At 45.3% G+C, this 1123549-nt stretch overlaps 1 protein-coding gene and 1 pseudogene across 5 annotated transcripts; one reads left to right on the top strand and one right to left on the bottom strand.

Annotated features, from left to right (window-relative positions):
* Window positions 1-67736: 67736 nt before the first annotated feature.
* On the bottom strand, window positions 67737-74916 carry LOC138528776 (G1/S-specific cyclin-D1-like; annotated as a pseudogene).
* A 356130-nt stretch (window positions 74917-431046) lies between these two features.
* On the top strand, window positions 431047-1119159 carry DEUP1 (deuterosome assembly protein 1). 5 transcript variants are annotated; one of them, XM_069639298.1, is made up of 18 exons: window positions 431047-431382; window positions 678424-678492; window positions 692784-692934; window positions 714714-714788; window positions 773399-773506; window positions 790756-790869; window positions 800195-800449; window positions 841875-842020; window positions 848305-848416; window positions 849057-849239; window positions 874183-874269; window positions 874809-874895; window positions 896081-896167; window positions 918251-918337; window positions 920593-920679; window positions 958225-958424; window positions 1036061-1036352; window positions 1118824-1119159. In XM_069639298.1, exons 1-18 carry the CDS (start codon window positions 431279-431281, stop codon window positions 1118992-1118994), a joined length of 2415 nt encoding a protein of 804 aa, XP_069495399.1. In that variant the 5' UTR covers window positions 431047-431278; the 3' UTR covers window positions 1118995-1119159. The 5 variants fall into 5 exon arrangements, with proteins under 5 accessions (XP_069495399.1, XP_069495401.1, XP_069495400.1 ...); XM_069639301.1 differs by lacking the exon at window positions 431047-431382 and adding an exon at window positions 673638-673725; XM_069639300.1 differs by lacking the exon at window positions 874183-874269 and having other exon boundaries at window positions 431104-431382.
* The last annotated feature ends 4390 nt before the right edge of the window (window positions 1119160-1123549 follow it).

The raw sequence follows: 1123549 nt of genomic DNA, 5'->3' as shown, positions 1-1123549 counted from the left end.
TATTTTGATTGGTAATGCAATGTGAACTGAGTAGGGCTCTATACATTGTTAGTAGGTACATATGTAACTGCCAGTAATCATCTGCTGCAGTTACTTCAGTTGAATCCACACATTCGCAAAGACAACAGATTTGCTTTTGTGTAGGCATGGGATAGGCACTGTCATAATGATACTGTCTGACAATAAGATGCAACAGCTAGAACATTGTGTGTTTTATATAATCTAGGCATGTGAGTATTTATTTATTTATCTGGACATTTGTCTAGTGCACCTAACCCTGGGGCATCTGGGCACATGTTTTTGACAGATACAGTGGGATTTAACAGTGGTTAGGTAAATGCAGTTACACCATAGAAGCAGTATAATTGTACAATTGTAATAGGAGTGGGTTAAGTATCTTGTATGTGCCTAATACCTATACACAAGCCAAACCTGTTGATGTTGGCAATGTTTGTTTAAGCAGGACCTCCGTGCAAGGAACATATATAAATCAAGTGGTTGAAGGCACACTTGTTTAAGCCATTTGTATTTAACCTGTAGCACGTTTGCAGCTGCAATTAGGCCAGGACATAGCAAAGAGTTTCACTCATTCTCCTGCGGGGTAGTACTCTGCATGGCCCAAGCAACTTGTATGACTGGCAGCAACAGGTTAGCTCTGTCACAGTTAGTGTACCAAAGATTCTAGTGTAGCAGCTGACTGGCTGCTGAGACTATCTACGTGCCTGTCAAATCAAGTGATATAGGACTGAAATGGGGGTGGGGGGAAGTGCAATAATACTTAAATTCTAGGTGACGGCTTTGGGGCCCAATAACAAGAGCACAAGTGTACACTAGGTTATTCCTACTCATTAAATCTGTTCCATTGTAAGGGTGTCATTTTTTCAAATAGTGTGATTAAGTTCATACTATTTGAAATAAGGATTCCAATGTTTGCAGTTGAGTCAGTGTGGGATTAAATCATTGACTAGGATCGCGCACTCTGGCAAACCAGTGAAGCAGGGATTTAACCCACTCTGCACATTTGACCACATACCTTCCAAGATTTACTTGTTACACATATTTATGTTTTGGAGTTCAAGGCTTACAATAATACTGTTTTATAGAGTTTACTTACAAAACGCACAAATTGCATAGTAACATGTACATCCTTAATGCAAAATGTTAAGCCAAAAGAATGTCATTGTGGCTTTAATTTGCAAATTCTAAATGGTGAATTATATGTCCCAAAATGCAAGAGAATGCAAACCTGACGAAATTAACCCCAATTTACTTTGAGTGATTTAAGACATGCACTAAAAGAAGTGTAATAAACTGTGATAGATATGGATATTCTTTGTTACAAACCTCCAGCTCGTTACGTTATTCATGATGTTTAGAACATTAGATTGGTGACATAAAGCAACTTATTTTTTTTTGCATGTCAGGCTAGTAGAAATTATGGATAAAAACGTCTTTAAAAGGGTGGTTTGTGTTGCTCACGTTAACTATCATAGATTAGAAAGGTAACTGCTGCTTTGCCAGATCTTTCAGCTGGAAATGTGCTGTTAGGCATTTTAAAGACTCTTCCACTGATATAAGAAATGTGTTTGCAGAGCGTTAAGCTACTCAGTGTGCAGAGCCACGAACCGACGCTGTGTGTATGTCTATGGCCACGAGTTGGGGAAATTGGCAGTGGCTTGAATGTCGGTGCGATCAGATTCTACGTTTGTCTCAGGAGAAAGAAAAAGCATCCGGGACACTTTTTGTGAGCCTTTTACTTTGAGCCTTTGAACTAAAGGTGCACTCTGTCAAAAGAAAACAAATTAGTTGTATGATGTACCAATGATTTATATTACACTTCCATCTCTGCTTATACTGCACGTTTTCTGCGCTTGTGGGGGCCCTTGTTGATATAGAGAAGAGGGCTCTACGATTGTGTGTATCATGTCTGATTAGATGTTTCTTTGCTGCTTTTTAAAATGAGACGCAGATTGCTATGGATTCATGCATTTGTTAGAATGTAATACAATGTGTCATACCCTGTGGCAGAAACTAGCCTTTCATCTTCCTCTTTGGAGGGTCATCTCGCATGCTTTGGACACATTCTTACCCTTCCAACAAGCCTTATTTGTTCTTTAGACTTCAATGAGATCACCATATCCCTAGCTTTTGTTCATCACCCACCAGAGAAGCCTGGGTAAAGCCAATAATTGTGTCTTTTGCAGCATGCATTTTACATTTTGAGCATGAATTTATGTCTGCCGCTTAATAATTGGGCCCGGCGCAAAGCACATGCCAACTGAAACAGTCATCACATAACAATTATGGCATGAGCTGTTTGCCTCTGTATTGTACGATTTGACCGACTATAAAAGCCCGACCCCACCAAAAGACTTAAAACAAACACCAAGAAAAGTTCAAACTACCAAAAGTCTGAACTTTTCGTGCTGTGTGTTTAGGTGTTTCGGTGGGGTCCGACTTGGGACTGGGATGTTGTCTCCCGCAACCCCGCAGCCCCCTACCAAATGAAGAAAAAAAAAAGCTGGGGACTGCGGGGGTGTCCGCCGCAATATCCTGCTCACTGTGCTGTACAGTATAGTGAGCGGGGTGTTGCGGGGGACACCCCCACAGCACACCAGAGGGGGGAAAAAACAGGGGCTGCGGGGGTATCCCCCGCAACACCCCGCTCACTATACTTTATAGTATAGTGAGCCGGGGAGTTCGGGGGAAACCCCTGCAGCTTCTGAAAAAAAAGAATAAGAAAAGGACCCTGCGGCGCAAGTTCCCGATCACAGAAGTGAAAGGGAACTGGCGCCGCAGGGCCACAGCGTGAAGGAAAGGTAAGTAGGGTTTGGTTATGTTGGGGGTGTGGGCGGGGATGTGTCGTGGGGGTGTTGTGGGTGTGGGTGAGGGTTTGTAGGGGTTTTAAATGCGTGTTTGCATGGGAAATGTACAAACCTTTTGTGGTTCGCACATTTCTCATGCAAACTTTTCCATCGCAGACTTTTCCGTGACAGAAAAATCACACAGATCCGTTTGCGTCTGCTGGCTGACACAATACTTTACTACAGCAGCTGGGGCACAAAACCTTCAGCTTGCACATCCTGTGACAAGTCCCATAAACTGCTTTTGATAGCTTTGCCATCTGACCTGTTATCTGTAATAATGTTAAAACACACCTTCAAACCTCCATTTCCAGGACTGAAAACAATGTCCAACAGATTAGTATAACCCATCTTTTTTCTACAGGGCTAGAAAATAGGACTATACCACTCCCAGACTGAGCACAGACATATAATATATGAGACCACATGGAGGAGTGTAAAAATATTGTGCCGTACGAATACCCGAACCAGGTTGCCAGCCAGTGCAAAGAGGGTATCAACGGTTCTACGTTATTTAATCACGGCACTTTTCATCGCAGGGTTTTTTACCACGAATTTTATTTTCGAAAAAAAAAAACATCGATTTTTTTTATTTTTTTAGGGGGGGTTACTACCCAAACCCCCTGTTCACTTTATTTTTTATTCCCTTACACAAATTCTTTTAATTTTTTAACCCCCCCCAAAAACGCTGAGTTTTTTTTTCGAAAATAAATTCGCAGTAAAAAACCCTGCGATGAAAAGTCCTGCGATCAAAGGACGGTATACCGTATCAACATTACTGTTTAACCCGAGGATGTAGCAGCTGGTAAGTGCAGTCTTTCCCTGCAACTTTCATGTTTAATACCAGAGCTTAGGTCCCATCAGTATCTCAAACTATGCAAGGAAGAAAGGTCCTCCTTTGCAAAATGTAGAATTAGCGCACACACAGATCCAAATGCAAGCTTGCCAGATGGTCTTTTTAGCACAAATCAAAATTTTTGTAAATGAAATCATATGTTATGCTTTCAGCCCCAGTCCCCTTACAAACCTCTCCATGCAGCCTTTACGTTATTTTCACCTCTTGTGCTATTTTTACCCCAACTGGCCCCACACTCACCAGAGAGGAAAGGAGGAAGGAGAGCTCAAGCAAAAAGAGAGAGGGATAGAGGAACATATGTATTATGCGAGAAAGGCATGGTGCTCAGAGGTAGACACAGACACAAGGAAACACGTTTTGAAAACCTTTATTCATAAACATTGGGTTTGAAGAATGCCTAACTTGCCCTATTTCTAAATGAGAGTAGTCTTGACCATTAAAATGCAGAAGAAAGAATCGTCCAAAAGTCTGTCTGTCACAAGTAAAGACTCTGTCTGTGTCAAACCTTTGCTTGCCCTCACGTTCTAACTTAACAATGTGTAGGGTATTGGATAAAACATATGTGTCTCAAAAGAATATCAGGATGGTCATGAAGTTTCTTCTCAACTCCCTTCCCCAAGCTTAGGTCACTTAGGACCTCCAAACGTTCAGTTTGTTCCAAACAGTTCACAAAAAGGCAGTTCAATAGTTTTCCTATTCGGCACAGTATAGGTACTTCTCTCAGGCTTCCCTTTACTGATTCAATGCTCTCTAGAATAGCACAGTTCTGCTTTAACAATGTTCTCTTTCTCAGGCTTCCCTCGCCTGATTCAATGCTTTCTAGCATAACACAGTTCTACTTTAACAAAGTTTCTGGGGTGGTGTGAGAAACCTGAAGGTGTCTCACCCGCTAGTCCCTGGGTATCTGTCATCCAGGTGGCCAGGACACGGCCATTTCTATTGGAACCAGTGCAGGAGGATCACCTGGATGAGCGGTCTTCGGGGAGTGGAAGTGGGACACCGAAGGGTGAGACGCGGTATCCCCTTCACAGTAAGACCTTTTCCCCATCCTACCAGATAGGATACCTTGAAGCTCAACCCCCACCCCCTTTTCCGACACAAAGATTCTGTATACCTGACATGTCCCAACACACGGGTCAGGCAGATTCAGGCAATTACTGATAATTACACGCACCTGACTTCTATTACCCTTCCCCACACAGATAAAAGACAGAGCACGAAAGCACACTCTGAGCAAGGCAAAACACACAAGGAAGCAGCAGTTCCAAGATGGCGGTTTAATACAAGGAGAAAGACGGCGAGACCAGAAGGGGTTACAAGGAGGGAATTGCCCATGGCCTTTTCAGAGGAAGAAAACCATTACTTTCACGAGCCCTCGAGGATAAGAAACATAAGACCGGGAATTAAAGCTGAAAGGTGCATTGTGTGTCGAAGGTACCCAGGGCTTTCCCGCATCGACAGCCGAGGCGGGGAGGAGCTATTACCGCAGTGGTACTATTCTTGGCTCCCACAACAACGCCACTCCCATAAAGTCAACACAGCCGGTGAGTCGGAGAGACTGATAGAATACTGGTCTGTGTTAGAACCAAGGTTATGATATGATATAGAATTCATAAAGCGCCTATACACAAGTGTTTCAAGGCGCGATGAGGGTATCGGGTAATATTATCCCCACCAAAAATATCCCCATATATATGGTCGTTGGGACCGGCCATAGGCAATATTTTTAGTGAGGATAATATTAGGGTTTTTTGGGAGCACGGGTTGCGGGGGTGTCCCCCGCAGGTTCCATGCCTTAATATCCCCACAAAAATATGGCGATATTTTTGTATGGCGATATCTTTGCGGGGATATTAACACATGGAACTGCGTTGAGGTAAGGGAGGGGAACAGAGGGAAGACAGAGACAATGATCTTACTAGGCCAGGTGACATTGAGATCGCGCAAGTGCAAGGGTGGGGGGAAGTTCGAGGGGGAGACGAAGTGCAGTATATAGGATAACAGTAAATAAATAAAAATGATAAATAAGAATAATAATAAGTGCAGCCAGCTGGAGACAGGTGCAAGGTAAGTAGAGACATCAGGTGTAGAGTGCTGGTAGGGGGCTATAGGGATACAGAAATAGCCCCAGAGTGCAAGGGATACCAGGGGGGCGGTGCATGTGTGCAACTGGAGGGGAGGGGACCTGGGCCCAAGAACAAAGGGAAGCCAGGTGACCAGTGCAGTTTCAGTTTCAGCCAGGAATTCAGCAGGTGAGAGGAGGAGAGAAAGCAGAAGCAAAGAGGAAGGTCTTGAGGTGAATCTGCCCCCCAAGACTCTCCTGGAGTCAGTCCTGGTGCTTTTGGCGCCAGGCTCATAAGGCAGAAGAAGGAGCTGGAGCTCTCAATGGGAAATGGAACAACATGGCTGCCCCCACGTGGTTCAGTTCAGAACTGAACCATGCGGTCTAGCATCTAGGGTGTGGTCAGGCCTGAAGGCACCTGGGATACCTGCAGACTATTTAAGCCATGCCCGAGCTGCAGCACGCGCTTTGCGTTGCTCTGCACTCGCAGCGTGACGTTCACCGCAATCTGTCCTCAGCATTCCTGGCCTGCACCTGCAAGGAAGAGTAGAAGAACACCATTAGCCATCCTTACCTGCTTCAATGCAGCTCCTGTCGACCGCTCCAGTGTTGCCTCGGAAGCTCGACCTTGCTGAAAAGCAGCAACCTGGAGGAGGAAAGAGAAAGACAATATTAGTAAGCATTCGCATCCCTCATTCAAGCATCATTCGGAAGCACGCTTACCTGAGCGGAACTCGCTGTCGGTTTATTCCGCTCCGGACAACATCCACTCATCGCTCAGCATCTACCCGGCCGCTCCCCATCCAGAACATCTCGGCGGCCTGCAAGAGAAGAATAACACAGGTTAGCAAACTGCAAAAGGGCACATAGCGCTGCGCTCTGCGCATTCACTTACCATCTCGAGCACCGCCCTCTCAACCAGCTCGACGTCTTCATCATCCCTTCTACACCTATAAGAGAAGGAGGACATTCATAAGGGCAATTACCTTTACGGACAAATAATTAAGAACAATAGACTTACCTGAAGAACAGAGTCGCAGCAGGTCTGGACGCTCGGACCCGCGCCAGTGAAGCAACTTAGCAGTGAAGCGCCCCACTCACGACGCACCCCTGCACAGAATGGCAGGACAGAGAGTGCACCTTAATGAAATCCAAGGTGAGAAAATCTCTAAAAGGGTTGTTGGGGTTCACAAGGGAGGTGGGCCCAAAGAGAAAGAGATTGTGGACTAAACCAGAACTCCTGTATTCCAGACTAGATCCTCGGCAGAACGAGAACCCGGAGGAGGCGAGTCCAGGTTGGGAGCGGTTGAACCAAGTCGGAAGGTGTCCCTGTGGATACCAGGTGAGCGTTACAGAACGCGAAGCCTCATAACTATAATCCACCCGGGCGCCTAAGCATGGAAACCTCAGAAACCGACTAGTTAGCTCAGATGCTGGGGCAATTACGCACTGAGGTACATTCAGCCAGACAGGAAACCAATGCCTTGTGGAGAGAACTAATAGTGGCCAAAGAACGTACAGATGATCTAAGTAGACAACTCCTTAAATCACAGGCCGGATAAGCCCCGTTGCCTGGGACCCTTCCATCGATGCCAACTCCATCGAGTAACCCGGTGCAGATTACCCTCCTGGTGCAGTTCCTTTAGCTCCACTGGAGCGTTTCTCGGGGGACCCTAGGAAGTAAGCAACCTTTATGAATCAGTGTCGCCTCCATTTTCTTTGCAGACCCGGGGCGTTCCCTAATGACCAGTCATGAGTGGCCTTTATATTGTCTTATCTGAGTGGTAGTGCTGCAGGTTGGTCCGTGCCTTTATTAGCCGGTATGACCCACTGCTGCGCGATTTTGGGGCCGTTCAGCAGGAGTTGGAAAAGCTCTTCGCCCGTCGTTCTCATGGACAAGCCTTAGACAATGAACTCTTGTCCCTTCGCCAAGGAAACCAAGATCTAGTGACTTACATAGCGACCTTCAACAGGCTTGTGGTCGAAGCAGAGTGGCCGGAGGATAAAAGGACCACGCTATTCCACCGGGGCTTAAGAGGGGAGCTAAAAGATGTACTTGCCCAAGTAATAGATCCACCCAAGGACTGTGCCGAGTTTATTAACCTGGTGGTTCAACTCGACCATAGATTACAAGATTGAAGAACGGATCGATGTAGACCAGACACATGCCCCATGCTCGTGCGCTCGATGGACCATGTTCAGCGAGGGACAGACAGTTCCGTGGAACCAATGCAACTAGGCGGGGTAAGACCCCCTTTAACCAAAGCAGAAAGGGACAAGAGGAGGGAACAGCAGTTATGCTTATACTGCGGAAAGGCGGGTCACTCTCTCAAAGAGTGCTCAGTAAAGCCACCAAGAAAGACCGTAAGAGCCACAGATAAGGAGAAAACAAGTGAGGAGTCGGAAAACGACCAAGCCCGGCAAATGTAGGGGTCCATTTGTCGAGCGAAGAAACCCAACTACAGACCTCCCATTTTGCGTTGCCTGTGATCCTAATCAACCACCAACAGCCGTCAAGGATGCATTCGGTAGATGCGTACATCAACAGCGGAACCATGGGGAATTACATGGACCAGGATCTTGCAGTAAAGATGGAGCTCCCACTCTGCCCTAAGCCCACCACTGAGACTGTAACCACCGTAGACAGCACTGAAATTGCTTATGGCCCTGTGTCTGAATGAACCACTGTTCTAACCCTCTTATTCCAGGATGGCCATCAGGAATCAATCGCTTTTGATCTTATCAAGGCACCTCAGTTCCGATTGATCCTAGGGATGCCGTGCCTGGTCGCACACAATCCACAAATCGACTGACATACTCGAGAACTGGATTTTTCCCAAGATTGTACACGCACTTGTTATCATAAGGGGAGGAAGACAACGAACACTGGCTCGTCCGTCCGGGAACTTATGTGTGGTTGGTATCCTGCCAAGCCAATATCAGGACTTTCAAGACGTGTTTCAAAAGGACCAAGCTAATACCTTGCCACCCCACAGACCCTACGATTGCCAGATCGATCTGGTACCTTGTGCACAAATCCCTTGTGGTCGAATCTGCGCGCTCACAGAACCTGAAAACCAACATTTGAAGTCAAACTTGGAACAGTAGCTGGCCACCGGTTTCATCCGGTTCTCAATGTCACCTGCAGCGTCTCCCTTATTCTTCGTGCCGAAGAAGGAGGGAGATTTGAGGACTTGCATCGACTATCGCGCGCTGAACCAAGTCACCCTTAAGAATTGTTACCCCTCGCCCCTGATCCCGGAATTGTTAGACCAAGTCAAAGATGCCCAAATCTACACGAAATTGGACCTTAGAGGGCCTTACCATCTCGTTCGCATTAAAAAGGGGCACAAATGGAAAACAGCGTTTTGTACCAAATACAGCTTATATGAATACCAGGTGATGCCATTCGGCCTTTGCAACGCCCCTGCCGCATTTCAGTATTTCATGAACAATGTCTTGAGAGAGCTGATCGACGTCTGTGCCCTAGTCTATATAGACGACATCCTAGTATATTCGGCCTCAAAACAGGACCATTTCAGGCATGTACGTTCCGTCCTTACCAAGCTTCGCCAACATCATCTCTATGCCAAACTTGAAAAATGCTCATTTCGCGTTACTGAGGTAGAGTTCCTGGGGTTTATCCAAACTCCAAAGGGAATACGAATTGATGTGCACAAGGTCTTCTGAATTGGCCAGCCCCAAGTTCATTCAAAGGAGTCCAGAGCATGTTGGGCTTTGCAAACTTTTACCGTTGATTCATTCCAGGATTCTCTCAAATAGTACATCCAATCACGTCGTTATTAAGAAAGTGCAATAAGGAATTCCAGTGGACGGAAGAGGCTGAAAAGGCTTTTCAGGAACTCAAGGTGAGATTCACTTCTGCTCCAATCTTACGACACCCTCGCCCAGATCTTCCGTATGTGGTAGAAACAGATGCCTCCAGTATGGGTATGGGTGCTGTTCTATCGCAAAGGGACCCGCACACCGGCCAGTTACATCCAGTAGCCTTCCGGTCGCGTAACTTTTCCCCGCCTGAGCTCAATTATGCCATCACAGACAAGGAGCTCCTGGCCATAAAATCAGCCTTCAAGGCCTGGTGACATTATTTGCTAGGGGCCAGGCACACTATGACCGTGATAACCGACCATCGAAATCTACAATACTTGAAGAGTGCAAAGGCTCAATCCTCTCAGCAACTACGCTGGGCCCTTTTCTTTGCGGAATACGACTACGTAATCACGTTCCGACCTGGAGTCAGAAATGGCAAAGCTGATGCCCTTTCGCGCATGGGCACAGATGAACTGGTGTACACAACCCCTGATCCAGTGGCCATCATCCCGAGCAACAAACTCCTAGGCAGTACAACCACCATGACTCAAGACGAATTGCTGCAGGGAATCCGACAAGTAATGACTCCTGAATTATTACGAGAATGGAATTCACGGGGGGGGGGCTATGCAGTTAAGAGCCAACTACCATACTACAGGAATCGTTTATTCTTACCCAAGAAAGAGCTCCAAGAACAGGTAATTTCAGAATATCATGACTCCCTCATGGAAGGCCACCCTGGAATAGCCAAGACTCTGGCCAAGGTGAAGCAGAGCTACTGGTGGCCAATGTGGCACAAAGACGTCATTTAGTTCATCATCTCTTGTGGTATTTGTGCACAAAATAAGTCATCGAAACAGACCAGCTGGGCTCCTGAGACCATTGAACATTCCACCGGCTCCATGGCATACCTTATCTTTCGACTTTATCACCAACCTCCGCTCTTGTCAAGGATATAATACCATCCTAGTGGTCGTAGACCTGTTCTCTAACATGGCCCATTTCTTGCCGTTTAAAGAACTCCCAAATGCATCCAGCCTGGCTAAGACATACCTAGAACACATTGTACGGCTCCATGGGTTCCCGTCAGTACTGGTCTCGTATCGGGGTACCCAATTTGTATCCAATTTCTGGAGGAAATGTTGTTCAATGGCCCAAATCGACATTAGGCTATCCACTAGCCACCACCACCAAACGGATGGACAAACGGAAAGGACGAACCAGACGCTCGAACAATACTTGTGCTGCATGCTCCACCAAGTGGAAGGGGATTGGGAAGACTTGTTGTGGATCGCCGAGTATGCCTATAACAATTCTCTACACAGCTGCACGGGACAGACTCCATTTTACACTGTGTACGGCAGACATTCACGCACGTCTGAACTGGACGTTCCTACGACTTTGGAAATGCCGGCCATAAAAACCCTACACACCACCATCTCTCAGGCCTTAACAAATGCCATTGAGCACTTGCGTCATGCCAAGGTTCGCCAAAAGAAATATGCAGACCTGCATCGTGAAAAAGCCCCCAAATACCAAATAGGAGACATAGTGTGGCTAGCATCCAAGCATGTACCTCTAAAAGGGACCCGGACATTCCGCCCACGATACCTAGGACCTTTTACCATTGAATCCATCATAAACCCAGCTGTAGTTAAATTGACCCTGCAGACCAACATGCATATCCACCCTGTGTTCCATGTGTCTCTCTTGAAACCAGTTCAGCCTGAAACAAGGGTAACCACACCACCCGAACCTGCAATGGTCCATGGAGAACTGGAATTCGAGGTCAAGGACATCTTAGACTCGAAGTACGTCAGACCAAAACTATACTACCTAGTAGACTGGAGGGGATATGGTCCACAGTACAGAACATGGGAACCTAAGGATTACATCCATGCACCACGTTTAATACATCGTTTCCATCATGAGTATCCCACCAAGCCAGGACCAGGCAGAATAACCACCTTGAGAGGGGCTTTGGGGGTAAGTGCTGTCATGGCATAGCCCCAGGCCCTGGTACTCAGGTCCTCTGGGCCACATCACAGTGTCCCTGCATGGCCTCAAAGGCCCAATCATGCCCCCCAAGACTCTCCTGGAGTCAGTCCTGGCACCTTTGGCGCCAGGCTCGTTAGGCAGAAGAAGGAGTTGTAGCTCTCAATGGGAAATGGAACAACATGGCTGCCCCCACATGGTTCAGTTCAGAACTGAACTATACGGTCTAGCATCTACAGTGTGGTCAGGCCTGAAGGCACCTGGGATAACTGCAGACTATTTAAGCTACGCCCGAGCTGCAGCACACGCTTCGCGTTGCTCTGCACTCGCAGCGTGACGTTCACCGTGATCTGTCCTCAGCATTCCTAGCCTGCACCTGCAAGGAAGAGAAGAAGAACACCATTAGCCATCCTTACCTGCTTCAATCCAGCTCCTATCGACCGCTCCAGTGTCGCCTCGGAAGCTCGTCCTCGCTGAAAAGCAGCAACCTGGAGGAGGAAAGAGAAAGACAATATTAGTAAGCATTAGCATCCCTCATTCAAGCATCATTCGGAAGCACGCTTACCTGAGCGGAATTCGCTATCGGTTTATTCCGCGCCGGCTTCCATCAACCTGCAAGAGACAGGCAAGGCGGGTAGCTCCCATACTTACTCGTTGGCGGTTCAGACAAAATCCACTCATCGCTCAGCATCCGCCCGGCCGCTCCCCATCCAGAACATCTCGGCGGCCTGCAAGAGAAGAATAACACAGGTTAGCAAACTTGCAACACACAAAAGTGGTCCTGCAACGGGTTAAGCTAAACCCTGTGCACATTTGAAAGTCTTCGATAGCTAATACAAACTGTAACTGTGAAGAGGGGATCTGAGCTAGGATGAGGCGGATCCAGGGTGAACCGTGAGTCACCCGAGAAAAGGTATTATTGTGGCTGATGTGTGAACCCGACTGAGGAATGCCAACGTATTGAATTGAGACTTGTCCAAGGCCGGCTGAGGGACCCTAGTTGTATACAAGGCGATATGAGCCCAGAAGAGGGGGATCCAGGGCGAAGAGTGACTCACCTTACTTGAACTTGCGTATCTTTGAAAGAACATTTAGTTTGTTTTTGGTACATCATGCCCTCTGAATCAAGAGACTTTGATAACATAAGAAACTTGGGCACAGAAGGCACTGATGTTGGTAATGGAACTGTGTCCTCGTGTCGAAGAAGCCCAAGAGTTTGCAATGCTCGAATGAACCTCCTTGTCCCATGCTGAAAATGTGGGGAAGGTACGCCAACAACCGGAACATCCTGACTTATCATTTTGTGAACACTTCTTTCTTATTCATGAACATTTCCTTACACTATTTGTAAATTAGTGGGAAGGATTGGCAATAGGTTTTTTAGTATAGACCCTTTTTTATTTTGACGAGACTTCACTAGGACTGTATTATTATTATTTCATGGTTGTGGCTTGCTCCCATCTTAGATTTATGTTTAGATAGGTGTTTATCAAACACTTGATAAGGTTCAGTAAACACCCTTAAACTGTGGTCACTTGTGTCTGTCTTACTTTGATACCATGCCTTCCTTATCCTGGCTGGATCTTTCTGGCTTTCCTTATCGGCGCTTAGACCCTCTTTACTCCTTAGTTTCATCTCTTTTGTATTTTACATTACAATATTTCATCATCTTGATACGCAGGGTACCCTTCCCAATCCTCCTGCTTCCCTCATGCAGGTTATGTCGAAAACGTTCAAAATGTCACAGCTTTACTTATTCCCATGCCTGACCACTCTGATACTGTTGCATACTGGTTATCGTATTTCTTATACTCTGTTAGTCTTCCCTCAAGCGTGCCTTCGAGCACCACGACAAGTTCTACTTCCTTGTCTCTGTCTCAAATGTGCTCCTTAGCGCCACAACAAGTTCCATTTTCTTGTCAATTAATTTAATCACTCAGTACTGTTTAATCCGATCCCCATCGGGATCTTGCTTCACTCAATATTCTCTTCCTTCAGCCATGTCCACTGAACATTTTAAAACAATACTAAGCCACTAGTCATGGCAACCGTGCCCATTGTATATTTTACAACATTACCAGATCACTAGCCATGGCCTTTGCCATGCCCACTGTATAATTTACAACATTACCAAGCCACCAGTCATGGCCTTTGCGCTTCTCCTTTGCCTTTGGCCGTGTCCACTGTATATTTTACAACACTACCAGTCTTCGCCCGTACCACCCATACCGCACTGTAGCTGTAAAAAGAATATTTATTTTTTTGTAACTTTTTTCCAATAACCGTGGGTATATTAACAATGTACTACAGATAGCTGCGGTTATTTGTAGTTGTTAGATACCCGCTGTTATCAAGAAAAACAATGGAAAATAAATTCTTCTGTGCCATCCAAGGCACTCACCAAGTGCCCCCTCATACTCCCCATCTGTGCCTGCTCTCCAAACCCTCTGAAGGCCTCCTCAGCCCCCAGCCCGCTCCCATTCTCCCCCAACACTTGTTGTTTCCGTGTGACACACTTTCATTCACAGTCACGTTTTCTTATGCAGCCGAGGTTATCCTTCCCTATAACCGTGGCTGGCTATGGGAAATCATTCATGCTCTTAAATTGGTCCCTATCCCACAGCCAACTCTCAACTTTGATATGGTGTTTCCCTGATAGGCTGTATCTAGCCTGATACCATTTAATCGTTTTACCACCTCCCAATGCTGTTTTTCTGCTTTTTCATTTTCCGGTAGCTGCCAGTATACCCGTAGTTATCTCTTGCTTCGGGAAAAATAATATGACAGCTTTTTCATTTCTGAAAGGCTTCTCTGCTGCAATGGACTATGGGAGATATGTATGGGAGATGCAATAATCCCATACCCACAAAGGATTGTGAGTCAATGCTTTGAGCCAAAGTTGTTTCCTATCTGGTCAAATTCCGTTCAGCAGTTTTCTCTGTGCGTGCAAGCAAAAATGTACCTTTTTTGTCTATGGTGTGATGAATTTGATGTTGCTATCACTCCTTTCCAGAGATAGTCCCTCCTCCTGTGGCCAGAGGGTGGCAGCTGCTACCTGACCCTGGGGCAGCTATTTGAGGGAGGACCACCTGAGGGGAGATTGGCATCATCAGGTGAGACATGGTAACCATCTGCCCCCTTTAGGGACGTCCCATCCATTCCCCATGCCTTAATGGCATATTATAGTAACCCCCCCAACATACCACAAGACTTGATGATGACATCCTACAATATCCTGTAATGGCAAAGACTGACTGTCAATCTCATGTGTATGAGTCCTTTAAAGATACTTGGATGAAGAGGAACAATGGAGTTCTAAAGATCACTAGAGCATGGAATACCACTCCACGATCTAGCTGTTGGAACTTGTGGCCTCGTGGCGGAAGCTTTAAATCCCCAACAGCTGATGAAGCCAAGAAGCCGACAGGAGCAGGCGGCCCCCGTTGGAAGGAGGAATGACTTAGCGAGAGCCCTGCTGGATGCTAGGCCTGCAGAGGAGAGAGGAGCATACTGAGCGCTGCGCAACATGGAAGGTCTGTTGGCCCCATTGAGAAGGTGAAGCGGAAGAACCAGATTCCTCGCACTGCACAAGCTGTGACAGCGAGACAGAACCTCTGGACTGTGGAAGTAGCTGAAGAGTGGAAAAAGGACGGGGCGCTCTCCCGACCTACCAGAGAGATACAGCAACCACAGAAGCACGCAAAGGATGCCAAAGCAGCCGCACATAACTGGTGAGGCCAGCTGGGGCGGGATGCTGGTGTGCTTCACAGCAAATGCTGCACACCATGGGAGAGGGCGGCAAGCCTAAGAAAGGTAATTAAGAAAGGGTCGCTGACTAACTGGATATCAAAAGCATGGCAAAGGCTGAAGCCTGCAGTTTAATATGAGTCTAAGACCCGCACTCGAAATTAAGAGACTTTTGAACCTTTTAAAAGAAAGTCCTGCAGGGGAGTATATAAGGCAAAGCCAATTGTGTGAAAAGAATCATGAGGAAGAACCATGCCCTTAGGATTGTTAATTAAGGGAACTGCATAAAAAAAGTCCAGGCACGGGAGTATAGCAGGCAAAGCCAATTGTCTGAAAACAATCCTGAGGAAGGCCCATACCCTTGGGATTGTGAACTGAATGAACTATATAAGAAAGTCCTGCCGGGAGAATATACCAGGCGGAGTCAAGTCTGTGAATTGAATTGCACATAACAGGAACGGGAAGTTATCTTCTTAAGTTACAAAGAACTTGGTTGTATTTTGGAACTTTTGTTTTGCTGGAAATAAACCTGGAGAGACATACCCAGGAATTGTGAATACCATTTAATTGGAAGGCTTTTTGTTGGAGTTGAGCGTTTTGTTGGACTTGGACATTTGTGCACTTCCCAAGCCAAAGAAATTGCCTGTAGCACCTTAGAGTTACTTTTAGAATGTGAGAGCCAGAATAGTACTTCAGATACAGGACATTTTGGTTTTGACATCTTAACATCGGGCACACCCGTAGTTTTGGTTAAGGTAGGGAAATACCTCTTAGAGCAGGGACAGCGAGGAATTTTCCAACCCTCTTATTATTTGAATAAAAGTCTATAACAATCCACATGACTACTCTGTGTCCGTGTCTCATTCCTGGTTCAGCACAGTGGAAAAATGAATGGGCACTAGGCCGAAACTGCGTTTTTTGTTTTCTTAATAACTTTCTTATTTTTTAACGGATCCTTCCCAAACTGTCCAGACCTTGTGCACGTGCGTACAATTTTGTCTGAAACATGTCAGCCAAATTCATCATGCGAGTCAAAAGTTATTAGTAATTCATTTATTTTATTTCCTATGGTAATCAACATGCAACTTAACTATAGTGCGGCGGCCACCGCACAATAATGTATTTTAATTACCAAAGTAAGCATGTCATTTTAAAAGCAGTTAATATAGTCTATATTTACTGAGAATTATTGCATTTGAAAACCTCATGACATTTCTGTTGTCCTAGACCGGGGTTTGCAAACCTCTCCATTTGCTTTGGACTGCATCTCCCATCAGCCATCGCCAGCATAGTCAAGTTGGAGGGATCATGGGAGTTGTAGTCCAAAACATTTGGTGACCCACAGGGTGCATATCCCTTTATTAGATTATAAAAGCACTAATCCGCTTATTCCAGAAGATTATTGGAAAACATTTCCATGTTTCAGAATTCTTTTGTGGTGCTTTTCTATTAATAAAAATCTATTTTGTTTCCTGTGCATAATCTTAAATTAGCCTTTAGAGCCAGCATATCATACATCGATACAAATATGACCAAATAGTACACCAAGATGCATACTCGGAAACCTGCTTCATCAGTGTTAGGGAGAATTCTCATTTCTGGGCTAATTTCTTTCAACCTTAGAGACCACCAGCTCTGTTGCTGGACTTTAGGACTTTTTAATTTTAACCCTGCAGTGAATGAGACCATTTTCTCACTCTCCCATGTGTTTTGACCTAATTTGGATTATGTGTTTCCACTGTTTTTGGAATCTGACAAACTCCATAGGCATTTACTTTTTGTATGGTGACACACAGCACCTTCAGTGCAGTGTCACAAAGAAATTCTTTTGATTTCTCATAAGGTTTAAATACCTTTTCTTGTGTGAACTACTGTTCCCAAGAATAGTAAAGTGAAATTGACTTTACTTACCTTTTCTCTTTGTTGGTCCAGCACACACCATCTTATGTGGAGTGTTGGGGTTTACCTAGTAGCCTACTTTCTCATGTAACATTTTTTATATTACCCTCTCTACTTTAAATGGCTGATTACAGTGATTTGATTTTCCTACCATTGTGCTTTTCTACCGCAGGCTGAATCCTCAGTTGCAGTATAGCACCCACGTGTGACCATATTGTTAAAATGGCCTTGGTCCTCTTTTTTCACCATTTTCTGTTTGTGAGGTCTTTCTTGGGTTTTAGTCTGTGCGTTGAGCCAGGTTTGAGCCCTTTGTTCATTTTGCCTTTGGAGGGCTTAAGCCCTGAAGCCCACCTCTGGCTCCAATTTGTCTGGCAAGGCAGGATGTGAGGGAGGTTCTCAAAAATTCCCCCGCCCTTTGTCTCTAGAAATGCATGAATGCAAACAGTTCTGGTTGGCAGGCTGGCGGTCACCCTGCGGTGTAATTGACAAACTAGGCTGTGTATGAATGGGAGAAACCTGCTTAAAAGGCGAGGGTTTTGGGACTAGAGGCAGAGTCGACCACTGGGAGAAACACCCAGACGAAGAAACCGTGAACAAAGTTTACTGCATCCTCCTGGACCTTTGAATTTCCTGGTGCAGCCCTGCTGCTGTGCTGAAACTCCTTTTTCAAATCGACAGGAGAAGCTCCGGAAGGGAAGACATCTTCCCTTGGGTTAGTGGGACCAACTACGAACTCCACTGGACCATCTTCCCTGATTGGCTGTACTTCTTCACTGCTGCAAGAACGAGTGCCAGGAGTCGAGAAATCCCTAGTGGAGTGCAACATCTGAAATCCAGCCAGAAGCTCAAGGAGTCTCCTAAGGACCCTCCCGAAGTAGGACGACCAGAGCTCGAGTCCGCTCACCAGAGTGCAGGACCCAAAGATTTAAGGAAGCCCAACCGGAATCCGAGATCCACGACGGTGCTGTTTACTGAGTGCTGAAACTGCGAAGTGCCGCTGAACCGAAAAGAGCCTGTAGTTCCTCAAGGATCCTTTAAGGCAGCACAGATGTTCTGAACATTCTCACCCTGACTTCTTTTACGACAGCTGCACTGTCCACTGCCCTCAGCTTGAGGTTAAGAAGGAGCCGTCCAAGACAGATGGAAGATCTATCCCCTAACCACTCCCAGTGAGCATCGGGAGTGACCAGTGCTGTGGACCAGGACCAAACATTCTGCAACAGATCTTCTATGCCAGAAGAGCAAACTCTGAACTTGGGTATCCTGTCCTCGAGTCCTTTGCGAAAGCTTCCCAGCTGCCAGAGGGCCAGACCAGCCTGATATCCCTGTTCTCTCACACCAAACCGGTTGCTTCGTGTTCCCCGCATGCAAAATGTGTGACATGCAATTCTTCTACCCCCATTGTGAATGCTATTGTGCCAAATGTGATCTCACCTGTGCCCACCACCACTGAAACTGCGCCCCCCCAGTGCAAAATGTGTGACATGCAATTCTTCTACCCCCATTGTGAATGTTATTGTGCCAAATGTGATCTCACCTGTGCCCACCACCACTGAAACTGCGCCCCCCAGTGCAAAATGTGTGCCATGCAATTCTTCTACCCCCATTGTGAATGCTATTGTGCCAAATGTGATCTCACCTGTGCCCACCACCACTGAAACTGCGCCCCCCAGTGCAAAATGTGTGATATGCAATTCTTCTACCCCCATTGTGAATGCTATTGTGCCAAATGTGATCTCACATGTGCCCACCACTTCTAAAACTGCGCCCCCCAGTGCTAAATGTATGATATGCAATTCCTCTACTGCCCCCCACCACAACACCACCGGAGCCCCCAGCTCCATACCGACCGTGCCCATCACCTCACCCTCTCCTCCCACAGACCCCTCCCTAGTCGTCTCAGAACCCCACCTCAAATGCGCCATAATCAATGCTAGATCCATCAGCGCCCACGCTCTAGACATCCACGACCTCATAACCACCCATGACCTTGACCTGCTCATGATATCAGAAACCTGGCTACACGAGGCCTCTGGCCCTGCGCTCTCCCTGGCACTCCCTTCTGGCTACTCCATCACCAGACAAGATCGCCCCTCTAAAGGTGGAGGTGTCGCAATCATCGCTAAGGACTGCTATAGTATTAGAAAGGTAGAAAAATCCCTACACAGCAACAACGACTACCTCCAAGTCAAAATTATCCTCTCCCCCAACTGTACCATTACTGCTCATACTGTCTATCCCCCTCCTGGCCCAATAGGAGACTTCCAAGCCTCCCTCATCCATCTTCTATCTGACAACCTCAAAAAACATTCGAAAGCCATTCTCCTTGGGGACGTCAACCTAGGCCTCCAGGATAAAAAGGACCCAGCAGCCAAATCCTTTGACTCAGCCCTAACAACACTAGGCTATAAGAACACCATCTTTAGCCCAACGCACACTCAGGGCAGAACACTCGACTGGATTGCTCAGCACAACTGCCCACTCATCATCACTGGAAACACTCCTACCCCATGGTCTGACCACCATATCATCACATTTAGCATCCTCACCACCAGCTCCTCTACCCCGCCACCCCAACCCCTACCACCTTGCCTCACAAGAAGCTCCCGCCAGCTCACTAAGGAAAGACTACTGCCCTTCCTCCAAGGCCCAGCCTTCAGACCACCTTTTTCCACAGACCCAGAAACTCTTGCATCAACCTACGATGCTGCCATCAAAGCAGCTATCAACTCCATTGCCCCACTAAAACCCCGTAAATACAAACCCACCACCCACTCTAACTCCTGGTTCACCCCAGACTTGCTCGCACTCCGAAACGAGAAAAAGGCAGCACTTACTCAGTGGCAAACGTCCCACACTGACAAAGACAAGCTGATCTTTAAAGCCTGCTCTACGGAGTACAAAAAAGCTATCACCCGGGCAAAATCCAAATCTTTTGAATCCAGAATTTCGGAAGCCCAATCCAGCACAAAAGAAATCTTTGCAATTTTTAGGGAGCTAGAGACTCCTACTCCCACCCCCAGAACTTCACCAAAGACAAAGCCTGGTGCGGCGAAATTCAAACGGCAATGCTAACAAAACTGAGCCGCCTCCAAAGCAAAATACTAGCTACCAAACAAGCCCTACCCAATACTCATATCCCTGTCCCACCACCAGCCCAAGACCCTCCCCAACCCTTCTCATTCAAATCCGTACAGGAAAAGGACATCATTAACATAATGAAGAACATCAAAGCATCCAACTGTAAAGGTGATGCCTGCCCATCCACTCTCATCAAGGACTGCACTGAAGCGCTTGCTCCCTTCCTGACAGCATTTGTTAATGCCTCCTTCGCAACAGGGAAAGTCCCCACCTCCCTCAAGGAAGCATGGGTCCGCCCCCTCTTAAAAAAACCAACTCTCGATCCCACCTCCCCCAACAACTATAGACCCATCACCACTGTCCCTTTCCTCCTCAAAATACTGGACAAAGCAGCCTATCTGCAGGTTCAGCACTTCATCGAAGAAAACAAACTCCTGGGACTCCGCCAATCTGGCTTCCGCCCTAGACATGGGACTGAAACCGCCCTACTTGACCTGAAAAACCAAATGGACGATGCCAGAGACATGGGCAAACCAGCTCTTCTCCTACTCCTTGACTTATCTGCAGCGTTCGATCTCGTAGATCATGACGTCCTTTGCCATCATCTCTCCTCCACTGCCAAGTTCTCCCCTGACGCCACAGCATGGATCACATCCTTCCTACAAGACAGAACCATGCAAGTATTCTCCGACCTAGCCTCTGCCTCACCCACTATCATACTCTTTGGCGTGCCCCAAGGCTCATGCCTCTCCCCCACACTCTACAACATCTTCACACGACCCCTCTTCCTCATCCTCGACGCTATGGGTATATCCTACACTAACTACGCGGACGATACCCAGATCCTCCTTACCCTCACAGGCAACTACGACACTGACTCCATGACCCTTAACAACCTCTACAACACCATCCAAGCCTGGATGGCAGACAATGGACTATGCCTCAACTCTGACAAGACAGAACTCCTACTGGTAGGTTCCCCCGAAACGCTAAAAAAACTTGACTCCCAATTCAGTCACTTCACCATCGACACCATCAAAATACCTGTTTCAGACTCAGTCAAAACTCTTGGAGTCTATCTAGACTCTAACCTTTCCATGGACAGACAAGTCAACGCCATTGCCTCCTCAGCCGCATATCATGCTAAACTGATCAACGCAGTCAGGCCTTTCCTCTCCAAAGAGAACTGCACAAACATAGCCAGAGCCATCACCGGCTCCAGGCTAGACTACTGCAACATACTCTTCCTAGGAACCTCAAAAAGAAACTTGGAGAGGCTACAAGTCATCCAGAATAGTGCTCTCCGAGCAGCCCAAGGTATTGCCAAAAGGGACCACATCTCGGAAGCCAGAAAACTAGCCCACTGGCTCCCAATAAAGGAGAGAATAATTTTCAAAGCGCTCACACTGACACACAAATGCATCCATCTCACTGCCCCCGACTACCTCTCACAAAGAATCCACTCCGTCGCCTCTACAAGACCAACAAGATCACCCTACACCAACATGCTCTCTGTGCCACTAGTAAAAAGATCCAGAGCAGGTGGATCCAGCTTCCCTTATCTCGTACCCACTCACTGGAATGCCCTACCTCCCACCATCCGCAGTGAGCCCTCCCTCCTAGCCTTCCTCAAAGCATTGAAAACCACCCTCTTCTCATAAGGTCCCTCGCAGCAGCATGAATACCAACCATAGGACCCACTGCTTAAGTTGTATTGACCAACCGCATAAGCTGTAATGATAACCTTGCTTGTTCCTTTCTGTAATATGCCTCTTACTGATACCATGCCTGTAACTAAGCTCATGCAAGTAACAGCGCCTCAATGCCCCTGGGCTGCTTGCGCGCTATACAAATTTAAATAAAAAAAAAAAAAAAATCCTGAACAATAGGGAAGGCGCTGGTGCTGGTGTCTGCGTTCCTCCAACTAGCTGAACTATTGCACTGGATCTAGAGCAGCTCGATACTGCATCGTGTCCTAGTGAAGCACATCACCTGTTAGCCCCGAAGCGTCTACTCAGCGCCGGAAACCAGACTGAATCTCTGGAGGGTCACTCGTCAACACTAATTGGTGGTTACAAACATGGCTCGGCCCAACTAGTCTGAGAACCGCTGCCTCATTGACTGCACATTGACGCACTCTCGATCACCACTTTACGGCTGTCCCGTGAACTCGAACAATTGGAGCGTCACTCGCCGACCTCTTCCAGAGGCCCAAGCCCGACTGTGCTTGGCCAGTTGTAAAAATAAATTTGACCATCCCGACGTGCCTCATTGAACTGTCCCTGTTCGACCTCACAGAGCGCCTGCATCCCTCCCTGCTCGACACCCGCTTGCTGCCAGGGCCTCCAGGATACTGCATGCCCAACTAAGCCTGATCAGCTCACATCAATGTTTGAATGCAGGTCTGATGCATCAGCCCACCAAGAACGAAATCCAGGTACTGTGACACTGAACTGCCCCCCACAGTCCACTGGGACCCTAGAGACCGATTTGGTCACAATAACTCCTGTTTGCAACCCAATATCCTTTTATGGTAGTACCTTACCTACCAGCCCTGGAACTACGCTCGGAGTGCTACTTTCTGGGGTGGGTTTTTGTATAATAATGTCTTTTCGTTCTACTTGCAGATGGTGTGTTTTATTGAAGTGTTTATATTTTTATAGCACCTTGATTAGACATTCCATTTATTTTGGACTGTTATACTGTGTCTTTTGGGCCACTACTGGTTCACCTTCACACCCCTCTTAAGGGTATAGCCATCGCTCGGACCATGTTACCCCAAAAGTCAAAAGAGGCATATCTCTTGATTGTCCTTGTTTTACCATTAAGATTGCATTGTGTTTTGGTTTGTAAAAGTGTGAGGGCCAAGTTGGTCATTTTACCCCTAGACATCCTTGTACTCCTGCGAGGCAGAATCCAATTGGTCACACTGGTGGCAGAGGTGGGATTTGAAACAGACTGTGCCTACAGCTCAGCCAGCCAAAACAAGTGTGGGCAGTTAATGTTAGTTTTTACTACCAAAGTATTTTTACAACTATGGAGTTGATATGAGTACGGTGCAGACCTTGACAGCAAGTGTCTTGCGCAATCTCTGTCGGGAGAGGGGTCTCCCTCATAGCGGTAAGGTCAAAATAGCCTAACTGCTCAAAAGCCTCCAAGCTTTCGGGGAAGCTAGGGGCATCAAGGGCTGCCCAGTGACCAACTGAATCCCCTAGCCCTGTTGCCTATGCACTTGGAGGTGTGGAACCTGCTGGGGAGAGTGACGGTAATAGCGCTTCTCAGCATTCCTCGCACCAGGTGGGCACTGTGGTCTCCCACCGGTCACATCCCTCCTGTAAGTTGCACTCATCTGTGGGTCCCCGCGCTTCGGTCAAGCTGACCGGGCATCTTGCTGTGCTCAACCCTGACAGGCTATACCTCCTGGAGGAAAGGAGATGAGCCCTGGAGGAACAGAAACAGCAGGCTGCCAAGGCGCTGGCAGAGAAAAAGCAAAGTGACTTTGTGATGCTGTGCATGATGGAGCTTGAAGTCCAAAAAGAGGCCACTAGAACATGCAATGGACAAGGAAGTATCTCCAGCGGTGGCTCCCAAGGAAAGCCTAGCCGCCACCTCCCCAACCATATGAGGAGGGGAAGTATATTTTCAACTGGTTTGAAAAGCTGGAGTTAGTGCTTCGCCTCCTGGAGGTGGAAGAGGAGTTGTGGCATACAGCCCTGATGAACCATGGAACTGATGTTATTATTCAGTTGACTCCAGATGAGAAGCCTATCTATGCCAAGATGAAGGTAGCGGTCCTCTGGAAGTTTGGCAAGATCCCAGAACTTTAGACTCAAGAGCTTTATAGGTGAGTCAAACCTTTGAGGCATTTATGCACCAGTCCCTAAAATTTCAGAGTGGTTGGGTCACGGGTGACAATGTTGACACATTTATGGGCATGTTTAATCTGATTGCATGTGAGAGTGTGCTTAAACAATGCAAGATGGAGTTATACAATCATTTAGTGGACAAGAATATCACAGACCCTTGTGAGGTTGCAAAGGCGGCCGTTGGGTTTGTGGCTACTGTTAGGAAAGTTTTCTCTTTATAGCAACTTTCCCTCCATTTGTGTGGACTCCCACACCTTTTGCTTTTGAACTCTGTCCTGACCTTTTCCAGTGAAGTGAAGCCTCCAGCTTCACTCCACTGCACATTTTCTCATTGTTATGGGGAAACTGACCAGTCCTTAAAGCTGTCAGTACTCGGAAAATATGTTTCCCTTTCCTTGTTACATGTTATACATTTTTCGGGTAATTTTGATCATTTTACAATGCAGTGCAATGGGGTTTCTTTTGTATGACCCTAGACTGCACTCAAATGGATTTTGTGGTTAATTTAGATGTGCCTAAAGACAAGCTGGTGGCAGCAGTTGCATTTTGACTACTTTTGCAATACCTTTTGTTAACCTTTGTTATCTTGGCCATCCTGTCCTGTGTCCTTCTTCCTGCCTTGCCAGGTTGCTAATTCCTTTTATGGTCATGCACTGCCACGGGAAAGCCTTGGTTTTCGTGTGTGTTCCCAGGAAGTGGGCTGGGACTGTCGGGTCCCAATCCACAAACTGATTTCTGTATGTATAGAGAGCATGCATGCGTTTCACCATCAGTGGTCCATATTGCAAAACAAGGGGGGGTCTGGGAATCTCTCTACCAGCACGAACACAGCACAATGACTTGTTCGTGGGTGAATAACCCCTGGGAGAGACTCTACCAAGTCTTGAGCTCACTGTCCCTTTCACAGAGAAGACATTTCCCTGCATATCTGTCTTTGTCCTGCCCACGGGCAGTCCAGCACCGAATTACTAGTCAATTCACCTCTGAACAAGAGTACCAACACCAACCCCATACACGAGTTTCAGCCTTGTTGGGCATCATCAGTGAGGTGAAGCTGTGCATCTCTAAGAACAGTGAGCAAGGGGTCCACGTCTCGATTGCCCTGGTAATTTAGGGTGGGACCCAAAGTTAATTTATGCAAAACAAGGGGGGGTCTGGGAATCCCTCTACCAGCACGAACACAGCCTAACTTTTTCCTGACTCACAAAACTACCGGAACCTTTGTGAACTTTCAGGGCACAAGGCCCCAGTCAACTTAGGGCTGGACATCTAAAGTTAGGGTTGAATTCTTATGCACTGCATTGCTAATCTAACCATTACTTTTTCTTTCAGTATTGTGGGGTGGGGTATTGTGGTTTTATTGCACTGACTACAGGAGACTCATTGTGGACCCTCGACAAGGCTCACCCCTTCCTGGGACTTAGCTTTGGCCACTCTCCATGCTACCTTATTTATTTATTTTTACATTTGTAAAGCGCCCAAACCCTGGGGAACCAGGGCGCTGTTGCAACCAGTTACATGAAGCAAAGCTTGAGTGAGGCAATACCCAGAGTGCTGTGGACATGAGATAACTACAGAGGTGAAGTTAATACAGACCAAGAGTCAATTTGTCCTGCAACGAGAAGTGTGTGTTAGGCGAAGAACCATGTTTGCAGCACCTTTCGGAAGGTGCAGGATGAACTTTCTGCTCTCAAGGCTGTGGGAAGGGCGTTTGAGTGGTTAAATGCTACCGAGGGGAAGCTTGTCCCACCTCCTTTACCTCTTTTGATTTTGGGTAGGGTGAGTCTGTGAGTGTAGAATGACCTAATTGGTCTGTTGGATGTTGCTCTCTCAATTTTCTGAGCCAGATAACGCGGGGCGGTGTTGCTCAGACATCTATGAGTAATGGATAAAGTTTTGAAGATCATCCTTTCCCTGACTGGGAGCCCGTGCACCTTTTTTCTTGCGGCTGAGATGTCGTCTCTCCTCGGGATGTTTAATGTGGCTCCGAAGATGTTATTTTGAATTAACTGGAGTTTGTTAATGTTATTTTTGAAGGTTCCAGCGAACAACACATTGCAATAATCAAATTGTGTACCCGTGGTGGCTCTTGCTATGGTCTGGCAGCTTTCTGGTGTCAAAAAATGTCTTGCTGCAGTGATGAGTTTTGCTGTCTATGCTGCTGAAGAGGCAACAGCGCTGACTTGTTTGGTGAGGGATAATGCAGAGTCAAGGTGGACGCCAAAGGTTTTTACAATAGCAGAAACGGGGATCTGGAAGCCATCTATCCTGAAGGATGAGTATTGTGGGCTGAGTTTCTGAATCAGAGAGGGTGTGCCTGCCAAGAGGATCTCTGTTTTTACGTCATAAAGATAGAGGTAGTTTGTGACCATCCATGTTTGAATAGTCAAGTAGATGTGGTCGAGGGTGAAGGAGTCTTTTTCATAGGTGTCTGACAGGGGAGAAGGATTTGGGTGTCGTCGGCATAGTTGGTTTAAGATATGCCGTTGTCATCCAGGATGTCGAAGAGAGCTTTGGTGAATATATTGATAATGTAAAGGGAGGGGGAGAAGCAGGCACCTTGAGGGACGCCACAGGGAATGGGGATAGGAGGGGCATTGGCAATGTCGGAGAAGACTCTCATAGTTCTACCTTCTAGGAAGGAGGCTATCCAGGAGGTGGCATTGGTGGAGAAATTTGCTGATGTAGTGAGGTGGTGGCATAGGGTGGTGTGGTCAACGAGTCTCTCCTTTGTGGGGGTTCCCTCCCCACATTTTATGTAAAGTATCTTTTCACTGTTGAAGACTTTCAAAACTGCAAAGATTTCAGATAGACCTCTGCATGACCACTTCGATCTTTCTTTCAACAATCCTTTAATTCACAATCAACGTTCATCTTGTGGTACCAATACTTCTTGGTACCTGTAGTTCACGCTCTCCTTATTCTGCCCTTTTGGCCTTTTCCACGGTTCATGCATAACACCAATACCTCTTGGTATTTGTTTTTCCCCCAATGCCTCTTGGTACTTGTAGTTCTTATTCTCTTTAGCCTGCTTTCTTGGCTTTTTCAACGTTCATATGCAACACCAATACTTCTTGGTATTTATTTCCCGCCAATGCCTCTTTAGTAGTTTGTATTCTCTTTAGTTTGTTGGCATATTCACAGTTCACATATTTCATTTTCCTCGTATTCATCTTCCTTTCTTTATCGCTGTCACTTTCTTTCCTTTGATCTCCGCTGCAATATCTTTCAATATCACTTCACCTCGCAGGACCTGGAATATTGTATCCTTTTCTTTCAACAGTTTTCTTCATTCACGTTTATTCGGCTCATGCGCAACTTTCAATTTACAGTCACTTTCCCTCTAACATCAACCAGACTTTTGTTGCCTCCGATAACTCACCGGCCATGTTAATTGGATTTCTTTCATCTTTTTCCTGCAGCCGAAGGCATTTACCAATGCCTTCTCTGCTCCTCCTTAACTCCACCGTTCACCCGGAAGCGTTGTGGTTCACTCTCTGGCACCTTGAAGGTTTCTTTCCTCCGCTCACTCAGCTTTGCTCTTCAAATTCTCACAGCTTCCTCAAATCTTGGAAATCTTGCCTGGCTTTCTCTTGATCCTTTCAACTGCCGATCAGCCTGTTGGCCTTCCAACTTCCACAGCATGGTTCGCATCAGCTTCGGAAGAGCTGTTTCTTCTGGAACCCAGCCCCGCTCAAAGTGTGCTTGTGTGCCTCACCTTTTATGTTCATAGGGAGTGTTAATAAGTGGCAGGTGTACATTGTTAAAGCTACGTGCCTGACTCTGCCTGGCCTCATTATAGGGACAAGGCCAACGCAAGTCAGGGGAGGTAATCTTTCTGACCTTATCCCTCATCTTCCTCAGGGCAGTACTGTTGTGAAGCTGAAGTGGTGAGGAATTAAGGGAGTTGTAGTTTCCCATAAAATAAGCAGGGATAGGGGTTAGATTTGTTGTAGATGAAGGGGAATACAGTGTCTCACCATTGGGTGCTTATCCCTCACTCCCCAAGGTACCCCCTACCCATGTGATCCTCCCTCGCTTGTCCACCTCCAAAGGGTCAGGATCCAGAAGCGATGGCCTTCCCCTGGCCACCTGAGTATGGGAACCCCGAGACTAGGTTGTGAAACACCCTCTGGTTTTTCACACCACCCCCTCCCATATTTTTCAATGTGTTTTTTCGGTCAGAAATAAACTCCACAAAAAAAACACTGGCGATGAATGAAGGTCGTACCCATTTAAAACAGAAAAGGGCACACAAACCATTAGGTTGTTCTACTTGACCGTTTCCACTGTGGATGGCATGAAGCTAGACAAGCATACACTGGTTTTCTGATTCATAAAGAGCAACAGACTATGCTCTTTCCCTTATGCTCCCAAATGCTCCTGGATGTGGGTTGTAGCCTCACCTGGTGCCATGCTCATTCTCCAACGCTTGCTGGTTAAAAGTACGACACTTCTGTGTCTCGTTTGCTTTTGGTGTGTTTTGGCTGTGTGGGCCTTCGATTTGTCTGGTTGGATTTTCTGCCCCGATAGCCACATCTATTTTTTGTCTCATTTTTCCAGGCATTCCCAAGGTGTCTAGCATTTGATGACAGGATGGCCATGCTCCTCCTGGGATAGATCAGCTCCTCCTTTCCTACAGGGAGCCTCACATCCCCATTCCATCTCTGCCTCGGCACTTCTACAGTAAGCAGTGGATCATGCAGTATCCTCTGTGCTCCACAATCTTTGAACATGCAAATAACATGCATTTTCCGTCTTGTCATGTCAGAAATGTGTGTTTTTACTATTAAAATACTTCCAGAAATTTAAGATTATTAACCACCTTGGTTCACACTGAATCAACTCAGGTGGTATATTTACCTGTTCTTGCCATATACATTGATGATTTTGCTTCTAAGTTGTTGATCTGTATTTGCCAACGCAACGCTTATCTCTGCGCTTACTAAACCAAGAAACCAACCAGAACACACAGGTACATATCGAACTCCATGTCCATGGAAGATAGCCGCAGGCACGGCCTCCCACCCACACGCATTTGCTATCATACACCATTTGAAGACACATCGCACCACACCTATGACATTAGAATCCAGCTATTTCCCACGACATAAAAGTGGTCTAGGTGGACTCCCCAGCACTCTCGTACTCTCCTAACAACCTCACAGCATCCATGCACAAGCCAGCTCGACATGGGTCGCTAGTAGGGACATGGCCACCCCTACCTACCTTCGTATTGGCTAAAATGCACACACGCATTCTAAACTCTTGGACTTCGGTCCCTTGAGGGCGTTCACCTACAGTGCTTTGATGCCATACCAAAGTGTAAAGTAGCTATACAAATGACACATTACATTACACTACTTGTCTTGCTGGCCCTCATCAACCTGATTGCTGCTATTCTCTCCTTTGTTGCAGTTTAGTCTTGACTTTCGCCTGCTCGTCCCCGCTCAGCTATGTCTGCTTCAGTCGAAGAAAAGAGGCGCACAAGGGTTTCTCCTGGAGGAAGTAGACATATTGGTTGTTACTGCTTTATGGCCTCATCTGGTTATCTATGTGGCCTCTGCTAAAGTGTGGTGAAATATATATGCAAGTAATATATTACTAGTAAAATCCCCATTACATGCATTGTTATGCTTTTTCTCTATTAGTGATCATAAGATATGGTGATACCTATATAATGGGTGGTAGTAATGCACAACCACCCTAAGCATCGTTGGTCTATGTGCACTGGCGTTAATGCGACTGCGCACGCACAGACAGCATTTTCGAAAGCGTGCATGTACCATAACATGGACCTTACTGAGGAGAAATCACGTTATTTAGCACTGTTTTACTGTTATGTAAATCTATGTATCGCCGATGTGCACCCACTGTTTGACCATTAAACTTTCCCAGATGGATGTGAGCAGCTAGTCCTAGAAAGTTAACTCAAGAAAGACACGTACATTGTGTGTCAGAATGTTCCTTCACAATGCGGCCCTGCATTCTTTTTGTCATGTTGCCTTCATGGATGACTGAAGCATGAGGCGTCAGTGTAGAGTGTAGTGTGGTGGAATGATGCTTCTCGCAGGCTCACTTCCGCCACTCGACTTCACATCATGCCCCACAAGACACCTGAGGCTTTGTGTTAAACTTGCATAACAGCCCATCTGTCTGTCAAATCGCATCACTTAAGGATTCTGACAATGTCCATTCAGAAAATGTCAATGTGTTCTGAAGGGTTACACACTTTCAGCAGGGGCTGATTGCTTAGGGTACCGGAAGGGCGCCCACTCTTCACATAAGCTCTGGGTAGTCTCTGTCTCATTAAACAATCCTAATACGGACATTGATCCTTAACGACCGCTACAATACACCTCGGTAATTGGAAAGTGCAAGGATGGCCATACCAAATATGTCAAAAATCAGTCATCTTTAGCATAATTACTCATTGACACATTTCTATAACGAGGTAACGCCTGTAACAAGCTTGTGCTACACCCCCCTGGGTTCATGGGTGAACCCAGGTGGCTCCAATACATTAAACAGTCTGAGCTCAAACTTTGACCAAAGCAGAACACCCTACAGAAACTTAAATATACGTATGCGTTGCCTGCCTAAATGCAGAAGTAACATATAGTTTTACAGAAATTCAATACAAAGAAGGTGCTTTTTTCTCACCTTTTTGACCCAACGATCCAAATTGATTTGGATAAACCCCATAACTTTGTCAGAACTGCTGAAGAAGAACGACTTCATTTTAGTTGCCCGGTGAGTTCGCGGGAGCAGACTACAGGGGACCACTGAAAATGCCATGGGGATCCACACGGTCACTTCACTCCATGCCAACATCCACCCTAGGTGGAAAATGCCCTAGAATTGCTGTGCAATGCCCAGTAATGGCTGACCACCATGACCACACATGGCAGCAGCTCTCATCAGAAGCGATACGTACTGATTCCACATGTTCTTGTCTGGCGTAAAATAGCTAGCAAAGGTCATAGAGATCCCAGCCTTACTAACCACATCAGAATATGATGCAGAAAGAGAAGCCGTCGGGTTCACTGCATGGGGGCTCCGTGCCCGACTCCCTCTGGGACACCAATCCAAAAGTGACCAACAGAAGTTAAGCATGTGGGGAGATTCTCTCCACATTCTTCTTGGCCTCTGTGCCATTTTCTGCCATAAACAAATCGAGCCTATAAGGGTTGAGGGGGAATCGTTATGCAATGACTTTAAAATCAGTGCTATGTGTGGCATTTAAAAAGGAAACGCTGTCATTCACATCACTACCACCTACACACCATAGAGTACAAGTTATCAAAGACAGTTGGTAAAGAACTGTAATGCATAAAAACATCGGCCCTCAATACACGTAACATTTCCACCACTCATTGCGAGTTGTGGAGTGGTGGTGTTACTCCCCATTATGGAGAACTCTCTGGAGGGCTTTGGAGAACATATCCAGCAGTCATTCTACTGGTGCCAATTCCTCCATTTATTGGATGTGATGTACAGGAAAATCCCCCAGCCAAGTGCAAACTTCTAACAGTAAAGGTAGTGATGAATCTGTTATTGCCTCTTTTCATTTATTTATTTTATTTATTGTTTGCTTGTTAGGCACTTATACAGGAAGTATATACTGTTTCGAAGCACCCACAGGGCAACAGGGAGGGGACATGGGGAAGTAACAACTATCGAAATGCATAAAAATACAGTGGGAGGGTGTGTGAGTGAGAGACGAGTGTGCAGAACATGGAAGTGTGGGAGGGGGAATGGGATAGGTGCTGTGGTGCTCAAAGGTGAGCAGCTAGTGAGGTGCAATGTAAAGTAAGTGCGAGCCTCCAGGGTGGAGGGTGAGCCGAGGCGAGTGCTGAGGATAGACAGAACCTTGGGGGGGGGGGGAGCGGGATTCAGTATCGGAGGCCAGGACCATAATTCTGAATCAAATGGATAGTTGTCATGTCAACCACACGGTTCCAAATGGAGTGGTGCAATTACCAAAGGTTTTATAGCCCAAAATGTGCTTTTAAAAAAGAAAATGGCAGCAGATTGTGCATTTCTGATATTACATTCTACCACAAGCATGGGTGCAGAAGGCTAGGTGTAGAAACAATGTTGGTAGTTCCACGTAGCACGCCAGTCTTAATAGCTTCATAATGTGCTCTTGGTGAGATATTAATGTACTGCTCAGGAAATTTTTCGCTGACTGCCTGAAGCAGATGTATGTCCCACTGGTGCGCTGAGAAGCAGAGAGATGCTTTCCATGGCACGGACGACCCTGCTCCCAAACGAAGAGGAGTCTGTGTCATGAACAAGACAGTCATGTGCCCAACATCGGAAATATGCATGGCCAACAGTCCAGACATTTGTGTGTGTTTGTCAAGTGTCATGGGTCCCTGGCACACCGTTCCTTATCCCCTGCTGAATTGCACTGCACTTGCTGGACAAGGGACAGTGATGGAATTACACTTCCCTGGTTCCTTGAGGTTCTCTGATATATATATATATATATATTCGAAAAAAGGGGGAAAAACAATTTCCCAGAACCAGTATGGAACCGGGAAAAGCTTAACCAGTGGAGTGCACTCCCAAGAACAGCAGAGAAAGTCGTTGGTGACTCTCTGCACAGAGGTAAAACACAGTCCAAAGTTTTTACCAGACTAACAGTGCTTTATTAAATGTCAGCATGGCAAGGAAAGAATCCAGAAACGACGCGTTTCACGGTGCACAGACCGCTTGATCACGTTTAAAAGTGCAAACATAAACAAGGTGACTTTAAAAAGGGTTCTTAGTCTCTATGATCTCTGTATAGGATAGAATGTATCCATTTCACACACGGTGCTTTTACCACATTTCAAAGGCAGACATCTTTAAATGTATAAAAAGCTTTGTAATTACTGCTACATTTGTGCACATTGAAGATGCTTCTTAGTATATAAGTCTCCTTTATCAGCGATATTTACATGCATTTTTAGCACTTGCTCAATCGTTAAACTGAAATAATAAATAGTTTAACAACTCACATATTATAAATAACATAACCTCATGAATAATTAGCGCTTAATGCGTTTCATGCCAAATGGGAAAGTAAACATATTCAGAGTATGATAAAACTCTTAATGCATATAATGGTTCTCGTTTTGCTTCCGTGACTTTTAGTAGCAGCCTCAAAAATATTTTTATATACACATTGATAAACACTGTGTGTGTGTGACCTTTTCCTGCCGTGACCAAGTGTATTGCTAGATCAAACATGCGCCTGTTTGAATCAGATGCAGAATTCTGATATTCACACAGAACCCATTATTAGATTTAATTATGAGCAGAGAAATAAACAAAGGATGTTGCTGGCATTCCTCAATTAGACATATGCTGTGAGGTTTAATGGAACATAAGAATTAGATGTACTGCTCTGTGCAAAATTACAAGACTGCACCAGCCCAAATACATAGTTCCAAGTGAACTGGTCCTGGTTTCTAAAGTGCTAGTTGCCTTTTTGATATAAGGTGCCAAGCGCATGTCTTACATAAAGTGCAATATTTATATATATATATATATATATATATAGATATATATATAGAAGATAGATTTCATCATGGTTTGCAAGTAGTTCCATGAGTGATTTTGAATGTAAGGCATACATCTCCTCTTTCCTTCGTGGATCTATTCAGATTCTTACCCCAGGTTTGACATCTGAGAGTTTCAAGGGCAGATCGCTCCCGTCAATGCAGATTTCCAGAGTATTTCTCAGTACAATCGTCAGATCAGACCCTGAGTCGGCTTCATCTTATGATCATTCACTTTCACTTCACAGTATGGTTTAGTCTTCGGGTTTATCGGCTAATTGTGTACCTCCAACACTATTGTTTCATCGGATGAATTGGTATCACTGGAAGAGGCCAAACTGTGCTCACTGTGTGCCCTATTCTGAAAGTGCATTTTTTGCACAATGCATCATTTTTTACAATTTCAGCATTTTGTTTCTCTTGCTAGAAATTTCAGATCGTTGGGCAAAAGTTATTTTTCTCCACAATGGTAGCATTTGCTGGATTAATCTTTTCTTGTGAATGTTTTTGCATGGGATGGACTGTATTTTTGATCTCTTTCTTAGTGTTGACTCTTCTTCTGTGAAATGGCTTTGAGTTCGGCATGGTCTTTATTGTCCATGTGTTTATGAATTGTAGCTTTTGCTTTGGCTGCAGGTGCATTTGCTAGTGCCTTTTCTAGCGTGGGATTCTTTGCACTGATCAACTTCTCTTGAATTGTGTGGTCTCTTCAATTGACTATCATGTTATCCCTTTTCCCGGGATCACTGGTGATTCCACAATTGCATGCGATAGACATTTTACATAGGGTAACTGTGAAATTGTATATAGATTCAATGCTGCTTGCCTTCTGGTGCAAAAAACGTCAGTCTTTACAGCATTATGTTCAGTGTGTTGCCAATCCTCGTTTGCATGCGTAGTTTAGCTTCAGTAAATACATAAAGGCCTGTATCTTGTGACGAATTGAGTGAATTTGTGCCTTTTCTCCAAGGGGGAGGCCTCGCCCGGTGTGAGGCTAGGGAGGTGAGCCAGCTCATCAATACCCCCCGTAGTTGTGGTGGCACGTGGGACCTCACTGGGAGAGACTCCCCCTCTGGGGACAAGGAATCCCATTCCTATGAGGAACTACCTCTTGCTATTCATACTGTGGCCTACGTGGGATGTTTCCAAATTCCAGACACCATAAAGTATCAGAACTGGGATTAAGAAACTCCTACTGGATATTGTTATCTTATGCAAAAGGATCATGTCCATTTAATTCCGAACACCCCATTCACTAGGACGAGGACGTTATAGGGTGTGAGTCCAAAGGAAGGAGAGCAAAAACAGAAATGAAGAGAGAAACGGTTGAATACGCAAGCTGGGGTAACACCAGGAGACGACGGGAACCAGGAATCATGCATGTTTCGAACTCGCTAGAGACTGCCGGATGGAACGCCATACTTGTGGCAGAGCCGCAACACAAGAACCCGACAAAGCAGAAGCCCAGTATGAGGTGGTGGTGGTGAGAAAATGGAGGGAAGTACGTGGTGGACAGCTGGTAAGCATATTGTCATTGATGCCACTGGCAGGAGAAGGTCACAGTGTGTGCAGGCGAGCAGCTGAACAGAGCAGCACTGTAACGAAATGGAAGAACAAGAGAAGATGGATACCAGAGAAAAGAAGGCATCAGCGACTCAAGAGCAGAGTGAGAGCTTCCAAGGAAGAAGGCTTCTGAATACGTTCCCCTTCAAGAACTAAGGTAATGGGGAGAACGGGAAGCCCAGGAGGATTAAAGGGAATCCTTATATCACGCAGTTTACTCTTCACAGTCTAGGCTATAAAACAAAGTTGACTTTGAAACAAAGTAGCTACAAAGGTTGAAAACCAAGAAAAAGGATTTTTGAGAAGCTGAACAGTGTGAGAGAAAACCAATGCATAAAAATACCCTCGGAAAAAGGGGAAATAACTTGTCATCCTTTACAAGACAAAGATAATAGTAGAAAGAAAGAAAGAGATAACCAGAGTTCAGAGGAACTAAGCAATTGAGCCAGACACAAAGGCAAATTGACCAAGAAAAGTGGAACTGTTATTACCCAAGTGAGAAAGCATATCAAAGTTATATCACCTGCCAAGAATACGCTGAGGCCCAGGGCCAAGCCAGTAGAATTAATAAGGAAACTTCAAAAGGGAACTACAGAGGCCAGGGAAAACTCAATAAGCCAACTGAGGAACTTCAGTTACTGATTGAGACTTATCAGAGAAGTCACAAGAGTCTATTTGCGGATTGTATTTGAAAGACTGGTACTAGAGGTACCATTGGGAGAAGAGTCATTCTCCTGACCTAAGTAAGTTTCCATAATTGGTAGGGCCAGTTAGGATAGTTTTTGGACAGCAGTCTCATTTCTTTTGGACACTCATGACTGACAAATGAGCACCTTAGTTAGTAACGTAGGTTTGGACCACCCACAGCAATAGTGCAAGTTAGGCTTCATTGTTTTACTTGAATAAAATATCATACAACATGTCATTTGAGAGTCTGTGTCCTTCTTCTGGTGAAGAGTGGGATCTATATCAGCTGATAGAAGTTGGGGACCCAACAGTTGACCTACAGTTCATACAATTGAGCTCCAAGGCTAGAAACACCACCATAGCCAGAGCTGAATCCATAGGTTCTGACCTTCGAAACACTGAAGACATTGAAATACCCCCGGGTGAGAGGCATTTGATCCCCATGTGAGTTAACACTAACCCTCCCAAAGGAACCTATATTATGCTCACCTTCAAATCTGGTCTGGCTTGGAGACATGGGTTAGATGTTATGGCCGGAGTCATAGACCCTGATTTCCGGGGAGATGTTAGTACTTTTACATAATAATGAAAAGAATCCCTATACTGTGAGAGAAGGAGAAAAGATATATGATATGATATGGCATTTATAATGTGCATATACACAAGTGTTTCAAGGTGCGAGGTATTTTAGAGAAGGCATTATTCCCAATTCCCCAAGAAGTAGCAGAATGTGAAGTGACGGAAGAGGGTTCAAAAAGGTTTGGCGAAGCAGACGTCCCTGTTGCAAAGAGAAACCATGAAGAACTAGAGGAAGTTGCTCCCTTACCCGACTTGGCCTTTGCCCAGAGAAGCAATCCCATTCTCACAGAAGCCTTTAACAAGGTAATTTCCAAAGAAGCTGGACTTAGTGAAGCCAGTCCATTCTTTTTCTTAAAAAAAGTTTGCTATAAAGAGGTGATATCCCTCCCAAGGGAATACACCAAACACAACTGGTGGTACCCCTGAGTCCTATTTACACTGCTCCCAGTGTTTCATGCATTGAATAAAATTAAGTTCTTTCATGCAAAGATGTCTGTAACTACGCCATGACACCCAAGGCTTTGTGTGTATTATAAATGCAATAAAGAAATAAAATAAAGAAATAAAATAGGCGAACTGTGTTAGCGTCAGCACACTCCCATGTAACTAAAGCTCACCAATGAGTCTGGAAAACTCAGAACCAAATAATACCTAGGTTCTGTTTGCCAGGTGCCTTTGCTGACGTAAACATTTTTATATTAACTTGTGATATCTGTCAGAAATGACCTTTACTCCCGTACCACCTGCCCCTTTAGAACCTTTACCAATAATTCAAGTCCCATTTTCTAGGATTGCTATAGATATCGTGGGTCCCCTAGAGACCTCCAGGCTGCAAAACTGCTTTATTTTTGTAATCCTTGATTACAACACTAGATGTCTAGTAGCCTTCCTTCTGCGTAATAATACTGTGCAACCCATTTTAAAACATCTCTTACCGTTCCTCTCCAGAGTGGGGTTCCCACAAGAAATCCTTACGGATCAAGGTACGACATTTATGTCCCACTTGATGCAAGAGGTGAAAGAAATATTAAGAATTAATACCTTGAGAACGTCAGTATTTAATCCCCAGACTGACGGCCTTGTAGAATATTTCAGCCAAATCTTGAAACAAATATTAAGAAAACTGGTTGAGACAGACAGAAAGAATTGGGATGTGATGGTACCTTGGGTCCTCTTTGCATTCAGAAAAAACACAAGTCTCGCTATGACATTCTCCATTTGAACATTTGTGTGGAAGGAAACCCGACAGTGTCTTAGACATGCTGAAGGAGACCTAGCAAGAGAAAGAAGAAGCCCTATTACCAATCTCTCAAACTGCTCAACGATTAAAGGCACATATGCAAGCTATTGAGAAATCATAAAAAAGCATCTATTACAGGCCCTGGAACAACATCAGGCTTTCTATAATAGGTGTGCAGTCATCCGCACCTTTGCGGTTGGATCGTCAGTATTGGTCCTCTGACCCACATCAGAAAATAAAACGATTTCACGATGGTACAGGCCATATACATTTTTGGAACAGAAGGGTCCATTAAACTATCTCATAGACCAACCAGATAGATGCTAGAAAACGCAGGTATGTCATGTTAACTTGCTTAAAGAGTGGAAAGTAGACCCTAGTGAGAAAACCACTGTTAACATGACATTAGGCATTAGGCATTCTCAGACCACCCAGGGGGAGTTACCCATTGTTTTCATTTTGTTAGGACACCAGGAGGGAGAACCACCATAAATCTCAATCCTTAGAGAACCCAGAGACCTAAAAAAAAAGGGTATAGAACAAGAAATAGAAGACATGCTTAGGGCAGACATAATCAAACTTTCAGAAAGCCCCTTGTGCTCTCGATAATCTTAGTCGCTAAGCCCGATCAGTCTTGGTGCTTTTGCATTGACTTCAGGAAACTGAATTGTATGTAATTATTCGATAAGTACCTGATGCCTAGAATCAATGAACTTATCAAGAAATTGGGCTCAACGAAATATACATGAACACTGGATCTAGATATCACAATCCTGCAGACTGAGAAAAAACAGCCTTTTCGACACCACAGGGTCTGTTTCAATTCAAGGTCCTGACTTTTGGCCTTCATGGAGCCCCAGCCACATTTCAGCGGTTAATGGACTGAATACTAAAACCCTATTCAACCGTCTTTGGAGCTTACCCAGATGACATTCTAGTGCATAGTGACAGTTGGCCTCAGCACCTTCACCACCTATATGAGCTCACCTGGGCACTACGAAATTCCAGCGTCAGCGCAAACCCACGACAGTGCCATCTTGGCCAGTCCGCAGTAAAATATCTGGGTTTCTTTGTTGCAATGGACTACTTCAACCGCAAACTAAGAAGGTAAAGGCGGTCTTAAAACACCAACTCCTAAAACCAACAGAGAACTCTGCACCTTTTTAGGGTTGACAGGCTACAACAGGAGGCTTCTCCCCAACTATTCAAGCATTGGCCCCAACCTAACAGATACAGTGAAAAATATCCAACCGCAGAAACTGATCTGGACGTTTCAAGGCCCTGAAAACCATCATTTGCAGTGAGCCCATCCTTAAGATGCTGGACTTTACCAAAGAGCTATACACAAGCTGGAAACATTTTCCCACAAAGCAGTCCTATGCTACCTTGAAATTGATGCCTTGGCCATAAAATGGGCTGTCACCTATTTCCGATATTACCTAACTGGCTGGAAATTTAGATTAACTACTGATCACTCTCTCCTGTTTTGGATGAGTTTGAAAAAAGACACTGATGCCAGAGTAATGAGATGGTTCCTGCAGAGACGTTTTTATGGGAGGGCAAAAGGGGCACTTGCCCAAGCCCCCCACCTTGGAGGGGGCCCCACAAGGTTGCCTGATCTAAAGAAGTATGATTCCTTTGTTCACCAGACTTAAATAGCACACATCAGGACATTTTATGGCATGGTGCTGAGGCTCTAAACCCATTGCCTGTCTGTTTGGCAAGTACATTCTGCCTCAATCAATTCATCAAGTAATGCTTTCTGTGTTCACTGTGGTACATAAAGTTTGTGTGTTCCTTTTGTCACAATTTATGTAGCATTCCTTCCTTCCTGTGGAAATTATATTGATCATGTGCAATAACGACATTTGAAATGCATATTGGTAAATTGAGTGCCACAATAGTTCAGACGTTAGCTCAGTATGTTAAGCACTCATTGCAGAGATATGTGTTCCTATGCTAGATTAGAGTAGCACATTCATGTAAGGCTGGCTGAGCCTTTCCTATGTCTGAAGTTTATATATACATATACTTGGTCTTGCAGCACAACAGGTGCTATTATCAGCAATGTACCATCACCAGATAGGGTTTGCTATGAAAATTAACATGTCATGCTTATGGTGAAGGTCTAGAAAATGGTTTGTTCAGATGGGGTGTTGTAAAACCTAGGAAATCACCTCTAATGATTAGCATAAACTGTTAGTCCAAGAGATGAATAAGTATCCAAATTTGGAACCAAAGTATTCATGCTTGTATCCTGGCTTTGCCAGCAGGCAATTCAGTGATCAGTGTCAAATCATCGAATATATTGTACATTACTGTACTGGCTTCTGTAAAGTGTGCCTCCTCGCATGCTGGTGGCATTGTTTAGCCCATTACTTGATCTTTCTTCTTATGTAGGCTATTTGAGTGGAAGGGCGGTATACAGAAGGGAGCGGACCAGATTGTGCAGGAAGTCAAAGGTTTTTTTGCACGTTTATGAATGACAATTTCACAAGCCAGTGTTTTGGAACTATGTAAAGCTTCAAAATACAAAAGACCAACCCAGATTAAACCTGTTAAATCACACTGATTGCTATGCTAGTACTTATATACGTCTCTTGATGATGGAGAGAATGAATCTAGAATCATTCTGTGTTGCACCCTTCTATAATATTTTGTTATTTATGGTCATGTTTGGTAATGTGATTGGTGTACTTTCCAAGTTAGTTTTATAAAATGAGATTATTTTAGTTCATGGTAAGAACTGGTAATGAAAGTGTTGAAATGCAGAAATTGCAGAGTTGGCACAAATCCAAGATTCACCCTTAACCAGTGTGTGTAATGCTGGGCATCTAATTTGATCTTCTTGCATTGCCTAGCCTCTCGAAATTGCCAGTCCTTAAACCTTTCAAAATTGCCAGCCCTTCAGAGAGATTTCCTTCTCAGGGTATGATCTTCAAAACAGCCTCACTCATGGTTTCAATGGCTATAGTGTTGCTTCTACTATAATAGTGTGCATTGATATACTGAACACCACAGGCACTTTATTCTTTTGAGGTCTAATGGAAATACTATTTGAAAACCATGACCCATTTACAATCTCAATCTGGCAAGATACAGATACCTTCCTGGTAGCTTCTAATCTCCATCCACTATCCATGCTATGGTATGTGTAGCTTTCTCCTGCCTACCAATTGGTCTCCTCTATTCATGCTTGAGAACGTTTGCGTTCTGTGAGGCAGCAAATGTGAGTTCTCTGTCTATTCTGGGTTACATGTACCTTTTACATACAGTCCTTAATTAATACTACAGGCTGCATACCTTCCTGGATTCTATTGATAAAAAAGTCTCCTGAATCTGTACTAGAACAGAGGTAACCTCTTCATAGACTGATAATGTTGCCCTTCAAATGGTACCTCTTTATCATTCTGATTAGAGCAAGAATGAGTAGGGTAAGGGTACTTAAAGGGAGTAAGCATCCTTATTTTTAATGCTTGAGGCAGCATATCAACCTATGGGTTGTGATTGCCGTGTGGAGGGGGGTGTTCAGATATTCTTGATCACTTTATTCCTTTGGTTTGGCGGAGGGGGGCACCAAAGATGTCCGTTTCAAGGGCCCCAAAATTGCTTAAAATGGCCCTGGTTTTCCTGGACTTACAATCTTTCTGTTTTTCAGTGGAACATCGAAAAGGACAAGAACAGGGGAATGCCAATTTCATGAGGTAGATTCCCATCAATCAAGAAGGGGAAGCCACAGAGATAAGGGCAAGCGTATGTGACAAATTGAGGGAATTTGTCACCACTGTGGTAATTGGTGTTTCAACACTGCCAAATAAATAATATCACACACTTTTTGGTTTCTTTCATGTACTCTTACTTATTTAGTTACATGAAGCCCTTACTAATGTCTTCAGTGTGTGCGCTTTTCTTTTACAGAGGAGCTACTAATCTTGCGACCGATCACGCTTCCTCAGTCCGGTAATCAATTGTTCATTGACACTGGAACTGCCGTGCCCTAGGGGTGAAAAGAATAAACTTAAAATTATCCTGAATGTTTGCGATAGTGGAAGGTCAAGGGGACTGCATAGAACCATGCTCATTCTGTTTCATAAAATGATAGCTGTTGTTGAAGTGGAAGGACATACAGAGGTGCACGTTGCCATTTGGACAGCAAAGGGTATCCTAACACTCATGAATTGCATCAGCTGAGTACAGAAACTTACCTAAGCTTTTTATATATATAGATACACAGCATATAATTGAGCGTAATTATAGAAATATTCAAGTATAAAAATATATATACATTCTGTAATATATCACATAATTCACACTTCTATATTCCCAAGAACCATTTTCTTAGCCAAATTGCAACTATGAAGTTCTTTGCAACTTTTTCTCACTAAGCGTGTTAGGTGAAGAATCAAATTGAAATCATTACCTTTCATAACATCACCATATTTCCTCTTCAGATCCATATGTGAAACCATAATTTCCATAGGCTCGTAAATGCTGCTTTCTCAATATGCTCAGTTTATTACATTGAATTAACAAATGCCTAACAAATACTACCATAGGACCTAAGCACAGGCAGCAGCCTCTCATACTTCTGTCAATGTTAACCCTTGCTCCAATAATTTCCACTGCGCCAAACACATTAACTTTTATTTGCATATAGTCAGGCCTTACGGGTAGGTTGGGGAACTCTGTAACACACTCCGGCCTCGTATATGTATCAGGCATAATCATCAGTGCATCTGTGGCATTTAGAGCCTAAGTGTAAAAGAAGTGTATGTTGTCACATAGACACTGTTATGTGGTCATCAGTGATAATGAGGTACGAAGTGAAGTTAGTTATGTTAATACATTTTAGTTTGCACTCACAGCTACATGCCCATCAAAGTAATTTACACGTAGAGAAAAGAAACATTCATATGTGCCACATAAGGACAACTATGTGCCTAAATTTTACAGCTAAATACGCATCAGCAATGAAGCCAAGCACCAAAAGGGATCATGTGCATTCAAAGACAGTCATTGTGCCCAGAAGGAGCAGGTACCCCGCCATTAGATGACCTGGTGGACCTCACCAGTGCATACTGATTAACACCTTTTTTCAATGCTGTATCTGCCTGCAGAAGTTGCGGATGAGGTTGCAATATAATGTCGAGAAACCAATTACAGACTCCATGCCACATCCTTTGCATGCATGTCTACTGGGAATAGAACTTGTAAACTTGTAGAACATACGCGCATATGACAATTAAGGTTTCGTATATAGATCTGAAGAGGAAATATGGCAATGATATGACAGGTAATGATTTCAATTTGATTTATGATTCATGCCTACTGTTATACACAGAGGGAAAGTGATGGCAGGCATCTGTGTAAACTTGTAAAATTGCACTATGTTTACGGATTGAACAATAATCTTTCCTGAAAGAGACTTTGAAAGTGTTTCAAAAGTTGTAATTGTTCTATGGGGGTAATTCTGAGCACCACAGTAGGCTCATGGGGGAGAGACCGACAGACACTGGCTCTGACAGTTGGGCTCCTCCCCTCTCAAATAGTCTCTCCCTGAGTGATTCGAATGGACCTCCACACTTGACAAAGACAAATAATTGATTCGCTCTTTGCATCAGAATTCCCAGTTACCAGCACTTGATTGCATGAACGCAGTGGCAGTGTTTCAGAGTAGTGCTTTGCCTTAAACACGTGAATACTTCAGAAGCGGCCAGCGGCGGCTCTCTTTGTTCCAATGTGAAGAGAAGGCTGAACGCTGTGACGTCTTGGTGGGGATTCCCGCTCACCACCTCCCCTGTGCTGTTGTTTTCTGTGCAGGAGGCACCTATACACAAGTAGGTGGAATTGGTGGTGGCATTGTTTGGTAGTAACATTGATTGATCAATTTAACATGCTTTCCATGTAAGTAAATGCAAAACAATGATATCAGTATGACATTGGTGGTGACATTGCTTGTTGATGACATTGCTTGATCAATGTATCATGCTTTTCCAACATGCAAGGCAATGGTAAGGTTATAAGTCGTTGGTGGTGACATTAATTATGACATTGTTTGGTGGTGACATTGCTAGAGCTAGTTATCATGTGTCTGCTTAAAGAAATAAGAAACACATAGTGCATGTTGGATTTTGTAGTGTTACTAGGGTTAGGGCTGTTATGATGGTGGTGTAATGAGCCATCACGGCTTTAGTTGGATCCTCTGCGTTTGTCCTATATATCTATATTCTTGGTTTGCTTACGCTGGGTTGCTTAAGCTATGTCTTCTTTGATGGATTGCTTGTGTGTGAACATCTGTGAATCGGAAGGACTTATAGATTAGTGAGCATGTGCAGCTTGTCTCTTGATAGGTTTTCATATTATGAAGTTGTACTGGTGAACATGATACATGGGGCACAGTTTAAAGGATGTGTCTGAAACATATCCCTGTTGAATTGTTTTCTAGGTTTTCCATAGTTTTTACTTTTGAGGCAATTGTTGCAGATGAAAGAGCTCCTTCGCTCGTAGTAGTTAGATCTACTACATTACATTCTCAACAGCAAAGAAGTGCAAGAAGGAAAGAAAACAAGGATGTACAGGAATTATGTCTCTTTATCCCTCACCCTAAACATATATTGGTCTAATAAACAAACAATCTTAGAAATTCTAGACACAGTGAAAGAGGATTTGGAGGGTTTGTGAAATGTGCTTCATCGTATTTCTCCATTGAAACATTTTTTGGTAGTCCTGCATTTTTTTGCAACTTGCGTTGTGTCAAGGAACCTTTGTTGTCTGAGCAACAGGCATTTCTCAAACAACTTTCTGAACAATTCTCTGTACCTTCATTGACAGTTAATGGAGTATGGTTTTTTTTGCAAAGACAGCCTCTATTTTGTTCAGTGAAAATAAAATAATGGATGTCTTCTACAGGATTGCTTTGTTTCCCAATGTTGTCGGTGCAATTGATTGAATGCATGTGCCCCTTGTTTGCTCCGAAGCACAGTATCAAATGTGTAGGAACAGAAAGCTACACTGTTGAAGATGTCATGTTGTGGGGATCTTTCTGCCCATTGTAATGTCAACTTCACTGGATCTTCTCTTGATTACTTTATATTACATAGCAGTACTATTCAGGACACCCTGGGAAATCTACCGCTGTAGAGGATATGCCTGTTGGGCAAGTGTCTTTTGTGAATACTTCACTGAAGGTTTCTCCCAGAAAATGAACGTTTGGAACGTAGTCTATATACACAGGTTGAAGTATATCAACTATGCTCTAAACTCTTCAGGATTTCTATCCATTCATCTGGCACTTCATGGCCCCTAAATCCCTTTAATTGTTTCTCTTCTCCCAGGACTACTCTTCTACACTTCTTTATGTATTCGGTGCAGCCCCCCTAAACCCCTATATACTGCTGCTACTCACTCGTAACAGTTAGAGGTTTATGATTTATATTAGTTGTGTCAGTAATTAGACAGCAAGCCAAGGGTTTGATGTCACATTATGTTCCTACCATTAACTACTAATAACCTGAAGCTTTTGAATAGGCACATGGACTAGTTTCCCAATGTGAAATTGTATTTGCCAAAAGTCCATATTTGTGTGGTTCATAGGTAAGCAATTGTTCATCGGTCCACAGGTAACAGTGTGTAACCACTTAAACATTGGCATCTGACTCCAATTCTGCACCCAGCTAACCAGTATGAAGACAAGTACAATAGTGCACATTTTACAGGGGCGACTTATTGTATGTCCTGACAAAGTCTATAAAATAGAGGCTGCCTGCTGCATGTTAGATAATCTTGCCATCAGACTCCAGGCTCCGTATACCTATTCCAGATGAGCCTAACCTTTTAATTAACAATGAAACAGTGTTTAAGCTTAACCATACCATCGTTGTGGTGGAGTAGGATGACTGCAAGACACGTCCTAAGTTAATGCCATGATTATTTGAGTGCCATTTTTAGGCTTTGGCTATTTTCTATGAAGCTGAAACTGTTGATATGGTTGTAGAATATATAGGGAGGATGGCCTGTGAGGAGGGACACACAGCCTTCAGATGTTGTTTGGTTATTTGTCCTCCCCACCAATGCCCATGGCTATTCTAAGATGTTTCCTCTCCATCCTTGCGCCACTCCACCCACGCCACACCAATTGCGGACTATTTTATCCTATTGTCAGCCAGCCGCATGTCTAACATGCTCATCAGCAAGCATGTGATGTGCAGCTGATTGACATTAGGGGAAAGAGGAAACTGAAACATGACCTCACAGGGGAGGTTCATCGTTGATTCTCCTCTGTGAGGTCCCTGTACATCAAAATGCGTACCTGAAACCCTGCACTGGCAGGGGGACAACCCGTTGTTCCTTTGTTGTTTTTGTTTTGCCTATTTGCTTTGTTTTGTGGTGCTGGGCTAGTTTGGACTCTTTTGTAAACTGATTGAGAATTTTGTTTAAGCATGGGACATTGTAGGAGATATAGGGAGTTGTGAGCTGATCGGATTTCTATCACATGCATACACACTGCACGCACAGGCACAGACACACACTGGATCCCATACACACATGCACAGGAACACAATGTCACCATTATCAGTGCCCCTTCACACACTGCCACTCCCCCACACATGCTTTGCCACTCACCCGTCAGTTTTGAATTTGTTTGGGGTGGGACCTTTAATTCATGCTGTAGCCCTTTGTAAATCTACATAGTACTCTGTTGTGGCTTTTGCAGTAGTACATTTTATGGTAAAGGTATGGTTTAGACAAGTAAGATTCTTCAGCTCGCGACTCCTTATCACTATGCACATAGCACTTTAATTAAGCAATAAGCCTTGTGCCGCTGGCGCATTACAGAGTCAGGGAATGCCCTGGGGCCCATAGTTACAGGCATGAGCGAAGTGAGGGCCTTAAGGAAGGCCCTGGGGCATTGCAGCGAGGGGCTTATTGCTATTAGTACCCCGGCTCGCAAGACTGGGGTACTAATAACATTGTTTTTGTGTTCCGAAATGCTGCAGCGTTTTGGAACAGAAAGAATAACAAACAAAAAATGCCAAAGAAAATGGCAGCCGGGGAAGGGAAAACAGAGTCCGTTTTCCCTGCCATGGCGGCCATTGGGAGCAGACGCACTGGGGGCAGAAGTGTTCCCAGCATGTTCGCTCTCGAAAAAGAACAAATAAGGTAAGTGGGGTTGGGAGGGCAGGGAGGAGATTGTTTGGAGGGGGAGGAGGGAGGGAGAAAACACTTACCTGAATCCCCAACGGGGAGGATGGCAGCCTCCAGCTGTGTGGTGGCTCGTAGTGGGGATTACCCTGTTCCCAGCCTCCTCATTCTGATTGTCTCTGGCCGGGTACTAATGTGTTTTACGAAGATGACTGGATTGATTGCCTTTGTAATACCCTGTAAATGACTGTTAAACAGATGTTATTCTTTTATATCTGTATTTATGTATTGCTGTTTGTAAGACAAATGTCAAATAAAGAAAATCATTCAATATGTAATAATCTGATTGCCTCTTGACGGGTACTAATAGGCATTAAAGTGTTCACTGTGAATAGGAAAATTGCATAAAGTGTCACTGAATCCACTTGGTGGTCTCTAGTGTTCCAGATTAGAATGCTATAACGCATGCATTCCCACTTACAGCACTCCACCTACGTTATACAACAATCAGTGTGGCAATTTGGTGTTTATTTGTAGAGATTCATGCCCCTCGGAAGAATCTTAGGGCTTGGAATGGATGAATAACAAAGTAAACGCTTATATGATTCATCCCCATGACAAAAATACAATTTGCTCCGACTGAGATGATGTAATGCCCACTGTCAGGACCCTAGCATCTGATAATATTCTTAATGTACACCTCTATAGCCTTTAGACCTCTAGGCTGCATTTAACTACTTACTACTGCACATATGTTACTGGTTGGAAGAAGCAAGCACCCTGTGTCGAAACATGCAAGAACCATGAAACTATATTGTAAGTGTTGGTAATTTAGTGTGGATTGTGTAGATTGTCGTTCTCTATATATTCTGCAATTTGTGTACCTTCTTATGTTTAACTCCCTCATCACCCTCCCTTCTTTCTCTGTGTATTTGTGCTTCTAGTACTTCCAGTTCAGCGTAATGCTGTTTGCACTACTTCACTTGTATTTTTCACCATGCTTTGTATTTATGATACATGCCACCCTAACAGGCCTGGTTTGTATGTTAGTAATCAAGTGTATACACCTACGTAATTCTTACCATATAGGCTGAGCAGTGAAGTTATTATTTTTTGCCTATGCCCTCCTCTTTTTGTTTCTTATATTAAGAAAAACAAATTAAATGTTGATTAAAATAATAAACAAAGTGAGTGTTATTTATTGTGCTAAGGCTCAGTTTGGCATGGGGATTAAAAAGAGATGCGTTCTGAGTCATCTATGTTTTTCTCCCCATTTTTTATACTTTTACATATTCTAGTGGTTTTTATTCACTGAAAAGTGTGCTGTCAGGAGGGATCAGGACACATCACTGATATAGACATGTTCAACCCCTGCCGAGTGCCTGAAACCGCCTCTGGTCTCTTGCAAGGTTTTCACACCTCTTCAGTCTTCACATTGGCAATTTCTGTCTACCTGGAATAAAACATGTCAAAAATCACTGATAAAAGCAGCAACATCGGTGCCTCTACTTAATACAATTAAATTGCAGACTTGTATGCACCTTGGAAACACTGCCACTTCTTGTCCTATCAAGTTCAAAGGACCCCATTTTAAAGATGATGATGCAGGTATTCACTGCGAGCTGCTTCATTTTCTGTACCTGCTATACCTGCAGTGCCTAAAGTCATCAGCCCAGAAATCAGCACCAAGCTGAGAGAACGTTTTGGTGTTACATGAATGCAGAAATGGCTCATCATTCATGGAATTCCCTTCATGCAGTCTGAAATATACTACCACACCAATGAGAAAGCTCACACACAGAAGTAGAGAATTAAGCATGAGGATGATTAAGTGTTAACACTAGTACTATACAATGGTTCCTGTGTAGGTATTTTGGGACTTTTGTGGAGTGTATTACTGCATACTGTAGGAGGTCGGGGCGCCCCACACATGCCGACCGTCCATATTCAGGAGGGTAGACTCTCGATATTTTACTTGGAAATGTTGCTATTTTTCGTAGGTTTGTGCATTCACCCTTCTTTCTCTCTTCTAAAGCATCACTCATACCAATAACATAAATTTGGTGCAGTTGCTTTTCCCAGTATCCCTCTCAAAACCTTAAAAATATTTTCTTGCTTATGAACACTTAAATTCCTGTAGATTGTACTTTGAGCTCCTGTGTGAGAGACCGTTGACTTCTTGATTAAGAATGATGATGGGTAAAGTATGACCCAGAACAACTTTCTGCTGTCCTCTTGTCAAAGGATCAAAGTTAAAAACAGAATCATCTATGACGTCGTCGGATGAAAATTGCAAACTGTGACATGAGTCAGACTTCATAGTTGCCCTGGACTGAGGGTGGAGGTGAGGGCGATTTGTGCTGTGTTTATGTCATGTTTCTACAGCACATACCATGCTTGCTGACATGATCCATCCCATTCTAATCTGGAGGTTATAATCTAGTGCTGGTTTTGCTTTGCATTCTGGGAATTGTAGTCCTGGTTTTATAATTATTTTTTATTTTTTTATTTGTGTTTATCAAATAAATGATTTTTACAAAACTTTTCCATGACTACTAAAGATTTCATTTAAATTTCTTTAAATTAACTGTTTTTTCAGCCGAAAATCAGCCCCTTCTCACTACTCCTCTTTCAGCCACGTTGATTTGTCACCACTGATCATCCTGGACCACCAGCAATTTTCAGTCTCCAGCGACTGGTCTGACACAAAGTATTGCATCTATGTTGACCTAATTACCTAATTTTTTCAGTTTCTGAGCATTTTAGGAGGAGGTGACAAACTGTTTCTTTTTCGTTTGTCTTTCGACAGAGTCTACAATGGCTTGTGTCTGATAGTCCTCTGATGGCTTTTATTTCATTAGTTGGTAAAAGATTGAGCCTCGCTCTTAAAAGGCAATTTCTGGCTTGCCTGCTGGCGAATTGTTTAATGTAGCCCTGAAGTTCATTCAATTTCTTTATGTTTGAAGGCAAATGAAGAGTTAGTTTATTTTCAGAGGCTTTTGCAAGAGTCTGAATCCAATCTAGTTCTTTGATTTTTCTCAGAATCTTTGTCAGATTTTGGACCAGTTCCTCCTCGTCGCTCTCGATTGATTTCAGAAGGGTTAAGATGTCTTTCCTCCAGGATTGTAGCGTCTTGTTTGTTTCAGCTGCCATCTCTGATTTTATTAGTCTGTAAGGCAATGGGCTCGTGGGTAACAGGCATTTTCTGAATAGTCTCAGAGAATTGCAGTTCAGTGTCCCTTGTAAAGACAGGAGGCTCAGCTCTCTTCGGATTGACGCTACTGGTGTAGAAGTAGGTAAACCAAGTACTGTCCTCCAATAGTATGCTTCCAGTTTTGGCCATATTTCACTCGGTAGCAATAACATTGCTTCCGCTCCGTAAGTTATTGATGGTACTACTTTCATTTTATAAAAGTCGATGGCTGGATTTGTTGAGAAGCGACCACATTTTTGGTCGATTGCTTTTCTTTGGGTTGCCAGTTTCCTGTTTTTTGATCGAAGGGAATCTTGCATGGCTAATTATTTCTTGGAACTGTCCAATATCATGCCCAGGTATTTGAAGCTTTGTACCTTTTCGATCTCAGACGATTGGTAGTACCATTTGGTCTTATCTGGTTTCTTGGTTGTTCTTTCTAGGATTACTATTGTTGTTTTTTCCTTGCTTACTTCCAAGTTGTTAGTGGTTACGTCTGACAAAAGATTGTCAAGTTGGCGTTGTAATCCTACTGGCATCTGGTCAATTAAAATTAGATCGTCAGCGTAGAGTAGCCTGCAGATTTTTGGTTGGCCTAGCTTTGGAGGAAATTATCTGACTGAAGCTTCTGATAACTGATAGTCTCCAAGATAGGCCAAGAAGATTGAGGGGGCCAGCGGGCATCCCCGTTTGACTCCTCTGTGGGTCGCAATTGTAGATGACAGAGATCCTTTGCAGTTTAGCCGGCTCTAACAGTAGTGTTGGTTTAGAGGGCTCTGATGGGATCCAAGATTTCTTTAGGACAGGACCAAGCTTCTAGTTTGTTCCATAGGAGGGTCCTGTCGACTCTGTCAAAAGCTTGCGTGAAGTCTATGAAGGCCATGTATAGCCTAGGGCCTCCTTCAATCATTTTGCTTTTCAGAGCACTTGTTATCAGGATGTTGGCAGTAGTTCCCATGCATTTCTTGAACCCAGATTGAAATTGATCATTACACGGTGCTTCACTGGCCCAGGCTTGAAACCTTCTCAACAGTAATGAGCCATATACCTTTCCAATTGGATCGAGCAACGCAATTGGACGGTAATTAGAAGGGTTATTGGTGTCGCCTTTCTTATATATTGGGATTATGATGGCTGAAGTCCATGAAGCTGATATCGATTTAGACTCTGAACATCTTGTGAAGACTTGACTGATAAATGTTGACCAGGCTTCGGGATGTGCTTTTAAGTCAATGTTTGTAATACCCTCAGGGCTTGGGGCTCTTGAGTTTTTCAGTTTACTTATTAGTTCAAAAATGTCTTCTTGATCATCAAGTTTCTCCCAGGGGGTCTGGTTTTTCATAGGTATTGGAGTAAGCCGGTCTAGAGGAAGTTTGAAAGTTTCCTTGATGGAATTTGTCCTGGTAGTTTCGCCAATGACGTTCTGGATATTGTCACTCTTGTTCGATGTAGTGGAATTTAATAATGACCAAAATTCCCTCGGGTTCTTTGTGCAGATGGACCTAATTATTGCTTCTGCTTCTTGTTGATGTAATTTCACTCGGTGTGCTCTTAACCAGGTGTGATATGTAGTTTTTGCTTCTTGCCTGGCCGTTCCAGCTTGCACTATGTCCAGCTTGGCTGCATTTCTCAGTGCTTTTCAGTATTCTCGTTGTTTGTCGACTAGCAGCGTATCGTAGGTGTGTTTTTTAAGGGTGGCAGACAAACGCATCTTTGAGCAGGGCTTTTTATATGCTGTTAACAAAGGGACATAGTCGGTCATGTTGTTCTGTTCGTCGGTTTTGATCTTTTTGTATTTGCTGGTCAAGTCGTTAATATCCTTGGCCGAAAGCCGAAGTCTGTTGCCTTGCGTGTTTGGATCGAGCTGGTAGGCCAGTATTTCCACAGGATCGTTTATACACTTCCAGGTGGTAGTTAGGAGGTTGTGGTTGCTAGACTTGGTTTGAGTCACCTCGAAAGACGTGATCAGGTCCAAGAATGATCTTGAGATAAAGATGTGATCGATTGTAGATTTGGTCATCCTGTTAGTCCATGTCGGTAAACGAGCCAGATTGGGGAAAACTGTATCTAGGCTTTGCAGTTTTCTGGAATTCATTAGATTTAGCCACAGGACACCTCAGTGATCTGTTGGGGTAACATTTCTTTTGGGTTTGTGCGGGGTACATGTTGCATTTAAGTCCCCACATATTAACAAGTGTGGTACTTGGTGGATCGCCAAGATCTCATCAATTGCGATTTCTATTTGCATGAGAAAGGCTGTAGCTTCAGTTTTGGCCGGATTCCAGTATGTATTTAGAATGGCTATTGGCGTATCTTGTGCGTTCTTGTCAAGGTCGCTTTTATGGGTCCATGTTAGAAGGGCAGCTAGAAGATGTTGGTTTGCCGTTAGAACTTTATTCAACTTTAACCCATGACCAATGCGATTTGCCATAAGTAATCCTGACGATGGACGGTCCATAGTACTCTTTTTCGCCGGTGCCAGGATGATTTTGTACCCGTCCAAAGTGGGTGTTTTCATAAGCCATGTTTCCTGTAAGCACAAGATATCGAAATCGCCGAGGTTAACATCACCGGTGGTTGTTAAGTGCTGGAAGCCCCTTGTGTTCCAGGAACAAAGTCTTAAATTGTATGTGGCAGTAGCTTGTTTTCGTGGCTCTCCGGAAGTAATGGACTGATACTTGAGTTGCTATTTGGTCTTCTTTGCTGTCAGAGCTTTAGGGAGCCAGGCCCATAGGCCAGAAATAGTCGGCTTGTTCACGTTGGTATCTCCATTGGCTGACACAGTTTGAACTTCTTGTCTGATTGTTTTTTCCAAGACAAGGGAAGTTATATTACTTTTACTAGTCTGTTGGTTAATGCTCTTGTTTATTGGCGAATCGTAGGGTTGTTTTCGATTAATTAGGATCTTTCCTTTCAGGTGGGAGCTTTCTGGTTCGTGTTCGGATGTTTAAGACACATTGGTAGGGTTTAGCTGCCGATAATCCGTTTTTTGGGACAGTACCTCAGTTCCTCTGAAGTGTTTCTTGTGGTTTCTATCTTCACTAGTTACTGGTTGATTTATTGGTCTTTCTGGGTTCGTTGAGGATCGAGCCTTGCTTTGTGAGGTTTGTCTATTTTCTTTCAGTTCAGTAAGGTCATATCCTAGTCTGATCAATTATTTTGCCTCTTTCCTTAACAGGTCTTTGGCCGTTTTTGATGAAATATGTAAGTAAATTAACGCTCTGCCTTTCCTGTGGCTAGGGTCAATGATCTTTAGGTCTTCGGTTGTTATCCTCCTTAGTTTGGGAACATAATGAAACAAGGTTAACACAGAACTTCTGTTGAGGATCACGTCGTCGTGATTTCCTTGTATTTGTTCTAGTTTAAATAGCCACCACCACTCTGGTTTGAGGTTTGGAACTTTTTGGTATTTTTCTGTTCTAAAATGGTATTGCTGCTCAGAGGTGGTCGGTTTTCGGGTGCGGGAGTCTATTGTGGGTCTCCTTGTCTCTTTCTCCCGTGCAAATCTTTCGTGTTCAATGCTGTTGTTTCTGGTCATTTGTCTGGCCGATGGAACTCTTTTCCTTGGTTTTTCTAAGATTGGAGTTGGAGGTGCCACTTCTATAGAGTTTTGCTGACGTTTGCCAAGAGAATGCTTGATATTACCCCTTTTCTTTTCGTTTTCAGATTGTATTATGCTTTTGCGACGCTCTTCTAACGTAAAGAAGGGGGAGTTTTGATCAAAATTGTCGTCTTTTGTATTGCAAGGTGGACTGTGAGGTAGGGAGACAATGGTGACTTTTTGCTCTGGGGAAGAACAAGACTTCCTTGTAGTACATTGCAAGGTGTTTTCTTCTAAATGTTGACTGATGTTCAGAAGAGTCTTGTTTTCCATAAAATCCTTTATTGTTTTTAGTGATTGGGGGTCCCTACTTTGTTCAGTTGTTTTTTTTTTGTCGCTTATCTGGGAGTCTTGAAATTGTCCTTAGTTTCGTAGGCTGATCTTCACTTGATTTTGTTTTAGAATGAGTTGAAGCGAGTACTCTTTTCAGTGGGTGTAGCTCTTTCTGTTCCTGATTTTTTTTTGTGAAGATCAGGAATGGTTGATCAGTGTTTTGTGAAGTGGCGTGGTTTACGGATTGAGGGTGGATGGTATTGTCTACGATAAGTAGCACTTCCCTTTTCCCTCTATTTTCACTGCTAGTTGGATTTGTTTTTGTTGTTTGTGGTTCCGTTTGGCTTTGGGTATTACTCTGAGCGATAGGTATGGTCAGGTCGATGACTGGAGATGTTTGCTCGGCCACGTCTCTCGTGGTTCTGTCCTCGGTCAGCCCATCTTTCTTTGGGCTATTTTTTCTGGCTGGGCTTTGTGTTGAAGTAATATATTGAGTGTGGTCTTTGGCAAGTTTTAAGTGATCCTCCTGTGCCATTACATAGCCTTCTAAGTAAGTCAGCTTTGTGTGAATCATTGCCTGAAGTGTAGTGTGGTCCTTTAAAGTATCGTTCATAGATTCATAAAGTTTTGTGAATGGTGCTAGTGCTATTGTAATGGCCGACATAATTGCAAAAATGTCGGGTTTTTTCAAAGGAGTCCCTTTTGTTGGTGGGGACCCTTGAGCACTCTGCTTCCTGGGTGTGTGTAGTGGCAAAAGTGGCGCGCATGATGGTCTTCGATGGTAGTTAGTTGATGGCTAGTCTAAGGAAAGTCTTCTGTGCGGGTCACAAGACGGGGAAGGGATAGGCATCTCTTCAACTCTGCCCAAACTATTCCTGCCAACTCCGCTAGTCGTATCCGGTGGGCGAGCACTGCCCGGGGCTGCTATAAGAGTGTTCTTCCCCATGGGTAGTGCTCCTGTCTTGTCGTTTTCTGTTGGTTTCTTTAGTTTCAATGCGGAGGTAGATGGCGTGGTCATACTGGCCTTTTAGAATGATCCGTCCTCTGTACTGATCAAGGAAACATTCTGTGCTTCGAACACTGAAAGGTTTGTTTGTGGAACCGTGCTGCTATGATTTTCGTCGCCTTCTCCCAGATCTTCAGCGATGACTGGCCTTAGTTGGGGCAGGACCAGTATCTCTATGATTTCGCCGGGGTCCGATTGAGATACAGGCTCAACCTCCCCCAGGTACTGTGGATCGAGGTTGATCGAGAGGTCGGAAGGCTTGTTGCTTTCCAAGGAGTTTGTCTTTTGGGGGGGCTGGGCCAGGATTTTCGGCAGAGGTGCATTCAATATTGGAGTAAACACTGTCTGGTGTTCAAACCTTCTGTGTTTGGACATAGGTTGGCAATCCTGAATAGCTTTCAGGATTTCCAAGTCTGTTAGCTCTGCTCCACGGGCTGCTTGTAGGATGTTACTGCTATTAAAAAAGCTTGTTAGTAGATTCTGCAAGGTGTTTTGTTTCTTGGATTTTCCCAACTTCGTGGATAGAGGGGTGTCACCTTTGAGATTTCTTTTACTAACTGCACGCTTGTAAAGGTGCAAACCTCTCTTTTTTGGTTCTTTCAGCTCTGTTCGGCAATTTCTCCTTTTCTGCTGAGCAGAAGGGGAGTGTCTTGTACGCTTTCTTGGATTTGGTTCTGCCGATAGTTCTATTGTGTTCGGCTCGTCTTACGCGGTGATCAGCTGTTGGTGGTCTTCACAACCACTGACGTCTAGGGCCTTTCCCCGGCAAGGTTGCTCGGAGGCGGTTCCTAGTGAGGGCGTCGGGAGCCCTCACCGCTGCTGCCGCATTAGAATATTGCCCGCGTTACAATGGACGAGGACTTGAACTGAGATGAGAGTGCAGGGTTCGGCCTCTCCTGACCCCGCCCCTGCCCCCGCTGCTCCTTCTCCGCTCTCCAGAACTGGCTGCTCACGGTCTCCGACGCCTGCACTAGGCGTGTTACATGCTGCGTACTCCTGTGTCAAGGCCGCTCCAGGCGGGGTCCCGGGAACCTCTCCACGAGGCAAAGCCGTCCCGATATCTCCTCCGGGATTATCAGGTAGGCGGGCCATTGGGGGAGTATTCACTGGGTTCGCCGGATTTGCAATGAGATTTCCATCGTTGTGGTTGTTTCCCGCGGTCAGTGACGCAGGCTGTTTCTTAGCTTTGGCAGCTAGTTGAGATGGTGTAACTTGGGGGTTATGCGGTTTCTTGTGCTTTAGTATTTGACATGACTCGTTTTTAGTTATTTTCCCTTTGTTGCCTCTAGGGCTTCTATCTGCGAGGAGTCTTAGGTCTTGCAGGGGCTCCGTTGACATGGCTCCATCCGAATCCAGGTGGGGGCGTGAACTGCGCATCCAGCGCCTTTCTTCACTCGGGGGGGGAGGAGTTAACAGCGGTGGCAGTCCTCGCAGCTTCGACTGCCATGACTGCAGGACTGCCACTCGCCGCCAGTCTGCGTCCGCTCCGCGGACTGTAGTAGTTTTTGTAGTTTAGGCTGCAGGTGCTCCTCCTCCAAAAGTGAAGGACAGGGAAGACAGACACTGCTCAGTAGAAAACCCTGCAGGACTGTCACTCGCCGCCACTCCGTGTCCGCTCCGCGGACTGTCGTAGTTCTTGTAGTTTAGGCTGCAGGTGCTCCTCCTCCAAAAGTGAAGGACAGGGAAGACAGACACTGCTCAGTAGAAAACCCTGCAGGACTGCCACTCGCCGCCACTCCGCGTCCGCTCTGCGGACTGTAGTAGTTCTTGTAGTTTAGGCTGCAGGTGCTCCTTCTCCAAAAGTGAAGGACAGGGAAGACAGACACTGCTCAGTAGAAAACCCTGCAGGACTGCCACTCGCCGCCACTCCGCCTGGTTTTATAATATGAAAACGGAGAACCACAGAATGCAACAAATATACAAGGACTGGACCTGACCTTTATGGCATTACGTTCCAAAAATATTTAGCCTGGTGGTAAATAAATGCAGGTAGTTAAATAGCAGGAGAGGCTGTTAACAGAAGGGTAGCCAAAGGTGCATATATTAATACCCGACACATTGGATTAAATAAAACCTCTTCTTAACAATGAGTCTTTGTGGCAAAACATAAAAGTCATACAAGTCACATTTAAACGTGACATATTGATTCTTGCTCAACAGTTCATTGAAAATCTGTCTGTAGCAGGGCAGTGCAAAGTGCCTTTGTTGGATGACTTGAAGGGGAAGGGTGGATTTAAGGTGTGCTCCCAGCTGTGGGGAAGTTCATCAAGAAGGGCAGCTAGGTCACCAGTCATCCTCTACTTCCTGGAGCTGTGCTCTAAATTCACTTTTTATAGTAACACTGGGAATAGAGTACACCATTTTACATTGTATCCTATAGAGGTGCTTAGAACAGGTGGTGAAGATTTTGATCCGTATCCGCACCCTCCACCAGTGGCAAAAATGGAATTCAATTCATAATGCTTTATTCGACAAAAATGTCCTGAGCATGCTGTGAGAAACCTGAAGGTGTCTCTCCCGCTAGTCTCCGAAGATCTGTCATCCAGGTGGCCAGAACACGGCCATTGCTATTGGATATAGTTCCTGGGGGTGGACCAGTGGGGGAGGATCACCTGGATGGGGGGTCTACAGGGAGTGGAAGTGGGTCACCGACGGGTGAGCCGCGGTACCCCCTTCCTTATGATACCTTTTCCCCATCCTACCCCGTAGGATACTTAGAAGCTCTACCTCTCCCCACTTTCCGACACAAACACTTTCTTACACCGTGAAAGACAATGGACTAACACCAGAGCCGTTCACCTGACGTGTCCCAACACAAGGGTCAGGCAGAGTCAGGCAATTGACAGTAACTACACATATCTGACAGCCATTTCCCTTCCCCACAGGGATAAAAGGCGGAGCACGAGAGCACACTGGGAGTAAGGACAAACGCACAAGGACGCAGCTATTCTAGAATGGCAGTTGAAATGGAGAAGAAAGGCGGGAAAACCGGAAAGGAAAACAAGGAGGGAAGTGCCCTTGCCCTTTTCAACCCAGAACCGCAAAGCCTTAGTGAAAGGAATCATAAGACCGGAACTACAGCTGACGTGTGGTGTAACAGATGCCAACGTGCACAGGACCCTCCTGCACTGATAACCGATGTGGGGAGGTGTGCTTGCTACCGTGGTATCGTCCTTGACTCCAAAGACAAGAAACGGCAAGGAGGTCAGCACAGCCGGTGAGCCGGAGGGAGGACCGGTGGTGAGAGAAGGTTGCAAATGGCAACTTGTTATGAACAAAGAACATGTGTGCTAGTGAACTTTTAAAGCTCAGGGAAAGACCAGCTGCACAGTGGTACAGCGCCACTTGGCCGTCCATTCAAAAGGCTCTGGCTGATCCCTTTTCCTTGTGAATCATTATAGTAACAAGAAGTTGTAGAAAAGGCCGGAATAACGTTAATGTGGTCATACAAGAGTCGAGCCAAAATCCCTTGTGCAATCGAAAGTCTTTAACCCATTACCACATTTTTGACATTGTGAAACAGGCGTTTGCGTCTGGCTGAGGGAAATGCTGTTTGAACGGTGAATAGGTGAATCCTGACTGGGCGCTAAGGTGAAACCTGACTGAGGGCTTAAGAGAAAGCCTGACCAGAGGCTGGGAAAAAGATAAGGGAAGTGAATCCTGCAAGGTGTTACAACTAAATGAAATATGTTAAACTGGCAAATGTGAACCCGCGAATGAGAGCAAAACGTAACACCCCGTAAACATTGTGTCGACAAGTGTGAACCCGGCTGAGGGATGTCTACAATGAACAGTTGTTTAAAAAGACATTAAGACTCTTGAATGTTCCAAGTTGCTGATATCTTGAACGAAAGGCTGTAGTGAACCCGACTGAGGGAGGCTGACGTTGCAAAGGATCAGAGCCTGGTTGAGAGGGATCCACAGGTGAAGGGAAATCACAGACGGGAAGATTACTGAAAGGACATTTTTGTTTGTTGTTTATAGTATATCAGGCCCTCTGAGACAACAGACTTGGTGTAAAAGAGACTTGGCCGCAGAAGGCCCTGATATTTTGGAAGCAAACTGTAAGCTCGTGCTGCAGAAGCCCAGGAGTGTGCTGTGCTTGAGAGTCTCTCCTTGTCCCGTGCTAAAAACGTAGGGAAAGGTGACCCCAGTTATACCATCCTGATTTATCATTTTGTGAACACTTCTTTATTTTCTGGTGAACATTATCCCACACCATTTTGTAATTTAGCAGTAAGGATTGACAATATTTTCTTTTAGTATAGGCCCTTTTTATTTGACAAGATGCCACTAGGACTGCCTTATTATTATTTGATGGTCGTAGCTTGCTCCCATTTTAGATAGAGGTTTAGATTAGGCAAAACACCCTCGAACTGTGATCACTTGTGTCTGTCTTTACTGTTGCCACCATGAGTTCCTCACAATGCACACAATACCACAGCACAACCCAATACATATAATACATAACCAGAAGATACAAATAATGTAAAGCAAGAACATTTGAGGTCCCACTAAAAATTTGATTCATCATGTACTATCAACTATTGTTGAAAAGACATATAAAGGTAACTAAAAAAATGCATTAAAATGAAAAATATATAGAAGGCGATCTGTACAATTAAGACCTATCGGTCTGTTTTCTTATCAAATGGTTCCTACGAGCCCATGCCCAGTGAATAAACCTTGCCACAAAATACATAGCTTCAGAATTGTCAGTTGTTTGGCACAACAACAAAGCTTCTGCTGCTCATTGCACATGAGCCTTCTTAAGTAGTGCTAGCAGATACAGTCTCCTTAAGTCTTTACACGAGTCACAGAAAAGCAGAACATGCTAAATCGTTTCCACTGCGGTTTCACATAGAGGGTATAGTTCAGAGTTGTGGTCCTTTAAGCTGTGGGTAAACATAGAGACCTCGAGGGTACCAATCCTGAACTCCACAAAGCGTGTTCTTGCATATGCTGGGGATATAGAATCAAGGTATTCCTCAAATCCCTGATCACTTTTCAGATTCAAATAGTTCAGCCCTATTTTTGGACGTAGAGAAGAGTTTACCAGATGTTTCCACATAACCAAGTGGACTGCCAATTTCACTGCATTCTTACGATTTTTAGTTACGCTCATTGGGTTTAACCACAAACTACTCATGTCCAGAGCACTCAACTGCTGTTTAACATGTTTGATTCTGTGAATTCTGATAGGGTCAGACCTAACACTTAAACCACGCATTTCTTTGGTAGTATACAACTGTTTTTAACATCTAAAGAAATTAAAACATGTCCTAGCATACCTGTCCTCCCCACATCAAGTTATGTTCTGTTCAGCCACATTAAATAACAAAAAAAACTGAAAAATAGTTATGGCAATGAAAGCTTTCATATCAGCAAGATTGGTTTCTGGGAATAATGTCTACACTGATTGTTCATTTGCAGTGGGTTCATAACGCTCGTGCCCATTGTATAGTAAACCTGGACACATTTCACCATATCTCACCAGGACTCCCAGTCAGTGGCGGTTGGTTGCTTAGAGCAGAGGGGCGCTGTTGGTCTGTTGTGGGTGTGCGGGCCCAGTGACTTCTCCTGATCAACAGGAAGGTAGGAGCCGAACAGCGTGGTGCTGAGCTTCCAGCGTCGAGGTAAGATCACTTTATGATATTTGAAACATGGTAGAACTCCTCCACTCTCCCTAGTCTCTTGACGCTGTCTATTTCCAGTCTCTATGGCCCTCTCATCGTGCCTTGTCCTTGCCCTCCCTACACTCTGACTATCTATGCCCTCTGTCTCCTCCTTATGCCTCTGACTGTTTAGTGCTCAGCCTGACCCTCCTCACTCTATTCCTACATCCATCTAAAAAGTTAACATAACTGCACAGCATCGTTTAAGGCCACGAAGTTGGGGTTAGTGCACCCATCAAAAGAATGTTGTAATAATTTTAAACAGGAAGGCGAGGGCGCAACGATTGAGTAGCAACCATGAACTAAAAACACCAATAAAATAAAAATGAAAAAGAGCTGTGTACATGTAGTTGCAATGGTGTAATATAGCTTAAAGAACTGTCCACATGGTATACACTGTTGGGCACAAAAGGCAGGCAAGATGTGCTGAGACGCAGGCAGTTATTTGTATCGCGTTGTAACGTTCAAAGAAACTACGAGAAACTCACATATTAAAATTGTAGTGCGTCACAGTTGATGTCAAGCGGCCCTGTGCAGGTGTAGCCAGCCCAGCCTTTTGCAGCCAACTGTTGTTTGCATTCTGGATTTTGTAGCTGCTGGTTAAATGCTACCTGTCTTCAGGTGTAGCCATGACACACGGCATTATGGAAAAGAGATAGCACTTTGCATGGTAGAACCACATATATATGTCATCATTCTGTATTTGATATCAAATAGTATGGAATGGTCTGCTTTTCAACTCTTATTTCTGTAGCTGCATGCACGTTTTCCTACATATAGTTTCTAATGACATAAGGATCACTGGTGGAACAGGAAGCAGAACCCTTTTTTTCTTAACGTATCCCATTAAAATGCGTTGTCACCATTTATGTCGATTGGACTCGATTATAGTGTATAATGGCAGTATTTCCAAATGGCTCCCCTGCCTGCCTAGCAGTAAACACTTGTTTAAGAGATCTGTATTTTGTTGATTCAAACTCAGGCTCAGCCTTTCATGCTTCCAAATCCAAGGGCAATAACAAAAGTTGCAAATACAGCTCTATGAAACTGGGAAATCTATTGCAGATCAAATGTTATGTAAACCATGGCTACCGTATTGAACTGAAAGTGTCTATCCACAAGGACAACTGGCGATTAATGAAAAGGATCGGAACTATGTGCTTGAAACAATAGGATGAACCTATAGTATAATCACAGGTTATTCACATTACAGTCAGAGATGCATGTACTTGGTGTATATAGCACCCACCTAGCTAGGAAGCGCTCTACACTGCACCAGGGGATGGATAGTGGCCTTAGCAACACAGCTACATATTGTGGAAGGGGACGTGTAATCCATATTGATTGACTCAAACAACATTAAAAAAAACAGCAATGGCCTTTCCATCTAGTAGCACAGGCGCTAGCCTGCGTGAAGTGTTCTGCAAAAGCCAGCAAGGTTGCACATTGCACTTACAGCTCTGAGAGGAGCTGGGGTTGAGGCTGCCATGGCGGGAGAAGGAAGTTGCTTGGGTCTGGAACAGCAAGCTCTTGGTCTCTTCAGGATAATAATAATAGTAATAGATGGTCCTCCGCCTTCAACGTGATAGAGCCACTGCCATGGCAGATCACCTTTCACCCTATTCCTGTCCTCCAGAGAGAACTCCTGTGAACTGTGAGTGCTTACTGAAGCCTGGCGGGAGAGGTGACCTGTGTGCAAAGGTAGAGCACAGGTTTCATGCACTTCACCAACATGTACGGACTCTTGTCCTCAGTGCAATCACACTGCTCTCAGTTCAACCTGCGCACAGTTGCCAGACTCCTCTAATGCGTGCGCTAGCATTGCACCCACATCAGCCTGCGGGTGGCTAGCTGTTGCTTATGAGTTTACAAGGTGACTGGGTGGGTTGAACATTTGCAGTATGCTTAGCTATGTTATGGTCCACTGCATTTATAAAGTACAAAGTATGCCATTTTATTGACTCTTGTTGTCGTGGGCTGCCTGCCTGTGCCTGGAAGTATATGTGTGTGAGCAAGGACTTCCAAGACTTCTACTCTGCGTTGTATACCTACGCAGGTCTCTCAACTGACGAAAGCCTAACGAATTACCTGGATGGATGTGGCTTGAGGAAATTGCCGGACATGATAAAAACTTCATTAGACGTAGCTCTTTCAGTGAAAAAATTGATGGGCGGCGTTGCACTTGAACAGTGGGAACTGCCCTGATCTGGATGGGCTCCCTGCAGGATTTTACTGAATCATGCCGAGGGTAGTCTTTGAGCTCCTATTGGAGGTATTCATTGAGTCAAGACGGAAAGGTGTACTACCAACAATGACTATGCATGCTTCAATTTCAGTATTGTTAAAGAATGGGAAACCACTGACTTCTGTAGGGAGTTATAGGCCAATCAATCTGATCCATACTGATAATAAGATCCCGGCCTAAGCTCTTTCCATGTGGGTTGTGAACACTTTAGAACACCTAATTGACCCTAACCAGTCCGGCTTTGTTAGAGGAAGGAGCCCTTCGACCAACATGCGGAAATTGATACTGAGGTTGCAGGAATTCAATAAATTGTGACTCTGTCATGGCCGTATTTTCTTTGGATGCCGAGATGACCGAATCAAGTGGAGTTTCGTGTTTGTACTACTAAGGAGCTATGTATTTGGTACGGATATCATAGAATACATATCGTTTCTGTATTCGAAACCAACGGCTGCTCTAAATACTAATGGATGATCATCCGAAGCATTCTAACTGGGTCGTGAGACAAGAGAGGGCTGCCCGCCATCGCCACTGCTCTTTGTGTTGACAATGGAGCCGCTGGTGGTGAGGATCCGGTGTGATGAAGAGATCGAAGGAGTTCAATAAGGAGATGTGTTGCAGAAGGTCTGCTTATATGTCGATGACATGCTGTTGGCGCTACGGACCCTGGACTCCTTATTGGTGGCTGTGATGTGGTAAATTGAACATTTTCTTTCTTTTTCAGGGTATTAATTCAATTGGGCAAAGTCTGAAGCAATGCCGGCTTCGTCTGCCTGCTCCAGCACTGGTGTCACAAGGCTCGGATTTCCTTGGTGTCCAGAGAAAATTGAAATATCACAGTGTTTGGCTAACAAATGAGGTACGTTGAATGGTGGATGTTAACATGAAGAGCATAAAATCAAAATTGAAGTTGGAGCTGGCAAGATGGACTGAATTGAAGTTATCACTTTGGGGAAAAGTTAATGCCATCAAAATGTCCTCTCCACCATGCTTCAATTACCTGATGAGCATGCTGCCGCTACATGTTAAGAAGAAAAGCTTCAACGAAGTCAACAGCTGCTTTGCAGTAGTCAACAGATTGCTGCTAAATTTCCTGTGAGAAAACAAAGAGCCACAACTAAAACTGTGGAAATTACAACTCTCTTGCGAAAGAGGTGGTCTTGGGGTTCTTGAATTTTGCATTATACCATCTATTGTTCTCCGATGTCCACCTGTTCCTAGAGAAATCCACATTCGAGTGGGCGAGGGTACCTTGTCATCCATAAACAGAAAGGATAATACAGCGTTGGCAGCAAAGGATTTTTTGAAGAAAACGTGGGGGAAGTTGGAGGAATTGACTGGGGAGGAAGACACACTTCTGGCAAGGTTATCTGTTTGGCTGAATACAAGTGTACGATTCGATGGAAAAATGCTTTTCTGGCCAGTACAGTTCTTAGGCACCTAGGCAGGAAGGTGACAGCTGGGAAATTGGAAAGAATGTGTGGAAATGTTGCCTTGACTTCCCTGAATCTAGGGGAGAGAGTCTGTCAGGCAAAAACACTGAACAATGTATACTCGACTCTAGTCAAGATGTTTGCAAGAGGTTGATGTACTGCAGATGTTTGCTGGGGCTTTGGCCACATGGAGGAATCCTTCAAGCACATGCTCTGGGAGTGTTCAAAGGTGCGGTTGTTTTGGTTGGAAGTGACTAGAACCATGAATAGAGTTTTAATAAAAGATATTGATTTTGACTTCCAGACTGTAATTATGGGGGATGATACCCTCTTGGAGGGTTTGAGCTACCCACAGAGGTTTTCTTTTTTTTAGGGCAGCCCTTTCAGCAAGAAAGATCATTCTGAGGAACTAGAAAAATGTCACTGTTCCTTGCGGGTCTGCCAGGATTGATGATTTATGTAAAATGTCTCTGATGGAGAGGGTAATTTTGGGCAAACAGAAGAAACCTGTATGAAGGAATATGGGGGAGGTTCTTGGAGATGATGTGATTACTGGACTTCTGCTTGGCCGTCCCGGCCTGTGTTTGTGTAAACTTCGATGTATTGTTTTACTATAGTAAAACTAACGAAGATGTGAATATAAAAAGAAAAGTGTAAGTGTGTGAGTCTGAAAGTCAGTTTACCTCATTGTCAAATAAAGTATATGTTAGCAACTGGATCCAGTAGAAGCCAATTAAAATATCCGCTATTGCTGTAATTAGCCTCTACTGTCTCATGATTTTCATCTGAATAAAGAATGCCCATGTATACATTTTTGATGACTGTTTTCAAATGGTTTCTACTGCATCCAATTGATCACAGATGTATGTCAATACATTGACTGAAATTGCCATCAGTGAACGTCCAGAGTTGATTTGATTTTATCAGATGGATGTCAGTATATGTTACAACTGGATCTAGTAGAAAGCATTCCTTAGATGTCAAATGCAAATTTCACTAGGATGAGCTCCTCACAAGTGACACTGATATGGCTGGATGGAGAGGTGATTCACATTGTAGGTGTCCACTGTGCACAGCACTGGATTACTTACATCTGCACTGGCACATTAAGTAAGGTGTTTTAAGTAGTTACAGTGCCATTGGAACTAGCACAATACTATGCTCCTGGTTCAGTGTAAGGCTGAGGAACAGTTTACATTCCAAAGACGTGTCCTAACGTGTATTATACTGAGGCATGGAGTATGAGAGGATTTCATTTTGTTTTAAATTGGGAAGCATTGTGGCCCCGTCACTTTATGATACATGGCAGGCCTGCATTATGGGGTTCAGAGTCACTTGCTGTGCTCACTCACTTGCAACCAACTTTGGGTCAACCATGTATGCCCGTCTCTTTATGAAGTCACCAGCTGTCACTGCTTTAGAATCCTAACCCCTCATTCCATAATTCTTGCCAACAGAATTGACACTTTGACACTATTTATAATTAGCTAGATGATTGGTACTGAACACTTTGTCACAGTTTTGTTCTTGAAATATGCATGGTTGAACTCCTATATTGGTTACCTTGGTTTTTAGAGGTTGAAGCATCTAAGTTTGCCACACTCATAGCATCCCCTTTTCATGTCGTTATTTAGTGATTTCCTTAACACATATCATAGACAAATCTCAGTTTTTATGCTGGCGTTAACACTTCAAACATAGTGAGATCTTCAAGTAACCAGATGTATTCTCTAATCCTGCTATTCCTATAAGCATTAACTAGTCCTGTTTGTGAGCAGACCCACAATCACTCACAAGTAGCAGCCAAGGCATATTGATGCAGCAACAAACTCCTCAACAGATTCCCCATCTTGTTGCTTTATAAATCCCAAATAATATCTTTCCAAAATCACACTCACTTGTGGCATTAATGCATATCAATTTTTCTTATAGCCACATTGTGGGGAGAATCAAAGGAAAATGAAGACTGCCTAAATTCAAAGTGAGAGTCTGAATTCAACAAGAGAGGTGCTGGAATAATACCTTTAATCTGCTTCACTTGCATCACATTTCATCTATTATTCGACACCATGTGTCTAGTGCTGTCTTTCAGGTGCGCAGGTAATCCTCTGCACACCTGAGAGACAGCACTAGACACATGGATCGGACTGTGCCACACATTAAACCATCTCAGCAACAATATTGGGCCTTGAGTACATTTTGCACTAAAGACTGAGGTTGAATACCTTTAAATTGACAGCAGGAAATGCTGAAATGCTCCAAGCTAAAACTACTCTCTGTATTCATAGAGACCTGCGCTTGTTGCACTGGAGCTGTATACCTGAAAATAACAAGGCACAAATGTGTCAAAAGTATAATTCTGCTAACCCCAGAACATGGCCTGTTTTACAGAAATATCTTTTAAAATGGCAAAGTGTAAACAATATTACAATGCAGCAGGTTTGGGTTCACCCCGTCTGGAAATAATACAACACGAGAGATATCTGAGACTCCAACACAGAGATTACAAAGTTTGCCTTGTGGCAAAACCACATTTATTTACACTTAAGTGGGCCAGAAAAACCACGATAGCAGAAAGCCATCGCAGTCTCTGACAAATGGCAATACAAAATGGTCTTGTATATATACTTAAATTTCAGACATTACGTGCGCAAATCTCTAGACATCCCGTGGTCAATTCATCATCTCATCATGCCAACTCTGCATAATTATTGTACGTGTCAAGACTTTATGTACGGTAATGCATGTCAGCAGACATATCATAAGTTAATGACAGCGGCTTCATCAAAAAATAGCATATGCTTATACCTGCTTCTTTGTGAGAGTTCAACTTTTAAACCACAAGTAGCTTTTCTTTATGAAAAGTGAAGTTCGTGTCAGGCGCTTTATTTCTGCATAGGCTTTGCAATTTGCAGTTACTTTAAGGAAACATCTTGATCAAAGTCAGCAGAACCACATTACATCTGTGATGACATAATAAAAAACACGTCCAAAAGCTGTGTAAAGTTCATGCCTTGAACTTTACTCGTTTAGCTAAAGCAAGCAGGTTGTATGCATCGTGTGCAGTAAATCTATTTCGCAGTGAGGCCTATTCATTTCAGTTTCATAAAGGGCTTTTAGCAGTTTATATTATAATGGCAGGTTACATTGTAATGGCTTTGGCAGGTTACATTTTATGAACTAATGGGCAAATAAAATACGTTTTCCACGAACGACCCTACATTAGTTTTACAATAAGAGTTTTAGACCACAGTTACGGAACAATTTCATATATTTCTTCTTCCTGGACAATAGCTTGTGACACATAGTCAGTGTCACCACTAGTGGTGCACAAGTCCCTTTAAACATTCAAATGTTCACATCTCGTACATCAGTTGGAGTGCAAGGTAGATCTGTCCTCGTCGTCAATACTTTTGTATTCAGAAACATTGGGCCTCATTAAAAGATTGCCGGTCCGGTAATAACGATACCGGTAAGGGAATACCAGCATCTTTTACCAGACTGGTGCATTACGACCCACGATGCCCGTGCTACCAGCATCTGCAGGGACCCGTTGTGACCAGATAGCACCATCCTGGAATGGGTGCGGGCACGTGGCAACCGTGCCAGTAATACCGGCTTGCCGTAAGGAAGTGCACATTACAAGGTTCACGGACATGCACATAACGGCATCCAGATGCCGGTAAGAACAGATACCATGATGCCGTTAACACCGGCATCGCGGGGGAGCCGTTAATAGCAATCTGCTGTGTTCAAACCTGCCACAGGTGCACACAATCAGCACAGGTAGAGACAATGGAGTCTGGCACAGCACAAAAGGAGCACACCTACACACCACACCCCTTCCAATCCCACAATGCTACCATTAGCAGTTGCAATACTGGAGCTGGAGGACATGCCTGCACTGCTACTACTCCAGCAGGCATTGAACCAGGGAATACAGCCAAGGCGCAGGAGGAGGGTGAGACAGGGCCAGCACATACCACCAGGACAGGCAGTTGTACCCTGCAGGCCGCCACCAATCCCTCACGTAAGGACCAGTCCATTTGACCTAACCCCTGCACAGATCCACACCCTGTACCGCCTGGACAGGGAAACCATATGCACAATAGTGGACCTCATCCATGACGACCCGGTAAGCCTCATCAACATCCAGCCAGGCATCCCCCCCCCTTTCTGAAGGTACTGTCTGTGCTGCACTTCCTTGCCACACGCCCCTACCAGCAGACAGTGGGACAGCTGCATGGCATCTCACAACCATTTTTCTCCCGTGTGCTCAACCAGGTGCTAGATGCCCTCCTGAAACATGGAAAGGACCACATATATTTACCACGGACTGTGGAGGAGGTGGATGCACCCAAAATTGCATTTTATGCACTGGCAGGCATGCCAAACTTAATCGGTGCCATCGACTGCAGCCATGTGGAGCTGGCATGGCGAGGAGGTAGTGTACCGCAACAGGAAGTTCTATCATTCCCTGAATGTCCAGATGGTGTGCGATGCAAGCCAATTGATTACGCATTGCTGTGCAAGATACCCGGGATCCACATATGATGCCATGGTGCTGCACAACTCCACGCTTCCCCGCTACATGGCACGATGCGCTGCGCAACGTACCTGGCTGGGGTTTAAGGGGTGTTGCTTGGGGGGGAACACAAGCACAGGCAAACTGTCTGCTTGCTGGGGTATTAGGGGTGTTGCCTGGGTGGGGGAACACAAGCATAGGCAACCTGTCTGCTGGCTAGGGTATGAGGGGTGTTGCCGGGGGGGGGACACAGCGACCTAGGTGGCATAACTGTTAGCCCAATCACCTCGACAGAATGTTCGACACAGCCAATGGATGCAGGTGGCATGCCTACACAGCTGTGCGTTGATGTAAGCAACATACACAGCACCCACCCCAGCACATACACGTTGAACATCATCAGTCATGAACCACAGGTACCACGATGCACCAACTTGCAGGCACAATGCCTGAAATACATGAGCGGAGCAAAGTCCATCACTGGACATGCAGCTATGCCTAGGGCAAATCCAACTGCCACACTTGGAAATCTCTGTCACTGCATCCACCCCACAGGTACACCGCAGACCAGTATACCAGCCCAGGCACCTCAAGGGGCACTTACAATTGCAATGCTGAAAGCATGGAAACAAATGTAATCACTGATCAGTCACCACCACCAACATATGAGCGAGTGGCGCAGGACCCATCCACAGTACCTCAGCTCCACCATGCCAGTACACACCCAGCCCCAACACAGAAATGTTTGCCGTCACTGGCAGACCATACCACCATTGCCATTGGGCCCTGGTCACATGGGGGAAGGCAGTGATGGACAACTACATGGTAACATCAAGTAGTTGGAAACATGATTAGCAAACCACTGTGTGCCATGAAGCACATCAGGCATATATGTGATGATGCACTCCACAAGTATAGTACACATTCAAACGCAACACACCCATCAAATGTCAGCAGATCATGGTCATCATCAACTCAAATGTGTGAGTTCTGTACCTGATGGAAAGGTCCCTAATACGTGATCGGCACACATACCCCCCAGGCGTGGACCATCCCTATGTACACTTACCTGGGTCTTACTATAAGGAAATGTCAAGTGCAGTCATGATGAATCTGTGGCATGTGACCATTAACACTGTACAGGCATTGCACACAAGGAATGACAACAATGTTCACGGATACACTTTCCATTGCTCCCATGCAGGTAATACCGGGTATCCCCTGAAGCCGTGGCTCCTGACCCCCATCAGGCAACCAGTCAGCAGGCACGAAGAGGACTACAACCGTGCACATGCATGCACTCGTGTCACGATTGAGCAGACTTTTGGCCTGTTGAAGGCCCATTTCCGCTGCCTCAGCAGGTTGGGTGGGGCACTCATATACAGGCCTTAGAAGGTGAGCAAGATAGTGTTGGCATGTGCCATGCTCCACAACATGTGCATCCGGCGCAATGGTCCCCTGCCCACTGACCTGGACCACATTCCACCAGAAGAAGAATAGGATGATGGTGGAGAAGATGCATATCGACCATGGCACAATGTGAATGAAGGACGTGTAGTTTGATTGCACATTACTTTTGATGGACTAGGTTACACAAGGCACTTGGAATGGGGGACACTGAGCACTGGGCACAGTTAAGAAATAAATTGACACGCACTCAAAAAGCAATGTCCAGTCCTTTGTTTTTCTTATGCACACCAAGTGTATTAAATGAATCATAACTATGTACAGTGAACAGGAACCAACGTGGACCTCCAACCCTCAATATGCAACAAACTACCCCCCAACACCCCCACACACCCACGCCCCCACCCTCCAACACCCCCAACACCCTGACACATCCACGCCTCTCACCTCCACCCCCCAAAACCCCCACACACCCACCCTTCCCATCCCCTACCCCCCACACACCCATGCCCCCACCTCCAACACACCCACGCCCAGCACCCCCCAACACCCTGTCATATCCACGCCTCTCACCCCACCCCCCAACGCCCCCACACACCCACCCCTCCCATCCCCCACCCCCTACACCCACACACACCCACGCCTCTCACCCCCCAACACCCCTACACACCCATGCCCCCCAACCCCCTACACCCAGCACCCCCCAACACCCTGACACATCCACGCCTCTCACCCCTACCCCCAAAAGCCCCATAAACCCACCCCTCCCATCCCCCACCCCCCTACACCCACACACACCCACGCCCCTGCACCCACTTCAAGTTCAACTTGATCCCCAATGTGTGTCAGGCTACTGACGCCCCCTTTTAGGTGGTGGGGGTTGTTCGTTTGGCCAGCGCAGACAGCGCTGTGACTTACGCAGCAGGCTCGTCTGGGTCGAACTCGCCAGTGTTGAGCTGGTCGATGGGTGGGCTTGTGGGTTGGCCTCTGCAGCATGCTGTTGGGGCATGGTGGCCACCAACTGGGTGACAGCCTGTGTCATTGCTGACATGCCCTCACGCATGCGCCGGGCCTCACGGTAGACTGCACAGCCTATTGTCCTGGTGTTTTCTTGCATGTCCAGGCATGTGGCTTCCCCTTCCGCTACATATTGTTTGACCATATCATGCATGGCCTGCTGGCGCTCCTCTATGCGGGTCAAACGGCCCTCCAAGTCCCGGATGGATTGCGCAGCCGGTGGTTGCACGGGAGGTGGTGGTGGGTGCATGGTTGCTGGGCTGCGTGGTAGTACGGGAATGTCATCCACGGAGGCATCTCCACCGGAGCCAGGCTTGGGTGAGAACTGTGAGTTGTCCAGCATGGTTGGGTGTCTGGCATGTCCTCTGGCAAGCTGTAGACTGCAGTGTCCTCTTCCTCCACCTCCTCCACGCTATGTTGCGCAAATTGCGCTGCCTCTTCAAGGTCACTGGTGGCCGTCGACTGTGGCCCCTCCACATCACTGGCCGCAGGTGATCCCTCCTCCTCCACCTGAGGTGTGTCCTGTGTAGCTGATGTTTTTCTGATGGGGAGATTTATGGGAGGTGTGCCTTTTACCATGGGTGCCTTCATGGCAGCAGTGCCTCCTTGCAAGGTTCTGCAGCCTGTGCGCCCTGTTGGCTGGGGGGCTGTGGCTTGGCAGCAGTGGTTTTCTTATAGCCTGCCCTTGATGTGGAGGCCCAGGAGGCATTTTTGCGGCCTCGGCTCAGGTGTGCAGCTGTCTTTGTTGGTGTTGCAGTGTCTTCTGCCTCGCTGTCTGATCGCGTGCCTGTGGGGGGTAGAGAGGCAGGGCATCAGTCATGGGTCAACGTACATCCTACATACATCGATGCTACTTCATTTTGAGTCCTGTGCATTCTCGTGTACATGTTGGAGGGGTGGCGATGGTGCTTACAGGAGTTGGGGGCATGGGAGTGCAGTGTTTGGGCATCCTTCTGGTGCAGCCATGATGGGCATGGCGTCTGTTGGGTGGCTGACAGCTGTATCATGGCTTGCATGTTCTGGCCATGCTTCAGGGGCTGTGTGCCATGTGGTGTCTAGATGTGGGTCCGCGTGCTTGCACAATGTGCGTTGTTACATTGGTGTTTACACTTCGTGCATGGTTATGGTGGGTGTGTCAAGTGTGCAATCGGCAGTGGTGATGTGTGCACCATGCAATGGGATGGCACAGTGGTCAGGCCTGTATCTTTGCGGTGATGTATATGTGTGTGTGTGTATGCAGATGGTGCTTGTGTTTGCTAATGGGGACTTGTGGTTTGTGTCAGTGGGGTTAGTTGTGTGTTTTAATGGCAGGGATGTTGCGCTTTTGTAGGGGCTGACTTTAGGTGGGAGGTGATGGCCCATGTATTTGCTCACACCTACTTGCCATTTGGACTCCAACATTGTACTTGGGGTATTGGGTGTGTGTGGTGACTTTTGTGTTAGGCTAAGGGTCACTCACCGTCATCCACCGATGATGGGACTCCCATCTCGGAATGGCCAACACCCTCAATGGCCTCCATATCTATTACAGAGCTGCAGGTTTCCTCCCGCTGTACCAGCTTTATAGGCGATGATGCTCCACAACCTGTTGCCTGGGCCTGGCTGCGGTTTGCCAAAAGGATGTAGCAGACACGCAGCCGTAGATCGTCCCAACGTTTCCTGCAGTCTTTAACTGTGCCTGGGGTTGTCCCCACTGCAGAGACCTTCTGCGCCACCTCCTCCCAGAAGTTCAATTTCCTTATTTGTGCTGCAAGGCACTGGTCAACACAGAACACGACATCTGCATGCTCGACCAGAGTGTCGGGCAGCAGTTCCTAATCTGAAAAACGTGGCTTTCATTCTACACTGCGCCTTTTCGGGTTGCCTTGGTCATGTCCTTGCTAACACTGTCCACAGTTTCCAAATCCAGGTGCTGAAGGCAGAGGATTACAATGGATTGTGTTTTTAAAGATGGTGGCCAGAGCATTTCCCGTTCCGGCATGATGACGCTGCTTCCGGTATCGGCACTTTCGGTGCCGGTATTTACGATATCAGTATCAACGGTACCGTTCTTTACGGCATCTAGGATGGCGGTGCCTGTGTCTGCGGCAAGGGGGAATTGTACGATCGGACCGAAAAAAGGTCTGACTGTACAAAAAGACCGAAAAATGCTACCACGAAAGGTTCGAACACCAAAAGTTTGAACCTTTCGTGGTAGCATTGTAGGTAAGTATAAAAAAATAAAAAAGACTGCAGGGGCTGCGGGGGTCTCCCCCGCAACACCCCACTCACTATAATGTAAAAAAACAAGGAACCCTGCGGCATCGGTTCCCGATCACGGAAGTGAAAGGGAACTGTCGCTGCAAGGACTCAGCGTGAAGAAAAAGTTAAGTAGAGTTTGTTTATGTTGGGGGTGTGGGTGGGGGTGTGTTGAGGGTGTGGGTGGGGGGCTGTCTTGGGTGTGTTATGGGTGTGGGTGGTGGTGTGGGTACGTAGGGGTTTTATACGTGTGTTTGCATGGGAAATGCGCAAAAATGTTGTGGTTTGCACATTTCTAATGCAAACTTTCCGGCTGCGGGAAAATCAGCCACAGTCGGATCACGTAGATCCGGCATGGATGATGCCGCTATCAGAGGTTTGGAGGGCCACCGGCATGCTGGTGCAGCCGTTACCGGCATGCTGGTATGCACGTGCCTGCTGACTCGGAATCATCTGTTGATTTTGGCAGCAGAGCAACACGGACTAGGTTGCACCGGCATGCCAGTAATTTGTTTTTTTTACCGGCCAACTCGTAATGAGGCCCATTGTGTTGTTTGGCATGGCGTAAACTGGATTCTAGCAGCAATTCAATTTGCTCCTGACAAGCTGTAAACAATCTGGGTCACACTTGATGATTTGTGAAAGGAAGGGTGTGAGACACCTCTGGGAGAGGAAACTGTGAGTGTCGTCGAGGTGGAGGCCTTGCACAGCTGCAGCAACGCTGCCTGCAGCAAGCATGAATGTAGGGTTTGCAATAAACCTGATGTCTGTAGCGCAGAGGGCCAGGAAAGACTGTGCGTGCTTGCGGATGATCTGTTTGGTGTACTCTCTCAGAGGTATTTTGTAAAGAACATGTTCAATGATGTCATGAGGGGTGACGGAGGCCAAGTCCCATTTTAGTTTGTTCGGTGTCAACAGCTCCATTTGCACTAATTCATAGGGTCTGATAGAATTAGCTGTGTAGATGCAGAGCTTTTTCACGGTTAATGGGATGGTTTCTTTCATTTTCGATGCCAAAAACATGCAAGTGGCCCCCAGGAGTGGCACTTGGTTTTCTTTAAGCTGTTCCACAGACAAGAATCTGTCCAGATAAGTCATTGCCAAAGGGAACACCTCTTTTTCGCACCTCTGCTCGTCACATATGTCCAGCATCCAGGTGGCCACAATCTTGCGCATGTAGGACTGCACCTCCTTCTGCACGCACTTGAAGTATGAGGTTGAGCGGGAGCAGCTCTCCTTGGCCTTCAACATGGCCTGCAGCATGTTGTCGTTCAGGAGGTTGGTGTCCAGGTAGGCCCTCTGGATGCTCTCCACCTCGCAACACAATAGCAGGTTTTCCATGTCTACCCTTCCCCTTAGTGTCCTGTGCTTGGCTCTGGAGCAAAAGTCAGTGTTTATTTAAGTTCTTGGTGGTAGTGAGATAGCTTTTCACTGGAAATGTCCTAACAGAATGAGGTAAAACAAGGGTTATAGGAGTTTCAGGAGTGTTCATATGCCTCACCCAAAGACAGTTTGTTAAAGATGCCGGTATTCACCGCCCTGGACAATCCGTTGTAGAGAAGGAAACAATGTCAATCAGGAAAAGAAGCAATGTCAATCAGCATAGTCACTTCAGCTTTTGTGTCCTGAGGTTATATCATGGTCCCTCTGTCACTCCTGTGATGTTTCTGGGAGGCATGATACCTGGGAAAACATTGCACATAGATAGTCTTTGGGAATTATCAGTCCCTTTCAGCACAGATTCTTCCCATAGTAGCTCGGTAGGTGTATTCCCAGCCAGGAATTGAGGAGTCTGCTTCATGCGGCTCACATGTATCCTGTTATGATGTCCTTCACACCTTACAGCAAGTCTGGGTGGCCAATAGAACTTTCACAGGGCCTTTCCACCTTGGCTGTAGGCTGGATGATCACTGGAAATTCTTGGTGAAGATCCAGTCGCCAGGCTGGATATAGTGGCCTGGTCCTTCCAGAGGTCTAGGAAAAGAGTCTTTGACTTGTTTATGGATAATAGACAACCTCTTAGTAAGCTCCAAACAGTAATCGCTCAACAAAGGATAAGGGACATTAGACAGTTTTCTTGGACTTGGGATTCCCTATATATTTGCAGGTCATCCCATTACTATCTCTTAAGTGATAAACCTACTCCTGAGTGCGGGACAGTATGTATGGACATTAGGGCTAGGGGCAAAGCATCTACCCACTTGAGAGGTCTACTAGCACAGATCTTTGCCAATTTGCCGCTAATGGTGGAATTGAATCTCTCCACAAGACCTGCTGCTTGTGCGTGATAAATTGAATGGAATCATTGGCGTATTCCCAACACATGACATACTAGTTCCATTGTCTTATTTACAAAGTGAACACCATTGTCACTCCAGATTGTATGGGGCATTCCGTATCTTGGAAAATACGCTTCCACCAAAGTCTTGGCAGTACTCAAAGCAGTATTATCCACCATAGGGGATGCTTCTGTCCATTTGCTAATCATACATACTACAACTAAAACATATTTGAATCTTTCACATTGTGGCATTTCTGTGTAATCCATTTGAAGGCATTCAAAAAGTAGTTCTGGGGGTCTGAAATGACCTCTAGGGGTAGGTGTAGGTGTACCGTTTCCTATATTGTGTGTTAGGCAAGTAATATAATTTTGACATGTAGCTATAGCTGTCTTTTGAATGTTGGTATTATACCATACTTCTTCCAATAAGGCTACAATTGCATCTGCACCTATATGGGAGTGTCCATGTTCCATTGTGACCATCATAGGCACATACTTGTTAGGTAACATCCATAATCTCTTATCAGATTTGTATACATAACAACCATCATAAGGGTAGCATTGCTATTCCATTTCTCAATTTCCTCTTTGGATGCATCTGCTTGTATTTGTCTGACACATTCGAGAGAATTATCAAATTCAGTAGTCACTGGTGGACTCACTGATACATAGGCTAAAGTGGCAGGTGCTTGGGCAGTCAATCTAGCTGTTCTATCAGCAAAAGCATTACCTATTCCCACTTCATTTTTCACATTCTTGTGAGTGCTACATTTTATGATAGCTAGTTGTCTAGGCACTACTAGCGAATTGAACAACCTTGTGATTAGCATTCCATGCTGGATTATAGTACCGTGAGATGTAAGAAAACCTCTCTCAGCCCATAGTCTTCCAAAATTATGCGCCACACCAAATGCATACTGGCTATCACTATACATATTCACTCTCAAATCAAGGCTGAGCTCATATGCTCGAATTAATGCAATGATCTCTGTGGTCTGGGCAGAGTGCTGTGGTATTTTGCAACTTTCAACCACAGTTTTCAATGTGGTTATAGCATTGGCAGCTGTGGAGCTACCACATGGCAGTTGAAAACATGATCCTTCCACATACAAAGTTCCATCAGGATCAATTAAAGGTACATCAGTCAAGTCTATCCGTCCCTTTGTTTCCTCATCTGTTGTTAACATACAGTCATGCAATACAGTGAGGTTATCAGAAGGGAGGGGTAGCACTGTGGCAGGGTTCAATGAATTACACCTTTTTATCGTTATGTGTGGTGCAAGTAAAATTAATTTGTATCTAATCAATCTGGCATTTTTCATATGCTGTGTTTGGGTCTTATTCATCAGAATATCAATAGCATGAGGTACCATCACAAACAGTGGATGTCATGTCCATGAACTATACTTTCAGATTGTTTGACAGAAAGGGCAGCTGCTGCAATTGCCCTTAGACATCTTGGTAACCCTTTAGCCACTGTATCTAAGGTGGAGGAGTTGTGTTAATACAGATAAAGCGCATCCCGATTTTTCATGCACAAACAAGGAAAAACACTTAGTATAATTGGGGTCCCTAAAGTAGGCGAATTACACAAAGCTTGTTTCAGCATATCAAAGCTTTCTTCGTGTTCCGGTAACCATGGCATTGGGGTTGGTGTCTCTTTTGTAGTGAGATTGAGTAAGGGTTTTGCTAAGAGAGAAAAATTGGGGATCCATTGGCGGCAAAAGACGTCATACCCAAAAAACATCTCACTTCTTGCTGTGTGGTTGGAGCTACTGTACTAAATACAGCTTGTATTCTCTGTGGATGTAATCTCATTTCTCCTTTTGGCAGGAGATGGCCTAAATAGGTAACTTGCTGTTGGCAAAACTGTAGCTTATTCTGAGAAGCCTTGTGACCCAAGTGTGCTAAAGAATTCAATAATTGGACTGTACAGTTGATGCATTGCTATTTGGTGTCAGCAGCTATAAGTAAATCATCTACATATTGTAAAAGGGCTGCACCACTAGGAAGTGAAAAGCAATCTAGCTGTGCTTTTAAAGTTTGATTGTACATACTTGGGCTCTCTCTGTAACCTTGTGGAGCTCTACAGAATGTTTAAGCCCTTCCTTTAATATATTTTAAAAGCAAACAAATACTGGCTATCCTCATGGATTGGAACACTAAAGAACGCATTCTTAAGGTCAATAACTGTAAAATACTGGGCAGTAGGTGAGAGCATGGTAAGAAAAAAAACATGTCTATCACAACTGGAAATTGGGGCAGCACTATTTTGTTAATAGCACACAAATCAATTTTTAGTCTCCATTCGGGTGTTGCATTTTCACTAACCTTCTTCCGAATAGGAAGTATAGGACAGTTATAGGGGCTGCCGGCAATCTATTTGATAATGCCTTTAGTTAAAATACCCTGTATCACTGGACAGATTCCTTCTAGTGCTTGTTGTGTCATTTTGTACTGGGGTATTCTTGGTTAGATAGCACTATCTCTTAATGTAATGCAAACAGGTTCTACCTGGAGACATCCTACATCATTTTTACCTTTGGCCCACACTCTTTAATCAACAATTAGTGATTCATGAGGAACGTAAACTAGACATACATACCTTCTCCATCTGATTCCCAGATTTTTCAGACTGCTTATTACTATAGACATAGGGTTTTACTCTACTAACACTGAATATCAAATTCTAAAGTTCTTCCTTCTACACTCCATTCTTGTAAAAGCCTTAATTTGGCTATAAACAAGTAAATAAAAAATAATTCATGAGGAAGTACACCCGTGGTAGTAGCAGTGTATGCACAGCCTTTTTGTAAGTAATCAGACATGCAAGTGAGGTAGACACCATCAGGCATACAATAAATAGTGGCATGCAATTTTTTAAGCAGATCTATTCCCAATAGATTCAAAGCACATTTGTCAGTAAGCACAACAGGAGCAAGACATGAAATAGGTCCTATAGAAAATTGGATAGGCTCTGAAATAGGGCTATGAACAGGCATATTAGAAAAACCTTCTGATGTGTTTACCTTCCCAGAGAGGGGCACAGTAGGTACCAATTTATGGGAGACAGTGTTACGCTCACCTGGTCTCTGCAGAGGCGTTGGGGCATTGTTGCAGCCCTCCCGGGGGTGAGGTAGCTCAGGTTCCGACTTCACCCTCTGTGCTTATATGGTGACTGGTTATAATAGGTGATGCTGCTCGGGACGGCTCCTGCGTGGGTAATAGGGGACGTGAGTATGCCAGCTTGTGTGCCTGATCCCCTTCCAGACCCCTTCTCCCAAACTGTGGTACCCGTGGGATGCGCTGTCCCTGAAAAGCTCACCTGTTGATTAGTTTTGGCGAGCACTCCATCCTGCTGCTTCTGGCCGGGGTGCTTGTAGTATCTGGACCGAGTTCCTTCACTGGTCCCTTGCACGTGGTAATCCAGTCCTGCTGCAACTAAGCCACTATACTTCAGGTAAGTGTTCCTGTTTGCCTTTGTCTTTCCTCGCCTGTTTTTGTTGTATTGTAAAGTTTGTTGTCTTGTATTGCTGTCCGTTCCACTTTTTGCTCTTTTGCTTTCTTCCCTTGCAGGTGATGTTGTTTATTTTTTATTTACTTGTTTATAGCCAAATTAAGGCTTTTACAAGAATGGAGTGTAGAAGCTGCGGAGCTCGAGGCGACAGCCGGAGGGAATAAGGAATGAAGCTGCAGCGGTACAGTAGCTGGTACGTTTTTAACTAGGGGGCACGCCGGGTTCAAATGTGGCGCGGCCCTAGGACGGATGTTCTAACCTTGTGTTTCTTCTTCTTCACAGGGTCCGAGTTCATGGATGCGGAGTGAGGTGCTGCGGCGTCGGGATCAAGATCACTGGATGTCAGGAGATGAGTCTGCAGATGAAGCGATGAAGCACCAGTTTCCTGGAGGTGAGTATGCAGGAAAACGCCTGGTTTCAAGGTAAGTAAACTGGTCCAAACAGCGGTGAGCATCACGTTGCACGCGAGTGCACAGTAACGTGAAGCACCGGCCTTAAGGATGGAGCAGCTTATATAGCTGAGCTTCTGAAGCCACGCCCACCAGTTTCAGCCTGCCTGCCACACCCTGCCACACCGGATGAGTCAGCACATGAAGACCAGGCCTAGGGAGCCATACCCGATGAGTCAGCACATGAGGATGTTCTCTGGAATAAATGCTTTCAGCTCCTGGAAAGTTCTTGCAAAATAAAAGCACTCCTGCACTGAAATAAAGTAAAAACACTCCAGCACTGAAATAAAGTATTCCTGCTCACATCTCTATATGAGCCTGGTGCCAAAGGCACCAAGACTGAGTCCAGCCAGGGCCCATGTGTTTATAGATCCCAAACGGACATAGGTGAGTCAAGTGACCCATTGCCCCATCACTAGATGGTGTGGTTGTTGTGTTCTGGGGCCTGTGGCCATGACAGAACTCCCCCTCAAGGCCCCTCTCATGGGTGGTTCTCCCCCTGGCCCTGGTTTAGTGGGGTCATTGCGGTGGAACTGCCTGATTAATCGTGGAGCGTGGACATGCTCACTGGGATCCCAGATCCAATCTTGGGGTCCATAACCTTTCCAGTCGAGGAGCGTGGCCTGGAGCTCATGGTGGATAGAGGCTGAGGCGCTGAGCTCTGGCCGAGACACCGCATCTCAATCCTTTTCCGCGGAACGCAGACGTCCCTTCGTAGTGGCAATCGACTACAACGGTGTATGAACCGAATCCCAGTTAAGGGCACTGACTCTGAATCGGAGCCGCGCTGAGCCTGCAGTCTTGCCCGGACTCCCCCGACCCCCTCCCTCCCTGCACCCAAGATGGCGCCCATTAAGTGAAACCGCTGCAACCCGAGCAGTAACACCCAGCTTCCCCTGCTGCAGCGCCCGCGGAGGGAGAGACGAGCCTCGACCGGGACCACAGAGAGCGGGGACCCATATGGAGGCACAGAGGATCGCTGGGTTCCCCTAGCTCCAGAGGACGCTCACCGCACGGTAGCCAGCGGCCGCCCCCGAGGAAAGTGGGAACCCTGCTTGTGGCACGCCGGACACCCAGAGGGGCACAGCCGGAGAGTCCTGAAGCAACTTAACCGCCCCTCCAGCTGACCGCCGCCTGGTGTGTGTGGGAGCACGCACCGGGCCACAGAAAGGCCCGTGTTTAAGAGCGACGCAGGGGAGAATGAGGAGAGGCGCTGCTTAGGCTCTCCACTTCCATACCAGTGGCCGCACTCCTGAATCCGGATAGGACTCCGACTAAAGACCCAGAGGTGAGGAGGCCTGGGGGCATACAGCTCAGGCTGCAAGAACCACCACCTTGCTTGGTGCCTCGTCGCATCCCCACTGCGGACCCACTGTGCCCCCCCTCCTGGACATCACTAGGGTAAAGGAGACACTGATCCCACATGGCGGTGGGGAACGCTAGCCCCCCTACAGCGGGCACTCCTTGATTCACGCAGTGACAATAAAGAGCCACCCAAACATGAGCAGATCACAGCTCGCAGCAGTTCTACCCCCACGCATCTGTCTGACCCTACGATCCTCCACCTGGGCCAGCAGTGGGAGTCAAAGTGCGATCCTCTCCAGGCAGGCTTAGTGCCATAACGTTATGACCCTGATATGGCCACCAGAGGCAAATCGAAACCCCCAACAATGGACAATTATGTCACCATCAAGCCGAAGAATATACCCAATTCGCATCCCTCTTCCCCCGAACCTGCGCAAACAAAAGGAGCCGACTCCAATCAGAGCCAATCCCAAGTACTAGAGGCCATAGCATCGCTGCGCACGTTTATAGACTCAAAGATAGACGAATTCAGGTCAGACATCCAGTTGGATCGCCAAGACGCCAGGAACTTAACAGAGAGAGTGATAACCTCCGAAGCAACCATAAAGGAAATGGCAGAAGACACTGCCGAATTTAAAGCTAAGGTAATGGACCTCGAAAGGAAGGTCGCCATCCTCGAGGCGAGGGCCGAGGAGGCGGAGGGACGGGCTAGAAGGGGGAACATCAGGATACTAGGAATACCGGAGGGCGATGAGGGCCCGAACCCAACAGCATACGTAGAGTTCCTACTGCAATAAGAAATAGGTGCAGAAAAACTCACACAAGGCTTTGCAGTTGAAAGGGCACACAGGTCCCTCCAAATGAAACCCCCCACAGGCTCACACCCTCGCCCTATCATCGCCAAAATTCTTAATTTCCAGGACCGAGAAACCATCCTGAGGCACTCCCGGGAAGAAGGCCCCATTGAACGTGGCAACGCCAAAATATCTGTCTACCCAGACTATACCCCAAAGGTACAAAGGGAGAGAAACTCATTTGTGCCGATCATAGCCAGGCTTCGCCAATTAAACCTAAAATATATGCTACTTTACCCATCAAGGCTAAAGGTCATCTTCAAGGGTCGAGCGATCTTCCTGGAGACCCCAGCAGCCGCCAATATGTGGTTGGAGGACAACAACCTCACAGATGGCGGGGACGCCCACCACTAAGACACACTGGGAAACTCACTTACCGGCACGCATGAAACACAAAAATATGCCACACCGCAACCCCCATACAAACATGAGCAATCTGCAACCAAGGAGGTAACTTACACTACAATTAGCTGTACAGATGCGGCTCTCACTTGGCCTCGCACCAGGCACAGGGCTCGACCCCCACAAACAGACCAGGACAGGCCAGTTGCCTGACCAACCCTGCTCGAGCCCGATACCCGGATGGGTCCTGACGGCGCGAGAGCGCATGAGCACCGCGAGAAAAACGCAGTCGCTGGGCGCACCAGTTCCAGTTTTGTTAAATGTTTCACTGGTTACACAGTCTTCATACCACCAATATCAGCAAAGCAGAGGGCGGGGCTAACACAGACCCTAAACAAGATCAGAATTATGAACCGAGAACCAGGAATCTCCAAGGAAAATCAGCGACCACTGAGAACCAACAGCTTGGGTAGACACGAACGATACACCACTTTATCCAAATGGCAACACAACTGAAAGTGATGACGTGGAATGTACGTGGGGTGGGCTCGTACTTGAGAAGGAATCGGATACAATCCTATCTCCGCAGGAAAAAGGTCTCGATCGCAATGCTTCAAGAGACCCACGTGTCGAGCGAGGCCTCATCCAAGTTGGCAGAACGGTGGGGAGGCACCGCAAAAGGAGCATCCTACTCAAGCTACGCTCGAGGAGTCTTCACATGGGTGAACCCGAATGTACCATTCCAGCTACTGGGTTTTGAGGCAGACAAGGAAGGCAGGTACCTAATAATGTGGGGAATCATCGAGCACACCGTGATCTGCCTTGTGAACTCCTACTTCCCACAACACGGAATCCCCTCGCATCTCAAAGCACTATGTGCCAAAATGGCACAACACAGGGAAGGGACCTTCGTATGGGGTGGCGACTTCAACTGCGTCAGGAATAGAAACCTGGACAGATCTGCACCCTCTCAACAACCACATAACGCTGCCACCCAAGCGCTTAACGATATGCTGGAACACCTTGACCTAATAGACATTTGGAGAGAACAGCACCCCACCGAGAGAAGTTACTAATACTACTCGGCCCCACACAAGATCCACACAAGGATTGACTATCTGTTTCTCAATAAAGAGCAAACCTCGAGGGTAGACACAACAACCTACCTAGGCAGATCGATCTCCGACCACTCCCCGCTAATTATGCATTGGAAATTAAGGGGTCCCAGACCACCGATCCCGACATGGAAAATGCCCACTGTAGCACTCACAGATCATGAGTTCAGGGAAACCCTCGGCACCAAACTCGAGGACTTATGTAGACATCAATAAGGGATCCGTATCAAGTTGGAGCACACTGTGGGAGGCCATGAAGGTAGTGACCCGAGGAGAGGTGATATCGGGGGCTGGAGGAATCCGGAGGCACTTGATGGCAGCGCTTGAGGAACGAGAAGCCGAAATATCACGTCTCGAGACCTGCTTGGACGCCACCCCGGAATTAGAAATAACTCTGCAAGCACTCTGCGACGAATGTCGCTCAGCCTGGGACAGATTAGCCAAGTTCGACTTTACGACAAATACCACTAAGGCCCACAAAGAAGCCAATAAACCAGGCAGATTACTGGCCTGGTTGTGCAAACGCGAACAGCCAAGACACCTTCCGACAGAGATCATAGACGAGAGAGGGACTTCACACAGGTCCCAACAAGATATCAATAACGCTTTCGCTGAGTTTTACTCCAAACTATATTCCCACAATGCACAAATATCCAGGGAAGAAATCAAGGCTACCCTAGAAGAGACTGGGCTCCCGAAACTGTCTGAGGAACAGAGAGAGATGTTACGCCCGAATTCTACAAAGCTTATGAACCCATTATCACCCCAATATTGCATGAGGTCTTCATGGAATCATACGAGAATGGAATACTTCCCAACACCATGAAGGAGACAATCATAGTTCCTATGCTCAAGCCCAGCAAACCACCCACGGATTGTGAGTCGTATCGTCCTTTGGCAATGCTGAACTACGACTGTAAGATCCTGACCACTATTCTAGCTAACAGACTCGCAAAGGTGGTCGGAACCCTAATTCACGACAATCAGAACGGCTTTGTCCCGGGACGTAATACCACAGCAAATTTGAGAATACTCCAACACACCATGGCCGAAACCCACACGAGAGACGAAGATCTGCGGTGCTTTCACTCGATGCCATCAAGGCCTTCGATTCCATATTCTGGGAGTGGCTGGTTGAAGTGCTAAGAGAGTTTGGATTTGGCGAAGGATTTGTGAGATGGATCAATGTACTCTACAACTCGCCGGTGGCTATAGTGAAAACTGGAGGAAGAATCTCAAAACCCTGGGAGATACGGCGAGGCACCAGGCAGGGATGCCCGTTATCGCCGATGTTATACATTCTAGGCTTGGAACCAATCACTATCTATTTCAGAAGCCAGTTCTTTGACGCAGGTATCAAACTGGGCAACCAACACTCTATAATATCCCTGTACGCGGATGATGTTCTCTTGTACGTGAAAGATCCACACGTAAACGCACAAGTCATGCTAGATGTCCTCGACAACTATGCACTTTACTCAGGGATCAAGTTTAGTAGATCGAAATCCTGTGCATTCCGTTGGCCCGACTCAGAGGCCTAGCAGAATCCGACCTACCTGGCGTGGGGTTAAAATGGCGGCAAGAAACATTCTGATACCTAGGAATCAACATCCACCATACTCCTGAACTCACACACGACCACAACACCAAGATAGCGATGAAAGGACTCCGTAATTCCAAGAAATTCTGGTCGCAATTACCACTTGCAATGCTGGGTCGAGCATCCATTACAAAAATGATAATTCTCCCCCGTTTCCTTTATTTCTTCACAAACATTTGCTACTATATTCACCCATCCTTTTTCAGGAAGCTAGAAACGATAATCAGAGACTTCTTATGGGGCCCATCCAGGCACAAACTAGCCCTATCCATTCTCACGCTACGCCACAAAGAGGGCGGAGTGCAGCTCCCTGACTTCCAAATGTACTATTTAGCCACGCAACTCAGCCACGTGACCAAGTGGCTCCAAGATGAGCAGAATAGTGAGTCGGGCCTACTAAGACGGACTCCTTCCGATATATTCCCTAAGGAGGCACTCTGGAGCCCACTGAAACAGACACATGAAGTCCCCATGATAGCGAAACTGAGCAGACAGATCTGGACCAGAACCCGCTCCATCTTACAGTCGAGTCATCCATACTCACCCAACACCCCCATCCTGGTGGACGCATGCACAACCATAGCAGACCTCAAGGTGGCGAGAAGCCGGGATCTACGCATGGGGGGACATGTTTGAAGAGGACAAATTCAGAGACTTTGAATCACTGCAGACGGTGGAAGGACTCTCCAGCGGTCAATTCCTGTGGTACCACTGACTAAAACAGATCGGCAAAAAAAAATGGGACACCTGGCCCGAGGAGCCCACTCCAGACCCTCTACTACAGGAAATGTACGACCTGGCAGATGGCTGGAAACCTGTGACCCGGCTTTACAGCCGATTGATAGACAGACCCAATCCCAAAAGCACAGCACTTAAAGAAAGATGGGAGATCGACCTGGCCACTATACTAACGGACGCAGAATGGGAAAGAATACTAATATTCCCCAAGGAGGTATCTCACAATGCCAGATTCAGGCAAATACAAATGAATGTCCTATACAGCTTCAACAAGAAAGCTTCACCGAATTGCCCCTGGTGCGGCAACGACTCAGCCAACCTGATTCACATGTTCTGGACCTGCAACAAGACAGAGAGATTCTGGTCCAAGGTCAGGCAGACCTGCACGACCGCAGGCATCACCAGATACAAATGGGACCCGAAGGACTGCTTATTAGGAGCTCACCCTAGAATAAGCAAATACAAACACATAGTCAAGCTGATGGATTTATCATGCATCCTTGCGAAAAGAACCATAGCAATGGCCTGGAAGTCCCCGGGGGACCAAGATACAAACGTTGGATTAAGGAGCTGGAGAGGTGGACCGAGGCGGAGACTAGAGCATGGCAGGACAGGGCTAACTCCGGAGCAGACGAAGCAAACAACACCCTTGAAGCGTGGAAAGCCCTTCTGAGAGACATACCCTTTACCGCGGACCACAAACCCCCCTAAAGGGAACCCCTGGACTAGCACAATGATACAATGAAAAGCATCCAAACTTCCGATGAGGGACGACAAGGTTCATCCTCGGTACTCGACATTGGAACCTCAGATACCCCTATTCAAGAACAGACGCTGTAAACATGATAGCACCAAATGAAGACTGTTTTTGTTTAGTTGTTAATTTATGTTGTTTCTCTCTTCTTTTTCTCTTCTTTTCATTTTGTTTGGTTAAATGTTACAATGCATAAATTGGACGAACTGCCGAAATCCTACTTTGTCGCACGACAATCTAAACTTGTATGTCTAAATGCTAATAAAATACGTTTAAATAAATAAATAAATAAATAAATAACCTTTCCAGTCTATAAGGTAGTGTAACTTGGACCGGACCATCTTAGAGTCTGGGATCTTAACTTCGTATTCTGGTTCTTCTTCAACTATTTCAGAATCCAGTGGAGCATCGATCTGTGTACCTGGTCTCAATAGTTTTAGGAGGGAGACATGAAACACTGGGTGGATCTGCATGTGGGCCGGTAATTCTAATATCATGGCCGCAGGGTTGATCACAGACTTGATAGTGTAGGGTCCCAGATATCTGGGATGGAACGCCCGGGGTCCTTTCAGGGGGATGTTTTTGGATGCAAACCAAACCTTGTCTCCGACTTGGTAGTTGAGAGCGTCCCTTCGGTGTCGATCCACAAACTGCTTCTGTTTCTTTTTGGCTCTGGCAAGATGCTCTGCTGCTGCCTTAAAAACCTGGGTGATGGTTTTGTGTAAGGTCGTTACAGCGGGCATTTCTAATGATTCGAGTGGGTCGAAAATGGATGCCCGTGGATGTCGACCGTACACTATGTAGAATGGGCTTTGTCCCGTACTGGTGTCAATGGAGTTGTTATATGTGTATACTGCTAACCAAACTATGTCCTTCCAGGTATCCTCGGTTTGTTGCAGCATACACCTTATGTATTGCTCAAGGGTCTGGTTAGTCCGTTCGGTCTGGCCATCAGTTTGGGGGTGATGGCTTGTAGATAACCGGAGGTCGATTTTGTCAATTTTACAACACCTTTTCAAGAATGGAGAGACAAACTGAGTTCCCCAGTCTGATATCAATATTGATGGGAACCCGTGTAGCTAGAAAATCTGTTCCATAAACACAGTAGCCACAGTAGAAGCAGTGGGAGACCTTTCAGGTGTCATGGCCACTGGTCAAGGGCCATCACCTTCATGCCCTGCAGGGTCCCAATGGACCCAGTCCTGGCGCCTTTGGCGGCAAGCTCATTTAGAAATGTGCTCTGCACACAGTGTGCCTAAGGCACGTGCATCCAGGCTGGCAGCGGCCCACCAAAGACATTGCAAGCACATGCAGAAGTCAGAGGGAGTGGTAAGGTGGGGCCACAAGGCAGGGCCTAAAGGGAGTGGCTCGGGCCAGGCTATATAAGCCCGCCCCACCCACGTGCTGGGGCTTTGCGTTAATCTGCTGGAGCAGCGTAACACTTACCGCCGTCTACAGTTCCTTACCTGTTTCCAGTTCATCACACTTGTCTTCTGTCTCCGGAACTCCATCCTGCAGCTACCGCATGCATTTTACCTGAGACCAGCCACGCCATTGCTCAAGGCACTGCTACCCGATCCAACTCTGCAGCTACCGCACGCATCTTACCTGAGACCAGCCACGCCATCACTCGAAGCACTGCTACCTGATCCAACTCTGCAGCTACCACGCAAATCTTACCTGGGACCAGCCACGCCATTGCTCAGAGCACAGTTACCCGATTCCAACTCTGCAGTTACCGCGCGCACTTTACCTGTCTCCGCTGAACCAACTCTTGCAGCTCCTTGCATCCTTACCTGTTCCGAACGTCCGACAACACGGGAGTTATCTTCCGGCTCAGCATCCTCGCGGCTCTCTCCATCTGGCAGCCGACAGGTGTCGGAACATCGCTCGCCTTCAAGCACCATCTGGTTAAACCTGCAAGGGAGACAGAAAGCACAAGGTTAGCAACTGCATAAACTTTTAACTCCTTGGTCACGCAACTCACAAACTTGCGCACCGGCCGGAAACCCAATTTACCTAGTAGTGGGCTCTTCTGGATCCTCTTTGGCATCGTTTAGAACCATCTTCCATCACCATGACTCCGCAGGCCATCGTCATACCTAAAGGGGAAAGAAAGGAGATTATAACGTTACGGACAATAATCATTGGGGAAAAATCCACACAAAAGATTACGGACAATAATCATTGTTACAAAAACTTACCTCCAAGGCAGAATTGGTCGCAGCCAGTCTGGGCCACCACGCATAAGGACCAGTGACACAACTTGGTCCATCCACAGTGCCTCTGCTGAGAGAAAGCAGGACGGAGAGCTCATCCCTAAAAAACAACAAGTGAGGACATATGGGAAAACGCATGCTCACATCATTCTGGCACGGAGGGTCCGAGGGGGATTATACGCCCACCTCAGCATTCTCATTGCCTCTTACCTTCTTCCAGGGGTTTAACCAGCAAATCGAGCAGTCTATACTACCGCAGTTGAGGGAAGACCCCGAACCTGAGGAGTCCAGTCCACGGAGAGTTCCAACCGTGCCCCAACGCCCCCGCAGATACCAGGTGCTGTCACGACTATATCCCCACCGTGTGTTAACGGAGCCCTAAAGACCCTATTTGGCCCCCCTCGGATCCCTTGGAGCCAGTCTTGGCACTGTTGGCATCGGAGGCACATACTAGGATGGAGTTTCAATGGACAATGGACGAGTATGGCCGCCCCCATGAGGACTAATGGGGAACGCTACTCTGCGGTCTAGCATCCAGGGCGGGGCTGCCCGAAGGCACCTGGGATACCTGCTGGCTATTTAAACCACACCCGAATCGAGGCACGTGCTTCGCATTATTCTGCACTTGCAGCGTGACGCTCACCGGGTCCTGCTCAGCATCCTGGCCTGCACAGGCGAGAAAAGGCAAGAACCATTGTCATCCTTACCTGCTCCTCCGTCAACCGAAGTAATCCAACGATCATCGTCCTCCTCCAGCATCTTCTCTGGAAAAGGCAGCATGAACAAACATCGAATAAGCTACTTACCAGTTCATCAGGAAGGCCATTGTCTCCAGTACATCTTCCGCCTGCTTGGGTTCCAGCGAATCTTTCCTCCTGGATTCTTCTCAACCTACAAGACAAACAATATCACAGGTTAGCCATTGGCAAGGACGCTTGCAGCGCCGCTTGGTGCACCCATCTTACCTTCTCGAACACAGCCTCAACATCCATCCACAGCTTTCAATATCTGCAAGAAAAAGGGGAGAAGGTTATTGGGTGTTTAAACCAACATAGACTTGTTCTCATCTTAAAGACTTACCTGGAAGTGGAGTTGCAGCTGGTCTGAACTCCGCCCTCGCCAGTGAAGAAACTCGGCGGTACGGTGCCATCGACAACGCGCCCCTGCTCAGCGCGGCAGGATGGAGAGTGCATCTTAACAAGCATCAAGGTGAGAGACGACCCCAGGGTAACCGCAAAGGGAACCCGGGAGGTGGGTCGCAAGCGGAGAAACAGCAATTAAACTTTGCCTCCTGTCTCCTAGAACCGATCCTCGACCGCACAAATTCCAGAGAAAGTGAGGTGTCCTGGCGAGCATCCCGACCAGCCGAGGGGGGTCCCCGTGGATACAAGGTGAGCGTTACAGAAGACAAAGCCCTAAACTTAATAATCCACACGGACGCCTAGTATGGAAACTTTGGAAACAGACCAGTTAGCCCAGTTGTTGGGGCAGTTGCGTGCTGAGGTCCACTCTGCACGGCAGGAAACTAATGCTTTGCGGAGAGAACTAATTGTGGCCAAGGAAAGAACTGACGACCTCGGTAGGCAGCTCCTTCAGTCACAAGCAGGACAAGCTCCGTTGCCTGGAATCATCAAGAAACACCAGCTCCAGCAAGCACTCCGGTCCAGATCAATCTCCCTGGGGCAGTACCTCTGGCTCCTCCGGAGCGATTCTCAGGAGACCCCCGACGATATGCTACCTTCATGAACCAGTGTCGTCTCCATTTTCTGTGCAGATCTGGGGCGTTCCCCACTGACCAATCATGTGTGGCCTTTGTGTTGTCTTACCTGAGTGGGAGTGCAGCAGATTGGTCAGTACCGTTCATCAGCCGGAATGACCCTCTGTTACAAGATTTCAACGGGTTTCAGCAGGAGTTGGAAAAACTCTTCGCCCAACGCCACCATGGACAGGCTCTAGATAATGAACTCTTGTCCCTTTGTCAAGGGAGCCAGGATCTGCTAACATACATCACGACTTTCAATAGACTCGTAGTTGAGGCGGGTTGGCCTGAGGATAAACGGACTACCTTGTTTCACCGGGGTCTTCGAGGGGAACTAAAAGATATTTTGGCCCAGGTAGTGGACCCACCCCGGGATTGTGCCGAGTTCATCAGTTTGGTAGTTCAGTTGGATCGCAGACTGCAAGATAGAAAGAACTACTGTGGGAAGCCGGATTCATGCCCCTTATTCCTGCGATCCAAAGATCAAACCCTGCGGGGACCAGACGGGAATAGTGAACCTATGCAGATAGGAGGAGTAAGGCCTCTTCTAACCCAAGCCGAATAAGATAAAAGGAGGGAATTGCAGTTATGCCTGTATTGTGGAAGAGCTGGTCACTTCTTAAAGGAGTGTCCGGACAAGCCACCCAGAAGAACAGTGGGAGCCACAGATAAAAAAAACCCTGATGAGGAGTCGGGAAACGACCAAGCCCGGCAATTGTAGGGATCCAATTGTCGAGCGAAGAAATCCAGTTACAGACCTCCCATTTTGCGCTACCTGTGATCTTAATCACCCATCAGCAGCCGTCTAACATGCACTCATTGGAGGCCTATATCGACAGCGGAGCGGTGGGATATTACATAGATCAAGATCTTGCAGCAAAGATGGGGCTAGTCCTCTGCCCTAAACCAACCACTGAGACTGTAACCACCATTGATGGTACTGAGATTGCCTTGGGCCCTGTGTCTGAATGCACCACCGAACTCACTCTCCTGTGCGAAGATGGACATCGTGAAATCATCACCTTCGATCTGATTAAAGCGCCCCAATTTCAGCTGATCATGGGAATGCCATGGTTGGTGGCACATAATCCATGGATCAATTGGTGAGCTCGCGAATTGGTTTTGCCCACAGTTGCACACACACCTGTAACCCAAAAGGTCGGAAGGCAAAGCACGCTAGCTCTCCTGTTCGGGAGGGAGTCACCCAAGTCCTCGGAGGGGTCGCTACTCTGCCGGCTCATTACCAAGACTTCCAAGACGTTTTCCAAAAGGAGCAAGCCAATATGTTGCCCCCCCACAGACCCTATGATTGCCAAATCGATCTGCTACCTGGAGCCCCAATTCCATGTGGGCACATTTACACGCTCACTGAACCTGAGAATCAACACCTGAAGACGTACCTGAAGCAGTACCTGGCCAATGGTTTCATCCGTCCGTCCAAGTCATCGGCCGTGGCGCCGTTATTCTTCGTACCGAAGAAAGAAGGCGATTTGAGAACGTGTATTGACTATCGTGCATTGAACCAAATAACCATCAAGAACCGCTACCCTCTGCCTTTGATCCCGGAGTTACTGGACCAAGTAAAGGAGGCCCAGATTCATACTTAGCTGGATCTGAGAGGGGCCTATCACCTGGTGCGTATCAAAGAAGGGGACAAGTGGAAGACGGCATTCCGTACCAGGTATGGCCTGTTTGAATACCAAGTAATGCCGTTCGCCCTATTCAACGCCCCCGCGGCCTTCCAGTATTTCATGAACGATGTCCTTCGAGAACTCATTGATGTTTGCGCCCTAGTATACATCGACGACATCCTGGTGTATTCAACGTCTGAGCAAGAACACTTTGGGCATGTATGGGCAGTCCTGGCCAAACTCCGAGAGCACCGTCTTTACGCCAAGTTGGACAAGTGTTCATTCCATGTTACGGAGGTGGAGTTCCTGGGCTTTACCCTCTCCCCTAAGGGTATACGAATGGACACCCACAAGGTGGACGGCGTCCACAATTGGCCAGCACCCAGTTCAATCAAGGGGGTCCAGAGTATGTTGGGTTTCGTGAACTTCTATCGTCAGTTTATTCCCGGATTTTCCCAAATAGTACACCCGATTACTTCATTGCTAAGAAAATTCAACAAGACATTTAATTGGACAAAGGAAGCTGAAAAGGCCTTCCAGGAACTCAAGACACAGTTTACCACCACTCCCATCTTGCGGCTCCCGCGTCCAGACCTTCCTTATGTTGTAGAAACAGATGCGTCCAGTCTGGAAATGGGGGCGGGTCTGTCCCAAAGAGACCCACAAACGAACCAACTACATCCAGTGGCCTTTTGGTCACAAAAATTCACACCAGCGGAACTCCCCGCGTCCAGACCTTCCTTAGGTTGTAGAAATAGATGAGTCCAGTCTGGCAATGGGGGCAGTTCTGTCCCTAAGAGACGCACAAATGAACCAACTACATCCAGTGGCCTTTTGGTCACGAAAATTCACACCAGCGGAACTCAATTACGCCATTACAGACAAAGAGTTATTGGCCATTAAAGCCGCCTTCAAGGCCTGGCGACACTATCTGCTGGGGGCCAAGCACACTGTCACCGTAATAACGGACCATCGAAACCTCCAGTATCTAAAGGGAGCAAAGGCTCAATCGTCACGTCAGCTGCGCTGGGCCCTTTCCTTTGCGGAGTATGACTTTGTAATTACGTACCAACCCAGAGTTAAAAACAGCAAGGCGGACACCCTCTCACGCATGGGCACTGACCAAATGGCGCACACGCCTCCGAATCCGGTGGCCATCATTCCAGAGAACAGAATCCTAGGGATCACAACCACCATGACCCATGATGAGCTCTTGTACAAGATTCGGCAGGTTTTCACCCAGGAGCAATTACAAGAGTGGGGTTCCAGAGGGGAGCACTATTGTATTAAGAGCCAACTGCCGTACTACAGAAACTGACTCCCTGATTGAAGGCCACCCGGGAATTGCCAAAACTTTGGCCAAGGTAAAAAGAAACTACTGGTGGCCAACTTGGCGCAAAGATGTCATTGAGTTTGTTTCTTCTTGTGGTATCTGTGCCCAAAATAAGTCCACCAAACAAAGACCAGCCGGACTCCTACAGCCCTTGGACATTCCGCAGGCCCCATGGCACACGTTATCTTTAGACTTCATCACCGATCTTCCTCCGTGTCAAGGATATAATACCATCCTGGTAATCGTGGACCTATTTTCTAAAATGGCCCATTTCTTCCCATTCAAGGGCCTACCAACTGCATCCGGCCTCGCCAAAACCTTCTTAGAACACGTAGTGTGCCTGCATGGATTCCCTTCAGTCTTAATATCAGACCGAGGAACCCAGTTTGTATCGAGCTTCTGGAAGAAGTGCTGCTCATTGGCCCAGATAGACATCTGCCTGTCCACTAGTCACCACCCTCAAACCGATGGTCAAATGGAAAGAACAAATCAGACTCTCGAGCAGTACCTACGCTGCATGCTCCACCAGGTAGAAGGGGATTGTAAAGAACTTTTATGGATCGCTGAGTACGCCTATAATAATTTGCTGCACAGTAGTACGAGGCAAACGCCGTTCTTTACCGTCTTGGAAGACACCCCTGCACTTCTGAATTTGATGCCCCCGCAGCCCTGGAAATGCCGGCTGTTAAGACCCTGCATGCAACCATCGCTCAGGCTTTCACAAAAGCTCAAGAACACCTGCAACAGGCTAAGGCACGCCAGAAACGGTGCGCTAACCAGCGTCGCATGGAGGCCCCTGTCTACCAGGTGGGAAATATGGTATGGTTGGCCTCCAAGCATATACCAATAAAAGGAACGCAAACGTTTCGCCCGCCGTTCTTGGGACCATACCCAGTGGAGGCCATAATTAACCCAGCAGCTTTAAAGCTGACACTGCCAGCCCATATGAGAATACACCCAGTGTTCCATGTGTCTCTCCTGAAACCAGTCAAGCCAGGTACCCGAATAACTACCCCACCTGAGCCTGTCATCGTTCAGGGGGAACCTGAATATGAGGTAAAGGACATCCTGGACTCTAAGTATGTGAGGACTAAACTCTACTACCTAGTGGATTGGAAAGGGTATGGACCGCAGGACAGGACATGGGAACCCACCAAGCACATCCATGCCCCAAGTTTGCTTCAGCACTTTCATCGAACATTTCCCTCCAAACCAGGACCAGGCCGGAGTGCCACTTTGATAGGGGCCTTGGGGGGAGTGCTGTCACGACTTTATTGCCACTGTGTGTTAACGGGGCCCTAAAGACCCTATTTGGCCCCCCTCGGATCCCTTGGAGCCAGTCCTGGCACTGTTGGCATCGGAGGCACATACTAGTATGGAGTTTCAATGGACAATGGGCAAGCATGGCCGCCCCCATGAGGACTAATGGGGAACGGCACTCTGCGGTCTAGCATCCAGGGCAGGGCTGCCCCGAAGGCACCTGGGATAACTGCTGGCTATTTAAACAATTCCCGAATCGAGGCACACGCTTCGCGTTATTCTGCTCTTACAGCGTGATGCTCACCGGGTCCTGCTCAGCATCCTGGCCTGCACGGGCGAGAAAAGGCAAGAACCATTGTCTTCCTTACCTGCTCAGCGATATCCTCCGTCAACCGAAGTAATCCAACGATCATCGTCCTCCTCCAGCATCTTCTCTGGAAAAGGCAGCGTGAACAAACATTGAATAAGCTACTTACCAGTTCGTCAGGAAGGCCATCGTCTCCAGTACATCTTCGCCTGCTTGGGTTCCAGCAAACCTTTCCTCCTGGATTCTTCTCGACCTACAAGACAAACAATATCACAGGTTAGCCATTGGCAAGGACGCTCGCAGCACCACTTGGCGCACCCATCTTACCTTCTCGAACACAGCCTCAACATCCATCCTCTGCAAGAAAAAGGGGAGAAGGTTATTGGGTGTTTAAACCAATTTAGACTTGTTCTCATCTTAAAGCCTTACCTGGAAGTGGAGTTTCAGCCGGTCTGGACTCCGGCCCTCGCCAGTGTAGAAACTCAGCGGTACGGTGCCATCGACAACACGCCCCTGCTCAGCGTGGCAGGATGGGGAGTGCATCTTAACAAGCATTAAGGTGAGAGACGACCCCAGGGGAACCGCGAAGGGAACCCGGGAGGTGGGTCGCAAGGGGAGAAACAGCAATTAAACTTTGCCTCCTGTCTCCTAGAACCGATCCTTGACCGCACGAATTCCAGAGAAACTGAGGGGTCCCAGAGAGCATCCCGACCAGCTGAGGGGCATCCCCGTGTATACAAGTTGAGTGTTACAGGTGAGTGTAACATCAGGGGAAAGTGGGCCATTTTGGAAAACAGATCTACGACGACTAAGATGGTATTGTATCCGTTCCAGGAGGGAAGGTCTGGAATAAAATCCATTGATAGCGTATGCCAAGGTGCAGGGGGTACTTCTGAAGGACATTGCAGACCTGCAGGACTTTGTTTTTGGGACTTGTGTTGTGCACAGGTGCCACAGGTCACGATGAACTGGACAATGTTCATTTGCCAAGTTGGCCACCAGTAACTTTTCTTTATTTTAGCTTGGGTTTTGGCTATTCCCGGATGCCCTTCTACTAATGAATCGTGATAGTTTGCGATGATTTGATTCTGTAATTTCTTATCCTGGATGTACAATCATCCTTGGTAGTATAACGGTCTCCCTTCCCTAGCCATTCCCCCTATTAGACTCATCAAGTGTTGCAGGTCAGATTTTAAGTTGTCTAGAGTGGTGGTTGCAGCAATCATGCCTTGGATTCGTTCTTCAGGGATGATGGCCACAGGGTCTGGTGTAGTGAATGCCTCTTCTCCCTCACTCATGCGAGACAGGGCGTCCGCTTTTCCATTGCATACTCCGGGTCTATAGGTGATGACAAAGTCGTATTCCGCAAAGAGAGCCCAGCGCAGTTGGTGTGATGGTTGCACTTTAGCGGTCTTCAGATATTGTAGATTGCTATGATCCGTGACGACGGTGACTGTATGTCTAGCTCCAAGAAGATAATGTCTCCAGGCTTTGAACACTGTCTTAATTGCTAGCAGTTCTTTATCAGTGATTGCATAATTCAATTCAGGGGCTGAAAACTTGTGAGACCAGAATGCTACGGGATGCAACTGACCTGTTTTGGGGTCTCGTTGTGACAGGACTGCTCCCATTGCTATGTTGGAAGCATCAGTTTCGACCACGTATGGTAGTTCTGGTCGAGGATACCGTAGAATTGGTGCTGTGGTAAATGCTTGTTTTAGTTCCTGGAAGGCTTTCTCTGCATTTATTTTTCCGTAGTAAAGAGGTGATTGGGTGGAAAATCTTCGAGAACACGGGAATGAACTGGTGATAAAAGTTGGCAAACCCGAGTACACTCCGTACTCCCTTTATGGATGTTGGTGAGGGCCAGTTAAGGATAGCGTCTACCTTGCGCGTGTACATGCGTACGCCCCGTGGTGTGAGAATAAAGCCGCAGAATTCTACCTCTGTCACATGAAAGCATTTCTCCAAATTGGCATATAGCCGGTGTTGCCGCAGTTTCTCCAAAACTACCCGAACATGGTTGACGTGGTCCTCCTTGGTGGTCGAATAGATAAGAATGTCATCAATATAGACAAGAGCGCAGACGTCCAACAGTTCGCGGAGCACGTCATTCATGAAAAATTGGAACACCGCTGGAGCATTACATAGTCCAAAGGACATAACCTGCTATTCATAAAGGCCATATTTCGTGCGAAAGCCAGTCTTACACTCATCTCCTTTTTTGACTCTTCCTAGATAGTAGGCCCCTTGTAAGTCTAGTTTTGTATATACCTGAGCGTTTTTGACTTGATCCAAGAGCTCTGGGATAAGTGGTAACGGGTACCGTTTTTTTACCATGATCTGGTTAAGTGCTCTGTATTCAATGCAAGTTCTCAGGTCTCCCTCCGTTTTAGGCACAAAAAATAGGGGTGAGGATGCAGGGCACTTGGACGGATGAATGAAGCCATCTGCCAGATACTGATTGAGGTAGGTTTTTAGAAGCTGGTTTTCCTGTTCTGTTAGGGCGTAAATCAGGCTGCAGGCAACTTGAGCTCCAGGTACCAGATCAATTTGGCAGTCATAAGGTCTGTGCGGAGGTAGGGTGTTCGCTTGCTCTTTTTGAAAGACATCTTGGTAATCCAGGTATTCAGGTGGTAGTGAACTGGTGAGGCCCAGTATGGTTTCTTTCTTCAAAGAACCTGGGTCGATAAGACCTTTTAATGAGAATCCCTTGCTATAACAGGTGTCGGCACAGTCTTGGGGAAAGGTCAGAACTTGTTTACGCCAGTCAATCCTGGGATTGTGGGTCTCCAGCCAGGGCATTCCCAATATCATCTGGAACTGAGGAGCGCCAATGAGATCGAAGGTGATGCCCTCTAGGTGACCGTCCTGACACAGAAGCGTGACCTTCTCAGTGTAATACGTCACTGGGCCGGATGATAGCTGAGATCCATCAACTGCTGTGACGTTTTCAGAAACCTGCTTCTGTCAGAGAGAAAGGCCTATCAGGTAAGCCAGATCTTGGTCCATGTAATTTCCCACAGCCCCACTGTCAATGTATGCCTCCAATGCATGTATTTTTGAACGGTTGCTTGTGGTTTACCAGGAGCACAGGGATGACTAGATGTGAGGTCTGTATAGGTTCCTTTTCACCGCTCGACAAGTGGACCCCTACACTTGCCGGGCGTTGGCGTTTCCCAGGTCCTGTTCTTCTTCTTCACCCTCGTCAGTTGCTCCAACTGCTTTCCTGGGTGGTTTCACCAGGCATTCTCAGAGATAGTGACCTGCCTTACCACAGTACAAACAAAGCTGCTGCTGTCTCCTTTTCTCCCTTTCTGCCTTGGTGAGTGGGCTCCGCAAGCCTCCGATTTGCAGTGGCTCAGACTGATCGTGTGATTTGGTTTGATTCTCACGGGGTCGCACGTAGACCGACCGCTCCTCTGCCTTGGCCCGATCCATCTTCCAATCATGCAATCTGTGAGCGAGCTGCACTGTCAGGTCGATGTATTCAGCACTGGGGGATTTACTACTTGGGCTAATACGTCTTTAAGTCCCCCTCACAAGCCTTGGTAAAAGAGTGTAGTTCTTTTCTCCTCTGGCCAGTTAGTTTGTGCTATCAGACGATTGAAGGAAGAGATATATGTTAGTAGGTGTTTATTACCCTGCCGTAGTGATAACAGTTCATTGTCCAGAGCCCGCCCTTGAGTATGCCATGCGAATAGTTTCTCCATTTCACGCTGGACACCTCCAAGTCTCGAAGCAAAGGATCATCCTGGTTTACCAAGGGTATTGACCAGTCCGCTGCACTACCTCCCAAATATGAGAGTACAAATGCCACTCTTGCTTGATCATTGAGGAATGCCCCAGGTATGCACAAGATATGTAGGTGACATTGATTCATAAAGATGGCGTACTTATTCGGACCACCTGTGAAGCGTTCTGGGGGGCCAGGGGAACCCCCCCTGGAAGAACTACCTGTACTGGCGTGGGCTGTGGTGGCACGGCAGGAGGCGCATTCCCTGGCAGTGGGAGCTGGCCTGCCTGTGCCTGGAGCATTTGCCATCAGCTCCCGATTCACAATTAGATCCCTCCTTAGGGCATTGGTTTCCTGTCTTGAGGCATGAACTTCAGCCCATAACTCTCCCAGTAATCGGGCCAACTGGTCCGTTTCAGAAGTTTCCATAACGCCCAGGCAGAGTCTTTGCATTCTGTTACGCTCACCTGGTCTCTGCGGAGGCGTTGGGGCACGGTTGCAGCCCTACCGGGGGTGAGGTAGCTCGGGTCTGAATTCCCCCTCTGCGCTTATATGGTGACTGGTGATAATAGGTGATGCTGCTCGGGACTGCTCCTGCGTGGAGAATAGGGGGCGTGAGTATGCCAGCTTGTGCACCTGATCCCCTGCCAGACCCCTTCTCCCAAACCGTGGTACCTGTGGGATGCGCTGTCCCTGGAAAGCTCACCTGTTGATTAGTTTTGGCGAGCACTCCGTCCTGCTGCTTCTGGCAGGGGCGCTTGTATGACCTGGACCGAGTTCCTTCACTGGTCCCTTGCACATGGTAGTCCAGTCCTGCTGCGACTAAGCCACTGTACTTCAGGTAAGTGTTCCTGTTTGCCTTTGTCTTTCCTCATCTGTTTTTGTTGCATTGTAAAGTTTGTTGTCTTGTATTGCTGTCCGTTCCACTTTTGATGTTTGCTCTTTTGCTTTCTTCCCTTGCAGGTGATGTTGCTGGCCCAGCAGAAGCTGAGGAGCTCGAGGCAAGAGCCAGAGGTAATGAGGAACGAAGCTGCTGCGGTACAGTAACTGGTAAGTTGTTAACTAGGGGGCGCGCTGGGTTCAAATGCGGTGCAGGCCCTAGGACGGATGTTCTAACCTTGTCTTTCTTCTTCTTCACAGGGTCCGAGTTCGTGGTTGAGGAGTGAATTGCCGTGGCGTCGGGATCAAGATTACTGGATGTCAGGAGATGAGTCTGCAGATGAAGCGATGAAGCACCGGTTTCCTGGAGGTGAGTATACAGGGGAACGCCTGGATTCAAAGGTAAGTAAACTGGTCCAAGCGGTGAGTGCACAGTAACGCAAAGCACCAGCCTTAAGGATAGAGCAGCTTATATAGCTGAGCTTCTGAAGCCACGCCCACCAGGTTCAGCCTGCCTGCCACACCCTGCCACACCCGATGAGTCAGCACATGAAGACCAGGCCTAGGCAGTCACACCCGATGAGTCAGCACATGAGGATGTTCTCTGGAATAAAGGCTTTCAGCTCCTGGAAAGTTCTTGTAAAATAAAAGCACTCCTGCACTGAAATAAAGTAAAATCTCTCCTGCACTGAAATAAAGTGTTCCTGCTCACATCTCTATATGAGCCTGGCGTCAAAGGCACCAGGACTGAGTCCAGCTAGGGCCCCTGTATGTATAGGTCCCAAAGGGACATAAGTGAGTCAAGTGACCATTGCCCCCATCACTAGATGGTGTGGTTTTTGTTTTCTGGGGCCTGTGGCCATGACAGCTGGATGTATGGGTAGCCAAGTAAGAACTTCATCTTTCCTGGTTTTGCATCTTTAAGTGATAACTCAACATATGGTCCTTCAGGGTGTACTGGAATCTGTACTCTCCCTTTGCCCTCTCTTTCCCATCCCTATTCTACAAAATCATTGGAATATGTATCATCCTCATCGTAATCTCTTGCTGAATATTGTTGACCTTGTATGGGATCAAAATAATTCTGCTTCTCTTGGATAGTTTTAACTTCTTCACCATTACTTTGTCTCATCTGTCCTCTGGCAAAAACTCACCCTACTGACCTTCTTCTTCCTCTAGGCCTTACCAGGCAGTCACGGATCCAATGGTCCTGACTTTTGCAATAATGGCAACCTTCATCTGAACCACTCATTCCATTGAAAGGTGGTGCACTTACTCCTCGTCCCCTTCCTCTATACATACCTCTTTTCCTCTGCATACTTGTTCCTCGTCCTCTCTCTGGAAATGCTTGTTGCATTAATGCTCTAATTTTTAAACTATTCAGCTTTCTTTCATTCTCAGTCTTTTCCTTACTGTGTCTATCTGCATAATACCTGGCCATAGTTAATATCTGAGCAGCATTTTGGGTTGGCCATGTGGACTCATAGATTTGAATGTCATGTTTAAGGTAAGGAAGCAATCTTTCTACAAAATGTGAACAGAAAGCCTTTTCCTCTTCTGTAGTACTTAGGTCCATTCTGCAAAAAGAGCTAAAAGGCTGACCTTTTCTTGCAAAATATTTCTCTTCTCAACTGGTTCTCCTTCATCCTACTTGCAGGTAGTTAGCTTATCCCAGTTCATCTGATTTCTAGGTACTATCTGTTTTATTCTTCTCATTATGTGCTCAGGCAAGGCAAGAATAGTTTTGTCCGAACAACCCTGCTCATTTCTTGAATTTGGTCACTGTCTCGTCTTCTAAGGCAGTCTTTTTAATGGGTGGTTCTTCACTATCCAGTTTCCTACACTGTCTCCAAATGCCTGGAGGTAATATACACGAAATTAGCTGGTAAATATCACTCATTGTTAGAGGTCCAGTCTTTAGCACACAGTTAGTTTGGCTATACCATTGCTCTGGATTCTGCCTAATATCTGGATACTGATATTGAATACGATTCCAAGGTACCTGTACATGATGTGTGGCGTTGTTACTATCAAAGCCTGACACTTCTCTCATAGAGTTCTGGTGTGATACTGGAGTGGGTAAGGGAATTTTTTTCAAGCCACCTCAGTAGTGTCACTATGATATCTGAGCGGTTTTCTGTAGAAATAGTCCCTTCTTGGCTATTCTTATCCATTTTCTTGTAGTGGTCTGGAAGATCATATTCATTTTCTTAGTGGAGTGAAGGCATTGTAATACAAGATCAGCTTCTTCTTCTGTGTATGTCATGAGTGCTGAAGCTGCAGTACGTGATTTAGATACATATGCTTCTACTGTTTGTATCACCCACTCTCTATTATCCTGTTCACATCCTTCTTTCAGTTTCTGGAGCTCATAGGCTCTAGCTTTATCTTTTCCTGACTGCAGCTTTTTATTCTTTAGCCGTGCTTCTCTCATTGATTTCTGTCAGGCATAATCTTCCCATATTTTATAAGTCTCCCATTGCAGTGGCCTTAACTCTTTATCTCCTTTGGCTGACAACGTCTCTCTAAGATACGCTATTTTGTCTGAATCAATAGGAAATAGGAAAACAAAGGGTAGGGTGACTGGCTTTGGGGTATACCTATGCCATTCATGCAAAAACAGGACTACACCTAGTCCCTCCTTAATCAACAATTCCCAACCTGGGGTTCCTGCTGGTGGTGTAGGCACATGCTGTTCTAAGGTACTTAAACACTTTCGGGAACAACATTTCAAATCACAACAGTTCACCTTAGTACATGCACTTCCCATAATTACTCTCAATTACCTATCTCAGATTTTCTAGCCTTGTGTTACCTTGTGATCACAAGATTATAACCCAATAGGAAATACTTAAAAGCAGTACCTTTCCCATGGTATTATAATGATAAATGCATGTTCAACCAATTAATCAATAACTAGAAACAGTCTCACCAGATTTCTCAGATGTCTCTCATCAGCCCACGCTCAACCTGTCTGTGTTGGAGCCTCTCAGTCAGCGAACATCGCGCTGGTCTCAGACTGGGAACTTTGGTCAAATCGAGTCAACGTGTTGATAAGTATGGCGGATGTGGTCTGAGGTTTTGTGGCTGCTGGTAAACCCTGAGCTTCTTACTTGAGTTCCTATCATAGCAGTGGCCTCCACGAATCCTCAGCCATCGGCCTGTGTGATGTTTCAGCCCACTAGTCCAGGCCCTGCAACATTCCTGTGTGCATCTTGCATCAGGAATATCAGAATGGCCGCCGGAGAGCATTCTGCTCGCTAAAAATCATCCAGAAGGGCGCAGTAAAAATCTGAAAAATAGGCCGCCTGTGTTACCACTTTTGCCTATGTCAGTGGTAACACAGGAGACCACTGCCAAAATCCATCATTTGGCTGCCCACAGAGCAAGGCTGATTGCAAAAGAAACACAGAGTTGTGTGAAAATCTGTTTTTTCTTGGTTGTTAAATTTGCAAAAATCATGGCTCACAAACCACCCAAAAGATCCAACCTCCTGTTGGGTGTTGAACATCATTCTACTTCAAGAATCCACATAAATATAATGTCAGCAGAAGTATATGTTATCTGAACAAAGTCCACTTTTGAAGATGGTTGCTGGAAAGAAATCTGTCAAAAATGGGTGCAATACTGTTACTAGCCTCTGTCAGACGCTGACGATTTCTAAATCTGACAGGAGAAACAGTGTCTCAAAAGCTAAATATGCCAAAGAAGGGATTTCCATCAAATGCAATATCGGGTGCCACACATTGATTTTCATGTTGAAAAAGACTTGAATTGAAGATATGTTTGCTTATTTTAAATTTGTAACTGTAATTTTGCACAAGGGACAATGTTACAATGGACTATAAGGTAACCTGATTCAGCTAAACTTCCAAGAGGTTTCCCACACTGAGCTTCAAACACATTCCACACCTCCGCCCTAAACAAAGGAATATTTTCTCCTGTGCTCTGCTGATGATCTAACAGGCAAGTGTGAAAGGAAATGGGAGGGGCACTCTGGCTGTGACTGACATCAACTGCCCTGGCAGGAAGACAAGCCATGTGACTCTCTGACTCAGCCAAGCTTTGGAGGCAGCCAGATTGAAAATGTGGATTTCGAAATTGGACTAAATACATGTTTAAGGAAAAGACTTATAAAATATTGTACTGAATTGACAAAAATATGAAACTTAGAGATTATTAAAATGAAAAATGTGCTCACAGTTTAAAACTAATCTGGAATCTGGGAGACATTCAGAGACTAAACCACAAAACGTTTAATATTGTAGCTATTGTGATTATGTGAGGAACATGAAAAATTACAGGAATATGCCCAGAGGGGATGTGTATGTATGTATAAAAAACTGCACAGATTCAAAAATGTTTAACCAACCAAAAGCGTGAAAAATTGTCATTTATGAACCAAAACTCGTAGGAAGATAAGATTTTGACAGAAACGTACCTTAGGCCATCTGTGATGTGTATATGTATTATTAAAAAGTTGTGCATATTGAAAATATGTTTTTTGGGAAAAATAGATTTTTGGGTAAAAGCAAAGGGGAGGTTCTTCCCTAGATTGTAAATGGCAGCATCACTCTGACACATGATGACTCCTCATGACACACTGTTCCTTTCTCAAATCAGGGGACAGTGAAGTCTCTGACCTATCAGATCCTTAGAGGGTTGGGCATAGACAATCAGCCTCCCCACCCACTTTGGAAAATGGATAAATAGGGACTGCTGAGGACAGGCAAGACACACTTTCACTCATCAACTGATCCACTCGCGAAGCACCCTGCAGGAAGATCCAGACTCCAGAACCTAGATCCAGACTCTGGAACCTAGATCCACACTCCAGAACTCTGAAGCAGAGAGGCCTAATCCAAAAAGCTGAACCCTTTTCAGCAGGCCTTTAGAATCTTTTGCAACCTGATTCTAAACCCAAACTTCCACGGGGCCTAACTAAACCATTCAACAGCCTGGCTGAGCTGTTTTGCTTCTGACCAAGAACCCGTGCTAGAACCCAAGATCCAGACCAGTCCAGCAGAGCTGTAACCCAGAACCCATCAGATCCAGTCCAAGAGGTCGCGCAGACCAGAGTGCCTTGTTGAGAGCAGAGTCCAGGTGCGCTGATCCTGTCCAGTGGCGAGCGAAGTGCATTCCAAACCTTTGACCAGATCTTTGACGGGTCCATTCCATGTTAAACCAGAGTTGTGAGTATTTAGCGTAGAACTGGCCATAGTCATCTCGTAGTTTAAAGTAATCCATCCAACCCATTCCAACATATCCAGACTGCATTGTAGAATCTCTTTTGTCCATTCTGAATCTGTTCTCATCCATCTAATCCTGTGAGAATTGTTAGTGTAAGCCAACCTGTTTGCAATTCAAAGCGCAATTTAATTTGAAATCTTGACCCATTTTGAGAAAATTCGACCTTCACTAAAACCTATGTAACTTTTGAACCGTATGTGCTAGGAACGAAATTTAAATGTCATTTCGAAGCTAACATCCTTGGCTTTCAAACCAAAATTCCTTGTAGTTTTTCCATAATCGCATTTCCCGCACGCAGAAAAGTTGTGGCGATTTTGCATTTGGATAAAGTTCACCACCTGGAAAAACAGCTATTTCTTGTTTTCAACTTCTGAATTTCGTTTTCCATCTGCTAACCATTCAAAAATCATTGCTAGTGTTGATATGAACCAATCCAAAGCAACTCTCACTAGTTCTTAATCTCGTTTAGTGAATTAAAATCATTTTAGCATTTTACCATCCAATTCAAACCACATCTAAAAGCAATTGACATGTTTTAAAATCATTACTGTTCTCTCTAAGCCTGCTCAGGGGGAATTGGGATTGAAACTACAATTGTTGATTGTTATCCTGAAACCTGTGTGCCCTCATTCCATATCTTCATATTGCATATTGGGGTGAGTGAGTAGTGACAGGGGGAAAGAGTGATCACCTTGTCTTTGGTTAAATTCATATCAAGTTTATTTCTGTGTTGCATTCTTTCATATCACTGCATTTCATTCAACCCACACAAAGTTATTTTTGGCTACATTATTCTTCATATTTAGACTCCTAATTGATTAAAGAGATTGTTGATATTGTGATATTACCCATTGCTGATCATTGTTCATATTCATAATAGTGTGATACTTAGATATTGTTCATATTCATAATAGTGTGATATTTAGATATTGTTCGCATTCATAAAAGTGTAATCTATCTATTGTTTGATTCTTCAAATAAATCTTTTAATTTGCAAAACAAACCTATTTCTTGGTTCAGTGAGACCGGGGGATTCAAAGAGAGGGGCATTATATAAGGGTACATCATCCAGAATTAAAATAACTTTTGACATAAAAATATATAAATAAGGGTTTCCATTGGGCATCCCATACTAGGCATTGATTTAGTTGAAGTGCTGGATTGAAATCACTTACAGATTGGGGGCTCGTAGAGGGATTTCTGGATTAGACATACCACTTGTGCATCTTAATACAGTGTGCTAACTTACTGGATACTTAAATCCTGTTGGGCTACCATGCTGTGTTACACTGTAAAAGCACCCCTCAATAGGGAACACCCTAAGGAAACATTCTGTTTCGCAAAGATAAAATAAGCTTCTGTAAGTCAGGAAGGAAATTAATATTTCCAAAATGGCGACATTGGTAGACATCAAGATGGCTAGAGAACACCTAAGTTATTTGTGAGAGGTGAATGGACTGAGCAGGACCAGAATGTGTGGTTGCAGGCAATCACACAACAGATCACTGCAACATGGTTAGATATCTGGAGGTATCAGGGTCCCTTACATGTGGCCCTGAGTGAGCTATATATGGCCCCTGAGGCCAAGGATGAGCAAAATAAGATTGCCAAGATAGCGGCATATCTATATTTATCTATGGGAGCCATACAGGATAAATATGCTGAAGGCCAAGATCTGGCAAGTAGGCAACTGATGGCATTAGGAAATGCCCAATCTGATCTGGACTCTTTCAAGGAGAGACTGCAGAAGAGCTAGGAGTTAGAAAATGAAAGCAGGCAGTATATAGTTAAAATAAAAGAGGATATGGGTATCCTGCAACAGGAAAAGGCAGAACAGGATACTAGAATTCTGGCCTTGCAGAAGGAGTACCAAGAAAGTGTGGACTCTCTACCGCAGAGCCAGAAAAAGCTGGAGCAACAACTGGACTTCAACAGCGTATGCGCAGAGCAGGTAGTCACCCTGCAAAGCCACCTAGATAGAGAGAAGGCAGAGAGCAACAAATTGATTCTGAAAGACCTGGACACCCAGGCAGAGTTTGATGAAGAGCGCCAGAAAGCTGGTGCCCTTCAAAGACAGAGGGAAGACCTAGAGGCAGGCTCTTGCGCAGGAAAGGGACACAATAGGCCAGGAAGTCTGTCACTTAAAAGGGAAACTGGAAGAAAATCAGCTGGCCCTTCAGGGACTGGGTGACCTCCAAAAAGAGCATGATAGATTGTTAGAGCACACTAGGAGGGTGGAAGATGCTCTGGCCAGGAAGGAGCAGGCCAGTATGGAAAGGACTCAGTAGGTAACCCTCCTGCAGCAAAGACGGGCCCAGTACTCAAAGACAAACCAGGATGCACAGAGAGAAAATGAGGCTCTCCGTCAGAACAATGATAGGCTCCACAGGAAGGTAGCCATGCAAGAGAGATTGATAGAGACTAGTAAGGCCTTGATTGAGGAACAGAAAGCTCAGGTTATTGCATGGCAACAGGGAGCAGGGGCTGATAGAGATGAGGTCCTCTGGGAAAGGGAAATACCTGAGCATAACCTCAGGAACCCTAGTACCAGAGGCCTTCATCTCTCCCAGTCCCTGGACTCTGCCACTGGTGCACATGAGCCCAGGGCCACGGGGATGGAAGATTACTATCTAGTCAGAAGTATGGAGCTCATAGACCAGCACCTCACAGGAATGGATGGGCGGGCATCTGGGTATGGGTACCCAAGCACTGTGAAGTTTAGTGGGGAACCCCATGAGAGTAGGCCCAATAAGGGCATCTTGAAAACCTCTGCCCAGCTAGGACAGTGGGGGGTACCCATCAAATCCTGGGAGCAAGGAGGAATCAGAAGACTCCTCTGAGCGCCCCATGACACAGGAGACTAGGTCTCCACATTCTGCCAGCCATTCCCAGGCTTGCAGAATCCGGGAAAACCTGGAAGACCAGACAGGCACCTCTGGCAGCAGTGCCTCTGAGTCAGAGGAGGATTGGACCAGGGTTACCCGAACCAAGAAGGCCAATAAGGCAAAAGGGGCCTTGCTTAAGGACCCCTTAAAACAGATTAAGGCAATAAGGAGCGTCATCACGCCTTATCATAAGAACGCTAAGTATTCTGTTTGGGAACACTTAGAGCTCTTTGAGCAGATGATGGAAACTTTCCATCTGAAAGACAGCAGTAGCTGCATTCAGTATGTGAAATGGACATTTTCACCAGAATACTCCAGTTTCTTTGTGGGGCTGGAGGACCAAAATCATTCAAGATGGTCCACATATAGGGCGGCCATCTGAAGCATTTTTCTGTTCACAGAAATCCCCAAGAGGCTTGCAAGGCAGCCTAAAACTTGCAATGTGGGGAGGATCAGGCCCCACAAGAATTTGTGCAGGAGTTAAAGCGTGCCTTTGCGCAGACTACCAGAAGGGTGCACACAGACAGCAAAGAATTTGTCAATACTTTTTTCCATGCTCTACCAAAATACATCATGACCCAGCTAGTGAGAAATTTTCATGAGAAAAGATCACTAGACTGGGTCATTGAACAGGCCACCCGGATCTATGAGGTGCAAAGCCCACAGAAAACAAGAATGCTCAGAAAAACCCAAACCAGCCAACACACCTGCTGCTGCTAAGGTGGCAGAGGTAAAGGTTGCCCCCATTTTAGATTTGGAGATGGGGGGGCCTAAAAACCCGCCTGCACAGCAGAATAATTCCAAGCCCAGAAGGCTCTCGGGCCAGTCACAGACAGGGAGACAAGGAGGTAGTCCCACAAATGGGATCCCTCACTCCCCTGACTATGTAAGTCCCCGCTACAAGGGGAACAGACCCATCCTGGGTTATGTGTGGACTCCTCCAGCCCAAGGGGGGAATCGAACCAAGCAGCCCCTAACCCAGGGAACTTCCCTCCTCACTTCCCCCAGGAGGGCAGAAATTCCCAAAATCCTGGGCAGAACATTTTCCCCAGGTATCCAAGAAATTTTCAACCCCAGAATAATCCATCCTTCTTTCCCCAATTTTGTGAGCCCAGACAACCTAATCCGGGAGAGGGGAGGCCAAGGGTGGAGGGGTACCCAAATCTTCCCAACCCGGGGTATTACCAGAGAAGGGATAGCTACCCTTCCCGGGATCAGCCCAGGGGAGAAATGAGAACCCCGTATCAGCCTGAGCGGGTGTCACAGCTAGAGTGCCAGGTCCAAAACATGGCACAGGATCTGGGACGCATGCTGAGGGCTCAGCAGAACTCTCAGATGAGCATGCCGGCACAGAATGCCTCAAACTCCAGACCTGGTGCTCCAGAACAATGACGGGGGCAGCACCCCGACAACCCACCGATTCCCAGGGAGGAGGCACAAGGGGAAGGGGGGTGTAAAGCCTTGGAGGAAGCTTCCTTCCCCACTTGTGAAGAGCCACTGGAAACCCAGGAACCGGAAATCTCCTGCCCCTGAAAGTCTGCCACCCAAGGAGCAGAGAGGGGGTAGGAGAAACAAAGGACCCAAACAGACCCATTTTGAGGAGGAGGTACAAATCTTTCAATTTGAAGGAGAGGGATCCTCATAGGATCCTGGGAAAAGGATCTTCTCCTTCAGAGATGGGGGAACTCCTCCCAAGGAAAAATGGGTCCCAAAGGATTCAAATCCAGACTGGGAAGATGTGGGGACAGAGCTAGCGCCGCCCATCATCCCACCCCAGAACCAATGACATGAAAATCCCCTGGTTCAAACCCATCCTGGTGACTGCCTCCAAAAAGGGGGGGGCGGCCCAGAACCGGAACCAGGGGAACTCAAAACTTCTCCCATCTCTAGTTGCCACCTTTTCTTTTCAGATTCCCAAGATTCCCCACCGAATTCTGCCCAAATCTCTTCTCTCTCAATGTCCAAAACTAAAAAAACTAGCCCACCAGTTGTCCACAAATGTGCATTATCTGTGCCCCCTTGTGGAGAAGGAGGGAAGATACTATGCCCTGTTTCAAGTACAGGGGCAGGGTACCATTTTGGCACTAGTGGACACTGGATTCCAAGGCCTTTGATAAACTAAATTCAGGAAGGGGGGAAAATTACCAAATTCCTCTCACCTCTCTTCCTGGACAACTTCAGAACTTTGACGGGAAGCAAATTTCCGTCGAGGGGACTGCGGATTTGGACATTAAAATTGGGTGACACAAGGTGAAGTATCCGGTCATAGTTGTGACCCAGAGGGCACCCCTTGTTTACTAGGGAATGACCTCCTGCGAAGGCTGTCACCCCTAATAGACTGTGTAAACAAGGTCCTCTGGACCCAGACTAGCCGACCAATAAAATAAAAAACAGAGTGTCAACCATGTTAGTTTAAACAGCACATGCCACATGGTTGAACAACAATCTGACCGAGTAGAATTTCACTTCCAGAACAACCAAATTCCAGACGTGACAGTAATAGCAGTAGGACAACAAACTGGTGATGAGGGGTCCTCTCTGTTTCTGAAAATCAACCTTCCTTCCAGTCTAAGGTGGTATTCCACACTGGAAGGTAACACTCTGAAATTCTTTACCAATCCACAATCAGACATTCCCACTCCTATAGTTCAGAAAGATGTGAAATCAGCTCAGAGCCTGGCTGATATTCAGCAAATTGGAGAGCAGTTGTTCATCCCTGTTCAGTTAAATGAAGGGAAGGACTCTGTTCTCGCCCGAGTGTATGTGAACAACGGTAAGAGCTTCATTAGCGAAGCCATGTTCCGTCAACTCCCAAAATATCCAGCCATTCCCACATTCAAACTGATAGACAAATGGGAAATGGATCTGGAAACACCCAATTCCAAACATCTCCTGTCAAGCAGGTGTATGCTCAAAATCTTCAGAGGAAACAAGAGCATAGTCCATAATTGTTGGGTCGTGCGAGACATCACTGCCGCCTTTTACTTAGGCAGTGACATTCTTAATCGCTTTGCCATTAGTTTGGACGTAATAACTTCAAAGCTTGGTCTCGATTTGCAGCTAATCCCATGGGCTTTGATGACCCAGAGAAAGCATTTAGGTCTGCTCAACTGCTGCCTTATGCAGTTGAAATTCAGATTGAAGAGGAAGTCACCATCCCAGAAAGGACCCGACAATTCTCTCTGGAAAAGAAAGTTAAAAGAGGACAGAAATTGAAAAACCCTGATACCTATATTCATCTAAATGCTTCTCTCCAACAGCAAGGGTTGGGGGTAAACCAATACCACTAGTCAATAAAGAACATGACACCGTTCCAATAGAGGTGGATAACAGCGACTTAAAGAGTATCATTCTAGCCGCAGGCACCATTATTGGAATGGCGGTTGATGACCGACATTTCTCCATAGATCTAGGAAATGAACTTTTAGGACCAATCCCAAAGGACTGTTTTGACAGTGACCGTGATGAAAACACAGCACCAGACAGGATCTTTACCCGGCATGGGGAGATCTTCCTGGTGTACACTTCCTGCCCTTATGGTAAGGAAGATGTGACCTGTGACTTCAGAAGGGATGAGGTGATTTTCCAGGATCATGAGGGCTGCCTTTCCCACCTGAAGCCACCAGTCCAAATCAGCACTGACCAGGGACTTCTCCACCCAGCTGGATGAGGCCACTGAGATAGCAAAACCAGAAGTCTTTCCAGGCTTCAGGCAGATGGTTGAAGAAAGAGTCAACCTAGCTGATGCCTGTGAGACTCTGGAGCAAAGGCAAAAGTTGAAACAAGTTTTCTTGGATTTTCAAGATCTCTTTGCGGTGGGCTCATATGACTGTGGTCGCACCAACATCCACACAACAACAATTCCCACGGACCCTGGCATGACTCCAGTGTTTGTGAAGAAATATCGCTTGCCTCTCGCATCAATGGAGTCCCTTACTGAAATAATTAAGAAGCTTGAGTCCCGTGGGATAATCCGTCCAGTCCACAGCACCTTCAATAATCCGGTGCTGGGGATATGGAAGCCAAACGGCCAGTGGAGACTCTGCGCTGACCTTAGGGAGGTCAACAAATGGGTCCATACTTCCCGATGGCCTCTTCCCTACATTGACCAAGGGCTGGCCCAGATCCAGGGGTCACAGGTATTCACTGCAATAAACCTGACCAATGGATACTGAATTGTACCTGTCAGTAGGGAGGACCAATACAAGCTGGCTTTTACCTTTGGGGGCCAGCAGTACACATGGACCCGGACTCCCTTCGGATACATCAACTCAGGCAATGAATTCAACATTTTTCTACATAAGGCCATGCCGACCTGCGTAAAAGGGGTAACCTGGCTTATGTAGATGATGTCCTCATCAAAAGCTCAACTGTGGAGGAACCCATAGCAGAGATCCCTTATGTTCTGACACAGTTGAGGGCAGCCGGAGCAAAACTTTCCTTTCAAAAGGCACAGTGGTGTAGAACATGTGTCAATTTCTTGGGGCATGAAATTACTCCTCAGGGTCTCTGTCCCCAGGAAAAGAAAGTGGAAGCACTCCAGAAATTGAAAGACCCCATAACTCTGCGGGAACTAAGGAGCCTCCTTGGACTGACTAATTACAGTAGAATGTTCATTGAGGGCTACGCAGAGATCACAAGACCCCTGATTCATCTTTTGCAGGGGGGGTCAAGTGGGAGTGGGGTCCAGAACAAGCCGAGGCAGTAAGACAACTCAAAAGAAGCCTCTCACAAGCGCCTTGCCTAGCTTACCCTGTCAGAAACAAGGAGTTCTTCTTGGAGACAGGGTTCTCTAATACATGCTTGACTGCAGTATTATACCAAAAGCATGACAAGGTCAATAAAGTAATCTCCTTTGCAGTAAAACTTTATCCTCTGTGGAGGAAAAATTCAACAACTGTGAGAAGGCACTCCTGGCAACGGTGTGGGCAATGAAAAATTACCGCCCGTTTATCCAGGGGGAACACATCATAGTGGAGACTCCACACCAGCCTGAGCAATATCTCCAAAGTGACAGAATCCGGGCTGGAAATGTGAGTAATTCCTGAATTACGTCATGGATTCTGTCAATGCAAGGCTTTCCTGTAGAGGTCAGATATGGCCAAAACAAGAAGAGTCCCCTCATGCAAGGTCTGGCTGACTTGCATGATTGTGCCAAAGAAAACTGTCTCGAGGACGAAAGTCTAAAAATCAAGGACAACATGGGGGCATACCTCAATTCCCCACACAAACTCTTTGAAGAAGACAAGTGTGAGGGAATGCCCACTGTCTATGAGGATGGATGCTCTTACCATGTTGACAACAACGGGGAAAAAGAACTTGTGGCCGGCGTAGGGAATGCACGGGTGAATGAGTCCCCATAACCCTCTGCTGGGTACAAGATTGGTCCTCGAAGTAGTCAAGTGGCAGAGTTGATGGCTGTGCATCAAGCCATCCTCACTGCTGTCCAACATCAACTCCACAAACTGGTCATAATCACTGATTAGGATTATGTACGGAACGGGTTCGTCGAGCACCTGGTTAACTGGAAAACCAGAGGCATGTTATGCGCTAACAACAAACCATTGAAAAATGGGAAACTAATTCAAAATATTGATGATCTGGTCACCTCAAATGGGATGACCATCTACTGGAAAAAGATCAAGGGTCATTCCAAAATAGAGGGACCAGACTAAACTGAAATGACTTAGCTGATCAGCTGGCCAAAACCAGAGCCATCCAAGGGGATCTAATAGAGATTGAGTCCCTGTTGGGGGAAATCCAGGTCAGTGCTATCACTAGGTCCCAGACAATTGCTCATAATGATCTCTCAAATGCACAATGGAGTAAGGAGACCACAGATGCTGATTTGATTACGGGGGATCCAATAATTGGTAAGTTTTATCAACACATTGAGGACCCTGAGAACTTTCCCCTGACGGATACCGATTACATTGGGAAAGAGGACCTCAGAGTGTTGATGAAATGTCCAAAAATGTTCTGAATCCAAGACGGTTTATTGGTAAGGAAATCCCTGGCTGGCCATGATCAGTGGGTGGTTCCTACCTCATTCCGAAGCCTGATGTTAAGTCAGGCCCATGATGTGGCCACAGCCGGTCATAGGGGGTTTCATACAACACTTGAAATCTTAAGAGAGGTTGCATACTGGCCACACATGGGGCAGGACCTCGACCAATACTTGAAGGGGTGTCTTGTATGTGCACAATTTCAGCCAACATCCCTCACACACCGTGCACCTTTCCAAAAGAGGGGGATGACACTGCCATGGTCAGATTTACAAGTCGATTTCATTGGGCCCGTGATTCGCTCCTCTAGGGTGAACAAGTACATGTTGACCGTGACATGCTTGTTTACTAAATGGGTGGAATGTCTCCCAGCCCCAAACTGCAAAGCAGAAACAGCAGCTGCCCTGATATTCAATCACATCTTTTCGCGTTTTGGACTACCCCAAAGGATCGAGTCAGACAGAGGTAGCCATTTCACCAGCGAAGTAATGACAAAGATGTGGGAGATACTTCGGGTCAAAAGGAAGCTACATATTGCTTACCGGCTAGCCTCTAGTGGTGTAGTCGAAAGATACAAGAGAACAATTGTGAGCATATTAAAAAAGTTTGTGGCAGATTCTGGGCCAAGTTGGGATATTCAATTACCTCTTGTCCTAATGGCCACCAGATCTACCCCTTCATCTGCAACTAAAATGTCACCATTTGAGCTGATGACTGGACGCAGGATGGTGCATTCCCAGCATCTGCTCTACAGGACCCAAGAGCAGACATTGATCAATGCCTCCACAACTCATGAGTATGTTGTAAATCTAAGAAAACACCTTCAACATGCTTTTGCCTATGCTCAACGAAATCTAGATAATCAGCCGACAGCATGAAGACCCACTATGACTTGAAGACTACCAGAAAAGAATACAATGTAGGAGACCGGGTCTACTTATACAATTTCCAAAGGAACCAGGCCAAACAGCGAAAATGTTTGCCTGCCTGGAGGGGTCCTTTTGAAATTGTAGACAAAATCTCACCAGTCGCCTACAAAATCTGAATCCTCAAAGGCAGTTTGGCAGAAGGGGAAGACAAATGGCTCCATATTATTCAACTAAAGTGTTGCCATCCTAGGCACACTCTACAGCAACTGCAGGAGCCTTCTGGAACCCCAGAGGGGGTCACTCCAGATCCATAAAATTCCAACTCTAAAATATTCCATATATAGTCTATAAAATACAATAATACAAATCTGTCCTGATTTATCAAATGTATGTGTCCGCCCCACAAGATCCGAGGGGCCCGGAGTATCGCTCAAAACTCACATCAGGACTGGCGAGGAGAACCGATCGATCCACCCCTGATGGAGGAAAAGATGAGGAACTTTGCCATTTGTGGAATCAGGAGAGATGAAACTGACATCCCAGTCTTGCGAATTCCCATTAATGGACGATCAACGACAAATCGCAAGAGGGGAGCTTGTGGGATGTTTCAACCCACCAGTCCAGGCCCTGCAACACTCCTGTGCGCTGCTTGCATCAGGAACATCAGAAAGGCTGCCGGAGAGCATTTTGCTTGCTAAAAATCATCCAGAAGGGCGCAGTAAAAATCTGAAAAATAGGCCGCCTTCCACTTTTGCCTATGTCAGTGGTAACACAGGAGACCAATGCCAAAACCCATCATTTGGCTGCCCACAGAGCCAGGCTGATTGCAAAAGAAACAGAGCTGTGTGAAAATCCGTTTTTTCTTGGTTGTCAAATTTGCAAAAATCATGGCTCACAAACCACCCAAAAGATCCAAACCTCCTGTTGGGTGTTGAATATCATTCTACTTCAAGAATCCACATAAATATAATGTCAGCAGAAGTATATGTTATCTGAACAAAGTCCACTTTTGAAGATGGTTGCTGGAAAAAAATCTGTCAAAAATGGGTGCAATACCATTACTCGCCTCTGTCAGACGCTGGCGATTTCTAAATCTGACAGGAGAAACAGTGTCTCAAAAGCTAAATATGCCAAAGAAGGGATTTCCATCAAATGCAATATAGGGTGCCACACATAGATTTTCATGTTGAAAAAGACTTGAATTGAAGATATGTTTGCTTATTTTAAATTTGTAACTGTAATTTTGCACAAGGGACAATGTTAAAATGGACTATAAGGTAACCTGATTCAGCTAAACTTCCAAGAGGTTTCCCACACTGAGCTTGAAACACATTCCACACATCCTCCCTAAACAAAGGAATCTTTTCTCCTGTGCTCTGCTGAGGATCTGTCAGGCAAGTGTGAAAGGGAATGGGAGGGGCACTCTGGCATGTGGCTCTGGGAAAGAGACAATGGAGTCCTTCAGCTGAATAAAAATGTTAATTTGGGTGTGACTGACATCAACTGCCCTGGCAGGAAGACAAGCCATGTGACTCTCTGACTCAACCAAGCTTTGGAGGCGGGCCAGACTGAAAATGTGGATTTGAAATTGAACTAAATACATGTTTAAGGAAAAGACTTATAAAATATTGTACCGAACTGACAAAAATATGAAACTTAGAGATTATTAAAATGAAAAATGTGCTCACATTTTAAAACTAATCTGGAATCTGTGAGACATTCAGAGACTGAACCACAGAATTTTTAATATTGTAGCTATTGTGATTCTGTTAGGAACATGAAAAATTACAGGAATATGCCCAGAGGGGATTTGCATGTATGTATAAAGAATTGTACAGATCCGAAAATGTTTAACCAACCGAAAGCGTGAAAAATGGTCATTTATGAACCAAAACTCATAGGAAGATAAGATTTTGACAGAAACGTACCAAGTTGTGCATATTTAAAATATGTTTTTTTGGGAAAAATAGATTTTCTGGGTAAAAGCAAAGGGGAGGTTCTCCCCTAGATTGTAAATGGCAGCATCACTCTGACACATGATGTCACCTCATGACACACTGTTCCTTTCTCAAATCAGGGGACAGGGAAGTCTCTGACCTATCAGATCCTTAGAGGGTTGGGCATAGACAATCAGCCTCCCCACCCACTTTGGAAAAAGGATAAATAGGGACTGCTGAGGACAGGCAAGACACACTTTCACTCATCAACTGATCCACTGGCGAAGCACCCTGCAGGAAGATCCAGACTCCAGAACCTAGATCCAGACTCTAGAACCTAGATCCAGACTCCAGAACTCTAAATCAGAGAGGCCTAATCCAAAAAGCTGAAGCCTTTTCAGCAGGCCTTTAGAATCATTTGCAACCTGATTCTAACCCCAAACTTCCATGGGGGCCTAACTAAACCATTCAACAGCCTGGCTGAGCTGTTTTGCTTCTGGCCAAGAACCCATGCTAGAACCCAAGATCCAGACCAGTCCAGCAGAGCTGTAACCCAGAACCCGTCAGATCCAGTCCAAGAGGCCGCGCAGACCAGAGTGCTTTGCTGAGAGCAGAGCCCAGGTGCTATGATCCTGTCCGGTGGCAAGCAAAGTCCATTCCAAACCTTTGACCAGATCTTTGACGGGTCCATTCCATTTTAAACTAGAGTTGTGAGTATTTAGAGTAAAACTGTCCATAGTCATCTCTTTGTTTAAAGTAATCCATCCAACCCATTCCAACATATCCAGACTGCATTGTAGAATCTCTTTTGTCCATTCTGAATCCGTTCTCATCCATCTAATCCTGTGAGAATTGTTAGTGTAAGCCAACCTGTTTGCAATTCAAAGCGCAATTTCATTTGAAATCTTGACCCTTTTTGAGAAAAATCGACCTTCACTGAAACCTGTGTAACTTATAGTTTTTCCGTAATCGCATTTCCCGCACACGGAAAAGTTGCTGCGAATTTGCATTTGGCTCAATTTCACCACCTGTAAAAACAGCTATTTCTTGTTTTCAACTTCTGAATTTCGTTTCCCGTCTCCTAACCATTCAACAATCATTGCTAGTGTTGACCTGAACCAATCCAAAGCAACTCTCACTAGTTCTGAAGCTCATTTAGCGAATTAAAATCATTTTAGCATTTTTCCCATCCAATTCAAACCACATCTAAAAGCAATTGACCTGTTTTAAAATCATTACTGTTCTCTCTAAGCTTGCTGGGGTGGAATCGGGATTGAAACTGCAATTGTTGATTGTTATTCCTGAAACCTGTGCGCCCTCATTCCATATCTTCATATTGCATATTGGGGGGAGTGAGTAGTGACAGGGGGGAAAGAGTGATCACCTTGTCTTTGCTTAAATTCATATCAAGTTTATTTCTGTGTTGCATTCTTTCATATCACTGCATTTCATTCAACCCACACAAAGTTATTCTCTGCTACATTATTCTTCATATTTCTACTCCTAATTGATTGAAGAGATTGTTGATATTGTGATATTACCCATTGCTGATCATTGTTCATATTCATAATAGTCTGATATTTAGATATTGTTCATATTCATAAAAGTGTAATTTATCTATTGTTTAATTCTTCAAATAAATCTTTTAATTTGCAAAACAAACCTATTTCTTGGTTCAGTGGGACCGGGGGGTTTCAAATAGAGGGGCGTTATATAAGGGTACATCATCCAGAATTAAAAGAACTTTTGACATAAAAATATATAAATAAGGGTTTCCGTTGGGCATCCCATACTGGGCATTGACTTAGTTGGAGTGCTGGATTGAAATCACTTACAGGCCGCACCTTGTTAACTGTGGTCCAAAGCCCATCTGGAACCGTCCGTGATGAAGTCGTTCTACCAGAGTCGCCAAATTGGAAACAATAGTACAATGCTGCAGGTTTGGGTTCACCCCGTCTAGAAGTAATAAAACACAAGAGATATCTGAGACTCCAACACAGAGATTACAAAGTTTGCCTTGCGCAGAAACCACATTTATTTACACTTAATTGGGACAAAAAACCACAATAGCAGAAAGCCTTTGCCACATTCAGCCCCTGTTTTCACCTGTTTGCCCTTGGTCGTCTTCTTCTTTGGAGGCCTTTGAGCATTCCGGGACATCCGGGATTTATACAAGTAAGGGCGGTGGTCTTCCATATCCAGTGTGGGGACCGTAGGCAGTCTCGGAAGGAGACAGGAGTTCAGGATTCCAGGAATGGTAATAGTCGGGTAGTCTATGTCCGGGATGATGCGCGGAACCAGGAAGGGAACAGTAAAGCTCGCAGGGGACAGGGGAAGACAGCAAGTGTGGAAAAAATGGGTTGGTGTCCAGGAAGGACGGAATTAGCGGCCTCAGCAGAGGCGAAGGTCGCACTTGCACTTCAGGGAGAAAGAGGAAGGGAGGATATCGGATGGTAGGTTCTCAGGAAAGGAAGGAAAGAGCGAGTACACTAGAAGCAAACTCGAAAGGGAGCATTGAGACGCGCAGCGCAGCGGGGGCGTGCCGTTTTCTAGGAAGCCAGAGTTCCTGCGTAAACACTGAACCGCTACGTGTCTGAGCCGACGGCCATGTTGGGAGTATAGTGGCTCCAATGTTACGGTGCGCCATGGACCAGGAAGCCCAAAATGGGTGTAAATGGCGAATCATGACAGCATGCCCCCTCTTGAACCTTGTTCCTCCGGGTTTGCCTGGATGAGTCAGATGGAATCTCTGCACTAAACTGGGGGCATTCTTGTGGGAGACAGGTTCCCATGTTCTTTCGCTGGGTGGATATCCCTTCCATTCCACTAAGTACTGAAACAAACCTCTCCTATATCTAGAGTCACAGATTCTGGAGACTTTGAACTCTATCTGGTTGTCGACAATCACAGGGTTAGGACAATGAGCTGATGTGGTGGATTGAATATAGGGTTTGAGCAAAGAAGTATGAAAAACGGGATGAATCTTGTTCCAGGAGTCCGGTAACTGGAGTCGATATGCCACGGGGTTGATAACCTCTTTGATAGAAAAAGGTCCATTGAATTTGGGGGCCAGTTTATTGGGTCATAGATGTCGAGGCAAGAGTTTGGAGGATAGACAGACCTTGTCACCAATTCCATACATGGGGCCAGGTCTCCGTTTGGCATCAGCATGTCTTTTGACATCCATCCTGGCCTTTTTTAAATGTTCTTTCACATCCTTATGTATAGTGACCAGCCTGTCAATCCAAGAATCAACCGACGGAACCAGGGTGGAATGAGGTAGGATTGTTGGCAGGACAGATGGAGTGAATCCCTGATTGCAGAAGAAAGGGCTAGTCTTGATGGCAGAGTGCTCAGAATTGTTACAGGCAAATTCAGCAACTGGAATCAAGAGCGACCAATCATCCTGGACCTTGGCTGAAAAACACAGCAAATATTGTTCTAGGGTCTGATTCACACGCTCTGTTATTCCATTAGTTTGGGGGTGGTATCCAGAGGACAAGGCACATTGAATACCTAGTATGTGACATAGGTGTTTCTAGAACTGGGAAATGTATTGAGGACCACGGTCTGAAATGATCTTGGAAGGAAGACCATGTAGCCTAAAGTTGTGATTCAAAAATATGCCTGCCATTTCTTGAGCTGTTGGCAATTTGTATAAAGGTGTGAAGTGAGCCATGTGGGTGAATAGAGCGATAGTAACCATGATGGTTGTGAACCCCTTGGAAGGGGGAAGTTCCACGATGAAGTCGGTAGCAATTACTTCGCAAGGACATTCTGGCAGGGTAGGTTGGTGGAGAAGACCTGCTGGCTTTCTATTATCACACTTATTCTGGCTGCAGATAGGGCAGGCCTGGACATATGCCCTTACAGTGTGGATCATGTTAGTCCACCAGAACGGAACTGTCTCTGAATGAGGCGAAGAGTGGCAGTAACGCCTCAATGTCCGGAATGGAAGGTATCATGGCAGAGGTTTATAACCTTGGTTCTCAGTTCTTGTGTGGGTACCGCCAATCTCTTATCTTTGAAGAGGAAGCCGTCTTTAGCAACTAAAGTCCATCGGTTTGCCTTGCTGTACTCCTTCCAGAGATCAGAAGGTGGTGTTGCCGAACGGATATCTTCCAATAAGGAGTTGGCTTGGGCCACAAAAACCGTGTCAGGAAACATCTTCGGGAAGGCACGGGTCTCGAGTTGCTCGTAATCAGGGCGCCTGGATAGAGCATCGGCGATTACATTGTTAGTGCCAGGAACATGGTGTATGCGAAACTGATGCTGGGCAAAAAAAAAATGCCCAACAAGCTTGGCGACTGTTCCTGCACTCTAAGGATTGCAGGATCTGCAGGTTTCTGTGATCGGTTCGCAGTTGGACGGGAAATTTGGCACCCAGAAGTAAATGGCGCCACTCAGTAAAAGCTTACCGATTGCGAGCAACTCCTTCTCCAGGACTGAATTGTGGGTTTTGCTAGGAGTCAGTTTTCGGGACAGGTAAGCAATGGGATGTTCTGTCTTATCCTCAGATTCTTGTTTTAGCACAGCCCCAATTGCTTGTTCTGAGGCATCAGTTTCTACCAGGGAGGGTTTATTAATATCTGGTTGTGCCATCATGGGACCTTGTGTAAATCTTCATTTTAGCTCTTGGAAGGCTGTTTCTTGAGCATCTGACCAAATGAAAGGAACGTCTTTCTTTAATAACGTTACTATCGGGTGTACAATATCTGAGAAGGTTGGAATGAATTTCCGGTAAAAATTGGCAAGTTCGAGGAAGGATTAGATCTGTTTCACTGTTGTGGGGGCTGGCCATGAGAGAATGGAGTCGACCTTGGCGGGATCCATTTCTATTCCCTGGGAACTCAGAACGAAACCTAAATAATAAACAGTTTGAGTATGGAATATGCATTTTTCTGGTTTGACCAGGAGTTTGTTCTCTTGGAGACGTTGTAAGACTGATGTCATGTGTTCCTGATGTAACTGGGAATCATTGGAATAGATCAGTATGTCATCCAGGTATACTATGACAAAAAGAAACAGCATGTCTGACAAAACTCTGTCCATGAAGCGTTGAAAAACCGCAGGGGCATTGGCAAGACCAAACGGCATTACCAGGTATTCAAAATGTCCAAAGGGCGTCCTGAAGGCGGTTTTCCACTCATTGCCCTCCTTTATTCGGATGAGATGGTAGGCGCCCCGTAAATCGAGTTTAGTGAAGACTACAGCACCCCGGACAGCCTCCAGTATGTCGGAAATAAGTGGCAGGGGGTAACGATCTTTAAGTGTGCATTGGTTAAGGTCCCGATAGTCCAGGCAGGTTCAAAGTTCCTTGGTATCCTTCTTGGGCACGAAGAACAAGCAGGCTCCTGCTGGAGATTTAGAAGGTCAAATGGTTCCATTGGCAAGATTGGTATCCAAGTATTCTCGTAATGCCTTTTTCTCAGGTTCAGAAAGGATGAACATTCTTCCAAATGGTATCACTGCAGAATCTTCTGTATCGATTGCACAATCGTCTCGTCGATGAGGTGGTAGAGATTGGACAATGGCTGTGGAAAACACATCTGAGTATTGTTGTTAGATCTCGGGTACTTGGTTATTGTTTGAAATATGAATGGATGGTTGTTCGAGGGTCTGGGGTTCTACAGATAAGGTCGGCACCATGTTTTGGGATAAGCAATGGGACAAGCAGAATTCAGAGCCCAGAAAGAGAGATCAGGCAGCCCAATTGATATAAGGGTTATGTTTTTGTAGCCAAGGTATTCCCAAAACCATGGGGTAGTGTGCTGCTTTGATGATATCAAAACAAAGTATTTCCTGATGGTCGTTTATTGAGAGCGTCAACTACGAGGTTTGCTGAGTTATGGGTCCTGAAGACAATGGTTTTCCATCAATTCCTTCAACAGCTTGGATAGTTTCTTTGGATTCTCGAGGAATGTTATGCTTTAAGGCCCATTCATGGTCCAAGAACAATCCTATGGCACCGCAGTCTACTAGGGCCAGGATAGAATGAGTTTCTTTATTGGTGGTTGTTAAGGATGTTTGCAGGACCACCAAAGTGTTCAATCGAGGAGAATTCAAGGAAGGAACAGACGCAGAGCAAGTATGTATCTCCCGAAGCTGGGCTCCGCTCAAGATCGGGAGCTGGTATTTCCCAAACGCCGGGGTGGAGCTATAGGACAGTTCCTTACGAGATGTTTGTCCGAGGCACAATACATGCAGAGTCCAGTATTAATCCTACGCATCCTTTCCTGTCAAGATATCGGACCCCGCAAGGAGCCCAATTGCATGGGCTCTGGATCAGGTGAGTGCTGTGCAGTCATTTCCTTTGGGCAAGGCAAGTCCATGGAAACTTTGGGAGAAGCAGTCTTAGTTTTTCTCTTTTCTGCCTTTGTTTCCTGGATACGAAAGTCGATTTGGAGGGACAAATCTATTAGAGCCTGGAAAGAACTTGGACGTGCTACTCTGGCTAGTTCATCCTTGATATCGTCATTTAACCCTTTCCGAAACAAGGTAAAACTTGCCTCTTGGGACCAATCGGCTTCTTTAGCCAGTTGCTTGAAACGGGTTACATAAGACAACATGTCTTGGTTCTCTTGTTGAAACTCCAGGAGTCTTTATTGAGCACTGTAGACTTGTTCAGGACGGTCAAACATGGTTTAAAGGCTTCTACAAATCCATCATAATTGTCTAGGAGTGGGTCTCCTACATTTACCAGGGAAGTTGCCCAGGCCAAAGCATTACCGGCGAGATGTGATATTATGAATCCCACCTTGGCCCGGGGTGCAGAGAAATAGTAGGGTTTAAATGTAAAATGCACCAAACAAGAATCAAGGAAGGATCACAGAGTTTTAGAGGAACTGTCGTATTTGTCCAATATGCCCCCTACAAGGGCACTTTCCTGGAGCGCTGAATCTCTGGAGAGCACAAGTTGTTTTAGCGCAGCATTCTCGGCCTTGAGGTTTTGCACTTCTGTGGTCAGTTCTTGCATTCCTCTCATGAGGTTCTGGATAGCAGCCTCCATATTGAACTCTGTATCAGGTCTCTGGCGTCCCAAACTGTCACACTCAGCCCCTGTTCTCACCTGTTTGCCCTTGGTCGTCTTCTTCTTTGGAGGCCTTTCAGCGTTCCGGGACGTCCCGGATTTATACAAGTAAGGGCAGTGGTCTTCTGTATCTAGTGTGGGTGACCGTAGGCAGTCTCAGCAGTCTCGGAAGGAGTTCAGGATTCCAGGAATGGTATTAGTCGGGTAGTCTATGTCTGGGATGATGCGCAGAACCAGGAAGGGAACAGTAAAGCTTGCAGGGGACAGGGGAAGACAGCGAGCGTGGAAAAAAACAGGTTGGGTCCAGGAAGGATGGAATTAGCGGCCTCAGCGGAGGCAAAGGTCGCACTTACACTTCAGGGAGAAAGAGGAAGGGAGGATATCGGATGGTAGGTTCTCAGAGAAGGAAAGAAACAGCGAGTACACTATACGCAAACTCGAAAGGGAGCGTTGAGACGCGCAGCGCTGCGGGGGCGCGCACGTTTTCTAGGAAGCCAGAGTTCCTGCGTAAACACTGAACCACTACGTGTCTGAGCCGGCGGCCATGTTGGTAGTATAGCGGCTCCAATGTTACGGTGCACCATGGACCAGGAAGCCCAAAATGGGTGTAAATGGCGAATCAGGACAGCATGCCCCCGCCTGAACCTTGTTCCACCGGGTTTGCCTGGATGAGTCAGATGGAATCTCTGCACTAAACTGGGGGCATTCTTGTGGGAGACAGGTTCCCATGTTCTTTCGCTGGGAGGATATCCCTTCCATTCCACTAAGTACTGTAGCAAACCTCTCCTATATCTAGAGTCACAGATTCTGGAGACTTTGAACTCTATCTGGTTGTCGACAATCACAGGGTTAAGACAATGAGCTGATGTGGTGGATTGAATATAGGGTTTGAGCAAAGAATTATGAAAAACGGGATGAATCTTGTTCCAGGAGTCCGGTAACTGGAGTCGATATGCCACAGGGTTGATAACCTCTTTGATAGAAAAAGGTCCAGAGAATTTGGGGGCCAGTTTATTGGGTCATAGATGTCGAGGCAAGAGTTTGGAGGATAGCCAGACCTTGTCACCAATTCCATACATGGGGCCAGGTCTCCGTTTGGCATCAGCATGTCTTTTGACATCCATCCTGGCCTTTTTTAAATGATCTTTCACATCCTTATGTATAGTGACCAGCCTGTCAATCCAAGAATCAACCGACGGAACCAGGGTGGAATGAGGTAGGATTTTTGGCAGGACAGATGGATTGAATCCCTGACTGCAGAAGAAAGGGCTAGTCTTGATGGCAGAGTGCTCAGAATTGTTACAGGCAAATTCAGCAACTGGAATCAAGAGCGACCAATCATCCTGGACCTTGGCTGAAAAACACAGCAAATATTGTTCTACGGTCTGATTCACACGCTCTGTTATTCCATTACTTTGGGGGTGGTATCCAGAGGACAAGGCACGTTGAATACCTAGTATGTGACATAGGTGTTTCTAGAACTGGGAAATGTATTGAGGACCACGGTCTGTAATGATCTTGGAAGGAAGACCATGTAGCCTGAAGATATGATTCAAAAATATACCTGCCATTTCTTGAGCTGTTGGCAATTTGTATAAAGGGGTGAAGTGAGCAATGTGGGTGAATAGAGCGATAGTAACCATGATGGTTGTGAACACCTTGGAAGGGGGCCGTTCCACGATGAAGTCGGTAGCAATTACTTCCCAAGGACATTCTGGCAGGGTAGGTTGGTGGAGAAGACCTGCTGGCTTTCTATTATCACACTTATTCTGGCTGCAGATAGGGCAGGCCTGGACATATGCCCTTACAGTGTGGATCATGTTAGGCCACCAGAACGGAACTGTCCCTGAATGAGGCGAAGAGTGGCAGTAACGCCTCAATGTCCGGAATGGAAGGTATCATGGCAGAGGTTTATAACCTTGGTTCTCAGTTCTTGCTTGGGTACCGCCAATCTCTTATCTTTGAAGAGGTAGCCGTCTTTAGCAACTAAAGTCCATCGGTTTGCCTTGCTGTACTCCTTCCAGAGATCAGAAGGTGGTGTTGCCGAACGGATATCTTCCAATAAGGAGTTGGTTTGGGCCACAAAAACCGTGTCAGGAAACATCTTCGGGAAGATCGTAATCAGGGCGCCTGGATAGAGCATCAGCGATTACATTGTTAGTGCCAGGAACATGGTGTATGCAAAACTGATGCTGGGCAAAAGAAAATGCCCAATGAGCTTGGCGACTGTTCCTGCACTCTAAGGATTGCAGGATCTGCAGGTTTCTGTGATCGGTTCGCAGTTGGACGGGAAATTTGGCACCCAGAAGTAAATGGCGCCACTCAGTAAAAGCTTGCCTATTGCGAGCAACTCCTTCTCCAGGACTGAATAGTGGGTTTTGCTAGGAGTCAGTTTTCGGGACAGGTAAGCGATGGGGTGTTCTGTCTTATCCTCAGATCCTTTTTTTAGCACTGCCCCAATTGCTTGTTCTGAGGCATCAGTTTCTACCAGGAAGGATTTATTAATATCTGGTTGTGCCAGGATGGGACCTTGTGTAAATCTTCATTTTAGCTCTGATGCTACGATTTGGCTTGAGAGAATGCTGAATAGTGTTCCAGGGAAATCACGGATGACATCACTGCTTTACTTCAGCCTTGCATGCAGGTTCCCATATAGGGGAGGTTAAGACTTCCATGGGACTAGCCTGGACCTTTAAGTGTGGAAAGATTTATTGTCTGCTTAAATCATGAATAACCCATTGAATTCCTAGGACAAAAGACCCAGTAAACAGGCCTTCTGAGTAATGAGCACTTTGCACCTTTGGAAACTCCTTTGGAGAGAAGAATGTTAGAAAAATACCTTAAATGTTTTGAAACTGAATGAAATCTATGATCCTACATAAAATGAATCTGTTTGTTTTATTACAGAACCTCAAAGCGAAAATCCTCCAGCTAAACCGCCACCATGTGAACTCTGCATAGCAGTAACACTGGCAAACTGTTAGGCTAATGCAGGAGAACAAAGCAGGCCTGTCATCTCATTTTTAATAAAGCTTTCACTGAACCTATTATATAGGTTTGTTTATATGAGTCATGTGCTGAAGCATGATATGTTGTTCATAGGGCAAATGCAGGGCATGATTCAAATAGTAAATTATACATTTTGGCTCACAACCTTTAAACCATACTAGTTACAGTCATGTGACTGGGTGTGATTCAAAGCCCATAGTGCTTTCCCCATGATTATTGAACATTATTAACATTATTAATACTGTAAGGCAAGTCCCACACCAAGTACAAAAATCAATCCAAAAGAGGCAAAAAGTAATGCAGGAGATACGACAAAACAAAAATGTATTATAACAGCCCAGGAAGGGAATTATCTAAAAGACATTAAAACATAAGATGGCCAGTTTTATAGCAAATTGCAGTGGAGAAAAGACAACAAATGTTATGACTTATATTTTCCAGGCTTCTGATTTGACATCATCAGTGCTTCCATGCATTGCCTAACTCTATTGGTTTATTCTAACCTCATGACTAAATTAAACATATCAAACCATTGCATTAGCATTGAGTTCATCTTCTTTCCCAGGGTGCTGATTGGGTAATGCTCTTTCAAACTTGCATCATTTAAGTTTGCCTTGTAATTGGTTGCTCCAAGAGGAGTAAGTGTGGAGTGAATGAATATTTAAATTTCAACCAATCCCTATACGAGATATGACAGTGTGACATTGAAATTATAACCTAACATCTTTTCTCATTGACCTAATTGGTTGGCAATGTCTTACCGTACTCACCATTGTGAACTATTCATCACCAGTCAACTTTGCAACTCATGGTTGGAAACATTACTTGCTTGTCCTTCCTTTCTCATGATTTCATCTATCCTGCCTTTGACCTTATGTGCTGGGGCACAGCTGCTTGCAAACTTCATTCTCTTACATTGACATGTATACTTGTATAATATGTGCTTATGTAACGCTCACCTGGTTCCCTCGGAGGCGCAGGTCTTGACTGGGCGGTGAAAACGTCTTCAACGTTAGGCGTAGGATTCGTCTGGCTCCCGGGTTTGGCCCCTTCCTTACCGAAAGCTTGACCTGCAGAGTGAGGTGTCTGCAAGTGGAAAATCAAGGATTAGTGACTGGAAGGTTGGGAGTAGTTCTTAGCCCCTCTCTCCCTCTCTTCCCGTGGTACTCGGGTGATTGTTGTGCTCACCTTAAGTAAGTGAATGCTGAGCTCTCCATCCTGCGTCTTGTGCAGGGGCGCTGGGTCCAGTTACTTCACTGGATGTGAGTTCCGCCTCTTGATTGCAGAGGGTAGATGAGAGCGAAGCCTCCGTTTGCAGCACGAGCGTGACTTGTAAGTATTAAAGTTTTCAGATTGCTCTCTTCAAATGTTTTTTCCTTAAGTCTATGTCTTTTATCTTTTCAGATGCTGTCGATGCCAAAGAAGCTGCTCTCCCCGATTCGTGGCAGAGAGCGTGACAAGAAGATGATGAATTCGAAGGCACGTAAGTAGGAAGGCTGCCTTAGGGCCGTAGAATGCACCTTAATGTCCCCTTTTGTCTTTACAGGTGCCGGAATGCAGTGCGAGCAAGTTGGAGCTAGCGCAACACAGGTAAGCAGTATTGTAACTAAGCGTTACTAACCAATGTTCTTTGTCTTTGCAGGCCCGATGCCGGACGAGAAATGCTGAAAAAACGTCTTGGATGCTGCCGATGGATCGGGTGAGTTGAAGCGCTAACTTTGCCTTTGTTTAATCTGTGCCGTTTGTTTTGCAGGAGCCGCTGAAGATTGAAGACTGGTCCCCAACAGGTAATTTTCGTAATTACAGGATCCGGAGCTGAAGATTCGCTGGAGCTGACACGGTGAGCGTCCTGCTGCAGATGCAGAATAACGCGAAGCACGTGGTACCAATCGGGTGTGGTTTAAATAGCCCATAGGAGTGCTTAGGTGTCTTCTTCCACAGCAGCCTCGCCCAGGTAAAAGAGTTCCTGCTTCCAGAAGGGTTCCAGCATCCATGATCCAGGGAGTGGTGCCTGCCCCACCCAGAAGGAAAAGTAGTCCCTGCCAGAAGAGAGTAAAGCATCATCTTGCTGGTAAGTAAGCAGCATGGTCTGCTCCAGGTAGGTTCACCCAAGCACTTTCACACTTGATATGAGCCCGGCGCTTCCTGTGCCGGGACGGGTCCTTACTATGAGCCTTGCACCACCGGTGCCAGGACAAGGTCCAAAAGGTCCCAATTGGGACTTGCTGGTGCCGATAAGACATGTTATGAGCCTGCTTCCAAGGATGTTGGGTAGGTCCTGACTCCTTGAAAGCAGTGGTCATGACAGCACCCCCCCTCAAGGCCCCTCCCAAATTTGTTTTCTCCGGGGGTTTTGGTTTATCAGGAAAAGTTCGATGAAACTTCTTAACCAGACGAGGTGCATGAACATGTTCCGACGGTTCCCAAGATCGTTCCTGGGGGCCATAACCTTTCCAGTCAATCAGATAGTATAATTTAGATTTGGAAATCTTGGAGTCTAATATGTCCTGTATTTCGAATTCTAGTTCTCCGTCCACAAGAATAGGGTCTGGAGATTTTGTCAAACGGGTTCCAGGTTGCATGGGTTTTAGTAGTGAAACATGGAAAACTGGATATATTTTCATATGGGCAGGAAGGCCCAATTTAACTGCCACTGGGTTGATTATGGCAGTGATTGGGTAAGGTCCCAGGTATCGTGGATTGAAAGTACGCGGTCCTTTTAGGGGTAAATGTTTGGTGGATAGCCAGACCAGATCTCCCACAAGATATTGAGGAGCTTCCTTTCGATGTAGATCCGCACACTTCTTGTATTGCTCCTTGGCCTGCTTAGGGTGAGATGTGGCCTCTTTAAAGGCTTGAGTGATTGTTGAATGCAGATGATCTACAGCGGGTGTTCCAAGAGTCTGAGGTGGGTCAAGATTTGAGGTGCGAGGGTGGATTCCATATGAAAGGAAAAACTGAGTTTTTCCGGTTCCGGCGTGGACTGAATTATTATAAGCGTACTCCGCAATCCAGAGAATGTCTTTCCAAGTGCTCTCTGATTGTTGTAACATGCAGCGTAGATACTGTTCTAAGGTTTGGTTGGTCCTCTCGGTCTGCCCGTCGGTCTGGGGATGGTGGCTGGTCGAAAGCCTTATGTCAATTTGGGCTAGGCGACAACAACTCCGCCAGAAGTGGGAAATAAATTGACTCCCTCTATCTGAGATTAAAGCTGAAGGAAAGCCGTGTAACCGAACGATGTTTTCAAGGAATTCTCGGGCCAAAATTGGAGCTGTAGGTAACCCTTTCAATGGGATGAAATGAGCCATTTTCGAGAATAGGTCCACAATCACTAAGATTGTATTAAATCCGGAGCATGGTGGTAGATCCGTGATGAAGTCCATGGAGAGAGTATGCCATGGGTGTGGAGGAATGTCTATTGGACGTAGGAGGCCTGCTGGTTTCTCCTTCTGGCTTTTGCTTTGAGCGCACACACCACAGGAATTTATGAAATCCTTGATGACCTTTCTCCAAGACGGCCACCAGAAATGTCTTTTTATCTTTTCCAACGTTTTGGTAATGCCAGGATGTCCTTCCATTAAGGAGTCATGGTAACAAGAGATCACCTGTCTTTGTAAATCAGTACATGGTAAATATAATCTTCCTCGAAAGTATAGTAGGTTCTTATCCATTGTGAAATCGTTTCCCTTGAGTTGCCAGTCTTGCACTTCTGCTGGAGTCAGAAGATCTTTAACTTTAGCTTCAATGTCTTAAATGGATTGTGCATCTATCAATCCCAGGATTCTCTGTTCCGGAATTATGGGGACTGGTTCAGGGTTGGTCGTGAGTTCATCTACTCCAATTCGGGAGAGAGCGTCTGCTTTACCATTCTTGTTGCCTGGTCGGTAAGTTATCACAAAGTCGAATTCGGCGAAAAACAATGCCCAGCGAAGTTGTCTGGAGGATTGAGCTTTGGCTGATTTAAGGTACTGTAAATTACGATGATCCGTGATGACGGTGACGGTGTGTCGGGCTCCCAAGAGATAATGCCGCCAAGCTTTAAAAGCGGACTTGATAGCCAAAAGTTCCTTATCTGTAATAGTATAGTTGATCTCAGGGGCTGAAAATTTGCGGGACCAAAATGCCACTGGGTGTAACTGATTTGTTTCCGGGTCTCTTTGCGAAAGCACTGCTCCCATTGCGAGACTGGAAGCATCAGTCTCTACGATATAGGGAAGTTCCGGGCGAGGATGTTTTAGAACTGGAGCCGAGGTGAATTTTGTTTTCAGTTCCTGAAAAGCTTGTTCAGCCTCTGTAGACCACTCGAAACGTTTATTCTTTCTGAGGAGGGCTGTAATGGGTTGGACTACTCGAGAAAAATCTGGGATAAATCTTCGATAAAAGTTGGCGAAGCCCAACATGCTTTGTACTCCTTTCACTGACGTTGGTGAGGGACACTTAATGATAGCGTCCACTTTTCTTGAGTCCATGTGGACTCCATAGGGTGACAAAATAAATCCCAAAAATTCGACCTCCGTGACGTGAAAAACGCATTTTTCCAATTTTGCAAAGAGTCTGTGTTTTCGGAGCCGCTCCAGTACTGCGGTGACATGTTTTCGATGTTCCGCCTCAGAGGACGAATAGACCAGAATGTCATCAATATAGACAACTACACATACGTCAATGAGCTCTCTGAGGACGTCATTCATAAAATATTGAAAGGCTGCCGGAGCGTTGCAAAGCCCAAAGGGCATTACTTGATACTCGAACAGTCCATATTTAGTACGAAAGGCCATCTTCCATTCATCGCCCTCTTTTACTCGTACTAAATGGTAAGCTCCTCTGAGGTCCAGTTTTGTGTAGATACAGGCACTTTTAACCTGGTCAAGAATTTCAGGGATCAATGGTAATGGATATCTGTACTTAATCGTAATCTGGTTCAGGGCACGGTAATCTATACATGTTCTTAGGTCTCCCTCTTTTTTCGGCACGAAGAACAAAGCTGAAGAGGCTGGGGACTTCGAGGGACGGATAAATCCATTAGCCATGTACTGGTCCAAATACTGCCTCAGGTGAAGATTTTCAGGTTCTGTGAGGGCATAAATTCGACTGCATGGAGGAGTGGATCCTGGAACCAAGTCTATTTGGCAGTCGTATGATCTGTGAGGAGGAAGCGAATTAGCTTGATCTTTCCGAAAGACATCCTGAAATTCCCGGTATTCAGGAGGCAAGTGAGGACTCTCAGAAGCAGTTGCAGCTAGCTTCGTGGGGGGCTGCGGATAACAGGTAGGTGCACATTCTGGAAACCGGATTGTCTTTGCTCGCCAATCAATGTGAGGATTGTGTTTCTCCAGCCAAGGGATTCCCTGGATAACTTGAAACTGTGGAGCCTTGATCACGTCAAACACGATCTTCTCTTGATGTCCATCTTGGCTTACCAACTTTACTTTCAGGGTGGTGTGAGTAACTGGTCCGGAAGCTATTTCCGTACCATCCACGGTGGTGATGACGTCTTTCACAGACTTAGGAACAAGAGATAGATTCATCCTGGCGGCCAATTCACAGTCCACGTAATTGCCGATTGCGCCACTATCAATGTATGCTTTAATGGCATGCATACGATTGGGTTGTTCCGGACTCACGAGGACCATGGGCATGGTAAAATGCGAGGTCAAAGAACTGGTTTTTACGCTCGGCAAGCGGACCGCTACACTTGTCGGGCGAGGTCGTTTTCCGACTCCGAACCTTTGGCACCCTTATCGGAAGCTCCTACTGTCTTCTTCTTTGGTTTCACTGGGCAATCTTGGAGGAAGTGTCCTGAGTTCCCGCAATAGAGGCACAATTGCAGTTGTCTTCTCCTTTCTCTTTCCTTTTGGGTTAGAGGCCCTTTCACCACCCCAATCTGCATGGGTTCCACGGTATCATTTCCTTTTACGGAGCTCTGTGGTCTTGAAAAAACTCGATTCTCAAACCTAGAACGATCGGCTTTCTGATTTTGTATTCTATGGTCCAATTACACCACCAGATCAATGTATTCGGAACAGTCTTGAGGAGGATTCACCACCTGGGCCAGAACGTCTTTAAGTTCTCCACGAAGGCCTCTATAGAAAAGGGTGATTCTCTTATCCTCAGGCCATCCGGTTTCAACCACTAGTCTGTTAAATGATGCAATGTAGGCCAGAAGATCTTGACTGCCCTGTCGTAGTGAAAGAAGTTCATTGTCCAGGGTCTGTCCCTGAGAATGTCTTGCGAACAATCTTTCCATACTAGCTTGGAAGTCCTGGAAATTGTAAAGAATAGGGTTATCTTGAGTCACTAAAGGAATAGACCAATCTGCGGCACTGCCACTAAGATATGAAAGCACGAAGGCCACCTTAGCCTGGTCCGTTGGAAAAGCGGCAGGTCTACACAGAAAGTGCAAACGACACTGATTAATGAACACAGCAAATCTTTTCGGATCACCTGAAAAGCGTTCGGGCGGAGCCAAAGGTACATTTCCTGGTAGATTAATTTGCACCGGATTTGGGGAAGCCGTTGGGGCATGGCTTCCACCAGGGGTAGGCAGAGGAGTCTGTCCCGCTTGGGCTTGTAACAATTGTCTAGCCAAGTCGTCTGTTCGCTCCTTAGAAACCACTAGCTCTCTCCTTAGGGCGTTTGTTTCCTGGCGTGCTGCGTGTACTTCTGCTCTCAACTCCCCGAGCAACTGGGCCAATTGGTCTGTGTCTGAAGTCTCCATTGCGCCTGGGCGGGAAATGTATGATGAGGCTTCGCGTTCTGTAACGCTCACCTGGTTCCCTCAGAGGCGCAGGTCTTGACTGGGCAGTGAAAACGTCTTCAACGTTAGGCGTAGGATTCGTCTGGCTCCCGGGTTTGGCCCCTTCCTTACCGAAAGCTTGACCTGCAGAGTGAGGTGTCTGCAAGTGGAAAATCAAGGATTAGTGACTGGAAGGTTGGGAGTAGTTCTTAGCCCCTCTCTCCCTCTCTTCCCGTGGTACTCGGGTGATTGTTGTGCTCACCTTAAGTAAGTGAATGCTGAGCTCTCCATCCTGCGTCTTGTGCAGGGGCGCTGGGTCCAGTTACTTCACTGGATGTGAGTTCCGCCTCTTGATTGCAGAGGGTAGATGAGAGCGAAGCCGCCGTTTGCAGCACGAGCGTGACTTGTAAGTATTAAAGTTTTCAGATTGCTCTCTTCAAATGTTTTTTCCTTAAGTCTATGTCTTTTATCTTTTCAGATGCTGTCGATGCCAAAGAAGCTGCTCTCCCCGATTCGTGGCAGAGAGCGTGACAAGAAGATGATGAATTCGAAGGCACGTAAGTAGGAAGGCTGCCTTAGGGCCGTCGAATGCACCTTAATGTCCCCTTTTGTCTTTACAAGTGCCGGAATGCAGTGCGAGCAAGTTGGAGCTAGCGCAACACAGGTAAGCAGTATTGTAACTAAGCGTTACTAACCAATGTTCTTTGTCTTTGCAGGCCCGATGCCGGACGAGAAATGCTGAAAAAACGTCTTGGATGCTGCCGATGGATCGGGTGAGTTGAAGCGCTAACTTTGCCTTTGTTTAATCTGTGCAGTTTGTTTTGCAGGAGCCGCTGAAGATTGAAGACTGGTCCCCAACAGGTAATTTTCGTAATTACAGGATCCGGAGCTGAAGATTCGCGGGAGCTGACACGGTGAGCGTCCTGCTGCAGATGCAGAATAACGCGAAGCACGTGGTACCAATCGGGTGTGGTTTAAATAGCCCATAGGAGTGCTTAGGTGTCTTCCTCCACAGCAGCCTCGCCCAGGTAAAAGAGTTCCTGCTTCCAGAAGGGTTCCAGCATCCATGATCCAGGGAGTGGTGCCTGCCCCACCCAGAAGGAAAAGTAGTCCCTGCCAGAAGAGAGTAAAGCATCATCTTGCTGGTAAGTAAGCAGCATGGTCTGCTTCAGGTAGGTTCACCCAAGCACTTTCACACTTGATATGAGCCCGGCGCTTCCTGTGCCGGGACGGGTCCTTACTATGAGCCTGGCACCACCGGTGCCAGGACAAGGTCCAAAAGGTCCCAATTGGGACTTGCTGGTGCCGATAAGACATGTTATGAGCCTGCTTCCAAGGATGTTGGGTAGGTCCTGACTCCTTGAAAGCAGTGGTCATGACACTTATATAACTTGTGATTTCATAAAGTTGTCCTTACTACTATTGTGTACATGCTGTGAGGGTTAAGTGTGGTCTTCCATAAAATCATTGACCCTAATTGATTCTACTTCATGTGTAATGATGCTTTGCGTCATTTCTTTCTTAGCAATTGGAGCTCTGTTAGGGCGATTTATCCTACAGAGGTCAATGTTGTACCTTAGTCATTCTATCTTGACATGCACACTCTTCACTGCTCGACGTTCAGTTCGTGCCAATTTGTGACCTTCATTATAATACATTTGGGTGTACTGCCTAGGAACATGAATTGTTATATCTCTTTTAAACAGAGGCTTGGGAACTCAGTTAAGCTGTTGTGTTTTGACCAATCGGTGTGAAGTGTCTTGTCCTTTAGCTCCGTGGTCTGATATCTTTTTTTGTTGCTCTTTTATGACCTCACTACTGCAACTCAGGCCTGGGAAGATGTTTCCTCTCCCCCTTGCCTTAACCAATCACTTTGCAGCATTTAGTCTTGCTTTGGGAAGTTGCAACTTGGTATATGTGCATCTCTCTGGAAGGCCTTGGCTAATATTTTCCACTGAGGCGTAGGGGAAGTTTCATGCTTCAGGGATAGATACCTAGATCTCAAGGCCTACATGTACTATGTATTCAGCTAATGTAAAGCACTGCGGTCATTTATTATCATTATGAGTGCTTCTCTATGTTTCCGTAGCTAATATTATTAGTCATTAGTGTGACATAAGCATGGGAACATTTAAAAAGTGGGAGCATATGGGGATAGGATTCTGGCTCTGAAAAAAACTGTTCCTATTGGATGGATTATTGAGAGAGAGAGCAATTTAAGGGCTGCAGACTGTATGATTCCTGACCTAGGGGAATAACTCCTGTCTGCAAGGTAACCGGAAGAGAAGGGAACCAAAGGCAGCCCAAACTTCATGGAAGAAGGGTCTTCTGAATAAGACTTTCATGGGAACACTTGAGGATTTCTGCTGGCTCGATGCTTTTAAAGAACAATTCCAAGTGAGTATGAGAATTCCCCAATAGATATGATAGATGCTCTCTAGCCACCATTTTTTATTTTTATTTTAAGTCCCAGAACAGTGGTGGTTTGAGAAGGTAATACCAAAATACATTGATTACATGTGAAATATACAGTGCATTCTCACTGCAATTGTCAAATCATAATTTTTCTGTTTTCCATTTCTTCTGGCTTCCGACCACCCTATGGCGGTGGATGCCTGATTAATTCTCAAATTGATTCTGAAAATGCATTGTTTGTGGGTCTGCCACAGTTTCTACTGCACCATCTTCAGAAAGTTCAGAACTCTGTAGTACGGCTTATCTACAGGTTTCATAGAAATACTTCTATTTTAGAATCTCAAAGATTCCAATCACTCAACATATCACATTTAAAATTCTTTGTCTGGTTTTAAATCCCTTCAAGGTCAGACCTGCCGGCCGAGTGTGGCGGTCCAGGAATGGTGCCAGTATGGTGCGACCGGCACCCTTATTTCTGGACTGCCGCACTCAGAATAAGGCCACATGTTTGTGGAACTCTTTACCCCCTCACATTTGGAATTCAAACTCTCTTATTGCTTACTGCTCATGAGATGTTTCAATATGTGTTGGGTTGTATTGTCCATGAAAGGGAATGCTTCAATGTAGTGGGGAGCGTGATCTAAATGACGAGAATGTATTTATTACCCAAATTAGAGGGCTCAATGAGTCCCACTATTTCCATGGCTATACCAAGAAAAATGGACCTCAATGACAGGGAGAGAGTGCAATGGAGCTCGGGGCATCAGATTGTTGGTGTCTTCTGGCAGATTTCATAGGTGACAATGTATTCCTTGACATCAGCATATACGCTGGGCCAGTAAAACGTGTTAAGGACTTGGTCTTGTGCTTTCCCGATCCCCTGATGGGCTACTGCTAAATGGGAATGGGCCAATGCCATATCTATTGTCCTGTGGTTCAGGGGGTTGACCAGTTGGCTCCTCCGGGCTCCCTCTCTCTCCACATTCCCTCGGTGCATTAAGTCTCTTTCTATGAAAATGAAAGGACTTTTTCCTCAGGGACAGCTCTTTCAAATGCTTCTGTCAGGTTCCGGGCATTCCTTTGGGCAAAGGCCGATCTGGGAGGGTGGTGGTATCTTCTCAATCAGTCTGGGGAAGTGGAGTTAAGGTTTTCACAGCCTTCCCATCTCTTTGGGTGTTATAAAGGTTTTCAACTTCACATAAAAGCAGGGTTAGAGCTTGCTTGAGGACCCCTTTGGCTTTGAAGTGTCCACTCTTTATGGTGTAGTTGTGGGGTCCAGAATTGCGTAATAGTATCTTTCTCTCTCCCTGATAGTATGGGTCTATGACTCTGAATGCTACAGCTAAGTGTTTCCATGATGCCTGGACTTAGCAGCTAACCTATGGTAGCTGCCATGGCGGGCGAATGGCTAAGCCCGTAGAAATCAGCCTCTTTTCTTTGCTGGGAATTTCAACTATGGCTACACTAAATAGGTCAAACCCAATAGACTGCGGAGTAGCGCTTTGAGGAAGCCTTCTATTGTAGGTGTGTTTTGCCTAGGTATGTGTGCAGTGTGTGTTGGATGTGATGTTTTTGGGAAAGAGCAGAGATGTGTTGTATATGTGCTTTTGTGTTATATATTAGAGATGTAGGACTGATGTCAGAGTGTATGATCTCATGAGTGGAATGGCTGCATGGATGCGGAATGTTAATGTTTGTGCTGACCCTAAGGTTCCACCCAGGGCAGTTGGAAGAAGGGAACCTTGGCGATGGGCACCGGTGGGACCAGCTGATGTAATTTGGACTTAACATGTAACTTACATAAACAACTTATTCAAGTAACCTAAGCAAATTTACTTCTTGGGTCAGGAGAGAACTTACTTTATTACACTGGTGACGAAGATGAAATTTGAAGCCGGGACAACTTATTTTTATTTCAACTAGATGTTGCAACACAGCGCTTCACTAACATAGGGCCCAACCTTGTATCCGGTTGCTCGAATACCACTTCTGACAGCACTTGTGGTAGAACAGAATCAGGAGATGGATAATGTGGCATTGTGTTTGAATCTTATTTTATTGGAGATCAAAGAAAGAAACCGATGCTAACCCTAAATCTTGAGATCTTGGTCCTACTCTGTAATGAAAAAGTATAAAAAGGGTGTTCATCAGGAAGTCTCTTACAACACAAAAATCCCTATGCTTACCTCAGTTCTGACCCTACCACTATAAAAGAAACAGGGCCTCATTACACGGAAGGCGGTAAGGGTTAACGGTCACCGGTAATGGTACAGGTGACCGTTAACACTTACCTCCTTACTACGAGGTCCCTTTGCGGGTTGGTACTTTAACGCCTGCTTTTTAGCATGAAACAAAGTCAATTCATATTTCACATGTTGTCATCTGCATTACACATAGCGCAATAAAAGCAAAAGTATTCTGAAACCCTTTCCCGCAAGAAGTTTGCTAGGCGAACACAGAATGACATGTGGATCTTGCACCTACTTTCAGTGCTTTCAGCAGCTTGCAACTGAATACTCAGGGTCGGATTGGCCCTGCGGCCTTTCAGCCCGTAGCCGGGCCGAAACTGTCCCTGGGGTTGGGAATGGAAGAAGAAAAAAAATGTAAAAAAAATATTTTTTATTTTCACTTTTTTTTTTCTTTTTCTAAAAGCCTTTCATCCTTCTTATATGTAGATAAATGAGTACCAACACAGGTTGGGTGATATTGTATGCATATTTGTTCTATAAAAAAGAGCTTAAGCGTAAGTGCTATACAATAACATCATTTGGCCTTGGACGTTTGCCTGGATTCACAGTAATTTAGTGTACTTGGTAACAATGCTATTTGATGCCACTTCCTGTTTTGTTAAGGGGTGAAAGGTCGTGTTTCATCGCTTCCCGGGATGTCACTTCTGGTGATGTCATCAGAGGTCAAGGGTCGTGAGGCGAGGGCTGGGCCACTTTTTTTGTCCCAGTCCGACCCTGTGAATACCCACACCAAACACTCACTCCACAGGATTCTATTGCACACAAACAGGATCTAATGTCCTCACTTGGTTACTTATATGCTTACCCAGGTGCCTGAAGGATCTGCGCTTCCAGATCCAGCCAAGGACAGACTTTGTGTGTTTGGTCTCAGCACAGCTTTGAATTCTCCCTCTTTCTCCCTCCTTTTCTCTTCTGCAGAAAATGCCTCTTTATCACGGTCAGCCCTCGTCTGTCTGCCTCAGTTCATGCTTTATTCGCCTCCTCTTTCTGCAACTTTCCTTCACCCTCTTTTGGCAGCCAAAAGCAAAAGCTCCTCCCTTTCTCTTTATCTTCTTTTAAAAGCCTCCTTTCCACCAGCCCACTTCATGTATACTGCCCTACACAAAGTGTAAGATCTGCCTGCCCCTGACTGTGATGTAATGTGTCAATCAAACACCTCCTCTGGATAGTCAAACCTCCTGGAAACTTCCAGATGTCCCTATTCTTTTCCACCCCACCTCTGAGTTAGTTTTAGTTGAATGACTGCCGGAAGTGATGAGTTACATTTCTTATTCTGGCTTCCTGCACTAGAACACGGACAATGGGCCTACTCTGAGCAACATGATTTTGCACATTCCACATTGCAAGAGCAGCTTTAATTCCTGCTTTTAATTTCTAAGAAGCATTTCAGAGCCTGTGCCTGAAGTTCCATTTACACCCCCAGTTTGCACCCTACGTTTGCACCACTGATGTGTACAAAGCGCTATGGACTACGCTGATGCATACTAAACACTAATTATATTAGTTTGATACATATTAGGAGTTAGTAGTTAATCATGTGAGAAGTTAGAAATGTGTCCCTACACTACCTGAAGATTTGCACCACCCTAAGTCCCAATATACTCCTCCACGCTGGTTTGTATGAATTCTCATGATGTTTTACATCAGTGTCTCACATATACCCTATCATATCACTTCCACAGGAGTCTAAGTTATGATTCCTGGCCTAGTTGAAATGTGCACCATGCGGAAATGTGCATTACCTAATTTTCACCTACACATCTCCCCCTTTTTGTTTCTGTTGAGCCTTTAAGCACCTCTGAAGGAACCAACAAAACAATCCTCGCTACGCCATTCCATCAACCATGTGATCTTGGGTGCATTTGTAAATACATCAACATTTTCATTTTTTAACTTAAAAATCATCAGTTATTGTTAACAAAATCTATCATCTACAGGTTCTGAATTCATTGAATATCGCGTGATCTGCAATTATGTTTTTTTAAAGTATGATTTGATTTTGAATTATTTTTTCTTGTTTTTGATTTTTATCTTTCTTTTTTAAAACCACTTTGATCATGTACATGTTGTTTTTATCTTTTCCTTCTTTTTCTGTTTAAAAGAATCTTTTATATGAAATAAATGATCAAAAACACAACTACATCAAGTCCTTTTGCTGAAAAGAAAAATCGAAGTAATACAATCTTGTGATGTTTGTCCATGTTGTTAATGATTGCTGTATTTCTTTAGGACTGAATGACCGTAGCAATAGTCCAAATTTAGAGCTACTACGTTGAAACCAGTGTTTGTGTTGAAAATGACTTGCTCCAGAGGTTGTAAAAAACAGCCAGATTAGGACAAAGACAAGATAAGATGCATACAAATGTTTGCGAGATGATAACTCCCTTAAATTGGTGGTGGCATATCCATCACAAGGCCTAAAAGATGCCTGTGTCCATGCCACAGATTTCCTTGACATGGAAGTAAGTCTTCATCCACTTCACTTGGGGTTTCCTCAAGCTCGCCAGTTGCTAATTTTTCCCTCTTTCTTTGGTCCAGGGGCTTTGGTCCAGGGGACTCCAGTTCATCCAGGGGCCTCTTCCAGCGGTATCCAGCTCCAAGAGCGCTGGTGAGGCAAGTAGTTAGTATCTAGATTAAAAGAGAAATAGACAGATTAAGTATCAAGTACACCCAACTCATTCATTTCCTTTCTTTTTGGGGTTCACCCGAAAGAAAAATGTGGATTATGCAATATAATTACACAATATTTCCAACACTTGTACTATTCATGAAGATTTTAGAACAAACTGGAAATAAACCCATCGATTAAACACTGCAATATACAACCAAAGCCTTTCTATTTACAATTTATTTAGCGTGACTATGCAAATTTAACAACAATTTGGAACCCCTATCAATCCGGTTCTACTTCTACTCTTTGTTTTGTCTCCTATTCACATATCTTACACTCATATTTCCATGCATCTATACTCACCTATTTTATCCCCCCTTTTTCCACTTGTATCTTAAATTTTCCATTCACAATTACTTACCTGCTACAGAAAATCCCTCCAGAACAAATGTCATCTATTTTCCTGCTTTGACTTCAACGTAACTAATACACCCTTCATCCCCTATTGGTTTCTTCAGCTTGCTTCAGCCAGTTCACCTCGTGCTTTGGGCGAAGTGGCTTGATTTTGTTAACGTAGACAAATTGCTCCACAGCCACATCTCCTTCCTTCATGATGATTCTATATACCACAAGTGAGACTTTGTTCAAATTTAAAAACCTGGTCACCTACTTCATACTACCTCACAGATGTCTTCTTATCATAGTATGATTTTGCACTGACATTGGCTTTTTCAAGATTTCGCTGTGCAAACACAAATGCATTCTGCAAGTGCTTTTTCAGTTCTTCCACATATTTGTGAAGCATGGCTGCATTTACCAGGACCTGTTTGTTGGTCCTAGTGTAGCAAATGTGGCAAAACCGTCTTCCTGCCTGTTAAAATCTCATGCGGACTGAGTTTTGTGGGTTTGGACAATGTGGACATAATAGCCATCAGCACCAGAGGGAGTCGCAAATCCCACCTGGGTCCTGCCTCAGCTACAAACCTTTTCAAAATATCAATGATTGATCTGTTGCAAAGTTCCACACCTCCAGAAGAAGAGGGCCAATAGGAAATGTGCAGTATCCTTTTCACGGCCACAATTTTCCACATCCTTGGCATCACTGCACATGTGAAATGACTTCCATGATCTGATTCGATCCTTTGAGGTTAACCAAACCTAGAAAAAATATGATTTACCAACAAGGCTGCTTTATCGGCACTGCAGTCTGGTGCTGGAATGGATACACAAATTGGATCAAGTGCAATTAATTTGTCCTATTGTGTCTTTGTATGATGTTTTCTTAGGAGTTTATTGTGAGTAATGTGTATATGTATCCTATGTTCTGATCTTTGTATTTTGTTAATAAGTTATGGGTGTTTTTAGATTAATGTTTTTATAGAAATGTTTTTATAGAAATGTTTTAGATTTGTAATACGTTGAATTTTGATATGAAAATGTAATAAAATTGATGATGAGATTTTGTGCTTTGACTATTAGGTCCATTTATTCAGGAGTGGGCAGTAGGAAGGAATAGGAGATAGTCACTGAAAGTGTTTAAATTTGTTGTCCCTATCCCTTCTTGTTATAAGTGACCATTCCTCTCAATTGCCACCCGGGTAAGTATTCCACAAAACTATTTCGGGCATAGTCAGAATCAGTGACTAAAACTATTTTTTTTATTTTTTTTCTACCGCTGTGGATATTGCTTTATAAATGGCAGCCAGTTCTGCAACTTAACTGCTTTTGGGGCCCAATATCATGCTTACTCTTGGAATGCCATTACACTTAACAAACACATTTCCTATTCCTGCCACTAATTCTTTTTCAGAATCACCTTCCACGTGGTATGCACATCCGTCCATGTACACAGTTGGGAGAACCCTGCATGTTTCTTCATTGAATACCTTATGTGGTGATTTTTCAAATTCAGTTAAATTTGTTTCTAGCTTTGTGTCATGAGAGACACAGGCAGCTGCAAAGTCATGTAAATCTGCCAGCCCCTGAGCAACTGGGCTCTTTGTATTCTGTCCATATCTCACTTCCAAGGGACTCCCTGCAATGCTAATGTCCATGAGGTGATTCTTGACTGGGCCAAATTCCCAGATCTGATCCTTTTACTCTGTTAAAATTGTAGAGACTAATGACTTGTTTCAACAATCACCTGCTCTCCTTGGTAATGGGGCGGAAATGTTGTAATGCCCAGACAGTGTTCAAAAGTGCTTTTTCACATTCGCTAAATTTAGTTTCTACCTGTCACAATGCTTTACTGGCACATCCAATGGTTTTGTTATTTGCGTCATGTTTTTGTTACAGGACCGCTGACATGCATGGATCTGTTAATCCTATCCCTATGAAGAAAGCTGGATTCTTTATTGGATAAGCTAAACATTGGGCATTTATAAAATAGTCCTTTAATTTTTCCACCACTTCACTTTGTTTCTTTCCCCATATCCAGGGTACCCTTTGCATGAGTCATTTAGTCAAAGTGCGTGTGATTTCTGCATAATCTTTAATTAATTTCCTGTTCTAACTCGTCATTCCTAAAAAACTCAACAGCCCTTTTAGGTTGGTTGATCTTTTCATTTCTGAAAAGCTTCCACCTTTTTCTTTTGTGGATTTAATCCATGCCCTAGAAAGTTTATCTTTTTTCTACACCACTGCGCTTTCTGTAAAGATACTTTTGCCCCAGCCTTTTGTAACTGACAGAGCACATGTCTTATTTCATTAAAGTGACCTTTTAAGTTTTCATTCTTGAGTAGCGCATCATCCACATAAATCACAATTCCTCTCTCTGCGGCATCTGGGAGCGCTTCACTTAGGAATATCCCAAACTCACTCCCATTATTGATATACCCAAAGGGGATCCTATTCCAGACATACTGAAATTGATTAAAGGAGAAGGCATATAGATGTTGTATGCCTTCAGCAAGTGGCACACACCAGTACCCTGCTGTAAGATCCAGATTGGTAAATATCTTTGACCCTTGAACCAGTGCAAGGCCTTGATCAATAAAGGGAAGAGGCTACCTTGAAACAGGCCCTCTTGTCTAGTTCTCTTAAGTCTGCAAACAAGCGCTATTGGCCATTGGGCTTTAACACACCTAATATGGGAGTATTTGAAGTACTGTGGATAGGCCTAATGATTCCTCTGGACTCTACATTTTTAATTATTTCTGCTAGAGACTCCAGATAGGCCAAGGGTAACCTATATTGTTGCACAAATACTGGCTCCTTTAGGTAGTGTGGCAACATGCAAATCAGTAAGCCCTCAGTCATAGGCCTCTTTAGAAATTACCTCCTTGAACTCCATAAAAGGTTTTCTTAATTGGTCTTTTTCCCCTTCATTTGTGCAAGCATCTGCAGCTTGAATGTGCTCCTCTACCATTTTACAGAATTCTGGGAAGTTCTCCAAAGAAGGGACTTCTGTACAGTCCTCTAACTGTGTGGCAGTGTTTCTTTGGAGAGGCACCACCCTCAAGTATCTCGGCACATTCGCCTCCATTTCAACTTGCTGTATTTCACCCTGCTGCTCTTCTCTTTCAGATTCATCAGTTTTGAATAGGATGCAATTGTCCTGATGACAGCATATTACATATTTTGGTGTGTAGGGGTAAACAGACTGTATCCTGAAAAACCCCTTTGGTTTAGAATCCAAGGACTCAGGCAATTTACCCTGTGAAATTCCATAGCTTTCAGGGATGTTCCCGAACACTGGGGCGTTTACATCAGCAGTGTAGTGCGATTCCTGTATTGCCATTGCTAAGGCTGTATTTTCTTCCAAATGAATGTTCTGGTACACCTTGTTATTCTCTAGTATTCAAATGGGGCCATCCCCAATCTCTACCAGCGTTGTATATTCACATTATAACCCTTGCTGTCTCGTGGATTCAGTGAGGCACACAAATGCATCAGGCCCTTTCATCTGTTGTCCCTTTCTGTACTTTAATGCTATTGCAAATTGTCTGGTGAAAGCAAGAATAGTGACATCCTTCTTTATCTGAAGCTCAACTGGATATGGCATCTTTTGAGCACAATAATAAGCTTGTCTTGTTTTCAAATGCAGGTGCTGCTCCATCCAGCCTAGACCAAATATTTTAATTCAAGAAATCTAAAACCATACACATTCTGTGCATGATGTTTCCCAAATAGAATGTATTTGTGGTTCCATTTACAATCCAAACATCGTAGTAATGCTTTTGGAGCCAATTGTGATGACATATGAGGATGGAGTAACACCAAGTAAGCCATTCACTGAACACTGCACCAGTAGCACCGAGTGATTTTAAAGAGTTAAACAAGTATGGGGCTACACCCCCATCGAGCAAAGGGCAACCAATATAGACAATTCATTATTATTATCTAACTGATTTTGTGTATAAAAAGTGTATTTGAGTCTGCAGTGGCCACACCAGGGGACACAAGCCCAAGGGTCACCTAAAGAAATCAAACCTTCTACGACGTGTGTCCAAAGCGCTATTCCCATATAGAATAATAATAATAATAATAATAATAATAATAATAATAATAATAATAATAATAATAATAACAATAATAATAATTAATAGCATAATAATAATAATAATAATAATAATAATAATAATACTAAAAGCATAGTCTGCTGTCACCAATAATTAGACTTATTCATTATACATAAGTTTTCATAATTGAAAATGTTTAAAATAAACTAATGTAGACTTGTTGCATGTATAGTGCACATTCTTTTTATGGGTAGCCGGATAGCCAATGGGCGTTTCAACCTGAAACCACATGTCTTCTTCAGGGCTAGAGGAACCCAATCAAATTCCAACCAAGTAGTTACAATGGTACCAGGTGAACATATACAAATAATAAACATCCATACATTAACCAACATTGGTATGTTCACATTTCACAATGATTGTTGCATTCATGAGTAGATTCATTAGACAGCACATCAGAGGACCAACAAAGGATTTGAGAGGTTGTGGAAGAAAACAAATAATGCAAAAAAGGCTAACATTAATGCGTGCAATCCCAAATCCACATTGATTAATTTATTGATTGATAGGTTATTTATAATGTGCCTATACACAAGTGTTTCAAGGCGCAACCAGGCAGGGAGGGTAAACGGGCGAGAATAAGAGAAACAATCTCACTAGCCCTAGTATCATTTATATCGTTCAAGTGCGCAGACAAGAAGGGCAGTGGAGAGGAAGGGGGAGAAGTGCACCCAGTGAAACAGTGCCCTGGGTGAAGTGCAAGGAAGGCAGGAACTCCAAGGGGAACAAGCCTTGGAAGTGCAAGGAAGGCCAGGTGGTAGTGCAGTCGGGCCCAAAAGCAAGTACTAGGGACTGGATGGGGGGAGGTAGCTAACCTATATGACTCAGAGGAGCACCAGGCTGCCAGTCAACATAACTGAGCAGAAGGAAGGGAATGATAGCAGAGGGAAGACAGAGAGAAAGGGAGGAGGGGAAAGGTTAGCAGGGGAGAGGCAGAGAGGAGGAGGAGAAAAGGAAGGTCTTTAGGAGCTTCTGGAACTTAACAAGGTTCTGGTCAAGGCAGAGAGTGGCAGGGAGGCCATTCCAGAGGGAGGAAAATGCAGAGGAAAGTGACCTACCACCCAGTCTATGCTTGGAGAAGTGGCTCACTCGCAGAGAATTAGAGAATTGGAAGTAGACGAGCGTAGGGCTCTACAAGGAAGGTACCTAGGAACACAGCATTGGAGATATTATGGTCCCCGGCCCCAGAAAGCCTTTTGGGTGATGCAGGGGGTCTTGAACTTGATCCTTGAAGCCACTGTGAGCCAGTGAGAGATTTCAGAGCCATTTCAATGTGGTCCATGGGCTTGAGGCCAAGGATAAGTCTTGCGGAGGGTAGTTAGGTAGATTGGGAAAGAGGCTTTTGCAATAGTCAAGCCTAGAGAGAACCAGGGCTCTGGAGACAATGAGCTTCTGGGGGAAGGTGAGAAAAGGTAGAATACCTCTCAGGAGGTGCAGTTAGAAATGGGACTTTTTGGAGATGTCCGTGATGTGTGGAAAGAAGGAGAGAGTGCCGTCGAAGATGACCCAGAGGTTTTTTGCCTCACAAGAGGGTGAGGGCACAGGGCCAAGGGAGGCTGATCCACTAATCTGCTAATTAAACCAAGTGTACCTGTGTGAATGTGTCCACCACCTCTACAACCTTCAGGGAGACGATCAATGAGTGTCCTCATTTCTGAGGACCCACCCAAAAGTGGGGCAAGTGGGCATATCTTAAGTCCTAACATGTATTTATTATATACCAACTCTTGCTCAGTTCCCACTTGTTAAGTCAAACATTACACCCCAAAGTGTGTATAACTATTTCACCATTCGAAAAGTCTACTGTTGCGTTCTCTATCGTCAAAATGAGCAATTGCTCCAATCCTCTTTTGCCAATTCTGATTAATCGTTCAAAACCCCAATGATCAATGAAGGAATAGCATCTTGCAATTATTCTCGAAATCATATAACACAAAGAGATGTGAATGCTGGGCACCCCATACACCCCATACCGATCTAGCACTATATCAATTCCAAAAAGGGCTATTGATACTGTCCCCTCATTTACATTACCTTTGGCAAGAAGCCCACTTGCCCCACTTTTGGGTGTGCCCTCAGAAATGAGTACGCTCATTGATAGTCTCCCTGAAGGCTTTAGTGGTAGTGTACACATTCACACATGTACACTTGGTTTAATTAGAAGATTAGTGGATTACTAGACACATGAATGAGCACCAGCTGGTGGTGGTGCAGTTTAGTGTCTAATGTGGTTTTGGGATTGAACCCACTAATGTTAGCCTTTTTTTGTGTATATTTGTTTTCATCCACAAACTCTCAAATCCTTCATTGGGCCTCCGATGTGCTGTCTGTGTTACAGGGTCAGCGGGGGGCCGCTGCCTACCGGCAATGAGGCCCAATGACCGGACTTCTTAAAGAACCTTTTTACATGCATGGTTGAATGAGCGGATGGCAGTGTTGCCAGTTAGTGAATTACACACTACAGTGTTATTCTGGGAAAGTTCCCTTTGCAACAATCCATCGAGAAAATACATGACACCAGAGAATGTTTGAGTGGTATGGGGTAATATATAGTGCTCTGATTTTATTCCACTGGGGGTGAAGACACTGTAAGTCGCCTGCATTCCCAATTAAATGACGAGACTCGTCATAACAGAGGGTTGTTAGATGACATTATGGCCCTCAAACAACAAATTAGGGAATTGGAAAGAGAAAATAGTCTGTTCCTTAAATAGATGGACTTAGAAAAGGAGTTTGGTAAAATGCGGCAGAATGTAAATATTCTGAAACAACAGAATTTACAACTGTTCAAAGACCAAGATGCAGTCAGGCTGAAAGTGGATGCAGAAAAGGAACCATCAGTTCCTCAGGAACTGACCAGAATTAGAGAAGAAAGGAATCAGCTAGGAGAATGTGTGGGCCAAATAGAAGCTGAACTATCAGAGGCAGCGAATTGTAGGGATGAGCACGAGAACGATATTAGTCTCCTGAAGGAAATGTGCCTTGAAAATGCACGCAGCATACAAGCCTAACAGAGGGAGAATACTTCAGGATGAGGTGCAGCAAACAAAAGGTTGGCTGGTAGCTCACAGCATGGTGTTTGACAGTAATCAGGCCTTAGTGTCAGAATTAAAAAGCCAGCTCTCTGACTACCATCAGGAAATAAGTAAAGAGAGACACAGGTGTGAGAGTCTCACAATCGAAATTTAAAATTATAAACAGGCCCTGAGGCACCCTGACCAATCAGGATATGGCACAAAGCGCACTGATCAAGGTGAGATGCATCTCCCACCTGGGGGCCTCTGGCCAGTCATTTACAACCTCTCGTGTAAAATGGGAACCAACCTCATGTATGCCACCTATCAAGAACAGAGTAACATGAGGCAGTTAGGCTTACCAAGGCATATCCCAACCAATCTAGAAGGTCAGTCCTTATTTGATCCTGATGAGTATTCACCTCTACCATACAGAAGGGTAGGGGGCCAGACAAGTGTGTCCTGGGAAACAAAATAGACTACTGGAAATACTCCAGACCATAAAAACTCCTATGATAAGAACATCAGGGAGTTAGATTGGCTAAAGATGAGACTACAAAGAGACCACCTCGCCCACTTCACTGAAGGAGAAATTTCAGACCTTCAGCCTACGAAGGGCATTCTAAAACCCTCTGTACATTCAGGGGAAGGGGGGAATTCCACAGACTCACTGGAAGGAGGGATGATGAAACTGGGTTCCATCCTGGGCCTAAAAGTAACTACAGGGAGAGTGACCCTGAGAGATCACCTTGGTCCAGGTGAGAGGAGTCCAGATCCTATGACTCTGCGAGATATACACAATCTCACAGAGATAGGGAGTGCCTAGAGGACAGGGAATGAGTACACAGAGTAGCTCTGAGTCAGAAAATGTATGGAATCAGGTGCAGAGGAAGACAAAGACAGGGAAACAGAGAAAGGGTTTTGTGAAAGACCCAATAAGACCTATCAAGGCCATAATGAGCTTCCTTATCCCATACCACAAGAATGGCAAGTATTCGGTATGGAAGCACCTGAAATTTTATGAGCAGATAATAGAATAATTCCAGAATTGTATAGAATTTGCTAACTGGACTTTCTCACCTGAGTACTCCAGTTTCTTTGCAGGACTGGAGGACCTTGCTCATTATAAATGGTCCACTTATAAGGCAGACATTTAACAATAATTCTCTTCACACAGAAACCCACAGGAGGCCAGTAGGCTGTATATAATTTGCAATGTGGGGAGGATCAGGCACCAAAAGCGTGCATTTGCTCAAACTTCCTGGTAAGTGAACACGCATAGTAGGGAGTTTGTGACCACCTATTTCCATGCGTTTGCTAAATACTTAATTACGCAGCTGGTGTGCAACTTTCACAACGACAGGACCCTGGATTGGGTAACTGAACAAGCCACCAGGATTTATGAGATCAGAAGCCCACTTAGAATAAAACTAAAGCCCCTAACCCGTCTAACACACCTGCTGCTACGAAGGTTGCAGAGGTGAGAACTACCCCTCCTTTGGACCTGGAGACGGGGGGGCCTAAAGTAACCCTCCTGCCAACAAGCAAAACTGAAGGCAGAAGGGACATCCCACCCTGGCCAATTGAATGGTAGTCAGGCAGGGGCCCAGAACAACACCTATGTAAGCCCTTGGTACAAGGGTACAAGGATATCAAGCCAATCTTGCGGTATGTATACACTCCCCTGGCCCAGGAAGGGGACCAATCAGGCAAGTACTGCCCGGGAAACTTCCCTTCGAACTTCCATCAGGAGAGAAGTATCACTGCACCCCCAAATCTGAACTTTTTCACCAGATACCCATGAACCAGAACTTCCAAAATAATCCTCCTGTCTCATGCCAATTCCAGGACAATAGATCCCTGAACCCAGAAGAAGGGAGATTCAGGAGGGAAAATTATGGGGGAAATTTCCAGTACCTGAGCTACTCAGGGAGAAGGGACAGTTTCCCTTTTTGGGAGCAGCAGAGGTATGACTCGAGACCCCCCCTACAAACCAGACAAAGTCATGCAGCTGGAGCGACAGGTCCACTAACTGACTGATGATCTGTGGTGTGTTGGAGAAGTAGTTGTGGGCTCTGAATAGCTGGGGATCTGAATAAATGGGGGCTCTGAATAGTAGGGGATTATTAGTGTAGTAGTGCACATGTAGCTGTAATGTGAGTCTTTTGACAGAGATGCATAAATGCAGAAATGCGCAAGGCATATTGTTGCAAATGCACAGGGCGCGGATCTGAATTGACTGAATTGCACTGATTACTAAAACTTCTATATTAATATACTACTCCAATCCCAGTAACATGAAACATGTCCCCTTAATAATATATAGTGCAAATTAGTCTGGGAAGTTTTGGAAAATCCATGATGCTTTGTAAAATGAAGTTTTGTGCAGACTGAGCTTGGTGCAATAAGTTAAACAAATATGAAATTCTGCTCTGCTGTGGCAAACCATTTTTGAGTCAGAAAGCATAGGAAGAAATGTAACATTTGTTTTTCAGAAAGGCAGTTACTTCAATGGGAAAAATACACAGGGCAGATCGCGTGATTTGGGTGGATCTAGATGATGAGGTGTTGCGTCGATTGACAGAAGAACCTATTAAAAAGGCTGTGAGTGAATGTAGTCAGATCAGAAATCCTCAGACACTACACTGAGAGAGACAGTGAATTGTAAAGGACTGGCTTGAGAACAGTGTCCAGTGCTGGTAAGCTGCCCAGTGCCGCATCTGAAGGGGATTCCCATTTCAGCTGAGCCAGAAATATCACCAGCATATCTGGGTAAATATAAGTCTAAAGTGTGAGGTGTTGTATTGCCTGTCGGTCAGTTAGTCAGGGAAATAGGTCATTTCATGTTTGGGGCTGTCGATGTTAAACGTGCATGCAATATTGAAATTATATGAGTGTGTTTGCTGTTTTGTTCACTCTCTCTTCAAAGTGCATCTATTGACACTTTTCTTGCTTTCAAGGATGAATGGTAAGACTGGTCACAGCTTATTCTATTTTTGAAATGTGGCGTTGCTCATTGTAATACACTCGCACCGTAAAACCTGATGTATGCCTAATTGTTGCCATGTGTAAATGGTCTCAACACTTTATAAAGTCACTTGGTGTTCTGGTGCATTTTTGCGGCAGACAGTCATGTTATGTGACTCACACAAAGAAACGGGTGCGCAACTAGAAATATCCCAAAGGGAAATAACTGCCTTGAACTATCTAGCCAGAAAGTTAATGAATGTACAGTATTTCAATTTGTTTGTTTTATGATTTTGAAACTCAGTCACAAGGGCATATTGCAGTATTGTACATAAAATACTGCGAGAAGGTAAAGTATAAGTTACCCACCCCGAGTGTATTAAGTGCAGTTGTGTGGTATGGTGTGGCCCTGGTAAAAACAATTGTTAGGCAATATTCTGAAGATAGTCTCACCACTATAAAAGGAAATACCCCCACGAATTACCACAATAGATCCTACCAGCATAAAATACCACTTTTTACCACCATAATAAACAATACCACAAAGTTAGCTATAACCCCAACATATATCCCAAAGGTGCATGCTGAGGGCTCAGTCCAACCCTCAACCTAACCCTGCTTCCCAGAATTCCCCAACACCCAGGGCTGATGCCTCATGGGGAAAATACAGGAGGAAACCTCCGACAACTGACAGGTTACTGAGCAGGTGGCCTGGGAGGAGAGGGGATGCCAAGCTCTAGGGGAAGCTTCCTTTCTTACCCAGACAGAACCCCTAGAAACCTCTCAGCCTGAAAGTGACTCTTTTACCCTCAGAGAGTTAGGACCCAAAGAACAAAGGGTAAGTAGGAGAGGCCAAAGAAGAATCCACTTTGAGAGAGAAGAGTACCCGGAGCAGTCAGGCAAGCAGACTTTCTCTTTCAGAAATGGGGGGATCCCTCCCAAAGTAAAATGGGTCCCAAAAGACTCTGAGTGGGACAGGGTAAGTATGGAGACTGCCTCAGCTCAGGAAGCTATTCTATCCCAAAAACATGAGCCAGACAGAATAGAGACAGAGGTGTCTTTCCCTCAAACAGGTTCTGAGAACTTCCTCCACGTAAAGGGAGACAACAAAGAATCAGGGGAGAAAGAGGATTCCCAAAATCTGCCCATTGTTAGTTGTGCAATTTTCCTTACAGATTCCTGAACTCCAGCATGAAAAATTGCCCAAGATCGCATGGTGTCGGAGTTACATATTAAGAAAATTACCACAGGGCTGTAAAATAACTCACACTTTCTTTGCCCCATTGAGGAGAAAGAAGGAAGACTGTATGCAACGGTCAGTGTGCAGGGTCAATGTGAATTATCAGCCCTGGTGGATACTGGATCCCAAGCTTTCCTCCTGTCCAAAAAGGCCTCTGACCAACTAAACTCAGGACAGGGAAGGTTCACCAAATTTCCCTCACACCACTCCTCGGACAACTCAAAATTGCGACGGGAATGATATTTACATTGAAGGGACTGTAGGTCTGGAAATATAAATTGGACAACATTGATTAAAACATTCAGTGATAGTCCTGACTCCAGAGGCACACCTTGTTTACAGGGGAACAATCTCCTGAAGAGGTTATTCCCTCTGATCGAATGTGTAAACAAGGTCCTCTGGACCCAGACTAACCAGCCTATAAAATAGAAAATGAGTGCCAAGTATGTAAGCATGAATGTATCTGCCATTTCATTGATCGACGGCAAACAGTTGTTTTTCCCCATTCAGATGAATGAGGTGGAGGAGCCTGTGCTCAACAGAGTATGCCATAACAATGGAAGGAGCATCATCAGTGAAGGATTATTCCAGAAACTCCCAAAAGATCAACTATTCCCACATTAAAATTGATGGACAAGTGGGAAGTAGGTCTGGAAATTCTAAACTCCAAATATCTCCTGCCTAGCAAGTATATGCTAAAAATGTCCATTGGCAACAAAAGCACAGAGCATAATTGTTGGTTTGTGAGAGATTCCCCTTCCGCTGTTTATTTGGGCAGTGACATTCTCAACCGATTGGCAATACATTTGGACCTAATTAATGATAAAACCTGGTCACGACTGGGGGTAACCCCATGGGTTTTGACAACATTGAAAAGGCATTCCGGTTAGCTCAATTGCTGCCTTATGCCATTGAAGTTCAAGTGCAAAAAGAGGTTACCATCACAGGACAGGTGCGAAAATGTAATATCCCCCTCAAAATTAATCAAGGACAGACCCCAAATATCAGGACACCTATATAAATTTGACTTCCCATCTCCAACAAAAAGGTTTATATTTAAATTCGACACCTCTAGTAGACCTCGAACACAACACCATTCGAATATTGGTGGATAACAGTGACTTCTTGAAGTATCTCTTTGGGCGCAGAGACCTTTATTAGAATGGTGGTTGATGCCCAACATTACTCTATTGATTTAGGTAATGAAATCATGGGACCAATCCCAAATGACTATTTCAACATGCATGGCGGTGTTCCTCCAGAGAAGATTTTTACAAGGCATGGGGGAAATTCCTTGGTGTACTCTTCCTGCCCCTGTGGGGTAGAAGAGGTGACCTATAACATCAGGAGGGAGGAGGTAATGTTCAGAGTCCACTACCTTGAATCCCGGGAAGCTCCTGTCCAGGTCAGTACCATCAAATGAGATCTCTCCACCCAACTGGAGGATACCGCTGAAATTGCCAAGACCGAGGTCTTTCCAGGTTTCAAGAAGATGGTCGAGGAGAGGATCAATCTTGCTGATGCCTTTGAAACCGAGGAGATAAGACAAAAGCTGAAACAGGTCTTCCTGGAATTTCAAGATATCTTTTCAGTGATTCATATGACTGTGGACGCACATCTATTCATTCACCATTCCTATGGACCCAAGATGGCTCCAGTATTTGTGAAACAATACCGGTTACCTCTCGTGTCCATGGAGTCACTCAAATAGATTATTAAGAATTTAGAATCCCGTGGGATAATTTGTTTGATCCACAGTACCTTCAACAACCCGGTACTGGGGATCCTCAAACCAAACGACCAATGGAGACTATGTACAGGCCTGAGGGATTTGAACAAATGGGTCCACATGCCACGATGGCCACTTCCCTACATCAATCAGGGGCTGGCACCGATCCAAGGGTCAAAGGTGTACACCGCCAATGACCTGACCAAAGGCCACTGGACAGTACCCGTGAAAAGGGAAGACCAGTACAAGCTTGCCTTTACCTTCAGGCAATGAGTTCAACATCTGTCTACATAAGGCCATGCCCGACTTGGATCAAAGGGGAAACCTGCCTATGTAGCTGATGTTCCGATCAAGAGCTCAATTGTGGAGGTACATATAGCAGAAATCTGCATTGGTAAAACAAAGTTGCAGAAATGGGAGTGGGATCTGGAACAGTCCGAGGCAGTTAAACAACTGAAAAGAAACCTTTCCCAAGCCCTTTGTTTGGCTTAACCCACAAAGAAAGAGAAGTTCTTCTTGGAGACAGGGTTCTCAGATACTTGCCTAACAGCAGTGTTGTATCAAAAGCATGACCAGGTCAACAAAGTCATCTCGTATGCGAGCAACATTTGCACTATGTGAAGGAAAAATTCAATGACTGCGAGAAGGCACTCCTGGCAGCGGTTTGGGCTTTGAAAAATTAACACCGATTCATCAAGGGGGAGCACATCATTGTCAAGATTCGTCACCAACCCTTGTAATATCTACAAAGTGACAGAATCTGAGTGGGGAACATCAGTAATTCCAGAATTACTTCCTGGATTCTGTCAATGCAAGGCCTTCCAGTGGAGGTCAGATATGACCAAAATAAGAAGAGTCCTCTAGCTCAAGGGTTGGCGGACTTACATGATTGTGCTCAAGAAAACTGTCTCAAGGAGAATGTCTAATAACCAACAACAACCTGGAGGCATACTTAACTTCCCCACACACGGTCTATGAAGAAGACACATGTCAGGGGATACCCACAGTTTTTGTGGTTGGTTGCTCGTACCATGTTGATAGCAACAGGGAAGATAACTAGTGGCTGGCAATGGGAATGCCTGTGTGAACGATACCCCAGAACCCTATGCTGGTTACAAAATAGTTGATGGCCTTTCATCAAGCCAACCTCACTGCAGTGCACCACCAACTCAAAGAGCTGATCGAGGCATGCTTTGTGCCAACAATAAACCCTTAAAACATGCCAAACTGATCCAGTCAATTGATAATCAAGTGACTTCCAATGAGAAGACCATCTATTGGATGAAGATAAGAGGTCATTCCAAAACAGAAGGGCCAGATAAGACTGGGAATTACCTGGCTGACCAGCTGGCTAAAACCGGAGCTGTGCAGGGGGAATTCATAGAAATGGAATCCCTGCTGGGTGAAATCCAAGTGGCTGCTCTCCCCAGGTCACAAATGCGGTAAATAGTGTACTCTTGACTGCCCACAGGAGCAAAGATACCCCCGATGGAGATTTGATCACTGCCAGAAAGAGTTGATAGATGACTTTGTTACCACGGTTAAGGAGCTAGCGAGCACATTTGCTTTTGGGAACATGGCTGATTAGCTCTTAAGGTATCAGCTTGTAGTGCATTGTCGAGACACAAAGACCAAAGAAGTCCTATGGATGAGCAGAGATCCCATTCTAGAGCAAGTGATTATTATCGCAAACACTGTATAACGATCCCTCTGCTCCATGAAAGAAGTGAACCAAGTAAATATAAAAAAAGATTTGTGCATAGTAAGAAGAAGACCTGAGCAGCTAGACCGCGAAAGAACTTCTGCTGAGCAAACAACATGGAAAGAACCTCCAAGAGGACATCCTCTGGACATGAGACAGATGTAAAGAAATCGAGAATGCTTCAGATGTGAAAATCTGAACCACATAGCCAGTGAGAGGTTGTGTCCAGAGACAGGAAAGGAGTGTACAGAAACCCAAAAAATAGGGCATTTCGTGCCATGTGCAATTCTAGGAGTGGCATCAGTACAAGAAAATGCAGATAAAGAGCCAGTGAGCAATTCAAACAGTATCGAAAGGCAAAGGGAACACATGTAAAAAAAAAACCTTCTTTGAAATACAAATTAACTAAAACAGCAACAATGTGATGGCAGAATCCAGTTCCGAGTGCACAATCTTACCTAAAGAAATCTAATTCAGGCTGTTTCCCAAGCAAAACGGATACCTTGAATTGCACGATGTCAATCCATGAGCCTACATAGGCAACAAAATTAACTTAATTGGATATAGGAGAAACACAGTATCCTTCAAGGAGCGCACAGCTATCATTAAAGTATATGCATCTTAAATAGGCACAGATGTGCTGAGTTGGGATGATCAGAGACTTCTTGAGATCAAGTAGGACCCGTGCTCCCTGGAGTAAGTGTTCACTGTCCAACAGCGGCTAATACTGGATCTACTAAACTCTCAGAGGGACATATTTTGCAACGTACTTGGAATGCTGAAAAAGTATATCCACAAAATCACTTGCGCACCAACGCCAAACCTGTGAAACATAAGGGGAGGCCAGTTTCCAGAACTAAAGCAATCACTTGATGAAATGCGTCATCAAGCCAGTGGAAGCCACATAATGGCTCATACTCATGAAAAAGCAAGTTAGATTAAAAATGCGTATGTGCGTGGACCTGCGCAGTCTGAATAGGAACATTGTTTCAGGCTCCTATCCCTTATCGAATATCACCAAACTACTGCAATTAGTCCAAGATGCAAGGTTATTTACAAAACTTGATTTGAAAAGATCTTATTGTCAAATGTGTCTTTTCCCGGAGTCCACGCACCTCACAGCATTCGTGACACCAGAGGGCACATTTCAATATACTCTTTTGTAATTTGACCTCTCCTACTTGGCTGCAGTCTTTCAAGGACTAATCACCAACTTACATAAAGACATTCCCCACATTTCATTCTTCCAAGATGACATCCTGGTGTATGGGAGTGATGAAGAATCGCAACAATGCCACCCTCATCTTGGTTTTGTGCACACTCGAAGAGAGTGGACTCACACTGTGAAAAGAAAAGTACATGTTCAAACAGACTCAAGTGGAATACCTGGGGTTCACAATTTCTGTTGCCGATCGTCCCAAAGTCTCATTGGTTGAAGCCATCACGAACGCTCCCAGACCGACTGCAAAGGAGCAACTGCGATCATTCATAGGTTAGTTGGAGTACTACACGAAACTTGTCGAAGCTTTCTCTGAAAAAAAAGAAACAACCAGTCTGATACTGAAAAGAGGGACCCTACAAGTGGACACAAACATGCCAAAATGCATATGAAACGATATATTCTAGTATCCTAGAGCTCCTACTCCATGGCCCTTTTTTATCTGACAAAGACACAGTCATCATGACAGATGCCAGTGCCTATGGTGCAGGAGCGACCATGATGCAAAAAGGGAAAGATGGACATTCGATTGTGGTTTTCACATCTCGAGCACTCACAGACTCTGAGAAAAAAAGGACTCTATCATTGAGAAAGAGATGCTTTCATGTGCGTGGGAAATTGAACATTTCAGGAACTAAATATGGGGGGAGGACTTTCATGCTCTTCACAGACCACAAACCACTCATTCACATATTGACATCAGGAAAAACAAATAAGGTTACATCGAGCCTGGCCAGGTTTTCTGAAAGTTCCAGGAATACACGTCCACCATCGACTATGTACCAAGCTGACAAAATTCACAAGCCAACTGACTATCCAGACGTCCACTGCCACACATGCCAGGAGATGGATGGGATGCATGCACATGTGTGGCATCAATCCAGGCTGGGGAGGAATATAATGTTCAATGGCTACAACACACTTCAGCTTCTAGGAGGATTGACCAAATGAGGGTGGCCATCTGAAAAGAATCTCCCGCTTCAATACAGACTGAAATCACTGAAGAGGAAGGACATCATTGCAGAGCTGACAAGCTAATACCCACAGCAGAACTCATTCATACCTTACTGACTTTAGCTCGCAAAGGTCACCCAGGCTGCATATTATCAAAGCGTAGGTTTCGAGAACACTGCTGGTGGCCATGCATGGACAGTTAAATGTAGAGACACCTTCCCTCTTGTGAAGCAAGCAAGCATGCCCATGAGCATCTTGTTACTCGCAACACGCCCATGACATCCGTAGAATGGCCTGGGCAACCCTAGTAGAAGATAGCAATAGATTATATTCCGCCAATGGACCACGTGACCACCAAACAGAAATATGAGCTTGTGTTGGTACACTACACTTCCAAATGGGTTTGAGCGGAATTCATGAAAGAAATAACACCGGATCGACCATACAATAACTCACTACTGTTTTCAGGAGAGAAGGATATCCCGAAGAAATTGTCTCAAACAATGGAGTTCAATTTGTCTCAGGTGAAACAGTAAATTTGCGTAGCACTCTATGAAGAGAGGGGGAAACGGACAGGTGGAAAGAGCAAATGGCTTGATCAAAGAAGCGACCCAGCAAGCTCATGTGTGAGGTACTAATTGCCATGAGGCTATCCAGAAAACAATATCAGCTCAAATTGTAACAACTAATTGTAGCACCAGAGTTACCCAGTTCCAATTGATGAGAGGCCACCATGAAACCGAATCCAGCTGGAGCACATCCCAAACTCAATGATCAATTAATAGACATGCCATGAATCATGAGAGCAGGAGCGAACAGTCAACAACACCAAAGAGAAACCTTTAATGTACAATGTGTGACATCAGTTAGAGACATCAGCGTTGGGGATATAGTGAAGCTACAAATGACACAGGAGGACAAGAACACCTCTTTGAAATACAGTCGACCTGCAGCAGTCACAGAGGTACACAACTGAAAGCACCAGGAAATGGAACATGGCCTGGGAAGCGATCTGCCATAGAAGGAAAAAGGTTGAAGCAGGTAATGAGTGTGAACAAACAAGAAACTACAATCACCCTGCACCTGAAACAACCGAACACAAGGTACCCACCGAAGAAGATACATCTGTGCATGGTGGTGGAGAAGATTCCAGGCGGACTGCAGGGAACATTGAACTAGACTTGAAAGATACATACACCCAAGCAGAAGAAGATTTTGATGAATGGAGACCACTTAGGGGACGCCCTACACTGCCTTCTATTAATCACACGGTTATTCTTTCTAGTCTAAAGGAAGAAAAGCCATTGGAGTCCATCTCGAAATATGTGCTTTGCTAAAACACTTTCACTTAGGTAGTACATTTTTTCTACCTAATTCAGTGGAGATTTCAGAGTATTTCATTGTTTTGAGTTAAGAGAAAGCAGATTGATTTTGGGCTTTTAGTAAGCGAGTCGCAAACACTTATCTAAAAAATGCAAAATGCCGACTTGCATCGATAACGAGAACGAGTAAAAGGAACTCGATTAAATGTATGTTTCAAACATTGACGTTTGAAATGCATGGCATTTTGTTAATTGAGTTTCAGTTTTCTTTCAGGTGTCTGCGCCGAGGGCGTTTGCCTGAGGCTAGTACTTTTGGGGAGATTGGTGCCGTTGCCACTGGATCAGTGCCAATGCCTCTTTGAATTAATGCACATGAAGGCTCTTTAGCAGACGGTGCCCTTGGCATTGGTGCTGTGAAAGAACACAGACAGAACACTTCTTAGAGAGAAGTGCCTGCAGCGTGAGTTCTTTCAGAGAGTTTTTTTTTCAGAATACTTTCACATGAGTTTTCCTCGAATGTGCTTTGCTATTTCTGACCTTTGCAACTGTTTGGAAACTCTTAATGATGAACAGCTGCTAACTTGTCTGTAATGTATTTTTTTTAAATGCAGTCTTCACCCAAAATGAATACCAACTACATACACATACGATTTTTTGTGAGAATCCGGAATACAAACATTTTGAACCACAACTTGGAAGTGATCCGGTAGGCGCGGTGGATTTTGTTTTGTAGGAGGTGATCTGGTAGGCGAGGTGGATTTTGTTCTGTAAGAGGTGATCTGGTAGGCGAGGTGGATTCTGTTCTGTAGGAAGTGATCTAGTAAGCGAGGTGGATTTTGTTCTGTAGGAGGTGATCTGGTAGGCGAGGTGGATTTTGTTCTGTAAGAGGTGATCTGGTAGGCGGGGTGGATTCTGTTCTGTAGGAAGTGATCTAGTAGGCGAGGTGGATTTTGTTCTGTAGGAAGTGATTTGGTAGGCGAGGTGGATTTTGTTCTGTAGGAGGTGATCTGGTAGGCGAGGTGGATTTTGTTCTGTAAGAGGTGATCTGGTAGGCGAGGTGGATTTTGTTCTGTAGGAGGTGATCTGGTAGGCGAGGTGGATTTTGTTCTGTAGGAAGTGATCTGGTAGGCGAGGTGGATTTTGTTCTGTAGGAAGTGATCTGGTAGGCGAGGTGGATTTTGTTCTGTAGGTAGTGATCTGGTAGGCGAGGTGGATTTTGTTCTGTAGGTAGTGATCTGGTAGGCGAGGTGGATTTTGTTCTGTAGGAAGTGATCTGGTAGGCGAGGTGGATTTTGTTCTGTAGGAGGTGATCTGGTAAGCGAGGTGGATTTTGTTCTGTAGGAGGTGATCTGGTAGGCGAGGTGGATTTTGTTCTGTAGGTAGTGATCTGGTAAGCGAGGTGGATTTTGTTCTGTAGGACGTGATCTGGTAGGCGAGGTGGATTTTGTTCTGTAGGAAGTGATCTGGTAGGCGAGGTGGATTTTGTTCTGTAGGAAGTGATTTGGTAGACAAGGTGGATTTTGTTCTGTAGGAGGTGATCTGGTAGGCGAGGTGGATTTTGTTCTGTAGGAGGTGATCTGGTAGGCGAGGTGGATTTTGTTCTGTAGGATGTGATCTGGTAGTCGAGGTGGATTTTGTTCTGTAGGAAGTGATCTGGTAGGCGAGGTGGATTTGGTTCTGTATTATGCACTTTTTCCAAGCAAATGATTTACGAATGAGATGAGCATTCTGTTGCAAATGAAGAAAGGCGGGGGCTCTATGGGTCAGAACGCAGGCATCAGGTGAGGCTCAAGCCATGTTATTATTGCAGAGCTCACACGTTTCCCCTGACCATGTGTGAGAAGCCCATCCTCTGCTATTTTTCCTGAAATTCTGGTACTTGTAGTTTTCTTTAAAGTCAATTTAAAATGGGAATGATCACAATATGATTCTCAGAATTCAAAAGGCAAAACACAGGACGGGATGGACTTTTCCCACATGGCAACCAGGTACTTGAGAGCGTTGCTATGGTAGTGGAACAAGTAATCGTTAAGTATTCATGTTCTTCAGGTATGTATATTGGCAGGGGCCCACTGGCACATCCAAACTCTAGCAGGCCATCCCTCAACTCTCAACAGTAGAGCATCACTCAGGCATCCACATGTCATCCAATCAACATTCCACCAACATGCGTGCCATCACCAGCTACAGTCATGCAGGCCCACACATACTGTATAAATCAGCTCAAGTTGTACAAGCCCACACATATTATACACCACACACAGAATGCCACACACAGACTCCCACACATTTCCTCCAAAAGGAATACATTGTAATTCGTGATTGCTGAGAGGAGTGTGTTTAGATTTTCACTTGTATCTTTTAGTGGTTTACACACTGCGATCATTATTTGAAATCAAGTTGTTGATTTTGTTTGGTATCCCTCTACAAACATCGCCGGGTGGGAAAATGGCATCTCCCAGCAGCCCAGTGCCCTATTAATTAGTTATCTGGAGCCCCTGCACCGGCGCACCTGAGGCAAGCCGGTCTTTGCCGGTATTTATACAGCGTCCCCTCCTACCCTGACATTCATAGATTGTAATTCGTGATTGCTGAGAGGAGTGTGTTTAGATTTTCACTTGTATCTTTTAGTGGTTTACACACTGCGATCATTATTTGAAATCAAGTTGTTGATTTTGTTTGGTATCCCTCTACAAACATCGCCGGGTGGGAAAATGGCATCTCCCAGCAGCCCAGTGCCCTATTAATTAGTTATCTGGAGCCCCTGCACCGGCGCACCTGAGGCAAGCCGGTCTTTGCCGGTATTTATACAGCGTCCCCTCCTACCCTGACATTCATAGATTGTAATTCGTGATTGCTGAGAGGAGTGTGTTTAGATTTTCACTTGTATCTTTTAGTGGTTTACACACTGCGATCATTATTTGAAATCAAGTTGTTGATTTTGTTTGGTATCCCTCTACAAACATCGCCGGGTGGGAAAATGGCATCTCCCAGCAGCCCAGTGCCCTATTAATTAGTTATCTGGAGCCCCTGCACCGGCGCACCTGAGGCAAGCCGGTCTTTGCCGGTATTTATACAGCGTCCCCTCCTACCCTGACATTCATAGATTGTAATTCGTGATTGCTGAGAGAAGTGTGTTGTTGATTATGTTTGGTATCTATCTCACGCTGCATGCAAGATTCCAGGAACATGCTTTTGAAGCAGCTTCTAGATTTGAAAGCCCGGTGTTAGATGAACATCGTCAGGTGGTAAAAATACATCTCCCAGCAGCCCCAGTGCCCTACTAACTGGGTGACCAGGGGCAGCTGCGCCAGCACACCTGAGGCAAGCCTGGTCTTTGCCGGTCATCGGACACAGCGGATGCTGCTCCCAAGGTACTGTACCTGCTTGCTCTGATGGACTGCTTCCCCAACAGGTCTGGGAGCCATCAGACACTGCATCTCCACTGCACTTGGTATACAACTTTATAATGATCATTTTTACCTGCTCAGTGCGAGCAACCTGTCTTTACAGCAGGAGCAAATCTGTGTACCTGAATTGTCCTTGTGTGTATCATGGGCTACCTTAACGACTGTCACTTACTTCTCTTGGCTCAAAAGGCTAATCCCTTAGCCATTGAAATTAAGTATTTGCAAACCAAAACCTTCAAAGCCCCTGACCCCATAGCTGCCAGCAATTTGCCATCTCCTACCCCGGTGTCAGCACTGGACTCCTCACAGCCTTACTTGGCCTCAGAGCTAGCCCCCATCACTCAACTGTGTCCGGATGCACTGGAAACTACTCCAGACTCATTGGCTGTGACAGCCACAGCTGAAGTAGCAGTCCACCCATTGATCAGACTGGGTCAAGAGATCTAGAGTGATGTGGGTTCCAAAACTGAGATCCTTAATGGTTCCCATCAGACAAGTCTCTGCGAGGCAAAAGTCTCTACTAACAACTCCCCAGCCAGGTCCTCTTCTCTTCCGAAATAACTGGTGAAAAATGACCTACTAACTAACCTGACGAATGCCATAAAAATAATTCTGCTAAATACTAGGTCACTCAGAAGACATGCAACTGACATTCATGACCTGATTCTTTAAAGGGACCTGGATATGTTATGCCTCTCCGAAACCTGGATCATGGAGGCCAGTGGCCCCATGATTGCACTGACAGTTCCGGACGGCTATTCCATATATTGTAAAAACTGCGCACTAGGTCACGGAGGTGGAGAGGCTTTCATTGCGAAAAGAAAATGTAGCCTCTTTTCCGCCTCCTGCATCTGCCAAGACTGAAATTCTGCATTTAAAAATTACCTTAACGGATCACTGCTGCACTAATTTCATTCTCGTTTATCACCCCCTGGGGACATGCCGGGCTTAAATGAAGAGATCTCCCAGATTATGAGTAATTCTCTCGGCCCAAACTGCTCTATACTTTTTTGTTCAGCTTAAATTGCTGGCAAGGCAATACGACAGACAAAGAGGCCATAGATCTGGAATGCTCTCTCAAACCCATGGATTTCCAAGTCTGTAATAATGAACCTACCACAGCCAAGAATAACATTCTGCACTGGGTGGTTGCACAGATTCTAACAGTGCATATGGGCCGCACTTCCCCTTGTATCTGGTCGGACCATTATATGATTGAGTTTCAAGTTTGCATCCAAGAACCTCTTCCCAAAATCAGTAACGTACCTGAAGAAATCGTTTGCCATCACTTTGAAAGGCTAAAGCATGCTGACTTGGAAGAGTGTCTATGGACCTCATTACGACCCTTGCGGAAGACCATGGTGCTACTAGCACCATGGTCCATGCCGGTAAGTTACCGACTCCGCCATGGAGAAAGGGGGAATTACCACCCCATTACAAGGTTGGCGAGGCGGTAATTCCCCCTTCCTCCATGGCCCTTCCCCAATCCCATTTTTGCCCCATAGGGCTCAATGGGAATGGGGAAGGTGCTAAGTACGGTGCCGCAAATTGCGTTGCACCGTAATTAGCACCAAGGTCCCTTTGGGGGTCCCTACTTTAACAGCTGGTCTACACCAGCCATTAAGGTTGGGTCCCACAAAGGGACCTCGTAATTAGGCGCTAATAGGTTAACGGCGCTGCAGCCTTTTACGGCGCCGTTAACCCATTAGCGCCTGGGTCGCAATGAGGCCCATTATGTCCAGTACATCTGACGTGGATATGGCTGAGAAATTAGTATCCACCTATAACAGCTCATTTACAAGACTACTTGATAGAAATGCCCCCTTGAAAACAAAGTCAGTAAGGGAGAATGTAGGCCACCAAAACTGGTTCTCTCCGGAACTGGAAAACTTAAAAAAGACTAAAAGGAAACTGGAATCAAAATGGTTGAAAAATCCTTCAGAGGCTAACAAAACCGCTTGGAAAACTCATGAAAAACACAATAAAAATACCATCATCTCTACAAAAAAGAGCTTTTTGGATAAAGAAATCAAGGAAGCTTCTAATAATTCTAGGAAGTTGTTCGAGATTTTAAAAATCATGGCATTGTCCAGCTACCAACCACTTTCTTTCTCACTGTCACCCCAGGACGGTATCAATGAACAAACAGCCTTCGCTTTTAAAGTGAAAACACACCTCATAACATCACAATCGACCTAGCTATGGCCACTGTCAATACGGATGTGGCTAATCCCCCTTCCATAATATCGGACCTTCCCAAATTTAGCTTCTCCTCCACTTCTCCAACTGACATGGAAAGAACACTTGAGTTTTTGCGCCGAGCTTCTTGCCTGGGAAACATTCTTCCCCCAAAACTCATTTTGGAACACAAAAAGGCCTTCGCCCCAATCCTGACCCACTTAGTTAATCCATCATTTCGAGATAATCATGAACCTCTGTTTATCAAATCTGTTTCTGTCACCCCCTTGATAAAAAAAACAGGCCTGGACCCAAAGATGGCCTCTAATTTACTACCTATCACTAACTCCAAATTTCTTCTGAAGATTCTTGATAAAGTGGTTGTAAAGACTGGATGGGGGTTTCTGTACTCCTGCCATCTATATGGCAGAGTAGAAGCACAGAGCACCCCAGTCAAGATTCTCTATGTGATATGATATGATATGGCATTTATAAAGCGCCAATACACAAGTGTTTCGAGGCGCGACAAGGCAAGGGAGGGGAGCAAAGGGAGGAAGGACAGAGATCCTAAAAGGCAAGGTGTCATTCAGATCCCGCAAATGCGTGGGACGGGGGCAGGGACAATGCAGTACATGGGAATAGATAATAACAATAAGTAAGTGACAGCCAGCAGGTGGCAAGTGCATGGGTAAGTGCAGACATCCGGTGTCAAGAGCTGGTAGGGGGACTGTAAGGATACAGAAACAGTTCCCAAGTGCGGGGGTTGCCAGGTGGGCGGTGCAGGTGTGATGCCGACGGTGGAGGACCTGGGCCCGAGATCAGAGGGTGTCCAGGTAGCCAGTCCAGTTCCGGTTACAGACAGGAGGTCAGCAGGGGAGAGGAGAAAAAGCAGAAGCAAAGAGAAAGGTTTTGATGTGCTCCCGGAACCGGAGATGGTTCTCCTCAAGTTTAAGGGAGGCAGGGAGGCTGTTCCAGAGGAAGACACCAGCCGAAGAAAGAGATCTACCACCAACTCGCTTGGAGAAGCGACTGACCCTGAGGGAGTTGGAGGCGGATGAACGAAGTGCTCGAAAAGGAAGATATTTAGGAAGAGAGAGTTGAAGGTATTGAGGCCCCAGACCCCAGAAGGCCTTGTGGATGATGCAGAAGGTTTTGAACTTAATCCTCGCAGCCAGTGGGAGCCAATGCAGAGATTTCAGTCCTGGAGATATACGATCCCTGGGCTTGAGGCCAAGGAAAAGTGTCGCAGTCCTGTTCTGGATAAGTTGCAGAAGGTGTAGAGTAGAAGCAGGCAGATTTAGAAAGAGGCTGTTGCAATAGTCCAGCATAGAGAGAACCAGAGCTCTGGAGACAGTGAGCTTCTGGGGGAAGGAGAGGAAAGGAAGAATACCTCTATGGAGGTGCAGCTGGTAGTGTGACTTCTTAGAGACGTCAGAGATATCAGGAGAGAAGGACAGTGTGGAGTCGAAGATGACAGGTGGCAGCAGGAAGAGGGCCAAGAGAAGCCAGTTACAGAGCTACAGGAAAGGAGGGAACGGGTGTGCCGATGAGGGGAATCTCCGTTTTACTGGCATTAAGGCAGAGATCATTGGCGGCACACCACTCCTGGATAGCAGAGAGACAGTCAGAGATGAGAGAAGGAGAGGAGGGGGCCGAGGGTAGCCTGAAGATGAGCTGGGTGTCATCCGCATAGCACTGAAAGTTGGGGCAGAGAGCGGCAATGCGGTGGGCAAGGAGTGCCAGGTATTGGTTGAACAGCCAGGGAGAGAGGTTAGACCCCTGGGGGACACCACAGGTAGAGAAAAAGATAGCGGCGAGGAAGGACCCAAGTTGGACCTGGGAGGGTTGGTTAGAGAGGAAAGAAGTCAGCCATGCCAGGGCCTGACCAGTGATACCCAGGTTATTACAGAGACCGTTGAGCAGGATGGCATGGTTGACAGTGTCAAAGGCAGAAGAGATATCAAGCAGGATGAGGGCGCAGGGGGTGTTAGAGTCACGATGGTCAAGCAATCAAGGCTTAATCTCTCAGGAGGTGATGCAGGCTGGTTCTTGAGTACAGTGTAGTCCCCAAGCCCCCACAAAGGAATGTCCACACACTATGTTATGTGGTACCACAGTTCTTTATAAAAAATAAGGTTCAATATATATATATATATATATAATCAATAACACACTTTGTACTCTGGCAATTCTAATATGGTAAATATCTACAATGTCTATGTGGTACCACAGTTCACTCTTGACTCCATTAAAATGCTGACAGTCTCAATGGCATACAAATCAAACAGTAATGTGAATCAACAATAGACATAGGAAGGAAGACAAGTTGGGTTAAACAAATAGCAGAATACTGGGTCCCTACTAACATACACAGTTCTGTGTGAGGATCCCCCCACCTGGGCAACCTGTAAATAAAGTGCATTAACAAGCCCAGTCCATATACCCCAATGTACCTGAGTTTAGTAGAGTTCTTTTGAGGGTTCGTCAATGGGCCCTTCTTGAGTAGACTCCCTTTGAAGCAGGAGCCATGGGTCGTCGAGATTCCGATGAAGAAATGTGAACACTGTTGTCGAGGGAGCACCTTCAACCTTCGCGGTGCTCGTCGACGACCAGTCATGGACATCCTGTGAAGATGAGGCGTGCGGTACACCTGGATGACAAGAGTTTGTTGCCGCAAAGCAGATTGATGAAGAACGTAGGCCCAGCAAGGGAGTCCGGTGGTTGGCGTCGACGATTGGGACTCGACCACGGCTGGCTCTCGGATCTTCGTCAGCGTCTTTGTGGACTTCAGGTGGCGGGAAAACCACTGGCAGATTCTCCTCGGTTCGTCGACAACCTCGACTTTCTCTGGCGGGACAAAGCAGTCGACGGTGATGGCAAGGGAGTCCTTGATTTCATAGTGTCTTAGGCAATGGAGCGTTGCGGCAAGATTACAGCGGACCTCTGAACCTCAGTCAACGGTGACGGTCATCGACTGCCTCGATGTCCTGGTGCTTTACTTCAGTGTTTCTCTGCGAACCCCGTCTCTGGTCAACAGCTGTTTGGGGCTGACCTCCAGGACGACGAAGATCAGCTTTTGCATGATGTTTCCTGGTACCTCGGGAAGAGGTCTCCTAGCCAGTCCTTCTCTTGGATCGGTTTTTGGAGACACGACAGCTTTCAGATTAGAAAAGGAGAGCAGCAGCAATTCTTCTTCTTCCAGCGGGCTTCAAGCATAAGCAGCTTCAAGCTTCTGAGCAATTCTGGTAAGTGAGAGTTCCCCAGATATACTGTTGTGTCTCTCATTCACACTTCTGAGCCAGGCCCAGGCAGCCAATCATTCAGAAGGGCATTCAGCAGGCAGGCAGCCAATCAGGCTCACAATGCATCCAGGACATTCTTCTCCATCCAGACACTCACAACAAGGAATGTGGATTGGGGCAAGCACCCAGCCATTCTTCACACCACACTGCATTCACACCAGTTTCAGTTAGGGCTGTGTCATTCATTGTGTCAGACACCAGAAACCAGACACCCATAACATGACATGCATATTAGTAATATACTCCATTCACCCAGGTCCCACCCCAAGGGTGTACCCGCAACATACAGTCATTGGGAAGGCTCCAGCCAGTCTGTCCTGGACTTCCCCACAATACCATACATGGAACTTCCACCCAACAGCCAGTCAGGGGAAGGGACGGAGTCAGGGCTTCCCAGGACTTTGGGTACACAAAGTAATAGGTAATAGAAACCAAGAGACCACAGGGGCCATCTTGTACCCCATCAGGAATCCACTTATTTCCAAAATGGTGGATACTCAGAGCACCTGTCAAATGCTGCCACCAGCCCATACCCTGCTCTCTGGGCCACACACAGGTGTCAAAAACATACAATAGGGGTACTGGGTTGTACCACCACCCATGGGTGCCATAAGGGTATCCCAAGGGTTTTTTCACCACAACCAAAAAGAGGAAGAGCTGCACTGCCAGGAGTCCCACATGGACTCCTGTGCAGAAAATAACACAGACCACACATGATAAGGGAGTACAGGACAAAGACATGGAAGCCCTGTCCCTCCAATGAATTTCCAGCATCACAGTGGCCGGTTTACAGTTTCATCTCTTCATAGAGTCAAGTATGCTCCTCCACAGCCTTCAATCAGGGTTTAGACCAGTTCATAGTACTAAAGCCACTCTTATTGACTTACAAAGTCACATGCTAAGTATCCTAGACAAAGGGGAGACTGGCCTCCTCATCTTACTCGACGTTTCAGCTGTGTTTGATCTACTAGATCACAAACGCTTGATCAACACCCTGGGAGGTCTGGACAACTGCAGTGATTATACAATGTCCTGGATTGAATCCTTTATGTCCCCTCTGCGAGACTAAGAACCTCAGGGTCATCTTTGACTCCACACTTTCCTTCTCTGCCCACATCTCTGATGTCTCTAAAAATAAAACTTCCTACTGCACCTCCCCAGAGGTACTCTGCCTTTCCTATCCTTCCCCAGAAGCTCATGGTTTACCAAGCTCTGGTTCTCTCTAGGATGGACTATTGTAACAACCTCTTTCTAAATCTACCTGCCTCTACTCTCCGCCCTCTGCAACTAATCCAGAACAGGACTGCGACACTTGTCCTTGGCCTCAAGCCCTGGGATCGTATCTCTCCAGCTCTGAAACTCTCCATTGGCTCCGAGTGGATGCAAGGATTACATTCAAAACCCTCTGCATTGTCCACGAGGCTTTCTAGGGGCTGGGTCCAAAATACCTTCAGCTATCCCTCCGCATATACCTCCTCTCTCAAGCTCTTCACTCCTCTATCTCTAACTCCCTCAGGGTCAGTTGTTTTTCAAAGAAACAAGCTGGGGGTAGATCTCTCTCTTTGGCTGGTGCCTCCCTCTGGAACAGCCTCCCTGCCACTCTAAAACTTGAGGAGAACCATCTCTGGTTCCGGAAGCACCTCAAGACCTTCCTCTTTGCTTCTGCTGTCACTCCCCCTCTCCCCTGCTGGCAGGCACCTCTTATTTCCTAAATATCTACACTGCCCCTGAGATGTCTTCTGCTATTAGGCCTTATCCGATCAGGGGCCCAAGGCAAGGTGGTCTTCTCTAGGCAGCACTAGGTGAGGTTGTATTCTTTCTCTGCTGCCCTGCATTCATCAAAGTGGTCACCAGGTATACAAAAATATGGGAGCGCCTTGCCTGCCAATGGACACAGCCAAATATACTGTTATATGGGATGGTTACCACCTTGGCGGGTCTGAAACCATGTTGTAGTGCACTCTACCTTCATTTGCACATCAATCTTCTTCCAAACACAAGGATAGTCCAGCGCCGAAATGCTTGGAAAATCTCCTATGAACAAGAACCATCAGCAACTCCTGTTTCTACCTCAGTGCGGTGAAGCTTTCCCTCTCTCAACACAGTTAGCAAGGGTTCCCTGCATCACCAGTAATGTAGCAATGGAGAAAAGTGAGGAATGCATGGACCAGACCACAGGCATCAGGTAAGACTCAAGTCATGTCTTTATTGTAGTATAACAGGTTACCGATAAGCAGATATCTTCTTTGGTTAAGTACATTGGCAGAGACCCACCAACACATCCATACCCTAGCAGCCTATCTCTCAACAGCCACTCCTAGAGCATTTACTCAGGGATGTACGCATCATCAACTCAACATGACATCACCAGCCCCAGTCATATAGGTCCAGACATGGTATGTGCAAGACCCCATTCTCAGAGACACTCATACACCAGATATAGACTCCCACATATGCACTTGAGGATGTCGGAGGAGGCATGGTCCTCTTCATACTGAATTTCTAGCCCAACATTTCTACTTTGAAATCAATGTTTTATGTAAGCCATTTGCACATTCACAATGGTACGCTGAACTCCTGTAGGAACGTATACCATCCCTCAACGCTAAATATTCTGATACCGCAGCCATCTAATCAGGACTACTACCATTAAGGGGCTTCGAGTGATAATAATTTTGCTGGTTTTCCACATTCCTGTGTTTAGGGGGTGAGAATTACTGACCCACAGCTAAGTTAGAGGGTTTCCTGCAACCTTTAACTGGCTCACCTAGCACGGGTGATGCTAAGTGGTCAAGGTCAATTGGTAGGAGAGTAGCAAAGTGGTTTTAAAATACAGGGAAACACATATAGCATTGAGTAGCCACATCGGGATAGTCATAAAATAATGTTTATCTTCTGCCAAGGTAAGTAAAAGATGATTAGGAACCAAGTAGCCTTTGCTTATAAACAGCCCTTTTAGATGTGTGGCCATCCCTGCTAGAGGCACAGTCAATGTCCAAAGTCAGAAGGGTTCTTTAGTTATCAAGTTTTGTTGGAGGTATCTAAGGGCACTTGGGAACTGGTATCCGCTCAACTGGGAGTTTTGTAGAGGCAGAATGTTAAATGTAGGGCTGGAGTTCCATATTATCTGGATCCCTCATTGGAAAAATCCAAATCCAGAGGAACCTATTGGATGGCAATTATTTAGGTGTTTCTGTTGGCTCCTGTCAAAGGTTCCAGCCCTCTCAAAGTTGGAGGTCAGTGGCGCCAATTCCTTGTCTCCACTGGTGCATCGCGAATGCCAGTGGCAACGAAGATCTGCAGGCAAGCTGGTCTACCAAAGGGCATCAGGAAAAGGTGCTGGATCAAAGTACTGAGGAACTTCTCGAGCTGCGGAGAGGTGGAGTTTGTACAGAGGCAGAAGTAGCAGTTATGGTTGTTGGAAAGTGAAGATTCCAACAATTACAGTTTAGTTCAGATTACGGCATTTTGGACCCTTCATTCACTGTTCTTTGCTTGTTTTTTGCTTTTTGTGCTAAAAGACCTAAGGTTCTATCCACTATTCTGGTTGCCTGCTGCTCTCATTGCTTTGTGTTTCATCTGTGCTGGAGCGACTATAAAAGCATTCATTGGAAGAGAGGGGCCTTGAGACTTGCGACTTGACTGTGCCTGATGGGAAGGGATCACTAGTTCCTCTGTACTCTCAGGTCATCTGACATGCCCGGTGTACAGATAATCTGATATCTAGATCTTGGTACAATGCTGTCAGGAAGATTTTCCATATGGTCCTGTGTCGTTCGATGTCTTCTTCTAACAAGGATCTGTTCCCAAGCTCAACTTTTTCATAGGACATTCAACCACGTATGGATGCAGACTCGCCGGTTGTATAGGGAATTTAGGAGCTCCCTCCAATACCAATCAAGAAAATGCACCCATTTAATATTTTGCCACATGGTAAACTTTCCCTTGCACCTTTCTGTCCTTTCCATCTGATGGAGAATCTGTTATATCAAAAAACAAATGAGCAAGGTCAGGTCAATCTCTGCTGAAGGTAACCGCTGCTAGACCCTGAGTGGGTGACCCCTTGTGTGGGTGGTCACATAATTCTCATGAAACTGTTCTTCTACACAAAAGGGTTTTATTTTGAAGTGCAGTGGTGTAGTAATACACTGGTATTTTTAAAAAAAACATTGGACATTCACATTTGAGGACATACAAGGTGTAGTACCTAAGTACGAATGATCAAGTAGTCAATATTTGAGACATCAACTTGTACAGTTTGTTCATTCTCTATAGGTTCCTTGGGAAGGAAGCTTAGAGAATTCAGTGTAATCATAAACAGGTGGGGGGCCCATAGAGTGTGGTCACAATCAAGAGTTGAACAACAACATATAATACATGTCAACACGACAGTGTTTCGGCAATTTTGCGTGGAGCTAGGTGAGCTCTAGTGGTGTAGGCCTTCATCAGGACAGGAGTGTCTTTATGAGTGGAGCGTCCTATGTGGTCTGTAGGAGTGAAACAGACAAAGAACGTGTCAGGATGTACGTGGTCAGCAAAGATCTAGCAGAGAAAAGTTATGAATACTATGTAGGGCGGATGCCGGTGCTTACCGAATCCGAGGAGCTTAGTGGCTCAGATTAAGAGGTGGAAGGATCCACTTCTTTAGGATGCAGTCGTCATCTTGTCAACAGGCGCGGTCACATCTGTAAGGGGAAAGGATTACTAAATGGCGCCCCAGGGATGCGGTTCCTCTCTAGCCCATTGTTAGTGTGTGACTAGGGAGGTGGTGCTGTAGGTTTTAGCAGATTTGGTGAGAGTAGACCTAGTGGTGGCCCCACTAAACGTGGAGTGCACTTAAATGGGATAAAAAGGGCTTCTGTGGAATAACAAAATGCCATTTATCAAGTGCACGGAAAACATAGTGCAAATCTGTATTTAATACAATGTGATTAAAAAGAGTGCCCCTTCTCATCGGTCCTGGGGGAAGGATGGACCGTGATCTATGTGGGCTGTGCAAGTTCTGGATTACGGTGCTACAATACGTGTCATGCAGCTTATGGTGTAGGTGGCATGAAGGGCTATGGGTGTTTAAATGTGCAGAGTCATGCTGTTTAGAGATTCCTTACAGTGAGGGTAGGCCTACCAGTTTTTGTGCATGAAGCCGCGTGCAGTAAAGCTTACCTATTGTCAGTGCATTCAGCTGCCAAGACCGTTGAAGCAGCAGTGGGACGTCTCAGATGTCGAGGATGCAAGTGTGTTAAGTGCAGGCCAGGGCCATGTTAAAGAACAGGGACCCTGTGGTGGGGTGACTACCTAAATGCCTGTTTGGAGTTGATGCAGGCAGTCAGTAGGGCCAAAATGCAAGTCATGCATGGTGACTACCTAAATGCCTGTTTAGAGTTGATGCAGGCAGTCAGTTGGGCCAAAATGCAAGTCATGCCAGGTGACTACCTAAATGCCTGTTGAGAGTTGATGCAGGCAGTCAGTTGGGCCAAAATGGAAGCAAACGAGCATCAAACACGGACCGTACTATCTGCCTCACCAAAAACACCAAAAAAGAACTGGACAGACTGGTATGCGTGACAACCTACAGTCCCCTCAGCAATTTGATAAAAAAGACAATCAAGCAGCACTGGCCACTGATCAAGTACACTGGATCTCTCCAAAAAGTGCCCCTTTTTGCCTTCAAGAAAAGAGTCACTTGTCCATACGTTTCTTGAAACTCCAAAACAACCCAATACTCTATGGAACTTACCACCTGTCCAAGGACAATACCGATGTGGCAAATGCATGGCCTGACAGTTCACCGAGACAACCAAAGTATTCACACACAAAGACTGGCCCAACTGACTGCCTGCATCAACTCTAAACAGGCATTTAGGTAGTCACCATGCATGACTTGCATTTTGGCCCTACTGACTGTCTGCATCAACTCCAAACAGGCATTTAGGTAGTCACCCCACCACAGGGCCCCTGTTCTTTAACATGGCCCTGGCCTGCACTAAACACACTTGCATCCTCGACATCTGAGACGTCACATTGCTGCTTCAACGATCTTGGCAGCTGAATGCACTGACAATAGGTAAGCTTTACTGCACGCGGCTTCATGCACAAAAACTGGTAGGCCTACCCTCACTATAAGGAATCTCTAAACAGCATGACTCTGCACATTTAAACACCCATAGCCCTTCATGCCACCTACACCATAGGCTGCATGACACGTGTTGTGGCACCGTAATCCAGATCTTGCACAGCCCACATAGATCACGGTCCACCCTTCCCCCAGGACCGATGAGAAGGGGCACTCTTTTTAATCACATTGTATTAAATAGAGATTTGCGCTAAGATTTCTGTGCACTTGATAAATGGCATTTTGTTATTCCACACAAGCCCTTTTTATCCCATTTAAGCGCACTCCACGTTTAGTGGGGCCACCACTAGGTCTACTCTCACCAAATCTGCTAAAACCTACACCACCACCTCCCCAGTCACAAACTAACTATGGGCAGAGAGGAACCGCACCCCTCGGGCGCCATTTAGTAATCCTACTCCCTCATCCCCTTACAGACGTGACCGCGCCTGTTGACAAGTTGACGACTGCATCCTAAAGAAGTGGATCCTTCCACCTCTTAATATGAGCCACTAAGCTCCTCGGATTCGGTAAGCACCGGCATCCGCCCTACATAGTATTCATAACTTTTCTCTGCTAGATCTTTGCTGACCACGTACATCCTGACACGTTCTTTGTCTTTTTCACTCCTACAGACCACATAGGACCCTCCACTCGTAAAGACACTCCTGTCCTGATGAAGGCCTACACCATTAGAGCTCACCTAGCTCCATGCAAAATGGCCGAAACACTGTCGTGTTGACATGTATTATATGTTGTTGTTCAACTCTTGATTGTGCCCGCACTCTATGGGCCCCCCACCTGATTATGATTACACTGAATTTTCTAAGCTTCCTTCCCAAGGAACCTATAGAGAATGAACGAACTGTACAAGTTGATGTCTCAAATATTGACTACTTGATCATTCATACTTAGGTACTACACTTTGAATGTCCTCAAATGTGAATGTCCTATGTTTTTTGAAAATACCAGTGTATTACTACACCACTGCACTTCAAAATAAAACCCTTTTGTGCAGAAGAACAGTTTCATGAGAATTCTGTGACCACCCACACAAGGGGTCACCCACTCAGGGTGTAGCAGTGGTTACTCTTCAGCAGAGATTGACCTGACCTTGCTCATTCGTTTTTGATATTATTGTACCAACCTGGGCAGAGCAAGGCAGTAACCAGGTACCCTTCAGAATACTGATGGAGAATCTGGTCAGGAAACAAGCTACTTCGCTTCTAAGGTAGGCAGATGCATTGGCCATATATGGTGACATCCACTTCCTATCGACTCTCATTTGAACTGTTGGAGTCTGTCCTGCATTTCACTCAGGGATTCCTGCTAGTGACACGCCTTGAGTACAGTCGGTTGTATCTCAATAAAGTTACACACATGCACTATACACTGCCACTAACCAGTGTAGGACACATAGTGAACCATGAGAAGTTACTCACACAGGAACCAGAGTACATTGGGGAACCCTTAAATGTAGTGGCTCAGGATCTCTCTGGGTGTGTTATAAAGTTGTGTCCCAAAAGAGGAAGAAGATTCTGACCCGTTGAGGAAAAAGTTAGTAATCTAGTGAGGAAAAACTGGAAAATAGCCGGGGTCTCTCTCTAGAAGTACCGTTAAGGATATCCAAATTCACTGCACCCTTCCCAGATTACAAGCAGAGGAAATAATCCTCAACAGGATGTTCTCCACGTTCAATTGGGAAATGCTACCCAGAAAGGTTTTCTGGATTCTTATGACTATTATAGTGAACGATGAAGTCAAGACTTTGCAGGTGAATGTTGCACATGTGCAGCTTCAAATGATCTCCCTTCATGTCAATAAGCCACCTTAAAGGTTTGTGGTCTAGCTCAATAGTGAAGATGGACCATGTCAGGTTGGGACTGAAATGCCTAACATCATATCCCATAGTGTAACATTAATTTCCACAGTTGCCAATCTCTGCTCTCTAAGCTGGTGACTGAAGAATGCTGCAGGATGTTTGCTACCCTCTTCAATCACTTGAAAAGACCATGCCTCTCTATATGTTGGATGGTTTGTTCTGGCAAGGAATGGTTTGCTGTAATCTGGTTCATTTAGCACTGGGCCTTCTCACATGACATACTTTTACCCTTGGAAAGCTGTCTGGTACTTGTTGGTTCATACATCCGTAGACATTTTTTAGATGTGAGGGTACTGAAGGGTGGTGTGCCGTGGAACCCATTCAAGAACCTCCGGCATCTTGCTTTGGATAAGCTGATCCTTAGCCCACCAACCGTGTGTGCAAGGAAAACCAACACCACTGAACTCTGACTTAGCCTGCTTTAATAGTAAGCTTGACCTTTTGCATGTTCTGCAACAATCATTTAAGGTGTTGAAGATGCTCTACCTTGAGATAAAGGCAGCTATGTTGTTTAAGTAATTGATACCAAAATACTTCAGGCCATTAGGGACATGGTTTACCAGCTTTTGAAAAGTGAAACGTGCAGCCCAAGGGCATGACCTTGAATTGGTAGAAGCCCTCAGAAGTCAAGAAGGCAATCTTCTCTTTAACAGAGTGGATTAAGGCAATCTGCCAATAACCAGAGTTCAAATCAACGCTTCTAAGAAGCATTGCAGGAAAGAACCAATCGACAAGCTCATAAGTTTGTAGAACAGGGTGAGCATTTGGCTTAGTCACTTTAGTCCATGTAGAAACTGATGTTTGTGATTTCTCATGCAAGAACATAATGACTGGACATAAAATGTCTGGATGGCATTATTCTTCATGTATTCACATAATGTTCTGCCATTGTGTAACATTTACTGTTTTCAGGCATACTGTCTCCTGTGTCTCTGTCGTAACTGCAACATGCCGTTAGAGCTTAAGTCTGGGAGAACAAATGGGAAAACTGTTTAAGCAAAGCTTGACATTCAGCTTGTTTCCTGATGTCAGCTGTGGAGACAACTTAACTGCCTTCACTTAGACATCTTTGGGTCTGGCTTGGAGGAGATGTGCAAGAGTCTCACTTTCTACCTCTTCATTCCCAGAGCATGCATTTGCTCACACTTGAGGTAAGGCTTCAATCAGTTTCATAGAACACCCTCTGGAGAACGTTAGGGGTACCAATGTTGACCAAGTTAGTAACTTCTGTTGTGCTTTTAATGACAGGGTATGGACCAATCTGCTCGTTTATAAAAGACCCGGGCATTGTAGGATCCATCGCAAGGACCTATTGAATTTCCTGATAACCAACCAGTCCTTTTTCTCCTGATACCTTTCATTCACCAAGGTCTGGTTTGTCTGCATGTTGTCCTTTGTCTTACTCATTTTTATGGGCATTAATTTCCAGAGCCCAGCACATAGTCATGGGTTGGACTGCTGGTGTTTCCTTCAAATCGTTTCTCCACTAAGTTGGCAAGACCCCTTACATGGGAACAAAAAGGAGCCTAACGGGACAGATGCCCCTTTCTTTCGACTGTTTATCACACTAGGCAAACAAATACGTGGTAGTAGGAGACCCCACTTTCTTGATGGAGGCTTTTTTAAAGCACCCATCATGCTCTTCACATTTTATTGAAGCACTTCACCAGCCCATTGGTTAGGGGTGGTGATTGCTGGTGAATCCACATCCATCCACATCGCATTCATGTAAGATTACATGAGGTTGGATCCAAAAACCCAAACAACCTTTTGGGAAAAACCCAGGCTTATTGACATCCCTATGAGGGCTTTCTCCTCCACTGGAGAAGTGAAGTCAATAGGCCCAACAATGTAAATTCCAACCCTCTCAAATGGTACCACTGGTAGTGGAACTAAGGGCCCATTCGCTTGCCTGCCAGACTGCCCAGACAGCTAACAAGTGTTGCAGTTCTTGCACTGATCATTTATAAGGACCTGGATGCAAGGCCAGTACAAGCGCAGAGTTAACTTCCCCAAAATATTCTGCACTCAGCAATTTCCTACCAAAGCATAATAAAGAGTGAGGGGTATTGGTTTTAGGGCACCACAAGCCTCCGGTGGGCACTAGGATAAGACTCCGACTCACTGAATAGAAGCCAATCCTCCCACTTTATCCAGTATTTCCCAGGGGTTTCACTTTTAGACTGGGAGATGATCTGCTTGCACATAATGAAAATGGGATATGCAGTCTTTCCTTGATATAAGTCTTCCCTAATACAACACTGAATAAAAAACAACATTGTTTGGTTTAGCTTTTTCCAAATAGGGCATTCAGTAAGATGGTTTGACATGGAACCCTTAGATCAGACTTTGCAGCACCCACAGGTACCTCAGCGTCTTCTCCCAAAAGTGGAGAGCAGTCTGAAGCTTGTTTCACGCTGCTGGGTGGCAAGCAAACCTGTCCTTCTTCAGAAGACACCTGGATTGGATCCGGAGTGCACTTTGAAGCAGGCCACTCCTAATAGGCTTGTGATTTATTGAGTACAACCCTATCAGTTATCTAAGTCTGCAGCAACCATTTCAATTGCAACCAATTTGTTTTTCAGCAAAACCCCTGCAGGGATATTGCCATAGAGACTAACTGGGATAGAGGATATTTTGTCACCTATCTATGAAGTCACTATGGCAGTAGAAAAACATTTCAGAGGTCCAGTAGAGAGCTTAACATGCATCGATGGACCCTTTACCAGATCCTCAGACCTGAACTGTGTCCAGTCTACAAATATTGTACTAGCTCTATTGATTCTCTGCTTCAAAGTTCTTGTGTCATTGACAAAGACATTTATCAGGCAGAATCTCCATCTAAGACTTTCTGAGGATGTTCCAGGAGCCAGGAGCTCTACGAATACCTCTGAAGGAATGTCTCTGGGCCCCTCTTGAGGATGGAAAGCCAGGCTGGCTGCCTGCACCTCCCAGGCTTTACCTTTATAATTAGATACTCCCTTCAGTGTGTTTCATCCCCAGAGCCTCAACACACTTTCAGACTGTGCTAGCCATCAGTGCTACAGCCTCCTTCACTGGCTGGGGTTTGCTGCCTTCTATGTATTGCCCAGTCCTATCTTTGGGAGTCTGATGTGATAGATTGTATGGGGCACTTGCATGTGATGCTCCTCTGGGATCAAGGAAATTCCCTGTGCCTTGAGATTTACACAGTGGGTGTCCACTAGTGTGCAGCCACAGCTAACAACATCGGATCCATCACCCTGGAGTCAGAAGATGTTAATGCAGATGTATAGGAAAATGTGCTGCATTTTTCTCTCCTTCATCCGTTCCCTTCTGACTCAGTCTTCCTTTTCCATTCCCATGTCTACCGGTTGTTTCTCTCACCCTGCTCACACTGTGAAAATCCTAAACTGTGCTTACAGTGAGAGGTCCTAGCTGGTTATTTTTTTGTCATTATTAATTTCTTGTTATAAATTCATTCATTATAAATGAATTTGTTATAAAGACATGTAACTGGTTTCTCCCATTCATGAACAGCCTAGGCTGTCAATCACACAGCAGTGAAGGTAACATAAACATGATATGGTGCTACTATGTAACCCCCCCAGCACTCCACATAAGATGGTGTGTGCTGGACCTACAAAGAGAAAAGGTAAGTAAAGTCAATTTCACTTCACTATTCTTGGGAACAGTAGTTGACACAAGTGAACCCACCAACCTGGGTACTTTAAGACGAGGTAGCAGTACTTAGAGGGGGATGGGGATGCAGAAGTTACTCAAACATCAATAATCAAAACGACTCAGGAATTTGGCAAAACCTGGTTCTGTTTTAATATCAATTATCTAAAACAGGGAGTACAACAGACATCATCTGACGTCGCACAGCACGATCTCAACACAATTTAGAAAAAAGATAACATTTATAGCAAAACCTCATCATCACTGACATCATACTACGTGCAAACTACAAAAACTTATCTTGGAAATTGATAGGCTTTCAGTGAACATCTATGTATATGTTCTATATTGCCTGGGGTTTGTGATTGGGTGTCTAAGTCAGGTGGGCAACTAAGCCCACCCCAAGTGAACAGTCATCTTCATCATCACTAAATACACAATGATTGATTGGTTACATAAACCGTAAGGCTCTTTACTAGGTGGCCTTCTGCAATTGGTTGGCAATGTTGTACCCTTCTAGAATATTCTACACGCTAGCAGCACACAGGCTACCATCCCAGATGCATGGAGGGTCGGCATGGTCATCGCATCCCCATCAATTAGCCCAACATCTATCATCACTTCTACAGTCTGCCAGTCAATTAAGGCTTTGAACTTGGCCTTGCAGTAGCTGTCTGTGCCTGAGAAATAAAGAGAATGTGGCATTGTTCTATCTTCTGGTTTCGGTGTAGCTTGACCCAAGCCATTTCGATCTCGACCATGTGACTGGAGACCACTCCTTTGAGCCTTTTGCTGCAGTTAATTCTAATAATGATGAACTCTTGACGCCTTCAGTGTTTTTTCATTCTACTTCAAACAGAAGTTTGTTATTTCTCATGTTCATTGAAGCCTCTTTGACAGGCGCCCAACTCACTGTTATGTTATGGTTATTTATATAGCGCACGGTCACCTGGAGGCATCTTGGCGCTTAGGAGATAGAAGCTACAAGGACAAGAAGGCACAACAAAACCAATAGCTGGTAGCTGAGAAAAGATGAGTCTTCAGAGCTTTCCAGAAAGCCAGCTGATTAGACACAAGTTTTATAGCAGATGGAAGGCTGTTCTACAGCTGTGCCGCTGTGATAGAAAAGGCACGACCCCCCCAGCCGAGAACGGTGAGAGGAGGGTACGCACAGCATGCTGGCAGATGCTGATCACAGTAAGCGGTTACTCTGCGCGTAAACCATGTAGAGAATACAGAGGGCCTTAAACTGAATACGCTGTGCCACAGGAAGCCAGTGGAGGGAGCGTAGCACAGGAGATATATGGGACCCGTAAGGGGTACCCGTTGCCTCCCTCGCTGCCAGATTCTGGAGGCGCTGTAGTCTGCCGACCAGCCCCTTGGGTTGCTCCAGGTACAGGGAATTACAATAGACCAGCCTGCTCAGAATCATAGCTGCTACTACAGGTGGACGCAGTGTTGCTGGAATCAAATGGAGCACTTTCCTTAAGATTTTAAGCTGAAAGTGACCCTGCTGGCATACCGAGGACACATAGGCCATCAGAGAGAGAACAGCCGACATGATCACTCCAAGATTTTTAACCTTAGACGAAGGTAGCAGAAGAGGACCATGAGATGAAGGCCAAACAGAAGAAATCCACACTTAAGGGCCGGGAGGGGAACCCACCAGCAGCACGTCAGTTTTGTCCCCATTCAATTTAAGCCATTAATGACCCATCCACTCTTCAACGGCCACCAGCCACTTATGCAGGCACACAGACACCTTGGCCTGATCCAGATCTAACTGGATCAGCAGCTGGGTATCATCCGCGTACGAGTAGCACCTGATGCCGAGGGAGCGGATGAGGTGAACCAGCAGGAATATATAGATGTTAAACAGAATATGGAACCAAGCAGAGCCCTGGGGGACACCACAGCTAAGACGTGAGGATTTAGAAAAGAAAGGTGGCAAAGAGAGAGTTTGAGATCTGTCAGCCAAGAAGGAGCCGAACCAGATCAATACCTGGCCCGATACACCAATCAGGCACTGGTGGGTGAGCAGGGTGACATGATCCACGGCATCGAATGCCGCTGAGAGATCTAAAAGAATCAAGGTGCTGACACCACCCTGATCAACCAGCCTGACCATATCATCCTGCACAGACACAAGGACACTTTCTGTCCCCATGCCTGGATGAAAACCCAACTGGGCCGGGTCAAGCATTCTGGAAGACTCCACAAAGGAAGACAGTAGAGGAGAAACCAGTGATTCTAAGAATTTCATGCGACAGGGGAGAAGAGAGATAAGACAGAAATTAGACGGGAGGGAAGGGTCCAGGGATGGCTTCTTCAAGAGAGAAATAACAAGGGTGGACTTGAGCTCGGACGGGATAACTCCCGACTGGCATGAAAGGTTAAAAAAAGGTGTGGGCCAGAGAAGCAAGACTACCTGTAATATTTGTACAGATGGTTTTGACTTTAGTAATAAAAAAAAGTGGACTGGGAGTTATACAGCTCCTGAGTCGGTTTTATAGCCGGGGTACATTTGGTTGAGGAAGACAGAGACTTAATTACAGAAGACAGAGACTTAATTACTGTGGCCTCGTCTTCTTGATGCTGGGCCAGCCAAGCCTTTCTCGAATTTCCCCTTCGCCATCAGTTTAATTCTAACTGCGCCACACTGAAATCTTTTCCAACATGGGATTTCAAGCCTTGCTAAAGTGCATCATGGAATATCCAGGTTCTGTACATTTCTATATGTGTACATTGGCGCATCACCACAATCTAATTCACTATGTTGCCAGTTTTATGAATTCTTTCCCTACTTGCATTTCAGCATCTGTAAAGGTGTAAAAATGACTTTGCATTTTCTTCAGTGCCTCTTCGCACAAGCATCTTCATTTCGATCCCGACATGTTGCTCATCATTGATTCTTCATCTTCAGTTTCTATGGAGTGTCTATATCTTCTTATCTTGTGTGTCTTTTCAAGGTGCGTCAGTTCTTACTTCGCATGACGGCACCAGTCTCCTTTTTTGTTCAAATGCACACTTCTTCTGGACCCCCAGCCAGAAAGGCACTACTTCTTTGTGCATGCATGTGCGGTACAGGCATCCTTCTTGTGTAGCCATGTCCGGTTCCCAACATATAGGCAACATGGGGGCAGAGCTTTGATGGGGCTACTTGGCTCCGCCTCTACACAAGAAAATGTAGTTAAACCTTATGAGAAATCTAAAGAATTTCTATGTGACACTGCACTGAAGGTGCTGTGTGTCACCATACAACATTAACATGAACATTCTCCGTAACAACTCAATAGTGAGGGGAGCGCTGCAGGAGGAATTGGGTGTTCTGTGAGAAGTCTGAGTATCTTTCCACTCCCAAGACCTCTGGATCCCCTTCTCAGGTGGCCAGGGAAAGGCCATCGCTCTTGGATCCATACCCTGGGGGTGGAGAAGCGAGGGAGAATCACCTGGGTGGAGGGTCCCTGGGGCTTGGGGTGAGATGGCCTCAGGTGAGATGCGGTATTCCACACTCCCCTTTTATGAAGAGTCCTCTGTTCCAGAGGCAGTCATGGGCAGTCATGGGATATTGTTATCTCTGTCCTGTTGATAAAGAGAGTGACAAAATATATTTTCAACCCCGAAATGTCAGAAAGAGAATGAAAAGAAGAAGGGTTAAGAGTGAGGTACCTTAGGAGAGACATGGTATCCCACATGGTATCCCCCTTATCCTGTTGAGACTCAACCAAACCCTCTCCCGACCTTTATAGGATATTGCAAAGCTGTTCCCTTCATTTCTCTACATATTAATCTTAACAGTACAGAGATGAAGAAGAGGCAGCTAAGAGTAGTGAACACCACACACTTTCACCACTTTGCTACTGGGATGATATAGATGCCTTCAGGGGACTGTAAGGGTCAGGCATGTCCCTGTAATAATTGTCATGCAAGGCTCATTAGAGACCCACACCTGCTGCCTGTCAAGGGGCTGCAGGTGTATTCAAGTAGACTGGGAGAGCAGAGCAGGGAGCAAGAGGAGGGCCTGGATGGAAGAAGCCAGCAGCAGACCATTCTTCCGAGGAGGCAGCCATGGTGGGACCAGATGAAGAGCCAGGACGCCGGCAAACTGCCCAGAGGACTTACACAGCCCGTAGCAAGGGGGCCGTGTAAGCATTGCCAGTCTAGGAGCCTCTGTGACTTGTGGTCAGCAGCATGAGCTGCTGGAGAGCACGAAGTAAAGAGGACACTGTCCGCGTCCAGGAAGCAGCATTCCAGCTGCCAGCATGGAAAGAGAGACACAAAGCGGGTGAGCGCAGTGGGAAAGAGTGAGTTTGTCAATCTCCACAGTGCAGGAGAAGGAAAGGGAACCACCGAACGGAGAAGCCACAAGCCGGTGAGTGTCAGGGAAGACGCGTGAACGTTGAGGCCTCCTACAAGCATATTTTGAATATCGAATGAATGGGACTCTACAATTGCATGAAAATAATGTTTATGGCATACCGAATCAAATGGAACTTTAAAAATCAAGTGCAACAATGTTTCTTGAATACCAAATTGAATGAAGCTTTAAAAACCAAATGAAACAAATGTTTATCACATATCTAATTGAAGGGAACTTTAAAAACAGCAAAGCGAATGCAGTTTAAATGCTGCACTGAATTGAATTTTACAATTAAGCGCATGAAAGCTTATTGAACACTCAATTACCTGAAACCCTGAAATTAAGCATTTACCGGCACCTGGCAATGGGGAATTACTGGTGCATTAAAGCCCGGCAGACCCGGTAATTCGGTAAAAATGACTCCCCATTCCTATTGAGTCCTACATGAAAATAAATGATGGAGAAGATAATTGTGTTTCTCAACAGTGTCGGAAGCTTTGAGCGGATGTGAAGAAGCCTTCCTCACTAAGTGTTGCAGATATTGGTAGGCTGATTTAGGTTTTGAAAGATTTTTAGATTGTGTGGGTGGTAAGTGCACGTGTGGGAATAATATTTCGTAGGAGGTTTGCAGTACACAGCAAGCAAGGGCAAAGTCAATACATCTTGCTTTTCAAAAGCAAAAGACAAGTCTGTCTTTGTCCTGTGGGGCTTTTCAAAAATAATCGTATCCTATATGTTTGCAAGGCGAGACCAATTGGCTTTGCCATTGCTTGCTATAATGGCAGCCATGATGGTTTGGGAACATTGTAAATGTTTATATACGAGGCCCCCAATTTATCACAGTAACGTTCTCCAAATACAAAAACAGTCACATACATTAGAAATAGTAATAAAGATCACCACTAAAATAACAAACACAATGTAATTCAGCACAAAAATTAAAAACATCAATGTACCAAGCAGCATAGAAACGTAGCAAACTATTAAAACCAACATTGAACCATTGTCTCCCAAGTTAAAATGTTCCTCTCACTTCTACACAGTGCTTTAAGTGGGGTAAGAAATGGAGGGGGGGGGGCTCATTTGGGGGCGTGGCTTCCTTGATGGGCGTGGCCTGACCAGTTCACAATCCACAGTAAGGTACACAGACAAATATATAAATTTATATTTATATTTTTGTATGTGTACCTTACTATGGTTTGTGTACTTCTCAAGCCATCTTTTATAAACATAGAAATATATTAGAGATTTCTATGTGTATGAAAGATGGCTTGAAAAGTATACAAACCATAGTAAGGTACGCACAACAAATTATGTACAAGTTAATGCCTTGGCATTGCCACTAGTGTGCATGTCTCTTTTTGCAGCAGAGGGAACCCAACACCTTGGAGACACCTTGTCCTGCAACAGGTGCCACTGCTGGTGTTCCTGCTTGGGTGGGCAGTGCATGTGCAGTTGAATGTTCCGACCCAACACTCTTGTAGTGCTTTGGGTGTAGGTTGTCAACATTGTAGCGACATAGCTGGTTGCCAGTAGCAATGATCTCAGAGTGGTGGTACAGCAAGATACTAATCTCACTCTGGGCAGAATGCTCCTTTGAGTTGTGCAGTCTCCCATCTTCGTAGCAATATCTGTGACCTCAGACACCATTGCCTTCACAGGCACTGGCCCCATATTGTTGACCGCCTGCAACCAATTTAGCTGTATTGATGCATAAAGTGTGGCGTGTCTGGTCTGAGTTGGCCTGTGCAGGTGGCAGGCCTCCCTTCCTCACCGTCCAATGTCCTTCGTATGGTGTTATTATCTCAACAATTCTCTGGCCTTAGTCCCATAGTCCTCCTGAGAATGTTCAAGTATGTCCGCCTCAAAGGGTCCTCTTTTGCCTCCATTCTCTCAAACAAAAATATAGATATATTTTACATATTTCTATGTTTATAAAATATGGCTTGAAAAGTACACAATTCAAGCCATCTTTTATAAAGCTTTGCCGACTAACAAAGACGCCTCGGGGTCAGTGATCTGTGAGCTGCAGAGCAGATTAGATCACCAAGCCCGAGGCTTCTTTGACTCTCGGCGAAACCGGGTGCTCCGTGATCTAATCTGCTTAGATCACAGAGCCCCCACGTTTACAGAGGGTTAAAGGCACCTTGTTGACCAGAGGAGAAGTGGGTAAACAAAGGGACCGTAACTTTCGCTCGTGACCCCTCACCCAAGGGGTCACAAGAGGAAGTTACAGTGAGTAACAGAAGTGCCAGCCTGCCAGCCAGCCACAGCGTTGCTGAAACTGCAACTTCAAGTTTGAGAGACGCTGTGGCCGGCTGGCACTTCTGTCATTGAGAGCTTGCTCGACTTGAAAATGACAGGCACATCTCCCGTCGCGACTGCCACCTTTGTGGGATAATGTGTCCCACTGTGGTGTGGTGGGACCGGGGGGGCCCCAACAGGCTCCTGGCTAAGCCCCACTTTTTGAAGACTGCCGGGGCCCAGCTCGGCTGGCCCCCACCCACTCAAAGCAATGTTTCTACAAAATTGCTACCATTATAATAGGGCGTTCACACTTATGTACTCACTCTGTATCACAGAGCAGCAAATAGACATCAGAGAACTACTCATTTGTATTTTCAAGAGGTCTGGCAGAGAGCTGTAGATGTCTCTGTTGGGGGTGGTGGTGTTCTTGCCGGCCACTATTTCAATGGAAATGCATAAAACGAACAAGTTAGAAGAGCTATTCTAATCACATTTACATGTGAGGCACTGTAGATTTCAACCACGTCATAGATAGTTGGGCAACCTCAATAAAGTAACTTTAGTACTCGAAATAAATTACAAGTAAAGAAGAGACATTAGAAAAACGATATTGCAATAAATTTCCTTACATTGTTTATGGAAAATCGAAGTCAAATCTTATTGAGGCTTTTTATAAAAGGACAATGAAAATAATCTAAATGATAAGTTATTCACACCTAACAGGGGAAGAGATTTTAACAAGACAAAATGAGTGAATACAATATACTTGATGAACTTTACAGTACCAACTACTGGAAATGCATTTAAAAAATCAAAGCTGTTCAACTTTTCATTCAATTGTGAACTAATCATGAATCCGGAAAGTACAGTGGCTGAAGACGGGCCTGCAGCCTATTTATTTTGAAATCAAGCAAGTATAGCAAACACGCTGGTTGCATCACCGAGCGTTGAGTCTTTGGTTGGGGCGTCATTCTATTGCAGCTGCTTCTCCCCATTCAAGTCATTGGCTCCTACATCACCCCTTGACCGCATTCTAAAGACTTGTCGGCCCTAAAATACGCAATGGCAGTTGCACAAACTACTTTTCTCCCTCCGACATAAAGAGATTTGGAAATCGCAGTTATGACTTTGGTGGGAGCGAATTAATTATCCTAAATTACTCATCATTACAGCGAGAGATAACACATAACCTTCCCGCTGCTTTTGTTTCCACCTGCATAAGATCATAATTGGGAACAGTGAGCATGACGGGGATGAACTGCTCAGAATGGACGTCAGGGGGGCACAATGAATGCCCTTTCATAGCTTGCTCTACTTGTATAGGAGAGAGGTGGCAGCATTGTGTCGCCCACGTGATGCACATGCATCTTTTTTTTCTCACCATAGCTCAATTCATTCATTAACAAAGAGCATGATAATCTGTCCTCGGTGTCCTTGCCAAGACTAAGCAGTCCTAAAATCAAAACAAGTGTTGACAAATCCAATAGTTTCGACTTTTGTGTACGCATTTTCCAGGCCCTACTATAATGGTTACCTGTTCATAGGATTGAAACATCTGGCAAATGGTGTAATTACCTGGGTGTGTTTTGGCAGGTCCAGGCAAATGGATATCTAATGCCTAAACAAGAGCCAAAACTGACTTTTCCAATGCTTGGTTTAAAAGGGACACAGTGAAAGTAACAGATGCAAGGGCGCACATGATGCTTAGAAATCAAGTGGCTGAAGGCACACTTGGTTAAGACATTTGTACCACACCAAGAAATACTTAAACAATGCAACTAAGCCGTTCACTTTCAGATGGGTGCTGAGAGAGCACAGAGCCTTGCCAAAAGAGATCCTGTGTGATGTTTTGCATGGAGAGTGATAGGTAGTAGGTGTGAAAGGCCATACGGATTAGCATGTCAGGGTTGGACTGGGCCATACAATTGTCTCGGGCACCAATGAAAAAGTGGCCCACAGTTGTAAATGGCTATTCGTTCCCTATGAGACACTGTTTGAATAGTAACTAAGGGAGAGTTTTTTGATAAAGTGTGATGTAAATTGTGCATTTTAAAGACTATTTATTCAGCGACACTGATCAAAACTACTAGCTGCAGAGTGAATTAACTCATCAAACTGGCACAAATTGGCCAACAAAGTGGCCCCACTTTGACCAAAAAACTGGCCCAGACCAGCATTCTATGTTTTTGATTCGGTCATGGCCTTATTGCCCTATAGGCCAGTCCGAGCATGTCTACGTCCCCCCCTAATTGCCAGTAGCCCATGCTTTATGCTCAACCTACACTTCAAGTAAAAGTGGAGTCTACAAGTTCGCTGAAAAATATGCAGGTTCAAAACAGAAAACATAATTTAAAATGTTCTAAAAATGCATTCCAGCCGATATTGGGAAAAGGCAGTGGTGCAAAGAACTTTGCAAACTAAATATTATTTCGTTTTTCGACAGCAGGTAATGCAGGTTGGTTACAACACCTCTTGACGTCACACTGGCATTTCACAGTTGGTCAGCTCAGAGTGTGTTGTCTCTGACACAGATAAAACACCGAAGTAAGGAACCCATTGTGACAGAATGCCATCTGCTTGGGTAGCCAATCCCAAGCTTTTGTGATTTTTGTATCACCGAATAATGCTGGTAAATCTCTTTCAGAAAGAGAGCTCGTCCAATCAGGCTTCACTTTCCAAATGTTACGTGGTGAAAATCCCAGCAGCCGTTATGCCATTTGGCAACATGGCAGCCACAGAGTAACAAGTACATTCCTGACAAATAGCCTGCTGGAATCCAAGTTAATTCCAACAGCCAATGGCTGCCTTTAACTGTGGTCTCCCATGATCCAAAAGTATATAACTGTGAATCCCGAAGGACAGGTGGCAGTTTTGTTAACCTTAAATATGAAGCTATATCAGATTAAACAGCCTTTAACCCCAGGAGGGCTACCGGCACAGAACTCACAGTATTTGCAGGTTTAAATAACATTACCACATATTAGGCAATGGACCCGAACAGGCTATGTGATTCCTGCAGCACTAGATGCAAGATCTTTTAGTAATTAATTCTCGAAAAAAATATGTTTACTCACAAATGACAAACCATTGTTAAAATAATGCTGAAACAGCAAGAAGTACTCCCAGTGTTAACACATTGACTCCTCCCCCATACATAATGAAATCATTAACATTTCCCACAATAAATGATACAATTCTTGATAAGTCTGTGTTATTAGTGAACTACAACTCTCAAATCACTTATGTTTCACTAACAGGTGCATTCCTACTAGTCCACTAGAGATTATATGGCACAGTCCGTATATCCTTCTAAAGCCCTTAAATCGTTCAACTAATAAGAATCCTGTCTAAACCCTGCATGTTTCCGCCTGCACATCACTACCATTGACTAGACATTCAGCGAAGGCCATTTCAACTCTTTCCTTATCATCTTAAGGGAAAGTGCTTGCGCTGTACATTTCTGTTCCCAATCATTCCTGCTCATTTTGCTTTTAGGAACAAACTATCAGTTTCATCCGTCATTTTAAATGCATTTTAAAGAGATTGTAGCAAATTACTTACATTCAATATCTGTGTTTTCTTTTGGTATTTTTCTGTAATTGCTCTTATGTGATAATAATCTCATAGTTATCTATAAGCAAGAGAGCCAGTAACACTATCTAAATTATTCGCCCACATTGTGTTAAAAATAGATAGTTATTCACTCGCTGTTCTCAAAGTAATCGACACACTCATCTTTTGGAAACAGTTTTAACTGGAGGCTTACTTCTCAATTTTTGCTTAACCTATGTATCTTGTTAACATCATTTAAAGTTGGAAGAAAGAATTAATTCATCAAGAAGGAATTCTAAGATGTCAACGTATAATTAATGCAATATGTCTACTAATTACCTAGACTAGAAACCTGAGAGAAAAATAAAAAACGAGAAGAGCAAAGAGGCATGTAAGAAGTAAGGGCCTTCATACCAGAATATTCATGCAAAAACAATACTGTAATGCTAAAATAGGACACTTACTTCTGTATAATGGCCCTTCTCAACAGTTAAATCTAACTGTAAAGGACACAGGTTAGGAAGAAAAAATTGAGAAGTGGGCTTCTTATTACAGCTGTTTCCAAAAGGAGAGTGTATCAGTGTCTTGTTGAATCTTTCCACAAGCCCATTGGTTTGGAGATGGAAAGCTGTAGGTAACTTGTGTGACTCCACACCCCTCCTACTTTGCATTTCTGTACCTGGCACTCCCTTTGATATTCAATGCTTTCTGAAGTGCTTTGGTCTATTTCCGAGCCACTGACACAACCTCGCCTGCCTGCCCCACTGTATATTCAAACCAATTACTTCTGTCGACCTGCAACACAACCGCAACACGTTGTTGGATCCAGTCAAATTAACTCCAGCGTCACGGTGCCAACTCGACCAGCTTGAAAGCACTTGTAAACCTTGTTTCAAAACTGTGGAGCCTGAACAACAAGGCTAAAAGGTATCAGTAGTGGTTCTCTCCTCCTTGCCTGTTTTTTAGGCGCCCAGTGACATTTATGACTACACTCTTGACATTATTTAAAGACAACCTGAACCTGAACTTTGAGACAAAGTCAATTGCCTGGATACCCCTGTCTTCATACAGAGAGTGTTCCTTTCATCCAAATGTTGGTGTATTCTGTGTATTCCTTTACAGGGTTGAGCTGTTAGTATTTGTAATGATGTGTTTGTGCTTTGAGTTTAATTGACAACTGCTTCCTTGCTGGTCCGCACCCCCCTTGAAGAGCATAGCCTGGCCTTGACCCATGCATCCTTAAAGAGGCAAAGGGGTGCACTATTCATGCTGTGCCTGTTTCATCTTTATGATTGAAATCACTGCTGGTTTAGTAGTAATGTGGGACTGAGTACTAGTTTAAAAACCGCTACTCATTCCTGTACTTCTTCAGAGCAGTAGTAATTTTGACACACCCCCAAATGAACTTTTTAATCAATCCACGATTTCATAATGTGTACATGGGTCGGACCTCCATTCATGTGAAAATACATGTATTATTATTATTAAACAGCACCTGGTGACAGAATACATGTCCCCATTTATCCTCTTGCCCTTCCCAATATCTCTGAGCAAATTACATTCGGTAATCAAGGCCTAAATAATATCAACACTAATCTGTGTACAGGCACTTACCACTTAACAGCAGTGAAGAAATACAACTCACCTGCCCATAGCCTGACACCAAGACCTGGGTTGGGTGAAAAGTAAGTGACGAAAAGAACATTGTACCTCCACACAGTTTTCTGAGATAAAAATGTTATGTTAAGAGATAGATTCATGAAAATAGGAAATCTTCAAATGATAGAATAGCTATCTATTTAGTGAAATAAAATCAAACATTTCACATTGAATGGTTTCAAAAATCAAAATTAAGCTGCCATGCAACTATCTTTCAAAAACCTAATGCATCTATTCATTTAATGCTTGCTTGTAGTGCGTCCAATGGAAATGGCTGATCTCTTCTTTGTGAGATGGGTGGTTGCAAGCGGATGGTGACTAGATCCACATTAGCTGGGGAAAGGGGTAATGAGCAAGGGAATTGAAGATATGATTAAGAGGAAAGAGCGAAGAAGTTCTCAGGACCATGTTTACGCTGATGACACTCAAATCTTTCTTTCCTTTCCCACTTTCTACCACTCTATTCATCAATGTCTTTCTGCTTGTCTTCTGGCAGTGAAAATGTGTTTTTTCCTCGAGATTTCTATGCCTTAACGCTAACAGCACAGGAAGGTTATTCTTCATGGCTTCTCTCTCTGTTTCTTCACCATCCTATATTTGTTTTGCTCTTCTTTATCTTCTGGTAGCCCCACGTGCTCATAATTTTGATTTCATTTTTGACTGCCTTCTCTATTCAAAAACAGGTTTCTACAACACCTCAATCCTGGCCGTTGTACCGTTTTCAATATTGAGAGAATGCGTTATCTCCTAACTTTTTCTTCCAAAAAATTATTATTGCAAACCTTTGTCTTGTCTCATCTGAACTATTGCTTATATATTGGTATTCCAGCCTATGTCCTTCTTCCGTTACATTCTGTTCTTCACTCGGCAATCAGATTATTGTTAAAATGACAATAGTCTTCTAATATCTCCCCCTTTTTGACTCAACTTCGTTGGCTCCCTATTAAATCTAGTTTGAGTTTCATTTTCTTTGTCCAGTGTATACATGTGATCATGCCTTGGCTACAGACTATTTGGTATGTTTAGTCTCCTTATCTCATCCTCCTAGGGTTCTTTGTTCTTCCTCTTCGTTCTTCCTCTCAATTTCTTCTTTCTGTTCCTCAGCCTCGTCTCACTTTCGTTCTTTTCAATTACTTTCTCCTTACCTATGGAATTCTCTTCCTCTGGACATTTTTTCTTGTTCTATTCAAGACACGCCTTAAAACGCACCTTATAGAGTCTGCCTTTCCCCATTACGTTTTCCTATGACGTTTTGGTTGTGCAATGAGTACTTCCACCCTTTATGTCTGCATTGTCATACTTTATTTTGTTTGTACTTTGTAAGGTTTGTGCAGCACCTTTGGATAAAAGTGCCGTATAAATAACATAGATAAAATAAATGAAGTGTGTCTTCACTGCTTGATAGAAGAGTAAAGAACCGGCTAACCTTGGAGGAGAACATGTCAGCTTAGGACTTACTCTTAGGTCTGACGGTCTTGGACAGCAAGTGTTCTCTGGGAGCCAAGTAGAACATGCCAGCACGCACCCCATCCCCTTGAGGACGAGATTAGGATAACGATATCAGCACACCACCCTAATTCCGCCCGCCACGGCATATGCAGCATAATAATGAACCTCTAGCGTGAGACTTGATTACCGGACTGGGAACTGCTAGGGGTGAGAGGACACAGTTGTAATCATAGGGTGCAGTATGAGAAGGAAGAGGTTTCCCTAACCCCAAGTAACTGCCTTTTGTTATAGAGTCCTCACATAAACCATCACTAGGTTGCTAGCAACAATCCTTACATCATCACGCTTGGTCTCTTGAAAAATAAACATAACAGGAATCCTGCTAGAGTTTGATGGCGTTGGGGTTTTATTTGTCCTCATGCTTTATGTGTGGTGATGTTTACTAGATCTTCTCCACAATGACTTTAATTTTCAAATAAACCCTGCAAAATGACATGCATTCTGCTTGGGTTTTGATAACCACAGAGTTGTCATGACTCTACAATGAGGCATGTGCAGATATTCAGTGCATCTTTGCTTCAGCTAAGCATTTGGCAGTCCGCAGCACCTCAAATGAGAATGGGTCATGCGGGTTAGATTGACCAAGCAGATATAAGCATCCATGCACAAATGTCCCTCTCAAGAACAATCCCTCTACAGCCCATCTGTTGCAGCTCAGCAATCTGTGGGTTGTAAAGGGATAGTGCCTTCTATCTCTTTCAAATCCACACTGACCCTCAGCGAACTACACTCTGCGGTTGGTTCACAAATATTTCCATTGGTCCAAAAGAAGAGATGAGCCTCTTAGATTGTCTCCCACTACCATATGTTATGTTTTTTGGCAATTGTATAGTGCCTAATGACATTGGTATGGCCTTGAAGCGCTTTGAGGACGAACGCCCTTTGGGTGTCTGTTGTCTGAGTTGAGAAGTAGAGAGAGGAGTGCTAAAATGCATGTGTGCATTTATAGCCTGATCGAAGATAGGTAGGGAATGGCTTTGTGCCTAACAGCACCCCCTATTATAAGGTGTGGGACGGGTGCCTTGCCAAGTTGTGAGTTGAGTCGAGTTGGGTGAACAACTGGACCGAATTTTTCGTGGGTGATATATATCTGATTTACAAAGCCTATCAACGGAGCAAATCTTAAAATGCCTGGAGCGTGTATTAGAAGCTCACTCGCAGATGCTATTCCCAAATAATTCCACCAGGACATCTCAGAGGGGAATTTTAGGTTTCAAACTCCAACCAGAGGCGGGCTGGCCTTTGGAGAACTCTGGAGATTTCCCGGTGGGGCTCTGCACCCTGGGCCTCTTTTGTGGTATTTCCAAATTTTCACGTAGGAAAAGCATTGGGTTTGCTGAAAATATGTCAAATGGGGCCACTTTGAAAATTATTTTGAGGGCCTCTTTTGGTCCCCAGTAATAATTTCCAGGGCTTCCTTTAGTTCCCAGTCCACCCCTGACTCCACCGTCTGTCAAATACATCTTGCTTCTGGTCTTCTTAGTTGCCGGTTTTTCACAAGGATCGGTGTAAAGGAGAATTCTCAAAAATGGGCTAATTCCATCCACCTTGGAGACCCCCAGCAATTTGCTGGATTTTGAGGACTTGAATTTTTTACCTGGAGAGAGTGAGACCACTTTTTCACACTCTCTCGTGTATTTTAATGTGATTTCTGAACTTTGTGTTTCTTTTGGTTGTGGAGTCTGACAAACTCCATAGGCATCATCTTTTACATTGTGTCACACAGCACCTTCAGTGCAGTGGCACGGGGGAAGTCTTCCAGATTTCCCCAAGGTTTAAATACCTTCTCTGGGATAAACTACTGTTTTCCAGAGCAGTAAAGTTAAATTGACTTTACTTACATTTGCAACTTTCTAGGCCCAGGACACACTATCTTACAATAGTGTGCTGGAGGGGTTACACAGTATACCCTTTGTCTAGCTTCTCATGTAAAATTTTAAATGTTACCCTTTCCTCACTGAATGGCTGGTGGCAGAGGTTTACTTTTAACTACGGTGGTGTGCATTTACTGCAGGCTGCGTTCGCAGCTGCAGTAAAGCACCCAAGGGTGCCATTTTTTGTCAAAATGGCCAGTCGTCTTTATTTGCCATTTCTTTGTGGAAAGGTCCTTCTTGAGATTTACTCTGCGCGCCAAATCAGGTTTGGTCCATTTGTTCACTTTGCCTTTGGCGGTATTCACAAGTGAAGCCCGCCTCTGGCTCCAGGGTGTCTCGGGTGCTCAGGAAGTGAGGGAGGTGCCTGAAACTCCCTGTGCTTAGTCTCCTAGGAGACCCAAATGCATTCTGTAGTGATTGGCCGGCTGACTGTCCGGCAAGGACAGCCACCCTGCTGGGTGGCTGACAGCTAGGCTGGAATGAGTGGGAGACAACTGAATAAGAAGGCTAGACTTTTGGCTTGGAAGGCAGAGTCGACCACTGGATGAAGGAACCGAAGAAGAACTTGAAGAGGACACCTGCTGCAACTCCTGGACCGTTTGTTTGCCGGTGAAGCCCTGTTGCTGTGCTGAAACTCCAAATTCAGATCGACAGAGAAGCCCCTGCAAGGACGACTTCTCCCCTTGAGTTGGTGGGAACAATCAACTCCAAAGTAAGCCACCTGGACATTCTCTCTGAGCTGGTTGACTTTCCACAGACTTGCTGCTGGAAACCGAAACACCAGGGAGAGGAGCAACAGATTGTGTGTGTTGCTTTTAAGCTGGCCAAGAGCTCCAGGAAGATCCTCCGGACTTCCAGGAAGCAAGCCTGACCGAGCCTGAGCCCCCTCAACAGAGTGCAGGACCCAAGAAGCAAGGAAAGTCCATCTCGACAGCCAGGAACCTGCAGTGTTGCTATTTGCGGTAGACACAAGGAGCTGAAACACCAAACAGCCACTTGTTTGAAGATTGCTGGTTGTGAGGGGTGACCGTCCCATTGCAGTGCAGGAGTCCCCAGAAGTCCTCCATCTTGTCCCACGACTAAGGCCCAGGAACAGTGAAATCTGCAGAGCTGCTCAGGTACAGAAGTCACCTGCTGGACTTTTTCTTCAATACAAAGGTACTGTAAAAGTCTGAGAGAACTTACCTCTTGTTGTAGAGTTGCTTGCATCTTCTACTACTCACAAATCTAACAGCTTGTGGCCCTACATTGATTCTTATTTTTCTTCACACACTTCTGAAACTTTGTGCAAAGACTTTTCATACTTACCTGCAAAGAAGTGCTTCAGCTCATATAGACTTTTGCCCATTGACGTTGGCTTAGCCTGTTCCACTGAATGACTCTTATTGGGGGATCTGAAAGTATTTGCCTGCTTAACAATATTTGTGGTCTCTTGTTTGTTCTAATAACCTTTTCCTTTGACTTACTCCTAAATGATTCTAATTACAACAGTGATATATTAATAAATATTAATGTCCCCAGCATTCTAGCTATTGAAGTCACCTGAGGGTGTAGGTTGTATCTGTGGGCCATCCCAAAAGGGAACTCACTGATTTCGAGATTAAGAGTGTAGTTTTGTGAAGTATATTTAAGTCTAACTGATATATTACTCTCTTTTGAAGAAGGCTTACTTTAACAGACTGATAAATAAATTAATAAGTGTTTATTCAAGAAACCTTGTGTGTAAGAGTTTATTTGAATAATTGGCACTGTGAATCTCTGTGTAACTCCCCTACAGCTCACATTGACCTCTCTTGAGATAAACCTGGCTGCTCAATCACGCTACCAACCTGTGTAGTACAGACTTATACCAAAAGTTGGGTTCCTATTGCCAGGAGGTCAGGGTTGTTGTACTGCACCCAAATCGGGCAAGTTATTCTTTTTTGAAGGAACAACTTCAAGGTTCAACTGGGCCAGTCGCACTGTTATAGTCATCCAGTGGTTTCTTTTAAATGTTCCCAAAAGTAGCCAAACATGGATGTTTGGCCAGTACGCTATACAAACCCACAAATTGCCCCATGTGGCTATTTGGTTATCTGCTTGGCTATTTTGGCTTCAGGTCTAAAGAGTCTTTTCTCGGCTACCCCAACCTGGTTCTGAAGTGACAGTATACGCAACCAGATTCTCTCCCTGATAGAGAGATAATCTGGTTGGTAGTGGTTGGTGGTCAAGTAGGAAACATTTTCAAGAGTTTGGTCATCATTGTTCACCAACTTCTGTGGACTTCTGTGTATCCCGAAGCAAGACACACATAGACAACAGATTAAAATTTCAAACAAAATGACTTTATTATCTTAAATGTCAGGATGGTTAAAGGCCTAACTTGCCCTATGCTAAGGTGGCATTTCCCTACCTGAATGAAACTAAGCAAAGTCTGAGTCAATGCCTTCAACTTAAAAGTCTGTCTGTGTCCAAAACCACCTATCCTTGCCCTCACGACTCAAGCTAAACAATGTCTAAGGATGTCAATAATGAAAGAAATGGGTCTAAACCCAATGTTCTGAGCTTCCTCTAGCTCTTAGCTTCCCTTTCTGCTCCCCTTCCCCTAGTTCCAGAAAGTTCTACAAAAGTCTCAATATTACCTTTCCCCAGTTAAAGGTGATGCAGTTCCACACACTCCTCAGGGTTCCCTTCCACAAGTTCAGTGTAACACAATTCTCACAAAAGACGGAGTCTTGAGGCTCCATCCTCAAGACAGAATTTGTAGTGCCTCATATCTCAGGGTGCCCTTCCCCAAGATCTCAGTGCAACACTTGCACCGGTTTCAACCTTTCAATGTTCAACAATAAAATAGGTCCCCTCCTTCTGGTTCGCTCCACTAGTTCACTCACAGTGCTCATTGGCTTATTTCACAATGTCTTTTGGCTTCCATCATTTAGGGCTCACTGGTCTAGGCACAGTTGTCGACTACCCGGTGCACCCATCACAGGTCATGCAACCAGGAACCCTTTTAGGCTCTGTATGCCGTTTTACACTTTTCTGATTTCACATGGTTAGCCTCTTGGCTTTGTCAACATGCGTTATACACTTCTTGCAGCTGCTGGCTTTGCCGTATTGTCTCCATTTATAAAGTTCACTGTGTGGTGGTCTTTTCGCAGCCCCACCTTTCTGTGGTATTCTTTCACGCTTGTGCACTTTTCAGTAAATTACTTCCAAAAGAACACTTTCCCTTTTGGTTGTTATCCATTGTTAACTTTTCCCATAAACGTGTTATTCAGTTCAGTGTGCAATAAGCTGACTGTAGCTCAGTTTCAAGGTTTTCGTTAATTTCGGTGTTCAATATATGTGAATCAGCTGTGTTTCAATGTTTCATTTAATACAGCGTTCATTAAACTTATTTCAGCTTTGTTTTGAAAGTTTCAATCAATTTGGTATTTAATATCAACTTTCTTGTAAAGTTGCATTCAGTTTGGTATTCAATAAACATGTGCATCCCTTAATTGCTTAACCATAGCCGGTTAGGTGCGCCTCGGTGCTGAGTGACTTCCCCGACACTCACCGGTCCTGGTGTCCCTCTCTGGTGGCTCTTCTTCTCCTCTGTCTTGTAGACCGCTGGGCTGGCTTCTGTGAGCCCTGCTTGCATTCTGGAAGCCGGCATCCTTTCTTCCTCCTGCCTCGTTCGCAGCTCCGGCTGCATTCTGTGCCATACAGAGGCTTCCACACCTGTGTTAGCATCCCAGCTGAGCTGGTCTTGGGCTTCACAGGTCCTCTTGGTTCTCGCCCGGCTTTCTGGCTCTCTCTCAGGTCCCACCATGGCTACCTCTACGTGACACAGGTCCCCTGCTGGTCTCTGCCACCCAGGCTTCCCTGTTGCTCCCTGTGCTGTTCTCTGCCTCTCCATTTGTACACCTGCAACCACTTTACAGGTTGCTTGTGAGCATTTTCAATTGAGCTTGCCTGACCATTATTAAAGGGACATGCCTGACCCTTACAGTACTCTGCAGGCATCTTCCTCGTCCCAGTACTTAAGTGGTAAATGTATGTTTAGTGTTCATTACTCTCAGCCGCCTCTTCCTCATCTCAGTACTAGAGGGTTGAACTAGATTACTAGTGTTCACTACTCCTAGTTGCTTCTTCCTCGTCTCAGTACTGTCAGGTAAAAAAGGTGTGAAAATGATCAGAGAGGCTTTGCAGCGGAACATAAAGGTCGGGTGAGGGTTAGGTTGGTCAATAGGGAAAGGGGACACCATGCTTCACCTGTGGGCACCCCACACCCAATCCCGAGGACCCTCCACCAAGGTGATCCTCCATCGTGTATCCCCCCAAAGGTCGGGATCCAAGAGCGATGGCTTTCCCTGGCCACCCGAACAGAGGGATGTAGGAGTGAGGATACCCTTAGGTTTCGCACACTTCACACTGCGAAACCTTTAGAAATGGGCCTATTGGAGCCTGGTGGACTTCTCCTCAATGCTAGGCAAGGTCAGGAATGATTCACAAAGGACCGCAATATGCCCAAAAATGGTAAACACAATTCTTTTCTCTGGGCTTGTTGTTCTACTTTGCAGGTCCGTAGACTCACAAATTGGATTTGCGTGTCAACTCATTGGTCCATGGACCACCGACCTGAACCAAATATCCCAGGTTAGACCCATAGACTGGACCTGGGGCTAGTAGCAGTAGCTTGTGGACTGACCAGGCACATGTCCAGTGAACTGTGTAGCCGCAATGGGGGAAGCCGCAATGGGGAAAAGTTAGCCGTGCGACTGGCTAAAGGCCAGGTCTGTCCACCATTTTGGTGGAGCCTGGGGCATATCCAAAAGCCATACTGTGGGCAAAGTGGCAAATGGTCCTGACAAGTGTTCCATTAATCCATAATGGATGTAAAAGTGCCAATAGTCATTGTCACAGGTCAGGTGAACTCACCATTTCGGGTGGCTTGGCAAGGCCAGGTTTCTTGGTCGAAGGCCATGCACCTGGCAAGGTGGCCACTTCCCATGGCCCTTTTCCATGGCCAGTGGCCCATGGACCCACTACGGGGTAGCATAGCTCGTTGGGTTAACCACACTCCAGGCCAAATGACCGTTTCAGGTCTGGGGCATCCTTGAAGGCTATGCCCCAGCCAAAGTCGCCACTCCCACCATTCAAGGTGGCTCATGCACCCACAATAAGGTCACCGTGGCAGCTGGGCCAGGCCACAGGCCAGTTTTCTACTTTTGGTGGACTGGAATGCCTGAAGGTCATACACAGACACAGTGATAATGACCCATGGCTGCAATGGGGGCAAAGTGACCTCTGGGCCCTATCAAGTGGCACAGGGCTACCTGTGGGCTTCCTAAAACCCTGGACCACAGCCATGCTTAGTGAGCTCAATGGGTGTGTTGGTGTTCCTAGAGAAGGACCAAAGTGGCCACATGGTGGCTTGTAAGCGTCTGGGGTAGAGGGGTAGAGGCTAAGGCCCTTGCAGCAGCTTCTGCAGTAGCTTCTGGGCATATCCGCAAGCTAGGTGCATGTGGGCTTATTGGGCAGCTTGGAGGTTCCGTGGACAGGAAAAAAGAAAAGCCCTGCAGTGCCATGTCTGTAGCAGGCCTTTTACAATGCCATGGTCAAAGTAGCAACTTTGGGTTCTACTGAGTGGATTGGGGAGTTCCCGGGCGAGAGCGTAAGTCAATAGTGGGGTGAAAGTGTTGTGCTTGGGTAGGGCTTCAGATGGTGTGGGGGTTCCCAAAGGTTTAGGGGGTAGTGAAAAAGGCCCTACCTTGGTATAAGTTGTATGAGTGGAGTGTCTCGGCCTGCCTAAGTCAAATCAGACACTGGGCAGGGACAATTGGGGTATTCTAGGTTTACCAGGACAGGGTCAAAGCCCCTGCCTCAGTCAAAGTAGGTTGTTTAGAACATGGGCAAAGTCTCTGCCCCAGTCAAACAGGCACTGTGCCTATCCAGTGGTTTAGTAGTTACAGGGAGCCGGACTAAAGACCCTGTGCCATTCAAATTAACCACTGGGCATGGCCTGTGCCATCTCCAGTCGTCACAAGGGGAGGTTTGCTCAAAGTGTGGGGCCCAGGGCAAGATAGGTGCATGGCCACAGGACAATATGTGAATTGGGGGTTACAGAGAGGGGCCTTCAGCTCATACCTAGTCAGAGAAGGTAATGGGCATAGCCACATAGCTTACCCAGTGGGCCCACTAGTGGATTTTTAGGGTTTCCAATGGTTCCCTGCCCTGGTCAAAGTGGGGTCTTATTGCTAGACAGGTGTCCACACTAGTGAGTTGGGCGGCTCCCAGGGCGGGGCTGAAGGCCCTCTCCTGGTCAAAGGAGCCAACATGCAGAGCCCATAGTGCGGTTTGGGAGAGTCTGGGACAGGACCAAAGGGCTTTATAAGTCTATGAAGAAACGTCAGTAAAAGTGATATTGCACATATATAGATCATTGTCACTAAACAGAACTCCCAGGACACCCAGCAAAATATGTATTGTTAAATTAGTGCTATATTTGTTGCAGCATTTGTACTAATTACTAGGATCATAGGTAGCATAATCTGTGATATCATCAATGTTGTCATGGTGACACAGTTTGTGATACCATCTGTGATTTCATGGGTGATGTCATCACCAGAGCAGCACAATGTTTTTGAGATTATGTTGTTTTGCACTGAGTACAAAGTTGCCTTCTTAATAACATCGCTATACGGTCCAGAGCTGTGGAACAAGCTCCCAATCAAAATTTGAGCAACAAAAACACTCACCTCTTTCCGGAAAGCTCTGAAAATGTATTTATTCAGTTAACTTTGGGAAATTTGATAACATGATTGGCTAGTCTGCTCATTAGTGGCTTTGGAATCTAGTAGAATCTTCGTATCAGTGGATTGACCTCTTAAGTATATCCTTTTATTTGCTTCCGCTGCGCCCAGATATGATTGAGTTCATCAGGTGTGCAATATAATGTCAAGTATTTCAATCAGTCGATACACCCTGGTCTCAGCCTAGTATGTAGCGCACAGCTGAAATACTTATTGTATTATGTCTATAGGTTCAATATTCTGAGTGATATACCACTCATATCACACCCCTTCTCAAAATACCACAGGTCACGATGGACCAGGATCCAGGCTGGTTGGTAAAGGTAATATTTATTTATTTATTTAAAATTCAAATCAAACATATACTTTTTAATAGAGAGCAGCAATCACCAATGTGGTGACAATAACAGATAATAAGGTGTGTAAGGCAGTTAAATTCACTTTTAGCAACACAGAATATAAAACATCAGCGAAAAGAACACTTTTGGCTTGTTTGAAAGGATAGCACTTAGGTTAGGATTTCCCCCTGCAATATTCCTCAACCCCGCAATAATCAATTCTGAATAGATATCAGGAAGCATCAGGCATTCAGGAATAAAGAACAGTAAGCAGAATTTGAGTAAACCCTTCCGTCCCCAAACAAGAGAGAAAAACATGTTTGCAATCTTACACTTTAAAATGACATTCGAAATGGCTTAGCAAAACAATGAAAAGTGTGCAAAAATCCTTAATTTAGTATGCTAACAATCACGAGCTATAGGTTCAGTAGAATTAACCATTTTGAATCTGAATGGAAGGTCGGAAATAATTTTGAGTGAAAATCACACGTGTAACACATTGCAGAAATGCGGATTTCCGCCTAAAAATGACCAAACGGTTTTTAAGAAAAATGGGTGAAATATATAATTTAGGTTGGGGGGTAGCTATAGATCTTAGGTATACTCCAGAGTGGAAATTATGTATCTAGCTATTAAACTGACTGAGTTATGCAATGTTGAATGAGAGGCGTTTTGGGAAAATAAAGGCGCGAAAAAGAAAACCGAAATCAATTTTTACAAGAATAGTTATGCTCTACAGTAGGGTATTCAGGCTAGATTACCAGATTGAAACACAGTAAGTTCTAGAGTTGATCCGCGGAACCAACCCCAGCACCTCCGTGCCCACCCCGGCAGACTCAGTCCGATTACCTGAGGGAGGATTAAGGGTTTGGGATTTCACAAGACACATTATTTAAAGAATTAGCACAAGCGCAAAGAATCAAAGGCAAGGTTTCTGTCAGGTTCTGACAATGTTACAAGTTCTTAAGGTAAGGATAGGATGGTTTAGAGATTTGGATGGAACAAAACAGGGCAAGGTATGCTATGATTATCTATGCCTCCTATGAATTCTTACAGTCCACTTTAATTTAGTATTTTGGACCGTCAAGGGTTCTGGTCATCACACAGATCAGGTCTAACCAAGGACAGCTGGGCAACTCAGGCGGCAGAGGATCAGGTGGGCGGTTCTGGTCACTGGACTGCTCTGGACTGGAGACTGCACTAGACTGCACTGGTTACTGGAGACTGGAGATCAGTGGGATGGTGAGTTTGCAGCAGGCATGCATTTAGTAGTAGCAAGCCAGCTGGATCAGAATGCTTCACTTAGGTTGTTTGGATTTTTAGAGTTTAAGGCCTAGCTGAAAAAGGAGTTCAGCAATGCTGAGGCCTTAGCTTTGTAAGGAAAATCAGGAATCTGGAACAAGGATGGAGAGTTCAGCAACAGGGCGCCACACAGAAAATCAGGAAGAAGTCAGGAATCAGTGTCTGTGTGCTGTGAGGTTCCTTTATTTATCATGCCAAATGACATAACTAAAATATATGGCAGGGGCAGTTTTACTGTCCACACCCCTAATGCTAGGATTGGGCAAAAGCATAATCTCCAACCTTGCATTTTGCTGATTGGATGACAGAAAAGATGTCATGTTTATGGGATGATTTTTACAATGTCTGGAAACCTCCCATAGCTATTGGGACCAAAATCTAACTTTCCCACAAATACACATTTATGTAGTTATGACCTCTAAGAAAATCAAATGCACAGGTTACATATTTTGTGGGTTACGTTTCAATCCAACTCCCAAGTCTGTGGGACCTGGTTTAGTCTTTCTGCAACATTTTGGCAATTTTAACCATGCAAGATTTGGTCTAACATTTCCCAATTTTGTACATAGATGCGCAATTACCCATAACATATATGTGTATAAAATGTTATATTCGCCACATTAATACTTTTCGTACAAATGAATAGCATAACATTAGATTTAAAACTATCAACTTTCAAATTTTTCCTCATTCTTGTGGCAAAGTTACATGTCCTGAAAGTCCAGTTGCAAAATAGGCATTTTAAACACCAAATGTCACTTGTCAGATTTTTTTTCTTTTTCCCAAGTGTAAGCAGATTTCAATCCTTTGAAGTAGAATGAGGGGCCTGTCTTTTGTGAGTGAAGCTTCCTGCCCCTCCCGCTGGAAGTGTGAGTGTCTTAGCCTGCTATTGTGTTAGCCTGGGGCAAAGATGAATGTCTAATGTGACTTGAAAGGTCCCATTGTCCTGGGGATTCAAAGACTCAAATCTAGCAATTAGCCTTTTCCTGTTCCAGCAGTTGAGGTGTCACTCTTTCTCAGGGCTAGCAACTGGCAGGGCAGATTTTTTTCTTTTAAATATAGTTTACCAACTTATCCTGGGTTTAGCTTTGATTTTCACACTTTAAGTCTTGACTTTAAACCTATAGAATTAAAACAGTTTATAGGTGGATTTTTAACAGTAGCAAATCCTTATACATTTCTTAAATAATCAAACCTTTACACAATAATATACTTTATAAATAGGCAATTTTGCTCTTCATTCAGGAAAAAGCACATTTAACTTATTCTTTTAAATTTTGTTTTCATCCGCAGCAAATACACATTTTAGCCAGCTCTACTCTTTCTCTTAAGTGCTGGAATTGGTTGCAGCATGGATAAATATATCAAGCATTTGTTTGGTATCTTTCTCTGTACAGCTGATTCTTTAGATACTGTTGCAAAGAAATAGCCGCGTTTCCCGTGGAAAATGAAAAACGAAGTCCCTGGGTTGCTTTTTCACAGATAATTTTGGTATGAGCTGTCATTCAGATGAGGCCCTGGTTCCTCTGAGACTCTGATCCAGGGAATTGCAAGGCCCTTTTGGTCACAGTGAATCGGTAGAAATTATGTATTTAGCACCAAAACAGCACTTTCTAAGGTTGAAAAGCTGACATTTTGGGTTTATAGCAAAGTAATGCTGCTTCTTTCCTTTGCTCCATGTACAATGTTGTAGAGTACACTGGCATACTCCTGCAGTGAGTACTCTGTTCCACCCCACCTGAAATGTGCTTGGTAGGGTAGTGCAGCCATTTTCTGGTTGTTACAAAATGCAGTTTAGGGATTTTGGTGCGCACAGGGGTCAGCGCTGCCATTTTGTGCTGTTTCTTGCACCAATGCAGCAAAATGATGTACTAAGCACAGCTGAGTTGGTCAGAATATCCCACAATAAGTGACTCATAAAAGAAATTCAGAGTCACTTCAACAAGGCATTGTGGGTATGCAAATTAACCCAAATGCAAGGCTTGCAGGTAATTGTATATAGGGTGACGCTCACCACCTTTTATTTTTCCCAAAATCCTCTTGCTAACAACTTGTGACTTACTGGATGAAATTGGATTACATTTTCCAAAAACATTGTCTGGCACGCCCCCCTCTGTCAAACTGGATATGTCGGGGATAAGTAGTTAAAAGCTGTTTTTGGCCTACCCCCATTCAGTTTCCCATGCATAAACATGTGCTTTGAACACTTGTAACGTAAAAACCGATGGGCACATTTGCACAAAATAAGAAGCAAGTTGGGCACAAAGCATGGTGAATCCACTCTTGTATGGTGAAATACACTTTTTAAATGTTGCATCTCTCTTGCAGACGTGATCTGCTGTACTGTGATGTCATGAGTGTGGTTAGGGGCCACGCAATGGGGGCTTCATCGCTAAGGTGGCACAGCTTCAGCACCTGTCACAATTCAGGGGTTTTGTGGCATTAAATCGCTACCTTAATGTCACTTTAACTAAAGATTTTTCACTGAATTTCAAGAGTTTTGTTCAGTCTGGCTTTAGAGCACCCAGAGGCACGGAAACTGCCCTTCTGAAGACCTGTGAAGATCTGCTTCCAAACCTCGACACTAACACTCCGTCTGTCCTCATTCTCCTTGATCTTTCCTATGCATTCGACATGGTTAACCACAACATCCTGATTGCGTGGTTAACCTCTTTTCTCTCTGACCACCCATCCCAGGTGGAACTCAGAGCCTTTTACTCAACTATCACTCTCTCAACCTGTGGCGTTCCCCAGTGATCTAACCTATCCCCCTGGCTCATCAATGTCTATATGGCTGCCTTGGCACGTGTGATTTCCACTCTCTCCTCTAACCTCCAGTGTTATGCGGATGACAGACAACTCTCCTCCAGGCTACCCTCAGCTACCTCCTCTACCTCGCTCATATCTGACTGTCCGCAGTTCAGTCATGGTGTGCTGCAAACAACCTCTGCCTCAACGCCAGTAAGACTGAGATTATTTGCATTTGGGACTCCTGCTCTCGCATCCCACTCTCACTCTGGCCGGCCTTCCTTGGCCCTGCGCCCACACCCACCTGCAAAGAAAAAAACCTTGGGGTCATCTTCAACTCCACTCTCTGCTTCTCCTCTCACATTTCGGACATCCCTAAAAAGTCTATCAGCTACACCTTCTCCGAGATACTCTACCATTTTTCACTTCCCCCCAGCGGCTCACTGTCTCCAGAGCTCTGGTTCTCTCTAGGCTGGACTACTGCAACAGCCTCTTCCTTAGCGTCCCAGCTTCTGCCCTTCACCCTCTGCAACTAATACAGAACGGAACCACACAACTTATACTTGGCCTCAAGCCCAGGGACCGCATCTCTCTGGTGCTGAAATCCCTTCACTGGCTCCCCGTGGCTGCAAGGATCAAGTTCAAGACCCTCTGCATTGTCCACAAGGCTTTCTGGGGCCTCAATATTAAATTGAAATATTGTTTGATTGAATGTTACCACTTATACTCATCATTTATTACATATTACTGAGAATTTGAATTCACACATATATTACCAGCATCAATGAATTATAATTGATGGAAGTATTGCATTTTATTTGTGTTGCTTTTGGATTGTTTTCTTCCTTTAGGCCACTTCACTTTGAACAAGTGAAAAAGTTCGAATTTTAGAGGGAAAAAATGTTTTAAAAGAAATAAACTGTTTTTTGATTACACTGTTGTTAGTAGTATCATTGATATAGAGGAGCTCCTTTTCCTCCATGCCGCTGAGCCTTTAATGTTTGTTTATCATAAGTTTAGTGGGTGACCTTTCTCAGACCGATCATTCACAGATCTCCAAAATTAAGGAGGCTGTAAAATGGAAAACTAGATTAGACATTTACATTAGTCTAGATTGTTTGAACTTAGTATCTTCCTTTGAGATATTGGCTGGGGTACACATATTTGTTCACATTTCTGGGGCGAAAACCTACCTATCTGCAATGTTGCCTACCTAAATACTGTGCCTCCTGAGCCCTCCGCTCATCTATCTCCAACCTTCTGCATGTGACCCGGTTCTCCAAGCAGCGATTTGGTGGGAGATCCATAGGCACAGCAGGTGCCTCCCTCTGGAATAGCTTCCCTGCCGTCTTGAGCCTGATCTTCTTAAGCTACAGAAACTCCTCAAGACCTTCCTCTTCTCTTCCTTCTCTCTCCCTCTACCCTGCTAACCTACCTCTCTGCTCTTTCCCTCTCCCACTCCTTTTCCTCACAGTTGGCTCACTGGCTGCCTGGTGTACCTCAGAGTTTCACAGGACCCGGGCACCCCCGCTAGTCCTCTCTCGCACTTGCCTCAAGGACCTGCACTCGCACCACCCTCACTGAACTTGAGGAATGACCCATGAGAGTGGCTCTATCTGCACTTACCCCTGACTCCAGCGACTGGTTGCACTTGGACCTCCCCATCCCTGTATCCGTCTGTGCAATTGCCTGATCTGAATGCACTGTGCCGAAAGATCGTCTGTCACCCTTGTCCTCACCCCTTAAATGCACTTGGTAAAACTGCAGAGTCACCGCCTGGCCTATTTGCTGTGTCTCAACTGGAATTGTATTATATGCACTTACTCTGCCTGTGCAGACTGTTATCGTCTGTGGGATATTTTTACCCATACCGATGCACCCCACTGCACCCCTTTGCCAATGGGGAAAGAAACAGCCAAATATGGATGTGCTAACCCCTGTCCGCGCAGAAATCTGCAAAACTGTGCATGGTTCACCATCACAAAAGGCTGCACACCCCTGCCACACACAATCAAATTTGGGGAAAAACAGAACTCACTGCTGGAGAATGCCAGTGGGTGCTGTTACATTGAACATGAAGCAAGGCCACAGAATTGGGCTAAAACCGAAAATGCCTTTTAAAAATGCAACCAATTGCAACCTTCAAAGTGCTGTTTTGGCGCTAGATCCAGTCATTTTTCAGTGAACCTTTGAAATTTAAAGTGTACTGAAATCACAGATCCTACAGGGGCTAAGAGAAACCGGGCCTCACTGACTGACAGCAGCTAAGAAATGTAATTCATGAAATAGGCAACCAAGCAACATTTATTTCAAGTTCCACGGGAGAAATGCGGCTAAAGGTGGCAAAATATAACAATTTCAGCTGTGCAGAGAAAACACCAAGCAACGGCTGACTACTTACTTCCAGACTGCAAACGAATTCCAGCACTCAAGGACAGAAATGGTGCTGAATAGATGTGCATGCTGCAAAGGAAACTCTGATGTAAAAGACTCAGTTTAAATGTGCTTTTTCCATGAAGAAATTGCAGAATTCCCCTGTTTAAAAGCATGTTTTTGTGAAGGGCTTAATTCCTTTAATTGTCAAAATCCCCTATAAACTATGTTAATTTTATATATTTTAAATGAAAGATTTTAGGTGAATCTTAAAGTAACCCAGTTTGGAGTTAACTGGTTAATTCTGATTGGACAGTGTCTAGCCTGGAAAGATGACACTTCATGTTGACACTCTGCTGCTACCAGGAAGGCTTAATTGATGCTGGAGGTTCTCGCATATTTAGAAAAAAAACTTCATTAGACATTTGTCTCTGGCCCAGCCAAGGACAATGGCAGGGTGAACACTGATCCCTTCTGGGGAGGGGCAGGAAACTTCCCTCTACACCCCACCCTGATCAAAGGGATTTGACAGCTGTTGTCTGTTGAAAGGAGAGGAAAAAAATTGCTAAAAGAAATCTGTTGTTTAAAATGCCTATTTGTGATTACATTTTGAAAACCTTTAGCTTTGGAACCTGAAGGAGGACAGATCTAAAAATTGGTAATTGTAAATCTAATGTTATGCTCTTTCTGTGGAGATGTTAGTGAACCCTGTACTACATAAGGAACCAAAGTTACATAAAAATAATAATTGTGGCAAACCTATTGATGCAGCAAATATAATATTGAATACCTGCGTTTTTGGGCTAATCGCCCAGATATGTACTGAATTAGAAATTGTTAGGCCAAACTGTTATGATTAAAATTGACAAAATTCCACAGAACGACAAAGACAGCTCTCATAGAGATGGGAATTGGACGTAAGGATAACCCACAAAATATGGAAAGTATGTGTCCGATTTTATAAAAGGGCATAATTATGGAAATGTGCATTTTTGGGAAAGTTAAATTGTGGTTCAAATCAATGTGGGAGTTCCCAAATCCCATTGTAAAGATGACAGCTCTTTTCTGACTTCCAACCAGAACAAGGCAAGTGCCTTTGACCACTCGCAGCCGTGGGGCTGTGGTTTGAAATTCTGCCCCTACCATAAACTTTGTGATGTCACTTGGCATGATAGATATAGGAACTTCATCACACACAGTCACACACTGATTCCTGACTCCATCCTGATTGCCGCGTGACGCCCTGTTCCAGAATTCTTCATCTTGCAGCTGATTCCAGACTTCTTTGCAAAACCCAGGCCTCAATAATTGCTGAACTCTTTTCAGGTAGGCCCAAATCCAACCATCCCAAACTTCAGGGAAATAATTCTGATCCCATTTGGCTTGCTACCATTAAGGCTTGCCTACTGAACTCGCCATCCCGCTAATCTAGCGTGTCCAGTGACCAGAAGGGCCGATCCAATCCAAATCCAGTCTGATATGCCAGTCTAATTGACCAGAACCGCCCAGCTGACCATCCCGCCAGAGGTGTCCTGCTGCCTGTAGACCCGATCCGATAACCATAGCCAGAACCCTGACCGTTCAATCTTAATTTACAGTGGACTGTAAGTATAAACAGGAATCATAGTAACCCATAGTATATTGTCTAGTCCTATCCCAATCTTAACACATCCCATCTTTAACTCCAGAACGCTAATATTGTCAGAACCATTCTTGCACTGATTTTTGTCTCATTTGTGTTACAAAACCTTAACCCATTAGTGATTTGGGTTAAATAAAGTAATTCCCATACAGAACGGAAACCAGAGTATCATACGTGAAGAGTTACAAGCGGCCGTGCATAACTGTGGAGATTCATGGGTGGTATTTTCTTTTTCGTAGTCATTAATATAGTTTAAATAAACCCAATGTGTCATTTTCAAAACCGAATTTCTGCTTTTCTCTGTTCTATTTTTTCAAAAAAGCCTCTCACTAAAACTTACATAACTTCTTCAATTTTATAGCTGGAGACCTGATTTCAACTCTCAGTTAAACCTAAGATCGTTAGGTACATCCACAACTAAACACTGCAAAACAGTATATTTGACCCATTTTTATTATTTATTATTATTATAAAAATTAGGCAAGAATTCTCATTTTTGCAAAAGTTTTACACGTGTCTTTTCCCCATTCAAAGTGTTTCTTAATGTCATGCACCAGCCCTGGAGAATCGCTAGTCGTTGGAAGTACTACTAAGATGGCGGCCTGTTCCATTCTGTTGGTCTAGTCTATTCCAAGATGGCCGACGTACTCTATAAACTAGCGGCCATAGCAACGCTCTGCGCGTTGTATCGTTCCCGTTACGTGCCCAGCTAGTCGCTCTCAGCATCTAGTTATTCATCTTACCTTTGCTTTCAAGTCCGTTACTTACCCTCCTATGCTTACTTACCTCCTATTCTTTCCTTACACTGGAGGTGATTTCAGGTTTTCAGGTAAGGTGATTAGGGTCTTTGTCCTCTGTCCTTTCTTACACGACGCGCTCTATTCGGCGTCTTCCGTGTAAGTATTTTTCCCGCCTTTCTCTCTCAGCCGGCGATTCAGCGTTAGTGTTACTTCGCTGTGAGCGTATGCGACTGAGCTTACTTTTCTGTCCTTTTACTTACCTATTTCTTTTCCTCTTTCTTTCTTTTTGTTGTTCCGTTCGTAACGCCTCTCCGGTGTTCCGACGGACCGAACTCGAGTCCTCTCTCAACCACAGCTCAGCCGGCACGATAGTTGAGCAAGGTGTGGATATTCATACTATGTATCCGGAGCTCGGCTACTAACAGTTATCAAGATCTCCGAGTTATTTTCGGACATTGGTATTCCACGGACACCTGAATACCTGATAGGGGTTTTTTGCCAGGAGGCTTTTTCCCCATTCTTTAGGGCGCGCTCCTCAGGTATTCCCTTGGTCTGTTATCAGCTAGATCACGGAGGCTACCGAAGGAGCGCGTCCCTACCTTCGACAAAAAAAAGAGAGGAAACCCACCGAAGGAGAAAAGAATAAGAAGAAGAAAGCTGTAATAAAGACGGAAGAAGTACAGGAACAGACAGGTGAGGAGGAGTCTGAGAAGGCAGAGACTAATCGTGACAGTATACAACGCCCAGAAGACACGATGGCGTCACCAGAACAAATTCAAGACATGTATAATGCCATTCAGAGCCTCAGAGTTGACATGCAATCACTGCATGCAGAGAACCTTCTTCTACGCCAGCAAGCAGCCTCTAGGGAGGTGGGAAGAGATGATTTACCTCCAATGCCATTCACATTTGGTAAATATGATGGAAACCCGAAGTATATTAAAGAATTCCTCGATGCCTGTACCGTCTACTTTTCCTTCCGACCTCGGGCATTCGAGTCTGGAAGGGCCAGAGTTGGGTTCCTCATAGCCAACTTGACAGGAAGCGCCCTAGCCTGGGCTACCCCTTTGGTAACCAATCAAGACCCTTTGGTTAACGATTACACCCTGTTTATACAAGGCTTCAAGAACCGGTTTGAGCGTTCTGAAGTACAGTATTCCAAGTACGATGCCTATCTTGATATCAGACAAGGTAATCAAGATTTACAGTGTTATGTTGCACAATTCCAAACACTGGCGGTATCAGCTGGATGGCTGGAAACGGCACAACAAACCATCTTCCGGAGAGGGTTAAATGAGGAACTGAAGGACGAACTGGCTAGAACAGTACGTCCCAACACCTTTCAAGAGCTGGTTACGCTAGTTCTACAGATTGACTATCGTCTACAGGAAAGACGGGCAGAGAAGAGACGAGGAAGAGGATCAGCGCCAAGCTACAGCCCACCTTCAGGAAGGAGGGAAAGACCTATGTTGGAAGAGCCAATGCAGATAGGGGCAACTAGGGGACCGCTAACCAGGATGGAAAGGAGAAGAAGGCAGGAGCTCAACCTTTGCATGTATTGTGGTTCATCGACTCACATGCTTAAGGATTGCCCTAACATCCCTTCTAAGAGACAGGGAAACGCCAGACCCCAGGTTCTTGCAAGGGAAGCCGTGGGGACCACCGTACAAACCCTTGCAACCTCACAAGACCCATTAATGAAGGAATAGAAGACAATCGTCTAATGGTATTCCAGCTGTCCATTTCCTACAGTCTGAGACAGAACCTTTCGGTCTTGACAATGCTTGACTGCGGAGCAGCCGGAAATTTCATAGACGTAGCATGGGCTCAGGAAAACCAGATTCCACTAAGAAAGAAGGACAGACCGATACCGGTTGAGGGAGTAGACGGCCGTCCACTCTCATCTGGGCTCATTACCATGGAAACGGAACCTATAACTGTAAAGATGGAACATCATGTTGAAACCCTCACGTTTGATGTTATCAGAGCAGCTCATTTTCCATTGATATTGGGTATTTCATGGCTAAGAAGACACAACCCCAGGATCGACTGGACTGATAACAAGTTAAGCTTCGACGCCGAGTATTGCCGAGAACACTGCATGAAGGCTATGGAATTTCCAAAGGAGATACATTCCAGTCTCCCTACTACTCATTGCAATCTCTCAATATCCTCTATACCTAGGCAGTATCTGGCTTTCGCTAAGGTGTTTGAAGACATTAACCCCAGACTCCTCCCACCTCACCGCCAAGAGGACTGCAACATCGATCTAAAGGAAGAGACCTCCTTACCTTTCGGCCGGATGTATCCATTATCCTTATCTGAAAAGGAAGCTTTGAAGGAATACCTCAACTCCAACTTGATGAATGGGCTTATTCGATCATCAAAGTCCTCAGGAGGGGCATCATTGTTCTTCATATCAAAAAAAGACTCCAAGGAATTACGTCCCTGTATCGATTACAGGGGCTTGAACAGCATAACCGTCCGAGACAGGTACCCAATGCCACTTATCAGAGACATACTGGAGGCGGTCCGGGATTCAAGGGTATTCACCAAGCTCGATCTCCGTGGGGCATATCATCTGTTGAGAATAAGGAAAGGAGACGAGTGGAAGACCGCTTTCAGGACGCCGCTGGGGTTGTTTGAGTACTGTGTTATGCCATTCGGACTGGTAAACGCCCCAGCGGTATTTCAGAGATTTGTCGACAAGATCTTTGCCGATATGTTATACATATCGGTAGTCGTTTATCTTGATGACATTCTAATTTTCTCTCCATCCTTGGAAGAACACCGGCTACATGTGTGCGAAGTACTCCGTAGGTTATTGGAAAATCAACTTTTCGCCAAGCCCGAGAAGTGTCTCTTTGAGACCACAGAAGTACCTTACCTGGGATTTATATTGTCAGAAGGAGGTATTCGTATGGACCCCAAGAAGGTATCGGCCATAGATAGATGGCCAGAGCCCTCGTCAGTCAAGGAGATTCAACGGTTCCTAGGCCTGGCGAACTTTTACCGCCGGTTTATACCCAACTTCTCTGATCTGGTATTACCAATCACAGCACTCCTCAAAAAGGGTACAGTTTTTCAGTGGGGCTCGGCAGCACAAACAGCATTCGAGACACTAAAAAGACGATTCATCACTGCCCCGGTTTTGGTTCAGCCCGAGCAGAATAAACCATTCATTTTGGAGACCGATGCCTCGGGGGGTGCCTTAGGAGCTGTCTTGTTGCAAGAAGGAAGCAATGGAGAAGAACACCCTATTGCCTACTACTCTCGCACCCTAACCGGAAGCGAAAGGAACTACTCCGTTCTGGAAAGGGAATTATTAGCAATGCGGGCGGCTTGTCAAGAATGGAGACATTTGTTACAGGGAGCCTCTCATCAATTTGTGATTCGTACGGATCATAGGAATCTCAAGGTTCTCCAACAAATGGAATGCAGGAATTCCAGACATGCCCGTTGGGCTTATTATTTTTCAAGCTTTGACTTCCTGATCACCTATATACCAGGATCCCAGAACAGTGTGGCAGACGCGTTATCCCGAAGTTGGTTGGAGGAAGATCTATCGGAGGTTAAAAAGGAAAAGATTCTACTTGAGAACCACTTTTCTACAATTGCTAACCTATTCCTTGAGAAGGTTCAAGGTGAACTCAAGGATTATGCTCTGGAAGAGAAACAGTCAGGCAAATTACAGGAACGCGAAGGATTGTGGTTTCATCATTCAGCATTATTCCTACCCACCACTGATCTTCGCAGACAGGCCATCAGCTTTTGCCACGATCTACCATTGGCAGGACATAAAGGGGAGAAGGCTACGTTCGAGTTGGTGTCCCGGAGTTTCTGGTGGCCGTCGATGCGAAGAGACATCACCTCTTACGTGTCAACTTGTCCCATCTGTGCCATCAATAAGACCCCTCGCCACAGACCACTTGGACTCCTGCATCAAGCCAAGACTCCCACACGCCCCTGGGAAGACCTCTCAATGGACTTCATAGTAGAACTCCCAGTTTCCCAGGGAAAGAAGGTGATCCTAGTGACAATTGATTCTTTCACCAAGTTAGCACATTTCGTAGCTCTCACAGGAGTTCCTTCAGCCTCAGAGACCGCTACAGTCTTCCTTCGCGAGATTGTAAGGTTACACGGTTTACCACGGTCCATAGTCTCAGACAGAGGAACGCAATTTACTTCGAAATTTTGGAACTCACTATGTAACCAGTTGGCTATACAAAGAGCGTTATCCTCGGGATATCACCCCCAGTCCAATGGACAGACCGAAAGACTAAACGCTAGTCTAGAACAATACCTTCGCTGTTACTGTAACAGGGAACAAGACAATTGGGCAGCTCTGTTACCAATGGCAGAGTTCGCTTACAACAACACTTTTCATACGGCAATTAAGATGAGTCCTTTCAGGTGCACCTATGGTTATGACCCACATCATCTAGGAGCCTTATCTTTCAGTAGCCAGACTCCCACTCCCGCCTTGGAAAGGATGCTGATGGATCTCAAACGTACACACAAGGAAGCTCTACAAACCTTAGAGGAAAGCCGCAAGAGGTATAAGACCTATGCTGACACCAAACGTACTCCGGGTCCTCTTTGGAAGACCGGTGATTTGGTTTGGTTATCTACGCGATATTTACCGCGTTGGATTCATAAGGGGAAATTCGCAGCACGATACATAGGACCCTACCCAATCCTGGCCCAGATCAATCCCGTAGCCTTCAAACTAAAATTACCTCACTCTCTGCGGAGAGTACACCCGGTCTTTCACTCCTCTTTACTCAAGACCCATCAAAGAGATCTATACAGACCTTTGAGAAGGACGGTGATCACTCCACCCGAAGAACCTGAGGAATACGAGGTAGCCAGAATTGTAGATTCCCGCTACAGAAGAGGAACCCTTCAATATTTGATCCATTGGAAGGGATTTCCCATGGCCGAAAGAACTTGGGAACCAAGATCCCATATGCACGCTCCCAAACTTGTACAGCGATTTCATAGGCTGTACCCAGGGAAGCCTGGAGGAGGCAGGTATCGAAGGGGGCATACTGTCATGCACCAGCCCTGGAGAATCGCTAGTCGTTGGAAGTACTACTAAGATGGCGGCCTGTTCCATTCTGTTGGTCTAGTCTATTCCAAGATGGCCGACGTACTCTATAAACTAGCGGCCATAGCAACGCTCTGCGCGTTGTATCGTTCCCGTTACGTGCCCAGCTAGTCGCTCTCAGCATCTAGTTATTCATCTTACCTTTGCTTTCAAGTCCGTTACTTACCCTCCTATGCTTACATACCTCCTATTCTTTCCTTACACTGGAGGTGATTTCAGGTTTTCAGGTAAGGTGATTAGGGTCTTTGTCCTCTGTCCTTTCTTACACGACGCGCTCTATTCGGCGTCTTCCGTGTAAGTATTTTTCCCGCCTTTCTCTCTCAGCCGGCGATTCAGCGTTAGTGTTACTTCGCTGTGAGCGTATGCGACTGAGCTTACTTTTCTGTCCTTTTACTTACCTATTTCTTTTCCTCTTTCTTTCTTTTTGTTGTTCCGTTCGTAACGCCTCTCCGGTGTTCCGACGGACCGAACTCGAGTCCTCTCTCAACCACAGCTCAGCCGGCACGATAGTTGAGCAAGGTGTGGATATTCATACTATGTATCCGGAGCTCGGCTACTAACAGTTATCAAGATCTCCGAGTTATTTTCGGACATTGGTATTCCACGGACACCTGAATACCTGATAGGGGTTTTTTGCCAGGAGGCTTTTTCCCCATTCTTTAGGGCGCGCTCCTCAGGTATTCCCTTGGTCTGTTATCAGCTAGATCACGGAGGCTACCGAAGGAGCGCGTCCCTACCTTCGACAAAAAAAAGAGAGGAAACCCACCGAAGGAGAAAAGAATAAGAAGAAGAAAGCTGTAATAAAGACGGAAGAAGTACAGGAACAGACAGGTGAGGAGGAGTCTGAGAAGGCAGAGACTAATCGTGACACTTAACTTCCATTCTGATTTAAAGTGTATACTGTTGATCATATGGTAGCTCATGCTGGTCAGAATCTGTTTTGTATGGCTCCTATAGGAATAGCTGCAAGTGCGCTGTACAAATGCAAATAAATAAATAAATAAATATATTTACATAAATTTAAGCATTTTTGCACATTTTTCCTTTTTTCACAAAGCCATTATCAATGGTCATTTTTAAAAGTGTCAACGTGCCAAAAATGTTTTCTCTCTTGTTTGGGGAGGGAAGATTATATTCAAACTCTATATACTGTTATTTTATACCTGAATACCTGCTAATACCTGACCTCTGTGTAGAACTGCTCAGTTGTGAATTAAGAACTTTGAACTCTACCTGTTCACAAACCAAAACTGTCTTTTTCCTGTGTTTTCTATTCCGCATTACTATAAGTGAATTCAATTGCTTTACTTACTTTGTGAATTGTTTTGTCACCACATTGGTGATTGTTGCCCCATGTATATATATATATATATTAAAACTTCTGTGTGATTTGAAATTTAAATAAATAAATAAATGTTTACCTTTACAAACCAGCCTGATTCCTGGTCCACTGTGGCCTGGGGGGTATTTTGAGAAGGGTGTGATATCAGTGGTATATCACTCAGAATATTGAACCTACAGACATGATAAATAAGTATTTAATGTGTGCATTACATGCTAGGCGAGACCCGGGTGTGTGCCTGATTGAAATCCTTAACACCTCTCAGAATTTCAAGGGTTTTGATTCGACTGTTGTTTTTCCCATGTTCCCACCCTCCTTGAGCGCTTTGAAACACTTACCTTGTGTATAGGCACTTTATAAATAAACATTACCATTACCATTAGGTTTATCAAGTATAACTTTTTTGTCCACTAGATAAGAAGGGATAGTAATGGTGTTCTGTGATGGGACGAGCGAGGAAGGGTTATTGGGTGACTATGAGGAAGACTAAAGGTGTGTAGTTTTGACTGAGACGAAGAAGAGTGAGGTGGGGTAGTTAGGAACTATGACAACGAAGAGTGAGGTGGGACATTGGGGACTGTGATGAGGAATAGTGAGGCGTGGTTAGTGGGGGACTGTGACGAGGAAGAATGAGTTGGTACACAAATATACCTTGCATATTATAAACACAGAACTTCTTTTAAGGACTACCTATACATTTGAACTTTCTTTTAAAAAATAAAAATAATTTACGAAAGCACTGAGACACGGAAGAGGGACGTGCTAATATAAGATCTAGATTCATGAGCAGTATCTATAAAAATTAGTAAACACTGTATAACGTAAACATTTGTTATGTCCACTTTAGCCACACGTCACAAATCTAGATCTCATACCCATACAGTGCTCTTACTTGTCCCAGTAATTTATTGAATCGCAAATTTAATATAGAAACAAAAAATAGTTTGTCAGCATACATAGACATTTCAAAATATTAGTTATTTTCATTTCATTTCATGCTCATCTCCAATCACATGTGCATGTGTTTCTTACATTGTTTAGATTTTGTGCCTTTGATTATTGAGATCGAGAAGGTACAAAAAAGGAGAAATATGAAGACACAATGTCAATCGAGATCCAGTTAAAATAATATTTTCTATGTGTACCTTTTTTCTATTCCATACCCAAAACGAATCAAGAACTTAAAATGATACAAATTATTCGGACAATACTGAGACGAGGAAGAGTAGATTGAACAACAATGCAGTTCAAAAACCACGTATACACCCAATGAAATAATAATGGCATCTCAATCTTCCAATAACTTTATTTTATGTGAAGGGAGAATGTGAACGTTACAAAAAACATTTATAAGTGCATTCTCTTTTGGAAAAAGTTCAAGAATAAAGCAGAAAAAAACAATGTTTTGCTTAACCTCAATTTAAGCAGCACTAAAATTCAACATTTGATTCCTAAAACAAGTTCATCAGAATAGTCATATAAGGAAAAACATTCATATAACATTTGTAGAAATATTTACTTCCCACACTTGATATAATCAACAACCAAATTGCTAGTTAGTATATTAAAAAATCCTTAATATAAAAAATAAAAACAAACTCATTTTTTTTGGAATCGCGATTCTCACTTACGAAAAAATCTGCAAACGGATTGGCACAAGGGCACGCACATGGTATGAAATTCAAGAGCTAATTGGTTCATAGAGACACAGATCTCGAATCACATGTGTGTACTGCAGAAAATCATACACTTTTTCATTGCTTTAGATACAAATTCAGTTAGTCATAGTACAAACTTTGACTGGCCTATTTGCCCAAAGAGCACCTTTCCTACCCAAATCTTTTCCTTGTGTGTTCTCCCTTTGTTGTACTTTGTTTTCTGATGGTTTATTTTATATTCATTTTTGTTTTTCATTTCCTTTTTAAGGATTTTTGATCTTTTTTGTTTTAATTATTGTTTTTTTTCTTTTGATTTTTCTTTTTTGATTATTTTCTGGGGATGGAGGCAGAACATCCCGAGGCACCCTCCAGCGATGAAGAGATTGACCTCATCACTGTCTCTGAAGACCCGGTAGACGTTGAGTGGATAGAGCAGACAGCTCCACCCAAGAAGTACCATTGCAGGACTTTTACACCTTCCCTGTGTTGGCAATACTTCAAGGTTCCTAAAGAAACTCCACTGTCAGACTTTGATAAGGGACAGTGCACAATTTGTGGTGAGGTACGAAGAAGATGATTCTCTACGGTTGCTGCGCAGAGCCTGGACACCATGGCATTCATCAATCACCTGATTCGTTACCACTCGCAGCAAGTGATAAAAGTTCCAGGAACAGGATCCGGAAACAAGCAACCCACTTTGGTTGAAATGTCCTGCAGAACATCGCTGGACCTGCAACATCACAGGCCATAGAGGGAGCAGAACCACCACCACCAACTGCATCATCCTCAGGACCTCTCCCATCACCTTCATCTGGTGCCAATGATGAGAGTGTCTCTGGACCCACCATGCCAAAGCAGGTCTCCAGTAGGTGGTGTTTTCAACTGCAGAAAGTGCTGTATGCCCATAGCACTGAATGCAACCACTTCTGAGGCAATTGAGGATGCCTGTGTGGAGCATGGGTGAAATTGACAGTATTAGTTTTGTTTTTTGAGAGTTTTTTTTACTCTTTCAGGTTTGATGTTACCTGACTTGTTAATTAAAAAATATATACAACTTGTATAAAAGAAATGTGTCTACTTTCCACCTATCTTTCCTATTTCCACCTCATCCCCCTCCCATCTCCTTCTTAACCCCACAATGGTTAATTTCAGAGCCACCATAAATGCTTAAATAAAGATCTAAACACGGGAGAGGTGGGTTTATCATTAAGCACCATGGCAACAGGCTAACCCTACTGGTGGCCGCCCACCACCAAAGTTAAAGGCACAAATTAAACAAGGACCCCTTAATGCAGGCAGCGGTACCTTTACCTGCAGTCTCTGCCCACTGCCACTGCGGCGCCCTAGTTCTGAAGTCTGTTTCTCTGTTGATGAACATGACATCATCAGCAGAGAAACAGACTTCGGAAGGTACAGCACAGCACAGTGCAACACCACAAGGTATTTTATTTTCATTAAACACCCTTAGCAGCATGCAGGTGATAAGGGTGTTTAACTGGCAAAAATAACACACTTACCTTGTGGTACACCTCGATGCCATGCCCTAGTTCCTGAATATAAATATATATATATTCAGTGAAACAAAACTTTTTTAAAGGGATGTTATGGTTAAGTTGTGCTACTAAAAACCTATGTAAATTAGTAAAAAAAAGTTGTTAAATGGACGTTATGATTCGAAGTAAAAACGAACAACCCCTGAAATTCGCAAGTTATGGTAAACTAAGCAACCATAACTCACGCCGCCAGCTTGCACTGCTAAGACTAACACCCAGGACATCACAGATGACAACACAAATGTCATTGATTACATCACTGATGACATCACATGTCTGGCTCCCTCTTTTTTCCTTTACTGACATATCTAGGCCACATGGTTTTCTTCAGTAACAGTCAGGAAATAAAAATTCAAAAGGTACTGTATTTGTAGACTTATCCTTCAATTATGTTCTTACAGTAATTCCCTTAGGGTCCAGTCACATCATATGAAACATATACATAGAGGAAGACAAAGGCTTGAAAGACAGCAATCCTGTCTGTGCATGAAGATAAACAATAGGGTTATCAGCACTTTCTGATAGTTCTGTTTTTTTTTATTACTGTACTTTCTCTGTATATGCTCATATTTGTTTCCATTGTACTCACACTACTTTCCTTAAGGTCCAATCACATCATGTGATACATAATCATAGGGGAAGTAGCAGCTTTGAAGCAGAGCAATCATTTCTCTGCATAAAGATAATCAGTTAGGTTATGAACACTTTCTGGTACTACTGCTGCTTTTTTGCTTACTTCACTTTCCCTGTATATACTCATATTTATATGTGTTGGTGTGTCTTTGTGTTTTGTATGTAATAATGAAATTATGTGGTAAGTGGGTTTTATTAGCTACGTATAACATGTTGTACAGTACGCAAAACTCTAATAAGAAAGCATTTATCATTTCACTATTCAACATGGGAAGATTATGAATATTGCACCTCAATTTTGTATGCTGCACACAATGCTTATGTTTATACATGAGTAGCTTAGTATACTGGAAATAACTTCATAATAGAATGCTATTTATATCAATGCATTGCTTAATGCACTATGTAGCTCATGATATTTATTCCAATGATCCTTGACACTTTTTTGTCAACATTATAATAAGAATACCTTGTACAGACTTTTCATGAAAAGTAAATGCACATGTGATCTCATCAGTGATGTCATCAATGACATTTGTGATATCATCCTTGATGTCCTGGGTGTTAGTCTTAGCAGTGCATGGTGGTGGTGCGAGTTATGGTTGCGAATTTCAGGGGTTTTTCAGTTTTACTTCGAACCATAATGTACCTTTAACAAAGTTTTTTTTTACTGATTTTCATAGGTTTTTAGTAGCGCAACTTAACCATAATGTCCCTTTAACAAAGTTTGTTTCACTGAATTTCATAGGTTTTTAGTAGCGCAACTTAACCATTACGTCACTTTAACAAAGTTGTTTCACTGAATTTCATAGGTTTTTAGTAGCACAACTTAACCATAAAGTCCCTTTAACAAAGTTTTTTTCACTGAATATAAATATAGATAATGGAAATGTGACAAATGTTTACTAAGACTCTCTTACCTTACATTTATATAACATAGAAAATAGTAAACCTGCTTCCCCGCTAGTGATTTTGATGTCCGCAGACCGTGCGCATGTTCACGCGGTCACCTTCAGCAGTATCCAAAAACTTAGAGGGTATCTTCCATTATTGTATCATACAATAAAAACACATAAACGTATTCAAAAAGCACCACAGTGAAGAGAGTGATAATAATAGTGACACAACATAAGCCAATTAATAACCATTACTTTATATGCACTTAACACATTTCTTTTTTTTAACAGACCAGACAACCAATAAAACTAATATACCAAAAAAGATAATAGAAGATCCTCTCAAAGGAATGGAACTGAAATGGATTTATTACTACAACACTTCAATCAACTAAAAGAGTGTAAGGTGGACCACATTAAAGAAAACATTAAATACCACTGTCCCACATATACCTGTTCCCCCTCTCCATGTCCCAGCCAACTATCCCCAAACCTTCTGCACCAAGAAAAACGGTACGATGAAACTTCCATCCCTTCCTCCCCTCCCATACCCCTAATTCCCCTGTATTTGTTTCAGTTTCTGCTTCCCCCTCTCTTTCCTAATTTCTCTACTGTTAAACAATCTGCCTGTGTCTCATTATTATTTTTTTAAAGGCAGTCATAATGTCCATGGACAGCGTGGCTGTCCGGAGTGTTCTCAATTAACCAACATGGGGGTGTCCTAAGGACATAGTACCTGTTCGTACTGTCCGTATTTAAAATGAAGGTGTCCTTAGAACACAAAAGATGTCCGCCTGTCTGTAATTAACCAAACTGGGGGAGTCCTAAGGACAATATACCTGTTCGTACTGTTCATAATTGAAATGCCAATGTCCTCAGAACACACAAGATGTCCGCTTGTCTGCAATTAACCCAAATGAGGGTGTCCCAAGGACAACATTTCTGTTCGTACTGTTCTTGATTAAAATGGAGATGTCCTTAGAACACACAAGATGTCCGCCTGTCCGCAATCACCCAAAATAGGGGTGTCCTACTAACACCCCCGCTGTTTGTAATGTCCGCAACCAGAATGAATATATCCGTAGAACACATATCCCGTCCGCCTGTCCGCAAAGTTTTGACGCACATTTATTTTATCGGGGAGTTCAACATTGTTTGTAGAACACCTGCGCACATGCGCATCACACACTTGAGTCCTACGAACATCACGCCTCTGCGTAACTGTCCACCGCACGTGTGTCGCACTTTTAATTAGTTCGGGGACCCGAACACTGTCCGTAGAACACCTGCGGCATGCGCACAACCGTCACTGTGTCAGCTGTCCCATTTGCAAACATGTCCACGATGTCATCATTTGTCCGCACCCACACTGAGCGTGTGTCCTTATTTGTGGACACTGTCCGGGCCCCCGAACATTTAAAAACTGCTTTTTTGACCAATCCAAGATATTTTACAGTAAAGGTTCACCATTGCACATGTCCCAGACAATGTCCCTGTCGATCTACATACTTTTTGGAACTTTTTGAGCCTGTTCTTGGTGTTCAAAGTGTTCAGGGACGGCGCGGGTGTCCACGATATGCGCCCCAGCACCCCTATAAAAGGCCACACCCCAGAGCTGATCCTCATTCTGCTTTTGGATTTCCAAGATTTACAACAGGACAATTGTGCAGGTTGCTGTTCTTGGTTCCTCGTTCCTAGTTCCTGCTTATTAACCTTCCAGATGGCATCCCAAATTGCTTCTGCTACTACTGCCTCGGCATCAGCACCCCCACCCCTTCCACCACCACCACCACATCCCCAAGGGCCTGCAGAGGGGAACAGGCATGAGGATGCAGAGGAGACGGATGAAGAGGATGAAGAGGATGAGGTAGTGGAAGTCCCTACTACTAGCACTCATCGTGAGTCTTGGGTGTGACGGTTATTTACCACTATTGATGGAAAGTCAAAAGCTCAAGCGAACAAGGTGGTCTGCACTCAGTGGCAAGGCTGGTTCATATAGATTTAGTACTACATCAATGAAGCAACACCTAAAGTCATTCCATGATGGGGCTATTTGTAAGGATGTACCTTGCGATAAATGTAGTAGGTTGAGTTCCTCTGCAGCATCCTCCGTTTCCACTCCTGTCACCACAAAAGATACTCCTGTGGGACAGTGCATCCCTCCAGCTGCTTCACAGGCCATTCATGATGCTGCTGACCCTTACCTTTTGAGGGTCACAATATTGTGCATGTACTGCGATGCAGTACTCTGCAGGGGGTGAACCTTGGACTGCTTTCGAGACTACGGTCAAGGAGCATCAGAAGGTCTGCGACCTACCTGAATAAGGCCCACCCTACAACTACTATAAAACTTCCCAAGATCTCCACTTGCAGATTCAAGCACATCCACATGCAAGAACACAGACTACAGGTGTGAATATCTTCTACACAGTACATGTATACCTCTTCTAGAAATACAATGGGCCTCATTACGACCCAGGCGCTAATGGGTTAATGGTGCCGTAAAAGGCTGCGGCGCTGTTAACCTATTAACGCCTAATTACGAGGTCCCTTTGCGGGACCTGACCTTAATGGCTGGTGTAGACCGTTAAAGTAGGGACCCGCAAAGGGACCTACAGTGCCGCGATTTGCGGCACCATACTTAGCGCCTTCCCCATTCCCATTGAGCCCTATGGGGAAAAAATGGGAATGGGGAAGGGCCATGGAGGAAGGGGCAATTACTGCCCCGCCAACCTTGTAATGGGGTGGTAATTCCCCCTTTCTCCATGGCGGAGTCGGTAACTTACCGGCATGGACCATGGTGCTAATAGCAGCATGGTCTTATGCCAGGGTCGTAATGAGGCCCAATACATCCAGGGAGCATAGTTCAGGGGCAACGCGTGGGCTTTGAAAGCAAGACGACACGAAGCAACACAGATTCGATCCCCGGGTCCGCGCTTAGAAACCTTTGGGTGTTTAAGCACGTTATAAATACGCAAGTAAGACAAAATAATTACGCAACTAAAAAACAAACAATTCCTGTATCAGCTGTGTAAGAACTTTAAAAATATAAAACAAAATAAATCAAAATATGAACAGAGTAAATGCCACTGACCATGTATAAACTGTAAAATAAACTTACTGTCATTTCTCCCAACTGCTATGATGAAGTGTCACTTGCAAAGCGTTCAGCTCTCCAAATTTCTGTTTACACACACACCTATCTATACAAATATTGTTTCATATTATAGGATGTGAAAAATAACAGTATAAGTATGAAAAAGACTCTCCAGTGTATTATAAAATTACACACAGCCAGGATGAGTACATACATCTTCATTCAAGCACACACACAGACAATATCATTAGAAAGGCTCCCAGATTAAACAACACCACTGCCTCTATATCAAATCCTTCTGCTTTATTACCCACACCTTCACAAAGGCATACATTGGATGCTTTTATGTACAATCTCTGCCATTTAGCCTGTAAAAATAGCACAAAATGCATGTGATTATTTCTTCTATATCTTAACATCCATTAACATAACATTAAAAACACAAGTGTGCTCTATACGTTTACTATTATACTCATTCGAAAAACATATTCAACTAACAGATTCTAAATAAAATATACAGGGTGCACATAGGCAAAGAAAAGTGCAAAACAATGTCTACATTAACAACAGTGCTATAAACACACATGTGCACTAACTTCTTTCTTTTACAGTTTCAGTGAACACCAGTCTCCTGAAAAGCAGCAGCGTCTGAAGTACGAACAAGGACTTAGAAGAAACCTACTCTTTCCATAAAAAAAAGTAAGTACAAACTAACATAATGTTCTAACTGGTACTCAAACACACTAGAATTTTAGTGTTGTAGAAGAAACAAATATATTAACCCTTTACCATTAGATGTAGTATTAGTTCTTCCCCTTGCCAGCTACATACTTTATACTGTCCTCTGAAGCCCAGTATAGTAACACACAAATACAAAAATAGCCTTCCCAACATGATGTACCTGCCCATTGTACAATCACACACCTCCACAATCATACTTACCATCATACTCAGACACTCATGCACAAAGCACGCATCACTGCACAACAGCCCAACCCACACTTTCTTTTTTTTCTCCAACAGACCCCAAAGAATGCCTACCAAAAAGCAACTCTGTAGAAAGCAACGCAGAAGTAGAGCAAATCAAAATAAAAGTGTCCAAAATAAGCATCCATCTCTGGCAGATTTTGTACAAAAAGTTCAAACAAAACAGCTAATACAGTCATTAAGCGAAACAAAACAAGCTTCCAGTACAGAAACCTTCCCTCCTCTATCAAAATGTAAAACCAAACAGAAAGTGATTAAGACTTCAACTAACACTACTGCTAACACTGGACCTATAAATCTTGATGTAGTGGCAAGTAAGCATACCAAAAGAAATGTTTTACAAAAAATGTTCTGCCACTGAATCCTTCAGAACCTTTTAAAAACAGGAGATAAATCATGCACAACCCTTTAAACCTACTGTAGAAAATTAATACTAGAAGCTCTTGTAGACAGTGCAAGGAAGTTATTTAAGTTTTAAACAGAATGAAACCACTAACAAAACTAACTACTAAACTACAAAAAAGACTTCTCAAGAAACGGAATATCACCAAAAATAGCTTCTTAAACATTTGTGGAGGTGAATGGAGTCACACCACGACCACAGAACCATATTTTAATGAAGAAGCATATAAACAAAAGCAAACAAACCCAATTGCCATACATAGCAGTGGACGAGGGTATGAAAAACTTAATAACACCATTATGGAACAAGAAACTCTGCTCTCAAAAATCTCCCCAGAAAACTCAGTATCACCTCCCCAATCTACTGAATCAAAACGTCCAGTCTACAAATGGCTGTGCACATCAATGTGTAACATTGCCAAAAATTCTTTAAAATTTTTATGCCAGTTCCTCAATCAGTATGTAAAAAGCAAAGACAAATTCAAAATGAAACTACTACAAAATATGGATGCCTGTCCAGTGCGCAAATACACAGGACTACAAGGACATTCATTAATCTGCATTTTAGGACCTATTTGCAAAAGCACCTTCCATCATATCAAAATGATATCAACACATCATTCAACTATAAGAAATCTAGTCCAAAAACTACAAAAACAAAAACAAAACTACAAACCTATACTGCTATACGTGAGTGGTGAAGCTGGTTCAGGCAAAACAGTCACTTTTCACCGATTACTACTCCTTCCAGTAGAACACCAAAACAAATTAGACTATTAAAAACTTTCCACAGAAGCTACAATGGAACTATGCAGAGTTTTCAAACAAATGAAAACGCTGCTAATAGATGAGGTTAGCATGGTCTCCAACCTAATGTTGGCTTTGATTCACCTCAGATTACAAGAGGTCCTCAAAACAGACTATGACCAGCTCTCCAATTGACACCAGTGAAAGCTGAACCTATTTTTAAAACCTTAGGGCACAAACTGTGCCGTAAAACTCTTGGCAGCATAGGAAGTGTCAACCTTTGGCAACATTTCCAATCCAGAGAATTAACTGAAAACATGCGCCAGTCTGCAGACCTCACATATGCCAACATTTTAAAAATTATTAGAGTTGGTGTACTATCTCAAGAAGCACAATCAATATTAAAAACCAGGCACATCCATAAACTCTATGGGCCTCATTACGACCCAGGTGATAAGGGATTAATGGCGCCGTAAAAGGAGGTGGCACCGTTAACCCCTCACCACCTAATTATGATGTCCCTTTGTGGGTCCCTACCTTAACGGCTGGTTTAAAGATTGGACTCACAAAGGGACCCTGGAGGTAATTACGGTACCGCAATTTGTGGTACCGTAACTACTGCCTTCCCCATTTCCATTGAGCCCTATGGGAGCAAAAATGGGAATGGGGAAGGGCCAATGGTGAATGGGGAATTACCGCCCCGCCAACCTTGGAATGGGGTGGTAATTCCGCCATTCACCATGGCAGAATCGGTAAAATACCGGCGGCAACCATGGCGCTACTAGCTACTATGGTTACCGCCTGGGTCGTAATGAGGCCCTATGGCCATAACTCATGTGCTAATGATGTCATGCAACAATTAGCACACAAAAATGTCAATTGTATGTCTTTGATGCCAACTCCTGCAAGCTGTTCCAAATTCAATGAAACAATGTTGAAATAAGAAATGCAACCAATAATTGAAATTTGCTCCACAGATAAACTGGACGTACGTGGTATGACACTACCTATGTGTCAACAAGCCACAACCAGACTAAATACCCTAGAAAACTCTATCTCCAACACAGCTGGTTTGGAGAACATATTAAAATTATCTTTAAACTGTAGAGTAATGCTTAAAAGTAACCTTGACATGGAGCAAGGACTAATTAATGGAGCACTTGGTACAGTTGTTGGCTTTCAAACATACCCACGTGACAACAACATTCAATTTGTCAATATTGTCTTTGACAAACTATCAGAAGTTAAAAGGATAGGACGCTCAACAGCCCGCTTCCTTCTTTTCAAAGACATGTATGTACGCAGAGAACAATTTTCACTAACTCTAGCATACGCAGTGACCATTCACAAATCACGCGGTCTTACCCTAGATAAAGCATTAATAGATATTGGTAGCACAGTCTTTAAAGAAGGCATGAGCACCGTAGCACTATCACGCTTACGTACACTTGTCGGGCTATTTGTAATCGACTTTGATGCAAGTAAAGTAAATGCAGATATTCCTTGCATTCTAGAATACAATAGGCTGTGTTCACTCCACAACCCCATCTGAGAAACTATCCTGTTCCACAACAAGCACAACGTTGTAAAAGAAAACTACTTCAAACTGAAACGATACAGGATATCACTACAATTCCTCCAAAGAAAAAAGTGCATTCATTATGTCCGTGGACAGTCACTACGACCGCGGGCATGGCGAACAAATCAAGGGCACCTGCCACCTAAACAAATACAGTATTTGACCCATCTCTTTCTCCTCAACCCTCCCCGAGCACTCCTGCACACCAACACAATCCCCAAAATTGCATTTTGCCTCTGTTCACCGCCGCGCTGTCAGCGGATCCAAGATGGTGGGCGCATCAAAACATTGTGACGCACCTCACGCCTCAGCCCAGCCAATCGGCGAACACATTGCATGTCCGCGGACATGACGTAAGCCGACTAGCCAATCGGTGTCCTGTCCGTGAAGTGAACAGGGAAATGTGTCCACGGAGTGTACATAGATATCACTAATTTGTTTGCCTTATGTTTTGGCCATTTAAAAAAAAACTACTGGATGGATTTACACCAAATTAACAAAAGCGCGCTTTCGGGACTAAGCCACAGCTCCTGCCACAAATTTGGTGGAAATCTGTCCAGCAGTTTGAGCTGTAGGCGTGCGCAGTTTTTTCAAATTATGTCTATGGGAAAAAAAAATATTTGGGACGCCCCTATAACTTTGCCCCCCTGAACCAAACCTCACTAAAATTTGCAAAAAAATTCAGAGTTTGGTGAGGACTCGTCCAAGGGGGAGCGAAGTTATAAGCCGCCCAAAAAGTGCTCTTCCTATGGGATTAGCAACTTAAATATAACTACACAACCACTACTGTGGTTATATATATATATAATTATTTTTTTAAATTACATGCATGTGGTTAAACAACCTTTCACAAATTAAAAAACACAATAAAAACATAGCAAGTCAAAAAACATCAAATCACAATTAAATCTCATTATTTAAAAAAACAGATTATATGAAATTAAAAAAAATAAAAAGAATCCTACATAGCCAATTCCTCAATACATTTATGCTACCAACCCTAACCCCCATAATATTCTCACTAGCTTAGCTCCCAATCTAGGTTTTACCGACTGCCAAACGTGGAATGCCGCAGCCATGACCACCAGTGAGTCAGCAGCAAAACTCCTGCTCCAGCTCAGCTCTGATCCGATCGGTAGTAAATGAAGTCGGCATAAGCCCTACCATACATGTCAGTCAGTGCCATACATTTTGTAGGATGTGCGTAGATGTCTCAACATGGAGTTACACAACATGCACTAACGTGCTTCATGAGGAGTTCCCCTCCAGGCACCAGTATTGACCAAAACTGGTAGGACCGCCAGCCTTAAATAGAGGATGATGCATATAAGTGATGGGTAACAGAGGCTAGTAAAATATTTGCATGGATATTTTGCAAAATCACCTGATGAAAGTAGACTACATATTTCCGAGTACCAGCCAAATGCTAGAGATTGAAGTCTATCTAAATGCCTCATTTTCTCCACATAGCCAGACAGGTGAAAATCCAAGTCAGACCCAGGTAGTTTGGTCAGTCCAATCTCAGCAAAGTATCGGCCAACAACAGCCTCCATATCCTTACAACATACACTATGCGTGCACCTCCAAACATGTTCATCCATTTGTGAAATTAAGGAAGTGCATCCTGCTGCTCTATATTTGATCTTAGCCCAGAAACGACAAACCAACACCTTCCACAATGAAATTAAAGACTGGAGGCCCAACTCCAGTCTAATTGCATGGACAGGAACCACACCCGCTAAGCCCAGAATGGACCATAATATTGTTGCTTACAGCTTTGTGAGCCAGGACACAGCACTTTCCGGATGGATTTCCAAGGCATATAAAATAGCCAGTATTATAGAAAGCCTATACGCCGGAACTTAAGCTTCAATCGACCCACCCCCGGTTTATCAATGACCCGCTGAACTGTGAGCCATTTTGTCCAAGTCTTCAATTAAACTGTTTTAGGCAAGTGGGTTAAGGATATGGTATTCCTAATCATCATGCCCAGGTATTTGTATTCATTCACCTGTTCAAGGAGCAGGTCCCCGAGCCTCCAAGTAAAAGATGGCTGACCATATGCTTTTTTTCCAAAGGTCATTATTTTGGTTTTATTACCATCTATACGCAGCCCGTTTGCCCTAGCATACTGGCCCAAAGCATCCATGGACCGTTGTAAGCCTCTAGCTCTGCGGGCCAAAATAACAGTGTCATCAGCATATACCAGGTAGTGAATAGCCACATTACCAAAACAAGATGGAAAGTTATTTACTGTAGTAAGTGTGGGGTCACAATCCGACACATAGAGGTCATAAAGCATGCGGCAAGGACGCACCCCTGTTTCAGACCTCTATTTGTAGGGAAGGAGTCAAATAGATCTTCTTTTTGCGACACACGAACCCTAACATGGGTATCATTGTACAGTAGCTTCAGAAAATAAGAATCGAGGGGTCAATACCCCATCGACTCAATTTATCCCACAACTTGCTTCAATTAGCATTATCAAAAGCAAAACTGTAATATATGAAGCATCTATATATATATATTCAATTCAATGAAAAAACTTTGTTAAGGGGACATTATGGTTAAGTTGCACTAATAAAAGCCTATGAAATTCAGTAAAAAATGTTAAAAGGACGTTATGGTTACAAGTAAAATCGAAAAACCACTGAAACTCGCCAGTTATGGTAAGCTAAGCAACCATAACTCGCACCACCGCCGTGCACTGCTAAGACTAACACTAACATGTACTGAGAGTGTTTAACAGTAAATATGGAGTGGTGTACAGAAATGACAGTGTGCAATGCAGAGGTTTTCTATGTGATTGCTGCATGCATGTTTGCATGCATGTTTGAAAATTTGACGGCACCCAATAGGGGAGTGCTGCAAGAATGCCTGTGCAAAGGGAAGAAGTACTGTGTGTGCTTTACTGGGCCGTGCCCCTCAGTGTAGATGTCACATTTTGCCATTATGAGCATTGTGTACATGGAAATGGAATTGTGGGAAATAGGCAATTAGTTGTTTAGGTTGTGGTTGACCGGAAGGGGCGGTACCATTTTGTCCCAATACTGTGTTGTGAGGTTGGTGGAGATGGAGAGACACACTGTGCTTATCGTCGATGATAACTTTGTGCGCCATCTGCAAAGGTGTTGTGTGAAAAGAGGAGTTGCTGGTAATTTCGGGTTGGAAGGAGTGGACGCTTTCTGGGGCTGTCAGGGTGACTGCAGTTTCGGCAGGATGGTTCGCTTTTGCAGATATGTGGTGTCCGTCATGAAAGTTGACTTTGTCGTGGTGCACTATGGAAGTTTACATTTGGGTTACATGTCATGTGGACATTTAATCTGTCACCTGAAGAGTTTTCTGAATGCAGTGATGCAGAGTTTTCTTACTGCCGTCGTTTTCTAATGCATAACACCAAGAGGAGTATGGGCCCATGACGATGTAATTTGTCCCCAGCCAGAGGTCAGAAGGTGTGTTATAAACAGAATCATGCGTGAATTTATGCAGACTGCTAGCATGTTCTCCATCCACTATGAGATCATCAGGTCGCAAAATATGCAGTGGTTGCGCAGAGATGTATTTGAGTGCCATTGGCAATGCTGTTTTCTTTTACACTGTGCAAGAAGCATTGACCAGAATGTGGCAAAAATGTGAGGAGAGGCATACAAAACCATATATACAGAGAAAAACAAAATAAGTTGCCCGTAAGCACGTCAAAGAAAAGAAAAACTTTATATATCTACGATGGAAGACCCAATCCCCTACCCAGCTTGATATTGCTTACCCCGCCACCCCAACATACCCCCTTCAGTATCACGAAAAGGTAGCGGATTCCGCGATACTTTCAGGATTAAACGTGCCACAATGAGATTTGTGATGGCATCTTTGATGTCATGGGTGATAGTCCTTGTAGTGCACACTGGTGGCACGAGTTATGGTTGCTTAGCTTACCATAACTGGCGAATTTTGGTTTTTTTTTGGTTTTACCTGTAACCATAACGTCCCTGTAACAACGTTTTGCCAACGAATTTCATAGGTTTTTTTAGTAGTGCAACTTAACCATAACAGCCCTTTAACAATGTTTTTGTTAGTGAATATATATATATATATATAGTACTACTTGTCCTGTGATTCATGCATTTTTGGCAGAATCTCGACCCTTCCAGTGTGAAGTGAGTTCTCCGCATAGGTTACCTGACCAACTTCTTCCTCTGCTCGGCAGCTTGGCAGCTTGGCAGCGTAGCCCTCATCAGCCTGTGTGTTGATTCTGTGTAGACAGTTATTCACTGGAAAGAGAGTTCAGGCGGAGGAAACAGCCTGTATTGTAGCTCTAACCTTCGAAATAAAGAGTGTGACTGACGGATCCAGAGCCCTCTCTTCCCCTTTTTGCTTCATGGTGGCCAGAGGCACCATGTAAAATACGAATTAGCGCGAGCATAAGAAGCAGCCGCCCCTGCAGCGCAGGCTGGATCACACAGGGGGGCACGCAGCTGGAAGAACAAAACAAGTGCTATGAATTATTTACAAAAGCTTTTTCTTTTGTTCTCAGCAGAATGGCATTTGCATGGGGAGCTCGTTTCACGTGTCGGGGGTGATATTAGAGAGCGTCGCAGCACGTCCATTATAACAGATCGGTAGAAATATGTTACAGGTTTGAAAAGGAGGAAGCATGGGTTGGAGAATGTGAGGAACACTGGGTGGGATCTTTGCATAGATAATTACATTCAGAGCTGCATGTTCATTTTGGTAGGAATATTGTGCAGTTTCTACACATTAGCTGTGAAAGCCTTAGATTGATTTGAATTGCATTGATAGCCTGGTAAAGTGAGGCCAATTACATACAATTAAGAGAACACGTTTAAATGCAATCGTAATTCATATTCGTACTTTATTCCGGTCATGCTTTCACACTCACTTTGTTAGTTCCCATATAATCGTGCTATTTGTTTTTAAGGTTATGGTTTCAGTATCGAATTACATTTAATACTGAAGTAATACAGCCCAACACCTGTGGACCGTGGAGATATGTACACAGCTCCAGAAGTCCTGCAGGAGAGATGTTTAATTACCTGCTGATCTGTCTAACCCATCCTTACCTCACCCTTGCATTCACGTACCCACCCCTCCACGCCAGCCGAATGTATGTTGGCCATCGGGCAGCCTTTAAGTGGCCTGGAGTGGTGCATGGCAAGCTAATAAGGCTCACGCTTTTTATAGGAGGGACAGAAGTGCAGTGCAAGGTGTCTTCTTAAGCCGGATGTCAGGGCTTGTCATGGGAGTGGCGCTTCGCGCCTCGCCATGTTATGACTGGGATGGGGTATACAGATGTCAGAGTTCAGTTTAGCTTTCCTTCACTCCCTGTAAACTCGCCAGCAACGCGTTACCCATCACCATCCTCTCAGCCTTCTTTTTGGAGGCCCATTGCATTATAAAGCGCACAGTTACTGGCATTCCTAGTTTTCTCACTCCACCAATCAGCTTGGTAGTCCCTTCCCTATTTATTGGGTCAACAACTGGGGGTATTCTGAGTAGGCCTTGGCATGTCCGAAATGGCATGATGCTGTTCAGAGTTGACACCCACCGTGCTGCTGTGATCCTGAACCACGCGGCACACAGAATACCTGGGTCCAGATTATAAAAACTTTGCACCGGTGCAAGTGCAAAGTTTGCACGGTATTAGAACGTGGGCAAAGTTTGCCCTATTTTTAAAAACACTGGGACATATTAGAAAACTATTGCACCATGACAAGTGCAGTTTGGCATGGTATAAGCACCTGGGAAAAAATTGCCCTAGTGCAAGAAAGATACATTTTAGATGCATTTTTTCACCAGGGCAAAGTTTGCCCTAGTGCTAATACCATTCCATATTAGTACTAGGGCAAACTTTGCCCTGTTGCAATAATGCTGTGAAAATATATCTTTTTTGACTGAGGCCAATTTTTGCACTTGTGCTTATACCATGCCAAACTGCACTTGTCACGGTGCAATAATTTTGTAATGTGCCCCATTGTTTTTAAAAATAGGGCAAACTTTTCCCTAGTTCTAATACCAGGCAAACTTTGAACTTACATCGTGCAAGGTTTTTGTAATCTGGCCCCTGGGCTGCCACGAGGCTGATGTCAGACCCTGGAAAGTAGAATTCCTACCACCACACTTTAGTGGGAAACCGAGATGCACGTTGTACAATAATTCACCCAAAGTCCATTTATCCTGCGCCTCCGTTATGAACGTGATCAATGCGTTAACCCCTTAAATCATGTCTACCTCATGGATGGGTCACATAATAACTGACGATGAGAAGGTAAGTCGCACTTTACATTAAGGCACAGCATGCCCAACCTGATGCTGCACAGTCACAACACGCAGACAACATCCCTTCTTGTCAAACACAGAGCCAAATACCTGCGACTGGAACGGCCAGTCTGCACTCTTGGACATCTCATGTGCAGGTTAACTCAGACATTGAAAGGTTTAATCTCCGCCAGGATTGGCAAAAGACTTATGAAGCCATGTGAAGGCGCTGCACCTCATGAGTTATTGTGAGTTTCCATTCATGTAAGGCGAAATGTACTGCCAGGTTGCACTGTCGCATCTCTGAAAACACATCCTTCAGAAACCTAAGTTATCTCTTCTATCGAACGTAGAGATGGCATACAGCTCTGGGCTGGCAGGCTCCAAAGCCTCAACCATGGAGAAATACCTAAGATGGTCCACAGAAGGAAGAGGCCCACGCCACTGCCAGAACAGCGTGAAATCCCAGCCTTTGACTCAGACGGTGTTCCACACGAGAGAAAAGTCACCACCCATGGCCTTGGAGACCTGCAGGAAATGCTGAAACACTTCGAACCGGATCGCCTAGTTCCCTGATTGTGGCCACATATGGCACCATTGATTGGGTTTGGAGGCCTACAAGAAAGCTCAGAGCAGAATGCCACACATGGAACTGAGAAAGATTGCTATCTGGTAAGGGCGTAGAAGGCCTTTGATTTTTGTTAAAATTAAAATGATGCAGGTAATCCATTTCAGAAAGGATGGTCTGCTAAACAGGAAACTCCATGCCAAAAGCATATTGAACACATGTGCCCTGCTGCATCAGTCTTCCAATCTGCATCCCCTATTCTTCAGTGACACAGAGCAGGTTCAAAGGTCGCATGTGCCCTGTTTGACAGCTGCTGTGACACCAAGGTCACTGCAGACAGAGATTGCATTTAAATCTGCACCTTTGATCCAAAAACCTAATAATTGTTAACACTAGCCATCTGGTGGCAGGGTACATTCTAACAATAACCCATACCTGGGTTTTGTGATGGAACGTAATATAAGGGGTCTTGCATAGCACCTATTCACTAGTAGTGGTGAACTCATTGTGCTTGGCTCTATAAGAGAACAATGGGGGTGAGGTTCATTAGTGGGACAGTGGGAAAGGCAGATGCGAAACCTTTGGTGTTGATGGGTGCAGGTTGGAAGTACCCAGTCCATGAGTGGCAAACTTTGTTCTTTGGGTTTGGAAGAAGAAACTCAGGAGTTTGTTATGCATTGGGAAGATCCCAAGATCTGATACACTACAGTGCGTTGGGTGCGTTGGATCTGGTTTGCCGCTGATGTGGAAAGGTGCGACAGGGCTAAAGAGGAAAGCTTAGTCATTGCTCTGTTTGCATTGATGTGCTAACGGGTAGGCCTGTGGTGGCCTTCTGTGATGTGTTTGTGTGTAGTGTGAGGTGGGAGATCTTAGAAGGGAGTCGGTTAGTCAGAGGAAGGCAGGAGTATGACTTACAAGGCAGAAAGAACCTGCAACCCTGCCCTCCTACCCCTGGCCATTTTCAGACAGGTCCCATTTCTTTAGCTCCCAATGCGAGCACTCTCTTTCTCTCTCTCTCTCTCTCTCTCTCTCTCTCTCTCTCTCTCTCTCTCTCTGTCTTTATCTCAAAGAGATAAAGAGATACATTGTACCCCTTGAGGAACAATACTCTGCAAGTTGGCAGATGAGGGAATGGGACAGTGTGGAAACTCAGACATTACCGTAACCTGCTAAGGCTTATGGGAGGCAAAAACTTAAGGTTCAGTGTAAGGACAACTTTAAATTTGAGGACTGCAGTCAGCCATTTCACCTTCCTTAGTATGTTGGTTAGCAGGCTGAGAGATTTCTTGACTCATGCCGTAGATACATGAAGGGACCAGAGCGAATAACAGCCATGCTTTATTCGTACATATTTTAAAGGTAGTCCTTCGAAGGGTAGGGAGGGGTTGCCATGGATTTGCTTATGAACAAGGTGAGCTGTTTCACACAGAGGGTCTACTGGAGCAGGGGAAGGTACTGTCTCAACCATTAACAGCTATTTACACTTCAGAAGAGAGGAAGGGGGAGGGGGGCTGTTGGTCTATCTATCTGAAGTATATGGGTGTTCACCGAATTGTGCTCTTTCATGTACAACTTTTACACAAGTTACTAAGATGTCTTAGGAGAAGGCAGCAGAAAGTACTCCATGCTTGTTCCCAAACTGAGAAGCTGCACTGTGTGCCCTCTGTGACTAGAAAATCAATGGTACATTGCCCTCCCTCTGTCTCATGCTAAACCAGCATAGAAATGTAACCAGGGGATGTGCAACACAAAGAAGAAGGTGGCATCTCCCAGAAAGAAATTGAACAAAACAGCATTTTGTGGATAGGATCAGCCAATTTGTAAATGTGTGGGTTACTCTGTAAAATAGGGTTGTAGAAGGTTTTCTGTAAGGCTCCATGTGTCTAACCTGACCTATGTATAGACATATTTAGGCACAGACACACATACGAATATTATTTTTCTTACTATGCCATTCACCACCCAAGTGACATATGCAATGTGTGTTATGGTACAGAATCCATGGGCCGATAGACAGTGCAAATAATGTATTGGGACACCCTCAGATCTCTCACAGTGTGTCCCTATCCACACTTACAGCGTGTGATAATATGCCAATACTGAGGCACCCTTAGGGCTCTCCCAATGCATATAGCTGGGAGGATAGATCAGGGGCAACGCGCACACCTTGGAAGCAAGATGACACAGAGAAACACAGGTTTGATTCCCGGGTCCGTGCTTATAAACCTCTGGGTATTAAGCACATTATAAATAACCAATTACAATTACATTATCTGACACACTTATAACTTGTGCGAGTATGCGCACACAGTATTTAGACACTGTCAGAGTTACTACAGTACATCTCTATCTACTCTTTCAACATGTATTTATATACCCAGGCTCTCACAATGCACCTCTATCTGCACTTACAGCATTTAATAGTATATCCATGCTGAGGCCCACTCAAAGCTCTATTAATGTACCTCTACCACACTTACTTCTTCTACAAGTATGCTCATACAGTAATGTGATGAAAGGGGCCCTGTGTTGCAGCTGTCTGCCACTATTGGTTATCTCACTGTTCTTGGCTCTGTATGAGAAAAGGGGAGGGGCATTAGTGGGACAGTGGCAAAGGCAGAGGTGAAACCTGTGGTGTTGACGGGTGCAGGTCAGAAATGCCTGGCTCCTGAGTACAAATCTGCTTTCCATGGGTTTGATGTAAGAAAGTAAGCAGTATGTTTTCCATAGTGAACAGCCCAATATCTGATAGACTACTGCACGTTGGATCTGGTTAACAACTGAGGTGGGAATTTGAATTTGGTATGGTGATTGATAGTACACACAATAATTGAAGCAATATTAGATTGATATTATACTCATGTCAACCCTGTGAACTCAGGCCAGCTATGGAAATGCTATGTGGATTAGTAGCTTGATTGCCTGCAAGTAGGAAGGCTGTCTCTCTTTTATCCTTTGAGAGTTTGGATAATAACTCTCTCCAGCCAAGTAAACCCCCAACAGGAAGCTGCTGGGATCGATGCTACAAACAGGCACACATTTAACAAAAGGGCCAGCCTCACCCCAGGGTGTTACATACCAAAGGGTCTTTCAAGCTGAAAGTTTGGGAGGGGGGCAGAGTTCTTAGTCGTTTGTGGGTTTCTCTTTGCATCCTGTATCCTTCACTTCCTGCAAAGCACTTTAGATTTGTATTTTATTATGTATTTATTTGGCATTTATAGAGCACTTTACTCCAAAGACCTGAACAAAAAATTACAGTACTATAAAAATGAAGATTGATTCAATTTCAAAAATGTTCAAAGGAGAGAATTAAGACTGTAGAAAATAGTTCCTTAGGGATGTATGGAATGAAGAGTAAGAAGTAATAGAATGGAAGGGGAAAGGGAGAGAGTTCCGGTGGTGCGAGGTAAGAAGAGAAAACAAACAGAATCAGGATTGGGCACATGTAGGGCAAGGGACAAATAATAGAAATTGTGATTGAGAGCGAAGGCAGCGAGTGGGGGCATAAAAAGAGACCAAAGAAGACAAATAACTGCGACCAAGATCATAGAGGGATTTGAACACAATGCAAAGAAAATTAAATTTGAGCCGAGAGGCGCAGGAATGCCAGTCAAGGGACGACAGAGATTGAGAAATTGAATCACTGGAGGATAGCTGTTAGAGAAGGCAAATAGAAGCAATGAAGATGGACGTAAGTGTGGCCAAGTAAGAGAGAGGGAGACTAAAGAGAATAGTAGAACAGTAAAAAAGGTGAGAAGAAATAAGAGATGAGATCAGGAGTTTGGTAGCACAAAGGTCAGAAAAGAACAAACTTTGCAAATATTAAAGATATGGACGCGACAAGAACAAGAGATAGTAGAAATGTGATGTGAAAAGTATAGGCCCGTGTTTGGGCATGATGCAGCAAGGAAAAAGCCACTTGTCAGCCCGACAGAGGTTGGTCCCAGTGCATTAAAGCATGCTTTCTTTTATTCAGTTGTCTATGGTGTTTTACCTTTTCAATGAAGGGCTTTGCCACTCTTTCTCTGATTATTTTTGGACCTACAAGAAACAAAGAAATAATTTGGAACCTATTAGGAGAGCAGTCCTTCCAAATGTCCTCCAAGTGTGAGGTGCAAGTAGGTGTTCCAAGGAAGAGGCAAGCTCTATCCCCTAACCATCCCAGGAAACATTGGGGGTGACTTCTGAAGGACCAACATCTGCACTCTGTGCCAGCTGCTCCTGTACATAGGCGCCTCACTGGAAGCAAAGGACTCCTGCAGGCACCTTCTAGGCTCTCCAGACAAGGAGTGAAGAGGAAAAGGACTCATCTTGTGTCTGAGCCTCTGGAATGGGCATCACAGCACCAAAGAAGCCAAAGCAGATGGATTCCTATTTTCTATCTCTTTGAATTGCCCTCGAGCTGAGTTGATTGTGTTTGAATACATTCAAACCATTCAGGACCCAGGGTGCCACATTTGGCACTTTCTCTGACCCTTGAACCACAGTGTTGCTGCATCAAACCAGCTTGCACTACGTGCAACTGTAAAGTGCATCACCTGTCTGGCTTTAACACGAAGCTCACCACAGAGGAAGTCGTTGAACCGCAAGAAGCTCTGTATAAAGCTAACGGCCACCCCAGCTTAAATCGCTGGAAGCATCATTTTGCACAATGACTCGACCCAGTGGCACTCATTACATTGAACCAGCTTTACTGTTGAACCTAATGTAGTGGACACTTCGGACTGCATCATTCTGATACTGCACCGAACTGCACATCAAATCCGACTCGATGCTGACTTTTCCCTAGATCACCAAAACTTGCCGTATTCGCACTCCGTTTACCCATCACACAGGGGGTCTCATCAGAAGTTGGGCGGTGCAGTAAAAATGTGTCTGTAACGCTATTAACACACAGCTCAAACACGATTTTTGGGGGAAATTCATTGAGAATGTGCTGACTTCCCACCCATTTTCAGTGCAATTACTGCAGCGGTAAAAAGGCCCATTGAGTCCTATCGACAAAAAAAATGGGGACTTACACCGCCACTGCCACTTGTGTTCTGGTGGTAATACAGCTGGACCAAGTGGCGATAACAGTAATTGCAATGGGCAGCATTCTAGCAGATACTGCTGGGATACTGCCCAACTCCTGATGAGGCCCTGCTGAGAAACCCAGTTCAACAATGTCGAACCACCAAGAAGAGACTAGGGTACTTTTCATAGGCCCACCCCCCCCCACCCCCCCAGTGACTTCTAAGCCACACGTTCAGCCATTTTCATATCTTTTCAAAAGTGACAATTGTTTCAATTTCTTTCTCTTTATCCCTGTTACATCACCCAGAGTGCTTTCATCTTCATGTTCTACATTTTCTGTGTTCTTTCCACAGGATCAGATTTTTGCTAGTGTTTTATAGTCAGGTATTTGTGTGTTTCATTAAAGTATATATACATATATATTATAGTGCGGAGGTCCTCGCGCTGCGGTTAAGGTTAGTGACTTGAGTCATAGGAAATCTGAATATTCTATTGCTAATACCTTTTGACTTTAATGACAGGTTTCGCTGATATTTTCCAAACGTACAGTTTGTCACAGGCCCTCCCAGAGTGGAAATTGTGTGAAAGATCTGGTAATAAATAAAAAATTTATGAAGAAAGCAAAATAAATGCTGTTTTCGGCCTATTCCCATTTATTTTCCCATAGAGAAAAGGTCAAAATTCTATAATGCGAAAGTGCAGGGAATTGTACCAAATAAGAAACAACATGGGTACGAAGTGTTGACTTAATTTCCGAGACAGGTTTGGGGTTATTCCGTCCAGGAATTTTGAAAATATTTGATGGGGAAAGAGATAATCCCTTCTCCCAAAAATATAGCGATATCTCCCTTAGTGCTTTACAGCAGATAAGATTTTCAGAAATGTAAAGCTGCCATTTCTTTGCTTGATGGAAGAGATTGCCTCAGAGATACCAGGGGATGCCGAAAATGAAAAGTGCACAAAAGGCTATTTGGAGGAGGGAAAAGGATGAAATTGCATCAGGCTCAAGGTGGGGACGGGCGATGACCTAGTTTCAAGAAGCAGCAGATTGCTATAGAACAATGTGTTCATATGAGTACAGCTAAACAGGTACAAGTGTAGCAGGGTTGTGCTACATATAATTAATCAAAAGGGGCAGCGACTAGGGGTGAGGTGAGATTGGATGGTGGGATCAGGCAGTCTGTGGTGTGTGAAGAAGGAGCTCTTTGAAGAGGAAAATCTTGAGTTCTTTTCAGAATGGCATACAGATTGGGTGTGAGTCTAATGTTGATGATTATTAGGTCCCACAGCCTGGGGAAGAAGACTGAAAATGCCTGTTTCCTGTCTCTAATCTGGTTACCGGTTGCGCATGAGGTTTAATGATCTACTGTGTTGAAGGTTGTGGAAAGATCAAGGAGTAGCCATTGGCAACATTGGCCCTCATTGAGGATGCAGAGAGCATTGTCTACCACGTGGATGGTGGCAGTCTTTGTGCTGCATCTGGGCCTGAAGTTAGATTGGTAGGCCTGTAGGAGGATTTTGGTGTAGACCTGGGCTTGATGTTGAATGGCTATGGCTCTCTAAAGGTTCTCACCAAGGATAGGATGGTATGCGATGAGGCAATAGTTTCTGGGGTCATCAGAGCTCAGTGGTTTCTTTTCTGAGCGGGAGTATGTGTCTTGTTTTGGGGTGGTAGGAAATGTTTCTTGGGGTAAGAATGCATTCACAATAGGTAGGAATGGATGGAGTGCTTCTGTGCGGAGTGTCTTTGGAATGGAGGCTGACAGGTTTTCATCAGCGTACAAGGTAGATATGAGGGTTCATTGGGTGTTTTCAGGTCCCCGATAGGTAGAGTTTTGAAGTTACTTAACGTTATCATTCAATACAATGGAAAGAGTGGGGTGTAATGTGTAATGTAGTTGACAACTAGGTTTTTATGGATCTTGCTGATCTTTTAAATAAAAGAATTGTTAATGTTTGTAGATTTCTCATTGAAATGAGAGACTTCAGGATCGGGGAGAGGGTTGATGCACTGTATGACTGCTTTGAACAGAACTTTTCTTTTTTTGTTGGCTTTACCTATTGTCTTCCAGTTGTAGGTACCTTTCACTGTGATTATCAGTTGTCTGCAAGCAGCACAGAGTTAAGGCAAGTTAGATCAGATTAGGTTTTGGACTTGCGCCGTGTTTTCTCTTGTTTTTGGATGACTCCATTGCGGATATTGAATCCATGTGAGTAGTAGTGGTCTACTGGTTTATGGCTGGATAATATGTTGTCTTGTTGATGTGTTTCTTAATTAGACAGGCAGTGTGTCTGACCTCAGACTATTTGTTGACTGGTTGAAGAGTTGTATGGCGCACATACGATTCACCATGAACTCTAGCACTTTGGAACTTCCTTTTCTGTTCTTGACTAGTTATTGCGAGTATCGGTTATTAAAAACAAAGGCATACTCTAAGAACGCAGAAAGGAATAATTTATTTCATTGTTAAATTACCATCCTATGGGACTTAGAAATACACAGCCCTGTAGACCATTGCTTAGACACATAAATAACTGTTCGGACACTCAACATTTTGCAGCTGAATCTAGTAAACTAAAGTACAAATTAAAATAACAAGGTTATCCCAGACAGATTTTCAGCACAGATTTAAAGCAGGTAGAAAATATGTCTTGATCCATGATTTTGGAGATGTAGAACTGGCGTGAATCTAAAAAAGAAGGCATTCTACGTATTATTACTTTTAATCCATTTAGTGATTTAATTAATTAGAATAATTGGCAAATTATTCATGATCATCAACGGATACAAAATTCCTCTTTTTGCATACAAAAGGGGAAAACATATATACCAATATTTGGTTGAGACTTATTGAGACACTCCAAATAGCAACTCGCTGAGAGCTGGGAGTTACCACCAGTTTGGGACAATTTCCCATGCAGGCGCTGTATGCCATGCAATACTGCCCCTACTGCCCCTAAATCTGTGTAATGTACCTTCCACAATGTTAATTGCGTACACAGGTTCCACTCCAACTGTAATTGAACCAATGTGATTTAGTAACATTCCCTTTTAATTTGTTATATATAGAGCAGATATCACATCAAGTGTTAATGCACATAACAAAGCATCAATCAAGAATCTGTACTGTCACCATAGGCGTATTTGCAATAAGGCCTACTAGGCCCCTGCCTAGGGCAGCAGATTGCCAGAGCAGCATTTTATTTTCATTTTATTGGTTGTCATTTTTTAAATATAAAGCCAATTTTGTTTCTCCAAGTCTGGCTGATTCATAACACTGCAAGTCATTTTGAGCTGTTAGCAGTCATTCCACTCTGACAGAATTCAACAAAGGTAGCAGGCGCCCCTCTCTCAGAAGAACAAGGCATGATAACCTCATGCCTTCAGTGGTTGTTAACCACATTCAGAGTTCGCAGCCATCTGCTTTTTGCTCACTGTACCTTTCACAGATGGAAAATATCCATTTGCATATCAGTCTTTGTCCCGCCCACATGGGCAGTCCAGCACTGAAATGCTATGGCAATTCCTCTCTGAAGAAGAGTACCTACAGCAACCCCACACACGTGTTTCAGCCTTGTTGGGCATCATCAGTGAGGTGAAGCTGAGCCTCTCTAAGCACAGTGAGCAGGGAGTCCACGTCTGGTTGCCCCCAGGTAACCTAGTGTGACCAACCCCAAGTTCCTTCAAAGAATTCAACAAAGGTAGCAGGCGCCCCTCTCTCGGAAGAACGAGGCATGATAACCTGTTCAGTGGTTGTTAACCACATTGAGAGTTCACAGCCATCTGCTTTTTGCTCACTGTACCTTTCAGAGATGGAAAATATCCATTTGCATATCAATCTTTGTCCCGCCCACATGGGCAGTCCAGGACCGAAATGCTATGGCAATTCCTCTCTGAACAAGAGTACCTACAGCAACCCCATACACGTGTTTCAGCCTTGTTGGGCATCATCAGTGCGGTGAAGCTGAGCCTCTCTAAGCACAGTGAGCAGGGAGTCCACGTCTGGTTGCCCCCAGGTAACCTAGGGTGACCAACCCCAAGTTCCTTCAAAGAATTCAACAAACGTAGCAGGCGCCCCTCTCTCGGAAGAACAAGGCATGATAACATGTTCAGTGGTTGTTAACCACATTGAGAGTTCGCAGCCATCTGCTTTTTGCTCACTGTACTTTTCACAGATGGAAAATATCCATTTGCATATCAGTCTTTGTCCCGCCCACATGGGCAGCCCAGCACCGAAATGCTATGGCAATTCCTCTCTGAACAAGAGTACCTACAGATGCCCAATACATGTGTTTCAGCCTTGTTGGGCATCATCAGTGAGGTGAAGCTGAGCCTCTCTAAGCACAGTGAGCAGGGAGTCCACGTCTGGTTGCCCCCAGGTAACCTAGGGTGACCAACCCCAAGTTCCTTCAAAGAATTCAACAAAGGTAGCAGGCGCCCCTCTCTCGGAAGAACAAGGCATGATAACCTGTTCAGTGGTTGTTAACCACATTGAGAGTTCGCAGCCATCTGCAGAGAGGAATTGCCATAGCATTTCGGTGCTGGACTGCCCTTGTCGGCGGGACAAAGACTGATATGCAAATGGGTATTTCCCATCTGTGAAGGTACAGTGAGCAAAAAGCAATGGCTGCGAACTCTCAATGTGGTTAATAACCACTGAACAGGTTATCATGCCTTGTTCTTTCGAGAGAGGGGCGCCTGCTACCTTTGATGAATTCTTTGAAGGAACTTGGGGTTGGTCCTGTACAAGTACCATGCCTTATTTCCATTTTGCCCCCTGCAAACACCAGAGCTGTAACAATTAGAAGGAGGTTGAGTTATTTTCATTCAACATTTTTATAAGATGTGCCTGAACCACATATATTTCAAATGTAAACTTTACCATTTGATAAGACTGGAAGTAGAAATTTAGTTATGTTGTATTAATATTACAGACCTGTCTAGGTGCTTCTCATAGAGTGACAGCAGGAAATGTGTGAAAGAAACCAGATATTAGCATTGAAATCAGAATTCCTCAATCTAACCTTCTCTCGAGTGCGTCCAGTTGGCAGACAGCTTATGTTCTTATCACTTCCTCTAAAAGATTGTTTTCAGACTTAAGCGTAAGTAGACAATTAGCCGCAACAATTATTTCTCGTGCACTCAACTGTAGAATACACTGCGTTCTCCAAATCTTTTGCAGCAAAGATCTGAAAACACTCTTTCAACTAACGTAACATAGAACACGAAAGGCTTGAATTATTAGAGAGGAAAAAAATAACCTGTGAATGAGAAGAAAGGCAGGATGCCTGCCTCTGTTGACTCTCTGGGAGGATGGACAATTCCTCCTCACCAGGCCCATGAGGAGATTTCCTGAGAGCCTGGCTTTAAAGAGTCAATTCCATATCAAAGGCCTGCCTCACAGTAGGAGGTGGCCCAGCAGAGAGTCATTGAAGCTGCAGGCTTAGGAGTGGAGTTAGGGCATTCGGGGAAGAGAGGGGGCTTGAGGAAGAGACCCTCCATCTTGCTTTTCTGTGGGATTTTCGTTCCATCGCCCCTCCACTTCCTGCAGAACAAGGCACTTTGGGTATGACATCACGAGGCAAGGCTCACTTATCTCAGGGACAGAGATTGTACCCCTAAAAGCAGACTTGCTCTCATCCAATCCCCAGTCACCTTTTACCTTTAACAGAGGGGGTCGCCACCCCTTCTTTGATTCACTTTCAAACCATCAAAGTCATGTTGATATACTCAAATTCGCTATTCTATTTAGGGATAGAAATGCAGGTGTGAAAATCAACTGACAAAACATCAGCATTTATTATCAGTCCTGAAAGAGGCAGTGGTTGGGACAGGGACCTGTCACAAGACTACTCACCTCCTGTTGTCAAAAGATATACTGGCAAAAATTCATGATGATGCCTAATTGGGCTGAATGTGTAGTGTAACATGCTTCATTGTTAAGCCCTTACAACATGTGTTAAGTTTGTAAAGTTGATAACATTTTTTGGTTTTGCTCTTACTTGTTAGAGGGTGTGCTTTCATAACATTAATTTAGAATAACATGGACAGGTGTATTTTTGCTTGGACTGTTTTTGTTTCATATACAAATGTGCCATATTTGTCTCCATCTGTTTAAGCCTTCCTGTTTGTTTGACGCAAATCATTGTTTCCCTGGGGCATGTACATTGATGTTGTTGAGTGCTGCTAGTATGTCATTGTAGTCCTTGTACTCGATGTGAAGTAGTGCCATCTGGCAATTTTGTAGAAGCCCTGTTTTTAAAAAAATGACTATTATTAATAAAATGATGCAGGTCAGTCTACCTCAGAGAGGATGGCCTGTTAACTGGAACCCTCTATCACCAAACTCCATGCCAAAAGCATAGGGACACATGTGCCCTGTTAAATCAGTCTCCTGATCTGCAGCACCTGCTTTCCAGTGGCACAGAGCAGGTTCAAAGGTCATAGGTGCCCAGCGTGACTTTGCCTTGACAGCAAAGTCACAGCAGCTCACCCCTGTTCTAAAACGACATAATTCTGATGAGCTCTCTTACTGGTGGCAGTATAAGCAATACCTGAGTCAGCGTATGGTGGTTGAAGGTTCATATAATTATTTAAGCCACATCTGATTTATAGCATACCAATGTCCACCGCTTGAACTCATAGAGCTCTCGGGGGCAGCATGGATTCCAGACTCCTGTCTGTCTGCATGCCATTGAATTAGGCAAAAGGGCAGGATGCCTGCCCCATTTGACTCTCTTGGGGGAAAGGTAATACTCCCTTGCAAGGACTGTAATCTCTGAGCAGTGGTCAAAGTGTACGAAAAGAAGTAGTGGAACTATGTTCCTTGCTGGCTTGCTCCAGCTCCCGACAAACACTATTGCTGCGCTGCTCCTACGTGCAAGTCAAACCCCCAAACAAACACACCTGCTATTTAAGGGAATGTTCAGTGCAGAGCAAGTTTCAACTTCTTCCTACAGTCTAATTTTAAAATGAAGCCATCACGGAACGATTTCTTTTTAAAAATAAAAGTATAGGAACAGTGAAACTTAATTTTGAAAAGTAGTGTAGCACTGCTCCCATCTGCTCGCACCAACTATGACCACTGTTTTTGAGCAGGAGAGAAAGGAGAGCCTTGTATCAAAGACCTAAGTACATGAGAAAATACTGCCTCACACTAGGGGGTTGCAAAACAGAGTGCCTTTGAAGCTGCAGGCTGATAAGGGGGAGGAGGGTGGACCACCAGGGAACACAGGTAATCTGGGAAAAGGCCTCCTCCATCTTACTTTCTGTTGATTGTTCTCTCTTTCCTGTCCCACCACTTCGTGTGTAAAAAGACACGATGGTTATGACCTCAGAAAGCAGGGGACACATTTCTCAAGGTCTCAAGAATAGAGATTGGACTTCTTGCTTTCCACCAATCCCTTGTGACCCTTTGCCTATAAAAGAGGGGAGTCTCCTACAAATTCTTTGATTTCACTTTTGAACCATTCAGGACATAAACAATAATTATTTATAATCTCTTTTAAGAGAGTTGTTCTTTCCAAAGCCCTAAGCCATTGAGGTGAAGAAGTGTTCCAAGGCAAAGGTAGTCTCTCCTCTGTACCCACGCCAAGGGCACTTTGAAGGTGGCTCTTGCTCTGGACTATAGCCTGCCACTCTGCTCCAAAACTTTGGAGTTTGGGTGGGCAGAACCTAAAAGGACTCACCCTGTGCTAGAGTCCCAACCAACATTGGATTCATGTCTAACTCAGTCTGAGTACCCAGTTGATATGAAATGGCAGTGGTACTAGCCTTGGCCAGTTTCACAGTCATCATGGCAGCTGCTTTCGGTATCTTAGCAGAACAGCATTGTAAGTGCATTTCACAGCTACAAAAGAAAATAAACAAAAAGTCAAAAATCAGCATGAGCATCTTCACACCCAAGAGAAAAGAGAGTCCAAACAAGGGCAATTTGTAATTCCAGCTTCCTTCCCCATGACCCCCTTAGGTTATGCAATGCAGCAATTGTCTTTGTCAGAGTCCCAAAGGTGCAGCAGGCACTCCCTATTTTTTGGTAAACATCCCCCTCGATTGCTGTCAGGAAGTCAAGGGTGTACATATTTTGCAGGGCCATTAGCCTCAAGGCCAGCAGTTCTTCTTTTATTGTACTGAAACCTCCCAAATTCAACTGTACTCTTTGGGTACAGCATGCATTCTTCTGCTCTTTACAATCTTTGCTTGAAAACTCTTTGTTAATAGATAGGACCGAAGATTGTGACTGATTGCCCTTGAAACTGCCATCAAATCTGTCACAAGTCTAGGTGCATCATATACAGTACTTCTGTTACCTCTATCTCATCAGGAATAAACAGTCTAGGGAACCCAGATGTGTGGGGGTTCAGATAGCATATGTAGCAAGACCCTATAGATCTCTCTCTCCCCACCTTCCTCATATGCCAATATAAAACATTTTCAGCTACTAAACCATGTTAATCCACTATTTGATCCAAATTTACATTGTTATAATCTTTCATGATTTCCAAATCGATAATCCTTTTTGTCTAAATAACACTTTGACAAATCTTCCAAAACTAGACCACTGGAATGAACTGCGAATCTTAGGGCATACTTAACTTTTAACCCGCTCTTGCTCCTGTGCCATTGAGGAGGCGCCAGTATCCCTCTGCATGTCACAAATATGGATCAAGCTCTTGTTGCCCCCCACCTTCACAGCAGATACAAGACTGACACTTTTGTTTAAAGCCCTAAGGTATTCTCTAAACTCCTCACCAAATGATTTTGCTGGCTTGTGGGCATCTGATACTGTGCATTAAGGTGAAAGTGGTATGTGTTATCTGTTCCCTGTCACTATCTCATGAGGACTGAGATAGTGCTCCTTTGCTGGCTGATTTCTTTAATAAAACAATGCTAGTGGCAGACAGTACATCAAATTATTCCTTAAATCATTACAAAGATTGGATAATCAAACTTTAGGAATTCGGTTTAAACGCTGTGTGATCCCATTGGCCTGAGGGTGGTGCACTGAACACAACCTGTGCTTGATTCCCAAAAGCAAAGTAATCTCTGAAAACAAGGCAATAAAGAAGTGGGTCCAATTATCAAACTTCAGGACCCCACAAATAAATTCCCCACCATGGAAATACCTCCCTTACCAAACATTTTGCATCAGACTTAGCATCGGGGTCAGACTTAGCATCAGGGTGTACACTGGGTCCAGCCTCAAGTCATCTGAAAAATGGGCAAACCACCACAATGAGATACCAAAAATGATTACATCTTTGTATTATGTCCACAAAGTCTCTAGAGAACTCCTGGAAGGGTCACAAAGGTCTAGGCATAATTCCTCTGTGTGATGGTTAATATAGTTGCTCTAGAACCCTAAGAAGCAGCTCTATGGGCATTACTACCTTTCTCATAACCTCCTGCCTCCACAACAAATCAGTGGGTGATAAGGCACATCCACTCTTTGACCAGAGTGCCTTCTCCTGTTTTAATGGTCTTGCATCTCTACAATTTGGAGCACTGGGAGCAGGTATACGAGGCTTGCAACTGTACCTGCTGGGACAGGGTTTCCATTTTCGGGGGATCTGTGAATGGCAAATATGGCATATATGCTGCATCTTTTCCTGCTCAGTCAGCAGCATCATTTCCAAGCATTATTGGGTCAGTATGGTTAGTATCTACAGCGCATTTAACTATTCCAACCTCTGTTGACAGTATTATTGATTTGATTAGTCTGGATAACAGCACAGCATGTTGGACAGGGGTCCCGACAGATCTCCTAAACCCTCTTCTATGGAGGTTACATATGCAAAGTCAGAATAAATAGTGACTGCCTTCCCCTTGCTCATTTCCAGCACCTCAATTAGTGTCACTAATTCCACTGCTTACGCAGAGTAATGTGAACGCAACCGTTTCTTCATCCTACCCTGGTATTCCCCATCCACAAGGCCCACAATGGCTGCAACCATATGCCTCTCACCAGTGTCTTGATTGATTGTCAAAGAACCATCAACAAAGTGTACGTCACCTCCCTCCATAGCATCCTCCTTAATATTTGTCCTTCCTTCCACTTCTCCTTCGTAAACTGCACAGTCAAGGCAAATATCATCAGGTTTCACTAGTTTGGCTACAAATGTTGCAGGATTGACTAGGTAACACCTTACTGGATGTATGGAAGCATTTGATAGAAGAACGTCATGCACACAGACTCTTTGTGTCATCAAAGTTGATTTAGACTTCTCCAAGATTGAAAAAACCACATGCTCCACATACAATGTCACCAGGCAACCCATAGTAATGGTTGAAGACTTTTGTATTGCAAAAGCTGCTGCTGCTAGAGCTAGTAATCAGCTGTAGTAAGTCAAAGGATTATGGCCTAGTAATGGTGTCTGGGTCAGGACCACTGTCATCATCTGCCCATCCGAATGTGAGAATAATGAAAAAGGCTTTTGGTAATCCGGGGTCGCCAAGACTGGAACATTGCTCATCGCAGCCTTGAGCTCCTGAAAACAAGTCACCATCTCTTCTGACCACTCAATTACACCTTTCACCTTCTGCTCTATCTTAAGTCCTTTTTGTAAGGGCCTTGGGTAACTAGAGTAATCAAAGATCTATGAGTTACAGAGTCCCAAGAACTGCTGCATTTGTTTCACAGTAACTGGCTGGAGAGTATTCTGTACTGCAGTGGGTCTATCAGGCATTATCTTTCTTCCTGTGGGTGATATCACTTGTCCCAAATATACTATCTCTGCCTGGCAGTACTGCAATTTTCTTTGTCCACTTTGAAACCCTTTTCCACAAGCAGAGTGAGGAGTGTTATTAAATCTCCTAGAGACACTGCTCTTCTGAAATGCTACAGACTAGTAAATTGTCCATATACTGGATTACTGTACTGGACACATGTACATTCCCCAAATCCATTTGAACTATCCTATTGAAGATACTCAGAGATTCACAGTACCTCTGGGCAAACGTGTGTGCTCAAACCTTTGACCACGATATGAAAACACCATAAGGTACAGAGAATCAGGGTTTAAGGGGACCGGGAAAAATGCATAATATATAATGTTACAGAAAATAGTAGTGGGATTTGGCACTACCGGAAGCCCTACCTCAACAATGTTATTCAAAAAGCGCAAAATCTGAACCATTCTCCAACTAGACCCCTTCTGGTCTCATAAATCCCTTCCTTTGTCAACCTCTCTATACATGGATATTACCTCACACATGGCAATATTGCACCAGGTTTCAATTGTATATGTACTGCTTAACAACCCCACATAATGAGGATTACTGGTCCACAAATGGTCCGGCACCTTCTCCAAATCCTCCTTCGAATATGTATGATAAACATAGTCTGTGGTATCGCCCTTTGCTCTATCGTTATCTGGATAAAACGTACCCCAATCTCAAAAGCCATCTCACCTGTCTCCTCAGCATCATCAAACAATAAAAGAACAAAGCTAAATGCACAGGCTCACCTCTTATTGTTCTGTCACTTTAACATGCACTCATAAGTGCTGTCTCTCTCACCGGATACAAACCTGGAGACGAGCATACTATATCTTTCTCTGTGAAAGCGATCGTCATGTTTCACTTGCTTAAGAGATCTCTGCCTAAGAGAAACATACTGGAGTATCTGTGCAATGCAACAAAGGAGCAGATACCTTTTGTGTACCTACCTTAAAACGTGGATCCTCGGTGTAAGGAACTGTGAAGAATCCAGCAGGTGCCTCACTGAAACCCTTGCTAAAGTCTCCTCCCAGGTGGCCATAGGAAGGCAGACGCTTACTGATCCCAGCCCTGGGGGTGGTGTACTGCGGGAGGATCAACTAGGTGGCAACAGGGCCCAAGGTAGTGAGGAGAATCTGTGGGATGAGACACAGTATGTTTTCTTTAACAGGGAGATTCTTACCACTGTGCCAAAAGAGGTTATAGCTTATTGTCATTTTAATGTCTCTCAACCTTTAATTAAATCTAGGGTTGTGAACCCTAAGGTTGTAATATAAAAGCGCATTATACCAAAAGAAAGACACGTTTTGGTAGTAAATACGAAATGCCCTCCTCAATTGCAAAGGGGTACTACAAAGGATTGTGGAAATGTTGTCTTCTCTAAACTATCTTCCTCTATACAAGTTAAAATCCACAGCCCTTCTGTTAGAATTATGAAGGGAATTAACTATACCTAAACAAGCAATCAAAAAGTGGAAAACCCTAACCCACCAATTGTGTTTCCCGAGGGAAGTTAGAAGTTACCTCCTTGATACTATGCGGGAATACAATTTTAGTCAATACTTAGTTTAAAATCTATGTTAAAGAGTGGTCGCGTGTGCCTAATTATGCTTTCACTTTGAAGACTGAACCTTGTATAATACAAAATTGACATTCTTTATTTCAAGAAGTCATTATACTGAAGAGGAAAACAAGCAATACCCAGGTCAAGAGGAGATCCCTTTGCATAGTGAAACAAAATCTGTTTAAACCCCTCCACCTAATCTGTGAAGTTGTCTACTGTCCAGAGGCCTCAGTGTGGCATTGTTACTGGAAGCTGAAAGGGTAGCACTACAGTTTCTGGGTAATTACCTAGACATATGAGGTGTGAGAAACTAGGGAACGGGAGCTAGGTGCTTTTAAAGGATTACTAGAAGATAACCTGTAATGCTAAAAGACTGTTTGAGTTGAAAGGAAGAAAGTCTAGTGAGCAGAGGCAGGTTCTCCTTGCAGCAGTTAGACAAACTGAAGAGGCAAACAGGCTGCCCCCATTTAGGAAGTCATTAAAGGGAAGAGGGCCTTGCCTACCTGAAGAGATCAAAGTGTCTAGTCAGACTCTGCTGATAATTCTGAAATATAAAGTAGTGTCAGAAATAATTGAGCTTTGGTGGTATACAAAGTTGTCAGTGGATGTCACATTGGAGTGGTTTTGAAGTAGTGGCATACTGTGAAACAAAAGTAACTATTCATAGTAACAGCAGAAGAAGAGTGGTTGTTAAAAGGAAGTATCAACCCAAAGAAGAGGCATCCTGGCAAATATACCAAATGTACTGCAGAAGTCTGAACCCATTGTAAAGTTGTAGTTGAAGAACTCATATACCTATTCTTTTTAACTGTGACAAACACATCTTGAAGAGAAGATAACCAGGATTACCATTGGTGCTATTTTCTTTGATGAAGATTGGGAGGGGTTCTTCTCAACCAAACCAGACAATTGTTCCCAGTGGATTGTTGTTTGATGAACTGTTGTTTTGACTCAGTTTTGATAATTGGTTGAAGACTTTTCTTTCCCTCTGAAAAATCTTTTGAAGCTGACTTTAAGAATCTGGGGAAAGGATTTTAACCAGGACAGTTAACGGTCATCCACATATTGTTTAATTATTGTTTATTGTCTTGTGTTGCTTTATTGTTTGCTTTGGATGTTTGTTGTTTAGAGTGAAAGCCATTTTACCCATGATAGAGAATGTTTCCTTAGCCTTTAGAATAGGCAGGAAATTCCTCGATAGAGTAGGGCAAGCAAGGCTTTATTTGCAAACTTTTACTTTAATAAAATGTCTTACTTTAAGAAAACTACAAGTAGTTGGCTGCCTCGCATTACTGACCCCTCACAGAACTGACAGGATAGCCCCGGAGAATCCCTGTGTGTCCATAGTTTTGCATGAAAAGGGAAACATACCTTACTTGATGCAAGATTGTGTAGCCCCTGTATCAACCATAGATGAAAAGATTTGATTACCTACCTTTACACCTATCCAGGGTTCCTCTTCTAGACTGGCAGTAACAGAAAGGACAGGACACATTAGAGATCTCTGTGGGCAGTCCTAATCTGTATACACGTTAGCACCTGTAAGCGGGAAAGGATTCCCTCCAAAAACGCACACCCTGGTGTAATAAGTAACCGTTCCTTGGGTAAAGGGTTCTTTTCCCATACCTGTACCGGTGCCTGTGGTGGCAAAGTTGACTGAAACATGTAGTTCTGTCTAGCCACAGGTGCCAGGTTATGTCCAAACCATACCTGCTGTGAGTGCACAGAGCCTGGGGAATACAGTATGGTCGGGGGCTGCATTTGCTGAGATGGACTGTATAGGAACCAGATACTGGCTCACCTAGGTTAAAATACTGTGGCCTACTCTGACAATCCTGTGACACATATCCTATTCTCCTGCATGGCCAACACTGGTTCCCGTACAGTCCTCCATAATTATCTCCCATTTTCCTGTTGAACCGTTACCTTATTCCTACGAACCTGCCAAATGACCCACCTCCTTCTCGAAATCCTCCCTTTCCCCTGGGAAACCCTCTCTTTGCCATTGATCAGGAGCATACCCGTCCAACCAACCCTGTGCCATACTTGATTCAATGTGTGAAAAAGTTTGTTTGTGCCCAAACCTAATTGCGCCAAACTTCTTATGTAGCAAATTAAATTCACAAAAGTCAAATTGCTTGATATGAATAATCTTTGGTTTATTTGGTACGGTTTCTGCCCTTTTTGGATGACACGTGTTTCGGCGTTTAACTAGCGCCTTTTTTCAAATCCGGGCTGTTCTCATATAAAAACATAAACACAAAAAAATAGAAATAAAATAACATTTTGAGTAGCATATGACTTGATTGCTATCTTTTGATTAATTACATGTTGTGTACACGAGATAGCGAGCCTGGTTGTTATTGTGAGCCTTATGAAAAACATCCCTCAATGTGACAGACACCTGAAACGTGACAAGCAATTGATACCGCGTGTAATAGTGAAGCAAAAGAAAAAGTCAAACCATTAAATGTGTCGCAGAAAAAGTAGGTTAGACCCTTAAATATCCAAAATGGAACACATTCAAAATTGATCTCTTACCCTTGCTTATCTAGGTTGAAGTCCCCCTTCCGGGAAATATTTTTTTAAGTCGAATTACGTAACTGTAGTTCTAGGGTTTGATCCCTCCTAAATAGAAAAAACCAAATGTTCCATTTATACTGATGTTAGCTGGGATAAGACCATTTATCTCATCATAATCCATCTCTTGTTGTAAATATGTTTCTCACGGTTACATGGCTACAGTTGAATTTTGTACTTGCATTGCACCCTATGTTCTAATAATAGTGCGGTATCCCATTACTGAGGAAAATCCAAATCAGCGCTATTTATTTCATACTTGATTTAACCCGTGATGGCAATAATATGGGACGTGTGTCTTTCCCTTCGGCTCCTGGAGAAAGGCACACCTACTCCATCGATTTCACACTTTTTGGAATGTTAATTATAAAATTGGTGGCAATGACCATGAAAGTTATAGTCCTCCCTCCTCTTAAAGGAGTGAAAGCGCAAACAATTGATTATATTGTCATGTTTTACGGTTGTGCCCACTTCCGCAAGTTTGTTTACCCAAAAACAAACGTGATTGTTTAAATCCCATGATGGGAAGCATGCTCGCCTCTGTAGGAGGCGTGTTTGTTCTATTAATCCGGGTGGTTTTAGGGCTTACCTGCAAATTATCTCTATCACGCCTCACACGTCGGGGGTCCCGTCTTTGCCTTAACCAGCTCCTTGTTCATATGGAGCCTTGGACCTGTGGTCCTTCTTCGCTTTCTGTATTTTACTATTCGGCGGCCATATTTTGGGCTAATCCCCAGATTTTGCTATGTAAACGCGTCAGCTCAAGATTACGTACATTTATTTGTAATATACAAGCTCATAGTGGTTGCCGATTCTTATAACTTAATTGAAAGGCTATGATATCTCTTCTATTTGTATCAAAATTGATTCGGTAAGGAGGGTGGGAAGCGGTGTTACAAGTTTGATCCCTCTCTAGGATCTGTTTGTATTAGCCAACCTTCGTGTTGGGAGTGGTGCATTGTGGTTACGGTAGTTTTCTTTATCGGGGAGATCTCTAGAATTAACAAGAGATCAATTTTACAATTACCCTCTCCATGCCTTTTGAGTCTGAATTGAATTATTGGTCTGGGGGGATCTCTACATGAGCCAAAGGATCAATATATTTGTGTAATCTAAATCTTTAATTGTTTATCGATAATTTAGACTGTCCTCTGTCTGATTGTACCTTGATGAAAACATTCAGAATTCATCTGCATAAAACCATCTCGCTTGAGAGATTGCAACAACAATGTAATAGATAAAACAGTTTCAATGTAATATTGGTCTTCATAGACAACATCTCACTTGAGAAATTACAACAACAATATGATGAAGAAAACAATTTCCGTACAGATAGTCTATGTTAAATGCAGTTGTTGTTCTGATTTTTGTTAGTCTTTTCTGTTTCATCACAAAAAATGAATCATTTAATTGTCCGAATTTAGTCCTCCTTCCACTGTTTTGAAATGACAGATTAATCTGGCTTCTTGCTGGCGTAAGCATAATTCTTGATTCCCTCCACGTTTGCCCATCTTCACTTTTTTCAGCCCAATAAACCTAATGTCTTTTTTATTTTGCATTTGATGCTGTTTCTGCCAATGGACGGACAGTGGGAGGTTTTTATCTTGACTTCCAATAGCCGAAATGTGTTCCCTGATTCTGGTTCGAAGCTCTCGAATGGTGCTCCCAATGTACACCAGATTACACACACATATCAATGCATAGATCACATGTTTGGATCTACAATTTATTTGCTCTTTAATTTTGATTTTAACACCTTCTTGGTTTGTAAAAACATCAGTTCCCTGTACCGCATATTGGCACATTGAACAAAAGCCGCATTTCCTAAAGCCTGACTGTGGTTGTTCCAGCCAAGCCTGTGGTCTCAAAGTTTCTTTGTCCATTTCTGGTAGCATGAATGGACTCAACATGCTCTTCAAAGTTTTTGCTTTCCTGTAGATTATCGTTGGGTGATCTTGTATATATTTACATACATGTGGGTCTAATTTTAGTAAATACCAATTTCTCTTTAAGACTTTCTTGATTTCTTTGTTGTTTGCACAAAACGCAGTAATGAAGTGAATGGTATTGTCTGGATGTGTAGTCTTGTTTTCTTGAGACAATGTTGATTGTCTTGTCATACTTCTAGCCTTTTTTCTTGCAGTACTGATTGATTTTTTTGAATATCCTCTAATTTTGAATCTATCTGATAGTAGTTGACATTCGCTCTCAAAATTGGATGCATCCGTGCAGTTTAGTCTTGCTCTAATGAATTCCCATTTGGGAATGTTGTGAATAACTGGTTTGTGGTGGCAGCTTGTTGCATAGAGTTTCAAATTCACTTCCGTTTCTTTTCTGAAGGTTTTAGTGTGTAGTTGTTTATTGGATACATAGATGGTTAGATCCAAAAAATTGATTTCTGACCTGCTACTTTGTCCAATGAACTCCAGACCAAATTGGTTGTCATTTACTAGGTGTAATAAAGATTCTGATTCATCTGTTGCTCTATCCCAAATAATCAGTACATCATCAATGGATCTTAGCCATTTGATTACCTTGTTCTGAAAGCCCGGTAGTTGGTATATGAATAAATCTTCAAACATTCCCATCACGATGTTTGCGAGGGCCGGGGCATATTTAACACCCATTGCAACCCCCATAATTTGGCGAAAGAATTGATTGTCAAAAATGAAGATATTATTCTCTAATGTTGCCATAAGCATTTCCTTAAGCATACATGTATAGTTAAAGAAGGACGCAGATCTGTTCTTGAACGTGTGGTCAATTGCCTCATCATTGCATGCTTCCCCTCGTGGGATTTAAACAAACACGTTTGTTTTTGGGTAAACAAACTCGCGGAAGTGGGCACAACCGTAAAACATGACAATATAATCAATTGTTTGCGCTTTCACTCCCTTAAGAGGAGGGAGGACTATAACTTTCATGGTCATTGCCACCAATTTTATAATTAACATTCCAAAAAGTGTGAAATCGATGGAGTAGGTGTGCCTTTCTCCAGGAGCCAAAGGGAAAGACACACGTTCCATATTATTGCCATCACGGGTTAAATCAAGTATGAAATAAATAGCGCTGATTTGGATTTTCCTCAGTAATGGGATACCGCACTATTATTAGAACATAGGGTGCAATGCAAGTACTAAATTCAAATGTAGGCATGTAACCGTGAGAAACATATTTACAACAAGAGATGGATTATGATGAGATAAATGGTCTTATCCCAGCTAACAACAGTATAAATGGAACATTTGTTTTTTTCTATTTAGGAGGGATCAAACCCTAGGACTACAGTTACGTAATTCGACTTAAAAAAATATTTCCCGGAAGGGGGACTTCAACCTAGATAAGCAAGGGTAAGAGATCAATTTTGAATGTGTTCCATTTTGGATATTTAAGCCAATACGGGTCTAACCTACTTTTTCTGCGACGCATTTAATGGTTTGACTTTTTCTTTTGCTTCACTATTACATCAATTGCTTGTCACGTTTCAGGTGTCTGTCACATTGAGGGATGTTTTTCATAAGGCTCACAATAACAACCAGGCGCCAACAGGTATCTAACTACTTCCATAATACTAAAATTGTACTTTTCAAAGTCAATCTAGATAGAATACGGCAACAGGTATCTAACTACTTGAAGAATACCCTTCATTCCAAACACTTCAAATACACCATTGCAATTCTTATACGACAAAACATCTTCTAACCTCTAATGTAGTTAGAATATGGCAACAGGTATCTAACTCCTTCAAGCATTCCCTTAATCACAACATACTTCAACCAAACCTATTATCACCCTTACACTTGATGTAGTTAAAATACTCCAACAGGTATCTAACTACTTCAAGCATTCCCTTAAACACAACATACCTCAAAGAAACATAATATTACCCTTACACTCACATAATTGTAATCAGAATATTTTAATCCAGTATGGATTTTTTTTCCCAATGACTCAATGATTATTTAATGTCAAAACAACAGCAGTGTGTCATACACTAATGTTGTACCAAACACAGTAATTACAATGTACTGTTTATGTGGGTCTTAAAAAATGTACATGTAAAGTTGTATACAACTAAAGCTTTTAAACTATATTGCTTAACAAATTGTACTGTTTTTTCCACAGAAAATAAACCAGAGATTCCAGCATCAGAACACTGTGAAACTAAGTAACCATAGCAAGTATAATCAAATATTCTATGAGCAATATCCTCAATTGTACTACCATCATAAGTACCATACACACTTACATAATTTCTTCATATTACAAACACTTTGTGCTCCCACTACATTAGCTAAAATTACTATATACATATTACTATTGTGGTGATTTTGGCCATACTCCTGCTACACTACATATAATTACTATACACACATTACAACTGTGGTGACCATGGCCAGTGGCCAGATTCTGGGGGGCATGTGGCCATGCCCCCAGATTCTTGCCACTGGCCACAACCACCACAATACAATTAACTATATAACAAGTATGTACCATACACCATCAACTAATAAAACTCACCCTGACCCGGCTGCAATCGAAATGATATCTGCGGACAAATTGACCACAGACTCGGCGTCATTTCCAAACCCTGTTTCCAGCTCCACATTACCTTGAGTCCACTTCCCTACCATTTCTACACCCGCTCTCAGCCATCAAACAACCCCAAATGTATTTTCCAAGCTGTCCGTTCATGGTGCTGTCCATGAACTACTGTGGGGTCCGCAGACTGCTTCGACGCCTGTCCGACCTTTTTCAACTTACAAAAATAGCCCCATATCATCTTTAGTCCACTTCCCCACCCTTCCCAGCCACTCTTTCAGCCATCAAATAACCCAAAATGTGTTTTCCAGACTTTTCCCACAGCGCACTGTCCGCGGATCCAACACGGCAGGCATTTCCAAAAATCTGACGCACCTCATACTTTTCACCATCCAATCAGTGAAAATGTCCGATGTATGTGCACATCACGCCGCCCTCTGAGCCAATTGGAGGCCTGTGCACAGACTGAACAGGGAAGTGAGTCCATGGACCGAAAACCCAAAAATCACACATTCTTTTTTACCTCCTTTTGGTTGTTTTTTTAAAAGATCACTGACGGATTTACACCAAATTTACAAAAGCATGCTTTTGGGACCAAGCCACCACTCCTGCTGCAAATTTTGTGAAAATCCAGCAGTTTGGCCAATAGGCGTGAGCAAAATTTCATAACCATTGCATCTATGGGAAAAAAACACATATTTGGACCCCCCCTCTACAACTTTCACCCCACTTAACAAAACCTCACAGAATAAGTCTGACAGGCCATATACATTCTTTTGCAGTTTCATGAGGATTCATCCAGTGGGCCAAAGTTGTAAACTGCCCAAAAAGTGTGCTTCCTATGTGTTAAGCAACTTAACCACAACTATAGAACCGCTACTGCAGGCCCTGTGAAATAAATAAATATATATATATATATATATATATATATATATATATATATATATATATATATATATATCTTTCTCTCTATCTCACTCATAGCCCAATCAAATAACACAATATGTGTCACTCTCTTAGTCCCAACACTTTACCTTTACTCTTACTACACCCAAATGTCTCCATCAAATCCTCCTCTACTTGCAATACCCCGCTATCTGTTCTCTTGGCCTTCCTCCAGCTACTCCGAACCCACCCAAACACCTCTTACTGCCAAATGACTCTGCTGGCTTTTTATAGCTCTCCACTTCCTGTCTGCAAGTTTCTCTTAGCTCAATGAGTCCTTGGTTCAAATAATACCCTGGGCCAATCACTCTTTCCTCTATCTTAAGCTCCTCCCATCTCCTCCCCTTTTGGGCAGAGAATTCCTTTGGAAATCTGTATAAGGGTATTTAATCCCACTCCCTTTTCAGTCTCCATTTTCCTCCAGCCAGCCATGCAGTCTCTGTGGTCATTTGTCTTTGATACCCTCCTGCATAAAGTAAGTCACCGTCAAAACAGAGTTTGGGGAGTATTGCCAGATCTCGCCTAGTACTGGGCATCTCAGTGCTGGTTCCAACTCTGCCACCTGTTCCCCGGTAGACAGCCTGCGGTTTGTGGAGTAGGTGTTGGTTTTCCCATTTGTCTCCTGGATGGGGAAGGATGGTTAATTTCCATTAGAGCTATCAGTTTCTCCCTCCTATTTCAGGCTGGGCGCTGCCTGATGGGCCCAGGTGCATTGTGGTACTTGTCATTATCCATTCCAGAGGTCTGAGGAGTCTTGTGTATGCTGGTAGCTGTAGTATCTTTGAAACCACCTGAAACAGTTCCACCTCACCGATGAGGCCCAACAAGGCTGAAACACGTGTATGGGGTTGCTGTTCCTACTCTTGTTCAGAAGGAAATTGCCATAGCATTTCGGTGCTGGACTGCCCATGTGGCAGGACAAACACTGATATGCAAATGGATACTTCCCATCTGTGAAAAGTACAGTGAGCTAAAGTGTGGCTGCAGACACTAGAGTGGGTATCTTCCCAAAGAACAGGCCATTTCTGCCGTTTCCGTGCTCATAGAGGAGCGCCCATTACTAATTTTTGATGAATGCATTGAAAGCTGCCAGTTTGTGTTTATAATGGTCAACAGAGAACGTTTGCTGTGATTTCATCATTTTTAATTGACTTCTTCAAAAATACAATTGTAATATCTTTCTAAAAATGTAGATCGTTTTGGTTCTTTTGTCTGTGGCTTAACATATATTTACTGGTTATTGTTTAATTTGCATTTTAGGAAAATCCCTAGTTTTTGAGAACATTATTGATCCATTTCTAACAAAGGGAATGTGTTTTAGACCCACTTACTGTTCACAACGCGTGTTATTGTATAGTTGTCAATAAATTGAATTCCCATTGCTTGCGCTTCATAATATCTGCCAAATTTCAAAGCTCTCTGTTTGCTTTGCAACTTTATTCTTGTTTTAATTTCTTTGTCTGGCACCTCTCATGAATGCTTTGATGTCAGGCAGTTCCCATTTGGAAACCCATTGAGCTCTGTTGTGTAGATTAGACACTGCTGCTTTCTTCCTAACAAGAAATATCACAAGCTGCATAAGCAAAAGCGAAACACAGGCTTACCCGCTTTTCCTCATAGCAGCTATCTAAGTCACCAGGGAAACAAACACTATATTGCAAACACAATTATCTGTAACCAACAATGTTTCCTGTAATGTAGTACACAGATGCATTCACTCTAAAATATGTGAACATAAATGCCACTGCTCGAAGCTATCACACGCAAATAAAACCATCACTGAATGGAAACATTATAAATGAGCTGACACAAACAAGTAAAAAATAACATTAGGAGGCTTGCCCTACCATTCCAAGATGGTACCCCTGAAAATGCTGCTTTACTCAAGTAGCAGTTGGCCAATGAGCAACATTCTCTAAATCACAAATCAGTTGACAGTTAGGGATAGGGAACCTCAATATGACATGCGTCAGCCGCAGTAACAATGGCAGCCATAAACAACCAAAAGACAAGTTCTAATAGCAAAAAACAATAAAAACATCAATGGACCAAGCAGAATAAATAACAACAGGAATAGCAACAACATTAATGCAGCCTAAGAGTGGAACAATATGAATGTACAAAGCAGCATGGAAATAAAAGAAGCTCAGAAAAGCAGCATTCCACAGCTCTCCAACATGCACTGTTGCACTAACCTTCATGAAATGGGCAGTAATGCAACTTCCACCAGAATGCACTCTATCTGCAGGCTTTTGTCGGCAGAATGATCCCCTACATTCCACAGACTGCATTTTACATGGTCAGGTTTAGATAACAGAGCCATATCTGAAGGGGGCTTGCGTGGCACAAGAAAAAATAGCATATACAGACAAAAGGGAGAAATGGCACTGAAGTGGCAAAGTTAAAGTGAAGAGCTCTTAAGGCTTCTGTGTCAAGGATAGGGAGGAAACATGCAGATGGCATGCGCCTGCAAAATGCAATCAAGGGCAAAGCTGGAGACCATCAATGGCCTATCTGTCAGATAGTGAACAGGCATGCATAAGCAAACCACCTGGCCAAAAGACATGTATTTATGTATCTTCTAGAACTAGCTTTTGAAATGCGAAACATCATTTTTAACAGTCATCCCAGAAATCCTACCAAATTTTGTTAAAAATAATATTAGGATGCAAATATGTGAACACATATTTGCATCCAAACTCACCCTCTTTCATTGTCACCATGGCTCTCCTCACCTTCAAGTAGTCACAGTGCCACTGCAAGGCCAAAAGATGGTACACCCCGCTTCATTGGGCACTTTGAGGAAGTCACACATATATATTATATTTGCTGCTCCTCGTGTCATCGTGAAGAATCACATCCAGGGTTAAAGCATTCTCCTGAAGGCAAAATTAGGGAGTGGCCTCAACACCAGGTGAATGGTAACAGGCGGGGGGCAGGGGACAACTACATTTTGGATTACGACTGTGTGAGACGAGTTTTAGACGTGTAGAACATACTGGGGTACATTTCTGGGAGAAATAACTAGGGTTTCTGGCCCCCTGTCCTGATCACCTGACGATTGCCTGACAAGCATATTTTGAATCTCGGATGGGCAAAAGTCCCACTTGGGTACTGAGCACAGCACATCAGCACGTTTGAGTGAGTTTGGAGACAGCTCTCAGCCTGCCAACTAAGATACAAAGCAAGGTGAAATGGGCACTTGGAGTCCTCATATTTCAGGCAGCCCTTTCTCTGAACGAGACGTTTCTGCCTACCATAACTATTATCACTTAGCTCATAATAATATGGTAATGAGTGGAGTCTCCAGCCCCCTTATCTTATCTGCAATTCCCAGATCATTGCTGGACATGGGGAATAGTGTATCTATTTTAGAGAGAGAGAAAGAGAGAGAGAGAGAGAGAGAGAGAGATAGAGAGAGAGAGAGAGAGAGAGAGAGAGAGAGAGAGAGAGAGAGAGAGAGAGAGAGAAAGAGAGGGAGAGAGAGAGAGAGAGAGGGGGAGGGAGGGAGAGAGAGAGAGGGAGGGAGAGGGAGAAAGTTAAATGGGAGCTGTCTGCAGAGGCCAGTGGTAGGGCCAGTTGGAGGACCGCCGGGAGAACACCAGTTGGTTCTGCTTTTTTAGGCATTTTTCATGTGTTGCTATGTATTTAATACTCTGTAATGACTACCATGCCTTGCTATGCCATGTTATGATTTGCTGTATGTGGTTTCGGGATTGTCTGCACCCTTCACCAATCTATTTGCCCTTCAAGGTCTCTAACTGCACCCGAAACCAACATGGTCAAATTCTATTTTACAATGCCAATACCCATACCAACTAAGCCACCTCCAAAGCATGGTTAATACATGGATTTTCGCAGCCCTAGGGAAAAAGGTAATTTGCCATTCCCCACTACCACCCCCATGTGTCTTCACTATTCCATCCCCTGCTGCCAGATGAGTCATCACCTCTTCACATGCTTGTCGTGCCCACCATGTTCACAAGCTGCCATTTCACCATTTATACCTTCCTCTATGTTAAGGTAACATTTATCGACTCTCCTTTTGCACACACAATCGAGGCAGAATTAGAAGCAATGCCCAGAGGAGGCAATATTAGAAATGCAAATATCAAGCTGCTGAAGTAGTACACATATATGAAAGCAGGTACAATTAGAAATAATGACCATCAGGCATCCACATCCCACAAGCTAACCCCACACACAAACACACCTGCCTGTCTGGTCGCTAGTTAATGGCATATACTACATGTAATGTTATTACAGTCTGTCAGAAGGAGGGTATCGCTTGCTTCCACGAACCTTGTTGACTCTCCGCCAAGACTCTCTGCCTGGAATTGGAGCTGAAGCTAACTTTGGTTGCCGTCTCTCTTCCTCTGCCCGGCTTTCACCCGCATGCATTCCGCCATCAGTACAGTGAGAACAAAAACCTTATGCTTGTGCCACTAAAAGTCAGCGTGTTTTGGGTGGCAGTCAGTAGCTTTACTACCACCACCTCTAGATTGGCATTGTGGTATTCCCTCACACCCTCCTTCCAGTCATCAGAGATGGCAAAGAAATACCTTTTTACTCAACTGTGCATTTGTGGCCATAAAAGAAAGAATTTCTTTAGATTTCAGACACAATTTCTTAGATGTCTTGACTGGTTACCGGTAAAGCAAATAATTACATTCGAAGCCAAGTTTTAAAAGTATTAATGGATTCGCTCCAAAAACGCAACTGTGCCATCCAGTCCACTCCCTACGATCATCAAACTAACACCTGTTATTTGTACCTACATCCATCTGTGTTCACAGAGGTGACCAGTGATTCTCTCTCCTGGGTCTTCATCTCTGGAACTCACTTCCCACTGATCTTAGAATGATTGACTACTACTTGCTGTTCCAGAAAAATCTTAAAACCCATCTTTTTCAATAATGATGGTCTTTCCTTTTCTTTTTCCTACACCCTGCAGTACCCGGTTGAACAACAGTAACATCGGCGCTCAGGTGCAGTTTAGTCTGCTTGCTTCCTCTATTCTAGCGGATCTGCTCCTGATAAATCAAATCTGGGAAAATAATAGGAATGCGACTGCACCTGAGAGCCCTGAGCAGCTGGTGCACTACCCAAGGCACCATCTGGCGTTGGGAGGAATCCATCTGCTGAAAGTATTTTGGCCCGGCTGTAAGGCAGTGGCTCTCCTTCCTGGCCTGGCTGGCAGGAGCTGGAGCGAAGATGTGACAAAAGCTCCACTTCCACCACTTTTCCTAAGTAGGGCTTTAGTGCACTGGCCGAAACAACGTACAGCACTGGCAAAAACAGCGCTAACTTCATTCACACACAGAAAAGACAACACATGAAGTTGAAGTTCCAACTTCCCTGGAAGAAAGATATAATATGGGTAAAAACAAAGCAAGTACCTCCCCGCGCCCCCACACATATACACACAAACGGGTGCGGCATTGAAAGCTTCCATCAAACTCTGGACAAGTACATCCTCGACAGACAAACTGCAAGCTGCTACCACACACTGCACAGAAGCAGCACAGGCAGCACTGGTGCCAGCTTCCATTGCATGGTCCAGTAACAGTCAAAGCTTAGGCAATAGTGGTGCAACGTTTTCAAAAGTATGGGCATTCCTCACAGATACAGAACATAAAGCTATTACATGGGCAGGACCAGCACCGGCTACCCTTCCAAATAGAAGAGCTTTATGCCAGCACAATCCTTCCTCAGACAGGTGCAACATAGACCAGGCTAGTACACATTTCTCTCAGAACTGCAACATGGACCGGGCTACTGCAAGCATCCCTCAAAATTCATAAAGTACATAAAGATTCTAAAGTACTGCGTGGGTAGTGCCTGTGGAAGCTTGCTTGACAAACATGTGCATTGTGCACATGGTCAGTGCAAGCATCCCTAACCACCAAGTACATGTTGTGGGGCACATTGACCAGCCCAGCAGAACTCCCCTACCTCACCAAACTGCATCTCAGCAGTCACCAGCAGAATGGCTGTGCTGGCTCTGTTGAACACTATCGCCTTGCATTAAAACTGCACTTTGCAGTCTCCAAAATGATGGCTGTGCCGTTTTACCAGCCACACATGGCCAAGATGAAACACGGAACACTTCGAGAATTGCTGCCAGAATTTTCTTCAATTGCAACAAAGAAAATAATTCAAAGGCAGCACTGCTATGCTGCCAGCTCAAAACATTTTCACTGAGAAAGAAAATATTCTGCCTTTTAAAATGACTGCGCCGTGCTGCTCTTTTTCATCTGTTCAACAGTACACAGTTCTGGTCCAGTGAGACCCAGCTAGGCCCCTCCATATTCTGGGTATGCTCCAGCAAAAAGGGGGCATTTCTCGTTGAATGACAGGCTGTGCCAGGCAAGATCTGTGAAATAACAAAGAACTTCACTTCAGCAGTACCAAAAACACTTTACCTTTGCAACAAAATTACACAGATAAACCCACCATTAGAAGCTTTCTCTCTCTTTGCTCATGTCAGTTTCACTGCACCCTTGCTTTGAACAGATTCCTGTGTAGTAGAAATTGACTATGGCCATGGAAATGCTCAGAATAAAGATACCAGGAAAAACCGCATTTGAAAGTGACAGCCAAGGAAAATGAAAAATCTGAAAAGGGCAGGGAAACTCTAGCCTCTGGACCAGAGTATTATAATTACATAGAACAACAGGAAAAGATTGTCCAGAGAAACAAATCAATTTGAAAAAATGTGTATCAAAATTTATTGAAAGTGATACCAACAATTTAAACAATGGTGAGTCAATCACAAATAATTAAACACTGATCACTTTAATACAGCAAAACAGCAGCAACCATATGCCTAAAGTCGGCTAAAACATTGTCACACATACTTGCCATTCATAGTGCACACATTCAAACCCAACTCAACATACCGTGACATACATCCAAAAGCTTAAAAGACAAAAGAATCATGCTAAATACCTGTGGGGAGAAGGAATTCATGACTGGTCCCCATCAAACAGACATCATTTTTATATTCATAATCAATAGAACTAATTAATAAATAATCTATTGTCAGGGTGGATCGGAAGGAAAAGTGCAAAAGATCACATCTCTGTAGCGTTTATCTCTCGACCGGTTTCGACGTGTAGTGGTAGTAAACACAACGTCTTCCTCAGGAGGTGGATGTAACCATTCTGTAAAACACAAAAACATGGCTATGGACTACTGCATAGAACATATGAGTCATAGCTGACTGTCTGCAGAATACAATTAAAAAGAGGGGGCAACTACAAAAGAGCAGCCCAATTTTCTTTGTGAAACAACTCAGGGATCTTATATGCCGTATAAAAATTAAGCAAAATAGGAATCCCAATCTAACAGCTATATATGACAGAGCGGAAGGGTTAGTGACTCACAAAAGAAGACCGTGCAGGATGGTGGGGAACCTTCAGGACCATGGTTAATCTGCAACAAGTGTATAAATGCACAATGCAGATTATATATGAACATGTGATTGTTAGTCAGGTCCGGGATGGAACCGTGCCCCCTGAAGAAGACCAATACTGGACCAACCTGATGAAAGCCAAATTGCTATGGTGGCCATAACGAAGAGGTATGGTCAGTCACACTGGGGGAAGCCAGGACCAAATCCTAACCTAAAGCAAGACCGACATGCACAAAATGAAATAAAACAAGACAAAAGGTGCTATATCAAGTGCTTGAAACTGGAGCAAAAAATGGTGGCTCACCTGAAAAGGCACCCTATTGAATTAGGGAAAGCCAAGGTGGCAGATGTTGGAAGTTGGGAAAGCAGCACAGCTTAACCCGAAACACCAGTATCGTCTGTAGATCACTACAACAAACCAGTAGGGAAGCCCATTATAACGATGAAATAGCAGAAAATGGCAAAAAATGCCTAGACAGAATGCAGGCGCTGCTTTGGTAAAATTACAAACAGAGCTGTGCTGTAAGAGTCCTCAGCGGACGTGCCCATCCCTAAAGGGGGCCAAGAGTATTATGCCAGTACAGAATTACATGTGCAGCATTAACGTGGATGTTCAAAAATGAATTAGCAGAAAATGGCAAAAATTGCCAAAGCAGAAAGCAGACGCTGCTTTGGAATGTCAAGCTGTAAGAGTCCACTGCAGACTTGCCTATCCCTCAAGGGGGCCAAGAATGTTGTTATACACGTTTAAAATTGCAAGCACTGCATTCACGTGAATGCTCGAATGACTGCCCTGTTAAAGAATGTGCATGGCGGCACTGCACTGCCATCCGAAATGCAGCCCCTCTTAAAAGTGCTCAGAATTCCCACACCCAAGGTGTATAAAACAGAAAAACTAGCCACTCGCTTACCTCCATCAGACGATTATCCATCTCTGTCAAGTGGATAATAGAGGTCAAAAAGGTTGACTCTGCGAACCGAAATAGATTTCCTCACTCGAAATGCCACGCATGCGTGTAGGCAGTCTGCACAAAAGAGGCTGGCTGACGGAAACCGCAAGTCGAGCTCTATTTAAGCTAACTGTGCATGCCTGTGTTGATAAGAATCAAGAATCCAGAACCCAGGGGCGTATCCTTGCTCGTATACTGCCGCCCGAAATGAAATTAACACAAGCAGTGATTACTTCCTCAGCTGGAAAGAGAATGTTGCCTAGAATTAAAGGCTGATGCCTGAAGGCCACCTAAGAGAATTGAAAGCTGCTAGTTGACGCCCAGAGGGATTCTGGGAGTGGTAGTGCAGCTAGGTGAGTTATAAAGAAAAATGAAATAAAAATTAAATAAAATTAAATTAACTGACAATTCGATCTATAAATTACAAAGATGTCAACTAAGCGCCAATTAAATGCTGGGAATAATAGTGACACAAAGTAAGTAAAACCTCGTAGAATAGGTAAATACTACTATTATTGCCTAGAAAAAATAGGCAGGAAAATAAAGAGACTGCTGACCAAATGCCAGATGAACACTTGGAGTTGACATCCAACTAAAGTGTGATATACGATCTACCAGTATCTAAATGGGTCAAAACTGAGCTAAGGGTGTAAGCGTCACCAAGTCTCTAAAAATGCACCCAGGCTGCCACAAGATGGTCCGGAATGGGCTGGTGTGTTGTGGACAGTGTCTGTAAATGTTAGAAGAACGACACCAAGATTAGCAACAACTGGAAAACAAGAAAAAATGAATGAATTACATACGTGCATAGGGCGGTCCTAGAATCAGGAAAAGCTCACAAAAACAGCGGCCAATTAACAGCAACTAGTAAACAAAGGAATAAAGAATGGGGTGATTCATTGCCCACTCATGATGGCATAGGCCCTTAGGGACTCGCGGTAAGAAACTCATTAACGGATATTAAAGTCCCACGACTCTAGCGTATTAAGGCCTTTGTGGAGTGTTTTTAAATTAAAAATCCACATTTGTTCCTTATAGGACAATTTGTTGCCCAATTGTACTGTATTATTGGCAAAACCAATTCTAAGCAGAACCAGGTTAAAGAGTCCGGATTGTGTCCCATTTCTACACAGTGAATCACTAGTGGAGCCGATAAGTTGCGAGTTCTGATTTTTGATCGGTGCTCATTAATACATAGGTTAACTTCCCTAGAAGTTTTTCCTACATACAAAAGCTGGCACGGACACTGAATGGCGTAAATAACATTCTTGCTTCTGTAAAAGTACGTAGTGCCCAACACCTGCTGTTATAGGTAAAGTCTGTCGTTTTTTTTGAAAATGTATAGGCTGCGCACGAAGTGCACGGACAGTGGCCTTTCACTTGGTTGAGCTTAACATCCCTAACATGGTTAGTACGAACCGGGAGTCTTGTAGCCCGAGTGAGCTTCTTTCCTAAATTTTTGCTTTTTTTAAAAGCAAAAAGAGGTTTCTCTAAATTGAGATTCGTAGAATTAAGGATCCTCCAGTTTTTCAGAACAATAGCTTTAATAGTCTCACTGTGTTGACAAAAAGTGGACACGCAAACTAACTGTTCTTTCCCGACAGTTTTGTTTTTTGGTCCAAGAAGGGCATCCCTGTTGGTATAGCGCGCTCTTTTTCTTGAGTGTTTTATGAGTTTGCGCGAGTAACCCGTTCTAACAGTCTAGCCTGTAAAACATCTGCATGAGTATTGAATTGTGTGAGATTGGAACAATTGCGGCGCAGCCGTAGAAACATCCCATAAGGAAGATTGCGTAAAAGACTTTTGGGATGTTGACTTTTGAACTGTAACATCATGTTCCTTTCTGTGGGTTCTCTGTATAGCTCAGTCTGCAGGAACCCATCCTCATTATAAATGGATAGATCGAGGAAAGCAATGCGAGAGGTGGAGTATTCCAAAGTGAATTTGATGTTAATATCAACTTGATTGCGCCATCGAACGAAAAGTTCCAATGTGGCAATGTCACCCTCCCACAGTACTAAGATGTCATCAATATACCGACGGTATAACTTAATGTTGGTAATATAAGGATTGCCGTCATTCAGGACAAAATTCTCTTCAAACAAGGCCATAAAAATAATAGCCAAATTCGGGGCAAACGCACAGCCCATGGCCGTCCCTTTAGTTTGCAGAAAGAACTCATCTTTGAACTTAAAGAAACTTTTGGAGAGGACTAATTCCACGCATGTAGTCAAAGAATTAGTAGGAACCTCGTGTACAGGAGATCGGCGATCCATCATAATTTGCAGACACTGAATAGCCTTTTCTTGGGGGATGTTTGTGTAGAGAGCCTCTATATCTAGGCCACCAAGATCTGCAAAGGAAAATGAACCATGTGTAAATTGGTGCTTTTACAAACAAGAAAATATCTGTTTAAAAGTGAAATGATGAATTAAGGCCCTGTGCATGCATAGAAATACAATGGGATTTGTTTTAAAATATATATAGGAGGTTTAATACCAACAGTCTTGCTTTCTGGTTCAGGAAAGACAAAACTATAATAAATAAATAAATAAATAAAGTTACTGTGAAACCAGCAGGACAGGTTTTTAGGCCCTGGCTTCAAAGGACTGACTAAAGGATCTACCTTCTCCAAAGTGTACCAGTATCTGGTGCATATGAATAGGCAAGGGTGATGCACCTCACACCCTCATCAGACTCTGTGGCAGTGCTCCAATCGGGTACAATGGATTACTAGGACACATGGTGTGACTTTTTTAGCAGCACCTCCCCTCCACTGAAACTGAGCAGCTTCAAAGACAAATCCATGACAACAGGGCTAGTGCCTGACAGTTGGCTGCGGGTTGAAAAAAGTGCCCTTATTTAGAAGACAATGCTGGTCCATTTGGGGCAAAAGACTGTTCTGAAATAATAAACTTTAAGACTTTATTTCTGCAACCAGAGAACGCAGGAATGCAAAGGTTTAACAGTTTAAATGTAATTTTTGTGGCATTAAAACAATATGTTGTGGTTTCCCTAGCATGCAGGAGATGCAAACAGCAGAATAATGTAAATCGTGGTAAAAGTAAACTTGGTGCAGCTTTAACATTTTATGCAAACATGCTCTGTGACAATAGGGACACACATATAAAATTGTAGAATTTTAGGTGAAATATTTCCCACTGTAAAGTGCTAAAGATTATTAAGAGGGTGAAATGACAGACTTGGGAGTCGGAATGCCATGCTCTGTATGAAATGTGTCTTTTGCCTATGTGATTTTCAAAAATACCACCACTGTAAAAAAAAATTGCAATTTATCTCATAACTGATTTTTGGCAAAAATGACTGTGGGAGAGCATGGCCTATTTAAGCTCACACCATAAAACTGATGTCATGTCCTTGAAGCCCACCGGTTGACAGAAAGGCAGTAACAGTAAAATCTGACCAATCCAGTTGTTAGAGGCATGTCAAGCCAAAGGCCTGCCCCCATGCTAAATCCTGTGATGGCACCCACCTTATAAAAGGGGGAGACTCGGAGAGACAAAGGACACTCTCTTCTGTACTTTCCAGCTCCTGCGCATCCAGATATTCCATCTTCACTCTGCAAGATTCCAGATTCCACTGCCAGGCCAGAGCGTAGCTGACTCAATCCAGGTAGGACCATTGATCCAGAAAAACCCCACTAAAAATCCAAAGAGATTTAGGCAGAAAGGGGAAAGGTGGCTGAATCCTCAGTGGGATTAGCCAGTGCTGCCTAATTGCCCTGCAATCTGCTCTATCCAGCTGTGGTGCCGCTGTGCCGTGACCAGACCTTTGCCCAGCTGTTTTCCTATGGGAGAGCTTGCCGCTGTGACCAGTGACCAGATATTGCGTTGCTGTCCACATATCCCATTCAAGTGCTTGTTGTATGTCCCTTCCCAACACCCACAAACTGTTTCCCTTGCTCTGTACCTTGTATTAGGTTCCACCCTATAGAAATCCCATAACTGCCTTAGCAGAAATCCTTAAAACTATCAGAATCCTCTGTGCATCCTGTCCGTGATCTCCAAATGTTAGCATCATTTTTCCACTCATTTCTATCTTGTGAAAGTCCTTAGCACTATTTTGATTAAACTAATTAATTCCCACATAAAGAGCCACACGGCGCGAAGGGGTTACACTTGCAAAGTAACCTGTGTCGCGGGCGGCTTCTCTCTTTTCTAGCCACTAAAATATAATTTCTGTAAAACTTGACCTTTCCTTTCCAAACCGATTTTCTCTGTCAGCTGCTTTTATTTTTAAAACCGAATTTCCTTTCCCATTGAGAATCTCATCCTGTCATTAATTTAGAGTAACTCTTTCACTTGCATATTATCCCTGTGATGTGCATCTGTCATTCAGCATAAAAACCGCATTGTGATTCTGTCTATTTCACAGGTTTTTCAAACCGTTTTGACATTAAAACGTGTTTAAATTAGCAAATGCAATTTCTATGTGTGTGATTTGGCTGCACTGTGTTGTCACTTCAAAGTTAAATTTTGAACGGTATACCCGTTGTTGGTACCTTGCCTTGTAGAGCTAGCGTTCTTACATCCCTGATGCTGTTATAACTCATATATACCTCATTCATTTAACTGAAAATTTAAATTAAATATTTAGTAATTCCGAGTGTTATTTTATGCAATTGCAAAGGTTTTAAAATCTGATTGTACCTCCCATTTTGTGGGGGGAAGGTCGGATTTTAATTCTGTTTGCTGCCTAGTATACCTGACTACGTGCTGCTCCTTCCTATCTACTCAAAATCCAATTAATAGGGGTTTGAGGGAGCATTGCAGGGGGAAATCGAAACGCGGGTGCAATCTACCCGAAAAGTAAAATTGCTCCCATTAATTTGTGCTTTGTGTATGCTATATTAGAAGGTCAAAGTAAGCGTATTGTATCATTGTACAATGTTATTATCACCCCACTAGTGATTGCTGTCCAATATTAAATTGTGTGATTTCATTTGGATTTTCAAAATAAATTAATATTGCATTACTATCCACCGTCCTGGTTCATAGTCTATTCTGACCCGGGGTATTTGTAAAAGGTGTTGTTCGACATGTTGGGTGCCATCTCAATCTGAATCATTAGTAAAATTAGGTAAAAGTGTTTTAATTGTGCGCTGCATCCTAGGCTAGTGGAAGAGTCCTGGGCTGGTTTGTGATGCCTGATTAGAATTTTTAACAATGTACTGCATAGAGAGGACTAGCGCATGTTTCACTCTCAAACAGACAAAGCATCAGTAGGATGAGAGCAAGCTTCTCCTATGAACGGTTTAGCATGGGTAAGTGAACGTTTTCTCAAAAGAGTGGATGCAAGCTTCCCTCACACACAGGTACGGGTGTGTAATACACCAGACCAGTGTGCGTTTTCCTCAAAAGCGGGCAAAGAACGGCATGTAAAAGGCTAGTACATGTTTTCCTAAATGACGGCTACACAGGCAGCATGGGGGCGGGGAGCTCAGGCCAAGCTTCCCTAACAAATGGGTGCATGTTCCTCACAGGAAGGGCCAGTACAAGCTTCGCTCACAAACAGATACAGCATGTGATGGCCAACTGCAAACTCCTCTCACATACAAGTAGAACCTGGGGAGGGCCAATACAAGTAGCATGCAAACATGTACTGGTATAGCATGCTGGAACCAGTGTATGTTTCCCATATGTACATGCACATGTATTGGTGGGGTAACTGTGTGTAAGAGTCTGTACACATTTCTCTCGTAAATGGGTACATTTATAGCACAAAGAGGACCAGTGCAAGCTTCTCTCACACAATGATAAAGGCATAGCATGTGCAAGGGCAGTGCAGGTTTCTGTACTGAAATGGTATAGGTACATCATGGTCCAAGCAGGGACAAGCACCCCTCACAGACAACACCACTGCCACAGCATTGGCAGTGCCAGTGCATGTTTCATTTGCAACTAACATGTGCAGCATGAGCCCTGCCAACTCCCATGCACGAGTGGAGCTCTGCTTTCAGATCCTCTCCGGCAGTCACCAGCTCTTGCCAGTGACCGTGTGCTGCCTGGGACGTGGGGCAGGTACAGGCGGTGCACTATGCAAACTTGCTTGCTTTCTGTGCCCCCTCCCTCGTCAATATCTCTCTGACGTCTTATTTCTCGTATGGGAGTGGAAGGGCCAGGTGAAGAGGATGGGGTGGCAAGCACAACATCTGTTGCACTGTGGATGTACACACACACACACACACACACACTGTCCTGCTAACATGCTCACTCACTAAACGGTGCAGTGGCCATTTCCCACTGTGTAAAGGCTCCACTCCCAAGTCAGCCTAGTATGCCGGCAGCCAATATCTGGCTGTCTTAGGAAGGCAGTCATCCAGGGGCAAGCCCAAACCCTGCAGGGCAGTGCAGCCTGGCTGGAGCAGACATGTCCCTTTGCAGTGCAAGCGCACTGCTTGCAATGCCATACGTGTCCCCTCTGTTCATTGTTACCCCAAATGGTGAATTAGTTGGTCCAGCTTGTCTTTTAAGGGACCTCAATTCGGAGGGTCAGACTTTTTTTCATCATCAAATTATCAGTGTTCTGTAATGACCTTCAAGAATGTTACATTACTTTTATTCCTTTCACTCTAAGGCTAATGTTTAAGTAGCATCAAACAAACCACATACAACTTGGTCAGGTTGAGGATGCATTTAACCTCAACATGTATAGCCAACATGTATAGCCAACATGCCTATCTTAGTTGTATACCGTGCACTGGATTAATCTACACCGGCAAACAGGGGTAATGCATACATCGTGTGGTTCAGTATTGGTTCGAAAGTTAACACAGAAAATGTCCATTGGGCCCAACAGACATCAATCAACAAATCCTGTTGTTTCAAGGTGGAAGTTTGGTAATACTTAAAGAACAATGCAGCCCGAGTAAATCTCAGACTTCAGCAGAACTAAAATATGCAAATAAGTACATTATACGCAGCTGTTATCAATGTAAAGTGTAGCCACTTATAACACAATTCATATCCCGTCAAAAGTTTACAGGGTTTTTATGTTTTTTCCCGTAAAATATGGCAAAGCTCCTGCGATTTCATTTAATGTAAGAATACCATTTGGGCTCCGGTTGTCTATGGTACTCTGGAAAATGTCACTCTCGAGTAACAATGATGGCGCTGTCCAATTCTGCAGGTATTTCTTTTGTACTCTGGAAAATGCCTCTCTCGAGTAACAATGATGGCGCTGTCCAATTCTACAGCTACTTCTTTTGAACATGAACGACTGCTTTTGCGTACACGGTATTATTATCTGAATGTTATCTATCTTCTCGCCATGGACTTTACTGTTAAAAACGTGGACCCTGCTGCCACCTGGTGCTCAAAGAGCTACCCGCAGAGGCAGTTATTAAATCATGTGAATTGAAAAATGCCTTATCCGAAAAGAACAGGAAATTAATTTACGTGTTAAACTTCGAATACAAAACACATTCCAATAGCGCCTCATCATTGCGCTAATAATATGAGGAAAGATTACACCCATGGTCCTCCATTCCTTCGCCCAATCTCAGGGCCCGATTCTAAGGTGCGTGCAAACGTAGGAAAGTGTTCTTCCATGAAGGAGGAACCCTTTCCTTACAGACACTATATTCTGATAAAGAAAGAATGTGATGCATGCAAATGAAAGCCTCGGCTAGAAATATATTTTTTTCACAAAGAGATAGGTGCTGATGCAAAAAGTCCTCACCAGTACACGATGATCAGCATTCTGAAACCGACATAGACAAGCGAATACTAGCTGACTATTTCTTTTTTTGTGTTTAACGGGTTTTTAATGGAAGCAAATCAAACAAGGCGAAGGACAAACAAGTTATATCTTACATCAATCTTAAGCAGAAAGGAGTAACAATATGAAACTTTACCAATGAAGTATGAAAAATCCTTGCATGAATACTCAGTCATTAATCATTTAAAAAAATAATAATTTTAAGGGGGAAAGACAAATAAATACAGTTAAGGACAAGACTACAACATGACAGAAACACAGCGCAAACAAGAGGTATGATGAATTCAGGAAGGGGGAGGGGAAGTGTGCAACAAGTCCCAGATGGGTAATTATTGGACCATCTGTGAATGTGCAAGAAATTCAATAAAAGGTTTCCATTTTAATTCATGTTTACATAGTAAAGATACATTGGAAGCATTACACATTTCTAGTCTATGAGTATTTCATAACGAATTCCACCACATTTTGAAATGAAGTTTATCTAGGTTTTTTAAGTCGGATGACATTACTCTAATAGCTAGCATAATAAACGGATCAAACAAAGAACGTTCATGTGTACATGTGATATCCTGAACAATAGAGCTTCCTGCAAAGAGTACTCGGGGACAGAAGGAGGCTGAGAAGTTGAAAACATTTTTGATGATTTTCCAAAATGAAGCAAGAAGGCCGAGACAAATGAGCATTTAAGGACCATATGTTTAAAGGATCCAGGAGATTGATGGCAGCTCCAGCAATTGTCATTCTGTACAAGGCCACACCCAAAAGGAAGTGAAGGTGTGATAAATATTCTGTGATGAAAAAAATACATAGTTTGTAGTATATTAGCCAAAGTAGTGTCCTTAGAAATATGGTTTAAACTCCAGGCCATTCCTGCTGATTATTCACTAGCATACAGTCTCAATGCCAAACTGAAAGACAATCCTGCAAGCTGCATGTAGAAAAACTTTTCTGAAGAGTTTTATAATATGAAGAGACAGATATGGATAACTTGTAGAGGGATTGTAGTCTCTCAGTGTTAGGACCAATAGTTTTGTTAAGAAGAGAGTCATAATTCTCAACAATTGCATCAATAATAGACAGAAATTGTTACAGGAATGAAAGTGGGATACTGAATCTATGAACAAGTTCATTAAAATTAACTGGAATACCTTGAACAAAAAGTTGATCGAGATATTTGATACCCAGAGAGAGCCATGATCTCCAAAAAATTGATTTTTTCCTGATTTTGATTAAATAGTTGAACCAAATATATGATGAGATATAATAATGAGATTTGGGAATAGGGGGAATAAGTACCTTCTGAGGTAGCGGGCAGACAAAATTATACTTATATACTTAATAAATAGTCTTAGCTACCTTGGTTACCTACCTTGGTCAATTCATTCATGGTCACACCTACTGTAGTGTTGAACATGTCATTGTCCATCTCCAATCCAGGCAGTGTACTCCTCTATGTAGCATTTCCTTGGACTTCCCTCTCAGTGTCACTCTCTCTCCCTCTCTCTGTTGTGGTATGCTGCACTCCTGGGCAGATCACAATCTATGTCCTGTCGCTCATTTGCACCCTGTTGTGCTGCTGCAGTGGGTGATCTCTGCATATTTTCTGTATCAAATCATGTGTTGTCATGGAAGTGCATGTTGTTTCTGTTGTTACTATGCATGTGATTGCATTTAGGGGAAGCGTTTTCTGATGATGTGCATTGCATGCAAGGCAGGCGGGTACCCTGTACAGGTGAGTGAAGGCCATTAGCAGATGCTTGTGTGGTGTTCGCATGGGAGTCTTGCGATGTGTGTGATCACTTAGTAGTGACTTGTCTTGTGGGGTACCAGTACTTAGTGGGTGCATGTTTCACAGGGTGTGCTTCTGGTGATGGTCTGGGCATGTTTTTTCGATGGATTGGTGGGACCACTGGTTTCATATTCTAAATTGTTGGCATTCAAACTGTGTGGTCCTTTCATGGGTGTTTGAGAGTGGGTTGTATGGCCAGCTGTTTGTGGCCTGTGACAGGTGTTGATGGTCGTGCTGGTGTATCTCTCATGGCACGTTGAAACATTTTGGGTAATTGTATAAGTGCCTAGCAAGTGACCAATACATACGTTTATAAAAAAGCTGTGCTCCCATGACTGTTCAGTGCACTGTCCGAATACTACGCAGGTGATGGCATGCCTTATCATGCCATTGGTAGTCTTCCAGGGGTGTTGCTGTTTTTTTGTGGGATCAATTATCTGCATATGTGATATCTTCTCATTTTCATGCTGCATTTTGACAGACGCATGCATTGTGTATGTGCCATCGTCTAGTGAATGAGGATATGTGACATGCACATTTGCTGCATGTAATTGAGGGAGACAGCGAATGTGTGGGATGCTGTTTGCCAGTGTGTGTGTTTTGTGTGTTTGATTTGCATGCAATGTGCAGGTGTTTCTGCATGTGGGCTGCGATACATGTTCATGATTGTCTTGTGAGTTGTTGTTCGCATGTGTTGTATTTCACTGAGGGATGCCCGTGGTTCTTATTTGGTGCATGGATGTGTTAGCTGTACTATGTTTCATTTTGTTCATTGTCTGCAGATCCTTCCATCAGGGAATGATGGTGATTTCATGAGATGAAATTTGATTGTCAACTGCATGCCAAGGGGACAGGTAAGATGTTCATTTATATTGATCGTTATGCAATGATGAGGAACTTGTGGGTCAATACTGCACTGCTTTTCTACACCCCAAAATAGGGTCATATTTGTGGGCTTCATGTACAATCGAGGAAATGTGTACAGATATTTGCTATTCTGCTTGTTGAATTTTGTGTCCATGTAATAGTTGAGGCCATGTATGGCTTGCACCTCAGACATGATGGTTCAGAATTTATCGATGATTACACAATTGACCGGTAGGTTAGCTACTCAGATCCACCAAAGCAAAAGGGGACCACTAGTGTGTATGGTGCGCAGTATAAATATACTTTTACATTACATATGGGATGGTTTTGGTGACGCACAGGTGATTCAATTGAACGGTTGGCATGGTGATAGTGGTTTACTCCCTCTTCAATGTGTTTCTTTTGGAAACACAAGATTAAATGTATTTTAGTTCTAAGGGATGCACACAATTTAGCACTTCCAAGGGCACTTTCTCAGGGTGGTTTTGTGGGCACAGTGAATTGGCCCATTGTCATCATTGTATGGCACCTGGGATGTAGCGGGATCATGTTCACTCCACAGGGGATGGATTTTAGGTGAAATACGATTGCACAAGCTGAGTATGTGCAGCCTCTCCACATGAACTTTACCCAGCCATACGCAAGCAGTGGGCCTGTGAGAGTGGATGGGGTGCCGCCACCATGTCCACGCTGTGTTGCAACATTGCTCAGGACACATTCTGCCACAATGATCCTGCAAACTACTGCTGGGGGTCAAGGGAGCAGAAACCTGACTTGAGCACTCCCAATGTGCACTCCACTATGGCCCGAGTTGTAATATGGGCAGTGTTCTATCTTACCTTGGCAGGTGTGTTGGAGTTGCGTATGGGCGTCATCATGTATGTGCTCAGAGTGTAGGCACTGTCCACTGTAGAGGTGAAATTGCCATTTGTTGACAGTTTGTCTGTGTGCAACATGCATGCATGTGCATGGCCATTCATACTCACCAAGGAGCCATGTGTCACCATGCTTCCCAGCTTCCAGGGCCCAGTGTAGAGGGGACATCCTGAAGATGTAACTATCATGGGTGCTGCCAGGATAGTTGGCATATACTTCAGTAATGATGCCCTTGGCATTGCTAACAACCTGAACATTGATGGAGTGCCAGTGTTTCCCGTTGCAGTAGATGTGCTCTGTTGCTCACGGTGGACGTAGAGCAACATGTGTGCAATCAAAGGCACCTAGCACTTTTGGGAAGTGCGCCAACCCATAAAAATCCTGGACCACTACCTGCCTTTCTGCAGGTGTTCTGGGCATATAGATAGACGTGCAGTTATTATTGGCAACACCTGGTGTAGGCAGTGTGACTGTGTGGCCTGTGAGATGCCACTGACTATGGTAGTGGTCCGCTGGAATGAGCCAGTGGCCAGAAAATGCAGCACAGTGAACACCTTTTGCAAGGGGCTCAGTGCTTGGGAGCACATGGTGGGTGATGTGAGGTCATCCTCCCACTCCGTGACCAGGTCTAGGATGATATGGGGGAAACCTATACCTGGCGTAGACCTAGTCGTCAGGCATCCCAAAAAGGCTAGTCCTTGGGTGGAAGATCTGGGCCATGGTCATCCTCATCCTACTGGAATGTATCACCTGTGTTTTCTTCTGTGATGTCTTGCTGTGGGTCTTCCTTGTACAAGTCTTTTGCTTGGGGCGGCTTTCACTTAGATAAGGGTGGGCCTTCCCAGCTGCCATCCTGCCTGCAAGATGTTACTCAGGCCAGGTAACCTCTGGAGAGACCGAATTATACAGATGAAAAAACCTTCCCCGGGGAAGTAAAAAACCTGAGAGTAAGTTGGAGAAGTCGACCCCTGCAGATCCGGGATCCGACTCAGAAGTACCAATCCAATTCCAAGGGAGCGTAGTAAAGTAGATAACAAGAAGCCCAGCAATTTGGAGCGGAGATCAATGGATTAGGAAGGTAGGCACCAGGAACAAGAAGTAGCAAGAGGAAGGGTAAGCTAAGAGAGGCCGGGAAAGGTAAGGAAAATTCAAGAAGTAGCGCTGAGCTAGGCAAAAGATTTATTGAGCATTGCAACGCAAGTTCTCCATGCCGGCGTTCTGTTTAAGTAAACGCAAGCCGCCATCGGCAGCCAGCGTGTGTTTTTCCAGAACACTAGAATGCTGTGACAGCTTCTGTATGGACCAGTCACGTGCCATGTTGGAAGGAAAAATGGCTCACGCTATACAGGGTGATAGCTTCCAGGATGACCATAATGACTGTGCCTAATTTTCATGACATCGCCTCCACCCCTTTATGTCACTACTTCCTTCCTGGAACTCCTCCATTCTCCTCCATGCTACAAATCCCTCCTCTAGGCTACAACTTCCTCCTCCACACCACAGCCCCCTCCTCCATGCTACAACTCCCTCCTCCACATTACAACTCCCTCCTCCACACTATACCTCCCTCCTCCACACTGGAATTCCCTCCTCCACACTACAACTCCCCATCCACACTACAACTTCATCCTCCACATTACACATACTACTCCACCCACATTTCCACTCAAACATCCCCTTTCACTCACCAAGCACTTCACATACATTCCTTATACTTTTCTCCCCTCCCCACAATAGTTACCATCTCACACACATTCAAGACGCTGTACCACTCGCTAACCAACACCTCACCTGCTCCAGAAATCACTTCCACATTCAGATTCTCCTTCTGTCCTCCAGCTAGTCTGTTGATCCGCCACCTTCTCCTCCTCTGATCTTACTCCAACAAACCACAACTTCTTGCTTCCCTACCCTTGCCATTGGATCACTTTCCCTGACCAATCTGGCCCTTCCTTGCCAGGCAGGTGTTACAGTAGCAAAGATGTTAAATAGCTGGCTGACCCATATTTCTCCACATAGGTCCGCAATGTCCAAGTTTGAATTAGGGGTGCCTTGGTCTGGGCTCCCCTAAGGTAAGTACAGTCTGTGTAGGTGTTGGCACCCCTTGGTTTATTTTATTATATTTGTATTAGTATTGATGGGGTATTTATAATGTGCCTATACAGCAATGGTAGTCTATGAAGCTTGCTGTAGGCATGTGAATGTTTGTTGCACAGGCTGACCCACATATGCGTAGGAGTAGCAGCCCCTTCCCTGCCATCTCCCTCTTTTTCCTGGCGCTTCGGGCATGGGAGCACGATCAGTCTGTGACGATGGAGTGTTGCTCTTACTCGGGTGGGTCGTAGCGCAAGCTGTAGGGCTGTTCCTTCTTTGTTGGTTCTTCCTTTTACACTGGTCTGGTAAATTGGCTCTAAAAAAGATAGAAAAAATCTGGTGAGAAAATTGTCTCAAAGGCATGGTGTTAGACAAAGGGGTACTGCACATAAACAGACTGGTGCAAGTGGGGGGTCAATAATTGGGGCCCTCTCCACTGCCACTGTCCTCCTCTGGGGTAGGAATGACTCTGGATTTTTCCATGGTAGGGATCCCACCCCAGGCTGAGAGGGGTTCCAATCCCTTCCTGTCGAGAACAGGGTATTGGCCTTGCCACACCCTATGTTTGTAATATGATTTGCATTTGGCTCCTAGTCAGGAACACGTTTGGAGCTTCCTGCATGCACTGATCCCCGACTCCAGCTCTGCATCTGGCCCTGTACACCAAACAAAAAATATAATTTTTATGTATGAAAAACACTGATTGTAGAATGGATTTTCATGGGGCTTCCTCTGAGCTGACCATGGGCTGTGGTCTGGAATTAGAGATACAACCTTGGCCTCTACACCCATTAAACACATTTCCCTATGGTAGCCCTGGGGTTATTGCATTACTTTAGGCAGTGCCTGTATTCCGGGTCAGTCACAGAAGGGCTGAGGACTGGCTGGTGGCCTGGTCACACAATAAAATAGAACATTACAATTGATTTCCAAGGACTTCCATTTAATAGCAAGTTATATTTTCGTTTCTATGCCAATCCCAGATGAATTGCTCATCCTTCATCATTGTCCCAGTACTCAACTTAGTGCTATGTCTTTAGCAGTGAGACATATATACCATCAGCCGCATCCCCTCCCCCCCATTTTCTTCTAAAAAAAAAAAGCTTGCTTGAAAGCACTTCCTCCAGATTATCTGCAAGAACCTGTCAAAGAACCATTGCTGTTTCATTAGTTGTGCAGATGGGTTGTCGGGGTTTGTACAAAACATCATCACATGTCTCCCTTCTTCAGACTGCTAGCTCCTACATGGTGAGTGGCGCTATTGACAGCCACAGCTTCCTTTTTTAAATATGCGTGCAAACCTCCCTTCACATCTTGTGTGCACATGCTCCGTCATATGAGGTTCTGGGAGGTTGGCATTTTATCCCAAGGCAAAGTCTGTTGGTTGCCGAGGATATTAGATTGATCACCACCTGCGCAACCTTTGCGGGTATTCACTGGCAATGCAACACTGAAAGAAACACTGCTCTTCAAATGATGTCACTCAACATTTTGATCTAGACTTCATGTTCCTTTCCTGTCACTCTTGTCCTTGTCTCTGTGTTCACGCCCTGATGCCTGCAGGCTTTCGGCGCGTAACAAAAATAAGTACAAATACAAATACAAATGATAAATTAATTTCTCTCCTTCTTTACAGCTGATTGCAACATTTTTGGAAATCTTCATTGCAACATAAGGCCGACATTCTCAGGACAGTTCTCCAGACCAGGTGCAGGGATATATCGTATATGTCGCCCCTGTGCTGCATGGACTTTGCTGTCACGGTAGTGGTCAAGTGGGCATCTTGTGACCTTTGAACCGGCTCTGTGCCATGAACATAGTGGGTGCGGTGGATCAAGCTACTGATGCAGTAGGGCACAAATGCACTATGCTTTTGGCATGGAGTTAGGACAAAGGGGGATCTGGTTAGCAGATTACCCTCTTGGAGAAGGATTCAGAGCATCATTTTAGGTACTAAAAATCAAAAAAAGCCAGGGCTTTGCACCCTTGCAAGATGGCAATTCCTCACACTTTGGCGACTGATGTTAGTTTTTTTCCTCCTGCCCTATGGTAATTTTTATGAATGAATAGTTAGTAGGATTGGTGTCAGTACTGCATCCCTACAATTCAAGGAAGGTGGTCTCAGAGAGACATTCTAATGTCCTTCAACAGGAGACAGTTGCGTGATATTCATAGCCCTTCTTTACTTCCATTCTCAGTTGAAGAATAAGTCATTATTAATTCAAAAAAGAGAACTCCCTTGCATGTTTGGGGCCTCTGGCAGATGTACCAAATCAGATTAGACTCTGGGCAGAGATAAACCTTCTCATTATGTCAGCTCGCTTCCCTCGAATATATAGACTATTGGAGAAGATTGTCTCAGGAGAGACTCCTCATTGTTGAGAGAGTATGCCCTGCATCCAGAGAATATTTCAGGAGTGCTATTTTGCCTGGAATCCTCATGACTGGACCTCTTTGTGATTCCCCTAGTGTTCTACTCGAGATACTCATCAGTCTTGGACATCAGGTGCAATGTCATTTAGTTGGCCCAGGGATATAATGTATACCTTCCCTCCTTTTCACCTCAGCTCTAAGGTGTTAGCCAAAATCAGGATGGAGATACGAACAGTACTTTTCAGCATCCTCCACAGGACAAGTATTTGTATTTGTATTTATTTTATTTGTATAGCATTTTAATCCAAAGCGCTTTACAGATAAACAACAAGAATACATCAACATAAAACTGTAGAAGCAAACAACAATATGTATGAATTAAACCTATAAAGCAGTAAGTAGGACAATTTACAAATAAGGATGAAGAAGAAAGGAGGAAATGGGGAAGGAAGGGAAGAGGGTGAGAGAGTAAGGAGAAAAGTGGGTCAGTGGGAGGAGAGAAGGACTTAGGAGAGAAAGGGAAGGTAAGGAGAACTATGAGGGGGTACTAGAGAGAGAGGGAGAGAGGTGAAAGGGAAGAAGTTGTCAGGGTGAGGAATAAAGAAGGAGTGATTTCAAGGAGGCACGGAAGGAGGAATAGATGGGGATGGAGAGGATAGAAAGAGGTAGAGAGTTCCAATGTATGGGGGCAAGGAGTTGAAAGGAGCCGAAGTGAGAAGAGGCACAAGGAGGAGGGGGAACAGAAAGTAAGAAGAGGTCCGCAGAACGAAGGGAGCGAGAGGGGGTATAGAATGAGAGAAGAGAGGAGAGATAGGGGGGGCAAGGTGATGAAGAGATTTAAAGACAAAGCAAAGAAAGTGAAATTTAAGTTGAGAGTGGAAGGGGAGCCAGCCTAAGTAAGAGAGTGAGATGGAGATGAAGTCATGAGGAGAGAGAAGACAAAGGGTGCGGATGGCAGAGTGGTAGATTGATTTGAGGGGGGTGAGATGGGAAGCAGGGAGACCGAAGAAGAGTGAAGAACAATAAAAAAGGCGAGAAAAGATGAGGGAGGAGATTAAAAGTTTGGTGCCATGGAAGGTGAGAGAAAAGCGGACTTTATGGATATTGAAGAGATGGTAGCGAAATGCGCGAGAGGTAAGGGAAATATGATGGGTAAAGGAGAGGGAAGAGTCAAAGTGAACGCCTAGATTACAAGCATGGGTGGAGAAGGGAAGATTAGAAGGGGGAAATGAATAGAAGGAGGGGGAGAGAGAGGAGGAAGAGTGTTAGAAGGAAAGAATAAGACTTCAGTCTTGTCAGTATTGAAAGAGAGATAGTGAGATGGCATCCAGTTTTTAATGGCAGTAAGACAGGCAGAGAGATTTAGATGTAAGTCAGGGGAGAAGGAAGAAAAGGAAAGGAACAGTTGGGTGTCATCAGCATAGAAATGATGAGAAATCCCAAAGGAAGAGATGATGGGGCGAGGGGTGTAGTGTAGAGAGAGAATAGGAAGGGCCCAAGGACAGAGCCTTGGGGAACGCCGTAGTCCAGAGGGAGAGTAGGGGAGGTTTGACCACCCCAAGAAACACCAAAAGAGTAGTAGGAGAGGTAAGAGGAAAGACAGTTGAGGACAGAACCTTTAAAACCAAAGGAAGAAATAGTATTAAAAAGTAAGGGGTGATCGACAGTATCAAAGGCAGCTGAGAGGTCAAGGAGGATGAGGATTGAGGATTGCTTAAGCAGCAGTAAGGAGGGAGTTAAGAACATAAGTGAGAGCAGTCTCAGAGGATTGTTTCAGACGGAAACCAGAATGAGAAGGTGGAAGGAGAGAGAGATTAGTGACAAAGCTGAGAATAGACTAATCGTTCAAGAATTTTGGAGAGAAAAGGTAGAAGTGAGATTGGACGAAAGTTAGAAGCAAGGAGGGGATTGGCAGAAGGCTTCTTCAGGATAGGAATAATAGTGGCATGTTTGAAGGCAGAAGGGAAGGTGGCAACGGAGAGACAAGTGTTAAAGAAGGAGGTTAGGTAGGGAATGAGAGGGGGGTAAACCATAGGAATAAAAAGGATTGAGATGGTATCAGAAGGGGTGGCAGTAGGGTGGGATTTGGTTAAGAGGAGAGAGACATCGGAGGGAGTGATCGGGGAGAATTCAGACATGCAGGTCGAAGGAGGGGGAGGGGGAAAATAGGAAGGAGAACAGCACATTTTTTGGCGAAGAGAAAGGATTTTAGCAGAGAAGAAGTCAGCAAAGTCAGAAGGAGAGAGAGGAGATGTAGAAGAGAGGTCAGGAGTGGGGGGGAGAGGAGACGAGAAAGGGTTTGAAAGATACGACGAGGATGAGAGGCTTGGTAGTGAAGGGGGTTAGAGAATTAGGAGCACTTCGCGGATTTGAGGCAGGAGTAATAGAGAGAGTGATAAGAAAAGTAGGAGGTTTGGTTATAAAGAGTGGGGGATTTGAGCCAGCAACACTCAAGGTGACGGAGAAGGCGACGAATGGATAGGAGGTGAGGGGAGAGCCAGGGTTGGGAAGGTCTACGGGTAGGACGGAAAGATGAGAGAGGCTAAAGTTGATTGAGACTGGTATAGAGAGAGGAGGATAGAGAGGAAAGGGCAAGGTCAGCTGGAAGAGAGGAGAAATCAGAGAGAAGTGGAAGAGAAGAGGAGGAAGTATCAAGGAAGAGAGAAGGGCTAAAGTTACGGAGGTCACGTCGAGTTAAAGATTTGGAGGGGGAGTGGTGGGAGGGAGACAGGGAGTAAGGGAGAAGAAAAGCAGAGTATGGTCAGATAGATAGTTGGGTAAGGAGGAGACAGGGGAGGAGCCGTAGGTTGAGTTAAAGATGAGATCAAGAGTGGAACCCGATGAGTGAGTAGGAGGAGAGGAGAGAGAAGGTAAGAGTCGAGAATGGAGAGAAGAGGTGAGGATTGAGGAGGAGTCGGAAGGTGAAGGTTGAAATCGCAGAGTAGGGTGAGGGGAAAGGGGGAAGGGGAGATAAGAGATAGGAGGTGGTCAAGGTCATCATAAAAAGAGCAGAGGGGGCCAGGGGGACTATAGATAACAAGGAAGGAAATGGGGTGTGGGAAGGTAAAGGATTTATATAAGTATTCAAAAGAAGGGAAAGTAGGAAGGGACAAAGAAGAGGTAGATGAAAGGTATTTAGGGTGCAATAGGAGACCAACACCTCCGCCATGACCAGAGGAGCAAGAAACATGAGAGAAGGAGGAGGAAGGGGTGGTGAGAGAGGCAGAGACAGTAGAATTGTGAGGAGGGATCCAGGTTTCGGTTAGACAGAGGAAATGAAGGTTGAGACGGAGGAACATGTCTAGGACAGCTGCAGTCTTTTGCAGAGGGATCTAACATTCCAAAGAGCAATGTTGATTAGGCCAGAGGGTTGGATTGGGGGGTAGATGAGGTTAAGATGATGAGGAAGGGGAGAGAAGGAAGGGGATGTATGAGGGAAGGGGATTGAGCAAGGGAATGTACATGAGGATTAGTGGAAGGGCGAAGAGAAGAGGAAGGGGGCAAGAGGGGAGATGAAGGGGAGGGGGCGAGGAGTAAGGTGGAAGAGAAGGGAGATATTTGGTGATGCGCATGACAGGAAGGGTGAGAGAATGTTATAGGTAGGAGACTGGAGGGGAGAAGGTATGCTGCGACAAGGTGCGATAAAGAGAGATAGGGCGGGAGAGGAGGAGAATGAGTGATTGGGAGTGCTAGAAGGAAAGGGGAGTGAGAGGAGGTGGAGGCAATCGGTCGCAGACCAGAAGGCTCAGATGGAAGGAGCAGGAACTTGAGTAGGGTGTGCCCTCAGAGGGCAAATGGCAGTACAGTAGTACAGGGAGGGGAGGGGTAGTTGGGGAGAAGGAACCGAAGAAGAGACAAAAGGATTGGATCGGGAGAGTTCAGGAAGCAGTAGGTGGTAGGTAGATCTGTAGGTCTTGGATGTTGCAGAGAGGATAGACGAGGGGGTGATCAGCAGATGGGTTGCGTATAAGAGGCAGTGGAGGCAGGTGGGTAGTGGAAGAATAGTTAGGAGGTGGTAATGGGCAGGGCGATGGGGACCTGGTAGAGGCAGAGAGAATGGAGTACAAAGGGGGCTAAGCTTTCAAAGGGGCTGAGTAGAGACAATGGGTGATCAGCAGATGGGTTGAGTATAAAGTACCAAGGAAGTAAAAAGGGGCTGAAGAGAGACAAGGGTGTAATCAGTCGGTAGGTTGAGTATAAGAGGCAGGTGGAGGCAGGTAGGTAGTGGTAATAGATAGGCGGTGGTAATGGGCAAGGCGATAGGGATCTGGTAAAGGCAGAGGGAATGTAGTAGAAAGGGGCTAAGCTATGAAAGGTGGCTGCGAGGGGGAGGGTACAGTAGGATAGAAGGGTCGTGGACAGTAGTTGACCGATTGGGAAATGAAGGTGAAAGGGGAACCAGGACGGTAAAGGTGGTTGTAAGGAGGAGGGCTACAAAAGGGGTAGATGGGTCGTGGACAGTAACTGGGTGAGTGGGAAAATGAGGAAGGGTGGAGATAACAGCACAGTGTCCGTTTTCAGAGGCTTGCAGTCAAGAACCGGGGTAAAAGCTGTCACTGTGTCCTGATATAGGAAAAAATCCAATGGAGGAGGGACGGCCTACAGAGCCCAGACAACCGAGAAGGGCTAGCAAGATAGGGCAGTCCACTGGAGAATGGATGACTCGCCGAGGGAAGGGAGTTGGCTGAGTTGTAGAGGGTACTATTTAGAGACACCCGCAAAATCAACAGATCACAAGGCGCAGATAGCAGAAGCCGAGGGAGGAGCAGCAGCAGGGCCCTTGCTAATGGGGAGGATGCCTAGGTGTCCGGGAGCTGTCTCAGCAGGGCAGGAGAAGGCCGGGCAGGAACCACGAAGGTACCGGCTGGAGGAGATGCAGCAAGCCAATGGTGATGAACCGGCCAAAGTAGGAGGAGCAGGAGGCAGACGACAACAGCAGGCGAAGAATCCACACCCGCACACCAGAGCCACCACAGCTGGGAAAAAGAAGAACAGGTCGGAACCCGCACAGGAGCCGCTACAGCAGGGCGAAAGAGGATCAGGCCAGCACCATGAAGAGACCCTGTCAGAAGAGGGCCAGTGAGCCGGCGAGGAAGAGCCAGCCAGTGTAGGAGGAGCAAAGGATCCACACTCTGGTCAGCAGCAACGTCCCCGCCAACGAGGAGGAGTCCATGAGCCGTCACCGCCTGACGAAAGAAGAGCAGGCCGGGACCATGAACAGACCTCACCGGAGGAGAGGCAGCAGGCCGACAGGTGAGAGCCCACCCACGCTGGAGGAGCAGGAGACAGACGATATCGGCTGAGGAAGGATCCCACACCCACACTGGGTAAAAGCCAGCCGATGACCCAGGGCCAGAGCCAACCGATGCAGGAGGAGAAGCAGGCAGAAGGCAGCAACAGGCGAAGAATCCACACAACCGGCCAGGGCCAGAGCGGGAGGCTACACCGATGTTGAAGAGCCCGGGGCCGAAACGAGCGGACACGGCTAAGAGGCCTGCAGAGCACCCAGAGCAGATGTCGGAAGAGGAGGGCAGGAGGAGGCGGCCACAGCAAATGGCAACACGGAGCACACACCAAGGAAGGCACAAGCAAGTCTTTGGCAAGCAAAGACAAAGACTGGCAAAGACTTGGCAAGCAAGTCTGTTGGTTCCTTTTTTGTTACGTCTCCTGGCTGTGAGGCAAGAGAGGGGAATTCCAAAATTTCTCACTCCTCTCAGGACTCCCCCTCTGGGGTCTCTCTGCCGCCCCATTAGGTTCTAAGTCTAATAGTTGAATGGAATAATCTCCAGCATTAAGGACTTTATGGAGGCCTATCCTTTTCCAACCAGCAATATAGGCACACCATTACCCTTTATTCCTATGTTGGATATCAGTCTTCTTTCTAATGGTTCATTGTTGGATCATTTGAGCATAGGGGTAAGTAGGAGTTTCAGAACCTGTCATTGTATTGTAAATATGCAAGTCCAACATCCTAAACGTGTGCACAAGTATAAGTTGAGAAACTATTTTAGTACGGTATATGACCCCTTATAGTGACGTGCCTTTTGTGGCATGATATTGTTTTTAGGGTCGACCACGGAGCTCTCCTGCTGTCTGCTGCATAGTAAAACACTTGTGTAACAAAGTATTTCTTTTTATTCTTTTCACCACACATATATTATTAGATAAGATTATGTACCTTAGATTTATTTTGAATATGTAGATTGAGTTTTATTAAGTATAATTGTTAGTTGTAATGAGCAAGAGGTCCACCATGTTAAAGGCTGTAGATGTTGTTATTTCAGTGTGCTAGGCCGCATTTCTGAACTATGGTCATTTAATTGAATTTTATTTTTGCTGTTGGGCAGAAAGCTCCAAGTAGCCACGGTCAGGAGGTGAAATTATGTTTAACAGGTTTGTAAAGCTCACCTGATGTCTTGCGGGGGTGTCTGGATCCCTTATGGACTGTTCCACACCTCTTCCTATCGCAATCACGTGTGGCGCTTCTACAATGGTGCACAGACATGTTTGGGGTAAAAGGGGTAGGGTTTAAATGTGCAGATGGCTATCTTCCAAGGTGGCTTGACGGCAGCGATGTCCCCTACACACAAGAAGGATTGGGCATTACTACAGAGCCGGGACACCCCTCCTAATATCCAGGTCGTAACCCTTTAGGCCTGCTGTGACCAGTTGAGGGTCTTCACAATTGTGGATATGGTTTTGTCTCTAGTCTTGCCTCTTTCCTTGTCTAGGAACGCTGTTCAGATTTGTTTAATGTATTTCTCCTTCTTTTCCATATGCAGGTGTTATATTGCTGCCCATGCCCCTAATGGGTAAGTAGATGTGCATGGGGCTCAGTTGGTTAGAAACGCTTCTTCTTGCGGGCGCAGCGCTGACTATGCTGCTGCCACTTAATGACTGGTTTCCTTTGCCTTTCAGGAGCTGTAGGGTGACCGCAGTGATTTTCAGGGAGATAGAGAGCCTTAGGGAATGGTCTTCAAGGAGCTACAGAGTGAAGGCAGTGGTTTTCAGGGAGCTAGAAACCAAAGGCAGTGATTTTCAGTGATCTGGCAGAAGATCTGTAGATCCAGAAAAGTGTTGCTTCTGTCTGCTAGGAGACTTTGGGAGGGTCAGAGCGGATGCGCAGTCAGCGCTCTTGCTGCTGATGCATGCAAAGCACATGCGTGGACCCAGGGCTGGGTTTATAAAGACCTTGGTTCACATGCTCCTGCTGGCTAGAGCATTCATAAGGGCTTAGGAACTGTGGAACTAGCGGTGGCCATCTTGGGGGAACAGCTAGTTTGTTTCTTGACGGAGGTCTTGTGGAATGGACTGTTTGGAGCCTGTCATGAATTAAGCCGGTCCAGCCTCTCTTTACCTGCGGTGTTAGTGAGGTCTCGGGCCCTGTGCTCATGACAAGGTTCTAGCTAATTGATGAAAGGAAGGATGTTCTCAGGGTCCTCAAATGAGACCCGAGATGGCACGTGCCTTCCCAGATGATAGACAAATGAATACATAATGGTGGCGAAGGACACAGTGAGATGCACAAGAAGGCCCAGCCCGCAGCCTTGCCAGAATGAAGAACTAGGTTGTGAGCACAGTGCCATCACTGGAAGCAGGGCACTTGGGTTAGTAAGGAAGTGCCTTGGTAAAACAAATACATAGAAGGAATTAATTTCCAAAAGCAGGGCTTTAGACATGTTTTTTCATGCATTGTGAGAAGATAGCTAGGAGGCTGCTTCCAGAGTTGGCAACATGTATGGAGATTGGACTCGCAGAGTGAGCAGGTGCAATGGGCAAGAAGCCAAAAGGCTCAATTATGGGGAAGGAATTGTGGTGTTCCATGGCTTGCAACAAAGTTTTGACTTCTCTGATTTCCACTCATGGTATGATTGGTCCGTCTCAGTGGGATGCTACAGCCCAGTCTCAGGTATCATTGTCCAATGGGGACAGAGCTTTTCATCAATTGCACCCTGAAGAATGCCAGCCAATCAAAAAGATGTACTTTGTGCAATGAAATGATGTTTTGTCTAAGTGGTGGTACTTTGATGGGCACGACAAAGGAACATTCCAATTATATTGTTTAATGTCTAGTGTTCTTTAGGGGCTCAATGACGATTAGAATTAGAATGGATGTTGCATTTGTAGAACATGTTAATTTTTTAGTTTCTTGCTTTAAATAGTGTAGCCCCAATTGGGCGTGCTGAGGTGTTTTTCAGTTCAGTTCCACAGAGCTGTCTGCTCCTCCCGGCTGTATTTGCAGATAAAAAGCAGTTTTTTCTTGCAAGTTGTGCACTCTATTTTCGATCATTGCTTTAATGACTTTTGGACTGTTTTGGGGAACTTTACCTTTACAATATGATTATTACAGAAACATATGACCCCATGTAACTCTTTTTTGTGTACCCCCACATTTCCTATGTCTCCACAGGCTGGTTGTTTTATAAATACATTTTGTATAGAAACCACTTACCACTTGCTTCTGACTAAGGTCCCATGCTTCTAAGTGACTGAAATGTTTAGGCCTTTGTATACTACACTGTGGAACACGTGATGAGTTCGGTGGTACTCTGCCGGTGCTACTGGTGGGTTGGCACCGAACTGATAACACCGTACCACCACCACCTGATATCCCAGTGCCACCGGGACATCACAACTCCCGGCAGCTGGGATATCAGGCCGCGGAAAGTGTAAATCCCCATTCCCCTGGAGACACGGATGCACTGGCACGGTGTCGGTGCTTCAGTGACCTGCCGGGCACAACGGCCCTGGAAGACAGAGTTGGAATGTGGCAGTCCGGAAGGGTGCCGGTATGGTGCGACCGGCCACCTTATTTCCGGACAGTCACACTTCTAATGAAGCCCTGTATCTTTTACAAGTGTGTTTTGGCATTTTGGTTTGTTACGCAACCTGCACTTATTTGCTTTTTGTGGTCTGGTTGTGTTTTGTACAATTTTCTGGTAATATGAACACAATATTACAGTTATTGTTTATTGTGTGTGGATTCTCTGATTATTTTTCTGCAATTGGATGATTTGAGAAAAGTTTATTTTTGTTCTCAAGGGTTTTGGTGACCTGGAGGATGGCATCAATATGGGCTTAAGAATGTGAGACCATGTCCCAAATAGTGAACTCGGCTGTGACTTAGCTGAACATTCTCGTTTTAGGCTTAATGTCCTTTCAAAGCAAGAGCTGTTAACAAATCAAGGGAATCTTGCTGGCAGGCTTCTAGCAATGTGGATTCCAGTAGTAAATAAACAATGTATTATAGACCCACCTTTAAACTCCACAGAGTCCACAGACTCTTGTAGTTTGGCTGTGTTTTGTCCAATGTCCTGGTAATATAAGCACAATATTAAAGTGATTAGACTCCACAGAGTCTAAATCTATTTTTAAAATCCCGGAAAAGAGGTCTGGGCTTTCAAGAAAACCCCCTGTGGGAGCCTGGTGAACTTGTACATCAAATGTTATAAGCAAAGGCAAACAAATATTGACTAATGGGATGTACAAGTATAGGAAAAAAATGGTAACATAGATCTACAATTGTGAAATGGGTTGTAGTTGCAGGAATACAAGATAAAATGGTTGCAGGGTTGGGAACACTGGGAAATGAGAGTAAAATGGCATCATTAACAGCAGCTCTTGTACAAATGGATGTCGCCTTACTCTGTTTCTTCACAAGTAAAATAGGCATATCGCAGGGACTGCTTGTTAATTAAATTGCTGAAGTTAGAAATCTGATGATGGACTTCATGCCTTCCTCTGCTTCCTGCAAAACAGGATATTGCAAGACGCATGGTAGAGGTCTGGCTGGGCTAGGAGTTATAGGTATAGTTTCTGCATTCAATATGCGTCCAACCTCCTTATCATGAGTGGACCATAATTGCAGAGAAACCTTGTCCAACTGCCCCTGTTGCAACTAGGGAGTTGAGCTGGTGACACACAGCCAGAATTCCCAGGTCCCTATGCATGAGGACATCCAAATAAATGCCATCACGAGAACATTAAATAGTGCAATCCATTTTACATAGAAGGTATAGTCATAAAAGTGTCACTCGTGTTGATGGACTAAGTGAGAGAGCATGATGCTCAGAAATTGGTCCCAAACTAACAGTCAAGGGACATGCAACAGTATAGGATAGAGGCTGGCCAGCAATACCCTCAACAATTAAAACTTCATCTGAACTTGTGAGACACTAAAGTGTCAACTAAGCAAGCAACAGCTGACGTAAAGGACAGCGGGCTCAAGCAGAATTACTGATGCAATAATGTTGCTGGTCCTTTGGTTGCCCTATTGTGGGCTGAATGGAATAGAAGGTGGAGGGGGGGAGTGGAAGTGATCAGGAAAAAGTCTGAGGGAGCGATAAGGCAGTCTGTTGGGCTGCACAGTTTGGCCACTTAGACTTCCAGTGCTCGAACTCCTTGCAATAGTTACACAGATTATTGTACAGGTTTGGCAGTTGTCAATCCTAGACTCCAATAGGTCCTGGGTTGGTAGCTACTCATCTTCCCCTAACCCTCTCCCTCCCTGGCCCCATGTCAGACCTGCTCTTTGAGAAGGCTGGAGTTGCGGATGGGCCTCATTACAAGTTGGGCGGTCCGAAATAAGGGTACAGGTAGCAAGGTACCGGCACCCTTAATGGACCGCCACACTACAATTCTGCATGCAGGGGCTGTTGCACCCGGTAGGTCTGACCTCTTGGGCCAACGGTCCCAGTTGGCGGACTTGTCACGGAATCACCAGCACTGTTAGCAACAGTGCCAGCGCTTCTGTCTCCCCACTTCCATGGAGTCATATGGGGCTCCACTGGAATGGGGAACAACATTTTCCGGCGTTTGACCTACAGATACGCTGAGACTTGTAATGTCCTGGTGGCACAGGGATATCAGGCTCCGGGAAAAAGTGTTACGAGTCCAGCGGCACCATGCTGATACCACCAGCAGGTTACCGGACTCGTAATGAGGCCCATTGATTTTGATACTTTTTTCTGCCTCTCTGCTTTCTTGTGAAAGAACTGCACGGTTAACAATACCTTTGTTAGACTCTTGCCTTCCCAACCTATGAGTGCTTCTTTAATCCCATCTGCAATCTTGGACTGCAGCCGCGTCACCAATGCAGACACAACAGCTTGTTGAGCTGTTTACACTGCATTTGGGATCCCTGAATATTGAGTCTGGCTAAGCTTACTTACAAACTTATATGACACCCTGACACTTATTGAATTCTTATAAAGTCTTTCTAAATAATCAGCAGGATTTTCATTTTACATTCCTTACCTGAACTCATCTTCATCCAATCGCTGTTCTTGGGAAAGATTTCTATAATTATGCAGAGAAGTGTATCTGTACAGCTCTTCAGATTTTCTCAGGGGCTTCCTGGAAGAGCCAATTTCATCTTTGTCAGAGTAAGGTAAATGTTCATAGATTTTTGGCAAACCGTCACAGTTGCATCAACTGAAACCTTTGGCAGCGAACCAATCACTGGGAGTTACCACATTGAAACTGTCAAAGGCATCTTCCAAGCTTTCATTCTAAGGTGTTTTTGAGGTTAAATGCAGATACTGTTCAAGCATCCGACCATATTTTGCTCTATGACTCCAGCCCTTGTTCTGCTCAGGCGAGGCTTGGACTCCACTAAAATTCACAAAAGGATGCCACCAACTAGCAGAGACCATAGAGTTATTTGTATGAGGAGGCTTGGGTGGGCAACATTTTTCTTTTGGGTGAACCCAGCCATAAAAGCATTAGGATCTCCAGACTTAAATATGGTCTCATCAGGTACAGTTTAGGACTGTAAACCTCTCTCACTATAGCTAAAGTGAAGACACTACCTGTTTATGGTTAGGGGAAATTCACTTTGCACGCTGCGATTAAAAATTGTTTCTTTTTTCAATCTCTAATGGGACTTAGTGCAATAAACGAATTTCCCGAAGTTGAAAACTACAATTTTTCTCTTGAACTTTCCTTTTTTAGCTACAGATGACGCAATAAAGCAATACTCTAGTAAACATGAAAGATTAAAAATGCAGTGAAAACATTGATACCCACTAGAGAGCATTACAAAATAAGTTGTTCGCTACAAATTGACTTCATGTTCAATATCAAATGTGTTGAGGATAATTCAGAGTTTGCAACTCACTTTCCCTTTTTGTGTGTCCACTAAATAATTAATAGTACATGTAGAGGATGTTTTGTTTTGATGGAGGAGACAAAGAAAGTGAAGGGTTGGAAGCAATATAGAAGGACATCATTCTGAAAAAAGACTACAAACTCAAGGTTAAGCTACTCTCAAGCTGTCAACTGGTGGGGCACCTGATGTGGAACTATTGGAAAAGATCACAGAAGGGGAAGTTTGTTTTGATTTTCAGGAATCTGAAAGTTAGCCTTCTGATCTGCATAAGGCAGTGGTTCTTAAAACAAGCAGATACGAGTCACTGAAGAGGGACAACAAAACAAACAATATATACTTTGAGTAGTATAGTGGTGAATAGTAAAGTGTTTTTTCAGGTAGTGATCAAGTTCTAAAAACGAGAGTGGCATCCTGGAATTTGTAGACTTGGTGAAAACAGTTTGATAGAAAATTGCACTAGAATTATAGGTCCCATAATGAAGCAGATTACTGGCAAACAGCATGCCGGTGTCCTTCTGACTTAAAAGGACCGAATTGTATTTCAAGGGTGTAACAAATGCATTTATCTTCAAGGATGTGTTAAGATGAAAAGGGTGTTAGATATAGTGATGTGCTGTTCCAGTCTAAGGAAAACTGAGGTTTAAGCTTTATAGTCCTAGCTTGAGAGCTTCCTGAGAGATGTGGGCCCTGAAGATCGAAGTAAAGACCTAAGCGCACCAAGGTTGTTTAATGAGGTATATGGGCCCCAAACTACTGGTACGACCTCAGAGCAAGGTCTATAAAGCTTATATAACTGTCATTGCTCTTCAAATGATGTGGTGTATACCCAAGAATATAGAACTTGTAAGTACAAAAGTCGCCCTGAGTGGTCACAGGGAATTGGTTGTGAGTACTCTTGCACTGCTGGTAACCTTGGAATGTAGCATTCAGAACACTCTTCAGGCTATACCGGTCCATATAGCCTGGACATTGTCCAATGAGCTTTATAGCTCCAGCCTGAGTCGTACCAGAGGTTATGGGCCATGAAGACCGGGTTAAAGGCCTGAGTGCAGCGACAGGGTTTAACAAAATATAAAGGCCCATAACTCCTGGTATGGACTGAGGGCCAGGTCTATAAAGCTTTTATAACCTGCATTGCTCTTCAAAATATATGATGTATTAAACGGTTTATAGGATTTGTCATTACAAAAGTCCACCTGGGTGGCGGCAAGGAATTGGCTACTGGTTCTCTCCGAGCTGCTGGTAGCTTAGGAATGTAGCATTCAAACCAATGTGCAGGCTGTACCGGTTCTTACAGCCTGAAGATTGTCCAATGAAAATGCTTTTTCAGCATTGCAAGTGTTATGATTTGATTTTATATTTATATTGCACAAATCCCTAAGGAACCAAGCAGAAAACTGCATCTAGGCACAGATTTTATCTATAGATCATAGAAAGAACACAGTGCGTCAACTATTCAATTTACACAAAAATGTATGTTTTAAGTTTCCTAAACACAGCCAAAGATTTGATTTCCCGCATGTGTAATGGAAGTGAATTCCAGGCTCTAGAGCCGGCCACCGAGAAATGTCTGTCCCCCCAACAAGTAGTTTTAGACAGGGGGATAACTAGAAGGTCTTGATCCATGGATCATAGTCAGGGTGTAGTATTATAGGTCTTGATCTTTTAGATTAAATGTGGTGGAGCTAAGCCACGCATACATCTAAAGACAAGACACAGTAGCTTGACCATAATCTGCTGCTGGACCGGCAACCAGTGAAGTTTTCTGCGAATTATGAAACTGATGTTTTCCAAGATAGCGATAAAATTAAGCAAACTGCTGAGTTTTGGGCTACTGCAAGGCGCTGCAACTGATATTATGGACTACCTACCAGCAGCACATTGCAGTTGTCCAGTCTGGACTTAACAAGAGTACCTACCACTGTCGATCGATCTCCCTCCGGTAAGAGAGGGAGAAGGGGTTTTAGCATCTTCAGTTGAAAATATATAGATTTAATTATCTAATTCACATGCAGATTACACCTCAAATTAGATTGCCAAATGCATCCTAGAGTTTTTACGGAATATATGTATCTGGAGGCAATTGCAAACAATGTAGGACATGGGATTATTGGAAAAAGAGTTGCCAATTCGTTTTTTGATCTCAATACAATGATTCCATTTTGGTTGGATTCAGCTGGAGTTTGTTCTCAAGCATCCACAAACAGATTTTTTCCGCACACTTCAGAATACGCTGTGCTGCCACCACGGGTTGAGTTAAACTGGCATACATTTGCATATCATCGGCATAAGAGTGATACTGAAGATGAAACTGGGCAAAGATTTTTAACAATGAACAGATACAGAGAAAGAACAATACGCGCAATAGGGATGAACCCTGTTGCACTCCACAAGGTATTGTCAACATCTCGGACAGAAATTGACCTATTTTCACTTGTTGAGTTCCGTTGGTTGAAAATGAGTCAAACCATCTCAATGCTTTTTCAGAAACCTGTGCCAAAGAAGTTAATCTAGAACTGAGTATGTTAAAATCCACTGTGTCAAAAACTGTTGACAAGTCAAGCATGACAAGCATACTGATGTCCCCCTTGTCGACATTTTCGAGTAGGTCATCCCAGATCTTTAGTAACGCAGTCTCAGTCCCATGGCCTGGCCTAAAGCCAGACTGTTATGGATCTAAGATATTATTAGCTTCTGGATGGCCTTGGAGTTGCATGGTTACTACTTTCTCAAGGATTTTAGTTGGCCATAATAACCCTGCAATAGGGCAATAGTTGGCGAGAATTTTATGGTCCAGGGTATTTCCTTTTAGCAGTGGTGTGAGATGTGTGATTTCTTTAGTTCCTCTGGCACAAACTTTGATCAAGTGAGGCATTTAGAAACATCTTAATGGGTTCACTCAGTGCCTGTGCATGTTGTTTTGCCAAGTATGCTGGAATTCGGTCATACGTGAGGTTGGTGGGATTAAGGAGAGAAAGAAGTTTCTTAATGGTTTCTTTCCCCACCAGTGAGAAATTAAACTCTGAAAAAGGGAAGTTTATCCCAACTGCGTGGTCAGGCTCAATTAAAAGAGGAGTTGAAATCAGTTGAGCATCAATATTTACTCTGATCTGCTTCATTTTGTTAAGGAAAAAGGTGTTAAATTCATTAGCCATCTTCTGGGTAGGAGGTAGGCAGGTATTTATACAATCAGGGTTTGATAAATTCCTGATAGTCATAAAAAGTTCCTTTGGCCTATTTTCTGCCGAGTTTATTTGTTTTTGTAGGTTTCACGCTTTTGCCTGTGTGATCTCAACTTTCTATGTTTTTAGGGGTGATTTAGCTATTATATGACCTTCAGCACCATTTCTTTTCCATTTTCCGATATTGGCTCCGACAATATTTCAGTTTGTCGTTAAACCACTGGTTCCCGATTGTTATTTTAGTGTTTTTTACAGGTGCAATAGAATCACAGTTTGTTTGTAATTGTCTTATCAAACTTGTGCTGACCTCTGCACCCATCGTTATGTCATATGTTGTTGATATATGACTCACCAGTCAGTATCCGAGATACGATCCAAGTCTTTTTTTTTCGATTTCTGGGTTCTGAGATAGAAGTTTTCTTACTTCCATTTATATTTGGCTCTACGGTCCAGCTAAACCGGATCATGAAATGATCAGACTAACTCACTTGTTCGATATCTACATCCTGCAGGTTAAGCCCTCTGAACAGTATAGGGTCTAAACAATGTCCACTTATATGTGTAGAGAGATCCGAGAGAATACACAGATTGTGTAAGTACAAAATGTCATTTATATGTTTACAGTTGCTATTGTCTGGCTCATTACACCATAGATAGGTGTCCATATTATCAAGGAATACTTTGACTGATCCAGGGGGTCTGTAACATACAATTATTTTAAGGGAATTATTAGGAGTAAATTGGTAAGAGCATGCTAGAACCTGAGAGGCACTATCCAATCTCAAGGTACAAATACTTTGAATATCTATGTTGTCTTTGTAAATAATAGCAACTCCGCCTCCTCATTGTTGTTCTCTATTGAGCCATTTTATTAGGTACTTATCTGGTACCAAGGAGCGAAGGTACGACTGACATGTTGCATTAAACCAAGACTCTGTAATAATTAAAATGTCAATGTTATGTGCTTCAATATAGCCATTAATTACAACAGCATTCTAAATTGCTGACCTGGCATTTATTTAGGCCAGTTTGTGGGTCAGACCAGCTGAGACCGTAGTTAATGTTGGTGGTTTCTGCATGATATTTGCACCATTTTATTCAGGGTGCGAAGCAACAAGGTGCAGTGACTCGTATTCCTAAGGAAGAGTAAAATATCTCTGGAGTATGAGCAACTGATTCTAGATTCAGCAAGTGTTGCATGATTCCAAGCACAGTGTATAAATTACAATGCAATGCAAGTAGCACTACTGATTTACCAGTCTAGAATTTATTTGATTTAGATTTTGAGGATTTCTAACGCACACCAAGCAGACTGAACTGCATTCGTGCGCAGATGATTACTAAGATTTTTATCAATCAGGGTGACCAAAGTATTCACGATGTAGCGGCTGGTGTATAGATTTCTTAGGTTTACTTAAAGAGGAAGTTTTTTAGTGCCTTTCTGAAGCTTTCCAGCGATGAGCATGAGCGAATGGTAAGTGTAGATGATGCCATACCTTTGGGCCAAAGGCCGAGAACCTCCTATCCCCCTTTGGTTTAGTCCGGGGTATGGACATTAGCATTTTATCTCCCGATCTGAGATCTCTGGATGGCTCAAGATGGTGAATCTTAGCACTCAGATATTTTGGTGCATTCTCGTAGTAGTGCATCAGACAGGCCATCTTGAACTTTACCCGATCTTCCACCATCAGCCAATGAAGAGATCTCTGTGAGGCCGACACATTATCTCTTTTATCGCAGATGTGCTATCAGCCTAACTGCTGCATTCTGTGCCCTTTGAAGTCTCATCATCTGTTTGGTGGGAATCCCTGTCAATAAGCTATTACAGTAGTCGAGATGGGAGTTAGTCAACGCCCCTACGACCACTGCACGGTCTTCCGCTGCCACAAACGGAAGCACATTCCTAAGCATACGTGCGAATAATACACGGCCCTCACCTTGGTGCCTACCTGGGCTTCGCTGCCTAGGTTTTCCTCCCATATACATCACAGATTCTTTACTTTCTTTGAGAACTGAATATCTTCTCCTTTGATCCGTGGGGTTATCTCTTGTTTTTCAGCCCTCAGCTTACTTCCTGCACTGAATAGAATTACCTCTTGTTTGGCCGCATTAAGTTGCAGCTGATTGCATGCCATCCATTTTTTTATTTCCTGCATGCACTGATACATTTTTCCAAAGGCCTCCTCTATATTCTCTGTTTCCACATAAATCTGGATGTCATCGGCATAAGAATGGAATCTCAATCCATACCTCCGTAGGATGTCAAATAGTGGCCGGATGTATAGATTGAAAATCAATGGTGACAGTGCTGATCCCTGTGGGACTCCACATTTTAACCATAATAGTTCTGATAGAAACCCTCCCAGTGTTACCCACTGGGTCCTATCCTTCAGAAATGCGGTGAACCATTTTACCACTACTTCTGAAGCTCTTCCCACCATCCCAATCTGTTGGAGAATGATTTTATGATCGAACGTATCGAACGCCGCAGATAAATCCAACATTAACAAAATCGTCGATCTTCCTCTATCCGCGGCTTCCAGTAGATCGTCCTGAACTGCTCATAGAGCGGTTTCAGTACCATGATTGGGCCGAAACCCTGACTGACATTCATCCAGGATATTCTTGTTATCCACAAAGTCCTGAAATTGGCCACAGACCATAAGAATGGAATCTCAATCCATACCTCCGTAGGATGTCAAATAGTGGCCGGATGTATAGATTGAAAATCAATGGTGACAGTGCTGATCCCTGTGGGACTCCACATTTTAACCATAATAGTTCTGATAGAAACCCTCCCAGTGTTACCCACTGGGTCCTATCCTTCAGAAATGCGGTGAACCATTTTACCACTACTTCTGAAGCTCTTCCCACCATCCCAATCTGTTGGAGAATGATTTTATGATCGAACGTATCGAACGCCGCAGATAAATCCAACATTAACAAAATCGTCGATCTTCCTCTATCCGCGGCTTCCAGTAGATCGTCCTGAACTGCTCATAGAGCGGTTTCAGTACCATGATTGGGCCGAAACCCTGACTGACATTCATCCAGGATATTCTTGTTATCCACAAAGTCCTGAAATTGGCCACAGACCAGTTTTTCCAGGATCTTAGTCGGCCAGCATAAATTGGACACTGGGTGGTAGTTTTTAAAAACTGTTGGATCTAAATTTGGCTTTTTCAGTAAAGGTTTTACCAATGCTCCCTTCAGGGCATTTGGAACATAACCCTCCGTTAAAGATTTATTTATACATTTTGTTAAGAATGGCGCAAGATTTGCTGCCAACCGGAAAGCTGTGCACGCCAGTATAGGGAATGCCAGATCCTTGGCAGGTTTCAATTGGAGTTTCTGGGCCAGCACAGTTTCCTTATCAATGCTTGTAAAATAGAAGCTCTCATCTTCGCCCCTTAGATCTTTTAACTCTTCTGGGGGCTCCTCCCAGTTTTCTCCCATTTTCACTTTGGAGATATTTTTCTGGATATCCAGAATCTTTTCTTCAAAAAAATGGTTACATTTGTTAGCCTGTTCCTGGGAAGCAATGGTAGGGGCTGCCATACACATAGGATTCCTGAACTTTGCTACTATGTCAAATAGTGCTCTGGCTTGATTTCCTGCCAGTTTAATTTTGTCTTTGGAGGAACTCTTTTTTTGCTGTGAAGAGAGATAGTTTGTATTCCTTAGACAGGACTTTCACCTTCACTGCATCTCTATCCTGTTTGGAGGTCCGCCACCTTTTGTTTGCCTGACGTAATTGTTTACGCATCTGAATTAGTGCAGGTCCAAACCATGATTTAGATTTTTTTATCACTTTTAATTTTAGAGGTGCATATTTATCACAGATCTCCTCCAAAATCTCTGTCCCCATCTTGAAAAACTCTTCAAAGTGAAGCTCCGAATCTAGCTTTTCCAACCTTGATTCTACTTCCTCTCCTGGGATTTTATCCAGATTCTCCGACTTTCTACTCCATACTGGAGTGGTTTCCCGTCCTCTCCCCTCAAGTAATTCCCTTCCCCCTTGTTCAAATACTTGTACATACTGGTCTAACCACAAAAGTGGCATAGATTCAAGAAATTGAGCCGCATCTCCCCTTCCTGCTAATAAATCTAAACAATGATCCTTCTTATGTGAGGATTCTTTGGTGATAATCTCTAAACTATGATTGTCCAAGATTTCGCTTAAGGCGACAGAGTTAGGATGTATGTCATTATCCATCCAGATGTTCCAGTCCCCCACAAAGAGGACCTCTTCATATTTGCTTCCTGTTAGGGTGAGATGAGCATCTAGTTTGTCCAGGAAATCTCCCAGTGGCCCTGGTGGTCTATATCCCAAAACCACTTTTATAGCCCTAGTGTGGGATATTAGAATTGGAAATTCTCCAAATTGTAGATTGTCATTCCAATCTACGGGCCGATTCATGGAATAAATGTTCGCCGAAAAGGGGAGCGCAAGCGTGAAAATCTTAGCGCAAGCGTGAAAATTGCAGCGCACGTGTGCCAAAGCTGCGCACTTCGATTCATGGAATTCAGTGCGCGTGTAAATCCTGGGATGTGCGCTAAAATCGTGGGTGGTGCGCGCAGGTGCACACGTCATTAAACAGCATGCACTACGCACACATAGCGCAGCGCACACAACAAAAGTGGGCGGAACACGGGGCGTAACACGCGGAATGGGGAACAACGCGTGAAAATGTGGGCGTTATGGGGGAAGTACAGGAGGTAAATGCTCGCAACGCCCACACGCGTGCCAACAACACGTATTCATGGAATCGAACAAGGGAAAGGCGTACACTAAAAAAGACGCGCTAATCCGGAAACACGTACGCCAGCAGGAAGCAGGCGTAAGCGGCCCCACGCAGCATAAAAGTGCGCGCAAGCAACAAACAAGCTCAGACGCTACGATGAATATACCGTTCCTCGCAGCAGTGGTCGTGGGACACTGCAGGAGGAGGAGGATAGCCAGGCCCCACATTTTGTTTCCCAGGACCAGCCATTTTGGGATGCCTGATGACCAGGTGTATGGGAGGTACAGGATTCCACCACACATAATCCTAGACCTGGTGAGGGAGTGGGAGGATGACCTCACATCACCCACCCTGTGCTTGCAAGCACTGAGCCCCTTGGAAAAGGTGCTCAATGTGCTGCACGTCTTGGCTACAGGTTCATTTAAGCGGACATGTGCCATAGTGGGGGGGGTCTCACAGGCCACGCAGTCACACTGCCTACACCAGGTGTTGGCCATCATGACTGGACACCCCTCAGTCTGCAGGCACATATACATGCCCAGAACACCTGCAGAAAGGCAGGCTGTTGTCCAGCAATTTTACAGGGTGGCACACTTCCCCAAAGTCCTAGGTGCCATTGATTGCATCCATGTGGCTTTACGTCCACCCAGGGCCACTGAGCACAGGACATGCACTGTCAGTGAATTGGAAGGGGAGGCAAAAAGCACACACTGAGGACTCCAAGATGGAAAAGCAACACATGTGCAGCATGCTGGATCGTACTGGCAGCACACATTAGCCTGTGAGTGGCATGTCCAATACACATACATGACACATGGCATCACACAGATGTCACGTAGCATATCCATGGTACATTTGACAACTACAGCCATATGGTAGGAAATTAGTACTGTCACCCATCCATGTGTGATGGACATGATGAGATGAAACATGCAAAATAGTGTGACAAAATACGCATGTGCCACACGCTGCAACACATCCAGTGTTCACTGATAAAGTGATGTCTGGCAGATGAATACATCAATGGTTGGTCACTTCAACATGACAGAACACAACAGTAAACATTCAAACAGGGCCCAAAAATGATTGTGTGCAGCCTATTACTCAATTAGCCTGAATGGTTAAATCATTCCCATAACAAGGTAATACATGTGGGCCATTGTGGGGTGTAATCTATGACAGAAGTATGTCACATATGTGGCAGTACGTCAATAAAATGTGTCCTAAAAATGGCACGGATTGAAACAATCAGGCTGAATGAACAGGAAAACATTTTCAACAATGTAGTTGCAAGATGACAGTTGAAGGGCAACTGCAGTAATCTGGTGGAAATTGGCAGCTGTGGTCAGAAGGGATACTGTCATACCCAAACCCAAGGCTGGGGAATGGTTTTGAGGGACCACATGGGTTGCCCATACCAGTCATGACTACACAGCCTCACCTGGCACTCAATCAGAACACATCACCGAAGCAACATACACATCGATTGCAAACACATGCATGGACACTCACCGGACAATGCTTCAAAACCTCGTAGGTCTCCCACGCCTCGGATCTGTTCCTCTGTGACGAAGGCTCCAGCGACAGACTCATGTTCAGTCAGTTGGTCGTCCTCTGGTGGAGACCCACCGCCAGTCACCAGAGTAGAGGCATGATTGGAAGCCAGCTTGTTCTTTGCTCTGCGTTTCAGGTCATTCCACCGCTTATAGCAATCATCAGCTGTGCGCCTCACAAATCCAAGGGCACTAATGTGGTCCGCGATGGTCTGCCAGTGGGCCCTACGTTGAGCAGGCGTAGTCTTGCACCCTGCAGTCACCACCATTTCGCGGCTATGTGCCAGCACATAGGCCACAAGTGCATCTAGTTCGGCGTCATTGAAGCTAGGCTTCCTTGACGTGCCGGAGTGTGTAGCCGTGTCTGAGGTCCCAGCCTGTAGTGCAAGAGCACCCTTCTTCTTCGTGGAAGGTGGTGCGGATCCTCAGTGGCTTACGCCGCTCTGGTTGGTAGGGGCAGAAGCGCAGGTGGACTGGGTACTTGAAGTTTGCAAAGGCACAATGACCAAAGGTCTCAATGCAGGCATTGGCTGTAGGGTGATGTTGGCAGGACCAACCTCGGTGTGAAGGACTTGGACCGACACTGTCCCGGCTGGGAGTCTCAGAGCTGGGGTGGATTGAGCTGCAGCTGCCCCTGCAGCCTCCTCACCCTGGCTACTTGGGGCAGCAGATGAAATTGCTGCCCCAGATCCACGTGGCCTGGTGACAGCAACTTTCACCGCCACACGTGGCTTAGACTTGGTGACACGGAAGTCAGCCTGGGAGTCATCCTGTGCCGGTTCAGTTGACAATATGGGCCGGTTTAACAAGGGCTGAGCTGGGATGGTGTCAGCTACATTTCCCACAACCATTAGGGGAGGGGGACAAAGGTGGCCTCGATTGGTCCTCCACACACTGGCCTCTTGGGGCACCCTGCACATCCTGGCTACGACCCCTACCGCGCCCACCTTTTGGAGGTCGGCCACCTTTGTCTCCCTTACTGCTTGGTCGCCTCCCAACCATGCCACTGATGTTGTTGTGCGTATGGGAGTTGCAGTAAACAATTGTCCTGGGCAATTGGGGTGAAAGGGGTAGGGTACTAGATGGAATTCGTACCCTAGGGCTCTAGCAAGGCTGTCTGTGACCCCTGGGGGAAGATGACGGGTCACTCAACGCACAGGCTCCCCAAAAACAAAATTAAACGTGCACGCAACCCCTGGTAGACACGTGCGTGGAAAAATGAACCCGCACTAGGCTGTGGCACCCAGAAATACAAAAATAAGTATGTGTGATACACGCAGCCTACAATGACCTCTGAAGGGGTACGCGACACACGGGGGCAACCACAGTTGGAAAATACGTGCGCGACCCAGCCCCGGACCCAGTTGTCCACCCATACCTGCCTCAGGGGTCTCCATGTCGGGGCAAACACCATCCAAGACCACTGGCGACCCCCAGCCAGAGAGGCGGAGGGCCACCAGCTTCAGTGAGAAGGAAGTTGGTGTCCAGGTGGAGAAAGTTCTGGGGCATTATGATGCCCTCTTCACACCATCGCACGCCGACAAGGAAGGACGGGACAGGATCTGGGAGGACGTAGTGGTTGCCATCAACGCGGAGGGGGTGGCAACCCGCGACATCAAGCACATCCAGAAGCGCTACGAGGACTTTGGGTCCAGGACCCTCAACAAGGCCCGGCGCCTCATGAAGGCAGAGGATGCAGAGGGGTGCCGGGTCAGCCTGACTAACATCCAGATGAGGGTCCTGGAACGCATAAGCACGCTCCACGCCCAGATCCTTCGGAGGAAGACCCGTCTGGAGTCGAGTGGTAAGTGGCCATGCATTGCTGTGTGAAACAGGGCATGTTGCAGTGTGCTGGTAGTCAGCTACTTGCCTGTATGTGTAACATAGGCCATGCATGGATGTGTGTGTGCAGGGACATCATGGTAATGCATTTGAGACCAGTAATGCGTGAACAACATGGATGGTGCATGTGATCCAATGCAACATGGGGAACAGCATGCAGAATGCTCACATGACTGCATGCCTGTCCATGTTCTTGGACATGGATGGGGGGTGACAGATGGGTGCTACTCTCATGTATATGTATGGTGTACATGTCTGTGTGTCTGAGAAGCAGGTGTGTGACTTTGAAACGCCATGGATGCATGACACATGTCCGTGACGATGTGTAGATTCACTTATGCAGTCTAGTCACCCTTGTATCCACTGTGTCTGTGGTGTACGAGCCATGATGCATGACCCTACGGTGATGTGTGTGCATGGGATCAGTATGAGCCATGATGCATGTGAGTTTTAAGGCAACATTTATGTCAATAGAGGCCCTTGTACATGGATGCTGATGTTGATTGCATGCGCCGTGCCCGTTTCTGCATGTGTGTTGCCTGCATTGACCCATGTGTTGTGGACGGACAGGATGGAAGTGATGTTTCACAGTGCCACTCATGTGTTATTGCTTCTTGTATAGGGGACTATTGTACAGTACCCTGATGCTTGTGTTCTATGTCTCCCTCTACGCAGCGTCGAGTGAAGAAGAGGGCGTAGACAGCGTTGTGGTGCACAGCAGCGGGTGATGCCTCTACCGGGCGGCGACGCAAGGCCCAGCCACCCTCCCAGGAATTGCCATCATCCGGGAGCGAGGGGACTGGTGGCGCGTCTGCCACTACGGCTGTAGCAGAAGTGCCGGGTGAGCCCCCATAGGGGCTTGCAATGGCGGAAGACGGTGCGGAGACATCCAGGTTGGTGGTCTCCACAGAGGAGGAGGAGCCCGCTACTGAGCCGCACATGGGGCCTGGTAGGGGTAGTACCACTGGTGCAAGTGGTGCAGTCCAGGGCCAGGGTCAGGAGGCAGCACAGCTCGCCGCGGAGGGGCCTGTGCATGTCACTGTCCCTGACCCTGTGACTGCACCACCATGCACCAGCAGGGCTGCCCCGTCCCAGGCCCGTCTGCAGGTAGGGGGGAGGCCCACGTCATCTGGCTCTCCACTACCTGCGGACGAGGAGTCCCATGACCGTATGGGCTCCGTCCTGATTGGTGTCACGTTGCGCACGCGTGTCATTCGTGATGACGTGCGTGCTTCCTGAGGGGACCATGCACGCCATCACGAAGAGCTGCGTGGCAACGTGGCACAGTTGGGAGGGGCCATGGTCGGAGGGTTCCTACATGTTTCACGCACACTGGCAGACCTCTCCTCCTCTGTGGAGACTATGCGCCAGTCGTTCTCCCTACCGTCTTCCGGCCCAGATTCCACCAGGGCCCCCTGTGGACCTGGCCTGTCCAACACAGCCAGCTTGGTGGAGATCCCATCCCTGCCACAGTTGGGAGTCGGCAGTCCAGCAGGGGTGGACACCCCACCAACTGGAGACCAGCAGATGGAGGATGTGCAGGCATCATCGGACAGGGCACATGGACAGCAGCAGCAGCAGGCTGAAGGTGGGAGCGATGATGGCTCGGGGCCATCAACATCAGAGGGGCAGGCATCGGCCAGAGGGCAGGAGGACCCTGGAATGGGAGTGTCTTCCGTGTGGCTGCGGTTGGGCCAGCGGATAGGTGCGGAGCGGCGGCGGGCGGAAGAGGCGTGGCTCACCATGGTCAGGGCGGAGTTCTCCATGCGCCTGGTGTTGAGGCGGGATGAGTGCATCGAGGCAACTTGCAGGGAGTTGGAACAGGCCATGACTGCATCCCTGAGAGACCTCGGGGCAATTGACATGGAGTTCGATGATGCCCTGGGCCACGACATCACAGAGTGAGCAGTAGGACTTGCCCGCTGCCATTGTATATAGTTAGTTAGTGTTAGGTTTCCTTTCTGTTTTTATTTCTTTTGGGACGCTTGGACAATGCCCCACGTTTTTGTATATAGTGCTTCATTAGGTAGGTTTTTTTTTATAGGTTTCATTTAAAAGATTGTGCACATGGACCCTGGATTTGTACTTTGTAAATAGTTCGACATTGGATTTGGCTTCTTATTGTTTTTTTTCATGGATCAATGTTTTTTTCTTGTTTTTCCACTTTGGATTTGTTTTGCCGGACTGACACTTTGGACACTTGCTTTTGGATTGATTTGGATTTTGTTTTCATGCTTTTTTGGTTTATATTTTGAACATGCAGGTTTTCATTATTTATTTCCATTTTTTTGTGTTTCATTTAATTCCCTTGCTTTTGTGTTCAATACATTTTTATTTCCTACTTCATTGTCTGGTATTCTCTCTTTGGTTTCATGCATGTCACTATGTGTGTTTTCTCAATCACATGGAACCATTGTGTGGGTGTGACAGAAATGTGTTGATGTCCATACTTTCCATTTGGGATGTGTCATGTAATGGGGATTTCATTGTGGGCTGGATGTAATACCTGGTTGTGTGTTTGGACTGGGGTGGCATGGGGTGTGATTTGGGTGGCCATAAGGGCCATGCTTGTGGATCATCATGACATGTGGGGGGGATATGAGTCGGGGCCTGCTGGCAGGTGCCTGTCAATGATGGGTGGGTGGGGGTGCAGGGACATGAGTCAGGGCCTGCTGGCAGGTGGCCGTCAATGATGAATGGGTGGGAGTGCAGGGGGACATGAGTCGGTGCTCACTGGTGCATGGTGACATGTGGGCTGGCTGGAGGGCATGGCCAGGGAGGATGGGCTGCCTACGGGACCATGGTTGGGTGAGGGGGTGCAGGAGGACATGAGTTGGGGCCTGCTGGCAGGTGCCCGTCACTGCAGGGTGGGTGAGTGGGTGGGGGGACATGAGTCGGGACCTGCTGGCAGGTGCCCATCACTGCTGGGTGGGTGAGTGGGTGGGGGGACATGAGTCGGGGCCTGCTGGCAGGTGCCTGTCACTGCTGGGTGGGTGAGTAGGTGGGGGGACATGAGTCGGGGCCTGCTGACAGGTGCCCGTCAATGATGGGTGGGTGAGGGGGTGCAGGAGGACATGAGTCGGGGCCTGCTGGCAGGTGTCCGTCAATGATGGGTGGGTGGGGGTTCAGGGGGACATGAGTCGGGGCCTGCTGGGAGGTGCCCGTCAATGATGGATGGGTGGGAGTGCAGGGGGACATGAGTCGGTGCTCACTGGAGCATGGTGACATGTGGGCTGGCTGGAGGGCATGGCCAGGGAGGATGGGCTGCCTACGGGACATGACCAGGGGTGCAGGGTAGTCCCCTGTGGTGTGGCCTTCCTGCAGAGGCTGAGGAGGGGGTAGAGGGCACACCTGGGAGGACTCACACTGCCAATTCACGTGTGAAACTCCCCGCGCACCCCTCAGAATACACGTACCCCACTCGCACAAGGCCTATCGCGTGTGGTTCTCCACACGCACCCCCGAAATACACGTACCCCGCTCGCACAGGGCCTATCGCGTGTGATTCTCCATGCGCACCCCCAAAATAGATGTACCCCGCTCGCACAGGGCCTATCGCGTGTGAAACTTCCCGCGCACCCCATAAATACACATACCCCGCTCGCACAGGGCCTATCACGTGTGAAACTTCCCGCACACCCCAGAAATACACGTACCCCACTCGCACAAGCCATTTCGCGTGTGATTCTCCCCGCGCACCCCTCAGAGTACACGTACCCTGCTCGCACAAGGCCTATCATGTGTGGTTCTCCATGCGCACCCCCGAAATACACGTACCCCACTCATACAGGGCCTATCACGTGTGATTCTCCACGCACACCCCGGAAATACATGTACCCCACTCGCACAGGGCCTATCGTGTGTGATTCTCCACGCGCACCCCCAAAATACACGTACCCCCCTCACACAAGGCCTATGGCGTGTGATTCTCCACATGCACCCCGAAATACACATACTCCGCTCGCACAGGGCCTATCGTGTGTGATTCTCCATGCGCACCCCCGAAATACACGTACCCTGCTCGCACAGGGCATATCGCGTGTGTTTCTCCACGCGCTCCCCTCAGAATACACGTACCCTGCTCGCACAAGGCGTGTGATTCTCCACATGCACCCCGAAATACACATACCCCGCTCGCACAGGGCCTATGGCATGTGATTCTCCACATGCACCCCAAAATACACATACCCCGCTCGCACAGGGCCTATCGCGTGTGATTCTCCACGCGCACCCCCGAAATACACATACCCCGCTCGCACAGGGCCTATGGTGTGTGGTGCTCCACGCGCACCCCCGAAATACACGTACCCCGCTCGCACAGGGCATATCGCGTGTGATTCTCCACGCGCTCCCCTCAGAATACACGTACCCTGCTCTCACAAGGCCTTTCGCGTGTGATTCTCCCCACGCACCCCTCAGAATACATGTACCCCGCTCGCACAAGGCCTATCGCGTGTGATTCTCCACGCGCACCCCCAGAAATACACGTACCCCACTCGCACTAGCCCTGTCGCATGTGTTAATTCCAACGCACCCCAGAAATGCACGTTCCCCGCTCGCGTGATTGCAGTGTAGCGGACCTGTAAACTGGTACAGGATTAGCGCGGGCCTTTGCGCTGCATTGGGGATTTCAATGGCTTTTCCTTGCGCAAGGGGAGTTCTTGGGGGGGGAACTGGCGCTGCGGGATGTTCTCTGCACCAGCGCTCATTATAGCTTGGAAATTCCATGAATATGCAGTGCGCCAGAATGCTGTTTAGCGTACACGGCTGGTGCACGCTGGCGCACGATCCCTCTCTGCGCTGCTCGCGTGCTCTGACTCTGCGCTGAAATCTATGAATTACCCCGCTAATGTTTCCATGTGTGAGATATTCGTTGATGCTTTATAGGTTATGGGTATACCCCCTCCTCTCCTGTCCTCCCTGTTAATCCCTTGAATAATATAATTCTCAGGTACAAGCTTATGGAACATAGTTTGAGACCCATATGTAAACCATGTTTCTGTCAAGAAGTGCCCAATAGTTTCTGCATACATACGTACGCCAGGGACCCGTTGGAAGATAAATACCCGCAGGAACTACAACTCACGTGGGAGATGTAGTGCAATAATGGTCACCTAATGTTTTCAAGAGGAACAAGTGCGTTGTTCAAGCTACACGTTCCAGCAACAGAATCAAGTAAATCAGGGAGTAGGAGAGAAAGTTTCAAATCTACGTGCACATTTTATTAAAGGACAATTTCTGAAGCTTTTTTTAAAAAAAAAATTAATAAGTAATCTAGAATCAAAACAATTTAAAAGAGTAAATCTCTAATCTAATCTGTGTCAATCGTATAGCACTGCAGAATGTTCAAACAATAAAAAGCTTGTAAAGGGAGACCACGCTACTTATATACGCCACAGACTGGCTTGACATTGTCGCGCTGGCGCTTTCGTGCCCGTTGGAAGATCGATACATGCGGGAACTACAACTCACATGGGAGTTGTAGCGCAATAATGGTCACCTAATATTTTCAAGAGGAACAAGTGCGTTGTTCAAGCTACACGTTCCAGCAACAGAATCAAGTAAATCAGGGAGTAGGAGAGAAAGTTTCAAATCTACGTGCACATTTTATTAAAGGACAATTTCTGAAGCTTTTTTTAAAAAAAAAATTAATAAGTAATCTAGAATCAAAACAATTTGAAATAGTAAATCTCTAATCTAATCGGTGTCAATCGTAAAGCATTGCACAATGTTCCGAAAATTCAAAAAAAATCCCGTTAGCTTAGTTATAAATTAGCTTGAAACGTGAGTGGATGTCTTTCTATCAGACTCAATTGATAGATTAGTTTAAAGACAACTTTGTGTTGAAAGGGTTCATACAACTCAATGGTTGGTCTTTGGAGGAAGATGTGCTAAAACCAGTCTTGGTGTTCGCAGTCTGTGGAGCATAAGACTACTAGGTTGCCCCAGTTTAAAGTAATTTGATGTAGAACGGTGAGAAAATCTTTGTGTTTGTAGTGTTTACAAAAATAGTGTAGAAACGAAGGACCAGTAAGAAAGGTCACCAAAAACTGTACTTTGATGATATGCATGATGTTTGTAGGGATGGCTTGAATGGGGGTACTAGTCAAAGTAGTAAGGTTGGCTGGTTTTGGTAAATTAGCCAATGGTTTGATGGATTATAGGAGCTTCGGGATGGTAAAAGCAAAAGGCATGTTAGTGATCACAAAGGATGGGAAAGATGAAAGGGGACCAGGATTACAAGGTGCCCAAAGGGTTTGGAAGATGGAAACAACACAGGAAAGGAAGAAATATTCAATGATTGTGATGTTGATGTAGGTATGGGTGTTACTGTTATGGGACAGAATCCCCCATAAAAGGCCACATAAGATTCCTATATGTAGCTTATAAGAACTTGTGAGAAACTGGTGGGATTTGGGGAATAATGCTGAGATCTTTATAAGACACCCTAACACATATTGTATTCGTATAACGTCTTATGAGATTTTTTATAAGATCTCATAAGATTCTGATATGATCTTTAGAAGAAAATCCATAAGAAATGTTCAATGGGGTATGTGTATCACTTTTAACAGAACGAATGATCGACCTTGCTTGACTGAAGATTAAACGCATTGCAGGTTCTGACTCATATAACTCTATTGAACAAAAGGACAGACTGTTACAGTTTGATGTAGGCTGTTTGCCTAATTGGCTGACTTTTGAAATAAGACATGGCTGTCTTTTGTTCCTGCATCTCTGTGCAAAGTCTTTCATTTCAATCTTTGTTGTCATGCTTTCTCCTGAGCCTCTTTTGTAAGTTATTTCCAAATTATCCCATAGGAAAAGGGTTGGGATTGTTGAAATTGTGTAAAATGGGGCCACTTTGAAAATTATTTCCAGGGCCTCTTTTGGTTACCAGTCCACCCTTGCCCACTGCATTATAAAATCCTTTTGTCTTAGCATGTTTTTCAGTGCCACAATCAAGGTTTATTTTGCCTCAAGGTGCGAGCGGAATAGGTCTGCAAAGTGATGTCAAGTATGTTGATACCCATAATGTACCTTAAAGGGTTATATGTTCCATTGATTAAATCTCTGTCACGCTTGGACTAGCCTAAAGAGCAATAGGAGCAGTAGGACAATGCCCAAAGTGCTGACACAACATGCTACTGTGGGACAGTATTTTGGTCAAAATGGGCATGTTTTTCTGGCCCGAGAGGTTGACAAGTTACAGTTTAATGTGTACTGTGTACTCTGAATATGCTTTAAAATACACTACTTGCAGGGTGGGCCTCAGGGTAGCAACGGTAGCAAGCCCAGTCAAGATGGCCGAGGGCCTATAACCTCTCGAGCACCCTGGCCACTCCGGAACAGATCCGGCCGTTCCTGAATCAACCACCACAATATTTCGGACAACACCATTGCATGAATACTTCAGGCGCGCTACCAAGAAGTAAGAAGTTCTCTACCTGTCTTTTGGCAAAGTGAGAGCAGAAACTTGGCAGCAGAACTCCACATGCAGTGTCTGCGAGGGGGACAGTGAGTGATCCGAATAGGAGGCTCTGACGGGACAGTTGGGGGAGAAACTGAATATTCAAGCCTCTGTACCCGCTTGCGGCATGAGGTGCTCAGGGTGCGAGCCTTCAAGGATTGAGCATTGCAGCAACGAAGGAAAGGAGCTGCCGTCGGAGGCAGTGTGATTCTATGTCAAGACGGAGGCGAGTATTATGCTTCATCTTCATTTACTTCCTCTCTCCGGTAGTTTCAACAAATAACACTAATTCAAATTTTTTATTTGAAATACACTCTTATTTTTTTTTCAAAACTACTTGTCCCATCAGTCTTAGGCCCACTGTAGTCTCAGTGTCCTTGTCACGTGATCTAGTCCATCTACTTCCTGTGCTCTTCCTAATCTTTCCTCCTGCTCTCCAGAGATAAGTACCTCTATTTTGTAGCTGCATTATGAAATCCAGATAAGGTTAGATGCCATAAGCTTTGTTACCAGTCAATGTCTATAACCCATAACACAAAAGGTAGGAAACGTGCAGCGTATTAGAAGCTCTAGTTAGGGCAGTAAGAGGAACCGGCGGCCCCGTGCCGCACTATCAGCACCTCGGGGATTTGCCAACTCCTTCTCACACTAGTCGATCAGCGCGCTTGGTGCAATGAGGATCGAACAGCCCCCACCTTTGTGGGGGCAGAGCTAGCCCTCACAAGCGGGAAGTTGTGCTCCTGCGAGGCGGGGAAAGCAGCTACCACCTTCGTGGGGGCATCTTCCAGCGTGAGGCCAAAGAAGCACAGTAAAGAGCCTAGAGCTCATTGGAAGGAGGAGGAGCCCCCAGCTTCGGGTAGGAGGGGCCTGAGCGGGCAGCGAGCTTAACCATCCACTCGTAACACTCAATCATTTAAAAAAATTATGTCAAGTCAATTACAGTCTGCCTCACAATCACGGAGCAGATTCTAACATCAAATGCCACTCTTAGCAGGAAAAGAACGCTGTTAGCACAGCTGGAAGTCCACACATTGCAGTTTCTTATATTCAGAAATCTGCTTAGCAGTCCAGGGTGCAGCCTCAGCCACACAGGCAACTGGGTCAGTGGACGTGCCACTACACCTGGAAAGGTATTTATAAGGCACTTACCAGCACAGAATCATGGCAGATTTTGAGTGGAGCGAAGAAGAACAGGAGGCAGTCTATTCAGAAGACCTGGCCTTTAGTTTTAAGGAGGTGCTGGGGGACTCACTTATTGAGGCAATGGCTCAACAGGTCAGGCCCCTACAAGACAGGTTGGAAACGATCGAATTGTTTCTGAGCCAGAAAGACAAAATTACCCTTACAAAAGCAAGCACGTCCACAAGGGTAACGCCAGAGGACCCACAGGGGTGTATGAAGGCCCGGAAGAGCAAGAACTCTTCTGACCCCCCCGGGCCAGACAGACAGAGAAGATCTAAGGGCCCCAGAGGCTACCGACGTATTTAATAGATTGCGAGAAGCTTTCATGAGTAAGTGGGGTGTGCCAAGCCTCAATACCCTCCTACCCAGAGGAGGATAATATGGGCGATGTGGAAGAAGGATTCCCTGAAGAGGAACCTATAGAGTCTCCGACTTCCTTGCAGGAGGAGGCCGACAAAGAAGGAGATGAGGAGAGTCTACCTCCACCGAAGAAAAGGTTAAGGAAGCGCAACAATCTAGAGGACAAAGAGACATCAGATATGTTCAACCCAGAGGACATCCGTAATCCCAAGTCTTCGGAATGTGTACCATCCCCGAGGGTCTCTACATTGCCCAGAGACTGGGTAAGGCACTAGAAAAAGAAGTGAGACAAAGGATGAGTGCCCAAAGCCGGAACTGCCAGGGAAAGTGGCAGAGGCACCGGAGCTAGACCCGGAGATGTTAGCCTTTGTGTCCGAGTCCAACAGAGATCCCAGGAAAGCGATTGATCGCTCATGGTGAAGTTGCCAGGAAAAGGTCCTAGATCTAGCGGGCCCACTAGAAAAAATCATGGATTTGGCCGAGCGAGCAAAAGACACAGGAGAAGAAGTAGACCCAGGGATACTGGCAAACTGGGCGCAGAGGACTTTATGCCTCTTAAGAAACTCTAACTGCACCATCTCATCCGAGCGCAGAAGAGGACCTCTCCTCAAGATAGACCCGAAACTAAGGGACTTGTCATCCTACGAATCAGGCGAAGCAGCTCAGTGACTATTATTCAGAGAGACCTCCGGGAAGGAAATTGGAAGGTTTGTGGGTACCTATACTTCCCTGAAGAAGGTACAGGCCTCCATAAATAAATTTTCCCTGGAAGAGTTTTTGGCGGGACCGGTCGGTACAAAGGCCGAGCGACCGGTCGCTACCAAACCTCCAGAAGGCCTCAGTCCAACAGAGCCCATTATTGGGAGAACAAATAGCCAGACAGCTTTTTTTCCGCCAAGAGGCCGTTTCTCTAGAGGAAGGCGAGGCAGAGGCCAGGGGGGAAGAGGACCGAATTTCCCCACAGGTGACAGTTTTTGCATATCCGCGGTAGGTGGGAGGACAGCGGGATTCTGGGGAAATTGGTGTACGCTTTCCAGCAACGCTTGGGTACTGCAGACAGCCAAAGGCTTGCGCATAGAGTTTACAGAGAACCTAACCCAATCCCAAGCCCCCCGTCCACTATTCTCGGCTCAAGCGGAGAGGGACTCATTACACGCAGAGCTGAGGAGTCTAGCGGAGAAGCGAGCAATAGAACCTTGCAAAGCAAATCCGAAATTTCTAAGCAGTATGTTCCTGGTTCACAGGAAGGACAAAGTGAGGCCAGTGATAAATTTGGAGGATATGAACAGCTGGGTAGTCTACCACCATTTCAAGATGGAAGGGACTCATCAGCTCAGAGATATGCCCAAGCAGGGCGACTGGCTCTCGAGAATAGATCTGAAGGATGTCTACCTTACGATACCAGTGCAAGAGGATTACTGTCCCTTTCTGGCATTCGACTGGGATGGGCAATTATGGCAATTTGCGACTATGCCATTTGGGCTAGCATCGGCGCCATGGGCGTTCACGAAACTCATGAAGCCCGTAGCCACAGTGATCAGAGAGAAAGAGATAAGAATAATAATTTACTTAGACGACATTCTGCTCATGGCGAACAGCAGAGATACGCTCCGGTACCAGACAAACTGGGTGGCGAGCCTCCTGGCCTCTCTCGGGTTCCTAGTGAATCGAGAGAAGTAAGAGATGAGTCCAGCAAAGAGGATAGAATTCCTAGGGTTCGTCATAGACACCAGGACAGCTACCCTGGAGCTGCCGAACAGGAAGATAAGCGATATAAAAAGAGAGATAAGAAGCTGTCTCAGCAAACCAGTAATCTTGCTTCGGATGATAGCGCGAGTAGTAGGCTTACTAGCAGCGTCAATCCAATCGATATTCCCAGGGCCCCTGCATTATCGAGCTCTTCAGTGCCTGAAGATAAAACATCTGCAGCATGGCTTGCGGTACCGCCAACTAGTACCCCTAGATCTAGAGTCCAGAACGGAACTGGAGTGGTGGTTACAGAACATGGACGCGTGGAACGGAAGAGCCATTTTTGGCGACTGGCCCGACATAGTGATAGAGTCGGACGCCAGCAGAGCAGTCTGGGGAGCTCGCTCTGGTGAACTGCAGAGAGGGGGGAAGTGGAGTTCGGAAGAACTCACGCTACACATCAACTGTCTAGAGCTGTTAGCCTGATCGTTTGCGATCAAGGCTTTCACGAAAGACAAAGTGAATTCATGTATTCTGCTGAAAATCAACAACATATCAGCAGTCAGGTACATCAATCATTTAGGAGGGACGAAGTGCAGATTATTAGCGGAAACAGCCAAGGACTTCTAGCATTCCTTCCTAGAGTTAGGGACTTCAGTAGTTGCAGAAAATCTTCCAGGTTCGCTGAATGTGTTAGTGGACTGGAACTCCAGACACTTAGCAGACTCCAGCGACTGGATGCTGGACAAGGAGATATGTCAGCAAATAGAAGAGATCTTGGGACCAGCAAACATAAATCTGTTTACGGCCAGAATGAACGCTCAGAAGAAAAAAAAAATTCAGGTGGAGGCTGGACCCAGCAGTAGCAGGGGTAGATGCTTTTCAAGACTGGAGAAGAGAGATGCACTACGCATTCCCACCTTTCATGATGATGAGCAGAGTGCTGACAAAGGTGCACAGAGAAGCAGAAAATCTGATAGTAGTAGCCCCTATATGGAAATCGCAAGCATGGTTTCCTGCACTCATGGAGCTAGTGACAGATTACCCGAGAATCCTACCACCAGGAGAGAATCTTCTCGCGGACCCAGCTGGGTCCTTTCAGCCTCTGAGAGTGAGGGGGATTCTCCCGCTGATGGTGTGCAGGATAGCAGGAGACGTTAGAACCTCCCAGGAATTTCTGCACAGGCTGCAAGCCTCATCGCAGAGTCGTGGGCTCCATCGACTAGAAGGAGCTACGACACTGCTTGGAACACATGGTCGCGTGGTGCAAAAGGAGAGGTGTTCATCCCGTTTCAGCCCCTTTAGTGGAGATACTAAACTTGTTAGCAGAACTTCTGCAGGATGGGAAGGCCTATAGAATGATAGGGGTGTACAGATCTGCAATATCAGCGGGTCGCACACCTATAGATGGGGCAGCAGCAGGAGAGAATATAGCTGTTATCCGGCTGCTGAAAGGAATAAGATTTAGAAAACCGCCACAACCGAAGTACGATTCATTATGGGACGTGGCAGTTGTGCTGAAGTTGCTAGCGAATTGGCCCAGTAACAAGTACCTGTCATTAGAACAACTGTCAGGAAAACTGGTGGTGCTGTTATGTGTGGTAGGAGAGTAGCAGATGTCAGAGTGCTAGATGTGGAAAGGAAAATATATGCACCTGAAGGAGTGATTTATAATCTGGTCAGGAGAATGAAGACAGACTCTTCCACGATAATTTATCCATATATGCAGGAGCATCTGAAGTGATGCATAGCAGTGTGCATAAAGGAATATGAGAGTAGAACAGCAGAACTGAGATCGATGGGGACAAACCAATTGCTTATAGCATGTAGGAATCCACACAAGATGTAGCAACAGCCAACATAGCGAGGTGGGTCCGAGAGATTAGGGGCCTAACAGGAATAGATATGACTAAATTTGGAGCACATTCTCTTAGGGGTGCAATGTCTTCAAAGGCGCTCGTAAAAGGCGCGACTTTGCAAGATATTCTAAGAGCGGCCGATTGGGCTAGTGATACCACCTTTAGAAAATTTAACTTTAAACCTGTGCATGCAGTGGCTTATTCAGTGGTAAGAAGCTTTGAACAAGCATAATGCTCGCCTCCGTCTTGACATAGAATGAAGATTCCCCCTGCTAATAGCGCAAGGAGCTCTTGATTCTATTACAGACAAGGAGGCAAGCATTACTTTCCCGCCCTAAATACATGGGAGAGTTAATGTTGAAGTATGACAAGGTTGTGTGATGTATATCAATGTGTTTACATTAATTCCTTCCAAGAATAGGATGTGTATCCGCCTCCCTAAAATGCACTGTTGTTTCTGTCATTAGGAGATGATCAAAAGAACAGTTGAGATGGCTCTGGAAGTAAGCGAGTTGGAATGCGGGAGATCAGCTCAACAGAGAGATCAAAGTTCAGTGACTATGTTGGCCTAGTTGCCAGTTCAGTTTTCGGTTGGATTGCAGTTGGGAAGCAGTCAAGAAGAAGAAGAGCACAGGAAGTAGATGGACTAGGTCACGTGACTAGGACACTGGGCCTAAAACTGATGGGACAAGTAGTTTTGAAATAAAAAAGTTTATTTCACATAAAAAATCTGAATTAGTTTTATTTATTGAAAATGCTGGCGAGAGGAAATAAATGAAGATGAAGCATAAAGCTCGCAACCTTGTCTTTAATAGAATCAAGAGTTCCCTGCGCTACTAGCAGGGGTAGAATTTTGATTAGCACTGGTGGGTGTAGCTGATATCGGATTGGTGCGTTCCTGCAGCAGCGACGGCACTGAGCAGTGGAGCGAGCGTAGGCTCCGGGCCACAGTGAGTCGGTGCAGAAAGCTGGGAGGACCTGTATATATACTTGGAGTCCCCAAGGAGCGGCACAGTGATGAGGCTGGCGGGGACAGAGCTGCCGAGCATGCACCCTTTGGCTTGTGCAAGCCTGGTGGCTGGCCTAGGAGGCTGGCGGCGTCGCTGCGGAAGGGAGCAGAGCAGCAGAAAAATGCTCTGAGAGTGAGCAGTGTTTTAGGCAGTACAGCATACCCCTTGACGAAAGACAGCCCTGTGGAGCCTTGGTTGGAGCGATATCACTAAGCTCCGAACAGTTTTGAGCTCAAGGTGATCAGGTGGGGCACAATACTCTGATTCACACTGGACTTCATACCCCTGCCCTTAGTTTCACAGCCAGTGCAGTGAAGGCTTCAACTTGCAGACACATTGGGGCTTTTGCTCCCCACGTTTTGAAGAAGTTAGTGACCACATTGGTGGAGGCACTGTGCCACATGCAGAAAATAATTGGAGGCACTGGAGAGTCAGCTGGTGGTTAACTGTAGGCCTTCAGTTAATTTCCCCCTGAGATGCTGAGGCCAGCAGTTGAGGGCTGCTACATGGTGCATTGATGGTGGCTACTCATCACTGCACCTTTGATGTCTGTGAAATGTGTTGCTGCCTACATAAGCAGAGACATTAGTGGATTCACGCGGTGACTGGAGGTGTAAAACACTTCACTGTATGCTGACACCCACACATTGGAGGCGTGGCTGTGTTGATCTCAGTGGGTACCATTGCTGATAGAGCAGTGAATGCACTACTTTCATGTGCACAGCAGGGCAGTGGCTGAGTGAGCCGGACTAAGTGCTGCACTGAATTCACAGTTTGTGGGGTGTGAAGTGGGGCAAATTGACTGGCTGTGAGCAGCATTTAGGAGTGGGAGGAGAAAATATCTACACCTCCAACCATAGGGGAAGTGGAGGTACAACTGCCAAGAGGCGAGACATGGTGGAGACCCTGACCAGTAGATGAAACATTGGCTGCTGGGGAGTCCTTGACCCTACCCCACCCCTATTGTTCTGAGGGGAGTGCAATTGGCTGCAGGTTAGGGGTCGACCTGGATCAGCGGAAGGGCAGACGCAGGTAACATGGCAGGTTTGGACAAAAAGATTGTATCTAAAATGCAGAATGTACGTATAGTGCGCATTCAGCATGGTAGATAAGATCTAAGCGCATAATACCAAACAGTGGTGCAGGGGTTGCGGGGGTGTCCCCTGCACCTCCAGTTTGGTATTATGGGCTGCACGGGTGTCCTCTGCATACATTATAGGCAGTGCAGGGGACAAACGGCCAAAATCCCAAAAGACCGAATTACAAAATGCGGGCTAGTGCCTCTGTGATTTTGAAATTCGGTATTTTTAAGTACATCCTAACACGATACATCTTGCCTTACCTCAGTGACATTAGTGCTACAGTGGGATCAGTGGGAAGTGGTGGTACAGAGTCAACATAGGGGTCTAACGTGCAGCTCTATGTCTACGTCGAATAAGGCAGGGAAGCAGCAGTCGAAGGTACAGTTTGAGACCCCCAACTTATCAGTTATAAGCTGGTAACAGTCACTGAATGGGCAGATGGGCACTCTAATGTGTAAAGTAGACCACGTGCTTGGACAAGCATAGAGTCAAATTGGATGAGGTTGAAGTGCTTGTGTCTACAGTCGAAGATGAATACTCAGCCGAATCACTGAAACTGGTCCAAGTCGGGAAGGCTCTTAAAGAACTGACTGACAAACAGGAGCACCTTGAGTCATGGTCCAGAAGGAATAATCTGAGGATAGTAGGTGTCCCTGAATCAGTGGACCAAGGTTTTATGGAGCCCTTGGTAGAATCCATCCTGCGAGAGATGCTCGGCGGTAAGGACTTTGCAGCAGTTTTCATTGTGTAAAGAGCACATCGAATTCCTGGCAGGAAGAAACTGATTCCTGGTGCGCCGGTTCAACCGTTTATAGCTTGTATGTTGAACTACCGAGACAGAGATCTCGCCGTTCGAAAGGCCAGGGAAAAAGGTTCATTATAAGGGGACTCCATCAGACTTTTTCAAGATTTCTGGGATAAGGTACAGGCGCAGTTATAACCCAAAGGGCACTGGAGGTGCAGTGTGCAGGGTGAAGCCCTAACAGGCTAATGTTTTAACACAAAGGAGGAGGGCAACACACAACTGAAAGTAGTTCAAGAAGGGCAGTGGGGAAATCCCATAAACGCAAGAGAAGAGCGCTAAAGGACAGTGACCAAGGAGGTACAGGGTCAGGGTAGAAGACAGAAGGATAGCTGGAAAACAACTTCCTGTCCCTGTCGAGTCCCAAAACCTGGGAAAACTTTCCTTAGAGAGCGCTGGTGTGACGCTTACAAAAAAGGGGACAGTATAAGAAGGCAAAGAGAAGCCATTTTTGAAAAACCGTAGCAACTTTTAGGTTGTTAGACTCCTGTATGTCCAAGGTTACTGAGAACCTCACAGAGGAATAAGGGCAAAAAACAACAACAGCAAACAGGTATAGAAATAGAGTTTACATCATGGACTGAGAAAACAACAGGTCCGAACTGTCTACTATGGGTACATAATACTTTACTATCCCGTAGACAGGTCGAGACGTCCCAGGGTAGCTCTAGAGTTAAGAGCTGAAAAAGAGGCTCAAGGGGATGTTATAGTGCTGTAACTCAAATGTTTACAACACGTACTCCCTAGTGGGGATAAGCCAGATTTCAACTGAAGACAAACAGACAGCCCACCTAACCCGTCCTAGAAGGATATTAAGTGATAGGACGGGACGTGAGGCCATAATAAAAGACATATAATAGGTTGTTCATGGTAAAAATAGAGTAGATTTTTGTTCTCCACCATGTAACAACCGCTGTCTACCGGTTTCAGTGGTGTATATTTTGGTATAACCACTTTCGTCAGGCCAGTCTTCTAAAAAGGGGGAGAATACTTTGGTAATTCTCTATAATCAGTCACCGTGTTTCTGCCACAGAGTTCATACTTTACCCTGCTTCATAGCGCCAATGCAGGGAAGTTCAAGAGGAGAACCTATGGAAAAACAAAAGAATAAACCATAGTCACGCCCCAGACACTGCCATGCGCTCTGATGCTAGGGGACAACAGACCAAGTATCTGTGTCTCCTTTACAGGTCGAGGGAACTCAGACCGATCCATTTTGCACATTTAGAGATACATGAAAGTACAGCGGCACTAAGTACTGCATCGTAAAACCATAAATGATGTCTTAGGTTATGTTTATATTCACAGGTGATTATACACTGTTTTCCAGACAGGAGACACATCTCCACCCAGTAGGAAAGACACACACAGATAGCCAAACAGGGGCACCACACACAAGGACTTGAAAAGGCTGCCAGCCGTATACTAACCTTCCGGCTACAGTGGGTGTGTTCCGTAGTTAAAGTGATAGTAGACAGAATACCAATGATATGTTCGAAAATCCATGTCAGTAACGGTGTTACGAGTGATTAGCTGTAAGGATAGAGGAAGCCAGAGCGCGGTCACTCATATGGCCACCTATCCGTAGTCCCTCCTACCCTCTGTTTCATCAGTTTCAAAGGGACAGATGGAAAGAATGGAAATAATTGCCAGCCGGCAATTTGTGCTTTTAACACTTTAGAGATTGTCATGATGCATACCCCCGGGCATCCAGACCACGTCCATCAGCCCCGGGAGCAGGCATCATGTTGCCTTGAGAAAACCCAGCAACCCCTGCTAGGGGCTGTCTGGGTTCAGTCCTGGCGCCAATGGCGCCAGGCTCATATGGGACATCAGTCCTGGCGCCATAGGCGCCAGGCTCATAAGTGCACACTTACCTGATGCAGACCATGCTGCAAGAAGATCCAAGCCCATGTGAGGCCTGGAAGGGACAACTTTACCTTAGGGACTATTTTGTTACTCGGGTGTGGTCGGGGAGGAATACCTACCTGGGACTACTTTGGTGGCTATTTAAACCACGCCCGAAGAGCAGCACACGCTTCGCGTTATTCTGCATCCAGCAGTGTAACGTTCACTGTGCCAGCAGCAGCATGCAGCCTTCTGCCACGCCCGCCTCGAACCTGGAACACCTAGAAAGAAGGAAAGAAGCAAAGGTTAGAGCAAGAGTATTACCTGATTTCTTACCTGATCCCGGATTCATCGCATCTTCAAACCTGAGGAAAGACTTTGTTTTAAACGCGTCGCATCGCCAGCAGCAGCGCCGCGCCATACTCACCGTTCCACGCAGCATCTCTTCGATCCGGCGCTGTCTCCATCTTTACATCGCCGAATTCCGGCACCTAAGGGGGACAAGAAACAACAAGGTGAGCAGAGAGAACAGACAGAGACAATCTCTTTAGCCGCCATATGCTTACCCGATTTTACCACCGGAGGTATTATTCATCAGCACGCCACATCTTCTTATGCCGCACCTGTGAGAAAAGGAGAAAGCAGCAAGTTTAACCCTTGGCATTATTTACCGGACAGTGTTGGGTAACACAGACTTTTCCCGGAGCGCTTTCAGCTGTCAATCTTCTTATTGGGTCAAAGCCGCAAGATAAAAGAAGAATTGGACAGGAGTGAATTCCAGACATTTTGAACTCTTACGAACTATATACTTACGCTCTTCGCCAGGACCTTTTGGAGTCAGGATTCGTCTACAACTCTTCCAATATCTTCAGGCCAGTGAAGTAACTGGTCATCAACGCGCCCCTGTGTACTTCGCAGGATGGAGGGCTCATCCTTCAAGAATATAAGGTGAGATTGCTGATAGGGCACTTCAGAGGTGATTAGAGGGGAGGACAGTGGGGTGCTATCACTTGAATCCACAAGTGGCTAAATCCATCTCTCCACTTGTAGGAGAATATTTCTACGGGTCAAGCGGACAAGAATTGGAGGGCAGATCCAGTCAGTCATCGCTGCACTACGCATCACGTGGGTGGAGGCCGCAGCAGTCCAGGTTCGACCGACGCCCCTGTGGGAGCCAGGTGAGCGTAACAGAATGCGAAGCCTATCTACAAATCCCCACCCGGGCTTTATGGAAACTTCAGAAACCGACCAACTGGCCCAACTATTGGGGGAATTTAGGGCAGAAGTGCACGCCGCTCGCCAAGAGACTAATGTCCTCAGAAGAGAACTAATTGTATCGAAGGAGCGCACGGATGATCTCGCCAGACAACTGCTGCAAAACCAAGCTGGACAAACACCCCTACCTGGGTTTGGGGGGAATCCAGCCCCAGTTTCATCAAGCAATCCTGTGCAAGTGATTTTACCAGGAAATATTCCGTTAGCTCCACCCGAACACTTTGCTGGGGACCCCAAGAGGTTTGCCGTGTTCATGAACCAATGCCGCTTGCACTTTTTATGCAGACCGGGAGCCTTTCCAAACGACCAAGCTAAAGTAGCCTTTGTATTATCATATTTTAGTGGCAGCGCAGCGGATTGGTCCATTCCGCTAGTCAAGCAGGATGACCCTCTTCTCCGGGATTTTCAGGGTTTTCAAATGAGCATGGAAAGACTATTCGCCAGACATTCACAGGGACAAAATCTGGATAACAAACTCTTATCCTTATGACAGGGTAACCAGGATCTTCTAACCTATATCGCAACCTTCAATAGATTGGTGGTGGAAACCGGATGGCCTGAAGAAAAACAAATCACATTATTTCATCGATGGCTTTGAGGAGAACTCAAAGATGTCTTGGCTCAAGTCGTGAACCTACCTCAAGACTGCGCTGAATGTATAGACTTAGTGGTCCAGTTAGATCACAGACTTCAGAACAGAAAGGCTGATCGAACCAAGTTTGAGAATCGGGTGTTGGTCAAAACCCACGCTAACCCCAAAGGAGCAGATGCTTCAGAACCCATGCAAATCGGAGGGGCTAAAGGACCCCCAACCCAGAAGGAAAGAGAAAGGAGACAGCAAATGCAATTGTGTCTATATTGTGGAACTTCTGGAAATTTTCTACGGGATTGCCCTGTAAAACCACCCAAGAAGGTGGTAGAGCTGCTGATAAAAGCCATATGGAGTCAGACTCGGGAAACTACCACGCCCGACAAGCGTAGAGGTCCGCTTGCCGAGCTTGAAGAAGGATACTCAGACCTCGCATTTCATCATACCAATGGTCCTCGTAGATCATGGGCAGCCATCGCGTGTGCACGCAGTAAGGGCATACATTGATAGCGGGGCCATAGGAAACTATGTGGACTATGAATTGGCTTCCAGGATGAATCTACCTCTCTGCCGAAAAACCACCTCAGATGTCATCACCACAGTTGATGGAACTGAAATTGCCTCTGGACCTGTAACTCACTCCACCGCAGAGATGACACTATTGGGTCAGGATGGGCATCGAGAGACTATTGTGTTTGATCTAATCAAAGCCCCACAGTTCCAAATAATACTGGGGATACCTTGGTTGGAAATACATAATCCTTGTATTGATTGGTGAGAGAAGAGAATAACCTTCCCGGATTGTGCACAAACCTGTTACCCAAAGAAAAATCAGAACGCAGGCCTGGCCACAGTAACCACAGCAGTCATGCAACTACCTCCAGAATACCAAGAATTCCAGGATGTCTTCCAAAAGGAACAGACAAACACCTTACCTCCTCACAGATCGTACGATTGTCAAATCGATCTCATACCCGGTGCACAACCCCCTTGTAGCAGGATCTATGCCCTTACGGAACCTGAGAACCTTCACCTACGACAATACTTAGACCAGTACCTTGCCAATGGCTTTATTCGCCCATCCAAGTCCCCTGCATCTTCAGCTTTGTTTTTCGTACCCAAAAAGGAAGGTGACCTCAGAACATGCATAGACTACCGCGCATTGAACCAGATAACTGTTAAGAACCGATACCCGTTGCCTCTGATCCCTGAACTACTAGACCGAGTGAAGGATGCTTGTATCTACACTAAGTTAGATCTCCGAGGGGCATATCATCTGGTATGTGTAAAGAAAGGTGACGAATGGAAGACGGCCTTTCGCGCCAAGTACGGATTATTCGAGTATCAGGTGATGCCCTTCGGGTTGTGCAATGCACCAGCAGCCTTCCAGTATTTTATGAACGATGTCCTTCGTGAACTCATTGACGTCTGTGTTGTCGTATACATAGACAATATTCTAGTGTACTCCTCCTCAGAATCAGATCATGTTAAGCACGTACGTGCAGTCCTTGAGAAACTACGCCAGCACAAGTTATATGCAAAATTGGAAAAATGTGTTTTTCATGTTACGGAAGTTGAATTCCTTGGTTTTATCCTGACTCCAAAAGGAGTCCGAATGGACTCACGAAAGGTGGACGCAATTCTCAAGTGGCCATCACCTAGTTCAGTTAAAGGGGTACAAAGCATGCTCGGATTTGCCAATTTCTACCGCAGATTCATTCCGGACTTCTCACATGTTGTACATCCCATCACAGCACTTTTGCGAAAGAACAAACGCTTCTTGTGGATCGAAGAGGCTGAAAAGGCCTTCCAAGAGCTGAAAGCGAAATTCACGTCTGCGCCTGTCTTAAGACATCCACGCCCAGAGCTTCCATACATAGTGGAAACGGATGCATCCAGTTTAGCCATGGGAGCTGTCCTGTCCCAGAAGGATCCTGAAACTGGTCAACTTCACCCAGTGGCATTTTGGTCCAGAAAGTTCTCGGCACCCGAGTTAAACTATGCGGTTAGCGATAAAGAGTTATTAGCCATCAAATCCGCCTTTAAGGCTTGGCGACACTATCTTCTCGGTGCCAGGCATACCATTACTGTAATCACCGATCACCGGAACTTGCAGTATCTAAAAACAGCCAAAGCCCAATCATCGCGCCAACTTTGATGGGCATTGTTCTTTGCAGAATTCGATTTTGTGATCACTTATCGACCAGGCTGTAAAAATGGCAAGGCAGATGCCTTATCCCGAATAGGAATGGAAGAAGCATATGTAAACCCGGAGCCGGTGCCTATAATTTCTGAACAAAGAATTCTTGGCATAACTACTTTACAGACACTAGAAGAAATTCATTTAAAAATCCAACAACTCTTTGATCCAGCAGCCCTGCAGGACTGGGTAAAGAAAGGCCCTGATTACTCAGTCATCAATGATCTACCCTACTATCAAGGACGACTATTTCTACCACACAGGGAATTACAGGAACTTGTCATCTCCAATTATCATGATACCTTGATGGAAGGTCACCCAGGTATCGCAAAAACCGAAGCTAAAATTAAGAGACAATTCTAGTGGCCCACCTGGCGAAAAGATATAAAGTCATTTGTGATGTCTTGCGGCATTTGCGCCCAAAACAAAAGTCAGAAGAAAAAACCAGCTGGCCTTTTACAACCTTTGGATATTCCACCTACACCATGGCACACCTTGTCTTTAGACTTTATTACTGATTTACGTCCATGTAATGGATTTAACACCATTCTAGTTATCGTGGATCTTTGTTCCAAGATGGCCCACTTTATTCCTTTGAAGGGATTACCTTCTGCTTCAATTCTGGCCAAGGAGTTCCTCGAAAACATCGTTCGAATACATGGGTTTCCTTCAGTATTGGTCTCTGACCAAGGTAGTCAATTCATTTCACATTTTTGGAAGAAATGTTGCCAATTGGCGCAAATCGACGTAAGGTTATCAACCAGTCACCATCCCCAGACCGATGGTCAGACGGAGAGGACCAACCAGACCCTTGAACAGTACCTACGTTGCATGCTTCACCAGACCGAAAGTAATTGGAAAGATATTTTATGGATTTCCGAATATGCATACAATAACTCTGTACATTCAGGAACCGGACAAAGCCCCTTTTATACCAAATATGGACACCACCCTCCAACCTCAGAACTCGATTCGCCTCAGCACTTAGAAATGCCTGCAGTTAGTCATTTGCATTCTACTATTACACAAGCCTTCAAGGAAGCAACTGAACATTTTCAAGCAAGCAAAAGAGAAATACAAGAAAAATGCTGATCTACATAGAAGTGAAACTCCACAGTACTGTAACGTTCACCTGATTCCCGTAGAGGCGCCGGTCTTGACTGGGCGTATACCGTATCTTCAAAGGTGATGTGTAACACACGGCTGGCTCTTTGGGCTGGACCTCTGTGTACTGTATGTCTGACTCGAAGGGTAAGATGTCTGCAGATAGAAAATATGGGATTAAGGAACTGGGTTATTGAATGTCTCTCTCTTCTTCCCTTTCTCTTCTCCTGTAGAACCCCAAAGGTTAACGCTCTCACCTTAGGTAAGTGAACGCCGTGCTCTCCATCTGCCTCGGGGCAGGGTGCTGTAACCAGTTTCTTCACTGGATAAGGGGAGCAGGCCTCTTGACTTCAGAGGACTGCTGTCCGTCGTTTACTGCACGAGCGGTAAGTTTCGAGTAATTCTAATGTCTTTAAAGTCTTTAGTAATGATGTTTCTTGTTTTGCAGGGTTCCGGCGATGGCAGATGACGGGCTGAAGTGAGTTGAAGATGGAGCCCGTGTGTTGAATAGAAGCGCCTGGAAGCACGTAAGTAAGCGCTTGTTGTCTGCTTCACGATGCGCTCTAACTGTCTTTTTATTTTGCAGGTACAAGTTCGGAGCGGCTGCAGGGTGCCGGAATACCCACTGGGTTAGATGTGGAAAGGAGTAATGGCACGTGAGTATTAAAGTTCCCCAATGTCTTTAAACGCACCTTGTTTTGTCTTTCAGATGCGGGATGCAGCGCCGAAGGCCTCCGGAGCGTGCAAAGAGTTGGTAAGCTTTTGTCTTTCAGATGCCGGAATGCAGTGTGAAGACCTCCGGAGCGCACGAAGAGTAGGTAAGCCTTTGTCTTTCAGATGCCGGAATGCAGCGCGAGGCGTTGCTGACAGCCGATAGACCAGGTAAGTGAAGAGCTGTCACTGAAGACCGTAATGCTAACCTGTTCTTTCTTGTCTTTATAGGTGTTGCTGAAGACTGGATTCAGGATGGTAAGCCTTTTTCCTTAGGCCCAGGATCAGATTCAGAAGACACGATGAGCGTTCTGCTGCAGAGGATGCAGAATAACGCAAAGCAAGATTCATCCATCGGGTGTGGTTTAAATAGCCTCCTGTAGTGCTTAGGTGTCTCCTTCCACAGCCACGCCTAGGTAAGAAAAGAGTTCCTGCTTTCCAGAAGAGTTCCAGTGTTCTGAATCTAGGGAGTGGCTCCTGCCCCACCCAACAGGAAAAGTAGTTCCAAACAGAAGAGGATCAGAGGCTCAACTGGCAGGCAAGTAAGCAGCATGGTCTGCTGCAGGTAAGTCCACCCAAGCATTATGAGCCCGGCGCTTCCAGCGCTGGGACTGGGCATATTTACGAGCCTGGTGCCACTGGCGCCAGGACTGGGTCCAAAAGGTCCCAATTGGGACTGGTTGGCACTCGGAACCTGGGTTATGGATCTGCTTCCAAGGGAGTTGGGAAAACCCTGACCTTTTGGAAGCAGAGATCATGACAAGTACCAAATTGGAGATCAGGTTTGGCTAGCTACAAAACACATACCTCTGAAAGGAACTCAGACTTTTAATCCTAGATATTTAGGACCTTACACCATTAAGGCCATTATCAACCTGGTGGCCGTCAAACTGGAATTACCCTCCAATATGCAAATTCATCCTGTCTTTCATGTTTCACTTTTAAAACCAGTTCAACCAGGTACAAGATTAACCAAACCACCAGATCCTATCTTGATAGATGGAGAACCTGAATTCGAGGTGAAAAACATCCTGGACTCCAAGGTGGTTAAATCAAAACTTTTTTACTTAATCGATTAGAAAGGTTACGGGCCACAGGAAAGGTCATGGGAGCCTAGTGACCACGTTCATGCACCTCGATTAGTGAAGAGATTCCATCGGGACTTCCCAGACAAACCAGGACCAAGGGGAAGAACGACTTTCGGAGGGGCCTTGAGGGGGAGTGCTGTCATGATGCATACCCCCGGGCATCCAGACCACGTCCATCAGCCCCTGGAGCAGGCATCATGTTGCCTTGAGAAAACCCAGCAACCCCTGCTAGGGGCTGTCTGGGTTCAGTCCTGGCGCCAATGGCGCCAGGCTCATAAGGGACATCAGTCCTGGCGCCATAGGCACCAGGCTCATAAGTGCACACTTACCTGATGCAGACCATGCTGCAAGAAGATCCAAGCCCATGTGAGGCCTGGAAGGGACTACTTTACCTTAGGGACTATTTTGTTACTCGGGTGTGGTCGGGGAGGAATACCTACCTGGGACTACTTTGGAGGCTATTTAAACCACGCCCAAAGAGCAGCACACGCTTCGCGTTATTCTGCATCCAGCAGCGTAATGTTCACCGTGCCAGCAGCAGCATCCAGCCTTCTGCCATGCCCGCCTCGAACCTGGAGCACCTAGAAAGAAGGAAAGAAGCAAAGGTTAGAACAAGAATATTACCTGATTTCTTACCTGTTCCCGGATTCATCGCATCTTCAAAACTGAGGAAAGACTTTGTTTTAAACGCGTCGCATCGCCAGCAGCAGCGCCGCGCCATACTCACCGTTCCACGCAACATCTCTTCGATCCGGCGCTGTCTCCATCTTTAGATCGCCGAATTCCAGCACCTAAGGGGGACAAGAAACAACAAGGTGAGCAGAGAGAACAGACAGAGACAATCTCTTTAGCTGCCATATGCTTACCCGATTTTACCGCCGGATGTATGATTCATCAGCACGCCACATCTTCTTATGCCGCACCTGCGAGAAAAGGAGAAAGCAGCAAGTTTAACCCTTGGCATTATTTACCGGACAGTGTTGGGTAACACAGACTTTTACTGGAGCGCTTTCAGCTGTCAATCTTCTTATTGGGTCAAAGCTGCAAGATAAAAGAGGAATTGGACAGGAGTGAATTCCAGACATTTTGAACTCTTATGAACTATATACTTACGGATCTTCACCAGGACCTTTTGGAGTCAGGATTCATCTACAACTCTTCGAATATCTTCAGGCCAGTGAAGTAACTGGTCATCAACGCGCCCCTGCGTACTTTGCAGGATGGAGGGCTCATCCTTCAAGAATATAAGGTGAGATTGCTGAGAGGGCACTTCAGAGGTGATTAGAGGGGAGGACAGTGGGGTGCTATCACTTGAATCCACAAGTGGCTAAATCCATCTCTCCACTTGTAAGAGAATATTTCTACGGGTCAAGCAGACGAGAATTGAAGGGCAGATCCAGTCAGTCATCGATGCACTACGCATCACATGGGTGGAGGTCGCAGCAGTCTGGGTCCGACCGACGCCCCTGTGGGAGCCAGGTGAGCGTAACAGAGATGTATGTATATATTCAAGGAGGGGGGCGCGGGCTAGTGGGCATATGATGTGACTCCGCACACGACCCCTTAGTTTTCAAAGGTAAGTCATAAATGCCGACTCGCGGCGTTTGGTAGTACTTACATTCCTCACATCTGAGAGCGGCGGCTGTAAACCCTGATGGTCTGAGGTAGCTGTGGCCGAACCAGACGACACATAGGGCAGTCGCAGCATCACGTGTGAGAGTCACGTGTGCGCTACTTGCGTCGCGTTGAGCGTGCCGGGACCGGAAATGCGTGTCCGAGAACTGTGCAGCCCAGAGGGGGACCTGCCGGTCAGGCAAGGTCAGGCTAAACGCAAAAGGGACCATTTCAGCCACATGTTGTATTGGCGTGAACTTCCTCTCATATGAGGGTGCAATGATAAGGAATTGCCCTGTATTTTCTGCCAAAAACACTAAGGTATCTAGGGTTAGTCAGGTAGACACTCACAATCTATGGTGCCTGTGATGTTACCCCCATCCAGATACAGGTAAGGCAGAGTCAGGTTAAATATTAAATATTCAGGGGGTGTCTTCAGCCACATGTTGTATTGGCAAATAAAATGGCTGATGCGCTGATACAGAGGGGGGGGATCTTCCCATATTGTCTGCCACACTGGCAGTAAGTAAATGCAAATTCTGCTACATTAAAGTGTCTAACGTTAGTGTAATAGACACTTGTAGTCTATGGTGTCTGTGGTGTTGCACCGATCGATTCTCGGGGGGAAATCACATGTGTGCTGTCTTACTTAGATGGGCAAGTTGGGCCTAAAATGTGCAGTGTGTACCTAGAGAAATGGTACAGAGGCAGGTCTAGCCCACAGACAAAATTCCAAACCCAGAGTGCCAGGGTCCTAGATAGTGATCCAGTTATGGGAAAATAGAATGTTCATATCATGACAGAGAGAGCTTGCCACGGGATAGATTCATTGAGGCCCCCTGTGTCAGTTTTGAGGCGAAAAATCCATTTTTGCTCTCTTTGTAAAGTACAGGCGTCCAGGAGGACATATATTGGTGTTAAGAAGAGGCTCAGGAAGAAGGGCATGAAGTATGCCATGATATTTCGGTCTAAGCTCAAGGAAAAACATGCAGGGCGAGTGCTGTTCTTCCAGATGCTGGATGAGGCTAATACTTTTCACGAGATGCTGCCCAGGTCTCCGAGGCGCAGAGGGAATAATGAGCAAGGGGGTAATTCCCCGAGAATTAAGTGTATATGTTGATGGCTGGTGACATTCAAAATGTGTTCTATTCGAGGTTGTGAGAGGGGAGCAATAATCGTTGTTGGGGTGCTGTGGTGACTGGGGGGTAGAATGGCCCTCGAGCAGAAGCACATAACAGTCACTGTTTTTGGGTTGAGAGTGCATAACTGGCATGTTGGGGTTGTCAATGGAGGCAGAGGAAGGAACGCTGGGTGTTGGGTGAATTTGGGGTGGGGCAGTGGTTTAGGGGATCATCCTCATCTGATCTCTGATTTTCCCTTGCAGTGTGCTGTGGTTGCGCTGGGGACATAGGTGCAGAGGGATATAGTTGGGAATTGGTGTCAATGAGTTGTACAAGCATGGCCAAGGCAATCCAATGTATGACATGGAACGTTAGGGGTTTGAACTGCCCATCTAAATCGCGCAGGGTGATATTATAGATGAAGCGCCACCGGACTGATATAGCGTTTGTTCAGGAGACGCATTTAACCCTGACAGGGGAAGCACGGTTTGGGCATGGATGGGGTTGTCATGGTTATTTTTCTTCTTACTCTTCTTACTCCAGGGGGCTCTGTATACTGGTACGCAGCTCGGTTGATTTTCACCTGACCGGGGTGGTTAAAGACCAAGAGGGAAGGGCACCTTTGGTGATGGGGATTATGCATGGCCAGGCAGTTACCCTCATTAACTATCATGGTCCTAATCAGGATACGGTGGACACGATGGAATGGCTAGCTTGACAGCTTGAGAAAAACACCATGATAGTGATCCTTTGGGCAGGGGACTTTAATGTTGTGGAACCCAGAACTAGATAGAACTGCAGGGTTCCATAGGCCACATTTGAAGTCGCCTTGTAAGTTACAAGAGCTGGGTTGGACATATGGGCTGAATAATATTTGGAGGACCAGATATGGGGGGAAAGATGCTTCACATTCAGCTCGGTGGTTCACCAATCAGCATCTCGACTGGATTATTTCTTGATCTCGGACTGGATAACAGGGTTGGTAGCCAAGGTCACAATTTTGGATACACATTATCAGTTCATGCACCAGTGGTGATGAGCCTGGAGGTACTGTGGCTGTTGTGGGGAAGGCCTCGGTATTTAATAATAAGGGGCTGTCTGATGATAGGTTCCATACTGGGAAAGCACAAGTTACTGATTATTTATTTGATGATAATGTGGGCCCTGTTACCTCCTATTCAGTACTGTGGGAAACCTTCAAATGTGTGGTGAGGGAGGAATGCATTTAGAAGGAGTCTGGGTTATTGAAGCAAATATGGAGAGAACTGGTGGATAGTGAGGGGAGCATCCAGCATTTACAGGCAGCCGTAGAAGTTATGAGGGAGTTCACTAGGCCAAAGGAGCTTAGGGAGGACATAAACAGATTTAAGGAGGTAGCTCAGAGAGAAGTGAAGTTTCTGCTGGGGAAAGTGGTGGTCAGGTTATACTGGGAAGGTCAACATCCTCGGAGAGTGCTTTCAAGGGCTATTAAGGCCGACGTACTGAAAGTACATATTTTGTCGGTTAAAAATGAGCAAGGGGAGCTGCAGTATGCAGACAGGGATATTTTCCAGCAATGTAGTGCATTTTACACTTGCTTGTTTTCTACACACGTTCAGGTTTCGCGACCTGAGCTTCACAGGTTCCTCGATCAGGTGGCCTTCTATTGGTGTGCTGAGGGGGAGAGGGAGTGTTTAGGTCGACCCATTACAGAACAAGAAGTCCTTCAAGCGATGCAAGTGTTGTCGTCTGGGAAGTCCCCTGGGCCTGGCGACTTTACGGACACATTTTATCAGCATTTTGCACCCAGTTTAGCTCTGCCCCTATTGGCGGTGTACCAACAGGCTTTACAAGATGGCCAGTTAACAGAGTCTGTGCGAGAAACAGTGGTTGCTGTATTGTTAAAACCAGGGAAAGAGGCAGATGAATGTTCCACTCTATCTCACTTATTAATTTGGACAAGATCCTGGCCAAATTACTGGCAATGAGAGTGGCGCCCCTGGTGCACAAATGTGTACAATCAGACCAAATCAGGGTTTATTCCGGAGCGTTCTACTGCTTATGGATTATAGATTATAGATGATGTTTGGTTTAATGTCAGCAGTTCGGCAAGAGGACCCTATTGTAGCGGCATTAATGGATGCTGAAAAATCATTTGATTCAGTTGAATGGCCCTCCCTTTTTTATGGTACTAGGTACAATGGGGATGGGAGAGGAATTTGTTTCCATGGTCTCATTGCTGTATATCTTACCCACCGCAAGAATCAGGGGGAATGGGCAGCTTACCTTGGTCATTCCGTTGGAACGAGGCAAAAGGCAGGGGTGTCCACCTTCGCCGTTGTTCTTTGTCTTAGCGATTGAGCTACTGGCAGGAATGATTGGAGACTGGAATATACACAGGGGAACAGCTGTACAAGCATAGAGTGGTGGTTTCACTTTATACGAATGATATTGTGCTGTATGTTAAGGACCCGCAGACTAATCTAAGACCGATCATGACGGATGCTTCGGGGATTTCTGGGGTTTGAAAGTTAATGTGACCAAGTCTGTGCTGTTTCCACTCACTGCTTGCATTGGGCAGTTTAACAATGGTTTTGGCTTTCAGTGGCAAATAGCTTACACCCAATATTTGTGGATAAATATGGTAAGGTCCCCAAAGGTATTGTATCAACTAACTATGAAAAGGTGCTGCAGCACACACACATAGTGGTGGGTAGGTGGGTAGGACTGCATCTTAACCTTTATGGGAGGGTTTTGTTGGTAAAATGGTCCTGCTATCTAGATTGAATGTGCCATTAGCATTGCCTAAGTCGTATTTTCGGAAAGTAAAATCAGAGAATTCTTGATTCATTTGGGCGGGCAAACAGCCATGCATGCCATGAGGGAAACTAGTCACACCATTAGCTAAGGGGGGATTAGCGCTACCTGATTTTAAAGTGTAGTATGAGGCAGTTCAGGGCGGGTTTCTGATATATTGGTTTGGGGAAGGGAAGGATGGGAGGCACGTGGCGATTGAAAGGGCTCTTGCCGCGCCATACTTGCTACGTGCGGTCATATTGACAGCTTACGATAGGTCATCCAAAGTAGATAATATGATGGACTTAACCTGCAGATCGTGGGTTTGTATTGAGAAGAAAAAGAATGGAGAGGTCCTTTATGCTCCTACACTCCTGATCATCTACGTTCCGGGTTTACCATAGACTAGCGAACAGAGATTTGTTCACTGTATCCAATGGTTGGACATTTCTTGCTTTCGGGACCTCTTTCCGGAGGGGCAATTTCTGACTGTGGAGGGATTATGAGATTGGAGATGTTACGCCTGTGGAGTTGTTTTTATACTTTCGGTTGAAGGAGTCTCTGAAGAGTCTATTCACTAACTTTCCAAATAAACCAGAGGCGGCCCCTATTCTGGATGGAATATTAGAGGGGGCAGGTACCAGTAGGATTGTGTCCAATCTCTATAGTAAAATACAGGAAAACTGAGTGGGATGGGCAGAGTCCTCTCGAAGGAGGTGGGAGGTCTCGCTGGGGAATGCTCTGACTGATGACTTGTTGCGATACTGCTGTGCACAAACGAGGAGTATAGCCCTTAATAGTAACTTTAAGTTGATTCATTTTAAATACCTCCATCAATTTTATTACCCCCCTGCACTGTTGCATAGATTTTCTTTTTTTTTTAAACACCAGGTGAATGTGTCCGATCTGCAACTATGCCGGAAGATTTTATCCATGTTGCCTGGAGTTGCCCGCATGTTTTGTGTTTCTGGGAGAGGTACTCTAAGGTATTGAGCAGCATCACAGGGGGAAGGGTGGAGCCTGACCCACCGGTAGAGCTATTAGGTTGTACCAACCAGACTGCAGGACATGTGAGGTAACTGATGGGCTGTTATTACTCTGCCAAAAAAGGAGGGTGGCGGTGCTGTGGGGGGGAGCGCAATGTCCCACAGTAGAACAATGGAAGAATGATGTTATTTATTGCAATGAAATGGAAACAGAATATGGCAGAATTGTTCATCCTAGTGCCAGGCCCAAGGATATAAACGATACCATATTGCGCAGGCCCAGGAGACTGTGTTAAGCTCCAAAGAGGAGACGCCTTGAGGGATTAACAATACAAGAGTGTGCGTGGCCGTATGATATGATATGACATGCCATTTATAATGCACCTATACACAAGTGTTTCAAGGCGTGACGAGGCAAGGAAGGGGGAACAGAGGGAAGACAGAAACAACGATCTTACTAGGCCAGGTGACATTGAGATTGCGCAAGTGCAGGGGAGGGGGGAAGGGGAAAAGTGCTAGGGGAAGGGAGGGGGCAGTGAGTACATAGGATAAACAGTAAAATAAATAAAAACAATAAATAAATAAATAAATAAATAAATAGGAAGTGCGGCCAGCAGGTGGCAAGTGCAGGGATAAGTGCAGACATCAGGTGTGAAGTGCTGGTAGGGGGCTGTATGGATACAGAAACAGCCCCAGAGTGCCAGAGTTGCCAGGGGGCAGTGCAGGTGTGCAACTGGTGGGGAGAGGACCTGGGCCCGAGAACAGAGGGTAGCCAGGTGGCCAGTGCAGTTTCAGTTTCGGCCAGGTGTTCAGCAGGGGAGAGGAGGAGAGAAAGCAGAAGCAAAGAGGAAGGTCTTGAGGTGCTTTCGGAAACCGGAGATGGTTCTCCTGAAGTTTCAGAGAGGCAGGGAGGCTGTTCCAGAGGGAGGCCCCAGCCGAAGAAAGAGATCTACCACCAACTCGTTGCTTGGAGAAGCGGCTGACCTTGAGGAGTTGGAGGCGGATGAGCAAAGAGCTTGAGAAGGAAGATATTTAGAAAGAGAGAGTTGAAGGTATTGAGGCCTCAGGACCCAGAAGGCCTTGTCGACAATGCAGAGGGTTTTGAAATTAATCCTCGCAGCCACTGGGAGCCAGTGCAGAGATTTCAGTCCTGGAGAGATACGATCCCTGGGCTTGAGGGCAACGACAAGTCTCGCAGTCCTGTTTTGGATGAGTTGCAGAGGGTGGAGAGTAGAGGCAGGCAGATTAAGAAAGGGGCTGTTGCAGTAGTCCAGCCTAGAGAGAACTAGAGCTCTGGAGACAGTGAGCTTCTGGGGGAAGGAGAGGAAAGGAAGAATACCTCTGAGGAGGTACAGCTGGTAGTGTGACTTCTTATAGACGTCAGAGATGTGAGGAGATAAGGAGAGTGTGGAGTCGAAGATGACCCTGAGGTTTTTAGCCTCACAGGTGGGAGAAGGAAGAGGGCTAAGAGAGGCTGGCCAGAGAGTGACAAGTTGAAAATGAGCTAAGTGTCATCCACATAGCACTGAAAGTTGGGGCAGAGAGCAGCAATGCGTTGGGCAAGAAGTGCCAGGTACTGGTTATACAGCCAGGGAGAGAGGTTAGACCCGTGGGGAACACCACAGGTAAAGATAGAGATAGAGGAGAGGAAGGACACAAATTGGACCTGGAATAATCGATCGGAGAGAAAAGAAGTCAGCCAAGCCAGAGCCTGATCAGTGATATGCAGGTTTTCACAGAGACGGTTCAGCATGATGACATGGTTGCCCGTATCAAAGGCAGAAGAGAGATCACGTAAGATGAGGACATTGGGGGTATTGGAATCGAGGCTGGAGAGCAGGTCTTCACGGATTTTCAGGAGAGCAGTTTCCGTGCTTCTGGCAGCTCTGAAGCCAGACTGATGGTCATGGAGACAACCAACAGATTCAGTGTGAAGATTAAGCTGGGAGATGTCCAGCTTTTTCAGGAGTTTGCCCAGGAAAGGAGTGATGGAGATTGGGCGATAGTTAGCTGGGCAGGACGGTCGGCAGAGGGTTTCTGAAGAAGATGGTTCACAAGGGAGTGCTTTAGGGGAGAAGGGAAGACTCCAGTGGCAAAGGAGTGCTTGCAGAAGTCAGCCAGAGCAGGAGCCAGAGTGTTGATGTGCTCCTTGATGGTTTTGGAGGAACAGGGGTGAACCTGTTTTGGCGAGACTTTCATAGATCGGACTTGTCTAGAAACCTTGTTTGGGGAGAACAGGAGAAAGGCAGAGAAGGAGGGAAGAGAGGTGGCTGAAGAAAGGGCCAGAGGAAGAGCAGGGAGTAGAGGGAGGAGGGGGAGAGGAAGAGAGAGAGGACAGGATGTCCTGAGGTTTAGAGATTAAATGAGAAGGCAGAGCCGTGCAGAGGGCCTGGGAGGGGACAGGAGAGGTAGAAACTGCAGCAGGATAGGCCAGCTCTGTGCAGATTTTAAAGAGTTTGGCTGAGTTGTTAGATGCCGCAGATACACGGTCTTGGATGTGGGCCCCCTTCTTGGCATGGACAGAGTGCCGGTATTGCCTTTGGAGCAGGCGGCAGGCCAGTTTATCAGAGGATGTTCTGGAAGCACGCAATTTCCTCTCAGCCACCCTGCACTTGCGTTTAAGGTTGACGAGGTCTGGATCATACCAGGAGTTGCACTTGGCTTTGGGCTTCAAGCGGATCCTCACGACAGGGCAAGAACATCAGAGTATCAGATATAGCAGAGTGGAGCATGGAAAGAGCTGTGTCAGGGTGTGAGTCTGCCAAATGAGGGAGGGGGGCTGAGAAAGTGGCAGTGAAAGCCTCAACTGACACACGCTTAATGGGTTGGATAATGGAGAAGGTAGGTGGCAGTGCTGGAGGTGGCTTGGCCTCAGGGGTACAGAGAGTGATCTGGGAGGGAAGGAGAAAGGGATCACTCCAGGAGAGAGGAGTGGTGAGAGGGATGGAAAGAGGAAGGTCTGAAGAGATCAGAACATCCAGAATGTGCCCTGCAGAGTGAGTTGGGCCAGAGGGGAGAATAGAGAGTGAGAGAGAGTCACAGAGGTCGCGAAAGAGTCCAGAGGAAGGACAGAAAGCATCCAGATGGATGTTAAAGTCTCCAAGAAAGAGGAGTTGAGACCAGGAGGGAAGAGGAGAGGTCCGCCCACTCAGAGATGAAGGAGGAGACCTGACCAGGTGGCCGATAGATGGTAGCTACAGTAAGGGAATGGCCAGGAGAGAGAGAGAGCCTGCAGATGAGGCATTCGAAAGAGGAGTAGGCCTGCGTAGGAATGACAGGACAGGAATCCACTCAGGGGAGATAAGGGCTACACCCCCTCCGGAATGGTTGGATCTGGGCAGCAGGAGGAGAGTGTCAAAGAGAGGGGACAGCAGGAGAGGAAAGGAAATTGATGAGGCTCTGGAAGCGTCTATCAAAGAGGAGAAGGTTGGCCTGAGGGCCTTGGACCAGGACGATACCATTCAGTTAAACATTAAATATGATCTTATAGGAGTGGAAGGGGGTCAGGAGGGCCTCCTACCGGGTGCCACCATTAATGGGAGAAGAAGAGAAATGAGAAAGCACAGAGACCATATGAATAGTCCATAGATCTGGCGAGGGAACGACAAAAAGGATGTCGATGAGGGTTTGTCTGGAGGAGACACTGTAGGTGTCAGTGATAGGGAGGCCTGGGTTGGAGACCAGGATGTCCTTTTTAAACTTCTTCCTACCAGATTTAGTGAGGAGAGCAGGATAGTCGATAGAGAAGCAGTTAGAAAAGATAGGAGAACAGAGAGCACCATGGAGTAGGAAGAGTAGAGAAGAAGAAGAAAGGGGGTGGGGGAAGCTGGGGGACACTAGGAAAGGACACAGGGAGGGGTGCAAGCAGACGATACAAAAGGGCATGACAATCGTAGACAATTGAACAATATGAAAAAAAGCTAAGACAATAGTGGAGCAGTTTGCTAAATGAACGATTTGCTGAGAAGACAAACCAAAACAACAAGGACAACTTAGTTGGCCTATGAGAACCTAGAGGAAGGAAAATTCAACAGTACACACAGCAGTACAGACTAGGACAGGGCAGTTAGTGAGGTGAATACAAAAACCACGAAAAAAAACAACAAAGGAGAAATAGGCGGCTGCGGACCTAGATGAGGGATGAATATAAGGAAAGATACAGGCAGTGTAAGCAGAACAGCGAAAGCAGATCTAGATGAGGGAAGAATAAGGAGAAATACAGGCAATGTAAGCAAAACAGGGCAGTCAGTGAGGAGAAACAACAGCAATGAAGAGAGATGACCCAAGTAGATAAGGATACGGCAGAAACAAGACCGTAGATGTAGATGTAGTGTAGTGTAGTGTAGTGTAGTGTAGTGTAGTGTAAAGTTCGTAGATATGGATGGATCAAGGTTCTGGGTAAGAAGAGGTGTAGCTGCTGGTGTTGCAATGTGGAAGCACAACAACATGACGTTGGCGTATCACTGTTGGGACAAATTATTGGCAGGGAGGGGGTTTCATTCACTAAACCACTGTCTTTTTTTCTTTTCGTATTGCTGTTTGTTGGAAATAATAAAAAAGAGTTTTAAAAAAATAGACTATTTGCAAAACATTTCACGAAAAACTCCCCCCTTGATGTGTACTGTCCCGAAATGGAACAAATTGCAGTTTGCGATTTTGGGCGACTTCTTCATTGGCGCCTGGACTGATTTATGCCCCAGTCTGACCCTGATCGCTGTAGATTGATTTAATAACAAATGAGACTTGGGGTGGGCATAACCATCGCGGACCACCCCAGCATTGCCTGCGACCGGTTACTCTTTGCACTTACAAAAGTCCCCTGCTTCTGAGATTTAATTTACCTAGATTGAAACCTTTAACTATTAACCTATCTACAAGCCATGAATGTTTTCCTGGTCTTAAATTAGAAAATGAGGCGCTGGTGCACTAACATGAACTAAGGGCATTTGTTTTATAAATATTCCATCCAATTCTCCTTGTATCACTGTGCTTCATTTCATGCAAGGCAAATTGGTACACGATAAACTATACATGCTTCCAATCAAAGCATATCCTGGAAAGCTCATGAAACTCAGTTTAATCTGCATGTAAAAATCAATTACATTTAATTAGCTCATTTGCCCTGCCTGGTTGAACAGCAAATTACTATTTGCGCTTGAAAATACATGAATGACAAATTCCTCGACACTCGCGTCTTATTATGGAGAAAAAAAAAACAAGTGAGTGCTTCAACTTTAATCCTATGAAAAGAAAGGGATTAGCTGGAAACAACTTTTATTGAAAGTGAAATTAATTATTACATTAGAATGGCTTACTATATTATCAGGAGGCAAGAAGCATTCTTCCCACAGCAAAGTCCTATTTTCCTGAACTTAACTATGCTCACTACACCTAAGTGCGGTGCACTTTTTCGCAGGCAGGCTGTTATACTCAATAGGTTGGCATATGTAATGTAATTCAGGTGGTCACATCTGATGTTTTGGCGACCTTGTTGCATGTTAGTGGGACAGAGGGGGAGTCGGATGCGAAACTGGAGGTGTTGGTTAGTGTAGGCAGAAGTGCCTGAGAGCCCGTATGGTGGTGGTGACACTTTTGTATGCGCGGGAGGACCCCACCCAACATCGATCACATTGCAATGCTTTGAGATCAGGTTAGTGGATGGTGTGACAGGGCTTGGGATGTGAGAGAGCTGCACAGGAGAGCTCCGGCATTACTATTGTTCATTCACAAGAACACCAACTACATATACCAGTCGAAACACCTCTTCCCTGCAATAGGTGAAGCATGGCAAAAAGAACATGCAGCAGTGGACAATGCATTTCATGAAAGAGGGGACTGTGATGGTCAATGCGACAGCCAGGCTTTAGCACAAAATATTGCACTTATCATTTTCATGATTTGGACATGCATTTGGACATGCAAAAAATTCAAAGCTCTGTGGTTGTCCAGATTACAGAATGCATTTATTTATTTATTTACATTTATTGAGCGCACTAAACTGGAGGCATCAAGGCGCTGGCTACATAGCTGAAGGTCATGGCTGAAGGATACTTACATTCGATACATAGGAACTGGTTGCGAACAGACAAAGCAGGCGGTATTACAAAGAACAATACATGGTGCATGAGGGTGTATCGTGTCTGGAGTTCAAAATGCTGTTCAGATGCTCATTACTGATGACTGTAGCAGATATATTGGGTGCCATAGTTCAAGAGGCCAACGTGGCTCAGAGTGGCAGGTTTGTGGAGAAGAGTAATGTTTTGAGCTGTTTTCGGAACACCCAGTAATATTGTTCAGATCTTAAGGACAAGGGTAGAGAATTCCAGTTCTTGGTGGCATTCACCAGGAAGCTGGTCCCATCAGATCTGGTTTTCCTGAATCTAAAGATGGTGAGCAGGTGATAGTGAAAGGATCAGGTTGGTCTGGAGGAGTGTGCTTTGCAGAATCCTTCCAAGAGGTACCCAAGTGCCATCTTAGAGAGACATTTATGTGTAATAGCTAGCGATTTTAAGGTAATCCACTCCCAGATGGGTAGCCAGTGTACTCTTCTTCTGGCAGCTGAGATGTAGTCACACTTAGAAATCATAAGTGCTGCTCTATGCATATTGTTTTGGATAACTTGCAGTTTATTGATAGTTCACACAGAGGTCCCTGGGCGTTGCAGTAGTCTAATCTTGATTCTATGAGTTCTCTGGCAATGGAGATGTAACTTTCAGAGCAAAGGAAGGGTCTGCATGCATTCAGTAGATTTGAGGTGTGGGCTGCAGAGAAGGCAATTGCATTGTTGTGCCTTGAAAGAGACAGGGTGGCGTCCAGGTAGATGCCCAAGGTTTTGACATTGCTGGACACTTGGATGGTGATGCCATCAATGATGAAAGATGTGTACTCTTGGTTGAGCTTACCTAGAGAGGTGTGCGATCCGACTATTAGAATGTCCATCTTTTCATCATTGAGAAGGTTGGAGCCCATCCCTACCTGAATCATATGGGGGCGGGTGGATGAGGGTGTGTGTGTGTGTGTGTGTGTACAACTAACTGCATGCTATTTGGAAAGAAGAGACCACATTTAATTTGGTAGACAGATCAAAGGCATCTTAAGTTAACAGCATGATTTTAGAAAGATATTTGGCATATGTCAACATCTGCAGAACAAGAACCTATAATATCAAATGTATAACAGAATTCAAACATGCATGATTCAGGAGCACACATTTGACATAAATCACAATGCCAAAGCCAATGCCAAAGCACAATGACAAAGTGGTCTTCAGCTGTTTTCTGGCCTTCAGAAAACAGCTGAAGACGACCTTGTTCGTGTAACAAGAACACACTGTTGCCCACCTTTTCTGCCCAGGGCGCCTTTCGAGCTTTGGCGCGTTGTAAATGTGTTAACATGACAAAGCCAAGAACGTCAAAATATTTGGCAAACAATACGAAATTGATGCATTCAAAATGTCTTCGTGAAAATACCCCCTTTTATAGTAATACCCCAATAACAGTGGAAACAGAAGCGAATTTACTGTAGCACTGTAGATGGTATTTCAGTGAATCTACTTCCTTTGTGGGGATTGAAATAGATGCTGTACAGCAGTGGATTATGCCGCTACTGGTGTAATATTTGTTAATGTACATCTTTCAAATCCTACCCTTTTATGCAGTAATTGAGATATGCCCACTTTTCCGCCCACTTACAATGTCCCATCCAATGCTTGTGCATTCCTCCTGTGCAGGCAAACAGGTTCAGAGTACATTTTAAAATGTTTACCACCGCCTCTGGGGTGGGGAAGAAATTGGCATATTTTTTAGGTGATTTGACACCTCCTATTCTGTAGCCAATAACCCCATAAATATACTTTTGGGCTATCACCAACAGTATGCTGTGAAAGGGTGTTAAAACAGGTTGTATGTGTGAAACAGCTGCAATGATACCCTTAGTTGTGTAACAGTCTCGTCTGTTATTAGCAATGCATTGACAATACCCTATAAAATACTTATGCCTAGTCCGTGGATGCTTGGTAAACTCAGATAAAATAGTTCTCTTAGTTTACACTGGGGAACCTTACCATGGGCCCTCGTGTTTGCAGTGCAGGCCCACCCTGTCCAGAAGTCCTAGATCCAACACTGCCTTGTACACAGACACATTGGGAATGAGTTCCAAAGCTTAGTCAACAGAAATGAGAAGGAAGATCCTCTGTGTCCTTTCCGGATTAAACAAAGGTTCCATTGATGGATCAACACATTCTGATCAACTTGTAGCAGATGAAGGCCTCGATCATAAAGCGAAAGTGCACTGGGCAATACAGAGGGCTTTACATTGTATCCTATGTTTGACCTCTACTTTATTGACTGTTTAAGAGGGTCAGTGTAATGTGTTCCCCCTTTGGATACTCAACATTATGTTTGGCTTCTTGTAGTATCTTCAGTAACTATTCAATGAGCCCCAGTCGGTTGCGCTGTGGGAGCTGGTGATTTATTTTACTGAAGGGGTGTAAATATTTCTCAACAAATCTGTGCAAGTGACAGAGCATAGCGAAGTAGCCTGAACCAACCAAGAGTATTCGTAGGGGTTCTCCCCAGTGACATTCTGTAAATTAAATTAATATCAGTACACAGAAGAATTTCCCAATTAATTTTCATGAGGTTGCTGCCCAAAATATATGTAGTATTTTGAAGTTGTAAGAAGGCATTTTCATGCTGGCTGCGCCCCAGAATGCCAGTATTGCCATTGTAAGAAAACATGCCCATGTTGGCCTGAGACACTATGTTCAAATGTTACAACATATTCTTGTCAGTTTACCCATAGTGCCAGTGATGCCATTCTAAGAAAACCTGCCCATGCACGCTATGCCAATGTACATCAGTGTCCCAATGTAATTATTTGCCCATACAATCAGTAATGCCATTGTAAGAAAACATATCCATGTTGGCTGCAACAATAGGTTCCAATATCCCATTTCATTACACCCTCATGTTTACTTTTCAAATATGGTTATAAATGCTATTGTAAGAAAACATGTCTATGCTGGAATCACACATGTGTGCCAGAATGCACATGCACCTTCCACAAATAACACACTTGTGTTTGTTTTGCCCATATTAATAGTGATAGCACTGTAAGAAAATGTGTCCATGCTGGCTATGCCAATATGTTCCATCAGCCCTACGTAAGAGCAGCCTCAAATTTGCTTTGCCAATATAGCCAGTAACACAGTTGAAATAAAACATGTGCATGCTGTCTTGCGCCAATATGTGTAAATTTCCACATACACCCCCCACAAATAACAACTTCATGTTGGCTTTGCCCATATAGCCAGTAATGCAATTGGAAGGAAACATGTCCATGCTGGTGGCTACAATATTGTCCCTATGCAGCAACACACCCATGTTTGGAGTTGGAGTCCAGAGATGCAAGAAGTTCTTCAAAGGTGTTCAGAAGAGCAGTTTCCGTGCCTCCGGATGCCCGGAATCCAGAGTGATGGTTGTGGAGACCACCAACAAGTTTGGTGTGCGTGTAGAAGGAAATAAACACCCACAGAGACTCCACTTTTGCGCTCCAAATATAAATTGTATTCAAGAAAAAGAGTTTTTCAGAATTACCTCACTCCTTTTTTACACTTTTTTCCATTTGCGGATTCTTGTAAATTAAAGATTCATTTTCATTCTCATTTTTTTGCTCTTAGAGTAGACGATACATAGGCTTTGTTTGCATACAATTCTGTTGCTGATAAAGTAGAAAGAGATACATAGGTTTTGTTTGCATGCAATTTTCTTGCTGATTGTTTGAACTAGCACCCTCTAGACGTGTTTCCCCATACTTTATTTAGCATGGTTCTTCAGGAGGGAATTGCTTATGTCTGTAAAAGACAGTGTTTGTATTGCAAATTCTGTAGTTAAGTTGTGCTATGCATCCTTATATATTTGTTCTTCTTGAATTAATTTCTTGGATGTCTGCATAGCCAGGTGTCACTGCTTTAGCGGTGTACCCTAGGGTCTCTGATTTGTAATGTGCTTGTTTATTCCTCGTTTGCGGCTCGATTTTTGAGAGATGCATCGGATACGATTTGGTGTGCAAATTGAGTTGGGGCAAGGCCAGCTTCTCCAGCAGTTTCTCCAGGAAGGGGTGATGGAAATAGGGCGGTAGTTGGCAGGACAGGTAGGGTCTGCTGAAGGTTTTTTCAGGTGGGGGTGCACAACGGAGTGCTTGAGGGAGGAGGGGAAATATCTAGTTGCAAAAGAGTGATTGCAGAAATAAGTGAGCGCGGGTGCAAGAGAGCCAATGTTGTACTTGATGGTTCTGGATGAGCAAGATGAAACCTCTTTAAAAGAGACCTCATGGAGCGGACAACTCTGGTAACTTCTTCAGGTGTGACAGGAAAAAGGAGGAGAGGGAGGAAGGAGGAGGGTGAGGGGCCAAGGGAGCAAGGGGGTGTAGGATGGGTTGGGAGGGTGAGTAACAAGGGTATTCAGGATGTCCTGAGTTTTGGTGGTGAAGTGAGTGGCCAGTGTGTCTTAGGGGGCCTGGGAAGGAGACAGGGAGGAGTAGACTAAGGAAGGGTTGGCTAGTTCCCTGCAGATCTTGAAAAGTTCACCTGTGTTGTTGGATGCACCAGAAACCTGTGCCTGTATGTGGGCTCTTTTCCTGGCACAGGTGGAGAGTTTGTATTGCCTTTGGAGCAGGCGGCAGGCCAGTTTGTCAGAGGATGAGCACTTTAATTTCAGAGCCGCAAGATCAGAGTCGTACCAGTGTTACGCTAATAGGCAGGTTTCAGGCGGATCCTCATAACTGGGGCAAGATTGTAGAGAGTATTGGTGATGGCCAAGTGGAGGTTGCTGAGAGCAGAGTCTGTGGTAGAATCTGCACTAGGGAGGCAAGGGAGGATGAAGGTGGAAGCGAAGATAGCTGCTGACACTCGTTTCATCGAGCAGATGTTAGGGAATAAGGGTGGCAGGGCTTTTGGGGGTGGGCGGTCAGAGGGCCCAAGGGACCCAGGTGGGAGGAGAGGAGAGAATGGTCTGACCAAGAGAGAGGGGTGATCAGTGGAGAGGAGAGAGAGAGAGGTCAGAGAGGACGAGGCCATCCTGAGTATGTCCAGCCGAGTGGGTTGAGCCAGAAAGGAGAATGGAGAGGGATAGATATGATATGATATTTTATTTTTAGCACGCCTATACACAAGTGAGAGAGAGGACCAACTTGCACACCAGGCACTCAAAGGAAGAGTAGAGCTTGTGAGTAAGAAGGAAGAAGGAACCCACTCAGGGAAGATTAAGGCAACCCCACCGCCAGCACAGTGAGGTCGAGGTTTGGAAATTATCTTGAAGCCATCAGGGAGGAGGGAGTCAAAAGCAGTGACTGAGCTGGCATTGAACCATGTTTCGGTTAGAGCCAGAATGTCGAGACCAGTGTCTTCTAGAAGGCGGCAGATGTCGGCAGATTGTTTGTTGGCTGAGCGGGCGTTAAGAGTCGCCAGATGAAGGAGGTATCTGCCTTAGAAGGTTTTCTGAGGTAGTGCTGGGGCGTGGTACACCAGTCAGAGGGGGAGGGATAGTGAGAGTAGTGTGGGGAGAGGCAGGAGAAGGAAGGAAGTTAATGAGAGACAGCAGGATCCGATCAAAGAGAAGGAGGTTTGGTTGAGGACCCTGGATCAGGATAGTGCCTGTGTGGTAGACATTAATGAAGCAACGTGAAGATGAGAAGGCGGCCAAGAGGACTTCCCACTTGGTGACACCGTTAATGGGAGAGGATGTGGAAGGAGAGAGAGTAGAAATGAGATGGATCTAGCGAAGGGACAGAGAAGAGAATATCAGTGAAGACCTCTCTGAAGGAAGCGCTGACATAGGTGGCTTCGATTGGAAGGCCTGGGTTTGCACTTAGCATGTCTTTTTTGTGCTTTGTCCTTCTGATCTTCGTGAGAGGGGAGTGGTAGGTGATAGTGTAGCAGTTAGAGAATATGGATGAGATGCTGAGAGCCAGAGGGGCGGAAGAGGTTAGTAGAGAAATGAAAGAAGAGTGACTGCACAGCACAGTTCTAGCTAAACTCACCAGGTGAACTAGTAGTCACAAAAGGCACGCTTGCAATCCGAAAAGTAATTCGAATTTCAAGAAACAGGGGCACAAAAGCAAAGCAAAGAGGTGCACAGATGGGAAGGCACACACACACCTAAATTCAATTTTCAAAAATAGTGGCACAAATGCAAGGCAAAGAGGTGAACAAAAATAGTGGCACATGTAAGAGGATTCAATTCAACACTACAGCTAAGTCAATGCCTAGTCTGGGATACTGAATGGAAACCCTTATTGATATATCTTTATGTCCAGTTCATGCGTTCTGGATGACTACCCCTATATAACACCCCTCTCTTGGAATCCCCCTGACCCCACTGAGCCAAGAAGTAGTTCTGTTTTGCAAGTTAAAAGGTTTATTGGAGAATTTAAACAATATATATATATATATATATATATATATATATATATATATATATATATATATATATATATATCACACTTTATGATAAATTAATACTTGGATATCACACTTAATCTGATATGATAAAGATTAACAACGGAGAATCTGGCACTAGCACACTTCTTTATAATCACTAAGGAGTTGACATGAAATGGATAAGGTAGCACACTGGTAAATAGGGACAGAAGAATAAGGTGGTAGAGAATGCTTTATATAAGTTCAGATGGATGCAATGTTGAATGAAAATGCTGTACAGAAAATACTCAATATGATTTCAACAAAACAATGTAATCACTTTTCTCTGGCAATCCCCTCCCCCCCTTTATGCAATGCAAGGAAATGGAAGGAAAGCACACAGTTCTCAGAAATGCAGTCAAATGTAATTCAGTTCACCCCAGCAAGCTTAGACTACAGAAGTTTGAAACACAGGCCCAAAATGCTTTTATATGTGCTGGCAATGAAGTGAAAAATATGCTAAAATGCTTTTAATTCCCTTCCGGAGGTTCAGGTTGAGGATTAGTTGGTTTAAATTAGTTCAGGCTTACTTTAGCAATGTTCTAGGAATGATTGGCAGGTTAAACGAATTTTTGGCAAATGAAAGCAAGGAAGCTGCTGTTTTCACACGTGGAGAAATTTGCAAATCGCGGCAAAATTCGCGAGTGCGTTTCTCGCGATTGCGGCAAAAGTATAGGGAATAGGAATGTGGTTCTAGGTTCGTTGAAAAGCCAAGATTCCCAGCTTTCAGAGGAAAGTTACTGCAAGTCTCTAAGACAAACGGTCACGGAGATATGAGCGATATGGTAAAGGTCGTTTTTCAGATTTGAAATTTTAAAAGTTCAAAGTGACAAGTTACAGCTAGCAACTAGAAATGACAGGTGACAGCTTTGCAAATGACAGGCGACAGTTAGGAGACAGTTCTGGTTAGATTAAAATAGATTGCATTATATTATTTTAACTAAGAGATTGGTTCTGCACAGTTCTGCTAGGTACTCACAATATATTTAGAAATAGAATGGGCCTCGCCACGGATCTGGTCAGGTTTTCTTCACTCGCCACGGACGGTTTCTGTGCACAGCGGTCTGGGTCAGCTCTCTGGTTCTGCAAACAGCGGTCTGGGTCAGCTCTGCTCTGCCTCTGGTTCTGGATACTGCTCTGCTTTCTCTGGGTACAGCACTGCTTCTGGATCTTTCTGCACAGCTTTCTCTGGACCCAGCGCTGATCTGCACGGCTCCTGGATGCTGCTATCGCTGTTAGGTTTGCTGGATGCTGAGGCCCACTGAGAAGAGTTCTCAGTTTGTGGGTTTAGGCCCTTGCTTTGAGTTCTGAATCAAGTTCTTTGGAGTTTTAAAGTCTAAGCGTTGAATCTAGTATCTTCTGGATGTTGTGTGCTCCGGCAGAGCGCGTTGCAGCAAATGGAATTGAATGTCCCTATCTGTCCTGACTGTCTGCTTTTATGTGTTTTGAAAGTGGGTGGAGAGGCTAGCTTTCTAGACCCTACCCCTCTCCACTTGCCATTGGCCACTTCATCCTCTTCCACTTGATTGGGGGAATGAAATGAAGTGTCATAATGATGCGGTCTGTTTATGATACAGAGAACCCATCCCTGTCAAATTACACACAATCTATATTTTGACCCAAAAGACATATCTGCACAGGTAAACATTTGTTTAAAATTACATGCACCCATCACATATCACAGGAGGTATACCCTGTCCAAATCTGCTCTTCCTGGGGGCTTGCATTCAGAAATGGCAACATTTGCACTTTTTAACTGGTTTTGCAATATCGGACATTAACCCAAATTTACACACATGTGCGCAAGGAGTATGGACATTAATTGATGAAGTGTCAGATTTTTAACATGCATACATTTTAAGTAATACCCTCTTAACTGCTAGCTTGCCCCCAGATCATACCACCGGTTCTAAAAACCTCTTAAAATGTGGGCAGAAAAATCACAAGAATTATGGTATCATTTATAAAATGTTCACAAGTCCGCTCTATGAATGATCCATCTTTTTAGAGTTATGTTCTGGCCCCAAAGGGGTGTGGTTTCCCCCCAGCACAAGGTTGAATTTCTGGTTTTTCCAGTTCTGCCAAGCCAGCTTGCTCTCACAGGCAGAGCTCCTCCCCTTTCCTTCCAGGAGGAAGCCACATTTACGACTCCCACCAATAAAACATTTTCCTGAGTCAGGACAGGGCTTTGTTCAATTTCCTGCAGAGCCCAGGTAATTCAATCAGAGAAGTGTCATATGTAACGCTCACCTGATTCTCGCAGAGGCGCCGGTCTTGACTGGGCGACTACCGTATCTTCAAAGGTGATGTGTAGCACCCGGTTGGCTCTTTGGGCTGGACCTCTGTGCACTGTATGCCTGACGTGTAGAGTAAGATGTCTTAGGTAAGTGAATGCCGAGCTCTCCATCTGCCTCGGGGCAGGGTGCTGTAGCCAGTTTCTTCACTGGATAGGTAGCGCAGGCCTCTTGACTTCAGAGGACTGCTGTCCGTCGTTTACTGCACGAACGGTAAGTTTCGAGTCATTCAAATGTCTTTAAAGTCTTTAGTAATGATGTCTCTTGTTTTGCAGGGTTCCGGCGATGGCGGATGACGGGCTGAAGTGAGTTGAAGATGGAGCCCGTGTGATGAATAGAAGCGCCTGGAAGCACGTAAGTAAGCGCTTGTTGCCTGCTTCACTATGCGCTCTAACTGTCTTTTTATTTTGCAGATACGAGTTCTGAGCGGCTGCAGGGTGCCGGAATACCCACTGGATTAGATGTGGAAAGGAGTAATGGCACGTGAGTATTAAAGTTCCCCAATGTCTTTAAATGCACCTTGTTTTGTCTTTCAGATGCGGGATGCAGCGCCGAAGGCCTCCGGAGCGTGCAAAGAGTTGGTAAACTTTTGTCTTTCAGATGCCGGAATGCAGTGTGAAGACCTCCGGAGCGCACGAAGAGTAGGTAAGCCTTTGCCTTTCAGATGCCGGAATGCTAACCTGTTCTTTCTTGTCTTTATAGGTGTTGCTGAAGACTGGATTCAGGATGGTAAGCCTTTGCCTTTCAGATGCCGGAATGCTAACCTGTTCTTTCTTGTCTTTATAGGTGTTGCTGAAGACTGGATTCAGGATGGTAAGCCTTTTTCCTTAGGCCCAGGACCGGATGCAGAAGACACGATGAGCGTTCTGCTGCAGAGGTTGCAGAATAACGCAAAGCAAGATTCATCCACCGGGTGTGGTTTAAATAGCCTCCTGTAGTGCTTAGGTGTCTCCTTCCACAGCCACGCCTAAGTAAGAAAAGAGTTCCTGGTAAGAAAAGAGTTCCTGCCTTCCAGAAGAGTTCCAGTGTTCTGAATCTAGGGAGTGGCTCCAGCCCCACCCAACAGGAAAAGTAGTTCGAAACAGAAGAGGATCAGAGGCTCAACTGGCAGGCAAGTAAGCAGCATGGTCTGCTGAAGGTGAGTCCACCCAAGCATTATGAGCCCGGCGCTTCCAGCGCTGGGACTGGGCATATTTATGAGCCTGGTGCCACTGGCGCAAGGACTGGGTCCAAAAGGTCCCAATTGGGACTGGTTGGCACTCGGAACCTGGGTTATGGATCTGCTTCCAAGGGAGTTGGGAAAACCCTGACCTTTTGGAAGCAGAGATCATGACAGTACCCCCCCCTCAAGGCCCCTCCCAAACCGGGCTTCTCCGGGGGTTTTGGCTTGTCAGGAAATGTTCGGTGAAATCTTTTGATTAGGCGAGGAGCGTGGACATATTCAGCAGGTTCCCAGGATCTCTCTTGGGGGCCGCAGCCTTTCCAGTCAATTAGGTAGAATAGTTTAGATTTGGAGATCTTGGAGTCCAGAATGCTTTTGACTTCAAACTCGAGTTCTCCATCCACTAGGATAGGTTTTGGAGATTTGGTTAGTCGGGTTTGAGGTTGCACGGGTTTTAATAGAGAGACGTGGAAGACCGGATGTATCTTCATGTGCGGGGGCAAGTCCAACTTGACCGCTACTGGGTTTACTATGGTAGTGATGGAATAGGGACCAAGGTATCTTGGGTTGAATGTGTGTGGCCCTTTTAGAGATAGATATTTGGTGGATAACCAGACTTGATCCCCTACTTGATAGTGAGGGGCTTCCTTCCGATGTTGATCTGCTCCTTTCTTGTATTGTTCTTTAGCCCTTTGAAGGTGAGAAACAGCTTCCTTAAAGGCTTGGGTGATTGTAGAATGCAGGTAGTCTACTGCTGGTGTTTCAAGATCTTGGAGGGGATCCAACTCCGAGGTTCGAGGGTGACTGCCGTACAAAAGAAAAAACGGGGTTTTCCCAGTTCCCGAATGGACAGAGTTATTGTAGGCATACTCGGCTATCCAAAGGATATCTTTCCAAGTTTTTTCAGTTTGTTGCAGCATGCACCGTAAATACTGTTCCAGAGTTTGATTGGTCCTCTCGGTTTGTCCGTCGGTCTGAGGGTGGTGACTGGTCGATAGTCTCACATCAATTTGAGCCGACCGACAGCAACTTTGCCAAAAATGAGAAATAAATTGACTTCCTCGATCCGAAATTAGAACCGAAGGAAAACCGTGCAGTCGGACGATGTTTTCGAGAAATTCTCGGGCCAGAGTTGCTGCTGTTGGCAAGCCTTTGAGCGGAATGAAATGCGCCATCTTGGAGAATAAGTCCACGATTACTAGAATCGTATTGTATCCGGAGCATGGAGGTAGATCGGTGATGAAGTCCATAGAAAGCGTATGCCAAGGGCGAGGTGGGATGTCAATAGGGCGTAAGAGGCCTGCTGGTCTTTCCTTTTGACTCTTGTTTTGGGCGCATACTCCACAGGACATTATAAAGTCTCTGATATCTTTTTTCCAAGACGGCCACCAGAAGTAGCGCTTGATCTTTTCAGAGGTCTTGGCTATACCGGGATGACCTTCCATTAAAGAGTCGTGATAACAAGAGATTACTTTTTTCTGTAAATCTGTGCTGGGTAGGTATAATCGTTCTTGGAAATACAATAAGTTGTCCTTTACTGCAAAGTCCTTTCCCTGCAGATGCCAATTCTGTATGTCTGCTGGAGTTACAAGTTGCCTGGCTTTATCCTTAACTTCCTCTATGGATTCTGTGGCGATTACACCCAGAATTCTTTGTTCGGGAATGATTGGTACAGGTTTAGGGTTGACCAAGTGTTCTTCCACTCCCATCCGAGAAAGGGCATCGGCTTTACCGGTCTTTGTACCAGGTCGATAGGTAATTATGAAGTCAAACTCGGCAAAGAATAATGCCCAACAGAGTTGTCTAGAGGATTGGGCTTTTGCGGTCTTCAAATATTGCAGGTTTCGGTGATCCGTAATCACAGTAACGGTGTGTCGGGCCCCCAGCAGATAATGCCGCCAAGCCTTAAAGGCAGACTTGATAGCCAGAAGTTCCTTGTCAGTAATCATGTAATTGATTTCAGGAGGCGAGAATTTGCGGGACCAAAATGCCACGGGATGCAACTGATTGGTTACCGGGTCCTTTTGTGATAGAACTGCCCCCATGGCAAGGCTTGAAGCATCAGTTTCCACGATGTAGGGGAGTTCGGGGCGAGGGTGTTTTAAGATTGGTGCAGAGATAAATTTAGTCTTCAAATCCTGGAAAGCTTGTTCCGCCTCGGTAGACCATTCAAAACGTTTGTTTTTCTTTAACAAGGCAGTGATGGGCTGGACTATTCGAGAGAATTCGGGGATAAACCTGCGGTAAAAGTTAGCGAAGCCTAACATGCTTTGCACACCTTTTACGGAGGATGGTGATGGCCATTTGAGAACTGCATCGACCTTCTTTGAATCCATGCGCACTCCGCCAGGTGATAATATGAATCCCAAGAATTCAACTTCAGTCACGTTGAAAACACATTTTTCCAACTTAGCGAAAAGTTTGTGTTGACGCAATCTTTCGAGGACCATTTTCACGTGTTTCCGATGTTCAGATTCCGATGAAGAATAAACGAGGATGTCGTCAATGTAAACAACAACACATACATCTATGAGCTCTCTGAGGACATCGTTCATAAAATATTGAAAGGCGGCCGGGGCATTGCAAAGTCCGAAGGGCATGACCTGATATTCAAATAGCCCATACTTGGTGCGGAAGGCCGTCTTCCATTCATCGCCCTCTTTTACTCGTACCAAGTGGTAAGCTCCTCTAAGATCCAGCTTTGTATATATGCATGCTTTTCTGACTTGGTCCAGGAGTTCAGGGATCAAAGGTAACGGATATCTATTCTTAACGGTGATCTGGTTCAGGGAGCGATAATCAATACAAGTTCTAAGATCTCCTTCCTTTTTTGGAACGAAGAACAAAGCTGAAGAAGCAGGGGACTTGGAAGGACGAATAAACCCATTTGCCAGGTATTGATCCAGGTATTGTCGAAGGTGAAGGTTCTCAGGCTCGGTGAGGGGCATAAATTCTACTACAAGGAGGAGTAGATCCAGGTATCAGGTCTATCTGGCAGTCATAAGACCTATGAGGAGGTAGAGAGTTAGCCTGATCCTTCCGGAAAACATCTTGGTATTCTAGGTATTCGGGAGGTAACTGGGGAGTCTCTGAAGAAATTGCGGCCAGTGCAACACCAGGTGGAGGGTGACAAGTAGAGACACATTCTGGAAACTGGACCGTTCTTGCTCGCCAATCGATCAGAGGATTGTGTTTCTCTAACCAAGGTATTCCTAGAATAATCTGAAACTGAGGGGCCTTGATCACATCGAACACGATCTTCTCATGGTGTCCATCTTGACTTACTAGCGTCACCTCTTGAGTGGTATGCGTTACTGGCCCGGAGGCTATCTCCGTACCATCCACCGTAGTAATGACGTCCTTTACAGCCTTGGGACAAAGAGTTAGATTCATCCTCAAAACCATTTCATGATCCACATAATTGCCGATGGCACCGCTGTCGACGTAAGCTTCAATTGCATGTAATCGATCCGGATTATCAGGGCTAATGAGGACCATAGGTATCACGAAATGCGAGGTCACGGAACTGGTTTTCACGCTCGGCAAGAGGACCTCTATTCTTGTCGGGCGAGGTCGTTTCCCTGCTCAGAGTTTGTAACTTTGGTAACTGCAGCTCCTACTGCCTTCTTGGCAGGTTTCACCGGACAGTCTCGAAGAAAGTGCCCTGAGTTTCCGCAATATAGGCATAATTGCAACTGTTTCCTCCTTTCCCGCTCCCTTTGTGTTAGAGGACCTTTCAGACCCCCTATTTGCATGGGTTCCCCGGAGTCTACTGCTTTGGAAGGAGTTGGCGGTTTGGAAAATACTCGAGCATCAAACTTTGTACGATCGGCCTTCCTGTTCTGCAGCCCGTGATCTATTTGAACGACCAAGTCTATATAATCCGAACAGTCTTGTGGGGGATTTACTACTTGGGCTAAAACGTCTTTGAGCTCTCCACGTAGACCTCTATAAAACAGCGTAATCCTTTTGTCCTCAGGCCATTGAGTTTCCACTATTAGCCTATTGAAAGATGCAATATAAGCCAAAAGGTCTTGATTACCCTGTCGCAACGAAAGAAGCTCATTGTCCAAGGCCTGCCCCTGTGAATGTCTTGCGAACAGTTTTTCCATACTAAGCTGAAAGGCTTGAAAATCATGGAGAACCGGATCATCTTGATTAACTAGAGGGATCGACCAGTCTGCCGCATTGCCACTAAGGTACGAAAGTACAAAAGCTACTTTTGCTTGATCAGTTGGAAAGGCTGCTGGCCGGCATAAGAAGTGCAACCGGCACTGATTGATAAATACTGCAAACCTCTTTGGGTCACCAGAAAATCGTTCGGGCGGAGCCAGAGGTACATTCCCAGGTAGGTTGATCTGCACTGGATTCATAGAGGATGTTGAAGGAAGATTTGCCCCTGATGCGGGTAACGGGGTCTGTCCGGCTTGTGACTGTAGCACTTGTCTAGCAAGATTGTCTGTTCTCTCCTTGGAAATAATTAGTTCCCTTCTTAGAGCATTCGTTTCCTGACGAGCTGCATGCACTTCTGCCCTTAGTTCCCCAAGTAACTGGGCTAGGGGGTCAGTGTCCGAGGTTTCCATAGCGCCTGGGCGAGAGTTTTGCGGTAGGCTTTGCGTTCTGTAACGCTCACCTGATTCTCGCAGAGGCGCCGGTCTTGACTGGGCGACTACCGTATCTTCAAAGGTGATGTGTAGCACCCGGTTGGCTCTTTGGGCTGGACCTCTGTGCACTGTATGCCTGACGTGTAGAGTAAGATGTCTTAGGTAAGTGAATGCCGAGCTCTCCATCTGCCTCGGGGCAGGGTGCTGTAACCAGTTTCTTCACTGGATAGGTAGCGCAGGCCTCTTGACTTCAGAGGACTGCTGTCCGTCGTTTACTGCACGAACGGTAAGTTTCGAGTCATTCAAATGTCTTTAAAGTCTTTAGTAATGATGTCTCTTGTTTTGCAGGGTTCCGGCGATGGCGGATGACAGGCTGAAGTGAGTTGAAGATGGAGCCCGTGTGATGAATAGAAGCGCCTGGAAGCACGTAAGTAAGCGCTTGTTGCCTGCTTCACTATGCGCTCTAACTGTCTTTTTATTTTGCAGGTACGAGTTCGGAGCGGCTGCAGGGTGCCGGAATACCCACTGGATTAGATGTGGAAAGGAGTAATGGCACGTGAGTATTAAAGTTCCCCAATGTCTTTAAATGCACCTTGTTTTGTCTTTCAGATGCGGGATGCAGCGCCGAAGGCCTCCGGAGCGTGCGAAGAGTTGGTAAACTTTTGTCTTTCAGATGCCGGAATGCAGTGTGAAGACCTCCGGAGCGCACGAAGAGTAGGTAAGCCTTTGCCTTTCAGATGCCGGAATGCTAACCTGTTCTTTCTTGTCTTTATAGGTGTTGCTGAAGACTGGATTCAGGATGGTAAGCCTTTGCCTTTCAGATGCCGGAATGCTAACCTGTTCTTTCTTGTCTTTATAGGTGTTGCTGAAGACTGGATTCAGGATGGTAAGCCTTTTTCCTTAGGCCCAGGACCGGATGCAGAAGACACGATGAGCGTTCTGCTGCAGAGGTTGCAGAATAACGCAAAGCAAGATTCATCCACCGGGTGTGGTTTAAATAGCCTCCTGTAGTGCTTAGGTGTCTCCTTCCACAGCCACGCCTAAGTAAGAAAAGAGTTCCTGGTAAGAAAAGAGTTCCTGCCTTCCAGAAGAGTTCCAGTGTTCTGAATCTAGGGAGTGGCTCCAGCCCCACCCAACAGGAAAAGTAGTTCCAAACAGAAGAGGATCAGAGGCTCAACTGGCAGGCAAGTAAGCAGCATGGTCTGCTGAAGGTGAGTCCACCCAAGCATTATGAGCCCGGCGCTTCCAGCGCTGGGACTGGGCATATTTATGAGCCTGGTGCCACTGGCGCCAGGACTGGGTCCAAAAGGTCCCAATTGGGACTGGTTGGCACTCGGAACCTGGGTTATGGATCTGCTTCCAAGGGAGTTGGGAAAACCCTGACCTTTTGGAAGCAGAGATCATGACATCATATCCCTTTTGGTGGGAACAGCAAAAGGCAGCTAGGCCTGGGAACACAGCTGTTGTGCAAGTCTCAACTCCTGTCGGGGGTAGCTGGTGGGCAGAATTCAGTTCCTTAAGCCAGGCCCCAGCTAATGTCACTTTTAGTTACCCAGTTTTCTGCATTCAAATAAAACTAACCATTTTTACATATGCAGCTAGAATGCTGATTCTAAGTTTAAAACTATGACATTTAAACAATTGAAACCTATGTGACACTCAAAAGTAGGTCACAAATTTCTTTTAAACATTTAGATTTTCAGTGTCTTTCAGTCCAAATTTACTTAAACTGCTGAAATCCACAGCTCAGCCAGTCTTGTTATAAACCTTCAAGTCACTTCAGAATATAACTTAACATTGGATCCACCTCTCAGTAAGTCTTTCTTTGGCCTGCTTTGGGTTCATTTATTCAGTTTTACACACAAAAGAAAAAGTCTGGTGTTGTTTTAAAACGCCGGCTTTCTGATAGTGGTGAGTACTGGTAATGCACCCATTTTTGGGATTTAAGAAAATGAATTCCCCACAATTCTAGGTTGCTTTTGGCAATCAGCATTGCCATTCCCAATGGTTTCAGGCTACTGTGTGGGTAGTCCAATGGTGGTTTTAGGCAGTGCCCTTCTGTGCCCATAACATCGGCAAAAATGGGTGGCAGCCTATTCTTCATGCCTTTCCCTGGGCATTTTCTGGGAAGCTCTGGCCATCATGATGTTTTCAATGCCAGTACTGCACAGTTTTTGAGGTAGGGCTCGGATGCATGGGTAAAAACATCCCACAAGCCCCCCTCTTGCGATGCCCATTCAGTTTCACTGATGGGACTCGCAAGACCTGGGATGTTTCCTCATCTTCTTCAAATAGATGGCACAGTTCAGCATCTTTTCCTCCATCCGGTCGGATCGATCGGTTCTCCTCGCCGGTCCTGATGGGAATATTGGGCGGTACCCTGGGCCCCCCGCGTCTCTGCTCCCGGTCTCCGGATCGTCCTGCTTGGCCAGCCTGCAGGTTTTCCTTCTCCTAGGACGACAAAGGAAGAGCGGCAATACCTATTCATGGACATTTCTCCCCAACCATTGATATAGTGGGGTGGCATATAAATTTATAGTCAAAACATATGAACATGCACATTTCTTTTTGCATTCAAAAACCAAAACACCCACATTGAGAAACTCAGAATTTGATAGGCGATATGTAGGATATTTTAAGTTAGAACTGAATTAATCTGAGACAGCACCCTCTAGGATTCCAGAGGATTCCTCCAGTTGTTGCAGAGTGTGCCTGGGATGGCAACACTTCAACTGGTTAATGTGGACCCACTTGTCTTCCCCCTCTGCCAAACCGCCTTTGGGGATGCGGATCTTGTAGGCCACAGGGGAGATTTTGTCTATAATCTCAAAGGGTCCCTTCCATGTCGGCAAGAATTTTCGCTGTTTTGCCTGGTTTCTTTGGAAGTTGTATAGATAGACCCGGTCCCCCACCTGATATTCCTTCCTGGAAGTCTTCAGGTCATAGTGGGTCTTCATGCTATCAGCTGATCTTTCTAGATTCCGCTGAACATAAGCAAAAGCATGTTGAAGGTGTTTCCTTAAATTCTCCACATACTCATGAGTTGTGGAGGCATTTATCAGTGTCTGCTCTTGGGTCCTGTAGAGCAAATGCTGAGGAAGCACCATCTTGCGCCCAGTCATCCTCTCAAATGGTGACATTTTGGTTGCTGATGAAGGGGTAGATCTGATGGCCATTAGGACCAGAGGTAATCGGATATCCCAACTTGGCCCAGAATCTGCCACAAACTTCTTTAATATGCTCACAATGGTTCGGTTATATCTCTCTACTGCCCCAGAAGAAGCTGGCCGGTAAGCAATATGCAACTTCCTTTTGACCCCCAGTATCTCCCACATCTTTGTCATTACTTCACTGGTGAAGTGGCTACCCCTGTCTGACTCAATCCTTTGAGGTAGACCGAAACGGGAAAAGATGTGGTTAATCATCAGGGCAGCTGCAGTTTCTGCCTTGCAATTTGGGGCTGGGAGACATTCCACCCACTTGGTAAACAAGCATGTCACAGTCAACATGTACTTATTCCCCCTAGCAGAGCGAATCACGGGGCCTACAAAGTCGATTTGTAAATCTGACCATGGCAGTGTCATCCCCCGCTTTGGAGAGGCGCGCGTTGTGTGAGGGACGTCGGCTGAAATTGCGCACACACAAGACACCCCTTCAAGTATTGGTCAAGGTCCTGCCCCATGTGTGGCCAGTATGCAACCTCTCTTAAGATTTCCAATGTTGTGTGAAACCCCCTATGACCGGCGGTGGCCGCATCATGGGCGTGACTTAACATCAGGCTTCGGAATGAGGTAGGAACCACCCACTAATCGTGGCCAGCTTTGGATTTCCTTACCAGCAAACCGTCTTGGATCCGGAACATTTTTGGACATTTCATCAACACTCTTAGGTCCTCTTTCCCAGTGCAATCGGTATCCGTCAGGGAAAGTTCTCAGGGTCCTCAAGGTGCTGGTAAAATTTACCAATTATTGGATCCCCCTTCTGAGCGGTAATCAAATCAGCATCAGGGGTCTCCTTACTCCATTGTGCAATTGAAAGGTCGTTGTGAGCATTTGTCTGGGACCTAGTGATAGCAGTGACCTGGATTTCCCCCAACAGGGACTCAATCTCAATTAGATCCCCTTGGATGGCCCCGGTTTTGGCCAGCTGATCAGCTAAGTAATTTCCAGTTTTGTCTGGTCCCTCTACTTTGGAATGACCCTTGATCTTTTTCCAATAGATGGTCATCCCATTCGAGGTGACCAGATCATCAATGTTTTGGATCAACTTCCCATGTTTCAAGGGTTTGTTGTTAGCACATAACATACCTCTGGCTTTCCAATTAACCAGGTGCTCCACGAACCCGTTCCGTACATAATCCGAATCTGTGATTATGACCAGTTCGTGGAGTTGATGCTGGACAGCAGTGAGGATGGCCTGATGCACAGCCATCAATTCTGCCACCTGACTACTTCGGGGACCAATTTTGTATCCAGCGGAGGGTTCTGGGAACTCCTTCGCCCATGCATTCCCTACGCCGGCCGCCAGTTCTTTCTCCCCGTTGTTGTCAACATGGTAAGAGCATCCATCCACATAGACAGTGGGCATTCCCTCACACTTGTCCTCTTCAAAGACTTTGTGGGGGGAATTAAGGTATGCCTCCATGTTGTCCTTTATTTTTAGACTTTCGTCCTCGAGACAGTTTTCTCTGGCACAATCATGCAAGTCAGCCAGAACTTGCGCGAGGGGACTCTTCTTGTTTTGGCCATATCTGACCTCCACAGGAAAGCCTTGCATTGACAGAATCCAGGAAGTAATTCGGGAATTACTCACATTTCCGGCCAGGATTCTGTCACTTTGGAGATATTGCAGAGGCTGGTGTGGAGTCTCCACTATGATGTGTTCCCCCTGGATAAACGGACGGTAATTCTTCAATGCCCACACCGTTGCCAGGAGTGCCATCTCACAATCGTTGAATTTTTCCTCCATAGAGGATAAAGTTTTGCTCGCATAGGAGATTACTTTATTGGCCTTGTCATGCTTTTGGTATAATACTGCCGTCAAGCACGTATTAGAGAAACCCGTCTCCAGGAAGAACTCCTTGTTTCTGACAGGGTAAGCTAGGCAATGACGCTTGTGAGAGGCTTCTCTTGAGTTGTTTTACTGCCTCGGCTTGTTCTGGACCCCATTCCCACTTGACCCCCCCCTTCACGAGATGAATCAGGGGTCTGGTGATCTCTGCGTAGCCCTCAATGAACTTTCTGCTGTAATTAGTCAGTCCAAGGAGGCTCCTTAGTTCCCGCAGAGTTGTGGGGTCTTTCAGTTTCTGAAGTGCTTCCACTTTCTTTTCCTGGGGACAGAGACCCTGAGGAGTAATCTCATGCCCCAAGAAATTAACACGGGTTCTACACCACTGTGCTTTCTGAAAGGAAAGTTTTGCTCCGGCGGCCCTCAACTGCGTCAGAACATAACGGATCTCCGCTATGTGTTCCTCCACAGATGAACTTTTGATGAGGACATCATCTACATAAGCCAGGTTACCCCTCGCACCCAGGTCGGGCATGGCCTTATGTAGGAAAATATTGAACTCATTACCGGAGTTAAGGTATCCGAAGGGAGTCCGGGTCCATGTATACTGCTGGCCCCCAAAGGTAAAAGCCAGCTTGTATTGGTCCTCCCTACTGACCGGCACGGTCCAGTATCCATTGGTCAGGTCTATTGCAGTGAATACCTGTGACCCCCGGATCTGGGCCAGCCCTTGGTCAATGTAGGGCAGAGGCCATCGGGAAGTATGGACCCGTTTGTTGAGCTCCCTGAGGTCGGCGAAGAGTCTCCACTGGCCGTTTGGCTTCAATATTCCCAGCACCGGATTATTGAAGGTGCTGTGGACTGGACGGATTATTCCCCGGGACTCAAGGTTCTTAATTATTTCAGTAAGGGACTCCATTGATGCGAGAGGCAAGCGATATTGCTTCACAAACACAGGAGTCATGCCAGGGTCCGTGGGGATTGTTGTTGTGTGGATGTCAGTGCGACCACAGTCATATGAGTCTACCGCAAAGAGATCTTGGAAATCCAAGAAAACTTGTTTCAACTTTTGCTTTTGTTCCAGAGTCACACAGGCATCAGCTAGGTTGACTCTCTCTTCCACCATCTGCCTGAAGCCTGGAAAGACTTCTGGTTTGGCTATCTCCGCGGCCTCCTCCAGCTGGGTGGAGAAGTCCCTGGTCAGAGTGCTGATTTGGACTGGAGGCTTCAGGTGGGAAAGGCAGCCCTCATGGACCTGGAAAATCACCTCATCCCTCCTGAAGTCACAAGTCACATCTTCCTTACCATAGGGGCAGGAAGTGTACACCAGGAAGTTCCCCCCATGCCGGGTAAAAATCCTGTCTGGTGTTGTATTGTCATCACTGTCACTGTCAAAGCAGTCCTTGGGGATTGGCCCTAACAGTTCATTACCTAAATCAATGGAAAAATGTCGGTCATCAACCGCCATTCCAATAATGGTGCCTGCGGCTAGAGTAATACTCTTTAAGTCGCTGTTATCCACCTCTATTAGAATGGTGTCATCTTCTATGTTGACTAATGGTGTTGGGTTTACCCCTAACCCTTGCTGTTGGAGAGAAGCATTTAGATGTATGTAAGCATCAGGGTTTTGCAAATATTGTCCTCTTTTAGCTTTCACTTCCAGGGAGAATTGGCGGGGACTTTCTGGGATGGTGACTTCCTCTTTGATCTGAATTTCAACTGCATAAGGTAGCAATTGAGCTGACCTAAATGCTTTTTCTGGATCATCAAAGCCCATGGGATTATCCGCTAATCGGGACCAAGCTTTGAAGTTTATTAGGTCCAAACTAATGGCAAAGCGATTGAGAATGTCACTGCCTAAGTAAAAGGCGGCAGGGACGTCTCGCATGACCCAACAATTGTGGACTATGCTCTTGTTGCCAATGGAGATTTTGAGCATACACCTGCTTGGCAGGAGATGTTTGGAATTAGGTGCTTCCAGGTCCATTTCCCATTTGTCTATCAGTTTGAAGGTGGGAATGGCTGGATCTTTTGGGAGTTGGCAGAACATGGCTTCGCTGATGAAGCTCTTACCGTTGTTCACACACACTCGAGCGAGAACAGAGTCCTTCCCATCATTTAACTGGACAGGTATGAACAACTGCTCTCCAATTTGCTGAATATCAGCCAGGCTCTGAGCTGATTTCACATCTTTCTGGACTATAGGAGTAGGAGTTTCTGATTGTGGATTATTATAGAATTTCAGAGTGTTTCCTTCCAGCGTGGAATACCACTTTAGGCTGGAAGGAAGGTTGATTTTCAGAAATAGAGAGGACCCCCCATCACCAGTCTGTTGTCCTACTGCTATTACTGTCACGTCTGGAATTTGGTTGTTCTGGAAGTGAAATTCTACTTGGTCAGATTTTTGTTCAACCATGTGGCAGGTGCCGTTTAAACTAACATGGTTGACACTCTGTTTTAATTTTATTGGTCGGCTAGTCTGGGTCCAGAGGACCTTGTTTACACAATCTATTAAGGGTGACAACCTCCTCAGGAGGTCATTCCCCAGTAAACAAGGGGTGCCCTCTGGAGTCACAACTATGACCGGGTGTTTCAACTTGTGTCGCCCGATCTTAATGTCCAAGTCTGCAGTCCCCTCAACGGGAATTTCCTTCCCGTCAAAGTTCTGCAGTTGTCCAGGAAGAGAGGTGAGAGGAATTTGGTAATTCTCTCCCCTTCCTGCATTCAGTTCGTCAAAGGCCCTTCTGGACAGAAGGGTAGCTTGAGATCCAGTGTCCACCAGTGCCAAAATTGTACCCTGCCCCTGTACTTGTACCGGGGCATAGTATCTTCCCTCCTTCTCCTCAAGGGGGCACAGATAATGCACATTTTTGGACAACTGGTGGGCTAACTTTCTGGTTTTGGACATTGCTAGCGAAGAGATTTGGGCAGAATTCTGTGGAGAACCTTGGGAATCTGAAAGAAAAAGTTGGCAACTGGAGATCAGAGCCATTGGGGGTTCCCCTGGTTCCGGTTCTGGGCCGCCCCGCCCTTTTTGGGGGCAGTCATCAGGACGGGTTTGAACCAGGGGATTTTCTTGCTGTTGGTTCTGGGATGAGATGATGGGCGGCGGTAGCTCATTCTCCATATCTCCCCAGTCTGAATTGACATCACTTGGGACCCATTTTTCTTTGGGAGGAGCTCCCCCATCTCTGAAGGAGAAGATCCTTTTCCCAGGATCTTCTGAGGATCCCTCTCCCTCAAATTGGAAGACCTGTACCTCCTCCACAAAGTGGGTCTGTTTGGGTCCTTTGTTTCTCCTACCCCCCCTCTGCTCCTTAGGAGGCAGACTTTCAGGGGCAAGAGATTTTGTTTCCGGTTCCTGGGTTTCCAGGGGCTGTTTACAAGTGAGGAAGGAAGCTTCCTCCAAGGCTTTACACCCCCCTTCCCTTTGTGCCTCCTCTCTGGGAACCGGTGAGTTATCGGGGTGCTGCCCCCGTCATTGTTCTGGAGCACCAGGTCCAGAGTTGGGTGCGTTCTGCGCCGGCATGCCGATCTGAGGGTTCTGTTGAGCCCTCAGTATGTGACCCAGATCCCGTGCCATATTTTGGACCTGGCGCTCTAACTGGGAGACCCGCTCAGGCTGATACGGGGCCCTGTTTTCTCCCCTGGGCCGATCCCGGGAAGGGTAGCTATCCCTTCTCTGGTAGTGCCCCTGGTTGGGAAGATTTTGGTACCCCTCCACCCTTGGCCTCCCCTCTCCCGGATTAGGTTGTCTGGGCTCAGGGAATTGGGGAAAGAAGGATGGATGATTTTGGGGCTGGAAATTGGGTGGATACCTGGGGAAAAAGTTCTGCCCAGGATTTGGAGAATTTCTGCCCTCCTGTGGGAAGTTGGGAGGGAAGTTCCCTGGGTTAGGTGCTTGGCTGGATCCCCCCCCCTTGGGCTGGAGGAGTCCACACATAACCCAGGATGGGTCGATTTCCCTTGTAACGGGGACTTACATAGTCAGGAGAGCGAGGGACCCCATTTGTGGGACTACCTCCTTGACTCCCTGTTTGTGACTGGCCCGAGGACCTTCTGGGCCTAGCATTATTAGGTGCAGGTAGGTTTTTAGGCCCCCCCATCTCCAAATCCAAAACGGGGGCAACCTTTACCTCTGCCACCTTGGCAGCAGCAGGGGTGCTGTTAGTTTAGGGGTTTTTGGGCTGGTTTTTGTTTTCCACCGGTTTCTGCACCTCGTAGATGCGGGTGGCTTGTTCAATGACCCATTCTAAAGATCTTTTCTCGTGAAAATCCCTCACGAGCTGGGTCATTATGTATTTGGGCAAGGCATGGAAAAACGTATTAATAAATTCTCTGCTATCCGTGCGCACCCTTCTTGTGGTCTGTGCAAAAGCACGCTTTAACTCCTGCACAAATTCTTGTGGGGCCTGATCCTCCCCACATTGTAAATTGTCGACTGCCTTGCGAGCCTCTTGAGGATTTCTATGAGTAGAAAAATGTTTCAAGATGGCCGCCTTATAGGTGGACCATCTTAAATGATTTTGGTCCTCCAGCCCCGCAAAGAAACTGGAGTATTCCAGGGAGAAGGTCCACTTTACATATTGGATACAGCTTTGGCTGTCCTTCAAATGAAAAGTCTCCATCATTTGCTCATAGAGCTCCAAGTGTTCCCAAACAGAGTACTTGGCGTTCTTATGATAAGGCGTGATGACACTCCTGATTGCCTTAATCTGTTTCAATGGGTCCTTAAGCAAGGCCCTTTTTGCCTTATTGGCCTTTTTGGTTCGGGTAACCCTTGTCCATTCCTCCTCTGACTCAGAGGCACTGCTCCCAGAGGTTCCTGTCTGATCTTCCAGGTTTTCCCGGATTCTGCGAGCCTGGGAATGGCTGGCAGAATGTGGGGACCTGGTCTCCTGTGTCCTGTACCGTTCAGAGGAGTCTTCAGATTCCTCTTTGCTGCCAGGATTTGATGGGTACCCCCCCACTGACCTAACTGGGCAGAGATTTTCAGGATGCCCTTAATGGGCCTACTCTCCTGGGGTTCCCCATTAAATTGCACTGTGCTTGGGTGCCCATACCCGGATGCCCGCCCCTCCATTCCTGGGTGGTACTGGCCTATGAGCCCCATGCTTCTGGCTGGATAGTAATCTGCCATCCCTGTGGCCCTGTGCTCATGTGCGCCAGGGGACATGGGGGTGGCAGAGTCCAGGGACTGAGAGAGATAAAGGCCTCTGGTACTAGGGCTCCTGGGGTTATGCTCAGGAGTTTCTCTTTCCCAGCGAACTTGGTCTCTATCCGCCCCTGCTCCCTGTTGCAATGCAAGAGCCTGTGCCTTCAGTTCCTCAGTTAAGGCCTTACTAGACTCTATCAGTCTCTCCTGCATCGCTACCTGTTGTTGGAGCCTATCATTGTGCTGGCAGAGAGCCTCATTCTCTCTCTGTGCCTCCTGATTGGTCCTGGAGCACTGGGCCAGTTTTTGCTGCAGGAGGGTTACCTCCTGAGCTGTGTCCCTATTGGCCTGCTCCTTTCTTGCCAGAGCATCCTCCACCCTCCTGGTGTGTTCTAACAAGTTCTGGTGTTCTTTTTGGAGGTCACCCAGCCCCTTGAGGGCCAAGTGATTTTCTTCTGTTTTTCTTTTTAAATGGCAGACTTCCTGGCCTAAGGCGTCTCTTTCCTGACTAAGAGCCTGCATTTGTGCCGCCAGGTCGTCCCTCTGCCTTTGAAAGGCACCAGCTTTCTGGCGTTCTTCATCAAACTCTGCCTGGGTATCCAGGTCTTTCAAAATCAGCTTGTTGCTCTCTGCCTTCACTCTATCTAGATGACTTTGCAGGGTGGCTACCTGCTCCGTGCATGCCCTGTTAAAGTCTAATTGTTGCTCCAGCTTTTTCTGGCTCTGCAGTAGGGAGTCCAAACCTTCTTGGTACTCCTTCTGCAAGGCCAGAAATCTGTTATCCTGGACGAGCCCCCAATTTGTAAGAGGATTCAATTCAACACTACAGCTAAGTCAATGCCTAGTCTGGGATACTGAATGGAAACCCTTATTGATATATCTTTATGTCCAGTTCATGCGTTCTGGATGACTACCCCTATATAACACCCCTCTCTTGGAATCCCCCTGACCCCACTGAGCCAAGAAGTAGTTCTGTTTTGCAAGTTAAAAGGTTTATTGGAGAATTTAAACAATATATATATATATATATATATCACACTTTATGATAAATTAATACTTGGATATCACACTTAATCTGATATGATAAAGATTAACAACGGAGAATCTGGCACTAGCACACTTCTTTATAATCACTAAGGAGTTGACATGAAATGGATAAGGTAGCACACTGGTAAATAGGGACAGAAGAATAAGGTGGTAGAGAATGCTTTATATAAGTTCAGATGGATGCAATGTTGAATGAAAATGCAATACAGAAAATACTCAATATGATTTCAACAAAACAATGTTATCACTTTTCTCTGGCAATCCCCTCCCCCCTTTATGCAATGCAAGGAAATGGAAGGAAAGCACACAGTTCTCAGAAATGCAGTCAAATGTAATTCAGTTCACCCCAGCAAGCTTAGACTACAGAAGTTCGAAACACAGGCCCAAAATGCTTTTATATGCTTTTATATGTGCTGGCAATGAAGTGAAAAATATGCTAAAATGCTTTTAATTCCCTTCCGGAGGTTCAGGTTGAGGATTAGTTGGTTTAAATTAGTTCAGGCTTACTTTAGCAATGTTCTAGGAATGATTGGCAGGTTAAACGAATTTTTGGCAAATGAAAGCAAGGAAGCTGCTGTTTTCACACGTGGAGAAATTTGCAAATCGCGGCAAAATTGGCGAGTGCGTTTTTCGCGATTGCGGCAAAAGTATAGGGAATGCGGTTCTAGGTTCGTTGAAAAGCCAAGATTCCCAGCTTTCAGAGGAAAGTTACTGCAAGTCTCTAAGACAAACGGTCACGGAGATATGAGCGATATGGTAAAGGTCGTTTTTCAGATTTGAAATTTTAAAAGTTCAAAGTGACAAGTTACAGCTAGCAACTAGAAATGACAGCTGACAGCTTTGAAAATGACAGGCGACAGTTAGGAGACAGTTCTGGTTAGATTAAAATAGATTGAATTATATTATTTTAACTAAGAGATTGGTTCTGCACAGTTCTGCTAGGTACTCACAATATATTTAGAAATAGAATGGGCCTCGCCACGGATCTGGTCAGGTTTTCTTCACTCGCCACGGACGGTTTCTGCGCACAGCGGTCTGGGTCAGCTCTCTGGTTCTGCAAACAGCGGTCTGGGTCAGCTCTGCTCTGCCTCTGGTTCTGGATACTGCTCTGCTTTCTCTGGGTACAGCACTGCTTCTGGATCTTTCTGCACAGCTTTCTCTGGACCCAGCGCTGATCTGCACGGCTCCTGGATGCTGCTATCGCTGTTAGGTTTGCTGGATGCTGAGGCCCACTGAGAAGAGTTCTCAGTTTGTGGGTTTAGGCCCTTGCTTTGAGTTCTGAATCAAGTTCTTTGGAGTTTTAAAGTCTAAGTGTTGAATCTAGTATCTTCTGGATGTTGTGTGGTCCGGCAGAGCGCGTTGCAGCAAATGGAATTGAATGTCCCTATCTGTCCTGACTGTCTGCTTTTATGTGTTTTAAAGTGGGTGGAGAGGCTAGCTTTCTAGACCCTACCCCTCTCCACTTGCCATTGGCCACTTCATCCTCTTCCCCTTGATTGGGGGAATGAAATGAAGTGTCATCATGATGAGGTCTGTTTATGATACAGAGAACCCACCCCTGTCAAATTACACACAATCTATATTTTGACCCAAAAGACATATTTGCACAGGTACACATTTGTTTAAAATTACATGCACCCATCACATATCACAGGAGGTATACCCTGTCCAAATCTGCTCTTCCTGGGGGCTTGCATTCAGAAATGGCAACATTTGCACTTTTTAACTGGTTTTGCAATATCGGACATTAACCCAAATTTACACACATGTGCGCAAGGAGTATGGACATTAATTGATGAAGTGTCAGATTTTTAACATGCATACATTTTAAGTAATACCCTCTTAACTGCTAGCTTGCCCCCAGATCATACCACCGGTTCTAAAAACCTCTTAAAATGTGGGCAGAAAAATCACAAGAATTATGGTATCATTTATAAAATTTTCACAAGTCCGCTCTATGAATGATCCATCTTTTTAGAGTTATGTTCTGGCCCCAAAGGGGTGTGGTTTCCCCCCAGCACAAGGTTGAATTTCTGGTTTTTCCAGTTCTGCCAAGCCAGCTTGCTCTCACAGGCAGTGCTCCTCCCCTTTCCTTCCAGGAGGAAGCCACATTTACGACTCCCACCAATAAAACATTTGCCTGGGTCAGTACAGGGCTTTGTTCAATTTCCTGCAGAGCCCAGGTAATTCAATCAGAGAAGTGTCATATCCCTTTTGTTGGGAACAGCAAAAGGCAGCTAGGCCTGGGAACACAGCTGTTGTGCAAGTTTCAACTCCTGTCGGGGGTAGCTGGTGGGCAGAATTCAGTTCCTTAAGCCAGGGCCCAGCTAATGTCACTTTTAGTTAGCCAGTTTTCTGCATTCAAATAAAACTAACCATTTTTACATATGCAGCTAGAATGCTGATTCTAAGTTTAAAACTATGACATTTAAACAATTGAAACCTATGTGACACTCAAAAGTAGGTCACTCATTTCTTTTAAACATTTAGATTTTTAGTGTCTTTCAGTCCAAATTTACTTAAACTGCTGAAATCCACAGCTCAGCCAGTCTTGTTATAAACCTTCAAGTCACTTCAGAATATAACTTTACATTGGATCCACCTCTCAGTAAGTCTTTCTTTGGCCTGCTTTGGGTTCATTTATTCAGTTTTACACAAAAAAAGAAAAAGTCTGGTGTTGTTTTAAAACGCCGGCTTTCTGATAGTGGTGAGTACTGGTAATGCACCCATTTTTGGGATTTAAGAAAATGAATTCCCCACAATTCTAGGTTGCTTTTGGCAATCAGCATTGCTATTCCCAATGGTTTCAGGCTACTGTGTGGGTAGTCCAATGGTGGTTTTAGGCAGTGCCCTTCTGTGCCCATAACATCGGCAAAAATGGGTGGCAGCCTATTCTTCATGCCTTTCCCTGGGCATTTTCTGGGAAGCTATGGCCATCATGATGTTTTCAATGCCAGTACTGCACAGTTTTTGAGGTAGGGCTCGGATGCATGGGTAAAAACATCCCACACACAGATGCAGTGAGAGAACAGGTTGCTTAGTTGAGGCAAGGAAGGCAGAGTACATAGGCACAGTAAAATTGGTTCACACAGTTAGTGGAGGAGGCAATGGGAGAGTTCAGCCATCACTCAATGGTAGATCTGAAGGGAGAGTAGAGGTCCATGGGTCCAAGTCCATGAGGTGACAGTATATATCTGGAGGCCTCATAGTTTGAGGAGGAGAGGCAAGAAGGAGAAGGACCTCCAGCCTCTCCTCAGTCCTCAGCTCAGACTGGCCCAGACAGGAACCTTAAAGAAGGGTCTTGAAGAGGGTGTCGGCTTTTGCCTGCCGGTGACCGGGATTGGACCTTTTACTGGAGATTGGACCAATCAGAGAGGAGGCGGCTGTGTGAGCAGGGCAGTCAGTCTGATTCCTCTAAATGCGACGGCCATGGTGAAGCTTCAAAAAAGGCACTGGTTTCAGAGGAGCCCAAAAAGTGCCTTGTGTTGCTGTGGGCACACCCATTAGTAAATGGGCATGACAGGATGCTGCATTCAATACGAGTGAAGGCACACTAATATGGAACTATGGGGGGTGCTCGATGGTAAGATTGTGAAAAATAGCACAACCCCATAGAATACCAATTAGGCCTTACTTCACTCCAAGGTTGTGCATGTGCTGCTCCAGCAGCCTCGTGGCCCGAGCGAACAGGCTGAAGTGGATCCTCGTTGCTGGTTGTCGGCAGAAGGTTGTGTCAATATGTGCCATTATCCTCATGTAACAACACACTCATGTTTGCTTTGCCCATATATATGTAGTAATTCCATGGAAATAAAACATGTCCATGTCGGCTGCACTAATATGTGCCAGTATCCCCATTTAACCACACATAAATATTTGCTTTACAGCTATTGCCAGTAATGCCATTGTAAGAAAGCATGGCCATGCTGGATATGCCAATACGTGCCAGTGTCTCCACATAACAACACCTTCATTTTGACTTTGCCCATATATCCAGTAATGCTTTTTTAAGGAAGCATGTGTATACTGGTTGCACCAATATTTGTAAGACCCACCACACGAGAACACCCTCATATTTGCTTAGTACCTGTAGCCATTAATCCAATTGTAAGAAAGCATGCCCATGCTAACTTTGCCAATGTATGCCAAAAACACACTCAATTTGCTTCGCCCAAATAGCCAATAATGTAATTGCAAGAAAGGATGTCCATGCTGGCTGCACCAATATGTGCTATTTTCTCCACATAGCAACACACGTTGCCCACATAGCCAGTAGTCACATTGTAAGAAATCATATTGATGCCAGCATCGCTCCTTAGTGCTGGCACTTTGATTAATCTCTAACTCACCAATCCCCAGCATAAAGATGAACGTGCATTCATCCACTTAATCGCATTCATTGACTCACTAGAATTCAATGACTACACTCCTACAGCCCACATACAGTCTACACATGTCCCGAAAGGCACCTATTCAATGCCCTCACGGAAATGCAAACACATTCACGTGAACACATATTCATAACACACACGACTCCAACACGCACACACACACATACCCACACTTGGAAGAAAGTACACACCGTACAACAAGACAAATACACACACACACACACATACAGACTACAGGATCAAGCAGATTCAGGCCCTTACGTAAATCTCCATGAACATTGGCTAATTATGTAGTCATACACAAAATGGACACTTGTGCTTCTGTGATTGTCAATTACTCAGTAAAGAGACAGACAAAGCACAGTGACACAGATGGAGCTATTGAATACATATAAAACAGGTGTTTTGGCTTGAGATCACCTAACGCCACCTAACGCCACCAGAGCCAAGGGAGGTGTCCGGAGTGCGCCTTGATAAACCTGGATGTACGGGGCCTGAACAACGTTATAAAGGCTTGCAATTTTAAATCATATCTTGAGCATCAGGATGTCAAGATTACTCTGCTTGAGGAATCCCATTTATTGGGTGAAGGGAATAAGTCCTTTGTTGAAGCCTGGGGCTCTCTCCGCTAGTTAACCTTATTTTCCACTGGCTCTTAGGGGTGATAACACTAGTCCGCAAATCGCATACCTTCATTGCCTCCAGTCATACAGTAGACCATAATGGTTGTTATGTGATTGTCGCGAGGAGTCAGGCGGGTCTGAGGTTAATTCTGGTCAACGTGTATGCCCCTAATGTAGATGACCCCAAGTTCTTCTGCTCCCTCTGAGAGGTTTGTCAGAGGTATGTAGGGTCCCATTTTATATGGGCCGAGGAATTTTACACAACTCTAGATACTGCCATGGATAGGTCCAGAACGACCCCTAGGTCAGTGCACGGGGCAGCCCGAGAGATTGGTAATAGTATGCAATATCTGTCATTAATAGATCTCTGTCACACATTGAACCCAGGCACACGAACATTCTCCTTGTATTCCTGGGTGCATGATATGCACTCAAGGATGGACTTAATCTTGACCTCTATCACCCTTGTTCAAAGGACAATCGATTGCAAATTTCTCCCTAGAACATTTTGGGATCAATCTCCATCGAAGTGGTCCCTCTCCCTGGAGCCAGGATCCATCCCCCGCACACCCTGGCGCTTTAAGTGCACAAGCCTGCAAGATGTTGCTTACAAGAACAAGCTAGGAAAAGCCATAACCATTTTCTTTGAGACTAACCTGGGTTCAGTTCCCAGTAAGGCCACGATCTGGGAATGCTTTAAGGCCTATATGAGAGGTATCGCTATTGATCTCGGGGATGGCATCCTTAGAGCCATCAGAGAGGAATTGTCAGCTGTGGAACTCGAAATTAAAGCTCTGGAGGTCGTTTTGGGGAGCTCGGATGACAAGTCGTTGCTCGCTCCCTTGAAGTCCAAATTGGATCAGTTCAGATGCACGGCCAGAAGAGAGATTAGGCTCCTGGGCACCTTTTATACTTTTCCAGAATATTTATTGGAAGATTTCCTCTCTCTCAGGTTATTGTTCTGGTGTTCATTACTTAGTTTAAAAGTCCAATGCTATTTTGTCTTGCACACTTTTCTCTAATGAGAAGGTCAATTGAACTACATTTGTATATTTCACAAATATATATTTACTTACTGTGCGTATATTCATGATTTTCGCTATGGGGGCAAAAGTACCTGGGCATATGTTATTCTTGCAGCCGGTCATTTATTTACCTTTTCACTGGTGCTTAAATGTGGTTAGTTGGGGTTGTGCGATGTATCACAACAGTCACCAAGAGACCGGCCATAAAACAAGGGGCTTGTAGCATGTTGCTTAACCAAAGTGAGAGATCTTCAGCAAATGATGTAATCTGACTGCGCATTGCATAAAAACATTGTGAGTTCTCAAAGCCTGCAACGTTTTATACATAACAATATCACTGTCGAAGCAGGTCAAAATCATTTTATGATTGATGAACATCTTTGAGTGATGGGTTGTAAGTGTTTTAAAATATAGAGTGGTCATGCCCACTGGCCATGGCCGGTAAGTGGTCTGGTAGTCGGTCGTACCCACTGGCCATGGTCATTGTGGTCTTAGGCTGTACAACAGGGGGCGCGAAGTTAGGGTGGCTTTAGCTGAATTTCAGGGGTTTTGTTGCATTAAGTTCTCACCTTAACATCCCTGCAACTAAAGTTTTTTCCTTGAATATATGTATAGCTTTCTAAAGTGCTTAGAAAATGCTTGCGTATTGAAAATATTAGTTAGATACATATACTATGTTTGATATATGGTTTAAGGCAGTTAACATTGAACCAATGAGAAGCCTACAATCATTTCTAAATGTTATGTTATGTTACTTTGCATTTATATAGCGCCTTATGTACCATTGGTATGGTCTGAAGGCGCTGGTAGGTTGAACGCCCTTGGGAACCGAAGTTCAAGTCAGTAGAGAGAGTAGAGAGAGTCAAAGGTGCGTGTGAGCACCGGATATGTGTGCAGCTGGTGTGGCATTCGTGTAATAGCTGCTTCTTAGCGGTAGGTGTGGCGGTTGAGAGATCAAGAGTATGTGTTCGTTCTGGCAGGATTTATCCAGACCGATTGTGGCTGCGTTAGGCCTGAGGAGAACGCCTGGCTGGGGGGTGTGTAACCAGCAGTGTTTAGTTAGAGTGATGGGGAGTATGCGGCAGATGTTGGTATGAGAACAGCTATACCGAATGGTGTCATAGTATCTCTGTGTTCTAGTTGAATGGTGGTGTAAAGAAGAGGGTAAGCGTGGTGATGTGATTTGATGGGTTACATGCTCTTTCAAACGTTCCATGCACTCCAAATCATTCCATGTAAGTCACGCAATTCTATGCACTCCAATCCGTTCCATGCACTCCAGTCCGCTCCATGCACTCCAGTCCGCTCCATGCACTCCAGTCTGCTCCTTGCAGTCCAGTCCGCTCCATGCACTCCAGTCCGGTCCATGCACTCCAGTCCGCTCCATGCACTCCAGTCTGCTCCTTGCAGTCCAGTCCACTCCATGCAGTCCAGTCCGCTCCATGCACTCCAGTCCGCTCCACGCACTCCAGTGTGCTCCACGCACTTCAGTCCGCTCCATGCACTCCAGTCCGCTCCACGCACTCCAGTCCGCTCCACACACTCCAGTCCACTCCACGCATTCCAGTCCGCTCCACGCACTCCAATCCATTCCACGCCATCCAATCCATTCCACGCACTCAATCCGTTCCACGCACTTGAATCCGTTCCATGCATTCGAATCTGTTCTATGTACTCCGATCCGTTCCGTGTATTCTAAGTTGTTTTATGCACTCCATCCACGTATTTCACCCGTGCCATCCACATACTTCTCGGTACCTTTCACATATTACACCAATACCTTCCACATACTTCATCCGTTCCATCCACATATTTCACCCGTTCCATCCACATACGTCACCCGTTCCATCCACATACGTCACCTGTTCCATTGACATACGTCACCCGTTCTATTCACATTACCTCACTCATTCTATCCACATACGTCTCCCATTCCATCCACCTACTTCACCCGTTCTGTCCGCTCTGTGCTCAACGGCTCTGCACTCATCCGCTCTATGCACTCATTCACTCTAGGCACTCATCCGCTCTAGGCACTCATTTGCTCTACATGCTCTACGCACTCATCTGCTCTACGCACTCATCCGCTCTATGCACTCATCCGCTCTATGCACTCATCCGCTCTACGCACTCATCCGCTCTAGGCACTCATCCGCTCTACGCACTCATCCTCTATATGCATTCATCCGCACTTGTCTGCTCTAGGCACTCGTCCGCTCTAGGCATTCGTCAGCTCAAGGCACACGTTTGCTTTATGCCCACGCACGCTCTATGCATTCACCCGCTCTACTCACTCACCCGCTCTACGCACTCACCCGCGCAACGCACTCACCCGCTCTTACGCACCCCTCCGCTCTTATGCCCCCTCTGTTCTTACGCACTCATTCACTCTTACGCACTGGTCTACTCCATACACTCGTCCACTCTACCCACTAGTCTGTTCTACTCATTCATCTACTCTACACACTCCTCCGTTCTTACACACTCCTCTGCTCTACACACTCCTCCGCTCTGCGCACTCTTCCGCTCTGCGCAATCTTCCGCTCTGCACACTCTTCTGCTCTGTGCACTCTTCCTCTCTGTGCTCTGTTCCGCTCTGCACACTCTTCCACTCTGCGCACTCTTCCGCTCTGGGCACCCATCACGCTCTGCACACCCATCCGCTCCACGCACTCATCCACTACCCTCAATCATCCACTCTATGCGCTCGTTCTTTCCACGCACTCATCTGCTATATGCACTCATTTGCTCTACAGAGTCGTTCGCTCCTAGGCACTCATCCGCTCAATACACTCATCCGCTCCATACACTCATCCGCTCTAAACACTCATCCGCTCTATACACTCCTCCGCTCTATACACTCATCCGCTCTGCACATTCATCTGCTCTATGCACTCCTGTGTTCTGCACACTCCTCCGCACTTACGCACTCATTCGCTCAACACACTCGTCCGCTCTACACACTCATCCGCTCTACACTCATCTGCTCTGCACATTCATCTGCTCTATGCGCTCCTGCGTTCTACACACTCCTCCGTACTTACGTACTCATCCGCTCTACACACTCGTCCGCTCTATGCACTCATCCGCTCTACACCCCATCCGCTCTACACACTCATCCGCTCAACATACTCACCCCTTCTATACACTCATCCGATCTATACACTCATCTGTTCAACGCATTCATCTGCTCAGCGCACTCATCCGTTCCACGCGCTTCATCCATTCTAATGATTTCATCCGCTCCATTCACTTTGTTCATTCATCATGCATTATCGATTCAGGCCATGTCACTTGTCATACGCACTGGATCAGTTCCGTGCTCTCTATCTGTTTCATGCACTACACCCGTCTCATGTACTTGAATCGTCTATTCTGTACTTTCCATTTATGCCATGCACTCATACAGTCAGTGTCATCTGTCTGTGTACTCATCAGTCTCTTGTATTCATCTTTCCATCCTCTTCTCTTTATTCATTTCACCCATTTTGTTCATTTTGTCCATTGCACTCATTACATCCATTTCATTAATTTAAACCTCATTACTGTTTTCGTACGATTTATTCTTTTTTTCCACTTCACTGCTTTGATCTACTTGTTCTATTCTGTTTGTCCTTTTAGTTTACATTAGCGGTTATTAGTTGTCGATTTCCCGCATGGATCTTGATGTTGTATTGTTATTTGTCTTATTGTTATTCAAGATCTAGTAGTATGTTGGGTTGGTGTCATTGAGATGCTGTTATTCAGTTTGGGATAGTTTGCGTACGGGTTGGTTTTAGGGGAAGAGCCAAGTTTTCAGTAGTTTGCGGAAAGACATTAGATCTTCAGTTAGGCGGATGTGGGGTGGGAGTGCGTTCCACAGCATGGGGGCCAAGGCTGAGAATGATGATCCGCCTAACCTGATTGAGTTTGTTTTAGGTATGACAAGGAGGCCGGCTGATCTTGATCTTAGAGTATGTGGAGGGTGATAGGGTTTTAGCTTGTCTTGAAGATATTGAGTTTCGGTTTTATGTAATGCTCGATGAGAAATGCATAAGGTTTTGAAAGTCACCCTTCGAGCTACTGGAAGCCAGTGCAGAGTTTTAAGGGCTGGGGAGATGTGGTCTCTCAGGCCGAGCGCTAGTAGCAGTTTGGCTGCGGCGTTTTGTGCTCTTTGAAGTTTATTCAGTTGGTAAGCGTGGATTCCGAGGTAGAGGGGGTTAGCGTAGTCAAATCTTGATATAACAATTGATTGGACCGCGGAGAGTCTGTTGGGAAAGGAGAGATATGGAAAGATGCGCCTAAGAGTTTTGAGGTGGTAGTGTGCGATACCTTAAAGCCAAGAAAATCCCTTAAAAAAAACAGACTTTTCTAAATTCAAGAAGCAATCAGACCAAGCAGCCCAGCAGATTGAACATAGATAAGAACCTGATTAGATAAAGGGATTTCTTTTTAATGAATTAGGTAATCAATCACATACAGGCCCTAAAGCAAAATGCACCCTGGAACAATGTAAGCGTCCGGTGACCTAATGCAAGTCTCGGCAATTCACACTTGAGATTACATTTAATTAGCCCTCAAAAGAGTATGTAAGGGGCATAGTATTAGCTTCAGATAGGCGCCTCATAACAACCAAAGAGGGACAAGGTCCAGTGCCGTACTACACAGCGGTTGTGATGAATCTGATGATGTCATCACTCCTTTCCCAGGGGTGGCCTCTCCTCATGTGGCCAGGGGTGGCAGCCACTACCTGATCCTGACCCTGGGTGTGGCTATGCGAGGTAGTATCACATGGGGAGAGGTGACCCTAAGGGAGGGAGGGAGACATTGTCAGATGAGAAATGGTATCCGCCTTTCCCATTCAGGGATGTCCCCTCTATTCCTCATGCCTTCATGACATATTGTTATGTAGAAAAGGAAACAGCCAACTCGACTGATAATTCCCTACATGTTCACAACCCAAGCTACACAACTCGGACGAGGAAGAGGGATAGAGGAATGAAGTTCAAAACCAACAACACGCTCTAGTTGTTGGAAGGAGTGGCGCCATGGCGGGATCTTTAAAATCCCAACAGCTGTTGCAGAGAGGAGAGAAACTGACAGGAGCTGTCAGCTCCTGTTGGAAGAAGGAACGGCCCTGCGAGAGCCCAGCTCCATGCAAGGCCCGCGGATGAGGGAGGAGCAGACGGAGTGCTTCCCAATGCTGAAGGGCTGCCGATACTGCCGAGAAGGAGAAGCAGGAGAGTCAAAGCTCTCACGTTGCATGGGCAGTGACAGCGGAACGCTACCCCCAGACCTCGGAAGACAGGCGAAGAGCAGAGAAAGAACGGGACGATTCTCTGACCTGCCAGCAAATTGTAGCAACCACAGAAGCTCACGAAGGACGCCAAAGCAGCCATACATAATCAGTGATCTCAGCTGGGGAAAGTGGGACACTGGGGCACTTCACAGCAAGTGCTGCGCACTGTCGGAGAGGGCGGAAAGCCCTGTAGAGGTGACAAAAGTAAAAAACGGTTAAGAGGAGTTTTGCTGACCCATTTGGCATTAAAAGCATGGTAAAGGCTGAGGTTTGATGTGTGTCTAAGACCCACACCCCAAATTGAGAAACCTGTCAACCTTTTGTGAGAAGCCCGGCAGGATAGTAAACCAGGCACTTGTGAACTTTTGTGAATAGCCCTGGCAGGACAGTGAACCAGGCACTTGTGAAGGTGTTGTGTGAGTCTGAGCCCCACACACAAGTAGTGGAACTTTGCAAAGAGAATCCCAAGGAAGAAATATGCCCTGAGGATTTTGAATTGCATTTGTGACATTTTAAAAGAGGGTCCAGAGGAAGATTCACACCCTTAGTTTTTTTAACTGCATTACATGTGGAAAGGACCTGGGAAGTGAGTCATTTCCCCGGGAGTGAATTGCAATGCCAAGAGGAATGGGCTATCCTCTTGGGCAACAAAGAACTTGATTATTCTTTTGAACTTTTTGTTTTGCTGGAAATAAACCAGGGCAAGTGAGCCATTCCCAGCAATTGTGAATACCATCGAAATGGAAGTCTTTTTTTTTGGAGTTGTACCTTTTGTTGAATTTGAACATTTGTGTACTTTTCAAGCCAGGAAAATACTCTTAACAACTTAGAGCTAGTTTTAGAATGCGAGGGGTAGGATAGGTTTCAGAGACAGGGCATTTTTGCTTTGGACATCTTGACCCTTCGTTTTTGGTTGAGGTAGGGAAATACCTCCTACAGTAAGAACAGTAAGGCATTTCCCAACCCACTTTATTATTTGAAGAAGTGTTTGTAACCACAAACATGAGTCCTCTGTGTCTGTGTCTCATTCCTGGTTCCTCCCACCATGCAGATGGAAGGAAAGAGTAGCTAATTATCTCACAAAAAGAGGGTACAGAGCCCCAGGCAGAAGGGAGAGAGTGTCAAGCAGATAGAAATGCCAACAAGATGGCAGCTACTTGCAACTGCCGATACGAGTATGACAAATCAAAATAAAGCCAAAAAACAATGCCTAGAGCCGACACATTTACATTATTCAAAGGAAGAAAGGAAACATTTTGGAATCTCTATTTGATTACAAGGTATACCATGATTACTACAGAGACAAAAGGATACATTTTTAGCATTTTCTTGGAGGTCCCATAACTTAGGTTAAAGGCACACAAACAGAGGCCTCCATTTCATTTTTTGATTGAAACCAATACCATAAATTATTTGAGAGCCCTTTGGCAGCATGTCTTCAGGTTAAACCTGCCTGTTAAAAAAAATAGCACAAGGCAGCATACTTTTGTCAACGCTACCAATTCACTCTCCATCAGATACTGTACAGAAGACAGACATTTATTAAAAGAATAATTTATTAGAATAATAAAATGGAAACACTATTGTATATTATTTTATTTTGAAGAATGGATTTTTGAAAGGTGGAAGTCTTTTGTTAAGAAAGGTGAATCCTCCTGGATGCGTTTTGTTTTATTTGAGAAGATTAATAGAACATGGAGGCTATTTGTTTTTTTTTGTTTTTTTAACTTTGTTTTTATTGACATAATACATATAAGGTAGGGTGCGCGAGCAATCCCTGCCAGCAATACACTAAGCAAACATAACTGACGGTATTTTTTACTTTTTAGTCCCATCCCGCCTCCCCCCTCCCGCCCCACCCCCCCCAACTTTTTCAACATAATCCCCTTCCCCCACCCTCCACCCTCCCCTCCCCCCAACTTTGCAACATACCAAGTTTTGAGGTTTTTGCAGGTTACAGAAGCAGCAGTGAGAACTTTCGAACATTGTTATATGCACTTGTTATACAATTTGACATCGTGGGAGCAGCGCGGTTCAGAGCAAAATGATGGACAGTCCCCAGTTCTAGGGCCGGCGCTGGGGTAAGCCCGGGGGATACATATTGGGAGCCATCATTACAGTCGCATAGAGACACATTCATCGTGGAGGAGAACTGCTGTCCATTCCTGTGAGAACTCCGAGACTTTATCGTTTTTCACTGCCGTAAGTTTTTCATAAGTAAATATAACCCTTAATTTACAGAGCCATTCCTCCTTGGTTGGTGCTAAGGCGCTTTTCCACTTTTGGGCCAATGCTAGCCTCCCCGCCCTCAGCATGGCCCCGATGACCCTCGGGAATGCACTCTGTTCCGTGTCCGGCATGGGAGTACCCAGGAGGATTTCTAAGGGGAGAAGCGATGGACAGAATCCCTCTATATCCTTAATCCAGCTGAGAAGCTCCGACCAGTACACCTGAATAACCGGGCATCCCCACCACATATGGAACCATGTGCCTCTTTGGTGACATAGCCTAGGACAGTAGGGGGATACTTCTGCGAACATTTTGGAGAGGGTGGCTGGGGGGCGATGCCAGGAGTGGAGAATCTTGAAACTATGCTCCATGGCTGCGGTGTACAGAGTACCGGTAAATATGGTTTGAAAATTGCCCTCCATGTATGGTCATCCAACGCCATGCCCAGCCTTTCTTCCCATATACGTTTGAAGGGTTGCCTACCCTCCAGATTAGCTGTTATCAAGGTACTATAGAACTTGGACAGGGAGCCCTTTCGAGAGACACTTTTAGCTATTACTTCTTCAAAGGGGGTGAGGGGGCGGGTTAGGTTGTCAGCCCACCGAGGGCGAGTCAGAATTCCCTTCAAACACAAGTACTCAAAGATCGATGGTGGTTTGTCACCCAGTGCTTCGGTCAATTGTTCGTAGTCTATAAAGCCCTCCTCACGGGAGAGCTGGGAAACTCTCTCCAACCCCATGTCTGACCAAGCTTGCGTGTCGCGGAAGCCTCTGGTGTCTAGGTTGATAGGGGGACCCCATAGCGATGTTAAAGGGGCCGGCCAGGACGACAGCATTTTGTTATCTTTATTCGGCTTCCAGAGTGCCCATAGGACTGCCAGTGTGGGGTGTTCTCTAAGATAGGAGGGGATGGTTTTAGGGGAGGCCCATAGTAGATCTCTAACTTTTTTAGGGTGGGTGTGGATATCTTCTATATATGTCCAGTACGTCCTCATATCCTCTCGCATGTGCTCCATCATCACCCGAAGCTGAGCTGCTTTATAGTATAATCTGAAGTCGGGGAGGGCGAATCCACCGTGAGACTTCGGCAGGGTCAAGGTGGAGAATTTGACTCTCAATCTCCTCCCGTCCCATATAAACTGGAGGACTCGGGCCTGTAGAACCTCGAAGAAGGATTCAGGAATGACCACAGGGAGGGCCGCGAAGAGATACAGGAGGCAAGGTAATATATTCATTTTAACCGCCACCATACGGCCAAACCAGGAGAGTGTAAGGGGAGCCCAGCGTTTGAGATCGCTGCTGATTTTGGCCAAGATCTCTGGGAAGTTAAACTGATATAGTAGCGAGAGGTTCCTAGGAATGCTGGTGCCCAGATACCTGGTGGACACACGTTCTATCCTCACTCCCAAGAATTCCGAGCGATCCCCAATGTCTTTGTCCCCGGGACCCATTGGCATAATACTAGACTTGGGGGCGTTTATCTTAAGCCCCGAGAAGGCCCCGTAGAGGTTTATAAGATCAAATACTCTAGGTAGTGAGACCTGGAGGTTGGTTAGGTACCCCAAGATATCGTCGGCAAATAGTGAGAGTTTAAAATCGCAGTCGCCACACCGTATCCCCGTAATTTCACAGTCCGCTCTGATCGCTATGGCCAGAGGCTCCATTGCCAGAGCGTATAGAAGGGGGGAAAGGGGACAGCCCTGCCGGGTTCCTCTAGATAGAGCCAACGGTTCCGACGTGCCGCCGTTAACCAAAACTCTTGCCGTGGGAGTATTATATAGTGTCGAGACCCATCTACAAAAATTCTCCATGAGGCCCATTTTCTGGAGAACTTTGCCCATATAAGGCCACTCGACATGGTCGAAGGCCTTTTCTGAATCTAAAGCTAGCAGGTAGCCCTCTTTCCCCTGCCTCGAGGCCTCGTACATGAGGCCTAGGGTCTTTCGTATGTTATCGGACCCCTGGCGTCCTGGGATGAACCCTACCTGATCTCCATGTATAAGTGAGGGGAGGAGTTTCGACAGTCTGTTCGCCAGAAGTTTGGCCAGGATCTTGACATCCACGTTAAGAAGGGAAATGGGGCGATATGATTGACACTGGGAAGGGTCCTTCCCCTCTTTGGGGATTACTACTATCAGTGCTGACATCATCGAAGGTGGGAGGGTGCCCTGGTCAAGTGCCGAGTTGAACATTTTGGCCATAAACGGGGCTAGCGTAGACCGGTAAGTCTTATAGAATTTGACTGTGAACCCATCGTCGCCTGGGGCTGTTCCACTCTTCAGGGAGGATATGGTATCTATTATCTCCTCTGGAGATACGGGGAGATCCAGTATGTCTGCTTTTTCAGGTGAGAGGCCGGGAATCGGGAGAGAGTCCAAGAAATTGTCGATCTCGGTTCCGTCCCCTACGTATTCCGAGCTGTAGAAGCGTTCATAATAGTGCCGAAAGTGTTCAGCTATTTTGCTATCTCTTACAGTTGGCTCCCCTCCCGGTGGCCGGATGGAGTTAACCCTCCTACTATTTCTGAGCTCCCGGAGCCTCCAAGCAAGTATTTTATCAGCCTTTTCCCCCTTTTCCATGTACTTCTGTTTCAGGAAGGACAGCTTTTTTTCTGTTTGTCCCACCTGGAGGTCTGCCAGGCTTGAGCGCAACCTTTGGAGTTCCTCCCACTTCCCGGGGAACATTTGTGTTTTTAGTTTCCCACCAGGTTGGATAGCCTCTATCTTTTTCCTCAACCGTGTCTCCTCCTGTCCCCTCTCCCTCTTTTTTCTTGAACCTGTCTCGATGAGAATGCCTCTAATGGTCGCCTTGAATGCCTCCCAAACACCCATAACTCCGACCTCCCCGTTGTCGTTGATAGAGAAGAATTCGGTGATGGCTGTAAGGAGGGATCGTCGCACCTCTTTATCATGTAGAAGGAGGTCGTCACACCTCCATAAGGACCCAGGTGGCGGGGCCGGGGGCACACCCATTTTTATTCTAACCATGTCGTGGTCTGTCCAGGGAACCACCTCTACCCCTGATTCCGTGACCTCGCCCCGGATCGTGGCGTCAACCAAGATATAATCAATACGGGAGAAAGTAGCATGGGGTTTCGAGAAAAAAGTGAAGTCGGGGTCTCGATCTTTTTCTGTGTGGTGTGTGTCGCTCAAGCCCAGATCGTCGTTAACTGATTGAAATGCCTCGGCCAGTTTTTTTTGGAGGCGTTGGGTAGGGCATGGATTGGGCGAGCTCCTGTCTCTATCAGGGCAAAGAACCATATTAAAATCCCCCCCGACCAGTAAAGTACCCTTGGAAAAAGCTACGATTTTCTCTCTCATCCCCATCCAGAAGCCATCTTGCGCCTCATTCGGAGCATAAATACCAACCAGGGTGAACAGCCGACCCCTCACCTCCCCTTTAACCATGATATATCGTCCTTCCGGGTCTGACCTCTGGGCTTTGAGAACGAAGTGAGCCCCGGGGGAGACCAATAGGGCCACTCCCCGTTTCTTGGCCTGGAAGGACGCTGCATAGACTTGTTCAATAGCTTTAGCTCTCAGCTTTGGTTCCCTGTCCCGAACCCAATGTGTTTCTTGTACAAATAAGAAATGGAGCCAGAGCCTTGTGAATTCCCTCCCCAGCAACGACCTTTTGGTGGGAGAGTTGAGTCCCCGCACATTTAGCGAACCCACTGTCAAATATTGCAAGGAATCATCCATCATAGCAATGGTAAAAGCTCATGCCTCCCTTCTCGGGACGAATAATTCCAGCGCTCCCGCAGTGCTTCCACCCCCCGCTATAGTCCAATAACAAAACCACAGTTACGAAACAGACCAGAAAACTTGGCTTGGCCCCATTAGAATCCTCTCGAACTAACCCCAACCTTTCCCTCCCCCCTCCCACCTCCCCCTGAACGCCTGGTAGACCAGCGGCTTCATCCTGTCGCTGAGCCCGGCCACCATTGTCTCCCTCCTCCGGGCTCTTAAACTCTCCAACAACCACAACCTGAGCCCCCCCCCTATCATGTTCAGAATACACAGTGCTTCCCCCAATGACATGAAAATCAAACTAGACCGTGAAGCTTCCTGGGGTTCCTCAGGTGTCAAGTTGCCCAGGGGATGCCAGAGCCACTCTTCTGAACTTCCTGTGGCCTCGGACTTTACGTCTCTCCTGAGAAGCCTTAATTATCCCGGGTCCGACGGGCTCTCTTCCACGTTCTCGGTCTTCCCCCTCCACGTTTGGTTCTCCGAGAAGTTCGCCCGACACCCTGCGAATGTCATCCTCCGTGACCAGGGCATATTTGTACCCTTCCAGTTCAAAGGAAAGCGAAAAAGGGTATCCCCACCTGTATCGGACTCCCTTGGTTTGGAGCATTTTCGTCAGCGGGGAACAGAGACGACGTCTTGCCAGGGTGAAGGCGGACAGATCCTGGTACACCGAAATCCGGGCTCCCTCCCAGTCCACCGGGCCCCTCTTACGTGCCAGTTCCAGAATTTTGTTCTTCTCCGTGAAGTAGTGGAAACGCACGAGAATGGACCTGGGGCCTCTGTTGATCGCTCCCGCCCTGTGAGCTCTGTCAATTGTGGGTTCATTCGTGTTCGCCCCATCGAAGAGAGATCCCACTACTGCGTTCACAGCTTTGATTATGTCCATTTGCGTTTCACCTTCCCGCTCCGGGAATCCCAAAAAGCGAAGATTACAGCGTCGTTCCCTATTTTCCAGGTCATCCAGTTTTAGGGAGCATTTCACTTCTCTCCTCTCGAGTTCCGATAGGCGCATGTCGAATTGCGTCTCGAAAATGTCATTCGAGGCTGTGTTGTTTTCAAGCGCCTGGACCCTGTCGTCTATGTTGTCCACTTTTTTATCCAGGGTATCCAGCCGTAGCGTTATGTCTGCTCTGAAGCCTCTTATTTCCTCCAGGAGGGCCGCCATGCCTTTGGTGACCGTGCTAGTGTCAGACATGTCCAGGGGTGCCGGGGCCGGCATCTCCGGGCGGGTTGGCGAGCCTGAGGGTTTACGTCGAAATCTCTGCAGGTATTCCTTCCAGTTCATAGGCCTCCCCTGACCATCTCCACGGGATCCTCTGCCTAATGCCCTAGGCCCTATGGGCAGTACCGTCGGGTCACCAGACTGCGCCAGGGGGAGGGCAGCGGGGGGTCTTCCCTGTATACGGCCTCGGCGTTGTACTCACTGTTGGGGCGGGAGGTTGCTCAGGCCAAGTCTCCAAGGCACAGCCGATACGGGCCTATCACTCCTCGTCCCGGGTTTGATTCAAGTCGCCACTGTACTGGCGGTCTTTGTGGTCACTATTTTGGGGTCATTCAATAAACGCTGTGGTTGGCCCGGGGGGGTACCCCTTTCTCCGTGATGCTGGTTGCAGGTTGTTGATTTGGGGCACCCTTGCCCCTGAGCTCCCGTCGCGCGGCTCCCAAGCTGTGTGGGAAGGCCCGCCTGGGGAGGGGTTGTCGTGGGCACCTTTGCGGGGGCCTCCGCCTCTGGGGGTCCCCGATGAAGACTGGCCCCACGGCCGTCGATGGGGTTGAAGATCTTGGGGGGCAGGCTGTGCCTCCTGAGTGCACTCCTGCGCCAGCTCCACAGTCCAGCGGTGGGCTCGGGGGGGGCTCAATCCGCCGGGCCCAGCACGCAGCTCCCCAGTGAAACGGGGAGCAGCCCGTAGCACTGCGTGATCTCGTCCGGATTCAGGAGGACTCGTAAGCCCCCGCTACGAGGTCCAGGGGGAAGCGGGGGGGCGCTCTTCCGCGCCGACCGGCTGTGTTGTAGGCCTCACATAGGCCGCGGCTTACCGGCGCCCCACGCAAGGGGTCGCGGTGCTGGGGAAGGCTGGGCTCACTCCCTCTCCCGGTTCTGAGCCGCGTACTGCTCGAGGCCTTATGTGGCCCCGCTCGGGGCCCTGGGGAGGCGGGATCCGCCCCAGAGAACTTCGGTGTGGAGGGGGGCAGCACCCTCGGGGCCTACCCGAGCCGCGGCTCTCCGTTACTTCCTGCGGAGCCGCGGCGCGGGGGAAGGCGGAGCTCCTTCTCCTTCCTCTTTCCGAGGGTCCGATCTCGGCGAAATCTCCACGCCGGGAGATTGGAGTTGGGGTCCGCGGGGGCTCCGCTGAGTCAGTGATCCGCGGGGGGGGTCAACACTGCACTCCTAGGGGTCTGGGGGGGGCTCAGGTCCCTCTTACGGCGCCCTTTGGAGGAGACCAGTGCGGATGCGTCAGTGCATCTCAGCGCCCCCTGGTGGATCGCTATTTGTTTTTTAATAAATATCTTTTACAATTTACCAACTTGATATCCTTGTGAATCTTTCAGAAAAGACCAGTGTCTGAGCTAAAATAGATATATTGTGCTACCCATGAAATTTGCAAACGTGAAATATTCACGAACATGCTACTTCCTTCTATCCATTGCAGGCAAACCCTAAGAAAGCATGGTATAAGATGTATAGGAAGAATAGACACAATCGAATTATGGACACACGTAAATCTGTCTATTTTCTTTACAGCTGGATAGCTATCTTTTGTATTTTTTCTGGACAGACTATTCTCTGAGCAGAGCTCTCAGATATGGTAAACAGAGTGAGTGGAAAAATAGGAAGCATCTTTGGTAAAATTAAAAGGATTTTGTAAGGGTGTTACTTTCTTTCAGGGCCAGCAATCAAAGTCTCCAGAGGTACATTCATGATATGGTGCCCTCTGTAATGTGTGTGAATCAGTCCCGCTGAGAATTGAATTCATGCCAAATAGAGCCCTATGGACCTATGGATTTGACCCATTAGTTTCCATTGGTTTGACCCAATTACACCTTGGTGGTTGATAAAGTGTGACCCTATAGATGTATAGGAGGGTCTACCTCCTCAAATATATACTCCCTCCAGGAGTACCCGAAGACGTCTACTTAAAGGTGACTCATTTGGCCTTTGCTTAGCGCACAATGGCCCTCATTACGCCCCTGGCGTTGGACCATGGTGCTAATAGCACATTGGTCCATGCCGGTAACTTACCGACTCCGCCATGGCGGAATGGGGAATTACCGCCCCATTCCGAGGTTGGCAGGGCGGTAATTCCCCATGCCGCCATGGCCCTTCCCCATTCCCATTTTTGCCCCATAGGGTTCAATGGGAATGGGGAAGGCGCTAAGTACGGTGCCGCAAATTGCGGCACCGTACTTAGCACCAAGGTCCCTTTGCGGGTTGGTTTTAAACGCCTGCAAAAAGCAGGCGTTAAAATCTCCAACCCGCAAAGGGACCTCGTAATCAGGTGTTAAGGGGTTAATGGCGCCGCCACCTTTTACGGCGCCGTTAACCCCTTAACGCCAGGGTTGTAATGAGGGCCACTGGCTTTGGTCGAGCACTGTGAAACCCTTCAGGTGGTAGTGCCTCTTATTCCTACTACAATTACAATGGTTAATCGCTCTTACTAATGTGAGAGAGGGTTTAGATTCTATTAAAGACAAGGAAGCGAGTATTATGCAAACTTCTTTACTTCTGACACCGGAGCAGCAAAGAAAAAACGTTTACAAATAAATAGTTTTGTTCCACAGAAACTGAAACAGTACTTAAAGTAAACCAAGGGAAGAATCCCCAATCCAATATGGAGGCCAGGTCATGCCCTGTAGGTAACCAACTGGCAGATACCCACCCCATATAAGTCCTTTCCTCAAATCCCAACTCATCTTCTGCAGCTGCTTCACACCAGACGCCAATCCTGAATATTAAATGTTGTAGCGCAGAGACACAATCCAGTACCAATTCTAAGGATCTCAAACCCCCACAGCTTCTCGGAACGGTGAAGGCATCTTCTTGACTGGACCACCTCAACCTAAAGCTGTTTGCAAAACAAAAGACAAAGGGTGGGTGGGATAAGACTCACCTCCTTGTCTTTAATAGAATCTAAACCCCTCTCACGTTAGTGAGGGGCTTAACCATTCTATGTCAAGACAGGAGGCTTCATATTAAGCACGTTTAAAGGCCTTGCATCACATTAATTGCAACATGATCAATACGTTTGTGGGAAAATGTTTTGAATTTTGATTCCCTTAACCAATCAGCTGCCTTCAAATTTTGTTCCAGACTAACCCCCAGAAAAAGCGGCTTTAGAGGCCATAGTGCTCCTAACCGAATGGGAACCGAAAGAGGAAGTGTCAACCCCGGCTTCCTTCATAACCCACTTAATACACCTGGTTAACGTGGCAGGGGATACTGGTTTGTGGGGTTTTCTATAAGAAATGAGCAGCTGAGAGGTATTAGGAGGCCGAAGCCCCTCTGTCTTCAACCCAAAACATTTTAAGCATTGTATCACACACAGCTTTGGATCTTCTGGAAAAGCTTGGTAAGAAATGTAGGATATCAAACACTTAGTTCTCCTGGAAACAAAGAAAGAAACCCTTTGCAGGGTGAACACCTTGTTATCCACATCCAACGCTCTAATGTCAGAAACCCCCTTAATGGAAATAAAGCATAACAACATGGCTAGTTTGGAGAAAAGTTGTTGCAATGACAAATCCTCATTACAAGGCCAAGAGTGAAACAAATCCAGCACCATATTAACATCCCATAAAACAGAATACTTAGCCTTAGGCGGAACCTTGATGCAAATAGATTTGAGGGCCTTGCGCACCAAGAAGTGTCTACCCACTGGTTTCCCTTTTACTAACACATGTCCAGCTGAAATGGCTGACCTAAACCCATTGATAGTTCTGTATGCCCTGCCCTCCTTAAATAACTCAACTAAAAAATTAACCACTTCGACTGGAGGGGCAGAAACAGGATCAAAGTGTCGAGCCACACACCAGCCAACTCAGCGGTTCCATGCTGAAGAGTAACCTGACTTGGTAGAAGCTGCCCAAGAGTCCTCAATAATACAGATAGAGTCCTGTAAAAGTCCCTGGAAGCACTAGAAGAGCTTAAATCTTCCAAACCATAAGGGAGATATGCACCTGAAGGACCCCCTCGTGAGGGAGACCCGACAGGTCCATCAGGGGTGGAGAGGGAGAAGATTAGGAATATCCACCGCTAACTCAAACAGGACTGGAAACCACACCTGGGAGGGCCAAAAGAGAGTTACCAGCACCAGCGTGGCCGCCTGTTAGTGCTCTTGAACTAGGACCCTGGCTATCATGGCAAAGGGGGGAAAGGAGTAGGAAAGGGGAACAGACCAATCCTGGTGGAAAGTGTGGGTTGCTAATGCACTGGGATCTGGTCTCCAACTGTAGAACTGGGCAACCTGACAGTTGAGTCTCGAGGCAAAGAGATCCACTTGAATCAGACACCAGAGGGACAAGATCTTGGCAAATAGAGCTTTGTCCAACATCCAGTCACTCCCATCTTGGAGATGTCTGGAATTACAGTCTGCAACAACATTGTTGACCCCTGGAAGATACTCTGCTTTCACAAAATGTCTCGTTCCAGGCAAAAATGGCAGAACTCCCTTGCCAAATCTGTTAGGGCCTTGGACCAAGTTCCCCCGAGATGGTTTATATATCGAACTGCTGAAATATTGTCCAGCCGAAGAAGGACACAGCAATTCCCATATCCCTGAGAAGACTGTTGACTGCAAAGGAGCCTGCTAACAACTCCAGACAGTTGATATGCAGCCTCTTCTTTAAACTGGACCATTTTCCGCCCGTGGTCACCTGCCCTATCCTGGCACCTCCAGAATGACATCCGGAGTGGGACCATAAATCGCTCTGCCATTCCAGGCATCTATGTGCCTGAGCCACCAAAGGAGTTCCAACCTGGCCTCGGGAGACAGAACCACTAACTGAGAGTAAGACAGACTTCTGTGAAGATGTATGGCCTTGAGGCGTTGTAATGCCCTGTAATAGAGGGGGGCTGGGAAAATGACTTGAATAGAGGCTGACAACATCCCCACAACCCTGGCTAGCTGTCCAAGAGAGATCCTCCCTCTCTTGAGGAGGAGCCGGATTTCCTTCCGTATTTTTGAGAGTCTGCAGTCTCTAAGAGGAAGGATGCACTGCTTGGAATCCATATTGAAGCCCAGAAATTGGATACATTGCATAGGCTGGAATATGGACTTATTTGCATGTATAACAAAGCCTAATGCATGTAACAGAGAAACCGTTAAATTTAAACCCTGATGAGTCTGAAGAATCTGAAAACTCTGAGCTAGAAGAAGCATGTTGTCTAGGTAAATTATTATACAAATACCTTTGGACATGAGGGGAGCAATCACCAGCTTTATTAGCTTGGTGAAGCACCAGGGGGCTGACGAGAGGCCAAACGGAAGGGAGGCAAACTGCCAAGTGCAAGACCCCCATTGGAATTGTAGAAACTAGGTCTATCTAAACCATCCAATTTTCTGGGAGATGGCTGTCCCTGAGGAGATGAATTCCCTCCATCTTGAAGTGATTATACACTACAAATGTGTTGAGGGCTCGCAAGTTTATGATTGGGTGAAAACCCTCCTCGGGCTTCCGGACTAGAAATATTGTGCTTAGGAACTGGGAGGCTCTGAAGGAAGCTGGAACTACTGCCCCCTCTAAAAGGAGGTCCCTGACATCGCATCTATTAATTACTGCTTGTCCTTGTTGAACACGAGGGAAAGGGGCATGGAGAGCTGATGAGGGGGTGAGTAAAACTCTATTTGAAACCCCCTCACCATCTGCAACACCAAGGAATCTGAGATGAGTGCCTCCTATTGCAGAAAGAACCTGGTCAACCTGCCCCTAAACCTTTATGGGATCAACATTTAAAATGTGGCATTACCTGGAGCTGCTCTCACTCTCCCAGTATCCCTGCCGCTATGACCTCTCCAGTGGAACCCCCTCTGGGGGTAGAACTCAGCCTGGGCTCCTCGAGCAGAGAAGGAATTGTGTACACCTCTTGATGCATATTGTCGGGGGCACGTACAGCCGTGGGGGAAATTGCCAGAGGAGAGGCCTCTACCTCTTCTGGCCTTGTCAAAAATGTAGGGGCCAAAAACCATCTTTATGTTGAACTGAGCCTTATCCAAGGCAGTGAACGTGTGTACATAGGCAGACAGAACCTTGATAAATGGATCACCAAACAAATTACTTTGGGCCTTAGGACCCGCTTCCCCTTCCTTCATACCTGCTAACTTGGAGTCAAGGTGCATCAGGCGAGACTTACGCCGTTCCCTAGAAATGGCGGCGTTGGCATTGCCGAATAGGCAAACCGTTCTCTGTATCCAGCCCCGGAGGGCTTGCACAACTACAGGGGAATTGGAAAGTGCTGCCTCTTCTGCCAACTCCAAAATCTGCGTCACAGGCCCCAACACATCCAACAGCTTGTACTGGCAGCTCCTCCAGGCAGGCTTTATCAACCCCCTTCTTGGGGTCTTTCCCCTTCTGGGAAAAAAAAGAGACCATAGACTGGTCAATGTCTGGGGAAAGGGCCACTTTGTCTGGGACCACTGGTCTGGAACACTCAGAACGTAGCTTGTTCCTGTCTTCTTTGGGTAAAGGGTGTCTAACCCAATGGTTCAAAAAGGCAGACAAAGCACTGACCTTGGAGGTTGAATAAGGGAAGGGTCGAAGAACAGAACCCCAATAAAATTCAACAATGGCCCTTGGGGTGGAACAACGAGGTCCCCCTTTGTTTTACGTCTTTTCGGAGGAGAGTCTGAATCCTCTAAACTGTCCTCAGATGATATGGCGGCTGAAATGGCACTTGCAGGAAGCTGTGAGATACTTGGCCAGGCAGAAACTGACTGTGACTGATGGGAAACCTCCAATTTATGCTTTTGACCTGACTTGGAGAGCTCGACTGACTGAGTTGTCCTTGCAAATGCTTAGACTTTTTGGCACACTTACGGGTAACATGTACATGCATCTCAGAAACCTCCTCAGACGAAGGGTGATAATCAGAAATCTTATTTATAAGCCTATCAAAGGCTCAGGCCAATGTAGAATTGAGAACCTGAAGGGCAGAGTCTTAGGGAAGTCTGAATCACCTAAGCCACAGAAGGATGGGTAGGAAGGGATGGCTCCCCCGAAGCCCTGTTAACTGTATCCTTTCCCAACCTCTCACTTTTCTTGGAAGGTCTAACTTGTGTGTTGGCGTCGGCTGAAGAGGGCCCCTCACACCCTCTGTTAGCCATGACAGCACAAGCACACAAATATGGAAAAAGATAAGAAACAAAAACAAAAAGAAAAAAGGAAGAAACCACTAAAAATCACTTTTGACAGACAAAATATATATTTAAACCTGGCCCAGCAGGCAAGGTTTAATAATAATAATATGTGAACCACGGTCCACACACAGCGTAGTTGCTGACAGGAAAAAACATGCTGAGCAGGCAAACGTATTACAGCTGCTCCCCTAGCACGGTGTATTCACAAAGCTAACAAACTGAAGGGCACAGCACTTTAAATGGACAAGGTATTTCCCTAACTCATCAGTAATTTAACACAAAAATAGGCACAACACATCTGTGTGGGATTTATCTGCAACAACAACTTCTCAGTCACTAAGTGGCCTTCGGAGGTTTAGGTTATCAGAAAGACACAAGGATAGAGCGATTTTCTCAGTAAAACTGCCTACTTGGTGACTAATACTAGAAAGCGCTAGTGTGTCGCTTATCTAAAAGAAGACAGTGTAAGAAAGGTATGAGATCTTTAAACAAAAATGTATCCAGTGCTTTTACAAATGGTGAAAGCTCTATGCAAATATTCAACCTTGTCCGTCCTAGCCCACTATCTTGCATATATATGAATACATGAAGAAAACATGTTAAAAAAGACATTATAGGACATTAGATAGCCAGAAAGAGTACTGTGTGGGATATACATTACCACACTTCTAGTGCAATAGACTGGAGAAAGCTCGGGAAAGAGACCTGTAAGCAAAAAAAGCATAATCCAGAATCACTAATCTGCTGCAGCCCCCAAGTGAATTTGCTAAAGGATTTGCACTTGATTTTATGCATTCCCTGCGTGTACAATAGCTTTGTTAAAAACACACAATTCTCAAAAACAGCCCAGCACGTAGTGGCTATCCAAGATATACGGATATGTCCGTTCATGCGTGAACGCTGTGATGTCTTTGTTGAATTTTTGTATTTTCTTGTTAAGGTTTATTTTTTTTTCATTATTTGATGATTATGTCTAGATCTTCAAATATTTTCTTAAAGGTATCAAGAATTGCTGTAGATTTGAGTTAGTCAATCTTCTGTTCTATTTCAGCCATACGTTTTGTTGACACTGTCTTGGCTGTATTAATGATCAGAATTAACCAATCTCTGGTACATTTGTTGGCGATAAAGCTCCAATCCTTACGGAATTGGATTTGATGAAGGAAGATCTGCGGTTCTATTCGGATCATTAAGCCAGCTGGGGCTGCTTGAGCTTGCAGGTATTCAGTCACCAAAAGACCATGTAGTTCTGTCCTTATCAATCTCTTTTTCAGTCCTTCTAACTCATTCCTGTCATCACTATTGATATCATATCGATACCAATGTCTGTCATCTTAAAAGTGGATTAGATATATACATGTGTGTTATGATATATGATTTAACAAAGGGGTCGTACTGGTTTTGTGTATTGAGTCCACAAACCAGAATGTGGGAATAAATCACCCAAAAGGGCCCACGGCTGTCACCGTTAGAAGAATACTAACAAACTGAAGGGCACAGAACTTTAAATGGAGAGGGTTTTGCACTAACTCATCAGTGATTTAACACAAAAATAGGCAAAACACATCTGTGTGTGATTTATCAGTGTGTGGTATTGTAGCAAATACATTGAAAAACAAAGAAATTGACAACACACCAGCCTTGTTTCCTCTCTAGCTGTGCCCTACAGGAATTCTAAAACATGTCCCAACACTTCTGCCTGATCCATCCTCAGGCACAAGCCTAATACGGCGTTGTAACCTTCCATACTTCCGTATGCATCACAGCGTCACGCAAAGTCTTGTTGGTCGTGTCACGTGATCTCGATCACATGAACGGGTTACCTTGACAACCATGCAATGAATACTAACAGAGATAACCGGCTAGCGCAAAAGTACGAACGGAGCTACACGGACCACTTGGGGCATCCACCAAACTCTGAACAAATAAGTCAATATTACATCAAGGCGTTCATTGTTTAAGATGAACTATTACGGCGCTGCTGAGTACGTGTAGGCGAACGGCTATGGCGATCTGATCATAATAGACACTCGCCGCCGTGGCCACGTAGCCATGAAAAATGAGACAGACAATCCCACATGCGCCCACTAACCTTAACGCGCACTCGGACACTGGTGTCTGGCGTTTGTCCCATGACTCAGTGTTTTACAAGGCAGCGTACTTGACCATGCAGTACCAATGCTTTAAAATAGGCATCCACGACATTGCCTGTTTCCAATTGACACCAGGTACCCACCAATGTCGTTATGAGAAAATGAGATATAAAGTCCTGCCCGCTCGTACTTAAAATCAAAAGCGCATTTTTTAACACTGCTGCCCGGTTCTTTGTCTCTTCACCTAGTGCCAATTAGATGGTGAACCTGACTACATCAGATAATACGCGTGAGGGAGAGAGTGCTCTCTTGTGAAACCACACCTTTTCGATCTTACCTCCACAAGAGATAACTAAAGGTCAGTGTTCAAAACATTTTTCACAAATATGGACATAAAAATGTCATTTTATTAACGGATCCACAACCGTCATGCTGGGCTGTTTTTGAGAATTGTGTGTTTTTAACAACGATATTGTTCACGCAGGGAATGCATAAAATCAAGTGAAAATCCTTTAGCCAACTCACTTTGTGAGCAGATTAGTGACTCTGGATTATGCTTTTTTTTACTTACAGGTCTCTTTCTCGAGCCTCTCCAGTCTATGGCACTAGAAGTGTGGTAACGCATATCCCAAACAGTACTCTTTCTGGCTGTCTAATGTCCTATAGCACCAGATATTAGTGAAGACTGTCCTGAAGAAAGTGGCTATATCAACACTATCACCACGGAAACGGGTAGACAGTGGTTGCTACATTTAGGAGGCCAAAATTCACCTACCCCTACTTTGAGCAACTTAAAACTCTTCACACTCCCTGTTAAGAAACAGTACCTAAGAACAGAGAGTGAGGAGTGTTTGTCGTCTTTCTCTTCCAAATAGGTGTTGCTAACCCTAAGTAACATTGTTCTATATTGGGTTTTCTCTTTTAATCTAAGTAACCCTAGGTCAACTCCGTAAATCTATTAAATTGCTATGTACCCATAATAGATTACTGATTATATGCCATTTGTGTTCTTTTAAAAAAAATGTTCTTCATGTATTCATATACATGCAATATAGTGGGCTAGGACGGACCAGGATGAATATTTGCCTAGTGCTTTGACCATTTGGAAAAGCACTGGACAAATTGTTGTTTAAAAATCTCTTTCCTTTCTTATAGTGTCCACTTTTAGATAAGCGGCACACCAGCGCTTTCTAGTATTAGTCACAATGTAGGCAGTTTCTGTGAGAAAATCGCTTTATCCTTGTGTCTTTCTGATAACCTAAGCCTCCGAAGGCCACTTAGTGACTGAGAAGTTGTTGTTGCAGATAAATCACACACAGATGTGTTTTGCCTATTTTTATGTATTCACAAAGCAACACGCAAGGGAAATGCCTCGCAAAGACAGACAGACAAGGCATGAAGCCGAGCAGGCAGAAGGCACGTGTGCAGCGTATGCGAGCAGCCGATGCTGGGAAGCTTCCCTGAGGCGAGGGATAGCCCAGCCTCCCTACGCACACTCTAAACAGGCACGCGTGCGTCTGGCCTGAAACAGCAGGAGTCCCCGCTTGGAGGCAGAGCTCACACCGTGTGTGCGACCGCTGCCACTGAGGGAAAAATAAAGCGGCGGTTGCACAGGGCCAAATATTAAAAAGGGGGCTACTTATAATCAAATAAACGTGGAAAACCCAATTGAGGAAATAAAGAAATGGCCTGTAATCCAATGTCAACCGTAAAAGGGACCGCGTCACTTACAATACACCAATAAGCTACACTAAACAGTGCTACAAAGCAGCCAAAGCACTGACGACACTACTGACTGGCAACAAAGTACACAACTAAATGGAGTGACTTAGCTTGTGGCGTCAGCAGAAAAGAAAGAGGAGCTGGGATTTGAGGAAAGGACTTATATGGGGGTGGGTCTCTGCCCATTGGTTACCTACAGGGCATGACCTGGCCTTCTTGTTGGATTGGGGAGTCTTCCCTTGATTTACTTTAAGTACTGTTTCAGTTTCTGTTGAACAAACGTATTTATTTTTAAATGTTTTTTCTTTGCTGCTGTGGTGTTAGAAGTCAAGAAGTTTGCATCATTCTTGGAGGGCGTGGCTAGCCAGCCCTGTGAGAGGCTGGAAGATCTGGGAGCTCCCGCGGATCCGTATGCACATTGAAAATGCCAGCCGGCAAAACACATCAAAATGTAATCTAAACGACGGCTCAGAAACAGGAAGACAAGCGGCACATAATGGGACAAGCCGTGTTGAAAACCGACCTCTAGAGGAGTAGAAAATTGCGAACCTGAAGACATGGGACCCCGGAGACAGCCTACCCAAAATGGCCGCTCAGAAGAACAAAGGAGGCAGTGAGAACGAAACTTTGAGGACCACCGGTTAAGAAGGGAAACGGGGAGAACTCCCCCGCAGCGGAGAAGGACAGCAGTGGATGCCTATGCATGGAACCTGACTACACAGAAGCGATCCGCGCGGCCGTGAAAGAGGAGCAACATGGACTTCTGTGCTGCAGCTCGGGCTGCGAAGGAAGGAAGGACCGGGTGACCGCCTCTGGATTTGCCCAAGTGCTGCTGGCCAGGACGCCGGGGAACCACACGCGGCGGGGAGCAAGAACAGCAACCGCCACCTATCCACCAATGGTGCACGGCAAGAGATAAACGGCCCCTACAAAGACCGGGGCAAGCAATCGTGTTGGCAGAGGATGGCGGCAGGAACAGTAAGAGAAACGTAGAAGCACGGAGCGCTGGGCACCAACCAAACTTTGCCACAAGCAATACATATCTGGCGTGGGACATAGCGCGGAAAGGACTTGACGGGACAATCCAGGTAGCCACGGAGCGGCGTAACCGAACCAGGGGTCCCAGTAGCCAGCAATAGAAACTGCAGCAAACTCATTAAACAGTAAATAGCAGCCAACGTGAGCTCAGGAGGGGCAAGAAGCGCTATGCAGGCAAATGAAGTAGAGTGGCCCCAAAGACAATACAACGCATGGCCTGAGGTAGAAAGGAATACAGCCAGCAAACTAGGGAGAGGGCCCTAAAAGGGGAAAAGCAGATAAATAGAACCATACCTCCACGGAAAGGAATTAGACCAAGCTCTAGAACCCAGACTTGGGCCACCCATTCAGTGCATTCAGGCAACACCACATAGCCTAGCCCGTGTACCGGCACTGCAGTCACCGAAGGGCCACCAGGCTGTCGCGGGGCCTCGCGACAGCAGGGAGGTCCCGCACTCAGAGATGGGCACACAAAACAACACAAAGAGGAGTAATAAACCTCAAACGAAGAGGAAACAACGGCTCAGGCAATGTACAGGGGACCTGCCAGAAGAAGAAACGGCACTCTGCTTCCGAACCTCGAACGCCAGACCGAGAGACAAAACACCCCCTTGGCGCTGCGTTGCCCGGGCTGGTGAGCTGCAGGCTTGCCGGCAAGTGAAGGACCTGCCGCCCCAATGGGAGGGGGACAATAAAAATAACATGACAAATAAGGTGGCACCCAGGACTGGATGTTACCCACCCTGAGTGAGAGCGCAGAAGCAAACTGGTTGACTAACATAAAGTCCGACAGTGCCAGCGCTGAAATAGCAAGAAGATAACAACAGTTGGTTAAGCACTGGACCCCGACCAACCGAAGCAACATAGCAGACAACCGGATGCCAAGCATAACAAACAACGGCAGATACGTCTGGGACACAGAGCGAAAAGCCCAGAAGGTACTGCAAAATTGAAGTAGAAAGACAGCACTGCAGATCCCAGGGCCCTTGGCACCTGGGGGACACACTCCAACGAACGCGGAAATGGCATCAAAGGCCCCTAAATCGAAAGGGAAGCAGCCCATCATAGAGGAATATACTAGGACGCCACAACCAACAGAAGGAGCAAGAATGAAGGAGAAAAACCCACCGGCGGACACAGAAGCAGCAAGCAGCGAAAGACACATGCTAGAAGCGATAGCAGACCTAAAGGTCACATGGGAGACCAAACTGGAAACAGCCATGGCGAACCTCAAAACGTCACTTGAATTTAAAATCGACGCAGTGCAAGTAGATGTCACACTCCTATAACAAGACGTCAGAGCGATAGCAGAAAGCACGATTGTGTTGGAAAAAGAGGTCCAAACAAATACTACCACATGCAAAGCCAATGCCGCTGAGATCCACACACTCCACCAGCAGGTGAATAACTTGGAAAACAGGGCAGAAGAGGCGAAGGACGTGCCCGAAGAAATAATGTACGCATTGTAGGTCTTTCAGAGAGGGAAGAAGGTACAAACCCCACTGAATACATTGAAACAATGTTGTTGCAAGAAATTGAGGGAGGGGTGCTTACCCAAGGATTCGCGGTGGAGAGAGCCCACCGAGCACTGGCACGCAGACCAGCACCAGGCGCCCGTCCAAGGCCTATCCTCGCCAAAATACTAAACTACCGGGACAGGGAGAGAATCCTGGAATATTTCCGCAAAGGGGGCACAATCAAAAGAGCAACTGCAACAATAACGGCATACCCGGATTATACGCTTCAGGTACAAAGACGCCGACTAAACTTTGGAACAGTAAAGAGAAGACTACGAGAGGCAAACTACAAATACATGGTCATGTACCCAGCGAAGCTGAAAGTCTTCCACAAGAATAAGGCACTGTTCTTTGAAACTCCGGAAGAAGCAATGGACTGGCTGGACATGCAGAATGGCCCAGAAGAAACAGGAGGTAGCGGAGAGGGCAGAGACGGAAAATGAAGCATCGATCCCTGACTCTGAGGTGCTGTATACACTATGACATTGGGACTTGAATATAGTGGTGCAATGAAGGGCCAATGGCAAGACAAGCAAGAGGCGGGCAAATAACACGATAAACTTGATGCGGGGGGATGCAGAGACCCCAACTCGTACCCTATTAGGTAGACAATTAGGATGGCAGTAGTGAGGCAATCACCGGCTGGGTTTTAGCTCCGAGCATATCGGGGCAGGACTAGATGCGGGAAGGACTTCGATCCAGGGATGGAGCTTGGCTACAGTTGGGGACAGGGAGGGATGTGGGAGGGGGGACCGTTGGGGAGTTTGTGGGGAGGCAACCATTGGGGATGGGTAGTGAGGGGCGAGGGAGGGGAGTTGGGGGATTAGCAGTGGGTGTAGTTGGGGAACGAGCTTATACACATATGCGCTGTAGGTTGAAACAGGAGGAGGAGGGGGGATGGGAGAGATCGGGCGGGACAACCGGCCGGGGAGCCTGGGGTGCAACCAGACGGGACAAGGGGAGACCTTAGAATCATAACCTGGAACGTCAGGGGACTTAATAGCTATCTAAAGAGGAATAAGGTGATGATGTACCTTAGACGGCAAAAAGTGGACATAGCCTTACTGCAAGAGATGCACTTCACCAAAGAAAGACAAGAGGTGGTGGGGAAAAAGTGGAGAGGGACCACCGTTGGGGCAACGTAGTCGGCGTATGCCAGAGAAGTAATTATCTGGGTGGCACCACATGTGCCCTTCCAGATATTGCAGGTTACGGGTGCAACCAGACGGGACAATGGGAGACCTTAGAATCATAACCTGGAACGTCAGGGGACTTAATAGCTATCTAAAGAGGAATAAGGTGATGATGTCCCTTAGACGGCAAAAAGTGGACATAGTCTTAATGTAAGAGACCCACTTCACCAAAGAAAGACAAGAGGTGGTGGGGAAAAAGTGGAGGGGGACCACCGTTGGGGCAACGTACTCGGCGTATGCCAGAGGAGTAATTATCTGGGTGGCACCACATGTGCCCTTCCAGATATTGCAGGTTACCGTGGAGCCAGACGGGAGGATGGTTGCAGCCCGAGGGTTGCTTGAAAATAGGGAATTGTGCATTATAAACACATACGCCCCTAACCTAGACACAGTGGCCTATTTCAGGACGCTATATATAGCAAAATCAGCCCCCATATAGGAGGCGCGGTTATATGGGGAGGGGACTTCAACTCCACGCTGGATCCCAAATTGGACGGATTGGACACGAAACTAGATAAGCCCAAACCCTGTTGAGAGGCTTCAGGTTGGAGGATGCATGGAGACAGCAACACCCGAAGGATAGGCAGTACTCGCACTATGCCACCCCACAGACCCTGTACACAAGGCTGGATTATATGTTCGTCGCCCAGGAACTTGTGGCACATAATACAAGGTGAGGATATTATCAGACCATTCCCCCCTGGTCCTGGAATGGCGACACCAGCCGCCTAGAGCCAGGATCCCAACATGGAGGCTTAGGGCGGAGGCACTGAAGGATACCATATTCCGAGAGGACCGAAGGGAGGAGATAATTGGATATTTCGAAAATAACACAGGTAGCGTGAAGTCAGAGGGAACCCTGTGGGAAGCCTTTAAGGTGGTGGTGAGAGGGGCGGCCATATCCAAATCCAAAGGGCTCCAAGGTGGAATAGGGTGAGAGCTACAGGAGACAGAAAAGAAACTAGAAACAATCATGAAAGGTGGGGCACTTCACAGGAGGACGCTGAGTGGGTGAGCCAACTACAACAGGAGTGCTGTGGGCTCTGGGATAGATTATATAACTTGAACTATAAAAAAAACATCGAAAGGCAACACGCAGGGGAGACAAACCAGGAAGGCTGCTTGCATGGCTGTACAAGAACGAGACACCGAGATCAACAATTAGGTAGATAACCAGAGAAGCGGGGCAAGTCTGGAACACCCAGGAATGAGAGAATGAGGGATTCCTTAGATTTTACAAATGCCTCTATGAGGATGTAGGGGAGTCCGCAGAGCAGGAGACTCAGGAGATGCTGGAAGATATAGGATTACCTAAACTGAATGAGGAAGACAGGGAGGACCTGGATCCCCAATCACTATAGAGGAATTAGAGACAGTGGTACTACACCTGCCCACGAGCAAAGACAGACGGGCTCCCCAGCAAATTCTATAAAACGTATAGATAAGAAGTGTTCCCCCAGCTATTGGCAATGCTAAATGAGGCTTTTGAAAGAGGGAGACTTTGGAATCTCTAAGGGAGGTGGTGATTATCCCACTGCTCAAACCAGACAAGCCAAACACAGAGTCTGGGTCGTACAGACCCCTATCCGTGCTAAATCAGGATAACAAAATTGTCACGGCTGTGCTGGCAAATAGACTGAAGAGGGTAATAAAAAACTAATACACCCAGACCAAACTGGATACGTCCCAGGGATGAGCATATCCGATATCCACAGGCGGCTTCACCATGTCATGTAACAGGTAGAGGGCGACCCAAGTGAGATAGCAATAGTCACGCTAGACGCAGTAAAAGCCTTTGACTCCGTAAGATGGCCTTGGATGATCGTGGCTTTGAAAGAATATGGGATGGCCCAGGGTATCTGCGGTGGGTGAAAATGGTGTACAGCGCCCCAACTGCCAGAGTCAAAACGGGAGCGTTAATCTCAGATAAATGGCAACTGAGCAGAGGCACGAGACAGGGCTGCCCATGGTCCACAATCCTATACATCCTTGCACTAGAGCCACTAGCGATCTGCTTGAGACAGCAATATGGAGAAATAGGGGCCCATACCAAAGGGGGACCGCAATTGATATCACTGTATGCGGATGATATGCTGTTATACTTGCGGTACCCAGAGGAAAACCTGCATATGTCTTGGAGGTGATGGAGCGCTATGCAACTCTCTCGGGAATAGTGGTGAACCCCAAGAAATGATGTATGTTCACCCTGGGGAGGTACAGAGGAGTCCCACAGGAGAATTTACCTACTTTACAGATAGCTTGGCAAACCAGAAAATTTAGATATCTGGGGATTAACATATTTCATACGCCCCTAGATGAGCATAAACACAACACGGAAAGGGCAGTGGAAGGGATCAAGAACAGTATGGGGTTCTGGTTAAATCTCCCCCTAGCCATGGTGAGTAGGGTGGCCTTACTTAAGATGGTGGTTTTGCCTAGGCTATTACATATCTTCGCCAATATACCATACATGGCACCTAAGCACTTTCTCACTAAGCTCCAGAGTCTATGCAGGGGATTCCTGTGGAACAATTCCAGAAACAGAGTAGCCCTATGGAAGCTACAGAACACTTACGACAAGGGTGGCATAAATGTACCGAACTTTGAGATTTACAACCTAGCGGGACAGCTACAATATGTCGCTAGGTGGCTGTCAGAGGACGAGACAGCAGAATCTAGATTGCTAAGGGGAGAAAGCGCCCCGTATTTTCTAAAAGAAATGATATGGCTACCTAAATCCGAACTGCATGGGCGATCAAGATTGCTGGAGTTGGGCTGGAGGACATGGCACAAGGCGTGCCGAGTGATGGGAAACCAGACCCCATGCTCTCCACAGGCGCCACTCGTGGCACTTAGCAGGGGGGATGAGCAACTGAGGAAAGGGATCCGGAAACACTGGGAGCCGATAGGCTAAGCGACCCTGGGAGAAATATGGCGGGAGGGAGGGGCACCGGACTTCCAAACGATAGTGGATGAAACTGGGGTACACTTGGGGCAATATATTACATATACCAGAATAATTAAACGGGTGAAGGAAACCTGGTCTGAAATAGCATTAGCAGAATAACCTGACACCGCCATAGAATCGATGTATGATATCTCGGAAGGAGGGCACAAAATATCCCAAATTTATGAGCTGGTGATGTCCAGAGTGGGAAGGGAGTTGCTCCAACTTAGACAGGGATGGGAGGGGGAAGCGGGAGGGCAGTGGGAAAAGGGCCCAGAGATATCACAAAAAGGTGTCTAGGAATGCAAGGCTGCAACAGATCCAGTTGTATGTCACCCACAGGGCGTACATCACCCCCCAAAGGATTGCCAGATTCGGGATCAGAGTAGCACAAAAATGCACCAAATGTGGAGAGGTGAACGCCGGGATGATTCACACGTTCTGGGCGTGCCCGGGGGTGGGGAAATTCTGGGAGGAAATCAGGCTATGCTTATCTGAGAAGGGGATCAAGATGGAGATCGAATCAGTATGGGCATGCATGTTGGGGGGATTCACCAGACCACGCAACCTAAAACATATTTGTAAACTCAAGGACCTGGTCTATATTTTGGCCAAAAAGAGAATAGCCATAGGCTGGAAATCAGCGCGTAAACCTAGAATGGATGTATGGTGCAATGATCTTCTGAAGTGGGCGGATGCTGAGGGAGTCGAATGGTACGAGGCAGCCAGTAGAGGGGGGGAGGCGGAAGTGGGATCATTGATAGCATGGAGATAAATGGTGGTCACACTGTCGGGAGCACCCCAGACTAATTCCAGTGAACAAGATACGTCTGAGGACGGAGCAGGGGATTAACCCCAGGTAAAAGGATACCCAGGAATCAAAGCAGAAGCTCGAGTTATAGCGCGGGGAGGGGGGAGACAGAATTGAATAATATACAAATGTATACTAAAAAGCTTGTAATTGGAAAGGTTGGGCGTGACGTTCATGTTTTGTGTGTTGTAAAAATTAATAAAAAGTGTTTTAAAAACAAAAAAAGTTTGCATAATTCTGGACATAGAATAACATTGGCTGGCATTAATGGACATTTGAGGATGCACTTGTCATATGGTAGAAGCAACTGAATAAATAATGCTGTGAATAATATATTTTGATTGTGCCTAGGTTCTAAGGCTATAACAGACATAAGATGGCAGTATCCTCAAATAGAGGCTATATTTGGCAAACTGTATTGCAGCAGCAACTGGAATGTGGGGCTTTACTTGGCACACGATTACTAGATCCGACATGCACACCTATAACAGGTGTTAGTAAGTGGCCGTATGAGGCTGCAGGGGCTTACGCACAGGTCTATTTGGTTCTACTGGGTCTACACCCATAATAACATGACCACGTTGGCATATCAAGGCAGCACTCTGGTTAAAAATGCGTGGTTTGTAAAAATAAGTCTTATGACCGCTTTAGTATCGGTTTCGTATTTCATGAAATGTAAGTTTATGTACGTCTTTGACACAGTCAGTCACCTCCAGTGATGTCATTGGGGTTTAATGTCATAAAATGTTATTTTATGTGATGCCAATAGGGTCAAAGTTCATATAACTTCACTTTCTTTGATGTCATCAGGGGTGTGATGTCACTTTCGCTACCCAAGGCATTTTGGAGAATTGACTTCCCTGGATTTTGGATGAGCTAAACCATTCTATCCACCAAAATATTGCATGCATTCAAAACTCTGTTCAAACAGATCTTGAAACACAAAGTGCATTTGTTACAGTGGTTTATCTGGAAGAAGAAATTGAGGGATGGTACTAAAGAGTTGCAAAATAATATTTGGGGCAATACCGATGAAGTATACCGTGAGGCCTAAGAAATTGCCAGTAACTAAGGAACCTTAGAAGATATGTGGCCTATCTAAATATCAATTGGTCTAAAAGAAGCAGATAAGTTTTACGCACCTAGCATGAATGGGTATAAAATCAATTTTAAAATGTGTGTTAAATATAACTAATCAGCAGAGCATGAACTGTGTGGTGTAATTAACCAGGGCATGATCAAGTGGGCGAAGAGAAACCCGAGTAACGTGAGATGCGCGGGGAATAAAGTTGGGCGCGGAAGCCAGGCATTTCGGCCCGAGCAGTAGAAAAAGTGAGTCCTGCATATTTTCTTGTCCTGAGTGTGCTGAGGCCCGTGCGGGCGTATGAATGCTCCCTGACCTCCCAAGGCACACTAGAGGTCAGGAGAGGCTATATCACACTGGGGATGAGGATCCGAAACCACGCACGTGGTTTAAAAAAAAAAGAAATACAAATGAACATTTGAAACATTTTTCACACCGATCTGCCGCCTGCATGACACTCGGCAATGCGCACCAACGAAAAGCCCAGAACGGCTAAAGAGACACACTCAATGCTCGCACGGCGCTCTGCCGCCTGCAGGGAAAAAAAAGAGTTCCTCACACAACACACTACTGCAGGCCCAACACGCCACAATGCACATGCAGTTAGGCCCAGAACAGGCCAAGAACACGCCCTGGACCCAGAAAAGCCGACCCTATGGTGCCCAGACACCAAGGAGACACAGGTGAAGCCCAGTAACCGCCTCCACCATAACTCTCATGTGACTATAAAGGAGTCACATTGAAGTCTATGTGGGTGCACGTACTGACAGTAGCACAGCCAGTGCAAGGAAGAGTGCTGTTGGGTATTTTGTGTAGATTTGGGGCCTAGAGTATTTTCTTACCGCCAAAAAAAAAATAATTCAGTAATAATCACTCATTGCATTCAGATTGTGTTTGGTATTATAGAAATATAGTGGATATGCATTATTTCAGTACACAGATATATTTAGTTAGTATACCTTTTGTTGGTGGTATGCGTTGTTGGTGGTATTTCTGGTGAGCATAATTCCTTTGTTTTATATGTGACCCCAATATCCAGAACCCCTTATTTTTGTTTAGATTGTTCGTGTGATCACTAGAGAGACCTCAGGCCTACATTTCAGAAACACCACATTTTCATATGGAGTGCCACCTTGGGCTGTTCTCACTGATGTATTTACACCAGCAAGCTAACATGTGGTATATCACTAATTTACATTAGTGAACTATATCCAGAAGTCTCTCTTTCTGCTGACTCATTTACCTCCAGCAGACTATGTTGTTATGTTCCATTCAAAAGCCACACACACACTTATACACTGAATGGAACTGTGCACACAGCTACCGCCAAGTCTTATTTTTTATTTGGCTATCTTATTCTTTCTGTTGTTTTATCGACATGAAAAGTGACAAATGCACTGCTTAAAACTCTTCCCCATATTACCAGTGCTATAATGGTAGATGCACTAAGCAAAGAGAAAAACAAAAATACACTACACATCTGATTTCATATATTTTTGTGTATGATAAACAATTGCATTTCAATACCATCTTACCCTTTTTACAGAAATAAATGGAAATTGCACTGCAACAGCATTATCTGTAACAAAATGAGAAGAGATGCGGCAAGAGAATATTCAATTTGCAACATTAAACATGTTGATTAAATCCAGGAATTTCCTCTTCTACTCTGCCTGAATAGGTTTCGCACACACACACACCGCCGCTGCACTCTGCAAGATAATTACCAAGCTTGTTCTACATGCAAATTCTTCAGGCTGGTCGCCTTCTGGAAATGGTCAGTGCTCCCTCTTAAAGCACCCCAGCGAGGACGTGCATCTGCCGTCACTCAAGCCAGGGCTTATTGACTGGAATTTCCCAGCCTGTGCAGCAGTGCACTGGGACCTTCTTCTCAATCAGGAAACTCCCCAGCCACACCAGCCAAGTCTTTCTCCGAGCTGTGCAAAATGTCTTCTAACTTTCTTTCCCCCCGAGATTCTTTAGGAAAACTCTGTTACAGCCTACAAAACGAGTTCAACCAATAAAATGCTATCATGTCCTACCCTCCTTCTCTTGAACAATGGCTTGGCTTATACAGTTTAGAAACTGTATCTACTCATTTCCTGGCACATATTTTGCATCCTGCAAATACTGTGGAAAGAGCACAGAGAGAGAAAAAAAAAATCTGCACACAGTCTAGTGTGAGTTTCAGCCTGCCTCATTTTGCACTGGAGAACACATTACAATATTTAAAGTTAGTGTTAATTCATTAATTCTCTAATGTGTCTCCTGCAACAGAGGCATTTCAGATGAGAAAAAAAAATGTGCATTTTACATGTAAAAAAATTGTTTGCATTTTAGATGTAGAAATCGTTTTTGACTGAATAGCCTGTCTTCATATACATATCCATGTCACACTGGCAACACATGCCTTGCTGTACCACATTATAGCAATGCATTAAACCCATGCAGTGGCGCTGCATAAAAATGTTAAATAAAATAGTCTTACATATTCCCTCCTTTCTTTTTTTGAAAATTCGGCTATAATCCAAACCAATTGGAAAAAAAAACAATTTGCTCTTTTTCTTCTTTTAAACTGTATCAATCCAACAAAATCAATATTCACATGTAAAAATGAAAATTGAAAAAGTCACTGCTCAATCATCATAATGTTAAAATTCATCTGAGTCCATCAGTTCTTATGACATTCTCTACATTTTTCTTCCCAATGGAAGTGTCCATAGTTCAGTGTCTTATTTTTACACTTGAGTCCAATCACAAAACAATAAAATAAAACAAATAACTAAAACAAAGAATTAACATAACAGATTAAAATAATTAATTAAAACAATAAACACGTGGAACTCCACACTCCAGGACACTTGTCTGCCTCTGATATGTCCCGACCGGCGATGTCACACCATTTAGTTCATTCGGGTGCTCTTCCATCTTGGTACTCTTGGATCCTTTTCTATAGAAGTCATCTTTTCTTTGGCATTCTGGTTATTTTGTCTTCATCTCCACCCGGAGGCAGGCATCATTCGATCTTCCTCCAGGGGACTCCAGGACTCCATCGTCTCTCGTGACCTCCGGTACAAATATGTTAATATTCTAAATCAAATAGAAAAGAAACAAATTAAGTATATAGCACAATACTAATTTCACCCTTTTGCCAAAAATAAAACATGCTTTGTAAAACATTTCGCCCTTTTTCTTTCGCCTTCTGAAATTAAGCACAGGTTAAAAAGAAAACAATCATACATAAAACAGCATTCAATATTTAATACATTTTCATTCTGCACACAAACTCCATAAACTTCAGCTTCCTATATTTTTTTTATATATATATATATATATATATATATATATATATATATATATATATATATATATATATATATACATACACATATTACAGTGTTTATGTGCCATTATAATAATCAACCATCTTTATTTAACTTCTGTGTCGCTACCTTCTGTCTGGACCCACTTATTCCACTTTTTATGTTCAAGGGACTTTATCTGTTTCTACATGCTCAAGGCGTTTAACTTCAAGTCTGGGATGGCATGGCTTAATCTGGTTCACATGCACAAATTGTTCTGTTGCTGTTTTACCTTCAGTCTTTAAAATTTTATAAATTACAGGAGAGATTTTATCTATAATTCGGAATGGCCCCTGCCAGGCTGCTAGGAATTTGGAATTTTTCTGTTTACTTTTTCCAAAATGAAATTTATACACCTGATCCCCAACACTGTATTCCTTTACTGTTGACTTTTTATCATAATATGATTTGGCACTGTCAGCAGCTCTTTCTAGATTTCTCTGTACAAAAGCAAATGCATGTTGTAAATGCTTCCTCAGTTCATCAATGTATTCATGAACTGTGGATGCACTCACAAGTGTCTGGTCATGTGTTCTGTATCGCAGGTGTTGTGGCAACACCATTTTCCTACCTGTCAAGACCTCATGGGGGCTAATATCTGTTGCTTTGGCAGGAGTTGATCTGATTGCCATCAAAACCAAAGGTAAACGTAAATCCCAGCTGGAATCTGCTTCTGCCACAAATTTCTTTGATATGTCCATAACAGACCTATTGCCCCATTCAACTCCACCTGAATAAGCCGTCCGATATGCAAAATGTAGTTTTCTTTTCACACCCAGTATTTACGTACTCATTAGAGCACTAGTGAAATGACTTCCTCTGTCTGATTCAATCCTTTGTGGCAACCCGAACCTTGAAAACACATGATTCACTAGCAATGTGCCTGCGGTTTGCGCACTACAATCTAGTGCAGGAATACACTCAATCCATTTCGACATCAAACACACCACACTTAAAATGTAACGGTTCCCTCTGCTCGACCTCTTCACAGGCCCTACATAGTCTATTTGCAAATCTGACCATGGAAGAGTTAGGCCTCTTTTCATTAATGGGGCTCTATGCATTGGTGAAGCAGGTTTAAATTGGGCGCATATTAGACATCCTCTAGTATATAATTCTACATCTTGGGACATATGTGGCCAATAAGCATAATCTTTTAGTATTTCCAATGTTTTCTGTGAACCTCTGTGGCCTGCAGTTATAGCATCATGTGCATGGTGTAGCATTAACCCTCTGAATGAAAGTGTTACCACCCATTGTATCTGTCCTGTTATGGACTCTCTAACCATGAGTCCATCCTGTAATCTAATTTGTTTTTTATTTTTTAATAGCACCCTCAATTCTTCTTTTCCCACAAAGTCATTTTCTGTTAAAGGATTTTGTTCAGGATCAAGCAAATGATTATAATAGATTCCCAAAATTCGATCATTCTTTTGTGCCTCAATCAAATCTTGGTCTGGTGTATTGTAACTCCATTGTACCACAGGTTGCTCTGTCTCCTTTGGTGCTTTAGAACGTGTTACTGCATCAATCTGTATTTCACCCAGTAAATGTTTACTAGGTAGTAATTCTCCCATCACAGCCTCAATTTTAGCCAGGTGATCTGCCTTATCATTTCCCTCCTTATCCTCTCCTGAAGTTTTTAAATGCCCACAAATTTTTCTCCAGTATATTGTCAAATCATTTTCTGACACCAATTTATCTATGGCTTGTATCATTTTCTCATGTTTAAGTGGCTTTTTGTTGTATGTAATCATGCCTCTCACTTTCGAGCCAGGTAAATATTCCACAAAACCATTTTTGTGCATAGTCAGAATCAGTCACTAGGACAATTTCACTGAATTTATTATGAACTGCAGTAGCAATTGCTTTATAAATGGCTGTCAATTCCGCTACTTGACTGCTCCTAGCTCCAATTCTCATCCCTATGTTGGGGATGCCTTCACATTTCAACCAGACATTTCCTATTCCTGAGACTAATTGTTTATTACTGTCATTTTCAATGTGAAAAGCACAACCATCAACATATACAGTTGGCAACTCCTTGCATGTCTTTTCATCAAAAGCTTTGTGTGATGATTGTTCAAATTCCTGTAAATTAGGTTCCACTTCTAGTTCGTTTGATACTTGTTCAGCTGCACAGTCATGTAAATCTGCTAAACCTTGAGCGATTGGGCTCTTTTTATTTTGTCCATATCTCACTTCTACAGGAAAACCCTGTAATGCCAGCGTCCATGAAGTGATTCTGGACTGTGCTAGATTACCTGACCTAATTCGTTTACTCTCTAAAAATTGCAAAGGTTGATAATTTGTTTCAATAATCACCTGTTCTCCCTGAACAATGGGGCGGAAATGCTGTAGCGCCCACACAGTGGTTAATAGGGCCTTTTCACATTCATTAAATTTCATTTCAACTTGGGAAAATGCCTTACTTGCATAGGCAATGGTTTTGTGATTCAAATCATGTTTTTGCGATAATACTGCTGACATACAATGTTCAGAGAAACCTATTTCTATAAAGAAATCCATATCCTTTTTGGGGTATGCTAAACATGGTGCCTTTACAAGACATTCCTTCAGTTTGGCTACTGCCTCAGACTGCTCTTTTTCCCATTTCCAAGGGTGTATTCAGTTTTAGCAGTTTAGTTAATGGTTGAGTGATTTCAGCATAATTTTCAATGAACTTTCTGTTATAGCCTGTCATTCCTAATAAACTTTTTAACCCTTTCACATTTTTAGGGTCTTTTAGTTTTTGTATGGCCTCTATTTTCTTCTTTTGTGGATTTAGTCCATGTTCAGTTACTTGATGGCCTAGAAAATTCACTTTTTTCTTGCACCATTGTGCTTTTTGTAAAGATACTTTGGCACCTGCTTTCTGCAATTGGCCAAGAACATGTCTTATTTCATCAAAATGGCTTCTCAAGCTTTCATTTTTTATCAGGACATCATCTACATAAATCATGGTTCCTCTTTCTGCTGCATCGGGCATGGCCTTCCTCAAAAATATTCCAAATTCACTCCCAGTATTAACGTACCCGAACGGAGTTCTAACACATGCGTATTGAGTCCTGTCAAATGTAAAGGAAAATAAATTCTGTATCTCCTCTGACAATGGCACGCACCAATATCCAGAGGTGAGATCTAATGTGGTAAACACTTTTGAACCATGTACCTGAGCTAGGCCCTGATCAATGAATGGCAGTGGCCATCTGGACACTGGTACTCTTTTATTTAACTCCCTCAAATCTGCACATATCCACCATCGACCATTTGGCTTTAACACACCTAAAATGGGCGTGTTGGATGTGCCATGGATAGGCCTGATGATTCCCCGCGATTCTAAGTTTTTAATAATCTCTGCCAATGATTCTAAACATGCCAGCGGTAGTCTATACTGGCGTACAAATACTGGACTTTTGCTACACCCTTCCGGAAGTGTGGCCACATGTAAATTCGTTAGCCCGCAATCATAAGCGTCTTTTGCAAATACATCTTTAAATTCCATAAATATCTTCCTCAATTCATTTCTATCCTCATCGTTGTCACACGCATCCACTAATAAGATCTGCTCCTCTACCATTTTGGAAAATTCTGGAAAATGTTCTGGTAGGGGAATCTCTGCGCTTTCCTCTAGCTGTGTGGCTGTGTCTCTTTGTAAAGCTGCCACTTTTACATGTTTTGGCATGTCAGCTTCCATTTCAATGGGCTGATTTTCTATTTCATGTTCACTTAAGTCAAATGTTATACAATTCTCTTGATAACAGCACACTGTCTCACTTGAATCATAAGGGTACACAGAATTAATTTTAAATATTCCTTTGGGCTGAGAGTCCAGGTATTCTGGCAACTCACCCTTGGCATCTACATACTTTTCAGGGATAATTCCAATCACCATGTTATTCCGATCTGCAGTATAATGTGATTTTTGTATGGCCATTCCTAATGGGGAATTTTCCTCTAAATGAATATCTTGGCAACTTTTATTATTAATCATAATTTCTACAGACCCTTCACCAATATCTACCAATGGAATGTATTCATAATCCAGGCCTTGCTGTTTTATGGATTCATTCAGGCACACAAATGCATCAGAATCTTTCATCTGCTGTCCATTTTTGCATTTTAGTGTTATTGCAAACTGTTTGGTAAATGCAGGGATAATAGTATCTTTCCTCATTTGTAATTCAATTGCATAAGGGACCAGTTGTGCACAGTGATAAGCCCTTCTTTTGTCTTCAAATTCAGGTACCGGCCCACCTAGGCGTGACCATATTTTTTGATTAAGAAATTCTAACACCATACACATTCTGTGCATGATATCATTGCCCATGTAAAAGTCATTTTGTGCTCCACTCACTATCCATACATTATGGTAAATTGTTTTCTGCCCAATACTAATTTTCAGCATGCATCTTCCTGCAATTTGGTTTTCAAAGTCTGGACTGTCCAACCCAGCAACATACTGGTTTTTAATCCTAAATTTCGGGATCTCCTCCCTCTCCATTATTTTTTGCAACAATTTCTCATTAAGGAAGCTCCTTTCCTGTTCAAGCGCTAAAGTGGCTTTTATTATTTTTAAAACAGTCATTTATACCAACATGAACCCATGGTTGCTCATCTTCCATGTGTATTTCAGCAAGAATGGTAATGTGTTTTTCTGAACCTGCTTTAGGAGCAGTATCCTGTTTGCATGTCTTTTCCTTTAAATAAAAACGTAAGGTGTGCTCATCTATGGCAGTCTGCCATTTTTTCCTTGGGTCCAAGTATATTTGTACAGGTAATTTTTCATTGTCGCTCTGCATTTTGTCTTGACACATTAATATAACAGTGACACTAGGTATGCAACTATTCTGGAGATATACCTCCACTGCATCATTTGTTTTGGCAACGGTGTGACATTCATTTATGTTGCTGTTTTGTGATTTTAGTTTCTTAGGTCTCAATGGTTTTTTGGTTAAGGACCACAGCACTCCATTTACCCCATCTATGAGAGGAGACAATCTTTTCAGGCAATCTGGCCCCATCAGAAATGGAATTTCACAAAGAGATGTGATCAATACCTCTTGTTTCATTCTGTGCTTTCCTATTTTTATGTCAACCTCAGTTATACCTATAATAGGCACCTCCTCCCCGTTAAAGTTATGCACTGGACCTTGATTTTCCTTCACCGTGATCTGATTCTGTGGGGATCTCCCTTCATTGATACTCTTTACCAGCTCCTTAGACATAATTGTGGCCTGTGCGCCAGTATCAATCATTGCAAATGTTTGGCATTTTTCTTCTACAGTGATGGGTGCATAATACCTGTCTTCAACTTCCTCTAACACACATAAGAAGTGTGAATTCTTACTGATTTCGGGGCTCATCTTTCTCAGGCCTTTTTCACTTTGGGCTAAACACTCCTTTTTGTCCATTTCTGCGTGATAGACTTTATTCATTTCTCCATGTTCAGAGGTTTTTTGGAGTGTGGCCACTGTTCGCCTATCCATCCAGGTATCATCAGGGGCCACATTAGAACCTTCCAACTGAACATGTGTAACAACCTCATTCAGCAATCTGTCATTGTTTAATTCTGTGCATTTGTGATCATTTAGTATGGTACCAGCCCTTTCAGCCTCTTCAAAAATATGTGGCTCAAAGAATTCTTCAGGTGATTGACCTGTACCCTCCTTTTGAGTATTTCCTTTTTCTGCCTGTGTTTGGTCATTGTTCTGAGTGTCCAGGGAAGAAATCATAGCATCCCCACTTACTCCCTGTTTACTGGTATTCCCCATGCATGAGTCATTTTTCTTAAATCTGTCTCTTTGTTCTTTTGGAGTTTCAGGTTTTCTTACTTCATTTGTACAAATCTTCAATGTTTGATTTAGCTCTAGGTTAAACCGTACCTCTCTTTCAGAAGTATTTGGACTTTCTGTTACATGTTCACTTACTGGCATTTTCATTTTTAAATCATTAGACATCTCAGAGTCATTATGCGAAATTACATCAGAGCAATCTGTCTTTTCGGCGCTGTAGGTATCCTGAGTACTTAGTCACTTTTCAGAGGCTCCCCGGTCATTGCTATGGCCATCTGCCCCCTCCTTTGATGGATGTTTTTGTACTGTACAGAGCCTTCCTATTTGTTCAGCCAACATCTTCACTTGGGCCTCGAGACACTGGAATCTTTCCATCTCTCTAGAATCCTCTCTCTGTGGCCTAGATCGATATTGGTTGTTTTCTCCCTTATTGGATCTATTCTGATATCTCTCAGGTGAGTGATTTCTATTGGGATGGTTTCTGAACTCTTGATTCATTTGTGGAGGGGAGCGGGGTGCGCCCATCCTTTGATTATAGTCTCCTGGTGGGGAATCATTGTACTGCCATGGGGTGTAATTCATGTTCTGTCTCATGTCCTGTCTCTCATGTTGTGGGTACTGGCTCCTATGTTGATTCCCATTATCAGCAAATCGATCCACATATCGGGGTCTTTCCTGATTACCATATATCATGGTGTTGGGATCAAATTTGCTCTGTGTCCTCAATGTCTAGTAGGGATCATCATTTCTTTGATCTTGATTTTGTCTCTGGTTATTGTTCATATTGGACATATCAGGCCAATAGCCTGCCCGGGGCCTATCTCCTAAATACCTAGGGCTGATGTAGCTCTCCCTATTACTAGGATCATGTGATTGAAACATTGATGCAGAGTGTGATGACCTTTGTTGATTAATCCTTTGTTCAGGTGCCGAATTATTTTTACCTAGACTTTGAGCAGACTCAAGGGACATTTTGGCTGACCTGATTTCCATCACTGTTGCTGAGGGTTCTTTAGATTTAGGTCTAATATCTTTCATTTTATCACTTTCTCTACCCTGATACTAGAGTACCTCATATAATTTTGTGCGTTGGTGCTTTGATGCATATAAATATCCATGTCTGTTATATATAGTATTGTACTTTGTCACTGGCCTGGAGTGATTGCCAATAGAATGTGATGTATGATGCAGCCAGGAGAATGTTGAGTGCAAGAGTGTATAAATGTTCTGAGTGAGCCAGTTGGGGGCCTGAGCTGGAGTGAGTGGATGGCCGGTGGGTCTTCTCCTTCATGTGTACTGTACTACTTATCCCTGTCCTTGTCCTGTCATCCAGACTACTGTAAATACCTGAGGGTAACTGGAACTGTACATATTGTACTAATAAAGCATACCTGGAACAACATCAGTCTCCACAGCTGGTCTGTGTGTCCCTTGTGACTAATAAGAGACTTTATTACATTGGCGACGAGAGTTAAAGAACCCAGGAATATGGACAAATACAACTTAAAAGGACAGAGTGCAACTGAGGAGCTGCAGCTACAAAAATGTACAGTAAGGAGAGCTGTGGGGGGGAAGCAGCCTAAGAGTGACCCACCGTTCCCCCATAGACTCAAAAATAAACATCCTGCCAGCTCCAGGGTTGAAAATGTATAATGTGCCACTGGACTCTGGGAGGGAGGTCCCCAGCAAACAAAAATCATTTCCCCAGACGCCCTACTCCAAAAGTGCTTCAGACAGCAGGAGCTGTCCATCTATCAGGTCAGAGGAGGGGGGAGGACGAAGTGAAACTTACACTTTCCTTTCATTTGGCATTTTATGTGTAAAACGGACAAAATGAAACGTACGCTTTCCTTTTATTGGCATTTTTTTTTGTGTAAAACCCTCACTGCTGTCCTGAGCAGAACCCTGCATCATTTTCAAAAGCTGCTAGCTGTTGCCCAGCAACACACACACAGCATTAGCAGTCTTCATTCTCTCAATGGCTACTCTGACTTTCCGGGACTAATCACTCACTATCTTGGTCCATTGTGACATCACAACTGAACATTCCATCAGGTCTTCCCTGAACTTTTTGAGCCCCGTTCAAATTAATAAGCAAAAAGATAACTCTCAGCAGGAGCTGGGGGCAGTGTGTGTGTCAATGAAATGCAATAACTTCAAGGGAGCATTTTACAGTTTCATTGACCACCCTGTACATTCTGCAAACCACTGGGTGGCGCCAGAGCTCCATGCACTCAGAATATTAACTGTGAAAATGAATACATAAAGGCAGTGTGCAACCCGTAATGAAAGACATTTTTGTTGTGCCAAGTTTTTCTTTGTGTATTAAACAATGTCTCCCATGTGGAATGAACATGGATAAAGTTTGTAGTTTGATTTTATCAAAGATCCTGCCTGAATTTCAAAAAATGCTCCGTGTAATACAGTTACATCAGAGGCCCGGCGAGGTCTGTTCTCCTCCAGCCCTTCCAATGAATGATGACGTGTGTCAACATTCAGTGGGTGATGGTGATCCATGGAATGAGGAAAGCACAATGAAAGGAAGTGATACGTGTCAGTTTCGTTTCTTCATGTTAGATGGATTGATGGAGAAAACACTTGCTGCCGTGTGCGTACCTTAAGGAAGCTTTAGTTGGGGCACTGAAAGGAACATTTTGCAAGACATTTTCTTTATTATTATATACATCAATGGAACTAAAGGCACAACGTGAGCAAGCAGCATACTTGTGAAATAAGTTACGAGAAACCCCTTCTCTTGGCATCATTATTTTGGATTGAATTATGTTTGGCAATAATGCAAACGTGACAATTTACATTTTTTCTTTATTTTGATTTTTTTTTCTTAATGAATGAGGAAAAGCCACCATGGACTTTTGCAACACTTATCAATATAAATGAAAAACTAATTTAATTTTTTTTTTAAGAACAAAGTAATAACATTTTTTTGTTTTTTTTTTCTGAAATTTCCACCATCATCAAAAAATGTTTATATACTGAATAATGTATGTTATGGTTATGGTGTTAAGGGTCTGATTTACCCTTTGGAGAGTTGTTGAACAAAACATTAGTTACATTGGAAAACCCTGCAATTGACTTTGGGCCATTCTCTTGCTCAGTTTGTGTGATGTTGTGGCCCACTGTTATGTGTTCCATCCCGGCCATGACACACGTGTTGTAGTTCATGGTCGCGGTGCAGGGTAGTGCTGTTAATGTGAAATAATTAATGGGTATTACTGTTAATGTGTACTAATGAAATAGTTTTGGAGATATTTGAAGCCAGGTGAGAATTTTAAATTTCCACCAGAGCCACAAAGAAAAATGTGGCGGTATGTATACTCTTTTTTGAGGTATATGTTATATGCATACGCTCTAATGTGAGATGCTTAAGTGGCCAACCGACTGCATAAGGGTTGCGTCATGAAAGAGTTTGGGCAACTGACTGAATAAGGGTTGCACCATAAAGAGTTTGGGCAGCTGACTGAATAAGGGTTGCACCATAAAGCGTTTGGCCAACTGACTGAACAAGGGTTGTGCCTAAAAAAAAAGAAAAAATGTTTTATTGCCAGCAAATGTACATTCTGTATATATATAGTGCGCACTTTTGCATTAGTTACTGTTAAGGATTCACTATTGTTCCTTTAGTAATAGTTTTAAGCTTAAGACCTCCGGTGCTGCCAGGAGCACCTCATCTGTTACATGTAGATCATCTGTGTGAGATTCTGGTTGTGTTCAGATTTATGAGTGGGCGAGTGATGTGCATTTGGCTGACCTCCCTCCACCCGAATGAAAGGATGATGTTTGTGTGTATGAACCTGATATGAAAGGGAGATGTCACGCGTGGGTACTTCCGGCATGAAAGGGAGATGTTATGTTGTGGTTGAATCTGGTAAGAAAGGGAGATGTTATATATAGTATTGTACTTTGTCACTGGCCTGGAGTGATTGCCAATAGAATGTGATGTATGATGCAGCCAGGAGAATGTTGAGTGCAAGAGTGTATAAATGTTCTGAGTGAGCCAGTTGGGGGCCTGAGCTGGAGTGAGTGGATGGCCGGTGGGTCTTCTCCTTCATGTGTACTGTACTACCTATCCCTGTCCTTGTCCTGTCATCCAGACTACTGTAAATACCTGAGGGTAACTGGAACTGTACATATTGTACTAATAAAGCATACCTGGAACAACATCAGTCTCCACAGCTGGTCTGTGTGTCCCTTGTGACTAATAAGAGACTTTATTACAATGTCACACTGGCAACACATGCCTTGCTGTACCACATTAAGGGACTTGTCACGATCAAATTCACGGACCAATTGTGATATGATGTCTTTCTGTAGCCCATAGAAGTAGGCAGTTTTAAATTCATTAGAATTGGGGTCAAAAGATACATCAAAGCGAGAAAATGCTCTTTTTAAGTCTTGTAAAAACTGGCGAGGGGATGTATTAGGCCCAGCAGTGATTGTGTAAGCAACTTTCTTTGCCTCCTGTAATGACTGGAAAGGAGAAAAATGATGCCTAATTTCTTTTTCAAACTCTGCCCGTGTTATATTCTGCTGTTCATTTAATCCCCTTATGATACTGGCTGTCGGAGCGTCTAAAGTTAAATGAAAATACTGCCTGTACTGTTCCTTAGGGATCTGGAGGGCTTTAAAGATGTAATGAACCGCTTCTAAGTGATCCTCAATGCAGCACTCCCCTCCTTTTTTAAATGGTTTGATCAGGGCTTTAATAGATTTCATTGTCTTTATGGGGCTACTGGTTGCAATGCATGGAATTGCACTACCTGGTGACTCAACCCTGGTTCCAGGTGTATGGGATTGGTGGCGGCCCCCAATGGGAGTATCAAATCCCCCAAGGGCGCTGCAACCAAGTTCAGTCACCGGCCCAGTCACAGGAGCACTAGCTCTTTGGGTAGAAATAGAATTCACCTCCACTCCATTGAATGTAGTACCCTGCCGCCTCTCCTGGGACCCGGGAATGCACATTTGCTGTTCTAAGTCCTTACACTTTTTAAGGAGCCTGTCTGCTTCGTTTTGCAAATAGTTGTTTTCATCACTCATTTTATTAATTACCTCCTGCATGTCGCACATTTGCATTTGGCATTCATTAAATTCCGTATTTCGCTTGTCTCTTTCTTGAAGCATTTTAATCACCTGTTGTTCTACATTTTGGAGGCCACTTTCTTTTTCAAAATGTTCTTTTTGTAAAACTTGCATCTCTGAAACCACCTCATCTTTATCTTGTCTAATGTGGTCCACTAATGCTTTTAAGTGTACCAATTCTTGCTCACTGTCCTCAAACTGTTTCTTGCTTTTGGACAATTGAGCATCAAAATCTCTGCATTTTAACTGCATGTCTTTTTGGCATACATCCAACTCTGTTCTTAACATTTCCTCTTTCTTATTTGCCCCATCTAAGTTAGCCTTTAACCTGTTAATTAGCTGGTTATCATTTTCCTGCATTCGCAGGGACCTATTCAAAATAAACCAGATCTTGGCGCATAGCCGTATTAGACAATCTTTCTCTGCATTTTTATCGGCTGCATTCAATAACCTTGTAAGACAGACCTGAATTATGCTGCCTTCTGCAAAAATATTGTCTAGTTTTTCTTTCTGCACCTCACCCTGAATGCGGTCATGCCATTCTGAGGTACTATTCAACGACCAGGTCCCATGTGCAAATAACTTTGCCTCTAAATATTGCACTAGGTCTGAGAATGTGGTTTCCCTTTGTGACATTCTGAAATTTGTTTTTAGTGACACACTGCTATTTTGAAATGGATTGCCTTTTATGTAAAAATGGCAGTGTGAGGCACACTTGCCACGCCCAGTAGGTGCTCTGTGATCACATTCCCGGCCTGCAACGCACCATAAATATGTTGGGTATTTTGTGTATATTTGGGGCTTAGCAGTATTTTCTTACCGCCAAAAATAAAATAATTCAGTAATAATCACTCATTGCATTCAGATTGTGTTTGGTATTATAGAAATATAGTGGATATGCATTATTTCAGTACACAGATATATTTAGTTAGTATACCTTTTTTTGGTCGTATGCGTTGTTGGTGGTATTTCTGGTGAGCATAATTCCTTTGTTTTATATGTGGCCCCAATATCCAGAACCCCTTATTTTTGTTTAGATTGTTCGTGTGATCACTAGAGAGACCTCAGGCCTAGATTTCAGAAAAAACACATTTTCATATGGAGTGCCACCTTGGGCTGTTCTCACTGATTTATTTACACCAGCAAGCTAACATGTGGTATATCATTAATGTATTTACATTAGTGAACTATATTCAGAAGTCTCTCTTTCTGCTGACTCATTTACCTCCAGCAGACTATGTTGTTATGTTCCATTCAAAAGCCACACACACACTTATACACCGAATGGAACTGTGCACACAGCTACCGCCAAGTCTTATTTTTTTTTTAGATACCTTATTCTTTCTGTTGTTTTATCGACATGAAAAGTGACAAATGCACTGCTTAAAACTCTTCCCCATATTACCAGTGCTATAATGGTAGATGCACTAAGAAAAGAGAAAAACAAAAATGCACTACACATCTGATTTCATATATTTTTGTGTATTATAAACAATTGCATTTCAACACCATCTTACCCTTTTTACAGAAATAAATGGAAATTGCACAGCAACAGCATTATCTGTAACAAAATGAGAAGAGATGCGGCAAGACAATATTCAATTTGCAACATTAAACATGTTGATTAAATCCAGGAATTTCCTCTTTTACTCTGTATGAATAGGTTTCGCACACACACACACCGCCCCCGCACTCTGCAAGATAATTACCTAGCTTGTTCTGCATGCGAATTATTCAGGCTGGTCGCCTTCTGGAAATGGCTCAGTGCTCCCTCTTAAAGCACCCCAGCGAGGACGTGCATCTGCCGTTACTTAAACCAGGGCTTATTGACTGGAATTTCCCAGCCTGTGCAGCAGTGCACTGGGACCTTCTTCTCAATCAGGAAACTCTCCAGCCACACCAGCCAAGTTTTTCTCCGAGCTGTGCAAAATGTCTTCTAACTTTCTTTCCCCCCGAGATTCTTCAGGACAACTCTGTTACAGCCTACAAAACGAGTTCAACCAATAAAATTCTATCATGTCCTACCCTCCTTATCTTGAACAATGGCTTGGCTTATACAGTTTAGAAACTGTATCTACTCATTTCCTGGCGCATATTTTGCATCCTGCAAATACTGTGGACAGAGCACAGAGAGAGAAAAAAAAAATCTGCACACAGTCTAGTGTGAGTTTCAGCCTGCCTCATTTTGCACTGGAGAACACATTACAATATTAAAAGTTAGAATTATGTTAGTACTGTTAATGGTGTTAATTCATTAATTCTCTAATGTGTCTCCTGCAACAGAGGCATTTCAGATGAGAAAAAAGAATGTGTATTTTACATGTAAAAAAATTGTTTGCATTTTAGATGTAGAAATCGTTTTTGACTGAATAGCCTGTCTTCATATAAATATCCATGTCACACTGGCAACACATGCCTTGCTGTACCACATTATAGCAATGCATTAAACCCATGCAGTGGCGCTGCATAAAAATGCTAAATAAAATAGTCTTACAGTGCGCCGCAGGCCAACAGCAGGCCCACGCCAACACAGATGGCAATCCATCATGAAAAGCCCACAAGCCAGCCCGCCCAGAGGAAGCGCAGCAGCACTGTGGGAAGAGATAGCATATTCAGGTCAGAGAGCCAGGAAACAACACAGACCACCCTCATGAGGCCATTCGACCCCTACACCACAGGAGCAGCACTCAGATGGGCATATGGCTCCAGCAATTTGAGCTCCATATACAAGCCAGAGACATTAATGAGGAGAAGAAAAAACACATGCTGTTGCTACTAAACATTGGCGCTGCAGCATTACGCCTGTGTAACACGCTCCCCAACAGAGGGAAAGCAGATGAATATGACCTGGCTAAATCAGTGCTAACCAACAAATTCAAGCCCGAGATAAACCCAAACTATGAAAGGTTTCACTTCTGCATGACCAGCCAGAGGGAGGAGACAATCAACGACTTTCACGCCCGGCTGAGTGAACTGGGAATTCACAATCGGTCTGCAGGTCATCAATGGACTATCGTCTGAGAAGCTACGACATGCAGTACTGTCAGAGAAAAACATACCACTGGATCGCATACTCCCAATGGGAAGACTCCGAGAACGAACGGATGACCAAGTAGCAGTCATGGGAGCCGTGATGCAGCCCGGCCCCTAGACAACCCGCCCAAGGAAGAAGAAATAGCAGCAATCCGGGGTCGACAAGACGCACATAGACAGGATAAAAAGCACCTCAACAACATGAGACCCGGATGCCCACAAGGTCGAAGTGACACCTGCAAGTCATGTGGTGGCCCCTGGCACAAAGGCGAACCGTGCCCTGCATGTGGAGTAACATGACAGAAGTGCAAATGGCTGAAACATTTTGCAGCTGTATGCCTGAACTCCACGGCCAGAGAGACTCAACTCAACAACACACCTCCAACCAACAACAGAAAGGGAGAGGAAAGCCAGAGCAGTGGATACTTCCCAGAAATCGCCCAGCAGCAGGACAGAAGAGTCATCCGATGAAAGCGCGTCCCCAGATGGAAGGGGATAGAAGGGGATAAGAAAGTCAAAGAAAAGAACATCAAGTACAAACAAAGCACGGCAGGAAGAAGTAGAAGTGGCCATCATGCACCATCATGTCAGATGGAAACCCCACCAAAGTGGTCATCGACACGGGGGCGATGGTGAACCTCATGCCCATCCATACGAACAATAATCTTGCCCAGAAGCCGACGCTCCATAACAAGCGAGTAAAGCTATTTGCATACGGGGGCAAGAAGCCCTTACCTGTGTATGGGTCATTCCGATCAAACTTAGTGTACAATGGAGCCACGTGCAGAACAAGAATATACGTAGTGGATGCACGGCTGGAAACGCAGCTAAGCTGTCGCACAGCAGAGAAACTGCACCTAATACAGTTTGCATTCAGCATCAACCTGACGGAAATAGATGACCTTCTAGCAAAACACCATAAGGTATTTCGGGGGATTGGGTGCCTCTGTGGAAGAACAATCAAGCTACACATCAACCTGGCCATAGAGCCCAAGGCCATACGACACTGCCGAGTCCCTTTTCATATGAGAGAGGCAGTTGAAAAGTAATTGGAGAAGCTGGAAAACCAAGGGATAATTGAGAAAACATCCGGCCCCACCCCCTGGGTCTCCCCGATGGTCGTCACACAAAAACCACGACAACCTAATGCGGTAAGAATATGCATTGACATGAGGCTGCCCAATGTGGCCATTGGACCAGAACGCCATGTCACCCCCACCATCGATGAACTGATCGTAGACCTAACAGGAGCCAAAGTCTTCATCAAGCTGGATCTAAGGTCAGGCTATCACCAGCTACGACTCGCCAAGGAATCCAGGTACATAACAAACTTTCCCATCTCACCTGGGGCTCCGGAGATACAAAAGGCTGAATTTTGGTATTTCCTCAGCGACTGAGGTCTTCCAGAATGAGATCAGAAGAGTGCTGCATGGCCTTGCTGGAACCACTAACATCAGTGATGACATCCTGGTATATGGCACCACAACAAGCGAACACCACGAACGACTAGCGGCAGTCCTCAAACAACTGGAGGAAGCAAACCTCACTCTACACGCAGAAAAATGCAAATTTAACAAAGTGAACTGAATTTCTTTGGCTACATATTCAACTCCGATGGAGTGTCGCCGGACCCGGACAAATTTAGCGACATCAAATGCGCCAAAGCCCCCACATCAGCGTTCGAGGTGAGGAGCTTCATGAGTATGGCCACATACTGCGCAAGATTTATACCCGACCTGGCCACCCTTGCAGCACCACTGAGGGAGCTTACGAAGAAAGAGATGCAGTGGGAATGGACAGAACAACACCAGCAGGCATTCCAACGTATAAAAGACTCGCTATCCAGCACCACAAAAATGGCGTTCTTCAACACAGACAGGGCCACAGAACTTCTGGTAGATGCCAGCCCGGTGCGGCTAGGAGCAGAGCTCTCACAAATCAACAGAGACAGCAGTGTGTACCCAATCACATTCGCCAGCCGAACGCTAACGAAGATGGAACAAAACTATGCGCACATTGAGAAGGAAGCGTTAACGATCCTGTGGGGCTATTGCCACTATCTATTAGGGCAAGCAGCAAAAGTGTTCATGGATCATAAACCCCTAAAACCAATCTTCAGAGGGTTAGCACCGCACCCCCCAGCACGGCTGGAAAAGTGGATGCTCCAACTGCAGCCTTTCAACATAGACGTTGCGTACAGAGCCGGAGCGGACAACCCAGCAGATTATTTGTCCCGCCACCAAGCACAAGGAACCACATGCAGCTGAGACGGAGGAGCATGTATGCCACATGATCGCCTGCGCTCGCCCACGACCCCTCACGCTGCAAGAAATAACAGATGAAACAAGGACAGACACCTGCCTACAACTAACCATCCAAGCCATCCAATCAGGCGACTGGAGGAACTACCTGGCTGCAGTAGCACAACGCACCACAACAGCCGAAGAAAAGCTACAGGTGGTATTTGGCATCCACCACGAGCTCACACCGTCGGAAGAAGGCATTGTGCTGAAGGGACACAGAATTGTCCTATTAGAGTCACTGGAAGCGAAGGCCCTAAAACGAGCACACGGGGGCCATCAAGGCATAGTGAAGACCCAAGCATACTTAAAGTCGAGAATGTGGATGCCACGGATGCAACACCGTGTGACTGAACTGGTAGAATCCTGCGCAGCATGCCAGTCATCATGGGTACTATCAATGCCTGAACCCATCACCAGCGCACCCAGGAGTCACACAAGGTGGGAGTCAGTGAGTATGGACTTTTGTACCATTGCAGGAGAGGGGTACCTCCCTGTCCTAGTCGACAAGTTTAGCATATACCCGGAAGTGGAGCACATCAAGTCCACGAACGCAGAGTCAGTCGTCACAGCCCTCGAGAAGGCATTTGCAGTACACGTAATACCCAGGAAACTGAAGAGTGTCAATGGCCTGCCGTTTACCAGCCAAGAACTCAAGCAGTTCCTCACCAGCCTGAGTGTCAAACATAGGAAGATCCCCCTGCTAGCCACAGGCAAACAGGGACACAGAACGCTTCATGGGGTCTCTAAACAAGACCATACGAATCACAAAAGACCACAACCAACCGTGACTGATGGCAGTGTGCAGGTTCCTGCGAGCCCATCGACAGACCCCTCCCACACCTCAACCGGTGTGAGCCCAGCAGCACTGATGTTCGGGATGCCGATACAAGCTGAACTACCACTTCACCAGAGCTGGGTGAACCCTGACCCGGACATACCCCTCATCGAAGAGAGGAGAGCCAGACGGAATGAAAGAGAAAGCCAAGCCCACCATGCACAACACAGGGAACTACAACCAGGGGATACCGTGCTGGTGAAGAACAGAACACCCCAAAAGAAAATGACACTGACGTACGAATCCCACCCCTGGACAGTGCAAGACACCAACCACAGCATGGTGACAGCCGCACAAGCGACAGAAGTAGTGACGTGAAATGTGTCCCACTTTCGAAAGGTTCCAGAGACAATGTGGAGAGAACAAACAGGAACAGAGACCATGAGCAGGAATCCCCCGGCAGACCCTGAGAAGCAAACCAGAGCGAGTGAGGACACGTCCGTACAGATTGGCCCAGACCCAGGTCCAACTCCAGGACACGATTCAAAGCCCCCAACCATCCCGGAGGCCGAGCCGCCAGAGAGAACGCACCCAGGATACCAGCTTTGAGAGAGACCTCAGCCATCATCCCGACTGCACACATATGTACTTCAAGGGATCTTCCATCGAAGTGCAGCGACAGATAGAAACCAGTAAGAGACTTTGATGCATGATGTTATGTTGATTCAGCATTCTAAGTTTGGGAGGAATGTGGTGTAACCAACCAGGGCCCGATCACGTGGGCGAGGGGAAACCCGAGTCACGTGAGATGGGCGGGGAATAAAGTTGGGCATGGAAGCCAGGCATTCCGGTGCGAGCAGTAGGACAAGTGAGTCCTACGTATTTATTTGTCCTGAGAGGTTGTGAGGCCCGTGTGGGCGTATGAATGTTCCCTGACCTCATGAGGCACACCGGAGATCAGGAGAGGCCATATCACACACTAAAAGAAAATATTGAAATATTAAAGAGAAATCAAGTCAAAATAGGCTAATGCAGCGTCAGATCGTGCAGTACTTTTAAGGTATGATGACTAGTTGTAAAAATAAAACAATTCTCTATATTTTCCCTACAGATTTTTAAACAAATGTAATTCCAAATGTCAGAAACTGAACATGTGATTTTCAAAAGAAGGTATAACGACGTCTACTGAGCCAGAGCCACGGCCGACCGCACTTTATCCAACTAGAGGTCCACTTCAAGCCCTACACATTAATTATTTAACATTTAAATGTAACCGCAATAAGTCAATGGACAATGCGTGTTGCTGTTTCTCATGCTAGAAGTTTATGAGGAGTAGGTGTGTTTTCTGTCATAAGAAACACACATGGGCACGCATTGTTCCCGGAAATGACGTGACTCATAATTCATGCGACGTTGCTTGAAGTAAGTTTCCCGAAATCCTGAGCCATGAGACAAAATCATGAACGTTGACATTACTGTGCTCACCCCAGGCAAGTCGGAGTTTTCTCGCACAGCATGTCACAGTGGGCGGAGCCGATGTCATACGGTTCTCTGTTCTACTGTGTCGCACGTGTTTAAAAAGGTGTACTCCGCCGGGCACTTAGGTTTCCTGAACATCTAACAAGAATGGCTGATCCCAGTTTTGGCTTCTCGCCTTATGGCGTTCCCGAGGGAAAGAACATGGACTTGGCGCAAGAAATGGCGAGTTTAGGGGATTTTTTTCGTATGGGGTAAGTGTTTGGATGCAGTGAAATAATGCTTACATTTGATTTATTTACATGGTTTTCTAAAGGCAGATTGGGCTTCTAAAAGGCCTGAGCGATTTCATTGAAGTCAGGGGCCTTCCAGGGAAATTCACTTGGCATAAACACATAGATACGATGTGGACCCATAAGGCTTCCCAGTCTAACCCATTGAAACAACAGTAGTCTGTAGAGATCCTGAACATTTCTGAGATACACATATGATAACATTGTTTATGGTTATTTATTAAACATTTGTGTACAGCGCTTCATGTCAGAACTCATACTCTTCTACGTGATGTGTTAATTGGTGATATTGTTTCTCACTTCGATGGTAATCAATTTATTGACAGAAGCAGGATGTAGGGCTGAGTTGTGATTCAAACCTGCTGAGATTCAAAGCTGTGACGGCAGGTTGCACACAGATGTGTGATGGAAGCGTTTAACCAGTTAGCATCTTATTGCTAACACTAAACGTAATATACAGTTAACATTGCAGGGCAGCAGGTTGAAACAAAAATAGTGTTCTAATTTGCTGACTTCTGTTAGCTTAGCCTTAGGCATCTGTTCTTAGCCATGTGTTGTAGTGTAAACATCCCTGGTATTCTCAGTAAGTGGAATGTTGGTGATGCAGGTTGACCAGCACCAGCAGTCCTAGGTACCCTGTGAAGACATGCCCAGGGCCAGTTGGTGGCTGTTGCAGTAGGTTGTGGAGTGCTGCCATTTAAAGATCCTTTGTTAACTGTTCTGCTATATCTCTGTGGTATCTTCAATGTTGACAAGGTGGTTGTGACGAAATGACTACTGCTGCGCAGGAGTACAAGGATTGGTAGTGGCTAAATTGCCCACTCACCCCTCACACTCCTATGAAACCACAGTGATCCCAAACATAAATGTGAAGCAGGCACAGGTGAGAGATATACATCCTTTGCCTTTTGTAGTAACGTGGACCAAGGGCAGACTATACAGTCAAGAGGGTGAGAATTTGAAACAGTAGCAGCCTAAACAGCAATAGAACAACAGTCCAAAAATAAAGGAACGTTCAGTTAAGTTCTATAAAAATATGTATACTTTAATTATACCAATATGCAATGTAACTGCGCTAGAAAAACAGTAACAAGAACCCACCCATGCAAAGGAAGGCAGAGGCATGCAGAATGTGATAATGCAAGGCCTTTGGATACTTAGCAGGGTGAAAAAGACAATAAATCACCACAATGTCCAAAAGGAGCAAGCAAAAGTGGCTTAATCAGTATCTGGGGTCCCAACACATGGAACGAGAGTTGTGAGAGTTCTCAATGTACCCAATTCCAATGTACCTGATTCCAATGCTCTGAAACCAGTCGTCGAAATGTGATGCTTGCAAGCCGAACCTGGAAAGATGTTGCCTTAATCTCAGCCGCAACTCTGCACTGAATTGGATTCTAACGGTGTTCTGTGTGATTTGAACGTGGTGTTGGACAATGCATTTTGAGAGGTCACCAGGAGTGGTTCCACAATCGAGTATGGTTTGAAATGATGGGTACCGCTGGTATGGGACCACAAAAGACGGGATGATCCACCGGTAGGAGTCGAGCTGTGATGCAAAGTCGTGACAGTTCGATGATTTATCGGGTGATGCAGCAGTTTGAAGTTGTGTACATGGTGAGTGCTCTGCTGAGGTGCTGAATGCAGTTTGATCGATGAAAAACAGGAGCCCTTGTTGCTTTGGCTCTCTCGACTTTGTGAGTGATAATCCAGGGGCTCAAGTATAAGGTGAGTTCTTGTTCACATTCTCCCAACCCAGGGAGAGGCTGGCTTAAACCTGCATGAGTCCTACATCTCCAGTGAGGTCATGGGTACCAGTGGAGATGAAAGAGAGGCAGGCCTTCCTCCAGCAGCACTTCACCGCATGTGTGCATTGAGGATGGATAGGGAGCAGAGCTAGCTTGTCCTTGCCTTGGAACACTCCTTCACCTCACTGGTGGAGGACTTTGGAAAGGTCTGATGCCCAAAAGATGTCCAAATGAATTCTTCTTGAATTAAGAAATGGGGAGGTCCTTTCCTTATGAAGGCAGCAAGCCACAGGGGTTTGGTTAAAAACTAGCCTGCTTTAAAGGGACCAAACCTTTTTAAATTAAGACATGACTTGTGCCTTTTTGCATCATACCCAAAGTGCTTTTCTGCACCGAAAGTGCCTACAAGAAGGAAAGAAAAGCCAGTTGAAAAACAAGATGGCGGAATCCTTCCTCCCTTTGGTGCTGCTCTGCCTGCCTGTCTGAACCCACCCCCTTCTCTAGCCCTGCACATGAAAGTCCCTTTGGTTATACCCCCAGGAGTGATGTGCAAACGCCTCAAAGGTTTGACTCCCCTTCTTGGTGGTCTCTTTCAAGCTCCTGAACACACACACCCAACAATGCACATAATATCCAATAGACCAAACAATGAGGACGCTCGCCGTCAGGGGATTGAAGCTCTGAGATAAATTGCAAGTATAACAGACTTCATATAAGAATGATAGCTAACAAAGAACTCTGCTGCCCGAGAGCGCTCTGCCAAACAATACACAGGCAGCACATTATAAGTGTGAAAAGCGTCATAGTGACGTGAGGCTATAGGTACACAATTCTACAATACAATTGGAGAAATGGAATGATACATTATGCTTCTATGAGGGCTGACCACGTTGGATTGGCTGCTGCTTGGGTGTCGCTCTGGTGGCACGTGGGTCGGCTGGGCTCATCTTCGCGGTGAAGGTCAGGGTACAACAAGACACATTTCTATCCGACTAAACTAAATGACAGGAACTGATAATGAGAGACTAATGGCACACATACATTTCTACATGAATAGGTGTGCTTGGGTGGGTCACATGAGCTAGTTTATATGCATTCCAACCCTTACCCTCCACAATGCTTTTGATGTTGCATGCCCCACACCCAGCTGTCCACCTCAATGGTTTGATCTCCCATCTGTCTTCCTGATACCTGGGTTGATTAGAGAAAATATACTGCTGTGCAGGCATGGAATTTCACTGGGGGTTCCGGTGTGGCCATGGTAAGGTCAGGTCAGATAGGTATCTGTATGAAAAGGAGTTGGAGGGTTTGTTTGTTTGTTTTCTTATTTGTATTGCTCACCTGACCCGTGGGTATCAGGGCGCATGGCATGAGATAACTTACAGCTTAGTTACACATCAGAGTAATACAGTACATATGATTTATACATAAGAAGCACAATGTACATACCATAAGATACATTACAGCTTAGTTACACATCAGAGTAATACAGTACATATGATTATACATAAGAAGCACAATATACAAACAGAGATCAAAGGCAGCAGGGGCCTTACTTGGTTAGAGGTACCGACATATACACTTGTTAAGAGTATACCTAGTGATATAGATATCATGGTACTAACTAATTTATTTACTAAATTATTTACAAAGAGATAGAGAGGGTCAGCTCTCAGAGTCGAGGAGCTGGCCTTACTTGTCAGAATCTTTGAACCATCTTATAAGGTTCTGGCAGAAGTTTTGGTAGGATTGAACTAGTTGGTTAGTGTGAGTTGGCTGTGGTCTGGCTGGGTGGGGGCCTAGGGTGCCCAGGCAGTTTAGTAGAGATGGGTGGGCCCTAGTGCAGAGGCCAGCTCTGATCTCATGCTCTGCGGAATGGACACTGTGAGTTTGCAACAAATGAATCGCTGGGCTTCCGTGGTAACTGGGCTTGAGCGGAGCTGGCAGGACAGGAGGGAGTGGCGGAGCTCTGGGCTGTCTGTGCTGGCGCTCAAGATAGGAGAGCTGCTCTCTCTCCAGGGGGATGAATCTGGGCCTAGGAAAAGATCTATCGTTGTACAAGATGGAGTCTTAGGACAAGTCTAGGAGTTGTGTTATGTGTGCATGTGTCTATGTTATATTGCGCTGCAGGGCACTTCTACATGATATATTTGCTCAGGAATGGTGAGGGGGTGGAAATGGACCATCCCCTTCCCAACATTCCCCCCTTTTGTCAAACCTAAAGTAATGAATACCCCCCACCATTAGGTCTGCGTTCTTCTGCTTGTTTTACTGCTTCATCCCAGGCATAAGTACCTTTTATGATCATACATGCTCTACAAACATTTCTCAAACTCTCACCACGTCTAGCATATTCTTCAGGAGTAGAGGTCATGCAAATACAATCTCCATCCCCATCCAGAGCTACCCACACCTCCTTATAGTTTTCAAGGTCTAATGGTTATTTAATCGTTTTTTGTTATAATAATTGTCTACTTCATCCCCTGGATTGTAAATTATGACCATACAATATTTGTGCTCATTTTTTTCACTGGTTTGCACCTGTGCCTCCTTAGTGTTTGGGTTTTTCATTTTAGTTAAGTTGCAGATTGTCACCATCATCATTGCACTGTTGGGTAGTGCTTTTTAGCAGCACCTCAACCCTTATTGGCACACACACAGAAAAACCGCAGGAAGAAGACGATAATGAGACCCAGCATCTTGACAGCCATTTAAAGCCACAAAGGTACCCAACTGAACGCCATGGTGAACCAGCTGTTTTCCTCAATACCACCTTCTTTCTTCATCTTTACTCCTAGCTCATGTACTGCCGCTATCATGTGATAAGGTCCGTTTTCAGCATCAGAAGAAGGTACGAGTGTACAATTTTCTTACAAACACCTCCTTCCATTGCAGTTAGAAGGTCAAGAACATATCGGTTCTGCATAGTCATTAGACGGAGAGCTTGAAGTTCTACTTTGATAACATTGAATCCTTCCTCAGTGTCATTTTCCAGCTGGATGAGCTCCCACCTCACGATCTGGAGCCATTTGGCATTTACTCTTGTCTAGATGCTGGGTACGAGTGATGCAATAAATGTCTCTGCTGAGCTAAAGAGTTTGTATTGATCCGGTATTTGTGCAAAGAGGTCAGAGGATTCTAGTGATATGTAGTTGGAGTGTCTCTTTTTTCGGTGCACACTACCTGGCTGTCCTTCTTCAGGGAATATTTGGTAGATGGAGGGTTGCTATTCTGTGGGATGCAGGTCCTGTGGTTGCTTTTGGTGTCCACTCCCCCCCTTACATGGTCTTCAGGTATTACCAACAGTGCAGAATGTAGCGTTGTCAGGGTACAGTAGCCTCTCCAAGATGGTGGGAGATGCAGGTATGCCTGATTGCCACATACCCAATAAAAGTCCATTAAAGCCGCTGTGCCCTTTCGAAGGTCAGGAATAGCGAGTGTCGTGTTGCTGTGTCTGTTGGACCCAATAGGAGTTTTTCCTTCACCATAGAAGCATAGTTCATAATTGTCCTCTTGTCAGACCTTGATGGGTTTTTCGAAGACTGTGGCCCATGTCAGCTTTGAGACGTGTTTTGTCCATGTTTCAGCACAGGTTTGATCCATCCAGTTTAGTTGATGATCGGACCATCCTCGTAGTGCTTCTGCCTTGCACATGTAAGTTGATTGCAGTCTCTTGTCAGCGAAACTTGTGCCTTCTATTGCCAGGACCGGTTACTTCAGACAGTCTGGACCTTTACATATTTTTTCATCTAGTGGCTGGAGTTGTAATTTTACTGTGCGTGCCTGAAATCAACTCTTACTGCGACATAGTGCCAGATGAAGGAGACATTGGGCTTCAACTATAGGGACTTCTTGAAGTACTAGAATTTTCGGTGTACCCGAGGCATTGGGGATTAAGGAACACACATAACTACTATTAGTTGTTCTTTTACCAGTTAAACTCATGTCAGAATACCAGCTATTAGATTGGGCAGGGTGGCGAAGATCATCAATGGTATCTAGTTACTCTGCTGGTAATACAGCACTTGTCTCTTGCCATTGGCTGGCATTGTCATTGCTCATGGGTATTTCAGAAAAAGGGCTCAATATAGTAACATTTTTTTGCAGCGTTGTTATGTTAGGGGGTACCTTGTTTCTATTTTCCCAGATTACCCGACGGACCCCCTTCTTTTTTATATGGGCACCCCAGGTAAAAGACACCGCCAATATGCTCCCAAAATTTAAATCATCAAGGTAAATAACATAGCAATGAAATTCAGTGCACACTGGAAGCTATAGGTAGGCATGCTACTGTTTCTATTTCTACTGCTAACTGACTCATCATCTGCATTTGCTGTTTGTTCCATCATCATGGCACCTAAGAGATAAATAAAAAACGGCATGGGGTTAATATATGCAGGTGGGACAAGTTGGAAGTATAGCAAACTTGTGAGTGAGGTATAGTCAGAGGTAAAGATGTGAGAGATAGGTAGGAGCGGGGAGTGCTATAATATTCTGTTTATCATTCTATTTACATGTTATATGTTCCCTTCTTTTTTTGTTCTTTTGTGAAGGTGATTGGACGAGAGAGAAAGAGAAAGAGTGAGAGAGAGAGAGAGAGAGAGAGAGAGAAAGAGAGAAGAGCAGTATTGAACGTGCGAAAACATATATATATATATATATATAAAATCATTTGCTTCAATTAATTTACCCTATTTATTTCCCGTTTAATTTTCACTCACTTATTACTTTCTCATTTATTTTAGGGTGCTGCAATGTTTGTTTGCTCCTCATTCATTGTTTCGGGCATTACACTGTCATGTGCCTTTCTTATATCAGACAGGTAAATCCAGTAGCGCAGTCCCTTAGCTTTTACTGCTGAAGGCGTACAATAGATCCCCTCATATTGGCCATGGAACCTTGGAGAGTTCCATTCGCTTACCAAGTTTCTTACATACACCAATTGGCCAGGCATTAGAGGCTGTTCTGGGCTGTCTACTGTGGGGGTGGTTGTGTCATTTCCTGTTCTCTGGTGAATGGGGGTGCCATTTGTTTGGCTATGCTCCGGACAGCTTGTGTTAATTGGGTAAGGTATTCTTTGAACTCTTCTCCTAATACTGTTGCTGTACTGTGTGCATCTGACATTCTCCGCTGTGTTGACAAAGGCATTTGCATGCGTCGACCAGTTACCATCTCGTGGGGGGACAAATGGTGGTCCTTACTTGCTTGCGTTTGGAGCTGAAACAGGGCCAAAGGCAAGTAATAGACCCAATTGTTCTTTAGTGAGTGAGACAGTTTAGAAAATCCACTCCTCAATAAACCGTTTATTTTCTCAACCGCTCTGTTTGATTACAGATGGTAAATGGAGCATATTTTGTGTTTTATTCCTAATAAGAGAGTCACTTCTTTGAATGAATCATTTACGAAGTGTGTTCCATTGACAGAGCTTATTAAATCACATATTCCCCATCGAGGAAACACTTCCCGGACAAGGAATTATGCCGCACACTTCGTGTCTGGGTGGGCACATGGTTCTGCTTCTACCCACCTTGAAAAAGGGCACACTATTACAATCATTTATTTATTTATTTATTCAGATGTGTAAAGCGGTCAAAAGACCGGGGCATCCTGGCGCTTGTTACAGACATATTTCTTACTTACGTATGATTAGACAGTTGCAAATTACAATACAGGCATGTGAGAAGGCATGGAAGAACAGTGCATTAGGTTAAGAGAGAGGTTTTCAGTTTCCTTCGGAAGGCAAGAAACAAGTTTTCTGCTCTGATATCTGTGGGTAGTGCTTTCCATAATTTGGCGGCAATGTGGGGGAAGCGTATCCCACCAGCGTTGGCCCTGTTGATGCGTGGGATGTGAAGTTGGTTAGTGTAGTGAATCCTAGTAGGTCGTGTTGAGGTGGGTTTAGCTATAGTCTCTGATAGGTATGATGGCGCTGTGAGAGTGAGGCATTTGTGGGTGAGGGTGAGGATTTTGAAAGTGATGCGCTCTTTAACCGGGAGCCAGTGAGCTGCCTTTCTGGCTTGGGAGATATGCTCTCTTTTGGGGATGCTTAATGCTGCTCGTAGCGCGTTCTGTGTGATTTGGAGTCGGTTTAGGCTTTTTTCAGATGTACCTGCAAGAAGGGCATAGCATTAGTCTAACTTGGCCCAATTGTTGCTCTGGCTATTGATAGGCAGTTAGGCTTGGGTAGATATGGTTTTATGGCATTTATGAGCTTTGTGGTGTGTGCTGCTGCAGAGGTGATGGCGCTGACCTGCCTAGTCATGGATAGGGGATAGTCTATGTATACCCCTAAGGTCTTTACGTAATCATATATCTGTCTCTGTTACATCTCTCTCCCATGTCTGCATAATCAATGTGCAGTTCACGGAAGGGCCCTACAGGGCGGTCAGTGTTCTTCGCAGTGTTCTCAGAGTAATTCCTGAATTGTATGTTTGACATGTCGTGCATTCTATGACCATTTTGTTGAGATGCTCCTGAAGGGGTTTGGGATAAACCAATCCTCCTGGAGATCAGCAGGGATGTGTTGTTTGGATGTATGAGCTGGGAAGTGCAATTGCTCGAAGGCCAGTATTAGTAATTCAAGAGGCATTACCCCTTTGCCTGTGTTATTTTGTCTGCACAGCAAATCTGTTGGATACTGTGTGCATCCTCTTTTAATCCATAGCTCTTGTTCTGCGGGCGGTGCTTTCTTTTGTAGCTCAATTATTTGAGCTATTGGTAAGGAGCTGTAACTTTCCTCTTTGGGCGTTTCCTGTTTATTTATTAATACATATTCTATGATAGGTGCTAGTGGTAGGTATGGTACCTCCTTGGCAGCTGTGTCTGCTGCTGTGTTTCCTAATGATATTTCATCATTGTTCTAAGTGTGCTCTTGGCATTTCACCAGGGCTACTACAGAAGGTTCTGCAAGAGCTTCAATCAATTTGTTTAGTAACTCTGCATGCTGTACTGGAGACCCATCTGCCCTCCTAAATCCCCTTCTTCTCCACCTGGACAATCCAGCATGTACCGTGGTAGTCACGTAAGCTGAATAAAAGTAAATTCGTCACTGCACACCTTTTCGCTGCATGTAGCACCTCAATCTGAGCAACTAGCTCTGCGGCTTGTGCAGAGAAATGCATTGGTAATCTTTTTTTGCTAGCACTTCGTATTCTCCGTCTTCCAACCTTACTACTGCTGCCCCAACACGTTTTTCTCCTGTTTCCGGACAAATTGACGCTGTACCATCTACAAAGTATATCTCTCCTTCGTCTAACCCGTTTTCCCTAGCCTTTGGTATGTCATCTCCTTCTCCCTCGTATGTTGCGCAGTTGTGTTCTTGCATGTCTTGTACTGTGCATTGCTCAGTAATGAAGGTAGGTGGGTTTACTGTTTTGCAGCGCACTAAGTGTACATAAGCACTGGAAATTATTATCTCATATGCTGATGCTCTTTGGGTAGTGAGGGTGGATTTGGACCTTTCGAGGATGGAAAACAGGGAGTGCGCTACATATAAAGTGACAGATGAACCCATGACAATGGTGGAGCTTTTTTCAATCGCGAAGGTGGCATTTGCAAGGGCTTGTTCGCACGCAAAATGGCCTTGCATTACTGAATCAAGGCTGCTGCTGTAATATGCCAGTGGTTTGTGGCCCAGGGATATTTTCATGCGTTAACACTGCTGTCATTAGTGTCCCATTAGAATGTGACAATAAGTAAAACTTCCGATCATAGTCAGGGGTTGCTAAAACTGGTTCAGTGCTTATTAATTCCTTGAGATTTTGAAAAGCTGTTTGCAGCTCTGTCATCCATTTTAAGTGTGTTTTCTCTTTCTGTGCCTCTTTAAGCCCTTCTAACAGTGGTTTGGTATAGGCTGCATAGTCAAGCTCTACAATAATTGCATATTCTGAGAAAATGTTTGCATGTCTTTCATAGTATGTGGTCTGGCTGAGGCATAAGTGGGGGGCACTTGTTGCATGCCTGTGTCGTAGTAGGAACGTGGTGCACTGAGGGGGCTTGGTACCTTTCTATATTATACCATCACTTCACATGGGATACTTACTTCCAAAATGATTTCCCCGTCTTGGTTGTCAGTGAACAGCTCCTCCTCTGTTAACTCTCTTAACGGTATATAAGGATCAGTGAACAGCAATGTGCTCCACTCGCAACCTTGCGTTTCCGTTCCTATGGCAACTATTCTTTTTGCAGACACCTGTACTCCTTCTAAGTATAGGGTCAGTATTGTGCCAGCTTATATCTCAGGTGCCGCTACAGGGCGAAACACAAAATCTGATGGTAATCTCCATTCTTTTCTAGTGAGCTCAGGTACTGCCTCAGCCAACACTCGGATCCCATAAATAAACATGTCAGCGTTCTCGGGTACTCCTCTCACCTTTATTTCATTTGCTATTGCATTTATTTAGAGCACTGCTCTAATAGCACACATGCCTGGAGTAGAACAAACAATTCCTCGGTCAGTGAATGATATCGTCCTGTTCAACTTACTGAGCAAATCTCACCCTAACAAATTGACTGGTGAGCTTTCATAATATAGTATATTTTGACATCCAGCTCTTTTGTGAAAGGAACCGTTACTAAGCCCCAGAGAATCGTTGCGTCTCAAGATTTTTGTCTGATAGCAGGAAATCACCTTCACAAACACATGAATTTTCCGCCCTAAAGATGAACTGTTTGTCTCCCTCTCTCCACCCCTACCAGTAGTTCCTCTTCTGGTCTTAAGATAGTGGATAGGACTGGACACGCAAGTTCTCTCTATGGACTGTCCTAATCAGGGTGAGTGTCTGTCCCGGGGCAAGAGAAAATATTGTCATTCAGCACACAAGTTCCTTGATATGTTCCGTTTTCAGTGATGGCGAATGGGTTGTTATGCTGATGGGCAATTTGGTTTGGGGCATTTTACTGTGATTGTCGGCATGTGGGGGGAGTCAGAGGGTGTTATAACCCAGTATGGATCTGCTATTTGGCTGATTGTCTTGTTCGTTAGTCCCTTGGGGAAGGCCGTATGGGCTTTGTGGTGCCCGCATTGTGGTTGATTGTTGTATCCCTGGTTGTACTGATAATTGCCCCCTGGCCTGCTGCGGTATTCCCTGGCAAAATGGCCCCACCTCCCGCACGACCAACATTGTCCAGACCCACCCCCCTTGTTCCTTGCCCTCCGTATCCCCTTCCCCTTTGTCCCTGGAACCCACCTCGTCCTCTTACCGGTCTTCCATGCCACTGAGGTCTCATGTACTGTTGTTCCCCTCACCACTGCTCCTGTCCGTTGTCTGACCACATTACAGCCATTGTAGCCTGTGCCGCCACTGAGATGCCTCCCTCTTCTCATGTTGGGTCTGCTGAGGTGCTACTGTTACCACTGCAACCTTCACCAGTTTACTTTGTACTAGTTTCGCTTCGTCGTTAATTTCCTCTGTGCAATTTCTTTCTCCCTTTCTCTGATCTTCCTACAATGATGTATTATGATGCTCTGTATGTCAGGCCATCTCTTGGCTTCTATCCCAGCTATTTTATCAAGGGCCTTCTGTACTTCCTTTGGTAGGCCTCGCTTAATTATGAAGTAAAATAGGGAGGTGTTTTGATCCCACGCCGTACCCGTCTCTGCCCTCCACATTTCCTGCAGCCGAAGGATATATTCCGCAGCACCCTCCTTGTCCCCATCATACACTGCATGATAGATTGTAAATCGGGTGTGTAGGGGAAAGTTCTCCGGAGAACATCCCATACTCGTGTCCTGATGTTATTAAATGATGTCTGTCGTGTATATCATTCCCTATGGTCACCCCTGGGAACCCTGCCTTCACCCACACTGAGTCTGCTTGATCTCCTACTGTGGAAACCAAAAGGATTTTAATATCCCGATATCCCCTCAGTGGTTTTCTTTTCAAAGGCATAGATCCATTTTCCTGCACCCGCCGTAAGTGGGGGATAGATTTAAGGAGGTTGTTTTTGTCCATCTGTGCCCAGGGCACATAATGAGGTCTCCCTGTTCCCTTGTAGATCAATGGCATTTGCAATGTTGATTTTGTCTTTCCTGTACTTCCCTTCACTGCTTTCTTCTTTGCAAAGGCCATCCTCCCAATTCTGTTTCTGAGCCTCCCTTCCCATTTCTCGCTCCTCCTGGGGGATGCCCACTGCACCTGCTGTATCTCTCCCTCTCCTACTACTCTGTCCTCTACTTCGTCAAAATCACTCCAGTACTCCTCATCCCTTACCGAAGCTAGTGTGTCATATCCCACACTTTCTGTCTCCACCTCCCTTTCCACTTGTACCGCTCGTATGGGTGCATGTCAATCTGGAACAAAATGTCTCCCGCCTTTCATTCACCCTCAGGGACTGGTGATGACAATCCCTCCCCCTTTTTTTCATTCACCCATTGCTCATGGTAATGTTTAATTCGCTCACTGTACAAGGGGAGCTGCTTACAAATATGGGACAGAGGAGTATCCGTCCCCATCTCCCCAGATATTTCCCCTTCTTGTGGTCACTCGCTTTGCCAACGAACGACAACTCCGTTATTCCATGCCCTTCTTAATATGCTTTTATCTTTCTTCTAAGGACACTTAACAAACCTTGATCTTTCCCTCTTAAACGTTGCAACACAAATACAAATGTACGATAGAAAACATTTAACATGACACATACATTGACTCACTCCTGATGACAATACATAAAAAAGATAGACAAGGAACATATATTCCCCTCCCCTCTTAGAGCCAACTCTTGTTCACGTTCTCTCAACACTAACATCACTTCGCCCCTCTTGGGCCTACCTCCACAGTTGTAAGAAAAGATGCTAAGATAATAAACTAAAACAACAACCGCTATTTGTTTTCGAGCCGTCTACATATATGGGCTCCGACTGTATCACCTCTTCACTTCTTTAACCGCACTGGTCGGGACAGTGCACTACGACGTCGCCTTCCACCCCCTTTCACAGCTAGGTTCCCGTATTTCCTCTATTCCACTTCTTTTACTCATTTAATCTCAATAAAAAACCTAATGGCCATGAAAAAGAAAAAGCACTTTGTTCAAAGGAAGATAATCACTCAAAAACATCCAATCATTGCATGTTCCTATCAGTCACACTGCTCTATATTCCCCTTAGGCTGTTAACATTGCAATTTATACTCACGTGCTCGTGTTCTTCCAAGATCCTACGTTCACGGTCTATCCAGAACCTCTGGGCCTCCCCCTCCTTGCGGCACCCTGCTCAGGCGAGCAGTGGGGTATTCACAAAGCCGGAAACCCACGGAAAACCTTCGCTTTTTAGCATACGCGTTTTCAGGACTGGTCAGCCGTAGGTGGGGGCGGCTTACAGGAGAGGCCCTGCATCTCGCCGCGGAGGTGCAGGGACTCGAGGACAATCACGTGAAAGGGGTCACCAAGTGAAGGCACACACCCAACAATGCACATACTATCCAATAGACCAAACAATGGGGACGCTTCCCGTCAGGGGCATGAAGCTCTGAGATAAATTGCAAGTATAACAGACTTTATATACGAATGATAGCTAGCAAAGAACTCTGCTGCCCGAGAGCGCTCTGCCAAACAAATACGGGCAGCACATTATAATTGCGAAACGCGTCTTTAGTGACGTATGGCTATAAGTAGAAAATTCTACAATACAATCGGAAAAATGGAATGATACATTATGCTTCTATACGGGCTGACCACGTTGGATTGGCTGCTGCTCAGGTGTCGCTCCTGTGGCACGTGGGTCAGCTGGGCTTATCTTCGCAGTGAAGGTCAGGGTACGACAAGACACATTTTTATCTGACTAAACTAAACGACAGGAACTGATAATGAGAGAGTAATAGCACACAAAAAATCTTACATGAATAGGGGTGCTTGGGTCACATGAGATAGTTTATAGGCATTCCAACCCTTACCCTTCACAGTGCTTTTGATGTTGCATGCCCCACACACAGGTGTCTGCCTCAATGGTTTGATCTCCCATCTGTCTTCCTGATACCTGCGTGCTTGTGTTCATTACAGAAAATATACTCCTGTGCAGGGATGGAATTTCACTGGGGGTTCTGGTTTGGTCAGGGTAAGGTCAGGTCAGATAGGTATCTGTATGAAGAGGAGTTGGAGGGTTAGTGTGAGTTGGCTGTGGTCTGGCAGGGTGGGGGTCAGGGGGGCACAAGCAGTTTAGTAGAGATGGATGGGTCCTAGTGCAGAGGCCTGCTCTGATCTCATGCTCTGCGGAATGGACACTGTGAGTTTGCAACAAATGAATTGCCGGGTTTCCGTGGGAAAAGGGCTTGAGCAGAGCTGGCAGGACAGGAGGGGGTGGCGGAGCTCTGGGCTGCCTGTGCTGGCGCTGGGGATGGGAGAGCTGCTCTCTGCAGGGGGATGATTTCTGGTCTTAGGAAAAGATGGCATCTATCGTGGTACAAGATGGTGTCTTAGGACAGGTCTAGGGGTTGCGTTATGCGTGCATGTGTATAGGGCACTTCTACATAATATATTTGCTTGGGATTGGTGAGGGGGCGGAAATGGACCATCCCCTTCCCAACAAGGGGATTTTTCAGAACTTCCCGAAGACCACACCTTCAGTTTGGTATAAATAGGCCACTCAGGAGTCAACTGAATGAAAACACCAGTCCCAGCCATTGGTAGGTGGCTCATAAGGGCTCCTTTTCCACAACTCCTCTTATATCTACTGTAGGCAGAAAGCTGACTCAAGTGTTTTGAACCAGTTGAAAATAGCCTTCCCGACCTCATATTGTTGGACTAAGTCCTTGGGGATGTGCACCTAGGCTATCCTTGGGAGCTATCACTGGAAACACTTCCCTCCCCTTGGAGTCTGCTTGCAGGATTCTATCTGACCCGTTAGCTCAAGTTTCAGTGAGTAGCATCACAAAATCCCTTTGTTTCTTTTCCTCTTAGGCCACTTTCTGTCCCTCTAAGCAGATCTGCCAAGAGGGACCACCCTGGCACTATGCTGAGACACAGGGCTTGACAGAACCCTGGGCCATAGCCGGGTACCTGTGAGAGGCTACACATCCCGCCCTTTTAGGGGTATTGTGGGAACTGCTATCTACATCGCTGTCCTCCACCACTCCTACTCCCCCCAGAGAAAGGGATACTTGAGATGGGTGCACCAGATCGCTGCTGGCCCCCTGGATAAATAATAATAATAATAATAATAATAATTTGGCATTTATATAGCGCTACGAACCCTGGGGTATCTGAGCACTGCTTATTATTACCCACGGTGTGTGGTGCTCATTTATCGACCTTGGAAGGATGAAAGGCTGAGTTTGGCCTTGCCGGGATTCGAACCTGTGTTAGCAGGCTCTGCACGTGTGTCAAAGCGAGCGCTCTACTCGCTGTGCCACTTGACTTGACCGGCTGGTTCTCTTCTACCCCCCCAAGATTCTTCAAAAGCATGGAGGTACTTAAGCAGTTCGGCTTTCTTGGTCTTACTGCCATGAGGGAGTCCCCAGTCTTGACAGACCTTGTGGAGGGCACTGAGGAGGGCACTGACTTTTAATCCATCCATGGTGCTCCTGTCAAGTTCCATAGTAGCAGAAATGCTTGTCAATGTTTCGAATATTAATTGCGCAAACAGTAGGACTCAGTACATGCGGTTCAAGATGTACTTGTACCCCACTCACCAGATCTTGTCAATCTGTAACCAGCACCGAAGTCCAGAAGACTGCAGGTTTTGTGAAAAGTGGGGGCACAGACACCTTGAAGCATCTTATTCTTTTTTGTACAGGCCTAAGAGAACAGCATTTTTGGGCTCCATGTTAGCAGAAAGGCATACAGATGACGTGCACTTGTGAAGTTTCTAAAAGAGGTTCTTCGTGATGATGCCGGTAATCCACTGGAGAGAAACATGTCATAAAGTGCGGACACACGAGGGCAGAAAACCAGGCTTCCATTTCCCTTAAAGAATCAAGAAATCCGGACCATAAACAAACTTAGTTATTTTAGGATGGACTCTGATATGACAAAAGGTTTGAAATAAACCAAATGTTAAATAAATGAAATAAATAAAATGCACAAACTTATTTGAAAGACTAAGCTATAAGCACATCCATACCGCTGACACCAGTGTGACAAAATGACTATTTCCCTGAAGGAGTACAAGGATGAGTAGTGGCTAAACGACTGTCTCAGCCCTCACACTTCTATGAAACAGTGATCCCACTCATAAAGGTTAACAAGGCAAAGTTAAGCAATATGCTTCCTTTGTCTTTTATGGTAACCTTACCTGAGAGCAGGCTGTACTCTTAAGAGAGGTTTGAATGTGAGATAGCAGCAAACAAAACAGCAATAGTACAACAGTACTAAATAAAGTAATTTCCAATCAAGGTTCTATAAATATACATACTTTAATTGGTACAGGCTATGTAAATCAGGGGGAAAAGTATTACTACTGTATAATCTGTAATATATTCATTTATTCTTATTCGTGGAATTATTTTTGGCTGAAAATGTGTTGTATTTTACTGTAATGAGTTTTATGAATTGTGGTATTCAAAGTAAACTTGATTTGATTGATTGATACTTTCATTAAATACAACAATATGCAAAAAAATGGTACTACGAAACACTAAAAAGAAACCACACCTATAAAGGAAGACAGAGAGATGTGCAGACTGTAAATATGAAATAACTCTGGATACTTAACAGGCAGGAAAAGGCAATAAACCACAATGTCGATTAAGGATATGTTTCTTTAGGAGAATGGAGCAAGAGGTACTTAATCAGTCTCTCGGGCCCCACAAATGGACCAAGGGGGACGGGGTTCTCAGTGTACCTCATTATGTCATTTTATGTTATGTTAAGCCAATTTCTTTGCGCCCGATCACCCTGAAGTATCTTGGCGCTAGAGAGAGGAATCCGCTGCCAGGACCAGATCAGAACTCAGCTTAAAATAAGAATGTTTTAACAGCCTTTCTAAAGGCCAGATAGTTGTACATTTTCTTAATGGCCAGAGGGAGTTCATTCCACAGCACCGCAGCTGCTTTGGAAAAGGCTTGTCCTCCAATCCATACCCGTTGGTAGGTAGAAACTACCAGTAGGTCAGCCGAAGCAGAGAGCAAACTATGACTGGGATGATAGCGGGTAAACTTAGCCTGAAGGTATTCTGCACCTTATAGTGCCTTAGGCAGTTCAACAATGTTGAACTCAGCTTCTAGATGTGGTTTCTGCATGTCGAAACTGGTTTCAAGTTGTCACGTTGCGTGGATCTCAGCACCAACTCTGATTTGAGTCTGATTCAAGTGGTGATCCATGTGGTTTGAAGGCGGCATCCGACAATGCGGTTCGAGAGGTCACCCGGAGCAGTTCAATGATTGAGCATGGTTCACAACTATATGTATCGCTGGACCAAGTCTGCAAGTGATGCAATGCTCCAGTGGTTCGAGTCAAGATGCAATGCAAAGTCCTAGCTGTTGGATGCTTTGTTTGGTAACGCAGCATTTCAAAGTCATCGACAAGGTGCACTGATGCTCCAGCTGGACAAATGACAGGCTCTGCTGATGCGAGGTGGTGTTGAACTGGTTCAAAGTAGCTAGCATGGGCCTGAAAAATGACAATAAGATCCTACTGATTTGAAAGTAGCAAACGCGGTTCAAATGTGGTTCAAGCAATGAAAAACAGGACCTGTATTGCTTTGGCTGTTTGGATGCTGTGAGTCTCAGCCCAGGGGCTCAGGGACAAGAAATGTCCTTGCTTTCACTCTCCCAACCCAGGGTAGGCTGGCTAACACCTGCAAGAGTCCTTCACCTTCAGTGAGGTCCTGAGTACCAGTGTAGCTATCAGAGAGGCAGGTCTTGCTCCAGCAGCAGTTTGCCTCTTATGTGCGATGGGGATGGGTAGGGAGCAGAGCTTTCCTATGCCTTGGAGCACTATTTGTTCAGCTCACTGGTGTAGGAATTTGGAAATGCCTGCTCTCCCAAAAGATGTCCAAATTAATTGTTCTTGAAGTCCAGGAATGAATCATAGAAGGAGGGGAAGACACCTTCTGTGTAATGGCAGTAAGCCACAAGGCATTGTTTAAAAGCAAGCCTGCTTTAAGGATCCAATCCTGGTTAAGGTAACAGGTGATTTGTGCCTTTTTGCATCATACCCAAAGTGCTTTATTATGCAGGACGGGTAGAAGACAGAAAGGAAAGAGAAGCCCACAGAAATACAAGATGGCCGAATTCTTCCTCCCTTTGGTACTGCTCTGTCTGCCTGTCTAAACCTGACCTCTTCTTTAGCCCTACACTTCAAAGGCCCTTTGGTGTATAGCCCGCTAACGTGAGCCAGGCTTTGTTATGAAACTGCCTCTTTGATGACAGGCCCCCAGTAGATGCCCTGCTGTGAGTCACTGTGCATAGAATGTCAACAGAGGAGAGGCAGGCATATTGCCCTTTGTTCCATTCACTTTAACTCAGATAGACAGGTGCCAGGAATCCACATTGCCTCTCATAGCTGGTCTGAGCTCATATGGTTATCACTGCTATGCTATAAATCAGATGCAGCTTTAATAATTATGTGAACTATCAGCCACAGTACTAAAGCCTAAAAATGGCCTATATTTCCTGATTTCCCTGCTACCAGGTGATAGTTAAGTACATTTAGGGCCTCATTAAGAGTGTGGCGGCCCGTAAATAAGGGTGCCGGTAAGAGGTAGGCAGAGTTGTCAGGGAAGCACTTGCACTGGTAGCAATGCTGCCAGTGCTTCCGAGTCCCCAGTCCCGTGGAGTCCTATGGGCCACCACGGGAATGGGGACTTACCAAATCTGACGCCTGACTTTCCATGCTGCCGGGACTTGTAATGTCCCGGTGGCACCGGGAAGCCAGGCGCCGGAAACAGTATTTTGGGGTCGGCGGCAAATCACTGGTGGCACCAGCGGGTCACTGCCAACCTTGTAATGAGGCTCTTAGTATTGTTCTGGAACAGAGGTGCAGATTTAAATACAGCCTCTGTGATGTAGTGAACTTGCTGCCACAGCAGCTGTGACCTTTGAACCTGCTTCATGCCACTGGAGAGCAGGGGCTGGGATCAGGGAGACTGATGCAGCTGGGCACAGGTGTACACTTTGCTTTTGGCTTGGAGTTGGGTGAAAGGGAGTCTTATTAGCAGACCACCCTTTCTGAGATGGAATTACCTGTATCATGGTATGTTCAATATAAAACAAAACAGGGCTAATATACTCTTGCCATATGGCAATTCCTTACACACACCCTCAAAAAAGGTTACAACTGTGATGAATCGAGGGAATTCATCCCTTCTCCCCAAAGGGGAGCCCCACCCATGTGAGGCTAGGGAGGTGAGCCCGCTACGCAGTACCCTCCATAGAGGTAGAGGCAAGCAGGACTTCACTGGGAGAGACTTCCCCTTAGGGGACAAGGACTCCCGTTCCCAGCAGGAACTCCCACCAGCTGGACATACCGTGGCCTACGTGGGATGTTTTACAACACAAGAAAATATGAACTGTCAGGAGTGGGATGAAGAAACTCCTAAGGGATATCGTTATCGTGTGAGAAAATGTTGTTTCCCTTTAAATCCACACGTTCACTTTACTAGGACGAGTATGTTAAAAAGCATGCGTCTGAGGACTTCCAAGATGGCCGCCGTGAGGAGGTGGCCTCTGTCACCCAGAGGCCAAAAGAAAAACTTGAACACTGAAGCACTCCCCTCCCCGGGCATTACAACGGCTAAAACAAGCCCGTGCATCAAGCAGAACTGAAAATGGCAAAGAAATAAGGCGTCCTGCCCGCCTCTGCATCGCCAAGCTGAGGCAAGCAGGAGAGGACGGAGAGCTGCACCTCTTAGCAGCAACGCAGCAAGCTGGCGAGACGCAGTTCCGGCAGGCAAGCTGCTTTGGAGGGAGGAAGAAATAGAGAGGGACCCGGCTGGTGACTGCCCCAGCAACCTCGCTGAGCAGCCGGTCCAGACCCCCCCGAGTTGCGCTGGACTGGATTGTCCTCAAACGGGTTCCTCGGTCTTTGGAGTACCCCTCAGAGCATTGCTAGGAGGAGTTTGGTGTGGGAGAGAGAGAGGACCAGGCCACCGTCTGATCAACCCGAGGAGCATACATAACAGCGACGGTAAGACCTGCTCTCCCCCCCTCCTTCTCCCGCCAACACAATAACTGGTCTTCCATTGAGACTGTTAATAACTCCGGCACTCCGAGTTCTTAATTCAGAAAACAGAAGAGATCCGCAGTGGTATTGCGGGGGAGGGTCCGGCTCTAGGCATCTCAACTCCCAGAATATCATTTAAGCAACAGTGTCATATAGAGACACCTTGGGGGATAGGAGGAAGGCAACATAATCACCAAGGGGCGCCCAACTAAGCAATCACAGCCCCCCTGGAAAAAAAGCACTGCAAGCTTGCAGCGCAGGGAGGGTCAAGCCCACCCAGGGAAAGGAGGGCTGGCCACCTGTCGAGAGCGCCTACCACCTTCATCAGGGGGAATTACAATCATCACCAAAGCAAAACCTGACACAAGGCCGCCCCAAGAAATTGGACTGGCAAGACTAGAACAAGTACCTAAAAGCCATACCAAACCAGGCAGGCCAAGGACCCCAACCAAGGGGCTCAGGCCGAGAATTGAATGGTTGCCTCTGAGGAGACAGATACCCTCACAAGAGCAGGAGGGAGGATGGGCTCGAGAAGGCGGTTGTGGGGTTCACACCCTGCCCAACTGAAGGAAGCCATGCGCTTGAAAGAATCTCCAAGGGTAATGCAGATTGATCAGCGCAATGTCTAAAACAGAGGGAAAGACCCTGAACATACCCCGTCGAAGGGGGGAAGAAAAAGAGCATGATCCAGAAGTTGTGGAGGATGGAAAGGGGAACCCAATCAGACACTGAGCAATGGGGGACAGGGAGGAAGGAATTCTCCCACAAGCCCAGTTACCGGAGGGACCAGCGGATCAAACGGTCACTCGAAAGGTCCTTGAGCGATGCCTCCAATCCTTTGGGGAAAGAATGATTGATTGATTGAAACATTTATAAACGTGCCCACAACGAACCAAATCGAATCCTGGTGCAGATGAAGTGTGTCATCAAAGAGAAGGTGAGGATCAGTCACATGGCAATAGTATCAATGAGGTCATGGCAGGAGAGCACATTATTTGAAAAGATGGGTTTTTAAACCTGCTCGGAAGGGAGTTGGTTCTCCTTAGGTCCGGAGGAAGACTGTTCCACAATCTACACTCTCCCCTTGAAACACATTTAATCCTGGGAGTGATAAGTAGCAATTATTTTCTGACGTTAGGGCACGAGCAGGATGGAAAAAAAATTCAGCTTATCTCTCTAATAGCTTGGTGCCAACCAATTAATACATTTAAACACCAGACAGCTGATCTTAAACTTTATGCGATCCTCCACCACTAATCAGTGAACGGGGCGGCAGAGGCCTGAGTTTGGATTGTTTTTAGGTGCACCAAACACTAGTCTGACTACTGCATTTTGTGCCCTTTGTAGGCAGTGGATCTGTTTAGCCGGAACTCCGGCAAGGAGTCTGTTGCAGTAGTCTAGTTTCGTATTAACTAAGGCTCCCACAACCAGGCCGCGTGAATGGTTTCAACCATACAATTTCAAATGCACAGGATGAGGGAGGAACTAACGGGAGCACTAAGAGAAGTGAAAGGGGATTTGTGCTCCCTGGAACTGATATTGGATACGAACGAGCGAGCGCTGCAGGACATGGCCGATGACACACACAAAATGGAGGACTTGATGGAGCACCTGACCAGGGCCACCCACAATTTGGAAATTCAGACAGAGGATCTGGAAAACAGCTTGAGGAGAGTGAACATTAGGATCAAGTCACTTCCAAAGGCAGCGGGAGACGCCGACCTACCCGACAAAATTCAACAATTATTTGCTGACCTAGTCTCCTCCTCTGATCCCGCTGAGATCCGAGTGGACAGAGTGCACAGAGGGGGACCGAAAAGGAACGAACCAGGGGTGCGGCCATGGGATGTACTGGTGGCCATGCATGACTATGCTCAGAAAGAACAAAATCCTTGGGATGGCGAGACAGGAAAAAGACCTAATCTGCAAAAGGGTTCCCGTGCAGCTATACCAGGACATTTCCCAGGCCACCCTCACGAAAAGGAGAATGATGCATCCAGTCACAGAGGAACTGACGAAAAGGAGCCAGATACAGATGGATGTTCCCTTTTGGGATAATTTTGGAGCACAAAGTAGAATAACATCAGTGGAGGAAGGAACAGCCCTTCTGGGCCTTCAGTCTGAGGCAGTCAACAACGAAGACCATGGTCCAACCAATCCCAACCCAAGCAGAAAGTCATGGAATGGTCCACCCATGGAGCAAAGAAAAAACCGAGACAGCCTTGAGGGCCAATGGAGAGAGCAGAAACTCCTGGGAGAATCCCGGGCGGGGGTGTCTTCACAAGAATAATCTGGAACATCAAAGCTTCCTTTGGGGAATATAACAATAACCGTTTAGGGGGGAGACACGGAAGGGGAATTCTTGGGAGTAAGGTATGGGTAAAGGGGGACCCGCATAGGGATGCGCTGGGAGTCGTAGTGAACCCAATCCCAGAGGAGGCGCATCGGGGTGGGGGGCATAGGCCGGTTGGGTCACACCAGCTCTGGGGGGAAGGGGAGAGGATGGAGGCTGGGGGAGGGAGGGGAACCTGGTCCACAACAGCACAAACACCTTGACACATGATACAGAGGCCATATACACCTCATATAAGATGGCCAGGCTGAATACACTAAGCGTTCTAACGTTGAACATTAAGGGCCTCAATTACCCAATAAAAAGAAAGAAGCTAGACCATTTCCTAAAGAGAGAAAGCCCTGATGTAGTCACCCTTCAGGAGACACACAATACACAGCAGGGACAAATTTAAGCTGAGAATCCAGGGATACAGTAAAGTGAAACAGTCCAACAAGGCGGCAAAGAAGGGGGAGTCCTTGTAGCAATAAAAAATGACTTGGACCTCAAAGAGATAGACCAAATTAGAGATTGCAGGGGGCGATTCCTAGCATTGAATCTCCAGGGAAGAGGGGACATCTTCACACTGGCCACCCTCTACGCCCCAAACGTGGCCCAGGACTGGTTTATACAATCCTCACTATAGAAACTGGAGGGGTTCGCAAAAGGGAAAATAATCCTCACGGGTGATTTCAACCTAGGCTGGGATCCAGACAGGGAAAGGAGAGCAAGAGTCTCGTACGCCCACAACAAACCCTTGAAGGTGCTTAAAGGGACATTTGAGCACCTGGCCCTTGTGGATGCATGGAGAGAGAAAATGGGGGACACGAGGGGATCACATTCTACTCCCACGTGCACAAAACTGCCTTGAGAATAGATTATATGTGGGTTTCACGCACCTAGCGGGGCAAATAGCAGAGATCAAGGTAGGGGCAATAACACTGTCAGATCACTCTCCTATCACGTTAAAGGTCAGAAGGAGTAGGGTCCCACAGGACTTTGGAGGTGGCGATTCCCAGCATATATCTTTAGGGATGATCAGCTGAGAGAGAAGCTAGGGGAGGAAATAGAGGAATTTTTCCAAAATAACGAAAGCCCTGACATCAAGCCCTGCATGGTTTGGGACGCCTTCAAAGCTACATTAAGAGGTAAAATAATGGCGATCAAGGCCAGGACAGATGGGGAGCTTAGATGCTTGGAAGAGGAGCTAGAAACCAAATTGAAGAGGGTGATGCTTAAAATGGCTTTGGGGACGAGCAGTGAAATTAGAAGAGAGTATAGGGCAATTAGGGGCCAACTAGAGCACATGCAGACCAGAGGTGCAGAGTGTTTGCTTGCCTACCTCAGACAAAGGTACTATGTGAAAGCAAACAAAACTGATAAACGAATGGCTAGAATTCTAAGAAAGAAAGAAAAGGAGAAGACTATTCTAAAACTAAAAAAAGCAGAAGGGGGCGAATGCTCCGATACACTGGAGATTATGAGGGAACTTGCAGCTTTCTACTCTACCCTATACAAGTCTGAAGTCCCGTCCTCTAGGGCCCAAAAGGAATATCTGAGGGGCTGCGACCTACCCAAACTAATACCCCAGGAGAGGGCGGATCTGGGGAAACACATCACACTTGACGAGGTAAAGAAAGCTATCACTTCACTACTAACCAATCAAGACCCAGGCCCTGATGGCTTTACAACTGAGTTGTTTAAAACCCTCAAAGACCAGCTAGCTCCTCGCTTAGCGACCTGCTTTAACTAGTTTGGGGAAGAGGGAGGGATATCTTCCACCATGGAACCAGGAAAAGATCCCACCACGTGTGGCTCATATAGTCTGATAGCGCTAATCAACACTGATGCGAAAATCTACACCAAGATTTTGGCAAACAGAATAGAGCACTTACTACCACAGCTAGTGGACCCCGACCAGTCGGGGTTTATCAAAGGCAGGCAGACACATGACAACATCCGAAGAATAACCAATCTGATCGAAAAAAACTAACAAAACCCACACTCCTGCTCTGTTAAGTGTCAGGGAAGCATCGTCAGAGAGCTAACCTCCTTCTAGAAAAAAGAGGTGGGAACTAGACATTTCATGGCCAACTCAGAGAGGGAGGGGAACAGGCCATAGAGGTAGACCAATTGAGGGGTCTATGGGCCAACATCCCCAGACTGGTTAAATCAATACAAATAAAGGTAATCTGTAGCAGTGGCATATTACCCCGGCTAGGATGGCAACATTCTCCCGCTCGAACTCTACACAATGCTGGAAGGAATGTGGGGGGGAGGGGACTTGGAGACATGTGGTGGCAATGCCCAAGGGTTAAACAATTCTGAGACACAATACAGGGCGCAGTGACAGACTTGGAGTGACCCCAGGGGCTAATAGAGGCCTGTTTATCCTGGGGCTGGTGGGAGAGCTGGAAACGCTACTCACAAGGGCCCAGCGCAAAGTGTATGTAACTCTGGTTTTGGCAGGGCCCTGGTAATAGCTCAAAACTGGAAGTCCAAGGCCGCTCCCACGGACCACGAATAGATAAAGGGCCTCATTACGGCCCTGGCGCTAAGGGGTTAACGGCGCCGTAAAAGGCTGCGGCGCCGTTAACCCCTTAGCGCCTAATTACGAGGTCCCTTTGCGGCTCCTGACCTTAACGGCTGGTTTGGACCAGCCGTTAAATTAGGGACCCGCAAAGGGGCCTTGAAGGTAATTACGGTACTGCAATTTGCGGTACCGTAATTACGCCTTCCCCATTCCCATTGAGCCCTATGGGGCAAAAATGGGAATGGGGAAGGGCCAATGGTTCTTGGGGAATTACCGCTCGCCAACCTTGGAATGGGGTGGTAATTCACCATTGCACCATGGCGGACTTGTTACAATACCGGCAGCAACCATGGTGCTAATAGCGCCATTGGTTACCGCCAGTGTTGTAATGAGGGCCAAAGTGTGGTGATTTTTGACTATGGAGTGGGTCTCCTACTCGCTCTCCGGAGACCATCAGAAATTCTGCATGGATTGGGACCTCATGATGAAATTCCTCATGCAGGATGCCAGGGGAGCTTGGTGCCGAAAAAGGGTACAACTTTTGGGCTTGATATAAAAACTTGACCACCCCATGGCCAGGCAAGGAAAGGCAAGGATCAAACACATGCCCCCCCCCCGGAGGTCTACGGACAAGAAGGGGGAAAAGAAGAAGGCCCACTGGAAAAGAGGATTCTAAGACTCAACAATCACAAAAGAGTGAGAAGCCGGCGGGTGCAGGACCAGGGAGGGGGGAAGGTGGGGTTGTGTTATTCATAAGTTGTCATACTGTGTTTTGTTTCAATCAAATGCTAATAAAAAGTTAAATGGAAAAAGTGTGCCTCCAAACAGGGAGCAGAGAAAAGCCAAGGAAAAGAGAGAGGTCCATATATGCAGGCTGTGGGAGGCCCCAGGCTGCGCAACACCAGATGAGAACCAAAATCAGGAAACCTGGAAGTTCAAACTGGTTTTTGATATAGTCTGAAAGCAGAGAAAAAGTTAAAAGAAATCTCCCATATACGTTCCATCATGTTGTGGTTGGAGAGACGGAGCTCTTGTCTTTGCGTATGTTGGTGATGTGGACCCTTCCTTGCCTCCCGTCCATCTTCACGGCTCTGGGTGTCGAACTGATCACGGTATGTGGGCTGCTGAAGCGCTCCTCCTTTAATTTGCGGACATGATTCTTGACAAATATCTTCTCCCCACGGGTAAAGAGGTGCTGCTTGTGGAAATTGGCCTGATTGTCTGGTTTGAGTTTTGCCCTCGTCTGCAAAGATATGTAGCAAAGGGATTTTGTAAGTTCTTTGAGATACGTATCAAATTCCGCCCCTCTCTCCCGAAAATGCAAGAAGAAGAATGTGCATCAGCGATTTTACTTGACGGCGGAATAGGCACTTGCATTCTCCACCATGTAACAATCTCATGAAGAGTGAAGTGGTGATCTCCTACAGGCATATTGCGCAGTGCAAACAAAGCAAGAGGCACGCAGTGCACCCAGGATTTTCCAAGCATTTGCGTAAGCTTTGCCAAGTGCATTTTAAGCAGTACATTCATCTTCTCTACCAAACCATTGGATTGTGGATGATAAGCCATGCATAGTTTATGCTTTATCTCCAGGAGTGTTGTTATCTCCTTTATTAAATCATTAGCAAAATGCTGACCATTGTCAGAACTAATTTCATCTGGAATTACCCACCTTGGGAACACCTCCGTCACAGGGAATTTAGCCGCACAGTGGAAGTCATTATGGGCACAGGGACCAGCCTCAAGCCTTCGTGAGAATGGGCACACCACTACAAGCAGGTAGGTACATCTCTCTTGAGTATCAACATAGTCAATATGCAAGTGCTGGAAGGGGCCTTCCGGTCGCAGCAATGTTCCCTGCACAAGTCTCGATGTGTGACCTGGAAAATACTTTTGGCATATCACGTAGTTATTCAGAACATTCTCATGCAAATTTGGCACAAACCAGTCTTCACTTATCCCTGCAGCCATATGCTTTTTTGATACATGGGCAAGGCAGTTAAGCTGTTCCAATGCCACCCACAATAATTTATTTGGCATACCCACTTTTCCTGTGCTACCATGCCTCCATACCAAATCAGTCGGAGATACAGAGCATCCTCTCCTCTTCCACAACTCTTTCTCCTCATCTGATGCGTCTCCCTACAACTCTATTATCTGCATGATTGGGGTTGCATTACCTCCCACCACTTTAGCACTGCCAGTAGGGGTATTTTGTCATGTTTGCCAGGGAACAGCACATGTTTTCCTTCTTGTAGATATGCTGCTTCTTTTGCTGCTCTGTCTGCTCTTTCCTTTCCTAATGAAATAAACTCTTGCCCTCTGCTGGGAGTGGTAACATTGCCAAGAATCCTGCTTGCTGAACAGGTGTACCATCACTTCTTTTGAACCTTCTCCTTTCCCATCTTGCTAGACCTGAGTGCACTGTGGAAGTAATATAGGCTGAATCAGAAAAATGATTTGCTATCTGGCCATCAGGCATATTCAGTGCCTCAATCAAGGCCACCAGTTCTGCTGCCTATGCAGAGTAGTGGTCCGGAAGTCGTGTCTGTGAGTACACTATCAACTCCTTTCCTGTGTGTACTCCATGTCTGTGCCCCACCACTGCAGAACCTGATGACTTTGTCTGATCAATACTGGGGCTTCCGTCAATGAAAATCATGCCCCCTTCAATCACCTCTTCCTTAAACGGGATTACCTTTGCTCCTGTCTATGCACGTAATACAGTCATGTATGTAATCTCCCTCCTCAGTTCTTTCTGCAATGAACTCTGCTGGATTCATAGTTCTTCATCTCACCACTTCTATTGCTGGGTTTGTCAGTATTACCTCATGCCCTAAAGAGCTCTGATTTGTCAATGTTGATTTTGTTTTTTCCAGTATTGCGAATAGTGCATGTTCCACATATAGAGTTATGGGGCACCCCATATTTATTGTGGAAGGCTTCTCAATTGCAATTGCAAATTCAGCAGCAGCAAGTACCTGCTCACATGGGAAATGTCCCTTCGTCACTGCATCTAGGTATCCACTGTAATATGTAAGTGGTTTGTGTCCCTGTCCTTTTTTTCTGTGTCAGCATAGCTGTCATTACGTTTCCATCTAAATGGAAAAATAGATTAAACTTCTCTTTGTAATTGGGTGTATCGAGTACTGGGGCATGTGCTAACTCATGTTTTAGTTCATCAAAGCTCTCGCTCATTTCAATTGTCCATTTTATGTTAGTTTTGTGTTTCTGAGCTCCTGTTAATGCTTTTAGTAACGGTCTGGTGTAAGTGGAGTAATCAAAAACCCATGCCCTACAGTAGTTGCATAGGCCCAAGAACTGCTGCATCTCTTTCACTGTTTTTGGTTGTGGACTTTTATGTAGGGCCTCTGCTCTTTCTGGTGTTATTTTTCTTCAGTCTGCTGTCACAATCTGACCCAGGTACACTGCTTCCTCTTGACAGTACTGCAATTTCTCTTTGTCCACTTTGTATCCTTTGTCAGCTAGCAAAGTTAGTATTGTCACTGAGTCCTTTCTACACTCCTCTTCTGTCGTGCAACATACCAATAAGTCGGCAACATACTGTATCACTGTGCTTGCAACCTGTATGTTTCTCAAATCCATTTGTGTAACTCTGTTGAAGATGCTAGGTCCCTCACAGTACCCTTCTGGCATTCTACAGTGTTTGAATCTGGTCCTGTGATAAGCAAATGCAGTGAGATACCTTAAGTCTGGGTTTAGGGCAATAGAGAAAAATGCGCTCTTCAAATCTACCACAGTAAACAAGTGTGCCTCCACTGAAATGCTACAAACATTTGTAGCATGATTTGGGACCAATGCATACTCTGCCTCAATAATATTGCTAAGAGGGCGTAAATCCTATATAAAATGCCATGCCCCTCTTTTGCTTTCTTGATCAGATACATAGCGTGTTGCAAGGTGATGTGCTCTCCTGTATTATGCCTTGGTGCCAAAAGGCATGAAAAGCCTCACAAATCCCTTCATCTGCTGCCCGAGAAAGAGGGTACTGCTTTACTCGTGGCAATAGTGCTTCTTTTAATTTGCTGTGGACTGCTCTGGCCAGTTTTCGTATCCCTACATCATGGGGTCCATAAGCTTTTTGCCTCTTTTTCCAAATCTTCCTGCAAATATTTTGCATTCTTTTTTGTTATCTGGGTCATCTGGGAAACTGCCCTTTCTTTTATGTGTACTGGACAAGGTATACTCAATTCAAACACTACCTCTGCTTCCTCATTGAACTTTGTTGCAAACAACTCTGTGTCACTTGCTCTTTTTAATGTCAGTGCAGGCTCAATACATAATATTGAATGCCATTCCATTTTGTCTTCATCAGTGGCAACCAATATGATCATGTTCTTCCGTACCACTACGTCCTCCAGATAGAGCTGTGTGTGTGTGTGCCTGAACTAACAGAGGGGTACTGTGGCCTATACAAAAACTCATTGGACAGCCGAAACACCATTTCTCCTATCCCTGGTAACCATCCCTACAAGACATGTACCCCATACAAAAACAACTCCATGTGTGTGGGTATCCCTCTCATTGTGCTCTGTGCATAGTAAGCCTGAATCAACACTGCCACCCAAGCTGGATACATTCCGGGTGGGGAGCCCACCATCCCTTTCTCTGAAAATGAGATTGCAGTGTTCAATTTGCTGAGTAAGTCCCTTCCCAGAATGTTGATGGGAGTATCTTTTGAATACAATAGTGGTGCTACAATATTCTGTGTCTCTTTTGTCAGAGGGACTTTCAAAGTTGTCCCTGAAAAGCCTTGCGTGTCCAGACGTTGGTTAGATAATGGAAATCCTTCTTTCGTTATGCATGCTCTGGTTAGTCCAGTATCTATACGAAAGGAAAATCCCCTCTGTCCTATCTGAACTTTTACCTCCGATTCCTCCTCAGGGCCCTCAGTTACTGCTAGAACAGGACATTCTCACACTCCCCGTGGACACCCCTATTGGAAAAATGTATTTGCGGATGATGTAAATGTATTACCTCCCACCACTGTCACTCCGGTGTATTGGGGCACAGTGTTCTGTCCCAGTAATGTGACCCCTTCTTGTACTTGTGCCTGTACTGGTGCCTGCAGAATGCTTGTAGTACCTAAGGTTCCTGTCTCCATTCCACCTTGCACTTGTACTTGTCCCTGGGTGGATATATTGTGTGGTTGTGTGGTCTGTATCTGTAATTGCTGCTGTGGCATCACCTGTATTTGCTGTGGTGCTGGTGTATAAGGTTACTGTTGTTGCCCTGATTGGGTTATTAGTGGGCATGTCCGTACAAAATGACCAACATTTCCACATGCAAAACACTGGGGGATATTACGAGGTTGGAGGTAAATAACTGTCCTTACCGGCATGGAGCAAATACTGTGTCCGTGCAGTAAAGAGCCCGCTAATAGAGGGCCATTATGAGTATGCATGCACGAGCTTTGCGCCACGCCGGTAACAACATTACCGGCATGCCGTTAAAGTCCAAAAAATGGCCCTTAGCGGCATCATGGAAAGCGCAGACATCAATGCCGGCATCAATTGATGCGGGTTAGCGGTGACGACTATTAGCGGTCACCGTAAATAGGCGGAACCGGAAGTAGCGTCATTGCACAGGAACGGGAAAGAGCAGGGCGGCCATCTTTAAAAATACAATCCATTGCCATCCTCAGCACTCCGGACCTGGAGCATATTGCTGAGTACATACATCCACCTCCAACAACTATATCATGCCCAAGCCAGTTAAAAAAGGCGCCTCACGCCAGCGAAAGGAGCGCTTTAATGAGCTCACCATGCTGGCTGAGACCCTGGCTGACAATGCCGAGGTCGTATTCGCAAACAGCCTCAAGAGGGAGGCAGTGATCAAGAAAAAGGAAATCTGGGAACTTGTCGCCCAAAGAGTCCGCGCGATAGGCAACACCCCCGCACCACAAAGGATGTCCGGAAGAGATGGAATGACCTGCGCCTGCGAGTCAGGAACATCCTGTCCGCAAACAGGAGCCAGGCCATGGTTACTGGTGGAGGAGCAAGCTCACCAATAAAGCTGAGCCGGTGGGAGGAGATCTGTGCCAGCACGATTGGCATAGAGGACATCGAAGGCGTGGCCGATATGGATCGTGGCGCCACCTCATCGGCGGAAGAAGGTGAGTGTCCAAAGAAAACACTGTAATGCAAAGTCTGATGATAGTCCACCAATTTGTCTGTCTAAAGAGGCAAGGCATGGCCCAATACATACACATTCCCAGCCTAGTTGTCGTCCGCAGCACAGCCACATGCACATGCCTGCAGCATGGCAATGCCATACCTGACACACCACACAAATATGAAAATGGCATAAGTGCCACTGCACGCAGGCCACAACAGGAATGCATGTCACATAGCATATGCCCCCCAACATGAGTGACCCCGACAGATGCCTGCATGATCCACCCATATAGCAAGCAACATGATCATCAAAACTCCACTGCCTATTCCCCTCTAATGTGTAGATGAGCAATAATACAAATGTATGCATGATGCTTGTCAAACCATGACTCATGCCGTCCCTCTCTTCATCCCCCACAGGCTCAGATCCTGACAGCGAGGACGGGGACTCACCGCCACAGGCGAATACACCCCGGAAGAGGGCCAGGGATGAAGGCAATAGGCCTTCCACTTCCAAATCCCCACACAAGCCATGACAGGCACCGAAAACCAAACCAGCATAGAATGCCACGGCACTGGTGCCGTCAAGGCCCATCACCACAGTACCCAGAACACCTGTGACACCTGCACAGGAGACAGCCAAAGGGCCACAATCTGCAGAGAACAGCTCTGTTGGCGAGGGGGCAGCTACAGCACCACTCACAGATGACGACGTGCAGGGACAGGTGTGTGTGCCTGTTGAGGACAAGTCCTCCAACCTACCTGCTACACCAAGTCCGGCCCCATCCCCCCAGCTCACACCTGTCGAATCATACCACGATACCACCCAGGAGCAGTCTGGGGGGGACTCCATCCAAGGGAGCATGAGTCCCATAGAGGACTCAAATGCATTAGCCCATGTCACACATGCACCCTCCACCTCCACTGGTGTACCGGCGGGGATGCAGCAAGCAGGACAAGCTGCGCAACGGCAGGAGAAACTCACTGCCCTGGTGAGACAGTTCATCACAGACAGTGCCCAAGCAAGGCAGAAGGGGCGCGACAACACCGCCTCCCTGAGGCAGATCATCGTGGAAAGCACCTTTAGATTGTGTGAGGCGGTGTCTGCCCTGAGGCAGGTCCTCACCCTTATTGCAGATTCAATGGAGGCTGAGCGTCTAGCCCCCAGAATGGAGCAGGCAGCCACCTCTTCTTCCTCAAGCTCCACGCAAACCAGCCCCCTACGCAGGTCTGCGCGCACCCTGTGCTGCTCGGACATGCCGTCACCAGGTGCAGGGTGCGGCAGGATGTAGACGGGGCAGCCTGATGAAGGCAATAGACAGTTTCTTGGACACCATGTGTGGGGGAGTTGTGGGGGAAGGTGGAGGGGGGTAAGGGTGTGTGGGGGAGTTGTGGGGGGCGGGGGTTAGGGTGTGGGGGAGTTGTGGGGGGAGGGGGGAGAGGGAGGGGGATGAGGGTGTGTGGGGGAGTTGTGGGGGGAGAGGGAGAGGGGCGAGGGTGTGTGGGGGAGTTGTGGGGGAGGGGGACGGAGGATGAGGGTGTGTGGGATGGAGGGTTTCAGCACTTTAATCTTTTTTGGACAGTTAAATACACCCGTTGAGTGAAAAAAAAATTGAGTGGACATTCCTTATTGCATATGTGTCATTTATTGATATACAGTGCATATTGTACATGTACTCCCACACCCAGTGCCCTCTGTCCGACTTTCATGTCAGCCTCTGCACCCATGTGTGTCAGACATATTGTGCAATCACTGACTGACGCACAGCACGTCCCTCCTGTGACAAGCTGTGGATTCCCTTGGTTATTTTATAGGTGTCCAGCCAACTTCATTGCTACGGGATTTGGTTGTCATGTTCAGTTAGGGATGCTTTGGGGCACAGTGTTTTGTGATGTGCACATCGTGCTGTCACATCAACAATGACACCATGGTGGTGTGTGCATCTATCCCCCCATTTCACTGCCATGTGCCTGTCATGCAACTTACCAAGCAGCCAGGCACGTCGTCCTGCATGTCGCTCCATGTAGCGTGGTAGCGTGGAGTTCCGCAGGACCATTGAGTCATGAGTTGATCCAGGATACTGGGCACAACAATGTGTGATGATCTTGCTGGCGTCACATACCATCTGCACATTGATGGAGTGGTATTGCTTGCGGTTGCGGTACACTGCCTCTAAGGCATGCGGGACCACCAACTCCACGTGGGTGCAGTCGAGGGCACCTATGCAATTCGGCATGCCTGCCAGTGCATGGAAGCCAACTTTTGTATAAAAAATCTCCTGGGGATTCCATGGTAGGGATATGTAGTCCCTTGTGTGCTTCAGGAGGGAATCCAGTACTTGGCTCAGCATGCGAGAAAATAAGGGTTGTGATATGCCATGCAGGTGCCCCACTGTGTGCTGGTAGGTGCCTGTGGCAAGGAAGTGGAGCACCGACACTACCTTGAGTAGAGGGGGGATGGCGGTGTGTATTTCAATGAGGCTGACAATGTCGTTGTGTATCATGTCCACAATAGTGGTGATAGTGTCCCTGTCCAGACGTTACAGGGTGTGGATCTGCTCAGGGCTTAAGTTGAATGGACTGGCTTTGATGCAAGGGATTGGGGCCTGCCTGCGTGGTACCACTGGCTGCACTGCTGGGGCATGGTGGGCCTGTCTCACCCTCCTTCTCCTTCTGCGTCTCCTCTGTGGTGCCTGCTGTTGTTGTTGTTGCTGGTGTAGCAATGCAAGCATGTCCTCCATCCCCAGTAATGCTACTAGTGGAATCATTTTGGTGTGGGAAGGGGTGTGGTGTGTGGGTGTGCTCATTTTGTGCTGGCCCAGACTCCATTGCCTCCACCTGTGCTGATTGTGTGCACCTGTGGCAGTTGGGAACACTGCACATAGCAGTTTACGGGTGTGTAATATCCTCTCCCTGTCTGATACGATCCTGTGTAACCGTTTACTCCAGCTGGCTGTTGCTGCACATTTAAAAATGTATGCTGTTGCTGCATCTGCACCATTCTGCACTGCTGATTCGGTGGTACTAGAGTGTATCCTCCTGGTTGCATTACCGTTGACACTGGGAACCCCCTCTGCTGCGCCTGTGGAAGGATTACTGGCCCTGTGAGCACTGCTCCTACTACGTTTATTTTAGCCAGTTTTTTCTAAACTAATTTGTTTTCAGCTTTTGTTGCATTGTCAGCTGTCTCCTTATTCTTCTCCTGCTTTCTTTTGCAATAATGTATGATTGTCACCTGTATCTCAGGCCACCCTTTTGCCTCAATTCCCACTATCTTCTCTAAGCTTGTCTGCAAATCTGCGGGGAGCCCTCTCACTAATATGTGATAAAACAAAGGTATTTTGTCATCCCAAGACTGTCTATTTTCCTGCGCCCACATTTCATGTATGGATAGTATATATTCTGCGGGGTCCTCATTAGCCCTCATTTTACAAGCCAATATTGAACCCGTGTTTGACGTATCTGGATACAGCTCCCTTAGAGCCTCCCAAACATGTGCTCAATAGTTATTAAAGAGTGCTCCATTATGTATGTTGGAGCTTAATTTTACCTCAGCCTGTTGCCATATTATGTCCCTTCTCTTCCCAACCAACACTGCCAATAAACCTTTTATAACTCCTATAGCCAACGGGATTCCTGCTGTCTCTTTCTCAAAAACATAAATCCACTTCCTCGCTTCTGCCATTAATGTAGGTAAACTGCAAACCAAATTGTCCCTTTCCATTGTCTGCCATGGTATGTAGTGAACCTCGCCCCTCGCTTTCTGCAAAAGGGGCATCTGTGTGACAGCTCTGCGTTTATTGCCACGTTGTGGTCATGTTGCGATTGCTATTCTGTTTTTTCTACTCCGAAGCCTATTTCCCCAATCTCCCAATGTCTCCTCTCTATCCTCCTCTACTCTCTCCTTTCATTTCCTTCCCCCGCTCACGTCCGTCAAATTGCACGTCTCTAACTTATCATCCCCATGATCGTTGTCGCCACTGTCCTACCAATCGGATGCCGTGTGCACACCTTCTGTCATGTCATCTTCACCATTGTCCGAGTTGTGTCCCCAGTTGTCAATTTTAAATTGTTTGCATCCCGCTGTCCACCCCTGTTCTCCGTTCCCATGGCTTTCTCAGCCTCCCTGAACACAGCATCAGTTTGCTGCTGGGTGCTCTTTTTGATGTCTTTTAAATATTTCTGCCTCCCCTTCTCATCCTTACAACTGGCCCTCCCTTTAGCCTCATCTTTCCTTTTATGTGTTCTTTCCCTATCTTGAGACATTCGTTTAGGATTTGTATATCCTGCAGCTGGTTTTAGTAATGGGTAGATCATACATGGAGGGGGTGGGGCACTACCCTGTTCCGCCTCCTCCTTCCCCTTCACCGTCTCTTTATCCTTTTCTTCGTACAACATCCAAAGTCCTAAACTGTCCTGCCTCTTTTTAAGCTTTGCACTTTGTGGGTGGCCGACAAATATGAATACATACTGTTGATAATATTTTTGTCGAAAGTTACCTCTCCAGGCCATGTCTTGTAACATTTTGTCCTGACTGCAGGTGTCCGCCAACTCCCGTTCCTCCCCACTCTCCTCACCTGATTCCAAGTCCTCCAGGTGCAGTTGTCTGTGTGAGAGGTAGTCCTTCTCCTTCTTGTGTGCAGTGTATCTGTCTCGAGAGGAAGCCACAGTGAGCGCTAATAAATTGCAAACCTGGGACTTTCTTCCCGCGAACAGACAATAGCGAAGGGAAAAAACCTGAACAGGCAGAAAAAACCCTCCGATGAGAAGGGCAGCTGAAGATGGTCCGGAGCAAGCAGCTGGAAGCGGAGTCCTTGAGGGAAGTAGCAGATGGGAGCAGGCGCAGCCGAAATCCAATGTAGAGGAGGAACCGGAGAAAAGGCAGCGCTACTGGAAGGGGAACCAGCGAACGCCTCCTCCGGAAAACAACAGAGAACCGAAGCGGCTGGGGAGAGAAACGCAGCCGGGAGAGAAGCAGCAAGAGGCGGGCGTGGAAAGGGAGCCGCAGCCGGCAAGGAAAGGCGGAAGTCAAAGGAAAAGAGCGAGCGGAGAAAGAAAGCAGTGCAGAGAAAGGAGAGAATCAAAAGGGTAAGGTGGCCCGGAGAGGAAGTGGACCGAAGACCAGAAAAGTGGCCCAAAAGGCCAAAGCAGGAAAACTAGCGTTAAGACCCAAAGTTGCGAGGAAGCGCAGTAAGGAAGGTTGCAACGCGGCGATCGCTGGGAGAGGAGGAAAGAAGTACTTCCCAGCGGGCGCCATGTTGGAAAACCTCTAGACCGTCAAGTGCGCTGGGAAAACAACGTAGTGGCACATCCGTTCGACCTCCTACCATGTAGCCGCCAACGCGGAAACAAACGCCAAACAGGGCGGCGGATGACAGTATGCCCCCCTCCAGAGCGCAGAACCCCCGGCTTATAGGGGAAGCGAGCATGAAACCGAGCCAACAACCGAGGGGCATGAATGTTGGAAGCCGGTTCCCACGAGTCCTCCGACCTGGGGTACCCCTTCCAGGATACTAAGTACTCCAGCCTCCCACGGTAGTGGCGGGAGTTACGCAAAGTGGAGACCTCATATTCAACCGAGGAATCCCCCTGAGGGAAAGGCTGGTCGGGAACAGCTCTCTGGTGGAGATCCGGGAAGAAAGGCTTGAGAAGAGAAACATGGAAGACAGGATGAATGCGGCTAAGGTAAGACGGTAGTTTAAGCCGGAAAGCAACAGGATTGACCTTGAAAAGAAAGGGAAAAGGACCCAAAAAACGAGGAGAAAGTTTTAGAAGGGTGAACCCATTGTGGCAAGAATCTGGTGGATAGCTAAACCTTGTCCCCCTCCTTCCAATCAGGGCAAGGTCTACGATGTTTACCCGCTTGAGACTTGTTATATCTGCGACTCTCCTCCAAGCACCATCTGGCAGTGATGTGCGCATCAGATATTGACTGCAGGACCTCTTCAGCCGTCGGAGAGTTGGTTGGCGACGGTATGAATGGAAGGAGGGATCTAGGGTGCACTCCGTAAGTACAAAAGAAAGGAGAGAGACCAATGGCAGCATGTGATGAGTGATTATAGGTAAACTCCGCTGTGGGAAGCAACAAGACCCAATTGTCTTGAAGTCGATTGCTGTAGCATCTTAAGTACTGCTCCAGAGTGGCATTAAGGCACTCAGTTTGACCGTCAGTCTGTGGGTGAAAACCAGAAGATAGGGCACGTTCCATACCCAAGCAGGAGCAAAGAGCCTTCCAAAACTTTGAGATGAATTGGCTGCCACGATCAGAGATGATCTTATCAGGAAGACCATGGAGACGGAAAATGTCCTGGGCAAACACCTCGGCCATCTCGGTAGCGGTAGGTAGACCAGGTAGAGGGGAAAAATGAGCCAATTTAGTCCTGGTGTCGACTGTCACCATGATACATGTGCAGGAGTTGGATATGGGAAGCTCAATAATAAAATCCGTAGAAATCAATCCCCATGGACGAGTAGGTACTTCTGGTTGGGTAAGAAGACCCTAGGGTTTGCCGGCGAGGGGTTTCGCCATGGCACAAACAGGACAACTGAGTATGTATTCCTCCACATCCCTCTTGAGTTCCGACCAAAAAAAAGATTGAGCGATCAATTCAGTAGTGTTAAACTTCCCACGATGACCTGCAGTGAGTGAATCATGGCACCAACTAATGATCTTCGGACGTAATGGTCCGGAAGGTATGTAAAGCCGATGGTTAAGATATAATAAACCCTCCTTTTCGGTATAGGGTGTCTCTCCTCTGGGCTGTGGAATAGTTCCTTCCGAAGCTACACCAGCTCGAACCTCTTGCAGAAAAGTATTGACCAAACTCAGGATCTTATTCCTGCGGAACATCGATTCAGGGGTGTGTATCTTCTCTTCATGACAGAACATCCGATGACCCTTGTCGGATATCTAGTAGATCCTCACTGGCGGTATAAGTCAACTCCGGCCTCTCAAAGGTCTGTTTCAACAAAGTCTGAAACCCATCAAAATCGTGCAAAATGGGATTAGACCCAGTAACCAGCGGAGTAACCCATGCCAGGGCATTGCCGGTCATATTAGAAATCATGAACCCAATCTTTGTCTGATCGGTAGCAAACAACCGGGGCCTGAAAGTAAAATATACTATGCAGGCCTCCAAAAACTCTTTAACCTTTTTAGGAGTTCCATCAAACTTTCCTGCCGAGAGAGCCATCACAGGAAGATCAGGAGATGGAGGTTCGCGGGTAGTAATCATTTGTTTCAAGACAACGTTTTCTGCTTTTACAGTTTGTAGCTCTTGGGACATTCCTTGAATGGCCTTCCAGAGTTCTTGTATTTGCTCTTCTGCCGACATCTTTTCTGAATGGTGTTGCAAACTGTCCTGACTGCAGTTGTCCGCCAACTCCCGTTCCTCCCCACTCTCCTCACCTGATTCCAAGTCCTCCAGGTGCAGTTGTCTGTGTGAGAGGTAGTCCTTCTCCTTCTTGTGTGCAGCGCATCTATCTCGAGAGGAAGCCACAGTGAGCGCTAATAAATAGCAAACCTGGGACTTCCTTCTCGCGAACAGACAATAGCGAAGGGAAAAAGCCTGAACAGGCAGAAAAACCCTTCGATGAGAAAGGCAGCTGAAGATGGTCTGGAGCAAGCAGCTGGAAGCGGAGTCCTTGAGGCAAGTAGCAGATGAGAGCAGACGAAGCCGAAATCCAATGTAGAGGAGGAACCGGAGAAAAGGCAGCGCTACTGGAAGGGGAACCAGCAAACGCCTCCTCCGGAAAACAACAGAGAACCGAAGCGGCTGGGGAGAGAAACGCAGCCGGGAGAGAAGCAGCAAGAGGCAGGCGTGGAAAGGGAGCTGCAGCCGGCAAGGAAAGGCGGAAGTCAAAGGAAAGGAGCGAGCGGAGAAAGAAAGCGGGACAGAGAGAGGAGAGAATCGAAAGGGTAAGACGGCCCGGAGAGAAAGCGGACCGAAGACCAGAAAAGTGGCCCGAAAGGCCAAAGCAGGAAAACTAGCGTTAAGACCCAAAGTTGCGAGGAAGCGCAGTAAAGAAGGTTGCAACGCGGCGATCGCTGGGAGAGGAGGAAAGAAGTACTTCCGAGCGGGCGGCATGTTGGAAAACCTCTAGACCGTCAAGTGCGCTGGGAAAACAACGTAGTGGCACATCGGCTCAACCTCCTACCACGTAGCCGCCAACGCGGATACAAACGCCAAACAGGGTGGCGGATGACACATTTCTTCACTCTGTCATGTACCCACTCAAAATGGTATTTTGTTATGTTGTCACGATATTGGGGCAGTTTCCTACACATGTGACTAAGTGGTGCGTCCATCCAATAGGATGTCATTATCGCACCTTAATCCTTATTGTCGCAATACTCTTCCCTTCCTTCTTCCTCTTCTCCTTTATAATTTAAACCTCTAAACCCTCAACCCTTATTCAATCAGTCCCACTCGCTCAATGTTATACTTTCCACTTACTCGTTCGCCCTATTTTCATTCACTCTGGTCCTCTCCACAGGCCCGCCCTTCCGTATCTCGCACTCCACAGTTGAATACACTGGCCTTCTCCACATGCCTGCGTTCTGAGGTTGTATTAGTACACAAATGGCCTTCTACCCAGGCCCAACACCTTAAAAAATGCCCTATGTTTGTATGTTAAAAGAACTGTTACTCCTCCCTTCACTCGACTGCACCTTTAACTCGCGCTACACAGCTCTGTAAATATTTGCACGTTATTACAGCTTTGGCCCTTAAGTCATCTCTATAGCCACATTAAATTAATACTATGACCACTTGCCTCAACACTAAAGGTAAACTGACGCTACTCACAACACGTGCACGCATGTCCCTCAAAGAATTCTACCCCCAAAGAAAATAAAAGGACGCAACCATACCAATTGCTTGTACTACACGCAACTCTTGTCTAACAAGGTCTGCCACTAACTACGCAATCCTCTGCTCTAGCGCAGATGTGACACTGTCCACCTGCTTTCTATCGGATCAGTGAGTCACCCTCCATCACTCTGACGGTGCGTCGCTCTACACCAAAAAATAGTCTCTCCAGCCCCTTGCACTTTTCATGCACAAGTACACTTACGTATCCTTCTAGGAGATTTGTCACTTCTCTGAACCTTGGAGTCTCCCTTTAAATGCCTGCACTTCAGTCGGAGTGAAGGCTGTGCCAGACCAGGCGGACCTTTGGGACATTGACCTGCGCAGACCTCCTCTTGCTCTTAGTACTGGCCAACGGACGCTGTCTCACACTCCTCCGGGAGCACGGCTGAAATTCCCACGCCTCGGTCGAAAGGCTGAGATATCTCGCTGGGGCATCCAAAAATGTGTCGGGGTCACCAATAAAAAATTACAAAAGTAGTCATAAAAGGAGTGTACGCAGGCAAGAAGTAATGCAGGTTTATTCAGGGCCCAGACACAGCTGCGACAGCCATAATCAAACAGATCGCAGAACCGAACTGCATGAAAAGGTGCTGTCAAAGAAACGCCCCTAAATCTACGACTTTTATAATAATCTAAATGTACAGTCAATCACCCAATGTTATTATTATACGGTCCCATTCGATTACGATAATATGTGCACAGCTAGAACATTGTCCACTAAATGGCCACTGTATTTTTTTGGGGTTAAAATTGTTATTGTTACGAATACTATAACGATTCGAGGGACTGGTTTGTACCACAGCACATGGCATGTGGCTGGTTACTCTGTGATAAAAAAGTCTACTAAAGTATTAAAATAAAAAGCTTGTGGTACCTTTTTGTAGATATCTTAACATTGTTTAGAGTGTACAACACTCGAGGAAGCATCTTCATCTTAATTGCACTCAGTATGGCCTAAAGAATTAGATAAAGGCCTTCCCACCTACAAATTTCTTCTTTTAAGGATCAGACAGGTGATTCAGTGCTGGGTTTATTTGTCCGATGTTAAGTCATTTGAATTCTTGCATAGGGGCCAGTCAGTGTCATCAGGATGGTATTAGCATAATTGACCTAAAACCCTTTGTCCTAAAACATTTGCTAGAATTTTTTTGACCTTTTTTTCGGTCAAATGTAATTAAATATATTTATATATGGGGTGGGTAAGGACATAGATTCGGTTGAGGGCAAGCGGAGGGTTGCGGGGGGTCTCCCCCCGTATTTTAGACCGAATGATTATGCTCTGTATGTTTTATTTTTGTCTTGACTCATTCCCTGCTTCTCCCTGCTTTCTCTGCTAGTGTATGCCAGGAATCAAAACTAACATTGAAAAATGCAGTGAACTGTGGGCACCCTTTCTCGACTATGAATTCATTTAGCAGGCAGTTATTTACTGTAATCGTTGCTCTTAGCCCTTCCTATAACAATGAGAAGTTAAAAACTTGTCTGGTTGGTTTCGCAATGATAGGAGAGAGGTCAGGCAGGCCTAGTAGATGTGAGTACCTTCCCTGTACCCCGACCCAGTACCAGTACTTCCCCCCCCTTCACCATCTGCATGATTTCTTGATTTTCTTGTGTTGTGTGTTCCTAGCCTGTTTTCTGCAAAGCCTAATTGTTCCAGATAGATCATTGTGGGTAGTACACCTTTCAAACAAGACGTTAGTGTCTTTGAAGGTATGTTGTACTTCATATTCAAGCTTGAAATAGGTCTGTAGTTTTTGCATCTCTCAGGTTCTCTACCTTCATTGTGGATCAAACTCACTGCAAATTTGTTCATATTTTCAGAGGAAAGTGCCGGGCACTCACCAATGACGTTAGTGTAAAGTTGCACTAACTCGTCCAGCATTGACCCGTCTGCATTTGCATCGTCACTCTGGATGATTTCTCTGCACTAACCCCCACTCAGAAACTCAGCCTCACTTTATGTAGCATGAGATTTTCAAGAGGCTGAAAGGAAGCGCCCCCAATTCAGCACGATCCTCCCCGCAATGAGAGACAATAAGGGACTCTCCCGTAGTGGGAATAAGACCAAGACAGAGTGCGGGTGAGCGTAAGTGGGAGTTTATCCAAGAATAAGGCGTGCAAAGAACTCTGCAACCTACGAGAGCGCTCTGTCTGACAATAGCAAAGACAGGCGTATTTCTAATACAAAAAACGTCATCAACACCTAAACACTATAGGGGGCACAAGTCAATTGGGATTGGGTGGCGTCGACTAACTATAGGTGTTGCTGCCGCGGGGTTGGTCTTGGCGGGACGACGTCACTGGTCAGCCTCGTGGGTTGGGTTGGGCCTGGCAGGCCGGCTTGAGGTCATCTGTACGGTGTTGATGTGCTGGGGCAGCCTGTGACAATGACGAATACCTTTCCTGTCTCATTTGCCCTAGGCCATGCACACTGCAGTTATTCAGAAAATGACATTTAAGTTCATTAATAAATCGCTTCAACAGCTTATCTTATAAAATAAACACGACACATGAGGAATGCACCTCGTGAGAGGTCTGGTGGTTGTCGGTTGGGGTGAGATTTACCTGTGTCCTATTGACCGGTATTTTAGGTCGCGGGACGGGGCTCTGGGGCCTGGGCCGAGTGATACATGTCTGTCTGCTGCGTTAGAAGTTATTATATCGATGGGTCTCTGTGTCTTGTCCCAATGATGGGGGTCGTCCTTACACGGGGTCAGGATTCTTGGGGGGTTCGTGGGATTTATGAGAGGGTGCTGGTAGATCAGTGGGTTCATCCGTGGGTTTATTACCGTGCTGTAAATAACACAGGTGGCGGGCTGTGGCCTTGGTTGCGGCGCCGGGGCCTCTGACTCTCTGAAGTAACGCCAGCTTGGTTGGGGGAGGTGAGGGAGCGCGGCACAAGTCTTAGCTTTTTTTATCTGGCAGGCTTGGTGGGGTGGGAGAGGGAATGGCCTTGCATATATCCACAAAGGTATTTTCCTCGTGCGTTGCTGATCAGTGAATGCAGAAGTTCTATACTGTTCTGCCTTATTTTGACGTTATTTAGACACATATATATATATACTTCAATTTCGTTACACATTTCTTTAATACAGTCGGTTCCAGTACCTTTTCATTACCTAACATTATATTCACTACATTGTGTGCGTATTGTATGTACATTAGGGATATCTAGGTTATGGCCTACAGAGATTGATGCTCGCCGCTTTGGGTGAATTAAAAAACATATATGAGTTCAAGTTTCTACATACTATTGAAAAACACTTTTACCGATAGAGGTTACACGTTTGGTCAACATCTTTCTCCGTGGTTATAGCAGCATTAGTCCAGACCTGGAGGGATATCATATAACGTTACATTTTTATGGCTTATTCACATTTTAAACAGAGGTAGTTCATTAATACCAATACTTTAATTGTTTTCTACCTTCTTCAGATAGTGATGCTTCAGCTTTTTCCCTCGCTACCCCGGCCTTGCGGTCCGGGTCATACGGGGTGCAATATCACATTGTTACTAATATAATGTTGCCGTGTTGGCATCTCGGGTTTAGCTCATCTCCGACTTTCTCATGGGAACGCACTCGCAGCGGATCTGTCAGGGCTGCTGAGGCGACAGAGATGCATGAAAGGCCCTCCAAAGGTGGGGGCCTCGTTACAGTGTGCTGAACTCACACCATGTTTGCTAGGCAAGATGGCGTCTAGGCCTAACTTAATTTTTGGTAAATGCAAAGACAGGGTGCGTGTGGGCAATGTCGTCGGCGGGTGAACCCTCCTCCACCTGGGCCCGGGTGGCATGAGGGTGCGCCCACCGAGCCATGGTCCTCACCTGGGGAGGGAGCTGTAGGTGAGGAGGGCCTCGTGGCCATTCCTCCCCTACATTTCCCCCCTTTCGTTACTTAAAGTAACGAATTTCTTTAGCTCTTCTAATCTTCTACATTCTTGTTCCTCTAACACTGCACCATCCCATGCAGGGGTTCCTTTTATAGGCATCCATGCTCTGCACACCCCCCTTAAGCTCTCACCTCTCCTAGCATACTCGTCTGGTGTACATGTCAAATATATACAGTCGCCAGTTTCTTCCAGATCTACCCAGACCTCCTCATACCATTCCAGTTCTACGTCTCGTGGTTCTTTAATCGTGGTGTGCCATAGCTTATCTACTATGTACTTGTCACGGCACATAGGCACTAACTGGTACCTGGGGGTGTTGTCTGTTCCTGTCTGCACATGTACTTCTTGTGTTGCTTTAATTGTACCACCGGAGTTGCCCATTGTCACCATCATCATTGCACCGTTAGGAACTGCATTAGCACAACATCGGAGGCCCACCTGGCACAGGCAGAACATCACAAGGATGATCACCACTATTGGTATCAGGAACTTCATTGTCACTCCAAGCCATGAGGGAACCCAAGAGAAGATATTGTCGAACCACGAGCTATCCTCAGCTCCACCTTCCATTTTCATCTTCTCGCCCAGGTTATGTACTGCTTCAATAACGTGGGACAGGGACCCATTTTCTGCGTCTTCGGAAGGTACGAACGTGCAGCACGCACTTCCTATTTTTCGGCAAACACCTCCATCGATTGCTGTTAACAGGTCTAGAACATACCTGTTCTGCATGGTCATTAATCGCAGAGCTCGTAGTTCCACCTTTATTATGTTAAACCCTTCTTCAGTGTCATTGGCCAACTGGATCAGTTCCCACCGTGTGATCTGGAGCCATTTTGCATTTGCTCTTGCTTGGACACTTGATACTAGCGAAGCAAAGAATGTTTCCACGGAGCTGAACAGGCGATACTTGTCTGGGATCTGTGCCAATAAATCAGATGATGCTTGTGATATGTAGTTCGAGGCTCGCTTGTTCCTTGAGAGCTCTTCTCCTTTCCCTCCGGAGGACAGGACATAAAGGTGCGCTTGTGTAGTTGGAGACGCTGCATTCTGGTTCAAGCCTCCGTTCATCATGTTACTTCTGTCAATATGGCTTTCGGGAATCACCATTAGTGTTGAATGCAAAGTGGCCATTGAGCAGCTACCACTCCATGATTGGGGAAGGTGCAGGTACGCCTTGTTTCCGCATACCCAGTAGGTGTCCATTAGTGCTGCTGTTCCTTTTTTCATATCTGGGATGGTGAGAGTTTTGTTACAGTTCTTGTTCGTTCCTATTGCCATTTTTCCTTCTCCCTTGAAACATAGTTCGTTTTGTATTTCACTTTGTAGCTTGAAGGGTTTCTCCATCGCTGTTACCCATGTTAATTTAGGGATGTGTTCTTTCCATATTGGCAAGCACGTTCTTTCCATCCACCGCAACTTTTCCGGTTGGACACCCTTCAGTGCTTCTGCCTTGCACAGCACTTCTTCGTCTTTCCATTTGTTTTCGGAAAACAGTGTCCCTTGTATTGCAAAGAAAGGTTCTTTAAGGCAGATCACTCCAGACGCTTGCGAATAGCACGTTTTGTTGTTCTGTAACATTCTGAAAGAGACATCGTGTGCTTGGAAAGTGTTCTTTATTCTACACAGCGTGAGATGAAGGAGACATTGGGCATCCACAATGGGCAATTCTCGTGGCAACAATACTTTAGGTGTGCCTGATGCATGGGGGATAAGTGAGCAGACATAACAGCTCTCATTGGTTGTTTGTTTGGCTGTTGTGCTCATATCTGCATACCATTTATTTGCTTGGTGAGGGTGTCGTGGGTCTTCCATTTTGTCTAACCCTAGCCCATAATACTCATCATACCCTTTTCCACCAGTCTCTCTTCTCCGCCTACTTTTCTCCCTTCTTCTGTACCTTCTCGTTATAGGAGGTGAAGAACCAGGCCCCCCTTTCTCCCTCCCACCCCCCTTTTCTAATTCTTCATATAGGGACTTGTGTTCTGTCATCATAATCACTTTTCCATCCTCCTTAATAAACAAGAGATCGTTGTTTGAAATTGGGGCGGGAGGGATCGTGTGGTTGTTGTATGTTCCAGGTTGGGACATTGTGTCATTATTTACATTTTTGGTTCTCCATTGTGAGAGGACAGCAGTGGGTGGTGTAGTATAGTATCCCCACACAAAGTGTGATCCATCCCAGATCAAGAAATCACCTTCTTTGATACCTACAGTCGGAATTGTTTTCGTTCCAGGGGCAAGGGTGGTGTTGTTCCCCCCTCCCCCCTCGTTCATCTCGGTAGAGATGAACGCTATAATCCAGTGTAACACCAGACAAAACATTGAGATGAAAAACACGATAGCACATATTGATAAACCACATTCAAATGAATATGTTAATCTAGCCACTAACATTTCTCTAAATCTAACATATCTATTAGTTGCAGGCTGCCCATTCGATGCCATGATAAATCCTGTTTGAGACACAAAAGTTCATTAAATACAAACATGTAAGCATTTCCACGTTGTAACGTTTCGGTGATAAAATATAGGGTTGGGTGAGGGAGGGGGTTTGTTGACAGACAAGGTAGCTTTCAATCATCATTATTCGTACCTTACTATATATATATAAATAATAAAAAAACATGACATTTTAAAAACAACAATAATAAAAAACATCTTAAAGAGCGCAGGAGGGGAAAAAAGAACCCCACGCAAAACTTTCAAAAATTGTAAAAAAGAAAATTTACATATACATGTGTACATGTTTTAGTCCAGGACATTTGTTGCGCGCTAATTGTGTTCACTGTTCATCTCATGAAGCACACAAAATTCCAATCATTCATTCCGCACAACTTCATCGTCCGCTGTTGCCTGTGCCTCATCCTGCACCTCATTCTCTGCAGCGCTGTAAGCTTTACGTACGTCTGTCAAATGCACCCAATATCGCAGGCCCTTAACCTTTACTGCTGTAGGCGTGCAAAACACTACCTCATAGGGGCCATGGAAGCGTGGTGCGTTCCACCTCCGCACAAAACTTCTAACATATATAAGGTCACCAGGCATTAGCTGTAGTGGTTTTTCAGGCAAACCGTTTGGTTCAGTCGCGTTCCCCTCCTCTCTTGTCGAGGGGGGGGCTAGTTGCTTTGCAATTACGCGCGCTGCCCGTGTCAATTTTCGCAGGTATTCTGTGAACTCCTCCCCCAATATAGCTGCGCTTCTGTGTGCATCAGAACGTTCACGGAGAGGCGAATGCGCTGTGTGCATTCTTCTTCCCGTGACGATCTCGTGCGGGGACAAATGGTGATCCTTACTTGGCTGGTTTCGTAGTTCAAACAAGGCCAAAGGCAGGCAGTACATCCAAGTCTTTTTAAGGGAAAAACAAAGTTTTGATAATCTGCTTTTTAACAGGCCATTTATCTTTTCCACGACGCCATTACTTTGAGGATGATAAATCGAACATAATTTGTGCTTTATACCCAATAATGTAGTCACTTCTTTAAATAATTCATTAACAAAATGCGTCCCGTTATCTGAGCGAATAACGTCGCAAATTCCCCAGCGCGGAAACACTTCCCGCACTAGGAACTTCGCGGCGCCCTTCGCGTCAGGGCGGGCACATGGGCCTGCCTCCACCCACCTCAAAAATGGACATACAACCACAATCATGTATCGAGCCCCGTTACACCTTTCTCCCATGTCTACATAATCAATGTGGAGCTCTCTGAATGGGCCACTTGGTTTTAGTATCGTACCCCTTAGTGTACGCAATGTCATACCTGAGTTGTAAATTTGACATGTCGTGCATTCTAGAGCTAACCTTGTGACGTGTTCCTGGAGGCAAGGTGCAAACCAATCTTCTTGTATCTCTGCCATTATGTGTTTCTTTGTGTTGTGTGCAGGAAAGTGTAGTTGTTGAAATGCTATTTCTAACAGCGTAATTGGCATTACCACTTTTCCTGAACTCTCTTGTCGCCACAATAAATCAGTCGGTGATTTGCTGCATCCTCTCTTAGTCCACAGCAATTTTTCCTCTGCACTAGCTCCCTCTTGCAGCTCTATTATCTCCTGTGTGGACATCATGTTGTATCCTGGGGGGACCTCTTGGCTTGCTGTGTGGTGCAACATGTACTCTCCTATTTCACCTTTTTGTAGATATGAAGCTGCTTTGGCAGCGGCGTCTGCTGCCGCGTTCCCCAAAGATACAAAATCTGTATTGGTGGTATGAGCTTGACATTTTACGATGGCCACTGCCGTGGGGTCTTGCAGGGCCTCAATCAGTTCTTTCAATAATTCTGCATGCTGGACTGGCGTTCCGTCTGCTCGTCGGAACCCTCTCCGCCCCCACCGGGCCAACCCACCGTGAACTGTTGTTGTCATGTATGCTGAGTCTGTATATATGGTCACTGCGCACCCCTTGGCGGCATGCAATGCTTCTATTAGCGCTATTAGTTCTGCTGCTTGCGCTGAATAGTGTGATGGGAGGCGGTGTTGTACTAGTATCTCATATTCATCTTCCTCTAATCGTACCACTGCCATACCCACATGCTTTTCTCCTGTCTCCAGGTCGATTGATGCTGACCCGTCCACAAAATACACCTCACCCTCGGTCAGGGCGTTTTCAAAAATCACTGGATCCTTACTTTCGTCACCTGTGTACGTGGCGCAGTTGTGGTTTTCCATGTCCTCTATGGTGCATGCCTCTGTGATGAATGTGGCTGGGTTCACTGTTTTACATCTCACTATATGGATGTTAGCGCTGGACAGTATTATCTCATATGCTGTGGCGCGTTGTGTTGTCAATGTGCTCTTTGTTCGCTCTAATATTGCAAAAAGTGAGTGTTCCACAAACAGTGTCACCGGGCAGCCCATTACTATAGTGGCACTTTTTTCAATTGCGAACGCGGCTGCAGCTAGGGATTGCTCGCAGGCGAAATGACCTTGCATTACTGCGTCTAGGGTGCCGCTATAGTAAGCGAGTGGTTTGTGCCCTAAGGATGTTTTCTGTGTCAGTACTGCTGTCATCAATGTTCCTTTGCAGTGTGAAAATAAGAAGAATTCGCGCCCATAATCTGGGTTTGCTAGTACTGGAGCGCTTGATATCAGCTCTTTTAGTGAGTTAAATGCTGTGTTCATCACCTCTGTCCATTCTATGTGTTTGTGTTCTTGTTGTGCTTCTTTCAGTGCCTGTAGCAGGGGCCTTGTGTACGCCGCATAGTCCAATATCCATGCTCGGCAATAGTTACACATACCCAGAAATTTCTGCATCTCTTTTACTGTTTTGGGCTCCCCAATTGTTCTAATCGCCTGTGCCCTGTCTGGTATAATTCGCTTGCCATCCTTTGATATCAACTGACCCAAGTATAGGACCTCCGTCAGACAGTATTGTAACTTCCCCTTGTCCACCTTGTACCCCTTATTTGCCAATAATGTCAAGAGTGTTATCGAGTCCTGTCTGCATTCTTCCTCAGCCTGTGCACAAACCAATAAATCATCAACGTACTGAATCACTGTGCTTTCTACAGACAAATTCCCCAGATCTTCATGTAGTACCCTGTTAAATATGCTTGGGCTCTCGCAATATCCTTGTGGTAGTCTGCAGTGTTCGAACCTCCTTCCTCCCAATGTAAATGCTGTCAAGTACCTGCTCTCTTCTGCCAAGGGAATCGAAAAGAATGCATTTTTTAAGTCAATTACTGTGAAGTGTGATGCTATTTTTGGAATGTTGCACAGTATTGTCGCCGGGTTCGGGACTAAAGGGAACTCCTTCATTACCACATCGTTCAATGGGCGTAAATCTTGTATCATCCTCCATGAACCCCCCTTCGCTTTTTTGATTGGGTAAATGCATGTGTTGCATGGGGAGTTTGAGGGCACTATTATACCCTGTGCTAGCAGTGCTTCGATTGTCTCTCTGATCCCTTCTTCTGCTTCTCGCGACAGTGGATATTGTTTCACCCGGGGTAGTATTGCTCCCTGTTTTATTTTTATCACCACAGGCTGAACTTCATGTAGCAACCCTACATCGTGGGGGCCATTAGTCCATAAGTTAGTGGGTACTGACCTCATGTCTTCATCAAAAAATGTGTGCGGTGCTCCTACTACCGCCATTAGTTCAACCTTAGTTTGTCTGGCTGTAACTACAATGTCGCAGGGCATTGCCAGTTCCATCACTACTTCACCATCTCCCTCGGTGTCAGAAAATAGCTCCTCGTCCGAGAGCTCTCTCAGCGGGATATTTGCATTTGTACACAATACTGTCCGCCACTCACACCCTTCCATGTCAATACCAATCACACATATCCTGTTTGCTGATACATGTATTGCATGCAAATCCAACGATAGTACTGCCCCAAGAGCAGTGTCAGGGCTTGCTATGGGACGAAAAAGGAATTCTGCTGGGATCCTCCACTCCACCCTTTTTAGTTCTGGTACTATGAGAGCCAATGTTCTCATGCCTTCAACAAACATCTCCTCATTTCTTGGTACCCCTCTGATCTCTTTTATTATTGTGTGGCCGTGTATTACTGCTAATATACGGAGGGGGCATATGCCTGGCGTTGAACATACGATGCCGCTCCCTGTGAATGATATGGTCATGTTTAGTTTGCTCAAGAGATCTCTCCCCAGTAAGTTGATGGGAGAGTTTTCATAGTACAGTAAGGGTGCTTTCACTGTTTTACCCCCCACTGTCACATCCAATACCTCTGTGTAAGGAACTTCAATTACAGCCCCAGAGAACCCCTGCGTCTCTAACGTTCTATTAGATAACGGGAACCGGCCCTCTCTAATGCATGATTTCTCCGCTCCCGAATCCACCATGAATATGAATTGCTTGTCTCCTATCTGCGCTCCTATCAATGGTTCCTCTGATGCATTGTGGGTCGTAGACAGTACTGGACACGCAAGTGCTCTCTGTGGGCTGTCCTATGCGGGGTGTCTCATTGCCCCCCCTTGATCGAAAATGTTCCCCGAAACTACTGACACTCCACTGTAAGGTGCGGGGGCTGGTGCCCCATTAGCTCCTGTGGCGAAAGTATTACCAGGCGTGTAGTGCACATTGTCATTATTCTGTGGGCTGGTTTGTGTTCGGTATTGATGTCCGTGTAGTTGTGCGTTACTCCTTTGTACTACATTGTCTGGTTGCTGGTATTGTCCCATGGGGAGGCCGTAGGGGCTTCCTGGATGGGGGTGTCCGTACTGTTCTATCTCTTGGAAACCGTTGTTTTGTCTGCTCCTACATTCCCTTGAGTAATGCCCCCATCTCCCACAATTCCAACAGCTCCCCTGTGGACCTCTGGGACCCTGCCACCCATTTCCTCCCATTCCTCCATACCCTTGTCCTCCTCTTCGCCCCCTGTACCCACCTCTTCCTCCTCTTGGGGCCCACTCTTGCCACGTTGGACCTCCGTTCTGCTCCTGCTCTGTCCACTGTCGTTGCCCTTGTCCTGCCCAATTCGCTGCTATTCTTCCTTGTATTGCTATTTGCCCCTCCTCTCCTTCCTCTCCCTCCCGTATGAGTGGGAGTCCCGCTACCGCTGCTGCGACCTTCACCAATTTTGATTGCACCAACTTCGCCTCGTCCGCCAACCTTTTCTGTGCTACTTCCCTCTCTCTTTCTTTGATCCGTTTACAATGGTGTACTATTATGCTTTGGATCTCCGGCCAGCCTTTTGCCTCAACACCTGCTATTTTATCTAGTGCCTTTTGCACTTCCTTTGGGAGCCCTCTCTTAATGATGAAGTAAAATAGAGACGTGGATTGGTGCCAGGGCGTACCCGTTTCCGCTCTCCACATCTCCTGCACCCGGAGAATGTAATCCATAGCGTCCTCCCCATCATTCATGGTACATTGCATTACTGACTGCAAATCAGGGGTATCTGGGAAGGTTTCCCGCAGTGCGTCCCACACCCTTGCTCGCACGGTGTTAAAAGAAGCCCCATCATGGCGATCACACTCTAAAGTTACAGCTGGAAAACCCGCTTTAGCCCACACTCTGTCTGCCTGATCCCCTACTGCGGACACTAGTAGGCTTTTCACATCGCCTACTGCCAGCGGTATACCCGCGGTATGTTTCTCAAATGCATATATCCACTTGCTTGCCCCTCCTGACAGCTGTGGTAGTAATTTCATTAAATTAGCCTTGTCCATCTGAGCCCACGGTATATAGTTTGGCCTCCCGCCCCCCCTATGGAGTAATGGGAGTTGTAATTTCCCTTTTGCCGTTGCAGCTTCCTTTCCCTTAGTCACTGCTGACTCTAATGACGCCATCTTCCCCACCCTATTTCTTAGTCGTCCCATCCATTCATCTTCTATAGTCCCCAGTGAACATGCACCATCTAGCTCCTCGCCGTCTCCTCCTACTGCCATGCTCAATCTATCACTCTCATCCCCCCCTCCTCTGACATCACATAACAAATCCTCTCTGATCCCTCTCTCTCGCGAGACATCACCAATGCTTCCTTCTGCTGTCCCTACTTCTATTATCCTGGTCGGTTCTTCCTCAATTCTGAACAGTATTTCCCCCTTTTTCCATCCTTCCTCAATTTGTCTACTTTCGCTCGACGCTCTAGACGTGCGTCCAGATTGTGTGGGGGCGCATGCTGTGCGTTCACATATGTCTTTTATTCTTGAGAGTTCATCTCGTGCCACTGTAAGCCTCGACTCTAAGTCACTCGTTAACTTCTCTATGTCCACTCTCTGTGTGCCTCCCTGGGCGCGCTCTCTGGTGTTTTCGTATGGTGGGGGTGCAGTTGGTCTTTGTGGCGTGCTGGTCGAAGGGGGAGGTACATAAATCGGGTCGCTGTATCCTGCTGCAGGGGCTGGTTTAGGTAATATTGGGTACAACATAACCACTTCAGTAGGTTGTTCTGTACTTAACTGTTCCTTTTCCTCTCGCGGGATCATTAGTGGATTGTCTGTGGTGGAAGGTAAATCAATATTTGGAGCTGGAGCTTTGGGTGGGGGTACTTCCTCAAACAATCTCCACAGATCCAATATCTCCTTCCTATTCTGCCATTGTTTTCCCTTATACTTGAGGCGAATACATGTACATACCATATCAAGAACGCTTTTGTCAAAAGACCCTCCTTCTGGCCAAATCTGGGGCAACCCCTCCCCTTTCAATTCTGTTAACCATTGATCATGATATTTATTTATGCGTTCAGCATATCCCGGCAAGCTCTTGCAAATGTGTGACAAGGGAGTTTCAGCCCCCATCCTTTAAATCGCTAGCGCTACCACGTTCGCTTTCGTTACTTTTTATTAGGTGTAAATATGCGTATGTATTCCTTTATGGCACAGACAAGAGCGGACCTCTTAAAATTATCACCCACCGTTATTCACTGCACAAATCTCTTCTCACTCACCATATCTCATCTCCTTCCCATTCCCAGGCACTCTTATGTGATCTCACTTGTAATTGATCAAGTACTGGTTATGGCCACACTCTCTGACACCACCTCGCGGCCACCCGTTCGTCTCTAACACTCGTACGGTGCGCGCACCCTTCACAATTCTTTCCACTCACACTCTTTGTCTTTCTCCTCCCTTTCCTCCCTAGCCAGCTGTCCCTGTTTTCCTGCTAAGGTTACTGTGTTCACGTCTGTACGTGCCACTACTGAGTCCCCACTTTTTAAGATGTTCTAACTTCTTTATACCCTTCTCATTTTCGCCCCCTACCCCGTGGAAATGGAAAAAGAAGAAATAGAGAGAGAGAGAGCACAATCACTAAAAAATATTCCCGGTGTCTCCTTTTGCTAGACACCAATAACTTATTTCTCACTTCTTCATATATTCCCAGTACTAGTCTAGATAGCACTATGCGGCGCCGCCTTCCACCCCCTCTCGGAGCTAGGTTTCCGTCACTTCTACCACGTCACTTATTTCTTACTCCTAATGGCCATATGCAAAAAGAAAGAATAAAGAAAGTTTCAAGACCCGTCTGTAGTAGACCCCCGATATTCTTCACCTCTACCTGTCCCCGTTCTGTTATTCCCAATTCCCTTTCTTTTCCCCTTGACGATCACTCGCACTCGGTACTCACGTGCCCGTCTTGAACCGATACTCTCCGAAACTGGGTCCGTCCAGGCGGCGTCACCGGTAACTCAACGGTCAGCCCCTGGCTCCGGCGAGCGGCACTCAAAGGGGATTTTTTTCCAATCGGGATCCCGTACCCTTTCTCATTGAGTGCGCACTTCTTATTGTGCCGGTCGCCGTTGGCGGGCGGCCTCCCGGAGACGGCTCACCGTGCGTATCCCTTCTCGACCGGAGATTCTCGTGCCACAAGGGGGTCGTTTAAGAAGGAGTTAGGAACAATAGTTTGGAGATATCACGCTATCGGGGTCACCACTGAAAGGAAGCGCCCCCAATTCAGCACGATCCTCCCCGCAATGAGAGACAATAAGGGACTCTCCCGTAGTGGGAATAAGACCAAGACAGAGTGCGGGTGAGCGTAAGTGGGAGTTTATCCAAGAATAAGGCGTGCAAAGAACTCTGCAACCTACGAGAGCGCTCTGTCTGACAATAGCAAAGACAGGCGTATTTCTAATACAAAAAACGTCATCAACACCTAAACACTATAGGGGGCACAAGTCAATTGGGATTGGGTGGCGTCGACTAACTATAGGTGTTGCTGCCGCGGGGTTGGTCTTGGCGGGACGACGTCACTGGTCAGCCTCGTGGGTTGGGTTGGGCCTGGCAGGCCGGCTTGAGGTCATCTGTACGGTGTTGATGTGCTGGGGCAGCCTGTGACAATGACGAATACCTTTCCTGTCTCATTTGCCCTAGGCCATGCACACTGCAGTTATTCAGAAAATGACATTTAAGTTCATTAATAAATCGCTTCAACAGCTTATCTTATAAAATAAACACGACACATGAGGAATGCACCTCGTGAGAGGTCTGGTGGTTGTCGGTTGGGGTGAGATTTACCTGTGTCCTATTGACCGGTATTTTAGGTCGCGGGACGGGGCTCTGGGGCCTGGGCCGAGTGATACATGTCTGTCTGCTGCGTTAGAAGTTATTATATCGATGGGTCTCTGTGTCTTGTCCCAATGATGGGGGTCGTCCTTACACGGGGTCAGGATTCTTGGGGGGTTCGTGGGATTTATGAGAGGGTGCTGGTAGATCAGTGGGTTCATCCGTGGGTTTATTACCGTGCTGTAAATAACACAGGTGGCGGGCTGTGGCCTTGGTTGCGGCGCCGGGGCCTCTGACTCTCTGAAGTAACGCCAGCTTGGTTGGGGGAGGTGAGGGAGCGCGGCACAAGTCTTAGCTTTTTTTATCTGGCAGGCTTGGTGGGGTGGGAGAGGGAATGGCCTTGCATATATCCACAAAGGTATTTTCCTCGTGCGTTGCTGATCAGTGAATGCAGAAGTTCTATACTGTTCTGCCTTATTTTGACGTTATTTAGACACATATATATATATACTTCAATTTCGTTACACATTTCTTTAATACAGTCGGTTCCAGTACCTTTTCATTACCTAACATTATATTCACTACATTGTGTGCGTATTGTATGTACATTAGGGATATCTAGGTTATGGCCTACAGAGATTGATGCTCGCCGCTTTGGGTGAATTAAAAAACATATATGAGTTCAAGTTTCTACATACTATTGAAAAACACTTTTACCGATAGAGGTTACACGTTTGGTCAACATCTTTCTCCGTGGTTATAGCAGCATTAGTCCAGACCTGGAGGGATATCATATAACGTTACATTTTTATGGCTTATTCACATTTTAAACAGAGGTAGTTCATTAATACCAATACTTTAATTGTTTTCTACCTTCTTCAGATAGTGATGCTTCAGCTTTTTCCCTCGCTACCCCGGCCTTGCGGTCCGGGTCATACGGGGTGCAATATCACATTGTTACTAATATAATGTTGCCGTGTTGGCATCTCGGGTTTAGCTCATCTCCGACTTTCTCATGGGAACGCACTCGCAGCGGATCTGTCAGGGCTGCTGAGGCGACAGAGATGCATGAAAGGCCCTCCAAAGGTGGGGGCCTCGTTACAGTGTGCTGAACTCACACCATGTTTGCTAGGCAAGATGGCGTCTAGGCCTAACTTAATTTTTGGTAAATGCAAAGACAGGGTGCGTGTGGGCAATGTCGTCGGCGGGTGAACCCTCCTCCACCTGGGCCCGGGTGGCATGAGGGTGCGCCCACCGAGCCATGGTCCTCACCTGGGGAGGGAGCTGTAGGTGAGGAGGGCCTCGTGGCCATTCCTCCCCTACAAGGCTAACCATTGTTGTTCTGTCCCCTTTCTACTTTTAGTACAACTCTTTATGAAAGCTTTCACACCATGAGATTGCCTTTGTCTCTCCAAATTCCGTTTATACACAGAGCCTGATTTCACAATCTTTAGGTAATGTGCCATCAGCATCTGCATTTTTCACAAGAGTCCAAATACCTTTGTTTGGAGTGAAATATTGCCTATTCCACCTTTGAGGTGTATAATATGTTCAGCTCATATCTGTAGCTTTCTATTGTACATGTGAGATTGATTCACTCAATGGGACTCATTCTAACACACAGGTTCACCCCTCACATATTCCATTCTCTACACTCGCATAGAAACAAAATCCCTCATTGCCTTTGATAGCAGCGTAACCTTCAATACAGCCCTTTCAGAAATATAAACATGTTCTTCACTCATCACCATTCATGTCCACGTACACTGTCACATATATAGCCCACAGCACTGCAGCCATTATTGCCATTCTATACTCACACACCCAACTGCTTTGCTTCACAGCACATTCACCACTTGTATCTATCATTCCCAAAATACAACAACAAGGGGTTTAACATCTGGCCAAACCAATAAAAGTTATTTAGGGAGCAGTGAGGGTGACAATGAGACTTAACACAAGCAGAACACGTTGCTTTAATTTAAGTGATTCAAAGATGCAAGATGTCACAAACAGTTCTGTGCTCTTAAAGGTAATTAAAAAATAGAGGCATGTTATTCCAACAATGCATTCAGCAATGTGATAATCCATTTGTAAGGCAAATCCCTTTTGTGCCAATAATAATAATCCAAAGACCCAAATAATGAGATGCACGAGATATGAGAAAAACCAAAATGTATTGTAACTGCCAGGGCAGGGAAATATCTAACAGACATTCAAAATCCAAAAATTAGTCATGGGCAAAAATGGCCTGTTCTATGGGATGTTACCCACTCTAGAGTCCGCAGCCACATTTTAGCTGGTTTATAGTCAAAAAGTCGAAAACATAATGTCGAATAGCAAAAATGTCGAAAAAAAAATGTCGAATGTAAAAAAGTCGAAAACACATACATATAATAGGAAAAGTCATAATTTCGAAAAAAAAATGTCGAAAAAAAAATCGAAAACCCAAAACACTTTTTTTTTTTTTTTTAACCCAGATAGTAACATTTATTATGGGGGGGGGGTCCCCCCCAACCCCCCCATCCCAAACCCCTACCCCAACCCCTACCCCAACCCCCCCCTCCTCCCCATCCCCCCCACCCCCCATAGATATACCTTTAATTATTTTAAAAAAATCTTTAATATAATATTAAATAATTAATTAATTATTAAAAAAAAACATCCCAAACCCCTATCCCCATCCTCCCCATCACCCCCACCCCCCATGGAAATACCTTTAATTAATTTAAAAAAAAAGTTTAATAAAATATTTATTATCAACACATAAAATCGAAAAAAATCGAAAAAAAGTCGACATTTTTGTTTTTCGACATTTTTGTTTTTCGACTAAATATTTTCGACATTTTTACTTTCGAAAATATTGTATTCGACATTATGACTGGATACCATTTTAGCTCACTGTACCTTTCACAGATGGGATATTCCCATTTGCATATCAGTCTTTGTCCCACTCAGATGGTCAGTCCAGCACAGAAATGCTTTGGCAATTCCCCTTTGTACAAGAGTACCAACAGCAACCCCATACCCGTGTTTCAGTCTTGTTGGGCATCATCAGTGAGGTGGAGCTGTACCTCTCTGAGCACAGTGAGCAAGTGGTCCACGTCTGGATGACCCTAGGACATTCAGGGTGACTAAACCTAAGACCCTTGAAAAAATCAAAAAATGTGTCATGGGCGCCCCTCTGTGAGAACGAACACAGCATAAATTGGGGGTTCTATGGGCTGGTATCCACTCTAGAGTCTGCATCCACATTTTAGCTCACTGTACCTTTCATAGATGGGAAATATCCATTTGCATATCAGTCTTTGTCTCCCACCCACATGAGCAGTCCAGCACCGAAATGCTAAGGCAATTCCCCTGTGAACTAAAGTACCAACAGCAACCCCATACACGTGTTTCAGCCTTGTTGGGCATTATCAGTGAGGTGCAGCTGTGCCTCTCTGAGCACAGTGAGCAAGGGGTCCATGTCTGGATGATCCTGGCTCGAACTATTAATGCACCCCAGCAGGCCCTCATTGAGCTTTCTAACAAGTTTTACGCTATTGCCGTCACAAGTGCAACTACAGAATGGGAAACATTGTTGCCCCCTCCCATGAGAAATGGTCAGGAGGCTATATGGAAAATGGTGACTCATCATGGAAGGGGCAAGGGAAAGAAACCTAGGGCAACCCTATTGGACAAGCAGTCCTTGAAGAGGGGGCAACGGTCCTCCAGTTTCAGGGATATGAGTAGCCAAAAGACTTCCATGACCCATTCCTGGATTCCCCTAACCAACCCCATGTCCATAGTTTTTTTCTGACACTTTAGTGACTGATTTGGCTAAACAGTGTGTCCCTATTCTGGAGGAAACCTTATCCGCAACGTTCGGCAAATAACTGAACTCCATTGTAGAATAAATAAGGGTGCTCAGGGGAGTGATTGCAACCTCTGGTGACAACGTGGAGGGCGCCAGGCCTACCAAGGTGGACAGTCCACTTCCCACCAAGGGGTTTAACAAGAGGGGTCCTGCTGGAAGGGGCCAGGAGCAACCAAATATAGGGACCACCCTTGGTAAAGCAGGAGGCATTCTCTTGGACTGTCCCAAAGGCCCGACAGGACCTCTCGCCTGGGGCAGGGACAAGGCCGTTAATGACCGCTGGAAACCACCCCCCGGAAAGGGGGGCATGTGGCAGTCATGGGTGCATGAGCCCTGTGCCCCCCCCAGGATGTTTCCTTGCCTCATGTGGCCCGTCTATCTAGTACCCCAACTTGTAGGCCTGCCCCCCGCTGCCTCAAACTCACTCCCCCTGGGGGCCTCTGGAGGGCAGGTCAATTATTACCTGGGGACCAGTAAGCCGAAAGGTGTGCGAATCCCTGAGATCTACCTGACCAATATCCCACAGTTGAGAAGAGGGGCGTTTGAGAATGCTGAATCACTCATAAACAAATGCCTATACTGGTTCAGGGAGACTAGGGAGTGTCTCTCGGTAATTGGGCGGGACCTCCTAAATTGTGGTAGGGGTTCCTTGCCGATCCCCTACATGGATTATATTGAGGTCCAGTTGGCCTCTTGGGATCTAGCCCAGGGCATCCTAAGCATTGACTTGCGTACCATCCCTCCTATGGGGATAAACATCTTGGTACGCTCACAGCAATTCTTTGAATCCAGTCTCTGGCACAAGCGTCCTTTCTCACAGCCCCTACCCGTTTGGCTCGTCCGATAGGCGAGGTGGCTGGAGTAGGAGCCCCGCTAGTCCACCCAGGCGGCGCAATTCCCATTTCTGATTCTATCCTCATTCAGACATGTTGGATTGACTACCGGTGGGTGACCCAGGGAAGTCACCAGCAGCACCTCTAAAAATCCTTTTATGGAATGTAGCTGGTCTTAATCGAATGTCTATTGACCCGGCATGGTGCAACTTTATTAGAGAGCATCAGGTCATTCTGTTCCAGGAAACATGGGCGTTAGAGACAGTCACCTTCGAGGGTTATGTGACTACCATAATCCCTGCAATTTAAGGCCCCTGAGGGAGAACAATGGGTGAGCTTCAGATTTGGCATGATGTTAGGCTTGCCTGGGAAGTGGTATCTGTTGAAACAGGCTCTTCCGATCTACAATTGTTAGCTGTGACTGCAGAGGGGCGGGGCGCGATAGTTGCTCCTTAACTTTTATAATCGGCTGAATGTGAAGTCTGCCTTGGAGACCCTATTGAAGTTACAAGATCTGTGCAACCTTAAGAGTCCTCTGAATTTCGAAAAGCCAGTTTATACTGGTAGCAGGGGATTTTAACTTCCAGGTGAAATACCTGGGGAGAATAAAAGATCTTTGGGAAGACCAGGATCTTGCATGGTCGATTCCACCAATATCATCTGCCCCACCTAAAAGAGTCCATAAAGGCGCAGATGAGTCAGCATGCATAATTGCTAGTCTGAACTTTAGAGCATGCAACGGCAGATTGCCAGGTGACCAACCAGCAGCTGTGACATTTAGTGGTCCAAGCGGAGCCTTGTGCATTGACTATATATTTATCTCGGCCAGTCATTGGCCCGCAACCTGGAACCTGTCTATTATTGACAGGATGGAGGGGGACCACAAACCCCAGTCCCTTTCCTGTTGCATCAGGATTGGTGGAACTACGGGTGCAGGGCCAAGCCAACATCTGGTGGTCGAGGGCCACGCCAGAAAATCTATGAAATGGCCATGCTTGATCGAGAGAGCGCTAAAACTTGAGGCTTACGCAGCGATAGTGGTTAACTTGGGTGAAATTTGTAATCCCAGTGCCTCAGCATCAATCATAATCACAGAGTTTGAAATCTTGGGTAAAATCTTGGTACCCTTTGTGTCCACAATAAATACAAAGACCAAAAGTATGGCTGCGGGATGAAAAAACTGGCATAACGCTGAATGCTAAAGATATAAAAAGAATCTGGTGCTGCATGCCAGATCGACGGATCCTGTAGATAAAGGGGCTCTGCAACAATTGAGGGCAAACCACAAAGCCCTCTTGGGCGCATCAAAGAATGCAAATGCAAAAGCTTCTTGAGGAAGGGGCTATGGTGCGGTTTTGTAAGCTGGTCTCTCCCTGCAAGTTGTGTGGCGAACAGTCCCTGCAATGCTGTATTTCGGGCAAGGCCTGGAGAAGGCACTTTTCTATACTTTATACAAGTATGGGAAGGCAGGCTGCACAGCACTGCAGGGAGGAGCCAGCCACAAATTTCCTAGAGGCAGTTTTGGTTGTAACACACAAGGAGGTGGAAGAAGCCTTGGGTTCCCAAAAACAGGTGCAAAGCAGCAGAGCCCAATCTTATTCCGCTCGATTTCTACTGTGATGAAATGGCTATCTGGGTGCCAATTTTATGCAGAGTATTCAACGCTACCATTGGTGCCAAAGAAGTACTGTGAACTTGGTTTAAAGGCGACAATAGTACCGATACATAAAAAAGGGCATAAAGACCAGCCTGAAAATTATCGGGCAATCTCCCTACTTGATTGTGCCGGAAAAACATTTGGCAAAGTGTTGCTGGGAAAACTTCAAAAATGTATAGTTGACACAGGGCCTCTAAGTAATGGCCAAGATGGGTTTTGAACTTCCGGGGCACAGTGGATCATTGTTTTCTATTGTTCCTGTTAATCCAGAAATATATAAAATTGCAAAACATGAAGCTATATGTTATCTTTTTGGACCTTAAAACGGTGTTCAATTCCATGCCAAGAGCACTATTGTGGCATACCTTGAAAAAACGTACAATTCCAAAAGAGCTGCTTGATGCACATTTCCATAATCAGGCTAGTGGTGGGGGGACTTGACCGATCAGTTTGCCTTAGGCCAACCCTGTATTGGGTGAGGCTTTGGTCCTCCACGAGCTTGGCCCCCTATAAAGATGCTGTGAGAGACTTCCTGCCATTGCAAGGTGAATAAATCAGGGCTGAGTCCTACATGTGAAAAATATATTGTGTGGGTTAGGTGCTAGACACTTCTGAGAAAACCCAGTGAGTGTCGCCCTTTACTCAAAGCTGAGCTCAAGTTAACCGCCAAACGAAATCCATTTAGGAATTTAGAGACCCAAATGTATGCTTTCAAAAATGGCCCTGCATTCCTCCAACTTAATTATATGGGAAAAAGCAAACCGTTGTTGGACGGCATTCATCCCCCCTATGAGCGATCTCTATATGTTTGTTTCAGACTGGGTATTTTGCATACTGCCTGGTATATGCGAGGTTGGTAGCCTCAAAATACCTGTACATGCCCACTTTGTAAAAAGGCTAAAGAAACCTTGACGCATTTTACATTGTTATGTCCATTCTTTATGGGGCTTAGGTGAAGATAATTACTGCCACTCCTACTTGACATGGGGCTAAGAACCACGGGGGAATCAATGCAATTCCTCACTAATGCACTAGAGTGGAATGTGGTATTTGCCTCTGTAAGGTATGTCCATCGTGTCTGGCTTTTAAGAAGCAGGTTGACAGGCATTGATTTAAACCACTCATAGGCTACATTGAGGTTGTGAGCCCTGCTCTCCTCCTAAGGTTGAAATCCAACGCATAGTTGTTCATTTTGACCTGCGTTTTATCCTTCTTCACTAATTGTATGGTTTTACTTTCTTGTGGATTTACTGTTTGTGGTGTTATATATTAATTGTTGTTTTTTTTCAAATACTTTTTATTAACATGTTTTCCAACAATACAAGAGCAAATAGACATAAATCGTTTTTGCATATCAATAAGTAAGACTGTAAAGAAGGTAAGCAAGTCTGGTACGGGAAGGGCACCCCGATGGTCTCATCTCAAAGGGGGCGTATGTGGGCTCATCCAGGAATCGGTTGCATGGGTGGGCCGAATATTATTTGGATTAAACATAGTCCTCTAGAGTCTCCCAGAATCTGGTTGCGCGATTCGGGTCCAGTCTGGATTGTCTCTTATAGGCTGCCCTTTTTTAGCCTGCATGTTCTGGAAAGTGAGTCTGACCATTCGGTGATCTTGGGTGGTGCTGCTGATTTACAGTGTATCAGTAGTAATTTCCACGCTGTGAAGGCCATGGTGGAAATTAGTTTGCGCTTGAGTAGGTCATTGTGCCAGTCTACCCTGTCTTAGCCGAGGATCAGCGTTGCTGGGGTGAACGGAATATCAGTGCCCTCTATATTTGTGAGGTTGCAGTGGATCCCCTGCCAGTAGGAGGTGATAGCAGGGCATGACCAGAGCATGTGGCCCAGTGTATCGATGGCGTTGCACCCTCCCCAGCAAAGTCCAGTCGGTATGAGGCACCTGCTGTGGAGTTTGGCTGGCGTATAGTATAGCCTTTGAAGGATTTTAAACTGGATTTCCCTGTTTCTGAGGATTAGGGAGACCGAGGGGATGGAGGTGAAGCCCTGCTGCAGGTCGGTGTCATTGATTGGTGTCCCCAGATCTTCTGTCCAGGTCGTTGCAAGTGCTTGTTGCCTGTTCTTATTGTCGGGTATCGCCATTAGCTAAAATATGCGGATGCGTGAGAATGCGTTGATGTTGCATTCCATTTCGGTTTCACATTGGGCGGGGGGTTGTATTCGTGTGTCCTGGGTGGTGTGCTTGGTGATCGCGGCCTAGATGGTGCGGTAAGCGAGCCAGTCTCCTGGCCCAAGACCCAAGATTCTGCTCGCTTCTTGGAATCCCAGCAGGTCCCCCTCCTCCGCGATGTCCATTATCCGTACCTTGGCCCGAATGTCTGATTGGTTCTGGTGGATCATCTGCTTCATTTGGTACTGTAAGACCGAGCGGATGTTGGCCCAGGCCGGTGCCATCCTAGTTTGGACCCCTTGTGTGGCACGTATTTTGTGCCATTGATTCAAGGTGGGGCCGATGATCGGGTGCCTCTTGATATCCGGCGGTATGTGCTGTGGCAGGGTTCCCATGAGTTCTATGGGTGAGAGTGGGGCTATGGCGGCTATTAATTGTGACTGTGATTGTGCTGTTTTGTGCTAAAGGCTCAGTCCGAATAAAGCTTGTTGATACACTATAGGTACTTGTATGCATTGTGTACATTATTGGCCTATTCTAATCAGGTTGTAAAGTGATGTACTTGCTGGTTACAATAAAATAATCTCCCTTCTCACGTGCTATGATTGGACAGAAGCATTAGACACATGCATAAGTCAGGACTACTTTTACCATTGGTTGCTCCTGGAGGAGTAGAAGTGGAGTGAATGATTACAGACATTTTGACCAATCATTGTTGTGAGATGTGACAGTGTGACAAATAAAATATAACTCTTTATTCAACTTCCTATTTACCATCAAACTGCTCCCACCATTACGAACTGCTTAGTATCAGTTCATTTTGCAAGTCCATTGTTGGAAGAACTACTTGCATGTCCTTCCTGTTCTCATGAGCTCATCTGATCTGTCTCTGACTTTACGTGCTGGGGACTAGCTGCTTGCAGACTTTGTTCTTTCGCAATGGCGCAGCTGTTGTTTTTGGTGTTGTGTTTATTGGTTAAAACAAACCTTATACACAATTGAACAATACATCTAAAATGCATGCAAAGAAAAGAAAAAAGGGAGAACAAGAAAAAGAGAAAAGAAATAAAGATAAAAAAGAACAAGACATTCAAATTTACAACATGATACTAAAATAACACAATACCTTAAAAAAACAGGCCATACAATTTGCATACTTTGATACTAACAAGTATCCTTAAATTATTAAATAATATTGAATAATAATATTTAAAAGTAACAGATTTAAAAAGAAAACACTGAGTTAAATAGTTGCAAGGTTAAAGTAATTGGAAAACTAAGCAGAATTTAGGGAATATCTGGAGAAGACTATATGTCCCTGATTAACTCATAGGCTTTCTTCCACATAATATGCTGGGGTGTGATAACGACAGATTCTGCTCCCGGGATAGTTCTCCAGAATTGTTCACCTTCACAACTAATTTGACTGGTAATTAAAATTAGCATATCATTTTGTATAGGAGTTAGACATTACAGGGCATTATGTAAAAATGTGACAGGCTGACTCGTTTTCTAGGTTAGAAAGGCAGCATTTTCGTTGGTCCCTCAGCAATTTCTTCAATCTACCCGTATGCTCAAGCGTTGGTAAAATATTCTTACGAAGACAGATGATAAATCTTCGAATAGGGGTAGAATAGAATTTCTTTAGCTATGTAAATTGTGCTTGTCCTGCGCACTATAGTCGGCATATAGTGTCATCAAACACAATTGGTCGACATCCTTACAATGATCGGCATTTCTGACTTTCTTCTTTGCAATACAAGCCCAATTAGGAAGGGCTGTTAATTCGTCCAAAGAGATATTAAGGTCTGCTAATTGAGCAATTGTGTCCATGCGCAATTGCAGCAAAAACTAATTTTTGCTGGCCTGCTTGTTTGCAACTGCTAAATAATTAAGCAGGGTATTGGGAGTTTCAATCACAAGTAAGATTGTAATATAGAGGTTACTATGCTGTGTAAGCCAGTGATTGTAGACCCAGTTTGCACTGAAGTGCTTCTGCTGGTACTGACTACGGGACCCCCAAGATGGATCTCAGTATTTTCCCTTCCAATCTGTCAACCCAGCCCATCAAATACCCAGGGATTGCAGACAATCCATACAAGACTCCAGGGGCAATACTCTGTCAATAAGGAGCTAACTGCCCTTTAATATTATTCCCTCCCTTGAGACAGATATATTTATTTAAAGAAAACCTTTTCTCCAGTATTTTTGAATGTATGAAATGAATGAAAACATTCTGATGTGGGGGAGCTGCAAACAGGAAATTCTAAATAGATACATTGATCAGCGGCTTCCAAGCTGGCTCCATTCATTGGGCAGACAAACAATGCCCTACTGGATTGCACACCAATTACTAAAATTGTAGCTTTGCATGAATTGATACTTTATTTCCATGTTCATATATGGACAGGGCATTGATAGATCGCTGCAGCCCAATTGGTGTGCGATCCAGTAGGATTGTGTCATCCGCATAGCCAAGCCACAAGGATGTATGTTAAAAGATTGAGTAATAAAATATTGTAGACCAACAGTCCGCATTATAAATGCACACACTCAAGAAAATCGAAGCTCTGAAAAATGGGTTAAATATAAATGTGTAAAACTAGGAAAACATTAGATTTGAGCTTCTGGCCGGGTTGCAGATGTTGCACTTGACTATGGATTTCTTGACCCCTGACACTCGGTTCCTGCAGCAGCAAAGAAATGCAGCCAGTTGGGGAGGATGTTCCAGTGGAGTTTGTCTCAGGGTTAGTTGGTCCCACTAACCCAAGGGAAGAAGTCATCCCTTCGGGAGCTTCTCTTGTCGATTAGAAAAAGGAGTTTCAGCACAGCAGCGGGGCTTCATCGGGCAATTCAAAGGTCAAGGAGGATGCAGCAAGCTTCCTTCATGGTTTCTTCATCAGTTGTTCTTCCCAGTGGTCGACTCTGACTCTAGTCCCAAAACCTTCGCCTTTTAAACAGGTTTTTCCCATTCATGCACAGCCTAGGGTGTGACTGAAACAGCAGGGTTGCTGTCCTGAATGGACAGCCAGCCAGCCATTCAGGAATGGGTGCATTTAGGCATTCCTAAAGACAAAGGACAGGGGAGTTTCGAGAACCTCCCTCACTTCCTGCCCTTCCAGACATAGGCGGGTTTCAGTACTGAAGCCCGTCAAAGGCAAAACAAACAAAGGGCTCAGACAGGGCTTGGCTCCTAGAGTAAAACACATGAAAGACCTCACAAACAAGAAAATGGCAAGAAAAGAAGACTGGGACATTTTTACAAAATGGTCACCCATTGGTGCTATACTGCAGCTGAGGATTCAGCCTGCGGTAGAAAAGCACAATGATAGGAACATTTAACCACTGCCACCAGCCATTTAAATTAGTGAGGTTAACATTAAAAATGTTACATGGTTAGGTAGGATAAGGGGCTACTAAGTAACCCCCCAGCACTCCACATAGGATGGTGTGTGCTGTGCTAGACCTACAAAGAGAAAGGGTAAGTAAAGTCAATTTCACTTTACTATTCTTGGGAACAGTAGTTCACACAAGAAAAGGCATTTACACCTTATGAGGAATCTAAAGGAATTCTCTGTGACACTGCATTGAAAGTGCTGTGTGTCACCATACAAAAAGTAGATGCCTATGGAGTTTGACAGACTCCAAAAACAAAGGAAACACATAATCCAAATCAGGTCAAAACACATGAGAGAGTGAGAAAAAGGGCTCACTCACTACAGGGTTCAAAGTAAAAGGTCCTTAAGTCCAGCAAAAGAGCTGGGGGTCTCTAAGGTTGAAGGGAATTAGCACAGAAATGAGAATTCTCCCTACAAAGGGCCCATGCCACTCACATAGAGGTTATATAACACAGGCGCAAGGACAGACCCCTGTTTGACTCCAATGTTAACCACTATTTCTGATGTGACATGCTCCTCCACTACTGAATTATCAAAGTGTAGCAAAATGATGAAATATAGTAATGAGTGATCTATGCCCCATTGATGCAATTTACATCAAAGCAATGGGTGGGACACAGTATCAAAGGGGCGGGTAAAATCAATAAAACAGGAATAGCGTATCTTTTGGCGTCTGTTTACATGGCGCAATTACATGCACTGATGTTATGCAGGGTGTTATACCCCTTACGAAAGCCTGTCTGACATGGCAACAGCAATCTCACATCTGATGTCCATTTTACCAAAGATCTTCTGAGAAGCATCGAGCATTGCCAGAAGGTGATACTTCGCCAGGCCATTTCGATCCCCCCTCTTGTGCACTGAGATCAATATAGATCACCCCCAACTACAAGGGATAATGCCATTGTTTAATATTTTCCTGAATACCTTTTCAAGACCAAATTCCCAAAATTCTGGGTTCATCTTGAGCACCGCGTTCGACAGTGTGTCTGGTCCAGGTGCGCAGGAGTTGTTTACGGAATTAATTACAAGCATATCTTGCTGAAATCCTTTCCCAAATCCCTGGAAAGGCAAATAGTTAAAATCCATCAAATACTGATGGTCTAGATTATGAAAAAGATTCCTAATTGTTTCATGCCATGCACTTTCATTAATAGGATTACATTTCCTACCCACATTATTGGTAAGGGAACCTCTAGACAGAGCCCAGAATTCTTTCTCATCATGGTTCCTTGGGATCTCCAAAAAGATAACCAATTTGTGGATCCCAGCGAAATTCTATGGGTTTTCAACCAGTATCTGTTGGTAGCCAATGTCTGTAATTTACTCTTTCTCAAGTCATCGAATTAGACGATTTTATTTATATTCCTAAATTTTTATGTAGGCACTTCGTTGCCTGGTGGACTAAGGGATCATAACAATAGGCATGCGGCACACAGGTGTTATGCTCCCTGCCTTGTATTTCAAGAACAATATTGAACCAGGCCATTAAGTTCTGTATGCTCCAGTCATTTATCCTAAGCCAATTAATCATAGAGATACCATTTGTGTTTATATGGGTACTAATTCTAGAGCTATACCTAGATCCCCACACTATATGGTTCTCCTGGCAATTTATACCAACTTGGTTTTGAAGCCTACTGATCCTATACAGTCTAGAGAGTGCATATGACCAAGTCAATATTGCATGATCGCTAATAGGGGTAAAGACAGCAGCAAAATTCTTACGTTCTTCCCTCATTAAATTATCTATAAATTCAAAATCCAGATAGGAAAAGCTGTTGCCATTCGTCCAAGTATACAGCAACCGCCCTTTACATCCCTACCCACAATTTAGACAGGTCATGTCAAACCTAGTCATGAAGGATAGCCATATAGAATCTTTGCAATGTTCATATCCCGGACTGTCTTCCATCCACCCACTTTCTATCTCACCCATATCAAATAAATTACAATCAACAAGGCATGGTGCGTTCAAGTCACCAGCAATTACCACTTTCCCACTAGAGTATTCACCATACCATGCACCCAATATTTTCTCTATCATAATTAGAATTTCCTTGACCTTGTGAAAACCTGGTGGGGAGTATATATTTATGATTTACATCTGGAAATCAATTGGATGTATATGAATCATTGCCACTAATACAAACGGCGAAATAATGTCCTCCATAGAGGGGGATACTTTAATGGACGTTTTAGCACCAATGATGAGTCTGCCAGACGTGCGGCCAAGAGTCCCACACTCTGCGTGCCTGAAAATCAAATTATATCCATCAATGAATAGATCCTTTACTGCCCAGGTTTCTTGTAATATATCTATGTCAATGTTTCTAATGATTTGGATTCCAAGCGGATGCTTCAAAAATGAACTATGGCCGCGTGTGTTCCAGCAAAGCATTTTCAGCATCTTCAAAGGGTCAGAATATCAACATGCATCAAAATCACCATGATCCTTGCGAGGTTTGCAATTGCCTTTCCAGTTCATCAGAATTAATTCCTCCTCCTGAAGTCCTGCATGCAAAGCCGAATCAATCAGATGTTGTGTAAAAGGCAACTGCCCCTGCTTCCAACATGAAGGGTAAAACACCCTTCCCTTGCTGGCCAGCTCACATTAGTGTGTGATGGAACACAACAAATCATTCATTTGAATCCCAAAGTCTCAAGAGCAGACTCACCTATGCAAAGTGAAGTCAAGTCCCTCTACGCACACTCCAGCCATTTTGCCCCCTATCGCCCTTCTTTTATATGGTCACCCCAGATAAAATATGCTCCCCAATAAATGCCCAATGCAAACATTAAAACAGTAAACAATATGCCTGAAAAATGCAACCCACAGTTAAAACTATATGCTCTTGTAAAACTAATTCTACTCCTACTGCTATCTACATTTGATGCTTCGTTCAGCGGTGTCATTTCCATAGTCATTGCACCTGCGGAAAGGGAGAGAATGGGGAGGGTAAATGAAGGTGGGAGAGAAAGAGAAACAGAGATGAAACAAGATAGAGCTATATATATATATAGAGAGAGATTTAATTTGTAGCCCATGCTCTAGCAGCAATGCATGTTCTTTCTTACATTCCACATGCACAGGTACAACTGGCATAGAGCTACTTATGTTGAGGTAGTTGTGGTTTCCCCAGTTGGTGTGCTCAGTGGGGCGTTGCTTGATGCTTTACGAATATCTGAGAGGTGTATCAATATCTTAACCCTTTCACTTTTACTGCAAGAGGCGTGAAAAACACAACTTGATATGGTCTGTGGAATCTGGGTGTGTTCCACTTTCGGACGAAACTCCTGACATAGATCCATTCCCCTGGCAACAAAGGTTGGGTTGGGGACCCTGTTGTAGTTTCCCTCTCTTCTGTGTGCGGGTGTGTGATTTGTTTTGAGAAGTATCTTATTGTATGTGTGAGTTGTATAAGGTACTGTTTGAATTCTTCTCCTAAAACAGTGGCTGCTCTGTGTGCAACAGATGCTCTCCTTATTGGCGACAGTGGTGTCTGTATGTGTCGACCAGTCACTATTTTGTGGGGGATAGGTGGTGATCCTTGCTGGGCTGTGTGTGTAATTGAAACAATGCCAGGAGTAGGCAATACACCCAATTCTTGTTCAGGGTGTTATATTTAGATTCCTGAGTAGGTCCCTTCCCAGTAAGTTGACAGGGGAGCTTTCATAGAAGAGGAGTGGCACCCACACAACCGTCCCCCCCAATTTTGACATCTAAATCTTCTGTGTATGGAACCGTTACTACAGCCCCAGAGAATCCCTACGTATTTTTCCTGATAGCGGGAAGTTACCTTCACTTATGCATGACTTTTCCACACTTGAGTCCACAATGAAGATGAATTGCTTATTTCCTATCTCTGCCCCCACCAGTGGTTCCTCTTGTGGGTGCAAGGTCATGGATAGTACTGGACACACAAGTGCTCCCTGTGGGCTGTCCTAGTCGGGATCGGTGTCTGTCCCTGGAAACGAGAAGGGGTTCCCTCCCTTGATATGGGACTGCAGCACCATCAGGTGCAGTGGCGAAAGAGTGTCTGTTTCCCTCGACCTATGAATTAGGGCCGGTCTGGTGTTGTTGTATGGCTTGTTGTTGTGGTGGATGGCGATAGGTGCCGGGTATCTGGGGAGGTAACTGGCTGTACGCTTCGTGTATTTCATTTGGAATCATGGTCGATCCTTGGGGTGGGCCCCTGTGAGCTACCGGGGTGGGGGGGTTTCCATATGGTTGGTGATTATAGTGGTAGTTTCCTCCCGGCCTGCTACAACATTCCCTGGAGAAGTGCCCCCACCTCCTGCATGACCAACACTGCCCTTGCCCACTTCCTCTCGGCCTTTGCCCCCGGAACCCACCTCGTCTTCTTGGTGGCCCGTCTTGCCATTGGGGTCCGGCATATTGCTGGTTTCCTCCCCACTGTCCTTGCCAGTTGTCTGCCATCCTTGCCTGTGTGGCGACGGAGGCACACCCTTCTTCTTCCATCAACTCTGTGGGTGGTACCACTGATACTGCTGCCACTTTCATTAGGTTGTTTTGAACTAGTTTCGCTTCCTGTGCATGTCTTCTTTAAATAGTTTCATTTTCACGCTCTTTGATCCTCCTACAATGGTGCACTATGATACTTTGAATTTCGGGCCAGCCTTTTGCTTCCACCCTGCTATTTTATCTAGGGCCTTCTGTACACAAAAGAAAATAAAACAAGGACGGTGATTGGTCCCACGTGTGGCCCGTTTCCGCCATCCACATCTTTTGAACCCAAAGAATGTACTGCGCAGTATCTTCCTCTTCCCTCATAGTGCATTGCATTATTGATTGTAAATCTGGAGTATCGGGGAAGGCCCTCCGCAGTGCATCCCAGACACGTGCCCTAATATTGTTGAATGAAGCCCCCTTGTGGGACTCGTTGCTTAGTATTACTCTGGGTACCCTACCTTCACCCACACTGGTTCTGCCTGATCTCCCACTGCTGATACTAACAGGCTTTTGGTGTCTCCTATTGCGAGGGGCACCCCTGAAGTGTGTTTTTCAAATGCATACATCCATTTCCGCCTAAGTGTTTGGCCGAGTGTTTGGCCTGATTCTACTGTGCTGTGCATCATTTGCAGTCTGTCTACACTGCAAGTCGATTTGGAGGCACAGTTGCTGTCCTTAAATTATCCGCCTAAAGCGGAGCAGCAGCGGAGTATTTGGCGAGTGTTTGGCTGGATTCTACTGTGCTCTGCATCATTTGCAGTCTGTCTACACTGAAAGTCGATTTGGAGGAAGAGCTGCTGTCCTTGAATTACCCACCTAAAGCGAAGCACCGGCAGAGTGTTTAGCCGAGTGTTTGGCCTGATTCTATTGTGCTGTGCATCATTTGCAGTCTGCCTACACTGCAAGTCGATTTGGAGGCAGAGCTGCTGTCCTTAAATTACCCGCCTAAAGCAGAGCGGCGGCATATTATTTGGCTGAGTGTTTGGCCTGATTCTATTGTTCTGTGCATCATTTGCAGTCTGTCTACACTGCAAGTCGATTTGGAGGCAGAGCTGCTGTCCTTAAATTACCCGCCTAAAGCAGAGCGGCGGCGTAGTATTTGGCTGAGTGTTTGGCCTGATTCTATTGTTCTGTGCATCATTTGCAGTCTGCCTACACTGCAAGTCGATTTGGAGGCAGAGCTGCTGTCCTTAAATTACCCGCCTAAAGCAGAGCGGCGGCGTAGTATTTGGCTGAGTGTTTGGCCTGATTCTATTGTTCTGTGCATCATTTGCAGTCTGTCTACACTGCAAGTCGATTTGGAGGCAGAGCTGCTGTCCTTAAATTACCCCCCTAAAGCGCAGCGTCGGCGGAGTGTTTGGCTGAGTGTTTGGCCTTATTCTACTGTGTTGTGTGCATCATTTGCAGTCTGTCTACACTGCAAGCCCATTTGGAGGCGCAGCTGCTGTCCTTAAATTACCAGCCTAAAGCGGAGCGTCAGTGGATTGTTTGGCCGAGTGTTTGGCCTGATTCTACTGTGCTGTGCATCATTTGCAGTCTGTCTACACTGCAAGTCGATTTGAAGGCGGAGCTGCTTTCCTTAAATTACCTGCCTAAAGCGGAGCGTTGACAGAGTGTTTGGCCAAGAGTTCAGCCAGAGTGAAGGACTCTAATACTACTTTGGTCCCGGCTTTTCAAGGTCCCTGGTTTTGGCTCTGCAAGGTGCTGTTCTGCTGGTAGAAACCAAGGGACGTGGACGAACGCTGTAGCCGGTAAGCCAACAATTATTGTCCGTATCTGTTAGCTTGAACGGGAGACTGCTGGGGGAATGCCTCTTTGATCCTGTTCGCGAGATTGCCAGAGGTATTATGAACAGAATTAGAATAAGCAATTGGGAACTAACCTTGGTATCCAGAGGGTTCAGCAACGAAAGACCAGCGCCCCTCCCCCCCAAAATCTGTAACTGACTGAAAGTGGAGGAGAAGTGGAGGAGCCCGGTATGGCAGGATCTGCCTGCCACTTTACTCTAACAAACGCAATCTACAACCTTGCTTTCTTCTCTTTAGAGAAAGTCAGCGACTAGAGTTGTGACTAGCAGCCCAGATAATTTGATACTCTATTGTCATTTCTTGCAACATGCCGGCACGCTGTAAAGACCCGAAACCTCACTATAACCTTGGGAGGGGAGGGGGCGAGGCCTTGACACATGCTCAGGGGCCTGGCATCGAAGAAACAAACAAAAATAAATGTAGCAAGAAATTGAAGGTGCCCAATGAGAGGGGTACAATACCAGCTTTCTTCCAAACTGGCGCACTCAGTGAAAAAAGTGTGACATCAATAGAAGAGGACTCTGCCCACAGTCGAAATGGCAGCCATCCTCAGGACATCATCAATTACGATGACATTGACAGCAATTCACTCTTAGACCTTTGTCTATCAGTACAAAGATCTACGACACCAGCTGTAATTAAGGCCCCGAAAATGGGCGGGTTGTAGTTACCATTGATGCACAAGTAATATATGCTGAAGAGAGTTTACCATCAGTGGCGTGCTCAGGTCAAATATCTGCATTGCTTAATCTAGTTATAGACACTGAAGGTGCAGTACAGATTGAGGCTTCTGGACCAATAGAAGCCTCCCTCAGTAACTCAACAGCAATTGCGGTACTCCAGTCCTCTATGGCATCACAGCAATTTGCAATGACGATACTACTGAAATGATGTGGCTGTATTTATGTGAACACTACACCACACATGACCCTGCTAAATTTACCTGTTGAAAATGAACAAGAAGAAATGAGTAATACGCCACAAGATATAGTATAAGATCCGCCTGATCCCTTGTCCAATGTAGAAATGAATCAAGATAACATCGACAACTCTGCGACTTTTTTCTCTAGGAAACAACTTCAGCTGGCAAGAAGGGAAGCCTCAAGGAAAGTACCTTGTGAGGGGGTTTCCCCCCTTCCGGACACTGCTATACCAGGAAAGAAAAACAAGAAAGCACGCAAGAGGGCTGTTGGAGCCAAGAAGCACCACTGCAAAGGTGTGTATAGCCTGACTAGCTGGATAATCCCGGAAAAAGACAATGAGATCTCCATTGCAAGCAATGGTCACCAGGATTCAGTGCTTTCCCAGAGTATGGGACACTCGGAGAACAACTTCTCTACGCCCTGAAGGAAGGTGAATCCTCGGGCACAGGAACAAAGCCCCTCTGCAGATGAATCTGTAGGCATATCCTTAAACAGCAGTCCCGCGGAAAGTAAAATATGCATTATTCAGAAGCTTAATCAGAAAGCAAATGGCCGTCTAGATCGTCATTCCTGGCTAAACTGCATTCTATCCCTCAACTATGTGTTTTACTATCATAAAAGTTTGCCTTTGTTGAACCTTTAAAAGTTAGTAATCCTAACGTCATGGTATTGCATTGTAAGTTTCTTGCCATGGCTCAACTGATCCGTAAATATAGGAAGTGTTTGTTGCAAGTGGTTGTGGAAATTGATGAAGATCCAGAACAGGAAGACTCTAAGTTACGAGTAATGGACAAACTGGGAAAAGGGTCAGCAAGCCTGAACTTCCTGTGGGAAAGGACGTTCAGATGACCGACATACAACACATGTTATAATGGCTGGCAGAATCTCTACCAGTAGTGTTCCAAAAACATTGAGATTGCTCTTTATTATTGTGACTAGAACAAAAATGAATGGGTTGGAAGACAATCTTACTATGTATCCTCCTCCTTTCTATTCTCAGTCCCAAAACAGCAAATATAAGTGTATAGAATCACACTCAAAGTATTCCAAACCAAAATGTTTATATTTGAAAAGATTTTTGAATTTCTATTTTTACATAATGAACATCGCATCAAAGACAAAACACATAAGCAAACATAATTTGCATGGTCAGAACAAAACAGAAGCCTGTATTTACAGGACGGTATAGTAAGACAAACGTTAATGCAGTTACTACTGTCGCTACTGTATACGACAGGCATCAAACACAGGGTCAACAGATAAACTAGAACAGATCAATCGTACAAATCTCTAAGAACACAAACAATTGACAGTGATAGTGTTGTGTATTTGGTACAAAAGCGTCTACACCCGGTGTTTCAGCCCTATAACGGGGCTAGGTGAGCCATTTCTTCCTAGGGCCTTCATCAGGACAAAGGGGAAAACTGTGTGGTCAGGATGTTCAGGGAATGCTGTAACAGGAATGGAGAAATTTGATAAGGGGAGGCTCAAAACTAATGAGGTTTAAGACGTGACATTAATCACTACATGTCTAACTGAGAAATAGAAAAGACATGGCTTACCTGTGGGGACAGTAGTCTAACCACAGGTGAAGGTGACATAGGTAACCTAGTAGAAAAATAGACAATACCCAGTGAATACATCTGGTATTGTGAGGCTCAATCATAGAGAAAAGAATAGAACGTGAGGTCCACGTGCCTGCTGAATGGATCTTACCTATTAATGGTGGCTGTACGTCCAAAAGTCAGCACGCTATGGCATCTATCTTTTCACATATAGTGCTAAAAACACAGATATATATATATAATCATTCTAAATGTGAGATCTATGTAGTGCAGTGTGCACTCAGAGAAATTGAATTAAAAAATTAGAAAAGCTGAGATGTCGTGCTTACCCAATGAAAAGGGTGGGGGGGGTCTCTCACAAGCATCGGCTTTGTCTCGGAAAATTACCCATCTCAAGGAGTCCCAGGCGCAGTTTCTAAACAGATTGGTTGGAAAACGGGATGTCACAATTTTCTACTAAAAAAATGGGATGGAAAATGCAATGCGCTTTATAAAGACTTGAGCGTCTGTTAGTTACCTGTGTCCGTGCTCTATGAATGTGAGCAGTGGGCAGCCGGCTGATGCGCGATCGATACTAGCGCGCTGCTGCTGACGGGGGAGCTCTCAGGGAAGCGCCCTCTGCAGTGTCTGTTCGGGTCTGGTGAACACACGCTTGCGGCGAAAGACGCTGTTGCTAAGCGCCGTGTAGTCGTTTGGCGGGCGCCATCTTGGATCGGGAATGGATAATTAATGGGGCGAAATGTTCAAAATACTCAAACCGAAAGTGCTCAAAAGGCACATATTAATAAGAGAAGTTGGACAGTACAGGCTGCCTGGGTGTAATTAAAAAAGGGCGCCGGATCTATAGACGTTGCCATGGCAACCGGAACTTTGTTTACAGGAGAGGATAGGGGAGGGGTGGCCCTCAACGCAGTCCCATATGGTCCCAGAACCGACACAATCTTGTGGGACAGTCAATTGGATAGTGTCCAGTTAAAGGAGTACAAATGGGTAAAAACTGAATCGGACATCGAGATGGTGATACAACATCTTGAGCTGAAAATTATAAGTAAAATGATTTACAGTATATCACAAAACCTGGATCAACAAACCAAGGTAAACAACAAATTTGTGTACATTTGTTTTCAATGCATAATGTCATCATACATCACTTGCTTTGAAATAAGCTAAAGGGTCTTCAAAAACAGATCTTGGTGACTACCAAGGAGCAAAATCATGATCTAGTTGGTAAGACCCGAGCCCCCATTAACAACACAAATTTGAGTTGGAGTCACTCACATATTCATTGATAGTCGTGTGCCTAAATCTATATTGAGGACACAATAGGAGGTTATCTGCAAGGATAAACACGGTTAGAGGGTGCATCCTACAGGAAGGATTTCCATTCGTCAGAAATATTTAGACCTGTTTTTACTGTGTCTAATCTGTGCACCCACCTCTGCTCAAGTTGTGTAAGAGCTCGATTAAGGTCACCCCCTCTAATCGTGGGTTCAGGTTTCTGGATGATGAACCATCTGAGGTCCACATCCTTATGTTTGAAGAGTCCAAAATGCTCGACTAGAGGTTTGTCCGGAGCATTGTTCTGGATGCAGGAGCGATATTCAGAGATGCGTATTTTTATGGGGCGAATGGTTTTGCCGACATACAAAAGGCTACAGGGGCACTGGATGACTGAACCCATTAAACAAAATAGGGGAGTAAAGCAGGGATGTGTTACTCCTCCCCTGCTTTACAACCTGTTTGTATCTGACCTCCCAATTTCACTCAAGGTGGTACATAACTGCCCCCGTAAAATTGGCTCCACACACTGTCCTATACTAGCATACGCGGATGACTTAGTCATCCTAGACCACACCTTCCTGGGCTTCATAGATCTTCTGAAGCGCTTTGGCTATATGCTGACATTAATGGCCTGGTCATAAACCGCAATAAAACTCTTCTGATGGTATATACAGGCAGAAAGATAGCTCGCCCTGGTGTCTATGTGAGGGCCTTTAAGATACTTTATACTCCATCTTATAAATATCTGGGGGTCAAGCTTGATGTGAAAGGGGATTATTGCTCCTGTATACAGTTGCGCATTGGTAAATCGGCGCAGCTAACTGCATTAATACACCAATTCAGGTGTAAACAGAGTGGGTATTTTGTATGGGGTGCACGCCAACTTTAACATACAGTGTGTGATGCCAATGGTAATCTAAGGTCTAAAAGCCATCAGAAGAATTGATCTGAAGTGGCTTCAAACTATCGAAGAAAAGTTCTGGAGGAAGTTATTGGGGCTTCCCCAGTGTGCTCCTATGGCCATCATAAGGCTGGAGTTGGGTCTCCTCTCATTAAAATCACTGGTTTTGAAGAAGAGGGTGGAAGCATATGTAAAAGCGCTCAATGCCCCAGCCTATCTGCTCCTTGATAGTATGGGAGAGGACATTTGAAAAGAAAGGGAGTGTTCTCTGTTTAAGAAAAGCATGGACACATTGTTTGTGGACATTGGTTGGACCCCTAAATGGGGGGAGTTTGCCAACATGAAATACAATTTGGGAAAAAGCTTAGACTATTGGGACTGGCATGAAAATTGTGTTCATCTTGGCAGTTTGAAAGTTATAAATGTATTCAGAATGTTTTGTACACTTTTAAGAGGTCTCATAAATACTTGAACCTATGTCCATCGGCCAACCTTAGAAGATTTATATTACTGCTTAGAATCAACCATTTTCCAATATTGGCTGTTGTTGGTGTTGAGCGCCAGATCCCCAAAGAGGAACTTTCCTGTCATGATCTCTGCTTCCAAAAGGTCAGGGTTTTCCCAACTCCCTTGGAAGCAGATCCATAACCCAGGTTCCGAGTGCCAACCAGTCCCAATTGGGACCTTTTGGACCCAGTCCTGGCGCCAGTGGCACCAGGCTCATAAATATGCCTAGTCCCAGCGCTGGAAGCGCCGGGCTCATAATGCTTGGGTGGACTTACCTTCAGCAGACCATGCTGCTTACTTGCCTGCCAGTTGAGCCTCTGATCCTCTTCTGTTTGGAACTACTTTTCCTGTTGGGTGGGGCTGGAGCCACTCCCTAGATTCAGAACACTGGAACTCTTCTGGAAGGCAGGAACTCTTTTCTTACCAGGAACTCTTTTCTTACTTAGGCGTGGCTGTGGAAGGAGATACCTAAGCACTACAGGAGGCTATTTAAACCACACCCGGTGGATGAATCTTGCTTTGCGTTATTCTGCAACCTCTGCAGCAGAACGCTCATCGTGTCTTCTGCATCCGGTCCTGGGCCTAAGGAAAAAGGCTTACCATCCTGAATCCAGTCTTCAGCAACACCTATAAAGACAAGAAAGAACAGGTTAGCATTCTGGCATCTGAAAGGCAAAGGCTTACCATCCTGAATCCAGTCTTCAGCAACACCTATAAAGACAAGAAAGAACAGGTTAGCATTCCGGCATCTGAAAGACAAAAGTTTACCAACTCTTCGCACGCTCCGGAGGCCTTCGGCGCTGCATCCCGCATCTGAAAGACAAAACAAGGTGCGTTTAAAGACATTGGGGAACTTTAATACTCACGTGCCATTACTCCTTTCCACATCTAATCCAGTGGGTATTCCGGCACCCTGCAGCCGCTCCGAACTCGTACCTGCAAAATAAAAAGACAGTTAGAGCGCATAGTGAAGCAGGCAACAAGCGCTTACTTACGTGCTTCCAGGCGCTTCTATTCATCACACGGGCTCCATCTTCAACTCACTTCAGCCCGTCATCCGCCATCGCTGGAACCCTGCAAAACAAGAGACATCATTACTAAAGACTTTAAAGACATTTGAATGACTCGAAACTTACCGTTCGTGCTGTAAACGACGGACAGCAGTCCTCTGAAGTCAAGAGGCCTGCGCTACCTATCCAGTGAAGAAACTGGTTACAGCACCCTGCCCCGAGGCAGATGGAGAGCTCGGCATTCACTTACCTAAGGTGAGAGCGTTAACCTTTGGGGGTCTACAGGAGAGGAGAAGAGGAAAGAGATAGGGACACCCCAATAACCCCAGTTCATTAACCCCATATTTTCTATCTGCAGACATCTTACTCTACACGTCAGGCATACAGTGCACAGAGGTCCAGCCCAAAGAGCCAACCGGGTGCTACACATCACCTTTGAAGATACGGTAGTCGCCCAGTCAAGACCGGCGCCTCTGCGAGAATCAGGTGAGCGTTACAGAACGCAAAGCCTACCGCAAAACTCTCGCCCAGGCGCTATGGAAACCTCGGATACTGACCCCCTAGCCTGGTTACTTGGGGAACTAAGGGCAGAAGTGCATGCAGCTCGTCAGGAAACTAATGCTCTAAGAAGGGAACTAATTATTTCCAAGGAGAGAACAGACAATCTTGCTAGACAAGTGCTACAGTCACAAGCCGGACAGACCCAGTGACCCGCATCAGGGGCAAATCTTCCTTCAACATCCTCTATGAATCCAGTGCAGATCAACCTACCTGGGAATGTACCTCTGGCTCCGCCCGAACGATTTTCTGGTGACCCAAAGAGGTTTGCAGTATTTATCAATCAGTGCCGGTTGCACTTCTTATGCCGGCCAGCAGCCTTTCCAACTGATCAAGCAAAAGTAGCTTTTGTACTTTCGTACCTTAGTGGCAATGCGGCAGACTGGTCGATCCCTCTAGTTAATCAAGATGATCCGGTTCTCCATGATTTTCAAGCCTTTCAGCTTAGTATGGAAAAACTGTTCGCAAGACATTCACAGGGGCAGGCCTTGGACAATGAGCTTCTTTCGTTGCGACAGGGTAATCAAGACCTTTTGGCTTATATTGCATCTTTCAATAGACTAATAGTGGAAACTCAATGGCCTGAGGACAAAAGGATTACGCTGTTTTATAGAGGTCTACGTGGAGAGCTCAAAGACGTTTTAGCCCAAGTAGTGAATCCCCCACAAGACTGTTCGGATTATATAGACTTGGTCGTTCAAATAGATCACAGGCTGCAGAACAGGAAGGCCGATCGTTCCAAGTTTGATGCTCGAGTATTTTCCAAACCGCCAACTCCTTCCAAAGGAGTAGACTCCGGGGAACCCATGCAAATAGGGGGTCTGAGAGGTCCTCTAACACAAAGGGAGCGGGAAAGGAGGAAACAGTTGCAATTATGCCTATATTGCGGAAACTCAGGGCACTTTCTTCGAGACTGTCCGGTGAAACCTGCCAAGAAGGCAGTAGGAGCTGCAGTTACCAAAGTTACAAACTCTGAGCAGGGAAACGACCTCGCCCGACAAGAATAGAGGTCCTCTTGCCGAGCGTGAAAACCAGTTCCGTGACCTCGCATTTCGTGATACCTATGGTCCTCATTAGCCCTGATAATCCGGATCGATTACATGCAATTGAAGCTTACGTCGACAGCGGTGCCATCGGCAATTATGTGGATCATGAAATGGTTTTGAGGATGAATCTAACTCTTTGTCCCAAGGCTGTAAAGGACGTCATTACTACGGTGGATGGTACGGAGATAGCCTCCGGGCCAGTAACGCATACCACTCAAGAGGTGACGCTAGTAAGTCAAGATGGACACCATGAGAAGATCGTGTTCGATGTGATCAAGGCCCCTCAGTTTCAGATTATTCTAGGAATACCTTGGTTAGAGAAACACAATCCTCTGATCGATTGGCGAGCAAGAACGGTCCAGTTTCCAGAATGTGTCTCTACTTGTCACCCTCCACCTGGTGTTGCACTGGCCGCAATTTCTTCATAGACTCCCCAGTTACCTCCCGAATACCTAGAATACCAAGATGTTTTCCGGAAGGATCAGGCTAACTCTCTACCTCCTCATAGGTCTTATGACTGCCAGATAGACCTGATACCTGGATCTACTCCTCCTTGTAGTAGAATTTATGCCCTCACCGAGCCTGAGAACCTTCACCTTCGACAATACCTGGATCAATACCTGGCAAATGGGTTTATTCGTCCTTCCAAGTCCCCTGCGTCTTCAGCTTTGTTCTTCGTTCCAAAAAAGGAAGGAGACCTTAGAACTTGTATCGATTATCGCTCCCTGAACCAGATCACCGTTAAGAATAGATATCCGTTACCTTTGATACCTGAACTCCTGGACCAAGTCAGAAAAGCATGCATATATACAAAGCTGGATCTTAGAGGAGCTTACCACTTGGTACGAGTAAAAGAGGGCGATGAATGGAAGACGGCCTTCCGCACCAAGTATGGGCTATTTGAATATCAGGTCATGCCCTTCGGACTTTGCAATGCCCCGGCCGCCTTTCAATATTTTATGAACGATGTCCTCAGAGAGCTCATAGATGTATGTGTTGTTGTTTACATTGACGACATCCTCGTTTATTCTTCATCGGAATCTGAACATCGGAAACACGTGAAAATGGTCCTCGAAAGATTGCGTCAACACAAACTTTTCGCTAAGTTGGAAAAATGTGTTTTCAACGTGACTGAAGTTGAATTCTTGGGATTCATATTATCACCTGGCGGAGTGCGTATGGATTCAAAGAAGGTCGATGCAGTTCTCAAATGGCCATCACCATCCTCCGTAAAAGGTGTGCAAAGCATGTTAGGCTTCGCTAACTTTTACCGCAGGTTTATCCCCGAATTCTCTCGAATAGTCCAGCCCATCACTGCCTTGTTAAAGAAAAACAAACGTTTTGAATGGTCTACCGAGGCGGAACAAGCTTTCCAGGATTTGAAGACTAAATTTATCTCTGCACCAATCTTAAAACACCCTCGCCCCGAACTCCCCTACATCGTGGAAACTGATGCTTCAAGCCTTGCCATGGGGGCAGTTCTATCACAAAAGGACCCGGTAACCAATCAGTTGCATCCCGTGGCATTTTGGTCCCGCAAATTCTCGCCTCCTGAAATCAATTACACGATTACTGACAAGGAACTTCTGGCTATCAAGTCTGCCTTTAAGGCTTGGCGGCATTATCTGCTGGGGGCCCGACACACCGTTACTGTGATTACGGATCACCGAAACCTGCAATATTTGAAGACCGCAAAAGCCCAATCCTCTAGACAACTCCGTTGGGCATTATTCTTTGCCGAGTTTGACTTCATAATTACCTATCGACCTGGTACAAAGAACGGTAAAGCCGATGCCCTTTCTCGGATGGGAGTGGAAGAACACTTGGTCAACCCTAAACCTGTACCAATCATTCCCGAACAAAGAATTCTGGGTGTAATCGCCACAGAATCCATAGAGGAAGTTAAGGATAAAGCCAGGCAACTTGTAACTCCAGCAGACATACAGAATTGGCATCTGCAGGGAAAGGACTTTGCAGTAAAGGACAACTTATTGTATTTCCAAGAACGATTATACCTACCCAGCACAGATTTACAGAAAAAAGTAATCTCTTGTTATCACGACTCTTTAATGGAAGGTCATCCCGGTATAGCCAAGACCTCAGAAAAGATCAAGCGCTACTTCTGGTGGCCGTCTTGGAAAAAAGATATCAGAGACTTTATAATGTCCTGTGGAGTATGCGCCCAAAACAAGAGTCAAAAGGAAAGACCAGCAGGCCTCTTACGCCCTATTGACATCCCACCTCGCCCTTGGCATACGCTTTCTATGGACTTCATCACCGATCTACCTCCATGCTCCGGATACAATACGATTCTAGTAATCGTGGACTTATTCTCCAAGATGGCGCATTTCATTCCGCTCAAAGGCTTGCCAACAGCAGCAACTCTGGCCCGAGAATTTCTCGAAAACATCGTCCGACTGCACGGTTTTCCTTCGGTTCTAATTTCTGATCGAGGTAGTCAATTTATTTCTCATTTTTGGCGAAGTTGCTGTCGGTCGGCTCAAATTGATGTGAGACTATCGACCAGTCACCACCCTCAGACCGACGGACAAACCGAGAGGACCAATCAAACTCTGGAACAGTATTTACGCTGCATGCTGCAACAAACTGAAAAAACTTGGAAAGATATCCTTTGGATAGCCGAGTATGCCTACAATAACTCTGTCCATTCGGGAACTGGGAAAACCCCGTTTTTTCTTTTGTACGGCAGTCACCCTCGAACCTCGGAGTTGGATCCCCTCCAAGATCTTGAAACACCAGCAGTAGACTACCTGCATTCTACAATCACCCAAGCCTTTAAGGAAGCTGTTTCTCACCTTCAAAGGGCTAAAGAACAATACAAGAAAGGAGCAGATCAACATCGGAAGGAAGCCCCTCACTATCAAGTAGGGGATCAAGTCTGGTTATCCACCAAATATCTATCTCTAAAAGGGCCACGCACATTCAACCCAAGATACCTTGGTCCCTATTCCATCACTACCATAGTAAACCCAGTAGCGGTCAAGTTGGACTTGCCCCCGCACATGAAGATACATCCGGTCTTCCACGTCTCTCTATTAAAACCCGTGCAACCTCAAACCCGACTAACCAAATCTCCAAAACCTATCCTAGTGGATGGAGAACTCGAGTTTGAAGTCAAAAGCATTCTGGACTCCAAGATCTCCAAATCTAAACTATTCTACCTAATTGACTGGAAAGGCTACGGCCCCCAAGAGAGATCCTGGGAACCTGCTGAATATGTCCACGCTCCTCGCCTAATCAAAAGATTTCACCGAACATTTCCTGACAAGCCAAAACCCCCGGAGAAGCCCGGTTTGGGAGGGGCCTTGAGGGGGGGTACTGTCATGATCTCTGCTTCCAAAAGGTCAGGGTTTTCCCAACTCCCTTGGAAGCAGATCCATAACCCAGGTTCCGAGTGCCAACCAGTCCCAATTGGGACCTTTTGGACCCAGTCCTGGCGCCAGTGGCACCAGGCTCATAAATATGCCTAGTCCCAGCGCTGGAAGCGCTGGGCTCATAATGCTTGGGTGGACTTACCTTCAGCAGACCATGCTGCTTACTTGCCTGCCAGTTGAGCCTCTGATCCTCTTCTGTTTGGAACTACTTTTCCTGTTGGGTGGGGCTGGAGCCACTCCCTAGATTCAGAACACTGGAACTCTTCTGGAAGGCAGGAACTCTTTTCTTACCAGGAACTCTTTTCTTACTTAGGCGTGGCTGTGGAAGGAGACACCTAAGCACTACAGGAGGCTATTTAAACCACACCCGGTGGATGAATCTTGCTTTGCGTTATTCTGCAACCTCTGCAGCAGAACGCTCATCGTGTCTTCTGCATCCGGTCCTGGGCCTAAGGAAAAAGGTTACCATCCTGAATCCAGTCTTCAGCAACACCTTTAAAGACAAGAAAGAACAGGTTAGCATTCTGGCATCTGAAAGGCAAAGGCTTACCATCCTGAATCCAGTCTTCAGCAACACCTATAAAGACAAGAAAGAACAGGTTAGCATTCCGGCATCTGAAAGACAAAAGTTTACCAACTCTTCGCACGCTCCGGAGGCCTTCGGCGCTGCATCCCGCATCTGAAAGACAAAACAAGGTGCGTTTAAAGACATTGGGGAACTTTAATACTCACGTGCCATTACTCCTTTCCACATCTAATCCAGTGGGTATTCCGGCACCCTGCAGCCGCTCCGAACTCGTACCTGCAAAATAAAAAGACAGTTAGAGCGCATAGTGAAGCAGGCAACAAGCGCTTACTTACGTGCTTCCAGGCGCTTCTATTCATCACACGGGCTCCATCTTCAACTCACTTCAGCCCGTCATCCGCCATCGCTGGAACCCTGCAAAACAAGAGACATCATTACTAAAGACTTTAAAGACATTTGAATGACTCGAAACTTACCGTTCGTGCAGTAAACGACGGACAGCAGTCCTCTGAGGTCAAGAGGCCTGCGCTACCTATCCAGTGAAGAAACTGGTTACAGCACCCTGCCCCGAGGCAGATGGAGAGCTCGGCATTCACTTACCTAAGGTGAGAGCGTTAACCTTTGGGGGTCTACAGGAGAGGAGAAGAGGAAAGAGATAGGGACACCCCAATAACCCCAGTTCATTAACCCCATATTTTCTATCTGCAGACATCTTACTCTACACGTCAGGCATACAGTGCACAGAGGTCCAGCCCAAAGAGCCAACCGGGTGCTACACATCACCTTTGAAGATACGGTAGTCGCCCAGTCAAGACCGGCGCCTCTGCGAGAATCAGGTGAGCGTTACATTTCCTGTAGAATATGTAGGAACAAAGCAGTCAGCGAATCTGCCAAACATGTATTAACTGAATGTCCAAATTTGGGAAAGACCTACATAAAACATTATGGCAGATTCATACACCATTTGGAGTCGATCAAAGAATCCACCTTTTGGCACCAGTGCATCAATACGCAAAATATAAGTTTGCATATGTCCTTATTCAGAGTGTGGTCTGTTGCTCAAAAGCAGTGTGGCACTAATAAAGTGACTTCACAAGGACTTAGACTTGAATGAAAATGTTTCCCAACTCGTTTTGACTTGGTGGTAATATCTCAATTGAGACATGTAAGTGAAGCTAGTCTAATTGGTCAATTAACTAACCAACTATACCATGAACTAGAACCCGATAATGAATTTTGTAAAGGTGCATTGATTAACTGCCTGCCTAACTATGAGACTGTGCGATCGTCTGAACTTTTGAATTGTTCATATGGATCCTTGTATATGTTAGTGTTGGAATGAATGTATGATTATTAGTTGACCATATGAATGTATTTTCCTTTCTATGTGGATTTTCTTATTTTATCTGTCAATTTGAATAGGTAATTCTGATCATAATTATGGAAATCAATCCTATGTAAATTCTGTTTTAGTTCTTTTTTATTACGATTTATTATGTGCAAAGTTTTCTTTGTAAAACTGTATCACATTAAATAAATATATATCCATTTCCCTGCGCCTGCCGTGAGGGGAGGGAGGGATTTAAGAAGGTTATTCTTGTAGATCTGTGCCCAAGGAACATAATGAGGGCGGCCTGTGCCTTTATGGATTAAGGGCATTTGCATTGTCGTCTTTACTTTCCCAGTTTTCAGGCCACTTCCTTTTTTCTTTGCTAAAGCTATTCTCCCAAACTGCTCTTTTAGCCTCCCATCCCACAAACGTTCTACTCTCTTTGTTGTTGGGGGTGTTCTCTCTGCCCTTCCCGCTTCCCTGTCCTCTGTATCAAAATCGTTCCAATATTCCTCATCACCCCTTGCAGACCCCACGTTCTCGTACCCCAAGCTGTCCATTTTCCCTTCCCTTTCTACACATACAGCTCTTATAGGTGCACTGTCAATTCTGAACACAAAGTCCCTTAATTTCCATTCGTCCCCCACTGGGAGTGGAGGGGTGACTGGGGGTAACATCTGAGCCTCTAGTTCTCTAGCTGCCTCTAGCTGCCTCACATGCTGCTCGTAGTCTAGCTAATTCTGTGCGGGTTGTGGACAACGCTACTATGATGTCCCTAATGCTTACTCCTGTATGCGTGGATACTGTAGGTGATGGGACGTATGGAGGGGGCAGTGCTGTACCTCGGCCTGTTAAAGCTGTTCCCCCAGACACATAGTTTGGGTTTGTGTACCCCTCTGCTGGTCTGGTTAATAATGGGTAAAGTTTCTTTGTTTGTTCTTCCCCCTTCTCACTCTCCCCTGTATTAGTCGCTGTCACATTTTCTGGCGCTATTTCTCCCTTCTCTGGGGCCTTTGTTTCTTCAAACATCTGCCTCAAATCCAATATTTCTCGTCTGTTCTGCAGTGGCCTCCCCTTGTATTTGCAGGATGGTATGGTCTAAGGCACACTTATCAAAGTACCCACCCTCTAGCCAGGAGTGCGGCATTCCTTCTCCTTTAGTTTCTGTCACCTATTGACTGTGATATTTCTTGATTATGTCACTGTATAGGGTTTTACAAATGTGGGTTAGGGGCGTGTCGGTCCACATGGTCGTCCTCTTTCTAAAGTGTGTGTCACCAAGGTGTTCGTTTAGTATTCTCCCCTTCTGTCTAAACCGTCACGGCACACAGTGTCAGTCAATCTATTTTCGTCACATACATGTTACAATTGTCTCTATACTGTCAGACAATGCGGTCGTAATCCTTTTTATACCAAAAAACATATATCTTTTAACTATTTTCTCCCCCCTAGAGCATCCTCACTCACTCTCTACACACTTTCTCTACTCACTTCTCATTCACACCATACATGCCCCTCCTGGGCCTTCTCCATACATGTGAAAAAATACACTGAAAATAATAAGCTAAAATAACAGGCTAAAACCACAACCAGTACTTTCTACCGAGCCCTCTACTTATATGGGGCTCCTAAATTTCTTCTTATTTTTATTTCCCTGCACTGATCGGGACAGTGGACTCAGGCTGCCACCTTCTCTCCTCAGATGGAGAGGCTCCCTTTCCTTTCTCTTTTATATTCCCTGTATAGCATAGAACTAAATAAAATGATAACAAAATTGCCATACAAACTTCAACAATCAAAAAGGGGGTGCTGTTGAGCAGCCTGGAAAATGGCCACCTAGCTTCTCTGCTCTGCACCACAGGCAAACACAATCCAAGAAAAAAGGTGGATTTCTTCCTGATCCAGACTCTATAATTCTCCACTGGGCTTCTGAAGCACTGGAGCACCGGCAACCCAACTTTCATCCTGCTGAGTGCCCTGCGGGCCGAGTGCGGACCTGTCCTTGGCTGGGCCGCGTCAGAGTTTTACACCGGGCTCCCCCCGAGCCGAACACTGAAGATCCCGCCTCTCCTGCCGACTACATGGCGGCCTTACGCCACCTCCGGAGGACCAGCACCTACGATCTGCTGGGACTAAAGCCTCATGGCATCCCTGCCTTCTTGCCCCCCCGTGGGGTGGGGGCGGTGTGCCTTGAGACCCGCGGCTCTGCAGGGTGGCGGAGGGGCCATTGCCACGACTCTGCCTGTCCCCGGGCCTCCCGCTGCAACATACTCCTGGTGGGGGAGGCTGTGTTACTGTGGCCGCTGGTCTGTGCCCTTGACCGGGCGAACATTGATCCTGCGGTGCAGGGCCCTTCTTGCTGTCTGCAGGAGGGTCAAACCCCTCACCGGCGTTGTTCGCCTTGCCCCTGGTTCTGTCTGGCGGTGGTCCTCCCAGTCAGTCCGCTTGTCCTCCTCTCCCTCATGCCCAGCTACACCTGTCTGGCCCACCCCACTGCAACTGCTTATAACATCTCTTCCTACTGGGATCAGTGCCTTACGCCCCCCGGCTGGAGCTGTGGTCTTTATTACGTTTCTGTTATGGACTGTCTGGCTGGGTACTTCTGGACCTGTACGGCTTGGGAGCGGCCCCCATATTTGAAGTCCAACTGTCTCCCTCCCTCGTCACCCTGCAGGGTCCCCTCCCTTTCTTTTGTGGGGTTCCCCCTCGATGGCCCTATCTAAACTACCTAACCCCCGAGAGGGGCTACTTTCTATTTCGTTTCGTGGTGAACTCGGGGCACCCAGTGAGGGCCGTTCTACTTTGGCTGGCTTGCGGCGAGACGACAGCCTAGTGTTGTCGACTTTCAAACCTGAGTGCTGCACATTGTATCCACGGTTATCATCAAGGGGGTGTTGGCGCACACAAGTACTCATTTACGGATGCCACAATAGCAACTCCACATCCTGGAGTTCTCCCTCAGTGGGCTACACCTGATACCATCCGCTCGGGCTTGCACTCCTTCACCACTCTGTTCCTCCAGACACCCGTTGGCAGGGGAGGGTTGATAGGTTGGGTCTCCACACCATGACTAAGAGAGCCAAGGGGGGAAGGAAAACTGGTGCCATGGACAAGTTCAACATGTCGACCCGAGGTCTGAACAGGGCACCTCGACACTCGCTATGGGGGAGCCATCCATGATGTCCTCTGCTCTACCCCCAGATCTCACCAGCATGATGGAGGCAATTGCCAAAAACATCACGGCCATTCATGAAAAACCAGATGATATTAACGCTAATGTGGCATCACTAAACTGGCTCACGAGCGAGCACGCATCACTGAGGCGGAGACCAGGATTGGGCCTAACGAAGACGGTCTACATGCCCTTCAAGAGACGGTGGCGAACCTGATCAGAGACATGAAGTTCGTTAAGCATAAGTGCGATGACCTAGAGTCCCGCTCACGACAGATCAATGTTTGCATTATCAGTGTCCCCGAGGACACCCTCAAAGGGAAGATGGAGGTGGCCACCGAGAACCTACTTAAAGAGCTTCTGGGGGATCATGCCCTCTCTCCCTTTTTTGCAATAGAGCGCGCCCCGGACCAGGCGACTACCCCAGACCCATTATAGCGACAATTCTGAGCTTTTTGGACAGATATCAGCTTCTTAGACTGGCTCGTGAGAAGAGGGAACTAAGGCTAGGATCTCAGATCATCAGGATCTTCCCAGACTTTTCCACTGGTGTGCAACAAGAACAGCATCAATTCAGCGTGGTCAAGAAGATGCTCAGAGAGAGAAATATCCCTTATGCCATGCTTTTTCCAGCTTGTCTAAAACTCACTTTTCGCAACAAACTCTATTTCTTCACTGTGCCGAGCGAAGCTGGGAAATTTATTGAGGCACAGATTCCTATGCCTTGCCCTGTAGCTAACCTGATGGAGGATATCTGACATAACGGAGGAGGTCTGGTTCACGCGTAACAATTTCAGCTGTCTGATTTTTCATCTCTATGGGCCGATAGAGGCAAACTAAAGTAACCACCGCCGGTATATGCTACAGCTGGGGGTATCCACCCCTTAGTATTGTTGTCTGTGGTTGCGGCAATGGTGCACCCCCTTGCAGTTGCAATGGTTACGTTCAGGGGTAAGCGGTCTCCTGGTTCTGTTTGGACCGCTATTGGGGGTAGCGGGGACTGGGAGATGGGGGGTGACACTGCCAGGTTGGGGTTAGCAGTGGGGTTACGGGGAGGAGGGTTTCTGTTCTGGCACCACGAGTGAGCAGCCAGGGAGCTGCATTGGTGTCCCTGGCTGGCCTCCTGGAAGCTCTTAGGGGAAAACTTTAAATCTGTTGGTAATTGGGTGCTCTGAGAAGGAGGTCTCAATACTCATAGCTTGGAAGGTCGGTACGGCTTATCTGTCACATGTCGAAAGGGCCCACAGAATATGGCACAGCAAATGAGATTTCAAAGTTGGAACGTCAGCGTGCTTGGGAATGTGGTCAAGTCTTGCAAGATTATTTTATATGTGGTGTGGCACAAAACTAATGTACTACTCCTCCAGGAAACCCATGCCAAGGAAGCAATTTGCAGGAGCATGGCCCCCGGCTGGGGCCCTAACAGATATTTCCCATTTTTCTCTTCCTAATCTCGGGGACTTGCAACCTTAGTGCACAAAAACCTAAGGTTTGTTGAAAAAAAGGCCCACGTTGATCCAGAGGGGAGATTTATTGTATTGCATTGTGTATTGGAGGGCATGGAAATGGTGCTAGTCAACACTTACTGCCTTAATATCGACTCTCCTGAGATGCTGGAGCGACTCTTGTCCTTATATGTGGGGGTGCCTGTACTATGGGGAGGGTATATGAATCTGATATTGAATCGCACACTTGACAGAACTAACACAGCCCCTCGCTTGCAGTCCAGGGACGCCCGCAGGCTACGCTCTCTGATGCTTTCACTAGACCTTTGCAACCCATGGTGTATTATGCACCCAAATACCCCAGACTATACTTTCTACTCCACTGTACACGATATGACCTCCTGTATCAATATGTTCCTAATTTCCAGCTCAATAATGGTGAGAGTTACTGATTCAGATATTAGACCTTGCACGCTCTCTGACCACTCCCCGATATTCCTGACGCTGCGTATGGAGGGTATTCAGGGCAACTGTCCCTGGAGGTTTAAATCGGCTGCACTTGCAGATATTGTGTTCCGCGCAGATACCAAGGCTGAGATAGATACCTTTTTTGCCAACAACAAATGCAGGGGATACCTCACACGGAATTAGATGGCAGGCCTTTAAAGTGTGCATTGGGGGTATGACGATATCCAGGGAAGCTGGGGTCCTCAAGTGCATATGCAGAGACCTAGAAAAATCTGAAAATTCCCTCAAGAAACTGGAAATCGAGTGCTCACACGAAGCTTATGTAGAAATGTTCAATGCACGTGTGCCGTACATTTAAGTAGTCCGGGGATGGCAAGAGTATCCGTAGGAGAGCTAAGCACGTGGCCACAAAGTATTATGGCCACTATATATCCCGCACACATGTGTCCAAATGGAGAACAATGGTGACATCACCATGGTAACGCGTGGTGCCTTATTTGGCGGACACTAGCCAGATCCGTGCACATCGAAAGAGGAGAATTTTCTGCAATGTATGGAGTGTTACAGTGAGAGTGCACCCTTACAGAGATCCTACACTCTTCCTTCTGCATGAAGGTATTGTAGGGAAAGACTTAGGCCCACTTTGCAGTGGCACGTGCTCCACAACACTCCTATAAAAGGGCACACCCCACAAGTGCGCTGCAATCCCGGTTTGGCTTTCCAGAGAAGAGCACCGGTGCACATTGGCTCGTGCAGAAATTGCTTTCTGACCAATTGTGTGCCTGCAAAGTACCTCTCCAAGTAATGGCCACCAGAGCTTCTGCTACTACCTCTGACTCAGGAGCACCCACACCCTCACCATCAACACCTCCTTCTGAAGGTCCTGAGCAAGGGAACAGGCGTCATAATGTGGAGGGCCATTGAAAAGTAAACGAGAATAAAGTAGAAGGAATCCCCATTGCCTGCAGTCGTGGGTGTGGAAACTATTTAGGACCATTGGAGATGTGCCAAAATCTCATGCAAACCAGGTACAATGCACTGAGTGAAACTCAGTCGTGGAAAACCTGGCTTGTACAGCTACGGCACCACCTCCATGTGGCGGCACTTGAAAGCGAACCACCATGCAGCTGTTCGGAGGGTTGTCCCCTTCCAAGCAGGCAGTAGGTTATTTTCCTCTACAGCTGTTAGGGAGAATTCTCTGGTAAGGCTAATTTCCCAAACCTAGTGAGTCCCCCAGCAACTTTGCTGGATTTTTGGGGTTTATTTTTTTCTCCTGCTAAGAGTGAGACTCTTTTTCTCCCACTCTTAGGCATGATTTGAGAATGTCCTTTGACTTTGTAATGTGTTTTATGGGCTATGGGGTCTTTTACTCCATAGGGCTTCATGTGTTTTTAGGATGTGTGTTACACAGCACCCTCAGTGCAGTAACACAGGGGTGTCATAGTGACCCCCAAACATAGACTCCATACCCTGGGACTGACTACTGTCTCCCAGGGCATGTAAAGTCACCATTGACTTTACTAGTCTTAAATTGTGAACAGAACCCGTACAAACCATCATATTGTGGAAGTACTGGTAGGGGTAATTAGTTTGCCCCTGAGTCTGTTTTTCGAGGGGGCACTGTGCAGTCCCCTCTCGTCGAGTTTCTGGCTGGTGGCAGTGGTTACCATGCGAAATATTCCACTGGAATATTTCCTATGGGATTTTCCCATTCATTTTAAACGCACCACTTTTTTGGTGCAATGTTAAAAATACCGCTGGGTTATTTATTTAATATTCATTCCCCGGTTGGGTCTTTTTGCCAGGACTCGGTTTTAAAACAGCGTTTGTGTTCGCCTCTGTAACTCCAACCCAAGTCGAGCCCTTTGTTCCACTTTTGGCGGGCTTCTGCACAGAAGCCTCCAAAAGTGGTGCCACTCTGTCTGGGTCTACAGGATGTGTGGGGGGGGGAGTAGGCACCCTGGACTCGGCAACTCAAGTTGCAACTCAAGTCGCACTCTTGTGTGATTGGCCCAGTGGTGAGCCGCCCGGCTCACCACTTAACATGTTTGAGTAACAGCCAGGACTGGTGAATGGGGGTTTTCTGCATAAAAGCAGGGCTTTGGGGACTGGAACTTCAGAGGTCGCCACAGGACCTAAAGAATCCGAAGAGGGAGAAGCTGAGCCGACCTGCAACAATGACACCAACGGTGGAGCCCTGCTGAACCGACTCACCACTTCCCAACAACAGAGAAGATCTTCATCCTGGAGAGTCTTCTTCCTTTAAACTGGTGGGGTTAACCAGTTCGCCCTCTTTTCGCCTTCCTGGATCGTCTCGTTGTCGAATCGCCCATGCCAAGCACCCCAGCGGCCGGATAGCCACGCTTCACCACTACCGCGAATAAAAGGGTAGTACCTTTTAACCGGGAAATTCCGCGGCTGGTTTCTTCCCTGGCAGCAAACGACCTCCAGCTTTCCTCCACTTCAAGATCTTCTCTTCCCCTGGACGGAGCACTGACTTGCACCCGCTGCCAGGAACAACTGCCCCCGCTGGAGCTTTCTCACCATTTCAGGCACTGTGTCCCGCCTGGTCTCCCTTGCAACAGACTGTTCAAGATGTCCTGTAAATCCTTGACTCTCTATCCTGGGGTGACCTGGGACCTGTTAACTAACTTTTCTGAACTGATCCAACTCCTTTTGAACTATCTGCAAAGACTTTTAAAGTGTACTTCAACTGTGTGATATTGGGCACATTCCGCCTTGCTCTCTCCAAGAGTGGGCCTGGCCTATGAACTTTCTTTCTCTACAGTAGACTCTGCCTTTCTTGACTTGCTGTGGTTCTTTTAAAAGTGTTGGTATTGTGTGCTTTTCTAATTCTTCCTTTTCCCTCCCTTTTTAAATAATTATTGGAGTGCCATCTTGGTTAAGCGCTCACCTCTATATTTGATGATAAGTGGTGTTCTTTTCCTAAGACGTGTCGAATAATTAATCAGGGAGGTGTATATATTTCTAATGACTGTGTTTGAACTTGCTTGACATATTAGTGCCAGTGTATTTTTACAAGGGTGTTTTTAAATAAATAATTATATACTTTTATACCAAAGCTCTGGTCAGTGTTTGCTTGTGCTACTGTATTTGTACCTAATGTGTATACTCTATATACTGCCTAACTCTTCTTGAGAGAAGTCTGACTGCTCAGCCACAGCTACCAGGTAAATCTGGGTGGTACAGACTGCTACCAATTGGGTTTACTGCCAACACCTGTAGTCTTAAGCCTTTTGCAGTGGTCCCTAAGGGAACTGCACAGGTTTCTGCCTAACAACAGCATCCTCCGCATCTGCTCCTGCCACCACTAGGGACACTCCAGTGGGCCACCGCGTCCCGCAAGCAGCCTTGGCGGACATACGCACTGCAACAGACCCGTACCTTTCAAAGGTCACTGTATTGTGCATATACTGTGACGCGGTACTGTGTAGGGGGGAACATTTTCGAAGTGCTTTTGAGGCTTCGGTCCGGGAGCATGACAAAGAGTGCCCCGTACCCAAGTGAGGTGCACCCCACATCTTCTACTGGTACCCTTTGCCAAATCTCCCTTCCATTGCTGGCTTTTGTGGCGTGTCTTATAACAACAGGAAAAATGCTACAGAACCAGAAAGGAGGCACGGGGGGTAAAAAGGCTCTTTTCAGAGCCACCTTGCACCGTTGAAAAATAGAAGTTGAACGAAGAAAGCATGCAAGCGGTGGCGCAGCCTATGAGCGCTCTGTATAGAGATGGCAACAGTGGGCGGTGGGACTCCGGCAAAAGCATTGTACGCATTTGCAAAACGAAGTTGTGACTCTGAAAAGAGCATTTTTGTGCTGTTGGTGTTTGCAACGTTGGAAGTGGTGAACAACCACAGGGAAAATGCTTGCTAGACTTGCAGGAAGCGCTGCACTGCATTTTGGATATTATGCAGAACAACTCATTGCCAGCATCATTCAGATGAACTCATCTACGAACCGTAATGTTTTTATTGTGGAAGGAGAACATGCCAAACGTCGCCCAAAAAAGCGCAAACAGCCTTGTTCACATTGCGCCACGCTTTCTCCATTTGTGGCCCACACAAGTAAGAACGCAGCCACATCTGTGTCTGGGCAATGTGAGAAAAAATTATGTGTGATTTTGGAAACATTTCCATGAGTTTCCGAAATGTCTCCTTCGTTGCAAACTGCAGTGAAATGCTGTTAACATGCCCTAAACTATTCCCTCCACAATGAACAATAATAATGTCTGGATGAGCGAGCGTCACCAAACTGGCACAAAGAGGACCCACATGGACCCACTTCATCCCACGGATTCTGTGCCAGTGCATGTCGACATTATGGAACCCAAGGTGTGCTGCCAGTGTACAGCGTTCTGAGTAAACTTGCACCCAATGTATCCAGGAGTCGCCCAAAAGCCATATAGTCCACCTACTGAACGGCACAACCATACCCATAGCCATCTCCACTCCTATTTGCAAACACACATTCTGGCACAATCTGTTGCTACACACCACACCCAGGAAATCATATTGACCAATCCCAACTCTTGCACAGTCCCATTTCCATTGCAGCCACCCTGACAAGACCCAGATGTAGCATGTGCGCACCTCCAAATGGTGCAGCTTTCGCGAACATATTGCCCTGTGTGGGGGGCGGCACAAACACATTTTAAGCGTCATAGCGTCATAGAAAATGGGCGTCTTGGTGGAAGTTGTGAAAAGTGTTTTTTTTCTAATTTTGCTAAAGCGACGTGTAAAGAAACACCTTTTTGTGTGCTCCTTGTTAGGGATTTTTCTCTGCTTTTCCTCCTTACATTACTACATGAGTGTCTGCTGCGTACATTGTACATAGTGCAACAGATAACTAATTTCAAGAGGGAGAAAAAATATCAACGCCACTGACAAACGTTACAGTCGAAGCACTACAGTTTTCATGGGCACAAAAGAACATCCTAGCATGGAACAGAAAAGCATACATATATCGGAATCGATAATGCGTAGTCCCATTTCCATGACAAGCACATTAAAAAGGACAGTATGCAGCACATGGGCTTTGCCCAACTACCGTGAGGGCTGCGCCCCAGGAAAGCAGGGCCAGTCCTTCCCTTTCCAGTACTCTTTTACCAGCACTCCCAGATTGGCTACTGTTAAACGATTATTTACGCATCCACCAATTCCATCCAAGAATTGTGCATGTAACACTATCACTATCTATTGAACAGTCCATACCAACCGCTAAACACGCAGAGGTGAAATGTCTTGTAAATCAGAAGCACCTACCTGGGAAAGTACTGTAAAATGATCTACGTGTTCTGCACCCACATACATCAGTATCGCTACCCATCATCATGCCTAGTAGGTATTATTATTACTTTTTTGTACAGTACAGTGGCAACTCTATTATAAATTCGTAGAAACAGGGTACCTAGCAGTGAGTCTCCATAACGTACTCAAAATTCGTACTGGTATTTCGCCCATCACCTATCATTAGCTCTTACAATGGTAGGTGGTGGCAAAGTTGCCATTTGCCCATAACAGCCATTGTTATATGGAAACGGTTACTCTGTTCTTTTGTTCTGTCAATTTTACAATGCTTTGCCAGATTAACGCACCTCCTATCAAATTTGTAAAGATCGCACACAAAATGATCAGGCAGCCTTTCCCACCAAACCAAGCCAAGTGCATACATTGCAAGCATAACAACTGTTTCCTGCCGCACGTCATACATAACTACAATAGTTAATTAATAACAAAATGTATGTGTGCATTCACAACAGTAACATTTATAAATATGCATAAGGAAATTAAAGCCCAAAAGCAATGCCTGCAGTCATATGGCAGGCATACATGTGCAGAGAAGTACATGCAAATGCACACACAATAACATTCTGCTTTTCACTCTGTACATCTTTCCGCACCTTTTTGTCATCCTTCCACAATGCGAAGTACTGCATTTTGAAAGTAAATAGGCCTACACTAATACACATGTGTTTCATAACAAGTCATTCAATGTACTCCCAAATAACCCACCTACCCCTTAACAAACATGCTTATGCTCCCAAGTGCCCATTCATATCGTAAGCCTTCCATTTATACACACACACTTTCTCTTCCTGCCAATACATCCCCCTACACTTTTAAAGAATGTATTGTACAAATGCAATCACTATGCCATTAGCCAACATATTTTGTTATCCTCTTCTTATACAGTTGCAGTACCCACCTCTCTCCGGAATGCCACTGGAGTGTGCACTTCAAAATACAGCCGGCAATAAACCTTCTCTCAGCAAGCAACAAAGTAAGTACAATACCATCATACTATTGTATGTCTTACTAGAAGAGTACACTGTGTATTGTAGGTCAGTGCTTGTTATGTCACCACCATTATATTAATCCCCACATAGTAAGATACTGTCCTCAACCGAAAGTTAGACCCCATTCACAGTGACACACTTCCAGGTAAATGCCTCCCCTCCTATTGACCCACTCATGCACATTGCACACATATACATTTCAAATGTAGCACACCCACACTTCCCTTTCTTTGCCAACAGCTACTACACAATGCTTACCAAACTGCTACTCTGTACAAAGCAATGCAGAAAGAGAGCCACACAACCTAAAAACACAGAAAGTAGCCATGCACTGCAAGCTGAACGTGAACAGAAAGTTGAAGGAGAAGAGGTAATTCAGTCATCAAGGAAAACGGATGCATCTACCAGTAAAGACAGTGTAATCTGTCAAAATGTGAGAATGAAAAGAAAACCTTTAAGTACAGTGCAACACACACTACTGCTAAGGGAGCATGTACAAATGGTAATGTAACCACAATCAAGCATTCTGAAAAAGTAATTTTGCAAAACATTTTCCACTACAGAGTCCTTCAGAACCTTATAAATAGAGGGCAGAAATCACGCTCAACCCCCAAAACCTACTGCAGAAAAGTCACCCTAGAAGCTCTTGTCAGTGCAATGAGCGTGAAATGGAAATTGTTTATAGTAATTTTGAACAGAATGAAACCACTAACAAGATTAATTTGTAAATTGCAATCACTACTTCGAAACAAACGCAATGTCAGCATAGATATCTTTGGGCACATCTGTACAGGTGAGTGGAGACACACCACCAACACAGAGCCATACTTCAATGAAGAATCATACAAACAAGAACAAACAAACCGAATTGCCTTACGTAGGAGTGGATGAGAGTATGAAAAGATACACAATACCATAATGGAAGAGGAAACACTGCTTTCAGAAATATCCCCATCAAACTTAGATGTCACTCTCCATTCCACCAAAGCAACACGCCTCACCTACAAATGGCCTTGCACATCAATGTGTAACGTTCGCCAATGCCTAATCAAATCTTTGCAGCAATTCCTCAATCAGTATGTCAAAGGCAACGACAAAAGAAAAAGAAAAATACTACAAACTATGGACTCCTGTCCAGTGCGCAACTACACTAGAATACAAGGACATTCCTTAGCCTGTATTCCTGGACCTGCTTGCAAAAGCACCTTCTACCGTATCAAAATGTTAGCAACTCACCATTCAACAGTCAGAAATCTCGTTTACAAACTGTACTATGCAAAAGGTCCAACTTTAGCACTCCAACATTTAAGTGATATTCTCCTACATGGTGCAGCCAAAAAAGTGCTCGATGAAATAGAGCACATCCAAAGGAAATATTGTGGAACTGAAGAGCACTTCCAAACTGCAGCATTTTCAGACAACAGTACTGACAACAGTGCAGCTATCAACTTTTTATATCACACATACAGAAAGGAAATACAAAAGTTCAAAAACACATCTGCTGAAATGCCAAACCAAGTATATGTGTGTTGTCGTAGAACTTTCTATAGAAAGAGCACCAAAACTATAGATATAATGCAGAAAATAGAAGGCAATGAGGAATACCAATGGTTTCAATTAGCTCTGTACCTTATAGCGGAAAACAAATACGAAATTACAAACACCTCCATACTGTGCACATACTGCACTGTAAAACTTGACAATAACCAAAGGCATTCACAGGCAATTAGTAATAATTTGGAACTATTTCCACTGCCAAACGTACTGCAGCAGCTTAATTTGTATGAGAACATTATAATCCAAACAGTGCACCCATTTCAAGCAATAATACGACTTTAACAGAAAACTGCAAAATTTCCTCCCACCGAATTACTGAGAGGAATTTGTAGTAAAGTATTTTATTTACCATTAGATCTCAAAGAAAATATAGACAGTCTACGAGTGTGAAGGAAAATACAAGAATCTTTGATTATCCTAGTAAATGGTGTACCTACAGAAGACAAAAGAAATTGGCAGCAACTAGTGGATTTAACCAAAGTTAGGGAAGCGTTGCAATACCTTAAAGAAAGCAATGAATACTACAAGGAAATAAACGTTCAAGAAAACCTGAGAGAAACAACCAAAACAATTCAGGACTCCTCAACAACTGGCCAATTTGAACGTCTAGATCCTAGTGCAGCCTCCAGTATTTTAGACAACTATACAATTCACCCACTGCACTCCAAAGACACCATAGACGATGCACTAGAAACATATAAAATGTGGCAAGCCAAAGGAGTGCCAATCAGTATAAGGGAAAAAAGTGTGGAAGCACAAGCCTAGCCTCTAGGCTGGAAAAGGTGGAAGATATGATGAAAGAGGCACACAAATAACAACATCAGAATACCACTGTTTATGAATGCATTCTGAAGACCCTAGATTTAGACAGAACATGGATTACATATTCCACCTGCTCTTTGAAAGTGGACTGGCAACGCTATGTTATGGAGTTGCCCACCCATTAAAAACAGGTTCCCATTTACAAAACATGTCTGCTGCACAGCTTCTTCAATAGGTGCAAGAGAAGGACGAAGTTTTACAGTCAAATATTACAAATCCCTTGGCAAACATGTGTGGTACGAAAGAGTACTGGTTCCAATGGCATGCATATGTATGGTGTATGCTATGCAACCTTGGGCCGCCCACATGGTTTGTCACTTTAAGTTGTGCAGAGTATGCATGGGAAGACTTGCACACTTTCCTACGCATAGCAAACTAAAACAAAACAGGTGTAGACATGAAAACATCCGGAGAGATATGCTCTCTCGATCCAGTAAATGTTTCACGCTACTTTCATCATCGCTTCCTTGCCATGCTGCACTTCATTTGCAACAAAGCACTTCCTCCCCTTGGAGAAGTGGAACACTTCTTTTGGAGAAAAGAATATCAAGCCAGAGGAGTACCACACATCGACATGGTTTTGTGGATTAGAAATGCTCCTAAATTTGGTGAGGAGAGTGATGAAACTGTTTTGCAGTTCATTCACAAATATGTCACTTGCGAAATCCCTTCAGAAAGCACACATAGTGACCTACGAGCACACATTTTGCAATTCCAAAGACACAAGTAAGCCAAGTATTGTCGACACAAATATAAGAACAGAGGCAAATACTACACCAAATGCTGCTTTGGTTTCCCTAGACCAGTTTCAACAACAGGCCAAGTAAACAGCTGTATGTCTTCAGTTCGACACAGTGTAAAAGGAAAATCTCCTAAGAACACACACTGCATAAAAAGGAATGAAGCATCAAGGTACTTCAATGATTACAATGCAATTATTGCCATCCTGTGAAATGCCAATGTTGATGCATTGCAGACAATTCCACTGCAGTTGCACGATATGTCACCACCTACTTAACTTAAGCAGAGAAAACAGAGCTCAAAAACCTCTGGGATGACATATCCTCTGACAAAACACTGGCACAGAAATTGTACAGCTTTGGCATTAAAATTCTGTCCCATAGAGAATGTGGCAGCTACGAAGCCGCTGACCGTTTAACCAGTATGACCACTGTGCAGAAGAGTTGGCAGTACTGAAATCCCAACTAAACAATGAACAGCGTACCATTTTTGTCGAAGTAAGTGAAACCATTGAACATGGTATACAGCACGAAAGTAAAACATGCATCTGTGACAACTACAAACCTGTACTGCTGTATGTAAGTGGTGAAGCTGGGTCAGATAAAACATTCTTAATACAAATTATCAGTAAATACCAACAACAATTAACAAACAACAACCTTTCTTCTGTTGTAACCGCCCCTACTGGTTTGGCTACCTACAACATAGGTGCAGTCACTCTACACCGATTGCTACTCCTTCTAGTAGAACATCAAAACAAATTGGAGTACTATAAACTTTCAGCAGAATCTGCTATGGAGCTAGGCAGAGATCTAGAACAAATGAAAATGCTCCTAATAGAGGAGGTGAGCATGTTCTCCAACCTAATGCTGACTTTGATTCACCTCAGATTGCAAGAGGTCCTCAAAGCAGACTACGAAAAACTCTTTGGAGGAAAACATGTGATTGTTTTCAGAGATCTCCTTCAATTAACACCAGTCAAAGGTGAACATATCTTCAAAACCTTAGGACAAAAAGAGTACCGTAAAAGTCTTGGAAGCATCGGAAATGTAAATCTCTGGCAACATTTCCAATACAGAGAACTTACTCAAAACATGCGTCAGTCTGCAGACCTTACCTACGCTAACATTTAAAGAAACATACGGATTGGTGTACTATCAAAGGATGCGCAGTCTACCCTCAATACTAGACCCATCCATGAGCTGTACGGGCGTAACACATGTGCTACTGATGTCATGGAACAATTAGCTCAGAAAAATAGCTGTATGTCCTTAATGCCAACTCTAGCAAGCTGTGCACAATTTAATGCAACAATGCTACAAAAACAACCACTAGTGGAAATTCATGTCACAGACAAACTGGATGTACACGGTATGACAATACCTATGTGTCAACAAGGCATAGCATGACTACAAAGCTTAGAGAACTCTATCTCCAACACAGCTGGTTTGGAGAAAATGTTAACATTATGTGTCAACTGTAGAGTTATGTTAAAGCGTAACATTGACGTAGAGCAAGGTTTAGTTAATGGAGCACTTGGTACAGTTGTTGGCTTCCAGACATACCCACAGCAACAGCATTCAGTTTGTAAACATCAAATTTGATAAACTTTCAGAAGTAAAAAATATAGGACGCACAACAGCGTGATTTCTTCTTTTCAAAGACATGTATGTACGCAGAGAACAGTTTTCTCTGTCGCTAGCTTATGCAGTAACTATTCATAAATCGCAAGGTCTAACCTTAGATCAAGGATTGATTGACATTGGCACCCCAGTCTTTAAAGAAGGTATGAGTTACATAGCACTGTCACAGCTACGTACACTGGAAGGACTGTATCCAGTGAATTTTGATGTAACTGCAGTCAGTGCAGACATTCCTTGCATCATAGAGTGTAATAGACTACGTGCACTGTACACACCCCATCTGAAAATGTACCCTATTTCTCAGAAACCGAAAGGTTTGAAAAGAAGGCTCATTCAATCAGAAGTTGTAAATGATTTGGCAACAGTACCATCATGAAATTGAAAGCAACTCATACTACATCAACTACCAAAAGCACACACAAAAGGAGTCAAAATGACAAACCATACCCAACTACACCCACAAAAAAAAGTCTCTGGGGGGGTGTGGCCTGCCGAGGACCCAGACGGATGGCTTCTTGGTGAGCTCTGTGGTCCCTTCTGGCCTAACTCCCCAAATCCCCCTTCTTGGGACACTGAAATCCCTGAAAAAGGATGCACTCAGCCATGAACATCTGAGGCGGAATATTAACCAAAAACGAAGCAGTGAAGTTGGGAGACGAAGTTGCTCGAGGAACGGGATCCCAGCCAAGATGGCGGCCACCATGCACCCCGAGAGGCAACACCGTAGCAGAGGAGGTCCGCCCGACAACAGGGAGAAGCACCACGAAAGCTCCCCGACAAGGAATGGCGAGCTAAAGTGAGCGGCCAAGGCGCATAACAACTTTCTCGGAGAATCGGAGACCGAGAGCAACGTACGGCTTACTCCCCCTAACTCCCTCATCCAAGTCAGAGATAGCCCAGAGGAAGAGCGAGCGCAGCAAGAGGAAGACTAACGCTGCTGAAAGACACAGAGACACGGACAGCGGCACCCGAGGAACGCTGGGATCCCCAGTGGAAGAATAGGACGGCAGCAGGGAAGTGGAACAGTGCAGCCACGATTACAGCAAGGCGGGGTTTCTGCAGCTAAAAGGCACCATAGGCGCCTCGGGACCTCCCCTGAGGGAGAAGACAATGGAGCACAGCTCGTGAGGTCGGCGGCGCCCCATTGACAAGCGCAATAACAACACGGAGGGGGGCGGACCACACTGTAACGTGCCACGCATAAAAGCGCTGATAAGGACCATATAAAAATTAAAAGTAAAAAAAAAACACCAGAGCGCGGTGCACCGAAAAGAGAGGAAGTAAGAACCTACTAACTGGGTGGTTGGTAAGAGGCCACATGACACAAGTGTTCCTTAGGGGAATCCAAGAAAGGAGTGCCCATTAAAGTAACAAGTGGGGCAAAGAAATACAGAGCATATACAGAGAGTGACAGTGCCTAAAGTCCCACACCAACGTAAACACGACCAGCATACCCCCGATAGCGACAGAGCACTAGGCTACGGAGTGACAGCCCTCACTCCTGGGAAACACTTGGTCATCCTTGGAGCTCCGAAGGACAGGGGTTTAAGGGAGACTCGAAGAACCAAATTAAAGACAACTTCCAGAGCCGGCGCAAGTCCCAGACCCCCGAACTATAAGTACATCGTACAGCATGACTAAACAAGGGCAGAAGCAGAAAGGATCGTCATCTGGGGACATCAAGACACTCATGCATGCTGCAGACACTCAAAAACGCAGTCTGCAGCAAATGACTGCCCAGATACACTCTCCCACCCCAAAGGACACACTGGCACATGAGGATCCACCCCTGCACAAATCTGACCTGCTGGAGATGCTGCAAGAAATGAAAAAGGACATTAGAGATAGCGCCGCTGACCTAGCTAAGTCAATAAAAGACCTTAACAAAGGAATTACAGCAGTAGAGAAGCAGATGGACGAAGCCGAGACAACACTAGCAGAGCAGGGACATGAGCACGATGTACTAGCATGAAGAGTACAAGAACTGGAGCAACAGATGGACTGAGTCCAGAGCAAGCAAGAAGATGCCGAAAACAGATCGAGGCGTAATACTATAAGGATTTGAGGCATCCCTAAATCGATACCGGACTCAGAGCTCCAACAAACAGTAACAGAGCTCTTTCGACAAATATTAGGTCAGGAGGATGAAAGTGACATAATACTGGACAGAACTCACCGGGTCTACTCTACCTACCAAATAAATAGAAACCTAGTCCCTGATGTGCTAACTAGAGTGCATCTGTACCAGCTAAAAGAAGATATCATGCGTGCGACACGCAGAGCAGGTCCCTTTCGATATCAAACGGCACCCATACAGCTCTACCAGGACTTAGCGCAAGCCACCTTGCAAAAGAGGAAATGCCTGAGGGTGGTAACGGACTGGTTGAGGAACAAGAAAATCCAATATCGATGGATCTTCCCAAATGGACTCCGATTTGAATCGAAGGAGCAGAGATACACCATCACCAAAGAAGAAGACCTGGAAGAACTTATGAGAGTATGCCAAGGAGCCAGTGGAATATCCAGTGGTTGTAGGAGGCCAGCTGGTTTGTGTGTTTGTGATTTATTCTGTGCACATATCCCACAGGATAGAACGAATAGAGCAATGTCCTTATGCCAGGTTGGCCACCAAACCAGACTTGACCAATTCTTGCAGATCTTTACTTGGTAGATATAGTCATTCCCTGAAGTAGGCTAATCCATCCAGAACCTTGTGATGTTCATTTTGGGAATTCAATTTCTGCATGATCTCGGGGTTCATTAAGGTTCAAATCTTATCTTGAATTTCACTCAGAGTCAATGTGGTGGTGAGTCCCAGTAGTTTATCACTTGGGACAATGGCAACAGGATCCAGGGTACTGTTCGTTTTCTCTTCAACACCCATACGAGACAAGGCATCGGCCTTCCCATTTCAAACTCTCGGTCGGTATGTTATTACGTAATCGTATTCTGCGAAGAATAGAGCCCACCGCAACTGTCGTGCCGATTGGGCTTTTGCTGACTTTAAGTATTGAAGGTTTCGGTGATCTGGGATTACTGTGATGGTATGTCTGACACCTAATAGATACTGCCAACAGGCTTTGAAGGCCGATTTTATTGCGAACAATTCTTTGTCTGTAATTGCATAGTTAAGTTCTGGTGGTGAGAATTTACGTGACCAAAAGGCCACAGGGTGTAATTGGCCTGCCTCTGGATCTCTTTGAGAGAGGACTGCTCCCATAGCTACGCTGGAAGCATCAGTTTCCACTACATAGGGGAGATCAGGGCGAGGATGTCGTAAAATTGGCGCAGAGGTGAATCTTTTCTTGAATTCTTGAAAAGCCTGTTCCGCCTCGTCAGTCCATTGGAATTTTTTGTTGATTTTTCTCAGTAACGATGTGATTGGGTGGACTATCCGTGAGAAATCTGGAATAAATCAGTGATAAAAATTTGCAACGCCGAGCATGCTTTGGGTTCCTTTAAGTGAAGACGGTGACATCTTGACTCCCTTTGGCGAGAGAACAAAACCGAGGAACTCAACTTGGGTGACATGGAAGGAGCATTTCTCGAGTTTAGCGTACAGTTTGTGCTGGCAATGTTTTGCAAGGACTGAGCGAACATGTTCCACATGCTCTCTTTCAGAGGGGGAATACACCAGGATGTCGTCAATATAGACCAGGGCACAGACATCGATTAATTCCCGTAATATATCATTCATGAACTATTTGAATGCTGCGGGAGCGTTGCACAGCCCGAAAGGCATTACCTGATATTCATACAGGCCATACTTGGTGCGAAACGCTGTTTTCCATTCATCCCCTTTCTTAACACGTACAAGGTGGTATGCTCCTCTGAGGTCTAGTTTGGTGTAGATTCGGGCATCCTTGACTTGGTCTAACAGTTCCCCGATAAGGGGCAAAGGGTAGCGTTTTTTTACTGTGATTTGATTAAGTGCGCCGTAATTGATGCAAGTCCTCAAATCTCCTTCCTTCTTGGGTATGAAGAATAAGGGAGAGGCTGCTGGTGACTTTGACGGGCGGATAAATCCATTAGCCAGGTATTGATCCAGATAGGACTTCAAGTGGAGATTTTCCGTTTCCGTAAGTGCATAAATTCAGCCACAAGGAACCTGTGCACCAGGTATCAGGTCAATCTGACAGTCATAGGGCCTATGTGGCGGTAATGTGTTAGCCTGTTCCTTCTGAAAAACATCTTGATAATCCTGATATTCTTTTGGTAAGGTGTCCATTAGTTCCGCGATCCCCAATGCTATTCCTTGAACAGATTTCAGGTTTGGCTGTGGTATAGATTTCGGGTATTGAGCGTGGGTGCATTCGTCGGAAAAGGTCAGTCTCTTTGCACGCCAGTCTATGTGGGGATTGTGAGTTACTAACCATGGCATCCCTAAGATCAACCGGAACTGAGGAGTTTTGATGAGGTGAAACGTGATTGCTTCTTGATGTCCATCCTGACAAAGAATGGTTAATTCTGTTGTGCATTGGGTTACTGGTCCCGAAGCAATTTCTGTACCGTCAGTAGTAGTTACCATTTCAGTTGTTGGTTTTGTGCATAAGGGAAGTCCAATTTCAGTTGCCAGATCTCGATCTATCTAATCACCAACTGCTCCGCTGTCTCTATATGCCTCTATGGCATGTATCCGTGACGGTCGTTGGTGATTGATCAAGGTTACTGGTAGGGCGAAATGTGAGGTCTGTGACTCATCCTTCTCGCTCGACAAGCGGCCGCTATGCTTGCCGGGCCTGGTAGTTTTCCAATTCCTTTCCATCATCTTCTTTCTCTGTAGCGCCTACCACCTTCCTTGGAGGTTTCACTGGGCATTCTTTGAGGTAGTGACCCGATTTACCGTAGTATAGGCATAACTGTAGCTGTCTCCTCTTGTCTCTTTCAACCTTATGGCTTGGTTCTTAGAACTAGTCTGTGTGGGTGCTTCCATGTTGGATTTAACGGCCCATGTACACAAATGGGACCTAACAGCCCTTCCTTCCTACATATGAGCCTGGTGCCAAAGGCGCCTGGACTGGCTCCAGGAGCCCTTTTGCAGTGGTAATAATGCCCTCAGGGTTCTGGTGGGAGCCTGCTTGTGGCACAACTTGTGCCCCCTCACAGTGGTCATGACACCAACGTATGGCTGATCTAAAGTTTGTCACACTTAACATTCAGGGGCTGAACTCCCTAATAAAAAGGAGATCGATCATGAGACGACTAGGAGAACTGCAGGCCTCGGTAGTATGGATGCAGGAAACCCACCTGCTCCCAGAAGATGAACAAAGACTAAGACATAGGGAATTCCCAATGCAATTCATGGCTTTGAGCAGGATAAAAAGAAGACGCGCGGGAATCCTTATCGCCGAAGAGGTCAGTTTCGAGAAGCAGTATATAAAAAAAGACCCAGAAAGTAGATACCTAATCCTGGGGGGAACCCTAATGAACCAACTGGTGACTATGGTGGCGATCTTTGCTCCCAACGAAAAGCAAGATAGATTCCTGCTGGAGCTACTCCCGGAAATCACAGAATGGGCAACGGGGCAGTTCCTAATAGGGGGAGATTTCAATTGCATAATGGACAACCCAATGGACAATACTCTTCCAGCAATATCCAGCGATGACGTGAACAGGAAACCCTTGGCCCAATTTCTCAGAGACTTACAGCTAATAGAAACTTGGCGCTTTTTTCACAGGAGAAGGCCTACACCTTTTATTCCGCAGTACATAAAGGGTTCTCCCGGATTGACATGATCCTGGTCTCGGATGCAGCCATCCCACAGGCCACAGGGCTGGAGATAGGAGTTCGGTGTATATCAGACCACGCACCGGTCTCCATGACCATGGAAATGCCGTGCCCAAAGCCGCAAACCCGTAGACCATGGCGCCTAAACGAGTTGCTACTGAAGGACTTAGCACTTAGATCAGATATAGAACAGGCGCTAAAGAACTACTTTTCAGAAAACACCACACCAGGGATTAATTGGGAGACAATATGGGATGCCAGCAAAACTGTAATTCGAGGTGAATTTATAGCACATACAACAAACTTCCTAAAGAGAAATGAGAAGGAGAGGCAAGAATTAGAAAATAAAGTAAAAACGGCCAAAGCTCAATACAAAGATAAGAAATCCCAGAAGGCCTGTCGAGAACTCAGGCAAACCAAAGCTGCATTAGATGCCCACTGTGCGGATGAATCCGCACAACTCCTACTCAAAACGAAACAAACGTACTATATAAAAGGGACAAAGCCAATCGATTATTGGCTGCCAAACTGAAAAAACAAAAGAACCGTAACTGCATCAATCAACTAAAATGCCCAAAAGGGGGAATGACAAAGGAAGAAGGAGGGATAGCAGGAATCATGCATGCATTTTATGTCAGACACCTCTCGGGATAACCTACAATGGAAGTCACAAATGAAATTCTTGGCACAAATAGAACTGCCGCAGTTCACTGATAGTGACAGACAAGAGTTAGAAGCGCCTATTACAGAAGAAGAAGTGAGGGGAGTCATTAACACACTGAAAGGTAATAAATCCCCAGGCCCGGACGGACTCTGTAACGCTTATTATAAAACATTCCAAAACATTCTAGTCGGCCCATTAATGTCAGGTCCTGATTCTTTTCTCCACAGAAGCTGCTGGCCCCACAGGTCCCCCAAAGATGTGCAGTCAACTACTGAAGGTCACAGCAGAAGTCTCCACACCCCAGAGGGAAAAGCGGAAGTGGGAGAAAATAAAAACAGAACACAGGTCGCTCTCTCGCTCTCGAAACAGCTGAGCACCTGCAGAGGGCGAGAAAATTATAGAGTTACTTTCTCTCTAAATATCTCTCTCCCACCTAGTTCCCCTAGAAAATATTTATACCTGTTTAGCCTTCCTGAGATCTGAAAGGCTTGTATTTAAGAAGTTTCCTTGATAGTTCTTAAACTTTTAGAACCGATGAAAGAAAAACTTCTTTAACTCATAAACAATAATTTTTGCAAATTCTTTAAATTCATTGTCTTTTTGAGTTAACTGGTAGAAGATGCTTTATGAGTTGAATTCTTCCAGAATAAATAGTTCCACATGTATATTCACCTTATATCATGGAAGCTAGGAAAGCAGATTGCAAGTTCAAACTGTCAGACACCTAATAGTTCACTTCCAAAATGACTTATGTCCTTTTCTTCCTTTGAGAAAAGTAAACTGTGACTGTATTCCTATGAGAAGCATTAATAAAGTCTCTTTTTAGAACTCATAAGAGTTCTAAAATTGCTGGTTTGAATTGATAGATAAATCTTTAGATTAAACCTTCTTTTCAAATGAACCTTTTCTTTTCTTTAGTGAAAATGGTTAAATGTCTTTTCTTTCAAAGAATAGTTTCAATATTACATAGAATTCATAATACTATGCTCATAGTGTTGTTCAAATCTAAAGAACATCATGTTCCTGAATTACATTGCTAAATTAGACATGAATATATTTAACACTTCTTCCTTGCAGTTAACACGCACAAGGAAATAAAGAACAGTGGCTCTCCTACGCACATAATGAAAGAAGTGTTTGATCAAGACACCTAGTCAAGTAAGCAGATAGCGCATTATATCCAAACTGCAATATTAAACAGAACAAAATGGCAAGCAAATGTAAAGCGCTTCAGAAAATTGTAAAGAAACCACATTAACTTCCAATCTGCAGAATCTCTACATAACAACAGTCTCTGAAGAATTTGATTCCTAAACCTAGCTAAATACCTAAACTATATTTTAGAACTTGTTCATTAACCTTCTGGTTCAACTTCTTCTTGAAACTACTTGAAAACATATGAGTTGCAAATAGTCTTTTTTCCTAAAGTTCTAGAGCGCAGCGCTCCAACCAAAATGACCGCTTGTCTTGTCCCACGAAGGTTAAATTCGAAAGCTGACTCATATCCAAGATATTTTATCTTCTGGAAACTTATACTGGGCCAAAACTTAGATTAAATAAGAAACAGGACCTTCCTGCTTCAGGTGTGACAATGAAAGGCAGTTTAGAATCCTGCTGATGCTCCCTTGTCCCAATCACCTTACTGTTTACTAATGACCAATCAAACCCCTGCTTCCTTACCACCATGTTGAACAGGGATACTCTCCCTTTGTTATAATGAAAGTTAAGGATTAAAAGGGCACTTAGGAGGATTACTTTGGAATTAATTACAAAATAAAATACAAAACATAGGAAACCTGACAATTAACACACCTGTTCAACCATATACGAGGCAATGGCCAAGTCACCAAAGATATGAGTCTAGCCACTACGATCCTCCTACTAAAACCCGAGAGGGACCCAACAAACGGTTATCGGCCTATCTCACTACTGAATGGAGACGCAAAAATCTATTCCACTATCTTAGCACAAAGACTAGCGAGAGTCCTCCTGAAAATAATCCACCCAAACCAGACAGGCTTTATAAGGGGATGCCACACATACAATAACATCCGTAGAGCATAAATACCATTGAAAGGGCGCAGAGAACAGGCCAACCAATGTCAGTAATAGCATTGGATGCCTCCAGGGCCTTCGATAGTCTAGACTGGAGCTTCCTGCAACTGGTCCTGGAAAGATCTGGATGCGGCCCGACTTTCCCCCGTATGCTGTTAGCTAATTTTGTACATCCCTCCACAAGACTAATGATTAATGGTCAGCTAACCAAATGCATTCCAATCCGCAAAGGAACCAGACAAGGGTGTCCTCTATCGCTGTTAATTTTTGCAATGGTCATGGAGCCTCTGGCACAGGGGAGACGAGCGGAGCAGAGTATCCAGGGAGTGGAGACCGACACTTGTGGGCCCCAGAAAATGGCTCTATATGCGGATGACATCCTCCTATTCTTGAGAAACACAGAATCATCACTTCCCCATCTCATTACAATACTAGAGAAATTCGCAGAAGCCTCAGGGTTGCACATAAACTACCCCAAATTCAAGCCACTTAACATTAATATTCACTAAAATGGAGCCAAGGACATATAGCCTACTTAGGCATTAACCTAACACCTACCTACAGGAAACTTTATGGCGCCAATATCCCGAAGCTCCTGACGACCCTGACAGAAGATTTGAAAAGATGGGATATGCAAGAGCTGTCCTGGTCAGTGCGGATAGCAGCAGTTAAAATGTCCCTTCTCCCCAGGTTCCTATATGTAGTGGGCGCTCTGAAAATCCCCCCCCCCAGCAATCCAAAACCTACAAAAGAAGACGATGGCCTTCATCTGGAAAAGGAAGAAGCCTAGAATCCCAAAGAAAGTCCTATTCCGAACCCCGACAATGGGGGTGCTAGGAGTGCCAGAACTCCGAAGATATCTGTGGGCAGCGCAGGTAGCACCGATGCTGCAGTGGGCCCCAAGGGAGAACCAAAACAGATGGGTGAACCTAGAGAAAGAAGCAACAAAAACCCCACTGGAGTGTTTGGGATTCCTGCACCCAAGAAATAGAGGAAATGGAGGCACACTACTGGAAACAACAAAAACCACTCTGTGGTATTGGGAAAAAGCCCTACGCAGTAAGAAACTAAAATTAGGAGGGGGCCCACTCACACCTATGCCCGATAATCGAGACTTTACACCCGATTCACAACCTCACTTCTGGTCATGCTGGGAAGGAGGGAGAAATCTTACGCTGAAAGAATTCTACACGGATGGGGTCCCCCTAACATTCGAAGGATGTAAAGAAAGGTTTTCGATCCCAGAAAGCGAACGATTCCACTACACTCAGATTAGACACTGGGTCACCAATATGAAGGTGAAGGAAGGAGCAGCTAGGCAACCAATAGGGCTGGAACTCACTATACAGGAAAAAGGTGTATCACGAATATACAGACTACTCTGTGGGGCGAACCCAGAAGAAAAACTTTCATATATGAAGAATTGGGAGGAGGACGTAGACAAACCTATCTCTATAGAGACGTGGGGGCAAATATGGCTGCGAGCGGCAAAGTGCTCCAAATGTGCATTAACCAAAGAAGCAGCATTTAACCTATGCCTTAGGTGGTACATGACCCCTCAGCGAATACACTCGATCAACTCCAGTTATTCCTCACTATGTTGGCGAGGCTGTGGTGAGGTGTCTTGATTCATATGTGGTGGACCTGTCCGCAAACAAAGACATATTGGAAAGAGATCCTGAGCCACATCAAAGAAATAACGAAAGTGCAGCTACCCATGGATCCAACAGTGATACTGCTATGACAGGCAGTCGAAGGTGTCTATGCAAATACTGGGAATACTGCTGCGCTCATAACCCATATGTTAAGCGCAGCGAGAATCAACCTAGCACACATGTGGAAAAACAAACAAGGACCATTAGAAGCCATGTGGTGGGTTAAACTATGGGGAGTCATGACCTTGGAAAAAGTGACTGCTCTGACACAAGGCTCATACAAGAAATACCTAAACACATGGATGTCGCTACATGAATTCACTAGAGACAATGAACAAAGGTATTTTAAACCCAGAGTATTACGTAAAGTTTCCATTCTATAACCAAGAGAGCAGAGATGAACTACTTCAAAAACCACATTGATTTGTAAATGAAATGCAATATGAACTCAACCGAATACTATAGAATTGAAGATAAGCAGGGAAGGGTGGGGGGAGGGAAGGTTAGTTAAAGGTTTAACTTACACTCAAGGACTCAATGGAGGAAGGTAATGAGAATCGCAAGACATATGAGATTGAATGTCTTTAAATGTACCGTTTATAAATAAGTTTGTAACCTGAGCTCTTGAGAAAAATATAAAATAAAGTTTGTAAAAAAGAAAAAAGCCTTTGCAAAGAAACCACGTACCCTTCTATCAAAGGGCTCAGACACAGAAGTACCTGGCCCACTCACATTTTCCAATAGAACAGGTGTTAATTGCTATGCGAATGTAACAATGAATCTATTATTCCAAATGCCAGCAATTGTGGAAAACCTTTATTTAAATGGCACAGACCAGTTGTGTTTGCAAATGCTCTTCCTTCACAGAAATGCAGTAAGTAATCCTGACACCATTTACAGTGTCTCGGGAATAAGGCAAGAATTGGACTACAGTGCTGGAATGGTGAAATTCACTTTAAACCGACCAGAAGATCCACAGGAATTTCTAATGTACTTACTACAAATACTGGAAAGGAAAAACATACTCATGAATGAAATCTTTCACATTTCCTACATGTGGAAACATACATGCACTCTGTGCAACCATGTCATTCAGGAACAAGTCCCTAACGAATGCTTCATCTATGTATCATTACCTAATTGTGACTACATTCAATTTTTCAACAACTGGTGCAAAATGCAAACCATAGCATGTTGTGTATGTTGTGCAATTCTGATAATCGTTTGACGCTACATATATACTCACATACTCAATATGTAATATTAATGCTCCTAAGATACAATGCAGATGGAACCAAAATCAAGTGCAAACGTACTGCCTTCACACACGGACAGGCAAGAAAACCTTCACAACAGTAGCCATAATCTACCACACAGGCGACTCAACCAATGGAGGCCACTATACTGCATACATTAGAAAGCAATGATGATGGTGGGAATGCAATATTTCCATCAGTCCAAAGCAGAGATTACCTGAAAATTACCTGAATGCCTACTTAATATTCTTGAAGCCAAAATTTACTCATTGATGTACAAACCTACTATACCTTACTCCCCAGCACCAACCAGTACCTTCGTAAGTGGACAAACAAATGTTTTCCTTCCACACTGTCGACCTTAAGTCATACTTATAGCATTGACGGAATGCACTAAAGTGTGTGTTGGACATATCTATCCCCAAAGAACCCAATGAATACACTCACACAAACAATGCGTGTACACAAATCACAGTTGCAGTATTTTCCACAGGATACGTGGAAAGGAAAGTACTAAATATGATGGTTCAAAACTATCCTCAGTGACCTCTGAAACCACCAAGTACGCAAATCAGTCACCAGCTCACCAAGAATAGTCATACAACTCAAAGACATATGAACCTATCATCACGTAATTCCATAATGGCACACTACTACTTCAGAATGTACACAGATGTCCAAGTAGCAACAGGAATGCACAACCTTCTAAACGTACCCTTTACGAATGGGACACTGTAAACAGTTAGAATACCTAACTAGCTGGTATACCTGGTATCTAACTGCAACCAGAATACAACAATGTTATTTGCAGCATTCAAACAACCCAACTCAACCTTCAACAACTACTGTGCTACAAATATATTGTAAAACACTTCCAAAGTATGAGCAGTTACAGTACGCCAACAGGTACGTAACTACCTTCAGAATTCTGCACTAGCCAAGTACAATGCCACAATACTTGCAAACCACCAACAGCAACCAAACGCATAAAGAAACAGTGGTACAAAAAGGAAGCAGGTAAACATTTACAAAATACCACCTGCTATACAACGCCACCCATCTAACCAACATGTATAGGCCACAAATCGTAAACCCTTACATTTCCTCCTACTTCAAGAGTATACTTTAAAAAGTGCTGTACCCACTCCAAACATGACTATCATTCATTGTGCACCATAGTAGCAATGAAATGTGGATGTTTTTTAATCCAGCATGGATTTTATTTTCCCACAGACCCAATGATTATGCAAAGGAACACAGGAACTGCGCTCATTGCACAGTACACTGGTTCAAAGGATAGTACTTTGGAAGTACTAGTTATGAGGGTCCACAAAGCAAAAAATGTATGCTATGTAGTGGACTGCAAACTAGTGAAATACCTGCTCTAACATGTTCTGTTCCCTTTTTCCACAAATAATGCAGCAACCAGGACCACAACATTCACACTCGATACACAAAACACAGTACAGACCCTCCTCAATCCAAACAGTAAGTCTGCAACGATTGCTATTATACTTCTCTACAGTGCAATATGTGCACTTATTTCTGTTATACACATAGCAATGCCACCATTTGCAATGCACACCTATACTACACTATGCAACTTGTGCCTACACCCTACACGCTTCACTAAACCCTGTACAGTGTAGGGCCTCCAGCCATGCACTCAACATTCTACACACTGCCCACAATTTCCACTGCACTGTACAACAATTGCCCAGATTCATGGAATTATTTGTGTGAAAAATGCAGATTTGTGGGCTTTCTGCCCGAAAATCCCCATACTTCAAACAGGGATTTTTGGGCAGAAAGGCACGTTAATCTGCGTTTCTCACGCAAATAATTCAATGAATCAGGCTGTATGTTTACAAACATCTATCTATGTACCACTAACCCCACACATAAAACAGCCACCTACCCCTTAGCCACTGCAGTTGACCTTGGCTGCCATTTCTTCCACACAATACATAACCTGTTTCCTACGTACACTGGTCACCTAAGCCTATAATAAGTGAACACACTGAATGCACAATACTACAGTAACCTACCCGACAATCTGCACAATCACAACCATACAACTTGATGAATGCATCCATGCATCTTACGTAACTGTTGTAACTGCTGCAACATTTGGCTCCTTGCTTTCCACTGGCACTGTGTAGGCCATTAGGTCATTTTCATTGTTATGTACACCATTTTAAAAAAAAAGGTATCCAACACATATTTCAGTGCAGTGCATGGGTCATAGCTCGGCAGCCATATTGCAACCACTGCGTTACTGCTTACGTTTTTAAACTTCTGTTTCCTTTTCTTATTATATAAAGGAAACACCATTTGAACACCATAACCCCTTACACTGTTTGACGACCGTACACACTAACTTCTTTTCTTTGCTGAACGGCAGCCCCAAACAGGTTCATGCTGCACGACACCAAACTGCGTACGATGGGTCACCCATCCACGTATTCTGAGGCAGTGAACACACAGTCTGCCATCGTCCACCATTGCCTCGTAACACACTGCACATATAACTGGTCCTTAGGCACTGTAAAAGCACATTTAATGTATGTTGCCATCTGTGCATTCACGGCACCATGTGTACGGCAAAATCATCTCTGCTTGTACCTCGTACTATCTTCACCGTAGTGACACTGCCAACATTCGTAAATGCATGCTACAATCGAAACACGTTTTTCCCAGCATCATCTCCGGAAAGCTAAACCTAACATACCTCTCTTTGAACAGGACACACGCTCATTGTAAGACAGCATTGAGGGGAAAGCATGTTTAGCTCCAAGGTCAGACATTGTATGGAAGTATAGCAAAAAAGGATACATAACTTACACTGCAGTGCTCTTCCCATGTGCCCCAAAGGTAGTCTGCAACGATCCCATACGCCGTGCATAGCCATTTCTCGCCCACCCAATACAAGCATGGAATTTGCTGAAGTTATGTAAGTACAGCTTTACATCAAATGTGTATTACGAATAAAAAGTATTAAGCTGCTCGTCTGTATGCATATTTATGAATTTAATCTACCGCAAACTTTCTCTCTGTGCATTGTACGGAGCTTTGTGACGGCAGTAAGGGCGCGCCATTACCGTGCCATGTGTCCACCATTCCTCGTAAATTGCAACTGTAATTGTACTTCCTTTTGCTGCCATTCTTCCCCACCCTCTGCAAATGCACACGTAAAGGGCAAGACGAAAAGGGAATGCAAGTCATGCACTAAAACATCATACCTGCTGCTCACTCGTGCAGTGCTACATTCCCAGTTTTGCCCTTTCTATGCTCTTTCACACAATTACTAGGTCTACGCACCCTCAATGTACTGAACGTTATAACGGCCACAGGTGCACGCAGCGGTCAACCGGCACACAAACATTGACAGCTCACATTTCATTGCCGCACTTCTTAGCAAAGCAGCTCCGAGGAGACCCCCATGAGAGTTCTTGTTTTCTTACTTTCTTTGCAGGCAGACACATTGTGCTGTGGGTCAAACCACACTTGCTACCACTGTCATGTTTTGTATAAAGGAAACACAGCAAAAGAGCGTCTGGTGGCAACGTTTCCAAGACATTTTGCTTGTGTGGAGCCTTACAGAGTATCACCTACAAAACAGAGAGCAAGACAGTGGGGTAACATATGACGCTACTCACTAACTCACAGTACATCGTCCATAAGGCAGCCAGCTATCACAACGCTTCCACTAATACCATCTACTTACAGCTACTCTTATTCCTCTTTCTTCTCAGATATCTTGCATCTTACTGCACATGCCACACCTTCCACTTCAAATAGATGGGTGGTGGACTAAGCATTGGAAGATTACCATAAGTGATTTCTTTCCGTCGTTATTATCTGGGCCGACGGATATAGGCATGTCCATTTACGGTTCTGGCAATACAAACCAACTTTATGCTATAAGGCATCCCAGAGGCACCAGCAGCTACCTTGTCTACCTTTCAAAGAAAATGTGTTGTTCCACATGGACCACTAAGCACCAGTAAGTACTACTTTTCCCACTTTGCTAAATGAGAACAGAAGTACAGAAGTGCACATATGGCATTGGTCACTGAATTTTGTTTGCGAAATAAAAAAGGGGTGAATGCTTCCAACGTACACGTTAACATTCTGTAGCAAAATAAAGCACTTACAACAATTCATTGTGGTGTTACTAAACTATGGGATAGTTCTGGAACCGTATGCTCTGTGTGCGCATGTCTGCTTTTGCTTTTGTTTATGTTGTTCCTTTCCGGAGCTGGGTGCTCACATGACAGAGTGAGAAAATACCTGGAGTGCACGCCGTGAAGATTGACTGTCCACAAGTAAGGTCAGTGACTCCAGTGACTGCTGCGATGGTGTATGACGCACACACGTATAGGTAATGGAAGCGATGCACACATTACCATTTCACACAGTAGAAGCGCCAACTGTGTTTGTTGGTCATCTCAACAAGTACGCAAAACAAAGCTAACAGTCAGATGGGCTGCCGTCCTGTATTTGGCTGCACTTAACGGCGTTGAAAATGTTGTCGGCTGCAAATGTATGTGGATTGGTCTGTACATTATCCATACTTTACATGTGTAATGCTCATTAACTCGTGTCATGTCACAATATCTTCCTTCACTCTCAAAGCACAGGGTATTATGAGAGGCACAACATACGAAACATAAATGGTGGCATCTCAGTCCCTGAATGGCTACAAGGCCAATGACGCACACCATATGCAACTGCAGGCACTTCACGGTACCTCCACTGGTGTACTAACTGCAAAATGTCCTCCACAACCATTCTGTAATAGTGAGCACCCACAGGAAACATACATATTTCCAAGAGTGTACGCTGGAGTTACATATCGGTATAAGAACGGACCCAAAGAAGGCAACATTCTGAAACCTACTTCCAACTAGTAGCCAGCCTGTTAGGTCCAACGGCCCCAGCCATGCTCACAAGCCAGTAGGGGTTTTGCAGGCACAACACAACATAGCGCACCGACTGGAAATATCCTCATATTGTATGCAATGCACTCCCCATCCCCAATGGAGTCTGCCTGCATTCACCAAAAAAGGATAGTCGCCTCTACAGCTGCCCGCCAATGAAGTACATGTGAGGACCTGCGTAAAAAGTCCATATCGCAAGACTGTGATGGTATAACATTCCTTCCATGTGCCAATGTCTGCCTGGCCTCCCTGAAGCAAGGCTGTGGCCAAATCCAAAGCTCCAGGGTATATGCGGCGGCCTATGGCCTCCGCCCATGCACCCACGAGCCTACTCCTTCAACACACCCACTAGAAGGCAATGGAGGCGTGCATGCTACCATGTGGCCACATAGCTTTCCTGACTACCAGTACGTATGGGTACACTAACGGACTCAAACAAGGCTACATTCTCCAACCTACTTCCAAACAATGGGCAGACTGTTAGGTGTAAGGGCCCTAGCCATGCACACAAGCCAGTACGCCTTTGCAGGCACAACACAGCATAAAACATTGACTGAAAATACCCTCATATTGCCTCCAATGCACTCCCCATCCCCAGTGGAGTCTACCTGCACTCACCAGAAAATGATAGTGCCCTATGCAGCTACCCCCAATGAAGTATAAGTGAGTAGCTGCGTAAAAGATCCATATCGCAAAACTGTGATGGTAAAAAATCCTTCCATGTGCCAATGTCTTACTGCCCTCCCTGAAGCAAGGCTGTGGCCAAGCCTTAGCCTCTTGGGTACATGCAGCGGCCTACGGCCTCCGCCCATGCACCCAAAAGCCTAGGCCTTGCCCACAACCACTCCAAGGCAATGGAGGCATGCATGGGACCATGGTACCTCACACCATACTTCATAAACGTACCACAGCCACGACACCTGTACCCACCGCCACAACACAATGGTAACCCACAACGGCAACATTACCACATGCACCCCTAGCCAACAGCTGGATGTCAGAAGGTATGGATATAATACCTTCTGCAAATGAGCAAAGGCAAAAGGAATGCACTCTTTGTACATATGTGTGCAATTCACACACCATTATCGCAGTGGTCCGATACATGCCACATGACGTTTCAGATGTTGTGCCGAAGACCTACGCTCTTGTGTACATGTGGAGGCCTATGGCCTCCGCCCATGCCCCCAAGAGCCTAGTCCTAGTACACAGCCATTGCAAGGCAATAGAGGCATGCATTGGAACATGTGGCCACCAAACTTTACTGACTACAGGTACGTATGGGTATACTAACGGACCCAAACAAGACAACATTCACACACCTACTTCCAACCAGTGCCCACACTGTTAGGGCCAAGGGCCGTAGCCATGCACACTAGGCAGTAGGGGCTTTGCAGGCACAACACAGCATAATACATTGACTGCAAATATCCTCATATTGCCTCCAATGCACTCCCCATCCCCAATGGAGTCTACCTGCTCTCACCAAAAAATGATAGCCGCCTGTGCAGCTACCCCCCAATGAAGTATAAGTGAGTAGCTGCGTAAAAGGTCCATATCGCAAAACTGTGATGGTAAAAAATCCTTCCATGTGCCAATGTCTTACTGCCCTCCCTGAAGCAAGACTGTGGCCAAGCCCTAGCCTCTTTTGCATACATGCAGCAGCCCACGGCCTCCGCCTATGCACCCAAAAGCCTAGGCCTTGCCCACAACCACTCCAAGGCAATGGAGGCATGCATGGGACCATGGCACCCCACACCATACTTCACAAACATACCACAGCCATCGACACCTGTACCCTCTGCCACAACACAATGGTAACCCACAATGGCAACATAACCATCGGCACCCCTAGCCAACAGCGGGATGACAGAAGGTTTGGATATAATAACTTCTGCAAATGACCAAAGGAAAAAGGAATGCACTCTTTGTACGTATGTGTGCAATTCACACACCATTATCAGAGTAGTCCCATACATGCCTACATGGCATTGTGGATGTTGTGCCAAAGACCTACACTCTTATGCACATGCGGAGGCCTACAGCTTCCGCCCATGCCCCCAAGAACCTAGTCCTAGTACACACCCACTGTATTCACAATAGGTCAAAAGAACACAGTAGAACAAGTAAACACTGACCAGAGCTTGGTGTAAAAGAGATATAATTATTTATTAAAACCACATCTAGAAAAACACACAGGCACTAATAGTAAGCAATTCAAAAACACGGTCACTAAAAGATATACACTCCCTTAGACGAATTTTAGACAAGTCTTAAGTAAAGCCCCACTTATTTTCAGACAGCGGTGAGCGCTTAACGCAGATGGCACTCTAATAATTTGTTTTAAAAGGGAGAGAAAAGCAGAGTATAATATGAAACAGATCCCAACACTTTCATAAGAACACAACAAGAGAGGAAGGCAAAGTAAAACTGTGAAGTTAGAGTGCAGAAGGCTGGATCCACTTTAAGAGGATCAGAACAAAATGTCTCCAAGGTCACACGGTTGAAGTGCACAAGAGTCTTGCAAAGGTTAAAAAAAGTGTTGGACCAAAAGAAAGGGACAAGTTAGAAGGTCAAGGCGGCCAGCCCAGTCCAGAAGGTTAAGGGATTATTATTACCTTGTAGCAATCTTTAGAAAGGGAGGCCTGGTGGACACGGTACCTTAAAGTGGTGAGAATACTCCAGCGGGGGCAGTTGTTCCTGGCAGCGGATGCAAGTCGGTGCTTCGTCCGGCGGAAGAGAGGATCTCGTTGGGGAGGAAGACAGGAGTCCGTTGCCCTGCCAGGGAAGAAACCAGCCGCGGAGTTCTCAGGTAAAAGGAGCGGTCCTTTTATTTGCGGTCCAGTGGTAAGTGGCTATCCGGTTGCCGGGGTGCTTGGCACAGGCAATTCGACCACAAGACGGCCTGGGATGCGAAGACAAGAAGGTAAACTGGTTGTGCCCACCAGTCAGGGGAAGAAGCCTCTCCAGCCGGGAGATCTTCTCTGTCGTCGGGAAGTGGTGAGTCGGTTCCGCAGGGCTCCACCGGTGTTGTCGTCGTGGTAGGTCGGCTCAGCTTCTCCCTCGTCGGATTCTCAGGTCCTGTGGCGACTTCTGAAGTTCCAGTCCCCAAAGCCCTGCTTTTATGCAGCACACCCCCATTCAACCAGCCTAGCTGTCAATCAAACATGCTAAGTGGTGAGCCGGCCGGCTCACCACTTGGGCCAATCACACAAGAGTGCGGCTTGAGTTACCCAGGTAACTCAGTCCACGGTGCCTAAACCCCCTCCCACACCCCTTGTGGTACCCAGACAGAGTGGCACCACTTTTGGAGGCTTCTGTGGAGTAGCCCACCAAAACGTGGAACAAAGGGCTCGACTTGGGTTGGAGTCACAGAAGAGAACACAAACGCCATTTTAGAATCGAGTCCTGGCAAAAAATACCAACCGGAGAAATAAATAAACCGGCGGTATGTTCGAGGCTATGAGAATTAAATAATTAAAGTTGGTAGCCTCGAACAATGGGAAAATCCCATAGGGATATATTCGCGGTCGAATATAAAAAGTAGTATCCACTGCCACCAGCCAAAACTCGATCAGGGGGGACGGAGACGTGCCCCCTCGACTAACAGACCCCGGGGCAATTGAATTGTCCCGACCAGTACGTCCACAATATGATGGTTTGTACTGGTTTGTGTTCATAATTTGGGACTAGTAAAGCCAATGGTGACTTTACATGCCCTGGGAGACAGTAGTCAGTCCCAGGGTATGGAGTCTATGGTGTGGTGTCACTATGACACCCCTGTGTTACTGCACGGAGGGTGCTGTGTAACACACATAGGAAAAACACATGAGACCCTATGGAGTAAAGGACCCCATAGCCCATAAAATACATTAACAGTCAAAGGAACACCATAAATCATGTCCAAGAGTGGGAGAAAAAGAGTCTCACTCTTGGCAGGAGAAAAAAATAAACTCCAGAAATCCAGCAAAGCTGCTGGGGGACTCACTAGGTTAGGAAATTCAGCCTAAAGAGAGAATTCTCCCTAACAATGAGCTAGCCCAGTGGTGTTAGTACCAAAGGCAGGAACTCAGGAACATAGATTCTGTGTGTACTATAGGGCATTAAATGCAGTTACCAAGACGGATGCCCATTCCTTGCCAACAACAGACGAACTGGTGGATAAGCTGAGCTTAGCCAAATTCCTCAGTACTTTTGCCATGACGGACCAGTCCAAGGAGAAGACAGCATTCTCAAATCCAGAAGGCTTGTACCAGTTTAATGTCATGCCCTTTGGCTTAAAGAATGCACCTGCCACATTCCAGAGAATGGTGAACCATGTTCTGAATGGGTTACAGAACTTCTGCATGGCATACTTGGATGACATTGCAGTTTTCAGCCCAACCAGGGAAGAACATCTTGACCACCTAGGACATGTGTTTCAGGCCCTTCAACCAGCCAATCTGACCAACAAAGCAAGTAAGTGCCAAGTTGGTCAGAGTAAAGTGGTCTATCGTGGTCATGAGGAAGGAGGAGGGGAGATCAAGCCCTTACCCAGCAAAGTAGAAGCTGTACAAGACTGGGCCACTCCAACTACTCAAGCTCATATAAGAGCCTTCTCAGGTCTTACTGGTTATGGCAGGAACTTCATTGAGAACTATCGTACCAAGGTTTCTCCTCTGAATACCATATCCTCTCCCAGGTACCCTAAAATGGTCAAGTGGAATGAGGACTGTGAAAAAGCCTTCCACTGGATGGAAGATACCCTCTGTAAAGCTTCAGTGCTGAGAGCTCCAGATTATACCCAGTACTTCTTAGTCCAAATTGATGCTTCCAGCAGAGGCATAGGAGCAGTCTTGAGCCAATTTGATAGCAAATGCAGGGAGTACCCATCTGCTTTATTAGTAGAAAATTAAAAGATAGGAAAACCAGGTGAGCCACAATTGAAGATGAATGTTTTTCAATTGTGTGGGCCCTGAACAAATTCAAACCATACCTCTATGGAACTACTTTCAAGATTCAAACTGACCACAACCCTTAAAATGGCTGATGAAGATTAAAGGAGAAAACACCAAAATTGCTGAGGAGGTCCATAAGCCTACAATGGTTTGACTTCACTATTGAGCACAGGTCAGGTACCCAACATAAACTGCTGATGGTCTCTCCAGAAGGTATGACAGACTGGATAAAGATAGCATCCAGGAGTGGATTGGATCTTCCTGTCCGTAGGCTGGGGGGAGGGGTTGGGGGCAGGGATGAGTGTTAGGGAGATTTCAGTCTGTTAAGGATTTCAATCAGGCAACACACACTTTGGTCTCGGCCTAGTATGTAGCGCACAACTGAGATACTTTTCTCCTTATTTTATGCAGATTCAATTTGAGATGGTACACCACTGGTATCACACCCCCTTTTCAAATACCCGGGTCACAATTGACCATTAGCCAGGCTGGTTGGTAAAATGCAATATTTATTTATTTATTTTAAAATTCAAAAGAAATCATACCATTTTTAATATGGGGCAGCAATCACCAATGGGATGATAATCACAATGCAAATGGAATCAAGACACTTGGTTACCCTTCTCCTAGAAAATATAAACCGAACAATTGAATAGGAACACTTTTTTGATTTAGGAAAAATAGCACCCAAGCTAAGGTTTCCCCCCGCAATGTTCCCTCAGCCCACAGATAATCGAATTCTGAGTGGATAGAAAGAAACAGCAGGTAATCAGGAATAAGAGGCAGAAGACAGAATACAAATCTGACCTTCCCTTACAGAATAAGAGCCACAAACGGACGTTAACAACGGCCTAAATTAGAAATCGGAAATGGCAAATAATGAATTAATGTGTGGTTAAATTATAATATACAGATGTTTTATCACAATAGCATGTAGGTTATATCAGTGGTAATCACAACGCAATGGATCAGCAAAAGGCATACAAATTGAAATGAGTGAACATTTTATAACAGATTGCAGCCAAAGGACAAGTGTAAAAGTTGTATTTCCTTTCAATTCCCGCTTTAAATTACCCAAACAGTTTTTAATAAAAAACTGGTGAAATACTCTGATTTCTGATTCTGGGATAGATATATATCACAGGGACACTCTAGAGTTGGAAATAGATCTCTAGCTATGAAACTGGATGAGTTATGCAAGAGTAGTTATGCAAAGGTACGCTTTGAGCAAAATGAAGCTGTGAAATAGGAAAGGAAATCAGTTGTGACAAGAACAGTTTTACTCTATTCAGACTAGACCACCAAAGATGGAAACAATAAGATCCAAGGTTGATTCGCAAGTTCAACCCTGTTAGCCCAGCGCCCAACCCTGGCGGAAACCAGTCTCACCACTCGAAATATGACTAATAGTTTAGGATTACACAAGACAAAATTGAAAAGAGATGGCTCTAGCACTTTAGAAAGTCACGGGCAGGGTGCACAGATAATTCTAACAGTTTTAACAAGTTATCAGGATAAGGATAGGACGGCTTAGATAGTGGGATAAGGACAAAGGCAAGGCAAGATAGGTTAAGGGTTTCTATGGGGTAGGGATTATACTCACAGTCCACTTTTAGTTTTGGGATTTTTGGACCGTCAACAGGTTCTGGTCACCACACGGCTGTGCGCCTGGCGAAAGAAAACAGCTGGGCCATTCTGGTCACCGGATGGCAAGGACAGCGGAATGGCAATTCTGGTCACTGGATACTCAAGGTCAGCTGGATGGCAAGATTGCAGTGGGCATGCAGTTAGTGGGCAGCAAGCCAGTCTGATATGCTTCCCAAAAGAATACCACAGCTTTCCCCTTTTTTTTCAAATATATTTTTATTGGTAAATTTGCATTGTAACAACATACTCAATATTCCAAACAGACATTCCCCATATAGGTTTTCTGGTTTTCTCCTCCCCCCACCAACAAAAAACTAAAAAACCCCTCCCCCCTCCGACCCGCCTCCCTCCTTCCATGCCATGTCCCTATTTGAAATATTTATTTGTTGTGACCATCAAGCACAACAACCTCAAACATTATGGCATCAGCCTAACGAACATTAAGATCACAAGTGTATAATTTTAACATTCTAGATCGTAGTGTTCGATGAAGAAAGGACAGAAATTGAAAGAAAGAAGAAAAGGGACAGTGGAGAAGCAATGAGAGTATCTCAACAAAGCCCCCTAAGCCCCCCCTCCATTCCCCTGGGGTTCCAATTGCTAAGGAGAAATTAGATCTGTAGATGCTCTTTACTTCAGGCAGTTGAGAACCTAAAGTCCAGCAGAGGGGACCCTTTATAGTCCAGGTAGAGGCGAACTGAGCACGGCAAAGCCAGAGACAAACTACCTCCCTGAGGTCCTCCTGTTTAGGGAGCTACTTGTCAGTTGTGTGGAAGGGAGAGTGCTCCGTTATTGCTTGTGTATCCCGGTTGTAGTTGCCTTCCGAGCATGTCTGTTTCTCTCTAAAATATTGCAAGAAGGGGAGCCACTGCTTATCGATATGCGTATGTGTTTCCATCAGCTGGGCCGTTAAACTTTCCCTTTCATATATGCTTTCCCCTTTTTATTGAGAGATTAGTGGGTTTTCAGAATTGAGACCTTGCAGAGAATAGGATCAGCAATGCTTGGATTTTACAGTGGGCTCTGGAGTAGGGTCAGCAATGCTTTGGCCTTGTAGTGGGGTCTGGAATGTGGATGAAGCAGATCAGGAACACAGTGCAGGAACTTCAGGAAAAGTGTGTGTCTCGAGTCTTGTCTCGGCTCTTATTTATAATGCATAGTGACATCATCAAAGTATATGGCTGAGCAGGTTTAGCTAAGCACACCTCTAACTGATGGGATTGGTCAGGGGTGCTAGTCCCCGCCTCGCTCTCAGCTGGTTGGATTTCAAGAGATTGATGTCAGGTTTATGATGTGAGTTTTACAATGTCTAAAACCTCCCACAATTACTTTAACTAAAATTCAGTGTTGCCCTAAACTAAACCTTTATACAGTGGAAACATCTAAACAAATTACAAAAACAGGTTGCATATCTTATGCAGCACATGGCAGTCGAATCCTCCAGTTTGTGAGACATTGTTTCGCCCTTCTACCAGTTTTTCACGCTTTTCAGTATGAAATGTTCGGCCTAAAATTCCATAACTTTTTACATATGTGTGGATCATCATAAGGGATGTAAATATGATAATTCGCCTTAGCATCATGGATACTTTCCTTGTAATCCCTGATTCTTTGCCATTTCTATTCCCAAGGGGTCAGTGAATTCTACCATGTCTTAAATGAAAGCCCATAAAAATCATTTTTAAACTGAGAAATGTTTACATTTTTTACAAAGTCTTGCTGCTGAGATACAAATCTTTACATATTTATTCATAAATAGTCTTTGGAAACAAATGCAGTCCTTTGTCCCCCATATTTGGGAATAGCTTCCAAGCTATCCCCCTGAAGGGCAGGGCCATCACAGAGCACTCCTCTGAAGCCTCCTGTAGAAATCACTAAGACGTGTGACTTTCTTTTTGCATATCCTTGTCCTGGAAATTCCATTGTCAGTGGGTTTAGCCTAGACTAGATTCTGTCCAACCTAGTAATTATCACAGAGGTGTTAGTATCTACTGAGAGGCCCTTTTGTTTCTGTCATCTTCTCAGCAGAAACCTATCTTATCCCCAGCTGCTACTGAAGTTTGAATTAATTGTATTTATTTTGGCTCTGAATTATAAGAAAATCTGCTAAATAGAACCATTTCCTTCATTGTATTTTCACATAACAATCCCCTTCACATTTCAGGGCAGGGTCTTATCCAACGTGCCTTTTAAAACAGATATTTTCCTTTATTTTGCAAAAGTACATTTCCCATGTGGTGACTGAAAGTTGCATTTTTCTTGCAAATCTGTTTTTTCTATCTAGATTCTCACATTGTTTTGCAGCCATAGTTAGTTTCTCTTGTAGGCAAGAGTTTTGTTTGAAGCACAGAAGCATTGAAATTGACATGTGCACAGAGCTATGATTTCTTTTGCAGGGTTCATTCCTTTGACTCTTTGTAGCACAAAATAAAGCGTTTCCCGTGCACGGCAGAAAGTGAAGTTTCTTGGGTCTTTTTTTTTTCTTTCAGATTTGGCTTAACAGAGCCTGTCAATCAGGGGCCATGCTTGGTTTTGCTGAAGTACAATGGGGATATGAATGGGCATGGTCGGGACCTTATTAATCACAGTGGTTTAAGGAAGAACAGATGAAAATAGCGTCAGAGCAGCATTTTTTTTAAAGGTGAAAAATACCCCCTTTTCAATGGGGACTTTGGTATACCCCCTTTTCAATGGGGACTTTGGTATGGCAGCAAAACAGCACTGCTTTTTCACTCTGTTTCCGTTTATATATGTAAGAACACACTGGCAAGCTTCCTTAGTGTGCCTCCTTGTTCCATCCTGCCCAATATGTGCTTGGCAAGATGGTGCAGGCATCTTTTTGTTGCTGCACAATGCAGTTTTGAGGCCATGGTGCTCACTGGAACCAGTGCAACCATTTTGCTGTTTCTGTTGAAGCGCAGCTTGGTTTTGGAGAAATTCTTTTCAGTGGGTCAATGTAGCCCAGTCTTTCGGAACTCTATTCTTTGTATTCTACCTGTACTATGGAGTCTATTTTTCTCCATAACTCTTAAAAACATCTACATTTTACTACGGCAGCACACAGCTCCTTCTGGGCAGTGTTGCTGGGGACCCTTAGGGTCTTCCTTTGAGATTCTATGCGTTATCCTCGAGTAACTACAGGTCTTAAGGAGAGATTGGCACACACTACCCATAGTGGAGTGCCAAAGATATACCTAGTACCCCCCTGCTCTCTGCTCCTGTGACTTTTTAGTCACAACATATCTGCTAGATTTCGCTGGTGGCAGTGGACGTGTTCTACCAACACATTTTTTTTTAAACAATTGTTATTTATTTTTGCAACAACCAATCAACAACAAAAAACACAAACCCAACAGTGCATGTCATATAAAGGCAAGCATCATATGAAACATTGTGAAATGTCCACTGTCTCCACATTTCCCTCCTCCCCAACTCGAGCTTACCCCACTTCGCCATCTGCCATTGTTTCCTCTATCGGTGCCTCCCCTTCTGTATCCCCGGTGGAATCATGTTCACTTAGGCAAGCCTGGGTGTCTCCAAGCCATCAAAGTTTCCGCTTCCTCACCCCCCCCTCTATTGACGGCTTCATTCCATACTGCCCTTTCCGCTTCTGCCCATTTCTGGAGATCGTGCCACCAAACATCCACCTTTGCTCTATTATTCGCTTTCCACCCCATGGCAATTCTGCGCTTGGCCAGTATATAGGCCAAGTCCTTGAGTTTACTCACATCTTTCAGTTTGCGCTGCCTAGAAACCCCCCCCCCACCATGCATGCCCACACAGATTCCACATTTAGTATGATCCCTTTCTCGATTAAGCGGTGGGCTACTTCTGCCCAGAATTTTCCAATTTTCAGGCATGCCCAGAACATATGTATCATCCCTGCGTTCACTTCCCCACATTTGGGACATGTTTGTATTCCTGCCTTCTTGAATTGAGCAATCCTCTGGGGGTCATGCATGCTCTGTGAGTAACGTATAGCTGGATCTGTTGCAACCTCGCATTCCTGGACACTTTTTTGTGGTATCTCCGAACTCTCTCCCACATCCCATCATTCATGGGTTCCCCTGCTTCCTCTTCCCAGTCCCCTCTCAGCTGGGTCACCTTCTTTCCCACCCCTGACATCAGCAGTTCATAGATTCTAGAGACCTCGTGCCCCCCCTCTGAGATATCGTAAATTGTTTCTATGGCCGTGTCGGGTTGACCTTCCAGCACTATTTCTGACCATCTCTCTTTCATCAGCCGCACCAATCTGGTTTAAGAAATATACTGCACTGAGTAAAGACCAGTATCCTCTACAAGTGCGTTAAATTCCAATATCTTCCCATCTTGCCATATGTCTCCGAGCGTTGCAATGCCTACCGGTTCCCAATATTTACGAATCGTCTTCCTCAGTTGCTCGTCCACTCCGGTCAATGCCACTAGCGGCATTTGCAGAGAGCACAGGGTCGGGTTCTCCATGACCTGGCAAGCCTTGCACCACATCTTCCATCCCTGTTCTAACATTCTTGTGCCCTCTTTTAACTCTGGTTTTGGCAGCCATATTCATTCTTTTAAAAAAAAGGAACAACTTCAGACCTCAACAATCTGGACTCCGATGTTGAGTCTTCTGTCAACTACTTAGCCACATATTGTAGTTGACTGGCCAAATAATAAACCTCGAAGTTGGGCAATTTTATGCCCCCCCTTGTCATACATATTCTGCCGTTTCCATAGGGCTATTCTATTCCTGGTATTATGCCATATGAACCCTCTACATATGCTTTGGAGTTTAACAAAGAACCGCTTGTGTATCATATATGGTATATTCCCAAAAAAGTGTAACAACCTCGGCAATACAACCATCTTCAGCAGTGCCACCCTCCCTACCATGGCCAGAGGGAGCCTAGCCCAGAATCTCATGCTGTTTTCAATGTTTGCCATTGCCTTCTCTGTGTTATATTTGTATTCGTCCTCTATCGTGTGATAAATATCGATCCCCAGGTATCTAAAGGTTTGAGTCTCCCACTGTATTTGCAATACTGGTAGACTTTATCGCAGAATCCCCCTATATCTCCCCAAGGGCAATATGCATGATTTCTTAGGCATGACTGTAATGCCAGAGAGCAACACAAATCGCTCCATTACTTCTAAGATAAATTGCAGGTTTTCCACAGGATACCTCAAGTATAACAGCATATCATGAGCATACATTGATATTAAATGTGGCCCTTCTTTCGTGTAGATCCCCACCTCCTCATATTGTTGCCTCAGATATATTGCTAACGGTTCCAGTGCGAGAATAAACAGTATCAGGGACCAAGGGCATCCCTGTCTAGTGCCCCTAGTGAGTTGCCACCTTTCTGAAATGAGTGCTCCCATCTTGACTCTGGCTAGTGGCATGCTGTACAGTAGTTTCACCCACCTCAGGTACCCAGGTCCTATCCCATATTCTTTTAGCAGTAACATCAGCCAAGGCCCTTTGACAGAATCAAAGGCCTTCAGCCCATCTAATGAAATAATTGCAACTTCGTGCGAGTCCTGTTCTGTTTGCTCTATGACATGGTGGAGTCTGCTGAGATTATCGGATATGCTTCTGTGCGGAACATATCCGGTCTGGTCAAGATGTATGAGTTTGTGAATAACTTGTCTCAGTCTATGTGTCAGCACAGCCGTGGGTATCTTGCTGTCCTGGTTCAGCATGGATAACGGTCTATACGACCCGCAGTCCATACTTGGCTTGTTAGGTTTGAGGAGCGGAATGATAATTGCCTCTCTCAGGGATTCAGGCAGTATCCCTATTTCTGACGCTTCATTCAACATTGCCAGTAACGGGGGGAGCACTTCTGTCTTATATGTTTTGTAGAACTCACTGGGGAGCCCGTCTGCTCCCGGGGCCTTGCTAGTGGGTAATAGCTTAATCACTGCTTCTAGTACCTCAAGCATGATGTGGGCCTCTAAGTGCTCCCTCTCTTCAGTTCCCAATTTAGGCAAGCCAATATCCTCCAGTGTTTCAACCAGCTCCCTCCATTCACCCCTTCAATGTCTCCATACAGTTGTTGGTAGAACCCAAGGAACCCACCATTCACTCCCTCTTGGGTGTCGGGTATTTGTCCATTCTCCCCCTTTATTGCTCTGATCGTTGGTCTGGGTGTCTAATTTGTATACAACCATGCTAGCAACCTCCCCGGCTTGTCCCCACCAGCATGCTGCCTCTCTATATATTTCTTGTAGTTCAAATTACATAATCTGACCCAGTGCCCTCCACACTCCTGCTGCAATTGACTTATGGTTTCGGCTTCCTCAAGGGAGCTCTCTCCTCTATGCATAATTGCCTCTAATTTCGCCTCAGCCTTTTGCAACTCCTGCGTTATACCTCCTTGCAGACCTTTGGATTTAGATATGGCTTCTCCCCTCACCCCCACCTTAAGTGCCTCCCATAGAGTGCCAGCTGGATCTATGCTTCCAGTGTTATTTTTGAAATATTCTACTATTTATTTCCTCAAGTCCACCCTGAGCAGTGTATCTTTCAATGCTTCGGCTCTGAGCCGCCACGTTGGTATCCTAGCTCTAGGAGGCGAGTATTGCCATGTTAAAATCAGTGGCAAGTGGTCTGAGAGGACCCTCGCTTTGTATTCTGACTGAGCTGGCTCTCCCATCAGCTCTGGAGTTGCAAACATATAGTCTAGCCGTGTATACAGGTTTTGTGGGGCCGAATAATGGATGGAAGATAATTGGATGTGCTTGAACAGTAAAAAAACTGAGCTTATGATTTTCGGCTCTGGTCAAGCAAGGGCTAAGCTCGGCAAAGAATTTGAAGAGTTTACCATTAAAGACTCAAGCATTTAGGTGGTCTCCCATGTCAAAACACTTGGGATGATGCTGGAGGCGTCCTTGGGATCAGAATCCCAGGCAAACTGCCTTCATAAAAACAATGCATACTATATTAGGCTATTGAGAGCTATACGCCCTTTTCTGACAGAAAATAATGCAGCCACAATAGCCAGGGCCATTATACTGGCACGTTTGGACTACGGTAATTCATTGCGGCTGGGAGCCTCCAAAAAATGCATCAGTAAATGCCAGATAATGGGCAAGAATGCAGTCCGGGTCGTAAAAGGGATTGATAGAAGAAGTCATGTGACGGAGGCTAGAAGATCCCTCCACTGGCTTAGAGTTGAGGAGAGAATCCTCTTTAAGTCCATGAGTCTAGTACACAGATGATTGTACGGAGTGGCTCCATCCATCCTTAGAACCAAATTCACACGATACATCCCTAATAGGGCTCTAAGATCTCAAACATCTGGCAAGCTACAGATACCCCAGGCATCCCGAACTACGGGTGCCGGGAAATCTTTTCCGGTCCGTGCAGCTCAGCAGTAGAACAATCTTCCAGGTACTTTGAGAGCAGAGCCTAACGTGTTAATCTTTATGAAAAACCTGAAGACTCATCTCTTCAAATAATGTGCCACCCCTAGTTCCCACCTAGCGTTCTGCCTAACTCTAATTTGTCTCTCTGCACCCTGATGCCTGTGGGCTACCTACGCATTACAAACAAACAAATAAAATAAAATTAAAATAAATAATGAGAATATTGTCTTTCATGTGGGTGGTGCAGTCTCCATACATCCTCCAGATAAAAGTGTCCCAACAGGGTCCTCAAAATTTTGGCTGCTGGGGTAGGTCTATCTAGCTTCCTGTCTGATCTGTCTACCCTGGGGTCCAGCGTGTAATTAAAGACTCCTCCGCATATTACTGCACCCCGAGGTACGTGCTAACTGTGCCATATAAGGTCTTGAAATAGGCCACAGTATCTTGATTTGGGGCATATGTGTTAATGACATACACTTCTCTATTTTCTATCAATCCCTGTATCGCCACCATCCTCCCATCAGACTCCACAGTGGACTGTAATAACTGAAAGGGGACATGTGGTGCTATCCAAGTAATTACCCCTCTGGCGTTTGCTGAATATGTTGCCCCCTTTATAGTGGTATAGTGGTCCCCTTCCATTTTTTCTTTATCACATCCTGTTTCTCTTTGATAAGGTGAGTTGCTTGTAATAGGGTGATGTCTATTCTCTGCCTCCTTAGATACATCATGATCTTGTTCCTCTTTAAATAACTATTGAGCCCCCTGACATTCCAGGTTGCTATCTTAAAGGCATAGTCCAGTAAAAAATGTTATTGTCCCTACGGGTCGGCCATGTTTTTTTAAGCCTAAATGGCTCGATTTTAGAAAACTTTCCTATAGACCTTACCCGAGTTTTCATCCATTAAACGCACGCGAAAACAGGCACCAGGGAGCCGCCATTTTGTGATAATCCTATCACTTGCCGCATCACCCTGGCTGACCTGCTTCTGCGGCACTAAATCAATTCCCCCGCCCCTGAGCCTGACATTATCAAAACATTCATATTCCTTGCCTCTCTCCGTGACGTTACTGTGCTGCGTAGGCAAACGCGCCCAGTCGTCTTCTACGCGACTCCACACAGAACCCGGAAACCAACACAGACCATCTCACAACACAGCGCGCTACAATTCGGAATATGAAACTGTACTTTAAAATCAAACAGCAACACGGTACATTTGGTAAAGTACATTTATTTGACATTAAATGTTTAGAGAATATTCAGCAATTGCCATATGAACTCCGAAAGCCATTTATTTTCTTTTATCTGTATCCGCAATGGTACACAGGGTGTTGCTTTTCGTTAAAAGAAGCACTTTGGAAGCACGGTGAACCGCAAGGCTGTTCCATCAACTAGGCACTAGTTCATCGTAAAGGTTGATATGTTGCTTCTAGACACTAGTACAACGTAAGGGCATGTGGGCCCTTGGCGATCGTACCATAAAATTGTCAGTGTGCTCCAGTTGTTCACACAAAGCTGCAGGTGTCTGACGAAAAAAACTTCTGCCGGTATCTCAAACCGATGACAGTAGCAGAAGGGGAGCAAATACCTGTTAAGAAAACAAAAAAATTATAATTAGTCTCGCCAGCCGATCTTCATTAATATTACTCATTTTATTTATTACGGCCGATCAGAAACTATTTGCTTGCAAGGATAGTTCAATGGAGTATGTTCGGCTCTAAAATCAATGCGAAAACTAACAAAATAAATCGAGGCCAACACACAATGAGAAACGACATGCGTGTGGAATGATATGATATATGATATGGCATTTGTAACGCGCCTATACACAAGTGTTTCAAAGCGCGACGAGGAAGGGGGGGAACCAGGGCAGACAGACAACGATCCTACTAGGCCAGGTGTCTTTCAGATCGCACATGGGGAAGGGGAGAGGGGGGTAAAAGTGCTGTACATGGTTAGTAGAATACAAGATAAATAATAGGGCCAGCTGGTGGCAAGTGCAAGGTAAATGCCGGGAGAAAGGGCCTACAGGATACAGAGATAGTCCCGTAGTGCAGGTAGGCAGTGCAGGGAAAAGTGGCTGGGCCAAGGACCGAGATCGGTGAGACCAGTGGACCTGCATGCCCATGTGCCCACTACGAACACGTTTTCCTTGCTTTTCCTAGCTCTTCATTCATTCATTTATTCATGCATCCATTCATTAATTCTTCATTCCGGTATAAAAGCGTCTAAAGATTTACTCACATTATATTTGAAATTTCCATTGTGTCTCTTCGTAATGCAGTCTGTAAAACGGACCGTGCTCTTGACAACGATTTTTCGTATACTGAACTAAAATGAAACTCGGTCTAGTTTCTGAATTTTCTGCCTTATCGTCTCTTACGTTATTGCGCACCCCCTTCAAATGAAGTTCTTTCGGCATGGTCCCTGTCTCAAGGTCAAAAAACAATAGACCCTTATACTTCCAGTGCGACTTGTGGGCCTCTTCTGGTCGCGAGCTGAAAATCAAAGCCGCTGTCCTTCGCATTCTTTATTTGCAACATCACGTAGTAAAGGCATCTGTGAGAACTTGAAGTTTAGAATCCCTCTATGTAGTGCGCCTCAATGTGCAAATGCGAACTGGCTTCTCTCCCAAATGCCACGGCCCGCTTGACGCATTCTAAGGCCCCCAATTTTGTCCCTGTTGTCTGCGAGCTTTGCAGCCCCAAAAAATCATAACTATGGAGACATTTAATTTTTGGCGGAAGGTCAGGGAAAGTATAAAGTACCACAGGAGTTGAGTTAAAAGTGAGATTTATTGTTTGTTTGTTTGTTTTATTATTTGCAATACGCAAGCCTCCCCTCCGTTAACAGTGCGCAACAGTGCACAGCATTTACATTTACATGAGATGAGACATGAGAAAAATATATACATACACATATATGAGGTGAATAGAGAGAATTCAAAGATGACACCCAGCTTGTTCGCCACCCATGATGTTGAAGGTAGGTGTTAGGGTTACAGGTACACTGTACAATAACATTTATTTACAAAAAGACAATAGTATTGCAATTATTTAAACCGGGATTTGTACTTCACAACCAGCTGTGCTTCTGGTGGACATGGCACAGTTGCAATGTTCGGTGGCAATGGATCACTGCTCTGCACAGAAATGTCCAAAATTCCATATCTGTGCTTCTCCAACACAGCAACAATAAGGCCTTTCACCAAGTCGAACTGCATTTCATCATAGACTGGTTTGATCACCCATTGCTTACTTAGTTTTGAAAACACCTTAGTGTAGCGAGGCATCCTTACTTTACCCCTAGTCCTAGATTGTTCACGTCCGACATTGCTGTTATGGGCCAAGACCTCTAGAAGAGTGCGATGTTTCATGCCCCGAAAGCTAAAATGCAAGCGCTTTGGCCTGTAATTTAGGCACATATTGTGGAACACCTCCAAATCTCCTGTGTGACAGAATTCTGTCAGTCCTCTCAAATCTCTTGATAGAGTTTTGTCGAAAACAATCTTCTCAATGGCTTTGTGTGTCGGTGAAGATGGAATCAACCACTTCTTCTTCCGTGCCTCCTCTGGGGACAAAGGGCCATGTTCACATTGGTGGAAATGTAGGTTTTCTGACCAGCGGTGAACGTTGGTACAGTGGTGCATCAGTGACCGCCATTTTTCAAGTAGTATTTCCACTGACCCTTCACAAGTTTTTGAGCTCCACCAAAGATGGTTGGTGATAGACTGTGACCACTGCAAAATACTTTCAAAACCTTTTTTTTTTTTCCTGCAGCTGAGATTTTCTTACTGATTGATTTAGCAAGATGCCATACGTCGAATTGATGTTTAATATGTGGGAACTGCTCTCTCATTGTCTTGGCAATTGAAACGTGTCTGTCCGTGGCTATGAGGTCGATGTGCATTCCCCTCGATTGTAGATATTCCACTGATTTTATAAATCCTAGTTTCTCCATGGCCACTGAGGATGTACATTGTGTTACCTGCACAACCACCGAACTCACAATTTTCTTACTATCCATGTCCTGAAAGTGGTAGGTGCAGTACTTGGCAGAAAATCCAGGGCTGTTGCACTGTCCATCGCCAGCTAGCGTGAATCGTCTGCCTTCGAATGTACTTGCTAGAGACAATTGTTCAATTTTCCAAGCATCACTAATGGTCGGAAACAGATAATCACGTTGGTATATGTAGTACAGCGATTTAGAAATGAAATGGAGTCCCACAAACTGAAAGAAAGCCTCTAACTTTCTAAAACTGGAGCCACTAAAAAGTGATGCAGCTGCACACAGTAGATTGCCTGCTGGCATTTTCCCCAGCATCGTTTGTGCAGACCATGAGAACCTATGATTTAATCTACAGGCGGCATTTATTTTGACGTTACTGCCTTTTATTTGACGAGTCACATTAATCAGTGGCTTCCCACATACTTTCCCTCTAACGGAATGCACACATTTCAGCATACTTATAACTTCCATCAAACAACTGTCGAATACAATGTATTTGCTCTCTTTCATTAGACTGTCATCCTGCGTCAACGTTGTTTCGGCCTGTGACGATGCGGAGATTTCAACACATTGGAAAGTAATATCGCTGATATCAAGTTCAGATGCGTGTATGGATGCTGCGGCTGGTTCATTCTCTGTCATTTCGACATCTGTTACTTCAACATTGATGGGAGAACACAACAATGTCGACAGGTTTTTGGGTGGCAATTTTTGGGCGGGTGTAGATTGTGTGATTGATCTGCAACTACTTCAGAGCTATCTTCAGTACATTCAATATCATCTTCTTGTGGTGGTGCGGTCGCACTGTAGCAATGGTCCAATGCAACTTTGCTGTATTCTCCAAACACAGTTAATTCACGTTCTGGCCATTGGACATGAGCATCTCGAGCCAGAACACGCCTCGCCTCAATTAATAGTTCCTCCATAGTGTACATGGTCTGGCAAGCAACATCTCTCATTCGCTTCACTGTCTGTGTATGTATAGTTCTCACACCCACGGGTAACTAGAGGAGAGATTGGAAAAGGGATGTTCAGTTTAAACACAAGATAAAGTGTAGTCCAATTGACTGGAAAAAAACATAAAATAGTCCCCAGCACAAACATTTTTTTAAAGTTATTAACTGTTTGTAACTAACCTTTTTTTGGTTTTTATTCTTTGCAACTTTTTTGATTTGACCTTCAACATCTGCACGCTGTAGCTCTGATTCGTTTCCGCATGTCCTCCCTTCCTCTTGCGCTGCAACAACTTTATTTTCTGTATCCGCATAGACAGCACGGAATGAGGCTCCATCGTCTCCCTGAAACATAGTACTTTCATTACTATGTATCAAAATATTGTTAACATAAAACACACGTGAGGACGAACACACAGGTACATCTCAATAGCCAAACACGATTTAAACATTGTGTGCAACAATCAAACGACAAGTATTCGACCAGTGATGATCTATTTCGATGGAGCTGTCAGTATCCATACCTCTGGCTCTGCATGGACTGCCATGAATGGTTGTATTGGAGAGGAGGCATCAGCATCTCCCTGAAACACAGTACTTGCATTAGTATGGTTTTCAATATTGGAAACATAACACACACTTGGGGTCGAACACACAAGTACATATAAAGAGATAACCACAAATGATGCATTGTCTAAAAGAATCAAGGAAAATCTAAATATGATCACATTTCATCGACTTATTTCTCCGATTTATTTACACTGCATCATATAAATGGGATGTTGTGATTGTAGTGGAAGCTCCGTCGTCTCCCTGAAACACAGCACTTGCGTTAATAGGGAAGAAAGTATAGCAAATGGAATCACGTTATATGATCACGCATGATGGAGCTGTCAGTATCCATACCTCGTGCTGCTGAAGAATATCGATGGATGTTGCAAATGTAGTGCGCACTTCCGAAAGCTGTTGCGCCGATTCGTATACGCATGGTCCCGCTTCCACTTCCCCTGGAATTACTTGAATGTCAGGCTCTGCATCAAGTGCAGGGGTTGACGCTCCATCAACTGCCTGAAACATAGTACTTGCATTAGTGAGGATTACAATAGTGAAAACATAACACACACCTGGGGTCGACAGCACAGGTACATATCAACGGCTAACCACGAATGAAACATTGCGTAGAACAATCAAACGAAAAGAATTCCAGCTCTGATGATGAAGCTCAATGGAGCTGCCAGTATCCATACCTCCTGCTGGTGAAGAACATCTAGAAACGTTGTAGATGTGGCAGATGCTTCAGCATCTCCCTGAAAGACAGTACTTGCATTAGTATGGATAACACTAATTATAACTGAAAACAAACACCAGTGGACGATAACTAAGGTGTATATCAATTGGAAAGCATTAACCAAACATTCGGTAAAATAATTACACAATAGAATAAAACTATTACTTGACATGCATAAAACATGTCTGCAGCGGATTAGCCTAGTAAGATTACCTGATACGCGCTAGAAGTGGTTGATAACTGCGACCACGTCAAGGATGTAGAATGTTCTTGCTTCAGATTCAAAGGATAGTCAAGAAGTTGTAAAGGTAAATTAATGATTGATAATGAAATGCCAATATTACAAATAGCCATGTGAGGCGACAGAATACTTGAAAAATGCTCAATACAGCACAGTTCCCTGTTCCCATATATATACATTGCGTTTGTGGGTTATGAAATCGAAAAAGAATATATTGATAAATGTCATTATTCAAAAAACTATACACTCATATCAATATCGAAATTATTACAAGGGATAGAACACCTACAATATCAATTAATCCATTCGGCTACCTACACACTCCCGCAAGGCCTAAAACTAAATCCGGACACTTGACTCACCGGTGGCGGAATGTGGACGAATAGAGTGGGAATAGCGTTTTTGAGCAATTTCCGTGTCGCTCGCCGTTTATTCTTCTTTGTTACCCAAGATGTTGTGTACATGTCCAAGGAAAAGTGCCGGCTGCAGATGCGGTATCGATCACCCCTCTTGTCCTGTTAGACTTGTTGGACTCTACTTTCCAGCTCATCCAGTGGTTATCCGCAATGTCTGACCCATGCTCTTAGTCGATCAACAGTTTTCGGGAATACATGCATTGTAGTACCCTCAGATTTCGCATGGGTCTTCGAAGGGCAACCGCTAATCGAACAGGCGGGTATTGTTGATAAATCTGAAAAGTAAATATCGACATTATTATACAATCTTCAAGAATAAAGATTTGATACAAAAGTAAATGAATCATACAATGATCAATGCAAGGTTTGTTATGGTCGCAGGAACTATACCAGTTCATTATGTGCGGCTTAGTATTTGCATAAGTTGCAGAAATGTATAAATGATGTGACTAAAATCTGAACATGTGACTCGTCCCTTGGATGTTCTGTCTTGCACGAGAAGGAAACATGCTTACATTATAGACTGGACCCCCGAAGGATGCAATTCGATGACAATAGACACAGATGAAAATAAATAGATCTATTGATAGCATAGCAATGGAAACTCAAGTCAATACCAATGAGACCAATGAACATAGCACTATTGTGTACTCTACTCGCAAATAGATAGAAATTTAAAAATCTGCGAAATATGACTAGGATACATGGCCTTACCTTGACCAACAAACAGTTGGATTCAGCAAGCAGAGCAGTATGTTGCAGGAGAATAGGTGGGTGGCCACAGGTAGCACACTGATGGGTTTGCTCTAAGCGGTCACAGAAGTTCACGGATAGCACGACGACGAGCAGATTAGCGTAGATCTCAGTGGTTGCCAGGTAGCACGTTCAGGAGTTGACTTGCAAAGCACAAAGATGTTCTCATTAGACATATCAAGTGGTTCATAAAGTATTAGAAACAGGGGTGTGTTTGTGAATGAATGACGTATGTATGTTGTGGTATTAGGGGGGCGGCCTGCTTCAAGGGGAGGCCTGGCTGGAGACACGGGGTCTGAGGAGGCCATGTGACCGATGGCCCCTTGGCGTGGGATACCTTTTGAAGTGTACATGTAGTTTGGCACCTTGGCCTTTCGCGCCCCTGACAGCGCGCATCCACTGGCGCAAACCGCCTTTGATAGAGGGTGGGTGGGATGGAGGGGCCTGGGGCGTGCAGATAAGGCACAGGAAGACTGCTGAATGGAGACACACCTATCTGGATTGCAGGGGGGAGGGCTGCTTCAAGGGGAGGCCTGGCTGGAGACACAGGGTCTGAGGAGGCCATGTGACCGATGGCCCCTTGGCGTGGGATACCTTTTGAAGTGTACATGCAGTTTGGCACCTTGGCCTTTTGCGCCCGTGACAGCCCCCCATGCCAGCGCTCATCCAATGGCGCGAACCGCCTTTGATAGTATATCGTTGCTTATCATAAGCAAATGCCACATACCGGAGACTCTTGTGAGCACAGACCAACACTTCAACCGGTGTATTATAGTGGTCAAGACCCTTAGGCCTGTATAATCCAATGATAATTGTTAGTATAGATATATGTGTGACTTTTATAGAGACATAACCTACTGAAAGACTTTGAACAAGTGTTATTTAGTGCATGCATTATCGAGAATATGTTATGTTAGTTTAGATAGATAGTGACCACCCTGCTTCACAGCGACCAGACCTTCACCCATTCGGAGCACAGATGTCTGACGTCCATCCTTGAATGGAGACACACTTGATTCATTTAAAAAATCGAAACAACCGTTGTTAAAATATATGTGGTGTTTTATTTTGTATCTTATTTTCATGACACAAAAATACAAGACTTTAAAGATTATACAGGTCAGTTTGCAGCACAGCGAGAGAAAATCCCCTGTACTGACCGCTGTCACTCGGGAACGTTTCTATTATGGCACGAACGGCACAGGCAGGTATCACTCTTCGAACGCGGCGTCCAAGCCTCCCTTGGAGCCACCATGTAAAGGAACGATAGGCCACCAGCCTGTACCACCTGTGAAAAGGAATGAAACAAACTGTTTTTAAATGACCAAGATAAGTTTAATAAACATTTGTTGACAATTCTTGTAACTAATGGCATTCTGCACGGACAAATGCTATCTAGACAGTGCACACTATTGAACGACTTTCATGCGTTACTATGATATGAATATATAATTTTGGATATAGTAGAAGACCATGAAATAGGAGTGGCATGACAAGCAGAGTATACTTACTCGTTACTCGGATTACGAGGACGAACAGTTGCGCGAAGTTCGTGCATAAGCACCATCATTATTCTCAACACAGGCAGGCTGCCCTGAAGTCTGGCAGCTCGGTGATGCATTGCGGTTGTGGCTCGCCTTCCGAAATGTAGGCCAGGCATCCCGAGTTTTCTCGGCAGCAGCAGTTCTCCTCCTCGGTTGGCATTAGCTCGCACCGATTGCATGTGCACTAGGTGGAGATGCCGTCCATGCGACTAGGCCCAGGCTCTTCATCTGTTGATTCGTCCTGCCAACTGCCGTCCGAATCTCCATCGTTTTCGCGTGCTTCCCTTTCCAGTAGTTCCTCCTCGGTATACTCGGGCTCGTACATGTAGGGCATTATTGTAGCCATTGTGTGGTAAACAAAGTAAAATAATTTACCTAGATGGTACAGGTGTTCAAACGGGCTACAAGCGGCAAAGGTAGCTGACCAGAGCACAGAAACGAGTCACAAAATACTCTAAGTAACACAGAGAGAGGAATGGAATCGAAAATCTGCTACTGTGTGTTGTGAAACGGTTTGTTTATACTTATTGAGGAAAGAGGCGTCCTGCCATTTCCATGGCGACACGTCATTAGCTGAAGCGCAGCGAATGTTGACAAAAGACGTGCTTTGGCGTTGGGAAATGGGCGGTACGAGTCTGCTGATGACAGGCTCAGGGGCGGGGGAATTGATTTAGTGCCGCAGAAGCAGGTCAGCCAGGGCGATGCGGCAAGTGATAGGATTATCACAAAATGGCGGCTCCCTGGTGCCTGTTTTCGCGTGCGTTAAATGGACGAAAACTCGGGTAAGGTCCATAGGAAAGTTTTCTAAAATCGAGCCACTTAGGCTTAAAAAAACATGGCCGACCCGTAGGGACAATAACATTTTTTACTGGACTATGCCTTTAAGGTCTCCCATCTCTCATCCATATCCAGTCCCGCCTCTATCTTTCCTTGTCCTCCGCTTCATGCGCAGTAGCGCTTGGGTGTAAGCTTGTTCCCTAACTAATTCTACACACTCCCCATCTCCCTTCTCTTCCCCCATCTTACCCAACTCCCCAATTACCACCTCTTTGCCCACCCTCCCCAACCCCAACTGTTGCCCAGCTCCATCCCTGGATCTCAGGCTACCCTGCATCAAGTCCGTTTCTGGTTTCCACCTGTACTCGGGACAAAGCAGGGGGTATCACCCTACTGATAATTCGACTAATCTAACTACTTGGGGTAGAGTCGTGCTCTTCCTACATCTCCCAAATTGATGCTACCTTACATCACCCCTGCCCAACCCATATGACGGTGCGCATATGTATATTCCAGTCCAACAAGTCCACATGATGGGTATGCTCAACGGTCCTCATCTATATCCTACTTACATGCCCAACGCCCCGCTTTTGTGTTTAACCACTACCTTTACATCTGTCTTGGGCAGCCCATAGAGGGACGCAGTTTCACTTATCCTGTCCGCCTCGATCTGGGCCATCTGCATCCGCTGGGCATCCTCGGCCGTCGAGCCAGCTCGCCGCCCCCTCTGGTGTCTCAAAAAAGAATGCCTTGCCTTTATGTAAGACCTTGAGTTTCGCAGGGTACAAAAGCATGTATTTGAAGCCGGATGCTGTCAGTCTCCTTTTAACAGCCACATAGTTGAAACGTTGTCTTTGTACCAGCATGGTGTAGTCGGGGTACATAGTGACGGTTGCCGATGCTCTGATGATCATTCCGCCTTGGCGAAAGAATTCCAGGATCTTTTCCCTGTCCCTGTAGTTCAGTATTTTAGCAATAATTGCTCTGGGAGGGGCTCCCGGCTGGGGCCTCCTGGCCTGGGCCCTGTGCGCTCTTTCAACTGCAAATCCCTGGGTGAGTACGTCCGCACCTATTTCTTGGATCAGCATGTTCTCCATGTAATTCGTCGGGTCCGAACCTTCCTCCCCTTCAGGCAGCCCCACCATGCGGATGTTGTTGCGTCTTGCTCGCCCTTCTGCGTCTTCAGCCTGGTTTTCCAAGAGGTACACCTGTTGTTGCAGTATGTGAACCTATTTGGCGTTGGCAGTGCTAACGTCGGTATTAGTTTTCACTGTGCTTCCCAGGCCACTCGTTCGTTCTGCCAGTGCTCTGACAACTTGACGTAAGAGGTTGACGTCCACCCCAACCGCGTCGATTTTGAATTCCAGCACTGCCTTTAGTTAGGCTATGGCTATATCAGTCTTGTTCCCCCAAGAGGATTTCAGTTTGGTTATGGCATCCAGGATCAGATTGTCGTTCCGCGTCGAGGCTGTCGCCCCCTGCGTGTCATCCTTAGCTTGTGTGGACATACTCAGGGATTGTGGTGGTTTGGTGAAGATGTCCATCGTAGGCTGTTTCCCTTTGGCTTTACCACTTTTGAGCGCCATCACTTTCGCTGTCCGCTGGCCTGGGTCGCCTGCTTCCCAGGGTCCTGTGGTAACGATGCTGCTGCAGTTTGCCGGCTAGGCTCCAACCTCCTCTTAGCTATTGTTGAGGCCCCAGGTGGCACTACCACATGTGTTTCTCCTCACTGCGTTGGTTGATTCCACCTTGGGTGTAGTGTCTCCTTCACCTGTCTGCCAGCTCGCTTTGATTGTGTGCACCCACTGATCCTGTGCGGTTTTTTCCCCAGTGGGGTCATCAGTGCTACTCATCAGCTCCTCCTGTTTTGCATTTAACTGGGGCGTTCCGCCTGCAGCTACCACATTTATGCTTTACCACATTAGCTGTTATGCCAGTTCAATGTGGTCTATTGTGTTCTTGAGTAGGATGGACCGTCCCTGTAGGAGTGTTTGGCACTCTATTTTGTATCTCAATTCAGAATCTAAAGTATATATTTCCGTTATGGCAATCTTCAGCAATGTTAGCACAATGTACTATCCATTCGTCCTGCCAGCCCCATCTCCCCACTGCAGCGCCTGCTTGTGTCCTCACTCTCCACTTCCACATGTTTGACAAGTGATCCTCAATATTGGATCCGCGATGGGAGCCTGTCCGTTACTCGTGAAGCCTGACCCCACGCTTCACAGTGTGTGTGCCTTAAGCCTTCCCGTCACACACTGCCCACCGTGCATGCTGACGAATCGCACTGGTGGTTAAGTGTTTTCATTGCACTCGTTCTGCGGCCGGTTTTCGCACATTTGTAGCTATTGGGTGCATGCCCTTAGGGGGAGCCAGCCTGACGCGCCACCCATCCCAGGTGCAGTTCCGTGTACCGTGGCTGTTTCCTTCGTTATAATGCGTGTAATCACGCTTTAATCCTGACGGCAGCCCTCACTGCCTTTCATCTTCTGTCGCACTTAGCTCCAGGTTTTCTCTGCCCTCGGGCAGCCCCACAGCATGTGCATGAGCCCCTTTGGCAGCACTGGTCTGGCTCCTGCTGTCTACTTTGAGTCGTTTCAGCATTGCTACAATTGTTGCAAGCGGGATGTGGAACGTATTCCAACATGCTCCTGCTCCAGTATAATTAGTTTTGCCCCAGTGTGCTTCCACTGCTACTTTGTATTCAAGGCAGCGCAGGGCACCCACAGCACAGGAAGCAGTTCCACTGACCTTCTCATACACGTGGGATTCGTCGTCCGCCCGCGGCACTGTTAATGCAACGTTGTCCTGCTCTCAGCTGTTCCTCAGAGCCACTGCGTGAATGCACTTGTCGCATGTCTCCTAGGCACCTCCACCAGTTCAGCTGGCTCCTTCACCATGGGCCAGGCGCCGGGGGTCCGTCTCCCAGTCAATTCCTTTGTTCCGAGTGGTCTACCATTTTATGTCCGCCGTACTCAGACCGAACCAAAGTTCATCTCACTGTTTCTTCGTGAAGCATGTTAGCTTCCTCCCCAATAATTCCTCCAGTCATGCTCTGGCCTTTCATGTGCTGATGGCTGTATTTTCTTCTCTTCAGAACCTCTCTGTGTTAGTTTAAGCAAGGATTGTTGCCGGATCATCGGGAACCCTCAGAGATACACGTCTCTTCACATGGCTGTTTAGTCACGCCCCACACGTGTTCTACCAACTATCGTGTCATTTTTATACCACAGGCTATGTCCAAAGCCTCATTAGCGCACAATAGCGGCACCTAGGTACCACCTTGGGGCCTCCCTTCTTTTTTCGCCATTAATAACGTGGTTGTTCTTTGTTAGCCCTTCTTCTAACATTCTGAGAGGGGGAGGTCAGTGTGTGTTTTGCCTTTGGCAAGAACCCTTGGGTGTCCCCGCTTAGACTCCAGAGTGTTTGGGCAGGCAGGAAGTGGGGGAGGAGTTGTCCACCCCCTGTCCTTTGTCTGCCAGAGTACCTGAATAGAACCAGCTCCCACTGGGGCCTGGCTGTCCTGATGGCACAGCCAAACGCCCCTTTCTGTAAATTGCTGAAAGAGATTGTAGAGGAGTGTGTGCCGGAACTGTATAAAAGGTGAGGTTCCTGGAGGAAAAAGCAAGTCGACCACTGGAATGTGAAGTAACCGAAAAAGAAGACAACCAGAGACGCCTGCAGACCCTTTGCAACACTGTGAAATGACCACTGCTGTCCTGACCCCATTGTCTATGCGACAGAGGCGCTACGAAGAGGATGACTCTATCCCTTTGGCTGGTGGTAACAACCAGTCCCAAGAATAACTTTGATTTGAGCCTTCTCCCGAGGTCTTGTGGAGTTTCCAGAGTGGCGAACCACAATACCAGTGGACCTGCTGCCCATTTCAAGTGCCTCCTCGTGGAAAGGCCAAATGCATCAACATTTTTGCTTAGCCCTCAAGGACACTCCAAAAATCCAATTAACCCGCATAGGCCCCATCCATCATCCGAGTGGTGGACTGCAGGAAGCAAAGAAGATTGCCCCGCTGAATCGCGTCTTTTGTTGGTGCTGCAGAAAAGGCACCAAAACCGCAGAGTGAAACACGAAATTGCTGAAAGTCATGCCCCAGGTCCTCTCTCAAGACTGCTGCTGAGCTGCAACATTGTGGAGCAACCAGCACAAACATTTTCTTTTCACCAAAGGTACTGTGGGGAAAAGGGTGTTGCTTACCTGATTCCAGAAAGTCGCCCCAGAGCATTGTCCAGGGCAACCCCCTCTTACCTCTTGCCTCCGACTCAAGCTGCTGCTTGTGTCCCTTTAGCAAGTCCTTTAGCAAGTCCTTTAACAGGGTCTACAACCTTAGGTTAGCCTTCTTGTAGACTTCTTGTATCTTCCTTCCTAGAGATTAGAAAATATCCACAAGAACTTTGGATTTGTTCTGCGTTGCAAAATATTGTGCTGCTACAAACTGCCTTTTAGCTAGGTTTGCGTTTTTTACTTTGCAAGACTTGAAAAGTATATCTATGTGTGATGGTTTATACTGCTAAGTATTTAACAGTGACTCTTGTGTAAATATAATAAATATATATTTTAATATATATTTTTGTGTGTTTCTTTGATGTGCTTTCTTTACTGGGTTCAGTGTACTTACCTACAGCTCACATCTTCCTCTTAAGTTAAGCCTGGCTGTTCTGCCACTCTACGAAGGTCCTGAGTTAGTACAGACTGATACTAAGGGCCTCATTACACGGATGGTGGTAGGGATTTAACGTTACCAGTAATGGAATACCGAATCACGACCCGGCTCACCGCTATTAGCGGCACCGCTAAGTACGGTGCCACTAATAGCAGGCAGGCTGCGTGCGTGCGACCCTCCATCCCGTAAATTACTCCATGCCGCTATTAGCACAACACCACAAGGCCAGTGGACATGCTAATAGCGGCATGGTAAAGTCCCCCAAGCCCCTTACCGCCATGGTGCTAATACCAGCATCGCAAACCACCCGTTAAGAGAACTGAGCAGTGTTCCCACCTGCCACAGGTGGACAAAATCAGCACAGGTGGAGGCAATGGAGACTGTGGCAGCTCAAAAGGAGCACACCACACCCCTTCCCACACCCCTTCCCACACCAAGATGGTTCCAATACAGGCAGCATTACATGGCCTGGAGGACCTCATTGCAGTGCAGCTGCAACAACAAAAGGCAGCGCAAAGGAGACGCAGGAGGAGGAGGAGAGCAAGACAGGCACAGCAAGCACCACCATGGCACCTAATCATACCACAGAGGCACCCACCAATCCCCAGGATCAGAGCCAGTCCATTTAACCTAACCCATGAGCAGATACACACCCCGTACCGTCTGGACAGGGTTACCATCACCAGCATCGTGGACATGATCCACGACGACATTGTGAGCCTCATAGACATCAGAACTGCCATCCCCCCGCTACTGAAGGTGGTGAGTGTGCTCCACTTCCTGGCCACAGGCACCTACCAGCATACAGTGGGACAGATGCATGGCATCTCACAACCAGCATTCTCCTGCACGCTGAACCAGGTACTCGATGCCCTCCTGAAGCATGCACCTGAACACATATCCATGCCACGGACTGCCCAGGAGATTGCAAACACAAAAGTTGGCTTCTATTCACTGGCAGGCATCCCAAGTTGCATCAGGGCCATCGACTGTACCCATGTGGAATTGGTGGTCCCACATCACAATGAACTAGTCTACCGAAACAGGAAGCAATTCCACTCTATCAATGTCCAAATAGTATGTGACGCCAACAAGATAATCACACATTGCTGTGCCCGATTTCCCGGATCAACCCATGATTCCATGGTCCTGCGGAACTCAACTATCCCACGCTACATGGAGCGACACACCGGACAACGTTCGTGGCTACTTGGTGAGTAGCAGGGCAAGCACATGGCAACGTGATTGGGGGGGGAGATACATACTCCAACTGGGTGTGAATGGGGGGGAGAGATACATACTCCAACTGGGTGTGAATGGGGGGGGGATACATACTCCAACTGGGTGTGAATGGGGGGGGGGAGAGATACATATTCCAACTGGGTGTAGCTTGTCGTATGTGGGCAAACTGCACATACAGATGTACAGCAATGTCCATCTGGGAAGGCGGCAACGTACTTGAGATGAACCGACATGCAAGTATAAGCTACACAACACAGATGACATTCCAGGTCTAGGAACATTAAACATCCATCCACATACAAATTTCACAACATTCCACGCCACAAAATACAAAAATTTCACACATGCCATCAAGATAGTCATCCTGAATTAGTCCAGCACAACATCAATAATGCTATGTGCCCAATAATGCATACAAAGGGATCACCCCTAGCCATAGCATTTCACCACGCACCTATTCCACCACTGAAGTGATGCCTCTCTGCATGGCAATATCAATGTTGGAATGGCAGTACACCAGCAGTGTGGAAACATATCTGCCTGGGCCCAGGGACACCGAAGACCTCGCCTCACCCAGGACATGTCAATTACTGTTGGAGGCATTAATGTGGCATGTCTACTTGCAGGGTTGACCTACCCCTTGCACGTTGCTATCACACAGACCATATGCATGTATGCTGTCTATTGTGTACTTGAATCACAATGCAATGTCAATTTGTGTGATATGAACAGGCCTCTCTTGAGGTGAACAGTAACAGGACCCCCTTCGTTCCCCCATACAGGTGATGTGGGCTATGCCCTGAAGACCTGGCTCCTCACACCTGTACGGAACCCACAAAACAGGCACGAGGAGGAATACAATCGTGCACATACCCGTACCCGCATCGAGATCGAGCAGACTTTTGGCCTTTTGAAGTCACGGTTTAGGTGCATTAGCAGGTCTGGTGGTGCTCTCCTGTATGGACATGAGAAGGTGGGCAAGATCACCATGGTATGTGTCATGCTGCAAAATATGTGTATCAGACGGAATGTGCCACTGCTCCCTGAGGTTGAAATAGAAGCACCTGATGAGGATGATGATGGTGATGAGGATGGAGGTGAAGGGGATGCAGGTGTTGCAAGAGGGGATGGGCAGGAGGGACAGCATCTGATCAACCAAATATTCTGAGGAACATGTTTTCGTACTGTCACATGGATATGGGTATTAATGCACTGGTGTATGTTTGGAAGCACGCAATGGACCCTGTTGCCAATAAAGTACACAAACACAATGAAGATGTCCAAGCCTGTGTTTTGATCAGAAACCAGTTTATTGAGTAACAGAAAGGTGTAGAAGTGCAAGTCCCAAAACATCCCACCACATCCCACCAGCCCCCACAACAGACCCATAACACCCTTCCCCCCGCCCCCCACAACAGTCCCTCATGTGTCTGCCATGTTTGCCCTGGCCAATGCCCACAGAGGAATCTCCATTAACACCCTATTTGCCATTGTCTTTGGCAGCATTTTGAGGATGGTCAGATGTGCGCCTGGTGGTGCGTGTAGAGCGCCGGAGGGGGCTTGTCTGTCTCGACCCGGAAGATGATGATGGGGCAGACTGGGCTTGTTGTGAAAAGTGGCGGTCCATGGTGTCGGCCATGCGAACAAGGACCTCCCTGAGCCTCGCTATCTCGTTGCATAGCCTGTCGGTGTTTGCATCCATCCTCTCAGTGGAGTGCCTCACCGTCTCCACAATGTTCTCCCTGAGATGGGCAGCCTCCTCAACATGCTGGCCAACCAGCACAGTCAGCTCATGTTGACGCTGCAGGATGGTGGTCAATTGGGGGGCAGTGCTGGTTGACCATGCACTGGATGCTGTGCCCTCAGATGCATCCACTGCAGCAGGTGAAGCTAACATGGGGGACATAATTGCTGGGTTGTTGTCCTCAACAGTCACATCAGACCCAGGGGTCTGGAATGGTGCTGGCTCTGGAGTTCTAGGGGGGATTGGGGTGTGCATCTCCATAGGCTCGACTAGGGTGTCCTCCGGATCGGATAGGGGGGCAGTGGCGGCTGCCTCACCAGCAGAGCTTGCCGCAGCTGATGGTGGGCCCTCGGTGGCTGACATTGGTGCCAGTGGGTTCACCTCCGGTGGTGGGGCTGCAGTTTGTGGTGCAGCTACTACTGCCCTGGCAGTGGCACTCTGACGATGTTTCCCGCTTGTCAGGTGTGACCTTCCCCCCTTGCCCCTGGCTTGGGGTGTCCTCCGGCTCCTGTGCCCTTGGCCTCTTGCACGTAGCTGGTGCCTGGGATGCATCAGCGGCATCCTCACCATCTGTATGTGAGCCTGTCAGGGACGAGAAGGGGGATGGCATTGGTTGCGTTTCAATATACTTAATGCAGATTACATAAATGATGCAGTTGTGGCCATTGGGACTTAGTTGTTGTGGATACAGGTGATGTGCCAGTTCAGTGCCTCATCCATGCATGGTTGTGTTTGGAACTTGTCTCTGGTGATGTGTGCATATGTGTGTGTTTGGGTCTGACACTGACATGGTGAGGGATGGATGCATGTGTGGATGTGTGTCCATGCATGAGAGGAGTCTGTGCTCACAAATGGGGGGAACAGTACATTCACATCGCATCCTGTCATGTGTTCACTCACCTCCATCTGAAGTGGTACCCACGCCGAGCTCCATGCTGCCTACTCCCTCAATGGATTCAACAGCAATCAGGTTTGAACATGTCTCCTCTCATTCTTTCATTCTGATTGGTGAACCATCTCCACCGGCACTGGCAATGCGGTGGTTTTCAGCCAGGATGCCCCTCACCCGCAGTCTGAGGTCGTCCCACCTCTTCCTGCATTCGCGCACAGCACTGACTTTGACTGCTACCTCCTCCCAGATGGCTTTTTTTTTTAGTAAGGTTGGCTGGCGCATGTCATTAGCAAAAACGACCTCTGCATTCTCAGCCAGGGTCTGTGTTAGCATGATCAGTACCTCAGCTGTATATTTCTCCTTGCGCTGCCTGTCAGTGGTTTTTTTAAATGCCTTGGGCATGATGCAGGTGTCCCAGATGATTGTGCACTGCTTACAACTCAAAACAGGTCCAGGGGGCAGAGGATGGCAATGGATTGTGTTTTTAAAGATGGCCGCCGTGCTCTTTCCCATTGCTGTGCGATGACGCTATTTCCGGTTCCGCATCTATTAGCGGTGACCGCTATTTGCATGCAGCGCAAAGGCGGAGGTGCTATCTGCACTTTCGTGGAAACCGGTAAGGGACTTTTTGGGGACTTTAGCGGCATGCCGGTAGGGTCATTAATGGCATGGCGCTATGCTCGTGTCCGCATACTCGTAATGGTACGCTAATAGCGCCCTCTTGCGAGGGCGGACACGTTAATACCGCCATGCCGCTAATTTGCGATTTTTACTGCACAACGTGTAATGATGCCCTAAGAGTTGGGGATCTGCAAATCACTGGGATAGCTTACTAAAGTCTTACCTCCAAGTAGGACTTCATGAAAACTCCCCTAACAGTCTTCACAATTGAAAGTGATTTTTTTTCTATTGTGTGGGCCCTGAACAAATTCATACCATACCTCTATGGAACTACTTTCAAGATTCAAACTGACCACCAACCCTTAAGGTGGCTGATGCAGATTAAAGAAGAAAACACTTAAATTGCTCCGGAGGTCCATAAGCCTACAATGCTTTGACTTCACTATTGAGCACAGGTCAGGTACCCAACATAAACTGCTGATGGTCTCTCCAGAAAGTATGACAGACTGGATAAAGAAAGATAGCCATCAAGGAGTGTATTAGATCCTCCTGTCCCTAGGCTTGGGGGGAAGGATTGGAGGGTGGAGATGAGTGTTAGGGAGATTTATAATGTGTATCCTTCATCCCCTCTCCTAGTGAGACCCCCAGCACTCTTTTGCTGGACTTCTGGACCTTTTTCTTAAATCATGAATGAGTGGAGCCTTTTTCCACTCATTCATTCTTGTGGGCTCTGTCTTTTGGAACTCTATTCTTTGTATTCTACCTGTACTATGGAGTCTATTTTTCTCCATAACCCTTAAAAGCATCTGTATTCTACAATAGCAGCACACAGCTCCTTCTGGGCAGTGTTGCTGGGGACCCTTTCGGTCTTCCTTTGAGATTCTATGTGGTATCCTCGAGTAACTACAGTTCTTAAGGATAGCGAGATACTTAGTATCTCTCCCAATACTTTATATTCTGAGAGATTGGCACACACCACCCATAGTGGAGTGCCAAAGGGATACCTAGTATCCCCCTGCTGTCTGCTCCTGTGACTTTTTAGTCACATATGCAGTCTGCTATATATGGCTGGTGGCAGTAGACGTGTTCTACCAACTATCGTGTAATATTAGTACCGCAGGCTATGTCCATAGCTTCAGTAGTGCACAATAGCGGCACCTAAGTACCAGCTTGGAGCCTCCCTTCTTTTTTCGCCATTACTAACGTGGTTGTTCTTTGTTAGCCCTTCTTCTACCATTCTGAGAGGGGGAGATCAGTGTGTGTTTTGCCTTTGGCGAGAACCCTTGGGTGTCCCCACCTAGTCTCCAGAGTGTCTGGGCAGGCAGGAAGTGGGGGAGGAGTGTTCCGCCCCCCTGTCCTTTGTCTGGCAGAGTACCTGAATAGAACCAGCCCAAACTGGGGCCTGGCTGTCCTGATGGCACAGCCAAACGCCCCTTTCTGTAAATTGCTGAGAGAGATTGTAGAGGAGTGTGTGCTGGAACTGTATAAAAGGTGAGGCTCCTGGAGGAAAAAGCAAGTCGAGCACTGGAAGTTGAAGTAACTGAAAAAGAAGATGGCCATAGACTCCTGCAGACCCTTTGCAACACTGTGAAGCGACCACTGCTGTCTTGACCCCGTTTTCTATGCGACATAGGAGTTCCAAAGAGGATGACTCCTTCCCTTTGGCTGGTGGGAACAACCAGTCACAAAACTAACATTGATTTGAGCCTTCTCCCGAGGTCTTGTGCATTTCCAGAGCTGCGGAACCCCAATACCAGTGGACCTGCTGCCCATTTCGAGTGCATCCTTGTGGAAAGGCCGAATCCATCCAAATCTTTGCTGAACCCTCAAGGACACTCAAGAGATCCGATTTAACTCGCCCAGGCCCCCCTCATCAGAGAAGATTGCCCCGCCAAATCGCGTCTTTTGTTGGTGCTGCAGAAAAGGTGCCAAAACCGAAGATCGAACCAAGAAATTGCTGAAAGTCGTGCCCCAGGTCCTCTCTCGAGACTGCTGTTGAGCTGCGAAATCATGGAGCAGCCAGCACAAACATTTTCTTTTCACCAAAGGTACTTCGGAAAAAAGGTATTATTTACCTGATTCCAGTCGCCCCAGAGCTTTTTCCAGGGCAACCCCCTCTTACCTCTTGCCTCCGACTCAAGCCGCTGCTTATGTGTCCCTTTAGCAAGTCCTTTAGCGAGTCCTTTAACAGGGTCCAACGTTAGTTTAGCCTTCTTGTATCTTCCTACCTAGAGACTAGAAAATATCCACAGGAACTTTTGATTTCTTCTGTGTTGCAAGACATTAAGCTGCTGCAAACTGCCTTTTAGCTAGGGTTGTGTTTTTTACTTTGAAAGACTTGAAAAGTATATCTATATGTGGAGGTTTATACTGCTAAGTATTTAACACTGACACTTGTGTAAATATAATAAATATATATTTTCATATATATTTTTGTGTGTTTCTTTTATGTGCTTTCCTTACTGGGTTCAGTGTACTTACCTACAGCTCACATCTTCCTCTTAAGTTAAGCCTTACTGCTCTGCCACTCTACAAAGGTCCTAAGTTAGTACAGACTGATACTAAGAGTTGGGGATCTGCAAGTCACTGGGATAGCTTACTAAAGTCTTACCTCCAAGTAGGACTTCATGAAAACACCCCTAACAGTCTTCTTGCCAAATGTAGGTTGATCAGCTTCAAAAGGATGTGTTCAATCAAAAGGGACTGTTCATGGGACCCTCTCCATAGTTCAAACAGTGTCAATGGGCCTCATTACATCCGTGCCGGTCCGGGGCACCGTTGTTACCGGACCGGCAGGGTCCAAGTTTCCAGGCAGGGTGCCTTTCCGCCCGCCAGGTCTGGCCTGGCATGCGCAAGGCACCCGCTCGCAGACTTTGATGGTAGCACCGGCACCATTATCAATGGTGCCGGTGCTACCGTCCTCCCCATTCCTATTGAGTCCTATGGAACTCAATGGGAATGGGGAGTAAGGTTTTCTGATGCCTGGCTTCAGAGACCGCCGGGGCTGTAATGCCCCGGTAATTCTCCATTGCCAGGCGCCGGAAAGAAAACACAACTCTGGCGGCAGCCTGTCATTTTTACCGGCACGGCTACCGCCGGAGTTATGAGTCCCAATATCTTTAATGCCTTGGGGCTCCCTTCCCCAAGCTTCAGTTCCTTCAGCAACAAAAAATAATCAAGATTCCACTCTAATAGGCCTCTTCGGGTTCCTTTCCCCAAGTTTAGCCCTCTTCCAAGTTCAAACACAAATGCACTTCTTGGGCCTCTCAGGGTTCTCTTCCCCAAGCTCATGCCTCTCTCAAGTTCAAACATAAGTTCAACTCTTAGGCCTCTCAGGGTTCCCTTCCTCAAGCTCAGGTCTCTCTTGAGCTAAAAAGAAAACATGAGTTCAGTTTATCAGGATGTGCCTTCTTCTTTATAGACAGTTGTTTCAAAGGGTTAGCATCAGAGACTTTCAAAACCGCCAGGCTGTTTGCTCCTTCTAAGCTCGACCACTCCAAGCTTTAACCCCTCTCTTTTTTTTCTTGCTCTTAACTGTTACCTTCAATGACTTTCTGCACCCCTTCTTGTGTATAGGCACGTTACAAATGCCATATCATATCTTGTTCTCCTCTGTTTTTTTTTGGTTTCTTTCTTGTGCCCACTGGCACCTTTCGTTCCTTCTCCTACACACTTGCATTCTCCTTAACTTCATGTGCCCACTGGCACCTTCCTCCATGCTTTCCCCTGCACACTTGCACTTTATTTTTCTTTTCTGTGCCCACTGGCACCCTCCTTCTTGCTTTTCCGTGCACACTCACACTTTCTTTACCTTTTCATGCCCATTGGCACATTTTTACACTCTCCCGGGTCGCTTGTACCCTTCTCTCTTGTCACAGGTCGCTCACGCCTTCCCTACTATAGTCCTTTTCTTTTGTGTCCCTTGCACGCTCTGCTTTCTGACTTTCGCTTACATTCGACCTTGGAACTTTTCTTTCAATCTGTTTCTTTACTAGTTTCCTTTTCTTTCCTCTTTTACACTCGGTGCAGCTTTTATGGCTTTGCTTTCGCCTGCTCCGCTTCAGTCAGTCGCATGCTCCCGAATCTCTCTCTCATACTCTTACTTCACAAGACTCTCCCGGGCAGCAGCGTGGTGACAGCGGCCCCTCCTGGTTATCCGGGCCTGAGGTCAGGTTCTCACCACCTGTTCCTAAGACACTCGTGGGGCCGGCACAGGTCCCAAGGGGATGAGCAATATTTCAACCGCCAACAGCAGCCTGCAAGATGCTTCGCTCCGGCTAGACACGGCTCCTTAGCCACACTGCAGCCCCTCAGAAACACTGTGCCAGGGTCTTGGCATTCCGTTCTCCACTGACCAGTTGATCCTGCTGCTCTCTGCTGCTTGGCTTCTTTGATCCAAACTTCCACAGCTTGCTCATTCAGCTGTGCAGAACCACACCTTTTATAATTGGAAAAGCAGTCAAGTTTAGTGAGGTGTGAGTAATAATTAGTGAATGCCTGACTCTGCCTGACTCTATCAATGGAACAATTCAGGTTCTTTCTACAGACGGTTTCCCTTACACTCCCCATGTTATTCCTATGGGGAATCTTCACTACTCCCGGTTGCCTCTTCCTTGTCCCAGTATTTGTTGGAAATGGAGAGGGGGCGATGGTATGGTTTTGGAAATACCCCATAAAAGTTCAGCGAAAGGGTTTTGAGGTGGGAAAAGGGGGAATACCATGCCTCGCCCTTGGATGTTCTCCTCCCAATCCCAGTGACCCTCCACGCAGGTGATCCTCCCTGGCTTGTCCACCCCAATGGTCGGGATCCAAAAGCTGTGGCCCTTCCCTGGTCACATGACTAGAGGATTCCCCGGGAAGTAGGTGGGAGAACACTGTCAGGTTTCTCACGATAGTCTCTAGGTATACTCAACTTTCGTTGCTTGTTCCGATGTTGCAGAAGTTTGTTCATCAGAGTTGAGGTGCTGTGCTTGTGCCTGGCGCAAGTTTGTCAGGTGCACCCAGGCATGACGATCCTTGAGTTTTGCAGCAGTTGGGGTTGAGTGCTCCACCACGTGAGGTGCGGTAAACTTCGGATCACTCCATTTGCATACGTGATGTCTTGCATAGACCTTGTCACCACGTTGTAGCTGAAGAGGTTTCTCTGTTGTGGTGCCTTGTTGATCCGTTGGGGCCCTTGTATTTGCTCTGATGTTTATCTGTAAAGAAATTAACTTTGCACAGGTTAATATAGACATTTAATTCCTCTCCTAACAATTCTGCACTGCGATGGGCGTCTGATGCTGTTCGTGAGGGTACTGCTGAGGCAAAAATTCTCCTTCCTATTACCACCTCGTGGGGTATGAGGTGGTGGTCTTTGCTAGGCTGGTTTCTTAAGCTGAATAGGGCCAGTGGCAGGCAATGTAGCCCGCTCTTTTTTAAAAATGTTTTTTATTTGGTTATTTATAAGACCGTGCACAGGTGATCATATAAATGAACAACCAGATGCAACGCAAAACCTCAGCATGAGAAAACAACATTTCCCCCATCCCTCCCCTGTCGCCCCATGGGACAGCGTTACTCTCAGTCCGACTGGGCCAGACTGTGTGCCAATTGTTCGTCATCCGAGTGCAGGGCCCTCGCAATTAGGCACGGCTTATAAGTAGTTCCGATCATAGTCCAGGAACGGCGCCCAAATGTTTGCAAAGCAGTGAATGGTGCCTGCCTTGGCTGCAGTAACCTTCTCGGCTATCAAAATGTCCCAAAGCTTCATCCACCAAAGTGTCATCAGGGGGCCTTCCGCGGACTTCCAAGTACGGGCTACAGTCATTTTTGCTGCCAGCAAAAGTTGGGTTATAAGGGCCTCACTCCTACCCGTTCTCGGATAACAGCCCGGGACCGAGGCCCCTAGAAGTGTATTTTCATGAGCCAAAGGGATTGCCACTTGAGTAATGTCTTTTATTGTGGCGAGGCATTGGGACCAAAATTCTCTAACCTTTGAACAAGTCCACGACATGTGGAAATAGGACCCTGGGAGTCCTCAGTGACGCCAACATTGGGGGTCTAAAGCCTTATGAAAGTGGTGTAAGCGAAGTGGGGGGTAGTACTCTCGTAGGAGCAGCTTGTGGGCACACTCCTGGTTGGTGATGCAGGGGGAGGAGGCACGGGTTCTCGACCAGATATCTACCCAGGTCTGATCCTCTATGGAGTCCCGTAGCTCTGCCTCCCATTGTGACATGTAAGAGGCCTTGACGACAAGGGGGTCATCTTTCAGTAATTTATAGAGAGCAGAGATCTTCCCCCGGGCTGGCAGGTCATTTGCGGTGAGTTCTAGTGAAGTGGGTGCTCGAGTTGCTGCCGTTCGCGTCAGGGGATGGGAGCACCAATGCCGCAGTTGCGAATGGGTGAACCTGTCTGTTTCCGCTAACCGGAACGCCGCCTTGCATTGTTCAAAAGAGCGTGGGCAGCCCTCCTCAAAGAGTTGCCCTAGGGATTCGAGGCCTCTCGCCACCCAACTCCGAAAGTTCGAAGGGCAGGAGCCCGGCAAGAAGGCCGGATTTTGAAAGATTGGGGAGGATGGGCCCGAGCCCCCCGGGATGCCCCCATATTTCAGAGCCCAGTCCCAGGCCTTCACCAAGTGCTTAGTTGGGGCCAGTATTTTATGCCAGGTTCGGTGCAGTGAAGGGGGGACGTATGGGAGAAAGCGAAGAGGGAGAGGGAGACAGGATTGTTTAATCTGCACCCACTTCAGGTGCCCCAAGGTAATCCCCCATGTCTGAATGTGGGCTAGTTGTGCTGCTATCTGATATCTACGGAGGTCGGGGACCCCTAGTCCACCCAGTTTAGGACTGCCCATCATGGTTCTCTGGGGAATTCATGGCTTCTTGCCCCTCCAGATAAAGCTAATCATCTTCCTTTGAAGACGCCACAGAGGGGGGAGAGGGATTAAAATAGTCAAGGAGGAGCAGGCGTAGAGGAACCGTGGGAGGAGATTCATCTTGCAAGCCGTAATGGGGCCCAGAAGCGAGATCTCTTGCGAGAGCCAGTGGTTAAGGTCTTTTTCCACCTCTTCAAAGAGGGGGGGAAAGTTTGCCTTATAGACGTCTGCTGGACGGGCCGGAAGCGGCACCCCAGGTAAGGGATTGTTTTGACACTCCAGTGTATTTGGCATAGGGATTCTCTTTCCCCTGGACATAGCCCCACCCCTAGGGCCACCGATTTCTCGAAGTTGATGGCGAAACCCACTACTCTCCCAAACCTCTGAATTTCGGCTAGGGCCGGCTTCATGGAAGCCGAGATGTTAGTGATGGTCAATAGCACATCGTCGGCATAAAGGGCAATATTGTGCTAGGAGGGGCCTACTTGTGGGCCTTTAATCTGAGGATTAAGGCGGATTCGTTGTTCCAAGGGCTCCATGGCTAGGGCAAACAGCAGGGGGGATAGAGAGCACCCTTGTCTAGTTCCACACGTAAGAGGGATCGGATCAGATAGAAGGCTATTGACTCTCGAGAGTGTTAGGGGACTGGTAATTAGCTAGGACCAGCTTCTGGAAGGTTGGGCCAAAGTGGATAGCTTTGAGGGAGAGACGCAGAAAAGTCCAGTCCACTCTATTAAAGGCTTTAGTTGCATCTAGGGCCAGTAGAGTGAGTTGTTGCGATTCCTGGTTAGCAACATCTGTTCAATTCAGGGCTGCGAATGTTGTCTCTCGTTGACCTATGAATAATGAAACCTGTCTGGTCCCGGTCTATGATATCAGGGAGGACGAGTGCTAAGCGATTTGCCAGGATCTTAGAATATATGTTGGCGTTGAGGTTTAGCAATGAGATGGGCCTATACGAGCTGTTGTCCCTGGGATCTTTTCCGGGCTTCAGAATGAGGACCGTAATTGACTCCTGCATGGAGGGGGTGATACTTCCTGTGGTGGCAAAGGAGTTAAAGAGGAGTGTCAAGGGGGCCACCAGCTGGGGGTGGAAGATGTTATAAAATCGAGTGGAATACCCATCTAGGCCCGGGGCTCTAGGTTTAAGGCCCTTACTGGCCGCGTCGACTTCATCAACTGAGATGGGAGCCTCAAGACAGGCCTTGCTGTGGCCTTGAGGTGAGGAAGAGCAGCACCCTGCAGGTAGTCCCGTTGTTTCTGTTTGATCTCTTGGAGATGCTGTCATTATCTCTGAAAGGTGGGCCATCGCCAGTCGCAGCTTGTCCTGCTCTGCGAACTGGACCGTGCCATGCATGTTCTGGAGGCCCAAAATGGTGTTTCTTTCCTTGGCAAGCTTGACAACCAACAGTTTATTTGCTTTGTTTCTTTTGGGCAAGTGCGGCGTGGCCTCGGCATAATGTGCCTCCAGCCTCTTTCGTGCCGCCTGCGAAACCCCAATAGGATTTCGGGGACCAACCCTTCCGCTTATGGGTGGCCTCAGCTTCAAGGATCTCATTCTTCAGGGCAATGCAGGCTACACCTCTACGTTTGTGAAAAGCTGCACCTTGAGCGATCAGTTCCCCTCTCAGCACAGCCTTCATGGCATCCCAGGTGTTAGCTGGGGACGTGTCCTCGTTCCGGTTTTCCGTGAAGACGTTTTTAATTGACTTAGCAATGGAGTCCCTTACAACCATGTCGTTTAAGATGGGGTCATACAAGTTCCATCGGCGACCGGGAGGAGGATCGGGGTCATGTGCTCGCAGAGCGTGATCAGAGAGGACCCTGGAGCCAATGGTGACATCATCTGTAAAGGCCAGGATATGGGGGGAGGCCAGCAGCAGATCGATCCGGGAGAATGTTTGATGCACGTACGAGTAGAAAGTAAAGTCTTTCTCATCGGGGTAGATTACTCTCCAAGTTTCCATGACATCTAGGGTCCAAAAGAGGTGAAGAAGGCTCTTTGCCAGCTTTAAGTCTCTGGAGGACGATGGGTGTGATCTGTCCATGAGTGGGTCGGGGGCTCCACTGAAGTCCCCTCCAATGATGACTTGCCCCTCGATGAATGGGAGGAGAGCCTCTTCTAAGTCTAGAACCCCTCCTAGTTGTCATTAGGGGCATAAGAGATGAGAGAGTAGAGTTGGCCGAAGATAAGGCATTTGACTGCGATAAAGCGGCCCTCCAGGCAGCGCAATGAGTCCAGGATTTACGGTCTGAGATCCTTTACAAAGAGGATTGCCGTGCTCCCCTTCTAAGTGCCGTTAGAAGCCAGAAGTTGCAGGGGAAAAAGTCTACTGCGAAGGCAGGAAAAGTCAGCTGGGATCAGGTGAGTCTCTTGCAAAAAGGCCACTGAGGCTTCCCTGTCCTGTAACCGTTAAAGGGTGGATTTCCTTTTTAGAGAGGAATTTAGGCCTCTAATGTTTAAGGTGACAAATATTTGTTTCTGGTGCGAGGGTGGAACATCTGGGATCGTCGTAGGTCCCAGGGTGGGGTTTGGGGAGAGCCAGATTCAGCCATTGTCCAGAGGTGCGTTCTTAACGGGATCATCCTGTGGCTGTTTTTTTTTTAGGTAGCCTCAAAGGGGAGGGGTGTCTTCCAACGCTGACCTCCAACGGGAAGCCAGAACCTGAACTTGGAGGACCGATTTCATCTCATCGGAACTCCCCACAGCCAACAGGGTGATAGCCAACCAAAAGTGTTGTATTTGTCACGCTCACCTGATTCCCACGGAGGCGCAGGTCTGGCTTCGAGTGCTGATGCTTCTTCTATGGTGAAGCGCAGGACTCTGAAGATGTACTCACTGGCTCGCAGGAATATTCCCCTTTGCGTGAAAAGGGAGCATTACCTACTGACGGAATAATGCTCAAGCCTCCCACTCCCTTCCAACCCTCCACGATACCCTCCCTCGATTCCCCGTGAAGTCTCACCTTAGGGTCTGGAAGGATGAGTTCTCCATCCTGCTTCTGATGCAGGGGCGCGTTGAAACCCAGTTACTTCACTGGATTGAGGTTTGATGGGAGTTCAAATAAGCTTGACTATTCAGGTAAGGCGCTGTAAGAGTTCTGTAGCAAGTTCAAAAGTTCAAGCTTAATAATAATGTTCATTGTCTTATTGCTGCAAGCGCTAACGCTTATGTCTTTTTCCCCTTAGGGGCAGGGGTTCGGAATGCCGGAGATATGGCGCCGACCCGAAGTGAAACGTGCAGTTCCAGTAAATGACAGGTAAGTTCTGGATGAGCGTTCGGGTAATGTCTTTGCATTCGCTCATTCAATGTCTTTGTCTTTTTTCCCCATAGGGGCCGGGGTCCGGAATGCCAGGAAGCGGCAGGACCCGAAATGAAATGGGAATGACCCAACAGGTAAGTCTTAGAAGGAAACTGAGCTTTTCCTATTCCCTTCCTTCTCTCACCTTGTGTTCTTGTCTTTTTCTCTCTAGGCTCTGGGAAGTAGCTGCGGATCCGGATGATAGCTGCTGAAGATGGAGGTGCCCAGGAAAGGTGAGTGAAATGCAGCGCTGCAGCGATCGAAACGAAATGCTTTTAAAATGATGTCTTTCCTTTCAGGATCGTCGGTGTGAAGTCTCCGTGATGCAGCTTTAGCAGGTAAGTTCTTCTTTCTCTCCAATTCTCTCTTAGCAGGTGTCATGATCTCTGCTTCCAAAAGGTCAGGGTTTTCCCAGCTCCCTTGGAAGCAGATCCATAACCCAGGTTCCGAGGGCCAACCAGTCCCAATTGGGACCTTTTGGACCCAGTCCTGGCGCCAGTGGCACCAGGCTCATAAATATGCCCAGTCCCAGCGCTGGAAGCGCCGGGCTCATAATGCTTGGGTGGACTTACCTGCAGCAGACCATGCTGCTTACTTGCCTGCCAGTTGAGCCTCTGATCCTCTTCTGTTTGGAACTACTTTTCCTGTTGGGTGGGGCAGGAGCCACTCCCTAGGTTCAGAACACTGGAACTCTTCTGGAAAGCAGGAACTCTTTTCTTACCTAGGCGTGGCTGTGAAGGAGACATCTAAGCACTACAGGAGGCTATTTAAACCACACCCGATGGATGAATCTTGCTTTGCGTTATTCTGCATCCTCTGCAGCAGAACGCTCATCGTGTCTTTTGCATCTGATCCTGGGCCTAAGGAAAAAGGCTTACCATCCTGAATCCAGTCTTCAGCAACACCTATAAAGACAAGAAAGAACAGGTTAGCATTACGGTCTTCAGTGACAGCGCTTCACTTACCTGGTCCATCGGCTGTCACCAACGCCTCGCGCTGCATTCCGGCATCTGAAAGACAAAGGCTTACCTACTCTTCGTGCGCTCCGGAGGTCTTCGCACTGCATTCCGGCATCTGAAAGACAAAGGCTTACCTACTCTTCGTGCGCTCCGGAGGTCTTCGCACTGCATTCCGGCATCTGAAAGACAAAAGCTTACCAACTCTTTGCACGCTCCGGAGGCCTTCGGCGCTGCATCCCGCATCTGAAAGACAAAACAAGGTGCGTTTAAAGACATTGGGGAACTTTAATACTCACGTGCCATTACTCCTTTCCACATCTAACCCAGTGGGTATTCCGGCACCCTGTAGCCGCTCCGAACTTGTACCTGCAAAATAAAAAGACAGTTAGAGCGCATCGTGAAGCAGGCAACAAGCGCTTACTTACGTGCTTCCAGGCGCTTCTATTCATCACACGGGCTCCATCTTCAACTCACTTCAGCCCGTCATCCGCCATCGCCGGAACCCTGCAAAACAAGAGACATCATTACTAAAGACTTTTAAAGACATTAGAATTACTCGAAACTTACCGTTTGTGCAGTAAACGACGGACAGCAGTCCTCTGAAGTCAAGAGGCCTGCTCCCCTTATCCAGTGAAGAAACTGGTTACAGCACCCTGCCCCGAGGCAGATGGAGAGCACGGCGTTCATTTACCTAAGGTGAGAGCGTTAACCTTTGGGGTTCTACAGGAGAAGAGAAAGGGAAGAAGAGAGAGACATTCAATAACCCAGTTCATTAATCCCATATTTTCTATCTGCAGACATCTTACCCTTCGAGTCAGACATACAGTGCACAGAGGTCCAGCCCAAAGAGCCAGCCGTGTGTTACACATCACCTTTGAAGATACGGTATACGCCCAGTCAAGACCGGCGCCTCTACGGGAATCAGGTGAGCGTTACAGCAGGTGACCCAGGGTGCTGACAGGCGTGGCTGAAGTCCAGATGCAGGAGCTGACACGGTGAGCGTCCAGCTGCGAGGAGCAGAACAACGCGAAGCGTGAGTTGCTGATCGGGCGTGGTTTAAATAGCTTTGGAAGAAGTTCCAGGTATGTATCCTTCCACCGATCAGGTATGTATCTTTCCCCGACCACACCCAGGGGAAAGTAGTTCCACAGGTAAAGTAGTTCCATTCAGGCCTCAAGAGGGCCTGGATGTAGCAGCATGGTCTGCATCAGGTAAGTGCACCTTAAAACACTTGAACACATGTCTAGCTTTATGAGCCTGGCGCCTAAGGCGCCAGGACAGGGGTCCAACATGAGCCTGGCGCCTAAGGCGCCAGGACTGTGTCCAAAGGGCCCCAGCTTGGGCCCGCTGGCACTTCCCTGGGGGAAATGATGCCTGCCTCTGGGGTTGCTGGGTCGGACCTGGCTCCTTGGAGGTAGGCATCATGACAGTATTTCACTCCAACGGCAATACGGTGACATGCACCTTGGAGTTGGGCATGGGCCGCACGGGGACAGCAGCAGCATTCGGTAGTTTGTGTTCCAATGCTGTATGTTCCTCATGGACGCGCCTTATCATTATTCAATTTTTCTTGGTTTTGTCCATCAAGGCAAATTGAGCGCTGCACCTCCACAAGGGTAGTAGAATGCTCCTGGACTAGGTCCTCGGTCTCCCCCAACCTGTGCTCGATATCCGAGTCCCTCTGGTCCGTCTGCTCCAATTTTGAAGTGAGCTTCGACATGCAAGATCTGAATTCTGACTTAATATCAGACATGAAGGGTTGGAGATCTTCTTTAGTTGCGAGGGTCCCTCTGTCTTCCAGTATTTTTTGAGGCTTAAGTTTCGGGGGTCCAATTTCTTTCCTCTATCTGCTGAGAGGAACGTGGTGTAAATGTCCACAGTCTTGGGAGGTTTGAAGTGCTTGGCCATATCCACAGAAACAGTGACGGCCCACCAGGGCAGACAGAGGGCAGATCCGCTGGGCCAGGGGCTCCCACAGCAAGACACAGAGGTGTTGAGGTGCATCCGGGAGGCATCCAAGGAGTGAGCAAGATGCTAGGAGCCCTGTGAAATCTGTGTTGCTTCAGGACTTCAGCCGGTAAGGGAGGGGGACAGAGAGAGCACAGGGAGGGGGGCCTCAGGATACCTCTGCGGAATGTGAGTAGCAGGCTGGAGGCTAGTTTGAAGATCACCTTATGTCCAAGAAGGCTGGGGTCCAGTCGTCACTAAGCTAAGGCCGACGAGAATAAGATGTTGGCGGCAAGATGCGGCCCAGATGGTAGCAGTTCTCAATGAAGGGCGCATCCAGTGGCAGCAAGCTGAGGCCCAAACGATGTTGCTTCTCCCACTTGGTTAGGCAGGGGGCCAAGCTCCAAGAGGGCTGCTGCCCCCCCAGAGGCAAACAGTTATGTTGGTGCCCCCACCCATGTCAAGCACTGCAGGGGGGCATGAATGGAGGGGTTATGGAGGCAGAAGTGCAGCACGGAGTGTCTCACGTGGGACCCCCCTCCAGAGGGGACCCAGGAAGAATGCTGGCAGGCCAGAGAGGCCGATGGCCAAAGCAGGTTCCCCCAGGCCGCCAGCACAAGCAGGGACCCCACCGGGAGCACCACGGGTGGGGACCCTCACTGGCGAACAGGGTCTCAGCAGCAACGGCCGTGTAATCTTCGGTCCTGGGGCCCGGTGGGCTGAGCAAAGCGCTGATGCAGCTGTTAAGGGCACCGCTCTGCCGGCACCCAGAGCCCAACAGCAACCTCGTAAGCCCTGCAGCACCGGCAGCAAAGACGGAGACTTTTGCAGCGGGGCATAGGGGCCACCCTCTAAAGCGGGCCGCAGCTGCCTCTCTCCGCAAGCACCAAAGGGGGTCCCAGGCGAGACCTCGCCCACCCGATGAGCGGTGCCGGGGATGGCTATGTGGAAGAGGGGGTCCTAAGGCCCGGGGGCGCCCGGCTCTACACCAGAACCAGGACCATCGCTTAATGGTCGACGCAGCACGGCCCAACCGCCATCTTGGAATCACACAGCTGCGGCGGCCGCCAATCTTATCAGCCGCCTCCCGGGAGCTCCAGCACATGCCGAGGGCTCAATCTGGCACCATCTGAGCCCACGGTACTCCACCACAATATGCAGGCATCTGCGCCTCGGGGAACAGCAGGAATCAGAGAATTAAGGGAAAGGCTGCAGCCCCGCACGGAGGCGGTTAGAAGAGCTGCCATATCGCTGGTGCTCCAGGCCACGCCCCCCCGTAGCCAGCTCTTTTTAAGGGTGTCGCACAATTTAGCTTGTTTTGATTTCAGGAGGCAATTTGGCTTCTCTACGACCATGTTTGCCTTCCGGATGGTAGGCAGTGCAACGCTTGTGCCTAATTCCTAAAAGTCAAGTGACCTCTCCCAGGAATTCATTCACAAAGTGGGGACCATTATCCAACATCAAAGTCTTGCAGATACCTCATCTAGGGAAACACTTCCCTCACTAAGAACCTAGCAGCAGATTTAGTATCCGCATTGACGGAAGAGCCTGCCTTGATCCAACAGGATTATGGGCACACTACCACTAGTACATACCTCTATGTGTTGCAACGGTTCACCATATCTAGTAGTCTATATGGAGTTCCTTAAATGGCGCTGTGGCCATGGCAATGTTCCCTTTATTGTCTTGAGTGTGTATCCTGGATGACATTTGTGACATGTAGTGCATTTGGCCTCACACTTGTCAACTTGTTTGACCAGATTTGGCACAAACAAATCCTCACTTATGTCAGCAGCTATGTGCTGCTTAGGTGCATGTTTAAGGAAGTGGAGCTATTCTTGTGCAATGTTTAATAGCTCTATGGGCATCACTACTTTATCTTTGCTGTTTTGACTCCATACAATATCGTTTGGGGTTTGGGTGCTTACCCTTTTTAATCACAAAGAATTATCTTCTGCTGGTGCTCTTTCCTGAAACTCAATTATATGTTCCTTTGATAATGCACTGTATGCTTCTGATAACCTTCTTTATCGGGCTGCGGTAACAGGTATTTTGTTTTCTTCTAGAAAGGGCATATAAACGGCCTGTTTTGCGGCTGCATCTACAGCGGCATTTCCGCGTGACACCAAGTCTGATCCTTTGGAGTGTGCTATGCACTTTATTTTAGCTACGTGTACAGGATTCTTCAATACTTCAATTAGTCTTGCCAATAAAACTGCATGCTGGACTGGGAATCCATCTGCCTGCCGGATTCCTCTCCTCTTCCACCATGATAAACCTAAGGGTGCTGCAGATGTCATATATGCCAAATCAGTGTATATAGTTACCTCTTCATATACTGAGATCTCTAATGCTTCAATGAGTGCTATGAGTTCTTCTGCTTGTGCTGTGTAGTGTGAAGGCAATCTCTGCTGCATCACTATCAGGAATTTCTCTTCTTGGGTTTTCACATATTTCACTATTGCTGCTCCTGTGTGCGTCTGGCCACTTTCCTGGTCTATACTCCAGGGCCCATCTACATAAAACACTTCTCCTGTGTCAAGGGGGTCATCGCTGATCCTGCTGAACTCATCTGATTCTCCCTCATATACTGCACATGTATGCACTCTGTAAGTTGCTGGGTTTACTGTGTAGCACCTCACCATGGTGTTGGCTGGATTTGTCAACATTACCTCATATCCACTTGCTCTCTGTGTGGTGAGGGTGGACTTGTTTCTTTTTAGAATGGAAAATACTGCATGCTCAACGTACAAAGTGAGTGAACATCCTATAACTATGGTGGTGGAATTCTGTACTGCAATAGATGCTGCAGCCAATGCTTGCTCGCATGGAAAGTGTGCTTGCATCACTGGTTCTAGGAGGCTGCTATAGAATGCCATGGGTTTGTGTTTCTGTGATGATCGTTGAGTGAGGACTGCTGTCATGTCTTTGCCATTTGAATGTGAGAATAGGAAGATTTTTTTGTCATCTAGAGTTGATAATATATGTGCACTGCTGATTGTCATTTTAAGATCTTCAAAACATGTTGCCATTTCCTCTGTCTATACAATTGAGGTCTTAATTCGTTGGGCTTCCTTGAGTGCCGGCAATAGGGGGTCTTAACATGTGTTGAGTAATGAAAAACCCACGTACGGCAATAATTGCCCAATCCTAAAAACTGCTGTATCTCTCTGATTGTGTTTGGCTGTGGTGTGTTTCTCACTGCTGTGGCTCTGTCTGGACTTATCTTTTTTTCCTGTTGCTGATGTTATCTGACCCACTTCTGTCCGGCAGTGCTGTAATTTGTCTCTGTCCACCTTAATTGTATTGTCATGAACTGTACTATGTCTTCTGTACTGTGTTTTTTCTGCGCTGGTCTTCTGTTGTGCTGCATACTAGTAAATCATCTGTGTACTGTAGAATTGTACTGTCTATGTTGATGTTCCCTAAATCCATCTGTAGGACCCTGTTAAAGATGCTGGGGGATTAACAGTACTCCTGGGACAACCGAGTATGATTGAATCTCTTTCCACAATATGAAAAAGCTGTCAAGTATTGTGAGTCTGGCGGGGCATGGCTAGATAGCCATGCAGTAGGGATGCTTTTCTTAGAGCTCCTGTTGATCCGGTATGATCCTGGCCTGCAGCACCAGCCCCTGAATGTGTGGATCCCTATTAACGCTTCACCAGATCAATGAGTAATGTGGGCATTATCGAGTTCAAATACAATGTTGGGGGTGTACAGATTACAGAGTGCTGCCGTGCAAAGAAAGTGACCCGACCGGCAGAGGCGACAACAAGATGGCAGATGCAAGGTGTTACCTGTGTCCACATAAGCACATAACAATATAAGGTGGCGGCGGCAGATATCCGATACCCCAGTGGCTTGCTGGATCCCGCTTTGTGCCCACGGTGGAGTCTGGGTCTGTCAGGTGGGGGCTGAAATGAGAGGAATACCAGTCGTGGAGTGAACGGCTACACTGAGCTGTGAAGGTAGCGCAGCAATACAAAAACAGCATCGGCGGTGGAGGGACCACAAGTAAAGCGGTAGGTCAGTGAGTGGCGGTGTTCATTAGAGGATCAAGTAGCCAGGCACACGGCAACATGGGTGAGCACATTACAAACACTGTGCCAGCCCTAGTGCGTATTGATGTGGAGGAGACCTTGTGTCAACACTCAACCCTCCGCCATCAGTTCCAACCACAGGCAGGAATATGAGAAACTTTAACCGTCTGTGACAGAACGCAGCAGGCGGGCAAGAACGGTAGCTGGCCCACTCTGTAGCGGCACATAAAGGTGGGTACACTCTTGAAACAAGTCGCAGATAGCACCGCCTAATACAGTGCAATCAACATCCACATAGGCACGGCCCAGGAGAAGGAGCGAAGCATGAGAAGCATGCCGGAACAGAACGCTCGTATCCTCATAAAGTATTAATAAAGGTGGACTTAAGATAGACACTTAACTGCACCATATAAGACAGCATACCCAAGGAAGTAGGACAGGCTGCAAATAAAGATCAGCTATACCAGCAAAACAGGCACCAGTTGGATGCAATGCCTCCAGTATTGCGGGTGGGTGTACATTTATACAGATGATATATGTGTTCAAGAGACAACAACCTGAAGATAAGCCCAAGCAGCGACATTACAGTAGTGTATGTGATAACAACTGGCCTCCAATAGGCATAGAAGACCCTAAAGAGTGGCCTGCATAAACACATGCACCAGTGGACACATATACAAAGTGATTTTCATAGGCAAATGCCAACCTGCCGGAGGAAGACCGTGATAAGCAATATCACAGGTATAACACATGTGGGGCCACATGGCCACCTCCTGAAGCGCGGCATACCAACGCTACCAATACGGAGATATAAGTGATGCCATCCAACAGCGAAACACGTCAGAGACACTTAGAAGGGAGTACAGCTTCCCTTGAATACAACAAACAGCCCTCACTTAATACCAGCTGGCGACCTGTAGAACAACCATAGGCAAGAGCGTAATTAAAAGGGAGCGGAATAGCCAGCATAGTGAGAACCATCCATGGCGTCCAAGTAACAAAAGAACAAGTCTAAGCAGCCTACATTGGACACTTTCACAAAATCTATGAACTTGGTTGAGAGCACCGGACCAGCGACCTTATCCTCACAACATGAGCCAATTCAAGCGAAAGCAGACCAAATTACAAAGATAGGGAAAGGATTCTTGAGTATTTTCAGAGAGGTGGCACAGCACAGCGAGCTTCTGCCAATGTTACTGCTTGCCCGGATTATACCTTGCAGTTGCAGAGACAGAGGATGACCTTCACATCTGTCAAGAGGAGGCTGCAGGGGGCGAACCTTAAGTATATGCTACTATATCCAGCGAGGCTGAAAGTGTTAAATAAAGTGACCGATTGAGGAAGATCAATACCAAAGGCCTCGTCTGATTCACGGATGTAGGTATAGTATTAATTTGGTAAAACAGGAAGAGGGAGGGAATTTTCTGTATATTGTGGAATTGTGAGATGATAAAGGATTGATTCATGAGAGGATACCTATAACAAGTTTATGGAAGGTGACGCACTAAACCTTGTGATGAGGTACTAGGATATTGATGATAAAGAGATTACCCAAGGCACGGTCGTGGAAGAGTGCGTCACAAAACCCCTTCCGGGGTATGATGAAGAGATGTAGATACCTTGCCAGGGACAGGAAGACAGACGTGTTTTGTTTTGTTGTGTTGTATTATATTGGAGGTGCACCTATATGTGCAGTGATTGCTGGCACCAGTGGGATGGTGAAAAGTGGATCTACACAGGTCACTCCACAGTCCTCAGGCTTATGGCAGGGAATCTAGACAATCTGAGTGCGCTCTCTAAAACCACCCGAACCGCTACCATATGTAAAAGGGGTGCCAAAAGCCCCAGTGCAAGCGGAACAGACAGGCCCGGAAATCCTGCACTGAAATAACGGAAATTGTCAAAGTAAGTGGCAAAGCCCGCTTTATTAACAATACACATAAAGCAAGGACAGCAGTAAGTGCACAAGTCTCAAGAGCGCTCAAATGTTTTCAAAACAAAAGAGTGAATTATAAATGGAAATGCATCATCGTTGACAAAATATCACAATCTTAGTTGCAAAAACCTAAAGGGTTGAGGGGAATTGTCAACATATACAATATATAGGGGTTAGTCTTTTCATTGGATATAACTATCTGGTGGCCCCACCGTGGACCACCACTAAATTGATAAAGGTATAAAAGACATCATCTCAGCAACAGGTAATTGGCTAATGCAACATGTAGGTGGCATCACATTAAGAGTTTTTATTGGTTGGCCTCTGTCTTACCAACCTTGAGTACTTGGTAGGCTATCAGCACATGGGCAAAAATAGTGGTATGGGGAGCGAACCCAGGACCAGCTTCTTTCAATTAAATAAGACACCATCCCTTATTTCCTAGGCCACGCGCCAGGACATCTACCTTTGTACTTGGCCTTGTGGCCATCTCTTGTTCTGGGAATATGAATGGGCACTGTCTTCCAATTATAAATCATGAGTGAGAAGACCCTGTTTTGAATTATTCTGCCCTGCTTTAGCTGTGATTTTAGCTAATATTAATGCAGATGTTGTGACCCTCTCAAGCCAATGGAGACTTAGTCGATCCATTCTTTATTCAGTATTGAGCGTCTAATTAGTCGGCACCTGGCATTCAAAGGCCACCTGTTTTTTTCTTAATCTCAAAGAAATATGTCTTACGCTTCGGAATAATCTTCTGTTCTCTTCAGAGCCATAAAATCCTCCCTTAATTCTCAGTAACCTTGTAGAAGGGGCCACGCAGCCACTGTTCACCCTGCATGGATCTGTGTTTCGGCTAATTCAGCAAGTCGAATTTCTCTGCAGCCTCAAGGATTCTCGATCACTGTAATGCGGCTCGGCCGTCCATTTTATACAAGATGGCCACTTGATACTGTTGAGTTTCTATGTTTGGCAAGCTATATATGTATATTGTTTGTGTTGCGTTTCAACATATACATTGGTTATGTTATGTTCTTCATGTCTATATGGTGCAAGCAATATTCTTCGTGGCTAAATGCATGTTTGACCTAGTGTTTGTGTTTCTTCATAGTGAGTGCATATCTGCTTCATGTCTATTGTACTTGAGTGTGTCAATTGGCAGTGAAATCAATTGATCTCGCCATCTTCAGTTCCATCAAGTCCATCGCTTCCTGTATTGATCCTGGATAAAGTCAGTATGGTTGCATTAGTGCATAGCGTTTATCACCTTAATAGTATAGAGGTGGGGAGGAGCAGTCACCACGAATGATGTATTCATCTGCCCCTCAACATGTATTGTTACAACTGTAATTTGACTACTTTTGCCATCTTCAGCCTAAATGGCCTCTATGTCTTGCTGTACCTGCCTGGGATAAGGGCGATACGGTTGCCTCAATGAGTAACGTTTCTCACCTGTGCAGTATTGAGCTGGGGAGGGGCAGAAACTACAGATGGCACATTCATTTGCCTCTGAACATTCCCCGCTCTGGTCGTGTCCTCCACCACACTCTTCCTTCTGTTCTCCCCTAAATATGGATCCTTGGGTATCCATATCTTAGTCATTCCCCTCAAGCTACCTCCACATCTCACATGCTCATCTGGACTCCAGGTCATATAGCAGCACTCCCCATTGAAATCACAATATACCCAATGCTCGGCATAAAAGTCCTGAGGATATATATATTTTGACCCTGCAGGTGTATTAGGGCTGTGCATTGCTTGGGAACGGGGAAGTCATCCATGTGTGTATACTCATGCACGTGAACATCCAAGTTTATTTTTATTTTCATCCCTACTGCCTTCTTAGCTCACTTTTTACATTGGCTTATTGTTATTCTTAGAACACAAGAGGTCTAATAATACTATTACCAATATGGCCACTAGTACTTTAAATGCATTAACCAACCTCATGGGTATCCATTAGAACAAGTAGTTAAAACAGTTATCATCTGCAATATCATCTGTGCGCCCTGAGGCCCACAGGCATGTGGCGCGGTATACAAGAATTTTTAATAAAAAAGAATAAATAAATAATGGGCCTCATTACGAGTCCGGCGGTAACCGCGGCGGTAAAACCGCCTGGTTATCGCCGGACTCGTATTACCATTTCGCCTCCGTGACTCCCGGAATTACCAGGGCATTACAGCCCCGGTGTCCCGGGAGTCACGGAGGCGGAATGGTGTTAATTCCCATTCCCATTGAGTCCCATAGGACTCAATGGGAATGGGGAAGTGGAAACACTGGCACCATCTCGTGATGGTGCTGGTGTTTCCACGTCCGCCTGCAGGCGGAAGGTGTTCAACCCGCTAGGTCAGACCTGGCAGGATGATCACCTTCCACCTGCAGGGGTCGGGTGGTCCGGAATTAACAGTGGCGGCGGGTTTACCGCCACTGTTAATTCTGGACCGCCCGACCCGTAATGAGGCCCAATATCTTCCACCTCTTACACCATTTTTGTGTGCAGTTCTGTCAAGGTGGCTATGGCAAATGCCAACCTGCCGGAGGAAGACCGTGATAAGCAATATCACAGGTATAACACATGTGGGGCCACATGGCCACCTCCTGAAGCGCGGCATACCAACGCTACCAATACGGAGATATAAGTGATGCCATCCAACAGCGAAACACGTCAGAGACACTTAGAAGGGAGTACAGCTTCCCTTGAATACAACAAACAGCCCTCACTTAATACCAGCTGGCGACCTGTAGAACAACCATAGGCAAGAGCGTAATTAAAAGGGAGCGGAATAGCCAGCATAGTGAGAACCATCCATGGCGTCCAAGTAACAAAAGAACAAGTCTAAGCAGCCTACATTGGACACTTTCACAAAATCTATGAACTTGGTTGAGAGCACCGGACCAGCGACCTTATCCTCACAACATGAGCCAATTCAAGCGAAAGCAGACCAAATTACAAAGATAGGGAAAGGATTCTTGAGTATTTTCAGAGAGGTGGCACAGCACAGCGAGCTTCTGCCAATGTTACTGCTTGCCCGGATTATACCTTGCAGTTGCAGAGACAGAGGATGACCTTCACATCTGTCAAGAGGAGGCTGCAGGGGGCGAACCTTAAGTATATGCTACTATATCCAGCGAGGCTGAAAGTGTTAAATAAAGTGACCGATTGAGGAAGATCAATACCAAAGGCCTCGTCTGATTCACGGATGTAGGTATAGTATTAATTTGGTAAAACAGGAAGAGGGAGGGAATTTTCTGTATATTGTGGAATTGTGAGATGATAAAGGATTGATTCATGAGAGGATACCTATAACAAGTTTATGGAAGGTGACGCACTAAACCTTGTGATGAGGTACTAGGATATTGATGATAAAGAGATTACCCAAGGCACGGTCGTGGAAGAGTGCGTCACAAAACCCCTTCCGGGGTATGATGAAGAGATGTAGATACCTTGCCAGGGACAGGAAGACAGACGTGTTTTGTTTTGTTGTGTTGTATTATATTGGAGGTGCACCTATATGTGCAGTGATTGCTGGCACCAGTGGGATGGTGAAAAGTGGATCTACACAGGTCACTCCACAGTCCTCAGGCTTATGGCAGGGAATCTAGACAATCTGAGTGCGCTCTCTAAAACCACCCGAACCGCTACCATATGTAAAAGGGGTGCCAAAAGCCCCAGTGCAAGCGGAACAGACAGGCCCGGAAATCCTGCACTGAAATAACGGAAATTGTCAAAGTAAGTGGCAAAGCCCGCTTTATTAACAATACACATAAAGCAAGGACAGCAGTAAGTGCACAAGTCTCAAGAGCGCTCAAATGTTTTCAAAACAAAAGAGTGAATTATAAATGGAAATGCATCATCGTTGACAAAATATCACAATCTTAGTTGCAAAAACCTAAAGGGTTGAGGGGAATTGTCAACATATACAATATATAGGGGTTAGTCTTTTCATTGGATATAACTATCTGGTGGCCCCACCGTGGACCACCACTAAATTGATAAAGGTATAAAAGACATCATCTCAGCAACAGGTAATTGGCTAATGCAACATGTAGGTGGCATCACATTAAGAGTTTTTATTGGTTGGCCTCTGTCTTACCAACCTTGAGTACTTGGTAGGCTATCAGCACATGGGCAAAAATAGTGGTATGGGGAGCGAACCCAGGACCAGCTTCTTTCAATTAAATAAGACACCATCCCTTATTTCCTAGGCCACGCGCCAGGACATCTACCTTTGTACTTGGCCTTGTGGCCATCTCTTGTTCTGGGAATATGAATGGGCACTGTCTTCCAATTATAAATCATGAGTGAGAAGACCCTGTTTTGAATTATTCTGCCCTGCTTTAGCTGTGATTTTAGCTAATATTAATGCAGATGTTGTGACCCTCTCAAGCCAATGGAGACTTAGTCGATCCATTCTTTATTCAGTATTGAGCGTCTAATTAGTCGGCACCTGGCATTCAAAGGCCACCTGTTTTTTTCTTAATCTCAAAGAAATATGTCTTACGCTTCGGAATAATCTTCTGTTCTCTTCAGAGCCATAAAATCCTCCCTTAATTCTCAGTAACCTTGTAGAAGGGGCCACGCAGCCACTGTTCACCCTGCATGGATCTGTGTTTCGGCTAATTCAGCAAGTCGAATTTCTCTGCAGCCTCAAGGATTCTCGATCACTGTAATGCGGCTCGGCCGTCCATTTTATACAAGATGGCCACTTGATACTGTTGAGTTTCTATGTTTGGCAAGCTATATATGTATATTGTTTGTGTTGCGTTTCAACATATACATTGGTTATGTTATGTTCTTCATGTCTATATGGTGCAAGCAATATTCTTCGTGGCTAAATGCATGTTTGACCTAGTGTTTGTGTTTCTTCATAGTGAGTGCATATCTGCTTCATGTCTATTGTACTTGAGTGTGTCAATTGGCAGTGAAATCAATTGATCTCGCCATCTTCAGTTCCATCAAGTCCATCGCTTCCTGTATTGATCCTGGATAAAGTCAGTATGGTTGCATTAGTGCATAGCGTTTATCACCTTAATAGTATAGAGGTGGGGAGGAGCAGTCACCACGAATGATGTATTCATCTGCCCCTCAACATGTATTGTTACAACTGTAATTTGACTACTTTTGCCATCTTCAGCCTAAATGGCCTCTATGTCTTGCTGTACCTGCCTGGGATAAGGGCGATACGGTTGCCTCAATGAGTAACGTTTCTCACCTGTGCAGTATTGAGCTGGGGAGGGGCAGAAACTACAGATGGCACATTCATTTGCCTCTGAACATTCCCCGCTCTGGTCGTGTCCTCCACCACACTCTTCCTTCTGTTCTCCCCTAAATATGGATCCTTGGGTATCCATATCTTAGTCATTCCCCTCAAGCTACCTCCACATCTCACATGCTCATCTGGACTCCAGGTCATATAGCAGCACTCCCCATTGAAATCACAATATACCCAATGCTCGGCATAAAAGTCCTGAGGATATATATATTTTGACCCTGCAGGTGTATTAGGGCTGTGCATTGCTTGGGAACGGGGAAGTCATCCATGTGTGTATACTCATGCACGTGAACATCCAAGTTTATTTTTATTTTCATCCCTACTGCCTTCTTAGCTCACTTTTTACATTGGCTTATTGTTATTCTTAGAACACAAGAGGTCTAATAATACTATTACCAATATGGCCACTAGTACTTTAAATGCATTAACCAACCTCATGGGTATCCATTAGAACAAGTAGTTAAAACAGTTATCATCTGCAATATCATCTGTGCGCCCTGAGGCCCACAGGCATGTGGCGCGGTATACAAGAATTTTTAATAAAAAAGAATAAATAAATAATGGGCCTCATTACGAGTCCGGCGGTAACCGCGGCGGTAAAACCGCCTGGTTATCGCCGGACTCGTATTACCATTTCGCCTCCGTGACTCCCGGAATTACCAGGGCATTACAGCCCCGGTGTCCCGGGAGTCACGGAGGCGGAATGGTGTTAATTCCCATTCCCATTGAGTCCCATAGGACTCAATGGGAATGGGGAAGTGGAAACACTGGCACCATCTCGTGATGGTGCTGGTGTTTCCACGTCCGCCTGCAGGCGGAAGGTGTTCAACCCGCTAGGTCAGACCTGGCAGGATGATCACCTTCCACCTGCAGGGGTCGGGTGGTCCGGAATTAACAGTGGCGGCGGGTTTACCGCCACTGTTAATTCTGGACCGCCCGACCCGTAATGAGGCCCAATATCTTCCACCTCTTACACCATTTTTGTGTGCAGTTCTGTCAAGGTGGCTATGGCCTCTTTGAGGGTCTCTTTTTCCTCATATTGGGTAGGTATGTACTTGCAGCAAGAAGGTCACATTTTTGCACACACGCCACCAGGCATGGCTTTTAGCAGATCGAAAACATATCCATGTTCAATGGTCATGAGCCTTATTGCTCTCAGCTCTTCCCTTACAGCATTAAAGCGTTTTATGGTTGTATTAATAGTCTTTAATGGCTCCCATTGTTTTTTTTGCAACCACTTGGCTTTCATTTTGGCTTGCAACCTGACAGTAAAGAAGGATGTAAAGAACATCTCAGTTCTACTGAACAATTTATGTTCATCTGGTATGTTGTCATATGCTTTGGCCAACTTTTATGAGTTATAGTTACCCCTTTTCCTGCGTTCAAGGGTGAGGCACCTTTTAGGTCTTATGTGTGCGTTCATCCTGGGGAAATCACCAATCTGTACCTCACTTTGGGGCACTAACAAAGCTGGTGCTCTTATTACCACCAGGTAGAACAGGCCTCCCCAATTTGAGGGAAGTTGCATATAGGCTTTTGAACCACAGGCCCAATAGTGGTCCATTAATACAGCTGTGCCTACTGTCAGGAAATGGAATTGGGGCAAGCCTCGGCGACCCTACCATAGGAATTAGCTGTGAAAGCTGAAGAAACTACATTTCCCAGTAGGCTGAGGGGGCTGGAGTAGTTCTTCCCTCCTCGCGCCATTCGCCAGCTGGGGATAATTGAGACAGTAGCTGGGGGTAATTGAGACAGCTATTAAACCGTTGGCCACCCGTGCACTGGTGCTGATAATTGTTGATTATGCAGCACGGGCGGCCACGACGTGTCGGAGCAGCAGGAGAAAATACGGCATGCTAATCTTCACGCGTACTCATTGAATAAGGAGAAAGCCGCGATGCCGTTCGAACTCTCGGTTATGAGTAACGAGAACATTGCATTGTTTCATTTTGCGGCGGTGAGAGCTTCGAGTTCACGGCGGCTGACTTCAACATTTCAAGAGGTCCGGGTGCGCTTGTGAGCCGCCCGGAAACACAGTTAAGTGTTTTTCTTTTTATGCTTAAATGACATGGGAGTATATGTGATTTATTTAGTGGCTGGCTGCCTTGAAGCTGGTCTGTTATGTCCACGAGCAACGCTATTGATTTCCCTGGACATTTTTGTTAATATGTATTCCGCTATGTGTTCCGCAGTCCTTTATTAGGAACTGAAACTCCTTGAAGTACAAGAGCACACTTTTCATTTACGTTCATTCAGTATGGGCAGAGTTTTGTCACACTCTCTGTAATGTTCATGTTGCCTGCATACAGAGGGCAGAGTCTTGTCACATCTCTGTGAAGTTCATGTGCCTGCTTAACTAACGGCAGGGTTAATTTCACGTTTGTCTACTTCTTTGCTAGCCCAATGGGCCATGTGTTCACGTTTATTCATCATGGAAGCAGCCTTCTTGTTTGTGTCATTCTGCTTGCTATTTCTGTGGGGTCATGTCATTGTTATTTGTGGCCATCCTTCATGTTTGGTTTAATATGCAAAATCAGGTTTCAGGAGGAGGTTCAGGTATACTATGCATAATTCTGAAATAGGTGTAGGATCAGGAGTAGATATTCAGAATTCATGGTATTAGTAGGTTGTAATGTGGAACAATTGTGAATTGTATGTTATGTCCCCTTCTATCCTTTGTCTATCCACCCCCTTTCCCTAATTCCTTCTTCCCCCCATTGGCTGCCACGTGGTTCGCTGTGATATTATATTCAGACGCCCGTGCCAACCACGGTGGGAGGGTCGATTCATTCGGCTTCTATGGTTCAGGAGAGGGGGTCGATCCCCTATTATAGCTTACGGTTTTTGACACCTACTTTCATGCCTGGTATGTCAAACATACGCCTGCACTTTGTTTGTGTTCCAAAATGCACTTCAGGCCTGCTTTTCCGAGTCGTTCTTTAGCGGACGGAAATTGTGCTCTTCATCTCTGCACCTGTATGGTGTAGTCCGGATAAACTGCCAAGCACGCTGATGCCCTTTGTAAAGTTACGCTGGACCTTGAGAAGGATAATATTTTCTCTATGTCTTTGTAATTTGGAACCTTTGCTATTATCGGTCTGGGTGGGGCCCCAGAAGGTGGCTTCTTGGTTAAGGCTCTATGTGCCCTATCTATTGTGAAGGCTTAAGTGAAGTTGCCCGGTCCTATTTCCTGTAAGAACAAGTTTTCCACGTAAGTTGTGGGGTCTGCTCCTTCTTCTCCTTCCAGTAGGACCAGGATTCTGATGTTCCTGCGGGCGCGCCCTTCTGCCTCCTCTGCTCTGTTTTCTAGTATCTGGACTTTCTATTGAAGCATATGGACGTCCAAATGTGTTTTGCAGATCTCTGCAACGTTTTTGTTGAACTGTGTTTTGATGTTTGTAGTTCTCTCTGCCAGTGTTCTGACATCCTGGCGAAGGAGCCCGACGTCGACCATAACTGTGTAAATCTTGGACTCTAGGGAAGTTTTCAATTAGGCAATGTCCAAGAGGATCTGACTCTCTGCAATCACATGGTTCCTGTCTGTATCTTGCGACTGTACGTCTTTGTTTTCCAAGGGAGCTTGGGACAAATTCTTGGTGTAATTGTCCATGGTGTTCTGGTTGCCCTTCCTTTTGGCTGGCTTGGAAGGCATATAAATATGTATGGCACTTCATTCCCATTTAGGGAGTTATATCGCTTGGGTTAGGTCAGTGTGGCTCTTGCATGCAGTGCTGTTCCCCAACTGAGCCTCTTGGGTATTCTCCCGCTATGATCGTGTGGTCATTTAAGCTTCCTGCGACAGGGTTAATGCAAAGCTTTACCTTGCTTACTTCCGTGCGGCTACAGTTGTCGTTCCACCCACCACCCCTGCTTGTCTCTGCCGGTTAAGATCTGTTATTGAATGGATGACATGTGATCCTCAGAGGGAGTGCAGGTGGTTTGGGCCTTTCTCTGGTATACAGTTAATGGTGACTGACTGCTGCTGAGGGGGGTTCCTTGTATCAGACACCAGTTGAACGGGTCCCTCAGTGAGTGGTTGGGGCACAAGTTGGAGGGACTACAGTCCTCTGGACTCTCTATCAGGGCATAGACAGTTGTAGTGTTAGGTGAGGGTCACAGAACTGGCTTCCACGAATGCTTGAGTGCAGAGACCCTCTCTGTTGCCAATGTGCTGCTTTGTAGCCACTATTGCTTGTTTGGGGTTAGTGTGCAATATTACAGTGTTTCGCAGGGGCTACTTCTACTGCACACGTTTGCCGAAGTGTGTGTGAAACCGGGGCCATATTTTTCAGCCTCAAGCCCTATCTGGTAGGAGTGATCCAGCTCCAAATGCTCTACTGGCTCTAGGTCCTTGTTCAATCGTCGGGGCTTTGTGAAGGGCAATCTCCTCCCACTTGTTTCTTCTGTTATGCTGTATATGGCTCTAAGGAGCTTGTGGTGTATGTGGAGGGTGGGGGAGTATGCTCCAGTGTTAACAGCATGCGGTTATAGCCCACTTCATGTGTGTCTGGCTTTGAGCAGGCGTTCACTGCATCGTCCCGATCGAGCTCCCCGCTCCACTCCGTCATACAATGGCGCATGGAGCCCAGCTGTTTTGGCACCCTTCTGATGCATGCCGGCACTCGTTCTTAATGTAAGGCTCTCCGTCACAGACCCACAAGGGGTCGGGTCTGCTTTGCTCACTCCGCTTGGGGGCATTAGTGTTGTGTCCCCTCGGGGGCTGTGCGGAGGAGACTGAGGGACGCAGCACTGGCTCCTCACCTTACGGGCAGCTGCGGCCCGCGACTCGGGTGCTCGTCCGGCTTTGCACTTTCCCCTGGTCGTCATACAGTGCAAGGTTGACTTCTCTGTGGACGGGGGCAGGGACCGCCGATGCCAGCACTCTGGCGCACCACCTCCACAGGTTTTGGCTGCACTACGGGTCGCGTCTATACTGGCGCCATCTTGGTTCCTCCACAGAGTCCCTGACCGCACTCTCAGTCCACCGATCCATTAAGGCTGGGGGGTTCTGGAGCCTTTGAGGTCTAAGGCCATATCCAGGAGCATTCAAAAAGCTTCACTGATTTTGTAGGAGAATCTTCTCTGGCTGATGTAGCCTTCCGGAGTGGATCACTTTCGGATTAGGCGGGAGCTACTGGGCTGCTATAGCATGGCTGCTAGCCATGCTCCCACTCCTCGGGTAATACATAATACAAGTTGTGTTAGGTAATCTGCTGTGTTTGCGGGTACTGCTGTGGCTATAAACATTCTTCAGGCACTCATCGCGCAGGGCAAGAGGGAGCACTTTAAGACGAGATTGCTGCACCTTGAGATGGATGGGGCTGCAGATGTATTACTCGAACACCAATCAATAAGGACAACTCAATGGTTTGGCAACGGGAGTCCGTTTAATGACTATTACAAAAAACGGGGAGTCATGGCAATCAGCAGTGATGCGATAGTCCTTCTCGCTTCAACTCCCTCGAACTTCATACAAAACATAACTTTTATTCTCAAAACGCGTCATAATCTTACGTGTAACACTCAAAAGTTAACATGCAATTCTATTGGTTAGGAAAAGGTAACTTTAATATAGGTGCTATATCTGTATATGGTAACGGAGTGAGGGGATTGGGTAAACACTATCAGGTGGGCGTCTAAGCCATTCCTTCAAAAATGACTACTGTAGATGTCACTAAAAGTACAACGTCCTGTTGGTTCTATTAACTATAGGACCCTAGATTGTTTGGTCCATTGTGATTTGGTTGGCATCAACCCCATACATACATTTCCACTTTGCTTAGTAGCACGCAGAACAGTCAGCCAGGTGCAGGGTGTCCCCCAATTAACTCTGCCTTTCTTCAATCAATCATCACTTTATGGGCTATGTGTCAGTTAGTTCACTGTGGTTGGCCTCGAAACTGCATCTTCTTGTCTCAGAAAGTTCTGATATCTCTGGGCGGATGCCAAGCATAGGTGTGAACCCATGCCTCTTCTCGCTCGGATGGTCACGTGCTACCACACTGTGAATTTGCCTCGTTTCTCTCAATTGGTGTATTTGATTTTCATTTTACCTGCCACCTGCCTTCACCTTCTTATCTCGATTCTTCAGAGGCAGGATATTCTGTTCCTAGCTTTAATTAAAAGTAGCTACTGTTCATAGCTTCTATCGATGTGACCTCCCTGGCACAAGCTGCCTCTGCCGAGTTTCGATTCAGCCTTCTTTCCTCGTGTTTGCTGGAATATGAATCTTCTTGGGTTTGGCCTATAATAACCTGGGCTGGTTCTGCTTTTAGTGCGAAGTGGATTTGCACTTATACAAAGTGCTTCATTTTGAGGTAGATTGTGTACAATGGCGCTTGCCACTTTATTCTTCTACTTAGCTTAGCAAGCTGCACTGTTTTCTTAGCTTTCTTGTGGTTACAAGCATATGTACAGGCGTTAGCTAGTTGAATATCTTCATCCTGCTTACAGCTTAAGCTTCTTTGTATTTTAACATCGCTTTCTTCTTCTAGGTTCACGATTTACTTATTCATGGCGTTTTGTCTTTTTGCGTTATCCTTTGGTTGTCATTTCTTCTATGGGTGCGTTAGTCCAGGCCCTCGTGACGTCACCATTCGTCTTCCATTAAGGACTGTTTAGTTTCTTCCTGTACAGTACTTAAGCAATCTTCATTTCGTCTCATTTGCTGGTAGGGTTTTCTCAATGGGTACCTTACTGTCCATGGTTGTCTGGTTATTGGTACTTCAATAGGCATTGTTCTTCTGATAGGCACTGGGCAGGACCCTACTGCGGCTCTCTGCTGGTTTATTTGCTCCTCATACGTCACATATCTCGGTGTGATCGTTCCTGGTACTTCAAAATGGGTGACTGGAGTGCAGGCTTTATTTGGGACCTCCTCTACACTCCCCCCTCTCGGGGATTCATCAACCACTTTCACTTCCTCCTTCGGATTCATCTTACTTGGTTCATCTGTATCCATCTTCACTTCATTGTCTGGGGTCATTCCTTCTTCATCTTCTGGGTCTGTACATGATGGTTTGAAGAAGTGTCTCTTTGGAGTCCATATTTTTAAAACTCCTCTCAGGCTTCCTGCTGTCCTTTCATGTTCGTCTTTGTTCAATGTCATTAGTTGACATTGTCCATTTGGGCTGCAGTAAATCCATCTTCCCACATAATTTCTGCATTTCCTGGGATAGAGAAACTTTGTACCTTCTGGTGCGTGCTTGATAGCCTTCACAAAGTCTCTTATTTCTTCATCAGTCAGATCTCTGGGCTTCCATTCTGGTTTGACATCAATCATGATCTTCATCCCTATGGTTTTTGTAGTTTTCTGCATTGTGAAATAATTATCTTGCTAACACAAAATCCTAGTAATATCATCACTAGCAGGGCTCCCAGGAACTTGAATGCATCCTCCATCCATTGTGGAACCCATGAAAACAGTGATCCAAACCAGCTGTCATCATCAACTTCGTCGGTTTCATTGATCATCTGGTTCTGCAGGTTTGTCAGCATACCTATAGCTTCTGTTAAAGTTCCATTTTCCTCGTCGTGAGAAGGTATAAATGTGCAACATGATTCTCCTATTTTTGCACAAACTTCTCCATCCATAGCTGTGATCATGTCAAGTACATATCTGTTCTGGAGAGTCAAAAGTCGGATGGCTCTTAACTCTTCCTTGATTGCATTGAATCCTTTTATTGTCGTGTTGATGGTATGCAGTAACTCCCATCTGGTTATCTGCAACCATTTAGTATTTACTCCAATTTGGATTCGTGGCCTGAAAATCGTTGTGAACACTGATGAGGTGAGGCTGAACAGCCTGTGTTCATATAGGATTGCATGAAATGCTTCTTCTCATTTAGCAGAGAAGTAATTCTCTCTCTTCATTCGGGTTATCAGTTTCACAGATCTCTTCTTCCTCAGGTGAGTATCTGCTTTCAGAAAACTGTATATTCAGGTCACTTTTCGGGATCTCTAATGCTGGAATGTGAACGTTCACCATTGTGCATATGCCTCCCCAGTTTTTCGGCAGTCTGATGTATGCTTTGGATCCACATGCCCAATAATGATCCATGATCACTGCTGTCCCATGAGTCATTCCTGGAGCCTCAAAAATCCGTCCACAGTTCTGATTCTCTCCCATCTTCCATGTGCCATTGTTCCTGAAGCACAATTTTGGGCTTTTTAGGGTTCTCCTCCGTCTTCGACCCATGTCAGCAGTTTTGTAGGTTTAGGCCATAGTGGTTTGCACAGTCTTTGTGAGTTTTCAATTGCCTCCTTGCAGGCTCCGAGGACCATCCATGCTCTGCAGATCACTACTCCTTTTTCCGATCCGTCTGGTGAAAGCACTGTTCCTCAAATCTGCATTTGGCCTATGTTTTTCCAAATTTGAGCCTCTGCTGGAGTTTTCCCTTGGACATTTAGGGCCTCATCACGAGTTGGGTTGTAGACCTTAAATATGGTGGTGTTACGCTCACCTGGTATCCACAGGGAAGCCACCCAGCCGGGTTACTCACTGGTATGCTTCTCAGCTTTGCCCTGACGTGGTCTGTGGGGAAGTTTCTGCCATGTGGTAGAATTAGGCGTGCTCTCCGTCCTGCCTTCTTTGCAGGGGCGCGTTGGCTTTCATGGGTGAGTGCGGTCCAGTTACTTCACTGACGCCGGCCCATTTGATATTGTTCAGGTAGGTCTTATTGCTGTTCTTTAGTTTTATTGCTATCCTGCATGCCTTTCTTTGTTTAAAATGTCTCTTTTTTCTCCCTTAGGTATGCATAGCTTCAGGGTGGCGAACTGGCTTGGTTGAGCCCCGCTGGTAAATGATGGCGCATTAAGAGCGCTACGATGCGATAAGTAAGCGTTATGCGCAGCGCTGCGAAGTCTTGCCTTTGCTAACCTGTATTTTCCTTCCTTGTAGGTCACGGTGTTCTTCAGCGCGAGTGGAATATCCAGAGTGGTGCCAGCTGAGAGGCGACCAGCCAGGTAAGCCTTTTTAGCAGTTCGTAATTTGTAAATGTCTCTACTGCTTTCTTTAATGTTGCCTCTATCTTCCTCTTTCAGGTCGTTCTGTCCGGGAGGAGTGCAGATTCGAGGAAGCTGTTCTCAGTAGCTGAGAGTGTTTAATGATGAAGACTGCAGGTAAGATGCGGCTGCTAATGATGTTTCTTTTGTCTCCTTGCAGGTTCTGCTTCTCCGAGGTTCGAGGGAATAGCTGGACACGGTGAGCATCACGCTGCAAGCTGCAAAGTAACGCGAAGCGTGTTGTCTTGCTCGGGTGTGGTTTAAATAGCCCCAACAAAATAGTCCAGGTAAAGTAGTCCCTAGGCTACCACACCCAAAACACTAGACCGCATAGCTTGGTTATTAGGAACCAAGCTATGTGGATGCCTCCATGTTGGCTGACAATACAATAAAGTAGTTCCCAAGCACATTGTTTTTCATGGTGTATGAGCCTTGCGCCATAGGCGCCAGGACTGGCCCGATGAGGGCTTTTGAAGAGGATGCCAGGCTCTAGAGGCCCCAGTCCTGACTCCACCTGGCCAATGGGTTTGCCAGAGGGGGTTTTGGGCGAGGGTCGTGACAGGTAGTAACGGTATTAAAGCCGCATTTAAGGGCTGGCCCTATCACGAGTTGGGCGCTAAATGGGCTGTTGAACCTCCAGCCTTTCTCTGGAGGTGAAACTCCCCTGTTTTTGGTTGTATTACTGCCGGCTGTATTAGCCCACATAATTAGTGCTGAAAATGCCCCATTGAATCCAATGGACCCAATGTGGAATGGGGATTTACCGTTAACACCCAACTCGTGATCTGACTGTAATACCGCTGGACCGATCGGTACTAGGGCTATTACAGTCGGGCTGTATTACAGCCGGGATACAGCCAAACTCATGATGAGGCCCTTAGTCTTGCGTTTACTTCCCATCTTATTCCAGCTCCTTTAATTCCAGGCTTCTCATACCTGATCACATGATTCCTAGTATGAGCTCTGTTTCTCGTCTTAATGTTTGGACATAATCATTTTCATCGGGACAAGCTGTTTCAGTTGCCCATATTAGGGAAGTGTCACTTCCCATGAACTGGCCTCTGGTATTGCACATTGCTATGTGTGAGAGACAGTGTGCTGTCGGGACATACATTTCTACAGCCACGAAGATCTTGGACTTCCCCATGCTGTCCGGTAAGAGTGCGCAAACGAAGCATTCCCCTTCGAAATTTCGTATTCCAACTTCCTTCATGTGCTGGTACAAAATGTTGTTACCTAGGTGTGCTGTGCTATCCAGGTAATCGTTCAGTTCATTGTCGTCTTCATGCATGCTTCTCTTGATTCTTAAGGTTTTCATGTAGTTTGCTATTACTACATCTCTGAATGCATCTGTATGGCTTTTTCTCTCTGGAGGGTTCTCAGGTATCCTGGTCCCTGGTGCAGGCTTCCTCATCTGCACCATTTGAGTGGACAGGAGTCTGGCAGCTCTTTCCTTTCATTCATACATTTTTTCCCTGCTGGATGCAAATGCCCATACCCACCAGCCTGGCACTGATCCGGTATATGGCTGCACTGTGGAACTGATACTTGTCTCTTGTGTTGGAACATATATGCTGGGTAATGCAGTCTCTGCTGTTTTGCTTTCAGTTCTTCATGCAGTTTCCTCGCTCTGGCTATGAACGGGAATAGTAAGTCTACTAACATTTGTGTCCGTGCAGAGAGTTTTTCTGAGTTGGCCCTTGTTTTCTCAAGAGTTTCTGATATGACTGCTTCTGTTGGCTTTTCTCTTAACTCTTCTTGTTTTATCATGGCAGTTCCTGTGAAGTTTCTTATGGCAGGCAGTCTCTTCCTTTCTGCTGCTTTGGTTTGTGGTTCTGCAGTCATTGATGCTAGGCCTGTTTCGTGTACATTTAGTGTTTGCATGCGTGTAGTTGTCAGTGATGTTACTCCATTCATCTCTTGCCGACCCTGTCTCCGGCTTTTCTTTTCATTCGTTACCACAACTGTGTGCATATTGTTGCTTATTACATCCATTTCAAGTTCATTCACTCCACCATCAGATCTTTTAGGGACTGGAATGACTATAAAAGGTCTGGGTGCTTTTGTGGGTTTTATGCGTGCATCATTACGTGGGTGCACTGAAATTGGAACGCTTTGTGCACCAATAAAGAATGCAGTTCTGATTGTTAATGACAGTAAAATAATGATGAATATGATACATAGGTACATGATAGTTTTGTATGTTAGGCGGCAGCATTTTCTTCCAGAGAAGCAGGGATGCCTCTCTTCTTGTGGGAGGACCAGGTTGCTGCTCTGGACCTCATCTCGATCATTCGCCAAATGTCAATGTTATTATCCCCTTAACCAATATCGTCTTTCGAGTTCTGTGTTTAGGAGAGTCTGGTGCTCCAAAAGTGTCCCCCTTCTTGCGAGTGACAATTGTCTCTTATTTCAGGATACAGTTCTTTTGCTAGACTATGGGAAAAATCTAATTAAGTAATACTGTCATGACCACTGTGAGGGGGCACAAGTTGTGCCACAAGCATGCTCCCATCAGAACCGTGAGGGCCTTAAAACCACTGCAAAAGGGCTCCTGTAGCCAGTCCTGGCGCTATTGGCCCCAGGCTCATATGTAGGAAGGAAGGGCTATTCATACTAGGTGCCATTAATGTACATGGGCCTTTAAATCCAACATGGAAGCACCCACACAGTCTAGTTCTAAGAACCAAGCCATGCGGTCTAGTATTTTGGGTGTGGCAGGCCTGGAACTACTTTCCCTGGAACTACATCTGTGAGTACTAGCTTAAGGACTTCCGGCAAACCGCTACCACAGCTGCTGTTTGAACATTGCGACCTGCAAGAAAGGGAAAAACAATATTAGAACGCGCGCTTCCAAAACATCGAAGTCCATCAGTCTTACCTGAATTCCATCGCGCTACTCCACGCTTCCATCCGGAGCACCACAGCAACGTCTGCAAAGGAAAAGAGACATATTCAGGTTCGCTTTCAATATTAAACCAACGCACAGCCCTGTACTTACCTTAACGGATTCCGGGGGCCTGTTCTTCATCGCGCTCTCATCCACTCGCAGCACCACAGTGGCCTGTGAGGAGGAGAAGAAGAAAACACAGGTTAGTTTTACAAGACAATAAAGGCGCTGCGCATCGCGCTTTTTCTTACCTAGAAACGTGGCTCTCCATCGAGCACGCCAGCATCAAGACTTTCGCACCTGAAAAAAAGGAGATAAAGACATTAACGAATTCCCACCATAAACAGAACAAAGAATTACAATTAACAAATCTACCTGCCTACCAGCTGATTCGGGGTCACAGCAGGCCTGGGCTCAAGGAAGGCATACTGCACCAGTGAAGCAACTCGGGCAGCTTGCCAACAAACGTCAAGCGCCCCTGCACAAGAAACGCAGAACAAATAACTAAGATTCATTATTCAGCACTGGGCAACTACGCATCCAGGGTTCCAGATCTCAGAGCCTTCCAGACGCCCCCGGGGATATCAGGTGAGCGTAACAAATACTTCAGTGAGTCCCTTTACTGTGCATGTTCAAAGTAGGTAAGCTCCTAGTCCACCCCTCGAATCTGCTTCAGTCCTGAGGACATGTTGGACACTGATCAGTATGAGAAGAATAGGGAGGAAAAATAACAACAGGTACAACAAGTGAAGTCCTCGACTCTGTTTCCTCGATCAATCCCTCGGCGGGAGGCTTTTTTAGAATCTCCTCAGATAATCTCTCTGATGGTTGGAAAGTTCCACTTGGAGTATGATTCCATGCAGGAGCATTCCCATTTGTGTAACATTGGCTGGATCTCTGATGAATGTGAGGACGTCAACATCGATTGGTCTCCCCACTAGCTCTGGAAAGTCAGTGACTAGGCGAAAAAGGACATTGTGTGCCAATGTGCTGTCTTCTAGTGACAGGGACATCTGTCCTGTCTTTCTGTGGTTCAGGATTATATGTTTTTTCCTTGATGTAAACAATGTCTGCACTGTATGTTTGCATGGAGTGTGACCAGAATTATTGTCTTGTCTAAAAGATGGCTTAAATGTCCAGTGTTTCCTGGGTCTCTGAGAAATGTACGTGTGTCTGTCGTTCTTCCTACAATGGTTGGACAGTCTTCAATTATGCGAGGGAACAGTGTGATGATAAGCTAATTTGTTTTTGCCTATGTCGGGAACATTTGCTTCTTTCTCACTGTACTCAGGGAGTATAATATATTGTTCAGATTTGACAGTAAGCAAGTCTTATTATTTTTTCATTTTCAGGATCTTGGAGAAAGTCTGTGAAACTTGTGAGTCTCCCTACCAGTGACGGGTATGATCTTAGCACTAGGTTGAAATACGTGACCACGTCCTTTGTGATATCTCTACTGTGGGACACCATAAGTGATTCCAAATACGGTCTCGGTATGGAATGAATCTGGGTACTGTATTTTCTTCCAATGTATGTGTCCTCGATCAAAATTTGGCATATCCCTTCTAATCAAGGCTTCAGCGTGCCTCAGTCCAAAGTTCAAAGTCAACAGACTATGTTGTGGCTTACACGTGCAGTTTTCTTCTTCACCCTGCAACTAGGATGCACAGAGTGTCCGTTTTTTTATGTCCTTATCCCCTTTTTTGCTTAGAGGAATTTTCCAATTTAAGCCACAATTTTGAATAAGTTTTTTGTTTTTATCTTGCCGGGCATGCGTTCCTTCTTCTTCGTCATGGATCTTGTCTGCACGTGCTGTGGTTCTTCCCTGTTGCTCATCGATTCCTCTCGTTGGAGTGCAGGCAGGGGGCCTTCTCCGATGTAGGGTTAGATATTACCGAGAAAAATCCTGCCATGTAGCTTCACAGCGTACAGAGTGCAGTCCTCTATGATAAAAGGACCGTTGAATCTTGGCTCGTCCCACCTTTTCCTTGTATGGTTTTTCACAAGAACGGCATCTCCAGGAAAGACGAGAGGAACACGTAGACCTTGAACTGAGTCTGTTGCAGTGTCTACTTCTGTGTTCTGTGCTGCGCTGTACCTTTTTCGTAGTCGCTGCAGCTGGTCTGAAATTACAGTTCAGATAGTTTTGCATTTCAGACCCTAAAATCTCTCCTGTTGACTGGGCGTCACATCTCTCTCTATTTCGGGGCGTTAGAGGAGTTCTCATTCTTCTTCCTGTGGCTATCTCGTGTGGCGTAAGTTGATGGTCAGAGCCGGGTTGCTTCCGAAGAGCACACCGTGCCAGTGGAAGCAGTACGACCATCCCTTCTTTAGAGTAAGCTTCAACTTCGCTATCCTTTCCTTTAACAAGCCATTCAGCTTCTTACAGATCCCATTACCTTGCGGATGATATGCCGACGAGAACTTGTGCTTTATACCAAGCAACAAGCTAATCTGCTCAAATATTGAATTAACAAAGTCAGGGCCATTATCTGATCTCATGACTTTGCATACCCCCCACCTTGGGAATACTTCCCTCACTAGAAATGTTGCTGCACAGGTAGAGTCTGGGTGTGTACATGGACCTGCCTCTATCCATCTAGAGAATGGACACACCACAACAATTAATTATCTGTACCCGTTGCATACTTGAATCATGTCGATTTAATCGACATGCAAGTGCTGAAAAGGCCCATTTGGCTTGGGGATGACTCCTCTCATTACCTTTAATGTGTGCCCAGCGGTGAATTGCTGGCAGATCATGCAGTTCACCATGAAAAATGCAACATGCTCTGCTAAATTCGGTATAAACCAGTCCTCCACGAGCGTTGCTGCTAGATTCTCCTTTGTCATATGGGCTGGTTAATGTAGTTGCTCCAGCGCTATTTTTAATATGGCTACAGGCATTACTGGTTTACCAGTGCTGTCTTGTCGCCACAAGCTGTCAGAGGGGTTTAAAGAACACCCTCGACGTTTCCACAAGTTCTTCTCTTCCTGCCGTGCCTCCCCTTGGAGTTCCATTAACTGTGTTTGCCCCAAATTAATGTAACCCTCAGGTGCCGTTCGTGTAAACATTATTAGTCCATTGACATGGATAGCTTCCACTGCCAAAACCGTCTCACTTTTGGATGCCATACGCTTGGCTTCCGTGTTTATTGCTTGATTCCTGCGTGAGATAAAATCTGTCCCCTTCGTGTGGGCGGCGCATTTCACGACCGCTATGCCCACTGGCAGCTGTAGTGCCTCAATCAGCCTGTCCAATAAGGCTGCATGTTGCACTGGCGTGCCGTCTGCTCGGAGGTAGCCCCTCCTTTTCCAGCGCGCTAAGCCTGCTTGCACTGTTGACGTCACATAGGTGGAGTCACTGTACACCGTTACTTCCTGGTCTGCATGATTCTCAATGGCGGTTATCAACACCAAATATTCTGCAGCCTGTGCTGAATAATGAGATGGTATTCGAGCTCTAAGAAGCACTTGAAACTCTGCATTCGCTATGTGTTTCACCACAGCGATGCCTGTATATCTTTGTCCTTCATTTTGATCGATCCTCGAAGACCCGTCAATAAAGATGATCTCTCCTCTTGCCAAGGCATTTTCCTTTACCCTGGGAATTTCATCATAGAATTCTTCATAATTTGCACAGTCATGTATCGGCTCTCCCTCAGTGACTGGTTCTGCTATGAACATAGCTGGGTTTACTATCTTACATCGGACTATTTTAATCGATGGGTTTGATATGATCACTTCATAAGCAGAAGCTCTCTGAGATGTCAATGTGCCCTCTGGTTTCTCTAGAATGGCAAATAATGAGTGCTCGACGTACAATGTCATTGAGCACCCCATTACAATGGTTTTCGCCTTCTCTATAGCAAACGCTGCGGCAGCTAAACTTTGTTCGCATGGGAAGTGGCCTCTCATTACTGGGTCCAGATTCCCACTGTAATAAGCCAGGGGTTTGTACCCCAACAAGGTACTTTGAGTGAGCACTGCTGTCATGACGCTGCCATTTGTGTGTGAAAACAGGTCAAATTCCTCTGCATAATTGGGGATCCCTAGAACTGGAGCTGTGCAAATAGCTCTTTTGAGTTCAGCAAACTCTTTCTCCATGGTCTCAGACCATTTGCTCTTTTCTTTCGTCACTTGGGCCTTCTGTAGGGCCTGAAGTAAATGCTTAGTATAAGAGCTGTAGTCGAAAACCCATGCCCTAACATAGTTGCACAGGCCTAGAAAGCTCTGCATTTTCTTTATCGTGTGAGGCTTAGCTGTGTTCAGTATGTCTTCAGCCATTTCTGGGGTCACTTTCTTTCCTTCATGTGAGATCAGCTGGCCTATGTACAGCACTTCTTGTTGACAGTATTGTAACTTTTCTTTGTCAACTATATATCCTTTCCCAGCCAGTATAGTCAATAGCTGAACAGAATCATGCCTGCATTGCTCTTCTGTGGTGCTGCAAATTAGGATGTCATCCACATATTGTAAGACAACACTTTCTAGTGCAATATTGCTCAAATCCACCTGCAGGACTCTGTTGAAAATAGACCGAGACTCACAGTACCCCTGTGGCAGCCTCGTGTTTTTCAGACACATTTGTCTGAACCTGAATGACATCAGATCTTGTGAGTCACGGTGCAACGGGATTGAGAAAAATTCATTTTTCAAGTCAATCACTATGAAATATTTTGCCTCAACTGGTATATTACATAGGATTGTAGACAGGTTAGGAACTAGAGGGAACTCGGCATCAACAATGTTGTTTATTGGTCTAAGGTCTTGCACTAGCCTCCAAGACCCCCCTTTACTTTTTTCACAGGTACACTGACGTATTACATGGTGACTCTGACGTCACTAAGATGCCCTGGTCCATTATGGCAGAAATTGTCTTAAAAATCCATTCATCTGCCTCTCTGGACATGGGATTTCGTCGTGCCTTGGGTAGAATTGCTCCTGGTTTTAGTTTAATTTTCAATACTCCTGTAGTCCATACTGGGACAGGCACCTGGGCCATGTTGTTGTCAAAATATTCAGGACAGTTTAATGCTACCATCATTCTCTGAGGTACCTCCCTTTTGATCATCTTTACCAAAAAGGTGAGACTTACTTCTACCATTGTCTCTTCTATATCTGTTTGTTCTTCAAATAGATCGTCATCAGTGACGTCAGTCACTCGATATCCTTCTTCGATTGCGATTATCGCACACCATTGTCTACCCTCTCTATCATAACCGTCAACCAAAACAACTTTCCCTCGCACTGCAGCTGTGTGTATCATCAAGGGAAATACTTGTCCCTCCTCCTCATGCATCAGTATTCTTGGTCTAAATAGGAATTCATCAGGGGCTCTCAGGGTTTTGTCTGCAAGGCCTGGCAATCCTGCCATAAGCACATGCATGCCATATGCGAAAATTCCTGGCTCCAACGGTATGGCCCTCATGGCTGTTTGTCCTGAGTATGCTCTAATCATTTTGCATACATTTGAGTAGTGCATTCCTGGAGTGGAACATACTATGCCCTCCTCCGTGAATGAGATTGTCATGTTTAACTTCATCATTAAGTCCTGACCCAAAATGTTCACTGGGGTCTGACGTGAATATAATAAAGGTACATTCATTTCGCACTCTCCTATGGAGACTGGGAGTGCGTTTGTAAAGGAAACTCGACTGTGAGCTCCTGTAAAACTCTGAGTATCTATGGCCTCGCCGGACAAGGAAAACTTGCCTTCACGTATGCACAAGCGTGTTGCACCCGTGTCCACTAGGAAGGAATTTTCTTTACCCCCTATAACGACATCCACGCTAGGTTCCCTGTGAGGGTCTGGTGTCACTGATAGGATAGAGCACATCAGGGTTCCCAGTGAGCTGTCCTAGTTCATGTACAAATTTGGCCCACTGTGCACTTGTGGATTTGATTTTCGTTTCACCCGCCACCTGTCTTCGCCTTCTTATCTTGATTCTTCAGAGGCAGGATATTCTGTTCTTAGCTTCAATTAAAAGTAGCTACTGTTCATAGCTTCTATCAATGTGACCTTGACTTCCCTGGCACAAGCTGCCTCTGCCGAGTTTCGATTCAGCCTTCTTTTCTCGTGTTTGCTGGAATATGAATCTTCTTGCGTTTGGCCTATAATAACCTGGGCTGGTTCTGCTTTTAGTGCGAAGTGGATTTGCACTTATACAATGTGCTTCGTTTTGAGGTAGATTGTGTACAATGGCGCTTGCCGCTCTATTCTTCTACTTAGCATAGCAAGCCCCACTGTTTTCTTAGCTTTCTTGCGGTTACAAACATATGTACAGGCGTTAATTGGTTGAATATCTTTATCCTGCTTACAGCTTAAGCTTCTTTGTATTTTAACATCGCTTTCTTCTTCTAGGTTCGTGATATCCTTATTCAATGAGTTTTGTCTTTTTGCGTCGTCCTTTGGTTGTCATCTCTTCTATGGGTGAGTTAATCCAGGCCCTCGTGACGTCACCATTCGTCTTCCGTTAAGGACTTTTTGGTTTCTTCCTGTACAGTACTTAAGCAATCTTCATTTCGTCTCATTTGCTGGTAGGGTTTTCTCAATGGGTACCTTACTGTCCATGGTTGTCTGGTTATCGGTACTTCAGTAGGCATTGTTCTTCTGATAGGCACTGGGCAGAGCCCTACTGCGGCTCTCTGCTGGTTTATTTGCTCCTCATACGTCACATATCTTGGTGTGAACATTCCTGGTACTTCAAAATGGAGTGCAGGCTTTATTTGGTACCTCCTCTACAAACTCTCATCAGACATCTCTCTCCCCACTTCGCTCATGTGCTTGTACCACATGTTGTTAGTGACATGGACAGAATCATCAGTATATTTGCTCAGGTGCATTGAGCTGTCTAGCACACTTCTTTTCAATCTTTTATTCGAAGGGATTGTGTCCTCCGACGTATTCCTCATCTTAGATATCTCCTTCCAGCTCTGCTGGCCCCGGAAAAAATTTTCTCTCTAGAGGGCGCTGCGCGTCGACGTCCTCCGAGTCGCTGTCCCTCGACAGCCGCCGTATCGACGTCGACGTCATCCTTCCTATAAAGGCCGCGCGCAGCGTCCGTTGCTCAGTTCCGTTTTTCCGCGCTTACTCAGTGCCTCGGAATACCGTTGCTCAGTTCTTAGTCAGATTAATCCTATTTACCTCGAGTCATTCGATCCGTACTCGATGGCTTCCTCGTCGGAACCGACAACTCCTCGATCCGGCTTCAAAAAATGCCGAGATTGTGGGAAAAAGATGTCGTTGACTGACCCTCACAGAGTTTGTCTGTGGTGTTTGGGAGCTGAACACCATTGTTCGGAATGCGAGGACTGTATGTCCATGACAGCTAAGGCCCTGAAGGAGCGTAGGGGGAAGCTGGAGAAAGGTAAGACTTTTAAAGCTTCTTCTTCGTCGACGAAGTCGAGACACTCGTCTCCTCGTCACCATTCGCGCTCCAGGTCTCGGAGTGGGTCTCATCACTCCTCGAGATCGAAGCACTCGAAGAGGAGACGTCGAAGATCCCCTTCTCCGTCTTCCTCTTCCTCTGTTTCGCCAAAAAGAATCCCTTGCGCCAAAAAGAATCCCTTGCCCCACGAAACATAGTTCCCGGGCTGAATGGGAGGAATTCCTCAAAAATATGATGAGCGTCTTCGAGAAAGCGGCCTCGACCCCCTCGAAGACTGCCGAGAGCGATGCTCTGGTCGAAAGACCCAAAGGTCAAAAACGCCGCGAGTCGCAGTACCCGGCGAAGGTAACCTCTCGAGCGCGTCTCGAACCCTCGAGTAGGACTATGACCTCCAAACCTTCCTCGAAGGTTCCGTCCACGCCGTCGACGAGGGTTCCGTTGACGCCGAGGTCGGTGTCTTCGACGCCGTTGTCGAAGGGACCTTCAACACACGGGTCTGTCGACTCGACGCCAACTTCGACACCGGCGTCGACGCCAAGAAAAGTCACGGTTACGACACACCCAGTGACTAGCCCCAGGTCCTCGACGTCGATGGCGTTGAGATTGTCGAGCAGAATTCCAATTCTGTCGAGGTCATCGAGGCCTCCGCCTTTGTTTTCGACGCCACGCTCGAAGCCTTCGACGTCGGCGTCGACGACATCGACGTTTTCGAGACCGATAATGACAATTTCGGCACCCTCTGCCTTGGAAATGGGATTTACTCCTTTTATGAGTTCAGAACAATTGAGAACTATGTCCTCAATTTTGGAAGAGGGTGAATTGTCTGAACAGGAAGACACATTTGAGTTACAGGGACCTGTAACCCCAATTAGAGAGGAATTTCCCTCTGAAGAACGCAGGTTAAAGGATCTTCATGATTCCTTACATGAGGCAAGTGGGTTAGACACTTCCCCTGAGGTGGAGTTTGCTAAGCCAGACCCAGGGGAGCATGCTGAAACCCCCTACAGAGCCTTAATGGCCAGAATCACAGAGTTCATGGGGTGGTCTGCACCTTCACAATCTTTCCAACAAGATGACCTCACGGATATTCTTGACAAAGGCCCACAGGAGGATCCTGTGGTGCCTTTTCATAAAGCTCTTCAGAGAAAGATCATGACAAACTGGGAAACCCCAGATGTAGTACCAGCAGTAAATAAAAAACTGTCTACAAAGTACAGGGTATCTTCTACAGACCCAGAGTTTTTGTCTAAACACCCATCCCCAGAAAGTCTGGTGGTACAGGCAGCATCCTCTACCGATGTCAAGACGGCTTATCCTACCGTCCCACAGGACAGGGACGATAAAAAATATGATGCTATGGCAAAGAAAGTCTTTTCAGCATGTAGCATGGCGTTAAAATCTGTTAATGCTACTTGCACCCTTGCTAGGTTCAGCCATACACTTTGGGAGTGTGCTTCTACAGCGGCTGACTGCATCCCGGAGGGAGAAGAAAGGGATGCGTTCCTGAATATTATACAGGACGGTAAAGAAGCTATGTGCGAATCCCTCCAGACGGGCATTGATTCGGCTGACAGTATCAGCAGAGCAATGGCGGCAAGTACATCAACCAGGAGATTTGCTTGGTTGAGAAAGTCTGGTTTTGCCCCAGATGTGCAAGCCAGGCTCTTGAACATGCCATTCGATGGCTCTTCTTTGTTCGGGAAAAAGGCGGATGACAGTTTAGAGAAACTGCAAACTTCAAAAGCAGCAGCAAAATCCCTAGGAGCTGCAATCCGTCAGACTCCTTTTCGTCCCACAGGAACCTCTGCGAGAGGCAAGTCCTTTCGCTTCTACTCCGCATTCGGAAGAGGTAGAGGACGACCGGCTCAAAGGGGACAAAGAAGAACTACCCGAGGTGGACGGGGTAGATATTCAAAAGCCGCAGCAACAGCAGGTGCCTCTTTACCATCGGCATCTGCATCAGCCGCCCCAAAACCACTCTGAGGACTTCCCTCACAGGACACCTGTAGGAGGCAGGTTGACTCAACATCTGGCGGTATGGCAGGCTATCACGTCAGATGCTTGGGCATTGGAAACAGTTGCCCAAGGTTACTGCCTGCCTTTCCTACGTATACCTCAGAGTCATCCACCGGGGATCAGCTCTCAGAAAGCTCCAGATCCGCTCCTCTTGCAGGAAATTTTGGACCTGCTAGAGAAAGGTGCCATAGAACCGGTACCTGTAGCGGAGAGGAACAAGGGCTGGTACTCCCCTTACTTTCTCATTCCAAAGAAAGACGGAGGACTGAGACCCATCTTGGACTTGCGAGAATTAAACAAATTCCTCAGAAAAGACAAATTCAAGATGGTCACTCTTTCTCAGATCCTCCAGGCCCTTCAGTTCCAGGACTGGTTGGTATCTCTGGACCTTCAGGACGCTTATTTCCATGTGCCTATCCAGCTCAAACACAGGAAATACCTGAGGTTCGCAAATGGAAACTCTCACTATCAATTTCGAGTGCTGCCATTTGGGCTGACCTCCGCCCCGAGGGTCTTCACCAAGTTAATGTCGGTAGTGGCTGCAAGTCTAAGGAGGGAATGGATTCACGTCTACCCCTACCTGGACGATTGGTTGATCAGGGCTGTTTCTCCGGAACAAGCTCAGATCCAGCTAAATCACGTGTGCCACTTCCTTCACAGACTGGGCTTCTCCCTCAATTTAAAGAAGTCACAAATGATACCATCGCAGAGACTCCAGTTAATAGGAGCGAACCTGGACACTTCCTTGGGAAAAGCCTCGCCACCAGAGGTGAGGGCTCAAGATATTCTACAGATGGTTACCAAGTTCCAACATGCCCAACGTCTCCCAGCCTTCGACTTTTTGAGGTTGCTAGGCCTCATGGCATCCTGCATTTTCCTAGTGCCAGAGGCTCGCCTGAGAATGAGATCCCTCCAGTGGGCACTGAGGACTCAGTGGTCACAATTCTCAGGGAGAATGACAGATCTTCTTCAGGTTCCCGGCAGGGTGGCTCGAGACCTTCAGTGGTGGGCCTGTCAGGAGAACATTCTGAAAGGAGAACAGTTTTGGCAACCCTGGCCGGAGATAACAGTAGTCACGGATGCCTCACTCACGGGGTGGGGAGCCCACGCCAACGACTTGACCATCAGCGGTCGTTGGTCTCCATCGGAGTCCAGACTACACATCAACCTGTTAGAGCTGAGAGCCATCAGATGTCATGATCTCTGCTTCCAAAAGATCAGGACTTGCCCGACTCCCTTGGAAGCAGACCCATAACCCCGGTTCCGAGTGCCAGCCAGTCCCAATTGGGACCTTTTGGACCCTGTCCTGGCGCCAGTGGCACCAGGCTCATAAAGATGCCCAGTCCCAGCGCTGGAAGCGCCGGGCTCATAATGCTTGGGTGGACTTACCTGCAGCAGACCATGCTGCTTACTTACCTGCCAGTTGAACCCCTGATCCTCTTCTGTTTGGGACTACTTTTCCTGTTGGGTGGGGCAGGAGCCACTCCCTAGGTTCAGAACACTGGAACTCTTCTGGAAAGCAGGAACTCTTTTCTTACCTAGGCGTGGCTGTGGAAGGAGACACCTAAGCACTACAGGAGGCTATTTAAACCACACCCGATGGATGAATCTTGCTTTGCGTTATTCTGCATTCTCTGCAGCAGAACGCTCATCGTGTCTTCTGCTTCTGATCCTGGGCCTAAGGGAACAAAGGCTTACCATCCTGGAATCCAGTCTTCAGCAGCACCTGTAAAGACAAAGAAAGAACAGGTTAGCACTACGGTCTTGAGTGGCAGCGCATCTCTTACCTGGTCCATCGGCTGTCACCAACGCCTCGCGCTGCATTCCGGCATCTGAAAGACAAAGGCTTACCTACTCTTCGCATGCTCCGGAGGTCTTCGCACTGCATTCCGGCATCTGAAAGACAAAAGCTTACCAGCTCTTCGCATGCTCCGGAGGCCTTCGGCGCTGCATCCCGCATCTGAAAGACAAAAGAAGGTGCCTTTAAAGACATTGGGCAACTTTATTACTCACGTGCCATTACTCCTTCCCACGCCGAATCCAGTGGGTATTCCAGCACCCTTCAGCTTCTCTAAAGCTCCGAACTTGTACCTGCAAGATAAAAGGGACAGTTAGTGCTCATCGTGAAGCAGGCTACAAGCGCTTACTTACGTGCTTCCAGGTGCTTCTATTCCTCACGCGGGTTCGATCCTCAACTCTCATCAGCCCGCCATCCGCCATCGCCGGAACCCTGCAAAACAAGAGATATCATTACAAAAGACTTTTAAGACATTTGAAGTGCCCAGAACTTACCGTTCGTGCAGTTAACGACGGACAGCAGTCCACTGAGGTCAAGAGGCCTGCACCCTTATCCAGTGAAGAAACTGGTTACGGCACCCTGCCCCGAGGCAGATGGAGAGCTCGGCGTTCACTTACCTAAGGTGAGGGTGTTAACCTTTGGGGTTCTACAGGAGAAGAGAAAGGGAAGAGGAGAGAGGCACCCAATAACCCCAGTTCATTAATCCCATATTTTCTATCTGCAGACATCTTACTCTTCGAGTCAGACATACAGTGCACAGAGGTCCAGCCCAAAGAGCCAACCGTGTGTTACACATCACCTTTGAAGATACGGCATTCACCCAGTCAAGACCGGCGCCTCTGCGGGAATCAGGTGAGCGTTACAGAACGCAAAGCCTATCGCAAAACTCCCACCCAGGCGCTATGGAAACCTCGGATACCGACCAGCTAGCCCAGTTACTTGGGGAACTAAGAGCAGAAGTGCATGCAGCCCGCCAGGAAACGAATGCTCTAAGAAGGGAACTGATTATTTCCAAGGAGCGAACAGACGATCTCGCTAGACAATTGCTACAGTCACAAGCCGTGACTCCGTTACCCGCATCAGGGGCAAATCTTCCTTCAACATCCTCTACGAACCCAGTGCAGATCAACCTACCTGGGAATGTACCTCTGGCTCCGCCCGAACGATTTTCTGGTGACCCAAAGAGGTTTGCAGTATTTATTAATCAGTGCCGGTTGCACTTCTTATGCCGGCCAGCAGCCTTTCCAACTGATCAAGCTAAGGTAGCTTTCGTGCTTTCGTACCTTAGTGGCAATGCGGCAGACTGGTCGATCCCTCTAGTTAATCAAGATGATCCGGTTCTCCATGATTTTCAAGCTTTTCAGCTCAGTATGGAAAAACTGTTTGCAAGACATTCACAGGGGCAGGCCTTGGACAATGAGCTCCTTTCATTGCGACAGGGTAATCAAGACCTTTTGGCTTATATTGCGTCTTTCAACAGACTGATAGTGGAAACTCGATGGCCTGAGGACAAAAGGATTACGCTGTTTTATAGAGGTCTACGTGGAGAGCTCAAAGATGTGTTAGCCCAAGTAGTGAATCCCCCGCAAGACTGTTCGGACTATATTGACTTAGTCGTTCAAATTGACCACAGACTGCAGAACAGGAAGGCCGATCGTTCCAAGTTTGATGCTCGAGTATTTTCCAAACCACCAACTCCTACCAAAGGAGTAGACTCCGGGGAACCCATGCAAATAGGGGGCCTGAAAGGACCACTAACACAAAAGGAGCGGGAAAGGAGAAAACAGCTGCAATTATGCCTCTATTGCGGAAACTCGGGGCACTTTCTTCGAGACTGTCCGGTGAAACTAGCCAAGAAGGCAGTAGGAGCTGCAGTTACCAGGGTCACAAACTCTGAGCAGGGAAACGACCTCGCCCGACAAGAATAGAGGTCCTCTTGCCGAGCGTTAAAACCAGTTCCGTGACCTCGCATTTCGTGATACCTATGGTCCTCATTAGCCCTGAACATCCGGATCGATTACATGCGATTGAAGCTTACGTCGACAGCGGTGCCATCGGCAATTATGTGGATCATGAAATGGTTTTGAGGATGAATCTGACTCTTTGTCCAAAGGCTGTAAAGGACGTCATTACTGCGGTGGATGGTACGGAGATAGCCTCCGGACCAGTAACGCATACCACCCAAGAAGTGACGCTAGTAAGTCAAGATGGACACCATGAGAAGATCGTGTTCGATGTGATCAAGGCCCCTCAGTTCCAGATTATTCTAGGAATTCCTTGGTTAGAGAAGCACAATCCTCAGATCGATTGGCGAGCAAGAACGGTTCAGTTTCCAGAATGTGTCTCTACTTGTCACCCTCGACCTGGTGTTGCACTGGCAGCAATTTCCTCGGAGGCTCCTCAGTTACCTCCTGAATACCTAGAATTCCAAGATGTTTTTCGGAAGGATCAGGCTAACTCTCTACCTCCTCATAGGTCTTATGACTGCCAGATAGACCTGATACCTGGATCTACTCCTCCTTGTAGTAGAATTTATGCCCTCACCGAGCCTGAGAATCTTCACCTCCGACAATACCTGGATCAATACCTAGCGAATGGGTTTATTCGTCCATCCAAGTCCCCTGCTTCCTCAGCTTTGTTCTTCGTTCCAAAAAAAGAAGGGGACCTTAGAACTTGTATAGATTATCGCGCCCTGAACCAGATCACCGTTAAGAATAGATATCCGTTACCTTTGATCCCTGAACTCCTGGACCAAGTCAGAAAAGCATGCATATATACAAAGCTGGATCTTAGAGGAGCCTACCACTTGGTACGAGTAAAAGAGGGCGATGAATGGAAGACGGCCTTCCGCACCAAGTATGGGCTATTTGAATATCAGGTCATGCCCTTCGGACTTTGCAATGCCCCGGCCGCCTTTCAATATTTTATGAACGATGTCCTCAGAGAGCTCATAGATGTGTGTGTTGTTGTTTACATTGACGACATCCTCGTTTATTCTTCATCGGAAACTGAACATCGGAAACACGTGAAAATGGTCCTCGAGAGATTGCGTCAACCCAAACTTTTCGCTAAGTTGGAAAAATGTGTTTTCAACGTGACTGAAGTTGAATTCTTGGGATTCATATTATCACCTAGCGGAGTGCGTATGGATTCAAAGAAGGTCGATGCAATTCTCAAATGGCCATCGCCATCCTCCGTAAAAGGTGCTCAAAGCATGTTAGGCTTCGCTAACTTTTACCGCAGGTTTATCCCCGAATTCTCTCGAATAGTCCAGCCCATCACCGCCTTGTTAAAGAAAAACAAACGTTTTGAATGGTCTACCGAGGCGGAACAAGCTTTCCAGAATTTGAAGACTAGATTTATCTCTGCACCGATCTTAAAACATCCTCGCCCAGAACTCCCCTACATCGTTAAAACTGATGCTTCGAGCCTTGCCATGGGGGCAGTTCTATCACAAAAGGACCCAGTAACCAATCAGTTACATCCCGTGGCATTTTGGTCCCGCAAATTCTCGCCTCCTGAAATCAATTACACTATTACTGATAAGGAACTTCTAGCTATCAAGTCCGCCTTTAAGGCTTGGCGGCATTATCTTCTGGGGGCCCGACACACCGTTACTGTGATTACAGATCACCGAAACCTGCAATATTTGAAAACCGCAAAAGCTCAATCCTCTAGGCAACTCCGTTGGGCACTATTCTTTGCCGAGTTTGACTTCATAATTACCTATCGACCTGGTACAAAAAACGGTAAAGCTGATGCCCTTTCTCGGATGGGAGTGGAAGAACATTTGATCAATCCTAAACCTGTACCTATCATTCCCGAACAAAGAATTCTAGGTGTAATCGCCACACAATCCATAGAGGAAGTTAAGGATAAAGCCAGGCTACTGGTAACTCCAGCAGACATACAGAATTGGCATCTGCAGGGAAAAGACTTTACGGTGAAGGACAACCTATTATATTTCCAAGAACGTTTATACCTGCCCAGCACAGATTTACAGAAAAAGGTAATCTCTTGTTATCACGATTCTTTAATGGAAGGACATCCCGGTATGACCAAGACCTCGGAAAAGATCAAGCGCTACTTCTGGTGGCCATCTTGGAAAAAAGATATCAGAGACTTTATAATGTCCTGTGGAGTATGCGCCCAAAACAAGAGTCAAAAGGAAAAACCAGCCGGCCTCTTACGCCCTATTGACATCCCGCCTCGCCCTTGGCATACGCTTTCTATGGACTTCATCACCGATCTACCTCCATGCTCCGGATACAATACGATCCTAGTAATCGTGGACCTATTCTCCAAGATGGCGCATTTCATTCCACTCAAAGGCTTACCAACAGCAGCAACTCTGGCCCGAGAATTTCTCGAAAACATCGTCCGACTGCACGGTTTTCCTTCAGTTCTAATTTCGGATCGAGGTAGTCAATTTATTTCTCATTTTTGGCGATGTTGCTGTCGGTCGGCTCAAATTGATGTGAGACTTTCGACCAGCCACCACCCTCAAACCGACGGACAAACCGAGAGGATCAATCAAACTCTGGAACAGTATTTGCGCTGCATGCTACAACAAACTGAAAAAACTTGGAAAGATATCCTTTGGATAGCCGAATATGCCTACAATAACTCTGTCCACTCGGGAACTGGGAAGACCCCGTTTTTTCTTTTATACGGTAGTCACCCTCGAACCTCGGAGTTGGATCCACTCCAAGATCTTGGAACACCAGCAGTAGACCACCTGCATTCTACAATCACCTAAGCCTTTAAGGAAGCCGTTTCTCACCTTCAAAGGGCTAAAGAACAATACAAGAAAGGAGCAGACCAACATCGGAAGGAAGCCCCCCAATATCAAGTAGGAGATCAAGTCTGGTTATCCACCAAATATCTACCTCTAAAAGGACCACGCACATTCAGCCCAAGATACCTTGGGCCCTATTCCATCACTACCATAGTAAATCCTGTAGCGGTCAAGTTGGACTTGCCCCCTCACATGAAGATACATCCGGTCTTCCACGTCTCTCTATTAAAACCCGTGCAACCTCAAACCCGACTAACTACATCTCCAAAACCTATTCTAGTTGATGGAGAACTCGAGTTTGAAGTCAAAAGCATCCTGGATTCCGAGATCTCCAAATCTAAACTATTTTACCTGATTGACTGGAAAGGCTACGGTCCCCAAGAAAGATCCTGGGAACCTGCAGAATATGTCCACGCGCCTCGTCTAATCAAACGATTTCATCGAACATTTCCTAACAAGCCCAAACCCCCGGAGAAGCCCGGTTTGGGAGGGGCCTTGAGGGGGGGTGCTGTCATGATCTCTGCTTCCAAAAGATCAGGACTTGCCCGACTCCCTTGGAAGCAGACCCATAACCCGGGTTCCGAGTGCCAGCCAGTCCCAATTGGGACCTTTTGGACCCTGTCCTGGCGCCAGTGGCACCAGGCTCATAAAGATGCCCAGTCCCAGCGCTGGAAGCGCCGGGCTCATAATGCTTGGGTGGACTTACCTGCAGCAGACCATGCTGCTTACTTACCTGCCAGTTGAACCCCTGATCCTCTTCTGTTTGGGACTACTTTTCCTGTTGGGTGGGGCAGGAGCCACTCCCTAGGTTCAGAACACTGGAACTCTTCTGGAAAGCAGGAACTCTTTTCTTACCTAGGCGTGGCTGTGGAAGGAGACACCTAAGCACTACAGGAGGCTATTTAAACCACACCCGATGGATGAATCTTGCTTTGCGTTATTCTGCATTCTCTGCAGCAGAACGCTCATCGTGTCTTCTGCTTCTGATCCTGGGCCTAAGGGAACAAAGGCTTACCATCCTGGAATCCAGTCTTCAGCAGCACCTGTAAAGACAAAGAAAGAACAGGTTAGCACTACGGTCTTGAGTGGCAGCGCATCTCTTACCTGGTCCATCGGCTGTCACCAACGCCTCGCGCTGCATTCCGGCATCTGAAACACAAAGGCTTACCTACTCTTCGCATGCTCCGGAGGTCTTCGCACTGCATTCCGGCATCTGAAAGACAAAAGCTTACCAGCTCTTCGCACGCTCCGGAGGCCTTCGGCGCTGCATCCCGCATCTGAAAGACAAAAGAAGGTGCGTTTAAAGACATTGGGCAACTTTATTACTCACGTGCCATTACTCCTTCCCACGCCGAATCCAGTGGGTATTCCAGCACCCTTCAGCTTCTCTAAAGCTCCGAACTTGTACCTGCAAGATAAAAGGGACAGTTAGTGCGCATCGTGAAGCAGGCTACAAGCGCTTACTTACGTGCTTCCAGGCGCTTCTATTCCTCACGCGGGTTCGATCCTCAACTCTCATCAGCCCGCCATCCGCCATCGCCGGAACCCTGCAAAACAAGAGATATCATTACAAAAGACTTTTAAGACATTTGAAGTGCCCAGAACTTACCGTTCGTGCAGTTAACGACGGACAGCAGTCCACTGAGGTCAAGAGGCCTGCACCCTTATCCAGTGAAGAAACTGGTTACGGCACCCTGCCCCGAGGCAGATGGAGAGCTTGGCGTTCACTTACCTAAGGTGAGGGTGTTAACCTTTGGGGTTCTACAGGAGAAGAGAAAGGGAAGAGGAGAGAGGCACCCAATAACCCCAGTTCATTAATCCCATATTTTCTATCTGCAGACATCTTACTCTTCGAGTCAGACATACAGTGCACAGAGGTCCAGCCCAAAGAGCCAACCGTGTGTTACACATCACCTTTGAAGATACGGCATTCACCCAGTCAAGACCGGCTCCTCTGCGGGAATCAGGTGAGCGTTACATCAGACTTGCGCTGAAGGCGTTCCTGCCAGCTGTACAAGGGAAGAACGTCCTGATAATGACGGACAACACGGTGGCCATGCATTACCTCAACAAAAGAGGAGGCGTAGGATCACTACCCCTGTGCAGAGAGGCGATGCAGCTCTGTTTTTGGGCAATCCAAGAAGGAATCTCTCTATCGGCAGTTCACCTAGCCGGAGAGAAGAACTTGACAGCGGACGCCCTGAGCAGGCAGAACACAGTCTCCCACGAGTGGGAGCTAGCTCAGGAAGTCCTTCAAGAGATCTTCGCCCTTTGGGGAACCCCTCAGGTAGATCTGTTCGCCACCAGCCTAAACAGGAAATGCAACCTGTTCTGCTCAAGGGAATTTCCCCCGAGAGGAGCTCTGGGAGACGCGTTCATAGTGGACTGGGAGTTTCCGCTTCTGTACGCGTTCCCACCGGCCCCTGTCATTCCTCAAATGATCAGGAGGTTGAGAAGATTCCGGCGAACCATGATCCTAATTGCCCCGGATTGGGCCAGGAGAACGTGGTACCCGGACCTTCTAGACTTGTCCATCTGCCCTCCAATTCGACTTCTACTCAGAGAGAACCTACTCTCACAGAAGGGAGGTCAGGTTCTCCATCCAGACATCAAAACCCTCAACCTTCACGCTTGGCTTCTGAAAGGCTGAGGTACAAGGATTGGGACCTCCCTGATGATGTTATGGAGGTGTTGCTTTCGGCAAGGAGGCCAGCAACAAAGTCTTTATACCGCTGCCGTTGGAACAGATTTTGCAGCTGGTGTAGAGAACAGAATATCGACCCTTTTTCATGTGGTACACGAATGGTTTTGTCCTTCCTACTATATTTGGCAAATTCAGGCCTTCAAGTTGGCACCATTAAGGGCTATCTCGCAGCGCTATCCATCTTTAAGCGTACTGCGGAAGAACCATCCTATTTCAAATTACCCTTGGTAATACAGTTTCTAAAGGGGTTAAACAATGTTTATCCCCCAAGACCATTCCAAGTTCCCCTATGGGATTTAAACTTAGTACTAACTTTCCTGATGGGTACACCTTTCGAACCTCTCCATTCTTGTTCGTTAAGATTCCTTACCCTTAAAACTGTTTTATTAATAGCACTTACATCTGCTAGAAGGGTGAGCGAATTACAAGCTCTTTCTTGTAAACCCCCTCACACAATATTTCACAAAGACAAAGTTGTCCTGCAAGTGAAGCCTCATTTCCTCCCAAAGGTGGTTTCTGAATTCCATATCACTCAGAAGATTACCCTACCATCTTTCCATCCTCCTCCTCACCCGGGGAAAGAGGAAGAGAGGTTACACAGGCTAGACCCTAGGAGGGCTTTAAGTTTTTACATCAGTAGACTAGCCAGGATAAGACAGGCAGACCAGCTGTTTGTAGGTTACGCAGGTCACAAGCTGGGGTTACCAATAACTAAGCAGACCATTTCCAGATGGATCATTCTAGCCATTCTGGAATGTTATAAACTGGCAGGGAAAGAGCCCCCTCAAAACCTTAGGGCTCATTTGACCAGAGGTATTGCAGCTTCATCGGCCCTCAAAAGAGGCGTGCCGGTTAAAGACATATGTGCGGCCGCTACATGGTCGTCTGTCCATACCTTTACACGTTTTTACAATTTGGATTCCTCCTCCAGTCAAGAGACTAGGTTTGGAAGGGCTGTACTGCATTCTATTCATCAATAGAAGACAGCGTGAAGTCAGTACTCCCTCCTCCGATAATAGAATACTGCTATGGGAGCCTATCTAAGATGAGGAATACGTCGGAGGACACAATCCCTTCGAAGAACAAGTTACTTCTTACCTTGTAACGTTCTTTCGACGGGATGTTCCTCCGACGTATTCCTCATCGACCCTCCCATCCATCCCCGCAGTTCTACTTCCCTTGTTGTTGCAGCTTACGCTCCTTCAGGGTGATTAGTTTAGTCCAGAAAGTATTATTGTGGGCTACAAACGGAACTGAGCAACGGACGCTGCGCGCGGCCTTTATAGGCAGGATGACGTCGACGTCGATACGGCGGCTGTCGAGGGACATCGACTCGGAGGACGTCGACGCGCAGCGCCCTCTAGAGAGAAAAAAATTTCCGAGGCCAGCAGAGCTGGAAGGAGATATCTAAGATGAGGAATACGTCGGAGGAACATCCCGTCAAAAGAACGTTACAAGGTAAGAAGTAACTTGTTCATCTGTGTGCTTACTATAGGGAATTCTTCTGTTGCCATTTCACTTGCCATTGTAATAGTAATTATGTTCGAATATAATAATAAAATGCATCGTTCTTAGCCCTAAGCCTATTCCCTTTTCGCGATCAAAATCCTGTTCTTTAAAATTCAAAATGGAGTCGCATTTGTCAGTCATTGAGTAGAAACAAAATAGAAATGTGTTCATGGCTTCCTCTGTCAGTCATTACAAGAAAAGGCTGGGTCCATAGAGAGAGCATGTATCTGTTGCCTGGACTTCACCGATAAACGTAGGTTAAATAACATTAAGAATGGGTCCATCGGTTCTGCAAAGTAAGTTAAGCTTTTCCAATATGGCTCTATTCTTTTCCTTAAATGCTATTTAAACTCTGACTGCACTAAGCAGAGGTTAGTTACACATTTAATCATAGTATTCAGCCTTTCCACTTTGTTAAACGCACGAAAGGTATATTTTTAAGATTGTACAAATAGGGTGACCATTGTTGGACCGGAGGGCAAGTGGGTTTTGGTTTTAAGGCCGCAAACTTAAGTCACTGTCTGTGAACTGGCCAAAAGAGTTTATCATTGAAGCCATAAGTCAAGTAGAAACTCGAAATAACAATAATAATTGTTGTAAATATCATTTGTTTTGCCTTGTGGGAATTAGGGCATTATTATGTATGTGATATGAACATATTTGAGTTGTTATCTCTTGTAGAATATTAAGAACTGACCTATGCTGATGCAGGCTTCATTTTCTGTATAAAAGAAGAAGCTGTGTACTATTCAGGCACTTCACTTCTCCACTCTCCATGAAATACTGGTTGTGGTTGAACCTGAAGTCTGCTCGAGTGTATTGTATGTGTATATTAAAACTTGCCTTCAAATTTTGAAACTCTGTCTCAGATGCTCTATTTTGTTTAAGTTATAGCGCTTAGAAGTCTCAGTTATGCCCCTGTTTTCTGGTCTAGTTACATTATATATTCTCAAGTTCTCTTAACGCCATAAGAATAATAAAATAAAGGCTGCAAAATATAAAACAAATGTTGCTATAAGCATTATGGCTCACGTTTCTACGTTTTGCAAATAACTAGGGGTATTATTCCTTCTGAGTACTTAAAGCAAATATCTAATATTATTGAACACAACCATTCTTCCCACCAGGAGAGAGTCTTCTTTGGTTTCATTAAAGAACAAATATTCACAGGAAAAATCAAGTTAGAATTGAAGGGAAGTTTCTTCCTAAAACAATGTACATTTTTATATTGAATAACAACACTGTGAGAAAGATGTTCCAGATTCCTAGAAAAGGATAGGTTTTCACTAAGAATGATAAAACCAATACAAACAGGATATCTATGGGAAACATGTACTGTTACTTCTTTTACTTAGAACGCGTCATGCTTTATTTTTAGACAAGTGTCCTTAAGGGAGATTGGGCCAATAGTTCTTGCGGGTAAAGAAAGACTTGATATGGTTTTTATTCATCTTGTTGATTGGCTCTCGTCATCGATCTTGTTTGAGGTCTGTGCACCACTTCTTTATGTTTGGGCTCAGTAATTGCAGACAGGGGAGTCTCTCGTCTGTAGTGTTTGTGATGGCTGAGGTGGAGCCAGGTGCACATTCCTCCTATTTTCACGGCAAATGGTTTAACACTGTTATGCGGCCAATTACCTGGAGCTTATCTGCTCAGGATTCCTTCCTGCAGCTCTTCCGCATGGAACCCTGTTCCAAAATGGCGACCGGATGTTCCCTTCACGCACTGACGTCATTGTGCGTGCCTGTACAGGAACGTTTGTGATCCGGAAACAAATAGGCAACAGACAGTAGAGCGTTGCAATTGCTTTTTGAATTGCGGTACGCTAGCACATTCTGCTTTTTAGCCTACTTTATACCTGTTGGTTCCTTGTTGTGTGCTTTCCTGGGTTCCCGGGTCCGTACGCTTCCTCCTTGGTCGCGCTTGGCTTCCCCCCTCCTTGCGGATTCACGGCCTTCTCTTTCTAAGGCTTCTGGGACTTTTTACTCTTTCTCTCCTTTCCCTGACTCTCGTGGATTTCTTCCGCTCCTACCTGTTGCTTTCCCCTTTTCTTGGCTCTGCACAGCAGGAGTTATCACCTATCGTTTTGCTCCAAAGTTCTTGCTGGGCTTCATCAGTCTCCTACCTTCAGTATGCAGCAAATACCACAGCCTTACTTACCTTGTTCATCCTCTACACGTGCAGTGTTCTATGCCTTCTTCCAAGTCCGTGCAGACTCTGGATTCCGTGCTTCCTGGACTCTCTTCGCTGCAACTTGGTTTTTTTTCCCCCGTCAAGGTTTTTTTTCCCTGGGACCTGGCTCTCGGGGTGGTCTCAGTGCTTACCTGTTCTCCTACAATTCGGTTGCACAGTGGCTACCTGGAAGGACAACAAAGGACTCAGGAAGCAAAGAGGTAAGGACTGATTCTGACAAAAGCCTTCATTATATATGGGCCGTGGAAGCATGGTTTGTGTCACTTCCTTGTAAAATTCCTGCACAAGACTCTATCACCTGGATATAACAACAATGGTTTTTACAACATATCACTGTTTATTGGTTCTTTATCTTAATCTGTGTTCTTTGAGCCTCCCTGCCACATTTGCACCTGTTGAGTCACACATTTAAGAGATCCCGTCATAGCTGTCAAATAATCATGCATTTACTTCCTTAACATAATAGCAGCATTCTCTGCATCAGTATGAGCCCGAGTAGGATGAGCAATGGGCATATGCATTCGGCATCTTGTCACCAGCTCATGAGTAGTCAGGTGATGGTCAGAGACTGGCAAGTTGCATAATGCAAATAAGGCTAATGGAAGGCAATGTAACCAACTTTTTTTTAAAGTCTCTTTTAGCTTGGCAATGCTTTTAGAGGGCCATTGAGGCACTCACAAATACCATTTGCTTTTGGGTGGTAAGCCATTGGGAATGTATGCCTTGTGCCCAAAAGGATAGTTATCTGCTCGAACACTACATTTACAAAGTGCGTTCAGTTGTTGTAACATAGCACATGGCACACTCCTCACCTTGAAATGACCTCACATACGAAGAACTTTGCAGCACATGTGGCATCTGGATGTGTGCATGGACCGGCTTCGATCCATAGGGAAAAGGGACATATGGCCACTAGCATATACCTGTAGCCTTTACAGATTTGGAGCATATCAACATAGTCGATATGCAAATGCTGAAACGGTCCTGTATGATGGGGTATTACTACTTTCACTGTTCGCAGAGTATGCCCCCCTGTACATTTCTGACATATCAAACAATTGATAACAAAATTAGCAATGTGCTCTGCCAAATTAGGGACAAACCAGTCCTCCAAAATGAGTACTGCAAGACATTCTCTCGATGCATGTGCCAGGTAATACAGCTGCTCTAATGCTACGGTAAGCAGCCCCAGTGGTATCACAAGGTTTCCAAGTGCTGTCTTGCCGTCACATTGCATCTGTGGGGGACAATGAGCACCCCTTTCTTTTCCATAGCTCCTGCTCTTGTGATGCCCTTCCCTGTAATTTGATAATTTGTGCTATGGGTAACGTATTAAAGCCTTCCTTCATCACCATGTTGTGTGCACGTGTATATTTGTTTGGTGCAGTCGCAATGTCAGATACTTCTGGAAATTATGCTGCTCTTTTGCTTCTAGCACTGCGGCCTCATTGCCACAGGAAATCAAATCCGCACCTCTAGTGTGTGCTGCGCACTTCACCACAGCGATGGCCGATGGACACAGAAGTGCTTCTATGAGCCTGCCTAATAAGGGCTCATGCTGCACGGGTGTGCCGTCTGCATGCAGGATGCACCTCCTTTTCCATCAAGACAGTCCTCTGGGTGTAATGTTGACGTCACGCAGGTGGAGTTGGAGTACACCGCTACTGCCTCTTCTTCATGCGCTTTCAGCACCAATATCAATGCTGCAAACTCTGCCACTTGTGCTGAGAAATGCACCGGCAATATAGCACTTGCCACTTTCTCAAAGCTGTCTTTCTCTCCTGCTTTAAGCACTGCAGTGCCACTCTAATAATTATATTTCCCTCTTCCTGCAAATTTCCGTTTGGTCCTGGCTGCGCTTGCTGTGCCTCCAGCACTGCATTGTTTTCCCCTGTGTTCGTTAACATGGCTCCTTGCATTGTCAGTTTCGATAGCTTAGTTTGTATTAGCTTTGCTTCCTCTATCTTTCTTTCCTCAACTTTCTTTCTGTCCTTCTCTCGTTTCAATTTACAATGATGGACTATAGTTAATTGTATCCGAGGCCATGGTTTTGCTTTGATCCCCACAATCTTTTTTAATTGCCTTTGCACCGCTTCGGGAAGTCCCAGACTCAAAATATGATAAAAAATGGTGATGTTTGTATCCCATGATTCTCTAGTCTCGAGCCTCCACTTTTTGTGAATGTCTTGTAGATAAGTAGCATGGTCATCATCAGGCCCCATTTTCCATGTCATGATCGCACCCATATATGATGTATCTGGGTATTATATTCTAAGTGGCCTCCAAATTTCTGCTCTGCAATTAATAAAAGGTGCCCTGTCATGGCTGTTGTTTTGTGCTGTCACCCCGGAATACCCTGCCAGCTTCCAAATGTCTACAGGTTGTTCGCCCAATATGGCAGCGAATAGGTTTTTTATGCCATCTACTGTAGCATCATCCCAGCTGCCATTGTTTCCAATTCACAGATATACTTTCCCACCCTTGCTGTAAGCGAGGGTAATTTATCAATCAAGTTGTTTTTATCAGTCTGCGGCCATGGTATATATTGTGCCAGTCCTCCCCCTTTCTCTAATAAGGGGAATAGTTTTATCCCTGTGCCACATCCAATCACAGCAGCACCATTTGTCTTTGTTACTGCATCTTTCATGCTAACCCTGGTCAATTTCTCAATCTATTCACATATGGCATGAATATGCATCGTCGGATTGCTGATTGGTTCTGGCCTTATCGCTTGTTCCTCTATCTCTGTCCACGCTACCTCTCTCTCTATCTGTGTACATATGGATTGGGTTTGTGCTACCTCCTATTGGCTTTCAACGGTTTCTTCATCTTCAAACATTGTATCGCCGCTGTCTTCATCCTCTAAGTTCTCTATATCCTAAAAATCTAGTTGCCCCAAGGGAAGTCTCCTATATGTCCCACTAATCATGGTTTCCATTATATTTCTGCCTTCCTCTGGCTTGCCTGTTCTCCAGCTTCCTTTGCTCCATTGTCATCCATTCTCTTCCTATCTAGGTTGTAACTTCTCACAACCCCTTTGTCCTCATTATCCAACAACACATGTCTGCTCATAATGTCATCAACTTCCTTGCAGTGTCTCTCTAAGCTTCTCTCTCATTCTTTCTGTTACCGCTTCCTGTCTCTTCCTCTGTCTGGGAGCATATGCCCCCTAATAATTTCATCAACTTCTTTTCGTTGCCTCTCCCTTTTTTCCGCATCTTATTGTTGTTGGGAAGGAAATGAACCTCTCCCATCCCCGTAGGCACTTTAGAGTAAGGTGAATCACATAAATACACGTGCGATGTACCAGGGAGGAAAGGGGTGTGCAAAGAGACCCTATACAGACACAATATTATGCGAAACTTAGATTGTTACCCTTAGTGCGCACATATAAGTATGCACCATTTGTGTAGCTATGGTAGAAACATTCGGCCCTGCATGGCTCTGCAGTAAACAGAGACCAACAAAGAAACCTGAATTGGCTGTTAGCTCCCATAGAAACTTTCCTTTGTTCCACAGCTGTTGCTAATACATGTAATCCCAAGAAGGAATGGGCCCTGCAAGGCCGCAAGACAGTACCAGGCATCTCACAGTGCCTGTTTATCGCAGCCAGGCCAAAGCAGGCCCATAGCCCCACCCAGCCAACTATGAGTCCTAACACCCACAACTGTCCCAGCCCAAGACCCCTGAATTCCACGATAGTAGGTGACCCCAGACCACCAACCATAAATCCACTGCCTATAAAAGATCTAAAAGAACACGATCATTCCACCTCATTTCATAATGACAACATTTGTAATGCGAGGTACAGGGTGGAATAAATTATGGTCCAAAGCGAGGGTCGAAGCCTTGGGTGCGGATAGTGCGTTACTGAATGAGTGAAGAATGTGTGGGTCAGCTCGATCTTAAGCCTCCACCTGTGCCAGTCCTCGAGCCTCTCAGGTGCGTGGCATATTGATAGAGTAGCATTGTCTTACATAGTAGCAAATTGGGAATTCGACCTTGGTTCCCTGGAGATGATGATCCCAGCAGACCCCACGTGATGGAAGACGGATGGACAGGGCTGGGGCCAATAGCAGCCTGGTATCCCCTATGGAGCAGACTGCCCATGTATAGGGTCTGACCAACCAGCCACGCAGGTTTTTACTGTATATGTGTGCGTCATTGATTACAATGTTCTTCCTTATAACATTCTGCTTGTACCATTTTTCAGCAGAATATTCTTGAGCAGCATAGTTCTTTGCTGGCATACTTACTCTTTTTTCCTTTCTCTTTCCCTCTCTTCCCTTCTTTATCATTCTTCCTTTCTTCTTCTCGCCTGTTCGCTCTTTCTGTATCCCGTCTCTCATTCTCCCTTTCTTCTTAATCCCTTTTTTCTCTCTCTCTGTTCTCTCGCTCACTTTCTCTCTCCTCCTCCATTCTTTTTTCTTCTTTGTCTTGCCTTTCTGTAACTTCCCTTGCCTTTTCTTTAGACTCCTTGCTGCTCTTTCCATCCTACGTAAGCAATATTTGCCCTCCTAACTAATCATTTGATACCACTACTGTCTCAGCCTTGTCGTCTTGCTTGTCTTTCTCTCTATAGACCCCTTCCTCCGCATCCATTAGCCTGACTTGCAAGTCACAGTGCTCATCATATTCTACATGTGTGGGCGCTGGTCCCTGTTTGTTTATTTTCTCTCCACTGATAATGTCTTTACTACTGTACGCGGGAGGTGCATATTTGGGATGACTTAATCCTGCTGCTGCTTTTAATACATGTAATTGGTATAATCCCTGTGTAGTTGAGGACTGCTCCTCGCTCTGGGGCAGAGGAGGAGGAGCTGTGGGTGTCATACACCCTTCATCATGCTGATTGTTAGGCAGAATTGCATGCAGTACCCTCTGGGACCACCACACACAATTAGGACTACAGGTGTAAGCAAGACCAACCTTTGGTATGGGTCTGTACTGTAGGGTATTTTCTCCAGCATTGGATCTTTCATGGATTCACATGCTTAGAATATTCCCCGTCGTCAGGCTGGGAATCCCCGGTACATTATATAGACCCTTTCCCGTAGGAAAACTTTTTTGACGCTTATGCGTCCTATCCGCCTCGTTTTGTATCATGCGTGCCCGCTCCGTCAGGGCGCCATGATATAAATACAGGACCCGCCCCCGCGCTCCCTCAGATTTCAACCGTTTTTCAAAGTAGTGGGATCCTCGCGGTTACTGCTAATTGAAGTTAGGTTGTGTTTTCGCTTCGGCGAAGTTACGTTCTGAAGAAAATATGTCTGGAAAAGCTTTATTCCGTCCTTGTGCGACATGTGGACTCAAAAAAGTCTATGAAGGTGATGCCCACATGGATTGTATCTACTGTCTCCACCCGCACCACACGGCGGATACATGCGAGATATGCCAGGGTTTCTCCCAAAAAACCCTTAAAGACCGAAAAAGGAGGTTGGTCGACTGGCTTAACGACGGAGCGGGTGCCTTTCCGGCATCAGAAGTTGGCTCCACGGCCTCCAGGAGCAAGTCGGAACCTCCCTCGAAGAAGGTGAGGCCTGTCGAAAAATGCCCTGCGGATAAGCATGCGGGGAAGCATGCTGGGTCTTCCTCATCACACAAAAAGTCCTCCTCCTCCTCATCTTTTAAGACGGAGAGGCAAGCGGCATCAAAATCCTCCTCAGGGGACCGTCCTAGGGCTTCCGTGAGTCGAGACGCTTCAGCAGGGAAGTCGGCAACGAAATCGGCTACGAAGTCTAAGGGCTCGGTGCCGGCGACTGGCTCGTCGACCCCGGTATCGCTGACGATGCCGATTACTATTCAGGCAGCAGCGGTGGGGATTCCTTCGTCGACGGGGACTCAATTTATGGCCTGGCAGCCAGAGGTTTGTGAACCGGCCCCCCCTGAGGTCCTGCTGCAAGACACGGCCTTGCCGGGGTCGTCGGTGGAAGGAGAAGGTGACATGGTTATGCAGCCGTCGGACTTGGGCCTACGGCCTTCCAATACGTCGACGACGAGTGCGAGTGGGGGTGTGGTCCCTCTATCCTCGACGTTGCTGACCCCCCAGACGGTTTTGTCTCTGGATGTGCTTAATACACTTCAGAAGCTCCTGCAGCGTCTGGATACGCAGATCCCTCAGCCTGGCACTTCATCGTCGATATTTTCTGCACCTTCCGTCGACGAACAAGCTCAAGCAGCTCGCATGACGACCAAAAGCCCTTCGACCTCCCAGGTGGTGAAGGATCGTCCTCGAGCGCAGGAGGAGGGTGAGCTATCGGAGTCCGATTCTATACGAGGTGACTCAGGGTCGGACATCTCCCTTTCACCGTCGAGAGACCCAACATGGAAGCGGTAGAACGGGTTCCGGTGGCACAGGAAGGACAAGGGGTTTATTCCCGGTTCTTCGTCGTCAAGAAGCCAAATGGAAAATGGAGGCCCATTCTCGACCTGAGGGTACTCAACAAATGGATAAAGAACTCAAAATTCAAAATGCTAAAGCTCCAGGAGGTTATCAGGTCAGTGCAACCCATGGATTATCTGTCGTCGCTAGATCTTCAGGACGCATATTTTCATATCCCAATATGTCCACGACACAGGAGATATTTAAGGTTCGTCGTCGGGCAAAAGCATTTTCAGTTCAAGGTCCTCCCGTTCGGTCTCAAGTCCTCCCCCAGGACGTTCACCAAGTGCTTGGCCCCCATAGCGGCCCATTTAAGGAAGGACGGTCACCATATCTATCCATATTTAGACGACTGGCTGGTCAGAGGCTCGTCCATGGAACATACACGAAACAGTCTGGGGGCCACGATGTCCCTTTTACAGGAACTGGGCTTCGCGATAAACTTCAGCAAGTCCTCCGTAGAGCCCTCGAGGACCTTGGTCTTTCTAGGAACGGAGTTTCATACGCACACAGGCCTTGTAAGACCATCCAGCGAAAGAACACAGAAGCTGCAAAGCAAGGCGTCGGAATGGAAATGCGGTACCAGGGTGTCGGTGCGCAAATACATGTCCCTACTAGGGACCATGTCGTCCTGCATTCCGTTGATAAACAACTGCCGCCTGTTTATGAGACCTTGCCAGGAATTTCTAGCGGACCGTTGGATGCAGAGCCAAGGTCGCTGGTCCGACAGACTGGTCATCGACGAACAACTGGTACAAGCACTCCGCTGGTGGAGAGTTTCTACTCATCTAACGAAAGGAATGCCTCTGGTGGAACCGGAGTTCCAGAAGACGGTGGTGACGGATGCATCGCTGAGCGGATGGGGAGCTCATCTGGAGACGTTACAGGTTCAAGGCCGGTGGTCGTTAGAAGAGTCCTCCCTGCATATCAACCTGCTAGAACTGAGAGCAGTGCGGTGGGCTCTAAAATCTTTTCTTCCTCTGTGGTGCGTGTCATGACGGACAACACGACTACAATGTTTTACTTAAGGAAACAAGGAGGAACACGTTCCAGGTCCCTGTCGACGGAGGCACAGAAAATCTGGCATTGGGCCCTGCAACACAACATGCTAATCTTGGCGTTCCACCTACCAGGCGTGAAAAATGTGGAGGCAGATGCCCTCAGCAGGGAAATGAACGAGGTTCACGAATGGGTGCTGAACGACCAGCAACTACAACATGCATTCAAGAAGTGGGGACATCCTTCCATCGATATGTTCGCGACGAAGGACAACAGAAAATGCCCGCAGTATGCAAGCAGATGGCCTCAGCAGGGCTCACTGGGAGATGCGTTCTCCTTCCCATGGACGAACAAATTCCTGTACGCATTCCCTCCTTTTCCTCTTATCCGGAGGACAATGCAATGGATCCTCAAGTACCCATGTCGGGTGATTTTGGTAGCCCCGTATTGGGCCAGACAAGTGTGGTTCTCAGACCTGCTGCACTTGGCTGCGGCGGAGCCAATGAGGTTCAAGAAGATCCCCAACCTTCTGTCTCGACAGGAGGGTATCGTCTGGCATCACGACCCGGACAGCCTCAAGTTGACGGCCTGGCTCCTGACTTCGCCGAATTTGGCCAGCTAACGATTCCGGAGGAGTGTCGTCGTATTCTGCAAGCGGCAAGAGCGCCTTCCACAAACACTTCATACTCGTACAAATGGAGGAGTTTCTGTCAGTGGTGTGGGGATCAACCAGGTTCGGATCCTCAGTCGATTATGCCGGAACAGCTCCTTCCATACTTGCTGTTCTTAGCTCAAAAGGGCTTATCGGTGTCGTCGATAAAAGTACACCTGGCCGCCATCTCCAGGTTTACGCGTCAACGACATTCCGCACCGTTATTCAGCGACCGCCTGATTAAGCACTTTCTTAAAGGGTTGTTCAGGAGTTTCCCTCCCGAGAAGAGATTTCCTCCGGTGTGGAGCCTCAATCTCGTGTTAGCGTCTCTTATGAAACCTCCTTTTGAACCAATGTCATCGTCGTCTCTAAAGTTTTTGTCCTGGAAATTGGCCTTCCTGGTGGCCATCACTTCAGCCCGACGTATTTCGGAAATCCAAGCTCTAATGGTAGACCCACCATACTTAAGATTTTTTAAGAACAAGGTGGTCCTTGCCACTAACCCACAGTTTATACCGAAAGCGCCTTCAGTGTTCCATAAACATTCCTCTATTGTCTTACCTACGTTTTTTCCAGAGCCATGCTCGGGAGCGGAGCGCACGTTACACACATTAGACGTGAAGAGGGCTCTCAAGTTTTATCTTCATCGCACGCAACCTTTCAGGGAAACGAGGCAATTGTTCGTGGCCTATGGTCTGGGTGCTAAAGGCAAAGCCATTTCAAAGCAAGGACTGTCAAGATGGGTATCGTCTACCATTTCGTACTGCCATTCCAAGGCTGGGAAGCCTCTTTTGCGACGCCCAAGAGCTCATTCCACTAGAGCGGCGGCATCGTCGACGGCGCTGTGGTCTGGAGTCCCTCTGGGGGACATCTGCATGGCGGCTACCTGGGCGGCTACACACACTTTTACCCGCCATTACTGCCTGTCACAACAACATGCCGAAGATACTCGGATGGGACAGGCGGTGCTTCGACACCTATTCCAATAAAGTAAGCCCCGGTTGAGGGGTTAGATCTGGTTGCAATTATGATTGAATATTGTTCGTTCTCTATGTTAACTATTGCCGAGGGGTGCACGACCATAGAGAACTAGCATTGTGAGGAAAGTATGTGAGTTTGCATGCACGCCTCCTCTCTTCGGGATGGTACTGCTATGTAATCTATTCTAAGCATGTGAATCCATGAAAGATCCAATGCTGGAGAAGGGAATAGTTTCTTACCTGTAACTCCATTTCTCCAGCATTGGTATCTTTCATGGATTCACATGCGCCCGCCTGCCTCCCCTGGCCATGCAAACTGGTTCCCCCACTACTTTGGGGGCCGAAATCTGAGGGAGCGCGGGGGCGGGTCCTGTATTTATATCATGGCGTCCTGACGGAGCGGGCACGCATGATACAAAACGAGGCGGATAGGACGCATAAGCGTCGAAAAAGTTTTCCTACGGGAAAGGGTCTATATAATGTACCGGGGATTCCCAGCCTGACGACGGGGAATATTCTAAGCATGTGAATCCATGAAAGATACCAATGCTGGAGAAATGGAGTTACAGGTAAGAAACTATTCCCTTGTGGAGATTTGGGGCCTGACGGTATTTTATTACCGCCGAAAAATAACTTAGCAATAATCACTCCTTGTATTCAGATTGGGCCATGTGCAACAATAATACAGTGGACATGCATTATTTCAGCACCCAGACATGCATATTTGGTATGCGTGGTTGGTATGCGTGGTTGGTGGTATTTTGGTGAGCATAATTCCCTTGTTTTATTTGTGGCCCCAATGTCCAGAATCCCTTATCTTTGCTTATATTTTTCGTGTAATCACTAGAGAGACCTCAGACCTACATTTTAGGAATACCACATTTTCAGTGTTAGTGTTAGTGTGCCACCATGGGCGATCTCACTGACTTATTTACGACAGAGAGCTATATGTGGTAATTTTGCAGTAATTTCCACTACCTTATATACGGTAGGGAACTATGTTCAGAGAGTCCCTCTTCCCGTTGGCTCATGTACCTCCAACGAGCTATGCTACAAACAATCACTCTCAACTGTCCATACTGAATATGATCATGCACACATCTGTCTTAAAATGACCATTGCACTGTTTAAAAATCTCCCCTCATCATCAGCACTGTATTGGTAAATATAAGACACACCACCCGTCTGCTTTCAAATATTTTTCTGTATTATAAAAGTTGCATTTAAACACGATCTCACTCTTTACAGAAATAAATAAAATAGCACAGTAACAGCATTGTCTGTGATACACTGAAAAGAGAGTGGCGGAGCAAAGAACTCGATTTGCAACATTAACATGTGATTAAGGCACCGGAATCTCCTTTCCTACTGTGACTGAATATTCTCGTACACACTCAGCTCCCACACTTATGTAATTACCTTATCTGTTCAGCCCGAGTTTTCTTCAGCTGTTCTCTTTCTGAATGTGGCTCCCTTGAAGATTAACCCCAGTGAAAAGGAGCGCCTTTCCTTCTCAAACCGGGGTCATTACCTGGAAGTCTCAGCTTTTTCAGCAGAAATGCTCCAACCAGGAAAAACAGATCCTTCTCCCAGCTCTCCAAATCTCCACTGTCCTCTCTCCTCCTCAAACTCCCCCCAGCAAAAACCTAATCACTGCCTCTAGCATGATACTTGCTATGACGCTGCTCCAATCAGAATCAATCATGCCATCTCCTCCCTCTCTACACAATGGCTCATTTTTATAGTAATACTTTGTAACCAACTGATTTCCTGTTCTTTTGAGCCCTTTTGCTTCCTGTAGTTATGTGGACAGAGCAGCAGAGAAAACGAAAAAAAAAATGAATGTGCGTTTAAAAGTTCACTTTCAGAGTAGGCCTATTTCTGCAGTGGAGACACATTTTTATTAGTGGGTTATGTTAAATTCAATTTTTATTAGTCAGGTTATTTATGAGTAATGTTAGTTATTAATTTTCAAATGTGTCTCTTGCACCATAGGCATTTCAGGTGAAAAATAGTGTGCATTTTTGAATGTGCACGTGTGCTTTTAACTGTAAAAATAGATTTGCATCTTATATGTTAAAATCGTTTTTGACTGAATAGCCTGTCTTTCCTTGTTAATCTGGTAGCACATATAGCAATGCACCATAGGCATTTGGTGCTGCATCAAAAAAAATTGCTACCTGTGCAGTAGTGCTGTACTCTGTGCTGTAACACGCCAAATATCCTTACATACCCTCCTTTTGTTTTTAGAATTTGGCTACGATCCAAGCCAATTCCTAAAAACAATTTGTTCTTTTTCTTCTTTTCACAATATAGCAATCCAACAAAATGAATATTCATGTGCATCAATGAAAAAGTTGCAATCAACACAGTATTCATCTGGGTTCATTAGTTTACAAAATGTTCTACATTTGCCTTCTCAGTGGAAGTGGCATTACTCTAAGTTTAGATTTTACAAGTCAATTAAAAACAATGAAATAAAACAACTAACCAAAACAAATAATTAATATAACAAATTAAAATAAATAATTAAAATAATAAATACGTGGAACTCCATATGTCAGGACCCTTGTCTGCCTCTGATATGTCCCGACCAGCGATGTTATTTGGTTCATTCGAGTACACTTTCATCTTGGCAATCTTAGATCCATAGGAGTCATCTTTTTTTTAGCATTCTGGTTATCTTGTCTTCACCTCCACCTGGAGGCAGGCATCTATTGGTCTTCATCCAGGGGACTCCAGGACTCCATCGTCTCCCGTGTCCTCTGATCCCGGAACCTCCGACCAAATAATGTTAATTTTCGAAATCAAATAGAAAATAAACAAATTAAGTACATAGCACAATACTAACTTCACCCTTTTGCCAAAAATAAAACATGCTTGGTAAAAATATTTCGTTTTTTTTTCCTGAAATTAAACACAAGTTAAAAGAAAACAAGCACATATAAATAGCATTCAATATTTAATACATTTTCTCTCCGCACACCAACCATGAGCTTCCATTATATATTTATTTAATTATTTATTTATTTTATATTATATATTTTTACATATATTACAGTGTTTATGTGCCATTATAACAATCAACTTTTTAACTTCTTTGTCACCGCCTCCTGATTGTACCTATTTATTTTCTCATTTTGTGTTCAAGGTACTTTATCTGTTTCTACATGCTCAAGCTGCCTGATCTCATGTCTGGGACGGCATGGATTGATTTGATTTACATGGACAAACTGCTCTATTGCTGTTTCACCTTCATTTTTCAAAATTTTATAAACTACAGGAGAGACCTTATCTATAATTCGAAATGGCCCCTGCCAGGCTGCTAGAAATTTAGAATTTTTCTGTTTACTTTTTCCAAAATGAAACTTGTACACCTGATCCCCTACACTGTATTCCTTTACTGATGTCTTTTTGTCATAATAAGATTTCGCACTGTCAGCAGCTCTTTCCAGATTTCTCTGCACAAAAGCAAATGCATGTTGCAAATGCCTCCTCAGTTCATCAATATATTCATGAACTGTGGATGCACTCACAAGTGTCTGCTCCTGTGTTCTATATAGTAGGTGTTGTGGTAACACCATTTTCCTACCTGTTAAGACCTCATGGGGGCTAACACCTGTTGCTTTGGCAGGAGTTGACCTGATTGCCATCAAAACCAACGGTAAACGGAAATCCCAGCTGGAACCTGCTTCTGCCACAAATTTCTTTAAAATATCCACAACAGACCTATTGCTTCTTTCAACTGTACCTGAAGACGCCGCCCGATATGCGATATGTAGTTTCCTTTTCACACCTAGTATTTGCCATACCTTACTCATTAGAGTACTTGTGAAATGACTTCCTCTGTCTGACTCAATTCTTTGTGGCAACCCAAACCTTGAGAACACATGGTTAACCAGCAATGTGGCTGCTGTTTGCGCACTACAATCTGGTGCAGGAATGCATTCAATCCACTTCGACATCAAACATACCACACTCAAAATATAACGGTGTCCCCTGCTCGACCTTTTTAAAGGACCTACATAGTCTATTTGCAAATCTGACCATGGGAGAGTTAGGCCTCTTTTCATCAATGGTGCTCTATGCATTGGTGAAGCAGGTTTAAATTGGGCGCATACTAGACATCCTCTAGTATATAATTCCACATCTTGTGACATATGTGGCCAGTAAGCATAATCTTTTAGTATTTCTAATGTTTTTTGTGAACCTCTATGGCCTGCAGTTATGGCATCATGTGCATGGTGTAGCATTAGTCCTCTGAATGAAAGGGGTACTACCCACTGTATTTGTCCTGTTATGGACTCTCTAATCATGAGTCCATCCTGTAATCTAATTCGTGTTTTGTTCTTTAATAGCACCCTCAACTCTTCTTTTCCCATACAATCATTTTCTGTTAAAGGATTTTGTTCGGGATCTATCAAATGATTATAATAGATTCCCAAAATGTGATCATTCTTTTGTGCCTCAATCAAATCTTGGTCTGGCGTGTCATGACTCCACTGCACCACCGGTTGATCTACCTCCTTTGGTTCTTTAGAACGTGTGACTGCATCAATTTGTATTTCACCCATTAAATAATCAATAGGTAGCAATTCTCCCATCACAGCCCCAATCTTAGCCAGGTGGTCTGCCTTATCATTTCCCTCCTTATCCTCTCCTGGTGTTTTTAAATGCCCACGAATTTTTCTCCAGTATATTGTTAACTTATTCTCTGACACCAATTTGTCTATGGCTTGTATCATTTTTCCATGCTTAAGTGGCTTTTTGTTGTATGTAACCATGCCTCTTGCTTTCCAACCAGACAAATACTCCACAAAGCTATTCCGTGCATAGTCAGAATCAGTCACCAGGACAATTTCACTGAACTTTTTATCAACTGCAGTAGCAATTGCTTTATAAATGGCTGCCAATTCCGCCACCTGACTGCTCCTATCTCCAATCCTCATCCCTATACTGGGGACAACTTCACATTTCAACCAGACATTTCCTATTCCTGCCACTAACTGTTTATTACTGTCATTTTCAATGTGAAAAGCACAACCATCCACATATACAGTTGGCAAATCCTTGCATGTTTTTTCATCAAAAGCTTTGTGTGGTGATTGTTCAAATTCCTGCAAACTAGTTTCTACTTCCATTTCGTTTGGTATTTGTTCAGCTGCACAGTCATGTAAGTCAGCTAACCCTTGAGCAATTGGGTTCTTTTTATTTTGTCCATATCTCACTTCTACGGGAAAACCTTGTAATGCCAGCGTCCATGAAGTGATTCTGGATTGCGCTAGATTACCTGATCTAATTCTTTTACTCTCTAAAAATTGCAAAGGTTGATGATTTGTTTCAATAATTACCTTTTCTCCCTGAACAATGGGGCGGAAATGTTGTAGCGCCCACACAGTGGTTAATAGGGCCTTTTCACATTCATTAAATTTCATTTCAACTTGGGAAAATGCCTTACTTGCATATGCAATGGTTTTGTGATTCAAATCGTGTTTTTGTGATAACACTGCTGACATACAATGTTCAGAAAAACCTATTTCTATAAAGAAATCCCTGTCCTTTATGGGGTATGCTAAACATGGTGCCTTTACAAGACATTCCTTTAATTTAGCCACTGCATCAGACTGCCCTTTTTCCCATTTCCAGGGAGTATTCAGTTTAAGCAGTTTAGTCAATGGCTGAGTGATTTCTGCATAATTTTCAATGAACTTTCTGTTATAGCCTGTCATCCCTAATAAACTTTTTACTCCTTTCACATTTTTAGGATCTTTTAATCTTTGTATGGCTTCTATTTTCTTCTTTTGTGGATTTAGCCCATGTTCAGTCACTTCATGCCCTAGAAAGTTCACTTTTTTCTTGCACCATTGTGCTTTTTGCAAAGATACTTTGGCGCCTGCTTTCTGCAATTGGCCAAGTACATGTCTTATTTCATCAAAATGGCTTTTCAGGCTTTCATTTTCTATCAGGACATCGTCCACATAAACTATTGTTCCTCTTTCCGCTGCATCCGGCATGGCCTTTCTCAAAAAATATGCCAAATTCACTCCCACTATTGATGTACCCGAACGGAGCTCTAAACCAGGCATATTGAGTCCTGTCAAATGTAAAGGAAAATAAATGTTGTATCTCCTCTGCCAATGGCACGCACCAATATCCAGAGGTGAGATCTAATGTGGTAAATACATTTGAACCATGTACCTGAGCTAGGCCCTGATCAATGAATGGCAGTGGCCACCTAGATATTGGTACTCTTTTATTTAACTCTCTCAAGTCTGCACACAGCCGCCATTGACCATTTGGCTTTAACACACCTAAAATAGGTGTATTGGATGTGCTATGAATGGGCCTGATGATTCCCCGCGATTCCAAATTTTTAATAATCTCTGCCAATGATTCTAAACCTGCCAGCGGTAGTCTATACTGGCGTACAAACACTGGATTTCTGCTACACCCTTCTGGTAGTGTGGCCACATGTAAATCAGTTAAACCACAATCATAAGCATCTTTTGCAAATACATCCTTAAACTCCATAAATATCTCCCTCAGATTGTCCCTCTCTTCATTACTTTCACATGCATCCGCTAAGGAGATCTGCTCTTCTACCATTTTGGAAAATTCTGGAAAATCTTCTGTTAAGGGAATCTCGGCGCTTTCCTCTAACTGTGTGGTAGTGTCTTTTTGTAAAGCTGCCACTTTTAAATATTTTGGCATATCAGCTTACACTTCAATGGGCTGATTTTCTGTTTCATTTTCATTTAAATTAAATATTATGCAATCTTCTTGATGGCAGCACACTGTCTCATTTGAATCATAAGGATACACAGAATGAATTTTAAATATTCCTTTGGGCTGAGAGTCCAGGTGTTCTGGTAACTCACCCTTGGCATCTACATACTTTTCAGGAATATTTCCAATCACCATGTTATTTAAATCTGCCGTATAATGTGATTTTTGTATGGCCATTCCTAATGGGCGGTTTTCCTCTAAATGAATATCCTGACAACCTTCATTATTTACCATAATTTTTACAGATCCTTCACCAATATCTACCAATGGAATGTATTCATAATCCAGGCCTTGCTGTTTTATGGATTCATTCAGGCATACAAATGCATCAGAGCCTTTCATCTGCTGTCCATTTTTGCATTTCAGTGTTATTGCAAACTGTTTTGTAAATGCAGGAATAATAGTATCTTTCCTCATTTGTAATTCGATTGCATAAGGAACCAGTTGTGCACAATGATAAGCCCTTCTTTTGTCTTCAAATTCAGGTGCCGGACCACCTAGGCGTGACCATATTTTTTGATTAAGGAAATCTAACACCATACACATTCTGTGCATGATGTCATTTCCCATGTAAAATTCATTTTGTGCTCCACTCACTATCCATACATTATGGTAAATTGTTTTCTGCCCAATGCTAATTTTAAGCATGCATCTGCCTGCAATTCGGTTTTCAAAGTCTGGACTGTCCAACCCAGAAACATATTGGTTTTTAATCCTAAATCTCGGGATTTCTTCCCTTTCCATTATTTTTTGCAACAATTTCTCATTAATGAAACTCCTTTCATGTTCAAGCGCTAAAGTGGCTTTTATTGTTTTAAAATAGTCATTTATACCAACATGAACCCATGGTTGCTCATCTTCCATGTGTATTTCTGCCAGAGTGGTAATGTGTTTTTCTGAATCTGTTTTAGGAGCAATATTCTGTTTGTATGTTTTCTCTTTTAAATAAAAACGTAATGTGTGCTCATCTATGGCAGTCTGCCAATTTTTCCTTGGGTCCAAGTATATTTGTACAGGCAGTTTTTCATTGTCGCTCTGCATTTTGTCTTGACACATTAATATAACAGTGACACTAGGTATGCAGCTATTCTGGAGATATACCTCCACAGCATCATTTGTTTTGGCAACGGTGTGACATTCATTTATATTGCTGTTTTGTGATTTTAGTTTCTTAGGCCTCAATGGTTTTTTGGTTAAGGACCACAGCACTCCATTCACCCCATCTATTAGAGGAGACAATCTTTTCAGACAATCTGTCCCCATCAGAAATGGAATTTCACAAATAGATGTGATCAATACCTCTTGTTTCATTCTGTGCTTTCCTATTTTTATGTCAACCTCAGTTACACCTATGATGGGCACCTCCTCCCCATTAAAGTTATGCACTGGGCCTTGATTTTCCTTCACTGTGATCTGACTCTGTGGGGGTCTCCCTTCATTGATACTCTTTTACCAGCTCCTTGGACATAATTGTGGCCTGTGCGCCAGTGTCAATAATAGCAAAGGTGTGGCATTTTTCTTCTACAGTGATGGGTGCATAATATCTGTCCTCAACTTCCTCTAATACACATAAGAAATGTGAATTCTTACTGATTTCAGGGCTCACCTTTCTCAGGTCTTTTTCACTTTTGGCTAAACACATTGGTAAATGGAAAGACATTTTTCCCTCCTTTTTACCCATTTCTGCGCGAGAGATTTTATTCATTTCTCCATGATCAGAGGTTTTTTGGAGTGTGGCCACCGTTCGCCCATCCATCTGGGTAACATCAGAGACCACATTACAATCCTCCAACTGAACATGTGTAACAACATCATTCAGCAATTTGTCATTTTTTAATTCTGTGCATTTGTGATCATTTAGTGTGATACCAGCCCTTTCAGCCTCTTCAAAAATATGTGGCTCAAAGAATTCTTCAGGTGATTGACTTGTACCCTCCTTGTGAGTATTTCCTTTTTCTGTCTGTGTTTGGTCATTGTTTTGCTTGCCCAGGGAAGGAGCTATAGCATCCCCACTTACTCCCTGTTCACTGGTATTCCCCATGCATGAGTCATTTTTCTTAAATCTGTCCTTTTGTTCTTTTGGAATTCCTAATGTTTCTTTTTCATTTGTGCAAATCTTTACTGTTTTATTTATCTCTAGGTTAAATCGTACCTCTTTTTTAGAAGTATTTGCACTTTCTGTCACAAGTTCATTTACTGGCACTTTCATTTTTAATCCATTAGGCATCTCAGAGTCGTTATGCAAAATTATATCAGAGCAATCTGTAATTTTGGCACTGCAGTTATCATGAGTACTTAGTCACTTTTCGGAAGCCCCCCGGTCGTTGCTATGGCCATCAGCCCCCTCTTTGGAAGGTTGTTTTTGCGCTGTACAGAGCTTTCCTATTTGCTCAGCTAACATTTTCACTTGGGCCTCAAGGCATTGGAACCTTTCCATCTCTCTAGGATCCTCTTTCTGTGGCCTAGGTCGATATTGGTTGTTTTCCCCCTGATTAGATCTATTCTGATACCTCTCAGGTGATTGATGTCGGTTGGGATGGTTTCTGAACTCTTGATTCATTTGGGGAGGGGAGCGGGTTGCACCCATCCTTTGATTATAGTCCCCTGGTGGGGAATCATTGTACTGGCGTGGATTGTAGTTCATGTTTTGCCTCATGTCCTGTCTCTCAGATTGTGGGTACTGGCCCCTAGGTTGATTTCCATTATCAGTAAATCGATCCACATATCGGGGCCTATCCTGATTACCATATATCATGGTGCTGGGATCAAATCTGCTCTGTGTCCCCAATGACTGGTAGGGACCATCATTTCTTTGATATTGATTTTGTCTCTGGTTATTGGTCATACCTGCCATATCAGGCCGGTATCCTACCCGGGGTCTGTCCCCTAAATACCTAGGGTTGATGTAGCTCTCTCTATTACTAGGATCATGTGATTGGAACATTGGTCCAGGAAATGGCGATCTTTGTTGATTACCCCTTTGTTCAGGTGTCACATTATTTTTACCTTGGCTTTGAGCAGACTCAAGGGACATTTTGGCTGACCTGATTTCCATTACTGTGGCTGAGGGTTCTTTAGATTTAGGTCTAGTATCTTTCATTTTATCACTTTCTCTACCCTGACAATAGAGTACCTCATATAGTTTTGTGCTTTGATGTACAATCCATTCAAGGGACTTGTCACGGTCAAATTCACGGACCAATTGGGATATGATGTCTTTCTGTAGCCCATAGAAGTATGCAGTTTTAAACTCATTGGAATTTGAGTCAAAAGATACATCAAAGCGAGAAAATGCTCTTTTTAAGTCTTGTAAAAATTGGCGAGGAGATGTATTAGGTCCAGCAGTAATTATGTACGCGACTTTCTTTGCCTCCTGCAATGACTGAAAAGGAGAAAAATGACGCCTAATTTCTTTTTCAAACTCCGACCATGTCATATTCTGCTGTTCATTTAATCCCCTTATGATGCTGGCAGTCGGGGCATCTAAAGTTAAATGAAAATATTGTCTGTACTATTCCTTAGGTATCTGGAGTGCTTTAAAAATGTCATGCACTGCTTCTAAGTGATCCTCAATGCAGCATTCACCTCCCTTTTTAAATGGTTTGATCAGGGCTTTAATGGATTTCATTATTTTTATGGTGCTACTTGTTGCAATGCATGGAATTGCACTATTTTGTGATTCAATCCTGTTTTCAGGTGTATGAGATTGGTGGCTGCCCCCAATGGGAGTATCAAATCCCCCAAGGGCGCTGCAACCAAGTTCAGTCACCGGCCCAGTCACTGGAGCACTAGCTCTTTGGGCAGAGCTAGAATTCACCTCCACTCCATTGAATGTGGTACCCTGCCGCCTCTCCTGGGACCTGGGAATGCACATTTGCTGTTCTAAGTCCTTACACTTTTTAAGGAGTCTGTTGGCTTCATCTTGCAAATAGTTGTTTTCACCATTCATCTTATTAATCACCTCCTGCATGTCGCACATTTGCATTTGGCATTCATTTAACTCTTTATTTCTCTTGTCTCTTTCTTGAATCATTTTAATCATTTCTTGTTCTGCACTCTGGAGATCACCTTCTTTTTCACAATGTTCTTTTTGTAAAATCTGCATCTCTGAAACAACCTCATCTTTATCCCGTCTAATGTGATCCACTAAGGCTTTTAAGTGTGCCAATTCTTGCTCACTATCTTCAAATTGTTTCTTGCTTTTGGATAACTGAGTATCAAAGTCTCTGCATTTTAATTGCATGTCTTTTTGGCATACATCCAATTCTGCTCTCAACATTTCCTGATTTTTACTTGCCCCATCTAATTCAGTCTTTAACCTGTTAATTAGCTGAGTATCATTCTCTTGCATTCGCAGGGACTTGTTTAAAATAAACCATATTTTGCCGCATAGCCGTATTAAACAGTCTTTCTCTGCACTTTTATCGGCTGCATTCAATAATCTTGTAAGGCAGACCTGAATTATGCTGCCTTTTGCAAAAATATTGTCTAGTTTTTCTTTCTGCACCTCACCCTGAATGCGGTTACTCCATTCTAACGTGCTATTCGACGACCAATTCCCATGTGCAAACAACTTTGCCTCTAAATATTGCACTAGATCTGAGAATGTGGTTTCCCTTTGTGACATTCTGAAATTCGTTTTTAGTGGCACACTGCTATTATAAAATGGGTTCCCTTTAATGTGCAAATGGCAGTGTGAGACACGCTTGCCACGCCCAGTAGGTACTCTATGATCACTTTCCCGGCCTGCAACGCACCATAAATATGTAGGGTATTTTGTGGAGATTTGGGGCCTGACGGTATTTTATTACCGCCGAAAAATAACTTAGCAATAATCACTCCTTGTATTCAGATTGGGCCATGTGCAACAATAATACAGTGGACATGCATTATTTCAGCACCCAGGCATGCATATTTGGTATGCGTGGTTGGTATGCGTGGTTGGTGGTATTTTGGTGAGCATAATTCCCTTGTTTTATTTGTGGCCCCAATGTCCAGAATCCCTTATCTTTGCTTATATTTTTCGTGTAATCACTAGAGAGACCTCAGACCTACATTTTAGGAATACCACATTTTCAGTGTTAGTGTTAGTGTGCCACCATGGGCGATCTCACTGACTTATTTACGACAGAGAGCTATATGTGGTAATTTTGCGGTAATTTCCACTACCTTATATACGGTAGGGAACTATGTTCAGAGAGTCCCTCTTCCCGTTGGCTCATGTACCTCCAACGAGCTATGCTACAATCACTCTCAACTGTCCATACTGAATATGATCATGCACACATCTGTCTTAAAATGACCATTGCACTGTTTAAAAATCTCCCCTCATCATCAGCACTGTATTGGTAAATATAAGACACACCACCCGTCTGCTTTCAAATATTTTTCTGTATTATAAAAGTTGCATTTAAACACGATCTCACTCTTTACAGAAATAAATAAAATAGCACAGTAACAGCATTGTCTGTGATACACTGAAAAGAGAGTGGCGGAGCAAAGAACTTGATTTGCAACATTAACATGTGATTAAGGCACCGGAATCTCCTTTCCTACTCTGACTGAATATTCTCGTACACACTCAGCTCCCACACTTATGTAATTACCTTATCTGTTTAGCCCGAGTTTTCTTCAGCTGTTCTCTTTCTGAATGTGGCTCCCTTGAAGATTAACCCCAGTGAAAAGGAGCGCCTTTCCTTCTCAAACCGGGGTCATTGCCTGGAACTCTCAGCTTTTTCAGCAGAAATGCTCCAACCAGGAAAAACAGATCCTTCTCCCAGCTCTCCAAATCTCCACTGTCCTCTCTCCTCCTCAAACTCCCCCCAGCAAAAACCTAATCACTGCCTCTAGCATGATACTTGCTATGACGCTGCTCCAATCAGAATCAATCATGCCATCTCCTCCCTCTCTACACAATGGCTCATTTTTATAGTAATACTTTGTAACCAACTGATTTCCTGTTCTTTTGAGCCCTTTTGCTTCCTGTAGTTATGTGGACAGAGCAGCAGAGAAAACGAAAAAAAAAAATGAATGTGCGTTTAAAAGTTCACTTTCAGAGTAGGCCTATTTCTGCAGTGGAGACACATTTTTATTAGTGGGTTATGTTAAATTCAATTTTTATTAGTCAGGTTATTTATGAGTAATGTTAGTTATTAATTTTCAAATGTGTCTCTTGCACCATAGGCATTTCAGGTGAAAAATAGTGTGCATTTTTGAATGTGCACGTGTGCTTTTAACTGTAAAAATAGATTTGCATCTTATATGTTAAAATCGTTTTTGACTGAATAGCCTGTCCTTCCTTGTTAATCTGGTAACACATATAGCAATGCACCATAGGCATTTGGTGATGCATCAAAAAAAAATTGCTACCTGTGCAGTAGTGCTGTACTCTGTGCTGTAACACGTCAAATATCCTTACAGTACCACACAGTTTGTTGGCTAGCGAGCTGAGCAGCCAGGCTTATCTCAAGAGTGAATGTGAGCAGTACAAGTAGTTACACAGAGGATTATAGGTAAAGAAAACAGTCTTTGGCTGATTCCGGCGCTGCTCCGTGTTGTGCAATTTTTATAAAGAAAAGAGGCAGGAAATTAAAGGTCTAATACCCTCAGACTGTAGAGGGGCATACTTGAAATAAAGAAAGCAAACCTAGACCTTAGTGTAACTTGTGCTTCCTCAATAAGTATCAGAAACAACTAGTTATTTTAAAAAAATAAATAAAGAATTCACTTCGAAGGATTTAGTGTGATTTTTCTTAGCCTCAATTGAATCCAATTTTCTACAACATTATCTTCATTGAATTAAGAGTCATTCAATTCATTGCATTTACATCTTCATTGTGAATGGACTTGGACCGATGTTTGCTTCATTGAATTAAAACTCATTCAATTAGTTGCATTTCATTTTCATTGTGAATAAACTTGAATTGATTAGTTATAGTTCATTTTGTCCAGCATAGTCCCATTATGAAAAAACTTGAATTGATTAGTTACATTTCATTTTGTACAGCCTAATCCCGACACGTTTTTCTCTCCCTTAAATACGGCGGTTCCTCAGGGGTATATTGGCTAGGTTACTTCCAAACAAAAACATATCTTTCACTTGTTTAGATACATATGTCAAAAATTGGTAACCTATTAGAAAGGGAAAAGAAAAAAATGTTTGCTTGCAAAAATACATGAGGATAACATTGGCAAGTTTGGGTCATGTATTAACAGTACTTAAACTCAATGACTTACATGGTTTGACATGCGTGGAGTATGCAGAAAGGTGTTTCAAAAAATGGATTGTGGCGATATGACTTCTGAATAGAGTGATGGTGGCTCTGAAGGAAAAGGGGAGATAACAGTGTGTATGCATTCCATTAGGTCATGTGTACAAATGGACTAAAAACTAGACCAGAGCAAATCTTGATCTGCACAAACACTAGCGGCACGTTTTGTAGGCGAAAGTGGGAAAAGATACCTCTGTTTGGACGAGATGTGCTTCTTTCTGTGCGTTCGTCCGAGCGGTGCGATTGCTGATACCGTTGTTGATGATGTGGTGTAAACAGTTGTCCTACGGCGGGATGTAGAATAAAGTTGTGTGTGACGTAGTTACACAGAGGATTTTCAATCACAGTGGTTCAAGTAGACACTTATACTCAAGGTTTCTTGGTAAAAACACTTATTAATTTATTACACAGTCATTTAGAAAACATTTCACTAGAAGAAGACAACATAATATTATATTCCAATACAAAACTCTAAGTTTTTGAGACAGTTTGAGCTCCACTGAAATAGGAACAAAATGGCAGTTCAGTTACTTAGCAGTTAGCAAAAAGGACAGAAAGAAGTAGAATAGATTACATATACTTTCTAGGCAGTGCAAATAGTTTCAGCTCACCAGAAGAGTTCAATTCAAGCCAATAGGCCAGGCCAAAATCAATGGGCTAGTGTTTTGGATAGGAAAGAGCATTTCTGGTATCAAACGGTAAAGTCTTTGCAAAAGTTCTCAGAAGTAGTTTAGGTGAAAAAGGATCATTTGTGGGCTCACAAGCTGATTAGGCCTGCAAGTTGGGAAAGTTTCACAAACTTCCTCCGCGAGAGTGGCGTTCGCTCAATAGGGTTGGCACAGTACCTTCATAAGAAGAAACGAATGATGCTGAAGTTGTGGTTCCCGGCAGTTGCTGTAGATCTCACTGTTCCTGAGCCTCAGTCGTGCGGACAAGAGAGAGGACGTTGGAGCACTCCTGCACTGCACAGGATCGTTGAAGAAAGCAAACAAACTGGAGTCACTTCAGTTCCAGTAGGATGTAGATTCAAGAACACAAGCTGGTGTCCCTCTCTCTGGTTAATCCTAACCAGCCTTGAGAATGGTATCCAGGTGTCTTATGAGTTGATTGGCCCCACCAACTCAAAGGAAGTAGCTGTCCTTGAAGGAGCTTATGTGTCGAATGGAGTTTGGCAATTCAGACCTGCAGCAGGGCTTCACCGGGCAAACCAACAGTCCAGGGTTTGCAGCAGCTGTTCTCTTCCAGTTCGTCTTCGGTTCTTTTGTTCCAGTTGTCGACTTTGCCTTTCAGTCCAGGAGACTCGCCTTTTAAACCGTTTTCTCCCTTTCATTCCAGCCTGGCTGTCACTCACCCAGCAGGGTGGCTGTCCTTGCTGGACAGTCAGCCAGCCAATCACGCCTGAGTGCATTTGGGTGTCCTAGGAGACTAAGCACAGGGTGTTTCAGGCACCTCCCTCACTTCCTCCCCACCCCAGACACTCAGAACCAAGGACGGACTTCAGTCCTGAAGCCCACCTAAGGCACCCAAACAAAGGGACCAAACCTGGTTTGGCATGCAGAGACAAACACTAGAAGGACCTTTCCAAAAAGAAATGGCGAAAAAAGAAAACCAGGACCCATTTAAACAAAGGGGCTTAAGGCGCCATCTTGAAAAACATGGCTTGCGTGATTTTTAGCTACTGGTGTTCGCGGTCGGGAAAAATCATGGTAGTTCGTTGTAAAACCACTGCCACCAGCCTTTTCAATAGGAAAGGGTAGCATTTGACTGCTACATGAGTATTTAGACACAGGATACTATGTAACCCCTCCAGCACTCATTGTAAGATGGAGTGTGCTGGGTCTATGAATTTGGAAAAGACTAGTAAAGTCAATTTCACTTTATATTCTCTGGGAAACAGTAGTTGATCCCAGAGAAGGTATTTAAACGTTTGGGAAGTCTAAAGGACATCCCTGTGTCACTGCACTAAGGGTGCTGTGTAAGACACATGAAAAGATGATGCCTATGGAGTTATCTAAAACTCCATAATCAGAGAACACAAATATAAAACACATATCAAAATACATTAAAGAGTGGCGAAAAAAAGGCTCACACTCTTTCCAGGTAAAGAAATCAAGTCCTCAAAATCCACAAAGTTGCTGGGGGTCTCTAAAGTGAAGGGAATTAGCACATTTCTGAGAATTCTCCCTAACACTGATTAAGCACCCAGTCTTCCGTATTTGTTTCTACTATGTCTTCTCCGTACACTTTCCATAGTTCCAGTATACCTAGCCTGTTCTGGATTTGTTTTCCCTTGTGTGCGGCATGTAAATAGGTGCACATGTATTGCAGAACTATCTTTGAATGAGTGCCTTCTTGTGGACAGGGCATAAACATCTTGCCCGCAGTGTTTCAAACACACTGCATGTTGTATTTAATATATTGGGGCAATGACTTGGAGTGTCCCCATTATAATTGTGTCAAGCACAATTTACTAAATTATATTTCAATTTCTAGCTCACCCCTTTCTCCTTTTCACACCTCTCCCCAACGATACTTTTTCACAATTAATACTTCTGCATCTCTCACCGATACCATGCCTCTTGCTGCACCCAATTCTTCGGAGCTGCATCACAAATGCCACATATGCTCCAAGCAGCCCCACCTCGCTGCTTCTCTCAATCCTTCTAAGTGGCACCAAAACCACCACTTACGCTCCGGACCACATCCCTCGGGTTCACACCACCATCACTTTTCTACCTCCACAAATACACACAACACCACCCTCACAAGACCTAAGCTATCTTAGAACATGAGGCTGGCGCCAGCAATTACTGCACGACAGAATACACTACAGCAGTCTTCTCGACTCCTGTCTCTTTTGTTATTACTGCCCCATATAGAAGCTTATCATGTGATCTTTCCCAACCCTTGTCAGAACCCATCTCCTTTTAACTCTTATTTCTTCACAAGTTCACAATATACAAAAAAGCATTTTTCCAATCTTGCTATGCCTATGTCATACTTACATCTGTGGATCTGCTGAAGGTCTGCTGCATCAAGTCTCCCCTAACAGCCGGCTGTTCAACCATTCCCTACGGGCCAGCCTGCGGGCCCGGGCAGGACTTACTCCAAAGGGGCTCCTGTCAACTACTCTCTGTTGCACGTGATCCTGTTCTTCATAGGGCACCTCCGCAGCCTTGGGGTGACACAGAGAGGACCCCTCGACAGTCCAAGGATGCTTAGCAAACCATCACCTCTGCTACCATCTGTTAAGACAGCCCAGGAAAGTCCCAAATTACCCAGAAGACTTGGAGTCAATCCAGACCGGACTCAAAGACTAAGTAGACAAAGGGGAAGGCAAAGTCCAGCTTTATTATTATCCAAATAAAGCAGGGACAGCATACAAGCATTAAAATCGTGTTTCTCTCAGAGGATACATAGAAAGCAATTGGTTAACTACTACAAATTATCATCACTGACATCATAACATAATCTTAGTTACAAAACCCTACGGGTACGGGGATTGGGTAGTGGTTTGGCTACAAACACACTCTATGGGCCTCATTATGAGTAGTGCGGAATGGGTTTAACGGTGCCGGTAATGGTGCGGGTGCCGTTAAACCCACTCCGCACTATTACGAGGTCCCCACGCGAGACCCGCTCTGGAAGTCTGGTTTTTCCAGACATCCATAGCGGGTTCCTCGAGGGAACCAGGGAGCTAACAACGGACCCGTAATTGACGGGCCATTGTTAGCTCCCTCCCCATTCCCATTGAGCCCGATGGGGGCTCGAATGGGAATGGGGAAGAACCGGGTTCCCTGAAGGAGGAATTACCGGGCCCTCCGAACTCGTAATGGGCCGGTAATTCCCCATTCAGGGAACCCGGACACGATTTTTGGAGGCAGCCAAAGTCGTAATGAGGCCCTATGAGGCCCCATGTGTGTTAACCGTTTGATTGGGTTGCGCATATCTGATAGCTCCACCTGGAACTTCCTCAAAATGTAACAATACATCATCCCTACACCAAGTGATTGGTTGGCAAGCTATTTCATGGGTGACATACCATTGGGGTTTCTAATTGGTTGACTTCTTGCTGACCAACCTTGGGCAATTGACAGGTCGTCAAGACATGAGCCAGGCAGGTAGTAGGAGGAGAGAGGCCCATGGACTCTTCATTAAAAAAAAGTTACCATCCCTCATTCCTAGGCCATGAGCCAGGGTGATCTCTTTGTACTTTGCCTTGTGCAGTATCTTGTGTCTGTGTGTATTTTTAGGGAGTATAGAATGTGTCCTATCTGTGTTCACTTCTAATGAATAGACAATGGATCTAATAACGAGGTTGCTGGTAAGCTGTAGGTAGTACCGGCAGCTTACCGGCAACCTCGGCTTACTGTTTCCACCACCCAATATCCCGGTAATACTGGGATATTACTGGTTGCGGAGGAACCTTAATTTCCCATTCCCATGGAGTCCCAAAGGACTGCATGGGATGGGAACCATTGAAGCACAGGCACTGTTGTTAACAGCATCAGTGTTTCGGTGAATAATCTGCTGGTAGGGGCCAGAACTACCGGCAGGTCAGCCCTGCTGTTAGTTCACCTCCCCTAACGGCAGACTTGGAGTATGCTGGTCCAGAAAAGGTGCTGGTACTTGGCGGCCCAGTTACGTGGCGGGGTGGGGCGATTCACAATCTCCTGTACCGCAAGTAATGGTAGCCGCAGCAGTATCTTTTCCGGGTAACCTAATGGGCATGCTGTGGGGGAATAGAGGCCAAACTCCCAGGGATGAGGTCCACCCGGTCTCAGTGACATGCCGGGCTTGGGTACGCCTTGCACAATTGCATAAGGGCTCTCCAGATTATCATCCCAACCTGCCAATATATGACATTATTGGTATTCGGCTTACATTTAAGAGGTCATTCAAGGATCACTTTCAGAAGCTGGGGATATGGAAACTGGGAGATTTGGTGGTTGATGGGTGTTTTAAACTGTGGGATGAATTGTGGGCTCAAGGGGAGCATAATGCAGTGACTCTGCTTCAGTACTATAGGCTGAGAGGGTTGATGAAGACGAAATGGCCGGACTTTCCAAGGGCTCCTATCCCACAAGTAGTACAGCAACATGTTGTCCAACCCCTGAAAGACAAGAAGATTGTTGCTACCACATACAAGTTGATCAGGAGCAACAATGCAACAACGAGGCGGGGATTCAAGACATCCTGGGAGTCCACATTGGGAATGGAGCTAAGTGAGAAACAATGGGAGCTGGTATGTAGGCAAACTAGAACAATCTCGCTAAACGCTAGGCACAGGTTGGTCCATTATAGATTCTTGCACCAGGCCTACTATACCCCACAGAAACTTAGCAGATTTTACCCTGAGGGGGTCATAGCATGCAAGAGATGTGGAGAAGTGGCAGCGGACTTCTATCATATGGCTTGGGCATGCCCTAGCATACGATCCTATTGGGCCGAGATCGAAAAGACTGTGAAAGAAATGCTCCCTGCGGAACAGAACTATTCACTGGCGCTATGGCTTTTGGCATTAATTGAAGGGGAGTCACAAACTGATAAGAGATTGTAGGCATGGCAATCGGGGTGGCTTGGTATGTTGTGGCCAGGACCTGGGGTAGGAGCACTCCTCCAAGTTTTGCAGCCTGGCTTGAGAACATGAGAATGTGTGAACTCAAGGAAACCAGATATGCTTTGACGCTACCTCCTACTAGTCGACCATTGGATTATTGGGGACCTTTTAGACAATACATGATAAGCGAGGCGTGATCGGAGCAGACCTCAATAACGGGTGACTAAAGGGCAGGAGGGTGGGTGCTGGGGACAGCCTTTACTGTTGGAACGCAATGGGGCAGTGGGGAACGCAAAACTCTATGGCTGAAGATGCTATTGCTTGGACGAGATAATGAGAAATGGACTAACGTAGAGGAGATGGACGAGTCGGGTTGAGGGCAGGGGGATTGGGGCCATGGGGGAGAGTGGTGGGGTGGGGGTGGGAGAGGTTCTCATTTGGGGTTCATGAAGTTCATGACTGCTTTATGTTAAAATCAATAAAGAAAGTTTAAAAAAAAAAGAAAAGGTGCTGGTAACCAGAGTTACCGGCACCTTTTTCCGGACCAGCATGCGCGTAAGGAGCCCCAATGTCTTCCAATTGTGGGTTACGTGTGATTAGACTGTGCATGACATCGAATTACCTCCTATTTATTCAGTGTTTTTCTAATATTACCATGTGTGCTGTGTTTTATGTTGCCAGTGGAGACACTTTTAAGTTATCCTTCATGGAGCTTTTTGGTTTACCATGTCCTTGCATCTGGCCAACAAACACTGGTTGTCCTCTTAATTAATCTGGGAATATATTGCTTGCGTCATTGCTATTTCGTTCGTTCACTCTGCCGTTCCTATCCTCCCTTATTCATGGCAACCTTGGCTTGGGTTGCTAAGTACCTCTCAATGAGTGAAGTGGGGACAAGATCTAGGTGGGGATATTGATGACACAAGGTGGGCCAGAATGTGTAGACAGGCCAATTGCTCGACTACTTCACTCCAATATCGGCACCAGGCCCTGAAACTACTGCACAGATGGCACTACCCCCAGTGAGGATAGCTTGGATGAGGGAGGGATATGACCCACACTGCTGGAAAAGTCATACTGAAAATGGGGACTATGAACACATGTGGTGGAAATGTCCGAAGGTGTATACATATTGGGGGGGAGGTTGTGTCATGGATAAAGGGGGTGGATGGTATCCAGAGAGATCTCTCCCCATAGCTTGTTCTGTTCGGTGTGAATGTGGAAGGGGAGTCTGAAACGGTACAAGGCTACATGCTTCATGTGATGCTGGTAGGGGCTACGTGTTGCCTGGCCCAGAGGTGGAAAAGTTCACGAATGCCAAGGGAAAAGGAGTGGACCACCAAAGTCTGCGCGATATGACAAGGAATATCTAACCCACCTCATAGATGAGTCCAGGTCTAATATTGAGGGATTGTGGCTTCCGTTCTTCGAAAAGTATGGGCGGCTGGCATGATAAGGCTGGGAAAGGACTGGATGGAGGGCCATGGAGTGAAAGTTCCTGGAGGGGACAGTGGGTCCAATGGACATGTTGTCAGTTTTGGGGATTCGGGTGGGGGGATTCATGTGCCCAATGTTCTAGCGTGCACAAAAGAGACACCCTAATTTTGGAGAAAAGACATTAAAATGCGTCCAACTTTTGATGAAGTTTAATTTGAAAGATCCATGGCTGTAGAGGGTGGTGGAGGGGAGGGGAAAACGTTATAATCAGGATGAGTAAGTATTGTACGATTGTTATTATGTGTTGTGACCTAAATGCCAATGAAACTTGATTTTCACCAAAAAAAGTGCTGCTTCAATTTCCAATCTGACACATGCAATGAAACACAAGAGGAGATTGCTGAGCTGAGAGCCCATCTGGGTTGAGCTGTCTATTGCTAGGAAGGCCTAAACGCTGACTGGGCCCCATGGTGGCGAGCGGGAGGCCACCCTTGAGAGTGGAGTGACCAGCCCCCTGCCCTATCTTTCCAGAGGGTCCTGATATGCAGCTGGCTGTCCTGAACTTTAAACAGATGCTTGCTATGAGTGTAGAAAGGAGTCCTGGGAAACCCAAAGGTGGGGAGTCTGTTTGCCTTAAATCCTTTCTCTTTATAGGGGGGGGCAAAACTGTGTAGATCCTTAGCCTACTTAACTAAAAAGATTTATTAAATGTATTCCCCATTTGGTGGAACACTACAGGGTGATTTTTTTTCAAATACGAAATTAACAAAGCTCAGTTCTTCCCAGTGTGCACTGAAAAACTATAGCCTATAATTTAATTTGGTAAACCTTTTTGTCCTGTTGACCCCGACTTCTTTAAGTAAGAGGGGTGCCTTTGTTCTTAAATCAGTTCAATCTTTTTTCCAACTTTCCCCTAACAGAGGCCTTTCAGTGGAGGGGGGTCTGAAATCAAAATTCCCTGAATCATTCCCATGTTTCTGTCCGACTTCCCCAACACAGGCCAAAGTAGGGGGGAGTTGTGAAAAACAAACTGCTTAACCACCCTGTGTTTATTTTAAACCAAAAGAGTGGGTGAAATCATTTTTGCCATATGTATTTGTACCAATCTTGAAAACCTACTGCTAGTTTTTTTTCTTTTAAGTCTGCAGGAAAATAAAAATTGCACAGCACTACATTTTATAATTGTTTTGGTTATGGATCAGTTTAATTATTTCTTGACCCCTGTATTTCTTGTGGCCCCTGTAGTTCAGTGTGATTTCTATTATTTTTAACTTTTAATTTAAATAAATGCAAATATATTTACAGTACACCGGCCTGGTTCTTGGCTCATTGTTAGCTGAGGGGGAGGTGTTGGGGGTGCCGGCGGGAGGGGTGTCCAAGGGGCACGATATGTGTCCGTACTCTGCAGTAGGGCTGAATAAAAGAATCCGGTTATAGAGTTTGTTGTGAGACATCTTGAGTGGGGAGGGAAGGAACTCCCTGTACTGAGAGTGGCTTCTCAACAAACGTTACAGGCCTTTTTGCAACTGTTGAACATGAGTAAACTTTTAGGATGTATATTAACTTGACTGAAAACTTGTATTGTTTTCAACCAACTCTGAACTTGTAAAATGCCACCTTTTTTAACCAATTTTGGAAAATATATGATTACTTAAACATTACTTATTTGATGTTACACCATCGAGTGCCCCCCCTTCCCTCCCTCCCCCTCCCCCCCACCATCCTCTCCTCCTCCGTCCTATTTGTGCCTCCTAGTTTACCGGCCCCCATATTGATTTTCTAGAGACGCCACTGCCTGAACTAATACCGCACAAATCAAATTTCCGCCATAGACTTCAACCAGTTCACCTTTCCAAGAAACCATTATATGTTTTCAGAACCTGCATTAACTTTCGTGATAAAGTGCCAAGAACAAGGCCGCCATGCACACTGACAAGGTTCGATTGAGCAACTGATTAGTAAGGTCACGGGAAAAAGTGCACACTTTAAAAGTATTTAGTAAGAGCCGATTGCTGAATATGGGCACCATTGCCAACAACGACGTCACACACAATTAATGTGAACCCCTGTGAAATGGTAACGACCCCCGAGATTCCTGTCACCCATAGAGCATACAGGGGCGGCTGTTTTCGGTGTGGCCACCTACTCCCGTTGCTCTGGTAACGAGTGGGCCACGCCTGGGGCCCGTGAGCGGCGCGCTGCTCTGACTGGCGGGAGTTCACTGAGGAGGGCGGGACTCGGGCCGGCGGGAGAAGCGGCGCGCACAACCCCAGCCCCTACCTGCCGCACAAGCACAGGACAGGACGGGCGGACCGGAGAGCGCCAGCAGCACGTGGAGAGACGGACAGAGCAGGTGAGTGGCACACATCGCCCCCCCCCCCCGGGACTACAGCCGTGCCCAGGGGAGCGCAAGGGAAGACGGGCAGGGGATCTCTGTGGTGGGAGGACACTGCTAGGGACTGCAGGCACAGTTTCATCATCGGCTGCCAGCCTGCAGACTTGCCCATAGGTCGGGCATGGGAGCTGCGGTAGGGAGAGTGGGGCACCCCAACAGCACATGCCAGGGCAGCAGGACAAGATAATAGGCAGTGCCACTGTAAGCAGATGTACAGCAGTGGAGCAGAGTGTGATTCTTTCTTTCTTTCTTGCTTTCTTGCTTTCTTGCTTTCCTTCCTCACTTCCAAACTTCTGTAATGTGTGAAGGCAACGACAAGTTGGATATTGAGAATTTTTAATTTCTTATGCAATTGTTAAATATAAATTTCTTCCACTGAAACATAATGGAAACGGAAAAAAGGGAATGCTTTAAAAAACACGGTGGCAGTTCAGTTTATAAAAATGCCTCTGAATCATTTGGTGTAACAAGATTTATCTTTTATCAATTTAAGTCTGGGTATTTCAACAGGCAGTGCAGGAATGTGTAGTTTATAATAAAATGATGCTCGATAAACCTAAAACAAAATGCTAAGGTCGTATTATACATCTGATCATTCTATGAAATGTCCACCCCCGCCCCCATCTAACATGCTATCAAATGTGTCAGTCTTTAGGAGTCAGGTACGAGCTGACGTTGTGCAATGAATATAGTTCCAAAAGTACGCCCATGGGGGAAAAAAGTGCTTGATGGATATGCATCGCCCAACCATGCATAGCCACTGAGAATGCTAACGGGACGCTTATTATTACCATGCAATGATCCCACCTGCGCCCATATAGAAAGGTGGCAAACAAATGCACATCAGCCTTGATCCCACTTCCAAAAGGGGGCCTGAGCTGCAAGGCCTTGTCCACTTTTGCACTCTGTACAGGAACACCATAAACTAATTGCAGACACGTGTCATACCCCTCCCGCATATTCTCTGGCAACATGAGATGTAAGAAACATTGACAGGGTGGGATGGATAATGCCAACATTTTCCACCCACTGGCACAGCCGCTGTGTAGGATTCCATTCCATTGTTTTATATTTCTTTAGAAATCTGAATGCGCAATGATGTAAGAGTCTGGGATTAAATCGATTGTGACCAAGTAATGAGGTTTAATATAATCTCTTGCCTGCTCCCTCATGTTCTCATGGCTTCGCTGTCAGCACTTTTCCTTACGTTTGTCCTATTCATGGGTCCCAACATCGCAAGTGAGGTTAACATCAAGGAATGAAATGCACCCTAAATTGCGTTTTGCTTTTGAAATGTAGGACGTTAATGTATGTAAGCTATGTTAGAGTGCCAAAATGTTTCCATTCAGCCATCTTAAGGTGCTTTTACCCCATAGGGTCTTCCAGTAAGCAAAATCAGTCTGCCCACCAAAGCGTTAAATACACAAGTTAACGGCAATGCTTCGGGGCAATGCTTGGTCACCCCTTTCATTCACCGCCTCGCTAGAAATATTCATGTTGGGACAGGTGTGTTTTCTCAGAGAAAAAGCACAGGACAGAATTGGCCCTCTGAGATCACCAGGGTCATTATTTATGAGACTGCTTAAGAATCCAAGGACTCAAGAAATCATGGGCCAGATTGCAGAAACTTTGCACCAATGGAGGTACAAAGATGCATCGCAATAAAGCACTATGGCAAAGCTTTCCCTTGTGCAAAAAATATTGGGGCCATATTAGAAAACATTTGCACCAGGACAAGGGCACTTTTGCATTGTATAAGCTTTAGGGCTAAAATTGTCTTAGTGCGAAAAACATGCACTTTCAATGCATGGTTGCACCACAGCAATACCATTCTGTATTGCCCTTGTCGTGCAAAGGTTTTCTAATATGGCCCTAATGTTTTTTGCACTAGTGCAAACTCTCCCATAGTGCTAATGCACTCCTTTAACGACAACCAAACTCCCAAAGTCATCCAGCGCTTGACCTACCACTGCTAATTACCCCATTCATCAAACCTACTACCAAATTCATTATTCTAGGAGACGTTAATCTGGGCTTCAATGACCCGTCCAATGCTAAAGCCTTTTCCCTTGCCAATGCTCTGGCCGAAATGAATATCTCCGTTTCCCAGCTCACCCATGACAGGGCGCATCCTCGACTTGATACTTTCCACCAATGCACCCCTTGACATACTTACTATAAACCCGGAACCTTGGTCGGATCACTCCATGATAGAGTTTAACATCCTTCTCCCTCACCCTGTGATCTCCCCAGCCCACTCCACCACGCCCATTCTGATCCACAATATCTGCAAACGTACTGAACTGACACTTGGGCCCATACTACAATCACTACTTACCCCCGAGGTCCCTGTAGGAAATGATCTCCAAAGTCTCTCTGACCTCTACCACCAGAGCCTCGCTCTGCCAGGGTCCTGCACGGCCTACTCAAATCTATAACACCCAGACCAGGCAAATCAGCCAACCTTTGGTTGACAGATGAGCTTGTCACCCTCCGTAGACGTAAAAGATCTTTTGAACACCTTTGGAAGAACCACCCTTCTTCCGACAACCTGTATAACCTCTCCACCATGGCCAAAACCTACAAACAAGCCCTTATCACTAGTAAAGCTAACGCTTACAATTACTGCATCTCCAACGCCAGTTCCAATGCCAAAGAACTCCTTGCAATCCTCAAAGAGTTAGAGAACCCTGTCCACTCAGAAAAAGCACGGTGCACCACCATCCAAACCACTCTTGCCAATTAAATTGTCACCTTCAGAGACAAAATTACTATGAAAAGGACACAACTCGAGGACCAGCCCTTACCTAAAAGCCTCAACACTGCCACCCATTATCACTAACCACCTCTCCCTACCCTTCCACTTCACCCAAGTCACTCAGGCTAAGGTACTTGAAACCATCCTGACCCTCAAACCCACCAACTGCAAGGGTGACATGGGCCCTGCCCACATTGTCAAACTCTGTGCCACGACACTGACCCCAGTCATTACAGATTTCATCAATGCCTCCTTTGCGACCAACACAGTCCCACCCAACCTCAAAGCTGCTTGGATCTCACCAATCCTCAAGAAACCATCACTCGACCCCACTCTCCCTACCAATTATTGCTGCATTTCCCCGGTACCCTTCCTCCTCAAAATCCTGGATTGTATAGCCTACTACCAAGTACAACTATGCCTTGAAAAATACCACCGCTTAGGTGCCAGAAAATCAGGCGTCTGCCCCAAACATAGCATAGAAACTGCCCTGTTAGACCTTAAAATTCAATTAGACACTATTTGTGATTCAGGTAACTTGGCCATCCTATTCCTGCTAGACCTTTCCGAAGCCTTTGACTTAATGGATCATGATACTCTGTATCAACAACTCCAACCTAACTTCCATTCTCCCTAGAAGCCACTGAATGGATCAAGTCCTTCCTCAGTGAACGCTCCTTTAGGATATTCATTGTTGACTCTGCAGCTGATCCTATTGTTGTTCCCCTTGGAGTGCCCCAAGGCTCCTGTCTCTCCCTGAAACTTTATAACACATACACCAAGCCATTATTCGAACTGCTTGACTCCCTTAGCATCAGCTATGCTAACGTTGCTGATGACACCCAATTCGTCATCCCAATCTTTGGCATCTACACAGAGGATACTACTGCCATCAATAAGTTATATTAGATCATCCAATACTGGGTGGCCACCCACAACCTTTGCCTAAACTACGCCAAAACAAATCTGCTAACCATACCTGTTTCTAAACATGTCAAAACCCTAGGAATCCACCTAGATGCTGAACTCTCCATGACCAATCTCATCAAAGCCATAGCCTCCTCAACTGCCTATCCCGCCAAGCTTATCTCACTAAGCAGACAATTCCTCTCCAGAGAACTCCCTCACATTGGCACAAGCCATTATAAACAGCAAACTCGACTACTGCAAGATCCTCCTCATGGGTACCTCCAAGAAAAACGTTGCCAAATTACAACTCCCAAAAACAAAGCCCTTGGAGCTGCCCATGGATTGCGTCGCTCTGATCACATCTCAGCCTCCAGAGGAGACATCCACTGGCTTCCCATCAAAGCCTGCATCGAATTCAAGACTCTTACTATTAGATGCATTTATTAAGAAGCCCCTTTATTTGAACAACAGAATTGACCAAAAAAAAACATCTGCGGCAGCTACGATCCCCTACCAGCATCACGCTGTCCACCCCCAGATTTAACAGTAAAAGAGCAGGAGGGGTAAGCTCACCTCCTCCCCCAGCATCAGAAACAAACGTTCCTACCTCTCTTTTAGAAAACGTGTGAAACCCTGGCTGTTTAAAAATATAACTAGCTGGTCCGCATTCCCTGCCTTCTTTTCTTCCTGAGTTTCTGCACCTGTCTATATTCTGTACAAAAGCTGTGATAACCTCGGGTCTGGGCTTACATAAATGTAATGAATAAGTATTTGCACGGGTGAAAAGTTTCTGTAATTTGACCCGTGTGTCTTGGGTTACAATCATGTAAGATAACAGCCCTGTAAGTCTAAGTTATCACGCGCAGCATGTCACAGTGGGCCAAACCCACGTCATACGGTTGTCTGTTTTACTATTCCACATGTTAAAAACAGAGGTGTATTCCACTGGGCATTTAGGATTCCCATTTTGTCTTCTCCCTTTATGACAGAACTGAGAGAAAGAAAAACACCGATATGGGGCAACACATGAACAGCTTTGAAGAGTATTTTGATATGAGGTAAGTGATTGGATGCGAGTGAAACGTAGGCGGCGTAGAGTTTGTTTATTTGTGGGTTTATATGTTTTTTTGGAAAGTGGAGCACCCCTCCGCCCCCAGGTGGATGCCATCAATAAAAGGGAAAGGGGGAAGGTATACGCTATAGGTAGTTCATTTCTCCCAACACGAGGCACGGCTCCAGTGTGGAGTACTAGTGTGGGAACTTCCGAAAGCTGCAGGCGTGCAAGGGCCAAACAACCGGGACAGCAGGGTAGGGAAGGACTTAGTGGTGGGCTGGCCTATAGGGGACTCTGGAGATATCGCAGTAGGCCTCTGCGCCCTGGGCCTCTTTTGTGTGGTAACCTATTTGATTTCCAAATGTCCCCATAGGAAAAGGGTTGGGTTAGCTGAACATGTGCAATATAGGGCCACTTTGAGCATTAATTCCAGGTCCTCTTTTTGTTCCCAGTCCACTGCTGGGAGGACTGCTGCAGACTGAGTGACGTCTGCTGTGAGCGAGTTACAGCAGAGCTGGGGACCTTAGAGCTCCGCCATCAATGCACTCCTTTCCCCCTGCCATGGAATGCCATGTAATGTAAAGTGGTCTTATAGAGCGCACTTTTGCCAATAATGTTGGCTTCGCTGCCATGGCTCTGTAAGAAAGGAGGGCCTGGTGCGTTAGTCGGAAAGCAGGAAGGCAGATGTGCAAACCTGTGGTGTTGGAAGTATGCAGGTCTGAAGTACCCCTGCTGATTTGAAACTCTCTGGGCCTGGTTGGATTGTGCCATTATAAAAGACTTCTGTAAATCAGATCCTCTGTGTTCTATGTGGTTTGTATGGACTGGGGCAGGTTAGCCTTAGGGGCAAACCCACCCACCCCCGATGGTGAAGTGCAGCTTTCACTGCTAGTCAGGTGTGCTAATCTCAGCAGTGCTGGTAATATCGGTGCAAAATGCAAAGCATTAGTACAACTGGTACCACATGCTACTTGTGCTGCTGATACTCTTTACATAGTGTCTGTCTGTGTAGTTTTAATATTCTTAGAGCTTAAGACTGCGACACAATTACATTCACTTGGTTTGCCTATGTGCTTAGACCATTTTAACAGTTTTTAATTTAAATGTTTTTTCCATGTGTGCTTTTTGATGAATTTCTATATCCAATGTCTGGACCTCACACTGTAATGCAGCTCCACACAACGAGGGTCATTATGAGTACGACAGTGTGGTAAAAATAGGCGGTAATGGAGTGGTAACTCAGTTACCGCTGAATTACCACACCACCGTACAACAAATTTTGCAGTGAAGTGGAGTATTCAACTTTTCCACTTTACTATAATAAATCGGCAACATCGGTGGAATTACCGCCAGCGGTAATTCTGCTGAAATCCCCATGGACCCCCATGGACTCTAATAAATGGGGACTAATACCACCTACCACCACTTGTAATCCGGTGGTAAATCCACCGGACCAAGTGGCAGTAACAGTAATTCCGTTTGGTGGTATTCCGGTGGATTTAAAAGGGTCAAGGGTAGGGACTTCCAATGTTGCACATCCCTTGTGAACCTGTCCGTAATAGGTTGTAGGTTGTTCAATGTGTAGTCGTCGAGATTTCTTGTGATCTGGACACCCAGATATCGGAACTGTTCATGCGCGACTTTGTATGGGCAGGGCTCAGGGGCCTCGTTTCCAAGATGATTCAAAGCGAACAATGTAGATTTAGATCGGTTCACCCTCAGGCCACTGAATGTTCCGTATTCCTGTAGTAGCTTTGTTACTACTGGGCATGCTGTTTTAGGGTGCTGGAAGTATATCAGTAGGTCGTCCGCATATAGGGAGACTCTGTCTTCCCATTCTGTTCCTCCAGGGATGCCATCCCAAGTTTGCGTCTCTCGTAGCCATTGGACCAGTGGTTCCATGGCCAGAGCGAAAAGGAGGGCCTATAGTGGACAGCCTTGTCGCGTCCCCTTTTCTAGTGTAAAGGATTGCGATGTCCAGCCATTCACCTTCACCTCTGCCATCGGTGCCTCATATAGCAGTTGGACCCAGGTGATGAAGCGTTCGCCAATCCTCATCTTGCGCATGATCGCCCAGAGCGCCTCCCAGTGGACCGAGTCGAAGGCCTTCTCAAAGTCCACTGCGAGTACTCCCACAGGGGCATCCAGTGTCCGGGCACGCTCAATGGCCAGGTGTAGCTTGCGTATGTTCATTCTCGTGGATCTACCAGGCATAAAGCCACATTGATCTGGGTGTATTAGGGATGTTATGACCTGTTGTAGTCGTGTGGCTAACAGCTTCGCCAGTACCTTTGTTTCGCTGTTAATCAGAGATATTGGCCGATAGGAGCCGCAGTCGTCCGGAGGTTTGTCTGCTTTGGGTAAGACAATTATTGTCGCCTTCCTTAAGTCTGCTGGTAAGCTGCCTTCGTCTCGGGCACGTAAATACAATTTAAGTAAATGTGGGGCCACTTCAGTTCCGCCTATCTTCTTCCAAGTTTCAATGGGGAAGCCGTTCGGACCAGGTGTCTTTCCAGATTGTAGGAGCATCATAGCTGCCACTATCTCGTCCTCTGTGATTTCCACTTCCAGCATTGCTGTTTGTTCTTCAGTGAGAGACGGAAGGACGATCCTTTCCAGCACAGAGGTTTCGGTGGGGAGCTGAGGTGCGCTGTATAACTTCTCATAATATTTAGCAAATTCCTCCGCGATGTCTGCATCTGTTGACTTTATTTCAGCGTTTTGTGTTCTGATCGCTCTCACTTGATTGTGGCCCTCGTCCCTTCGCTCAAGCCACGCTAGCATCTTCCCAGCTTTATCTCCTGTTTTGTAAATTCTGGCTCTCATCGCTCCGTGTGCCTCTTTAGCATTGTCCAGAGCGATATTCTGCAGTTTTTTCTGAGCTAGGATCAGGGCTCTATTCGTGCCAGGGTTGTCCTGGATTAGATGCGTTTCCTCCGCTGATCTGACAGTTGCTTCTGCTTCCCTTGTCGATTACAAGTGTGCTTTCTTTTGTGCCGAGGTCCAGGAGATAATTTCTCCACGAATCACAGTTTTGTAAGCTTCCCACAGAGTGATGGGGGAGTCCACAGTACCTTCATTCAATTCGAAGTATGTTGTGCTAGCGTTCTGTAGTCGCTCTACCAGTTCCGGGGATCCCAGATGGTAATTGTTCAATCTCCATACTGGAGGTGGGAGTGGTTTGTATGTTGCAATGGACATGAGCAGGGGGAAGTGATCCGAGATGCCTCTTGGGAGGTATTCTGCCTGTGTCGCTGTATGGATTATTGATGCCGGTATGAAAAAATAGTCCAGGCGTGACAAGGACGCATGTACCCCAGAGTGGTAGGAGAATTTCCTGCCTTCCGGGTGGAGATCCCGCCACACGTCTCTGATTCCAAAGGCTTCTACAAAGCTGGCTAGGTTAGTCCGGCGATTTGGATCTCTACTGCGCAGGTGTGTGCGATCTTGAACGTTATCCATTACGTCGTTGAAATCTCCTCCCATGATCAGGATGTCTGCCGTGTCCATCGTAAGCAGTGGCGTTATGTCTGCTATCAGCGTGGCTTGTAGTGCGGGTGGGGCATAGATCAAGGGACACAGGAGAGTCTATCGACGCACAGACACTCGCAAACTACGCGCAAAGAGCTGTGTGCATATTGGGAAACACAAACTGCGCTTTATCTTCAGAGACAAGGAGGAGCATGTTGCTCAAAATTGACAGTAAATTAGGAGATTTAACCACCTATGAAGCAGGCGAGACTGCACAAGGCCTCCTATTCAGAGTGACATTTGCAAAAGAGATGAACAAATTTGTGGGAACATTCACAGCACTCAAAAAGGCACAATCCTCCATGTAATTGTTTAATTTTGATATTTGCTTATTGACATTTCAACATTTGATAGTTAGTCTCAGGACATTATTCCGTAATTTGTGTGAACAACGCCAAAGAACAAAAAACAATCCTCCATAAGGAAGATGTTTCCAGACCAAGTTTTTGCAGGGGTCAGTTGCTACAGAGGTTGAGCGACCGGTCGCTGCAAAGGTTGAGCCCCGGTCGCTGCACAGGTCGAGCGACCGGTCGCTGCACAGGTCGAGCGACCGGTCGCTTCCATGCGCAGATACGACCTCCAGGGCCTAAAGCCCAATATTGGGAAACAAGGCAGTAGGACACCTTCTTCCCATCCCACGGAAGAGGGTTCAGAGGCCGCAGGGGCAGAGCTGCCTATTGACACCAAGGCGCAGGAACAACTGAGCACAGTTCCACATGTATACCCCCAGTGGGAGGGAGAACTCGACAGCATTTAGACAATTGGTGCAAGCTGTCTGGAGATGCCTGGGTCTTTCAGACAGTAGCAGGGTTCAGGCTAGAATTTGTGGGTTCCTCACTGCAAGCGCAGCATCCGTGGCTAGTACATTCCTCACAAGCAGAGGCGCAGTTATTAGAAATTGAGTTGGAGCAACTAAGACTGAAGAGAGCTATAGAGAGAGGTCTCCCCTACAAGGGGGAGTTTTACAGCACTAGGTTCCTGATTCAACAGTGAGACCAGTGATTAATCTAAAGAGCCTTAACAGCTGGCTCGTATACTGCCATTTCAAGATGGAAGGGATCCATCTCAGAGACATTCCCAGGGAAGGAGACTGGCTAGTGCAATTGGACCTCAAGGATGCCTATCTCACCATGCCAGTAGCAGAAGAGTGCAGCCCCTTCTTAAGATTTCTCTGGAAGGGACTAACCTGGCAATTCAGGTGCATGCCTTTTGGGCTGTCTTCAGCTCATTGGGCCTTTACCAAACTCTTGAGACCAGAAGCTACAGCAATAGTGGAGAGGGGCGCGAGGATGATAGTATATCTAGACGGCATTCTCTTCCTAGTTCAGGACACAGCTCTTATGCTGGAGCAAGTCCCCAGCAAATGCATGGAGTTCCTAGGGTTCGTCGTGGACACTGCCAAGGCAATGCTAGAACTTCCAGCTCCCAAACTCAGAGCGATCAAGAAAGAGCTGAGGGGGGTGATACGGAAGAAGGTTATATTGCTTCAGAATCTAGCCAGAGTAGTGAGTCTGCTGGCATCTTCGATACAAGCGATCTTCCCGGGACCTTTAAACTACAGGGCTCTTCAGGGGTTAAAGATTAGACACCTGCAAGAGGGAAGCCTTGGCAGAGCTAAGGTGGTGGCTCCATAACATGGAGGCATGGAACGGCCGCACCATTCGGCGACGCTCCAGACCTGTTAATAGAGTCAGACGCAAGCAGGTCAGGCTGGGGTGGAAGGTATATAAATGCCATATCATATCAAGGTACGGCCAACTGGAGATGGGCGGAAGATGGTCGCAGGAAGAGTTAGCCCTGGACATCAATTGCCTAGATTTGCTTGCCGGCTCTTTTGCAGTAAAGGCACTCATGCAGGACTGGGCAAGATGTTGCATCCTCTTTCTTATGGACAACATAGGAGTCCGCTACATCAGTCATGTGGAGGGAACCAGATCCTGGATGCAAGCGGAACTGGCAAAAGACTTCTGGCACTATTGCCTGAGCAACCAAGTCTCCATCACGGCAGAGTACTTGCCAGGAGTGCAGAATGTAGTAGCGGATTGCAACACGCGCTACCTAAAGGACTTGAGACTACACAAGGATACTTTCCCGAGGATACAAGAGCTCTGGGGTCCTGTCCATATGGATCTCTTGCCGTCTCACCTGAATGCACAACTGCGCAGGTACTTCCATTGGAGACTGGAACCAGGAAGGCTGGGCATGGATGCATTTCTCCAAGATTGGAACGGTCTGACACACTATGTCTTTCCCACATTTATCATGATGGCCAGGACCCTAGCGAAGATCTGCAGGGAGAAAGGGGAGGCAGTAGTGATGAAGCCCAAATGGAGGTCACAAGCATGGTTTCCAGTACTGATAGAACTTTCCTCAGATTTCCTGAGGAGGATACCATTACGAGATGACCTGCCATCTGATCTGGAGGGGCGACCTTATCCTCTAATTTAGACGCAGAGCTTCTGGCTGCTGGCATGCTCAGTTTCGAGCGACGGTGGAACATGCCAGGGATTCAGAAAAGGCTGCTCTCTTTAGCAGAGAGCCCTGGGCCCTCCACTCGCAGGAGCTATGACAGTGCATGGCAGCGGTGGGAGGCCTGGTGCGAGCAACAGAGTATTTATCCCGTTTCAGCTTCTTTAGTTCAAGTGTTACATTTCTTAGCTTCTCTATAACAGGGTGGAAAGGCGTTTAGGACGATAGGGGTGTATAGGTCTGCCATATGAACCGGCCACAACCTGGTGGCTGGTACCCCAGTGGGGAACATCCGGCCGTAGTCAGACGGTTAAGCCTCCGGCTGCTAAATACACCACATTTTGGGGTGTGAACAAGGTGTTGGACTTGTTCCTGTGATGGCCAGACAATGACCTGTTATCATGCAAGCAAATGCCAGGTAAACTAGCCATGTTGCTGTGCCTGGTCCCATGAAGAAGAGTGTCCGACGCTAGAGATCGACAGAAAGATTTGCTACCAGACAGCACATCATTTAGCATAGCCAGGTGGACTAAAGGACACTGACGTTATCTTGTATCCATACTTTCCAAACAATGCAGAGCTGTATATAGCGCAATGCATCAAAGTCTACGAGAGAGTATCAGTGCGAGTAAGGCCGCTAGGCGTATCACAGGTGCTAATTGCGCATAGGAGGCCCTTCTAAGCAGTAGCAGTGGCTACCATCGGCAGATGGGCGAGAGCGATATTAGCATTGGCTGGAATAGACATTTCAGTGTTTGGGGCGCATTCAGTTAGAGGAGCCATGGCGTCTGAAGCATTTGCAGTGGGCGTTCCATTACAGGACATTCTCATGGCCGCTGACTGGTTAAGCGACTCCACATTCCCAACCTTTGATTTTAAGCCAGTGTCAGAGTTGGCTGCGACAGTAGTGAGCTAAGCATAATGTGAGCCTCCGGTCATGACAAAGAATGAAGATTACCCAAGTGATTATTAGATGAAGTCTTGATTCTATTAAAGATACAGAGGTAAGCATTATCCCACCCGATTGAATTCGCAAAGGAGGCGGAGAGCGCAGTTAGTAGGTGCAGGTGGGATATGTCGCAGGCGCGATGCATTTGCCAGTGTATTTTCCCACCCTAATGTTACGTTCTCTGTTCTGGATGACCAGAAGACACTTTGGGCCTCATTACGAGTTTGGCGGCAGCCATGGAGCTATTAGCTCCATGGCTGCCACCAAATCGGGCTCCTTTACCGGGTTCCCAGAATGGGGAATTACCGGGCCCTTCTGAGTTCGGAGGGCCTGGTAATTTCTCCCTCTGGGAACCCGGGCCCGGACCTTCCCCATTCCCATTTGAGCCCCCATAGGGCTCAATGGGAATGGGAGAGGGAGCTAACAACGGGACGATTACGACCGGCCCGTTGTTAGCTCCCTCTTCCCCTCGTGGGACCCAGTAACAACGCCTGGTTTTACCAAGCGTCTTTACCGGGTCCCGCGAGGGGACCTCGTAATTTCGCAGAACGGGTTCAACGGGTCCGCCTCCATTAGCGCAGCCCGTTAACCCGTTCCACGAACGTCGTAATGAGGCCCTTTGAGTCTGCATTAAAGGAGTGTGAGACGATATGACACCCGCATTAGGGGCGAGATTTTTCGGCACGCTGATACACAGTGGGGAGGTTTAGTTGGCCGTTCGGGGCCGTTCGTTTCAGTCGTGTGGATTGTTAGTTTGGTTTCAGGCAGGATATGACATAGAACTTGCAGAAGAAACTACTGGGACAGGAAAGGACTCATGGGAAAGGGTTTTTCCTGAACAAGTTTCTAGTTCGGTTTAAAAAAGAAAGATTTGGTTGGAAAAGTGTTTGAGAGTTGTTTATAAAATGTGTACTTAAGATTTTAAAGCTGCTGGATGAAAAAGAAGTATAAGCATAATGCTTACCTCTGAGTCTTTAATAGAATCAAGACTCCCTCTGCTAATAGCTTAGGTAATTTTCATTGTTACATGCAAGCAGCAAATCAGTGTGAAATAATCAGAAAAATGTGCCTCCTTACAAAAATGCTTGCTTACATGTTGCATTTATTTTTCTATTTATAGAAGTCGCACATGGCCTCTTTCAAGATCCACACACATCTTTTATTTAGAAGCAATGCTAGTCTTTTCACTTGTGCAATTTAAACGATTTTCTGAAAGGGAAAATCTAACTTCACACTGCTTGATTCGATGCTTCAGGTGGACCTTATACATTCACAAAGTACAACCCAGAGAGCTTCAGGGCATGTTTCCTCCCCCACTTTCAGGGACTCTGACATCAGTCATGTGGGAGCAGTGGAGCATGAGACACGCGATGGATGGGACGATCAGGTCTACTAAATTTAGCACTGTTTCTCTTTAATTAAATCCAATACTATAGACAATAGCAGTTAGTCTGCTACATATCGGGTTGTCCCAGCCAAAAATGATATTTTTACTGAAGGGGTACTCGTTAAAAAAAGTGTGGATACCACTCTTCTAACGTATGGTAGAGGGTCCTTTAATCCATATAAAATGAGAATTCTAGCGTGGTACCTGGGTGGCCAATCAGATTGTAGAGGTAGCTCGCGCCACCACAGGCGACTTCCTGCACACACGCTCCTGAAGGCATGCACAGAGAGAGATGTGCGGACTCATGCACTTAACACGACGGACAAATTACAAGAAACTTTGTATATATCTTACAGCTGATTGAGAGCATTATGGTTCAGATAAATAATTGTTCTCAATCTCAGAGCTAGGGGCCTCATTACCCATTGGGCATTAAGTGGTAAAATTGGCGATAACTCAGTTACTGCCAATTTTCCCACTACGCCAAATTATGAGTTTTGGCATTGAGTGGAGGATTTACCTCCAGTAAAATCCTGGAGGTAAATCTTCCCACTGAACGCCAAACAATCGGTAGGATTGGCGGAATTGCCATGGCGGCAATTCCGCTGCAGTAATTCCGCAATAAAAGGACCCAAAATAAATCGGCAATTACACTGCTACCACCACTTGTAAATGTGCGGAAATTCCACCTGACCAAGTGGCAGTAACAGTAATTCATTTTCTGCAGATTTACTGTGGAATTACTGCCTAACTCATAATGAGGCTCAAATTCTACTGCATATTTATTTGTGTGTCCCCCAACACAACACTTCTGTTCCCACTTCAAGGTCAGCAAGGCCTGCCGCATACCCCAGAGTTTTGTGCACACTATTTCATGATGATGTATTGTGCTCTCTACTGTGTAGTTGCACACAAGTGGAGTTTGTGTCAGCACGACAGACCCCAGCATTCTTTCGTTAATGGGGGCAGCAGTTTCATTATCGATTCTTCAAGTCACTGCCATGCTTTGTTTGGTGTGATATGGCCAGGGCTTTAAGTGGGCCTTGACTATTTGGGGCATAGCCCCAGCAGCCTCCAAAAACTCTCCTTGAGCTGGGGTACTGTGTGGCTTGGCTTTAATCATGAGCCCTCATTTGAGTGTGGTAGGGACACGAGATTCTGGACACCAGGAAAGAAATGTGTACGGGAAGCTGTTTGCCTGTTAATAAAGGACAGCCGGCACCTGATTCCCAATGGATTTTTTTTAAAACAATTTTATTGGTTTTATTACAAACAAACAACACACAACCAAACTTTGCAGTACATGTCTCAAACGTTTCAGAAAAATACACATATTCTTCAGTGTCTACTGCTTACCCCTTTCCCTCCCCCCTTGTTGAGCCTACTCCGCTACGCCTCTCGCATCTTCACCTTCCTCAGTCACCTGATTCACAATGGATAATGTTCTAAATGTAAAAATAGTTTGGTGTCACCTTATTGGTAGGGTATTATCATAATGCACACTGGCCGGCCCCTTCTGCTTATTTCTTTTATGTTGACTGAAGGGTTTCAGGCTTGAATCACTGTCACAGATAAGTCATATAAAAAACATGTGTGTTTGTTCTTACATTCCCACAATGCTCTTTGGTTTTATGCAAAGCACCAAGTAGTTTGCATTGGTGCTGCTGTCCTCTTCCCCTTTTACACGGACGCTCTCCTGGGTGATTTCAGGGCTGGCTGATGAGGTCAGGAATAACTTAACATCTTGAGGTCTATCTTTGTAGCACATATGAAGTGGCACAGCCTTTAGTTCCAGAAGACTGGTGCCTCCCTAGTGAATATTAGCATACCTTTAGCTCCTCCTTGCACTGGGCTAATAGCTACCGATTATCACTGAACAAGCAGACAGCAGAGGAGCTGAAACCCTAAATGAACACTGGGTCTGGCTCATTTATTTCAGAATGAAACTGATTTACTTGCTGATTGAACTACTTATATCCCAAGTCAGAAAAGGATTTATTTACATACAGCGGTTTATTTTGCAACTAACCCAGAGGGAGTTTTATTCACAATATTCAGACTGGGTGCAAACAAGACCACCTCAGACTATGCTGGGTGGCACAAAGCACATGTTTGCTGGGACTCAGTATTTATTGTTTGTTTAGGGCACATGGCACTTGTCAATTCCCTGCCCCTCCTTCAGGGCAAGCCAAGCACAATTGGGGCACACCCACTTACCAGAGTACCCCCCATTTCCTATTGCACGTAAAGCACTGATTGTGTTGTGTCACTGATTGGCAGTCCTTATATTATTTACAGTATGAGACATTATGTGATTCTTCAGTGATATTTACTTTGAAACTGCCACTGACCAAAGCGCCCCTGGGTAATGGATAAGCTGTAACCTTCTAAATTCCGACATTGAGGATTACCCACTTCTCTAATTAGCCCATCTGAGTGCCCAATGGATTCGATCTTAAACAAGCATTGGCAAAGCCAACATTTTTGGCTTTTGTGTGAGCATGGGGTAGACATTTACCAGGCGTTGCCATAATGTTACCACTTGGTCATAAGATGGTAACTGCTGAAAAGGTATGCGAGTGCATGGTCATCTGATAACATTGGCTAGACAAATGCTTATCTAATACCCAAACACTTGCCAATTCTTGTTTTTAATAGGACTTCAGTGCAAGTCTATGTGTACTACTTATCAATCAAGTGGCTGAAGGTACACTTGGTTAAGACATGTTTTTATTGCAAAAGCAACGCATTTACAACTGCAATTAAACCATTAACTCGCAGAAGACTGCTTTGAAATGGGTCTTGCAGCCAGTTGGCCACACAAAGACTGATATTACTGCTTGATAATGCTAGCTCAAGGAGATCTTAGGAGGATGAGTTGTGGGCGGGAGGTGGAGCGGGGAGATAATGGCTGGGAATGTCCATATGGATTAGCAAAGCCTTGGGCAGCGAAAGGTAGGTAAATAACCAAACAAAATCCACAAGCCGTACATTCCATCTCAGATCCCAGCTTTCTCCTAGATGCACTACAATACAATAGTTTCAGCTTATAGGTGACGTCTTAGCGCCACCTAATAAGCCAAACTAAAAAGGGCTTGTGCTATTTCGGCCAAGAAAAAGAATCTTGAGGCTGAGGTTTCAGCTACTAAGGGATGTCAGCTGTACATGCTACACACCGCACACAGAAAGTTAGTCTGTATTATCTCTGCTGAAGCCAGAGGCTGGACAGCCAAGAGATAGATAATCTGGACGTGTTCTGTTTCTGCCACTAAGGTGAGTCAGGTGCACATGGCACACACACTGCACACAGAAAGTGAGCCTTTGTTCTCTCTGCTGAAGCCAAGGGCTCTACAGCCAGGACATAGCGAATCTGGGCCTCTGCCGTTACTGCCACTAAAGAGAGTCAGCTGCACAAGCCACAGACACTGCTCACAAATTGAGATTGTGTTCTCTGCTCAAGCCAAGGGCTGGACAGCCAGGACATGGTGAATCTGGGCTTGTGCGGTTTCTGACTGTAATTTAGAGCTGGATACCCAGAACGTCCAATAACCGGTCATCTGCAGTCTCTGGGGTGGAAACTTAGTCACACGCAGAACATACAGGAAGATGGGAATAACCTGGAAACGTGCACCTTTATAATTATTTATTATAAATGTCTTGTCAATAAAATGGAACTGAATGCCAATTTAGTCAAATAATGTAGTAATTGTTAGCCCTTTGTTGGAACAGAGACGAGAAAACCAAAACACATTTATCTCATTTTTAAAGCCACATTTCAAATGTCACTGGTGGTGTCCAGTCATAATGTCGAATACAATAATTTCAAAAGTCAAAATGTCGAAAATATTTAATCGAAAATAAAAATGTCGAATTACAAAAATGTCGAATTTTTTTCGATTTTTTTTCGAATTAATGTTTAAATAAATAATTAATTAATTATAGTTTATAAAACATATTTTTTTTAAATGGTTAAAGGTATATCCATGGTGGGTGGGGGGATGTGGAGGAGGGGGGGTTGGGGTAGGGGTTTGGGATGGTGTTTTTTAATAATTAATTATTTAATTAATGTTTAATTAAATATTTTTTTAAAAAAATTAAAGGTATATCCATGGGGGATGTTGGGGGGGATGGGGTTGGAGGGGGGGTTGGGGTAGGGGTTTGGGATGGGGGTTTGTGGGGGGGACCCCCCCCCCAATAAAAAACGTTAGTATGTGTGACATTTTACATAGTTATTTTAACATTGGTTTTTCGATTTTTTTTTCGACATTTTATTTTCGAATTAATGACTTTTTCTATTATATGTATGTGTTTTCGACATTTTTGCATTCGACATTTTTGTAATTCGAAATTATTTTTTCGATATTATGACTATAAACCGTCACTGGTATAAAAAACGAGGCTGCACCGAACTGCATTCCAGTGCATGCAGCCGGCTTGGAATGGGCACTCGAATCTGCTTGTGCTGGTTCCATATGCGATCCTGATGGCCGTGCAGGCATGCCTACAGGCAAGGAGCTTCCTTTTGCCGCGTGTGATGACAGGCCTGCCAAGCCCCGCAGGCAGTGCAGATGCCATATCAGGTCTCATCAACCCAGTCTCAACTGTCAGCGGCTCTTGGACCAGAGACAGGGGCTCAGTGCCGCGGCCGGTGGCCTGAGCCACGGAGTGGATACTGATAGTACCGGATGCCGGGCCCGCAGGTCACATACCGCGACAAAGAGCACACTATGTGTCACAGTGACACAATGGGGCGGCGCTGTGGGACTCCCAGGGGCCCTGCAAGCACTGACCCCTATTTTCTCAGCCCTCACCCTTTCCCCTGCCCTGGGGAGCTCTAACGCAGTGGGCTGCCGCCGCAAAGCCTATATCACCGGGGAGGCTCTGTGTCCGGCACTACGCATTGCCTCCTGCCACTTATTGTTGTGCTAATTAAGGCAGCCGTTGCGGTCGCACAGTGTTTTCGCTGTGCAGTGTATGCACTCATGCAGCTCCCCTCAGAGACCTGTGTGTTGATTTCCAGGACACCCCTTATTAAACAATATACATTTCTAAACCAGCAATTTCACCTTACAGTAATGCCCATAGAGCCCTGCTCGGCTGCAAACCAGGTGAAAGAAAATGGCTGACTTGTTGAAAAAAGCAAATGCTCTAGAGCCAATCACATCATACTGACATCTCTCTAACATACTGGCAACCAATCAGGTACTGCTCTCATTTCAACACACTTGACTAGACCAACACCCACGATTAAGTACATGTGCATTTTTAGAGCCATTTTGCAACAAAACATATTTATACCAGTAAGTTGTTTATTTTGCATACAAAATATTTAAAAATATATCACATAAATTAAAATATTTAGTACATATTTTTTAAAAGCATCGAAGAAGTCAAATAGCTTATTAATAACATTAACACATGGCGGCCGTTACATGGAAGTAAAAATGGCTGACACATTCAGCACAGAATACAAATGCAGGCAAAGTGTGCAAAAAGGGGTGTGGTTTGGGATGAGATGGGTCGGAATGGGAGGAAAATCCTATAGATTTCACTTAGAAATGGGCGTTAAATGGATGGGACACATAGCCAAACAACACAAATCCATCCTCATATGTCATCTGCATGGAAAGCATTACAGTTACAGACCCTCATTCAAAACCCCTATTTGAAGCTCTAATGTTAAAGCTCTTATTTTAATGACAATAGTTTCGGCTTAAAGGTAGCGCTTTCACCACCACCTAATAGCTAAAACTAAAAATGATACCAGGCCACTGTGATATTGCTGCTTTTGTTTTCATACATTAAAACATGAAACAATATTTTTTCTAAATGAAATATCATTTGATCTTGATACAGTCATCATGAAATAAGCTTGACACCATGTAAGGACTGTTGGAAGTGGGTATGTTGTAGCATTCCATGTTTCGAGCTTTCTAATGCAAAAATATATTTGTTTTAGGAATACCACCTGTGAAACTGAGCTTCAGGGACTTATGCACCAAATTGACATCATGGTACAAAATAGCAAAAGCGAATGGGAGAGGAAATCAAGAGCGCTTGAGGCAATGCTGCAAATACGGGACCAAGAGATCGAGCAAAAAAGCGCAGAGGTAAAAAAAACATCCTCGATAAAGCACTCGGCGCTGAACGTACAGAGCGATAACAGCAAGGCAATGTGATGCACCACATTTCTAAATTTCTATTAAACTGAATGGGTATCTCTAGAAATGACAAGCACATGAGAAACACATAATTTCAGTAGGCAGAAGAGAAAACGCCTACTGAACGCATGTGTTTGTGCTTGCGTGTGTATGTACTAGCTGTACCCAGCGTGTCCTATGCTGACCTAGCTCTCTCACTCTCTCTGCATTCTTTCTTTCTCTGGCACTCCATCACTCTTTCTATCTACCTGTCTCTTTGTTGGTAAGAGACGCGTTGTCAGGTACACGTTTGCTAAAGTCACCCCAGCCGTTGCAGATAGCTGCGTGATCAAAGGACAAAGAACAGATATTTTGAGGGGCAGTGGGGGCAGATGTGTTTTTTGCAAAATTGCAAAATTCAAGAAAGGGAAATTCTTTCATTGTGCTAACATTGTAATCTGCCTCGCTTTAAAATGTTAGAATGTTTATTTCTAATGAGCACTTTAAGTAGATATTTTAGTTATAATAAGAAAGGCACAATTATCCTACTGTGCAAATCACATTCCAAAACAGACTGTCTGGTACACTCCCATTGTACCTCTTCCATAAAATAACTTTATGAGAAAGAAAAGGACGTCAAATAACACCAGTGATTGTACCATCCTGCTTTGCATAAAATCAGGAGACTCTTGGGGACATAAGCTTGACCACAGTTCTTCATATTTAACAGATAAATCTCTGGTAAATGTGTTGTACGATTGAATTACTGAGTACATAAAGCACACTGGGCTTGGTGCTCATTTCATTTATCAGAACACTCTCTAAAATTAAAATGTTTCTAACGTTGGGCCATATGTAGTAATTTCGACAGCCTGAGAGTTTGGGTGTAAGGATCAAACGCTTGTGACACTAGTAATTATTGAATTCCAAGGACCACTCAGAGATAATGGGGTTCATTAGGAGTGTCCCATTCCGGTACAAATGCTGGAATGAATGCAGATAATACTGATGCTGGCATTTTTACCGGACTGGCACACTATGAGTTTGCCAGTAGGGGTCTGATCCACTCGAAGGCCTGACCTGCCGGTGGTGCAGGCCCCTACTGGCAAATAATTGCTGCAATCACTGGCAACGTTACTACTATAGAATGGGAACTTACTGCTGTTGCCGGCACCCGTAATATCCCGTAATGAGCCCCATAATGTGTACATTCTTTCCCCATGCCGAATGGAAGCCTTTCCCCGTGCAAAATGTAAGCCAGCTCTGTCGTTCTAGTCACCCTCGATCACAATTGGTTGCAATGCTGATTAAAATTAACTGTCTCTGTACCAAAGAGGCTTGCTTGCACAAAGGGTTTGGCAGGCCTCTGCTAAATACCCATCACAGAAGAAGATGTTGGTACTGACCATATGTTCTCCTCAGAGAAAGGTCAGTCTTGGTTCCCTCCAGTGTTCCCGTACTTCTGTTTTTGGTCCATACATCAGCCCCCACTTCATAATTGGGTTCCTTGTGGTGGTCCCTATCTGCAATTATTGTATATTTCTCCTTTGTTATTTGCATTTCCAAGCTAGCTTTACCCAGATTTTCCCACTTTTGCTTCAATCGTTCTTCTACATTAAATTTTACACCTTCTCCAACAATTTTCTATCTCAGAAATCTTGGCTGATATCCCAAGTTGCTAAGATAAAGGGACATTGAAGTGGAATCCTTTACAGTGTTGTTATAGCAGAATTCTGCCAGCCAGACCAAATCCACCCAACTACTACCTGGTCTGAGGAAGCAAAACAGATATTATTCTAGTGCTTTGTACTCTCTTTCAGTCTGGCTATCTGAATGAGGACGAATGCTGGAGTAGAGATACACTTTCATACACTATTTCTTACAGAACTGTTGTCAGAACATAGATACAAAGTGTGTCCATAGGTTTGAAACTATGCTAGAGGGCAGCCTGTGTAAATGCTATCCCCTGAAAGAAGTGCTGAACCACACTAAAGGTACCCACCTTTCCCTTAGTGGGTTTCTCTCCCTCTACCCCTCCTGGCCCCGACTGGCTGCCTGTCCCTCCCATGCTCCTTTCTCCTCCTTTTCTGTGATCACTCTCAATGACATTTCTAGACCAGTCCGATCTATGAAAGTGCCATCCCCTGCTCCTCCAGAACCATCAAGGACCACATGGACACCCTTGCTCCAGCCTTGGCCGATTTCTGCAATCACTCTTTTGCCACTGGAACTCCCCCCCCCCCTTAAGAACTCCCTAGTGCACCCAATGCTGAGGAAACCTTCCGCCGATCCTTCCTGTCTGGCAAACTACCGCCCAATCTCTATCACTCCTTTCTTGGGCAAATTATTGGAAAAGCTGGCCATCTCCCAGCCTACTCTCCACACTGAATCTGCTGGTTGTCTCCATGACCATCAGTCTGGCTTCAGAGCAGCCAGAGTCAAAACATAAACTGCTCTCCTGAACACACACGAAGACTTGCTCACTAAACTTGACTCTAGCCTTCCTTCTGTCCTCATCCTCCTTGATCTTTCCTCTGCTTCCGACACAGTCCATCATGCCTTTGTGTCGGGGGTTGCCTCATAAAACTCACCAAACAATTTGAAAAGTAGTCAAAAAGCAGTGTACGCCGGTGCAAGAAGTAATGCAGTTTTATTCAGGGCCCCAAATGCAGCTTGGACAGCAAATTCAAACAAATCGCGGAACAGAACTGCATGAAAAGGCACTGTCAAAGCAGACCATCCATCTTATGGCGATTTTGCGATTTGCAAATAAAATCGCAAAATTTGCCATTTCCCGCAATTTCCGCTATAAATCAATAAATGAGTGCGAAAACGACACGTTAGCTTAGTGTGTATTTTTTCGCGCTCATTTCATGATTCAGAGCGAACACATCAGGCTGCTGATTGCAGCAGCTTGAGGGTTAACACCTCCGGATCTTCGCTCGCGTTGCTGTCCCGGGATTGGAGGAGGATCAAGCAGGCCTGGGAGATGCACAGCATTTGGCTGTGTCCCCAGGCCCCTTCCAGGCCCATTAGTGAGTGCCTGCCCTGCCGAGCTGACAGTTGGTGAAGCATAGCCAGGTAAGCACTGGCCTGTCCACCCATCTGCCTCCAACTAAGGCAAGAGCAACCAAACAGGCCACTGACTACTTCCTGTCGAGCGCCAGAAAGCATAAACTTAATGCTTTCTGATGCTCGTAGCTAGAGCTACAAGCATCTACAATGGATATCATGGGCTGCATGATACCAATTGTAAAGCAATTTGAAACGAATACAGCTTCGAGCGTCTACAATTGGTATCATGCAGCCCAGCCTTGATTCAAGGCTGGGCTGCATGATACCAATTGTAGACGCTCGTAGCTGTATTCGTTTCAAATTGCTTTACAATTGGTATCAACAATTTGATACGAATAAAGCTACGAGCGTCTACAATTGGTATCATGCAGCCCAGCCTTGATTCAAGGCTGGGCTGCATGATACCAAATGTGGACACTCGTAGCTGTATTTGTTTCAAATTGCTTTACAATTGGTATCATGCAGCCCAGCCTTGAATCAAGGCTGGGCTGTATGACACCAATTATGCACTAAATTGGGTTTTGTTTTTATGAAAGGCAAATGCCATTCGTCCTGTGCAGTTTTGGTGGTTATGCAAAGCCAATTTAATGAAATATGCATATTTCACCTTGCTATGCTATGGTGACGTCACATGCCATTGCATTTGTTGATGTATCCCCCCACTTTAATTTGTAGGTACTTGACCCTCGGTAGTGTTCTGATGTTTCATTTCTGTTTGTGGGTGTATTCATTCACCACGTGTGGGTGGCATAACCAAGGAATGATGACGCCCCCAAGAGAGTTCATTTTTTGGCTTGGTATTATGGGCTCTTGCAGTTACTGCCACTGCATTGCCCCTGTGTCTTGGGCCTCATGGCTTCCTTCCATGTAGAAGTGTAGAGTTGTTCCCCCCTCTCTCCTGGGGTCATAGGACGAGCGAAAAAGCAAACCGAGGGGCTTCAACCAGGGTTACACCTTTGAATTCAAGCCCCTCTGTTTATTTGCTTTCCACAAGTCTGCTGGAAGCAGTGGCGCAGCACCATTTCCATGGAGCTGATCAGGCTATAGCCCCCCTCCGCCTCCCCAACCACAATCCAAAATGTTAGGCTGTAGTGACTCAACGTGGCTGTCCTACAGAGCGTGGCCAGATGATTCTAGTGAAAACTAAAATACTATTTGTAGGTTTGTTAAAAGTTCCTCAGTTCACCTCAAACGTTCCTGTTTCAATGTGCAATACTCTTTACTGTTCAAGTTTTTGTTTTTAGGCTAAAAAGGATGGTAAATTATGTATTTTTCAACAATAAAAAATGCTGTAAAAAACGCATTTGTGTGCCGCAAAATTTTCAATTTCATGCCGCAATATTCTGGAGGGTCTGTCAAAGGCACGCCCCTATGGTTAGAACATTTATACAATGCAAAGCTGATTGGTTTATGCACTTTGTACCCCTATAAAAAAAAACATATATTGCATTCAATAATTGGGTCCATGTTCCTTCCCCCACCGCCATCAATTACAAACTTGTTTATTTATTTTATTTATTTATTTGTATTTGTAGAGCGCACTACAGCCTGAAGGCATTGAGGCGCTTTTACATGAAGATGTACGCAAGTTTGATTAGGGTTACAATGGGATACGTTCTTGGTTACACAACATGTTACAGCAATAACGCACGAGTGACAAGCAAGCTTAAAAATGAGTACAATTATTGCATAAAAGACATGTTATCCAGTCAGACAAATAGGCTAGTTTTAATGGCTTTGCGGAAGGCCAGGTGGGAGTCAATCATCCTGAGGTGCGAGGGAAGAGCATTCCAGTATGATGCAGCCATGGTGGGGAAGCTAGTGCCGCCTGCATGCACTCTCCTGGTTTTGGGAGTGGAGATCAAGTTGGTGTAGGCCATTCTCGTGGGCCTAGATGTGGAGAGCTTCTCAAGTCGTAACCGCAGAGTGAAGGCTGAGAGAAAAGGCCCAGTTCCCACACAGCAGCTCCGCTGCGAGGGAACCATCAGCTGGTCTTCCTGCCAGCTGATCCGCCGATTAGCTGATCCACAAAGCACAGGAGTGCGTGAGAAGAAATACGGCGCCCATTACACCCCACGAGGCCACTACCGATGATAAGATGGCCGCCACCACTGTTACCGTGGCAACCGGTAAACAAAACTGCTCCCAGCGACCTGATTTGCCACCACACCTCCGCCGGCCCTCCCCTCCTGCTTTAAATGGAGGGGAGGCGCGCCACGAAGCGAAGCCGCAGGGCGAAGGCCGTGAGAAAAGGCCCAGCTCCCTCTCAGCAGCTGCGCTGTGAGGGAACCATCAGCTGGTCCTCCTGCCAGCTGATCCGCCGATCCACAAAGCACAGGAGGGCTTGACAAGAAATACATCGGCAACTGGTAAACAGAACTGCTCCCAGCAACCTGATTTCCCACCACACCACCGCCGGCCCTCCCCTCCTACTTTAAATGAAGTGGAGGCACGTTGTGAGGCCAAGCCACAGAGCGAAGGCCGAGAGAGAAGGCCCAGCTCCCTCTCAGCAGCTCTCCGCTGCTTGTCGCTGTGAAACGGCATCCCACGCACGTTCCAGCAAGGTAAGGCTTTTGCCTCAAGCATGGCCAGATTTCCCGTTGTAAATCATGGTTCGGAAGCAGTTTCATCCCAAACCCCTGCACCATGCCGAGCTCGGAAATTGTGACTCCGCTCGTATACCCCTCCGACCCCTCCACCCTCCTACTCACTGATCCCTTTCCACCTTAACTTACGGTTGGGAGCTAGATTCCCTTACTCCTTCTGCCTCCCCCAGGGTCAGGCAGGCTCCGATCCGGGTGCTGTGCCGCCCATGCTCCTCTACCGTCCCACGAGCACCAGCTCTCCATCCCCCTACTTCTGAGGCCTACACCCATGACACTGTCCACTTGCCTGCCCCTCCACCCTCTGACATGCAAACCGCCACCTTTTATGCGCCCATGTGCCTACCTGTTCCATCTCACATGCTCCGTTGAACTGGGCGCCTGTGAGCGCTTTTGGATCCTCGTTAGCCCTAACACTTCCTAACTCCTTCCATCAAGACTCACCATACCAAGATAGCCACGATAGAGTCTCCATACAGCTGTCTTCTTCCGTCCCGCCGCCTCCAGCCTACAAACACATTGGACAAACAAAGCCTAGCAATGCTGCTATTACATGCACCATGCCTGTCGAAGTTAAACATGACAAACGCCTGTGTAACATCCATAACACATATTCAGACGCCTCGTCTATTATCAACTCCGACTTTGTCATAACTAATGCTTTATTTGCATCAGCTGTTATTACTGGGCCAGCGCCTCTGTCTCATGTTGCGCATTTGCATACTGTCAACCTATGTGCCCCTGATGCTATCATAGTGCCATTGCCTGTGTCTCCTGCTGCACTCTTGCCTACTACCTACCTATGTGCCCCTGATGCTATCACTGTGCCATCACCTGTGTTTCCTGATGTGCATTTGCCTACTGCCAAGCTATGTGCCCCTGATTCTATCATTGTGCCATCACCTGTATTTCCTGATGTGCATTTGCCTACCGCCAATCTATGATGATATCACTGTGCCATCACCTGTGTTTCCTGATGCACATTTGCCTACTGCCAAGCTATGTGCCCCTGATTCTATCATTGTGCCAACACCTGTGTTTCATGATGCGCATTTGCCTACTGCCAAGCTGTGTGCCCCTGATTCTATCATTGTGCCATCGCCTGTGTTTCCTGCTGCACTCTTGCCTACTGCCTACCTATGTGCCCCTGATGCTATCTTTTGCCATCACCTGTGTTTCCTGATGCGCATTTGCCTACTGCCAAGCACTGTGCCCCTTATGCCATCACCCTGCCAGTGCCTATGTCCGCCAAATTTATTCCCCTGCCCAACGCCATCCTCAAATGTGCCCTTGTCAACGCCCGCTCAATACCAGCCCATACCCTAGACGTCCATGACCTTATCATTAAGGACAACATTGACCTCCTCATGATCACTGAAACTTGGCTCAATGATACATCTGGCCCAGCCCTCACCCTCGCCATTCCAGAAGAGTACACCATTTTCAGACAAGACCGTACCCATCAGAGAGGGTGTGGGGTTGCCTTAATTGCCAAAGATTCCTTTGCTATTAGGAAGATTGAAGGGGAGCTCGGTAACAACTGTGACTACCTTCTACTCAAAATGAACCTCTCTCCTAATTGCACCATTGCCATCCATATCGTTTATCGACCCCCGGGTCCTTGCGCTTAATTCCATGAGGCCTTGTTGCACGCTCTCACGGATAATCTGAAAAAAACCTCCAAGGTTTTGCTCTTAGGTGATCTAAATCTTGGTCTCCATGACCCAAAGGACCCCCAGGCCACTGCCCTGGATAAAGCCCTATCCACACTTGGGTTCACTCAAATGAACACACAGCCTACCCACCTCAAACGTCGCACACTGGACTGGGTTAGCCACCATAACTGTTCTGTCCATTTCACCAGTAGCACCCCTATCCCATGGTCTGACCTGCAATTTGACCTCAACACTATTAAAGGGCCTCCTATCCCGGTGATCCCGCTTCCTGCGGCACTCACTAGAAGTTCATGTGAACTCAAGGCGGAAAAGATCTTGCTCTTCCTAAAAGTGTCAACCTTTCAGCCCCCTTTCCCTGAGGACCCTGACACCCTCGCTACTGTGTTTTAAACTCGCCATCACGCAAGCTGTAGATGCTATCGCTCTTCTCACCCAAAGGAAAGCAAAGAAAGCCAAACATTCTAATTCCTGGTTCTCTCAGGAGCTGATGGAACTATGCTCTAAGAAGAGGCTTGCGCTCTCAGTCTGGAAAACTAACCCGAGCGAGGACTCTAAGAGGGGCTTTTAAAGCTATATCTAACGAATACCAATAAGGGATCATTAAGGCTAAAGCGGTGTCTTTTAATACTAGGATAGCTAACGCCAAATCAGGGACAAAGGACATTTTCACTATTTTTAGAAAGCTGGGAAAGCCATCCATTCCACCTTCCACCCTTTTGAAGGATGAAAAGTGGTGTAACAACATTCAATCTGCCATGCTTGACAAATTGAATAACCTGCAATCTAAAATCTTAGCCTATCAAAAGACGCTGACCCACCTGATAACTGACCTATATAACATCCCACCCACAGCCACTGTAACTAATTCACCCACTCCTTTTGACTTTAAGTAAATTAGTGAAATTGAAGTCACTACCCTCATAAAATCTATCAAACCTTCCAATTGCAAAGGTGATGTTTGTCCGGCTCAGCTTATTAAAGACTGTGCCCCTACCCTTGTCCCCTTTCTAACAGCATTCATTAACGCATACTTCCAGTCTGGCGATGTTCCAACTGGCCTTAAGGAAGGCTGGGTACGCCCGCTCCGTAAGAAACCCTCCCTTAACCCATCGGTCCCAGGGAATTATAGGCCCATCACCACTGTCCCCTTCTTACTGAAAATTCTGGACAAAACAGCTTACCTGCATGTCCAAAAATATTTTGCAGACCATTGCCTTCTGGGCCTTTGGCAGTCGGGCTTCCGTCCACGACATGGCACCAAAACGGCTCTCCTCTACTTGAAAAATGAAATGGATGATCTTAGAGACACAGGCAAACCAGAGCTCCTTCTGCTCCTTGATTTATCGGCTACATATGACCACAGCACCCTCTGTCACCATCTCTCCAAAGTGGCCAACATTTCCCCTAAGGCATATGCCTGGATCACATCGCTTCTGCAAGATAGGGCCATGAAAGTCTTCTCCGACTCAGCCTGTGCCACTCCTAGTCACATTAAATGTGGAGGCCCTCAGGGGTCTTGCATTGCACTCACCCTCTATAACCTATTCACCAAGCCCCTGTTCAAAATTCTGGACACCCTGGGCATCTCATACACTCAGGTGCTCATCTCCCTCTCAGGTGACTATGGGGCCGACAGAAACACTCAACTCCATCTATTCCAAGATCCAATCCTGGATGGCAGAAAATTGGTTATGCCTTAACAGTGAGAAAACAGAACTTCTGCTGATCGGATAACCCGCCACCCTGGGCAACCTTGATAATCAGTACTGCTCTTTTACCATTGATAATATACTCATTACTGTGTCCCAAACAGTCAAAACATTGGGCGCTACCTTGACTCTGACTTGTGATGTCACAATCCACCCCAATTCCGACAGCACAAAGTTAAGTCATTGAAACATTTGGGACGACCAGCGGAACTTTAATAAACTGCTGCGGTCGCCTCATCCTGATTTCCATGAAAATGGCTGCCCACCATGACACCACAAGAGCCTTGAACCACGTACATCCTGCTGCACAAATGTTGCATATCGGGGACGCTCTAACCCTTTTTCCAGGGAAAATGTTCTATGGGGCGATTTGAAACCGCTGTGGTTCTTTTCGGCTCCATTAGAAAATCGCATTTCATAAATGATTTTGAATTATAAAATGGTCATGTTTCACTTATTCGTTGGCGCAACGTGTGAGCTCTAATCTGTGACCTCTAAAAAAATAACAACCACTGTGTTCCCAGCACTGGCCTGGGATTGCAGACTCTGCACTAAATCACCAGCCACAGCTGCACCTAAAATACTAACACACGTATTCTGCAAAAGCAAGATTTTAAGGCCTATTTACTGCCTTTCATCTACCACTAAGTTTGATTATACTTACCTGTGCCCCAGTATTTATGGATTTGTTTTATTAAGAATTTTATTTCAATAACATCAGAAAGAGCCCCCTACCCTTTTACAGTACTACTCTTGCACCTGATAAGTGTGTTCCTTCATACTGTGCCGAACTTGCATTTTTATTACACCATCCTGATCAATCGTCTCTGTGAGAACCTGGGCAACACAGATCACACCCTCGCATGTTTGACCTCCTTCCTCCAGGACTGTCCCTCTCAGGTCCAACTGGGGTCCTTTCTCTCCACCACCTCTCTCTCTCAACATGTGGTGTTCCCCAGGCCTCCAACCTCTCACCCTGGCTTTTCAATGTCTACGTGGCCCCTTTGGCCAACCTCATCTCTACCTTCTCCTCTAACTTTCAGGGTTATGCGGATGACACTGGGCTCTCCTTCAAGCTCCCCTCTGCCTCCTCTCCTCTCTCGCTCATTCCTGACTGCCTAAACGCGATTCAGGAATGGTGCACCTCCAACAATCTCTGCCTCAATGCCAGCAAGACAGAGATCTTCCTCGTTGGAACCCCTGCCCCCGCTTTCCCTCTTTCACTCTGGCTGCTCTCCTTAGGCCCTCTCCCTGCGCCTTCCTGTGAGGCAAAAAACCTTGGGGTCATCTTTGACAAACCTTGGGGTCATCTTTAACTCCACTCTATCTTTCTTTCCTCACATCACGGACCTCTCGGAAAAGTCACACTGCCAGCTGCACCTCCTCAGAGGTACTCTTAGTTTTCTCACTTTCCCCCAGAAGCTCAACGTCTCCAGAACCCTGGTACTCTCTAGGCTAGATTACTGCAACATCCTCTTCCTCTACTCTCCGCCCTCTTCAACTAATCCGAAACAGGACTGCAAGACTTGTCCTTGGCCTCAAGCCCAGGGATCGTATCTCTCCAGCCCTGAAATCTCTCCACTGGATACTGGTGGCTGCACGGAGCAAATTCAAGATCCTCTGCATTGTCCACAAGGCTTTCTGGGGCCGGGGCCAGCACTACATCCTACTCTCTCTTCCCAAACATCTTCCTTCTTGAGCCCTTCACTCAGCTACCTCTAACTCTCTGATGTTCAGAAGCTTCCCCAGACAGACTCTGAGGTAGGTCTCTCTCCTCTGCAGGAGTCTCCCTCTGGAATGGCCTCCCTGCCCCTCTCAAACTCGAGCAGGACAACCTCAGGTTCCGGAAGCAGCTCAAAACCTTCCTTTTCGATTCTGCTTTCTCTCCCTTAAGGACCCACCTGTCTGCTGTGCTGACTGGTCACCTGGCTACCCTCAGAACGCAATGGGACCAGGCTCCCCCATGACCTGCTCGCACCTGCACTGCCTCTGGGCCGCCGCACACTTAGGGTTTGTATCTGAAGAAACCTACAGTCCCCTTCCTCCTTGCACTACCCTGAGCCGGCTCCCCCGCTGCACTTACTCAGAGCAATGCTGCCCTGACCGCACCCCCCCAGCCCCTTCCCATCCCTTGGCACTTCTCCACTCCCTCTCCTCCCTGCACTTGCACGATCTGAATGACGCAAGTCCTATTCATGGACTAGAGCCTCTACCCTATTAACTCCATCTCTATGTGCTCTCCCCCTCGAAATCTGTTATTCATCTCTCCTCTGTCATATGTTAGTTGTATGTGGCACTGGGCCCCTATTCCCTATCATCCTTGTTATTTATTCTGTTCCCTAATCTTCACCGCCTGCTTATGTCCCATTCTCTATCCCCTCATCAACTGCTTATTTCTCTCTCAGATATCCAGAATCTTTGTAAAGCCATCATATCTATGGACTGCCTCTTCCAGGTGTATCGCTTCCTATGTATGTCATTTCTGTCCCACACAAAACCTCGACATTTAATAAATACAAAGACAAAACATACAAGTAACTGTACTTCTGAGGAACAGGTGACAGGCAAAATCATGAAAAACATGAGGAAAAATAGCAATGGAAGACATTATAGTTTGTTAGTAGCATGCATATATTTACCTTGAACTTACAGAGAAATCACCACATCACATTGCAACCATTGCTCTTGCACGGCTACACAGCAGCCCATGGGGAAAGAGGGCTAAGGTTGTTTCTGATTACACAATGAGCTATCAAGTGCCTACTCTCTGATACCCCAGGTAAAAGATACATAGCAATTTGATAGATACACATTCCAAGAGAACACAGATTAAAAAGGTCATATTAAGCATTAAGGTATGTGCCACAATATTACTTAGGGCCTTAAACGTTTGTGTTATGGAAAATAATATATTAACTGTTGCGCAAACTCGATTTTGCAGACATTGTTCTACCTTGTATAACATACCTATTCGTCTATTTGATTGTGCCAATAGGTCAAAAGTGTGGATTAATTTCATGAACTGGGGTATCAGTTATGGACTATTAAACATGCTTTGCCAGCTTCACACAGACACTGGCAGCTAGGGTTCAACTGGATGACATGGGTAAATTTACCAACATGATAGAAATCATTAAGGGATTTTTAATGCATTATTGCCCCCTTTCAATCTAAATGGTTGATTTACTGAAGGCACTGCGCATGACTAGAAATATCCCACCTAAATGGGGAAACGAGCATTTGAACATGCTTGCGTATGCAGATGATATATTTGTACTTGACCCCAACCCGATTGGCCTTTTAAGAACAATGAAAGCACTACTGAGATATTCTAATGAGAATCATCTATCTATATATTTTAACAAAACGTGCATCATATATTTTGGGACCAAGAAGTGTGCATCCCTGGTTAACTGGCGGCTTGAGGACCATAAATTCGAACTTGCCTCAGATTATATATATCTGGGGGCTCCTATCTCAAGTAGGAGATCTGTGGAGGACCTCAAAGCTAGTAAAAGCCCACTTAAAATGTGGACCATAGAGAACTTCATTAAACCTATGATCGTCAGCATAAGTGGTCTTGTCCTGATCTATAAACAAAGTATAGTTCCAACAATTCTGTATGGACTTGAGTCTTGCGATGGAATCAGAAAAAAATTGCTCAATCGATTAGAAGGGACCATATTAATGCGCCTCCTAGGTGTACCTAATAGTGTACCCATTTGTGTTCTTAGACTAGAGGTAGGGTTAATCTCCCGATACACGATGTTAAGCCTTACAAGATCTGCTATGTGGCTTAAGATTCTCAAATTGACAGCAGCTTCAATTTATGCTTTGATGGGTAAAGAAGTTGGTGACCGGGGCAACAATGTGTTAAGTAGATATAGAGAGACGTCTCTCTTATATCGAGTAAATCAACAGGTCAGCAGATCTCCATCATTTAAATAAATTATTACAAAAGCTAAAACCTGCCACAAAATTAAGCTACTGAAAGGTTATAAGGTTATGTTATGTTAAAGGATATTTATACCGTGCACTTTCACCACCTGAGTGGTCCCCTGGCACTCTGGCGGATCTGAAAAGCAAGAGGGTAGGGTAGGTTAGTGGGACTGACGGGGAAAAAAGCGCAAGAGAGCTGTTATGTGCTGTTGGCAGCTTCAGTTCGGTTTACATCATTCGCTGAGCGTAGTTGTGATTTTTTGGTCAGTAGTTGTCATGTACTGTTGTGCGAGGCTGTGTGTGATTTTGTTTCATTGTTGCAGTGAAGTGAAGTGCATGCGGTTTGTTGTGCTGTATAGGAACGGTTGTGTTTTGTTTAGAGTTTGAGAGGTGTAAGCAGAGGGATGAGTTTTTTAGTGGGTTGGTAAGTGGTGGTGCTTTATTGTACCCCTCTGTTTTGGCCACATGTGGCACGTGTCCCTGCCAGTGTCATGCATTTCGGTGTGCTAAGGGGGGTCTCCCTCTTATATTCTGTGCAGCGTTGTGAGTTGTTAGCAGGGCTGTTGATTGATGATGCCTTCTCCACCTGACCCCCTCCCATGTTCAGACTAATGGATGTCTACACCGCTTTGTCCCCAGGTATAGGCCTGCTTTCAGCCTACCCCTGCAGGGGGGTGGGGACCTCTTACCTGTGCCCTTTAGCTCCCTGTGACCCGTGGTTTATCTGTCTGGTCGCCACTCTTTCCCCTTCAATTATAATGCCCTCTGTCTGTGGTTCAACTCAGGACTTACCTATCTCTCTCCTTAGTTCCCGGTAGGGCCCACTATGGGAACGGGTGCACCTGGGTCTGCCTCCCATTCGGACGTCTCTCTAAAGGTAATACAGTAATGGGTGGAACATACTTACCTTATTGGCAGATTGTGGCCATATTTACTTAGGTTTCCCAGCCCTCGGCTCAGGGGGCAATTTATGCTGGCATGCTTTAATCAACTGCCCTGGCATGCTAACTTGAAGACGCTTGCTTAAAGGTGGCACCTGAAGCCTGGTATCGTCGTTTATGCTTAGACAAAAGAGTAGCAGAGACACTAAGACATCTCATCCAGTGCACGGCACCTCATAATAGGCGAACAGAACATCTGGGTTGTTTTGTGCATAACAGCGACATATTGGCGATGCAAATGTTCTGGGGTAGATGCATGGCGGGATCAACGGCTGGTCTCACATTTGTTTTAATGACATTTTGGGATGATATAACAATCTTGATATCCAAGTTCTCTTTACAATCGCGGATGGATGAATTTAATGGCGGCATCATGAATATGAAATGTCAAATTTATGATATCAGTATTATATTATACGAATGCTATTATGATATGTCCATGCTATGAATATTTATTTCATTTGTATAATGTGTTTTGATGTCTTGGTGTGAAAAGCGTCTAGCTATAAAATGCCTAAAAAATTATTTAAAAAAAAATAAAAACAATATTAAGCAGGGAAAGCTGATCGGAAATCTAAGACAATCTAAAGAATAGCTGGGCTGTATTTCATTGTCATTGACTAGGCCAATAGAAACTTGGTGAGGGGCTGAACATCCAGGACATGGAAAGCAAAAGCTTGAGAAGGAAAGGAAAGATCAAACAGAAAACAAGTTTATGCACCAGGGCCATCTCCAGCTGGAACTAAAATTGACGGAAGGGGTACCGACTTTTACACTAACATGCATATTTGAAATGTCACTAGAAACTGATAACACTCTTTTAGGTACTCTTAACAGTCAAGGGAAAGCAAAATGCTATCACAATACCTGGACACAAGTGTTTGGGTAATCCTAATAGCAGTAAGGAACATAGAATTCTGTTACAACAGCTACAAACTAGAAACATGACATTGGCGATGCATACGAGACAAGGGAACATACGGGGTTCAGCACCACACAGGTAAATGCAATCAAAAACATGGAGTTTATAAGCCAGTCTTCAGACTGGAAAACATGAAGTTTTCAAATCAGACTTCAAGCTGGAAAGGAGTGCAGCTGTCTCTCCTAACCAGGAAACTAAGTAGTGCAAACCAACAGAGCCAATGTCAAGTTTAGAGCTATGGCGAAACGTCATTAAACGGTTTAAAGGCATGCTGTTCACAGCTAAAAGCAACTGGTAATTGACCAGGCTGCCCGCATTTAGGACTCGACCTCCTGACTGTGGTCTTTGCATAGTTTCAGGCAAGGTAAGTATGCAAAGGGAAACAGATTCTGAGCAAGAGTTTGGATTATATATATTATCAGGCAGATATGCTGAGAAATAGAAGGAGCCCTGTGCGGTACAGGTTCATGATAGAATGAAACAAAACTCCAGCACAGTCCTTGCACATGTAGAGGTTCTAGGATTTCTCAAAAGGAAGGACCACACTACACTATTCTGTCTCTGCAAGATCCAGAACCGGATTCCAGAATGGAATCAATTTCAGAATTCATACTGGAGGTGTAAGTCAGGGTATTTGAACAGTTAAGAGCATACCAGCTGCTCACTGAACCTCACAGAACCTTCAGGAGAACCCCTTATGCAAGATGACAGGATCATGACACAATACAGCAGCAAGACTCTTCACAATGTTCCTGTTGGTGGTACCAGCACATTTTCGAATCAGGAGGTGCACCTTTATCCATACCTGGACGACTGGCTCAACGGAGGCTCTTCCCTGTTGGAAAGTGTGCAAAAGACTTGCCACATCCTTCATAATAGTATTTCCAGCAACTGTTCTACATTTCTCTCTGGTCCCATCCCAGTGGATTCAGCTTTTAGACACTGTGCTATTCACTACCTTGAACAAAGCTTTGCCACTGCATGACAAGGTCCTAGAGCTGCACAAGACCACTCGCCAACTTCACCTTTGAAAGGCGATATCAGCCTGTTGGTTCTAAAGGTTGCTTGGCCTTTTGGATTTGTGCATTGTCTTAGTCCCATTTGCTTGACGGCCAATGCGGCCAGTCCAGTGGCATCTCTTTCAGGATTGGAATCAACTCACGGAACGGCAACCCATTTCAAAATGATTGCTATTTCTGCTCACACTCAAGATTCTCTGACCTTGTGGACGAAATTAGAAACTGTCATGGAGGGATTTCCCTTCCATACCTCTCTTATGCAGGTATAAAGAATGATAGACTCATGGGACTAAGGCTGTGGATCCCAATGGCTTCAGCTTCAGACTCATGAACCTAGGAGTCCTTGGGACAATATGGATCACATCATCATCCTAGAAATCAGCGCAGTCTTCGTCACTCTCAAGTCCTTCCTGCCTTCCATTCAGGGAAAGGTGGTTAAAGTGTTTACAGAAATCACTGCAATGCTCTGCATAAATAAAAGTGGAATGTGTGCTCAATCTCAGGGGAAATACCTAGTTTTTTTCTCATACCATCGATTGCTGAACCTGAACTATTAACTATCCAGATCATGTTGGTGGCCTGGAAAGATTCCACAGAAAATAAATACAAAAGCAAATGGTTAGGATTGTGTCATTTGGCTTTAGGAATGCAAACAAAAACCCACTCCAGGCATTAGTGACTGCCTTGCCTCTTATCTTGCCTCCACCAGATTTCTAGTTGATACATGTAAGCACTGCTTGTCAGCAAATGGTGCCTAGCTTAACAGGTAGGACAATACATTTCACTTTATAACAAGGATATTAACGGCCTCTTATGTCTACAGAGCCCCGTTAGGGAACTGTATCCTAAGTGGAACTTGCACCTAGATCTGGCCTCATTAACGCAGAAACAGTATGTATCATTGGCTTTATGTGATCTAGATATATTGATCTGCAAATCGGCCTTCATGGTGGCTATTACCCCAGCCAGAAGAATTGGCAAAGTCCATGTCTTATCATCCAAGGAACCATAGCTTCCTTTTCATAGAGACAAGATGGCTTTAAACACAGTGCCATCCTTTTTACCTAAAATAGTATCTGGATTCCATCTGAACCAGAAAACCAATCTCCTTGTGTTCCACCCCAGGCCTCTCTCTTTGCCTGAGGAAAAATCTGTCCACCACTTGGCAGAGACTTGTCATTTTACATAGAGTGGACAAAACCTTTCAGAAACTCGAATAACTTTTTTGTTATCTATGGCAGTCTTTTACTGGGAAATAAATATGCAAAAGCCTCCATCTCCAGGTGGTCTGCATCTCCAAAGCCTATGACATCAGGGGAGAAGTGGTACCCAGGGATTTCAAGCTCACTCCACCATGGCCAAGGCTGCATCAGTGGCCTGTCCTTCCACTAAAATATTTGGAATGGGTACTTGGACTACACAATTAGGGTTCCACAAATATAATAAATTGGACTCATCCTTCAGAAGTGATGCATCCATTGGTCAAGACGTACTTCAAAACCTTTTTGCTTGAAGCTTGTGTTATATATGCTCCTCCAGCCATTAGGAGGTCATCATAGTCTAGCCCCAAAAAGTTGGAACGGAGAGCGAGCAGGATGACAGAGAAATGAACAAGTACCTTTGTGATGATTCAGGTTCTCTGAGCCATTGTTCTGCCTCCTTCATAACACCCACCCCAACATACCCAGTAACACCTGTGCAGAATGGGGAAGAGACATATGAAACTGAAGGTGGCGGTTGATGATGCATGGGTAGAGAGGGTAGAGTTAGTGTGCGGGTGGACAGTCTCTTTTTAGTCCTCCAGTGGTGATCCATGCCAATGGTGGAAGAGGGAGGGCAAGGAGTAAAAGAATATAAATCCCTGTGATGTGATTTTTCCATATAAGCTCTATTCAATTTTTCTTCTGGTCCCGCGGTCCTTTTACATACTTCAATCTTAATGATTGTGTAAACTGATCAGACAATCACCAAGTAGGAACGTATTGTTTCCTATGAAGAAAAAATGGACTAACCATTTTGACTTTTCACTGCCAGTGGCCAAAAGGGATCACTCAATCAGGGAGGTCATTGACAGCTTTCCATGAAGTCCAAATTCTCACAATTATTTAGGCAGGATTTCCTTATATGGGTGGTGCATTGAAAGGGTTCATAAAGAGCTTTAATAGTTAGGCCGGTATTGGAGAAAACGCTAAAGGGGATGTGGGAATTGTAGGGAAGGCATGGTATCAAAGTAATACGGACACAAGTGACCACAGTTCAAGGATGTTTATTGAACTTTATCAAGGGTGTGAAAAATGCTTATCTACCTAAATCTAAGATGGGAGCAAGCTACGACCATCAAATAATAATAATAATACAGTCCTAGTGGAGTCTCATCAAATAAAAAGGGCCTATACTAAAAAACCTATTGCCAATCCGTACAGCTAAGTTACAAATAGTGGTATGAGGTACTATTATCCCCATAAATAATGTCGCCATACATATAGTCACCGGGAAACGGCATAGGCAACATTATTTGGGGGATAATATATGGGGTAAATGGGAGCAGGGGTTGGGGGGTGTCCCTTGTTCCATTTAAAGATATGTGGGGCTTCCGGGGGTATCCCCCACATGTTCCATGTGCTACTATCGCTGCAAAAGAACGGCGCCATTCTTGTTTGGCGACATTTTTGCGGGGATATTATCATATGGAACTTAAATAGTGTGGGGTAATGTTCATGAAAAAGAAGTGTTCACAAAATAAGTCAGAATGCTCAGGCAGTTGGCCTCCCTTCCCCATGTTTTTAGAACGGGACAAGGTGGTTCACTCAAGCATAGCACGCTCTTGGGCTTCTTCGGCACGAGGACACAGCTCCTTTTACCAACATCAGGGCCTTTTGTGTCCAAGTCTCTTACGTTCAAAGTCTCTTGATTCAGAGGGCCTGATGTACCAAAAACAACGAAAAAAGGTTGGGCAATTCACTCTTCACCCTGGACCACCCTCAGCCGTTCTCAGATCCTTTTTTATACAATTAGCCCCCCTCAACCGGGCTCAGACCAATTTTAGTTTGCAGGCATCCCTTGGTCAGGTTCACATTTGCCACTGCAATATCTTCTCGGGTGACTCACGGTTCACCCCGAATGCCCCGCTTTTGGGCTCAGATCCCCTTTTATACAATTAGTCCCCTGAAGTCGGGCTCAGACCAATTTCAGTTCATAGGCTATCAAAGACTTTCAAATGTGCGCAGGATTTAGCTTGACCCGCTGCAGGACCACTTCAATTTCACTGTTCAATAATTCCCACACGCTCAGTTGGATCCGTAACAGAGACTGGTACCTATTTCCGATTCATAAAGTTCAATCACATAGGAGTCATCTTTCCTCATACAATGTTGCCGCTTGCAACCATGAGCGTAACACAGTCCGGTCTGCTATCAGTCTTTCTGACTCACCGTCTGTGCTGAATCCACTCGTGTTGTTTTGTTGTCAGAGCGAAAGACAGTACCACAGCGGCAATCGCTTCTCCCTGCCTTGGCTATCAATGCAGGAGGGCCCTGTGTTCCTTGGACACACACTGCACCGTTCTTCAGCTGCAATTCCCAGTCTTATGTTTCTTTTCCTCGCGGCCTCTTGAAGGCTGCGGTTCTTCCCCCGAACAGGTTAAGGGTAGTTCCCTCCTTGCATCCCTCTCTCTGGTCTCACCGCCTTTCTCCTCGGTTGAAACTGCCAACTCGGAATTGCTTCTTTCTTGTTTGTTTTGCTTTGCTCTGAGTCTTCCTTTGTGCTCCATCTTTTATCCGTGTGAGGAAGTGTGATGGAAGGGAGGTGTGTGTAATTATCAGCGATTGCCTGACTCTGCTGGACCCTTGTGTTGGGACTTGTCAGGGATACGGCTCTGGTGTTAGTCCGTTGTCGCTCACGATGAACTTGTCTGTGAGAAACTTTTTGTGTCGGGAAAGAGGGAGGGGGGTTTTCCCAGGTATCCTACGTAGTAGGATGGGGAATTGGTGTTACAGGGAAGTGCATACCGCGTCTCACCCTTCGGTGTTCCACTTCCACTCCCTCAAAGATCCCTTATCCAGGTGATCCTCCCGCACTGGTCTACCCCCAGGAACTGGATCCAATAGCGATTGTCGTGTCCTGGCCACCTGGATGATAGATCCCATAGGGACTAGCGGGTGAGACACCTTTAGGTTTCTCACAGAATCCTGAATGGCCAAGCTGCCATCTTGAATCTCTGCTGCGGCCCCTGGAAGGCATCATGTTCACCCGAAACACATGTAATATTCAGAAACCACCAAGAGCCTGCAAACAGTATTGAAAATGTTCTGGATTTGCTCTGATTTCACCAGAGTAACAACCGCAAATCTTTTCATTTTCTGTCACCTTGCAACGATGTCCAATATGTTATGTCTGTGTTATAGATCTTTATGACATGATCATCCCTTCTCTTTCCTTACCCGGTTTTAAGATGGTATGCTGTCATCCCCTAAAGAGCTGCTTTTATTCTTCTTTCCTGCTTTGAGTGCCTAGATTAGTTGCGGGTCTGTGCATTATAAGTAAGTGTGTCCTATTCAGGCCATGTCTGCATAGTGTCTTGCACGGTTCGAACAGGAGAGGAACTGGGAGCTATTTAGCTCCTGCTTGTAGTCTAAAACAACCTGGCTAGCTTGACACCAGGAGCTACTTTTGTCACCCTGGGTCGACTGATGCGAAACAAACATGCACATTTAACTATGTGCGTTTGGGAAAATCTATATGACATTTAAAGCATAAGGGGTCATAATTAATGGACAAAATGATAGGTTTGCATCTTATTTGGAAGTTAGATTTGCTGAATACTATGTACTAGCTCCTGGTTGCCCAGTGGTAGCTCTTGGTCACTGGTTAGTGGTAAATACCCAGAAGCTGCTTTTAGCTCCTGCTTATTCAATCTTAATTCCTATCCCTGGTCTTGTTTAAGCTTTCCCCGCATCTCCTATAGGTTCTTGCACCACTCAAACCGAGGCACTTTTGTTTGTTGTATACTGTAATGTTGTTTATTTGGCTTGTACTGCACTTCCACCTGCTCCCTCTTTCCCCCCAACCTGGCACTTGCCTTTTCCTAAATTTCCACAGCTTCTAAGGAATTGGTCCTCTGCTTCCCTTCCCCTCCCTACACCCCCACCCTCCACTTGGAATGCTATAAAGTGAACTTGCCTGTGGTGTGCGCTTTAAACTAGTACACAACTACATTACATTTTCTTAGCATGTACACTTGTCACCATTTGAATGTTTGTTCCAGGTGTAAGAACACCACTATCGCTATCATGGATGCACATTTCTCAAAAGTATTTAGTTCATGGCAGGTTTTGCACCTTCCAAGAACAAAATAAACCCTGGGGCAACTGTAACATAGGGTGCAACCAGGCCCTAGGTGCATAGGGGAGCTTATCTTTTTTTTGGAGCCTGGCAAAATGTAAAGTGTCCGTACATTTCAAAGGATAAAGTTCAAACTTTTCAGACAAGGAAAATAAAAATACGGAATCCAATATTTTTAACATTAAAATAAAACACAAATGTGTTACACGTACATCACAGGCTGGAAAGCATGGGTTGTCTGGTAGGATGGAGCCAGGCAAATGAAACTGGAGAAAACACAAACAAACATGCAAGACAGTTTAACAGAGTATCTACAATACTTAAAGCATAATCATAGGTGGCTTTCGCTTGGGAATACATTGCTGGGAATAAATAACACTGAACTTAAGCAGTTGCTTTGTCCATGTTTTCTGAATGGGAAGTATGTCCCAAGTCCTTTGAAGTTGTTTTGCTGTGTTTGCCTTTTTCAGGGATGGAGGTATTATTACCTATCACAGTTGTCAATACTTTTAAAATTGCCCACAGGTGGAAAGCCTTCAACAGAAGCTGGGGAAAGCACAGAAGAAATATGAAGGACAGCTGAACTTGATGAAATCTGAGGTAATTTCCATCGGATGCTCTATTTGATGAGATGGCCGGGCGTTTGTTTGGGGGGGGAACTGTAAAGTAGGGTCATACAGATCTGTATTGAATACTGTACAGAGGGCAGAGCTGTGCATGTGCATGCACCACTTTCACTATGTGTGGCTGTACTATGCGATACCTCACTTCCATGTGCACTACAATGAAAACATAATGCATCTATTTCACAAATACCAGTCAGACAACTTTGCGCCTCCTTCCACAGCAGAGGAGCTGCTTATGCGACAAAATGAAAATGCTTCGGTCACAGACCCCTTTCAGCTCAAGGTTTACAACAATGGAAGGCTCTTCTCCCAGAGCCTGTGCCCACAGACAGCTTTTTGAAAACTTAGGAAAGGTGTGAAGACTACATATTGGGTCTCATTACAAGCATGGCAGTAAGGCAACAACAGCGCCGGTATCGTTACCGGCACCGTTGCTACCGTACCGCCATACTACGACCTGGTGGCCATACCGGCACCAGCGAGCAGAACATGATGGTAGCACCAGTAACGTTATTAACGGTACCAGTGCTACCACCCTCCCCATTCCCATTCAGCCCTATGGGGCCGAATCGGGATGGAGAGTCCCTTATTACCGCCACCCGCAAATGGGCAATTACCGGGTCTGCCAAACTCAGCATGACCCGGTAATTGCCCATTCGCAGGTGCAATATTTTTTCACAGGTTTGGAGGTAGCCTTCCTGTATTACAGGAAGGCTACCTCCAAGAGGGGAGTTTAGCTGCCGCACCTATGGAGGCACTCACACAGGTGTATTTGTAGAGCGCATATAGAGAAGTCTAGCATTTAGCACATTATACCAATCTGATAATATTGTTATTATTCTGTCCTCTCCAAAATAAGGGGTTGAAGCCACGGAATGCATGTCCCAAGCCGGGGACTCCAATCCCCATAAAACGGAAGGGGAGGCACTGAAAAATAACAGAATCATGCATGAGCACTTGGGATGTGGGTGCCAGGAGCACTGTGTTTCGACACTCAAACTGCCCCTCTGAAGCCCAATAAACACACACATGTCTTGGATTGGTTATTATCTCAGACATATGACACTTGCTTAGCATGTTTTGGGGCTTTGCCTGTTTTATTTGCATATGTCTGGTATATTGTTGTCTCAAGCCTCACTTTCACATTTTCTGCTGAGAAAGGGACATGTGAATATCGATTATACCGTTTTTATTCACTGTGCTGCTGGGAGACACTATCTACACATCACTGATGAGTCTGAGTCAGGAACAGACTCAGACATGGTCTAGCAATAATTCAGGTCACACTGTACCTTTCAGGGTTGTGTTGGTCCTGTTTGTATATAGGTGGACTTCTTCTGTAGAGGCACCTGTGAGGAGGACTATCCTGGCCCTATATTTAATGTCTTTGGGCACCTTCCTAAATCCAGGTGAACAGGATACCCTTAAGCTTTCATTGACTCACCACGGAAAATATTCTTTATATGCCATACATGAAGATGCAGGTAATTACTGCAAACGTTTGATGCAGGTTACACGTAAATAATTTAGATTAGGACAGTCTCAGGTTTTAGAGTTGTGTGTTCATGTTATCCGGTATGGTCAAGCAGGGTTTTAGGATAACTAACTTGGCGTACCCGCTTATGGAAAATAGTAGGTGAGATGGAGGGACTCTGATTGAATGAGAATCATTCTGGTCCTTTGTGGTCCACACTGATGGCGTGAAGGCGGGCCCCTTAATTGCGTTAACTCAAGTGGGCCCGCCACCTGAGGTACGAGAGCCTGTTTTGTGCATAAAGCAAGTTTATTGGACAATTATCCGGGGAGAAATGAGATGGTGCTGTAGAACCAAACTAACCCAAGTATCAACAAACCACGCCAGTTGACATCTTATATACAATTTTGCAACAGTTAAAGCACTCAAAGATACTTTATTACAATCTACCCCCACATGGGATTGGAAGAAAATCTCTTGAAATAAATCTCATCTTTCTCTTAATTCATACATTCTCATTGGCAGCTGTTATCTTAACTACCATCTTCAACTCATGTGTAGAACACACCTCCTTGTAGGATTTGTCCATAGTAGGTCAATTATCAATGAAGAATCATCATTCAGTTAAACATTTGTGTGCAAACATAATTCATTACTAGTCATAGCTGGACGAAGACCTTTTTAACCTTAACTTTTAATTGCACCTGATTCATATAAATATTTCAAGCGATATGAAGAAGGCCGGAAAAACAAGTTCTCTTTGAATTAGCGATAACCATCTAATTCCCCAGGTCACTGGTTCCAATCAAACATTGTAATCTAAATAACTGTCATTTTCATCGCACACAGCACATCTGAAATCACAGTTGAAACTCCTTGGTTCCAATTACTTTAGCCTTGGGCATTGACTCATCCCCATGTTTTACTGCTGCCCAAAAACAAATAGCGAAACCACTCTAAGAATCTCCCAAGCATTCAGGAGATTACATCGGCCGTCTGCGATACCTATCACACCATAACCCCCATGGCCGGCTCCTTCAGCTGAGCCGATCACGAAGGTTAAAGTTACTTATTTATCTATCCTCTGGCCTCTGAAATCGCACAGAATCAGTTTCTCGAAATTCAAAGTTCACTTTGCAAACAGCCCTAACTGCGATTTGTAAAAAGCCCAATAAATGTAGTTTTATTTATTTCCAGTGTTTTTAGTTCTAAATTGAACTTTACACTACATATACATTCCCAATTCATCACAAAACAACAACCCAAAGAGACATGAAAAATGTGCTCATATAAAACACATACATTCCCTCATATACAACACAATATTTTAACATGATATCAGTGAATTAAAGCTCAAAGAACATAAAATCTCTGAATACCTTAAAAGTCCCTCTGGCCTTAAAAGTAATTCTTCTTAACATATAGCCAAATTCGGTAAGGTGCAACATGCGTTGATACCGTGTTTGTGTTAAGGCAATCATTCCAAAACTCCTGTGATTTAATGGTATCATAGTCATGTACCAAATTTCCTAAAATAACCATATACAATGAGCCCAATTTGGGGCACTTGGTAAACATGTGCTTAACCATCTCTTTTCCGGGAACAGGCACATTCTACAAAACCTGAGCTCACTTGATAACTTCCATCGAGCTCCATGTGTGGCACGCAATGGAAGTTGTTTTGTATGCATCAAGAGACGCAACCTACGAACCTCTGGTTCTAGGCACTACAAGATGTAAGACTGAGGCCTCGTACAACAATGAGTAACTATGGCAACCGGGCTGTATCCGTGTCATTTAGATAAGTGGTCATAATTGAATGCCCAGTCCAATCTTTCTAGTCTTCGTAAGAAGGCTCTCTTCATTATTTCAAAACTCTTACCCCAATTTAAATCAGGGACCATTTTAAACTCTTTAAAAAATCATTGATATATTTTGTGAAGTGGCCTTGCGTTGTAGATAACTCTTTTTCATATGTTGTCCCAATTAAGGCTAACAGCTGGCATTTTGGGGAAAGACTCGATTTAATAAAGAATTCACCTCTCTTTTTTAATGCCATAGCTTTTAAGGAGATAAGCCCCATTTCTAAGTGTAGGTAATCTGTAGGAGTAAATTGAGGCAAACCTAGAATACTGCGCCAGAAGAATCTCTCAATTCTGTTAAGCAAGTTTAATTCCTTACTTGCCAATGCTTCTAGGCCATACAGAATCGTTGGACAAAACCATTATTTATACAATACAAGCATCCCTCCCATTTAATAACCTGCATATTGCCCTGCAAATTTACATACAAGCAGATTTATTTGTCTTGCTTTGCTAATCTTGGTTTCTAAAAACCTTCATAATTCGAGCGATTGGATATCTCACGTCCCAAATACCTGTGGGAATCCGTATATTCGATCACTCCCAATACCGTCTTGATCACTGGTTTGTTGACTTTTTTCGTAGATGCCAACATAGCTCTGGTCTTTCCCAGGTTCACTGATAACTAATTATCCCCTGCCTATCGACCTAATTTGTTCAGCTGCTCTTTCATTCCTGTATAAATCTGATAAAAAATAACCAGGTCATCAGCATATAGCATCGCAGAAACCGGGATAGAACCAATTTTAGGGGGACAATTAGCCTTTGATGATAGGCACATAAGTAAATCAGCTATATATAAACTGAAAAGAAGTGGGGCCAATATACATCCCTGCCTGACACCCTTATTTATATTAATAAGTCATGATTCCGTTGTTTCCAAGCCATATTCTAGTAGAGGTATGTATGTGTAAAGCTATAATAATTTGCAACAGCCAGGGGGGTAAAGGGTTAAACCTCTGAATGCACACTTCAAAATAAATACAACCCGACAAGGAATAAGGCAAGGAGCTTGTTTGCAAGGATAACAAAGTTGTATATAACATAATGCCAGCAAAGAACTCTGCTGTCCGAGAGCGCGCTATCAAAAATTACACGGGCAGCCCACTAAAAAGGCCAAACGCATCATCAATGACGACATCATATATGGTAGAAATTCACAAAGCTGGTTGGTGTGAACATATATCAAAGCCTGCTCCATAGGGGATGCCAGGCGCTGATTGGCTGTTTCTTCCCCTTCGATCTTGTTGCATGTGGGTGAGCTAGGATCATCCTCGCGGTGAAGGTCAGAGCAAACATGAGAAACATTCTATCTAATTTTAAGCTAAAAAATAGGAACACGTTATTCAGTCATCATGGCAGGTGCCTGAACATCATATGAAAGGAGGTTTTAAGAGACTGGGGGATAAAATACAGTTATGTTGACCCCCACATTCAAGGCTTCGTTAATACTGCAGTTCCCACACCCAAATGTCTCCGCCCGGGGGACAGCTTGACACCTCTACGTGAACTCTGGATGCCAGCGCTGCAGTTATCAGTATGTCTGTTCTGGACCTAATACAAAATGGAGTCACGTTGTAGGGGCATAGCTAGTGCTATTCACCTACTTAAATGCGCTATCAGGCCTGCATATGAACCCTGGAGGTGGAGGCTAATCCCCCCCTTGTCTACATTATAGAGTTCACCTAATTCAGATATGCCTAGGGGGTGGGGTAGGATCATTTCCTTCCCAACATTCCCACCCTTCCCTTTCTTTACTTCTACAGTAACAAATTGCCCCCCCCTCCATTTCTTCGTTCACTTGCCCTCCTCTCGGCTTACTCCCAGGCTGGACTACCTTTTATGGTCATGTATGCTCTGCACACGCTCCTTAAGCTTTCCCTGCGCTGGGCATATTGTTCTGGGGTACAGGTCATGCATATGCATCCCCATCACCCGCCAAATCTACCCACACCTCCTTATGATTCTCGGGGTCTGGTGGGGGTACAATAGTCGTGTGGTACAAAGTGTCCACCGCATCCCCATCGCCATGGTATATAGTAACCATACAATGTTTGGGATCATTATTTTATCCTGTCTGTATTTGCACTTCCTGTGAATCATGATGTATCTTTTTACTATTGCTATTCCCAATTGTCACCATCATCATTGCACTATTAGGTACCACCTTTGCACAGCAACGGAGACCCAGTTGACACACGGAAAAAATCACCAAAAGGAACGCAATGATAGGGATCAGCATCTTCATTGTTTCAAGCCATGACGGTACCCAGCCGAATGCCATGGTTGCCCAGTCGTCCTTTTGTATTCCTGCTTCCTTTTTCATTTTTACACCAAGTTCGTGCACTGCTGCAATCACGTGCGATAGTGTCTTATTTTCAGCGTCTGACGTGCTATTTGCAGACCCCGCCCTCCATAGCTGTGAGGAGGTCGAGGACATACCGGTTTTGCATTGTCATTAGCTGAAGTGCTCTCATTTCCACCTTGATGACGTTGAACCCTTCTTTAGTGTCATTTGCCAATTGGATCAGCTCCCACCAGACAATCTGGAGCGACTTGGCGTTTGCTCTGGCTTGGATGCTGTGCACGAGGGATGCGGAAAATAAAGCTTGTACTCGTTAGGTATTTGTGCAAGCAGGTCAGAGGAATCTTGAGACAGATAGTTTGAGTATCGTTTTTTCCTGGACAGACAGTCATGGCGTTCTTTCTCTGGGAGGATGCGAAAGCTCAGGGGTGATACTGTAGGAATTGCTTCAGTTGACTCAGCCGGTGCTTGTCCATCGTCAGACACTGGTCCTCCCTTTAGGTCCTTCTCGGGTACTACCAACAGGGCCGAATGTATTGTTGCAAGCAAACGATAGTCCCGCCATGATGGCGGGAGGTGTAAGTATGCGTTTTTGCCACAAACCCAGTAATAGTCCATCAGTGCGGCAGTTCCTTTTTTGAGATTTGGAAGGATCGCAGTTCAGTTACAGTGTTGGTTGGACCTTAAGGAGGCATCCCCTTCACCATAGAAACAAAGTTCATAATTATTTATCATCTTGCTTTACTCTCACTGGTTTCTCGATGACCGTGACCCATGTTAGGTTTGTGATATGTTCTGTCCATATTTCTGTACATGTTTTCTCAGCGAAGTCCAGTATCTCTTCGGAATGACCCCAGAGACCCTCTGATTTGCACATGAATGTTGTTTCTTGCCACTTGTTCTCCATAAAACGTGTTCCTTCTATGGCTAGGAAGGGTTCCTTGAAACATTTTGGGTCTTCTGATCCTGCCTTGCATTTGCGGCTGTCTGGATCCAAGAGTTTTAGTTTCACGCTGTGTGCCTGAAAGGTGCCCTTCAACCTACATAGTGCAAGGTGAATGAGGCATTGTGACTCTACTAAAGGTACCTCTTGAGGTGCTAAAACAGATGCATGCAGTATTAAGGAACTCACGTAGCAACTCCCGTTAGTCGTTCGCCTTCCCATGGCACTCATGTCAAAGTACCAACTGTTTGATGGCCCGGGATGGCGAAGGTCATCCACTTTATCCAGTCCTAAACCATGGTACGCATCATATTTGTACTGATGTGTTTGCCGTTTTCGTCTATTACTGCGCAAGGGAGATTGTCGCTTCTGTAACAGGGTTTTACATAATTCACTTTTGTGACACAATGATCTCTGTACACGTGGTGGTAATAGCTGGACCATTAATCTATTGCACAGTGTGGATTGGGAGTCGCTACACATGGTATTCGTGGTGTTAGGCATTACAGGGGTGTTCACTACTCCTTAGAAAAATATTATCTTTTACATTGATTTGTTCATTTAGAATAGTAGGGTCAGAGAAAACTATGGCTATGTTAGAGGCTGAGATAGACAATGTGTTAAATACTGAGGTAGATTGTTGAACTGTAAACATTCTGGGGGGTACAAAGGTAACATTCAATACATCTGGTAGGCTTTCAGTCATATTGTCATTGAGTGTAGGACTACCGGGGGCATATCTTGTTGCATTTTTATGTAAACCTGTTAAGTTGAGGGATATATTACTTTCCCACTTCCATTTGACCCCAGATAAAAGATGCTCCCCAATAAATCCCCAAAATAAACATCAATATTGTAAACAGTATTGCGCTAAAATGTAGGCCACATGTATAGCTGTAGGCCCTAGTCGAGCTAATCCTATTGCTACTGCTATCTAAAATTACATTCTCGTTGAGCGGAGTCAATTCCATCATCGTTGCACCTTGGGAGAGGAATAAAATGGGATGGGTGTTAATTGAGACGTAGATGGGGCGAATGACGAAGAAGAGAGAGAGAGAGAGATTTGTAATTAATCCTACTCTAGCAGAAATGCATGTCCCGTTTTACATATTCAACATGCAACAAAAAATTCATCTTGAGCTGCTTGTTAAGGTATGGCGGTGCTGGTCTGGTTCTCAGTCTGGGTGCTTGGGGTCATGACATCCTGTTCTTTTCGGACATCTGAGAGGTGGAACCAGTACTGCAACCCATTCATTTTCTTTAGCGAGCAGGGTGCAGTACACTACCTTGTACGGTCCGTGGAACGTTGGTGAGTTCCATTTCTGCATGAAGCTTCTAACGTAGACCCATTCTCCTGGCATTAGGGGTTGCATGTTTTTTTTCTGCTTGTGCCCCATGGTTATTTCACTCTCAGTTGTGAATGGTGGTGCAATTAGTTTTGAAATACATCGTATTGCACGGGTGAGCTGTGTGAGGTACTCTTTGAATTCTTCTCCTAGGACCGTGGCTGTTCTGTGTGCATCAGAAGCCCTCTTTACTGGCAACATTGGCATTTGCATGCTTCGACCAGTTACTATTTCATGGGGGGACAGGTGGTAGTCCTTACTAGACTGCGTTCGTAGTTGAAACAGGGGCAGGCAGTATACCCAGTTTTTCTTTAGAGAGTCGCATAGCTTCGATAGTCTCCTCTTAAGAAGACCGTTTATTTTCTCCACCATTCCATTCGCTTGTGGGTGATAAATCGAGCACTTTTTGTATTTTATCCCTGGAAGGGATGTGACCTCTGTACAATTCATTGAAGAAGTGACAGTCGTGCTCCTGCATGTCTTCTAAAGTGCATGGCTCTGTAATGAACGTGGTGGGATTTACTGTTTTACATCTCACTACATGCACATTTGGGCTGAAAATTATTATTTCATAAATCGTTGCTCTTTGTGTTGTCAGTGTTGATTTGGATCACTCTAAGATTGCGAAGAGCGAATGCTCTGCGTACAGTGTTACCGAGCAGCCCATTACAATTGTGGCGCTCTTTTCAATCGCGAAGGCCGCTGCTGCGGAAGCTTGTTCGCACGCAAATTGACCTTGCATCACGGCGTCTAGTATACCGCTGTAGTAGGCCAATGGCTTGTGGCTCAGGGACGTTTTTTTGTGTCAATACTGCAGTCATCAGTGTGCCATTTCAGTGTGAGAATAGGTAAAACTCCCTGTCATAATCTGGTTTCGCGAGAACTGGGGCGTGTGCAATCATGTCTTGTAGCTTAAAGTATTGCATCATCATTTCATTGGTCCATTTTATTGGGACATTATTCTTTTGGAACTCCTGGAGCAATGGCCGGGTGTAAGCTGCATAATCGAGTATCCATGCTCGTCAGTAATTGCAAATGCTGAGAAATTTCTGCACATCTTTTACAGTTTTCGGTATTATCATCTGACGTATGGCCGCTGCCCTGTCAGGTAGTATTCGTTTGCCGTCTTTGGATATAAGCTGTCCTAAGTATAGGAAGTCAGCTAGGCAGTATTTCAACTTTCCTTTGTCTACCTTATATCCTTTTTTTAGCTAGTAGGTTCAGCAGCGCTATAGAGTCTTCTCTGTGCTTCTCTTCAGTTGTACTGGAGACGAGCAAGTCATCCACGTATTGTATTATCACACTTTCTACATCAATATTTCCGAGATCTTCATGTAAGATCCTATTGAAAATGCTTGGGCTCGCACAATATCCCTGCGTTAGTCTGCAGTGTTCGTACCTGTTCCCTCGTAGCTTGAACGCTGTGAGGTAACGGGAGCTTGGATCGAGTGGGATGGAAAATAAAGCATTTTTCAAATCCACCACGGTGAAACATGTGGCTTCCTTGGGGATGCTGCACAAGATTGATGCCGGGTTAGGAGCCAGTGGGAATTCTTTCTGAATGACGTCATTGAGAGGGCGGAGATCTTGGATCATTCTCCATGTCCCTCCTTTTGCTTTTTTGATCGGAAAAATTGCTGTATTACATGGGGAGTTGGATGGTACAATTATCCCTTGTTTCAACAGAGCACTTATTGTCTCTTTTATTCCCTCCTCCGCTTCTTTTGATAGTGGGTACTGTTTAACTCTTGGGTGTATAGCACCTAGCTTCAATTTTATCTTAATGGGTGTTACATCATTCAATAACCCTACATCATGGGGACCTGTGGTCCAGACCTCTGGCAGTTCCTTGATCATATCTTCTTCAAAAATTGTAGGCGGGATGTTAACGCTGGCCATGAGTGGGCTGTGTATCTCCCTATATTGAATCATAATGTCACATGGTATACTTATTTCCATTATTATTTCTCCATCACTCTCATTGCTAGTAAACAGTTCTTCATCAGTTAAATCATGCAACATTATGTTTGGATCTATTCAGAGTACTGTTCTCCATTCGCAGCCATGCGTGTCCGGTCCTATCACCGTGATATGTTTGCTTGAAACCTGAACCCCCTGTAGGTCAATGGACCGGATGGTTCCTGGTACAACATCTGTGTTCACAATTGGGCGGAAAATGAAATCTGCGGGCACCCTCCAATCCTTTCTTGTTATTTCTGGCACTACGCGGGCCAACACCCTGATGCCGTAAATGAACATGTCCATGTCAATGGGCACCCATCTCACTACAACTTAATTTGTCATTGTGCTGATCATTACCATTGCTCGTACGGGGCATACCCCTGGAGTTGAACACACTATACCTGCTCCGTAAAGGAGATGGTCATGTTTAATTTACTCAACAAATCTCTTCCCAGTAAATTGATTGGCGCGTCTTCATGATACAGTAAGGGTGCGCGCACTGTCTTCCCCCCTACCGTTATGTCAAGATATTTTGTGTAAGGAACTTTTAAAATAGCCCCAGAGAACCCCTGCGTTTCCAAATTTTTTCACGAGAGCGGAAACCACCCTTCCATGAGACACGATTTTTCTGCTCCTGAGTCTACCATAAAGATAAACTGCTTGTTTCCTATCTCAGCTCCCACTAGTGGTTATTCTTCTGCACGTAGGGTAGTAGATAGGACTGGACACGCAAGTGCTCTCTGTGGGCTGTCCTAGTCTGCATATGTTTCAGTTCCTGGCACCGAAAAAACATTATCTCCTACCACTGCTGTGCCGCGAAAAGGTGTGGGCGCTCAATTGGCTGACGTTGCAAAAATATTGTTATTTGCATTACCTACTGTATTCTGTCTGTCCATGGGCTGTGGTGCCCCTCTCTGGTGTGGCTGTCATTGCTGAGGTTGTAGCGTTTGCTGTATCTGGGGCTCACTATGGTATTGATCACCTTGTCCACCCCCTCCCATAGGTAACCCATAGGGGCTGGCTGGATGTGGATGTCCGTATTGTTGTTCATTTCCCACTGGGGGCTGCCCTTGGTAATACCCCATAGGTCACATTCTACAATCTCGGGAATAGTGCCCCCATCTACCACAATTCCAGCACGATCCTTGTGGTCCTCCTCTCATCCCAGGCCCTCCGAACTCTCTGTTCCCCATTCCTCCAAATCCCCATCTTGGCCCTCTGTACCCACCTCGTCCTCTTGCTGGTCTTCCTTGCCACTGGGGTCCTCCGTACTGTTCTTCTCCATCCCACTGTTCTTGCTCTCCTGTAGCCCACGCTGCAGCCATCCTAACTGGTACATTTCCTGCTCCGTCATCTCCTTCACTACTCCTATCAGTTGATGTGGTTGCATTCAGCGCTGCGACCTTCACTAGTTTGTTCTGTACTAATTTCGCTTCGTCTGCCAACCTTTTCTGCACTATCTCTTTTTCCCTTTCTTTGATCCTCCTGCAGTGGTGTACAATAATGCCTTGAATCTCCGGCCAGCCCTTGGCTTCTATCCAAGCTTTTTTATCCAAGGCCTTCTGTACCTCCTTCAGGAGCCCCTTTTTGATTATGAAATAGAACAGGGCAGTGGACTGATCCCACGCCGTACCCATTTCACTTCTCCACCGGTCTTGCACCCGGAGGATGAATTGCGTAGGCTCCTCTCCCATCGTGCACTGCATCACTAAGTGTAAAACTGGAATGTCTGGAAATGTTCACCGCAATGCATCCCAAACTTGTGCTCTGACGTTATTAAACAGTGATCCATCAGGGCGGTCACAGCTCATTGTTACTCCCGGGAACCCCTCCTTCACCCACACTGCATCTGCTTGATCTCCGACAGCGGACACCAATAAACAAAATGTTCACGTCCCCTATTGCTAATGGCACTCCTGCTGTGTTCTTTTCGAATGCGTGTATCCATTTACCCGCCCTGCCTGAAAGTGGAGGGAGGAGCTTCAGCAAGTTGTTTTTGTCCATTTGGGCCCACGGAATGTAGTGCGGCCTTCCTGCCCCTTTGTGTATCAGTGACATCTGTAGTTTGTGCTTTCTCCCTGTCTTACTTGCCACTCCCTTCTTTGTCTTGCTCACCAGCATATTCCCAACCCGTTGTCTTAACCGCCCCTGCCATCTTGGTGGTGATCTTTCATCTAAGTCATCAAAATGCAATGGCAGTGGGGATCCTGCTGCCGCTACCCCTTCTTCATATTCATCGAGATTGCTCCATACTTCTTCTACTTATTCTTGCTCCCTCTCTTCTTCTTGTCTTTCTCCACGCTGACTATCTGGGGTTGTGGGGCATATTATTCTTACTGGCTTGCCATTCAGATGGAACAGGAACTCTTCTGATTGCCATTCTTGTTCTTGCCCACTTGGTGTGGGGGTTGACTGTGATGGTGCTGATTGTGATGGTACTGGCGTTGCCGGCGCCGACTCTCCTGCGACACTTGGTGGGGGCGTTAGATCCGCTGCTGCTAATGGTGGCACTTCCCCTCCCCCTGGCAACATCTGGCCTCTATCGCATAACGCTCTTAATCGTGTTATTTACATCTGTGCGTGTGCGAGCTGTCTATCTAAATTCCCAGTAGCTGCGCTAAATTTACAGGTGGGGCACTAGTTGGGCCATACAGCCTCCCTTTGTCATACGGAGGTGGTGCAGTGGCTGTTATTTCCGCTGAGGCGGTCGGGGCAGGGCCCACTGGCACATATCGAGGCTCGCTATAACCTACTGCAGGTTGTGTTAACAATGGGTATATTTTAGTGGTATCATTCTTGGTTGCGGTGGTTGTACACTCTCCTCTAGCTGACCCGCCTACCTCTTCTGGCGCTTTGTCCTTCTCTTTGTTTCTACTTACCTCACTTGCAGGCGTTATTTCTTCAAACATCCGCCACAAGTCTAACACTTCCCTTCTGTTCTGTAATTGTTTTCCTTTGTATCTGGCCAGCAAGTGTGTCGACACTAGGTCCAATACTCTCTTATCAAAGGATCCTCCCTCTGGCCATATGGGGGTTACACTATCTCCTTTTATTTCTGTCAACCACTGATCGTGGTATTTCTGTATTTTTTCACTATACAACGGGAGATGTTGACAAATGTGCGCTAAGCGTGTCACTCCCCCCATGATAACACAATTACCTACGTATGAATGCACAAACACTTTGTTTACTTTCTCTTCTGTTCAATGTTGCATGGAACCTTTTTCCTTCCCCTTGGCACCAGTATTTTTCAACAATTTTTCCTCTTTCACCACTTACCGAGACCATACATTATTTCAACTATGAACATCCGTCATTTACTAAAATTCAAAACATTTTCATATACATTGCATTTTCAATTTTCTTAATCAACCTTAACTTGTTCTTCACTTATTGGCACGTAAACAGTTACTGACAGATCAACATGTAAAACCTTAACGTACGTGAAAGCATACAACATGAAGACACCCCACACATAACATGTACAACCTGCGTGCTTTTACTCCCCATTTTGATTATTTCAGTTTGTTACCCCTCTGTTCTATCTTTCTCACACACTCCCCACCTCTTACTCCCTCTTACTACCTCACCAAGAATTCTGCTCACACAGAAAAAGAATATTCTAAATTACTACTCCGAGTCTACTAGATATATGAGACCCCTAGTATTTTCTCTTTATCTTCACTTATTTAACTGCACTGGATGAGACAATGCTACTTGGCACCGCCTTCTACCCCTCACTCTTCTCTTACTTCTTTATCTCCAAAAACCTAATGGCCATATAAAGGATAGATCAGAAAAAGTCTCAGTATCATTCACACAGACCCTGACTTTCTTTTAGTCAATTATTACATGTTCCCCTTCGTTCTTAACCCCTACCTTACCAATCTTGTCCGCACCCCAACCAAGCCGTGGCCCGACTCGGCGAGCAGCTTTTACAGTTGGGTATTCGTTAACCGGGAACCCTTGACCCCTTCTTGTGCTCACAGGCTGGTTGGCCGCGGAGACAATGGTTTTGCTGGGGGGCGACCCGGATCTCGCCACACTGCACGGGCCTCGAGGCACCTGTCCCAAATCACGTCGGGGCCACCAAAAATGTAGGCACCCTCCCCGTCTTTAGACGTGCAAAAGAATAAATGAGACACTCCCCGGACGGGGAATAAGGCTAAGATGACAGGTTGTGTGAGTTCAAAAATAGTTTATATATTTGCCATCCAAAGAACCCTGCTGCCTGAGAGCGCTTTAACAATAATCACAGTTACATCGTATTATAAAGGTGAATTTCGTCATACATGACGTAATTAGTGTAGGGTGTCAAAGCGGTACATGATTGGTCAACAAGTATAGGCACATATGGTGATGATGATACAGTTCCATCAGGATTGGTTGCTCCTTCGCCGGGAGGATGGACTTCACGTGACTCGTTGCCAGTGTCCTGGAGGGGTGAAGGTCAGGTTGCTGTGAGGTGGGGTGATCACTAACTAAGCTAACATAATACATCTCTATGACGCATGCGCTAAATAATTACTTTGCAATGTGTTTGAACAAATCACTATAAACCTATACATGTCTTATATGTATTTACATTGTTAATAACAGAGGTTTATATTGAACATCAAGTTAAAGGGCTATGTTGTCCATCATGATAACATTGATTGAAGCTTAGGTCTGGACTTGTAAAGACTTGAAGGCATGTTGGCATTTGTTAGTGTTAGGAGGCGATATACTGTGACAGGGACCTACTGTTAGTCGGGGGTCTACTCGGCGGGTCTCATGGTGGGGTCACATATTTGGTACATCAAGTGAATACCTTGCAAGGACACAGGGTTACACTAGCAGTCATTTTCCAATGGTGAGGGTGAGGGGGCATGGACAGATTTGTGGAGATGGATGCTTGGTTCAAGCTGGTTCACACACAGGGCAGTGATCTCAGAGGAAGAGTGAGTTGTTACATTAGTTCTTTGTTGCAATTTACCTCCGGCTTCTGCGTGAGAATGGAGCCGCTGAGTTTTCCAGACACAGTGAGAGAAAAGGTGGGGGCCATGTGTTCTGCGTGTGCGGCGCTGCAGAGGGGAGAGAAGCCTTTTCGTATTATCGCAGTGAGGCCTAGTTACCAAGATGGCGTCAAGGGGGCACAAAGATGGATGCCTTGTGTCCTGCGCGATGGTCCCATCTACACCGATGCCAGCCATTGCTGACATTGCATAAGGGTGACGGGGCACCCCCCACCATTGGAGGCACATGGTCAAGTTTGTACTAAGAAGAGGAGGGGCGAGGGGCCTACTGGCCTCTCACTTCCACACACTTCGCAGGCCTTCACGAGCTGGAATGGCGTATGTGGATTGTCCGCTCAGAGGTGCCATGCCCCCACCGCTGCCTCCTAACGCAGAGGGCTGCACTGAAAGAGAGATGAGTGCTCGCAAGGGGAACACACCACAGGCTGCTTTTGTGGCCCTTTAGGGTCTACACATGGCTGAGTTTGCTTGTTTTACACTGCAGAGATGACGTGGCCTAGCAGTTCGGACTTGGCTGATCCCATTTTTGTCAGGCCCAATACTGATTGATCCCCCTTCTGTATTGGTGCAGAAGAGTTCAAATAAATATGTTATGGATTATTACACAGAAGAAAGCTAGTAATTATGATTAGCGACTGGCAGAATGACCAATGGGGCCTCCCTGTCAAAGTGGAAGTTTGGAAAGCAGTCTATACCTCATGGTATTGCCCGCGTTCTGAACCTCCTCAGAAGTGGTAGGTCGCCATCTTCTCTGCTGGGCAGCAGGTACGTCTTCCTGCCCCTTAACCCCTCCCCCAATTTCCGCCCTCTCCGCCCTTATCCCAGCCCCAAACCATACCCTACATAGCTGAAGCTGCATCGTCCCTCGCCGGCACCAAGAATGCAGGCTATTCCAGCGCTTCCTTGCAGCAGCAATGGCTGCCATGGAAAGGGAGAGGTGACTACATGTAGTTCCCGTCACCCTTCGTCCATGGCAGCCTTTTTATTAACTAGTTTTTTAAAGTGAAGCAATGCCAACCACACCATTTCTCCACATAAAAAACAACTATTAGCACACTGGAAAGCCACTTGGGGTACTAATAGCATTATACTCCTCGATAGGAGGGCATTACTGGTCAGATAAGGGCCCAAGGCCTAGGGCTATTACCTCACAGGTAATGCCTTCCAACATTAGGGTATATGGCTTAATTAATTGAAATCCTTCCATCCATCACGTTTTCGTTTTGGAAGAAAGCAGAGATTCATTAATAGGAGTCTGCAAGTGTGCCACCCACGTGCACTTATCTGGGATGTCTCCCCCTATGCACAGATGTTTTTATAGCAGGGTGAAAGGGGCACTTGGAGGGGGGCTCCAAAAGGCTGCCTGATCCAAAGAAGTGAGATTCCATTGTTCACAAGACTTAAATAACACATCAGTATATTGGTATGGCATACTACTGAGGCTCTAAACCTATTTCCTGTCTTTTTTGAAAAGTACATTCTGCCTTCATCAATTCATCATATGATGCTTTTTGTGTTAACTGTGGTATACATAGTTTGCGTGTTCCTTACAGCACAACTCTGTAGCATTCTTTCCTTTCTGTGGGAATTATGTTGATCATGTGCAATAGACAAAGTTGAAATTCATATTGATAAAATGAGTGCCACAGTGATTCAGAAGTTAGCTCAGTGTGAGCACTCATTGCAGATATGTGTTCATGTGCAAGATCCGAATAGCACATTCCAGCAAGGCTGGCTGAGCCTTTCCTATGTCCGAGTTTTATAAACCTGCCTGCATATGTACTTGGTTTTGCAGCACAACAGGTGCTATTATCAGCAATGTACCTGAACCAGATAGGGATTGCTATAAAATCTAACAAGTCACCCGTATGGGGAAGCTCTAGAAATTGGTTTGTTCTGATGGGATGTTGTAAAACCTAGGCAATCACCTACAAATGATGAGCATAAACTGTTAGTCCAAGAGGTGAATAAGTATCCAAATTCAAGACTGTGGAACCAAAGCGTTCATGCTTGCATCCTGGCTTTGCCAGCAGACAATACAGTGATCCTGGTCAAATCATCTAATATCTCTTAAATTACTGTGCTATGTTCTGTGAGGTTTGCCTTCTCGTATGCTGGTGACATCGTTTAGCTCATTACTTGATCGTTCTTCTTATGTAGGCCATTTGAGTGGAAGGGATGCTAGACAGAAGAGAGTGGACCAGATGTTCCAGGCCTCGGGCCAAGCATATTTTAAACTCTCCTCATTTGACACAAAACACAGTTTTTTTTTTTTGTAAAAGTCAAAGGTTTTTCTGCACATTTTTAAATTACAATTTCACAAGCCAGTGTTTTGGAAGTATTTAACGCTTTTTTACATACAAAACACATGCCCAGATAAAATGTGTTAAATCACACTGATTGCTATGCTGGTATTTATATACTTCCCTTGATGATGGATAGAATGAAGCTAGAATCATTCCCATTTTGCATAACACCCTTCTATAATATTTTGTTTTAAAGAATTGTCATGTTTGGTAATGTGATGTGTGTACTTTCGAAGTCAGTTTTATAAAATGAGATTATTTCGGTTCATGGTAAGAACTGGAAAAAAAAGTATTCAAATACAGAAATTGCAGAGTTGGCACACATCCCAGATTCACCCCTTATCCATCCAATGTGTGATCCTGGGCATCTCATTTAATCTTGTGTTATCTAACCTCTCAAAATTGCCAGTTCCTAAACTTTTCAAAATTGTCAGCCCCTCAGAGTTATTCCTTCTCAAGGTATGATCTTCAAAAAAGCCTCACTCATGGTTTCACTGGCTATAGTGTTGCTTCCACTATAATAGTGAGCATGTGTATATTGCACACCAGAGGCATTTGTTCCTTTGATCTCCAATGGCAACACGATTTGAAAACCATGTCTCACTTCTAATCTGTGTCTGGATACAGGCACCTTCCTGGTAGCTTCTAATCTGCATCCACTATCCGTGCTATGGTATGTGTAGTTTTCGCCTTCCAATTGGTCTGTTCTGTCCAGGCTTGAGCACTTTTGCATTCTGTGAGGCAGCTAATGTGGGTTCTGGGGCTATTCTGTTGTTACATGTACCTTTTACATACAGTCCTGCATTAATACTACAGGCTGGATACCTTCCTGGATGCTATTGATACAAATTATCCTGTATCGATACTAGGACAGAAGTAACCTCTTCGTTGGCCTTCAAATGCTACTTGTCTATCATTCTGATACGAGCAAGTATTAAGAGGGTAAGGGGACGAAAAGGGACATGCTTATTTTAAATGCTGCGAGGCAGCATATCAACCTGTAGGTTGTGATTGTGACGAGTGGGGGTATGGGGGTGCGACCAGATATTCTTCATCACTTAATTCTTTTGGTTTGGTGGAGGGGACTGCCAAAGATGTCCGTGCCCAGGGCCCCAAAAGTGCGTAAGATCAGAGGACAAGTCCTAAAAATAAAAGTGGGGGGACTAATCGACAAACGCAATGGGATGTGTCGTTGCCAGAATATATGCACATTTCTTTAAATTGGCCATGCATAACCACCCAAACTGCACAGGACGAATGGCATTTGCCTTTCATAAAATCAACACACACACAAAACCAAAAGAGGATACTTTCTTCTAATCGTTTTTTTTTTTAAACGTCGAAAGGTGTGCATGTTTTAAACTCCCAGGAACCATACAAACGTTTTCCCTGGAACGTGCAGTCCCGAAATGTGACATTTCTCCTTTAGTTGCTCGTTATTTTTCTTCAGGTTATAAAGTGCAGTGGTGAAGTGACCGACCTGCAAACCTGACGACTGCAAATTCAAAGAGGACATTCAATGTTTCTCATTTTAGTAGGGGGCGTGGGGGGGACTGAGTCCACCCTCTGAAAAAAGTGGGTGGACTCCATCCACCCGCGTGTTCGCTCGACTTGAGCCCTGCTTAAGATGGCCCTGCCCCTGTGATGCCACTTCACATCATATGCCCTGGGTCAAAGTTTGTGCTATGAAGGTGCCCCACGCCCGGAAATAGAGAAGTCGACACCCCGGCCTGTAGAGAGATGTATAGTTTTCAGTTTGCGAACACGCCAGGTGTCACCGTTGCTGGTGATTGTTGCATGTGAATCCCTCCTGGGAGCATGGTAGCTCCCAGGATGTTGTAATGGGTCACGTGGCAGTAGCCACGCGACCAACATAATAAAAGAGGCGAGCCGCTTCCGGCTCGCCAGTCACTCCCATCCTGGCTCCAGCGTCGTTCCTGTTCGGCACCAGGCTGGTGCTGCGCTGTGTGTGCTGGGCCTACGGACGGGGCCCAGCTTAAGGACGGTGCCCCTGCCGGGCAACGCCGTCCGGACGGTGCCCCTGCCGGGCAACGCCGTCCCTGTGGGTCCCCCAGCCATGTGAGGCGGGTTGGGGTTGCGACCCCGGCCTGGGTGCCCCCAGAGCCGGGGCCGCGGTAAGCCGGTTGCCGGCCGGCCATGTGTGGAGCTCCGGTGCCCCGGAGCGGGTGGGATGAGCCCCCACCCCTGAGTATGCGGCATGGGCGCCGCCAAGTGTCTAGGCTGTCGGGTGCCACCCGACCCGAGTACGGGGCTGCCCGGTGATCCGGAGCAGCCCCCAACAATGGCGACGAAGGAACGGGCCCGGTGTGCCCGGAGGATATCATGGTGTGGCGGGCCCATCTATACCTGGGCCCGCCGAGAAGAAGTGCCGTGGCAGACCCACCTCCAACTGGGCCTGCGAAGTGCACATGGGGGCGAGCTGCCTGCCCGTCCCCTGAGGGAGATGGAGGAGGTCCGCGGCATCGGCCGCGTGGGTGGCTGCGCCCCTCCCCGCCTTGGATGCGGACCCTGCCGCGTCAAGGGGGGGAGAGTGAGATGGGCGGCATCGGCCGCGGGAGGAAGGCAAGCAATCGGCCCCCACAACCATCAGGAGGGCAGAAGACGTCCCCCCTTTCCCGTGGGGACTGGAATGCCCGCGGCATCGGCCGCGAGGAGGAGCCGAGCTGCCCCTCCCCCACCTACTGGCTGCGGCGATGGGCGATGCAGGAAAAGAAATGAGGCGGGCCCAACACCAACTGGGCCCGCGAGGAGAAGGATGCCGTCCCCCCAGCTCCCCGTGAGAGGGGAAAGTGCTCGCAGCACCGGCCACCGTGAAGGTGAGCGGCGGCGGCCGCACTGTGTGGGCGGCGGTGGCCGCATGAGGTGTCCCCCTTTTTCCATCTGAAAGGGGGGGGGGCTGCCCCGCGGCCTCGGCCGCAAAGAACAGAAGGCGGCAACAAGAAAAGCCTGTGGCAGTGCCCCCCAAGAACAAGGGCCTGCCGCGGAAAAAAAAAAAGAGAAACGAAGATACAGGCCCGAATCCAACGGGGCCTGCAATGGGGAGGCGCTGCCCCTTCCCCGCCCGCAAGTCAAAAGAGTGAGGAGCGGCAAGAGGACCGCCAAAGGAAACCCGGCGGCCGCCAGGAAAAGGGGTGAGGCATCCCAACGCCGGGGCCCGGCGGTGACCCATGCAAGTCGCATGGTGCCCGAAGTGTGATGAGGAGGGGCGAGGCCGGAGAACACCTGGGCCTTCCAGGGTGAAACTATCCATGGGCAGCAGGGCAGATATGGAGGGAGCTACATGTCCCCAAGCCATGCAGGGGTGCAACAGATGGGCTCCAGCGTTTGGTAGTGGTCCGGTGCCCATCCGGGCCCTACAGCTGAGGCACCTTGCGATTGGTTGTACATGATGTCTGCCTGTGACTCCGTCATGAGTGCCCCCCCTCAGACTGTGGACACGGCCGATGTGGCCCCTGGGCCTCCCCAGGTGCGGCTTTGCCGGCCCCTAAGTGGTGAACTGAACTGTCCTGAGGAGCTGCCCACGTATGATGTCCGACCGGTCTCCTGCAGACCTGCAATTGCTTAATATGGACTCAGTGGCCATCTCCATGAAGACTGGGACCCTGCAGACCCTGGACTTGCTTAAATTGGCCCATTCAAGTGGCGATGTGAAGCTGTGATCCTGCATATTGTGGCCATGCTTTAAATGGTGCCAGGGGGGGATCAACAAGGGCGGCGTTCAGCAATAGTGAAACCACTCACCCAGGTTAATAAAGGGTGTATTAGTAGAGTGGTTGTAGGAGTAGTAGTGAGCAAGTAGCGGTATGTGTTTTGTTTTGTTGTTTATTAAAAAATGGAGTGGTGTTGCATGTGAATCCCTCCTGGGAGCATGGTAGCTCCCAGGATGTTGTAATGGGTCACGTGGCAGTAGCCACGCGACCAACATAATAAAAGAGGCGAGCCGCTTCCGGCTCGCCAGTCACTCCCATCCTGGCTCCAGCGTCGTTCCTGTTCGGCACCAGGCTGGTGCTGCGCTGTGTGTGCTGGGCCTACGGACGGGGCCCAGCTTAAGGACGGTGCCCCTGCCGGGCAACGCCGTCCGGACGGTGCCCCTGCCGGGCAACGCCGTCCCTGTGGGTCCCCCAGCCATGTGAGGCGGGTTGGGGTTGCGACCCCGGCCTGGGTGCCCCCAGAGCCGGGGCCGCGGTAAGCCGGTTGCCGGCCGGCCATGTGTGGAGCTCCGGTGCCCCGGAGCGGGTGGGATGAGCCCCCACCCCTGAGTATGCGGCATGGGCGCCGCCAAGTGTCTAGGCTGTCGGGTGCCACCCGACCCGAGTACGGGGCTGCCCGGTGATCCGGAGCAGCCCCCAACAGTGATGACACTGTTGACTTGATTGTCCTGCTCATGAACTGCACTATTGGTCAAGAGGGGATTTTGGGCTTCGTCATTTATTCACATCCCATGTTAAATTCGGAGACCTAAATCGGAAGGCTGCAAAGGTAGCGCAGTAGGTTGAACTGTTGCGGAGATGTTATATTTTCAAAGCTCATATTCAGGTGAAGAGTATGGGACTTTCTTCCCGCGTAGAATAAATACAAAGTGGGCTCCCGTGTTAACAGATACAGCAGCAAATAACATGAATCTCCATTTGCCACTCAAGTTGCAACATGAAAAGGTTTTGAACACGGTGTTCCATTTTCAGTGGGTTGACTTCTGAAATGCTGGTTAACAACACTAGATGGCGCTATGCTACTACAAACGAAAAGTTTGTTTCAAATAGTTCTGCTAACAATGGACATGAAATGTCACCAGAACAGGGCTGCTAAAACTAAATCGTCATTCCCAAGATGTTATCTATTAATGGGAGATGCACCATAGTTTAGATCAGTTTGCCGTGTACATATCGTTGTGTTGTGTTGTGTTAAGCAAATTCGATAACTACTTGTTTATGAAATACCAAACCATGCCTTATAGGTTCAGTAAATATGTATTTTAAATATATAGATCGCCTAATTGAAGCGAAAGAATCAGAAACCGCTTAACAACAGGACATATCACAGACAAGAGGTGCCATAGGGCAAGAATCGCGTACTCATAAACGCACGACCTGAAGCTCATACACACCGGATCAGATGTTCATACAGTGAACCAGGCTGTACGCGCCCCCTCTCTGAAATAAGGACGGGCCCAAGAGCCAGCAATCGGGCACAGAAAAGATATTCAAGGGAGGACAGCACCGGGGACCAATCCGAAGATTGACTGAAACAAAGGTGGCGACTATGACGTGTGCAGGGCAGCAAGTGATGGGTGTTGCCAGGTGCCCCGTGGGCCAGTGTTGGTATTTCCACATAAGGTAGCAGTGACTGATTGGCTGAACACGGGACTGAGAGGACTGTGGGAGAAAAGGTATGTGATGACTCTGTTCTATTTCTCAAAGGTACAGAGTGCCTAGACCGGCCAAGGTAGGCCTTGAGATGGGGGCGGACGGGGGGTGGGGTGCATCGTGTCTGGCAAGCCTCGATCAGGACCAGAACAGTAAGGACTTGAAGATTGTGCGTGTGTAGCATAGCAGAGTTCAGGCAGCTGCAGGGAAAGGCGTTCCCTGCGGGAATGTTTGAGTTTCTTCCTGGGAGATGGCGAGGGAGGGGGGGGGGGCACGTATTGTTCGGGTAATAAAGAGCTGCTTATGTTGAAGGCATAGGAGGAAAACAGAATCCAAGTTCAGGATTTCCCATTTGGCGCGCAGTTTCACGCGTAATGATCGCCGACTCGGCGAAGCAGCAGCGAGGCCAGCACAGGTGTCAAGGCGCTGACTTCTAATGTTAAGTTACAGCTGTGTACGGTCGGGGCCGCAGGGAGGCACTCCTGTAGCCCAGTCTCGCTAGCCCGAGGTGGAACTGATCCCTATGTTGGAGACACAGGCGATGGAATCATATTTGCAAGGGCCTATGTGACTTCGAACTCTTTCCCACTTTACCTTCCAACCTCCATCCGCCTTCCAGTCACTGCCAACTTTAACCTTCCGGCCTCCCCTTTCCTGTATAATATGTATTACTGCCCAATATGTACCAACTCCACGCCTCTTCCTCTGCTCCAGCTCTCCCAGAACATACGTCTTAACCCCACCTCTCTCACCTCATCTCTGTCTCCTCCTTCCCTGCACCCTCGCCCCCTCACCTCTTTTAAAATCCGTTTGCCGAAATTCCCCGGCTTTCCTCCTTCCTCAGTTTTCATGTCACCATCACCTCACTCGTTATATCATCTCCATCCCTCCCAGTTTCCTTCTAACCTGCATTCTTTCCCCGTCGCTCTCAGATTCCATCTAACCTTCCAATTCACAGTGCCCTTTTCACCTCTTCCGCGCATTTTGCATGCCCTCCTTTCCCACAGCTTCTACTTTTACTCTGGCCTTTCTTCAAGTCCATCTCCCGGGGAGCAATTCTTAAGTCTCACCCATCGCCAATTCTATTTGTTACTACATGGGCCTGACTCTCCTTGCTCTCCGCACCTCTTCGCTCACCTACCCCTGTAATGCCACCCCTCGGGGTAGGTGTAAGCATGTATCCCACACCAGGAGAAGTGGTGTTTTAGTGCCCCACCCTTCCCGTTTTTTCTGTTTTTGATTATTTGTTTCTAAGGCCAGTGAGGGCCCCCTCGTCTGCTCTGCTGGTGATATCATAGACAGCCACCTGAAATTGTCATATTTTTTAGAAAAAAATGTTTTCTGTCCCCTCTTTTTCTATGAGTCCGTATTATTACCTTACAGTCCACTTTGCTGTGTGCATCTTCTGATTAAGGGAAATACCAGCCCTGCGTGACTGCCAAAATAAGATTGAGGGGAGGAGAGCCCTGATAACCTTGCCTTTGGAACTCTGCAACAGCATGTTTATCAGCTTGCCACAAACCCCATAGTTTGTAAGATATATTCTGATTGATATATTAATATTTGGGTTGTTCATTGAGTGGGCACCCCGTTCTCATGCCCCTAATATACAGTCCCACCACACTATTCTGGGCAAGAAACAGGAAGTTTGCTCAAAACTCAAATTAATTTAAATAGAGGAATTAAAGGACCCCCGCCACGACATTATTGAGGGCAGTCACCACGATGTTACACAATAACGGGCAGCTAACATTAAATGAACCTGCCTGCTTGAATCTCTCACACATATGCATTCATTGCCATGATCAATTCTGTATATATCTTAAGTTCTGAATAACATTAAACATTCTAGTTGTACTACTACCACTTGTCGGTCAATATATCAAAATCCTTGACTTCACAAAAACGTCTCTAAATTACACACAGACATTTGCAAATCAATAAAAGGACTTTGAAGTGCCCAAAACACCATCAGTTTAGATAATGAGAGAACTGTTGCATGCCTCACATTTTACACGTGGATTCAGTGCTGTGGGCTGCTAACGTTTTGATTGAGGGAAGCTACATTATCGATTCAGAGTGCACAGAATTTCAGTTCCCCACCCAACAGTGAAACGAATGGTTTTAGAATGTTATTGCAAAGGTATAGATGTCCTTTCCTTCTCACTTCACTAACAGAGCGCAGTTGTGCAGTGTTAAGAATGAGGGGTATATGGGGTGTACATTTGTACTATTTGTTATACCAATGACCCCTACTTCATCCCTTCCTAATGAAGACATAGACCTCTGAACACACACTCCAAAGTAAATACTACCTGTTAGGGAATAAAGCCAAGAGATAGTTTTGTAAGGATAACAAACTTTTATATAAGTGTCAGCAAAGAACTCTGCTGCCTGAGAGCGCTCATACAAAGATTACACGGGCAGCACATTAAGAGGGGCGAACGCATCATCAGTGACACATCATATACAGTAAAAATCAACATTGCTGGTTGGTGAGGACATATGCAGAAGCCTGCTCCATAGGGGATGCCAGGCGCTAATTGGCTGCGTCTTCTCAGTCGATCGTGGTACACGTGGGTCAGCTGGGCTCATCCTTGCGGTGAAGGTGAGGTCAGACATTTAGAAACATTCTATCTAATCTAAGCTAAACAGGAACTGGTTAGTCACTCATCATGGCAAGCACCTGAACAACATATGAGAGGGAAAGGAGGATAAAATACAGAAATGTTGACCCTTGCATTCAGGGCTTTGTTAATACCGCAGTTCTTCCCCAAGGTCTCCCCCATGGGACCTGAACTATGAATTACCCTTTCTGCTACCTCATTTTACCGGAGACGTGTAGAGATATACAGTCATGCGAGGTTTAGGTCTGTAGTGGACACCCTAGAGCGATTAGTACCTTTGGGTCAAGCCATTGAAGTGTGGCCGGCTCCGGCCTGGCAGGGTGGGGGTCATAGGCCTCCATGGCAGTCTAGTGGAGATGGATGAAAGCAGCGAAGGGCCTGGTACTGCCTCACGCTCAGAGCAGGGCACATTCCTGAATATGATACCAGAGATTTGCAACACAGGATGGACAAAGGGAAATGGACTTCCGTGGGAATAGGGCTTGTGCAGAGCTGGCCTGGTGTGCTGATGGCTTGGCATCGACGTGTCAGCTCGGGACGCAAGCTCCACAGCCCTTATTATGTTTGTTCAGGGCCTAATACAAAATGGAGTTGCGAGGCAGGGGTATGGTTAGCGTTATTCACCTATTGTAGGGCCTTTGTACGCACCCTTGGGCTGGGGGCTAGTCCTCCCCTTGTCAGTAATATCAATTTGGGTGGGGTTCGCCTGACTTGGAAGTACCTAGGGGGTGGGATGGGCTCATTTCCATCCCAACATTCCCCCCTTTCGTTACTTCTACAGTAATGAATTCACCCCCTCTGATTCTACATTTGTACACCCTTCTGCCTCTTCCCAAGCTGTGGTACCTTTTATGGGCATCCATGCTCTGCATACACTTCTCAAGCTTTCCCTGTGCTGCGCATACAGTTCAGGTGTACAGGTCATGTAAATACATCCCCACCTCCAGCCAGATCTACCCATACTTCTTTATAATTCTTGGGTTTGGGTGGGGGTGCAATAGTTGTGTGTTATAGAGTATCTACTTCATCCCCATGACCCTGGTACACTGCAACCAATGCGATGGACCATCATCTTTGTCAGTCTGTATCTCTACTTCTCATGTATTATGAGTTAACTTTTTATTATTCCCAGTTGTCACCATCATCATTGCACTATTAGGTACTGGATTTGCACAGCATCAGAGACCCAACTGGCACATGCAAAAAATCACCAAAAGGAACAACGAGGATGGGGTTCAGCATTTTGATGGTCGTTCCTAGCCATGATGGTACGCAGCCGAATGCCTGTGTCAGCCAGTCATCTTCCTATATTCCAGCTTCCTTTTCACTCCCAAGTTCGTGGACTGCTGCTATCACATGTAATAATGTTACATTGTCAGCATCGGTAGAAGGTACGAACATGCAACATGAACTCCTGATCTTTTTGCAAAACCTGCCCTGCATAGCAGTGAGGAGGTCGAGGACATAGCGGGTTTGCATCGTCATTAGGCTGAATGCTCTCATTTCCACCTTGATAACGTTGAACCCTTCTTCAGTGTCATTTGCCAACTGGATCAGCTCCCATCCAACAGTTTTAAGCCACTTGGCGTTGGCCCTGTTCTGAACACTAGGCACAAGGGATGCAAAAATGGTCTCTTCTGAGCTAAAAAGTTTATATTCGTGTGGGGTATCTGTGCAAAAAGATCAGCGGACTCTTGAGATAGATAATTTGATAATCATTTTTTCCTGGAGAGGCGATTGTGCCGCTCCTCTTCTGGGAGTATACGGAAGATGGGGGTTGTGCAGTATGCATTACCTCTGTTGTCTTAGGCGTTGTTTGTCCATTGTCATGTAATGGTCCTCCCTTTAGGTGGTTCTCGGGTACTACCAATAGGGCTTCATTGCGAGCAAACATTGCGAGCAAACATTAACTCCTCCATGGTGGCGGCAGGTGTAAGTACACCTTTTTGCCACAGACCCAGTAGTAGTCCATCAGCGCTGAATTTCCCCTTCGAACATCTGGAATGATCCCAGTTCGGTTGCAATTTTTGTTGGACCACACAGAAACAGTTCCTTCACTGTAAAAACAAAGTTAATATTTTTCTTGTTGTTGTACCTTTGCTGGTTTCTCAATGGCAGTAACTCATGTCAATTTCGTAATATGTTCTGTCCATATTTGTGCACACATTTTCTCTGCAAATGCCAGTCTTTCGTCTGTATGACCACGGAGACCCTCTGCTTTGCACATGAAAGTTGATTCTTGCCACTTGTTCTCCGTGAAACTCGTCCCATCTATGGCCAGGAAGGACTCCTTGAAACACTTGGCATCTTTTGAGCCCATCTTACATTTGCGGCTGTCTGGATCAAGGAGTTTAAGCTCAACGCTGCATGCCGGAAAGGTGCTGTTTATCCTACATGGTGCAAGGTGCATGAGACATTGTGTTTCTTCTAAGGGTACCTCTTGTGGTACTAGAACCTTGGGCGCCCCAGATGCATGTGGTATTAAGGAATAGACGTAGCAACTCTCATTAGTCATTCGTCTTCCCATTGCACTCATGTCGGAGTACCAGCTATTGGAGTGCCCGGGTTGGAAAAGGTCTTCTACCTCATCTAATCCTAAACCATGGTATGCATCATATTTAGTTTGGTATGTATATCGTTTCCTTCTGTCGCTACGTAGGGGACATTTTCTATATAGTGTACTTCTGTTACACAATGACCTTTGTACACGCCGTGTTAAAAGTTGAAACATTACACTATTCCACACTGTGGTTTGGGAGTTGCTACAAGTAGTATTTGTGACATTAGGCACTGCAAGGTTTTCCCCCAGTACAGATTGTTCGATACTTATTACAGAAATGTTATTATTATTTACAATTGTATTTACATTCATACTGTCATTCGGCATTGGGGGTAGGAGGAATCCATGGTCATATTAGGAGTTGGGGTATGTACCATGTTGAGCATTGAGGTAGAGTGTTGTATAGAGGGTATAGACGTACCCTTCAGGTTCGTGAGTGACACATTAGTTACATTCGCACTAGATACAAGAATACCTGGATCCCTTTTTGTCGTATTTTAATGTAGGGTGGGGAGGTTTGGGGATAAGGCGCCACTCCGGGCCACTTTTGGCCGTCCCATTCCCATTTTCTCCCCGCCCCCCCTTTCTTTCAGATGGGATCCCCAGATAAAAGATGCGCCCCACTGAATGCCCACTATAAATAATAGAAACACAAACAATTTAACCGTGAATCGCATGACACAAGTAAAGTCATATCTTCTAGTGAAGCTAATCGTATCCCTAGTGCTATCTACAGTTGCATTTTCAGCTAGTGGCATTAGTTCCATTTTCGTTGCGCCTGCGGAGAAGGAGAGAGCGGGGTGGGTTAATGAGTGAGGGGAGGTAAGAAGGGTGAGAGAGAGAGAGAGAGAAAGAGAGAAAGAGAGAGAGAGAGAGAGAGAGAGAGAGGGATAGATTATTACTAAATGTTGCTCATATTTTAGCAGCAATGCATGTTTTCTCACATTTTTACATGCATTTCAAGAAAAACTGTTGTAGCACTATGGATTAGGAGGTAGTAGTAGTTCCCTGTTCTCCAGTTTGGGTACTTGGGGGTGTGTTTCCCTGTGCTTTTCGGACATCTGAGAGGTGGATCCAATACTGCAACCCCTTTACTTTTACAGCTAGCCGGGTGCAATATATTACTTCGTACGGGCTGTGGAACCTGGGAGTGTTCCATTTCTGAACGAAGCTACGCACATAGATACACTCTCCAGGCAATAAGGGCTGGACGGGTGTGTTCCCTGCCACATTTTCCATGGTTGTTTCATTTTCTGCTATGAACAGGGGTGCAATTTGTTTTGATATACATCTTATTGCACGTGTAAGTTGGGATAAGTACTCCTTGAATTCCTCTCCTAGGACAGTTGCTGTTCTATGAGCATCAGAGGCTCTTCTTACTGGCAACAGTGGCGTTTGCATGCGTAAGCCAGTCACTATTTCATGGGGGGAGAGGTGGTGGTCCTTGCTTGGTTGTGTGCATAATTGGAATAGTGCCAGGGGCAGGCAATACACCCAGTTTTTCTTTAGGGTGTTGCACAGTTTGGACAGTCTACTCTTGAGGAGACTGTTTAGTTTCTCCACCACCCCATTCGCTTGTAAATCGAGCACATCTTGTGTTTTATCCCTAGGAGGGATGTTACCTCTTTGGACAGCTCATTAAAGAAGTGAGTTCCATTGTCAGACCATATGACCTCACACACTCCCCATCTGGGGAAGACCTCCCTTACTAGGAACTTTGCTGCAAACTTTGCATCTGGGTGGGCACAGGGTCCTGTCTCCACCCATCGAGAGAAGGGACACACCACCACAATCAAGTATCGGGCCCCAGTAAATCTTTCTCCCATGTCTGCATAATCAATGTGCAGCTCACAGAAGGGGCCCATAGGGTGGGGCAGAGTGCCCCATAACTTTCTTAGAGTTATCCATGTGCTAAATACCTGGCATGTAGTGCACTGGACCACCATCTTGTTTAGGTATACCTGTAGATTTGGAATAAACCAATCTTCCTGAAGATCGGCAGCTATGCACTGTTTTGAACTGTGTGTTGGGAAATGTAGTTGTTCGAACGCTATGTGCAGTAATTCTACTGACATGACAACCTTTTCAGTTGTTTGTTGTCACCATAGCAGATCAGTGGGTGACCGGGTACAGCCACGTTTAAGCTATAGTTCTTGCTCTGCAACAGGTGCTCTGCTTTGCAGCTCTATTATCTGAGCTATGGAGAGAGCTGTCTATGCATCTTCTCTTTGTGTGGTATCTTTGCTTGCCAGAATGTATTCGGCCCCCATAAGCACCTGGAGGTACGCTGCTTGTTTGGCTGCCGCGTCTGCGGCTGCGTTCCCCAAAGATATTTCGTCAGTATTCTGTGTGTGTGCAAGGCATTTGATGACGACCACTACAGAAGGTTCTGCAAGGACCAAAATCAGCTTGTTCAGTAAGTCTGCATATTGCACTGGCGATACGTCTTCTCTCCTGAACTCTCTTCTCCATCTGGACAGTCCGGCGTGTACCGTTGTGGTGACATACGCCGAATCAGAATAAATAGTTACACAGCATGAAGCCTACAATCAGTGCTACAAGCTCAGCTTCCTGTGCAGAGTAATGCTGTGGCAATCGTTTCATGATTAATGTTTCATATTCCCCCTCTTCCATCCTCACTACGGCAGCCCATACATGTTATTCCCCTGTTTCCAGGTCGATGGATGCTGACCCATCGGCGAAGAACACTTCTCCCTCCTGTAGGGTATACGCCTTTGCCTTTGGTATGTCGTCTCCTTCTCCCTCATATGTAGCACAGTCATGTTTTTTCACGTCTTCGACAGTGCATGCTTCTGTGAGAAACGTGGCAGGATTTACTGTCTTCCGCCTTACCATGTGGATATTGGGGCTGGATATAATTATTTCATAAGCTTACGCTCTCTGTGTTGTCAGGGTAGATTTTAATCATTGCAATATTGCAAACAGGGAGTGCTTTACATATAGAGTGACTGAGCACTCCATAACTATGGTAGAGTTTTTTTCTATTGCAAAGGCGGCAGCTGCGAGCGCTTGTTCGCAAGCAAACTGGTCCTGCATGACTGAACCGAGTGTGCCACTATAATAGGCGAGTGGCTTGTGTCCCATTGAGCTTGTTTGTATCAGTACTGTGGTCATGAGAGTGCAATTTGAGTGTGAAAATAAGTACAATTCCTAATCATAGTCAGGGGTTGCTAATACTGGGGCTGTTGAGATCAGATTCTTTAAGTCATTGAAACTTGCTACCATTTCTGCTGTTCATTTGATAGTTGTTTTCTCTCTTAGTGCTCTCTTAAGCCTTTGCAGAAGCGGCCTGGTGTAAGCTGCATAATCTAAGATCCAGGCCCTGCAGTAATTCCATAGCCCCAGGAACCTCTGCATCTCGTTCACTATGTTTCGTTTTTTAGTGGTGCGTACTGTTGCTGCCCTTTCTACGGGGTGAAAGACAAAATCTGCGGGCGCTCTCCATTATTTTCTGATCAGTTCAGGTACTGCTCTGGCTAATTCCATACAGGAACATATCGGGGTCCATAGGTATCCCCGTCACAATTATTTCAATTGCCACTGCATGGATAGCCAACATTGCTCTGAGGGAGCACATGCCAGGGTTGGAACAAACGACCCCTCTCTCAGTGAAGCATTTGGTCATATTTAATTTGCTTAGCAGGTCTCTCCCCAGTAAGTTGACAGGTGAACTTTTGTAATAAAGGAGTGGTGCTCACACTACCTTCCCCCCTATCTTGACATCTAAATCTTCTGTGACAGGAACCGTTACAACAGCCCCAGAGAATCCTTGTGTGTCGAGTGTAAGGAACCAACACCACAGCCCCAGAGAATCCTTGCGTGTCGAGAGTTTGTCCTGATAACGGGAAGTCACCTTCGCAAATGCATGACTTTTCTGCCCCAGAGTCCACAACAAAGATGAACTGTTTGTTAGCTATCTCTGCCCCCCACCAGTGGTTCCTCTTCTGGATGCAAGGTTGTTGATAGTACTGGGCACGCAAGTGCTCTCTGTGGGCTGTCCTATTGGGGATATGTGTCTTTCCATGGGCAAGCGAAGGGGTCCCCGCCCAGCACACAGGCACCTTGATATTGAAATGGCGCCGGCGCACCATTCGGGGCAGTGGCAAAAGAGTTTCTGTTTCTGCCTCCCTGTTGGTTGGGGAGAGTTTGGGGTATCAGTATTTTGAGAGGAGGGTGACGATAGGTACTGGGGCCAGGTAACTGGGAGTAGGGTAAGGGTATCTCGTATGTTTCTTGTGCAGGTCCCTGTGGGCAATCGGGGTGGGGGTTCCCGTATTGTTGTTGATTGTAATATGGTTTATTATATGGATAGTTTCCTCCCTGCCTGCTGTGGCATTCCCAGGCGAAGTGCCCCTATCTCCCGAATGACCAACACTGCCCTTGGCCTCCTCCTCTGGGCCCTTGTCCTCCGAATCTCCCTCCCCTCTGCCCTCAGGACCCACCTCCTCCTCTTGCCGGTCTTCCTTGCCACTGGGGTCCCACGTATTGTTGATTTTGTCCCCACTGTTCCTGCCTGTCGTCTGCCCACTGAGCAGCCATCCTTGCCTGTGTGGCGATGGAGACATCTCCCTCTTCTCCCATCTGTTCTGTGGGTGGTGCGCTGCCACGGTTGCTACTTTCACTAGTTTTATCTGTACAAGTTTTGCTTCCTCGGCTTGCCTCCTCTGAATAGTTTCATTTTCCCTCTCTTTGATCCTCCTACAATGATGCACTATGATGCTGTGAATTTCAGGCCAACCTTTCACTTCTAACCCTGCTATCTTCATCAAGGGCCTTCTGTGCTTTCTTTGGGTCTCCCAGCTTTATAATAAAATAGAACAGGGATGTTGATTGATCCCACACAGTGCCCGTCTCCGCTCTCCACATCTCTTGAACCCGCAGAATGAACTGCGCAGTGTCTTCCTCATCTCCCATGGTGCATTGCATAATGGAGCGTAAATCAGGAGTATCTGGGAAGGCCCTCCACAGTGCATCCCACACGCGCGCTCAAATGTTGTTAAATGATGCCCCATCATGGGACTCATTACTAATGGTTACTCCTGGGTGTACCCTGCTTTCACCCATACTGATTCTGCCTGATCTCCTACTGCAGATACTAGTAGGCTTTTGATATCTCCTATGGCGAAGGGCACCCCCGCCATCTGTTTGTCAAAGACATAGATACATTTTCCCACGCCTGCCATGAGTGGGGGGAGGGATTTAAGGATGTTGTTTTTATCCATCTGTGCCCGTGGGACATAGTGAGGCCGACCTGCTCCTTTGTAGGTCAGGGGCATTTGCAGTTTCGATTTTACTTTCCCAACTTTTACACCAATCCCTTTCTTTTATGCTAATGCCATTCTCCCAAACCTTTCTTTCAACCTCCCTTCCCACTTTTCTTCCACCCTTGGTGTCGTTAAATGTATTTGTTGAGCTCTTCCCACTGCTCCCTCTTCTGCATCAGCAAAGACACTCCAGTACTCTTCATCCCTTACCGACCCTACGTTCTCATATCCCAAACTGTCTGTTTCCCCTTCCCTTTCGACACGCACAGCCCGTATGGGCACGCTATCAATCCTGAAGAGGAAGTCTCTCGACCTCCATTCATCTTCCGGTGGGGGTAGAGGGGTACTTAGGGGTCATGCTCCACTGTCTGGTCCTCTCGCTCCCTCACATCCTGCTCGTAATATATCCAACTCTGTACAGGTGGAAGTCGGGGCGATTTCAATGTCCGTAGCGCTTACTCCTGTGTGAGTCGGGGTTACCGTTGGTGGATCATATGGTTGGGGCGGTGCTGTACCTGCATTTGCTTGGATACTTCCCATGGACACGTAGGTTGGATTAGAGTACCCCTCCGCTGGCCTCGTTAGCAACGGATATATTTTCTTAGCTTCCCCTTCTCCCTTTTTTGCTTTCTGCAATGTTAGAGTCACCCGGGGCCACTTTTTCTGACACTACTTCTCTTGCAAACATCCTCGACAGGTCTAATATTCCCCTTCTATTCTGCAGCGGCTTCCCCCTGTGGCAGTTAGATATGTGGACATGTGGTCTAAAGCTCCCTTGTCAAATGTCCCTTACTCTATTCAGGAGTAGGGCAGCCCCTCCCCTTTTGTTTCCGTCACCCATTGTCCATGATATTTTTTAATTTTGTCACTGTACCGGGGTAGGCTCTGACATATATGGGATAGAGGACTGTCCATCCCCATGGTTTGTCGTGTAAGTAAAATGTGTGTCACAGAAAATGTTCCTGCAGCGTTTCCTTCCCCCGTCTGTCTAACCCCTTAAAGTTCACAATGTCAGTCAATCAATAAACATCACATATGTGTTAGAGCTGTGTTTTGTGTGGTCAAACAAGGTGGACACAAACATTTTTTAACCCCAAAAACAAAACACATAAAAATAAAACATATACTTAACAAACCGCTTCTTCCCCTTAGAGCATTTCCATTCCTCTCATTCAGACCATACTCGCCCCTCCTGGGCTTCCTCCACACATATAAAAAGACACAGAAAATAACAAACTAAAATAACAAGTTAAAATAACAGTCACTACTAGTTCCCGAGCCCTGTAATTGTGCGGGCTCCTACTGTGCCTCCGTATTTATTAAATACCTGCACTGGTCAGGACAGTGCACTCTGGCTCCCACCTTTACCCCCTCGCAGGTGTGGGCTCCCCATTCCTTCCTCTTTTATAATATCTGTATAACTTAATAATTAAGAAAAAGAATGAAAAATGGCCATCAAAATTCACTGCATCCAAATAATCAGACTGGTCATTCACTTTCAGTCACTGCGTGTTTCCTTCAATTGTACTGCTCCATACACAACCCTGTACTTTGTTATCCCTTGCAGTCAATACTCACAGGCCCGCGTTCTTCCGAAAGCTTATATTTGCGATTTATCCACAACACGTCTGGTCCTCTCCCTGGTGTCAGGCTGAGATCCTGGTGTCTGCAGAAGCTGCTGAGCCCCCGACAATCCACCCAAAATGTGGCACTCTGAGCTGATTCTATAAACTGCTCAGTTTACCTCACTTCCAGGGGAAAGGGGGAAGGGACAAATTAACAAACACCAGGCTGGAAGCTAAAGGCTAGCTGTTTCTTCACCTGTAGTAAAACATAAACATATAATACACCTTGTCATTCATGGAGTACTATACTAACTTTAATTATCAATATCCTTTACCAAATAAAGTAAAAACCATACCTGGAACTTCTCAACAAAATGCCCAGAGAAGTGATAAGCTGACTAGACTTCCTTACTAGTTGACTTGAATCTCAACGATCATTCAGCCTTCTTAGTAGGTCCATGAATGTGAAATTAACTTTGCAGGTAATCTTCTTTAAACTCAAGAAGCTTGAACAAAGTCTTAAGTTCATTAAAAGTAAATGGAAGTTCTAGTGTTTCTGGAAAGAACTTATATTTCTTATTATTATTTTTAGAGTGTCTTTACTTAATAAAAACTGTTCTTGAAACTTGCAACAAAAAATCTCACGTGGAAATATCTTGAACATGCACAAGAATCCAAACTGAGTGAAGAACGTAGATGCGCTGAAGACTAAACCGCGGGAAAAAGCACACGCGCTTATCCAAGGAGCGAGAAAACTCACACGCGCTGAAATCGAAAACCGCGGGAAAAATCCACACGCGCTTTGTCCAAGATGCGAGTATACGCACACGCGCTAAAATATAAACCGCGGGAAAAACCACACGCGATTAGTCCAAGATGAGAGAACACGCACACGCGCTGAAGTCGAAACCGCGGGAAAAATCCACACGCGCTTAGTCCAAGATGCGAGCACACGCGCTGAAGTCGAAACCGCGGGAAAAATCCACACGCGCTTAGTCCAAGATGCGAGCACACGCGCTGAAGCCGAAACCGCGGGAAAAATCCACACGCGCTTAGTCCAAGATGCGAGTAAACGTACACGCGCAGAAAACCGACCGCGGGTAGAAAAAACACACGCACAATAGTATCACGCGACACCAAAGAGCTCGCGCTAGATTCTCAAGCCAAGACTTTCACGCGCAGGCTTCTGTTAACGGAAAAACCACGCGCTTGATAGATAACGTAGCGTAGCAAAGCCAAACATACGACAGCAATATAGTTCTTAATTAATGTTTTCATATGAACTTGAAAATCAGTTTAACTCTTCTACAATGACATTATAAAAAGAGTCTTGAGTTTTAAAAGAACTTATCTTGTGAAGAGTCTTGGAAACTTATTTTCTTGGATAACTCGAAATCTTCTTACTCCTGTTCAGTGACAAAATGAAGCTCTGTAAGATTCCTGTTTACTTTTCCAAAGAAGCCGCTCGACTGCTTGAAACTTGAAACCCCTGAACAAGTTAAGCAGGAGCAGCTTAGTACACAACCTCTCAGCTGGGCAAAGACGATGAAAGGCAGTTTAGAATGTTCACTGTCTTCCCTATAAACAATCACCAGCCAATCAGAACTTAGACTGAGGACCTCCATCTTGGCTTGGGGCATTCTCCATAGACTGCAATGAATGTTAAGGGCAAAATTGGCTGTTTTAAAATTAAACTCATCATAACTTCCAAAAACCTTTCTATACTAATTTTCCCCATACCTAATGTAATTCAGAATATGTCACTGTATCCTGACAGTACCTGACACCTGGGGCTGCACCTGGCTCCAACGAACAGGTGGGGTATTCTCAAAGCCGGAAACCACAGGAACCTCTTCTGCTGTGTACGCATTTAGGGGACTGGTCAGCTGTAGGTGGGCACAGCCTTTTTCCGGAGAGGCCCCTGGATATCGCCGCAAGTACAGAGGCTAAGGAATCACGTCACAAGGGTCACCAAATGAAGGTATAGACCACTGAACGCACAGTCCAAAGTAAATACAACCCGCTAGGGAATAAAGCCAAGAGATAGTTTTGCAAGGATAACAACGTTTTATATAAGTGTCAGCAAAGAACTCTGCTGTCCGAGAGCGCTCTGCCAAAGAATACACGAGCAGCACATTAAGAGGGGCGAACGCATCACTAGTCACACATCATATACAGTAAAAATCCACATTGATGATTGGTGAGGACATATGCAGAAGCCTGCTCCATAGGGGATGCCAGGCGCTAAATGGCTGCGTCTTCTCAGTCGATCATGGTACACGTGGTCAGTTGGGCTCATCCTTGCGGTGAAGGTCAGGTCGGACATTTAGAAACATTCTATCTAATCTAAGCGAAACAAAAGGAACTGGTTAGTCACTCATGGCAGGCACCTGAACATCATAGGAGAGGGGTGTCAGAGAGAAAGGAGGATAAAATACAGCTGTGCTGAACCCTGCATTCAGGGCTTTGTTAATACTGCAGCTCTTCCCCCAAGGTATCCCCCATGGGACCTGAACTATGATTTACCCTTCCTGGTACCTCATGTTTCCGGAGACGTGCAGAGATATACAGTTGTGCGAGCTTTAAATCTGTGGTGGGCACCATAGAGAGATTAGGACCTTTGGGTCGAGCCAGTGAAGTGTGGCCAGCTGCGGCCTGGCAGGGTGGGGGCCAGAGGCCCCCATGTTTAGTGGAGGCAGATGAACGCAGTGCAGGCCCTGGTACTCTCTCACACTCAGAGCAGGGCACATTCCTGAATATGATACTAGAGATTTGCAACACGGGATGGACAAAGGAGAATGGACTTGTATTGGAACAGGGCTTGTGCAGACCTGGCTTGGTGTGCTGATGGCTTGGCATCGACGTGTGAGCTCGGGACGCGAGCGCTGCAGCCCTCATTATGTTTGTTCAGGGCCTAATAAAAAATGGCCTTGCGAGGCAGGGGAATGGTTAGCGTTATTCACATATTTCTTTTTATTTTTATTAAGCATATTTGTAATTTACAATTTAAAATGTTTATGCTAAACTAACATTGATTACCAATCTTCCTAAAATGTTTAAAATTTGATGTAGCTAGTGGAATAGAAAGGAAAAGTAATGAGAGAAGCAACAAAAGAACTTTGATCACAGAACAAGAAAAGATGATAACGCAGAAAGTGCCTTGGCAATAGAAAGGGATCACAAAAGGGGAGAAAATGTGTGTCCAGACTTAGTCATTGTCTTTGTGTTCACCGCCGATAATCTTATGACTCTTTCCTTTGTTCATAGGCTTTTAAAAAAAATGTCCTTTACAAAAGCTAGCAATACTAATGTCACAGTTCTTCTTCCTTGAATCAGGAGATCCCATTCTTCTTTGGGTGTCCTTTTAATGGAATAATCTAGGAATATACCCAAGTATTTCGTTCTTAAATCGTCCAAAGCCGGGCATTGTATCGTGACGTGAAATAAAGTTTCAAGTGGCTCACAGCGGAATCTACAGCTGTAATTGCGCTCGCTTGCAGACTTGCATCTTTCAGTTACTTACTTTGTGAGGTACAAGTTAAAGCGGAATCTCATGAACTTTTGTCTCAAAACAGGTGATGGAAATCTATGTAACTGGGAATCACTCCTCTTCTTCTGGAATCAGTACCTTTTACCCTTCTAGTTTTGAAAGAGAGGTTCCGTTCTTCTGTAGTTATCCAGTCTAGATCAAATCGTTTTTTTTTTACATGCCCTGGATTTGATAGTACTTTTTCTTCCGAGAGTGCCAGGTTTTGTAGTATAAAGCAGAGACCTTTCATGATTTTACTTAGGGCCTTTTTCAATGCTTCAAAGCCACCTTCCCCAGGGGATTCAAGCATTTTCGTAAGAGTGATAGTGTTTTCCACTCCATTACTGCAAACAACAATGTTAAGCCTAGCTCTCTCCATATCACATCGACAGGGAGTGAGTTGGACATGTGAAGGACTCTCTGTCACGACCCACGCCCAAAACCCCCTCTGGCAAACCCATTGGCCAGGTGGAGTCAGGACTCGGGCCTCTAGAGCCTGGCATCCTCTTCCAAAACCCTCTTGGGGCCACTCCTGGCACCTATGGCGCCAGGCTCATACACCATGAAAAACATGTGCTTAGGAACTACTTAATGTGTTGTCAGCCAACATGGAGGCATCCACATAGCTTGGTTGCAAGGAACAAAGCTATGCAGTCTAGTGTTTTAGGTGTGGTATCCTAGGGACTACTTTACCTGGACTATTTTGTTGGGGCTATTTAAACCACACCCGAGCAAGACAACACGCGACGCGTTACTTTGCAGCTTGCAACGTGACGCTCACCGTGTCCAGCTATTCCCTCGAACCTCGGAGAAGCAGAACCTGCAAGGAGACAAAAGGAACATCATTAGCAGCAGCATCTTACCTGCAGTCTTCATCTTTAGTCACTCGCAGCTACTGAGAACAGCTTCCTCGAATCTGCACGCCTCCCGGACAGAACGACCTGAAAGAGGAAGATAGAGGCAACATTAAAGAAAGCAGTAGAGACATTTGCAATTTAAGAACTGCTCAAAAGGCTTACCTGGCTGGTCGCCTCTCGGCTGGTACCACTCCGGACATTCCACTAGCGCTGAAGAACACTGCGACCTACAAGGAAGGAAAACACAGATTAGCAAAGGTGAGACTTCACAGCGCTGCGCATAGCGCTTACTTACCGCATCATATCGCTCTTAATGCGCCATCATTTACCAGCGGGGCTCAACCAAGCGAGTTCGCCGCGCTGAAGCTTTGCATACCTAAGGGAGAAAAAAGAGACATTCTAAACAAAGAAAGGCATGCAGGATAGCAACAAAACTAAAGAACAGCAATAAGACCTACCTGAACAATATCAAACGGGCCGGCGTCAGTGAAGTAATTGGACCGCACACGCCCATGAAAGAAAACGCGCCCCTGCAAAGAAGGCAGGACGGAGAGCACGCCTAACTCTACCACAAGGTGAGGAGAGGGCGCCAGAGGGACTGAAATCATACGGGGGTGGAGGGAGGATACCTACCCCAGTCGGTCAGTCTTCAACACAGTCCTCCTGTATTTTCAGGTAGAACCTTCCCCCGCAGACCACATCAGGGCAAGGCTGAGAAGCATACCAGCGAGTAACCCGGCTGGGTGGCGTCCCTGTGGATACCAGGTGAGCGTAACAAAACACAAAGCCTACCATAACAAATCCACCTGGGCGTCATGGAGACATCAGAAATGGACCAATTGGCCCAATTACTAGGAGAGCTTCCTGCTGAGGATCATTCTGCCCGACAAGAGACTAATGCCCTCCCTAGAGACCTAATAGTGACCAAAGAACCACTGAAGAGATTAGCAGGCAATACTTGCAATCACAGGCAGGACAGACACCTCTACCTGGAAGCAATCCAACGATGCAAAACCCGCCATACCACCCACTCCGGTACAGATCACGTTACCTGGAACAGTGCCCCTGGCACCACCAGAAAGGTTCTACGGCGACCCATGGAAGTATGCGGCATTCATCAATAAGTGTCGCCTTCATTTTCTTTGTAGGCCTGGAGCATTTCCAAACGACCAAGCTCGGGTAGCTTTTGTCTTATCATATCTGAGTGGTAGTGTAGCAGATTGGTCGGTGCCGTTGGTAACCCATGACGATCCTCTATTACATGACTTTAGGGGGTTCCAGAGAGAAATGGAAAAACGTTTTGCTCGCCATACCCAGGAACAAGCAATAGACAATGAACTCTTGTCCCTCTCCTCTGACAGGGGAATCAGGACTTGTTAACGTACATTGCTACCTTCAACAGACTGGTTGCCGAAGCTAGGTGTCCAGAAAACAAAAGAACCACGTTATTCCATCGAGGCTTACGAGGCGAATTAAAGGACGTCTTAGCCCAGGTGGTTGATCCACCCAGAGACTGTGCAGAATTCATAAATCTGGTCGTGCAGCTAGACCACTGGTTGCAGGACCGAAAGGCAGACCGGTTTAAGACGGACACTCAGACCCTGTATGTTCGACCAAAGGAAAACACACCCCGTGTCCCTGAAAATGCTGTAGAACCCAAGCAGATTGGAGGGATACGGCCTCCATTAACAAAACAAGAGCAGGACAAAAGAAGACAACAACAGCTTTGTTTGTATTGTGGGAAACCAGGACATTTCCTGAAGGACTGTCCAGTAAAACACCCAAGAAGAACAGTCAGGGCAACAGAGAAGGATGAAGCTAAGGAATCGGAAAACTGCCAAGCTCGACAACGTAGAGGTCAGTTTGTCCAGTGGGAAGAAAGAGTCGCTGACCTCGCACTTTGCAATACCAGTGATCTTAATTAACCACCAACAGTCGTCAAGAATGCATGCCGTTGAAGCATACATCGATAGCGGAGCAGTTGGAAATGATCAAGAACTGGCAGCAGAGATGGGGCTTCCTTTGTGTTCTAAGCCAACTATGGATAAGGTAACCACCGTGGATGGGACAGAAATCGCTTCCGGACCAGTAACCCAGTGCACAGCCAGGGTAAACCTGCTGTGTCAGGACGGAAATCGGGAGTCTATTTCATTTGATCTCATCAAGGCACCTCAGTTCAGGCTAATACTAGGGGTGCCATGGTTGGTTGCTCACAACCCTTTGATAGACTGGCGGGCACGAAAATTAACCTTCCCCGGTGACTGCTCCCCTGCCTGCTATTACCAAGAGGAGAAACCTGACGTCTGTATCCCCATGACTCCCGGAGCGACAATATCAACCCTGGGAGCAACTAATACCTTGCCAATTGAATACCATGATTTCCAGGATGTTTTCCGAAAGGACCAAGCCAATACATTGCTGCCGCACAGGCCCTATGACTGTCAGATCGACCTTGTTCCTGGTGCACAAATCCCTTGCTGCAGGATCTACGCTCTCACAAAGCCAGAAAACCTTCATTTGAAATCCTATTTAGACCAGTACCCTGCAAACGGATTTATCCGTCCTTCGAAGTCCTGCGCAGCCAGTCCTTTGTTCTTCATACCGAAAAAGGAAGGAGACTTGAGAACCTATATTGACTACCGCGCATTGAATCAGATCACCGTGAAGAACCGCTACCCCTTGCCACTTATCCCTGAGATGCTAGACCAAGTTAAAGATGCCCAGATTTATACCAAGTTGGACCTTCGAGGAGCATACCACCTGGTCCGAGTCAGAAAAGGAGATGAATGGAAAAACGCCTTCCGTACTAAGTACGGCTTGTTTGAATATCAAGTCATGCCCTTCGGGTTATGCAACGCTCCTGCGGCATTCCAATATTTCATGAATGACGTCTTAAGGGAGTTAATTGATGTGTGCGCCTTAGTGTACATAGACGACATCTTAGTATACTCTGCCTCGAAACAAGATCATGTCAGGCACGTTCGTTCAGTCCTCACCAAGCTCTGTCAACATTGCTTGTTTGGAAAGCTTGAAAAATGCTTTTTTCACGTCACCGAAGTAGAGTTTTTTGGTTTTATCCTTACTCCAGGAGGCATCAGAATGGACGTGCACAAGGTAGACGCCATTCTGAAATGGCCTTCACCGACGTCTCTGAAAGGGGTACAAAGCATGCTGGGCTTTGCAAACTCCTACCGCCGGTTAATTCCAGATTTCTCTCAGGTTGTGCACCCAATCACAGTAATATTACGAAAAAACAATAAAACGTTTGCTTGGACCGAAGAAGCAGAAGAAGCCTTTCAGGAATTTAAACGAAGGTTTACCTCCGCTCCAATCCTGCGACATCCTCGTCCAGACCTCCCTTATGTCGTTGAAACTGATGCGTACAGTCTCGCAATGGGGGCTGTCCTTTCACAGAGAGACCCGGAAACCGGCCAGCTACATCCTGTGGCCTTCTGGTCGCAAAAGTTCTCACCTCCAGAGATTAATTATGCCATCACGGACAAGGAACTACTGGCTATTAAATCCGCCTTTAAAGCCTGGAGGCACTACCTTCTGGCGGTCAGACACACCATTACAGTCATCACAGACCACCGAAACCTGCAATATCTCAAAACAGCCAAGGCCCAATCCTCGCGCCAATTACGGTGGGCCCTTTTCTTCGCCGAATATGATTATGTTATCACAGTTCGACCAGGAGTCAGAAACGGAAAGGCGGATGCCTTATCTCGCATGGGCATAGATGAAATAGTATATACAACTCAAGACCCAGTACCTATTATACCTGAAGACAAACTCTTGGGTATCACGTCAGCCTTAACACAAGCAGAACTACGAGAAGAAATCCAACGGACAATGAATCCTGATGCCTTCCTCGCATGGCAAACTCAGGGAGAACAATATACCATCAAGGGCCATCTACCCTTTTTTGGGAATCGTCTATATGTACCCAAGAAGGAATTACAACAGCATATTATTTCAAACTATCACGATTCACTGATCGAAGGGCATCCTGGGATCGCCAAAACCCTAACTAAGGTGAAAGAGAGCTTTTGGTGGCCTACCTCGCGTAAGGACATCATTCAGTATATTCAGTCCTGCGGTGTCTGCGCACAAAATAAATCACAGAAACAAAAACCATCTGGTCTCCGACAACCATTGGACATTCCTCCAGTTCCATGGCACACTCTTTCCCTTGACTGCATCACTGATCTACCTCCAAGCCAAGGGTTCAACACCATCCTTGTAGTTGTGGACTTATTCTCGAAGATGGCCCATTTTATTCCTCTCAAAGGCCTCCCAGAGACAGCAACTTTAGCAAAAGTGTTCCTGGAGGGCGTGGTTAAGCTACATGGCTTCCCTTCGGTTCTGGTCTCTGACCGAGGCAGCAGTTTGTTTCAAACTTCTGGAAAAAATGTTGTGCAATGGCGCGAATCGATGTTCGTCTATCTACTGGTCACCATCCCCAAACGGACGGCCAAACCGAGAGAACCAATCAGACACTCGAGCAATATTTACGGTGCATGCTGCACCACGAACAAAGGAATTGGAAAGACCTACTATGGTTAGCCGAATATGCATATAACAATTCTTTGCATTCAAGCACGGGACAAACTCCCTTCTATACCCTTTATGGCAGACATCCACGTACCTCTGAACTAGTCCTTACAGCCAGCTTGGAAATGCCAGCGCTAAAGACTCTACACACAACCATTACTCAGGCTTTCAAAAGGGCAAAGGAACACCTTATTCATGCCAAAGAAAAACAAAAGAGTTTCGCTGACCAACACCGGAAAAAGGCCCCTGATTATCAAGTAGGAGACAAAGTTTGGTTAGCCGCTAAATTCGTACCCATCAAGGGAACCCGGACCTTTCATCCCAGATTCTTAGGACCCTATACCATTAAGGCAATTATCAACCCAGCAGCTGTGAAACTAGATTTACCACCTAATCTACACATCCACCCGGAATTCCATGTGTCCCTCCTGAAACCAATGCAACCCGGAACACGGATTGGGACACCACCTAAGACCATACTTGTTGACGGAGAACCAGAATTTTCTAGGACCAAGCTATATTATCTCGTCGATTGGAAAGGATTTGGACCACAAGATAGATCCTGGGAGCCCAGTGAGAATATCCACGCACCACGTCTAATCAGGAAATTCCATCGGAACTTCCCAACCAAACCTGGGCCAGACAGAAGGAACACCATGGGAGGGGCCTTAGGGGGGAGTGCTGTCACGACCCTCGCCCAAAACCCCCTCTGGCAAACCCATTGGCCAGGTGGAGTCAGGACTCGGCCCTCTAGAGCCTGGCATCCTCTTCCAAAACCCTCTTGGGGCCACTCCTGGCACCTATGGCGCCAGGCTCATACACCATGAAAAACATGTGCTTAGGAACTACTTAATGTGTTGTCAGCCAACATGGAGGCATCCACATAGCTTGGTTCCAATGAACCAAGCTATGCGGTCTAGTGTTTTTGGTGTGGTAGCCTAGGGACTACTTTACCTGGACTATTTTGTTGGGGCTATTTAAACCACACCCGAGCAAGACAACACGCTGTCCAGCTATTCCCTCGAACCTCAGAGAAGCAGAACCTGCAAGGAGACAAAAGGAACATCATTAGCAGCAGCATCTTACCTGCAGTCTTCATCTTTAGTCACTCACAGCTACTGAGAACAGCTTCTTCGAATCTGCACGCCTCCCGGACAGAACGACCTGAAAGAGGAAGTTAGAGGCAACATTAAAGAAAGCAGTATAGACATTTGCAAATTACGAACTGCTCAAAAGGCTTACCTGGCTGGTCGCCTCTCGGCTGGCACCACTCCGGACATTCCACTTGCGCTGAAGAACACCGCGACCTACAAGGAAGGAAAACACAGGTTAGCAAAGGCAAGACTTTGCAGCGCTGCACATAGCGCTTACTTACCGCATCATAGCGTTCTTAATGCGCCATCATTTACCAGCGGGGCTCAACCAAGCCAGTTTGCCGCGCTGAAGCTCTGCATACCTAAGGGAGAAAAAAGAGACATTCTAAACAAAGAAAGGCATGCAGGATAGCAACAAAACTAAAGAACAGCAATAAGACCTACCTGAACAATATCAAACTGGCCGGCGTCAGTGAAGTAACCGGACCGCACACGCCCTTGAAAGACAAAGCGCCCCTGCAAAGAAGGCAGGACGGAGAGCACGCCTAACTCTACCACAAGGTGAGGAGAGGGCGCCAGAGGGACTGCACTAATACGGGGGTGGAGGGAGGATACCTACCCCAGTCGGTCAGTCTTGAACACAGTCCTCCTGTATTTTCAGGCAGAACCTTTCCCGCAGACCACATCAGAGCAAGGCTGAGAAGCATACCAGCGAGTAACCCGTCTGGGTGGCGTCCCTGTGGATACCAGGTGAGAGTAACACTCTCTGTCAGAAGATGCCCTCAACTTGTTGTCAGACTGACTCTGCAAGCATAAGTTGCGTTTCAGCACCGTATGTGAGTATTGGCGTGACCTTGAGTTTGTAGAACTGAATTACTGGGGATAGTGAGAACTTGCAGTACCTTTGCTTAATGATTCTGGCCCGTATAGCCAGAATCCTTGCTTTAGATTTTACTGCTATCAATACAAAGGAGTTGGTAATGCTGTTGTTCAGGGAAGATCCAAGGCAAACCATTGATGCAACTTCTGGGACTTTCTCCCCTTTCCGGTACCAGCGTCTTTTAGTGTAGTGTGACCCTATGGCATTACCTAACGTCAAGACCTTCGATTTATTTGGGTGTATTTTTAGTGCTTTAGTCGACGTAGGTCACCAGTGCGTCTAGCTGTCGCTGCCGCCCTATCTCCGTTTGGCCCAGTAACAGAAGGTCATCTGCGTAGAGAAGTCTACCCACGGCTGAACCAGAGTCTCTTAGGTCAGTCGGGCATTCCTACTTTTGCAATTTTGACCACAGTGTTGTTCTGTCTATTGAATCAAAGGCATGTGCCAAGTCTAATGATGCAATATGGATTTGTTTGTTTTAGTGGCTTTAACACTACATTTGAAAAGATTTATCAGAAATAAGTTCAGGCCTATGCCTGTGCCCTTTTTGAATCCTGACTGCCAAAGGTCTTGGTGTTTCGTGGCCGCACTCACCTATTTGTAGGGCATTTGTACGCACTCTTGGGCTGGGGGCTAGTACCCCCTGGGTGGTTACATTACTTTGTGTGGGGTTCGCCTGACTTGGAAGGGTGGTGGGATAGGCTCATTTCCAACCCAACACTTATTAACTAGCAATGACATTCACAGAATACACATTAACAAACATATCCTAATTAGGCTCTGCTATGGATGTCATATCACAGCCCAATCTAACAATTGCTGTGAAAACACTTTGGCCCAATTCAAAAAAGCGTTTTATAGTGGCAAATCTCCATTAGAAAACACTCTGTGTATTAGCCCCTTTACGTACAATTTAATGAGATTATGATTTTTAAAAAGCAGTAACTGAATGAAATGCACAGAAGCGCTAGCTATATCAGTGTGAACACAACTCCAAAAAACTATTTTAAGTTAGATTTGAATTGACATCTCACTTACATTTTCATGCAGTGAGATTGCACTGTTTAGTTCTAATTTAAATCAATGTATTTTGATAACACCTTCCCAAACCACGGCCTTTCCAGGACTTTGCAGGAAAAAAGCTATAGAGAACATATATACATTTTTTACATTTTTTGGGGGGGTATTATACTCACTTAATTCTTCTTATATAACTTGTTTTTATTGGCATTTTGGTTAATAACAAACATAAAAACCCCTTCCATTTCCCCACCCCACCCGCACACTTCCGGCCTCCCACCCCACCCTTCCCATCGTGCATAGCTTGGATAACAGGGTTTGCAGTAGAGCCGTGAGTTGTAGAATGGCAAAAGCTTTGCAGGGTTGCTTAGTGCTCTGTCGTAGGTCTGCTTCAATTACCACAACAGGTAAGATCTAAGAGTCCTGGCCTTACCTAGGCCAAATATGTGTAATGTGTGTGTTAACCTTTTCCCAGTATTTCGTCAGCCCCAGGCAACTCCCCCATGCATGCCCTCAGTCCCATAGCCATCCGCATTCTCTCCAGCACCTATCTGAAATAGAAGATCTCATTTTGTGAAAACAGGCTGGGGAATAGTGCCATTGCGTCATTAACTTATACCAAAACTGTCTCACCTGAATCGACTCATTTGTCATCCGATACCGGCTCCCCCAATGTCAGATGCCACCAATGTTTGTATTTCAGTGATATTTGAGGAATTGTGTCAGCCATAATTTTATGCAAATTTGGTGTACAACTCATTCAAGTATTTGGGTATTATGGTTCATAAATTTGTGAAAGAGACAATAGCTCATAATTACACTGCATATTTGAAACAGTTAGTGCCCAACCTGTTGCCTTGGGGAAAAGTACCAATGTCATTGATGAACACCTCTCTAAAGTGAAAATGTTGCTGGCTGCTCCTGAAATGACTGTATCTGTTTTACAAAATCCTGGTCTGGCCAGGCAAGACACTGTTTCAAGAAATTCAGTCACTATGCACATCCTTTGGGGTAATAGAGGGGTCTGAATGAGTTGGGTGGCTAGGACCCGACCTTGGGAGGAGGGAGGCCTGAGGGCTCCTCACTTCAAACTCTACTATTTAGCAGCACAAGGTCTGTGTGAGAAACCTGAGGGTGTTCTCTCAAGTAGACCCCAGGGATCCCTTATTCAGGTGCCAGAGATGGGCTGATGCTCTCAGATCCCAACCCTGGGGGTGGACAACTGAGCGAGGATCATCTGGGTAGGGCAACCCGGGGTATGCTTGGGGGAATACCCCAGGTGAGACGCGGTACAACTTACCGTATGACACCTTTTCCCCATCCTACCCAGTAGGGTATCTAGAAACTCAACCCCCAGCCCCCTTTTCAGACACTGTCTCAGGGACAACTCACTGTGAGCAACAATGGATTAACACTTCCCTACCCAACATTCCCTCTGGGGAACCCATACCGTTACCCCCCCAAATTCGAACAGATACCAAACCGGAAGCGAAGCATATGAGATCTGAGAGAAGGAAAGCCCATATGTCACCCCATGCTCTACAACAACCCATTTGTACACAACACTACAGTTACCCTCTTCACTCTGATGAAAATCCACATGGTTTTTCCAGTATTTTTTGGAAAAACTACAACTCCCATAATCCCTCCACACTGTTTTTCCCTAAAACCACTGAGACAAGGAGGAGAGAGATTGGGAGGATCAGGATTACCGACAGAGAACCATGGACACGGAAGATAGACTCCCCCGACAGAGAACCATGGACACGGAAGATAGACTCCCCATTTCGGGATCAGACTGTCCCACTAATGAGGCCAAGCAAAGTCAGGCCTCCCTTCACAACCATGTATACCACAATCCAATCACTACTCTCAGGAAGTATAAAAAGCAGAGCAGGAGAGCACACTCTGAGCGAGTTGGGGATGCTGCCAGGTGTCCAAACACTGCCCCTGATATTTGAGAGCAGACTGCAGTGTGGAGGCGGGAGCTGTGCTTACAGAAGGCAAGACCAGGGGCAGCTGGGGGTTGCCTGGCAGTACCTTCAGCAGAACCCCTCCCCTGGAGCTAGACATGTGAAACCAGGTGCATGAGCGGCAAGAGGTGAGACCCTGATCTCATTGAAATATCTCCCTTGTGGCCCCTACAGCTCCCAAAACATGGAATGCCGTTTGAGGGAGATGTGAAGTGGAAGTTATCACACAAGTGTATTCTGGGACTGGGAGTCCAAAAACATACTTTTGAAGAAGTGAACTTTGTGAGAGGGGTCTGGCCCCAACAGAGGGACGCCCTTGTGAACTTTGTGAGAAGGGTCAGAGCCCGGCATAGGCAGACCCTTTGAACTTTGTGGGAGGGGACCGAGCCCGGTAGAGTGAGACCTTGTGAACTTTTGTGAGAAAAACTGGCACCAGAGAAAGAGTTTTCCTCTGCCACCTGGGTGCTAATTCAAAGGTCTCTGGCTGGTGCCCCCCCTCCTGAACCAGGAGAAACAAGTACCAAGAGGCCTTATGGGAGGCTGCCGTGAGATGTCAAGGTGGCCATAGGAGGGTCAAACCAAACCCCTTGTACAGTCGAAAGTCTTTGACACGTTGTGGAGGCAGGCGTGAACCGACCAAGGGATGCTTGCGAATTGGGGTGAAACCTATGTCAGGTCCTGTCTTCAAAGTTCCCCAGAAGCTGCTGAACCCCACAGACCCACAAAAGTGTCTCGTGCTCAACCGTTCAGGTTTTACAGCTAAGCTCGGAACACCCCCGGGGGAAAGGGGAAATGGGACAAAATAACAAACTCAGACATTGGCTCCTCCTCCTTAGGATGGATATCTGCATGAATGAAAAAAGACAAAAGTAAACCTAGGTATGTCGATAACTCTCCCCTCACTCTCTACCCCTAATATGCCTTTTCTGACTTGAAACTTATTGCAGCAGGTTTTCAAACTAAGCTAGTTTGCAATCCTTCTGGTGCTTTGGAAATGCAAACTCTCTCAAAGACCTCTACTTTTTTAATGGAACCTTACAACCTACTTAGCATATTTCTTTTTAAAAACTAATTATTTCCTCGTTGCACAACAACATAAGTGAAAAAAGTGAATTGTTGCAAGTTACAGTCACTGTGTTAATCAAACAGCAAACAAGCGTAGTGCACAAAAGTACTGGTATCTGTGAACGTTACCAAGAGTAAACCTGAACACGTGACCAGAAAGAGCTGCACATCAATATTTCCACTTGAGCGATCGCCGCGTGTCAGAAAACACTGAATCTGCGAGAGCATCAAGCAAGTAATACTATGGAAGCGGCTGCTGCGTGTCTTTAGAAAACAGCGGCGCAACCCGCATATAAATATTTTCACTAGAAAGAACGTTTGTTGAAGGTTAAAGGAAAAAGGCTTACCTCAATAACAGAAATACCTGCAGCGTTCAGCATATGAACTCTGGAGATACTCCGATTCCGCCAACACAATCAACCCGAAAACTGGGCTCAGATGAACGGAAACGCCCCCTAAAGGAAAAAGCAACGTGAGGTGTGCAAACAAATTACGTTACAGCAGTCTACGTCTAGATACTAGACCGTTCACAGTCAATCCAGTACAGCGCACATGCGCAATGAAATAACCTCTCAAGATAGGAAACTGAAAACACAAAAAATAAAGGAAAGAAAGGTTGTTCTTTCTGCAATTACTGAGGTAACTATTTAAAATGACTTAGAATGCTATTTAGTCCTACTTAATCTTCTCTTTTTTTAAAACAATTACAGTACTTAACTGTAGTGGAAAGATGGAAACAAATCGTTCTGCTCCTTTCTTCTCTGACTCTTGTTCCTTGAAGAGAAAACAGTCTTTCTTGAATCTTCAATGGCTTCAGGCCTAAAAACCCAGAGAAACTAACAACAGGACCCATCTTCTTGACAATTCTCAATGAAAGGCAGTTGAGAATGTTCAGCCTTGCCCTTTGTTAAATCTTCCTCCAATCAGGACTCCAGGTTACTTCCACCATTTTGGCTTGGGATAACCTCTGCACTCTGAATTGCCCATGTTAAGGCCGAAACCAAACATGAATAAAAAGACAGGAGAAAAATGCATCACGACCAAATTAGACAGATGTGTGACAGAAAAGAATTGTTATTGGCCACCACTTCCCAGAAACCTGACACCCTAACACCGCCTACAACATTGTGATGAATGAACTGTGCAAAGCCTGACTGGGGGCTAAGACCTGGACTTAGGTAAAGGGAAGAATCTAAGGGCTCTAGAAAAACTTTTTGTTGAAATGTGAACTGTGGCAAATGTGAACGTGGCAGCGGGATACCAAGACAAATCTAAGGGAAGGGAAGGGAATCCCTGCTTTCTGATGAGATTTAGAAATTGTGAACTGTGGAAAGTGTGAACCCGACTGAGGGAATTGTGAAACTGGCATTTGCTCCCTGTTGAGGGGAACGCCGTGCAAACTGTGATATTGTGAAACACGCACTTGCCATAGAATAACAGAGAGACCCAGCGAGACGTGATTGCCGTTCCGAAGCCTCTGGTTAAAATGGCAAGTTCTTTGAGAGGCTAACGCTGAAAGAAGGATCGAAGTCGGGCTGAGGGGGATGCTAGGGTGAAGAGTAATCACCCGACGTGAATGTTACCAGAAGGAACTGTTTGTTTTGTCATATCAGGTCCTCTGAAGCAAGAGACTTTGCATGAGAAGTGACTTGGGCACAGAAGGCCCTGATATAGAAAAAAGGAACTGTAAGCTTGTGCCGAAGAAGTCCAGGAGAGTGCTGTGCTCAAGAGTCCTGCCTTGTCCCGTGCTAAACACGTGGGGAAAGGAGACCACAGCCATAAATAACATCCTGACTTATCATTTTGTAAAGAATCTGTGATCACTGCTCAGCCCGTAATTGCACCAACAAAAATGTCAATGTTACAACACAGTGCAGTGATCACATAGATGACTTTACCCAGCTCCCCCACACACAGTATACCGCTACCCAACCCCCTCCATCCCACTTACCTGCACTATGGCACACTTCAGTGTGCTCCGCTGACTGTCCCCTATCCCTGCAGCGTCAGTTCATCCCACTTGCGTGGGTCGGAGCTGACGGCACAGGTGTTTAAAATTATTTATTAAAGTTTTGTTTTAGTATAGGCCCTTTTTATTTGACTAGACTCCACTTGGACAGTATTATTATTATTTGATGGTTGTAGCTTGCACCCATTTTAGATTTAGGTTTGGATTAGGCGTTTATCACACCCTTTTTGACAGTTTAATAAATACCTTTGAACTGTGATCACTTGTGTCTGTCTTACTTTGATACATGCCTTCCTTACAGCTGTATGCCTCCAATTGGGAAGACCCACACAAGCTCCCTCCACGCGTGGCGCTCGAAAAGGCAACAGCAGGCGCATTGGTGCTCTGCACCTTGATGTATGTCACTACATATGCATCCCAGGGACCCCTGGATCTATTAGCTATGACGCAGCTTGTATGGGGTAAACTGCAACATCTTTGGGGGCTGGAGCACCCTTATGCCAGGGGGGCTCCTTTCTAGGAGCACAAATGGTTGTCACCATTATTAGATTGAGCTATATCAAATACCTAGAGTGCAGCTGGCGTCCACACATTGGGGTGCATTTATGAGCAGGGTACATTTATCGATGTGGGATGTGTTCAAGAGCTATGTTGGTGAATCCCCAGTACAAAGACTGTGAACTATTGGCAAATGAGAACTGCAATTCGGCTCTGGTGGCCTGAATACCCTAGTGTGCCCGCAGTTAGCCCGGGCCAATCATATATACATGAGACCTTGGTGTGAGGACCTTCAAAAAGGGCATCAGTGCTTTGTGATCGTTTGTTGTGTGCAGTAGTGTCTAAGGGCCCAAAATTTAGAAACAAGTGGGAGCGTGATTTGTCCATAGTAGTCACCGATGAACAATGGGGCGTGATAGGTGGGCTAACTTTAATTCTAAGTTCCATTTGATTCAATTTATGATATTGAACAGATTACACTATATCCCAGCACAGCTCTGCAAATTTGGGAATGACTGCATGGGTAAATGCCCTAGGTGTTCCGGCGACAAGGCAAACTTGTTGCACATGCTCTATCTGCCCTCGCCTAAGCTCCTACTGGGAAGGGTTGTCCACTACCTTGATGGCAGTGACAGAACAAACATTATGACACTTTTTCTCAGGTGGCCATGCTACTGGGCACGACTGAGTCAATGTGTGAGGAGAAACATAGGTTTTTGAATCTGGGACTCTTACTTGCTAAAAGACCGATCTTGAGCTGTTGGAAACAACATGGAGCCCCATCAGTAAAAGACTGGCTACACAATCTTACATGGGCGAATAACGTTGTACATCCAAAGAGCAGACCCAAGGACATTTGGGCAGACTTTCTCCCATATCTACTGAGAGTGAAGAGATGGTCTCTGAGTTATCTCCTGCCGATGTGGTTGTCCCCACCTCGTAGACATATCAATGTAACGAGTGTTGTGGTATTGTTTTGGGGGGGATCACTGTGCTACTTTTGTTTGAATGCTGTCACCAAACTGTTTAAAATAAACTTTATTAAAAAATGTTTCTAGGTGCTTTTCTATAATGAATGATTACATAAGTTCATAGATGAAAAGTCACATAAAAACACAAAGCTCACTAGCTGCTTTGCAAATGTAAAGCAAATACAGGTTAATATAGGCTTTTAGTGCTCTAAGCGCTTCCTGCTGTTCAAAGCACTGCATTTACTATTGCAGTATAGATTGCTCTCCAATTGTATAGCGAATCACATGTCTCTAGGTGCTACATTCTAACACTAATGTAGAGGGGCAGCTCCATGCCTCTGCAGGACATCTCAACCCCGCCATTGTATAGGAGCTGGACTTCGGTGTCATGAATTTTAGTAATCCAGGACTCATGGAGAGGAAAGGCTAACAATTGTGTGGCAGCAAGAATAAGCTGAGATTGTGGAAGCACATTGTGAGGCTGTCTAGTCTGGTATCCAAACTGAAGCAGCCAAGGTCTGTTATCTATCCTTGAAACAGTGAAGGTGCGAAGGATGAATCATCCCCTATTAAGGTGCAAAGAAATAACACAGAGAGTGCCAAATTTTAGTCATTTAAGACATTTAAAATGCTGAAAATAGACCAAATCGTGGTCTCCTGTCACGTGAGCCAAGGATGAAAATAGAGTTGAGCTTGGAGTCCTAGAATAACGATAGTGAGTTCCTGCAATCCCATATATTCCCAGAGACAAGGATACTTTTCAAGGCCAAGTTCAAAGCTAATCTTCATGGCAGCAGGAATGGGTGATGAGAGATGTTGTGCTATTTGGGTGAGGAGGTAAAGTCAAGTCCACCTCCTGGCACCTGGGACTGAGTTTATGTGCTGCTAAGTGAACCGAATCTTCCAGACATGGCACAAGCGTGCCAACCAATTGTAGAGGGCTGTATAATGAAGGTCCTTATAGTTTGAAGACCAATGATAAACTGTGTACTTAATAGTATTGAAGATGACATGTTTTAGAGGTAGGCATACGTTCTCCACCTGACAGTAGATATCCAATCACAATCCTACCACTTAAAGAAAGTATACTTAGATGTTCCCCTTGAGCCTATCACAACCCCTCGTAAGTTTTTATCTTTTGCCACGTATTATGACGTCACGTCTGAAGTATTTTTTGTATAAAAAGTTGTTTTAATGTGAAATGTATTGACAGCTCGAACGAACGTCAGTTGATGTCTGTGGTAGTTCCCTGTTTTAGATCATTGTTATTAAAACAGCAACCTTTGCCATCTTCCTGAGTTGGTTTGATTATTTGGAATCACAGTTATTCTGCAACCCCATCCATTGCATGCACGTTACTAAAGGGTCATAAGCTCACTCCCTTCTACTGCTAGGTTACTTATATGAAGGGAATTCTCTTGCTGCTTTTGTACTGTCAAGCTGAGAGGTCCTGGGTCCGCGGAAGCTGCTGAACCCCCGACAATCCCCCTGAAATGTAATTCTCAGAACTAGGTTTCAATTCAGCTCTGCAAACTACACCCCAAAGGGAAAGGGGGAAGTGGATAACAAAACAACACCAGGCTGACTGCGTCAAGGCTAACCAAAGCTGAACCTGCAGAGGATATAAGAAAAGCAGATACAAATCCTTTTATTACTTACTCAACCTTAAGAGTGGAAAGACTTTAAATCCTTAACTAATAATTAAGAATCATACCTGGTTCTTCTCTTGAAATTTCTTAGAGAAGCTTGTAAAGAAGCTGAAAATCTCTATTACTTGAGACTCTTGAAATTCACAGCAACTTCTTAATTTGAGCAAACCTGGAAAGTTTTGCTCTTTGCCTTTTTTCCAAAATTCACTAGATGTCCAGTTATATAGTCTTTATTTTTTCTTTATTTTTCTTTCAAACTTTTCTTTTGTTTTCAAACTTTTTACAATTCAATAAAGTTTGTGAATTCTTGAAGAAACACGTGCAAAACACACACACGGATAATCTCAATACAGAAGATTTGCACGTTAAAAACTTCCTGCGTTGAAGATCACACGCACTGTAAAGAAAGTCCACGCGCAAAAAAAACCACACTCGCTTGTAAAAACACGCGAAGCAGAATTCACGCGCAAACGGAATCACGCGCAGATAACACACGCACTTGTAAACTCCCCGCTGATGAATTTCCGCACCTATTCACACGCGCCTTATAACCCACGCGCAAAAGAGTTCACACGCGGTCGAGTACACGCGTTAAAATACACGCACAGGTAACCACACGCGCAATTGAGTTCTCGCGCTGAAGCACACGCGCTTGAAAACACACGCGCTATAGAGTTCTCACGCGGCAAACAGATCCTCGCGCTTGGAAGCACACGCGCTAAGAAAACACACGCGCTATAGAGTTCTCACGCGGCAAACAGTTCCTCGCGCTTGGAAGCACACGCGCTAAGAAAACACACGCGCTATAGAGTTCTCACGCAGCAAACAGATCCTCGCGCTTGGAAGCACACGCGCTAATAAAACACACGCGCTATAGAGTTCTCACGCGGCAAGCCGATCCTCGCGCTTGGAAGCACACGTGCTAAGGAAACACACGCGCTATAGAGTTCTCACGTGGAAAGCCGATTCTCGCGCTAGGAATTACACGCGCAGGAAAACACGCGCTATAGAGTTCTAACGCGGCGAGACGATTCTCGCGCTACGAATCACACGCGCTGGAAAACACTTGCTCTCGCGCAAAGTTCAAAAATATAAATTCAAAGGTTAAATTTTACGAGTTCTCACTTAAATGTCATTAAGATAAACAGAGCTGCAGTTTAAAACAAAGTCACTTATCTCCAGCACAATTTCCTAAAGATCTTCAGAGTTTCCTGTCTTCAAAACAAATTCCTGACAGCTGATAGCTTCTCCTGAAACCCCCAAGAAAGTAGCCGCTCAACTGCTAACGCCTGAAGGATAAAATCCACCAGGCCCAAGTCTAAAGCAGGAGCAGCCACTAAACACGTCCTCTCAGCTGGGGTTTAGATGATGAAAGGCAAAGAGTGACAGTTTAGAATGTTCATTGTTGTTCAGCAGTGTTTTCCAACCAATCAGAGCTGTCACTGTGAAACTCCATTTTGCCTTGGGTCAGAACCAGGATTCTGAATCAGGAAGTTAAGGCCAAACCAACTACAATAGAAAACTTCCCACCCACACAAGGCTAATCTAAAAAGGATAATAAAAGAGAAATAATGGGAAAGAAACTTGAATAAGGGAAAATAGCCTGAATAGGGGAAGGAAACCTGACATTTACCCTGTAGGGCAGAATGGGTGCCCAAACATGACACCTGTGGACTTTTGCCTTTAAAAGAAGAGGTCTCCCACTCGTTCTTTGATTCACTCTTGAACAGAAACCTGTGAAAGAATTCACTGGACTTCAATTGGGAAAGCGGTTCGTCCCAAAGCCCCTTGCCGGAGGGGAAGACTGAGTGTCGAAGGCAGAGGCAAGGTCCCTAACCATCCCCAGGGCACATTGGAGATGACTTGCTGCTTGAACAAGAGCTGCCTCTCTGCCAGCCAAACTGGTTGGGTCCCAGGACCTCACCGTGCTGAAGGGCCTCTGCAGCTGTGTGCAAGCATCCCCCATATTCGGCAGACCAAGGACTTATCTTGATCCTGAGTCCCTGGAGTGGGACTCACAGGTCTTGAGGGTCAAGACAGCTGGGATTCCTGTTTTCACCGCCTCAAACTGATTGAATGCTTTTGAAAAATGGGTTTGCGCATTCGAACCACAGTACTCACTAGTGCTGCCTTTGGCACTCAACCGAACTCTTCGAACCTACGTGCTTGCATCCTCGCACCAGCTTGAGGCTGCATCATACCCTACAGAAAATGTCATCAGCTCGGTACGAAGTAACTGCTCATCGCTGGACACAGACTCAAGCTGCTGGAGTGCCGCTCATTGACTCGAACCAGCAGTTACCAAAGGACTCAATCCAGCTCGACCTTGAACCACTGCTTCGTCAGACTGCACACCAGAACATCAGGACCACTGCTTCAAACCATCGCCGGCCTTTGACTTGAACTGCTGGGGTGTCACTTATTGAACCTACCCAGCACTTACACACATCTTGAACCGGCTTCACTTTGAACCGATTCTGGTGTGTTTTCCAATTTGCATAGCTTGAATGCGCCTCCTTCTGAGAGCTCTGGGCCACTGCATTCGAATAGACGTGATTTCAGCTTGCTGCTTGGATCCAAATGACTTACAACAACTGACCTTAGCTTGAACTGCTTGCAGAAAAGCTCCAAGCCTGGTTCGACGCTGTTGAACCGCAAAGAACCACAGCAAGGTATTATTGACTATTAACTTTCCTCTTTGTCCTGTTGTGGGCCCTAGCGACTGGTTAGGTCACTCTATTCCCCTTTTCTACAGGAAAATGTCCTTTTCAAAGAACATAGTGGTTATTTCTTGCCTTTCAAGCCTGTTTCATTACCTAAAAGTTCTGCATTGTTCTATGTCTTGCATATTTTGTGTTCATTCTACCTGGATGGGTTTTTGTAGTGTTTTCTATTTAGTTACTATTGCATCTGGTGAGTTTAATTAAAGTTTAAAGTGTATGTGTATATATATATATATATATATATATATTTGTATTTTTTTGTTTTTGTTTTGTTCTTGTTTTATAGAACCTTGATTGGGTATTCCTTTATTATGGAGGGTTGTAGTTTGCTGTTTGGATTGCTACTGTTTCACATTCATACCCCTCTTGACAGTATAGCCTCAACTCGGCCTCACAAGTGTGAGTGCTGAGTAGGCAGATTAGCCTCTACTCATCCTTCTACTCATGTGGGGCAGAAGTCAATTTATCACAATATTCACATGTTTATTAAGAATATTTTTCTAAAAAAGCAAACAATGACCAGGCCTCTGGAGGTGAGAATATTATATGTGGAGGTTACAGAAATTCTTAAATTAGCAGAAGCTAGCAGAAGTTGGTGGACTGTGAGCCTCAGTGCTCTGACAAAGCCTTAACTATACTAAGAGATTGATGGACTGCGAAGTTAGGGATAAATGGTAGGAAGGCCTCTAGCTTAAAAAATGATCGTCAGATGGAGGCATCAGTCCGTTATCTTGCATAGAAGATAGTTTCCCAGATCCATATGTCTGGAGACCATTATAGGTCCTCTCTGTCGATAGAGCTATGGAAAGGGCTTTGGAACAGTCTAGTTAAATTCCTTATTATTTTAGCACAAAGGGATTGCTATGTAAATCCTGGTAGAAGGGTGCATGTATTAGAGGTGGCTAATGTGATTGAGAATAAAGTCAGAGTCCATAAGGGAATCCCAAAAGGTAGTTGCCACGATACCACGAAGTTAGTAGGTGGATATATGTTGAACTGATATTGTCTCTTCTCCGAATAGCCTTCAAACGTTTTGCTTAGATAAAGTCATCCACTATGGCGTCTCTTTAATCATGGAAAATGTTTATTTTCTATTATATATAAGACTGTGATCAAATAAAATGTAAATAAAAGGATAGAAGAACTAAATGTTAATGCATCTTTTCAGCTTAGGAAGTTGAAGAATACCTACGAAAAGCTGCAGACGCACAAAATGAAACACACCAAGCACCCCGCAAAGGACACAAATATATGCAAGTTAAACCAGAAACTTGAGGTAAGTAAATTGTACTTGCATGATACCAGACGAGAAGGTAGACTAAAACACTTGTTTTGAATTCACTCTCCAATTTGCTCTAGAAAAATTGCTCCTATTCTATTCATATTATTTGATGTCATTTTACAATTGCAAGAAATCGCCCCATTGGGAATCGGTTGAAGTCAGCCTGGTTAAGGTCTCCTGCTGACTCCTAGCACTCTTGCACATGCGTGGTTTTGCACAACTGACTCATGGCAATTTGGGGCGATATGCTGGTTTTAACATGAATAAGATGATTTTTTTAACATGTTGATCCTATAGAAATATGTGCACATGTAATTGTAAATGTTTTATTATTGTTCTGTTCAACTTTTAGTTGATACATTTCGTTTGTAAAGGTTTTGTATAAACCATATGCAAAACAACAAAAAAAAGAAGGCAGTACTTCCAGGCTAGGGACTAATCCCTCTTCTGCCTGCCCAAGTCCTTCTCCATTGGGAGCAGGCAACCCTGAGTTTCCTAGTACTGCCATTCAGCTGCAAGCTTCCTCTGAGCTTGCCTTCTGAACCTACCCTTTTTCTGAGAGCCCATGTCAGGAAGTGTTTCCCCAGGCTTGTGTTCAGGATGTTAGAAACACCTACACACAACTAGAAAACAGGGTCCCCATCATGTCGATTTGGCTCTGTGAGTGGTAAACTTTGCTGAGCAGTAAAGACTAAACTCTTAGTAGGGGAAGATTGTGGTTAAAGGTAAAGCGTAATACTTGTACTGTTCAATAAGGGATTGTCCACTGAATATATTAGTGAACATAAACGTATATAGTTAACAGGCGAGTAAGCAACAATGCAATGTACAGGTGAATAACAAAAACAGTCTGTCTTTTTCAGTGTCTTTGGTGTATGATACTGCCTGATAGGGTCATTTGGGTAGCGCAAGTTTGACCAAGCCACGAGGCTCCTAGGTTGGTAGTTTTATTTCAGCAGGACCCAGATACCAGTATTTACCAAAACATGATTAAGTCTCCCATAGGGTCCAGTATTAATGGTACAAAGATAATAGTTCTGCCTTCTGGCTTAGAGGAAATCAAGCACGAGCATTTAGAAAAATGAAATAACTTCTGTATATCCAGCCCATATGTGGTACAAACCAGTGGCAACTTTTCTTTAGAACAACAAGGATTTGTACAAATCACGCAAGTGGTTCTACACATGTTTTTGGAATATGTGTGCCCACATATTTCCAAGAGATGAAAAAGGAAAGTGTAAGAGAGCCTAACCAGATCTGAAAAATGGTAAATCAGAATCGTAAAACAGAAAACATCCTTTGGCAAAGATTGTTCAATGTCTAGAACATTTTAATGTTGGAGATGGCAGAGGCTTTCAAATTGTGAGCTGCGCTATTGAGTTTGATATCAAACTATACAGGTGAACACTTTAAGCAATGTTTATTTTGGAAGGTATTCAAACGTTGCAATAACATTCCCAAAGATCCCAAAGCTGGAGCCAGAAGGTGCAAATCTCCAATTGCAAAGGTCATTTAAGAAAAGTTACATCTCTACTAATGACAAAGGACTACATAACAATGTCCAACATTGTGGTGTTAGCTTCTAAAATCAATGGAGTACACCAGATGCATCTGCTATGTATAACACTAGGACTAGAATCCTGTTTATAAACAACCCTGTGATTAAATACTTAATGGGCAGAGCCAATGGCTACAGCATGATTATGCAATGTGGGTTATAAACCAACTGTAAGTAGTGCAATACAGACCTGAGACACCAGTAATTAGTTTATTCGGACCTGAGCATCCACCCCTGGAGGGCCACAGAAATAAGATGCTATGCCACTGTATCTCAGGGGCCCTAGAGACTTCCTTGCATGTTCTTGTATTTTGTCCATGGTACACTTCTACAGATAGTGGCACCCTCTCCCCATTTCCCCGCAGCTCTTTCCTCCAAATGTGGACTGGGACATTTCAGTGCTTGTCTGTGTGGTATTTGTAAGGGTGTGTGGGGCGAGGGACGCAAACATAGTTAGTACAGGTGTAGGGGAGTAAGTAGATATGGGGGAGGGCATGGATGGCTGCCCCCATAACAATGCAGTGAAATGTCCCCGGTGTTGGGATGCCATAGATCCAAAACATGCTCACTACAACCAATTTTTAGACAACAGGGTATTGTAAATGTTAGGGTTGTGTTCCTCTTGCTGGAGCCACATACACCAACCAGAGCAATATTTAATAAGAGCTTTGCAGAGACTGGCGAGAGAGTACTTTGCAGTACTAACTGGATGCTAGAGGTTTTACTTGCCACAAAGAAGACATGTATTAAATTCACATCATTCTATTTGATCTCTAGAGCTTTTTTATAGTTAGTGTTCGTGTCGAGCATGCATGTCCCTATTCTGGAAGGTAAAGTTATATTTTTTCATTAGTTATAGAGTAGGCAGTCATGCCACTGACATAAAGCCGTATACAATCATATTCCAATTTGGCAGTGATCACGTTTTAATTAAAAATGCATGCTCAATTGCAAAAGCTCATGTATGTTTAAAATTATATGAGCAACTGCTGTGCGTATAAATACTGCAGTATAATTTCCTCCTGCAAACACAAACATTCTGTACTTTAAAATGTTAATTCGTGCATTGTAAAACTTGAAAAATGTATTCATAAAAGTGCTACATTTAGGATCATAATTAGTTCCTGCCATAAATATGCCACACACTAAATCACTTAGAAGAACCAATGCACGCCTTTCCACCAGGCTACTGGCATTGCTACCCTTTAGTTCCTGTCCTGATTCTGGGGGCACTGTGATTCATTTCTAGATCTACTAACTACCAAGTACATTGAAAAGGGGGGATGAGGGAAGTAAAGGTGTGCGTTCTGCCTTTAGAGAGAGAACACACAATCCTGCTGTAAAACCAGACGAATTACTGTTCTTTCCTCTCCCCAACATTGGGGAGCCACTTTCAGAATTGCATCCTAAAAGGAATCCTTTCACCCTGCACTTCGGAGTCCAGTGAGATCCCCCAGAATGTGCAGGCACCACATGGTGCAGTGCCAGGCACCGGAAGCCTGCACCTCCAGGACTGCCGTGTCGTTCAGCCCATTGCGCAGTAAATGATGAAAATCCCGCGGAAGGAGCGGCGCCCGCATACCTGGCCACAGGCGCAATCCTTCAATGGACTGAAGTCACATTTAAAATGAGCCAGGGAGATGGAGACTATGGAGAGGGTGGTTTTCCAACCCCCTGAAACAGTGAATTTGGCTTTAAAACAAGGCGTAAAAGGTTCACGCATGGGCGTACATCAGGTTGCACTCTGGGGATTTCATGTTTTTTTGGTAGGTGGTCTGGGGGCTTGAAATTAAATTACTGTTTTCGCCTTCCCCATATGCCCCGACCTGCCAAAAAATGTGTTTACTCGAGCATCCGATTTTGATGCCAGCCATCTGTAGATGGCAGAATTCATGTACGCTTGTTTACACTACGACGTGCAAATTGTGCATGTAAGCCTGGTTCCGCCCGGATCTGTGTGTATTTTGTGCAGCTCTTGTTACAAATAATGAACATTGCATATGGGCTACAGTGCACATACGTGCATACAATGGAGGTTCCCTCCATGCACATATTAAAACAATGACCCCATAGGTGTCGTCCTGTTCTGTCAGGTTATTAAATAAATATTTAACATAAACGAATGGTCATCGGTACTTGTTCTTCACTTGCATTTGTCTACACTTAGCGACTGTTACGTTATTAAGTTTCTTCTTCTGAGTTAAACCACAAGATTGAATGCTGATAAGCACCACTGTTGAAACAGGATTTCTATCTATTAGTACACCTACGTTTTCTTTTTACTAAGACATCATTATTCAGAAATACACATTACTTATAACCACCACACAAACGCACGTCCCCACAGTATTGCACACAAACACATAACCTCCCAGTACACACACACCCTAACACATAGGTAGCATTACGCACATACATACATACACAGATCTCACACATTTCCACACTGATGCACCTTACCTAAGCACAGATAGCCACACAGTTTACACATATCCCTCACAAACAAATCCCAACTTCACACATTACGCCCACACATGCAAACGCAGATCTCACACATCCACTCACACATTTCCACACCGATGCACCTTACCGAAGCACAGATAGCCACACAGTTTACACATATCCCTCACAAACAAATCCCAGCTTCACACATTACGCACACACATGCAAACGCAGATCTCACACATCCACTCACACATTTCCACACTGATGCACCTTACCTAAGCACAGATAGCCACACAGTTTACACATATCCCTCACAAACAAATCCCAACTTCACACATTACGCCCACACATGCAAACGCAGATCTCACACATCCACTCACACATTTCCACACTGATGCACCTTACCTAAGCACAGATAGCCACACAGTTCACAACTATCCCTCACAAACAAATCCCAGCTTCACACATTACGCACACACATGCAAACGCAGATCTCACACATCCACTCACACATTTCCACACTGATGCACCTTACCTAAGCACAGATAGCCACACAGTTTACACATATCCCTCACAAACAAATCCCAGCTTCACACATTACGCACACACATGCAAACGCAGATCTCACACATCCACTCACACATTTCCACACTGATGCGCTTTACCGAAGCACAGATAGCCACACAGTTTACACACATCCCTCAAAAACAAATCCTAGCTACACACTGCATACACCCATGCCACATACACACTTCTACACAATTCTGCACACAAAAAGGAACTCACACCCACACCCGTCCACAAGTAAAATAACACAGTAATACACAAATACACATAACAAACCCATTATTATCCACATTTTTTTCAGACACGCGTTTACACTCACAAACAGGTCTGAAACATAAAAACCCTAAACACATTTACACATCCCTCCGCTCTCCCCATTACACCTCAAAATGTCACATAGAAACACACAACAGTATCCCTATACCATACACTCGCATCCAACATACAAAAAGCCTACCACCACCACCAAACATACTCACTTTACTACGCACACACACACAAACGTGTATTCAGATAGCTGTGACAATAACACACTTTTGCTCCCACTAATATACTTTCTCAGAAGACAAACTACTCTCTGTGCCTAATCCAAATTAGGAAATCTCCTTATCTTCACTTAAAAGCACATACACACCATACAAGTGTGTCACAAATACACACAGCCGACAACACCATAGCATAATCACACTTCCAAGCAAAGCTGCACCCACACCAGTGCCTCCACACCATGCAACAGGAAGATATTTCTTAAGACATTGCCTGCTTTGCTCTACTCTCGTTTTTTGGTAGCTGTACTCTTTCACACTGTACAGCAGTATACCACTGGTAGGTAGCTAGTAACAGGGCTGGCGATAAAGGTAAATAAACAGCGCCTAGACAAGGTCAAGTTGTTGCTGCTTGGCACTATGCTAATGGGCAAAAAGCACTGGCAGTGGTTATAAATCACGAGTGCATAGCGCTTAGCGTTGTATTCTTAAATGAATGTATGAATTCTACTAGAAGCAGTATGACCTATTGGGTCTGATTATATACTAAGAATCACGCAAGGACACAAAGTGTGTCGGACGCACCTTTTTTAAGGAAGGTTGCGGTCACGTGTGCATTGATCGGTGGCTGTGCGCTGCCCAGCCCCGTTGCATAGATTAGGGATACGCAGAGGCGTTGCTAGGGGGAGGCTGGGGAGGGCTATGACCCCGGGTCTTTTGGATGTAGCCCCGGATAGAACCTCAGGGGCTATAACCAAAAGCCTAGCTAGCCCTGGCAGTCCCCACATTGGCGTAGCCCCGGATCTTTTCCAGACCTAGCAGCACCCCTGCCTGATAGTAATGTCTGATAAGGTAGGTGCTGGAAGCGCACTTCACTGTGACATGCCTTTAAAGGGAGGGACTGATATCATAACATGTATTTAAAGAAGAACACATGTTTCTATCTCGGTTTGAGGAATGAAAATGCAAACCGCAGGTGAGCAGTTCATACAGCCGATGCTCTGGGGCCGTTCCAAGCGACGCGGGGGGTGCTTTGCCTTGTCAAGCATTTCCCAGTGCATGCCATTGCTTCCGCTTAGCTCGGTCCATGGCTAATGCACGTCCAAGGCCTGAACAAATATACTGAGTCTCGGTGCCCGCGGCCACCTTTTTGGATCGGAATGCTATGCCCGTTTCCTGGCCTGTTTCTGCGCAGCTGTATGGAATGATCTGACTAGAGGCTAAGCAATAGTTTGCCCTTTCTGGTTTATTTCAGAGGAGTTGGAATTGGGACCAAAAGTGAGATGCTCTCCGAGGCACAGAGGAGTGCCTTGCTATGGGGCACAGGCCATGTGGTGCTCTTCATGGATGGAAGTGCTCTCATTCCGTGCGCACGTTTAATTTAGTTTTGGACTCCTGCACCGCCCACTTTGCTCCAAACAAGTTGTAAAACTCTGGAGTATGCACAAAACTCTAGGCTTGAACCACCACTTCCCAAATTTCAGGTATAGAGCTGAGCAGAGGCCCGCTCAAATCTAGCTTTCTTCGAAAAAACTCTTTTTACTCAGCAGCTTTTAATTTGTGCAGCTCTTACTTGCTTCAGGCAGCGGAGTGGACCAAGGTAAACAGACGCCTCGTCTCAATAATGAAACACTTTGCTCCCCACCAGGATTAAACTGGAACTTGCCCTACTGAGGCTGTTGTGGGGTAGTTGCAGGAAATCACTGCTCCTTCGCTTTAGTAGTTTTCTTCTTTGCAGCGACCTTCAAACAGATTCCTGCTCCACGAGCAAGCGCCACCTAATAGCCTGAGAGGAGAACAGGGCCGAGACGACTTATTGTTTCCCGCTGCGCTGATAAGCTCTGCTTTTGTTTATCACTTGAATACATACGCTTTTCACATGCTGCACGGCTGCACGGCAGGGAATGACACCGTAGGATTGCAACTTGTGAAGCGCCTGTCTCTTTAACCGACACGAGCGTCGGAGAGCGTCATTGACACACTTCCTGGAAGACGCTGTTAAAATACTCAGCTGGGAACCCTTGCGGCGAGAAGCCCTGAGAGGAGAAAAGGGCTGAGACGACTCGCTGTTTCCCGCTGCGCTGATAAGCTCTGCTTTTGTTTATCACTTGAATACACACGCTTTCACATGCTGCACGGCTGCACGGCAGGGAATGACACCGTAGGATTGCAACTTGTGAAGCGCCTGTCTCTTTAACCGACACGAGCGTCGGAGAGCGTCATTGACTCACTTCCTGGAAGACGCTGTTAAAAGACTCAGCTGGGAACCCTTGCGGCGAGAAGCCCTGAGAGGAGAAAAGGGCTGAGACGACTCGCTGTTTCCCGCTGCGCTGATAAGCTCTGCTTTTGTTTATCACTTGAATACACACGCTTTCACATGCTGCACGGCTGCACGGCAGGGAATGACACCGTAGGATTGCAACTTGTGAAGCGCCTGTCTCTTTAACCGACACGAGCGTCGGAGAGCGTCATTGACTCACTTCCTGGAAGACGCTGTTAAAAGACTCAGCTGGGAACCTTTGCGGCGAGAAGCCCTGAGAGGAGAAAAGGGCTGAGACGACTCGCTGTTTCCCGCTGTTTGTGCTGATAAGCTGCTACGCTCCATGCTCTTCCTGGACCCTGACAGCACGGTTATACATTTCTATATATACGCTGGTAAGTGGAATCGGGAGCCGGTGTGTGTGACTTTGTCGTGGATGTGGTCTAATTCTCTACTGACAATCTTCTAATTACTTTTGCAATTGCTAACATTCATCTCCAGGAAGCATAACGGTGAAAGCTCAAGCCGGCCCGCACAATGCGGAAAACTCGAGCCCAGCGTAAACTAGAATCTACGCCGACCATGGAGCCGGCGCAGTACATAAATGAATGGCCGAAGGCTGCTAGTGCAGCAGGTTTACACACAGAGCGGCTTGCTGAGACACCAACCAATGCTACTCACCCATCTGACGTAGTAGCATCAAATATTATAGTTCCACCGCCTACATTATCTAGAGGCTCGTTTCCAAGGGAACAAATAAGTGGGAATGTGCGCAGTGCGATGTTAAAACCACTCAATTGCCCTGCTCGAGTCACAGACTCTGAGAATTGCCCATTGATACTGCCCTCTACCGAGTTATCAGTGGATGTACCTGTACAGGAAATCCAATTGACTGAGGAGCGGCAATTATTGGACGGTATGAGCGGCAGTGGTGGGGTTACCCTTGTTGGGGGGGTAAATGGAGAGGGATTCGACCCTGGGTATTGTGCTGCCGGGGTGGCGGGGCCTGCCGCCGTGGAGGTGGTGGGCGGAGGGCCCCGTGGAAGGCTTGTGGAGGAGATTGGATCACCTGTTGAAGTGAATATGGTGACGACATTAGTTGCCCTGATGGATGATGATGGCAAACTGCCATGCGAACTGCCATGCAAACACAGTGTGCTTGTTGGTGGCAAGGCTGAGCATCAGAGATCTATGGATGTAGTGACTTCGTACTTGAATTTGTCTACTAATCAATCGCCTAATTCCACTGGAAATCTGGTGTCCCCACGGCCCAGGTTTTACAGTGCTGTAGACACAGTAGCCTTTATTGGCAACACCAACCATGTGACAGATGATGCCAGCGAGGAGGTATTCATTGGTAAGAATGTCTCAGAGACAAGTGGGGAAGACGTTGTTTTGGTGAAGAGTGTGACACCACAGTGGGTGGGAAGGACGGCTGGTCAAGACCAAAATAATGAGCCATCCACTCAAGATTGTCCTGCCCCCTTTAACGACTTGAGACTTGGATCCTAAAGAAGGAACTCTTTGGAGGTATCTAACAAACTTTTAAACGCCCTCACACGCCTTAATGCGGAAAGAGCTGCAAATAATCTAGTGAATTGCGGAGTGTCCATGTTGGAGTGCGAAAATGTTGCTCTGTGTTTTGATGAAGCACCAGCGTTGCCACAGCCTATTATTCAAACACTAGAGGCAAGCTCCCTATTGAAACGTAGGAGGCTAATTGGGAGCATGTCGCCTAGTGTTAGCTGTTCACAGAATAAAAAACTGAAAATGTCAACTATCCCACTGGAACCTTCGTCACTGCTTTCAACAATGAATCCAATTTGGTTGGAACCCACCAAACTCTTAGCCTCCACTACTGTTTCTTCAACAGATGAAGATTCCACTGATTCATCCATAATGTAACGCCCCTACCTGAAGATTAGAAGACCTGTGCATCGTGATAGGGTACACCCACGTGCCATCAGTAACGTGTTAGAAGAGCGGGATACTGTTCACCATGCTAAAGATTTACAAGCAACCATAATCTCATCCATGACACTATCAATTGCTCCATTTATCAAAATGTATGAAAATCTTAATGAGAACGTAAAAGAGCTTTCATCAGTGGTTGCTACAATAAACAGTAAGTTGCTTAGCATGGAAAACAAAAACTTCCATTGTAAAGAAGTGCTTCATGAAATACATCGAAAGACCGACTGGGCCCTAGAAGCCCTTGTTGACCATGCCAAAAATGCAAATTTGGACAAAAAACTGTTGGCTGAAGTTGCAAAAGAGGCACTGGGGATTTTTCAACAACAGAAAATTAAGCATGACCAGGAAACGGATGTGATCCCTTGTCCAGTAACCTGCCTGCTACCTAAAACAGTGAAACCAGCAAATGTGGAATGGATTACTGAGCAGGAATGTGCCAATGTTGCACGGAATGTTCAAAAGCACGCTAGCAGCTCAGCACAATATGCTACTTTAAGCTCACCCTTGCAAACGAAAACTATATTGAACCTTCGGAGCCCTGTCGGCAATGAGGCGTTTTCACTACAAACGCTTAAGCATCCAGGCTGTGCATCACTGGCTGTGGTTGCTGCGAATAGCACACTTGCAGATGACTGCCAACCTGTGAACGTTCCTTTGAAAGAACTAAACAAGGTCAGCAGTGCATTTGCCAGCATTATTAAGGAGTCCCAAGTGGCCTCGGATTTGGCTCTTTTAAATCCTCAAGTGCCATCGACTTCAACAATACCCGCTAACAGGGAAGTAACAAGCTCCCAAACGCCAGCTATGCCCCTCAAGGGAGCGGTTGATGCAACGCCTGAACTATACAACATCTTTAAAGGCCCATTGGACACCCAAAAGACCACTGCAAGTTGTGCACAGCCAAGGAACGGCTTGATCAAAAATAGTAAAAATCAGCCACACAGGAAAGCTAAACGCAGTGCTGACTCAAGAAAATTCCTGCGTTATCTTAAAACAGTCAATGTAACGGTTAATGGACCCTTCCATGGAGCGGAAAACGCCGGAAGAAAGGAAGGTATACATGCAGTAACGTCTGGCCCAATCGTTTTAGAGGAATCTCTAATTAGGAGCAGCGATGGCACAGATTTGCTAATAAACCTTTCAACATATAATGACGAAGAACTTGCAGCGAAGGAGCCAGCTGTGGTCCACCCTATGAGTTTGCCTGAATCACCCACTCTGGTGCAACCTGTAATTGCTCCAGAAGGACTCATTGTGCCGGCGGTCCAGGCAGACATAAATGCATGCGACAGGGTGGCACAGGCTGTAACACAGGATTTAACTGCAGCGACGTCCTCGATAATTCCATCTAGAAAGTGACAATTAATCCAACCGTCACCCTCGCTACAAAATGTGAAAGATCGTTTGGAACCTATATTTACGACATTAGAGGCCAAACGAAGATTGATTGCTGCCAAGTCGCAAATCAAAGGCCTGTTGTCAAGCCCGCAAGTTGACCAGGAGGTGTTGCTTGATACTGACAATGCGCAAGCTCAAAAGAGAGAGTCCCACTCTGTGAATAATGGTTATCCGATACCACACAGAAATAGACAAACCTCAAGCCTTAACATAGGAATTGACCCAAAGACACAAACAGCGCGGCAGAGTAACAAAAATGTGCATACTCCAAAAGTCAACAAGAAAGGGAGGAAATTACAAGCACATTCAATACAAGCGCCACATCGACTCCTCTTGGAACAAATTGAAACCTCTGATGAACTAATCTTAAACCGACACAATGTGTTATGGCTGTGCCATCTAATTCCAAGTTTAAGAGCAATTGAATCTGTGGATCTAAAAATTGTGGAATTCTTCAATGAAAAGAAAAATGATGCTGTGATTTTACATCTACAGTCTAAACTTATTGTGGAAGCCCTGTTGGATGCTGGCCCCGTGCTGATATCACTGGGGTTCGACATAGCAAAAATTGAAGAAGACCGACAATTTGGCTCGCTTAAAGAGAAGGCTGACCTGCCAATAGTTGCTGCCACAAGTTACGCTCTGACTGAAGAAATAGAAACAAACCAGGGCGAAATCAAAACTGGAGAGTCGGCGTTGGGTCTGCATCGAGCTTTACTCTCCACTGAGGCACCCCACACAAAGGATCCGATAAGAATAACGATTAATGGAACGGTGAACCCTTTGCGCACAGGGGTTGACCCTAAGACTCAAGAATCTTCAGGTAACAGAGATGATGACTGGACATGGTTGGCTGCAACCATAAACAATAAACTGGAAAAGTAATGGCAGGAACCAGAGGGCCCAAAAGGGTGCACCATGGGTTCATGGAATACCGTGGTTTTTTGCACCTCTTTGAATCATCGTGGGCCTGTGGATTGGATATATTATGCTTACAAGAAACTTGGCTTTTGCAAAATCCGTTGCAGGAAGGCTTTGAAGTGGCATTTAATCCAGCCATAAAGCAGGCAAAAGGTAGACCGATGGCTGGCCTGCTTGTGGCTATAAAAAAAGCATCCGGCCTTCGGATTTTGAATTCATGCAATCCATCTCCTTTTATCCAGGTTGTCACCATCAGTACCCACCAAAATGGTTGTAAGGCACCATGCTTGTATATCATTAATGTATATTGGAATCATCTGGCCAAGGAAGACTCGCTTTTTATTGATCAAATTACAGCATTGATTGACGATCTCTTAACAAAGGAGCTGCCATTGGACCTAATTGTGTGTGGGGATTTAAACATTGTTTGTACCCCAAATGGAGACAGAATTGGGCTATGGGGTAAGAAGGCCCATAAACACGAAGAAGTAGCAGCTCAGTGGTGCCTAGAAATGGAGCTCCGTGGTCTATCAATGCTCAACGGCCATACTGTTGGGGACATTCCTGCATGTCCTACATGGAGAAGATCTGATCAGGAATCAGTACTTGACTACATATTTGTTTCTGAAAACATCCACAAACGGACAAAAAAAATGGAAGTTGTCAGAATGAAGCATAGCGACCACGATATGGTTCAATTTATATTTGAACATTCTACTTCGTGTATTAAGGAAGGTTGGCGCTTTGCTGTGACTACTGGATCCAGTAGGATCCGTCTAAACTTGTTGGACCCAGAAGTTGCTGCTATTACACATAATTTCCAACATGGCTCAAAAGCACTTGAATATCGAGATCTTTTGTGCGATTATGAAGAACGAAAACATAACACAAATCATAAGGAGTTTCGAGCAAAACACAAATTTGATATGGCTGTCATGCAACGAAAAAGAGCCATGCGACAAGAACTAAGGGCTCTAAAAAATATAAGCAGTATATCCAGGAAGGAGTGCAAACGAATGATCAAACAAAGATACCGGAACTGGCATAAATCACATGCAGCTATTATGATGCAAAATGACTCTGAACTTATGTTACAGAAAATGTCTGGTAAAAAATCGGCTTAGTACTGGAGACTGATAAATAACAGCTTGGCTCCCCAACATGCATTACAAGCTAATGCAGTCTCTGAAGTAAAGTGGGCCGAATTTTACTCGAATTTATATGCTAAAGATCCATCTCCCACAGTCTGGGTATATACGGCGCTAAAGAAATGGGACTTGGTGTTTGAGCGTCTTGATATACTCAACGTAATTAAAAACGGGCACGATTCTAGAGCTCCCGGGCCCTATGGCCTAACTAACTTTACGCTCAAGAAAAATCCAGAACTATGGACAGACTTTTTTGTAACGTTGTTTGAAAGAGTCATTAAGAACTGCTCGACCCCAAAGTCTTGGAAAAGCGCGGTGGTGGTACCTATTTTTAAAAAAGGGGATCGAACTAATCCTCGAAACTATAGGCCTATAGCGCTACTTGACGTCTTGGGGAAGATCTATGCCAGCCTCTTACAACAAAAACTCCTAAAATGGGCTACAGCTGCTAACCACGTAGATCCCAGACAAGCAGGTTTTGTAAAAGGAGTAGGAGGTGGGTTGAACCTGTTACTGCAAAATCTTCTAAAAATTGATGCACTGAAGTCAAACACAAAGATCTATACGGCCCTGATAGACTTGTCACAGGCGTTTGATGGCATAAATAGGGAGCTGTTGTGGGAAAAACTCACAAGGTGGAACTGCCCCTCGAGCCTAGTGGATGCAATCCGCGAGTTACACACGGACACTTCTATTAAGATTCGTTTGGATGAGAAAGGTACGTTGTCTGCTGCCATTGCCACATATAAGGGCGTGAAACAAGGCTGCCCGTTGGCAGCAATTGTTTTCAATCTCTTTATCTCAGACATAATGCAAGCCTTTAATGGTGTAGCCACCTTTCCTCCAAAACTTTATGGGTCTCCTATAGAATACCTGGTCTATACAGATGACCTTATTTTGGTAGACTTGATGCCTATTGGGCTCCAGCGAAAACTCAATTGTCTTGAGCATTACACAACAGAAAACAGACTCAAAATCAACAAAGAAAAAAGTGAAATTCTGATTTTCGAAAAGTTACGGGGAAATAAAGGCAAAAAAGGAAAGTTTTGCTGGCGGCTTGCAAATGAGTGCCTACAAATCGTAAAGAACTCAACCTACTTGGGCATGAAAATCAGCACCAGTAGAAGAGATGAGCCGTCGTCTGCTGTTGCAAAAAGCAAGCGCCGGCAGCTAACGTGTCAAGCGCAACTAATCAACAAGAAATTTGGCAAATTTTCGCTAAAACCTGTCATTTTATTTTTTGAGCAAAAAGCAATTTTCCCCACCTGCACTAATATATGGTGGGGAAAATGCATTTGGTTGTGCAGAGGTCTTGTGGAATTCCCTAGAAAATATTTTTTGGTCCCGTGTCTTGCAGCTTCCAAGGGTACATCGACAACATGTCTACGGTACGAGCTAGGGCTCATATCAATTAAAGCAAGAGTCACGTGGAACTTACTAAGTCTATATAGAAAAACGATGGTTAAAACTCTGGTGCCGCAATTTGAATTATTACATAAGTCTGATAATGACACTACATTGTTTGATTGGAATGTACTCTGTCAGGCTCTATTAAAGGAGTACGACATCAGTCTCTTATTGCTAAAAGAGAACCCAGACATGGCTAAAACGAAAATCTGGAGATCTGATTGGATATCGACCTGTGACTCAAGAGCAAATTCAATTCTAATGTGTGAGGTACCGGGAGAAGCAAAAGCTTATGGTCAGAGACATACATATCTAACCTGCTTACCAGAGCAGTACTCAAGAGCCCTGTACATGCGTTTCAGAATGAATTTGTTTTTAACAAAAGAGCGTTTGGTTACATGGACGAAGTATGCTAACATCGATCCAGTGTGCAGATTCTGTAAAATGAGTAATGAATCCATCAAACATTTAGTCATGGTTTGTCAGGCCTTTGAGCAACAAAGAGAAAGACATTTTGGTAAACTGATCAATGAGCATCAATTCATGAAAACAGATGATTGGTGGAAGGCACTGTTTGAGGGGAACAACAGAGTAGTTCTATTTGCTTTAGTAAACTTCCTTCGATAGCTAAAAAGTAATTTAGATACTGAGAATGGGAAATTGGGTCTACGTAATTAAGAACTGTTATGGAGGAGGTATATGGGTTGTATGTGTGCAATCAAAACGATGATGTTTCAGACTGATGAAGAAAACTAAGAGATGGAAGGAGGTATTTGGAGATTGTATTGTTATTTTAAAGGTTTGAATAAACCAAATAAAAAAAAATAAAAAAAAATAGCCATCACTGGAGGTTAACCTCCAGAGCGCAGCCACAGAGCAGTGCACTATGGGTAGGCAGATTAGCTGAAAAGCTTGCTTTCTGCCTCAAATGAGGAGATTGGCCTTGTTTTACAGGGCAGTACTATTTGATCCCTAACCTTATGCTATTTTATACACACCTTTATCCACCTAGACTGACAGTTCTCAGGGAAACAACAATCAACCTCATACACATTTCACCCTCATTAGGGGTCATCAGTGTGGTGTAAGCTGACATCCCAGAGATTGGCACATTAGGACATGTTTACCTTGACCATACAACAAAACGGATTCTGGAGAAGTTATCTAAAAGAGATAATAAATCAATATTTTAGTAGTTTTGAAAGAGGCAAGAAAAACCCTTCTGCCTACAATTTGATAATACAATTTGCCGTTACAGCTAAACGAAAAAAAAAAACATGCATAATGCCACCTAGCAGACAGCACTGGAAGTTCTGTTCCAGATCAGAGTCTCAAAGCGATGCACTATGGGTAGGCAAATTAGCTGGAAACCTTGATTTTTGCCAAATATGAGGAAATTGACATTGGGCTTCATTCCGAGTGCGGCGGTAAGGGGTTAACGGCACTGGTAAGGATGCCGGTGCCGTTAACCTCCTACCGCCGCATTCCGAGGTCCCTTTTCGGGTCCCACTAAGGCCGGCTCATTTTACCAGCCGCCCTTAGCGGGTGCCGCTAAGGGACCAAGGAGCTAATAACGGGCCCGCTATTTGCGGGCCCGTTATTTGCTCCTTCCCCATTCCCATTGAGCCCTATGGGTGCTCGAATGGGAATGGGGTATGGTTTTCGGAATGGGGACTTACCGGGTCCACAAAGGTCGGAATGTCCCGGTAAGTCCCCATTACGACACCACGGACCCGGACACGGGTTTGGAGGCAGGCATGGTGCTATTAACACCATGGCTGCCTCCAAACTCGGAATGACCCCCATTGTCTCATAAAGCAGTACTATTGTATCCATAACCATATAAACCTAAAACGTACAGCTCTCAATGATGCAGCAACCAACCATGTACTCTTTTCATCCTTATTGGGGATTGTCAGTAGAGTGTAGCTTGACAGCTTTGAGATTGGATTATTAGGCTGTGTATACCATTCCCACTCCATATTATGGTGGGTTTTTAAAAAGCAAGGAAACCCCCTTCTGGTAGCAGTGTGATAGCAAAATCAAGCATTTCAGCTAATAAGTCAAACATGCACATTGCCACCTAATTGGTTGTTGCATCCTTCAGATTTTTCAGGCTTTAGCTTTGTTTTTTGGGGCTCTGACACACCCTGTTTCCTTCTTGCATAGGGATAGGCTACAGAGGGATAGGGCTACAGAGGGTTATGGCTACAGATTTTCAGATTGGGCCAGAGGGGGCATCACTTGGGCCGCCTTACATTTCATGTCTGTTAGTGTTCACTCTTCAGGCACAGGATGGGAAATTCTTGGGTGGTAGTTAAGTATTCCTGCAAAGTATTAGGCAGTATATACAATCTCTTAAAGTGATGTTGATACATTCGGAAATAAAGAGCAAGCCTGTTTTGCCTCTTACGCACTAAATCGGCCATGTGGTATCATGCAAGAGATGTGTGTGTCCTATTCTGTTCTTCTTGTTAATTTCTCAAGTGAGATGATTTAAGTGCCATGTGACTAACCTATCCAATGACTGAGCAAAGCCATTTCATCTTTGCAGCCATGAGGAGTGCCCTCTGAGGTTGAAATCATTCAGCCTTTAAGAATTTATCACATTTTTCGATCAAGGCTTATTTAATAAAAATGTATGTGCAGTACACTGAATTTATTTTGCAAAACTAAAAAGAATATCATTAAAGCATTCCTGTAAAATTTAATTCGCAATGTTCCTTTGAAAATTACATTGTGTGCATTTCTGGCATTTCTGACAAAACCTGTGTGATTTTGTAATTTTTTAAAAATATACTGTACTCTGCATTTATCTGTACAGAACGAATACATATTCTGCGAAGAATCCTGTATTAGTGTAGAATTCCATCACGACAGGGCATTGCTTTTTGTCTCCTATCCCGCATCACCTATTCAGATGTCCGGCCTAGTTCATGGTCAGGCTGGGTCAAGGCAGAATAAAGGCACTTTGCTAAATACCACTTAGTGAACAACTAGCAAAGGCATGAATAAATGACATTGGCTGAGTTTAGATGCTGTTAATTGAAAGTATGACATTTTACATTTTTTTTCTTCAGGAATACAAAGTTAAATCAAAAGAATGGGACAAACAAAGATCATTATATCAAAAGCAGCTGGCTTCAATGGACGCGGAGCGCAAATCCTGGGCAGAGAAATGTGAAGAACTCCAGGTACATTGAGACAGAACAAAACACAGTCTGAATGGAAAGAACTGTAGACATTTATAAGCCGAGATATCTTTGTGTCTTTTGCAAAGCATTTGTTTTTGGTGACAGCTGTGAATTCCTAGGAAGGTACCTTCTGTAAAAAAAAAAACGACACATTATCGCCTATACAAGTAAAAGACATTATTTTTCTACGTTCATCCAGAAAAATGTGCATCGGAAGATTAAAACCAGTCCTATGTTAAGTTTGCAAAATGGCTGATTTACTATGACAAATAAATTGCAAGTTACTCAAGCAGGTTTGTAATACATTGCCTTCGTTGCCTCCACCCCCTTAAATTGTGCCATATCATTATACCGGAAGGTCGGTTAAGGGTGCCTTCCGTCAGAATGTGCCTAAGTCATTCCTTTCTGCTGACTAATTGTGAGCAGTTTCTGCAATTTCTTTTTTGTTTTGTTTGTGGGAATCCGAGGGGGATCCAAGACTTTCTCTTAATACCTTCTTCTACCTCTCTTTGCTTTCACAACCGTCTGCCAATGGCACGAGATGAAAGGTTTAGAATTACTTGGCAGGAAATCAAAGGTTTCAGGAAGTCACCAAAACAACTTGGCTCCTGAAGTACCATGTGGGCCGGGGTTAGCATATTTCCCCCCAGCATAATTCTTTCTCGGGAGGATAGCACAGGGGCAACGCGCTCGTCTTGGAAGCAAGACTGCGGAGCGACACATGTTCAATCCCCGGGTCCGCGCTTAGAAACTTCTGGGTATTAAGCGCGTTATAAACAACCAACTATAATTATAAAATTATTATTCTCATCAAATGCCCAGAAAGATTTGATTAAATCACTCTACCCAATTGAAGCAGAAAGCCATTTCAAATCCTTTTGCCCATTTATAATGTTGCTGCTACAAGAAAAAATGACTACCTGCAGACATAGTAGCAATCTCGGACCTCACTCGCATTACTTGGATCCAGTTTACGACACAAAATATAATCCAGATGTAGCCGTGGCCACACACGGGGCCCGGCTAGTAGGGGCTATGTGCTTATCTCTTAAGGGAACACCTATAAATAAGACGCAGACACCAGGATAAATAAAGTATTTTGGTAAATGTGTAGTGTGTTTATCTATTTATGTGTGTCCTGTGTGTGTGTGCGTTTTGGAGGAATCCATCCAGCCCACCATGGGGCTGGATGCAATGTCAAAAAAAGAAAGGAAAGAAAACAAAGGAATAGAACTCCCCTACCCAAGAATGAGTTTGCGAGGGGAGAAAATAATTTAGAGAAGGTTTGAAAGAAAAACCGTTAAAAAAGACAGTTGAAAGGGGAGGAAGGAGAGCGAGTCAGTGAGACTTACTGGGAGGCCACTGCCTCAAGGGGCCGTGAGGGCCTAGATCCATTGATGCCACAGGCTGCCTGGCACCATTGATGGATGCTAATGCTAGGGGCAGCTCGGCCGCCCTGGGGCCATGGCACCTGTGGTCCTGTCTGGGGGTCAGACCGAATGGGCCCAGCAGTTTCAAGGGCCCAGGGAATGTCCCAGGTGCTGCCTGGGCTGAAAAAAGAACAGCACTGCCTGTGTGTGGGGGGCAGCCCAGACCAGGCTGCTTAGCTGTATCCCAGATGGCCTGCGGGGTGGCCAGCGAGGCAGGTCCTTCAAAAAATTCCTCCCGGGCTACGTATGCCAGGCACAACACAGGACATGAAGAGAGCAAAATCTGCTCCATCCAAGAGGGTGGACCAGTGAAGATAGTCCTCGCTGACCTTGCCTGCCAGCATGGGTGAAAAGAAGAGGAGAAGGATATCCCAGGCAGCTAAATTGAGTGGCCTGGTTGAAACAAATCCCTGGGCCGCCACTGGAGCAGCCCGGATGAAGGGCCAGAAGCCCAACAAGGCCGTGGGCAGTGAACGGTGAGCGTGATGGTGTCCCCATGACAATGGGGTCGTCGTCTGAAGATAAACTGACGCCCCCCCCCATGATTCTAAAGTATGCCACAAGTTTGGCCCACCCTGAAGATTGCTCAAGCCTTGGGCACAACGGTGACAACGGGTGGACCCTCACTTGCGCAGGGGGCCGCACAGGACAGTGAAAGAGTGCGGGCAGCGCAGTGATCGGGGGTGGCTCCATGTGGTGGACTCTCCAAGTGCCCCCTCCTCTTCCCAGGGCCCCCATCACTCTATAGTCCATGTGATGAATTTTCTTCTCACAGTGCGTCTTCCATTGTAGCCATGGGAATCACGCGATAGACCCCGGCTTTCCCACGATAATGCGAAATTGTAACCAGCTTCTCAGACGACCCCCAACTCTCCACTTCACATGGTGTACTCTTTCCTTCTCCACACCTCTAGTCTAATGCATTTGCATTCTTTTTCCTCCTCCAAACTGCTTTTTGATCACTTTTTGTGTTCTCACTTCCCCGGTATTATCCCGAGAATCGCTTGCATCGAGCAACAAGCAAAAGAAAATTCTGGATTTTCATATCTGAAAAGTCTCTCTGCTGCAAAGGGAGATGATAGCTATTTTCCGGGGAACAAGGGGCCTGTTGAATAAATGACTAGATGGATTTATCCCAACCAGTCCCATAAACCAAGTCAGCGCTTCGTGCCCAAGTTGTTTCTTATTTGGTCCAAATCCATCCAGCGTTTTTGCATGCTGGTTGATCAAAAATCAGACTTTTTCTCTACAGGAAAAAGAATCAGAGTATGCCAAAAGCAGAGTGTTGTTTGCCTAATAATCTTTTAATTTTTTTACTAATGTTCACAAAAATGCCCAGACTATTGAAGCCTGTCACAAAACTTTTATTTTGAAAACGCCATCCAAATCTGTCCATCAAGTCAAATGTTATTAGAGTTTTCGGATTTCTAACGGCTCGTAGGTTTCCCCTCAAATATATGCATTATAGACATTAACAAAACTATTGTTTTTTTTTTTAAAATCACAAAATACCTTTTCCCATACGTTTTTATGAAGACTGATGTAGCACTCATTTCTCATGACTAGATCGCCTCTCATTTGGCTAGCATGTTCACACACTCGTTCCTCAGCTGTCTTTTCCTGTTTAAGGTTAACGACTCTGATAAGTAGCCGTCCTCAGACGACTCCCATGGCCTACGTGCTCACACACTCATTAGCCACACTAGACTCCTTAAGAACCGTTACAGGATCACAGAGAGTTCTCCCGCAGGCTGTCTATGGCCTTCTTCCCCACCAGGCGAAGAGCTTCCCTGGTACCTTTGCCTTGACCATTGCTCTCCTCCACCAGCCCTAACTCTTTCTATAAAAATGTCCTCTATACTGAATGACACATTTTCCTAGCTCCTCTTTGCTGCTCCTCCACTTCCTCTTTCATCTCTCTTCTTCTTGTGAGTCATACGCTACAGATATATGTGCTACACCTCAACTATATTTCCTCAGTAATAATGGCCTTGCCTCTTGCTCTTCCAACCAGCTCCTGTTAGTTGTCCTACCACCTCTTCCGGACTGCTTCTCTCCCACTTCAACTCCTCGCCTCCACTTTCTCTAGTTATTCTTCTCCCTCCTCCTCCATGCTGCTCCTCCTTTAGATTACACAGACTGCACTGACTTTGCATTTTAGGGTGCATGGACAACCTACATTGGCGTCATGTGTTATGCTGGTTTAAGTCCCACCTTGCCAAACTCCAGCCGTTTGTTCAGGTGGACACCTCTAGTTCGCCAATGCTACCCTTCACCTATGGAGTCCTGCAAGGTTCCATCCTCTGTCCAGTGATCTTCAATCTATTCATGGAGCCGCTGGGAGCCCTCCTAGCCACACACAACATCCACATCCACCAGTATGCCGAAGACACACAGATATACCACAGATCGACTCCATCAAGGACATCCAGTGGCTCAAAACTTACCTCTCACTGATCCAGTTTTGGATGTGCAGTGCTCAACCCCTCCAAGACCGAATTCCTACTTACTTCTAACACCGAAGATCCAGACATACATACCTGATTATCAACCATGAACCCTGAGGAATTCACAAACCGAGCTCACCTCCTGCGCCAAGTCCCTCGGGTTCCACATCGGCAAACACCTCTCCTTCAAGACACACATAGCTAATAACACTTAGACAGCTTGGTAGCAGCTCTCACTCCTTCAGAACATCAATCCCTTCCTCTCTCCAGACACCTTTAGATACACCGTTCAAGCACTGGTTCTATTGCACCTGGAAGGAGGAAATGCCCTCCTCGACGACCTCCCATCATCCTCTCTTGTGCACCTGAGAAGTGTCCGAGAGGCGGCCGCACGCCTCATCAAGGCTCTACGCAGATACGACCACATCACCCCGGCCTCATTGCCCTTCACTGGCTCCCATTGCACGCACAAATCACCTTCACATCTTGCTGCATCATCTATAAGGCAGTTGCCCTCAAGTCACCCAGCTACCTTGCGTAGAAACTTAGCATCTCCTGCAGACAACGCACCACCAGAAACCAGGACACGAGCAGACTTCAAATCCTTCACTGCAAAAAGTAAAGGACCAGAAAACAAGACTGCTCTGCCTACACCTATAAAACCTCGTCCCCGTCAGCATCAGACTCACCACCATGCTCCTAAAATTCAGAAAATAACTCTTAAGACCAACCTCTTCAAGGAGTCTCTCCTCCTCAACACCTAGGCCATCATGCCGCCCCCCATGCCACCTGACTCGCTAGACACTGTCTGCTCCTCTCCTCTCCGCCCATCTGTACTGCTTTACCCCTCCTCTGTGGCCCTCAGCATCCTACCGCCCGCTGTATATCTGTTCAGTTGTTACCACTGAAAAATACTCTATTATACTGCTGTATACCTTTGTAAAGCACTCTGTTGTGTATCTGTATTTGTGTATGCCTCTGTAAAGTGCTCAGTTGCTTCTCGAAGCTAGGTTCACACTCAATAAATACCATAATAACAATTAAAAAAAAGAACTGCTACTTTCCTTCTCACCACTCGTTCATGAAATGCCTGTCATTTGTAACACCTCGCTCCCATACTGGACCTTTCCTCCTGTGAGGGCTGAAGGTGCTGGTGGCTCTTGCGTGGAGGTACAGCAAACTCCTTCCTCTCCTTAGAGGTCTTGGCACCTGCACTTGTGTCACTGAGGAAAGTTGCAACGTCCACGGGGAATGATGGTTAGGGTACGTTGGTTTGGATGGGTAGAGGGAGTTTAGGTACACCTGAAAGAGGGTTAGGGGAAGGCAATTAATGGGTGTAGGGGTTGACTCCTTTACAGACTTCACATTCTGTTCTGTTCACTTGCACTCTGCTGCATGTTCCCAGATACTGCTCTATATCTTCTCTGGTTATGCTTTAGTGCTGAGTTTCACAGATTCTTCTCTGGGATCTATGCCTCCCTTGATTATGCTTTAGTTTGACACTTCATTGCTTGTACGCATTTCCTCATGCGTGTGAACCTAACATTTCCTCATGCAAGATTCCTCCAGGTTTACTGTAAGATCATACAAGTAGTTAGGACTTATAATCGCAGTTCTTAGCTACTTATCTCAGAGTGCTATGCAGCCGTTCGTCCTGCTCCCGTATCTCTGCGGGAACCTCACCTGATGTGTATGTCTGAGGAAAGAGAAGATGATGTCAGAATCGCTGCAATACCAATTTCTGCTCTGATATCGATAAACCCTGCCCTTATCCGCAGGCAAACACGTTTAGTTTAGTTTCTTTATTTGAACTGCGCGCCGAGCTCTGGGGTAACTGGGCGCCTGAGACTTAAAGGAGGTTACAACAGAATATAGACATACAAGATAATAACAGCAAGTGCAGTTGACATGGTTACATGGTGGTCGAGAGCTAGACATAGGATAAGGGTGCATTAATTAGTGTGTCAGACAGAGGTGGAGTTCTTGTTGGCGAACCAGGATTTTGCTTTTGCTCTGAAGGTCCAAAAGGAAGGTTCTGCTCTAAGGTTCAGCGGTATAGCGTTCCTTTGTTTGGCGGCTGGGACCAGGAAGCTGGAGCCACCTGCTTTTTTTAAGGAGAATTTGGGGATGGATAGGCAGTGAGAGTACAGTGTTCTGTTTGGTCTGGTTGAAGAGTGTTTGTTGAACTTGTAACTTGTCTGCCAAGTATTTGGGGGCGTCATTAGAGAGGCATTTGTGGACTATGACGAGAGATCTGAGGGTGATTCTGTCACGTACAGGGAGCCAATGGGCATCTTGTCCAAAGCTGGAGATGTGTGAGTGCCGCGGGATACTCAGCACCGCTCTGAGGGCATTATTCTGCAGCACCGCTCTGAGGGCATTATTCTGCAGCAACTGCAGTTTGTTCACGTTGCGTTCTGGGTGCCAAGAAAGAGAGTGTTGCAGCAGTCAATTTTTGAGATCACTCGCGTTCTGGCTCGTGTAATGCAACTGGAAAGCGAGAGGAAAGATTTGCAGGCATTGATGAGCTTATTTGTGTAAGCTGTGGAGGAGGCTGTGGCGTTCACCTGTTTTATGAGCGAGTGTGTGGAATCTAGATAGACCCCTAGAGTTTTAATTTCTTTGGCGACAGTGATTAGGTTACCGTCTATGTTGATAGAAGAGAAGGAGCTCAGTTTTCTCGTCGTTGAGGCATAAGCCGTGTTCTGCCATCCAGGCTTGGATCTCCAGGTAGAGGTTGTTGATCCATATGGAGTCCTCTTCATAGCAACCTGAATGGGTGATGAGAACCTGGGTATCGTCAGCATAATTAGTGTATGTGACATCCAGGTTATCAAGGCGGTCTAACAATAGCTTTGTGAAGATATTGTATAATGTCGGCGAGACGCACAAACCTTGTGGGACGCCACAGAGGATGGGGATGGGGTGGGCTGAATTCCCCGGTTAGAAGACCCGGGTGGTTCGGTCGGCTAGGAAGGATTGGACCGAGGCAGTCGCCTGGCTACAGAAAGCAGCTTGGCCGTAAGATGTTCGGTGAGGATCTGATGGTCGCGAGGTCAAAGGCTGCCAAGAGGTCAAGCAGCAGGAGAATGGCTAGATTTCTCTTATCACTTGTCTCCTCCATCTGGATTTTTAAATCCAGGAGGGCTGTCTCTGTTCCGTGCCTTGGTCTGAAGCCAGATTGTCTAAGGCTCAGGAGGTTGTTCTCTTCCAGGTGCTTCTGGATTTGCAGGTAGGCCACGCTGTCTAAAATCTTTAGGATGTAAAGGATGGTAGTAATTGGCCTGTAATTGGTTGGGTTGTTGGGATCTAGGTTAGTTTTTTTTAGAAGGGGCATGACCCAGGCCTCTTTGAGGCTGCTAGAGACTGAGCTCGTTTTGAAGGAGACGTTGAATAGGGCTGTTATGAAAGGGGCCAGATCGTTGGTGCCTTCCTGGATGATGGGGGCTGGGCAGCAGTCCCCTTGGCATCTGGATGGCTTGAGGCCTTTGATGATGCTTTCCACTTCTTTTGTTGACACTGGGGAGAAAGAGAAGGGGGGGCATGTTGGAATTTTAGAGGTAGGTGGTGGTGGAGGGTTTGCTTTTTTGGCGAGGCTGAGCTTTTTCTGTTCAGTTCTGCATTGTAGCATGGCAATTTTGTCTGCCAAGGCTTTTTGGATCCTCTCACACCATTCTGCATCTTTCACGCAGGTTTCTGAGGGTGTGGAGGGGGACTCAAGTTCCCTAAGGATAATGAAGAGCTCTTTTGTTCTAGATCTGGCGTTCTCAATTCTGTTGTCATAAGTCTCTCTTTTGGCCTTGAGGATAGAGGTTTTTTAGGTGGTGGCCGCTACTGTGAATAGTGTTTTGTTGGCCTGGTTGGGTGTTTTTCTCCAGGTGGCTTCTGCCGCTTGTTTGGCGTTCCGAAGGATCTTAAGCTCAGGGGTGAACCATTTGTTCAAGTGGGCTGCTGGTTTAGCTTTAGTGAGTTTGATAGGAGCGATGATATCTACTGCTGACAAGTGTCTTATTATAGAGGTCAGCAAGTTTATCCACATCTAGGTTGGAGTAGTTTGCGGTAGCAAGGATGTTGTGGATTAGGGGGTGAAGGCTCTGCAAGGTGATGTTACGGTTATTCCTGGTAAGGGTTTGCGGAATAGTAGCTGGAAGGAGATGGCGTGGTGGTCTCACCATGCGGTTGGTTCATTTTTAAGGATGGAGGTGTAACAGTTGTGATCAGCCAACCAGTCCAAGGTTCTGCCTTTGTTATGTGTTGGGGCTGTGATCTTGTGCTTGAACCCTAGTTGGGAGATAGTGTTTTCCAGGGAGAGCGCATTGGCGTCATTAGGATCGCCGAGGCCCAGGTTGAAGTCCCCTAGTAGGATGACTTGAGATCCTGTGGTCAGGAGGTCAGATATCTCTTCCTTAAATGAGGAGATGAGGCCTGGAGGTCTGTATATGAGGTGCATAAGGATGGTTTGTATAGCGGAAAGTTGGAACTTAACAGACAGGAGTTCAGCGGACCGGAAGCTGGACGGAAGGGGTCAATCTAAGGCCAAGGGATGTTTTGGCGATAAAGGCTACCCGTCCTCCTTTACCTGAGTCCCTGTTGTTCCTTAGTATTGAGTAGCCCTCTGGGATGGCGAGGGATAGAGCTGGGCCTGCTGCTTGATGCAGCCAGGTTTCAGTAATAGCCAGGAAATGCAGGTTGTTAGCGTATATGAGGTCTGCGATGTACAGCGCATGGGCGACCAGTGAACGGGCATTGGTGAAAGCACCTTTGATCAAAGGGTGTTCAATTATGCCGATGGGGGCTTTTTGGGTGTTGTCCGAGATTTGCGAGGAGCTGTCTTGAACTTGGTTCTGATGAGAATGAGGGGGATGTTTTTTGATGGGAGACCTGGGGGGTAGGAACCGGGTGCCGAGTATTGGGTTTCTCCCCTTCACTGGGCATGGGTTACAAGGTGTGGGAGGAGCAGCAAATCGGCGGATCCATTCTAATGGGCTGACGGAGCAGTTTGGCTGGTCGATTTGTTTAGTATCGACATACCCCATAGTTCTGGTGTATGTGAGATGTTGAGGTGGGGGTGATTGAGGTAGTGGATTCGTAGGGGGGAGGGTTGTGTTGTTGGGGTGGAGTAGGTAAAGAGTTGCCGTCAAGGTAAGAGTGGTCATGTAAAGGTTTGCCATGAACAAACTGTTTGGGTCCGGGGTTCACTGGAGTTTGTTCTGACACAGTAGGCTAGTACAATCAGGCACAAATGGCTAGGCACAGTGGGCTAGCTCGATTGGGGAACATAGGCTAGTACAGTTTAGTCACAATGTACAAGATAGAACGTTTAGTCAGAATGAAAGTGCAATAAAGTTGCCATGTTCTGGCTGATAAGGGATGTATAGAGACCTGTCGGGACAGTGAAACCATTTAATTATGTCTTTTGACTCACGCGTGGATCCTTTGATTCTGTAGAAACAGGTACAGGCGTACCAAGCTCAACTTAACAACCAAAGGCATCTCTTGGATGAGGCCATTGTATCCAGCCAATCGGATAACCGACGCTTGAAGTGTAAGCTGGATTCTTCCCATGAAGCCATCAAGGGTGATGGGCTCCTTATTGAAAATCTAAAGTATGCCGTCAGTGAAGTCACTTCAGACAAGAATCTCCTGCAAACCGAAAATCAGCATCTCCTCCAGGAACTGAAAAGAGCCCAAGAGCAGTGCCAGGTAAGATAAAGCAGAGTCAGCAATAAAATTCATCTCTTTATACAGTACCTGATAATGTTAGACATAACAGCTTTTGACAAAATACTGAAATAGTCTGAAACGGCACCACTCGGGCACAAGCAGTTAATGTAAGGTGCATGCATAAAATGTTCTGGTGATTGACAGTTACCTATTTTTACAAGTCAAATCTCCCAAATGCATTCTATTGTATTTTATTTAGTGTGCATCTTTTTGGGAAATTCACTTATGTAAAGTGGAAAATATATCCCTTGGTTTTGCATTTGTTTGCTTGGTCATTAAATATTAATTTGTCGAACAGTGCAGTGTGAATTACAGAAAGACCAAAGCAGTGTGGTAAATTAATATCTGTTTATGACACAAGTATTTCACAGAATAAACCGCATGTATTTCTTACTGTTAGGGTGGTCGCTTATGAAAGGTTCCACATTATAAAAGGGTCTGTGTTCCTCCTCTGCTTAACATTTCCCATCTCTGTTTGATTTCTGGTTTTGAGCTGGGCCTCTTTTAGATCTTAGACCTGAAAATGCACTTTCTAGAACAACCCTGACAGTAGTTGGTGTTGGTGCCTGTGTATATAGGTTTTTCACCAGCTGAGATTCTTGCAGGTGCTATTTAGGTAAAATGAACAATTCTAGTTGGCTTAATATGTGCGTGCCTCATTAACTATCACACATGAAAAGGATTGTAGAATGCCCATTTGGTTGTAGAGGTCAGCTTGGGTATTGCCAATTCAACTAAAGTTTGCCAGACAGAACAAAAGTGCCATATGATTTTGTTAGATGGTTGTTTATCATAGTATGTATGCTTCTATACTCGCATTCTCATTTCTAATATTAACTTAAACTGTCACATACATTATCTCCCACTGTTTATGCCTCAACCCCAGCAAATCATCTCAGCAAAGCCCACTGCCGCCAGAGAAATGTCACCCTACAACTGCCACCAAAATCACCTGAAACCATCCACACATTCATTTGGTATTCATGATTAGGCACTAAACGTCCATTTCTGAATTGCATCACACCACTTTTCACTATCATCTGGTTGGTCCTGAATATTCTTGAATCCGCAGGAGCTGCTGGATCCCACAGTCCCCTACTGATTTTTAGCGTACAACAAATTATACATGCTGTACTCTAAACAGCTTTGAGGGAAAGGGGAATTGTACAAAATAATAAATAACACAGGAACTTCTCCTCCACTCGTCTGGAGACCTTCAGATTGGGAGAGGGACAAATAAAGATACAACAGGTGAATAATTCTTGGATCTAAGAAGTGCTATAGTTTTTCCCTGCTACTCTCAGCATCTTTCACCTCTCCTCACATTATCTGTGTTCTCCTCTGTAACCTTGAAAGAGTGTGACAAAACTGAGCTCAGACAACTCCAGAAATATGTGTTGCAAAGAATAAATAAATACTAGCTAGTTCTTTGATTTTGTATTTCCTGTACTGGGCAACTATATACAATACGTTCACAATCTTATTTTCACAGACATCTGTCTCGAACTGATGCCTGTGGTCTATGACGCATAATAAATAAATACAAACATTTAAAAAAATAATTAAACTGAGTATTGGATAATCTTCTCTCAGACACTTACTCTCTCTTAGAAGTTCTTATATCCAGAGTACTCATACTCAGACGGACCCTGAAACTTCACTGTACTTCAACTATTGATGTAGTGTACTGTGATAATTCCTGCAGAGTCATAACTGAGTCTCTGTTGAAGAGCTCCTCTCATATGGCCAGGTGACGGCAAACGCTACCTGATCCTGACCCTGAGGGTGGTGTTATGAGGGAGGATCACGTAGGAGGGGATGACTACTGGGTGGATGTGATGACTCCATTAGGAGAGACACAGTATTCTTCCCCCCCTTTTTGAAGACAACCTAATAACGCCTACAATTCTGATGGCATATTGTCATTCTGGGCAGAATACCTTTCATACCTCATATGCACAAAGCACACATTTAATTTTTCCTGTCTCTGATGGTTTTGTCCTAACCAAAAATCCTGAACATTATCACTTTAGAAGTCCCAGCAACCTTATGGACTCCATCTCCCATGAAGCCTCAAGTACTGAGATGAGGAAGAAGGAGTTAATATGTATTGAAGGAAAGACCAAACTAAACAAGCCAGATAGATGTTGCAATGAAGTCTGAGTGCGCAAGACATTTAAAAATGGTGTCCGCATTCAGGGGTGGACTGGGAACTAAAAGAGGCCCTGGAAATAATTACTGGGGACCAAAAGAGGCCCTGGAAATAATGTGCAAAGTGGCCCCATATGACACATTTTCAGCAAGCCCAATGCTGCTTTTCCTATGAGAAAATTTGGAAATGCCACACAAAAGAGGCCCAGGGTGCAGAGGCCCACCGGGAAATCTCCAGAGTTCCCTATAGGCCAGTCCACCCCTGTCCGCATTGCGAGAAAGGGAGACGGAGAAGAAGGAAGCAGAACCGAGGGAGAAGGCAGCAGCACGGGAATGGACCATGCAGGAGAAGGCAGGCACTTCCAGACTGCCGCTCGCAAGCATTACCTACCGGTGTGGCATGAGGCCGAAGGAGACACAGCAGACACTGTGGGAGCACCGCTGGGGAGCTGGCAGCAGCAGTAAAGCTAACGGGAATGCGGTTGTGCCAAGAAACAGCAGTCTTACCGGCAGGTGAACACAGAGCTGGCAAGAGAGCTGGAAGAAGGTCTGTAGAGCGGGAAACACCATCCTGATGTGAATGCTTCACTGCAGCAGTGTGCCACTTGTCGGGAATGCTACCTGGCACCTTTGAGTCTGCCCAGACATATTGCACATCCTGTGGCATACCAACAGGCACATGAGCAATTAAGAACTTTTTTTGAATACCGACCAAGTAGAATATAAAGACAGAATTTGCACAAATCTCCAGATGTGAGATGTCAGATTGGGAAAAGTTGGAGCAAGTATTACCGAAAGCCAAAGAATCCTAATGAAGTTAAAAGACAGAGTTTGAACAAGTCTCATGTATGAGATATCAATGTGGGGAAAGTTGGAACGAGTAGTACCCCAAGCCAAAGGAGTATAGATACAGTGAAGGAATGCAACTGTAATATACTATAGGACAGTCATCTCAGAGAAGAAGTCCTGCTGAAAGAAGCACATGAGGCAGTGAGCATTTTGTGGGGAGGATGATACCTGGCAGAGAAGCATACCAGGGGATCTGTAAAACCCCAGAAGGAGATTGCTGGGGAATATACTAGACAATCCATTCGAAATACACAGAGGAATAAAACATAGTGGAAAGATACCTGGCAGGAGAGTATACCAGGGGATCGGATGCACCTACTAAAGGCTTCCTGGAAGGGCAGTATACCAGGAGATAATTATTAAGAAGTTGTTGTATGAAAGGGATTTCTCCTTGGAAAAGACTACTTTTTTGGATTTGTTTATTTGCTTTAATTGTGAACACTTTTTGCCAATCCTAAATCAGAGACATTTCCTTACACCCATAGTTGTTCATTTCTAGTGCGAGGGTCAGGTTAGTATTTTTGGGCAGAAGGACAGTTTACATAATTGTAATAACAAGACACAGGGCCTCATTACACGGAAGGCGGTAAGCCATGGCGCTACTAGCGCCATGGCTGCCGCCGGTACCTTACCGGGTCCGCCTTGGTGGATGGCGGAATTAGCGCCATATTCCAAGGTGTGTGGGGGCGCTAATTCCGCCATCCACCATTGCCCCTTCACCATTGCCAGTCAGCCCCATAGGGCTCCATGTTAATGGTGAAGGTGCTAATTACGGTACCGCAAATTGCGGTACCGTAATTAGCACCAAGGTCCCTTTGCGGGTCCCGTACTTAACGCCTGTAAAAACCAGGCGTTAAGGGAGGACCCGCAAAGGGACCTCGTAGTAAGGCGGTAAGGGTTTACCAGTACCGGTGCCCTTACCGGTACCGGTAAACCCTTACCGCCTTCTGTGTAATGAGGCCCAATGACTGATCTTTAGTTTTTTTTTCTTTTTTTTAGATTTATCACGCGCACACCCACCCATGGGTATCATGGCGCTAGGAGAGAGATGGAAAAAGAAAGAAAGCCATCAGGAGACAGAGAACTTATTTAAAACAGTAACGTTTTCAGGTTGCGCCGAAAAGTAAGATGGACGATAGTCTCGCACAGGGGTAGAGGCACATTATTCCATTCCTTAGCCGCCGCTACCGAGAATGCACAGCCACCTTTGCGAGCAAATCTGAGGCGAGGTACCATCAGTCGACAAGTCCTTTGAGAGCGGAGGGCATGAGTAGGTTCATAGCGAGGGAATCTAGCCTGCAGTTATTCGGCTCCCAACACCGTAGAAGGCCCTGTGCACCATGCACATTGACTTAAAGATAATTCGCTGGGCAACTGGCAACCAGTGCAACTGGCACAACAGAGGGGTCATGTGGGCGCCAAAAGCGGGATGGAGAATGGATTTGGCCACAGCGTTCTGCAGGAGCAGAGGCCGTCCTGTCAGGTGGGCGGGTTGCGCCAGATAGAGCGAGTTGCAATAATCCTGCACGCTCAGCACCAGAGCCGCAACTACAGGAGCCTGGTTGATGGCTTGAATAAACGGGAGAACCTTTCGTAGGATCTAAGTTTAAAATGGCTGGGTTTACATACCTCACTGACCTGTTCATCCGTAGTCAGTGCGACTGAGATCCGCATGCCAAGGTTACATACCGATGATACCGGTAATGGAAGGGGACCATGGGAAGGAGGCCAGAACTCAGTAGTCCAGAAGGATTGTGGATTGGAAGTGCCTACAACGAGAACCTGGGTTTTACTACCGTAAAGTTTCAACCAGTTGTGTGACATCCATATGCCTAATTCCTCAAGACAATGCCTAAGGCGAGATGCCGTTTCGGTTTTGGTTAGGTCAAGGTGGACCAGACTCTGGGTATCATCAGCGTAGGAATAGAAGCAGAACCCATGAGAGGCAATGAGGAACAGGAGGTATTGTAGATATTAAATAGGATAGTGGATAGAGCTGATCCCTGAGGAACGCCATAGGATAGGTGAACTGGGACAGAGCGGAAAGGGGGGAGAGACACAGATTGTGAGCAATCTGCCAGGAACGCGATAAACCATTTTAGCACTTGGCCATCAATCCCAGTCTCGGACAACCGGGAGATAAGAAGGGCATGGTCGACGGTGTCGAAGGCAGCCGAGAGGCCTAATAACAGGGCAGCCTCGATACCGCCCTGGCCAGCCAGGGTCAGCAGGTCGTCCATAACTGAGTTGAGTACTGACTCAGTGCCTCTACCATGCCAAAAACCAGATTGAAAGGGGTCGAGAAAATGGGAGGATTCCAGGAAAGCCGAGAGGAGGGGGGACATCAGCGCCTCCAGAACCTTCATCAAGAATGGGAGGAGAGAAACTGAGCAGTCAGCGCCTCCAGAACCTTCATCAAGAATGGGTGGAGAGAAACTGAGCGGTAGTTGGCCAGTACCTCTGGGTCAAGTGAGGGCTTTTTTTAGCAGATATTGACGGCAGAAGTAATAGAATTGATTATATCAGGCGATGATTCCTGCAAAAGGGCCAAAGGTATGGCATCATCCGGGGAGGCAGGCTTGAGTTTGAAAATAGCAGATAGCACATCCGCGTTGGAGAAGTGGGGAAAAGTGGACCAGGATCCTGTCGTAGGAGGAGGTATGGCTGCCGCGGGGACCTTTGTGAATAGCTGGGAGTCGGCTTTTATAGTGTCGCGGATGGTAGTAATTTTTTCCACAAAGAAGGTGGAGATAGAATTGCATAGCTCCTTAGAAGGGGGAGCTGCATTATGTCCAGCTTTAGGGGTGAAGGTTGAAGAGGGCTTTGGGTTTGTTTATAGCCTTCTCTACCGACTGACCAAAGTAAATTCATTTGGCATTTACTATATCGCTGTGATATGCGGCATGCACATTACGATAGAGTAGCTTGCATTCAGGCAGGTAGCTTTGGCGCCATTTCCTTTCCGCTTGCCTACAGCGAAGCTTGCTTTCTTTTAAGCCTTGGGAGAACCATGGCTCTGGTGGACGATCACGCTGTTTGCGCAATTTAATCGGGGCCAGGGTATTGGCAGTAGTTAGGAAGGCTGCTTCCAATGTGAATAGGGTACAGATTGCGTTACTGCTGCACTGATTTTGCAGTGAGCGAATTAGCTCAGGTTTTACAACCCAGTTCCAGCTGCGTTTCAAAATAGCGGGTTTCCTAGGCGCAGAGGGAAGGCTTTTTGCAAAAATAGAGAACGGGACCATGAGGTGATCTGTCCAGGATATGAGGACTGGAGCAGCTATGTTAGTGAGCGTAGCAGAGGAAAAAATAAAATCCAATATATTGCCGCCGTTATGAGTGGAGGTCATAACCCCCTGGGAGAGACCTAGGTTAGCCTTAAGCGCTCAGAACTTTGTGATGGATTTTGTTGATACATGATTCATGAGAAGGTTGAAATACCCCAGCATAATTAGACCCGGGTACTGCACAAGCAGTTCCAGCACAAATGCAGGGAAATCCGTGTAAAATGCATTGTCAATCCCAGGAGGGCGATATACCAATAACAAAGTAATGGTATGAGTAGGGGAGATACAACTTCGAGTGAGGATGCATTCCATTTTCACAGAGTGTTTGGGGACTGAACTAGTGGTTCTATATTTACTTTTATAGATCAGGGCTACCCCACGCCCATGATTGGGGGCTGCATGGTCAGCGTGTGCTATGGCATACTCGTCAGGGAGGGCTTGAACAATGGCTGGACCCAATGTCTCCCTGAGCCAAGTCTCAGTGATACAGAGGAGATCCAGCTCCTCCTGTGCAAGGTCCTAACAGTCCATTGCATGTGCCACGAGGGAACGAGTGTTCAGTAAAGTGCATTGTAAGGTACCTGAGTGCTTGTGTTCCTGCGGTAGTGGAGCTGCTGGTAGAACTGCTTCGAAGCCAGCTGGCCATTTGGTAGTGCTAGGTACAAGGCATATTAGTTCTGTGCATATCTCGCCGCCATTAGAATTAGAGTCTTTCCTGGAGGGCATAGCATTGTGCACAGTCCGTGCAAAGACGGGCACAGACGGGCTTGCCTTAAACGTGCCTTTGGTTTGCTGGCGGCGTGCCTGCTCTGCCTGTCCGCTGCGCGGGCGGTCGATCCGGCACATAAGTGCTGCGATCGGGATCAAGTCGAGGATGAGCCGGCCTTCAACACTGGAGCAAGAAACAGGACTAGCCTCTGCCTTGCCTCAAAGAAAGTGAGGAGATGAGCAATCAGCCGTTTAAGTAGCAAATTATACAACAGCAATAGTTAGGGCAATTCTAAAAACAAGTTTTAGTTTCTTAGGCTTGGGGACTCTCTCTTTAGAATAGGGACTGAGAGACCTTTATCCAGCCCTTTTATTTTAATGAAGATTTCTGACATTGAAAACATTACAACTTTGTTCCTGCCTCTCTTTTCTGACCCCTCACAGTACGAGTACATGGTGTGCCTCTAAAGAGCTCTTATGAACTTTGTTCTGACACAGCTGATGATCACATCGTGAATAAACCTGAAGGTGCATGTGCTCACACACTACGACGCAAGCAACGCCAAACACGGAATCTGTAGCCTTTCTCACTCCAGCTAACCAGCGCACGATGCCGCAATGAACCGAGACTCCAAACAATAAAAAACATGCGCACTGGTAAGATTTACCAATGTGGCAGCCTGCGCTAATCTCTATCCAAATTAAGTACAGTATAAGGAAATTACGCCAGAATTCCACTAAAACACAGTACCCAAATAAAGTGAAAGATCTCACACAACGCCTTATTCCTTTCTCAACAAATTGGCAGCACTCTCATCGTAATCTGTGCTCAGAATGTCTGTTGCAGATTCTCAACGTCTAAGATGAAGTTGTGCAACAGAAGTTCTTAACTTTTAACAAATGAACTAAACTAGTAATACTTTGGCCCATGCAGGAGTTCTCAATCTCAGGACCTACTTGTTCAAAAGCCTGAATGAAAGGCAGTTTAGAATGCTTTCAACATCCCTTCCTGTCCCCCTCTACAGTCCGTCTGGAACTCAGTGTATTGCCTCCATCTTGCATTGGGCTTAGTTCCTATTCCTGTATTTACTATTAAGGAAAAGGGTTCCCATGGTATTTCAAAAACACACACAACCATACTCTTAATTTGCAGCACGCCCCCTCCCTCATGTTCCCAACTGTGGATTTCACAGCGCAGTAAGGGGGAACCTGACATCATCACAGTGGCAGCCAACAAGCTTCTATTGCCCCCCTACTCCAACCTCAGTTCAAACTCTCTTAGTACACACTGCCTCAGTCTGTATTGAAGAATTGAAATCCCTAAGTCTTCAGGAATTGGTCTAATATCCGAAACATTTACATGGCCATCCATAACTTGATTTTCCAAAATCTTAATCTAAAAAGCTTTCTCTTTTGGACTGACTCTCATACCATTACCTTTCAAAACAATGGGAGAGTGCCGAATCCTGACAAGGTGTCTCCCGGGGTACTACTGTATACATAACACAAACCCTTTACCCTTGTGGCTGTCACTCACAACATAAAAGGAAAGTTGAATGGTAAAGACATTACATTTGTATTCAGTATATAATGCTGACCACTGTCAGCATGTATCTGTGGCAATTAGACCAGCCCTGACCAACTTAGTCTTATGTTGTAAGTTTATTAGTGTTTCCCACTTTAGCTCTGTTAGAACCTGTCAATGGAGATAAATCAATGATTGTATCTGGGGCAATTAGACCAGCCCTGACCAACTTAGTCTCATGTTGTAAGTTTATTAGTGTTTCCCACTTTAGCTCTGTTAGAACCTGTCAATGGAGATAAATCAATGAAAGAAAGTTACTTTAACTTGGGATGTATTCTCCTAAAAACCTCTTAATCCTTTCCCTTCCCACAAGAGCCTCTGCCATCTTCTCAGCATTTGTTTCTGAAGGGATTCTTCTTAAGCAATTGTCAGAGTTTTTATATTCTCAGCAAAAACAATGTCTTATAAAGTTGTCCAGGCTTCTCCACAGTCTCAATCATAGGGTTTCTCAGGGTCTCAAACCTCTTAGTTGCTGGGTACTGGTCTAAGGCTGACGTCCTCTGCCTTTGTTGTCTCTTGGTGGGTCGCCCTCAGTATAGGAAATCCACCAGAATGTTAGCCTATGTCACCCAAACTTCTCTCCCAAAGGAATGTCTACACTCGCCTTTCAGTGATTGGGCAGCAAAGACTGGCCTGCAGATTAGCTGTGACAGAGGCACTCTGGACTTATCACTGTGGCCTTGACCTTCTTTAGTCCAAGGAACTTCACCCTCTGAGCTGCCATCTCACATCCTGTAGGTTTGGGGAACATGTATCTCTCTTCTATTCTCTCCTTTACTCCTCTTCCTAAGAATTCTATCCATTCTGTTCTTTTACCATCCCCTCTGTTGGTCTTAGTATTTACACATCTCCCTTTGGCACTCTTCACCGGCCCTGCTTCTCTCTCTGCCAGCTCCTCCCCTGCTCCTTTGTTCAAGCTCTCCTCCTCTGCTGCTCTCTTCACCACCTTCTCCTTTGCGTCTCTTTTCACTACCTTCTCCTCTGCTGCTCACTTCACCACCTGCTCCTCTGCTCCACTCTTCAACTCATCCTCCTCTGGTCTGCTCTTTGCCACATCATCCTTAGATCTTAAACTCCCCACCACCTCCTCACCCTTTCCTGTCACCACTTCCTTCTCAGATCTTTCTCTCTATCACCACAACGTCTGCTCATCCTGTCACCTAAAAGCTCCTCTCTGTCTCTAGACTCTCCTTTTGTCAGCCACCTCCAAACTCACGCTGTCTCCTTCTTCAAACACCCACACACGCCCATTTCTGTATCCTGTTTTTTTATGTGCTAAAAACTCCCTTCTAATATCCCTCGCAGGCAGGATAGGCCTACTGAAAATGGTGGTGTTGCCCCAGTTACTCTACAAGTTCGCCAACATCCCCCTATGGCCGGGGGGGTGGTTTCTTCGCACGGTCAATTCCTTCCTTTGGCATTCGGGCGCGGTCCGCCTTAAACTGGACACCTTATCTACCCCTATGGCTTATGGGGGCTTTGGTGCCCCTGACTTCTTTAAATACTGGCTGGTAACCCAAATCCAATATACATCCTACTGGTTTAACGCAACGGACCCCCCCCCCCACATGTCAGACTCGAGAAACATGCGGTCTGTGACCGTGACATTCGCTCCTTGGTGATACAGCCCACCCCTCTGGAGCTGGACTCACAGAGCCCGGTTGCCTGCACATCCCTGGCACTGGCCAAAACATGGAAATTGTCTGGTACTGCTCACACCTTCCATGGTAACCTCCCTCTTTGGAACTTCCTACCTGGGGTCCCACGGGTGCCATCTGCCATGGTCCAACGCTGGGCTGAGGCGGGATATGAGCTGCTGCGTGATGTGTTCGATCAGGGAATATTTGTCGAGTGGCCGACCTCCCATTGCCCTTGAGAAGAGGCCGGAGTGTGTGGCTCCAATATTCATCTCTTCGCAGGACCCTTAAGCGTAATTATCCGATGTTTCCGGCTTTACCACCGGATGACCCTATCATTGAGGAGCTCACCTCCCCCTCGCCCACTAGAGGTAAAATATCTAGACTATACACCATGCTGCAATCCAGATCTATTCCAGAATTCACTAAGCTGAGGCGGGCGTGGGAGGTGGACCTTGGTGTTGAAATGTCTGATGAGCGCTGGGCGCACTGGTGTGATCGCATACACCGGGTGTCTTTGAACTCCCGCTTTAAATTGATACAGTTTAAAATCCTACATAGGTTCCACTACACCCCGATCAGATTGCACCACATGTCCAGTGATCACCCCTCTAGCTACCCTAGGTGCGGCCATGATGCGGCTGATTACATTCATATGATTTGGTCCTGCCCCCGCCTTTCACAGTTTTGGGAGGCAGTCTGCTCGACGATATCGGCCATGCTCGACCACCCCATCAATCCCTCCCCGGTGGTATGCCTCTTTCACGACCTCCCGGGCCTCCCTCGGAACTCCAGAAAACTAGCGGGCCTCTGCATGCTCCTTGCTGTTTGTTCCATCCTACTGTGCTGGCTTCGCCCCTGGCCTCCCACGCACGCCCAATGGCTAAGAGCGGTCACGTGGGCCTCGGACACGGAGGAAACCTGGTCTCACCTACAACCTACCCACTCTAGGCCCAGGAATATCTGGCTCAGATTCCGATCTTATATGTCAGATCTGAATGTGACACCGGCCACATCTCCTCTAGCCACCTCTCCCCACCGACCCGGGCTTTCGCCTCCATCATAGCTCCCGGACTTTTTGTTGTTTATGTTATAAAAGTGCCCAATGGCTGTGTTCATCTGTGATGTAACTCCTGTTTACCTGCACTGTATATTTATTGTACTTGTATTGTACCTGTCTGGCGATGTTCGCCTGTCTTTTTTTGCTGCCACGCTAAATGAATAAAAAGAAGTTTAAAAAAAATAAAAACTCCCTTCTCACATAGGGGTCTGCACCTGTGGGTTCATTTTTTGTTCTGCTTGGAATTAGTTAATTTTAAATTGTTTCACAATTACAGGGTCCGGTGTTGCTACTAGTGTAGCATAGGTTACCCGCTCATTGTGGACCAAACCTACATAAGATTGGCCCCCCATCTTGAATCTTGCTCAGTAGGAATGCTGCTGACCTTGTGGCTTCTCCATATTCCACAACAACCGGTTCTGTGGTGGCTGTTTCCTTCCAGTTTTTGGTGCTTTATAACATAAAAGGCCTGTTGATTCTATCCTTTTTGGTCCCACTAAATAAGATGTCACCCATACTTTTTAAAGCGCCCTCTAATGCAAAAGGCCACATGTGACGATCCCCTGCTCCCTGACCTGGGTGTGATGGGGGGGCCAGAAGATACCCCCACCTTTCCCCGGGGGCCTACATCGCAGAGTTTGTACCATTACCTGACCCACATATGGCATGTAAGCAAGTACAACGAGCAGGCTACCATTTTGAAAAATGTTTTTTTAATCGACAAACATTTATCAACAGATTTTTCTACATATGGTGAAAGTTAATCCAGAACCAGACTGGATAACTTCAGAGCATTGAGCAGTCACAATGAGCCTGCATTGTTATACTATTCATTAAGTTTCTTTCCCTGTTTTAATCCTTGTTCTGTTGGGAGCAAATGAAACAATTATCTCCACTGAAATGGTGTCCAATATGAGTGATTCTTCCTTATCCCTAAGTGTGTTTTTGTGGAGTGCTTTCATGTCAGTCCCTTAAAACTGGGTCCAGCCAAAACCAGCCCCCAGGAGAAATGCTGATATCGCCTTTGGCCGTACCATCACCGTTGAGCCACACAGCACTTCTGCAGAATACATATTCCATTCCCTGAACACGACCATCCTTTAAACTGCAGATTTTGTAGCCCACTCCAAAATGTATCAATCAGCAACAAAAAACATGGCTTTTTTAAAGACTCTCTAAGATACCTGAGAAATAGCTTGTGTCTATCAAAATACCAGGTGAATTCCATTAAAACTTAAACATTCGGCATATGGAGTCATGATATTATCAACATTGGCCATTATCAAACTCCAGACAAGAATCTTTCCCAGTAGTTTTTTTAGAAAATTTTTCCCCAACACTAACATCTGTGAAATTGATGTGCAATTGATGTGCAAGTTATGGATTCTTTTATTTTCCAAAGATCCTAGTTCAATAAGTCTTTTTTTATAACAATGTATTGATATTTGAGTAAAAAAGAACATAAGAATATTGACATGAATCAATTAAACGAGAACCGAATATATATATTTAGAAGCAACAATTTATCCATTATTTAAAATAAATCCCACTAATCATACAATTCATTAAAGGTTCTCCACATATATCTATATTTGTCTTGTTGCTGTTTAAGCTAAAAAGACACCCTTTCTCTGCCAGAAAGGATCGGCAGGCTATGTAGCCAGTCCTCAACCGTATGCCTATTATCACTCTTCCAAAACGTCAAGATGTGCTTGTTGGCCATTAGAAGATCTTTCTAAATCCAGAAGAGGTCACCTTTAGTCAAATTGATATTAGCAGGGAACAAACCCAGTGCAAAAATCATTGGAATACATCGAAGGGGAAGACCCAACATAGGATCTGTACGTTGAAAAGGTTCTATGTGATTGTTTCGCTTTTTCTAGGTCGCCTAGCAAAAAGACAGGTTTTTTTTTTTTGCCCAATTTTAGGCAGTCTACAAAAAACGAATAAAAGCACATTCCCTCACCCCTGGCCCCCCTCTGGTGGAATTGTATCAAAATCAGGGGGTTTTGTCCCCAGAAACGCCCCTCCCTCTGCCCCCACCCCCTACCCACCCAAGACTCCCCCAATTTTAAAACATGCACACATACATACCTACACTTATCTCTTCTCCCTCAACGCCGCTTCTGAGATTGTCAGCCCCTTCACACACTTGTGTTTATTGCAGGGGCTGACCATTCGATTTAGAAAGACTGCTCTGTGCGGTCACGGAGCAGTGTTTAGATTTTTAGGAGGTTGTTTTTTTTAAAAGCAACCTCTTCACTTAGTAGCATTGAAAAACCTCATCCGAAAACAATTCAACCTTCTGGCCAAAGCATGTGTTGGGTGGTCCCACACACTGTTACAGTACCAACAAGTATTGTCCTGACTTAGCTTACTAGACAACATTTTCCACGGGAACCAACACATGTAATGAGTTATCCTCTGTTACATAAAACGCAGATCCAAATCTATTTTAAATCTACTAGGTCCTGCACATGTACAGGCCCATTCAATATCAGACAGAGCGTTTCCCAGATCTGAATCAACAGATCAACATTTTGAGAAACCGTACCAAGCTCAGTAGGAGATATAAGTTTATAGCGTATAGAGGCAGAAAATGGCATGCTTTTGGACAAGTGTAAAACCAGGGGTGAAACATGCATGGTAGCATTTAAGGGCAAAACAAAGTACTAAGTAGGTTCTTTAAATCAAGATAACGGCCCTCATTAGGACTCCGGCACTAAACCATGGTGCTATTAGCTGTCAGGGTCCGGCTTGACTGAATTCCACAGGAGCTGATGCTGGCCCCACAGACCCTCACCAGGAGTTCACCTCTCAACCCTTAAATATAAGCTGAGCTGAAAACCCCAAGAAAGGGAAAGGGGAATTTGGAGAAAATAACAACGGAGACACTGCAGCCCTGCAACCGTCTGGTAGGCTCTGGTATCTGTGGTAAACAAATACACCTGGTTACTTATATGATAGATAAACTTCTTTTCTAAAATTATTCTAAATAAACTCTGAACTCTTTACCTCTTAAACCTCAGTAAAAGACTTAGAGGCTAGTAAACTGTGTAGAATATCTTGTAAATAATATCTTGTGTACTGCATATAGTTCAAGCCACTCAAGTCTCTTTAGAATCCTAAAGTGATGGCCCTTGCAAACACCTTTCAGATCTAGATATTCTTCTTGCTTCAAAGTTCTTTTAACTCTATGTAGTTTTCAATGCTTTTATAAAATGCAGTCTTTCTCTGAAGTATTGAATTCCATTTGCATAAATAACATTAAATAAATATTCTTTAACTTTCTGGAATGCTGTTTTCCTTCTGCGTGTGACTTGTTTCCTTATTTACACAAAGAACGTATAGTTTCTTCCTTGATAAGCGTGTGCGCTAAACACGTGAAGTCAGAAGACGTGAAGAATTGTCCTTGCGTTTAAAATACACACGCGATTCTTTACCAAACCCGCGCGTGTGGAAAAATACGTAAATGTGATAAAAATAACACCCGCTAGTTAAAATGGACTCGCGCTCTATCGCTATCGCACTTACGCGGAGAAACGAAACGTAATTCACGTAAAATAGTTCACGCGTTAAAAACAACTCGCGCTTAATCAAAATGGACTCTGACTCTATCGCATACCAACACGTGCTTTCTCATGAGACGTCTTTCACGTTAAAAATGTACACGCGCTAAAATTCACTCGCGGATTTCATTTGGGCACGCGCTCTATCGCAAACCAACACGCGCTTTCTCATGAAACGTCTTTCACGTTAAAAATGTACACGCGCACTCGCGCAATTCATTTGGGCACACGCTCTATTACAAACCAACACGTGCTTTCTCATGAAACGTCTTTCACGTTAAAAATGTACACGCGCACACGCACAATTCATTTGGGCACGCGCTCTATCGCAAACCAACAAGCGATTTAAAAAAAAACACGTAAACGACGATTTGCGAGCTCGCGCACACATTAAACAGTCTTGAAGAACATTACACGCAGTTAATTAACTTTAAACTTCTACGCACAATCTTCAAGCTTGTTTTCCTCATAATAACTTTAACTGTAAATGTCTCTTTTCTCAAATAATTTTGAAACTTGTTAACTCTTTAAGTTTTCTTATAAAAGAAAATGAAAGTTCACTGTGACAATCTTAAAATCTTTAAAAGAACGATCCCACCTGATGTCTTCTTGTTCAAACTGGATCAGCTAACGATTTTCTTACTTCTTTGGTAGATTTTCTGAGCTCTGAAAAGGCCTTACTTAAGGAGCTTAACTAATGTACAACCAGCCACTGAATTTCTATGGATGAAAGGCAGTTTAGAATCTTGCTCACCTCCCAAGAATCAAACCCATTGTCCTTTCCACCAATCAGGCAAACCAAACATATCATTGTTCCTTTAACCAATCAGATTAAGTTTCTTTCGCTCCATCTTGACTTGGGCAAGCACAATGTTAATTCTATGTACAAACTCTTCCTGTTACTAACCCAGCCAGCTCTGAAAGCACAACTAACCCAGCCAGTCCTGACAGTACCCCCTCTTCAAAGCCCTGTCCCAGGGCCTGGCTTAGCAGGGAACCTTTTGTGAAACTGTTTTATCAATTGAGGGGCATGTACATCTGTTTGATCCTCCCAAGATCTTTCCTCAGGCCCGTATCCCTTCCAGTCAATAAGATACTGCAAGGTACCTCTAACAATCCTGGAATCTAAGATTTTCTTAACTTCAAACTCTTCGTCATTTTCCTCTGTGTAAACTGCTGGTGGTGGTTTTCCCAATCTAGTTCCTGACACACAAGGTTTCACTAAGCTGACATGAAATGTAGGGTGACTTTTGATACTTGCGGGTAATTTCAGTTTGATTGCTACGGGATTTATTATTCTTTCTATTTCAAATGGACCAATAAATCTTGGACTAAATTTAGTTCTTCCCTTTAAACGTAGGTTTTTTGTGGACAACCAAACTTTTTGACCCACCTGATAATGTGGTGCTTTTCGACGTTTCATATCAGCAAATGTCTTAAATCTTAACTTACTTTTCTCCTAAGTTTCTTTAGCTTTCACTAAACCATCTGTAATACAAGTCAATCACTGCTCAACCTCTGGATTGGAATACTCAGATGGCAACACTTCTTTCAAAAATCGTGGGTGGAAACCATAATTGCTAAAAAATGGAGAATACTTAGTAGAATCCTTGACAGAATTGTTATAACTAAACTCTGCTAGCCAAAGAAAATCTACCCAACTTCCTCTTTCTTGCCAAAAAGCTCTAATATATTTTTCCAACTCCTGATTTACTCGCTCTGTTTGGCCGTTGGTCTGTGGATGATAACCTGAAGAAAGCTTTACCTCAATTCCCAACTCTGTACAGAAGGCTCGCCAAAACTTAGAAATGAACTGAGACCCTCGATCTGATACAATTTGTGTTGGTAGACCATGTAATCGTACCACTTCTTGCGAAAAACTTTTTGTCAGATTCCTTGCAGAAGCCTCCCCTTTCATGGGAATGAAATGCCCAGCTTTAGTTAGTAAATCCACAACTACTAATACTGTAGTGTAACTTTGATCATTAGGAAGCTCTACAATATAATCCATAGAGATTGTAAACCAAGGACTAGGGGGTACTGGTAATGGATTTAATAACCCAGATGGTTTTCCTCCTCCTGGCTTTACTCGAGCACAGACTTCACATGTTTTCACATAGTCTTCAATATCCTTTTTCATTTCTTTCCACCAAAACTTCCTTTCAACCAGTTCAATAGTCTTACGAATTCCAGGGTGACCCACCAACTTGGATTCATGACATTCTTGCATAATTTCCTTTTGCAGTTCCTTGCTTGGAAGGTAAATTTTAGAATGGACACATGGAAATCCTTCAATTAAATGTCTTCCAGAATCCTCCGCTAACCAAGATTGAATCGCCTCTTCTGGTAATTCCTTTTGAATTTTTTTAAGAAGCAGATTCTCTTCCTTTGTAGTACTTAGAATAAATGTATCTTCTGCAATCACTGGTTCTGGTAATAATTGATTTTCAACTTCTCCCGAAGATCCTTGTCGCGATAAAGCATCCGCTTTACCGTTTAACCGCCCAGGCTTGAATGTTATCACAAAATCGTATTCTGAAAAGAAGAGTGACCACCTAAGTTGTCGAGGTGATAGTGTTCGAGCTGATTTCAAAAACAGAAGATTTCTATGATCGGTTAAAACGGTTACTGTGAATCTTGCTCCTAACAGATAATGCCTCCATTCCTGAAATGCCCTCTTGATTGCCAGGAGTTCTCTGTCAGTAATTGTGTAGCTCACGTCTGCTGGAAGCAATTTCTTAGATAGATAGGCCACAGGATGCAACTGTCCAGTTTCAGGATGCCGTTGAGAAAACACTGCTCCAATTGCAACATTAGAAGCATCTGCCTCCACAAAAAATGGTTGTGAAAGATCTGGGTGTAATAAGATTGGTCCAGATGTAAATCAATTCTTCAATGTTTTGAAAGCTTGATCCGCTTCATCTTTCCACTCAAATTTCATTCTTTTCTTCAATAATTTGGTGATAGGAGCAACAGTTTGAGAGAAATTTTTAATGAATCTCCTGTAAAAGTTTGCAAAGCCCAGGAAGCTTTGGATATCTTTAACACAAGTTGGAGTTGGCCACTGTTCAACTGCTTTAATTTTCTTCATATCCATTTCCAAACCTTTGGGAGAAATCATAAAACCTAAAAATTCCACTTCCATGGTATGAAATTGGCTCTTTTCTAACTTAGCAAATAGTTTATTCTCCCTTAGTCGCTGTAACACTTTCTTTACATGTTCTTCATGTTGCAGTAGATCCTTAGAATAAATGAGAATGTCATCTATGTATACTACTACAAAGATGTCAATAAAATCTCTCAATAGCTCATTTATAAAAAATTGAAAGGCCGCGGGAGCGTTACACAATCCGAATGGCATTACTTGATATTCGAAAAGACCAAATTTTGTTCTAAATGCCGTTTTCCATTCATCACCTTGACGTACCCGCACCAAATGATATGCACCATGAAGATCTAGTTTGGTAAATACTGAGGCTCCTTGAATCTGGTCTAACATTACTGATATTAAGGGCAGAGGATATCTGTTTTTAATTGTTATCTTATTCAATGCCCTATAATCTATGCATGTTCGTAAAGTGCCTTCCTTTTTGGGAACAAAAAATAGTGGAGAAGCTGCTGGCGATTGAGAGTGCCTGATGTTGATTCTCTTTTTCTGTTAAGGCATAGATGCGACTGCAAGGAATGTGGGCCCCTGGTTCTAAATCAATTTTACAGTCATACTCCCTATGAGGAGGTAATTCATTAGCTTCCTTTTCACTAAACACATCATTGAAATCATGGTAACACTTTGGTAATTCTCCAATTACAGCCCCTATAGAATGTACTATAGTTCCCAAATTCACCAAACCTTCCACTACTTCTGAACAATTACCACTAGAAACATTTTCCTGAGCTACTTCTTTACAACAATTTGTAACACAAAAAGCAGAATCCAATTTCACCACTCTTCTTCCCCAATCAATCTGAGGGTTATGATACGTCAGCCAAGGCATTCCCAAAATTATTTTCAACTGTGGAGTGTCAATTAATTCAAACACAATTTCCTCCCAGTGTCCTCCAATTTCCATTTCCAATGGGATTGTTTCGTGTGTAATTAAACCTGATGTCAGTTGAGACCCATCCACCGCTCTCACATACTCTGGGATATTTTTTACAACGTAAGGCACATTCATATCTTTAACCACATTCCAATCCATGAAGTTACCAGTGGCTCCAGAATCTATTACTACTGGACCGCTTCCCTTTAATTCCTCTTTAATATACAAGGATACATGCAATGTAATATGTGGTACCGCTGCTTGGATTGTATTTGCCACTTGCTGATTTCTGGAGCTGTTAGTAGATGCAGAAGTTTTTGGACACCAAGGTCAATTTCCAACAAAATGTCCTGATTTCCCACAATATAAACATAAATTATTCTGTCTTCGCCTATCCTTCTCCTCCTTAGTTAAAGGAACTCTCACTTTATTTACTCTCTCTGCATTCCCAGTTCTCAATTCTTTATTTACAAATTCTAATCTTCCTTTATCAACTCTAGGGAAAACTCTGGGTTGCTCAACTCCTCCTCTTCTACGCTCAGCCTTGCGTTCCCCTAATCTATAGTCAATTTGTATGACTAGATTAATTAAATCCTCACATGAAGTCGGTCTATTAACAATTGTAGGTAAGGCATCTTTCAATTCCTCCTTCAAGCCTCTATAGAACAAAGAGGATTGCTTCTCTTCTGGCCAATTGCTCTCTAATACTAAAGATCTGAACTGTGTGATGTAAGACACTAAATCTTTGGTTCCCTGTTTAGTTCTCCATCAACTTCTTGAGATAATTGGCGTCTGTCAAACATCTTTTTAAATTCTACCTTGAAAGCTAACAAGTTCTTTAGTATAGGATTCTCTTGACCAACTAATAATACTGACCAAGTTGCCGTCTCACCAGTAAGGTAAGACAGCATAAAAGCTATTTTAGAAGCATCTGTATTAAAAGCTTCAGGTCTACAAAGGAAAGGAAGTTCACACTGTGTAAGGAAAATCTGGAATTTCTTGGCATCTCCCCCAAAACGCTCTGGAGGTGCTAAGGGGACTGGACCTATAGGTATATTCAAACCTCCCCTATTTCTTCCCTGAGAACTCGTTCCTTCCCCAAATCCTCTTTAATTAACACTGGTAATACTCTACTAGGATCCTCTGAATCTCTTGACTCCAAAGAAATGTCTTCACCCTTACGGGTAACCTTAGAGTTTACCTCCTCAAACTTGACTTGTAATTCTTGGTTTTCTTTTCGCACAGCCCTCATTTCCTCCCTTAACTCTGAAAACATGTCCCTTATGGAACTTGCTAGTGCCTCTGTGGGATCCATATCAGCTCAGGTGGAAAAAATTATCGTGGGCCTTTCATCCTGTCAGGGTCCGGCTTGACTGAATTCCATAGGAGCTGATGCTGGCCCCACAGACCCTCACCAGGAGTTCACCTCTCAGCCCTTAAATATAAGCTGAGCTGAAAACCCCAAGAAAGGGAAAGGGGAATTTGGAGAAAATAACAACGAAGACACTGCAGCCCTGCAACCGTCTGGTAGGCTCTGGTATCTGTGGTAAACAAATACACCTGGTTACTTATATGATAGATAAACTTCTTTTCTAAAATTATTCTAAATAAAATCTGAACTCTTTACCTCTTAAACCTCAGTAAAAGACTTAGAGGCTAGTAAACTGTGTAGAATATCTTGTAAATAATATCTTGTGTAGTGCATATAGTTCAAGCCACTCAAGTCTCTTTAGAATCCTAAAGTGATGGCCCTTGCAAACACCTTTCAGAACTAGATATTCTTCTTGCTTCAAAGTTCTTTTAACTCTATGTAGTTTTCAATGCTTTTATAAAATGCAGTCTTTCTCTGAAGTATTGAATTCCATTTGCATAAATAACATTAAATAAATATTCTTTAACTTTCTGGAATGCTGTTTTCCTTCTGCGTGTGACTTGTTTCCTTATTTACACAAAGAACGTATAGTTTCTTCCTTGATAAGCGTGTGCGTTAAACACGTGAAATCAGAAGACGTGAAGAATTGTCCTCGCGTTTAAAATACACACGCGATTCTTTACCAAACCTGCGCATGTGAAAAAATACGTAAACGCGATAAAAATAACACGCGCTAGTTAAAATGGACTCGCGCTCTATCACTATCGCACTCACGCGGAGAAACGAAACGTAATTCACGTAAAATAGTTCACGCGTTAAAAACAACTTGCGCTTAATCAAAATGGACTCGCGCTCTATTGCAAACCAACACGCGCTTTCTCATGAGACGTCTTTCACGTTAAAAATGTACACGCGCTAAAATTCACTTGCGCATTTCATTTGGGCACGCGCTCTATCGCAAACCAACACGCGCTTTCTCATGAAACTTCTTTCACGTTAAAAATGGACACGCGCACTTGCGCAATTCATTTGGGCACGCGCTCTATCGCAAACCAACACGCGCTTTCTCATGAAACGTCTTTCACGTTAAAAATGTACACACGTACTCGCGCAATTCATTTGGGCACGCGCTCTATCGCAAACCAACATGCGCTTTAAAAAAAAACACGTAAACGACGACTTGCGAGCTCGCGCACACATTAAACAGTCTTGAAGAACATTACACGCAGTTAATTAACTTTAAACTTCTACGCACAATCTTCAAGCTTGTTTTCCTTATAATAACTTTAACTGTAAATGTCTCTTCTCAAATAATTTTGAAACTTGTTAACTCTTTAAGTTTTCTTATAAAAGAAAATGAAAGTTCACTGTGACAATCTTAAAATCTTTAAAAGAACGATCCCACCTGATGTCTTCTTGTTCAAACTGGATCAGCTAACGATTTTCTTACTTCTTTGGTAGATTTTCTGAGCTCTGAAAAGGCCTTACTTAAGGAGCTTAACTAATGTACAACCAGCCACTGAATTTCTATGGATGAAAGGCAGTTTAGAATCTTGCTCACCTCCCAAGAATCAAACCCATTGTCCTTTCCACCAATCAGGCAAACCAAACATATCATTGTTCCTTTAACCAATCAGATTAAGTTTCTTTCGCTCCATCCTGACTTGGGCAAGCACAATGTTAATTCTATGTACAAACTCTTCCTGTTACTAACCCAGACAGCTCTGAAAGCACAACTAACCCAGCCAGTCCTGAGATTAGCACCATGGTCCATGCCGGAGTCCGCCATGGAGAAAGGGAGAATTACCACCACATTCCAAGGTTGGCAGGGCAGTAATTCTCCCTTTCTCCATGGCCCTTCCCCATTCCCATTTTTGCCCCATAGGGCTCAATGGGAATGGGGAAGGCGGCAATTACGGTACCGCAAATTGTGGTACCGTAATTGTCATCAAGGTCCCTTTGCGGGTCCTTACTTTAACGGCTGGTCCAGACCAGCCATTAAGGTCGGGAGCCGCGAAGAGACCTCGTAGTAAGACGTTAAGGGGTTAACGGCGCCACAGCCTTTAACAGTGCCGTTAACCCCTTAACGCCTGGGTCGTCATGAGGCCCAACGTCTCTTCTCAGCCAACCACAACTTAGATTTAAAATGTAAAGACTCAAAATCCAGCATATCGTGACCCTCGTAAATTTGACATAACTTCCAACTACCCACCTTTTGCCATGAGACCCAGGAGAGGGTGTAGTTATCAATTTGTATCGCAGGGTTTTTCCACAAACAGGAATCACCACTAAGAAAATAGTTTTCCTCATGAACGTCATTACATCTCTTCCATTCTTTTATCACATGTCTCACTGACTGAGGCTTTAAACTAACAGGAAGCCTCTTTTCCACAAAAAGTAGATTATCAAGGGCGGTTGGGGAGACATAGTCTCTCTCAATGAGGACCCAATTCAGACCATTCATATAATCTGCCCTAAGTCAATGGTGCAGTGTGCGCAGTGTATAAGCACTCTAATAATTGTTATATTTTGGGAATTCCAAAACCTCCCAAGTGCACCGGTCTCTGGAGAACATCTTTTGGGATTCTTGATTTCCCGCTGTCGCCCCACAAAAATCTTTTGAACACTTTATTTCCAAAACCTTACCCAAAAGAGGGAGAGGGAGCATACTAAAACATACAAAAGCTTTGGGAGTAGGGACATTTTGATTACCTCAGAGTGTCGGCTTTAATTGTCCCCATTGTCGACACAACACATCTGTCTCCACGTTTCAATCGAATGTTGTTAGTGGGAAGTAAGCCAACACCACTAACAACCTGGATACCCAGATATTTTAAACCTTTTTCAGCTCATGCCTCCCGTTGCAAACTAAATATGCCCTTACGGCAAGAAGACAAGATGGAAAAAATGTATGTCTTGGAGGCATTCATTTTGTAATCAGAGATACCACCAAACAAGCCCAAAGTCAACACCAGCTCCCGAAAAGAACATTCTGGGTCAGAAAAAAAATACCGAGAGCTTTCCTACATACAAAAGTACTTTTGAGGTTCAATTACCAAATGAGATACCCCTTATATCTGTGTGTGTCCTAATCACAACTTCCAGCCGCTGTATAAACAAATCAAACAACAAAGGGGATAAAGGATATTCTTGGCACATCCCTCTGATGACGCGAAACCATCATTAACAGATACCACAGCTTTCACACCACTATACAGAGCCTGAAAGAGCCGCAAGAACCTCAGGACACAGTTGACTTTAAGCAGAACCTGTTGCAAAAATACCCAATTCACCCTGTCAAAAGATTTTTCAGCATCAGTGGTAACAGCCGCACATGCTTCCACAGAATGCTTCTTAAGGTGAATGACATCTATCAATTCTCATATTGTCAGTTTCTCACCTGAATCCTTAGGAGCTGCTGAGCCTCACAGACTCACTCAAATGTCTTGTCTACAGCTACACAGGAGTGTGGGAGCCCCTCTACTGAGAACGGACATGGCTCAAATACCCTGTTCTATGGAATTTCTTCCACTCAGGAGGGTCTACAGCCACGTTTTAGCTCACTGAACCCTTCACAGAGGAGAAATATCCCCTTGCATATTAGTCTTTGTCCCAACCACAAGGGCAGTCCAGCACCGAAATCTAAGCAAATCTCCTCTGAACAAGAGTACCATCAGCAACCCTAGACCCGTGTTTCGGCCTAGTTGGGCCTCATCTGTGAGGTGAAGCTGAGCCTCTCTAAGACACTGTCAGGTCTGGATCTGTGGTGAATGTGGGAGCGTGAGGAATTCTGATCTTGGAAGTGTGAATCTGTTTACTTGGAGGAGTTTTTAATTTTTCCTTAACTACAATGTTTCAGAGTGGGAGTAACAACCCAATCCAACGTGGGGGAGAGGGGCAGCATGCTGATTGGTCCAGGTGGTCACCTGGTGGACTTGGCCTTTATTGTCCAGTCTGTTCTAGGAAGTTCCTGTATATTTAGTTCTCCCAATTTTAAGTAATTTAATATTAGTTAAAATATGTTTTTCTGACTCCCCCAACCTGAAGACTCAAAGTGACTTTTGCGTGGGACAAGACAACCAGTTGCATGCGGTGGGAGCGTTAAGTTTTCAATTGTTCTTGAGGAGAAATATTCCTCCTAAGTGGAATTATCTGTGACTGTATGTGAAATTCATAAGAAACAGGAACAGCTGTTTTAGTTTAGGTATTTAGCTAGGTAAAAGCCTTTAGGAGAAGAATCTAAACTGACAGACTCTTAAACTCTTGCCTGCATTTTCAGCACGAGTATTTGACAAAGGTTTCATCTATGAATATAACTTTTAAGAATGAACGTTTGGCTTAACCGCATGGTTGCTGAGGAAGTTTAGGATCGTTAGTCATTTATTCAGGTTCCGTAGGAAGGTCATTTGTGCCGTTTGTTATTTTCAGTGAATGCACATGCGCAGTGAGTTTGAATTTTGATGTTTTGTTCCTTCAAGTTTTAAAGTGCAACAAGGGGTGCGCAGCAACCCAAAAGTGACTTTAAATATAAAAAAGTTTGAGCTCAAGTCTGAGAGAAGTAACTAGGAAAGCACTGAAGCACTGAAGGGATTCAATATAATTCAAAGTTTGCATTAAGTAACCAAATAGTGAAGTCTTCAAGTTTTGTGGTCAGCATAGTGACGCTACAGCTTGGTGAAGAACACTTAATCTGGGTACCAGTTCATACTAAGGAAATGTTTATTAGTTTACCTTGGTGAAAATCTTTTACAAAGACTTCCTGTACTGAGAAGAAAATCCTTTATGGAAGTAAACTACAAATAAGAAAAGAAGAGTCTCAACATAGTAAATAGATGATCCTCTAAGCAAGTGGCAGAGGATGCATAGGTATGAAGATTTTCTGTAGGGGTTTGAGTGGATGCCAGGGAAATTGAATTTTTGAGTAATAATTGTTTATTTATTTTCCTGCAGATTGATGCCTGAATGAAAAAAGAGATATGCCGTTTTTTATTTTCTCCACTTCCCCTTTCCCTTGAGAGGGTTGGAACTTCAGCTGTAAATCAGATAAGTTGTTGCTCACACCTTGGGAGACTGTGGGGTTCAGCAGCTTCTGCGGACCGAAGAGTTCAGGACCGGACAGACACATTGGCCCTCATTATGACCCTTGCGGAAATCGAAAAACGATGGCGGAAATGCAATACCGCCATCGAATAGCGCTCGGTGCGACTATGACCCGTCACCGCAAAGTACGAAGCCATTAGCGACACCGTAGTGAACGCCAACGCTAACTGCACCAAGCACGCGCGCGCGCGCCATGCCAAACCGCAAACACCACCATGGTGCAACGGTACGCCAATTCCGACCCTAGCGGACATGTACCTAACGCCATCAGGCATGGCGTAATGTACCATTCCGCCATGGCGAGAAGTACGGCATCGCGAATCAACCGTAAACGGCCCCACTGAGTGCCTGTACACCGCTCCCTGCCCACAAAGTACAACCCCCCGTAGGTGCAATGAAGTCACAATGCAACCATTGAAATGTACAAGTCACCCATGCATGCCAACGAACAAAAGAAACACAAGAGGGGCCAATGGGAGCTGCAGGGCACAGATGGCACGAATACAGAAGCAATCCCAATGGACATGACCACAGTCCCCCACCAAGAAACGCACGCAAACACAGGCACCTGTGACCAGCAATATTCCGATAATCACATCATTCCACCAGTCCACCTGGCTGACCGGCATCTGTTACACAAAACCCAATCCCCCGCCCCTGAGCATGACAACATTCAAACTGTCATATAGGCAGCCCCCATCCCTGACCTCACGGGCTTAGTAGGCAAACGCGCCCAGTACAGTACCACGCAACTAAACCCCGAAGCTGGAACCCAATGCAGATCTCCTCACAATACATCGCCCCCCAAATAGGCATATGCCACACCACTTGCAAAGAAAAACGCTACACGGGCCAAATCAGAATAGAAATTTATGCACATCAAAGTCACCAAGCCCATACAGCCATCAGGCCATGAACTCCAAAACACTTATCACCATTGTGGGCTGCATCCGCAAGAAATGACCAGCCACTACTTGTGTGTCGCCCTGTTCCCCCATGGTACACAGAGCCACATTCACGTACGAAAAGGCAACATGGAAGCGCACAGAACCGCAGGGCCGTCCCAATGGGGAGGCACTAGTCCAGCTGAAAGGCCGAAATGTTGCTCCGAGCCACCAGTACTGCGTAAGGGCATGTGGGCCATTGGCGATCGTCCCATAAGATCGTAATGCTGCTCCACTGATTAACACGAAGCAGCAGGTGTCGGGAGTAAAATCCATCTGCAGGAGTGGCATACAGATGGCAGTGGCAAAAGGGGAGGAGATACCTGTCAACCAAAAGAAAAGAAAAAGAACAGAATGGCCATCAGAACTACATTCGAACAACTCACTTCAATGATCACACGAAATCCACAGCCATATGCATGCTAGCCCACTCAAAAGGATCATCACCACCCCAAAACCACTTGCGACTCATAAACATCTATATCGAGGTGCAAACACCATCACAAACGAGTGTACCTGTGCATGCGTCTGTCAAAACAGAATCCATCAGATGGGAATGTTAACGTGCATGGACACAAGTGTCTGAGTGCGCCTCGAGACAGGGAGGGCTCAACAAGGCCAGATAGACGATGGTCCCACTATGGCACCCTGCATCACATAGCGTAGGGGAGGCGGATAGATCCCAAGAAGCCCTGTACATGGCAAACTCTGTATCAAATCACCTGCCCATGCATCCATTCATCATTCCCTCATCCCGGGATCAAAACGCCTGAATAATTACTCACATAACATTAGAAACATCCATTGAGTCTGTGCGTTATGCAGCCTGCAAAATCCACAGTGCCCCAGCCCGTAATTCCAGTGTTGTGAAGTAACATGTATTTGGGAACGGCCGGCCTCATCGCCCACGTAGCTATTGCGCATCCCAAACTATTCATATCAATCATTGCTCCCTCGCCATGGGCCCTGTCTCAAGGACATTGAACAATAGAACGTTATATTTGCAGTCAGACCTGTGGGCATCTCCTCGCCGCTAGCTGGAAACCGAAAGCGCCGCCCTTCGAATTCCTCATTTGCAACACCACGTCGGAAAGGCATCTGTGGCCGTTTGAAATCACTAATTATTCCATCGAGTGCGGCTGTGTGTGAAAATGGCAACTGCCTTCACCCACGAATGGGACGCCCCGCCCGTCGTTGCAACTCGGTACAGTGATGCATGAGGGCCCACCGTTACTCGAGTACTACGTTCCACTGACCCTTCACAAGTCTGTTCGCGACTGCACAGATAGTATGGGAAACAATGGGACCACAGCAGAATGAACATATCAATCCAATCTTACACGGCCATCGGGTACAAATACATGATAGCAATAGCAAGATACCATTCCCCGAATTGCAGCGTTGTGCGCGTGACGTGCTCGGCCAAAGGGGAGAGCAGTTTGCACAGGTGGAATGAATCACCACAGGTGGAGGCCATACAGCCTGAAAACACATAAATTGCACAGCCAGTCTCCTCCCACAACCACACCGAAATGCTACCGGCAGGACTCGCGATGTTGGCCCTGGGGGACCTGATAGCACTGCAAGTGCTCCAACTCCAAGAAGAAGACGAACACCAACTACAACCAGCCGCACGGAGGAGACGCAGGAGGAGGAGGAGGCCAAGGCAGGGCCAGCAAGGCCCACCAGCACAGCCACTACCACCACGCAGGCAGCCCGCAATACCACGCCTCCGAGCACATCCGTTCAACCTCACTGATGAGCAGATCCACACCCTCTACCGTCTGGACCGGGACACCATAGCCGCCATTGTGGACATGACACAGGCTGACCTTGTGTGCATGATAGATAGCCCAACCGCCATCCCACCCCTACTGAAGGTGGTGTCTGTACTCCACTTCCTGGCCACAGGCACCTACCAGCACACAGTCGGACAGTTGCATGGCATTTCTCAGCCACTGTTCTCACGGACACTATTGCAAGTGCTCGATGCCCTCCTGCAGCACGCAGACGACTACATCTCCCTACCACGCTCGGAGCAGGAAATTACAAACACGAAAGTGGGATTCCATGCACTTGCCGGCATACCGGGTTGCATTGGTGCCATCGACTGCACCCATGTGGAATTGGTCGTCCCACATGCCATGGAGGCCCAGTACCGCAACCGAAAACAATTTCATTCCCTGAATGTACAAATGGTGTGTGACTCCAACAGGATCATTACACATTGTTGTGCCCGATTCCCTGGATCAACCCATGATTCTATGGTCTTGAGGAACTCTACAATACCACGCTACATGGAGCGACACGCAGGGAACAGATCCTGGCTACTCGGTGAGTCTCATTACATGCATGATGTGGGGTATGTGAATTGGCAATGACCTGGCAGGAAGGGGGGGGGGGCGGTGTGCGTACGTATCAATGGCATTCCACATCATACGTTTCTCGTCCACATACAGGTGATGCTGGATATCCACTGAAGAGATGGCTCCTCACACCAGTCCAGAACCCACGGGACCAGCATGAGGAGGACTACAACCATGCCCACTCACGTACCCGTGTAGTCATAGAACAGGCATTCGGCCTACTGAAGGGCCGTTTCCGCTGCCTCAGCAGGTCTGGCGGGGCACTCCTGTACCGCCATGAGAAGGTTGCAAAGATGGTGATGGCATGTGTCATGCTCCACAACATGTGCGTACGTAGAAATGTGCCCATGCCCCCTGACGCAGAACTGCAAGCACCTGAAGATGGTCATGATGAGGGTGGGGATGTGGCAGCACCTCATGGAGTCTGCGAGGCACCGGAGGCCCGTGACATTCGTCAGCATCTCATTGATGTATGCTTCTAGCACTCACGCCTGGTGGCTGATACATGGACACGGGACTCGTGGCACTGCGTGTGTCTGGGACATGCACAACATGGACTGTACGCCTATGATGGCCTAGTACACAAAGATCAATGTCCACACATCTCATTGGTTGATCGTGCACTTTTAATGGCATATGTGATGTCATGTTGAACACCCTATCGACCCGCCACCCAAGTGAGCCCAACACACCCCCTCCACCCTCCTACCTCCCCCCCGAACACCAGTGTCCAAAGATGCTCATTGTCAGTGGGCTGTCGCTATTGCATGCCCCCTCTGCGGGTATCAGGGGCACCCCTGCCTGTGGAGCGCAGGTTCCTTCCAGATCTACGTTGGGGGCTGCCCTGGACGGAACTTGCAACGGATGATGTGTCTGCCTGCTCACGTCCATGCATGTCCCTAAGGGTTTGCGAGAGCTCAGTGAGCACACGGCGCACTGCGGCAAGTTCGGCACATACGTCCTTGGCCGTCGCATGCAGTTCCCCCCTGAGGCTCTCGGTGCTACTCTCCATTTGGACTCTCAGGCTCTCGGTGCTACTCTCCATTTGGACTCTCAGGCTCTCGGTGCTACTCTCCATTTGGACTCTCAGGCTCTCGGTGCTACTCTCCATTTGGACTCTCAGGCTCTCGGTGCTACTCTCGATTTGTGCCCTAAGTGTCTCAGTTGATGTTTCTATGTCTGCCTTAGTGCCCCCACATTCATCAGCATGGTCCTTGAGGAGCGTGGCCAGTTGCTGCTGTTGTTCGATCAACTGGTCGAGGGACTGTTGCCTCTGCTGGGCCATGGCCATTTGCGGGGGTGTCACAGAGGGGCTGTTGTCCTCATGTTGCCTTGCCACAGGGCTTGTGGGGGATGGCCAGTCGTCGTCTTGTGGGTGCCCCTGCGTGGTATCCTCATGTTGTACGGGATGGGACAGACAGGGGGATTGGGACAGGTCATGGATGGATCTGACTTCGGCATCCCCGTTTTCTGTGTCCGAGCATGCTGCCATCAATGGGGTGTCACCTATGGTGCTGCTGCCACCAGAGGCAGTGCCTTCTGTGGCATCCATTGGGGGGACCTGTGGTGGTGGTGTTGTGGGCATGCTGGCTGCTGGGGTGCCTGTTGATGTTCCCTCCTCTGTGCTGCCACCTGATTTGTGCTGCTGCCGTGTCTTGATGCGTGCAGCTGAGGTGGAGGGTCTCTGGCCGTTGGTCTTGGCCCTCTTTGCAGGTGTGCTGGTAGGGGTGTCCTGTAGCTCGTCGTTTGGATCGGACCCTGTGGTGGAGTAAAGGAGGGCGAGGGTTATTGATGGGTCTGTGGGAATTGGAATGGCATTGTATCACATGCATTGGGGTGGTACCTGAGGGTGATTTGGGTCGGGGCCTTGGAGGTGCTTTGATTTGTGTGTGGAGTGAGGGTGCAGTTGTTTGGCAGCCTGCAGTTAGGGTGTGCCTGCTGCACGTGTAGTGCGTGTATTTGGGGTTTTTAATTATTTATGTATTTATTGTGGGTTTTAACGTGCGCTATCAGGCCGATGTGTGTGGGCGTTCTCCTGGACATGTGTTTCTGTTGCACTATGTGGACGCATGGTACTTCACATGGATGGACTGTGTGGATTTGGCATTGTTTTATCTGGCCCACCTACCTGAATCTTCGGATGTCTGCACTCCTTTCTCCATCCCTCCGACTCCCTCTATGCTCTCCATTCCGATGGTGGAGGCACAGATTTCTTCCCAGGGGGTCAACTTGATGGGTGATTCAGGACCTCCCCCGGTGGCTGTGGCAATGTTGCGGTTGGCAGAGAGTATGCTGCGGACGCGTATCCGCAGGTCGTCCCATCGCTTGCGGCATTGCTGTGGGGTGCGGGGTGCGGTCCCCACCGCACTTACCCGCTGTGCCACCAGAGCCCATATGGCCTTCTTGTTTGCAAGTGCCGTCCTGGTCATTTGCGTGCAGAAGACGACGGCAGCATTCTCCTGGAGGGTCTCTGTTAGCACGGTGAGTTCCTCACGGGAGAAGTGGACCTGCCGCTTGCGGTCGCACGCTTTCTTCGCTACTTTTCCCATTTTTCTTGGTTTCGCTAGGGTGGTTGACGGGTTGGGGTGTGTTTCAGGGTAGTGATTTTAGTGGTTGTGTGGTTTTAGTGTATTTATAGGTGTACGCCGGGATGTTTCCCGTTCCGGCCCCATGTTTTAACTTCCGTTTCCGTATATTTCCGGCCACCGTACTTTCCTGTAGGCGCACACTGCGGTGACCGCTAAGTGGGGTGGCGGTATTGCACCTAGGGCGCCGTACGGCGGCGGTGTGGGCCGTTTTGGGGTCATTTCCGCCATCGCGGACTTTGCACTTCCGCCATGCCGTGGTGCTCGTGCCCGATGGGTCGGAATGGGCCGCACTTTGCTCCTTCGTGCAATGGCGGAAACGCTATTTACGCTGTGGCGCTCCGGTTAGTCGCTTTCCGCCAGGGTCGTAATGAGGGCCATTGTCTGGTCTACAGCTGACTTATGTTTATAGCTGAACCCCAAATACCGCAATGGGGAGAGGGGATGTGGATAAAATAACAAACAACAGATTTCCTGTCTTCTTGGGTGAATGGGTATCTGCAGAAATGAGAAGAAAACAATGCACCATAACACAACCCCAGATTGATACTTCTAACTCCCTTTTCTGTTACCTATACTCCTCTGCTTTGAGCTGACAGGACAATTCAACTCTTAATTATGCTTTTGCACAGTCTGTGTTACCAATTTCGTAGTTTACTCTCCTTTCTTTTTATTCTTCCTGATCCTTTGCCGAAAAACATAGTTCATCAGGATTCGACCCTATGATTTGTTGGTTGAGGAGAAATCCTTTAAAAAACATTTAACTTGAGAGCCCTACCCAGTAAATAACTCTCCCTAATAAAAACAAACTAAAACCAGTAAGTTCCCAAACTCATGTAAGGGATAAAGAGTTTTTGCTTGAAACGGAAAGAAAGTTTATTTTACAGCATTCAGGGAAGAATCAATCCGTTGAGTTCTTCAGAAACACTACAGCGTGCTTTTCCACCAACTACTGGCCTTGACTCTCGTCACCGTCTGCTGTAAAGCTGAAGTGCCGCTCAGAGCTTAAAGCAGTTTTAACTAGAGCTGCCGCTGTGCGGACGAATCAAAATCCCTGGAACGGACTAGTTCATAAACTCTGTTACATACACTCTTCTTGCCAAGAAATCAGACACTGAATCAACAAGCTTTAGAGTAGCTGCACCATCAGCCTGCTTCCGACTGAGGTAAAATAAGTACATGTGCTGACACTTATTACTTAAAGTACATTTTACAGTTCATAAGAACCGGAGCGCAGTGCCCCACCATCACTCTTCATAGGTCCCACATCATCTCGCCGAGCCTGCTTATCTCCTGATCCTAACAGCGCTTCACACCAAACTTGTAAAAAGGGATTAATGCCCATTTAATTGGGAGAATACAAAAACAGGACCTGACTGGTTGAGTACAATGATGAAAGGCAGTTTAGAATGTTCACTGGTCTTCCTTTATACTTCTCTAACCAATCATCTGCGAGAAGCCCCTTAACCAAGCGTGGCTTTGGAAATCCTACAATTCCTGAAATGCACTGGTTAAGGCCTAAATCATGTCCTCTTCACCTTCCAGAGTTAGTTCCAACACACACACACACATTACTATTTGCCCAATACCATCTAATAAAGCCTGAAACGGAACCCCTCCACCCCCAACCTTGTGAGCTCCTTGTGAGATATCCCTACCCAGCCACAGGACCTGACAATTATCATAGCTATTCCGGCCACTCACTAATCCAGTCTGATTCTTGTGAACCCATTTAGGCAAAATCCTGTTAAGTCTCCTATCGTCCACATGTACCAGGAGGGCTCACTAGGCCTCCTAGCAATTTTCTCACATTCTGAACTTGGAAGCCATTGAGCTGGTTCCAGTAACGTTTAGAGGCTATGGGTTTTCTCCCACACTCATGCAAGAAAAGAAAACTGTAGGTTGATTTCCTAACCAATATAACTACTCTCTAAGCAGAAATAAAAACAGAAGTCAACCTCACTCAGAAAATATACTCCATTTAAGAGGGAGGTGTGTTGTAGATAGTTGGGAAACATATTTCCATATGAATCCTTTTCATATTAGCAACTAACATTAGCAATAGAAGGTCATCATTTTTGGAATGTTCAATACACAAGAACTTTAGCCTGGAACCACAAGTGTTTTCTCATAAGGACCAAGGCCTTCTTTCTTTCATAACAACTGTTAGGCAGAAACCTGTGCAGTTCCCTCTGGGACCACTGCAAAAGATTTAAGACTACAGGTGTTTGGCAGTAAACCCACTTGGTAGCAGTCTGTACCACACAGATTCACTTGGTAGCTGTGGCTGAGCAGTCAGACTTCCCTAAAGAAGAGTTAGGCAGTATACAGAGTATTCACAATAGGTCAAGAGAACACAATAGAACAAGTAAACACTGACCAGGGCTTGGTTTAAAAGAGATATAATTATTTATTTAAAACCACATCTAGAAAAACACACAGGCACTAATAGTAAGCAATTCAAAAACACAGTCACTAAAAGATATACACTCCCTTAAAAGAATATTAGACAAGTCTTAAGTAAAGCCCCACTTATTTTCAGACAGCGGTGAGCGCTTAACGTAGATGGCACTCTAATAATTCGTTTTTAAAAAGGGAGAGAAAAGCAGAGAATAAATTGAAACAGATCCCAACACTTTTTCACGAACACAAGAGAGGAAGGCAAAGTAACACAGTGAATTCAGAGTCAGTAGGCCGGATCCGCTTTAAGAGAATCAAAACAAAATGTGTCCAAGGTCACACGGTTGCAGTGCACAAAAGTCTTGTAACGGTTCAAAAAGGAGTTGGACCAAAGAAAGGGACCAGTTAGAGGGTCAAGGCGGCCAGCCCAGTCCAGAATGTTAATTGGTTATTATTACCTTGTAGCAATCTTTAGAAAGGGAGGCCTGGCGGACACGGTACCTTAAAGTGGTGAGAACACTCCAGCGGGGGCAGTTGTTCCTGGCAGTGGATGCAAGTCAGTGCTTCGTCCCGGGGAAGAGAGGATCTCGTCGGGGAGGAAGACAGGAGTCCGTTGCACTGCCAGGGAAGAAACCAGCCGCGGAGTTTCTCAGGTACAAGGAGTGGTCCGTTGATTCGCGGTTCAGTGGTAAGTGGCTATCCGGCCGCCGGGGTGCTTGGCACAGGCAGTTCGACCACAAACCGGTCTGGGGTGCGAAGAAAAGAAGGTAAACTGGTTGTGCCCACCAGTCAGGGGAAGAAGCCTCTCCAGCCGGGAGATCTTCTCTGTCGTCGCGAAGTGGTGAGTCGGTTCTGCAGGGCTCCACCGGTGGTGTCGTCGTGGTAGGTCGGCTCAGCTTCTCCCTCGTCGGATTCTCCGGTCCTGTGTGCGACTTCTGAAGTTCCAGTCCCCAAAGCCCTCCTTTTATGCAGCACACCCCCATTCACTCAGCCTAGCTGTCAATCAAACATGCTAAGTGGTGAGCCGGCCGGCTCACCACTTGGGCCAATCACACAAGAGTGCAACTTGAGTTACCAAGGTAACTCAGTCCAGGGTGCCTAAACCCCCTCCCACACCCCCTGTGGTACCCAGACAGAGTGGCACCACTTTTGGAGGCTTCTGTGGAGAAGCCCGCCAAAAAGTGGAACAAAGGGCTCGACTTGGGTTGGAGCCGCAGAAGAGAACACAAACGCAATTTTAGAATCGAGTCCTGGCAAAAAATACCACCGGCGAATTAATAATAAATAAATAAACCGGCGGTATGTTCGAGGCTATGAGAATTAAATAATTAAAGTTGGTATCCTCGAACAATGGGAAAATCCCATTGGGATATATTCGCGGTTGAATATAAAAAGTAGTATCCACTGCCACCAGCCAAAACTCGATCAGGGGGGACGGAGACATGCCCCCTCGACTAACAGACCCCGGGGCAATCGAATTGCCCCGACCAGTACGTCCACAATATGATGGTTTGTACCGGTTTTTGTTAATAATTTGGACTAGTAAAGCCAATGGTGACTTTACATGCCCTGGGAGACAGTAGTCAGTCCCAGGGTATGGAGTCTATGGTAGGGTGTCACTATGACACCCCTGTGTTACTGCACGGGGGGTGCTGTGTAACACACATAGTAAAAACACATGAGACCCTATGGAGTAAAGGACCCCATAGCCCAGAAAACACATTAACAGTCAAAGGAACACCATAAATGATGTCCAAGAGTGGGAGAAAAAGAGTCTCACTCTTGGCAGGAGAAAAAAACAAACTCCAGAAATCCAGCAAAGATGCTGGGGGACCCACTAGGTTAGGAAATTCAGCCTAAAGAGAGAATTTTCCCTAACACTCGCCCTCCCCCCCCCAGACTAAGGGACAAGAGGATTTAATCCATTCCTGGATGAATCTCATACCTCTAGTCGATGACATACATCCTAGAGAGACCATCAGCATTTTGGTGGTGACACCCTGACCTATGTTCTATGGTCAAATCAAAGGTTTTCCTTTGTAAGCTATATGACCTACAAACCCTTTGAGGAACATCAGTCTTTTTAAAGTTATAGGGGATCTGGTTGACCAGTCCCTCAGAAGTTGTTACAACTTCTGAACCTGCGTTAGGCTTTCTCAAGGGGTCCTTATAAAGGATTCCCTTTGATCTAGAGGGGCCTCCAGAGGTCCTCACCACCTCTCTGTTGGGAGAAGGTTGGGTTTTAGGCCTCTTGGTTGGAGGGGATGCAGATAGGCAAGGTACAGGCTTCTCCTTCCTCTTAGATCTACCTTTACCTACTTTAGGAGTTTCCCCCTTAAGACTAGGAATTGGGTTGGAGTCTTCTGTGGAAGCTCCAACAGTCTGAAGGTTTTTGGCCTTAGACTTTTCTTTAATGGTTTTCCACCAGCACTGAGAATTACCAGTTCTCTTAGGCCTAGTTAGGGTTCCAGTAGGTCTAGCCACCTCTTCCTCAGAAGCAGGGGGAGTCACAGACTCTATAACTGGGGAAACAATGATGGAGCTTGGTTGGGGCTCCCATTTCCCTAACATTTTAGCCTGAAATGTGCCTGGGTCAGAGGTCAACTTACCAACACCAGGGCTTGTAGTGGGGTTCTCAGTAGAGGTTCCCACAGGCTTAGAGTGGTTCCTTAAGGTGGCCTCTCTAGCCAATTTGGTTTGGTTCTGGGTCTCCATACTGGGAGGCCTGGGGGTACTGGATACTACTCCTAGAGTTCTTAGATCATTCCCCAACAGGACTCTCCCAGGCACCTCAGTCTTAACACTGACAGGAATCAACACTGTCATGTCATTACACTGAAGAGGGCTGATAGAATTGGAACCATTTGGACAGGGCCTCCAGACATCTTAGTGGGACCTTTGGGTGCCTTAGCAACATCCTCAGGCCTGAAAAAGCTTTCATCCACTACTGTTCTACTGGCCCCAGAGTCTCGCCTGGCAGGAGTATCCTGGCCATTGACAAGAACACTGTCCATATAATAAACTTTAGAGTTTTCTGGTATGGAGTTCTACACACTCCTATTCTGATCACTAACCAGACCCATGGACTCTACTGTTACACTTGCTTGAAGACCCAAAGGTTCTTCAGCAACGACTTCAAAGTGAGCACTAGCCATTTGGACTTCCTCCTTAGGAGTGAAGGCAAAGGAGACTGTGCTGATCCCTGTAAGTTTACCCTTACATCTGGGATCTCCTTTGATGTGGTCAGTTGCCCCACAGAGATAGCATGTTCCAAATGCTCTCTGGAAGGGTGGCTTGGCCTGACCACCTTCTGGTTTGTGACCAGAAGGTACACTAACCTGTTGTGGTTTACCCTGGGGTTTACCCTGGTTATTTTGTGGTTTGGGGCCCTCTTTGGTTTGGGAGATATTAGAAATCTCTTGGTTCCCCTTTATTGGCTGCTTTCCTCATCCTTTTTCTGAGTGACCCCTGAATCCTTGTGAGTGGCCCTGTTGGCAACCCACAAGTCAGCAGCCTTAGCTAGCTTCCTGGAATCTAATTCCGTTGAATCAGCCAACTGCTATCTGAGCTCAGGAGAGCAGGAATCATAAATTGACTCCAACATTACAAGATTTCTCATTCCCTCATAAGTGTTCACCTTGTAACCCTTAATCCATCCCTCTAAGTTTTTCAAACACTCACTCACCCAGGTAGCCCAAGGGGTACCATCATTCTTTTTGAGGGTCCTAAACCTCTTAAGGTACTGGGAAGGGGTCTTCCCAAATCTAGCTATCAAAGCTAGTTTCACACATTCATAATCCTTCTTATCCACCTCCCCCAACTCCATTACCACATCAGTTGCAACAGGGGGAAGCCTAGAGAACAACCAGGGAAGTAACCCATTCCCTGTGATGTCCTGAAGCCCATGATTATACTCAAACATTTTTAACCAATCCAACACATCCAACTTAGGTTCATACATACCCACTAATTCCTTAGGCATCCGGGGTCTTTTGGGACTGGAACTCCTAGAAGAACCAAAGGAGAGAGAAGCATTTTCCAAAGACAACTTTTTCATTTCTAGTTCATGATTAAGCTCTATTTCTCTGAGTCTTAACTCAGCTTGCTTCTGCTCAGCCTGGGCATTCATTCTTCTGAACTCTAGCTCTTGGTTTCTTTCAGATTGAGCAATAAAACTATTGTACTCAAATTCAAGCTTCATTTTTTCAAGTTCAAAATAAGCAGGGTTACATGTAGGACCTGGTATAGGCCCAGTAGGTACAGTAGGTAAGGCAGACAGAGGCTCAGAGTGGCTAACTTCATTAGGTTCATTTTCCTCTTCTGACTCATTATCAAGACTTTGATTCAGATCAATACCATCACTGTTTTCTACATTTGCTGGGGGGGTAGATTCCTCTGTACCACCCAGACTTTGGTTTTCTAACAATCTTTCTATGAGTTCCATTTTCTTGCCCTTCTCAGAGAGATTCTTATGTCTACACAATACTTTTAAGCAATCAGCAGTTTTGGCAGACAATGATTCTAGGGTATAACTCTCCATAGCAGACATAGTTAGAAAATCAGCTTCTTAGTGCTAAACTCTGTGGTTAGTTGTCCTAAAGTGTTCAACAAGCACTCTAAAGTGTATATTCAATACAAATCCCACCGCTGTACACCAGTGTTAGGCAGAAACCTGTGCAGTTCCCTCTGGGACCACTGCAAAAGATTTAAGACTACAGGTGTTTGGCAGTAAACCCACTTGGTAGCAGTCTGTACCACACAGATTCACCTGGTAGCTGTGGCTGAGCAGTTAGACTTCCCTCAAGAAGAGTTAGGCAGTATACAGAGTATTCACAATAGCTCAAGAGAACACAATAGAACAAGTAAACACTGACCAGGGCTTGGTGTAAAAGAGATATAATTATTTATTTAAAACCACATCTAGAAAAACACACAGGCACTAATAGTAAGCAATTCAAAAACACGGTCACTAAAAGATATACACTCCCTTAAAAGAATATTAGACAAGTCTTAAGTAAAGCCCCACTTATTTTCAGACAGCGGTGAGCGCTTAACGTAGATGGCACTCTAATAATTCGTTTTTAAAAAGGGAGAGAAAAACAGAATAAATTGAAACAGATCCCAACACTTGTTCACAAACACAAAAAGAGAGGAAGGCAAAGTAACACCGTGAATTCAGAGTCAGTAGGCCGGATCCACTTTAAGAGGATCAAAACGAAATGTGTCCAAGGTCACACGGTTGCAGTGCACAAAAGTCTTGTAACGGTTCAAAAAGGAGTTGGACCAAAGAAAGGGACCAGTTAGAGGGTCAAGCCTGCCAGCCCAGTCTAGGAGGTTAAGGGGTTATTATTACCTTGTAGCAATCTTTAGAAAGGGAGGCCTGGTGGACACGGTACCTTAAAGTGGTGAGAACACTCTAGCGGGGGCAGTTGTTCCTGGCAGCGGATGCAAGTCGGTGCTTCATCCGTGGGAAGAGAGGATCTCGTCGGGGAGGAAGACAGGAGTCCGTTGCACTGCCAGGGAAGAAACCAGCCGCGGAGTTTCTCAGGTACAAGGAGCGGTCCGTTGATTCGCGGTTCAGTGGTAAGTGGCTATCCGGCCGCCGGGGTGCTTGGCACGGGCAGTTCAACCACAAACCGGTCTGGGGTGCAAAGAAAAGAAGGTAAACTGGTTGTGCCCACCAGTCAGGGGAAGAAGCCTCTCCAGCCGGGAGATCTTCTCTGTCGTCGGGAGGTGGTGAGTCGGTTCTGCAGGGCTCCACCGGTGGTGTTGTCATGGTAGGTCGGCTCAGCTTCTCCCTCGTCGGATTCTCAGGTCCTGTGGCGACTTCTGAAGTTCCAGTCCCCAAAGCCCTGCTTTTATGCAGCACATCCCCATTCACTCAGCCTAGCTGTCAATCAAACATGCTAATTGGTGAGCTGGCTGTCTCACCACTTGGGCCAATCACACAAGAGTGCGACTTGAGTTACCAAGGTAACTCAGTCCAGGGTGTCTAAACCCCCTCCCACACCCCCTGTGGTACCCAGACAGAGTGGCACCACTTTTGGAGACTTCTGTGGAGAAGCCCGCCAAAAAGTGGAACAAAGGGCTCGACTTGGGTTGGAGCCGCAGAAGAGAACACAAACGCCATTTTAGAATCGAGTCCTGGCAAAAAATACCAACCGGCGAATTAATATTAAATAAATAAACCGGCGGTATGTTCGAGGCTATGAGAATTAAATAATTAAAGTTGGTAGCCTCGAACAATGGGAAAATCCCATTGGGATATATTCGCGGTTGAATATAAAAAGTAGTATCCACAGCCACCAGCCAAAACACGATCAGGGGGGACGGAGACGTGCCCCCTCGACTAACAGACCCCGGGGCAATCGAATTGCCCTGACCAGTACGTCCACAATATGATGGTTTGTACCGGTTTCTGTTAATAATTTGGGACTAGTAAAGCCAATGGTGACTTTACATGCCCTGGGAGACAGTAGTCAGTCCCAGGGTATGGAGTCTATGGTGGGGTGTCACTATGACACCCCTGTGTTACTGCACGGAGGGTGCTTTGTAACACACATAGTAAAAACACATGAGACCCTATGGAGTAAAGGACCCCATAGCCCAGAAAACACATTAACAGTCAAAGGAACACCATAAATGATGTCCAAGAGTGGGAGAAAAAGTGTCTCACTCTTGGCAGGAGAAAAAAACAAACTCCGGAAATCCAGCAAAGCTGCTGGGGGACTCACTAGATTAGGAAATTCAGCCTAAAGAGAGAATTCTCCCTAACAACGACCGGCTTGTCACTGCAGTGCTGGCCTTAGATGTCATGCTGTTTGTCAGAAAAGTTGATAATTATTTACCTTGGCTCATCAGGCTAGGTGCTCACAACACTTAACTAGCGATATTTTAATTTGTAGACGTTTGGCTTCTCTTAGTTTTGTTTATGTGCAATCCTCACAGATTATTTGACTCTGGTCCCCAGTGCTAATTTCAGTAACTTCATATGGTCCTATTAGACCCCAATGAGCTGGTATTTGTTTTTCCCCTTTGCTTGATTTGTGTTGGTGACTATTTCATGTTTTCAAGATTGTTGGCAAAGACAATTGTTATGTCTTCATAGCCATGATGACTACATTTTTGAGTTTCATCTTTGAGGTCCTGGATGTTTGTGCACCATCTTTCTGGAATTGTTTGCCAAAATACATAACTAGGTGAGTGCTTTGTTGAGCTGTTGTTATATAGCGGAGCATTTGGTAAGGGATGCACTTTGAGCTTTGCGTCCCTAATACAGACCTGGAGGTCTGGTTCTTCCCAGTCACCATCCCACTTGACTCTTTGGTGTTATATCTACAGCTTCCCATTTTATTCGGTATTTTATTGTTTTGACGTGCTGCAAGACCACCCTGGTTGTTAGAAAAGCTTGAAAAAATCATCCTTAACTGATTGGTGTTACCGTACATGTGACAATGTGTGTAGGAAGCTTGAACCCATGTTTTAATTTTGGATATCTTTTGTTCTATAGTTCCAAGTGTAGAGCCTTAACTTAAGTATAGTAACTTATTCACTTCTTCATAATGTGTGCTGTAATACATTAACCTGGTGCAAAATGGCCTGACACATAGACTAATGTACTGTAACAGGAAATTCATGGTATATCATTTGACATTCTTTGCTTAATTTTGTGCATGTCAATATTTCTGTTACATGGACATAACTTGAAACATTACACTGTTATTTAATTTTACAAAATTGTGTCTGAATAGAAACTGGAGGCAGAGCTTTCGAAGTCGAGAATCGCACTGCAGTCGCGTGATGACGTTTTGGAAATTGTCGAAATGGAACAAGTAAAGCTGAAACAGGAAGTAGCAAAATACAGAGAACTGATAACCATTCACGAAAATGCAAAAAGGTACTCATTTGTATATGTTTCTGAAAGTCACATGTAGCAACAGCACAGATATTCTGACTTTAATATTGGCATGTTGGTTTGGGAAAATGTGCATTTGAAATGTTGTGTTGCCAATCCACAGGGGAGTATACTTTGAAAGTAAAGGCCATGGCAAAAAGGAAGTAAAATGATTTCTTGGACAACATTTGGTGGTCTCCATTAATGTGCAAATATGTAGTAGAAGTGATGTATTCATTTATTTATTTCTAAATGTTATGTTATGTTATTTTATCTTATACCGCGCCAAAGCCCGTAGGCATCCAGGCGCCGAGAGAATGAACATGCAGGCTACCTATAAGGAGAGAGAAGTACAAATGGAGAGATATAAATCGTATAAGGGTTTTATAACTCTTACAATAAAAACAGTAAAATAAATAGAATTACAAAGGGGTGGTGCTCAACACAAAAACCTAACTCATCATTAAAACTCCCACAATAATGCATATAATTCGCTAGTGCAAACATTCTCATTTTATCAACACATGCGCTCATCTATGAGTCACAGATAAAGACAAATCCAGATGGCTTTATGAACTATTCATCCTCTCGGGTCCTACTTGCTAGTAACAGCGTCTCCAATTACCAGCCTCCTATTATAGTTACACCCCACCCTTAAATAAGGTTTCTTAGAGATAGCAGAAAGTTTGCTATTCCATAGCACGCACTGGAACTCACGCCCGCCGCAAAAACCTTGTTGGTAAATTTGTCGACCAAATGCTTGACTTAACTAATTTTGGGTTTAAATAAGATTAGCATTCCTTTACCAACAACTGACAAAAACAAATAGATGGCCCAGAGTGATGCCAGGGGTTACGATTAATTGTAAACCTTCCAGCTGTCACCTATTTTGTTTTGCTATTTGTACACATCTAAGGATTCACTATCACAGCAGCACATTTCCCACCAAGCCTTTAATAAAACCATTGAGGAAAACCACAACAAAGGATTCCAGTGATCTGGCATTTAACATTTGATTTAGATTATTATTACCACTAAAATGGGAAAAGTTCACACAGAAAGTGCCCAACCTCAATCAATATTCTTCTTGGCTCTCCTATCCGTCCTAGGCCTTATTTTCATCTTAAGTCTCCTCCAACCATAAGGTTTGCCGTTGGTATTTGCAAAATAATGCTAGTTTAAGAAGTATTGTTTAACCCGTTTCAATTTAAAGTAATAACGATCAGTGGAAATGCTCGTAAACGTTGCCACGTATTTTTAGGATGATTATAATGTATTGTTATGAGCACTGATATTTGTGTTGGACTAGATTAACTCTTAGAGGTAATTGGCATGATGCTTCTGAATATACCTCTCCTATGTCCATCCTCGTGCCACAGTCTGTGGACAACTCTACAGGAGCCTATATTTGGCTAGCTTCTTAAATTTGCTTTGAGAATGCATAAACGGTGAGCTTGGGAAGGAGAAGGCCTTGGAGCATCTGTGGACCAGAAGGTTGGGCTTATTATAGTTATAATTGTTCTTTTATAACGGGCTTAATACCTGAGATGGTTTCTAAGCGCGAGACTGGGATTCGAACCTTGCTTCCAAGACAAAGGCGTTGCCCCTGAGCTAGCCTCCTGTTTATTTGAAGCAGTTGTTAATGATTGTATGTTGCTAAGCAAAGGGTCCAAAAGCTTATTTTTAAAAAAGGATCCGGGGATTAAGTAGACTATTTTGAGGTAGTGGTTGCTACAGTGGCAAAGTGGCATCTTTTACAGATAGGTAGTGGTGGAGGAGGGTGTTGGGGTACTGTAAACGTGATTGGGTTGCAGCCATAACAGGAACATGGGGATGGGAGCTATTTGAACTACTTTCCGTCTGGTAGGGAACAAGAAGGTGAAGAGTGGGAAGTGTGGTTCAAACAGTGTGGTTGAAAGAGTTGGTGGTAGAGTGCACGCAATGATGGGTTTTTCAGGTTAGTAGGGGAAGTGACCAGCTTGTGGCGGATTATGCAGCTTGTATTCGAACAAGAGACTTCTGATCACCCACATAACTGCAGTGATGTAAATGAAGGACATGCCTAGGTTCAGTTCAAATAACATGCCACACGAGGAGAGCATATTGCTCTGGGACACAGCCTGAGTGTGCAGACTTTGCCCAGCTGCAGAGAGGGAGAGGAGCATGAAAGGCCTTTGAGGCCTTGATCAACTGTAGGTCCCTCCTAGGCTCCACTCCTTTCACCTTTGCAACTGTTCCCAAAGTGAATGGGTGTGATTGAAGTACAGACTCTGGCCATTGTATAGCCTCACTAAAGAACCAGAACTATTGTATCTGAATGAAAAAGAGAAACATCATAAAAGAGCCCAGCAGTCTTAAAGGTAGTGACATGGTGCCAAAAGGAGGTACATTGACATTCATTGGTTGGTCATTGTGTCTCCTTCCAAAAGATTTGATTTGGCAATTTACATGAGCAGAAGGAGGAAGCTAACTATTTCACTTGTCAACAGCCGCAAATTCCTTCTGCCTTCTGAGTCAGTTCTTGTGTGGCTGTGCCATCTCTGCCTCAAGCCCACTCCCCATCCTCAACCATTGGCGGCCTGGGTTGGTGGGTGTATGGATACAAATGACAGGGCTGTTTCATCCGTGGTTCACCATTCTCCCTGTTTGAATAAGGTGCATTATGGGACATAGTATCATGTGGGATGTGACTGAGTGAGGCAAAGCGAATTCTCCATTTAGTAGGCATTTATGTCAGGATCTACGTTTATGGCCAGCAAAGGGTCTGAGTTTGACAATTCTACGCACTGGAATAGTCCACTGCCAGACAAGAGTCTCTATGGCCTTGGAAATGTTTCATATGCTAAGGGTGGGCTGTAATGCAGCTCAATGTCACCTTTGCTTGGTGTCTGTGACATTATGGGACATCATGGTGGTATATATGGAGCTGGTTGCGCCCTATGAACTCCTTCCTTATCCACTTAGCTAATATACTACTGCGTCATGCCCAATTCCCATCTATCCTAGTGCTTTAATCCCTGCAAGGATTGCAGTAGGCACATGTACGTGTCTGACCCACATAAGGTGTGCCTCAAGAATCATGCCGCAAAGCTTTTCACCAAATTTCACAAGGGTAGGAAGCAGACCCCTTCAAAGTCCTGGGGTTCTAAAAAGACATGCACCACAAAAGAAGAACCAGATAATTCTCATTCGAAAGAAAAAAGACAGTAAGAGATTTTGCTCCCCCAGCAACTCATCTAAGCTGCACTGAGACACGTATCCTTATCCAGATTGGGAACCGAAGAGGGCACGTTCTGGGAAAGCAATACAAAGGGATGAAGCACTATGGAATGATATAAGGACCATGATATACGCTTCAGCTATGCCAGCATCAATCATGGAATATGCAGTGTAATGAATATAACAAAATAAAGTTCCTTATAGAGCATGGGCCACACACAAAACACGTCATGGACATTTGCAATCCCCCTTGACAAACTACGACAGTTAATGGTTAATCGTGCAAAGTTGAGCTCCATCATCCATGCCATATACACCTGCGGTTCCTCCAGTAGTTGTAGCCATACAAATATCTAAACAGCTCGGCAAGCTGAAACACAAGGGTTCAAGACAACAAAGTCTTCACACCCCTGGCAAGAAGCTTTCCTAGCAATATGGTGTCTGTAAAATGATACCCCAGGGAGCGGCTTGTATGCTGAAGATGACAATTATATTGCTCTAGAACAAGGCATCTACTTCCTTAGAGATGCCATTGTGGGCACAATTGACATAAAGAACCATTCTATTATAATAATAAGAAAGGACCAGCAGGTTGCTGCAAGTATTCAGAATTGCAGCAGCCTTGCTAGTCACCCTTCAATAGGTATTCCAAACTGGATCTGAATTCGCCTGCATGATCAGGAAGGCGAGCTCTTACAGAAATGTTCTAGCCACTGTTAAATCCTGTCCTAATAATATGTCCTTTGACCATATTTCAAATAGTCAATGACTTTCATTTACTTTCCTCGTCATCTCTGAGTGTGCCACCCTTTTCAATGCAGTGTAACCATGTGAACTTGACAAAGCAAATATTTTGAGCTTTTGTGTTACATGGGAAGGAAAATAATAGGCTCGGGCAATGGAGGGCATCGTTATACTCCATCCTTGTGATGTTTGGCAAGTAGTATTGTCTTGCTCACACTCAAAATCTGAAACTATGATAAGTTCTTTACATTACTAGTCCTAGCACCTTCCACCTTGTTGGATGATAATGATGTGCAATCTCTAACATCCTCTGCCGTCATCAGTCCATCATTTGTGTTGATTCTTCAAATACTATCCCATTTTCTAGTTTCCTTTGCCTGCTATACTGAAGGGCAATAGTCCATTGTCTGCTGCTCTTCTCCCCTTGTATTTCCTACTGTCTATACTGCTCAAATGGCTTTCAGTCATTCCTGCTCCATCACAAACGTCTTACATAGGAGTAAATGGTGCTTTACTGTTTCTGGTCTGAGACATAAATCACAATGTTTTTCCTTTTTCCATATTTTATGAAACCTCTGATTTATATAACAATATTTTAACGGACATGTTTTACCAGCTTCCCGGACACTAGGAGTGAGTCTTCCAAGAACTGTTGGTGATCAGATATCATTTTTGATTACCGTTTTTATTTTCTGATTAAAGGTGGAAACAAACATAAACACCTAGTGACTTCACTGTGACAATGCATTTCTAAATACGTTCCACATGAGCATTATATCTCTCTGTATTTACTCAATACTGTGGCACACCCCTAATGCAGCTTGTGCGCCTGCCTTAAGTGCCAAGCCTGTGTTCAATTGCTAAGTAAGCTCTACAGTTCTCAGGTCTGGGCTTTGTGTCCTCGGCGGTGAACATTCTCTGTGCCAGTTCGTTCCATACTTCTACACCTTCACTCCTCTCATGCATCCCCTTTTGCAGCGCTCTCTGCCACACCGCCGTATCCGCCACTGACCAACGTTTCAGGTCTACCCACCAAGCCTCCATCCTCGGTCCGTGAGCCAATTTCCAGGCCATTGCTATCCTGCGCTTGGCCAGGATGCAAATCAGGTCCTTCATTTTAGATATATGGGCAGCCCGCCTCCCCCTCTCTGGAATACTCCCAGCAGACTCAGGTGGCCATGCTTGCATCATGGTCCAGCCCTTTTCCACCCTCTCAGCTATGTCCTGGCAGAATCTAGCTATTACCGGGTATCTCCAAGACCTGTGCATCATTTCAGCGTTCCCCTGGGGGCATCTGGGGCAGACTTGGTCAGTACCTCTATAAATGCTTGACATTCTGTGTGGGTGCTCAGATATCTTTGTGCAAATGATCTGCATACTCACAAAGCTTTTCAACTCACCCTCACATTGAGTGTGGCATTGATGCATGGTACATGTATGCTCCTTTTCTGTCTTGTGTCTCCTATATCTCGACATCTCTTTAAGGGCCCTGCTTTATAGTTGTCAGGTCCTGAACTCTGCAGAACCCAACCACATCTGTAGCACTGACTGAGCCATTTGAAGATCGAAGGCAGTTTGCAAGTATGACATTACCAAACAAAGCCAAGTCTTTTGTGCATACATCTAATTGGTAGCATCATAAAGAGAAGAATAGCGTTAATCACAAAGCCATTCCGTACGTCTTAATATTTGAAATGGCAAAGATAATTACACTTAAAAATAAACACTTTTGCTTGTGCAAGCGAAGACATGAAAAGAATTAATAGCCTCCAAAATTGTCCTCTGGCTCTGAGGGCTGGAAATAAAGATGTTAGCTTATCAGAGGCTGAATCAACCAGCATTCATAAGAAACCTTTGTCGCGGATTACTTGGAAAGCTCCCTGGATAGTGTTTCATGGGCATCATCTGGCGGGGAAAATCATGGGCACCTTTGTATTCTTTAAATTAAAGCAAGTATGTTTGCATTGTACTATCAGTAGCAGCTGGTACTAGGACAGATAATACTAATTTGTGTTCATATTTAGTACTTCATGCCAGATTTCCTCCTACTTCTAAACACTATGTAATACCAGGTGGCATTATTGTACCACATTTAATGGTACTCAGTGTATTGACTGCATAAGGCGGAGTTGACCCTGCGTTGGATACAAACTTGCAAAGTGCAGGCCAGTCCCATGTGTGAGACCAGCACTTCACTTGTGAGCTATCCACCCCCCCAAAAGAAAACATCACCTATGTTAGGACAAGGAGCTTTGTCTATGACTAGTAGGGTCATACAATTCAATGCAACGAGATATAGTTGTAATATTGTGTTTCTTTTGTAGCTTTGAATGCTCCCACCTACAATTTCAGCCATTTGAAGAACTGACAAAGAAGAAAATGGAGCTGCACTTAAATGAACCATTCCTGGATAATCAGCAAATAGGCCTTGGAAAGGTTTGTGCCGTCCCAGTGGTTTGTGTGCTCTGTTATTGTGTGTTGATAAGCGATTGGGCTGCTCATGGAAAATCTGAAGATGCTCTGTGACAGGTGCATGAATTAGACCAAGTTTAGTTCAAGTTTACAAAAGGGGCTGGACCCGGAAGGTGGTCTACCTACACATTTACACATCCTGAAATTATTGTGGTGAGGTTGGATTGCCAATTCTTTTGCTACAGACCATACAAGTATATCAATAGGAGCTGAATTCCTAATTTCAGACTGAACATTTATTTGCTTTATTGAATGTAACATCTGAAAGAAGTGTCACATTAAAGACCACTTTCCTGAAATTGATCTCTCGGATGGGTTTATGTTGGTACTTGCGTCACTCAATGTAGCCTACATGCCAAACATCAAGACTGTGGCCACTAATGAGGTAGCCTAGGTGGTTAAGGCACCATGTGAAGATGTGTGCTAGAACAGGGTTGGCACTGTCCTCTTAGATACCATGAGTACAGTACCATATACGTTTCTGTTTAGGAGTAGTGAAGATGCAACATGAACACATTGTACTCCCAATGAGAGGCTCTTGTCTTGCCATCTGACATTGTCACCCATGTATAACTATTTATTTTTGCCACCCTGTTTGCTGCAGACTAGGAACCATATTTTCCAGCAAGAGTATGATGAAAGGATGATGAGGGAAGTCTCTGAGCTGCGGGAACAGCTTCGTCAGAAGGATATTACAATAGCATCGATCATTGACAGCTCCTGCATACGGGAGAGCCAGTTAAAGGCAGAATTAGAAATAAAAGAGAAACTACTCTCCAAGCAACAGGTATGTGAATTGCTCCCTGTGTATCGATCACTCTTCAAGGCGGCTTGTTAATAAGGACCGTGTGACGATAGAGGAGCCGCACATTGAACTACTTTCTATGCAATGGCAATCATACAGTGGAAAAACCATGCAAAAATCCAACATGAGAGAAGGGCAATCTGCCCTTGGCTGGCAATACAGCATCTAGGTAGGGAGGCAGTTTGCTCTCTCTGCATCATGCACTGGCCTTCTCATAACCTGTGACCCAAATGTATCTGGACTTTACCTGCTTCAGACACATTGCCACTGAGATCCTTGAGGGCCTTCTTCTCAATGACCACATCTATGTTCCTTTTTTATAAAATGTATGCTTGTTACTGTTCATGCCATATCACAGCATCCCATCTCTACAACCCCCTTTCCACCATCTCTGATTCCTCAGAATTCTTGCGCAATTCAAGAAACATCTTCAGCATCTACACTTCCTAGATAAGATACCCCTATCTAATTTGGCCTTGCATTCATGTCTTGAAAACCTGTAGTCGAGCTAGTGACCAAATGCCCCAGTTGGAGTAAATGTGCTGAACCATCTATGATCTGTTTCATGAAATGGTATGTCATTAATATAGTGTTTAGTATAAAATATTGAGACTATGAAGCTATTCGGAATAGCCTGCAGTTTTGAACGTGAATTTACTGCCATACAGCTTGTTTTGTTAAATCAAACAAAACACGTGAATGGAAGGTTTGGGGTTTGGATTTCTCAATGGTGTGGTTTATGATAAAATGTGTGGATGTTTGGATATAGTGTGATAAGTCCTTACTCTATGCTCCATATTACCTAGTCAGGAGAAGTGACCATTTGGATATAGGGTGATAAGTACGTACTCACTGTTCCACATTACTTGGTCATGAGAGGGGGAATGTTTGGATATAGTGTGATAGGTCCTTACTCTCTCTTCCACATTACATAACTAGATAGGTTTTAACAGCATATTTGTTTGATTGCCATTTTGTACTTCTAGTAACAATGTCTTGTTTCCTTCATGACGTTTGTTCAGAAATTGATTTCTTTTACTGGTCCAATGCACAGGAGCTAGTTTCACTTGAAACAAAAAACACAATTACTGCTCAGATAGAAATTAAACAAAAATGGTGTAAAACCGTACTAAGCAGATATTGTGGATCAGAGAGTAAGGACGTATCTCACTATATCCAAATGTTCTCTTCTCATGGCGACAGTTGTCCACAGGCAGATGAGAACCATAAGCTCAGGACAAATGTCTGAACACTGCAGGAGCAATATTCAATCCAACACAGGTAAATAGATAAAGAACGTGATGCCATAACAATGACAATTCTGAAAATGGTAAGAATTACTACATGGGTATTGCACATATCTCTAGTGCTGTGGACTTGTCAAGTGTATTGTAGTCCAGGGCCTAGCTTCCTGGGTGTAAGAATGTTTGGCTGGATTGTGTCTATAATCTGATATGCCAAATATTGCGCGTCAGAACCAGAGAATTGCTCCATGTGAGGATCTGTAGCCGAGTGGCAGCGGTGCATTGGGTGGGAAGGTGCTTCAGACTATTGGGGCTAAGGAGGCAGTGTGGGGGAAGAAAACATGTTTATTCCTTAACATGGCTATCCAGAGATCAGGCTATTCCACAAATCAAGATCGAGGATTGGGGTCAGACCCAGGCAAACATGGTGGAGTGCTTTAGAAGAAAGCTAAATAGGAATGTGGAGTGAAGGTTTGGAATGGCAGTGGATTCTAAACTGCCTTTGATCAGAAATCCTAAGGAAGCAGAATGTACCCTTGCAGGCTCTCACAAAAGGAGCCTATCTGAGAAGAAGTTTTGGGTTTAGGATTCTAGTAACCACCTTTAAGCAATTTTATTTGTATTCTTAAAATTCAGTTATATATATATATATATATATATATATATATATATATATATATATATATATATATATATATATATATATATATATATATATATATATATATATATATAAAACTGAATTTTAAGACTACAAATAAAATTGTATATATGTATATATACATATATACAAGTCAGCAATATTGCAATACCTACTGCTGAAGTACCTAAAGGTTGCAGTGAAATTGGTTTACTAAAAGAGCTAGAAAAACTCCAACGAAAAGAAGTGAGCAAATGGTGGGAAGAACACTCACTCACTACATAGAGGTGGGCAGAATCCCACGGGGTTTGAGGATCCTCACTATTCCTTCTTTTGAGGAACAAGATCCCGCTATGCTCAAAGAATGGAGTTATGCAACAAATGGAAGGTCCAGAACCTTTTTACAGTTATTGGTGAAATATGCTGGTGGTGATCGATTAAAATATTGGAAAAAATAAGTGAGGTAGAAAATCAATTGAAAAAAATACCAGAAACTGAAGATGGAAAAAAAAAACTTAAAAGCATGATGGAGAAGAATCTGATTGAATACGAATAGGAGATAAACAAAGGAAACAGAGAAAAGTTCTATGTGATAAGGAAGATTAAGAAAGAGTTTACACTTTCGCCAGGAGGTTTGATCAAGTAGGACAAGCATCCTTGGTCAAATCAACGAAGCCAGCTGAAGAAATAGAGGGTGGCACAAGTGAACCTTCATCGGCCTCAGAGTCAGACCTCACAAGTAGTGAGACGGATTAACCAAACATTTGTTTAAATTCTTTAGACGAAATGCGTTTACTACGCCAAGATGGCAAAAAAAAAAAACAAGAGGTGGCAATCAAATTCGGGGGAGAGGCAGAGGTGGCCGAAAACGAGGAGGGGGCAAAGGAGCAGGAAATGCAATGAACAATACCGCGGTCAGATCTCTGCGCTCTGGAAAGTTATGGTATGTTATTTTGCACTTATATAGCGCCTTATATACCATTGGTATGGTCTGAAGGCGCTTGTAGGTTGAACGCCCTTGGGAACCGAAGTTCAGATCAGTAGAGAGAGTAGGGAGAGTCAAAAGGTGCGTGTGAGCACCGGGTATGTGTGCAGCTCGTGCAGTACTCGTGTAATAGCTGCTTCTTAGCGGTAGGTGTGGTGGTTGAGAGATCAGGGAAATGTGTTTGTTCTGGCAGGATTTATCTGGAACGGATGTGGCTGCGTTAGGCCTGAGGAAAACGCCTGGCTGGGGGTGTAAAACCAGCAGTGTTTACATACAGTGATGTGGAGTAAGCGGCGGAATGTTGGTATGAGAACAGTTATACCGAATGGTGTCATAGTATCTCTGTGTTCTAGTTGAGTAGTGATGTAAGGAGAGAGTAAGCATGGTGGCGTGGTATGATCGGTTATATGCTCTTCAGTGAGTACCCTTCTAAATGCAACTTTCCCAGAGAGGGTATTGGGCGCACTTCTAAATACAGTTTTCCACAGAGAGGCTATTGGGCACACTTCTAGATTCAGTTTACTAGATGCTATTGGGAACACTTCTAAATTCAACTTTACAGAGCGTCTATTGGATACACTTCTATAATCAACTTTTACAGAGGGTATTGGTTACATTTCTAAATGCAACCTTCACAGCGATGCTATTGGGCGCAATTCTAAATTCCATTTTCTACGGAGAGGCTACTGGGCGCACTATTAAGTCAATTTTTCAGAGAGGCTTTTTCCAGAGAGGTTGTTGGGAACACTTCTAAATTCAATTTACTAGAGAAACTATTGGGCACACTTCTAAATGCAACTCTCAGAGAGGCTTAGGGTATACTTCTAAATTTCACTGAGGGGATATTGGACTTACTTCTAAATGCAACTTTCACAGAGTGTCTATTGGGAACCATACTAAATTCATAGCGAGGTTATTGGGCACACTTCTAGATGCAACTGTCACAGAGGATCTTGGGTACACTTCTAAATTCAGTTTACCAGAGAGGCTATTGGGCACACTTCTAAATTCATGGAGAGGCTATAGGGCACGCTTTCTTAATGCATCTTTCACATGTTAACATTCACAATTCCATCTAGATGCGACGCAGGCAATATTCACAACTCCATCTAAGTGTGGACATGCTAACATTCACAATTCTATCCAAGAGTGTACATGCCAACATTCACAATTCCATCTAAGAGTGGGCATGCTAACATTCACAATTCTATCTAAGAGTGGACATGCTAACATTCACAATTCTATCTAAGTGTGGACATGATAACATTCACAATTCCATCTAAGAGTGGACATGCTAACATTCACAATTCTATCTAAGTGTGGACATGCTAACATTCACAATTCCATCTAAGAGTGGACATGCTAACATTCACAATTCCATCTAAGAGTGGACATGCTAAGATTCATAATTCGAACTAAGAGTGGACATGCTAACATTCATAATTCTATCTAAGTGTGGGCATGCTAAGAATCACAATTCTATCTAAGTGCTAACATTCACAATTCCATCTAAGAGTGGACATGCTAACATTCACAATTCCATCTAAGAGTGGACATGCTAAGATTCATAATTCTAACTAAGAGTGGACATGCTAACATTCATAATTCTATCTAAGTGTGGGCATGCTAAGAATCACAATTCTATCTAAGTGCTAACATTCACAATTCCATCTGAGAGTGGACATGCTAGCATTCACAATTCTATCTAGGTGTGGACATGCCAGTATTCACAATTCCATCTGAGAGTGGACATGCTAGCATTCACAATTCTATCTAGGTGTGGACATGCCAGTATTCACAATTCCATCTGAGAGTGGACATGCTAACATTCACAATTCTATCTAGGTGTGGACATGCCAGTATTCACAATTCCATCTGAGAGTGGACATGCTAACATTCACAATTCTATCTAGGTGTGGACATGCCAACATTCACAATTCTATCTAAGAGTGGGCATGCTAACATTCACAATTCTCTCTAAGTGTGGACATGCTAACATTCACAATTCCATCTAAGAGTGGGCATGCTAACATTCACAATTCTATTTAAGTGTGGACATGCTAAGATTCATAAAACTTGAGAATCCATCTAAGTGTGGCATATGCTAACAATCATATTTCTGTCTAGATTTGGCGCAGGCTCGTCTTTGTGGTTCACTCGTGGTATGGTTAGCATTATACTGCAGGCAGTGTTTGCTGTCCCGCCATGAATAGGTTTGGGCTGGTGGTCACATATCACTCTAATAATGCATGGTGCAGGTATGTAGCAGTCTAGGCCATTGATAGGTAAGTTAGAGTCACAGGAGCTTTCTGGAGTAGAGTGATTGCTCTACTCCCCACCCATGCCACACTCACGGTTTTTGTTGGTGTCTGTTGGTTGCTGGCTTCCTTGGTGTCCCCTGCGAACACCTGCAGACACTTTCTGGAGCCGCCTCTGTTGGAGCCGCCCTTGGCCTCGGGGCCCTTAGCCGCTGGGGGCTGCCGGGCAGAGGGCTGCCCTGGGAGGACCCGTGATGAAGGGAGGGGATGGGTGGGTCGGGAGGCGGGAGCGGGACCAGGATGGGTGGGGGGCGGGCTGGGAGGCGGGCGGGCGAGGGAGAAACCAGGAAGGGGAGGCCAGGAAAGCACGGGGCAACGCAGGGCATGGGGGAGCAAATAAACCCCAAAAATCACTCAAATGGGGTCGCTGATGGGAGGGACACTCACCTGTTCCTCAGAAGTGAAAGAGGAAAAGTAAGTGAGACATCCCAAGAAGAGGACAACAAGTTCAAAATAATTAATTTATCGGAACATGTTCTCACTGCCAGCCAAATAAACTATTGAGTTTAGGCTTAAATGTTTGCCCCAATGCTCAAAATGATTATGTACAAACTCAAATTGACTTTAAACAGTTCATACGCAAAATACATCTAAAGACATTTTCTGCAACAAAGGTTCATAAGAAATACCATACACAGAAAGAAACCGGGCAAACAGAGGTTAAAATAAAAGAATTGAGTGTGTTATCAGACCTAATTGGCCTAGAAAAAGGAACAGATCTAGGTGCCGAAGATGAACCTATTGATTTTGACGAACTGAATATTAGAACAGATTGGACAGCCAAAAGCAAATTGAAACAAAAGTCTAGGTTTAATCCTACAATGAATATCGGGAGCAACATTGAGGCATTTCAGAGCCTAGTTGTTAAAGATTTGAAAAATCTGCGGAGGATAAAACACAAGCGAACATTCAAGGATAACATGTCAGCCCAAGAGAGAGAAGCATTGAAAGAAGCTAAAGAATTGCATTATCAAACCATCAGATAAAGGGCGAAATATAGTCATACAAAACAGAACTGACTATATAAAGAAGCATATAAGCAGCTCAATGATAAAAGATGTTATGCAAGGATTACCACCAATCCAATTAAGGAACTGGAAACCGCAATAAATCTGTTCCTTTCAGAATGGGAACAAAAGGGCATTGACAGAGGAGACCCACAAGTTTTTGTCAATAACTAACTCGATTACACCCTCTATTTATTTTCTCCCGAAAGTTCACAAAAATGTACAAATAACACCACGAAGACCTATTGTTTGCCTTATAGGCTCAGCTTTGGAAAATATGTCGAAGTACATAGATGAAGTCCTTTTTCCTTTTGTATCTGTTCTCCCATCATATGTCAAAGACACTACATATTTTTTGACCCATATTGAGGGCATACCGTGGGAACCAGAGTATTTGATGGTGACTATGGACCTGGTATCACTCTAAATGTCTATTGACCACAAATATGGAAAACAGGCCTGTCAACATTATCTTAACACCAAGTCTCTAAATTACCTCAAACATATCAGGATGGTTTTGGAAATGATCAACTTCTGTCTCACGAACAATGTATTCCTTTTCCACAATTAATATTTCAAACAAATGCAGGGGACGGCCATGGGCACTACCTTTGCGCCTTCCTATGCAAACCTAACGATGGGAGCATGGGAGGAACTAGAAGTATGGGCAGACTGTAATCATGAATTCACAAATAACGTGGTTCGCGAATAACGTGGTACTATGGCTAAGGTTTATAGACGATTTGTTTATAATCTGGAAAGGTATAGAGAAGAGATGGCTGGATTTTGTCAAAATTCCAACAACTTGAGATTTACGGAAGCACATAGCCGCACACTGATCACTTTCTTGGATGTTAACGTAACAATTGTGAATGAAAAAGTAACCTGTGAGTTGCACAGAAAAATCACAGGATCCAACACACCATTACATGCCAACAGTGGGCTCCCAAAAAATCTTATTTTGAAAGTCCTGTATGGTGAATTCATACGGTTAAGAAGAATCAATAGTACACTAGAGGCCTATGATTTAGAAAGTAGAATTACAGCTCATGTCTTCAGAAGACAGATGTACCCCAAGAAAGTCATTGAGAGGGCATATCTCAAGGCAAGATTAAAAGAGAGACAAAAAGCCTATTATCAGGATCTAACAAAAAGGACACAACTGATGCCGAAAAAGAGAGTAAACGCCTTACCCTAGCGTTTGACTCCCAATCATTTTCAATCAGACGAATCCTTGAAAAACACTGGAAGATCCTCATGGCAGATAAAGATAAAAAAAAATACCCTGAAATAACTTTCAGAAGAAACCGTTCCATCAAAGACACTCTGGTTCAGAGTTATATAACCCAAGAAGAAGATAAGAGCAAAATGAGTTGGCTAGTAAATCAAAAGGCGGGTTTTTATAAATGCACACATTGCAATAATTATAAATATGCCAATAACTGTGGCTCATTTAAACATCCCATCACAGGACAAATGATCCAGATACCAGACAAAATGACATGTTAGACTGACTATGTAGTATTTATCCTCACATGTTCTTGCCAGAAATGGTATATAGGTTGCACTGAGTTCAAATTAACGATTCATATCCAACAAGAGCTATTGCACATAGCGATGTAAACTACCCGAAGGCCAAACATTTTGCAGAATGCCACAGTAAAAATATGGGAAGTTTCGGTTTTTCTGGGATCCATAAAATCGAAACAGGACCAAGAGGAGGTGACAAAGAAAAATTATTGAGACAAAAAGAGAACGTTGCATTCTGGATTTTGAAAGCAAATATCCGAATGGTCACAACATCGATGAGGAACTCTAGACCTTTATAGGAAAATGAGATATGCACCTTCCCTTGCTCGTGGCCCTGGTTGTAGAAAATAAAATGTACTGATTAACCTCAGAATGAATTCTACTATGATGCCATTTCCTAAAAAACGTTTTTTGTGGACACGGTGCTAAAAAATTATGATTTGCTGAAAGTTCTAATTTCATGTCCAGATTTAATATATTTTTATCTTTCTATTTTGGTGATTGTGTCTCTGCTATTTTGTACACTGTATTGACAAGTGGAAGTGTTTTAGAAAGCTTTATGGTTGGTTAATACTATTGCGAAATGGGCAAAGTTAGATGCAATTTGTAATCAGGTGAAGTGATTTTCCACGGACACACTTGAGGCTTTGAGTCCTGCACTTTGTCAAAGCCTACTATGCACCACAATAAAAGGCCGGATGGCTAAAAATGCAATATGCTGCTGAGGTACGGTGTCGCTTTTGCACTATGCACTTTATACTAATAATGCTGCTGTTGCACTATGCACTTTGTAGAACTAATTGTATTATGCACAGATGTATTATATTGTCATTATATCTAATATGCTGCTGATGAATGATGCTGCTTTTGGACTATGCACTTTAAAAACGAATTGTATTGTTGCACAAGAGCAGCATGTTGCCAATATATATATACATTTTTTGTGCTTTTGTACTATGCATTTCCAACATGCTGCTTGCGAATCATGCTGCTTCTACACCATGTACTTTAAAAACGAATTGTATTGTTCGCAAGAACAGTATGTTGCCAATGTATATACATTTTTGGTGCTTTCGTACTATGCATTTTTAAGAATTTATGGGTCCTGAATTGAGGGTTTAATTCCTGCTAACTGCAAAGAAAATGCATAATTTTTTGGCTGTGGATACAGTACATGCAGAGGCATACTTGCAGTTATTCGCCACTCTCAGACAAACCTGTGGTAATTGGTGGCAGCAAGATGATGTAACCTCAAAACAGTAAGTGGCCGAGATAATAATGAACCTCACTGGTTGCTTATGCACTATGCACCTTGGGAAAGTAAATGTAGTTGATTGTGTTGCAATGCTGTTTATGCATTATGCAATTGATTTTATAGCACCAATAAGTATGGGCTTGAACTAAATGATCTCAAGCAATTGAAAGGTTACGTCACAAAAATTGCGCTGCTATGCTGCCTGTGAATTATGTACTTGATTATATGGTAATCTCAAGTATGAATTTGCATTGCAAACTAACAATCAAAAATGAGGAAACATTTTCTGAAAAAACTTGAAATAGTAATTGGAAACCATGTAACCCCTAAATAAAGTTATCCTGTTTAATGGGGTAGAGGGCACCTCAGGCATTTCTGCATAACACCATGACAGCAGGTACTCAATCTCACAATTGGGGAACCTTTTAATGATGGCCGAAAGGTTTTCCCAAAGAGTACTGGAAAAAAGAAAAAGTCCTCTTTTTACTCCTTTGCAATTAGCCACCAGCTGCTTTCTTCCTGTTTCTGTAAAATACGCACTTGTTCAACTAGGGGATTTTGTTGTGAACAAGCAGCGAGTTTGCTGTGAAACGCATTAACGTCCCAACACTATTTCACAACACTATGGGAGCACCGAATTTTTACGGCTTAACTTTTGTCGCTGTGTTGTTTTCTGAACATAAATAAAGGAAGTTTCTCCAAGGAAGTCTGGTATCCGAAGGTTATTTTGAACTGCTATGGAGAGTGCCTCTCACCCTGCCTGATATTTATCAGAGTCAAACAAGAACATATATATAGGGTACCAACCCTATATATGTTATATATATATATAACATATATAGGGTTGGTACCCTATATATGTATACATATATGTATGTATATATATATATATATATATATATATAACATATATAGGGTTGGTACCCTATGCTATATAGAGAGACACTTAATCACACCCAAGTGAATGAACAAACTTTCTTCTCACCTCTATATTTATATAAAGTGACTACATGCTTCAAAGTGCAAACTTGCAAATCAGTCTTCATAATTACAGACAACATAGTCACAACACTGTATATACCTATAGCATCTGGTATATACAGCGGCTGGTGTATTGAGAGTTAATCCTGCCCAAGTGGGCTAGCAGTCTGTTAGATATATTTTCTGGAGGAGTTACACCTATCCTTGTGGTGTTTTACTATTGTGGTAAATAGTCATATCTTATTATTTTATATTATCATCTTAGTGATGCATTGGTGTCTTTCCTATTTATAGTAGTAACACTCCCCTCCTTTTTTCCCAGCGTTTTTCAAAGTACTAGCTACTGGACATAATACACTTAGTATGTGACAGTATCACTTCTTATCAGCAACTTATCTATGATGCTGAGGCATGCTCTAGCAGCGAAAGTGCAAACCATTATATCATCAGGTAATTGGATACACAAACACCATACACTTCTAAACTCACTTACTAGGACAACCAAAAGCTCACTTCAGATTTCACCACCTGTGGTAAAATGTATTACCACCTATAGTAAAATAGGGCTAGTCCCTGTGAACTCTCAGTCTCTGTGCTTATGATTGCAGTCATGTAATGAAAACCTGACTCAATATTTTCAGTTTCTGCTTTTATATCCTAATTTTTTTCAGAGTTGTTCAGATAAAATACACCATGCGGTTTAAGCCATGTGTACACAAATAGGAGATTATATTTTAGATTACAAAGTTTGCACTCATCAAAAGGTTCCTCCAAGCATTATCTTACCCAATGCCCTTGTACATGGAGAAATTGGCAGGGAATGCAGTTTGAGAGAGAGAGAAAAATCACAACAACACAACAATTTGATTTCATGAACGTTTGAAGATGTATTGTTTCTAAACATTAATAAAAAGTATACATGAGAACAGTCTACTGACCCTGTCTGGCTACCTGTCATGTGGAAAATCCTCACTTGTGAATCATATTTATCTATAAATTGGCGAGATTTCCGACACCGCTGACCATGGAAAACCTTCTCACTTGGTTCGCCACTGATAAGGAATATCACAACCCCAGCACCTTGCCAACACAGCCTCAGCCCAGCTCTGGGGAAGCCCTGAAGAGTGTCACGACCTGGATGTCAGTTGATGTCTGCCTCTCAAGTGACTCCTGCACATCTGACCTGCACAGCTACCCACAGTTCCACTTATAATCTTCCTCTGTCACTCAAAAGATAAGTCTTCCCCTCATCCTGATCATCCCACTGGCCCCCACGTGGTATTACTGTTGTACAGCAATAAGATACATTTCTCTTCCCTTTGGCTTCCTGACTTAACAATGGTGTCTCACAGAGAGCATGTTCCATCTTCACAACTCATGCTATGCTGCACGTTTAAAATTCTCATTGAATGAAACCACACAGCTCATAACGTACACCTCATTGCAGAAAAGCATTTCCAAATCGTTTTCAATTTATTTCATCTAGACCAATTTGTACTAATTTTTTAGTGACATGTTACAGGTTACTGGGATGGGTTAGCCTGTTAGTTTATGTTAGTATGTATATATATAGAGCAAGCCAGTCAGATGAAATGTTACCCTGAAATAGAACATTTTTAAACATGAGTTCCATGCAATAATGTGTGCATTTGCATTTATGATACGTGCCGGCTAAAATTGCCATTTATGCTCTTTGTCTTTCTACATAAACCCACTACCACTACATATGCATGCTAATCTCATAGACCCCTGTAACTCACAGCCCCTAACTGTTCTTACATACTCTCGCCTTTTTTCTACTGCTGGGATCCACCGGACATCACTGCAGGAGAAAACAACATCAAATACTTTAAGATGTATGTGTTGCTCCCAATTGCATTTTCTATAAAAAATAAATGTAATATACATTAAAATCCAGGCATCAGAATATTTTACACATCCCCCAGCTTTGAACAAACAACTATCATTCCCACTCATAGAGACAATAACAATATCTTAACATACATAAACAAAATGGCATATTTTTAGAGGAGGATTATTAATATTTTTTTACTCTTCAGATCTCATCATTTTTATCAGTGGTCTGATCCCGCTATATATATATATATATATATATATATATATATATATATATATATATATATATATATATATATATATTTAATACTGTTTTTAAGCATTTAATACTTTGAAGCATATGTTTTAATACTTTTAGATTGGTGGGATTCTTCAATGTATGTATATTGCTTCCACTTTCTTCTACCCATTTTCTGTCACCTCATAACCTAAGAAGTTCAATTTCTTTTTACACCATTGTGCTTTCTGTAAAGTACCTTTGCCACAGCCTTTTGTAACAGGCTAAGTACATGTCTAATCGCATTGAAATGGCTTTCCAGATTCTCATTCTTAATCAGCACATCATCCACGTAAACCATTGACCCCTTTCTACTGCATCAGGAAGCGCCTTGCTCAGGAATATCCCAAATTCACTCCCGCTATTGAAATATGCAAAAGGTGTTCGGGACCACTCATATTGTGGTTTGTCAAAAGAAAATGCAAACAAGTTTTGGATATCTTCAGCCAGTGGCACACACCAACATCCAAATGTAAGTTCTAATGTGGTAAACACCTTTGACCTGTGAACCTGTGCAAGACCCTGATCAATAAATGGAAGTGGCCACCTTGAAACAGGTACCCTTTTGTTTAATTGTCGTAGATCCGCACACAAACGCCATTGGCCCTTAGGTTTCAACACACCTAATATGGCAGTGTTTGATGTGCTATGAATGGGCCTAATAATTCCTCTAGATTCTATTTTTTTTTAAATTATTTCAGCTAACGATTCCAAACATGCCAGGGGCAACCTATATTGTCGCACAAACACGAATTTGCTACCATGTTCTTCTGGTAATGTGGCAACATGCAAATCTGTTAATCCATAATCATATGTCCCTTTGGAAAAAACCTCTTTGAATTTCCTAAATATTTTTCCCAACTGGTCGTCTTCATTTGTGCAAGCTTCTGAAGCCTGAATTTGCTCTTCTACCATTTTAGAGAATTCTGGAAAGTCCTCTAACGGAGGAACGTCTGCTTTCCTCTAACCGTTTGGCGTTATCTCTTCGGAGGGCTGCTATTCTTAAATATTTTGGAACACTGACCTCCATTTCAGCATGCTGCTTTTCTGTTTTAGCCTCATTTAATTCAAATAGGATGCAATTGATATTGATATTTTATTTCTATTGTGCTCGTACACAAGTGTTTCAGAGCGCGACAAGGCAAGGGAGGGGAACAGGGGAGAACAAAACAGTGATCTTACTAGTCCCAGTGAAATTGAGAACGTGCAAGTGCATGGGAAAATCATCTTGATGACAGTATGCTGCTTCACTTGACTCATAAGGATACACAGACTGAACTTTAAAGATTCCTTTAGGTTGAGAATCCAAGGATTCTGGCATCTCACCCTGTGCAGTCACATACCTTTCAGGGTTGTTCCTAATCACTGCATTACTGAAATCTGCAGTATAATGAGATTTTTGTATTGCTATTCCTATCTTCCAAATGAATGTCCTGGCACCCTTTTTTGTCCACCAGAATTTTAATGGGTCCGTCCCCAATCTCTATCAGTGGTATATATTCTCATTCTAGCCCTTGCTGCCTCATGGATTCATTTAGACATATGAGTGCATCAGAATCTTTTTGCTGCTGTCATTTTCTGTATTTTAAAGCTATTGTAACTTGCCTGGTGAATGTGGGGATGGTAACATCCTTTCTCACCTGTAACTCAACTGCATATAGTGCCATCTGGTGCAATGATAAGTTTGTCTTTTGTCCTCAAATTCGGGTGCAGCCCATCCTAATATGGACAAAACCTTTTGATTTAAAAAGTCTAACACCATACACATTCTGTGCATGATATCAATTACCAGGTGACATTTATTTTGTGTACCGCTCACGATCCACACATTGTGATGGATACTCGTAGGACCAATTGTAATCTTTAACATGCATCTTCCCACAATTCTTTGCCCTGACTCTGTATCATCCAAACCAAAAATGGGTTGGTTCTTTATTCTGAATTTTGGATCTCCTCCCTGTCAATTATCTTTCTCATTAAAGAAACTTCATGCTCAAGTGCTGAAGTGGCTTCTATCGTTTCAGAGTGTCTATTTACATGGCTAGAGATCCATGGCTGTCCATCTGCCATGTATATTTCAGAAAGGGTTGAAGTGTGTTTTTGTGTGTTTATCTCTGGAGTGACATTTGGCTTGCATTTCTCTTCCTTTAGGTAAAAGCGCAGTGTGTTTTCATCTATTTCCTATTTGTTCTTGGTGTCCAAATAATTCTTCAGAGACTGCTTCTCTTTTTCACCTCGCATTTCACCCTGACACATTGATTTGATTTTGACTTTGAGAATGATTTTGAGAATGAGAATGACACTAGGCACACAGCCATTGTGAAGATATACTTCCACTGCACTTTCTGACTTAGCCACAGCATGGCATTCTCTTACATTGTTGTTTTGCATCATTATTTTCTTAGGCCTCAATGGTTTTTTGGCTAGAGACCATAAGACCTCATTTACCCATCAATGAGGGGCGACAAACTCTTTAGGCAATTCGTCCCTGTGAGGAAAGGTATTTCACTGATTGATGTGATCAATACTTCCTGTATCATCCTATGCTTCCCTAGCTTTATGTCAACTTCCGTGACACCTTTGATAAGTATTTTTTCACCATTGAAGTTGTGCACAGGGCCTTCGTTTTGTCTCACCTTTATGTGATTTTGTGGGGCTATTCCTTCATTGATACTTTTTACCAGCTCCTTTGACATTATCGTGGCCTGGGCACCCGTGTCTTTCATTGTAAATGCATAACATTTTTCTTACACAGTAATAGGAGCATAATACTGTCCTTAACCTCCTCTATTACACACAAAAAGTGTGAGTTTTTGCTGATTTCAGGACTCACCTTCCTCAGCCCATTTTCACTTCTTGCTAAAGACATGGGCATATGAAATGATACTTTCCCCTCCTCTTGGTCTAATTTCCTGTGCTCAGAACCCATCTGGAGTGTAGCTACTGACTGCCCCTCTGACGTTGGACCACCAATGTTCACAATGCAGCTTTTTGACTGAACGTTTTCACAAGTGTCACATATCAGCCTGTCATGTTCTGGCACATGACAGTTAGCTGTGTTTTGCATGGTGCCTGTCCTTTCTGTCTCTTGGAATATTTGTAGTTCAAAATACTCCTCAGGGGACTGACCTGTACCCTCCTTTTGAGCTACCGTTTTTTCTATCTGGAGCTCAACAGTATTCTGACTATTAAGGGAGGATATTCTAACTACTAATCCTACCTCTTCATCTTGTGTTTTATTTTCACATTGGATGCTCTTTTTAAACCTATCTCTCTGTTCTTTAGGTTTTTCATGTTCATTTTCCCCTTTTTTTCTTCATCTTCACACAATTCAATACTCTGATTCAACTCTAAATTGAACCATAAATCCTTGTTGTGTTTTGTTCGGCATTCCCTGTTTCCCTTTCATTCATTTGTGTTCTTATTTTCGAATCAGCAGGCAATTCAGGACCATTATACAAAGGTGATTCATGATCTTCTGCCTTTTTATCAGTGCAGGGGCTATTAGACAGTCACTTGTTGTCAGAACGCACAAGCTCACTCCTAAGGCATTCTACACCTTCACTTGGCTGCTGTTTTTGAACTGCACAGACTTTCCTATTTGTTCAGACAACATTATGACCTGGGCCTCTAGGTATTGAAACCTGTCCATGTCTCTGGACTCTTCTCTTTGCGGCCTGCGCCGGTATTGGTTAAACTCACCATGATTAGGCCTATTCTGGTACCTCTCAGGAGATTGATTTCTATTTGTGTTACTTCTGAACTCATGGGCCATAGGAGGTGGGGAACGCGGTGTGACCATCCTTTGACCATGGTCGACTGGTGGTGGTGATTGGTTATAATGGAGGGGGACATAGTCCCTATTTGTCTTTCATTTAGTGTGAATTGTCCCCAATGCTGATTTCCATTTTCAATGAATCTATCCACATACCTTGGTCTTTCTTGGTGGCCATAAACCATCGTATTAGTGTCAAATCTGCTTTGCGCCCCCAGTGTCTGGTACGGGCCATTGTACATTTTACTTCAATTGGTGTTCATGCTTGACATATCGGGGCAAACTCCCACCCTAGGGACATTGCCCCATTATCCAGGGCTAATATAATACTCTCTATTGCTTGGATAAACTTATTGGAACGTAGGAGTTTGGGGTGGTGTCCTCTGTGGTGGCATGCCCCTCTAACTAGGTGTCATGTTGTTTCTTGCCTGGGTTTGGGCTGGTTCAAGTGGCATTTTTGCAGATTTTACCTCCATTATTGCTGGTGTGGGTTCTTTAAATTTTGTTTTTGGCTCTTTATTCTTAGACCCTTCCTCTCTCTGACAATAAATGACTTCATATAGTTTGGTCCCCTGTTCTATTATCCATTCTAGTGTTTTTTCCCTGTCAAATTCACGAAATGGGATACAGTTTATTTTGGAGACCGTCTACAGAATGATAGTTAAAGGCCACATCAAAGTGTGAGAATGATCTTTTTAATTCTTGGAGGAACTGGCCAGAGGACAAAAGTCATTGTGTATGTGGCTTTCTTTGCATCTTGTATTGACTGATAAAGGGAAAGCTGATGTCTGACCTCTTTCTCAAAATCCGCCCATGACAAGTTTTCCTGTTCATTGAGACCCTGATTGACACTAGCAGCTGCTGAATCAAGCATTAGGTTAAAGTACTGTCTATACTGTTCCCTGGCTATCTGGAGGGCTTTGAATATATCATAGACCGTTTCATAATGGTATTCCATGCAACAATCGCCTCCCTTTTTGAATGGTTTAATCAAAGTTTTGATTGACTTCATGATTTTGATAGAGCTACATGGTGCATTTTGGTGTGTATTTTCTGTTGCTCGTGGACAGGAATGACTGTAACCAGCGGCTGGTGAGTCATACCCCACCAGGGCTATAATCAGGTCTGGCCACAGGAACAGCTATTGGTACACTGTTCCCTTGGACAGAGCTGGGGTTAACCTCAACTCCATTGAATGTAGTGCCTTGTCGCCTTTCCTGAGATTTTAGGCTAAATATTTTCTGTTCCAGATTCTTGCATTGTCCATGAAGTCGTTTTGCCTCATGACAAAGATTCAAATTCTCTTCCCTAATCTTATTGATCACGGCTTGCAGCTCATTTATTTGCATTTATTTGCACCTGGCACTGGTCAAAAGCTCTGTCTTTCTTGTCATTCTCTTCCAACAATTTAACTATTTCTTATTCTACAGAAAGGAATTCCTTATCTTTCTCCATGTTATTCTTTCTAAGTGTTTGTAATTCTGAAATGGCATCATCTTTGTCTTGTCTTATTGCATCTAAAATCCCTTTTATATGCATTAATTAATTCTTGTTCACTCTCATTAAAATGTGTATCCCTCTGAGCCAATTGAGTATACATATTGCTACATTTACGTTGCGATTCTGCATTAGACCACTCTAGTTCCACCTTTAGGTGCTGTGTTTCATTAACTGCATTGCCAAATTACCCTGTAGCTTACTAATTACCCCAGAATCATTTCCTTGCATTTTCAAAGACTGATGTAAGAGAAACCATAATTTAGCACATAGCCGTATGATACAATCCTTCTCCCTCTTTCGTTCTGGAGCTCTAAAAAGTCTCATAAGGCATAGGGATGTAACGGTATAACGGTTACCGTTAAAGATACCGTGAACAACTTCATTGAGCAATCATAACCGTGACATTGTTTATACCGGTATACCGTTTATACCTTTAAGTGTGCTTCTCAATCTGATTTGGAAAGGCTGCAGTAAGCAAGTGCTGCGCAGTCTTGGTCTTGCACTGTTGGATGTTGCGTTTGCCAAGGGGGCCTTGTTTGGCAGACAAGAGCATAGGGAAAGTGAGTCCATATTAGTAAATGCAGCTTTGCTGCTGTGACCATCTCTTTCTCTGTGATCAGTAGAGTAGAGTCGGCTGAAAGATCAGCCGACTTTGCGCAAATTGTGGTGAAATCTGCCCAGTGCCTGAACCTTTGTGTTGCCCATGCAAATCTGGGAACGATGAGCTGACTGGCTCTATAAGCACACCAGAGACTCCAGTTCATAGACTCCGCCAGACCTGGATTTCATGGGCAACCTAGAACAAAGTTATTTTGTTTCAGGCATTATTTATTTGAAAGGCAGCATACAGATTCTAAAGGTTTTCACACAGTCATGCTTCTCCGCGCTACAGGTCACATCTTCTATGGTGATTGTCCCGATTTTCAATTTGCAATTAGCAAGACCATAGGGACATCACCAGGGTGAGCTGAGGGCCAGAACTGAAAGTGAGCATTTTATTTTTCCTTTTGTTTGTATGTAAACAAATGTAATAAAACGTTCAGTGACTTGCAAAACAGTGGATACCAGGAGAACTTTGCTTAGCAATCACTCAGCCAGCAGGAGCAGAAATGAATCGATGCAGCCTGGTCCGGCATCATGTTCCATTAGTTCAGTAAGTTAAGGTCCTACAGCACTGAGTAAACACACATTGGAACAGCTCTTGCTCTGGCTGTGCAAATTGTAAAAAAAAAAAAAAAGGACCGCCATTGAAGTCATGCATATCGAATTACTCTCCCCCAAGGTTTAGATTCAAGAACTTAAGTTTCTCATGGTCATAGATTGGATCGCCATCCAGTTCTGTTTTATCTTAGAATTCTGGGTTTTCCCACCAATTTGAAAGATGGGGATCTACACATCACAGAATTCAAAAGGGGGAAATTAACTGGATGCCCTTCTGATGCATGTCCACAAACAACTTTAGCTCTGTAGACCAGGCTTGGACTGGCCTTTAGGGCAACAGGCCCATGGGCGAACCAAAAATGCAAAATGCTTGTTTGGGCCAGTTTTCTTAGGTTAAAGTGGGGCACTTTTTTGGCCAAAGTGGGCCAGTTTGATGAGTGACTTCACTATGCGGCTAATAGTTTTGACAACTGTGGCTGAATAAATATTCTTTTAAACGTACAATTTGCAACACATTTGATCAAAAATCTCCACCTTGGGTACTATTAAAACAATGTTCCAAAAGGAATGCATACCCCATTTGCAACTGTGGGCCATTTTTATGTTGGTGCCCGAGACAATTTTATGCCCCAGTCCGACCCTGCTGTAGACTGTGAACAGTGGGGCTATCAGTGCTTTCTGCTAGTAAATAAACTGCCCCCCCCCCCACTGTCCTCTGTGTAGATTTGCACATTGGCACTAGAGTTGTTGCTTCGCTTGATCCTTCACCTACCTGCCCTCTGCATATGGCACTGGACGCAAGCAGGCAGGACAGATTATACATTCAATATGAAGTATCCAGAGCAATGGGGGTGAAATATTTCTTAGGTCTATTCTCAATTTGTGACATAACCCATGAAAGCATTCCTCCCTCTGATCTCTCATCACAAGGGTCCTAATGCACTCAGACCTGGGGGAAACGGTAATGATGGGGCTGTGGTGAGGTGGTGGTCTAGGCCATGTTTGTGCTGATATGTATTTTAACTGTCATTTTCAAAGTTTTTCTTTTTGCCATTATCTTTAAGAAGGTAAATGAACATGTAGTTCAAGAATCAAGAAAGAAATCAACAGCGACAACTGAATGCTGTCCCTTTAGGATTACATGGTCAGTGGTGACTCCGACATCAGACTCGTAATACACCAGGCAGATGGTAAACACTCTATAGTGATTAGATCACCATGCAACCTTTCAGTGTGTCTGTGTTGGCTATGACATTTTGACAAAAGAAACACAATGACATGGGCTTTCAGACCGCACAGGAGTGCCTTTTCTCCCTTTTAATGGGATAAAGAGTTGTCAAAACAAACTTTTTGTTGCAGTGAGGGGTCATGATGCCCATGCCACGTGGTTCCAAAAAAATGCAAGTCGAGGCCAATTTTCAAAGCGATGACCTGTGACTGAGCAGCAAGCTCATTGCTGAAAATGTGCATTATAACACTTCCACTAGGCAAAATACCAACTAAGGCTCATCACAACAACAATCTGGTCCTCAGAGAAAGGAGACTCATCATGAGACGAGCGAAAAGAAAGGCTGTTCGATTCCCCTCTACTGCGAATTGTGCTGAAGCCCTGGCGGCCACCAACCGGTATAAAAGCTGGCTAAAAGGTTACAAAATCCAACTCTACCAAGAAGACTCAGAATCAATGCTGAGAGCACTCAGTGGTAAGCAAACAAAGGCCTTTTGGTCACTTATATCAACCAAAGGCTCCACAATACAAGATAACCTAATAGCTAGCATGCCAGAAGAGTCCTGGATTACTCTTCTTCTCTTTGATACACCACTGCACTCAACTGCAACACCTTGTGGAGCAGCTAACAAATGGGATATCAAACTCAACACAAGCAACATTGAAAGTAAAATCAGAAAGCTTAAACCATCTCGTGCCCCCGGCCTAGATGGTCTTTCAAACATGGACCTGAAGTCTAACCCTGGTCCTTGGCCGATCTTAGTGGCTGAAATTTTTGAATCCTGTTCATCAACAAAATCGATTCCCTCGTCTTGGAAGACCACCAACGTGGTACCAATATATAAATCAGGTGAAGGAGGTGACCCAAACAACTATCGCCACATCGCACTGCTCGACAGCATCGGGAAGCTCTTTGGATCATTTCTTTTGGACAGCTTCAAAGTTTGAGTTTCCTCATCTGAAGTTTGGGATCCATTCCAGACTGGCTTACAAAAATCCTAGGCACAACGGCCAACATATTCACTCTCAGCATTTTTAAGGCCAAAGTACTGAAAGGCGCCCCTCCTCTGTTCCTGGCCTTTATTGACCTGTCTAAAGCTTTCGACAAAGTCAATAGAGACAAACTGTGGAAAAAACCTCTTAACTGGAACTGCCCTCACTCTCTGTTGGAACCGATAAAAGAACTGTACTCGCAGTCATCTATGAGAGTCTGACTCAACGGTACAGGCCTACTTTCTACAAACATCCCAACTAGCCGCGGAGTGAAGCAAGGATGCCCATTGGCTCCAGCACTGTATAATGCTTATACAGGAGACTACCAACACTCAGAAAAAGACGTAAAAGCCCTCCCACCAACTCTGGGCACCGGAAAGGTCAGCAGGCTGCTCTATGCAGATGATATTATTTTAATTGATCAAACCAAGATCGGGTTACAGAGAAAACTGGACAACCTGCACGAATATCTCAAAAACAACGACCTGGAAAGCAACACGGTTAAGACCAAAGTGATGCGATTGGATAAATCATCTAAACGGAAAGTGCACGGTGCATGGCTTCTTGCAAAAGAACGTCTGGAAGAAGTCTAAACCTTCAGATATCTGGGAATCAACCTCAGTAACAAAACTAGAGAACTGCCGATGCAAGAAACCCTGGTCCTTAAAAACAAAACTTTGACCAATCAAATTATCTTGATGGACAAAAAATGTGGTCGCTTCTCGCTCAAAGCGGCAATCACCTTCTATAAGGCAAAGGTGGTTCCAGCCCTCACTTATGGAGCGGAAGTCATGCCAATGATCCCCAAAACCATCTGGATAAAACTTGAAGGTTTTCTCTGGAGAAAATTGCTGCCACTTCCAGCCTCCACCCCAATGGCTTTGATAAGAAGAGAGCTCAGTCTCATCTCGCTCAAAGGACTAGTGTCTCTCAACAGTCTGATGCTATATAGGAAAACAAGATCTTCCAAAGAAAAAATCTACGCACTTATCCATGAGGAAATGAAGAAAGGCACCAATAAAATGCTTCAAGCGTGGATCAGTAAAAACAAGACAATCTTAGAAGAGATAGGAAGCACCGAAGATGAACTCTTGACAAATCCAACCAAAACCGCAAAGAAATTCAAGGAAACAGATTGGTGTGATACGCAGACAAAAGCGTTGAGCTATAAATCCACTGCTCACCTGCCTCCTTTCGAACAAAAAATAAACGAGCCCATCAATTATCTACTGATATTCCCAAACAAGAAAATCCGCTCAACTTTCTTGAGGAGTCTAACATAATCAAAAGTCTGAAGCACCTTATCCTCAACTGCCCAGCATTAGTCTCTAACACAGAAACTCATCTTGGCCACCTATACTCACAATTTTCTAGGCAGGATGAAGATTATTGGTGGGCTTTTCTGATGAATGGGTTAAATCGGAAACCGGTGTTTGCAATGGGAAACTTCTTGCAAAGCCTTGACTTGGACTCTCTCCCTTAGGAAGGTCAATACTAAAAGATTTAACCCTTGCAAGCCAACTCAAAAGAATCAAAACAAAGTTCAAGAGGAAAGGCCTCTTTTGTTAAAACTGTTAAATACAGTTATGCACAATAAAAAATAAAAGAAAATATGCTTTGAATGTCTGGTCAACCCTTGGCTTTTATCCCAGCTATTTTGTCGAGGGCTTTCTGCACCTCTTTTGGGAGTCCTCTTTTTTTATAATAAAATAAAAAAGGGAGGTCGATTGGTCCCAGGCCGTGACTGTTTCTGCTCTCCAAATATCCTGCACCCGGAGAATGAAAGACATTGGCCCTCATTACGAGTCCAGCGGTAACCGAGACGGTAAAACCGCCTGGTTACCGCCGGACTCGTATTACCATTCCGCCTCCGTGATTCCCGGAATTACCGGGGCATTACAACCCCGGTTTTCTGGGAATCACGGAGGCGGAATGGTCTAAATCCCCATTCCCATTGAGTCCTATGGGACTCAATGGAAATGGGGATCATGGAAACACCGGCAGCATCTCGTAATGCTGCCGGTGTTTCCTCGTCCGCCTGCATGCGGGAGGTGTTAAACCCGCCAGGTCAGACCTGGCGGGAACATCACCTCCCGCCTGCAGGGGTCGGACTCAGGCGGTCCGGAAACAACAGTGGCGGCGGGTTTACCGCCACTGTTATTTCCGGACCGCCTGGGTCGTAATGAGGCCCATTGCATCTTCCTCATCTCCCATTGTACACTGCATCACCCACTGTAAATCGGGTGTGTCTGGGAATGTTTTGCTTAGGGCGTCCCACACCCTCGCTCATACTATGTTAAACAGGGCCCCATCATGACGGTCACAGTCTAATGTTACCCCAGGGAATCCTGCCTTCGCCGAAACTGTTTGCCTGGTCCCCCAATGCAGATACTAGCAAGCTTTTAACATCCCCCAATGCCAAGGGCACGCCGGCCGTATGTTTTTCGAATGCATAGATCCACCTACTGGCACCTCCAGACAGTGGTGGTAACTGTTTAAGCAAGTTGGCCTTTATCAATCTGGGCCCACGGTATGTAATTTGCCCTTCCCGATCCCCTGTGAATTAGTGGTAGCTGTAAATTCTTTCCTCCCTTCCCCATACTCACCTTTTTTCCTTTCTTCCCTACTACTGCATTCTTCCTACCCTCTCCATTCTTCCATAGGTGATAGCCCTTCCCCGAATGCGGCCCCACTTGTAGCAGTTCCCAACCTTCTTTCCTCCATTTGCTGTCCCTCTGTGTCACACTAGTACTCTTCTTCCCTGTCCAATGCCATCCCCCCTTCGTCATTCTCCCACTCCCTTCCAGCTGTAGTTATTTCTATTATTCTCCTCAGGTGAGTCCTTGCGCCTTGCTTCTTTTTGCCTTGACGGTGGAGCCATTCGTCACCCTTGTTCGATACAGGCACATGCAATGAGGTTTGCAGATGTTTTCTACTAAGTTGTACATTTCTTTATATCCAGATGGCATTATGCTTCTGTTAAGTAAAACATGAAAGATGGGCCTTATCACGTTGGATGTATTTCAAGACAGTGATTTTTCTGACCTAACGATGAAAGAGGAGAAATCTGAGGTTTATCCTCTTACTGCTTCTGCGCTGAATCACGTGGACAACAGGAAATAAAACACTGCCAAGACCCAGTGCCAGAAGTTTTGAATCTGAGACCTGCTTAACCTCTAGGAAGCAGCTGATATTAAACTTTCTGGCAGGTGGCGAGACAATGTCACAGTCCTCAGAATGTAGGGGTTAGAGGTATCATCAAACGCCTGCCTTGCTGAAGTCGGCAGCTCTGCACCACGGCTCCTATACCTGGAAAGTTCTATTAAATTATATTAATCATTAATACAAATATAGTACATACAATATAATCATCTTTGTTATTTTCTTTTAAGGGGGCATGTTGTGCTTGGTCAACAGACGGTTGTATTTACTGAAGTTCATAATGTCAAATGTAGAGATGAGCATGATATTATTTGCAGGGGGCTAATACACATCAGTTTACCCAGTATGTCCACTGCCTATTAAATTAAGGGAAAAGTGTATCCAATTTAAGCTATACCTATGTCTTCGGAGCAGGGTCACATGCTATTCAATAGGTGAATGCTGAAAAGTCCTTCACCCATGGAACTACAACCTTTGATTGTTTGTACTACAACTTCCACGATCCTTCACAATTAACCATGCTGGGTAGGGTAAATGGGAGTTGTAGTTCAAAACCTCTCGAGATGCAGATCTCTCCCCCAGCTATTTCAGCGTTCAGTAAATATCTAAATGTTCCATTCCTGTACAGGCCTCTGTTAAAATGGAACTGCCCTACCCATGCTGTCTGATCTGCCAGGAGCTATGGGGCAGTAGCTCACGCAATTGGGTGTTTTCCTACCGGCGGAACCCCACCCTGATTGCCAGACAGTAACCATTGCCTACTGCCACAATGTCCGATCTGCCCACTTTGCGTAACTTTGGGCACAATCTTTTATGCATGTGCTTTGTTCATAAATGAGAAGCATTGCTATAACATGCCTTAGGGCATGCACAGGACAGTGCACCTTCCTCCAAGATTATTGTGAATGTTTAGCTCGTACATAGAGTTCCTGAATGTTCATGCATATGCTTAATGCTTTATCAATATATCAAATAGCGCATTATGTTAAAATACAATTTCATTCATTTGCAGAATTCAACCATGAATCGCGATATTCCTAAGAGGGAAAATAAACATCACATGGACATAATAGACAATTATGACGATGATCGAACCCGGGTAATGAATAACATCTTCTTCAAACATAGTATGATCCTTTTCAAAAGCAGGTTGTGGTAGCAGGTGTATGTCATTTGTTCATTGGTGTTTGTTGTATTTTATGGAAACATCTTATGGTCTTCTACTCAAGCTATTTAACAAATACAGTGAAAACAGACTCACATTAAAATGGAACTGCCCTACCCATGCTGTCTGATCTGCCAGGAGCTATGGGGCAGTAGCTCACGCAGGTGGGTGTTTTCCTACCGGCGTAACCCCACCCTGATTGCCAGACAGTAACCCTGCCTACTGCCACGATGTCCGATCTGCCCACTTTGCGTAACTTTGGCCAAGATCTTTTATGCATGTGCTTTGTTCAGAAATTAGAAGCATTGTTATAACATGCCTTAGGGCATGCACAGGACAGTGCACCTTCCTCCAAGATTATTGTGAATGTTTAGCTCGTACATAGAGTTCCTGAATGTTCATGCATATGCTTAATGCTTTATCAATATATCAAATAGCGCATTATGTTAAAATACAATTTTATTTATTTACAGAATTCAGTCATGAATCGCGATGTTCCTAAGAGGGAAAATAAACATCACATGGACATAATAGACAATTATGACGATGATCGAACCCGGGTAATGTAAACATCTTCTTCAAACATATTATGATCCTTTTCAAAAGCAGGTTGTGGTAGCAGGTGTATGTCATTTGTTCATTGGTGCTTGTTGTATTTTATGGAAACACCCTATGGTCTTCTATTCAAGCTATTTAACAAATAGAAAAATATAATATTTAACACATTTCATGAAGGGTGAAAACAGACTGAGCTAACATTAAATTAAGAAATGGAGATAATCATGGGATAGTCTCCAGTGGTAAAAGCCACATACAGTCTAGTAATACTGCATATTTCCGTACCTCTCCATTGTAAATGCAACCAGCATTTCTTCAGAAACTCCTTGTAGAACCCATTGTGGCATCAAAAATGTTAGCCGATGTGCTGCTATTCCTTAGCGAGCAAATCGGCTTCCTACCTCACCCCCTTTTCTACAACGTCCGCCTGAATTTGATCACAGGCCCACACTGTGGATTGGTTGAGAATAGGACAACTACAAACTTTTGTTAAAACAACACCAAACGATACAATGAAACAATTGGAGCTCACAATACAGAATTAGCATATATAAAAAAGAAGTGAGATATTACAATCATCCACCAAAAGCACATTGTGTCAGGCTTTCTCAAATCTGATGTTGTCCCCGGAAGCTGCTGAACCCCCGCAGTCCCCTTTGGATGCTAACCTCTTAACTGGTATCAAACAGTTCAGTTGAGAGCACCCCGAAGGGAAAGGGGGAAAATGGGATAAAATAATAAACTTCAGGTTTTGCTCAGCTTCTTTATCTGCCAACCTGTTGGTGAAAATAACAACAAATTCACTTTAGTCACTAACCTTTGAATTCATTGGCTCTGACTTCTCTTTATAAATTTAAGTAAATAAACACGCCACCATACCTGATTATCCTCTGTGAATAACGTAGAGGACGTGTATGAATTCTACTGAAGAAAACATAAAAATAGAGTCTTAGATGCTCTTACTAATTTCTTCAATTCGGTTTTGAAAAAAACTGCTAATCTCTCTCAGTTTAATGAGTTTGTCTTCAAGCAGTTCAACTGTCTTTTACCCAAACAACCCGCTGGAAATATTATACATGTAGTTTGTATTGGTGTCTAGCTTCAACACAAATTCCAAGAATGACACTCTAACTATTCAATTTAAAATTGTTTGTTTTCTGAATGTGTAAAAGTGTCATTAATTGGATCTTTTGCTTGCAAAGAAGATCGCTCGTAAAAGAAGCGTTCCTTTTACCAGAATATGCGCATGCGTGAAGATATTGTTTACTCCTTCTAAAATGGAAGCGCACATGAACAAGGAATTGAGTTCAAAAAGGAAACTGGCTTGGGCGCATGCGTAAAGGAATAGTCTTCCACTCTTCTTAATATGAATTGCTCAAACATGAAAGGAGAAATTCCTCAGTTCCGGAGACTAGTCCTTGAAGAGGCAGCCCAGTGAAGATCACGCGCCAGGTTAGAATGTTAGTAAATTAAACATAACGCCTCGGAGTCGCGTGGGTACCACACTGTCACTTGCGCAGACAGTGTAAGATTTCTAACGCTAGTCCGACGCTAAGAAAAGCACTGTTACCGACAAAAGGTACAGTACTCAATAAACTTTTATACGGCCGAAAAAACACACAACGCTAAAATGAATAACAGACCTCCACACTCCAACTTGCCAGGTGCAAAAAAATGTGACGCAGTTCAATTAATTTAAATACAGTTCTAGAAGTTCAAAAATAAATTCTTGAAAGAACAAAAAAAACTACTATATAAACAAAAACTAAGAAAAACAGGAACAAGTTAATTAATAGTTTTGATATTTAACTCCTGCTTGATAATCATAAAATTCCATACAAGATAATGAATTCACTTAGCTTGCTTCTTTCTTTCACCGGAACGTTTTCTAAGTTTCTTTTTAAATCTCCAACACTTTCCTGGTCCAAATAACTAATATTAGGCACAAGGGCCTAACTAAAGTTTTCTAAAACTTAAGAGCTTCAAACATAAGACCTTCCAGCTGGGCTTCTGACAATGAAAGGCGGTTTAGAATGTTCCAACAATGCCTTTCTTTTACTTCTGACCAATCACTGATCCTTTTGGAATTCTCCATTTTGACTTGGGAAGCTCTCCACACTCTGCACAGAAAGTTAAGGCCCAAACCATACTTTATGTTAATCATATCCTCATTCCACCTCATTCATCCAAATCCCACGAAACCTGACACATTGGGGGTCATTACGACCCTGGAGGTAACCATGCCGCTATTTGCTATTTGCGGCATGGCTACCCCGATTCCGGTTACCGGGTCCGGAATCCCTCAATGGGGAATAACCAGGCCATTCCGACCTTGGAGGGCCCGGTATTTCCCCATTCAGGGAAGCCGACCCCTGTACATCCCCATTCGAGCCCCCATAGGGCTCAATGTGTATGGGGAGCATGCAAACAACGGGCCCGTTAGTGACAGGCCCATTGTTAGCATGCTGGGCCGCTCGCCGGACCCGCTAAGGACGCCTGGTTTTACCCGGTTTGTAATGAGGCGGTAGGGGTTTAACGGAGCTGGCAGCTCTACCGGCCCTGTTGAACCCCTACCGCCAGGGTCTTAATGACCCCCATTTTGTACAGTTTCATTTTGAACAAAAAAAGAGCAATATAATGTTAAGCTCAGAAATCATTGTGAAGATGCTTGTGTTAAAAGTCACAACCCTGCTGAGACCAGGCCTTCTGGAGGTACTTGTGGATATTGTGAAACTCGGTGCCTTCGTTGCAGAGCTCACTTGAGCTGCATTTGCAAGAGGCTTCAGCAGCATGGTGGAGAAAGAACCAAATGTCCTATTGTATCTGTCCAAAGTAGAGTTGCACATGCACAGACACTCAGAGGAGCCCTATAAAACGGGTGCCTGTGAATGCTGAACTTGGAGTGGACCTCCCTTTTCAATGCGTCAAACAGGCCCTAAATATCTTTAGTTTCAAAATAGACCAGGCACACAGAGTTCAGCGTGGCTGCACCCTTGCCATCACTTTCCCGCTTTGCCTGGATCTGCTGCAGTAACTCTCAAGGATTCATCCAAAGCCTTATATACACAGGGGAACGAAGGAGTCTCCAGATGCAAACATTTAACATCCCTCATGGCTTCATTGCACAGATCACACTCAGGGTTAGTCCTAGATCTTCCACCCATGAGCAGCAGATTGAGCCACATCAATGGCTCAATGCCTAATTCCACTTCCATTAGCTCCAGCTCTTTGAAATAGGCAGCAAACCTTCAGGCAGGACCTAGGGAGGTGTCTAAAATTTATTGCTCACATTCCATTCAATAACTAATAAAACATATTTCGGCATTAATGCAAAATGTATGCTAGGTAACTGGTTACGGTCAATTATAAGGCTTTTGTTCCTGGGCAAGTCCTTTACTTAATTTTTCAGTTTTCCAGTTGTCTGCACGTATGGGCACCCGTATTGTGACCGTTTACAATAAGATCCAACATAAATTCTCCAAATGGTGTCCTGTTGCTCTGCACCAACTGTATTATTAATGTAGTTCTGCTTCCAAAAAAAAAAACACTATTGGTCTTTATTCATTGGTCAACTAATATTTGTTTTAGAAAACAGTATCCATTTGTTTCCATCATTTATATTTCTCACTTTCTGTCTCTCAACACGTGTTTCCCCATAGGCAATTCCCCATGGTTCTTCAGGAGAGAATCATAGGTATCGCACTGAACACTTCTTCCTTTTTCTTCATTTAGTTTTTCCTTAGCGTATTTTCCTGATTATTCTATATTTCTCCTTGGTTTTGATACCTTGAATAATGTCTTTAGTTTGATTCGATTGTCCATGATGCAGCGGGAAAATGGACACATCATGGACAATCGAAAATACGTTAATGCGAAACTAATTGAAGAAAAAGGAAGAAATGTTCTGTGCGACACCTAGGATTCTCTCCTGAAGAACCATGGGGTATTGCCTATGGGGAAACATTGTCTTTCTATGTGGGTGAGAGTCGTGTTGTCAGGTGCGTGTTTGCTCTTGCCACCATAGCCGTCATTGCTTTCAGCTGCGTGGCCAGAGAGAAATCATAGATATCGATACAGAAGTTGTGTTCTTTTTGCAAAATCATCTATCGAAATAATGCAAAACAGGGAAATCAACTGATTTTACTAACATTGTAAACTGGGTGTTTTAAAATGTTAATTTCGAGTGGATTGTGTCCTCCAACGTATTCCTCATCTTAGATGTATTCCATCCAGCTTTGCTGCTCTTTGGACATTTTTTCGGCAGAGGGCGCCGTGCGTCGATGTCGTCGAAACGATAGTCCCTCGAGGGCCTCGGTCGAGGGTGACGTCATCGGGTGTATAAGTAGCACGCGCGGTGCCCATTGGCCTCAGTTCCGTTTTTCCGCAGTACGTTGCTTCGGACATTCGGCGCGCCTTGAGTTCTGTCAGGAAATATAATATTATGAGAAGAATCGGGTTTTAAGAAATGCAAGTCGTATGGCTCGAAAATGTCAATCACGGACCCGCACCGCGAGTGTTTGTGGTGTCTCGGGGAAGGCCACAACATGGAGGCCTGTTCGAAGTGTCAGGCGATGACGGGAAAGGCCTTGCGAGAAAGGAGAGGAAAGCTATATAGGTAGGTTGGAAGGATCGGAAAGCCTCTAGCGTTGAGTCGAGACCCCATGGGGAAAAATCTCCTCGACCCGAAAGGCATAGATCCAGATCTCGAAGCGATTCTCATCGCTCGTCGTCTTCGTGGAAAAAGTCGAAGAAATGACGCCATAGATCTCCCTCCACCTCGTCGTCAGACGAGTCTCCGAAAATGAAATGCCCCACAAAACATTCGTCTTCCGAAGAGTGGGAAGCATTTAGGGTCAAAACGATGGAGGTGTTTGAGAAAGCGAAGCCTCGGTCCGCGCCTTCTTCGGAAGCCGGCCGGGAGCGTCATCGCTCCGACGCTCGCACGCCCTTGAGCCCTGGTGATCGTAAAAGGAAGGATAGAGAACCTTCCAGGACGCGCAGCGAAAAACGCTCGAGTCGAGTCGACCGCTCGAGGTCACCGATGCCGTCCGAGACCTTCCAAACATCGAAGGGGAAACTGTCGAAGGCCGCCTCGACGCCCTCGAAGCAGACCCTGTCGACGACCACGATGTTATTGACGCCGTCAACGCCTGTATCGACGAATACGCCAAAACCTTTGGCGCCAAAAGCTCCAACCAAGCCAGGGCAGCTAGAAAAGGAGAAGGAGAAAACTGCAAGACATGTATCTTCTTCAAAATCTAGTATTACACCTCCTCCTCCTCCTCCTCCTCCTCTCCCAGAGAAGGAGGTTTTCAAGCCTCTCCCTAGGAAGGAGTTTTTCAAATCCTTGACCTCAATTTTTGAGGATCAGGAGAGATCCGAAGAGGAAGATGTACCTTTTGGGTTGGAATATGGCACCCAAAATGTCCCAGAATGCTTAATATCGGAAGAAAGCAGGATGAAGGATTTGGTGGAGTCCTTACATAATGCAAGTGACATTGATACCTCTCCTGAGAATGATTTTGGTAGACCAGATCCAGGAGAGCATGCCAGTCCATCTTATCATCAATTAATGACAAAGGTGGTAGACTACTTGGGATGGGCTAAACCTACAGCCCAATTCATCCAGAACGATTTGACAGACATATTGGATCATGGTCCCACTGAAGACCCAGTTTGACCTTTTCATGTAGCCTTACAAAACAGGGAAACTCTGGATTCTATTCCTCCGGTGAATAAATCCCTAGCATCAAAATACCGCCCAGCCAGTAGCGACCCCGGCTATTTGTCAAAACATCCAACTCCCGAGAGTTTGGTCATACTGGCAGCCACAGCTTCCAACAAACTTGCGTACCCGTCTATTCCTCCAGACAGGGACGATAAGCGTGTGGATGGTTGGGCACGGAAGGTATTTTCAGCCAGGAGCATGGCATTAAAATCTGCCAACTCCACATGTGCCTTGGCAACATTTTCGTACACTCTGCGGGAGTGCATAGCAATGGCTGCGGAGCACATACCAGAAGGGGAAGAAAGGGACGGTTTCCTAGCCATCGTTAGAGATGGAAAGGAGGCCATGCAGGAATCCCTTCAATCTGGATTGGACACTGCGGATAATGTAAGCAGGGCTATGGGCACTAGCACGGTAATGCGCAGATTTGCGTGGTTACGGAAGTCGGATTTTGCACCGGACTGAACATGCCTTTTGACGGGTCTCACCTTTTTGGCAACAAGGCTGACGAGAGCCTTGAGAGGTTGCAGACCGCAAAAGCAGCGGCCAAATCTTTAGGAGCTGCTATTAGGCAACCTCAGCCTTTTCGTGCACAAGGACAATCATGGAGGGGACAATCCTATCGTTATTATACCTCATACGGGAAGACGAGAGGAATGGCCAGTCTAAAGGGCCAAAGAAAAGCCACTCGTGGTGGACGAGGAAAATGTGCTAAGCCAGCTCCAGCTGCAGCCTCTTTGCCATCAGCGGCTGCAACATCCGCCACAAAACCACTTTGAGAACTTGCACCACAAAACACCTGTAGGAGGCAGGCTGTCGCAGCATCTGCAAGAATGGCGAGCCATTACTTCAGATGTTTGGGCTCTAGAAATAATAGCCCAAGGCTATTGCCTTCCTTTTCTAAAGCAACCTCAAAGCAATCCACCAGAGAGACACCCGTTGAGGTTTCCAAATCCGCTCCTACAGCAGGAAGTTCAAACCCTGCTGGAGAAAGGTGCCATAGAACCAGTACCTGCAGCGGAGAGGAACAAGGGTTGGTACTCCCCGTATTTTTTGATCCCCAAAAAGGACGGAGGACTTAGACCCATCTTGGACTTAAGAAGCTTGAACAAGTTCCTCAGGAAGGACAAGTTCAAGATGGCTACTCTTTCTCAGATCCTTCATGCCCTTCAAATCCAGGACTGGTTGGTGTCATTGGACCTCCAGGATGCTTATTTTCATGTGCCGATTGATCTCAAGCACAGAAAATACCTGAGGTTCGTTGTTGGTGACTCACACTATCAGTTTCGAGTCCTGCCATTCGGGTTAACCTCCGCCCGAGGGTCTTCACCAAGTTAATGGTAGTGGTGGCAGCGCACCTCAGGCGAGGGGGGATTCATGTCTACCCTTACCTGGACGACTGGCTGATCAGAGCGCGCTCTGCCCAGCAAGCTTTGGATCATCTGAAAGTCACCTGTCACTTCCTCCACAAACTGTGCTTCTCCCTCAACTTAAAGAAGTCTCAAATGACACCTTCCCAACAGCTTCAATACATAGGAGCTGTATTAGACACAATCTTGGGAAAGAGCTTGCCTCCCAAGACGAGGGCTCAAGACATTCTTCAGATGGTTTCAAAATTCCAAAATGCCCAGAATCTCAGGCTTACGACTTTCTACGGTTGCTGGGCCTCGTGGCATCCTGCATTTTTCTGGTGCCAGAGGCAAGCTTGAGGATGAGATCCTTTCAATGGGCCCTAAAGACTCAGTGGTCCCAGTTCTCGGGTCAAATGACGGATCTTCTTCAGATTCCGAAAAAGGTCAAACAAGACCTTCTATGGTGGACCTGTGCAGAGAACATCTTAAAGGGAGAACCCTTTTGGCAACCATGGCAGGAGGTCACAGTAGTGACGGACGCCTCATTCCTGGGGTGGGGAGCACATGCCAACGATTTGACAATAAACGGTCGCTGGTCTCCATCGGAGTCCAAACTACATATCAACCTTTTGGAGCTGAGGGCAATCAGACTAGCGCTGAAGACCTTCCTGCCATCTTTCAGGGGAAAGAATGTCCCAATAATGACGGACAACACAGTGGCCATGCACTACCTAAACAAAAGAGGAGGTGTGGGGTCACTACCCCTGTGCAGAGAGGCAATGCAGCTCTGGTATTGGGCGATTCAAGAGGGAATCTCTTTAAAGGCGATTCATCTAGCCGGGGAAGAGAATATGACGGCAGATGCTCTGAGCAGGCAAGCACGGTGTCCCACGAATGGGAATTGGCTCAGGAACCCCTCAGGTAGACCTATTCGCAACCAGTACCAACCGAAAATGCGAAAGGTATTGTTCAAGGGAATTTCCCCCGAGAGGAGCCCTGGGGGACGCGTTCGTGGTGGAGTGGAATTTCCCACTATTGTACGCGTTCCCTCCGATTCCCGCCATTCCTCAGGTCATTAGGAGGCTGAGACGCTTTGGGAACCGCATGATCCTAATTGCCCCGGATTGGGCCATGAGAATGTGGTATCCGGACCTTTTAAATATGTCCATCTGTCCTCCAGTACGTCTTCCTCAGAGAGAGAACCTTCTCTCTCAAATGGAAGGTCAGGTTCTCCACCCAGAGGTCAGAACACTGAACCTTCATGCTTGGTATCTGAAAGGCTGAGATACAGGGATTGGAGGTGTTGCTTTCGGCAAGAAGACCAGCAACAAAGTCTCTGTACCGTAGCCGTTGGAAAAAGTTTTGCAACTGGTTCAGGGAAAAGAATGTCGATCCTTTTCTCTGTTCTTTTCCGAAAGTACTATCTTTCCTTCTGACCCTGGCACATAGAGGTCTAAATATCGGAACAATAAAAGGGTACCTTGCAGCGCTTTTCATCTTCAAGCGCTCATCGGAAGAATGTTCCTACTTCAAAATTCCTTTGATAACACAATTCATAAAAGGTCTCACTAATGTGTTTCCTCCTCACCCATTTCAAGTACCAATTCGGGATCTAAATTTGGTATTAAAATTCTTAATGTGTGCCCTTTTTGAGCCTATGCACACGTGTCCATTAAGATTATTAACATGGAAAGCAGCATTTTTAGTTGCTCTAACATCAGCAAGAAGAGTGAGCGAATTGCAGGCACTATCTTCTGGGCCACCCAATACTGTGTTCCATAAGGACAGGGTTGTGTTGAGGGTTAAACCATCATTTTTACCGAAGGTAATATCTGATTTTCATTTAAATCAGAAAATTGTTTTACCCTCATTCTAGCCTCCACCTCATCCATCTAAGGAGGAAGAAAGACTACACAGACTGGACCCAAAAAGAGCTTTAAGCTTTTACATCTCTAGGCTTTCTAGAATTAGAGTGGACAACCAGTTGTTTATAGGCTACACTGGAAGAAAGCTAGGTCAATCAGTAACAAAACAAACAATTTCGCGGTGGATCGTACTTTGCATTTCAGAATGCTACAGACTAGCACAAAAAGACCCACCTAATGGGTAAAGAGCTAATTCCGCCAGAGGCATCGCCTCTTCCACAGCCCTTCAAAGAGGTGTCCCTATAAGGTCCATTTGCGAAGCAGCAACTTGGTCTTCGCTTCACACCTTCTCAAAATTCTATAACCTGGATGCTTCCCAGTCTAGGGAGATACATTTTGTAAAAGCAGTGCTTTACTCTGCCATCTAAGGGCATTTTAAAAAATATTTTTAAAAAATCTGACCCCTCGTCCAGAGGAACTATGCAAAATACTGCTTTGGGAGCCTATGTAAGATGAGGAATATGTTGGAGGACACAGTCCACTCGAAGAACAAGTTACTTCTTACCTGGTAACGTTCTTTCGATTGGATGTTCCTCCAACGTATTCCTCATCGCCCTCCCAACCTACCCCTCTGTAGATTTTTTACGGGTTATTGACATCTCAAATCTCGCAAGGCTGATACCTGTCTACCGGCACAATCTACACAGTACAAGATCACAGATACAAAAGAGGGGAAAAACAGAACTGTGGCCAAAGGGCGCCGCGTGTGCTACTTATACACCCGATGACGTCACCCTCGACGGAGGTCCTCGAGGGACTATCGACTAGACGACATCAACGCACAGCGCCCTCTGCCGAAAAAATTTCCGAAGAGCAGCAAAGCTGGATGGAATAAATCTAAGATGAGGAATACGTTGGAGGAACATCCAATCGAAAGAACGTTACCAGGTAAGAAGTAACTTGTTCTTCTAATGATCACTTAAATTCTATATTTTAGTCAAATAAGGAATTTTGCTCTTGTCTTACCGAGACTCAGGGCTGTACTTGATCCCTGTGGGAGCTGCTGAACCCCACTGTTTCCCTCGTGGTCATCAGCCCCTGATACTCTAAAAGTAACCTCAAGGGAAAGGGGAAGTGGATTAAATTAAAAAAGGCACAGGCTTGAGTTCTTCTAACTTGCTGCTCTCCTGTTGAAGGAAAAAATATAACATGAGTTGGTCTCTTTCCTATTAAGTCCCACTTTCTTTACATACTTCCCCCTCACCCCCCCAACAGTCCCCTCTTGTACCTGTGTTTCTGGCAGAAAAGGTGTTCCTGTCAGAAGACAAACAATTGGACGCTTCTTCTGCTGTGGTCTGTTGTCTGCTTTCTTAGAGAAAGTCCACATTCTTGTACTTTGATAAGTAGTGTGTTCCTGATCCTTCCACTTGAATTTCACCAAGCACCTTAATATGACATGATAGTTTATTTATATAGCGACTATACAAAATGTGTTTCAAAGCGCTTCAAGGCAAGGGAGGGAACAAGGGAAAATACAATTACATTCTTACAGGCCATGAACAGTGACTGTGAAACTTCCCCTCACAAATTCATGCACTATAACGATGCATCTAATTTATAGATCCCCTGAACCCTTGGGCTCCTTCGAAGAAGAAATCAATACACTTCTATCCACCTTCTTCACAAATCCTCATACAAGGCGACTTTAACCTAGGTATCAATGACCCCACACACCAATTTGCAGTGTCCTTAGCTAATACCCTGGCTGACTTGGCCTCACTCAAAGAGTCTTACTTCCTACACATGACAAAGGAAGAATCCTTGACTGGGTAGCGGACCTTAACTGTATCACAACTATCACTTCTATTGAGCCACAACCTTGGACCGACCACTCCGTATTGTCATTTAATCTTCAAGACTGTATACTTCCTAATAGAGAACATCTTATTGCTCCACCCATTCCAACTAGAAACAAAAAGAATGTTACAACGGATAAACGTATACCTTTCCTCAAACCCTTACTTAAACCTTCCATATCCTCCTCCGACCCAGCAGAACTGGTGGACCTTTATAACAAAACCTTGACCATAGCTCTAGAGAGCATTGCCCCTTTAAAAATATGTAAAAGCAAACCTAAAGCACACCTGAACACGTGGTTCACCCCCAAACTTAAAGCGATAAGAAATGAAAAAAGGAAATGTTAGACAACTCTGAAAAATAACCCCCCCCCCCAGAGTCAACAATGACATCCTGCTCAAAATCTCAGCTAGCTACAAAGGAGAAATCCTGCTACCAAAAAGGGATAGCTACAATAACAGGATTGAGAAAGTGAGTTCAAGTTCCAGAGAACTATTCACTATTCTAAGAGAACTTGAATCCCCCATCCCGACTACATAGAACTGAACTGCATCAAGGATAAGATCTGGTGCACCAAAATTCAAGAAGCTCTAACTAACAAAATCACTCTGCTCCAAAAGAAAATAGCTGCCAGAACACAGAATCTGTGACCCCAGCCTTATATCTCTAAACATGTCCCTTCCTCCCTGAAACCACTTCAGCGCTTTAAATTCACCTCAGTGTCCACCCAAGAAGTAATAAACATTATTGCTTCACTCAAACCCTCCAATTGTCAAGGTGATACCTGCCCTGCATCTGTCATTAAAGATGCTGCCAAAGAACTTCCCCCCTTTATCACCACACTTAACAATGCCTCCTTTCGCACAGGCACCGTCCCAACCAACCTGAAGAAGTCATGGTACTCCCACTTCTAAAAAAAAGCCTTCAGTAGACCCCAGCATCCCCACCAACCTCAGACCCATCACTACTGTCTCTTTTCTTCTTAAAATCATTGACAAGGCTGCATACAACCAGATTCAAAAGTACCTGGAGACCAACAAGCTACTTGGACTCCGCCAATCTGACTTCAGGCCCCAACAGGGGACAGAAACTGCCCTGATTGACTTGAAGATCCAGATTGATGACTTGAACGACAAAGGGAAACCAGCTCTCTTGCTCCTGTTGGATTTTTTGGCCGCCTTTGATCTGGTAGATCATAAGGTGCTATGCAGACACCTATCCACTGCGGCCCACTTTTCAACAGAATGGAACAAAAAGAGGCTGCCCTGAGACGGGAAGGACTGGAGGGCTGGAGGAGCTGTAACAAGGGGGTTGTCCTCCCCTCTGTGAGTCTAAGGGTTGTACGCAACTAGTTAGGAGTACACTGATTTATATTGACCCCTAATGGGAGCACATATCATTCTGGGCAACCATTAGGCAAACTAACATGATAGCTGGTATTAAACACATGACTCAAACAGTATATGGAACACATTTTTGGCTTTTCATTTAGCTTCTTAATGTAAGCTGTTTATTTACTTTTTATATACAGTAGTTCAAAGGTTACTTTGCATAATTGCTTTGCATTACAAACCATAGTGTCATAAAATCATGTACATAGTTAGACATTCACTGGAGAGTAATATTTGTGACATGGGATGTGGGTTAGTAATTTGTGCGCGTGGACACTATCTAGAAAATACAATGTCCCATGTCATTGGAAAAGAAAGGCACACTAAGGAAGTGTGAGTAAAAGAAACAATACGTCTTGGTCTCTTCTGCCCGGCTGAAGTCTGACCTTATATTCGGTCTACGTCTGGAAATGTTAGAAATTCGAAATGCAACACATCATGACAAATGCCCATAGCAACTCTGGGTTAGTGTGTTGCGGACGTTTCGGCAATATAGTTTATAGCCTTCTTCTAGGGCCAGAAAAAGTCAGAGGACTCTGTAAGAGGAGAAATAAATAAGAACAAATCATAAGGGAAAAGAGTGAAAAAAGGAAACTGAAAAACTGTGTTTAAAATCAGCAACATGGTGCTTAAGTGGGTCGATGCAGAGTGTCCAATACTAAAAAACACAAGGCCTGAGAAAGGTTCCTGAATAAAGGGTCCACTCACCACTGGTCGTGCTTCCAGTGAGAATAGGTGGGTGTGGAGAATCAACAGAAGCAACGGCTTGGATCCAATCCTTCTTAAATAATAGATCCATGAGAGTCTTTTCAGCCTCGGCAGCAGCTGATCCCATCCCCATTTCCTATGGTGTCCCACAAGGTTCATGCGTATCACCTACCATGTACAATGTGTTCACCAAACCATTGTTTGATGATCTGGACCATATGGGCGTCACCTACACCAACTATGCAGATGACATCTAGATCCTCTTACCCCTGGTAAGGAGACTAAGAAAAGGACCTTGCTCTTATCAATAAAATCTACCTCATCATTCAGGCCTAGATGGCCACTTACGGTCTCTGCCTGAATGATGAGAAGACCGAGTTGCTCCTTCTAGCCTCTCCTGCCAACACGAAAAAACTGAGCAACCAATACCTATCCTTCAACATTGATGGAAATTACATAAAGGTGGCTAATGAAGTAAAAACTCTGGGTTTTTACCTAGACTCTTCCCTTAGTCTGCGCAAACAGGTCAGTGCAACAGCCTGCAAGCTTATTCATTCTTGCAAACCCTTTCTTTCCTCGAAAAGCTGCATCACCCTAGTCTGAGCGCTATTATTATCTAAAATCGACTACTGCAATGCACTATACCTAGGTGCCAGTAAATACATCACCAACAAACTACAGATCCAGCAGAACAATGTCCTTAGAACTGCCCTGGGCATTTCCAGGCGGCATTGCATTTCAGCAATTAGGCATAATAACAACTGTCTCTCTATCCAAGAGAGAATTCAGCTCAAAACAGTCTCCCTGACTCATAAATGCCTCAATAACGCAGCCCCTCAATAACTTGCAGAAAAATTCTCCAAAAACAACTCCATTCGACCCACCGGGACGTCAAATTCTGGCTGCCTAAGAGTGCCCAGGTACAAACTAAAAAGTAGGGGGTAGCAGTTTCCCAGTTATGGCTGGCCAATTATGGAATTCCATTCCCCCGACACTTCGAACGGACAAATCATTCTACAAATTCAGAAAAAACACCAAACTTTGGCTTATTTCCAAAGACGCAACCGCAACAGACCCCTAACTCTAACCATGTACAGTAACACTATACCTAGCTACACCTCCTCGACTGCACGGACTGACTGTGCATTCCCCCTTGTGGTACGTATTGTATATATCCCCTACTGAGTAATCCCCTTATCTCATACTTCCCTATTCCCTTTCTGTATTCTCCACTGTGCATCTACATGTATATATCTCTCTCCAGATAATGTTGTGTATCTAAATGTACATAGTATGCCACCAGATAAAGTTGTGTATCTAAATGTATATACTATGCCTTTCCTGTGTTTACTGTGTGTACTGCCCTTTCTGTAACCATGAACATGCATATCCTTCTAATGAGCCCAGATACCTCCGGGTTTGGTGTGCACTATAAATAAACAAACAAACAAACAGTAAGGATGTGAAATTAACTATCGTACTCGGCCTGACAACATTTTAGATAGTGCAAGAGCTAAGCCATAGGAAGGGAGGGGGAGAGTGGACTGGAAATATAAACAGACAGGCGACTACCGTACTAGTGCTGATGACATTTCTGGTAGAACTGGAGAAAAACAAAAGGTGAGGGACAGAGGTGCAAAAAGGGAGGGGAGGAACAAAACAAGCGACTAAAATACTAGGCCTGACAATATTTCAGATAGTGCTGGTGGGGTGCAAATAAGGGACGGGGGAGAAGACAGTCGAGGTTGCTATCATACTAGGTTCAGGGACAATTCTGATGGAGTAAGTGCATAGAAGAAAGTAATGGGAGGAGATAGGAAAAGGGAGACAGGGCGGAGGAGGCGAGAACAGAGAGTAAGCAGTCTTGTTTTAAATCAGCATCCTAACTCGTATTACATTCTGCCAAGAAAACTCTAATACAAGTTTTCACTAAAATTTGCTTTAGTACTGCTAAGAGTACTCTTTAAAGAAATATTATGCATACTTACTGAAGCTACTGTTAGCTTCTCAACGTTGATTTTGAGTTCCAACATTGAATAATGAGTTACTAGAGAGATAACCATCTAATATTTACAAAATCATTTGTTCAGAGACAATATCTACTAGCTTCATCTAAGAACTGATTTATTTTTACTCGATGAACGTTTAAAATATAGTCAGTCACAGTCACACATTGGATAATGACTCTGGTATGCATGCGAGTGTGCCACACATTCGGCGAACTGCTCTCCTTCCAAATCTCCTTCTGCCCTTCTCTCACTGGATCAGCGCGCCTGCAGTAATAACCTCGTTCTGCCCTTCTCTCACTGGATCAGCGCGCTTGCAGTAATACTGCTGGCTCTAGATCCACGCACTCGCCTGCCTCAGGTGATCGTCGTCTCTTTACACACATGGAAATGTTTTAAACTGCCAGATAACAAGCCTCACGCCTGTTTCTGCACATGCACAGCTCGCAACTTCAAGATGGAGACACATGCATTGCCTGACGTCTCTCTAGCAATGCCACATCTTAGTCAGGCACGTCTGAGCATTTCCGAAAACGCCTGCCAAGCTTCTTATCTACACCACCACTTAGTCTTATTAAAGGAATAACTTCCAACAGTTTAATCAGGCTATTTACACTACTTATGTTTCTATTTACGTTGCTTATCAAGAACAAAATACCTTTGTAGACAGCACCGGACAAACATAAAAAGGGTAACCCTCAAATCTGCAATTTGCTGTATTTATCTAAGTATTTTCCTCAACTGCATAATGTTAGACTGCTATTCTTTAAAAAGCCAAGTTTCAGTGATGGTCAAGCTATCAGTGTTATTAGCGGTTATAAGATCATGGATATCAACAGTGTTTTCAACAATTGATCTGGCATTGATCAAGATGCATGAGACTGATGAGGTAGATGCCAAACTAGGGGTGATCGGGATGGAGTTAGAGGTGGTTATTAGAATGGTGCATGAGGACGTGGGAGGTTGAGGGGGAGGGGACTAAGGTGCAGGTACTCAAAAAGGAGATACGAGATTGGGTATCACAAGGGAAGGCCTCTGTGGGTACAGCAGGTGACTAAGTAAGGGCTGTGAGACTAGAGAGTCGGTTCAAGCCAGTTTGCGTCGTAGTGACCATTGCTAGCAGGAGCATACTATGTGACATTTGGAGAGACCTGCATACAGATTCTAAGGAAAGCGTCTTTTATTCCTATGTGCACAATGCAGCCTCTCAAACAAACTTTTTAATCATCTTCTGGCTTGCTTCTTCTGGTTGGGTACAAGAGTGTGTGCGATCCTTCCAAGGACGTGTTCGGATCATTCCCTGTCTTTCTCAAGGTGTCCGGCATCTCAGAGTTCTTATCAGGTCATTGTTTGGTAGTTTACGGCAGATTCACTATTTAATGAAGTCTTTACATCTGATCTACAAAATGACAACAAGTCTGTCTTTTTTGTAAGAATGTGTAGTCCATGAATTCTGGAAAGGGCAAACGTGGTCACTTGTGATAGGTGTCAGGTCAGATGGGCCTGAGAAATGGGTGATTAGGTATGGATGGGGAAGTTTGCTTTAATAAGGAATGTTAGTTCTGATGGGTCTGAGTAATAGGTGATTAGGTATGGATGGGAAAGTGTGTTTAATAAGGAATCTTAGTTCTGAATATAGGTTGGATGGATAGTATCAGATTTCTGTGATGTGGTTTTTAAATACATTTTAATTTATTGATCTTAACAACCATTCTTCAGAGTGAGAGCTCCCCAAGGCAACATGGTGGAGGTGGTGCTGGTTCCTGATTGGAGGGTTCAGGAACTTCAGACCTTTACCAAAGTTCTAAACTGCCTTTCATTGTTCACCTTCAAGAAGGAAGGTCCTGTTTAAATTAAGTTCCCGATTCAAGGCCCACTGTAAGAAGTCCAGAAGAAAACAATTTTGATTAATTCAGTACCACTAGTCCAGATCTGTGTGGGACATGCTCAACCAATCATTTGGTGGGAGTGCTGTGTTTTAATTTAACAGAAGAACAGTTAATTCAATTTGAAAGTCCAGTTTATCATTAGGTGTTTAGTTAGTTAGGTATTTAGATTATTTTTTGAGAGACTTTGGAACTGATATTCTCAAGTCCATTGGATTGCAGTATTCATTTCAAGTATTTCAAGAACTGTCTTTTTGTTTACCTCCAGACTTTAAACAACATTGCTCCAAGAATTTAATTGGTGTTTTACCATTGGTGTGTGTCACGTCCTGATTCCAGAGTCAATGGGAATCAGTGTCTTAGGAGCAGTGAACATTGCGCAGCTGTAGTAGAGAAGTGAACGTTATGAGCGTCTGTTTAAACCAGTGAACATTGCGCAGCTTTAATAGTTCAGTGTTCGTGTAATTCTTGGGTACGCTGATCGCATGCGTCAGAGAGTAGTGTTGACGCGACACGCTCATAATCTTTAACCAGTGATTGTGGAGGCGAGTGCGCTTATGCTGGAGAGTCTGGGTCAGTTAAGTGACTATTTCTTTTGGAGTAGCAGGAATTAATTCCTTGCGTATGCGGATCACTTCGATCCGTATGGTGGATCTATTCGCATGCATGCAGGAGGTAAAGACGAAGAATAAGATCAACGATCCTGTGCATAAAAACGTTTTTTGAAAGAATTGTGTTCGCGGATGCGCATCACTTCAATCCGTAAGGTGGATCCATGTACATGAGTGCAGGAGACTAAGACGAAGAACACGAACTGCGTGCCTGCACATAAATACGCTGTGTTAGAAAATTGTAAACATGCAGGCATACGGTTGTCATCTCAAGAAGAGAATAAACATTTGAGTAACTGGTGTTGATGAGCAGGAGGAACTTTAAACTTTCTTGCTTATAAGGTGCAGTTTCATCAGAACTTGTTTTAAAACATAAGGATTTGCAAGTTGAGGGCACTATCTATGGAATAAACTGAGAGGTAGTTATTATTCCTCATTTGGAGTTTAAAAAACACTTCCTCAAATTAAAGTAAAGAGTAATTTGAACATTTCAACCTCCAAGTCATGAATGGAGGTTAGACAGGTATTGGTCTTGAATGATTGTTAAATACTAAAGAGGTTGAATGTTAATTGTACTAAGCTCTTTGTTAACCTTACTTTCTTCCTCTACAGATTGCGGCTGTCCAGAAGTAGGCGTCTGTCATTTTTTATTTTCTCCACTTCCCCTTTTCCCTTTGGCGTGTTAGTTCTTTAACTGGGTTTTTAGATCAGTTGTTGATCCAACGTTCTTGGTGGATCTGTGGGGCTCAACATCTTCTGCAGATCAAGGAAGCAGGGGTGCAGGTACTCAGAAAATAGATACAAGGTTGGGTATCACAAGGGAAGGCCTCTGTGGGGACAGCAGGTGACTGAGTAAGGGCTGTGAGACTAGAGATTTGGTTCGAGCCAGTACGCATTGTCGTGACCATTGCTAGCAGGAGCATTCTATGTGACATTTGGAGAGACCTGCATACAGATTCTAAGGAAAGCGTCTTTTATTCCTATGTGCACAATGCAGCCTCTCAAAATAACTGTTTAATCATTTTCTGGCTTGCTTCTTCTGGTTGGGTACAAGAGTGTGTGCGATCCTTCCAAGAACGTGTTTGGATCATTCCCTGTCTTCCTCAAGGTGTCCTTGCTCTCAGAGTTCTTATCAGGTCATGGTTTGGTGGTTTACGGCAGATTCAATATTTAATCAAGTCTGTACATCTGATCTACAAAATGACAACAAGTCTGTCTTTTTTATAAGAATGTGTGGTACATGACTTCTGGAGAGGGCAAGCTTGCTGACTGGTGATAGGGGACTGCTTGCAGACATGCATAGCACTTTCACTAGACTGCAGATAGGGAGCTACATTTTCCGGCTGACATGTTTTGGCCATGCAATATAGGGAAGGACAAAGACTGGGTAAGACACTTGCATGGTTGGCTTGTGGAGAGAGGCAGAGTGCAGATGTACTGAAGATTCAGGATTATTCTGGTATATCGCACATGTTACAAATGCATTTCCTGGTCTTTCAATGACTTTTACTCCCAGATGTATACCTCTAGGCTTGATAAAAATGAGACACAAATTCACACCTTTTTGGATAAAGGTGGTCTTGTCTGGTTATAACATTTTCAGAGGGAAGCTCTCAGTGAGCCCATGACAGCGGCAAAAAATCATACAACTATTGGCCCATTGCAGGCTGTTTGGCCTATCGGCCTCGTAGCCTACTGTTGATTTTGTTTAACATGTTCTCTAATGATGTGTCTACTTAAAGTACAACAGGCTCTATGTATCTACTTAAAGTATAAGAGGCTCTTGATATGAAGAAACTCCGACAAACCAATCAAGAAGCCTTGATTAGTCTTTTATTGAAACCCAATAAAGATGTTACTGTATAGTCATATCATCCCATTTCTCTCATTAACATTGACAGTAAGTTTGCGAAAAGATCCTTTCTGTTCATGCCTCTATACGTCCTTTCAGATCAGTCAGGGTTTTGCCCTGGCCAGTCCACCTTTTATAATCTTTGAAGACTTTTCAGCCTTGTTAGACCAGAGCCGCTTTTCTTTTTTTTTAGTTGATGAAAATGTATTTGGCTCTCCCGATTTGGCCTATTTTGTTCATTGTTCTGCATAGAACAGGTTTGGGAGCACAGTTTTTATCTTCAGTACAGGCTTTTTGTACACTCCCTACGGCTGAGGGTTTGAGTGAATATTAGAATATCTGCAGCATTTTGTATGGAGCGCGGTACTCCTCAGGTGAGTCCTTGCCCCTTGCTTCTTTTTGCCTTGACGGTGGATCCACTCGTCACCCTTGTTCGATACAGGGACATGAATTGAGGTTTGCAGATGTTTTCTAATAAGTTGTACATTTCTTTATATCGAGATGGCATTATGCTTCTGTTAAGTACAACATGAAAGATGGGCCTTATCATGTTGGATGTATTTTAAAGACAGTGATTTTTCTGACCTAACGATGAAAGAGGAGAAATCTGAGGTTTTTCCTCTTACTGCTTCTGCGCTGAATCACGTGGACAACAAGAAATCAAACACTGCCAAGACCCAGTGCTAGAAGTTTTGAATCTGAGACCTGCTTAACATCTAGGAAACAGCTGATATCAAACTTTGAGGCAGCTGGCGAAACAATGTCACAGTCATCAGAATGTAGGGGTTAGAGGTATCAGCAAATACCTGCCTTGCTGAAGTCGGCAGCTCTGCACCACAGCTCCGATACCTGGATAGTTCTATTACATTAAATCAATCATTAATACAAAAATAGTACATACAATATAATCATCTTTGTAATTTTCTTTTAAGAGGGCATGTTGTGCTTGTTCAACAGACGGTTGTATTTACTGAAGTTCATAATGTCAAATGTAGAGATGAGCATGATAGATGCAGGGGGCTAATATACATCACTTTACCCAGTATGTCCACTATCTATTAAATTAATGGAAAAGTGTATCCAATTTAAGCTATCCATATGTCTTCGGAGCAGGGTCACATGCTATTCAATAGGTGAATGCTGAAAAGTACTTAAGCCATGTAATAAATTAATGGAAAAGTGTATCCAATTTAAGCTATCCATATGTCTTCGGAGCAGGGTCACATGCTATTCAATAGGTGAATGCTGAAAAGTCCTTAAGCCATGTAATAAATTAATGGAAAAGTGTATCCAATTTAAGCTATCCATATGTCTTCGGAGCAGGGTCACATGCTATTCAATAGGTGGATGCTGAAAAGTCCTTAAGCCATGGAACTACAACCTTTGGCTCGCCAGATTGTTTGTACTACAACTTCCCCAATCCTTCACAATTGACCATGCTGGGCAGCGTTGATGGGAGTTGTAGTTCAAAACCTGTCGAGATGCAGACCCCTGCCCCAGCTATTTCGGCTTTCAGTAAATATTTAAATGTTCCTTTCCTGGACAGGCCTCTGTGTTAAAATGGAACTCCCCTACCCATGCTGTCTGATCTGCTAGGAGCTATGGGGCGGTAGCTCACGCAGGTGGGTGTTTTCCTACCGGCGGAACCCCACCTTGATTGCCAGACAGTAACCCTGCCTACTGCCACAATGTCCGATCTGCCCACTTTGCGTAACTTTGGCCAAGATCTTTTATGCATGTGCTTTGTTCAGAAATGAGAAGCATTGTTATAACATGCCATAGGGCATGCACAGGACAGTGCACCTTCCTCCAAGATTATTGTGAATGTTTAGCTCGTACATAGAGTTCCTGAATGTTCATGCATATGCTTAATGCTTTATCAATATATCAAATAGCACATTATGTTAAAATACAATTTCATTCATTTGCAGAATTCAGTCATGAATCGCGATGTTCCTAAGAGGGAAAATAAACATCACATGGACATAATAGACAATTATGACGATGATCGAACCCGGGTAATGAATAACATCCTCTTCAAACATAGTATGATCCTTTTCAAAAGCAGGTTGTGGTAGCAGGTGTATGTCATTTGTTCATTGGTGCTTGTTGTATTTTATGGAAACACCCTATGGTCTTCTATTCAAGCTATTTAACAAATAGAAAAATATAATTAACAAATTTCATGAAGGGTGAAAACAGACTGAGTTAACATTACATTAAGAAATGAAGATAATCATGGGATAGTCTCCAGTGGTAAAAGACATATACAGTCTAGTAATACTGCATATTTTCGTACCTCTCCATTGTAAATGCAACCAGCATTTCTTCAGAAACTCCTTGTAGAACCCATTGTGGCATCAAAAATGATAGCCGATGTGCTGCTTTTCCTTAGAGAGCAAATCAGCTTCCTACCTCACCCCCTTTTCTACAATGTCCCCCTGAATTTGATCACAGGCCCCCACTGTGGATTGGTTGAGAATAGGACAAGTACAAAGTTTTGTTAAAACAACACCAACCGATTCATTGAAACAATTGGAGCTCACAATACTGAATTAGCATATATAAAAAAGAAGTGAGATATTACAATCATACAACAAAAGCACATTTTGTACAGTTTCATTTTTAACAAAAAAAGAGTAGTATAATGTTAAGATCAGAAATCATTGTGCAGATGGCTTTTGTTAAAAGCCACAACCCTGCTGAGCCCAGCCCTTCTGGAGGTACTTGTGGATATTGTGAAACTTGGTGCCTTCGTTGGAGAGCTCACTAGAGCTGCTTTGGCAAGAGGCTTCAGCAGCATGGTGGAGAAAGAACCAAATGTCCTATTGTATCTGTCCAAGTAGAGTTTCACATGCACAGACACTCAGAGGAGCCCTATAAAACGGGTGCCTGTGAATGCAGAACTTAGAGTGGACCTCACTTTTCCATGCATCAAACAGGCCCTAAATAGCTTTAGTTTCAAAATAGACCAGGCACACAGAGTTCAGCGTGGCTGCACGCTTGGCATCGCTTTCCCGCAGTGCCTGGATCTGCTGCAGTAACTCCCAAGGATTCATCCAAAGCCTTATATGCACAGTGGAATGGAGGAGTCTTCAGAGCCAAACATTTAACATCCCTCATGGCTTCATTGCACAGATCACACTCAGGGTTAGTCCTAGATCTTCCACCCATGAGCAGCAGATTGAGCCACATCAATGGCTCAATGCCTAATTCCACTTCCATTAGCTCCATCTCTTTGAAATAGGCAGCAAACCTTCAGGCAGGGAGGTGTATAAAAATGTATTGCTCACATTCCATACAATAAATAATAAAACATATTTCAGCATTAATGCAAAATGTATGCTAGGTAACTGGTTATGGTCAATTATTAGGCTTTTGTTCCTGGGCAAGTCCTTTACTTAATTTTTCCGTTTTCCAGTTGTCTGCACGTATGGGCATCCGTATTGTGACCGTTTACTATAAGATCCAACATAAATTCTCCAAATGGTGTCCTGTTACTGTGCACCAACTGTATTATTAATGTAGTTCTGCTTAAAAAAAAACACTATTGGTGCTTATTCATTGGTCAACTAATATTTATTGTAGCAAACAGTATCCATTTGTTTCCATCTTTTATATTTCTCACTTTCTGTCTCTCAACACGTGTTTCCCCATAGGCAATTCCCCATGGCTCTTCAGGAGAGAATCATAGGTATCGCACTGAACACTTCTTCCATTTTCTTCAATTAGTTTTTCATTAGCGTCTTTTCCTGATTATTCTATATTTCTCCTTGGTTTTGATACCTTGAATAATGTCTTTAGTTGGATTCGATTGTCCATGATGCAGCGGGAAAATGGACACATCATGGACAATCGAAAATACGTTAATGCGAAACTAATTGACGAAAAAGGAAGAAGTGTTTTGTGCGACACCTAGGATTATCTCCTGAAGAACCATGGGGAATTGCCTATGGGGAAACACTGTATTTCTAAGTGGGTGAGAGTAGTGTTGTCAGGTGCGTGTTTGCTCTAGCCACCACAGCCGTCATTGCATTCAGCTGCGTGGCCAGAGAGAAATCACAGATATCGATACAGAAGCTGTGTTCTTTTTGCAAAATCGTCTATAGAAATAAAGCAAAACAAGGAAATCAAAAGATTTTACTAACATTGTAAACTGGGTGTTTTACATTGTTCATTTCTAATGATCACTTAAATTCTATATTTTCGTCAAATAAGGAATGTTACTATTGTCTTACTGAGTCTCTGGTCTGTACTTGATCCCCCATGGGAACTGCTGAAGCCAACTGTTTCCCTTATGGTCATCAGCCCCTGATACTCTAAAGGTAACCTCAAAGAGCTGATCACCCGAAAGGAAAAGGGGAAGTGGATGAAATAAAAAAGGCACAGGCTGGAGTTCTTCTAACTTGCTGCTCTCCTGTTGAAGGAAAATATATAACATGAGTTGGTCTCTTTCCTATTAAGTCCCACTTACTTTACATTCTCCACCCCCCCCCACAGTCCCCTCTTGTACCTGTGTTTCCGACAGAAAAGCTTTCTTAGAGAAAGTCCACATTCTTGTAATTTGATAAGCAGTGTGGGCCTGAACCTTCCACTTGAATTTAACCAAGCGCCTTGATATGGTATGATATGATAGTTTATTTATATAGCGCCTTTACACAATGTGTTTCAAAGCGCTTCAAGACAAGGGAAAATACAATGACATTCTTACAGGCCATGAACAGTGACTGTGAAACTTCCCCTCACGAATTCATGCACTATAACAATGCATCTAATTTATAGACCCCCCTGAACCCTTGGGCTCCTTCGAAGAAGAAATCAATACACTTCTATCCACCTTCTTCACGAATCCTCATACTAGGCGACTTTAACCTAGGTTTCAATGACCCCACAGACCAATTTGCTGTGTCCTTAACCAATTCCCTGGCTGTACTTGGCCTTACTCAAAGAGTCTTACTCCCTACACATGACAAAGGAAGAATCCTTGACTGGGTAGCGGACCTTAACTGTATCACAACTATCACTTCTATTGAGCCACAACCTTGGACCGACCACTCCCTACTGTCATTTAATCTTCAAGACTGTACACTTCCTAATAAAGAAGATCTTATTGCTCCAACCATTCCAACTAGGAACAAAAAGAATATTACAGCGGATAAACTTATACCTTTCCTCCAACCCTTACTTAAACCTTCCCTAGCCTTCTCTGACCCGGCTGAACTGGTGGACCTTTATAACAAAACCTTGACCACATCTCTAGATAGCATTGCCCCTTTAAAAATATGCAAAAGCAACCCTAAAGCACACCTGAACACGTGGTTCACCCCCAAATTTAAAGCAATAAGAAATGAAAAAAGGAAATATGAGACAACTTTGAAAAATAATCCCTCCACCGTCAACAAAGACATCCTGCTCAAAATCTCAGCAAGATACAAAGACGAAATTCTGCTAGCAAAAAGGGATACCTACAATAACAGGATTGAGAAAGTGAGTTCAAATTCCTGAGAACTATTCACTACAATAACAGGATTGAGAAAGTGAGTTCAAATTCCTGAGAACTATTCACTTTTCTAAGAGAGCCTGAATCCCCATCACTACTACAGAGAACTGCAACTGCACCAAGGACAAGATCTGGTGCACCAAAATTCAAGAAGCTCTAACCAACAAAATCACTCTGCTCCAAAAGAAAATAGCTGCCAAAAAACAGAATCTGCTACCCCAACCTAATATACCTAAACATGTTCCTACCCCCCTAAAATCACCTCAGCGCTTTAGATTCACCTCAGTGTCCACCCAAGAAGTAATACACATTATTGCTTTACTCAAACCCTCCAATTGTCAAGGTGATACCTGCCCAGCATCTGTCATTAAAGATGCTGCCAAAGAACTTGCCCCCTTTATCACCACACTTATCAATGCCTCCTTTCGCACAGGCACCTTCCCAACCAACCTGAAGAACTCAGGGGTACTCCCACTTCTAAAAAAAAGCCTTCAGTAGACCCCAGCATCCCCACCAACCTCAGACCCATCACTACTGTCCCTTTTCTTCTTAAAATCATTGACAAGGCTGCATACAACCAGATTCAAAAGTACCTGGAGACCAAAGAGCTACTTAGACTCTGCCAATCTGGCTTCAGGCCCCAACACGGGACAGAAACTGCCCTGATTGACTTGAAGATCCAGATTGATGACTTGAACGACAAAGGGAAACCAGCTCTCTTGCTCCTGTTGGATTTGTTGGCCGCCTTTGATCTGGTAGATCATAAGGTGCTATGCAGACACCTATCCACTGCGGCCCACTTTTCAACAGAAGCAACGGCTTGGATCCAATCCTTCTTAAATAATAGATCCATGAGAGTCTTTTCAGCCTCGGCAGCAGCTGATCCCATCCCCATTTCCTGTGGTGTCCCACAAGGTTCATGCGTATCACCTACCATGTACAAAGTGTTCACCAAACCATTGTTTGATGATCTGGGCCATTTGGGTGTCACCTACACTAAATATGCAGATGACATCCAGATCCTCTTGCCCCTGGCAGGAGACTACAACAAGGACCTTGCTTTTATCAATAACATCTGCCTCATCATTCAGTCCTGGATGGCCACTCATGGTCTGTGCCTGAATGATGAGAAGACCGAGTTGCTCCTTCTAACCTCTCCTGCCAACACGAAAAAACTGAGCAACCAATACCTATCCTTGAACATTGATGGAAATGACACAAAGGTGGCTAATGAAGTAAAAACTCTGGGTTTTTACCTAGACTCTTCCCTGAGTCTGCGCAAACAGGTCAGTGCAACAGCCTCGGCGACAGCATATACCTGCAAGATTATTCATTCTTGCAAACCCTTTCGCTCCTCGAAAAGCTGCATCACCCTAGCCTGAGCGCTAGTATTATCTAAAATCGACTACTGCAATGCACTATACCTAGGTGCCAGTAAATACATCACCAACAAACTACAGATCCTGCGGAACAATCACCTTAGAACTGCCCTGGGCATTTCCAGACGGCATCGCATTTCAGCAATTAGGCGCAATAACAACTGGCTCTCTATCCAAGAGAGAATTCAGCTCAGTCTCCCTGACTCATAAATGCCTCAATAACGCAGCCCTTCAATACGTTGCAGAAAGATTCCCCAAAAACAACTCCATTCAACCCAACGGGACGTCCACTTCTGGCCTCCTAAGAGTGCCCAGGTACAAACTAAAAAAAGTAGGGGGTAGCGGTTTCCCAGTTATGGCTGCCCAATTATGTAATTCCCTTCCCCTGACACTACGATCAATCCTTCTACAAATTCAGATAAAACATCAAACTTTGGCTTATTTCCAAAGACGCACCCCAGCAGACCCCTAACTCTAACCATGTACAGTAACACTATACCTGGCTACAGCCACCTCCTCGACTGCATGGACTGACTGTGCATTCCCCCTTGTGCTACGTATTGTATATATCCTCTACTGTGTAATCCCGTTATCGCCCCTTATCTCATACTTCCCTATTCCCTTTCTGTAGTCCCCACTGTGCATCTACATGTATATATCTCTCTCCAGATAATGTTGTGTATCTAAATGTACATAGTATGCCTCCAGATAATGTTGTGTATCTAAATGTATATACTATGCCTTTTCTGTATTTACTGTGTGTACTGCCCTTTCTGTAACCATGAACATGAATATACTTCTAATGCGCCCAGATACCTCCGGGTTTGGTGTGTACTATAAATAAACAAACAAACAAACAGTAAGGATGTGAAATTAACTATCGTACTCGGCCTGACGACATTTCAGATAGTGCAAGAGCTAAGACATAGATAAGGAAGGGAGGGGGAGAGTGGACTGGAAATGGAAACAGACAGGCGACTACCATACTAGGCCTGATGATATTTCTGGTAGAGCCGGAGAAAAACAAAAGGTGAGGGGGAGAGGTGCAGAAAGGGAGGGAAGGAACAAAACAAGCGACTATCATACTAGGCCTGACGACATTTCAGTGCTGGGTGCGGGGGGACAACTAAGGGGCAGGGAGAGGAGGCAGTCGAGGTTGCTATCATACTAGGTCCAGGGACAATTCTGATGGAGTAAGTGCATAGAAGAAAGTAAGGGGAGGAGATAGGAAAAGGGAGACAGGGAGAAGAGGAGAGAACAGAGAGTAAGCAGTCTTGTTTTAAACCAATAGCCTAACTCGTATTACATTCTGCCAAGAAAACTCTAATACAAGTTTTCACTAGCATTTGCTTTAGTACTGCTAAGAGTACTCTTAAAAGAAGTAACGTTGCTTTTGAGTTCCTACGTGCTAGCCATCTAATATTTACAAAATCATTTTTTCAGAGACATTATCTACTAGCTTCATCTAAGAACTGATTTATTTTACTCTATGAACGTTTTAAATATAGTCAGTCACAGTCACACATTGGATAATGACTCTGGTATGCACGCGCGCGTGCCACACATTCAGCTTACACGACGGCAAACTGCTCTCCTTCCATTCTGCCCTTCTCTCACTGGATCATCATGCCTGCAGTAATAACCTTCTTCTGCCCTTCTCTCACTGGATCGGCGCGCCTGCAGTAATGCTGCTGACTCTGGATCCACGCATTTGCCTGCCTCAGGTGATCCTTCGTCTCTTTACACATATGGAAATGTTTTAAACTGCCAGATAACTAGCCCCACGCCTGTTTCTACACATGCACGGCTCGCGACTTCAAGATGGAGAAACATGCATTGCCTGACGTCTCTCTAGCAACACCACATCTTAGTCAAGCACGTTGGAGCATTTCCGAAAAACGCACGCCAAGCTTCTCATCTACTCCACCACTTAGTCTTATTAAAGGAATAACTTCCAACAGGTTAATCAAACTATTTACGCTACTTATGTTTCTAATTATGTTCCTTATCAAGAACAAAATACCTTTGTAGACAGCACCGGACAAACATAAAAAGGGTAACCCTCAAATCTCCACTTTGCTGTATTTTCCTCAACTGCATAACGTTACACTGCTATTGTTTAAATGCCTGAAACTCTTTAAGGAAACAAACTGACTGTTTAAAATGACGCATCCACATTTACTGTTCAAACTGTTACAAAACAAATTGCTGCACTCCCACCAGTTATCTCTTCCGAACAGCTGCTTCTGAAACTCTCCTGCTGCTTCCTGCTACTCCACTCTCCTGTGTTTGTCGAAATAGACCTTAAACTTGGCTGCATTTTCTTCAGAGCTAGTTCAAATTATTGTCTTCAGCGATGAAAGACAGTTTGGAATGCCTTGAGGTTAGAGTCATCTGTCCAAAGTTCCAGATCCTCCATCTTGGTTTGATCTGTTTTCCAATGTCTGTATTGAATTTCAAGGATAAAAACACCAACAATCCAACGCTATAATCCTACCATTCTTCCTTGACAAAAATTCTAAGATTGCCAAAGACAAACTGGTTGAGTAACTGAACTAGTGCCTGTGGGGAAGTCCTTCGGAAATTAGTCCCTGATGCCTGCCAGTATCCCCCTTCCCCCTCCCGCACGACCCTGTCCCATGGCCTAGTTTTCTAGGATTTCTTCTGTGAAACATTGCCACCAACCTAGGCGCATGAACATTCATAGGTTCTTTCTTCCAGTTCAAACCCCTTCCAGTCCACCAAATATTGAAACCTATCCCTACTTCCCAGTGAATCTAAGATAGCCTTCACCTCAAATTCTTCAGTAGTCCCTTTAACCACAACTAGGAGCGGGGTGGAATGTATTCTGGTATTCTCTACAGAGGGTTTTAAATAAACTAACATGGAAAGATTGATGGACCCTTAGTTCTGTAGGCATTTTCAATCTCACCGCCACTGGATTGAACACTTTTTTTCTACCACAAAAGGTCCCACAAACCTTGAAATGAATGTATTCTTCCCTTTTAGCCAAAGATATCTAGTAGACAACCAAACCTTGTCCCCCACTTGATATTCAGTACTCAAACTCCGATGGCGATCTGCAAACTTTTTCATCTGAACCTTACTTTCTTGCAGACCAATAACCACTCTCTGTAAATTCTCTATCATTAACCTTAATCTTTTACATCTGGACAAAGGTTTATGCGACACTCTCAGAACGCAAAAAACTAGGGTAGAATCCTTGCGGTTTGGGGGTGGCAGAGGAAAGAAAAATAATGAAAACGGTTATATTGGCCTTGTGACAATCCTACTGCGCAAGTGTAAGTCAAGGTTAGTTAGTGCAGGAGAGGGAGAAGTGCAGGGTTGGGGTGCCTGGGGGTGGGGAGTGAGTAAGTGCTGGGGGTGCCAAATAGAAATTGCCAGGGGGAAGAGAGGGTAAGGGAAGATGAGTGTGATGGACAGGGTGGACCGGTTAGGTCTAGTCTGGGGAAGGGTGATCAAGAGCAAGTGTTGGCAAGGGATGCTGGGTGTGGCTGGTAGAGGTGTGGTCTGGCCCCTGTATGACTCAGAAGCGACCAGGCCCCAGTCGCAGAGGGACATTAGCACAGGAGGGGAAGAGAGAAGGAAGAGCAGAATAGGAAGGTCTTGAGACGTTTCCAGAACTTAAGATCTGGCTCATGCTGATGGGGGAAGGGAGGCTGTGCCAGAGGGAGGAACCTGCCAGGTAGCCAGTGTGCCTTTTTCTCTCTGCTAAAACATGGTCGGATTTGTTGAGGCCAAAGGCAACCTGGAGGGCATTGTTATGAATGATTTGCAACTTATTTATGTTTTTCTTGGAGGTGCCTCCAAGGAGCATGTTACAGTAATCCAGCTTGGCGCTGATAAGTGAACGAGCGATAGAGAGGCAGTTGTCTGTTGGTGGAGAGGAAGGATCTGCTGGCATTAATGAGTATTGTGGCCTATGCTGTGGAGGAGGCAATCACGTTGATGTTTTGTGCCATATTGAAGGTGGCATCAAATTAGACTCTGAGTGTTTTGACAGCATGAGAGATGAGAATGACATGATTGTCAGTGGGGAATGAGCGATAGGATGGAATCAGTTTGACGAGAGGGGCGAGGTTGACTACAAGTAGGAGTTCCGGTTTGTCGTCATTGAGACACAGGCGGTGGATGGTCATCCAGGTTTGAATAATTTCCTAGATGGCATTGACGTTCTTCTTGTTGATGAGGTGGTTGCCGGTAAGAGAAATGAGAATCTGTGTGTCGTCAGCATAGTTTGTATACTTGATATGGAGTGAGTCGAGGTGGTTGAAGAGGGATTTGGTGTAGCATCTCATCCATACCGCGTGCTCATTCAAAGGAACACTGGCCTGGGATGGAGCTCTTGCCTCACCTTGTATGCATGCCCCTGTTCCCCGTCCCCACTTCAAGGAACACTGGCACGAGAGGGAAAGGGATGCGATTCCTAACAGCAAGGAGTGCACAACCCCACGCTCTGGTGGGCTCTTTTTCTCTGCACAGCGAGGGGACATAGTCCTTCGCCATGCATAAAACACAGAAAGTGCAAAAAACACAAATCTACCCAGTGCTTGCATGGGAGGGGTACGTCTGATTACCTGCTGTGCCACACACTCCCAAGTCACGGTGCAGGCTTTAAATATCTGCACTCATTCACCGGGCTCTTGCTGTGGCTGAGTAACCTTGTTCATAGCCTGAGGTGCCCTTCCAGACTCCGGGCAAGGGTCTATGCATGGTGAGTATGCAGAAACTGCTTAAATGGCATGTATTAGCTGGTCAGTGGCAGGCCCCAGACACACAGAAGACCTGGACCCCTGCCCCTCCCATTTCCTCAATTCCAGCTCAGGTCCAGACATTTCTTCCATACTATTTTGTGTACTGGGTGGAGTGGGACACACCTATCCAGGAGCCTTTTCTCAGTTCGCCATTCTGGCAGACCCATGCATATTTATGTTTTTTACAGCAGGCCAGAGCACACAAGAGGCTATTTGTGTGACAAGAATGGGGCAGAGGAATCTACCGTGTCTAGGAGACGAGTCCCTAATGAACAGATTCTAACATTCCCTGACCAGTCCAGACGCAAGGAATGTTTCAAGGACATCATGCTAGAAATCCTACACACCATCAGCATCAAAACAGGCCAGCGCGGAGCCACCCGGGGGCGCAGAGATGTTCTGAAACATCTCCGTCGGTCTCCCTCACTGGATGTAGATTTTGGTACCTGACCCCCTTGTGTGTTGCCTGAACCCCTGGAGTACCTGGGGAGCCGGGTTTGGGGTCTCGGGGGGGAGTGGTGCCGGAGATCAAGCCTGGGGGCAGAGTTCCCGCCTTTTGCTGCTGAAGCCGCGTCTGGGTGAATAGCTGTCCCGGAGCCGCGGTGCAGTGCAAGGGCCTCGGGTGCACTGGAACTTGGTCTGCCCCGCTGAGTTGCCGGCCGGGGAGGCCGTGTTTGCTGTGGAGCTGGTCGCCCTCCCCGGATCTAAGGAGGCCTGTGGCGAGCCTGGTGCGAGCCGGCAGGTGTGCTCGCGACGGAGTGGAGAAGGAGCGGGCGGCATTACTGGCCTTGGTGCTCCCCCCCTCGCTGCGGGCCTGTTTGGAGCCCTGTGGAGCCTGGCTGAAGGGGGGGCGATGCAATCCTCTTGCCCACGGAGGACCTGTAAGTGGCTTCAGCAGGGGAGGAGCTGCGAGGGACCTGTGGAGTTTTGCCCCGCTCCGTTGGAGGTGGGCGGTGCGGTGGCTGGTCGGGGCTCCTGTGTTAGGAGCCGTGAATAGTCGGGCTGGGCTGTGGAATCCAGAGTGCCCTGTGAGCCCCCCACCCCGCCTCTCACCGCGGTCCTGATTGAAGTTTGGAGGCGTTTGTTGAGGAGCCGCCATTGTCCTCCCTTCCCACACGGGATCCCAGTACCCTGCTGATCTGTGAAGCTTTCACCTGGGGGCCCCGGATAGGAGGGCCTTTTTTAGGAACTGGTGCTGGTCTTGCTGGCGGAGCCCTGCGGTGTCCACTGGAGGAGAGCCGTTGCGGGGGTCTCTGCATGGTCTGGGGACCCTAGCCGCCGTAGCCCCACCTCATTAGTGGCCCTTCCCCTGAAGTGTGGTGGGCTGGGGCCCCTACCCTGGTCTTGGTGGGACCTGGCTCGGATGCCAGCGTGATCTAGGGGCCGCGACTGGTGTGGTGGTGCAGCAATTCTTGGACCCTTTTTTCTTCTTTCTTCTACTGATGCTTAGCTGTGCAGGTTACATCGGCCCCTCGGTCCTCTCATCCCGATTCATATTCAAGGCTTGGTGATCTGATGGGGCGGGAGAGGCCGGACCCCCCACTACAGAAGGAGCAGAGGCGTTATCTGTGGGGGTGGAAAATCCTGCTGTACCTGCGCAGTGTCCAGCTGTGGATCCAGCCCTATCGCCTACGCTCCCGGGCTCTGATCCTGTGGTTCCCCGGAGTCTGCTGGGGAGGGGTTAAAGCGATCGAACCTGAAGTTGCAGCTGGACCGGCCGGCCCCTTGGGACTTCATAATCTTCTGGCAACAATACTCGCTCCAGGGGTCTTCTTCACTTGTGGCTATCGCTTCAACAGGCCCCTGCCTTGTCCCGCTGGATTATTTGGTTTGATTTGCCCACAGGGTTTGGTCCTTTTGACCCTTCGAGGGGCGCCTGCCCACTTCAGGTGCTCATGAGCTGGGCCCAGACGCTACAAAAGTTTTGCCATTCTTCGGATAGCACTATGGAGGCAGGCAGAGCATCTGACCCTATGCAGCCGGAAAGGATAGACGCCCAGACGGTCAACAAAACTATGACGGCTCTTCTGGTGGAGATTCGTGGCTTTAGGGTGGATATTGGTAAGAGGCTGGATACCCTGCACAAGAAAGTGGACTCGCTGGACAACCGCGTCCAAGCGCTTGAGACAAACCAGATGTCGGTTGACACCTTGGAAACCCAGATGGACATGCGCCTGTCGGAATTGGAATGGAGAGAAGAGAAGTGAATGTTAAAGCTTGACGACCTGGAAAACAGGGAGCGTCGTAGCAACTTGAGGTTTTTGGGCATTCTGGATCGGGAAGGGGAAACGCAGTCCGACATTCTCAGAACAGTCAATGAGATTATTAGCAAGCTTTTTAATGACTCCAACACCACAGAGCCAACCATCGACAGAGCTCATAGGACGGGTGCCTCTGCCAGGGGTCCCAGGTCCATTCTTGTGCGTTTCCGCTATTATTCAGAGAAGTGTAAGATTCTTGAGCTGCACGCAAGAGGGGGCCAGTCGAGTGGGGTGCCGCAAACATTTCTATCTGCCAAAACCTTTTGGCTCTCACCCTAGCGAGGAGACGACTTTGTGCCCCTCTAACGAAATGGCTCCAACCTAAGGGGGTTCGGTACAAGTGGGGCCATCCCTTTTCTCTTTCTTTTGAGTATGAGGGCTATAAATACGGTGACGGAGGATGACATCCGTAGAGTGGCCCAAGAACTCCTGGGAGACTCAGCCCCCGAGAGCAATTGGGAGGTCAAGGAAGCTGAGGTGGGGCCTTCTCAGGTTTCAAATGGTCACTCGAGTGGTCTCCAGGGGAATAGAAAATTTCGGCAGGTGGCCCCACCTTCCCCTGGGTCTGATGCTAAATGAGGGGGTGGTTGGTAGCCACTTGTAGGGTGCGGCGGGTATCTTGACCAAATGGCTGGTAGTCTTGCCGGGAGGTGTCCCCTTGTTTCTCTGAGTTTAGAGTGGAGGTTTTGGGAGTCTTACTAGGGGTAAGCGGCAATGAGAGAGACTACGGTAGTATGTTTGATGCTGTTTTTTCTTGTGGGGGTGGGGGCCAGGGGTATGGGCCAATTGTGCAGGTTCACTCTTTGGGTGAGTTCGGTTTGGGGTGATGGGCTCTTGTTATGGGGGTTGTTGTCTTTGTGAGTCCGGTGGGGGAGGATGCAGGTGGTCTGGCCTGGCGACTATGTCCTCGTCGTTCGGTGTCCAGGCGCTCGGGTTTGAGGGATGGTGGGGGGGGTTTCCTGGGTTAGTTTTTTGGGTTTGCTTGGTATGTATGCTAGGTTTTGAAGGTTGTTTCGGATGTATGGGTACTTATGGGCCATTTTTGGTGAACTGGCGTGCAGCAGGAAACACGGGGCAGTGTAGGTTCCCCTGGGGAGATTGTGGGAGAGGTTCCTTTTTACGATGGTTGATGCGTCTCACTCACTCACTGTGGGGTCCTTAAATGTACGGGGGTTAAATTCACTCACTAAAAGGTCAATGGTTATTAGAGAGTTTAACAGGCTCCAGCTCCACTTTTTATTTCTACTGGAGACCCACTGGATTAAGGGGAAAGAACCAAAATTTAGGGCTTGGGCCATTCAGCACATGTTTTCTTTGTCTTATGCTTCAAAAAAGCGGGGCGCTGCGATCCTGGTGTCTCCCAAGGCCCACTTTACTCCCAGAGCTCAGCGCTCCGATCATGAGGGTCGATATATTATGGTTAAGGGGGAGTTGAGGGGTAGGACGGTGACTTTGGTGTGCATCTATGCCCCGAATGAGGCACAAGATCTATTCTGGGAGTGGATGAGGGAGAAGATTATGGGTTTCTCAGAGGGTATTCTCTTGGTGGGGGGTGGGAGGATTTTAATATGGTTCTCTATCCTGAGAGGGATAGGAAGTCACCCAACTCAGGTGCCGATCTGCACCTTCAGAGGAAGCTGGCAGCCACCTTTCATAGGGTTAATGTGGAGCTGGGGTTGTTGGACTCACATACAGTGGAGCAGGGTCACGACCCGCTCTTCACATTCTTCTCTAAGCCTCACACAACACTTTCCAGGATAGATTACATCTGATAGATTTGTTGCTCCGGTAGCATGTAACGGACTTTGGGGTAGAAACCATTCAGTGGTCTGACCATGATTTAGTTAGGCTCTGTTTGAGAGTCCATTCTCTCCCCTCATCTGGAAGTCGATGGTTGTGCAATGATTCCCTGCTGCAGGATAAAGAATTGAGGCAGTCTCTCTTGAAAGCCATTATAAAGAGTATTTTGCTATTAATGATAGCAGAGAGGTGGGCGTCTCGGGGGTCTGGGAGGCGTTCAAAGCTACCATCAGGGGCATCCTCATGGAGATGGGTGCGCGGAGGAAGAGGGAAAGGGCCGGTGAGGAGAAAAAACTTAGAGCGAAGATTGCTTCCATTCAACCAGGGGGGAAATTGAGGTTGCAGATGTTCCAAGGTAAATGGGCGGAGCTGCAGCTGTTAAGGTCGAAGCTGGAAGCTCTCTTGGTAGGTCAGACGGAGAGGAAGCTCGCCTTTTTAAAGCAGAAGTATATGGAGAGGAGGGAAAAAACAGACAGGATATTGGCTTGGAGGTTGAGGGAACTCAGAAATAATAGGAGGGTGGATGCCATCTGGTCCCATGAGGGAGAGAAGGTTACAAGGGATGACGGGATAGCGGAGCAATTTCTGCAATACTATGAGCGTCTTTATTCCTCGGGTTATACGGGGGACGGTACCGATATTGATTGGTTTTTGGATTCTCTTCCCATCCCCTGTCTCCCCCCACCCCTGAGAGGGCTGAACCCCTGGAAGTCCCTATCACGCCGCAGGAAATAATAGATACTATCTCTTCACTATCACTACGTCTGGTGATTACGGATTCACAGTTCGTTTCTTTAGATCATTCTGCTCGGTCCTGGCCCCGTTTTTGGCTAAAATGTTTATTTCTGCGCTGGTCACGGGGGCTCTCCCTCCTTCTATGATGTCCGCCCTGGTCGTGGTTCTCCTGAAGGAAGGGAAAGACCCTACCCATTGTCAATCTTATCGTCCAATTTCTCTTCTTAACACTGATGTTAAAATACTGGCCGGACTCCTTGCTAGCAGGCTGGCTAAGCATCTTCCAACACTGGTGCATGGTGACCAAGTCAGTTTTATCTCTGGTAGGCAAGGGGAAGACAATGTGAGAAAGACACTGGATCTCATGCACGAAGTTTCGAGGTGGGACGTGGAGGCCTATCTCCTCTCATTGGACTCAGAAAAGGCCTTTGATTGTGTCGAATGGCCTTACATGGGTAAGGTGCTGCAGAAAATGGGCTTGGGGAGCAGGTTCTGTGGGTGGGTCTCAGCCCTATACAATGGTCCCGTGGCAAGAGTATTGGTTAATGGTTCCATCTCGTCATCTCTGTTCCTCTCCAGAGGCACCCGTCAGGGGTGCCCCCTGTCTCCTCTATTATATGCCCTGGCAATGGAGCCTTTGGCTATTGCAATAAGTTTGGACCAGGGATTCGATGTGGCGAACTTGAATTTAAATTATCCCTTTTCGCTGATGACATCCTGGTCTACTTGACTAATCTCCTTGACTCTCTTCCCCGTCTCTTTGAGCTCATCAGAATGTATGGTTCTTTTTCGGGGCTCAAGGTCAATATATCTAAATCCAGCATAATGCCAATGGGTGGTGGTGATACAGAAATCAGAGGGAAATCTTAGGTGCAGGGAATGAGAATAGAATGGGTGTCCACCATATATTTAGGTGCTTCCATCCCCAGGGACCTTGGCAAGCTTTTTGAATCCAATTTTCCTCCTCTCTTGGCGAAAATCGTTAAGGACCTGGTACGCTGGCCCCCCCTCACTCTCTCGTGGTTTGGTCGCATGGTTACAATTAAAATGAATGTCCTTCCCCAGCTCTTATACCTCTTCTCCGCCCTTCCAATTGTGATCCCGGAAGCATTCTTCAGGGTGTTGCAGGCCCGGGTTCTCCGTTTCATCTGGCGGCAAAAGGGCCAGAGTTAAGGTCTCGACCTTAACTCTTCAGATAGTGTGTGGGGGTTTTGATCTCCCGGACTTTAGGTTATACCATAAGGCAGCCCAGTTGCGAGTACTGTTAGAACATATGAGAGATGATATGGGGACCTATTGAGCTTACATTGAAGACGTTCATGCTCATCCGAAGAAAGTTAGGGACCTCCTGTGGGCTCCCACTAAATCCCTCCCTTTGCAACTCAAGAATCATCCAACCCTTGCCGTCTTATAGGCGTTGTGGAAGCCAGATAAGGACAATAAACGGCTCTCTTCCTGGCCCTCGCCCCTGACGTCCCTCTGGGGTCCTCCTTTTGATCTCGGCTCTAGGGTTTTTTCGTAATTCCGAGGCTTGGTCAGATAAGGGGATGGAGCGGGGGCGTCAGCTTGTCCGCCAGGATGTCTTCATTGAACACAACAAACTGTCGGAAGCATTGGGGGGGCAGTCAGGTTTCTGTTTTTGAGTACTTACGCCTTAAGGGATCCTCACCCAGCCCAGGTGGCTGGCTAGCCTGTCTCGCCCCCTATCCCCCTTCGAGAGAGTCATTGCAGAGTCCAAGTCTAGAAAGGGTTCCCTCTCTAGGAGCTACAGAATTCTCATCACAGCCAATTTGGAGGGTAGGCAGGCATTTAAGCGGCTATGGGATGAAAGGCTGGGAATAGTCCTTGAGGGGCCCACTAGGAGGGTGATCTTTAGGTCCATTTTCTCTGGGTCTTTGTATACTTTGGCCATGGAGCATGGCTTTAAAGTGCTTCATTCTTGGTACCGTCCCCCTGCCACCCTGGCTGAGATGTTTGAGGGGGTGTCCCCGTTATGCCCCAGAATGTGCTTGCAGCGCAGTACCTGGTTCCATTTGTGGTGGGAATGTCTGGTCATCCAGGTGTATTGGGCTGAGCTGCTTAGTTGGATCATGGATATAGTAGGAACGGCCCCTTCCCTCCACCCCATAGAGATTCTCTTGATTACACCCATGCCGTTCATTTGTTTTCCCGGCGCCCTGGTGGTTGCCCTGACCCTGCTATGTCAGTCATTGTGTTCTGGGTCTTTTTTTGTGTCCTGTTCTGTGCCTTTGCTCTGCATACCCATGGCCTGGTTAGTCCTGGCATAGTCATGTGCGGGTGGGAGGGAACGGTGGGGTGGGGGTCATTTTTTCTTGTTTTCTTGTACTGGTGTTTCTTATTGATGTAACCAGGGGTTACCTGGTGTTCTTTGTTTGATTGCTGAAATGCTTAATAATGCTAAAAAAAAACAGGCCAGTGCTCAGTCACAGATCTCTACGCCAGGAGGGATTACAACCCCTACTTGCCGCTCATCACCTCAGCTTTCACACCACAGGATCCAATGCCCACAGACCCTGACCATGCTCTAGACGTGAGTGAAAAATGACGAGCAGGATGAAATTCCAAATACTATCAGATGATAGAATGGCTGATATCATGGGAGTCCCTTGTGCTCCCTCTCCCAGACACACCTCCAATGGAATCCAGGGTACTGGTCGAAGTCCTCATGTGAAAGCCGTGCAGAACAGGGATCTGTCATCAGCTGGACATCCTGCCAGAGGCCAAAAAGATATGGCAAAAGCCTATGATGTGGCACCAACAAATACGAGGCGTGGGCTAAATGCTTGCTAGACACAAAAGCGAACCGAGATTCCCTGTGTCAGCTCCAACCCGCAAGCCCACCGAGTGGTAGTTTGAGCCTTCTTGGCACAAGGGAAACTGCACTTGGCTTCATCTTCCACTCACAGGCCATTCCATAACACCTTTGGGCAGGGGGAAAGCACTAGATGCTATAGGCAAGAAAGAACTACCTGAACAGTGCTTTACCTTTGTCAAGCTAATTCAGACTTCATCTTTGTGGCTTGCAATAATATGTTTTGGCACTAGAGGGAGACTTTGCTTCAGCTTTAGAGCTGAAATCGTTGAGGGTTGTCCCCCTTCTCAAGAAGCCCACACTCGATCCCACGATTCCTGCTAATTTTCTTTCTAAACTATTAGAGTCACTAATCACCTCTCTACTGTCCTCTTTTCTGGAATCTTCTAAGGTCTTTAATTCTGCAAAGGCAGTGTTCGGCCAGGCAGACGTACTGAAAGCGTGCTTGTATCTGTGCAAGATGATATGTCCAGGATGGTTGACTCAGGTGGGGTTGGGGCGCGATTTTTTTAGATCTCTCGGCCGCTTTTGATAGGGTCGACCACCCCATCCTGCTGTCCCACCTGGCACAGATCGGAATATCTGGCCAAGTTCATGCTTGGTTTACCTCTTTTCTATCAGGCCGCACCCAGACCTTAGCCATGCCTCCATTCCTCTCCTCGCCCTGCCTCCTCACTTGTGGTGTCCCGCAAGGCTCTTCTCTATCCCCGATCTTGTTTAACATTTATATCTGAGCTCTGGTATGCCTTATCCGTGCCCACGGCCTCAACTGTTATTCGTTTGCCGACGACAGCCAAATCTTGATAAGTCTAAATCAGGATCAAGCAAGGGTGTTGTCGTGCATTTGTGACTGTCTGAGTGCCGTCGTCGATTGGATGGACCAAAACTGGCTCAAGCTCTGGCTCAAGCTCAACAGTGACAAGACCGAGGTGTTGATGGTAGGCTGTCCCCCAGACACCTCACTATGGACTACTATTTTTTGGGCTGCCTCTTTGGGTCCCCTCTCTACTCCAGTAAGCAAGGTAAAACATCTATGTGTTATTCTTTCTGCCTCTCTTTCTATGTCACACCAAGTCACAGTTGTATGTCAAGCAAGTCACCACCATCTTAGGTTCTTGAAGAAGGTTCTACCAATGATACCCGCATCACTGCACCCTGCGGGAGTCGCAGCACTGGTTCTCTCCCGCTTAGACTACTGCAACTCTCTCTATCTGTTGCAGCCTACTGGTCTGATTCAACGGCTTCAGTGTATACAGAATTTGGCAGCTAGGCTGGCTACGGGCACTCCGTAAGAGCTCATATCACTCCGGTGCTGCGTTCACTCCATTGGTTACCGGTTGCTCAGCGCGTTTCCTTCAAGGCCTTGTGTATTGTCCATGGGGCTATCCATGGTCATGGGGCCGAGTTTTTACAGGCCAAATTTTCATGCTACTTTCCAGAGCATAATTTAGGCTCCTCCACAGCGGATCTCCTCGTTGTCCCAGCATGGGGAAAACCTCCAACCTTTCAGAAAAGCGCTTAAGACCATCCTGTTTTAGCTCTCTGTTTTATGGCCTCCCTTAATTGTTCAGTCTTCCCTCCTCAGCGCCATGATGCCTTCAGGCGACCGTGCGCTATACAAATGAAGGTAACATAACATAACATAACTTTGCACAAAACCTGTCCTGTTCCTGGTTGAATTTCAGGAAGCAAATGTTGTGATCCATGACATGTTGGAGTCTTTGGCCGGATATGTGGACATGGCCGTAAGAGGGATGTGTTTTTGTGCTTGGACCTCAGAATGGCAATCTGGCTCAGTATATGAAGCTATTACCGGAGGTGCAGGAGAAGGTCAGCTCTGCTCATCCTCTGGCCTCACCCTCTTCCAGCCCTCATGAGGGCTGTTGCTATGTTAGCCCAATCATCACAGCAGAGAAACCAACACACAGATGGCGGGTTCCCGAGGTTTCCTGGACAGGCAGAGCCAGAGTGCCAATCAACAAGCAAGGAATCAAATTTGAACCAGCAAAGAATTCTTGAGCACTGCATCAAACCAGTCCTAAAAGCTGAAGGTGTTACGTTCTCCGAGTGCCAGCTGCACTTTTCACCAGTCAGTGGCAGGGTGCCCCACCTTCCACCACCGTGCAGGGAAATAGGTTTGGACCATTGGAAAATGTTAGTTGTTAGAAGCGGATTCGGACCTTCCCCTTCCCTGTCCCCCCTCTTAACCCTGCACCCAACAATTTTCATTGAACATCATAAAAGACATTTGAAAGTTGTTGAAGCTTGATGCAATATTGCAGATCCGATTGGAACATTTGTCACATGGTTACTTCTCCTGTTTCTTTACACTCCCCAAAAATGACAAAGTAGGATACAGACCTATACTCAACCTCTCCAGCTTCAATGAATTCCTCCCTAAGGAGACGTTCAAGGTGATAACTCTGGGACAGATACTATAGGCCCTTATGGCGGAATATCAGTTGGGTGCTCTAGACCTGCAAGATGCATGTATGCACATACTAATATGGAAACCAGATACAATTATTTGGCTTTTTGATGCAGAATTTTCACTATCATTCCAAAGGACTTCCCTTCGGAGTAAGCTTTATTACACGGGTCTTCATCAGGGTGTTGGACGTTCTGATGTCTCATCTGCATCTACAAGGAGATGCATAGCTACCCGTACTTGGACGACTGGCTGATATGGAGCGCCACCCCATTGTGGAGGGTGGACTCTGTCAACCATGTCATATAACTGGCATATGCACTGGACCTTACTGGAAAGTTATATTTAAATGCTGATTTGCAACATGCTCCGTTATCAGCCCCATTCTGTGGCACATTCCTAGAGTATGGAGGAAAGGGGAATTGTCCCTTCTGTAAGTAACCTTTTCGTTGATAACATTGAACCATGTACTTGCAGAGGAGGTCCCAAGCATACTTTGCACTACAACCGCCCATTTTGAAGTACCAAAATATGTGATGTATGATGAGCAAATAAACCAGCAGAGAGCCGCAGTGGGGCTCTGTCCAGTACCTATCAGACTGACAGCACCTATTGAAGTACCGACACCTAAGAAAACCTGGACAGTGAGGTACCCATTGAGAAAACGATATCGACAAATGAGACAGAATGATGATTGTCAAAATGCAATACCTGAAGAAGCCAAGAAGATACTAAAAGAAGATGAATGGTGACGTCACAAGAACCGGGACTGACTCACATATAGAAGATATGACGACCTGTGAATGATTAACAGAGACGAAACATCATGGATAACTGACATCTCAAATCTAAAGTTAAATAATTGATGTCAAATGTCGGAAACTTATGCCATGAGCATGATGAGGATATTCAGCCAATTTAAACGTGTACATATGCAAGGAACCGCAAGAATTCATGAGGCTTGCTTAAGCTTAATAGTAAGATAGATTGCGGCAAGCGTCACCTATACATATCTACCTCAAAAAGAACACTTTATACACCTATACTTCCACTAAGCACAAGAGCAGAATCAACCAAAGTTTATTAAAGGTCTCAAGAGGAGAGCCTCGCAGCAAGCAAATCAAGAATTAAAGACAGAAAGAAACTCAGACGAAGGCAAGTCATGCCAAAAAGTCAAGGTCGTATCGGCTGAAATCGACCCACAGTGGATACAATTAATGAAGAGAAGAACAGAGTATCCTATTCAGAAAGGTCAAGATAAGCCACAAATGGCAGATGGCTGGCAGAATGAAATCAAATGCACGAATTGCGTGAAGAATAAGACAATTTCACTGTGTTGGAATCACGTGACCGAGCAAGCAGAAGGGATGAAACTTTCACACCTACGCATGGACTTGTGCCATGCCCAAACACCTTAACTTTTCCAGACCAAGAAGCCGTCTCAAGGCCAAAATACAAAGAAATAATTGACACAGGACCAGTGAAGAGATGATTTATTGTTGCAATAATTGGAGGGAGGCTGGGGGTGCAGACGAACTCCCTGCACCTGGCCGGCTATTCTGCACGCTGCTAAGCTAGTGGATGCCAACCCAATCATAGTGGACCAAGTAGTCTAGGGTCCTATAGTTAGTAGAACCAATGGGACGTCGTACTTTTAGTGACGTCTACAGTAGCCATTTTGAAGGAAGGGCTTAGATGCCCCACCTGACACTGTTTATCCAGTCCCCTCACTTCGTTACCATACACAGATATAGCACCTATATTAAAGTTACCTTCTTAGAACAAATAGAATTGCATGCCAGATTTAAGCATTACACGTCAGTGATGACGAGTCTTTAGTATAAATAATGTGTTTTTTATGAAATTAACTAGAGTTGAAGCGAGAAGGAAGATCGAGCGATTGCTCAGATTCATAAACTCCCCGTTTTTGTACTTGTCATTAAACAGACTCCCTTTGCCAAACTATCGAAATTTTCATTATTGATTTGATGCGAGAGTATTAATCTGCATCCCCATCTATCTCGAGGGTGGTGCTACTCATCTTAAAGTGCTGTTGGGGCACCCCAAGCTCTATGGGCCGGCTGGGGTCCTACTGCACATACTGATACGGGCAGGCTTATGATTTGGATGTGAGAATAGAATGGCTGCAACATAAATCGCTCCATTTACGAAGGTAATATTGTGTTTGCTTCCCCAATATTTCATTTTAACGTGGTCACAGGGTATGGATGGATGCTCACATGCTCCGTCCCCAATGCGCAAACAGCCTAAGAAAACTGCACATATACTTTGTAGGCTCCTTACAGTTTCTGAGTTTGGATACATGTTTCATTTTTTGTCAGTATATCAAATAGTGCATTATGTTAAAACAGAATTTCAATTATTTGCAGACTTCAGTGATGAATCGAGATGTGCAAAAAAAGGAGCATAAACACTATCTAGACCTGACAGACGATTCGGAGGACGATCGAGCCATGGTAAGGAGTTACATATTCTCAAAACAGAATATGATGCTCTGCAAAAGCTGTTTGTTGTAACAAGTGTGTCATTTGTTCGTTGATGCTTTTTGTTTTTTTTGTATTGCATTGAAACCCTGTAGTCTTCTATTCAAGATATTCCATCAAAATATCAACAAATATAATATAACAAATTGCATAAAGGGTGAGAACAGCACTGAGCTAACATAATAAATGAAGGAAATGGAGATAATCATCGCATTGTCCCCAGAGGTAAAAGCCATTCATAGTTTAGTAATGCCCCACATTTTTGTATCTTTCTAGTGTGAAAAATGGCTACATTACAACCAGTATTTCTTCAAAATGTCCTTGTAGAACCCCTTCAGGCATCTGAAATGTTAGCAGATGTGCTGCTTTTCCTTAGACAGCATGTCTCAGCCCTTTTTTCCCAACGCCTCCTGAACTTTCTGAAGTCATCAACTAGACGTCAATTGTTGATCGGTTAGAACAGGGTAACTGCTAAGTTTAGTAAAACAACAGCAACTGCTTTAATGAAACTATTGAGCTTATACTATCAAATTAACAAATGTAAAAAAAAGAAGTGACATGATGCAATCAAAACACAAAGAACTTATGTCATGAATAATTGAATCTTTAATAAGCAAACCGTATAAGGTTAAAATCTGAAATCACTGTGCAGATGCTTGTGATAAAAGCACACGTCCCTGCTAATCGCATGCCTCATGGAAGGGCTGGCAGACAGCATGGACAGCCTGGGGATTACTGGTGGATTCTGCAAAATTCTCTGCCTTTCATTACAGAGGTCAATAGAGCTGCTTTGAAAAGAAGCATCACCCAGCATGCTATGAAGCAGCAGTACAGGTTGAAATAGACTCCAGTGTGCTATTGGTTCAGTCCAGCCAGAACAATCCATTTATAGACACTTTTCCGCACCCTTAGCTTCCAAGTGCAACCTGACCATTCATACCATCGGTACCAAGATAAAGCAAACTCTGGTGTATATTTGGCTTTTCTGTGCATCCATGTGTCCATCCCCACCAGATATAGTTTTCCCACCCTCCGCCCCAACATCTTTACTTCCAAAATAGACCATGTACACAGAGTTCAGCGTGGCCGCACCGGAACAGTTTCCATCCTTCGCTCTATCTGCTCCTCATCTGAGCTGCACCATTCTTAATCGTCTAACCAGGATTCATCTTAAACCTTTGAAGGCCTACATTGCAGAAAGCTGTATGGATATGTGTCATGCGATAATCGGAGCCTTATGTAAGCATTTAACATCCCTCATGGTTTAACTGCGCAAATCAACCCCAGGGTTAGTCCTAAGTGACCCCCCCACATGAGCAGCAACTTTTGCTACAACAATTCCTCGATTAGCTCAACACGCAATTCCGCTTTCCCGTTCTATAGCTTTGAAATGGGCATCCCTGCACCAGAGCTCCTAGTCCATGGCCTTTTTGCTTAACCGCAGTGGGCTTTTGAAAGTGGCAAGAATACCTTACAGCTGGAGTAAGTAGGGAGTTGTATCAAATTATAATCATTATTACAAAAGCATTTCCTCTTTTATGCAAAATGCATATCGAACCTTCATTTATAAAACTCATGCAATCTCTATGCAATTTCCTTTTAAGGGTTTGTTGAGCTTGTGCAATAGACAGACGTATTGCCTGATGAGCCATTTGTAGAGGTAAGCACAGCATCATAAGCAGACGCCATACAAAGCATCAGTTTGCCTAATAGGTCCACTCTCTCATAGATTCAGGGAGAATGGTATCTAGTCTCAGCTACCCCTTTGTCTTCTAAGCAGGGCACAAAAGACGTGAATTTATAACAGTCTTAAAGCCATTTCAACTGGGAGTAAACATCTAAAGACTTAAATGGTGCTTAAATTAACCACCCCATCTGGCAGTCTCGTACAGAGGCTCCCACTTGGGCTTTTCCAATTTGTAAAAACATCTGCCCGAATCACAGGGCAGTAACCCACTCCACCACCCCCTCACCCACAGCGAACCAATCTGTACCGCGCCTCTATTTCACTTGGTTCCAGATGTTTTGGTCATGTGGTGCTTTCAGAAATTAGGAAGATAGTTATATGATCCCTTTTGCACCACGTTTATGGCAGTGTAAATCTATTAAAGATTATTATGAATCTGTGACCCCTTTGCATAGTTTCTGATTTTTGATACATGTGCTTAATTGTTTTTCTGCATATCAAAGAACGTATTTTGTTAAATTACAATTTCATTTATTTGTAGACTTCCATGAAGAATCGAGATACTCAAAAAAAGGAAACAAAACATTTTACAGAGATGATAGATAATTTCGAGGACGAGCGAATAAGGGTAATACAAAATTCCCAGAAATTGGGCAATATACATTTTCAAAATTAGTTTGTAGTTGCAAAAGTATGTAATTGGTTATGTTTTTTGTATTTTGTATTTCATTGAAACGCCATAGTCTTCTTTTCAAGTTATTTCAGCATAACAACTACATTACAAAACATATAAAATTGCACAAAGCATGAGAAGGTGCACTGAGCTAAAAAAATGAATTAGGGAAAGGAAAGTAAACATTGGATGGCCTCCAGAGGTAAAAGCCTTATATAGTGTGGTCATTTCCCACATTTGTGTGCCTCTCTATTGTGAAAAGGGCATATAGCATACAATCAGTGTCTTTGCAACCAAATTGTAGAACCCCTGTGGCATTCAATATTTGAGCCAATGTCATATGCTTCCGTAGATAGCCCATCAACTGTTGTGTACCTCATCCCTATTTTCTCTTCACCTTTTCACTAAACCAGTCATCTCACAGACCTCATTTTTGATCGATTCAGACCAGGATAGCTACTTAGGGCCTCATTACACGGTAGGCGGTAGGGATTTACCGGTACCGGTAAAATACCGGTACCGGTAAATCCCTGCCGCCTTACTACGAGGTCCCTTAGCGGGTTGGAGCTTTAACGCCTGCTTTTTGCAGGCGTTAAATACCAACCCGCTAAGGGACCTCGGAGCTAATTACGGCACCGCTAAATTGCGGTGCCGTAATTAGCGCCTTCCCCATTCCCATTGAGCCCTATGGGGCAGAAATGGGAATGGGGAAGGGCAATGGCGGAAGGGGGATTTACCGCCCCTCCAACCTTGTAATGGGGCGGTAAATCCCCTTTCCGCCAAGGCGGTGCCGGTATTTTACATGGCTCACCGCCTACCGTGTAATGAGGCCCTTAGTGTTGTACCTAACGTATTAAAATGTTTCTGCTATTAACATTGATCTGGCTAGTTTTAAATGTGACGCTTAGGAATACACTTCTATTGCCATCTTCTAGTCTCTGTTTTTCAGATCACTTTACTACTGCATTTAATAATTACTTATGCTCTTTGGTATTACTTTTGAATCTAAAAGAAGTTTATAAACCTTTACAGTCTCTCCAAGCTATCCAAGTACAACACATGTCACTGTAAGTGTGCCTGTTCTCAGTTCAATCACAAAATATTGATTGCAATTATGCACTTTAACACATCAGTGCTTACATTTCATTTTGTTAAATGCAATGGGCATCCCCTTACATTGACCATTGCGCTGTGATTGTAATTCTATACCCTATACGGCAGACAAGGAATTTAAAGGGAGTGGGTCGTTTTACACACAAAGTGGGAGGCTATTTCTCACATAAAGGGAATCAAATATTTTGGCAAATAAATTAATGTAACTGTGCTAGGAATTGGGATTGGGAAAGCAGTATGTAAGATTCTGTAGCTCTTATTTTCTTCCTTAACCGTGCATCATCAGGAAAGAAGGATTTCCCCATTGCAAGATGGAGATATAGTGAATGGGAATTGATTGGTTCAGAGTGCAACAATGTGTAGCATGGATGGAACCATGTAGAAATTCTAAACTGCCTTTATGAGGGCATAGATCCTACTACAAATTGTTGATGGCCCAATCCCCAAATCAATTTTGCAATCATAGGGACGATGTGGAGCTAACTCCCTCATCAAACACTTCAAATTCTCTATAACATTCCAGTAATTCTCCCACAATTGCCCCTACATAATGCCTATTCAAAACTCCCCCTGCCAAACAGGCTCCAACTTTTATCATTCCCTGCATTCCTCAGACAGGATTTGTGACACAATTCTGAATTAAATGTTGCTGTCCTGCGTGCCTAATATTTTAGAGGGTTATGTAAGGTCAATCACGGCATATCCAGAATAATCTTTAACTGAGGGGCATCTATTAGTTCAAAATTATCTCTTTCCAATGTGTGCCTGCCACAAATAATTCTACTAGTAAAGTGTAATGTGTTTTAAGTCCAGTGTATATTTGAGTTCTGTCCTCTGCTCTCACCTGCTCAGGCCAATTCTTCCGCTAATGGGTACCTTCAATTGGTTTGCTATGTCAATATCAATAGAGTTCCCTGTTTCTACTGAATCAAACACACATGAGCCTCCACATCTCAATGTGTCTTCCAAATACAGGGATAGGTTCAAGGTAATATACGGAACAACCGTCTGCAGAACGTTTGCTACTTGTTACCCTCTGCCAATGCCCTTAGGATTTTGTTTGGGTGTTTGAGGACAATTTCCCAAAAGGTGACCTTCCCCACAATATAAATGAAGATTATTCTGCCTTCCTTCTCTCTCTTCTTTGGACAGTTGCCCTCTACCCTCCAAAACATACCTCCTACGCTCTGACTTCCTCTTACTCAATTTACCATCCACCTGCATTACTAAAAGTTTTAAATCTTCATAGGTGGTGGGTCTTTCGACTATGACAGCCAACGCATCCTTTAACTCATCTCTCAACCCATGGTAAAACAAAGACACCCTCTTTTCTTCAGGCTAGCCAATTTCCAATACTAATTCTCTAAACGGACTGATATAAATAACTAGATCTCTTCCTTCTTGTTGGTCACACATTTTACTGTATTCTGCCAAAAACTGAATCAAAGTTTGTAATTCCGGGGCCACTGCCAAATCCCTTGGGAGGAGCTTAGGGGGTTACAGCATGATAGCTCCCAGAACAACGTATTGGACCAACCATCTCCTCCTTTCTAGAATTCTCAGTCCATGTCTCAGGATGTAGTAACTTGACTAGAGGTATCTAATACTTTCACAACTCATGAACTCAACTCTTCTGACCTGGAGCTAAGCGTTTGGGCCTCCCCAACTCCTCACCCATCTCCCCTAAAGTATTTCCAAGGGGAGACAGGGTAAACTCCTCGAAGTCCATGTCAACCTGGACAGGAAGTCATTGTGGTCCTTTCATCCTTTCGGGTCCCAGTTGGTGATCCTGTAGAGGTTGCTGAACCCCACAATCCCCCTAATAGTGTACAATCTCCACACTTCGCAGGGGAAAGATAACGTGGACAAAATAACAAACGGCCAGCCTCTGCTTCCATCCTTTCCAACTTCTGGGCGTAGGATGCTTTTCTGAAGTCTGCGACACAAAATATATGTATGCATTACTTTGAAGGTCGACATTCAACAATACCCACCCTCCTTACCAGATTTTCCCTTATGCCTGGTGTTAGGAAAGATTTCCCTTAGGTGCAATTTTCCCTTCATTTATGGACCCCCTCAAACGTTTTGCTTTTGTTTGGCTAACCTAAGCAGACTTTCCAGTGGAGCACAGCCTTCTTCTGCACTCCTGGCCTTTTCCTCATCTGTTATGGGGAAACTGACATGTCCTTCAGACTGTCGGTACTGGAAAACTATGTTTCCCTTAGTCTTTGATTATGTTGCCATGTGTTGGTAACATTTTATCTATGTGCCAAGTACCTTACAGTAGCACGCATAGGGTTCCTTTTGTTTTATGAGCCTAGACACCCTCTAAGGATTTTTTGGTGATTGTACAAGAGTGCCTAGGATGAACTGGTGGAAGCAGTTTACTTTTATTATATATTTACTTCTTTTTAACTAACCATATGGCGTTTACAGCGTTTGGCTCAAGACTGTGGCCAGTGCCAAAAATGGCCGTGCCACAGAGTCTTTTGTTCTGTCCTTAGGCCATCTTGTCCCTTTCCCTTCCACCAGGTCAAGTAGACCTGGGAATTCCTTATTTGGGCATGCACCCTCCTGCGAAAACCTCAACTTTCACGGGCTCCTGCATGTCACATGTGCTAGTGACCAGGAGAGGATTGGGACTGCCTGGTCCCTATCCACACTACTGGTGCCAGTATGTCTGGTATGCCTGAATGACTGGAACCACCATGGGCCAGGATTGATCCACGCCTGGCGTGAATGCAAGAGAGCAGATCATCGATTGGTTATCCCAGATTTGAGCGCAAAATGAATCTTGGATAAGAGAAGGGGCTCTGCATCCATTCCATGTCGATCACCTGTAGTTCACTCCGAACTACAGAAGGAGGCAGGCATCCTGAAACGCTAAAGCAGACCCATGGAACCTCCAGAGGCATGATGGAAGGTTTGCCACCCTGAGCTGCTTTTGTCCCATCGGCCCCGTTTTTTTGCATCGATCACTGAAGACCTGCAAGGGCGCTTCGACCCTTTGGAGTAGTGGGAACAACTACTCTCTGCACCTCCTGATACCCTCCAATAGAGCCTCTTCGGAAGTGTTCCTGGGCCATCCAGCGAACTGACCAGCTCGAACCCAGGGTATCGCCTAAGAGTGCTGCCGTCCTGAGTTGACACTCAAGACTTAAGTAATTGCCAGGTTGTGGTCCTGGGCCCTCTCCCGCCAAATGCCGTAGTCCTAACTCCTCTGGGCCACGTTTTAAGAGACAGCGCATTGTGCAAGCATTTGCGGTCCCTGTGACGGTCGTTGTCGGAGCCTTTCCTGCCTGCCCCCCCCCCGCCGTGCCCTGAGACGTGCTGCACTGCAACAGTCCTCTTTTCTTCATCGAGAGCTGAGAAAAGGCTACTGTCCTGCCACGGACGATCGTCCCGCAGCCGCTGAGTGCCAGAGCAATGTGCAACTGCAGGGGTTGAACCTACAAGCGACCTGGCCTAGACTGGCAAAGTTTGTCCCAGACTGTGTCGAGGGTGAGTAGCTGCATCACTTACCGGTGGCCCCCTGGCATGGCCATTTATCTTTACGCATGAGAATCGCTAAAAAGATGCTCGCCTTAGCTGGGCTAGCCTGCACTCATTAGCTATCCCCAAAACTCGAAAGTCACTCTGCCTGCAAGGGTAGACCCTCCTCGAATAGTAGGACACTGTTCTTCATCACCTCAAACCCCTTCCAGAACTGCTACAGCTCCCCGAAGAGGACACGCTTTCTCTCATTATGCCCGACCGTGCATTTTCAAAGCACTCCTGTACTTTTGGGCACAAGGCTCCCCACTTCGTAGGACTGGACTGCTTAAGTTAGGGATCGATTCTGAAGAACTGCATAATGCTATGTTTGTGTTAACCTACCCTGCTGGTTGTGGCTGTGTTTTCCCCTTTACCACATTAGGCGAAACGTAACTGTATAAATGTTAAATAGCGGGAGGCGTGTGGGGTAACTGTTTTATATTACTGTGGTCTATTTGTGTTTCATTATAAAGGCCTATAATAAATGTAAATATTTTTTTATATACACTTGTTTAAGCGTATTCTGTGGACATTTACTGTGTGTGATCATTGTGGGCTTCTGATCGCTTTCACCCCTCCTGAGACTTAGGGCCTGATTCACAGAACATTTTCCTATAGGATTGCACCATTATAAATGCTTCTGTGAATCAGGCCCTTAGTCTTGACCGCCTGACAAGCTACAGTGATTGGTCTGGCTTGCCCAGAAGGTTCCCCTGTTCCACTAAACTGGGGTGGCCTCCTAAACTTCTGCCCACCAGGTCAGAGTTTAGAAATTCATCTTAACACCTGCCAGATTTACTGTGTGCTGAAAGGCTTTCCTTAACTGTTGCTGAATTACTTGTGCACTCACAGTGCATTTAGTCCGTGTATGCCCATAGGAATGTTTGCTATGTTTTGCAGAGTTCTTTTGAAAATAGTTCTTGTATTAAGAAGGCTAACATTTCAGTTTTCATGCGAATGCTGAATACTAGTGTTGAGCTAAATTGATCCTCATCGACTCCAAAGTGTCTGGGACAATCTATCAAAGCCCTTAACATGCTTTGGGTTGAGGAATTGAATGATGCCTTCTGCACCATGCATTGGAAGCAAAAAGAGTACTCATATTACTCCTGGGTACATAACTCACCGTCAACAATTGGCACTTGTATGATATCTGCAGGTATGATCACAGAATGTAGCACAGGGCCCAAAACGTTATCTGATCATTCAACTGACACTTTACCATTTGACTGGCACGACATATCTAGACTGGGAGGCGCTATCTGATTTAGCATTTAGAGAACAGCTGATCAAGGAATCAACATTTTTCTTGAAAACAAATGCTGGCTTGGTGAGCAGTGCTGGCATTTTGTGTCATTTATACTTTCTACTAACAGACCCCCACCGCCTCCTGCCATTAGGGCTCCACCCACACTAACCAGAAACAAAAAGAATATCACTGTGGACAGGCTCATCCCAGCCTTACTTCCTACCCTCAGCCTGCTCCCAGACAACACCGATCCCGAGAGCCTGGTCGAGGAATACAACAAAATTATGACCACCTCTCTGGACCAGATCGCCCCCCTCAAACTCAGACCAAGTAAGTTGAAAACCCACTTGAATAAGTGGTTTACACACTTCCTAAAAAACCTAAGGCAACAAAAAAGAAACTGCGAGGCTGCCTGGAAGAAACTTCCATCAGAAGCCAACAAGATTAAACTTACCAAATTGTCCTCCCTTCACAAAAAAGAAATATGTCTAGCTCTAGCCAAACGAATATCCTTCGACACGCGCATATCCAAAGCCAAGTCTAACATGAAAGAACTGTTTACCATTCTTAAAGAAATTGAGACCCCTATAGCATTACCTGACACCTGCAGTAAAGATAAAAAATGGTGCTCAGAAATCCAACACGCCCTAGTCAATGAAATAACCACCTTACAAAACAAAATCTCCTGTAAAAAAGCTTCTCTAAACGAGCTCCCTCCACCCAAAACATCTGAAAAGACCAATGCTGATGAATCCACTAGATTCAATTTCATCAAAGTTTCTATTCTCGAAGTGGAAAGAATCATTCTGTCTCTTAAACCCTCCAACTGTCAAGGTGATCTCTGCCATGTGCAGCTCATTAAGGGGTATTACCCAAATTGTTTGTTTAAAATTGTTCGACTGAACAATTGACCGAATTTAAAGGGTCACAATTGACCTCTTCACATATATATATATATAATATATATATGGGTTTTGGGGGGTTTGGCGTTGGGTCGGGGGTTGTGGGGGGTTTCCCCCCACATATGTTACAATTGACCTTCACAATTCGGTCAATTGTGAAAAGGTCAATTGTAATTCGAACAGTTGTAAAACGAACAATTCGTATACAACCCATTAAGGATGCGGCTAGAGATTTATCACCCTTCATAACAAAACTCGTCAATGCATCCTTCTCTACTGGCACCATCCCTACCAACCTTAAACAATCCTGGGTACTCCCACTCCTAAAAAGACCTACGCTTGATCCATCTACACCTACTAATTATAGGCCAATCACGACAGTGCCCTTCCTTCTAATAATTCTGGATAAGGTAGCATATATACAATTTCAAAAGCACCTGGAACAACACCACCTACTAGGAGCCAGACAATCAGGCTTCCGTCCCCAACATGGAACGGAGACAGCCCTCATTGATCTCAAGACCCAAGTGGATGAGCTTAGAGATAATGGCAAATCTGTCCTACTCCTCCTCCTAGATCTCTCAGCTGCGTTCGACCTTGCTGACCACACTATTCTATGCAACCATCTCGACGCAGCAGCACACTTTTCTGATGACGCTATCACCTGGATTAGATCCTTCCTAAACGGTAGAACTATGAGGGTCTTCTCGCCTCTAGCAGAGGCCGACCCCATACCTATCAACTGCGGTGTGCCTCAGGGGTCTTGCGTCTCACCTACACTCTACAATATTTTTACCGAGCCCCTTTTCGATGATCTGGATCATCTCGTATTGTCAGGTTTCCTGGGGTTTTGGGTGATTGTGGAGGTATGGTTATCTGTTTTATGCTCTGTGTTTATGCTCTTTGGTTTGGGCCTTAACCTTGTTGTACAGAGTGTGGAGAACTTCCCAATCCAAAATGGAGATCTCAAGCAAGTTCAGTGATTGGCTAGGGGTAGGAGAAAAGGCATTGTCAAAACATTCTAAACTGCCTTTCATTGTCAGCAGCCCAGCAGGGAGGTCCTATGTTTGGAGTTCATGTTTTTAGAGACTTTAGCTGGGCCCCTATGCTGGAGTTGGAACAGGAGAAAGTTTAGGAGAATTGAGAATTCGTGTTATTATCTTCATTCAAAGAAAGAAGCAAGCTAAGTGACTTTTTATGACATCTTTCTTGTTTTTATTCTAAAGGAGGTCTATGCTCTGTTATATATATATATACTTCCCAATTTCCTGTTTCCTTTAAAGTGTCTAGAGAAAAAACTAGATTTTAGTTTGTTCCTGTTATTTTGAAGAGTTTATCTGTTAACGTCTCGTGCGCGTGCCGTTCCATGTCAGCGCGAGTGAGTTTGAGTCTTCATTGGATGATTCACGCATACGTCGAGAAATAGCGTATTATTTCTGAGCACAGAATACTTTCTATGCTCTCGCGAAGCGTCGGTCGTGGTGAGGAAGACATCTTACGTTGTCTGCGCAACTGACAACGTGTTAGGCACAATTAAAGAAAACTTTCTTTTTGTACCGCTTCGTTTCTTCAATACTAACTAACTAACCTTGCGCGCGTTCTTCATAAGGAACCTTCGTTTTCATAACTATTCCCGATTGACTGCATTACGCATGTGTGCTTTATAAAGACTTTCTTGGGAAAACAAAATGCTGTTTGAAAACGCATGCGCATAACTGAATTAGGTACTGTCCTTGTGAGGAGATGACACTATTCTATTGCGCATGCTCAGTTACAGTTTAACTCTTAAGTTGGAAACGCTATGTTTTTACACATGCGCACTTAATGGAAAACAGAGTACAAGACACTATTCGAGTGTACATGATTAAATTGAGTTTAAGGCTTACGCTGGGAACGCTATGTTAATATACATGCGCATTTTAAGGAAATAAGAATAACAACGTTTGACTTTGCATGCGCTAGCTTAATTATATTCAATTTTAATACAAAAGCATTTTTTTCATATTAAAACAAGGACCAGCAGGAAACTTTTCTTTGAGCTGGATTGAATGAGATAGAGGAGTATGAAGCTGCAATAACACTTGGAATTCTGACTGCATCTAAACTGTTATTTAAAAGAATACCCAGAGTGTTTTGTTTAGCAGTCTTCAGTTCTCCTTCTACAGAGTCTCTGAGGTTGACACAGTGACTGTCTCTCATCAACTCTCATTCAGTAAGAATAGTAATCCTCTAAGAAATCAAAAGAGGAAATTCAGGTATGGTGTTGTGTTTATTTCTTCTTTGGGATATAACTTTTTTTTTTTACACAAAAAAGGTCAGTGACTAAATAGTTATTTATTGATTTCTTCTCCATAGGTTGAGAGCTTTCCAGAAGTGGAACCAAACCTGAAGTTTGTTATTTTGTCCCAGTTCCCCTTTTCCCTCGGGGATGCTTTCAGCTTAACTGTTTAATCAGTTACGAGGGTAGCATCTGTAGGGGACTGTGGGGGCTTAGCAGCTTCTGCGAACAAAAAGAAGATATCGAGATAAAGCCTGACAGGTATCACCTACACTAACTATGCAGATGATACCCAGATCCTCCTCCCGCTTTCGGGGGGTTATGAAAAGGATTTGGCCTTGGTAAATAGAGTGTACATCATCATCATTCAGGCATGGATGGCCACGCATGGTCTATGCCTGAATGATGATAAAATGGAACTCATCATCCTGGGCACCCCCCCTAACCTAAACAGACTAGGCTCTGACTACTCCACATTCATAATTGATGGCAACAGTATTAAAGTAGAACTCGAGGTAAAAACGCTAGGCTTCTACCTTGATTCAAATCTCTCATTTACCAAACAGGGTAATTCCCTAGCATCCTCCACTGCTTACACGTGCAAACTCATTCGCACCGGCAAGCCATTTCTGTCTGACAGCAGCTGCACCATCCTGGCCAGAGCCCTCATCTTATCTCGCCTGGACTACTGCAATGCCCTCTATTTAGGATCAACCAAAGCTACCATTAGAAGAATCCAAACACTACAAAATAATGCCCTCAGAGCTGCACTAGGCATTTCCAGAAGAGGCCACATCTCCGAGAGCAGCCGAAAAAACAACTGGCTACCAACCAATGACAAAATCCTTCTAAATACTTTGTCGCTCACCCACAAATCTCTCAATAATGCTGCCCCCAGCTACTTGGCCGAGGGATTACATAAACAGACCTCCTTGAGACCACTTAGATTAGCTAACAGAGATCGCCTCCACATACCTAGCTTCAAACGTTCCACAATTGAAGGCAACAGCTTCCCAGTAAAAGCAGCCAAACTGTGGATCTCCCTCCCCCCACACTGAGATCAGACCAATATTACCATAACTTCAGATCTAACATCATTTTGTGGCTGAAATCTAATGGCCAGTAAATGTTAACTCTTGCTCAACCTTTTTATGTATTGCTTCTGTAAAATATCTGTATCATTTGTATATTACCCTTGTAATTAGGTACTGGCTGTATATACCTTCTTGTATTAATAACCTGTATGTAGATTGTATACCTTCTCTGTTGTAACCAAGCTTTGCATATACTTGTATACGCTGTGCCCTGTTACCCCCGGGTATGATGCACATTATAAATAATAAAACAAACAAACAAACAAGGCATATAAAGCATGCATTATGAGGAATATGCACAGCAGCTGAAGTAGTTGTGTTTAAAGCCCTAATGAGATCGAAGCCTTGCTAAATTAGAGAGCGAACTGAAGAAGCATGAAATGGCATTGGGCCTCATTACACGGTAGGTGGTAAACCATGGTGCTGTTAGCACCATGGTTGCCGCCGGTACCATACCGGTACCACCATGGAGAAAAGGGGAATTACAACCCTATTCCAAGGTTGGCGGGGCGGTAATTCCCCCTTTCTCCATGGCCCTTCCCCATTCCCATTTTTGCCCCATAGGGCTCAATGGGGAAGGGGCTAATTACGGTACCGCAAATTGCGGTACCGTAATTAGCACCAAGGTCCCTTTGCGGGTCCCAACTTTAACGGCTGGTCTACACCAGCTGTTAAGGTCGGGTCCCGCAAAGGGACCTCGTAGTAAGACGGTAAGGGTTTACCGGTACCGGTGCCCTTACCGGTACCGGTAAACCCTTACCGCCTACCGTGTAATGAGGCCCATTGTCAGGGTCCAGCTTGACGGAATTCCACAGGAGCTGATGCTGGCCCACCAGACCCTCACCAGGAGTTCACCTCTCAACCCTAAAGTAAAAGCTGAGCTGAGAACCCCAAGAAAGGGAAAGGGGAATTGGAGAAAACAACAAATGAGACACTGCTGCCCTGCAACCTTCTGGTAGGCTCTGATATCTGTAGTAAACAAATACACTTGGTTACTTATGCATAGTATAATTACCTTTCTTAGATTGTTTTCTAACATACACTAACTTCTTTAGCTATAAAACCTCTGTTCAGACTTAGAGGTTATTTATTTATATTGAATATTCTGAAAACTGTTGTGATGCTCAATTATATGTTGCCACTAAGCCATTCAAGTCTCTTTAGAACTCTAAAGTAGATGACTGATTTAGATATTCTTCAATACTCTTCATTTCACTCTGTAAAGTCTGAGTTAAAATGTCTTTTCTTGAAGTAAAGAATTCTCAATAGCGTGAAAGTTATATGAAAATGAAAACTCGAAAACTCTCTTAAACGCTGCTCTTTCTGCTTGTGAGTCTTTATTTACACGCGAGTATAAGAATCACGTACGCGCTCACCACACTCACGCGATAAACATGCGACTCCACTAAGACATGAAAAATTGTTCTTGTGCCCAAAAAGTTGCACGGACTGTTCATGGACGCGCTCTTTTGAAAAAAGCACGGGCGCGATTTACTTGCACCGCTACTAAACATGAAACCTGTGCACACGCTGAAAATAAACTCGCGCTCAGTTCATATGAACTTGCGCTCTATCGCTCACCGAGCACACGTAAACAAGCGACGTTACTGACGTGGAACTTGTACATGCGCTGAAAACAAACTCGTTCTCAGTTCAGATGGACTCGTGCTCTATCGCTCACCGAGCACACGTAAAACACGCAACATTACTAGCATGAAAAATTGTAAACGCGTTAAAAATGATCTCGCACACAATTCATTTGGACACGCGCACTATCGCTCTCCATACCCGCGCGCTCCCATAAATGACGTTGCTGAAGACGTCAAGATGCGCGTACGCGTTAAACAGTTTTGAAATTTCTTTCACACAGATAACCACATTAAAGCTTGCGCGCACAGTCTTTCCACTTCTTTTCTTATAGCCTTAAAACTGTATGAGTCTTTTCTCATTTAACTTTATATAACTTCCTAACACTTTAAGTTCCTCAGAAAAATGGAAATTCTTTGTGAAAGTCTTTTAACTTCAAAAAGGAACAATCCCACCTGATGTCTTCTAGTTCTCTCAGGCACAGCAATCTATTTCCTTACTTCTTTAGTAAATCTTCTGAACTCTGAAAGGCCTTACCTAAGGATCTTAACAAATGTACAACCAGCCACTGAATTACTATAGATGAAAGGCAGTTTAGAATCTTGCTCAACCTCCCAAGAATCCAACCCGTTATCCTTTCCACCAATCAGACAAACCGAACATATCATTGTTCCTTAAAGCAATCGGATTAAGTTTCTTTCTCTCCATCTTGACTTGGGCAACCACAATGTTTATTCTATGTGCATACCTTTCCTAGTTACTAAGCCACCTACACCAGCCAGCCCTGACAGGCATTTGCTGTTACCGGTGACATTTCCATTCTAGTAAGTGTTAGAGTTCAATTAGATGAATTCAGAGATATGACAAACAGCGAAATTGAATACATGGACAGGCAGGTAATGGCTCGCAGATATGGAGAAGCAGACAGCCCAGGCAGGTCACTTTCCTGATTAATTAGTAACGAAACTTGAGATGTCTGGATTGAAGAAACGCACTGGGCTCAATAGCAGTGTCCGGCGAAGAAGAGATAACCCAGGTCTTTGCAAGATATTGTTGTAAATTGTACACATCACACTTTTTCTCCAAAGTGCTTAGCAAAATACTTCAATTAGATTGCTCTTTCTTGTATAGATGATCAACAGAGATGTCCACTAAATGCCCCTATAACAACAGAGGAGATAAAAGAGGCCATAAATAATCTAATAAATGCAAAGGCTCTGGGGCCAGATGGTTATTCAATCGCATTTTATAAAGTATAAAGGGATCTGGTAGCTCTGTTTTTGAAGTAAGTTTATGATGAAGCATTTACAGGTGTCAGGTCCCAGTTCTTCAGTCCTGCAGAGGTTGCTGAACCCCACTAACTCCTACAGGAATGTCTTATATGCATCTCTTAACTTAACAGACAGGACACCCCCAGGGGGAAATGGGAGTGGACAACATAACAAACATCAAGATCTTAACTTGCTTGACCTCACGTGCAGGGTTTCTGGGTTCGGTTTGTTGATCTACAGGCAAGCAAGCACAGGCACACCATTAATTAATCTCATTACCTTTTCCTATTAATATTCCAGTGTCACCACCCTCTCTGTGCCTTTTAATGTTCACTGTGCACTCTGTGCGCATTATAATTCACTGTAATTATTATCATTTTGACGCTCACTGCACTTATAATAGTTCACTGCACTTACTGCGCTTATTACTGATCACCACACCCCTGCGCTTGTGTCAGTCAGTCTACGTTGCTAAGCAAACTGAAAGGTGCATTTGCATGATGGGATTGTGCGCACAATTACCCACTAGTGTTCTTTTCTCCAAACCAGCCGGCTGCCATTGACTCGTGCAGCATTTTAGCCTTGTGGCTGGAAGATTGGAGTGGCTCGCACCTTGTCTGCTAACGCTCTCAACCATTAAAACTCATAAGGTAATTACTCCTCAAATAAACTTATACACTTCAATAGTCCTTGCCTTAAATTGCTTAAAGATTGTGCAACGGCCAGATTCTCACTCCAGCTGTACCTTCACTCTATCCAATGTTGTCAGTATGTAACACCCTGCTTTGGTTTTAAGTAATGTAGGTACAGCACATCCTTCACATCAGTAAATAACTTCTTTGTTCATCTCAGTTTCTTCAATTAAAACAAAGAAATCTCTCCATTCTTATAGTGTAGGATGTACACTTATTTGTAAACTATGTACATAAGTTGTCTTAGAAGAATTGTTTTTACATCTAGTTTCCTGATGCTACTGGGATTTTCCTCAACATGCAAGTTTTTTAGCATTCTGTTTTGACTCAGGTTTTTGTCTGGATTCTTTTTTGTTTGTTTGTTCGCTCCAGGTACTCGTCTGCTTTATGCCCACAGGCGCACTATGCATTCATCTGTTTTACGCACTCACCCCCTCTGCGCACTCACCCCCTCTGCGCACTCACCCCCTCTGCGCACTCACCCCCTCTGCGCACTCACACCCTCTGCGCACTCACCCCCTCTGCGCACTCACACCCTCTGCGCACTCACCCCCTCTGCGAACTCACCCCCTCTGCGCACTCACCACCTCTGCGCACTCACCATCTCTGCGCACTCACCCCATCTTCGCACTCGTCCCCTCTACGCATTCATCCCCTCTACATGCTCATCCCCTCTGCGCGCTCATCCCCTCTACGCACTCATCCCCCTCTACGCAATCATCCCCCTCTACGCACTCATCCCCCTCTACGCACTCCTCCTCCTCAACGCACTCTTCCCTCTCAACGCACTCATCTCCCTCTACGTACTCGTCACCCTATGCGCGCTCATCCCTCTATGCACTCATCCCTTCTACGCACTCATCCGCACCACGCACTCATCCGCTCCACGCACTCAACCGCTCCACGCACTCAACCGCTCCACGCACTCATCCGCTTTAAGCTCTCGTGCGTTCACGCAATCAACAGCAATATTGTGTTCTATATATTCATCTTTACGCTCATCTGTTCTATACCTTCATCTGTTCTGTACATTCATTATCTTCATATACTCAAGCGCTCCATACACTCATCCGCTCCATACACTCACCCGCTCCATACACTCACCCGCTCCGTACACTCACCCGCTCCATACACTCATCCGCTTCATACACTCATCCGCTTCATACACTCATCTACTCTATACACTCATCCGCTCTATACATTCGCCAGGTCTGTACAATCATCTGCTCCGGCGATCTACACATTCACCACACTTCCGTATTAATTCGCTAGCCACGCTCATGCGCTCTACATACTCATCCGCTCCACATACTAGTCTGTTCTACACACTCATCCGGTTTACGCTCATCCATTCTGCACATTCATCTGGTTTACGCAGTCCTGTGTTCTACTCGCTTCTCCGTATTTATGCACTCATTCGCGCTACACGCTCGTCCGCTCTATACATCAGCCGCTCTAAACACTCATCCGCTTAACATGTTCGTCCATTCTATACACTCGTCCGATCTATATATTCATTCGATTTCCACACTCATTCGAACTATATAGTTATCTGTTCTTCCACTCATTCATTCTTCCACTCAGCGCATTCATCTGTTCCATCTGCTTCATTCATTCTAACTATTTGGTCCACGCCTTTCCCCCTCTACTCACTCACCCTCTCTGCGCACTCACCCCTCTGCGCACTCAGGTTAGGTCACTTGTGCACCATTTTCACTAAAAGTCATATCCTTTTTAAAAAACCATTGTGTTTTTGATTGCCTTTCACCACTGCTTTCTTATTCGGAGTGCTCCATCTATCTATTGCGTATTTTGTATACTTTCCACAGGGGTGGGTTTTGTGTAGTTCTTCTATTTAGTTATTATTGCATATGGTGTGTTTAAATTATACATGTTTATAAAAACTTGATTGAACATTCCTTTATTTGGAATGTTATACTTTGTTGTTTGGGTCACTACTGGATCACATTCACACCACTTCTGATTGCCTTTCCTCGGCCCACATTAACACAAAAGTTGAATACGATATAACTCTTGGCTGTATCCGTTTTAACTTGATGATTTGGATCACTGTTGATTTGTAAAAGTGTGAGGCCTGAGCAGGTGGTTTAGTCTTATACTCATGCTGAACAGAAGTCATTTTGTCACACTCACAGTCATTATTTTCATCCCTCCAAAACTGTAATTTTACCTGACATAACTTTTGTAATGGCTGATTATAGATATTTTGCACAGGGACCTGTCGTGGGTGGCACTTTCAATCAGTCCTTTCTTAGAATGGCAACCATGTCGATTCTGGTGCTTGTCATCAGGTTTTCTCTTGCAAGTCATGGTCTCCAAGTCCCAGCTGGGACCTTTGATTCAAAAGCATGGGATGCCATAATGTATTCAACAAAGCTAGGGCTACTTGGCTAACTGTTATTCCTTTGGATGATTGATATTATTATTGCAACATTTGTTGTTTTGACTTTTCGCTTGAGCAAGTCCCAAGTGTACATTCTCCAGAGATGGACATCTCTCAGCCCTCCTCCCATCACTGTGCACATGACTGCAGAAAACAGCTGGGAAATGGTGGGAAGGGATAGAGGTGCTAGTGGTCAGGCTGCTGTTTTCTTAGTAAGGGAGACCCTCCTTTGTCCTCCATCATCAGGCCCAAAAGACACCACCTCACCTCTCTCTCATATTCAGCAGACCTCGCCGTGCAGGCTCTACTTCAGCCTCACAGATACTTAATTACTTAACACTGTATCTGTTATTCCAGAGCATTTAAATGGGAAGTTCTTTGCTTTTCATGTTTCTTTGGTATCTGATCCTACTACGGAGGTTTCTTTATGGGCGCATGTGCGTTTGAAGAAGTTTGAGTCCTGCTTCCAGGCAACTTCAGCCCTTCTTTCCTGGAAACCGTTTCACGCGCATGCGCAATGACAAAAACCTTCTCTCTGTCTTCACATACTGGAGCGCTTGAACAGAGCTTTTGCCTTCTCGCGCTCAGTGAAAGATTTGAGGCGGATCCGAAATTAAAAACACAGAGGCCTGTGCAACAATTTCACCCAGTCTCTCCGCACCGGCCCTTAAGTAGGGTGACCACGCGTCCCGGTTTTCCCAGGACAGTCCAGAGAAATCGCTTGTGGTCCCGAGAGGTTTTTAATTTAATGAACCCCTGTCCCAGGATTGGCTGGTTGGGTGGTTACGGTCCCGGTTTTTGCCAAGGACTGATTAAGAAATCCCGAAATCGGGACCGGCAGGACTCTTCCTGTGCGTGAATGCTTTTCTAACACCCCCATTTCCTCTCCCTTCTCCTCCGTGGCCGCTCTCCTCAAATGAGAGTGTGCCTCTGAACACACACCCGCAACAGGCCAGAGACATAGAAGTAGGACTACAGTTTTGTTGGAGTCCTGTTTGTGTTTACTGTAGTACTACTTCTAGGTCTATGGGCTGTCCTATCTTTTTTTTATCTGGTCACCCTACCATAAGGTAACAGCTGCGACACGCGAAACGAACAGCAGTACATGTAACGTAGCAACGCGCGCACAAGAAATCACTTTTGCATAACACTCGCGCTTAACTGATGCTTGCTTCTAACTGCTTCCTTATATTGAATGAACGTTAATGAATTTGCTGTTGGCAGTCTTTAGGCATAACTTAACTAAAATTTACATTTCAGCTTCTTTGCTCTCTCTTTGCTTTTTTTTTACTTTTATTTAATTTGCACAGAATGCAACATCATATATCCACGTTTCAGTACAATGCATTGCACAAGTATCACTTCAACAACCCAACGTCGGGTGACCAGGTGTACAAATAGTTTACAGCACTGCATTCCCATCACCCTCTTCATCCCCTTTATTGATGAGGTACTGACGAAATCCTCCCCATATATCTCTCGATCGATTGGTCAGGGGTAGCAGGCTAGAGTACACTTCTTCCTTATCATGCCCTCAGGTGATATCACACAGCCATTCCTCAATCTTGGGGGGTGCTTTGTTCTTCCACCGCATCAATATAGCACGCTTAGCCAGCATCAGTCCTATGTTTATAGGTTTACGCTTTAACACATTCATTTTAAGCACATATCCCAATATACATGATGTATGTTCCCATCTGACAGGCTGGGTCACCATTTCTTCTAATGCTTCGCATACCTTACTCCAGTACACAGCGAGTGATCCGCAGGACCACAACATGTGCATTAAATCAGCGTCTTCGTTACTGCATCTAGGGCATCTCCCCTCAGCTGTTAGATTCCCTTCAAGCGGACCGGGGTGAGATGCAGTCTATTTAGTATTGTAAAGTGAATCAACCTTTATCGGGAGTTGAGTGATATTTGTTTGGTGAGCCTACATAATTGTAACCAATGTGTCGCTGTAAAGGTGACACCCAGGTCCCTCTCCCACTCTCCTTTAATATCTGGCGACTGCACCCTCCTTGTCGACAATGCCAATTTATATAGCACTCAGGTGTTTTTTTTCATTATACTAGGGTAGAGTACATGTGATGGTGGTTCTTGCGCGAATTTGCTCCATGCAGATGTCACCACCGAGCAGAGTCTGAGATATTATAGTTTCTGTAGTGGAGTGTCTCCCACATGTATATTAATATCGTCCCAGGTTACAAACAGACCATCTCGGTACAGACACCCAAACCGTTTCATACCTGCTCCCCACCAGTGTGTTGACAATGCTGCATCTCTCACCGGGTCCAGGTAAGGTGCGTCCCAGATAGGCATACGCGGGCTCTACATTATGGTGTGTTGGAGTTGCTGAACTAATCTTGTCCATGCCTGGTCTGTAGCCAGCACTGGGTTTGAATGGTTGCCATTTCCCTGCCTCCCCTTGGCCACCCCGTGCAGCAATGTAGTCTTTTCCTTCCCCTTTCTCTCCAAGTCTAAATAGGATGTGTGTGGCTTGCTCTCCGCCACTGTATCGCGTAGTATACTTGCGCTGCCAGGTAATACAGTTCATAACCTGGAGCTGCCAACCCCCCTTGCTCGTACGGCAGTGTGAGACGGCTCCAACTGGCCATAACCCGACCTTCCACACAAACGCTGAGCATGCACCAGTTATCTTGGTGAAAAATTATCTACCTGGCCATAATGGTATTGTGCTGAAAAGGTAAAACAGTTTGGGAAGTATGATCATTTTCACTAGTTCTACTCGTCCCATGAGTGAAATAGGGAGTTGATTTCAGCGTTCAAGTTTGGCACTAATTGCGGTGATCAGCGTGTCATAACAGATTGCCAGGACTTATTAGTATTCAAATGGCGACCAGAGTACTTCCCGAACTCCTGAATGACAATTAATACCCTCTGCAGATATTTTCCGGGGTTCCTTGCAAAATCATGATGTCATCTGCATATAATGTTATCAACTCCACCCATCCAGCTATGGAAATACCAGCCCTTGCATGTCGTGCTCTCATAAGATTTGCCAGATGCTCTATCACCAGTGCGAATAGCAGGAGTGAAAGTGGGCATCCCTGCCTGGGGCCTCCGCCAGTGTCAGCACTGACGATAGTATCCCCTTTACACACACTGTAGCGTATGCCTGCGTATATAGGATTGCACCCACCTGATAAAGTTTGGGCCAAATCCATAGTTATGGAGTACCCCGAACAAGAATGGCCAGTATACAATGTCGAAGGCTTTCTGCATGTCTAGGGATACAGCTACCCCTTCAACATCCTGAGGTATCCCTGCTAGTATATTATAAAATCTTTGTATATTTGATGCCGTCGATCTCCCCTGTACAAATCCCGCTTGGTCCTCATGCACCATACAGGGCATTAACGGAAGTCGGGAGGCTAATATTTTTGCAAATATCTTTGCATCTGTGTTGATAGATACGAACCACAGTCTTCAGGTGGTTTACCAGGTTTCAATAATAAGGTTATGACCGCCTCCCGCATGGTTTCCGGTAGAATACCAGATTCCAGTGCCACTGTCCACATCGATGGGAGGTGAGGAGCCAGTGCTTCCATGAATTCCTTATAGAATTCTGTGCCTATCCCGTCCGAGACTGGGGCTTTCCCTCCGGGTAGGCTCTTTATCGGCTCTTTTATCTCACTAAGCATTATGGGTGTTTCCAATTCATTGCGTGCGTCTGTCGAGAGTAGCATCTTGGATATGTTGGCTAGGTATTCATCTATCACACTGCTTGTAGCTACGCTTTGGGTTGAGTAGAGGTCTTTATAGAAGTCATAGAACACCCAACTGATCTCATCAACCTTAGCAACCACCACTCCATCTTGTCTGGCAATGCACGGAATGGTCGAATTACCCCTTTCGCTGCGTACCATGTGTGCCAATAGCGCCCCTAGTCTCTCCTGTTCCCCATATCTGCGTGCCGCCTCTGGTCTGTCAAAGTAGCGCAATTCCCTGTCTGCTGTTTCTCGATATCAATATAATTGCGTTTTAATTTCTGCATTAATATGTGGTGATGGGTCCCCCGCATAATCTGTCTGTAATTTTGCTAGAGTGTCTTCACGTCTCCTAAATTCTCTCCTAATATCACAGAGTACCCTAAATTCAGTGGAAATTGCCACCCACCGAATATAAACTTTAAACGCTTGCCATAAGGCAGCCTGCTTACTCAACAACCCCTCGTTAATCTCAAAGAAGTCTGTGATGTGTTGCGCCATGCTAGACCTAAATATTAGATCCAGTAAAGAGGTGGTTTTGAATCGCCATTGCGTTCTCTGGGTAGCAACCTCCGGGTTATCCACCACTAGTGACACAGGGTAATGGTCCGACAGTGTTCTGGGGAGTATCTGGGCCTCTGTCGCCCAACTCGGGACCGCATGTGATGTTAACCAGAGATCTATACAGGAGGGCATATCATACACTGATGAGTAGAAAGTAAAGGCCCTTTGAGTCCCATGCAATGAGCGCCACATGTCACTCAAGCCCAGGTCTGCAATGTGCTTGTTTATTGTGCGTGCTACACTCGTCAGGGGCCTATGCACAACCAATGTGCGGTCCAGGTCTGTGTCGAGTATAGTATTGAAGTCCTCTCCACAGATCAATTGTGCTGTATGGTACTTGGCACACTTTCAAAACACTTCCTCATAGAACTCTGATTCATCTATTTTAGGGCCGTATATGTTCATCAATAGTACTACCGCACTCCCCAGTTTCCCATGCACTATCACATTTCTGCCACAAATGTCACTTTCCGTTGCATAATGTATGAACGGGAGCGACCGGTGTACCAGGATCATAACCCCTCGGGCCCTCGATGAGTAGGAAGTGTAGTAATGCTGCTCTCCCCAGTCAGGGGCAATCTTGCATGCTTGTTGTTCTAAGAAGTGTGTCTTGTAAAAACATTATCTTGGCCCCTTGTCTGTGTATGTATGCCATTACCTTACGTATCTTCAGAGGTACGCCCAGGCCATTCAAATTCCAGCTCAGTAACTTCACCCCAGTAGGTCCACTCTCAGCCATCATCTCTCACATGTCTCGAAGCAGTCACAATAGCTCCGTGCTTGCTTGTAATTTGGCCATAGCTTGTACCTAATCTGTGCGTTTGTATACCTATTTCCCCCCAACTTCCCCCAAGTTCCCCCTCACCCTCCCTCATAGTACCCCGAACTTTGACTATGTTCACCCCTACCCCAAATCCCCCTCCCCCATTTTACCATATTTAACAAAACTGTACACTCGCATTCGGGGCGACTACTTCTGTGGTGCCTATGGTCCCGGATACCCAACATAAGAACTTTGTTCTGGATTAGCCACTATGGCACCTTAATCCCACGTTCCCAAAACACATTATAAAAGTTTATGAAGTACATTTCTCCTCACAATTTAAGTAACAGTACAGGTGTAATACCCAGCCCGCTGCACTCACCACGCCACTTTAATCCAAGTTTGTATCTCGATGCAACCTTTTATCAGGCGGCACTAAGACCGCAATGTCAGCTGTCGTTTACCCTAGCGTGGTCTAAAATACTCTACTTGTTCAGTGACCTTAGAGGTACATTTACGTAATCTCTTCATAGTCACTTCTCCTCTTAGGCCGGCTGGTTATCGGGTATGGAGGTGTTGGCCCCCTTGAATGAAGCCGCCTCCTCTGGGAACGTGAAAAAGTATGTTTTATTCTTGAACTGTATGCACAGTCGAGCCGTGTACAACATGGCATGGGGTAGTCTGCGTTCTCTTAATAGCTTCTTCACCCCGATGAATGTGCATCTCACCTATTGGACCGCCATGGTGTAGTCCGGAAAAATGCAGATAACACTGGAGCCCATTTTCAGATCTTGTTTCTCTCTTGCAGCCTTCAAAGCAACGTTCCGGAGGGGTTGTAGCCCTGATCTTCCCTGAGTGGATTCCTGCCTCCGTCATTCCTACGCAGGCCTACTCCTCTTTCGAATGCCTTGTCTAAAGGCTCTCTCTCTCTCTCTCTCTCCTGGCCATTCCCTTACTGTGGCTACCATCTATCGGCCACCTGGTCAGATCTCCTCCTTCCTCTCTGAGTGGGCAGACCTTTCCTCTTCCCTCCTGGTCTCAACCACTCAACTCCTCCTTTTTAGAAACTTCAACATCCACCTGGATGCTTCCTGTCCTTCCACCGGACTCTTTCGTGACCTCTGTGACTCTCTCTCTCTATTCTCCCTTCTGGTCCGACTCACTCTGCAAGGCACACTCTGGATGTATTAATCTCTTCAGACCTTCCCTTTTCGATCTCTCTCACCACTCCTCTCCTAGAGTGATCACTTTCTCCTTTCCTCCCATCTCACCCTCTCTACCCCTCAGGCCAAGCCAACTCCTGCACTGCCACCTACCTTCTTGGTTATCCGACCCATGAAGCCTGTGTCAGTTGAGGCTTTCGACGCCACTTTATCACCCTCCCTCCCCCCTTGGCTGAGTCACACCCTGACACAGCCCTTTCCATGCTCCACTCGCCTATATCTGATACTCTCGATGTTCTTGCCCCTGTCATGAAGATCTGCTTGAAACCCAAAGCCAAGTGCAACTCCTGGTACGACTCAGACCTTGTCACCCTTAAACGAAAGTGCAGGGTGGCTGAGAGGAAATGGCACACTTCCAGTAAATCCTCTGACAAACTGGCATGCCGCTGCTCCAAAGGCAATACCGGCTCTCTGTCCGCACCAAGAGAGCCGACATCCAGGCCTGCTTCTCTGTGGCATCGTAACAACTCGGCCGAACTCTTTAAAATCTGCAAGGAGCTGGCCAATCCTACTGCAGTCTCTACCTCTCCTGTCCCCTCCCAGGCCTTCTGCATTGCCCTGGCTTCTCATTTCATCTCTAAAACTCTGGACATCCTGTCCTCTCTCTCTTCCACTCCCCCTCCTCCCTCTACTCCCTGCTCTTCCTCTGGCCCTTCTTCGGCCACCTCTCCTCCCTCCTTCTCTGCCTTTCCCCTGTTCTCCCCAGATGAGTTAGCTAGGCAGGTCCGATCTATGAATGTCTCATCAAAACAGGTTCACCCCTGTTCCTCCAAAACCATCACGGACCACATTGACACCCTGGCTCCTACCCTGACTGATTTCTGCAACCAATCCTTCACCACTGGAGTCTTCCTCTCACCCCGTTAAGCACTCCCTTGTGCGCCCTCTTCTTAAGAAACACTCTGCTGACCCATCCTGCCCGGCTAACTATCGTCCAATCTCCATCACTCCTTTCCTGGGGAAACGCATGGAAAAGCTGGCCATCTCCCAGCTTAATCTTCACACTGAATCTGTTGGTTGGTTCCATGATCAGCAGTCTGGCTTCAGAGCTGCCAGAAGCACGGAAACTACTGCACTCCAGAACATCCGTTAATACCTGCTCTCCAACCTTGATTCCTATACCCCTTGTGTCCTCATCTTACTTGATCTCTCTTCTGCCTTTGACACGGTCAACCATGCCATCTTGCTCCAACGTCTCTGTGATAACCAGGGTATCACCGATCAGGTGTTCCCCAGGGGTCTAACCTCTCCCTGGCTGCTCAACCAATACCTGGCACTTCTTGCCCACCACATTGCCGCTCTCTGCCCCAACTTTCAGTGCTATGCAGATGACACTCAACTCATTTTCAGGTTCCCTTCCGCCACCTCTTCTCCTTCTCTCATCTCTGACTGTCTGTCTACCATCCAGGAGTGGTGTGCCGCCAATTATCTCTGCCTTAATGCCATTAAGACCGAGATTCTCCTCATCGGCACACCTGCTCCCTCCTTTCCTGTCACTCTCTGGCCGGCCTCTCTTGGCCCTCTTCCTGCTCCCACCTGTGAGGCTAAAAACCTTGGGGTCATCTTCGACTCCACACTTTCCTTTTCCCCTCACATTCCTGACATCTCTTAGAAGTCACAGTACCAGCTGCACCTCCTCAGAGGTATTGTTCCTTTCCTCTCCTTCACCCAGAAGCTCACTGTCTCCAGAGCTCTGGTTCTCTCTAGGCTAAACCTGGCTGCCTCTACTCTCTGCCCTCTACAACTCATCCAAAAAAGGACTGCAAGATTTGTCCTTGGCCTCAAGCCCAGGGATCATATCTCTCCAGGACTGAAATCTCTGCACTGGCTCCCAGTGGCAGCGAGGATTAAGTTCAAAACCCTCTGCATTGTCCACAAGGCCTTCTGGGGCCTGGGACCTCAAAACCTTCAACTCTCTCTTCCTAAATATCTTCCTTCTCAAGCTCTTCGTTCATCCGCCTCCAACTCCCTCAGGGTCAGTCGCTTCTCCAAGCAGCAAGTTGGTGGTAGATCTCTTTCTTATTCTGGGGCCTCCCTCTCGATCATGTTCCTGCCTCTATGAAACTTGAGTAAAACCATCTTAAAACATTCCTCTTTGCTTTTGCTTTCTCTCCTCCTCTCCCCTGCTGATCTTCGGGCTGAATCTGAAACTGCACTGGTTACCTGGCTACCTTCTGATCTCGGGCCCAAGTCCCCTCCCTGCCAGTTTCACACCTGCCCTGCCCCCCTGGCAACCCTTGCACATGCCAGCAGCTGGCCGCACTTTTATTTATTTGTCTTTATTTATTTTACTGTTATCCTATGTACTGCACTGCCCCTCCCCTTGCCCCCCACACTTTTCCCCTTCCCCCCCTCCCTGCACTTGCACGATCTCAATGTCACCTGGCCTAGTAGGATCGTTGTCTGTCTTCCCTCTTACATTCTTTCATCGTGATCTCGCCTCCAGGTCCTTGCATTTCATCTTTATGGTGCCTAAGTCTATCGCCGTGGTTGTCACTGTGTTCTGTAGTGCTTCTATTGCGTCTTCCACCATGCCAATCCACGTTTTCATTTCTGTGATGTGCTATGTAGCTTTTTCCAACTGGGCCCGGATCGTGGTGACAGTGATATTGATGCCATCCAACTTGTCATTTATGGAAGCAAATCCTTGCTGCATGATGGTCAGGACTCCCTGCAGATCAGTAGGCGTCAATGATGGAGTTGTCGCCGCTACCTCTTGCCCATTTGTCACTTCACTTACAGTGTCTATAAATGTAGTGGTCTGTTTGGTAAATCTATCCATGATGCCACTCTTCATGGAGGGTGCACCTTTAGGCATTATATTGCTGCACTTAGGCAATTGCACAACATCCAGTTTTGCACGCACTGTAATATGGACAAGTCTAGGGACTTCCCTTGCCTCTTGCTGGCCTGCTGTATGGTTTGCTTGTCTTGAATCGAGGAATGTGCCTGATATCGCCAGCAAGGATGCTATATTAGCTCTGTGGTACTTCCAAGTGCTTTATGCTTCAGTTCCTCGGCACAGCTTAGTAGCCGATTTGTTTCTCAGCCCGGGCCAGTGTTTACCCCTTTTCTCAGGCTGTAGAAGCCAGGGGAGGGTTCAAGCAGGGTCTTAAATTTGATGTCTCACCCTTTGCCTTGCCCCAAAGATGTAACTTAAAGTGCCGCCAGCGTGGGAACTGCTGTTACCTCCACCTGCTGAACTTGATGAGGGTTCCCTGTGCATGTCCCCTATCCACAGAGCAGGACCAGGCCCCCAAAATTAAATATGCAGTAGTTTATGACAGCTGGAGAGAGAGCCTGGAGAAGTCATGGTGTGCTATTTGCGTGTTAACACCAGTGAATGTGAGCATTTTCGGTGGAAGCCTGCATTGATCAAGCGTTGTGGCGCCAACCTGCCGGCAGGTGTACTGCGAATCCGGGCTGTGAAATCTGTCCTGTATGTCGACTCAGATTCATGGGGCAGTTGGCAGTCCACTGTGGCTGCCACCCGTCTACTGTCGCAGCAGGCCGTGTGTCACAGCGGGCACCTGCTGCGTCTGTATGCCAATATTGTTTAGTTCGGAATGTTAGCCCCCACACTGTATATCCAACTACTTGTGAGAGCGCCCAGGCGGGGAGAGAAGTTACATCCCGGGTATCCAGTGTGTCCGTTGGAAGCTTGCCCATGTTCCACCAAGTAGCTCGACGCACTGTATAATGGTGGCGTCACCGTTCGTCTCGTGTGGGCTGCTCATTAGCCCCCCCTCGTATGGTCTGCGGCGCCAGTGAGTTGTCCCCTACACGAGGTGCAAGGTTTAATTGTGGGGTCGTGGAAATCACCAAGTAGCGTTTGAATGTTAGCCCATCAAGTTGGGACTTCATCTGCAATTTCTCTGTGTTCTGCGCTCAACGCTTGCGAGCACGTAACATGGAGGCACGGTGTTGGATAGAGCACCTGCTCCGGTATTGTAGGACCTGCCCAGGTCAGCCACCTGAATCCGCCCCCGCCTCTCCACGATGCGGTAGGCTTGGCGCCGGGGTTAAACTCCAGCCCCTAACGCCACCCGCTCCGGCAGAACTGTATCTGTCCAGGCAGGTAATCCGGGATCCTCTATCTCCTCACCTCGATGGGTTATGCGGGCAGCAGACACACACACTGTTCACGCCAGTAGTGGTCGGAAGGGTGACGGGCCATGAGCGGCTTTGCCTTTGTGCCTCGGTCTCCACTATGGGCTTTTGCAGGCTCAACCGCAGTGTCCGCTGGAAGTTGTGGGGCCCACGCATGCAGGAGAGGAGCTCTCAGTAGGCAGCATGTCTCCACACACGCCCAGCCTGGTCCACCCGTTGAACCTCGCCAATTTTCTCCAAAGTTGCCAAGGCTTTCTTTCCAATTTATGGCCATGATGTGATAGCCCTCTTTGTGCCTCACTCAGGTCAATTTTGTGGCTAATCGGCCGTGTTTCATAGCAAAATTATTCCGGGATCCAAAGCACACAAGCGGAGCGCACGCGAAGCGTGCATAAAGCCAAGCGTGCAACTGCACCCCTGTAGCTCTAGCTTCTTGATTCTGCTGCTTTCACTTTTCTTCTGATTCTTGCTTCTCTGGGCCTAAACCTTAGGGGAACTCTGAATACACATCCTGACTCTTCAAAATCTCTTATGAAAGGCAGTTGAGAATAGTTCTGAACAGTCCAAAGTAATTGTTCCATACTCATAACCTATCAGCTTCCCTTTCAATTTCCACCCATCTTGGCTTGGGAGACCTATGCAACTAAGATTAAGGAAAAATAGAAACAAACAGCATGCCCAACTCCCCTTTCCTTCTAACATCTGATGTTAGCAAAACATCCTCCCACCTTGATGACTGTAACTGGCCTCTTGCCTGATCCTTTACCTCTACAAACCCTGAAACTGTGTATATTTCTCTAGGAATTGTGGGGCAAGTCTCCTTCCCTCATCAGATAATGAAAACCCCAGACACATGATTTTCCCATGGGCTTTTGAAATTGAAAATGTAGCCTTTAGCTGAATAAGTCTACCTTCTCCAAGTGTTCATTCAAGTCATCATCTGTGCAGTATATGTCATCCACATATGTCCAGCATGTCAGTATGCCTTCTGAGAGGGATTTTATTCTACTAGAGAATAAACCAAGACTTTGTTTGTACCCCTCAGTGAGTCTAGTGAAGCAAATCTGTTACGGCTTTGTATGTATATCTCTCTGAATCCAAAGGATGTGCAAAGAATCCATTCCCCAGATCCAATAGTCTTATATTTGTATCTCTGTATGTTACTTAGAAAGCCAGAACTATGCATGTTCTGTACAGCCTCTGTGCGTGTATTGGCATTTAAACTTCTAAAGTCAATTACCAGTCGGTATGAACCATCTGGTTTAGATACTGGAAGTAATGCTGTATTGTAGGGGCGTACCTGTTGTATCAGAATCCCTTGGTCTAATAACTGATGCACAATCATTTTCAAATTTCGTATACTCTGTGCTTTGATTGGAAATTGTCTCTGAGGCTTTGATGTTTCAAACACTGGCGTTATATGTGGAGGGATGTCTATGTTATGTCTTGCATGGTTTTTGAATAGCAGTGCTGCATCTAAAGCAGCCCATGAGGGCTGGATGTTCCTTAACTTCATCTGAAAAAGCTGGTTTAATCACGTCCTCCCCCTCTGGTTTTCCGTAACATATAGCTTGGGCCAATCATGTTCTGCTAACAGGCCATCTTGTGTGCTATGCAAATTAGGCCAACATATTGCCTCTATTTCCTTTGGATATTCCCCTTCAAGTTGGTTTGTAACTATATACACAATATTTGTCCTCAACAACTTCTCCCATGGGAGTAATAAGCTCTATTTTTTGAGTAGTAGATAATGGCGTAACAACTTCTTGTGTCGTTCTTTAATTATGTAGATTTTCGTACCAGAGTCGATTGTACCACTAGCCAGTCACTTGGTCTTTAGCCATTGTCCACTCTTAAAGCTGCTGTTTGTTTCCTTTCTCCTTTCCTCTCCTCCATCTTGGCGGGCTTCTGCGCTTCCTTGGGTGCTGAGCCCCGTTTCTTCTCTTTCTGTGAAGGTGGAGCTCTGGATTCCATTGCCCCGCTAAAACTGCGGAAACCGAAACCACAGCGTCACCTTAACACATGGTTCACGCCTCAGTTAAGAGAACTACGTAAAGCCAAAAGAACCGCTGAGGCACTTTGGAAAAAACATCCCACAGCACCGAACAAATTTGAACTAACCCTAGTATCCTCTAGCTACAAAGAAGCCATACTCCTAGCCAAAAAAGACTCCTATAACAAAAGGATTACACAAGCGGAATCCAATACTAAAGAACTCTTCAAAATACTCAAAGAATTAGAATCCCCTATTGCCCCGACTGACAAAGGTATTACTGACGCACTATGGTGCAGCAACATCCAGAAAGCCTTATTAGATAAAATAGCTTGTCTACAGTCCAAAATTAACGCAAAAAAATCTGTGCTATCTGCAGACCCTAACCACAAACAACTGCCTAACATACCTCCAACCCTCCAAACGACTTGTAAACCTTTCAGCTTCTCACCCCTTTCAACGTGGGAAGTAGAAAACATCATCAGGAAACTGAAACCTTCAAACTGCCAAGGCGATGCCTGCCCTGCCCCGATTGTTAAAGCAGCTGCACACGATCTGGCGCCATTCATTACCAATCTCATCAATGCCTCTTTCAAATCTGGAATAGTTCCTGACAATCTTAAAGACGCTTGGGTCATTCCACTCCTCAAAAAACCTACGCTTGACCCAGCTAACCCGTCTAATTACAGACCAATAACGACGGTACCTTTCCTATTAAAAATACTGGACAGAGCAGCCTACCTACAAATACAGGCTTATCTAGAAGCCAACAACCTCTTAGGGCTCAGGCAATCAGGCTTCCGACCAAGACACGGTACGGAAACTGCACTTATTGACCTTACCACCCAGATCCAAACCTTGAAAGACCATGGCAAACTTGCACTCCTTTTATTGCTTGACCTGTCAGCAGCGTTTGATTTGGTTAATCATCAAACACTCTGCCAACACCTGAAATCTGCAGCCCACTTTTCAGATGCAGCCACGGCATGGATCAGTTCCTTCCTGGCGAACAGAACCATGAGGGTCTTCTCTCCCACAGATTCCGCCGAGCCGGCCCCAGTACCTTGTGGTGTCCCGCAAGGCTCATGCGTGTCCCCGACACTTTATAATATATTCACGAAACCCCTCTTCGATATCCTAGACTATCTGGGTGTCACGTATACCAATTACGCGGACGACACCCAGATACTCTTTCCTATCACGGGTGACTACGAAATAGACAGTACGACCCTCAATGAAATCTATTCAGTTATACAAGCATGGATGGCACACCATGGCTTGTGTCTCAATGACGATAAAACCGAGCTGATTATCTTGGGCACTCATGCCAAACTTAAAAATCTCAATCCCTCATTCAAAGCATTTACCATTGATGGCAATCTCATCTCAGTCTCTAATAACACTAAAACCCTTGGTATTTACATTGATGCTACCTTATCCCTCTCTAAACAAACCAACGCAGTAGCGTCATCAGCTGCTTACACTTGCAAGCTTATCACTGCATGCAGACCATTCATCTCCGCACCCAACTGTATCACTCTAGCGAGAGCTCTAGTCCTTTCCAAAATAGACTACTGTAACGCCCTTTACTTGGGCACCAGCCATAAAAATATTAATAAACTACAAGTAGTCCAAAACAATGCTATCAGAGCTGCCTTGAACATCCCCAAAAAAGCACACATATCTGAGACCAGACGTAACCTACGCTGGCTCCCTGTCAAGCACAGAATATCCCTGAAAACGCTTGCCCTCACACACAAAGTCAGGGCTAACCTTGCTCCAGCATACCTCACTAACCACTTCACACCACACTCCGCCTTGAGACCTCTTAGAGCAGCCCAAACTAACACCTTGACCATACCGAGATTTAAACTCCTCAACTCGGGTGGAGCTAGCTTCCCGGTACAAGCATCCAAACTATGGAACACCATCCCCCCACATCTACGCGCAGAACCGTCATTCAACCGGTTCAAATATAGCACAAAATGTTGGCTCCATAACACGGACTCCTGACAGCTTAACTTCTGCGCATGCACTTGTTTATTATGCCAGCTCCTACCTGTAACTATTTTGGAACCTGGCCGACTGTATTGTTTTGATTGCATACTGTATTGTTTTGATTGCATACCCATGTAACTGTATCCTTCCTGTAACTGTAACGTAATTCTGTTTAACCCTGTAACCAGCTCTACCTTACGCGCCCATATGCCCCAGGGCCTGGCTGCGCTTTATAAATAAACTAAATACAAATACAAATACAAATTGTCTAAGCAGTGCCCTATCCTATAACTGATAGGTACGTTTTTCACCACTTCTGCCCTATTAGGGTCTCCTATACCAACCAGCTTCTTGCCTGGGGCTGGTACTGTCTCTTTCTACAAATATAGTTCTGCTATGAAAGTTCTTCCCTTTCTTCTTTAGCAGGGGGCATACTGGAAGCCCTTATGTTTCCCTTTCTGCCTCTAGCTGAGAGGATATTGCTGCCTGGTTCCTGTCTGACACCAGTGGTATTAGTAGGTAGTGCTCTTTTAGAGTGCTTATTCTCACCTGACTCCTTCCTTTGAACGTCCACGGGGGTCTGGTCTACCCAAGTGATCTTTGCCTAGGGACCTGTAAGTATATGTTACAGTGTGACCTAAACTGGAGTTTCCTTTCTCGGTCAATGGGTAAAACTGTTAGGCATCTTAATACTTCTAGTCGTACTGATTCACCTTTTATGAGGGGCATGAATAATTGCCCCCAGCTATTGCCAGCCCTAACCTCATTGCTGCTTATGCGCCTTTAGAGTTCAATACCTCTCTCAGAATGGAGATAAGTACTGTAATTGAAGGAGTCCCTATTAGATTAAGGTACAACCAACTATACACTGAAACCCAACTATTACCTTGTTCCATTGGTGGATATTCTACAGCTTGAGCGCAGTCCATGTCAAAATGTCTTACCAGAATGTGATAGTGCTCCCAGATATATGGATCATTTGCCTCCCTCTTGGATGTGTTCTAAGGTTAACCCTTCCATAGCTAAAGGACCATGTCTAGCCATTGTAGTGGGATATGTCAAGTCCCCTTAAACCAGTTCTGGTGGTCTATCTGCTGCACGGCTAACTCAGGATATCTGTAGGGTGTGTACTGTGTTTAACCTAGATACCTCCTAATGCAATCCTCCAGGTGCTGCCACTACCACGTTGGTGTTGACATCTCCAACACCTGTTTTCTGTAACCACCCAGTCACTGCATGGACATCACCATGTGGGTTAACCATTATAATAACTCTTAGCTGGATAGCTGTTAAGAGTATTTGCTTGAAAATACTACCTGCTGTTCACTAGAGTGCTTTAAGCTATTTATTCTACCCCTTCTCTTCACTAGAGTGTACATTGTTCTTTGTAGCGCTAGGCCTGTAGCAACCCCTATAGCCCCTGTACAGTAGCTACGTAAGGAGAATTATTCTGAGGGTGCAGGAGAGGGTGAGCAGTGTCAGGCTGCAGTTGCCCAAAGGTACGTGCTTTTTATTACCCCTACCTACATAGTCTTCCCTCCACCCCCAGGGGACTGTCCACGACCTCCCCACCAAACCCCCAGCAGGGGCTGTGGTAGGAGTATGTACCTGTCACTGTGCATCGATAAAGAGAGCAGGCAACAACCCCTGCTGCTACCATTTGTCAACACAGGAGAGGCTTACCAATGTCACATTATATTTTACTAGAGGTACCACCCGGCGTGGGCCCGGATATGCACATGGAAGTCTGCTATAGCCTTGTGTATGTTTTATTGGGTGTATGTGTGTGAATGAAATAGGTTGTGTTTGTGAATGTGGAAAGCTGTTTGAAGTTTAAGATTTGGGCTTGAAAGCACTAGCACTTTAAAGAATTTAATGTTGGTGAAGAGCTGATCGCTTTTGGGAAACAAAGTCACAATGTATGGAATTGTATATTGGCATTGTGATGGAAGCTATGCTTGCTGCTAATTTAAGAAAAAATGCTGCTAATTTTTACTTTATATCAATTGTATGAATTGCAATGTGCAATAATAAATTGTGTATTTTTTATATTGGAATAAGGTCTGAGAAATGTTGTGACATTGTATCTGCTGAAACCACTCAACCATAGAACAATTTTGTTTTTGTAAGGATAATATCCTATCAAGGGATTGCATTATGAGGTCGGTAAATAAACTCTTGTGTCTTAAAGTAAAGTGTGTACTAATAGCACAGGGCCAGGCCCCGCTCCACCCCTGTGCTCCACCATCCCCAGTACACCCCAAACTGGTATGCCAACCTTGTGTCCTAATTTCCTATTTTTGGAATAGTCGCAAAATCAGCAATCTACCGGAATAGGCTATATTGATAGCAAAGGGCCGCAGCACGCCCTGTGTAGGGTGAATGAGTGGGGTTGATCAGATTTCTCTATTGCCAGTACACCCCAGACTGGTATCCCGACCTTGGGCCAACATTCAAGCTCACCAACTATGGTGAGGCTGGAGCCAACAATTGCAAAATTGTCAATCTCCCGAAACCACCTAAACTGATAGCACAGGGCCAGACACCGCCCTGTGCAGAGCAAATGGATGGGGTTGGTCAAATTTCACTATCGCCAGTACACCCCAGACTAATATTGCGACCTCGGGGTGGGGTTAGCAGATTTCACTATCGCCAGTACACCCCAGACTAATATTGTGACCTTGGGGTGGGGTTAGTCAAATTTCACTATCGCCAGTACACCCCAGAATGGTATGCCGACCTTAGGCCAAAATTTCAGCCCACCAACTGCTATGGGGCTCGAGCCAACCCTGAACATACAAACAGACTTTCACAAATATATATATGGATTGATAGCTGTCCAATACCAATCAATACACAACCCTTTGAATAGATGCCCATTCGTAAAGTTCATTTTAAAATGCTTCTTGACAAAACACTCAATAATGAACACTCAATTAATGCTTTTTGAGCTCTCATGTATAAAGTAATCTTTTAATCATGAGAAATAAGTAATAAAGAAACTACCATAATGCACAAGGCTTAAAATACAAAAAGGTATTAATCAATAAGCAGCAATGATTTTCATTGCCTCTATATATACTCAAGACTTAAGCCTGATCAACCTTCTTCAGGATATCATAGTCACCTCCAAAAGCAACTACCTGCCTCACCAGGTCTTGCTAGGCAACCACACCAATTATTTGCTAGGCAATCTTCATATAAGCATCTGAAAGCACCACAAAGCACTTCCCCTTTCAATACCTCAATACCTTTCTCAATGTGATATCAATGAAGGGTAAAACACCTCCCATACTCACTATCTGTAGAAGGTAGGGAGATGAGAGGGCTGGATGCCTGGAGTGGTCTTCACAATTCAATTAAAATACCATAAGATGCCAAAAATCTAAAAAAAAACACCAATATAAAGCACCATGGTCTTTATTTTTTTATCAAAAAGCATGAAAAATAGGAAAACATGCTTCAAAACAAGTCTTTGTCAGTTGGGATTAAACATGGTGCCAGCATCAGCCAATCAGAATTGAGGTAGTGAGCTGTTATGCCTTGGGTGGATATGCAAAGAATATTTCCCATCTAGCCCAATTAAAAAAAAATGTCTGCTCGAAAGTAGACCGAGTCCTCTGGTGACTCAAAATGTCTCAGAAAAAGCCAGATATCTGGTTTAGTGGCTTTATAATCTAGCCATGGAAAAATGAGGAACTTCAGCCTCTCCTCTCTGCGAGGGCCCAGTGATTCTTCTTCTACCAGTCCTTCTGCCTCCTATGCGCCTGCCAACAGCAATCTCCTGCTATGCGTCACAAAGTCCTCCATTTTATAATATTTGTTCTGAAACTGTCAACTCCCACTATTAAGATATCTATCTGTCAGCAGCTTGACTTTAGGCAGCAGCTTGAAGTTGGTCAGCAGCTTGAATTTGGTTAAACAAGCTCAGTATCAGAGTCCATCATCTTTCCTGCAAGAAGTAAAAATATTGTTTGTTCTAAGAACAAGGCCTGGCGTAGCTCTCACCCACTTTATTTGGCTGCTCAGCCGCAAAAAGCTCCACAGGAAGTTCTGTAGCCTTTTTGTAATTTTGTAGTTCTTTCATATTCCCATCTCAGGCTTTGTTTACTATTTATTAGAACACTTGGTGCTCATCCCAGAACACTTGGAGGGCAGTCAAAGGGTTTACTTACAGTAAACAACCACAGTGTTCTAATTACAAAGTCACCTGGTTTGCATCCCAGACTCTTGCCTGGAAACATTGATTTTGTGAAATTCAGCATTTCTAAGGCAGTGCTTGCGGCTTGCGTTGACTAAATATGAATCTGCGCATGCCTCGAGGTTTGGGCCTATGGCTCAAATATGCCACTTTAAGCATGGTTAGACATGAAATTACATGTCAATGCCGCAAAATCGCCCTGTACTGGGTTAAAGCTACATCAGTATTATCTTCAGTTATTAACAAGGAATTGACCTGTGGCCCAATTGTATGCATATTCGGGGACATTCATAAAGTTACAAAGAAAATGTGTAGATCAGTAGCAATAACCTTTGTACTTGCAAAATGCCAAATAGCCATAAAATGGATGGATACATTCGGCCCCAACTTGCAAACTTGGTATAATTATCTTGCTTGGTGCCAGGAACAAGAGGTCAAGTATAGGAAGCCATTGGTGAAAGGCCCTAAATCCCAAAACCATTGGTCACACTATTTGAACTACACAAGTGGAAATTCTAGCTGACTGCACAGGTTGTGATAGATAAGATGTTAAGTGTGCTGCATACCAGTACTCCTGATTTATGACATGTGTTATTGCTGTGATTGTACATTCTCTATCGCCATATTCTAATATATAACTCCCACATTGTAATTTTGGCGGTGAATAGGTTATATTACTAATTTTGCTTATATTATAATGGAACTTTTTCTCATGAAGCCACGTATGAGTGTAGCTCATATGTTGTGAACTATTTATTACACTACTAATCCTGTGTTATATATTGATTTGGCATTGGCGTCGATAAAAATTGATAAAGGACACCAAAAGACAAAGAACAATACAGGAAAGCTCTTACCAAGGAGTTCCAGAAGGACTTGCTTAGAGGAGCATAACTCTTACCAGGAGTCAGGGTTTTGAGTTAAACAGAAATTATTGTTGCCAATCAGATTTAGGTATGTTATGAGGCTAGGTAAAGCTGGTTTAGAAGACTTCTGGGAAATCAAAAAGCTGAAAGATAGAAGTATTAAAGAAGGGTAATCAATCAAGTAATAACAAGAGAACTCTCTAACAACATACGTTTTCACCAGATTCTTCAAATCACCAGCCTCCAGGCAATTACCTGGGAACCTGACATGGAATTCTTGCTAAATACTGCTCCCAGGAGGGAGCCAACAGTAAAGGTGCACTTGTTAATCTCTCACTTGGTTTTAAAAAGTGCATGGAAAATGATTGTGTTAGCAGACGTTGTACTGTGCAAATGCCCTACTTTTCCCCTGTTTGTAGTTGTGGCATGCTATGACAGGGGTTCTGTTTCTGTGGCTATAATAATATGTGATGCCTTTCAAACTGCATTTGCATGCTCAGGATGCCTATTCTGTGTGTGGTACATGGCAATATGCTCCATTTGCTAACATGTACCGCTAGATCTTTAATGGGGAAAAGGAAATGCAGCTGTGGGAGTCTCTACTTTACCATTGCCCCATGACACATTATGTCCTACTGGCAGCATGCCATTCAGGCAAGCATGTGCAGTAACTTTACAAAACAGTAACCTAGGTTTACAGTCTTCCCTCTATCTTATTCTTAATATTTATTTTGCAGTAACAGTAGTTATAATTGCAATGTCAACTGACCCTTGATGCCCCGTATGCCGAAATACCAGAACTGTTGTTTCGACAAGCGGCTCTGAGGAATTTATTGTACTGTAAGTCTATCTGATTGACAGTACAGTAATGGTTTTACACTACACCTTCTACCAGAAAACAGAACTACAAAATACATAGATAATGTAGGCTGTAAGAACATCAAAGAACAAATAAAAACAACGAACAAGTAACAAAGAAAATATTGAAAGCATTTACTGGTGTGACATGCTCATTTCCTGCTTCCAAAGAATTTAGAATACATAAAAACACATTCAATAAAAATCAGGACATACATTAAAACAATTAATATTGGAGATACACAATTGGGGCCAAATAGTATTGAAATGGGTTGCACTCATGGCTGATTTGGATTATAAAAAAACAATTAGTTGTATATCTGTTGCTCTCAAGAACAGTAATATGGGATGCTGCACTAAAAGGCGGAGCGGAGAGCTTTTATAGAGGGACGACTATCTCTAGAGCAACTGATTGCAGTTGTGGGTTCTTCGATTGCAGGCTAGACCACTACAGAGATAACTGACACAGTATAAAAGAACTCTTAGCATTAGCATTCCATGCATATTTGGTATACGTTACATGTCAAATGGTACATTACATTGCATGCATATTTAGTAGACCGGAGTTTGTTCGTATAGTTGCAGGAAAATGATTTCTTAAACTAAGATGACGTTTTAAAATGCAATGTTATATTGCATGAACATTCTGTAGGTTGTGGTATGGTCATTGCAGGGTGAAAAGGTACATCACAACATAAGCTGAAAACAACACTTGCACAGGCAATCATCACCGCATATGTCATCAACAATATTCTCATTCTGTTAGGTTTGAATAAGTGAGATTCTTTTGTGGGGATACATTGCTTTTACTATGGGAGGTCAACATTTGTGTTGCCTTTCTAACAGAATAGTTTATAGAGCTTTCGAGAGTACAGTAAGTTGGCTCACCGTAATCAATCTATCAGATTCCATCTTCGAAATTCCAGGGGCAATAATGGAGCAGTTGGATAGCATATGATAAGGTTAGGTGTGTTATCATCAGTCTGTATTAGCCGGTAATTTGTCTGATTGATCAATTTTTTCCTTTCCATTTACACTGCATAAGTGTTGACTTTTCTTTGTTTCGTAGGGTTTAAAGGCACTTGAAGAGAAGCTAAAACACTACCCTGTCTCTGTCACTAATCTACAAGATAAGAATGACTCACTGCAAAATGATCTCGAGAACCTTCAAAATAAGCTGGAAAGGTCATTGGAGGTTTTGCAGAAACAGTCAGGTGCCTATTGGGAAGGCCACCACAATGAGGCCCAAGTGAAAACAAATCTAGAAAGGTAATTTGCTTTATTCATTTGTTAACACATGTATCCATGTTTCCAGCAAGCACATAGACTGCTGTTGCTTTAATTCTTTTGTAAGCCATCTGTGCAAAGGCATAAAGGCAGGCACACATTATTAGAAAAAAGTGTGCCACTTGGTCCGGCCCCACTTGCTGACAGGACCAGACACTGCTTCACAAGTCTGTTAATTTAATCTTTCAACTGCTGCAATGTTAGTGCTTTAGCCTTGGCACCTCGTACAAGTGGCAAAGGTCACAAACCACCCCGTGAACAATGGGAGATGGACGAGTTGATGTAAGGCACCAAGTTGGTCCATATTTCACACCTCCGTAGCTATGCTATATATGCCCAGCAGTGGTGTGCAGAGCTAGAGAAGACTGTAAGAGCAGCTGGAAACTAGTCGGAAACATCTAAGGTACATAAACATCAAGATTTTCAGCCTGTTAACACACTAATAAGTCACCTTGGGAAACAGAAAAGATCACGATAAGAATAGCCAATAGCAGCACTGTATTTTCCACCCACTCACAGTCAAAAAGACAGAAGATGCAAGGAATTCAAGACTAGAGACAGAAAGAGATTGAACTGCAACTAAACATGGATTTGTCTTCAGCAAAATTTCCTTTAAAGACAACATACAAAGACGGTTCCTAGACAGGTACAGGATGATAAGGGAAATGAGGTATAACTATGCCTATGAGGTGTCATCTGTTGCTGGAAGGAACAGTGCAACAGTTCAAAGCCATCATCAAGAATGGTGAAGTATCAGAAAATTCTGTATGCTCAAGCTTCTATCTTCATGAGTGTAAAAGAGAGCAAAGGGAATGAGTAAAGAGTTCAAGGAGCCAATCTGACAAACAATCCCAAACAGATGGAACAGATCAGTAGACCCAGATGTTCTGTTATGTTATTTGGCATTTATATAGCACTCTATATATCATTGGTATAACCTCAAAGCACTGGTTGGTTGAAGAGAGTAGGGTGTCATTGGGTGCACCAATCAAGTGTGCAGCTGATGTGATGCCTGATGGTAGCTGCATCCTAGCATTAGGTGTGGTGGTATTTGATATCAGTTGAATGTGTGCAGTCTGGAGGATGGTCACCAAAACTGGGTTCTGGCTGTGTTAGGCCTGTGTAGGACACTTATGTGTGCAGCTAGGCCGGTTTTCGTGGGGTATAGCTCCGTTTTATGAGAATGTTGAGGTGTTAATGGAGTATTGTTCGTATGTGAGCAGCTAGGCTGAAATTGATGGAGGGTAGTAGCTGCGCTCTAATTGTGTTGGTGTAGAGAGTGAGTGTCTGAGTGGAGTGTTTGATATAACGGCTCGCTATTCTGGATTTCAAGTGCGCGTTTGCGATTGCTGCGTTCAGAGTAAACTTATTAGTGACTTAATAGGCGCATCCAGTGGCGTCATTGTTTGGGATCTCTTTCAACATTTATAAAGAGGGCAGTGCTTGATCTCCGGTTGCGAGATGGGAAGTAGGGTTTTATCTTCTCTTGCAGGTACGTTGGGCCGGTCTTGTGCACTGCTTAGTGGGTAATGCATGGGGTCTTGAAGGTGGCCCTTCGTCCGACTGGGAGCCAGATTGTGAAGCAGTAGTCACGCTGTCAGTAGTCACGAGTTGGAAAATGCTTTAAATGTATCAGGTCTAATTCTGGCATCCACACTACACACAGCAAGTTTAGCTGCATGAGTGGAAATACCACAAGCAGAAAGTATACCCCTACTTCTGGCTCATTTGCATGCCAACACTTTATTCCAAATGGGTTGTTAGCCATCTCCCCAAATCTCTGGTGCTCTCTCCCAGCAAAGTCAAGCGGGCAGGCCCTTCTATAAGATGCCCTTGGGCATTCCCAGGTATGCCTGCTCCTCCTCTGAGGTGTCTCCTGCTAGCACGTGTCTCTTCCACTGACTTCAAGATAGAGGAACACTGATTGGTGGGTGTCAGGCTGGGTCCAAACGTGAACGTCTGCAGAAGCTGCTGGACCCCGGCAGACCCTCAATGGTGTTCTGCACTCAACAACTCTGAACACACTGCTGAGCACGGAACACTGCCGGGGCGGGGGAAGGGGAAGTGGATACAATATAAAATCAGATTCTTCTCAGCTAACACCCGGAAATCTGTAGAAAGGGAAAAAAGGAAATAACATATTTGGTTAACATGAACTTTCTCCTTAACTTCCCTTTTAACTCATCAAGCACATCTACACTCAACACCTGGTTCTCCTCTGCTTATTGTCTAGAGAAGCTTTGAATTTGATCTGGAATCATATCTCTTTGTGTATTGTAGAAATACCAGCATTGTTTACTTTCTGCTGCTCACCTTCCAGAATATGAGCATTAAAGAACTTAGCAACTCTTTACTGATGTTTTTACATTCTCACACTTGCAGCTGTAAAAGGTGATTAAAATGACTTGCTAAACTGTGAAATGCTTTGCTTACTTTTTTACCTGGCTGGCAGCTTGTGTTGAATTAATAATAAAGTTCTTGGCAGCTTACTCAGTCACTGTGCTTTCCTCTCTCCTTCTGTCTCCTGGATGAAGAACAGAAGTCACTGCATTTTGTTGGATCTGGATATTGTCATTCATCCTTCCCCTCTAATCCGGGAAGTAAACCACGCTGCCTGTGCTTAAGATTAAAAAAAAATTGGTGCAGCCTCTTTTTACCTGACGCGAACTGCGCAGTTAAAGAAGGATTCTACACAACTCACGTAACAGATACGAAAGCTTTCTAGTGAAGAAAACCCAAACGCACTACCATTCCTAGGCAACGGATCATCGTGCGAAGGGCCTTTCCTTCAGAAAAAACATCAGTTCACAATATTAGAACGGTTTTAACACCTAAAATAACTTAATGGACAAAATTAAACGCTAACTTTTTTGAAGGTCACAGGAAACGGTATCTACAAGTTAATTAGTAACTGAACTCAACTCTGCGAGATTAAATCCAAAACAGTTTGTACTTATTAGTCAAATCTTTTCATTTTTAAAATAAAACAATGGGGGGTGCTGTTGAGCAGCCTGCAAAATGGCTGCTTAGCTTGGGAGCTCCGTGTACTACCAACAAACATCCGACAACAGCGGCGGAATTCCTGATGGTGGAACCCTGAAACTACATGCAGACATTGCCTTGGGTGCAGGGAGTAGTCGTCTTCGATCCCAAGAAAAACCAAAGCTCCAGTACCGAGATACAGCCGCTGGTGACCGTGGATGGCTGACGCAGTGTTGGGCCTCCCAGTGCGGCCCACGAGATCCCAGGCCTCTACCAGACCCTGCTAAAAAGCTCCTGACGTCTCCTCCGAGGTGGTTGTATCTGCCGCCACCCGACCTAGGAGCTGCCAGTCAAAGGGGCCACCGTAGGAGTACCAGAGGTACGTGCTTGGTGCCTGCCCGGGCCGCATGGTGCAGTGGTCGGAGGACCAGAGCTTCTGTGGAGCGGGCAGCGGAGACATCCCTGGTGGTGTGTGGCGGATCCCAGAGGTGGACATGGGCTGACTGGCCTGCGCCCCCATGTGTGGAAGCTGAGGAAATCAAGCTCCAGGTAGGCGGACGGGGGATGTAGACACCACTGCCTGTTGCCGTGGCTGGCTGCTGCTGGCCGGCCCCCCACCTGCCCTCCCCGGAGCACAAAACATGCAGAAGCCCTAGATGGTGGAGGCTTGCACGGAGGATCACTATTACTTACCCCCTCCCCCGCTGCCGGCCGGCCACGCCTCCCTCTCCGCCCGGCCCAGGGGTTCAGATAAAGAACTTACCCGGGCTGCAGCTACTGTGTGGGCCTGCCTCCTTGCACTGCAGGTGCCAATGCCTCACTGGCCGAGTCCAGCAGCGTGTGTGCCGCTGCAACCAGGAACGCTCCATCTGAAGGCGGCCGCAGGCTATGCCACCCGTGGCCCTGTTACACCAAACTTCATCCTCGCAGCCTGGCTGCACGCTACGCTGTGAACCTCCCTGCTCCTCCTGGAGCCGCAGCGACATCACACATCCTGTGCCTCGGACCGCCGCCTGGGCACCTTGCATACATCTCCGCCCAGCTGGATACCCCTTCAGTGGACCTCCAAGTACACCGGCTAAGTCGCCATTTGAGCGGACATCACCACTAGGCTGCTGGACTGACCCCCCCACGGGAGCTGGCCGGCTCTGCTGGTCTCTACCTGCCACCCCATCCCATGTGACAACGTTATACAGAGGGCCCGTACATCCACTACACTGCGGCTCTGAAAGCAAATATTGCCCGCACATGTACCTGCTGTAACAACCATCCTGGAGATACTTGGTCTCCCTGGCCTTTCCTTGGGGGCTTAGCTGAGACGTCTGGGTCCTTCCAACGCCAGGCTGTCAGGTTTCCTTCTCTTATTCAAGTTTCCTTTTTATTATTTATCCTTTTCAGATTAGCTTTGTGTGGGTGGGAAGTTTTCCATTATAGTTGGTTAGGCCTTAACTTGCTGATTCAGAATCCTGGTTCTGACCCAAGGCAAGATGGAGCCTCACAGTGACAGCTCTGATTGGCTAGAAGACAATGCTGAACAACAATGAACATTCTAAACTGTCACTCTGTGCCTTTCATCATCAAAACCCCATCTGAGAGGACGTGTTTAGTGGCTGCTCCTGCTTTAGTCTTAGGCCTGGTGGATTTTATCCTTCAGATCTCAGCAGTTGAGCGGCTACTTTCTTGGGGGTTACAGGAGAAGTCATCAGCTGGCAGGAATTCGTTTTTGAAGATTGGAAAAGCAGGAAATCTTTGTGAATTCGCTCAGGAGATAAGTGACTTTATTTTTACTGTAAATCTGTTCATCTTAATAACATTCTCCTTGAAAATTCGTTAAAAGTAGTGTTTCTACTAAAACTATTGAACTCCCGGAGTGCGCTTGTGTTTTCAGTGCGGTGTTCCTTAGCGCGAGATTTTGACTGTCACGTGCGAATTCAAGTGAGCGCGTGCTTTCTAGCGTGTGTATTCCGAGCGCAAGTAGATGTTGGTCTCGTGCAATTTTAAACGCGCGTGTGTTTTATTTTTATAGCGCGGGTGATCCTTTGCGCGAAAAGCTATACGCTGCGTGTGAACTAAAAAGCGCGTGCGATTTCATAGCGCGGGTGATCCTTAGCGCGAGAAACTATACGCTGCGTGAGAACTACAAAGTGCGTGTGAAATACAAAGCGCGTGTGATTTTTAGCGCGGGTGTTCAAAGCGCGAGTGAGTGTGAGTGCGCGTGTATCAATTCGTCGCGTATGGAACAAGGATCGCGTGTGTTTTTTCCAGCGCGAGTGATTTTGCGCGTGAGAATCACTTCGTCGCGTTTGAACTCAATAGCGCGGGTGTTTTTATTTCGCGTGTCACGCAGGAGAACATTATTGCGCGTGTGGACTATTGCGCGTGTGGATTATAGCGCGTGTGGATTATTGCACGTGTGGATTTTTGCGCGTGTGGATTATTTTGATCGCGCGTCTACATCCGTTTGCGCGTGTTCTTCAACCAGGAAGATTTCTATGTGAAGTTCATCGATAATTTAAATGGAAATAACCTGCGTGTGCATTTAGCACGTGTTTCCTCTTTCTTCAAGGATTCAAAGACTCAAGATAATTATAAATAGTTTGAAAAGTTTTGAAATGACAAGAAAGAATATTTTAAAGACAATCTAATTGTACTACCATTGCATATTGGAAAAAAGACAAACAAAGAACTAAGACTTCCAGTTTGCCTAATGTAAGAAGTTGCTGTGAATTTCAAGTATCTCAAGTAAGAGAGATTTTCAGCTTCTTATCCGCTTCTCAAGAAATTTCAAGAGAAGAACCAGGTATGATTCTTAATTATTAGTTAAGGATTAATGTCTTCCCATTCATAAGGTCAAGTAAGTGAATTAAGGAAGTGTATATGCTATTCTTTATCCTCTGCAGGTTCAGCACTGATTAGCCTTGACGCAGTCTGCCTGGTGTTGTTTTGTTATCCCATTCCCCCTTTCCCTTTGGGGTGTAGTTTACAGAGCTGAATTGAAAACTAGTTCTGGGAAATACATCTCAGGGGGATTGTCGGGGGTTCAGCAGCTTCCGCGGATACAGGACCTCTCAGCCTCACACAGGCACAGCGCAGAGTGCTCGCCGAACTCCCCTGAAGGACCTGAGGCTGCACAACGTACACCCACTGCTGTAGCTTATATCACTTCGGCTCCTCATCTGGCTTCACACTGTGAAATTTGGAGTACCCAGCACCCTGTGAGCACACACAGTGCGCCTGGCCACCCCAGGGTGCAAACTACCCACCTCCACGATGTCCAATAGAACACGGGGAGCAAACAAATCTGGAACTATAGACAAATTTACTAAGGCAGTGCCCAGGCCGGAGCAGGGGGGTCCTTCTACAGGCCAAGAAGATATGGATGTGCCACCAGATACCCCTCATCCCAACCTGACAGCAATGATGGAATCAATGGCAAACATGTTTGCATCATTCCATGAAAAACTGGACGATATAAACGTGAATGTGGCGTCACTACGAACCAAGCTTGACCAACACAGAGCCAGGATCACTGAAGCAGAAACCAGAATCAGCACCAACGAGGATGGGGTTCAGGCACTGCAGAACACTGTTACAGAGCTTGTCCGCGACATGAAATCTGTCAAGCCAAGTGTGATGACTTGGAGTCAAGATCGCGTAGGAACAATATTCGCATCGTAGGCGTTCCAGAATCTGCACTCAGGGGACACATGGAGATTGCAACTGAAAAATTACTCGGAGACCTCGACAATCCAGAGCTCTCTCCATTCTTTGCTGTAGAGCACGCACACCGCTCACTAGCTCCCCGCCCCAAACCGGGCAACTTGCCCGGGACCATAATTGCGAAGATCCTTAGATACAGGGATAGGGATCATATCCTCCGATTGGCAAGCGAAAAAGGTGAGCTCAGGCTAGAATTACAGATCATCATGATCTTCCCAGATTTCTCCACGGGGGTGCCAATGGAGAGACAGCAATTCAACGGAGTGAAGAAGATGTTGAGAAACATGAAGATCGAATATGCAATGCTCTTTCCTGCTCGCTTGAAATTCACCCATCGCAATAAGCTTTACTTCTTCACAGTCCCAGATGAAGCAGTGAAATATATAGAGGCGCACGCCCCGCTCAACAATCCAGTTGACGACCTGGCAGAGAAAGACTGAGACCCCCGCCAACAGCCACCTGAGGCGAGCCCTCACTAGGTGGAACCATGATGCTTCACCCACAGCTCACCACCACCCGAGGTCCACGCCGCCACAGGCCAACTGTCTCCGAACAATAGAATATCCACTTTGCTCATACTCAGGTTGAATGGCATCGACACCACACGCTAACTAGTACTTGTGGGAGCCTAGGCGTCTATATCGTATCAGCTATGATCTTCTCATTATGCATAATGTTGTCCATTTTGTAACTCTCAGTATCATTTGCCGCTGAAAGATACGCCTGTTTTTTTGCTTTCTACACCTAGTCACAAGAAATGTTGGTCACACGGCAGCGGTGACCCCCACTGCGGCTGCAATGTGTGCTTTGTTGAACCTGTTGAGAACGTGCCCCTGTTGGGCCTGCGGACTGGTGGTGCCAGGTTGGGGTTGGCACGCTCAAACCAGCCTTAAGGGGGGTGATCATTACACTGCTGGTTGGGGTTAGGCAGTGAGGGTGGGGGGACACAGTTGGGGAATGTTATGTGAAAACTGGCAGGAAAGTGGTGGTCATAGGCCAGGCGTGTCATGTGTGTGCCATGGCAACGCGCACAGTGCTAGGTGGGAACAGATCCTACTGCTGGATGTCCCATGATTACACGCCGTGAACATTAAACTCCTGTCGTGGAATGTTCGGGGGTTGAGCAACTACACAAAGGCCCGCAGAATCACTGCATACGCCCAGAGACACAGAATCAAAATACTCCTCCAGGAGACACACGCCCTGGGGCACCTTGTATCCTCCCTAGCGCCAACATGGGGCACTAATAGGTTCTACACAGAATACTCCACCCAGTCCAGGGGTGTGCTGACTCTTGTTCATAAGTCAGTGGGATTTACACTGAAGGCGAGCCATATTGACCCAGAGGGCAGGTATGTCATACTCCATTGTACCATAGCAAATGAAGAGTGCTTGCTGGTGAACACATATGGCCCAAATGTAGACGCTCCTGAATTTTACGATGAGGTAGCCGCCTTACTCGTGAGATACATTGGTGTCCATATTATTTGTGGGGGGCATGAACCCCATACTGGACAATGACCTCGATAGAACAGGGGAGACCTACAGACTTGCGTCCCGTGCAGCCCGCTGGCTGCATACACACATGAGGTCGCTGTCCATACTCGATGCTTGGAGGGCACTTCATCCACACGCAAAGGAGTACACCTACTACTCGTCAGTACATGAAAGCTCGTCCAGGATAGATCTCTTCCTACTATCGAGTGGGATCATGGGAAGGGTTACAGACATCCAAATGCTGGCGCGAACACTCTCGGACCACTTCCCGGTTGTGTTGCAAATGAGGTTAGGGATAGACACACCCACCCACACTGCCTGGCAATTCAAATCAGAAGCACTGCGCAACATTGTGTTCAAAGCCGAGATTCTGACTGATATAAACACCTTCTTCGAGTGCAACAAACAACAGGACACGACAGAGGGAACTCGCTGGGAGGTATTTAAGGTCTTCATCAGAGGCACGTTTATCATCAGAGAATCCAGGGTACTTAAGCTCATAAAACGCGATCTGCAGTGCTCTAAAACTAGACTCAAGCAACTGGAGAGCGAATGCGACACATCGTCTACCCCAGCAAAGCTGGCGCAGATCAGATCTGAGCTGGAGATCTTTGAATTTCATGCCATGAGGGAAATCCAATATTACACAGGCCCACTAGCAGCACGTGAATACAGGGAGGGTTATAGACCAGGGAGAACACTGTCCAGACTGGTGCATGCTGAGGGAGGTAGATCCCTCATAGATAGCATCACAGACACGAGTGGCACGCAGCGAATCCTAGACACCTTCTCTGAATTTTATGGCACCTTATATGCGCTGCAACAGGAACACGCCATCCAGGACATCAACAATCTACTGGACCAAATTCCCATGACCCATACATCGAAACCACCAGAGAACAGCTCGACACCCCTATCACCCTGGAGGAGATAGTTAAAGCCATCTCAGATCTCCCAAAAGGGAAAGCTCTGGGACCGGACGGGCTCACCCCCAAGTTTTATCAGGAACATAGGCCATCCTAGCGCCAAAACACCTCCAAGTATGGGTCGAATCACTCCCAATCCACCCTGCCCCAATCCCTACGTGAGGCACTCATTACTGTCCTCCCCAAACCGGGTAAAACCCTGGATGAGTGTGGATCCTACAGGCCCTTGTCACTCATAAGCACAGACACAAAAATATTTGCTACGGTGATAGCGAGCAGATTCCTTCCTATTATGCCGTACCTCGTGCACGAAGACCAAAGCGGCTTCGTCCCTGGTCGCTCAACTGCCCTTAACATCCGACGGCTTTTCAATGTAATATCCAGGATCGATCCGAAAGCGGACGCAGTCGCGGTTGCACTGGATGCCCAGAAGGCGTTCGACATGGTGTCCTGGAAATATATGTGGGCGGTCCTCGGGAAAATGCAGATGGCCCCTGGCATGCTGTCCTACATTAAACTATTATACACAGACCCTGTTGCTAGAGTCCTAGTCAACTCCCTGACATCTCCCCCCTTCAGACTATACAAGGGTACGCGACATGGCTGCCCCTACTTCCCCATCCTATTTGCATTGGCCATTGAGCCTATGGCGGACAATGTCGGAGTTCATCACACCCGCAAGGGTATATACCTGCAGGGCACGCCAGAAGTAATATCATTGTATGCAGATGATGTATTGCTGTACATTAGAGACCCGTCCACGCACCTTGACCCCGTTATCCGCGACATCACAAAAATAGGCACATTCTCGGGTTTTACTATTAATTATTCTAAATCTGAGATATTCCCACTCACTGCAGCTACCCAGCAGCCGGCAAGCGATTTCCCTCTCCGCTGGTCCCCAGGTGGTATCAAATACCTAGGGGTCCAGGTGTCACTGCCCAGCTCCTCCCTTTTGGAGGACAACTTTACTGCTACGGCTCAGCTTATAGAATCCAAAATAGCAAGATGGCTCCCAACCTCCCTCTTTCCCTAGCGAGCAAACTATTATTGATAAAAATGTTAGTGGTTCCTAAACTCCTTTACATCTTTGCCAATGTCCCGATTTGGCCTGGGAAGCAATATTTCGAGAAGTTGCACTCCACACGCGCTCAATTCCTCTGGCACTCCAGCGCAGTTCGAAAGAACTGGCAACACATGACCCTCCCCTATGAGAGAGGGGGCTTCACGGCCCCCGATCTCACACGATACTGAATTGCCGCACAAGCTTAGCATGCATTTCCAACTGCACCTTCCCACGTGAAACTCGAAAAACTAGCAGCTGAAGAAACTAACGTCATGTCCCTCATACTCCACCGTACATACCGTGCGGGTGCCCCGGCTGAGCCTGTGGCTACCACAGTTACCGCATGGAATCGTCTATTGCGCTCCCAGTCTGAGCACCGGCCATACTACAGGCTAAGAGATGCGGCCCTCTTACCCAAATGAGCCCCCGAACCCTCCCGAGTTCCACTACATCACCAACTCAGCAGATAGCAGGGGCATTGTATCATCACTATACAAAAATACTACTGGAAAAATCTGAGAATGCACCCCACGGGCCATGTGCAGAGTCAGCAGAGGAGCTAGGCTTGGAGATCACAAATGGTATGTGGAGGAAAATGTGCTCACACACTCGCAAGGTCTCCCTCAACTTTAGATTCCACTGCATACAATACAAACTCCTCAATCGTCTATACTACACACCACACATAGTGGCGAAATTCACACGCAATCAGACACGCAGCTGCCCCAGATGCAGATCTGAAAATGCTGACCACATGCACATGTTCTGGTCCGGTAGTGCGCTAGGCACGTTCTGGAGCACGGTCACTGAGGCCCTATCAGAAATGGTCGAGGCCATAGTGGGCCTGGACCCACTGGCTATTCTATTGAGAAAAAGATGTCCAAATTTTAAAATTGAGTGCCATGGTAGCAAAGAAAATGTATATTACAATGTTGGAAACGTCACTCCCCGCGCCCCCCGCCCACCCAGGTTTGAAATGTGGTTAAGAACGCTTACATGGACACAGATATGCGAGGAGGAATATATCAACTCCCTTCCAGCGTCCTCCTGCCCAAGAAATGTGTGGACGCACTTCTGCAGCTATCTCAATAACAGAGTGGACGCAGCGCCCGACTCTCCATCGCTAGACATACGCGACTAGTATTAACTCTGAACTCTGGATATGAAACCGGGCGGGTAGCTCACCCCACTGCACATCTCCCAAACGTAATGTGAGAGCAAATAATGTGATTGTAACTGCTTGTGTACTATGTTGTGTACCTGCCATTACTTACTGCCAATAAAGAAAAGGTTACAAAAAAAAACTATGAAGAAACAAATACTTATTTCAACTTAACTTAGGTTGTTTGCAAGCTGCAACTCGAGTCCTGTGTCAGCTCTTCACAGTCTTTCCTGAATTCACTTTTAAATAGAGAGGGCTCCTGAAAAGAAAAGGCTCCTTAACCTGGACCTCCTGATATCCTGACCAACTCAGCTAACTGCAGACAATGAAAGGCAGTTGAAAATGTCCAGCAACTGACCTTAAACATTCCATAGATAATCAGGGGGCAGAAATGGATCCACCATCTTGGCTTCGGACACTGTCAACACACTGGAAATACCAGTTAAGGCCAAACTTCCCAACACGCAATGAAAGCAAAATAAAATAAATATTGTTTACCCTGACTATGTAAAGCTAGGGACTGAGAATAAAGGAATAAGAGTAAGGAAACCTGACAGTGTGTCACCCACCTCCCAAAATCTCTGCTGCTCCATCCCAGCAAAATCAGGTGAGCATGTCCCTTCCACAGACTGCCCTTAGGGATTCCTGGTGCCTTCCTGCCAGGTGTCACTGAAAGGCATGTGTCACATCCACCTACTTCAAGAGATTTACAGTGACTGGTGACTACTTCCATCAAAGTCAGGTAAGCTTGGCTCTCCCACAAGTTTCCATCCGGGATTCCCCTCTCCTCCCGCTATTTCTCCAAGGTGCCACCCACGGCACATGTCATGTCCACTCACTTCAAGAGAAGGAAACTGATGTGTCACCTGCCTCCCAAAATCTCTGGTGATAGAACTTGTCAGTGAGTCAGACCTGTCAACGCCAAAGTCTAAGGCAGCGCTGAGTAACCTGGTGCCATTTTCTAAGCCGTCTTCAACACCGTTGATGGCCACTTCGACTTTGTCGAAGCCTTTTGGGGCATACAGGACAAGATTTACAAACCTGTCCCGAAGAAAGACTTTTTTAAGTCTATGTCTTCAATCTATGAAGAGGAACAGCCCTCTGAAGAGTATTCCCCTCCTTTTGAGTTACAATTTGGTACCCCTAATGTGCCAGAAGAGCTCATTTCTGAAGAGTCGAAAATGAGAGACCTGTATGATAGTCTCCAGTTGACTAGTGGTCTTGACACCTCGCCTGAACTGGAATTTAGCAGGCCTGAACCCTCTGAGCATGCTTATTCGTCCTATAGAAAGCTCATGACTAATGTCACAGAGTATATGGGTTGGAGCAGAGCTTCTCCTACATATAAATAGGATAACATGACTGACATCCTGGACCAGGGATCTCAGAAGGACCCCATTTTGCCCTTCCACAAGGCCCTTCAGAGGAAAGTAATTTCAAATTAGGAAGCCCCGGAATCTGGACCTGCAGTTAATAGAAACTTTGCAAGGAAGTACAGTCCTTCCAGCAGCGATCCAGAATACCTGACCAATAGCCCCACGCCTGAAAGATTGGTAGTTAGGCTGCCACATCAACCAGGCAATCGGCTTAACCCTCTAACCCCCCTCCCCGCCCCGATAGAGATGACAAGACAGTGGATGCCTGGACACGTAAGGTTTTCACAGCAGGGAGCATAGCCTTGAAATCTACCAATGTGACCTGCACACTTTCCAGATTCATTTATACCCTGTGGGACTGTGTTGCCATGCCGGATGATCACATTCCGGAAGGCAAAGCAACGGCTTCCTGGCTATAGCTAAGGATGGTAAGGAGGCAATGGTTGAATGTCTCCAGTCAGGTTTAGATACTGCTGACAACATCAGCAGATCCATGGCTGCTAGCACCATACTAGACAGATTTGCGTTGTTGAGGAAGTTGGGGTTTGCACCGTATGTGCAATCTAGACTGCTTAACATGCCTTTTGACAGCTCGAGGTTGTTCGCCAGCAAGGCGGTTGAGAGCATGGAGATGCTGTAGACCTCCTATTCAGGCTCATCTTCCTGGAGGGGTTGTTCTTTTCATTTTTATTTCTCAATTGGCAGAGGAAGAGGACAGGCCGGACAAAGGGGACAAAGAAAATTCCCTCGTGGTGGACAATGAAGAGGTGCTAAATCAGCCCCAGCAGCGGCAACTTTACCCTCAGACGCTGCTGCAGCCACCTCTAAGCCACTCTGAGACCTTGACTCACAAGACCCCAGTGAGAGGCAGAATTGCTCAGCATCTGAATGAATGGTGGGGCATTACTTCAGATGCTTGGGCACTGGAAATGGAAGCCCAAGTTAATACCTTCCCTTTCAAAAAAGGCCTTAAGATCATCCACCGGGATACAACTCTATCAAAATTCTGGATCCGCTTCTTGCGCAGGAAATGTTAATCCTGCTAGAGAAAGGTGCAATAGGACATGTACCTGTAGCAGAGAGGAACAAGGGTTGGTATTCCACCTACTTTCTGATTCCCAAGAAGGACAGAGGATTGAGACCCAATTTTCAATTTAAGAGACTTTAACAAGTTCCTCAGGAAGGACAAGTTCAAAATCGTTACCCTTTCTCAGATCCTTCAGGCTCTCCAACTCCAAGACTGGTTGGTATCATTGGACGTTCAGGATGCTTACTTTCATGTGCCAATTCATTTCAAGCACAGAAATTACCTGAGGTATGTGATTGGCAGTTCTCATTTTCAATTTCGAATTCTGCCATTTGGGTTGATCTCCCGAAGGGTTTTCCCCAAGTTGATGGTGGTGATGGCAGCGAGTCTCAGGAGAGGGGGGATTCACGCTTACCCCTACCTGGAAGATTGACTGATCAGGGCTTGTTCACCCGAGCAAGTTCAGGAACATCTCAGTATCACCTGCCACTCCCTTCACACGCTGGGCTTCTCCCTCAATTTCAAGAAAGCCCATATGATACAATTCCAAAGACCCCAATTCATTGGAGCAGTCCTGGCTACTTCCTCGGGGAAAGCCTCGCCTCCCGAGGTGAGAGCTCAACACATTCTACTGATGGTAACAAAATTCCAGAATGCCCAACATCTTCCGGCGTTTGATTTTCTGAGATTGCTCGGTCTCATGGCATCCTGCATTTTCCTGGTGACAGAGGCCCGTTTGAGAATGAGATCTCTTCAATGGGCTCTCAGAGCACAGTGGTCCCAATTCTCAGGGAATATGTCGGACCAACTGCATGTTTCGAGCAGAGTTGCCCAGGACATTCCATGATGGGCTTGCAAAGACAATATTCTCAAGGGAGAATCTTTTTGGCAAGCATGGCCGGAGATCACGGTAGTGACGGATGCCTCACTCACATGGCAGTGAGCCCATACCAACAAACTGACTGACTCCATTGGAGCCCAAACTACACATCAACCTTTTGGAGCTGAGGGCAATCAGACTAGGGCTGAAGGCCTTCCTGCCCTTTGTGTGGGGTAGAATGTCCAGATAATGACTGACAACACAGTGTCATGTACTACCCCGACAAGAGAGGAGGTGTAGGGTCACTACCACTGTGCAGAGAGGCAATGCAGTTCTGGTTTTGGGCAATACAAGAAGGACTCTAACTGCAGTTCACCTAGCTGTAGAGCAGAACATGTCGGCAGACGCTCTGAGCAGGCACAGCAGTCTCCCACGAATGGGAACTAGCTCAGGAAGTCCTTCAAGAGATCTTCACCCTTTGGGGAACCCCTCAAATGGATCTGTTCGCGACCGGTCTCAACCGGAAGTGCGAACAGTATGTCTCCAGGGAATTTCCCCCAAGACGAGCTCTAGGAGATGCGTTCGTAGTGGACTGGGAGGTTCCACTCCTTTATCCGTTTCCTCCAGTCCTCGTCATTCCTCACGTGATCAGGAGGTTGAGAAAGTTTGGGAAATACATGATCCTGATTGCTCCGAATTGGGCCAGGAGAATGTGGTAGATGAACCTTCTGGGCTTGTCCATCTGCCCTCCAATACGTCTTCCACAAAGAGAGGATCTTCTCTCGCAAGAGGAAGGTCGGGTTCTCCATCCAGAGGTCAACACACTCAGCCTTCACGCATGGTTTCTGAAAGGCTGAGATACAAGGATTGGGACAGGCCTGGTGTCATTCAGATTGCTTGGGAAGGGGGAGAGGGGAGAAGTGCGAGGGGGGAAGGGAGAGGGGAAAGTGCAGGACAGGGGGTAGTAGAATAAATAAGATAATAAAACAGCCAGATGGTGGTAAGTGCGCATAAGTGCTGATAGGGGGACTTCAGGGAGAACAGAAACAGTCCCTAGGTGCAAGGGTTGCCAGGGAGGCAGCGCAGGTGCGCAACTGGCGGTGCCTGCGCCCGAAATCAGACAGGGTGACCAGGATGTTTGAACAGTGCAGTTTCGACCAGGAATTCAGCAGGGGAGAGAGGGAGAGAAAGCAGAAGCAAAGAGGAAGGTCTTGAGGTGCTTACGGAACCAGAGATGGTTCTCCTCAAGTTTCAGGGAGGCAGGAAGGCTGTTCCAGAGGGAGCCCCCTGCCAAAGAGAGAGATCTACCACCAACTAGTTGCTTAGAAAAGCGACTGACCCTGAGGGAGTTGGAGGCAGATGAGCGAAGAGCTTGAGGAGGAAAATATTTGGCAAGAGAGCGTTGAAGGTATTTTGGCCCCACTAAGCCTTGTGGACAATGAAGAGGGTTTTTAACTTAATCCTCACAGCCACTGGGAGCCAGTGCAGAGATTTCAGTCCTGGAGAGATACGATCCCTGGGCTTGAGGCAAAGGACAAGTCTCGCAGTCCTGTTCTGGATAAGCTGCAGAGAGCGGAGAGTAGAGGCAGGCAGATTTAGATAGAGGCTGTTACAATAGTCAAGCCTAGAGAGAACCAGGGCTCTGGAGACGGTGAGCTTCTGGGGGAAGGAGAGGAAAGGAAGAATACCTCTGAGGAGGTGCATCTGGTAGTGTGACTTCTTAGAGACGTCAGAGATGTGAGGTGAGAAGGATAGTGTGGAGTCGAAGATAACCCCAAGGTTTTTAGCCTTGCAGGTGGGAGCAGGAAGTGGGCCAAGAGAAGCCGGCCAGAGAGCTGCAGGGAAGGAGGGAGTGGGTGTGCGATGAGTAGAGTCTCAGTCTTACTGGCATTAAGGCAGAGGTAGGAGTCTTTACATTCATGCAGTTTAAGGTTCCCGACATTGAAAACGGTTTTACTTATCGCAATAACATCAGCACGCAGGGTGAGTTGCAGGCTCTTTCGGAAAAGCCTCCTCATACTACTTTCTACAAAGATAAAGTCATCCTCGGGATAAACCATCTTTTCTACCGAAGTTAGTCTTCGACTTCGATTTGTCACAGAAGATAACATTGCCAAAATTCTATCCTCCTCATTCAGGTAAAGAAGAGGAGAGATTACATAGATTAAACCCGAAAAGGGCTCTAAGTTTTTACATTTCAAGAATGGCTAAATTTCGCCAGGTTTATCAACCTTTTTTTGGGCATACCGGCCAAAAATTGGGCCTGGCGGTCTCCAAACAAACAACAGCCGGATGGATTATCCTGGCCATTGGAGAATGTTACAGACTTGCTGGTAAGGACCCACCGGAAGGCCTAAGGGTGTCATGATCCCTGCTTCCAAGGGGTCAGGACTTGCCTCACATCCTTGGAAGCAGGCCCATAACCTTGATCCTGGCTACCAGCCAGTCCCTATCGGGACCTTTTGGACCTTGTCCTGGCGCAAGTGGCACCAGGCTCATAAAGATGACCGGTCCGGGCGCTGGAAGCGCCGGGCTCATAATGCTTAAGAGTGCTTGGGTGGACCTACCTGCAGCAGACCATGCTGCTTACTTACCAGCTCGATGGTCTTCTGATCCTTCTCTGCCTGGAACTACTTTTCCTGTCTGGGTGGGGCAGGAACCACTCCCTGGAATCAGAACACAGGAACTCTTTTCTTACCTGGGCGAGGCTGTGGAAGAAGATGCCTAAGCACTACAGAAGGCTATTTAAACCACACCCGATTGATGAAACGTGCTTCGCGTTATTCTGCATCTGCAGCAGGACGCTCACCGTGTCAGCTCCAGTCTTCCTGAGATTCTTCAGCTCCAGTTCCTGTGAAAACGAATTCCTTACCTGCTAGAGATCCGATCCTCAGCTGCATCTGCCAAGACAAAACAACAGGTTAACAGAATTCAATTCGAGAGCAGCGCTCTTACTTACCAAATACGGCGGCATCTTCCAAAGCCTTCCGCCGCTTTCTTCGGCTCCCCATCGACATCTGCAAAGAAAAGGACTTGATTAAGCATTGCATTCTTGAATTGCTTACCTGCGCTTCGCACGTTCTGAACTTCAAGAAGCGCTGCATGCCGGCATCTGCAAAACAAAGGGAGACATTTTAAGGCGCATTCTAAACCAACCATAAACTTTCTACTTACGCGCTCGCACGTTCGCCGGCATCCATCTAGCAACGCTCTCTGCATCCACGATCTGCAAGGACAAAAGAGACATTAAGGCGTGCTTTTGAAACAAACAGCAGTCATTTTACTTACGTGCACCGCGCTTCAGCTTCTTCGTACATACGCGCTTGCACGATCCTGGGCACTTATTCATCAGCGTCCATTGCACCTAAACCTGCAGGACAAAGAGAGACATTAGAAAGGGTGACAGCAACCGGTCATCTTTCCTGCTCGCCGCATCCTTCCTCTACAATTTCAATCTTGACACCCTGAGACTGAGCAAGGGACTAAATTAAGGGTGCTCCCTTAACTATCAAGAAACCGCTCGTGCGGTAAACGGCGGTATCTTCCAACATCAACCTCTGCAATCAAGAGGATTGTCAGTGAACCAGTGAAGTAACTGGTACTTGCGCCCCTGCAAAGACGCAGGATGGAGAGCCCGGCCTTAATATATCTAAGGTGAGCAAGCCACGCCCTGGGTTCGAATAAGAGGACTGAGGAAGGAGAAGTTCAGTCAATCCAGTTCCTAAATCCTTGTTCTTCCGTCTGCAGACACCTCACTCTACACGTCCGGTACATCGTGAGAAGGGAACCAGCCCTAGGAGAAGGCCGAGATCTACGAGTCACACTAGAAGACACGGCGACAGCTCAGTCCAGCCCAGCGCCTCCGTGGAAATCAGGTGAGCGTTACAAAGGGCTCATTCCACAAGGGGCATGGCAACCACTGTGTCTCTTCAAAGTGGTGTCCCAATAAATGACATCTGCTCAGCGGCCACTTGGTCGTCCATGCACACATTTGTCAAACACTAACGTCTGTATTCTTCCTCCAGTTAGGGAGGTATTTCTGCTAAAGCTGTCCTCCATTCGGTCCATGATTAAATTGATAGATACTCCCATCTCCAAATTCTGACTGCTTTGGGAGTCTATGATAAGATGAAGAATACATGGGAGGACACAATCCATTCAAAGAACAAGTTACTTACCCTTGGTAAAGTTCTTTTGATTGCATGTTCCTCCCATGTATTCCTCATCGCCCCTCCCATCCTACCCCTCCGAACAATTTACATGTATTTCACTCTACGCTTTCTGAGAGCCTACGGTCTTGGGTACGCCTTGTTAATTCCTCTAACAAAGGGAAAGGAAAAACAGAACTGAAGACAATGGGTGCTGCATGCGCTATTTATGCTGATGATGACATCGACGGAGGCCCTCGAGGGACATTGACGCAATGATACTGCATACAGCGCCCTCTGTCGAGAATTTCTTTTCTGAAGCAGCAAAGCTGAAGAGATATAATATCATAAAATGAGGAATACGTGGGAGGAACATCCAATAGAAAGAACGTGTCACATCCTGGTGTACCTGGCGACTTTGGAACCGATGGAAACGGCGCCCTCCATTACCATTTCCATCACGTCTGCTAAACGCAGAGTACAGGTCTAGTCTTTCGTGCAACGCTGCCGACGCCGGTTGTTATCTTTCCATCACTTCCGGCGTCGGGCGCGTTGCAACGTCCTGTTTTCCAGTGCGTCTGCTGTTGCCGGCGCTTTCTCCGTTCACTCATAGCTTTTGGCTAGTTTTTCTTCCTTGTTCGTTCCCTCCTTGCCCCTGTTTCCGCTGTGTTCTCCTGCTTTTCCATTGCTTTCTCTCCCCTTGCTGAACCCTTTCCCTTGACCCTACCTCCCGATTCCGCCCGCCTTCTGTTGCTCTCTTGCTGATCTCTGTTTCCCATTTGTAGTCTATCCGTTGTTTTTCCCTTTTTCCTTCTTTACCACCTTCTGTATTGACCTCCTGTGTACGACTCGGCCTTTATTTAGGATTGCCTTTCCTCGCCCTTATGTTGCCATTGCCTTTCGGATTGCCATCCAGTTTTCAGACTTTGCCTGTCCCTGGACTGCTTCCTCCGGTGTTGTGTTCTGTGGCAAGCTATTCCTTGCTGCGTCTTCTTCAACAATCAACCTTTCAGAGTGGCCTCCTTTCTTCTCCGCTTCCCCGGTCCACTGACTTACCAAGACCATCGCTACAGTACACAGATCTTCTTCCATAGCAACCGAGTTCTGTTTCCTCATCCGACTTCGACAGCTTTGGGGTTTTTTGTGCCTCCGACTTTTTCCCCATCCTCAGGCGGCCGCCGAGGATAGCCACAGTTTACCTACAAGGTGACACTGTGGCGTCCTTCCACGGTCGCCCTTATTTACACAAACAAAAAAGGAGAGAACCAGACCCAAAGGAAACCAGAAGCCGGCACTTCGTTGGAAACACAGAGGTGAGGTGGAAGGGGAGGATGGAGAGACAGAGTCTTCAGTAGAGGAGGAAGACATAACAGACCCTTCTGACAGAACGTTTCTAGGGGTAAGTAACTTGTTCTTCTTTTCAAATTATTATTATTTTGTTTTAGTATAGTGTGATTCGGTTAACACCATGTCAACTTTTCACACTATTTATCAAAAAGTGTATATGTGTAATGTGATATCTCAATCATTGATTAAATAAATGTTAAACAGTACCATACTATCCATGGTTATTGAAATTGAACATTTTCAATGAGAATATATAACAATTATAGAACTGCTCTAAATTATAGATTAAACATTGATTTATTTTTGCATAATACCTCTATTATAGACCATACATGTATAAGTGCAAAACTTGTTCACCCTGTAAACATATTCTCCAAAATTCCTGTTTTCATTTGACTTTCCTTAAAAACAAATCTTCGTAAGTAAATTGTGTAAATGTCCCAAAGCTGTACATTGAGTTAACAGAGATGATTCCATGAACATTTTATCATTGCATATTATACAATATCTAATTTCAAAAGGAATCCTCAATCTGGGACATAGTACTTCTAAAGTAGGGATTACATTCATTCTTAGAGGAATAAATTATCCTATAATAGAGGATACTAACGTCCCATGCACACTATCAAAGGCTGGTATTGTCAATGCTTTCTGAATTGTTAGGTATTCAAACATTTCCCAGAGACATAGATAGACAAACATTCAATACATTTTTAAAAAGAAACATGCTCATGAAAAAAGCTTTTGAAGAATAGGAGTAGTTGTTAGATATCCAATATTCATAAATTCACATTTTTTCGATAAAGTGATTTATTCAAGGGAATATAATTCAGTGCACAAGGCGTTTGGGGATGTTCTAATCCCTTCATCAGCAGCATGATTTTCAGGTCTAAAAGGTCAAAAATAAATGTTAATGTATTTCAGAAGGTATAATTACATAATCCATAAAATGGTCAAACGTTAAACTGGTATGGTCAAGTAAATTAGTTTACCTTTTCCAAAGTGAGACAGAGAAAATGTTCTTCTTACAATATACAGAAACTCTCTAATCCAGATATAGATGTATCAATTCTCTGGATATGTTCAGATATTTCAACCTTCAAGGGAGGTCTAATCCTTCTATAATGTAAAGAATTAAATAAATGTGATCAGGAAAATGAAGGGATTAAGAGAAATTCTAAACTTAAATATATAATGTCAGTTTACCAGCCCCAATATGGGTGCTGGAGTCATGGCAAAATTTTAATCAGACTGATGTGTATTTGGACAATATAAAATAGATAGAGTTCTAGTAGAGTTGCCCCAGATCTTTGTTAGTGTATAGTTGGAGATGGGGTTTATGATCAAAATTACCTGTGACAGGAGTCAATTTTGTAATGTAAAATGAACAGTTTGCCTGGTCTGATGTGAATGCCACGTATCACATGCCAACTAAAATGGCCACCTTATTTATAATTACATAATGCATCGCTTTGTGTGATGACGTCACTACAACATCATCTAGCATTGCGTCACAGGTACATACGAATTATGTATCCAATAGTTGTATATAGTGACACGTTCAAAACTAAAACAAACTAGTGAAACAGTCTATGGTTAAATGTACATATGGTGTGTTGAAATTGCAGGTTAAGGATAAGTGTGATCTGCATTAACAACACATATTTTATCTTTCTCAAAATAATGTGAGGTATCTTGATCAGAAAGGTAACTTAATTGGACGATTACACACTCACATTCTACACTGAATCTTGGTGACTCCACACACAGCAAAAAATATTTGTTTGTTATACATAAAATGCACGACAAATATTAAGTACATCAATGATCTTAGTGCGGCTTGTAAGGGCAGATGACTCGTCCGATCTCTCCAGTAAAGAAATATTGTCTAATGCAGGTCACACAAAAAGGGTGTTAGAAAACAACGAATAAGTGGATAAAAAGAATAAAGTTAGAAGCAGCTCTTTGATGTCAAGTTGGAAAAATATGCTATTCATTGTACATGGTACAATAGCTCGGAGGACATCATAATAATGCACCAAAGTGGAAATCCTCATTCATACCGAACGGAAAGAGAGAATCAAGTTTGTCAATGCAGAATGTCTCCCTCTGGGATAGCTTCTTTTTAATATCGGCTCTGCTTGGTAATGCGTGTACAACTTCTAATACCGCGTGTTAGATAAGAATTTGTAGAGTACTACTGGTGTGGGACTTTACAAGAATCCTCTCTTGGTATTACTTAACCCACCTTTTAATAGAGGCCTGTACTACGCAAGTTGGTAGTGTGACTGAGCAGCCAGGCTTATCTTAAGAGGGGTAATGTGAGCTGTACAATGACATGAGTAAATACAGCTATCCAAGTAAACACTTACACACTTAAAGTGATAGTATAAATATGTATTTATATATACACAAGGATACAAAAAGCAGTAACTACTAGTAACATTAATCCCAAATGTAGGATTCCATTTCAACAAGAGCAATAAAGCAGGTGAGTAACTTTTCATATGTTATACATACTCCGGCAAATTGAGTGATGTCATTTGAGGTCAGTAATACATATTTGTGATCACCTTTACAATATTTAGTTATCAGGAGGGAAAAGTTATAGTTAGTTCAGAACATACTTTGTACTTAGAAAAAACAGTTAGATTCTCCCAGAGGGATGTAGGTAGTCTTTAATCCCAGCAATAATAGTGTTCAACAATTGAAAGCTGTAGGGAAACAGGCACTGCCAAAGCCAAAAGGTTCAGAAGCAGGCCTTTAGAGAGCCAGGAACGCCAAAGTCAATGAGCTAGTTCAAAGTTCTGATGCTTTCTTCTTAGAACATGTTTTAGAAAAGTCAGTAGTTCAAATAGAAAATCACAGAAGCTCGAGGAGCCACCTTAAAGAAGCACAAGCAGAAAGGCCAGTGCAAGTGAGTTGAGGTCAACTTAAAAGAGTGTAGAATAGTACTCCCCAAGCTAGGGAGTACTGCAATTGGCGAAAGGTAGATGTACCCCACCCCCACAGTACTTGTGAACTGAAGAATTTATCCAACTGGATGACTTCCTGTTGAAGTGTAGAAAACCCTTGTTACTGGTCTTTGGTTGTGGTGACGAAAGGGAGGACATCTGGTGGGCTTCTACGGCAGCACTCAGGAGAGAGGGTCCTCTGCAGCAATGGATTCTCCTTGATTCAGCGGCCTTTTGTGGGTTTGCCGCCTTTTTCTCGGCACCAAAGAAGAATGAACAGCTCTGGTTAGAAGTTACTTTATCCCTCAGTGCTGGACTCTGGTGTTGGGACATTGGATGATGATTGTGTGCTTCAGTATGTTCCTCTGGATGCCCACGAGGTTTTGGCTGGATTTGCACTTCCAAAGACAATGCACTCGATGTTGGCCAGGGTCCATGGGCATTGGAATTGTGCAGCCTTGGAAATTCACAGCAAGTCCGGGGGTTGTGCCAAAATGAAGCTTATCTCAAGGCTAGTTGGTCCCACCAGCCCGAGGAAGGAAGTTGTCCCGTACGGGTGTTCCCAGTTGAAAAGGAAACGGGGTCAGCACAGCTGCAGGGCCTTACCGAGCACATTGCCGTCCAAGATGGTGCTGCTGTCGTCCCTTCACGTCTTCTTCATCAGATGTTGTCCTCCAGTGGTCAACTCTGCCTCTAGTGCCAAAAACCTCGCCTTTTAAGCAAGTTCCCATTCATTCACAGCCCTGGGCTGTCAATCACCCAGCAGAGTGGCTGTCCACCTGGAAAGCCAGCCGGCCAATCTGAACTGGTTTCACTCAGGCACACCTAGAGACAAAGTACAGGGATGTTTCGGGACCCTGCCTCACTTCCTGCCTTTCCAGACACACTGGAGCCTGGGCCGTCTTCAGAGCTGAAGCCTGATAAAGGCTAAATACGCGAAGGACTCAAACCCGATTCAAACAACTGAGTAAAAGCCCAGAAGGAACTAACTGACAAGAAATGGTGAAAAGAAAGGACGGGGACCATTTTGTAAGAACCACCCACGCAAAACTTGGTAATACCAGGATTCAGTTGAGCGCGTAGTGTAGCCGTAGAAACCTTCCAGACAATGCAACTCCCAATAGTACAAAGGGACTATATTGGAAGGGGAATTGCCCAGAAGATTATATGATTCGGAACACAGCTACCTAGACAAAGAGCACAATGTCAGGAGTTGGGTTCATGAAATAAGACATAAACAAGGCAAATGAATGTAGATCAAACAACGTACTCACGTAGGGAATACCTCTGGGCAAGATAGTAATTCAGGCAGGACAGAGGGCCAGGATAACCAGGATATCAGATTTGGTGCTTGACAGTGTAATATTCTTTGTCGTGGAAAGGAAGATGAAAGGAAGTTCGTCCGATGATACCAGTTCCGGAAACAGGGACAATCCAACCTATACCTATACCTGCCGGCACGCGGACGCCTAATGAAAAAATGTCCGTGAATAATCCGAGTTTCTTGTGATAAGTTCCAAAAGAAATGTGGAAGGTCCAAAGAACAATGTTCCGAGTGACAGTATTTCCTAAGTAAGAGAGTTCCGTGATAAGTGCAAGAAAAGGTCAGAGACGCCAAATACAGAAAATGCCAGGCAAAAGAATGGTCGTTCGTTCCGAGGTCGAGTAAACAGGTAGAATCCAATACAAGTTTTAAGGGTATTTCAAGATCAATCCGTGGGACAAAAACAGGGTCCAAGAATAACAGGCCAGACAAGAACACAGTAGGGAGCTCCAAAAATCAAAAATTCAGAAGCAGCATTCCGAATGCCGGGCGGAGATTTAAACTAATCACGTGACCCTGCGGGGAGCGTTGCCATGACGTACTCGTGCACGAACGTGCTCAGGCAACCAACGTTTCCACGGCAACCCCCAGCGTTGTCTTATACTCTGGAAACGCTTCGGCTCCGTGTGTTTTGGAATTGTGGAACGTGTAGTTTTGACATAACGCTGCATGGAGCGGGGAGCAGACGCTGATTTCTTGACAGTATCCTCCCCCAAAGATGCCCTCACCCCCCGAGAGGCCAAGAATCGAGCCAAGAGAACCGGAGCATGTACATTGGATTCAGGCTCCCAAGTACGATCCTCGGGACCATAACCCTTCCAGTCAATAAGGAAATACCGAACACCTTGGGAAACCTTAGTAGCTAGAATAGCCTTCACCTCATACTCCTCATCCCCCTGTACTTTGACCGGAGGCGGACGAACGGGGAGCCTGGTCCCCTCCGAACAGGGCTTCAAAAGAGATACATGAAAAACCGGATGGATCTTCCAAGTATTCGGTAGTTCAAGTCTCACTGCAGACTGATTAATTACATCCTTGACAGGATAAGGACCAACATATTTGGGTTTCAAACAACTCCTCATAGGAATACGGAGATGTTTGGTGGAAAGCCAGACCAACATACCCGGGTGGTAATCGGGCGCAGGAGACCTATGCCGGTCGGCGTACTCCTTAGAACGATCCTGAGCTTCCTTCAAACGGGAATGCACCTGTTGATGTAGAGAAGTAATATCCCTAAGACTGTCTTGGACCGCAGGATTGTCTGACAAGACTGGAAGATCCAATGGCAAAGAACGGGGATGACAACCATACAAGGCAAAGAAAGGAGAAGTACCTGTGGAAGTATGAACTGAATTGTTGTACGCAAATTCGGCAGTCGCTAATGCCGACAACCAGGATTCCTGATGCTGCATAGTTAGACAACGTAAATACTGCTCAAGTGTGGCATTCAAACGTTCCGTCTGACCGTCCGTTTCCGGATGATAAGCAGTGGAATACCTCGCATCAACACCCAGGGACATAGTAAGATGCTTCCAGAAACGCGAGGTGAACTGCGAGTCTCTATCGGATATTATGACATCAGGAAGGCCGAAACGGCGGAAAACATGGCGAAGAAACAGATCCGCCAGAACCGGCGCCGTAGGCAAACCTTGACAAGGAACAAACAAGGCCAGTTTGGAAAAATAATCGATTACCACCCATATGGTGTCAAAACCCTGAATGGGAGGGAGTTCAGTGATGAAATCCATAGATATCATGGTCCATGGTTTGCTAGGAACCGGAAGGGGACACAATAAACCCACGGGTTATGTGGTTGAGGACTTAACGCTGGGCACAAATGGCACAGGTAGAGATGTAATCCGAGACATCTTTCTGCATTGAAGGCCACCAACACCATCTCTTGAGCTGTTCCAGAGTCTTGCGCACCCCAGAATGGGCTGAAACCAAAGAATCATGACCCCACCTTAAAGCTGTTTGTCTGGAGTCGACATCTGGAAGATACAGACGACCTTTAACATAAGGCATGGAGTTATTTATGGTCATATTCAAATTCTCAATCTCCGGAGGATTCCCCGAAACCCATTCTCTAATGGATTCCTTTAATGAAGGCTTCAAGGTACAGGAGCATATTACCTGATTTGGTAACAACATTCCACCAAATTCCTTGGGAGAGGAGTCATCCCCATACCTCCTTGAAAGAGCGTCTGCCTTGGAATGTAGAGCCCCAGGACGATACGTGATCTGGAAATTGAATTGTGAAAAGAATTCGTGCCACCTGGCATGCCTGGCTGTGGTGCATTTCACTGACTGCATGCCAAGAAGATTGCGATGATCAGTGTAAACTTGTACTGGAACAGCAGTACCCAGAAGATGATGTCGCCACACCTTGAATGCATCATGTACAGACAATAATTCTCGCTCAGTGACAGTGTATTTTGTTTCATATTTGGTAAGCTTCCTGGAATGAAACGCCACAGGATGAAGGAAACCTGTGTCTTTGCAATACTGAGACAACACCGCCCCAACCGCTTGATCCGAAGCATCGGCCTCCACATAGAATGGTTGCATAGACTTGGGATGCTGGAGGACTGGCGCGGAGGTGAACGCTATCTTGAGATTGTCAAAAGCTTTTTGTGATTCCGCCGTCCCCTTGAACCCATTCTTAGGACTGGTAAGGGCAGTCAAAGGGGCCACAATAGCAGAGAATGAGCGAATGAAACGTCTATAAAAGTTCGCAAACCCTAAGAAAGATTGCAAGGATTTGATAGACGTAGGAGCAGGCCAGTCCAATACAGCCCTTACTTTGGAATCGCTCATACCGACTCCCTGGTTCGTGATATCGTATCCCAGGAATTCCACATGCTGGACATGGAAGATGCACTTCTCTAGCTTAGCATAGAGATGATTGTCTCGGAGCCTTTGTAGCACCGTGGAGACGTGTTGAACATGGGTATCATAGTCCGGTGAGTAGATCAGGATATCATCAAGATATACAATGACATAGTGGTCGAGTAAATCATTGAAAACATCATTAATAAAATAATGAAACGTAGCCGGGGCATTACTCAAACCAAAAGGCATGACCAAATACTCATGTAGGCCATACTTGGTTTTAAACGCCGTCTTCCACTCGTCACCTTTCCGTATTCTGACCAAATTATAAGCGCCCCGCAAATCCAACTTGGTGAAGATGGTAGAAGAACCCAATTGGTCTAGAAGAACCGAGATGAGCGGAATCGGGTATTGATTACGGATGGTGACAGCGTTCAATGCACGGTAGTCGATGCAAGGGCGCAAATCGCCTTCTTTCTTTGGAACAAAAAAAAGAGGTGATGCCGCCGGAGAACGTGATGGGCTGATGAAGCCAGAAGCCAAAGACTTGTCCAGATACTCCTTGAGCACTAAGTCCTATTTGTGGGTTAAGGAATAGACACGACCAGATGGTATAACAGCATTAGGAACCAAATCAATAGGACAGTCATACTGTCGATGTGGTGGTAGAATCTCAGCACCTCTCTTGTCAAATACGTCCTTAAAGTCTCGGTACTCCCCAGGTAATACTGAGTTCATGACTGCTCCAATGACCAGAGCGGAATCCAAGAGATGAGTACTGGGTCCCACAGATGAGGATCCTGATGTCCCACAAGACGTAGCACAGTATTCAGAATGAAAAGAAACCGTCCCTTTAGCCCAATCCACTAACGGATTGTGTTTCCTTAACCAGGGCAACCCAAGGATTAACTTGAACTGGGGTGCTGTAATGACGTCAAAGGCTATAGTCTCGGTATGCCCAGAGGACGTAGTCATGAAAAGATCTACCGTTTGTTCAGTAACCAGACCAGATAACAAGGTTGTGCCGTCAACGGCGTTGACCAGTTCAGGAGAAGGCTTGGGAATCAGAGGAATACCATGATTCTTAACAAACTGGCTGTCGGCATAATTCCCAGTGGCCCCTGAATCCAATATAGCGTCCGCTGTACAAGAAACAATGGAAGGAGCGCAGACATCAACCGTTATGGGAAACAAAACCATGGTATCAGAGCCCGTATTCAAGGGACTCGACAAAGGGGCTCTCTCTATTGCCGAGCTTTGGAGTTTCCCTGTTTTCGTGGTTTTTTGGGGCACTGTCTCAGGAAATGTTCCGAGGAGCCACAGTAATAACATAAGTTGTTCTTCCTACGATTCTCTCTTTCTTCAGACGAGAGCGGAGCCCTGAGGGTACCTATCTGCATAGGTTCAGGCGTAGCATGGCTCTGATCAGCAGCTACTGGCTTAGGATAGGGAACCAGACTCTTTTCCCCTTTGCGTTCTGCCCTCCGTGCATCGATTTGAAGAACTAGATCAACCAACTCCGAAAAACCAGTAGGAATCACTGGGACAGTGGACAAAATATCCTTGAGAGAGTCCGAAAGCCCTTTGTAAAATAGAGCCCCTTTCTTTGCCTCAGGCCAATCCGTCTCCGCCACCAGTTGGTTAAACTTGGCTAGGTAGGACAACAAAGACGAATCCTTCTGTTGTAAAGAGAGTAATTCCAAATCCGAGGCTTGGGATTTATACCGTGTGTCAAAGACACGGGACATAGCAGAGATGAGAGCATCACAGTCGTACAAAAGATGGCTCCCTTGTTCCAGTAATGGGTTTGCCCAGACCGCTGCCGTGCCCCCAAGGTAGGATAACACAAAAGCTGCCTTGGTAGTGGCATCAGGGAAAGACGTAGGACGGCACAAAAAATGCAGCCTACATTGGTTGATGAAAGTGCGGAACGTCTTAGGATCCCCCATGAAACGTTCCGGAGGGGCCAAGGGAAACTGGGCCGTCATGTACACAGGTGCATTCTCTTGTCGAGGAACGCCAGCTCCAAGGGCAGAACCAGAAGGAGGGGCGCTAACACCGCCACCCGCCTGCAAACCGGCCTGAAGGGCGTCGATCCGACGCTGGGTGGCATCATGAGCCGCAGTCATATCTGCGCGTAAACCAGCAACCAACTGAACCAAAGCTGCCAACGGATCATCGGCAGTGTCCATTATAATGGATATACGGCTTCTGAATATGTAAGAACCACCCACGCAAAACTTGGTAATACCAGGATTCAGTTGAGCGCGTAGTGTAGCCGTAGAAACCTTCCAGACAATGCAACTCCCAATAGTACAAAGGGACTATATTGGAAGGGGAATTGCCCAGAAGATTATATGATTCGGAACACAGCTACCTAGACAAAGAACACAATGTCAGGAGTTGGGTTCATGAAATAAGACATAAACAAGGCAAATGAATGTAGATCAAACAACGTACTCACGTAGGGAATACCTCTGGGCAAGGATAGTAATTCAGGCAGGACAGAGGGCCAGGATAACCAGGATATCAGATTTGGTGCTTGACAGTGTAATATTCTTTGTCGTGGAAAGGAAGATGAAAGGAAGTTCGTCCGATGATACCAGTTCCGGAAACAGGGACAATCCAACCTATACCTGCCGGCACGCGGACGCCTAATGAAAAAATGTCCGTGAATAATCTGAGTTTCTTGTGATAAGTTCCAAAAGAAATGTGGAAGGTCCAAAGAACAATGTTCCGAGTGACAGTATTTCCTAAGTAAGAGAGTTCCGTGATAAGTGCAAGAAAAGGTCCGAGACGCCAAATACAGAAAATGCCAGGCAAAAGAATGGTCGTTCGTTCCGAGGTCGAGTAAACAGGTAGAATCCAATACAAGTTTTAAGGGTAGTTCAAGATAAATCCGTGGGACAAAAACAGGGTCCAAGAATAACAGGCCAGACAAGAACACAGTAGGGAGCTCCAAAAATCGAAAATTCAGAAGCAGCGTTCCGAATGCCGGGCGGAGATTTAAACTAATCACGTGACCCTGCGGGGAACGTTGCCATGACGTACTCGTGCACGAACGTGCTCAGGCAACCAACGTTTCCACGGCAACCCCCAGCGTTGTCTGATACTCTGGAAACGCTTCAGCTCCGTGTGTTTTGGAATTGTGGAACGTGTAGTTTTGACATAACGCTGGATGGAGCGGAGAGCAGACGCTGATTTCTTGACACATTTGGAGAAAATGGTCACCCTTGGGTGCTGTACTTCAGCTTTGGAATCAGTTTGCAGATACATGACACAAGGTAGTAAAAAGGAAACCACTGCCACCAGCCATTCAAGTTAGTGTAACAGAATGTTACATGAGAAGTGGGATAAAGGAGTTACTATGTAACTCCCCAGCACTCTACATAGGGGTGTGTGTGCTGGACCTACAAAAGAAAAGATAAGTAAGACAGCTATTCTTGGGGAACAGTAGTTCGCCCCAGAAAATGCAGTCAAACATTAAGAAAAGTCCAAGTCATTCATGGTGCGTCACCCTTTCTGAACTCTCATGCTGAACTTCTTTTGCATCTTGTACTCATGGTGGCCCTGAATCATACTGTTCCCATCTTCATCTTGTATACTGGCTTGCAACATTATGTGTTACTACTGACTTCTGCAATTTTATTCACTCTCCCCTCTTGCTTCTCCACTCTTTTGACTGCTAACTCTCTGTTCTCTCCTCCTTTCCCTTCTCCCTTTTCCTATCTCCTCCCCTTACTTTCTTCTATGCACTTACTCTATCTGAATTGTCCCTGGACCTACTATGATAGCAACCTCGTCTGTCTCCTCCTCACTCCGCCTTACTGTTTTTTTCCTCCCCAACGCCCTCCAGCACTATCTGAAATGTCGTCAGGCCTAATATGATAGTCGCTTGTTTTGTTCCTCCCCTTCCTTTCTGCACCCCTCTCCCTCACCTCTTGTTTTTCTTCTGGCTCTACCGGAAATGTCGTCAGGTCTAGCACGGTAGTCGCCTGTCTGTTTCCATTTCCTTCCCACTCTCCCCCTCCCTTCCTTATCTATGTTTTAGCTCTTGCACTATCTGAAATGTCATCAGGCCGAGTACGATAGTTAATTTCACATCCTTACTGTTCATGGCCTGTAAGAATGTCATTGTTTTTTTCCCTTGTTCCCTCCCTTGCCTTGAAGCGCTTTGAAACACACTATGTATAGGCGCTATATAAATAAACTATCATATCATATCATATTCGACCGTGGACAATACGTAGCAAAAAACGTTTCTCAGAGATGGCCAGTGTCATTGTTTTTTCCCTTGTTCCCTCCCTTGCCTTGAAGCGCTTTGAAACACACTGTGTATAGGCGCTATATAAATAAACTATCATATCATATCATATCCAATGGACTTCTCAGTGGCACTGCTTAAAAGGTGCTGTGTCACAATGCAAAAAGCAAATGCCTATGGAGACACCATTAAACAGTAAGAAACACAAATATCCTTGTAAGAAAAAACACATGAGAGAGTGAGAAAAAAGTCCCACGCACTCAGGAGTCAAAATTAAAAATCCCTGAGACCAGCAAAAGATTTGAGGGCCTCTGAGGTTAAAGGGAATTGGCACAGAAATGAATATTCTCCCTAACACCGCACATCAGTTGTGCTATATTGTGTCTGTGTTCATGGAAATTTATATAGACTGGGGATTTCCCACGGCCTGTACATAGGCAGCAGAGATAATAGATCATGCTGCGTGTATCACATGTGGCAAAATGTTTTAGTGTGATCTTTCATCACATATGGGAATGTCTTATGGAGTCAGCCTTAATGATGGTGTGACAGTTATGGCACTTTTAGCATGGCTATGTGTCAAATTTAGGTTTTTGAATGAATTTCTGTGTATCTTGTTTACTCCTTATTGCCTTAACTAGTTGGTCTCAGAAAGGTTGTCCCCGTTTGTATGCCATCATGGTTAGTTTGGGGAAATGTCATGCTAATTGGGGATCTCATTGAACGAGTTTCCAATTTTTCTTCACGGTTCTTGTTATCTGATAGCTTTGGCTTGAATATTTTGTTGTATGAATGAATGGGAATATGTCTGTATTGGTTCTAGGGAGCAACCATTTGGCTCGTGGTCCATTTGATATGTTGTCAGTATCCTCATTAAGTACATTATTAGGGTAACCTTGAGGTGAGAAGCGTTTTGACATGAGACTGGACTCCTTCTCCAAAGTCTCTCTATCAGAGATGTTTCGTTTTAGTCTACAGTATTGACTGTGTGGTAGGCACTGTTTTAGTTGTTGCGGATGGAAGCTTAGATAGTGAAGTATATTGTTTGCGTCAGTTGGCTTTCTGTAGATTATAGCAGTTTACTCATGGTTGCACGACATGACCTGTACATCCAAGAAATGTAATTTGGGATCACCAATCTCAAGGGTGAATTTAATGGGTGGATGAGAAGTGTTGAGAAATTGTATAAACTGAAAGTGTTCAGAATGAGTACCACTCCAAACAGCAAATATATCAACAGTGTAACTTTTCCAATAGATTAGTTTGGGAACAAATAGAGGATACATTCTCAAGAATTTCAATTTGCTCAATGTCTGACATTGTAAGAACTCTTAATTGCACTCTATTAATAGGATAACCCTTTTCCTCAGGAAAAACAGATTGTGTATCAGAACGATTGAGCTATTAGCCATGTCTATTGGGACCTCCACCATACATTTACTTATTCACTATATATGGGTAGATGATTTAGTCCTAGTTTCATTCAAACTAATTGTCCCTCAGAGCCTCCTTCTGCGTAAGGGAGTTATTTTTTTTTAATGTGAATCAGTTATAAACTTTACACATATAAAACATATATGTTTTCAATATCATTTGTTAAAAAGAATAGAATCGTAATATATGTACATAAAGTAAAATTAATTGCATTGTGCAAATGTTTCATATCTCATATTTCTACTATTTACTTTTTGCATTTTAGATCAACTTTGGTTCGCAATCAACCAAACCCTATAAAGTGCTAAATGTATATTATTACTTTTTGAATTGATACAATATTTCCAGAAAGTTGGTGATGTAATAGTTTCCAAATCATGTACCTATTCCACCAAATATTGAACATGAACTGGACCAATCATTTTACATTCTGTTAACACATACTTTGCTGTTTCAAGAATATTAGTAATTTTGCAAATACATCATGTTCTTTTCTCAATGGGGAGGTTTAAAGTGGGACCAATGACTGAAAATACTGGAAGTCGGTTTATGCACAGGAGTCAAATAAATCTGCGTACATCGGGCAATGGGCATAAAAAAAATAAGTAAGGTGGAGGCTTTTTTTAAATCAAATCGCTTTGTGCCTGTGTGGGAGTACAGTTTTAATGTGCTCAAATGATGGAAATTATAGCACCACTCCCATTTCTCAATTTATGCTAATACATTTTTATTTTAATTCAAAGAAATTCTTGTGCCAATCAGGACGCCAATCAATGCTAGCAAGCAAATCTACCATCGTTTTTGGATACAGAACTGAAGGGTTTAATTGCATGTATTGGCTCAATGCAGATAACAAGGGGCATTTGGGATTTGTCATGGCCTTTTTAAATATCATACCTCTTCTCATTAGCAGTTTGGTCCGCAAGGAGATGAGACCGATTTCCAATCGCAGTATCTCCTGCGGCACATGCTGTGGCAGGCCCATCACAGTTTTCCAAAAGCGCCCTTTGATTCATTTTAACCAATTTGTATCTACCAGGGTCAGGCTGTCCAGGCTGTATAATACAACTGGACAATAGCATTTTCTGGAACAGCAAATAGTGCCTTTGAAGCTAACCCCCCCCCACATTCTCTTGTTAAATTGTGCACTAAATGCTGTTAATTATACCGCATTTCTCTTTTTGGCAGAAATACAGTCAACATATCGCACTTGCGTGCCCACTACAATTCCCAAGTACTTATGATAATTAACATATTCAACCAGGCCATTTCCAATACTCAATCTTGGTATCGCTATCTTGCCTGTTTTAAAGTTCATAACATGGTTTTCATCCCTATTTATGACTAGCTGATGTTCGCCAGCATACTTCCATCATTCTCTGGCAGATCTTGATAAGCCGGAGAAAGCGTGGTCAAAAATTACTAAATCGTCAGCAAATAGCGAGAAAACAATATGTCCCGATTCGATCTTGGGTGGACAGTTTGATGTTGCATTTAAACAAACTGGCAGATCAGCCAGGGACATGTTGAATGATAGGGGAGCTAGGACACAATGCTGTTTAACCCCTCTTGACGTGTGGATAGGGTTTGTCACTAACACCCTCCCCCCCATCCAATGTGACTGGCACAGTGGTGTTCTTGTGGAACAAATTCAAGTAGTACAAAATATGGTCTGGGCATCCCCAATTCTCAAGTGTTAACCGGAACCTCTTCCTGCAAGTCGAGTCAAAGGCAGCTCGAATGTCGATGAAGAAAGCATAAACACCATGATTACCCTTTGTTCTTGCTCTCACCGTCAACAAGTCCATAATTCTTAAATTATGTGTGGTGGCGGACACAGGTCAAAATCATGTTTGATATTTATCTAGCAATTTGGCTGAGACAACCCATGTTTGGAGCTCCCTTAATATACATGAGGGAAAAATCATTCCTGTTATATCTAACGTAGATAGCAATTTATAGTTCTCAAGTACATTGTGCTCTGCTCTCTTATGTACAGGGATTAAGATTGCATTGCTCCAAGATTCTGGTATGTTGCCTTATAATACCTTGTCAAACAAGATCTCCAATATATTTGCCCTGGAACGAGGATCTTCCTTCAATACAACACTTGCTAGACCATATTGTCCAGGGATCTCGAGGTCTTTAATCTAGCAATTTTCATTATTATGTCCTCTCTCCATTTGTATTACCTGTTGTGGTTACCAGTAGTAATGTTCTTGGCCACTAAATTGGCTTCTAATGATTTAAGCCATTTGTCCTTGGTTATTAGGTTTAAGAATTTTCGATTGCTAGTCCCCTTTGCTGGCCCCAATATTTGGCATATCCCTCTGGTGTCACATGTTTTTAATACAGAATTATTTTTTTTTTACGAGCTGCGTTTCTATGTGAAGATCGACATCACCTCATCCAATTTCTATACTTGTTTGTATTTCTCTTAATAATGTATAATTTGGTGGAAAGGTCAATTGCACTGTTCATAGTTTGGCGGCACTCTCTTCGCATAGCTCTTTTAATTATCTCTGATAGATTTGTCTTAGACCATGCCATTTTGATCAACACAGTTGGTGTAGACTGCTTTATGTATGGCTACTTTGCCAGAGAACTGTTGTACCCATTTTTTCGATCTCATTGCAGTCTAAACATTCCAATTGGTTATATATTGTGCCCCCCCCCTGTTGTTAATGTATAAATTCGCTCTCTCCAGGTTTTGTTTAGACCATAAAATACGATTGCCAGTGTGATTTACATGAGCCACACCAATTACCTGTTGTTCCTGGATTCTGCTAGTTGGGGAGATATAAATGGTAATAGCAGAGTGGTCACTAAAGCCATTATATTTCAACGCCATACTGTGGATTCTTTGCAATAGGTTATCATTAGCAAAAAAATAATCCAGTGTCGCCCTCTTGCTACCTGAGAACAAAGGATATTCACCTGGTCAGTCACCCTTTACACGCCTGTTTAACTTACTTAGTTCCCATTTTTCAAGAACATTCCACCATAGACAGGCCTGTACATTTGAAACGTTCTGTTTCATAATACGTTTATCATTTATATTTGGTGCCACTGGGTGATCCTTCTGCATATACAGCGCACATTCAAGTCACCCCCCAGGATAATAAGATCTTCTTTTTCACTTTTAAACCATTCTACAAGAAGCTCTGTAAAGGCTTCAAATATAATTTGAACCTCCCGGGAGATTGCATATGTTGATTACAAGTAGCCTAGACTCTCCCCCATGGATCATTCCTTTTACCTCAATTGCGTGCACATTTTCCACACAGAGGAGCATTTACCTTGCGGGAAGAGAGTAGGTGTTTTACACCAATCAACATACCACCATATTGCCTACCCAGTTTACCCATTTCTGCCAACATCTGGAAGATATGACAACCATCAATGTAAGCATTTGACATCAACCAACTCTCCTGTATCATAAATATGTCATTCTCGAGCAATAAATTGAAAGACATTTTTGAACCAAGAAAATGTCAAAAGGCCTGCAAATTCCAGGACATTTTCGAGAAGACTTGTGAAATTTTTACTGATAATGTGTGAAGAGAATCAGCTAACCATTTCAACACTCTCTGGATATCTTCCACTGGTGCAATACCAATGTCCCTTTTTTCTAGAGTGTTGGTTTGTGTATTGCAGTAGTCATTTGAATTTACGTCATGGCGCTGCTCGATGGGTTGGGTTCTGGCTTGTTCTCATCCAAATCTAATTCGAAACCCATCTTCATTAGTTGGGCATTGTAATCAAAAATCATCAAGGCCATGTCACATGACTTGCAGTGAATATGTGTGACATTTGAATTTATACAATCCAGGGGTTCAATAAAGTCAAAGTCTTCAGTTACCAATTCACATAAAGGTGGTATTGACTGTAGCAGCGCTAATAAGTCGGAACGGATTATCCTTCTTCCTTTATTGCCCTTTTTTAAAAATCTTTTCTCAGTTTACTGCTTACAATTTTTACTGTACCGTTTTTTGGTTTCTCATTTCTTATATTGCCAGTATGAAATCTTTTTATTGTCCCTTAGTTGCTCTGTTCTGGGGTGACTCAATATTCCTGTGTTGCCAGCGTTAGTAAATGCGCGGTCTACAGCCCCACTTTTCAAGTCATTTGTGGAAGTCTCAATTAATGAGCTAGTGTCGGCTTTATTGCTGTTTATCAGCTGCTTAGAGTACTGGTGTGTTTTCCTTGTCTTTTCTTCCTCCACACTACTTTCTAGCTTTCTTTGTTTCTTTATCAGCGGGAGGGGGGAGTAAGAGGGAGGCAAGAGGCTGGGAAACTACCTCTACTTGCACCTGTTTTTTGTGCACACCCCGTTGCTGCATAGCTAGTCCTCATTGCTTGCAGGACACTTATATCTTCTATCTGTCGCTTATTTCAGCCTGGCTAAAAGCTGTCGGTTTACTTTGGCATTCTCTATTCTCTATGGATGCCACTTGTACCATAGGCAGTGAGGTAAATCTTGCATGTATAACGCTTCCAACACTGAATGTACACTTGTTTAAGTTGATTTCTATTTGAAGACTGTACCATGGAATTACTCTGTCTTGTGTTGTTATGGATTCGTTCACAAAGTTTAAACAAGGTGGGGGCGATATGTCTGCTACTGTTGCTATGCTTTGTTGCAGTGAATAGCACAAGTCCAGCAGCAAATTGTTATCAATGTCACTAACCCAAGTGTGCACTGTGTTCTGATGAACTACCCACCTCCTCTGGTAGTATGGAATCCGTTATAGTTGTGACAGTATTTGTAATTTGACCGTCTGCCAGGGTGGTAGTCACGGGTTCAGTTTGGAAATAGGCGGTCATTTTACTCTTTACATTTGATTGACTTTGCGCCCCATGTCTTTGTTCAGATGACCCAGCCTAAGTATCAAGGGGGAGTCTCACACTACCATATCTGCTACTCTGGTCCGCCATGGGGCCTTTATTTTTCTTTCAAATATTAGCGGCTTGCCTTAGTTTTAGCTTTCCTGGTCATTGTAATGGAAAGGCAGTGCATATTAGTGTAAATAGAAATGTTCATACTGCACCTCACCTTGGTCAGCCAGTATTCCAGGCAGCTTGTCAGCGGGGCATCAGTACTGCAGGAATGCCACTTGCAGCCACTTCCTCAACGCGCATGAGCTAACGTGCTAGGAACAGCTTTTGTAGTGATCAGCTGTAACATTGAGTGTTGACACCTGCGTTCACAGCATTTACCCGCAAGCAAGTTTAGTTGATTGCAGGGCTCTGCCTCACTCTGCGTTGTGAAAGGATTACCCAATTCGATTTCCAAAAATAATAGTATCAGTCACTCCACGACTGCAGGACTGCCACTTGTAGCCACTTCCTCAATGCAATAAGGGAGTTATCTGTTAAACAGGTTTTCCCGCTTGTGTTTTCAGTACCTATGTCTTCAGGTGCCATTAGATCACTTAGGCTTGCCTTACTTTCAACAATGAAGTTGTCTGTTTTATTAAGATCGCCTTTGAAGTCTTTCATATTTGTTGGTTCCTTTTCCTAAAGCACTCTACCAGTGAACCACGCGTTCGGAGTCTTCTGTGAAGATTTTTTATAAGTATATTTTTTTCTTTTTCTTAGGTTGCGTGGTAATCAATGAAAATCCTCTTGCTTCGTTTACTTCCTGGCTTATGGCTAATTGCTCCTAATTTTCTGTTGGGCCTGTTTCCTCAAACAGCGTTCACTTCTTCTTTTGTCCTACCTCCTCAGACAGCATACAATTCTTCTTTTGGTTGGGGTGTTCCCAACGCTCACACGCGCGTATTTTTGATTTCCTCTGAACCCTAGTCATGCCTATCTCAGCCAACCAAATATTTAGCTCTACGACATAATCTTCTTTTAGTATTAGCATCTTGACTAGCTGCGTTGTTAGGCTGAGGTTGTTCAAGTGAAACAAAGTCTTGGCTTGGTGAGAGTACGATGAGATGAGAAAATGAGCTGTCTGGGCCATCAGATATTTTGGCTGAGGGGGGTTTGATAATTACTTGCTCCAGATGCAAAATCATTTTCTTTTGAGTATTTAGTTCAATATAGTATTTAGTTATGTATACATTTCTTGACACAATTTAGCAATCCCACTTATAATGACATGGAAAGGTTGTGACGATAGATTATCGTTAGACAAAGGCCTGGAGTCATTATGCAGTTACCTTCATTTTCATTAATAAAGGCACAAAGATTAACCTTAGTTTACTAATTACTGCAGTCACCCCAGCCTGGTCGTTAGTTCCTTTCCTTCTGTTGATGTCCCTCTGAAGACTGTAACTTAAGTCCAGTAATGAGTTATTGTCAATGGCCTCTGATGAGAGACCTGTTGTGCTTGAGTCGCCAATTATTTCTGCAGCTGGGATGCTAGCTGGCGCCTGAAACAGGCCATTATAATCAGTGATTTTCCTCTTATTGGGGTCTTTGGGAGCTTTAGATTCTGTTCATCAGCTGACACTTTTTTCATAGGGGAGGATCTGCTCATTACTTTTTAGATTATATCCTGGTGTGTTCTCTTGCATTATGGATACATTCTAGTGATAAGATTTCTAGATCAGAGAAGTCTCCAGTAAGGAGAATTAAGGAACTAAATTGTTAGGGAGGATTTTCAGAAATGTGCTAATTCCCTTGTACCTTAGAGACCCCCAGCTCTTTTGTTGGACTTTAGAATTTTTATCCTGGAGAGAGTGAGACCTTTTTCCCACTCTCGTATTTCATTAGATTTGAACACTGTGTTTCTTTTGGTTTTGGAGTCTTACAAACTCCACAGGGATCATCTTTTTAAACTGTGACACACAGCACCTTCAGTGCAGTGGCTCAGGGAAGTCTTAGATTTCCCAAAGGTTTAAATATCTTCTCTTGGTTAAACTACTGTTTCCAAGAGCAGTAAAGCGAATAGAGTGCTGGAGGGGTTACTTAGTATCCCCTTTGTCTACTTTCTCATGTAACATTTTATGTTAGCCTTTCTACAATTAATGGCTGGTGGCAGTGGTTTACTTTTTCCTACCATTGTGTGTTTTTACCGCGGGCTGCGTTCGCAGCTGCAGTATAGCACCCATAAGATGCCCATTTTGTCATAATGGCCCTGGTCTTCTTTTTACGCCATATCTTGTAAAGATCCTTCTTGAGCTTTACTCTGTGTGCCAAACCAGGTTTGGTCCCTTTGTTTGTTTTGTCTTTGGTGGGCTTCACTGCTGAAGCCCGCCTTTGGCTCCAGCGTATATGGCAGGCTAGGAAGCGAGGGAGGTGCCCTAAACTCCCTGTGCTTAGTCTTCTTGGTTACAGGAATGCACCCAAAGGTGATTGGCCGGCTGGCTGTCCTTGGAGGACAGCCACCCTGCTGTGTGAGTGACAGCTAGGCTGCAATTGAATGGGAGAGACTTGCATAAAAGGCGAGGTCTTATGCAAGGAAGGCAGAGTCGACCCCTGAACGAAGGAATCCAAAGAACAACTTGGAAGAGAAGCTTGCTGAAATTCTCTGGACCATTGGTTTGCCCGGTGAAGCCCTGCTGCAGTGCCAAAGCTCTGAATTCACCTTGACTAGAAAAGCCCTGCAAAGGACGACTCCTTCCCTTGGGTTGGTGGGACCAATCGACCCCAATACAAACTCGACTGGAAACCCTCTCTCTGCTGGCTGTACTTCCAGTGATGCTGCAGGAACCGAGTGCCAGGGGACAGGAAGACTACAATCAAGTGCATCATTTTTAAGCCGGACCCGAGCTTCAGGAAGATCCTCCGAACTCCCTCGAAGCAGGGCTGACAAAGCCTGAGCCACCTCAACAGAGTGCTGGACACCAGAAGCAAGGAAAGTCCACAAGGTGTCCAAAAACCACGGTGCTATTCACGAGAAGCTGAAACCGGAAGTGCTGCTGATCTGAACTTTGTCCATTGCTGCCGCCGACTTTTGAATCGTAGTGCAGGAGTGCCCAGAAGTCCTCCCTCTTGTCCTCACGACTGAGGCCCAGGAACAACAGAATCTGCCATACTACAACAGGAATAGAAGCCAACTGGAACTAATTTCTTCAGACCTAAGGTACTGTGTACTAAGGGGTACTCTTGTTGTGTAGCTTGCTTGCTCTCAGTTGAGACTTGCATTTGCTGCCTTTTGCAGAATTGCTCGCAGCTTTGCCCATCACAAGCCTCCCAGCCTGTGGCCCAACAGAGATTTCTTTTTCTACAAAACTCTTTATAACATTGTGCAAAACTTTTTATTTACCTTCAAGAAGTGCCTCAGCTCCCCGAGACTTTGCTCAATTGACATTGGCTGTCCTGGCTCCATAAATACTCTTATAACCTCTGACTTTGTGTTTTGATCTGTTTCTCCAAAAGTCATATATTCTTTACTTATATAGCTAGGAAAGGGTTAATCTACATTGCATCAGGGGTTCAAAAGTGCTTACCTGTTTGAGAAACTTGTTAACCATTGCTTCCTTCCATAACCTTTTCCTTTTTGACACCAAACTCAGTATTGCTCTAAATGTACGAGTGATATATCAATGTCCACAGTGTCCTAGTTATTGAAGTCACCTCAACGTGTAGGAAGTGTCTGTGTGCCATCCCAAAAGGGTATCTACTGATTTATTGAAACTTAGATTGTGTATTTTGAAGTATATTTAAGTGTTACATATTTGCTTCCTTCTAAAGAAGGCTTATTCAAAGTGACTGTTAAATTGATAAATATTGTTTAATCAAGAAACCTTGAGCGTGTTATTTGGATACTTGTCAGTGTGAAACTCTGTTGCAACCCTACAGCTCACATTGACCCCTCTTGAGATAAGCCTAGCTGCTCAGTCACTCTACCAACTTGTGTAGCACAGACCTATACCAAAGATTGGGTCACCTATTGCTAAGAGAACAAGGCTGGTGCAGTCTCGCACATGGTTGCTGCATACAATCTTGCCTAACATAAATTATTTATGAAATGATAACGTTAGCCGTCCAATTTAGCAATTCTTAACGGTATCTTCTCAGCTGGTCAATAAGAGTCCAAAGTGGAGGATGAACTTAGGCGCTAAGCCGCCGATCCACAGACTGTGCTCGACAGTAAGGGAAGATTGTCACTATGGAGCGGAGTGCAGTGATCATACGCCGTCAGCCAAGAGCGTAGAGACAAATTGGCTGCAGCTGCTCCTGCAAACATCTTTGCGCACGCCTTCAGGTAAGCGCTTCGCCCTGTAGGGGCGGGATTTGTAGATGTGGAACGCAGTGCTTTGATCCAACGCTGTCATCAAGAGGGTAGAGACAAAGTGATTGCCAAATTAGTATAATAAACATATTTATTACACATGGGTCAAACAGATATTGCCTGGCCTATTGCTCCTATGCAATGCTTGCAACACGGCATCCATTTTAATCACTTTGTTATTTAAATTAAATGTCCCTTGGGCGCCTTTATTGGAGCTACAGATGGCAGATCTGCATAGAATGTTTCTGGGTTTCTGTACGGCAATATCATCGCTTTACATCTTTCATGTGCTTGATATTAGGGGCCTGATTCACAGAGTGTTTTCCAATGGGATTGTGCCATTATAAAACACGCCTGTGAATCAGGCCCTAAGAGTTTAAGTATTATGGAACTATTAACCAATATTTTCGGTTTCCAGCCGTGATGGAACGTTTTTCTTTTCGAAAACACATTTTTAGATAAATACAATACTTTTATGTCAATCGTTTTTTTCTGTGCACGGTCGCCAACTTTATATATCATCGACGGAGGCTACAAATATTAAAATTACTTTCCAAAAGAGGCCACTGAAAGGAGGCATTGCTCTTTTTTTGTCCTTCTATCAAGACGAGCGGCCATTCGCAGTAGAAATTATGTTTTTTATGAAACCACAAAGAGTCAGGCCCCTTCAGCATTTAACCAGCCATGCCTGACATCTTGGCAGATTGAGAGCATAGGATCATAGAGTCTTTGCGCATGATGGGCCATTAGCTTGCCTCGTATTATCAGATTGTGCCTGGCTGTTTACACCCAGTGAATGTGAACACATGGCGGGTATTACTGTGGCATGGCACAACTCGGTGCAGCTGAACAGGTCCTTGCCAATGGTCCGGCGCAAGATCACAAAACCCATACTACAGACCCCAACTCCATAAAGCGAAACTGTCTTCAGAATGTTATAAATTGCTCAGTTGTGTCTACTGAACGCGAGAAAAATCAATATCGAAAGCTCAGAAACGCGGTGCCTTTGCTCCTTTTGAAACTTGTCATTTGTATTTTGCTAGCATAAACTGCAATACAAATAGGAAATATTACACAATATAGCAGTGCTAGGGTATGAGTGTTCCTGTTATAAATGTGAGGGTTCAAATGCAACTATTTATCCTCATTCTCTATTTTGAACGAGAATTATTCATCAGATGTGCCCACTTAGAGGAATCACAATTTACGGTGACAAAACCAACAGTTTTTGGCTTTTGTGTAGACATGGAAAGGGCAGTTGCCAGGCACTGCCGTAATGGTGCTACCTGGTCATATGTTGGCAACAGCTGGCAAATTATGTGTGTATTTAAGCATATGATGTCACTGCCTGTCAAATACCTATCTAATGCCTTTTTAACAGGAATGTTTTTATTAGGATTCTATATAGCACAATTGTGTGCATGCCACTTACTCAGGCCCATTGAAGTCCCTCGTAGTTACTTTTTGCATGCATGGTGTGCATTTAAATCTCCATTGTAGATGCATTAACACACTATAGGCCCATCCAACTTAATGAGGACAACCAAACTACATGTACCAGAATGCAAAGAGCTGTTGGCCGAAAAGACAGTACTGTTCGAAGTGTCGGCCAGTTTGCAGCTGTAATGGTCACTTGGCAAGTCGCTGCAAAATTAGGTGGTTTGGCACTGTGGCAAAATATTTATATGTATATGTACATATTTAGACTACTGCATTATAAAAAAAGTGGAGACATCTGAATTCTTTATTCTCAAACTAGCAGCAAACCTTTAAAATGATATCAAGTTGCATAAAGCTTCAGTGCATGTGGCCGAGGAAGGTTTCTTGAGTAGCTAACACCAATGTGCATCCATGACAGAACTCTGGGTAAGGGAGAAATGTGATAAACGCATATCAAACTGCACAGAATCATTTGCACAATCTTGCCCCCCAGTGATTGGATCACCATAAACCAGCGTTTATGCTGCTCATGAGGCAAGGTGTAAACATTCTGACAGTTGCTGAAATGTGTATTAAGAGTGAAATATCGGACCTCAATGGGCATGCGACATTCTCCCATTTGCAGTCGTACGCCGCCAATCCAATAACCCTTTGCAGAGGCAAAACCCTAATAGTGACACTAAGGCAACTAAACACTAGGTGGTTGCCAAACCCAAAAATGTGCTGCGAACAATAAGAACCTGGAGTGTCTAAAACAAATGGATGAGTTGAAGGTAGAGGGACATGAGAGGAAACTGGATTTAAGGTGGGAGAGGTAGGAATGCTTCAAGGTGGAGATGGGAGGCAACAGAAGAAATGACGCTTGGATGGGATGTGCACAAATGTGCATGCCACAGGCAAATGGCTACAGAAGAGTCTGGAAAATAAATCCATTAGCACACTAGAAGAATTATATAGGAACCGAATTGTATTTCCTTCAAACATGATTCACCGGCTTAGCATATATGAAAGAAACTATTCAGATTACAAGGGTACAAACAGACAATGGTATCCTTTAGTACAAAAAAGAAAATGTTTATTCTCCATTAGAAAACTGAAAACGGAGAACAGCCTAATGGGGCCAAACACAGTGCTGAATGCATGTAAAATAAAGGTATGGGTACCACTGTATTATATAAATGCACAAACAGCTTTCCATATTCCATGACATGTGAACCCTTGAATCAGCCCAGGCTTTTTTGGCGACAGCGCACTACGTGCTTACCTATTATGAGGACATCTAAACTACAATTCCCAGAAAGCAAAGGCAAAGGCATGGTGGTTGAAAAGCGGCAACCTGTGCAAGAGTGGCCACTTTGCAGCTTTCATTGTCACTTTCCTCTTGGTTTGGTGTTGTGGAAAAATTATAACTCTCACATTTTGAGCGAGGAAAGGAAACAGCAAAATGTGTGTGATAGCCCAGTTGAGCTCTAAACCTTAAACTCCCCACACCAAGAACCACGCAAATTGGTTGCAACAAAGAATCTGTTCCATTCTGCCAGCTTGATGGTGCAATTCTTGGCGCTATGATATTTTAGGCAAGGCATGCTGCAGCGCATGGAAAAATTGACAATGTTGTGGTTGTTGCTCAAATGACGATAGATTGTCTTGATGGTTCTCATCCTAGTTAGAACAATTGCTTTTGTCTTTACAACAAGTTAAATCACTCCCTGGTGTCCCAAGACCAGACGCCTGCTTCATGGTAGAGACTTGAAAGAGAAGGTTAGCACTGTCCCCTTCTTTTTCCTAGGAGAGGACACATCCAGAGGCCTCGACAGGGTCGTGGGGGGGCTATAGCCCCAGGTCTTTTGGTTGTAGCCCCGGACAGAATCTCAGGAGCTACAGCCAAAAGGCTATCTAGCCCCCAGGCCCGACGGTTCTGACATTAGCGTAGCCGCGGATCTTTTCCAGACCTAGCAACACCCCTGGAACCATCCATCTTGTTGTTTGTGATCTAGCAAATTACTTATCCCATTCCATTATTCTCCTATTGAGTTTATTTTCCAATGAACTTTTGCTCGTGTCAGATTTGTTCATCAATGTGTTTTGTGTCTGCATTTTCAATGCCAACATCCCTTGTTTATTCACATTTGTTATAATGATCGCAAAAGGCTTCATTACTTCGAGATCATCCATCGGTAGTAATACATAGTCCAATATTGAGCTACATTTATTACTACAAAAAGTTGAGTTCGTTGGTATGTTTGTGTAAAAAGGTCTGACAGTGTATCATAGGTTATATTTTACACATGGGTTATCTTAATATCCATCTTGTCTAGTTCTTTAACATCCATTTAGGGAGTTCTAATCCTCATGTTCCCTTTTCTCCCTTATACGCCTGGGGTTAAAATCAGCCATTATGAAAATGTTTTTCCACTTACTTAAATTGCTTCCGATATTACGCATGCTGTTCTTCCAGCACATTCTTTCATAGTCATTTCTTTCACTGGAATGACATAGCAATTTAGAAGTATAATCCCTTCATCAGATTTTTTACTTTTCCGTTTCTTTTTATTAGAAAGTGGTTTGCCAATACTCTATAGCTCATCCAAGTAGGTCTTACTTTGTCAGGACACCTCTCTTTATTTTATTTTTGTTACCACCTTTCTATTTGTATACCAAATGCTGAGATTTACAACAGACATGTCCGGTGCAGCCTGCCCACATCATAGTACTTTAAAGGTTCCCCAATCTCTGGTCTATCCAACTTTTTGCACCTACAACATTCCAACTCACAATTATTATTATTTGTTTTTTTTATTAAGTTGTTTTTAGTTTGAAATCAAACGTTTACAACATAAAGAAATCTGATATATGACAAAATAAATACAATTACATACGTATCATATCATATGCTCTTTGTAAAAAAAACTCTATTTCAACTAAAAAGCATATTTATAACATGCTAGTTAAAATCACAAAAAATGATATAACATATAGTTTTCTCCCATGTACATATTGATGGCATGGCGATCAAAACATCCTTTAAATTTACAATGGGTACCACCTAGGCAACACATCTTCAGCAGCAAATCCATAATCTCATACAAGCATCTCAACAAATAGAACATAGTGTATTCCGAGCATAGTATATAGTAGACCTTGAATACATCATTTGTCAAGGCAATATACAAAAAGGGAGTCTACTTTAACGGCTCGAGCTATTAGTGCACATTAACTCTGTACAACTGTCCCTATCACTATACGTAATCTAGATTGATTATAATAAGTTCAAAACCTACAGAGTCTGTCGGCTGTCCACTGGCCCTTAGGACAACTCTACACCATCAATTTGCTCTAAATATGACTGTAGATTAGACGCAGGCACTACCTATTATTTTATTATTATCATTATTATGATATATGATTGGTTATTTATAACGCGCTTAATACCCAGTGGTTTCTAAGCACGGACCCGGGGATCGAACTTGTGTTGCTCTGTGACGTCTAGCTTCCAAGGCGAGCATGGTGCCGCTGAACTATCCTCCCGAGACATTGGTATGGTATTTATTGAGCCCGAACCTAGCTTCAAGAAGCAACATAGACCTTTACAGTGGTATACAACAATACAGATACATAACAGAACGCCTTTCAGAGGTAACAACAGAACTGATATACAACAGGGGATAGGATACAGGGGGGCACAGAGGAGGGGTACAGGTGTAACTTGTGGAGGGATAGAGGGGTGGGCAGCGTCTAGCGAGTCAGGTGGCATGAGGGGCGGCGTGATGTCCTAGGTGTTGAGGAGGAGAGATTCCTTGAAGAGATGTCTCTTGAGTTCTTCTTCTGAATTGTAGGAGCGTGGGGGCGAGTCTGATGCTGATGGGGAGGAGTTTCCATAGTCTTGGGGCGTAGGGAGAGAAGACTTGTTTTCTGGACCTTTCCTTTTTGCAGCTGCAGATTTCACTTCTGTCCATGTCCTGGCTTCTGGTGGTGCGCTGTCCGCCAGAGATGATTACTTTCTCTGCAAGGTAGCTGGATGACTTGAGGGCAACTGCTTTGTGGATGATGCAGCAAGAGTTGAAGGTGATTTATGCGTGCAGTGGGAGCAAGTGAAAGTCGATGAGGGCCAGGGTGATGTGGTCGTATCTGCATAGACCCTTGATTTCCATCTCTTTTCATTCTGCCAAGAAAATACAGTTCATCCTGGTTATTGTGATGTTAAATAAATCTGAAGTCTTCATTGAGGAATTGTTCCAGGCTAAATATGATATAGGGTCCACAGTTCCTATGCATAACCTTTACGCCAATCTATAATTTGTTAGGTTTAAGTTCCTCAAAACAGGGACAGAAAACTTCTCCTGGGACCTTTTATAAAATGAACAAAACATAAAATGTGCAAACTAGACCTACTTGTTGCTCCATCAGTCACATTTGAAACCATGATCATGGGACGGATTAGGAGTGACTAAATGAGGGGGCATTTGGTTGAACCAATTTAGAAACTTGTATCAGAATCAGAATGTAATATGGGTCACATTTGTATCATAGTGTCCAACAGTTGATTTTCGTTGTATCGCAGCTGACAAGGTCCGATCATATTTCATTAACATATATTGTACCTTTTTGTCAGCTTTTACTATTTCATTCTTAGTTCTAAATAGGACTGCGAGGCCAACAGATGACACGTGACTTTTAACACATTTCAACCATCTCATTCTTTTGTACTACTCAAGTTAATAACATCCTGTAATAGTACTGGGTCAGTTTGGCTTGGTCATTAGTCCAGACTGACACCGACAAGAAAGCAGCTGCCGCTTCTAAAATGACATCAATTGGTGTATTCAATTCTAGGTATGGGAGTTCACAGCCGTGCATTTCAAGATCCCCATAATTGACTTTTATTTTTATAGACCAAACACATGCACCATAATGTGCTTGACCACAAGCTTTCGCCTTATAGATTTCCTGGGCTGAAACTGTGGCATTTCCTCCATAATTAGTCATAAAACATTTCGTTCCTGCGTTCGATTGGGCAATTCACACTTCTAAAATCTGAGCATATGCTGACCATGAGTGAACGTTGTTAAAGTAAATTTTAGCGGGGGATCGTATCATGCACCTTATGGCGAGACAGGTGTAGGTGGGCACACAATATACTTATTATATACCTTTACTGAATACTTGACCTGCCTCTTACCTGTTTCCAGACCTGCTTACCTGGGTCCAAAATCATCCCTGTGATACCCGCTGTGACGTGGTGAAGAGAGGAAAAGATAATGATTAGGGCAGGACTTTACCCAAATAACTGACACACAAAAGGAAAGTTGGACAAAGGAATTCTGGTGTACGGTTCTTTTAATTGTTGTATGGTCATATATACTTTTCTCTTCGGGTACACCAACAGGGATTTTTTAGAGTTTTGTTAAAAAAGGGGAAACTCACGAGACACTATATACAAATAACTTAACCTAAGCAGCTACGTATCTAAACCTTTTTTAGCGGGGATCATATCATGCACCTTATAGGGAGACAGGTGTAAGTGGGCACACAATATACCTATTATATACCTTTACTGAATACTTCACCCACCTCTTACCCGTTTCCAGCCCTGCTTACCTGGGTCCAAAATCATCCCTGTGAGCCCTGCTGTGACGTGGGGAAGGGAGGAAAAGACAAAGATTAGGGCAGGATTTTCCTCAAATAACTGACACACAACAGTAAAGGTGGACAAAGAAATGCTTGTGTACGGTTCTTTTAATTGTTGTATGCTCATATATATTCGCGAGGCACTATATACAAATAACTTAACGTAAGTAGCGATGTATCTAAACCTCCAGAAAATAGAGTCCTTTTAAATCTTAAAAATGTAAAAAAGTGTTTCAAAATATATACAAAGTTCATACAGTGCACTGTACAAAAGAATATACATAAAAACACCTTACTTCAGAGACAACCTGGCAAGGGTTCCTTGCTGCTGCTCTTTCGTGATGTTCTTCTGTCTTCAGCTATCTTGTGATGGTTCTCTGGCAGGTTTCAGGATCGGAGTGATGCCAGGATCCACTAGCTGTGACATACAGATCTCATCTTGGGTCAGATGCATTAGCTTAAAACTAGTGATGTTGCAGAAGACGGCGGGTACCGTCTCAGCTGAGGATTCCAAGCAATCCACACCACTGGCTCCGTCAGGCTCCTGCTGACATGCAGCTTGGCAGATAACTCTGACGCATGCTGAAGACATCTCCTTCCATGAGGTGGATCTAGCTGCATCATCCGGCTGAGCATGGGGCCTCTGAGAGAGGGCAATCAGCATCGATGTTAGTGTACCCAGGTCGGTATTGTAAAGTGAAATTGTATGTGGACAGTGTGGCAAGACATCGGTGTCGGATAGCATCCAGCTTTGCCGACTTCAACACATATGTAAGGGGGTTGTTGTCCGTCCTCGCCATGAAGGTGGTGCCTTAGAGGTAATCCTGGAACTTTTCTGTAATGGCTCACTTTAATGCCAAAAATGACAACTTGTGGACTGGGTAGTTCTTCTCTGCAGTATTCAGGCCTTGGCTGGCAAAAGTGACTGGTCTCATCTCACCGTTGGTCTCCTCCTGTTAGAGAACAGCTCCCAATCCCTCTATTCTCGCGTCCACATGCAGGATGTAAGGCAGCTGCTGATTCACATAGGCCAAGACTGATGCTGTTATGAGGGTCTGTGTGAACTCCTTGAAGGCCTACTGAAATTAGTCAGTCCACCACTCACCAAAGGGCTCCCACGTATGCTATAAATGATCTGCAAAGTTGGAAGTATTTCTCTGTCTCCTCTGGGTAGGTGGGCATCCTTTGGAAAGGTCCACAAGTGGTCAGGCCATGTTGGCATATCCCATGACAAACCTTCTTTAGTAGTTACAGAATGCCAGGAAACTAACACCTTGAGGGATTGAGGTCTTGGCCAGGTGAGGAGGGTATCCATCTTTGCCGGATCCACGGCGATGCCATCCGCGGAGACAATGTGTCTGATGTACTTGACACTCATCCGGCAAGACTGTCACTTGTCCACACTGACCTAGTTCATGCAGACGTTCCAACACCTTCATGATCCTCCTGTCGTGTTCTTCAAGGGCACTGCCAAAACACAAGGATGTCATTCAGGTACACAAGTACCTCCAGGAGGTTCATGTCGCCAACTGTCTTTTCCATGAAGCGCTGGAAAGTTGCTGGCACACCGGAGATCCCCTGAGGCATCTGTCAGGCCAGACATGATGGCAGGTACAGTTCATAAAGTGGGGGGTGTTTCAAATACAGGAGGTTGTAGGTTGGGGGGAGTATCATTCTTTATTTGTGGGTATATCTTATCTGAACAAGAGTACAAGAGTGATGCAGCCTTGTTGGGCCTCATCAGTGAGGCTGCAGACTCTCAAGTGGGCACCTTCCCAAATAACAGGTCATTTGGCCATGTTCATTCTCACAGAGGGAAGCCTATGACTATTGTTTCATTGTTTAAGGCACGTACGTTTAGTCACCCTACGTTTCCGAGGGTCATTCAGATGTGGACCCCTCGCTCACTGTGCTCAGAGAGGCACAGCTCCACCTCACTGATGAGGCCCAAGAAGGCTGAAACATGTGTCTGGAATTTCTGTTGGTACTCTTGTTCAGAGGAGAATTGCCATAGCATTTCAGCAAAGGACTGCCCATGTGGGCGGGACAAAGATTGATATGCAAATAGATACTTCCCTTCTGTGAAAGGTGCCTTCCCAAAGAATAGGTTATTTAACTGTGTTTGTTCTCGCAGGGGGGTGCCTGTGACTATTTTTTTATTTTTTTATCATCAACAATAATCCACAAGAAAGTCTGTGGTGGCCATATCAGTCCTGGGATACATTTTGGAGGATGCTCTTCTGGTGATGAGAAATCCTTTCACTACACCACTCAAAAAAGATTGTTTCGAAAACTATAAATCCCCTGAATCTGCTCTAAAATGTCATCATACACAACCTAGCCTGGATTCAGTTGTCTCGGCAGCTGCACGGAAATGCTATGCCAACCCTTCTTCCTGCCAGGTCATGTAAGCTGGCTGAGTTAATGCATAGAGTTTTATCCACTTCATAGACTCCCAGATGAAAAAGAGTCATCTGGGAGTCACTCAGCTAGAGACTCCTCGTAAAAAAAATCATCTTCATCAAAAAAGCATGAAAAGGAAAGGCCGAAATCCTCCTCGGGCGATCATCATCGATCGACCACGAGTCGAGAGTCGAGTAAAAGCAGACCAAGCGTGGAAAAGGCGGGACCGCCTAAACCACCTGCTAAGTCACAGTTGTCGACGGCGGTCCAGTCAACGGCCTCCACCCTGCCACTGACGCAGGTGGCATCCACTGTCTCACCGATAACGGCGGCGACGATGGCATCGTCGATGGGGGTTCCACAGGAGGCCTGGAGGCCGTAAGTTTTTGATCCGATCCCCCCAGATACTTTACTTTAGAGTTAGTGGCCTCTTTCACAGGTGTGTTAATTAGGAATATTACATTTAAAGGCATTTTATTTTGAACCCTGCTTATGGTTGGTATAGGTCTTAACCAACTTCATTCAGGAACAGGGAACTATCCCTAGCCAACATGGTGCTGGAGAATGTGTGAGCTGATTGGCTGCGAAACCTAACAAAGGAAGAACTTTCAGCAATCTGAACTGCCTTTTATTTTAGCTTTTGTATGGAAAGGTCCTGTTAAAACATAGTTCTCATTATCTACGCCTATGCATGTTTTGTGTGACATTACAATTCATCAGCAGGAGTAGCAACAGTTTTTTCAAGACTTTGTGGATGTTAGGTGAAGTCATGAGCTGTCCGTGGAAGCTGACCCAAAAGGGTCTGTCACACTCAACTAACTTAATCTACAGCTGAGCCCAGTACACCCCTGAGGGGAAGGGGAAGTGGATAAAACAAAAAAACAGACTCCATACTTCTACCCACTTGGGAATCTGCAGGTGTGAGAAAGAAAAGTGACATACAAGGTTAGTTTAAATTAACTCTCAATCGTTCCCTTCTTCCCCATCTCACTTCAAACATAAGACTTTCAGTACCCGAAGCTCCTCTTATTAAGCCTAGAGGATTTTCGTAAACACTGTATGTAATACTGTGTCTCTTACATGAATTAACTATTGAACACAAAAACCTTGAAGTAATTTCGAAGGTCAGTTTTCTGATGAGCAGCTTACTTTTTCTGTGAGTTTTCTACTCTCAACTGGTTCGAGCTTTATTGCCTTTGCCAGTTCTTGTGCTGAAGTTTCTGTATTGCTCTTCCCTGAAAGCTTTAGGACTATATCCTTACACGTCACTGCGCATCCTGCGCTAAAGGATTGGAGTCAAATGTCTCCCAAGTATAAAAACTCTGCCTGCGCTGGATATTCTGAAAATTAATTGATTGCGCTTCCCGCGCTAGGATGATCCGCTGACCAGTTCCTCCCTCACTCAATGAGTAGAAAGGACTCTGTGCATGCAATTTTGGCCCATAAACTTGTGCAAGAGGGAAACCCTGAAGCTGCGTAGTAGCCAAGGAAGCCTAGCCTTATGACGCTCTCGATGGGTCTATTCCTCAAAATGCTCACGCTGAGAAGAAATGAGTCAACTCTGATGCTCAATACCACGTTGCGTTTTCAGTCACTCTTTAGTGAAAAATAAAAATCTGAAGGTTCCACAATTATGGAATTACTTCCCAAGGCCAACATCCCAACTTCCTGAATGATAACATTTCTACAAGATGTAAAATAAATAATGTAAAGGCTTCTTCTGATGCCTCCGCAGCTAAGCTTGCTTCTTCTTCAGTTCCTGTTAGCTTGACAAGAGGAGTTCTCTTCTGTAGATCTTCTTCCTAACCCTTGTGCTGAAGTTAGGCCCAGCAAACAGGAGCTCTTGAAAGCTGACCTTCATTACTGAGCAGTTGACAATGAAAGGCAGTTTAGAATGCTCATCCACTGACCAAGACCTTCCCATGACCAATCGGATAGCAGGGTCTAGTCCATCATCTTGACATAGGACATTTCCAAGACTCTGAATAACCAGAGTTAACGCCCAACCAACTACACCCACAGAAATTAAATAAATAAATGAGTACTAAATAACTAAAACACATAACTAAACACTCGCAGCCCAATCACACAACTCATATGGACCTGACAGTGGGACATAAGAAGAATCATGGTGGGACACACCCCCTTAGTTTAAGTTGCTTAGATTTATTATCTACATTCTCCAGCATTGGATCTTTCATGGATTCACATGCTTAGAATATTCCCCGTCGTCAGACTGGGACCCCTCGGTACACATATATAGCCTTTTCCTATAGGAAAACTTCCGACACTTTTGTGTCCTATCTACGTCCTTTTAGGACCCGCCTACGCATGCTCCGTAGGCCGTCCCAGTATAAGAGGCCCACCCCCGCGGCTCCCCTTCAGATTTCAACCGTCTCCAAAGTAGTGGGATCTCCTTGCGTTGTCTTACTATTTTGTACAAGGTTGTATACCTGGAGTTGGAGTTAGAGAAAATGTCCTCCATGTCAGGAAAAGCGCTGTTCTGTCCGTGTGCGACGTGCGGCTTGAAAAAAGTTTACGAGGGGGGCGGACATATGGATTGTATATATTGCCTCCACCCTCATCATTCGGCTGATAACTGCGACATATGCAAAGGGTTTTCTCAAAAAACCCTCAAAGACCGGAGTCGAAGGCTGGTGGCATGGCTGAATGATGGAGCGGGGGCATACCCCCCTTCGGAGGTAGGCTCCACACAATTGGCAAAAACATCACTCCGCGCTACCTCGTCGGAACCACCGGCGAAGAAATCTCGATCGACGGAAAAAGAGTCATCTGGGAGTCACTCAGCTAGAGACTCCTCGTCAAAAAAATCATCTTCATCAAAAAAGCATGAAAAGGAAAGGCCGAAATCCTCCTCGGGCGATCATCATCGATCGACCACGAGTCGAGAGTCGAGTAAAAGCAGACCAAGCGTGGAAAAGGCGGGACCGCCTAAACCACCTGCTAAGTCACAGTTGTCGACGGCGGTCCAGTCAACGGCCTCCACCCTGCCACTGACGCAGGTGGCATCCACTGTCTCACCGACAACGGCGGCGACGATGGCATCGTCGACGGGGGTTCTACAGGAGGCCTGGAGGCCGGAAGTTTTTGATCCGATCCCCCCAGATACTTTCCTACAAGAACAGGCTGTGTCGCTGTCCTCGGAGGACGAGAGTGAGAGAATAGCTGGCCCAGCAGACCTAGGGCTACGAGTGGCCGACAAGTCGTCGACGAGGGGATCCGGTGTACCGGTATATCTGCCCCTCTTCTCAATCCTCAATCTGTTTTGTCGCTGGAAATTCTGTCCACGCTTCAGTCCTTGCTACAGTCGTTGGACCAGAGACTAGCTCAGGCAAACCTGCCACAGTCACCCGTCGACGAGCCGGGCCCGTCCCGTCCACCGACGCACCTGCGCACACCAATCTCAGCACTGGCACAAGAGGAAGGTGAGCTGCCAGATTCGGAGTCTGACAGGGGAGCCATGTCGGATATCTCATCATCCCCCTCCAGGGATCCAACCTGGGAGTCAGAGGTGGAGTTGGAAACCCTTAGAAGCCCAGCTCACCCGTCCCCTCCGGACGACATTGCATCATTCCATTCTATGATGGAGAAGGCGTGTAAAGAATTTGGTTTGTCCCAGGAAGAACAGAAAAAGGATTGTTTTTTGTTCGACCACATGGGTAAGAGAAGGAGGTCTGCGTTCTCAATATCAGTACTAGACCACGTGTGGAAGGAGGGGTTGCAGACAATGCGTCACCCCTTTTCAGAGCCGGCAGTGAAAGGACGCCTCGAGAAAAAGAGTTTAAGGCTCCAGAGTCTACCCCCAAGTGTTTATCCTCCCAACCAACGCCAGACTCGGTGGTGTCGGCGGCAGCGGCGAGAAAGGCGAAGGCCCAGCACAAGTGCACGACTCCGCCTGAAAACGAAGCGAGACGCCAGGATGCCTTTGGCAAAAAAGTGCTATCCGTGGGAGCAACCACAGTAAAGGCTGCAAACTCTCTGGCGATTGTAGCCAGATACGACAGAGAGATGTGGCACAGGCTAGCTCCGTTGCTTGATCATCTTCCGGAAGAGCATAGGAAGGCAGCGATGTTACTTGTCCGAGAGGGTGAGGAAGCCTCAAATCACGCAATAAACATCGCGGTGGACCTCGCTGAGTCAGGCTTCAAGCAAGTCAATAATGGGGTCGTATTACGACGACAGTCATGGCTTAAGTGTACCTACTTCAGGCCAGAGGTACAATACAAAGTATTAGATATGCCTTTTGAGGGAGACCTTCTATTCGGTGAGAAGGTGGACGAAGCCCTAAAGGGAATGAAAGAGGACTCAGACACGGCACGTTCATTGGGTGCCCTCCAGAGTGGCCGAAGCTACAAGTCTTTTCATCCCTTTAGAGGGGCTTCAGGTAATTCCAGATTCTCTGCGTCTGGAGACAGATCCTTTGGCAGGTCGGCTTACCCCTCCCAGGGATACAGACGTGCTTCCCAAACGGCAAACCGACGCCGTAACTTCCAGACGTCCAGGAAAAGACCATCCTATCCGTCGTCGTCAAGAGACAAGCAAAATAAAGATCAGCAGTGACATACAACACACCGTTCTGGGGGAAGAGTGTCAGCATATGTCAACGAATGGGAACGAATAACGACGGATCAATGGGTGCTGGACACTATAAGAAACGGACACTCTACAATTCAAACCCAGCCCTCCGCACATTCCACCTGCGTTCACCGCTCATTCCCATCTGAGGATACTGCAACAAGAGGTAACACTCATGTTAGCAAAGGGCGTGATAGAATTAGTTCCAACATCACAGAGAGGTCAAGGAGTCTACTCAAGATACTTTGTCGTAAAAAAGCCGAACGGCAAATGGCGTCCCATTTTAGACTTACGCAATCTCAACAAGTCTTTAAAGAGCCTAAAATTCAAAATGCTCACTCTGCAGGAAGTGATCCGCGCTGTTCAAGAGGGGGATTTTCTAGCGTCCCTGGATTTACAGGACGCCTACTTCCATATTCCAATGTGTCGGAAACACAGGAAATTCCTGAGGTTTGTAATAGGGCGGACTCACTACCAGTTCACGGTTCTTCCCTTTGGGCTCAAGACCTCCCCCAGAACGTTCACGAAATGCCTGGCTCCAGTAGCAGCCTGGCTAAGGAATCAAGGCCACCATGTATACCCATACCTCGACGACTGGCTGGTAAGGGGATCCTCCCCAGCGTCGACCATCACAAGTTTACAAGGCACCAAGCAGCTTCTACAACAGCTGGGATTCGCCATAAACTTCGAGAAGTCCTCTCTGCGGCCATCGAGAACGCTGGTATTCCTGGGGGCACAGTTCGAGACCCAGTTAGGGCTAGTGAAACCTTCTCTTGACAGAACCTCAAGACTCAATCAGCTGGCAAGCCGACTACGTCGAAACACCAGGCTCTCAGTGAGAAAACACGTTTCGGTCCTAGGGGCCATGGCATCCTGCATCCATCTGGTGGCAAACTGTCGCCTATTCATGAGGCCAGTCCAGGAATTCCTCGCGGACCGATGGACGCAGGCACAAGGATCGTGGTCAGACAAGATAACCATCGACGACGACAAGCTGCTTCGGACCCTTCAGTGGTGGCAGAGTTTCCACAATCTGAACAACGGTGTACCCCTACAGGAACCGGAGTTTCAGCGAACCATAGTCACGGATGCGTCCCTAACCGGATGGGGAGCTCACATGGGTGCTCTCCAAACGCAAGGTCGCTGGTCTCCAACGGAGTCACTCCTACACATAAACGTGTTAAAGCTCAGAGCAGTACGATGGGCCCTGAAGGCATTCCTACCACACATCAAGAGATCGCGAGTACGAGTACTGACCGACAATACAACTGCCATGTTTTTACCTGAGGAAACAAGGAGGGACGCGATCAAGAACTCTTTCCATAGAGGCCCAGAAAACATGGCATTGGGCATTAAAGCACGAAATTTCCATTGTGGCTCACCACCTCCCGGGAGTGAGGAACTCGCAAGCAGACTCCCTCAGCAGAAGCATGGCCCAGATACACGAGTGGGAAATGGACACAGTTCACCTGATGAAAGTGTTCGAGAAATGGGGTCACCCACCTCTGGACGCCTTCGCGACCAAAGACAACAAGAAATGCGAGCAATTCGCAAGCAGATGGCGTCAAGAGGGTTCCATGGGGGAGGCATTCTCCTTCCCATGGACGGACATGTTCCTTTATGCTTTTCCCCCGTTCCCCCTCATACGGAGGACAATACAGTGGATACGCAGATACAATTGCCGGGTAATTCTAGTGGCACCATACTGGCCGAGGCAACCGTGGTTCTCCGACCTGCTTCACCTGTCGCTGGAACATCCTATAGCGTTTCCGAAAGTCCCGAACCTACTATCCCGGGACAAAGGCACGGTGTGGCATCACGACCCGGACAGTCTCAACCTTACAGCCTGGCTCCTGACTTTTCGGAGTTCGGTGCTTTAGACGTTTCGGAGGATTGTCAAAAAATTCTGCAGGCGGCTCGAGCCCCTTCTACAAACAAATTTTACTCCTATAAGTGGCGGAGGTTCTGTGAATGGTGTCGAGGACAACAAGGCTTACAACCGTTGTTGGTGACGCCGGAACAAGTTCTACCTTACCTGCTCCTCTTGGCGGAGAGGGGGTTATCCTTCACATCGATAAAGGTGCACCTGCCGGCCATCTCGAGGTTCACGAGGAAGAGGCAGTCGTCTCCTCTATTTAGCGACAGACTTGTGAAACACTTCATGAGGGGTTTATTTCGAATTTTTCCCCTGGAAAAACGTTTCCCTCCAACTTGGAGTCTCAACACAGTGTTGGCAGGCTTAATGAAACCGCCTTTTGAGCCTATGGCCACGTCCGAGATAAAATTCATATCGTGGAAGTTGGCATTCTTGATTGCTATCACATCAGCTAGGAGAATCTCGGAACTGCAAGCGCTGGTCGTAGACCCGCCATACCTAAGATTCTTTAAGGACAAAGTGGTCCTGGCAACTAATCCTACGTTCGTCCCAAAAGTTCCGACAGTGTATCACAAACACTCGTCCATTGTTCTCCCTACTTTCTTCGCAACACCATCATCGACAGCAGAAAAAGCTCTTCATACCCTGGAGGTTAAGAGGGCTCTGAAATTTTACCTACATCGTACACAGGAACTCAGGTCTACTCGACAACTGTTCATCGCATATGGTCCGTCGACGAGAGGAAAAGCAATCTCTAAACAGGGATTGGCTCGATGGGCCTCATCGACGATTGCGTTTTGTCACTACAATGCCGGAAGGCCACTGCAAGGACATCCTAGAGCCCATTCTACAAGATCAACGTCCTCCTCAGCAGCATTATGGGCAGGAATTCCGCTGACGGACATATGCCAGGCTGCGGCATGGTCAGTGCCCCACACGTTTACCCGCCACTACTGCCTTGCCAGGCAGCATGCGGACGAGGTGCAGATGGGAAGAGCTGTCCTGCGCCATCTGTTTCAGTAAGGTAAGCTCCACGCTGTGGAGAATCTGTTTTCTACCTTTTTGATGACAGTATACTTTATGTGGGTAAGGTTATATGAGTTAACTTATTCCTACTGTACATATGCATTGTGTAGTATGGTGAGGATATATTACATTACATTCTCACCGCCGTCTCAAGTGTTACTGCTATACAATCTATTCTAAGCATGTAAATCCATGAAAGATCCAATGCTGGAGAAGGGAATAGTTTCTTACCTGTAACTCCATTTCTCCAGCATTGGTATCTTTCATGGATTCACATGCGCCCGCCAACCTCCCCGGAATGCAATGTATCTGATTGATAAGTTTAACCCTTCCTACTTTGGAGGGGCCAAAATCTGAAGGGGAGCCGCGGGGGCGGGCCTCTTATACTGGGACGGCCTACGGAGCAGGCGTAGGCGGGTCCTAAAAGGACGTAGATAGGACACAAAAGTGTCAGAAGTTTTCCTATAGGAAAAGGCTATATATGTGTACCGAGGGGTCCCAGTCTGACGACGGGGAATATTCTAAGCATGTGAATCCATGAAAGATACCAATGCTGGAGAAATGGAGTTACAGGTAAGAAACTATTCCCTTTTCCAGCACCAGTGAAACCTCCTCCTGAGAGATAGGAAATTACTTACTGATTTTAGAAGGTTTCCTGTGTTTAAGATTTGGAGGAAACTTTTGAAACTCTGTTACGATGCCCATTGGTTCTGTGATAACGGCAGCGTATTAGCAAATATTAGAATCTAAAGAGGTGTGAGGCTCCTTCTTTCCACCCCTGCTGCCTGCACTTTGTAAATATTTTCATCCCATGCTACCGCATGCAGAGTGGGCAGGAATTATTTTTGTCAGTAAAACGCAGGGAGCAGTGTCTCTACTTCATGCAGACGAGTGTACATATGTCACCACCCAGGAAAGAGAGTACAAATTATTCTCTCTTAGTAAATAATGTATTTATTAGAAAAGTACAGTTTAGATAAAACAGAGACTTCCTGGAGGACTCATACTTTCATATCCCAATCCATTGGCGACAAATGAGTTTCCTTTGCTTCACAGTAGCAGGAATACATTTCCATTTCAAACCTTTGCCCTTCGGCTTAAAATCAGCATCAATGCATCAGTCAAGGCACAACTCCATAGTTCAGGGGTTCACGCCTGTCCTTACCTCAACGACTAGTTGGTGAGTGCTGCGTCGTTTCCAATGGCAGTTGAGCATACAGAGGCAACAATCTGTTACTTGACATCACTAGGATTCTCAGTGAACTATGCAAAGTATTGCTTGACTCCATCTCAGAACGCTCTGTTCTTAGGGTTGCTTCTAAACATAGGATCCTGTGCTGCCACACCATTCGAAGACAGACTGAAGTCCAATCTATTGAAAGTTCTCCTGTAGTCATGGTTGTCAGTTGCTTCAGTCCGCACTGTAAAATCCCTGCTTTGAATGCATCCATTCATTCCACTGCAGACTCTGGATGAGACCCCTTCAAGAATTTCTAGATGCCCGTTGACAACAAATATCGACATCCTTTGAAGACAAGATTCATTTGGCGCATCCCTTTTGGGATGCTCTACATTGGTGGTGCCTTAGTCTCCATCTCACTCAAGAAGTGCCCGTTCCCCTCCCAGTCAGTCAAATCACTGTCACGACAGACACCTCACTGGAGGGCTGGGGGCTCTCATAGGTATCTTCATGCCAGAGGTCTCTGGTTGCCGAACGAGAAAAAGCTTGACATCAATTTCTTAGCGATACAAGCCATATTCCGGGCCCTGAATTGCTTCAGGCTTCAACTGCAGGACCGGAGGGTTCGGGTCTTCACCAACAACAAAACCACCATGTTTTTTATCCTCAAACAAGGCGGCATCCGCTCACCTGTTCTATCAACGGAAGCCCAGGTACGACTAGCACACAAAATTCTTCTTATCTCTTTCTCCTACCTGGGATCCACAACACAGTGGCGGATTTTGATCCTGCCATGAGTAGGAGCATCTGCAATTCCAGGTTCTTTGCATCTTCTCCGGGTGGGGGTTTCTAGACGTCCATCTCTTTGCATCTCTTTGCATGTCTTTGCATCCACAGTGAACAAGAGGTGCAAGGCCTTTGCGGGAAGATTGCATCAGAAGCGGAGTCTGGGAGATGGATTTTTATTCCCATGGGAGGGAATGTTCCTCTACACCTTTCCTGTGATCCCTCTCGTCCCTCGAGTGGCTCAGTATGTTCAAGCAGCGCCAAATGCAGGATGATCCTAGAGGTCTCGGCCTGGCCGCAGCAAATCTACTACTCAGATCTCCTTGATGTCTCGGCATTCCCTTCCATCAGGTTGCCTCCACTCTTCAATCTTCTCTGTTATGAAACTTTAGCCAGTTTTTATTTGCTTCTTTAAGCTGCCTAACCTCTGATTTGATGCTTATACAAATGATGAGATTCTTTAAGCATGTCCCTATGTCGCATTTGAATACCACATGCTTTTGTACAATGATAGGATTGTAACTATGTTTATGATACAAGTGGCATCAAGTCAGCGATTAATGTTTCATACACTTGAATGATGTCAAAGCAACAATTCACGGGAATGAGGTCTCTCGAACTGATAAGGAAACTCAACCATTCAGTGAGATCGTTCTTAAAATAATAGACAATGCTCAGGGCCCAGACTATTGTGTTCAGTCTATGATTTTGTTAATGTTCTGTATGTTGATGATAATAATCAACGATCTGATCATTTGATAAAAAAATCAAGTGTATGGGAAAATGATCACCCACCAAACGGTGCAAGAGGTAAGGATTTTACCTTGCTAAAATCCTTACCTCCATCAAAAATGTAATCTGTGGTAGTAGCCATTCTATCTGTCACTCTTGTATATTGTACAGGAATATCACTGTAGAGTCGAGCCATTAAGCATTTCCCTTTTACATTCTGTAAGGAAATCATGGTATCAAACAGTAAGACAGACACAAGTGACCACAGTTCAAGGGTGTTTATTGAACTTCAATCAGGTTTGAAAAGCACCTATCTAATCCTAAATCTAAAGCTGGGAGCAAGCTACGACCATCAAATAATAATAACTCAGTCCTAGTTGAGTCTGCCAAAATAAAAGGGCCTATACTAATAAACCCATTGCCAATCCTTACTTCTAAATACAGATAGTGTGGGAAACAATGATATGTAAAAGAAAAGTGTTCAAGAAATGGAATGTCAGGATGCTCCAGCCGTTGGCTTCCCATCCCCATGTTTTCAACATGGGACAAGGCGGCACACTCGAGGTTAACACAATCTCCAGCTTCTCTAGCACAAGGATGCAGGTCAGATCTCAATATCGGGGTCTTCTGTGCCGAAGGCTTTTTATCATTCAAAGTCTCTTACTTCAGAAGGCCTGATTCGAAAAACTAATATTCAACCATTCCTTTCTCCTCAAGATTCTCATGTACAACTTCTTGGGTGATTCTTGATTCACCCCGGATCCCCCTCTGCTGGGCTCAAATCTACTTTAACACAAAACCTTCAATTGGTCTCCCAGTTCAATCACTCAGCAGCAGTTAACTTCACTTGCACCTCTTATCACATGTCTTTTATCAATGTTTGTTCCAGCGCTCCCCATACAATGTTGCTGCTTGCAACCTTGGCTTCAACACAGACCAGTCTTGCATCGGTCTCCCCAACTCACCAGCTGTGTTGAACTGACACTGCTTTGTTCGTGGAGCCATGGTCGAACCACGGCGGCTAATGATTCTCCCCGCTTTGATTACTAACACAGGAGGGCCCTGGGTATCTCTGAACAATGCAGGATTCTTCAGCCTGGTTTGTTGGTTTTACCCTTTCTATTCTGAAAGTAATGGTTGCTTGTGAAAAAAAGGTCAAGGGAATATCCCTCCTTGCAATCTCCTTCGATTCTGCGTCGTTCCCTTCTTACTCAGCTGACGTCTCAAAACTGCTGATTCCTCGTGTGCTTTGCCTCACTGAAAGTGTGCTCTTGTGCTCCGACTTTTATCTGTGTGGGGAAGTGTAATGGAAGTCGGTGTGTGTGTGTGTGTGTGTGTGTGTGTGTGTGTGTGTGTGTGTGTGTGTGTGTGTGTGTGTCAGCCAATTATTTATATATATTTTATTAATTGCCTGACCTCGCCTGACCATTGTTTTGGGACACATCAGGTATACGGCTCGGGTGTTTGTCTGTTTTCCCTTGTAGCAGGCTGTCCGTGAGAAAGTGTTTGTGTTGTAAAAAGAGGGCGGGGTTGAGTTCCTAAATACCCTACCTGGTAGAATGGGGTAACAGTGTTACTAGGAAGGGGATACCGTGTCTCACCATTCAGTGTCCCACTCCCCGAAGACACCTCACCCAGATGTTCCTCCCGCACTGGTCAACCCTCAGGAACTGGATCCAAAAGCGATGGCTGTGTCCTGGCCACCTGGATGACAGATCCCCGGGCACTAGTGGGTGAGACACCTTCTGGTTTCTCACAATTCCCAATCCTCTTTAATGTACACAGTGATTTAGAACCCCAGATGTCATTCTTGATCTGTGCACTTTCATCCACCTCATCCTCATATGTATATTTAGCATTAAGATCTCCCATCATTATGATAGGTAGGGAAGGATAGCTCTAATCAGCCTCATTTCGTTTTCCTATTGAAATCAATAGTTTTGCAGTGTACATTTGTTTATTTATTTATTTTCACATTGGTAGAGCAGGCTAATCCCAGGGGCATCAAGCCTCTGTTACACAATAAGTTACATATAAAAACATAGTGACGCGCGCATTGTCTTTGTAGGACATTACAGGTAGTGAGTTAACCGAAGTCTGTAGTCTGGGGGGCCATAGTCCAAGTGTTAAGGCTGCGTTAGGGAGTGGCCCATTAGGTGAATAGCAAAGATTTTAATGATTTGCGAAAGGTCCAAAATGACTGCTCAGCTCTGAAGGGCTGAGGGAGAAGGTTTCATTGTTTGGCAGCTATGGCAGGGAAGCTGGAGCCTCCCACTTTGGCTCGTTTGATTTTGGTTTGGATGATGGGATGAGTGTAGGCAACTCTCGTCGGTCTAGAAAAGATAGCTTTTGAGAATTTCTGTGCCAGGTAGGGTGGGCATCTTTGGACAGGCATCTGTGAGTGATGGAGAGTGTTTTAAAGAGGATCCTCTAGCGAACGGGGAACCAGTGGGCTTGTTTTCTTGCAGCTGAGATATGCTCATGTTTAGGGATATTCAGAGCTGCTCTTAGTGCAATGTTTTGTATGATCTGCAACCTTTTAATGTTATAGGCTGATGTGCCTGCAAATAGGACATTGCAGTAGTCAAGTCTTGACCTTTTGTGGCCCTAGCTATAGTGAGGCAGCTCTCTGGAGAGAGGAAGAGTCTGGCTAGGTTAATCAGTTTTGTTGTGTAAGCTGCTGAGGATGCAATGGCACTTACTTGCTGAGAGAAAGACATCATATCATCTAGGAACACTCCCAGGGTTTTTACAGAGGGTGACACTGGTATTGTGATGCCGTTGATGTTATCGGCGGAGTATTGTGAATCACGTTTCTTGATCATCGAGGGGGTGCCCACTAGCAGGATTTCTGTTTTATCATCATTTAAGCACAAGCGGTGAGTTGCCATCCAAGTCTGGATGGTGGTGTAAATGGAGTTAAGGGTGGTGGAGTCTTGGAGATAGCTGCCTGCGAGGGGAAGTAGTATCTGAGTGTCATCGGCATAATTTGTGTAAGATATACCGATTGAATCAAGGAGGAAGAAGAGGGGTGTTGTGAAGATGTTATACAGGGTGGAGGAAACGTAGGATCCTTGTGGGACACTGCAGGTTATAGGAGCAGAGGGGGCACTGGCGTTCTCAGCAAATACTCGGATGACTCTGTCGCTTAGGACGGAGTTGATCAAGGAAGAGGCTTCACAGGAGAAATTGGCTGCAGATGAGAGGTGATGTCCTAGGTTTTTGTGGTCCACCAGGTCAAAGGCAGCTGACAGGTCTAGGAGTAACAATAATGCCGGCTTCCCATTGTCTCTAATCTCATCGATCTGGATTTGTAGATCCAGTAGCGCTGATTCGGTCCCATGGCCTAGGCGGAAGCCAGACTGGTGCAGGCCAAGAATGTGGTTTTTTTTCAAGTAGTTTTAGATTTGCAGATAAGCTACTGGGCCCAAAAACTTTTAGAAGGAAGGGGACAGTGGTTATTGGTCGGTAATTTGTAGGAGTTGTGGGGTCCAGTAAGGGTTTTCTGATAAGTGAGAGTACCTAAGATTCTTTAAGGATTGAGGGGACAATGGCGTTGATAAAAGAGGCATTTATGAAGGAGGTGATGAATGGGGCCAAGATCGCAGTGCATTCTTTTATGAGGCTTGCAGGGCAGATGTCTCCTTTACAAAGGGAAGGTTTAAGACCTTTTAAAATTGATTTGACATCAGTTTGTCATATTGGTGAAGTGGAACATTGGTAGATCTTTTGGGCAGGTGGAGGGGGTGGTGCTCGCTAATGGGGCAGACGGCAGGAGATTGAGCAGGTTTTGCTTGGTATCAATTCTTTTTTGTAAGGTTTGGATTTTGTCTAGCATAGCGTTCTGGATGAGGTTGTGGGCACCAGGCATCATCTTTCAGGATGGTTTCCGGGGAGTTGGTGGGGGTTTCCAATTCCCTAAGGATGGTAAACAGTTTGCAAGTGTTGGATTTTGCATTAGTGATGCAGGCATTGTAGGTAGATGCTTTAGCAGGGATGATTTATTTTTTGTAGAGTGAGGCCACAAGAGAGAAGATTTGTTTCTTGCCTTCTGAGGGGGATTCATTCCAGTCTACTTCAGCAAGCTTTTTTTTGGAGCAAAGTGTGTGTAGTTTGTGGGTGTACCAGGAGTTCCTGTTTGCTGATGCTTTAAGTTTACTTGGCTTGAGGGGGGCAATGGTGTTGATAGCTTGTGTTAAAGTTTTGTGGTATAGGTCAGCAAGTGTGTTGGGGTTAGTGATAAGGTTGGGGACCTGTAGTAGCGCGTTAAGCAGTGGATCATATTCATTGATCAGAATGAACATTCAGCGTTCGTATAGTGAGCTATCTGTAATAAGACCAACCAAAATGTTATGGTTTTGTTTATCCAGATGCAACTGATATACCTTTGCATTGTTTTCAATCCCAATTTATAAGCAGCCTTTTGGTGTGGCATATTTTAGCAGGTTCCATTATGAAATTAATTCCATTCACCAGAGGGATCGTAATGAGCCAAGTATCTTGAAAACCTAAGACTTCATAGTACTCTGAGGTATCAGAAATGAGAGGTGGCCACTAAGATATATTATTCTCAAAGTCAGACATTTTAATAAACAGAAATGGGATTGAAAGAACTCCTCGCTAGCTCTATCCTAAAGAGGATTCTCCCTACCTAAAAACTGAAATGAAGGATCTGTCTGTGTCAAGTAGTCAGTAACTTAAAAAGCCGTCCTTCTGTCCCAACATTCTAAGCTGACCCTCACACTACAAGCAAAACAACAAAAAGGGCATGGAAATGTCTTTGACTTTATATTAGTAAAAAAAGTGTTCACAACCAAACTTATAAGAATAGTTCCAGCAAAAAGGTGTTTCTAAGGAAAGACCCTCAGATCCAGAGGGTGATTCCCTTCCCCTGGATTTTTAGGTAGGATGGCAAAAGGTGTCTCTTCATCCAACAATTCTTTTCTATTAAAAAGTGTCTCTTTATCCAACAGTTTCTCTGTGTCTTTGGTACTGGATTCACAATGTTTATCTTCAAACAATAACTTCCATAACAGTCTTTCTTTAACTTCAAATAATACATTGTATGACAGGTCTTTCTTTAACTTCAAACAATAAATTCCATAGAAGTCTTGCTTTAGCTTTGCTTGTTGAAAATTGCATGTTATACTCTCCTGTCAGGAATCCTCCTATGGGGTTCTCAGATCTCCTGGTATACTCCCCTGCCAGGTATCTTCCACAAAGGTCAAGCTCTTTACACAACTTAAGGTGCCTGGCATACTCCCCTGCTTGGACTTCTGCTCTCCTTTCTCTCCCCTTTTCCTCACACAGGTTTTGCTTCCCAGCTTCCTGGTATTCTTCTGCAAAGGTTTGGGAGGTATGTTTTTTTCTTTCCTCCCTCCCGCCATCTTTTCCTCTCGTGGGCTTTGCTTCCCAACTGCCTGGTATATTCTTCTACCGGCACTTCTGCAAAAGTTCACGAGGTAAGGGTTCTCCTTTCTCCCTCTTTTCCTCTAATGGCCTTTGCCTCCCAACTGCCTGGTATATTCTCTTACCAGGACTTTTTATTTGTTTCACTGTTCTTTTCACTGTACAAAGTAGCATATGTCCATAAGTGTTAAATATTTTTGCCTATGGTAGCACTTGTTTCAACTTTCCCCACGTTGACATCTAATGCATCCGGGCTTGTCTGGGGCTTATTTTGGCCCTTTGTTTTGTTGGCTTTCAAACATTCTTCTAATTGGCATTTGAACTTGTGCTTTTTTCCTTGATTTCAATTAACCAAGCTTGGTGTCTTTCTATCATTTGCAACTTCATACACTTCAAACATTCGCTGGTGTCCGTGTGGTAACGCCATGTGGTAACGCCTGGGGTTCCGCACTGCTCTAGGCAGACTCACTGGGTCTTCTTTGTGTCTCCAACCTTGCTCGCGTTTCCACAGTGCTATCTTTTCCCCTTTAGGTTTGTACAGATGCTCTGTCAGTGTCCATCACGGCTCCATGTGCAACCGCCAGCTTCCCTGGAACGGAGAACGCTGTTAGTTTGTGCAGTCATGTTCCTGCAGTCTGCGCGATCTCCAGCCTTCCAAGGGCGTGCCTTCCACCAACGTTCTGCTTTTCGTATCGCCACACCAGTCTGGAAACCTCGCTGTCAGGAGTCCCAGCCCAGGGTTCCTCGTTCTCTCCTGCACAGTGGTTTTCTGCACTGCGTCTGTTAGTTTTAAACGCCCTGCTTACTTTGGGTACAACAAAACAACTAGTTAACATTAGACTTCAGGCTTCTCTTGATCTGCATAAACTCCTTCCTCGTCTCAGTACTTGAGGATTTATGGGAGTTGAAGTTCATGGATGTTAATGGATTTCTTGGATGTTTTTGTTCAAAAGCTTCACATAAAGATACATCAAAACCATAAGATGTTATATATGAGTTGTGAGTATTTAAGTCATAAATGGAGGCTTGACTAGTATGATGTATAGGAAAGGTTTTCTGACTTTTCCTATAGGGTGTACCTATTAGGTGACAGTAAGCCATTAGGGTCTTGGGTATTATTGAGTCTTCTTTAGGAGAAAGGGGGGGGCACCTACCTTGTCTTATCCAATGGAGTCACCACCGCCCCAGTGGTAGTCGTCTTCTCCCTTGTGATCCTCCCTCATATAGCCACCCCCACGGTCAGGATCAGTTAGCGGCTGCTGTCCTCTGGCCACACGGGAGGAGGTCATGACAGGGAAGTTGGTGATGACTCCACCGGATTCATCACAGTACACATTAAAGCCAATTGACTGCTCTCCCACATCCAGGAAAAGTGTCTTACCTCTAGTATCCCACAATAGTATTCTTATAGGAGCCTTTTTGCTATAAATGGCCCCATAGTTAATTTTGCTAGGAACCCAGACAAAGGTTGCTACAATATCTTTGGGTACAATATGGTTGGTAGCCAAGACTATTGTGAGTTGATGGAAACCTTACCAGAAATGGACGTCACTTGTTCCAGTACCCATTATTCTCGTTGACCATTCCATGTGCTTTTGATGATGGCACTGTTCACCGGGCAGTCCAGCATGCAGCGTGAGAGTATCCTTTTCCGCATAGTGAAGGTCAAGCTCTTTATCTGCAGAACTGGGCATGGGATTCAAATGGTAGGGTTAGAACCATAACCCACGCCCCCCTTTCAAAGCTACAATCTTGCAGTTTAGGACTACCTTAAAATGCAAGTGCCGCGCTTTAAGCCCACGCCTGGCTTCTTCTTGTTTCAGGTAGAATTAAAATCCCAATCCTGACCTCCATCAAAACGACCATCTTGAAGATTGGAAACCTGCTGTGCAATCTTGTCTGTGGCACCTTACCTCCATCCTGTGATCATGCTGCTGCTTCAGAGAGACTGAAAAGAGGACTGGCTTGTTATATTCCCCGTTTTCCTGTTGGACTACTGAAGGAACCGTAGTAGCGAGTATCCCAACAATATGCAAAAATAAAGTGAACTCCCCGTCAGGGGAATGAGACCAGGAGATAAGTTGCAAAGATAACAAAGTTTATATAATCATAAAAGTTGCCAGCAAAGAACTCTGCTGCCCGAGAGCGCTCTGCCAAAACATTACACGGGCAGCACATTAAGAAGGCACACAGCATCATTGATGACAACATGCATAGTGGACACAGTGGTACATCGGATTGGAGAGTGGCCAATAGAACAGTTGTTACTATTAGGGATACAAGATGCTAATTGGCCGTCATCTCTCAGCTGCTCTTGGCACATGTGGGTCAGCTGGGCTTATCTCCGCGGTGTGAAGGTCAGGTCGAGTGTGCAACATAACTATCTAACTAAACTAAACAACAAGATCTGGTAATGCAGAAATAAAATCTTGCATGAATAGGGGTACTTTAGATGAGCTGATATATTGGCATTCCAACCTCTACACTCGGGGTTCTTCTTTGATACTGCAATCCCCGCACCCAGGTGCCCATCCCAAAGGTTTGATCTACCATCTGTGTCTTGGGTTCTAGTGATATAGGTGGACATGTGTTGCTTTTGGGAGAAAATACTGCTACACGGGATTAGGGCTTTTGTGGGAGTTCTGGAATGTTCAGGGCACAGGGGGTCAGATGGGCATCAGCATGAAAGAAACTGGGGGGTCGAAGCTGGTGGGCTCTGGCCTGGCAGGGTGAGGATTGAGAGTGCAAGGGCAGTTTAGTGGAGATGAATGGGCACTTGGGCTTATGACTTGTCACTGTCTCACGCTCTCCGCAGAGGACATTCTTTCGGGAATGATACTACAGAATTGTAACAAGGCATGGCTGGACTCCGTGAGAACAGGCCTCGCTCTGGGCTGGCAGGGGGAAATGAAGGTGTGGGCTGGATGCACGACGCGCTGGGAATGGAAAAGCTGCATTTCTACAGAGAGATGGACTTTCAGGCCTAATAAAAAGATGGCGCTGGGCCTAGTTCAAAATGGTGTTGCACCACAAGGATAGGGTTATATTCTATGTGTTATTTGCTATGGGGTTTTGTGTGACATAAGCACGTGGGGGGTGTCCCGCTTTGTTACTATGTATGTTATTCACCTGGAGTGACTTCGGAGGGGGTGGGGGATAGGCAAGGATTGTTTCCTTCCCAACACTACTTTTAGATCAATTTGGGAATGTAAGTCATTTCCTTTGAGCATCCTGAGCCAAGGGTGGGCAGAGCTAAGAGTGGAGTAGATATCTCTATATCGTGCCCCCTTTTAACCGTTGTTTGCCATTGGGTGCAGCAGAGTACACAAACAACATACACATCAAAATCGAATACACCTCTCCCATGACAGAACTGTTTTCCTACACATGGCATCCTCCTGAAATGTCACTCTTCATCTGCACATGTAATCAATTACCTCATCACTACACACACCTGGAAATGCTCTTTCTCACAAAGACATTACTAAAACCCCACAACCCACCTATCATCCCTGGCATGCTCCCACCACACTACTTCATCCACCACAGGGACCAGGCACTCAAAACAGGTGCCTAAATTTACAAAGATTCACTAACATTAAGCAACTTCACTGACCATGCACATCCTTTGAAGCCTTTCACCACTGCTCCCCTCCATAACACTCCACTTTCATCCATCGAACTACTCCCCCCCCCCCGCCAACACATGATCCCAACTTCCAAATTGAATGGACTGACTTCACTGCTAACAACCCAAGCTCGCCCTACACCAACATCTACCTGGATGATTTCCATCCAAGGCAATAACCCCATATTGAACAGTATCCTCACTCCACTCTCACCCTACAACCCTACAACCTTGTCCAAATCATCACTTACCCCACACACATAGCTGGTACCACACAGGACCTTCTGATTTTCTGAGTTTTCTGGGCAAAATCGAATCTGGGTATCAGGCCCCTTTGCCATTCCCTTCACACTCACTCTGCACACAGCAGACCCCATATGCCAAACATCCCCTGCGCCCTCGCCAGACAAATCAAACACATTTCAAAGACAGCTCTCGCACCGCTCATACCATCCCAACTTCCCCCTGTACCCACCCACCTCACTTCTCAGTATTAAAAACACCACCACATCACTCGCGCAATCAACCAAATAGTCCCCTTAAAACAAAGAAACACCACTGCCACCCGCCATAGCTTAATTACTTCCTTCTCGCCATTAAATAAGAGGCCAAACACCTAGAAAGAGCCTGGCAAACTAATACATGCCCTCCAAAGGAACACCATTCAAAGGCTGCTGTTCCAAATACAAAATGGCCATATGCAGCACAAAAGCTGCATTCTAATTCCAAGACCTCTGATCCGCCCAAATCACACACAGAAACCTTTTAGCATCAACAAGCCACCCTCCAAACCAACCAACACTCCTACCAAGCCCCCTTCCAAAATGTTATGGTTTTGTTTATCCAGATGCAACTGATATACCTTTGCATTGTTTTCAATCCCAATTTATAAGCAGCCTTTTGGTGTGGCATATTTTAGCAGGTTCCATTATGAAATTAATTCCATTCACCAGAGGGATCGTAATGAGCCAAGTATCTTGAAAACCTAAGACTTCATAGTACTCTGAGGTATCAGAAATGAGAGGTGGCCACTAAGATATATTATTCTCAAAGTCAGACATTTTAATAAACAGAAATGGGATTGAAAGAACTCCTCGCTAGCTCTATCCTAAAGAGGATTCTCCCTACCTAAAAACTGAAATGAAGGATCTGTCTGTGTCAAGTAGTCAGTAACTTAAAAAGCCGTCCTTCTGTCCCAACATTCTAAGCTGACCCTCACACTACAAGCAAAACAACAAAAAGGGCATGGAAATGTCTTTGACTTTATATTAGTAAAAAAAGTGTTCACAACCAAACTTATAAGAATAGTTCCAGCAAAAAGGTGTTTCTAAGGAAAGACCCTCAGATCCAGAGGGTGATTCCCTTCCCCTGGATTTTTAGGTAGGATGGCAAAAGGTGTCTCTTCATCCAACAATTCTTTTCTATTAAAAAGTGTCTCTTTATCCAACAGTTTCTCTGTGTCTTTGGTACTGGATTCACAATGTTTATCTTCAAACAATAACTTCCATAACAGTCTTTCTTTAACTTCAAATAATACATTGTATGACAGGTCTTTCTTTAACTTCAAACAATAAATTCCATAGAAGTCTTGCTTTAGCTTTGCTTGTTGAAAATTGCATGTTATACTCTCCTGTCAGGAATCCTCCTATGGGGTTCTCAGATCTCCTGGTATACTCCCCTGCCAGGTATCTTCCACAAAGGTCAAGCTCTTTACACAACTTAAGGTGCCTGGCATACTCCCCTGCTTGGACTTCTGCTCTCCTTTCTCTCCCCTTTTCCTCACACAGGTTTTGCTTCCCAGCTTCCTGGTATTCTTCTGCAAAGGTTTGGGAGGTATGTTTTTTTCTTTCCTCCCTCCCGCCATCTTTTCCTCTCGTGGGCTTTGCTTCCCAACTGCCTGGTATATTCTTCTACCGGCACTTCTGCAAAAGTTCACGAGGTAAGGGTTCTCCTTTCTCCCTCTTTTCCTCTAATGGCCTTTGCCTCCCAACTGCCTGGTATATTCTCTTACCAGGACTTTTTATTTGTTTCACTGTTCTTTTCACTGTACAAAGTAGCATATGCCCATAAGTGTTAAATATTTTTGCCTATGGTAGCACTTGTTTCAACTTTCCCCACGTTGACATCTAATGCATCCGGGCTTGTCTGGGGCTTATTTTGGCCCTTTGTTTTGTTGGCTTTCAAACATTCTTCTAATTGGCATTTGAACTTGTGCTTTTCCTTGATTTCAATTAACCAAGCTTGGTGTCTTTCTATCATTTGCAACTTCATACACTTCAAACATTCGCTGGTGTCCGTGTGGTAACGCCATGTGGTAACGCCTGGGGTTCCGCACTGCTCTAGGCAGACTCACTGGGTCTTCTTTGTGTCTCCAACCTTGCTCGCGTTTCCACAGTGCTATCTTTTCCCCTTTAGGTTTGTACAGATGCTCTGTCAGTGTCCATCACGGCTCCATGTGCAACCGCCAGCTTCCCTGGAACGGAGAACGCTGTTAGTTTGTGCAGTCATGTTCCTGCAGTCTGCGCGATCTCCAGCCTTCCAAGGGCGTGCCTTCCACCAACGTTCTGCTTTTCGTATCGCCACACCAGTCTGGAAACCTCGCTGTCAGGAGTCCCAGCCCAGGGTTCCTCGTTCTCTCCTGCACAGTGGTTTTCTGCACTGCGTCTGTTAGTTTTAAATGCCCTGCTTACTTTGGGTACAACAAAACAACTAGTTAACATTAGACTTCAGGCTTCTCTTGATCTGCATAAACTCCTTCCTCGTCTCAGTACTTGAGGATTTATGGGAGTTGAAGTTCATGGATGTTAATGGATTTCTTGGATGTTTTTGTTCAAAAGCTTCACATAAAGATACATCAAAACCATAAGATGTTATATATGAGTTGTGAGTATTTAAGTCATAAATGGAGGCTTGACTAGTATGATGTATAGGAAAGGTTTTCTGACTTTTCCTATAGGGTGTAACTATTAGGTGACAGTAAGCCATTAGGGTCTTGGGTATTATTGAGTCTTCTTTAGGAGAAAGGGGGGGGCACCTACCTTGTCTTATCCAATGGAGTCACCACCGCCCCAGTGGTAGTCGTCTTCTCCCTTGTGATCCTCCCTCATATAGCCACCCCCACGGTCAGGATCAGTTAGCGGCTGCTGTCCTCCGGCCACACGGGAGGAGGTCATGACAGGGAAGTTGGTGATGACTCCACCGGATTCATCACAGTACACATTAAAGCCAATTGACTGCTCTCCCACATCCAGGAAAAGTGTCTTACCTCTAGTATCCCACAATAGTATCCTTATCGGAGCCTTTTTGCTATAAATGGCCCCATTTAATTTTGCTAGGAACCCAGACAAAGGTTGCTACAATATCTTTGGGTACAATATGGTTGGTAGCCAAGACTATTGTGAGTTGATGGAAACCTTACCAGAAATGGACGTCACTTGTTCCAGTACCCATTATTCTCGTTGACCATTCCATGTGCTTTTGATGATGGCACTGTTCACCGGGCAGTCCAGCATGCAGCGTGAGAGTATCCTTTTCCGCATAGTGAAGGTCAAGCTCTTTATCTGCAGAACTGGGCATGGGATTCAAATGGTAGGGTTAGAACCATAACCCACACCCCCCTTTCAAAGCTACAATCTTGCAGTTTAGGACTACCTTAAAATGCAAGTGCCGCGCTTTAAGCCCACGCCTGGCTTCTTCTTGTTTCAGGTAGAATTAAAATCCCAATCCTGACCTCCATCAAAACGACCATCTTGAAGATTGGAAACCTGCTGTGCAATCTTGTCTGTGGCACCTTACCTCCATCCTGTGATCATGCTGCTGCTTCAGAGAGACTGAAAAGAGGACTGGATTGTTATATTCCCCGTTTTCCTGTTGGACTACTGAAGGAACCGTAGTAGCGAGTATCCCAACAATATGCAAAAATAAAGTGAACTCCCCGTCAGGGGAATGAGACCAGGAGATAAGTTGCAAAGATAACAAAGTTTATATAATCATAAAAGTTGCCAGCAAAGAACTCTGCTGCCCGAGAGCGCTCTGCCAAAACATTACACGGGCAGCACATTAAGAAGGCACACAGCATCATTGATGACAACATGCATAGTGGACACAGTGGTACATCGGATTGGAGAGTGGCCAATAGAACAGTTGTTACTATTAGGGATACAAGATGCTAATTGGCCGTCATCTCTCAGCTGCTCTTGGCACATGTGGGTCAGCTGGGCTTATCTCCGCGGTGTGAAGGTCAGGTCGAGTGTGCAACATAACTATCTAACTAAACTAAACAACAAGATCTGGTAATGCAGAAATAAAATCTTGCATGAATAGGGGTACTTTAGATGAGCTGATATATTGGCATTCCAACCTCTACACTCGGGGTTCTTCTTTGATACTGCAATCCCCGCACCCAGGTGCCCATCCCAAAGGTTTGATCTACCATCTGTGTCTTGGGTTCTAGTGATATAGGTGGACATGTGTTGCTTTTGGGAGAAAATACTGCTACACGGGATTAGGGCTTTTGTGGGAGTTCTGGAATGTTCAGGGCACAGGGGGTCAGATGGGCATCAGCATGAAAGAAACTGGGGGGTCGAAGCTGGTGGGCTCTGGCCTGGCAGGGTGAGGATTGAGAGTGCAAGGGCAGTTTAGTGGAGATGAATGGGCACTTGGGCTTATGACTTGTCACTGTCTCACGCTCTCCGCAGAGGACATTCTTTCGGGAATGATACTACAGAATTGTAACAAGGCATGGCTGGACTCCGTGAGAACAGGCCTCGCTCTGGGCTGGCAGGGGGAGATGAAGGTGTGGGCTGGATGCACGACGCGCTGGGAATGGAAAAGCTGCATTTCTACAGAGAGATGGACTTTCAGGCCTAATAAAAAGATGGCGCTGGGCCTAGTTCAAAATGGTGTTGCACTACAAGGATAGGGTTATATTATATGTGTTATTTGCTATGGGGTTTTGTGTGACATAAGCACGTGGGGGGTGTCCCGCTTTGTTACTATGTATGTTATTCACCTGGAGTGACTTCGGAGGGGGTGGGGGATAGGCAAGGATTGTTTCCTTCCCAACACTACTTTTAGATCAATTTGGGAATGTAAGTCATTTCCTTTGTGCATCCTGAGCCAAGGGTGGGCAGAGCTAAGAGTGGAGTAGATATCTCTATATCGTGCCCCCTTTTAACCGTTGTTTGCCATTGGGTGCAGCAGAGTACACAAACAACATACACATCAAAATCGAATACACCTCTCCCATGACAGAACTGTTTTCCTACACATGGCATCCTCCTGAAATGTCACTCTTCATCTGCACATGTAATCAATTACCTCATCACTACACACACCTGGAAATGCTCTTTCTCACAAAGACATTACTAAAACCCCACAACCCACCTATCATCCCTGGCATGCTCCCACCACACTACTTCATCCACCACAGGGACCAGGCACTCAAAACAGGTGCCTAAATTTACAAAGATTCACTAACATTAAGCAACTTCACTGACCATGCACATCCTTTGAAGCCTTTCACCACTGCTCCCCTCCATAACACTCCACTTTCATCCATCGAACTACTCCCCCCCCCCGCCAACACATGATCCCAACTTCCAAATTGAATGGACTGACTTCACTGCTAACAACCCAAGCTCGCCCTACACCAACATCTACCTGGATGATTTCCATCCAAGGCAATAACCCCATATTGAACAGTATCCTCACTCCACTCTCACCCTACAACCCTACAACCTTGTCCAAATCATCACTTACCCCACACACATAGCTGGTACCACACAGGACCTTCTGATTTTCTGAGTTTCTGGGCAAAATCGAATCTGGGTATCAGGCCCCTTTGCCATTCCCTTCACACTCACTCTGCACACAGCAGACCCCATATGCCAAACATCCCCTGCGCCCTCGCCAGACAAATCAAACACATTTCAAAGACAGCTCTCGCACCGCTCATACCATCCCAACTTCCCCCTGTACCCACCCACCTCACTTCTCAGTATTAAAAACACCACCACATCACTCGCGCAATCAACCAAATAGTCCCCTTAAAACAAAGAAACACCACTGCCACCCGCCATAGCTTAATTACTTCCTTCTCGCCATTAAATAAGAGGCCAAACACCTAGAAAGAGCCTGGCAAACTAATACATGCCCTCCAAAGGAACACCATTCAAAGGCTGCTGTTCCAAATACAAAATGGCCATATGCAGCACAAAAGCTGCATTCTAATTCCAAGACCTCTGATCCGCCCAAATCACACACAGAAACCTTTTAGCATCAACAAGCCACCCTCCAAACCAACCAACACTCCTACCAAGCCCCCTTCCACCTTAAACTCCCTCATGGACTACTTATACTCCAAAATACACAATATCAAATAAGCCCTCCCTTCCACATTCCTTCTTCCCAAACCCTAGGTGCCATATTCACCCCAACGACCAAGAAACTCTTGTCACCCTCCCAGCCCAAACTAAACCGGATTGCTAGAGTGAATAGTAAAGGCGATTTTGCCTTGTTTTACTCTCCATACTTATACTCCACTTTACAAATGTTTAAAAATGAATGCAGGGGACTCCACAGAATTGCTTGCAAATTCCACTTTTACGGAATGGCCCTGTAGAGTACATACTATACTGTATGAGCATATCCATCAAGAGTTATAGTTGTATGCATCGTATTTTTTTATTAATTGTAAAGCTTTAAACCTGCACTGTGTTAAGCATAAATTACGGTAATTGCATGCTCAATGTAATAAATATGGATGGAAATACAACTGCTCAATAATGAGTGAACAGACCATATTTTAAATGAATTAAAAATATTTTGAATTTCTTTCATTTTAGAGCCTTTGGATCTGAAAACGAATGGCAGATAAACCACATAATGGATGACATCAGGTACTACACAAGCAAAGACATTTCGCTGGGTAACAACAGCAATTTAAGTCACGGTCATGGTGGCAGGGCGGCCAGCCCCATGCAAAGAGCTAACATCTCTCGAGAGCCGGCTATGGACGCTCTGCCAGCATGTTCAGCCGCCGGATGTCACAACCACCAGAAGAACCTGCGCCCGGATCCAGATATGTCTAACATTTTCCTGGATTCTCTGTACAGCAAAGGAGATAACACCCCGCCGGTAAGTAGGCACAGCTGCACATAATGTGAAAATACAGCAGTCTTGTAATCTGTAAAATGTACCATTTATTAAATGCAAATTCAAAATCTGTTCTTGCTCAGTAGGTGGTGCACATGCTGCACTCATAGGGTTTGTTTCCAAATTGCCTAGATCATTTTTACTTCTTTTTTTCTTAAACTTTTAAACGACATCTAAAGCTGTTAACAGCTAATCTAATTATTGTGTTAAAGTATTTTTGGCATAAACCACCAGGGTGAGTCCCATTAATTGGATTGAAAAATAAATGACTTCTGCTAAAACATAATCATGCTTTAATCACATGCTCATGTTCTGGATTACCTCAGCATGTCTCATCTCCTGCCAGTCCAAAATTGCAGCACCTGGTCCAAGCCTTGATGTTCATTGTCGACTCCTCTGAAGCGGATTTGTCTTCCATGAAGTTATGTCATTTGTTGGGGCTGTGCTCTTCATTGCCCAACACTGGAAGCTGCTCGTGTTTCTTTTTTTATATGCAAGCGTTTTTGAAAATCTGGCCGCAAGTGTCTTACGCGGTCTTGCATGGGAATAAAGATCTTCCCTGATACAGTCTCGGGCACACTGCTTGCTTCTTGGCAATCTTCAACCTGCAATTACTTCTTCCCCCCTTGCTTTAGGGTACTTGTCAGTCATAGATATTCTCAGCCCCTAGCCACGGGCTACCTTCCTGGCATAACGTTCTCAGCACACTCCAACCAGCGAGTATTTCTTTCCCCATTATTAGGGGTTTTGCTAGGCTGTGATAATCTCACCCTCCAGTCAGAGGTTGCCCTCATGGGCGTGTTAGTTTCTTAATCCTGTTTTTCAGACCTTCTATAAACATTCTTTCAGCCCCAGAAATGTGGTTTAGAGATCTTGTCTAAACCAGCAACCCTCCTATTCAGTGTCTCCTCCTTGCTTTTATTTTACAACCTGCACCCTTCCCCTGCTTGCTCTAGCTTCTGCTCAGCAGCCGGACCTCTGCCTCTTTACTGCAGCAAATTGAGCTCTTTCATAGTGCTATTCATGGAAAGCTTGAAAATGATGGATGTAATTGGTTGTTCCTTAATCTAATAATGTTCTGATTGGGGGGTCGTTTTTTCCCATTTCCCCAGACCATTATTATAATGTCTGCTCTCTTTGTTTAAGGTTAATTTGTCCTACCCTATCGTTCTGCCCCATTTCGTAATTGGTCTAAATTATTACAGGTTTGACAGCAGGAGACAGCTTATAAAGCCCTTCCGCCATGATGGAAATAGTATGGCGGGCTGGAGCCACTGGGGAATGGGGTAATGTCTCACTAACAGCAACATATTGAAGGGCATTAGCTCAGAGGGTCCCTGAGTCAATAGCCATCATACCGCTGTACTTGCACACTGAAGTGCCTAAGCTGGTTATACACCCTAGTTCCTACAAAGGGAAGTTCAAGTCTGTTACCAAGCACAGCAGGGTCATTCTGAATATAGTTTTGTGAAAGGGGCTTACTCTGGTTAAGCAGTGATCAGCTAAAATGAACGGATTTAACAACATCTTTTATAGGTCACATGTAACATAATGATTTGGGGCCCGGGAAGGAATCTGGACAATCCCAAATGTACCTCCTCAACGTAGCACATGACATGTAACCTGATTATCCATTGTACCAAGAGCTCCTCCACACATAAAGGAGCGGTGCCAATGTAACCTCATCACAGCATGCCAGTTGTTTTGATGACTTCACCGGGACTGGATTTGCAATGCTATCTCCATGCCTTTGCCATCCCTGAACCATCAACAAGCCTGTCCTGCTACAGACCAGTTTGCATTTGTCAGGACGCAGGTTTTCCCCAGGAGCTGACACTAGCCCCACAGATCCCCAAAAGCATCCAGTGTGCAGCAACCGAGTACTTTGGTGTACCCTGGTACCCTGAAGAGAAAGGGGATTGAGATAAAATATTAAAACCAGGAACTCTACTTACTTCGAGACATCTGTAGGGGTTTAAAGAGAAAATAAATGGTTCACAACTGAAACTCCCTTGGTCGATTTAACAGCACTCTCCCACCCCTAATATTGTTTTTTATACCTGATAAGCCTCCTCTAAAAGCCTAGAGGCTATTGAGTCTTGACTCTTCCTTAGTTTATGAGCATCTGCACTTAAAGATGACTTCAACTGTAGCCTTTTCTGTCTCTAAATTAGCCTAAAGATAACCCCCCTATGTGCATGGCTGAATGTTGAACTTTGTTTTCAGGCAGACTTCCTAAGGCTACTGGCTTTGCCTCTGAGTTCCCAGTATTGCATTTGTTGATGTGCTACTCTTGAAGGAACTCAATAAAACAGAACATCTTGCAAGAGGTTCTGTTTTATTGAGTTCCTGCAGTTTCCTCTTTGAACAACAGATGAACGGTACCAGGTTATAATTCAGAATTCAGGAAAGCAGCGAAAATGCAGAGTTCTGAGTTTGCACATGCGTTCTTCCACTGAGAAATCGCCTGTATTGAGACGCTATCTTCTTGTAGTGTGTGTGGGTTCCCACTAGAACCTTTATACTCAGAGCGTGCATGTCAAGATGTTCCTGCTCGCAGGGCCAGGCACGGCCCGTCTCCCTTTCAGACCTGCAAAGTTCTGGGTGTTCCGGCTGATGGCTGTCGACCTCTCTGTGTAAGCTGTCCTTAGTTCAAGTAAGTGCCCAGCGCAGTTCCCACAATGTCAATGATTTCTGCGCTGGTCTGACGCTATGCAGTTTCTACTCTGGTGAGCCAAGTTTATTTCTCTCATTTAGTCTTCCAATTCTAATTACTGGTTGTGCCAAGGGCTTTACTTTAACATATTTTCATGAACACTGAGCTTCTACAATTAACGCATTGAACTTCCTGCTATCAAATAAATGCTGTACCCCTACACCTGGTTCTTCTGGATCATTTTGCATGAAGATCCGCTGTCAATCTGGAGACTATTCTGATGAATTTCTTAGCAACTTAATCTATTGCTCAGGAGATCTTAAAAAGTAGTACCTTTCCCATGGCTGAATAGACAAACAGCAGTCTAGAATCCTCGCCCAGATCCACTCAGCACTCTCTGAACCAATCAGCCTTCTGTCTCTCCCTCACCATATTCGTTTGGGGAAGGCCTAAGCATCTGAAAAAAGACTTTGAAGGAAAGGAGCTTGAAATTCCCGCCTCGCACTTCTACACTTCTATTCTCAGCCTGCCCTCTCCCACTTACACACTCTATTACCCAAACAATAGGGAACTGAAAGCAAGCGTCCCCAAACAGCACGATCCTCCCCGCAATGAGAGACAATAAAGAACTCTCCCAAAATGGGAATAAGGCCAAGACAGAGTGCGGGTGAGCGTAAATGGGAGTTTATCAATCAGAATTGGGCATGCAAAGAACTCTGCAAACTCCGAGAGCGCTCTGTCTGACAATAGCAAAGACAGGCGTATATATTTACAAAAAACGTCATCAAAACCTACATACTATAGGGGGCACAAGTTCATTGGGATTGGGTGGCGATGACTAACTATAGGTGCTGCTGCGGCGTGGTTGGTCTTGGCTGGAGGACGTCACTGGTCACCCTCGTGGGTGGGGCTGGGCCTGGCAGGTCGGCTTGAGTTCATCCGGGCGGTGTTGGTGTGCCAAGGCGGCTTGTGGCAGAGACGAATGCCTTTCCTGACTTACTTGCCCTCAGCCATGCACACCGCAGTCATCCAGTCATTTACAGTGTTATTCTCTTTAGTAAATCTTTCAATAGTTTATGCTATAGGTTAATGCAACACAGGAGGAATGCACCTTGTGAGAGGTCTGGAGGTAATACATCGAGGCCTGGTTACCCTTGTCCTGTCGACCGGGGCCATAGGTCGAGGGGCTAAGCTTCGGGGCCTGGGGCGGGTGGTACAGGTCTTTCTGTCTTGTTAGAAGTTGTTATGGATGTTCCGCTGTGTGTTGTCAAAGTGTTGGGTGTCCTGATAGCCCAGGGCTATAAGTCTAAGACGGTCCGGTGGGTTGTGGGGGTTTACGAGGGGGCGCGTGAGTTTAAATAAAGGTTTACTGCTGTGCTGTAAATAATGCAGGTGGCTGGTCGCGGCCTTGGGTGCTGCAGTGGGGCTACAAATCTTTGAAGCGGCTCCAGTCCGGTCGGGGGAGGTGGGATAGCGCAGAGCGGGCCTCTGTTCTCATGTCTTGGCAGCCTTCGCAGGGTGGGAGGGGGAATGGCCTTGTACGTATTCACAAAGGTATCTCCCTCGTGTGTTGCCGAATGTAGGTAAAGACATCACGAATATTTGAACACTTTCTATAATACTTATTCAAAATCGCTTCAAGACATGCATTTAAATTTTGCTGGATGTATCTCGATTCTATCCAGTCCGCGCACCATATTTGTGCATTATATTCTAGCAGCTACAATATTTTAGTTACATGCATATACATTTGCAGTAAATGAGGTAGTAGTTGGGTCGGTGGAGTACATAGAAAACGACCCGCCACTGTACGTGACGGTGGTGGCACATAAGGGGCTTAGACATACCTACATGATAAGTACATTCTCGCGCATCCTTTACGTGAGTTCATAGTATAAATGCATTTGCTTTCTCGTGTACTCTAGCAGCATTAGCTTAGTTATGACGCAAAACCATGGGAGGTAGGTTGCCCAGTGATACATGCAACAAACAGATCCCTTGAGCGTTCCTTTATTATTAGTATCCACCTGCAATGGTGTGAGCCCGCCATTGCTTATATCATGGGAGCATGCTCTCTCATTTTAATACATTCTACAGACGTTTGTAATATAAGAGATTCTGTGGAAGAAAGTATACTTTGCAAGTGGTCTTGACATTACTATATACACATATACTAAGACTGTCTCCCATCAGATGACCATTTTACCGTTCTTCTCATTGTTCAGGCCTGCTGGCCGGGTCATGCTGATAGCGCTAGTACACTGCGGGAGGTGAATTGTTACAATGTTAGCGTATTGCGCTACCTCATGTCCGTCTTGCTCGTGGGAACGTGCTCGCAGCGGATCTGCCAGGGTGCTGCGGCAACAGGGATGAGAACTCTCCAAGGGTGGGGGCCGCGCTACAGTGCGCTGAGCTCACACCATCTTTACCAGATAGAATAATGGTTTCTGGGCCTAGCTAAATTTGTATGGGCAATTGATACGTGTGGGCAATGTCTCCAGTGGGTGAGCCCTCCACCACCTGGGCCCGGGTGGCATGAGGGAACGCCCAATGAGCCATAGCCCTCACCTGGGGAGGGAACGCAGGCGAGAGGGGTCTTTTGGACCAGTCCTCCCCTACATTTCCCCCCTTTCGTTACTTAAGTAACGAATTCTTTAGCTCTTCTATTCTCCTACATTCTGCTTCGTCCATAACCGCCTCATCCCATGCAGGAGTTCCTTTGATAGGCATCCATGCTCTGCACACTCCCCTTAAGCTCTCACCTCTCCTGGCGTATTCATCTGGAGTACACGTGAGATATATACACCCACCATCTCCCTCCAAATCCACCCAAACTTCCTCGTACCATTCTAGTATGCGGGGCTCTTTGATGGTGGTGTGCCACAGCTTATCTACAATATCCTTGTCGTGATACATGGGCACCAATTGGTACCTGGGTGTGTTATCTATCCCTGTTTGTATTTGTGCTTCTTGCATTGTTTTTATTGTACCGTGTGAGTTGCCCATTGTCACCATCATCATTGCACCATTTGGTACTGCGCTAGCACAGACTCGAAGACCCACCTGGCACAGGCAGAAAATCAAAAGGAGGAACACCACAGCTGGCATCAAAAATTTCACAGTTGTTCCAAGCCATGAGGGGACCCAGGAGAAGATGTTATCGAACCATGTACTATCTTCTGCTCCGCCTTCCATCTTCATTTTTTCTCCTAGGTTGTGGACTGCTTCGATCACATGGGACAGGGAGCCGTTCTCTGCGTCTTCAGAAGGTACGAAAGTGCAGCAGGCACTTCCTATTTTTCGGCAAACACCGCCGTCCATCGCCGTCAACAGGTCCAGGACATACCTGTTTTGCATGGTCATCAGTCGCAGAGCTCTTAATTCGACCTTTATTATGTTAAATCCTTCTTCAGTGTCGTTTGCCAGCTGAATCAATTCCCAACGGGTTATCTGAAGCCATTTTGCGTTTGCCCTTGCTTGGACACTTGATACGAGTGAGGCAAAAAATGTTTCTGCTGAGCTGAATAATCGATATTTGTCTGGGATCTGAGCCAATAGTTCTGATGATGCTTGTGAGATGTAATTTGATGCTCGTCTGTGACGGGTTAGCACCTCTCCTTTGTTTCCAGAAGACAGAACATACATTTGTGATTCTGCAGTTGGTTGGGCCACACTCTGTTGTGTGCGTTCCTGTGTCCTTTTGCTTCCACCAATGTGGCTTTCTGGTATCACCATTAGCGCTGAGTGCAAAGTGGCCATTGAGCAGCTGCCACTCCATGACGGGGGGAGGTGTAGGTATGCCTGGTTGCCACATACCCAGTACGTGTCCATGAGGGCCGCAGTCCCTTTTCTTAGATCTGGGATGGTGAGGGTTTTGTTGCACTTCTTGTTCATCCCCATGGATGTTTTCCCCTCTCCTTCGAAACATAGTTCATAGTCTATTTCACTCTGCAGCTTGAAAGGCTTTTCGATGGGCGTAACCCAGGTTAGTTTTGAAATGTGTTCCTTCCACACAGGTGTGCACGTTTCTTCTATCCATTGCAACTTCACCGGCGCCACACCCCTCAGTGCTTCAGCTTTGCACATTACTTCTTCGTCCTTCCACTTGTTGTCAGAAAAAAGTGTCCCTCCAATTACAAAAAATGGTTCCTTCAGACATACCACCCCTGCCGGTTTTGGGTAGCACGTTTTCTCGTTCTGTAGCATCCAAAAAGTCACTTCATGTGCCTGGAAGGTGTTCTTAATTCTGCATAACGTAAGATGAAGGAGACATTGGGCATCTATAACTGGCAACTCTTTGGGTAACAGTACTTTGGGTGTACCTGATGCGTGAGGAATAAGGGAGCAGACATAACAGCTCTCGTTTGTTGTTTGCTTAGCTGTGGCACTCATATCTGCATACCACTTATTTGTTTGGTGGGGGTGTCGTGGGTCTTCCATTTTATCTAGACCTAGCCCATAGTACTCATCATACTTCCTCCTCCCTGTTTCCCTCTTCCGTCTGCTATTCTTGTTCCTTTGGCGCTTCCCAACCTCCTGAACGAAGGGCAAGACAAACCCCCCTTTCTCGTTCCCACCCCCCTTCACCCAGTCATCATCTAATGTTTCATGTGTTGCTTTCATTCTTTGATTGTCTATGGCCATGGGGGCAGGTTGGCTGGTGGGGGTGTTATACAACCAGGATATGGCAGAGGGATTTCGGTCGTTTAAGCTGTGAGCATTGTAATTAGATATCTCAGGTGGGGACAGTGTGTTATTTTGCCTTTTACCCTTTGGCCCTCCATCTTGTGAGATGACAACATTGGATGACGTAGTATAGTAGCCCCACACAAGTTTAGTTCCGTCCCATATCAAAAAATCACCTTCCCTTGTAATGGCATTGACACTTGCAGTTGTATTGGTCTCAGTAGTTGTGTTACTCCCTCCCCCCTCGTTCATCTCGATAGAGATGAACGCTATGAACCAGTATGCAACCAGACCAAACAGCAATGTGAAAAACAATACGATGCACGCAGATAGTCCACATTCATACGAATATATGCATTTCTGAGTTAACCACTCTCTAATTCTAGTAAATCTATCCGTTGCAGGCTGCCCGTTAGATGCCATGGAAGCTCCTGTTTAAGATATAAAAGTGCATTGAGTGCATACATGTAAACATTTTGCTAGCACCATTAGTGCCAATATACATGTGACGGGGAATGGAGGTGGGTGGGGATACGGGGAGGGGTATTCACAGACAAGGGTGTATACAAACTTATAATTTTGCATTCCATTATATATATAAATATACACTCAACAAGATAAAAGTTAAAAACTGTTCCTCTTTTTTTTTTTTTTTTTCCATTGTGCATTTATTCAAGTTTGGTACCATCGCATACACACAAGTTCATATTCAGTCATTCTACTCAGTTGCAGCGTTTGCTGTTGTCTGTGCCCCCTCGTCTACCTCCTCTTGTACGTTGCTATATGCCTTTCGTACATCGGTCAAGTGCACCCAGTACCTCAACCCTTTGACCTTTACTGCCGTGGGCGTGCAAAATATTACTTCGTATGGGCCATGGAATCGTGGTGCATTCCACCGACGCACAAAGCTTCTGACATAAATCCAGTCGCCTGGCATTAGCTGTAGCTGTTGCCCTGGCTCCGTGACAGCGCCTGTTACATTTCCCTCTTCTCTAGTGAAGGGTGGGGAGAGTTGCTTTGATATCACGCGCGCTGCCCTTGTCAATTTCTTTAAATAATCTGTGAACTCATCTCCCAATATCGCGGCGCTTCTGTGAGCGTCTGAGTGTTCGCGCAGTGGCGAGTGTGCTGTGTTCATCCGTCTCCCAGTCACGATCTCGTGCGGGGACAAATGGTGGTCTTTGCTTGGCTGGTTTCGTAATTCAAATAGCGCAAGGGGTAGGCAGTAAATCCAATTCTTTTTTAATGAGAAGCATAGTTTTGATAACCTGCCCTTCAACAGTCCGTTCATCTTTTCCACTACGCCATTACATTGAGGATGATAAATTGAACATAATTTATGTTTTATTCCCAATAATGTAGTGACTTCCTTAAAAAGCTCATTCACAAAATGAGTGCCGTTGTCTGAGCGAATCACGTCACAAATTCCCCAGCGCGGGAACACTTCCCTTACTAGGAACTTGGCGGCGCTCTTGGCATCGGGTCGTGCGCAGGGTCCTGCTTCCACCCACCTTGAAAATGGACACACAACCACAATCATGTACCGTGCACCATTACATCTTTCCCCCATGTCTGCGTAATCTATATGTAGTTCCTTGAATGGGCCAATGGGTTTAGGAATTGTTCCCCGGAGAGTGCGTAATGTCATTCCTGAATTGTATATTTGGCATGTTGTACATTCCATTGCCAATCGAGACACATGCTCCTGGAGACAGGGCACGAACCATTCTTCCTGTATTTCTGCTGCGATGTGCTGTTTGGTGTTATGTGCAGGGAAGTGTAGCTGTTGAAATGCAATCTCTAGTAGCTGGATTGGCATTACCACCTTCTCCGAGTTATTTTGCCTCCACAGCAGGTCTGTTCCTGACTTGCTGCACCCTCGTTTTGTCCACATTAATTTTTCCTCTGCACTGGCTCCTTCTTGTAATTCTATTATTTGTGGTATGGGCATCATATTATATCCTTCTGGGGGCTCTTCGTTTCTCTTGTTCTTAAGCATGTACTCACCTGTGTCATTTTTCTGAAAATAGGAAGCCTCCTTGGCGGCAGCGTCCGTTGCCGCGTTCCCTAAAGACACAACATCTGTGTTGGATGTATGTGCTTGGCACTTTACTATTGCTACTGCTGTAGGGTTTTGCAGGGCCTCAATGAACTCTTTCAACAATTCTGCATGCTGTACAGGTGTTCCGTCTGCCCTCCTAAAGCCCCTACGCCCCCATCTTGCTAGGCCTCCATGTACTGTCGTTGTCATGTAAGCTGAGTCTGTGTATATTGTCACTGCACAACCCTTTGCTGCATGTAGTGCTTCTATGAGCGCAATCAGTTCTGCTGCCTGTGCGGAGTAATGTGATGGGAGGCGGTACTGTACCAGTGTTTCATACTCACCGTCTTCTAACCTCACTACTGCCATGCCAACGTGTTTTTCTCCTGTGTCCACGTCAATTGATGCAGACCCATCCACAAAGTACACTTCCCCCTCGCTTAGAGCGTTCTCACACACCACTGTGCCCTCCCCTCTTTCTCCTGTGTAGGTTGCACAATCGTGGTTCTGCATGTCCTCTAGTGTACACGCTTCTGTAATGAATGTGGCGGGGTTCACTGTCTTGCATCTCACTATATGGATGTTGGCGCTGGACAATATAATCTCGTAGGCTGTCGCCCGCTGTGTGGTCAGTGTGCTTTTTGATCTTTCTAATATTGCAAATAATGAATGTTCCACAAATAATGTCACCGGGCAACCCATTACTATGGTGGCACTTTTCTCAATCGTGAACGCGGCTGCAGCGAGTGATTGCTCGCATGCGAAATGGCCCTGCATCACGGCATCTAAAGTACCACTATAGTAAGCCAATGGCTTGTGTCCTAAGGACGTTTTTTGGGTCAGGACTGCTGTCATCAGTGTTTCTTTGCAGTGTGAGAACAGGTAAAACTCGCGTCCATAATCGGGGTTTGCGAGTACTGGAGCGCTTGAAATCAAATCTTTTAATGTTCGGAAAGAGGCGCTCATCTCTTCCGTCCATTCCATCTTCCTATTCTCTTGTTGGGCCACCTTTAATGCTTGTAATAGGGGCCTGGTGTATGCTGCATAATCTAATATCCATGCTCGGCAGTAATTGCACATTCCCAAAAATTTCTGCATATCTTTTACTGTTGTGGGTTCACCTACCGATCTTATGGCTTCTACTCTGTCTGGTATTATTCTTTTCCCATCTTTTGAAATCAATTGTCCTAGGTACAGGACCTCTGTCAGGCAGTATTGTAGCTTTCCCTTGTCCACTTTGTACCCCTTGTTGGCCAGCAAAGTCAGTAATGTTATGGAATCTGTTCGGCATTTCTCTTCGTTTTGTGCGCAGACTAGTAAATCGTCTACGTACTGGATAATGGTGCTCTCAACTGATAGGTTTCCTAGGTCTTCATGTAATACGCGATTGAAGATGCTCGGGCTCTCACAGTAACCCTGTGGTAATCTGCAATGTTCATATCTTTTACCCCCCAGTGTGAAGGCGGTAAGGTATCTACTCTCTTCAGCCAGGGGTATGGAGAAAAATGCGTTTTTCAAATCTACCACTGTGAAATGTGATGCCTCTTTCGGGATGCTGCATAGTATTGATGCCGGGTTAGGGACTAGAGGGAACTCCTTCTGAATTACATCATTGAGGGGGCGTAAGTCCTGTATCATCCTCCAAGACCCCCCTTTTGCTTTTTTGATTGGATAAATACAAGTGTTACATGGGGAGTTTGAAGGCACTATTATCCCTTGTGCTAGTAGGGCATTTATTGTCTCTTTTATCCCTTCTTCAGCTTCACGAGACAAAGGATACTGTTTAACTCGCGGTAAAATTGCTCCTGGCTTTACTTTTATTACCACAGGTTGTACTCCGTGCAACAGTCCCACATCATGGGGGCCTGTTGTCCATAAGTTGTCTGGTACGAGCCTCATGTCGTCATCAAAAAATGACGGTGGTGCTCCTACCACTGTCATCAATTGGACGGGGGTCTCCCTTGCTTGTATTAAAATATCACAGGGCATCGCTATTTCCATCACTATCTCACCATCCCCTTCTGATTCTGAAAAGAGATCCTCATCTGTTACCTCTCGTAGGGCGATGTTGGCGTTTGTGCACAGCACTGTGCGCCACTCGCACCCTTCCTCGTCTACTCCAATCACAGCGATCCTTTTTGCTGACACTTGTACAGCGTGCAAGTCTAATGATACCACGGATCCTGGTGCTGTGTTGGGACACACTATGGGGCGGAAGAGGAATTCCGCCGGAATCCTCCAGTCTATGCTTCTTAGCTCGGGAATTATGAGGGCCAGAGTCTTCAGCCCTTTGATAAACATTTCCTCATTTTGTGGCAGCCCTCGTATTTCCTGCGTGGTTGTGTAGGCTTGAACTACCAACATTACACGCAAGGGGCATATCCCGGGTGTGGAACACACTATCCCTCTCTCGGTGAATGATATGGTCATGTTGAGTTTACTCAGGAGATCCCTCCCTAGCAAGTTAATTGGGGAATGTTCGTAATACAATAAGGGTGCCTTCACAGTCTTACCCCCCACTGTTACATCCAAAGCTTCTGTGTAAGGAACTTCAACTACAGCCCCAGAGAACCCCTGCGTCTCTAACCTCCTGTTAGATAACGGGAATCGGCCCTCTCTGATACATGATTTCTCCGCTCCCGAATCAACCATGAATATAAACTGCTTGTCTCCTATCTGCGCCCCTACCAATGGTTCCTCTGCTGCATTGTAGGTGGTGGATAGAACTGGACACGCAAGTGTTCTCTGTGGGCTGTCCTATGCGGGGTATCTCGTTGCCCCTCCCTCACTAAAGACATTCCCTGACACCACTGACATGCCGCTGTAAGGTGCTGGCGCGGGGGCCCCGTTTGCTGTTGTCGCGAAAGGGTTACCTGGCGTGTATTGCATACTGTCATTGTTTTGGGGGTGGTTCTGTGTCCTATACTGGTGTCCCTGTTGCTGGCCCGTGGTACCCTGGCCGGGGTTTCTTAGTTGCTGCTGTCCCATTGGGAGACTATATGGGCTTCCCGGGTGTGGATGACCATAAGTCTCCTCCTCCTGGAACCCATTATGTTGTCTACTTCTGCACTCCCTGGAGTAATGTCCCCATCGTCCACAGTTCCAGCAACTCCCCTGGGGGCCCCTGGGACCCTGCCATCCATTTCCTCCCATTCCCCCGTACCCCTGTCCGCCTCCTCTCCTGCCCCTGTACCCACCTCGTCCCCCTCGAGGGGTCCACTCTTGTCACTGCGGACTTCCACCTTGCTCCTGCTCTGTCCACTGCCGTTGTGCTGTTCCCGCCCAATTAGTTGCCACCCTTCCTTGGAGTGCTACTAGCCCCTCCTCCTCATCATCTCCCTCTCTACTGTGTGGGAGCGCGGCTACTGCTGCTGCAACCTTCACTAACTTTGACTGTACTAACTTTGCCTCGTCTGCCAATCTTTTCTGCGCCACCTCCTTCTCCCTTTCTTTGATTCGTTTACAATGGTGTACTATTATGCTCTGAATTTCTGGCCATCCCTTTGCTTCAATACCTGCTATCTTGTCAAGCGCCTTCTGCACTTCCTTTGGGAGCCCTTTCTTTATGATAAAATAAAATAAAGATGTCGATTGATACCAGGGCGTGCCCGTTTCTGCTCTCCACATCTCTTGGACCCGAAAAATGTAATCCATAGCCTCTTCCCCGTCATTCATTGTACACTGCATCACTGACTGTAAGTCCGGTGTATCTGGGAATGTGTTGCGTAAGGCATCCCACACCCTAGCACGCACTGTGTTGAAGGAGGCCCCATCATGGCGGTCACAGTCTAACGTTACTCCCGGGAAACTGGCCTTAACCCATACCCTTTCAGCCTGATCGCCCACTGATACGAGTAGACTTTTTACATCTCCTATGGCTAGGGGCACCCCAGCAGTATGTTTCTCAAAGGCATATATCCACTTACTTGCCCCACCTGACAACGGGGGCAATAGCTTTAATAAATTGGCTTTATCCATCTGCGCCCATGGGATATAGTTAGGCCTCCCTCCTCCCCTGTGTATCAACGGGAGCTGTAGCCTTCCTTTTGTCGCTCCGTCCGGACCCGTTTTGGCTGCTGATGTTCCCAGTGATGCCATTTTTCCCACTCTGTTCCTTAGTCGCCCCGTCCACTCATCATCCAGGGTTCTCAGTGAACACGTACCTTCCTCCCCCTCGCTTCCCCCTCCCATCGCCATACTCAACCTGTCGCTTTCTTCTACTTCGTCCCTTATATCACACAGCAATTCCTCTCTAATTCCCCCAAGCCTTTCTTCGCTTGCAACATCTCCCTCTCTAGGCCATACTTCTATTATTCGCGTTGGTTCATCCTCAATTCTGAACAAAATCTCGCCCTTTTTCCACCCCTCCTCGGGCTTTCTATTTTCACCTGGCGCTCTGGACGTACGCCCTAATCTAGTTGCATCTAGTGCTGTTCGTTCGCATATGTCTTTTATCCTCGAGAGCTCATCCTTTGCTATCGTCAGTCTTGATTCCAAATCATCTGTGAGCTTCTCTATATCTACCCTTTGTGTGCCTGCCTGGGCTCGCTCCCTCGTGCTTTCATATGGCGGAGGTGCCGTGGGCCGGTGGGGTGTAGTATCTTTCGGGGGAGGTATGTAAGTGGGGTCACTGTACCCCTCTGCGGGCACAGGCTTCTTTATTATCGGGTATAAACTTATTACCTCTACTGGTGGCGCTACACTTAAGCCTTCTTTGACATCTCTTTGTATTAGTAGTGGATTATCTGTGGTGGACGGGAGATCAGGATTTGGTGCTGGTGTCTTAGGCGGTGGTATCTCTTCAAATAACCTCCAAAGATCTAATATTTCCCTCCTATTTTGCAGCTGTTTTCCTTTGTATTTTAGAAAAATACATGTGGCCACCGTATCCAAAACTCTTTTATCAAATGACCCTCCCTCGGGCCAAATCTGCGGTAACCCCTCCCCCTTTAGCTCAGTCACCCATTGGTCGTGATATTTTTTAATCCGCTCCACGTATCCCGGGAGATTCTTACAAATATGTGATAAGGGTGTTTCAGCCCCCATCTCTGTGCCCTCCTAGTGCTGGTGTGTCTCAGTGTGTTTGCACTACAATGTAAATGTAGTATCAATATGAATTGTATATTTTACTTCGCATTCAATGTCGGGTCCCTTTGGGCTCTTCCCCTCCCTGACTGCACAATACTAAACTGGCCGTACACAATGTCTATTCTGTTCTCCTTGAGGGGCACATACAAGAGCAACCCCTCCTTTATTTTGACAATGTCAGCCTGGAAATCAAAGAGGTACTCACTCACTTCACTATATTGACGTTATCTGAAGAGGGAAAAAAGGTTTTATCTGACCACACTTATCATGACCATTTAACTATTACGCATTTGTAACCGCTCACACATTCACAACATCAAAATCTCTTCTAGCACATACGAGGTGCACACACCTCTTGGCACCCTTCACCATTCAAGCTGCCCTCCCTTTCCTCCCTAGCCGGCTGTCCCTATTCGTCTTATTTGAATATCTAGATGCGTATATATATAGATATTAACCTGTTTCCCCCCCCCTCTAATGGGACTATTTTTCTCTTACTGTCTCCCTAAGTTTGTGCTGATCACAGTTCTATGTTCTCCCCCCCCACCTTTAAGAAAAGAAAGGAAAAGTGTAATAGCGATCACTAATGTACTCTCAGTGTCCCCTTTTGCTGAACACTTTTATTTTATACTCCACTTCTTCATATATTCCCAGTACTAGTCAAGATAGCACTATGCGCCGCCGCCTTCCACCCCCTTTCGGAGCTAGGTTCCCGTCACTTTTATCTCTTATTCACCTCTTAGTCCTAATGGCCATATGCAAAGAAAAAGCAAGGAAAATTTAAGATGATCCTTAGTAGATCTACGTACCCCTCTTCGTTTCCTGTCCTACACTTCACTCCCCGCTCCCTTTAAGATCGCTCGCACTCAGTACTCACGTGCCCGTCTTGAACCGATAGTCTCCGAAACTGGGTCCGTCCAGGCAGTGTCGCCGTCAGCTCAACAGTCAGCCCCGGCTCCGGCGAGCGGTACTCAAAGGGGATTTTTCAACCGGGATCCCGTACCCCCTCTCTATTGAGTGCGCACTTCTTAGTGTACCGGTCGCCGTTGGCGGGCAGCCTCCCGGAGCCGGCTCACCGTGCGTATCCCTTTTCGACCGGAGATTCTCGTGCCAGAAGGGGACGGTTATAAGGAGTTAGGAAGGAATAAAAATCACGCTATCGGGGTCACCACTGAAAGCAAGCGTCCCCAAACAGCACGATCCTCCCCGCAATGAGAGACAATAAAGAACTCTCCCAAAATGGGAATAAGGCCAAGACAGAGTGCGGGTGAGCGTAAATGGGAGTTTATCAATCAGAATTGGGCATGCAAAGAACTCTGCAAACTCCGAGAGCGCTCTGTCTGACAATTGCAAAGACAGGCGTATATATTTACAAAAAACGTCATCAAAACCTACATACTATAGGGGGCACAAGTTCATTGGGATTGGGTGGCGATGACTAACTATAGGTGCTGCTGCGGCGTGGTTGGTCTTGGCTGGAGGACGTCACTGGTCACCCTCGTGGGTGGGGCTGGGCCTGGCAGGTCGGCTTGAGTTCATCCGGGCGGTGTTGGTGTGCCAAGGCGGCTTGTGGCAGAGACGAATGCCTTTCCTGACTTACTTGCCCTCAGCCATGCACACCGCAGTCATCCAGTCATTTACAGTGTTATTCTCTTTAGTAAATCTTTCAATAGTTTATGCTATAGGTTAATGCAACACAGGAGGAATGCACCTTGTGAGAGGTCTGGAGGTAATACATCGAGGCCTGGTTACCCTTGTCCTGTCGACCGGGGCCATAGGTCGAGGGGCTAAGCTTCGGGGCCTGGGGCGGGTGGTACAGGTCTTTCTGTCTTGTTAGAAGTTGTTATGGATGTTCCGCTGTGTGTTGTCAAAGTGTTGGGTGTCCTGATAGCCCAGGGCTATAAGTCTAAGACGGTCCGGTGGGTTGTGGGGGTTTACGAGGGGGCGCGTGAGTTTAAACAAAGGTTTACTGCTGTGCTGTAAATAATGCAGGTGGCTGGTCGCGGCCTTGGGTGCTGCAGTGGGGCTACAAATCTTTGAAGCGGCTCCAGTCCGGTCGGGGGAGGTGGGATAGCGCAGAGCGGGCCTCTGTTCTCATGTCTTGGCAGCCTTCGCAGGGTGGGAGGGGGAATGGCCTTGTACGTATTCACAAAGGTATCCCCCTCGTGTGTTGCCGAATGTAGGTAAAGACATCACGAATATTTGAACACTTTCTATAATACTTATTCAAAATCGCTTCAAGACATGCATTTAAATTTTGCTGGATGTATCTCGATTCTATCCAGTCCGCGCACCATATTTGTGCATTATATTCTAGCAGCTACAATATTTTAGTTACATGCATATACATTTGCAGTAAATGAGGTAGTAGTTGGGTCGGTGGAGTACATAGAAAACGACCCGCCACTGTACGTGACGGTGGTGGCACATAAGGGGCTTAGACATACCTGCATGATAAGTACATCTTCGCGCATCCTTTACGTGAGTTCATAGTATAAATGCATTTGCTTTCTCGTGTACTCTAGCAGCATTAGCTTAGTTATGACGCAAAACCATGGGAGGTAGGTTGCCCAGTGATACATGCAACAAACAGATCCCTTGAGCGTTCCTTTATTATTAGTATCCACCTGCAATGGTGTGAGCCCGCCATTGCTTATATCATGGGAGCATGCTCTCTCATTTTAATACATTCTACAGACGTTTGTAATATAAGAGATTCTGTGGAAGAAAGTATACTTTGCAAGTGGTCTTGACATTACTATATACACATATACTAAGACTGTCTGCCATCAGATGACCATTTTACCGTTCTTCTCATTGTTCAGGCCTGCTGGCCGGGTCATGCTGATAGCGCTAGTACACTGCGGGAGGTGAATTGTTACAATGTTAGCGTATTGCGCTACCTCATGTCCGTCTTGCTCGTGGGAACGTGCTCGCAGCGGATCTGCCAGGGTGCTGCGGCAACAGGGATGAGAACTCTCCAAGGGTGGGGGCCGCGCTACAGTGCGCTGAGCTCACACCATCTTTACCAGACAGAATAATGGTTTCTGGGCCTAGCTAAATTTGTATGGGCAATTGATATGTGTGGGCAATGTCTCCAGTGGGTGAGCCCTCCACCACCTGGGCCCGGGTGGCATGAGGGAACGCCCAATGAGCCATAGCCCTCACCTGGGGAGGGAACGCAGGCGAGAGGGGTCTTTTGGACCAGTCCTCCCCTACAGAACTCAGACCTTGAGAAACCTGACAGCGAATGAAGTGTCGAGGTTAGACAGGCTAAGTTAATTAATGAACAAAATACCCCAGACAGAAGTAGCTGTGATGTATTATTTTCAAGAACAGACACTACAGTGCAAAGTCTTATTTATTTACTTTTACATTTATAGCAGCGCGCCAAGCCCTCGGGCATTAGGGCTCTAGTTATATTGGTGGAAAGGAGTAGTGAGTTCAGGGTTGACAGATTAGGTAAATAGGTGAGTTTTTTGTTTTTTTCTGAAGAGTTGGTGAGACGCCTCAGATCATAGGTGAATTGGCAGATGGTTCCAGAGGTTCGCCATGACCGTTGGGAAGCTGGATCCACCTGCTCGTTTTCGTCTGAATCTGACAGTGCGCAGTTGTTGGCTGTTGGAGGACCTGAGTGTTCTGGCTGGTAAGTATCTTTTGACCCTTTGGGTGAGGTAAGAGGGGGCTTTGTTGGCCAGGCAGCTTTGTGAGAAAGAGAGGATTTTTTTAAAAATATGTTTATTTTAAACCAAGGCAGGAAAACAAGTACAGTCATGCATCAACCCAACATTTCAATCAAGTTCTTCCCTCCCTCTCCTCCCCCATGTGACTGCCTACCCGGAGCGGAGTCTCAGGACCTTGGGGGTTCCCCTCCCATTTTTATCTCTTATCCTCTCCCTCAGGTACAGCCCCATTGTTCAGGATCTTCCTAGCTTGCTGAGGTTTATAGGTGAGGGCCGGGAATTTGAGGTCATAGTCAAGAACTGGGCCCCAGATGTTCTGGACGCCGTGAAGGAGCCCTGCCTTAGCCGCTGTTACCTTCTCTGCGATGAGAATGTCCCATAATTTGGTCCACCAGAGGGTCAAGGGTGGGCCTTCCTTGGATTTCCAGGGGCGGGCAATCGTTATTCTTCCAGCTAGGAGGGACAGCAGCTTAGCTTTGGCTCCCGATCTAGGGTAGATTCCGGAGCCCAGGATGCCTAGCAGGATAGGTTCAGGCTCTAGTGGGAGTGCAGATTGAGTGATTCATTTAATGGCAGCTAAACACTGTTCCCAGAATTGTTGGGCTTTTGGGCATGTCCACCACATATGGAAAAAGGATCCCGGGTGTCCGCATTATCTCCAGCATGCCAGATCCAGCATTTGGTTCATGTGGTGGAGCCTCATGGGGTAGTAGTACCATTGGAGCAGGATTTTGTAGGCACACTCTCTATTAGTGATACAGGCCGAGGATGAGTCCAAATATCCACCCAGGTCTGATCCTCAATAGGGTGGCCTAGATCTGTCTCCCATTGTGCCATATACCGCGTTTTGGAGGTGAGGAAATCCCCCTGAAAGCGTCTGTACAGAGTAGAGATCTTACCTCGGGTCGGAAGATCTGCGAGAGTTACCTCCAGTGCTGTGGGGGGGCCGGTTGCTGTATGGCCGGTTTGCGGATGGGAGAGCCAATGTCGCAGCTGGATGTAAGAGAACCTGTCCTTCTCTTGGAGCTGGAAGGCTTCCTTGCATTGTTCGAAAGTGCAAGGTTCCTCCCCCACAAACAATTGTCCTAGCGACTCCAGGCCCCCTGCAATCCAGTTTAAGTTCTGGGGGTTCATTCCAGGTGTGAAGGTGGAGTTGAGGAACACAGGCGACGAGGGGCTCAGTCCTCTGGGGATCCCCTTTTTCTTTAATGCACTATCCCAAAAGTCTATGGTATGCCTGGTGGCTAGCAATAGTTTCTCCCTTGTCTGTCGCCTTGGGAGTGGGATATGTGGAAGAAAGCGCAGAGGGAGGGATAGACGGGATTGTTCAAGCTCCACCCATCTAGGGCGATCAGAGGATACCTGCCACGCTTGAGTGCATGCTAATTGTGCTACCATCTGGTATCCCTGTAGGTCAGGTACCCCCAGGCCACACTTGTTTGTGTTATCTAGCAGTGTTTTTTGGGGGGTCCTGGGTTTCTTCCCCCTCCATATAAATTGTAGCATGTTCCGTTGGAGGTCCCGAAGGGCTAGCCATGGAATGGGAACTGGAAGTGACTAGCAGGGATAGAGAAACCTGGGGAGGAGGTTCATCTTGCAGGCAGTGATGCGGCCCATTAAAGAGATTTCCTGGGATTTCCACCGCTTCAGTCGTCTTCGAGTTCTTTAAAGAGATGGGGAAAGTTTACACAGTAGATATGTTTTGGGTTTGCTGGGATTTGGACCCCCAAGTATGTGATTGCCTTAGCCTTCCACTGAATCGGGCATAGCAGGGTCAAGGCTTCCTTCTCTGCCGAGGTGAGGCCTATCCCCAGGTCTGTGGATTTGTTGAAGTTTATGGCAAAGCCAGTGACTCCTCCGTAGTTCTCAGCAAGGGTGTGTTTCAGTGAGATACAGGGCTCCGAAATGGTAAGCAAAGCGTCATCTGCGTATAGGGCAAGTTTATGTTGTGACGGGCCAACTTAGAGCCCCTTGATGAGCTTGTTTAGTCTGATTCTTTGGGCGAAGGGTTCCATGATCAGGGCAAACAGGAGCGGGGATAGTGGGCATCCCTGCCTGGTCCCGCTGGTCAAGGAGATCGGGGTAGAGAAGGTGCCGTTGATCCTCAGAAGGGTTTTTGGAGACTTGTAGTTTGCTAGGACCATGGTTGGGAACTCTGGCCCAAACCCAAAAGCTTCTAGGGTAAGGTTCATAAAGGACCAGTCCACCTTATCAAATGCTTTAGTGGCGTCGAGGGCCAAGAGTGCTAGGCTCTGAGAATCTCAGTCGGCCAGGTCTACCAGGTCCAGCGTTCTGCAGATGTTGTCACCTGTGGCTCTATTTCTGATGAACCCGGTTTGGTCTGAGTGGATTATCGTAGGCATGATGTGGGACAGACGCGTCGCAAGGACCTTGGAGTAGATGTTGGCGTCGATGTTCAACAGGGCAATTGGTCTGTATGAGGCCGGGTTCCTTGGGTCCCCCCCAGGTTTGGGTAGAAGGCCAGTAGTAGATTCTTGCATGGAGGGGGTTATCGTGCCCGTTTCCCTGAAAGAGTTAAATAAGTTCACCAATGGCGTCAGTAATTGGAGCCTAAAGATCCTGTAGAACTTGGTAGAGTATCCGTCAGGTCCGGGGGGCTCAGGTTTTAAGCAATTTTATGGCCTCCTCTACCTCTTCGCCTAAGATCGGTGCATCCAGGGTGTCTCGGGTGAAATCTTCCAGCCGGGTGAGGGTAGCTCTCTGCAGGTATTTTGTTTGTTCCGTCACATTAGATATGATATGATATGGCATTTGTAACGCGTCTATACACAAGTGTTTCAAGTGGACGTTCCGTGGCGGTGCAGACATCACTTGTCTCAAGTGATCCGTTGCCAGTTGTAGTTTCTCTCAGTCTGAATATAGTACATTGCCCTGTGGGTCTCATAGTCCAATAATTGTATTGCTCCTTTTTATTTTAGCGAGTTTGGCCACTAGCAGTTTGTTTGCTTTATTGTTCTTTACATAATAGAATTGTTTAGCAATTGCCAGCAGTTGCGCAGTGTGCTCAGCGTAATGGGCCTCGATTTTTTTTCTGTACAGTTCGGATGGCTCAATGTGTTTTGGGGGACCAGCCCTTTTTTTTATGAGTGTCTTCTGCTTTCCGGAGGTCTTCTTCAAGAGACTGGTAAGTTTGCCGCCTGTTCCTGTGATATGCCGCTCCTTGGGCTATTAGTTCTCCCCGAATGACTGCTTTCATAGCATCCAAGGTGTTTGTCATGGAGGTGTCTTCATTAGGGTTCTCTTTAAAAATAAAATTAATTGATGTTGCTATGGCATCCCTTATCGGCATCTCGTTGAGAATCCGGTCGTACAGAGACCATCTGCGTTGGGTGGCGGCGGCTGGGTCATGAATGCGAATGGGTTACCGGGGCATGGTCGGACAAAATCTTTGATCCAATGGATACCTCATTGGTATAGGCGAGCACCTGTGGAGAGGTCAAAAGGAGGTTGATTCTTGAAAACGTTCCATGGACATAGGAATAAAAGGAATAATCTGTCTCTGAGGGGTGCATCACCCGCCACAAGTCTACCACCTCTAGGGTCCTGAATAGGCGTAGTAGTCCGAGGTGTACAAAGAGGGGGGGGGGTGTCCTGACTGGAGAAGTCTAAGCCGACTGCCACTTATTGATTGCAGTTTAGGTTTAAAGACAATGCGTTATCCTTGGGTGTCACAATATGTGTATTTACCAAGGATATCATTACATGAGAAAACCATAATAATCCACTTGTGCTAGATCATTAGTCTGCAAAAGAACAGCTTTTATTAAGTGGCTGTCCTTGTTCTTTTACATATTTTTGTGAATAAATTGTAAGTACAAAATATATGGGTGTACATTTTTTTCACCAAAGTCACACATAGAAAATGCAAACAAATATATTCACAAAAATATGTAAAAGAACAAGGACAGCCACTTAATAAAAGCTGTTCTTTTGCAGACTAATGATCTAGCACAAGTGGATTATTATGGTTTTCTCATGTACTGATATCCTTGGTAAATACACAAATTGTGACACCCAAGGATAATGCATTGTCTTTAAACCTAGACTGCAATCAATAAGTGGCAGTCGGCTTAGACTTCTCCAGTCAGGACACCCCCCTCTTTGTACACATTTGTTAATGGCCCATAGTCCTGAGTCTGGGTAGGGCTCTCCCTCCCGTATCTTCTGTAGTAGTCCGAGGGCCAGAGTGACGTCTCCTGAGGAGGGTGGGTGCGATTTGTCTTTTGTGGCGTCTGGGACTCAATTAAAATCACCTCCCATTACTATTTGGCCCTCAGCAAAGGGCACCAGTGCGGCGCGTAGAGTTGCATAGAATGCGACTTGTCCCGTATTGGGGGCCTACACCGAAACAAAGGTGTACAGTTGGCCAAGCACGAGGCATTTCACTGCCACGTAGCGCCCCTCCTGGCAGAGTTTAATTTCCAGAATGTGGGTGTTTAATCCCTTCCTAAAGAGAACCGCTGTACCCCCCCCTTCTTGGTGCCGCCTGAGGCGATAAGTTGCTTCGGGAATTGTTGCGAGCGCATCTTCATCTTGGAGCTTTTGTGGGATTGATTTACGTTTGGGGGTGGGGGGTTTAACCCCCTAACATTAAGGTAGACGAACCTTAGGGTGCGGTGTTCCTGGGTGGGGGGCAACGTTGCTGTTAGGTCCCGGGGGGGGAGTCGGATATGGGTCAGCTATGGGTTGAGAGAAGTTGAAGCTGTATACCATCCTGCTCTTGGGATTTTTGCACATGCCTCCAACAGGGAGGCTGGTTAGTAACCAACGAGGAGGACAGCTTTATGAGACTTGTGCCCCCCCCCCCCGGCCATCTGGGCCAAATAGTCATAGGCACCCAACATGGCTGAGACTAAGATCAGGTTGTGTGGTGTTCCAAGGACTTGTGGGTGGTTTGTACCTCGGAAATGGGCAGGAACCGTGGGGGGGGGCCCTCTGCCCTAAGTGTGGTGACGGTTTGTTTGTTTCTTTGTAGGTGGCGATCTGCCAAGGCGAAAGAGGTTTAGGTCTCGAGGAGGAGTAAGCTGCCCCAAATAGAGTTATTGGCTAGTAGGAGCTATAGGGTCCATCGTTTAAGATGTTAGTTTCCAGTTTCTTTGCCTATATACCATTCTTTCATATTGAGTTATCTCCTCCTCCTGTCTCTTGGGTCTTTTGTCCATTGAGTCAGCTTCTCTTTCGTAGGAGGTGTAGGGTCTTTACCTGCAATGGTTTCAGGAGCCAGTGGGGAGGAGGACCCAGGTGAATTTGTGTGCATAATTTGTTCAGCATCCTCGAGGTGGCTGATTTTCCTCAAGGTGCCTCTATAGGTGAATTGTAGCACTGTTGGGAAGGGAGTCTGCTGCCACTCCCTGGCGTGTGCGTAGCCTATGGGTGCGATCCAACAAGAGCTGGGACTTGTCCAGGTGTGGGAGCAGGGACAGGAAGAGGTTCCCCACGTATTCCGCTAGGTTTTGATCTGGAATCGAGGCAGGAATACCCCGAATTCGTAGGTTATTACATCAGGCTCGATTTTCCAAGTCTTCTTGTTTGAATTCTAAGATTTTGCATTTGTCCTGCAAAGCTCTAATGGAATGTTGGATTTCGCTTAGGGTCGTGGTGTGCTCTTGGGTTTGGTCCTCAACTTCCCCCAGCCTTTGTTCTGCTTCCGTCACTCTCTGGTCAGTGTGTTCTTGTTTTGTAGAAAGTTCATTCATGCAGGACCTAAACTCTGATTTGATGTCAGCCATAAAAGCCAGTAGGTCGCTTCTGTTTGCGAGGGTTTCCTTGTCTTCCGTGGTAATCTGAGGCACAGAGTCGGGGGGATCCTGTTTCTTTCCATTGTCCACCAATAGCAGCATTGTGTCTATGTCTGTTCTTATTGGATTTAGATTGCTTGGCCATAACGTCTTCACTCCTGAAGTTGGAAGTGTAGAAGCTCCTCAAGAAATAGTGTAGATAGGTGGAAATTTGTGTAGCCTGAGATAGGCGCAGCACTGTGGTCCGGGGGGGTGGTGGAGTTGCAGGTGAGGGGGAGGGCCCCCAAGCCTACGAGGAGTTGATTAGGCTGAATGGCCCATCCGGGCTAGCTGGGAGGAGGGGGGGACCGAATAGTGGACTGGGGCGCCCTAGAAGGTGCTCAGGTGAGGAGGTGGAGGGCCACAAAGAGCCTATATTTAGCTAAGGCTGTATGGGGACCCGGGTTAGAATAAGGCTGCTAGGTTTCCCAGAGGCCGTGGTATGTAGTGGTCGTATTTAGCCTGGTATGGGGTGTGGCCGTGGCAGGAGGGTCCTGGGCAGGTCAACAGCACTGCAGCATGGTACGCTGGGCCTCGGGGTCTCCTGGCTGAAGTCCAGATTGTGGCTCACCAGGCCACTTTTTGCAAGTGGTTACGGGCAGCTGTGTTAGGCTTGATTCTCCTCAGGCCTTGCAGCCTTTACTTGAATGCATGGTCCGAGCCGGGGGATTTGGGTGGGTGGGGATTCCCACCAAACATTGAGGGCCAACAAGAGTGATCCAAAGGCTGGAGAGTCTCTTGATGGTAGTGGGGAGAGGTGGGAGAAGATCATGCAGGCCTCCCTACCTCCAGCAATGCAGGTCTGCCAGGTCTCAGTGCTGCTCGTGCTGTTCGTATTGTCCTCTACAGTGCAGACGGTCCCAGCAAGGGAGCAAGCGTGAATGTTGGGGAGTCGTCCATCGCCGGCAAGGTGATCATTGCGGTCGAGACGTGCTTTCTTCTTCCCTTTCTAGGGGTCCTCACAGTGCCTCCATGACTGCTGCCGACAGCTGGTTGAGGGAGCGCGGCCTGGGATGCGGCAGGCTTCCCTCCGATTGAGGCGTCTGGCCAGAAGGTCACAGGGGGAGCCGCAGGCTAGCCCATACCGCGCCCGGCCCCCCATGGGTCACAGCCCCCTGGACGCACCCCGATGGGGGAGACATGAGTGCAGGAGGCGAGTCACCGCAAGGAACCCCCTCGGCCCCCCTCCTCCGGAGCTTGTCGGAGCTGCGTCCTGATGTTGTTTTGTGGTGGAGGCTTCGGGGGGCGAGTCCGACGTTGCGCTGTTGCTTGGGGAGGCCTCAGGCTCCCTCACTCCTCTCCGGCGCAGGCCAGCAGGTTGCACGGCTCCACCCGCCATTTTGGATGATTCGGCGGGGAGACTGCGGGACAGTCAGGGCTCAATCTTGTCTTTGCTGGGGACTACGACCCCCCTCAGCGGCATCAGTCAGGGCCCCATGTCTTCACAAGTCGCCACCAGTGTTTAGCTCGTTGAAACGGTCAGTAGAACCGTGCTAGGATGTAGGGTTAGCGGGCACCCCACGGAGGCTATCAAGGGAGCGACCGTATCATCGGCGCTCCAGGCCACGCCCTCCCGATATAGAGGATTTTGAATTTAATTCTTTCCTGGATGGGGAGCAGTGGATTGACCGCCTTATGTCTGACATGTGGTCTGTTTTTTTCATGTCGAGAGCTGCTCGGAGGGCATTGTTTTGAATGACCTGAAACATATTAAGGTTCTTTTCTGAAATTCCACAAAGTAAGGCACTGCAATAATCCAGTTTGGACAACACCCGAGCGTGGGCGAGCATGAGGCGGTTGACAGTGGATAAGAAAGGTCTGCTTGCTCTTATAAGTTTTGTAGTGTAAGCTGTTGTAGAGGCAATGTTATTGGTCTGGGGAGACATGTTGAGTTATGCGTCCAAATAAATGCCCAGTGTTTTGACTGAGGTGGAGATAGGGATATTGTGACCGTCTATGGTAATGAGGCAGTATGCCGGGTCGAGATTAGCAAAATCAGTTAGGGGGCCGACTAGTAGGAGCGCTGTCTTCTCGTCATTGAGGCAGAGACTGTGTTGGGCCATCCAGTTTTGGGTTGTATCATAGATGGTATTTACAGTGGAGCAAACTTGATCATAAGTGCCTGACAAAGGGATAAGTATGTGTTTATCATCTGCATAGTTTGTGAAGGAAATTCCCATGGCGTTAAGGTCGTCGAACAGTGGCTTTGTGTATATATTGTAAAGGGTTGGTGAGACACAAGCTCCCTGTGGGACACCACAGGACATTGGTGTGGGCTGGGATGCCGCTTCACCAGTGAAGACTCGTGAGGTTCTTTTTTCAAGGAAGGAGGCAACCCAGTTGGCCACTTCTGTTGCAAACTGAGCTACCGATGTCAGGTGGTGGCAGAAGGTGCTGTGGTCCACCAGATTGAATGCAGCAGAGAGATCAAGTAGCATCAGGAGGGAGATTTTACCTGTATCAATGGCGTCATCCAATTGATTACTTAGGTCAAGGAGGGTGGTTTCTGTTCCATGACCAGGGCGGAAGCCTGATTGGCGGGGGCTGAGGATGGAATGTTCTTCCAAGAAAGCCTGTATTTGGAGATAGCCAATCCTACCTAGGATTTTTAATAGAAACGGGACAGTGGTGATAGACCGATAGTTGGTGTATATGGTTGGGTCAAGTGATGTTTTAAGTATGGGGTGACCCTGGATTCTTTGAGGCTGGAGGGGACAGTGTTGGATGTGAAGGAAGAATTGATAATGGTGGTGAGAAGGGGGGAGTGAGTGGTTCCAAGCACTCTTTGATCAAGGTAGCTGGACAGATGTCTCCTTTGCACTGTGAGGGTTTGAGGCTCTTTACCACATTTGCAAGGGAAGGTTCCGTGATGGGCATGAACTGGAAGAGCTGACTGAGAGTGGGGGTACCTTGGGTGGGGGCTGTGGCAGGCTAGCTGCCACATTAAGCGATTTAGCTTTCATTTTGTTTTTCAGTTGGGTGATTTTGCCTGTGAGGGCTTCATCGATGTTGCAGGTATTATCTTAGGTGAAGGTCGAAGGGTATCCCTACATATTATCCCCACCAAAAATATCAGCGTACATATGGTTGTTTGTCTCGCCATAGGTGATATTTTGGAGGGTGGTAATTTGTAGGAGCTGGGGTTGCGGGGGTGTCCCCCGCACATTTAAAAATAATGCAGGGGTTGCGGGGGTATCCCCCACAAGGTCCATGGCTCAATATCGCCGCAAAAATATGGTGATATTTTTGTATCGCAATTTCTCGCGGAGATATTAACACATGGAACCGCTTGAAGGTGAGGTGGGTGTTATGAGTTCACAGAGAATGGTAAATAATTCATGCAAGCATATGAGGCTGCTTCTGATATTCTGATATTATAAGAAGCTGCTTTGGTTGGGAGGGTGGTGTATTTATATTTTCTAGATTGTTCTAAAAGGTTTGCCTTGATATGATATGATCGTTTATTTATATAGCGCCTATACACAATGTGTTTCAAAGCGCTTCAAGCAAGGGAGGGAACAAGGGAAAATACAACCGCATTCTTACAGGCCATGAACAGTAAGGATGTGAAATTAACTATTGTACTCGGCCTGACGACATTTCAGATAGTGCAAGAGCTAAGACATAGATAAGGAAGGGAGGGAGAGAGTGGGAAGGAAATGGAAACAGACAGGCGACTACCATACTAGGCCTGACGACATTTCTGGTAGAGCCGGAGAAAAACAAAAGGTGAGGGAAAGTGGTGCAGAAAGGGAGGGGAGGAACAAAACAAGCGACTATCATACTAGGCCAGACGACATTTCAGATAGTGCTGGAGGCGTGGTGGGGAGGGAAAAAAACAGTAATGGGAGGGTGGAGGAAACAGACGAGGTTGATATCATATTAGGTCCAGGGACAATTCTGACATCCATGGACATCCTTATTTGATGCACTTGGGTCTTTCTGGCAAGCAACTTCGGTGGCTTACTTTTCTGCTTGTAGGGAGTGGAGTTGAGTGGTGAACCATGTATTTAGGTGGTTGGAATTCTTTACTTTGCATATTTTGAGTGGGGCTAGGGGCTGCACTACATTGGATAGTAGGGAGTTATGCTGTTCTACTAAGGAGTTGACATTACAATTCATTGGCAACTCTGTGGTGTGCAGTGGTAGTAGCCGATCACTTGTGAGGTTCCAGGTGCTGCGAGCTAGTGAAGGGAATAGGCGGGATACTATATTTCTGTGGCATAAGTAAGGAGAAGATTACACAGTGATGGTCAGTTCAAGGATAGGCAACATTGGAGATGACTGATGTGTTGCAATTGTGGCTGAGTAACCAGTCTAACGTGCAGCCTTGGGTATGTGTGGGATCTAGTATCTGGTGGGAGCAATCAAGGGCAGAGCTGGCTTTGGCTAAGGCTAGGACTAAGAGCTGTGTGTTGGGCTTGAGGTTGGCACTTATAGTTTGGAGAAGGTCATCCTCAAAAGTGTTAGGGGGGCCTGGAAGTCGCTAGAGTAGGAAGAGTGAGATGGAACAGTTTGGTGAGCAGCTGAGCTTAGTGGCTAGATATGATATGATACGCCATTTATAACGCACATGTACACAAGTGTTTCTAGGCACAACAAGACACAGGAGGGAAAACAGATGGAGGACAAGACAAACAATCTTACTAGGCCTTGTGTCATTCAGATCATAGCAGTGCGAGAACGAGAAGGGGGAGGGGGAAGTGCCTCGAAGAGGGAATGGGAACATGGCAGCAATGCTCTGAGTGGTGCAGCCAGTGCAGCACAGCTCTGGGTAAGTGCAAGGAGGCAAGGGACTTTAGAGTAACAGTTACAGCCCCTAAATGTGAGGTAGGCCCAGAGGCAGTGCAGGAGTGACTGATCAAGAGAGAGCCTGGTACCCAGTGAGACTCTGAGGGTAGCCAAGCAACCAGTCAGTGCAGCAGACAGGTCGGTCAGGTAGGTCGGCAGGGGAGGGAGAGAGAGAGAGAAAGAAGAAGAGACGAAAAATGTTATGCAATTAGGGATGTCTCGGGAGGATAGCTCGGGCAACGCGCTTGCCTTGGAAGCAAGACAACACAGAGCAACATAGGTTCGATCCCCGGGTCCACGCTTAGAAACCATTAAGCACGTTATAAATAACCAATTACAATGAGTGCAGTGGTGGTCAGGCGAAGTGGGATAGAGACCTTGTATATAAAGGCCAGTCGGCCGCCTTTGCTGCCTAACCTGTCTTCTCTAAGTATAGCGTAGCCTGAGGGGATAGCAATGGAGAGTACTGGACCAGCTGCGGGGTTGAGCCAAGTTTCAGTTTTGGGTAAGATGTCGAACTCTTTAGAGATTATCAGATCATGGATGGCAAGTGCGTGAGCAGTGACATATCTAGCATTGATCAGGGCGCATATCAAAGGTGGAGGCTGGAAGCTATTCGGAGTAGTGTTGTGTGCTGTGGCAGGCATCTTGGAGGTCCTGGTTTTGGCGTAAGGATTGCAGGTTTGGGAACAGAGACGCAGGAATGCGTAGTAGTGCTGTGTGCTGTGGCAGGCATCTTAGAGGTCCTGGTTTTGGCGTGAGGATTGCAGGTTTGGGTACGGAGATGCAGGAATGCGTTGCGTCTGCTGATGTTGGTGTGGTAATAGCTAGTAAATGCCTTAAGAGTTGTTGATGTCTGTCCATTAGAGTGACTTATGCATTCTGGGTTGGAACGAGACCTAATAGTCGATGCATTGTGGAAATGTTTGGGCTTTTGGATGGTTTTGGATGCAGGTCGGATAGTAGTGTTTTTTGTCCGCTGCCAACTTGGGATTGAACCTTTCCATCTCTGATACCTTTTCACCCATTTAGATGCCATCAGAGACCTAATATTATCTCGCTATGCCCATGGCGTTTTACCTAAGAACAATCTAATCATCTCAACTCTCCAGTGTTTTACGAACACCATTTTTCAGGTCAATATTTGATGCATCATCCATGTGATACACCTTCTAATAGGATATTAGTTTTCACTTGATATCCGCGCATCATCGAACTTCTCGTTCTTTTTGCTATTTCATGCACGTCTGATATGGCTACCCAACACCTTTAACAGTCAACCAGTCGTGCTGGCTGTTGCACTTCTGATTATATTCACTAATGATCCTCAATAAGACTGTCTTTTTGACATTTCATTATATTGATTTACATCACAATTCTAGGCAGTGCGCATAACCTTTTACTTCCAAAGCCAACTCTTTGACCATTAACCTTTCTGGGCCTGCTAGGGGAGTTCCAGTGGAAGTAACTTACGCAGCCAGCCTTTCTGCTCCTTAGCACTATATCATTAAGAACTTTTAAGGTGGTAAACTTAGAGCACTGGTGTTCTTTCGACGAACCCCTAGCGTACCTATTCTCTTTTTTGTCATTTCAGGGTGTTTTTTGGACACATGGTTAGTACTGATGTGGCCTTTGGGCACAGGTAGACTAACGTTGCAGGTTTTTGGCACAGGGCTGGCGAATGCATGACTCTTGGGCACATGTAGATTGATATTGCAGGCTTTGGGCACAGTGGGCACAGGATGGGTGCAGGCATGACTTTGGGGCACAGGTAGACTAGCAATGCAGGCTTTAGGCACAGGGCTGGTGGAGGCATGGCTCTGGGTCACGGGTCAGCTGACAATGCAGGCTTTAGGCACAGGGCTGGCGTAGGCATGACTATGGGGCACAGGTAGGCTAACAATGCAGGCTCTGGAGCAGGGCTGGCACAGGCATGACTCAAGCACAGGTAGGCTTACAATGCAGGCTTTATACGTAGGACTGGTGCATGCATGTCTCTGGGGCACAGGTAGGCTAACAATGCAGGGTTTAGGATCAGGGCTGGCTTAGGCATGACTCTGGAGCACAAGTAGGCTAACAATGCAGGCACAGGGCTGGCACAGGCATGAATTTGGGGCACAGGTAGGCTAGCAATGCAGGCTTTAGGCGCAAGAGTGACCCTTGGGCATCAATGAGGTTGTGTTAGTAAAAATCTGGGTGAAGCTGAATGCTGGCATAAATAAAGTCGGTGGTGGACGTATTGGATCCTTGCAGTTGTAATGTTGGTGCAGCAGCATTGTTTGGCGTGGTCGCGGAAAGATTTATGTTTTTTGTTGGTGCATCGGGTAGCAGGTGGGTGCATGTTAGCATGGCTATTTTGCACCACGTAGTTATTTGGAGGCAAGAAGGTGCTGGGAATATTGCGTGGAGGTGTGTGTGGCTGCAAAGCTGGGGCGCTGGCTTGTTCAGCATACATAAGGGCGGTGCTACTGGGTGCGGCATGGAGTAATGTGTGGCACAGTATCGCACTGGGCAATGGTCGCGATCGTGGTCAAGCTTTTGTGATGAGGTGCAGGCTTAGCGCGAGTCATAGGAGTGGAGCAGAACAGAGCGGCATGAAGGGGGTGGGGAAGGGATTTTGTGGGAGAGCATGATAAGATAAGGTAACGTATGGCAACACTGTGGGCAGCGAAGAGGTTAGGCTCGTCTTACCTGGACCCGCAGGAGAGGAGGCGGTCGGGTAGCTGAGGGTGAGGCTATGATCGATTTGGATTGCAGCATGATCTGGCGATGTATGCTCAGCGGGAGGTGTCAGGTGGCAACAGCAGGATGCAGGGTGGTGAGGCCCGCAGGCCACGCACAGACAGGCTAAGACAGGGTCAATAGGCCTAGAAGCTGGGCCTTTAAGATGGGCTGGCTTCGCCTCCTGGCTCGAGGAGGCTGTTCCCTTACTTCCATTAGTTGTGGTCGTCCTCCAATCAGGAGACTGGCTGGCAGTGAGCCCCTCAGGGCCTGCAAGGCTGCCTGTCGGGCTCTCGTCAGCGGCCATGTTATTATGGATTTTCGGCTCTTTCATTGTCCTGGCCATCCCTTTGCCGCAAGCTGAAGCACAAATGTTTAGATGTTCAGCTGTGTGCAGGGAGGCCGGACAGTCAAAGACAGGGTCGATGGGCCTTGAAGCCGGGCCTTTAAGATGGGCCGGCTTCGCCTCCCAGCTCGGAGAGGCTGTTCCATTACTTCCATTAGTTGCAGATGTCCTCCAATCAAGAGGCTGGATGAGGTACACCCCTCAGGACCTGCAAGGCTGGCGTAAGGGCTCTCGTCGACGTCAGCACCCATGTTATTATGGCGTTTCCGCTCCTTCATTGTCCTGGCCATCCCTTTGCCACAAGCTGGAGCACTGATGTTAAGATGCTCAGCTGTGTGCAGGGAGGCAGGACAGTCAAAGACAGGGTCGATGGGCCTTGAAGCTGGACCTTTAAGATCGTCTGGTCTAGCCTTCCGGGTCAGGGAGGCTGTTCCATTACTTCCATTAGTTGTAGTCATCCTCCACTCAGGAGGCTGGATGGAGGTGAGCCGCTCAGGGCCTGCAAGGCTGGCTGTAGGGCTCTCGTCGGGGGCCATGTTATTATGGCATTTTGAATGACCTGACCAATGCAAGTGGGGAGAAACGGGTTGAGTAGTGGTGCCTGCAGCTAGAATCAGTCAGCCAAATGATCATCAGTGACTAATTTCTTTTTCAACATACCCCTGCTTGCCTTTGGAGGTCGCTCAGAGCTATCAATCTCCAACATCAGCTTCATCTGTGGAGAAATCAATGTTTTCTCCTAAAAATGCTTCGGGGCACAGCACCCTCACTGAACTCTATGGCTTTCAAATCTCACTGCAACTTTATGGCAGCATTAACAATCTCATTGTCCCGCTTCCTGATGCTCTATGAAACAATGAATGAGAATAGCAAAGATCATCCCCCCCTCCCTGCTAGCGATGATCCATTCTAAAATTATATATATTGGATAATTCATGACATCTCTGCAAACTAGAATAGATCACAAGGTGGAATGTTCTAATCAAATTCAAGGGAAGCTTCAGGAGGACCTGGACTTGAAAAGGGGTGACAGAAAGTGTCCAGTAGGTTCGCTGGTAGATTTGCTACAGGTTAAGTCCTTAGTACAGAGCCAGAAAGCTGCTTTGACTGTTTCTTCGGTTATACAGAAACCTACAAACTTGGACAGTGAAGTTAAGGTGGTACTGGCGGCAAAGTCAGGGGTGCAGGCTGATGAAAACAGCACTTTTATCTTCAGGGAAGCAAGTGGAATCAAACTTAAAACTGGGCCCTCAAGCTAGTAAAACAGCTGAGAACATCTAGGAAAGTGTTCCATATAAGGACGGGGCTTACAAGGAACACTTTCCTGGACGTTCCTTTTCCTGGTCATTATGAAGGGCTCAACTGCGATACTTTCGCGCCACCACCCTATAACCATGGCGACAGCCTTCAGCCCAGTGGATGCACAGAGGGACCCATTTTCCAGTTTAACAAGATCAGAAAACGTAATAAAGAAACGGCAAAAGAGATGCCTCAAAGGAAAAAAACTACAAATCGTCCTTATGCAAAGTCTAGGAAATCAAACCGCTCAAGAGCTTTTTTTTAGAAATCTGTCGATGCCAAGTCCCAGTGCACGGTGCCTGCCGAGAGAACACACATTTCAATCAAACAAGATACAAGAAGTGCAGGGCAAGATGCTCCGGGAAGCTGAGGCTTGGAGCACTGCTAGAGGGAAACCAATTTTGCGTAAGTCGATATTGATTATTCTAATCTATCCATACTCACGACTCATGAGGATGAGCTGGGCGAGAACAGTTTGGGTGTTGTGTATCCAATGGCCTCTGTGCCTCAGACACAGCCACTAACTGCTGCCTTGGCTGGGAAGGAAACTCATAGATTAAGGGACAGCGGCTAAAGGACACTCATGCCCCCAGCAACAGTCTTCTTCAACCGAACTGAAGGCGAACATGATACACGCCTTTCTTGACCCTGGCGGAAAAACGCTAGGAGGCGGACAAGAAATTAAGCCAGGCACATTCTCAGGAGGCCACGTATGATTAAGAAAGCAAGTTCAAATTGCCAACCTTTGGAACGAGGCAAGATACAAAGATTCAAGGGTGTTCCTTTGAACGTGGCAAATAATGACAATAAGATCAATCAGCGAAGGCGGGAGAAAAGTACCCAGGGTGACACCTTATGCCTAAATCGATTGTTGCCGGTAGTGACGTTCTGATATTGAATCTTGCTAAGGCTGTTTTATCACATTCCTAAAGTGGGAAGATATCGTGATTGTGGAGTTTGCGAGGGAAAGCAGAATGGACAAGGTGATCTTAAATCGAGTGGTGTCAAATCATCTCTATTAGAAATATCACATCTGCTTTGAGCTAGGTGAACTCCTAATTAAAGGATCAGCACAGCAGCGTAAAACCCCAAACTTAAGAGCAACTGCCCCGAGATAGGCATACACCATACACAGGATTGGCAGGGTGTGACCTACGGGTAGGAGACAAAATCTGTGTCATGAATAATACAAGTAGAGGCATGGATGAGAGTTTACAAATGATCCCCCCCATCGATAGGACCTTGAATAGTCCGATAAAGGTCACATTTAACTGCGAAAGCATGGGTAGATACATGATTAAGGGCTGGACAACGCAACATCGCAAGACCGCTCTAATATCTAGGAACTAGGGTAGTCCCTGTGATAGGGCTTCACCTGACGACTAACAATGAATGATGTCCTGGAGGATGGCTTTTTGGAGCACCAGAGGATCCTCGCATCTTTGTAGGAACTCAGATATTCTCTCCTGTGATCTGGATGTAATTTTCCTGCAGGAAACATGGCTTTGAAATCTACCGAGCTTGGATGGCTTCTCTGCTTATTTGAATCCTGCGTACCAAGGAGCTATAGGTCGTCCCTCTGCAGACTTGCTTACATTGGTAAAAAAATGGGAGAGGGATAGTGGTGACTGAAGCTGGCTGCCCGAATCCCTTTTTACAAATATTTCTTATAAAAGTAAAGCGAACAGTGGGATGGCCAGATAGATAGGGTTCCAGCAAATGTTCAATATCAAACCCCAAGACCATATCTAACTAATCCTTTTTGAAGGCAATTACAGAAGCCATAGATAACTTCAGTTTGACGCATAAAGCTCACTTTATATTTCTATGGTTGACTTGAATAGCCCCTGTATTGCGAGTCAGGAGAACAGCTTGCACGTGGGACAAGGTCATTCAAAGGCACGACAAATTAGAGTGGCAGAATAGCTAGAGCTGATGAATAACAGGGGGGCCATCTTTATGCTGAACGGACAATCGATCAACCAGCCAAATTTACCTGGTCTAGTGGTTCTCATCATAGTATTTTGGATTATTTGTTTGTCTCCAGCTCGATTATCAACGATATAATCTCGATGGAGGTTATACCCAAAAAAACAAGCGACCATGCTCTTCTATTAATCACCTGGAGGAGCTTCTGTATAGCTAATAAAGGCAACTGGGACACCAAGGTGGAAGCCACACTGAGGGGTAATCGGCTATGGATGTCTCAGCAGGACATTGGGTACCCTAGCAGAAAATTGCACTAGAAAATTGGAACAGCAGACAGACCCAAACTACACGACATTGTTATTAGACTTCAACACAAAGCCTAAAAAGTGCTCAAATGATTTCCAATTGCATATCCATAGGTTTGACAGGAAAGTTATGGAGGAGAAAAAAAACTGTTGCACAGAGATCTAAAGACAATAAGCCGCTCGCCCAATGGTCGAGAAGCTATGCTAAAGAAAGAGAAAACAAAGGTATAAAAATTGGTTAGCGCTTTATAAAGCACATTTTACACAGATGGATGCCGAACTGATGTTCTCTGCCTTAATAAAAATAAATGCAAGGTCAACGTGGCAACTTGTTAATGAGGCTGGCGGATGGCGCGTGGCTTCCCTGATTAATGTGGTGTCCGAGGAGGAATGGTGTAAATTCTACAAGAAAGTAGTCTCTATCGAGGCGGGGTCTGGCACCACCAAAGACTAATGGGAAGTGGGTTTTTCCAATAAACATATTAGACATTGGCCCTCATTACGACCCTGGCGGTAAGTGAAAAACGATGCCGGTAAAGAATTACCGGCATCGCTTACCGCTAGGGCCGATTATGACCCGAGATAGCGCTATTAGCGGCACCGTAAACAACGATGCTGTTAAAAGCGCCAAGGGTGCGGGCACGCGACTCCCATCCCGTAAATACCGCCATGGCGCTAAGTAGGTAACATCAAGCGGACATGGAAATAACGTCTTTGTGAAGGCCGTAAAGTACCTTACCGCCATGGTGCAGTGTCCCCAGCTGCCACAGGTGCACACAATCAGCACAGGTGGAGTCAATACAGACTGGGCAAGCACAAAAGGAGCACATCCCACCCCTTCCCACACTCAGTTACACTCCACAATGAATCCAATACAACTAGCAATGCTGGGGCTCGAGGACCTGATTGCAGTGGAAGTGCCACAACAGCAACTACAAGAAGTACAACAACAGGCAGCACAGAGGAGACGCAGGAGGAGAAGGAGGGCAAGCCAGGGCCAGCATGCCCCACCAGCGCAGCCAGTGCCACCACGCAGGCAGCCCCCAATCCCACGCATCAGAGCCAGTCCATTCAACCTAACCGCTGAGCAGATCCACACCCTGTACCGCCCGCACCGGGACTCCATCACCACCATTGTGGACATGATACATGACGACATTGTTAGCCTCATTGAAACACGCGCTGCCATCCCACCCCTACTGAAGGTAATGTCTGTGCTCCACTTCCTTGCCACAGGCACCTACCAACACACAGTGGGGCAATAGCATGGCATTTCACAACCATTATTCTCACGTACGTTGAACCAAGTACGTGATGCCCTCCTCAGACGGACACATTTCCTTACCACGGTCTGCCCAGGAGATCTCAAACACCAAAGTGGGTTTCCATTCAGTGGCTGGCATACCTGGTTGCATTGGCGCCATCGACTGCATCCATGTGGAATTGGTGGTCCCACATGCCATGGAGGTAGCGTACCGCAACCGTAAGCAATACCACTCAATTAACGTGCAAATGGTATGTGACTCAAACAAGATCATCACACATTGTTGTGCTCGATTCCCCGGATCAACCCATGATTCATTGGTCCTGCGGAACTCCACGATTCCAGGCTACATGGAGCGACATGCAGGGCAGAGACCCTGGCTTCTCAGTGAATTGCATTTTAGGCTCATGGAAATGTGATGTGGGTAGGTGATTGAGGCATAGATGCATACTTCACCTGGCTGAGATGGGGGGGGGGGAGATGCAAACATAACCTAGCTGCGAGTGCCAGAGGGAATGGAGGAAGCTCACACCCCAAAATCCATGCAGACTGGACCTGACACCTAACCACATAAAGCAAGATGCAAGCAGCCCTACCATGCGAATGAGGCGGTGTCCGAACCATCCCACAGACATCTGCATGTGCACTGTACCAAATCCGACCGCATCCCCCACTTCGAAATGCAGCCACAATCAACAACTATAGACAATACAAAGCACAAAACACCTTGAACTGAAAGGCCAGTCCCCCATTACCACGTACAAATGAGGCACATGAGGGTCAAATACATCAATACACCGCTACACTGACACAGAGGCCCAACTAAATTGCATGACACCATTTGTTGTTCGTAGTGAGAGCATCATGAGGCTGACATCAACGTTGCCAGGATGACAGCATGCAAATAAGTGGACATCTGCAAGATCACAGAAACAACTGACGTGCACTGACACAGAGCATGTGCACTCACAAGGAACTGGACCCCCCCCACCCCCGTGCACATTAATCAATGACATGCAAAACAGTCCATGAGAGGAATACACACATAGCAGTCTCATCGTGTTACTCCATCCATGCATGGAAATTGGGTAGAGATGAAGAATCAAATGCATGCCATGGTATCACTTAATGAGGTCAAACATGATGAGATAACTTACACATACATTTGTTGCCCACATGCAGGTGATGCAGGCTATCCCTTGAAGCGGTGGCTCCTTACCCCAGTCCAGAACCCACAGAACAGGCACGAGGAGGACTATAATCGTGCCTATACACAAACCTGTGTGGTGACTGAGCAGACATTTGGCCTCTAGAAGGCACGGTTTCGCTGCCTCAGCAGGTCTGGTGGGGCACTCCTGTACCGCCATGAGAAGTTGGCTAAGATTGTCATGGCATGTGTCATACTGCACAATATGTGCATCAGACAGAATGTGCCCCAGCCCCCGGATGCAGAACAGCAACAACCTGACGAAGAGGATGAGGAGGGTGGGGATGGGGCAGCACCTCAGGGAGGAAGCGATGCACAGGAGGGACGTGACATGCGTCGGACTCTGATCAACCAATTCTTCTAGAACACATGGATGGGGGGGTGTCACATGGAGATGGCACTTGGGGCACTGGGTGTGTCTGAGACATGCACACTACACGTACGCAATGATGAATGTCCACACAAGTGATTTGTGCATAACCAAAATGTGTATTAAAATAGTAATTCTAAGTGAACACACCCACTCCCTCCTGCCCCCTCACCTCCCAACACACCCACTCCCCCCTCAACTCCCCATAACATGGTGTGGATGTCTGTGCTCAAGTGCATCATGTGGGATCGTTCCACGAGGCCGCCTCTATTGGCACTCCCGGCACCCAGTGCACCCCTGTCTGTACGTCGCAGGTTCCTGCCCGATATGCGGACGGGGCGGGTTCGGGTAGAACTGGCAGCCGAGGAGGAACTGGGCTGCTCACAAGGACGCATGTCCCTCATTGTTTGGACAAGCTCAGAAAGTACGTGCCGCACCGCGGCCAGTTCAGCACAAATGTCCTTGGAGGTGGACTCTATGGCAGCCTTTATAGTTTCAGCACATTCGCGCATTTCCCCCCTTGCGCTGGCGCATTCTGCGACATGCTGTGTCAAGAGGGAGCTCAGTTGTTGCCGCGTGATAATTTCATGCATCGACTCCTGGGTTTTCTGGCCTGTGGATGATGCTTCTGGCATGTCCATTGTGCTGCTCCCCTCCAGGGACCCACAACATCGACATCCCCTTCATCATTGTCTGCGCTACCTGCAGTGGCAGCAGTCTCACTAATCGTGCTGCTTCCTGCGGACCCAGTGCCTTCAGTAGACACCACTGGGAGGATGGTTGTCGTCGGTGATGCTGTTGTGCTTGACTTGCTGCACATCAGTGCCGTGGCCTGTGATGTGCTGTGGGATTTTGGCTGCTGTGGGGTTTTGCTTTTTGCACCAGAGGTGGAGGGACAGTGTTTTGGGTCTTCAGGCCTGGGCTTCTTGGCAGGTGTAGTGCCAGTGTCTTCATCGGCACTGTCCGAATGTGAGCCTGTGGTGGACCAAAGGAGGGAAAGGGTTAGTGATGGGTCTGCAGACATTGAGCAGGCATTGTGATGGCTGCATTCATTTTGATTACTAGATGGTGCACATTGGAGGCAGTGACATACAGGTTGTCTCCCTCTTAGGTGGTAGAAGCATGGAGGCATGTGGGTGGCTGCAGAAAGGGTGTGCATAATGCATGTGTACAAGGTGGAGGTCAGCACTGCCTGTAGGCAGTCTTCTGCTAATGTGTCGTGTTGACCCTGTTAGGCATCATTGCACTTCCCAAAAATATGGACTTCATTGTGTTGAGTTTGGCATAGCTGGATTTAAGGCACCTACCTGCGTCGCCTGATGTCGGGGCTCCTTTCTCCATATCTCCGACCCCCTCTATGCTCTCTGTGCCTATGTTTGCGGCACATATCTCCTCCCACGGCTGCAGTTTGATGGGCGACTCAGCTCCTCCGCCAGTCGCCATGCCTAGATTCCTATTCGCTGCCAGTATACTCCTGACGTGGAGACGTAGATCGTCCCACCTTTTTCTGCATTGTCTGGCATTGCGGGGTGTTGTGCCGACACACTGACCCTCTGGGCTACCAAGGCCCATATGGCCTTCTTTCTCATAATCGCCGGTCTGGTTACCTCCGTTGAGAAGACTACATCGGCATGCTCTTGTAGGGTTTCAGCCAACATATTTAACTCCTCCCTAGAAAAGCGCTCCTGCCGCAGCCGATCTCCGGTCTTTTTCAGACCTTTAGGCATTATGATGAGGAATGGGTGTTGGAGAAGGTTTGTGGAGGTTGTGGGGGGTCAGGTGTCCACTGGTTGAAGAGGATGGCAATGGATTGTGTTTTTAAAGATGGCTGCCATGCTCTTTCCCGTTCCTGTGCGGTGACGCAACTTCCGGATCTGTTTATTTGCGGTGACCGCTAATATCGATGACTAGGGTGGCGGAGGTGCTATTCGCACGGCAAACGATGCCGGTAAGTGGGGTTTTAGGGCCTTTAGCGGCATGGCGGTGATTACATTACCGGCATGGCGCAATGCTCGTGCCCGAGAATTCGTAATGTGCCGCTTTTAGCGGTCTCTGGCCAGCACGGACACGTTAATTGCGCCATGCCGGTAATGACCGTTACTTAGTGCCAGGGTCGTAATGAGGGCCATTGAAATGATAATCAAAAAAGCAAACGTCTCAAGAGCCCTGGTCCCCATGTTATCACTAACTGTATGATAAAGAAAGTCTACAAGGCCTGGTTGCCATTCATTTTTATGCTTTTCAAACTGTTCCTGAAGACCAGAATAATTCCTGACTCATTGCATTCTGCCATAATAGTGCACGTCCACAAGAGAGGTAACAGAGCTGATCCCTCAAATTACTGTCCCATCGCTCTCTTGGATGTATTGGGTAAATTGTTTGCAGCATTCCTTTTAAATAAGGAACAGTAGGAATGGATTTCGAGAGAGAACCGGGATAACCAGCGACAAACTGGATTTATAAAGGGAGTGGGTACAGACTTAAATCTTTTCCTCGTGAATATCTTGTAAGGGAACGCCCTCAAAAAAGGAACAAAAGTATATATGGCCTTTGTGGATATGAAAAAGGCTTTTGATTGGGTGGATAGACAACGACTATGGGCGATAATGGAAGCCTGGAATTGTCCCGTTGATCTGCTGTTAGCGGTCAAGTCTTCATACACTCCGACCAATATCCGAATTAGATTGAACTCTCAAGGGCTGCTGACTGATTCAATCCATACCCCAAGAGGCCTTAAACAGGGCTGTCCCTAGCTCCGGCCTGTTTTATTCAATTTTTGTCGGAAGTTGGTTCGAACCTGGGCAAGGTAAGAGCATTTCCCCTGAAGATCGGGGATCAAAGTCTGGGAAGAATATTTTACGCAGACGATCTGGTGCCGATTGATTTAACACTGATCGGATTGCAGTGAAGCTTGGCGGGTCTCCAAGACTACATGACCAAGAACGAGCTGGCAATCAATTCCTTGAAAACTAACATAATGATCTTGTTACTGAAAACAGGAAGACAGAGATTGACATTTACATGGCATCTGGAGCTGAATTCTTTGGTGCACACATCCTCAGTGACATGTTTGGGGGCTCTAATAAACAACAGTGCGATAGACCAACCCTGACAGATGGACCTGAACTGTAAACTGAAAACCCTAACAGCTCAATCAAAGCTGATACATAGAAAAAAACAGCAAGTTTTCAATTCAAACAGTGCTGATTTTCTATAAACTAAAGGTTCTCCCAGTGTTAATTTACGATGCAGAGGGGTTCCTCTCCACGCCCTGGGTACTCTGGGCTTTGTTGGAAGGAAGATTCTGGAGAAAAATATTAAGGCTCCCTAATTTAATGCCTGCCATCGTGATTAGATATGAGCTAGGTCTTATCTCGCTATACGCAAGAAAAGTTTGGAAGACGCTGGCTCTTTTTTGCAAATGTATGAGGCCAAATCCTGCCCCCCATACCAAATCTTGGAGAAGGCACTGAAGACGGAGAAAGGCGACCTCTTGGTCCAATGAAAGAGTACCTGCCTGCTGATTATGGAAGGTCTGGAAACGAATCCAGAGATACTGTTTATCAACCCAGAGAAGGTGAAAAAAGGCTGTGGCAACATGACTGGATCCAGACTCTAGAGTGTAAAAACTCCCATTGGTTTCAGACGGCCTTGAAAGAAGAGAACAAATCCTTTGATTGTCTACCTAGATACCTGGCCAAATTGTTTGTTAAACCAAATGAATGTATTAATGTAGGAATGCCTATAGTGATTTTTAGATTTTGAAGTGGGCCCGGCTGGGGGTCAAAGATAAAAGTTTGTAATAAACCAAAAATATTTAATAAAATAAAAATAAATAAATAAGATCCAGTACACTGAAGCAATAAGTGGATTTGGAAAATGCAATTCTTACTCAAGTTACAGTAACAGAATGGCTGTGGGTTCCCTGGCCAGCCATCCTACTAAGAATCCATAACCTACCGACCCTGGAACCTCTCTGGGAGGTTTGTAATAATAGAACGGAGGGGACCAAACTAGCTACTCGCCGTTCTCTGCGTAGGTGCTTATGGGCACCACCTTTCTTAAATGATATCACCAATGGTCGAGGAGGCCAGGAGTTGTTGGGAGCACTGCACCTCTACTTTAAAAAAATGTTTTACTGTTCCTATACTTTTATTTTTAAAAGAAACTGTTCCCGAAATTGTTTCTTTTCAAAATAAAAGTGTAGGAAGCGGTTGTAACTTGCACTTCAGTACACTGCACTGAACATTCCCTTTAACAGCAGGTGTGTTTATTTAGGGGTTTGGATTGCGCATTTGAGGGGCATGGCAATGGGGTTTGTGGGGGGCGGGGGCAGGCCAGTAGGGAACATAGTTGCACTACTTCTTTTCGTACACTTCGGCCACTGGATGTCCCTCCCTGAGGCGACCTGCTGCCAGGCCTGGTTTGAAACATAACTGGAGAGAGCCAGACAACTATGCAGAGAGAGATAGTTCCTATTTATCTCCAGTCTAGAAGAGGCTGTAGGAATAGGAAGACTATCATCCTTTCACTATTGACTTAACACAAGAGAAATTAGTGAGACCTTTGGACACATTTTAAATAATTTCCCAGTGAACTGACATCTAACATATATCAAATAATCCTAGAGGCGAAAGGGAGTAACTCTTCCAACACCAGAATGTAATGGCAGACAGATTTAGGAATGGATATCTCTGATCAATTATGGAAGATGAGTTGCAGGGCTACATGGAAAACCTTCGTCCTGCAGCTCCAATGGGACAAGCCAGTAGGGGCTGTATGCTTGTCCCCTAAGGGGAGTCCAAGAAATAAAGACACAGACACTAGGGTAATAAAAGTATTGTATTATACGTGTAGTGTATGTTTTATTTATTTATGTGTGTATGTATTTGAACTAGAACTAACCATCCAGCCCACCATGGGGCTAGATGGAATGTTAACAAAGAAAGGAAAGGATAACATAGGTACAGCACTCCGCTGCCCAAAAAGGGACTGGGCCCGGGAAGAAAAGAATCCAGTAAGGATTTTAATAAAAACAGTAAAGACAGCTAGAAACAGGAGAGATAAGAAGCAGAGGACAGAGAAAGAAAAGATAAAGCTTTGAGTGGCCCCCAGGGCCTAAGATCCATAAACAGCTCTGGCACGCGCGCCCCCCCTCCAGAGAGTGAGCCAGGGGGGCCGCCCTGCTTATGTCATGGGCCGCTTAGCCAGCCAGAGTGACGAGGAGGAGGGAAGAAGTCTCAGGCTGCTCTGTTGGGGTTCCCGGGTGAAGCAACGGCCCGGGCTGCCTAGAATAGCAGCTTGGGTCAAGGCCAGATGCTCGCCCCTGTTGCTGAGGGCCAAGAATCCCCAATAGACTGCGGCAGGCAGCGGTGAACGTGGGAGCGTCCCTATTGCTATTTGGACGTTACTTGAAGTAAAGATAGCCACAAGAGTGGCAAAGTCCCCATGGCACAGGAGATGCAGCCTGAAGTTAAAATGGCAGTGGGGGCAACATCAGTGATGTTGGGTAGCCCCCTCGCCAACAGGGCTGCCCCGAAGATTTTGAAAATACCGCAGGTGAGATGGTAAGTGCGGGTGGAGGTCAATGGGGCTGACCCAGAAGATTTCAACAAGCCGCGAGTGCGCAGTGAAAGCGGGTGGGTGCTCCGTGGGCCACCCTGAAGACCAGAAAAGGCAGCTGGACTGCGGTGGTGATGGACAGACTCCCAGGTGCGCATGGCTGCTATGGACAATTAAAGAAGCGTGGTCTAAATGGTGAATGCGGGTGACCCCCATGAACGGGAGAAGTGGACCGGATCGCAATCATATAGAGGGGGGGCCCAGTCAGCCCAGCCACCAAAGCCAACACCAAGGTACTGTGAAGGGGGTCACTGACTGCAGCAGTCATCCCATTATGACATAGGGCCTCATTACAAGGTTTTCGGTCCGGTAACAGTACCGGTAAGCTTGTCGGTACTGTTGTTACCGGACTGGCAAACTAGGAGGTCTGCGAGCGGATGCCTGACAGCCCGGCAGGCCTGACATACCCTTATGGCACCCATGGGTGGGGGTACAACCCTGTGCCCCTAGTGTATGTTTTTGGGCACCAGTGTGTGGCCCACAGAGCAGGGTATGGGCTGGTGGCAGCTCCATGCTGAATTTGTCAGGTGCTCTGAGTATCCTCCATTTTGGGATACCCAGGCCCTGCCATTGGAATCAGTTGATTCCTGATAGGAAACAAGATGGCCCCTGTGGCCTCTTGCTGTCTATTGCCTGTTCCTCTGTTTTCCCAAAGTCCTGGGAAGCCCTGACTCTGTCCCTTCCCCTTGACCGGCTGTTGGGTGGAAGTTCCATATATGGTGTTGTTGTGAAGTCCAGGCCAGACTGGCTGGAGCCTTCCCAGTGACTGTATGTTGTCGGTGGGACCTGTGTGAATGGAGTGTGTTATGTGTTGTGGATGTCTAGTATCTGGTGTTTGACACAATGACTGAGACAGCCCTGCCCGAAACTGGTATGAATGCAGTGTGGAGTGTTGAAAGGCTGGGTACTTGTCCCAATACACATACATTGTTGTGAGTGTCTGGAGAGAAGTGAATGGCCTGAATGCACTATGCACCTGATTGGATGCCTGCCTGCATTAATGCCCTTCTGACCGATTGGTTGCCTGAGTATGACCCAGCAGAATGATTGGGAGATCAACTAGTATATCTGGGGGCCTATCACTGCTAGAATTTCTGTTCAGAAGCTGAAGTACACTACGACGAGTAACTGGAGTAATACTGAAGCTTACCCCTGAAGCCCTGCTGGAAGAGAAGAATTGCTGTTGCCCTTCTTCGTCAATCTAAAAGCTGCTGTGTCTCCAAGGACTGACCCAGAGAGGACCTGGTAAGGCGCCCTCTTCCCGAGCTACGAGGGACCATCGTGCACCAGCTGATCTTTGCCAAAGCTCCCTGGTAGACAGACCTATGACAGGCTGCCGACCGGAGACGGGGACTGCTGCGGAATCCCAAAGAGAAGCACCCGGACTGTTGTCCACCACCGTCGACGACCGAAGCCACCATGCTCCCGTTGCCTATGAACTTCATTTGATCCACGGACGCACTTGTCCGCACCACGGCCCACTTAATCCCGCCAGAGAAGGCCAGACCATCGACGCGCTGAGGAGCATCCGCTGATGGGTTTCCCGCTACCCAAGGACCACAGAGACGCCGACGACTCGACACTCTTGCTGGGCCACAGTTCTTCAAACTCTTTGCGGTTCAGAACTATTGACATCGAGGTGCCCCGCACGCCTCTTCATTGCAGGACATTTACGCTTCCCCGTCGACGAGCACCGCTAGGAATGAAGCTGCCACTTCACCGCCGTAGTTCACCGTGTTCATCGCCGAACGTTTGACCTGTGGCTCCTGCCTTAAAGGGAGTGTACTCAAGAAGGGCCGTCAATTTCCCGACAAGGAACTCTACAACACCAGGTACTATGGGGACACCCTTGCTGGGCCACAGTTCTTCAAACTCTTTGCGGTTCAGAACTATCGACATCGAGGTGCCCTGCACGCCTCTTCATTGCAGGACATTTACGCTTCCCTGTCGACGAGCACCGCTAGGAACGTAGCTGCTACTTCACCGCCGTAGTTCACCGTGTTCATCGCCGAACGTTTGACCCGTGGCTCCTGCCTTAAAGGGAGTGTACTCAAGAAGGGCTGTCGATTTCCCGACAAGGAACTCTACAACACCAGGTACTTTGGGGTTGCTGAACTATTGGAAAGATTCTTGTGAACAATATATGGACTGCGCTTGTGATATATCTATATTCTACAGGTAGCACAGGTGGGGGGATCTCCAGACAGAACTGTGTCTAGGTAAAACGGGGCCAGTATTCTGCCTATTGTTCTAACCAACTGCTTTCCTCTTATATCTATTGTTGGTTTCCTTTACGAGCTGATTTGTGTGACATTTAACCATACAGTTGATGCACTTTAATGAGATCTAATAGTAATGGTGGTACCACGTAGAACTGTATATTTGCCATTATAGATAACAGAGTACAAAGTGAGTTGTCGTGATATTGTACATAACCTTGAATATTAATTATATAACAACTGTGTTTTAACTAATACAGTGTGCGGACATTCCTTTGTGGGTGCTTGGGGACTACACTGTACTTAAGAACCAGCCTGCATCCCCTCCTGAGAAGCTAGGCCTTGATTGCTCGACTACGTTACCAATAATAGAGAATCTTGGCTGGGGTCCTCTGTGCCTCTCCTCTACCATATAGAGAGCAGAAGTACAAACCCCCCCTCCAGTCTTTACACGGAGCTCTGGAGACATTACGTTTCTGGAGTTAGGTGAAGAAATGGAGAATACCTCTGAGGCGGTGCAGCTGAAAGTGGGCCTTCTTGGGAAGGTCCGCAATGTGAGGTAAGAAGGAGAGAAAGGAGTTGAAGAGGACGCCAAGGTTTTTAGCCTCACAAGAGGGTGAGGGGAGGGGACCCATGGAGGGCAGCCAGAAAGTAGGCGAGAAGGAGGGAGCAGGGGTCCCAATGAGAAGGATCTCCGTTTCACTGGCATAAAGGCAGAGATCGTTAGCAGCTCACCATGCCTGAACAGCAGTCAGTCTGCCAGGAATGAGAAAGGGGGAGGAGGAGGCAGTGGAGGCAAGCTTGAAGGAGAGCTGCATGTCATCTGCATAAAACTGGAAGTGAGGAGAGAAGGTGGAGATCAAGTGGGCCAGAGGGGCAAGGTAGATGTTGAAGACCCACAGCGAGAGGATAGAGCCCTGAGAGATGCTGCATGTGATGAGTGTGGTGGAGGATAGAAAAGGGCCTGTTGAACCTGGGAAGGCCGGTCAGATAGGAAGGAGGTCAACCAGTCCAGTGCCAGGTCCGTGATACCATGGGTATCACAGAGCCGATTTATAAGGGTGGCATGATTGACCGTATCAAAAAAAGCAGAGGAAAGATCGAGAAGCATGAGAACGGAAGGAGAGTTGGAATCGAGATTAGAAAGCAAATCTTCAAGGGTGTTTAGGAGAGCAGTTTCCGTGCCTCTCGCTGCTCTGAAGGCAGACGGATGGTCGTGGAGGCAGCCAACAGATTCATTGTGGTGGATCAGTTGGGAGATGGCCAGCTTCTCCAAGAGTTTGCCCAGGACGGGGGTAAAGAAGAAAGGGCGGTAGTTAGCCAGGCAGGAAGGTCAGACATCAGCCACGGCTGGAGCAAGGGAAGCAATGTTGTCCTTGATAGTTCTGGAGGAGCAGGGGAGCAACTGTTTGGAGGAGACTTTCATAGAGAGGACTTGTTTAGCAACCTCATCAGATGCAATGGCCGAGAAGGACGGAGGCAAGAGAACAGGTGAGGGAGGACCGAGGGGAGTAGAAGAGAGTGAGGACAGGATATCCTGAGTTTTAGATGTGTAGTGGGAGGCCAGTGCAGTACAGAGGGCCTGGGAAGGCAGAGGAGGTGTAGAGACTGCAGTAAGATTGGCAAGTTCTTTGCAGATTTTGAACAGTCAGTTCAGATGTGTTGTTGGTGGCACCAGAGATGCAGGCTTGGATATGGGCCCTCTTCTTGGAGCGGATAGAGATTCTCTAATGCCTTTGGAGCAGACTGCAGGACAGTCTGTCAGTGAATGTTCTTGAAGCCCGCCACATCCGTTCAGCAACTCTGCACTTGTGTTTCTGTGAGGCTGGGTCAGAGTCATGCCAAAATATGGAGCTTCAGCACTGCAGCAGGGCTTCACCAGGCAAACCAACGGCCCAGGAGGGTGCCGCAAGCTTCTCCTCCAATTTCTTCTTCGGTTCCTTTGTCCAGTGGTCGACTCTTTCTTCCTTGCAAAAGACCTGACCTTTTATGCAAGTTTCTCTCATTCATTTGCAGCCTAGCTGTCACTCACCTAGCAGGGTAGCTGTCCTTCAAGGACAGCCAGCCAGCCAATCATTCCCGTAACGAAGGAAACTAAGCACTGGGAGTTTCGGGAACCTCCCTCGCTTCCTGCCCTGCCAGACACGCTGGAGCCAGAGGCGGCCTTCACCAGGGAATCCAACCAAAGTCAAAACGAATAAAGGGACCAAACCTGGTTTGGCGCGCAGAGTAAATTTCAAGAAGGAGCTTACAAACAAGAATTGGCGAAAAAAGAAGACTGTGGCCATTTTGACAAAATGGGCCCCCATGGGTGCAATACTGCATCTGAGGAAAAACCAGTCTGTGGTAAAAACGCACAATGGTAGGAAAATTAAACCATTAACACCAACCTTTAAATGTAGTAAGGGTAACAAAAAATGATACATTAGAAAGTAGACAAAGGGGATACTAAGTAAGCCCTCCAGCACTCTATGTAAGATAGTGTGTGCTGGGTCTACAAAGAGAAAAAGGTAAGTAAAGTCAATTTCACTTTACTACTCTTGAAAACAGTAGTTTATCCAAGAGAAGGTATTTAAACCTTAATAGAAATCCAAAGTACTTCTCTGTGACACTGCACTGAAGGGCTTATCTGCCGGGCGGAACGGCACCCTCTCGCAGACCATGCCAGATGCACCGGCAGCATTCACGAATGGTGCCGGTGCATCCGGCTTCCACATTCCCATTGAGTCCAACAATACAAAAATTATGCCTATGGAGTTTATCAGACTCCAAAACCAAAAGAAACACAGGGTTCAAATCACAGAAAAATACATAAGTGAGAAAAAGGTCTCACTCACTCCAGGATAAAAATGAAAAGTTCTAAATTTCAGCAAAAGAGCTGGGATTCTCTAAGGCAGAAGATAATTAGCACAGAAAGGAGAATTCCCCCTAACATGGACCCTCATCCTGGAGCGGATGGAGAGTCTGTATTGCCTTTGGAGCAGGCGGCAGGCCAGTCTGTCAGTGAATGTGCTTTGAAGCCCGCCACTTCTGTTCAGCAACTCTGCATTTGTGTTTCAGAGAGGCTAGGTCAGAGTCATACCAGGTGTTGCGCTTGGAGGCAGCTTCATGCGGATCCTCATGGCAAGGGCAAGGATGTCCAGGGTGTTGGAAATAGAGAGGTGAAGGTTAGTAAGGGCTGTGTCCGTGTGAGAGGCAGTGCTTGGAGTGGGAGGGGGAATGAAAGTGGTGGCAAAAGCAGCAACTGACACTCGCTTCATAGGTCGAATGATGGAGAAGAATCTATGTGATCACTGCGCCGCCCATAATGTGGACAATTAAATTGCTGACTCTCATAATGGCACAGCGCAGTGATCAAATAGATCACTGTGCCCAGCATCCCCATAACTGCCTCCCCCTACCCACTTACCTTTTCGCCGGCACACTGTGAAGTGTGCTGCCATCTCTCCTCTGACCCTGCAGTGTCAATTCTCGCCCACTAACGTGGCTCTGAACTGGCGTTGCAGGGTCCGTTTTTCCTTTTTTTTAAGTTTTTTTTTCTTTATTGTCCCCCGCTACATCTAATGGATGCGGGGGAACCCCCGCAATCCCTGAACCCACAACACCAACATAGGGGAGCGGGGGACACCCCTGCAACCCCTGCTCCCATTTATTGGTGTATTGGGGGTCAGCATTTTATTACCATGTAAAGGTACGGTAATGAAGAAGTCGCAATTTACGGGGCAACATTTTAGTATTATTGCACTGAGGAGGTAATGTGGGCAGAGGCTTAGCTGGGAGACCCAGAGGATCCAGAAGAGATGACAGGAGAGCATGGTCAAACCATGAGAGAGGTGCAGTGAGAGGGTTAGAGATGAGGATGTCTGTTGAGATGAGAGCACCCAAGGTGTGTCCAGCTGAGTGGGTCGAACCAGAGGGAAGAAGGGTGACGGAAAGAGAGTCATAGAGGCTGTGTAAGAATCCAGTGGATGCATCAGGGGAGTCAAGGTGAATATTGTAGTCTGCGAGGAGGTGAAGCCTACGGGTAGAGGCCAGGAGAGAGGAGATGACCCGAAAGGAAGAGGGAGACCTTACCAGAGGTCCTGTAGATGGTGGCAAGAGTCAGCAAGAGGATAGGAGAGACATCAAGCCTGCAGACAAGCCATTGGAAGGAAGAGTAGGACTGAGTGGGTATGATAGTAGCAGCAACCCATTCAGGGAAGATCAAGGCCACTCCACCTCCAGACCGGTTAGGCCTGGGCTTAGAGAGGATCTTGTAGCCCTCAGGTAGGAGTGTGTCAAAAGCAGTGACAGAGCTGGCAGTGAACCATATCTCATTGAGAGCGAGGACATCAAGGTCAAAGTCTTCAAGGAGGTGACAGATGTCAGAGGGGTGTTCAACGGCAGAGCGAGAGCTGAGCGTAGCTAATTGAAGCTATGCTAAGGTCATCTCCCTGGAGGAGAGTTTGCAGGATCTATGAAGCCTTGATCAAGGGGAGACTGGGGGATCCCCTATATACCACGTCCACGGGTCACATCACAGTGGATTCCCTTGGTCCCCAGAGTTTCCCAGTTCCCATCCTTTGACTCCACCCTAGAAGGTGAGTAAAATGTTGTTCTGGCTGCGGGTAAGCAACCATTGTGAGAGATTTCGTAGGTATTTTCAAGATTCTTTACTTGTCACATGGCTTTTGTAATGACCACCCTCCAGCTCTGTCTGTTACCAGTGCTCGGGTGACGGATGCACCTGCCTCTTCATATCGGGTCTACATTGGAAATCTGAGAGGATCACGGGCAAGCTGTGACCCTTGCCCCACCCCTGGGTTAACAAAAGGGAGGTCACATTCTTTGGTGCCCTCTGTTCGCTGAAAAGTCTGGTCCCTGAAGACATTGGCAGGGCAGCAGTGCCTTCTCATGGTCCTCTTCCAATCGGCAGATTCTATGGTCCAGGACAGTCTGACAACGTGTCTTCACCAATTTCCATGGTTTGACTTTGACCTGGTAAGGATGTAGAATTAAATAGAAAATCTGGAAAGTGAGTACACACTCAGATTCCATCACAAGAGTGCATACCGCCAAAGTTTTGACAGCCACTAAACCCCAGTGAGAAGTAAACTTTCCAAGGCTACCTCACAGAAATCAAAACTTCATTCAGATATCCAGACGGATCTGGTGTTGGCTCTGCTGTTTCGCTTATTTAAGACTGGCAGGAGCCAGAAGTATGGCAACATCCATGTTCTGTTCATGCACAGGGGCTCAACGTTTAGCTGTGTCACCAGTAACGGATTCTATTACAGGAGCATCTTTATGGCATTCCTCGGGGTGTAGCCTAGAGAATCTGACTAGCCAAAAAACGGCAAAATGTCTGCCACTAAAGAGTGGAGCTCACACCACCAACCATCTGCAGTTATTCGCACAATAAATAGGGTGTCTGTCGGCTCCCTCACACTAAGTGCCCACTACCCACGGCCCATCACAGCGAAGACCCTTTGAAACCAGGCCTACTGTGACAAGTCCACACAGACCAAGAAGAATTCTAACCCATAACTATATACTCAAACCGAGAAGCTGGAGTAATGAGGCTCAAGCCTCAGTATACAAAAATCACAGCTGGTGGATAACAATCTATCAGCAAGAAGAAGTACTCGCTCCCTAATGCTGAGAGACTTCGAGCTTCTCACGGAGAACATCACAAATTCACGTTTTGTAAAAAGGCCACTGATATTGACTTATGCAGGAAACATAATGTCCGACAAGTCAGCAAGAGGCCAAACCTTCAGGCCTTCTTGCTATAGGTACAGTTAAATAAAGAGTTTGGTCCTTGCACCTTGGCCTCAATGTTCACTGTTGATTGTGCTAGGTTGGAAGTGCTAGGAAGGAAGGATTTCTTGACGGTTTTGACATTTGCAAGTAAATCTTTGCTTTCACTGTAGCTTTGGGGTCTTGTGCTATGTGCTCTCAGCAGAACCCAATTAGAAGAAAATACAAAGAGATTAACAGCAAAAGAAAGGGAGGCTGACATTTAGTTCAAAAACAATCCTGTGCAGTGTGTACCTACAGGAGCACTATAATGACAAACCTGTGCGTCTGATGCATAGGTCTGTTAATTGATATCCAATTAAAATGATCAGATGTATAGAGGTGCCGTGCACGAGAAGCCTTGAGAAAGGGTTAAGCAAGCATCAAGTGGATGCATCCATCTCCAGAGCTGTCATTGTGGGCCCATTTGCAAAGGCTCAAGCAGCCGGCGGCTGAGGGGGGCTGGGGGCAGCTGTCGCTCTGAGAGCTGGTAGGCTTTGTTCCTTCCCGTGCCTGCCTTCAGCCCCGTCACGTCAGCACAGCCACTCCAGCGAACCTAATAAATCTTTCATACTGTCTTTAGATACAGGGCCGTTCAGAGATGCGAGTCCTTCACACATTGAGAGTCGGCAGGATGTACCAGGGCGCTGGAGCTCCAAAGAAGGGAACAGCTATACGCTGAGGAAGTAGAAAGGGCTATAGTCACTCTGTGGCAAACGACTCCAATTAAACACTTTGCACCAGGTTCCGAGCTTCGGAGTAATTCACAATAATTGTGGCTACACCTCCCCCCCCACCCACCCATCATCCCGCAACGGGGAGCCATAAAGAAGGTTAGGTGATGCAAATCTGTGGTGGGGAGGTGCTTCACCACATACTCAATGCTACTAATGGTCTGCAGTCTGCTTCTTGCCCCCGCAGGGCCCTGTCCTAAGCAGAGGGATGCTCGGTGCCCTGCACTGATGCTTGGTGCTGAAAATCAACACCAATTATTCAGCTCCCCCAAGCCCCCTATGAAGATTTTTAACACCGCCTTGGGCATCCTTAAGAATGTGACGGTGCGGTAAAAAGGTGTCGGTAACAAGATCACTTGTACTGCACTGCCAAATTAAGAGTTTGTAATGAAACTCACTATAAACAATATTACTTCATGTGGTAATTACTGCAGGAACTAATAGGCAATCCCCAACGGAGTCCTGTAGGGCTCAAAAATGGGGAATCAAGTAAAAGTTGCCACATGTTTACCGCATGAAGTAACAGTAATTCCATTTGGCGGTATTGGTAATGCTGCCACAATTTTCACGAGGCCATGTGAGTGTCTCATCAAACTTTTAAATTAGAGGGATTAACACTATGCAGGAGGACAAATAAGTGCATTAAAGCCTGGCTCATATGAGCTTTGTTAAAGGACCAGAGGCACATATACCATGTGTGCGTTTTTCACAAGTGTGCAACAGACATAAATACAGTGACATACATGAGAGTTAAAAGAAAAACTAATACAGACAAAAGGCACGACATAGCTATTAACATGATTCGATAAAACGTGCATCATTGAAGTGTTTCATCTCGCATTGAAAAACGAATGCATTTCGAAATGCTTCAAAAATGTGATGGGTGGTGCAGAACCCCACAGCTCCTCGCCAAATAATCCAGTAGCGAGGCAGGCAGCAAAGGTAGAGACAAGGTTTATTTCCCTACAGCTGTGCAGAAATGGTCCAGTTAACCAGCATAGTAGCCTCATCCCAAAAGGTTTGGCCCGAGCTCAAGAACCTCATGGTTTGTATGCAAATGTCCGTTATGAACCTCACACAGGAAAAGTCGGTAAGGTACATTTAGTCTGTTACATTAACAATGGACTTCGACAGGTACATCCTGGGGGCACCACCCACGTGACCAACCACTTCTTCGGGAGCTTTTCATTACACCTAACGGTGCAAAACATAATTTACGTGATCGGCGTTCCAGTTCTCAGGTATCTAAACCTGCCTTTCTGATCTAATGTGGGGCATATAACTAGGAATACCTGCTCCTTGGAAAGTGGTTTACTTCATCCTTGCACAGCTTTATGGGCGCTTGCACGCTTGCCCGACAATCGGTATCCATGCTTCACCAGCTCCCATTGCTTGGCTGTGACTCTTATGTCATTGCCACAATGATGGCTGCCATTCAGCACTGTTTGAGGCTCATGTACGTCCATGGACCTAAAGTAAAATGCCACCAGCTTCCACAGTGGGAAGGTTTGGATTAATCATAACCACTGTCAATTGCTTTGTGAAGCTTCTACTGAATGCCAGATTGGTTTTGCCATTCTTGCATCTCGTCGCTGCAATTTCTTTTGCAAATCAGGATGAATTAAGGACCCTGTGGAAAACCATTTTACAACAGCAAAGGTTTTGAGGAAAAAGGAGGAATTGAGACTGGCCTTACGAGAAGAAAAGATGCACGCCAAAGCTCTGTTTCTCAGTCGTGCATTTTCCAATGTATCTAGTAACAGGGGACAATCAGTAGTGCAAAATGCCACAGACAGATACAAAAGTACCAAAGCCTTGACTCCATTGCGACCGGCCACGGTGGATCATCCAGTATCGATAAGATCACTGACTCATTTCACCTTTTTGGGGTTGCCTGCTTTCTGGGGATCATTGTATCTGGCATATTCAGTAACGTTGTGAATTTTTGGAGCAGCTTCATCCTGCATCACTTTAGCATAGTTGTCTAGTGTAAGAGGACCAAGTGAAGGTTACTTCAGAAATGCCATCCCGTTTACTTTTTTTAAGACACCACAAAAGAAGAGGTATTTTTTGCAGGAAGTAAAATATGCTGTTGTTAAATGAAGGGTTTAATACGCCATGGGGCCAAGGGCGATCAGCTTTTCCTTTGCATCAAACAGATAGAAAGAGTCTCTTGAGAAATAGCGAATTTACTTTTAATTTGACAAGACTCAAATGAGACCATCTGCAGGAAGGTTAGAGTACGATTGCAAAGATCTTAAGACACCGGGATGGAATTAATGAGAATTAATTTTGCGGGTGCTGAGATCACTTTAGTAATATTACAAACATAATTGGGAATGTTGAAGTGGTTGGACCCTATGGCTGAGTAACATCATTTTTTGGCCGAAAACCATTGCCCTTTTCTATAGTTCTGCTGTTTGAAGAAAAGAGCTAAAGAAGCATATATACACTGTATCTTATGAGGCCCACCGTTTCCCTTCAAAGCCTCTTGTGATTTTTCAAATCTTGTAACCCAAAGGGAACCCTTTGCGATTTTAAGTCCGGCTATGATCTTTGCTATTACCCATGGAATTACATTTGGCAGGATAGTAATTACATTTGGCAGGATTCTGGAGACTCGCTTGAGGAAATTCTGCATGAGCTCTGGCAGGATAGGAACTCCAGCCTAAGGAGAGTGAACTAGACGCTGTAGGCAGGGTGCTCTGCACTAGTGACTGTCCAGCGGGGCAAGGGAATGGAGAGCAAGGTTGCTCTACGTTCTATCCAGGAAACACCCTCTGTCACTCCAGGAGGGTGAAAATCAAGCATACACCCGACAATGTGAGCAGGACTGGAGGCGCATTGGGGAAGATGTACATCTGTCAGGCTGAGATCCTGGTGTCTGCAGAAGCTGCTGAGCCCCCGACAATCCATCCAAAATGTGGCACTCTGAGCTGATACTATAAACTGCTCAGTTTACCTCACTTCCAGGGGAAGGGGGAAGGGACAAATTAACAAACACCAGGCTGGAAGCTAAAGGCTAGCTGTTTCTTCACCTGTAGTAAAACATAAACATATAATACACCTTGTTATTCATGGAGTACTATACTAACCTTAATTATCAATATCCTTTACCAAATAAAGTAAAAACCATACCTGGAACTTCTCAACAAAATGCCCAGAGAAGTGATAAGCTGACTAGACTTCCTTACTAGTTGACTTGAATCTCAACGATCAGCCTTCTTAGTAGGTCCATGAATGTGAAATTAACTTTGCAGGTAATCTTCTTTAAACTCAAGAAGCTTGAACAAAGTCTTAAGTTCATTAAAAGTAAATGGAAGTTCTAGTGTTTCTGGAAAGAACTTATATTTCTTCTTATTATTTTTAGAGTGTCTTTACTTAATAAAAACTGTTCTTGAAACTTGCAACAAAAAATCTCACGTGGAAATATCTTGAACATGCATAAGAATCCAAACTGAGTGAAGAACGTAGATGCGCTGAAGACTAAACCGCGGGAAAAACCACAAGTGCTTATCCAAGGAGCGAGAAAACTCACACGCGCTGAAATCGAAACCGCGGGAAAAATCCACACGTGCTTTGTCCAAGATGCAAGTATACGCACACGCGCTAAAATATAAACCACGGGAAAAACCACACGCGATTAGTCCAAGATGAGAGAACACGCACACGCGCTGAAGTCGAAACCGCGGGAAAAATCCACACGCGCTTAGTCCAAGATGCGAGCACACGCACACGCGCTGAAGTCGAAACCGCGGGAAAAATCCACACGCGCTTAGTCCAAGATGCGAGCACACGCGCTGAAGTCGAAACCGCGGGAAAAATCCACACGCGCTTAGTCCAAGATGCGAGTAAACGTACACGCGCAGAAAACCAACCGCGGGTAGAAAAAACACACGCACAATAGTATCACGCGACACCAAAGAACTCGCGCTAGATTCTCAAGCCAAGACTTTCACGCTGTTAGGCTGAGAGGTCCTGTGTCCGCGGAAGCTGCTGAACCCCCGACAATCCCCCTGAGATGTAATTCCCAGAACTAGATTTCAATTCAGCTCTGTAAACTACACCCCAAAGGGAAAGGGGGAAGTGGATAACAAAACAACACCAGGCAGACTGCGTCAAGGCTAACCAGAGCTGAACCTGCAGAGGATATAAGAATAGCAGATACAATTCCTTAATTTACTTACTTAACCTTATGAATGGGAAGACATTAATCCTTAACTAATAATAAAAAAAATCATACCTGGCTCTTCTCTTGAAATTTCTTAGAGAAGCTGATAAGAAGCTGAAAATCTCTCTTACTTGAGACACTTGAAATTCACAGCTACTTCTTACTTTAGGCAAATCTGGAAATCTTAGTTCATTGTCTTTTTTCCAAAATGCCCTGGAGGTCCAGTTAGATTGTTCTTAAAAATATTCTTTCTTTTTCTTTCAAACTTTTCAAACTATTTATAATTATATTGAGTTTTAGAATCCTTGAAGAAAAAACACGTGTTAAACGCACACGCAGGTTATCTCCATTCAGATGAACGATGAACTTCACTTAGAAATCTTCCTGGTTGAAGAACACGCGCAAAGAGTTCACTTACGAACGAATACACGCGATCAAAAGAATCCACACGCGCAAAAATCCACACGCGCAACAATGTTCTCGCGCGGAACACGCGAAATAAAAACACCCGCGCTCTTGAGTTCAAACGTGTCGAATTGATTATCATGCGAAGGAACACTCTTGCTGGAAAACACACGCGTTCTTTATTCCACACGCGACGTATTGATTCTCACGCGAAAAACACCCGCGCTAGAAATCACACGCGCTCTTTAGTTCACACGCGACGTATAGCTTCTCGCGCCAAGAACACCCGCGCTAGAAATCACACGCGCTCTTTAGTTCACACGCGACGTATAGCTTCTCGCACTAAGAACACCCGCGCTAGACATCACACGCGCTCTTTAGTTCACACGCGACGTATAGCTTCTCGCGCTAAGAACACCCGCGCTAGAAAACACACGCTCACTTGAATTGGCACGCGACAAACAGATTCTCGCGCTAAGGAACACCGCGCTGGAAAACACACGCGCACTCCGGGAGTTCAAAAGTTCTAGTACAAACACAACTTTTCACGAATTTTCAAGGAGAATGTCATTATGATGAACAGAGTAACAGTACAAATAAAGTCACTTATCTCCTGAGCGAATTCAAAAGGATCTTCTGCTTTTCCTGTCTTCAAAAACGAATTCCTGCCAACTGATAGCTTCTCCTGTAACCCCCAAGAAAGTAGCCGCTCAACTGCTGACGCCTGAAGGATAAAATCCACCAGGCCTAAGACTAAAGCAGGAGCAGCCACTAAACACGTCCTCTCAGATGGGGTTTTGATGATGAAAGGCACAGAGTGACAGTTTAGAATGTTCATTGTTGTTCTGCATTGTCTTCTAACCAATCAGAGCTGTCACTGGGAGGCTCCATTTTGCCTGGGGTCAGAACCAGGATTCTGAATCAGCAAGTCAAGGCCTAACCAACTATAATAGAAAACTTCCCACCCACACAAAGCTAATCTGAAAAGGATAAACAAAGAGAAATAATGAGAAGGAAACTTGAATAAGGGAAAGAAACCTGACACACGCGCAGGCTTCTGTTAACGGAAAAACCACGCGCTTGATAGATAACGTAGCGTAGCAAAGCCAAACATACGACAGCAATATAGTTCTTAATTAATGTTTTCATATGAACTTGAAAATCAGTTTAACTCTTCTACCATGACATTATAAAAAGAGTCTTGAGTTTTAAAAGAACTTATCTTGTGAAGAATCTTGGAAACTTATTTTCTTGGATAACTCGAAATCTTCTTACTCCTGTTCAGTGACAAAATGAAGCTCCGTAAGATTCCTGTTTACTTTTCCAAAGAAGCCGCTCGACTGCTTGAAACTTGAAACCCCTGAACAAGTTAAGCAGGAGCAGCTTAGTACACGACCTCTCAGCTGGGCAAAGACGATGAAAGGCAGTTTAGAATGTTCACTGCCTTCCCTATAAACAATCACCAGCCAATCAGAACTTAGACTGAGGACCTCCATCTTGGCTTGGGGCATTCTCCATAGACTGCAATGAATGCTAAGGGCAAAATTGGCTGTTTTAAAATTAAACTCATCATAACTTCCAAAAACCTTTCTATACTAATTTTCCCCATACCTAATGTAATTCAGAATATGTCACTGTATCCTGACAGTACCTGACAGTACCCCCCTTCTAACGCCCAGTCCCTGGGCCTTTTTTCAATGGAAATTTCTTATGGAATCTTTCAACCAAATGAGGAGCATGTACATCACTTGCTTTTTCCCAAGTGCGTTCTTCAGGACCAAAACCCTCCCAATCAATGAGATACTGTAGCTTTCCTCTCACTATTCTAGAGTCCAGAATTTTCTTAACTACAAATTCTTCTGAATCATCTTCCTCAAATACAACTGCTGAAGGAGTAGGTGTCAATCTAGTTCCTTTAACCACAGGTTTCAACAAGCTAACATGAAAAGTTGGATGAGTTTTCATATGTCTTGGTAATCTAAGGCGAACAGCCACTGGATTTATCACCCTTTCAACAACAAACGGTCCTACAAAACGAGGGCAAAACTTATTTCTTCCTTTAATTCTCAAAAATTTGGTTGATAACCATACCAAATCTCCCTCCCTATACTCCCTATACTGGGGACTAGTCTTTCTTTTAAGGTCCGCAAATCTTTTATATTTTTGTTTACTCTCCACCAACACCCCTTTTGCCTTCTCCAAATTTCTTTTCATGACTTCTAGTCTCTTTTCCACTTCCGGGTTTCCAGCATCATTATTGATCTCTATACTAAGAAAACGAGGATGAAAACCTCGTCCCAAATAAAATGGAGACATTGAGGTGGCATCCTTACTACAGTTGTTATATGCAAATTCTGCCACCCACAGCATATCTACCCACTCTTCCCCTGTCTGTAGATAACACCTCAAATATTTCTCCAACTCCTGATTTATCCTTTCCACTTGCCCATTGGTTTCGGGATGGTAACCGGATGATAGACATACCTCAACTCCCAATCTCTTACAAAAAGCTCTCCAAAACTTAGAAATAAATTGAGACCCTCTGTCTGAGATGACCTGACTGGGAATTCCATGCAGTTTTACTACTTCTTGCAAGAAACTGTGAGCTAAACTATCGGCGGTAACCTCTCCCTTCATTGGAATGAAATGTGCTTCTTTAGTGAGTAAATCAACTAGAACCAATACTGATGTACACCCCTTATCTAGTGGTAGATCCGTGATGAAATCTAAAGACACTGAGTACCAAGGCCGCGGTGGCACAGGCAACGGTTCCAATAGCCCAGAAGGCTTTCCGATGAGGTTCTTGGATCTAGCACAAACTTCACAGGTCTTAACAAAATTAAGAGTATCCTGTCGAATTTTTTCCCACCAAAAATGTCTTCTAACCAACTCTAGTGTTTTCCGATATCCTGGATGTCCTGCCAGAACTGAATCGTGACATTCCTTCAAAATCTTTTCTCTAAGTTCAATAGATGGTAAATAGAGTCTGTCGTCTAGATAAGGCAAACCATCTTTAATCTTGCGAGCTGGATCCAAACGAACCCAATGTTCAAGTTGTGTCTCAGAAATGGATTCTCGTACTTGTTTGAAGATTTCGTTTTCTTTCTCAATTCCAGCAAGAACAAAACGTTCTGGAGCGATCAGAGGAAGTGACTCACAGACCGACTTAACTTCACTTTCTGGAAATTGCCGTGACAGAGCATCTGCTTTCTTATTTTGATTTCCTGGCTTAAAAGTAACTATAAAATCATAATCTGCAAAAAATAAAGACCACCTTAGTTGTCGAGGTGTTACAGTTCTTGCTGTCTTCAAAAAAAGTAAATTTCGGTGATCAGTTAATACTGTCACAGTATGACGTGCTCCTTTTAAAAAATGTCGCCATTCTTCAAATGCTGTTTTGATAGCAAGAAGCTCGCGATCTGAAATGGTGTAATTTTCTTCCGCTGGTGAGAACCTCTTAGAAAAGTAGGCCACTGGATGCAATTGTCCAGTAACATTATGCCTCTGCGACAAAACAGCTCCCATTGCCACATTGGAAGCATCAGCCTCTACAAAAAATGGCTTAGAAGTATCAGGATGAATCAAGATAGGAGTAGTTATGAATTTCTCCTTCAATTTTTGAAAAGCTTCATTAGCCTTAACGTCCCAAACAAAAGGAACTCCTTTCTTCAAAAGTCGAGTAATTGGAGTTACTAAACTGGAGAAGCCTTCAATGAATCTTCGGTAAAAGTTGGCAAATCCCAAAAAACTCTGGATCTCCTTCACCTTCGTTGGAGTAGGCCAATCACGAACCGCTTCCACCTTTTTCGGATTCATTTCCAGACCACAAGGAGTGATCACAAAACCTAAAAATTCCACCGAATTCGTATGGAACTGACTCTTCTCCAATTTAGCGTAAAGATTATTCTCTCTCAATTTTCTCAAGACCTGTCGAACGTGAATTTTGTGTTTCTCCAAACTTTGGGAAAAAATCAAAATATCGTCAATATAAACGATAACAAAAATATCAAGAAATTCCCTGAGAACCTCATCGATAAAAAATTGAAAAGCCGCTGGGGCATTGCAAAGACCGAATGGCATCACTTGGTACTCGTACAGGCCAAATCTGGTCTTAAATGCCGTCTTCCACTCATCCCCCTCTTGAACTCGTACAAGATGATAAGCTCCCCTTAAATCCAATGTAGAAAAAATGGTGGCACCTTGGATTTGATTTAACATCTCAGAGATGAGAGGGACGGGATACCTATTTTTTACTGTCATTCTATTTACCGCCCTATAATCTATACAAGTTCTGAGGGAACCGTCAGATTTTGGCACAAAGAACAATGGTGAGGCAGCCGGCGATTGAGAGTGCCGAATAAAACCCTTAGCCACATTTTCCTTTAAATATTCTTTCAAATAGTCATTCTCTTTTTCTGTCAGGGCATAAACCCTACTGCTAGGTAAAATAGCTCCAGGCTCCAAATCTATCCTGCAGTCAAACGGTCTATGAGGAGGCAACTCTCCAGCTTCCTTTTCATCAAATACATCCCAAAAATCATGATAACAAGTAGGAAGTTCACCCACTACTGCTCCAACATCAAAACCTATTGCCCCTCTTTCTGCAAGTGAAAACGAAACTGAATTCACAAATCTTTCTTCCTCTTCATGACTTTTTCCTAAGAAACAATGTTCCTTACAAAAAGTTGATTCTAGGGATACAATTCTTGCACTCCAATCTATTCTAGGATTATGCAGAGTAAGCCAGGGCATACCCAAGATTATTTTCAAGTTTGGAGCCTCAATTAATCCAAAAGAGATAGTTTCCTTATGACCTCCAGTTAACTCCATCTCAAGTACCTCTGTATTATGAGTGATTGGACCTGAAGAAAGAGATGTACCATCAACTGCCCTTACCTGCTCCACTTCTTTCTTAGCCACTAAAGGAACACCTAGAATCTTTGCCAATCCTCTGTCCATAAAATTTCCTGTAGCCCCTGAATCAATAATAATTGGCCCAGAACCTAAGATTTTCTTTTCAAACATTAAGGATACGTTCACAGTTATGTGAGGCACAGCTGTCTGTATCGTGTTAGCAACTTGTTGTACTCTGCCTGAAGAATTGAAGATCTTCTTGGTGGTAAAAGGACAGTTTTCAAGGAAATGACCACTCCTACCGCAGTATAGACACAAATTATTCTCCCTTCTTCTTGTGTTCTCTTCCTTTGACAACGGACCTCTCACCCGACTCTGCAGCTCATTTTCCTTTGACTTAACTTCCCTGTTCACCACCTCAACCTTAGATCTCTCTACTCTTCCTGGAAACCTAACTTCTCCCTGATAATGTCTACGCTCTAAACGTCTTTCGGTTAAACGAAAATCTAACCGAACTACCAAATCAATTAGAGCATCTAAAGTAGTTGGTCGTTCCAAAACACCATCCAAAGCATCTTTCAATTCATCTTTTAAGCCCCGATAAAATAAGGAAGCCCTCTTCTCCTCTGGCCATCTACTCTCTAAAATTAAAGTTCTAAATTGAGTGATATAAGAAATCAACTCCTTTCCTCCCTGACGCAGCTCCAGTAGTTCTCCATCTACCTCTAAAGATACCTGCCTCTTATCAAACATCTTTTTAAATTCGGCCTGGAACAGGGAATAATTATTCAAAGCCAAACTCTTTTGACTCACCAAAAGACTTCCCCACGCAGAGGCTTCTCCTGATGAATAAGATAATGTAAATGTGACCTTGGAAGCATCCGTTGAAAATAACTCAGGACGACTTAAGAAATGTAATTCACACTGAGTCTGAAAAATTTGAAACTTTCTCGGATCTCCCAAAAAACGCTCAGGAGCAGCCAAAGGAACTGGCATAACTAAAGTTCCTAAACCACCCACCACTTCCCTTGGAAGCCTGTGTTCTTGTTCATCCCCTACTCTCACCAACTCAGGTGGGTTTCCTGCACCTCCCGAAACTTCCACTTCTTTTTCTTGTATTTTTGTTACCTTTAAATTTAACTCATCTATTCTTTTATTAAGATTTGAGTATTCCAGATGAGCCACCCGTAACTCTTCTCTAATTTCCCTAACCATTTCTCCCAACGCCTCCATGGCTGGCTCGTCGGGGTTCATACAGCCTGGGCAGACTTTTTTTTTATTATTGGCCTTTCATTCTGTCAGGCTGAGATCCTGGTGTCTGCAGAAGCTGCTGAGCCCCCGACAATCCACCCAAAATGTGGCACTCTGAGCTGATACTATAAACTGCTCAGTTTACCTCACTTCCAGGGGAAAGGGGGAAGGGACAAATTAACAAACACCAGGCTGGAAGCTAAAGGCTAGCTGTTTCTTCACCTGTAGTAAAACATAAACATATAATACACCTTGTTATTCATGGAGTACTATACTAACCTTAATTATCAATATCCTTTACCAAATAAAGTAAAAACCATACCTGGAACTTCTCAACAAAATGCCCAGAGAAATGATAAGCTGACTAGACTTCCTTACTAGTTGACTTGAATCTCAACGATCATTCAGCCTTCTTATTAGGTCCATGAATGTGAAATTAACTTTGCAGGTAATCTTCTTTAAACTCAAGAAGCTTGAACAAAGTCTTAAGTTCATTAAAAGTAAATGGAAGTTCTAGTGTTTCTGGAAAGAACTTATATTTCTTCTTATTATTTTTAGAGTGTCTTTACTTAATAAAAACTGTTCTTGAAACTTGCAACAAAAAATCTCACGTGGAAATATCTTGAACATGCATAAGAATCCAAACTGAGTGAAGAACGTAGATGCGCTGAAGACTAAACCGCGGGAAAAACCACAAGCGCTTATCCAAGGAGCGAGAAAACTCACACGCGCTGCAATCGAAACCGCGGGAAAAATCCACACGCGCTTTGTCCAAGATGCGAGTATACGCACACGCGCTAAAATATAAACCGCGGGAAAAACCACACGCGATTAGTCCAAGATGAGAGAACACGCACACGCGCTGAAGTCGAAACCGCGGGAAAAATCCACACGCGCTTAGTCCAAGATGCGAGCACACGCACACGCGCTGAAGTCGAAACCGCGGGAAAAATCCACACGCGCTTAGTCCAAGATGCGAGCACACGCGCTGAAGTCGAAACCGCGGGAAAAATCCACACGCGCTTAGTCCAAGATGCGAGCACACGCGCTGAAGTCGAAACCGCGGGAAAAATCCACACGCGCTTAGTCCAAGATGCGAGTAAACGTACACGCGCAGAAAACCAACCGCGGGTAGAAAAAACACACGCACAATAGTATCACACGACACCAAAGAACTCGCGCTAGATTCTCAAGCCAAGACTTTCACACGCAGGCTTCTGTTAACGGAAAAACCACGCGCTTGATAGATAACGTAGCGTAGCAAAGCCAAACATACGACAGCAATATAGTTCTTAATTAATGTTTTCATATGAACTTGAAAATCAGTTTAACTCTTCTACCATGACATTATAAAAAGAGTCTTGAGTTTTAAAAGAACTTATCTTGTGAAGAGTCTTGGAAACTTATTTTCTTGGATAACTCGAAATCTTCTTACTCCTGTTCAGTGACAAAATGAAGCTCCGTAAGATTCCTGTTTACTTTTCCAAAGAAGCCGCTCGACTGCTTGAAACTTGAAACCCCTGAACAAGTTAAGCAGGAGCAGCTTAGTACACGACCTCTCAGCTGGGCAAAGACGATGAAAGGCAGTTTAGAATGTTCACTGTCTTCCCTATAAACAATCACCAGCCAATCAGAACTTAGACTGAGGACCTCCATCTTGGCTTGGGGCATTCTCCATAGACTGCAATGAATGTTAAGGGCAAAATTGGCTGTTTTAAAATTAAACTCATCATAACTTCCAAAAACCTTTCTATACTAATTTTCCCCATACCTAATGTAATTCAGAATATGTCACTGTATCCTGACAGTACCTGACAACAACTCAGAGGATAAACCACAGCAGGAATGTATCACCCCCAAAGTTAATATCACCTTAAACAACTGTAAGACCTAAAGATAGTGAAGTTTGGTAGACTAAGTATGCCAGCGTTCCAACAAAGACAGGATCTGGAGGAGGTGGTCAATATAGCTTAAAAGACGTGGGCCTCATTACGACCCAGGCGCCAAGTGGTTAACGGCGCCGTAAAAGGCTGCGGCGCCGTTAACCACTTAGCGCCTTACTACGAGGTCCCTTTGCGGGACCCGACCTGAACGGCTGGTCTGGACCAGACGTTAAAGTAGGGACCCGCAAAGGGACCTTGCAGGCAATTACGGTACCGCAAATTGCCGCCTTCCCCATTCCCATTGAGCCCTATGGGGCAAAAATGGGACTGGGGAAGGGCCATGGTGAAATGGGGAAATACTGCCCCGCCAACCTTGGAATGGGGCGGTATTTCCCCATTTCACCATGACGGACTCGTTACAACACAGGCACCAACCATGGTGCTAATAGCGCCATGGTTTAGCGCCGGTGTTGTTATGAGGGCCGATGAGAAGGGAACAGAACGAGTAAACCTGAGCAGCATCTATTCAACTGAAAGCGTAATAGGGGAGAAGCTTGAGATAATATCAAGGTTTAATATAGCGTATCTTAGCGGATTCCTCCTGCTTCTAAAGCACTGCAATAATACCTGTTATTGCCCACTATGATGCTACTCATTTTTTCAACCTCAGAAAAAATGCATTGTTGTCTTAACCCTGCAGCAATTCAAACTTGGAAGTGCAGGCCAGGCCAGAAGCCAGCACTTAAACCATGAGCTATTCCCCTGGCTCAGAGAAGTAAAAATCCCCCACCAATGACAGCAATACCACATCCAGAGGAACACAGAGTTAGGCACATACAATTTTATACCCTGAGTGGGTCACACCAAACACTGTCAGGCCCCCCACAATCTGTATAACAGATTCAATGAAAATCCATGTTGTGCTTAGTGCTAAAGAATGATTAGAACATTCAATTTAATGTTTAAATAGCACCTAACCTCCATTAAGTGGATTATGGTCTGAATAGTACATGCTGAACTGTACATTTCATTGCAGGCAAAAATGTTTAAAAAGTACTCTACATTGTAGGAAAATAATTTGCGAGCTCTGCGATTAACAAGAAAACATTAATATGCAGTATAAATATTACATTATGATGCAGCCAGGAATGTAATTGGGGACATTTTTAATGGCATTAAATGGTTCTCCGCATATGTGGAGCCTCCCTGTGGCGGGGGGACCTTTGGCTCCTTCGCCAACCTCTACATCACGCAGCATCTGCTCTTGATCTGTAAGGTTTGGGCCTCTTGTTCGGCCTCATTTATTTCTTTCCTTGATTGTGGTGCAGACTGACGGGATTGGGAGAGCAAGAGAAGGTTCCAGGCGCATGGTAGCTGTGAGATTATGGTGTTTGGGAGTTGTTTGACCAGTGTAAAACATGAAAATAGAAGGAACAGAAGCTGTCCTGGTGTCAGGCTGAGAATCTGAACCTGCGTCTGCGGAAGCTGCTGAACCCCCGACAGTCCCCCCGAAGTGTAGCACCCAGAACTACTGTATGTATTACAGCTCTGTTTATTACACCCTCAAGGGAAAGAGGGAAGTGGATAAAATACAAAAAAAACACCAGGTTGGTGGCATCTAGACTAGCTGACTCAAAACCTGCAGAAGAAACATAAATACAAGCACCTTTATTTGCTCACTTGCATTTTATTTTACTTCAGTTACTTTATCCTTAACAAAATAGTTAAAAACCATACCTGTTACCTCTCCTGAATAAACTCAGAGAAGTCTGTTATACTTGCAGGAAACAGGTATTCCAGTTCTTCCTGTCTTTTCCTTGACGCCCTTGAAATTCTCTGAATAACCTTTATTCAGGCTTTTCAGACGACTTTGCCAAACTACAAACTGCCTGTCTAAAATTGAAGGGTTTCTTTATCCCTAATTAAAGACCTTTTGTTCTGGAAGCCAAAGTTTAAATAATCAATTCGGAGCTATGATGGCACTGTCTCCTTAGAAACCTTGACTCTTGCTTTAGGGTCTGTTCATTGTTTCATTTAATGGATCAGTTTCATTTTATAATGCTTCCTTTCTAAGGTGCCAGGAAACTAGTTAGTCATTGTCAGGGTCCGGCTTGACTGAATTCCACAGGAGCTGATGCTGGCCCCACAGACCCTCACCAGGAGTTCACCTCTCAACCCTTAAGTATAAGCTGAGCTGAGAACCCCAAGAAAGGGAAAGGGGAATTTGGAGAAAATAACAACTGAGACACTGCAGCCCTGCAACCGTCTGGTAGGCTCTGGTACCTGTAGTAAACAAATACACTTGGTTACTTATATATTAATATAAACTTCTTTTCTAAAATTATTTTAAAATAAACTCTAACTTCATTACCTCTTAAACCTCTGTATAAGACTGAGAGGTTATTTATCTGTATGGAATATCTTGTAAACAATCATAATGCTTAGTGCATATAGTCTCAAGCCATTCAAGTCTCTTTAGAATCCTAAAGTAATGACCCTTGCAAGCACCTTACAGATTTAGATATTCTTCTTTGCTTTTTAAGTTCTTTTAACTCTATAAAGTTCAAGTTTTAAATGCTTTTGTGAAATGCAGTCTTTCTTTGAAGAATTGAATTCCTTTTGCATAAAATTACATTAAATAGAAACTCATAAACTTTCTTGAATGCTGCTCTCCTTCTGCATGTGAACCTTTTCTTTTTACACATACGAACGCATAGTTTCTTTTTCGCCACGCGTTTGCGATAAACACGCGAAATCACAAGGCGTGAAAAATTGTCCTCGCGTATAAAATTCACACGCGCATATTAACAAATACAGGCACGCATGAAAACAAGTGTAGGCGCGCTAAAAAACAACTTGCGCTAAGTAAATGGACTCGCGCTCTATCGCTACCGAACACACGCGGTTATACGCAACGTCACTCACTTAAAAATTGTACACGCGTTCAAAACAACTTGCGCTTAGTTAAAAATGGACTCGCTCTCTATCGCAACCCAACACGCGCTTTCTTACGCAAAGTCTCTCACGTTAAAAATGTGCACGCGCTCAAACACTTGCGCTATTCATTTGGACATCCACTCTATCGCTCAGAATACCCGCGCGCTCCCATAACAACGTTACTGACGTCACGCGGACTCGCGCACACGTTTAAACAGTCTTGAAACACTTTTCATGCAGTAAACAGATTTAAAACTTGAGCGCACAGTCTTTACACGTGTTTTCTTATAGTAATAGAACTGTAAAACGTCTTTTCACTCAGTAAACTTTAAAACTCATAAACTCTTTAAGTTTTTCTTATGAAAGATGAAAGTTCACTGTGAAAGTCTTTTAGCTTTTAAAAAGAACGATCCCACCTGATGTCTTCTAGTTCACTCTGGCTCAGCAAACGATTTTCTTACTTCTTTGGTAAATCTTCTGAACTCTGAAAGGCCTTACTTAAGGAGCTTAACTAATACACAACCAGCCACTGAATTACTATGGATGAAAGGCAGTTTAGAATCTTGCTCACTTCCCAAGAGTCCAACCTTTTATCCTATCCACCAATCAGACAAACCAAACATACTATTGTTCCTTAACCCAACCAGATTAAGTTTCTTTCTCTCCATCTTGACTTGGGCAACCACAATGTTAATTCTATGTACAAACGCTTCCTGCATACTACTCCAGCCAAACTCTTCCTGATTCCTACTCCAGCCAGCCCTGACAGTACCCCCTCTTCAAAGCCCTGTCCCAGGGCCTGGCTTAGCAGGGAACTTTCTATGAAACTGTCTTATTAATTGAGGGGCATGTACATCAATCTGATCCTCCTAAGATCTTTCTTCAGGCCCAAATCCCCTCCAATCAATAAGATACTGCAAAGTACCTCTAACAAACCTGGAATCTAAAATTTTCTTAACTTCAAACTCTTCTTCATTCTCCTCTGTAAAAACTGTTGGTAGTGGTTTTCCCAATCTAGTCCCTAACACACAAGGTTTAACTAAACTGACATGAAATGTAGGATGACTTTTGATACTGGGGGGTAATTTCAGCCTGATTTCCACTGGATTTATTATCTTTTCAATTTCAAATGGACCAATACATTTCAGGCTAAATTTAGTTCTTTCCTTTAAGCGTAGATTTTTTGTGGACAACCAAACCTTTTGACCCACATGATAATGTGGTGCATTTTGACGTTTCTATCAGCAAAAGCCTTAAACCTTAATTTAATTTTTCAAACGATGCTCAACCTCTGGATTCGAATACTCAGATGGTAACACTTCTTTCAGAAATCGTGGATGAAAACCATAATTACTGAAAAAAGGAGAATGATTAGTAGAGTCTTTGACAGAATTATTATAGCTAAACTCTGCCAACCAAAGAAGATCTACCCAGCTCCCTTTCTCGTGCCAATAAGTTCTGATATATTTTTCTAACTCCTGATTTACTCGTTCTGTTTGGTCATTGGTTTGTGGATGATGACCTGAAGAAAGCTTTATCTCAATCCCCAATTCCTTGCAGAAAGCTCGCCAAAACTTAGAAATTAATTGAGACCCTCAATCTGATATAATTTGTGTTGGTAATCCATGGAGTCGCACCACTTCTTGCAAAAAACTCTTTGTCAGATTCCTTGCAGAGGCCTCTCCTTTCATGGGAATGAAATGCCCAGCTTTGGTCAGTAAATCCACAACTACTAATACTGTAGTGTAACCTTGATCTTTAGGAAGATCTACAATATAATCCATAGAGATTGTAAACCATGGACTAGGGGGTACTGGTAACGGATTAAGTAATCCAGATGCTTTTCCTCCTCCTGATTTCACTCGAGCACAGACTTCACAAGTTTTCACATAGTCTTCAATATCTTTTTTCATCTCTTTCCACCAGAACTTTCTTTCCACCAATCCAATTGTCTTACGAATACCAGGATGACCCACCAACTCTGATTCATGACATTTTTGCATAATTTCCTTTTGCAGTTCTTTACTTGGAAGGTAAATTTTAGAATGGACACATGGAAATCCATCAATTAAATGTCTTCCAGAATCTTCCGCAAGCCAAGATTGAATCGCCTTTTCCGGTAATTCCCTTCGAATCTTTTCAAGAAGCATATTCTCTTCTTTCGTAGTACTTAGAATAAATCTATCTTCTGCAATAACTGGCTCAGATAATAACTGATTTTCTACCTCATCTGAACTTTGTCGAGATAAAGTGTCCGCTTTACCGTTTAGCCGCTCTGGTTTGAATGTTATCACAAAATCATATTCTGAAAAGAAAAGTTACCATCTAAATTGTCTTGGTGATAATGTTCGAGCAGATTTCAAAAATAGAAGATTCCTATGATCAGTTAAAACTGTTATTGTGAATCTTGCTCCTAACAGATAATGTCTCCATTCTTGAAATGCCTTCTTGATTGCAAGGAGTTCTTTATCAGTAATCGTGTGGTTTATCTCGGCAGGAAGCAACTTCTTGGATATATAGGCCACAGGATGCAGTTGCACAGTTTCAGGATGCCTTTGAGAAAGTACTGCTCCAATTGCAGTATTGGAAGCATCTGATTCAACCAAAAATGGTTGGGAAGGATCGGGATGTAATAAAATTGGTCCAGATGTAAAACAGTTCTTCAATTTTTTAAAGGCCTGATCCGCTTCATCTTTCCACTCAAATTTCATTCCTTTCTTCACTAATTTGGTGATGGGAGAAACAGTTTGAGAGAAATCTTTTATGAATCTCCTGTAAAAATTCACGAAACTCAGAAAGCTTTGAATATCTTTTACACAAGTTGGAATGGGCCACTGTTCTACTGCTTTAATTTTCTTCATGTCCATATCCAAACCTTTAGGTGAAATAATGAAACCCAAAAATTCCACTTCTTGTGTATGGAATTGGCTCTTTTCTAACTTAGCAAATAATTTATTTTCCCTTAGTCGCTGTAGAACTTTCTTAACATGTTCTTCATGTTGCAGTAGATCCTTAGAAAAAATGAGAATGTCATCAATGTATACTACTACAAAAATGTCAATAAAATCTCTCAACACTTCATTTATAAAAAAATTGAAAAGCCGCCGGGACGTTGCACAGTCCGAATGTCATTACTTGGTATTCAAAAAGACCAAATTTTGTTCTAAATGCTGTTTTCCATTCATCACCTTGACGTACCCGCACCAAATGGTATGCACCACGAAGATCTAATTTGGTAAACACTGAAGCTCCTTGAATCTGGTCCAACATCACAGAGATTAAGGGCAGAGGATATCTATTTTTAACTGTAATTTTATTCAATGCCCTATAATCGATACATGTCCGTAAAGTACCTTCCTTTTTTGGAACACAAAATTGTGGAGAAGCTGCTGGCGACTGAGAGTGCCTGATGAACCCCTTAGCCAGATTTTCTTGAATGTAATCTTTTAAATGTTGATTCTTTTTCTCAGTCAGGGCATAGATGACTGCAAGGAATTTGGGCTCCTGGTTCTAAATCAATTTTACAATCGTATTCTCGATGAGGAGGTAATTCGTTAGCTTCCTTTTCACTAAACACATAATTAAAATCTTGTTAACACTTTGGTAATTCTCCAATTACTGCCCCAATAGAATGTACTATGGTTCCCAATTCCATCAAACCTTCCACTACTTCTGAACAACTACCGGAAACATCCTCCTGAACTTTTTCCTTACAGCAATTTGTAACACAAAACGAAGAATCCAATTTCACCACTCTTCTTCCCCAATCAATCTGAGGGTTATGATACATCAACCAGGGCATTCCCAAAATTATTTTCAACTGTGGAGTATCTATTAACTCAAACACAATTTCCTCCCAGTGTCCTCCAATTTCCATCCCCAATGGAATTGTTTCATGTGTAATTAAACCTGAAGTCAGTTGAGACCCATCCACCGCTCTCACATTCTCTGGTATATTTTTTACAATGCAAGGCAATTCATATCTTTAACCACATTCCAATCCATAAAGTTACCAGTGGCTCCAGTATCAATTACTACTGGACCACTTCCCTTCAATTCCTCTTTTATATACAAGGATACATTCAATGTAATATGTGGTACCGCAGCTTGGATTGTATTTGCCACTTGTTGATTTCTGGAACTGTTTGTAGACGAAGAGGTTTTTGGACACCAAGGGCAATTTCCAACAAAATGTCCTGATCTACCACAATATAAACATAAATTATTCTGCCTTTGTCTATCCTTCTCATCCTTCGTTAATGGACCTCTCACTTTATTTACTCTCTCTGCATTCCCAGTTCTCAATTCTTTAGTTACAAATTCGAATCTTCCCTTATCAACTCTAGGGAAAACTCTGGGTTGCTCAACTCCTCCTCTTCTGTGCTCAGCCTTGCGCTCCCCTAATCTATAATCAATTTGTATGACTAGATTAATTAAATCTTCACATGAAGTGGGTCTATTAACAATTGTAGATAAAGCATCTTTTAACTCCTCTCTCAAGCCTCTATAAAACCAAGATGATTGCTTCTCTTCTGGCCAATTGCTCTCTAATACCAAAGATCTAAACTGTGTGATGTAAGACACTAAATCTTTGGTTCCCTGTTTTAACTCTAATAATTCTCCATCAACTTCTTGAGATAATTGTCGTCTGTCAAACATTTTTTTAAATTCTAACTTGAAGGCTAACAAGTTCTTTAGTATAGGATTCTCTTGACCAACTAATAACACTGCCCAAGTTGCAGCCTCACCAGTAAAGTAAGACAGCATAAAAGCTATTTTAGTAGCATCTGTATTAAAAGCTTCAGGTCTACAAAGGAAATGAAGTTCACACTGTGTAAGGAAAATTTGGCATTTCTTGGCATCTCCCCCAAAACGGTCTGGAGGTGCTAAAGGGACAGGACCTATAGGTATATTCAAACTTCCCCTACTTATCCCCTGAGAACTTGTTCCTTCACCCAAATCCTCTCTTACACTGGTAATTCTCTAATAGGATTCTCTGAAACTCTTGACTCCAAAGAAATGTTCTCATCCCTCTGGGTAACCTTATAGATGAATTCTTCAAACTTAACTTTGGTTCTCTTTTCGCACAGCCCTCATCTCCTCCCTTAACTCTGAAAACATGTCCTTAATGGAACTTGCTAATGCTTCTGTGGGATCCATATCAGCTCAGGTGGAAAAATTATCATGGGCCTTTCATCCTGTCAGGGTCCGGCTTGACTGAATTCCACAGGAGCTGATGCTGGCCCCACAGACCCTCACCAGGAGTTCACCTCTCAACCCTTAAGTATAAGCTGAGCTGACAACCCCAAGAAAGGGAAAGGGGAATTTGGAGAAAATAACAACTGAGACACTGCAGCCCTGCAACCGTCTGGTAGGCTCTGGTATCTGTAGTAAACAAATACACTTGGTTACTTATATATTAATATAAACTTCTTTTCTAAAAATTATTTTAAAATAAACTCTAACTTCATTACCTCTTAAACCTCTGTATAAGACTGAGAGGTTAATTATCTGTATGGAATATCTTGTAAACAATCATAATGCTTAATGCATATAGTCTCAAGCCATTCAAGTCTCTTTAGAATCCTAAAGTAATGACCCTTGCAAGCACCTTACAGATTTAGATATTCTTCTTTTCTTTTTAAGTTCTTTTAACTCTATAAAGTTCAAGTTTTAAATGCTTTTGTGAAATGCAGTCTTTCTTTGAAGAATTGAATTCCTTTTGCATAAAATTACATTAAATAGAAACTCATAAACTTTCTTGAATGCTGCTCTCCTTCTGCGTGTAAACCTTTTCTTTTTACACATACGAACGCATAGTTTCTTTCTCGACACGCGTTTGCGATAAACACGCGAAATCACAAGACGTGAAAAATTGACCTCGCGTATAAAATTCACACGCGCATATTAACAAATACACGCACGCGTGAAAACAAGTGTACGCGCGCTAAAAAACAACTTGCACTAAGTAAATGGACTTGCGCTCTATCGCTACCGAACACACGCGGTTTTACGCAATGTCACTCACTTAAAAATTGTACACACGTTCAAAACAACTCGCGCTTAGTTAAAAATGGACTTGCGCTCTATCGCAACCCAACACGCTTTCTTACGCAAAGTCTCTTACGTTAAAAATGTGCACGCGCTCAAAAAACACTTGCGCTATTCATTTGGACACGCGCTCTATCGCTCAGAATACCTGCGCGCTCTGATAACAATGTTACTGACGTCACGCGGACTCACACACGCGTTTAAACAGTCTTGAAACACTTTTCATGCAGTAAACTTTAAAACTTGTAAACTCTTTAAGTTTTTCTTATGAAAGATGAAAGTTCACTGTGAAAGATCCCACCTGATGTCTTCTAGTTCACTCTGGCTCAGCAAACGATTTTCTTACTTCTTTGGTAAATCTTCTGAACTCTGAAAGGCCTTACTTAAGGAGCTTAACTAATATACAACCAGCCACTGAATTACTATGGATGAAAGGCAGTTTAGAATCTTGCTCACCTCCCAAGAATCCAACCCATTATCCTATCCACCAATCAGACAAACCAAACATACATACTATTGTTCCTTAACCCAATCAGATTAAGTTTCTTTCTCTCCATCTTGACTTGAGCAACCACAATGTTAATTCTATGTACAAACTCTTCCTGAATACTACTCCAGCCAAACTCTTCCTGATTCCTACTCCAGCCAGCCCTGACAGTCATGCTGCCTCTCAGTAAAGGTCCTAGAATGAACTTGCAGTATTCCTGTTTGCTCCTTAGTTCTCAGTTATATGGATGTCTCAATTAAGCTGATTGTTCTCCCTTGAAACAGAGACACGTGCTTTCTGAAGTCTGCGCAACAAAAGTGTGATTCCGATTGCACACGCACGCTGATAGGAACAGGAACATGTAGAAGTGAAGACCGTGCACGCGCGCTGACAGCACCACGCTGAAGAGAAGACTGCACTCGCGCATTGACGGAAACACATTAAAGAGAAGACCGGGCAAGCGCGCTGATGGTACACGTAGAAGTGAAGACCGCACACACGTGCTGACGGTAACACGTTGAAGAGATGATCGCGCACACGCACTGATGAAGTGAAGACTGATGACCGCGCACTGATGGAGCAAAGAAAGCGCATGCGCGGAACCTTAACACAGAGAACCTTTTTAGGGGAAACACGCACGCGCGATCGCAGCCACAACCTCTGTAGAGATGAACCGCACAATACGCGCTGTAAGTTACAAGTTCCACCGCGCACGTCACACTAAACAGATACAACCCGAGCTCGCTCGCGCCACACAATACGACGCTGAAAATACTGCTCTCACAAATACGATAGCAATAGCTTCTTTCAGAGAACAGAGAAGGCTCACAATGTAACAAGCAGTAAGTCAATGTTCAGAGCCAACAAACTGCATTCTAATTTTCCAGGAATTCAATTGAAACTGACTCGCACGTGAGAACTATTTACATGTTCAGAATTTGAATTTAGAGGGTAGAAGTACAGCGTAGACACGGATGGAAATATTTACAAACTTAAAGGGACCGAAGCAGTCACTTATCTCCAGAAGGGGCTTCTGCTGCTTCTTCACTGGTATGAATTGGTTCTCATTTCTCCTGAACTGTCTCCCAAAACGACTCCAGACACTACTCCTGTTAGTCCCCACAGATTAGCTCCTCCACTGCTTGAAACTTGAAGGTCCTGATCCAGAGGCCTAAGTTAAGCAGAAGCAGCTTCAGAACGTGTCCTCTCAGCTAGGCTACGACGATGAAAGGCAGTTTAGAATGTTCATTGTCCTTCCAACAACAGGCACCAGCCAATCAGAACTGGGAACCTCCATCTTGGCTTGGGGCACCCTCCATACACTGCAAGGAAGGTTAAGGCCAAACTATCTATAGATTATGTAACAATGTATTTAACCTCACCAACCCCCTCAACCTCCATATATATGCCGTACCTGATACCTGGGAGCTGCAGGTGTTCTCGCAGGTCGTTACCTTTCAGGGTCTTCCGAAGCTTGTTGAGTGACTGGGGCCTGATGCCAGGATCTGTAGCCCTATAGGACCATCTGATGAAGTGATGGCAAGAACACCTCACCCACCCCTCTGAACTCAAAGCAGATTATCAGTGGGTATTTTGTGCAGGTGAGATTGCCACAATTCATCATTATAGATCATATATTAGGTCGGCTACCCAGATCTAAACATTCAAGTTCTTTTTTTTGGCATGCATCTTAAGTTGGAAATAGACGAGTGTTAAATATCTGATATCCCATGTTTCACATGTTTAGGATATATGCAGCAATCCACCACAGGCCGTGCTCGTGGGTGCCAAGAGTGGAGCCCAGAAAGTGTTTGGGGCAAGGAGGAACCAAGAATCAGACAGGAAGGCGGTGGCAGGAAGAAAAGGGGCAACTATCAGAGGGGGTAGACAGAGGGGGTGAGACAGGCCAAACACTCACTGTACCAAAGAACCAGGAGGGGACTGAGTACCTGTGGTGCAGCTGTCGGATTTATTATGCTTCTTAGATAAGTTTGTCCTGAAATAATAGCCTCACAATTCATGTGTTAACAAGGGTTCACTTTCCGTTGTCAAAAGACCCAACTACAAACTGGGACAGAACAGTAAATTTGCAAGCGATAGCTGTTGTTTTATTAGGGAAATACTCACAGATCACTTCTTGTGGATTTTCGTTCATGTATATGAGTGAAAACCCAGTCTCACACTCATGAGTGCCTACTGAACCCCCACTCGAACACAAATGCCTCCCATTTGTGGAGCGAAGGTCAGCTTCTTTGTCGCGAGTCGGATATCTGTTCATACAGGGATCACATTACAGTATCGTTATCTGAGGCTTCATGCTGTTCAGAACACAGAATAACAATTCATGTTGATTATATCATCAGGTTTGGCAAGCAAATATAATTGAGGAAAACAGGATAATATTCTGTGAAAATCGTTCCAAGGATAACTTTGGAAATCAAGCATGACCATATTTTTCATCAAAAGCGGTTTCTTTGCTTGAACAAATCTTCCCAGTTGAACTCAGATGCATAGAAAGAGAATAAAATAAGTGAATCCTCCCTTTATAAGCGTCGCACTCTTGAGTTAGGTAAGATTCTCATAGCATCACCTGTGTCGACCCCAGAACATTTTGCTTTACTGGTGGATTATTTTTCCATATACCTCCTTGAGCGGGAACCTTTTCCCACACTCAGAGAGTGTGTTATTCTTTTTATGGGTGTCATATTTAAGAATCTCCATAGTGTCTTTTAAATGTTATCCTATTTGACAACCTTTGGCACATACTGACTATTGTTGCTGGGTTGCCCTTTGGGCTCCCCTTTTAACTTTCTGGGAGAACTACAGTTTACAAAGGTAGAAAGGATCTTGGAATCCCTTTTACATTTTATTAGGTGAGACCAGCACCCCCACCTTATGTGGAGTGCTGGGAAGATACTGGGTATCCCCTTTCTCATTTTAAATGTAACATTTATGTTACAAGGACAAACTTACCTTTAATGGCAGTGAACCTTTTTATTAATTTGGTGCACCAAAACTATGCAGCCCTTTGTCTTCCAGCCTGATTGCGCGAATCGAGTTCAAACTGGGAGGCTGGCTGTCCCAAAAGGACTGCCAACCCCCCAGGTTTGAATGTTGCATGGCTGTTTGATTGGGAGTGTTCCTACATAAAAGTTCGATCCTGGAAGCTAAAGAGGTAGTCGACCACTGGAACTGAAACCGAAGTGGATGAAGAAGAAAACGCGGCTGAGACAATTTCCAGCAACTGGAGAACCTGCTGTGTAACTTGAGCCTGCTGTTACCCTTCCTTCCAATTGACCTGGGGACTCCGAAGGCGACGAACACGACCCAGAACCAGGTGACACCCACTAGACTCAAGAAGATCTGCATTTGGAGCCATCCCACATTGTTCTGCACCCTTGCAGGACTGTAATACCCCATTACCCTGGGACCTCAAGCCGTTGTGCAGTGCAGTCTTCCAAATTCCGAATCTTTCTGAAACTTTGTGGGCATCCTGCTGGACCTTCAGAGACGTGAATCGAGTCCGAAAAGTCGCTTCAACAGAGTTTTGGACCTTGCAAATGACGAGAATCCGATCAGCGATATTCATTCTTCTTCTGGCTCCTGAAAGGGCACCAAAACCACAGAACCGCATCCAGCCACAAAATAACTCTTGCTTGGAGCCTTCCCCATTGATCCTTGCTTCAAAAGTCCTTCCAGGGACATGTCTTCGGTCTTCATGACAAGGCATCCAGTGACCAGGTTATTGGCTGCAGATCCTGAAGTTCTCCTTCTGCAAACTCTTCTTCTGTGCTGCGGTACTGTGTTGGCTTGAGTATTATTTTAAGTCTCTTGTGATTCCAGTGTAGCTTTGGGGTGTTTCTTGTGATTGAAATCCTCTCATCCAGTTCACCTAGGGACCCTGCAGAATCCTCTTAGGGTGTCTTCTCTGAAATCCCTGGACTCCCAGCTTTGAAAGTAGAATACTTACTTATTTGCCCAGTCTTTCTCGGGAACTCTGACTTTGCCTGCAACTGAGCCCTATCTCACCCTGCCTACTGCTGGCTCGTAGACCACTAGGGTCCATCTTCTGCCTCTGAGAGAACTCATGTCATAGAATTGGGAAGGGCTGGATATTTAAAGGGCTATGCATTGAAAAGTAAAAAAAAAGTGTTGAAAATTGTACTTGTAAAAGAGTTAGTTGGTAACTGTAACTCTTAGAGTGAACAGTTATTCGTTCTTACTTTGGAAATGTTCTGCCATTCTGAAAAGTATCTTTAAAGTTATTACTTACCTTAGATATGTTCTGCCATTCTGAAAAGTATAAAGTCTTACTTTCCTTAGAAACTGTCTCGCCATTGTAATAGAAAGTAGATAAAAGGTTAATTTACTCACCTGTGAATTGGGTCTCCCCCTTCCCAAAAGTAATGCTGTTGGTTGCTCTGTTAAGATATACATGTATGAGTGTCCCCAACCAGGTCTTGCTTCCCCTGACTTGCTGTTAGCCTGTCCAGAATAAGACTGGCTTAGGTTATACTGATCCTTAAGTTGCTGATAGCTTTTAAACGTATATGTTTTACCTGCCTAGAATAGCTGTGTACCATTCTTGAAAAGTGTTCTTTAGGTGTAGCTGACCTTGGTATGCATGGTGCAATCCTCAATCAGTGTAAACAAGTTCTTGCTGATCTTAGACTGTGTTCCACCGAGCTGAAAAGTAAGTGTAATTGAATATTACACCCCACGATTCAACTACCCTAGAATAACTGTGTTATCCTGAATCAGAGTTCTAGGTTTTTACTGTTCCTAGAAAATGTTTTCCACTATTCAGGAAAGTATATTGTCCAGTTGGTTTACTAAGTGATTTCTTGCTGAGCGTCAAGGTACAACTGCTAGGGTCTACTACCCTTGTATTACAGAAACTAAAAAGTAACTAATGGTTTTTACTCCCCAAGAATAGGTGTGACCTATACTGAATGTGTACGAAAAGGTTTAACTCACCTAGACTGCTGTTAGTTTTCTAAATAAGGTCTATGCTTTGGTCTGTCTTTTAAAGCATAGTGTTGTGTTGCTTTATAATGTGTTTATGTGATCTGTAGTATTTATTTCCCCCAAGATTTATCTGGGCCTACTTGTATTTAAATAAACCGTAGTGTTCCAGTGTTTCTTTGGACCATATTGTATTGTATTGCATTTGTTATTTATATAACGCTCTTTCCCCATTTATATGGCCTCAATGTGCTTTGTGTATTTTAATTTCATTGTACTGGTTCTACAGCCCTCTCTCCCTCCTAAGATAAGCCTAGCTGTACTGTCTACGCTACCATATACTAAGGTGGGTCAGCGTAATACTAAGAGTGGAGTCTTGTACTGTCTCAGTTGAATGGTTTGACTAAGGCCTTGGTTGAACTTCAGAAACACTGTCCTAACACACTCTGGCACAGGCTCCTGCCCACAGAACTTCTGCTTTGTTATATTGGATACGTGGTCAAGAATGACTTCTATGACAGAAAATGTTTTGTTTTTAAGTTTGTTTCTACTTTCTGTCTAGGTTAAGAGTGTGCCAATGAAATAGAAAAGCTTGGCAAGGCTGGTCGACCTTTAGTTTCCAAATTAGAATGTGCTATCACATTTCTATTTAACTCACATAGAAGAACTTGTTCTTACACAGTTTGCAAGTGTGTTTATATCACCTAACGCCCAAAATGGTAGTGTGTACTGGATCCAATTATATTCCGAGAAGGAACGCTACACAGACGGATTACTCTCGATGTCAGGGACATGAAATCCGGTTCACTCCTTCAGGCACAACCTCTATATCAGTCCCCAAAATGTCCCAGTTCGCCAGGCTTAGTCAGCCAAAACCTCAAAAGTCTAGAAAAGGCAGCAGTAGCTGTATTTTTGCTTTCTGTGGGCATTCACATTTTAAACTAGAACAGACAAATAGCTGAGAGAAGGTAAGAGGAGACAAAAGTTTTAGCACTATGAAATGAAAGAAAAGGACAGGCCTGACCGATACTATAAATAGGAAAACAGCAACAACGAGCCACAGAGGAGATATGAGAAGAGAAAAGGAGAATGGAGTAAAAAATGACCCCAAGATTGATGAAACAGGAAGAGAAGAAGGGGGAAAGAAGACAGGTAATGGAGGTAATGGGAGAGGTAGAGTGGTAGCGGGAAAGAAATACACTTCAGTCTTGGTCAGGTTGAGATGTAAATAATGATCTGACATCCATGATTGACTAGATGAAAGACAAGCAGGTAAATTAGAGTGGATAGTGTCAGAAAAAGAGGAGAAAGAATGACAGATTTGGGAATCCTTTGCTTAGAAGTGGTGAGAAATATCAAAAGAAGAAATAATCTAATCATGAGGGATTGCATATAAGGAGAAAAGCAGAGGGCCAAAAACAGGGCTCTGAGGAATGCCAAAGAGGCACAACAGAGGAAGATTGAGTTGTCCAGGAAACAGAATAGGTGCCGTTAGTTAGATAAGAGTGCCACAAATCAATTACAGAACCCTGAAAGCCAAGATTCGAAAGTGAACGAATAAGAATAGAGTGATCGCAGTGTCAAAGGCTGCAAACAAGTGTAGAACGATGAGAAGAGAAGATTGTTTTGCATAGTAGGCAGAGAGTAAGGAGTTACAGACTGAACTAAGAGTGATCTCTGCTGAGTGAAGAGGCCGTAAACCTGACTGGTCAAGAGGAACAAGATTGATTTATATAAGAAGAGGCCTGGTTATAGTTAACGCGTTCTAAGAGTTTAGAAAGAAAAGGAAAAAGTTATCTGACGATAGCTAGACGGCAGAGAAGAGTCCAAAGATGGTTTCTTTAAGATGAGATGTAAAGAGGCATGTTTAAAGATGGAAGGAAAGGTCGCAGTGAGCAAGGAGGAACTACATAGCATGGTAATGTATGGAATAAGGAGCTTATCTACTTCAGGATCAGAAGGCGCAGCAGTAGGGTGAGCTTTAGAAAGAACAACCAAATGTTCTAAATCCAGAAAAGGACAAAATGAAGTCATAGTCGAAGCTACAGGCAGTAGAGATTCAGAATCAGAAATAGAAGAGCGAAGAAGATAACCCTTTGCAAAACCCACAGCTAAAAGAGAGAGGTTGAGGTGACTGGCAATAGATTGCCATTAAGAACCTGGAGCAAATGCCAAATGATAGCTATTGACATTTAACTGCATGTGACAGGGGCTTGGCTACCACTTTACCGGCCTAATTTTCCAAGCCAGTCCTTATTGTGATAAACAACGCAGTGTGAGTAAAATGATGAGCACCCTGCCTACAGACAAATAACTACAGGCAGTTTGAAAGACAATTTACATTTGAAAGGTTTCCAAGTTTAGTTAAAAATGCAGTCAATACAATTTGCTAACTCGCTACCTGGTAAACTCTTTCTGAGTCAATTCATTAACGAGCATGAAGGCAAAGAAAATTGCACCCGTACCATCCACACATTCTTACCCGTGGAGACCCCTTTGGGTATGTCCAGTCTTTTGGTATTTCATTGTAAGTTACACATTAGATCACACTTGCTTATGTTATTTGAAAATCTATTTAATTTTGTGAATCTGGCATATTTCACTGACCTTTGTATCTATAGTGGGTCTAATTGTTTATGGTAGGAAGTAATTATTTTGTGAATGAAAGATTAAAGGTTATGTGGTGTTGTTGGAAGTTTATTCTCTGAGGAACACCTTTAGATTTGCAGCTACTCCATTCAACCACAGCAGAATATTACATTCATTTTGACTGAGCATATATACCACAAGATTTGATGATGTGATGTGTTTTGTGAATGGTTCTATTTCATGCACAAATTGCCATTACTTCACTAGAAACATCAGGCTTATTAGGAATTCAATGTTAATTGCTCTATTTCTTTCTTTTACAGACTTCTCATGACAGGGCTTTGTCAGCAGCAGAACAATTCCTCCGTGAAGAAGAAAAACGATCTAAAGAGTTTGAAAAGATATTAGGTTCACACATTGATGAACTACATAGAAATTCTGAGGAAGCGATAACTAAATTCACCACCAGGTTATCACAACACAGGCACATGTAACCACTTTTCGTTTACTCTTGGAATAAAGGCAGAATAAGGGCACTGCTACACTTGAAATTAAAATAGGTTGTTTGAATGGTATGTAATGTTAAATACATCTATTTCCATCTGTATCAACGGTGGCAAACAAAAGAAATAAAATGTACACATGAATATTAAGTCCAATCATGATTTGGTTGTTTAATGCTAAGTGAAAAATTGCTTGTGCATACACTTTTTTGCATAGTAATACTCTTCTAGTAATTTGCATGTTTATACAATTTCACCCCTTTTTATTTTAAGTTTCTCTTTCACCATAAAAAGTATCATTTTACACTTTTAAAAAATACAAATATTGCTTTATGTTAGGATGTTCTCCTTTCCAGGAATACCGCATTGTGTTCTTTTGAATACTATATAATTCACAGATAGCCAGCATCTCTGCATTAGGGACTACACCTAACAATAGGGCTCCCTATGATAACCAGCAATGGAAGGAGGGATGACCTGCAGACAGGGGGAGGCCTGCTGTCAAATGCCATCTGCAAGAATATCAGGAATGAAAAGGAAACAATCAGGAAAACATTGTTGACTTCAGAGCAACACAAGGGGACCTTCTACTTGAAACAGCAGAGTGCATTGCTACAGTTGACACTTGTGGAAGAATCGCATAATGATTCTGCAGAAGACTTCTTTTCAAGAGATCATGTTACAGAAAGAAGCAACCTATGAAAGTGAATCTAGAGCTGGTGATCGATCCTGGGGAAATTCTATATGAGGCAGGCGTAGATAGCATCCTAATAACCAAGTTAGGAAAATCACTCATGGTGGGTCTCTGTGATCACTGCATTGGTTAAGGACACCCTATGCTTGGGTTTTTTTCCCACAGTCATCTTGAAAGACGCGGTATAACAGGCTCAGAGTCAGATTTCTAAAAAGGCTGCACATTTCCACTACTTTATGTTGACAATAAGGTGTTTGCACATTGGCTTTTGACGGTTACATGTCTTTACATCGAATTATTTACATTGAAAATAGAATCCATCGAAATGTATCCATCAAAATGTTTCCATCAAAACACTGTTGAAAGGCATATCGATTGAAAATAATGCATCGACAATGACCGCAGGTTTGATGACTGAGCATGAATTAAGAGGAATGAACCCTATACAAACACGTCACGCAAAGTGACAGTTGCTACTAACGCTGCTTTCACGTTTACCGACTATCAGGTCAGAGGATAGAAAAGAAAACAGAAAGCGCTTCAGTTAATATCCTTTAATAATAACACTGGTAAGTTAATTATTTGTCAAAAAAATTATACAATTAGACAAATATTATACTGCAATAGTATTAACCGTCTCCCCTTTGTCCTCCAAATCCAAGTCCAACCCTTTCTCCTCCTCCTCACCTGGATCCTGTTGAAGTACCAACGTCTTCTTCTTCGCTTTCTTCCACAGGTCTCCTCCTTTTTTTTGTAGAGGTATGGTCTGCCCCGAGAGGAAGCCACAGCGGACCGTGTCGGGAGCACAGCCCACTGGCCCCACTCCCAGAACAGACCTTATAGGAGAAAAAAGCCAGAGGCTAAAAAAAAAACGTAGTGCAATCCAGCAAGGATGTGGGCTCCGGAGTGATCAAATCCAGAGAGCAGATGTTGAAGGTTGGCTGAAGACCGGACTGTGGGAAGTAAACAGGCACTGGGTGCAGGAGAGGACCCCAGGAGAACGGGCAACCTCACAGGACAGCACAAGACTGGACGCTGGAAGAGATGCTAAGCAGGAGGCACGGAGGAGGCAGGAAGGCATGAAGGACAATGGGGGAAATAAAAGAAGGAGGAGCCGGGACCAATGGAAGGGAAGTCAGAACAGGAGAGAGAAGGCACAGGAATAGGGGGGGAGAAGGAAGCCGAGGGGAGCAGGAAGAGGAGCGGGCGTACCACAGAGACAAAGGAACAGCAGCGTATTAACCTGCCGAGCGGGAACGAACAGCGGTTGCAACGCACAAGTCGTCGGGGAAGCAAGAAGTTAAAGCTCCCGGCGCCTGCGTGTTCCAACGACTAGACCGCTAACACGCGTCGGATCTCAGCGTGTCAGAACACTAATGGCGCCTTAGCCGTCAGCGCTTCCAAACACTCTGCGAGGTCCGGCGCATGACAAATAGCTATCGAACAACACACTGTAAAAGACAATTCTCTTTCATTTTTTAGTCAGTCAAAATGACAGAATCTATTGATTTTGTGGTCTCAAAAATGGGAAAGAAACAACTGGCATTTATGGGATATGCGTACTACAAAGAAAAACCAATGAATGAGAAAATATATTCTAAATATACCGAATATTTCATAAGCAAATGCAAAGGCAGAGCAATAACTCATGGTGAAAAAGTGATTTATCACATGGATCACAACCATTTACCGGATAGCTCCAAAATTATGATGAAAAAAATCATCACTCAAATAAATAAAAGAGCAAATGAAAATATAGATGAAGCAAGTGGATCAGTAATAAAACATGTGTGCGCAACTCTACCTCATGTGGCTGGTCAAATGCTGCAAATTAAAACCATGCAATGTCAAATACATAAACAAACACAAGTAAAAACGGAATTTCCAAAAGCACCCGAAACATATGCAGAAATCGAACTACCACCAGAATTAAAAATAACGGGAAAAAAATGACAACTTTTTTTTGTTAAGTAAAAATATACACGATCAGAAATTAATGATATTTGGCACATCACGTAATATGGAATACCGCAAAAATCCAAATTCTGGCCTGTGGATGCAACATTCAAAGTGTGCCCTAAACCATTGACACAATTTTACAGCATTCATGCAATGATCAATGACTCTCTAATCCCTTTGATATATGTACTGATGCCAAACAAAACCGAGGCTATGTATAAAAATATTTTTAGATTCATTCAAGAAAATATTTCCTCAAAATCGCCCCAAATCATGGTTTAAGATTATGAGTTACAACAAATCAAGGCATTTACTGACATTTTCCAATCATGCAAAATACAAGGCTGTTTTTTTCACTTCACACAATCGATTTGTCAGCAATTACAGAACATTGGAATGCAATCAAGATATATTGAAGATTTACTGTTCCAACATAACGTGAAATTATTGTTCTCATTAGCTTTTGTACCAATTAATCATGTAGAGGATTATTCCGAACATTTAACCGAATCAACGTTTTTTAAAAACAATGAACAATACCTGGAATCACTGTTAGATTATTTTGATAGTAAATGGATCAGACAATTAACAAGAAGTGGGTCGAGAAGGAGAGCAAGATTTGACAAAAAACGATGGAACCTGTTAAAAATCGGTACTAGAGGGACATGCTAGAACAAACAATAAAATAGAAGGATGGCACAATGGACTAAATCCATCCTTCAAAACCCATAATCCAACATTGTGGAGTTTTTTGAGACACTTAAAATTGGAACAAGCAAACAAGGAAATGCAGATAGCCCAAGTAATATCAAAGGAAAAAGCACAAAAACAGAGAAAAAGGTACAGATACACTAAAGAAAGATTGAAACACTGCATACTGGAATTCGAAAAACTAGACAAATTAACATACTTAAACAGTGTGGTATTTAATATAAAATGTTAACTTAACCAAAAAAACTACTTACCAAATCCAAAGAAATACACAGACAAATCCACGAATAAAAGACAGATGCAGCCACAATCCACAGGTAAATCCATTAAAATGAGCCACATTCCAGAAAAACCCACAGATTAATCCAAAAATGGAACGGTAAAGCCAAGGAAAAAGTGGCAGTATCCACGAAAAGTCCACAAGAGAATCTAGGAAATGAAAGCAAAAATCCATGGAAAAACAACAAATCCACAAGAAAAAACACATTCCAAGAAATATCCACAGGTGAATATGAAAATAGAACCCAAAAAATCCACAGGTAAATCCAGATGAAGAGTCCTTCATCCGGCTCACCGAGGTTGGAGTAGGTGCTCCCTCACCCCTGAGCTGCAGGAGCAGCCCCATGCAGTCTGAAGTACTGCTAGGCCAAAGGTAAGCCTGGAGGCTACACCTTTTTCGCTATAGGGACTGCCCGTAAAAGCGCCTTTAATTGCATCTCATCCCCTAAAATATGCAATCTCCAAGCGTTACACTAAGATTTGTGTAAAAACCCTGTGGAAACGAAACAAAGCCTATTTCCATCAGAATCCAGAGCAGCAACACAAGATTTTGCTATTAAAAGATGGCCAACGCCATCTCCACCATCTGAATCACCCCTGCAGCAGAAGGCACAAGCCCTCCTCTCCCTCCGATTGGCTGACTGCACTGATCTAGCCTATCGGTGTGCACCGGTAGGCGAAGCCGGCTCGACGAAGGCAGCAGACAAAGGCTGCTACCTGACTGAGCCCATTGTCCTTCATCCGGCTCACTGAGGTTGGAGCAGGAGCTCCCTCAGCCCCGAGCTGCAGGAGCAGCCCCATGCAGTCTGGAGTACTGCTGGCCCAAAGGTAAGCCTGGAGGCTACACCTTTTTCGCTATAGGCACTGCCCGTAAAAGCGCCTTTGATTGCATCTCATCCCCTA

The sequence above is a fragment of the Ambystoma mexicanum genome, chromosome 7q, assembly GCF_040938575.1.
Source record: "Ambystoma mexicanum isolate Mex_15411 chromosome 7q, UKY_AmexF1_1, whole genome shotgun sequence".
In the NCBI taxonomy this organism is placed as follows: Eukaryota; Metazoa; Chordata; class Amphibia; order Caudata; family Ambystomatidae; genus Ambystoma; species Ambystoma mexicanum.
The sequence above is the reverse complement of the archived record's forward strand: the minus strand, read 5'-3'. Positions and strand labels throughout refer to the sequence as shown.

Bases quoted from the DNA above. Each gene is read 5' to 3' on its own strand.
- DEUP1 (XM_069639298.1), top strand. From the start codon at position 431,279: ATGGCTGATCCCAGTTTTGGCTTCTCGCCTTATGGCGTTCCCGAGGGA. The intron at 800,450-841,874 runs GTAAGATAAAGC...GTGTCTGAATAG, and splicing joins GAGCCCAAGAGCAGTGCCAG to AAACTGGAGGCAGAGCTTTC. The intron at 920,680-958,224 runs GTAATACAAAAT...TTTGTTTCGTAG, and splicing joins TCGAGGACGAGCGAATAAGG to GGTTTAAAGGCACTTGAAGA.